The 1,153,433-nt window shown below is 41.2% G+C and overlaps 9 protein-coding genes, 3 long non-coding RNA genes and 3 pseudogenes across 36 annotated transcripts; 7 read left to right on the forward strand and 8 right to left on the reverse strand.

The window, feature by feature from the left end:
- Positions 1 to 3,948: 3,948 nt before the first annotated feature.
- B3gat2 (beta-1,3-glucuronyltransferase 2) lies at positions 3,949 to 87,211 on the forward strand. Its single transcript, NM_022609.2, is given in 4 exon segments — positions 3,949 to 5,174; positions 59,090 to 59,234; positions 86,516 to 86,664; positions 86,743 to 87,211. Coding segments are annotated over 4 exon segments (975 nt in total). The 5' UTR covers positions 3,949 to 4,580; the 3' UTR covers positions 86,830 to 87,211.
- LOC120094652 (60S ribosomal protein L29-like) lies at positions 12,651 to 13,264 on the reverse strand. Its single transcript, NM_001433427.1, has one exon. The coding sequence runs from the start codon at positions 13,240 to 13,242 to the stop codon at positions 12,772 to 12,774; it is 471 nt and encodes a 156-aa protein (NP_001420356.1). The 5' UTR covers positions 13,243 to 13,264; the 3' UTR covers positions 12,651 to 12,771.
- A 22-nt stretch (positions 87,212 to 87,233) lies between the features above and the next one.
- Positions 87,234 to 172,116, reverse strand: Smap1 (small ArfGAP 1). 4 transcript variants are annotated; one of them, XM_087567675.1, is made up of 11 exons: positions 171,786 to 172,116; positions 132,928 to 133,061; positions 119,135 to 119,220; positions 117,930 to 118,005; positions 113,159 to 113,239; positions 107,575 to 107,655; positions 101,972 to 102,062; positions 94,608 to 94,735; positions 90,849 to 91,014; positions 89,792 to 90,099; positions 87,236 to 88,170 (listed from the first exon to the last, which is right to left on the reverse strand). In XM_087567675.1, the coding sequence occupies exons 1-11, from the start codon at positions 171,901 to 171,903 to the stop codon at positions 88,036 to 88,038; spliced, it is 1,404 nt and encodes a 467-aa protein (XP_087423801.1). In that variant the 5' UTR covers positions 171,904 to 172,116; the 3' UTR covers positions 87,236 to 88,035.
- A 68,756-nt stretch (positions 172,117 to 240,872) lies between these two features.
- Sdhaf4 (succinate dehydrogenase complex assembly factor 4) lies at positions 240,873 to 249,020 on the reverse strand. 2 transcript variants are annotated; one of them, NM_001399405.1, is given in 3 exon segments: positions 240,873 to 241,319; positions 246,909 to 247,058; positions 248,935 to 249,020. In NM_001399405.1, coding segments are annotated over 3 exon segments (315 nt in total). In that variant the 5' UTR covers positions 248,990 to 249,020; the 3' UTR covers positions 240,873 to 241,209.
- A 3,629-nt stretch (positions 249,021 to 252,649) lies between these two features.
- On the reverse strand, positions 252,650 to 333,542 carry Fam135a (family with sequence similarity 135, member A). 8 transcript variants are annotated; one of them, NM_001393818.1, is given in 23 exon segments: positions 252,650 to 254,466; positions 256,607 to 256,720; positions 265,422 to 265,532; positions 266,598 to 266,749; positions 268,982 to 269,079; positions 269,535 to 269,626; positions 271,380 to 271,540; positions 272,957 to 274,721; positions 275,523 to 275,677; positions 277,523 to 277,596; positions 288,798 to 288,953; positions 290,974 to 291,023; positions 294,103 to 294,180; positions 298,015 to 298,168; positions 298,825 to 298,951; positions 300,294 to 300,467; positions 301,958 to 302,028; positions 302,120 to 302,259; positions 311,816 to 311,895; positions 318,872 to 318,987; positions 320,106 to 320,197; positions 331,744 to 331,832; positions 333,315 to 333,470. In NM_001393818.1, coding segments are annotated over 20 exon segments (4,035 nt in total). In that variant the 5' UTR covers positions 318,949 to 318,987; positions 320,106 to 320,197; positions 331,744 to 331,832; positions 333,315 to 333,470; the 3' UTR covers positions 252,650 to 254,260.
- A 584-nt stretch (positions 333,543 to 334,126) lies between these two features.
- On the reverse strand, positions 334,127 to 340,363 carry LOC148003665 (uncharacterized). 5 transcript variants are annotated; one of them, XR_015629064.1, is made up of 5 exons: positions 340,008 to 340,363; positions 339,415 to 339,495; positions 336,347 to 336,495; positions 335,861 to 336,046; positions 334,417 to 334,685 (listed from the first exon to the last, which is right to left on the reverse strand). It is a non-coding gene; the product is annotated as an uncharacterized LOC148003665 (long non-coding RNA). The 5 variants fall into 5 exon arrangements; XR_015629060.1 differs by lacking the exon at positions 335,861 to 336,046 and having other exon boundaries at positions 334,127 to 334,685; XR_015629063.1 differs by lacking the exon at positions 335,861 to 336,046 and having other exon boundaries at positions 334,127 to 334,685; positions 340,065 to 340,336.
- LOC102553447 (uncharacterized) lies at positions 340,304 to 393,674 on the forward strand. Of its 6 annotated transcripts, XR_015629069.1 has the most exons (5): positions 340,536 to 340,614; positions 364,591 to 364,863; positions 365,486 to 365,613; positions 391,579 to 391,675; positions 393,232 to 393,674. It is a non-coding gene; the product is annotated as an uncharacterized LOC102553447 (long non-coding RNA). The 6 variants fall into 6 exon arrangements; XR_015629066.1 differs by lacking the exon at positions 364,591 to 364,863 and having other exon boundaries at positions 340,462 to 340,614; XR_015629067.1 differs by lacking the exons at positions 364,591 to 364,863; positions 365,486 to 365,613 and adding an exon at positions 374,371 to 374,555 and having other exon boundaries at positions 340,529 to 340,614.
- A 23,421-nt stretch (positions 393,675 to 417,095) lies between these two features.
- On the forward strand, positions 417,096 to 499,931 carry Col9a1 (collagen type IX alpha 1 chain). 2 transcript variants are annotated; one of them, NM_001100842.1, is given in 38 exon segments: positions 417,096 to 417,354; positions 417,778 to 417,851; positions 418,770 to 418,847; positions 418,960 to 419,092; positions 425,749 to 426,145; positions 436,427 to 436,510; positions 437,274 to 437,294; positions 438,673 to 438,747; positions 439,081 to 439,116; positions 439,232 to 439,294; positions 443,565 to 443,618; positions 443,885 to 443,920; positions 446,400 to 446,423; positions 446,794 to 446,847; positions 448,396 to 448,449; positions 449,285 to 449,317; positions 450,090 to 450,146; positions 451,358 to 451,411; positions 457,208 to 457,261; positions 459,781 to 459,834; positions 462,982 to 463,035; positions 465,101 to 465,154; positions 465,291 to 465,344; positions 465,475 to 465,528; positions 465,947 to 466,000; positions 467,174 to 467,218; positions 468,088 to 468,141; positions 468,235 to 468,288; positions 477,006 to 477,059; positions 477,667 to 477,738; positions 478,252 to 478,287; positions 478,951 to 478,995; positions 480,367 to 480,399; positions 483,027 to 483,173; positions 483,345 to 483,399; positions 485,779 to 485,967; positions 491,858 to 491,935; positions 498,945 to 499,931. In NM_001100842.1, coding segments are annotated over 38 exon segments (2,805 nt in total). In that variant the 5' UTR covers positions 417,096 to 417,301; the 3' UTR covers positions 499,130 to 499,931.
- A 5,715-nt stretch (positions 499,932 to 505,646) lies between these two features.
- On the reverse strand, positions 505,647 to 854,121 carry Col19a1 (collagen type XIX alpha 1 chain). Of its 4 annotated transcripts, XM_087567042.1 has the most exons (52): positions 854,052 to 854,121; positions 840,627 to 840,753; positions 826,399 to 826,458; positions 824,840 to 824,939; positions 794,876 to 794,999; positions 792,239 to 792,514; positions 788,315 to 788,395; positions 783,916 to 784,041; positions 782,341 to 782,394; positions 767,245 to 767,289; positions 763,007 to 763,051; positions 725,988 to 726,041; positions 716,812 to 716,865; positions 714,925 to 714,960; positions 665,262 to 665,315; positions 626,553 to 626,606; positions 599,603 to 599,656; positions 592,966 to 593,007; positions 587,206 to 587,268; positions 576,508 to 576,543; positions 575,069 to 575,104; positions 574,918 to 574,971; positions 574,180 to 574,233; positions 572,614 to 572,667; positions 571,869 to 571,958; positions 571,195 to 571,239; positions 571,008 to 571,085; positions 567,512 to 567,547; positions 567,360 to 567,404; positions 567,219 to 567,272; positions 565,508 to 565,549; positions 563,029 to 563,133; positions 562,880 to 562,933; positions 562,623 to 562,676; positions 558,186 to 558,239; positions 556,317 to 556,370; positions 553,496 to 553,540; positions 551,361 to 551,411; positions 551,231 to 551,275; positions 550,591 to 550,617; positions 544,877 to 544,930; positions 542,388 to 542,432; positions 539,068 to 539,112; positions 538,897 to 538,959; positions 535,337 to 535,372; positions 535,149 to 535,193; positions 532,460 to 532,621; positions 529,808 to 529,874; positions 519,742 to 519,870; positions 513,005 to 513,082; positions 512,705 to 512,860; positions 505,647 to 512,602 (listed from the first exon to the last, which is right to left on the reverse strand). In XM_087567042.1, exons 2-51 carry the CDS (start codon positions 840,715 to 840,717, stop codon positions 512,736 to 512,738), a joined length of 3,375 nt encoding a protein of 1,124 aa, XP_087423168.1. In that variant the 5' UTR covers positions 840,718 to 840,753; positions 854,052 to 854,121; the 3' UTR covers positions 505,647 to 512,602; positions 512,705 to 512,735.
- LOC134480563 (uncharacterized) lies at positions 540,384 to 542,463 on the forward strand. The gene is made up of 2 exons (XR_015629071.1): positions 540,384 to 540,459; positions 541,726 to 542,463. It is a non-coding gene; the product is annotated as an uncharacterized LOC134480563 (long non-coding RNA).
- LOC103690510 (ADP-ribosylation factor-like protein 3 pseudogene) lies at positions 604,509 to 605,056 on the forward strand (annotated as a pseudogene).
- On the forward strand, positions 853,828 to 919,626 carry LOC148003666 (uncharacterized). The gene is made up of 5 exons (XM_087568152.1): positions 853,828 to 854,201; positions 869,186 to 869,273; positions 916,766 to 917,112; positions 918,801 to 918,901; positions 919,562 to 919,626. Exons 1-3 carry the CDS (start codon positions 853,907 to 853,909, stop codon positions 916,788 to 916,790), a joined length of 408 nt encoding a protein of 135 aa, XP_087424278.1. The 5' UTR covers positions 853,828 to 853,906; the 3' UTR covers positions 916,791 to 917,112; positions 918,801 to 918,901; positions 919,562 to 919,626.
- A 12,216-nt stretch (positions 919,627 to 931,842) lies between these two features.
- Positions 931,843 to 1,008,153, forward strand: Lmbrd1 (LMBR1 domain containing 1). The gene is given in 16 exon segments (NM_139189.2): positions 931,843 to 931,990; positions 938,191 to 938,367; positions 945,647 to 945,707; positions 959,792 to 959,889; positions 960,916 to 960,983; positions 966,039 to 966,127; positions 968,385 to 968,458; positions 975,935 to 976,060; positions 978,741 to 978,893; positions 992,390 to 992,454; positions 992,750 to 992,852; positions 993,346 to 993,450; positions 995,364 to 995,513; positions 999,056 to 999,134; positions 1,006,761 to 1,006,852; positions 1,007,192 to 1,008,153. Coding segments are annotated over 16 exon segments (1,614 nt in total). The 5' UTR covers positions 931,843 to 931,930; the 3' UTR covers positions 1,007,306 to 1,008,153.
- A 45,819-nt stretch (positions 1,008,154 to 1,053,972) lies between these two features.
- On the reverse strand, positions 1,053,973 to 1,054,506 carry Rpl11-ps11 (ribosomal protein L11, pseudogene 11; annotated as a pseudogene).
- A 69,929-nt stretch (positions 1,054,507 to 1,124,435) lies between these two features.
- On the reverse strand, positions 1,124,436 to 1,125,677 carry Psme1-ps2 (proteasome activator subunit 1, pseudogene 2; annotated as a pseudogene).
- Positions 1,125,678 to 1,153,433: the final 27,756 nt, after the last annotated feature.

The following is a 1,153,433-nucleotide window of genomic DNA, read 5'->3' on the forward strand; positions in this document are numbered from 1 at the left end:
AAATAATTAGAGAGATTAAATGAGAATAAACAGTGAGAGGATGTGCGGAGGCTCTGAAGTTGGGTAATTATTTTAATTACTCTAGTGACTTCCACCAAGCTTCATTATCAGCCACAGATCAAATTGCCATTGGTTTATGTATGAATCTCATGAGCGCGAGCTACGTGGAAAGGCATGGTAGCTACTCAGGAATGGTAGTACGTGAGTGTGACATCTTTGTTTAGATTTGATCATGGATGACTTGGGGCCACATTCTGAGTTACTGAATGTAAAACAGTAAGTTTGGCACATTTAGACACTTGAGATAAATGTCACTTAGAACCACGCCATCTTTACTGCATAAGCTTTATTTGGGGAGGGTAAACCAACTTATCCTTCCCGCATCTCCCTAGACCAACTTAGGAAGAGACCAGACCACACCACTTGGGGTTGCTTCCCTACGTGTGGAGCCAACTATAGCTAGCCTTACTCAGAAAATACCTTTCATTTTACATTCGTGACAATTAGGATTCACGGAGCTCTCCCGGGGTGATGCCAATTCTTCTGGAAGGTTACCCTGTGCCCAGTTTTATCTCCTCCTTTGGAAATTATCTAATTTACAGCTTTTAACATTGTCAAAGTCCCATGGAGTGTTACTATATATCACTACCCCCATTTTCCAGATAAGGAAACTGAGTAGAGAGGACAAGGAGAGGGGGAGGGGGAGGGCGAGCGAGGGAGGGGAGTCAATGAGAACAAAGTATAAAAATGTATAACAACGTGTATAAAGAAGACAAGAGGAAATTCATTACTTTGTGTGTGTATTACTGGTTTCTGTTACTATGAGAAAACACCCTGATCAAAGAAACTTATAGAAGAGGTTATTGGATCTTATGTTTCCAGAGGGTGTAGGTGGAGAGCAACAGGGAGTATTCCTAAGCAGGACACTCTCACGTCTCAACATGCTACCAAGCAGAGAAAGCAAACTAGATGTTTCCTCTCAAAGTCCACCACCCAGGACACAGACACCCCATCAAGGCTGCACCTCCTATGTTTAAACAGGTGAACCTAGAAGAGGCTTTCTCATTCAAAACACCATAGAATGCTAACCCAAGAAATCGAAATAATTTTTAAAAATTAAACAGACTTTCAGAGGCTCCCTGACTCAACTTATAAAAGTAGAAAGTAATCCAACTGGCAACAAAAACCAGGAACTAAGAATCCCCAAGGGAGGGGATAAACCTGGGTACAAGGTGAGGACTGCACTGAATAGTTCTTATGCCAACTTGACAAGATAACATTATTCAAGACAAGGGAATCTCAAGAAAATGCCTCTATGAGATCGGACTGCAGGCAAACCTATAAGGCATTTTTTTTATTTAGTCACTGGTGGGAGAAGGGCAACAGCCCACTGTAGGTGGTACCATCTGTGGGGTTGTAAGAAAGCAGGCTGAGCAAGCCAGTAAGCGCCCTTCCTTGGGTTTCTCATCAGCTCTCCCTCCAGGTTCCTGCCCAGACTGAGTTTCTGTCCTGGCTTCCTTAAATGATGGACTACAGTGTGAAAGTATAAGCCCTAGGAACCCTTTTCTCCCCAGCTTGCTTTTTAATCACAGTGTTTCATCACATCGATAGTAGTCCTAAGACAAGGACATTGGGGAAGGAGAGTGACGACAGTGCTTGAACATGTCTTAAGCGTCGTTTGAGATCAGGGATTCTGTATGCTGGCTAACATCCAGATTAGGGTCCATGTTTGGAGGTCAAAGTGCCCTCTCTCTGATTAGTCCCATTCCTGGGGAAAACACAATTCAGAATGGGTTTTACATGGTAGTGAGACTAACAAAGACACTCCACTGACTTTCACTCTGATTATCTCTCGGTATCTCTCTTCAACCAAATTTGAGATATCTGACAGAATTGAGAAGGATCTGTAACAACTTTGGGAAGGGGAAAGGGATTGGACACATCTGTGTGTTACTGTGTGGAATTGAAGAAAAGCTTGCACTGACTTCCCTCACTTCTCTTTCCCTTGGGATGGTAGCACAGACATCATGTCCTATGGCAGGGGAGTCTGATGGGATCATTATTCTGGGATCTTGGATTCACCACTCTGCACAACTTTGGGCTCTGGGTGACCCAGGAAAGGTAGGACTGAAGGCTAGGACTTACTTGGATTGTAGGGAAAGGGAGAACATTTGAGAACTCACTTAGATTTCAGCATCTAATGAATGTAACAAGGCCCCTAGTAGGCACCTAGACCTTAACACAACTGACTCCATGGTGGAACCATCATTCAGGGTATAAAACACAGCGTGCAGGCAGCACCACCTGCCAAAACTGAAACAAAGGCTTAATCCATCAAAGTCCATACAGTCCCAGGAAGTCTCAAAATGTACTAACCCTGCTTTTTAGCTTTTGTAGTTCCGATTCTGGCTGACTGTTCTTGTTAACTGAAGTATGTCAACCCAGAAAGTGAGGTGGTTTTGTCTGTGTGTGTGTGTGTGTGTGTGTGTGTGTGTGTGTGTGGTGTGGTGTGTGTGTGTGTGTGTGTGTGTGTGTGTGTGTGTGTGTGTGTGTATGTACGCGCGCGCGCGCGATTAAAAGCTCACCCTGAGAAAGGCTCAGGACTACATTGGGATCCTGAACACCTATTGTAGTCACCGGCCAGCTAATAAATGCTCTATATTGGCTTAAACCCACGTTGGAGCAGTATTCTCTGGGGACCTCCCCACAACATAAGAGAGCAGTTCTGAAAATTCACAGTCACGCGGTGCCAGACACCGGGCCCAAGATAAAGAAGGGCAGAGCTGTGTGAAGGTGGAGGATCTGCCCTAGCGAGTTGCTTGTTCCTCAGGAACACGGTTAAAAGGATTTCATAAGACAGAGAATGTCAGGTTGTGGAGGCAAACATACAGGGTCAGAAATGATTTATTGATGGGGGGGCTTTCCTGAGACCCCTGGAATGTGCCTAGCAGATGGCTCTTTGATAAGGACAGCCTGCAGTTCAGCTAATAGGTGCTGGCTATATGAAAGTGTCTTCCAGGTACTTCATGGCTCTGCTTGTCACCCTCTGACCCGCTTGATTTGATGGCGTCATCTAGGAAGACCAATCACTTGTGACCAGGCCGTGCTGATTGGTGGGCAGTGAAGAGGCAGTGGGTTCTATCCAGGACGTCCACATTCTATTTCCATTGGCCTGGGGGAAATTCCCTTAATTCTCCATCTTTCACTCCTTCATCCAGAAAATGAAGGTGACTCCACTTCCAGGGCCTCCTTGAAAGGATTCCGGGGATGGTCACAAGGGATAATTCCTGTGCCTGCAAACTGGGAAGGCTCCAACATGAACAAAAACAAGTTAAACATACTCGACTGGAGTTGTCAAAATGTCTCCCCCACAGATCCAACTGGGGCCGAGCAGTTCAAATTGATTCCTTGGAATGAGCTGGCGCCCATGCCAGACACCTATGTGCGGCACCCCTCCATCTCCGTGGGCTTCCATTGATTTCTGCCTTTCATGAGAAAGTAGGTCTCCTTGCTAAGGCTCTGTACACCAACCCCCAAGCTGGGAGCCAGGGAAGGACCCTTTGCCCCCCTGCCCCCTCTTTCTCCTGCCCTCTTTAGGTCTCGGGACTTGTCCGCACGTGAATGGATTTCCCTGACTGATCTCCAAAGACCCTGCAGCAGTTCAGAGAGCTGAACCCCGCGGCGATCTGAAAACAGCATCCCCCACAGGCAGAGGTCGCGCCAGCCCAGCAGGAACCATCCTCCCTCCCTCTGCCTCCGCTCGCACGCAGGCAGCGCCTAGTGCTAGGGGGCTCAGACCCAGCAGAGAACCCTGGCCCTTCCCGCCTCCGCCCCGCAGCCCCTCTCCGCCAGTAGCAGAGCTGCTATCTTTCCACCGGAGCGCTAGGAGGACGCCGGAGTCTGCAGCGCCCCCGCCCCCTCGCTTTTTCTTTCTTTCCCTGCTTTGGGATCTTGCTGTCTGGAGCCAGGAGAGGTTCCGAGGAGGAGAGAGCGGCGGGAGCGCAGGTTTCTGCCGCGGCGCTCGAATGAGAGCTTAGGGGCGCAGCATCCTCGGTGTCCACCCGGGATCGCAGCTGCACCGGCCGACATGTGACAGAGAAAAGCCCTCAGCATCATCAGCGGCCGCCTTCAAAAGGGTCCCAGAGCTCTCGCCGAGGCCGGCAGCCGGATCCTCTTAGCCCGCAGAAACGCGGGACTGGAGCGGCGAGGCACAACGGCTGGTGGGTTCCAGGCTCGCACTCAGGAAAAGAGCGCAGCGGCGACCGCCGCCTGGCTCGCACTCGGCACAACTCCGGGACCAGCGGAGCGCGGCTGGACCGCGTCCAGATTCCCGCCGACTTCATCCAGAGTGACCCACGCCCCCAGCCTGTCCGCCTGCACCCCCTGGAGTTCTAGCTTGCCCTGCATCTCGCCGACCCCGCAACGCCCAGGTCCCCGCAACGCCCCGGGCCGTATGGGGAGCGCGGTGCCGCTGCTCCCTGATTGCTGACAACGCCGCCGTCCGAACTGCACACCGAGGTCCCCCATCCGGAGCCTAGTCCTTGCCGAGGGTGGTGTCCGAGACGCTGGGAGCGCGCACCATGAAGTCCGCGCTGTGCAACCGCTTCTTCATCCTCCTGCCCTGGATCCTGATCGTCATCATCATGTTGGACGTGGACCCCCGCAGGCCCGCGCCCCAACTCACTTCCCGACCCTACTTCTCTCCGCATACAGTGGGCTGCGGGGGTTCCCGAGTCCCGCTCCGACGGAGCAGCCCCGGGCGTGACGCTGCGGAGAAGCGGAACGAGTCTCGGCCTCAGCTGCAGCCGGAGCCGCGCTTGCCCACCATCTATGCCATCACACCCACCTACAGTCGCCCGGTGCAGAAAGCCGAGCTCACCCGCCTGGCCAACACCTTCCGCCAGGTGGCGCAGTTGCACTGGATCCTGGTGGAGGACCGGGCGACGCGCAGCGAGCTGGTGAGCAGCTTCCTAGCTCGGGCTGGGCTGCCCAACACGCACCTGCATGTGCCCACGCCGCGGCGCTACAAGCGACCGTGGCTGCCGCGCGCCACCGAACAGCGCAACGCGGGCCTCGCCTGGCTGCGCCAGAGGCACCAGCATCAGAGCGCGCAACCCGGCGTGCTCTTCTTCGCCGACGACGACAACACGTACAGTCTGGAGCTCTTCCAGGAGGTAGTGTCCAGGCCCTGCTGGAAGTTGGGGGGAAGGGGAAGGACGACAAGAGGGTGGTGGGCTCCGAGGGGCCGCATGCCCTTTGTGCTTTCTGTGCACTTTTGAGCATCCCGGACTCTGTGAGGAGTAGCTACGGATGGGCAGTCCCCAGCCTTCTCTGCAGGCAGCCGTGGGTGAAGAAGGGGTGTTGGTGGCGGACTTGTGTGGTCCAGTGTGGTGAAGAGTCTGTCCTGAGATGTCTTGCCCTGTTCTGGATTGTGCTCAGTAAATAGTAGGTGATTTGCTCAACTGGATGACGCCCAAAACTGGAACTGGGCTTGATTTTCTTGGAGTCTGGATCGGTGCCTACAGGTGATTCTGAATGGAGATTGAGTAAGGAATAAAGGCGATACTAACAGTTCAGCTTAGGGATCAATCTCTTCCAGTATAGCCAGCCCCCTGGTGCGAAATTGGTCCTTGGTGCAAACACCGACCTGTATGAGGGAGGGTCTTCCTTCCGTCCTTAACTATCGCATTGGCAAAGGAATTAGAATTACTCTGCTTAGTCCTTAAGGTCCCACCCACAACTCCTGCCCCAGGCACCATCCAGATGGCCTGCTGGACCATTCTCTGGGTGGAATTTATTAAGCCACTCTTGCTGGACAGCTTGCTGTCCTGAGTTCCCTGAGTGCCGCCCCGCCCCCTGCTGCTGAAGCAACCTGTGTTCCCTGGAAGGCCACCTGCATGCAGCAAGGGGAAAGAGCTAGAGCGGTTTGCCTTTCTTGAGGCTGTTCTGTGAATAGTGTTGTATGTCTGTAAAGGGTTAGCGGTTCTCTCTCTCCCTCTCTCCCTCCCTCTCTCCCTCTCCCTCTCTCTCTCTCTCTTTCCCCCTCTTTTCCTCTTTCTTCTTCTCTCCTCTCTCCCTCCTCAACACACTTAGTTACAGCTGAATAAAATCTTAATTTCTTTGCCTCGTGGGACTGTAGTTCTGCACCTCAAATTCCTCGACATCCAGCCTCCTAACGACCATTAGCCCCAGAAAACTGGACGTTCGGAGATACTGTGTGAGCAGGATAATGAATTATAAAACAGCTGTGTGTCCCACAATCAAACACCCTAAGTGTCCCCCATCTCCACGCTTTCACCTAACGTCAGGTGGCTTTCTTAGCCCCGGGGCCATGGCTGCACCCTTCCTGTTTAAAATGTAGTTGCCACCCTCCGTTTCTACCCTCTCCACGTATAAAAGAAGCAGTAATTGTTCTCTCGTCTCTCGTTTCATGGCACTTGCTGTTCACATTTCCCCAGAGAAATAAGCTTGGTTTAATGTACATCATGGCGTTTATTATACCCAGAATTAGGGTTACCAAACGATTGCTTTGAAGTTGGACTTTTAAAATTCAGTGGTTTCTTGGCTCTTTCCTCTGAAAGGAGGACTTGTGTTTTGAAGCCAAGACCTTTAACTCTAAAGGCTTGTTGATTTTTAAGCCAAGTCTTCTTTCTTGCTTGACTCTGAAGTGGCTTTACCTATGATATGTCATCTTGTTTAAAAAAATAGTGCACATTGCTGTTAATTAACATTTGAGGGGGCTAGACAGGGAAGGGAGAGGGTTGCTTCTATGCCAGAGTTCAGCCTGTTGGCACGAAGTGTAAAAGGAGTAGAGAAACTGGCACACGCAGGCAGGGAGACAATTCAGATACAGTCTCCTTTGAGACTCCCCCGATGAAAGGAGGGCTTGTGCAGAGAGTATTAAAGAGCAGAAGGAAATTGGCGATGTTTTTCCCATTGGCCTGTGGAGGGGGCTTGGGAAGGAAAGAATGGGGAGGGGGAAATTGTATTGTCAACGAGAAAATATTTAAAAAAACAAGCAAGCGAAAGTTTTAAGGCACTAACATTTTGTACAGTTGGAAGTAGAGTACTGCTGCTAACAATCGGTATTTTCAGACCATGTGTAACTTTTTAAGAAGAGACCCAAAATACACAGCACATTGTCACTCGAGAGTGCAGGACACTCTGTGTTCAGACCTCTCTGTCGGAGAGCAGTTTAAAGCAAGTACCTTTTCTCAATGTTCTAGTTCCCTCCTCCCAGTTATATATACTCACTCGGGTTGGGCGTTTTGTTGTTATTAATGTGCGCTGCGTGTTTTATCCTCTTAACTCTAATGTCCACATGACTCCCAAGTTACTTATTAGTGCCTCCTCTTGTATATTTTCTAGAATCCGCTGTTTATTGGCCTTCAAGTGCTTGGTTTTGTTGATGGGGTGACTCCGTCTGCACCCCTTCAGGAATTAATGATTCGAGGTGGAGTCCAGTCTTGGCACTGTTGTTCCCCTGGAGAACTGAGAGAAACCCATCAACTGCTCAACTGCAGCTCCTGGGGGGCAGGGGTGGGGCGGGAAGGGGGAGAGGCTGCAGAGCGAGCGAGGCCTGTATCTTGGCCCTTTCTTTCTATAGGCCGCATGTACACATTGGTTTTTAAGTAATTCGGAGTAGGTAGGGAAAGGGTGCCTCAAATCGGGCTTCATCTTTTGTTCATAGAGCGTCTGATCTCCACAGCTGATGCTTAAAAAGGAAGAAAAAAAAGCAAGATAAAAGGAAGAAAATGAAGCAGGTACAAATTAGCTCACTGAGTATATTGGCTCCCAATGAAGGAAAGTAGGGGGAAAAAAAGAAAAAAGAAAGGCCTCCAAATTAAATTAAAGACGCAACAGGCACTCTGCGTTCAATTATTCCTCCCTCTGGTAACTGGGATAGCATCTTCCCCACCACCCCAGTTCCTGTACAGCTAACTAATTTTCAGCTTCCCTTTTCAACTGAGCCATGATGCCAGGGAAGGGATATTTGCATGGAACGTTCCTGTGTGAACAGTCGAATCCATCTGCACATGAAGCCTCGTGTGAGGCTCAGCCTCGGAATCTGTCTACCAGAGAAGGACTGGCAGAGTATTTCAATACCTCGGCTCCTCCAGTCCTCTCAGTGGGCACCCGTGGGGTTTGCCCCCAGTGGATCACTGGTAATCCTGCTTGCCTGTCTACATCGATCCGGCTTTCTAGGAAAGATTATTTGCAGAGGATTCGGGCTTCTTTAATAAAAGCCACAAGTACAGATAAATGGGACTTTATAGCCAGTCACATTTTCCATAGTACTATCGACCAGATGTCTGTTCTTCAAGGCTTTCCCAAGTTTAAAGAGTGATGTTTTTCAGCTGGAGGTAGTTTCACCTTTGGAAATCAATTGAATTGAAAGTTTTTTTTTAAATAGCACCTGCCAAGCAAAACCCCAAAACTTTAACCTTAATGAGATAAGACAGAAGACCAAACCAACCAAGAGAATCAAGCAGCACCCAAGTAAGTTAATGAGACTCTGTGGAAGGCATTTGCAGAAGGCAGTGGACGGAAGGGTCAGAGGTCCCCTGTTGGGATTTCATTCTGGATGCTGCTGTTACCTATCTGTGTCCTGGGCAGACAGCGCAATGGCATTGACTTCCATGGTCCTGCCGCTTTTCTAAAGCACTGACAAGTTTTCGCTTCTGCAAGCTGCTAACCAGAGCCATAACCCAAACAGATACTTGAGGTTACAATGGTTGGCAGTGTGCCCCAACAGGTGCCAAGTCTACCCTAAGAGCAGGCCTGATTTTCTCTTTCTTTTTTGCCGAGCTTAGGGGAACTCTCCATAAGGAAGCCTAGAAGCTTCTCATAGGGTATAAGACACCCTGAGCGTACCCCTTGTACATCACGTCTTCCCCTCTGAGCCCATGGTAATAGGCCACAGGACAGGCGAAACGTGATTTTATTGTTTTATTTCTTAGTGAGTATTAAACTGCAGCCAGCGTTCTAGATGTTAGATCTATAGGTTTTCCTTTATGCTCCCTGGATGAATATTATTACTTGAGTTACCGTTCTGCTTTGATAGTTTTCCTCAGAGACCGGTGGCTTCCATTTGGATTCTGATGTTTTAATGGGCCAGAAATAACAATCTGGGTTTAAAAGACATGGCCGACCCTGCCTCCTCCTCCTCCTCCTCCTCCTCCTCCTCCTCCTCCTCCTCCTCCTCCTCCTCCTCTCTCCCTACTCTTCACGGACGAGTGTCTGGTGAACAGACGTGAAGACATGCTCAGAGTATCGTTTGGTGTGACGGATGCGCGTCTTCGAAACGTTTACGTTGTCGCTTGCCGCCTCTTGGGAAGCAGGGTAGAAGGTGGCTGTGTTGTTCTTTGTCTGTTCCACAGCCGGTAAATTTTCTCTCGTGTGAACAGTAATAGAATAGTAATTGCTTTTAAGACACGCTGGAGAAAGCAAATAGAACAAAAGTCGACGGCCTCATTTAGTCACCGCGGGTGGTGTTCAAGGTGCGCGCGAGTGTCACGGGATTCGGCACCGCTGAGCTGTAGTGATCACAGCTAGCGATTCTCACACTAGGATGGACATTCTGCAGGCTGGTAAGGAAGCACATTACTGTATGTTTGATTCACAGGGCTAGTGGAGCATGAAATTTTGGTTTTGTATGGTTCTCAGATCTTCTTCTAAAACATAACTAAAAACATTACAGCCATCCATATAAAATGCTTTTCCAATTTGCAGAGGCAAAAGCATAATGGCTTTTTTTTTTTTTTTTTTTGCAGTTGCGCTTGATATATTTTTTTGGTACGGTTTTAAATAAATGTCAAAAATATTTTCTACACCAGTGGCTCTTATCCTTCCTAATGCTGTGACCCTTTAATACCGTTCTTCATGATCCTCAACCATAAAATTATTTTTCTCGCTATTTCATAGCTATAATTTTGCTGCTATTATGGCTTGTAATATAAATACCTCTCTTTTCTAATGGTCTTAGGTGACCCCTGTGAAAGGGTCATTCGACCACAAGGGGGCCCCAACCCACAGGTTGAGAACTACCGCTCTAAATAATTATGGAAAACTACAACCAACAAAATAAAACTCAGTTTCGACCACGGCACCTATAATACTTCAACCCTTGTACCCAAGGCTCGGGGATCATTGCTGAAGAGGGAGGCTGAAAGATTGGAAGAGCCACAGGAACCAGGAGTTGACTGTGAAATGGTGTCTCCTAGAAATGTCAGAAGCTGCAATAATGGTCAGAGGACACATTTTAAGAATTGGTCTCTCCAGGCAGACAGACCAGTGGAATAGAATTGAAGACCTAGAAATGAACCCACACACCTATGGGCACTTGATTTTTGACAAAGGAGCCAAAACCATCCTGTGGGGAAAAGATAGCATTTTCAGCAAATGGTGCTGGTTCAACTGGAGGTCAGCATGTCGAAGAATGCAGATCGATCCATGCTTATCACCCTGTACAAAGCTTAAGTCCAAGTGGATCAAGGACCTCCACATCAAACCAGATACGCTCAAACTAATAGAAGAAAAAGAGGGGAAGCATCTAGAACACATGGGCACTGGAGAAATTTTCCTAAACAAAACACCAATGGCTTATGCTCTAAGATCAAGAATCGACAAATGGGATCTCATAAAGCTACAAAGCTTCTGTAAGGCAAAGGACACTGTCGTTAGGCCAAAACGGCAACCAACAGATTGGGAAAAGATCTTTACCAATCCTACAACTGATAAAGAACTTATATCCAAAATATACAAAGAACTCAAGAAGTTAGACCACAGGGAGACAAATAATCCTATTAAAAATGGGGTTCAGAGCTAAACAAAGAATTCACAGGTGAGGAATGTCGAATGGCTGAGAAGCACCTAAAGAAATGTTCAGCATCTTTAGTCATAAGGGAAATGCAAATCAAAACAACCCTGAGAGTCCACCTCACATCAGTCAGAATGGCTAAGCTCAAAAACTCTGGCAACAGCAGATGCCAGTGAGGATGTGGAGAAAGAGGAACACTCCTCCATTGTTGGTGGGATTGCAGACTGGTACAACCATTCTGGAAATCAGTCTGGAGGTTACTCAGAAAATTGGACATTGCACTACCTGAGGACCCAGCTATACCTCTCCTGGGCATGTACCCAAAAGATGCTCCAACATACAACAAAGACACATGCTCCACTATGTTCATAGCAGCCTTATTTATAATAGCTAGAAGCTAGAAAGAACCCAGATGCCCTTCAACAGAGGAATGGATACAGAAAATATGGTACATCTACACAATGGAATACTACTCAGCTATCAAAAACAATGACTTTGTGAAATTCATAGGCAAATGGATAGAACTGGAAAATATCATCCTGTGTGAGGTAACCCAATCACAGAAAAACACACATGGTATGCACTCATTGATAAGTGGCTATTAGCCCAAATGCTCGAATTACCCAAGATGCACAGAACACATGAAATTCAAGAAGGTTGACCAAAATGTGGATGCTTCACTCCTTCTTTAAAAGGGGAACAAGAATACCCTTGGCAGGGAATAGGGAGGCAAAATTTAGAACAGAGGCAGAAGGAACACCCATTCAGAGCCTGCCCCACATGTGGCCCATACATATACAGCCACCAAACTAGATAAGATGTATGAAGCAAAGAAGTGCAGGCTGACAGGAACCAGATGTAGATCTCTCCTGAGAGACACTGCCAGAATAAGGCAAATACATAGGCGAATGCCAGCAGCAAACCACTGAACTTAAACGGGACCCCGCTGAAGGAATCAGAGAAAGGACTGAAAGCTGAAGAGGCTTGAGACCCCATAGGAACAACAATGCCAACCAACCAGAGCTTCCAGGGACTAAGCCACTACCCAAAGACTATACAGGACTGACCCTGGGCTCCAACTGCATAGGTAGCAATGAATATCCTAGTAAGAGCACCAGTGGAAGGGGAAGCCCTTGGTCCTGCCAAGACTGGACCCCCAGTGAACAGGATTGTTGTGGGGAGAGCAGTAATGAGGGGAGGATAGGGAGGGGAACATCTATATAGAAGGAGAGGAGTAGGGGCTAGGGGGATGTTGGCCTGGAAACCGGGAAAGGGAATAACATTTGAAATGTAAATAAGAAATATCCAATTTACTAAAGATGAAAAAAAAAAAAGAATTGGTCTCTCCTTTTGCCATGTGGGCTCCAGGGATCCAGGTTATCAGCTTGGACAGGAAGCACTGCTGCTTACTGAGCCCCCTTGCTGACCCTGTCCTTCAAGTTGTACTCTCAGTAATTCATGCTGACTGCTGAGAGAGCTACCAGCACCCCCGACCTCTGTATTTAGATGGGAAAGCAGTCTTTTCACGAGGGAATTTAAACCAATGAAATCTCATGATGGTTCCAATGTTTCCCACCAGTTGTTATGAACAGTTTCCTCATTTTAAATAGTCGTACCCAAAGTAGCTTGGAAAGGTCATACGGCTGATAGATATAAGGACAAGAACTTGAATCCAAGTGCCCTAGTCCAGCCCGAACAAGTAGCTACCCAGAAGCTCTCGTTTAACAAGCACGGTTATGTGAAGCCTGACACAGAAGTAAGTCTCCTGAGGTGCTGGCCGGCTGAGCTGTGTTTGGGCTCCCTTTTTGACTGCAGCACCTTTTTAATCTTTTTTTTTTTTCTTGTCTCAAGTTTATTTGTAAAAACAGCATAGGACACTGGTCATCTGCAGATAGTGTGTAGGTAGGTGTGTCACAGCAGTCCATCTGTCTTCACACTGGCAGGAGCCTGTTCTATGGGGCCTTCACAGGGGCCTGGGCACCCCTGGGAGCCTGGGCTGGAGCTTTGGCCTGGGCCTTAGCTGGAGCTTTGGCCTCTGCCTTGGTTTGAACCTTGGGCTTTGGTTGGCAGAGCCTACGACCCTTGGCCATGTAGCTTCGAATCTTCTTCCCAAGCTTGGGGTGAGCGATGAAAACCAGACGGCTGAGTTTGCGGCTGGAGCCCTTTGGCATCTTGGGCTTGACAGCCTGAGGCTTCACGAGGGCCTTGATGGCCTCTGCTCGTGCACTCACTGCCTTGGCATTGTTGGCCTGCATCTTCTTCAGGCCTTTCTTGTTGTGCTTCTTGGCAAAGCGCATGTTCCTCAGAAACTTGGGGTCGACCCCCTTAAGAGATTCGTATCTTTGTGACCGGGGTTTCTTGATGCCATTTCTGTGCCATTTGCGGGACTGGTTGTGTGTGGTGTGGTTCTTGGACTTGGCCATGTCTGCACGGTAAGCCGCGGCTCCCGCAGCGCCTGGGACCGGAAGAGAGCACCTTTTTAATCTTGAACTCTGTGGATATACAGTACTGGGGACTAAATTGTGGCTCTCGTTCACGTGAGATGGGCATTTCCCCCGAGCTATAAAACTCCAGCCCCGCTGTCTAACTATTTAAAATTGTTAAAAATCGTAAAGATGCGTACAACACGATGTCTTAATATAGTATATACTTTATTGAAAGGCTAGAGGGGGTTAATGAGCAGTCACCTCATAGATTCCTCACAGTGACTGTTTAATAAAATATATGATTTTTAAACTGTATATGAATATTATCTGCATCTACTATGTTGTACTTTGTGCGCTCTGAATTTTCTGAACTAACTGAAATTTTACATACTTTAGCCAACAAACCCCTAACCCTGACTACCCTTACCACTGGATCTTAAGGTGATTTCGCATTCCCCCTCGCTGTCTCTATCTTGTAGACCATTTGATTTTGGAGATTTTTTCTTTCATGTCAGTTGAAAATTTCTACATTTGCATGTAAACTGTGTTCATAATTTTTTAAATTACATGTTCCTGTGAGTAGAAGTTAAGAATCCCCAGAGCTGGGGAGATGGCTCAGTCAGTAAACTGCTTGTTTTAGAAGGACAGGGGCCTGAGTTTGATCCCCACAATCCATGTTTTTAAAAAACAATACTAGGTGTGGGTGTGGTGTGTTGTAATCCCAAATCTGGGGGCTCACTGGCCACTGGCCGGCCAGCCTAGCCTACTAATGAGCTTCAGGCCTGTGTGAGGTAATGTCTCCAAAAACAACAAACAGACGAAACCCAAGATGGATGACACCTGCCTACATATACATACATATATACATACATACATACATACACACACACGTACATAGTTTGTACATGCAGCTCAGCTACATGCACAGCTGAGCACTCATGAACATAAATGCCCACACACAAGCACTCTGTACACATACGTGCACACACACGCACGCACGCACACACACACACACACACACACACACACACACTTTCTGAAGATAAACATTAAGGTGTTTACATACCGTGACTTGATCTCCTAGCCTTCTGTCTTCCCAGAATAGACAGCATTAGATGCAAGGACTTTTCAGGGCACAGGGCTGGGTGATAATTGAATTGTTGATGGTTGATAATTGAGTTGAGCTGGATGTGTGGGTGGCAGATAGCTGCTGCTGTTCACTCTTGAGGAGGCACACAGATGTGCCTTTCCGTGACAGCAGCATGCCCCTGATGCAAGCCAGCTCTTTACCTACTTCCTGGTAGGATTCTTCATGGTCTTCTGGAATCTCTAGATTAAAAGGAAAATTATTAAATCACAAGTTGAGTGTCTTTTGTGCTTGAAAGAAAGAAAGAAAGAAACAAACAAACAAACAAACAAACAAACAAACAAAAGAAGAAATCGACGAAACAAAGAAAGAAACAGAGAGAAAGAAGCCAGAACCTAAGAGATGCCTTTTCTGAAAGGAGAAACCATGTTCTCCCTCAATGTCAGATTGTTTGGTCCTTTCCTACATATAACAAACTCAGTAGTTTTCTTTCTTTTTTAATATCAACATTGTCCATTGATAGAAGAAGAACTTTAGGTACTATATAGTCCATTTGAACTGAAGGCAATTATTGTTCCTTCAGCTCTGATTGGAGGGACACTCCAAAGAACTGAGGTAGTGTGAAGTTCTGTCATTGTATGAACGTCATGGAGGGAGTTAACAGGGGCCTATGTTGCAGACCTTTATGGTTTCTTGATGTAAATCAAAGATACAGTAAACATGAGTTCATCCAGCACAAGGCAATTTGTTTTTCTATCTTTTTTTAGTGTTCTTCAGTCTAACATAACAAAAATAAATCAGTAAATGGGCAAGCCAATAGTATACCTAGTACCATTGACAAGGACACAGAATTGCATGTGCTGTTACAGAACTACACTGTTCTCTTACAGGGTGCATGGTGGGTTCATTTCTACCTGTGTCACCACAGACACACGAGGGCATAAACTATGCTGCTGCACTTGGTGGATACAGTTGAGGAGTAATAGATTTTCAACCCTGTTATAATCTCATAGGACTTCATCACAAAAGGGGTCTGTGGTTGACCAAATTGTATCTTCAAGTCTCTCTGAAAGTGTTAAATGAAAACTGAAAGTGTTAAATGCCAGCCTCTCCCCAGGGACTGAGACATTTTATCTAAGCAAGTTATGTCTTGCGCTCTGCAGATCCTCCTATGTAACTGGCGTTAAACACCATCACAGTCACAATGTGACACATACGATTTTAGTATGGACTGGAACATTGGGCACCATACTCAAGGAAGGCTCTCCTTAAGTGTGTGTCCAGACTAAGTGTGCTATGCTCGGAGTGTGTTGGGAGAAATGTGCGGGTTCTTTGTGGAGTTGTTAGTGTGGTCTCATCGAGGAAGTGATACTTTATCTGGGAACTGAAGGATGAAGGATCTTGAGGGCGATGGCAGAGGAAGAAAGAGCTGTCTCGAGATAGAGGAGATAGAGCCACATTTGGGAAACTTGGGGAATGGGATGTGGAATATTCAGGGACCTGAAAGACGCCCCAGTAGTGTCCAGGGCTGACATTACAGGAGGTCAAGTAGAGAATGGGCAGCCAAGCATGCATCTCCTACCTGTCCATGAGTGGTCTTGTTCTTTGGGATAAAATTTAGCATCTCAATCCAAACCTGTCTGGCAAAGAAGTCTTCCATTGTCGATATTCGGGAGTGATATTTAAATCATGCCTGTTGTGCTCTTTCTCCTGGGAACTGCCATGTCTTTGTGCAAATCTGTGAGCTGGAAAGCACACACCAGAGTTCAAAGGGCACACTTCGCTCTTCAGTTAGCTTGTGTTTTGCATCTGGTGACAGAAATGCCCACTAGGAAAACAAAATTTTTCCAACAAAGCTTGTATGAGATAGGGAGTAAATTGATGCATAAATAAATAAATAAATAGCCTTATATTTATATACTTATACATATGACACATTGTTGTTACTTTAAATATAGGCTCTTGGTATATAACTCAAGATGACCTTCCCTACTGGTCTCCCTAGGTCTGGGGTTCCATGTGTAAGTTTCTATATGCCAGTGCTGATAGGCAAGTATTTGTGTATCTAATAGTATCAAGAAAGCGGTTGCCTACAACTAACATTACCATAAACAGTGTAATACATTCTGGCTGCTTCTCCAGCTGGAATACAAAGGTAGGGGTTTTCTTTTGTTTACTTCTGCAACTCCAGTGTTTGAAGCAGTGCTAGTATGTAGCAAATGCTCATTAAATATTTACAGGATGAATTTTAGGAGATTTAGAAGCTGAAAGAATTTATTACTTCAGAAGAAATTTGATACCAGAAAACAGTCCTGAAACCCAAACGGCATTCAGATAATCATTTCTATTTATTTATGTATCAATTTACATTTCGATGTCTCTGTTAAGATCGAATTGAACCCCTTCAATAGTAATTTAAAAATGTTCATGCTGGGGTTGGGGATTTAGCTCAGCAGTAGAGCGCTTGCCTAGCGAGAGCAAGGCCCTGGGTTCGGTCCCCAGCTCTGAAAAAAAGAAAAAAAAAAAAAGAATGTTCATGCTATACAGGGAGAAGGTCAATGAGTATTCATGTGCTAGGAAGGCATCCTTATTAATAGTTATGAAAATTGGAGGTATGTCACTGCAGCTAAGAGCCAGTTGAGTGTTGGGCTTCCACATCGGCAAGACTGGGTGCAGGTAGGGAACACAGCTTTTTGGAATACTTTGTGCCTGGTTCAAGTCCAGGTTCACTACTTGGAAGTCGAATTATCTCATCCTCAGGAGACTACTGTGAATGTCGAGCCCAGAAGCCACAAAGCTCAGTCCTTCCTCGCCCTTTCCTGCTGGGGGAGGAGGTGTTTGGGGAAGGGGTGGGGTAGGAGACACCAGAAAACTGGCTGTGCCCATGGGTTACATGTTTTCAAGCACCAACTCCTGATATCTGAACTGTGCTTCTCGATGACTCGTGAAAGGAGGAGACAGAGGTTCTTGGCTTTCCCAAATTGAACTATACCCAAGTGGAACTGCATTAGCCATTCTCTTAATTACACCCTTGGGTGGTGCCAGAATAAGTTCAGGGATGAGAGCAAAATAAGGCTTTTATACCACAAAGAATCCTGGTAGAAAATGTGATGTGTGACAGTTTCTTAGTGGCTCTGATAAAACGGTATGACTGAAGTCAACCTGGGGAGGAAAGGATCTATACATCCTACATCCTTGCTAGGAATGGTCCCCGTAGACTCGTGTGCTTGAATGCTTGACTCTAGGGAGTGGCACTATTAGGGAGTGTGCCCTTGTAAGAGAAGTGTGTCACTGTTGAGGCAGGCTCTGAGGTCTTACATATGCTCACGCTGTGTCCAGTGTGACGCACAGTCCCTTCTGCTGCCTGCCAATCACGTAGAACTCTCAGCTCCTTAAGCCCCATGCTGGTCTGGATGCTGCTATGCTTCCTGCCATGATGATAATGGACTAAGCCTTTGAAACTGTAAGCCAGCCCAATGAAATGTTGTCCTTTGTAAGTGTTGCCTTGGTCATGGTGTCTCTTCACAGCAATAAAACCCTATTGAAGACACTCCTATAGTCTGCCATCCAGGTAAATCAGTGCAAGGGCTCAAGGCAGGAACCTAGAGATACCAACTGATACAGAGACCATGGAGAAGCAATACCTTTTGGCTTGTTCCCCATTGCTTGCTCAGCCTGCTTTCTTTCTGGCTGGCTGCCGGCTGGCTGACTGGCTGGCTTGCTTGCTTGCTTGTTCTCTCTCTGCACATCAGAAGTACTTCTTTATTATGGCTTTCTCTCAAGAGAATATCTCATCTTTGAGACCTGACTCCTATAACAGTTATCAAAACCAGAAAAATCTTAGATTACCTTTCTCCCGTAGTGATAAGAGTTCTCGATAGTGGCTACAGGAGGGAAAATCATTTACAAATAGGTGTTTACAAAGAGCATGCCCAGTGTGCTCCATCAGGCCTCGGTCAGAAACTGCTTCCATCCCTAAACACCGGCTCCAGGATAACAACTCTCATTGAGACTCTGTGGACAGACATGAGCTTCTGTGCCTGGGAGCCGTGTTGGTATTCACATGTGCCTCGGGGCTAGAAATAAAATCATACAGAGGTCTGAATACCTAAGCAAAACTTTGGGAGCACACAACAGCTGTGTTGGAGCATTTAGACAAGCTTTCCGAGCCAGTTCAGCTTGCTTTCTTATATACTCCCAGACTCCTGGCTCAGAGTTGGTATGATCCGCAATGGCCTGGTCCTCCCATATCTGTCACCAATCAGGAAAATGTTTTTCCGTAGGCCAGTCTGATGGGGACATTTTTCAACTGAGGTCTCCTCCTCCAAAGTGACTCTAACTTGTGTCAAGTCAGTATAAAACTTGCTAGCACACAAGGTAAAGGGCCCCTGGGTTGAGATGTGAGGCATGGACTTGGTTGGGTTAGGAGGAGTGAGGTGGCCTCTGTGGCGTGAGAGCCTAAAATGAGCTTAGAATGTTCAGCTTCCATTTATTTCTGTGTAGCCCTGGCATCTGGCATGGACCCAGGGCATACTCTGAGAGACAGATGATCTGCTTAAGTGAGAAAGTGCATCTTATAAAGAAAAGAACAGATCCGTGGGGAGGAAGGAGGTTTATAACCCAACAGATTAGAAGCAGTTATTTCATGCTGAAGTCCATTTTCTGGGATGTTGAGTATTTACTTTCTAGCCCCTGTCAGAGGGGGTGTTAAGATTCCCAGTGGCTGCCTTTGCACGGAACCTATCCCCATGGAGGTCTTAGCTAGAACCCTGGACCTCTGGCCTCTCACAGAGCTTACAGGGAACCAGGGCTGGGTAGTAACTTGCTCCCCCTTCCCAAATATAGATATTACAGCTTCTCTCCTGCTGAAGTGAAAACTGTGGGGGTGACAGGAGAATTTAGGGAGGGGCTTGTCCGTAGGTCTCCTAGTAGCTCCCAGGCCTTTAAATGCAAGTGACTGCTTCTCTCTTTTAGCTATCCTTGTGTCCCTAAAGTCTCTGTGGCTAGAATGTGACCAATGATGTGTAGTCCTCAATGTTTTCTGCCAGCAGTAACTTCCAAAAGAATTTTGTAAAATTGTAAACCCCCTTGAATCTAAGTCTTTAAAAAAATCACTTAAAGTAGTTGAAAATAATGTGATTTCCAGCATAATATAGTGATATTGGTGCATGAAACTTGTATTTTTACAACAGAGTCTTAAAATCTATTACAGTGTGATACTCCAAATATTCATTTAGTGAGCACAACTTTGATACAATTTGGAATTATTTTTTGTGTGGCACCAAGGGTTGAATACAATATAAGTTACATTTCTTCTAGTCAGCTTCTTTAACCTGAAGAAGTCACATGGGAAAATTGTTTCTAGAGCGTTTTTAATTCTTTGACTTTACACCAAAGATCACACGGTGACCCCTGCACAGTGATGTATTGATGGCTGGATCTCTTTCAATTGGGTTGAATGAACAATTAGCAACCTCTTGTATCCCTGAAGGATTTATTACCCATTCATTAGAGACATCGACTTTCTTAATAAAGACAGCAACATTTCTAATTACTTTTGTCTGGTGCCTGAGAGGTTGTTATCACAGGAGACAGTACATTTGGTAGAATTGAGGGTGCGTAAGAATGTTGCCCTGCTGGGAAGTTAGGGCTGGGAGGAGGGGCACAGAACTTGCCCAGATTCAGTGGATCAGCCTGAAGAAAACACTCAGAGGCCCGCTGAGACCTGGGAGTTTGTTCCCTTCCTAGAGCATGTGACCTCTGTCGACTGTTCATACTCAAGGACTGTACCCTAGTCCTTTAACCCTGATGGGCTGGTAGGAAAACAGTAAATAAAGAGGTATATGTGGCCTGAAGTCATGGCTGACCTGGAAACTCTACTCCCACATCCTCAGAAGAACCAGCTTATGGAGGAGGTAGGCGTGTGTGTGCCTGTTTGCAGCTACAAGCTGGATCCCACCCTGGGCAGTCAATGTGTGGGACACTGCTTAGTTCATTTTCATAGTGGCCCTGTGGTTGAGGTTACAAAACGTGTGGCTTCCTCACAGGGCTGACAGGGATGTGCTGGGTGCTTGTGAGCAGCAGTGAAGTGAAGCATGCTGGGTAAAGGACTCCGTGAGGTGAAGCATGCTGGGTAAAGGACTCCGTGAGGTGAAGCATGCTGGGAAAACAGGGTAACTTTTCTACCTCTTTGAGCATCTCCTTCCCAGAAATCAGGATCCCTTGGAAAGCTCCAGCAGACAAGACGTTACAGAGCCACGTCCATGCTGTAGCTGAAACAATCTGGACTCTCTCTCAGTGGCCCCCCAGGGTGCTGCCCCAGGGGTGCTGGAAAAGAGCGGTTCGGTCCACCCCATCTGTGGACCTGTTGTTCTAAATAAACTTGGCATTGAGAGATGGAAAATGCCAGTGTCATTTTTAAAGGTCAGATGACAGTTTGGGGGATATTTCAGTTCCTCTGCCGAGTTCCTCAGCTGCATCTGCTCATAATGCGAGAGTGTTCGCGAAGTTTCTGCCTTCCCAGGGGCGACCGTCTTGCCTTACAGGGGCATTGTGTGGCACGAACCATCAGAGCCAGGCTCTGAGACCCTGTCCCAGCTGATCGTTATTCTCTGCTTTCTTTCATGAGAATCTCTTTTGATTTCATCAGCCTATTTAGCTGCCTTTCCCGTTACGATTTTCTGCTGTTGGACAGAGCTCGGCCCAGGTCTGTTCTTCAGCCTTCTTGTTTCAGGGCTTCAGAAGCCAAACCGTTAAGATGCTACATTAACATGCTTGTTTCCAGCATGTGTGATCTCTCTCATGTGTGGATCCTAGCTTATACATTTATATACAGCATTTCCGTGGGAGTGAAGAGTCTGTGTATGGAGCAGAAAAGTGGAAAGAAACCCATGAGAGAGAGAGAGAAGAAAGATTTCTTAAGGGAGAGAGGTTATAGGACACATGGGATGCGGAGGTAGAAGGAAGGACTCCTGGGGATGGAAATGTTTAAGTGTGAAGGGGAACAAAAAAAGGGGATATCGATCAAAACTCATGATGTACGGAAGAGCCATGAGGAAATCTGATGCTTGATAAGTTGGTCAAGATATTTTAAATGACGTTTCAACAGAGATACTCCCCGGGTATATAAAACTTCTTCATAAAACTTATGAAGTTACAGGTTATTAAACAAAAATCCCAGTGCCAGCATGCCAGCAAAGAGGTTGCTGGCCAGAGTGGCCACTGATATTCCCAAAACGGAACAGGCAATTACTACTGTTGTTGGTGAGCACTGGAATGGGGTGATAGCCTATTGCCGAAGACATTACATGGGTGCATCTTCAGACACAGAGAAGTGAAACTGGGAATGGAAATAGAAGCCTTCTACTCCTCCTGGCTGGCTAGCCACATAATGCCAGAAAGTGTACAGGTTATGCCAAGGGGACAGTCATCAGCAGTCTCCTGCAGTTGTGGACCCTGTGTGCAGCAATAACAACCAATCAGGCAAGACATGGCTCCCGCTCCAACAGCAGCATGGCTATTACAGGACAAACACCATTTTCTGATAGGATTTGACGTCCAACCCACAAGAGGATATTTACTTCTGATGCTGTAAACCTGGTCAAAGCTTATGGATGGGGAGGCCACAAGCCCTGGGAGGGAGCTGCCATTTTGGTAAATAGACTCGATGTACCTGTCAGCCTGCCTTCTAAATAACCATGTCCCTGCCCGTCGAGGAGTGATGTTGTCAGCTTTGGTCAGAGTCTTTTTGCTCTTTGCAGCCGTCAGCAGTGAATGCAGAGACTCATAGCTGGTCCCAGCACTGAGATAAATGACTTAAACACCCAGCCACACATGGGGCCTCACCATTCTTCCCACCAAGACTTGGGGACATCATGGAAGAAAGAGTAAGAGACAGAGGAAGGAAGGGGTGAGGTGTGGGGTGCTGACACAGCTATTGCACTCACATCCACAGCAGCCATGAGCACTGCACAAGACCCTCACAGGACGGCTGACACCCTGTCACATTGTGTCCTTCTTCCCTCTAGACAAGAAGTACAATAGGAAAAACAAAACTTGAATTGTTATAGTTTTTTAAAATATATATATATACATATATGTATACACACACATTGTAAATATTCTAATATGTTAAGTAAATACCCTTTTTTAAAAAAATATACTGGGTTTTTGTTGTTTCTATTTTTTTCTTTTTTGTTTGGTTGGTTTGGCTTTTTTGAGTTTTTGTTGGGTTTTTGTTGTTGTTTTGGGCAGGGTTTTTGTTTGTTTGTTTGTTTGTTTGGTTGGTTGGTTGGTTGGTTGGTTGGTTGGTTGGTTGGGTTTTGGTTTTTCAAGACAGGGTTTCTCTGTGTAGCCCTGGCTGTCCTGGAACTCACTCTGTAGATCAGGCTGACCTCAAACACAAAAATCCACCTGCCTCTGTCTCCTGAGTGCTGGGATTAAAGGCCACCACCACCCTAATATGTTAAAATGTGTATCTGTAATTACATATTTCGCCAGGTGACCTCTAATATACTGTCTTTAATTGGACTTTTCCCAGTACTTCCTACAGGGGGTATCGTACAATATTTAGACTTTTGTTTCAATTACTGTGTGTCTTCCTAGTCCTCTGGTTCTTAGATCCTTTCACCTTCTCTTCCCCAATGCTTCCTAAACCTTAGATTTTAGAGTGTTTTCTACATGAATCCATTGAGACTGGGCTCTACGAATCTGCATTTTGATTGGGTTCATTTTCCCATAGTGGTCTCAGTCTGTTGCAAAGAAAAGTTTTTTTTTTTTTTTTGGTTCTTTTTTTCAGAGCTGGGGACCGAACCCAGGGCCTTGCACTTCCTAGGCAAGCGCTCTACCACTGAACTAAATCCCCAACCCCAAGAAAAGTTTTTTGATGAGGGCTGAAGACTATACTTATATGTGGGCTTAAGGATCCATGTTTATAAATTTTCATTAGATTTTTTTTTGACACAAGGTCTCCCTATATAGTCCTGGGGGTCCTAGAATTCACTATGTAGAACAGGCTGACCTTGAACCCACAGAGATCCTCCTGCCTCTGCCTCCCAAGTGCAAGGATTAAAGTGCCGATGTATATAATTTCTTACACTGCCACACTGTATTCCATAAGGGCTCTAGCAACTTCCATTCCCACAAGCAGAGAGAAGGGTGGTGTCTCCTCACCCTAAAGAACACTGGCTTTTGGATAAGTGTCAGTCAAAACAGAAGCCATAAAATCTCTCCCACCTGAGAGGAAATGTACACAATGTGGTCTCCATGGTATTTAATGCATTCACCATCTCTTAGTGAGCAGTTTGGCCATTTGGACAAATGCCTATTCAAGTCTTTTCCAATTGAATTTTTTAATTGTTAAGGTTTAAGACCCCTTCCCATATTCTGGATATTAATCCTGTGCCAGACAGGTGTTTGCAAATATTTTCTCATATAAGTGGTAGTCTCTTTATCCAGTTAATGATGGCCTCTGATGGATAAAAGCTTTTAATTTTGAAATTCACGTTTCCCTTTTCTGTGCTTCTGTTGGAGTCAGGACTAGTCTGTCGTGTAGTATTCTTCCCAGAGCTGTGTATTTTTAGCTCCTGTGTAGAAGGTGGGCTCTACGGAGGTCTAACTCTGTCCCTTTGTGTATGAATGTCTGTGTCTTCACAGAGCAATCAATTGAAAAGATTGTTCTGTACTCTTTGACTTATCTTGAAAATAACTGACTTTATCGAAAGAAAAAGAAACACTAAATCATACGTGAAAGTGTATTTCTTGTGCTCTTTGTTTAGTTCTGATTAACACAGCTTTGTAATAAGTTTGAGTTGGAAAGTGCCAGCCCTACAATTTTGTTCTTTTTCTTTCTTTCTTTTTTTTATTGGATATTTTATTGATTTACATTTCAAATGTTATCCCAGTTTCTCCTGTAGAAACACCCTATCCCAACCCCCTCCCCCTGCTTCTATGAGGTTGCTCTCTCACCCATCCACTCCTGCCTTCCCACCCTGGCATTCCCCTACACTGGAGCATTGAGCCTTTATAGGACCAAAGGCTTCTCCTCCCATCGATGGCCGGCAAGGCCATCCTCTGCTACATATGGGGCTGGAGCCATGGTTTACTCCATGTATACTCTTTGGATGGCGATTTTGTCCCTGGGAGCTGTGGGGGAGTCTGGTTGGTTGATATTGTTGTTTATCCTAAGGGGTTGCAAACCCCTTCAGCTCCTTCAGTCCTTTCCCTAACTCATCCACTGAGGTGTCTGTGATCAGTCCAATGGTTGGCTGTGAGCATCCACATCTGTATTGGTCAGGCTCTGGCAGAGCCTCTCAGGGGACAGCCATACCAGGCTCCTGTCAGCAACTGCTTCTTGGCAACAGCAATAGTGTCTGGGTTTGGTGTCTGTATGGGATGGATCCCCAGGTGGAGCAGTCTCTGAATGGCCTTTCCTTCAGTCTCTGCTTCACCCCTTGTCTCCATATTTCCTTTAGACAGGAGCAATTCTGGGTTAAACACTTGGAGATGAGTGGGTGGCCCCATCCCCTAACCAGGAGCCTTGCCTAACGTTACTCTGGATGTGGTCTCTACAGGTTCTCCCTCCTGAAGACATTTCTTTGTTGGGAATTTCTGCTAATCTCATCCCAGTTGGGTCCTGGGAGCCTTTTGCTTTCCTGGCATCTGGGACTTGCTGGTGGCTACCTTCAATTCCCCATCCACCAATACTACACACCTCTGTTCAAATTCCTGACCCTCTGTATATCATCCCTGTCTCCTCCCACACCTGATCCTGCCCCTCTTTTTCCCCTCCCCCTCCTCTCTTCCTCTCAAGTCCCTGCCAACCTCTCTCTACCTCCAGTGAGTATTTTGTTCCCCCTTCTAAGAAAGACTGAAGCATCCACATTTTGGTCCTCCTTCTTCTTGAACTTCATGTGTTTTGTGAATTGTTTCTTGGATATTCCAAGCTTTTGGGCTAATATTCACTTCTCAGTGAATGCATATCATGTGATTGGGTTACATCACTCAGGATGACATTTTCTAGTTACATCCATTTGCCTATGAATTTCATGTAGTCATTGTTTTTAATAGCTGAGTAATATTCCATTGTGTAAATGCACCACATTTTCTGTATCCATTCCTCGGTTGAAGGACATCTGGGTTCTTTCCAGCTTCTGGCTATTATAAATAAGGCTACTGTGAACATAGTGGAGCATGTGTCTTTGTTTTATGTTGGAGCATCTTTTGGGTATATGCCCAGGAGTGGTATAGCTGGGTCTTCAGGTAGTGCAATGTCCAATTTCCAGAAAAACCTCCAGACTGATTTCCAGAATGGTTGTACCAGTTTACAATCCCACCAACAATGGAGGAGTATTCCTCTTTCTTCACATCCTTGCCAGCATCTGCTGTCAAGATTGTCCCAGCTACTCAAAGAGGCTTATAATTCTTTATGAATTATTAATTTTTTTGAGCACACATTACAATTTTTCTCAGGGATCGCACTAGATCCAAACAAACAACTTTTGGCAGAATTAAGTTTTCACATTATTAAGTCCCATGAGCTATGACTGTGAGATGCCTTTCCATTTATGATGTCCTTAAGTATCTCTCAGCCGTGTTTGGTCGGTTTATTTTTGTCTTCTGTTTTCTTGTTTTTGTTTTGTTTTGCTTTTTCTGTTCAATTCACTTCATTTGTAAATATTCTATGATTGTTTATAGTACCTAGTAAGTTATATTTTGGTTTGGTTCTTGGTCCAGTTATCTGAAAACCAACCATATTTTGCTAATAGAGCTGAAAACTCTAGAGACTAGAGCAATGACTGGAGCAGTTGTGAAGAGTGATTGTGCTCTCCCAGGAGACATAAATTCATAATTTATCAGGATAAATTATCAGCACCCGCAGTGGGAAGCTTGCATCACTTTGTAACGACTGCTCCAGAGGACTCAAGGATCATTTCGGGCCTCTGCAGATACCTGCACTCCACTGCATATACCTACACACAGAGACGCACATAGATAAAAATAAGTCTTGACTTTTCCTTGAGAACTAAACATCTGAATGAAGCATACACAGATTAAAAGGCTGCACAGCAAGACAAATGGGAAAGTGTCTTGCACGCTGCTACCTTGCACTTTTAAAGACAAGACATAAAGGGCGACATGTTTCACAGGGTCATCAAGAGCCGTTTGAGGCCTCTGTCCTCAGTTCTGGGGCCTCTGGTAGGCATGCTTGTCAATCACTGGATTCTCAGCGGTGTTCCTCTTTAGGGGGACCCCAGGCAGCCTTCAGAGATTTAACTTTTAAATTCAGGAACAGAGGGAAGGCTTTTGTTCTAGACCTTGGTCTATGAAATGTATTTGCTGCTTTCAGGCCAGTGAGGTGGCTCACCAGGTAAGAGCACTTACTGTCCTTGCCTGATGGCCTGAGGTAACACCTGGAGCTGGTAGTGGAGGGGAAAACCCAGCTCCTAAATGTCATCTGACCACCACGTGTACCCCATGGCACAGTCATGCCTACACACACACACACACACACACACACACACACACACACACACACACACACACACACAAAATTATATGATAAATGTGTTTGTTGTTGTTGTTGTTGTTAGATCTGGGTATTATATCTGTAACCCCAGAGCCGAGGAAGGACAGAGGCAGGTGGATTTCTCAGGTTCGTTGGCTAGCCACTTAAATGCATGTCAAGCACCATGTCAAGGAGCTCCAAATTCAGTGAGAGACTCAATCCTCATTGGGGGAGATAGAAGGCGGAGAATAATGGAAGAAGACAGCTGTTGCCCTCCACTGACCTCTAACTTCCACAAGTGAGTGTTCACTCAACCTCCTTGCTCACTCCCTCCCCCAGAAAAGGGCTCCCCTGTTGCCCTGGTAACTAAGGGGTTCCAATATCTAAGAAGAGTGCTGCTGGCAAACCAAACGGTGCTAATTACAGGGGCCACAGAAGACATCACACAACAGTTGTTTATGCACCGGAGCCACAGCACTTTGTAGTCTGCCTCCTTTAATCCTCTAAGCAATCCCTGATGTGCTGCCATGACATGACCCAAAGGTGCGTGAAGCAGGCCTCGGACCACATTACTACAAGAAGGGAGGAGCGGAGAACCCAGTGCTGGTAGTCACATTCTCATGCAGGTTTCCAGGTGGTTTCTGTCTTTATTATCTAATTTGCTGGTATTCTTTACTTTTCTTTGTTTTCAGTTTAATTTGATTTGATTTTTAGGGCCTTCTTTAGATCTTTGTTCTTTTTTTTAAATATCTTTTTCTTTTTGTTTTTAAAATATATTTTTATTATATATGAATAGAGGGTATATGCACATATGTTTAGGTGCCCCCAAAAGTCAGGATCAGATCCCCCAGAGTTATAGGCTATTGAGAACCTCTTGACATGAGTGCCAGGAACTGAACTCCTTCACAGGAGCAGCAACCACTCCTAACCACTGGGCAAACTCTCCAGCCCCCTTTCTAACTTTACCAATCCAGGCTTAAAGTTATACATCTTTGTAGGCACATTCCGGCAGCGTCACACGCTACTTAAATTTTAAATCTATTTTTAAAAGTTAGTATCTGATGTGTTACTAGGCTGTCTGTGCACAGACACAGTGTGTGCATGGCTAATGTTCCCTCCTACAATGACCCCGTCTTGCTCTCTCTCTGTCTTATTCTCACCCAGCCAAAATATTCCCTTCTAATTTCATGTCTTATAGGTATATATTTTAGTATCTCCATTCTACAAATGAGAGAAAATCCACATAGATATCATTTGGTTTTTGACCTCTGGCTTGTATCTCAAAATAGCTCCACTCCCATCCATTTTCCTTCAGATAACATAACTTTGTCCTACTTTATGACCAAATAAAATCTATTTTATATGTATATATACATATATTTATTTGTGTGTATATCATATACATATATATGATACATGTGGTATGTATGACATGTATGTGACACATATTAAAACGTGTTTCCTAAAGGAAGTTAGCAACAGAAAGATTAAGCCTCAACATAATGGAAACCCCATGGAGCAGACTCATCACCTGCGTTATAGTGAGCTTAGAGATAGATTAATATTTCTATTTATATCAAGCACACTTTCCTTAGCCATCCATCTTTTGATGGACGTCCTGCTTGACGAGCATCTTGTGAATCCTTGTGTAACAAACATGGATGGGAAGGTTCTGCAGGATGCTGGTTTAGACTCCTCTGGGTGTAGATTCAAGAGTGATGCAAGTGGATCACGTGGCATTTCTCCTATGCTTTCATAGTTGTACTTTCATCCAACTGTGTCTATGCATTACATGTGTGCAGTGCCCATGGAGAACGGAAAAGGGCATCAGAACCCCCAAAACTGCGTTATAAGCCATCCTATGGGCTAAGAACCAAACCCAGGTCCTCTGTGAAAGCAGACAGTGCTGGTGAACACCGAGCCATCTCTCCAGCTCTGTCTCTAGTGCTTGAGAAGCTGTAACTGTGATCGCTATAGTGCACACATTGGTTCACATTCCCACCAGCAGTGTGATGTCATAGAGCACACATTGGTTCACATTCCCACCGGCAGTGTGATGTCATAGAGCACACATTGGTTCACATTCCCACCAGCAGTGTGATGTCATAGAGCACACATTGGTTCCCATTCCCACTGGCAGTGTGTGTGATTCCTTTCCTGTATTACTTCTTTGCCATCATTTGCTGTCCTTTGCCTTGATGACAGTCACTCTGGTGGAAGCTTGATGTAGTTTTAATTTGCACTTCCCGTGCGTGCTGTCTTCTGAAATCTGCTTGTTCCCTCTTTTTGCCTATCTGATGATTGTATGCTTTGTAAGCACTGTATAGAGCAAGACTGCAGATGGTAGACACCGTTGTCTTGTTTCTAATGTTGGAGTAAATCCTTTCCGTTTTCCATAAAGTTCTATAGTGTGTAATATAATAATAATACATAGCTGTTTATAACATTGGCTATAAGTCCATTACACAAAGCCTCCATTGTGTTGAGGTGTAGTCTTTAGTAGTTTTATGATGCAGAGATGCTGAAATGTGTTAAAGACCTTTCCTGCTTCTATTAAGACAATATGGCTTCTGGCCCTGGCTGTTCTTTAATTGAATTCTGCATGTCTAGAATGAAAATAACTTGATTGTGGTAGATGACCTGCACAGTCCTGGTGTGTCTTTGTCTGGTTCCAATGTCAGGATAAAGCAGGGTTATTCAACAAGCTTCTTCGTGCTCATTCTTGTTCTCATTCTGTCTGATTGAACAGTTTGAAGAGCATCGATGGTATTTCCTCTTTAATGATCCGGTAGGGTTCAGTGGGTTGTTCTTGTCCTTAACTTTTTCTGCTGAAGACTCTATTCAGCCTCGTTGCTCAGTGTATATTTACATTGATAGGCCTTGATTTGATTTTGATAGGTCACATGTGACTGGGAAATATACACACACACATATGCACACATATAATGTACATATGTTGTTATACACACATGTGCATGCGCGCACACACACACACACACACAGACACACACACACACACACACACACACACACACACACACACACACCCTTTCTAGAATTTCCAGTGTCTTGTATAGGGTTATTAAGTATTCTCTAATGTTTCTCTGTATTTTACTTGTATCTATTGTACTATTTTCCATTTGTCTGCTCTCTTGTGTCCTCTCTGAAATCATCAATCATTTTGACTCCTAAGCTTTTGAATTCTATTTCTGTCATTAAGTATCTTTGGCTTCAATTACTAAGCAGTTATTGTCTTTTGGAGGAATCATGATACATTGTCTTTTCATGTTTCTTATATTTCAGTGTTGCAATTGGTTCATGTCTTAGATTAAATGTTTCTCCTGGTTTTCTATGGGAATCTTCCCCTAGTTAGCCTCCTTTTCTTGAGGCCTCAGTCTTCATTAATACTCCTAGAGGGAAAAGGCCATTAGAGAAAAACCATCCCACCCAACCAGACATAGAAATATATTAAATCTATTAAAATCAGAGATTATTTTCATCATCAACTACCTTAGAAATAAAAGAAAAATAATAATGTTATAAATGAAAGTATAATTCAGGGTAAAAATTAAAATAATGACTTCAATAAATGAATGGGGCAGGGAAAGAGAAAAAAGAAGACAGACACAAAGCTAAATTGAAAAAATTAAATTTAAAAAAATTGAAATTCAAAGAGCAAATGGCCAAAAGTGACAGAAATCCAATTGCACAATAAAAACAAAATATATGAAGAAAATGGTTAGAGATGAATAATAAAAACAAAAAACAAAAAGAAAAGCTTTTAAATGAAATGAAATAAAATAAAACCCACTTTAAATATACAGTCAAACAAGCATAAAGAGATTTAATGGCAGAATAGAGATCAGTTCTTTCTACGTCCTCTAAAACTGAAGTTTGCCAGACAGAGGGAATGATGAGCTTGGAGTGTCTTGGTTTTCCCCTGAGGCTGGTTCTGATCTTGTGCCCATCAGGGATCCGTAGTCTCCTGAGCTGCATTCACCGTAAGAACCTCCTCCTCCTTGAGCACCAGCACCCTCTGCTGGCCAGCCAGGGTCTCACTCGCTCTGGGGACTTTGCAGATGGTGAACACAACTTGTTCAACTTCATTGTCAACTGTGATTGTTTTTGAGCTGCTTGGGAGACACACGTGTGGGCGTGTCCTTGAGGGTACTTCCGGATGTGCTTAACTGAGGGGACAAGATCCTGAGTCCGAGTGACCCGACTATGGCTGTGTTATGACAAGCCTCCTACCGTACCTTCTAATGGACCCGCACTCAAAATAAACTTCTTCCCTTAAGTTGTTTTTTGTTAGCTATTAGATCGTGGTGTTGAGAACCATACTGATAGAATCAGTTCATCTGTAAGCCGAGAGTGCCTCTCAAGTGTGTTTACAGGCAGGGGAGAAAAAAAGTCCCCATCACCAGGTTTCACAATCCAGCCCAGCATTGAGCACGCTGTGTGCGGGGAAGACCTGGAGGCAGAGTTCTACCTTAGCTGACCTTCAGGATTTTCTGTCCTGCTGAAAACCATGTGGCAGAGAGGAAGCTCCAGATATTGTAGCCAACTAGAGCAGGCCTCCAGGCCCTCGATCTCCCCAGGTGACGGAGTTTGCTCCTTGCCGTGAAAGGCAGAACCACCAAACCACCTTGCTGTTTACAATCGGAGTCCCCTTTGGGCTGAATGTCTCATCATGTCCATGTCCCACCATATCTCCCTCTCCACAGACAACTTGTGGGGCCATCTCCCAGAGATGATAGCAGGGTATCCCCAGGTTCTCTGACTTGTGACTTGTCCTTGTTTTGGGGATTCCAGAAAAATTCAGTTTCAAGTAATATCCCGGCCCCCGTCAAGATGGCCGCAGGGTAGATCTCTCCGAGCTGTAGAACACAATGACATGGATTACGTCTCCTACACTGACTTGAACATAGAAGGCATCATGGTCCCACTGGGCGTAGGGTTTGTGGGATCTGAGGCTTTTTCCTGTGACTTCGCCTCCCAATTCTCTTTGTATTGGGGTCTCCTGGATTGTTGTGCGGGTGTGGCTGGTGTTAGGAATAGGCTGCTGTCTGTTTCTATAGCTGGCTTTTGTTTTACAAGGCTCTTCAGCTTGTTCAGACCCATCTTTCGTTGTGGGAGTCATATCCTTCTCTTTTGGGAATAGACTACCACAGTTATCCTGATTCTTCTCACTCATGACAGCACCCAAAGGCAGCTTCCGATGTGCCATTAGACACACGCACGCACACACACACACACACACACACACACACACACACACACACACAATGTATATATATGACATGTACATATATGTACATTTCCATATATTCATATATTATATATACTACATATATACATTACCAATGTATCCATACACTATAATGCGGTCTCCATATTTCTTCCAAATAGTCTTTCACTTCTCCTAAGTCACTCATGCAGGTTTTCATAAATTCACTAAGTAACTCAGTTTGTTAACTTCTAAGCACTGACATGTTTTCTTTCGCTTTCACTCTGCAGTTGATCTGTGGTGTGCCAGCCTTAGCTAGTTGCATTCAGTTGAATATAACATTTGAGTCATATCCCAGCATACTGTGTGTTCTGTGTGTACTTAGAACATACACTTTAGATGCAGTGTTCTGTATCTGTCAGCCAGGACGAGTGATGCTTAAATGTTCCGTTATCCCTGCTGGTTTGTTTCCCCTATCAGGACAAAATGAATACTCACGTTCTGACTGTTGGTATTAATTCTTCCTCCTTTTACAGCTCTTGTTTGTGCCTTCAAGTTCTTTGAATCTATGTTCTTGGTACACATGCTCGGTACTTTCTGCCTGACGGATTGACCTTCTTTCTCAATACCAAGTATCCCTGGTTTTCTTGTGGTCTCTGTTTTGAAAGCCTCTTTGTTGATACATTGTATTAATATAGCCACAATAGCTTTCACAGGCTTGCTTATCTGTTACTGCATTTCTCTTCCGTCTGCTTCTGCCTGCTCTCTGTTCTGATACTCAGAAGTGTCGGCTGTAAATAGTATATAGTTAGTTCTTGTTTCTTTATCCAGTTTGCTTTTCTAATTCTCTCCTCTCAATTAAGAAGGTAATAATCTGTAAACAAACATTTATTTCAATAAGCCCTGCTAGGAAGCTCAGACTGAGTAAACAGCCCCAGCGTTCTCTGGTTGATAATTGGACTTTCTGCCTTGGGTTTTCTTTCAAACGTGTGTGTGTGTGTGTGTGTGTGTGTGTGTGTGTGTGTGTGTGTGTACAGATATGTCATTCTATCATTACAAAATAACTTTTAAAATAAGATTTATTTTTAATTTCTGTATATGTGTGTGATGGGCATGTGTGCATGCATACAGGTGGCCACAGACACCGGAAGAAGGTGTGAGGTCTCCTGGAGTAGGAGTTAATAGTCAGCGGTGAGCCAAACTCAGGTCTTCCAGACCAGCAGTCCATGCTCTTAACCACTGAGCCACCCTTCCAGCCTTTGAAAGACTTTTTACTAAAGCCCTAATAAATCTATGTATCACTTTAGAAAACACTTTACCAACATAATCCCCGCCCATCACCTTAGAGACCCTTCCCGTGTTTAATCTTTTATTAATTTGTCATGTAGTCCGAGGACATTTTCTAACAGGATAAACCCGAGAAAGTCTTTTTTTTTCCTTTCCTTTTGATTTCGAGTCTAGAGACAGAGTCATTCTTTCTAGTTCTGTCTGCTATTATTCGGTCCTGGGTAAATACCATCCCTTGTTCTGTTTACTTATTCTTGGGTATCTGTCCTGATTCACACACATCCTTATGAAACATGTAGTGCTACACATGCAGTGCTTTAAAGGCAAACAATGCCAGAGTGAGGTGTTCTTATTTTTGCACACTATGTCCTGTTTTTTAAGTCTATGGCCCTCTAGTGTGCTGCTTCTAATAGTGAAAGTTTTCTTTTCTCCCCCCCCCCAAATTGGACCTCTCATGAATGCTCTATTTATTTGGGAAATTAGAATTTGCCACAAGGTGCCTCTCTGCATTCAATACCACAGCACTCTGGTGGCTTAATAATCTGTGAGAAAAAAAATTAAACTCCAGTCTTGCTCTTCAAAGAGCTGGCTTAGTAGATGGTCACTGCAACGGGAAGCTAGCTGCCTCTTCCTTCAGAATCAGGTATGAGTTAAAGACCTTCCACTCCCAGAGTAACCACCCTGGGGAGCGTGCATGCTACCCCTGCCTTTGACCTTGTAGCAACGCATCTTTTTTAGATGAGCTGATTTTTGTAAATTCATGACATGTAGTCCCAATAGTCTAAAGCTTTTATGGCCTAGTCCCTAACAAATACCCCAGAATAGCTCTGTTCAGGAAGTCATTGGGAACAAGCCTCCTTTGGGGCTTCGATATGAATACTATATATTGTTGAGACTTCCGGTCCATAAAAATAACAGACATGATAAATAGGAAGTCTCGGGCTACAAATTATAAAACTCCAACTTGAATCCCCTTGAATAATAAGCATGTGTTGCTACTGCACCTGCAGAATTACCAGGATTTAGCATCTGTTGCAGACAAACCCAGGAGCTCGGTATAGTAAATGTTTGTTGCTTGGGCCCACATTCGTTGGGTTGAACAAAGAGCGGGAGGTGCCCTGGTGCCTCCATCTTGTCACCACATCATTTTGTAATGTGTGACTTGTAAAGCTGCCTAGCTCAGAAGATGGTAGATGGAATGCAGTATCAACAGCAATAAAGCTATCGTTAAGGACCAGCCTTGATCTATGGGTTCTTGTGCCCATGTTCAATTCATCTGACACTTTCCTATTGGATACTAAGACCCGGAGCAGTCCTGTGAGGTAGGAAGGAGAGATGGGATGAAGAGGAAGCCCTGTGGCAGGAAGTCTATCGCAAAGTTGGCTGACTTTGAGCATGTCTTCTCATCTGGGTCCTGAACTCTTTCTTCCCCTTTTCTCATTTTCCCATTCCGCCATCTCACAATGTTAGCTGTGTCCTCGGGCTGGTACACCCATTGTTTGAGAGATGACTGCAGTTATCCCAACTATCACAGCCAGATGTAGCAATGTGCCAAATGAAAAAGACCATCCTAAGGGATGAGGGAACTGTTCCCAAAACTCTTTATGCATGCGCTGACCAGTATTGCCAAAGCCCAAACTAATCACTAACCGATCTTCAGTGATCTCAAGCTCCGACATTGGGGAAGAGGTATCCTTTCCTCAGTCATTTGGAGGATGCTCCAGTCTCCATAGGAATCAAGCTGACATCATGACAATTAATAAGGGGAAGCGGAGAGGTGCTAAGCAAGCCAGGCATCCTACCATCTCTGCCACAGCTAAAAACTGCCAGCACCATTTAGTTTCCATAATAAAATTCATGATTTTTTCTCCATGTGTTTCTTGCACTGTTCTCAGTAAGGGTTTTTCTGTTGTTTTGTTTTGTTTTGTTTTTTGTGTATTTACCCACGCTGTGAAAGTCACTCTCCAGTCATATTTGCATGCCTGTAGGCAAGCTATTGATTTTCCAGTCACCTCTGTTCAATTTTCTTTTATCCATGTGTCTGTGTAAACTGTCTTAAATCCCTCGTTGAGCAATATTAGATGTTAATTAAATACCGGAGAAGAAACCCAGAGGTAGAATGATCTTAAGTGGGAAGAGGTGGGGCTGGAAAATAAGAGAGCAAAGAATATTGTTTCATTTCTGTGAGAGGAACAGAGCATCGCGTGGCCTGAGGATAAAACAGGATCCTGTGTTTTCTCCCAATTTGTTTCGAGAGAGTACTTTAGGTGGTTGGAGACGAGATAGATGATTAGTACACAGCATTTAAGGATCTTTGAGTACCACAGAGAGTTCTTCCCTTTTCTCTGAGAAGAATAAGGGATGTATAGATTTATATGAAGAACTTGGATAAAAACAGAATGAGAATCTCTTCACACAAGCTTGCTCCTATGCAGACAAGCAGAAGTCTTTGAATCAGTGTTAACTTAAGAGACCAGGTGAAGGTGGCTGATCTTGTAGTGCACTGCGCCATTTCTTACGTACTGACTAAAGTGCCAACCGCATAGATGCCTCTGTCTCTCTCCATCCTTTGGGCACCACACCACATAGACCATTTCTAAAAGGAAAGACGTGATTGTGCTTTTGAAACAGTGCTAGTCATTTATAATTTTTTTTTATCTGCTGGCTATTCTGTATCTGAGTGACTAGAAAATAAAAATGCCTGTGGATTGTTGAGGGAAGCCATCTGATACTACTAGGAAGCCCTGTTGCATGACTTTCCTTCAGGTTAGAGTGTGAACACATGTCTGGTCCCTCTAAACAACCAGTAAGAGTTCAGCAGTAACAGACTAAAGAGATAATTCTAGCAAAGTCCAACTTGGAAATTCAGTCGTTTTACAGGAGCAGGGAAGACTCAAAGATAGCTGCATTACTGAAAAGACAAGTCACAGGCTCTCCAACTCTGGAGCTCTTTGCACTACTTGAGGCAACTCGACAGGTCGGAGAACCATTTTTCTTCCCAGGAGTCTTTGCCGCTTATATAATCTGGACGCAGAAGGGTTTTGTGAGTCTTATAAATTTCAGCGGCTTCCTGAGACTTGTGAGCTATCTACTTCCTGCGGTAATGGATCTGTTCTAGGTTAGAATGTTTCGAGTTGGACCTTCTCGAGCTATCCAGGGTGGAAATGCTTCAACTTGGAGAATATTTCTCAGAAAGAAATTCGCATGCCAGTGGAGAAGCATATGCATCTGGACAAACACTGCTGTTACATGCTGAACACACTGTAAGTGCTAACGGGCTCTCTGCCATGGGCAAAGCAAAGGTGTGTAGCAAAAAAAAATCCTTGTCAAATGGAACAGCTTAGCATGTGAGAATGTGGTCGACTTGCTAGTTTGTAGTTTTCCTGAAACACTAAATATAATTTAACTTTATTGTTTCCCCTCTTCTTGATATCCACTTAAAGATTAAAATACTGATTGGTAATAGTTATATGAATCTTCACTAAACACCAAACAGTTCTCCCAAGCAGTTCTTTCTCTTATTCTCCCCTCGATACTGGCACAATAACTGCCCCACAATACATAATCCCTGTATGCTTGAGTCTCTCCAACAGTTGCTACTTCCCTAGAAACTCTGAGAAAAAAGGAAATTTAAATACTTCACGATTTGGGGCTTGGCGAGTGTGCATGGGGCACCCACCCCTCCACCCTGCCCTGCGACACACACACCTGCGGTTTGCAGTTTGCTCTCCCCAGGAGTCATCTCTGTCGCTGTAGCTGCTTCATCCGGTGAAGTCACACGGGCTGTCGAGCAGCTTCTCATTCACGCAGCAATGCCAAGCCTGACAGGTCAAGGGAGTAGCTGCCAAATCTCCTGCCGCAGAAGTGCATCTTCCTCGTGTCATGATTCACTGACCCGTAGGGTGATACTCTGAGGCAATGGGAATTTTTACCCAAGAACAGTTACCACGGCCATCTCCTTTGTAGCCATTGGTGGTACTCTGCCCTCACTCACCCCCATGTGCTTCGACCCATCAATCCTTGTCATTCCTGTTGCTACTCAGTGGTGTGGGAGTCCTGTAAACCAGCTCTGTCTTCAATGACCTTATCTGTTTGTAATCTCCAATTACTTTTCCCCCCATGAAGCAGACCGTCCTGGGTTCCTCCTGAGCTCCTCCTGTGCCAGCCTGCATCACTCTTCACAGGGTCCTGCTTTCTTTGGGTAGTGATTTCTATGTATGAGCCAATATCTGGGTGCTAAATAGCTTACTGTGACTGAAGTAATCATTTTCCTAGGTCTTGCTATCACAAGCTCATGTTTAAGTCCACTACCTTGGTGAGCAAGATGGCTCAGTGGGTGAAGGTGTGTGCAGCCCCATCTGACCATCTCAGTTCAATCCCCAGAACTGATTTCTGCAAATGGCCTCTGCCCTCCACATATACCCAGCCCCGCCAAGCACACACACACACACACACACACACACACACACACACACACACACACACACACACACAGAGTCATATACACAGAATAAATAGAGCAACCCCCTACTTACTTTGCTTTTGTTCTCAATTATATTGATGACAATATACCTAAAATAAAATATATTCATTTTAAATGTATTGTTTGATGTATTGTAGCAGACCCAGGAACCCCTGATGATAGGTTTACCATCTGACCTTTTGTAGTCATCCTCGCTTAGAACTTTTTATGTGCTTTTTCTCAAGAGGTGTGCGTTTGTTCTAGAACATCGTGTGAGAATGTAATGGGCACCATTTTGTCTCATTTCTTTCCTATTATTTATATTATATAGACATATGTGCATGTATGCTGAGATTGATTCATGTGTTGTTGAAGTAGGTGTGTAGGTGTGTGTGAGAGAGAGAGAGACAGAGAAAGAGAGGAGAGAGAGACACAGAGAGAGGGGGGAGAGAGACACACACACAGAGAAACAGAGAGAGAGAGAGTGTGTGTGTGTGTGTGTTGGTGTTATCTGTGTGTGAACTGGTGGACCTTTAGGCTGTTCTGAGTTGGGGCTGTCGTGAGAGGAGCTGCTCTAGCCACTGCTTAGGTTTGTGAACGAATTCTTTTCAGCCTTTCCTTTCCTAGAGACCAGTCAGAGGGCCAGTGTTGTCTTCCTTGCGGGTATGTAATAGTTTGGTTGTGGTTTCAGTTTGCACTTCCACAGTTATTCGACAGCAAGTAGCAAGGGTTTCCTTGGTAGTTGGTCCTTTCTAGGCTTACTCTAATCTGTTTCCTGTTGTTGCAGTTTTTAACTTGAGTTTGTTTGTTTCCTTTAAGCTGTTAGAACTTGTCCTGTAGCCCAGGCTCACTCTCAACTTTGTTTCCTGCCTTGGACATCTGAGTACCACCTGAGTGCTGTGGTTATAGGGGTGTCCTGCTAGGATTAGCTACTAGCTTTTACAAAAGAGAATGTGAGTTGCCGAGCTGGTGTGATGGCTCCATGGCCAAGTGCTTGCCACATAAATCTCATGACCTGAGTTCGATCTTTGGATCCCACACAAAGGGATGATGCCATGAGTTTGACCTCTGAGCTCCGCAAGTCCATCATGGCACATGCGCACAATTGCGTGTGCACAGACACATTAAGGATGGGGACACATAAAGGCATTTAAATTTTTTTATTAGCTTTCAGAAGATAGCAAATTTTTATTTTGGTGAAATCTGGTTTGTAGAAATTTTAGAATCTATATTGTTTTGTACAATATAAAAGAGTGTTTCTCAACCTGTGGATCATGACCCCTACGCGTGTAAATAACCTTCCTATTTACATTATGATTCATAATAGCAGCAAAATTGCAGTCATGAAGTCAGGGACTGTCCTAAAGGGACAGCATTAGGAAGGTCGAGAACCACTGATCTAAAGAATTTTTGGAGCTCCTAAGATCTCATGAATATTCTCCTATCCTTATAAACAGCATAAACGTTAGCTTTTGTATTTTTGTCTATGTTCCCCTTTTAATGAAATATTTATGAAGATGAAAATAAAAGGGCTAAGGCTTTTTTTCTGTCACTTGTTTTAATTAACAAAGGAAACCTTGGTGGGACTGCAGAGGACTCAGCAGTTAAGGGCACTTAGCTGCCTTTGTGGAGGACCCAAGTTCAGTTCCTAGCATCCCACATCCACAGGGTAGCCCACAGTCATCTGTAACTCCAGTTCCAGGGGATCTACCTCTGTGGGCCAACCTGTACACACATGGGATGCATACACACATGCAACCTAAATACTCATAGATACAAAATAAATATAAAACAAGATTTTTAGAATTGGAATCGTTTTGGTAGGTAACATGTTCTGACATGTGTGTATATATCATGGAATGTGTAGATAAGTGAATTAGCTCATACATTAATGCATAGTCCTTACCGTGGTAAGAAGGCTTACAAGCTGTGCTCCTAGCAATTTTAAACGTATTTTTTATCAACAGCATTCACGGTAATGAACAATGGGTTGTGTGGTCTTACTTCTGTTCTCTAACTAAATCTTCTGTTTTTGGAACCAACATCTCTACAATCCCTTTCTGCCCCAGCCACTGGTAGCCCACTTCTTACTCTCTTCTTCTGTGTACCTATTTTTGATTGCACTTATAAGTGAGATTATGTGCTATTTTTCTTTCTGTACCCAAGTTCTCATACCTGACATGGCTGTCCGGAGTCGGCGATGCTGTCTTACTCATCCCTCTGTTTATTTATTGTATGGAGAGTCTTCTCTGCCAATTCTCCATTGTTGGACACTTAAGTTGGTTTCATGCCTTGGTTGTTGTGATTAATTCTGCATCAAGCACAGAGTTCTTCTTGTATTTCAGAAATGTAACGTTTCTGCCACGCTGAGGCTCCAATCGAGAGCTTTGCACATGCTAAGTATCCCCTGTGTTAATCTCCAGTCCTGTGAATTTTCTCAAACACACCAATTTTCCAGCCCGTGGATGTGCCCACAGCAGTGTGATTACTGGGTAATAGCGGTTCTGATTTTACTTTTCTGCCTCGTCTCCACACTGTTTTCCATAATGGCTGTACTGATTTGCATTCCTATTAACAGCCAGCAAGTTTCCTCTTTTTCTCTGTATCTGGTTCTTTTTTTCCCCCTAACACAGATGTCCATTTGTTCGTGTCTTAGATATTGAAAACGCTGGGTTTTTTTTTCCCCTTGCTTGTCCTGCTGGCATTTCAGAAGCCAATTGACCATAAGTGAGCAGAGCTATTTCTAAGTTCTCCAGTCTCCTCTGTTTTTCCCTTTACACTAATTCCACATTGTCGTGATTACTGTGGCTTTCTACTCAGCAGAGCCCAGCAAGCCCCTCCCATGTAGCCAGTACTAGGGTTCACAGATGCATGCACCTTAGTATAATTAAATGAAGCTGATCACGTCTGATCACAGTTCCCTTTGTTTTAAAACTCAAAGGACTGAAATTTCAACATATATTTTCATTTATCAGTGATGTTAATCGTGTCCCCTGCCCATATATTCCTCATGATTCATGTTCTAGTTTGAATGTTCTTTTCTACATATGCTGTATACATGTTAAATGCATAAGAACATCCCTCATTTCCATGTGTCCAATGATCTAACCTTCCTACTTTCTCGTTTAGTCTTTTTTCCTATTTGCCACTTTAAAGAGAGGTATGTCTCTTCCAGGAGCATAGAATGGTGGTGAGTGGGGATGGGCACAAAGACTCAGCCCTGGGCTGTGTTGGAGATTGGCTGTGGCAAGGGAGGTAAGAACAAAGGGACATCAACACTCCATGCCACGGTTGGCACATGAAAGGCCAGCCCAGTTTGCTGAACTTTCGGAAGTCTGAAGTTTTCATTTTTAACACATCTCAAGTTTCTGTTTTCCCATTCCCATACACTGGCTCCAGAGTTCTGCTGTGTAGGCAAGGCTGGCATTCAATTCGTGGTCAATTCACTCTCCAGGGTGCTGAGATGTAGGGGTATACCATGACATCGGGCAACAAATCTCACTTTAAAATAAAACCAATAGGTCAAATCAAACATCCCTGTGGGGTCTTATATGGCTACACACTCCGGCATGCAAAGCCAGTCTGCACAAGCTTTGAAAACTTGTGTATGAAACATGACTCTGGAAAACAAAGTAAGTCTCATTCAATGAATAGGCATAGCAATCCCTTGAGCATTTATAAAGCAGGTGTTCAAAACCTATTTAGCCATGTAAAACACACACAGACACCACACACACACACACACACACACACACATACACACACATATTCTTTGATAATTTCACACACATATATAGTGTATTTTTAATCACATTCACCCTCATTACCTTTCTTATTCCTCTTCCACTTCTACTGAACTCCTTCTCAAACTATCTTCCTACTTTCATGTCCTTTGAGTGTGTGCATGTGTGTGTGTGCATGAGTGAGTATGAGTGAATGTGAGTGTGTGTGTGTGTGTGTGTGTGTGTGTGTGTGTGTGTTCTACTGAGTTTAACTGGGGCTTCCTGTATGTGCATAGCTAGAAAATTAGTAACTAGAGCAGGGGCAACTTACCAGTAGCTACACCACTGAGAAAAATGGCTTCCTTTCCTCCAGCAATTATTTGCTCCAAATTCATAGCTCCAAAAGGAAATGGAACTTTGAGAGCTCCTCCCTAATTCATAGTGGCATTGGTGGGACCAAAACTATACAGACCTTGTGTAGGTAGTTAAACTCAACCTTATGAGTTATGAATGGAACAGCCATGTCATGCATTTATGAATGGAACAGCTATGCCTTGCATTTATGAATGGAACAGCCATGTCATGCATTTACGAATGGAAGACCCATGTCATGCATTTATGAATGGAACATCCATGTCATGCATTTATGAATGGAACACCCATGTCATGCACTTATGAATGGAACAGTCTTGTCATGTCAAAACACTGTTCCCCATCCTTTGACTCTTACTCCTTTTCCAAGATGGTTCCTGGCCCCCAGAGCGGAGATAGGATACCCCACCCCACTTAGGACTGAACTTTCAACGGTCACTTTTTCTCAGACTTTGACCAGTTATGAATTTCTGCCTTACCCACTGCCCACTACAAAAAGAAGCTTCGCTGGCCAAGACTGGAAGCAGCAGAAATCAGTGGATAGAAACATAATTATTTAGAAGCCATTGACAACACGTGCATTTAGCAATATAGCGGTAATTTGGTTCCCCATGGGTGCCTAGGACCTCAACAGCCATGGGCTTCTGACCAGGTATAGAGAATTGTAGGCATGGATTCCCTCCTGTGGAGTGGACCTGAACTTCAACCAGTAAGTGGCTGCTTAGCCCATAACAGTCATGCTACCCTCACATCGCTAGGGATCTTCCCCGCAGGTTGGTACAGTAGCTCCAAGAGCTCACAGTTGAGTGAGACTGCAGATGGCTTTTCTCTCCCCGTGTCTCCCATAGCACCGTCCAGCACTGTGAAAGCTTCCAGCAGGGGACAAGCATCTGGTTGGAGTCCATCTCCATATCTCTGTCCTGGAGTGACTGAGTGAAATCTTCAGCAACATGGTCTCAGTGTCTTGCTCTGGTTGGTGATGGTAGACACTTATATTGCTTGGGGACTTGTGAGGGTCCCTGAGAATCAGCCCACAGGGAGGCTTCCCATACTCGATGTTGGGAATTGTGTTTAATTAGCCTGTGACTTCTGAGAGCACATTCACCATCCAGAGTCTTTTTGTTCAAACCCTTAACTTTAATTATGTATTTTTAATTACCTTACAAAGCAGATTTCCATGTGGTTTTTCAAACATCCGTAGTTTTGGTTAATACTCCCCAACCCCGACTCTTCTCCATCTTTCCTGTTTCTGCCCTTCTCTACTTTTAAAATCGCTATTCCTGTTTCTGAAGGTTCTTTCCCCTAGATCCTTTATAGCATTCTGGCCTCTAGAGACACTCCAAGTCAAACACACAAGTCTTAAAATTCACAGCTAGGATCCACATATGAACCAAAAATGTGTGGTGTTGCTTTTAAAACAGATTTTAATTTAAAAAATTAGACATGACAAAGTTTCCATGGACTCCGCACTCAGTTTTCACATTACACACATAGTGACATGCCTACGGCCCATTTAATAAGCTAAGGTTAAGTATAGTCTATTCTTCATTAACATGTCCCAAGATACTTTTCTGTTCTGGGATCCTATCCACAATCTCTCCTTGCTTGCATTCAGGTACCCTGTCCCCTTAGCTTCCCTTGATTTTCTATATTTTTGGTAATTTGATAAGTAATGTATTATTTCTTTCTATGCCCAAGGTCCTGGCACCTCATGTGGAGATATAGATATAGATATAGATATAGATATAGATATAGATATAGATAGATATATAGATATAGATATAGATATAGATATAGATATAGATATAGATATAGATATAGATATAGATATAGATATAGATATAGATATAGATATAGATATAGATATAGATATAGATATAGATATAGATATAGATATAGATATAGATATAGATATAGATATAGATAGATATAGTCTTCTTTTCAATTATCCATTGTTGGACAGTTAAGTTGGTTTCATGTCTTGGTTATTGTTACTAATACTACAACAAACATGAGAGTTCCTTTTGCACCTTGAAAATGTTATGTTTCTGCCATGCTGAAGTCCAATCGAGGGTCTTACCTGTGCTAAGCAAGCATCTCTCCCCCAAACCCCCATGCTGATCTCCAATCCTGTGAATTTTCCCAGACACAGCAATTTTCCATCCCGTGGGTGTATTGGTCAGCATCTTGCCAGATATCCTTCAGTTGGAACCATTTGATTGAGGTTGTGGTACCTAGAGAAGCGAATCACAGGGCAGAGGACCGTTGCCATGACACTGTGTACTTTGTTGTTCCACTGTTCCACAATTAGCCATTAGGTTTCAATTAATATGGATGGGTTCACTTAAGGTTTTATTTGGTTGATCGTTGAATGTTCTCCCTTACCTTCTGGCATTGCAAGCGGCGCCAAGCTCATCTAGTGTAGTTTCCACTGCAGATGAAGAGTCAGCTGTATTCTTGGAATTTGTGTTTCCTTCTGTGCTAGAATGGCGTTAGAAACTACCCCATCTACAGCCTATAAAAGTCATCTCCTATAAAGGGCATATACGATGAATGTAATTTATCAGTGATGACGTTGACCTTGATAATCTAGCCAAGACAGGACTTAGCAGACCCTTCACGTAGAGGTAATGCCCTCTCCCCTCTTCCATTTGGACTCTTTTGGGCACAGCATATGTAAGAAGTAGAGAGTTATGATCTACAGTCTCGGGATTACCAGTATACGTTCTTTGGAGTTCTTTATGCAAAATTTGACTATTCCTCCATTTATCATGTTAGTGCAGAGTCACTGTTGTTTCTTTTACAACTTCAGTTGTGATCAGTTTCTCTATTTATGCTGTTCTAGCTAAGCAAGTGATGCCTTTTATGTGCTCCACACTCACACATAGGTGGGAGATTTAGCGTTTGGTTTGCTTTGGTTTCTGAGCACTTCCTGCTTTCTGGACCATGCTTTCACACTGCTACCAGCACGCCATGGCTTCCAAACCCTCAGCTTCTAGCACAAGACAGTATGTGTGTGCTAATTGGGTGTGGGTCCATCTGTCCATCGATATCCTCATAGAACCATGTCCATCCGTATCATACCACACAGTGTTCAGAATGAAGTTCGCCGCACTCCTCCATTACCAGGTAGAACATCAGAGACTCCATTTTTAAGTTCTCACTCAGGGACTGAAGTCCCTAAAGCCAACATCTGCCACCAATCATTCGTGAAAGCACACAGTGGAAACACAGTGGGATGTCTCTTTCGGGATTCCTACAATGTGCTTAGTGGCTCCTGTTGTCCATGCCTTAGGCTCAGCTCTTGCTAATGTTCTCTAGGGAGCCACTACAGACCATGGATCAGGTCAGACATTTGTCAATATTCTCTCATAACACCATTTCCTTTGTAGCCTTAACCAGAAAAAAATGCATACATGGCTAATTTTGCGATGGGTCGTATAACTGCTTTCTCTCTCTTAGGATGTTGGCTTTGTGAGGTGAAGGCCTCACATCCCTTGCTCAGAGCCAAGCATGCATCATGTCTCCTGCCCAGTGAGATAGGAGAAAAGCTGAGAATGCCATCCTAAGGCCATTTCTGCTTTCTGGCATTTTTAGATCCTCAAAATAATTTGCTTATGCATCTCCAAAGTTCACAAAGTAGAAATGGCACTATGTGGAAATTAAAAACACACGTGCACATGCACACGATTCATAAAGCCATGAAGCGGACAGCATACCATGTAGGATGAATAGCGATGAGATAAGCAGGGACTAGTTCAAGCGTTCGAGCCCCTGAGGGCACCCGTGTCAGCTATTGCCTTGGGAGGGACCAAACTGTCACAGTTTAAAGCTGCAGATAATATAGGAGTTGGATATTAGGAAGTGCCAGCCATCATGGAGTACATGGGTGGTGCCTTCCTCCTTCCTTAAGGAGATGCTGATGTAATAAAAAGTGTCACTGGATGTTTTGGTTTGCTTTTTGGTTCACATTCCGTTTGTCTAGAATTTGTTCTATATTATATTATATTATATTATATTATATTATATTATATTATATTTATTATATTCATTTAGATGCCTTTTGACGGAAGAGGGTTGATTCAGATGGAAAGGGAGTTCAGGAGGAAGTAGGAGACGTAGAGAGAATAGAAACTGTGATCAGGACATATTGTATGAAAAAATTATTTTCAATAAAAGACAAATAAAACATTAATAAGCTCGGATTACCCAAGATACAATTCATAAACCACACAAAGCTCAAGAAGAAAGAGGACCAAAGTGTGGATGCTTCAGTCCTTCTTAGAAGGGGGAACAAAATACTCACAGAAGGTAGAGAGAGGTTGGCTGGGACTTGAGAGGAAGCGAGGAGGGGGAGGGGGAAGGGAGCAGGATCAGGTGTAGGAGGAGACAGGGATGATATACAGAGGGTCGGGAATTTGAACAGAGGTGTGTAGCATTGGGGGATGGGGAACTGGGGTAGCCACCAGCAAGTCCAAGATGCCAGGAAAGCAAGAGGCTCCCAGGACCCATCTGGGATGAGAGTAGCTGAAATGCCCAACAGAGGGGAGGGATAACCTGTAGAGACCACATCCAGAGGTTAGGCCAGGTCCCCGGTTGGGGGATGGGGCCACCCACTCCTCTCCAAATTTTTAACCTAGAATTACTCCTGTCTAAAGGAAATATGGAGACAAAGTGTGGAGCAGAGACTGAAGGAAAGGCCATCCAGAGACTGCCCCACATGGGGATCCATCCCATATACAGACACCAAACCCAGACACTATTAGGGATGCCAAGAAGTGCATGCTGACAGGAGCCTGATATAGCTGTGTCCTGAGAGGCTCTGCCAGAGCCTGACAAATACAGAGGCAGATGCTTGCAGCCAACCTTTGGAGTGAGCACAAGGTCCCCAATGGAGGAGTTTGGGGGAAGGATGAAGAAGCTGAAAGGGTTTGCAACTCCATAGGAAGAACAACAATACCAACCAACCAGAACCCCCCAGGCTCCCCAGGGACTAAATCACCAACCGAAGAGTACATGGAGGGACCCATGGCTCCAGCAACTATGTATCAGAGGATGGCTTTGTCAGGCATCAATGGGAGGAGAGGCCCTCGGTCCTGTGAAGGCTAGATGCCCCGGTGTAGGGGAATGCCAGAGCAGGGAGGCAGGAGTGGGTAGGTGTGTGTGGGAGGCAACCTCATAGAAGTAGGGAGAGGGGTGACAAGATAGGGGGTTTCCAGACGGGAAACCAAAAAAAAAGAGGATAGCATTTGAAATGCAAATTAATAAAATATCCAATAAATAAAATATAAATTAAAAAATGCAGAAGAGCCACTGATCTCTCAAGAAAAGTAAGTACTTCAGTCGGAAGAGAAACACCACTCTAAAATTTAGCAGATAGGAGACCTCAAAACAATATTTTGAGGGTTACCATAGTCATGTAACTTTTTTTTTAATAGTAAAATGTTACAATTGCTTAGGGAAACAAACATCTGAGGAAATGCCGATTGTATCTTGTGTGTCTTTTGTAGCCATCGAAGGTGGGGGAACTACTCTGGACGTACATTTAGCTGTTTATCTTTGCTGTTTAAACCCTGTCCATTTAATTGAAAGCTGTGGCAGCAGGATTAGCTGACAGAATATTACAGTGGTATTGAGTAAATAGGAAGACAGTGCCTTTGGGGACCAGACCTGTCCATAATATTAAAACTCCTTCCCCTTCATGCTTTGCGTCCCTTTTAGACTGGGACTCAAATCAGGTCCCTTAAGGGGTGACTGTTATGTAAATGCCATTGTGCATTAGGAAAGTAACAAAGCCGAAACATGGAGAATATTTTAGTTACTAGAGGGTAGTTAGTTACTTGAGGTAGTTACAGTCTGTAACATCGTTCCCCTTCTGAGCCAACTACAGCCAAAGAATCCTTAAGGAAGGTAGACTGAGTGAAAGGACACAGAACAAAGGTTAGATCCCAGGAGGGAATGAAGAAGCCCCGCAAATAGCTGTGCTATTTTCCTTTGAAATGTCCTGTGCTCTTTAGAGGACAGTGCTCCTGCATGCAGCGACTGAGTATCTGACTCTGTGACAATGCCTTCGCCATTGACTCTCAAGGCGCTGCCAGGTTCCAAGGGCTTCTGGACACACTCAGCATTTTAACTGTTTCAGTGACAGTCTCATCTCTAAAAAAAAAAAAAAAAGCATACTTGCAAACATCACCCTGCAGTATCACCAGGCTTTCTCTGGTCCTGCCTGTCACCTCAGCATCATGTCCTCTGCAAGAGTGAAACCCCAGCTGATGTTACCTCTGAGCGACTCCTAGGTCAGTCTGTTCTGTGGGCTGAATCCTATGCACCTTTCATGGCCTAACTTAAATGAAAAGCCTACACAAAGACACCTTAAATCCATGGCCATGCATGCTTACTCATATACTGTTCCTAGCTCCCCCTTCCTTCCTCCCCACCCCGTGTGTGTGTGTGTGTGTGTGTGTGTGTGTGTGTGTGTGTGTGTGTGTGTGTGTGTGTGTGTGTGTGTGTGTGTGTGTGTGGTACCCATGTGGTTGTCAGCTCTTGGGAGTCTGCTCTCTTCTGCCACCTTGTGGCATCTGAGGGTCAAACTCACCGGTCAGGCCTGCACACATGCACCTCAAACCCACTGGAGCCTCCCCACTGGCACTCCCCCCCCCATAAAACTTTTGCCCTCTGTTTGATTGTGACTGTCTCTTTTACACACAACTTGTTGGTTTCACATTTATTTAAATGAGTAGATGGCACGTCCAAACCTGCCAAGTATTATTTGGGGTGTTAGTGGCAGAGCACAACTTTATTTCTATGAATAAGGAAAGCTAGAGTGATGGCTTCAGCTGTTAAAAGCTCTTGTAGGGCACCCAAGTTCAGTCCTCAGCACCCATATAGGGCTGCTCTAAGGGACCTGGAACTTCAGATCCAAAGAAACTGACACCCTCTTCTGACCTTCACAGAAGTCTGCACTCATGTGCATGTACTACACACACACACACACACACACACACACACACACACACACACACACACAGAGAGAGAGAGAGAGAGAGAGACAGAGACAGAGACAGAGACAGAGACAGAGACAGAGACACAGAGAGAGAGACAGAGACAGAGAGACAGAGACAGAGAGACAGAGACAGAGAGACAGAGAGACAGAGATTTTTTAAAGAAAACATTTAAAAGAAGTCTGTGAAATGGAATGGTAGCAAATTAAATACACTTCCACCAAAACACAAGAGTCTATGCTTGGTGTCTTAAAGATATAAACCATTCTAATAATGGAAATAATACATACGTACCAAACTGAACCAGGTTCTCTGTGTGTTTGGAAGACAAGGATATATTTTAGCTGAAGTACGTAAGGAGGAAGAACTTGAATATGTAGTGAATTGGGGTCAGGATAGATTGTGAAAACTTTGGTAATTGGTCTTTGTATTTGTCTGTTTGATTGTTTAAAGGTGCTATGCTCACCAAACCGATGTGTCAGTTCTACACTGGAGCAGTCAGTGCTAAGGTTAACAGAACATGAACTCCACATAGAAATGCAAAGAACACAGAACAGTGGTAAAAGCTTCAGAACTGAAGGGAACTGTCAGGGGGCTGACACCACCTGGCCAGGGATTCACATAGCTGTGACAGCATTCCAAAAGTTTGGCCCCAAAGTGAATACATGCACAGACAATGGATCTGAGCAGAGGTTCCAGAAACAAACCCACTCAGATGTGCACAACTTCTTTTTAGCAAAGGTTCAAAGGTGACTGACTCAGTTGTACTCACAGCATATAGATGTGAGCCTAATGAGCCGTACTAAACAAGCCATGCAGATACCGTATACAGGTTGGAAGTGGGCCCTAACCTATGTGAGCGATTACTCCTGCTGCAATGACTTAGAACTCAGTAGACCTTTTAAAAAATTATCATGAAAGTTGATGAACTAGCACAGGGTAATCAGAAATGATTTAGTATAAAAGTAGCAGAAACTATAAAAATAGTCATTTCCCATCCGACAGTGAACAATGCAATAAGACTTTCTTTGCCTGGGATGCTTCACGCCCTTAAATCTTTTTAGAACAAGGTGGGTTGTGAACAATGAATAGAGTTGGGATGCCGGGCTGATGGGAGACCTAATTACTTCATACTCAGGGCACGACTTGCATCCCCATCACATTTGAAAAACCCTCCCAGCAACTCACTTCTCTTCTCTTCATAAAATTATTTCTCAATTTATAATCATTTTTATTGTCACTTTTGATGATTTCTTCAAAATTAGCATGCATTAATAATGAGGGTCATAATGACATTGTCAATCATGTGTGTCTTTGTACTTTACCCCTAGTCACAGCTCATTATCCTCTCTTGTTTGTCACACCCTCCCACTGTTGCCCTCATGCCCTACAAATAGTCCCTTGTTCTTTTATGTCCTGTCATTCATATGTGTATGTATGTAGACAGGCAGGCAGATAGACAGACGGTGGGTGGATGGATGGATACATAGGTAGATAGGTAGATAGGTAGATAGATAGATAGATACATACATACATACATACATGCATACATAGATACATAGATACATAGATAGATACATAGATACATAGGTAGGTAGATACATAGGTAGGTAGATACATAGGTAGGTAGATACATAGATAAATACATAGATAGAGAGATAGATACATAGATAGAGAGATAGATACATAGATAGAGAGATAGATACATAGATAGAGAGATAGATACATAGATAGAGAGATAGATACATAGATAGAGAGATAGATACATAGATAGAGAGATAGATACATAGATAGATACATAGGTAGAGAGATAGATACATAAATAAATACATAGATACATATATAGATACATACAGATATATACATATGTATGTATGTATGTATTTCGTGGGGCATTTAGCTATATATCTATATTAAGTAACCTTGCCCATTGCTTACATAGAATATGTGACGAAGGCAGCTTAAGACAGTAAGAGTTTGTTGTGGCTCCAGGGGACAGTAGAACAAAGCAGGGACATCATGGCAGCAAGAGCTTGAGGCAGCCAAACACACTGCATTCTCTCTCAGGGAGGAGAAGGAAATGAACACTTGGCTTAGCTGATTTTCTCCTATTCTCTGTAGTCCTGCCTTACAGCAGCTGCCTACATTGATGTGAGTCTTCCAACTTCAATAATTCTTGCCAAATTAATCCCAGAGGTGTGTTTTAAGGACAAGACTGATCAAGAACTACTTCATAGGTTTATTTCCTTGGCAGCTCTAGATAAACGGTTCTCAGCCTTCCTAACGCGGAGTCCCTTTAATACAGTTCCTCATGGTGCAGCGACCCCCAACCATTAAAGTATTTCTTTGCTACTTTGAAGCTTTAATTTTGCTATTGTTATGAATTTTAATATAAATATCTCATAGGCAGGACCTATGACATGTGACCCCTGTAAAAGGGTCGTTCAACCTCCAAAGGGGTCATGACCTTTGGTTGAGAAGCACAGTCCTACATCCTGTCATATGAATGGTCAGGTCATTTTTGCAAATACTGTCATTGTAGAGCATGATTTTGTTATGTCCTCCAGTTCTCTCTAACATTCCCAGACATACAGCGGACCCCTCCCCTGACTGTACCTCCCAACTCCTGCTTTTTCACAGCCTATACAAGGGACATTGAGGGTCTTTACAATTGTTCTCTATACATGTATTTTTAATACATTTTTAAAATCTAGAGTTCACCTACGAGAAAAAAAAAACATTGCATTTGTAGTTCTGAGTCTGCATTAAACTTCACATGATGATCTCTGGCTTCACCTATTTTCCTGTGAATGACATATAAGTTGTGTCCTTGATGACTGAACAGGCTACACCATGTATCTATCTCACATTTGTTTATCCATTCATCTGTTGATACACATCTTGACAGACTGCAAACATGAATAGTACTACAGTAGATGTAGTTGGACAAGTACGTATGTGGTTTGTTGATCCCAGTTCCCTCAGGTATATGCCTGTATAGGTAGGTCTGTACAGCTAGGTCAAAGGGTAAATACATTTTTAATGTTTTTGTAGAATCTTTATCCTGATTTCTTCACTGTCTTGACTGATTGAAATTCTCACCAATAGTATATGAGGGTTTTGTTTGTCCCTGCCCCACATTCTTGCTAGCACTCCCCCCTTGTTTGTAGTCATTGTAAGTATCGTGAGATATAATCTAAGTGTAGGTTTTTAATTTTATTTATTTATTTTGAGATATGGTCATCTTTCTAGTTCCGCATTATGTTTTTTTTTTTAAAAAAACAGCAACAGTTGTGGCAACATAAGCTTTAGAAGTGTATTATATGACATTGTCTAACAATTAACTGCCTTTTAAACATTTATTTACTTTTATGTGTATTGGTGTTTTGTGTGAACGTGTTTCTGTGTGGGGGAGCCAGATCCCCTGGAACTGGAGCTGCCACATGGGTCCTGGGAATTGAACCTAGATCTTCTGAAAGAGCAGCCAGTGTTCTTAACTGTTGAGCCATCTCTTGCCATTCGTACCAGTATGATGCCATCCTTGCCTGTCCACGCTATAATTTAAGGTCTGGTGTTATGATAGTGACCACGTTTCTCCTTCTGAACGGGATGGCTTTCACTCTTCAGAGATTTCTGTGCTCCCATATGAGTTTAAGGATTGGGTAATTTGTTTGTTTGATTGGTTTAAGGTTTTCTGTTTGTTTTCTCTATTCCTACAGAGAATGTCTGGAGCTCATTCTGTAAACCACTCTGGCCTCCAACTCACGGAGATCCACCTGCATCTGCCTCCCATATGCTGGGATTAAAGCCTGCACCCCCATGCCTGGCTATCAGTTCAGTTCTGAGTTTTCATTCCCCCTCTCCCTCCCCCTCCCCAGCTAAGGATGTTAGACATTTTTCTCATGCATTAATTGTTTCTCTGCTTTTGTGAATTTCCAGTCCTATTCTTTTTTCTCCTTTATTGATTGGGTGAATCGTTTTTATGTTTAAATTTTTTAGGCTTTTACAGATAGTAATTCCTTGTCAGATGTACAGTTGACACAGATTTTTCTCCCATTCCGTAGGCGCTCTCTTTGTTCTGCCGGAAGTGTCTTTCCAGTACAGAAGTTTTTAATTTCATCGGATCCCATTTGTCACTTTTTGCTATTACTTCTTAGGTGGCTAGAGTTCTTTTCTGAAACTCTTTGCCTGTGCCTATATTGGGAAGTGTTTTCCCTAAATCTTAATCTAACAGTTCCGGTGTTTCATTTTCTTGTATTGACATCTTTGGCCTGTTTTGACTTTTGGTGCAGGGTGGAAGATGTGGACCGTGTCGTTCTTCTGCATGTGCATGTCCAGCACCAAGTCTTTCTTTAATTAATTTTTAGTTATGTGTATGTGTGGGGGAGGGGCGGCAGGATGTGCCTGTGCATGCAGTTGCCCGAGGAGGCCAGAGATGTGGAATTACACATCTCAAAGGTGGAGTCATATCTCACACCATTTCTTGAAGAAACTGCCTCTCTCTTTTAACATACTTTCCATTTTTGTCAAATGTTGGTGGCTGAGGCTTGGTGAAATTACTTCTGGGTACCTTTTCCATTGGTCCACATGCTTTGTTTTGGTGTTAATAAGATGCCATTCTTGTCTCTCTGGATTATAATTTGAGGTCAGGTATTATATCGACTACATTTTTTCTTCTAATTAGACTGCGTTCCCAGAGTCTTCCGTGCTTCCCTGTGAATTGAAGTTTTGTTTTCTTTTCTCTATTCCCATGAGCAACACCATCCTTTTGATGGAAATTGGGTTGGGTCTATAGATTGCTTTTCAGAAATTCAACTATTGTCATAACACTAATTCTACGAATCTGCAAGCAGTAAGAGTCTTTACCTCTCTCCAATTTCTTCCTTCAGAACCCTAAAGTTTTCACTATATAGGTGACTGGCAAAGGCTATTGTAAGTGTCTCACTTAGGGTTTTACTGCTGTGAACAGACACCATGACCAAGGCAACTCTTACAAAGAGCAACATTTAGTTGGGACTGGCTTACAGGTTCTGAGGTCGAGTCCATTATCAATCAAGGTAGGGGCATAGCAGCATCCAGGCAGACATGGCAATGGAGGAGCTGAGAGTTCTACATCTTGATCCAAAGACAGACAGAAGACTGGCAAAGCGACACGGTTCCTCCAACAAGGCCACACCACATTCTGACAAGGATGCACCTCCTAATACTGCCACTCCCTGTTGACCAAGCATTCAAACACGTGAGCCTATGAGGGCCCAACCTACTCAAACCACTATATTGAGTGTGACTGTGTCCTAATTTCTTTCTGAGCAAGTTTAGAAAAGCTACTAATTTTTCTGTTGATTTTTTTTTGTGCTGGATAATTTTATGTCAACTTGACACAAGCTAAAGTCATCTGAGAAAAGGGAATCTCAAGTCAGAAAATTCCTCCTTAAGATGGGGCTGTAGTTAAGAGTCTAGGGCATTTAATTAGTGATTAGTGGTGGAGAACCCAGCCAATTGTGGATGGTGCCATCTCTGGGCTAATGGTCCTGGGTTCTACAAGAAAGCAGTTGGAGCAAGCCAGGAGGAGCAAGCAGTATCACCCTTCTGTGTCATAGGACCTAGTGTTAGGTAGGTCCCTATACTGGCTGGCTTTATGTGTCAACTTGACACAGCCAACAGTCATCAGAGAGAAAATAGACTCAGTTGAGGAAATGCCTCCATGAGGTCCAGCTTTAAGGTGTGTTGTCAATTAGTGATCAATGGGGGAGGGCCCAACCTATTGTGGGTGGTACCATCCCTGGGCTGGTAGTCCTGGGTTCTATAAGAAAGCAAGCTGAGCAAGTCATGTTAAGCAAGCATCACTCCGTGGCCTCTGCATCATCTTCTGCCTCTAGGTTCCAGCCCCGCTTGAGTGCCTGTCCTGACTGACTTCAGTGATGAACAGCAATATGAAAGTGTAAGCCAAATAAACCCTTTTCTCCCCAACTTGTTTTTTGGTCATGGTGTTTCATCACAGCAATAAATAACTATCACAGCCCCTGTGTTAGGTAGGTCCATGTATTAGGTAGGCACTGAATGTTAGGTAGGCTCCTGTGTTCCGTAGGACACTATGTCAGGTAGGCCCCTATGTGTTAGGTAGGCTTGTGTGTGTTAGGCAGATTTCCGTGTGTTAGATAGGTCCCGGGGCCTGGCTGGTTTTGTGTGTCAACTTGACACAAGCTGGAGTCAAGAGAGAAAATAGCTTCCGTTGAGGAAATTCCTCCACTGAGATCCAGCTGTAAGGCATTTTCTCAATTAGTGATCAATGGGGGAGGGCCCATTGTGGGTGGTGCCGTCCCTGGACTGGTGCCCCTGGGTTTTATAAGAAAGCAGACTGAGAAAGTCATGTAAAGCACTCCTCCATGGCCTCTGCTTCAGGTCCTGCCTCAGCTTCCTGTATGAGTTCCTGTCCTGACTTCCTCTCATGATGACCAGTGATTTATCAGTGTTAGCTGGATGAACCCTTTTCTCCCCGAGTTGTTTTGGTTATGGGGCTTCATCACAGCAATAATAACCCTAAGACAAATTTGTTGTATCTGGATACCTGTCTAAAAGTATTGAAACTCTTAAAAGAGTTTTCTAACGAGGTCTTTCGTATTTTTTTTAAGTATAAGACTACTCTTTCTACAGATGCGAATATTGATTCTTTCCTTTCCTATTTGTATCCCTTTCATTTCTTTCCCTTGCCTTACTGTTCTAAAAGCTAAAAGCATCAATCAATATATTGATGAAAAGGGAAGAAAGGAGATGCCTTTGTCTCATGCCCAACTTTAGAGGACATAGTTGGAGTTTTTCCTCAGTCAGTATAATATTGCCATAGTTTTTTATATTTATCAAGATATTCTCCTTCTATTACTATTTCTTCTGGAATTTTATCATGAAGGTACATTGAAATGTGACAAAGGTCTAATTGACTGGTCTGACCAGGGCTTCACGTTCCTGGGAGACTATTTACTCTTTCAGTCTCGTTGCTCATTACACTGCTGTGTAATTTGTTTGCATCCTCTTGACTTGGTTTTGATAGATTATATAGGACTGGGAATTATCTGTTCCTTTTAGTTTTTCCATGTTTTTTTGAATATGTTTTTAAAGTATTTCCTAGTGATCATCTGGGTTTTGTTGGTGTCTAATCTAATGTTTCCTTTCAAAATCTGTGATCATTTGGGTCTTCCCTTGGCTGATGTTTGATAATTGTTTTTCACATTTTCAGAAATCCAACTCTGTTTCATTGGATCTTTATTTTGTTCTTTTAGTCTCCATTTCATTAATTTCTACCTTAGTGTTATTTCTTTCCATATACTCCTTTGTGTTTGGCTTATTCTTATTTCTCTACGATGTTAAGGTTCAGCGTTCTCTGTCTCTATTGTTGCCGTTATGTAAACACTTGTATCTGTAAGCTTTCTTCACAGATATCTCTCTGCTTTATCCCAAAGGTTGTAATTGGTTGTATTTGCAGTCTAAGAAGTTTTAATTGCTGGTTTATCAATGATTCGCTGATTATTCAAGAGTGTTATTCAATCTCCACATATTATCATAGTTTCTATTGCTATTTATTTCTAGTGTTAGTCCATTACTGTCTGATGATATGAAAGTAATTAGTTCAATTTTTGTGAGTTTGTTAAGACTGATTTTCATGGTTTGATTGTAAAATGTCACTCATAGGTCCTGTGTTGAACACTCGGTGTCTATACTGTGAATTTGTAATCCTAAAAAGCCTGTATAAAAGACACACAATCCAGATGTTTTGTTTACAAGCCAAAAACCTAGATTGGGTCGGTTTAGGGCTGTACTAACATTTCCCAGCTGTAGGTTCCTTGTTACTTGCTGTTTCTCCTGGCTATGCGTTTCTGGTTGCTTCTTCCTCCTCTGTCTTCCTCTCCTTTTTTATTTCTTCAAACTTCCAGTCCCACCTTTTTCCTCCACTGCCCAGTCACAGTCTCTAGCCTTTTATTGAGCAGGTAAATTGGGAATAAGGTTCACAAGGTATCCCTTTGAGTGATCTGCTCATCAGAGGCAACCACATCTTGAGGAAACAGTATTTTAGCATTACAATACAGGCAGCATCAGACCAACCCACTACAGATGTCCCTAGCTGCTGGCACTGTTTGGGAAATTTTTAGAAACTTTAGGAGGTGGATCCTTACTGTGAGTTCCTGGGAACTCCCTTGAGGTTTTATGACCCAGCCTTACTTCTGCTCATGTCTGCACACAATATGGATGACCAACCTCCTGCTCTGGCTACCATGCCCTCCCTGCCCGATGTCATTTATTTTTGTTATGATAACTCTCTGGAACTATAAGTCAAAATAAAAGTAAGCCTTTTGTCTCGTAGGTTACTTTTGGCAGTATATTTTATCACAGAAATAATAAAGGAACTAAGATTACGTTATGGATGAAACTGTGTGCTGTTTTAGAGAATGTTCTATGGAATGCTGAGAAGAGCCTCTAGTATGCACGCCCACGGAATACCTGATCTATTTGGTATATGGTATGATTACCTCCAAAGTTGGTAGTTTTCTGAATGACCCATTTGGTGATAGTTACTGAATCAGTGATTATTATTATGTCTGGCCCCTTGTGTGCAGTAAATGCTTGTGCTGCAGAATTGGATGTCAGTGGTTGGTCCGTGTATTTGTAATTGTTTTATCTTTTATGGGCTTTTCTTTCTTTATCTCCTCTGAACATTTTTTTCTTTCTAGTCTACTTTGTTAGATATATATAGTATACCTTGGTTTCTGTTGTCACCCTCCAACTTGTCTTGTTTCTCCTTGGAATATAATTTCCCAACCCTTTGCTTTCCAATCATCGTTATCTATGATACATTTCTTGGGGTTTTTTGTTTGTTTGTTTGGTTGGTTGATTGGTGTAATGATGTTTTGAAGTTGGTTCAAATATAGTTCCTTTACTTTCCGGTATCCATCCTAAAGTTTTTCTGACCTTCTCAAAGGATTTCTTCTGGGTTAGCATTTGTTTCTCTTCTTGTTCTCATGAAATTTATTTGAACACAAGCTCTTGTGAGTGTTTCCTTTCTCTCTGCAGATAATTCCCTTAAGTTTATTCTGTAGTATGTTGTCACCTTAGGTTTATTTGTGCTTATCTTAGAAGGTCTTTATTTCCGCGTCACTTTTACAAGATAACTTTGCTGGGTATAAAAATCTTAGTTGCCAGGCTGTTTACTTTCAAGACTTGAAGTACATTTTTGCATGCTTCTGTAGCAGTTAGGGTTTCTGCCTAGAGGAAAGAGGAACTTGCCTTTGTAAGTGAGTTGCCATTTTCCTCTTGTGAGTTTTTTTTTTTCTTTTCATTTTTTTGGAGCTGGGGACCGAACCCAGGGCCTTGTACTTGCTAGGCAAGCACTCTACCACTGAGCTAAATCCCCAACCCCTCCTCTTGTGAGTTTTAACATTGTTTCTTTCCTCTGAAATATTTTTTTTATTTTACTTAGACAAATCTTACCATGTTGCCCTGGTTGGCCTGGAACTCTTTACCTAGACCAGGCTTGCCTTGAACTCACAGAGATCTGTCTGCCTATGCCTCCCAGCCAAGATATGTGTCAATAGAAATGAAAACTTGGAGAAAGTCGTTCTGAAAGACCTCACTTATGAATCATGAAGTTTCCTAGGGAAATAAAATGACTCACTTTAGAAAACAGGGATTCAATTCTGAGACAAACGAGAAGCATTTGATAATTACAGGCTGGCTTCAAATAAGTGATAATTGGGCGATGACACATTTTTCTTTTTTTCTCTCTCTCTTTCTCCTTCTCTCTCTTTCTTTCTTCCTTTCTTTCTCTCTCTCTCTCTCCCTCTCTCTCTCTCTCTCTCTCTCTTTCTTTCTTTCTTTCTTTCTTTCTAAGACAGGGTCTATGGTGCTCTGGCTGCCTTGCCTCAAATTCACAGAGATCCACCTGCCTCTGCCTCCCAAGTGCGCGTGTACTACTATGCCTTTATTTCTCTTTAAGTCTTGGGCCATCTGTATGAACAGCAAGACCAAAGACACCAGGAAAATAAAAATGAAAGTGAACAGGGGTAGGAAGGGGATGTATAGCAGATTTCATTTGGAAACCTTAAAATTTCAAAACCATAGTAACTTCATACTTTCCACATGGATCACCACATATTAATAAAAGTTGTGTTCATCTCTTTCCCCTTTTGTAGATGAGAACCACCCGCAAGGTTTCTGTCTGGCCCGTGGGCCTAGTTGGTGGGCGACGCTATGAACGTCCATTGGTGAAAAATGGCAAAGTTGTTGGCTGGTACACCGGATGGAGAGAAGACAGGCCTTTTGCCATCGACATGGCTGGTGAGCAGTGTGCAGGGGACATTTGTCCCTGTTGGATGGGGCCTGGAAGAAGCTGGGAAAGGCCAGTTTGCATAGACCCCTTGAATATACCTCATTCATCAGAGTATTGAATATTTCAATATTCAAAATACATTCCTTGACCCTTCAAGTTGAAGTTGATTTGGGAAGTGGCTAGAAAATAGCCATCCCTCTCTACCCTTTTATCTTCCAAATGTTCATGCATCAGTATTGGGTTGGGCATGGGCGATTTAGAGATAATGGAGTCATGGCTCCTACCTACGTGTAGTCTATTAGCTAAAACCTTTTGGTGCCTCTGTCTAGAAAACTGATAGATTAAAATATGTCATGTTTAAGGACAAATTTGGCAATAAATTAAACTTGACAAATCATTTTAATGTTTATTGACAAATTTAGTGGTTTGTTAGTATGTTAAAAAGCTAAAAGATAAAATTGGGTTCTGGTTTTCCACATGTCCATTACCTTTTGAAGAGAACTATCTTTTAAAGTTTTCATTTCTTGACCAACCAACTGAATCGAATTAGACCCAGGTGGACCACAAAGTTTTCCAACACTGCTTTGTCAGGAAAGGGATTCATTTTCTGTGGTCTCTAGAAAGTGATGCTCTTGATGGCTGTGCAAGAATGGGGCGTGAAACCTGAGGGGTAGAGGGAAAGCAATCGCTGCTGTCTGTAACTGGTAAGATGAAAAGAGAAAGCTTTCAGAATCGATTGCATCCATCATCAGCGCTGTCTCATCAGCTTGGGCTCTCTCACTTCTTTTGTGTGTATTTCTCAACCACAGTCAGAGCCTCTGTCCTCTGATGGCATGAATACTATGCTCTAAACTGGACTTGCCACCTTTATTCTGATTCTATAAATCTTGAGGCAGTAAGATTGTAAAGAATATTAGAAGTTCAGAATGAAATGCTCACCAATGGCTACCATGGTGTATCTGTCAACAATGCATCATGGGAAAAGACAAATGAGGTTTGGGCCTCATTTTTTACATGTAACAAAAGGACATAAACTTGAGGATATTTGCCATGGTCTCTGGCACCTTGGCTAGTCTAGATCCCTTGTTCCTGCCCCATGGCCCAAATCCACGGTCTCTATTCTTGGGTTTTACTTCTTAAAGCCCCAGAGCTTTACTGGCACTTCAGCTGAGCCATTTATCCGGAGCAGTTGAGAGGTAGGTGAGTCATGCTTGGGAGAACCTGATGACTTTTCTTTTTTTAAATAAAAATGTTGAGAACTTCATCTGTTTCATTCTCAACCTTCCATTGCCCCCCTCTAGCTCCTCCAGTGGCCTCCAATTCATGGTCTCTTCTTTAATTATTACTGTTACCATGTATATACATAAACCCTTACAAATACACATACACATATATGTAGTACATGTAAAACACACTGAGTCCATTTAACATTGCTCACATGTACATGTGTCCTAGGCTGAGCACTTGGGATTGGACAACTATGCAGCAGCTTCTCCCTACAACAAACTAATTCTCCCTCCCAGCAGCCAGTGCTTTCCTACGGGTGGGGCCACGTGCAATTCTTCTGTCCCCATCGGCATGTCCATGATGTTGTTATTATGTTGGCCTTGTTCAGTCAACTATGCTGTTGAGAGTTCATGGGTACACTTCCCCTGTCTGTCTAGGGAACACTAACATCCTGGGCCTTTGGCTCTAATGACCCTTTTGCCCTGCTTCTGTGATTTCTCTTAGGTGTAGGCTACACTGCAGATATATCATATATGGGACTAGGCATCTTATAGTCCGTTATTGAACCTAGAGATTCATAAGAGTCCTTCCCATCCAGTCTCGTCCATTGCTCTGAAAATTTAAGGCTAAACACCACAAGTGTTAGAAAAAAAACTGAACATCTTTTTGACCATGATTAGCTAGAACAGAAAACTTGGAGAAACCAGGAAAAGTCCTTCTACTTCTCTGGGACTCTATGTCCTCATGTGGTGAACGGTAATTGCATGAGAGTCCCACTGCCTGTCTGCTCCTGGTGCCACACCTTGGTAAACATAGAGGCTTGCATGCTGGGCATCCAAGTGACAATTCGCCACTGTGAGAGAAGCCAGCTGACACACGTCTGTTCTTGAATGTCCATGGACCTTGTCTCAGGGCCATGCCCCAGACAGCTTTCAGGATGCACATTACCTTGCCTGAGCAGTGTCAAGGCCAGGGCAGCCTGGATAATTCCTACCATTCATTTCCAAATTGATACTTCTGAAATTCTGAAATCTTTTCCCTGCGACATGACCACTGTTTGGGCTTTTCCATCCATTTCATACATTTCCAAAGCACAATGAAACAAGCATATCATAAAAACATCTGATCTAGCTGTTGTCTTGGTATTCTGTCACCTTAAAATACGTTACTTAAAATACCATGTCACCTTCAAGAAAACTTAACTCCCCACATGAATTTGCTTTGAATCTTAGTTTTCAATAAATTATTGATATTTCCGGAAGCCCAGAAATGCGGGTGATCTGGTTGGTGAGATAATGAGTCTGGGTTTGAAGAAGTCTGCCCTCATTCTGAAACTTTAAAATGCTTGTCTTGGTTTAGAGTCTGCTTGTGTGATCTCCATGGGAATAGGGAACAGAGTTCTCAGGTCCTTAGGCCCGTGGGTTCGGTACATTCTCCCTCATTATCATGTTAGTGTGGAGAGAGAGGGGAGAAAGAAAGGGAAGGAGAAAGTGAATGAATGAATGAGTATGAGAATGAATGAATGAGTATGAGAATGAATGAATGAGTATGAGAATGAATGAATGTGAGAGAGAATGGATATGAGAATGGTGAAAATGAATGAATGAGTGAATGAATGAATGAATGAATGAATGGCTATGAGAATGGATGAATAAGAGTATGTGAATGAGACTCTCTAAAATGGGAACAGGAAGCCAGGGGGTGCACCCTGTAGGGCATTGTGTTCAATGGCTCTGTGGCAGTTGATGATGACACTGTACTGGACTTTGGGTTTCCATAGTATTTATCAAGCTAAGATTGATAAGATGATTATAAGACCTATAACTGCTGTGGACTGTATGGCTTTGTGCTCTTGGGCGTCGTTAGCGTCAGTCCTTAGAACCCAATATGTTGATGTTTCAGTGAAGCCACAGCATAGCCCAGCATCGAAGTGCGTGTAAGTATCAGATGTGTAAGAGATGCTCCCGCCTAGTGTCCTATATACAGCATTCGGACCATCTTTTGGTGTCACGTTGAATTTTCCTGATGCTGAAAATCTCTGTCAGGTATCCTAGGACACTGCTTTGAAGCTTTTCTGTGTGCATCATGATGTTAGACAGAAGCAGAGGTGACATGATATTTTCTTGAAGGCAGCGTGGTACTACTGTTTTAAAATAAAGGACTTGCTCTACAGGGCATCTTTAAAACTCTCTAATCATTACTCCTTACGTTAATACCCCATGAGACCGAGAGAAAGCGTTGCGGGCAGCCAGCCGTCCTGTGGCTTGCTGTTGGCTTTGAGCGTACACTGCTCGGCCAAGCCAATGGGAGACCCTGGAGGATTTCTACAGTGTTGTGCCTCAGGCTTCTCTATTCCCAGAATAACTCTGGCATCTGACAACTGACTCAAAGAGGCAGTCCACGCAGCATTTTTAGACCTGCTTTGTGGGCAGGGAATTACTTTCAAGTGACAGTCTCATTTCGGCCACTTCTACGGAAATGTCAGTAACAAACATTGCTTGGAGGAGCTGAGCTGAATGAAGGTAATTTGAAGCCAACCCAGGGATCTAGAACTTAATGCTTATATTGAAATATATATATATATTAAAATGTTTATATTTCATTTTTATATTAAAATGTCTTTATAAAATATATTTTGATCATGTTTATGCTACATTTCTAATGTCTACGAGTACCTTAGCATTAGCTCCAGGAGGCAACAAGCAAGACATTGTACTCTGTTAATAGTAATGTGAACAGTTTCTGGGTGAGTGTTGGGCATGCAGTGAACACTCTATTCTGATAAAAAAAAAAAAACCAAACTGAATGTGCTACATTTCTGGTACTAATCAGCTAAAGTTGGTGCACATTCCATAAGTCTGAGTGTCTCAAACAGACACAAGCCACACTTTAGGGATTCCTAGGCCAAGTATGGCTTCTGAGACTCCACTGTACTGATGCGTTCATATACAAAACCAGAGGCCCGTTAGGTCATAGTTCGGTCCCTTTTGATGTTTTAGATGTTTCATGACTGACACAAATAAGATGTGATCATGAAGGTGCTTCTCACGTATGGCTTACCAGAAACGTCTTCCTGACGCCTGGAAGTCCAACACCATGGGAACATGAAATCTCTGAGAAAGGACACATTCATTCAGGGAACGTGGAGCTGCCTGGGGTTGTATCCTGGGAGACAGAACCAGGGAAGAAGAAGGTTTTAGGGCACACCTGTGAACATGGTAGTGGAGAGAAAGGACAGAGAAATAGATGGTACATCTGGTTGTTAGGTGACGGGAAATGCAGAGCCAGGAAGAAGCACGGGCCATATGGAAGACAGGAGAACAAAGGGCTACACCCGATAAGAACAAAATGTCTCCAAGATGGAGGAAAGTTGGGTTTCCAGAAGGGCAGACAGGGTGTTTTATCTGCAAAGAGTATAGGGATTTGGGGAGGACAGGAACATCAGAGCGTGTTGTGGGTGTGTGACGCCAAGAGGTCCACAGGAAGAGGTTCCTGGGAGAGGCAAGAATAGCATGAATCCTGAGGCCCCGTCAGCACCAGACATGTTATTTGGGGCAACTTCTGGTTTTAGGACTTGGGGTTATTAGAAGTTAAACCTCTGTTCACGCTGTAGTTTCTGTTGACACGGCTTTTTCTGACCATTGGGCTTCGTCATCTGACCAGGTGGCAAGGGTTCTAGACTCTGGGGCCCATCCTAGACCTTTGGGGGAAGTGGGTTGGTAATGAATGGGGGACTGGAAGGGCCAAGGGTGACCAAGAGGTAGGAGAAAGGTGGTGACGGTTTCAGGAGCAGGAGACATTATCTCCTTCCTTCTTACTCACCCCACCTCAGTGCATTCATCTCTCTCTCTCTCTCTCTCTCTCTCTCTCTCTCTCTCTCTCTCTCTCAGTTGGACATGATAGAACACACATTTAATCCCATTATGTGGGACAGTCAGCCCAATCTTGACTGTGTAGCAAGTTTGAGGCTAATGTGAACTACATAAGATACTGTCTCAAATAGTGGGGGGTGAGGGCATAGGAGGGATAGAAAGAGGGAAGGGAAAGTTTTGAAATCTCCAATGGGAAGGAAACTGGAGCATGGGGTGTGGCACCAGGATATTGGATGGACCAGTTCTCCTGATAGAATCACCTTTTACTTCTGGATAAGGGACGGCATTAGTTAAAATATAATAACAATAATAATAATAAGAGTAATAATAATAATAATAATAATAATAATAATAATAATAATAATGGCACAAGGACCAGAAAGCAGAATATCTCATTATCGAGTAGAGAGTCACCTGCTGAGTGATAAAGGGAGAAGCGGCATCTGTCCCTTTTTCACACTGAGCAGCACACATGGCATTTTAGCAGTGTTTCTCACGTGTGACTTACCAGAAACGGCTTCCTAGGTGCTTGCAGTTCTCCCAGTTCCCTGCCTGGAGTGCAGCGGTCCAGGTGTGTGAGAGCCATGAGAAAGGGGCCTTCATTCAGGGTGAATAGAGCCACCTGGGACTGTCTGTATCCCAGGGACAGTCACCTCACTTGGCCATGAGGGGAGGGGCCAGGGAGGAGAACTGCGGGGAGGGTAGACAAGGGAGGGGAAAAATCAGAAGCCCCAACTCTAATGGTAGCATGCAATGGGAAATATGTTGGGGGCTAAATTTAGTGTACACAGAACATCTGTTTCGTCAGATTCAGGACAGATGTGGTAAAAGGGGTTGTGCTTGAGGGTCACCTTATTCTTCTGGCCCAGAGCAAACAGGGGTCCCTCTCAATGGGGCACATTTGGGAAACAACAGATGGGGAACGGCATCTGGGGTCAAACTGTGAGGATTCCGTCATGATGAGGATCAATGCCCTGTGGTTAGTGGAGATCAAGTGGCTGGGGGCCCTGCAGCTCTCTGGGGATAGGAGGGAGATGAGGACAGGGTAGGAGGTAGGAGGCGAGACGAGGCCTTAAATGCCACAGTCATCAGGGACATAACATTTTAAGAAGCCGTTTCCTCTTACAGTCATAAAGTAGCAGACATTTAGACTGTAACACCCATGTCGTGATGGTAACTGATGTGTTAAACCGAAGTTGGCTTTAGTTTTAAATTATGTAGTTTGTATTATCTTTTGGGTCATAAGATTTTTGTTGTTGTTTTGGGGGATTTTTTTTTGTTTGTTTGTTTTGTTTGTATTTTGCGATTCTTGTTTTGTAGCCTTGTCTGTTCTGGAACTTGCTCTGTAGACCGGGACTTGAACTCCTGAGGTAGAGAAATCCACCTGCCTCAGCTGGGATCTAGAGGTATGAATTGTAATTTATATTTAGGAAATATGGTAATCGTGGGAAGTCGGAACTGCCTCTTAGCAGGAATAACAAGCGTAAGGTTAAGAGTGTGCACAATAGGAGGGGAAATGCCATTACCTGGTGTGCTAAAATGTTTGATGTCAACTTGACACCTGTCTGAGAGGAGGGAGCCTCACCTAGGAATGCCTCCATAAGATCAGGCTGTTGGCATTTTCTTAATGAGTGATTGGTGGAGCCTCGAGGGCCCAGCCTATTTTGGGTGGTGCCATCCCTGCTCTGGCAATCCTTAGTTCTGAGCAAGCCAGGAGAAACAAGACCGCAAACCGCACCTTTCCACGGCCTCTGTATCAGCTCCTGCCTCCAGGTTCCTGCCCTGTGTGAGTTCCTGTCCTGACTTCCTTCAGTCATGCCCGGCAATGTGGAAGTGTAAGCCGAAGAAACCCTGTCCTCTCCGACTTGCCCTTTGCATTGTGGGTACGCTGTCCTGGTGGAGGGCTGCGGAACTTAGGATGACTGACAATGGAGCACCTTATTCTTGTACCACCCCACCGCCATTTTACCCTCTGTGGTCCATGCTCTACCCCAAAGCAGATGCCCTCCTTCAGGAATGCAGACTGGATTCTGGTGGCCCACTGCTCACAGGTCTTCACGGGGCTGGGCCACTGTTACCTCCAGGAGCAGAGTCCTACCAGCCTTGCCCCCTCCGCCAGATTTTGGGGTTCCGTTTCCCTCAGTCCCACCTCTGCCACAGCCTGGCTTTCCCTCATGCTGCTGCCCAGAAGGGTCAGTTCCACCATCCATACATCCAATCCTTGCATACAGGGAGTCTCCACAGAGAGCCGTCGCTAACACCCTAAGTGGAGGTCGCACAGTCCCCATCATAACCTGCCGCTGTGGTGCTATGCTGCTTACTTCACAGCCACAGGATCTTGCTCACTGTAACCGAAACTCCCTCCACTGCCTTCCCATGTTGGGAATACAGCCTCTGTGTGGGCAGAAGCTGTGACCACTCCATGCTCCTCCATGCCCAATCCGGTGTGTTCCGCAAGCCTGGCTCAAGAGGTGGGGCTGAGTGTTCTCCTGTCCCAGAGGGTATCCTGCCTGCCCATTGCTGGGCGAACCTCTTAAGATGCCATCGCAAGTCATAGGCGTGAATATGGTGGGAGCCCAGGCCAAGGGGTGCCCCTGGACAGGTCCCTGGAGCACTGAACCTGTGGGTAGGCAATCCTGTTTTGCCTTGATATTTGTCGGGATGGAAGTCCTCTTGGCTTAATTCATCTGGTAAGCCCTTCGTCCAGTCAGTAGCCCCTTCAAAAACTGAGAGGCATCTTGGATCCAATGAGTGGAAATGTTGCAAGAATATGAGGTGGCCTCCATGTTCCTTTGGAGCCATTTGTCATCCAAGCATGCTGTTGTCCATGCATAAACACCCTGTACGATATAGAAAGTCCTGGAATGTCCTCGTCGTGGTGTCATGTGTCTACCAGCCCAGGCTTCCATCTCCGGTTGGTGTAACGTAGCTGTCACTGGAGTTGTGTGTGGATCTCTAGGAGAAAATGTCAGCTGGGAGCAGGGTAGCGGCCAAGTGCTCCTCTGATCAGCAGCCTACTGCTCACTTCCTTTCTTGCCGGTTTGCAGTCCGAGGTGCTCTGTAGAGATGCTCGCAGGGTACGTCGGTCATGGCTGTGTAGAGTGGAAATGGGTAAGCAGCTCCCTGCAACTGGGCGCTCACAATCAGGGACCTCTTCCTGGTGCAGCTAGTGAGGGGGCAGGGCAAGGCAGTGGAGGAGGGGCAGGGAGCAGGTTCCAGAGTGCAAACACCATTTCGGTTCCAGCTGCTCTGTTTGTATAGCAGAGGATAAGAAGATCCTCCGAGGTATCAATACTACAAATCATTTCTTCAGGCCTACGAGTATGGGAAGTCTATATTTTCCTTATGTCTTTGAAATCCAGCCAACTCGATAATTACACGTTACTTGCTGGAGATTTAGCAGGCGTTCGTAGGCTCCCTGTGTGCGTTCTCACTTTTAATTCACTCAACAGTTCGCTATTCATCTTCCTCGTTTCAGCGCACACACACCTAATACTGGACGTGATCGGTAGCTTGTATGGGGATTAAGCAACTAAGAGCTGGGGATCAGTTCTGTCCTTGTGCCTACAGAGGCGGCCTTTCCCACTTTGCTTCAAATCCCACATCTCCACTTACAGCCATGGGACCCCAGTCTTTGATGTCTGGGCCTCCGTTTTCTTTCTCTGCAGAGCGGAGAGAATGAAATTCTTAAGGCGTGGCATACCAGCACCTAGCAGAACACTGTAAATACCCAACGGATATTATGTGTCTGAACCAAGAAAGAAGATCAGAGTGACTTAGGGGTCAACTGATTTTTAGATGAACTGGGTTAGCATTTTGATGAATACAGCAGTCAGATCCATGCAGGCAGCAGCGGAGAGGGGGGTCACTGACCTCTGGGTCCCACTTGGGCATCAGCAGGCATCACACGGTAAAGATCTAACCCAGAAACACGATCTGCTTCCTGATCTATTGATGAGGGTCATACCACCTGACCTCTGGGTGGCGGGGAGTTCAGATGAGAATGTGCTCGAAGACGTGCTTGCTGTTGCTTGAATGTCGGGCTCTATCCCAGCATTCGACTATTTCAATTCAGTCCAAACTTGGTAACTGGAGAGCACACAACTCCCCTTTGGACCCGTGGACCGCATTTCTCTGCCAGCTGTGGGTTGCTCAGCCCACAGGAGGCTGGCACGCTGAGATAAATGTTGGCCCTGGCTATTAGATGAAACGCCCCAAGAACAGAGTGATCGGTAAGAGGAGACAACCATAAAAGATCATTAAAGAGCTGTTCGGAAGCAGGTATGTGTTCATCTTTATAATTTCCCAACTGAGTAAACTAACCAAGCAAAAGCGCTCAAGCTCGCGAAAGCAAAGGCCATTTGTATCGTTTAGATCCATAAGATGTTTGTCTGATGCCAGCTGCCCCTGTGAATGAATGGTCCATGGAATCCAGGCATGCATTTGGTGGCTGGATGTACGCATAACCTGTAAGGAAAGAGTTAAAAGAATTCTCTTTTTTGTTTTTTCTACTTGAGTCACAGGAGGAAATGTTTAGTCCGTCACCCCCATTCTCCAGAGAACATCTGCAGACACAACTTAACGTCTCAGATCTGTCAAAGGGGTATAGCAATTATTCGTGTAAATAATTAAAATTAAGATTGTTTTTCTCTCTTGTTAAAGAGCTGGCATGGATGCCAGCTTTTCTTTGGCACATGGGTTGGTTGCTGTGGCTACCACACTTTTCTCTGCTCTGGCTTCAGAAGTTAACTTAGGCGGTGTTTTCCCTTGGCGCCCAGACCAGCCAGAACTGCCCAACCCCAGACAATTCCAAGCGCTGTGGCCACCACCAACTATCAGGGTCAGCCATCGCTGCCCTGGATGGCCAGACCAACGAGAGTAACATGTGCTACCCTCAACCCGAGGGTAGGATGTCTCCCTGCCTTCCTGTATTTGGCGGCCAATTTCTAGTTCCTGTACAAGGCTCATCAAGGATGCAGCAATGGCTTTCTCTAGGAGATCCTCCACTTAGCCTCTGGAATCCTACACTTATTTATGTGTCCACAAGGTGGCGCCCGTGTCACTGTTCTCCTGACCTCAGCAAGGAAGGGCTCCAGCCTCTACTTCTTGTGTCTCCAGGTAAAGCTTCTGCGCCTGGAAGGAGCAGTTGAAGAGTTTACTGAATTCATTAATTTTAACTCTTCTTCCTTCTCCACTCTAAGGATTTTATCAAAACGAAAAACCAATGTCCTGTTATTGGTTCTGAGACAACACTGCGATTATTTCCTAACAAGGAAATTTAAACAGGAAAGATGCTGAGCTGGACTGCGGGACACATCGAGCATGGTCTAGTCCACGGGTCCCCCATTGGGCTACCCATCAAACTCGCCAATGTGCTCTCCTCTCATTGGTTAGGGGAGGGGCCAGGCGCCAGTGTGAGGGCTGGTGTCCGTATTTTATTGTCTCGAGGTAGTTATAGGATGGCGCCAGGGATAAGAACAGACGTATAGGTGGCCAGGAGCTATAACTATGTCTCTCCTATAATCCATAACTTGTTCTGGGATCACAGTCCCACCTGACGCCGTCCAGGCCCTGCCCTGAGTCATTCAGGGGGTTTCAGGCAGGGTGGCCTCATTACCAAGCCTGGGTTCCACAATGGGGTTATTGATGCGAACCTCCCTGTGGACCAAAAGGGAAACTGAGGCAATCTCCACTTAAGCTCTTGGCCGTGCTTCTCAGTAATTAAGGTCAACATGACCCCTTTCCAGTGCCTGTCTCCATTGAAAATTTAAGAGTTTCTATTTGAAATAGCTATGTTTTTTTTTAAACTGGCACAGAATTATGTGTATTTGTGGGGGAAAGTGTGATGTGTGTCAAATGCATCACAGCCAAGTCAGAGCAATTAGCATATTCATCCCTTGGGAGACCATTTGTGGTGGGATGTGACGGTTTGAATGTGATGACCTCAAGACCCTCATGGTCTTGAGCATTCGAATGCTTGAATCTCCAGTTAGTTGCGCTGTTTAGGGGAGCATTGGAGGTATGGCTTTAGAGGAAGTGTGTCACCGACAGGCACGTTTTGAAGTTTCAAAGCCATGGGACATTTCCGGTGGTTCTCTGTGCTTCCTAAGTCTGGTTTGAGATGTGAGCTCTGAGCTGTTCTGGTACTACGCTTCCCTAATCCCCTGCCATGACGGATACTAATCCTCTGGGACCGTAAGCCCTAGTAAATAAACTCTTCCTTCTGTAGGTGCCTTGGTCATACATAGTGTTTTGTCGAAGTAATAAAGTGCCCAATAGTGTGAGTTAGCCAGAGTCCTCTTCCTGCACTCTACAACAGTGGGACTTACTCATCCTGACAGTAATTTCATGACCATTAACCAGCCTGCCTCCCTCTCCTCCCTTCCAGCTCTCTCTCTCTTTGTCTCTCTCTCTCTGTCTCTGTCTCTCTCTGTCTCTCTCTCTGTCTCTCTCTCTGTCTCTCTCTCTGTTTCTCTCTCTCTCTCTCTCTCTCTCACACACACACACACACACACACACACACACACACACACACACACACACTCTGCTCTCTCCTTATATACCCTCATTGCATTCCTTGAGGCTGTAAAATCATAAAAACTAGATCTGGTGGCTATGGTGAAACATCCCTCAGAGACTAGACAGGGCTGCTCTGACGGTGCTGAGCATTTCAACCAACCCAAGGCCTCTCCATGCCAGCCACGAAGCAAGGGATGTTGTAAGTCAAAGGCAAGAAGTCTGAACAGCCCCGAGGGAGGCAACCAGAGCACAGTGGCACCAGCCATATGGGGCTGCTAGGAGGGGTTTTCCCACACAAGAGTAGTATGCTACTGCCAGGAATTCTACAGAATGGCAGTCGAATGACAGAGAAAGCTGTGGGTGATGCAGGAAATGCTTAGCACAAATCCAGTAGGTTCAGTGGGCGTTCATGATCAGAAAATAAAACAGATGCGTGTGAGAGAGAAATCATGAGGAATCGATTACCTTTTCCTTTAATATTGGCTCGTCACCCAGTTTGAATCTGAGCTCTCACCCCTCTTGGAGGGAGACATTGGTAAGTCCAATACCCCTGCCAAGCTGTCTGCTGCACCACCACGCTGGGTCCTGTTTCTTTTTGCCACCGGGGCCAGGGGTAACCTTCTACCTGGTTTCTCAGCTCCTGTTTGTGTCCCCGTGACACCAGTTGAACCATTAGGTCCCCACTGCACACTTCTGTAGTCACTTCAGTAGCTTCCCTTGGCTCCCGTAAAGTAGGCCTATGGTCCCCACATCACCACAGGCTGTCACATATACCATCCAACCTGCAACGACGAATGTTTCCACCCTCTCCAGATATCAGCTTCATTGCTCTTGAGACCTGCCAGCCACCACCAGATCTCCTCTCTGTGTGAGAACAACCATGACCATAGTGTGTATTCCAGTCAAGAATGACACTGATTACAGCCTGACCCTGCCGCTGCCTTTCCTAGCACTTTGCCTGGTGTGTGTACTTTCCCTCAATGAATGAAAAAGCCCTGAGTTTGAAGCGATTGTGCCAAGATTTCAAAACAAGGACATCCAGAAATTTTACTGGGGGAGCCTGCCTCTGTGCAGGGGTGGGAATCAGACTGGTGTTAGATTTCTCAGACTCCTGCAGGTAGTACAGACTGACTGGAGTGCAGAGTTCTAAGGGAGAAATGGACCAGAGACATTTGTATCCAGTGAATTTCACTTTCTCAAAACTTACCAAAAGTCTGTCATCCTGACAACCCAGGAGAAACTGGGAGTCCACAGTGACTCCTGGTCTCCTCTCTGGGCACCACCCACATACAGCCTGAGGGAGTGGAGAACCCTTTCCCCTCTGGGTGTCTGTGCACCAGGTAGAGAGGCAGAGGTGGGGCTCCAGACACTTTAATGCTACCTGGTGTGGAGACACCACTCTATGTGCACTCTTCCAGAGAGAGAGTAGATTGGATGATGGCAGATTAAATTAAACTTGTGGTAAGAAAGTAGAATCAACTCTTTGTGCCATAAACATTTAATAATATAGTAAAGTTTTTACAGTGTAATACAGTAGATTAAAAGACATGTGTCTTGTATTATTAGAGGAAGGAAGAAAGAAAAAGTCAAAGCCATAATAAGAAGGGGAAGTTTTATAAGATTAGTTTAAGACAAAAGAGAAATCAATACACAAATGCTGATTTGCTCCAAGGTTAAGCACAGCAACAAAACTGTACTTTCCCAAGATTATTTTAAAATATGAATATGTCCGTGTGTCCATGTGTGGATGTGTGCACTTGAGGAAGACAGAGACATTGCGTCCTCTGGAAGCTGGAGTCCATGGTGCTTATGAGCTGGGTAATGCGGGTCCTGGAAAATCAAACTTGAGTCCCTTACACAAGCGTTACCTGTTCTTAAGCACCGAGCCCTCTCTCCAGCCCCAGAACGTGTTTTTCTAAAAAGGCGCACTTATTAAAGGGTCACTGATGATTGATGGCCACCAGTCTGTCACCAGGATAAACAAGAGACCCTGTCTCAAAGGAAGGTAGAGAGTACCTGTTTTAATCTTTGCCTCTCTATTCCCTGCCAAGGGTATTCTTGTTCCCCTTTTAAAGAAGGAGTGAAGCATTCACATTTTGATCTTCCGTCTTGAGTTTCATGTGTTCTAGGCATCTAGGGTAATTCAAGCGTTCGGGCTAATAGCCACTTATCAATGAGTGCATACAATGTGTGTTTTTCTGTGATTGGGTTACCTCACTCAGGATGATATTTTCCAGTTCCAACCATTTGCCTATGAATTTCATAAAGTCATTGTTTTTGATAGCTGAGTAATATTCCATTGTGTAGATGTCAGTCTACATCAGTAGAACGACAGTCTCCTCCAGCTTCCTTATGTGCTGGTGTGCACGAACCTCACCTCCGTGTATACATGCTATGTAAACATACTATTTAAAAAAAAATGATGGTACAAACTCAAAGTGAACATTAGGAATTAGTAAACACCAAACTAGACGTTAATAGTTTTGAAAAGGGGGATAAGGAGCCAAAGCTGAAGAAGCATCAAGCTGGTCCCAAGCTCTACCTCCTCTAGTCCAGAGCCAACCACCGGGCACAGAGGGCCCGGATGTTACAGAAGCGAAAGGTGGACGACCGCAGAATGTCAGCCCATGCTGCACCGCAGGTATTGCCTCTGTGCTCTGAGGAGGGAGTCTCGCTACATCTAGTCCACATAAGAAGAGAATGACAGTGTGGGAGGGCTGTTTTGAGACTCCGGGTAGAAATGGAGAACTGCGCATGTTCTTAAGGACAAAGGCCTTGAGGAGGCTCCTGGCGTCCATGTCAAACCTCCTCTGGCAGTAAGTCTTCAGGCTGGGCCCGGTTAAGATAGGTTAGAGCTGTGGGATTTTGCAGGACGTAACTCGGAGGCTGTAAGCAACCTCCTTAAAGAGGAAGAAAAGTGTTTTCACAGAGCCAACTGTAAGTTGACTTAGATACCCAAGACTGAGGACAAGTGACAAGAAAGCCCATTGAAATGTCCCGGAGGAGCCCTAGACCTACCTGATTAGGCCTGAGGTCTGTCTATATTGCTTCTTTGTCTAGCAAGCAAGAACAAATCTAAAATGCTTTCCAGGTCTGTGCAAGTCCCATAGCCAGATCTTTATTACTGTCTGTGCTAGACACCGCAGCCCGTGTGTGCCCATCTGTCTCTTCTTCCTGGACCACCTGGTGTAGCTGCCACTCCTGCCGTCTCTGTGTTGTGGCCACGGGAATGTTCCTAAAGCTGACTCAGTCAACGAGTCGCTAGTACCTGCTGAAGAGCTGGAAGGGTTTTAGGGATGGCAGTGTGCTCAAGGTGAAGAGAAAGCTTTGCCCCTCCCATCCCAGCTTGGCCTCAAGCCTCCCAGCTTCCTCTGGGAGGTGGGGGACAGACTTCACCTGCTTCAAGATCCACCTCGGAGTTCCCTCTCTGAGACCTCTCACACTGCAGTCATAGTCTTAGCCTCTCCTTGATCTGTGCTCATAGGCTTTGCACCGACTTCTGAGGCACTGAGGACGTAGCCCTATTTGTCTTGATTTTCCTAACTGGACTGCAGAATTTCCAGAGAGTCAGGACCATGTCTTACACAGTGACATCATCAGTGCTAAGATAAGCAAGCAATGGCTTTGGAAAGGGTCCTTGCTTGTAGCCAAGTATAACCTTAAACCCCAGTCCACCGCCCAGCGCCGAGATTGCAGGTGTGTGCCACCGTCCCTGCCAAGGTTTTCTGGAACAAATAATGGCCCAATGACATTGAAAACTGAAAGATGATGTTATTTCATATAATCTTGGAAATGAGTAATTTAGAGCTGGGGGGAGGCTTTTATTCTGGTGAATCCTCAGCTGCAGCTCTGTGTGTGTGCTACCTGCCTAACCGCTCACAAGAGTGAAAGAACCTTCTCGCTTTCACGTTTGTAGAGAATGAGGCACGGTGCACTGACACACTTCACCAAAGTACTTTTAAATAAGTGGGAAAGGAGAGATTTGAACCCAGGAGCGTCAGGTTAAAAGTCTTCCTGCGGTGACTATCCTATACTGCCACGGCTTTTCATTAAAGGAGGTCATTAGGAAACTTCCTGCAGTTTCGAATCAGAACCCAACAAGGCTCCCACTAAGCGCCAGAAAAGGACACACATGACAGCTTTGGTACTGAACCCCTCAAGCAATTAAAAATGGTTTCACTGCTGTTATCCAGGGTTGGAATGAGACACAAGTTCCTTTTTTTTTTTTTTTTTTTTTTTTTTTGGATCTAGTAGAGTGGTTAGCATGACCCATTTAACAATGCCATGGAGAATGTAAATCTCTAATTTCTCCCAACTAAAACGTACAGTTCGCTTTTTGCTGCCAGTTAAAAATAACAGAGCTGGAGAACATGAAATGGTGCCGGCCCGCACCTCTGTTTTTTTGCATCTGCCCTTCGCCGGATGGCACACGTGGCGTTCCCAGTGGTCTCGGAACCAGCGAAGTCCCTTCCCCTGCAAGCTTCAAAGGCATTTCTGCTCAGAAAACATAGGTGAACATTTGCAGAACTCAGCTACTTAAGGCTCTGCGATTCACACGGGGCTCGCAGGACCAAGCTTTCTGTCCACGTCTATCCTGACGGTAGAAGATTGTGTTTTTGTTGTCCTCAGACGAGAGATTTAAATGAATTGCCTCTAAAAGGCACTTCTCTTAGAAGTACTGTAGTTCCCCCTGCCCCACAGAGAACGATGACTGCTAAGTGGGTATTTTTTTCTTCTTTTGAAGAGTTTTAGGAAACTACACAGTAATTAAAGGCACTGGAGAGGAATGGGGTGGGGGGGCAGAGAGAGCCACAGTGCGCTCGCTCGAAAAAGAGGTCCATTAATCTGCTCTAGAATCTGACTGGGAACTTTATGCCCTTCAGTGGAAGAAAATGCTTCTAAATTGATGAGAAGTAATGTGCCAGCAGCTCAAATGGCAGATTTGAAAGGAGCCTTTGCCGTGGTGTGTTTTGTGGTACAATGGGATTCGAATGTTTAGGCTTAGAACCATGGAAATCGGAAACAGGCAGAAGTTCTTGCTCTCTCAAAACTGAGTTAGTTGCTACCAGAGTGTGTTGCCACAAGGCAAGACCATCCCTCGGGTGTCTCTCCCATGTGTGCTGTTTGCCAGTTGCCCTTCTGCCATGTTATGACGCCCTTGCCTTCACCGTGTCCTTGAATTCAGCAGCCTGGGTAAACTCCAGTTGTTTGTAACTGAAGCCCTGGGTATTTTGTTATAGCAACAGAAAAGCAGCTAAGTAGGAAGGGAAGTTAAATATTGATACACACACCACAGGGCGTTTTTGGAATCCGTGCCTATAAAAATTAGACAACGCATTTCTAAATAACCACGTTAATCGTATAAGAAATAATTTGGAAACTACTTTGAAATGAATGAAAACAGAATGGAACCATCCTAGACCCTACAGGGTATGGCTAATGGAATGGTTAAAGGTCTTTAAATGCCTGGGGGATGGGGTGGGGGGTTAATACTGTAACCTTATATCATGGGATAGCTGGAAAAGATAAAACCAAGGTAATTTGAAAATGATTAGAGACCTAATAAGTAAATGAATAAAATAAATCATATGCAGAATAGAAAAGCAGGACAGAGACTCAAACTAAATGTCCTTTTGACATATAAACTAAGGGGCTTGGCTTGATATGTAAGAGCCTTTGCTATGGAGCGTGAGGACCTGAGTTGGAATCCCCAGCACCCATGTAAAAGCTGAGCACATTGGTGTAACCAGTGCTGGGGGATGAGCACAGGCAGAGCTCAGGAGCCTGCTTGCTGGCCAACCCAGCTATCCTGCCCAGATTCCGGTTCAGTGAGAAACTACCTCGAGGGAATCTGGTGGAAGGCAGTAGGGGAGACACCCGAATCTTCTGACCTCTGCATGTGCACTCTTGTGTGTGCACACACATGTACACTGGCTTCCCACATGCATACAACACAATACGCAACACAAAATGCAACACACGCAAACTCACAGCAAACAACACACGTACTCACACTTTTTCAGTGGACTGCCCAGCAAAAAAAGTGAAGCCTCGTTACTAAAGCCAGGGATGCAAGGAGTATTAACCACCAGCCTTACAGAAACTTTCTACAAATTCAGAAAACTATGAGAAAATATATCTGAAATTAAGGAAGACCAGGTGAAAACAAATTCGTGGTTAAACTATTAAAACTGACTCAAGGAGAAACAAAATCTAAGCCAATCCATAAATACACAGTGAGTAAAATTGGTAGTCAACAGAAGTCCAGTGCAGATGGCTTCTCTTGTGATTTCTATTAAATATGTAACGAAAAATTGATGACTGGACTGTAAAAAAGATTAAGGAATAATAATAATAATAAAATTGGTAAGCCTTCACAAACATTTCCAAATTTTAGAAAGGAAATATTTTTGAGTCATCTGACAGACCAGATGTAAGCAATTAATTATAAGTCTGTCTCCCTTTTATAATAGATGCAAAAATTACACACACACACACACACACACACACACACACACACACACACACATATATATATATATATATATATATATATATATATGACAGACACTAACATCATTTAAAAAACTTTTTGTCATGGCCATCCAACCATGATCGTTTTGGATTATCCTTGGAATATAAGCTCAGATACGAAAGTCAACCTCGATAGGCCATATGAATATAAAAGAGTAGAGACAATATGATCCTAATAGATGCAGAATTTAAAAAGCAGTGGACAAAATTCAAATAGTCTGTACAATAAAGACACTAGGCAGGGGGCTGGAGAGACTGGCTCACCAGGAGAACAAAAAAGCAGCATCCAAGTTGGGTGAGGCCAGGGAAGGAGGAAGTAAAACCGTATCAGCCATAGACTTTGACCAGAGAGAATACCGGGGCAACAAATGTGCTCGCCCATACTATGGGATACAGGAGAACATAGACCAGCTGGGTATGGAAGTCACCTTTAATCCTCACCCTTGGGAGGCAGATCCCTGAGAATTTCAGGCCAGCCTAATCTATGTAGCAAGTTTGAGGCTACGGCTACATAGTGATACCCTATCTCAAAAAGTAAAAACAACAGAGAAATCAGTTAATAGTTAGAAACAGTGACGGTGAGGAGTCAGGAAAGGAGAGCATTTCACTTTTAGGTTTCATTCACGGTTATATCACGAATAATAAAATGCTGAAATGACGATAAGGCCCGAGTGTGAAGGAAACGGAAGTGAAATGAAGACTTCTCGTTAATGGACCAGAAAACCGGATGCAGAGAAAATTGCGATATCCTTCACCCTAAGTCACAGCAGAATAAGCTTGTCGAAATTGTGGCTGTGCTTTTTGTAGAAAATAAGAGAGCCATCCAGTTCATAAGGAAAAGCAAGAGGTTGAGGATGGCTAAAACAACCTCTGATAGTGGGCAGTGAGGGGGGAGACACGAAGCTAGAGGAATTCTACTTCCCAACTTGTATTTTATGTGTTCAGTAGTAAAAGCACTCTTAGGGCAGTGCTTCTCAGCCATCCACATACTGCAGCCCTTTGATACAGTCCTCATGCTACACTGATGCCCGGACCATAGTTATTTTGTTGCCACTTTATAACTGTAATTTGCTACTGTTTTGTATCCTGATGTAAATATCTGATATGCAGGATATCTGATCTGCAATTCCTATGAAGGGTTGTTGGGTACCCCCTGCCCCAACCAAGAGGTCAGGCCAACACATGGAGAACTGCTGCTTTAGAGGCTGGAGAGGTGGCTTAGTCCACAAAGTGCTTGCCTCACAAACATCAAACCCAAGTTTGGCCCTCAGCACCATGGAAACTGCAGGCATGGTCGCATTCACTTTGTAACCCCGGGGCTGGGGAGGTGGAGACAGATTTATCTCTGGTACCTCCTGGCAAGCCAGTCTGGTATACTCATCAAGCGCCAGGTCCTCCAAACCTTCAGTCCTTGCCTTAAAGAACAAGACCGGAGCTCTGAGAACCAACACTTGAGATTGACCTCTGACCTCCACTGGCACATGCACATATATGTACACACATACACACACACACACACACACACACACACACACACACACACACACACACCTGATACTGACATATGTTAAGTATAGACATTAATGCAATATAATTGGCAACCACGAAATGTTTACAGTTACAGGTCAAATGATTTTTGCTAAAGACACTAAGAGAAGCTAATGGTGAAGAGTAGTTCTTTTAAAGATTGGTGCCCAAATTTGCCTAAACGTAGCATTTGTGGTGGTTTGGAGGAGAATGGCCTCAATGAGCTCATAGATTTGAGTGCTTAGTCATTAGGGAGTGGTACTAGTTGAAAGGACTGGGATTAGGAGTTGTGGCCTTGCTGGAGTGTTTCACTGAGGTTGGGCTGTGAGGTTTCAAAAGCCCATACCAGGTCCAATCCAATCTCTGTCTCTGTCTCAGACTAGAACTCTCAGCGACTAGTCCAGTGCCTTATCTACCTGCGTGCCACCCTACTCCCTTCCATATGATAGTGGACTAGCCTCTGAAACGGTAAGCAAGGCCACAATTAAATGCTTTTTTTTAAAGGTAAGAGTTGCCTTGGTCATGGTGTCTCTTCATAGCAACAGAACAATGACTAAGAAACCATTTTAATAGCAACATATGTGGTTTGATATGTTAACACATATTTGAACCAGAAGCAGTATTGAAATTTACACATGCAATTTTCCAGGAGGCAGTGTATGCTCTGAGAGGAAGCTACTCCAGAGAGAAGTGCTACCACAAGTAACTTCCTTTTTCCAACAAGTTCTGACTACAGTGTGTATATATGTGACTGTATTTGTAATGCCTGTGTGCATGTGTATGTGTGTGTGTTTTATTTTGGATTTGAAATCATTTTTTCTAAAGATGGAAATTTTTTTTTAAATTGCTATTAGCAACATTGAAAGAACAGGCCTAGGGGCTGGAGAGATGGCTGAGAGGTTAAGGGCGCTGACTGTTCTTCCAGAAGACCCAGGTTTGAATTCCAGTACCCACAGGGATCACAACCGTCTGTAACTCCAGTTTCAGGGGATCCGATGTCATCTTCTAGTCTCTGCAAGCAGCAGGCATGCATGTTGTACATGCACACAGATAAACATGCAGGCAAAACATTTATGAACATTAAAAATAAAAGGAGCATGTTAAGACATTGGTACCCTTGGGCAATGATTCAGAAAGTTGCTGGTATCTCATGATCAGACTATAAAGGCCTTGTAGCCATGTCATGCTGCAGGAAGTGGAAGTAGGCTTGATTTGCAGGACATAGGAGACTATTTACAGATTAAGAGAAGAGTGTGTGCAAGTGGGTCAGGTACATGGTGGTGAGGCCAACTTGGTGGCTGTCCCTCAGGAGACACTGGCAACAGCTATTGATGCTACTGACTGGGAGAGAGAGGAACTCTCCTTTATGGACTTTGTGCCCAGCTATGTCGCCTGTTTTGTTAAAAACAAATGGGGGAGGGTGTTTCTTCCCATGGCAAGGGAGTCCACTGCATTGCTGAATACTACACAGACAGGAGTAGCTGTGTCTCATGAGAACCTGCAGGCGTTTGAGTCAGTCTGCATCTGGAAGTAAAATGTCAGTACTGTTTTCTCCGTTCTAGTTTATCTCCTCCATTTTCCTTCCTCAAACGCCCTTTATCAAGTTGAAAACTTCACATTTGTTGTTGGTTCAGTGATATCCATCTTCAACCCCAGTCATAAAAAGATATTGGATTTTGTGAAAAGGAGTATTGGCCATCTATCAAGATAGTTTTCCTTTTACGGTTTCTAATAGTGATTATGAGGTTGAGATCACGACAAGTCCCAACCTTGAGATTAACATACGTGGTCATGGCTTACTGCCCTTTTCATGCTGGCATGGACTTGTAGAATGTGGGGGAGGCTTTGTCTTTCTTCATGGACTTTGCTTGTAGTTTTTTGGTAATGCACTTGCATAGTTTGAGTGTCAGGGCAAGGCTGGCCTTCAGGATAATTTGAGGATGTGTTCCTTTTTATTAAAAGTAAAAATTACTGTACAACTTTTATTTGTTCTAGGATTCACAGCCAAGGGTTGTCTGGCCCCAGACAGTTATAGTATTGGAAGGTGGCTGAACCATAAACTGCATTTCTTTGTTAAATTGTTCTATGTTGTCTGTAGTGTTGGTAGCTTATATTTCAACCTGTCTGTTCTAATCTGAGATGTCTAAAACTCTGTCATAAAGCTAAAACTTTTTGTTCCTCGTGTCACTAAAACCCGTTCTCTCCATATTGGTGGTTTGTGCCTGCTACTTCTCAAGAACGTATGGATAGATGCTTATCCATGTATTAGTGATTTTTCTGTTGCTGTGATTAAAACATCAGGACCATGAGCAACTTATGGAAGAGTTTATGGGGTCTTACGATTCCAGAGGAACAGAAGTCTACTGTGGAGGGTAGGAGCAGCAGCAAGCAGCAGGCTTGGTGGCAGGAGTAGGAAGCCAAGAGCTCATACCTTCAAATCAGGAAACTACAAGTAGAGCTGTGTGCTCTCAGTCTTGCCCTAGTGACATACTCCATCCAGCAAGGCCAAACCCTCCCAAGCAGGGCCAGCAACTAAGCCTATGGGAGCCATTTCTCATTCATTATTCTTCTGCATTCTCTCTTCTTCCCTGTGTCTGCTCTTATATTTAATAGCACTCGGGCTTTATTTACATTTTTTAGCTTATAAAAGTGGGTGATCTCATCTTTCTAGTTTAGTGTTTAAAATATTTTTGAAAACATTTTTGCCATGTTTGCTACAGAGATATAACACACACACACACACACACACACACACACACACACAGAGAGAGAGAGAGAGAGAGAGAGAGAGAGAGAGAGAGAGAGAGAGAGAGAGAGAGAGAGTGTGTGTCCTGGCTTCTTACATGGCTAAGTAAGGCAGGAGGTCTCATGCTACCCCATTGGGGCATCTGGAGATGAGGACTGAAGTTAAAATTCTTAACCCCTTTGTAGATAACTGGGTGTGGTGGCACATGCCTCTAACTGCAGCATGGGTAAAGAAGGAGACAGGAGGATCTGAGGGCTTGCTGGCCTGCCAGTTTAGCCAGATGGTCAGTTCCAGTGACCCCCAAATAAAGTGGAGAGTGGGAGGAGATTTCAAGCATTGATTTCTGACCTCTATACTGTGCACACACATGCATAGCCCCGCAATACTTTCCGAAGAACTTCAGTAGACCCAAACTTTCATAGCTTGTTTTCAGTTGCATTTGGTTAACCACTTTCTCACTTCTCTTGATTTGATCTGTAACTTATTCTGATCATTCCCATATGTTTGAAACTTATTTAATCTTTGTTATTGAACTTTTAAAACTGTCTAATCTTTGTTATTGAGTCTTCTAAATTCTACATCAGAAGCACCATACTTTGTGTTATTTGAATTATTTTAAGGTTTTTGGAAATTGGTTTATGACTTCCACTGTGGAAGTTACTTCACTTCCATTGTTCCTGTTACATGTGAAGATTGTGTAAGGCGCTATTACAGCTGGACTGATCTTCATTTAGGTTACGTTTAGATTAGGAACAGGTTTGTTCAGGCTTTACATATCTTCACTGAATGATGGCTGGAACGTTTTAGTCACCATATCTTCATGTATTTTTATACCTTCCTCTCACCTTTCATTCTGATCCTCTAATACTAGTCTTGGTTTGACTTTGGTTTAGTGGTTTCTTACTTTCTCCCTTCCCTTGATTTGATCAGTAATTTACTTTGTTTCTATATATTTGAAACGTATTTAATCTTTGTTATTGAACTTCTAAAGACCATTTTGCTGATCTTTTATTCTGTTGTGTCTCCAATGTTAGTTCTACCCAGGACACTTAGGTCTCCTTGCAGTTTTATCATTGAGATGACCTTGACTCTCTTCTCTCAGCATGCCCACCTCTTCAGTCTTCTTGAATGTGAAACGTGTTTATAGTCTTATGTCACATTCTATAATTTGGCCATCATTTCTGGATTTGTTTCTCCGTACTGTGGTATTTAGTTTCCTGCTTTTTGTACAGCAGGAATTCTGGTTCTGAGACATTATATATGTACATATGTGTGTATATACACACATATATATGAACACACAAACATAACACATACTGTATTATAAATATAAGAAAATATCCTGAGTGTTGTACTGGGACATGACCAGGTTGTTTAGAGGCACCCTGTGTCCTTTCAAAGCTTGTCGTTAAGTTTAGGCAGGAGCACCTGAGCTTTCAGAGCTAATATGACCCCTCTCAAGGCAGTCGATGTCCATGTTCCATGCAGAAGCTGCAGCCGCAGCTACTCCTTGGTTGCTGAGTTCTTGCTGATGAGAGCATGACCACGCCCAGGCTAAGTGAGTCGGGATAACTGACTCAACTCTGACTTCTCTACTTGGTCTGGGTGCTTCTGTGGGCATCAGCTGATATCATTGAAGGCTTGAGAACCTCTGCCCACCGACGGAGCTTCTTGCTCTGCAAATTCTTGCTATATAACTTCCTCACACTAGGTTGTCAACCAAAGGAGACAGCAGAGTTTGGGGGGTTCCTTGCCTGTGGGGTGGCCCCTTCAGAGCAGCTTTGGCAATTTTAGGGCTGACATTTACCTATTCTTGGACAGTCTATCATATCTGTGTTTCACCCCTAATGACTACATTCTTCTTGTTATTTAATCCTACTCCTATGTCTTTTGTTTAAGAGTAGTCTGCCTGCATGTACATGCATGCACCCAAGCACATGTGTGGTGCCCACAGAAGTCAGAGGGTGTCGAAAGCCTTGGCACTGGAGTCACATACAGATGACGGTCAGATGTGACCCAAGTGCTAGCAACTGAGCTGGGGCCTCTGGAAGAGGGGCAAATGCTCTTAACCGATGAGCCATCTCTTCTCCAACTCTCCTGTGGCTTCATCTTGTCTGGAAATTAAATGGATTGTTAAGGCTCTAATGCATTCAGTAAGCATATAATCTACTGCAGCCAACCCTGTCCCTCTGCCTAGTGCGTGCCCTCCCTCCCCATCGTTAGATGTTAAGACCTGTCTTCAGTTTTCACTCGCATAGCACATTTTTTCTGTAACTGATTCAGACAGAAGACCCACTTGTATGGTTTTTGTCAGAATCCTAATACCTCAAAAGATACAGCAGAGCCTTTAAAGCCAAATCCAGTAAGGATATATATATAATGCTCGAGGCAAATACTTGCAACTGAAGAAAACCCAAGACACCCACAGCAGATTGGAAATCAATGGACAGGAGCTAAAATCACTGCCTCTTTCCAAGAGAGAGCACTTTAGCTCAGCATGCTGTCTCATCAGGGCAGAGGATTTCCCCCGAAGCAACCCAGCTTGGCCTACTTACCATATGATGCCTGCTTGCTGCGGCTGTGACCTGCTTCCTGAGCAGAGAACGGGCAGAACCCACTGAAGTGGGTGAATGAAGAACATCTGGATAATGTCCTCCCTCCTCCCCCACCAGCACCCTCTTTAGGAACTAGGTCACCCTGTGAGCCCCTCCCTAAGGATTCTGCTGCTCAGGTGCATACCACTGCACAATGAGGACAAGAAGGCACCCAAGGAAAACCATGGTAGCCTCAGGCCCGGTTATGGCCTGTGCTTCGCTTTGCCACACAGATCTACAACATGATGAAATATTCCTGAACCAGGGAAATGGAGAAATTATTCACCTAATCTGAATCTTTCAGTGACTGCAGACGGTGAGTTTAACATCTTAAGGGACGATGAGGGAAATCAGGTCTCAGTGGTTTTATATTTTCAGAATCATCTCTACATAACTTGGATCATTGTGTGTGCTATGAAAATGGGGATATAAAGAGCAGTGCCTTGAAGCCATATAAAGAATATTCCAGAAGCTCCAGTACGATTGAGAAAGGCAGACTTGCATTTAGGTTCAGGAGGAAGCACATGACAAAAAGAAGTCATTAACAGTAACGTGATCCGGTCTGATGCAAAAAGGCACTTTATGAGCTTCAAGCTTTGGTGGTGTTGCTGAAGTCTTGTGCTGCACCAGCTGTGCCTGATGAAGACTTTATGGATTCCTTATCAGTCACATGGTATGCCTATGACCTGGCTCTGCCCACCAGAACTCTCACAGACCATTTACCTGTCTACTAGGGTTCTTACAGCTGTGAACGGAGGCTGGTACTACCCACCCTCTTGCTACTGTTTACATAGTGGCATATTTATTTACATATTGCAGTCTTCTGCAGTGCTCTGAAGTCAGCAGAATCTTTCTGCAGGCTTCCCTACCGCCAAGGTTGAGCTTTCATACTTCTCTTGCAGACTTAATAAATGGGGGCACTTACAGAGTTAACAGAAATGAAGTGACAGCAAGTGTCCCAAATGCAAGGACCTAATCTAAAACAAAAGACTAGATACTCCAAATTAATGTTGCTTACTAGACTATACCGTGTCCGTCCATACAGCATGTGGAGGATACTGGAATCTGAAGGCCATTTTATGGGTTGTGTTGTCTGATTTTGCTCCCCTCAGCACTTCCTAGAGCATCGTCTGTGCATAGCTAAGCATTAACTTCCTCCAAGAGGCAGCAGGGTCCAGGGCATGTGACTGAGCAGCAAGACGTCTGGAGGTGATGGGAATGATGTGGTCTTCTCATACCTCTCCCGTTATTGTCTGATGATGTGACACTTCAAAAAGCAGCATTCATCTACTGCTAATGGAAGAGTACACACGTTCCTAGGAAGAAGTTCCTAGCTTGGCCCTCAAGCCAGCAGCTTCTGGAGGGCCTGAGTTTACTGTCAGGAGCAAAGGTTCAGGCTTCAGATGTCTAAAGCAGTCACATGTGCAGTCAGCTGTCGACTGCATTAGGAGCGTATTGAAGCAGGTTAAACAGTGATGATTCTGCCACATAGCCAATCATGGGAGGGAGCTCACATTTCTCTGTCTTTGCAGTGTTGACGGGTGAACTCAGGGCCTCCCACATGTGAGACAAGTGTTCTACCACTAAGCTAGAGCTTTTTGATTTTAAACACTCCAATTCAAAAACCAGACTTCTCAATGACTTGCTATTGCCTGTTCTGATCTCTAAGCTCCCCCACTTCATGTAAAGACTGAAGGTCGTGATTATACATTAAGTAAGACTTGTTCCTCCAAAACACATGATCATCAGTACCTCTACCACCGATCCTGTCACTGTCAAGTCCTTAGGAACAGCGCTGGCCCTTCATGATAAAGCACATATTAAATGATGTCAAAAGCAGTGGGGAAGGCTGGGCCAGCACTGGGACACCACAAGGAGAATTAATAATACTGTGATAGCATGGAGTATTAAATGTGGAGCTGTGGTGACCTCTCTGAGGCAGTTCCTGAAATTTTATTATCAACAGACTTCATATTTTGTAGCAGGTATCATCAGTGTACAAAATAATGGACTAATTTTCCTTAGAGACTGTATGCAGGTCTACGGCCATACCACCCTGAACGCGCCCAATCTCGTCTGATCTCGGAAGCTAAGCAGGGTCGGGCCTGGTTAGTACTTGGATGGGAGACTGTATGCAGGCAATGTTCCTATTAAAGTGTGAATACCAGGATCTAACCACATAGTAGGTATTTATACTTTTTGATGTGACCACAATTACAAAGGGAAAAAATATAGCAATAATTGAGTCTTTTTCTTTACTTCATACAAAGGATTTGCTGTGAGTCTGCAAGTCATCTTGTCCAATCCGAAAGCTGTATTTAAGCGCCGCGGATCCCAGCCAGGGATGCAGGAATCTGACTTTCTAAAGCAGATCACAACAGTTGACGAACTGGAACCAAAAGCTAACAACTGCACCAAGGTACGTCTCCCTCTCCCTCGTGCGGCTGAGCCTAGAGCACTGACAGTGTGGCTGTTAAATTATCCCCTTCCTCCGTAGGTTCTCGTGTGGCACACTCGGACAGAGAAGGTCAATCTAGCCAATGAGCCAAAGTACCACATGGACACAGTGAACATCGAGGTGTAGCCACCAGGAGCAGCCGCTGAGGAGAGGAGGAGTCTGGAGCGTAGGCTGCGCTCACTCAGGTACGGTCCCTTTGCCGTCAGCCTTTCCCGTCAACCGAAGGACGTCTGTATCGACAGCTACCTGGACACTACAAAATGTGCTATCTTCCTTTGTTCTGCATGTGTTCTCCTAACTGGGAAGATTCTGTACAGTGAAGCTACACGACACTGAAATAGAACACGGGAGTATCTCACGCACTACTCCCTCCCTCTCGCCAAGACATGTCATGACTGGTAGAATGAAATAGGTTTTAGAAGCTGCTGATGAGTACTTTGTCAATTAAAGTTTTGGCTTCACAACATGAAATATTTGGAAAGCTGGTGGCAGTGTACACTGTAGGAAATAAAACCCACAAATAAAAAAGGTGTGTGGATTCATCTGTTTAATATAGGGAAATAACATTTTGTCAATACTAGGCACCATAAAATGTAAACACAATTACTGTCATAAACCTGGATATACCTTCAAGGATTAAAAGTGGCTTTGTTTTAGTTACCCTGTGTGCATATAGTGCAGAAAAAGGTCTTCATATTAGCACTATGTACATGAGAAGAGGTCCACATTACAAGAGGCAACGGGAGTTTGAATTCTGAAACCTTCATTGAGCTTTACAGTGCATCCAGGTCTATCTCCGTCACTAGCCACGCTCCCTGTTACGCACATCATGACAACAGCACAGCAGAGTGAGCGATGATGCGTAAAAGAACTTGATACACTAGAAAACAGTGCTCAGTGATACATTTACATTCTACCATATGATTAAACATCTGATCATACAGTCCCTTCCTACAGGATTACTGGCTAATTTGGGGGTAGGGCTTATACTGTTAGAGGTATTACTAACATGATAACTACTTCCCTTATATGCAAACGTTAGCGCTATAATTTTGAGAATAAAACCGATTATACAAGTTAACTGAGCAGCTTCTCAATGTGGCTTATGACATCATGGGAAATATGAGCAAAGCTGCCCTCCACACAAGATGGTTTCTCAACCTGCTTTCACATCAAATTTAATCAGCACAGACCAACACGGTCAATCAGGTAATTCTTAATGTGAACAAATGGGGGAAAGAAAAAATACGTATGTACATGAATAAACGGGAACTAGATGCCTTTGTAGCGAGGAATGCTGGGTGTCGGTTGTGGAGGAAACTGTTGCAGCTCCTACTTCCACAGCTGTGTGCTCAGAGTCTGCCCCGACGAGCTTCCAGACCACCCTGCTGTCGTGCTGGGCGGCTGGCCAAAACCTGCGCTGCTGTTTGCACTACTGAGGTTCATGGCAGCCATCTGCTGATTCATCTGTGAAACACAAAGGTTTACAAGGGTGATTCACTTTGCACTCTTGACTCTAGCTACAGCCAGACACTTCATCAGACGTGAACATCAGTGCAGACGCTGGGCATCGAGCACACAGCAGTCTCTCCACTGAAATCAAAAGCTGCCTCTCCCCGAGTCGGGCATTCCTTATAAAGCAGTCCATGCTTAGTTCGCTTCCTAGAGCGGCCACAACTGAAACCAAAGCTTTGAGTTTGTATCGGAGTCCATCACTCCTCTGGGACTCCCAAGGACTGAAATTTTAGAAAGTAAAACATCCTAAATTATCCTAACACTTACAAAATACCTGTAATTCTGGGCTAACATTCTAAATGGCCTTAATATACTTCTTAAACATTAAGAAGGCCCTATAGCATGCGTTTTAGGTGTATGTTATAAAGCATAAATGGCTAAAATTAAATTTCCTTACATGCTATAAAACGAACAGCTACATGCCTGTTCTTCCAGGGTACAATCCAGTACACATCAGGCTCTTCACACAGCGGCTCTCACTACCCAGTTTAGTGATGGAACAAGAGACACAGGATTTACCTAAAATAATTCTAAACCTATGCTCAACATTAACTGTGTTCTTTGTGCAGGATTTTGTTTTGTTTTGTTTTTGAAAACCAAGACTAATAACCCCAAACATGTCTACAGGCAGGCAGATTTCATCTTCCCTTTTGCTCATGAAGACTCGTATGGCCTTGTTACAGAACTGCTATTCAACGCTGGTCTCCTGTAATTTAGCCTGAGTCAGGTGAGCCTCAGTAGCTCAGTCACAGAAAAGCTGATCCTAACATCTGACACACCTGCTGAGGCTTCCACTGCATAAGCAGTGTGCACATGTATTCCTATGACCACAGCTGTAGTAGCACATGAGCACTTGTGAGATACACGGTGATGTTGTGAATGTTCATTGGCAGTCAGTGTTCTTAAGGTACACCAGGGATCTTAGTGGCCCTGGCTGACTCCTGTAAGATGCTTGGTGGACCGTCATGCAGGACAAGGAATGGGGCAATGAACACTAAGTCAAAGCCTCGGTTTGTGGGGCAACAGCAGAAATGTCTGTTTAACCTAAGCCACACAGACATGGAATTTATCAGTGAATACCTGAGGTAAGCAGGGTATGCATTCTCATCATAGGGATTCCTGAGCCAATGGATGTTCCTCAGACACCAACAGGCGGTAACCACATGACAGAGGCAGCCTTGATCCCTCATAAAACTATGCTTTAAGAACATGAAGCTGGACTTCTTTCTCACTGATAGGCTTGCATCTTTTTTATTAATTCTCATCAGTGAAGATAAGCCTTACAGGCAGGAGTTGACGTGTCTCTTAAATGCTGCCCGAGATAACTTCTAGTTAGTATAGGCATGTTCACCATTGTAACTACAGTCTGAAATGGGAAAAGGAAAATCCTAACATTTATTTATAGAATATTCTTAGTAAGGAAAATAACTAGTCATTTATCTATAAACACTTGGATCTGATTAACTTATCCCTTTCTTTTGTTCCATCATTAGATTTTAAAACAAATAAAAGTACTCAAAATACAAATGTGGTTTCTTGGATGTTCGGATGGTAGAAACTCCATGAGCCTTACCTGTGAGAGGCTCCACTGCGGCTGCTGAGCTTGGGGCAGGCCGAACTTACTCTGAGGTGCACCCATCTGTCCTACCATTCCTCCCTGAGGGCCAACAACATTCTGAGGAAGTGGCATCACTCCAGTCTGTGCGTTTCCCATGAAGCCATTGTGCATGGGCATGCCCACCATCATGCCTGTGTTCTGTCCCATCATATTTCCCATAAGGCCAGGAGCTGCAGGCACTGGGACGCCCATGGAAGGAAAACCTTGAAACGCAGTCGGTGCTTGTGAGGTAAATGGTATATTTGTGGGTCCCATAAACACACCTGCATTGAAAGAACCGTGAATAAAAAAAAAAGAAGAGGTCAAGACGAGGCCCTTTCATATGCTGTACCCATCTCCAGATACAGAAAAGGGCAGACAGCTCAAAACACCCCCACCTCAACCTTCAGAGCCTGTTACTCCCAGAATGCAGACAGATGTACTGTTTACTGCACAGACGCACAGCATCACAGTACACGCTGCTCCTGCTGACTTGCACCACTGCTCTCCCCAAAACCAACCAGGCAGGTAAAAGGTAGTTATCTGTTTTATGAGGAAGTAGGTGGGTGGCCACACAGTTTCAGTCTATATTATGAAATAAGCTTATTTTGGAACGAAGGGTCTGATGGATTAAAACTGAATAAATCATATGCTTATATTTCACTATAACGAAAGACACTTGAAGTTTTACATAATGATATGTATGTATAGTTCTGACTGCCTAATTGCTTACCTGCAGAGGAAACAAGAATATACACAAAGTCAGATTTCATGTAAATCCAAGTCCAGTGATTCCTGAACGTAACTATCTTACAGACTTGTAGAACAGTATTCAGCGATGTGTGAACTTGTTAAGTCTCAAGTGAATAAAGCTCTGAATACTATACTGTTTAGTGCTAATGCTCCATTCATTTCAGTTATATAAGCTGCAACGCAAGTGCCCACTACCACCAGAGAAATGTGACTGAGGAAGTCCCAGAGGGTGTGCTCTGTAACACCCTGTCACCGACTGGAGCAGCTCAGCATCACTTACCAGGAGTGCTCTGCTGTGCTCCTGTACCATACAGGGATAAGATGGAGTCTTTGGAGAGCTGTTTCTTTGCTCCTTCTTCTGACTTTGTAGTTTGCTCAGTAAATAGATCCAGATCCCCAGATGTTACGGTGGACAGGGCAGCAGCCGCTGGTATGGAGGCGGTCCCCTGGGCAAAACACCGACGACAGGAACTGTTAATTTCCACACAGCACAGCTTCTCTAGTACTACATGAGATTATGAATTGGTGGTATATTATAAGAGGACAGCACAGTATATGGTGACATCTCTGATGCAGGCTCCTCCACAGCCGTGTTAAGCAGCTGGGAAAGGGCCGTTCTCACTCATCGTCTGAACAGTGGGTGTGTCAACAGGCGGGTGCAGTCCGAAGATGGCCACACTTCTCTCAAGGACTAGGGTTACCCGGAGTAAAGCTATACCATAAAACGTTTACACATCTATTCTAATACTAGAATGCATCTAATCCAGAAAGTTCGTACAGAAAAACAGCTGCCTCTAATTCGGCCATATCCTTTACTCTATTCAGAGGCAAATCGATACAAGAAATTTAGATATTTAATATAAAACAAGCTTCCCATTAATCTACTCTATCTACTATATCTTATATAAAGATAGCTTTACATAATCACAACTGGCACTCTTGCTTAATCATTTGTTTTAAATAATTAATAAAAAAAATAAAAGATTCTCTGAAGTCTAGCAAATGCTGGCTCACATTCTTCTGAAACTACACACAGAAGTGGGTAGCAGCCAGACGCTAAATTCATGTACTTACTGTCCTGGATAGAACACCATGCAGTAAATTACCGTCAAAGCATTTTATTCAAACTCATTTAGGTAGAACCATATTTTGACTCTATTATGACTAAGTGAGCAAGACTTGTAAGAGACATAGAAAAGGTTGTCTTATTTTTGCAAAAACTCTAAAATGTATAAGAAATTAGACACGACAGACTACCAAACCTAGCAGTGTCTTTTAATCCGACTGTATTTTGGTTACTAGTGAAGAAGCATAGTACCACAGTGGCCAACAGAATGGTTCCTAGCCAGCTTGGCTGGACTGAATCACTACTCCTGAGTCTTGGGGTAAGGTCCCCTTACATTTAACATGTCACCTGACTTCTGACCTATAAAATGAGGGCAGGCTTTGTAAGCACAGACGCTTTGTAATGAAATGGGTAAGTACACAGTTATTAGTAACAGTGGTCACAAAATGACGTCACCATGTGATCCCTCCCTCAGGGTTTCTTCTGTGCAGCACCGGAATCTACTCAGCCCCTTGGGTTCCATTCTTGATGAGGGAGACAGAATCTTTAAAAAGCCCAAATGTCTGGGGAAATACTAGTTCTGGTTTCACAGTAGAACAGTCTCAAGAACAGCCTCATGGTCTAAGGACTATTAAGTTTGAACATCGACCTCAACACAGACACTGGCTAAACTGGTCAGCCTAAGTGGGTACCTAGCAAGCCCCTGGGTCTGCTTATGTACTGGGGGTGCGTTTGCTATCATTTACAGCACAGTGCCTGCTGTTTTACAACTCAGGCTTTCTGGCCTTTCGGGATCCCAGGGCTGGGATCAGCACCTGTACATACTCATTCTCACTATTCATCTTCTGTCTGTCTGTCTGTCTGTCTGTCTGTCTGTCTGTCTGTCTGTCTCCCTCCTCCCTCCTTCCTGTTGCATATGTAGACAAGAAAGGACTGCTGAACCCAGTCCCTCCCAGCCCCTATGCATACATGGACACTCTGCTCAGCTACTTCCAAGCAGACGGTGAACCTGGGCTATTTCTACACATGGGTAAATCCCTGACTAAAACTTACATATGCTCAGGAAAAAGCGCAAAGGTCAGACCCAATCACGTTTAACTCACACACTGAAAGCCACCAGAATTAGCAACTGCCCCCCGCCCCGTTTCAGCACTCACACGAGTATGTGCGTCTGAGCTGTACTTTATTGGCAAAGGCAGTATTTTGAAAATGTACTTGGATTTTAATCTTAGCATGTAGTTTGGATAAAAGGTAATTCTTATCATAAGTTATCATACACGGCTCAATACAACTGGCATAATTTTGGTTCATGAACAGTGTTCAAGGGAAGAATTAAGATATGATTCTTTAAATGAGCATGCTGGGGCTGGAGAGACAAGTCAATGGTTAAGAGTGTTTACTCTCTGGCCTTGGGCCTTAAGGCAGGAAAGCCCTCTCCTGCAGAACAGCAGGGCTGGGTACTGTGCGTTTATTGTTTGTTTTAGTTTGTTCTGAAGTTTAACATACATAAAATAAAGAAGATGGAGGAAAAAAGAAAGCATTTACCGCTCTCCGGGAAGACCCGTGAGAATTTCTCCAGCACCTACACGGCAGCTCACAGCCTCCTCTAACTCCAGGTCTGGGGGAAGTTAATGCTCTCTGTCAGCCTCCTGGAGTGTGTGTGCGTGCAAACAAGACTTTTTTAAAAAGGAAGAAAAGAACAAATGGCCACCCTATACACTACTAAGCAGAGTGCACCAGGCGGCCACCGGGCTAGAACTTGATCAGCATAAAGGTTAGAACTCGTTTTCCAGCTGGCTGGCAGGACGGGCCTGCCAATGAAGTCTCAGGAGGCTCCCTGTCTCTCTGCATCCCAGCACCCAGGCTACAGGCATGCACACAGCTGTGGCCATTTTATGTGGGTGCTGGGGATCAGAACTCATGACCTCATGCGTGCAGGGCAAGCATACCGAATGACGGACCTATCTCCACAGTCCCCTGGGCCCCTGTGTCACATGAGGGCAGCAGGGACTAAAAGGCCAGAGACACCAACAAGCTACCTTTCCTGAAATACACACGATGGCTACACTTGAAGTTGATGATGACGTTAGCCTAACTAATTCCCAAGAAATGTATTTGTTAAATTCAAGGCAAGTACAACAACAACTTTCTTAACAAATGCATAATAAAACATTATTAGTCTTAACGGCACATGGACTGGTTATGAAAATCTTTACACCCACACAACCCGGATGTGGCCCCACTCTTCCTAGAGAAAGGAAGCTCTGCATCTAGAGTGCCTTTTAGGGAACAACTGTGTTCCAATGCGGTAGGGAAGGAGGGTTTATTGCAGGCTTCCAAGTGACTTTAAACTGAACCTTGAAAGTTAATGTTTTATCTGAAGGAAATTAAATGTAATGCTATAAAAAAACCTGAATTTCTTAACCATTAGTATTTTAAAAATATTATTGTTGTATTCAATAGTCTTTATTTAATCATTCAAAAATATCAAATTTCATTTTAAGACTAGCTTAGAACATATTTACCTTCATAAAAATACAAATATTTAATTTGCCAGAACTTACTGAATCAAATATATTAACATCAACAATATTAATAGCACAGGCTTGTGAACTGAGGTCAGGCTGAGGTTGTATCACACGCCCCTATCCCAAAACATGCATTCTAAGTTCTGTTGTTCCCTAAAGTTTTCAAAATGGTGACGTCTGCTTGTTACAGGTCATGAGCTACTCTACTGTAACCGTCTCAACAACTGACATACCACAGATGAAAACTGTAAATCCACACAAGTGGCTGTGTTTGAATGAAACTACCTATTTAAACAAAATAGAGCTGCAAGACCAGCTTGCTAAACTCTGGTCTAAAGAAGAGGTTTTCAGCCAGGGACGGCTCGGGGACAAGGATTTCAAAGTTAAGCTTCCGAAGCTTTTCAGAAAGACGTGGTGCCCCAGAGAAGCACCTTTCACTACAAACCTGAGCTTGGGGCATGACGGCTGCGGGTAAAGGGTTAGAAATCATTGGTCCAAAAATGTCCAGATCATCACTCAGGGGTGGCGCTGCGGTCGTGTTTCCGTTGGTCACTGGTGCCTCAGCAGGACCATCTGAAAGGAACATACATTTTGTCAATATAGAATTTCCTAAATTACAGCAAACAGGGTGCTCTTCTAAAATTTTATTTTTTAAAAGTAAGAACAACTCAAAAACAGTCCCTTACTAGCCTAGGACTTGCTCTCCATCCTGAAGAGAACACTTCAGTTCGTTTCCTCTCCCAGGAGTAGCTTCTGGTAGCACACTACTCACAAGAGTTTGAAGACATTCTTTTTCTGAAATCACTGATCATTTTCCCCACACTCTCGCCACACACACATCAGCTCCGGCTTCTCTCTATCCTAGACTCCTCATTATATGATATTCAATGGTAAGCTCTTGATATCATTCCCATAAATATTCCTTATTACTAAAAAAGCTACTATACACAAAATTATTGAAAAACAAATTCTTAATAACCTCTGATAACCTAATTGAAACATTTCAACCTTGCACCTCAGTAAACACGAGTGCCCAGTGGTTTAAAGCATGCTGTCTTTGCTCACTGCCTTCGGCAGGTCTTAGAAACTACTGTTGTGATTTATTCTGAAGGTCAGTTTCTGATTTTCAGTATTTAAAAAAGACAGAAAAAGATTCACTATCACCATCAGTATTATGACCACATCGTCCTAAATGTGTTTAAAGGATGCTTGCATGTTGTGATTTCTGTCCCATGAAACGTGGTGCTGTGGCTGTCTCCAGGTGCAGTGTAGAGAGCTGGAGGACTGACCCTGAAGGTCTCCTCAGTGTGGATCATCTAGTTAAGCAGTGGAGTGCATGCGACTTGACTACGTGACAGTCTTCTGATCCCAAGGCTAGTGAGCTGGTGACCTGTCTCGAAACCACATTTCTGCAAAAGCCATAGGGTCACTGGAGTGTTGGGAAAAAATGGATAGTAACAGCAGGCTGTATGGCCAAAAATATATGAAAAATGTCATCTTGAAATGCATTATTTTATATATTGGATATAATGCTTTAAAAAGCCACATAATTAGAACCATGCCTAACTACAAAGGATTACCTAAATTTTTCAAAATAAGACCCAATCTTCAAATGTTTAATAATTCCTTGCACTAAGTAAAGGAAGCAAACATTTGAAAATCATTCATACACTGATCCTCTCTCTTTCCACTCCACTGTTCTCATACAAAGTCCAGGGTCATGCACAGGAATACAGATGGATCCAGTCAGTGACAAATGGAAGGAAAAACAGTGGGGCTGTGATCAGTCCTCAGTTAGTGAACATTACTACAACACAGTAGAGGTTAATACATTCTCCTAATCAAAGAACAACCTAAGCATGTTCTTTACTGACAGATTAAAAGCTAAGATGTTGAAAACCATTTTTAAAATATATTTATTCAAATTAAACATGGTAAATCATCATAATAAATCAGATAAGCTGTGTCTTGTTTCTGCATTTATACACACTTGAAATTAAACTTTAGCATTAATTCAGATTCAAACCAAGTCCCCAGAAGCAACTGGCTCTGGCCCGTTTTGCTTCCTTTAAACTGCAACTCTATTTCCTATGTGCATGACTGTAAATACCCCAGATTCCTTTCCTCATGTTTACTAGTGTTTGACAAGCTGCTAGCGCTCAAAAATTAGTAACTGCATTCAACTTTGACTTGAATAGCAGTCATCAGGTGGTCACAATCTATTTACAAAGATAATGAAGTAATGTCAAAGAGCAACATGAAATTCTACACTGCCAACCTAGTTTAAGGGGATAGGCAAACAGATGTAATGTCACTACCAGTTTTGACAGAGCGTGAACATTCAGCCTTTAGTACAACCTATCACATGAGCTGTCAAGTCCAATTCCTCAGTTGCCTACTGAGCCCACAAAGCCCTCGCAGACTCAGCCATGCTTCTTAGCAGTAAAGTTCTTGAAGTTTCTAAATGTTTCAAGTTTCTAAATGAAAGGGAACTTTCTTTTGTTGTAATCAAGAAGTCATTTAAAGTTTTTTTTTCTTAAGAAAGTGTTGTTTGGAATCCTTTCATATATATTAAAATATATTCCTTGCTTTATGGGATGAAATAAACCCTAAGTGAACTAATTTGTAGGCTCAAGTCACACGAACCACTTTAAAACTCCAAGCTTTAAATTGTTTTCTAACTGTACTTGACTAACTTGACACAAAACTGAGATGCCCTTAAAAGGCAATCTTCGCCCTCATGCACTGTTTGTCCTACTCCGTTTATGAGCCCCTGTACCAAGCTCCCAGTCTACTGTGCCGGGGGAACAGCACTGCACTGTTCTACGGCCTGGCCAGGCTGACGTCCGGCATGCGTTCATGAGCAGGAACCATAATGCAGTGGACAAGGAGGCCTTGCCCACACAGCCCGTCGCTCAGGAGGCACACTCTCTCAGCTGTCACGTGACTGCTTAGATGTGCCTCAGCAGATGTTTTGGTTGCTAGTATCTATACATAACTGTACCATCTTTATATGGCCTGAGAAGACAAGGTTTCCCTTCACTATGAAATCAAACCATACGAAACATTTATTTCTTAAAGTTTAAGACGGTGATATTCTCCACAGGCCAAAGATATTAGTTCAATACTAAAGTATAAGTATAAGAAATGGTTTGGTAGACTTTTGCCAGATTAAGGCAAAAGGTAAGACTAAGGCAAAAACATTAATTTTATTAAAGTCAGAAACTGTCTACTCTCCTGAGCTAAGTCATACTTGATTCCATGAAATAACGTTCTGGGTATAAAGTGCATGTGATGTTCTCAGACACCCTCAAAGGCATGCACTTGCTCATACCGCATGGCGGGGGGGTGGAGGTGGGGGTGGGGGGAGGGGGAGGAGAGGAGAAAGGGGGTGGGGGAGAGAGGGGGAGGGGGGAGGAGAGAGAGAGAGATTGAGATTCCTTGATTCTTGATTCTCTAACACTTTTTTTTTTTAAGTAATGATAAATGAGTCTAGAAACACCAACAACCTGAAGGCGTGACTGTGCTTTGAGCTAAGGTGTCCCCCTCCCCCACTCTAAAACTCTATGAGCGAGAAGCTCTTTTTCTGCTCTTCTCTTCCCCTTTCCGTCCTTGGCACATGGTCTAACCTGCAGCCCACTGTCACCACCAGTAAAATCCACTGCATATTCCTTAAACTCTTCAAACATTTCCTCACCATATTACATGTCCCCAAACAAACACACACACAAACAAACAGCATCTCCTCTGAAAAGTTTCCTAAGCTCTCCCACTGTCTAAGGGGCGCTGAGTGTCTAAGGAAGGCTACCCGTAGAAGCTGCTGGAGACCGTGTGTCTGCATGGCAGTAGTCAGCCACTGGACAAACAGGCACAGTAAGGAAATGCTCCAGCGGGGAGTAAAGCTCTGGGGCAGCTGATCCCGACCTCGTCAGCTTCAATCATTCACCTTCCACTTCAGGTCTGCGGATCAGCTGTGCGGGCGACTCGGCTGTACCCTGATAAGATCTGTTCTCTGCCTTGTAGTTTTCTTTAGGAGTTATGTAGTCACTGTATAGTTAGGAATGTCTCAAAGGCCAGTGATTTCTGTTTCCTACTAGATCTAATCTCCTTGGGTTACTGGGAGAAATCGTCACAGCGGGTTGTTTGTTTGTTACTGGAATCAGATCTGGCTATTCTACATGTCCATTTCCAACAATAAACGCCTTGTAATGTTACCCATTAAAGAGAAATTTCTTTCCTGCTCATATCCTCTTGTAGTTACAGCTCCATCTCTCTCACCTCTTTATAGTATGTTGTTGTAAAATGGTAAAAAATAAAATGGTGTCTTTTACCCCCACTAGGTCTAGCACCACAGTGCCCCAAGATATCTAATAGACATCTTAATCTCAGTCAGCAAAGGCTCTCACCCACTTTGCTCCATCCCATATCACATTGCCAATGGCCTCTCTCTGAGCCTGGCAACAATCTCTCTACCCATCCAATACCCAGAGAAGGCTGCCACCATGCCAGAAATATACATCTCAATTCCATGGCGGCTTAGTGTCCCAGCCACCACGTACTCTCTTAAACTTAATTCTCCACAAGAAAGAACATACAATAACCTCTGATCTAGTTGATAAGATACAGTTGCCCACCTAAACATACAAAGCCCTATACACATCCATCCCTTAAGAACATCCATAACAACCTGTAAATATGCAGAGAGGAATCTTAACATCTGCCTCCATGTTCTCTCGGAGGCTTCCTCTCTAGTCTCCTTCCGTTCCAGTCTCCTCCTCTTCCCTCAAACTTTTCTCCCGCCCACCCTTCCTTCTCGTCCAATGACAGGCCTCACTCTACCTTGTACCTGCCTTCAGCTGTATGACATCATCCTACAATAGTACAATACCTCTAAAGTATATCCCTACTTGTTTTTCCCTTGTTTGCCTTCCCACTAACCATCTCTACATCCTACCAGCTCCAAGTTACTCTCGTTTGAGCTGAGTGCTCTGATTTCTCAGCCCTTCTTCTGCTTGATCAGCCAGAAGCACAAGACAACTGTGTATTCCTACTCTCGTCCTCATTTTACTTGCACATTTAGTGGTATTTGAATGACCACGTCACCACAGAAATGCAAGTGATAACCTGAAGTCACGGCTTCAGAAGGCTGCATGTGACCTGCTATGCACTCCTGCCCCTTTATCATAGCCGCCATCAACGAGTGGGGGCTCACGGCCTGCAGGCCACATTTGATCCTTTGCCTTTTCTACAAATTAAGTTTTAATAGAACACAGTTTATTCATCAGGTATTATCTATGGTTAGATAGTCTTTACGGGAGATCTTTATTGCCAACAAAACCTACAATCTGTACTTTTTGTCTCTAGACATTTGACCAGTTCTTTCTTGAGATAAAAGGAGGGAAGTGAAGCGGAGACAGCAGAATAGCTTCCGATGGCATAACACGTGTGAAGAGTAAACCCTTTTTTCATGTTGCCACCACCACTCTGAAGAACTCTGTCACCAGAGCACTAACGAGTACATGCTGCCCTCACTCACAAGGGGAAGTCACAGCGAGCCCACTTGACACCCACTCCTTTCGTCTTTCTAGGTCTTTCGAGATCCTTTATCTCCTGGCCTCCAAATAACTGAATATCACAAGGTACAGATTTTAAACCTCTTCTCTTTTTAAACTTGTATTTTCACTTTGTAAATGAGCTGACCTAATTGCATAATGTTCAACAATAGGTACCTATAAGCTGGTAGCATCCAATTTTATATTCCTCATCTAGACCTCTTTCTAAACTCTTAAGTCACCTAACTACCTAACTATGCTGTAATAAGTATTTCCAGTTAGCCATGGCCAAACAAAACCCCTGACCATCTATCTAGATTTCCTGCAGACTTTCCCACCTGAATGGTGTCCAGTCGAAACATACTTGGCAGCACTTTAATTCTTCTTTTCTCATATTTCTCATATTTAATCAATTTATCAACAAATTCTAGTAAACCTATCTCAAATATATACCCCAAATCCAAGTAAAGGCCAGAAAGCAAGGAAAGTCCATGAGAGAAAAGAGGCTGTCAGTTAGGACTGCGAAGCAGAGTGCATAGAACATTAAAGTGGAAAAGGGAAGGTGGGGATAAAATGGCTCACATAGTGTGAGGCAGGAGGCCAACCCAAACTAAGTGTTATGGGAAAGCCAGAAGGAAATCTGGTCCTTGATGATTACATATTAAGCAACAACAAAAAAGGAATGAGATAAACTTTGAATAGAGGAGCTTGCATACGTGGACAAAGCTGTTTTGAGATTTCATTCCTAATGAAAGAGTGCCAGGGATGTGCTAATCCCACGAGGTGTTGCCCAGGAAGGCCCCAGGGACCCCAGACAATGCGTGATATTTTTTAACCAGAATTACAAGACAAGATTCTATTGGTGATTATATGTATTTTGATTATACAGCATACAGAAATCAAGCTAGGACTGAAGCAGACATTCCTTCTCTGTTACAGAAAGTACCATGCAGGCTTCTGGGGGGAAGTATCTCACTCGGGAATCTGCACTGTGCTGCCCACCTAACAGACAAGTTACTACACAGCGGCGGCATGACTATGGGGTGGCCACCACTTGCTGACTGGATTTGAGGTTCAGTTCTCAGGAGAGAATTCATATTGGTTACTGTAAACATTTCAAAAGCTTATGGCTAGGCCCTAGTTTTGTTTTGTTTTGTTTTTTAAAAAGGTGCTGCTAGGATATTTGATTACAAAATCAGTGTGATTTGCCTAAGAAATTGTCTTCTAAATATTTCAGTTTATGCCCATACATTACTCCTGCTGCTCACGGAAGCTTCCTTTTGCAATGAGTAGTGATTAATGCACAAAGTCTGAGGCTAAGTGACGACTGAACGAATACTCAGCTATAAACACAGTATCTCCGTAACTATGTCACCCACTCCAGGCTGGGGAATATCACAGGAGATAGAAGTAAAGGTATAGACAGAAAGGTGTGTGATAGAATGTCAGAGCCAAATAAAGGGATGGGGTCTTCCAGGAACGACACACCCAAGGCGCTCTTGAGCACTTGGCAGCTGCCATCACCTACAGAAGACCAGGCCTTTTTACCATGGGGCAGGAGGGGTTCAAGAGGCCCTGCCCTCTCTGAAGAGCTATGGGTATCCAATGACGATGTGTAAGGGACAGACATTTCTTCAGTGCTGGGGGTACCGGTGAGAGTTGCACACATCCTAAAAACATAATGTATAGTCCTGTAAGGAACTCTGACTAAACTCACTGACACCAGAATGGACGGGATGAGGAAGGGCTGAGAGCATTGGGGGGGAGAGGAGAGGTAAAGAAGGGATGAACGTAGGCAGACACTGTGTGTAGGAACTGTCACCATGGATCCACTATCACCATTCTTATATGCAAAACAAACAAATGCATTGCTGATATTTACAAAATTAATTTGAATTTCTATATTTGCTATAAGGTTATCCAGAATTATTTTTCCAAGGGACAGCAGAAATTCCCCTAAAAATTTTAAGCATTGAGGGGGGCTAAGAGAAAGGGGAGCATGACTCAATCTTTACTTAAATGTTGAAATGTCACATCCACGAAGCCTCCCCAAGATTATTTTCTCTCTCCACCCAAACAATTCATTACTTCTACTTCAGGAGCGGGAGCTGACCGACATTGGCCTTCCTTACTCAATGCCTCTTCTGTGAGAGCTGGGCACACTCACGAGACCCTCTCAGACCACACCTGTGATACCATACTGGACAGCACGTTCATTTCATGTGGCCTTCAACTGTCTTGCATTCCCATCACTTACCAAGTCCTAGAAGATCCACAGTGGGCTCTGCAACATTTTTCGGGCTGGTGCTTTTCTTAGGCTCAGGTTGTTGATCTTCTTTCTTCTGCAGCTTTGAAGTAAATCATTAGATTCACTGATTATCTTATTAAACAAATATTTAAGTCCTACCCATGCATAATTTTCATGAAGTTAGTATAAGGAATCCTAAAGCATTTATTATTATTTGTAAACAGGTAAGCATGGTCTTTGAACTTAGTGGTAATTCCTATACAATGAGACCCCTGAGTAGTGAATACAGAAATTTAACCTCTAAATGAAATTATGCTTTCTCCCCCTTAGTACTTGGGATTGCACCCAGCACCTTACATAACAGGCAAATGTTATCACTGAGCTACACTGCGAACACCTTTACTTTTTACTTGAGTTAAAGTCTAAGTTGCCCGGGTAGACCTTCACCTTGCAGGCCTCCTGCCTCAACTGAAATACCCCTGTGGTGATTTCCTTTTTTTTTTTCTTTTAACTTTGTATTAATTTTTTTTGTGTGTGAATTTCACCTCTTGTACCCCAATCCTATTCATCTCATCCCTCCATATCTGCCCACTGCAAATATATATATATATATATATATATATATATAAAATATATATATATATATTTTTCCCCCTTGCCATGGAAGCTCCAATGTATCACGGTGTGTCACACAGTATGGTCTTTTGCCCAAACAACTTTACTTGCAATCATTCATCGCAATGAGTCATTGGTTGTTCCAGGCCTCCAGCTTCTGCTACACTATCTATATTGGATTCTCACTGGGATTCTCTTGTTGTTAGCCTGTGTCATACAGAGCTACAGCTTTGGTTCTGTAGGACTGGTCCCTTTAATGTGCTCCAGTAGTTTGCAGATGGGATAGATGTTGGAGCAGACCAGCTCGCAGCCCTGTGTCTGGGCCTGGGAGGTAGCTGAGTTGCGCAGCCCACCAGCTCTCCTGTACTTAAAAGCATTCCCACTTCACTCAGGTAAGGGGCAGGTCCAGTGCTCCTGGTACAGTGAGGACCAGCTGTCCTGTGTTCACCCAATCCTGACTCACTTTCCATGCCACCACGGCGAGCTGCTGGATAGCTTGTGGTACCTGATTGCCCTATCAGGTAGCAGAGACCAAAAAAATACATCACCAGGCCCAGATTTTTTTATATTTCTATTTGATTATTTTGTTGGTATGTATGGGTGTGTGCATACCATTAACAGGTGTGAAGTTCAAAGGACTCTTAAAGTTTCTTTAACTTTAAGTTAATAACTTTAAGTTCTTAGAAGAAACTTTAAGAGTCAGTTCTTTCCCTCTACCGTGTGGGTCTAGAAATAACTCAGGTCAGGCCTGGCAGCAAGTGTCTTCACCTGCTAGGCCATCCTAACAGTAAGTTATACTTCTTTGGTGTTTTGAACACAGGGTTTTTCTGTGTAATCCTGGCTGTCCTGTAAGTCACTCTGTAGACCAGGCTAGTCTCAAACTCACAGAGATCCACCTGCCTCTGCCTCTAGAGTGCTGGAATTAAAGGTGTATGCCACCACCACCAGGCTACAAGTTACACTTTTGAAGACCTGGATCACATATTATTTCTTAGCTACTATTCACACTTGTTAGTTGTTTGGAGAAGAAAAGGAAACTGACCACATTAAGTGTTGTTAAGGTTTTGTGACATCATCTCCCTTCAGGTCACCATTACCCGCTGACAATTCACATTCCGCTCAGGATGCAAACAGGATGGGGAAGCACTGTACCTTAACTAACTCAACTTCTATAAACATCGCCCCAAGAAAACTGCCTGCTAATAAGGGAGCGGCTCTCAACCTAGGGGTCAAAGAGCTCTTTCGGAGGGCTACCTACAACCATCAGAAAACACAGACATTTACATTTATGACTCATGACACGGTAGCAAAACTACAGTTATGAAGTAGCAATGAAACTAATTCTGTGATTTGGGATCGCTACAACACGAGGAAGTTAGGAAGACTCAGAACGTTAGGAAGGTCGCGAACCACTTATTAGAAAACCTGAGTCGACTGTGTGAGGATCAGGAGTGAGGATCAGAGTTAGGTGGATCTACAGTTTACTATGCAAATGTTCCCAACAAGCAAGAACATAAGTCTATTTAGATAAAGCAATTTTATAAATTCTAAGCAGATTCCCAACCAGTAGATATCCCGTTCAAATTAGTTTTATTTGCAGCTTGACTGCGCAGTCTTTCTGTGATTTACAGTGTTACTCCAAGACTAAAACTGAACAACAGCTTAGTTTCAGCTGTCATACTTTTGCTATTTCCTGTTCCTTTAAGTAGCAGGTATAATAGCTGGGCCTAGAATGCGGTAACAATGTTCCTTTGCTGACTAGTCAATATAGATAGCAGCACATATGTAATCTGTAAGCTGCTGAATTTAACAAGTACAAAGAGGGAAATGAAAACTGACTACCTCGTTTAGATTTACCCGTGAAATGAAGTCATAAGGCAAGCTATACAGCTCCCAAACCAGGAGGGACAGGGAGACACAGCAAAGTACAATGTACGAGAGCAGAAGCCACCCTCAAGGAGGAAACTCTGAACTGTTACTGACGCATTGCTGGACCAGTGAGGACATGTCTGTGAGGAATTCCGGACGTACATCAGGGCAGGGGACTGTTCACTCTTAGGTTTCAGGAACCTGTTAGTCTATCACACACCACATGTAAATGTTACGTATGAGCTATGTCCTCAGCTTTAGGCATAGGCATAAGTAAGAATACCTATAAATAAAGATCTTTTTGCTTTGTTATAAACTTTTTTGACATCATTTCAATATGTAGCCCAAGCTGGCCTCAAGCTCCTGCTTCTTCCCTCTTCTGGCTGCTGGCATTACGGTGCACATCATCCCACCCAGTTAAAACTGAGCTTTAATCAGAGTTCTTCCTGACTCTAAAGCCCATACTCTTTTTATTATACCAAGTCACCAAAATAAACCCTTAAGTTTCTTTCATGCCAGGTATTTGTTCGCAGCAGCAACAACAGTAACTAATACAGTAAGGTAGTAATAAACTCCCTCCCACAGCCACCCTTTAGAAAGATGGCTCCACCAATTATATGTGACCTTGAGCCAATTTTTCTTTCTGAATTTTCTATCTTTTTTGCATTAATACATATTAAATTAGCAATAATAACTATATTTAAGCGTTCCAGGATTTCACACGCAACACACTAAGCACAATGAACAGCACTTAGTAGAAACTTAAGAACTGATTCTTGCCCTCACCTGCGCCCCCTCCTTTTCATCCCCTTTTGGATGTTAGAGAACACACCGGTTGGGCTCCCAGTGGTACTGGTCACAGTTCATGCTGGCAAGGCGGGCTGCTCAATGGACTCTCAGCTTAGCTCTGACTCAATGGCTGTGCGTCCAGGAATGAACTGCCCAGCCTGTGTCCCGTAGGTTTGTGCAATGTGTAAAGAATAATCCTATCAGCCTCCAGCACTGGGAGCACTATGAAATAATATATCTAAAGGGCTCAAAAGGACGTTTGAGTGTAAATTACCTTAGGCACCCAGTAAAGTTCTAGACAATTCCATCCTTTCCAACAACACATCTAATTTAGTCATTGAGCCTTATACCTTGCTGCACTAGTCTTAACAGTGAGCGTTAACTCAGTAAAACTACTTTCTGTCAAAGTGCTCACTGAGAAGGTATTTCCTCACTTTCTACTTAAGAACATTCCTAATTTACAAAAAGGATCGTAAAGCTTGCGTGCTTGTTGAGCAAAAGGCTTTCGTTCATTAGGTAGGAAATGAAAGCTCTGCACATAAAGTAATTGGATTTCTTCCTTATTTTATTGCTTCACTTGCAATAAAACTTTAAAAGACTACAAAAACATTTCAGAAATTCCATGGGGAAAAATGTTTCCAATTTACTACAAAGCCTGTAACAGAACTTAAAATATGACCTGTATATATACCACAATGTATATAGACAATCTTTATCATTTTAGTTACTTCAATAGTAACTAAAGTATTAAAAAGCTATTATACTTCAGCAGTCCCTCAAGCTAGGCTTCAGGGTACTTAACTATAGTATTTAACTATTACTGTCATCTCATATTGCTTTCTATAAGGCAATAACTTATTTTAGCCATTCAATGCTCTCTGGATTAAAACAGAACACAGGAGACCATCTTTGCTGTTTAAAAAAAAAAAGTTATCTCAAGCTAATTATTTACTCATTAAAAGTTAACCTTTCAAATGTCCAGGTCAGGTGGTGGACATCTGAGAAGCCAGAGTTCTGGATACTTCGTAGCTATTCAATGCTCAAGACTAGGTTATTATAACTCTTTGAGGGCAGCACTAAGTCCAATCGCTGACAAGAGACAGAACCAATAAACACTATACACGTAACTTATGTTCAATAAAGTTGATTTTTAATTTTTCAAAAGCTAAAATCAAGTATACTGCCTTACTAATCATTCTCTTTCCATGTTTCCACACATGTATGATGAAAAAGATTCAAAACCAACACACAATTAATTATACAGCCAGTTTCTTTAGAAAAATGATGTTCTCCCTTAACTCTAGCTTGTGTATCACACCTTTCTTATATACTACTGCCAAAATAATCTTGAAAAAAAGCCTCTAAATTAGGTGTGCAATCTCCTTCAGAAAGCCATGTATCAGTCCGGGAGGGCCACACACCTATCAGCCCAGCACTGAGGAGAGAGGAAGGAGTTAAGTGTGTGGCCCGGAGCTAATGAGACGGCTGAGCACATGTCTGCTGAAGATATCTGTCTCTAGGCCTGGCCGACCTGAGTCCAATCCGCAGAACCCATATGGTGGAAGGAGAGAACCAACTACAGCAAGCTGTCCTCTGATCTCCACACACCCTGGTGGAAATGCATACACTTGCTAGTGCATGCACGGATGCACGGACGGACGGACGGACGGACGGACGGACGGACGGACGGGGACACACACACACACACACACACACACACGCATCGATTCAAATGTCACAATTTTAAGAAAAGAGCTTGAGTTGGCCTGAGCTGTAAGAAGGGAGGGCCAGGGAGAGAGAGAACAGGAACAAAGAGTTCTCCAGAGCCTCTCCTCAAGCAGAAAATAAAAGCCAACAATGTGAGCAACACTCTGCCACTCTTGCTGTCCTTTTCACTGCTCCTCAGATCTGGACAGATTGTCCAAACTCACACTTTATTTCCAGTCTCCAAAACCATCTTCAGGCTGCCTTCTCAGTCCTGCATCTTCTTTCCTTCCACAATGAAACTGCTCATGCTTCAAGATCTAGCTCATACATTAGAAAGCACGAAATCCTTCTGAGCTTTCAGGTCTGACCTCTATCTTGTCAACGCATACAGCAGTCTCACTATACATGGCATTCACGGGGTCTCTCGGAAGAGAACACTTGTTTTGTGAGGATCTCAGATGACGTACACTCACACTTATATCTGACTGGAGATCCTCTTCAGAAGGCTATGTTCAGTACGGAGGATTAAGTGTGTAAGTACTTGCTGAAAGGCTAATGTTTGGAATTGCACACATGTCAGAAAGGCTTCAGTGCAGGCACACAGTAACCTGGGTACTTTTGAGAAGCGTTACCTTTTCAGTTGTTAGTGCTTTGGCAGGCTTTTCTGGCTCCTTTTCTCTCTTTTTCTCTTCCTTCTTTTTTTCCTTTTCTTTCTAAAACACAGCCCAAAGTTTTCGTAAGTTAACATTTTAAAACTTTTAGAAGCTTTTAGTTCATTTTTGTTTTATTAGTTTGAATCACTGGTTGAGAAAGACAGACATATCAAGTGCGTCCACTGTCCACATGCTACTGAAATCTGAAAGTCAAAAGTAATTTCATTTTCTCATAAAGTTAAATGCTAAATGACAATACAGAGGATTACTCAAAACTTAAGGAGTGGGACAATTTAAACTTCAGGATTTGTTTTAAATGCTGAGAACTCCATTCAACAAATTCTCATGTTTATATCAGGCTATATAACTATAAATGTGTGTGTGTGTGTGTGTGTGTGTGTGTGTGTATGTATGTATGTATATGAAGTAAACCAAATGATAGGGCTGGTTTTTTTTTTTCTTTTTGAGACAGTATCTCAATATATAGCCCTGGCTATCCTGGAACTCAATGGACTGTCCTGGAACTCAAAGAGATCTGCCTGCCTCTGCCTCGAAGTGCTTGGATTACATGTCCACGAGAGAGATTTTCATTGTGAAATAGATAAAGTAATACTATATCAGGAAAACATGGGTGTTAAAATACAAAGTTATCTTAATTTCCAAAGTACCCATAAAATATTTTCAGGCCACCATCATAGTTATATGTATTTATAAACAAATATAGAAATTTTCTCATTAAAAATATTAAGGACAGTGCATGGGGCCAGAACCAAATAACTGGTGTAAATAGTTATAGTAAACCGTAATGATGTATTATGATGTTCACAGTTTGTACTCCAAGGAGAATTAACAACTATAACAACAAATCATATATGTGTGTGTGTGTGTGTGTGTGTGTGTGTATTTACAGTCAGACAGACAGACAGACAGAGAGATTGATTTTAAAAGACAAGTATATAAACCAGTCAAGCTATGTACAGAGTAAATCAGTAGCTGCCTCCAAGTCGGAGATGGCCTCCTTTGTCAGTGCTTAGTTATTCCTCACAGCCAAATCAGTAGAGAGCAGTGCAATTCCTAGGCTATGATGTAGACGAACCGAGCTCCAAGGGACATGTAACTTCATATAAAGTTCAAAATGCAAGAACATGTTCTTTGGAAGTATGAATACCAGCATAAAGCTACAAAACAGTAAGATTACTAAAGCACATGCTTGCACACAGAGAAACACAAACCTGACAGTGACAATGGTGGACAGGTCAGGGTGTCTAGCTATCTCTATGCACAAGAAGTAAAGTGATTAAAAGAAAGTCAGATGAGAGAACTTGATGTGATAACAATATTCAGTTTACACACTGACAGATAATAGCTATATAGTGACTGCTTTTAAGTATTCATTAAAGTCAACATAAATTTAATGTGCACTTATTTTTAAAAGATATGAGAAAACCTCAGACCAGCGTAAGCTATAAAGCAGGACACCAATGAGAAACTGTACGTTCAGTACCTGTGGCAAAATATAAAAAGAAACTTTGGTGCTCATCCACATTTTTTTATAAAAATGACAAGTCTATTTATGCATAGATAGCAATACCGTCAACTATGAGCTAAAGATCGCAATAACATTGTACAGCAAGTCTACTGCTACCCTCTCCTTTTAGTGTCAAGCAGTGTGAGTCATAGTAAACTGGGGAGTGCACTTGCATAGAGACAGTAATAATGAGAATACACACTCAACTTCCAGGACCTTGCCTCAGTACTTATTATCAACTGAAACATAGCAGGTTGGAGAGAGGGAGCCTCCCCTGAACAACTGCCTTGGGCAGACCAGTCTGTGGCCATACCTAGGAAAGCTTGTGTCCACTGATCCGGGAGGGCCTAGCCCTCTGTGAGGGTACCCTCCCTTTAGGCAGCACCTGGGTCACATAAGAAAGCTAACAGCACAAACAAGCAGCCTTTCTCTATGTTCCATGTCCCATGTTCGGCGTGGAGTTCCTGCTTAGATTCCTCCTCCTCCCACTTCCCTCAGTAATGAACTGTGACCTACAAGTGTAAGCCACAATCAACTCTTTCCTGCCCTAAACTGCTCTCAGTTATAATATTCATTATAGCAACAGAAAAGCAAACTAGAACAACCTAGATAAAAAGTTTCTACTTAAAGCTCCTTATAATACTACAATCCTCTCAAGCCATCTGTTTCAATCATGCTTTTCAAGAACAAGATAAATGACCATAAGTTGTACTTTCTAAATACCTAGAGTGTTAAAGCATAAAGAGCAATCTATCCCAAGGGCCAAACAAAACATCTACCAACTGGTCCAGAACAAACTGCCTAGGAAGGAGGCTATTCCTCAGAATACTTTTTATCTGCCCAACTACTTGGGAGTTCAGAGCAGAAGTAAAATATAAGCCTTGGGGTCAACTAGAAGCATCATCTACACCTGCGTCAACCCAAACCAAACCAAACCAAACCAAACCTACATTTCCAAAATCCATCTAATGAACACTTCCTCCTGTCCAGTTTAATGGTCAGAAGAACTATTTGACACAACTATTGTCAGTGCTGTTCTCTTACACATGAAAAACAAAGCTTAGGAAAACAATGCTCAGAACACAGCGCATCAGTACCCCTCATGCTGATGGAGCACAGACGCCATGCATGTCGATGTCACTGCTCACTGAAGTTCAGTGGGGCGTCAGTATTATGGTGATAGTCCTTATATTACAGCTAGTAGTTACTGAACCTTTATGTGCTGGTCACTGTTCTGAACTCATTTCATCTCCACAACAAATTTAGGAAATAGGTAATTATTCTTACATTATAAAAAAAATGAAACAAGCAAAAAGTCTTTTATAAATTATAAAACGTCTTCTGGATATAATTAGTAACATTTAGTGAGAAAAGCTGTCCATGTAAGTTGCTCCTTCACCTCTCAGAGCTGTTAGTTATTTCTATGGTTGGGATGTTTGTGGCCGTATGTTGAGACTAAATCCCCACCACTGTGAGACAGTGTTAAGAGTTGAGGGCCTCTGGGAGGTGATTAAGTCACAAGAGTGGAACCCTTATGACTGGGATTAGTGTCCTTGTAAAGAGGCCCCAGATGAGTCTTACCCATTTTCACCAAGTGAGATCACAGCAAGATGTCACTCTATGAATAAGCAAGGGAGCCCACACTAGACACATGGCCTTGGTCTCGAATTTTACAGCCTCCAGAACTGTGAGAAATAGATTACTGTTGTTCATAAGCTACATCACATATGGTACTTTAATACAGCAACTCCTACAGAAACAAAGTTATTTTTCAAGGAAAATATCACAAATGGAAAAGGCTGATATCTCAACCACCATGATTGGTGGGCATGTACGAAAGCACCCAAAATAAATGCACTTAGCTGCATTTAATGGGGACAAAGTGCATGCCTTGACCCACTTTACACTAGGATCTCAGCCAATGAGACACAGCTGATTCCAGTTACAGAATGACCTGGGCTTATAGGCAACATTAACAGCTTGGGCTTTAAAGCAGGATCATAGAGTTTGACCAGAGAATCAAAAGCTGAAAAAGAAGATAGGAAGAAGAGGAGGAGGAGGAAGAATATGAAAATAGAAAAAGAAAGACTGGATCGGAAAGAAAAGGAAAGGAAAGGGGAAAGAAGGAAAGAAGAAACAGTAAAAATAGAAAAGGAGGGAAGGAGAGGACAGGACAGGAGAGGACAAGACGGAAGCATGGTGACTGATACACACTGCCACCTCAGGACTCAGGAGGAGGACCAGAAGTTCAAGGTCACCCTGAACTACATTGAAACCTTTTCTCAAAATAAGGGAAAGGAAGGTGGATGAAAGGAAGGAAGACAGGGAAAAGAACAGAGCCCCCCAAAACTTAAACTGACCACTCAAATCACCAGACTCTGTTCACCTTGAATCCTGCACTACACGCGCTGACAACTTGCTGTTCTCATGGATGGCTCTGTCGGTTCAGCAAGCTATGTAGACTCTACTTCTCATACCTCTATATCTGGGCTGTAACTGTATGTCCAAGTATCTACTAGGCACCTGTAGGTTCAAACTCAACACGCCCAACTTTTAATTCCTCTCCTTTTCCTTTTCTCTCTTCAAGTCAGATCCTTCTCTCCAACTAGCATCCTTATCTCACTGTAGGCCACTATCACATGAAGGTGCTGAAAAGTTAGGCATGGAAGCCAAGACTTCCAAAGCACCCCCCCCCCCTTTATTAAATACCACGTAGTCCACCTCAAGACCTCTCAAAACTATACTCTTCTTTTCTCTGTCCCATTTTAGCAGACATCTGTCAATCTATTCCTGTTTAAGCCTGGTTTTTAAGGCTTTTCTTCACACATTAACACAAAATTCATTTCCCCAAGAACCAGTTGACAGTGTTAGAATATGAAAATCTGACCCATCACCTCCTTCCCCCTAACCGTCATTGTTAAAGTACCCACAGCCTTCAGATTAAGGCCAATAACCTTCAGTGGATGCCTAAGGCCTTTCCTAGCTTATTCAACCTGCACGTCCTTAAACACAGTTCTGCAACCATACTCTCTCCACAAGCTGCTTTCTCTACCTGGATACCTCCTGCTCCTTAGAGCTAGCAGGGGCCTGTTCAGAATGCAAACTGCATCAGAAGTAAGTTCCTATATTAGCAGTAGCTGGGCTCTCGCAATCACAGCACACATACACTCATTGTAAACTGCTGTATAGTTACATATTTGCCCCATTAAACTGTAAAGTCGGCAAGGGTATAGTTACATCTTGGCTTTGTGTCCCACAGGTCTAGCATGCCATTTATCAAGAAGAGGACAGGGCTGGAGAGACGGCTCAGCGGTGAAGAGCACTGACTGCTCTTCCAGAGGTCCTGAGTTCAATTCCCAGCAACCACATGGTGGCTCACAACCATCTGTAATGAGATCTGATGCCCTCTTCTGGTGTGTCTGAAGACAGTGACATACATAAAATAATAAATAAATAAATAAATAAATAAATAAATAAATAAATCTTTAAAAGTGGACACAGGAAAAGGCAGAATTAAAACTCTCAAATGCGTGCACAGAAGACTTGAAAAATACAGCATGGTTGTAACTTATCTTACCACCTTCACTCAAAATATACTCCACTAGTCATCACTGACCATTCTAAATTCCCGTTTCCTTAAAATATGTATTTTTTTCTATATAACAGTTGATATTTCTTCAAAAGGAAATCTGACATTAGCTTTCAAATGCTTATTGCAACTACACCATAGTCAAAAAAGGTTTTTGTTTTGTTTTGTTTTTTTAAACCAAAAACCTAGAGATCAAAGAATTCAACAACAATTTATCTTTAAAATTGCTGAGGTAGTAACGATTATAGCAACAAAGAAGTTACTTAACGGGTACATATACTAAGTCACTCTGGAGTTAAATATAAATTAATATGTTTAAAGTTTTTTTCATTCTGGAGATCATTTGAAACATGAATTCTCCTGGTGTTTCTACATCACAGCATTGTGAGGGGAAGCCCACCTAGCAATGAACAGTACAAATGTACACGCGGAAAGCATTACTATACCTCTATTTTGTTTTTATCAACAGCAGCTGGCAGAGAAGGAGAGGATACCAAAGGCTGAAGAGGGGCATCAGAAGAGGAAATCTAGATGTGCAGATGCAAAGTGAGGAGAGAAAAAGGAGAGAAGGCGGTCATTAAAACCGACAGACATCAGAGGGAAACACTCATGCATTTCTGATAAAAGTAGTTAAGAGAATGTTAACAGTAAAATAGTGCATCAAGAATAAATATGTTTTAAAAACAATGTCTATCTGAAATATTTAAAAAGACATAGTAGAGAACCATATATATTTAAAATGGATTTTCTTCTAAGCTAAAAAACTTATATTTACACAAGATAATAACAAAACTATCTGAAGTATAATTTTCTCTGATAACTCAATTGCAGTCAAGGTTACCATCGAAACCCTAGTAATTTGAAGCAAGAAAAAAAGTTTTATGCATACAGGAGGAGAGTAAAAATATTTTTTATTGTTGATAATAACTTTAAGAACAGGAAATAAAGCAGTGGGGAGAATAACGGTTTGAGAATAGTAAATGTTTAAGAAAGCAGAAGCAAAGAGTGGGAGAAAAGACTGGGTTAGTGTAACAGTTGAGTAGCCAAGAGACTTACTACAAAGTAATTTATTCGTGCCATCCTGAAGATGGTTATGCAAACAGAAGTGCCCAGCCCTGTTCGGTTACTCTGAAGCACAGAGACAGAATTCACCTGAAAGCTTTGCACACATCTTCCTACCCAACTTCTACATGCATAGATGATTAACAGAAGCACTATCTTACTGCAAAAATATAACTGAATATGTTTACAACACACATGGCAGATCTTTGGAGCCATAAAGTTGATGTCTCTATATTTCCCTGTCATACTGGTAGTGCCTATGGGGATCTGAAGTTGCCATTTTAGATGGGCCATTAAATAATGTCAAAATAATACTCCAAGGTGCCAAGTCCTCCTTCAGCCTGCTAGTTAATTACGGCAGTCGTTCTTGAATCACTTCAGAAGTTTGTTTCCCCCTTGTACAGTGTTGGATCTGGTGCAATTATGTAAACTAGCCACTTAATTAATATTAAACCAAGCTCTACATAAAAGGAAATGTCCATCGCAGGGAAATGTATATTCCATTATGAGAATGTACTTTAGAGCCTGACTTGAAGCTGGTGCTTCCTAGAGATATTTATTGAACTTCATATAAATGTGGGATTAAAAACATACGATCACTTATTAGATAATTTGTATCATAAAACTTCTTTCTATAATTTTTTTAAAAGCAGAACCTAAAAACATGAAAAATGAGAGAGGTATTCAGAATATCCAGAAACAAAAGGAAAATCTATTATAAAAGTGACCGTTGTCCTCTTCGGGAGGTGAGAAAGAGGACAAAGGAGAGGCAAGTGTGTTCTCTCAGAAGTGCACTCCTGTCACCTGGGAGTCCTCCTGATTTCCCCAGTCCATTCCCTGTACTAAGTTATTGTTACATGCAAGCTTCATCTTCAATAATTTACACACATTACACAAGGACCTAGATCACACCTAGTGTACTCCATGCCTCTCCCCTTCCCTGCTCTGGCTACACTCTGCTAGTCAGTTACCTATCACTCCTGCTCTCAGCTCCAGTCTGCCTCTACTGACTTGTGGAAGCCTTTCTAGTTCAAATGCCCACTTCAGTAGTTCTTTCTTTTTGATCTCACATAGCTTTTTCTAGGAATCCAAGTATTCATTGACTACCCTTCACTGGTACATAGCCCAGGCTGGACCTGAACTTACTCTGTAGCCCAGGTAGACCCTGACCTTGGGATCTTTCTGCCTCAGCCTCTTGACTAAGAGTCTAGGTCAGCATCACCAGGGCAGCCTACTGAAGGCATTCCTTATAACTAAATATAAATCCCTAGCAATCAAAAGACTCCACTATAGCCTCTCTCTCTCTCACAATGGATTCCAATGGCTTGGTTCACAGCTATGCTGAGGCAGGGGCAGAGGTAGGAACCTTTAGAAAAAAACGACAGTCACGGTAACTGCTTTGCTGCAGTTTATTGCTTTGTGTTTCGCCAAGTTTTGAAATATGTCATAGAAAATCAAGAAGCAAATTCTTCCTTTGCTTTGAAATTGCCTAACAGATCACTCAAGATAAGAAAACAAATTAAAAGCGGTAAGATATCCTGACATTAAGATTAACATCTGAAACAGAAAACATGTAATTTATAAAAATTAAGACACTAAAGTAAATTAGAGCTATCTCACACGGGCCTTTCAGCCACATAAAACCCAGGTCATACGATACAGCTCTTGCTCAAGAGTCCAGCAAACACAGCTGCACCCGCACCACCCCACTTCTTCCAGGACAGAGCTTAGACATACGGACTCGTTCTCTGTGTCCTATCTTTAAAGTCTGGGCTAGTCTCCACTTACTGTCCTAGAAGACTGTGAACAGAGCTTACATGGAAATAACCTGGATTTTCATTCCATTGGCAATACAAGCTCAGCAGTACATAATCTTTCACTTTAAAATGTTATACTTCCAAGCTTACAAAAAAGGGGAAAAAATACAGTGCCCATGACTGCATAAAAACCATTAATATTAATCACAGGTTAACAACCTGTGGTTGTTGATGCCATGTTTGTTCTCCCTTAACACAAGTGCACACACATGCAGACTGCCAGATTTCACTGAACTATTTGAAAATGGCTTACAAATACCATGACATTTAATCCTAAATATTTTATTACATGTCTCTTATGAATAAAAAAAATTATCCTGCCAAACTATATCTTATATCTAAAGGGAAAAAAACCTTTTGTTCAAAAATAAAACCCTTACAAATTACTATATAATTCTAGCCTCCAACTTGCTGAGAATAAAAAAAAAAAAAACACAATTTCAAGTAAAAAGGTTTAGAATGTCACATTTCAGGATCTAATATAAAGTAGTATGTTTTATGAAATATTCTAAATAATTTACTATTTCATATAAATATTCATTAAGTATATACTTCACTTAAGAATTAAATGGGGGGGGTTGGGGATTTGGCTCAGAGGTAGAGCGCTTGCCTAGCAACCGCAAGGCCCTGGGTTCGGTCCCCAGCTCCGAAAAAAAGAAAAAGGGAAAAAAAAAAAAGAATTAAATGGGCCTTAAATTTAAGTAATTATAAGTACCTTTCTCAATACTGTTGGTTTTTATTTATCCTTCAATAGCTTTTGTTTATTACGCCTGCTGAAGGTGTAATTCAAAGGCCTATAGGGTTCTCTTGAGTTCCAAAATCTCTAGATATTTTAATACTTGGTTCCCTGTTGGTGGCTGCTTAGGGAGGCTTAGGAGGTGTGGCCATGAGATCTTGAAGATTTGGGCATTTCCAGTTTGCTCTCTTTGCTTGCTTTTAAGTCTTGAGATGTAAGCCCTCAGCTCTCAGCTTCCAGCCCCAGTTGTCACGGCTGCCTGCTGCCACACTTCCTCCTGTGGTGATGGACTAATGTCACTGGAACTCAACAGCAAGCCCAAAATAAACCCTTCCTTCTATAAGTTTTCTTCGTCATGGTGCTTCACCGCAGCAAGAAAAGTAACAAAATAGGAATTAAAAGAAAAAGACAGTTTATATGCAAACTGAGATGAGAACTACTGTTTCAGACATGACTGGTGACTCCAAGAAAGGAACTACTTTAAGACTTGTTTATTAAACAAGGTGTCAAACGCCAAAAGTTGATTTCAACAATAAAGGCAATTAGCTTTTCCTAATTAACTGAGAGGAGAAATTTTAAGCAGAAATAAAATCTAAATAGAAGTAGTTGGTTAATATACTTTATTACTACAATAAGGTAAGAACTATTAACATGTTTGCTAATAATCAAGTGCTGGAATAATCAATAATGCTGGAAGTATCCAGCATTAATATACTCTTGTGATATTTTTCACATCTCAACAGACCTAACATACTTCCAGTGGGAAAACAGACTACAAATTTTCTTTTTCACTCATTTCTAGAATTTGCAAAGTAATTTTTGTTCTTTTTTTCCCCAAGCCAGTGGCTTTGTCTTCTCTTTAATTACATAATTAATTCCTTTAATGAAAGGTCAATGTCTTAGTTAGGGTTTCCATGCTGAAAAGAGACACCATGACCACAGTGACTCTTATAAAGGACAACATGTAATTGGGGCTGGCTTACTGGTTCAGAGGTTCAGTCCATTATCATCAAGGCAGGGAAGCATGGCAGCGTCCAGGCAGACACACTACTGAGGAGCCAAGAGTTCTACAGCTTGATCCAAAGGCAGTCAGTAGACTACCTTCCAGGCAGCTAAGAGGAAGGTCTCAAAGCCCACAGCAACAATGACACATGTCCTCCAACCACAAGGCCACGACTCCTAATACTGTCAATCCCTAAGCTAAGTTTATTCAAACCACCACAGTCAAACAAGCTGAATCCATACTACTTAACAAGCTCTCAACATTGTGACCAAAAATCCTGACATCTAAATAATTACAACTAACATGTGTTATAATAAACAAATTGGGCTGTATGTTTTGAAATCTACTTAATGGGCTGGAGAGATGGCTCAGCAGTTAAGAGCACTGACTGCTCTTCTGAGGTCCTGAGTTCAAATCCCAGCAACCACATGGTGGCTCACAAACATCTGTAATGAGATCTGATGCCCTCTTCTGGTGTGTCTGAAGACAGCTACAGTGTACTTATATATAATAAATAAATAAATCTTTAAAAAAAGAAAAAAGAAAAAAGAAATCTACTTAACAAACATCAATTGGTGAAAAATGAAGATTTTACTTACATTTGTGATAGCTATGGCATTTTTATCATAGTATTTCTTCTTTTCATATTTATCTCTGATGAAAAATTCTACTGCTCTGAAGACAGATAACTTAAGGAAAAAGTGCAATTAAAAGTCCCGTGTATGTTTCCCGTCATTCCTTCCCCTCTAAATCGCCCGCTCTAATCTCTCTCTCCCTCTATCTCCACTTGCTCACCCCGTTCTGCACATGTCCCACAGCCTACATTTCTTTATTCCACAGAAAGTGCATTTACTTCAGGAAAACTCATTCAAAACAAACAAACAAACAAACAAACGAATCAGCCCATCTTAAAAAAGAAAGAAAGAAAAACAGCCAGCATAACTGTTTGTTCCCAACCCACCACTCCCAACAACCACAGTTGAGCTCAGGGTCATTTGGCAATAAGCTAGCATCCAGGCAGAACTCGGAATACACCAAACCGTGTGCAACATGCTGCATACTGATTCTTCACATTCTTCTCAACACCCAGTTAATACTGAATGCAATGACTATTTTCATATCATAAATGAATTAACAACTCAGACAGATTAAGTGGCTGATTTCAACATGATTTTTTCCTACCTTAGCAGCTATATCATAAATGGGCAAACCTCAGAATTTCCTATATATTAAAAAGTGGCCTTTTTTTTCTTGCAAAGTCAAGGAATGCGCAAGTTCAGTAGCTACAACTAAGGTTTCCACTTACAACCAGAAAGTTCTTCAGAATGTTCTTAGGAAAGAATATGAGGAAAAAAATTATACAAAGTCAAAGGTTATCTGTTTGACACTGTTTTATAAAAATAAATGATTAAGGGGGGTGAAAGCATTAAGATTTTCCTAATTATTAACAGAAAACTATTTAGAAGGCATTAAAAAATGCATTACAAAATTAATTTCCATTTCTCATGAACTGCTTAAAGCAAAACCACTCTCAGAAAGCGGGCTACATTCCCACTCCTGGTTTTCATGAACAGGTGAACAGGTTCTCACTATGTAGCGAACCTGTAAGTTGGCACATAAGTTAGGACCTTCCATCTCTACCTCCTGAGCACTGGTGGAATTTTAAGTGCCCCTGTGCAGGCAATTTACATTAATTAATGATACTATAATACAGTTCACTTCTTCCTAAATATCAGCATACAGTATTAACGGTAAAAGTGTGCTATCTCGTTTCAAACATACAACATACAAATGCAAAGGATACTGATCTGTCTGTGGTCTTCGAAAGTTCTCTGGAAGATTGGCTTCATAAAGTAGTCTTGCTTTAGTATTTCCCATATCTTGCATGCACTGTAATCAAAAAGATGGCAAGTCTTTTCATTATTCACAAGAACAAAAGTAATTCTGACATACATATACACAAATCCTGAGTAACAATTACTATTTCCAATGTATATTCTTCTCCTTAAGATAATAATTTAAATCTTGACTATAAGGTTAATTATTCAAGTTTCAAACAGAGGTATTATATTTAATCCCTCATCTTACAAACACATGTGACTCCATGATGTCTTAAATGATGTTCACTGAGAAAGCACCCCTACCTTTGTACTTATAACTTCCTAAAACTGAAATTCTTGACATTTTGTGGGTAGTTCTAATATTTACAAAAATGAAATGTCTGAACAGTGTTGACATTTCCAGGACTAACAACTTAAGATCAAATTTACTACAGAGTTTATTGTAGAATTTTCATAACTTATAGTTAGATTACCTTGGGAGCACGATAAATGAGAGAGTGCTGCCTGGAATTCCACTTAAGTGGATGACTTGCTTTGGAATGATGACCCTATGAGAGGCTACTCAAAGCTTTCCCCCCAAAACCACCTGTGTACTTTAATGGCTCAATTCCACATTAGAGTACAGAAGTAGTGTCCCCAGAGGCCCACTTGTTAAGAGCCTGCTTCCCAGAGTGGCACCACTGGGAGGCAACAGGACCTGTAAGTGGAGTCAGTGGGCATCATTAGAGCCTCCCCTGACTCGGGATAGAGTTCACTTCACCATGCACTCCCCACCATTGCCATCCACTGACTCAACATAGCCAAAAGCAATAAAGCCTAATCTTGGACTGGCACCATCAGAACTTTCACCTAAATAACACATTTCAGCTACAGTTTAATCACTTCAGGTACAGTATACACAAAGCTAATAACAAACCTCTCTCCCAAAATCTAAGAATTCAGGAAACAAAGAATGCATTGTGTAATTGATGATATCTTACAAATACCAGATTATATAAATGGGCATTCTTTTATAGTCATAAACCTTTTTAAATATTTATTTTATTTTCTGTATATGAGGGTATTGCTGTCACATATGGGTACGTAGCACAGGTGTGCCTGATGCATGCTGGGGGCAAAGGAAGGCATCAGCTCATCTGGAACTGGAGTTACAGATCACTGTTAGCCATCATGTGGGTCCTGAGAACCAGACTCGGTTCTCTCCAAGAGAACCAAGCATGCTCAATCACTACCAATTATCTACTCAATGCATTTATTTAAGTGTGGCAGTGGAGTTTCATCTTGGCATACACATAATTCACACCAATTATTAACACTGTTCTAGTGACATTACTCAGTACAACTAGCCAGTGGGGCAAGAAACAGCATACAGATCGGGAAGGAGGAGGAAATAAGAAACAAGGGCCAGATCAGGACTGTGTAGAAGCATGGTTTTTAAGTAGAATAGAAAACAGTGGAAGAGAGAGCCAAAGCAGAAGGAATGGCAGAGATGAAAACGCAACGTCAAACAAATGGTAGGATGACAAGGGGCTCTAAAGGACAGCTGCCGGCCGAGTGGAAGTGAGAAGGAAGATGGCATGAACCATCTGTCCTCAGAGACTCACACATTAGAACTGCAGGAGGAGCTCTGCTCTATAACTGAAAAAGGAAATACGTCGTGAATATCATGTCAAGCACTAGCCTCAGCCCTCTAAGTGCACGTATTTTTACTATTGTCCTCAGTGGCTTACAAACACCAAGCCCTGCCTCAGAGGCTCGTTCTCACTTTACAGGTTAGGACACTGAGGCACAGAGATGGCACAGGATCGTTCTGCTGAGTAACAGATTCTCTCTCCACCCTTCTTACCTTTGTACAGATAGTCAGAATGCACACTCAGAAATTTTCACTGTAAGCAGACTGTAACTGTTCTCTTTCTCCCGAGCTAGAGGGGTTGGGTTGGGTTGGGTTTGAATTTGGATACAGGGACGTGTGTTGCCCAGAATAGCCAGGAATTCACTATGTAGCTGGAGATTGCTTTAAACCTCTGATTCTCCTGAGCTCTGGGGTTACAGAAGTACACCACAGCCTCTAGACTCATCTTCATTGTTAAAATATCACTACTGCTATTCAAATACTGTTTTTTAGTCTCTTATCCGCAATGCTTTAGAAAAAGAACTGACAAGGAAATTTTCAGTTGCTTGTTCTTTGGCAAATAAATATTTCAGTTTTCCTGAGCTGGTGGAAGACAGCCATTTGGGAAAGGGGGATAAGGGGACAATACATGGCATGTTTCTCAAGAGAAAACATAAGGTCTAATAAAATGAGCCAGTGGGTATAAGTGCCTGCTGCAAACCTTTTAACCTGAGACAGAGAGACAGATCCCCAAAACACACAAGGTAGAAGGAGAAAAACCAAACCCAAACCCAACCCCTCTTCCAAGGAAGTCGACAGTTACAGTCTGCTTACAGTGACATTTTTTGAGTATGATCTGACCATCTATACAACAGTAGAAAGGACTGAGAGAGGACCTGTTGTACCTGTCCCACAGCCTGGTACCTCATGCCCATTCTACCCCTAATAAATAAAGGGAAAAAGACAAAGAAAACGTAAGCATTGTATTTTTAATTATTTGTAACCAGGAGAAAATGTATGTTAGGAGCTATAAATGAGATTTTTTTTTTTACTTTTTACCAATCTAGTATCTAGGAATCCAGCCAGATGATAAGCACTAGACATAGTTCTGAAAAACACATTTCCCCACACCCCTGAAAAACACATTTTAAAACCAGTTTTCAATTTTCTAGGAGGAGAAATACTTGTGTTGGAGCCATCGAAAACTCAAGTGTATTAAGTATTTTGGATATAATCCTGCTGTACTGAGGTTGCATCATCCCATCGACAGCTTCTTCTATTCACCCAGACCTCAAGTGAACAATGAAAAAGTATGGATTACAAGTCAATAGTTCTAGTAAGACTTTTAAAGACACATGTTAAGACATTAACTTAAAATTAAGACTTTAAAAACACAAAAGTCAAGCATTTGGTAAACAGAATATACTGATTCTAACAAACATTGACAGAACAAGATCATACTACATACAAAGTCAATTCCATTCATGCTTATAAAAACATAACAAAATATTGAGGGTCTAAGTTAGGATGTATGTTCTAGGTAGAACATACTTCATAATTAACGGCATTTACCTTGCCATTAGATTCCATCTGCTCCTGAAGATGTGAACCAGTGGGAATTGCTAGTCAATCTTTGTTGCATACACCATCTTAAATTCATACTGTACTCATCTATACAACACCAAACAACATTTACAACCCCTTACCTGATACTAAAAGGATTGTGACCTTTTTTAGGTCTATAATTTCTGTTAATTTTTCAACATAGCCCATTACTTAGTACAAACGGCAACACCAGCAGAAAGCTAGACATTACTTCAAACTCGATTAAAAAAAAAACCTACTATAACTGAATATTAACTTCAAAATATACTGTGTAAACTGAATATCCAAAAAGCATCAATGCTCTAATACGCTGTTGTCAAAACGTAAAATAGAGGAAGCTCTTCTATTTCTGAAATGCTGTTAAGTACAAAACTGCCTTAGTTTAGCATGAAAAACAAAGCCTATATTCAACAATTTGATGTTTTAAAAGTTTTACAGGCTGTATTTGTGTCAGAGGCCTCATACCAGCTAGCGTATGCTGCCTGGGTGGTGGCCCAGTGTCTGAGAGATCTTGGGGTCCAGATTAGCTGAGACCGCTGGTTCTCCTACAGGGTCACCCTCCTCCTCAGCTTCTTCCAGCTTTTCCCTAATTCAACCATAGGGGTCCCCAGCTTCTGTCCATTGGTTGGATGCAAGTATCTGCATCTGACTCTTTCAGCTGCCTGCTGGGCCTCTCGGAGGGCAACCTTGCTAGGCTCCTGTCTGTAAGCACACACACATCAGTAACAGTGTCAGGCCTGGGATCCTCCCCTTGAGCTGGCTCCCAATTTGGACCTGTCACTGGAACTCCTTTCCCTCAGTCTCTTTTCCATTTTTGTCCCTGCAGTTCTTTCAAACAGGAACAATTCTGGGTCAGAGTTTTTGACTGTGGAATGGCAACCCCATCCCTCCACTTGATGCCTGTCTTTCTACTGGAGAAGGAAGTTACAAGGTCCCCGACACATATACAGCAGAGGACTGCCTGGTCTGGCCTCAGTGAGAGATGATGCACCTAACCCTTGAGGGACTTGAGGCCCCAGGGAGTGGGGAGGCCTGGAAGCAGGCAGGAGGTGGAGGGCATTCTCTTGGAAAGATGGGAGGAGGAATGGGATGGGGAACTGTGAGGGAAGACCAGGAGGGAAGGAGGAGGCAACAACTGGATTGTTAAAAAAAAAAAAAAAATTAAAGATAAAGGAATGTTCAACATCCTTAGTCATCAGCGAAATGCAAATCAAAACAACCCTGAGATTTCACCTCACACCAGTGAGAACGGCTAAGAAGATTAAAACCTCAGGTGACAACAGATGCTGTCGAGGATGTGGAGAAAGAGAAACACTCCTCCATTGTTGGTGGGACTGCAAACTGGTACAACCATTCTGGAAATCAGTCTGGAGGTTCCTCAGAAAATTGGACATAGTACTAACTAAGGACCCAGCTATACCTCTCTTGGGCATATACCCAAAAGATGATCGAACATACAACAAAGACACGTGCTCCACTATGTTCATAGTAGCCTTATTTATAATAGCCAGAAGCTGGAAAGAACCCAGATGCCCGTCAACAGAGGAATGGATACAGAAAATGTGGTACATCTACACAATGGAGTACTACTCAGCTATCAAAAACAATGACTTTATGAAATTCTTAGGCAAATGGATGGAATTAGAAAATATCCTGAGTGAGGTGACCCAGTCAAAAAGAACCCACAGGGAATGCACTCACTGATAAGTGGATATTAGCTCAAAAGCTTAGAATACCCAAGATACAACTTACAGATCATATGAAGTTCAAGAAAAAGGAAGTCCAAAGTGTGGATGCTTCAGACTTTGTTAGAAGGGGGAACAAAATACTCACAGGAGGAAACATGGAGACAAAGTGTAGAGCAGAGACTGAAGGGAAAGCCATTCAGAGGCTACCCCACCTGGGGATCCATCCCATATACAGACACCAAACTCAGTCACTATTGGGGATGCTAAGAAGCGCTTGCTGACAGGAGCCTGACAAATACAGAGGTAGAAGCTCACAGCCAACCACTGAACTAAGAACTGGTTCCCAGTGGAGGAGTTAGAGAAAGGACTGAAGGAACTAAATGGGTTGGCAACCCCATCAGAAAGAACAACAATATCAACCAACGAGATCTGCTTGTGTTATATATTTGTCTATGTAACAAACCAAAACAAAAGTAAGCAAAAACAAACTCAGAGAAAAAAGGTGGGCTCAACAAGTGCTGGCTGTACCAGTAACATACATGCTAAAGGGAAAGAGAGCTCAAGGCTTCAACCCTACCCAAAGAACCATAGACAACTAAGGAACGCTCTGAGTCGAGGAAGAATATCCCCAGGGAAGACACACCAAATGCTTGTCCAATAGCAAATGGTCAGCCCTGGAAACATACGTACAAGGAACATTAAACAGCCTGCACAACATGCAGGCAGTCTCTGTACATTTAAAACACACAAACACACAAGCACACACCCACCACCGCTACCACCACCACCAAAGAGAAGCAGGGTGTGGGGTTACATAGGGAATTTGAAGGGTGAAATGGTAAGGATGAAATACAGTCAGGATTTAAAAAGTAAATGAATAAATAAGAGTAGGAATAGATAAAAGAAAATAAGAGGAGTAAAAGGGTAAATGGAGCAACAGGAATTTCCTTAAACGTACACTCCAATGCTGTATTTAGTTTTAAGAATCAGGTTCGGGTTGATGGAACATTGTCTAATAATAACAAAACAGCACACAAAACATCTCACCTAAGAGCAAACTAAATATATAAAGACAGAAGCTAACAGGGCGGGGCGCCAGCTCAACTGACAAAGTGCTTGGCTGTGCAGGTGTGAGGACCTGAGTGTACAGAAGCCCCACCACACAAGGAGCTGGAGCGAGGGCTCCATGGAAAAAACGGCCACAGTCTTTGCGGAGAGAGCATGAAGTTCCCGGCTCCCAGGCATCCTCCTGACACTGAGCTCTGGGGACATGCTGCCCTCTCCTAGCATTTACACTCCCTGATAAACACGCACATAAATGATATAAATACACAAGCCAAGCATGGTGGCATGTACTTGGAATCCCAGCACTGGAAAGGCAGAGAAGGGAAGCCTCCTGGGGCTCACTGGTCACCAGACTCACTCCAGTGAAACAGTACCCGAGAAGCACTGCACATGTGCACACATGTGTACACACAGCTAAAGTCAGACAAAAGCACTGGTGCCCAAGCATAAGTCATCATCAGTCTCAAGAAACAAACATAATTAAGAGGCAAGACCAATGACAACCCCACTGCAACCCCAAGTGAATGATTGTTTTTCCTTTGCATTACCAGTCCTACATCTTGAACAGCAGAATAAGAGATAGATTTCTATCTGACCTGGCCTGGAAATACAGTTCTTCCAGGCTCAGCAGCTCTGTGTAAAGAATGTGGCCCCTGGGATTCGTGTCCTGGTCCATGCTCCTCCTCCTGTCTATCCTTGGAATGTTCCTGGCAGTTCGTCACTGAGCTGCTAAGATGAATCTGCCCGGCAGCCACTAAGAGTAAAACTAAGTTCTGTAGTAACGTATTATGTCTGAAAGTTACTTCCATAGTCTCAGTCATTTTTTTTGTACTTGACTTTTGAGGTTTACCAGTTACTTTTACTCAGTGGGGAGGGAGAGAGGGAAGGAAACAAGGCTTGGTGCCTCTTCTCTGCTCACCTTTGGAAACTCAGTTAAGAGTCGTGGTAAGGATGCAGCATGAAAATGTCAAAAGCATTCACATGAGGCCATGATTTGAAGACTTTTTTTCATCTTGATGGGGTTATAATGAGCAATGCTCCCACTGATGTTTTTAATCTAAAATTTTCTTAAATAAATGTGTATAAAGAACTGTGTGCTGACAGTTTGTTACATGCCTGGCTTTATAAGACACTAAAGAAGACTCTATAAGGAGCAAAATCTTAAGAAATCAATGTTCTAACACACGTGCATAGGTTGGTAGGTAAAATATTGTGGGATAAAGCTTCCAGGAGAGTACTATATAGGATGATGTCATTATGCAGCATGGTCCAGAATAAGGAAAAGCCTATCTATCACTGGATGAGAAGGAAGGGTAGGCGGGGAAAAGTCTAGGAAGGAGGGAGAAGGAGCAGGAGTAAAGGAAGAAAGATGGAGGGAGGCAGGGGAGAAGGGTGATTCTGATCCAGGTGGTCTAGGTCAATTTTATCTTGTCTAGAAGGTAGGCGGTTTCTATCTTTAGTAATTGGCAGTGAGTTTATTCTGTGGATGTATTATAGATTGAGAATTTAACATATAAATCTAATTGTTAAACTACAAGTTTCTAGAGCTTTGTTTTTACCAGGCTACTTACAGGGGATGTGAGCAAAGTTCCTGGCGGACAGAGAGACAAACTGTCTCAAGTTCTGGAAGCCATGCTAGGCTATAGAATGCCTGGGGCTAGCAAGAACAGCCCTCAGAAGGACGTGTGTGTGTGTGTGTGTGTGTGTGTGTGTGTGTGTGTGTGGTGTGGTGTGTGTGTGTGTGTGTGTGTGTGTGTGTGTGTGTGTGTGTGTGTGTGTGTGTCAGGCGTGGTAACAACCCGCCAAGGGGACAGTATAGGAAAGCAGCTGGCAATCTGCACGGAGTGAGAATGTGCGGGAACCAGTCCTGCCAATTCAAGGGTCCCGGTTCCGCCTGTTTTTTATTTTTATTTTACAGTACTAGCTTAAAAAGGGTGTGACCATCAAGCCGTAGAGCACAGACTCGGTCACTGCTGTTGGGGCACAAATCTGTAGGTAAACCAGTGTGTAGGTTCCTCAAAGTTCTAGAAACAGATCTACCATGTGACACACCTAGTAGCACTCCTGCACAGATTCCCATCAAACTCTAGATCCTACTACAGAAATACCTGCTCATCCATTTTCACTGCTGCTCTATTCATATTAGTCAGGAAAAGGGAGCAGCCTATATATCTATCAACTGACTGACAAGCTGATAACAAAAATGATACATGATGGAATATTGTCCTGCTGTTCAGGAAAATGATATTGTGAGGCTTACAGGAAAATGGATGAAGCACGGGGATTGGTTGAGCGAGTGAGGTGGTGACACTGACCAGAATGACAAACATCACATGCTTCTGTTCACTTTGCGATGTTAACTTTGATGTTTCAGATATGTGTACTTCATGGATACTCATAGAGGTCACAAAATTAGTAAGGTGCCACGTGTGGGCAGGGGATTTTAAAGGGAAGAGAACTAGAACACAGTGGAATAATGGAACAGGCAGAATAAGGAAACAGGAAGAGTTAAACTGGAGGTGGGTAGCAGGGTAAAACGGGAACACAGGAGGGAGAACTAGCAGTAAAGACCTTAAAAAGTCTGCCATTATACGAGCCTCCTAAAACACAGACAAACACGTGTAAAGGAAGTTTAAATGGATTTATTCCATACTGCTAACAAACAGAGCTGAGGGCCAGGAATGTATCACCTGTTCTGGAGCTGACAGACACCCAAGTTCTGCCTTTGGTCTCTATACACATAGGCATGAATGCAAACACATGAACACCCCAATACAAAACAAAACCCTAAAAATCCTATTGATAGTATTTACTATAAAATTACATGACTGATTATCCTCATAAAACTCAAACTCTACCCAGTAAGGACAAACCACTAGACCTGCCTGGTGCCCACAACTAATAGAGGCTAAGTCAGAACAAAATAGGAACACATGTGAACTGGGAACCAATTGTATTGAGATAATTAAGAGAAAAGCACTTCTTACTGAAAAGGATTTTCATGCCATCCCAGTAACCTTACGTTTAGACTGGGAGAAAGACTCCAGGCACTGAATAGACTCTCACAAACAACACCTCTGACCTTCTAGGTCAGGGCTCCACAGGAAAAGATATTCCTAAGAATTGGCCCAAAATTCTGCAGGGCAGAATAATAAATACACACAACGAAAAGATGAAAGTGAGCAGGAAGAAGAAGACAAGGAAGTCTCAGAAAGTATGCAACCTTTTTCACTTAGATCAAAGAACCCGTCCAGAATAGAACGAAGTACACCCTAGAACTAGCTAAAGGACAGGTGAAAACAGTGTATCCTCTGACGCTGGATTATACATATTCAGCTGGATTATATATATTCAGATGAAAGCTAAATCATATTGCTGATGGTGATGAGTAACTTTTTCATTCAAAGATAAGTACTGAAAATGTTTTCAAGCTACCGTGCTAGCCATAGAGGACTAAGCTTACAATGAGATAATCTACAGAATGGGATAGTCATAGTCATCTATGTATCTCTACTTGCCCACTCGACAGTAAATCTCAACCATACATTCCTACTTGCTAGTCTAGCCTTGACACAAACCACTCTAGTAATGATAGATTCATTTTATTCACAGAGTTTTCAACAAACTAAAAACCTTGGAAATATCATTTCCTAATAACAAGGGCATTCTTTATTGTTCAAATGCAATATAGATACTGCAAAGATTAAAATGAATAAGTAGCGATCATATATGATGGTAAACATAAAAGAATTAATACATCACTAGAAAAAACAAATGTGAAGGATATGTTTATAAATCATACAAAAATTAGTCCTCTACAGAAATTTGAGAAGTCGAGGACAACAGGCCGGGCATAGGCATCCATGCCTTAATCTCAGCATGTGGACACAGGGGTTAAGTGGATCTAGCTCTGTGAACTTTAATGAGAGGTGAGCCTGGGCTACACAGTGAGATCCAGGCCAGCCAAGGAATCATAGTGAGAATTGTGTTCAAAAGAACAAGTGCAGAACCTGACAAGCTCACATTCAGAGACACTCAGTCTAACCCTAAACCACATTAAAGAAAGAATGCCAAGGTTTAAACATAAGTAACTTTACTTATACAGTAACAACAATGTTTTGATAAAAAATATTTGTTTAAAAACAAGCATTCAACAGCTCAAAAACAGCATGTTCAGAGGATGTCTTTAAAACACTGAAGGAGCACACAATATCTGTGTGTGTGTGTGTGTGTGTGTGTGTGTGTGTGTGTGTGTGTGTGTGATGAGAACATGGCATATCTAATAGCAGTTAATAAGTAACCCTGAGATATTTCTTTCTAAGTGGCTACATTTTATAAAACCATACATACCTCAAACTTAATAGTTTAACTGGCCTGGGGCATGGTTAAATCTTTTGGTAAAGCATGTTTTAAAAAGATTTACATCTTTGAAAATCGTAAGCATGACTCTATGAGTATTATGGGAGTGGTGATAGTGATCACAAAGGAAGGCACAGAGTAGATTTAAATGTGGTGAAATTCCTCCCAGTGTTTGTACATCAAAAAGGCTTTAGGACACTCTTCTGAATACAGAACACTGGCTGCATTGCAACCATCACTCTTCCAAACCTGAATGAAGACTACATAGGAATAACTTCTAGGACATTTGTTTCAATTTATGCACAGCGCTGTCCTCTGAGCATAAGAGCAGTCATCTGCATCAGAGTAGTTGCACCTCTTGCAAGGGACACCTCAGATCTGGCATGTTGACTGTGAGCGTTCCCTTACAGAAAGGGAGGAGAGGGGAAGGTCACTGGCCCCTCACCAAATTTCAATCACTCCCTCCATTACAATACCCCCTATGTAGCTGTATATAATTGTATATGGTTCCTAATTGTATATGGTCTCATAGTCTCTGGAGGTGCTAGAATATACAGACTATAGAAGATGAATTAGGAGAGGAGCCCCCAGCTATGCAGCTATCGGAGAGAACTCACTATGCTGGGCTAAGACTTCCTACTGGTATTGTTCAGGAGGGGCACCTATGATCCTGCAAGTGAACCCCAACCTGTACTCTTGTTAGTAGATCCAATAAATTCATTGGTTCCCCAAGCTAGACTTTGGTGGACTCACACTTTTTCATGAGTGACCTTTAGGAGTGCTGTTAAACAAGTTTTTATACCCCCAAGTGGTACCCAAAAAATGTCCCTAAGAACTAATTTGTAGAGACAGAAATCAGCATGGTGCTTGTCCTTGGAGTAGTAGCAGGTGCCAACACTTGTAAAAGCTCACCAAGATCTGTGAAGATCTCTGTGACATGGCAATTTTTTTAAGTAGTACATAAAATAATATAAAATGCCATGGTATCAAGTTGGCATTTCTGAATATTCTTACCACCACAGAAATACGATAGACTTTTAGATCTAAATAAGAGCAACTTCAAAAGATAGACAGTGGCTCTTATGTAACTATTCACTCCAAACTGCACGCCCATTTGTATTTACCACTTAGTTCCTCCTGACAAAATGCCAGGCAAAGTCTGTGGACTATAGGCCAGGCAGAGCACTCACTGGTAACAAACAATTATAAAGTCTTATAGCCCAAAATAGTTCTTATTTCAAAAAGTTGACAGTAACACCCAAATTAATTGCCCCATGTTGGGTGCTAATTGTAGATTAAATGATTACTATGCTGTGCATATATTAATTAATGCTGGAAATTAATACAGTGGCAATTATTCCTTAGCCAGCCTCTCCCCAAATAACCACACAGAGACCTTCTAATATTTCACAGCCTTAGGCCTTAGCTGGACAGACTCTCAGCTACATCATCTAAGTTAACCTGGACACCGAGCCCCATTCAGCCATGTGGCTAGCTATACCTACTAGGCCTATGACCAATCTGTCTCCTCCCATGTCTCCAAGCGAAAGGCCTTCTTTCTTCCCAGAGTTCCTTTCTCCTTCCAGGAAGTTCTACTTTCCACTTCCTGCCCAGCTAACTGGACATCAGATTTTTATTAAAGCCAATCAGAGAATGCCTTAGATAGATAAGAAAGGACACAGACACAATTTCACACAGTGTACCCAATATCATGCTCAAATATAATTTCAAATATTGTACATTATTTTTAAAATCCCTAACCCTTAATAAGTCAGTACCCCACCATGTACCTATTATTTATCTCACAGACAAGGAATTGACTACCCGTTCTGATGGGAAAGTATGCTAAAGTGTACAGCTACCTGCCTCAAATAGTCTGTTATTCAAACCTCCTCAATGGCCTACTGAGAAGAAACATTTTTCCAAAGAACTGGAGTTGCTAATGAGTCTATGTCTTGTCCTTACTTTAAAATGAGCCATTAAAAAGTACACCTGTGGTGATCTCAGTGTTTTCTCCTCTAGACATCTTTACAAATACAACTTACATATTTTAATCTACTCACAATTCTTTCTTAAGATCATAACATCATGTAGTTACCATAGCTGGTCCAGAGATGTGAATAAGGACACTATCTCATAGGAAGTGTTCAAAAGTTTTACCTCTCACATCTAAACAGTATGGTTTCTCCTCTAGGATTTTGGAAATATCAAAGGATAACATTTCCTTGAATGGCTGGTGGCCTCTGCCGGCAATAACATCAAGAGCTAATTTTAAGACAAAATTAAACCAATTCTATTTGACTTTATAACCTAAAGATCTCTGGAAATTCTACTGTTACTTTAGTTTATGTTTATAAACACGTAGGTTTATTCTTTCTAGTTCTGAGGTATGTGCCTCACTTAAGCCCGACAACACACTGTTGGTCCTCTGTATTTGTGAGCTCTACATCTGTAGCACTCCCACCTACAGACCGGAAATCAAAGGCAAACCACACATCTGTACTGAGCATATATACACTGAGAGAGAGAGAGAGAGAGAGAGAGAGAGAGAGAGATTGATTGATTTTCTTTTCCTGTCATTACTCCTTAAACAAAATAGTCTAACAAGGACTTGTATGGCATCTACATGGTACCCAGTGCTGTAAGAACCTAATTAAAGCACATGCAAGAATGAGCATGGAAGGATACGTGCGAATGTTATTCCATCTACTGAAAGCACCTGAGCATCGGGGGATTTGGTTATCTACCAGGCATCCTGGAAATAATCTTTTCTGGAAACCAAAAGATGGCTATATGTTGATATATTCAGAATTTTTTAATGGAAATTTCAAAGAGCATAATAATATAAATAAAAATCTGTGATTTTACTGTAAGTTATACAGTAAGACCAATAAAAGTATTGTTTTTACATAAGGATTAGAAAGTAAGATTTTAAAGATTTAAAACTGTCACCTGGAAAAATAGCAAACTCTGCCAAACTTATCTATGACAAAGCTAACTACTTACACTAACCAACTGTCAGAGCAAACACCAGCAACACTTCTCCACAGAAGACAGATCCTTCAAGTCGATTCTCAGGCACACGATGATCCCCCCACCCCACCCCACCCCACCCTTTATCTTTACCCAGACTCCCTCTACTGGCAGATAAACTATGGGATTATACTGGTAAGTGTCTTCAACCAACCAAAGCATTTTTAAATACTGTGAGATCAATACTTTAGGGGGAAAAAGATTTAAAACTGACTGCCACAAACTCAAGGAGAATTTAAGATCAGTTAGTTAATAAGTGAAATAACATTCAAATTTTTGAGTTCGCATATGCCAGTCAGCATGCATTTTAGTATTAATCCTTAGACACAAGGATTGAGTATTTTAAATTATTTAAAATACATTTTTAATAATTCCTTGTTAAAGTAATATTTACCTGTATCTGTTCTGGTGTCCATTGGTCTAGGTTGACTGACTTGACCCTGGATATATGAACCCCAAGATTTCTATGAATTCCAGCACATCTGATGCAAATAAACACACCAATATTCCAGGAAGCCCATCGGGGACCTAATTAAGGAAAGAAGCAAGGAAAGGCAGGTATTAAAAACTTAAACATCTTGACTGTATACTAGTTGCATTCTAATTTTTATGCAATTGCTAACAGCTTATAGAAATCACATGCTCAAGTTCTGGTTTGTTTTGTTTCTTTTCAATGGTACTGACAACAGTTTAAGTGAATACCATGTCATACCTGCACTAAAGGGTTATAAATCAATCTTAAATAACCTAATCAGGACTAGAGAGGTGTCTCAGTGCATAAGAGCACTTGGTATCCAAGCATGAGGATCTGAGTTCAAATCCCCAGTATTCTTAGAAAAATCCAAGCATGGCTGTGCATCCCCACAACCCCAGTACTGACCGGTAAAGCCAGACTATTCCTGGGCAGCCACCCTAGCCAAAATGTAAGCTTCAGGCCTAGTGAGAAATCCTGTTAAGGTGACACAGGAGACAGGGATACATAGGAAAAATACCAGACATGCTGGCCTGGCCTCCTGGTAAGCACACAAAAGCATGCACACCCCTACTTATGTGCATACATCACACACAGAAAGAAAAGAGAATTAGTTATTCTATTGGTCTTGCTTTCCTGGAAATTTTCCTAACTCCAAGACTTTAAAACTAATTAATTCACAGAGGCTCACCAACCACCAAGTGGCAATGGATTGACCCAGAGGTCAATCCACACCTCCTGTCTGCAGAGGGAGCCACTATGATGTACAAGTCACAGAAGAGAAACAGGGGTGGAATAGTTTGAGCACTGAGAAGAGAGGCAGAACTGTAGAGTGGAGGATGGCGAGGAACGCCCTGATGGGAACAGCCTGCCCTGCCACCTCAAACCTCACCTGGGCAGCACAGGAGAGATGGCTCTGGTGGCAAAGGCAAGGCTGAGCCAGCCCAGAGGGCGTGAGAGCTGGCCCACCCCTTGCCAGCTGCCACACTGCCTTGTCCTTGAGAAGCTAGCCTGAGTAATACTGGAGAGCTACTCCCAAGTGGTGTGGGCGCTGGAGAAATGGCAGGCTGACCACCCAGATACAGGGCTCTTGGGTGGACAAAGGGGTCACCGTGAGACACACTGTGATGCACTACAGCTTCCAAGGTGAAATTATGTTTGTTTGCTTGTTTGTTTTTTTCTTTTTGGTGGGGAGATTGCAAGGGCAAAGGGTGCTAAGAAAGGACAGGGATCTGAGTAGCACTGGATGCATGATATGAAATGCACAAGAATCAATAAAAATTTTAAAGCACTAACTCCAACTGTTTTTCACTATGCATATTTGAACAGCAGAAACATGTACTAAACAAGTTATTAACTAAACAAGATAGTGATTAAAATGTTAACAGTAAATCAAATAAAGATATTTTTTGTGTGTGTGAGACAGGGTCTAACTGAACTGCCTAGGCCAGCCTCAAACTTGTGAGTGCCCTGCAGCATCCTGAGTGCTGAGATTCCAAGTGCAGAAGACTCGGTTTAAAAAGCATGTGTAGTGTGTCTGTGAAAGGTATACATGCCTAGAATTCCAACACTGGAGGGCCAGAAATGAGGGCTGTAAGTTCAGGACAGTGTATGGTACATCTAAATAAAATGTAAGACAAAAACTGAGCAGATAAATGAGTGGGTACTCAAAAGAAGAAATGTTTATCAAGAAACATGAAAACATCATACTCTCAAAATGTTCTTCCACCTACAAAAGACCTCTGCTGTACATCTAAAACAGGAACAAGTGTTTGCAATAAGGAAAGCAAGGCTGCCTCAAAGAGCCGTATGTGATGATAAATCTCAAGTGTCAGGTCTTCAAGCAGTCTAAAAGGAATATAGTGTAGTGAACCACTATGAAGCTGAAAACATGAGTGTAGTTCATATGAACTGGAAGCTTCTCCACCTCCAGGGATGGGAGGCAGGGCCTCGTGCTGAGTACTGAGGGTGTGGTCAGAGAAGAGCATCTGGGCCTGGGATGCAGGCAGCAGGCCTGCGGGGTCTGGTTACAAGACAAGTGTTTGCTTCACTACACTTCACACACACAAAACTGACATCCTATAAGTGGTATTTATTTCTGTCATGGTGAAGAAATTCTAGAGTGAATAGGAGAAACTAACATGAATACGAGAACATGAGCCCTGACTCTATTATTCTTTATATTGTAAATGTCTTCTCTCTGCTCAAATTTTTAAATTTTCTCGGGATTATTTTCACATATTGCTTGTAGAATTTTTAAGAGGAAAAATTAAGTTTCTGGAAACCTGAAAAATGTTTCTAGATTTCTAAAAGTTACCTGATCATGAAAAAATAGCTCCATAAAAGACATAGATAGGGATTAAGCTTTTGAAAATCTGCAAGCTGTTTTAAGTACACACTGTCATCATTCTAGAAAAACCACTCATCGGTCATTAAAAAATAGTAAAAAGTAAACACATGCCCACAGATCCCGCTGCCACACAGAAAGGACATGGACGGACAGACAGACAGACAGACAGACAGACACACACACACACACACACACACAGTCTCTGTCTCTCTCCTTCTCCCCCCCCCCCCAGTGCCTCTCCCTCTCTAAATATTCTGCTTTAGGGTAGGAACTGGCATCTATAAAGTGACACACACTTTGGACTTCACAGCTAACCCAAACACAGTTGCTGCCTTCAGTTACCCCCAGCTGTTTCTCACAACAATTGCCCCCAGATGTTTCTCATAACGATTTATTATATAACAATATGTCATAGTTTGAAACTTACACAGAAATCTAAAATAGGTAGAAACAGAAAAATAGGTAGTTTAGTTAATTTAGCAGTTAAGTGCCAAACCAAGGAAGGTGAATGAGGTCCCTGGTATCTCAGCTCACTGTACTGTTTGACTGGGATACTGTGACGATGCGGGCTCTAATTCTGCAGTTCTTGGATTTCTTAATAAGTCCCCAAGATGCCCATGCTGCCATCCACTGACCACATTTTGAAAAACAAAACTCTAGGTTATTCTTAAGTCTTCAATTTAAACATTAGCACACAGAATCACACAGAAAATCCACCAAGCCATAGGAAATGTGTTCTAAGATACAGACGCAGCTTAAACTACACACACACACACACACACACACACACACACACACACACACACACCCCTCTTACAGATATTTAGGCAGGTCAGGGGTATTTGGCAAAGGGTTAGGTACTGTTAGACAAAGTTCACTGAAGAATGCTAACTTCATGCTAAATCTGTATTGTAAGCACCCCTTAATGTTTTTCCTATTTAAATGGTTGAACTTATGGAGGCATGAATTGTTGGGCTAGTTGGTTCAATGGCCAAACCCTTTACCTGTCCCTTTGGCAGCTGTGGAGAACAAAACAAAGTAAGTATACCAGGTTGGGCAGAGATGGAGGCCAGAAATGAGCTCCCTCTGTAATTTCTAGTTACAACAGAACTCTGCATGATACAGCCTTCTCACTTGAGGGTGTACCCTGGTGGTAGCAGGGTACATCATTGTGCAAAACTGTGGGAGCTTTCAACCAAGCAGCCATTTCTGAAGCTGTACATGGGAAATGTTATGGCTGCTCAGAGAGCCTTTCCTCAATCCAGCTTCCAATGCATGGAGGAGACTTCACATGAGCAAGAGATTTCTAAGTAATGAAAAACAACTGTGACGGGTGCCACGAGAGACTTATTTTCTAGTCACTGCCACTTCACATACCTTGCAAGGCTCCTGGAGACTTCACTTTGGTCATAACAGTTTCATGAAAGCCTTTGTAAGACCACCTACATAGCCTCTCATGATGATCCCCCTCCTCCCACTCACAAACACTTGGACATCCTTATCGGTCTTCAATCTGATCAGAGACCCTGACACTAACAGCTGGGGCAGGCTGGCCTAATTAAACAAAAAGGATGTGGTTAATAGACAGGACACTGCACGAGTCTTCCTGACCTCCTCTCCTGGGCACTGCCCCCAACCCCAGCTAACCCCAGCTAAAGCCTCATCTGAGTGCTTCGTGCTTACTTCTGGTCTAATCACAGGTATAGCACACTGAGCCAGAAGAATAAAGAGCAAACAACTCACAGGACTGGTACACCCAGCAGCAGAGAGAAGACAGCTTACGAGAATGGCAACAATTAAGAATTGTGCAAAGCTATGACCAAGAAGAACTCCTGAGGCGACAAGAGATGGCAAAGAGCAGGCAAAAGAAGGCAGAGTGCTACAAATAAGGAAAAGCTACAAATCCTAGCCACTGAAGAGAGAGGCCCAGAAAACCAGAGGTATCAGTCCAGGCTGCCAGGAAGAAGCTGAGAGCAGAAAGGGTCCACACCCTCTACGTTCAGAGCGGGAACTGCTGTTGTTGGCTACTGGGTCACTGGCAAGTAAGGACTGGAGCTTTAACACCGTGAGCACAGACCTGGGGCAACGGAGGATGCTAACCCAGGAAACCTGCTATGCTTGCTCATCATTTCTCATCTAAGTAGTGTTGCTTGTCTGCTAGCAATGTGAAGGAGTTTCACTCACAATTAGGCACAGTAAGCAATAACAAAAGAGCAAGTATAGGAATGGACTGTAGTAAAAGTATGAAAATACGGTCACTGACTGCTAACGTCTTATTTTACTATGCTGTCCTGTACCTTTTTTCACATGAGGTGACATCATGCTAGAGCTTTGACGCACTAGACAACTTCTCTCTGACATATCCAATTGCAACCATCAATACATTTGTGCTTTGATGAAATTAAGTAAAATAACGGTTATTTAAAACAGAAGCACGGGTTGGGGATTTAGCTCAGCGGTAGAGCGCTTGCCTAGGAGGCGCAAGGCCTGGGTTCGATCCCCAGCTCCGGAAAAAAAAAAAAGCAGAAGCACAATGATACCAAGTAAGTGACAGATATTAAGTGACCAATAGGCAGGTAGAGTATATATAATGAATACATTGAACAGAATGATGAATCACAGGTAAATCACAAAGATGAGATTTCATCATATTGCTCAAAACAGTATGCAATATGTAATGTGTAAACCATAGTTGGCTATTGCAAATTGAAACTGTGAGAGGACTAACACATTTCCTGATTTGCTTTAATATACCAACTGTTTTAAGGACTAAGAATTATAATGCCAACAAGAATGGAAATAAATGTGACTATCAGCAGGAGAAAATAGTGACAAAAGACTTCTTAGATACTTGTAAAGTGTTTGTAAAGCCTTGAAACTTTCACATCTGCTGAATGCTTTAAGTGATAGTGACACAATGAAATAAAAATATCCAGGGAGCAATCAGGAATATAGGACTAGGGGATGGAGAGATGTCCCACCAGAGGCTAACAGCACTGTCACGACCATTGAAATTCCAGTTCCAGGGGATCCAACACCCTGTTCTGGTCTTCACAGGCACCAGGCACAAAACTGATGCACAAACAAACCTCAACTCCAAAAACCAAAAACTTCAACCCAGCAGACACCCTGAGTCTGACTGAAGGCCAGGTGGGAAATGGGCTTGAGTGTGTTAACAGCAGGAAGAGTCAGTCGTTCTGTACCAATATGGGAGGCACTAAGACCTACAACTAACAAGTGAGAGCTCATGAAGCTAAAAAGCTTCTGATGGCAAAGGACACTGCCATTTGGACAAAAGACAGCCTACATAATAGGAAAAGATCTTTACCAATTATGCATCTGACATATGGGATCTACAATATATAAGGAACTAAAGAAAACTGAACACTGTTAAAAACTAATTTTAAAATGGGATAGAGAACTAAAGAAAGAGTTCTCAAGGACGAAACACAAACAGCTTCACAGTTGAAGAAATGTTCAACATGTCAGCAGGGAAATGCAAATCAAAATTACCCGAGAGCTCACCATAAACCAGCCAGAATCCCCAAGACCACTAAAACAAATGACAGCACATGGTAGACAGCACATAGTAGCCAGCACACAGGGCAGGGGGAACAACAGACACGTATTCCTTGCCGGTGAGAGTGCAAACTTGTATGACACAATGAAGTCCAGTGTTGGTTCCTCCGGAAGCTGGGAATTGATCTACCTCAAAATCCAGCTTACTCGGAAGACTGCACACCCTACCACAGGGACACTTGCTCATCCACGGTCACTGTTGCTCTAGTCATAATAGCAGAAACAGAAAACAGCCCAGATGTCCATCAACTGATGAATGGATAATGAAAATGTGGTATATTTACACAATGAAAGATCATTCAGCTCTTAATAAAAATAAAATTCACAGGTAAAGGGATAAAGCTAGAAAAAAAAAATCATCAGGTGTGAGGTAACCCAGACCCCAAGAGACAAGTACTGTATGTTTCCTCTTAAATGTAAATCTTAGTTTTTAAGCTTCAGTGTGTGCTACAATCCACATAAACACAGAGGTTAGGTACTTAGGAAGGTACCAGGCAAGAGAAGATCCCTCAAGAGTCAACAGAATACAGTGTCAGAGAGAGATAAGGGAGAAACTACAATGCAAGACTAAGGAGGAAGGGGATGGAAGAGAAGAGCTAAGACAGGAACATGGGAAGGAACAGCACAGACTGAAGACCATTTCAAATACAAAGGGGAAACACGCTGCAGAAGCTCTGCAGAGCACATTAACAGAAACAGTCGAACTGAGCCACTGAGCAGTACCCCAACTGGGTATCTGCTGCTACCAAGTAAAACCTCCAGCGTCAGAAGGGGGTTAGATCCTGCTGAGTCATTCACCAAGTCCTACACACCACAGGCTATTGCCAAGGCTACTGGATGCCCTCCCTCCATAACCTGAGGTAAGGCCCTACTGTTGAAGACTACACTTATATATGTCATCAGACACAGAGAGGCTGAGCTGGTACCAACCTAGAAGCTTCACCTCTACTGATTATCGTTCGTGGTATTTTAAGGTATTATGCACGCTACCAGAGAAAGAAAAGCATCAATATCTCCCAACTACAAACCCTGCAACCCACAACCACAACCTGGTGCAAGGCACACTTGTGCAATCATGGCACAAATGTGTGGAGTAAGCACACAGGCCTGCCAAGGTTCAAGCCAGAAGGGTTCCCACAAGAGGGGGGGAGGCAGACACAGCTCCACACCTAACCACAATGCTATCTGCAACTTATACTGCTGACAAGGGGGGAACCCGCTTTTTTCAGTAGGCATCATGGGCACACGCACCACACTGGAGGACAGGCCAACACAAAAGGAACTCAGTATTATTTTGTAGACTTTCTGTCTCATTTTGCTCTGTTTGGACATTTCTGCCATAATGGTCTTTTGCTTATATATTTTGAAATTTTTGTGGGAGTTTTGCGTGCATTCCTTGTTTTATTGATTATTCTTAAAGAGGAAAAAAGAACATAAAGTTACATGGGAAATAAGGAGAGGGGAAGCAGGATCAAAGCATATTGTATTAAAAGAAGAAAACCTGTCAGCAGCTGGATCAGTTCAGTGGCTAAAGGCACCTGCTGTTCTTTCAGAGGACCTGGATTTGATTCCCAGAACCCACATGGCAGCTCACAACCATCTGTAACTTCAGTTCCCGGGGATCCAATACCATCTTCTGGCCTCTTGCCAGTACCAGGTGCAGACATACATGAAGACAAAACACCCGTTTACATAAAATGGAAAATAGAAAAAAGAAAAAGCCTTCAGTAAAATAGAAGTGGTACACAGACTTAACATTCATGCACACACACACACACACACACACACACACACTATATATATATATATATATATATGTATGTATGTATTTTGTGTGTGTGTGTGTGTGTGTGTGTGTGTGTGTGTGTGTGTGTGTGTGTGTACAGGACTAAAGTTCAGTCTGGAGAACTAGAGAAATATCTTCAGTACAACTGCAACCAAAGTACACAAAGAGCACAGACAGAACAGAGTACTGAATCATGGGGTGTGGGGAAACAATGCAAAGCCAAGAGCGAGGCTTTGAGGAAAATACAATCTACAATCAACTGTGTCCAATTCTGCGGAGCAGCCAAGTAGACTAGGACTAGAAAGGAACATCTGAGTGTAAGAACTCATCATCTGAGCAGCCACAGATGTCCTCATGTAGAGGTAGGCAGCATAAGAAGGAGAGTGTCCTGGTTCCTTTAACTTAACACTACATAGAGTCAAGTGGAAAGCATGAGCATTGACTGAAGAACTGCCTGGATCAGACGGGCCCACGGCTATGTCTGAGAGGGATTAGCTTGATTAATGCTGTAGAAGGGCCTACCCCACTGTAGTTGACAGCATCCCTAGACAAATGGGTCCGAGCTGTTTAAGTAAGAAATCAAGTGAGCATGAGGCAGAGGGCAGATTAGCAAGTGGCAACACCAGAATGGTTCCTGCCTCCAACCTCTTGCCTTGAGTTCCTACCCTAACTTCCCTCGATGACGGATTGTGACCTGGAAGTTTAAGTGAAATCCCTCTTCAGGTTGCTTTTAGTCACGGTGTTTAATTGTAACAACAGGAAGCAAACTAGAAGAGAGTAAAATCATTCTTATGAATTCTATTTCCAGATTAAAGTCTCCATCGCGTCAGGTTCCAACACCAACGTTTAAAAGAGATTCTATTTTCTTCTACAGTGCTTCCGTGACCAGGCGGATCATGAGACTTCTTAAATTTTCTTCTTCACAACTCCAAGTTAAATTATATCTACAAGATCTAAGTGAATCCTTGCTTTCCCTTGAACATGACTCCATTCATATTCCAACCCAATGACAGAACAAGACTATTCTGCTTGTTGCCACACAATATGTAATCCCTCTTTCAGGCCTAGGTAAACTTTTTCCTCGTGACTTTACTCCTCTGCTTTGTTTGGCTGGCTGTTTGGTTTTGGCTGGTAGGTTGGTTGGCTGGCTGGCTGACTGGTTGTTTGTTTGTTTGTTTGTTTGTTTGTTTAGTAGGTTGGCTGGTTGTTTGTTTGATTGATTGGCTGGCTGGCTGGCTAGCTGGCTGGCTGGCTGGCTGGCTGGCTGGTTGGTTGGTTGGTTGGTTGGTTGGTTTTGTTTTTTGTCCTAAAAATATCTGCAGCTCCATACAGTTCCCCCTCAGAGAGTATGAAACAACAGGCACTTTGTTCTTTCATTTTTTTATTAGTTTATCTCAAATTAAACGGTTTAATTTCTCACCAGAGAACCTCTTTATATAGCCGGCAACTGACATATACTTTTGTAAAAAATATAAAAGAGGGCAGGAAGAAGAGGAGAGGAGGAGGGAGGGAAGGAAGGAGGGAGGGAGAGAGGGAGGGAGGGAGAGAGGGAGGGAGGGAGAGGGGGAGAGGGAGGGGGAGGGGGAGGGGAGAGAGAGAGAGAGAGAGAGAGAGAGAGAGAGAGAGAGAGAGAGAATGTATATAAATAAGGCCCACTCCATAACGAACTGTTTGGCTAGCTTTTCTGAGAAACACTGATTTATTTGGCATTAAAGACTTCATTTAGTGATCTTTGAATGTTGTATACCACACACAGTATCTGATGCAAAATTAAGGCAGTCTTTAGTTTACAATTAGCAGATACAACTTAAACATCTAAATTATTGTTGTCAAATCACTAAAGAAGACTTTTCAAAGGAGGCCACAACTTACTCAATATTTAAGACAACTTTCAATACAAAAGGGCGGGAAAAAAAAGATCAAAAACATCACATCAGAGAAAAAAGCAGGGCTGGAAAGATAGCTCAGAGGTTAAGAGCACTGGCTGCTCTTTGAGAGAGGTCCTGAGTTCAATCCCCAGCAACCACATGGTGGCTCACAACCATCCGTAATAGGATCTGATGCCCTCTTCTGGTGTGTCTGAAGACAGCTACAGTGTACTCATATACATAAAATAAATATTTTTTAAAAAGAAAAAGCAACTGCCAACCTAGCAATATTGTCCTTTAAAAATGAAAGGGAAGGCCAGGCAAGATAAAGGGTTCATCAGATAAAATGCCTGCCACCATACCTAATAGCCGTAATTCAACTCCTCGGCCCCACATGAAAGGAGAGAACTAAGTCCCACAAGTTGTCTTCTGACCTCCACACAAACACTATAACATTCATGCACATAGTAATTTTAAAAATGAAAAAGAAATAACAGACTTTTACAAGAAAGGCAGCAAAGGAAGTGCAGACAAAATGGCTAAGAACAGGGTATCAGCAAATCCTTCCATACAATTACTTTAAGTATTAATGAACTAAGTCAGAAAAGATACAGAGCAGGGGAGATTTAGGGCCAGGTGTGGCGACAAGGCCTTTAATCCCAGCACTTAGGCGGCAGAGGCTGGTGGGTCTCTGTGAGTTCCAGGCCAGCCTGATCTACATATTTTGTTCCAATCCAGTCACAGCTACATGAGAGATCCTGTCTCAAAATTCAACAACAAGCTCCAGCTTCATGTTCTACATGAGAAGTTCATTTTAGAATTATCGACAAGCTTCAACTGAAAGAAATGGAGGCAGAGAAAACTAGACTCTCCATCATAAGCTATCCCCGGAGATAAAGGCCACATTATATGACAAATGGATCAATTTAACACGAATATGTGACAGTTGTGAAAGAGCACATACCACGTATCAGAGTACTAAGTATAAACACAAATACGGACAGATGAGACAGCGGAAACTAAAAGCAGCACCTTTCAATAACCTCTCAACAGCAAACAACCACACAGAAAACCAACAGCACACTTCACATGACCAAACTACAGACCAGACTTGACAAACCCACTTAGAACTTCTCCCCTAAGAACAGAAAAACATAAATTCTTCTCAGACATACATGGAACATCTAAGGATAGATCATATATTAAGCCACAAACCAATTTTTAACAAATTTAAGATGATCAAAATCATACCAAATATCTTTTCCTGCCATGTGGACTGTAACAACAGTCTAACTCAAAAGCCAGACGGGAAATGGGACTTCTTTCTGGATATAAGGTTGGTTTGGTTTAATACATACAAAGCAGTAAGTGTGCTATATCACATTAACAGAACAAATGGTAAAAGTACAGAATCATCTCAACAGACACAGAAAAGCCCTTGGAAAATGCTTGCCATTTTATGATAAGAAACTTTCAATATAATAGGTATGGACGGAACTTTCTCATCAAAGCCATCTATGAAAATTCGCAGCAAACATAGTCTACGAGGGAAAACTGAAATCCTTCTATCGTTTGGCACACAAGAGCGTCCACTCTCACAACTTCTGTTCGATACTGTACTAGAAATACTATATAAAGAAATCAGACAAGGCCTGAGTGTGAAGCGCACTCCTTTAATCCCACCACTCGGGAAGAAGAGGCAGGCAGATCTCTGAGTTTGAGGCCAGCCTGGTTTCTAAACTGAGGACAACAAGGGCTGTTACACAGATCATGGATCTGCACCAGACAGGGCCCTAGAGCTGAAAGGGAAAGCGTACAAGCTGCACTCCCTGTCCCAGAGGCTGTCTCAGTTTGATAAGCACTTAACATCTGGAACAGTCTTCTCCACGGAAGCCTCACTTGGGAGCAAACTACTCTGAAGGGCAGAGCACACGCCCAGCAGGAGAGGGCCACAGAAAACACAGCCAACTGTAGCTTTGGGGTTGCTCATCCCATAGCGTTCTGTCAGGGCTTTTCTTAAAAATAAATGAATGGGGTTGGGGATTTAGCTCAGTGGTAGAGCGCTTGCCTAGCAAGCGCAAGGCCCTGGGTTCGGTCCCCAGCTCCGGAAAAAAAAAGATAAATAAATAAATAAATACTTCTTATTTTATTTATGCCTCCCCCCAGTTTTGTTTTTATGGCATGCCTGAATGTACAAAAGAGCAAGTATATGCATCTATATCTGGTTTTTTTGTGCCTTTTTTCTTGGGCTCTTATCCTTCTATATGTTTTGTCCTGTTCTGGTTTGATTTTATCTTATTATATTTTGTTATTATCCCTTAGATGCCTGTTGAGGGCAGACAGGAGGTGAATCTGGATGGGATGGGAACAGAGCAGAGCAGAGGGAGGGGAAACCATAATCAGAATATATTGTATAGAAAAAAATATCTTTAATAATAGTTAACAGGGACTGAAAGTTTGCATTTTCCCAGGGGCACCTTCTTTAGTCTTCACAAATATAGTTAATCATAGGCCACTAAGTCATTATACAGAGAGACCTTAGAACACACAGCTCTGCATGGGATGTCTCCATCAAACCCTTCCTCAGAGCTCAGGGAAGCCCTTGGAAGAGGATGTAGGAAGAGTGTAAGAGGGAGACACTGGAGGACAGCAGGATAACAAGGCCCTCCAAACCATCTGAGCGAATCTCGTATGACTCACGGAGACTGGAGTAGCAAGGGGGCTACACTAGGCCCTCTGCACATATAATATAGGTTTCAGTTTAGTGCTCCTATGGGACTCCTGAGTGTGTGAACCAGTGGTTCTGTGATGTGATGGGTTTGCTTTATCGTATACTTTACTCTGTCATGTTTTGTTGTTATCGCTTAGAAACTCACTCTTTGCTAATGAAAGACAAAAGTGGATCTGGAAGATTGAGAAGATGTGGAAAAACTGGGAAGAATAGAGGGAGGGCAAACTGTAATCGGGATACAGTATATAAAAATAATCTAGTTTTAATAAAAGTGGGGAAAGACTCATGGGCTAATGGGGAGGAGAATGGATCTTATCCTGCTATGAGAAAACAAGCCGTGGCAGATATTAGCAATTAAAAGTAAAACATTTGTCCCACCACAGTTGCACCTAGGAATGAGGATCTTGAGCTCACTGAAGTTTGGATTTAGACAAAAAAGTGCCTTTCCTAACCAAGTGCTACCATTCTGCCCCATCCGTCCTTCGTTTCTTAGTAGAAATAATAAACTGCCCTATTTCTTATAATCGAAATTCCCACTGATGCCTCGTCTGCTGAGGCCGAGCAGGGATTAACTCACCAAATCAGAGTTTAGAGCTATGCAGCTACATACAATTGACATGGACTCTCCACAACTAAATTAACCTTAATTCAGCTGTACGTCAACACTCAAATATATAAGTCCTACAACAAAGATATATATAGATATAGATATAGATATAGATATAGATATGTATAATCTCAAGTATTTCAACTAAAGAATGTACCCTTGGAGTTTACTCTGACTGGGCATAGCTCTGTAAGATAGAAAGATGCTTTTTTTCCCCCTAGAGTTTCTTCAGGGCATGAGGAGGGGACTTAAGAGGGTAGTAGGGGCAGAGAAAGGCAGAGAGAGAGTAGAGAAGTAGAGAAATAGAGGCCAACCATGAGCATGTGAAGAGAAGGGGGAGAATGGGGGGAGAGAAGGGACAAAGGGGTAAGAGAGCAAGAGAAAGATGCTTCTTATACTGATACAAAAATATCAACTGTTCAAGGGAGTCAAAAATGACGATGAGCCAGTGTTCCAGTGAGCCAGAGGCAGAGTCATGGGACAGCAGCCATGAATGCTGTGTAGCTCTGCACTGGTAGGTGGGTGACTGTCAGGTGAGCAGAACAATCTCCGAAGGCTCGTTAGTCATTCATTTGTTCTGATTCCTGTCATAAGAATGGATGTTCCCCAACTGCCAGATGACAGAAGTCTAGCAAAGAAACGGATTATTCTGTTGTCATAAAATATACATTCCAGTGAAGACAGAGGGACGAACATTAAATATCTGTCTTTAGAGGTCTACAAAATTAATAACTTCCATCTTAGAGTAGAGAAATAATTTTGATAATTAGTGTTTCTGAGTATAAGAACTGATACTTTAAAAAAAAGGTTCATATAAGGAACAGTGGAAAGTATGAATTAATTGTAGAGTCTCTCTTTTACCAATAATAATTCACAAATAACAGATGGCTAACTAATGCCATTTAATGGCTCTGATATAACATAATAACACTGATAAATAAAAAATTTAACAAATACAACTATAGAATAAATTGACTTTGTTTTTATTTTTAGCACAAGGAATACAAAGGTGAAGAAAAATTTTGTATCACATCAAGAATAGCAAACTATAATTATGTAAGCTATTTCCAAAGCTATAAAAGTGAATGTGATGATACACAAAGCAGTTTTAATAACATGATACAGAATACAACCAAATGTTTCCACTTGACTTGAAAAATACATGCTATCAGTGCTTAGGAAAGTAAAATAAAACATATAAATGAATACATCTTTAGAAATGTCATCTACAAATTGATTTAGTCTTCAGAGCACAGGCAGATTAATGCAATGGGTAATTTGTATCCTTTGGCCTACAATGTCAAGCTTTCACTGGAACACAGAAGAGTAGCAACACTGGTAATTCTGTCATTTTCTCCAAGTTCCCTGAAAACTTCATGATGACAGATGTTATAAATAAACCTGAATATGACTATTATCTTCAAGGAACTTGAGAGACAAGCAAATTTCAGCAAAAAAGAAAACATTTAAAAGTAATTTCTTTCCGTGTCTGTTACTATTAAAAAAAATACACTGAATTTCATTTCAGTGTGTATAAATACAATGAATTCATCAAACTGCCTAAAACAACTTCAAAGGCAAACACAATATAGAAAGCAGCATTCCTGAAGAGATTAGTTATCAAGAAATGGCAAATAAATCTAATTAAGAGCCCTACAACAAACTTAGTTTACACCTAGCAAAAGTATCTAGGCTGCCGCACAAAGATAAACTTGGGCCAAACTGGGCAAAGAACAAGACCTTGTCTCAAAAAAATAAATTAAAAAAAAATTAGTAGTTAGTTGTGTCCAGAACTGATTCAAATGTTTAGAATCCAAAAAATTATCAGTCATTAAATTCTATGGAATGAAAAGAAGCCAGTCAATGGGATTTATACTGGGGACAAAAGCAGGCAGGGTCGGGAACATTAATATCACTGAGTTACTGGGTTGTAGGAAAGAGCCTTTCTCCGCTGGGTACATAAAGAACAAAGCAGACTCTAGGTTCTAATGCCTGAGACGGTACTACATACACTTGGCAGAAGGACACTGGCAAAAATGTTCTGGATAGGTGAGAAAGCTGTAACGAGCACATGAATTCATCCGACAGCAGACCATGAAAATCCAAATCCAAATGAGTATCATAAACTAGATGGGCGCGCGCGCGCGCGCACACACACACACACACACACACACACACACACACCTGTAATCTCAGTAATCAGAAGGCTACATAACAAGTTTACAGCAAGCAGAGGCTAGAAAGACCTCATAAAATATAAATAAATAAAAAGTAAAAGACTGTCAAATTAGCATACACATAGAACAGACAAAAACAGAAAAATGGCAATCGTTGTTTGTAAGTAAGAAAACATCTGCCATAGACAACAGAAGAGTAAGGTGCTACCTCAGCTCAGCCAGCCAGAGGGTGTGGTTCAGTCAGGTAATGAGGTGGGCAAGATCATAGGAGTACTAATGGAAGACAACTGCTCACATGGCAGAGGACAAGGGACAAATATCACTCCAAGGACCCACCCCCTAGGGCCTACTCCTTTCAGCTTGGCCCCACTTCCAACTTTCCAGAACCTCTCAAATTAATGCCAACTGCCAGTCATTCAGATCACTTCAGGTTCCAACTGTAACTAGTAGGAATATAAAATGATTACAAACAAAAAATTTTAAAGACAGTTTGGGTTTACAATTAACATACAACTCAGCAAATTGTACTGTTGACATTTACCACAGGAATGGAACTTCACTTTGCTTCTGATAAACACCATGGCTAAAAGCAACTTGGAGAAGGAAGGATTTCAGCTCACAAGTTATAGTCCATCTCAGAGAAAAGACAGAGCAAGAACCAAGACAGGAGCTTGAAGCAGAAATCATGGAGAACTGCAGTGGCCTTATCCTTCATGGCCTGCTTGGCTACATTGCTCAGTCCAGGCCCACTTGTGCGGGGGATGACATACCTCACAATGATCTATCTGAGTTCTAAATCACTTAACAACCAAGCAAATGCCTCAAAGACACACCCACAGGCCCATCTGATAGAAGCAGTTCCTTAACTAAGACTCCTTCTTCCCAAGGTTGTATAGGCGTGTACCGAGTTGACAAAAACTGAGCAGCACAGTGTATGTGGGTCTGCGCATGCATATGTACACATAAGCCAGACAACCTGGGTGCTGGGAACCACCTCAAATCCTACTCAAGGGCAGGGCACGCTCTTCGCAACTGAGCAATCTCTCCACTTTAAATGTTTAAAATAAAAGAAAAACGCTCAAGTGATAAAGGAAACCCAAGGCTGCCCAAGTTAGGCATATGGAACAAAAAGTGGGAGAAAGGTTGGTATATTTATGAAAGAGCAACTAACTGTTCCACATCTTGATGTAAGATGCACATCTATGAAGCTACACACGTGAAAAAGCTGTATACAGATATATATTATATAATATACATATGTATATGTTACATATCCACGTCTGAGTGTAATAAGTAAAGCCCCACTCAGTCACTGGTGAATTATATCAATGGCTACCCTGGTTGAATTAAGTACAGTTTTGCAGTATGTTACCATCACCAGAAACTGAACCAACTGTCGATGACTTGGTTAAGTATCAGGAGCAACCATAGAACATGCACACTACCACAAAGGCTTGCATTCTCTATGTACTAACTCACATTTCTTTCCATTCCAAACCAACCAAAAAGGAAAAGTAGCTTTTACCTCTACTGTAATCATTAACTGTTTTCTAGCTCAAATATTCAAAACAAAGAAGCAAAATGCTAGAAATACTTGATATCCTATACTGAGAAAACTGTAATAGTTTGCAGTGAATCCATGCAAGCTGAGGTAAATTGTGTATTACAACAAAATCTTAACCATCTTCTATCCTACCCTCCCCCCAAAAAAAACCCCTTCAGTTCATTATTTTTGAGAAAGTGTTATATGTGAAAAGAATATATTGCAAAGAAACCAATTCATTACAAGTTTAAGAACAGTGATTTCATGAAAATTATAACCCTTTTTTAAAATTTGAAAACTGGAAAATGCTGGAGGCACTTGTAGGCATTCGGGCACAGTAAAGGCAATGGTAGGGAAGTAAAAATGTGGATCAGAAGTTCAAGGCCAGACTCAGCTAGATGAGTTCATTATGGCCATCCAGGGCCCCAATGAGACCCTGCTTAATAAAATTAAAATATAAATTTTTAAAAGTTTAATATACTTATCAATTAAGATTTCTGTAATATTAAATACAGGCCATACAGTCTGCATTGACAAAAACCACAGCTCTTGGCTAAACGTGACTATTAAACCTTGAAATGTAGCTAATGAAACAAACTGAATGTTTAAATTCAGTCAAATAGATACATATAGGTAGTAGCTTCCAAAGAAAAATTCAATCAAAACTACCTCTTACACACACACACACACACACACACGGTCATAATACATTAACAATCATTAGGTGATTATTTCTCAACCAGGGCACTACTTTTAAACAGAACAATTTATTATGCAATTTATTATGCAAAAAGAACATATTCCTTTTGTAGAGGAAGGGTATTTTTTCCCATACTCTATTTTATAGACACTCTTAAGTTACAAAGTATTATTCCATTCAAAGGAGTGATTTTGTTTAATTAGCAATAATACAGTTTCACCAGCAGAGGGCGTAAATTACACCACAATATACTGCATTTAAATGTTTAACAAGTTCTACTGTGGGAAATCAATTAATCAATCAAATATTCACTTACAAATATTGAGCTTTGTGCTAAAAATGAATGTATATTTTCTTAAAAGTATATTGACAATTGAATGATCTCCCTAGAAACCTAGTTTTGTACATGGTAACTGTTTATTCTATTTAACTCTAATCCCCCAAACAAAACAACAAATAAAATGTCAAATCATCTTTCAAGGGCTACTTACATATATATTAACAATATTTCCTCAGCTCAAAAATAAATTACAAACCATTTTCTAGACAGAGCATACATTATCTGAAGTCCAGTGCAAAATAAACATTTCTTTTTTTTTTTGGTTCTTTTTTTCGGAGCTGGGGACTGAACCCAGGGCCTTGCGCTTCCTAGGCAAGCGCTCTACCACTGAGCCAAATCCCCAACCCCCAAAATAAACATTTTTAAAGTAAATTAAACACAAGAAAATAAAATTTTGAAAAGGTGCTAAAGAAAAATGACAAAGGCTTATTTAGTTAGTAGTTTGAGGAACAGTGTTAGCATACCACCTGCCTCTAGCCCAGACATGCACCACTATGCCCATCTCAGAAAATAATTTTATATCAACTAAAACCTAAAAATAAAATGAGCTCCTTTAATTTCCTTTGTATCCTATTATATTTCGTTTTCCTGAAAAGATGCTTTTTAAAGTTTCTTTTTCTTGAGACTTCTGATTCAGATTTCTTCCTTGAGTCTATTCCCTCCTTGCTAAAATCTTGGTCATCCCGCCTCTAAATCAAACAACCATCTGGTTAACCCATTAATTATGGCTTTGGCAAACTCATAAGCAGCCAGCCTCAGTCTATCCTGTCTCCTGAATTTCAACCAGGGTTGCAGAACTGCCTTCAGAAAAATGCACCTCTGTTCCAGGAGCTCTCCTTTCCTGAGACAATCTTGCTCCACTCTCACTTAAGTTTGATTCTATGTCTTGTCAAAACAACTTTTCAATTAAAAGCCCAAAATCTAATCATTGTCTTTGTACTTGCTCTGTCCTTCTGCAACATTTCATGCTTATACAGTACTTTCCACAATACAGCCAGAGTATACTCTGCTTATGCCCCGCCTGCTTCAACTGGGGAGCAAGCATTCAAGCATATGCACCTACTGGGGTACTGGGGTACTAGGGTACTGGGGTGGGGATTCCCATTCAAACCAGCACAGCAAGGTTTCTGCTGTATAATCTCTTATCAATAATATCTACTCTAGAGAACAGAAAAACAATTCCTATTTTGTAAAATGATTATTTTCTTGAACTTTCCATAAAGTATTCTTGCACACCCTAACCCTAGAATAGCCCATTGTATTGTTTACCAAATTAGATATAACTCAGAAATGCTTCCTACAAAGTAATAGAGTGAGTGTCTCTGTAAAATGAGCATAATACAAAGCCTGGCTCTTCTACCAAACTCTCTGCTAGACAGTATTACTCCATGAGCCCCTTTACCCTGTAATATAGGTCTCATCACAGATGTAATGACACTACAGTTCAGAGTCTAAACATGTGGGAAGAAAGAGAAAAAGCAGAAAAGAGAGGGGGGAAAGAGAAAGAAAAGGGGGTGAAAGGAGGATGAGGAAAGAAAATCCAATCAGAGCCAACTGCAGAAGAGTCAAGACCGTGTTCTCACCATCAAACTAGCCTGCCTCTCAATGCTAACAGAGTCCTATCTCTATCCCTATCCACTGCAGGAATCCATCTTGTCCAAAAGAGTAAACCAGCAAACCTCAAATGCTAATAGAAATAAAATAATTGCTCAACCCACCAGAAAAACCATCAAAATTACAGCAAAAAAAGAAAAAAAATTAAACATCTCTTAATAACTACCTTATTGTCAATAGAGATTTACACTTGCCAGGTGTGGCAGTATATACCTTTAGCCCCGAGACTGAGGAAGCAGGAGTTCAAGGTCAGCCAGAGTCATAGAGCAAGAACCTGTCTCGGGACAAACTACCTGAGTAAACAAACTATATCCATATTGGCTACCTACGTGCTTTCTGGTTGCAGTATTCTCAACAGCCATGGAACCTTCTCTATAACATGCCAGATTTTAGACCACAAAAAAAAGTCTCAACAATGTAGAAGTGAAATAAACAGTGGAATCAAACTAGAAATCAATAGCAAGAGAGACTTAGAAACCCCATCAACTGGACGTTGAGCAATACATTCTTAGATCATCAGTGAGTTACTTTAGAAATCAGAGAAGAAATGTAAAGTCCCTAGAAGCAAATGAAAATGAAGTCATAACTTACCAGAGTCTTTGGTACAGCTTACACAGTTGTAAGAGGAAAGCTGATAGCTACAAGAGCTTACATGAAAAAAAATCTCATATAACTAACTAAATGATCTCAAGGTCTTGGAAAACCAAGAAAACACTACACTGAAAAGCAGTAAATAGCAAGAATAATTATCAGGGCAGAAATTAATTAAGTGGGGAGATAAAAGAACAATACACATCAATCAGTAAGAGTATATGGCTATGGGTTTATGTGTTTGTGTGGGTCTACCTGTAGGGCATGAAAGCAAAAGGATGACCTTCAGAGGAAGAAGGCTTGGGGGCTGGAGATACTGAAAGCAGACTATTAGGAGGAGAAAAGGCCAGGTGTGGTGAAGGTGTGGGAAAGGAATTAACGAGAAAGAAATGTATGCCATAATGTTCATAACTTCGGACAATAATGTAAAAGCTTTAAAAATTTGTGTGTGAAATGAAACCTATTGCTTCCTACGTTAACTTTAAAAAACAATTTAAAAACTTCAAACAGGTAGGCAAGCACATTATAGCCTTTCTTTTTTCTTTACAGTGTTCTATCAACATTTTGTAAAACTTCTTCCTTGACCATACAAAGTTTACAAATACCTTTCCTTTCCTTTTTTATTATTGTTTTTGTGTGTTTGTTTGTTTTTGGTTCTGTGCGGTGCTGAGGACTGAGCCCAGGTCTGTGCATACTAGGCAAATAGTGCTCTACCACTGAGCTAAAAGTGCACCCCTACTTTTAAGTATGTTCCACACTGTTTACAGGCTTACTGCACGAGCTAACCATCTGCTTGATAGCACTGCAGCCACCATCAAACAGGAGTCAAATTTTTAAAGCTTTTACATTATTGACCGATTCATATTTTAACAAAATAATAAAATAGTTGTATAAATCAGAACTCATTATAATAACTTTTTCAAATGTTGCCATTATTTAAATGTAATTTGACGAGGATATCAACATTCAAAACTCACCTCCTTTCCTACTATGCACAATGAAAACTAAAGAAATGATGGATCTAAAGAAAATGAAAAAACCTCGAAGCTGAGTGAACACTTCTAGTTAGGCTACATGGAGCATGTCACCTCGCTCCTCCACAGTTCTGAGCAAGTCAGCAAGAGCAGGTACACCTCTGTCTCACATGCAGAGATCAGACCAGACACCTCTAATTCTAAGCTTCACATAATTTCATAACTACAATATAGATCAGACACCAAACAATTTTCCAAATACACCACCACTTTCTATTCACAGCCTAAAATGAGTAGAATACAGGGCTGGATGGCTAGAGTTTACCAGACTAATAAACGCTGTCTAGAATCTTATATTCTCTTAGTCTGACTGAGTAACTGAGACAAAACTGTGAAGAGATACAAATCTCCTCCTGGCAAACTGAAGAGTAGCTCACAAACAACAGAAATGACCAATAAGCAGTCAAACATCTTAAATCATAAAAGCATGATAAAAATATATAATAGCAAAATCATTTCTTCAATCAAATCAAGGAATCCTATTAAAACTATGGAAACCCAATAGCAGACACATTAGTGATGGGAACATTAGCTACTCCCATCACTGCAGACAGTATTGATCAAATAGTTTTAAATTTGACACACACGAACGTACACTTGAGATTTTATTCTGAGGAAATTTAAGTATATACATAAAGCTTTGCTATCATGAATATTTATAAGCATAAAAGTTTTTAACAGTCAGGGACAAATTATTTTTAAATATCCTTAGAGTATTTAAAAATACTTACCAGTCGCAAATATTCAGTTCAGAGAATAACCTTAAGTTTCCCACAGTGTGCCACTAGCCTTTGCTCAGCAAATGACATCATCTCCTAATTGTTCCCTCATTGTTCAGAACACTCGGACCCTACTCCCTCACAGGCTGATTCATCTTTTCATCTGGTGATGGGGGAGGGGTTCATTTTTCAGTGGCTGTCTAAGGAATCTTGCTCTCTCCAGGTCACTGTGCGGTTCCACTCGGTGTGATGCAGCTGCTAAGGCAAATGTCATGGACAATTCTGCTGATCTGCTCACAGTCTACTGCACTGGCCTTCTGGACTCAGAGGATGGAAAACTAAAAACTCCATCTGATTTCTTTATAGATAAGGACCTTGTGCTTCAGAGACTACAGGGACAATCATGGAGTCAGCACGGGTCTGCACTAGGTCTTCTGCATGTATGTTACGGTTGTATAGCTCGGTGATCTTGTAGGACTACAAACAGTGGGAGAAGGGGCTATCTCTGACCGTTTGCCTGCATTTGGGACCCTTTTCCTCCTACTGGGTTCCTTCATCCAGCCTTGATAGGAAGGCTTGTGCCTAATCTTACTTGTTATGCCATATTCATTTGATTTCCCTGGGAGGCCTGATCTTTTCTGAAGGGAAAAAGAGGAGTGGATCTGGGATGGGGGAGGGGAGTGTAGTCTGGACAGAGTAGAGAGAGGGGAAACTTTGGTCATGAGAAAAGAATAAAAAGTAAAAAAAAAATTCTATGGCTATCTATGGTTATTAGGTTTTTTTATGTCAACTTGACCCAGCTAGAGTCACCTAAGAAGAGGGAACCTCAAGTGAGAAAAGGCCTCCAAAAGGTCAGGCTGTAGACAGGCCTTAAGACACTTCCTTAATTAGTGATGGATGTGGGAGGGCCTGACCCACTGTGAGTGGTGCCACCTCTGGCTGTGATCCTGGATGCTATAAGAAAGCACAGAAAGCCATAGGGAGGAAGCCAGAAAGCATCAACTCCTCTGTGGCCTCTGAGTCAATAGATGTACAGCTTCTGGAAAGGGTCTTGTTGCCTACAGTTGCATACCTGATAGTCATGGTCCAAAGGCAAGTATGACAGCCAAAATCCAGACACTGGATGTAGCCACAATGGGAGTGAATACAGAAAGATGTTCAAGAACTTAGTTAAATGGGCCAAGGCTCCCTGCTCATTAATAAAGAAAAAAAAAAAAAAAGGCATGTGGCACACACATGCAATACCATCACTTGAAAGTTCAAGACCACCCTGGTCTACATAAAGAGAGAGGATGAGGAGAAGAAGGAAGATGAGGAAGAGGAAGAAGAGAAGGAAGAAAAGGAGAAAGAAGGCAAGGAAGGGGAGGAGGGAGAGAGATGGAGACAGGGAAGGAGAGAGGAGGAGAGGGAGGAAAGGAGAGAAGGGAGGGAGGGGAAGGGCAAGGAAGGCAAAACAAATGCCCAGTGGAAAGCCCTAAGTAATAGTCTTGAGATCAGAAATCACCTAACTTACACACTTTCACTTTGCACAGCCAACAGTACTCATACCCTACATAATACTACGTGTTCAGAAAGTGCCTGTGAACTGTATTCACCAGGGTTTGATTATAAACTTCCTTCTTCCCACGCAGTATGTATTATAATCCATGATTAGAAGTAGCATATTTACATACAATTTACAGCCTCCCACATCCTTCAAATTATTTCTAGATTACTTATGCTCCATACCATATAAAGTCATCTACATAGTTATCATGTTACATTGCTTATGAATAATGAAAATTAAAAGTCTACATGTTTAACACACACATAAATTTTGGGAGAAAAAAACCCTCTAATCTGCCGATGGATCCAAAATCCATGGATCCAAACTCCATGTAAGGAAGGCAAGCTGAACTTCTCTAAGGAGCTTGGAACACATCCACAGTGGTGGTAAGCCACTGAGGCTCTGGGGTATTTACAGGATACACTTTTGTTATCTTTTTTAAAGAGGATGACAGCAAAATAAAATCAGAAGAACATGGATTACTTACATTTTAACATGGTCTAAGTAACAAACACTAGAGCACTTCATAATACTTTTCTTGACAACACATCCTAAAATGATTAGAACTTACCATAAAGAGCCAAAAAGCAAACTTTATTACTCCTTGGGCATGCTGCCTTTTCAATCATTTAAGGGTGTCTTAATTGTTCGGGGTTTTTGTTTTTGTTTTTTCTTTAGTTTCATGTTTACAGACTCTCAATATGTTCAGAATGGTTGGTCTTTACTTTAAAAGTGATTCAACAAAGATTACATAAAAGTTCATATATTACATACACAATATAGTTGAATACCCATGTATCTACTGCCTTGACTCAATTATTATTTTCTTATATTTTCTTCATTTTGTAGATCTTATTTTCAGAAATCAATAATCCCTTGCATTTTATAACTCTCTAAAAAGAGACCAGATGTCATCAACACCCCTGTTTCTTTCTGTTGCTTTGCTTAAAATACTTAAAAAAAAAAAAAAAAAAAAAAAAAACCACACTGAGGGAAATCAAGTCAGGAACCCAAACAGAAACCATGGAGAAAATACGTCCTGGCTGGCTCACAGCCTCATACTTAGCTAGGTTTCTTATAGAGCTCAAATCATCTGCTTAGGAATGGCATCACCCACAGTGGGCTGGGACCGTTTATAGTAACTAAGGTAATCCCTGGCAGACCTGTCCACAGACCAATTTGATAAAGATAATTTCTCAATTGAAGATGTTTTCCATTAACTCTAGGCTGTGTCAATGCCTAGTGCTATGATAAAACACCACAGTCAAAAGCAACTTGGAGAAGATGGTGTTTAATTCATGTTACACTTCCACATTATAGCCCATCACTGAAGGAAGTCAGAGCAGGCACCCAAAGCAGGAAATGAAGCAGAAGCCTTGGAGAAATGCTGCTTACTGGCCTGATCCCATGGCTTACTCAGCTAGCTTTCATATACAACCGAGGACCATCTGCCCAGCAGTGGCACCACTCCCAGGGAGCTGGACCCTACCACAGCTACCATCAGGAAAATTCCCTACAGACCCTACATGCCAACTGATGGAGGCACTTCCCTAGTTAAGATAACCTCTTCCTTTATATGTCTAGATTTGTGCCACGTTGACAAAAACCAACCAGCACAGTAAAGTTAACAGTTAAGACAAGTCAAGAGATAACACCTACCAAAATGCCCAGTATAATCTAACACTCAGCACATATTCTAGTTCCCATAACTGCGCTTTGTTAAAAACTCTCCTCAAAAAATGTACCTCATGTATGAGAATCTCACAGATGTCCAAGAGAGCAGTCTCCTAACTTGTTTTGTGGGGAATGTGAGAGGGAACCTAGGAGGAAGAAGTAGGTTGGAGAGCAAAACAACAGGGTCCCCTGTGCCTGAAATCCTGACCAGGTTGTATACAGCTTGAGAGCTGAAGAGGCTCCCAGTAAACTGGTGAGACAGAACAAAGAACTGAAGCCCAAGGTGATAGCAACTTCCTCTGTCTTCACAGAAATCCACCCTGGGTGATCAACCCTAGAATCACAGGCAAGCAAATTAGATTCCATAGGAGAGCATGTGTAATCCCCCCTTTTGCTGTGATTATATAACTGCACCCTTATTGGCTGACAAGTTGTATATACATTTTGTACTGAACAATGAAAGTTAGATCTGCACACTAATGCTGGTCTCCAGGGTCTGAAATCAGTGGGCCCCATCTCCACTTTCCCCTATTTCTTGGTCCTGACATTTTTTTTCATATTATTTGACCTAATAAAGCAATTAATTAGGAATTTATTGCTAATAAAGCAATACTAACCTTAGGCTTAACAGAAGGTAATTAAAACCTTCCTTAAACATGTCAAAGGGTATGTACATTTATGTCACTAATCTGCTGACGTATGTACTCTAAAAGCAGCCTGGTGGGCTGGCACACACATTTGATCCCAGTGTCCAGGAGGTGGGCACAGGGGACTTAGCCTGAATATAAACATTTCAGGAGCCGAAAACTGACCTGTAACTAAATGGGAGTGACTAAACATTCATCCTGCTGGGAGGAGATGGCGCACACCTTTAATTCCAACACTCTCACTCAGGAGGCAGAGGCATGTGGATCTGAGTTCAAGGTCAGCCTGATCTACAGAGTGAGTTCCAGGACAATCAGAACTACACAGAGAAACCCTGTCTGGGGGGAAAAAATCGGTTCCTGAGTTAGGAGTATAGGTTGTGGTAAGTAAGAGCCCCTGCTCTACACGGGCAAAGCCTAGACTCACTCTCCAGCATGTCAGAAATAAAACCAGGGTGCACTAAGAACTTCTTCCTTGGTTATGGTTCTAACTGGGACTGATATCCTCGTCTATAAGACTTTTTGAATTAAAAGAATTTAGTAAATATTAGATAAGCTTATTCAACTTGACCACTATAATTTAGTCCTTTGTATATTGTTACACATGTGTTTTAAGCAAATTCACTTGAAATATATAAATATTGTATCCACAAATACGTTTTCCAGTAGCTCAACTATTTTTTTAATTTCATTTTTGATAATGATTGGTAAAAAGAATTGCTGAAAATAAGTCTTTAGTAACGTGGTGTGGGGGAAGAAGAGTGTTCCCGTCTCATGACTCTCAGTCCTCCAGTGAGCTCTGTCTGTCTCTTGACTGTGTACTTGTGGGGTTTCTACCTCCCATCAGTGGTGAGACAAAAGGATATTGTTCTTTCCCCGAGACAATTAACTTACGTCCAGCTAACAGTTTCTCCTAAAGACAAATATTAAGCACTGAGGATTCTAATGTGCAGAACTTTCCCTACTTCAACTGGAGACAAGAGAAGTTTTTCCAATATTCCCTGAGTTCCTGGGGGTAAACCTAAAAAAGTTTCAAAGCCTTCTTCTATGAAGGCACCCCTGAGAATTTTTAATTCTGATTACCTGGGTTTAATATAAAGAATAATTACATCCTCCCTTTAAAATATTTTCAGGGGACACATACATATAAAATGCCACTGACCATGGGGTTGGGGATTTAGCTCAGTGGTAGAGCGCTTGCCTAGCAACCGCAAGGCCCTGGGTTCGATCCCTAGCTCCGAAAAAAAGAAAAAAAATGCCACTGAGCTGCTGTGCACCTAATAATCTATACTTGGTGTGAAGTATAAATATAGTCTGAATGTGAATATTCATAATATACAGAAACCTAGAGCTCAGCTAGGTGGGACTGACTGTAAAAAATCATTGTATAATACATACATACATACACATATATATACATACACACACATACACATATACATATATATGCACTTACTTAATATTCAGTTCTTTCAGCAAACTGTAAGTCTTCATATCATATCCTCCTTCTCTATCCAAGTCAGGAGTAAGACAGTTTCCTCTAGAATCTCACTTCTCTGAAGAGCTTAAGAACAGTTGGTTTTCTTTTTTTTCGGAGCTGGGGACCGAACCCAGGGCCTTGCGGTTGCTAGGCAAGCGCTCTACCACTGAGCTAAATCCCCAACCCAGAACAGTTGGTTTTCAAAAACAGCCTTATTACTCAGCCACATTAAAGTTAAGACAACCATAAATCAAATGGAAAACCTTTGATCCAATGCCTAGTTGTCTAGTAACAAAGCAATAATTCATTTTGGCAAAACAGTCATAAAAATTAAGAATTTTTTTCAAATCTATGGCAGGATTCTTTGCCATACAACTCAGTACAAATTAATTGTTTTCCAAACTCCCTGAGTCACTGGTATGTTAAACAAGCTACAGCAAGTACAGGATTAAGAAATGTATGAGCTGCTTTCCAGAACAAACAAGGATAAAATCAACATTCTAGTCTTCAAGCAGCACACTGTCAGAAAGGAAGCTCAAAGATGCACAACTATGCTAAAGCACCAGGTTGACCTCTCATATTTCGAATTTCTGGAAACTAGTTATTTCTAAGTCCTGGGAAGTCAGCCATTCAACTCACACCAAAAATTCTAGTAACACAGAACCAAAAAGTTATACAGCTCCATAGCTATTTGGAGTTTACAGTATTTACATATTATGAGCAAAAATTCTTCAGATACTATGTTTTCTCCAGGTATGGCTTGCCTTTTCTTCTTTTCAAAAACGATAACTTTTTTTTTGTTGTTGTTCTTTTTTTCGGAGCTGGGGACCGAACCCAGGGCCTTGCGCTTCCTAGGCAAGCGCTCTACCACTGAGCTAAATCCCCAACCCCCAAAAAACGATAACTTTAATGCTAATGAAATTAAATTCTCACACTTTTATCATTATAGAACATGTGTTTGTCGTACTCAAAAAAGCCTTGCCTACCTCACAGTTCCAGTGATCTTTTCTCACATTGCTTTTAAATGTTCTAGGTCTCAAATTTAGCTTTACGATCAATTTTAATTTTTATTATGTTATAAAGCTCCAAGTACATTCTGTTGCTATGATGTGAAAAGAATATCTTTTCCCTATTGAGCTGCCTTGCTCCTGCCACTTTAGTTAGGAGACCACAGTGAGTATCTTCCAGATTATCATTTATCTCTGTCTACCTACCCTTACAGCATCACCATGCTGACAATAGCCAGAAAGCCAGGCTTCCAAGAGTTTCCTTCTTTTTACAATACTCTTGATGCTTATGAGGAAGCCTCTTTGTATTTCATTATTCATTTTTAGAATAAACTTGTTAAATCCTAAAACAAAACTATGATTCTGACAAGGATAATCAGAAATTAGGACTGTCATCCTTAAAACAAAGTGTTCTAATGTGAACATGGCCTATATGTCCACTCTTGCAACACTCTCTTGTAAGTCCTCAGAGCACAAGCCTTGCACAAGTTTTATTAAATTCATCCTGAGGTTTTTATACTTTATGCCACCATCACAGAAATTTTTCAACTTCAAAATATTTGTTGCGGGGTTGGGGATTTAGCTCAGTGGTAGAGTACTTGCCTAGCAAGCGCAAGGCCCTGGGTTCGGTCCCCAGCTCCGAAAAAAAAAAAAAAATTTGTTGCTAGTATATACGGTTGTGATTTTTCTGTATTTACTTTGATCCCTACAACCTGAATAAGCTCAATTCTTGGTTTTAATGGTTTGTTTTCATAAATTCTTAGAACTTTCTACATAAATATATACACTGCAAAGATAGTGTGCAATAATTTTTCAATGGGTATGCTTTTTTAGGTGGCTGTTCTAAGAATGACTGGTTTAACTATTTCAGCACTGTCCTGTGCTGTTTTAAATACACCTAAAGCACCACCCTTTATAAAAACCTAAGTTCAAAAGTAAGGTGCCACAGTACAGGGTTGTAACACAAGAAATGGGTACACAGGGAACACTTTATATCTTAAATGTGTTCAGCTACTTTTCCAATACCATCTCCATTCCACACACATAATTTTCAAGAGCACAAATACATTAACTAAACACATCAATGCTAACCTCTAATTCTTAGAAATTTTCTTATATCAGAAGATAAAATTTTCCTGAATATGATTGCCCACAGAATTCTCATTTCTTTTTAATCTGGGGCCTGAGCACATCATTGGTCTTTGAAATATTCACAAAAGAAATTTACAAAAGATCAAAATCAGACATCCGAAGTTCTATCATCATTTTGACCTCTTGTGAAACCTAGACCAAAAATTACTTGAATGGGTTGAGAACAGATGATAGAAGTTTGCTAGAAAGTCAGTAATTCTCTCTCCTTGCTGTGCTCAAAATCCTCACACCATTCAACATATGTGAACATAATGCTGGCACATGATAGCTTTATAAAAATGTGTACATAAAACTATAAATAAGTTCTCTATATGGCAGCTAAATACTATGACGGTTGAACAGAGCTCTAGCCGATACATCAAGCAGACAATATTGATAATGATAATTACACATGACCTGGATATTAACCTATAGAGGCTTTCTTTAAAATGAAGAGTAAGAGGAGGTCTTGTAGGACCAGGAAGATGACTCAGAATAAAGCCACCCAATGATCTGAGTTCAGTGCCAAGACAGACACAACAGAAAGAAGGAACAGACTTGTGCAAGCTGTCCTCTGACCACCACATGTGTATCATGGTACACACACACACACACACACACACACACACACACACACACACACACTTAATTTAGAGGAAGTGGCAAGATGGCTCAGCAGGTAAAAGTGCTTACCACAGATGCCTGCCACCCTGACTTTATTACCACAAATCCCAGAAACGTATGTAAAGGTGCAAAGAAATAACCATAAATCAAAACATGCTCATACACCCACCACAGCACATGTGTACACAGAACATACATACATACACACACACACACACACACACACACACACACACACACACACACACGAATGCACATACAAGCAAAATTAGAATAAATAATTTTAAAGAAAGTATTTTTTAGGAGCCTGGGAAGATGGCTCAGTAAGATTTGCAAAAATAAGCAAATAAGTAAATAAGCAAAATAATGGGGACCTGAGTTCAAAATCCCAGCACCTACAGAAAAAGCTGAAGATGGCTGTGTGCTTGTAACCTAGCATTGGAGGACAAACAGGCAGATCCCAGGAACTTGCTGGCCAGCCAGCCCAGACTCAACAGCAGGCTTCCAGTTCAGAAGCTAAAGAATGCACTGACTTCTGTCTTCTGTATCCATACAGATGTAATACCTACCTACTTACATACATATGACCGCCACCCATACCTACACAAAATAAGGCTACTTTATCAACTGAATGTGTACCTCTAGACTAAGTTGATACTATTAAAACTAACAGTAAGAGGGTTGGGGATTTAGCTCAGTGGTAGAGCACTTGCCTAGCAAGCACAAGGCCCTGGGTTCGGTCCCCAGCTCCAAAAAAAAAAAAAAAAAAAAAAAAAACTAACAGTAAGGAGCTGGAGAGAGGGCTCAGTAGTTAAGAACACTTGGTACTCCTGTAGAGGAATGGGGTTCAGTCTCTAGCTCACAGCTGTCTATAACTCCAATTCCAGCAGATCCAACCCTCTCTTCTGACCTCCATAAACACATAAAGGCAAAGCACACATATATAAAAAGTAAAAATAAATCTTAAAATATTTTTTATTTAAACTAAAACGTTTTAAAGGGAAGAAGGCTCGGAGGTAAAAGTCAACTAAAGAAAGTGGAGAGCTGTTGAACCCTAATCACCCCAGGAAGCATTGTAGAAAGAAGGCTTTAAAAGAACAACAGAACTCTGCAATTTATAATATTCCTGCAAAATTTATGATACAGCTTGAATTGATTTAAGAGAATACTAGGTAAGCTGACTCAGCAAAACCTAAATTTTCAGTAGAAACAAGTTCTATAAAATATAAACATTTAAAGCTAGAGAGCTGGCTCAGTCAGAAAAAGCACTGCCACACATTTGCAATGAGTTCATATCCCTGAGAGCCAAACAACCAGGCATGGCAGAGCTGTCTGTGACTACAGTGCTGGAGACACCAGAGACCTCTGTGGCATTCTAGCCAGCTAGACTACTAACAGAGTAGAGCCAGCCAAGATATGCCAAGACTTCAACATGCCCTGTATGATATACACAGGAACACATATATTACCAATTATGATGGGCAGTCTCTAAGATCACCCTCAGGTTCAGCAGGTTGCTAGAGGACTTGAAGAGTTCAACATTTGATGCTGCTATGATTTACCACAGAGAGAAGAGCAGGCACAATCAGCAGAGAGCATCAGGAGTAAGGAGTTGTCTTCCACTGGGAAGACACTGGATCATTGTAGCTGTGGGTTTTAACAATACATCAGAGACGATCACTAGAGACTCAATGCCTAAGACATTGTTGGGTCTGGCCAGTAGACATAGCTGTCCTGCACACATGCAAATGAAAGGTACTGAGGGGAGTATTCAGAAACATTCTGGGAACAGTAAGAGATTCATTATTACTACACATAGAGACACCATCCCAGAATCCTCGTTCTTGGTTGCCAAGCAAGAACAGACTGCAAATCAGGCAACTCTGGGCACACCGGCAGATTGGTAGATCCTTAGAACTCCATGCACCTCCTCCCTATTTTGACTCCCTTGTCCTAAAAAAGAATCTGAAATATAGTAGTCGCCTAAACCTTTTACAAAATAACATTAAAAAAAAAGAAGCAGCCCTGGTTCTACCACCTCTTGGCTATACAGCTATTTAGATTCTAGACTGTCACCCCATCAGTAAACAGTTGAAAGGAGCACCTACCTCGAAATGCTGGTTTAAGAACTAAGTACTACAAAGTATGTACAGCATCTCCTAGAAGAAAGATTACACAATTAGGATACTATGTAACCTTTACCCAAGGTACATGGGCGCTAGCTCACCTCTAAAGTTCCCTCATAACTCTGCAGGTCTAGCATAGATTTGACATTAACTGATAATGACTGCATGTCTACCGAAATATTTAACTAGCTTATGGACAAGAGTTGAAAAACTTTTTACAGGAACAATGATATTTGGCACAGTACTTAATCTTCATGATGGTGTGCTATAGTATGGATATGTCTGACCACCAAGCTCAGTCCTCAGTGTGATTATGTGAGAGCTGGCAGAATCTTTAAGTTCTAGCTTACCCACACAAACACGATGGCCTGAATTTAATCTCTAGCACACATGTAAAAAGCTAGCATAGAGCTGTATGCTTTCTTAACACTGAGGAGGTGCAGAGGTGAATCCCTACAGTTCATTTTGCCTATCCAAATCTGCAAGTCCCAGCTGTCAGTCTCAAATTACAAAGCAGATGGCTCCTAAAGAACAATACCCAAGGTTGACCTCTGGTTGCATACATATACATATTCATTCCCTCTCTCTCTCTCTCTCTCTCTCTCTCTCTCTCTCTCTCTCTCTCTCTCACACACACACACACACACACACACACACACACACACACACACACACGAACCTGTACAGTAGGTGAATAGGTCATTAGGAGTGCTCCCCTCCCCTTCAAAGGCAGTTCTCACCAGATAAGTTCCTGAGAGCATTGACTTGTTATAATAAAAACAAACCAATATCCTCCCACTCTGTCTTCCTGTTTATCTCACCCTATAAGCTATCACATACCATATTTGATACTGACAAGGGGCCCTCCCTCTCCACAGCCTCTCAAACTATGTGCTCTTTCCTGCAAACCTCAACTTTTTGGTGATAGCAGCAGAAAAACTAATACTGTCCAAAAAAAAACACTGACCTGTCCTACCAGCAAAACTGTTTGTTATAGAAACTCTTTACAGTGGTCAGGACACGGGGCAATCAACTTTTCTCATAATTAAACTTAAATTAAACGCCCTCTAAATTTCTTTGCTCTTCCTTGAGAAAACTGAAAACTAAGGAAGAAAACAATGGCTGGATTCTACCCATCCATTGGCAGTAAGGAAAACAAGCTTGAGTCTGTGACTTATATAATCAGAACACCAAATATTTTACAGTCTTAATGACAACTAGGGTTCAAGTTTTTTAAAGATCAATAACATTTATATTGGGGGTTGGGAAAGGTTCCAATCCTTTAGGGATTTTGTGTGTGTGTGTGTGTGTGTGTGTGTGTGTGTGTGTGTGTGTGTGTGTGAGAGAGAGAGAGAGAGAGAGAGAGAGAAACAATGTGTAAGAGTGTGTGTGAATGAGAAAATCAAGTGTATGTGTAGCTGAATGTCTCTGTGAGAAAGTGTGTGTCTATGTGAGAGAGAATGAGAGTATGTGTATAAAAGTGTGCATGTGCATTTTACAGAAAAACTACTGGTATGTAATTCTTCACTGATGAAATCGAGTCATAAAAGAATATTGCAAATAAATTTTAAGGACAAAAAGTTACAGGGAGAAAAAATACAGTTCAAGTTTTAAAATAGTATGTCAGAAAGGGACCACTGATTTCCTCTGGTCAGATTTCCAGCTCTGATACGAGGGTTCTATACATGATTATCAAACAAAGCCTCAAGATCAGCAGAATCCTGAGAATGACAAATCTACAAAGACTAATAAAGTTCAGCATTTGAGGGAACTTTCAGATTTATAACTTTTTAAAAATGAAGTATAAAAAAACCCAAAACACAGAAATAGTATAATAATGTGTGTTTGCTTTAATGCCAGGTGTGGGGATGTGGGGCTGCTGGGGAGCAGCTGACCTGCCTCTTGCTCTAGCAGAGGCGCTGTTTTGCCGGCTGCAATTGTGGGAACCTTTCAGAGGGTTTATAAAATGCTAGGACCCTAAGAAGCAGGGTTGGTGGTTGGTGGTCACGTTGTGCTAGTAATTTTGCTTGAAGAAAAAAACAAGAAAGAAATTAGATTCAGAGATCTCTCTCCACTCTATCCTTCTTTCTCTTCTATCTAGTAGGGGGTGAAGTGGGAAGGGGAATAAAAGGTGGGAAAAAGGAAGAACCCACAAAGTAGAAAGGCCAGCTCCAAGCAAAGAAACAAGAAATAAATTCAGAGATCTCTATATTCCCCCCCACCCCACCCCACCCCCATCCTTCTTTCTCTCTTATCTAGTGATAAGGATAAACCCAAGAGAGGGAGACAAAGAGTGGGACAAAAGAAAACCCCACAAAGTAGCAAAGACCAGCTACACACCGCTGTGCATATAAATTAATTCTGTAAGCATAAACATTAGCTCCTCAGAGTAAACTTTACTTTTCAGTAGAAGTTCTTGTCTAAGAGTTTTCTCTAACAAGGTTAAAATAACAAACACACTAAAACATGTTCTCTAACCCCCTGTCATGTTTAACTCTTGGGAATGGCTCTTAACAGCAAACATGTTTCTGTTTCCACTCTGAAGAGATGTTTGAACATATTAAGAGTCAGCTAGATTTTAGGCACGTGGAAAGCATGAGCCATCCTGCTACAGTAGAAACTACTGACAAAGCCGTCTCATAGCATCTCTGTCTTCCCACCTAGTTACCAACTGAGTGTGAAAGACAGCTATGGCCGTCAGGGGTCAGAGTCCAGAAATGACTCCTGAGTTTGAACTTCCCACAGGTCTTTCAATGATCCCTTAAACCCCTAACTAAAACTAGACAGACGCAGTGACTGCATCTCCACCCTGCTCTATATCTGGCTCGTACACTGGCATGACACACAGGAAGCATAGTCCTCTCACCCTTGGCTTCTGACTACTAGCAATAATCACCTCACTCAGTAACTCATCTCAACCAAATCTGATCATTTATGAAGACAGCTCACCAAAATAAATGGCCATAGAGAAACCATTTCTACCTTCCACATTCCATACCCTGGGTATATACAGCTGAGTCCTCTCATTCTTGCTCTAGCTAGTGAAAGTGCACTGTACCTTCACCTCACAAGTCTCCTATGATTCAGTGTTCCTCCAAATGCCACTCCCTTTTACAATGTACTCTCATTCACACACCCAACTCCCCGCCTCTGATTCTGTTCATTCTCTCATTCATACAACCAAAAGATATTTGCTGAGTTTTCCTACCAAACACCATTCCCTGTGCTTAGGGTTGAGAAAGCTACTCTGAGCAAGATAAGCAAGACTTCTCCTTCAAAGTTGCCATTCAATAGAAATATGGAGTGGCCAATCATTACCACAGTGATGTTCTAATTATAATTGTGGTAAGACTTAGGACAGTGTCGCAAGTGTACAAATGGAAGCAAAGCTTAGTCTAGGAAGATGAAAGGGAGCTGTTTCCCTGGAAAGGACATTTAAGCAAAATGTAAAGATGAAGGAAAACTGAAACAATGGAAAGCCAGAAGGCTCATACATAGGACTAGTGCAAAGGCTTTTGAGACAGTGCTCCAGGAATCCAGAGCCAGTGAGCAAAGGTCAAGGCCCAGTGAAAGAAACAGGTTACTTCTTAGAGCTGCGACCCTCACACCTAACACACTGTTTCAGAATTACTCATTTGCGGTTATTCAGTCTCCACGGAACATACTCCATCCTCCAGACCTATGGAATAAAGAAGTGTTGGAATTAAGAAAGCGGCTTACCTCTGAGTACTACAAAGTCTCAACAAAGTCAACTCTAGGGTGCAAAACCCTGAGTCTCTGACTGCCCTAAATCTTACTGAGCAAGAGAATAATTTTCATTCCAATTTTTACATATTTAAAACAACCAAAGCCAGTATTCCTTTTGAATGAAGCTTTAAACTCTGAAAATTAAATTTGAGATGGCAAATTTAAGATGATTGCACATCCTCACTGCCCATACTGCCACCAATTAACAACCATGAGAACCGCATTAGACTCCTACAGAGCCACAGTGATAGCCACAGATGGGCAGCTCCATCTGGCAGTTCTTACTCTCCAGTTGTACAACGTATTGGCGACCAGGGTCAAGAGCAGGAGCCAGAACCTGTGCCATCCTGTCCTCTCCCTTACTAATACCGTCAGTATTGGAAATACAAACTAATGACTAGGAAAATGTTAAACTCCAACTGGCACTCCTCTGCTAATTCCTGTCAGGTAACAGCAGGTGATAAACTAAGCTTTCCTTTATGTCCACGGTATCAAAGAATAATGGGCAAAGTTTGTTCTTTTTTTAAAGTAAGAAAACAGAACTTCAGCACCTAAATTTATTATGGCTCCTGGCATATATAACAATAAATTCCAAATCATACAAAAAGCCAAGGATTCTACTATAAGAATATGCCAGAATGGGCTCACCCATACCAAAGGCACAAAAAACTTTACAAAAAAAGTGTTATAGTTATAAAGTTATATGTGGTAATGCATACTCAGGAAGGAGCGACAGGAAAACCACAAGACTGAGGCTAACCAGGATGACAGACCCATCTCAAGAAAGAGGAAGGATGTAACCATGGTAAAGTGTCTGCCTACCTACCATATAGAAATCAATGGTGTTGGATCCCACAGTGTGTACACACACACACACACACACACACACACACACACACACACCTATAAAACCTAAGTAAGATATGAAATGGCCACACCAGTGAATATTCCTAAAGTATCAAACAGTAAAATAATTTACAGTAATAGTTTGTACAAATTAAAAAAAGATAATTTACAAAGACATTATTCTAGATTTGGTAGAAAATCATAATCTTTCTAAACCACTGACAACAGATTCCACAGCCTTCAAGTCTACCCCACTTTTCCCATGTCTCAAGAAAAATAATATTTAAGTGACTAAACATGAGCGGAATACAGAGCTGTTCACTCCACACATGTGGATTGGTTTCAGTGGTTACACAACCGTAATCAAAACAAATGTTGCCTACCCTTCACAAGTAAAACCTCTTTTCCCAATTAATGAGGGGGACAGACTGTTTTCCTTCCATCTCCTAAAAACAGTAAATAAAAAAAGAAAAAAGTTAACACACTTAGTGAAAATCTGATTGCAATACTTTTTTGGAGGAAGACATCTGAATTCTTTAAGTTACTTCTACTCATGTAAGGAAATCATTGGCTTACGTAACTCTTTTACAAACTTGTATGAGTCTTCGTGTGCCTCTCTACATCTGCACACCTGATGGCTCCGGCAGCCAGCAGAGGGCACGGGACCTGCTGTAACTGGAGCTGCAGAGTGAGCTGCTATGTGGGTGCTGAGACTCAGACCCAGGTCCTCTGGAAGAGCAGCCAGCGCTCTTTACCTGGACCATCTCTGCAGCCCTGAATCACTTGCTCTTTAAGCCCAGCTTCCCAGTTCCCTGCATCTTTACCTAACTACAGTAGGACTCTAAGTCATGAGGCTCTAGGTCATGAGACGTAGACTAACTCTGGCCCTTTTTGTTCTCCTTAGCTTCTGATAACTTTTTTCTTTTTGATAACCTATTTTATGAGTGTTTTACAAATAAACAGATAAGACAGTAACAGAGCTTCAATATAGGACAGTATTTCCAAATAACTACATGCGGAATCAAGTACCAAGGAAGCAAATAAATATTACTACAAAAATCAGGCATGCCTTTTCTTTTAAATGCCTTGCCTAAGGATTACATGGGATAACTAACTACAGTTGACTCAGTCAAGTTACTATAATATTGTGAAGTGCTTATAAAAATTCTAATTAAATGTGTGCATGTGATTTCATCCAGTAAGCCAGTAGCTGTTATGACAGAGAGATAATACTGATCTTATGAGGCTCAATTTATTCAAATACCACTCAGCATACTGTAATAGACTCTTTTGCTTGGTGTTGAGAGAAAACAGTAAAAACTCAAGAAAAGTACGTTAAATGATGTAGAAATCTTAAGCACCATTCACAATGGCTGTCTCTGCTCCGAGCAACTATTTCCCACAGAATCATCAAATAAATGTATTTACAATTAAATATTTTTCTAACTACATACAAGTAGGATTTTTAAATCTGCAACATGCCTCTCCATATTACTTACATTAAAAGTAAATCACATCTCCAAACAAAATGGATCAGCTAAAAAGTAGGGTGTCTGTTTCAAAGGCTCAAGCCGAAACCTCCACCTAAACTAAAATTAGTAGGTTTTTTTTTTCTTCTTCTTCTCTGTATCTTTAAAATGCACCTTCCACTTTTATAAAGCAGACAGAGCAGTGTCCACATATTCTCCAATGGGTTAGACTCTCTGGGAGAATCTAACGACTGAACTCTTCATCAACATAGCCCACTTTCCACAGGACACATGCAAATTCCTCTTCACTATAACACGTGTCTGTGTGTGTGTGTGTGTGTGTGTGTGTGTGTGTGTGTGTGTGTTACATAGTATATATAACGAAAATCCTTTCTCGATTATGTTATGCAGTGACATTTCAAACCACCCCCAAAACACCGTCCTTTTTCAGAAACAGACGTAAACGCCCTGTACAAAGAGCTGTCAGGTGGGCAGGCAGGTAGAGCTCCATCTGGGACACCAAACACAGGGTTTGAAAGGGAGAACACGGTCTTGCCTGAGGGAAAGAGGGAGGGTCAGCAAGGGGACAGGGGCCCTAAGGGCGGCTCCACCCACGGAGTAGCTGAGGCTGAGGCAGGAGGGCTCCCACAGCCCTATGAGCACCACCCAGCCGGCGCCCGAGGCGATGGCAGCGTCGCGACGCCGGCTCGGAGCCGGAGGCTGAGGCCCCGACCTCCGTGCGAGCGGAGCCTCCCGGGAGGGCCGGCGCGGACAAGACGCCGCGGAGGGTGGGAAGGTCACGGCCGCAGGAGGCCCCTGCCGAGCGGCCACCAAGCCCGCGCGCTACCTTTGGCCTCGCAGTCGGCGCAGTACTTGTTGTCCTCCTCCCTCAGCAGTTTGGACAGGATGAGCTGGTGCTGCTCGTTCAGCTTCTGAGCCTTCTCCCGACAGGAGCGTGTCGCCATGTCGGCGGCGGGGCGGCGGGCCGGGACGCGGGCGAGCGGGCGGACGGCGCTGATGAGGCCGGGCGGGCGAGGGAACCTGGCGCCGCTGGGGCCGCGGGCGGACTCGGCCCAGGAAGCGGCGGCGGCGGCAGCGGCAGTGGCGGTGGCAGCGGCGGCTGGAACCGGAGGAGGGGCGGCGGCGGCCGAGGCAGCGCCGACGTGTCCCGCCTCCTCGCCGGGCCCGCCGCACGCTCCGCCCGAGCCGGCGAGGGGCGGGGCGGGAAGAGCCGCGGCTTCCGGGAGGACGGAGCTCTGAGCGCTGCGCATGCGCCCAGCTGCCGGCGTGCAGGGTGGCTCCCAAGGTGAGTCCAGACTGGCGTCTGGCGCTCCCCAGGGCGAGTTTCCCAACGCTTGAGACCTGATCTTCACTTGAAAATCTCTGGAGACTTGGAAATGGAAGAATTTTTACCGGAAAGCGACTTTCACTTGTTTCCCAGCCTTTGTGTTTGCCTGCACAGCACTGGAAATGTTCACATTATAGTTATATTGGGTAAATGCATCTCCATGTTTGTGCGTGGGAAGTTTGGAAATGGTATTCAAAAAGCTAGAGGTACGGATGGAATGAATTGAGGCTAAAGGTGTCTAACATTTTAGAGGAAAGTGGACGTGCTTTGGAGGTAACGTTTATTGAGCGGTTACCCTATGTAATAAACTATTTGCTCCTTTAACCCTACTGCCCCCGACAGTATTGATAGCCTCATATATAGGAAAATGAGACAAAAGAGTCAAGTCACTTGGCCATGCTACAAGTGGAAGAGTTAAAAGCAGGCAATAAACTCCATCTAGGAAGAGAGAAAGTGATAAAAAACGTGAAATATTAAAGGAATGTCGCTTTAAGAAATAGTGTGCTGCTAGGATCCCTGGGAGAAACTCAAGTCTGTTCCTTCTAAAAGTCCCAAAGACAAACTTAGGTAATTCCAACGAAGTTCACTCAGGAGAACCAATGAAGTAGTTAGGCTTGAACTTAAAAGAGTAACTGGTAGGGAGTATGGATAGGAGCATAGGTGACCTTAAAATAGCCACTCTGGGAGGTCTGCACCCAACAAGGATGATGAACTCTCCTTGGCAACCTAACACGGAACTCCCTCCCTTCATCCGCCCCCACCACCTATATCCTCTTGCCCCTCCCTAAGGCCAGACACAAGCAGGACAGAATCTTACACAAAATGACTGAATAGTCTGGGAAGGGTTACTTCCCTAAGTACCCCTGTGCCCTCCTATGATGGAGTAAATAGTCAACAGGCCCAGTTGTGATGGTCCTTTGCAGGAGGCCACGCACAAGTCTCCGGAAGACTGCAAGTTCGGTGAGGAAAGTTTTCCTACACAACACAATATAAAGGACATTCTTCACTGCAAGAAAAAAAAAGCTTAAAAAAGAAGATGTCCTCGATTATAGCCCATCGGGTTCACTAAGATTGCACTCAGCGAAAAAGTTGGAATGATTTGGCTTGCTGTGAGGTAATGTTAACGATACTAGGTGGGCCTTATATGAGCAGAATAAACACAGCCCTGGATGAGTAAGAGAGATGTAAGATTGGCAGGATTCTCTGTGGTACACTCTACCTATCCCTCTTGGGCTTAAGATTCCAGAGAGATAAACGTCGATCGTGGCAGGGACTCATTGGCAGCAGAAGACGCCGTCGCTGGAGCAGAAGCTGGAGGCCATCTTGGGACAGCAACCAGGAAGCAGAGAGAGCATATTGGGAACAGAGAGGCTTCAAAACTCAAAACCTGACACAAATGACATACGGCCTGGGCAAGACCACGCCTCCTAAATTTACCCAAACAGTGTCACTAACTAGGGACCAATTATTCAAACATCTGAGCCTAGGGGGGCCATTCTCATTCGAACCAGCACAATATGGCAAGATGAGCCAGGCGCTGTAGGAACCATAGTTTAGCAACCTAGGATTCCATTTGGCTCAGGTTATAGACACATACCACTGTCCCTTTAAAAGTGAGGACGTTATTAATTCTTGAAGACTTTCATACATACAATGTATTTTTATTGTATCCCCCACATTCCTTCCTCCTCTACTTCCTCTCCAACCCATCTCGACTTAGTTTCCTCTGTTTTGGTTTCTCAGTGTTTGTTTGGGGGTTTTGTTTTAATTAAACTCACCAAATCTTTGGGTTGTTTTTGTACTCCCCATATATACCCATGACTGTTGGACTCTCCACTAGAACAGTGGTTCTCAACCTTCCAGGTACTGCAACCCTTGAATACAGTTCCTCATGTTGTGATGACTCCCACCCATAAAATTATTTTTGTTGCTACTTTATAACTGCAATTTTGCTACTGGTATGAGTCACAGTATAAATGTGGAGGTTTGAATATGCTTGGGCCAGGGAGTGGCACTATTAGGAGGGGTGGACTTTTTGGAGTAGGTGTGGCCCTATTGGAGGAAGTGTGTCATCATGGGTATGGGCTTTGAGACCCTTCTCTGAGATGCCTGGAAGTCAGTCTTTACTTTTGGGTAAAGACTGCTTTTGGGTCAAGATGTAGAACTCTTGGCTCCTTCTCCAGCACCAGGTCTGCCTGCACACTGCCATGCTTCCTGCCATGATGATAATGGACTGAACCTCTGAACCTGAAAGCCCAATTAAATGTTATCCTTCATGAGAGTTGTCTTGGTCATGGTGCCTCTTCTCAGCTGTGGAAACCCTAACTAAGTCTGGGTGAGAGCAGGGAGCTATCCAGCCTGAACGAGTTTTGGGCACATGAACAATAAGGCAAGCCATGTCTCCAAGCGGACTTTTAGGAAGACTCTCTTATTTATCCTCTTATGTCTATGCATAATTAGACATGCATATTATTAAAATTGGATGTATTATGGGGAGCGACATGTACAGTGAACAAAGGGCTACATAAACTTTATTCTTTTTTTTTTTTTCTTTTGGTTCTTTTTTTCGGAGCTGGGGACCGAACCCAGGGCCTTGCGCTTCCTAGGCAAGCGCTCTACCACTGAGCTAAATCCCCAACCCCTAAACTTTATTCTTAACGACCAAAAACCTTTTCCTCTTGAACCCCATAAAAGAAAATCCAAATACTTACAAATGGTTGAAGATGGAAAAGAGGAAAAAAAATGTGATGACTTTTTAAAAATGTACACAGAAGATTACATGAAAGCATGAAAGGCATGACCATAGGAGGCCATGGGGATCTAGAATGTATTCAGAAAAAGAAACAGGAACCATGGCATAGGAAGTAGATTAAAGGCAAGGTGTTTAAGCTTTGAGACAAGCTATGGTGTTTGATATTCCATGGGCAGGAGAGACAACAGGCGCTTTTACCAGGTAAAATGACTTTGCACTCAGAAATACACTGCATCACTCTATACAGTAAAAGCTTTGCACTCCGTGAATCAGTGGTAGTGTGGAGAACTTGGATGGGGAAATCTGTTATCAGAGGAACAGATGATAGGGCTGCTACAATAATAGTCCAGAGAAGTTAGGCCTATTTTAAGGAGATAGCATAGGATTTGAGAGAGACAGAATCAAGTGATGCTTTAAAATTAGAAGCAGCAAGATTTGGCAGCTGACTCTATTTGGGGGTGGGTGGGTGAGAGAAAGGAGGTGGGAATAACACCAAGACTTCTAAGTTGGGAGACAGGTAAAATAGTGATGCCATTAACCCAGATCAAGAAGAGAAGGGGCAAGCCTTTCAGTCTGGCAACAAACTGTGCTGGGGGTGGGGGGTGGGGGTCTGGCCCTTCTGGCATTCTGCACATTCATCATCCAACTGCCTGTCACCATCCTATAACAAGCTACATCCTTCACTAAGGAGTTCCTGGTCAGCAGCATGGCCACCATTATTTCAAGGCCTGGGCACCAGCCTAGCAGATACAATACGCCTAACTGGTATATTGTAGGTCATAACCTAGACAAATAGGGAGCCATTGGGGATGCCCAATGGTTGTGTGTGTGTGTGTGTGTGTGTGTGTGTGTGTTGTTGTTGTTGTTGTTGTTGTTGTTTTGCCTTTTGGTTTAAAAGATTCATCATCAGGCTGTTGACAGGTGAGAGGGCTTAGCAAGAAAAGGCATGTGCCATCAAATCTGTCTGAGAAGTTGAGCTTGATCCCCAGAACCCACAGGATAGAAGAAGAGTCAACTTATCCTCTAACCTCTACATCCATGTTATTGTATCATCCATGTGGTAGCATGTGCTCCTACACCACACACACACACACACACACACACACATACACACACACACACACACACACACACACCACGCATGCACGAGTGCATGTGCATATGCACATGCACCCACGCAAATAAATAAATAGTTTTTAAAGAGAAAACTAAAAAGAGGCCTCTCTCCTCCTTCCCTTCACCACCTTGCCTCTTACTCCCGACTCAATCTCTCAAAATGTCATCTCGCAAGACTTTCAAAATCAAATGATTCCTAGCCAAGAAATAAAACAAAAACCATCCCATTTTCCCCACAGTTTCAGATATAAACTCTTAATAAAATCAGATACAAGAGCACGCTCAGTCTGGAGGGACCTACACATAATGGAACAACTGACTTCCTAGGCTGAATCATGGCCGTGCAGATGCTGAGTCCAACAGTCTTACCAGATGGAGCTGAAAGTCTTTACCCCCGAGTCGATCATGTTTAAATTGGTAATCTGACTTTTTTTTTTTTAACTTGTTCTAAATTGAGTAAATTGGTTGTTTGGGTAATAAATATATAGGTGATTTTGAAAAAGAAAAATAGTTATGCCAGAGAGGACTACTATCTGTGGTTCTTAAAAAAAACTATACAGGGGTTGGGGATTTAGCTCAGCGGTAGAGCGCTTGCCTACCAGGCGCAAGGCCCTGGGTTCGATCCCCAGCTCCGGAAAAAAAAAAAAAAAAACTATACAGAACACTTTTATGATGTATGATCAAATACCATTACTTGCTTCTTCATGGAAAGAGTGAAATATATATTACATTTATTTATTTGCATTGTGCACATGCACATGCACATGTGCATGTGCATGTGTATGTGTGTGCTGGCCATGCCATACATGTAGAGGTCAAAGGACGGCCCTTCAGAGTTGGTTCTCTCCTTCCAATATGGGAATACCAAGAATCAAGGTCAAGTCATCAGGTGTCATGGTTTGTATATGCTCGGCCCAGGGAGTAGTGCTATTAGAGGTGTGACCCTATTGAAGTAAGTGTGGCTTTTTGGAGTAGTCTTGGCACTGTGGGTGTGGGCTTTAAGACCTTCATCCTAGCTACCTGGAAGTCAGTCTTCTACTAGCAGCCTTAATATGAAAGACGTAGAACTCTCAGCTCCTGCACCATGCCTGCCTGGATGCACCATGCTCCTGCCTTGATGTTAATGAACTGAACCTCTGAACCTGTAAGCCAGCCCCAGTTAAATGTTGTTCTGTATAAGAGTTGCCTTGGTCATGGTATCTGTTCACAGCAGTAAAACCCTAACGAAGACATCAGGCTTGACGGCAGTGGTTCTACCCACTGAGCCATCTCGCTGGTCCAAGAGTAAAGTTTCTGTTAAAGATGACCCACACACCCTTTCCTCATCTTCCTTCAGAAATACATCCTTTCCCAATACTCGTTATGAAGCAAGTGCCTATTTGTACAAGGATTCGAGGCATTCCTCTGCTCAGCACAGGAAAAGGAATTTTTCAAATTCCTAATTCCTCATCCTGATGTTTGCTTAGTAGCCATACTTGCGACAAGAAGCCAGCAGAGTGGAGTCAATCCATTAGTCACTGCTATGCTGCTTTGGAGAACAGAAAGTTATCTTCATGTCTCTAAAAGCAAAGGCCTGATACAAGGGTGGAAGGGGTGCCTTGTCCTCAAGGTTGACCTCAGAAACTCTTGATTTCTAGACTTTACTCTCCAAGAAGTTTGTTAAAGCGCCATTAAATAGCTGCGACAGCGTTTTTGACATTGTCTCTTCTCATCCTGTACATTCCCCAACCCACTGTCTTTGCAGGAGAGTTGCCTGTTCCTCACATCCACAGTCAGCCATGTATTTCTGAGTTCCTTCAGTTTTCCAAGTACCGTGGTGCTACGTACAGAGGGATAACAGGAGGGGACCAGTAGGAGGACATACCTATAATATCACTCAAGGTGTGGGGGCAGAATCGGGAGCTTGAAGCCAACCTTGGCTATGTATAGTATATATCTATATAGTATATACCCACATATAGTATATTAGAGAGATATTTTATCTCATATACATTATATGTCTAAAATATATTTTTATCATATATATATTTGAAAGAGGGTCTTACTGTGTAGCCCTAGCTGGCATGGAATTCTCTCTCTCTCTCTCTCTCTCTCTCTCTCTCTCTCTCTCACACACACACACACACACACACACACACACACACACACACATACACATACCAGACAACAAACAAACAAACAAGCAAATAACCCATGAGAGCTTCTAAACCAAACAGCTATAACCTCATCTCTTTCTACTATGATAGCTGACAGACTATTTTACACAAAGACCAGCTTACCTAGTGCTCTCAAGACAGTGCTAATAACACACAGAAGCCCTTAACAAACATCCGCTGAGAGATAAATGGATAAGTGAGAGTGAATGTTGGTGCTTGCTCATGAAAACATTTAGCATCCAGAAGTGAAACTAAGAAGCATAACTCAACACACACACACACACACACACACACACACACACACAGAGAGAGAGAGAGAGAGAGAGAGACAGAGAGAGAGAGAGAGAGAGAGAGAGAGAGAGACGCTGAATTTTCTAGAATAAGCACTCTGATAACAATGAGAGCAGAAGAGAGGATACATCACCGATGGAAGTAAGCCAGCACAGCTCTTGAAGGTTCAGTTTATATTCCCATTTTATACTCTGCAATCATAGGGCACCGCTGGCAAGCAAGCAGGATTTTACAGAAGCATACTTTACAGTCAGCAGACTGTTAAGGGCAATGACCCAATGTTTCAGCCATTCCTCCAGGTCATTCTGTTCCAGGCAAGCAAGTGACGTCACGCTTGGCAAACAGGTGACAGTGCAAACAATGCTTTAAGTAAATCATTAAATAAAACAATAAATTAGTATCTAATAATTGATGTTTTCTATTGTGTTCTAATATGTATGTTGCTGATATATTTATTTATATCTTATATATATTTTGTCTCAAATATGTTTATTTTTACCTCATGTATATTTTATCTCATGTATAATTATCTCATACATATTATAATGTATAGGTCTTAAATATATTTATTTTTATCATACGTATTCAAGACAGGGCCTTACTACATAACCCTGGCTGACCTGGAACTCCCTAGATAGACCATGAGACCAGGATCTCAAACTCATAGCGATCCTCCTGTATCTGCTTCTTAACCTCTGGAATTAAAGGCATGCATCACCATGCCCAGCTGAAACATAACTTTTAAAGCAACTTTAAAAAATATATAACATGCCCAATTCTGTTTTATAAATCCACTGTGTGGCACTTCTTTTTAAGTGCTTTGTTATATTTATTAATTAATGTGTGTGTCTACACCCACTTTTGCACTGTGCCGCTGGTGTGGAAACCAGAGGAGGCCTCATGGGAGTTGGTCCTCTCCATCCACCCTGTGGGTTCTGGGGATTGAACTCATATCATCAGGTAAGCAACTGAACCATCTTCCTCTCCTTCTTTATATCGCTTCGAATTCCCCTTCCAGTCTTGATCAAAACACCAAACTTTCTTTGGTATATCAGTCCTTTCCTTTCGCTTAATAATGTATTTCACAGAATCTGCATTTCAGTTTAGAAGGGTAAATTCTAAGTATTCATAAATGTACTCTTGACCTCGAAATTGAAAGTGGAACTAACAACAAATCCTAAAGAGGTCTGGCTGGGCACATTGTGCCCTCACAGACCTGATCCAAGCAACACTCTACCTTCCACAGCTCAGTTGCTGGAGGAGAGACTCAGTTATTTAATTTTATGTAAACAGGAGACATAAATCCAAGCTAAAAGATACATGTAAAATAAATGCATTGCGTGGATCTGCCCCCTGCTTAGTACAGTGGTGATGTTTCTGTTTTACTTTGAACCATGATCTCTCTTTCCTACTAAGTGTGTTTTTTGAGGGATGACCGACAGCTGCTACCCTTATAGTACACACATGACCACTCAGATACTTTTCTTTTGGGAACATCACCAAGAAACAACTGGAGGTCACTCATCCACATAGCAGCCTACCTCGCCCCGTCCTACTCCCTGATCCCCACAGACACTGCAGCCTCTGTCCTTTCTTAAAACTGACTGGTCTGCTTTCCCTAAGACTCTTTAACTGGTAGACAAATGTAAGGAGGGGACCCATTGCTGATAATGAGCACCCATCTGAATGTGTGTGGCCTTGCGATGCGAGTACATGGAGAGCTACATTCGAGTTTGATTATGTCAAGTGCTGTGGCTGTGCGTGGTTAGATCGCTAAGGCACAGTCACCATGAATGTGTCAGGGCTTTGTGCAAGGGGCCCCAAGCTCCTGCCAAATGAGATCCTGTGGAGAGAAGGGCAACTGTGAGTAAATGTTATCTATATATAGATCTAGATATGTCTATATTTACATCAGAGAGAAAGCATATATGTAGAACTGTCTTTGAACTTCCCATCCTCCAAATGGTGAGCAACAAAATCATTTCGTGTCTAGGTAATTAAACCTAAGGCTTTTTTGCAATAGTCGCCTGAAAAGACAGGACCATGAAAGAACGTGACCTCTTTTTTTTTCTAGTCTTTTAAAGAATCCATTCCTTTAAAGGAATGCTGTGACGAGACATTTTACACACATGTCATTTTCTCCTGGTGTCACATTTTACCTTCTGACCAAAATTATCGTCTTCATAACTATCAGCTAAAAGTAACCACATACTAGCAGGGAGGAAACAAAGGAAATTGGTATAGGTTTGTTTAAAATTGCTTGTTTAAAATTAAAATTGTTTGACATTTTTATCCCTTGTCACTTTAGGAGAGGCAAAGATTTCTTAGGAGAGGAAAAAGTACTGGCCATGGGGGGGGGGGGGAAATGTATCTTTAAATCTCAAATTTCCTGCTCTTGAAGATGAAGTAAAATATGATCTGAGTGTGTTGTCTCAGACCCTTAATCCCAGCACTTGGGAAGTAGGGACAGGCAGATCACTGTTTATGGTCTGCTACATAATGAGTTTGAGGTCAGCCTACCCTAAGTGAAACCCTTAAAAAAAATGGCAAATTAGATTTAGAGTACATGGAGGTTTGAATGACAATGGCCCCCATAGACTCTTACAGTTGAATACTAGACTCTCAGTTGTTGAACTGTTTGGGAAGGATTAAAAGGTGTGGCCCTATTGGAGGAGGTGTGTCATAGGGGCAGACTTTGACATTTCAATAGCCTCCTGTCATTCTCAGTGTCCCCTCAACTGTCAGATGCCATCATGGACTCCAGCCCTCCTAAAGTGTAACCCTAACTGAATGCTTTCTTTAGTAAGTTGCCGTGGTCATGGTGTTGTGCTACAGCAAAAGAAAAGTAACTAGGGCAGTGACCATATCTGGAATACGCGACAAAGACAAAAGCCTGGCTGAGAAATGTGTAAGGAATTCAAAAGACAGTAAGAAAAAGCCAAATGATCCATAAAATGATAAGATGTGGGGACAGCACAAAAGAGATATGGGAGCCACTAATAACCCTATTGTTAGTCTTTAGGGAAATGTAAGTAAAAATCACAGCGTGGTTCCACCTTCAACTTGCTCTGATGACCACTTTTTTTTTTAAAGATTGGCAATATTAATATTAAGTTGGTAAACAACTAAGTCATGTTGCCTGCAGGAATGTGGAGTTGTGTAAGCATGTTGAAAAACAAGTTACCAATATGCATCTATATTTTCAATTCTACTCCAAGAGAAATGAAAATAACATGCACAGAAAGATTTATATAAGACCATAACAGCTTTATTAGACCGGCTGTTAATGTTTACCCACACACTTTGGCTTCATCCACTTTCCAACTTCCATATCTTCTCACAGCTCTGGCCCACCCGAGCCTGAGTCTCCACCCCAGCCTCGATCCCTCAATCTCTTTCATGATGTGAGGACCAAGGGCTCCTTTCCATGCCAGCCACAAGAAGCATCAAGGATCCGCGTAGAAGAATCTCGGATACCTAGAAAGAGGAGATGCTCCAGGTTGAGCCCTGGTGAGCATGCCCGAAGGCTTGGATTCCCATAGGGGTCGTGGAAGGCTATTTAAGACCAAGCTTCAAAGAGTAGAGGATGTTCGAAGATTGCTTTTAGAGAATATGCAACTTTTGTTAGAGGTACAACACACATTAATGAGGGTTCTGCATCTTTCCCAACCTGCAGAGTGGCTGCTTTCTCCCTCTCTTTCCAGCAGCCAGATTACCCCCAACACACCCCCTACTCGGCCCTAGAGAAATGGCAAAGGGGAATCCTTTCCCCCTGCTTCTCAGCCTGCCCTCTCCTTACTTGCTTCTAAAGCTGACAGGACCCCAGGGAAACAGTGGGAAGCCAAAGGGAGGGTGGCGAACAGGTTCAGACAGAGGGAAAGGAGTGAGCTCTGCTGCTGCCCCTGCCTCTGCAGGATTGCTGGAGCGGGGACAGCGGCAGGAGCTCCACATTGAACGAATCCATCCTTACAAATGAGGAAGTTTGGTCAGGAGTAGTATTGCATGTATAAAATGTAATTCCAGAACTTGGGAGGGGGAGGCTGGAGGATCACCGTTGAGTTAGAGGTCATAGCGAATTGGGCTAGCCTGAGCTACATACGTGTCTCCAAAAAAAAAGCTAATTTCTAATTTCTGTTGTCTTTAGTTTTAGTTTGAGATAAACATTCATAGCATAGTCCAGGCTGGCCCTTTATTTGTAATCTCCCTGCCTTAGACCCGCCCCATCCAAAACTTCAGTGAGAGGTTTGGTTTTGTTGAGTGTGGTTCTTTGGGTTTTGTTTGATGGATCTGGTGGGAATGAAAGTGATAATGGTGATGACGGTGGTGTTGGGGATAGTGGTCCTGATGGGGATGGTGATGACTGTAAAGGACTGGTCGCCATGGTAGTGAGACAGAGATTAGCAGGTAATGGATGAATTTACCCTTTAGATCTACATAGAAAGAGAATAGTGCACTTACCCCACCACAAGGGGCAGTGTGTTAATCAAGAGCTCACCCAGCCTTCCAGCTGTGTTTTTGTTGTTGTTGTTGTTTTGTTCTTTTTTTTTTTTTTTTTTTTTTTTTTTTACCATTTTACACGTTGGTCCACATCCCAGTGTTACACTATCCCAGGTGAGCTTGAAACGTAAATAAAATGTCCAGAGCAGAAGAGCATATTCCGCTTCATGTGAAATAAACAATACTCTGAAAAATATTTGCGAAAAGAGTGAGCTTCATGTTTGCTAAGCAGCTGGATGTCTGACTTCACATTAACCTTCTTCATGTACAAAGTGAGGACAATGGCTATTAACACTGGGTACCCCACATGTGGCCCATACATATACAGCCACCAAACTAGACAAGTTGGATGAAGCAAAGAAGTGCAGGCCGACAGGAGCCGGATGTAGATCTCTCCTGAGAGACACACCCAGAATACAGCAAATACATAGGCGAATGCCAGCAGCAAACCACTGAACTGAGAACCGGACCCCCGTCGAAGGAATCAGAGAAAGGACTGGAAGAACTTGAAGGGGCTCGAGACCCCTTATGAACAACAATGCCAACCAACCAGAGCTTCCAGGGACCAAGCCACTACCTAAAGACTATACATGGACTGACCCTGGACTCTGACCTCATAGGTAGCAATGAATATCCTAGTAAGAGCACCAGTGGAAGGGGAAGCCCTGGGTCCTGCTAAGACTGAACCCCCAGGGACCGTGATTGTTGGGGGGAGGACGGTAATGGGGGGAGGTTGGGGAGGGGAACACCCATAGAGAAGGGGAGGGGGAGGGGTTAGGGTGCTGTTGGCCTGTAAACAGGGAAAGGGAATAATAATCGAAATGTAAATAAGAAATACTCAAGTTAATAAAGATAGAAAAAAAAACTGGGTACATTTAGGCCTCTAGATTGCCCATTAGAAATTATTACTGCATATGGGGTATTGGGATACTCAGAAATGCCAAGTTATAAGGGTTTTCTCTCTCTTCCTACCAGTGCCTTAGAACCCAGGGCCTCTCTCTGCCTCTGAGTAGCACCTCCAGTCCTATCAGTTTGGGTCGTTTTGTTTTGTTCTATTTTGCTTTTGTGACAGAGTCTCACTACGTACTCCAGGTTGGCCTAGAACTCACGCCCCTCCCTCCTTCGTGTCTCAACGTCCTCAGTGTTCAGATTAAAGGCATTCATCATTGTATCCTGCCTTGAACTGTAAGTTCTTAAGAGAAAGGACCCGGGCTTTATATCTCCTTCAATAAATGATGGATGAGTAGGGAATTAGAGAAATCTCCAGATAGTGCCACGGCCCTTGGAAACATAGGGAATAATAAGACAGCCATACAGCAAAAAGTCAGTCTTCTGTGAAGATGCACAAATGACCTTGTGGTGCTGTTTCCAGCCTAAGTTCACCAGGATGTGCTCCCCAATAGCTGCCATCAGGATGTCCAGGCTCTCACTTGTGTCCAAGTAGGCATCTCTGCCACTACTGGCCACTGCCAGGTCCCTTTTCGTCTGCCAGTAATCGCTTTCATTAACATTGTCATTTACCAGGAGCTGCTGCCCCTCTATCCCATCTCAACAAAAGCTTCTGCAAGAAAATGAGGACGGAGTACTGTCATGTCTGACTGTGTTATTCCAGGAGACTGTGGCCCAGGTCAGCTATGGAGAACTAAGCTGGAGACAGTGAGACCCATTGTTTCTTCTCACTCAAGGATCAGGTAGAGTTTAACAATGACACAGCATCCAGAGAGAGCCCACATGCTGCCTTCCAGAGAGCAACAAAGGAAGCCCACCAGGCAGTGGCCTGGAGGACATTCTATCCCATTCCTACCCAGACTTTCTTATGTCTCTCCTTCATTGCTATCCCTCTCCTGAAGTCTCTTTCCCCCAACAGCCTACAACAGAGCACCCACCTGCCCCTTCCAAAGAGAGCTGCTTCTTCATAGCCTAGGATGTGTGCAGTTGATACCATCCTCATAGATATTATCCACTTGGTAGTACCTGTGGACTCAGAAGAGCAATGGCCAGTGGGTAATGTCCCCTCAGGAGGCTAGCCACAGGCATGTGTCCATCCATGACGAGTATTCGTGGTTTTGCTCTGTGCGACAACAGCCTGGGTCTCACAAGAAGACAAGTCATTGCTCTTTTTTTTTTTTTTTCTTTTTTTCAGAGCTGGGGACCGAACCCAGGGCCTTGCGCTCGCTAGGCAAGCGCTCTTCCGCTGAGCTAAATCCCCAACCCCAAGTCATTGCTCTTTACTTCACTTTGAGGCTGCCTCTTAGACAACAGTGACCCAAGCTGAGCTCACCCAAGGAGCACCACCCCTCCCGGAGTCTTGTTTACTACGGAAGTTTCACCCAATAATCTAGTAGTTGTTCAGTTCACAAGGCTGAATGTCTTAGCTGGTCTTCAGTATGTCTTCCAGAATCTGGAAGAAGTAGGCAGTGAAGGAATGGACTTGCTAGTGAGAGTAAGAACAAGCAAAGAAAGCAACCTTCTTCTTTCAAGCTTCGTCCTTTATAGAAGCTTGCAGCAGGATGCTTGGCTAGATTAATGGTGAAGTAGGTCTTGGGGCTGGAGAGATGGCTCAGTGGTTAAAAGCATGGGCTTCTCTTCCAAGTTTCCAGTACCCATGTGGCAGCTCACAGCATCCGTAACTCCAGTTCCAGGGGATCCAGCACCCTCTCACAGGCATCCAGGTAAGCAAAATGTCAATGCATATAAAATAAAAACAAATACGAAATGTGTTTTCCTACTTCAGATGATTTCATTAAGGAAAAAAAAGGATCCCCCTGGGTATGCCCAGCCATTTTGTTTTAGTTAATTCCAGATATGGTCTAGTTGACAACCGGAATAACCATCACACTAGCCAAAGTCTGGAAATACTAACATAAGCATTGCATGAAGTAAACAAAAGAAAATATACTGTGTGATTCCAGCTATCACAACTAATATACGGCTGTAGAAGTCAGAATTACTAATTGCCTACAAGGACCAGGAGGGAGAATGACTAGACACTCTGTATTTGCGAAGGCTTTCTGAGGTTGTAGAAATGCATGTGTGTATATATTCATGTTTGTGTGTGTGTTCATATGTGTGTGTATATGTGTGTTCATGTGTGTGTATGTTCATGTGTGTGTATGTTCATGTGTGTGTATTCAGTGTGTGTGTGTGTGTGTGTGTGTGTGTGTGTGTACATGTGCATGAGTATATGTGTTGCTAGAGATCAAACCCAAGCCTCTGTGCAAGCTAGATAAACACTCTATCACTGGGCTACACACTTAACTCCTGGCTATTGAAAAGGTTTTTACCTATGTAGCTCAAGATGGCCTTGAACTTGCTATGTGGCCCAAGGTGGCCTCAAGTGCATGGTCCTCCTGGCTGGGAGTACAGGCATATGCCGCCAGGACTGGTCTCATTAAGAATCTCACTTGTATCTTATTTGGAGTGGTGATTGGCCTGGGTTTACCTTATTGTTTACCTCCTATACCTGCATACCCAGGCTATGTGCATTTTGTTGTGATAAATAATACTTCGATAGCAAGATTATTGGAAAAGGTATTGAGGGACATGATTCTAAACGGAAGCATGGGGAAACTGAATACATCTTGCCTCATTCTTATATATTATACTTTCATTCTGATTTAATTTGATTCTAGACAAGTATTCATTTTATAGCTAAGTCTGGCTTGCAACTCACTCTGTAGACCAGGCTATGCTCAAACACAAATGATCTCTTTGCTTCTACCTCCTGGGATTAAAGCTGCACTATGCCAACCAGACTTTAGTCATTATTTTTGATTCTGTACTGAGCATTGCTCTTGGTTCTTAGACGTTTGCTCTGCATTTCCAGGTAATCCCTAATACATCTTAATGTTCTCTCTCTGAGTCTGCTAGAAACGTCTAAATCACTTCTGGTGCCATATTTTCCCATCTGTCAGCTCCCATTCCAGTTCTACATTTCTACCTTGGTACTTTACCCTGGCAACTCTGACCATCTGCTTTGCACAGTAGGTTCCCAAATCAACATCTCTCCTCACTCTATGGTTTTCTCGCTTTGGTCCCTCCAGAGCAGAGAGGGTGAGCTGTCCTACCTCCTCCACCAACAACTCCTGAGACATGGCTGTCACCACAGATTCTTTACAGATATTCAGTGGACTTCAGACCTCTCGTGCAAACTGTGCTCTTACGATTACTAGAACATGGTGTTATGTGGGAGTCTGTCTTGGCTAGGCTCATGTTTATGATCCCAGTATTTGAGCAGCCGAGGCAGGAGGGAGACTGCAATTTGGATCTACACAGTGAGCTCCAGGCCAGCTAGGGCTACATAATAAGACCCTGCCTCAACAACCAAATGGGAAAAAGCAGGCAGATAAGAAAGTCCCTCTGCAAACGCAAGCTTAACTTCCGCCTAGTTCCCAGTAAGTGGTCCAGCCAGTGCGTGTCTTTCTTTAAATCTATATCATATAATAGATATCTGAGAAGCTAACCTTTATTAGTTTTAAAATAGTCATCAGCTCCTTCTAGATGGATGGACCATTGTTTTGAACAATCCTTGACCCTCACTAACCTAATGACATTTTCTCAAGCTCTGCAAACACCACTTCAAAGGGCATGATCATCAACTATCAGCAAGGAAGAAAAAGCAGCTCTCTAGGCCATAAGTACCCAAGATGCTACCAGATAAAGGGCTTGAGTCTCCTTTCCTATATTCATTCATTCATTCATTCATTCATTCATTCATTCAAGGAAAATATTTTGATCATAGACAATTGGCTATCCAGAAAGGATGTATTTATTATATTATTTCCTGGAGAGAAATGAATCCAGACAAAGCACCAAAGAAACAAGTTTATCCAATTCCAGCTTGGCAAACCAATGACTTTGAACTACTTGGAGGAGAATGAGTAAGGAGATGCTTACAGAATCAGGGACGTTCAAAGACTGCTGCATCACCAAAGTGAGCCTTTGTGACCTCAAATAGCTGCATTGAAGCAAAGTCCCACGCCAGCAGAGGTGATGGCATCCAAAAGTTCTACACTCTATGTTCTAGTTTAGCATCTCCTGAGCCCCTGAAGTTAACCTAGGACCAGACGGGAGAGAATAGAGGCTGTAATCTCAGATGAGAGTGTGAAGATCTCCCCCTTACTCCTGCTACGAGGGAATGATAATAGATGTCATAGTGTGCTGGTCTTGTGCAGGTGACCAATTGTTTACACATCATTCACAGAGAACCACACAAGTCGCACACAAGATAGTTACAAGTGGAAAAGACCCAGTTCTGTCCTGAAGTCCACTGCAGTCTAAAGAAGTCAGATAGCCATCAAGGAGTCACAGAAGCAATGCAAGTGTGTTGGACATGCGGGGAGAGATATGGCACTAGTCCTGGAACCTCCCCTGCAAGAAAAGACTCAACTGAGCTGACCAAACATGAACTTGTGTTTGTGTTCAGAAGTGGGCTGAAAACATTTAATGCTCACAGTCAAAGAATTAACTTATATATCGTGGTACAAGATGAAGCTGGGGAAGTGGGCAAGGGCCAAACCACACAGAGCTTTGCTGTTCTAAAAGCTCTCCTCTGGGCAAGCATGTGTGGCAAGCAATCTGAGTTGTTACCCTTCTGGACCCACTACAATACTTATAGTGGCTCAAACTTACCCTGAGTCAGTAATTCACAGCCAAAACCTAGATGTGCCCAGGCATTCCAGGTAGGTAACTACTTTCACACAAGAAGTTCCTTTAATAGCAACGTTGGCTCAGAGCCCAGTTAACCCAGCCAATGTGTTCTTAGAACTTTAGTGGCAACCTGAACCTCTTCTCGTCTAGCCTGCCTTCCTCTTCCTTCTCCCTCTTCCCTAGTTGCAGGGGGGGGTCTGATACTCTCCTACATTCTCCACCCCCCACTCATTCTCAACAGGCGTACCTCTTGAGAGACACCTTTGACAGCTAGCCCCGTTTTTAGCTTCTGTTTCTCGAGGAACTTGAACTAACAGTCTGTCACCTATGATTGAAAATTTTTTGCCTTTAACTTAAAAGTAACCAGAAGGTATATATATTTAAAACTCTGGACTGACATCAACAGATTTACAGTTTGAGGAAGAACAAAACAATTTATTGGCACCAGGATGGAGAACAGATTGGATGTAGGCAAGGGTGGATGCATGAGACTGGCTAACTCTCTCTGGCAGTCTAGATGAGATGATGACAGTTAGATCAGGGTAGCACTGATGGACATGGTAGGAAGGGGATGATCTTGAGAAGTAGCAGAGAAACAAAACCACCAAGACACAGCACTGAACCATGGCAGCAAAAAAGGGAAGCTGATCACCATGGAGACCAGCTCAGACTTGCTCACTCAACAAAGGCAGCAACCCCAAAGGACAAACCCTTAATGCTCTACAGTGGTGTGGCCAAGGTTGAAGTCAGTGCTGTGGATAATTATATAAAAGCAGAGCTTGGGAGACAAGATGTCTTGAGGTCAAGTAGAACAACAGCCCACGCAAAGGCAGGAAATATAGCTCAGTGGTGGAGAACTTGCCTAGTACGCATGAGTGAAGTCGTAGGTTCCCGGCATTAACAAACAAACAAACAAACAAACAAATAAATAAACAGAGCGCATGGTAGCATATGCCTATAATCTTAGTATGTCGAAAGCAGAACAGGAGGATTACTCCAAATGCAAGACTGTCTTAAGGTTTTACTGTTGTGATCAGAAACCATGACCAAGGCAAGTCTGATATAAAGGACAATATTTAATTGGGGCTAGTCCCAGAGGTTCAGCCCATTATCATCAAGGTGGGAGCATGGCAGCATCCAGGCAGGCATGGTGCAGGAGGAGCTGAGAGTTCTACATCTTCTTCTGCTAGTAGAATACTGGTTCCCAGGCAACTAGAGTGAGGGCCTTAAAGCCCATGCCCACAGTGACGCACCTACTCCAACAGGGCCACACCTTCTAATAGTGCCACTTTCTGGGGCGAGCGTACACAAACCATTGAAAAGGTCGACTTTGTTTACTTAGTGAATGCCAGTCCATGCAGGTCTGTAACAGTCTGTCTGGAACATAGTTGCACTCTCTCTCAGAAACAAAACCACCACCAACGCCAACACCCCATACAGTAATTGTCTGTTTAGAGCACTATGCTTTTTGTTCAGGACCAAGACCATATCTTACCACACACAGTATTCTTTTCCTAAAGCTACATTCTTTTAATGATCGCCATCTGTGATTCCTTCTCCATGCCTCATGCCTAAATCTGGCCAATTTTATACACTTTAAGACTCTACTTTGTATTAGAGATTATTCAGTTAGTAAGTCAGTGTGTGTGTGTGTGTGTGTGTGTGTGTGTGTGTGTGTGTGTGTGTGTGTGTGCCACATGTGTACAAGTGTCCGAGGAGGCCAGAGAGAGTGTTAGATCCCTCAGAGCTGGAATTATAGGCAGTTGTAAGCCATCTGCCATAGACACTGGAATCCAAACTTGGATTCATGGGAAGAGCAGCAATCATTCTTAACGGCTGAGCCATCTCTCCGGCCCCCTCATCCTGGTTTCCATATTATTATTTCACTCTCCCTCCCTAGAATATCGCCCTCTGCCCTCTTCCCATAGCTCATGGCAACAACAACGTCTGAACAAGCGAATCTCGGCTTCCCCCGTGGCGACTCCTCAGACTGCTTCAGCTGTCACTCTTCTTTTTTTTTTTTTTTTTTTTTCCGGAGCTGGGGACCGAACCCAGGGCCTTGAGCTAGCTAGGCAAGCGCTCTACCGCTGAGCTAAATCACCAACCCCGTCACTTCTTTATAAACTCTCACTGACTGTATAGTTTTTAGCTGTATTATGCACAGGCTTTGTTTTGTTTCATTGTTACTATTGGCTGGCGGGTACCATGCAGGGGCTACAGTGGGAAAATGAGCTCCCATCTTGCTCCGCGGCAATAGAAAGGCGTGGCCCCGGAGGCTTTGTCCCAGGATTGCTTCTTGCTACTGATGTGCCCTCTCATGCCCATCATCATCATACTCCTCACTGATTTGACCTTCTGTGAGTGGACACCGGGAGACCCTCACTGCCTATAGCCTGGTGTGATTACTTCCTGTGCGACAGCCCATTCTGTTGGGCCAGTTTCCTGCAGAAGGTGAAAGTTCTTGATAGTGATGTTTAGATGAATTAATGATTGTATGGAATTCCTGATTTAAGTAGTTTTAGGAAATTAGCTTGATTTAAATAGTTTGGGGGAAGTTAGGATAGTTGGTAGAAGGTTTAAAGTTAGAATCAAGAATAGAACGTGCCGGCTGGGGATTTAGCTCAGTGGTAGAGCGCTTACCTAGGAAGCGCAAGGCCCTGGGTTCGGTCCCCAGCTCCGAAAAAAAGAACCAAAAAAAAAAAAAAAAAATAGAACGTGCCCCTTCTTCATAGACTGGCAAGAGCTGCGTTAGAGAAAGGAGCAGAGCGAGCGGTCATGCATTGCTAGCATGTAATTGTGGGAGCAAGAAAAAATAGGCCTGAGACCATTAACGATCAAAGAAAGAATTCACTCTAGGTAGGGCCTGAGTTGCTTGATTTTGTGATCTAAGGCTGTGATAACAGATTTTTGGCGGGCACCATGGAATAAAAAAGGCTATGAATGAAGAATAAACAATTTTGAGAATAAGAACAGAGAACAGATGATTAGCGAGTGTAGCTGATCAGGACATCAAAAATAAGACATAAGACAGATAACCTGTTGCTTAGTAAGTACAGATTGTTGTCAACCAAGCATTGGTGAAACTCGCTGCTATAGATTTGGCCTGCTTAAGTGTTCATCTATGTCAAGAGAATTATGGCTTAGGGGTTACAATGAGCTTGTGGAAAGAAAGATAGGAAAAAATTGTTTGGTTAGATCTAAATTTCAAAGAGAGAAAATACATAATCAACAATCCTGTTATAATTTCCTCTTATGAGATGATTTTAATCTGCTTTTGAAGAATATGTTTTTGTGGTGATTGTTTCCAGAAAACATGTAACTTGTGTCTACAAGGTAATTTTTCTTTTAAATAAGAAAACTTTGTCTTCAGGGGTATAAAAAAGGGTTTAAGAGAAAAAAATTAATGCTGGAGCCTGCTTTTTTGCTTTAACCAGTTTGTGTGTGTGTGTGTGTGTGTGTGTGTGTGTGTGTGTGTGTGTGTGTGTGTGATTTTTCTCCAATTCTTTTCTCTAATTGCTGGCTGCCATAGACAGCAGCCCCTGTAGGTCGCTATCTGGACAAACTCCCCGACTCAGTTTACCCTGTGGTGTCAAAGCTGGACTTTGACAATCGGCTTTTCACATACTTCGATTTCCACAATTAGATGCAAATTCCTAGAAGGAATTGTGTGGCCTGTCCCATGTTTTCTGGAATAAAAAGACGAGCAGTGTTCCTAAGAATATTATTACTAGCTACAGAGGAGATCAATTAAAACAATTAAAACCCAATTAAACAGGTGACTGTAATTGAACATGGGCATTCTTTCCCGGCTCAAGGGCAGTGTCCTATCAAAGAACAGTGACTGGTCTCCCAATTAACAGTTGTTATCTTTAAAGGTTGTTTATCTGCATTTGTTTTTCAGTGGGACAAGGGTGTGACTAGGAATCTGCCCTGGAGACTAAAAGTCCAAAGGTGAGCAAGCTTAGCCAAAATAGAAGAGAGCATGAAGGAGGAGTTGATATTTCACAAAGATGTAGAAAAGAGGAAACAGACACGCTGATTCTGGAGCTCCAAGTATCGAGCTAAAAATCATTGGCTCGCCAGCTGCCGACAGTGAGGGAAGAGCAGTATCGAGGCTGGAAGCTAGGGTCTTCAATCCTGCAAACGCTTTCTATGGCCTGTGCAGTCCTTGAAAATTATGTGATTAATTCAGCAAATCATTCTCACACTCCTCGGTGGTTTTAAGAGGTCGAGCCTCGGGCTGGAAAGATAAAGTGCTGGCCTTGGAAGCACAGGACCTGGCTTTGATCTCCAGAACCCATGTGAAAATATAAAGCATGGTGGTACATTTCATAATCCCAGAGCTGCCCAGGCAAAGATATTCAAATCCCTGGGGCTTGCTGGCTAGCTTTAAGCAAAGGAAAGACTGTCTTAAAAAACAAGTTTAGGCAACTCCTGAGGAGTGAAACCCAAGATTGTCCTCTAACCTACAGGCATTGCGTGCGCCTTGACTTGAAAAAAAGAATCACAAAATCATGCACATTTAGACCATGATTGAGATAGACTCATTCTAAAAAATTAATAATAATAATAATAATAATAATAATAATAATAAATAGCTCGGCCTTTTTTTCTGTGCAATGGTCATCTTCTAAAACCATAGTGAAAAGTAATTTTACAAACAAGTCACAAAACAAATGCTTCTCTGTATGTGTTTTTTAAAAATAAAAGTAGCAATGTTCCCCAATCAGCCGACCATAGTAATTAGTCTTTTCTTAAATCTCATAAATGGCTAGTCAACTTCATTTTAGAAAAGGCCAGCTGTTTTGTGGAAGGCTCCTGGGAAGAAAAAGGCGGAGAATAAGTTTAGTCTACCAAGCTGTTTCCTCACAGGCTCCCGGAGAGACAGCATGAAGCCCAGTGATGCAGCTAACGTGGAATTTTCTTTAGACATAGCTGAAGCTCTAATCAGCCAGATCCTGCCGTGGGAGCAAAATTAGTTCCAAATATAAGGTTGGCATTTTGGAAAGTGCATTAACTCCTTCAGGTCAGCTGACCACAAAATAAAGGGCCCGTAGCAGCCACTAATGCTTGTACTGAATCAAACAGACAGCAAGGAAAGATGGTGGGTTGCAGTGGTCACTTGGGAATGTCTAAATGGACTCCCAAGTGGCCCGTTTATGTTTAAACAGTTTCTGGGTGGCTAAAAACAGCTCAATTATGTCAGTAAGAGAGCCTTAACCTATTTCCACGTAGAGTTCCTCGTTGGCGATCCATCCAGCTGATAGTTGGGTCGCCGAGCTTTTGTCTGGCTTTCCTCACTAAGAAATGATCAGAAGAATGCTGGTCAATGGGATGAGTTCATAAAGGCAATCAATCCCCCGTGAGATCAAGCCAGCTTCATTGGGTCCTGTTCACTTTTCACCGACCGTGAGGGATAGTGTTTACGTACATCGATCCTAGGAACTGCAACAGAAATGGATCACGCCTTCGCGTGTGTGAAAAAAAAAAAAAAAAGAGAGAGATCTAGGCAAATTGAAGTCTTTCCATTGAATTTGACTTCAGAAATAATTTCACTGGAAAGGCGTTCAAGTGAGACTCTTGATGCAATTTATATTAAGTCGCAGGACAGAAACAGCCTAAATGCCCAACAATGACTCAATGGATGAATCACATTAGGCAGGGCCACAAACCGAACTATGGTATTGGTATTGGGATAAAATTAATGAACAGTCTTTATAGCATGGATTATGTGGTCATATTTATATTCTGACCCTCAGATCCTGCTGCTTCTGCAATATTGCTTACAGCAATTACTCACTGTGGCATTCTGAATAGGAATGGCCCCATAGGCTCATAGATTTGAATGCTTGGACACTAAGGAGTGGCACTACTTGAGAGGGATTAGTAGGTGTGGCCTTGTTTAAGGAAGTGTGTCACCGGGAGTGGGCTTTGGGGTTTCAAACGCTCAAGGCAGGCAGGCCTAGCCTCTCTTTGTGATGCCTGGCAATCTGATGTATAACTTTCAGCTACCTCTCCAGCACCATGACTGCCTGTGTGCCCCGATGCATCCCACTATGGCAGTTGTAGACAACACCTCTGAACCTGTGAGCAAACCCCAATTAAATGCTTTCCTTTATAAGAGTTGCCGTGGTCATGGTGTCTCTTCCCAGCAATAGAACATACAGTAAGACCCTCATATAATGCACATTACAGTATATACTAATAAAAAAGGCTTGTGTAGGTTACCATATTGAAGGTATCTTAAAATCCTCAAAGTGCTGCCTTATTTCTCAGATTCCCCACATACCACTGAACTCTTTAAAATGTTTCCTCAAGCCAACACTCAGAATTTCTTCACTGTATTGGGCTTGTTTCCTTCAATTCTCACATACCATATCCAACTACATAATTTGCAGAGCTCGGGGCAAATGGACCATACATGACTATTAAAAGCAAGCAAAAAAAAAAAGGTGCAGTTACATGTGATACCAAAACTAATTTTTCCTTTTTAACTATTTTATTACTTACCTTAGGAACAATAGTGATACACAAAGCAAAACATTGTGTGATAGATTTTTCCTGGGGAGACACGATGTTCTCATATACTCACCACAGATAGGAGGGCTATTACAAACTTAAGTCTGGATACCACCAAAGTCTAGACACCAGTTTTATTGGGGTCATTTACAGGAATATGGGTGAGGGGTTACTTACAAGACAGCTGAATCACCAAAGCCTACTCCAGCGTGAGGACCAGCTCACCAAAGCTGGAAATCTGGAGTACATTGCACAGTCTGCAGGCACCTCAGCAGACTGGAAAGATCCTTTCTAGGGGATTCAGTTGGTCAGATCCTCTGCCAAGCAGCTCAGCTGGTCTCTGTTGCTTCTAGGAAGTTTAGTTGGTCTCTGCTTCTTCCAGGTGACTGGGCTTATCTGAAAGCTATACTTTGCAGTCTTTGCTATTGGGGAGCAAGGGGCTTAGTGAATCTAGTTTGTTTCAGGAACTTCCTGAAGCTATTTTGACTTTATTTAATAAAAATATTTTAACTTATTCATTAACTAGATTGTGATTTTATTTAATAAGATAACATTTTATTTCTATATTGCATTAATTAAAAGGCTTTTTTAAGCCAGAGGTGATGGCTCATAACTTTTACCCCAGTACTCAGCTTTCCTGAGCTCCAGGAGATTGTTTCTCAAACAAAAACTTCTGACTCACTTCCCTCCCAATTCACTTATGAAGTTACTGAAATTTTCACTTTCAGAAGCTTCATTTTTAATGAAGATGACTGGAAGTAATGTCATTTGTTCCTTTTAAATGCAAAATTGCAAGCTATTTTTAGACAACTCAGTTTTGAAATGGATCTTTCTGCTGATTTAACTTTTATTGAAGCTGTTGATTGATATTAAGAGTATTTTTTTTTTGGCTATAAAAACATTGAGATAAATTACTGATAGACTGAGGTGGTGAGACAGTTCAACAGGTGAAAGCACTTACTGCCAGGCTCCATCCTCCGAACCCACAAGGCGGAAGGAGTAAACTGACTCCTGTTAGGTATCCTCTGACCGCTACACACACATACACACACACACACACACACACACACACACACACACACACACACACCACATGCAGATAGGAATACACATTCAAGCAACTCCTGAACTAATCTTCATTTCAGACTCTCCAATGCTCCAGATTAGCATAGTCTCTCCTTGGATGTATTCTCTACTTGTTCCTGCATACTCAGACCTTGGTCTGCCCAAATTAAATGTATCATCTCTTCTCGGTATCTGTTATTCCTATCTTCTGTCCTTGGGTCTTGGAATTACCACCTAAACACACCCATGTCAGAAGATCCTATCACTCGGGTCATAGGGATTAGAGGAAAGCCCCTTTACCACTGAGCTGCCTCACCAGCTCCCAGATGCTTTTCCTGTGGCTGTTCCCTGGCTTCAGCTATGTTCCTCATGTGGTTTACCTCCCAGCTTGTCAAGATGATTTTCCCCAAGCTTCTCAATGACTTCTGATTATCTGCAAAGTAAGACGTATGCTACCCCCAAACCAAGTAGCCCCATGTGCATTTCTTCAGCTCCATCTCATACATCCTCACCTTCTTTAGGAGACACTACCGGCTGGCTTTCAATGTGTCATTTTAATCTCCCATGATTGTGTGCTCCATTGCTTAGAAAGTTTCCTGTATCCTCTTCCTCTTGCTCAAGGATTTTTAAATGGAATGGCACCAGCCGTTGGTGCACGGTGTAAGGCATTGATCTTTAGGGCCATTAGGGAAGACTTGAGGTGGCCCACAACAGTCAGAGATAGGCAGATTTTTCTACTGGATTGGATATGGGTTGTGAGATGGGGAGGAGCCAAGATGACTACGAATTTTGAAATCTGGAAGGTGAAATTGCCTTCAGTCTTGGATTAGGGAATGTTGGCTGGTGTGGGGTTGGAAGGCCAGAGAGGGTGTCAGTCTATGTCTTAGTTAGGGTTTTCCTGCTGTGAACAGACACATGACCAAGGCAACTCTTATAACATTTCATTGGGGCTGGCTTAGAGGTTTAGAGGTTCAGCCCATTATCTTCAAGGTGGGAGCATGGCAGCATCTAGGCAGATGTGAGGCTGGAAGAGCTGAGAGGTCTACATCTTCATCCAAAGGCAGGCAGGAGAAGACTGGCTTCCAGGCAGCTAGGCTGAGGGTCTTAAAGCCCACACCCACAGTGACACACTTCCTCCAATAAAGCTATACTTCCTAATGGTGCCAAGCATATTCAAACCATCACAGTCTGGAACAGAGAAGATTTGAGGTGAAAGTTGAATAAGGCTGTTGGGTAGAAAGTTATGTACAAGCCAGGACAAAGCTGGAGGTCATAAACAGGCATATGGAACTAATGCCAAGAAGCTGAGTCAGATCACAAAGGAGTGAGTACAGGAGGAAGAGACGAGTACCAGGCCTGAGCATCTGATGCTCAGACAAGGAAGGGAAATAAGAGGACTGCTATCATGGAGGCCAGGGGACAATTGGGCTTAAAAATGAAACCCTAAGAGACAGATTAAATAGAGTGGGAAGCAAGCAGATTTTGCAATAAGAAATTTCAGTGGGATATTATCAAGGAAAGTCTGTTAAGACAGGGTTGAAGGAAAGGGGGTGGAGGAGCAAGGTCATCCTTAATCCTAACACTCAGAAGGCAGAGGTGGATGGGACTCTGTGAGTTCAAGGCCAGCCTGGTCTACATAGCAAATGTTAGGACAGCCAGGGCTACATTGTGAGATCCTGTCTCATAAAAACAATGTATTTATTATTAGTAGTAGTATTAGTATTAGTAGTAGTAGTAGTAGTAGTAGTAGCGTGTAGTTGTGTGTGTGTGTGTGTGTGTGTGTGTGTGTGTGTGTGACATACAGGTGCCCAAGGAGATCAGATCTCCCAGAGCCACGGGCAGTTGTGAGACACCAGACGTTGATACTGGCAACTAAATTCAGGTCCTGTACAAGAGCAGTATACACTCTTAACTGCTAAGTCATTTTCCCAGTCCCTTAAATGGCATTTTTTAAAAGTATAAGGTTAAGCTAGATAGCTTGTCCATAAAGGTGCTTGCTACCAAGCCTGATAAATAAGTTGGATCCCCAGGACCCATATAGTAGAAGGAGAGAACCAAGTCCAGAAAGTTGTCCTCCGACTTCCACAGTCATACTGTGGCACATGCATGCACACACACACACACACACACACACACACACACACATTTAATAAAAAGTTAAAGCTTAAAATTTTTAGCATGTGTAACTATACAAAGATCAAGAATCAAGAGAAAAAATGAAAGCACTAGAAGGTAGATGGGAGAATCACTGCCAGACTGTCACCTACATGGTGACAATGGATGGAATCAGGACACAGTGAGAGCCGTAGCTAGTCAGAATACAGGTAGCTAGGTACTGAGGCTGACTGGGTCAGCAGGGGCCTGTGGGAGTTTCCATTCCACGCACATCCCATTTCAAACATTCACAAGGACAATTAGCTGAGAGCAAAAGTCTCGCAGTTGACGATTTTAGGGATGTGAGAATTCGGTCACTAGGTCAGATGACAGAATGACTAAATGAAGGAAATGCCCTGACTGCCCAGGGGGATCTAGGGCATCCCAGAACTCTAGGCACGTCAATTTAAAATAGACGTATTAGATTAGATTCTTTTTTTCCCACCTCCAGCCATGTTTGAAAAAAAAGAGCAAGTGTATGGGGAAATTATCTAAATCATACGGAGGTCTGCCCAGTGAGCATGAGCAAGAGAGGCGAGGTAGACGAGAGGTGCTAGGGATGGGAACAGGGTGCAGAGTAGAGTTAAGGACTGTTGGCTTCGGATGCTGTCATAGAAAATATTTAATTTCAAATCGGGGCTTTCTACCCACCCCTCCCCCCACCTCTTTGGTCATTCAGTTTCCACTACCTTTGTATTTATAATAAGCCTTAATCAGCACTAGAGCTGGGCAAATATCTATCTTCTATGTTCTCATGTCTACTTCCCTGCCAACGACCCCAGAATATGACTTGTTATGTTCTACCTGATCTGCTCTTAACTCCAGCTGGCTGGCCCTCGTGGCCATGTTTTCAAGATTCTTACCCCAGGGCATCTTCTCCTCTCTCTACCTTCTCCTCCCTTCTCTCCTCTCCTCATCATCTCTTCTTAGACCCCATGTCCAAGAACCAAAAATCCCTGCCTAACTCCTACCCAACTGTAGGCTGTTGGCATCTTTCTTTACCAATTAGGGATAATTGGGGGTGGGGGGAAAGGTTACATAGGCCACTTGGGTCTATGGGCAAACTCATCCTTGGAGGCAACCAGGCCTTGGGGGACCAGTATTTAGCATTATGATACATGGCAAAGGACCAAACCTCAACAGGATGCTAGAATGGGTAAGCTAGAGAGGTGAAGGAGACAGTCTGACAGTCCAGGGCTTGCAAATGAACTTATGTTCTGTGTTCATGTGATAAGGTTTAGGTCTCATTGGGAATGGGGAGTGGTGATGATTGTTGAGAGAGGACTCTCAAGGCCAACAAGCTGCCCCAACACACACACACACACACACACACACACACACACACACACACACACACACAGAGGCATTTTAGCCAAAGCACAATTTTTGGAAAGACACTGTTCCAGAGCTGAGAGTGTGGCAATACCATTCTCCCACTTTTCACGGTGACAGTTTTCACACATTCGCCTCTTTCTTCCTACCTTCAGCACAGTCTCTCCCTTTGCACTCCGCAGAAGTCTTGCTTCTTTGTGACAAATAGAATTCCCCTAAGGAAATTAAATCAATTTAATTAGGAACCCCAAATGCTCTCACAAGCTCCCCACTTGCTGGCATCCATCCCAAGTTCTCTACTATCCCTTCCGCTTAGAAGAAAAGGACCTTTGCCCTGCCCAGTGTTCCTGGACCCAAGTCTCTGGATCACCTCTTTCCTTCCTGATCCTTACTCTGATTGTGATTTTGTCCCGCTCCCTGACAAGGGCTAGAAGGTGTCCCGGTGACGGTGCTTCTCTCTCATCTAGGCTAATGAGGGTAACTGGTCGTGCGTGCTGGGATCATGGTGCATACTGAGCATGTGCTCTTACACTGAGCTCCGTCCTCATCCGCACAGTTACATTTTAACCATTCTCTCAGCTTTTATCATGCCTCTTCCTTGATGCTTTCCCACAGATAGGCCCTCTCTATCAGCCAGAGTGGCTGTTCAAAATACACACAACTCTTTGTAGCCTGGTTGGTTGTACCACAATAAAACTGTATGTCACATGCCCGGACTCGCCTGTATAAGATTATTTTCATTTCCTGCTCTAAACCTTCCAGGGACTCGAATCACCTTTCCAGTAGTAGCCATACACTTGATCGTCATTCACAAGACCTACGTGGCCCGACTTTGATCCCCCCACCCCTCCCTTGGACTTTACCTCCTCGTGAAGACCCCTTAAGACGGCATTACCTCACACCAGCCTGCTCAATGCTCCCCTCATCCCAGCAGCTTTTCCCTGTCCCACTATGCATGGATCTCTGACCTTCTGTGCTTCCTTCTCTCATTTTATCCACCTTCAGTCACTTTGGAAGTGACCTCTCTCAAAACAGAGCCCACACCACTGCAGATTATCTCTACCCCTTATTGTCCACCACAGCATTTAGGTTACCACATTTAATTTTGTTTCATGTATACACTTGCCTGTTTGTTGTGATCTTAACGCATGTTGTCATAGGTATTTCGTTACTCTTGTTTTCTTCGACAGTCCCTGATGACCTTGACTCCCTACCACCCAAGAAACTATAGACTTTCTATTGCCCAAGACGGTCACAGAGAAGTTCCAGTCCTTAAGAGCACTTGTTGTTCTTGCAGAGGACCCTGGTTCAGTCTCCAGAACCTACATGGTAGCTCACAGCCATCCTAAACCCATGTCCAGGAATCCAGTGCCTTCTTCTGACCTCTGCAGGCACATGGTTCACATATGCACTGAAGGCAAAACATTCATGCAAGTGAAATGAATTAAGATAAAAAAGATGAGTCATATACACTAATCTATTACCTTCTATCTTGATGATGACCATAAAATAATTCCCTGAGCCTTTGCCAAAGCAAATCAGTTGTTGGGCTGAAGATCAAAAAGTTTCTGGCTCAATTGTGGGGTTTCAGAAAGTTGAAAGAAGGAAGGAAAGAAGGAAGGAAAGAAGGAAGGAAGAAAAGAGAGGGGAAGGAGAGAGGGAAAAGGGAAAGTAGGGAAGGAGGGAGGGAGGAAGGGAAAAAGAAGGAAAGAAAGAAAACTCCTGATCTACCTTTGCCATTTCGGATGGTCCTGTAGCATATTCTGCAGGAAGAAATGTTGCTCAGAGGCCTGGAAGAATGCTGAAACAGGACTCACTGACTTCCCCAACAGTTAGCAATATGCTTGACTAGTGTTGACTCATGGCCTACTTTTTCTTTTTCTTTTTCTTTCCCCCTCCTTTTTAAAAATTGGATATCTTATTTATTTACATTTCAAATGTCATCACCTTTCCCAGCTTCCCCTTTGCAAACCTCCTCTCCCATCTCCCCTTACCCTGTGTCTTAGTCAGAGTTTCTATTCCTGTACAAACATCATGACCATGACCAAGAAGCAAGTTGGGGAGGAAAGGGTTTATTCACCTTACACTTCCACATTGCTGTTCATCACCAAAGGAAGTCGGGACTGGAACTCACTCAGGGCAGGAAGCAGGAGCTGATGCAGAGGCCATAGAGGGATGTTACTTACTGGCTTGCTTCCCCTGGCTTGCTCAGCTTGCTGTCTTATAGAACCCAAGACTACCAGCCCAGGGATGGCACCACCTACAGTGGGCTGCGTCCTCCTGCCTTGATCACAGTTTCATGGAGGCATTTCCTCAACTGAGGCTCCTTTCTCTGTGATAACTTCAGCTTGTGTCAAGTTGACACACAAAACCATCCAGTACACCCCGCTTCTATGAGGGTGCTACCCACCCCAACTCCTGCCTAACCGCTCTGGCATTCCTCTATACTGGGGCATCTAGCCTTCACAGGACCAAGGGCCTCCCCTCCTATTGAAGCCAGATAAGGCCTTCAGCTCCTTTAGTCCTTTCCCCAACTCCTCCATTGGGGTCCCTGTGATCAGTCCAATGGTTGGCTGTGAGCATTCACATCTGTATTGGTCAGGATCTGACAGAGCCTCTCAGGAGACAGCTGTATCAGTCTTCTGCCAGCAAGCACTTCTTGGCATCAGCAATAGTGTCTGGGTTTGGTGTCTGCATGTGGGATAGATCCCTAGGTGGGGCAATCTCTGGATGGCCTTTCCTTCAGTCTCTGCTCTACTCTCTGTGCCTCTATTTCCTTTAGATAGGAGCAATTTTGGGTTAAAATTTTGGATATGAGTGGGTGGCCCCATCCCTCAACAGGGGGCCATGCCTAACTTCTAATTTGTAACAAGTTGAAATTTAAACCAACCATCACATTCATCAAACCAAATGAGAGGATTGTGGGGAATCCTGATTTATAGTTGGTATGACATCAACACAGCAAAACAACGTAGGGCTTGTGGCTAGCATCTGAGGTGTGTGTGTGGGGGGCGGGGGGTCAGTCTTGGGACCTGACACTCTCTCTAACTAGACAGCATCAGAACTGAGGAGGATTAAAGGACTCCCAGGACTAAAGGTGTCCAAGGCAGAACTGCCTGCTTCCTGGTGAAGGAACGCTTTCCTTTTGAGGGCACAGTTGATTGTTGTAAGAACAGAGGAAAAGCGTGCGTTTTGTTCTTCCCAATAAGCTTATTTATCCTCACAGTAGAATAGAATCCTCAGCAAAACACAGAGTGTGCTTTCTCTCCTGCATTGTGACCTATTTCTCTGTTATAAATAGTTGCTAATAACAGTTATTAAAAGCTGGGCGCGGTGGCACCCTGTAATCCCAGCATTCAGCGGGTGGAGACAGGAAGATCAGAAGCTTAAGGTTGGATTTTGGATCCCTAGAACCCACATAGATGCTAGGTGGGTGTGTTAGCCAGCCTGTAATTCTAGCTTCAGAGTGCAGAGACTGGGGATCCCCAGAGCAAGCCGGCTACAGCAAGACAGGCCATATCATTGATATGATTTAACCGAAAGGCCTATCCTCTATGAATACGATGGGAAAGCGGTAGAGGACCGATTCTGTATCAACCTCAGACTTCACACACGTGTGCATACACAAGGGCAACCCTGCATACACACACATGTATGCCACACATGTAAACATGGAAAAAGGAAAGGCAGCTATTGAGTAAATAGCTGATTATTAAATATTTATTGATAGAATACTTGAACGGGGAAGAAACACACACACACACACACACACACACACACACACACAGCTGTAGTCCTTGGTCTTCAGAGTTGGCATGACGCGGAGTGACTGGGCCTTAGACTAAGTAACTCTGAGATAATGATTTGATGATGTGAATATGGACACTTCATAATCTTGCCTAAGAGCAGACAAGGGAAAACTGTGCAAGAGCTCTCTGGTGAAGCGCTTGAGTAGCTTACATGAGTCCCTGGGTCTTATCAGTACCAGCATAAAGGAAGAGGAAGAAGAAAGGAGGAGAGAGGAAGACTGGGAGGAAAGGAGAGTATGATACGGTGGGGTTGGGGATTTAGCTCAGTGGTAGAGTGCTTGCTTAGCAAGCACAAGGCCTTGGGTTCAGTCCCCAGCTCCGAAAAAAAAAAAAAGAAAAGAAAAGAGAGTATGATACGGAGACAAGGCAGAGTTAATGTACTACCTTAAAACACAAAATGTTTCTCTTGAACATAATGACAGAAGGTTTTTTCTTTCCAAATTACAACTGTATTATAGCCTATCTATCCTTCCTTTGAACAAAAATGCTATAGATACCCAATCAGAGAACTGTCCTGCTTTTTGACAGTAGCCAACAAGGACCAAAACCCCTCCCCTTCTTCCTTCAACTTTCTCTTAGAATATTCTCAACCAAGGTGAAAATTCTTGCACATATTCTAACTGCATATCCCTCTTTCTTAGAGACCCCACGATTCTCCAGGGTACATGGCTTCCTTCATAGCAGCGAGTAACACACCCACTTTGGTGAGGGATCTTGGCAGTGTTGAGTAGACATCGTCATTAGTTTAGCGAATGCATCAACGGATCTCTGAATTGGAAATATGGACGACCCTTTATATGTTTCCACACATCTACATTTTCTATAAAAAGCAAGAATTCAAGTCTTGTTTTCATCTCCTAATGCAAAATTAATTTAGTCCACCTTTAAAAGTCCTTGTAGTTTTAAACATCCACAACAGTGTTCAAATGTTCAAAGTCTCTTTGAACCTGGACCCTTGGGGTTCCCAGGGGCCAAAGAGCAAGTGACTCAGATAATCTTAACTAATGTGAGCCTCTATTTTTTTTTCAAAAAAATTCATACTTCCAATATACAATAGCACAGAGAGAATATTGCATTTGCAAAGGGAAGTGTGAGAAATATTAGAAATGGAAACCCAGGAGGGAAAAACCTCAAACTCCAAAGCTCTGCCCAAGAGCTGAGGTAACCCGTCCTCCAGCCTTTCCACCCATAACACACCCGGCCTTTCCTGGACCAGCTCTGCTTTATGAGATTTCCTCAGAAAGATGCCCAGTGGTCCTAGCAATTTCAGTATTTTGACCTTCACCTTTTAAAGTGTCACACAGTGGCCTGTTAGGGAATCTGTCTTCTAAGAGGCTCCATATGGCTGCTGACTGAAACAGATGCAGAGACCCACAGCCAAACATTTAACAGAGCTTGGGGAGCCTTGTGGAAGAGTTGAGGGAAGGATTGAGGAACCTGGACAGGATAGGAACTCCACAGGAAGAATCAACTAACCTGGGCCCTTGCGGAACCCAAAGACTGAAACACCAACCACAGAGCAAGCATGGGCTCCCCCTCACATGTGTAACAGATGTCAACTTGGTCTTCATGCTGGTCCTCCAACGACAGGAACAGGAGCTGTCCCTGACTCTGTTGCTTGCCTGTGGATCAAGTTTCCCTAACTGGGCTGCCTTGTTTGACCTCATTGGGAGAGGATGCTCCAAGTCTTACAGAGACTTGATTTGTTAGAAGAGTGATACGGTGGGTGGGTGGGTGGGGCTCCTCCTTCTTAGAGGTGAAGGGGTGGAGGGATAGGGGAGGAACCGAGTTGGGGGGGGGGCAGGGAGAAGCTAAGAACCGGACGTAAAGTGAATAAATAAATAAATTAATTAATTAATTAATTGATAAAAAACTAGAGCAATAATGAGAAAAAAAGAGAGAGAGAATTTGGGAAGATAAAATTCCAATGTAGGCAATGGTAAGAGGGCCTGTCCAGTGTGTACAAGGCTCGGGGTTCCACCCTCGGAACTGTGTGGAGTTTAATTAGAAACAGATTAAACGGGTGGCGTTAAGCTCGCAGGGAAGGCTTTTCGAATGAAGCTAGACAAATCATCCCTGGGCACCGCAGAAAACTTGGGTTTTAGAACTGCCTGTTACCTCCATCAGATGGTGAGGCATGCTTGGCTGAAGAGACAATGGCGTGGCACTCTGAGTAAGCGCCGTTGGGTCCCACAGTCTAAATGTGCTCCAGCCCAGCAGAAGAGAAGAGCTCCAGTTACTCCAGCCCAGGGCAGGACAGATCACGGGATGGAATATGAACCTGAAATAGGGAGAGGAAATGCAGTCACGTGCTCACTGCCAACCCAGACAGAGATGACGTAGACCTTCACTGCTTGGTGTGTTGGAAAGTTTTTCACATAGACTGTGAGGGAAGACTCCATAGCGCTGCCCCTCTCCATAGCGCTGCCCCTCTCAGGACAGATAGCATTTCCCCAACCTTGCTGGATTATACAATCACCTCTGTATCCCTCAGTATACTACTCCCGCCTGGGCAATTACAATAAAGATGCGACCTCTCCTGAAACCACTACCAGCAAGTGATGAGACTGGACTCCCCCTTAACAAACTTGAGGAGTTTTGGAAAATGGTACACTCTAGCTCCTAATCACAAGTCTATGTATTAACACCCGAGCAGGGCTCAGTGATGGCTAGACGGCTTTGGGTAGTTCCTGAGAGGCTGAGGCAAGGTCACTGAGAGGTATTCCATTTTCTCATCTGCCGTGTTATGAGATAACCATGTGGCTCCCCTTACCCATAAGCCCTGTGGAGATGCCTGGAAGGAAGTCCTCGACATCTCTACGCCTGTTTTTCACCCTGAAACTCAGACGTGGTGGTGACTCCAGATCCAGCCTGCAGCAGCCACATCATGGCATAAAGAAAGAAATATGAAGAAACAATCTTTATATCGAGGACCGCAGAGCTGAACACGGGTAGGTTCTGTGTCTCATTACCTACTGTCATTTGACTCTGTCACATGTATGAATATGTAAATAATGAAGTAGACTGATGGAAATTTCCAGCAAGTCACTGGATCATGCAAGATGTCACCCCAATTACTACAAACACTAAATTAATTAAAATATAACATCGCTATTAAAAATTAAAGAAATACTTTTTTAATTTTAAAGAATTCTTAGAGTAATATATTCTAAATTCTAGCCCTATACACAGATTTTTGTGGTCTCTGCTGTTGAGTTTTCCAATAAGGCAGTCACTGCCTCCATATGACCACTTACTTTTACATTGTAATTATTTAAAGTAACTTAATTCCAAGATCAGACTACTTTTATTTCAAGGCTTTTTGCCCCTTATGGTTAGTGGCTCCTGTATTATCAGGATCTAGTGCACACTCTTCTCTACACATGGTCCTAGGTGCTCCCTGGAGGATCCTAATGGATGCCTACTATAGTTCGGAAATTATTTTTTAAGAAAGCATATCTTTTTCCATGATCTGTCCATTGATGAGAGTGGTGTGTTGAAGTCTCCTAATACCATTGTGTGTGGTGCAATGTATGCTTTGAGCTTTAGTAAAGTTTATTTTATGAATGTGGGGGCCCTGGCATTTGGAACATAGATATTCAGAATTGAGAGTTCATTTTGGTAGATTTTTCCTTCGATGAGTATAAAGTGTCCTTTCTTATCTTTTTTGATAACTTTTGGTTGAAAGTTTTTTGTTATTAGAATGGTTATTCCAGCATTTTCAACAAATGGTGCTGGTTCACTTGGAGGTCAGCATGTAGAAGAACGCGAATTCATCCATTCTTATCACCATGTACAATGCTTAACTCCAAGTGGGTCAAGGACCTCCACATCAAACCAGATACTCTCAAACTAATAGAAGAAAAAGTGGGGAAGAATCTCAAACACATGGGCACTGGGGAAAATTTCCTGAACAGAACACCAATGGCTTATGCTCTAAGATCAAGAATCGACAAATGGTACCTCATAAAATTGCAAAGCTTCTGTAAGACAAAGGACACTGTCATTAGGATAAAATGGCAACCAACAGATTGGGAAAAGATCTTTACCAATCCTACATCTGATAGAGGGCTAATTTCTAATATAAACAAAGAACTTAAGAAGTTAGACTCCAGAAAACCAAATAACCCTATTAAAAATGGGGTACAGAGCTAAACAAAGAATTCTCAACTGAGAAATATAGAATGGCTGAGAAACACCTAAAGAAATGTTCAACATCTTTAGTCATCAGGGAAATGCAAATCAAAATAACCTAGAGATTACACCTCACACCAGTCAGGATGTCTAAGATCAAAAACTCAGGTGACGGTAGATGCTGGCGAGGATGTGGAGAAAGAGGAACACTCCTCCATTGTTGGTGGGATTTCGACTGGTACAACCACTCTGGAAATCAGTCTGGAGGTTCCTCAGAAAATTGGACATTGTACTACCTGAGGACTCAGCTATACCTCTCCTGGGCATATACCCAAAAGATGCCCCAACATATAACAAGGACACATGCTCCACTATGTTCATAGCAGCCTTATTTATAATAGCCAGAAGCTGGAAAGAACCCTGATGTCCTTCAACAGAGGAATGAATACAGAAAATGTGGTACATTTACACAATGGAGTACTACTCAGTTATTAAAAACGATGACTACATGATATTCATAGGCAAATGGATGGAACTAGAAAATATCATCCTGAGTGAGGTAACCCAGTCACAAACGAACAGATATGGTATGCACTCATTTATAAGTGGATATTAGCCCAAAAGCTCGGAATGCCTAAGAAAAAATTCACAGATCATATGAAGCCCAAGAAGAAGGAAGACCAAAATGTGAATGCTTTAGTCCTTCTTAGAAGGGAGAACAAAATACTCATGGGAGGAAATACAGAGACAAAGTGTGGAACAGAAACTGAAGGAAAGGTAATCCAGAGATTGCCACACCTGGGGATCCATCCCATATGCAGTCACCAAACCCAGTCACTATTGCTGATGCCAAGAAGTGCTTGCTGACAGGAGCCAGATATGGGTGTCTCCTAAGAGACTCTGCCAGAGCCCTACTGATACAGCTGAAGATGCTTGCAGCTAACCATCAGACTGAAAAAGGGGACCCCAATGGAGGAGTTAGAGAAAAAACTGAAGGAGCTGAAGGGGTTTTCAACACCATAGGAAGAACAACAACATTGATCAATCAAATCCCACCAGAGCTTCCAGGGACTAAACCACCAACCAATGAGTACACATGTAGGGACCCATGACTCCAGCTATGTTTGTGGCAGAGGATGGTATTGTCCAGTATCAGTGGGAGGAAAAACCCTTGGTCCTGTGAAGGTTCATTTCCCAATGTAGGGTAATGCCAGGGCGTTGAGGTTGTAGTGGGTGGGAATGGGAGAATCCTCATAGAAGCAGGGGGGAGGAAGATGGGGTATGGGAGGGAGGGGAAAAGGGATAACATTTTTTTTAAAAGATAGGTCTTACCATGTGATTTTGGTTGGCTTGAAACTCAGTATGAGTATGTAGATCAGGCTGGCCTCAAACTCTGTCTGGAATGTTCGGATTAAATGTGTGTTTCACCACACCCAGGCAAAGAACATAAAAAACAAAACAAAACAAAAAAAACTTCTGTGCAATGCCTTTATTGTTACTAAGATTCTGCTTTGTACTCCCGGAAAAATTAGTAGGGAACAGGTGCAAAGGAAAAGATATATTCCTTTGCAGCCAGGTAAAAGAAGTAATAAAGAAATAATATTTTGTAATTTATTATTAAACCTGTTTCATGCAACTATTAAATTGGATAGAAAATAGGAAAGAGGAAAACAGTAACCTTTAGCATAAAATGGGGCTGACTTTATTAACTGGAAATAGCCTGATGATGAAGTGCTCTTTCACTAAGTGACTGTTAAACCCTTCTTGGGTTAGTGTCTGTGTTGAATTACCAATCGTCATTTCTTTGCCGTATTTGTAGCTCTCTAATGGCCCATGCTTTAGTTCATCTGTGGGCGCTTTACATGGGATGTCCTACCTATCTGTAAACTGCACGGGAACACACATGCAGTGTTCTATTGCTGCACCTGAATGAGGCTCCAGCCATCACCCTGCTAGCTCTGCTCTGTCTGCAGGTTTTACCTCACTGGGGGTAAATATCTCCTTTCCGTTGTGATCCCACGTGGAAAGGGGTGTTCCTAATCGTGAACCGTTCACCAAACTTACGTTTGGATAGCTCTCTATCATTTGTGTTTTAGAAATAACAATGTTTTAAGTGTTCAAAAATAAAATTAAAGATGAAAGAAAGTGAGAATGGTGGGGAAACATAAAACTGGACAGAGGAGAAACAGATAAACCCATGTGATGGTTAATACTTTCTGAGTAGAAAACTAGTTATACTTCTCTTCTGTTGAATTGATAGCCTTGCATAGTTAGCATTCCTGGTTTCCCTAGGGCTTGTCTGTGAACTTAAGGGTCTTTGCATTTCTATTATCCCCTCCCTTCTAATTTTTAGAAGAAAAGTCAGTGGCTCTAACAGAGGGCAAGGTTGGCTGCATTACCTCCATGGCTGCTCTTATTAATAGAGACAAGCACAAGAGAATTACAAGAATAGGAAACAGAGGGCCAAGAAAAGGGGAAAGCCATTTCACCGTGGCAGCCACTCCAAGGTCACTTGGGAGATTCTGTCTCTCTTTATGCAAATTAATTTGACGATCAAAAGTATGAGAAAAATCTGACCCCTTAGAGCAACACGTGCTAGGAAATTGTTCACATCCAAGATACGTTTGAAGGAAAAACTAATCTACAGTGGCCTTATTTTGCAAAACTGTGGTCTTCAATCCATCCACCTCTTGACTGATTTTTGTTAGCATCTTTTTTTTTCTTTTTTTGCTGTAATGTTAGTAGTTTTGTTAATCATATAGGTCATCTTTGAGACTTCTCTTTGTGTTCCAATAACCATTCCTGGGAATGTCGCTAAAAAGACCTAAGAACAATCCCTAGAATGTCAGAATATCATACTGCCTCCTACTACAGGCAAGTCATTCATTCCCCTGACAGAAGGGCATTTGGATTCTGCGTTGACAAGCCGAGAACTAACTTGTAATGAAAGACCCCAGCTTAGCAGCAGTAACGCCATTTTACAAGGCTGTACTTAAGATGACTGGTTCAGAAAAAGGTTAAAACACTGAGTACAAAGCGGCTGCCAAGCAGGATGTGTTTGGTTGAAGGCCTGGCAACAGGACGACTGCAGTTGAACACCTGACAATGAGAAAAGCCCCGGGAGAGGTCCCACACCCTGGTGGGGGGCCGAGTCAGTCGTTATGTTCCAAGAAGGTAGCTAAGAAACTTGCCCCCGGGCTGAACCCTTGGGGGGGCTGAGTCAGTCGTTATGTTTCAGGAAGGTAGCTAGGAAACTTGCCCCCGGGCTAAACCCTTGCCATATTAGAATCCACCAATTATATCCCTGTAACCATGCATCTGCTTCTGTATGCTTGCTTCTGCTCCCCAAAATCCTATAAAAGCCCATCCTTGGTTCCGTGGGGCGCGCCAGTCCCCCGAGTGACTGAAGCGCCCGCAGGTGCCTGTGCCTGTGTATCCCAACAATAAACCAAATCCTCTTGCTGATTGCATCCTGTGGTGTCTCGGTCTGGTCTTTGGAGTTAGAGGATCTCCATCCCAAGGGAAAGTTCTCCCTGAGAGCTTTTCAGTAATACAGCCAGTCGACACAGTAGCACCACGTTTAGGGTCAGTAGTATAGAGTCCTTGTTTTTTCCCCAAAGTCTCAGCTTGATGAGTTAATGTCTTCGTGTCTTTCCCTCCAAGTCACCAGCTTACTCTTGCCGTCTCTCCTCTCGCTGGGGTTGCTGTCTGCCTTCAGACATTTCAGTTGGCTGGTGGTCTCTGGGACGGTGTCCTGAGTGGATGCGTCAGAGCAGAAGCCATTTGGGATTTTGTTCATTGTCTGGAAAGGCGTTGCCTCGCCTCGATGCTGAAGAACAGCCAGACCTTTGCAGTTTTGAGATCTTTTCATTTAACATATACTTTAAGTGGGGTGTCTCCTTTAGGGAAAAATGCTTTGGGCCAACAGAAAAAGCATTATCCTTGAAAGTAAAAAAAAAAAAAAAGTTTAAAAGTTCCAGTCAGGGGGGCTGGAGAGATGACTCAGTGGTTAAAAGCACTGACTGCTCTTCCAAAGGTCCTGAGTTCAAATCCCAGCAACCACATGGTGGCTCCCAACCATCTGAATAGGATATGATGCCCTCTTCTGGTGTACATGAAGATACTGACACAGTGTACTCACATACATAAAACAAATATTTAAAAAAATTCAAGTCAGCATAGGGAAATGCAGCACAGAACGTGGGGATCTAGGTGGGTATAGACCCCTTTTAATTTTTTAAATCTGTCATTTAAGTATTTGATGGCTTTGTTTCATAATAGCTTAATCATGTGGATAGTAAGGGATTTTAGCAAATGATTAATATTTCATAGATTCTAAAGTTCTTTAAAGCATCCGTAATGGGAGTCCTTAAAGAGACATGCAGAGAGAGTTATTTGACAAAGTGAAGTTTCCAACACGACACATGGTATTTTTCTGTAGCCTCCCGGGCGCCACGCCATCCCTGGGGCTATGCTCTGACTAGATAAGGAGATAGGGTGTGCCTGTAGTGAATTCCAGCACAGATCTCTACATTCCTGACAGCAGAGAAGGCCTAAGAAAGCCCTTGTTCCAGATGTCAAGCTGATAGGAGAAACACTTGCTATTAATTACACACTGGAAGCCTGGAATAAAAATGATGCTTTTACCAGAGGATGTGCACACAGCCAGCCTCTTTTAGCTTCCTGCCTCATCAAAGTCTGATTATTTATCACACCAAGGGTAAGATAAGAGTAAGAAACAAACAATATCCATGTAGCTAAAAATGGCCATTCACTTTTTTTATTACACATATATGTGTGGGGACACATGCATGTCAGTTCATGCATTTGCCAACACCACAAGTGTCTGATTTCCTGTGATCTGCCTGATGTGGGTGCTGGGAACTGAACCAGGGTCCTGGGAAGAAGATCCAGTGCTCTTAACCTGGTCATTAACTTTTAAAGATTTAAAGCTATGGCTAGGCAGCAGGATATTCAGGAGTACCTGAGAAATAATCCCAGAAAATCTTTTTTTAATCTACAAAACAATCTACAAAGAAAAATCTCAGAAAATGGTTGGATTTTTCCATGCAAATATGAAAAAAATGCATCATCCAGTTGATATTGTAGATGAAACAAAAATGTGAACAATATCAAAGTATAACCGTTTCATGGAGGAAGAACTTGCTGGAACTCTGGTGTGACATTTGTATTTAGGCTGTACCAATTTTAGGTGAACATTTCAAAATAATCTTTTTTTTTTTTTGTAACTTTTTATAGATTCTTTGTGAGTTTCCCATCATGCACCTCAGTCCCGCTCAACAAAACCAAAGCATAGAAAACATCTCATCCTGGAGGCTGTAGTGTGTCACAGTGTGTCCCAAGTATATCACTGCCCACACATCTTCGTTTGCAATGTTCATCGCAAAGAGCGGTTCGTCTGGTTCAAGGTCTATGACACGGTCAATATTGTATCCTAACCGAGACTCCTCCTGGTTATCCCGTTGTTGCCCTGTGTCACGGATATCCTCCAGCTTTGGATCTGCAGGACTAGCTGTTTCATGTGTCCCAACAGTAAGCAAGTGATAGAGATTTGGGGATGGACCAATTCAGAGTCCTGATCTTCGCCTGGATGGTAGCCGAGCTGGCTCTCCCTTATCCCACCACCAGGGGCGCTCTCCCGCCCTGCTTTGGTTACATTACCCGATACCGCCATCAACAGAGGTAGTGTCAGCTCGCTGGTTTTCCTACCTACAGGGCTAGCTCACCAATATCCTCGCCTCCAGTACCATTGTCCTATGGGCAGCTTTCTTGACTGCTGGAAGTGGAGAGGGATGGGGGTTGGGAGGTTGGAGAGGGATGGTGGCACATCTTTGCACCAGTGCCATGCCATGGAAGATGAGTGGCAGGGTCAGATTTTTCACAATTATGGTATGGGGCTGGTTCATCCACACACCAGCCACCAGTATCGGCTTCCCCAACCAGGCATCCTAGTGTTCTCTAATGATAATAGGAAGTAGGAACACTGGTCCCTGCCACTGCATAGCCTCCGACTCAGACATGGCCCCCAGTTGCAGCTTGGGCTGGACCTCACCACAGCTCCAGGAGATAGAGCTGGCCACGTATAACAGGCTAGTCCCCTCCACCCTTTGAGTCTCCAGTTCCATCTCTCTTCATAATGCTCAAGCCGCTCCACTCCTCTCTCTCTCCCATCTGACCATCACTTACTCACACACTGTAGTGACTCCCACTGCAGGCTGGCCATGAGGCTGGTGGGCCCCTGAGTGCTCCATTCACCGTTGTACCGTGGCAAGCAGGTGGCTATGGCCCGCCTGTACCTTGTGCTAGAGGGCAGATCTGTCCACAGGTCTCTGTCTGTCTTCCTCCTCTTGCACTGTGATGCTGGATTTGATTGGATTCTATTTTTATGACTCCTAGGCACGAGACAGCTTTGGCCACCAAGCCAGACATCAGGCTAGGATGAACAAAAGACTGCCATCTTCTCTGCCGATAAGGTGCCTCTTTGCCCGTTGCAAAGAGGGGTCAAAATAATCTAATTTCTATTGATTGCATTCCTGCTTTACTTCCTTCCAGGCTCCAAGGGAAATTGAGAAACATGTAATTAGGTTTGCATTCCTTTGCCACCATCTTGCCCGGAAGAAATATTTCTTGGTTCCAACTTACTCTTATTTTTCCTTCTCAAAACCATCCCAGGTTTGATTACAACATTATTTTAATTTTTTTTTGTTATGTTGTACAATAATACTAGTGTTTTAAAGATGAAGCTTTAGTAATCACGAATACAAGGGAATCTGGATGGGTTTTGGGTTCTCACTGCCTGAAAGTCCTGAAATTACAAAGCTGCCATTTTCGATGTAAAGGACAAGGTAAAATTCTTTAATTCGCTAATATTTCAAGCACACCATTGGATGGATTCGTAATTTGACCAGAAGTTAGCGAGAAACTTCTACAGACTCTGTAACAGCCAACTCAGTGCATCAACTCCTTGGAGCAGCTTCCTACCAATAACAGCCACAGTTGTTATTCTGTGGAGACAGAGGTACCTGCGTAGGAGGAACTTCGAGGCCACCTCTACATAAACACGGGGGCCACACAGCCACAAAGACATCTCCTACAGGAGGACCCAATTAAAGACTGTCTGAGAGGCCAAGGATTGTTGATGCAGACAATGCCAGCCATTTGAGAACTGCTGTTTAGAGGAGATGTTTTCTTGAGACCCAGGGGGCAGGGGTGGGGCGGGAAGGAGGGAGGGGGTAGTGGGAGGTATTAGAGGAGCTTGGAGCAGCGTTCAGATAAGCTTGTTGTGGAATCGCGCCTCACCTCCAACCCCCAAGGGCAGGTGGAGTCAGCATCGAGTAGTTAAGGGCACAGGCAACAGTACCAGCAGTTCAATAACACTGTCATGCTCCAGTAGGATTTACCCTTTGCTTTTTGAAGCAAGGAGACTCAGCTGAGGAAGAACAGTAAGCACTTCTTCCATTTCTGTCTCCAAGTTCCTCATATCCCACGCTTCCCAACTTCCTGTTTACTAGACTCCCTCCTCGAGGACCCCGTTCCAAATATTCCCTCCCATCACACCCTTTCCTCATTTACAACCCATCAGCAGCATCCCTCTTCTCTCAGGCACACCGGTTCCTACACCCAGCGCATCCCTATCCTCGCTAATATATACATGGGGTCAGCTATATTAAACAGTGGCTGAGAAATAGCTAAAAGAGCTGATCGATTACAGCAAGTTTAGATCGCTGCTGAGCCTTATGACCAGGAGTGGGCGCAACTTTTTTTTTTTTTTTTTTTGTGGAATCTGTGGTTTATGTAAAACATGTGCTCCTGGTCCTTTTGAAGGGCCATCTGAAGTAAAGTTTAAAAAAGCCATCTCTACAGGATTTTTAGATGTAATTTGAGACAACGCCCATAGGGTATCTTCAAAGATTCATAAAAGGGGATCTTTTGGACAGCGATCCTCTATAGATTCTGAGTATCATGGTAATGCAACCTGCCAATTATTCTGTGTGGAACAAATAATCTCCCTGCATCTTATTTTGTGGCACCATTAGTTCTCTAGGTTCTTTACCAGTAAGTTGTTTAATATATGTCCTTCCTATTATTAGTAGGTTTATAATTTCTAGTAAATAAGGAGTTGTGCATCACCGTGGCGAATACGGCATGCATAAAGTTCAGTAATACCATTGCCTCATCGTTGATGTATAATTCCAGTCAGTGAGGAGTAAGGAAGGATAAGTGATTGGGAAGGAAGTAATGGATGACTTTCGTAAGCTACAGATTTATCAGCAGCATCATTTAATAGCTAATAACCCACTCTGCTTCAGGTGTTCTATTTCTTATAGAATTCAATTTGAGAGTCTCCCGGAAGCAGTTTAAAGGGCGGAGTCAAATCCTTAGCAGCGATACGCAGAGAAAAGTGTACCAAATTGACAAATTTTGCTCTTTTAGTTTACTTACCACCAGGCAATCATTTAAGTATTGATGAGGTGAGCAGGAGAAGAGAATGCCGTCCACGTGCGTGATGAGTAATCAGGAAATTTAAGGAACACTGGCTTTTAAGTGCTTTCTGCCCTAGCTGCAATTGTTCCTGTATTAGAACTTGGGCCTAGTTTAGTTTTTCCCCATGATGGGACCATTGATCAGTCTATATTGAGTCATTCCTGCTGTAAGACACGCACGTACACACATATGTACACACGCACGCATGCACGCACACTCATGTGCGCACAACCTAAGCTCTGAAGCAGCCCTAGCAGTCTGTCCCTGCTCCCCTTCCCCTGGAACTCGGGTGTTTTGCTACTCTAAGCCTGGTTTGGAGGGGAGGAAAGGAAGCCAGACTGGCCATCGAGTGCCTGAGCCGCCCAGCTGAGTCCAGCATAAAATTCATTCTCTCCACTGCTCTCCGCCATCTTTTTTCGGAGAAAGTCAAGCAATACTTTAATGTACTCAGCTTGACAGGGATTTTATCCTCCTCGGTTTCACGGGCGCTATTTAATAAGTACCTATGCATTTGCAATGATTAACATATGTGATGGTCCTTGTTCAGAAGACTAAGGATTACATTTTACAGTCCTGTGTAAAGTTGCAGACAGACCTGTTGCTCTGAATAATTTGCTCCGTTGGATCTTAGCAGATATTTCAGTAATTGTGTAAAATGCTCTGCCTCAGAGGACTAATTAGAACCCATGATGACTTCTCAGTTACCTTCCCCAACCCTGGGTGAGAGGACTGCATCCAGGGTCAGTGGGATAATTAGATCCACAGAGGGAAGAAGGAAATTCAATTCAACATGACTCAGTAGCTGGTGATGGTTCAGACTTCTAGAGTCTAATACTGGACAGTTTATTTAGGCATATTTAATTACAGTGCTATTTGGGAAAAGGTTTCCTAGTGTAACCTGATCCCATACACATAAAGATGCATAATTCACATAATTACATGAAAACGCTTCTGAAGCACATGCCACTTCTTTGATGAAGATGGATTCGAAAGGTAGGCTACATGTGTTATCTCGAGGGCCTAGGTGAGGATCCGGTATGGACTCTGTCACACAGAAAGCACAGAGGTCGTGTAGACTATTATCTATCTCTGGTCCTGTTTGTGAGAGCCTGGGGAACCCCTGGCCATGACCATAATATAGAAGTCATCCAGACTATTGGCCATCTCTGGTCCTGCTGTGGAAGCTTGGAGGAAGTAGGTATCACCTAGTCCTACACTAAGTGCAGGGGTCACCGAGGCTATTAGCTACCTCATTTCCGTCTTCTGGGTGGAAAACAGGTTATACATCTCTTCCATTGAAAAGACAGCCTTGTGTGTTTAACGGTCTTGGTTTTCCTAGTTGTTGCAGGATATTTGATCACACTGTGAACCTCAAGATTGTGTTATTTACTGAAAACAAAAACTTGTTTCTAGTTGTGGTATAGCTTGCGCAGCCCTGGCACACACCTTTAATCCAAGAGCTTTCTGTTTATTGTAAGCAGGATTAAATAAAGTCAACCATTGTCAAGAGGTGGAGCAGGCAACCACTTGTCAGGGAGTGAACATAGGAAAAAAACAGAGAGAGTAAGAGGGAGTCAGAATGATGGACAGAGAGATTCACAGGAAGTAGAAAGGAGGGACATTCTGTTCGAGAGGGTTTTTGAGATCCTGCAGAGAAGGAAAGCTTCCTTTTGGGAGATTGTCTGAGGAAGAAGGTGAGCTGAATGCCCCCCCCCCCACCTCTCTGAGTTAGCAGGCTTTCACCCCAGCATCTGGCTCCCTTGTCTTTATTGATGAAATCAAACATTTGAGATTATTTTTTAAAACAACACCTAGTGCTTCTCTGAGAGCACAAAGACCTCTGTGCTTCCAATAAGAAGGATGGTTAGAAAAGAAACCAAGAGGCCCACACCAGGAATCCCACCTGAGAGAGATTTTTTTCAATATTATTAAGTCCCTGAAGAACATAGTGCAGCATTTATGGAAATTATTGATTTTCAAGCTAATAAAAGGAAATAACCCCCTAGTAAATGAAGGCTGAAATAATTGACCACACATAACAACCCCAGTTTCTACACTATTTTACAAAATGTCTACTTTTATACAATAGCTTCTCGGAACATTTCAGACAAATATCATTTCAATTTACTACAAGATGTGCATGAACCCATTATGCTATTAAAGTAGTTACTGTCTGTAAGTGTTCTTCTTAAATGAAGAAGACGGGTTGGAGCTGCAGAGAGAGACCCATCACTGAAACTTCATACAGAACGCTACTCCCCAAGCCTTACAGTCAGGTGCTTATCACCACTTTTAAGTGTGGTATTTATTTCTATTCTTTTTTTTAAAGATTTATTTGTTTATTATATATAAGTACACTGTAGCTGTCTTCAGAAACCAGAAGAGGGCATCGGATTGCATTACAGATGGTTGTGAGCCACCATGTGGTTGCTGGGATTTGAACTCAGGACCTCTGGAAGAGCAGTCAGTGCTCTTAACCACTGAGCCATCTCTCCAGCCCTTTTTTGATAATTTTTTTATTTTATTTATTTATTTATTTATTTATTTATTTATTTATTTATTTATTTATTTTCTTTTCTTTTTTTCGGAGCTGGGGACCGAACCCAGGGCCTTGCACTTCCTAGGCAAGCGCTCTACCACTGAGCTAAATCCCCAACCCCTATTTCTATTCTTTAAGGTTTATTTTGTTTTTAAGTGTGTGTGTGTGTGTGTGTGTGTGTGTGTGTGTGTGTGTGTGTGTGTGCTGAGTTGCCTGGAGACAGTGGCAGTTGTGAGCCACCCAACATGGGTGCTGGGAACTGAACTCAGGTCCTCTGCAAAAGACCTATGTGCTCTTAACCACTGAACCATTTCTCCAGTCCCTGCCACCTCACTAGTACTTGAAGGAAAATACTGTACTTAAACCCTTTAGCACTGAACTCTTATTCAAAACAAGTCCAGATTCACCTCAGTGTAGAAAAGAGCAGCCTAGGCTGACAGAAGTCATCTAGGAAAGGCTGTGGCAAGCAAGCGAGTTTCCTGGACCCACCATTCTACGTGGCTGGGATGGGTGCACTCTGGAGAGGCGCAGCCCCAGAGACGTCGTTTCAGGATTGCTTCTCACTGCTCATGTGCCTTTCCTGTCAATATTATGCAGCCTAATGATTTCTGGGCATCAGCCCACCCTGTTGGGCATATTTCCTGCAGATCAACAGAAGATGAACTTTCATGAATTAATGCTGTTTAGATGGATTAAGGACTTTGTAAAATTCCTCACTTGGTTCAAATAATTTTAGGAAGGAAGTTTAAGGAGATGGTTTTGGTTGTTTTGCCAGAAAGACATAATAAAGTTAGAATCAAGAATAGAATGTGCCCCCTCCTTATAGACTAGTAATTAAAGGCTGCATAATAAGGAATACTGTAAGCTTTCATAAATTACACTAAGAAGATACACAGGCTCGGGACGGATTTGTAATCTAGGAGAAACATTCATTCTAGGTCAGGTCCAAGGATGAAGCCACAGGTGTGTACTGTGAGATTGTTGCTTTAAACTTATAATGAGCTTATAGAATGAAACACTGTTTTGAGCTTACTATTGACATCTTTCTGTAACTCCCCTTTTGTGTAACATTTTATCTATGAGGTAATTTTATAAAGAACTTTTGTCTAAGAATATATAAAAGAGGTTGAGAGAAGTGTGACCGTTGGGGCTTTACCCCGTTCAACAAATGTATATCTGCAGTTTGGGGGATCTCTACAGTTCTCTTCAGACACTTCAGAAGAGAGCATCCTATTACAGATATTACAGATGGTTGTGAGCCACCATGTGGTTGCTGGGAATTGAACTCAGGACCTCTGGAAGAGCAGTTAGTGCTCCAGCCCACCTGACTCTCTTCTTTTTTTCCTTCTCTCTTCTCTCTGGCTTACAAAGAGTTAACAAACTCTAAGCCTCTCTCCAGACCAGTGAGAGGCCCTTAGAAAAGAGCCTAGAAAACTAAGCCTTTTTTCTTAATCCCCTGCTGCTCTCAGCAGGAGTCAAATTGCCAGAAGCTGGCAGCTTTTGGGCACAGAACAGCAAAGAGTTAAGAAAGAATTAAATTGCCCAAAGTAAGCAGCTTTTAGCCATGGAGTTGCCAGCTTCTCCATATCCCCTTTTTCCGATGCCTTCCCGAATTCCAGGAGAGCCTTTGGCACTAGCCCTTCTGGACAGTGCTGGATGCCACTGACCAGGGGCAGCTGCTATCAAGGAGGACATGCATCTCAATAAGCTGCACTCAGAGGGTCCAACTGGGCTCCACAGAGCAGAGAAAATGCTGCTAGGTGTGACGAAGCTCTCAAGATTCTCCAATGACATTCCAACACTTCCAGGGGAGCCCAAGCATCTCCCTACTGAATCACCCCTAAGGACTGCAGAGACAAAGAGCTCTCTGAGGGTCAGCACCCACCTCAGAGATCCTGAAGGACAAGTGAAAGATCCCACGCAGAGAGATCCTTATTCAAGTCTTGGGAAATTGCGGACCCCAGACACAGAGAGACCATTTTGGATGTAATAAGCAAAGGTGAGGTTTATTACGGAGACCTATTACAGAGATCTCCGGGCCGACACATATCCCACGCAGGAGACAGAGGTGTCGACCCCGAGAGGCTGGGAAAAAGAGTATTGAAAGGGAGAGGCTGTGAGCACCAGGGGATGGGGGATGTCCAAGGGGAATGCACTGCAAGTTACAGGATTGTTTTATGGCTCCAGGAGATAAGGGGACGCCAGAAGGTTTTATGGCCCCCTGGTTCCTGGAACAGAGCTACTAAATCAGGAGAAGGGTAGGGTCTTCAGGTCCTCATTATTTTTAAAAGTTTGTCAAAATTGATGGAGCATTTGTATTTGAAACACCTCTGGTTAGGCTTGGGCTGCCCGGTTTCTTGGAGTGCTCTCTGCAGGACACAATGGCTGAAAAGCACAAGTAGGGGCTTATCAGGGTCTGGAGGATGGCCCTGAGTGAGCTGGGGGGAGATGTCTTTGGATGGTTTATGGGTCAGTCCTCGATAGCCTGAGCTGGTTCCTGCATTCCTTTTCTTTATCTTTATGGCCTGCTATTCCTGGCGGCAGGGCTTAGCCCTGAGTTTGTGGCTTTTGGGGCTAACTCTTTTAATTTTATATTTTTAAACCTAGAATTCGTATAATTTTCTTTTCACAAGTACTGCCAGAGAGTTGCCCTTCTGGAATGAAGAAAATCTGTCCTCCAGATCAAAGAGAGATAAAGTGTCAGACTGCAACTGATGGATAAGCCTTTAGGGCATCACCATAGGGACTGAAGATGTACGCCACCACTACTTGGCATGAGAAGTCTTCCCTGCTGAAATGGTTTGGCAAACCTCAGTTCCTGGTCTGTAGGAATTGAGCGGAGAAGTCACAAATAGTACATAAGTCACAGCTCATTCTCGAGAGCCCATGAAGCAGTTAATTCCCAAACAGAGGTAAGCACTAATTTTCTTCCGTTCTGGATAGACTTGGAATTGACAAAGCATGAGTAGAGCCCAGTTCTGACTTCAGAACAAGTTACAGAGAGGGCAAGGCCTTTCTCTGCTGTTGCGTTTCCTTCTTTCCCAGAGAAACCTGGAGCCTGCTGAGTAAGAGTTTGGTGATGATGCTACCATCTGCCAGAAGGGAGGAGCTGGTGCTTCTGTGATCTGTGGCTCCAGAAGCTCTGGTTACCACTTCCCTCCCTCAAGGCACGAAGTTCCAAAGGCTCCCCAAATATAGCCACTCCTTCTGCTAGCATCCTCACTACCAACTTCCTCCAACCACAGGTCCTCAGAGTCGTCACCGAAACTGGAACAGATTCACTTCAGCTGCTGTACTCTTTGGTGGTTGTTTTTATATACTATTTTCTCATTGCTTTGCACATATACCGTGGCAATTTATGTTTTGCATAGCCTTTGCAGATATGGTCAGTTTTTAAACTATCTAGCATATTATTCATAGTTGCCCATAACCTATGTCTGACTGTTAGAGAGTTGAAGTCAGTGTTGAGTCAATTCTGGTTATTATGTGGTTATTATCTTTACTGGGCCTTGTTACCTTGGGTCATAGTCATCTTTGCTGGTCATTGTTTTAGGAATGTTGTTTGTAGGAGCTCTATGGGGATAAACAACGTCATTTCAGTGGAGTCTTTTCTTCGCTTCTGTGGGTATATGAAGGGACCAGCCATTGGGAAACCACAGCATACTAGCTCATGACTGAAAGTTGCATATTCCCTGCTGTATTCCTAACCTCTACTATTTGACACAAGGACCCATTAAATTGACATAAAAGGAACTTCTTAAAACCCTGAGAAAGGGCCTAGTTTCCATAACAAATTATTTCACTCTCCTTCAAGATTTCTCACCTAGCACAGGTCGTAGGGTTTCCACTGCTGTGAGGAGACACCATGACCACTGCAACTCTTATAAAGGACAGCATTTATTTAGGGGCTTGCTTACAGTTCAGATGTCTAGTCCATTGTTGTCATGGTGTAAAACATGGTAGCACACAGGCAGATATAGTGCTGGAGGAGCTGAGAGTTATACACCTGGATCTGTAGGCATCAGGAAGAGAGAGCGACACTGGTCCTGGCTTGAGTATCTCAAGTCCAAACCCACCCCCTTCCAGTGACACACTTTGTTCAACAAGGCCACACCTCCTAATAGAGCCATTCCCTATGAGTCTATAGGGGCCATTTTCATTCAAACCACCACAGGCCCTGGCAAAAGCTTCAGGGAAAATGGACTCTGTTTTCTCCCACTTCTTAGATAAGTCATTCTCCAGGACACTAACACCACTTTGATGCTTTGGGGCAACATTGCCTGTAGGGCTTGTTTCTGTTTCCTTTTTACCTAAAGGTGTTTTTGTTCCTTTGTTCTTTTCTTTTGTTTTTAGTGGGTAAGTTGGGGGGGATTCAAAAACCCGAAAACAAATTTCAGCTAAATAACACCACTGTAGACACCGCTACATAACTCCGAGCTGCAACTGGGATCCAACCTTCTCATGGGAAAAGCAATTGGTGCTCCAAAGAGATCCTCAGACTCCATCTGCAAATAAAATCCCCTTACAAGTTAAAGAGTTTATTTCTCACTGGTCACTTACTTTTCATGCTGTCTCAGGGGCAAAGGACAAGGAAAGCAATTGAAAGACATGAAACTGAAAAAAAAAATCAGTGTCTAAATTATAAACTTAAAAATGAAATTATCTGAAGCAAAGACGACCACCACATACATTTACACCTTTTAGGCTTGTCCTACCTCATTTTTCTTTTAGTTTGTTGAATGAATATCTGTCTGTCTGTCTGTCTGTCTGTCTGTCTGTCTATCTATCTATCTATCTTCTATCTATCTTCCATCTATCTATCTATCTACTATCTATCTATCTATCTATCTATCTATCTATCTATCTATCTATCTATCTATCTATCTATCCATCCATCCATTCATGCATCTTCTATTCTGGTTCTTTGACCAGAATGTTTGGTATTACCCTAGGATTTTGGACTATCTAGTCTCTGGCTCTTGGTTTCCCAAGCAGTATCACGTATGGGTTCCTTCTTATGGAGTGGGCCTTAAGGCAAAGCAGACGTTGCTTGGCTACCAGTTCTTTGGCACCAACTGTCACTGCTTTGGCATATTTTGCATATAGGACAGGTTGTAGGTCAAAGGTCTTGTGGCTGGGTTATGTCCACATTTCCAGTAACCTGCAGAGTACGTTTCCATACCAAAGACACTAGAACAGAGGGGTGAAGGCCCCATGTAGGTGCCAGCTCGACTTCTCTGTGTTCAATGAGTGTGTAGATGTTGTCCTAAGCAATGGAGTCCCCAGTCAGTTTGCAAAGAGCAATCCTTTGTCTTAGTATCAGCCTGAGTTGTTTGAGGATTTCCATGGGACTCCCTTGACCAATAACCAACTGAACGCAACCCAGACCCACCACTAGAAGCCCTACTTGGCTACAAGAGCTGGCCAATTGAAACTCTGTATCCTTTTTGACTAGGAGTCCCCCTTAGGGTCAGTTTCCTAGATTCTAGGATCTCCACTGCACTCCACTCCACACCACCCTCCAAATGCTTCCTAATTCTGTCTCTCCTGTGTTATCTCCCTCTATCCCATCTCTACCCTCCACTTGATCCTTTCTGCTTCCCTTCCCTTCCCACCCACCCCAGCCCACCCCTAAAATCTATTCTATTTCTCCTTCCCAGAAAGATCTATACATCCTCCCCATAGATCCCTGTTTACCTAATCTTCACGAGTCTAAATATTGTAGCTTAATTATTTACTTAATGACTAATTTCCACTTATAAGCTAACACAAACCATGTTTGTCTTTCTGAGTTTGAATTGCCTAACTTGGTATGGTTTTTCTTTCTAGTTCCATTCATTTGCCTGCAAATTTCATGGTGTCGGTTTTTAAACAGTTGAGTAACAGTGTGTGTACATGAACCACATTTCCTTTATCTATTCTTCTCTGATCTGGGTTGTTTCCTAGATAAAAAAAAGCCACGATGAACATGGTTGAGCAAGGGCCATTGTGGTAGGAAGCATCCTGTGGGTATATGCTCCAGAGTGGTATAACTGGGTCTTGAGGTTCCTAATTTTCTGAGGAAACCTCATATTGATTTCCATGCCAGCTATACAAGTTTTCACTCCTACCAGCAATGGAAGAGTGTTCCCCTGTGTAACATCTTCACCAGCACGAACTATCACTTGTTTTATTGATCTTAGTCATTCTGACAGAGCTAAGAAGGATCTCAGAGTTGTTTTGATTTGTACTTCCCTGATGGCTAAGGATGTTGAACATTTCTTTAAATGTTTCTCAGCCCTTTGAGATTCCTCTGTCGAGAATTCTGTTTAGATCTGTATCCCTTTTCTTTCTTTTTTTTTTTTTTCTTTCTTTTTTTTTTTTCTTTCTTTTTTTTTTTTTTTTTTTTTTTTTGGTTCTTTTTTTCGGAGCTGGGGACCAAACCCAGGGCCTTGCGCCTCCTAGGCAAGCGCTCCACCACTGAGCTAAATCCCCAACCCCTGTATCCCTTTTCTTAATTGGATTATTTGGGTTTTTTTATATCTAGTTTTCTGAGTTCTTTATACATTTTGGATATTAGGAACAAGACAAGGTTGTACACTCTATAGCTATTCAACATAGTACTTGATGTTTTAGCTAGAGCAATAAAGCATCTAAAAGAGATGAAGGTGATTGGATCTATTGGATGTGGAGTTGATTTAAAAAACTGTTTTATTTTTTTATTTGTGAGTTCTTTTATTATGTTTTTATTGTTCAGACTTTAGCTATCCTGAGTGGTCCATTTTTCCTATGAAGTTTCCTTTCCAGTTCTGTAAAGAACTGTGCTGGAGTTTTCATGGGGATTGCAATGAATGGTTGAATGGTAGATTGCTTTTGGTAAAATGCCCATTTTCACTATGTTAACTCTACCAATCCATGAGCATGGGAGATCATTTCATCTTCTGATATCTTCTTCAATTTCTTTTTTTTTTTTTTTTTCCGGAGCTGAGGACTGAACCCTTGTGCTTGCTAGGCAAGTGCTCTACCACTGAGCTAAATCCCAAACCTCCAATTTCTTTCTTCAAAAAAAAAAATTGAAGTCCTTATTATACAAGTCTTTTACTTGCTTGCTTAGAGTCATGCCAAGATATTTTAATTATTTGAGGCTATTGTAAAACATGTTGTTTTCCTGATCTCTTTCTCAGTCTGTTTGTCATTTGTACATAGGAGGACAACTATTGAGTTAATTTTGTATCCAACCACTTTACTGAAAGTGTTTGTCACCTGCAGGAGTTCCCTTGTGGAATTTTTAGGGTCACTTGGGTAATCTATCATATCTTCTTGTGATGGTTCGTATATGCTCCACCCAGGGAGTGGCACTGTTAGAAGGTGTGGCCTTGTTGGAGTAGGCTTGTCACTGTGGTCGTGGGCTTTAAGACCCTAGTCCTAGCTGCCTGGAAGTCAGTCTTCCACTAGCAGCCTTCAGATGAAGATGTAGACTTCTCAGCTCCTCCTGCACCATGCCTGCTTGGATGTTGCCATGCAGAAGCCTTGATGATAATGGACTGAACCTCTGAATCTGCAATCCAGCCCCAATTAAAATGGTGTCCTTATAAGAGTTGCCTTGGTCATGGTGTCTGTTCACAGCAGTAAAACGCTAACTAAGACACTTTTGTAAATATCTATACTTTTCTTTCTTTCTTTCCTATTTGTATTCCCTTGATCTCCTTTAGTTGTATTCCTGCTCTAGCTAGAACTTCAAGTACTGTATTGAATAGATAAGGAGAGAGTGGGCAGCCTTGTCTTTTTTCTGACTTTAATGGAATTGCTTTGAGTTTCTTTCCATTTAACTTGATGTTTGCTATAGGCTCACTGTAAATTGTCTTTATTATGTTTAGGTGTGCCCCTTGTATCCTTAATCTCTCCAGGACTTCTACCATAAAGGGTTTTGGTTTTTTGAAGGACTTTTCTGCATTTAATGAAATGATTATCTGCTTTTTTTTTTTTAAATCTTTCGGTTTGTTTGTATGGTGGATTACATTGACTGATTTTTGTATATTGATCATAGTGAATGATCTTTTTGGTGTGTCCTTGGATTTGGTTTGCAAGCATTTTATTAACTCATCTATACTCATAAGGGAAATTGGTGTGTAATTCTCTTTCTTCTTTCTATTCTCTTTCCTCATCAAGTCTTTATGTGGTTTGGGTGTCAGGGTAACTGTCGTCTCATAAAATGAATTGGGCAATGTTCCTTCTGTGTTTATTTTGTGTAGTAATATGAGGATTATTGGCATTGACTCTTCTTTGAAAGTCTGGTAGAATCTGTATTAAAACCATCTGGCAGGGATTGGGTATTTAGCTCAGTGGTAGAGCACTTGCCTAGCAATCTCAAGGCCCTGGGTTCGGTCCCCAGCTCCGGAAAAAAAAAACAAAAAAACAAAAAACCATCTGGCACTGTGATTGATTGATTGATTAATTAATTAATTATAATGACTGCCTCTAATCTTGATTTAACTTTGTTATGTGGCACCTATTGTAAAAATTATCCATTTCTTTTAGATTTTCCAGTTTGGTGAATGCAGGTTTTTAAAGCATGTCCTTATGATTCTTTGGGATTCCTCAGTGTTTGTTGTTACATGACCCTTTTTTGTTTCTGATTGTGTTCATTTGGATATTCTCTTGTCCTCCTGTATGTATTTTGGATAAGGATTGCCTATCTTGTTGATTTTCTCAATGAATCAACTCTTTATTTCATGGATTCTTTGTGTTGTCCTCTTTGTTTCTATTTTAGTGATTTCAGCCCTCAGTTTCATTATTTCCTGCCATCTACTCCTCTTCAGTGTGCTTGCTTCTTTTTTTCCCCCTAGAGCAGTGGTTCTCAGCCTTCCTAATGCTGTGACCCTTTAATACAGTTCCTCATGTTGTGGTGACCCCCAATTATGAAATTATTTTGTTGCTACTTTGTAACTGTGATGAGTTGTAATGTAAATATCTGCTAGGCAGGATATCTAATATGTAACCCCTAACCAGTAGTTGCTATATTCATTAACGATGTTAACTCAAAAGCTGGAACCAAACCCAGCACAGTCACTGAAGCAGGTGCACCGCTCTATGAGAAAGTAAATGGGTTTGCCCAGAATCTTTGGAGTAGTGGCTAACGATTCACTTCTAGGGCAAGAAAGATATGCGTTTCTTGGGGCTGAAGCAATGGCTTGGCAGTTAGGAGCACTGGCTGCTCTTCCAGAGGACAGAGGTTTGATTCACTCACATGGGAGCTTACCACTGTAACTTCATTCTGGTGCTCATTTTTGGAGCCTTGGGGCATATCATACACAGGCATACATGTAACATACATGCAAATAAAATATCTGTACATGTAAAACTAAAACTGAACTAACAAATGGATGGATGAATGAAAAAAGATACATACATTCTGCTGGGTATTGAATGGCTGTGTGCATAGGAAAATATCTTATTACTGATATAATGCAGTTCACCCATAAAGCAAATTCAAGTCGGGAACTCACTTTCTTTTCTAAGTCATTGACATCTTAACTTCAGTTTCAAGAGCTGCCATGGATAGGAAGTTTAAGAGCCCTGACTTGGTGAGCCAGACTCTTAACCTCTGGCCTCACAGCTAATGAGCAGAGCCAGGCTTCATCCATCTGACCTTCGTGTTTCTGTATCTGGTTTACTCGGTCCAATGCTGCTTTCAATATCTAAAGCCCATAATTAGGATCTAGTAGCTATGATCCTAAAATAAATACCATGAACCTGTGCCTTCCCATCATCTGCCTCATCACTCAGGAAACGAGCCTGCCCCACTCCAGCTCTACCCTAGGAGAGTGGACTCCAGGTGCTTCTCTCCATTCCTCAACAACAGAACCCAGATGACACCCCTGGGCCACCACATTCCTCCCTTTACTCTTCCGTGTGATAACATACTTAGCTGCAAGTCTATCGGGTTGAGGCAACTCCAGGGTGCAACTAAGAATACCAAACTCTACTCTGAGTGAATGGTGATAGCTTAAGCTCAACTAATCAGAAACCAGCTGGAGCTTTGTCACTCTTTGGCGAATTTGGAATTCGCCATAAGAGTTTTCTCTTTGTGTGCCCTCCATGGACCCCTGAACCACTGAGGTTTTGGGCTTTCTGATTCACGAATCATGTCTGTGCAAGTTCTGTCTTTAAGACTGTAATGCTCTGAGGTCCATCTATTAACAGGTTAATAGGTTAATAGGTTCTGGTTGATAAGGTTGAATAGGTTCTGGACTTCTTATGAGTATTTCCAGATACTAGATCACTCAATGCCTGAGAAATACATGCATCACACACACACACACACACACACACACACACACACACACACACACACACACACACATGCGCATATACATACATGCACACACATGTATATATTCCTTTTGGGCAATAATGATACTTGATTTTTATTGCTGTCTTAGGGTCAACCATTATTGTTGTGAAGAAACACAATGACCGAAGGCAACCTGTGGCGGATAGGCTTCGTTTTGGGATTGTATATCCTGAGTCACAATCCATTGAGGGAAGCCAAGACAGGAACTCAAACAGGGAAGGAACCTGGAGGCAGGAGCTGATGCAGAGGCCACGGAGGACTTCTGCTTATTGGCTTGCTCCCCATGGCTTGCTCAGCCTGCTTTTTTATAGAAATCAGGACCACAGCCTAAGGGTGGCACCACCCACAATGTGCTGGGTCCTCCCCATCAACCATTAATCAAGACAATGCCCTACAGGCTTACCTTCAGCCTGATATTAGGAAGGTACTTTCTCAATTGAGGTCCCCTCCTCTCTGATGACTCTAGCTTGATAAAACTAATCAGCACAATTGCTATGACTGGTTAATGGCTTTCTAGTTGAGGTGGCTACAAAGGTCAACATCCTACAGCCTTATCTCCTTGTTATAAGGGGGACTCTTTTGAAAAAGTAAAGAGTGTTTTTGATAATATTTTATTGATGGTTATATCGTCAAAATGTATAACGTGTATAGATACACTTTGCCTATTTTTCCTTATTTCTTGGACTTTTTCCTCTGTGCATCTGTGTCAAGATGGTTTGATGACAGAGCAGTATACACAGGTTTCCATTTGGGATCTAAGTAGGAGGTTGCTATTTATGGAACTTAAAAATTGTAGCCAGATTTTAGCTTTAAAACTGAAGAAAATCATAGTGGTGATATCAAATGAATTTGAGCAGAAATGGAGCATTTTAAAAAGATTTTTTTTTGCATAACTGACAAGAAAAAGTACCCAGTTTTCTGTAGCCTTAGCCCCTTAGGGACTTACAGAGAGTGTTTTTTCTAGCCCTCCCTTACTGCCTGTGGAGACCAGTAAAGGAAATAATTTCCAAAAATTGTAATGGGGGTCGGGGAGGGCAGGAAGATGGCTCGGTGGTTAAGAATGCACTTGTGGGGGTTGGGGATTTAGCTCAGTGGTAGAGTGCTTGCCTAGGAAGCGCAAGGCCCTGGGTTCGGTCCCAAGCTCCGAAAAAAAAGAACCAAAAAAAAAAAAAAAAAAAAAAAGAATGCACTTGTGGTACAATCATGAGAACCAGAGTTCGGATCCCAAGAAGCCCACATATACCTCAGGTGTTGGGAGGTGTAACCTACCTGTTAGTCTAGCTCCTAAAGGCAGAGACATGGGACTCCCAGGGCAGGCTGAGCTATTGATAATATCCATATCTATGAGTTCTGGGTTTGATTGACATACCCTGCCTCAGCGTGTAGGCTTTGATTCTCCAAAACCTACTTTAATAAGGGTTCTCAAATGCTTTGACCCCCCTGTTCTAGCCCACTGTCCAAAGGTAGGAGAGAAAAGATGGTCAATAGGACAAGGGAATATGAATATGTTTAGAAGTAGTTCTTTGGGGGCAATTCTGATCTCTGTTTGTCAGGATACCAGCAGTTCAGTTCAGTAGTGTCAGGATTCCAATAGCCCAGTTAAAAAGTTTCACCAAACGTAAATCAGCAACTGGGGGAGGTAGAGAGACGACAATCCAGCAGAAACTGCCAGGCTTCTGTCAAATCTGCAGGAGTCAGTGGGAGCGGGAACAACCAGGACCAGCTGGGATGCCAGGAAATGTTCTCTGCCGTGTCTCTCTCACTGAAGCAAAGATCAGGAAAGATTAAGACCAAGGAAGAGTTGCACAGCTGGCTATGCAAGCGCCTGTCATTGTCTATTGAGTTCTACTTATACTCTCTCCAAACATTACGTGTCCTTCTGCAGGCCTTGCCTTAGCTAAATGCCGTGTGAGTCTGTCTCAGTGAGACATCACGTGAGTCTGCATCACGTGACACAACCAGAAACGTCCACTTAATCAGTGAAAATGAGAGTCATTTAAAGGTATTATTGGCAGCAATTTTGAGCTTCTATATGTTACGCATGCACACCCAGGTACATGCAAACACACGTACATATACACACATATCAGACATATTAAAATAGGAAAAGGTATACAGGATGTTTTAAGGAAAATTTACAACTGCATTTTCTTAAGTAGCCTGCTGATTAGAGTAAGTGGCATTTTTGAGTATAAAGACTTTTTGGTGGGGGGCATGCATGTCTATTTCAGAAGTGTTAAACACAGAAAATAAAAGAAACCAATGGCAAAACAGTAGCAGCTTTTAACAAGAATTAAGAGCAAGGCACCACAGAGAGAAAGCAGTCTGTAAGCAATAGCTGGAGACAGAAGAATGGCCAGGAGCATGCAAATGAAAACGCCAACTGTTGTTGACCAAAAATGCCCTCAGCACGCAGGGCCAGAAAAGTCGCTCAGCAGTTAATAGTACTTGTTGTTCCCCCAGAGGTCCTGGGTTTAGTTCCTCAGTACCCAACTTACCCAGCTCGCAACTGTCTGTCACTCCAGATTCAAGAGAGCTGATGCCCTCTTCTGGTCTCTGAGGGTACCAGGTACAAGACTGGCACACACACAAACATGCAGACAAACACTCACATGCATAAAACAATGTCTTAGGGAAGTGGGTTCAGCTTCAGATTGTCTGAAATTCTTGGCTTACTTATGGAAAATGTAGGTAAAAGTTTTGTGACAATTTATGTACTTAGAGCAATGTATAGTCCGGTTAGTTCAGTTAGAGTTATCTCCTGTCTCCTCCAGAGTTTTTTACTCCCCTCATACTGAAGAGCATTCGCCAGACCTGCTTCACTCTCATCTTCTGGTTCTTTTTTTTTTTTTTTTTTTTTTTCCGGAGCTGGGGACCGAACCCAGGGCCTTGCGCTTCCTAGGCAAGCGCTCTACCACTGAGCTAAATCCCCAACCCCCACTCTCATCTTCTTAAACTATTTCCTTATCTGTTTGCTTCTTGGTTCACTCGAGACAGAGCCTTATGACGTCATCTAGGCTATTCTCATACCCAGAGGTTCAAGCAACCCTCTGTTCTCTGTCTCCCAAGCAGTTGGGACTACAGGTCACACCTTGTGACCTGACTCCAGGTGATTCCTACTTCTTCATATTGGTGTTAAAAATCTCAGGAGACCCCAGGCCAACGAGCTGGCTCTGTGGTTAAAGACACTGCAGGTAAGCCAGGCAGCCCGACTGTTGTGGGGCGGGGAGACTATCCCTGCAAGTTGTTCTCTGACCTTTACATACATCTCATGGTATACATGCTTTTCCACGTCCCCCCACCCAGAAATAGACTAATAATTCTAAAATGATTCTGAGTCTTACCATATTTTGAAAAAAAATTATTAGACAAAAAGTAATTTCGTTTTACTAAATTCTCCCAAAAGAATTGAGACAACACATGGGTAAGGCAAATTAAAAAGTTTTAAACTAATATTTCTAAATCAAAGCAAGCAGCAATATACACGAGGCCAAAATGTTCTTCCAGTGATAGGGTTATCTGATACGACTGACAGACCCAATGACTCCACTCTAAGATGCCAAGACTGGGGGTGGGTGACAGTTACTGGGGATCACTGTAGGGAAACGAAACAATCTTCCCTTCTGGGTGGCGATGGGGTCTCAGGCTGTGGAGAGATAAAGGAAGTTCAGCATAGTGGACTTAGCAGTTTGTATAAAACCATAATGATAAATAAACAGGCATTGGCTTGACGGCATGGGAGGCTACATAGGGAAGGGATCCACTCTGAAGCAATAAGTAGAAGGACTCCATTTACTTTAGCTCAAGATGGCATGAGCCTGGCCATATACATTCACAGATGCACGTGCGCGCACACGCACGCGCGCGCGCACGCACACACACACACACACACACACACACACACACACACACACAGAGGTTACAAGAAAAACATGGTGTATGCTGGGTAGAACACAAACACTCAAAAGCTAACCCAGATATTTACCTGGAGATTCAAGGTCAAGGCTATAGTGATAGCAAATGAATTAGTTTTCATTGTTGCATGAGAAACAGCACACAGCAACATAAATTATTATTTCCACAAGCAAGTTGGAACTAAGCTGCTTCTCCAGGCCTCACCTGGCGGCGCCAAAGTGTTGGATGGGTGGCTGTGACCTTAGCTGAGGCTTATAATCCTTCACAACCTTATAGAGGTCGGCAGTGATGGCAGGAAAGGAGGGAGGCTCATGCCCAACCTGTTGGTGGCAGCACCCTAGGAGTTCCTGTCACCCTTTAGGGGTCTGGACACGGATAAATCAAGATTAATTACTTCACCACACAAAACCATTTCAAGGCCAACCAGTATGAAGTAGAGTTGGAATTTATTAAAGACGTTCTTTAAGCACCAGGGTTAAAAGAAAGGTGCTCAGGAAGAGAAGCAGTCACAATTAAGGGTCGTTATGGTGGCCATGACTGAGGTTTGGGTAGCTTTTGAAGCTGCCTTTTGAAGGCATTTGAAGGAAGCAGAATACGATCACAGGAGAGTCTGATGAGGGCAGAAATGCAGTCCACAAGGTTAAAAACACCCCAGGTCATGGGTATGGTGCAGGGAGTTAAGATGTGTTTACTATACACAGTATTTTAGTGTTTGTGAGCATCCAAGAAAATATCTGTGAAAGAAAAAGGGTCATACCAGGGAAGGACAGAAAGACCGGAGCATGAATGAAGAGGTGGGGAAGAGAGTATAAGAAAGAAGATCCCCTACTGGTCCCGCTGATGGTGCCAATTCAAGGAACCAATGATTAAGCCAGAGTTGTCTGTGGAGAGAAAATGTTCCCCAAAGACATCTGGTCAAGGACAGTAAGAAAACTGCACTTCTTAGGGCCCAAATAGTGCAGAACTTTGACTTTCTAGCCCCCTACCCACCCACAATCCACCTGACAATGTGCTTACAGAAAAGGACTCTTTAATTCCCCCCCCCCCCCCCCCCCCAGAGACAGGGCTTCTCTGTGTGGCTCTGGCTGTCCTGGAACTCACTCTATAGACCAGGCTGGTCTCAAATCCTCCCAAGGGCAGGATTCTTTGACTTTTAACCTTAGTGTTACATGTACTCTGTAAATTATTGTCATGGTTTGAATATGCTTGACCCAGAGAGAGTGACACTATTTGAAAGTGTGGCCTTGTTGGAATAGGTGTGTCACTGTGGGCGTGGGCTTTAAGACCCTCATCCTAGCTGCCTGGAAGCCAGTCTTCTCCTAGCAGCCTTCAGATGAAGATGTAGAACTCCCAGCTCCTCCTGAACCTCGCTTGCTTGGACACTGCCTTGTTCCCACCTTGATGATAATGGACTGAACCTCTGAACCTGTAAGCCAGCCCTGATTAAATGTTGTCCTTTATAAGACTTGCCTTGGTCATGGTGTCTGCTCACAGCAGTAAAACCCTAACTAAGCCAGTTATGGAAAAGCAAGGGAGAAAAATTCATTAGAAACCTGTAGCCTATTTTTCTTCTACTTGACCAATCAGAATGGTTAAATGGCTCGTGTCGTTCTTGGCCTGGACTCCCAAAATCCCGGTCGTCCTATAAAACTATCCTTCAGGTGCTGGTAAATTATCAGCAATTGCTATCCCAAAGTTTTCTCTCCATGTAAACTGACATCTAAAAACTCTTTGGCAGTATAGCACAGTACAGTGTAGTGTAGTGTTCAGCTGTAGCATGTGTGTGCATGCACATGTATACCATGATGCACCAGAGGTCAGAGGACAACGTTGTGGAGTCGTGGAGTTTCTTTCTTCTTTCACGTGAATTCTGAGGTTTAAACTCAAGTCGTCACATTTACATGGCAGCTGCTTTTACCCCTTAAGCCACCTCACCAGCCGCAAACCAACCCTTTCCTCTGAAGAACATTTATTTTTTACTAAGAGAACATGTTTTGAGATTTGTTGTTACAAGTTCAATAATAGGCATGATTATATTCTGGCCCCTGGTCGGCCTGGCAACAGATTTCAAAATAAATAAACATGCTGGGCATAATTCAGTTCGATTGAAGTAGTAAATATGAAAAGATACCCAGATCTATGCCTTAAACCTAAAATATTGGTTTACAACTGTCCAGAGATCCTGCAAGGAATCTGAAATTACTTAAAGTATGGTTATGCTACCAATAGCTGCGTGCTTTGTGATACATTTTCTATTATAAATTGTTCTTTGTAATTTACTCATGTTAATTTGGGTTCTCTAAGAAACAGATGGCAAGCTAGGATCACAATAAACTGAGTTTTATTGTGGGAAACATCTGTGAATTATCAAGATGGGGGAGCACAGTGTAGGGGTCTCCAGTGTCAGCATATGGTGACTGATCCACGGGAGGGGAGAAGGCAGTTCCAATATACTCAGTAGCTGGTGTTGATCCAAACTTCTGAGTCTGACCCTGAGTGGTTTATTTTAGGCATATTTAAGCCCAGCAGATTTTGATGAAAATTTTCTGGTGATAATGGATTCAATCCCGGGTGCCCAATAAAGCATACATAAATCTCTTTGAGGAACAAAGTAAGCTAAATAAAAATCAGACGTGACTACGAGGAAATGCTTTGTAAAGTACATGTGACAGGTTAAAGATAGGTTCCACAGATGGACTGCATATGACAGCTTCTATAAAGATGGGTTCTATAGATAGAGAGAAATAACCTTGTGATAAGGTTCTGGGGAAGGCTCCAGTGTGGTCTCCCAAGCCACACAGCACAAACATCACTAGGGTAGAATGCTTGTCCACTCCCGGCCCTCTGGGTGAATGACAGGTATAGATATCCATCCCTTGAAGGGACAAGCTTGTGTGCTAACAGTCCAGGTTTCCCTAGTCCTATTGGTGAGCACAAGGACCTTCATACCTCCTATAGCAAGTGTGGTCTGACATCAATGAACAGGGGTAAAGGCATGGAAAATTGGACACACAGGGCCTCAGACAGGAGTACAGCACAAACAAAATTCTGGGCAATCAATAGTGTAGCCTAGCAAAGATTCTGTTACAGGGTAGAAGGTGGGTGTATATTGCTGTATACTGTGCGTATATGAACAGCCCTATGCATTCGTCACTTTTCCTATCGAGGTGGTAAGACACTGATAAAAGCAATGTAAGGGAGAAAGGGTTTATTTAGGCTTGCAGTTTTATAGTCCATCATGGTGGAAATCGCAGCAACAGAACCACAGGGCAGCTGGTCACACTGAGTACAATTAGGAGGCAAGGAGAGAAAAAAGGATGAATGCCCATTGTCCTGGATAGTTTTATGTCAACTTCACATACGCTAGAGCCGTCTGAGAGGAGAGAGCCTCAGCTCCTTGTGAGTGGTATCACCCCTGGTGATCCGGAGTTCTAACACAGGTGCTCCCATAAGTAAGCCATAGGGAGCAAGCCAGTAGGCAGCACCCCTCCATGGCTTCTGCATCAGCTCCTGCCTTCAGTTTCCTGCCCTGCCTGAGTTCCTGTCCTAACTTCCTTTGATGAAGAACTGTGATGTGGAAGCATTATCCAAACAAACCCTTTGCTCCCCAAATTCTTTTGTCACAGCAACAGAAGGCATAACTAAGACACCCCTGTTCAACCAGTTTCCCTTTCAGGCAGTCAGGACCCAAGCCAGGGTCTGGGGCTGCCGGCCCTCCTTCAGGTATCTAAGTGATCCCTCACAGGTGAGCCTGAGAGCACGTTTCCTAGGTGATCCAGATCCTGTCAGGTTGACAATGCACATAACACCATCCTGACACACTCATTCATGGCTCGAAAGCAGGAAGGCAATGGCGTTTGCAAGGAGCGGGGAAAGGGGGATCCAAGTCGACTCCACTTCTGATTGGATACCAAGAGCTGTCGTTTTCATGGCTGCCACGTTTGCGGTGAACTGAACTGATAGTTTTCTCATTAATGTTTGATGTGAATACAAGCAGTTGTGCCATTAATACTACCTGATAACTGACGTGAAACATATTACTTTAAAAAGAATTTTTGGGGTTGGGGATTTAGCTCAGTGGTAGAGTGCTTGCCTAGGAAGCGCAAGGCCCTGGGTTCGGTCCCCAGCTCCGAAAAAAAGAACCAAAAAAAAAATTTATAAAAAAAGAATTTTTATATTCATTTATCTTGTGTGTGCCTATCGAGGTCAGAGGGCAACCTGAGGGAGTTGGTTCTTTCCTTTCACCATGTGGGTCTCAGGTATTGAACTGGAGAAGGGGAGAGAGAGAGAGAGAGAGAGAGAGAGAGAGAGAGAGAGAGAGAGAGAGAGAGAGAGAGAGAGAGAGAGACTCTCCATATAGCACTGTCCTGGAACTCACAATATAGACAAGGCGAGCCTTGAACTCATAGAAACACAACTGCCTCTGCCCCCCCAAATCCTGGGATGAATGGAATGACCCTCACTTACTGTATATTGCTGTATACTGTGTGTGTGCTTTTGAAGCATATAAACTCTTTTCTTTATCACATATTGTGATATAGAGCAGCATAGTTTTGATTTCTTACGGTCTTTTACTAAGAATTCAAAAACAAATTTAACAAAGTATTTTTCAAAATGTTAATTTAGTAAATGTTCACTAATTTGGTGGACTAATTAAGGTTGACTGAATTGCAGAATATTTTCAAAATATTTTTACTTAGCAGAAACGACAAGAAAAAAAGAACAGATGTTTTCCTTGGCTCACAGGATTTATAACTCCAGTTCTTGAAGCTCTGTGACCCTGTTCTCAGTCTCCAAGGCCACTGCATGCACATGGTGCCCCTGGACACATGCAGGCCACAGTGATACACGTAAAATAAAAAATATCTCTTTAAAAGAAAGGAACTAATGTTGACTCTTAGGTGACAAAGCAAATCTAGCTTAATTTACATGCAAATTAGCCCTGGCTGAAGTTAAAATGTTCCTCCATTGGCCGGAGGGTTGGCTCAGAAGAGCATCCGTTGATCTTGCCGAGGACACCAGTTTGATTCTCAGCACCCACGTGGTAGCTCACAGCCATCTATAACTCCAGTTCCAGGGGCTCCAGGGCCCTTTTCTGACCTCCTCAGCACCAGGCATGCATATGGTGTACATACACACATGCAGGCAAAATACTCATACACACAAAGTAAAATAAACACATCAAAAACTTCAAAAAGTTTATCTTCCCCAATAGTTTCAGCTATGCCCCTATCATATTGCACTTACAACTCACATCATTTAATGATCAGCCCACTGCCCTGTCTGTCTGTCTGTCTGTCTGCATTGTCTAAGTGCAGGGTCTATCTGCTGCAAGCTCTTTCTTTCTAAGCAATTCACATAGCCAGGGGGTTGAAGGTCCAACCTTGGCACCAGAAGACACAGAGAAAAGATGCTTTGGGTGCCCCCAGTGGATCTGACCCAGTTATCCCTTGAATTATCAAGATGAACTGAACCCTTCTACTCCCTGCTTTTCTAATTTGATGTCTTTACTAATACACATCTCATTTCAACCACCCAAATTATCACTGCTTTTAACTGATGATACTTTCATGTGACTATATAAGAATTTTAATTCAATATTTCAAATTTTGCCTTTCTTGATTATTCCTGCAGGAGGCCTAGTGAAGGAAAAATACCTTCAGGGTTTAGAATAGTGAACACAAGGAAAGCCATGTCTTCTGTGCTGAAAATGGTGCACACGATGAAACTGCCCATGTCTGCCTGTGAGGGTGTTTCTGAAAGGAATTCTTGCTTTTTTTTTTTTTGCTGTTTCCATTCAGTTTGTTTGCTTGAAAGGGAGTAGGCTCTTACTATATTGTCCAGGCTTTTTTCAAACTTTGTCTCAGGGTTAGAGAGACGGCTCAATGGCTAAAGGTACTTGCTGCTGAAAGTCTGACAACCTGAGTTCTATCCCAGGAATCTACATAGTGGAGAAAGAACACACACATACATACACACACACACATGTGCACACTCACATGTGCATACACACACGTGCATGCATACACACATGCACTCACACAGGCGCACACACATGCACTCACATGTGCACACACACACATGCACGAATACACATACGTACACATACCCCCTCCCCCCAGTGGTTTTGTTTCTCTCAGGAACTGTACTACTTGTGGATTAAATTAATCTACTCAACTGTCTATCAACCACTATCATCTCCCGTTTACACAAAAGGATACAGAAGTACCAGGACACTGAATAAACTGGTCAGGATTACACAGACATCAAGGAGTGGGGCCAGCACTGAATTTAGCTCATTTGGCTCCAAACTAAGGATTCTGTATCATTACGGTGACCTTCATGAACTCTACTGTACTATTCAACCTATATTTTAAAAGTCACCATCAGGCCTGGGAGGTAGCTTACTGGGGAAAAAGGTTCACCCCACAAGCTCAATGACCTCAGCTCTTCATTCCTGGAACTACGCTGGAGGGAGAGAACACAGTTCTCCTCTGACCTCCATACATACGCCCACATACATGCTTTCTTACATACTTGTGAGCGTGCATGTGCACACGCACGCATACGATTCTTAAAAACCTGCTCTTCTAGTGTCCTAATTTGGTTCCTATTGTTTTAATAAAACACTGACTAGAAGCCACTTGCGGAAGAAAGGGTTTATTCCATCTCGCAGATCACACAGATGTGAAAATCCACCACAAAGGGGAATCGAGGCAGAAGTAAAGGCAGTTCCTGGAGCAGGAACTGAAGCAGAGGAAAGCTGTTCAGTGGCTCGCTCCGCACGGCTAATTCAGCTCGCTTTCGTACACAATCCAGGACTACCTGCCCAGTGAGGACATGCCCACAGTAGGCTGGGCCCTGCCACATCAGTCATTAATCAGGGAAGTGCCCCACAGACAGCCCTACAGGCCAGTCTGATAGAAGAAGCATTTTATTACGTGAGCTAGATGACTCTAGCTTACATCAAGTTGAGCTAAACTAACCAGCACACCTAGTCACAGCAACAATTGTGTAGAAGTCATTTTACTGGGTCTGGGAGGGCAGCTCTGTGAGAGAGAGAGAGAGAGAGAGAGAGAGAGAGAGAGAGAGAGAGAGAGAGAGAGAGAGAGAGAGAGAGAGAGAGAGAGAGAGAGAATGGCTTTACAGAGAACCTGTACTTGACTAAGCCACGACCCAAAGACTATACATGGACTGACCCTGGGCTCCAACCTCATAGGTAGCAATGAATATCCTAGTAAGATCACCAGTGGAAGGGGAAGCCCTTGGTCCTGCTAAGACTGAACACCCAGTGAATGTGATTGTTGGGGGGAGGGCGGCAATGGGGGGAGGATGGGGAGGGGAACACCCATATAGAAGGGGAGGGGTTGGGGGGATGTTTGCCTGGAAACCGGGAAAGGGAATAACAACTGAAATGTAAATAAGAAAAACAAACAAACAAACAAACAAACAAAAAACCCAGAAAGAACCTGTGCTTGGTTCCTGGCAACCCAGTGCAGGAGACTCATACCAGCCTCTAACTCCAGCCCCAGAAAAAAAATCTGACGCCCTCTTCTGGCCTGTAAGGGCAACTGCACTACATGTGCATATGCACAGGCATACATAAACATAGTTAAAAGTAAGAAGGCGGGAGAGATGGCACACAGGTTGGAGCACTTGCTGCTCTTGCAGAGTTCCCGGGTTCAGTTCCCAGCTCACAGCCACCCACAACTCCAGTTCCAGGGGGGTATGATGTCCTTTTCTGGCCTTCATGGCCTCCAAGCACACACTTACACACAGAAAAAAAAATCCACTCATACTTATAAAAATAAAATAATAAATCTAACAAGAGGTATTTATTAACATGTGTATTTTATAAGCAACTGATTAAATAATAATAATAATAATGATGATGATGATGATGATGATGATGATAAAAAATCACTGCAAAGGCTTGCAGCTCTCATCACAGGCTCTCTGCCCTGACATGTTTAAGTTGAAGTTAACACACTAATGGAAAAATGTTTCCATGTTCCTGATCTATAAGCAGCCTTTGCTCCTCGAAGCTACCACGTGCATTTTAAGACATACGATGGAAATATCACACTTAGAGGATACAGAAAACAACATGAAGTAAGTAATTCAGGAAATGACTCTGCAGTCCCGAGACGGCGTGACTTAAAAGTCAATACAGCGTCCTTTCCGTTCCCAGTCTCCGTATCGTGTAGGCTCTGGGCCCCTGGGTCCACCTTTTTCTTTGGTAACTGGATTGACATCATCTGGAAACTCTAAGGAAGACAGAAATATGAAGAAGGCAGTCAGCAGAGATGGAAGGAAACAACGTGGTCAGTTTTGAGGGGGGGACTGCATACCTGGGTTATCTTTCAAGGAACCGTGATGAGGCTCCCCTCCTTCTGACCTCAGAACTTGAGAAATGCATTTTTCACATTCAATCATCTCTACCACGAACACTAATGACCCCCAATTCTTGGCATGCTTTCAAGTCTACAAACCACGAGACAGTAGTTTCCTAAGTGGTGCTGGACCCACGGGGAGGGAAGGAGAGAGAACAGACGGCAGCTTCACTGAACTTGGAAGGTTTAGAAACAAGATCAATGCGTAAAAACAAGCATTTTTTTATTGAGCTGTATCCCCAGTCCAGTGATTGTACCTTATATTCCCAAAACCATCTGCTGAAGTACACACACACACACACACACACACACACACACACACACACGCACACACTGCATGTTACTGATAGAAGTCCTCACTGTAAGTCCATCCAAATTCTGAGAATTTTAATTTGTTTCTTTTTTGAGACAGGGTTTCTCTGTGTGGCCCTGGGTGTACTGGAACTCAGTAGATCGGCCTGGCTTTGAACTCACAGAGCTCTGCTGCCTCTGCCTCAGAAGTGCTGGAATTAAAGGCATTTGTCACCACACCTGGGCAAGGATTGTAAATTTTAATCAGTCAATTCGATATTACTACTCTTTGGCATTAGGTGTCACTGATTCTGCCCAGGTTGGTGTTAATTAAATGCTGGGGTCAAACGATCCTTTGTTACAACCTGATTCTGGGCTCTCGATTCAGCTCTTTATACACAGTACCTCACTCACTCCACGTAGTAACCATACGAGACAGGAAGCAAGACTGTCCCCAGGGAACGGGTGCACAGTCGTTCAGTGTCACACCGAATGCTGAGACCAAGCCTGAAGGCAACCCACACGCCAGCCTGCTCTGTGTGCAGAAAGAACAGAAGAAAAGCCAGCCTCCCATCCTAAGTGCTGGATTTTTGGAAAACTGAAAGATCACTGCCCCCAAATTATGCAGCCCCTTGGCAGACAAACAGAAGGCTCTCACCTTGAAACTTTCCAAGGGTCCTTCCATTTTTGTCCTTGCTGCACCATGACTAACTTTCCCTACTCTTGGCATTATTCTGTTTTCTGGAGATCATCTGTGATGTCCCCGTGAACCCCTGGAAGGGAAGCTTGTCTTTGTCCCCCAATCCTGGGGCTGAGCGTGATAGCTGGGAATGGGGAGGCAAAATACATAGCCCGTGTGGCTTACACGACAGAAAGCCTCCACCAGCAGCCGGCTTGGCTGCGTTGGAGTGAGAGCCCTCTTCCAGGCCTGTGGACTGAATCGTCCCAGGGAAGGAGGGAGACAGTGTGGTTTCCAGGGTCTCTCACAAGGGCATAGGCCCTCCACAAGGTCCTCACCCAGATGATCTGAACCTGATTATCTCCAAACACCCTCACATTTGGGACCAGGGCGTTAATGGCACTGGGAGAAAAAGGAATAAGCTGAGCTGGGTTTCGTGTGTGCTCCCTCCCCTCCCCCTCTCTCTCCTCCCTGAGGTAGGACGCCATGAATGCAGGCTTCATCTTCCTTGTGTTTGCATCCCAGGCCAGGGCCATGATGTCATGTATGTGCTTGGAAGGAGGCCTCGCCTCTCACGCCAGCGCCCTTCCAACGACTTACCCCCACTTGCAAAGCCTTAGCGTATCCCTCACCGACCACGCCTAGATTTAAAGGGTTTTAATGACATTTATTGCCTGTGCGTGTGTATGTGTGTGTTGCGTTTTGTGTGTGTGCGTACATATGTGTGCTACGGTGAGTGTGCAGGTCAGAGGATGATATTCGGGAACTGTTTCTCCACTTCTACAGTGGAGTCCTTGGCCTCCCAGGCTTGGTGGTAAGTATCTTTATCTACTGAGCTGTCCTGCCGGCTCCTACCCTCAGATTTGACAGGAAAAAGCCTGACATTAATTAATCTACGGCTTCTAGTTTACACTGAGGTCAAAGAGGCCAACTAGCCATGTCTGGTATGTTCTGTGGTCTCTCTCTCTTAAACATCTTCCCAGCATATTTATTTGTCAAGGTTTTAATTTTCCTTTAAATCTCACCGGCCCACTCTTTTCTGGTCGATTTAGTCTGCCGTGCTAATTACCACCAGATGTTCATGGCTACCTATCTCATCTTCCGTTTACCTTATTTAGTATTTATTTTTTTTATCTTGAGACAGATCTGGTAATGTATCCTATGCTGACCCGACAATCACTACAGCACAATGACAGCCTCCTGGGTGCCCGATTCCATGCGTACGCCGTCATGCCTGGCTTTTTTTTTATTACTTCAGTAGTGAGACATACGCTCACAACAGGACAGCCTAAAAAGTTTCCTTGGGATGAAACAAGTGACATGCAGCTTGCTTTGGGGGCTCTACTGGGAGGGAGAGAGGGAACGAGTCTGAGAGGAGTTAAGGGAGAATCAAAGGGACGTGGCTTATAACTGGCTGCAGGAAACAGGGGGGCACTAACGAATTACCCTGGACATTAGGCTTCTATGAATTGGAGGATGGAGTCTACCGGAGAGAGAGCAGAAGGAAACAGGCTGTTGAGGGAACAGAGGTGGGGCGAAAGTACGGGCACAGGGTATGTTCAGTTTTAGAAGCAGTCGTTTTGAGATGTTTGGAACACACACGCACAGATCAGACAGGACAACTGAGAAGCACATATGAGATATTTAAAGTCGTCTGAGGAAGAGGCGGGATCTTCTGAGGAATGCTTAGGAAAGGTGTGGACGGAGGCCTCGAAAAACCCACATCTGGGTGTTGGCTCGAGACAGCACGGAAGAAACGGCAGAAGCAGCGGAGGAGGAGATGAAGAAAGTGGAGCAGAAGAAACTGAAGTGGAAACTTCAGGAACGGGCGGTTGGCACTGCTTAAGGTTGTTGACTGCCCAAGGATGGCTGAGAGGTGGTCTGCTAGCACTAGGGGTTCGCCATTTTCTAAGGGGGATCGCCGGACACAAATCAATGAAGATGTGGGCTTACTGACGCACACGGCCTCGTGTCTGCACAGGCAGTTCTATCTCCTGACCCCTCTCCAACCGGTAAGACCTGAAGTCCGGATGCTAGCACTATGCTTTTAGCATCTCATTGTAAGCGGAAAACGACCTCCTTCCCTGCTTTTCATTTGCCCATATTTCTGGAAGCAGCCTCATGGGACAGTTAATCTCAGCTGGACTGTCAACTTGACAAGGTGTAAAGTGGCCCGGGGGACACATAGCCGGGTGTTTCTACTGGGGGATGAGCTTTCGGAGAGAAGGAGAGATCCACCCCAGATTTCCACCCCACCCTGTGGCTGGGATCCTGAGCAGGAGAGAAGCTGAGTAACCAGCGTTTGCCTCTCTCTGCTTCCGGTCATCTCACGCTCCTGCCACCAAGTCTTGCATCACAACGGCTGCACCCTTTCTTAAACTGTGAGCCCAGACACAGCCTTACTTCCTTTAGTGGCCTTTGCCAAGAATTCTGTCCTGGCGATGATAAGAGGAAGAGACCACTACACCCTCCTCCCATGCTCCTCCTGGCCATCCCAAACCATTCATCGACTCGTCACTTGGAAGATTTGTTGAGCTACTGGTGTCCTATCTGAGGTGAACTGAGTTTTTAAAATGTCTCCCCATGAAAAGTCACCCAACAAAATCAAAATAAGAGCAACAGGGCTGCAGTGATGGCCGGGAGAACCAGGATTCTAGCATCAGTGGAGGTGACTCACGACTGTTTTAACTCCAGCTCCAGAGAATCCCAGGTTCTGGCTGCATGCACATAGCCACACAGAAAGAGACATGCATGTACACATATGTATAATTACGGTCATAAAAAAAAATAAGAAAAACAACAATGATAAATTATGTTTAGTTTAGTACTTTATTTAAGCTCTTTTGTTGTTGTTGTTGTTGCTTTTGTCTTTTTTTTTTTGTTTTGTTTTGTTGTTTTGAGACAGGGTTTCTCTGTGTAGTCCTGTCTCTGGCTTGGAGCTTGCTCTGTAGACTATGCTCGCCTTGAATTTAAGAGATTCACCTGCCTCTGCCTCCCGAGTGCTGGGATTAAAGGTGTGCAAAGGTACTTATTCTTTTAAATAAATAATCTTTTTTAAAGGTTTATTTATTTATTATATACATTATAGCTATCTTCAGACACACCAGAAGAGGGCATCAGATCTCATTACAGATGGTTGTGAGCCACCATGTGGTTGCTGGGATTTGAACTCAGGACCTTTGGAAGAGCAGTCGATGCTCTTAACCACTGAGCCATCTCTCCAGCCCAAAGGTACTTATTCTTAAGGCTACCCTGCCTCTGCCTTAGCGTTACAATGAGAACATTGTGTTCAGGTATTTCCCACCTAAATGGCCACTCTGAGGGATTCAGCTGTGGATATCTGAGCTGAGCTTGCTCACAGGCATTCTCCTCAGGGAGCTTATGATCAGAAGGGAGAGTTGAGCCTCAACGTGGCTATTCTGGACTGACAGAAGCTAAGAGATGCTCCTTTCTGTCCAGCAGACAGATGACCTGGTATGAAGGAAGGTTATTAGAGTTAAGAGAACGAGAGATGCCTTCCCTTCAATATGCAGTTCCCAGTCGTTTTCTGGGGCCCAGCTTCTTCCTGGTACCTTAATGCCCCGCCTTTACCCTGCACGTTAATGACGATCCTACTGCAGCTGACTCTTTTCCTTAACAGCTGAAAGTTTTCTCAACAAAATGCAGGTTTGTATCAAAGATCTCGTCTTATTTTTTACCTTTTGATTAATAGAAGTATAGTAAAAACAAGCAAAACAAACACCCACTCCCCCACCTCCCTCGTCCAAAACCACCTAAGTACTGAGAACTTAGGAGCTCTTTCTTTGAGACAGTCTATGTTGCCCGGGCTGGCCTCACATTCCTGATTCTCTGGCATCAGCTTCCTGAGCTCTGGTATTGCAGACACATGCCACCATTTCTAGTTCTAGACAGACGTTTAGACGTTTAGGGGTTGCATGTGTATATGTGTATGCGTGCATGTCTGATGTATGTGTGCTCTTGTGTGTGTGTACCCATGTGCTTGTATGCATGTGCATGCTGAGGTCAGAGACTGACTTCAGGTGTCTCCCTTCATCGTTCTCGGCCTTAGACATTGAAGCAAGGTCTCTCATTTGAGTCCAGAGATGGTCAGTTTAGCTATTCTGGGTAGGCAACTTGCCCAGGCACACCCTGTGTCTTCTGAGCGTGAAATTACAGTGGGCTGCCACAGCCACCAGCACAAGGGTGATGAGATCTGAACTCTGGTTCTCCCTCAAGCATGTCCTGCAAGAACTTCGTGCACTGAGGCATCTCACCAACCCCAAACTTTTTAAAAAGAAGGAATAATCCATATGCAATATGCATACAATGACAAGTATACATACAGATATTTCATACAGTACTTTTACTCACTACTCCCTTTATAACTGTTAATGACAATTATGAACATATTTCCCTTCTTTCACTTTTGCCAGTAATGAACATCGGTCTTGCCATGTTTAAGCAGAGACAGTGGTTTACTAACCACTACTCACTCTGCAGTGGGTCTCTCCCCTCCGGTGAATCGTCCAGTGAGTCAAAACGACCAACTGGCAGCTTTGATTTCTTAAGGGCTTGCTTTGAAGGCTCAGGCTTTCCTTCTTGAGAACTCTTTTTCCTCAAAGAGTGATTCAGAAGAGATGATCCTAAAGGAGAAAGGACAAAGGCATCCAGTGGAAATTCTTCTCTTCTGCACACACACATTCTACACAGATAGGATATTTCCCTTCCTTGGAAATGACCAATGTTACAAGTTTACAAGAAGAGCTATAAAGTAACAAGACAGGGAAGCATAGGGAATAGTTTAGTAACCTCGGACTCCACCTGCTTTGGAATGTGCACATGGTCCTCTTCTAATAATGTACTTGGAAGCTTAGTTTCCTTACTTGTGTATACTATGTGTACACACCTCTCTAAGAGATGCACCTAACAGCCTCTTAGCCACATAAAATATCCCCAAATACCAGAGGGATGTACACCCCTCTTTGAACAATGGGATTTTTCTCCTCTCTCAATAACAAACCTAGACAGATTCTATTCAGTTGTACTCTCCTCATGTTCCAAAACAGGACCAGAAAGGCCCATCTGGCCTACACTGGGTTTGGGTGCTTACTCAATAAGGTAAACTGAGTCAAAAAGGTGTATTTTTCTTTTAAAGAAAATGTTTTATTTACCATCTTATGCCTATTTTGGCAGGCGTCTAATTGAAATAAGATTCATTATGAGAAGGGACGTACAAAGAAAATGTTAATGCTGCCTAAAGTATCAATCAAAATGAAAACCACCCAAGTTATGCATCTTACTGACCATCCCTCTCTTCCTGTACAGTCCATAGAAGAGCCGGGGCAATGAATTTGGGCCTTCTTCATTGTGGCCTACTGAGCTCCTGCAGTGCAAGGATATAAATAAAGTGTCCTTGCTACTTTACACTCTGTGTGGGTTTTTATTTCAAATCTTTGAGTAAGGAAGCACCTGGCTTGCCCCAACCCTGACAGCAGAATCAATAAAACAGCAACCATTAGGGACTTCCGTCTTGTGCTGGGTCATGGGGAAACACACACCAGCAGGTGAAGCAGCCTATGCTGGTGTTTCTAGAATTGTCCAAGAATCCACGAAGAGAATGAAAATGTATCAAACAAAGGTGACTTCAATGTGGGGTGATCTTGAAATATGAGTGGTTAGAAAAAGCAATGAGGACAAACAGCATCAAATCATTACCAGGAAGAAAACGGGATACAGGCACTTAATGGGGATGGTCTATTACATTGGAAAATGGCTTCATTAATGTTTAAAGACAGTGGAATGCTGGATAAACAGTAATAAGGACTTGGAGCGCGCCTTTCGGTTTCTCTAATTCTTATTGTATAGATTATTTAAGATTTTAACAACCAACATGTATTACCTATTTGAAGAGAAAAAGTACACTAAAAAGTAAAATAAAATCGGGCCACTTGTTATGAAAGCAGTGATTCTGTCTTCAGTTTATATAACTTCTCAGGATTGTCATCAATTAAACTTGCATTCTGCGTGCTCTTTGGGATGACAATTAAAGTATGTACTTAGAAAGCCTGCGATAGTTTTGAAAACGTTAGTTTTGAAAGCGTTAGTTTCTACAGAAAGCACAATGGCATCTCTTCTTATAGTTCATGGTTTTGTGCAATTTTCATTTTATGTTTTTTGCACTACTTTTGCACCTCTCCAACATTTTGGACCAGGCTGACCTTGAACTCAGAGATCCTCATGCCTCTGTCAGCCTAGTGCTGCGTCTAAAGGAATGCGCCCCCTGCCTGGGTACAAATTATTCTTGACGTAAACAAACAAGTAAATTAATTACGCCAATCTTTTGTAGCCGCACCTAAGAGCCGGGCGCTTCTCGAAAACCACCTGCCCCTACGCCAAGCACCGCGAATGCTTCTGCAGCCACCGCGGCCGGCCCGGTCTCTGAGCCTGCGCCCTCGCATTTCGGAACTCGGCTTCCTCAGCGGGCCCCCAACTCTCCGGATCCCGGGCGGACTGCCTTACTTGTTGCTCTCCAGACGAAAGCCATCCATGACACGGAAAGAATGGTGGAGACCATACCGCCGGCTCGCACAGCGTCAGCGCACGCGCATCCAGGTGGGCGGGGGCTAGCACCGTTCGGCACCGGGAACTCGCGCCTTCTGCGCAGGCGTCAACAAGAACAGAGTAGGGCGGAGCTTCTCTGTGTCCCTGGCCACCCTCCACTGTTTGACTTCCTTGTTATCCTACAATGCCCAATCCTCAACCTCGGTCCTGCATAGTTCCTGGGCAGCGCTCTTACTCATTCCAATGGACTTAAGAGACAAACCCGAAAGCCTGAAAGAAAGTAATAAATTCTAGAGTTCACACCACCTTAGTGTATGGTGCTTGGAAGACTAAAGGAGGAAAGTTCAAAGTCCAACACTGAGATGGAAACTTGAATCACCCTAATTTGACCGTTACGGACATGTATTAATATCGTGTGTGTGTGTGTGTGTGTGTGTGTGTGTGTGTGTGTGTGTGTGTGTGTGTGTGTGTGTGTTCACTAAATATTAGTGATATTTTAAAGGTTTGGCACATTCCATTGGTGTGACAAAGAATTGCTCCATAAATCTAGTTAAAATATCAAACATAAAACATTTAATTACATTGAAGATTCACACATTTTGAAAACAATGTTTTAGTAAGTTCAAAATATTCAATCATGAGAGTTGATTATTGAGACTGTTCTATGACAGGCATCTGTTAGAAATTATTTTAAAACGCTGAGGGGTTGGAGAAATGGCTTCTCTTTCAGGGAACCTGGGTTCTATTCCCGGCATCCACATGGCAACTGGAAAGTTTCTGACTCCAGTTCCAGAATGTCTGGCACACTCTTCTGGACTTCGTTGGCACTAGGCATGCATATGACATGCAAATGTGCAAGCAGGCATACAAACAGACAAACATTACAAACATACAAAGATCATGCCAGCAAAACACTCATACAAAATAAAAATAAATCTTTTAAAAACATTGAGCTTAAAACCCTTCACACATGACAAGTAAAACCCTTCCTCCATTCCTAGAAAACAAAACAAAAACTATAGCTGGTTAAATGAATAATCCATCAAGTCCTTGTCTTGCAGTCAAAAGTGCTGACCACCAATAACAGCTATCACTGTGCCTTCGTCTTAGCACAGCTGTGTTCCTCAGTGGATCCACTAATACCATAGCCATAGTGATAACAAAGACACCTAGGTGCATTAACTGTCTTTCTTCTCCCAGGGCTGACTGGCTAGCACCACTACCTACCAACTGGTCCTGTGCCTTTCTTCCTAAGAGTGGTTTTGTTTTGTTTTTTAATGTAGGAATGCTGCCTACATGTACACCTGCATACCAGAAGAGGGCATCAGATCCCTTTATAGATAGTTCTGAGCCACCATCTGGTTACTAGGATTTGAACTCAGGTCCTCTGGAAGAAAAACCAGTATCTTTAACTCCTGAGTCATCTCACCCGCTCCCAACTTAATACTAATTAAGCAGCCTGGGAGACAGGTCTGACTTCAAGAGAATCAATCCTACTATCCATTATGAAGGAGGTAGCAATTTATTCTCAAATAATTATGCTTGAACTGTGTTAGTTTACGGTTAATCCACTAGGCTCCTCCCAGGGACCTAGCCACCGCTTGTTTTCACCTGCTGCTACCACCCAGTGGAATATAAAAGGACTGTTCACCGCCCCAGCTATCCGTTCCCACATTACCTGCTGGTCTCTCCCCATTTCTGTCCTTCTCTGTGCCATTCTGTTCTCTGCCCTCATGGCTCTGCTCCCACAGTCTGTCTGCCTGTCTACACATCTACTCATCTGCCTCTACCCCTTCTGTCTCCAGGTCCTCACTCCCCTCTTTTCTCCCCAATAAACCCCTTTGATAGATTTGTTGCACTGTATAAATTCTCAGGGGCACACCTTGGCATGCACCCACCAAGTAACCCTTGCTGTATTTTATTTTATAATAAACTGTTTTCCTGGTTTATCTTTCCTTTCATACAGTTCATTTGAATGCTTTGTACTATATACAGTGTCCCACACAACACTGTTTATCCAAATAACTTTTTCCTGTGGATGTAAACCAGGAGACCGCTACTGGGAGGATCCACCAATCTTATCAATTACTCCATCTTGCAGACACTGGCCTTACAGGATGATGGACATCTTGTCCATTGTAGAATAGGAATGTATAAGTATGTGATTTGTTTTAACATGGGGGTTAGTTAAGAGATTTCCTTGAAACTCAAGAGACATAACTTTGAGACAGTATTGAGACTGAAAGACTATGGAGACTTTTAAATCTGGACAGAATATATTTTGCATTATGATATGGCTATAAGCCTATGGTGGACAGGGAATGAAATATGGTGGTTTGGATGAGAATGGCCCCACCCATAGGCTACTATATCTGAATGTTTAGTCCCTAGGTGGTGGAGCTGTTTTGGGAAGGATTGGGATGTGTGGCCTTGCTGAGGGAGGTGTTATAGGGGTGGCCTGTCTGCTTCCCGCCATGATGATAGCAAACTAACCCTCTAAAATTGTTAAGCAAGTTCCCAAGTTAATGCTTATTTTTTTAAGTGATGCTTTGGCCACAGTGTCTTGTCAAAGCAAAAGAAGAGTAACTAAGACACTATCCTTGTATATAGAAGTGATGGTTAGGATCCTAATATTTAAACTGATCACTAAAGAAGCAAATGATACCTACCCAGAGTGGGTGACAGAGTTCAAGGGAGGTCACACTTTACATGCTTAATTGATGACAGTGAATTCCTGTCTCTTCCTGAGATCAGCAGGCAAAACTCACTGGCAAGGTCATATTCACAAGTGAAAGATTAAAATCTGGGTTTGGTGCACAATGGGTAAGAGATGAGGCTTAAATGACTTTTAAATCAAAGAATTTGTCTGAGATCCTACAGCTACAGAGAGGTCAGTTTAGGATCAACCTTTTTTGAAAGCCTGAACACCTTCCTTGGGCCACACCACTCACGCAGTACCTATAAAACTTCTAGGCATTAAACCGTGAGGTGAGAAGCAGGCTTTTTAGATTTGCCCATTCCCTACTCTGGATCAGATAGATGGCTGTCCTTCATGACCCTAGTACATGACTGGCACAAAGCATAGCCAGCCCTGGTCAGCTGGGCATTGCCACCATACTCTGATCCAGAGGAGTATTTGAAAGCTGGTCTCCACGGGGTCTCTGCCAGCAAGCACACACATCTTCCTTCACTCTTCTCAAGGTCAGGTGATATCTGAACAGCATTTTCCTTTGGCTGCTGTCCTCCAATCCTGTTCTCTAGCCTCTTCATCCATTCTTTGACAGACCCACTATTCTTCCAATAAGTTCTTTTATTCCGTGTAAGTTAATAAGCACTATTACTGTCTGCAACCAAGAATTGTTACTGGTATACACTGAGAAGGTTCACTCTAAGAGCAGTTGTGCCATGTAAGATAATCATGTCCCCTCTCTTTCAGAATGTCACTTTATGGAGGTAATTAATACATGATGATTTTCCTGATAAATCAGAAATTAGGCATTAGATTTTAAACCACAATCACTTAAAACAAAACCCAAATAACTATGATCCTAAGAGCTTTCCTTTAAGTATGACTTAAAAGATTATGAATGAGGCCTTTGTCAAGTCAGAAGGTGTTTAAACTTAGAAGATCAGCTATCCAACCTAGTCAAACAAAAAATATGTTGTAAAAATATATGGTTGACAATGAATGCATTTAATGTTTTCTAGCTACAATACCTTTGGGAAATTTATTGCTTAGTTCAGTTCATAAAAATCTTGAATAATTTTTGAAAAATAAATAATTATCAAAAAATCAATGAAATTCTTTAAGAACTTGGTATAAATGAAAGATTACAATATCTAGTTATGGATAAAATCACAGGCAGCCATTAATCACTTAATGATGGGAACATATTCTTAGAAGAGAGCTGGGTGCTGTGCAGCATCAGGATGTGCTAATATAAACTTAGAATACACTAGCCCAAGACACCCTGAGGCTAGAGGGCTATGCCAGTGTGGAACCGGCCCATCATTGGCAGATGTTATTCAGGCCACTGCTGCATCTCTATGCATTCTAGGAGTAAGCAAGCATTACAAATATTATTGCTATCCCTCCAGAAAGGCATTTGCTCATTTATTAACATCAGAGGAATTAACATGATACGAAAAATAAACATGCACCAATTATACACAACATAGACTCTACAACCCTTTGTCCACAGCAACTGGTGAACGGAAACAGACTTAGCACCCACCCTCAGTGCATTACTGTTTTCACAAGTAAAACAGGAGGAAAAAATAGTGAATTTAATGCTAATCAGCACCTTTTTGTAAAGACTCACCATCTCTGTGTATCAAAAACACCTGCATCTGTACCACCAAACAAGTAAAGTGAATCCTCTCTCAATTTTAAACTCAATATTCAATTTACATGATTTTTTGCCTGATAAATTTTAATAGTATCTAAAAATTATCTAAATTCATAAAAGTATTTCATAAACTTCAACATTTAATTATTATATACAAGGAACTCTATGAAAAGGGTTACAGAGCTGCTGTGAGAAAGTTCAAGCAACATTACTAAATTTAACAAAATTCCAACCAAATCAAGGCAGAGGGCATTCAAAAATCTTTATAAGCTCCTAATGAACAAGAAGAGTCCCAGTAATAAAAGTCAATATGAGAAATAATGTTGAAATTACCAGTAAAAATATATTTTAATAAGCATGACACATGTTTAATAGCAACAATATGATTTTATAGAAAACCTTTAAAACATTGGCATGTATGAACCACTTGGTTTGATCAAATGTAAATTTAATATTTTAGGATTAAAGAAGTTGATTTCAAAAATACTTTTTAGCAGCCATTATTTTCCTTCCAGTTAAAACAGAATAAAGTGTTAAAAGTAAAATGTCCACTAAAAGCCCCAAATTAGAGAATTTAAGATACTATACTATTCTAGCAATAACAACCTTTGATGTGATATAGTCTGAATAAGACTGTGGAAGCCACTACTAAATGATCAGACACACACATGGGCACAAGGTTCACTGAAATACTTAGGTAGCAAAATATATGAAAAATAGAAAAGTAAAAAGATAAAATTAAAAAAATATTGCACAGCCACATTACCTAGAAAGTAAAGTTGATGTTTAAAAGGCTCTACACATGGATGATATAAATTATCTTCCATATAAAAAGGTATAAATATGTCATAAACTTAGCATCTACACAACTATAATACATTATTTAAATCATCGCTGAATGAGGTAATTGGTAAGTCTCTAATGATGCTTCGGTTCTACTGGAAATATTTGAGGGCAGCAACCAGGAAAAACTTCTCTAAAAATATCTCGGAATCAAGAACAGCTATATGTGCAGCTCTCCCGATGAGTGAATCAGCTGTGTTGGGCAACGCATTAATGACATTGTAGCGAACCAAATTACAGCCTTTGCTCTGTAGAACTGGGCGAAGCAAGTTGTGGATCATTTCGGAATAGATTTGTCCTATGAAATAGACAAAAAGAAAAATTCTTTGAGTAACTTAAAAAGTCTCTGTCAATTTTTCTCTAATTTATAAAATTTATATTATTCCTATATACAGCAGAAAAGTATCATGAAATTTGTTTTTCAGCTATTATTTTGAGAATGTTTAATAGAAAATATTTTCTGAAATAATAATACATAAAAAACATTTTTCTTGGGGTTGGAGATTTAGCTCAGTGGTAGAGCACTTGCCTAGGTCCTCAGCTCCGGGAAAAAAAAAACAAAACACAAAAACCAAAACAAAAACATTTTTCTTTAAATTTAGTCAAAATAATTTGCTAAACAAAGAAACTAAGCTATGATAATGTTTTCATTAGGTAAAATAAACGACCTTATAGTCTAGCAAGAACTTTTTGATAAAGAACAGCAACTTCCCCTTGTCAGAGTCTGAGCTGGCTTGCAGAGCCAGCTTCTGTATGAGAGCTACTTAGCACTTTTCACACCCTCCACCACAAATTTAAATTTGAAGTTTAATTTGAAGTTTGATTCTTCCACCCATCATTAAAGGAAAACATGGAGTTTTTCTTTTTCAGCCATGCTTATTTCACTTAACATGGTGATATCAGATTTACCCATTTATTTTAACATGGTGATATCTGATATACCCATTTCTCATGGATGCCATGATTTCATTCTTTTTTGAAAACTGAATATGCATCACACTTTCAGAGGTCCGAAGGGAAAGAACGATAGTAATAAAATATGTATTTCATAGAAACAGAGCAGAAGAGGAAGGGTGAGAGAAGGAATATGGGGAAAGACATCACAGTGAACCCCAAATTTTTGTATACAAAACAGACAAAAGCCCAAATCTGCTTTAATTCAAAGTTGTACTCCTACTCCCTGCTCCTTTTTAAGTTAATTCATACAATGGGTTTAGCAGGTTATGTTGAGCAAAAGAGCTAAGGATTAGATGTTTATAATGTTTGCTATAATGACCACACTACTCTAAGGTGCACACATGCTGTTCACAATGCATATGGACTACTTATCAGCGATGGGTAAGTAGCTAAGGCTCCCATGGAAGGAGCCAGTTTAAGCATGAGAGATTAGAAGCAGGATGCAGCCCTGAGCAACGACAAGAATGGAGCACAGAGAAAAATAAAGACAAAGAGACATGCATTGGGAGGAGACTAATACCACATAAGTTAACTGCCCTCAACTCAGAACAACAAAAACCCACAACCAACCAACCAACCAACCAACCAACCAACCAACATAATTATAACCAGCCCTTTTCATTCACTTCCTTCCTCAGTTTTTACTGGGAGTCAAACTGGCTGTGTGAGCCCATGCTAGCCCTGAAAGTCTGTTTACAAAGGAAGACTTTGTTGTTGTTAGGTAACTCAGGAAGCAGTTCTGCAGCATGGAATCTCAGTGTTAAAAGACATCCATTTTCTTGCGGCTGCCATGAACATCTTTTGTACTCCCCTATGTAGTCTCCATTATTTGAATCTCACATTACATGTGAGATGAACCAAGTAGCACACTAGGCTCTGCCAATGCACACGTATTAAAAGCCCCCACCATAAGTAAGGAGCTGTTTGCTGTAATGGTGCGCACTGAGAAAAGGCTCAAGTGTTCAAAAAGGGAACAGAGATAACACTGAGGGCAGAAGACCCAGATCCTTGTTTTAATCTTGACTTTGTCAACAGCAACTTTGTATAAATCACACAGTATCTTTGAGCTTTAGTAACTGAATGAGCAAATAGGACTCAGGGTGCTTCAACTAGCTATGATTTAGATGTTAACACGCAGCAGAGGAACCAAGAGCGCTGAGGGGCATTACAAAGGGAGCAGTCCTTGCTACCATCTCCACCTACATGGTGCACAGAAACGTCAGATGCACAAACACTACCGTAATGACCAAGCCCAACAATGGAGGGGAAGCGGAGTTCAGACTCCTTCCCAGATAGCGGAATGCAGAAGCATTCGTACACAAAAGACAGCTCACTTATCGGGAAGAAAAACTGAAAACCATGGAGGACAGCCCTTGGTCACAGGAGGGGAAGGAAGAAAGGCAAAGAAGTGACTTCAAGGCATACTTGGGGACAGTTCATTCACAAGACAAAACTGCCTGTGGTACTGGCCACTTCATTACCTGACTGCTTGTCCTTTAAAGCTGTTTTACACATTTCGATGCGAGCAGAATGGTAAGGAACATAGCGGTCCTGCAGAGATCCTACCAGCACAACATTCTTGAAATAATGGAGCCCTAAAGATGCAAAATAATGAATTACAACCAGGTTTAAAAACCTTACTAGTATCATAAAAATTACATTTCCTCAGCAGTATTATATTTTTGACTTTTAAAATAATTATGAATCTACTCGTCACATTTCTACATACTTTTTAGTAAAAGCCTGTTTCAATGTACGTAATCTGTGTCCTAGGAGAGATTTGAGTTTGCACTAACAGCACAAGGACTCTGACATGGTAGACTAAGAAACCAGTAGATGTGGGCCTCTAGGGTTCTATAGGAGTATATGACGGCATTTTCACCTTCCAGAATATACTTCGTAACGTTTATGGGTAATCCCAAAGTCACATTCTCCCATGAAAACACACCAACCCACTGAAAATTATTTAAAGCTTTTCTTCAGCTTCCCTTCATGACACTTGTCTATCATCACTCACATATTCTGCTTATTTGATTTTGTGAAGAGGACACCTGCTCATTTCATTTTCTTTTTTTTTTTCATTTTTTTTTATTTAGAGAATACTTTATTAGTTTTTGTAATCAAACCCACGTATATAAGACCTTACATATTTAATACAGTGTGTTACCCCTGTACAAATGGAAAAAACTTAAGTTCAACATTTCTAGACCAATATGGCTGTTAATTTCTGTACAGTGCCAACTCAACACAGTAAACGGGGATACTTTTTTCGAAAGTTGACAGCACAGGTAAAGTTTCAAAAAATTCAAATTATATATCTGTATATATATATTTATATTTATATAAAAAGACCAATAATAGCAGTGTGTTATGCATCAACAGCAGCAACAGCTTTTCCAGGTTCTGCAGTCATCTGAACAAAACTGTAGAGACATCCAGCACACTCCATTAAAAAAAAAAAAAGTAAAAAAACAAAACCCGAGAAAACAGCACAGTTCTGTTACTCTTGTGGTACCTGGCACCATTTTTTTTTAAATAAGCTTCTCAATCATCATCTGGAAAGAAAACATTCTGAGCAACATCATTAAAAACAGCTCTGATAAAGCACGGTCACTACTACGTATCATAAAGCAGGTACAAGCTATTTTACATCCACAGAGGTATGATACAGTACTGTCCTACATCTATAATACTAGAGGATACAATTTAAAAGGCATTATTTGAGACTTGATTCTACTTTTCCAGCAGAGGGCCCAAAGGATGGTGTGACACAGCTTTGTAAAGAAACATACTCTAGACAGGATTTCCTTTCACTAGTGGCACACTTCTAAGGATTCATTCTCTCCATGAATGTCAGCTAAAACCGTTATTAAAAAAAATGAAATATCCCTAGAACAAAACCGTATAACCACCGGATTCACATGAAGATGACCTAGTGGAGACAAGCTGGACCTCACCTTACCGACAAGCTATCAAATCTGTTATGTTTAAACAGTGAGGCCTCCAAGGAAGGAGATGCCAAGTAGTGCTTCAAAGCTTCGGACCACAATCAAACACAGCATCCTTTTCAACAGAAGCAGAAGCTCATCTGAATATGCTCATGGATGCTGACATCAACATTTAATCATCTCCTCACTCATCCAGGAAGAGGGGGAGATCAGTTACTACTGTACTTTAATGTGTTCAACCAAATCACCATATTACAAAAATAGCAAGCTGCCATAATAAAAAATAAGGCTCCTCTATCCAGCACCAGATAGCATCATTTTACTTTCAAGCCTAGAAATTGCACACTTGTATATAAACCAACCGAAGATGAGGATTGAGAGTTCATCTTGGTGGATTTTTCCTTTGATGAATAGGAAGTGTCCTTCCTTATCTTTTTTTTGATGACTTTTAATTGAAAATTGATTTTATTTGATATTAGAATGGCTACTCCAGCTTGCTTCTTCTGACCATTTGCTTGGAAAGTTGTTTTCCAGCCTTTCACTCTGAGGTAGTGTCTGTCTTTGTCTCTGAGGTGTGTTTCCTGTAGGCAGCAGAATGCAGGGTCCTCATTGCGTATCCAGTTTGTTAATCTATGTCTTTTTATTGGGGAGTTGAGGCCATTGATATTGAGAGATATTAAGGAATAATGATTATTGCTTCCTGTTATATTCATATTTGGATGTGAGGTTATGTTTGTGTGCTTTCATTCTCCTTGTTTTGTTGCCAAGACGATTAGTTTCTTGCTTCTTCTAGGGTATAGCTTGCCTCCTTATGTTGGGCTTTACCCTTTATTATCCTTTGTAGTGCTGGATTTGTAGAAAGATATTGTGTAAATTTGGTTTTGTCATGGAATATCTTGGTTTCTCCATCTATGTTAATTGAGAGTTTTGCAGGATACAGTAACCTGGGCTGGCATTTGTGTTCTCTTAGGGTCTGTATGACATCTGTCCAGGATCTTCTGGCCTTCATAGTTTCTGGCGAAAAGTCTGGTGTGATTCTGATAGGTCTGCCTTTATATGTTACTTGACCTTTTTCCCTTACTGCTTTTAATATTCTTTCTTTATTTTGTGCGTTTGGTGTTTTGACAATTATGTGACGGGAGGTGTTTCTTTTCTGGTCCAATCTATTTGGAGTTCTGTAGGCTTCTTGTATGCCTATGGGTATCTCTTTTTTTAGGTTAGGGAAGTTTTCTTCTATGATTTTGTTGAAGATATTTTCTGGTCCTTTGAGCTGGGAGTCTTCACTCTCTTCTATACCTATTATCCTTAGGTTTGATCTTCTCATTGAGTCCTGGATTTCCTGTATGTTTTGGACCAGTAGCTTTTTCCGCTTTACATTATCTTTGACAGTTGAGTCAATGATTTCTATGGAATCTTCTGCTCCCGAGATTCTCTCTTCCATCTCTTGTATTCTGTTGGTGAAGCTTGTATCTACAGCTCCTTGTCTTTTCTTTTGATTTTCTATGTCCAGGGTTATTTCCATGTGTTCTTTCTTGATTGCTTCTATTTCCATTTTTAATTCCTTCAACTGTTTGATTGTGTTTTCCTGGAATTCTTTCAGGGATTTTTGCGATTCCTCTCTGTAGGCTTCTACTTGTTCTCTAAGGGAGTTCTTTATGTCTTTCTTGAAGTCCTCCAGCATCATGATCAAATATGATTTTGAAACTAGATCTTGCTTTTCTGGTGTGTTTGGATATTCAGTGTTTGCTTTGGTGGGAGAATTGGGCTCCGATGATGCCATGTAGTCTTGGTTTCTGTTGCTTGGGTTCCTGCGCTTGCCTCTCGCCATCAGATTATCTCTAGTGTTACTTTGTTCTGCTATTTCTGACCGTGGCTAGACTGTCCTATAAGCCTGTGTGTCAGGAGTGCTGTAGACCTGTTTTCCTGTTTTCTTTCAGCCAGTTATGGGGACAGAGTGTTCTGCTTTCGGGCGTGTAGTTTTTCCTCTCTACAGGTCTTCAGCTGTTCCTGTGGGCCTGTGTCTTGAGTTCACCAGGCAGGTTTCTTGCAGGGGAAAAGTTGGTCCTACCTGTGGTTCCAAGGCTCAAGTTTGCTCGTGGGGTACTGCCTAAGTCCTCTCCGCGGCGGCAGCAACCGGGAAGATCTGCGCCGCTCTTTCCGGGAGCCTCCGTGCACCAGGGTTCCAGATGGCGTCCGGTGTTTTCCTCTGGCGTCTGGATGTGCACAGAGTGCAGTCTCTTTTGGTTTCCCAGGCGTGTCCGCCTCTCTGAAGGTTCAGCCCTCCCTCCCACGGGATTTGGGTGCAGAGAACTGTTTATCCGGTCTGTTTCCTTCAGGTTCTGGCGGTGTCTCAGGCGCAGGGATCCTGCCGCTCCTGGGCCCTCCCCTTCGGGAACCCAGAGGCCTTATACAGTTGCCTCTTGGGCCAGGGATGTGGGCAGGGGTGGGCAGTGTTTGTGGTCTCCTCCGCTCTGCAGCCTCAGGAGTGCCCACCTGATCAGGCGGTGAGGTCTCTCTCCCACGGGGTTTGGGAGCAGAGAGCTGCTGCGGGCCGGGATCCGCGGGTCTCATTTCATTTTCTTAGTGACAACAGTAATGGATGCTGTGAGCCAGTCACACTTTTGTCATCACACACACACACCTTTTTTCTGTATAGAGATGAGTTCAGATTAGGGACAAGGGTTAGTTGATGACTGAATGAACCCATGGAGTACTTGACCTCTTAGTATCAGCAATATTCAAATTTGCTGTTTGTCTGGATCAATGAATAAAAATTCTTCTGATTAAGTAAGATAATGGCACTATATTAGAACTGAAGTTCGCAGACACTTTGCTTTGTTCTAGAATGTTCCACAGTAAAATTTTGATATTTTATGCTTGAGTCAGAATCTTAGAACAAGTTAACTGTGGGGATGAGTGCTGATTCTGAATGCAGGACTTTGGAGACATCTTTTTTCTTTTGTAAATCAAGGACAGTGATTCTTAAAAAGCTGAACCTACAGAAAGACCAGTAACACTCATGGCCAATATCACGTATGAAAAAATAAAGCCATTCTGTCCTTTGCTGCATGCTAACAACTGTTCTGAGTGACAGGCTGAAAATCACAATTCTCAAGCAATAATAGAAATAATCAAATTATCTATAAAGGAAATGCACACATACACACAAAAATATTTCATAAAAATATCAGAATAAATGACTGCCTTCTTCATTGTCACAGCTGATGAATCTGATCTGTTCCCTTTGGCATCACGTGACGGGAAGGTGCCAATGCTCAGGTCTGCACACTGACTAGTGACTCCTGCATATCCCAGTCTCTCTGAGGGGAGGGGCATTCAGAGTACCATCAGCACTTACATCTCAATGCTTTCTAATGATAATCTGTTATTAACAAAAACAGGAGAATTTGTCCATTTTTATTTTCTCTAACTATTTTGCCCACATGTATAGATGTATATACTACACTTGTGCCTGATGAGGCCACCAAGGGCCAGATGAGGGTCTATGATTCTCTCAAACAAGTTACAAATGTCTGTGAGCTGCTGTGCTGGTGCGAATGAGGAATACCACCTGGGTCAGCAAGAACCCTTAACCTGTGGGCATCTCTCCAGCCCTGGCTCGGTCTTTTCTGACTTTGTGAGGACAAGGCATTTCATCCTTTTAGATGAATGTTCGACATCTTTAGTCAACAGGGAAATGCAAATCAGTAGCATTCCAATATATAAACCAAAAAGAAATCAGGCAAACAGCACTTTTCACACTAGCATAAAAAATAAATTATTGGGATCACTAACCAAACAAATCTAAGAATTTTATAATAAAAACTTTAAGACACTGAGAAAAATTTGAGGATGACACCAGAAGACAGAAAGATCTCCCATGTTTATGGATCAATAGGATTAATATAGTAAAGATGGTCATCCTACCAAAAGCAATCTACAGATCAAATGCAATCGCCATAAAAATTCCAACACAATTCTTTAGAGAAATTGAAGTGAAAAATTTAAACTTCACATGGTAACTTAGGATAGCTAAAACAGTCCATAGTAATAATAACAATAACACCACCACCAGCATCAACATGCTGGACGTACCACAATCCCTGATCTTAAGCTGTACTGCAGAGCTATGGTAATAAGTATGGTGTCAGCATCAAAACAGACGCACTGACCAACTGGGATAGAATTAAAGATCCAGACATACGTCCACACACCTATGGAAACCTGATTTGTGAGAAAGAAGTCGGAAATACACACAGGAGAGGCCAGTGGCCAGTATCTTCAAGTGATGTTGACCAAAATGGATGGCTGCATCTGAAAGAACTCAAATAGATCCCTATCTATCATCTTGGGTAAAACTCAACTCTGATGGATCTCAGACCTCAGTACAAGAGCAGATACCCTGAATCCAATAGGAGAGAAAGAGGCGAATAGGCTTGAACCACTGGCACAGGACAGGACACTTTGAACAGAGCACATAGCACAGGCACTCAGATAGACAACTGATAAACCATCTCAGGAAACAGAAAAGCTGCTGTATGGCGAAGAACATGCTACAGAGTAAGAAAAAGACCTTTATCCACTATGCTGCTGTCACATGCTAATATCTAAAGTGATAAGGAACTAAGATAAGAACATCAAGGAGAAAAGTAACAATTAAAAATGGGGTTCAGAACTAAATAGAGAGTTCTTAAAAGAGGAAACACATATAGCCTAGAAACAAAGAAATGTTCCCCATCTTTAGTCAACAGGGAGATGCAAATCAAAACTATTTTGAGATTTCATGTTACCCCAGGGAGAATGACCAAGATCAATAAGACAAATGACAGTACATGGTAGTGAGGATGTGGGGAAATCAGAGCACTCATACACTGCTGTTGAGAGTGAACATGTGTGCAGTCACTATGGAAATCAGTGCAGGCAATATTCAGGAAGCTGGGAATAGACCTGCATCAAGATCAGCTGTATCACTCTTGAATACCAAGATGCTTGATGTACCAAGGATGCTTCATCCTACCAAACGGTCATTTGCTTACCCATGTTTATTGCTGGTCTCTTCAAAAAAGCCAGAAAATATACAGATCAGATATCCATCAGTGGATGAATGGATAAATAAAATGTTTTCATAGTGAAGTATTATTCAGCTCTCAAAGAGAAATGAAATTCATGGGTAAATCAACGTAGCTATATATATTAAAAAAAGTTATCCTGAGTGAAGTAACCCAGACCCCAAGAGACAAGTACTGATGTTTCCTCTTAAATGTAAATCTTAGTTTTTAAGCTTCAGTGTGTGCTACAATCCACATAAACACAGAGGTTAGGTACTTAGGAAGGTACCAGGCAAGAGAAGATCCCCCAAGGGTCAACCGAATACAGTGTCAGAGAGAGATAAGGGAGAAACTACAATGCAAGACTAAGGAGGAAGGGGATGGAAGAGAAGAGCTAAGACAGGAACATGGGAAGGAACAGCACAGACTGAAGACCATTTCAAATACAAAGGGGAAACACGCTGCAGAAGCTCTGCAGAGCACATTAACAGAAACAGTCGAACTGAGCCACTGAGCAATGCCCCAACTGGGTATCTGCTGCTACCAAGTAAAACCTCCAGCGTCAGAAGGGGGTTAGATCTTGCTGAGTCATTCACCAAGTCCTACACACCACAGGCTATTGCCAAGGCTACTGGATGCCCTCCCTCCATAACCTGAGGTAAGGCCCTACTGTTGAAGACTACACTTACATATGTCATCAGACACAGAGAGGCTGAGCTGGTACCAACCTAGAAGCTTCACCTCTACTGATTATCGTTCGCGGTATTTTAAGGTATTCTGCACGCTACCAGAGAAAGAAAAGCATCAATATCTCCCAGTTACAAACCCTGCAACCCACAACCACAACCTGGTGCAAGGCACACTTGTGCAATCATGGCACAAATGTGTGGAGTAAGCACCACTTTCTGTTTGAATTTAAGGCTCACTCCTTGTTAGAACCAATACCTGCCACTGCTGAAGTGGTTGAGAACTGAGATTAGATAGGTCCTGAGACTAAGGGAAACCCTACTATTCTGCAGACATTTTGCTATATGCACAGATTGGCACCTCACTCAAACCTTCTTGAGGGAATTAACATAGATGCCCACAACTGGACAGTGTGCAGAGTGAGGCTTTGGAGCACTCGGTCAGTAATAAGATGTCTACATCAAACCCCAACCCTCAGTTTTCAGGGATCTCTGTGGAAGAGAATGATTCTACAAGCCAAAAGTGATGGATGCCACTTGGAGTTAAGCAAACAATATTTGCAAGACAGGACTGATGCACCTAAGAAATCAGAGACTGTGACAGAACACATGAGCCTACAGATTCAAGCTAGATGGGAGCCCCATTGCTGAGAGGACACAATGGACACAGGCACTCTTTCCCCTCTAGTCAAGAAGCTCTATGTAGGTGATACCTGCTGACAAGAGGAAACCTTTCTACAGCAGAGTCCAACTGATATTAAACACAGTTCAGGGCAAGCCCCAGGCCCAGGAGCAGTCAGCCAACACAACAAACTCGAGTTCTTTGGTTTGTACTTTTTATTTTGTTTTGTTTTTTTGGGTGTGGTGTCTTATGTTTTTGCTTGTTCTGATGTTCATTTCTGTGTTTTTGCAGTTTGGTTTTACGTTTTTAAAGAAAGAGGAAAAAGAACATATAGTTGGGTGAGCAGGGAGATGGGAAATATCTGGGAGGAGTTGGAGGGAAAAACTTGATTTAAAAAAGAAAGATGAAACATTATAGCACCCTGTCAGAAAGTACAATTTCTGACATTTTAAAAACATACTTAACAGCCAAGAAACAAGAAAGAAAATTATATGGCAGTTTATAAAAAGGGGCTGAAGGTTGGAAGGCTGTGGTGGGGGACAGCTAGAAGATCACAGAGATGGACAAGGAGAGATGGTGCTGAGATATACTGACTAATATGGTCCTGAGACAGCTGGTCAGGTACATGTGCTTGCTGATCCGGCCAGAGCACGTGAATTCAACCCCAAACCTACATGGAGGTGGAAGGACACAATCCCACAACGTTGTCCTCAGACTTTCAACTGTATGTTGTGGCATGCATGTGTCCAACCTGCGCGCACGCACGCACGCACGCACACACACACACACACACACACACACACACACACACACGAAATTTAAAGTTCTATACAGTTTGTAAAAAACACAATTTCTATGAAGAAATTAACAATTAAGAATAGCATTATTTCTTTCCAAAATTATGCCAGAATGATATATTTCCATCACCAGAACGACGCCTGACAATCTGTTCTTTCACAAGCCTACCTTCTAAACTGTTGCTACGTACTCACCCGCTTTATTACTAAGTTTATATAAAAATGTTTGGCGAGGGTCTGAATGATCTCGACATGTCAGCTGTAAAAGAGAGCCTGATTTTTTCCATTTCTGCATAAACCAGAGACCTAGAAAGTTGAATATTATATGTGAGCACATATAGGAAGGTAATAATACATAAGTTATTAATGTTAATATATATTCATTTAAAAATAACATTTAATAACTAACATTTTGTTGGTTAATAAAAATTTATTTGCCAAGTACTTCTACTCTCTGATAAACATATTTACACAAGTAATTTAATGGTGTTTTCTGGAGGCTTCTGTAATAACAAAATATATATTAATATACAAAGAGCAACCATGGGATGATTGTATCTTTAAAAATCCTACTTAAAGGTATAAAACAAACAGAAGAAAACTTTAACCACAGGTCCAAATGTCTATTCACTGAACTTTCAGTGTAAAGGTAGTTCCAAGGAAGGCACAGAAGACTAATTTAAACAGCACATGGAATAAACGATTTATCAACATCTTCTAGGGACAATTTGAAATCACTGGTTGGAAATGAGTACAAAAGAATGGAATGATTCATCAATTAAATTTTAAATATATTTTTACAGTGGGAATCTGACTAAGCTATCATATTAAAAAAATTCAAGGGAAAAATTAAACCAAACCTATAGGCAAACCCAGGACTTGTCATATCTCAATAAACTTTTTATATTGGTTTGGCACTATGACACATAACCTTTAACTCTAAAGTTATACTTCCTTATATTTTTGGATTTTTTTTTTAGTTTTCTGAGTATGAACGTTTGCCTGCATATAGGTGTGTCTGTTCGAAGTCCCTAGTCCTGAGCGGGAAACCATGTGGGTGCTGAGAATCACACCTGCATCTGCAAGAGCAACTAATACCCTGAAGTGCCGAGCCGTCTCTCCAGTCCCTCCGCCATGCTTTGTTGATTAAAGCTCAGAAAGCTGGGCAGCTAGCTAGTAGGGAAGATCCTTAAGTAACTGTGATAACAATATTTTTATTAAACTACTTCATGTATACAACAAAACAGAAAAAATGAGCTTTATTTTTTACAAAACTTTAGGTACGTGACAAATTTGCTCTCTATATAATAGCAAAAAACTCTAGAAGAATCCGCCTAGGTCACATTTTATACAGAAGAATGAACTTTTTACCTGTATTGACAAGAGCACTGCTGTTGTAGAGTGTACCAAGGTGAGGTCCAGAAAGAGAGAGAAAGGTATGAAGTTTGCTGAGGTAATATTTAAACCTTGGCCTTGTAAGCACTGAACGGATTATTAAATTGCCTAATGAATGTCCGATAAAGCTGTAAAAAAGAAACAGAAAGATGTATGTATCACACAATATTCATTTTAAAGAGACAAACCAACAAAAACTTCATGAAAAAACCTCGAACCTGATACATAAGAGATTTTGTAATATTAAGAATTTTGAGATTGTTCTTAAATTATAGTTTAATACTTGAAATAATTTAACTTATAAAGAATAAAAATATAAGAACCGAATCTCAATTATTATGATAAAACATTTGATAAACCTATCATAATTAGTAACTTTATAGAAATAAATATATTTAAGAATACTTGGAGGGCTGGATAGGTCATAGATGGCTTAGCTTAACTGCTGAGTTAAAGTGTTTGCTGCTCTTGGAGAGGAGCCTGGTTCAGATCCCAGTAACTTCACTACAGGTTACGAATATCTGCACCTCCAGTCCATGGGGATCTGATGCTCTCTTCCAGCCTTCATGGTTATTTATACGCATACATATGACACACATATTCATGAAGATAAAGCATGTATATACACTATATAATTCATTAAAAAGTCATATAACTAGGTCAAAATTTTTCCTTTTTAGGTATACATCCAAATTATTTGTTAAGCCTCAAATATAACAATGAAATTGTACATATAAAAGATGAGATAACTTTTAAGAAATTATCTATTTGCTGCTCCTAAGCTGTCGAGAGTCTAAAATTATCGGATGAGGAGGTAGTGTAGTTGCTGAAGCGCTTGCTTAGGAAGCTTGAGGACCGGAGCTCAATTATCAAAACTCACATCTAAGAGACAACGCTAGGAATAAAATCCTTGGAAACCAAATGATGGAACGGGAACTGAGTCTGGCTAATTGTCCTGGAGTCACCCCATGTATGCTGGGTGCTATGGTATTACCCCCCAGCTCCCTAAAAGAAACACAGAGCAAATACATTTTATGAAAGGAAGGAAGGGAGGGAGGGAGGGAAGAAGGGAGAGAGAGAGAGAGAGAGAGAGAGAGAGAGAGAGAGAGAGAGAGAGAGAGGTGCAGCTTCCTTGTAATCCCGGTGCTGGAGAGGTAGGCCAGGTGGACTTGTGGGATGTGCTTGCCAGGTAACCACTCTGGTCTACTTGGTGAGGTCAAAGCCTGCCTCCAAAACAAGGTAGACAGCACCTGAGGACTGACACCGCGGCTGTCCTCTAGTCTCTATGTGTGTCTGAATATACATGTTGCGCATGCACACATACACCCCAAAAACTTTAAGGAAAAAATAATTTAAAATGTTAACCAACATGTATGTATCTGACAGTTACAATGTGTTGGTTCAAAACATGTTCATAATGTATCATCACCAAATCAGGGTAGTCAGCATTTGCATCTCCTCAAGCAGCCACCATTTCAATCTGCTGGAAATTTCTGGCTTTCCTGATTACTGTACATGAAATTAAACTGTTTTCAAGGCACAGGGATAATATCTGCTCCTACTAACCTAGTTTCTGTCCCTAAAGTTTATTCTGAATACTTTATACAATAAAACAATTTTTCCTCAAAGGCAAGTGCATGTGTACATGTTTCTGTGCACACACATACAGGTACATATATGTTGCATATACGTGTAAAGGCCAGAGATTGACATCAACTATCTTCTTTTACTGTTTTCCATTTTATGTCGTGAAACAGGGTCTCTCAATGAACTCAGAGCTCACGAACTGACTAGACAGACTGGCCAGCAAGTTCCAGGATTCACTTACTTGTCTCTGGTCCCCAGCAGTAGACTGACAGATGTGGACCATCATGTCTGGCTTTTACATCGTGTGGGATCTGAACTTGGCTCTTTATTATTGCATATCAAGAAACAAAGCAATTTACCAACTGAGCCAATCTTCCTAGCTCTAAAATATAGTTAAAGGTTCTTACATTTCACTATATTAAAATAAATTATTTTGTGTATGTATGTATGTGTGTGTGTATGTGGGTATGTATGTGTGTGTATGCATGTATATGTATGTATGAGTGTGTATGTATGATGTGTGTGTGTGTGTATGTATGTATGTATGTATGTATGTATGTATGTATGTGCCACAGTGTGCATGTGGAAGTCAGAGGACAACACATGGATGTTGGTTCTCTCCATTGGACGACTTGGCTATAAGCTTTGTTATCAGCTGGGTTACCTTTCCAGCCCCGGATCCTAGGCTGCAGATTAGGTTAACTGCACTACAGACTGTTTTGTTCTTTAAGTCACAGAGATATAAAAATAGACTTTGTAATAATATAAGTTACCTTATTTTTGAGACTGTTAAACTATATATCTGAATATACTGTATGATCTCATCCAAAAGGCGATCAGTCATGCAGTCAAAATCAGCAAAAGTATCATTCTAAAAAAGAGGAAAACATATTATATACTAAAATATGTACCATAACACGAGAAACTGGATACAATCATATATTTTAAGTTTGGGTGTTATCACTGCAGTTGAGTTCAGGCGAGTCAGTGACTGTAGTACTCATTATATTAATATGGACATAGTTTCAAGGAAAGAGTCTCTGTGTCTGTAGTAGCCCTTGCTTCGTTTAGCTATGTCTTAGGCTAGCAGTATTAAACACAGGGCCTCATCTAATGGCTCAGTTAATACAACTTTTGTACAGAAATATGAACTCTAAAATGTTTTATGCACAAAGCGAACTCCTAAGTCAGAATGTCTGTCCTTTATGAACTCATGGTAAATCTCACTGAATTCATAAGACTTTATAAGACCACAAGCATTTTGTAGCAAGAAAAATGTAGGAACTGGCACAAGAATCTTGGCCAGATAACACTGCCTTATTGTACCTGGTTTCTCTCAGACATTAGGAAATCAACTCTTCCCCCAGGCAGTCCCAATTCAATGTATGTTTTCACTAGTCGGAGATCTGCACTGTTCCCTAGAAAATGAAAAGTGATGTTTAAACATGAGGAGGAAAAGGTGTCCCGTACACTACCATGCATTTTCACAGCTTTTGGAAACATGAAGTTCATGTCTTAATCCACTTGCTGACTGACAGACAATATGTTGTGTCAAAGACTTTCCAGCGGATATCCTCACAGTTGAGTTCTTAAGAGGTTGTGGTTCACTCTCTACCAAGCAGCACAGCCCTTTAGAGACTAACTGGACCTGACAGCAGTCAACTATAGCAGTGATAGCCCTCTATCACTGCCTTAGGTGACCACGTAACAAATCTCAAATGCAATTTAGATTTAGATTTAGTCTGTTGCCTTTCCTTTGGTGGCTACAGTTTAATAATCACTAACTATTGTCAGTAGGTATATCTAAAGAGATAAAATATACAGATATAAAATGTAGACCATCCTTAAAACTAGATCTTTCTGATTCTTTTAGTTTGCTAGGAATATAGACATGCTATTATCAGGTGTTCATTTTATTTTACCCTTCTAATATTTAATGTTTGATATTCCATAATCAATGTATTGAGATATACCTTTTTATTCCTAATTTTAAAATGAACACCTCCAATTTTCACTAATAAGTCTAAGTCTTATATGGCTTAGAAGTAAATCCAAGTAATCACAGCGATGGGCTAGAGCGTAGTTCTACTTCATACCTAATGTTTGCTTCATAGCTCATACTCACTGGGAATGGTTCTTGTATCGCACCAATAATTCATACTAATTTACTTACGTACTGTACTTTAAATAAATTTCTTTCTATTTATTGCTGTATTCTGGACATGGAAGAGGTTATAATAATTTAGTATTAATGCTACAACCTAGAGTTTTATTTATTATATCAAGTAGTCTGTTTAGGAGAGTGTTGGTATGATGTTGTTACCAGATTTGGTACCATAGTTGTAATAACCAAAGAATGGGCTGCACTCCATCATTTTTCCATTATTCTGAACCAACTTATGTGACACGAGGACATCTGTGTTGTGAAATTTTCAATGAAGAAAATCTGCCAGAAAATTCTATTGTCAAATAGTCTTGTTTTGCAGATAATTCTTTGACTTCACATTATTTGAAGATAGGATTAAAAGGTTGGTATTGAAGGTGTTTTATTTCTAGAAGAGTCTTTTAAAAAATCTTTATTTAATATTTTTATATCCCACAAATAGTTTGTTGTAGAATTAGAGTACTATCCCATAGTCATCTAGAAATAGCTGGGTATTTTTCTGTCAGCTTCTCAGACTAGAAGGGAGAATCTGCTGAGTAACCCGGCTGTTGTCATGAAGTCACAGCATGATTTTAGTGATGCCTAAAATTAGTAAGGACACCAGTTACCCCCAATCTGTAAGGAATAAGAAGCAAGGTAAACGAGAATAGGAAACTATTTAGGGACAGTCCTGAGGTTATAGTTGATAAAATCACCAAGAATTCAGAAAAAAAATTAAAATTGAAACATTTAAATGAGTGTCAGATCATCATATAGATATATATCTAAATATCATATAGAAATATCATTTAATATTTATATTAAGTAAATTTGTCAAATTTACCTAAAAAAGAACAAAAATCAAAATCTAATATTACATTTAGTAAAGCACATTTGTGTTTCAAAATGTGATATCAATTAACTTTAGTGATTCACCATTTTTTGATTTCAAAGATGATGGAAAATTTTATGTTCTATTTGGAAAAGCTACTGAGTTGCCATGGCGGGTGTCAACGGCTGCCACGTACCGTCCAGACCATGGACACAGACAATGAGGTGCACGCCGTCCTCAGAACCCTCCTCCTCTTCCATGCTGAAGTACGGTGCTGAGGACGCCAGCAGAGGAACGTCACTGTACATGAAACCAGGAAGTTTAAGTTGCTTCAATTCTTCTTTTGCCTGAAGGAAGCTGAAGTGAAGCAGTACAGAAAATAGTCTTTACTAAAGATCGGTCACTCTTTATTTTTAGAAACAAAAAGAGAACAGAGTGAATTCGGAGAAGTGCAGGAAAAGAAGATCAGCAATGTTTGTAAAAGTCATGACAGCACGTGGGGCCATCATGATTTTATCAAAGGGTAACTATTTTGGGAACACTGAAGCCTGAGGCAACTTTAAAGTAGCCCTATAAACTTGAACCTGACTAAGACAGTGTAAGAAGTGGTTTATGCTTTCTCTAAAATTTGCTATTACATGCCTAGAATAACTAAAAGTACTGGGAAATGGCAACCGGCATTTCTCATGTATCAAACTCTCCCTTCTTTGTCTCTTACAACGTAAAAACGACAAGAGAGAAAGGCTGTCATATCAGGCACAGCTGTGCGCACGGTACTGCAGCAGGGTGGGCATTTGCATTTCTCTCTAACACACCCACGAGGTGCAGCAGCACGAGAGGCATAGCTGGAATGGGTAGTATACGGTTATTTGGCATGATAATAAATCTAACCCGAAGACTGCACGCCACAACTGCTCCTTAACATGACCCCACTGGGCTGAAATCAAGTGGAATGGACGGAGCGGAGGAATAGTAGCCTCTGCGGTCCATACTGGACAGAGACGCAGAGACTGAGAGGAACCCAAAAGTGTCGTCAGTTTTGTTTGATCCTGAAACAGGGTCTGTCTATGTGGCCACGGTTGTTCCTGGGAGGCAGGCTGGCCTTGAAGTCATAAAAGACCTGCCTGACACTTCTGAGTGTGGAGTTAAAGATATATGCTATTATGTCAAGCTAGTATGTAAGTTTTCAAATCTAAGACTGTTAGCACATTATTGCTTTAGGCTTTATAGATAATCCAGAGTAATCTGTTACTGTGAAACTCTACTGCACACATGCCTGACTCATCACCCCACAGATAATGATTTGGTCTAGGGTGAAATAGAAGATCTTAGGAAACCATGCACACAGCTCAATCTATACATCAAACAACTGACTTAAGCAAGGCAACTGACTAGGGGCTGGTAGGTTTAAGGACTTCCCTTCAGTTGTGTCATTCACCTTCTTGACATTGCCCATATGTACCACCTGTACACTGGCTCTTCTCTGAAGTTACAAGGGAGAAATGATGGGCTGATAAAAGCAGAGTTTATGCTTAGCTACCATACACTTCTTACACAAAACTGCTGGAAAAAAAAACCACCAAAACAGATGTAGCCTACACAAGAGGATCATTTGGAAGCAGACTTCCAAAGGTATACTGTGCCCATTTCGCCAGTTTTAACAAACAATCAAAGAAGCATGTTTTATTAGAGGAAACAAGATTCCACCTTTTGGCACTGTATCTGATGTTCCAGATAAACGCTCAGCACACAATACTGAGTTCCATTACTTACGCGTGTATTTGAGGTTTTGGTGAATTTTCATACCAGGAGGTTGAAGAAGTGAAGTTGTAAGAAATGCTGCTTGGCTGCTTTGTAATGGCATCAACTTTACTTCGAGAAGAATATTTAACACAAGGAGACTCTCGTGGAGCAGATGGGAAGGACAAACAGGCAGACGTACAAACAGCAGGAACAGTTACAGCGGCCCTCAGATAGTCGCTGCTTAGGTTTTCAGACAGTTCATGTCTTTGTCCTCCTAGCTCATCCGCCCTTACACAGTGAACACTTACTGCCCCATCTGTAGCTGGAAAGTCCGTTTCCTCATGATACCCGTTTTGAACCATTTCTTGATCGTCCTGCATCCCCTCTTTGCCCTGTTCCTGCTGAAGATCATCAATCCCTTTGTCACAGGTTTCCTGAGAGCTAACTAGGCTGTGGTAGGTAACAGCACATGCATCAGAAACATCTGTATTGCTCTGAGATCCAAAATAATCTTCCACAAGCCCTTGTTTTACCACATCGGTACTACTGGAAAGAGAGTCGTCACCTGTACTCAGAGGGTGACTTTCCACAACAGGGCCTTCTGAACATATTTGTTTGTGATTTAATGGCTCACTGCTTTTTCCTTCCACAGTTCTATCTTCACTGAGCTCTGCATCGGTGCAAACAGAACCTGAAACCACACAAGGAGAACCTAAGCAAATCAGTTTTGAATTTAGTGTTGGCACTGTTTCCACGGAGTTGATACTAGATGTACTATGGCTCTGGGAGCCTGTAAAGACGGTGTCCAAGTGAGGTTTGGAGCCCCAGTGACTTCTTACACCACTGGAAGCATCTTCCCCGGAGAGAATGAGCTGTAATGGGTCCTCACTGCTTAAATCTAAGGAATGCATTGCTAACGTATCATTGTCCAAATGCCCTGAAAAGACAACACATTGTTGTTGCAAAATAACACTTGACTTTTTGGTATCATCCCACTTTGGCAGACTGGTTGTTCCTGGATGGAGTACAGTTTTACTGTCACTTAGCTGGCAGTCAGCTACAGCACATCTCTTACAGTCGTCATCAGGTGACAGCTCATCATCAGAAGGCAGGGAGTTTATTGACGTCAAAGACGACTGCTGTATTTCACTTAGAGCACTTGTGCTCTCGGTGCAATGACTTCCTAACGAAAGTTTTACATTGTGATCAGGCTTCATCAAAAGCTGAGGAAATAATCTTTCATTATTGCAAGGACCTGGTCCTTGGAGAGTTTCAAAGGCTATTTCCGGATTGGGATGTGTTGCAAAAGAACTTGGTTCACTTTCAACACCTGAATCTGAAAATCTAGAGGAGGCATACGCGGCATTACTATCTGGTAATTTAATTGTGTCACCACTTACTACAACATGATATTCTTTTGTAGAAGGAGCAGGTAGATTACTTCTGAATTTAGTTAATGATTCTTCAGTACAACGACATTTTGCTTCCTGTAAAGCATCCTTTTCAAGTGGTAGATCTATAGACTTAGATTTATCATTAGAGTCTAAGGCCTCAAAATCAGGCAGTAAATTATTGACAAATAGTTCATCTTCTTGAAGCTCTGTCCAAGGTCCTATCTTAACAGTTACTTTTTCTTCACTGAAAGACTCTTCACTACTGGGCTTGACTTCAAGTGTTCTAACTCCCGAAGATGGGGCTGTCTGGCAGTCAAGGCAATCATTTGATGGACTTCTAGATGCCAGCTTGTGCTCCGTATCTGGGATATCACTATCGTCTTGGGAAATACCAAGTTTACCTGAAATGGACAAATTTGCACAAAGATTTAGGCTGCCAGAGTTCAAGAGAGCGGACTGGTCTGGGTGCATAGTTTCAGTATCTGGAGACTTGTGTTCAGCTCTGTCTGTATCAGCTGACAAAGAGCTAGCTTCCTTTTGACTTGGCTGTCTGATGTAGGTCTTTGGGTCAAAATTATCTCTACACATTGTGGGATCCAGACCTTCCTTCTGACTATATGAAGGATTGCCTTCAAAGCATTTAGTGAGATCACTTGATGCTGTATTTTTCAAACATTTGTAGCTTACTAAAACCACAGAATCTTTAGAGTTCTGTTTTATTAACTTTTTTGTGGTTTCTGGTTTCATTGTTTTCATGAGCTTAGTGACCTTAACCTTGGATTTATTTGATTCTTCATTCTTTCCTTTTAGAGATTTTGTTAGCTGCTTTTCACCTTCTGTATAGCAATTACTGGAGGCAACAGCAGGTCTGACCTTCAACTCTGGGCTAGAAAGTCCTGCTACAGAGCTTTCTTCCGTCTCATGTTTATCCACTTTACTGGCCTCTGATATCTGAAGACTCTGAATTCCCATCCAGGGCGCATCTAAGTCTTTTATTCAAAGAAAAAAGATTCAAGTTTACAAGTGTGAGAACTCAAAGGATCAAAACTACTTTTTCTAACTATAACTTTCTACTTTCCTCAAAAGTAAATGAAACTAGAGGGGAAAATAATTTACTACTAGGGGATGGTTTCATGTATATTTGGAAGAATATACTGAAATTGACATACAGAGCTTATGTATTTTAGTTAGATTATACTTACCTTCAATAACTGAATCTAAATACCTATCTTCAAAGATTATAGGTAATGAATTGAGATCTCCATCTAATTCACTACATTCAATAGGTAGGGGTGGAAGAGAACTGCAGAAGGAAGTATTTTTGATAGCGGTGCACATCTGTAGATGACTCTGAGCACTGAAAAATATTCTTAAGTCAGATGGTAGTGAAAAAAGAATTACACCCACCTCCATTCTATCCTGTTCTCTGCCCCACCAGTTCTTTTTTTCTTTTTTTTTTTTTTTTTGGTTCTTTTTTTTCGGAGCTGGGGACCGAACCCAGGGCCTTGCGCTTCCTAGGCAAGCGCTCTACCACTGAGCTAAATCCCCAACCCCTGCCCCACCAGTTCTAATCCCTTTCAAGATCCTATATCCTTGGAAACATTTTCTTGGTCAGAGATAAAAATAGGTAAAATGAAAATTAGGGTTTACTGACACTATATTATTTGCAAAAAATTATAGTTTGTCAACAAACTAATTCCTAATCTATTGTATCACTCCCTGTATTATTATTTCAAGGTGAATGTCAATGAACACTGTTTGAAGTGCCAAATTTGCTGTAAATGGCACACAGAAGTAGTATCAAAAGTTCAATGCTTACTAATTATATAAAGAGAACACAGGGAAATATGTTTGTTCCACATGGCTGCTTTATTAATATATATATTGATAAGTATATTGGACAGCTATTTAAAAAAAGATATATACATTTCTAATACAAAACAGTGATCAGAAAAATGTTCTAGGGTACTGGAAAATGGATGTCTCAGTGTTTTATTAAAAGCACTTGGTATTCTAGTAAAGGCCCAGTTTGAATCCCAGCACCCACATGGTAGCTCACAACCATCTGTAATTATAGTTCCAGGAGATCTGAATTCCTTCTCTGATCTCCAAGAGCACTGGGAACAAATGGCAAACACATGCACATTCAGAAAAAAACATCAGACACATTAAAAAAACCAAAAATATATAGGAAAAAATTCTAATAAAAATTTCAAAAAAGTCAAGTATACTATAAAAACTCCATTTAATTATTACTCAGTCTAAACAATTAACACTTGCTCTAGTTTTATAATTCATTTCTGACTGCTTGTGATGTCCAGTTATTGTTTATAAGTGTTTTTAGAAGGTAAGATATATATACACACTACAATATATCCTAAGATTTGACAAATGGCTACACAACACAGAATATTTCCATCTACTCAGTGTCCTCCCATTTCCCTAATTTCCCAGCCATGTAAACCCCAAGAGGACCACCGTTTGGACTTTCTTCATCTTAAACTTTTGCTTGTTTAAAAACTTCATAAGTATAAAATCATACAGAATTCACTACTCTGTGTCTGCTTTACTTTTTTTTAAGTGAAATTACTTCAAACAACTCTTTAAAAACAAAGCAAATGAGACCTAATGATAGAAAAGATGGAAGGCATTTATTTGGATTTGTTTTGTTTTTCAAGACATGGTTTCTCTATGTAATCCTGGCTGTCCTGGAACACCTATGTAAATTAGGGTGGCCTTGAACACAGAGATCCACCTGCCTCTGCCTCCTCACTGCTGTGCCACCACAGTCCAGCTATTTTTGCTATTTTAACTGTATTGCGTATGTCACGGAAGGCAGTGCCATTCCCATTCAGACTGGGGAGACACTACAGGACAATGATGAATGTGAGCTACTCTGACCTGAGAGAGTAAAAGCAGAAGACAGCATGGTCAGGACAAGCAGAGCTACACAGTAATATAAGGTGTGACATAGCTTACAGCAAGGGACATAGTGCAAGTCCATTATGCTTTTACTTGATCAGAAAGGGACTTTCAAGAGCTAGTTCCTAAGATTAAACCTAATGTGACTGGAGTTTTGAATTTGAAATTCCTTAATTTTCTTCTGCTTTAAACACTATTAAGTCTGTCATTAATTCTGTCTAAGATATATATAAAAGGATATAAAATGGAATTATCTGCATTTTGAATTTGTGCTACTTACTGGAGTTCTTGGTATGCAATAGCAGCTTCTCTTGGATGTTCAAAACAAAAGAATGCCTCCGAAAATCTGCGAACCTGAAGAATTTAAAAAAGGAGCATTGATAACGTGGCAGCTCAAGCCAGAGCAGGCAGAGATGCCGCCTCCACCAGGCATCCAGGGCCCGCCCCGGGGGGATTCAACCTCTTTCCTTCCGTGCTGCTAAATCACCGAGTTTCTAGGTTGCGTGGACTAAAGAAACAAAAGAACCAAGTAAGAGAAGTCTACATTTTGCATCTCACTTCCCCTTGAAGGAAAAGATGGTTCTTATCCTGTTTGTGGTACTTGTTCTATTAGCTTTATCTACCGTTTCTGAATGAAATACTTCCTGAAACATCGGGGAATGTGCTTACTCTATGACAGCCTTAAAGGACACGGCCATGAACTGACCGACCTGCTAGCATGGGGACTTTGGGCATTGACCTCTGTGCTTCCGGTGGCACACATGGCATTGTGAAGAACAAAGAAGACGTGCCCCAGGAGTTTCACTGTGGACAGTCTGTATAGGCACACGCTCTTTAACTATTGTTCTAGCACTCACCCCGTCCTGCTGTAACATAACTGCCCAAACCACACGCTTTTCTAGTAATAAGGCATTCTTTAGAACAGGAACTACGTTTGACTTTACTTTTTAAGATTGGGTCTAGGGGTTGGGGATTTAGCTCAGCAGTAGAGCGCTTGCCTAGCAAGCGCAAGGCACTGGGTTCAGTCCCCAGCTCTGGAGAAAAAAAAAATTGGGTCTAGCTGTGTAGGTCTGTTTAGCCCAGATCTTGCAATGTAGCCCAGGGTGGCCTTGAACTCCTGAGATCTACTTGTCTCTGCTTCTCCAGGGCCAGGATGGAAGTGTGCGCCATGATGTGTTTCGATGGCTTCCGTGCCTGCTAATGTATTCTGGCACGCTACAGAAGAGTGTGCTTGGTAAAGACATACCGAATGTGCTGCTTCCTCCATTGTGTTTGTATTTTGACATTTATTTTTTTCTTTTCTTTTCTTTTTTTTTTTTTCCGGAGCTGGGGACCGAACCTAGGGCCTTGCGCTTGCTAGGCAAGCGCTCTACCGCTGAGCTAAATCCCCAACCCCTTGACATTTATTTTTAATTATAAAAAGGGAGGGGATTTTTGGTACTAGAGTACTGGTAAGCTAATCAAGAGAGGGAAAGATATCTGATTTGGGTATACAGAGGGAAAAGAAATATCCACATGCTCAAATTATATCATGCCAAGGATTTTTTTGTTTTTTGTTTTGGTGTGTTTGTGTGTGTGAATGTGAGTGTGTGTGTATGTGTGTGTGTGTGAGTGTGTGTATGTGTGTGTGTGTATGTGTGTGAGTGTGTGTGAGAGTATGTGTGTGTGAGTGTGTGTATGTGTGTGAGTGTGTATGTGTGTGTGAGAGAGTGTGTGTGAGTGTGTGTGAGTGTGTGTGTGTGCATTTACTTGGTGACTATAAAGTATAAACGTGTATTCTGTTATACTAAGTGCACAAAGACAGAAGTTTCATCATACTTCTTTAATAATGTGCACGGTCCCTTCCCTCCTCTCTCCGCCTTGGCTGTCTGCAGAGGACTGCTCTTTCATTTTGTGCGTTCTTCCTCTACTTAAGCTTCGACTGGATTTCTAGAATTAGCAACTGCTTCCTTTCTCTCTTCAGCCGCCTGATTCCTACACTACACCTGTACTGATGCTGATTTAAACCTTAAACGTGCTACGAGGGAGAAATGTTCATTAGTGAGTGAGGAAGCTACTGCAAGAAGCACCGAGGATGTGGCACGTACCCATTCGGGGAGCTCCAAATCCTGTGCTCTAAAGTCTCATCTTTTTGTCTTCCTACACCAAGGCTTTGTTACCAGAAACAACTCCTTGCCTTATGTACTCAGATGTGGTTCTTTCCCCAAATTTTCCAAGTTATTAGCACGCTGGGATGATATGCAATGAATGAGTCTATGGTGTCACGGTAACTGTGGTATGACTGCCACCTGATGGCAACATGTAATATAAAATTTGTCAGGTTTGCAAATTTAAATTTAAGGAATACAACCCCCTCCCCTTATTATTGCTTTGTTATAGCGGCTTATAAAAGTGAGTTTGGTTGTATACTCTAATTTAAAAATGATTTGTTTGGGAATATCACAACTATTCAAACTTGAACAAATAGAAAAAAGTTGATTTTTCTTTAAAGAGCTAAATATTCTTTTTCTGGGCTCACTCTACCACTGTGTCCCAATTGTTAAGAATATTTGTCACACTGATTTTATATGCCTAGTGCGCAGGGTCTCCACCTCATAGATTATGTTTATATTAACCTGAAGAATGTAGGCACTTATAAATGTTTATTTGATTGTATGTCCTTTGCTCTTTGTGTTATAGGACATCATAATGCTTTATTACACAAAACTATTTCACATTTAATATTAGATATAATTATAACTTATTCATAAGAATTGATTTCTCTACCCACATCTCTTCCTAAAGAGCAAATTAACAAAGCATGTGACAGGCCATTTTCTTTGATCTATCTTTATTAAAAATCTCTCAGCCTTTCTGCTCTTCCTAGTACTGGGATCTGAACCCAGTCCACATGTGAGAAGGCAGTGTCTGCCAAAGAGCCTAGCCCCAGCTCGGCACTTTCTGGTTCTAGGAGGGACGTCTGAGTCACGGCTCACACATTTAGAGTGCAGGTTGATGAGTCTATCACTGTACTAACATCATGAACACACTCATCACAGAGAACATGACCATTTGCAGAGACAACCTGCATCACTAGTCAGATGAACTGTGAGAATCAGAGCTTCCTTGCTTCCACTTTCCTTTACTGAGATAGGGTCTTACTCTGCAGCCCCGTACTCACTATGTAGTTCACGTTGGTCACAAGCTCCTGGCAATCCTGACTCTGGTGTCCAGGTGCAGGGATTACAAACATCAATTACCACGCCCAGCTACAATAACCTGATATAGAAAAATCCACCTTGGCCATGGTAGCATGGAATAAATGCCTTTATTCCCAGTTCTGACAGGCAGAAGAAGTAGATCTCTGTGAGTTCAAGGCCAGCATAGTCTACATGCTGAGTGAGTTCCAGGATAGCTAGAGCACCATAGTAAAAACTCTTAAAAAGAAATAATAAAAAAAATACGACTTGGGACCTTTTAATACAGGATCTAATATTCCAATAATTTAGGTAGAATAGGATGCCTCTATGTTCAGGTTAAGAATAAACTTTGTAATAATTTGCCATTAGGAAAGGGTCAAATTACAGGTATTATACTCTACTAAAGAAAGTTGAAAACCACGAATCATGTAAATTTTCCAACTAAAAGTTAATTTAAAAGAAAGAAAATGCCTTACAAAGTACATTATTGGCAAATAAAGTTTACTTTGGATAGATATATTTGGGAAAATGCTATGTATGTGTTTGAATGTTTACATATAAAAGTTATTTATGACAGTAAAAGTGAAAGTCTGTTTAGACCTTGTAAAAAATAAAGCAAAAAAAACTGTTTAGAAATATTCCTTAATATCTTAACATTAATATTCACAGTTGTTTTAAAAGAGTATTAGATTAAATAGTTTTAGAGGTGAGTATATCTTTAAAAATTGCAATGCAAACTTATTACATCACTGTAAAGAGGTAAAAATGGCAATGTAGTTATTTTAAACTCCTCCTAGAACATAGTACCTACACTGTCAAAATCATTCATTCATTCATTCATTCATTTTTGGTGTCTTGAGTCAAACTCAGAGCCTTTGTATAAGTTAGGCATGTGATTTACCACTGAGTTGTAATATCAAGCAGCCAACATTTTAAAACAATCTTAAACCTAGGTTAAAGCTTCCCATAGTTCCCTGGCCCTCTGGTCTTACTGGAAAGCAGTATTAGAATTAGGGTTAGTCAATTTGGTAGTTTGAAGTGCCAATGTAAACTGTACTTTTTACCCACTGTCCAAACTGTACTTAAAGGGGGACATGCCAAAGTTCAGCTTCCACTCTGCCTACAAGAGTGGTGTTAATTCAGGCAAGAGTATAACTGATAATTATTTGATGAACTTAAAAAGCCATCTGGATCTCAATTATTATTTCATGGTTTGTTTTTTTTTTTTTCATGTTTATTATCCAGGCTTGGATAAAATTCTGTTTTAATTTCTACTTTAATTTCATTACTAAGAAACTGATTCAGCACTCACCATATAATTAAAATAAATACAAAACTAGACATAATACATCAAACAATGGCAGCAAGAACTCGAGAAGAATATCCTTTAATGTCTGTCATTGAGTAAGTACACTGTCCCCGACGTTTCGGAAGTATTTCAGAAACCGTAAATGAAGCTAACAGAACAAGTGCCAGCCTGCACTGATGCTGGTTTAAACCTTAAACGAGTGATGGAGGAGATACGTTCATTCGTTTAGAAAGTGAGGAAGCGGGGTTGGGGATTTAGCTCAGCGGTAGAGCGCTTGCCTAGCAAGCGCAAGGCCCTGGGTTCGGTCCCCAGCTCCGGAAAAAAAAAAAGGAAAAAAAAAAAAAAAGATTAAGTGAGGAAGCTACTGCAAGGAAGCGAGGTCTAAGGCACACTCAGGAAGTAAATGCAGTTCATAAAGATGACTTCAAGATAACATAAATGTTATAAAAGGAGCGGTTCTATTTTTAAAATCTTTTAGAGAAATTTTAGCTTTATGAAAGGAAACCAACATGCAAACAAACCCCTCAACTGCCAGGTCTTGGCTCCATTCCTGGTCAAATAAGCAAGCAAACAAATGAACCAGCTTCCCTTGAAACACAATGACAACTGACATGGGATAATTTATTTAGATGGTTGAAAAACATCACTTCCAAAAACAATAAAAATACTTCCAAAACAAATGTAATATAACACAAATAAAAGGTATCTTCAGCCACCCACTATGTTCACGCATACTGTATATACAAACGCACACACACACACAACACAATACAGAGAATAACTCTTAGCAAGGATCTGCAGAAGTCACGGAATCCTGTTGCAATGCTAGTAGGAATGTAAAATTGTTCAAATGCTGTGTAAAAGTCTGGAGGTTCCTCAGAAAGCTAACAAGAGAACTGCGGTATGGCGCATTGATTCCATTCCTGGATATATAGTCAACAGAAATGACAACAGGTAGTCATCCAAATATTTTCAGATAAATATCATAGCATCACTACTCACTGTAGTCAGAGGCAAAAGAATTCCACTATTTGTTGTCAAGGTGACAGAAGTAATGTAAAGGGAGATGCTTACTTTAACTCACAATTTCAGGGAGCATTGTCCAAAATGGCAGGCACAGCTTTCTCACTGCTGTGCCTTGGTTCAGATCCAGAAGATACACTTTGAAGGCATGACCCCCTTTTGCCAAGTAGGCCAGTCTCAAAAGTTGCATAGCCATCTAAAAGGGTGTCAGCAGGGGTTCCACATACAGGAGTCTGGAGTGGGTATTTCCCATTTAAACCATACTAGTAGTTTCTCTGTCCAATGGACATTCAATGGCTATAAGACGAAGTACTAACATGCAGTAACAGGATGGATTCAGGGCACTGTACTGAAAGAAACCAAGCACAACGACCAAGGCTGTGTCCATTATATGAAACATGCAGAAACTGCAAGTGAGACCAGTGACCAGAGAAGAGGGAGGGAGGGAGGGAAGAATGACAGGTCCCCATCTGGGTAAATGTCCTATGAAGGTATAGGGGACAGTTGTAGAACACTGTAAATACAACAAATGCTGCAGAGTTATGTATAAGTTTTAACTTGTCATATATGTTTTTCTGACATTGCAAGAAAATGAAAGGACAAGAAGTCTGGGGAAACACCTACCTGTTACCACCTACTACACTGACTCTGAAGTCTTCTCAGTATGTATTTTGATTTCCCAGCCATTAGGCTATATCAGTGGGATGTTTAATGTTTTAAGTTCTCAATTCCAGTAAATAAGTGCAAATGAAACAAGTTCATATCAGTTCATATTCAAACAAAATGAAAATTCAAATCTACATCTTTTATTGCCACAGTAATCCCAGAAAATATAATTGAGATTATATCTCACCTTATGTGTAAATCACAGATGGCAAAGCATATTAGAATTAGAATTAAAGGTATGCCAAGGTGCACTGGACTACTGGCTTTTCAGTAGTGTGAGCATACTTCCTCTCATACCCTCCCTTCTCCTTCTTGTTAGTCCTCCAGACAGCTTTACATCATCTTTCCTGTCATGAACACACTAATGATTTTATGTATTCATATAAACTTAGGGGTGACAAATGATAAAGACTAACAACAAACAACCCTCCCAGCGTGGTGCCAGGGTTCCCTCTTACCCATGTGCAGTCTGGTGGTGGTGTTGCTATCTGTTTGTAGGTCTTACCACAGCCCAGGCTACTCTTAAGTTTGTATGTTTCTCATGCCTCTAGAGTGCCAAGGTTATAGACATGTTTCAACAAGTTTAGCTATTTAAATTCTAATTATGATCCTTGTCCCCATCTCTACCCCCAGGCTACCCTTTCTCTTTCCTTTTGGAAACTTTTGCTGCGATGATGATCAAACAGCCCAGAGCCTGGGCACCCTAGGCAATGACTCTCCCACTGCTAAGTTAAGGAGCAATGGAATTGCCATATGAAATTGGAGTTTCTTTGTTGTTGGTTAGAACGACAAAGTTATAAACCCAGTTTATAACATTTGTTGCCGGCTCCATGTAAAGAAAATGGACTCAAAATTACTTTTCTTTTTACCAAGGAATTGTGTTTTCTGTAGCAAGCATACTTGATTTAAAGATACGAGACAAAGTAAGTTCTTTGATGCTTCAGTATGTGATTACATAGGAATACATTGGTTATGTTTATTTCGATATAACCCAATTATATGCTATTTATTTGAAATCTAAATATAACTAGGCATTCTGACAAAACTGAATTGGCATAAATGTCATTATTGATAACATGAGACACAACAGAACTAATTGTTTACACAGGTTGGTGGATAATTCTCTCCATATGATTGCCAAAAACTTTGACCATCAGCCCTGAAAAAAGATTGTCCAGTTCATCGAGACTGACACAAGTCAGAAAGACTGAAGTAAGTCAGCACTAGAGAGTTCAGCACAAAGCCCAGCATTTCCAGTCTTCAAACTACAGACAGTGATCTGTTTAATACTGGACTTTTCCTAGGCACAAGCTGTAATTGACAGTAAATATTATAATTAACATTAAATAATTGGTAAGCAACATTAAATACAGTCATCTCTGATCTTACGATACGAACACTGTCATACAAGAGGCGTCACTGGGAACTGTAGATGCAACTCCGTGGGAGAGCACTAGCCAACACACTCAAGGCTCTGGGCCCAATACCGAGGAGCAGAGCAAGCACAAGATCAGGGGAGCAAGGGAGGGAGAGTGACAGTTGAGTGGCCAGAGAAAGAGCAAGAGACTTCTATCACAAGCTCACCTCTGTGACCTAGCACAGTATTGTTCCCAGTGAATACACTGTAAAACCATGCACTTCACTTCACTTTGCTGTCTTTCTGAATAAACAATGTTCAACTTTTGGGCTCGTTTGGTCATTATAGGCCTCTCGGAATGTCAAGGTAGTTTACTAAGCTCATGGGAGCCAGAAGTCACTCAAAGCTATAACTGCCACCATTTGTGAGACACTACAACACAAGGCACCACCACATTTTCTCATTATAGCTTAACTACCTTTTTTTCCCTTTAGGAGTTAAAATATGGGCTATTTTGGTATTATAAATAGGGCATGGAAAGGGAAGACTGAGTAAAATGTTAACATTTACCTTTGCCATTTAATGTGCAAGTGTAAGAATATTCTATGCCTTCCTCTATTGCTCCCTTGAAAATGGCCCCTCACTGAATGGGAAGTGCACCATTTTAGCTAGGCTGCCTGACCAGGGAGCTTTCAGGTGCCATCTGACTCCACCCTCTAGGGTGGTTTGCACACACTCAGCCCAGGGAGTGGCTCTACTGGGAGGTGTGGTCCTGTTGGTGCAGGTGTGTCACTGTGGGTGTGGGCCTTAAGACCCTCACCCTAGCTGCCCTGAAGCCAGCATTCCCCTAGCAGCCTTCAGGTGAGGACACAGAACTCTCAGCTCCTCCAGCCACATCTGCCTGGACGCTGCCATGCTCCCTTCTTGATGATAATGGACAGAACCTCTGAACCTGTAAACCAGTCCCAATTAAATGTTGTCCTTTTAAGAGCTGCCTTGGTCATGGTGTCTTTTCACAGCAGTAAAACCCTAACTAAGACACCCTCCATGCTGGATTGAGGCATGTATAGCCATGCCTGACATTTTACATGGTGTTGTGCTTTTGAACACACATCCTCACACTTGCACAAATGTTCTTACCCATCTCTCTAGCTCCTAGCATTTAATTTTCTACAAATCTGATCTCTGTCTCCCTTTTTTTATTCCTTTTCAAAGTATACTCACCAGCTGATCTGAGGATTTACATTTTTATTTTTGTTTCTATTCAAGATAACTCTACCTCCATAAAACGTTATAAAGTTGTCTCCCATCTTTGCTATCAATTTCTTTCCCCAAACTATACAAAGGTTCATAAGAGAGTACCAGTAATTTGACAAAACTATAGAACTTTTCTCCATTAAAAAAGTTTTAAATACATTTTCAAGAGTATCTTCTCTGTGCTAAACTATTTCCTGTGAGCTTTATAAAGAGCAACATTCAAATAGATTTATTTTCTATTAACATGTGTTAAGAATTGCTTATCTTCTTAGCCTTGCCTAGGATTACAGGACTTTGGTGTTGTTTTTCCCCTTAAGGAATAAAGTGTTAAGGGTGGCATTGGGAGCAATGTCTTCATAGAGCTTTCCCGCACACATGCTGTGGCATCTCCGTCCCCTACCAGATAGTCCCTGCTTGTGCTGCTTACTCACTTCTCCCACTGCTGCCTTTGAAATCTCTTCCATCTTGCCCTCACCTCTCTCCCTAGCTCCACTCCCATGACTGAAAATCTACGTTTTGCATACAAAAGAAAATGCAGCATCTTCTGAGTCTATATCAACCAAATAATGAAGGGCCTGGTGAACTATTTGAAAACAGAGTTCTCAGAAGTCAATAAACACGTGAAAAAGTGTGGAACACCCTCAGTCCCAGAGGCTTTGTGATTTTATCCCATTTTTACTCAGAATGGCTATCAAGAAAACCATGACAAGGATGCAGTGACCTCCCTGAGAGGCAGGCTGGCACTCAGGTAGGTCCTAATTTCCAAAGAGCACAAATTAAAAGTTCATCAGTGTTAGCACCACACCAAACCACACCACACCATGCCACACCACGGGAAGCTGGCTGCATTTCTACTAAAATTCATCATTGCTTAGAGTCTTGGTGGTGAAAAACGTTAATGAAAACTGCCCGAAAGAAGCACACTACGTGTACTGAGCTATTCACCTTAAATTACCTTCCTAAGCTGAAGATCATTAGCAAGGGGACTACTGCAATCATGCAATTTTATCCACTGTGAACTCTCATATGAGGCATTTCAGAACTGACTAGGCTTTATTAAAGAACTTCTAAGAAAGAACCCTGAAGTTTCCAATATGACAATCCTACTTACTAAAATGTGGTAACAAGAACGAAACAGAAAACAAAACACATCAAAGAGAGAAGTAACAACATGAAAAAATAATCCATTAAAAATACTCATAAGATAAGAGATGTTCTCTTTAAGGCCAATTCAAAAAAGGATAAGAGCATAAAAATATTAGTCATGAATGATGGAAAACACTACAGAACTTACAGATATTGGGGGGGGGGGCAGAATTCTGTTATTTGGTAATAGTAAATTTAAAAATATAGACAAAACAGAAAAACTCCTTAGAAAAATTTATCAAACGATGAAAAAGAAATAAAATACAATATCCCTACTTACATTGTGTCATTTTATTCTATTTACTAGGAAGAATAGACCAGACTGAGGGTATTCTATGCAACCACTGGCCAATACTCTGCAAAACACAATCAGTCACAAAAGGTAAAGACATAAGAATAATTACACACTAAATGAATTTAAAGGGCCGATACTGAATGTGATGTGTGAATCTGAGTTTGATCTTGAAAATAGGGTCAGAGGTGAGGTTGTCAAATAGGACACGACAACTGGTATAATTTACATAGGGGCCACGCTGTGGCTTGAATGTGAAATGTCCCCTGTAAGCTCATATGCTTTAACACATGGCCACTAGACCATGACACTGTTGGAAGGTTTCTGGTCTGGCCCCACTTACTGTTCCTCTCTTCCTCTCCCTCTCCACTTCCAGACTGTTAATGCAGTGGAACCATCGGGCCTTATGTTCCCAATAGCAGGCTTTCCCAGCCATGGCAGACTGCATCGTCTCTGGAACTTTAAGCCAAAATAAACAAACCTTTCTTTCTTATGTGGCTTCTCTCAGGATACTTCATAATACCAACAAAAATTTAATGAAGACATGCCATACACTAAACTTTATTATTCTCTCAGTATAATAATGTCTAAAGTTGGCTACTATGCTGGATCAGGTGTTCCGAACCTTGGGAAATACAAACTGCAGTACATGAAGAAGGCATAAAGGTCCTCTTCAGGGAGACTGCTCTTGGTTGGTATCAGTTGAATGTAGGAGAAATCTAAATGTCTATCAACAGAAAAAAAATTTTGTGTGTATGTGTATATACACATCTGCATATAAATGCATAAATGGTACATGCGCAAGATGAGAAAAACACCTGGCGGCTACAAAAAGGGCAGCATAAAAGAGATATCACACAGTACGTGATCTGATTTACATGGATTTAATAACAAGTCTATGCTATAGGATAAAATAGTTTGATAAACTTTCTAAATAAGGGCCACAGTAGATCTATAGCAAATACATCTATATTTTCTTTACCTTGCAAAATTCCTAATACATATTCCCATGAAAGGCTAGGGAAAGGAAATGGAAAACCAAAGTGAAGATAAGTGAAAATCCTTCAGAGATGTGTTGCTGACTTCCACCTCCTGCTTTGGGTTCTAGGAGCTATCTCAGATCACATATATTCAAGTTTTTGTTGGTGGTATTGGTTTTTTTTTTTTTTTTTTACTTTTAGGTGGTTTTCTTAGTAGTAAAGTTTCTTAGTTGGTTTTAAAATGAAACAATAACACAATAAAGTCTCTCTTCTGACTTACTACATATTACATAAGAAATTCCTAAACAAATATACTCACTAAGAGTATCACATTTCTTTAACTCACCCTCAACGTATGGTGCTCCTGTGCTAACAGCACTCTTAATTCTTCATGCAGTGTTATAGCTTCCAGAAACTGTCCCCATAAAGCCATGAGAAGGGAGCAAAGCTGTGCCAGGTTCATGTTGATCAGTTCTGCCAGTTCATCGGGGTTTTCTACTTTCTAAAACAACAAGGACAAACAGCTTCACTGCTTCCTGAGAACTACTGACTTGTTATCTCATCACAACACTACTGAGAACATCAGCGTGAAGGTAAGTATGCGTGTGTGTGTGTGTGTGTGTGTGTGTGTGTGTGTGTGTGTCTGTGTGTGTGTGAGAGAGTGGGAGGAGAGGAAGAGGGAGAGGGAGAGGGAGAGGGAGAGGGAGAGGGAGAGGGAGAGGGAGAGGGAGAGGGAGAGGGAGAGGGAGAGGGAGAGGGAGAGGGAGAGGGAGAGGGAGAGGGAGGGAAGAGAAGAGAAGAACAGCTCAGGGAGGACAGATGATTAATGATTTCTAAATTAACTCATGGATACTAAGGCAATTTCAGTGAGCTAGCCCGTATTGTAATATCATATACATAAAAATAAAACATTAAATTGTAAAGAGAAAACACAAGAGTTTCCACCATGGACACGGAGGCTGCTCAGCTGGAATGGATGGTGAGTGGAGAGGGAGGGAGGCTACCAGGAGCTGACTGATCTGGACCATATCAGTCTATACCGGAACATAAGATGCACACGGGGCATCCTGACTCTGCAAGAGGCTGAACTCGACTGCCTGAAGAAGGGACAGCTATGACAGCTCAGTAACAGTCGCACAGGTCAGATTTGTAGACGTGGGATTTAAAGAGAGGTTCAGCGCCATGTCCTGTTAGTGCCTGACCTTGAGAGGAGGGGTTGGGGAGGTAAGACAGATGGAGGTTCTCCTTGAATGAAATGTGAGGGAAATATAAGGGCAGATATAATATGAATAAAAGTCAGCTAAAAGAATGGGATGTGAATGAAAAGATTTAGATACTAAAAGACCAAAACCTAACAAAACCAAACCTAACTTAGGTTCTTCAATCTCTGAAAGACTACACTTTTTTTATATTGAGTACATATTCTTATAATTATTTTTAAATGAATATTGTCCTTTGGCTAACTATTTAAAAACTATTGTTATGTATTTTTTGCATCCTAATCCTTTATTTTATGTAGATGTGTTTTGCCTGCACATACATGTACACATGTGTTCAGTGCCCACGGAGGTCAGAAGAGGGTGTTGGATCCCTGAGGACTGGAGTCCCAGGTCAATGTAAAATGCAATGTGGGTACTGGGAATAGAACTTCCAGTCCTCTGGGAGAACAGCCAGATTCTAAACTGCTCAGTCATCTTTTCAGGCCTACGCTGATAACTTTTTAAAGAAAATGGTCATCTGAATTATAAGGAAGCCTTGTGATGGTACAGAAAATTACATCCTCTTACATCTTGCATACTTATAATTATTAAAGAGACCATTCTCAAAGAGTCTAGTTTTCACCAAAACATAGACATACACTCCCAATCAAATGTAAAGTTTCACTTGACTTGTGGCTTTGATTTTTCCTACTGACACAGTTGGTGAGGAGTGGATTTACAGTGAACCTGTCAGGGCACTTAGGTTCCTGACCAAAAATGAACAACGTATCCATTGTAATTTTAAGAATGAAGTAGGAAAGTGGCATGAGGTGTAATTAGTCTGCTGTAGTAAAAAGGGTCATTTTAAAGAACTGCCAGGCAGGAGAGCTGGCAAGAGTGTCCAGGTGCAGGACAGACAGGGCGGTGTGGAAGGAGGGGCAGAGGAGAACCAAGGATGATGACAAGAGTTTGAGCGTCACAGGAAACCTATTTCTTTGCACAGGAACAAAAAGTCATCAGATGAAAAAAAAAAAGTGTTACAAAACTATACAAGTATTTTAAAAACATGCCCAGAAATTCCTTAAATAAAATCACAGAAGAAAACATATACATGTAATCAGTTAATTGTTCTTTATGTACAAAATAATAAACTTTTCAAAGCAGAAGTTAACATTAGGATGCTTTTCACCATTTCATCTGTGGTTTTACCATGAATACCCAATTTATCTTTGCATTTTTAAAAAAGATAAGCAATTGGATTTTCTTAGACAAATATTTAGAATAGAAAATAGAAATCACTCAATGAATGAGTCTAACAAGTACCTTAACTTCTTCACACAGTTCCGTAAGACGAGCCTCCGTATCCATTGCCTCTGAAAGGGGTAAAAACTAATTAGAGGGAAGATTTCAATGTTATCTCTCAAAACTGTCTTTGATATTATATGAAGGGCAAAATCTTTTGCAATAAAAAGTTAATCCATAATTTAACTGGATAGTAGATACTGTTATAAGTAAGGTGATTTTTGGTCATATAATTATGATTTAAGTACACTTTAAGCATGTTAAGAAATTAATAATTAAAATGGTAACATTAACAGGGTAATACTGTAACTAACAACATGAAGATTAGTTATTTTTAAAGAGAATTACATTAATGTCTCAAATATAAACTTTAAATATTTTTAATTTTCAACTAAAAAAATTTAACTAAAATGAACTTTAAAGTCATTTTCACACAAAAGAAAGATACATCCTGACATGCTGCAATAAACTCATTAGCTTACTGATTTCACAAATAATTTCACTGTCAGAAACATCAGTGGCTTCTAATGTTAAGTTAAAAACAAAAACCCAGCAGCAAAGCCTGCATAAATTTCAGATGCCAACATCTGCTTTCACACTGCTCACCATCTTTTCCTATCACAGAAGTAAAATCATTAAAATTAGATTGAGGTTATTCATCCCACTACAGAAAATAAACCTTAAAATTGGATACCCTTCTCTAATGCTTATATCCGAGAGTCCAAATATCCATTATAGCTAGTAAGTGTCTTCATTCTTGTAAGCAAAGGGCAATGCTGATGTCCTCCTGATCTTGCTTGCCACATTATTCTTTGCAATATCTTACTGAATCAGAGCTCACTGTTGTCAGTACCTGGCTAGCCAGCAAACCCGGGGGTTCTTCAGTGTCCATATGCACACTGCTTGGGTTACAGGGACAAGCAGGTGCACCTGGACTTTACTTCAGTTAGGGAATCCTAACTCAGGTTCTACTTTTGCAGCAAGCAGTTTAACCACCAAGTCATCTCCTCCACCCAAAAACATCTTTAACAAGGACTGAAAGCAAATCTTAACTGCTAAACTTTATTACAATGGTTTCAAAATCACAGTTTTACTCATTTTAAAAAAAAGTTTTAATTATATTTTTCTTTCTAAATACTGTATTATGATATAGCAGTGAATAGAAATGTAAAATTATACCCATTATTTTACTCAATTATCTTGATGACATCTGTTCCTCCTATTGTCCAAGGTTAATCTAGAACATAGTCTTCTATGTTTTGAAATAGTGAACATGTGGCCGTCTATGAAGTTTAGAGGTAATGGTTTCTAACAGTGGAATTCGGTTTTCGAATTCTCTCAATTCTGGGTTGCTTTTCAGCAGTTACTCGGTGGAATCTGCCACCCAGCTTAAGCACGTTAGTAAAGCTGCTCTCTCTTCACGACAGAAACACAACAAACATTTCCCTGTTGCAGTCTTTGTCCGAATATTGGTGAGAACAATGTAATAAATTTACTGTACATGTCTCTTTAAAAAAAAAAAAACACACTACCCCACAAATACAAAAGAACCCATATTATTTTTGTAATCAGAACTTGGGTTACAAATAAGAGATATATTCAGGTAACAGGTATTTTCTAGATCTGACCACTTATACATTCAAATGTTACTTACAACTGACTTTGGGGGTTTTTATGTTTGTTTGTTTGTGTGAGACAGGGTTTCTTTGTGTAGCCCTGGCTGTCCTGGAACCTGCTTTCTAGACCAGGCGGGCCCGAAACTCAGAAATCTGCCTGCTTCTGCCTTCTGAGACTAGAATTAAAGATGTGTGCCAGCCCTGCCCCCACCTTCTCCAGTTTATACATTAGTTTTAGGTCAAGTCTTTCCCTGACTAATAAAAATCCACTCCTGTCTCCTTTTAAGAGAAGCCTTAATTATATTAAGCAGCCTTTTATAGAACTAGACTGCTCACAAGCTAAGCAGACAGGCTGGAAGTACACTAATTAAGCAAGAAGTATATTTTAAACACTATACAGAATGCTAACATATGCCGCAAATGGCCGTTATTTCACGCTACAAATTGTATAATTTTAAGTAACTTCATATGAGAATATAACACTATGAATAAAACTGTGACCGTGACTCTTCCCCCCCCCCCCGTGATAAACAACTGAAGTTCTGCAAGAGTCTTAGTGAGAACTCAGCGTGCTAGCCCAGCCAGCACTTAGTGAGAACTTAGCGTGCTAGCCCAGCCAGCACTGTCTCTTCATTTGTCCTAGTCACTCACCTCACAAGCTGGGAATACAACTGTATTTTGCATTTCATTTGAAAATTTCAACAGCTATCCATAATTTTAAAGGCTGTAACCATTACTGAATACCAACTAAAACCTTCCACTTCATTTATAGAAAGTTAGTAAACTCGGCACTATTGCTATGCTAGAACAAGACTGAAGTGCAGTATGGAGGCCTTGCGTGGTGGCTCACACCTTGAATCCCAGCACTTGAGAAGCAGAGGCAGTCGGATTTCTGTGATCCAAAAATTATACATAAATACTATGAAAAGTACAAACAAAAACAAATAACCAGACCTCTTCCTTTAATATAATACCATTTAACATTTTCAACAGAGACTTTATACTTAGTATTTACGCCTTTCATTGTTTTCTCCAAAACGTGTTTGTTAACACTGGTATTGTTAAATATTCAAAAAAAAGGAAAAAATAATACCATTTAGATAGCAGGTGTTTAATATCATTTTCTCAAGTTTAGGATGATGGAAACCATGCAAATTGACTACAGCCATGAAACCAATCCTGAGGGTTTATCCCTCAACTCGCAAAACCTGCTTCAGTCTTTAAATCACATTTCACTAAGGATTAGGTCCATCCAAGATGAAATTACTTTAAGGACTTTAATGGCAATTTTTATTCAGTAAGCACATTTTTGGCAATGGATATGGTCTTCAAAAAGCTAGACTATGTGAAAAGCCACAGAGATCTTCACCCTATCATTTTCTTCTAAATAGAAACGACAACATTAAAAGTCAATTACATTAGTCCAAATTTATCTGCAAATCAAATTGGTTATATACATTAGTTCTTAAATAAAAGTGCTGTTTACAAAGTTAAATTGAAAGGGACGATTTAATTACTCTATTTGTAAACATACCTAGACACGTGTCGTTCTGAGTTCTTGGCTGTGCTCTTCTGAGGAGGCGTTCATATAGGACCTGCATGCTGGCCTTGGCTAGTCATAAGGGTGCACACAGCACTAGTTACTATGCTGCTTCTACAATAAAACTTACTTGAATTTTCCAACTTGTTAACAATTGACAGTACTGATAGGGCAATTGGTTAATTAGCTTATTAGAGTTACAAATGATGTACATTCAAGTTTAAATTATTTTTTTAATATTTATATTATGCTAACAAATATTTCTTATTCCGCTATTATTTTGATGTTTTAGTTTTCATAGATTGAGAATTTTAGTCGGGGCAAGAGTCTCAAACCAGCCAGCTCAGCTCCCATTGTGCAAGGGTGGGAGTCAGGCTCAGACAGGCTAGTGACATGGTCAATCCAGACTCCACAAGTCCCAACTCATGTTTATGAACTTCTTTACAGTGGAGCTCTTTTAATCCAACCAATCTTTAATGCTACATCCTCACAACACAATGTACATCATTTATCTAGGAGAGAAGAGAAGGACAAAAGAGCAGAAAGGAATCTCAAGTATTATTTTAAAAGAGGGAAGAGTTTATATTAGTTTTTCAAAGCATAGTGCTTATGAAATTTAACTCTATGCTTATTTAAAACATTAAAAAATATTAAATAAAAAGAAATAAAATTTATTCTCTAATCAGGAACTACTTTATATTCCCTTATTAAAACTAGTGATCATAATGATGTTTAATAAATAAATAGTACATTCCACAATTTAATTTTATTAGAACAGTGTTGATGAGCTCGGAATGCAAAACATTTTCATTTTAAGTAGTTAACAGTACTTTTAGATATTCTCTAGAGGAGGTACTCAAGAGTAAACAAATCTACAATTGAGAGAAAGAAAACATAAATAGTAAGGTTTAAAGCCACACAGAGTCACTAATTTATTGAAGATGAGTCTTAATTTTAGCAAAGTCCCAGGAGACCATTACACGTTGTGCTGACTGGCTATACTTTTCAAGCACAATAAAAGCCATATTTTCCATTTTACCAATTAAATAATTCAATAAGTATAAGTAATATACTATAATTTTACTTTTAATATTTTTATTTCTAAAACTGAAGTGTGGGCTTACTTTCAAATTTTGTTTTGTAATATTTTAAAAGTAATTTGGAATAATGCTCATATTCCTTTAATAACTAACTCCCAAATTTAAATAAGGGCTTTTTTAATGTGAAATTTTATAAAATGTACTTATAAGCCCAAAGTTAGACAACATAAGTAAGAAATTTGAGATTCTAAGTAAATAAATTATTAAGCTAAAGTAGACTGATGAAGTGTAGCACTGTCTAAGCTATTTGACAAAAACTGTTTTTGTTTGGTTACCAGTTAAACACCTGGCCAACGAACATGTTTCTTGGTTGTTGAGAAATGCTTTTCCTCCCTGAAAACATGGCTTGTGTGTCTTTTCTTTTGTAAATGTGAATGTTAAATCTCCCTGAACACTGTATGCTGATGGGCAACTTCACACTGATCCTTCAGATCACTCCACACTGACAGACGGCTGCCATCTATCAGAACCCAAAGTCGCTGTGTGTTGCTGTGTGAGACTCTCTCCTGTGCACCCTAGCAAAATGCTGGTTTGTTACTACTGCTCCTGTGAGAGTTCTTTAAGACCTGTTCTTTCCCCTGCACCTGCAAGGGTGCCTGACAGCAACTGCTTTAAAATCCAGTGAAACTGTCCCTGTCCCTGTCCCTGCTGCTGCAGCTTCACATCTTTGGCTCTGGGCTGCTCTCACCCGCTCCTGATCTTCAGGTACAACAGCGATTCCCTTCAATCTCCTTAGCTGGAGGGTGCCATCTAGCTGGTGTTTACAGAAACAAAGTTTAAAACACGCCTTCAAATGTACACTCTCAACACAGAAAATGAAAAAAGGCCTCTCTTAATTCTAATACAGTATTTCACATGGACTCAATTATTTTTTTCTTTGTGAAAATGACATTATCACACAAAGTTTAATTTTTAATCTTATGCTGGTACTGAGGACACAACCAAGGGCTCACGTGTACCAGGCAAGCACTCTAGAAGTGAGTTATCGTCCAGCCTACCTTTACATTTGAGGTCACTGCTTTTCACAAACCCTCCCTTATGGCATACAGTGCCCTGCAACAGCACTGTGGGGTCAGAATTTTGTGGTCTAGTTGATAATTCTAACCAAATTTATAATTTCCTTGCAAAAACTATTTTGAGTATCAAGTTACACATTTAGGATCTAACTTTGTTTTTCACTAGAGAGAAAAGATGAGCTAAGTTAGCTCTACTTTATAGAGATGCATGCATTCCTAGCAGAGAACTGTGTTTCTGTCTGAGGCAGCAGCTTCCTGTACAGTCTTCCTGAGGACACAGGTACTCTGAACACTTGAAACAGCCAGAACAAAAGGGTACTTCAGAGAACAAAGACCAAAGCCTCCCTCTCTTTCCATACTACCACTTCATCTTCTTCCTAACTAAGGAAGCAGGTGAGCGTATTTCCCTCATGACTGTTATCCCTCAAGGTTCCAGAATCAGATCAACAGTTCACTTAGAGCTAGCTGTATTCTGTCTAGTGAAGACGGGTGAACAACTGACGTTCACCAAACCCAGCCTTCTAAGAAGCAGTACACTTGCCTAGCATTTTCTCATAACTGAACTGAAGTGAGGTTGCAAGGCTTTAAGATTTCTTGTAATGTTTTTCAAAAATTTCTTCCCTTATTTTTTATTTTCTGCACATGGATGTTTTGCCTGCATGAATGTATTCACCCCACAGGTGTGCATTGCCTGAATAGGCCAGAAGAGGTTAACAGACCTCTTGTGACTGGAGTTATAGTTGTGAAGCACAAGGTGGGTGTTGGAATTGAATTTGGATCCTTAGGAGGAACAGCCAATGCTGCTAATCAGCTAGCCATCTCTCCAGCCCCTCCACAGTGTCTTACAACTTCAGGCACACAAAACAAAACAAAACAAACAAAACTTCACTTTGTTTCAAATCCAAAAAATATTTAAGATAACAGTTACCACCTTAGAGAATGTATTGGTATTCTTAAATACTTTCCTTGAGGTACAAAGAAATACATGAAGAATGTATTTAAGTAAATGTAGTTAAGGAAATTTTCAAAAATTGTTAACATTTAAATAAATAATGATAAAACAACTCGTTCTGTCAAGAAAATTCAATGAAGTGTTTAAGAGCTAGTATCTGAAACCTGAAGTTTATAAACTGGCCGTGAAGCTGGGTGGTAGTGGCACAAACCTTTAATGCCAGCACTCAGGCGGGAGAGGCAGGTGGGTTTCAATGGGCTTGAGGACAGCCTGGTCTACAGAGTGAGTATGAAAACAACCAGAGCTATAGAGAAACCCTGTCTCGAAAAAACAAATGAACAATTAGATAAATAGAAAATAAACTGACCAGTAAACACCTGAGAAAAACTGAAGCTTAAGTAATTTTTGAAATGTTAAAATACTGAGCACTGCTCTCTTATTTCTTAAATTAATTTCAGAGGAGAGCCCGGGGTAATTACAGCCAACTATGTATAAAAGTGTCTAAGCGTCTGTACTGTGTAGGCTGCTGGCGTGTGCGTTTCACTTATCTTCCAAACACTGCAGAAAATCATATTTGCTCTTTAGTATACTTTTAAATTAACATATGACTTGCTATTTTAAAAATCTACTAAGACTCACTTCAATCTTAGCACCAAGAAATTATTGACCCACATTCTAAGAAAAAGTTTCAAATTTCGAGAAGTGATTATCAAAGGTAGAACAAGTCAGAACTGAGAGAAAAGTGAAGCATCAACTGCAGGAGAGCTGCGGCAAAGCTGGTCACGAGCAAGAGCAGTGGAGAGAATGACTAGGAGAGGTCTGGCCGCTTTAAACATACCCAGGTCTAGTTTCTGACAAGAGGGAATCTCTTCTGTTACCGTAATGAAGTAGCTGTGCAATCCCTTGAAGGCTAGCAGCAAAGTAGCACAAAGTGTATAATGAAAATGATAGGCGTGCTGTAGGAAGGGCTCTGCAATGAGGAAGGTACAGCCCTAGAAAGGAGCACATTTGGAATACAAAATGTTAGTAAGCAAACACCAAAACATGATACATTCGAAACCTTGAAAAACTAAGGAGAAACGCAAAACCACAACCAACCTATTGCCATTTAGTTACTCTAAAAGATGTAAGAAATTCATCAGTTCCTTGCTGCTCCTGTAAATGATTTAAATGTATAAAATGTAATCACAGCAATTCCAGCCATCACGGGTTGCTATAAACACACTGATGAAGTTCTGGCTTTGTTAAGATGAGGCTCCTTTACAGCTGTCTTAGAGACATTGCTTTTGGGCTTTAGCGGTATCTCTCCCTTCCTGTGCTACTTACTCTGAGCACCATTCTTGGTGCGTATTCCTAACAAGTTTGCTAAAGGAACATCAGGTGACTACAACAGGTTGATAAGGTCACTGGCTGTCAAAGAGCTCTGTTCACTAAATCTGGTAACATTTTGAAGTGAGAGGCTGATGTCTGTAATACATAATTGATTAGCCGATTGGTTATGATCTTACTTAACTAGATCTTTTAAGTTGCTGAACTCAAATAATTCATCAAAGTGATTACATTCACTCACAGATAAAATATTCAAAACATTTCTTTTAAAATATCGGAACTAAAATATGAGCAGTTTATACACATATTCAGTGCTTACATCTGGTGACAACTGTTTTGTGTAGTTAACACCAAAGACTACACTTTCCAGAGTAGGGATCGCTGAGTCTTTGCTCTGTGCTGGTGCACTTCTGTTTAACCACGTAGTCTTCACAGGGCGAGGGAAGCTGGGGAGAAGCAGCACACCGTTACTGTCTAACAGTCTACTGTCATGAGGATATTTACAAAAGAAAATACCACAAAATAAAAGCAAAGGTTTTACAACATTCTAAGTTCCATAGTATTCTTAAAGTTTCTTTTAATAATCTGAATTTATGACAAACAGTACAATGAACATTAAGGACTCTAGGGCTAGAGACTTGAGATCTCTAGTGTGGAGGACTCTAGTGTGGAGATCTTCAGTGTGGAGGACTGAACCAAGGACCTTACACATGCTTGGCAAGCACTGAGTCCACCAGGCAAGTGTGGCAGCAAATTCTGAGGGCAATTCTACAACTCACCTACTTAGCTGGTAAGTCACATTTTTATAAATAAATAAATAAATAAATAAATAAATAAATAAATAAATAAATAAATAAATATCACTTATGCACCACCCTAACAACTGTTACAATCAAATTTGTGTTAGAAATTATAGACAACACAGAAATTAATTTTTATAGGTAAAGTTATTGATTGGAGAGTTCCAAATACTGCCTACATTACCAAGGATTTCTAGTTTATGAGGTACAGAGAATGATTGTACCTTATACTGATGAAACATAATTTTTCTCCCTATAGAAGCATTCAGAAAAAAATAATTACCCAATGAATTTGTTATCTAAATTATTACATATTGTTTAACAATTTATTTTCACTTATTTTACTTATGTACATGTACAGGAAGAGGCATGTGCAAGAGTACAGATATTCCCAGAGGGGTCAATCAATCTCCCTGGAGCTGGAGTTACAGGTGACTATGAGTCATCTGATGAAGGGTCTGAGAATAAAATATGCGTCCTCTGAAAGGGTATTATGTACGCTTGTCCCTGAGCCATCTTTCTACCTCAATATTCCACAATTCCAAATTATTACTACGGCATAAAATTAAAAAGCAGTAACTTTGGTATGAAATAGAGGATCTAGGAAAGAAACAAAGAAACAAAGCTAAGAATACATTCATATCCTCTTTCACAAAATAATTACAGTACACACATGCATACTAAAACAAATTAAAAATTAAACCAAAGAGAGACTAAATAATGTTGCATGATTATTTCTGTATTACATTCTTTTACTTAATGAAGTAACTGAATTATAAAAATCACTCCTCGGTCCATATTTCTGTAATGAAAACATTATTGATAATAATGGTCCCATGTTCTTAAATTATGGTTTTTATTATATTAGCATAAAATGAAAAAATATATAATTATTTCACTACTTCAGTTTCTTTTGTCAGAGTATGTTTTCAGCATAAAACAAAAAGGTAATTTATCAATTAAGTAATAGAATCTTAGCTGAATTCACCTTATTAGTGGTTGGTGTAGTGCAACCAATGATGCGTGGACTGTAACTGACACCACAGAAAGGTGGAAGTAATCAAACATGATGTTGGCATGGTGATGAAGTCCTCTGTAGATACTGTAGTGCAGTTTCAATGTCCGACTGCTTATTAGTTGTAAGGCATTCAGATCATCTGCCCTACAGAAAGCAACGTATTTTCATGTAATTATGGGATATTTAGCAAAGGCTAATATTTGTAAATCAGCTAAAAAGATTCCTTAAAGTCTTCATTATCTCAGCTGACAATGAGAGGGATGTGCAAGCGTCAGTGTGATGCAGCAGTGTGGGAACAGCCAGATTCAACCCGTTTCCTAACAGTATATACTATGGGCTGCTTTAACCAACATGCCTATGAAAACACGTTCTTTTCCATAGCCCAATGATTAATATCCATTTTAAATTTTATTCAATGGAGAATACTGTTTCTTACAAGGTCAAATAAGTTCCCCAAAGTGTATCAAATTATTTTTACTGCACAAAATTTTAAGTGCGGCTTAAACACCTTGAACATTTATTAAATGTTTAGTGAGTCCCTATCTCATAATCAAACTACTTCTTATTCGGTAATGATATTGTTATTATTACATAGTCTATCATTACATTTACACACTCACAAACCCTGAAAAAAGGTCATAAAAATTTTATCCAGATAACCTTAAAACCCATGCATATATCATGCCAGCTACAGCTGCCGAGTTACCTACTTCCTTCAGCTTGCTCTCCCTAAGGATTACCTGACCTTGCTCTCCCTAAGGATTACCTGACCTTGCTCTCCCTAAGGATTACCATGACCTTGCTCTCCCTAAGGATTACCTGACCTTGCTCTCCCTAAGGATTACCATGACCTTGCTCTCCCTAAGGATTACCTGACCTTGCTCTCCCTAAGGATTACCATGACCTTGCTCTCCCAAGGATTACCTGACCTTGCTCTCCCTAAGGATTACCTGACCTTGCTCTCCCTAAGGATTACCTGACCTTGCTCTCCCTAAGGATTACCTGACCTTGCTCTCCCTAAGGAGTTACTGACTTGCTCTCCCTAAGGAGTTACTGACTTGCTTTCAGACTGTAAAGAGGAGCAACAGGCACTACAGCTGGGCTGTCCTGCGTGCTGTCAGGAGGACACTTAAGCAGAGCCTTCAGTACTGTGACTGCTTGGTACTACATAGGAGAAAGTATTATCAGTACCTGCTTAAAAGAAGAAAGGCTCTCAAAAATAACATCCTTGTTTCAAATGAATACAGGAGTGTGGACAAGTTCAGGGTAACAATATCTCAGAAATTAACAACGTCCCACCTAAAGAAGCTATAACTCATGCCATGAAAAATTCACCCATGACCAATGGAAGACAAGTTGGTTAAGTATTTTATGGTAGTGTTACTATAGCAACCATACAAATTTTCAGAGTCTACGGAAACTATTTTATCGCTTTTCACTTAATCTGATCTCACTATCCGGCATGGGCATGGAAGAGTAGTCCCTACCTTCTCCACAGTCTTTCCCTGAACAACAGACACACACTTTAGACTAGGAAGGAAGATAAGAGGTTCCAAAGAGAAAATGGGATACACCTAAATAAAGTCAGGAGTTAGCTACAGATGTTCACACGTCCGAACAGCCGGCCTACTTACGAATAGTCTCCGTCTGTGAAATGTAGATCCAAAGATAACAAAAAACTTATTTCTTCGAGTGTTTCTTCAATCTAAAGAGAAATTTATAAGATACTTAATATTTGTAAATGATAAAAATAGGCTCTGAAATTTCACAGTAAGTAGATATGAAGAGACATTTACCTTTCGTTCATCCAACAACATTTTAACTTTGAAGATCATGACATCATTTAAAACAACTTCTTCATTTTTATATAGGATCTGAAATGTTTTACTACAAACCAGAGCATCATGAACTGAAGCTGGGAAGGCTAATGTCATGCCTAAAACAGATGAGAAATACAACTGAGAGGCGAAAGAGGAATACTACAAGACATTAAACACGAATTAAAGTACTATAATTTGATATCACTGCTTTATAGAAGTGTTAAACGTATTCCTAAAAACTTACTAATTTCTGAGAAAAGTATGTAAGTATACCATAATCACTATGAGAATTCCTGTATAGACTTTTCTTTACTTGAAAGGCAAGTGAGGAAATATGAGTAGGTATTTTAGGGTGAATTGATCTAACAGAGAAAAGGGTCAATTAGACTTCCATTGCTGAAGTACAGAGAAATGCAGCTGGCTCTTGGCCTTTGTTACTGGGACAGAAGACTCCAAATGTGTATCCTCAGATTTTTTATGTTAGCTAAGGAGGACCCAGAATGGGGTTACCGTGCCATGAAAATAAGCCATGTGACTAGAGAACTGACTTTCCCCACTGGGAATAAGGTTACTATCTAGGCAGGGGGAAAGACTGGGGATTTGAATTTATGTTGGGGATAATCCAATCTTGTGCTCACTTAGTAACCATCAATAAAACTCTAGACACAGAACTTTGGGTGAGCATCTCTAGTTTATAATACTGTAAATTCCTATCTAGATTGGTTGGACATGTGAGTGATGGCAACACACCCTGGTTTTATGGGAAACATAAACAGTGGAAGCTTATACATAGGGCTTTACATGTTCTACACATTTCTTATATTTTTTTCTCATTAAAGTTATTTTAGTGAGTCTCAAAATTCTGGAATAGACACTTGGTCAAATTGTTTCCATTAAAAAGTACTGATTTTGATAAATGAAAACTCACACACACACACACACACACACACACACACACACACACACACACACACACACACGGTCCACAAAACATTCCTTCCTTCTGAAGGCTTTACGATGCACTGCTCTCATTAATCAGTCTTTTATTATTAAACTTAAATAATAAGCCAACTGAGACTAACAGTTCGGAGACCGTTCTTCCACCACTGATTGGGATGGAGGCGCTAGGGACAATGCTCATTTAGCCTTCTGGGCAGACTCGGTGATGATAGTCTGGGTCACGTGAAGGGATGACCAAAGATAAAGCTATGGAGCACAGGAACAAGATTTCTGCAAGAGAAATTATGTGGTATGCTGACAGGTTCCTCACCATCACAGGCTAGCACAGCAGTCATGCTTCATGAGAAACGGCCCTGGGCTGGCAAGATGGCTCAGTGGTCAAAGCCTTTGTTGCACAAGCCTGACAACTTGAGTTCCATCCTTGGGGCCCAAGGTGGAAGAGAGTTAACTCCTGCAAGTTGTCCTCTGACCCCCGCACATGTGCCGTGGCATGTGAGGGATTGCATGGACATACAAACTTGCAAATAACTTACTACTGAAAGTAGTTTTCACAATATATTTCCAACTTTTCTGTAAGTTTGAATATCTCAGAATATACAAAACTGAAAGTTCAAAAATTCCATTCTGAATATTTAAGACTGAGATGGGGGTAGAAATTTCCCTTAATACAATATAGATTCTGTGCAAAGCCCACAGACAATAATTAGAATGTGTTTCCTCAGGAAGCAAAGGCTTTTCCTATTGCTCTTCCCATGGATTCTGTTTCTTTCTCACACGGGCTCTTCCCTCCCACATGTTCCTTTGCATGTGAGTATTTGTTGGGACAGTGTGGTAAGGACCAGGATGTACAAGAGCTCAAGTTGCACAGAGGTGTCTTTCTCAGTCGTTTTTTACCTTATGTTTAGGGACAGGGCCTCTGACTGGCCCTAGGATTCAGCTAGACTGTTTGCCGAGAGCCCTGGGAATGCTCTGGACTTTCTCCCTTGTGCTAAGATGCAGCAAGGGCTGGGCTGGCCATCTTTTATGTGGGTTCTAAGATCCACACTCAGGACTTCATGCTCAAATGGTGTGTACTTCTCCAAGTGAGGCCCTTCCTACACTTTGCCACCAGGACTGGGACATCCTTGTTTCTTAGCTTCCAGATACCATCTCCCTTTAGAATCACCACTATCAAGAACGCTGAGTTTCCTGTCGTTAGACTATATATCATGCCCACCATCTCATTCATTCTTGCAGATTCATCAAGCCTCTAATTTTCTTTTTAAAATTTAATCAATTTACTTTACATCCCAACCGTAGTTTCCCCTCCCCGTCCTTCCCAGTCCTTCCCCCAAGTTCCTAATTTCTTAAAGATTTTATTTTTTAATTCAGAATTATTCCTCCCAGAACTAACTACCTTCTATATTACTGCTGATGAATAGCCAAGCAGGTAAGCCCCACGCCCCCAAATTTCTGGGTATTTTTCCTCTCCCTGTACTCCTGCCCTACAGCCCTCCTTAGCTCCTCCCTCTTGTGGCCATCTCCTAGACTTTTCACTCCTGACTGCAATCCCTCTGCTGCAGGGTAGGTTTAAACTGACTCCCTGTTACAGCCCCAGCCTTTGCCCAGCTTCCTTCCCTAGGTGGAACGGCCTAACAGCCTTGGGTACATTAGGACTGATACTGTGGCTCCAGTTCTTCTTCTGGCTTCTCCATTTTCTTTCAAATGCCCATTTTACATTCTGATTCATCACAATCACACCCTCTTATGTTCATACATACTAAGTGAATCCAGAAATAATAGCAGGAGCCAAGAATACCCATGTCTTTCAAGGCTAACATAAAAGGACTCAATGAGACTCTCAAAACACAAAAAGAAACCAACCATCAAACATTCTATCACACACACACACACACACACACACACACACACACACACACACGCACACACACACACACACGCACACACACACACACCGTGTGAATATTTACTAGTTTTGTTTGGTGTAATTGCTTGTATGTGCTCTCCGCCTAACCCACACAAGTGAGATGTGCCTGGGGAACAATATACAACTCTTCGGTCTGGCTATGCTGTACAGACATGACCACTTATCTCAAGTAGGCCCTGAGCACTGCCTGCCAATCACGTTGACTTCTGAACTGGCTTGTAACTCATGTTTCTAGGTGACACTGTCACAATGCATTGTCTCTCCCCAATCCTGGCCTTCTATGGTAACTCTGGTTCTTGTAATGATACAGTCACCATTGTCATTGTCACCTGCAAATTTCTGCAAGCTCTACTACTGCATCTACCTATAGACGATCCTAGACAAAATCATTGTTTCTGTTCCCTTTTCTGGTGCACAGCTCAGTTCTTGGCATTTAGTATGTTTATTTAATTCATGTCCCCTCCTTCTTCTCTCTCCAGCCTATTTTGTTACTGCCAGAATTTTAGATGGTCCACTGAGTCTCACTTCTTGGTGTCCATACCCTTGTATAATTTCTTCCCACAAAGTAATCAGGATTAATGTTTGTGAATAAAGCAAAAGTAATGGTGTAATTTATGTAAACACAGCAGAAGTAATTGATTTTAACTTGTGAGAGACGAGAGCCAGAGGCATGGGGCTAAATTCCTGACACACAGAAACTGATAATGTGGTGTTTAAAACTAAGTTGGGTGGCAAATTTTTACACAGCAAGAACTAATTAACATTCCATCTAGTCTCTGACCCATACAACTGCACATCAAGACCAATGAATTCTGCACTGTTAAATCCAATGGGAAACATTCAAATCTCAGCTACTTGTCAGCATCTGTCACAGTTACAATTTGTCTCAGTCCTGAACACTTCTTAATGTGCCTTTCTAGATAATACACTCTTGAGGTGTTCTTCTGAGAAAGTATTCCACTCACAGGTTAAGCAATTAAACTACTAGTTTGGTGGCTGCTCACAGAAGACACAAGACAAGAGAATTTATAATTCCCAGCAGAGACAGTGGCTGCACATCAGTTATCTCCCTTTCCTAAGGCCCTAGGAGTGATGGGAACACCAGCTAAGTGAAGGTCACACATACCGAGTGTTTGGCTGTCTCACCCTTTACCAGTAGTTATATGTAAACCTGTCTAATCTTGCATCAGCAGGAGACATACTCACGTTCAGCAAACTAGACAGTAAAAAATTTTACCTAATGCCTCAAATTAAGACTTTATAGCTCCCAAAGTTGTCCACAAGCATTTCTTTAAGTCTATAATAGGCTTTCCTAGTATCTGTGCTCAAAACATGTACAGAAACAAGAAGAATGAAAAGGAATGTTCAACAATGTACAAAGTCAAATATTAAGATTCTTCACAATCCCTGACATTAGGTCTCTGACTAATCCAATAAAATACATCTCCAGGAAACTGGAATGAGAGCTCATGGGCAAAGTGCTTACGATGCGAGCATCAAGACTCGATTCTGAATTCTTAGTTTCCACATAAAAAAACCAGGCATGGCAGTAGTTAGCTCTTTGTGGGACAGAGACAGAAGGATACCCAGAACACCTGCGGGTTAGCAAGGCAAGCTGAGTCAGGAAGTTTCTGGTTCAGGGAGTGATGCAGCTTTTTTTTTCTTTTTTTTTGGGGGGGGTCTTTATTTGTTTGATTGTTTTAAAAATTGGATCGGAAGGGAGAGAAAATGAGGAAAGCATCCCCTGGCAACCTCTGCCCTACAAAATGCACACTACAGCTATAAATACTACCAAGAATTCCTTAGCAAGTAGTTTGTCAATTTCAAAGGAATCTCAAACGACTCTGTGAGTGTTGTTGTTAGAAAGGAAATGGACGAAACACAACCTTTTCACCAGTAAAGAGAACATCAGTTAAAGTTTTTCATAAACTTTTATTAGGTTTTAAAGTTCTCTACAATTTGAGGTGGGAAGATTTTTATGACAAATGGACACTAACTTGTTATATATTTTTTTCTTTTCTAAAATTTGATTTTTAAATTAGCATTTTAATCCTACATATTTGTGGGGTATTGTGTAGTAGCGTATAAACAATGTAAGCAGTGGTCGAATCATCATTCATTCAGTCACCTCTACTCCTGTGTCATTCTTTTTACACTACTACACTGTCATTTGCAAAATGGCTTAGGAACAGGTCAAAGCATGCATATATTCAATCTACTGGTCTGAATCAGAAACAGCTTTTCAACTGCTACATGAAACTGGCTCCATAGGGGCTGGGGATTTAGCTCAGTGGTAGAGCACTTACCTAGGAAGCGCAAGGCCCCGAGGCCCCGGGTTCGGTCCCCAGCTCCGAAAAAAAGAACCAAAAAAAAAAAAAAAAAAAAAAAAAAGAAAGAAACTGGCTCCATGAGGTCAAGAGCCACATTTACTGTTTTTAGTCCATTAGTATTGGATTGAGTACTATATCTTATATATAATAGACGTTTCATATTTATTTTTGAATAAATTACCCCTAACTTCTTAATTTCCTGACCTATTTTTGTTCAAATGACCATTTACATTTTGATGAGCAGCTATTCTCTAGCACGCTCATGACTGTACTTTTAGACGTTTTCCCCATGTAGAAGTTTAGTACTTACGTTAATCTACACCTTAGTACTATCACTACCTACATTCTCACCTGTGGCTATACATGTAGCTTTGAGATCTCTTAATGTACTTTGTGAGCAAGTGATCATTCATTCAGCCTCCCCTTATTGTCTCTAGTACGGCAAAGTAAAGGACAGCAGCATAAGCGAGCGCCCTGGCTGTCTGAGTTCACAGCACAGATCGGTAACAAATATGCAGACAAGTAAGTAACTGCACTGTTGCCTTGACAGAATGAAGCTGTTCAAATCAGAGTAAGCAACTGGAAGCTTGAAATGCCAAGGCAACTTAAAGACTTCAGAATCCAACGTTTACTGAAGGATAAAAATCTGATATTGAATTTTCTCCTCAAGGCTGTTGAGAATATTCAGTTATCAGTCATAGTAAGTAATTAGAGACATGGTATGAACTGCATCCAGTTACTTATTTCCTTAAACTCGCCTTATTTTGAAAGCACGGTTCTTTAATGTGTTTGATACTGGGTTGTTATAATGGAATTTTATTTCTGAGAAAAAAGTGAGTTTTCTCAGGGGGGGGGGGGGTCTCTGAGTCCTAGTACCTGCACTGTCACTCTGAGAGTGGCGTCTGTGGCGTCTGAATCAGTGCTAAACCATAGCTATGTCTGCAAGTCTAACCTATCTACATACTTAATTAGATCAGCACTCAAATAACTAGACCTCCTTTAATTTTCTTCTAGAAACTTAAGTTTGTTTTTTTCTTTCGTGCTGGACACTCATTTCAATTTAATAAATCTGTGTCCTCTTATGCAGTAACAAAAAAAATTGAATGCTGTTAACAGGTTTTCAACCTATAATTACAAACATAAGAACATTTCTGTAAGTCCTATGGATCAGGAAGACGTTGGAAGGTAGAAGGGACAGAACATTTGAAAAAGGAAGTAAGAGTGTATTACAGAACTGCTCTTTTAGGTGTCTGTCTGTATTTAGACAAAATGCCTATCAGATGAGCTGGGGAGACTGCTCAGTAGTTAAGAGCTCACTTTCTTACTGCCATGAAATGTGGCTTCTGCTCCAATTTTCCGGACATAAATTGCTCTCAAAGGTCCAGAAGGGTTGAGTGGCAGGCACACTATTCCTAACTACTAGATCCTAAGACCCCTGACAAGATCCATAATTTTGATTTACTGTCATTCAAGAGACCATTACTATTTTTGATTAGGGGCAGAAAAAGTTACTCTTGGCAGGAAAATATATATATATATATCACAGAATATAACAAAGTAGCAGCCATTGAGTCACACAAAGCCTACTAGAGGAGGAAAGAGAATCAAGAAGCACTGTTAAATCAACTAGTAATTTATTTCTCATTCTCCTCCTAGTCCCCTGCTTACCATCAGAAAGTAAAAGTAGAAAAATGCTTTATAAAGTTTAGGTCAAGATTACTTATAGAAAAAGAAATTATAACTGTCATAATGCAATTTTCAACCAAACACATGGACCAGATGCAATACAATGATATTTGCTTCTTTCTTCTAGATCACTCTAAATACATATGAGTTTGCTTTCAAAGAACAGCCATCCACTTATCATTGGCTCTACTGTCTATTAACTCTGACATCCATAACTTTTCTTAGAATTATTCTGTAATACTAAACATGACTACAATTTCTAGCCCTTCCAGGTTAGAGCTTAAGAAAACAAAGGTAAAGTAATTATTTGAATTACTACATTTTTTAATTGTAACTGAAGTTTTTATGTCTTAGATATATAATTTGCTCTTCCCCCATATGCCTAACATGAACAAAGAGCTATTTCCACTGCATACAGTAAGAATATGCAATAAACAGAACAGATCTGTTCTTTCTAGAACATTCCATTCTGGCCTTTTACAGTCATTTGCTAGGAATCCATAACTTACCCAGTTCTGTATATATTCTATCATTTCCTCAACTCTCTTTCTAGAATTCTTATCTCTTCCCTTACCCACAATTAGAATTTTCTGGATTAACTAAATGGTCTTACACCTAAACATCTAAAAAACAATATTCTTAAATTAATTCCAAATTAAAATGACCAAAATATAAAAAATGTTAGCTTCAGCATAAATTCAGTCTTAAAACAAAACAAACCTCATGTCCTTGTAAGAAAAACATCAACTGTAGAAAATATTTACAATTTTCAGCTAGACAGTGGTGGTGCACATCTTTAATTCCCTGCACTCAGAAGGCAGAGACAGGTGGATCTCTGAGTTTGAGACCAGCCTAGTCTACAGAGCAAGTTCCAGAACAGCCTGGGTTACACAGAGAAACGCTGCCTCAAAAAAACAAAATCAAAACAATTTTTACATATAAATATTATATTGATATAATTATATGCCATAGAACAATATATTAATATAAACAATATAGAAATGTTATTTGCATATATTTATATATTAATACAGAGTATATCATTATTACTTCTATCTATTAACATATTACACTGACCTTTTTAGACTACATTAGTTTTTGAGATTAGGAATACTGTATTTATACCAGTTTCATCCTATATACTCCCTCAAGTCCCTCTGAATTTCCTAATTTCTTCTTCAATTATTATTGTGATTGATACATCACACACACACACACACACACACACACACACACACACACACTCACACACACCCCAAAATCTGGCCTTAGATTTCTCCAAATTTCATTACTATAAAGTAACTACTTCTATTTAGGAAATTCAATACTAAAAAGCAGTTAACTGTTTGAATTTATATAAACTATATTGACATCTGCAAAAGTATTTCATAAACTGGTTTTTGCCATGGCAACCTTGAGAGATAACAAACAGCAAAACCATCCACCTGCTAGATTTAGGGAAATTCAGAGAGGAGTACCAAGTTTGTTTTGAAACTGCTGGTGCTTTACTACCTCTGTTGACATTGTGTTGTGAGCCTAGTGTTTAACAGCTGAACTATCTCTCCAGCCCTGTTTCTTCAGGGTGGACTTACAGAGGCTTTATTGGGACAGCAAGTATACATGTATACTAGGCAAGAAGAAAATTATTTTGTTTTCCTTTTTAAGCCACAAAAGCTATTTAGTGTGTGTGTGTGTGTGTGTGTGTGTGTGTGTGTGTGTGTGTGTGTGTGTGTGTGAGAGAGAGATAATAGGTTCCTTGAATATTTTGATAGCATCAGAAAGATAAACTCCTATTAAGTACAATTCATCAAATGTAACATGAACAGCACATTAGCATCTATGGTGTGATTTAAAAAAGGATAACTCTGACAATTCTAATTTCCAGTACATTTTTTAAATATCAAAAAATGGTCTGTTTGTGCTCAGCCTAACTTTGGGTTTCGTGTGTTATTATTTTTATAATGCTTTGAAAACTGTCCTACCAGGTTTATATGATTTTTAGAGTTTCTTACTAACCATCTCACTTCCTTTTATTTTTGGTTGTGAGCCTAGCCTTAACGGCTGAGCCATCTCTCCAGCCCCTCTCACTTCCTAACTAACAGAATAAACACATATACAAGTTCAGTATTTCTTATCCAGAATGCTTGGAATTAGAAGTGCTTAAGTTTTTAATCTTTTTGAGATGGTGGAGTATCCAGACATATACATACTACCTTTTAGCTTATACGTGGCTATAAGGATGTGCTGGGGTGAGACTCAAGACTAAAGGCACACTTTAACGTTTCTTACACATGGTAGGCAGAGGTAACTGTACACAGACTTTTACTGAACTCCTGCAGCTGGGCATGGTGACGTGCAGCTGAAACCCAGCATCCAAGAAGTTGAGTCACAGGATGCAGAATTTAAAGGCATAGTGTAAAGTCTCAACAGAGAACAGCCCAGAAATTTAAAGTCAAGGGTGTATGGACTTTTACTGCATAGCCCTTTAAGCCTTAACTTCTAGGACACATTGTTCATGTGTTTTTTTTTTTTTTTTTTTTTTTTTCCCCGGAGCTGGGGACCGAACTCAGGGCCTTGCGCTTAAATCCCCAACCCCATGTGTTTTTAAGAAACCAAATTAAGCCTGTTTTACTGATTTCTTAAAAGGGAAATTATTGCAATCCTACTTGTTAACTCATGCTAATAATGAAAAGAAAGTATTTATAAAATGCAATCACTGAACAATATGCTATTTCAAATTCTTATTTTTAACTTGAAAATGTTTCTTACCTGTTGCGTGTAACAAACTGGCTTCTACTCTGTGGGGAATTCTAGGTGGTATTTTCATCGATGCACGTATTTGGTAAAAACTAAAAACACAATAAATATGTTACTTTAAAACACATGTTCCCACCTTTACATTTTGTATCTATTAAAATAAAATTCTGGCCCCAACTCTACCAGTTTCTATAGTTCTAACCAATGTTCCTGTAACATTTCCCATATCCACCTATAAAATACTTAATAAGCACAGCAGAAACCAAAAGAAGTTTGGCACTTGTAGAGATGAACAATAGAAACAGAACTTTAGAGCAGTGACTGTGATACTAACTATGGAATTAGAAAGTCATCTAAGAACCTCATAAGCTAATCGTTTTTTCTTTAAAAGATAACGAAATTGGGCTAGCAAACTTGCTGCAACTCCTAATTTCAAAGCTTAAGTTCAATTCTTACAACCTTCATGGAAGGACAGAACTCACTCACTCATTCATATGGGAGACACACACACACACACACACACACACACACACACACACACACACGTAAAAAAAAATCAAAGAAAATAAAATGTTCCTGATTGTGAGTTTGAGAAAGACATCAGATTAATTTAAAATAGTTTTTTAGTTTGTGGAAATCAGGAAGCTGGGGCAGAAAGGGCTTTGTAAGGCCCCGTCTCAGGAAAACAAACAATAAAAGCCTTCATATGGAGAGCTAGGAGGTACTATGTGTAGGTCCTGTGTACATGCCTGGGGAGAAACAGAAGGAATAGTCAGACCCAGCTGTGAGCTGAAAGCATTGATGACTTACAGAAGAAGGGGCTAGCCAGGATGAACAGGGAGGCTCTCATGGCGTTCCACCTATCGCTAACAGTTACTGGCACTTGCGGGAGAGGAAGATTATCAGTTTCCACTGGGGTGAAATCTCTGACAGGCTGCCAATTAATGATACAGAAGGAAATATACAGTTTGACCTTAGGAATACACTGTGAGCACTGAGTGGACACGGTAGATGAAAAAAAAAAAGCAGATGAAGTTGAGAGAAAGAGTGGTAGTGGGAGAGGTAGAGGAGGAGTTAGAGAGGGAGGGGGTGAACTGATCAAGGCACACTGGTCACATGCAAGATATAAATCAATTTTAAAACTAACCAATTAAAATATGTATTTGGTTCATTGTTCAAGAATTCAATTGTTTTCAAGGTAGGAACTACTTTATACATTTTTACTTTTTTGTTTTAAGACATTTTATCAGTCACTGTAATCATTTTTAAATTAGATAAAAGTTATAAAATAAAAAGTGTCTATTAACCCAAGATTTCCCCAAAGTGAGGCAAACATTACAACACACCTGTAGTCCCAGCACTCAGAATGCAGGGGCAGAGGAAGAGGCAGAGAGAGGCAGGTAGATTTCTGTGAGTTTGAGGCCAGCTTGGTCTACCTAGTGAGTGTCATGACAGTCAAGTATGTGTAATGAAACCTACCTCTTTCACCCCCCACGTATACAAAAAAAAAAAAAAAAAAAAAGGGATACCAAAGGGATCATGCTCTCCTCACCACAGAAAACAAAAGCTTGGTTCACTTAAGAATGTCCTTCTTAAGCAACAGAATCATTATTGGTTTTTAAGTAGTATTTTAGATTTATTTACTTATGTATGTAAATGACTGCAGATGGTCACATCACAGAGGCAGAATTAACCATAGAAAATGGAAGGGTAAAGCGACTTAAATCGACATAGGAACTCCATAGAGATAGAGCAGTAGGATTAGTAAGATTATAACGTCTGCTGGCAAGCAAAGAGAGTTGAGAACTAAAACCAAATCTGCCACTGAAGAAAACCTGACTATAACACAAAGGGACCAGGACACGAGACAGCATCTGAAAGTAACTGAACAGGAAGAACAACAAAACCTATGCCCTACACAGGCTGCACTGCAGAGCAACCAAATAGCTAATGAAGTAATGGTTTGCCAATTAGAGAAGTGTCACCACTCTGAACCTCATAGTAAAATAATCACCCTGGGCAAAGACCTTCAAAGGACACTACTGATTAGGTTATAGAAAGCTTTATAAAGGTCTACCAGATTGATAACACTTGAAATCAATCTTGTCACAAAAAGAAATAGCCAAACACTTTATGTTCTGTAATGTATTCAAAAGGGCACAGTGTTCATTCTTCTAAAACCTCTACTGGAATGTAAGCCTTTATAAGCATCACTGATCACAGCCTTAAAAAAAAAAATCAGATATATACTCAAATGTAACTTTCAAATGTTAATTTTTGAATAGAATAAAAAACTAAATCTAGTGGTCAAAAGAATGTTATATTTCTATGATAGTTTTCTCAAACTCTCTAAACAGAATTGTATAACATAAAAGTATTTAAAATAAGGAGCAGGAGGTAGTGATGATTCAGGGGCTTAAGCTGGCTTGCTACTAAGTCTGATAGCCTGAGCTGGACACCTGGAGACCACAGCTGGAAAGGGAGAACTGACCCCTGCAGGCTGTCCTCGGATCTCCGTGTGCAGGCTCTAGCACGTGTCCCACAGGTAGGCAGACACACACACCACACCATAAACATACCACTAAATAAAACACCACTAAATAAAGTATATGTGGCACTTAAAAATGTTAGTACATTTGTGTGTGTGTGTAGGTGTTTTTATGCTCCTGTATGCCTCTGGCCAATTCTAAGTGCTAAGAGGTCTCTCTGAATGGCTTCTTTCTCACTTTGGATCCTTGCCTACTCTGTGACAACACGTAGGATGAAAATCTGTAAAAGAAAGTTGTGTCTGCCAAGTTGAGGCCATTCCACATCAGCTAGTACTCAGCCAAACCGTCAGCTGACTGGATTGATGACTGAACCCAGCAAAGATTAACAGAACTATTTAGCTAATATAGCTTTAGGAGCAGAAATACATGTTTGACCCAATACTATTGTAAGCTCTGTGCTTTTTATTAGCTGATTATAGATATATCACCATAGCAATAAATAAGAAATACACAAATCAATACCTAGGATTGGTACTTGCTATAACAAAATTTTAAAACACAATGACTTTATGAACAATTTAAATGTTAATTACAAGAAGTAGAAAAATAATGAAGAAACTACAGATTAGAAAAATAGTAATGCTTGTTAATGGGATGATAAAGTATGCTGTCTATAAACCTTAGGAAGAAATTAGACAATGTCCTAAGAAACTCTTGGAGATGAAAGGCAATCCTAAATGGTTTCTCCTAGCCAAGCACTGTCATCTGGAACAGGAGAGCAAAAGCTGAGGAAGAATTAGTCACTTTACATCAGGATCCAGGGCCCAGAGGGACTAGGACGTGGGAGGTGGAAAATAAAAATGTTTTGTTTATGATCTCATAAAAGATATTCAATGTAAGATGAATCAAAGATGTTATCAAGAATGTAAGTGTACACTTTTGTTCAAAACTCACTGAAAGAATTAAGGTAGACTGTGAGCAGACATTCTTAGATTGACAAAATACTTTTTAGGAGGTTTAGAGGCATGATCCCACAGAACTCCCAAGTGAGTGATTACATTTACAAAGTAAGCATGTCTTAAGAATAATTACAGCTATGGGCTTTTAAAGTATGGATGAGGCCATGGCTGTATCAGACAGAAATGTCTGGCCCATATGTTGAGTCTAAAAAGCCAGCAGCAGCCTGAATTCCCGGCTATGTTCTGTAACTTCCTTAACCAGCAGACTACAGTGGAAGAAACAGCAGGCAATTCAAGGGGCCCTGTTTCATGGGTAAGTTTTTTTTGACTTCTATTCTAAGAACCAAGTTAGACTAGCCTACTGATGAATGAGAGGCTACACAAAGCATACTGAAGGAGAGAAAAGCATAGCAGGCTATTTTCATTTTTTTTTTTAAATAACATGGCAAAATTAAGCCAAATCCTCTGAAAAATGAACTACTCCTTAAAGCTAGAGAATCTCTTACCATACTTAGCTAGTCATTGAACACCCACCACTGCGAGGATAGGCTTGACCTAGACCTGGTACAGAGGATCTAAATTCTGTACGAAGATACTTGTAGCCCTCACTGCAGTCATGAACCACTCAACACAACTCTGCCACTCTAATTGCACCCTCCCTTTGCCTTTGCCTTTGCCAGCAGGCTGATATTAACGCAAATCATATCCAAAGAACGATATGAAAGACTTCCTGCCCTACATCCATCCAAAGGGACACAAGGACAAACAACTCTGTGACCCTGAAAAGGTGTGGATCTTAAACAGACATTCCATAAAACCCAAGAGTTTTTCTTCAAAAAACTGGGGACCTTTCAGAATGTGTGACTCCTTTTTCTTAGGCCTGAATATCAATAAAAAAAAAAAAATGGACTCCGAAGGAAGTGAGAAAACCAGAAACCTGTGGCCCAGTAGCTTCTTCCCCAGGAAAGGATGTGCTGGTCAAACTGTCTGACAACTTTTCTACCCATCTTCTGAACTCTGTCTGGTGGTTTTTTGTAAATGGTTACACTGCTATAGGAACAGTCGTTTTCTTACTGCTGGGCTAGACTAGTGATGTCTTTTTACCAGATTTCGTTCAGATTCAGTTTTTTGTTTTTTGTTTTTTTTTTAACCAGATTTGGTTCCTAACTTCTTTTGGAATACGGGAAGTGAGTCAGCAGGTTATAGACCCAGCAATGGACAGCACAGCACAATGCACATATAGTCCTTCAGTTTATAGATGAGCATTCTGTAGATGCCTCTGAACTGCTTGCTGTGCAAATTTCTGTTTGCCTTCTTTTTCCTTTGGAAAGTGTTTCCTGTGTAGTGCAGGCTAGCCTGAAACAGTCGCATAACCCAGACTAGCCTTTTGTGCTTGTTCCTCAAGTGCTAGGGATTACACAGGAACCGCCGCTCTGGGCTATACTTCTTTCTATTCCTTCCATGCAACCTTCGATTTTACCATTAGTGGTGGTGCGCATGAGGATGGCCTCCGCAGGCTTGCATGTTTGAAATCTCAGTCCTCAGTGGTGGAACAGTTTGGAAAGACTTAGGAGGTAGAGCCTCACTGGAGGAAGTATGTTACTGGAGTGGGCTTTGAGGTTTCAAAAGACTGGGACCAATTCCCAGGTTGTATATTTCTCCCTCTCTTTGCCTCTAAACTGAGGATAAGATGTGTGCTCGGCCATTTCTGCTGCCATGCCTTTGCTTTATCACCACAGACTCTGGTTCTCTGAAACTTTGGGCCCAAATTAAATGGTTTCTTTCCTAAGTATCCTTATTAATGGCATTTTATCAAAGCAATAGAATAACTAACACACCACATTAACAAGTGCTTGTAGTGACAGTGATAATTGTATTCTCCCTGGGAAATGACTCACTGAATCCTAAACCCACACTATCAGCTCATCTCAGACACTGAAGGACATCAGAAGCACAGCTCTGCCTTTCCATGACCTTTCCTCCAGAATTCTAAATCCCCTGAAAAAATAACACATTCACTCAGGAGACTGATGAACAAGGACTGTTAGGAGTTTAAGGTCAGTCAGGACTACCTAGTGCAAGATCCTATCTCGAAACTTACAAAGTAAATTAATGAATACGTAATATATTCATATTTCTAAGACTTGGCTCTTTCATTTCACCCTTTGCCTATTTAAGTCTTATCTGAATTTTAATCCTCTCCGGTGTAGAATAAACAGACAGGAAAAAAAGGAAGGGACACAAAAGGAGGAAGAAGTCCCGCACCCTAGGATCTAGTTGGCTTTTCCTGCTGAAAGTCAAGAAACTTCAGTATAAAGCCAAAATTGGCACAGAGATAACGCCAGTGTTCCTAAGACCTTTAAAAAAAGCTAAAGCAAGCAAGCTAGAGAGATGTCTCTGAGGTTAAGAGTAGGTAGTGCTCTTGCAGAGGACCCAAGTTCATGTCCCAGCTTTGTCAGGTGCCCACAACCACCCACAACTTCAGTCCCAGAGGATCTGAAGTCATCTTCTGGCCTCTGTGAGCCCTGCATGCACACATACAAACTCACACACAGACATACATACATACATACACAGACACACAGGAAAACAAAATCTTAAACAACATCAAAAAACCCATGGATTACTTAGGACAAAAGCAAGGGCAAGGGTCTTGGAAATACTGAAACCCACTGTCTTAGCATTCTCTCTCACACCACTGACCTTAAGCAAGGTTCCTTGAAAACCAGCTTAAATTTTCATTTATAAAAGGAAATTCTTTAAGACAACAAAAAGTAAATGAGCTCATATAAATTTTTTTTTTTTTTGGTTCTTTTTTTCAGAGCTGGGGACCGAACCCAGGGCCTTGTGCTTCCTAGGCAAGCGCTCTACCACTGAGCTAAATCCCCAACCCGAGCTCATATAATTTTTAAGTGAGATCTCGAGACTTGCTTAGTCTTTAAACTGTGCTGCCGTTACACACTTTCCACATGTAACTGAGGCAGACTAACAGCACTGAAATGAGACTCCCTTGAGAAGCTTGCATCCATCCAGGTCTTGGATATGGACTGTAATTTTCCTTAACCATTCTGTTTCTCTTACATGCCGACTCTTGAGAGTATATTCTCCCTGGTCTTAATAACGCTTTCCCTTGTCTCACCATGAAGTACTTTTCTGTGAAGCATCAAGGAGCTGGCTTTCCCTGAATGGACATCTCTAAGTGGGGAGGGAATTTCCCAGGCTGCACTGCAGTGTTGAGCTGCTTTCCTATTGTTGCTAACATCAGTGTAAGACTTTACTAACAGGAAAATATCCTGCTGGAGTTCTACTGAGTCTGCCTTATACATGCTTTGTACTTCTACTTAGCTGTTTCTTTATAAATAACTTTCTTCCATTTTATAATACGCCTTTAGACAGTAAAGATGAGCTAATACATTTTCATTAAAGCACCCCTCAATGATCAATACAAGGTCTCAAATACATATTAAATATATTCAGCATTACCACTAAATCCATGTGTATAATCTCCAAATATCTAGTTACATGACATTACTTAGACTATAATCACCTGTATATAGCTCATTTTTTACATATATGCTAGAATAAAGCCTGTAATTAAAATCTTACTATAAAATGCATACCCTCTTTGGAATAAATCCACATTGTAGAACTTGTTTAGCTCCACGGAGAATTCTACCATTGCTTGAACTTCAGTCATTTTTAATTTATACCCAGAGGACAAATCTGGTAACAGCACCTTAAAAGGGTTAAAAAGGGGTAAGAGGTCATGAGAAGCACAACAGAAATCCCAACTTAGAAGCCTAGCTCAGCTTAATCCAACTAAGTGTAAGTGGGACCAGAATCGAGAGACTACTGATCAGCAGTACTACTTTTACTACAGGACGTGTTGGTCATGAAGCTTTTCTAACATGTGTTTCCCCGATGACATCCACATGACAATCCACAAATGGATATTTTTGTTAAATGAGAAAATATTTCTTAAAGAACAAAGCACTTTTGAATTAAAAAAAAAACCCTCTCATTATAAAAACCTAAATCATTCACTTTCATAGAAGTTAAAATAAAAGGTGCAAAGGAAAGTGAAAATTAAAACATTCACATACACATTGAAAAATAATTTCATATGTGTATATTAGCATATATTTTTTGTAAAACTGGTATCAGTGACTTGTATATCTTCTAATCTGCTTATTTCAGATCAGCTTCTGAAGAACATTTAAGCTAGTAAGTGTAAATGACATTATTTTAAATATAACTATTATCCTGTGGACATGTTGCAGTTTAAAACAGCACCTCAGTTAGTGCTCCAGTGGCTTCTGTCCTCACTCTAGAGAGATAACAACATGCATACGGAGAGCCATATTTGACACCAAGTTGGAGAAGGTAAATGTTTGGAGATAATCCCCCACTGGTTTCTTTCTAAGGCAAGGATCCTTTGGTCCAGGCTATCTGTCATGGACATCTTAAAAGCCAGCAACAGTGAGTGTCTTACGTTAGAGCAAAGAGTAGATCTGCATACTGTTCTACACAACAGAGCCTTCCAAAGCACAAAACAGGGGGGTCACATATCAAGGTGTCAGGATTCTTTAGCTCAAAGTTTCCTCTTATGCTACACTGTTTCTATGCCATGCCACCTGGCACTCTAGGCCAACTGCTGTGAATAAAACCCATCTTTGACTCTGACTGTTGAGTCCAATGTCTTCTGCCAACATTATGGCACCATAGCAAACAACTCATTAGCAAGCATAGGAAAATCTCCAAGTCTTCACAGCTCTTAAAAAACTACTTCCCTGAAATTCAGCAAATATTCTAACTAATGGCGAAGTAAGTGCAAAAGAAATGCCATATGCTTACCTCTGCTGATCAAATCTTCATTTTACATTATTAAATGATGAACCTTTTATTTCCAGTTACTGATTCTTGTTGTTAAAAATATACTGTGTCCCCTATGAGAAAGAAACAATAAAATCTCAAATAAAACCACAGATACAAAATCCATCTTTAAAATACCTACGCTTCATTACTTAACATTCACAATTTACACACAGGACTTACATCCTCAAGGCTTGGGAATACTTTATAACTTCATCATTAACTATTCTGTATTTCTATTAAGGATCCATGTATGTAGATTATACAGTACAACAGAGAGTACTTTCTTAATTCAGTGGTTCAGAAAAACTTCTCAATGGACACCTAAAACACTGGAGGCTGTACTGGCTGGTTTTATGTGTCAACTTGACATAGGTGAAGTTATCACAGAAAAGGAGCCTCCCTTGTGGAAATGCCTCCATGAGATCCAGCTGTAAGGCATTTTCTCAATTAGTGATCAAGGGTGGGAGGGCCCACTGTGGGTGGTGCCATCCCTGGGCTGGTAGTCTTGGGTTCTATAAGACAGCAAGGTGAGCAAGACAGGGGAAGTATGACAGTAAGAAACATCCCTCCATGGCCTCTGCATCAGCTCCTGCTTCCTAACCTGCTTGAGTTCCAGTTCTGACCTCCTTTTTGTGATGAAACATCAATGTGGAAGTGTAAGCTGAATAAACCCTTTCCTCCCCAACTTGCTTCTTGGTCATGATGTTTTGTGCAAGTCTTACTAAGACAGAGACCTATCATTAATTTTTAAGATAAAGAATTCTTCATTTAAAATAACTAAGTAGGGGTTGGGGATTTAGCTCAGTGGTAGAGCACTTGCCTAGCAAGCACAAGGCCCTGGGTTCGGTCCCCAGCTCCGAAAAAAAGAAAAGAAAAAAAAATAACTAAGTAGTGAGTTTTGAAATTTCATGGATTTCATACAGACATATATGCATAAAATATACTACTTAAAAATAATGATAAACATTGCCCAACTATGCTGTAGTTTTTCTTACAGTTCAAATATTTAGGTGAAAACCTTCTGACTTGAATGTGTGCTAGGTCTCAATGAAGATCATGTTCATTCTTCACTGTTTTTCTTCTGTCATGATATAGAGTGTGCCAAGTCCTAATGCTGCACTTTAGTCCCCTCATCAATTATCATAAGGATTAACATAGATAAATCAATCTATCTTTAAATAAGAGACTCCCCATTCTATAGAAATGAGGTCAGTTCTGGGTACTATTGGGCTCAGTAATCACAAGAAAAGCAGGAAGCACATATAGAACAAAGTAAGTCTTTAGGACTTCAGTGCCAAGATGTCTTCCTTAAATCCTCCTCTTCTCTAAAGCATGGATAGCATCCTTCTCACAGCAAACAGTAGTAGACCTTCAAACTCTGATCTCTTTTTAGCGCCTTTTATTTTGGGATCCCTGTCACAATAGTGGACTTTTCTTATGTAAAGAATTGGGAAGTAGGTACAGTTTTAATAGAACTTAAAACATATGAATCAATAATTACCAGAAGTAACATCCTAAGATACATGACATTACCAGGCAACAAGGACTACCTCCAGAACTAGGTATCCCTCTAATGCAGAGCCCCAGAAAAGGAGCTGAAAAGAAGCACAACACTAGTTGTGTTGGCGATGCTCTTTGGCTACTTTGTAAGCAAAGATGGAAAAAACCAAAATGGTAGAAACTAGGGACTTGCACTCAAGTACTCCAATATACCAAAGCAGGATTAGTACCTTTCTCAAAGGATTTCTGAAGATTCTTGACATAACAAGTTAATATTAGTTAAAGGTGTTGCCATCCTACATATTGCCTGTTACTGCATATGGTTTAAGAACAATGGCCACTCAAATGGGAGATAAAGTTGAATCTCACTAAAATAAGGCTATTAAAATAAAGTAGGTATATATAAAGGGCAAGCATATGAGCCACATCCACAAAAGAAGTTTAGTGAGTCACGGTAACAGAAAATAGAATAGAAAAAAAAAAAACCCACAAAAATCCTGTTTTTTAAAACAAAACAGTATTTGTCAAAGAAATAGCCTGTAAAAGCCTGTGACTTTGTAACTTGCAAGCTATAGAATCTGCAATAGTAGGAAGTTAGAGGCGGCATAAAAACTGTTATCTTCCAAAGTGGACAAACTTTCAACTTGAGTGTTAATATGGCTATAAGGAGGTTAACACAAGGAAGGAGTACCCAGATAGCAATCAGAGGGCTCCTAATGCAATGAACACAGGTGTTCCCATCTGAAGTCAGGACTGCAGCATTCCTGCACTGCCAGGACACGGTAACTCCATCACTCCAGACCAGCACTGCTCTTAGCTACAAAGTGTTTCCTGCTATTCGTTTTCCCATTGGGAGTCGTTTTACTATTCTATTTCTGATTTCACTGGCCAGTGTAGGAGGGACGGGGTGGAGCAGACAGGTTTTATTTCTCGGTGTCTGGACTTGCAGAGCTCTCAGTGACCTAGGATTAAAGCAACACCTAGAGCGTTCTTATTTTCTTTTTGGTTTTTGGTTTTTCTTTTTAGGAAGGGAGGTCATGTTTTTGATAGGTTACACATGGGATATCATGATGGCTAGAGGAGCAGATACTGCATGTCACTTTTTTTTCCTTTCCAAGCCAAATGGTGACAAAGCCCGAGACTGTATTTCTCAATCTCTCTTGATGTCAAGTTATCCCTCCCATGGAATGTAGTCAACCGGCTGCACCCCTGGAATCCATACGGAAGTGAAGAAGCATGCAGCAACTGTCTTACTTGTTTAACTCTGCCCTTAACGTCACTTCCCATCCTTTTTCTAACAAGAATACCTTCTTGACAGTGGTCTAGTTTTGATCACACAGATTAGGACAAAACTCTTTAAAGACTGGCAAAAGAAGAGAAGGATTCTGGGTTCCTGAGGGTCTTAGCTGCTTAGACACTGCTCAGTCTTTTTGTCTTATGATTCTTTGATACAGTAATACACTTAATCTAGACACTTGTATGTGGATTTTTCATAACTTCTCTGACCTCATCTCTTAGCAGCCTGCCCACTCCAGTCTTACTTAATTCCTTTCTATTTCTCAAGCACAGCTGATGGCCCTGAAGTCCTTGTGTTTGTTGTTCTCTGGAGCTCTCTTCCATTCAGTCATGGACATGACTCACTCCTTTACCTTCGCTTGGGCTAGACTCAAATACCATCTTCTAACTAGTCCTGCCCTGGCCACATCATCTATCTGCTTCAACCACACCCTATTTGTTGCTAAGCACGTATGTCCCTTTAAAATATTGAAGACTTTACCCACTACCTTTTAAAAACGAGGTCACTGCATAGCCCAGACTGATCCTGAATTCTCAGTCTTTCTACTTCTTCCTCCAAATAATGCGACTGAAAACATGAGATGCTATCAAACCAGCCTTATCACCCTTCTTACATCCTAAGTGTAAACCTCTGCAGAATGGACATTCTGGATACTCTTTACTGCTTCATACTTGTATGGCCAGACCAGACACATGGAAGGAACTCGAGTTTTAATTTTAGAGAATATTTATGATAATAGCATTAAAATTTTCATGAATAGAAATCATTATTCTTCCCCTATCTAAACTAATTCAACTTGGAGGAGGCATTATGATATGGCTATGTTGAAAGCAGGCACTGATGAATACGTCCCATTATTAGTGTGTATGTTCACAACTCTCCTCTGCTCCAACTTCTATACCCTACTATGCTTTTTCCCTATACTGTTGCTGTCTCCTTGCCTTAAATTCTTTCCTTTTCATTGAGCAACCTCAAAGAGAAATATACATATATATGTACAAACGTAAATGATGCTTATAAAATCCCTGACATTCACTGTTATTCTCGAAACACAGGTGTTTTTATTTTTACAAATTGCTTAGAGAAAAAAAATTACAAAAGACCTAAGGAAAAGGTATAGGGGTAAAAGAAAAAAGAAAAACAAGGACTCTCAGGGTTAGTGAGCATGATTGTGATTCTCTTCACACAACCTAGTCTTTTCCCATCTATGAAATGCTGGCTGTCTGCAAAGGAATCAGACATTGTCTGTGATTTCCAGTGCAATCATTGATGGTCAAAATTCTCAAGGGGAAGCTGGAAGACTTTCCCCACTCCTAAAGGTGAAATCTTACTTTTAAATGCTGTTAACTCAAAAAATCAAGATCAAAACCTTGTGCATTGTAAACTAAATTCAAAACATGCAAATTCATTCTATAGACTAACATTGATTTCTAATTAATATAGATATTTACACCACTCACACAAAAAAAAAAAGTCCTAGTCTGTCCTTTTTCAATAACTAACAAAACTGTCAGAAAAGACTTCTTTCCTTGTACCACAATTATGCATAGGGCATTCTCCAGTGCAAGTACCTTTTTGCAGTCATAAGCCATGAGCTGCACAGCCTTTTCAACAGTCTAGGTAGGGCTGGGTCAGAGCCCATAGATTTAACCTTGGCCTCTGACATTATCAGAATCAACTGACTTATCTGAGACTAAATGGTTTACTCTTGTAGCCCTGGCAAAAAAATAAAAAACTCAATAATCTGGAGGACAATCAAACAGAAATCCATTCTGCATCATTTCCTAAATCACCAGCAGATAATTCAGTTAAGCAATCTACAAACCCCAATCTAAACATGGACATGACTTTGATGCTCAGTGAGAAATCCATGCTGAAAAGCCCATACCTACCAAGCAAAGGTAATAAGCAGAGAGAGGGAGGGGGAGGGGGAGGGGGAGGGGGAGGGGGAGGGGGAGGGGGAGGGGGAGAGGGAGAGAGATATTGAGATTACCTTGTAACACCTCAGGAAAAGTTAGTTTTCTTTCAAAGAAAAAAAAATCAGTGAGGAATCTGAAAGTCATTCTTATTCTTTCTGAAATTCTGTGTCCAAAATGGAAACCACAACAAAACTGTCTTAGTGTGATTGAGAAACTGATTTCTTAATTTAATTTCAATCTAACACAGAAGCCATGTAAAATACTTCCCTACTAAGCACAACTTTACTGTGCTGACAGAATTACTATTTTAAACATTCTATGTAGAGTATTAAAAACATTAGGCCTGGGCATGGTAGTGTACACCTTTAATCCTAACACTCAGGAGACAGAGGCAGGAGATCTCTCAGTTTAACTCAAACAGGACAGGAACCTGAGGCAGGAATTGATACAGAGACCATGGAAGGGTGCTGCTTACTGGCTTGCTTCCCATGAATTACTCAGCCTGCTTCTTGCAGAAACTGGGGCTACCAGCCAAGGGATGGCCGTATCCATAATGGGCTGCGTCCTCCCCCATTAATCCCTAATTGAGAAATACATGACAGCTGGATCTTATGGAGGCATTTTTTTAAAACTGAGGTTTCCTCCTTAAGATAAGGACACTCTAGTTTGTCAAGTTGACATAAAAGTATCAAGCACAATATGTCTCTTAAGAATACTGAAAACTTTTGATTTACACGTATGTGTGGGTTCTTGTGTACTCACAGGGTGCTCACAGGGGCCGGATTTCCTGGTGGCTGTGAGTTGCCTGACATGGGTGCTGGCAACCAAACACTAGTCCTCGGCAAGAGCAGCAAGTGTTCTTAACCACCGAGCCGTCTCCAGAACTTACATACTGAATTATCTTAGGTAATATTTGGGATTAAAATTCATTTTACCCGTTTCCCCACTTTTTTCAGAATTTGTATTTATTTAATCTGCAGGGGCACACAGTGACAGCATGAACTAGGAAGTCAGAGCACAACCTTCAGGGGCACATTCTTTCCTTTTACTGTGTGGTTTCAGGTCCATAGATTGGGAGCAAGTATCTCCATCTGCTGAGCCATCTCGCCATCCCTCGAAACTAATTTCACTTGTGTTTACGATGCATGCCCTCACAAACACCTACTGTACACTAGTTCACTCATACTAAGCTGTCTCTTTAAGGGGCTAGTGTGTGCACACTAACTGCCCCGGAAGTAGTGTTAAAGTAGCACAGTACTGCCATGCACAGCCTTTACGAATACCAAGATACCAACTCTCCGTCAAAGCAGTTGGGCTGCTATTAGCACTACACAACTGCCAAGAGATGGACCTTGGGAAAATGCAGGAACGCGCCTACACCATCCACACTGATCCTAAAACACTCCCTCAAGTCACAAGTCCTTAGTGTTTTAGAATATCGTAAATGTGGAAGCACCTGAAACCGCAAGGCAAAGCTCAGAGGTCCCCCAAGGTGAACTGGAGACCACAGAATGAACTGCTCTCCCAGAAGTCGAAAAGCAGCCTTAAGTCTTCCTCTATAGGATCACAGACACCTTTGATCTGATAACAAGGCAGATGGAAAAGGAGTTGAACAGAGATGCCATCCTCCTTGTCAGCCCCAGGAATACAGGGGGCGCCTTCCACTAAACGGGGAGTCAACAGTTAGTTTCTGAATTCTACTTGTAATTGGCAAGTATACGACAAATGGGATCAGAGCCGGTAACAGTGATAGCCCAGACAAATGACACCCAAATGACATCACAGAAAACAAACGAACAAACAACTTCTTGAAAAGTTCTTCCTTAGCGTGTACTATGTCATTTTCTCATGTAACAAGAAATACTTTTCCTCCAGTACTGTCTAAAAGTTCACTTCCCCCAGCTCAATTCCGTTTAAGGAGCCATGCTGTTATTAGATCTTAATATTTACTCTAGTGAAAGGCTCACATTGTGACAGTCATGGAAACTGATTTCAAAGGAAGGAACAGCAGATTCATTCAGATTGTAATAGATAACTGGGAACTGATATTAACATTTGAGAACCAACAACAGAAGAATATTTAACATGCAATTAAATTTAAGTATGTCAATTAGAAATATGACAGAGACTTTTTAATGAGGTTAGAATGAGGTTACCTCAATGCATCTAATAGCAGTGAATATAAAAATCCATGTAAACTTTCTTGGGCTTCTCTAAAGAAATAAATAGGAGGCCTTAAATAGGAGGAAGCCAAGGAGACTTCAGAATGCTGTTTTCTTGTGAGTAACACAAAGTTCTTTTTAGTAATCCTGTTTGTATCCCACCAAGCAGTAGAAAGATGGCCCCTCCTGGCAAAAGAAACAGCTTATTGACATAGCTGCTTTAAGCTAATCTTGACCAAGACACAAACCACAACTATAGACTAAAAACAGTCAGCTGGTGACACTGGATTTTCAGGGTTTGTATCAAGCCTGTATCGGTGTAAAGTCTAGTCATGTGATTACGGATGCACTAGCTGGCTGAGGCCACGACAACCTACCTATCTTTATTAGTTCTTGATGGGTGAACCATGCTCAGTACTGGTTCATAGCTGCTGTAAATGACCCAGCCACTTGGCAAGCATCAGCCTCTAAGGATCACCACTACGCAGAAAGCGTTTAACCATTTACTCAGAATCATTTGCAAGGACAATCCCCTCAGCAATCATGCCACTCACTGAAAAGGGCGACCCACAGCAGAGCTGAGCTTATTCCAGCTGTTCAATTAAAGAGAACAAGGTAAGCAGGGCCAAGTGTCTATCTAGAATTTTTTGCTGGCATTCCTCACTTCTCAAAGTAAACTCTGAATTCAGCACTTTACCAGCTACTTGCACACTGCATGAATTACACAAAATTAAAAATAGAGATTTAGACTCTCTTCTTCAGGGAAAGGAGGGAGGCCAGACCTTTGAGAGGAAAGAGTAATTTGACAGACATGTTTCTGGAAAGCTTTGTCCTCCGTCGGTGATACCAAATAGAGAGCAAACAGTAGCGTGAAATGAAAGCAAACACAGGCGTTTATGACTTGCGCAGCAACTCCTATGCTAGCAGCTTTAATTATGCTACTTGATTTATTTCTCCTATAAGTCTGCAAATTAAGGTTTCCAGGAACACAAAATGTTCCTATGGCAATATATTCCAAGGTCACACAGAAAGGAATTAATGAAAAATCACAAAGAATGTGTTCAGCCCCACTACCCGTATTACACTTACAATACTCTAAAATCTGCACCTGTAAATAACAATTAATGATCATGAAGCCATATAAATGTGCCCACCCAAGGGAAAACCAGATAGAAACTCTAACAGGAAAAACTACACTTAATAACTACTTCAGTCCCCCATGTAATCAACAGTATTTCCTATGAAATCCTTAAAGTTCTCACGCCACAGCAGCATACTTGAAGACACACACTGTCCCTCCTGCTTTCTTTATAGCTTGTGTCTACACAGAGGACTATTGCAAAGAAAATGCATCGTTACTAACACTAGAACTGACATTTATATAGGTAGGACTCTTTTTAAAAATGAACAAAAGGAACACTGTTGATATTAGAAAACTGTGTCGATGGCATAAAAGAGGACAATTTAAAAACAGAACAGTAGGAAGCGTCGGCTATGCTGAGAGTTTATCTACACTTCCTTCTGCACATGAGAATGCCGTGAACAGTGAACTTTCCATGTGACAATGGAAACCTACCTCCACTATTATCATTTGGACAATAAGAGAATGGGGTTTATTAAAAACAGTCCCCACAAACTTTTTAAGGATCCACTAACATAGAGGAATTCTATCTAATGCAGCAACGGGGCTGCTCTCTCTTGCAAGGGACCACATCTAAAGGTGTAATCTGGCCAGACTGCCATCTCAACCTGGATTACAGTCTGCTCTGGCTGGAAGACAGACCTTAGTGCATACCTTTAATCCCTGACAGTGAAGGTTAGGTTGGTCTGTAGAAGGAAACAGCCCTGTTTGAAAGTGATGTCAAATGGAGGGGCAAAGTGCAGCATCAGAGACAGATTCGACAGAATAGACATGCCCACTTCACACAGGAACAGTGAGGAACCACAGGTTACTGGAAAGCAGTGAGGGAGAGAGAATTACCCTGCTAATAGCACAGGACAGATGCCTTTGAATATGCCACTCTACTACAAACTTGTAATACTTCAGAAGGGCCCAGCTACCAAAGCCTATGGAAGCACAGTGATCATCTAACGTCTACTTCAAGGACCTGCTCAACTGCCCTTGGAGAAAAACTTTTTTTTTTTTTTTTGGTTATCTCAACAGAAGACAAGACTCAGAACCAGAGTAAAAGGAATGATGACTTTCTAGAAAACTATTGTTAAGAACTACTGTCGTCTTGGCATCCTATGCTTCCTTGTATTTATTATTCCAGGCCAACTTTGATATCAGACTGGATTCTAATTCAGACTTAAGTCTGCTTTCTCAAATGGAAATATTTTTGTAATGCCTGCCTATCTAAGAAAGTAATGCTCACAAAGTAATATACAAAAAGTACTAAATGTAGTATTTGGTGCATTATGCTCAATAAATGCAAACAGTGTAACTTTTATCACAATTTTTAAATATTCTGTTCGAGAAAAATCTACTCCAAATTATATAGATCAAGTAAAACTGTTATATACTTCAACTGTATAGCCTGACAATATCTTCACATATAGGACAGACAACTTTAAATGGAGAATGATTAATTCCAATTAAAATCCAATGAAGATCTTTGTAAAGGCTGGGGAAATAAACAACTGAAGATTTCAGTTAGAAACTTGAAGAATGTTTTTTACTGACTTTACTTATAACACTTTCCACCGCTCACCTGTATGAGGGCGATTTCAGAACTCTTCCACCAGTATTATATCACTATATGGCTATGTAGTCATGAGTCTGACAAAAAGGAGCTGGGGAAAGCCTGCTTCTAACCCTGCCCACCTGAACTGGGAACTCAGTTTAAGTCTTAAAGCTAAGGATGAGGACAGTGTGAAAACCTGGAGCTCTCAATTCCAAAGGACAAAAGGGACAGGGTCCACAGGCTTCTGTGGTCTCACACTGATGATGATCCCTGACTTTGTTACTTATACATGAAGAGGGGACAAGTTCTAAGTCTTAACTTCCTGGCACGTTGTACACATCAATGATCATGTCACCACTGTTCTACCCAGAGAGGATTCAATAGAGAATACTAATTCTAGGGCAGAGTAAACTAACTGTTGCTAAAGGACGTGAGTAAAACTTAACAGAAATGCCCTGAATGCCTATGGAGAGCCCACTGCACCTGGTCAAACCCAGACTTCTATATTCACAAGGTAACTTTAGAAGTACTTTATGTATTATGATTGGTGTGATAGAAATCTATAAAAGGAAACATATACTATAATTTTCTCACAGCTGTTTCTTGGTTGAGAGATAATTCACAAAGTTGGTTTCATTAAAACCAACAAGAACTGTGTAAGTTTTATTTAAATAGGAGATACCTTTAATGACAAAGTATACCTGGAACCTTTGTATTTCTATATTTCTATTAAAGTGGTTAATTTTTATATTTAGTGTGCCCTTAATAACTGAACAAGCAGGTACATGTTAAAAACTGAAAATCTTTAAAATATGCAACCACTGTACAGGTGCCTAACTAAACTCTTGAAAACATGCAGCCTAACAACACATGCACATTGTGACTTTTTGAACCTTCTGGATCCAGTAAGAATGCTCTCTCTATCACAATTCTGCATCTGGTTCCTACTCATTCCTTAGCCTTCCTCCTGACACTCAAAACAGACTGACCTCCTCACTTTAAAGCTCTATGCTGTCTCCACTCACTTAAACACACACACGGACACATCACGAAGTTCATTAAATAGTTTTTTCCTCCATACCTCAATTCAAAAACAAAGGAAATCCTTGCCTTTTTTTATCTTCTAACAATCTCTCCTGACCCTTAAGTCTCAAGGGGCTCTAGTTTACAGAACCTACAGTGAAAAGAAAAGACAACAGAAAACTAGAGAGTCACTAAAGATAGAACTACTACAGTTCCTCTCAGGATCCACTCCTGGCAAACAACGTGTTCGTCTCTTTTACATATTGAATGATCCAATGCCTGCCCATTGTGTCTGAGCATTAATCCAAGCTCTTTCACAGTTCACTTCTACTCCACTAGATATCATGCATAGAAATATGAGATAAAAAAAAGACATCAAACTGTTTAGCTTGGTCTTAAGGGATTTAAGCACTAGTAACTTTATTGTTGCTAGTCTATAATTAAACCAACAAAAATTATGTATTTACGTAGTAATTTGTGTCTATGGTGGCCCTAAGCATGTTTAAATAAGGGGTGATTACAGATAGATTACTGGGTTGCCAGTATTACTACCAGAGTTTACAGGTGGAGACACTGAGGGAGAGGCTAAATGGCTTCTTCGGACTATGACTGAGTTATGCTCTGGGTTCCAATCTTTTCACATTTACTCTTCTGCCTGCTGTGTAACACAGATCCTTTATTTCATTTCAAAGAAAATAAAAGGAGCTCACTACGGTCCTAAGAATTTGTAGATAGTGACTTTCTAACGGATAGATGTCTACAAGGAGAGAGACTGGCTTTCAAAGGAGAGCAAGCATCTTTGAGAAATCGCAATAATTTATTTGCATTTGAAAAAGCATTTAAAATGTAAACTACAGGAAACATTCATCATATACACTTAGCTCTTTTAAGAGAAATGTGGTTTAATAACACCAGGTTCTACTTTTTACTTGTAAGTCACTCTGAACAAGAAACTACTTTTTTTCTCCCTGCGTTGGTATTTTTTTCTTCTTAAAACAGAAATAGAAAAAAAAAAAAAAAAGTAAGTCCTACCTGGCATAGATAACATAAGGAAGAACTTATTGTTTGTAGGCTGCTTTGAGATTCCAGAATGAAATACATAATCCAGTTGTTCTTCAACCCTAAAATAAAGGCAAACTTTACTGAAAATAATTGCCTCAGCCGATGCCTCCAGAATATGATGCTACTACACAGTAATTAACATAGAAGTTTCATTTTAATTAGATTTGAATCAAGACGGAGGGAAGCAAAGCCCCCAAAAGTGTTAAGTTCTCTTGCCCAAATCAAAAGGTTAATACTTCTTCTTTTTTTTTTTTTTTTTTTTTTTGGTTCTTTTTTTTTGGAGCTGGGGACGGAACCCAGGGCCTTGCACTTCCTAGGTAAGCGCTCTACCACTGAGCTAAATCCCCAGCTCCGGTTAATACTTCTTTCTTGTTCTTCCTCGATGAGCAGGTATCCTATTCTTGTTAGCAGAAACTGTATGCACTTATGAAATAGAACAGGCTCAAAGTGATATAATCAACCGTAATCGTGAGAGTAAACCACCAAATCAATACATTTTATATAGCAATTTTTGTTAAAATTTCATTTCAGATTTGTTCCTGGACAACTTTACTGGAGCATCGACCTCTGAATGGCCAGATCGTCTCTCATAACATGACTGGTGCATGTAATTCTTCAAGATCCAATAAAGTGAACAGCCATTCTTTAGATACTTTCTGGTGAAGGAAGATGAAGAAACTGATTGCTCTTCTGAGTCCCCTTCACTGGGGATACTGGGTACATCCCTAGCTTATGTAGAAAGCAGAAGAGAGAAGAGGTTGTTGTAACTCTTCAGGGATGTAATAAAAAGTAAAACATACGGACCGAATGAGGAGGCTCCATCCATACAAATAGAAAAAGGAGTTTTATGGATTAAAAAACACCCACATTAAAGAACTGAAATCGGTTTGGTATGAAGGTTAGGAACTACTGGACAGAAAGTAACGAGGCAGGGTACCAAAGGAGAAGTAAGAGAGCAAGGGCCTCTGAAGGCAAGGCTGAACATAGAAAGAACACCAGGGCAAAAGGATGCTTAAACACAACAACAACAAAACGAGCAAAAAGCCAGAAAGCCCACCCTCCCACAAGTCAGTAACTAACAAAAGAGCTAGAATGAAGTGCCAACGGAGGAAAACAGTGCTAACAGCGAGCAAACTGGTCAGCGACGGCCAAGGGGTTATCGACTGGGGATGCACAGTCGAGGGAAGCAACCTTCGCAGAGCTGGGCCGACGTCGAGGGACCACCGAGGCCAAAGGGCACACGGGCGCGAGTGGGAGCCAATGGGGGTCGAAGGGCCAGGCGGCGACGGTGGAGCGGGGCGGAGAACCGGCTGGACACCCGGCGCGACGTGCGGCCAGGGCCGGCCCGGGAGCACCCGCCTGCGCGCCGCGCCCCTCACGTCCCCGCCGACCTTCAGCGGGCCCAGGACCCGGCTCCGACTGAGGCCAGAGCGCCAGAGCCGGACGAGGCGAGGAGGCCGCTTCCTGTCCGACCCCGCAGGGGAGATGGACTTGGCTCCGGTCGCGGGGGCCGGGAGTCGCGCGGGCAACGAGGAGCTCACCTCTCAACCCGCGCGGCCTCGGTTGGCGCCTGTGCGACGGAGGAGCTGTGCGTCCGGCTGGAAGGCGTCCTTACCCAGGTCCGCACCATCCCGCCCCGGGCCCACTCACATCGCCATCGCTGCACCCGCAACCACCGCAAAGCCAGGAGCCGGTTCGTCACGGACGCTGGGCTCCCGGCCCAGAGCCGCCGGCGAGCATGCGCAGTCGCCTCGGTCCCAAGGGTGCCCGGCCCGGGAGCGCTACCTGCGTTCAACAGGTCCCGGCCCGCGGCCCCGCCCCTGATGTACTCCCCTCCCCCTCCCACAACGTCCCGCCCTCTCTGAGGCGAGGACACGCCCCTTAGGTTCCAAGTCCCGCCCCCCACCAGGAGCTACGGCCGCTGCGGCCCCGCCGGCGCCAACTGAGATTTCAAGATTTGTTCTCCTTTCCCGGCTCGCCGCTCCCGAGTTCCCGCGAGAACGAGAGGCTTGCGTCAATAAAATGCGCGAGCCCAGCTAGGGTGGGAGCTTGGGGGATAGTGTGGCCCGTTAGCCGAGTGTTAAAGGGTTCCCAAGAGGCACGAAAGGACAGTTGAAGACTGAAGAGATTTCTCTTGAAGTCATCCTTTTCTTATCCACGTCTTCTCACCCTGCTGCCATGGCGAGAGCCGACCCCTGCGTCTCTGTTAGGGCAATGGGGTCGGTGCTGCCCCCAGCAGTCGCTAATGGGGACCCATTCATGGTGTGGCCATGCGTGCATGCTCATCCATTAGCTTCTTGATTGAGGACATCTTGAGTAGAAGCTTTCAGGTCTTAAGTTCCAAGAGCAGAAACCCATGTAAAATAGCCTTTCATTGATTAACTTCATTTCCTTTTTTCCTACTGTCCCAGCAGAACATTTTTTAAAAAGTATTTACCTCCTGCTTATTGTACCCTCCAGACCACCCCATCCCATAATCCTTCCCCCATACTCCCTCTCCTCTGTGGGGGGAGGGACTTCCTTTCCCACTGAGGCCCAACAAGGCAGCCCAGCTAGTAGAAAATATCCCACAGACAACAGCTTTTGGGATAGTCGCCCACCCCCAACCCCTCCAGTTGTTCGAGACACACATGAAGACCAAGCTGCACATCAGCTACACATGTTGGAGGAAGGGGGTTGAGGGGCTAAGTTCAGCCGGTGTGTGCTCTTTGGGTGGTGGTTCAGTCTCTTGAGAGCTCCAAGGGTCCAGGTTAGTTGGTCTTCCTGTGGAGATCCTATCTCCTTCAGGGTTGCAATGTTTCCTCCAATTAGAGTCTCCAAGCTCCAGCCACTGTTTGACTGTGGGTGTCTGCTTCTATCTGAGTCATCTGCTGGGTGAAGCCTCTCAGAGAACAGCCATGCTAGACTCCTGTCTGCAAGCATAACAAAGTATCCTTAATAATGTCAGGTGCTTGCCCATGGATGGGTCTCAAGTTGGGCCACCAACAGGACATTTTATAGCTCTGTGTGACTACAGCAAAGTTAGGAAATTCAGCAACAGCTGAAAATTTCCCTCAAGAGTTGTAACACTTCACAAGGCTCAAGATAAAAATGCACGGAGAAGAAAGAACACAGCTTGTGATACAAAATGAATTGGGAGAACAAAGAGTAGTGTCTCTTAGATATAATGTGAGGGAACTCGATGCGATTGATAATGTGCATATTTTGCTAGAATAAACATGAATTAAACCTTTCTGTCCACTTAGCAGTGGTGATGTTGCCTCGTACCTTAGGCCCTTGGAAACCAAGTGTTAAATGTGACTTAACCATTGGTGTTTCTTCAGTTTTTGGATAAAACTTAAACAATCGGAATTCCTGTGTTACCCTATAATAACGTTTGCATAAATGACCCTTCTGGTACAGTCAGTCTTGTCATTTATGACAGAATCATACCTACTAAGATGGGTACCCACAGTGCACACTGATAAGCTATTTGGGGAAGTTATATTTCTTTAACAGCAAATATGAGACTAAGCAAAGCAAAGTTTAAGAACAGCGCTTCCTTTATGGGTACAACAGCCTCGGGTCCAAAGGGCAAATCTATTAACAAATAATGTTGTGATGTTACTTCATGACTTAATGGCTGTGGTCTCTCTAGGAAAAGAACGGTCTAAGACAGTGACCATGCCAATCCCCCAGTTAAAAAGAAATCACCCAACTGTGTTTTAAGGCTATCACCTGTAATGCTACACTAGACAGGCTGTGGCCAGCCTGGGCTACAGTGTGATACCTTGTCTCAATAAGTATATGAAAGAATTTTTTTAAGCTAATAATGCTACTGACCTGTCATCACAGCTGAGACCCTTGAATGACAGAGGTCTGGAAGCTAATGGGCTGTAGAGTGGAAGATAGGATTGCAAAAAAAAAAAAAAAAAAAAAAAGGAAGAAAGAAAGAAGCAATGCATCTGGTTGTTGAATAGAGATAGGTGAGGAGCTCGAAGACTTTACTACTTGATCTCTGTGAACATATTAAAGGAAAAGATTGGAATCTATAGAAAATAAATGCAGTTTTATAATGCTTGTGCCACAGTCTTCAATAATACATTACCAAGAAAACCTTGATACTGCACAATTGATTAAACCACAAAGTGCTTCTTACGATACAGTATGAAAAGGTTCAAACAATTGCTTCTGGCTTGCAACTCAGATTATTTGGGTTTTCCAAGTGAAAGCATCTGCTTGGATCAGAAGCTGTCAGACAGGCCGATCCCACCACCATACTTGTGAATCACTCCTGTAGAATGTAATTACATAGTATCGAGAGACAGCAAGGACATGACTTCATGACTTATTCTCCTCTTTGTGTGCGTAGAGCTTTCTGTCATGTGGTACTTATGCTAATTACCACCAGCTTTGCAATAGCAAAACCATCTCTTACTTCTTATGATTCAAACCTTATCTCAAATCCTAGCCTCGGATCTGTGGCTCACATCAGACTGCTTTTCATAGGTATCGTGATGAGCCATCTTCTTCACCATAGCTCAAACAGACCTCTCACTTCCCCGTACTCTTGGTGCAGAGATCGGTCTCTCACCATGTAGGTTCGGCGGTGTCTCCTCCAGATGGATTTACCAAGCCTAGAAACTCCAGTCACACTGGATCTTTCCTGTGTCTTCCATCTATGTGCTGCTTGTGTTTCCAAATACTTCTCTATTTCAAAATGATCTTCAAGAGAAAGTCAGACTTGGAAAAAAAGGACCATTACTTCTAGTGAGACTAGAGAAAGGTATTTAAAAAATACTATTAATGGAAATAAAGGAGGGTTGTCAACTTTAGATTATTTGATGTATGACAGTATTTGTGAATATCCTCTAAAATAGTCATGCAACAATAATTTAAAATTATTATTCAAACATTAATTTACCATGAATTAAAATCTGCGCAAAAGAAAACATTCTTGCCTGCATCAAATAAAACTACTGTCTTTTTTATGTGTATCACTTTTCATACTTGTTTAACATCAAAATCCAGTGTTCTTGCCTTTTTCACTTGTAGGATTTTTTTAAAGTTGTATACTTCTTTTCAATTATTTCATGAATTCATTACTTAATTTAAAAAGTTGAACTGTTTTCTGAAATCCGTGACTATATAAACTGTTTACAGCTTTCTGGTTTATAAACTGAATAGGCTTCTTCATGGGTGTGCTGGAAAACTTATTCTTACAAAGACCTTTTTCAAAAAGGAACAAGGCCCATGCTTCTGAATATTTCTTTCCCTAAATAGATTGAATTTCTAGGACAATATTTATAATTATTGCTTGCAGCCCCTTAAAAGTACATACAACCCTAAACTCAAATGGCCATATAGAATGCAAAATTGAACATTTAAAATTCTTTTCTGTAGAAAAGTCCTTTACTGTTCTCGGTTTCACATTGGAATCACCATTATAAACACAGTTACCAGAAAAGCCATAACAATAAATCACATTTTTTTTTATCCTCCAACTATCAGTAGGCTTAATTTCCTTTATTGCCAACTGCAAGCATGCTTATCCTTGGAGTTTTTTATTTTTGAAATGTATTATGAGTTGCAGAATTTATTATCTAGGGTACAGAGAAAGAAAAACATACAGTATCATGAAAAACAGGGGTTTAATTCTTAAATTTTTTCCAGCCAAATCCTAAAAGGCCCCAGCCCTGCTTAGTTTCCAGGTTGGTCAAGTTCAGGGTGGCATGACTGTTGACTAAAATGCAGTTACATCTTGAAAGGCTATTTAAATTACTTTTCTGATTTGCACTCAGTCAATAAATGTGATTCAATCTGGGTCAGGAGCAAATTATCAGCTTCTGGATGATTCTATTTGTAGAAACATCTTGAAGAAGAAATTTGCCACATGCTTGCTCTCTTAGGTTAAGGGGAAATATTCTATGTGATGGGCTTTCTTTTTTGTATCATAACCAGAGACTGTAAGACTACTTAGCAACTAGAAACATGTGAGTGCATGTGTGCCTATGTGCATGTGGGTGTGAGTGTGAGTGCATGCTCTCACACATGTGAGTGGGTGTGCACTTGCTGTAGCATTCGCCTTTAATCACAGCACTTGGGAGTCAGAAGCAGGCAGATCTTTGTGAGTTCAGGGCCAGACTGGTCTACATAGTAGGTTCCAGAACAACCCTGTCTTTAAATGGGGTTGGGGGGAGAATTAACCATAATGAATTTGCTGTTCATTTAAATGTATTTTCCAGTCATTCCTATGTTGTCTTTACATGATTCTATAAACACTATTGTTGCAATTTACATGTATAGATAGGACATTTTACAGGTGTTGTGTAACCATATCTCTCCATTTCACTTTTACTGAGTAAGTCCTGGAGCTCCAATGTGCCATGGTGACTACAGGTAATAATAATTAATATGCTAGAACCTTTCTGAGATGACATCATCAGTCTTTTCATCACATACAAAATGCTCTATGTGAAATGATGGATATGTTGACTAACATAGCTATAGTCATTTTACTATACATTAAAATATCACATTGTATACCTGAATGTGTATATGACTTTTGCATGCCAATTATACCCAAATAAAACTTCTTGCTTTTTCTTGCTTTTATTCTCTGGATCCTCCCAACCCTTTCTGTGCCTTCTCCCTTCTTTTCCTTGTATTTACTATTAGTATCAGAGTTATATCAACTTTGTCAAATTTGGAAGATTTTTTTTTAGTTATATCACTTGGTAAGTATATAAGATAATTTACTGCTTCACCAATATAACTCTAATCATCTTTTATTCTCCCATGCTGTCATAATTGTTCTTCTTAGGTCTTCTTACATTGGGGATTTAGCTCAATGGTAGAGCACTTGCCTAGCAAGTGCAAGGCCCTGGGTTTGGTTCTCAGTTCTGGAAAAAAAATAATGACATGTTCTTATATTTGTTAGTTCAGACATAGGGCACATGCTTATAAAGAGAATAGTCAAAATAAAGATTATGGCAAAAGTTCTACATAGATGATAATCTGATTTAATGAATATGTATATGTGTGTGTGTGTGTATATATGTATCTGTACATTGAGAGCCCTCCAACTATCTGTGTCCTATATGAAAACATTATTTTTCTTCATCATGACTTTTAACATCACTTACCACTATGTCACTGAATCTTGATACTGCTTAGATTATAAATCTTACTGTGTTTTGGTGAAATTCTTTATTTCGCATTGTTTTGAAAGGTTGCTTTTGAAAATCTTGTACCATTTGGTTTCAAGAATGGTAAACAACTGTGTCAAACAAGTGTTGATGTCTGTACGTTTTTTTTCTATATGTACAAACCAAACCAGTCATAAGTTTGCTGTGCAGAGCACATGCTAATAGTACTAATTTTCTTTTTAAAAAATACTATAGGGGGCTGGAGGGATAGCTCAGGGGTTACGAGTATCTATTGCTCTTTCAGAGGACCTGGGTTCAATTCGGAGCACCCACATGGGTTCCCAGCACCCCAGCCATCCATAACTCCATGGTCAGGAGATCTGATCCCCTCTTCTGACATCTAAAGGCACCAGGCACATTCTTGATGCACATACACATATGCAGGCAAATACCCAGACTAATAAAAGAAATAAATCTTAAAAGAATTACTGCGTATCCAACGTAATATACTTACCAGTAGTTGTATCTCTTCATGATAAATACAACATAATAATTCTTCAGACCAAATGATCCCAGGCTAAGTTTTGGCTCAGCCCTAGGAAAAAAAATCACAGTCTAAAAGCTATAAAATGAAATATTGGCAACATTATAGAAATTTTGTGAGCAGCATCATACACAGAACATACAAGTTGTCATTGGCTTACCATTTATCATGCTAAAAGAAAATTAACTACCATTTGGTGCCAGGAGAACCTTTTATCCTAAAATAAATTTCCTTATGTCTTCACCTCTAAGAAGTTCTGGTGTGTTTGTGTTTTTATAATTTAGCAGCGTCCTTACCTCTCAAGCAGATGAGCATCTGTTATGGCTACTCCTGTATAATTGGGGAGGTATCAACCTTCTGTTCCTCCCCAGCCCCACCCCCACCCCATCCTCCACCCTCCTTCTAGGTTCTTCTCCATATGCATATTTGGTGGGAGAAGGGTGATGGAAAGTCTGCCACTCAGCGTGCTCCCACAACCAGCTGCCAGAAAGAAAACGAGCCCGTGAGTCAAGCCTTTTAGACAGAGAGGCGCTTGGTCACGGTGCTCACGTCACGGTACTCACGACTCGTCTACCAGGAGCGAAAGAGCAGCCCATTTTTCAATCCTGTTTCATTACAACCTGTCACTTCGGTTTTCTCACATCCAGATTCTCAAAGTCAGGAGGCGGCTTTGTGCTTGTCAAGCCTTCCCGGCTTCAGCAAGACTGAGGCAAGCCAATGTGACCTTTTGTAACAATCAGAGCAATGCGGCACAAAAGAGAAGCATACAAACAATGGTGCTGTAGCAAACAATGTATCTTTCTGTGTGGGAGGCACTCAGCCTTTGAAAGGTTGGAAACCTGAAGACAGATTTTTTTTTTTCCAGAATGTTCAGCCTGTAGCTACAGCACCCAGGGTAGATTGCTGGTTGCTAAAATATGAACATAAAAACACCTGACTCACCAAATTATTTCCTAGAATAGTTAGCTGGGTGGAGGCTCAGCGAGTTAATAACTAAACCCAACCCTCAAGTCTGTTGGCCAAGGGCATATTTAAGCTTAATGATGCTGTATCCACCCAGAAAGATAAACCAGCCTTTGATATCATGCTCTGGCGACTGAGAAGAGGAAAATGACTCATTAGACACCTGGGACACAGAATGAGTGGCCTGCGCTGGAGATCCTTTGAAAGGTGAGCTGAAAAGCTAAACCGGTCTTCCAGAGACGGCTCGAAGTAAAAGCCTGAGGCTGATGATGATTCAAAAGATGAGACTGTCAAAAATTGTGCAAGAGAATCATGAGAGCGAGTGAGTTAGCCTTTCCATTATGAATATGTGAACCAAGTGGTATGCTGGCTTGGAAAAAGAAAAACTAGTTAAACACCTCCACAGCCGTCAAAAGGTTTGCTCTCTGAATGTTCTTATGTTAAATTGTCTAAAGTAGGTGAAGCATCTGCTTCAATGTCTGGCAAAGACATACCAGACGCATTCCTCCCTCTGCCTATTGCCTATCTTACTCGCTTTGGAGTACTCTAAGATAGTATTTTGATAGACTCTCATACAAGTTTATAGTTTTGAGTGTGATACATCCAAGTTTCTGTGTTGGTTTTTGCTATTAATAATTAACAAGCATGACAGCAAGTTTAGCCATCTGTATCAATTTCTGCCATATGGTTCAGAATCCATTTGGGGGCATGGAGCACTTGAGAGTAAATTGTCTTAGCTCACTTTGACAAAGTCACTATAATATCGCTAAAGCAAAAGCTACCGGTATATAGTCAGAATATACGTTTTAAAGATATTACTAGTAATTGTATGTAGCTATGACATATACTTTTAAATATTAGACTGACAGTGTTGACACTTTAAATTTGGAACAGAAGTTGGGTGTGGTGGCATATGCCTGTAATCTCACCCAGCACTCATAGCAGGAGGACCAGGAAATCAAAGCCATCAATGGATAAAGGCGGAGTTTGAGGCCAGTCTGGAATATATGACACTCTATCTCAAAAGAAAAAAAAATGGAGAGAATCTTCCTGGTCCTATTACTGAGAAAATAAATGATACATTGATATTAAGAAACCAGAATAAATTCCCAGCCCTTCCAGAATAAATTGTTCCCTAGTACAGAAAAAATAAGCCCGCATGTATTATTAAAAGTAATTCTTCCAGAATCAGACTCTAATGCATAATATATATACAACGAATGAACTGTCTTGCATATCTGAGTGTTGCAACTCCACCTAGTCACTTAGTTCCTGTTTACTCAGGCTCTGAGTGAAATCACTCAGCGCTTCACTAAAGTACAGGCTAACCCCAACGACTCTTCAGAAGCATTTGATTATGTATCTCTGCCTTCACGATTTCCTGAAATAAAGATCCCATCTCTAGAACAAGCTAGAATCCTGTAGATCAAAATGTGGGTAAAACCTCCGAGGTCTTATTCAGCTGAGTGTGCGTGTCATTTGGATAGGTTACAATGTTACACTTTTGAGACTGTAGTTCCTGTCCTGCCCCTCTGCTCCAACAAATACCCTTTTGGGCAAGTTTATCACAACAGACAGAAGTCAGTCATTGGGCCAGTTTCAGTTACAGACAGGATATAGCTCGCAAGGAGAGACTGGCTGTGCCAACTGAGGGGCACACTTGCCTCTCTCCTTGGCTTCTTTATGCATGCCTGCAGAAGCAGGGCACTGTAATACAGGGCCTCCAGAGGTTGTGGCTGACACCAGCATCTCTGTAAGAAAGAGATGCAGGTACCCAGTAAGGGACAGGGTCTAGGATAATTGAAAGGATGCTCCCAGTAGACAGGAGAAGGGTAGTCAAGAGATCTCAGAGACTTGGAAACTGTATTTTCTTATGCAGAGACAGTGTGCTTGTATGCAGGTGCGTGTGTGAATGCCTACAGAGAAAGGAACTTCTTTGTTAAGTAACCCGAGTGCTGCCTGTCATCCTGTGAAAGACAACAACTAAAACCAAAACAAAACAAACCCCCACTATGTTAAATAACTCAGTAACAGGAAGCAACACAATAGAAACTAAAGAATTATAATGTGGAAAAAAAATCTAAGAACCTAGAACAAAAGAGGCCGAAATATTGATTAAAATCACGTGTAATTCAAATTGAGAATAAATACAAGGGGAGAGGGTTTAGCCACTTACAAAAATAGAAGAATCAAGCACTTGCTAGATTTTCAAAAATGTTGATAGAGTTTGAGTATTTTCATCTTCAACTGTATATAAAGATAATCATCTTTATATAGAAACTTCATTTTTTAGGGGTTTTTGGTTTTGCTTGGGATTTTTTGTTTGTTTGTTTGTTTGTTTTTGTTGTTGTTTTGTTTTGTTTGAGACATGGTCTCTCTATGTAAGTAACATTGGCTGTCCTGGAATTCACTACCTAGCCCAGGCTGACTTCAGGGAAACCCACCCACCCCTGCCTCCTGAGTGCCAGGATGGAGGCCTGCACCTCCACGCCTGGCAGCATTGAAACTTTCTTAAACACAAACAGTAGCATCAAGGTTTCAGGGAATCAAACCTGACAACAGGTTTCAGAGAATCAAAAGTGTTACTGTTTGAAAAAGAATCTAAAGAGTACATGTGATCTGCGCCACAGAACTTAGGGTACATGCAGTCATGTAGGTTTTACTTCAGTCATTACTATTGTGAAGTAGAGACGCCATGAACGTGATGAGGTATCAGCGAGCTATTGATTTATTTTGATATTATATTTAGTAAGAATATGTTGCGGTAAAAATAAAAAAAGGTTTTCTTTTGTTCCGCTCTAGCCGGCACCGTAGGGCCACATGGCATCTGTGGGATATTTTCATCTCAGTCAGCAAAGCGTTTCACCTGCTAAGCTCCATCCCATCTCGCACTGCCGACCGCTACTCTCTGAGCCCCGCAGCAATCTCTCTACCCATCTCGTTCCCAAGGCGGGTTGCCACCACGCCAGTTTCATACAGAGACTGCCTATCTCGCGGCTCTCTTAACATGAAAGAACACACCACACAGTAACCTCTGATCCAATTGAAAAGATATAATTTGCCCATCTAGACAGCACAGAATCCTGTACACACCCGTCCCTTAAAAATATTCATATCAACCTGTATCTATCTGTCTCTTTTTATTTTTACCACAACAAGAACACGTCTAAGGATCATTTGTAACTGCATCTAACCTAGGTAAAGACAGGGAAGAGGCGACTGAAGTGATAATTTATCACACAAGGTGAGCCCTTTGGAAACTGTGAAGAATAAGGTTCTTTGCCCCAGAATCTCATTTATCATTTTTATAATATAAAATGCATGGACTGCATCCCCCCCACCCCGTTTTTTTGTTTGTTTGTTTTTTTTGTTTGTTTGTTTTGCTTTAGATACCAAACAACTGTGTGGTCTTATCATGAGCACAAAATTTCTCTTTTCCTGTCTGTCTGGCTTTCCTTCATTCTTTTTAGCTGTTGAAGAAAGGCGTTTACTGAGGGCTGAAGAATCACACATGCAGCAGACACTCAGAGAAAGACTCTCGGCAAGCCACATGTTTCCTTTTGCTCTGACAAAGAGAACCCATCATCCTGATAAAGTGAGCCCACTTCCCATCAGGCACAAGTCCCCATGGGATCCGAACATCTCACAGATTAAATGTAGATCTTTACACCTTTTTTTTTTTTTTCAAACAGACACTTTAGTTGATTAGCATGCATAAAACGGGAAGCAGTTTTATGGCTTAGCAGGGAGGCCCTGCACTGGCTGTTTTTGTGTGTCAACTAGACACAAGCTAGAATCATCAGAGGGCACAGAAGAAGAGGCCTCAGTTGAGGAAATGCCTCCATGAGCTCCAGCTATAAGGCATTTTCTCAATTAGTGATCAGTGTGGGAGGGTTCAGATGATTGTGAATGGTGTCAGCTCTGGACTGGAGGTCCTGGGTTCTATATGAAAGCATGGTGAGCAAGCCATGGGGAGCAGGCCAGTAAGCAGCATCCCTCCATGGCCTCTGCATCAGCTCCTGCCTCCTGGTTCCAGCCCTGCTTGAGTTCCTGTCCTGACTTCTTCCAGTGATAGACTATGATCTGGAAGTGTAAGCTAGATAAACCCTTTCCTCCTCAACTTGCTTCTGTATCATTGTGTTTCATCAAAGTGACAGAAACCCTGACTAAGACAGGCCCCATTTAACAAAATAAAGAAACAGGGAAAAATCGTAATCTCATCTCAGAATAGCTATGATTTTTTTTTGAGGTCTTTTAGATAGTTTTTAGAGAGGGAAAGAGAAGAAATTTAATTTAATCACTGTTTAATTTTAATTTAAAACCTATGTTGGCTTGTCTCACCCTGAGTGTTGTAGAAGGGATAGGCTTAAGAGATACAGGTGCTTTGGGAAATCCAAAGATATAGGCACCATTTGCCTCAGGGTAGAGAGAAATTTTCTTTTTTTAGATTTATGTATGTGAGTGCACTGTTGCTGTCTTCGTACACACCAGAAGAGGGCATCAGATCCCATTACAGATGGTTGTGAGCCACCATGTGGTTGCTGCGAATTGAACTCAGGACCTCTGGAAGAGCAGTCAGTGCTCTAACCACTGAGCCATCTCTCCAGCCAGAGAAATTTTCTAAATTTCCCTTTAGGCACTCTAGTTAGGTTTCACCCTAACCAGAATGAGGTAACATAACCAGGCCTTAGGTCAACAGTACAGTTTAATACCTGTCTACAGATCTCTAGTCGTCTTCACTGGCTTCTTAGGGTACACAGACATCAGAGTTAGGACCTCTGAGCGGACCATCCTTGATTGAGGGAAGAAAATAAATGTATTAGCCCCATTCCACGATGAGGGAAAGATGTCTGTAGTTTTGGCATAGCCACTTTCTGATTTCTAACCTTGATGAGTAGGTAGTTCGCAAAAGAAATCGCAAGATGAGGTCCCCAAATGTTACCATCTTCAGAAGACGAACCCTTAAAGTGATACAATCCAGGAGTCTGGAACACTTACCGGTTCACTTCCCACTACCAGTTGTAGAATTAAAAGACAGCAAAAAATCTGAACTGCAACAGCTATCAACAGAGCAATCTCAAACACCGCACACAAAATCAGCAGTTGAAGGAGTTTATGGGGACAAGGAAACATCCATTTGGCAGACAGAGAAAATCTGCTAAGCAGAGGCGGGATGCGGGAAGCGGAAGTCCCAGTGCGTGCTTCCTTGAGTAGCCTTTGACTTTTAAAAATTCACTTGTTGTTTTGTTGTTGTTGCTTTTCTGAAGAGGATTTTCAAAGGAGGAAGCAGGTAGGAAGATTTTAAGATGTTCTGCTAAAACGAAACCTTTACCTATTTTTACTAGCTTTGTCTGGTACCAGCCTTCCTGCTGACCGCCATTGGTTTCTACCCGCCTTCCTTCCATGGTTAAGGAGATCAAGTCTCATAGCAGCCTTGTATAGACCTCCTATTAAGGATTTGTTTATTCTGAAGAATTTGTCTCCAAAAAGTTATCTATAAATTCCACCTTTGAATTTTAATGTTAATTCTCATCATTTCTTTTTTTTTCCATCCCTACTTCCTTTGATACTCCAAGTTCATTGTTTTGGCCCCCATTCATTATCCATTTATTGAAACTTCTTGTTGTTCTGGACACTGAATCTAGGGCCTTATACTAGACAAGCACTTTATAACTGAGTGACAAACCCCTCTCTGTCTTACAGGGAGTTTTACTCTTAACCATACAATGTTCGATGAATAACCATTCAAGTATCTAATAGTTGTGTTTTCTAAATGGTCCCTGAAGAGATTACTTGTTTACATGTAAAACAGTTTACAGCCAAGTGCTTATCGTCAAAGTTTATTGAAAAGAACTGTGTTTCTTTGTACAACACTGTCCTGGGATGCCTTACAAGGTCCTTTATGTTAGTAGTAGCGTGTAAGAGTTTTAGGTCACTGTCTAGTCTCACAGGCTTTTATACTATGTGTGGAGGCTCAGGTGGCAGACTGACTTTTCATGGATTCAGTCTGGTACTTTATATAGCTCGTTATGTAATTGGTTATCTAATCTTTTAGAGTAGCCAAAAGAAAGGTTGTTAAAACAATGATCTCTCAACCTTGCTTTCTTTTTCCAAAAACAAACATACAGGTTAATCAGCATATCCAAAGTTTCCTTCTCATTAATTGTTTTTAAATTCTAGGAAATGTGATTGAGTACATGCTGATTGAGATTTTAGTTTAGGATTAAATTCTTTCTTTGTCACCTTCTGATACTCATCTATTTAAACATACTTTTTTTGAGATTGTCCTGCATTTTGAGATTTGATATTTTGCTCTCCTCCTTCTAATCCCCCTCCCCCAACTCTCTTTCAAATGTATCTTTAACCCTTGGGACATATATACATATGCATTTATATATACAACATACTGCGTCCGTTTAGTGGTTCCCCTGTATGTTTAGGGTTATTTAGGCTTGGGTAATTTGTAGGGAGCTCATCCCTAGAGGAAACTGACTGTGCTTCTCTTAGCAGCCAGGAATGGCCAATAGCTCTTTATCTTGGGCAGCAGTTTGTCTTAACCTGTTAATCTCCCCTTTAGGGGTTACCTAAGACCATTAGAAAGGCCAGGTAATTACATTAGGGTTCATAGCAATAGCAAGATCACGGTTATGAAGTAGCAACAAAAATAATTTTGTGGTCGGGGAATCACCACAACATAAGGAATTCTATTAAAGGGTCACCTCATTAGGAAGGTTGAGAAGCAATGATCTAGGAGTAGGGTCTCGTGAGATTTTTGACACTCAATGGTATGTCCTCTGGTGTCGTGTGGGTTTTATTTAAGCAACCATATTTTTGCAGTTTTCCTGACATGAAAGACTATCTAGTTCACTGAAGATGTCCTAGTCTTTTGGCTCCTACTATATTTCTGCTCCCTCTTCCTCGGTAGTCTATGAGCCTTAGTGGTTAGAATTGTGTTGGTAGAGGTAACCATTAGGGTTGTGCAGACCATGGTCAATTGTTCCATGCAGCTGGACCAATTGTGGATTTGTGATGGTCTCTATTTGCTACAAAAAGAAGCTTCTTTGGTGAGGTTTGAAAGCTATGCTTACCTATGAATATAGGATGATTATTTGAACGCAGCAAGATATTATACAAGTTAGGAAAGGGGGGAGTCGTAGGTTCTCATGCAGGTCTATGACTTTGCCAGAAATGGATAATTGGCCAGGTTTATAGCACCAGGAATGAATTCCTTCCTATTGAGTAGACCTTACGTCCAATTGGATAGCTATCGGTTACCCCTATGATATAGCATCCTTGGGTATATCTTGCCATACTGCTTAAGCTTTATAAGTTGGTGAGGACTATTGATTGCTTTTCTTGTTTGGTATCTGGTAGAGCATCTTTTGGACACTATAGAAGTATTTTTCAGAGAAGAGGCTTGGAGGTCAGATCCAGTTTTATTTCACGAAGTCCTGTGTCTGCAGACTGGAGTCTTCAGCAATAGGGTTGTACCTTCAAATTCTGGGAGGCACCCAAGGAAAATGGCAATAGTCTGTATTATTTGAGGAAGTCTTTAATTCTCTTGGCAACTTGGAAGAAGGTTCATGACAGGTTTATTTTTTGTTTGTTTCTTTGTTTGTTTTAAGATATTATGGCTTTTGTGGGGATTATCATCCCAAGTGGCATAACTTCATCAAATATATGTTACATATTTTAAGTAAACAGAAGATAAGTTCCCCTATGCACTTTTGAACATTCTTCATGTTTATTATCCCTCCTCTTTCTCCTTCCTGTCTATGTTCCTCTGACCCATTATTCCCTTCCTAGCCTCTTATCCTATTATCCACCCTTTAGAGAGCCACCGCCCCTACCTGGTCACTCTTTATTTTCCTGGCTTTTGCAGTGACTCCAGCACATCTAAAGATCCACACCTATGATCTACAAACAAGAAAGAGCATGCAGCATTTGCTTTTCTGGGACCTGTAACAGTCAAAGCAGTAGTTTGACTAAACAGTTTATATTTGTTATATGATACAACTCCTGAACATTTCTCCAAAGGAAATAAAGTTAGCATATAAGAAGATGTCTGCATGTCCGTGTTTGTGTGATGCTATGCATAATAGCTGAAGTATCCAATTGGGTGTCCCCAACGGATGAATGGGTAAAGAAAATTTAATATATACACAATAAAGTTTCAGTCTTTGCAAAGGAGAATGGTGCTGCATCATGGCAAACCTGCAAGAGAAAGTGTGGTCTTCCTAAGCTATTAGTTTCTTAAGCTATGAGACAAATTAGTAGGCGTATGATTAAGCTGCTGATGCTGATGTTGATGGTGTATGCAAGTGGTGCGCTCGCATGTGTGTGTGTGTGTGTGTGTGTGTGTGTGTGTGTGTGTGTGTGTGCATGTATGTACACATGTGGTGAAGTCATAGTACAATCTCGGGTACCATTCTCAGGAATGTCATCCACTTGTTTTGAGACATGTGATCCCATAAGCTTGGAGTTCATCCCTTAGGGTAGACCAGTAGACCAATGAGTTCAAGGGAGTCTCCTAAGTTCAGCCTCCCCAGTGTGAGAATTCCAAGCACTTTATAGGGACTCTAGGGATTGAATCAGGGCTTTTGGCTTGCAAGTACTTTGCTGAGTTAGTCAACCCTCCCATCTGTTTGCTATTATTGTTGTTGTTATAAAAATTCTGATAAATTATGCTCTCAGTCAAGTTAATCCAATTATTCAATTAAAACACAGTGTGTTAAGTTCCTATTCTTAAGTTAGGAATCAGCCACAGGAAGTAGGAAACATTTAGAGAATTCAGCAGTTGTCTCCAACTCTTATACCAATTAGAAAACTTTTAAGAACTTGGTTGCACACGCCTTTAATCCCAACACTCAGGAGGCAGAGGCAGACTGATCTCTCAGTTTGATGCTAGCCTAGTCTACAAAGCAATTCTGGGATGGTCAGGGATACACAGAGAAACCCTGTCTTGAAACAAACAGACAACAAAACCAAACAACCTTCAGGAATGGAGAGGTGGCTCAGTGGTTAATAAGCACTTACAGTCTTCCAGAGGATTGGTGTTCAATTCCCAGCACCCACATGGCAGCTCACAGCTCTCTGTAACTCCAGTTCCAGGGGACATGACACCTTCACACAGATATGCATGCAGTCAAAGCGCCAGGGCAGAGAATTGTTTAAAAAGATTTATTTATTTATTTATTATAAATAAGTACACTGTAGCTGTCTTCAGACACACCAGAAGAAGGTATCAGATCTTATAACAGATGGTTGTGAGCCACCATGTGGTTGCTGGGATTTGAGCTCAGGACCTCTGGAAGAGCAGTCAGTGCTCTTAACCACTGAGCTATCTCTCCAGCTTGAGAATTTTTTAATAAGCATTTTTAAAAAAAAGAATATGCATATACATTAAAATAAATAAATAAAAAACCTTTAGGTTCATGACTGTTCTATAACTTTGGTGGTGTTGCACACATAGGCGTTGCACACACACATACATCATTCAGGAATTTCTCTTGGTGTCAAAGGAGCACTAGTCAGTTCCAATAAAGAATGATAGTCATGGTTGCTTTCATATTTTAATACTTCCGTTAACGTTTTAATTTGGTCTCCAGATCAAACACAAATAATCAGAGGCTGAGATAGTCTCCCAGTGACAAAATGACAGTCTTTACCCCTGTGGGGGGAAAAATCAGAAAATCACATCTCTTTCATTTCAGGAAGTATATTATTGCTCTATTTGTGGTTAGGAAACCATAGAAACAGTATCTGAAAACATTGCTGGAAACAGAAAACGTAACTATTTTGGGACTGATGAGTTCAGCTCCAAGCAGAGCTGAACCCGTCAGTCATCTGGAACTAGGGTGATGATATATTTAGCGTTGAATGGATCCCGGCAACTTGTGACCAAATGACTTCCAATTAGACTTCACAACGGCCTCGGGGGTGTGAGTCCTCTGGGCTAGGACAAGGGTAAATATTGACACAGAACCGATACACAGCTGGATTCTATTAGTTTACTAGTCCATGTGGAGAGACCGTGCTCACATCTAAATTAGGAATGCCTGATAATCATATCTCTGGATTTAAGGGACTAAATTTATCTTTTAAAGACATCTGAAAGATTTATTTTTCTAAATTATGCATTTGTGTATGTTTCCGTGTGTGGATGTGTGCTCACAATTCCTGTGCCCGCAGAGATCTGAAGCCCCAGATTCGCTGGAGACGGAGATGGACAGTTGTGAGCTCTCTAATGTATTCAAGTATCCCATCCACATTCAGCTCATCTGGGAGAACAGTATGCACCCTTAATCACTGAGCCAGCACCAGAGCCCTTAATACACACAAAGGTCTTTGCTGTGAAATATAGTGTGTACACTGAAATCTGTAAAGGTGGGCAAGCATAACCTTCACCCAGATCCAGGGGCACAACATGCCCAGCAACCTAGTGGGGACAGCTTGCTCCTCATGGCAGCCCCCAAGCAAAGCATTTCACTATTTCCTTCCCTCTGCCCACCTCAGACCTCTTCCTGCTCCTCTTTCTGTTTGCTTCTCTTCTTGCTCCTCTTCCTCTGACTTTTCTTTCTCTTTAATCCAGTACTGGGGGATTGACCCTAGAGCTTCGCACACGGTGGACAGATGTACAGCCACTGGACTTTTATCTTGAGCCCTGTTCCCGTTTTGCTTGCTTGCTTGTTTGTTTATTTTTAACCTTTCTTCAGTGGAATCCCTTAACCGCATAAAAGCACTTAAATATTAGTATTTGTGGAGTATCTACCATGTGGTTTAATACTGGGAAAGCACTGATCATATAAGTTGGCAGTAGTCAAATACAATGGTACAGTAGTTAGGGTTCTTCTACCCTTTTCACACATAATAATTGAAATTTTTGCAAGGACAAGCAAGTTCAGGATGTAGCCTTTCTGAGCCCTGAGCTGGGGATGTAATCTGTAATTTAGAAAGCTTGGTTTAAAAATTTATTTTAAAGCTGTGTTAGTTGTATTGAGCAAATGACAAAACCCGGGATTTTATAGCTGTCTGGTATGAGCTCCTTTTGGTGTTCTGCTGTAATGTTCCATTAGTGCTTGCACAGGTGAGAAGCTCCTTACAGAAAGACAAATGGAGCAGCAGCCTGTCCTCTGCTCCCCATGCACTGTCATCCTCTTTCTGGTGTGTGGTGCACATAGAATACTGTCTCCGATCTTCCTTCTCAGAGTCCCTGGTTATACTTGAGACGTGATTGCCTGGCTTGTGGGAATCCTGGAGGACGGTCTTAAACCATCAGGGACTGAAAGTATGAGCACAAAATAGAGAGACTGCCTCATTTCTGCCCCTGATTGTCATCATTTAGCTGTCTGGATTCGGGTAAGTCATTTACCTTCTCAGAGGCTATGTTCCCGTAACGTGACATAAGGCTTCTGATTGGTAATTTTCAACTGGAAGTTCAAGGAGCATCCTAAGTCCTTATTTTAAGTAAGGACCCACCCACCGAGCCTGGGAGTTTACATGCTTATCAAGTTCTCATGCGTGAAAACCATGAGGCAGCTGATAACTTAAGTCCCCTTCATGTGGAAAATCATGGGATAAAAGTGGAATTTTTAGAACTTGGACATCTTTTATCACAGCTAAGTGATATCTTTGTTTCAGGTTCCTATAATTTTATCAATAAAAGTAAGTGTGTAGACATTCTAATTCAGTATTCTAAATATACATTGGCTACTATTGCTATGAGTGGGCAGTGACACAGATCTAAGGGACCAGTTACAAACATAGCTTGCAATTATTCTGTGTTGCAGAAACCGAATTCAAAGTATTGTCCCAGTGAAACTGTATCCATGCCGCTAAAAATTGTTAGCACAGGATAACAGCAAAAAGGGGCCTAGACTGTCTACAGGACCCAATATCATTAGTGAGGTAACAGCAGACAGATAAGAAGTAGAGTGCTATGTAGTCTTATTAGGAAAACCAAGTAGTTGTTTATATAGTCAAAGCAACCTTAGCACTCAGCTCATTTAATTATAAAATATGCTAAATATAATACCCAACAGATTGGAGACAGTCTGCTGACTGGTTTATTTTTACTTTGATACTGCATTCCTCTTTCTGTTTTCCAAATTCTTTTGTGACTACTGAGGGGGCAGGTGACCATAGAGCTCCTCAGAATGTTCGATACCTCCTCAGAGAATAGTTTTTCTTTTTTTTTTCTTTTTTTTTTGGAAGACATTATTTTTTTTCCCTCTTTTAAGTTACTACACAAAGTAATGGCTTTATCTTTAAGGCATTTTCTTACACACGTGACATAATATTTTGCTGTTATTCACCCCCAACCCTCTGTTCTTACACTTCTCTTTCCACCAAAATAGCCCCTTCTGCTATTTTCAGGCAACACGCATTCCAATCTTCCTGGCTTCAGGATGTAATACAAACATCTCACTGTGGCAATCAGAGAATGAGCTAACTCCAGCTGACTTCTCTTAAGATATCTCCCAATATTGATCAAGTACTTGGCTTCTCCTCCATGTACATGAGAAGATCATGCTTCCCTGTCTGACTTTTGTCCTGTATTTCTGTGGTGGTTTGAATGAAAATGGCTCTCAAAGGCTCATAGGTGTCAACAGTGGGCTTTCAGTTGGGGACAGTGTTTGGGAAGGATTGGAAGGCGTGGCCTTGTTGGAGGAGATGTGTCCATCATTTGGGGGTGGGCTTTGAGGTTTCTTGCCATCCCCCGATGTGCCTTTCTCTGACTCTTACTTGTGGAACAAGATGTGACGTGAGTCAACTGTTCCTGTCTCTGTGCCTTTTTCTACCATCATGGACTCTGAAATGGAAGGCTTTCTTTCATAAGCTGCCCCGATGCCAGGAGTGGTGGAATATGCTTTTGATCCCAGCACTCTTAAGGCAGAGGTGAGCAGATCTCTGAGTTCGAAGATAGCCTGGTCTACAGAGTGAGTTCCAGGACAGCCAGAGCTACACAGAGAAACCCTGTCTCAACAAACAAACAAACAAACAAACAAACAAACAACAAACAAGCAAACAGTTGCTTTGACCATGATGTTTTGTCACAGAAGTAGAAAAGTAACAAAGACAACTGCTTGTTTCTTCTGCCTTTCTCCTGAATTCTTCAGCTGAAGAACTACCATTTTTTTTTCCTTCCTTAAGACACAGCCATTTTCTGAGAATTCAGGTTGAAGAGGATTGATCCACATCAACTGGGCTTGCAGCGTTGCAGCAAATGTGACTGACCCAGTGCATTAATGCACAGTGAAAACTTTCAATGTGGTAACTAATTTTTGATAGTAAAATCTCCAGGGGAAGTTAATTATATGCAAATAATTAATTGAGCAAGGAGTCTAAATTAGTTGGCCTAAATGGTTAAAAGAGAAACAGGAGGAATCTATGTATCTAGGAGAGAGGGGAGATGGGGGCTACTGGGAGGAGCAGAAGTAGGGAAAACTGTGTTCAGGATGTAATGTATGTCAAGAATAAAAATGAAAAGTAACAGCAGGATGTGAATCTACATATATTTATCTTTTCATTAGGAGGAAATCTTTATATCCATTTTTATATCTACGTTAAAGCATTCAAGATAAAAAGAACTAGCAGGGCACATGCACCAGCTCCTGTATGCTTGGGTTTGTGTTGCCACAGTCACACGAGCTGGTCAATGAGCTCTGAGGAGTTTAGCAGGCTGAGGAGCAGAGAAGAGCCCCCGCTTTGAGTTTTCAGACTGGAAACGAAATTTCCCCTTCCTCCGGTGTACTGTTCAGTCTGTTCTCAGAAGATCAGCGAATAAGCTGAGACTTACGACCATCCCCGTAGAAGATGGCCCGCTTGACTCTAGGCCTACTGTAAGGGCTAAGTCTTAAGTCATCAAAACTTAAAAATACCCTGTAAGAAACCTGTAGATTGGTCTTTGTGATTGAATCCTGGGGGTTCTCTTACAGTGATTTGTTAATAATTTAGCCATCAAAGTTCCTTCCTTGTGGTTAGTCTGGCTTTTCCACTCATCGGAGACCTACTTTCCATTGTTCATGCAGCTGAGCATTGCTGGGAGTTTACGTCGAGCACCGTTGCGTGCTTTTATTTCCTCATAATCAGCACATGCAGACTAGTGACTCACCTCCTTGTCACTTAGGGACTTACTCCCTTTCACCCTTAGTCCTTTATCGCCAACAGGTTATTATAGTCTTCATAGCAATTAATTTTTAACTTGCAAGATGTTACAAAAAATTTTTTTTTGCTATAGATTAACTCCCAACGGATTTAAAAAATATCCCTAGGGAAAAGTTTATATTTAAAAGAACTTTCAAAAGTATTTCACCAACAAGTATTGGGAGTTTAAAACAATAGTACAGTTACTTTAAATATGATTCAAGAACAGGCATTTATTGTCGATTCTATTACTTTCTAAGTTTCCAATAATGTACATTTTATTCTCAGCTCATTGCTATCCTTCAACATTATTTTTACTTGAAGAAATGTTGGTTGGATCTTAAACTCTGTTGTTGTGTCTTAGTGGAGGCCAAGGTCGTGTGTTCGGTTCACATGTAGTTCAATCGGTTGCATTTGCCTAGGGGCCTGCGGCACCACTTCCAACTGTCTCTAGCCATTGTGCAAATGGACGCTATTGGACCCATGAGGCACAGTCTAAGAGAATGGATGTGTGCACATCTGTAGTTATTAATGGAAAATCAATCAGCAGTCCATCCACTCTGTGAGCAGTCACTCAGGAATGTACACAAAAGCACACTGAGACAAAGAGTGCTTGCTCTTTAGACTGACATCTTTAATTATTTATCTGTGTTTCCCCCTTAAAGACAGAAGAAATAACTCCATGGGAACTTTTCCTTTATGATTTTCCCCATAAATAATAGGAAGCATTTTTCTAATAATTCATATGTTTTTCAGAATGAATGTCCTTTTTATTTTAGTGCCCTGGCAGTCTCAAATTTTACCTCTGGTTCTCTGTCCAGTTTGACAGATAGCCACATTCTCTCACTTGGTGCCGTCTATGACTGAGACATGATGACAAAGGCCAGATTTGACCATATTGGGCACCTGATCACCAAGGGTGCTTTCAGCTCTGGCAAAATTGACCTATCACTTTCAATGATACTTTCATTGATTTCAGCTCCATGGCTTACATGTAAACCAGTGTGACTCAACTCATGGACATTTCAGTGGCACAGTGAAGCTTGAGGATGGGAAGTCTGTCATCAAAGGAATGCCCAACTCTATCTTCCAGGAGCAATTTCCCATCAATATCTAGTAGGTTGATGCTGGTCCTGCATACACTGTGGTGTCCACTGGTGTCTTACTCACAATGGGGAAGGATAGGGATCACTTGAAGCTACAAGAGTCATTTTTGCTCTTTCTCCTAATGTCTCCAGTTTTTGATGAATGGAAGAAATTCAGTAACTTCTTCTAGAACATCTGTAATGTCTTCAGTAACACTAGCCACCTAGTTCCTCTGGCCAATTAGGCATTGTGGAGGGATTCATGACCACAACCCATTATATCACTGTCATCCAGAAGACTGTGGATGACCCCTGTTGGAAAACGTAGCACAGTGGCTAATATATTACCAAGAAAATTATCCATGTATCCGCTGATATTGCCAAGGCTGAGGGCCAGCCCATGGTCAAGCTGAATGGGAAACTCCATGGCTCGGCCTTTTATGTGTCCGTCCCTAGTGCATCAGTGCTTGTTCTGACTTGCTGCTTGGGAGAGAAGCACTAGACACCATGACATCAAGAGGTAGTGAGGCAGGCTTCGGAGGGGTCCTAAAGAACCTCTTGATCTTCCCTGAGAACCAGGCTGCCCCCCTCCCCCATGACATTGATAGTAACATCCAACTCCTTCGCCTTTCATGCTGGAATTTGAATTGCCCTCAATGACCACTTTGTCAACTTTTATTTCCTTACATGACAATGAGTTTGGCTACCTCATAGCCTGCATGGCCTTCCAAGAACAAGACCAACTTGGGCTGGTGGCCTCATCCAGAACACAAGAAGAGAGGTCCTTATGCCAGAGAGGCTCTTGTTCCAGCTCAGTCTTCCCACCACACTGAGACTGTCTGGAGAGGAGAAAGAACTTGAGTCTGATATTTCATGTACCATCAGTAAATTCTATTGTCCTTAGCACATACCCCATTTTTCACCCAACTGGAGTACCTCCATTAGGTTTTTGTAAGTCACAAGGAAACAAATATAATCTTATCTTTTGCCTTTGGAACATTTTAGATTAGGTCACAATTTGGAAAGCCTTGAGAGACTTGGCACATAAACAAGCGACTTTCTCATTATTCTTTTCCCTGCCTTATCTTACCTCTAAAAATATTTGAAAATGTGATTAGTATGGGAAAAATTTTTTTTTAGTGTGGCTTTAGAAAACCCACATAAGTGAGGAATATCTCTAGGGTTAGGGTTAGGGTTGGAATGAAGTAATTAAGAAATAACAAGATGGAAAGTATTTGATTTACTTTTTAAATTAAAATTATGTGTATATCTCTGAGAGTGTGTATGTGTGTTTGTGAATAATGGCACAGAGACCTTTTATTTATTATAAAACCTTGACCTTAGCTATCTTGTTCTCACTTAGCTGGTATGACTTAAATTAACCCATTTATACTAAGCTATGTTCTGCATGCTTTGTTAACTCCCCTTAATACTGGAACCTGTTTCTTTCTCTGAGTGCCTATGGTGAATCCTTACCTCTGAGTCTTTCCCAGAGTTCCTATCTCTGCAAGATCTCGCTCCTATCCTCTCCTGTCTAGCTATTGGCCGGTCAGCTCTTTGTTAAACCAATCAGAAGGTGCCGTAGACAGGTGGGGAAGGACAGCGCGTCATTTTCACACTATGCAAATAGATTCTCCCAACGTGCGTGTGTGTCCATGAGTGTAATGGCTGTGGTGGTCAGAAGAAGGGGATCCCTGGAGTTAGAATCACAGGGGATTGATTATGAGCCCCCTAAAGATCCAGGTGCCGAGAACTTGGCTCCTCCGGAAGAGCAGCACCTGCTTTTGTGTATGGAGCTGTCTCTAGCACTGAAAAAGTTTGGGTATTTTAATTTTCGGCTGTGGTTTAACAGGCCGTCTGTCATTTGTTGCTTCGTGTTTATTCACAGAGAATTTATTTCATTTGCATCATGCAAAAACCCAAAGTCCACAAACAAGAATGCCATATCATTATCTTTGTTTCTGCTTACTCTCTCAATGGCTTTCTGACAGAGACGTCTTTTCAGTTTTTATCAACACTGGAGGGAAAAGCATAGCTTAGGATATTTCATTTTTGATTTTTGTTTGTTTGCTTTTTGGCTGAGAACTGAACTCCAAAGAAATCCTGACTTCACTTCGATAGGTCTTACTGCTTCTTATCTTAATGCACCTGGTACTAGAGACTTGCAAAAGCACTGTGTCAGAACCTGGTAGTATAAATTTCCAAGCCTTAACACATTCCTTCCATTCTTCAGAAGCTGGCTAACAGGATACATTGTATCCTTGCTTTTCCCAGATGATCTTACCTTCAAGTTTATTATTAAGATATTTTCTACATAATTAAGAAGTATATTTAGGTACGTCTTAGTCTACTTTGGTTTCTATAATTGAGTATAACAGACTGTATAATTAAAAAAAATTAAGTCTACAAAGCTGTGGTTCTAGGGGCTGGGAAGTCCAAGAATATGGCATTGGCCAAGGGCCTTTTTCTTGTACCAGAACATGGAAGAGGTTATTGTCTGATGACACAGAGCAAAGAAGCCAAAAGAAACTGTGTTCTATAACAAAGCCACTCCCAGGAGAACTCATTAATCCACGAATGGCTTTGTCCATTCCTGAGGGCTTTGCCCTAATGATGTAATCACTTCCCAAAGGTCTGAGCTCTCAAATACCACTGACTTCAATAATGAACTTTCTGACGTATGAACTGGGGAATACTTTCAACACGTAGCAACTGTGTAACTTATTCATGAATATATTCCTACTGTTAAAGAAAAAAAAATCAGCCATTTAAAATAAAGCCTGAGTTTTCTCTGACCAATTACATCCTCTAGTGGCCTCTCTAGAAGCAAGCAGCTTTTAGTAATGTGGCTTTTAACAACCCTTTCTGTGCATTCATGGCTGTGAGGATGTGGCCTGCACACGTTGCTGCAGAATGTGTTAATATGCAGGTTAGCATGCACTGTGGCACCCTTATTTATACTATAGATATTTTCTCACTCAGAATATCTATTAGTTGAATTCTGCCTCATTCCGTTAAATTTCCCTGTGGATTTGGTTTTACTCCAGTTTCCCTTTCGTTTAGCAGGTTCTGATGCATTTCTGGTGATAGCCCTTTCTATCTCCTTTTCATTTTGGACCCACAGTATAGCACGATGTGTTAACACACAGAACCCTAACTCACTTCTTGTTGAAGAACATACTGTAGTCTCAGCTAGGAAATTAGTGATGAGTCAGATAAAATTGGCCAGGGAAATTGTATTTTCTCTTGATTTTCATTCTCAGTTTGGTGGACATCATTCGAATTTTGAGTGTCAAAGGACCCCATCTAGAGTTTTGTTGTTGCTGTTTTAAGAACATACGCTGTGATATTTTAACTTTCTTTCCCTTTACTTTAAAGAGATTTATTATTTTTGTTTATGTGTGTCCTTGGCCTTCTGCAAAAAACAGTAAGCCCTCTCAACTGCTAAGCCATCTGTCAAGGCCCTTTCTTTCCTTTCTTAAAGTTACAGAGGGCTGACAGGAAAACAGAGAAAAAAACCCCAGAAGACTTTGGGTTAAGTGCTATTTTCTTATAAAAGTAAAAGTGACAAATGAAGAATGGAAAGTAAAACTATATTTTAAAAGATTTATGGGGTTGGGGATTTAGCTCAGTGGTAGAGCGCTTGCCTAGCAAGCGCAAGGCCCTGGGTTTGGTCCCCACCTCCAAAAAAAAGAAAAAGAAAAAAAAAGATTTATTTTAATTAGCTAATATATGTACATACACATTCATGTGCATATATCTGCAGACACACACACACAGACACACACACACACACACATTTTGAGACAGGGTCTTACTATATAGTCTTAGCTGGTATGGAACTTGCTATGTAGACCTGGCTAGCCTGTATCTCAAAGAGATCTACTTGCTTCTGCCCCCTGAACCCTGAGATTGAGGGAATGTACCAGCACAACAGGCTACTTACTATCTCTGCATGGTTTTTTTTTTGTGTGTGTGTGTATGTATAGTTGCATTAATGTAGCACACACGTGTGCTCAGGTACATGCATCTGTATCCTTGTGGAGGCCGGAGAAGGGTGTCAGGTCTCTCAGGGCTGGAGTCACAAGCATTTGCAGGACACTCGGCTTGTGAAGCGGATGCTGAGATCTGATCTTGAAAAACAAACGAACAACTACAATAACAACATCCACGCACGCAGAGAGAAACGAAAAGATATGCCGTGGGATAGGAAAGCTATTTGTAAGACACGTACTGGTCAGACACATTTGAGCACATGTAGAGGGCTACATAATAATAAGACGGTGCAATAGTAAGGGAGCATAGGCATTTATGCACAGAAAATAGACAAACGGTGCACATAAAAAGGATCGGCGTAGTCTGCCACTAAGGACATGCAGATTAAAGGCTTAGCGTCATACGGTCACACACCAGTGCTCTTGAGGTGTTTACGTGTTAAGAGGCACTTGTTATTGAGCTAATTTTTGTTGCACAAACATCACAGTGTGTTTCTATAAACACAGATAGTAAGGGCCAGCCAGCCATCATGGCTTCTTGATGCGGTGGAGAGACTCATTAGACCAGACTGGTATGAGGTCGCTGCTATCATTATACTGTTGAGGTTTGGTCCTTGCTATGCTAAAGACTGGTTACTCCCAGTGACCATACCGCAGACCCAGGCGATGCTATGTGACCTTGGCCCCCGGGTTATCCCTGATTGGGGAATAAAGATGCTGACAGCCAATAGTTGGGCAGGAGAGATATTGGTGACGTTTAGGGTTCCCTGGAAATGAAGAAAAACCATGAGGGGGAAGAAAAAGGAAGGTGGAGAGAGGAGAAGCCACCATGGGGTAAGAATCTTAAAACATAATGATCATATGAGCTGGCTAATTGGTGTTACAAGCAGCCAGACACTATTGTGGAAGCTAAGAGGTGCATGCTGACAGGAGCCAGATATAGCTGTCACCTGAGAGGCTGTGCCAGAGCCTGATAAATACAGAGGTGGATGCTTGCAGCCAACCATTGGACTGAGAATGGGGTCCCCAATGGAGGGTCCCCAATGGAGTTACAGAAAGGATTGAAGGAGCTGAAGGGGTTTGCAACCCTATAGGAAGAACAACATCAACCAACCAGAACTCCTCCAGAGCTCCCAGGGACTAAAACACCAGCAAAAGAGTACACATGGAGGGACAGATGACTCCAGCAGCATATGTAACAGAGGATGGCCTTGTCTGGTATCAGTGGGAGGAGAGGCCCTTGGTCTTGTGAAGGCTTGATGCCCCAGTGTAGGGCAATGCCAGGCCAGGGAGGCAGAAGTGGGCAGAAGCAGGGGGAGGAGGAATGGGATAGGAGGTTGCCAGAGGGGAAACCGGGAAAGGGGATAACATTTGAAATGTAAATAAAGAAAATATCCAATAAAAGAGACAAAAAAAGAGCAGCCTAGATGAAACATGGCAAACTATATAGTGGGACTGATTACTGACTGGGAAATAGATACAATAGCATAGATAATGGCCCAGGTCTTGTGCTTATTAAGGCTTATTGTAAACATAAAGGTTGTGTGTGTGTGTGTATGTGTGTGTGAGTATATGTGTGTGAGTGTGTGTGAGTGTGTATATGAGTGTGTGTGAGTGTGTGTGTGTGAGTGTGTGTGTATGTGTATGAGTATATGTGTGTGAGTGTGTGTGAGTGTGTATGTGAGTGTGTGTGAGTGTGTGAGTGTGTGTATGTGTGTGTGAGTATATGTGTGTGAGCATGTGTGAGTGTGTGTATGTGTGTGAGTATATGTGTGTGAGTGTGTGTGAGTGTGTGAATGTGTATGTGAGTGTGTGTGAGTGTGTGTGTGTGTGTGAGTGTGTGAGTGTGTGTGTGAGTGTGTGAGTGAGTGTGTGTGGGTGTGTTGTGTGTATGCTTTATCTGGGAACTAAATGGCAAGGGCAGGGTGGAAACCCCAGATTGAGATTAAATATTTTTTACATTATACAGCATATTGCTTATTTTCCAGTAACTGAGAGAGAAGGAGTGCACTCCTCACTAACACGGAAAGTAGAGCGTACCAAACACATGCACCAGCAACATAATTGTTTGTCACTCTTATCAGATAGACTGTGTGTGATTGAACCCAGTGTCACGGACAGGCCTCACAACAGGTTCATGCACGTGCCCCGAGCCGTTAAAAATCACTAAGGCACAACTAAATGATTGTTCTTAGCTTTGTTCTAGTTTTCCTGGGGCGAATGCTTGTGGTGTCTATCCTTAGCCCCAATGCTACTACTACATTTCACATCATTTGTGCTGGTTATGAAGAAGCAAACACACATTGAGTGTGGTGGAGCACAATTTTAGTCTCCCCCTGAGGAGGTAGCTGCAGGTTGACCTGTGAGTTCGAGGCCATCTTGGTCTCCATAGTGAGTTCCAGACCAACTAACACTACAGATCCTTTCTCAAAACAAACAAATAAATACCCCCTCCCCAAACTGCAGAAACAAACAAACAAACAAACAAACAAACAAACAAACAAACAAATCATACTCTGCCCCAGAAAACTGTTGGCAAGCAGGAAGTAGGTTTGGTACCACTGGTGAGATCATGCCACTAGGGAGTGCCTATGAAGACCTACAACGTTCCTTACAACTTAAACACAGAATTCCCAAGAATCCATGGATTCTGCTTGAAGCCATATATTCCAAAATGGCTTTGGTGGGGACAGAATGACGCGCTCCCGCCAAGCTAAATAGTAGCATTTAGGCTAACAATAAACACCACGTGCATTGGTGGCCTTGTAAAATTATGACAAGGCTAAGAACTATCATCTAGTCATGCCTTAGCCATTTTAGTAGCTCCGGGCAATGCATTACACAATGCTTCCAGTATTATGTGAAAGAACCTACTGGGCTGCTAGTCTGTAAAACTACATACAATGACCTTTGCCTGGGGACAAGGCCGGCAGATATGGGCCTCCAGGAGTGTTAATGGCTGCCATGCACATAAGGCTTGTTTGTATAATAATGTAAATACACAATGCATTCCTTTAAGGAATGTCTTCCCTGTCAACTTTATTGACTCTGTGAAAATCATACGGCATGAATCCAGGAAGTGCACCTAATGTCTGAGCAAAATGGTCAACGCTGGGACATTCAGGATGGCCCTTAAAGGCTGTGGAAAAGAACTCTAAAAACATAAGTTTGAAAATAAATAATTTCTTAACTATGCAGAATATAAGGATAGAATATGGATTATAAGGGGCTTCATGGTTCTAAAGGAACAAAAGCAGCTGTTTTAATGAGCCAGCTCCTCAGAAAGATACAAAGGCAGGCAGACTCCCGAGTTCAAGGTCAGCCTGAGACACAGCTAGTCCAGGCCCAGAAGTAAAAGTGGTAATTTCAGGATGGAGTCCCACACAGCTAGTTTATCCTCTGTGCTTAACACAGGCAAGCAGATCTCTGAATTCTTTTACAATGTTGAAAGAAAATGTGTGCTTGCTGTCTCCTAAGAATTAAGGGACTGAGGTCATTGGATGTTGATTCTTAGGATCATCAAGAGGAAGCCTGAAGTAAATGACTGGATTGACATGACGGTTTGCATGAGATGAGCTGGCAGGACACGACTCTGTCGAGATCTGAGCTGTCTAGAAATCTCTAGAGAGCAAAAACAGATCTTCGAGGATGTTTTTCTTAACAGGATTTCTGACTTCGTTGGAAGATCCAAGAATTTTTTATAGCAGCTTTTCTGACTTTGGTCCGAAATTCCATGAGCTATCCAGATAGCTTTTAGAATTTTTTTTTTTACTAGCAGAGAGAGCTGTGTCAACCAGACAGCTTTTAGGATAGCAAGAAAAAGCTGTCTCGAGCATAGCAGAACACACAGAGAGCGCTCAATCTAAAAAGCCATCTCACCGGAAACAGGGCCGCCGGCTTGGACGCACGGTTTGACTTCGAGTTGTTTCTTTTAGCTGCTCCCAAACACCCCTTCTCCCCGGAACCCTCTCCAAACCAAGACTGGTCCTTGGTTAACAGGTAACTGAATGCCAACGTTCACGCCAGCATTATTCCCAGTACCAAAAAGGGAGAAGCAGCCCAAATGTCCATTAACTGTTGAATGCACTGATAAGGTATACTGGAATGTTTTCACCTATGAAACGGCGTGAGGTTGTCACGTGATACAACGTGAGGAAACCTTGACAGCATGCTAGGTGAAGGAAGTCAGTCACAAAATACCAGGCTTCGTATGACTTTACTTATGTGAGATCTCCAAAATAGAAGAAAAAGAACATTGATTCACAAAGTAAGCAAATGGCTGTTTCAAGGGTGTGTGTGTGTGTGTGTGTGTGTGTGTAGGTAGGTAGGTAGGTATTGAAGGTGAAAGGATACAGACTTCTAAGGGGATTAGAGATACTCTAAAATTAAAATGTGGTCACAGGCTTCCAACAGACTCTATGACAGAAAACTTTGCCTTGGGCAGTTTCAGTGGTGGAATAATACCTAAGGCTTTCCCCCCCCCCCTCAATAAAGCTGTTTCTACAGTTGCAGTGAAAATTATCGTGGAGATTTATACTTAATTTACTAAATTTAAAGGCGTTTTAATTGTTTAATCTTTTTTTCCAGCTTTTTAATGGAGAGAAGAATATTCCTTTTTTAGTAACTTTTTATTATTTATTCTTCTTTTTTTTACACTTCAGATTTTATTCCCCTAGAATACTCCTTTAATACCAACAATGACATTGCTTACGAACCGAGGGAATAGCTAATGAGTGCAGAGGGAAGATGGCTGAGTTTTCTTTCCTTAACCAATCTGGACCGGAACAACGGAACTCTGGGAGCACGGGAGTCTCTCAGCAAAGAGAAGGGTAGGGATACCAAGGCTTGAAAGATGAGGACCGCAGATTGTGAGAGGCCAGGCAGTGAGAGGGGCGTCGAGGGTTGAGAGGCCATTAGCGTAGTTCTTTAGCACTGAAGATGCCCTTGGTTCTGCGCAGGATGGAGTCGTCTGCTGAGTCCTAGGGGTGCTCATTGGACGGATCTGATGGACAGCTGGGATGGATAGAGTGGGGCTGCACATCCAGGGCATGCTGAACCCCCTCTGTGGTGTGCTGGTTGATGAGAATGATGCCGAAGTCATTCTGCTTTAGAAACTGTCTGAAAATGTCTTCGATCTTACCGATGGTCGGATCCTTCTCACCACCATTGGCCAGACAGAGCGCTCCCCAAGCACCTTGTTTACAAGTTTCCAGTTTACAACTAACTAACCTGTAGGTACATTCTCCAAAGTTGCATGCATTTGAAATTTATGAATACATATATAATTCTGAAGGGGTACCATGGGTTTTAGTATTTATGTTTCTTCCTCTTACTATTCTGTTGTAAAACTTATTATATACTATATACTATACATGACAGTAAAAATAGATAAATTTAAGAGAAAACATTTTATTTTTATCATGAATCTCCTTCCTTATTCCCATATATGCTAAATTATAAAATTCTACTATCCTCAATTTTCTTGTGGGAAAACTAAATCTGGGCTAAGGAAAAATTTCTTATTAATTCTCATTTTCTTTGACTCAAGGTACATTTTTTGATGTCTACCATGCCCACGGGATTTTGTGCTTGTTTAACATTACTTTTTAAAAACTTTGTTTTAACCATACTAAAATTAAATCACTTCCCCTTCCCTTCCCGACTTTCAAAGCTTCCCATCTACCTCTCCTCGCTCTCTTTCAAATTCATGGTCTCTTTGTTCATTACTTGTTATGTGCACACGTGTGTGTGTGTGTGTGTGTGTGTGTGTGTGTGTGTATGCATTCCTACATGAACAAACACCACTTACTCATTCTATATAATGTACATATACGTGTACATATTTTTTTTCAGGGCTACTTGGTATTGGATAACCAGTCAGCACGTTCTTCCATTTCTCCTCTCTCAGTGTTCCTAAGTTGCCTGTAGGTGTTTGTGCAGGGTTGAGGCCTTCTGAGCTGCAACATTTAACACTAATACAGGTTGGTAAGTCTCCAAGTCTATGCCATCTAGTGGTAACACTGGAGAATTCCTGGTTCCTTTTTTTTTTTTTTAAATTTTATTTTTCTTGGATATTTTATGCATTTACATTTCAAATGTTATTCCCTCCCCACCCCCCCGGCTCCCATACTCTCTCTCCCTGTTTCTGTGAGGATCCCACTCACCCACCCCCTCCAACTTCAACGCCCTGGCATCTTGGTTCCTTAAGAAGAGTTGACACACAGACGCTGGTAGATGACTAATCCCCGTTGGAGGAATTAGGGAAATGATTGAAAGAGTTGAAGGGGCTGCAACCCCATAAGAACAACAATACCAACCAACCAGAGCTCCCCGGGATTAAACCACCATTCAAAGAGTACACATGGACAGAACCATGACTCCAGCTGCATATGTAGCACAGGATGGCCTTGTTGGGCACCAATGGGAGGAGAAGCCCTTGGTCCTGCCAAGGCTGGACCCTTCAGTGTAGGGGAATGTCAGGGTTGGGGAGAAGGGGCAGTGGATGGGGAGGGGAACACCCTTATAGAAGAAGGGGAGGGGGATGGGATAGGGGGCTTATGTCTGGGAAACCAGGAAAGGGAATAACATTTGAAATGTAAATACAAAAATATCCAATAAAAAAAAGTAAAAAAATATTAACAACCATCAATGAATTAATGATTAAACTTTCTGAACTATGTGCTTAAATAGAACTTTTATGAATTTCTCAGCCATTTTTTTAAAATGTTGGCTTCCTGAAATACAAAATGGGGGAATGTGAGACATTGATTTATTACTAGTTTGAGACTGCTTATAACTGAGACAGATTTCTAAAAAAAATTCATGTTTCTACTGTAGATGGAAGATAACTCAAGAATCTTTTTTTTTCAGTAATATCAACCAAAACTCAATTTTAAGTTGCTGCACGTACATATAAAATGATGGTTACGTCACTATTTTAAATTAAGCTTTAACAAATTGAAGACACCTTTGAGTGGTGCTGCGTCGTCTCTGTTTTTGTTTACGGGATGGAAGAAATCCTGTCTGTCACATTCGAAGTCGAGAAGAGCCTGTCTCCTTTCTTAGGATATGTTATTAATGTCTTTACTGGCAACATTCTAATGGTGCTATTTTTAAAATTCTGTTAAAGTAGGAATGTTATATTTCGCAATAAGCTACACTTACTTCAGAACAATCTACTTTGATAAGATTGACAACATAAAATTTGTTGCAATCAGCTAGCTCAATTCAGTGACAGAAAGAAATCCGCTTTATGAAGAGTGGAAAATCAATGTAGTTTACATTTCTCCTGTTTCCTCCTTCCAGTAGCACTGATGTAAATGCCTATGGGAGGAGCAAATCGCCATGGCAGAGTTGGTGTTCCTCAGACTCCCCAGCTCTCAGGCATCTAACTTCTCGATTTTAGGGTTTCCTCTCTGTTCTGCATGGCAGCCATGATGGGAAACTGCCTGGTCATTTGGACCATGGCTTCAGACCTTCCTTCACCCCCTCCCATGTACTTCCTGTTCATCTATTAATAGATTAAAAGGATATTAAGCAAAGTTATAAACATCTGTTCTTATTCTAACATTAAAATCAAACTAAAGGCTAGCAGACATATGAAAAAATGATGGACATCATGTAATATTGAGGGGCGAACTCTAAAATAACAGCAAAATATCATTTCCATAAAAGGGTGGAAAATGGTCAACTTAAAGGGTAAAATCAGACACAAGTGTTTAAAAGAGAGAAATGAGGGGGGTTTGGTTTTCTCTGGTGGATTCATTTTATCTCACTTCTCAGTAGAAGTTAATTTACATTTAGAAAAAAATTAGCGCTGGCGACAGACACTTCACTAATAGCTCAGGTGAGGATTTTAACAAACTAACTTCTGGATACTCGGTTGCTGGGTTTGTATTCAAACGAACCAAAAATGTTATTATTACAGGTGAATTTAGACAGGATAAGCTTAAAATGAATCCTGAGTAAGTGATCTGGGTGGGAAAGGGTGGTGGCCAGCCACGAAGCTCTTCTTCATGGTAGAAAACAGACCAGTGGCCTTATGTGTGCTCATAAGCCGTTAGGGTGTGCATTCTTAGTAGGGCTTTATGTTGATGGAGGATGAAACAGGGCCAAATTCTACCATATTTCCCAAAGAAAGTGAACAAGTTTGTCCCCCTTATTTCTGGGACAGTTTATTCCTAGGTATTCTGAAGAAAAAGAGTCCCCCTTTGTTTTTCTTAGCATATTTCTACTCATGGCCATACGATTCAGGTGAAGGCTACTATCAAAAAGCCCTTGCCAACATCAGATGCAGACACAATGTTTTCCCTCACTATCACCCCAGTCTGTGTGCATATTTTCACATCTTCAGATGTCATTAAATAGAATTTTTCCAGTTGTGATGAATTTTCAACAAAACATTTCTGGATATCTATATGAGAAATAATAGTTTGCCTTAAACTCTAATCTATCTATATCATCTATATCTATATCTATATCTATATCTATATCTATATCTATATCTATATCTATATCTATATCTATATCTATATCTATATCTATATCTATATCTATATCTATATCTATATCTATATCTATATCTATATCTATATCTATAATACACACACACACAGATCTTGGAAAGTAAAGCAGAACACACTAAAACTGCAAAAAAAGTGAAATGCTACACCCTGTACTGTGAATCTAGAGCCTCCTTGGAGACTTGAAAAAATCTTATGTGCATGGTTTTCTGCTAAGAATTAGTCTAAACAGAAAGGAAGCAGATTTCTAAAGTTGTCTTTGAGTATGTTCGTTATTCATAGGATGAAAAAAAGATTTAGAACAATTCCCAAGTGCTGACTAAGGGGTTATGAGGAAATCCAGGACAGCACGCTATTTCTGGAGCAAAACCAAAGCACTCAGCTGGAAGAGGTGTCCACATTTCAAAGAAACTCTCAGGTTGGAAGAGAGAGAACCAACTCATGGGTTTTTGAGCAAGACTTTCACATTAAGCCAGGATTCCCTGCCCAGAAGACAGAGCTGCTATTGTAGTTACAGACTGATAACAGAAGGGGGAAGCAGAGAGCTGCTGGTGTCCATGGTTGAGAAAGGTCAAGTTAGAAGATAAAAACCCGAGGAGTAGAGGCTGATGGGAGAATCAAAAAGCCTCTCAGTGAGGGAAACAAAGGTGCAGAGAAGCTAAGTAAGTGACTTTGACCTTAGTCAGGAGGCATGACTAGAGTTCTTGTCCTAGAAAATCATCCAAAGCAGTATTAGTATGGTTGGGCAGTGAACAGCTCAGGTCCTAAGAGACACACCAGGATTTCCATTTTCCCCCACTAGATTTTTATACCTATTCAAAGACACGAAGGCTGCACTTTTCTCAGTTATGCCCGTGGCGATGAGCAAGCCGTTGCCTTTCCTCCGGTTGCACGTGCACTAGTCTTTCAACACTGTCAATCTGTAGGCGTCATGTATGGCATTGATTCCCCTGCGTCTGCTTGTGGATTTCCATTTGCTATAGGGCCAGCTCCAGGAAAACACTGGGCAATTTGAGTACTGTGAATGAAACTTTCCCATTGCTTCTGGCCAACGCTTTTTTCACCCTTGTTCCTGGATGTGTAATGGGCAAGAACATCACAGACCAAGAAAAGGTCCAAGCTAGTGGGGCCAAGGCAGGGCTAGCTAAGAAGTATACGTTGCTGTAGTGCTAGGAAGAAAGGACTTAGCTTTGTCGACTTTAGTACTTATTAGGTAGGTAGATTCGTGGCTTCACTTTGTCTGCCAGAAGTATGCTTGAAATCAAAGGACAGTCAAATCCATGCAGGCGGTAGCTGGTTGGTTGCTGGATGCTCGATAATAGTCAATTAACAGTGATGCTCTTGGACCAGTTTCTCCAAGTTGAGACTGACTCCATAGTTGATTGTAAACGTCTTTATTAGTTTATGTGGGTAGCCTCAAATAGGACGTGAAGGAAATATACCACAGAAACTGGTCCTAAAAATATGTTTTCTCTATCCTTGAGTGATGGCTGCTAAACATTTGCCAACACATCACTGACAACACACACACACACACACACACACACACACACACAACTAAACATACACACACACAAACACACATTCACACACACAAACACACATGCACACACAAACACACATGCATACATACACATACACACACAACTAAACATACACACACAAACACACATGCACACACACACATACACACAGCTAAACACATACACAAACACACAAACACACACATACACACACATACAACTGAACACACACACAAAAACACATACACACATACACATACACATACGTACACACATACACACAAGTAAACACACACACAAAACACATACACACACAACTAAACACACACAAACACACATGCACACACATACACATACACAACTAAACACACACACATGCACACACACATACACACATATACACATACACACACAAGTAAACATACACACACACAAACACACATGCACACACACACATACACACACACAAACACACATGCACACACACACATACACACAAACACACATGCACACACACATACACACACAACTAAACACAAACACAAACACACACATACATACATGCACACACATATACACATACAAGTAAACACACACAAAAACACATACACACACAACCAAACACACCCCCAAACACACATGCACACACACATACACATACACAACTAAACACACACATATACATATACACACACAAGTAAACACACACACAAAACACATACACACACAAGTAAACACACACACAAACACACATGCACACACACATACACATACACAACTAAACACACACACACACACACACCTAAATACAGCTCTATAGTTTGACTCCTATGCTGATGCAAATGTTAGGTAATAATAACTCTCCTTCAACCATTTCAATGTCTTCTCTCATGGTAGTTCTTAATAGAGTCTCCAAGGCTGTTAAATATTATAAATTATTAAAAGTGAAAACTAATTTCTTATCTGCTTTTTGACTTTCTGGGTGTTTCTTCCCCTATGAGTGGAGTTCCCAGAGAAGCCAAATGCTGTCAGTCAGATATCTCAGTTCGAGCTGCCTGTGCTCTGTAGAGGTCTGCAGGGCTGACTGTAACTAAGCAAAGTGAGTAAGCCAGGAGGAGCAACCCACTAAGCAGCATTCTCCATGGTCTCTCCTTCCGCTCTTGGCTCCACGTTCATGCCCCGATGTCTCTCAGGGACCGGTTGTGCCCTGGAGTTGAAAGATGTAGATCCTTTTCTCTACAAGTCCCGCTTGGTTGTGGTGCTTATCACAGCAACAGGTACCTAACGAGGGCAGTGTCCCAGGTACCGTTATTATGACTTGAGGTCCTGGCACCTGTTTTCCACTGGAGTAGCTGGAGGCTATACAGAGAAGACTCTTGTCCTGTCTCTAACCACCCCATAGACTGTCTAGGCTCCATCTCTTGACCATTTTCTTAAGTTTATTTGGCCCATCTATCTGGGTTGAACTTTGGAGTCTAAGGCTGCTTGCTTTTCACGTTGCACCTACCATCTGCCTTTGGAGCTGATGAATCAGAAGCCCTCTTTGGGGGTGTCACTTTTCTTCAGTTCCCTAATTAGGATCAAACCTGGTCACAGACCCAACCTTCCTACCAGCCAGAAGGATGTTATCTGTTTTGATGAGCACTTGCAGCCACAGTTCTCAGTGTAGGAGTAGTGACTCCATAAGGGGTTGGCCACACATTAGATATTCTCCATATCAGACATTTACATAATGATTCATAACATAGCAAAATTACAGTTATGAAGCAGCAAACAAAATAATTTTATGGTTGGGGGGGTCACTACCACATGAAGGACTGGGTTAAAGGGTCCCAGCTTTAGGAAGGTTGAGAACCACTGGTTAGAAATTCCTTAGTGAGGGCATTGTTCCTCTGTTTATGCATCCATGGTGCTTATAGCGATGTGTGGAACACAGAAGGCGCCCAGCAAGTGTTTGTGGAAAAAAAGGAAAGGAGGAAGGAAGGAAAGAAAAAAGGAAGAAAGGGAGGGAGGGAGGAAGGGAAGGAGGGAGATAGGGAGGGAGGAAAGGAAGAAAAAAGGAAGGAAGAAGTAAGGAAGGGAGAAGGAAGGAAGAAAGGGAAGGGAAGGAAAGAAGGAAGAAAGGAGTAGGACTGGAGGAGCTCATCTACTTGAAGATCTGGCTTAGAGGTCATGAATGAAATGTCACCCTTGGTTTCACCTAATGTGTGTGTGTGTGTGTGTGTGTGTGTGTGTGTGTGTGTGTGTTTTTTTTTTCTTATTGAACCTGGGCTCACTAATCCGACAGGCTGGCCAGTCAGTGAGCCCCCAGGATGGGTATGTCTCCACATCTGCTTAGCTTCTGGGTATCCAAACCCAGGTCCTCCTACTGATGTTGTAAAAGTATAAAAAATAAAATGCTGTCTTAACCCCACTAGATCCGGCACCACAGTGCCCTAAGATATCTGCTAGGTATCTTAAGTCTCAGTCAGCAAAGCGTCTCACCCACTTTGCTCCATATCACACTGCCGAAGGCCTCTCTCTGAGCCGTCAGCAATCTCTCTACCTCTCTAGTTCCCAAGGCAGGTTTCCATGCCAGAAATACACATCCCAACTCCGAGGTGTCCCACACACTCTCCCAAATTCAATTCTCCACATGAAAAGCCACACAACACAATAACCTTTGATCCAATTGATAAGATATAATTGCCCACCTAAACATCTGTCTCCTCCTCTTCCTTCAGACTTTTCTTCTGCCCATCCTTCCTTCTTGTCCAAAGGCAGGCCTCATTCTATCTTGTGCCTGCCTCACCTGTGACATCATCCCACACTCCTACTTGTACAGCAATTTTTTGAGAGGTTTCTCTAGTTCTAGCCACCTAGCCATCTAGTTTGATTCCACCTCACTCCACTCCCACCTCCATCACCTCTGGAACTCACCGTGGGCCTGGACCTCCCTAGGTAGACCAGGATAGCCTTGAATCCAGAGATCCATCTACCTCTGCCTTCCAGGTATTGGGATTAAAGGTGTACACCACCACTTTACCTCTTGAGTGCTGGTCACTGAGTTTTGATTTTACCTGATAGATTCATGTGTGCAGTTCTTTTTAGAGCTTCAAGGAGGATTCGGAAATCTAGATAATGTTACCAACAAAAAAAATGGGCAAATTTGGAAGATTGCCTAGAATTTTATTGTCTTTTGAAATGGTCTTGCAGGCTTTCATGTACAGATACGCTTGTAGCCTATATGTATACAACCTATGCTATACATGATGGTGAGGCACTGACAGTTTTTAAGGCTTCAGACTTGGAGTTAGCATGATGAAGATGATACCTGAAAGGGTTTACCATAGCCTGCGATGGGAAGTCCGGAGATAACCCATCCAACAGTAGGGTAACGAGAAACTTGAATAGAGTTTGATACATTGTGAGTAAAGAAGTGGGAGGATATAAACACATTTTAAAGGAAGAACAGAAGGGCTTAATTAGTTACCAAGTGCATGGAGAACCAACTGATTATTATTTGGGATTACTTATTCATTTTACATCCTGATCGCTGTACTCCGTCCTCCCGGTCCCCCCTCCCCCCGACACATGGTTCCTCCTCCTATGCCCCTCTCCTTCTCCTCTGATATTCAGTGTTTTTAAAGCAACACTTGAAGGTGCTAAAGTCTAGCCAGTTGATGCCAGAGAGCCTCCTCTTTTTAATGACACACATATATATGTATTTATTGATATATATGTGTATGTATATATTGATATATTGATATATAGTAAATTGATATTTACAAGTCTGTACATTGAACGTGTATGTGTGCATATCTTCTAATTTAGTAATTACAGTCTAAAAACTTGGTGAGAGGGAAAGATCTTACAACGTACCAAAATACTGGAACTGGTGCATTTTTGCATTTTCATTCGTTCACTCCATCTCCTTAATGCAAAGCAGGGAGCACGCTCTTCTGTCAGCTCTATCTTCCCAACTATGTTTTCGAATTCTTTATGTTTTTTTTCCCCTTCTATTTGATGCTCGGCTCAAACAAGTCACCTTTCTGGAAAACCCGTGAATAATGCTGTTGGATTTCTGTTCGGTTCAGGCTGGGGAGCTCTCCCAAACTTGCACAGTGCCTAGTTTGAGTTTGCAATATTGCTAGTGTGCATGTGCATGAAGAAGTGCCTAGGGTTGCATTGAAAGCATGTAAGATTTAGAGTATCTCAGGCTCACCAGAAATTAAGAATAGGTATTATGTGTGCTCTGTGGGGGAGAAAGCTGAATAAATTTAAGCGCGTGAGAGAAGACTAATAGAAACTCAGTCACTTGGAAATTCCTTTGATTACACCCTTGTTAGGAAGTAGGCAAAAAAATGGTCCATATTTCTTAATTTAATAGGTTTCCCGCAACTTTTCATAATTTCTCTAATTATCCTCTCAGGTTGTGTCATATGCTCTTGTCTCTGTGCAAGGGTTCCTTCAAAACCATGTTTTTCCCCCCATTCCCACAATTAATCTTAACCTTTCATCTCTACATGGAAACAGATCCATTTTCTCCCATTCTTTCCAAAGCCGAGTCTCTTTCCTGGTTCTTTCCCACCCAGTTACATGAAAGTCTATATGAAGGCATTATATATTCAAGCATCAGTCCATCCTCCTCCGGTTCTCTGACCAGAGGTTTCCAGTGTAGACTGATTTTTGTCTTCTCTGCCTCATCTCCTAGGCTGATTGCACAAACCATGATGGAGTAGATTAAACTGCAATAGTAAATGAATGCTGCTCTCCTAGGGGCTCAGCAGAGGCTGCTATGCATTCCTGTCATTACTGTATTAGGTGACCTGGTGGATTTCTTGCACTGTTCTTGGGAGCCAGACTCCAGGACCGCATGCTCAGTACTCCAGTGCAGAGGTGAGCATTCTGTTTCCAGTCCGATAGTCATGGTGAATGTATAAGATAGAAGCTACACTTGACTTCATCTGCCCAGCCCAGACTAGACACTTGGATTCTGCTGGCAGTCATTTGCTGAGGACTAATTTGTCTCTCTCCTCCAAGGCTCCTGGAGGTCTTGAAAATGCATGTACTTCATATCTTCAGTAGAATCTATTCATTTTCATTGCTTTAAAGGAGTGAAAATGCAGCCAGTCTGTCATGGGCACACTCCATGCCCTTCCGCCTGTGTGTGGCTAGTGCTTTGCAAGATGCGGATTTGAGCATTGAGTTGAATTCAGAATCTGAGGTAACATACTGGCCTAGGCTGGCCCGAATTTTTAAAATATTCAAAGGAAGCCAGAGAGCTATGAGTAGTGCCTGGGACGGTTAGAAAGGGAAATTTAACAGAGCATTCAAAATATATTGGGGGAAAAGTAAAGCCATTTCTCCTTTCTCTTCTATTGTGTTCAAAAGTATCCAAGAAAGCCTCGTTTTTTTTACATCATTGGATATAAATAAAAGTATGTAACATTTGGTAGTTTTTGAAATTTAAGCTACTCAGAGAGACAAGAATAAAGAAAGTCATTTTTGAATAAACTTAAAATGTCTTTAATTGTTTATCAATGGGAGAGACAAAATAAAAAAAAGAAAAAAGGACAAAAGAAAAAAATCAACAAGAGAAAAAAATTCCAAAAGAAAACAAATTGAGAGACCTTTGGGAGATAATAAGATCAAAATACACTGTATGCAAAAATTCAAATACAAATTTAAAATGAGAAAAGGAATTTTACTATATATTAAATTCAACTTGAAGACATAACTTCAGAAAATAGTTGAGGCTTGGTAAATGTCTGCTAGGAGTTGTGTGAGCATTGTAATTAGATTAATATGTTGATTCCTTTTGGAGTTGCAGTGAGCATGAATCAGCCCTCATAATAAAGTGTATCACATCTAAAGAAAGCAGCCTTTAATGTGTCCTCAATGATCTCCCAAGCAAAAATTTCAAATTCTTATGAGTTCTCCTATATACTTTCAACTTCTAGGGACTTGAACATGAATTATGGTTCAGAGATAGAGTTTGCTGAATAATATATGCCCATGGATAATTAAAAAGAGCTCTTCCTTATGGAAGAAATGCGTTAGACATGAACAAAATGTCTCAGATACAATGTAGCAATCTAGAATGTGTCTTAGATACAATGTAGCAATCTTAAATGGGTCTGAGATTTTTACCTCAAGGCTCATCTTCCTTGAGTCATCTCCTGCCCTTGGGAAACTACTTTGTTTTAATAGAATCTCTAGAGAAAACCATTTCAACATTTCACACTTTTAACTATCCTCCTGACCACAATTAGACCTGGGCTGTGTTAATCACATTAAACACTCTTCATTTTATTATTACTCTATTTTCTAACTCTCTCTCCTTATATATAAAAAGCATCAATGTTTCATAAACATTGATTTGGTCCCAGTGTAATGCTTTAATGCTTTAATACAGCATTGGGTTTAAACTAGGTTAAATGGTTTTATTGCTCATAATTTCTTGGTGATACAAATGTTCAAAACTCTTTCTGCTGTGTTTTTTAATGATAATACCATGCTATACCTATTATTGCCCGTTATGACTTGGATATAAAATGTTCCCCATGGCTTCATGTGCTTGAATGTCTTGTTCCCAGCTGGTGACGTGGTTTTCGGAGGTTGTGGAACCTTTTAGAATGGGATCTACCCGGTGAGCACAGAGTTATGGGTGTGCGGCTTGAGAGCGTCAGGCTGACTTGTCTCTGGTCTCACTCTTTGCTTTCTGGTCATTACTGTGGACAAGACACACATTGTTGTTAAGCTTACTGGGCAGCTCTTAGAACCATGAACCAAAATCAACTCTAATCGTTTGCTGTCAGGTACTTGATATAGAAAATTTGTGCCACAAAATTGGGTCACTGTTGTGAAAAATCTGACCTCGTGATTTGTAGCAACTGGATTGTGGAAGGAAGGTGAGAGGGCTTGGGCTGCAAGCTGAATGCTATCACAAGCCACTTTGATGGGAATAAAGGCATTCAGAAGTCCTAGGGAAATGTCATCAATTAAGGCAGCCTCACCGGGTTTCATAGGGAAAGAGGGCTACAGGGCTTTAGAGAGGGGCCTTTCATGTTGCTTTTCTTGTTCTGGGAAAGAATGCCCTACCCATGTCTTGAAAGTTCAAGGGAGGCTGCATGTTAAAATAATGGACTACTTTATTTGGTGTAAGAAATTTCAAGACAATAATATGTCAGCATTTAGACTGTGGCACGATTATTGTTCATCGACCGCAACAACGCTTAGTGTGAGAATTCTGGATAAAAGGTTGAGTACAAAGATGTAGAAAAGAACATGGATGAGTTTAATGTTTCAGACAAGGTAAGTGTAGACAAAGTTGCTGAACCTCCTAAACAAATTAGCGCCATTACAGAGAAACTGGGGGCTTTGTGCTGGATCATAAGGAAGGCACGGACCATATTCTATTCTTCTGAAGTGCGCGGTGTGTGAAAATGCAGATCTATTTGAATATTTTTTTCATCGAAAAGGAGAGTGCTTGAGACAGGAGCGTCCAACTAAAGTGTGGCTCTGTAGGATACCCTGCCCCAGAAGGCTGCCCAAAGAAGGGTTTTCTGTGGGTCAGCCATTTAGGCTTTTAGAAGCTGATGGCACCATTATCCATTGAGACAGGCAACATCTTGAGCTGACAGCAAAATTGATCATTGTCGCTTTGGTTATGGATCTGAATATGTAAATATGTGCAACTATTACAGGGGGGCACAGTGGCCTGCACCAAGTAAGTGTGTCCAGTAAGTGTGTAGCTGGCAAAATCCTACTGAGAGGCTGTGAGCATCTGATATGTGAAGCTATGTAGAGGAAATCTAGGTGACAAAGGTGAGAGCAGGATTCTGAAAATGACGGGGATGGGGAAAGCCTGTTATGCAGGGAGTATAAATAGGACTCTGTGGGCAGCCATGGGGGTTGGCATAGCTAGCTCTGCAATGCTTCTTGGTCTTGCGTCTTTGTTTTAACTGATTTTCCCTTTGTTGACAGAGGGATGGCAGAGAACTTCTCCTGGAATCCTGATTGGTCCTGGTCACTCCTGCTGACTTGTGCCAATTCAGTGGAGAGTCTTGGATGTTTCTGCTAGGCCGTGCCACTGCTGCTAATTTGTGTTTGCTATCCTGGCACTACTGAACTGGACTGCTGGTGTATGTGTGAAGTGTTTCTGAGTGGATCAAGCTGCTGCTGCTGACTCCTGTGCACTGAACTGCTCATTTCTGGATTGTGTAGATTGGATTATCTCCAAAGAACAATTTCTAAACAGGTCCCCTTCCCCCTTGTATCCTCACAACCTTTCTTTTCCACTATCTCTGCTGGGTGGTGAGCTAGAGGCATTGAAGAACCATTATTAAAAGTAGGGTTTGAAAAATGAAAGCCCACAGAAAAGTGTCAGGAATACGTGGAGCTACCCTAGCATGGAAACTACATGTGTTTTAGCTAGCAGAATTGGAGAGGAAGGGCTACCCAAGCTCGCTGGAATCCAGATAATGCCGTCATGAGTCCCAGATGATAGACATGGAGCGGCAAGGACTGGTGTTTGTTCTGCTGACTGGCTTTTGTTCTGTTTTCAGTTCAGTCTTCCCTTGCTGTCCTCCAACCCCTCACTTTTACAATGAGAATGCTGTGTTGGGGACATTGAGCTGCAGCTCTCAGCCATCCCACCATGTTGGTAGAGACTAAGCAACTTCTATGCTAGCATACTGTATTTCTGAGTTACCATATTTGATCAGAGATATTAAGTCAATGCCAATACAATACTTTATTGCATTTATTTATATTGTATTTATTTATTGTATTTATTCATTTATTTTTTTACTGTATTGTATTTATTTATACAACATTTTCAGCTCTTTTTTTTTTTTCCTGTACTGGAATCTAGGCCTTGTATATGCCGCCCAAGCACCCTGCTACTGAGCTTTGCTGGGATAGCAAACAAGAATCAGTCCTCCTTTAGCTTTTTATTTGGGACTGCATCTCGCTATGTTGTCCAGGCTGTCCCCAAACTCTGTTAATAGACCAGGCAGTTCCATGAAGTTGTGTGACAGTCCTGGAGCCTTAGTCTCCCAAGTAGCCAGGATTTCCAGCCTGCACTACCTACCTGGACCCAATATCAAATCCTGTGACTCTGTTTACTTCAAGAATTTCTTTTTCTCTCTTCATCTCAAGCTGCAGAGGACTCTGTCATAAGCAAACGTTGAGTCAAGACCCTCCATCAGCAGAGTGTACATGGTAAAGGCTCAGATTGTGGTTACCATCTCTGAGCAATAAAGACTTTTTGAATGACGTCACATACCTTGCCGGATGTGTCACCGGCCACCCCATTGATTGTTAGGGTTGATTCAGCTGTTCCGAATGACTGATACGGGTATCTCCTTCTTTGTGTGGTAGTTTAAATTAGAAATGTCCTCCAAATGCTCAGATAATTGAACATCTAGCCTCTAGTTGGTAGCACTATTTGGCAGTGTGTGTGTGTGTGTGTGTGTGTGTGTGTGTGTGTGTGTGTGTGTGTGTGTGAAGGGAAGCCTTGGTGGAAGGATATATTACTGAGGGCAGGCACTGAGAGTCTATGACCTCACCCCAATTTCCAGTTCATTCTCTTTGCTTTGTGTTTGCAATTGAAGATGTAAGCTCTCAGCTTCCTGGTCCTGTCACCACACCTGCCTCTTGTCACCATGCCTACCCACCGTAATAGTAATGGATTCATCCTTTTGGAACTGTAAGCCCAAATAAACTCTTTCTTTCATTAAAACAAAACAAAACTAAACAAAACTAAACAAAAAAAATAGAAAAAAATACGCTACCGTCACTTGTCATAGTAATACGTAGTAACTGACTAGAAGTTTCCTCACAGTTGAACCTCAGGTCTGGATTGCATGAGTCACAGGCACTAACCAGGCAACTTGATTGCAGTAGCAGATGTAGATATGTAAATCATATTAAAATCAGTATTTAAATAAGAATGTTCTGGATCCCGGAAGAGTATGCTGGAATCTATACGAAGATACTATCATTTCCATCTGTGTAATTTTAATCAAACTGCCAGCGGATGTTTAAACTGCCTGTCCTGGAAAATCAATCAAAGAGCCTCCTCCATTCCAGCTTGCTTTTCGGTGGTGTGGGCTCACAGGAAGAGAAATGGGCTGGGCCAGCTCATTCAGCTTTGCTCTTAATTTATGGTTCCAAGGCTCTTTTAAGGAGATATGCTACCTCTCCGTGTCAATGCTTTTCTCCTTCGCCCTTGTGGCTTGCTTCTAAATGGGATCGTTGCTAACTCTCCTCTATGAGGGAAACTGGAAGTATTTTGAGAATTCAAAACAAACGAGTGTTTAGAATTTAATGAGGAAGGTACATCTTACATTTAAAAATGATATTCCAGTTATCAAGAAACTGGTTTTAGGCCCCAGTAAGGTTCTCTTCTCTTCCCTTCCTTTTCCCTTCCCTTCCTCACCTCTCTCCTCCCCTCCTCATCTCTCTCCTTGTCTTCTCACCTCTCCCTTCTCCTCCTCACCTCTCCTCTCCTCTCCCCCTTATCTCTCTCCTCCCCTCCCCTCCTCACCTCTCTTCTCCACTTCCCTTCCCCCCTCCCCTCCTCCCCTCTCTCCTCCACTTCCCCTCCCCTCCTCCCCTCCCCTCCTCACCTCTCCTCCCCTCCTCCCCTCCCCTCCTCACCTCTCTTCTCCCCTTCCCCTCCCCTCCTCACCTCTCTCCTCCCCTCCCCTCCTCACCTCTCTCCTCCCCTCTTCTCCTCACCTCTCTCCTCCCCTCCTCTCCTCACCTCTCTCCTCCCCTCCTCTCCTCACCTCTCTCCTCCCCCCTCTCCTTCCCCCTCCTCCCCTCTCTACTCTCTCCTCCTCCCCTCTCTCCTTCCCTCCCTTCCTGACCTCTCTTCTCCTGACCTCTCTCCTCCCTTCCCCTTCTCACCTCTTCCCTCCCCTCCTTCCCTCTTCCCCCTCTCCACTCCTCCTCACCTCTTCCCTCCCCTCCCCTCCCCTCCTTATCTTTCCCCTTCCACCTTGCTTCCCTCTTCCTTTCCCCATCCTATTTTTTTTTGGAGGTGAAATGTAGATTGTATTCATGTGTTTTTCTTATTAATTTCTTCACATGCCTTCCTCTGTAAAGATGCGTATGTGTATGTGTGTTGGCCATCTTCTTCTTACTACATCTTCTCTACCTTCACAATACTTAATTGTATGTGTTGCTACTTCTCAGAACATTGCATTTGACCTCTAGAACATCGTTCTGTCTTACATGGAACTGACCTCTTCATGCTGAGGCATCAGGGAACGATGCAGGAGTAGATTAATCTTACCTAAGCTCATGGCCATTTGATTTCATTTGTTATCATTCCTAATGGGTAGTGTTCTCATAGTGAGATCTTTAATTTTTATATTAAAAATTTTAATTTATATACATGCACAGGCACGTGTGTGTGTGTGTGTGTGCGCACGCGCGCGCATGTGTGCCTGCTTGTCTGTATGTACACCACATGTATGTAGTGCTCAGGAAATCCCAGAGAGTGCATTCTCTGGAGCTGGACTTACAGGTGGTTGTGATGTCTGACGTGGGTACTAGAAACCAAGCTTGGGTCTTTGCAAGAGCTGCAGGTGCTCTTAACTTCCAGATCATCTTCCCAGGCCCCCATCCAAATCACTTATCATTATTTTATTTTATTTTACTTGTAACAGTCCTGTTTTATGGCACAAAAGTCTGACCCTCTATTCTTAGGTGGAGGGTTTAAGGCAGAACTCAGAAGCTTTTTTTTAAAATATTTTTTATTAATTTTTACTTATATGAGTAGAGTGTAGCTGTTTTGAGATGCACCAGAAGAGGGCACCTGATCCCATTACAGATGGTTGTGAGCCACCATGTGGTTGCTGGGATTTGAACTCAGGACCTCTGGAAGAGCAGTCAGTGCTCTTAACCGCTGAGCTATCTCTCCAGCTCCAGAACTCAGAAGCTTTAAGGCTCATGACTGCTGTTCAGAACTCAGTGGATGTCAAATAGCCTCACCCGGGTACCCTTGACGTCTGCCTCTTTGCAGGGGTCTTCTCTGCTGGTGTCTTCTAGTTCCCCCAGTCCCACAGGACCACCTCGCCTTGCAGCAGGAGCCAGAGATGTTTATTGAGTCCATCATGGGTTTTTGAAGTTGTGCAGTGACTCGAGTGGTGGCTCTTTGTCTAGTTATCTCCACCAATGAAACTCGTTGGTTTTGCTTATTCCCTGTAGGGAAGCTTTGTGATTACATAGTGGAGAAAAGATCCTTTCAGAGATGCAGGACCCAAAGCAGCAGGGATGTTGTCACGATGAACCGTTGATCAGCAAAGCCCTGGGAGAGGTTTTGGACTTTCGCGGATCAGGACGATTTTATCTGGCACTGGAAGAGTGGGGTCCTCCCTGTTACCCTCTGGGTTATGCATAATAAAGTACGGTAAAGGTGCTGAGAACACTCACGGTCAGACACTGGCCTTAGTCTAAAGGTCAGCAGCGGCGTCTTCTCTGGCAGTTCGTACTCGTTCTTTGTTTGGCACGTTTGACAGACAGCTCTCCATACAATCTGTCTGTGACGGTTCAGGAATATCCTCTTTCAGGTCCTCTTCCTGTTGTCATTAAACCAAATCCTAACCTTAGACCATTTCTTGCCTTCCTTCCTTTCCAAATGCTTAACTCTTACCAGTGTGTACTTGAAAACCACTCAAAGCCAAAACACGCTCTCTGCCGGCACTGGGTTATCAAGTACGAGTAGCTGGGCACGAAAGGAGGCTTTTGGAACACACTGGGAATTTAATGCACGATATTTCAAGGAATTTGCATGGGATTTGATGGGGAAAGAAAAGAAAAAGAAAGAAGAAATCTCAGAGTTGGATGGGAAGAGATTGTGAGGGTTGAGGGTGCAGAGGGAGGTCCTGGGAGGAGTTGTGGGGGGTGTGAATATATTTAAAATACGTTGCACACACTGGAGGTTTGTTGTTTCTTGGGATCTGTAAGCATCCAGCCCACAGCAGGGCGCTTGCTAGCTTGCTTTTAGGCGACTGTGCTGTGGAACTTCTTTCAAATATAAAGGAGGTTCTGACTTTTAAAAGGTTCGTTCAAAGAAGAGCTTCTCGCTCTGACCTATTTAGACTTCACCAAGCAGACACCGCAGGACAAATAAGGGCTGTTCTTGTCTGCTGTTAAGATGCCAGAGAAACGGTAGCGCGAGCACACCAGGTCCATTTATAAAATAAAAATATTTTAAGCCAGTACCGACAGCATTCCACCTCAGGCGTGGTTGGATTTTATGAATTTCTGTAAACTTACAGAAACATTTTTCACCCTGTTAAAATACTTTCTCCTGACTCTCAAAGTCTTAAGTTTCACAGTTTGATATTGAATTTAAGAATTTAGAAGTATACAGGGGCTACTAGTGTATTTGAATATTGCACGAATCTTTTGAGATGTATAAAATTGTGGCTATACACGCCTTGTTTCTAGAGTGAGGTATGCCTCTGATGCACTCTGTTAATTGGAAGTAGGATTTCCTGCAGAGAACATTTTGTTTTACTTGAGTGGTCTGCACTACTGGGTACCCAAGACAAGGTCAATGCATCTTCATAAAGAATGCCTTTTGCTCATAAGGTTGCTATTGAGAAAAAAAGTTGACAGATTGAGTTACGGCAAATACCATGTATCTTATAAGTATTGGTGAGATCACTGAGTTTAAAGTCTTAAACTTGCTCTGCTCCCAAACCCTGTGGGAGAGAGACCTCACCGCCTGGTCAGGTGGGCACTCCTGAGGCTGCAGAGCGGAGGAGACCACCAACACTGCCCACCCCTGCCCACATCCCTGGCCCAAGAGGCAACTGTATAAAGCCTCTGGGTTCCCGTAGGGGAGGGCCTAGGAGTGGCAGGACCCCTGCGCCTGAGACACCGCCGGAACCTGAAGGAAACAGACCGGATAAACAGTTCTCTGCACCCAAATCCCGTGGGAGGGAGAGCTAAACCTTCAGAGGGGCAGACATGCCTGGGAAACCAGAAGAGACTGCACTCTGCGCACATCCAGACGCCAGAGGAAAACACCAAACGCCATCTGGAACCCTGGTGCACGGAGGCTCCCGGAAAGAGCAGCGCAGATCTTCCCGGTTGCTGCAGCTGCGGAGAGGACTTAGGCAGTACCCCACGAGCAAACTTGAGCCTTGGAACCACAGGTAGGACCAACTTTTCCCCTGCAAGAAACCTGCCTGGTGAACTCAAGACACAGGCCCACAGGAACAGCTGAAGACCTGTAGAGAGGAAAAACTACATGCCCGAAAGCAGAACACTCTGTCCCCATAGCTGGCTGAAAGAAAACAGGAAAACAGGTCTACAGCACTCCTGACACACAGGCTTATAGGACAGTCTAGCCACTGTCAGAAATAGCAGAACAAAGTAACACTAGAGATAATCTGATGGCGAGAGGCAAGCGCAGGAACCCAAGCAACAGAAACCAAGACTACATGGCATCATCGGAGCCCAATTCTCCCACCAAAATAAACATGGAATATCCAAACACACCAGAAAAGCAAGAGCTAGTTTCAAAATCATATTTGATCATGATGCTGGAGGACTTCAAGAAAGACGTGGAGAACTCCCTTAGAGAACAAGTAGAAGCCTACAGAGAGGAATCGCAAAAATCCCTGAAAGAATTCCAGGAAAACATAAATAAACAAGTAGAAACCCATAGAGAGGAGACACAAAAATCCCTGAAAGAATTCCAGGAAAACACAATCAAACAGTTGAAGGAATTAAAAATGGAAATAGAAGCAATCAAGAAAGAACACATGGAAACAACCCTGGACATAGAAAATCAAAAGAAAAGACAAGGAGCTGTAGATACAAGCTTCACCAACAGAATACAAGAGATGGAAGAGAGAATCTCGGGAGCAGAAGATTCCATAGAAATCATTGACTCAACTGTCAAAGATAATGTAAAGCAGAAAAAGCTACTGGTCCAAAACATACAGGAAATCCAGGACTCAATGAGAAGATCAAACCTAAGGATAATAGGTATAGAAGAGAGTGAAGACTCCCAGCTCAAAGGACCAGTAAATATCTTCAACAAAATCATAGAAGAAAACTTCCCTAACCTAAAAAAAGAGATACCCATAGGCATACAAGAAGCCTACAGAACTCCAAATAGATTGGACCAGAAAAGAAACACCTCCCGTCACATAATTGTCAAAACACCAAACGCACAAAATAAAGAAAGAATATTAAAAGCAGTAAGGGAAAAAGGTCAAGTAACATATAAAGGCAGACCTATCAGAATCACACCAGACTTTTCGCCAGAAACTATGAAGGCCAGAAGATTCTGGACAGATGTCATACAGACCCTAAGAGAACACAAATGCCAGCCCAGGTTACTGTATCCTGCAAAACTCTGAATTAACATAGATGGAGAAACCAAGATATTCCATGACAAAACCAAATTTACACAATATCTTTCTACAAATCCAGCACTACAAAGGATAATAAAGGGTAAAGCCCAACATAAGGAGGCAAGCTATACCCTAGAAGAAGCAAGAAACTAATCGTCTTGGCAACAAAACAAAGAGAAGAAAAGCACACAAACATAACCTCACATCCAAATATGAATATAACGGGAAGCAATAATCACTATTCCTTAATATCTCTCAACATCAATGGCCTCAACTCCCCAATAAAAAGACATAGATTAACAAACTGGATACGCAATGAGGACCCTGCATTCTGCTGCCTACAGGAAACACACCTCAGAGACAAAGACAGACACTACCTCAGAGTGAAAGGCTGGAAAACAACTTTCCAAGCAAATGGTCAGAAGAAGCAAGCTGGAGTAGCCATTCTAATATCAAATAAAATCAATTTTCAATTAAAAGTCATCAAAAAAAAGATAAGGAAGGACACTTCCTATTCATCAAAGGAAAAATCCACCAAGATGAACTCTCAATCCTCATCTTCGGTTGGTTTATATACAAGTGTGCAATTTCTAGGCTTGAAAGTAAAATGATGCTATCTGGTGCTGGATAGAGGAGCCTTATTTATTATTATGGCACCTTGCTATTTTTGTAACATGGTGATTTGGTTGAACACAATAAAGTACAGTAGTAACTGATCTCCCCTTCTTCCTGGATGAGTGAGCAGATGATTAAATGTTGATGTCAGCATCCTTGAGCATATTCAGATGAGCTTCTGCTTCTGTTGAAAATGATGCTGTGTTTGATTGTGGTCCGAAGCTTTGAAGCACTACTTGGCATCTCCTTCCTTGGAGGTCTCACTGTTTAAACATAACAGATTTGATAGCTTGTCGGTAAGGTGAGGTCCAGCTTGTCTCCACTAGGTCATCTTCATGTGAATCCGGTGGTTATACGGTTTTGTTTTAGGGATATTTCATTTTTTAAATAACGGTTTTAGCTGACATTCATGGAGAGAATGAATCCTTAGAACTGTGCCACTAGTGAAAGGAAATCCTGTCTAGAGTATGTTTCTTTACAAAGCTGTGTCACACCATCCTTTGGGCCCTCTGCTGGAAAAGTAGAATCAAGTCTCAAATAATGCTTTTTAAATTGTATCCTCTAGTATTATAGATGTAGGACAGTACTGTATCATACCTCTGTGGATGTAAAATAGCTTGTACCTGCTTTATGATTCGTAGTAGTGACCGTGCTTTATCAGAGCTGTTTTTAATGATGTTGCTCAGAATGTTTTCTTTCCAGATGATGATTGAGAAGCTAATTTAAAAAAAATGGTGCCAGGTACCACAAGAGTAACAGAACTGTGCTGTTTTCTGGGGTTTTGTTTTTTTTACTTTTTTTTTTTTAATGGAGTGTGCTGGATGTCTCTACAGTTTTGTTCAGATGACTGCAGAACCTGGAAAAGCTGTTGCTGCTGTTGATGCATAACACACTGCTATTATTGGTCTTTTTATATAAATATAAATATATATATACAGAAAAAAAATAAAGTCTTAAACTTGTTTGTGTGTGCATGTGTGAGTGTGTGTGTATGTCTACGTGTGTGTCTATTTGTATGTATGTGTGTGTGTTTGTGTGTGTATGTGTGAGTGTGTGTATGTCTACGTGTGTGTCTATTTGTATGTATGTGTGTGTGTCTGTGTGTGAGAGTGTGTGTTTGTGTGTATGTGTGCATTGTGATAGTTGTTTGTGTATGTATCTGTTCCTGTATGTGTGTCTCTGTGTGTGCATGTGTGAGTGTGTATGTGTGTGTGTATGTGTGTGTGTGCATACATTGTTATGCATGTGGAAGTCGGACGAGGATATCTGTTGCTTTCTGCCTTATTACCACAGACAGGATCTGCCACTGAACTGGAAGGATGTTCACCATTTTGGTTAGCCTGGTCAGTGAGCTCTGGGACCCCCCTGTCTTTGCCCTGGAGTAAGGGGAGGGTTATAGGCATGCACGGCCATGGCTCTTTACACGGATGTTAGAGATTTAAAGTCAGTTTTATGTTTGAAATGGAGTACCCAATGTGTTTAATCTTTCGTTCCTAAACTCTTAAATTATGCTGGTGGACAATCTGGATTTGACTTGATACTGTTGGCTCACTCAGTATAAATTGCTACAAATCAGCTATATTTTCTACAAGCAACAAATTTTTTTATGGAACTATTTCCATGATGACAGTTAAGGATAACATCTAACGTGCATTGAATAGCTCCCTATGGCAGGCACACACTAAGCAATCGACGAATTGTCTACATCACTTGACACCACCATCGGAGAGAGTGTTGTCACTGAGAGATGTAATTTGGCCTTGAGGTTAGGTGACTTGACTGCATAGCTGTCAATCTATGGAGCTGGGGTATGCTACCAATGCTCTAGGATTTATATGGCAAATAACGTAACACGTTGAGTCTCTCCATCAAACTCCACAACAGTAAAGGCGAGAATCAGAGAATAAATAGTGCAGTTAGCTAGGACTTAAATTTGCTGTCAAATATGGAAACTACTAGCCACACCTAGAGTGCTAATTAATACTTTTTAAAAAAGTACAGCCACCGTTCACTAGCTCCATTCAAGGGCTCAATGGTCACTTGTGGCTGGCCAGTACCATATTGGACAGCACAGATTACAGGACATTTCCTTCACCATAGAACACTATATTGAGCAAGGCTTCTCTCCATTTAATTTTTACCTTGTTTCTGACAGAATTTCAGTGAAATATATGGACTCCCGGGAGGGACTTGAGAGACACCTATTACACCTTTAACAAAGCGTCATTTGAGATGGACCTATTTTCCTGATAACTCACTTCATTGTTTTTCAAAAATTTTTTTGTTATAAATTCTCAGAAGAAGAGGAGTCCCAATAGCGTCCTCAAATTGTCAGGGGGTCCTCCTTACTTGGGACATGTGAGTCACTCTGTATGCATTCTGTAACTGTTAATATCTCCACACTTAGGAATATTAGGTGCTTAAAATACTTTCAGAGACAAGAGGTGTGAGAATATTTAAATGTGCTCCAAAATTTAGAATTCTTCCACTAAATAGATTTCAGGTTTCTCTGCTAAGGAGATGTAATGCTGTTTAAATGATCTGTTTTCCTTCCTGTTGAATTCCCATTTGTGTCCAGTCATTTGAGAAATCCCCTTGTCTTTTGGAGACGATGCATACCACTCTATTTTAGTGCTGTTTCATGAATAAAATGAAGAAGAAGCAGTGGGCTTCCCTTGAATGTCATTTTACTCTCCCATGTTTATCAGTAGGGATAATCATGTCTCACTTTTTGACTTTAAAATTGTTGAATGAAAGGAGAAAATGCAGCTTATCGTCTGGGTGCTGACATTCTGGGTAGCCACTGGATTTATTCTAATTTGTAAAGGTGTGTGTGGAATGATAATTTCAGAGCTGATGGGATGTATTCCAGATGGAAACCTGTTTCTATGGTAACAGTAGGTACAGCATTAACTAAAATTGCATAGGAACAAGATGATTTCCCTTCTCTGGAAAACTCACATTAAAAAAAAAGTATAAAGGGGCCAAACTCAATTCCGGTTCTTTGTAAACAATTATCTATGAGCGTTGCGTTAAATATCCTTAGAAACAAGCAGTTTTGTAACCAACATGTGCTCTCTCAGGGCCACCTTATTAGGTCAATGTCAGAGAAGCTAAACACCATGACCACAAGCAACTTGGAGAGAAAAGGATTTACTTCGGCTTATAGCTTATAGCCTCCATTACTGAGGTGAAGCTGGGGCAGGAACTCACGGTAGGAACCTGGAGGCAGGAACTGAAGCAGAGGGCATGGGCGAATGCTACTTAGTGGCTTGATGCTCACGGTTCTTTTTAAACTTGTTTACTTGACATGCTGCTCACTGCCCCTATCCCCATAATCCACAATCCTTCCTCCCTCCCCTTTCCCTTTCTCCTCTGAGTGGGTGGGAGCCCCCTTGGGTAACAACCCTCGCCCCCTGATCAAGTCTCTGCAAGGCTAGATGTTTTCTCTCCCACTGAGGCCAGACAAGGCATATGCTACGTGTGTGTGGAGAGGCCTAAGCCCAGCCCACGTATGTGGTCTTTGGTTGGTGGCTCAGTCTCTGAGAGCCCCAAGGGTCCAGTTTAGTGAACACTGTTCGTCTTCCTGTGGAGTGCCTGTCCCCTTCATGGTCCATCATCCTTCCTCACTCTTCCACAAGAGTCCCCAAGCTCCATCCACTGTTTGGCTGTGGGTATCTGTATTTGTTTGAGTCAGCTGTTGGGTGGAGCCTCTCAGAGGACAATGTGCTCTTGTCTGTATGGGTCAGCTGCCCAGGGGTAGCACCTCGAACAGTGAAGTGTGCCTTCCCACATCCATAATCAATTAATCAAAAAACAAAACAAAGCAAAACAAAGCAATCCCTATAAGCTTGCCCGCTGGCCAATCAGGTGGGACATTTTCTTAGTTGAGGTTTCCTCTCCTCCAATGACTCTAGCTGGTGTCAAGTTGACCTACAACCGACCAGCTCAGCAGGTCAAGGAGGTTCTAAGTGACAGGTTGTCTGTGAGAGTATCTCACTAGAAGGTAGAAGACACGTGACACGGGGTTGCGGGTGGCAAACTTGGGGCTTGAGAGTGAGCACTTCTGAAGTTGAAGCAAAAGTAAGGGCGAAGGGAAGGATGAAACAGAAAATGGAAAAACCGGAGGAGAGCATGAGGAGAAAACAGGAAGTTTGAGATGACGAATGGAGAATATAGAGATTCAGAGAGAGCTGTGATGCCTTAGGCAACCTGGAAATATTTTAAAGGAACGGTCATGAGCTATAGATTACGTCTGAGAATGGAGGTTCGCTGCACGGCCAGTACCGGAAGCTAATCCCCCGTGGGTATTTTAAGCTCGCGCTTGTCTTATGAGCATAGGTACAAACGGCCTTCATTACAGGTTATCTTTTCAAAGCTGTCTCTGTGGCAAACAGCCTTGGAAGTACAGATAGATCTTTAAATAGAGTACATTAAAACCCGATGACTCTACAGCATGATAGACAGAACCGCTTCCAGAGGATGCTCTGACGGGTTTTCGGCCTGCTGATAAACATTTGGGCTTCTGAAGCTGTCCCTCGGCAAGCCCCAGCACCTGTGCAGCCGTCCATTGACTCTCTACACATCCCACTGTGGTGATGGAGGTCCAGAGTATTGGTGCTTGTACTCGGGCTGTAGTTAACGCTATGAATTATAAACTGCCCTTTATGTCTGACTCACGGACCTTGTGTCGTTTGCCAGCATCTGTGGGTATGCGGCATCCTTGTAGGAAACTGGCTCCTTTACAGTTCTCAACAGTTACTCTGGCTTGGAAACCATTTTCTGATGATCCGCTAATCTTCTGGAGATAAAGAAGATACTATGAGTCAATTAAGAAAAAAACAAAACTTTAATTATAAGGTCAAAACTGTCGAAGAATACAAGAGAAAAGAAACCTTACTCTAATATTAGTCCTGTTTCGTCCTCTTGCAGAGAAACAAAATACATCTGATTTCGACTAGCAGATAAAAAATTGCAACTTGTTTTCCATTGGTTAAAAACTTTACAGCATTTGATCTAAGGTTCCTCCAGCTTCTTCCCCTCTTCCCCAATTCCAGTCCATGACAAATTGGAAGAAGAAGAAGAAGAAGAAGAAGAAGAAGAAGAAGAAGAAGAAGAAGAGGAGGAGGAGGAGGAGGAGGAGGAGGAGGAGGAGGAGGAGGAGGAGGAGGAGGAGGAGGAGGAGGAGGAGGAGAGGCAGGAGGAGGAGGAGGGAGGCAGGAGGGAGGGCAGGGGAGGGGAGGAGGGGAGGAGGAAGACGATCATAGTTGTCGTCGTCGTCGTCATCATCATCATCATCATCATCACCATCAGTGGCAGCGGCAGCAGCATGACCACCATCACCGCTACTATCAAAAGCAACAACAAAAACCTAAATGCTCATAAAATTTTCAGCAAAGTGCAAACTTAGAGAGCAACCTCCCCATTAAACAGTTGTAGTTACTTCCACTCTCTTTTCTTGTAAGTTCCACTGGAACAATGTGACACACACACACACACACACACACACACACACACACACGCACTAGGGTTTTAATTTGCAATTTTATTCACACTCCAGAAATATGGGAGTTCTAATGCATGGGCAATTAACTTGTCAATTTGTGCCCAATCTTGTCTTGCTAATGTGCAATGATTGGTGTGAAAAAGAAAAGAGCCTAGGTAAATCGGAAATGTGACCTGTAATTTATAATTATACAAGTGCATTGGCTTGCATTGAAATTGTAGTTTGGAATCTTCTCTAGCTTTTAACCCTTTGAACTAGGTTTTTTGGGTAAAAGCTGTCATTTATTTTGCGATTTCATTCTGGAGGTTTTATGCAGCTTAATTTATATAATAATCTGAATGCCCATCTGTTCTTTATGAGTTCTGGAAATAAAGTTCAGATTGTACATGATTCTTTTTTTTTTCCATAGAGGATGAAGCAGAGGACAGTTAAAGGCGGGACACAGCTGCATATTTAGGAGTCAAATAAAAACAACACAATCACTAACAATTTTCAAGAGTTTACAGGTATGGCAATTACAAAAATCAGTTTGCTTTTTTTTTTTTTGAGATGAATTTTCTTTCAGTTTTTTTCCCTCTGAAAGTGCAGATGAAGCAGTTATATGAGTATCACGAGACTCTAAGATTGTGTTAATTCAAAAAGCACCCGATTTAAAATGATAGAAACTAAATATAAATTATCTTTGATTATTTCATGTTTGACATCAGCTGACTGAGTCAATGCTCCCAGCTTCAACTGTTCTTGGCCACAAATGCGTTATGAGAGTTCATTTAATTTACAAAGTTCATGGGACTCATCTTTGCCACTAGGACAGACCACACATTTTTGAGACTCTTTCCAAGGTGGTCAAATTCTCTTCATCATATATATCATGGCTGGGTGAAATCAGCTGAGGAAACCACACCTGGTCCGTTCTTGGTTTACTATTTCAATAGTCCCTTATCTTTAGACTAAGATACAATGTGTCTATAACTATAGACCTTAGAGAAACACAAATTTCTAAAATGTGCTGTGGGTTCTATCCAAGAGCAATATTTTACAGATAAAAACACAGGGGTTCTTTGCATAGGCTTGGCAATCCTGGACCAGACTGGCCTTGAACTCCCAGAGATCTACCTGCCTCTGCCTCCAGGGAGCTAGGAACATGCACCACTACCATTCTGCTAAAAATTATTTCTTAAGGACTTTTTTTTTTTTTGCAGAAAATTTCCAGAGTTTAATGGTAAAGCCAATATTAGGTTTTGGGTATAATTAAGATGTAGCTATGTTAGAACTGGTGGGTGAGTCTGTCACTGGGGAGTCTGATAGATAACCACTTCTGAGAATGCTTAACATTTACAAAAACCTGTTGATTGGACAGTCTCAAGATGGAGTGACAACTATGTGTTAAAAAAAAGTGTAATCTAAGGTCTGCCCACAGCATCTGCTACTCTGCTGTGTATCTGAGATGTGCCGGGAGAGCCTGCCCTTAGCTGCCATGTGTTGTCACGTTTCACTTCCCATTCATGCTCGCAGAGTGGGTTCCCCTTCACAGTGTACTCGAGGGCAATGCGCTTTGGAGTCATAAAACATAGTGCTTAACAGGCCTGGTGTGTAGCAATACATTGGTAGCATTTAGGAACCTCTTTGAAATTACGTGACTCCAGAAATACATGCTGATTTAAATGTATGCAGGAGCAAATCAGCGGTAGTTGGGGCTTAAAGTATACACCAATAGTTTAATCACACTTCTCAGTAAGTTCTTGCATGGTAACTGTATGATCCGATTTTTTTTGTTAATGCATATAAGACAAATAAAACCCCAAATATTTACATTAGGCACTATAACTCACTCTGACTAGAAATATGCATATAAATAGAAGACCGATTTTTAAGTTTAAAGTGCAATTTTACTCGAATACTTAAAAGTTATCATAAAGAATTTGATATTCAGCAGTTTCCATCAATCAGTTTCTAGGTATCTTATTTATGCTTTATAGTTAATTAAATTATTGAGATGTTTTATTTGAGTCTCTCCCTCTCTACCTCTCTCTCATTAGTTCGTATAATTTCCTTCATGTAGGTTGTAGTTAACGGACTTTAGAATGGAGACCATGAAGCAGATCGAGCACCCGCTTTGATGTCCGGTAGAACTGAAGTTGTACCTCAGCTTGAGTCCCTATCACCAGTGCAGATGGTCGTAAGGAAGTCGGTCTGTAGGAGACTGGAGTTCCCTACTAGAATACTGGATCAAGAGCAGTTACTTCACATCATTGGTCATGACGAATCAGAAGCATGGGGCGACCACTCGCAAAATGTCTGGTGGTGTCTATTGCTCCTCCTTGGCATAAATTATTTATCAAGTAAAAATCCAGTTGTTGGAAACAAATTCCAAACTCTAACTCTTCTTATCAAACCTTTCTTGATCGCTTTAGACCTTACCAATGTCGCAGCCCCTTAATACAACTAATTCATTATGTTGCGATGGACCCCTCAACCATAAAATTATTTTTTCTGGCTACTTCATAACCGTATTTTGTTACTGTTATGAATCACAACGTAAACATCTGTGTTTATGATGGATGGTCTTAGGCAACCCCTATGAAAGGGCTATTTAAGCCCCGTAGACTCGCGACCCACAAGTTGAGAACCACTGATTTAACCCAAGTCTTCCTGTGTATGTTTCTGTCAATTTGGCTAATTCCCAGTATGCACTTTCTCTCAGAGGTTATATTTATCTGTACATGCTGTCACTGCTGTGTGTCTGTCTGCCCTGAACAGTATCCTCCAGGAGCCAATTTCACAGAAATTTCTCAAACTGACTCTGAGCCCTGGGGATATTTTAAAGTTGGTTACTATTTGCTGTCTTGAATTTCAACTATCAGCGCATAGATCAACACATTGGGTGCTCGTCTAATATTGTAAGAGTCTTGACATTTGAAGAACTGCTTTTGTCAGATTTGGTTGCTATGGAGTGTTCAAATCTGTGTTCTGCATAGAAAAGTAATAGCTCTTTACTAAACACCGCTGAGGCAATATTTATCTTTGCAGAGTAGAGCGCGTTATGCCCTGGAAAGCTCACTTATGAGGAATAATTCATTGAGCCTCATAATGAACCTTTATGGAAAGTCCCCATATCGAAGGAAAAAAAAGTTGTAGTCAGGTTATAACATCACCGAAGGGAAGCACACAGATAGAATAAGAACTCACTCCAAGTCTGTGATGGGTTGACCTAATGCTGCTTGTATTCTAATGCTAATTTGGGGCCCCCCAAGGCTGTTTGCCCTGAAGATGAATCCACACAGAAAACATTGAGGGAGCCTACCCTCAGTTGATTGTGATTGGTGAATAAAGATGTCAACAGCCAATAGTTGGGAAATAGGTGGGTGGAGTTGAGTTTTGGTGGGCTTAGAGGAAGGTCAGAGGGGAGAAAATGGAAGAACAACAAGCAGGAAGGAGAGAGAGAGAGAGAGAGAGAGAGAGAGAGAGAGAGAGAGAGAGAGAGAGAGAGAGAGAGAGAGAGACAGGCCATGGGGTAGGAGTAAAGAAAATGTGGCCATGTGGGTTGGCCAATTGGAGCCAAGAGCAACCCAGATGAAACACAGTATGTAGTAAGTAAGAATTTGGTGTTATTGATAGGAAAATGGATTCTAACAGCATGGAGGGTACACAGCTACCCAGATACTGTGCTAGATAAGGCACACTATATTTAAAATATGAAAGCTGTGTGTGCCTTTCATCCAAGATTGAAAATATTCTAAGGCAGGAAAAAAATCCCACACCAAGATTTTTTAATAGACTTTTTTTTTGTTAAGAATATAACAGAACTGAGTTCTTTTGAACATCTTTGTTTTTCTTTGTGATTTAAATAAAATGCTACTTTAATCCCATCATGCAGGTAGAATGACTAACACAAACTCCTAACATTAAGGTCCCAAGTAATGGGTGATTCTTCTTTTTTTAAACATTTTTTCTTTTATTGGATTTTTTTATTTAAATTTCAAATGTTATTCCCTTTCCTGGTTTCTCTTCTAGAATCCTACTATCTCCCCCTGCTTCTATGAGGATGCTCCCCCACCCACCTACCCACTCCCTCTCACCTCCGGACCCTGACATTCCCCTACAATAGGGCATGGAGCCTTGGCAGGACCAAGGGTCTCTCTTCCCACTGATGCCCAACAAGGCCATCCTCTGCTACATATGCAGCTGGAGCCATTAGGTCTATCCCTGTTTACTCTTGGGATGGTGGTTTAGTCCCTGGGTTCTCTGGAAGGTCTCGTTGGTTGATATTGTTCTTCTTCTTATGGGGTTGCAAACTCCATCAGCTCCTGAGTCCTTTCTCTCACTCCTCCACTGGGGACCCTGTTCTCAGTTCAGTGGTTGGCAACTAGCATCCACCTCTGTATTTGTCATGCTCTGGCAGAGCCTCTCAGGAGACAGCTATATCAGGCTCCTGTCATCATGCACTTCTTGGCACCCACAATATTGTCTGGGTTTGGTCTCTGTATATGGGCTGGATCCCCAGGTGGGGCAGTCTCTGGATGGCCTTTCCTTCAGTGTCTGATCCATATTTCCTCCTGTGAGTATTTTCATACCCCCTTCTAAGAAGGACTGAAGCATCCACACTTTGGTCTTCCCTCTTCTTGAGATTCATGTGGTCTGTGAGCTTATCGGTTTGGGCTAATATCCACTTATCGGTTTGCATCAAGACTTTTCAAATATCCTTACAACACAAATTCTCTAAGTTCAGATGCTCCTGAATGTTCTTTTATACTCTCCTGTCTCTGAGAGAAAAGGTAGCGTCATTTCATCTCTGTGAGCACACAGAACAGAGAACATATGACTGGAGGTGCTGGGTCACCATTATGTGCCATAATTCTCTTGGAATTTATTTAAAGCCTTCTCATGAGATAAGGTGGGGCTTCAAATGGGAAGGAGTAGGCTTGTAGTCTGATAGGAAGAGGGGAGGTTTTGGAAGACAGCATATAAAGAGATCTTGTATTAAGTTTAATTTTACTGTTTTTCATTTGACAAAACTAGTAGTGCCTAGAGTCATCCGTAAAGTGCTTAATTTTAAGGCAAAACAGTGAACTGCTACTGCCCAGTTTCTAGTTGATTTTACATTTAGTGTAACTCTGGACACAGAGTAATTAAAATGAATATTGTAGGTACTGTATGCTACACTGTAAATTCCTGAGGCTCTTAAAACAGGTTTTCTTTGAAAACACCCTTTTAACGATGATCTACAATGTAACAAAGGCCAACCAATTTTTCTCTTAAAACAACTCCCAGCAACATACCTAGGACCTGTCATTTAACTCCTGGATATAATATGACAGTTATTCTTCTCATCTTCTGTGCTTTTTGGGCATATTTATGGACAAATTTATTATGGTGCAAATCTGTAGCCAAGAGCTGTTCCCTAATACTGTACCAAGAGACAGATATTTCCTCTTTCCTCTGTAATTCTTGCAGTGCTGTCTCACATGTTAAACAACGTCTGTCACATAACAAAGCAGAAGGGAACATCTTCAGTGAGAAAACCTCGTGTGGCTGCAATTTTTCTCCATGTGCTTTTAAACCAATCCTATGTAGCAGGTTATGCTTAGCAAGGCCAGTAATTCTGGTTACTTATCCTTTAGTTGCTTCTTTGACACATTGTTCTACTAGACCGCAGAAGTTTTGGGATGTATACAGTGGGTGTGCTGATTTCCTTTTGAGGGCATAGGTCTTCTCCCTGGGTTTCTCCTTGTTTCCCTTTTGAGCTCCACAAGAGAGCTCATCTCAGTGGACAGGGTGACTTCTATTTTAGATCGTTCCCTTGCACCCCTGCACATCTCCTATCCCATGCTTTCATTCTTGCAACCTGAAGTTATCAAGTCTGTATAGAGAATTCTCTTGGATCTTTTGTTTCTTCTGATGCTAACACACACACACACACACACACACACACACACACACACACACACACACACACACACACACACGCGCGCGCGCACGCTCATGCACACTAAATAAAGAGATACAAAAACCTGATCACATCTTACAAACAAATCCTCTGATGCTAACCCTTGAATATCATATAAGGTTATTGGGAATCTTTTAAAAAATTCCATTTTGTTTGAATATTCACAATTGTTTTGGGTTGAGTTGTCAACATGATGGTCATGTGGTGGGAGGCATTATGAAATACAGAAATATGTGAAAATCTTTAGAGTATTTTACTCCAAAGAGTTTCTGTACTTACTTTTTATAAACAGCATACCACCTAATACAAACTAAAAGTTCCTTCCTGCTTCTTATTACTTGGTACTAAACTACCCTTTAGATTTTTCTATTTTTTACTTCCAATTTATATGCCAGGTTTACATTATTTATCCTAAAGTCCAGAAATGTCACACATAACAAAGCATTTTCACTGATGTTCTTAATGAACAGCTTAAAAGAATTATAGAAAATTTCTCTAAAATGTGTCTTCTTAAAGTAATCTGTATTTCTATTTACCCTCGAGTTTATTCTTAAGGACACAAAAGATTTCCAATCTTCCTGCTCTGTTGACTCCTCTTAGTTCCCAACTTTAAGAGGGGTTAGAAGTGTATGAATGGGAGAGAAAGACTGATAATCTAGGCAATGGAAAATCATTTATCTTATTCTCAGGAAGACATCTTCTTCTCTCTCCTTGGCATTGACATGAGAACATTAGGTATTCTGTATGTTCTATCCTTACAGAACTTCCAAGCTAATACTACTTTGTAGACAATAATGATGCCCTTCCCAAACTATGTCAGTAGTTAATGTCTTTTTATTCAAAATTTTCATGGTAGCAAATGGTTTGAATGTCAATAACAAGATATTAACACCTAACATGATATAACTCTTTTTCTATGGTAAATGCATAAACAAAAACTTAGCTGAGTGAGATCTTTCCCCAAGGTTACCATTTCCTTAATCTCTTTATCTCCTCGAATTTAGGATTTAGATCCATTGTACTTTCTGGTGCCCTTTTATTACTTGAACCATATATTTCGCATTTTTCCTTTCTACACTTGCTGTGCTTGATCAAAATACTCTTCATGAGAGAAAGCCAGAGGACAAAGTCTATGCTGGGCTTTCCTGCGACTTTCTTTGTCAATGAAGTTAATAGAAATCTCTTTACCTTAGCCTCAGGCAGACTCTACAGACAAGAGCAAAAGAGCAGCCACATTCTTCACCAAAACATCATAAGAAAAATCTGCATGCAACATGTTAAAATTCATCTTCTCTGAAACCTCTAGAGCCAGGTTTTCACAATTCAAATCACCCTATGCAACAAAGTTGTCCATATTCCTACTAGGATAGCCCATTAAACCCTACTTAAAGCATTCCACTGCTTTCCAAATCCAAATTTTACCCAACAAAAGCATGATCAGACCTATTGCACTAATACCACAGTCCCTGGTTCCAACATCTGTCTTAGTTAGGGTTTCCATTGCTATAAAGAGATACCATAACCAAGGCAACTCTTATAAAAGACAACAGAGGTTCAGTCCATAATTATCAAGGTGGGAACACGACAGCATCCAGGCAGGCATGGTGCGGGAAGAGCTGAGAGTTCTACGTCTTGATATGAAGGCCTCTAGAGGAAGACTGACTCTTCCACACTGGGTGAAATTTCAAAGCTCACCCCCACAGTGATGTACTTCCTCCAACAAGGTCACACCTATTCCAACAAGGCCACACCTCCTAATAGTGCTGCTTCCCATGGGTCAAGCGTATTCAAACCACCACAGTAGCCTAATAATAGAAAAATCATAAATGTTGTCAGTTCTGTTATTTATTTACTAAAGACAGTCTAATAACACTCACTGAATCCATATATAAAGAATGACACACAAATAATGTTTCCAAAAGGTAAGTCACACCTTACCCCAAATTATGTGCTGCTCATATATCTTCATACCTCTAAGTTTTTCTCAGTTATTTCAACCCTCTGCCCCCCTTTGTCATGTAGGATATGACTCATTTCTCAGCTAAGGTGTCAAAACTTCTAATAGATGCTTTTGAATCCCTCTGGACAGTACCAGCCACATCTACCTTTCTGTAGCTAGGCTATTTTGCTAATGTGAGACTCTGCTCCTTTCTTTGGGGTCCTTTAAAGTGAGTCAAAATATGCCCCAGGTTTGGGATTTACATATCCATTCATCCTCGAGGACAGAGAAGGCATGGTATGCCCTGAATGTGATGCTGGTTGGAGTTTTGATAACTTAGGAAAATGATGACAGTTGGCTGCAGCCTTTAGTGAATGAGGTAAGCATGAGATCAGAGATGATCAAGACCTCTAGCTTGTGGTTCTTTAAAATCCAACACAAGGTGTGATGTGGACAGAGTCACAGAGCAATATAAGATAAAATGCCAAAATTATGCAAATATATGTCTTTGCAGAACTTCATATAATGTGCGCATGCTCACTTAACCACAACTTCTCCAAGATCCATCCTCATTTCCCTAGTCACCCAACTTTGTGTTCACAAACCAAACCAAATCAAACCAAACCATCCACCAAGTCTGATTTGTACCATTCAAATATTCTGGGATATCCATGTGGCCTCTTTCCATTGAAACATGCTCAATTTACCAGGGGCTGCACTTACATTAACATTTAACCAACACTCCCGATAAACGGGGTCAAAGATAGAGAATGTAGAGTAGGAGCCCTGAAACAGGACCAGTTCCAATCCGTCTGATCTCTTGCATGGGACGTGTTTATGACTCCTGTTGGTTGGTTTGTCAATGCACTGCTATGCTAAACCCTTGAGCAGACCTCCATCAGAGTACGGATTTGGTAACCAGTAAAACGCACACATTATTATTATTATTATTATTATTATTATTATTATTATTATTATTAGTAGTAGTAGTAGTAGTAGTAGTAGTATTTACAACATTTGAAATAGTTTAAGAGTCAATGCGGGGAGGAGAATAAGAGCCAACAATTGGGTGCAGAATGGAACGGAGAGCTTTTCACCATTGTGCGCATGTGCAGAATCCTAGGTAGGCAAACTTTCTCTGTCTGAGAAACCTGAGGTTAGTACAGCTTGCTGTGTGACATTTTCTTTAGCAATTTATTTAATGTTTTGAGCCTCACCTCACTCATAAAATGGCAATTCTGATGAACTGTGTATGTTAAAAGAGAAAGAAGTTTGGGCGTAGTTTCTGGTAGCAAGGGAGTGTGCATCCTTCCGTGATCCTAGAAGCAATTCCACAGGAAGCCCTCAGTCAGCATAGACTGAGAAAACACCAGTTTGATTCCTCCTCTCCTCTGTCTCCATCCTCCCAGGTCCTGTAGTTCTCAGGTCCCTGCAGGTACTCTGTGAGCTGTCCAATCCTGGAACCACTGTGTTGATGTTGGCGCCCAGTCAGCTCCTAACGGCTCTAAGCTCAGTCGTTAATAATGAGGACTCTTTATCACCTGTCCAGTTGCCAGTTGCCGCTGCTATTCCTGGCATCAGCTATGGTTTCAGAGAGATCTGAAGAGAAAGGAGGACTCCTGTGGGTGCCCTTAGGAACCGCTGGAATGTCTGTGCATGTCTTCGCGGCTTTCTGGCTAGCTGTTTGCCTATGAACTTATAATCCATGTGGCTCTGGGTAAGAAAAAAAATCTTTGAAGAAAACCTTAGGCTGCTGTCAGCAAGAGTCTCCCGCTGTTACTCAAATGCCTCTTTCTGCATAGATATTTTCTCTCTCAAGGTTGTAGAAGTCTACATTAAAAGCTGTGGCTTCCAACTCTAGTAAGAGGTTTGTACTCTTGGATTTTGCTATGACTGAGTTACACCCCCAGGGAGACGTATGATCGCATTTGGATCTTGGGAAAGCAAACGCACGAGTTCTTTACATGATGCACATTTAAAGAAGCAGTAAAGTTTTGCTGTGCCCACTATGCCCCCAGCTTATGTAAGGAAAAGGAACTCAAGCAAACATACTAGTGTGGTAAGAGTGAGTGAGTCTTCCCTAGGTGAGGAAAAGAGTGGTTATTTTATTTCCTTTTGCTATATTTTCTAAAATATTTGCGTAGTAGTTCCAAAGTAAAGAAGCCATTTGTATGCACAAGAATGGATACACACATTTGTACACACACTTATATGTATGAAAACAGTTCCATGTTTGTAGGTTGATGTCATTATGCAGGTAAAGGCAGACAAGATAACAAGAGCCCTGTCATTGGATGAGAAGGAAGGGAGGCAGGAACAGAGGTTTTAGAAGGGAGGGAGAAGCAGGAGAAAAGGAGCTGGGAGAACATGGCAGCAGATGTTAAGATTCTTCTCCGTGCATAGATACAGGTTGATGTGAATATTTTTAAGGATGGGTGTGTACAGGATTTCGAGCTGTCTAGATGGGCAAATTATATCTTATCAATTGGATCAGAGGTTATTGTGTGGTGTGTTCTTTCATGTGGCGACATTAATTGGGACACACCAAGACCACCACAGAAATTGGGATGTGTATGCCTGGTGTGGTAGCAACCCGACAAGGCAACTGTGAGTGAAAGGAAAGGCAAGGTGCCATGCTGGAATGGGTCATGGACTGCCCGTGTCAGAGTACTTGGCGGCATCATGGAGTTGCTGAGATACAGCCTGTGTACCTGTGGGAACTGGTTGCTCTCCTTTTTTTTTTTAACCTCAACACATGTATATGTAAAGTTACATATATATATGTACATATATGTATATATATATGCATATATGTATAAAACAAAGTCAGGGCATTGGGCATCATGAATGCAACTGATGCAACTGTAAGGGTCTTATAGCACCTATGGCTGGATCTGCAGCGATTGTCAGAATGACCTTTTTTGTACCTATTTACAACTCAGTATTTTCTTCATCCCTAACTGTGAACTCATGCAGGTGTCTTCAACGTAGTTCCTTTGCCAAGAATGCCGGGTGGTTATGTCTGTTTCGTTGGATTGTTATAAAGCACAAAAGAGATCATGATGAGAAAGATGCTCGAAAAATCACAGAGTATTGTGTCCAGGAAGGTGCTGATGGAATGCTGAGCTCGAAGGATGAAGTCGAGGCACTTCTGCGGGAAGAAGAATAGAATCGTAGTAGAAGCTGATAGTTTGAAATGGAAGGGAGGCAGGCTTTCGGTTGGCTTACCCTGATGGCTCTAGGTAGATTTCTTGAGGAGCTGTGTATTGGCCAAGTATATCTGTAGCATGTAGCCACATGCTATTTCTTAGGATCTAAATGAACCGCGACTTCCTGAAGCAGAGTCGGGGTCAGGTGAGGAATAAAAGACAGGGGAAAACGTGTTCCGACAACAAAATAAATCAAGCTAAAATGTTTGTGTGTCAGGCTACGCATTAAGTTATAATTTAATTCTTAGAGTGTGTCCACGAAGAGAGTGCTTTTGTTGTTTTTATTTTATTTTTATTATTATATTATGTTATACTGTTTTATTTTATTATTAGCTTACAAATAAGTAAACCGAGTCAGAGAGGTTGATTTCTCTTGCGGCTACAAAGTTTTTAGAAAGCTAATGTGAGTGCCTTCCAAACTCACTCCTAAGGGTTGGCTTTGTTAGCCGGAAGGCTTACTGAACAGAATATACACGGCTAAGTACTGGGGCAGAGCTGATTTTAGTTGTTCACATTGTTGCTCTTTAAGAGGCTTCTGCAAACAATCAGAGTGCATTGTATTTGCGCATCTATCTTGAGAGGAGCCCTAAAACGGAATCAATTATAACACTTTACTTTCTACACAGGAAAAATAACAAAGAATGGGACATTTGCATAAAATCATTTTTCTACTAAGTGAAGGGAAATCAAGTTCTCTGACTCTTTAGCTGAGGTTTCGAATTCCAAGATCGCACTGCCACCTAGTGTGGGGAGAGCATCTTCCCACCAAGCAGAAAGTACTGAACCGGGTATAAGATGGGATGCATCATAAGGGAGTGTTTAAGGAAGGAATTTCAGCTTCCAGGGACTAAGTCACTACCTAAAGACTATACATGGACTGACCCTGGACTCTGACCTCATAGGTAGCAATGAATATCCTAGTAAGAGCACCAGTGGAAGGGGAAGCCCTGGGTCCTGCTAAGACTGAACCCCCAGTGAACTAGACTGTTGGGGGGAGGGCGGCAATGGGGGGAGGGTTGGGAGGGGAACACCCATAAAGAAGGGGAGGGGGGAGGGGGATGTTTGCCTGGAAACCGGGAAAGGGAATAACACTCGAAATGTAAATAAGAAATACTCAAGTTAATAAAAATAAATAAATAAAGAAAGAAAGAAATTAAAAAAAAAGGAAGGAATTTCAGGATTCGAGATCGTTCTGTGTTTTGTTAGTGAAGTTTAGTGTGCAGGAGCTCAATTCTATTATTAATAGCATTGAGTTAATGAATGATGTTAGTGTAAAAAGAGTAGAGACAGGTATCTCTACTTTTTCTGTCATATATATATATATATATCTGTGTGTTTGTCATTAATTAACTTTTTAGTTTATTTATTTATTATGCCCTTAAGGTATTAATTAATTAATTAATTAATTAATTCACTTTACATCCTGATCTCAGCTTCCTCCTCTCCTTCCAGTGCCCCTCTCACATAGCCTCCCTCCCCCTCTATCCTTCTCTGAGAGGGGGGAGTCTCCCTGGGTACCAACCCATCCTGGCATATCAAGTCACTGCAGGACTGGGCATATCCTCTCCCACTGAGGCCAGACAAGGTGGGTCAGTTATGGAACTAGGATCCAAAGGTAAGCAATAGAGTCGGAAACAGTCGCTGCTCCAATTGTTAGGAGACCCACGAGAAGACCAAGCTGCACATCTGCTACATATGTGCAGGAGGCTTACATCCAGCCCATGCTTTCTCTTTAGTGTTTCAGTCTCTGAGAGCCCTCAAGTGGCCAGGTTAGTTGACTCTGTTGGAGTCCCTGTCCCCTCCCTGACAGGTGCATCTTTAAAATAGATGTCCTGTAAGGAATGTATTGCACTCGTCTTTTTGTTCTCTCTAGGGGTCTCAGGAAGTCTTATTGGTTAAACTGATAATTATTCAAAAATCTTATTTAGCAAATATTATACATCTGTTGTCTGCAAGGTAGTACCTGTGGCAGCAAAGGGGAGAGGTTTAAAGGAGAAGAAAACATGGCCTGGATAAGGCGAAGCTTTCAGTGGGCCGCCACCACCACCCCTGCCTGCAACAGCAGCAGGAGCATTTTGGAGCCTGTTAGAGTGCAAATTTCTGGACCTGCCTTAAATCTTCTGGGGCTGGAGTCCAGGAATCAGTTTTAAGCATCCTGGTGGTTGATTCTAATGTAGCTTTTGGCTCCACTGTTAGGACAGAAGCCATGTCAGTGCACAGAGAACCATGCTGATGGCCCGGTATGCATAGTTCGGAGGAAAGTAAATGAGTCTTAGGACACAAACCAGCTGCTGTAAACTTGAAGACCCCACAGCGAGCAAAATACAGCGACAGCTCCCTGAAGCATGTGCGCTCTGCTGGGTGGGGGATTGGTTTTTCTCTTCCTTGGAGAACTGGAAATGACCATGTTTTAGAGGAAGCAAAACCAATACCCGGAAAAGCTTCTGGGGTTGGCAAGGTCAACGTTGCCATGCCTTCAGCATTACTGTTTCACAGTGAGAGCAATGGCACAGAGAGACGACTAGAGCACGGGACTCTGTTTGCTCTGAGTTGAGATGATTAGGCCACAATTATGTGCATAGAACCAAAATAAGGGGATTTAAAATAGAGCTTTGAACATGGTGGAGTTTCTTTACAGTAAAACCGAGCCCAACGCCGGACAGTGGGAGTCAGTTTTTGCAACTCTCTGATTGTTAATCAGCGACTCAGCCAGAGATTTCTGTGATAAGTTTCAGGCTCTCGCTGTGGCTAATTTACAGCACCCTCACACAAGTCACACGTGTTACCAGACACTCTGGATCTTTTTACACTGAAAGCAAAGGCAGAGGAGTAAAGCTTCAAATTTGATTCCATTACGAAGCTGGTTCAAAACACCCCTCTTTATTTGAAACTATAAATTAGTAGAATGCGGTGGTCACACCCTCAATTATTGCCATCAGGTTGTCATTACTCCATTCAAAACCACATTTAAAAGAAAAACAGACACGCCTCTGGAAACTAAGGAACTTGCCCACTGTTTGGTGAGTTTTGTGTGACACCCCAAGTCCTGTGTCAGGAGCTAGGAGGCATTGTGTCTATGTGTTCCAATCCAGTGTTTTTTTTTTTTTCTAACTATGACTTGCAATTCATTACTGGTTCTGACATCGATGTATTGAGTTGGTCATCTTTATTAAAAGCGGAAATAGGAAATTAATCGGAAAATAGAGTATAGCACGTTTACATGCATGAGTGTTGTTTTCTGAAACCCTTGCTTTAGTTTTGTGTATGTGTATAAACTATTCACATGGGTCTCTCCCATCCTCCAAACAATGTCAGAATCCCTTCCAAAGGCATGCCTGAAAGTGTCACCGATGCCTAAACACTTATGCTACTTTCCATGACAACCAGAACAAAGTCTAAACTCCTTAGTATCACTCAGGTTCCCTCACCAAGTTCCTCCTACTCGATATTTCATTAAATTTCCCATATGTTTAGTTGTTCAAGCTCAAAACCGGGAAAATATTTCCTTTGTGCTACCCACCCTTCCACCCCTCCACCCCTCCACCCCTCCACCCCTCCACCCCTCCACCCTTCCACCCCTCCACCCCTCCACACCTCTACCCCTCCACCTCTCCACCCCTCCACCCCTCCATCCCTCCACCCCTCCACCCTTCCACCCCTCCACCCCTCCACACCTCTACCCCTCCACCTCTCCACCCCTCCACCCCTCCATCCCTCCACCCCTCCACCTCTCCACCCCTCCACCCCTCCATCCCTCCACCCCTCCACCCCTCCACCCCTCCACCCCTCCACCCCTCCACCCCTCCATCCCTCCACCCCTCCACCCCTCCACACCTCCACCCCTTCACCCCTCCACAGCTCCACCCCTCCACCCCTCCACCCCTCCATCCCTCCATCCCTCCACACCTCCACCCCTCCACCCCTCCACACCTCCACCCCTCCACCCCTCCATCCCTCCACCCCTCCACAGCTCCATCCCTCCACCCCTCCACCCCTCCATCCTTCTGCCTCTCCACCCCTCCACCCCTCCATCCCTTCATCCCTTTACCCCTCCATCCCTCCACTTCCCCACCCCTCCACCTTCCCACCCCTCCACCCCCATCCCTCCCCTTTCAGCCTACTTTATCAATCTTATCTCATTATTTTCATCCAGTCTTCACCAACATCGATCCTCTCAAAGTGGCCTTCCCTGTCCCCACCCCTCCATTTTGACCAGTGTCCATACCTCTCTCTAGCAAACATTTCTCTAATAGTTTTAATTGCAGTTTCAACTGAAATTGTTTTACAAAGGTATTTAGTGTCTGTCTCCCCATCTACATGAAAGGTGTAAGGGGCAGAGAGCCAGTCACTCTATGCTATAATTGTAGAGTTGGGTTTAGGGTTTGAAGTAGGAGGGCCATGACTGACTAATTTCCAAACTGGCCCTAAGCTCAGCTGGTTATTCCCCATGTGCGGTCTCTCCCCTCACTCCCATAATAGAGCCTTCCCTCTCTGCCTAAGATGTACCGGTCTTCCCCAGTCTCTTGGTAGGCTTCTAGTCATCTTTTCAAATTTCATCTCCTGGATGAAAAATTTCCCCATGCCCTTGGACTGAGTCCATCCTTGTTGGCAGTCTTTTTATTCTTAATAATGTAAGTCGTTTTTCTTTCCCAGCTACACTGATTTTCCTCAGGGCAGGCATGTGGTAATCTGAGCTTTTTATCTCCTCAGCTCCTACTATGTATATGGTGACTCAGTTACTCGACAAATGTGTGTTGGATGATTGAACAAACAAATGAAAGAAAATAGATGTTCAAGAAGGACGACTGCAGCAGAGATCCCGAATTTAAGTTATAAGGAATAAATCATTTTGATTTATAGACAAGGAAAGGTAGTGTGCATATATACACTATAGGATCTTTGTGTACATGGAGTTAAGGAGGGTACAAAAATAATTACTCTATATAAAATTGGTTACTTAAAATGTCATGTTTTCCTAATGAATTTATGATCGCTATTGAATGATTTTTTCCCCCATTGGCCTTTTCAGGGATGAATAGTCAGGTAAAGGGGGGAGGGACAGTGTTAGCGACAAAAATAAAAGCAAAGCAAAGCAAAACAAAACAAAAACCTAAGTCTGGTGAGGTGGCTCAGTGGTTAGGAGCACTTACCACTCTTGCAGAGGTCCTGAGCTCAGTTTCCCCGACCTGTGTTCGTTGGATCACAGCATCCTGAAATGCCAGCTCAGGCGAGCTCTCTTCTGGCCTCTGCAGGTAACTGCAGTCATGTGCAAAATTCCACACATGTACACATACTTTTTTAAAAAAGGAAAAGATGTTTTTCATCTTAAGGCCCTTTGACTTCAGGGTACAGCTTGATCCAAACGAGAATAATGAGGAGTTTGATTCTTCCTCCTGTGAGGATTTGATGTCAGGTTAGGAAACATAGTCAGCAACAACTAAGATGGGTGGAGCAAACAAAAGTATCTTTAAAGGTTGTATATAGCTTTGTTTTCTCAGGATTTGCATTGTTGTCTTAATAGAACCGTTAGATTGTTATTCGCTATTTAAAATAAACAGCCAGCCTGGTCAGAAACCTTATCACTTATGAGCTTAGTTTTCTCTCAATTCTTTTGTTAAATAACCCATTCATCTGCTTTCTCATTTGAGTTGTAAAGAATTCCACAGACCACATGAGGCTCAAGAAGTAGTGTGGATGCTCTAGTCCTTCTTAGAAGGGGGAACAAAAATATTCATAGGAGGAGACATGGAGACATAGTTGTAGCAGGGGCTGAAGGGAAGGTCATTCAGAGCCTGCCCAACCTGGGGATCCAGCACATATACATACAGCCACCAAACCCAGACACTATTGATGAAGCCAAGATGTGCATGCTGACAGGAGCCTGATATAGCTGTCTCCTGAGAGGCTCTGCCAGAGCACGGCAAATACAGAGGCAGATTCTCGAAGCCAACCATGAACTGAGAATGGGGTCCCCATTGGAGGAATTAGAGAAAGGATTGAAAGAGCTGAAGGGGCTTGCAACCCCATAAGAACAACAATATCAACAAACCAGATCTCCCAGGGACTAAACCACCATCCAAAGAGTACACATGGACAGACCCATGACTCCACAGCTGCACATGTAGCAAAGGATGGCCTTGTTGGACACCAATGGGAGGAGAAGCCCTTGGTCCTGCCAAGGTTGGCCCCCCCCCTCAGTGTAGGGGAATGTTGGGGGAGGGGAACATTCTCATAGAAGAATGGGGGGTACGGGATAGGGGGTTTATATACGGGAAGTTGGGAAAGGGAATAACATTTGAGATGTAAATAAAAAATATCCAATAGAAAAAGACATTAAAAAAAGGAAAAAATAAAAAAGAGAATTCTTCAAAGCGGCTTGGGAAGGGGCAAGCATAAAGGTGAGTTCTCTCAAACCCTTTGAAGGATTTTTGAAACACCTATGTGTATAGGAAAATTGCCTCTTTTCTTTCTTACAGATCACAAAACACAGAGCTTGTGTAAAAATTCCTTTCAGAAAATGTCTTTCTCTTGGCCAATCAAAGGCGGGCTGGTTTCCCATAATTTCAGGCCATTAGGAAGCTCCCCAGAGAAATGTTTTTCGTTTTACATAAACTTCAAGTAGCTTGGGGTTGGGGATTTAGCTCAGTGGTAGAGCGCTTGCCTAACAACCTCAAGACCCTGGGTTCGGTCTCCAGCTCCAAAAAAAAAAAAAAAAAAAAAAAAAAAACCCTTCAAGTAGCTTAAACAAACACGCAGGTCTTAAGCCATTCATTCTCAGCCAGGACAGCTGCCTCAGAGATTGGGAAATTTGATGGAAAGCAGGACTTGTGGACAGCACTGCACAATAAGAAGAAATGAATGTCCCTCTCTGGGAGGGAGAGGGGACAGCCCTGCGCCCCTGCAATGAGTAGGCTAGAGGAACTTTAAAGCCATAGAAAGAGAGCTGGGATAGTAGCATTTACCTGCTCAGGGTCCAACCAGATACTCTCCAGCAAGCCGAGAGAGGCCAAAGTAAGAAAGACTTTATTGCAACAGCAAACAGGTCAGGGATTGGGAGATGGCTCAGTGGGTAACGCTTTTTGCCTCACAAGTCTGAGGACCAGAGTTTGGACCCTGGAATTCGTGTAATAGAGAGGCAGACCTGGTAGTTACCTGTAATCTCAGCATGGGGGGCAGATCCCCACTGAGCTCCAGGTTCAGTAGGAGACCATGTCTCCTTAAATAAAGTGGCGAATTATGGAAGAAGACACCCAACGTTAATTCCGCGCCTCTTCAGGGACCTATATATATATGCACCCTATCCCCCAGCATGGGGGATGTAAAACCATGTATACATATACAAACACCAAAAAGAAAATAAAACTAAAATTTAATGAGTCAAAAACATGAAAATAACTCAAGGAAGCAAACCTCAAAACTATTAGGCACCACAATTTATAGAGATGATTGGTCCTCCTGACTCCGTGTGCCTCTCTGATGCTTGTATCTTCCGAGATGGAACCGGAAGTAGAGCATCCTGTGCTGGCGGGACAAGGCCAGAGGTCCTGTTGCTCCGGAGGAGTGCTCAGGTTCAGGAGGAGGTCTGTGTACACTCGTGCGACAGTGGTGTGGGTGCACCCCCTCTTTAGGTCTGTCATCCGAGTAATTCACTCTCTGGATCTTTATGGAAAAAAAAAGGGCTGCGCTCACTGTGGTCTATTCAATCCCAAACTACTAATCTCAGAGGTTGAGAGCAAACAAGTCGAAGACTTGAGGTCATATCATATTAGAATTTCCCATGGGGAGTGAGAGCTGACTTGCAGCAATGGCGCTCTCGGAGAGCCATCTGGGTCTGTACTTTAGTTCTCCCATCTAGCAGGTAACGATGTGTAGTCTAACTTTACGGGTAGTTGTGCGACTCGTACGCTACTTAACTGTAGGCATGGACAAGAGGGGTAAGCACTCAATGACTTGTCATCAGGATAAGAATGTCCAGGGATGGAGAGAGACCTCACCGCCTGATCAGGTGGGCACTCCTGAGGCTGCAGAGCGGAGGAGACCACCAACACTGCCCACCCCTGCCCACATCCCTGGCCCAAGAGGCAACTGTATAAGGCCTCTGGGTTCCCGTAGGGGAGGGCCCGGGAGCGGCAGGACCCCTGCGCCTGAGACACTGCCGGAACCTGAAGGAAACAGACCGGATAAACAGTTCTCTGCACCCAAATCCCGTGGGAGGGAGAGCTGAACCTTCAGAGAGGCGGACACGCCTGGGAAACCAGAAGAGACTGCACTCTGTGCACATCCAGGCGCCAGAGGAAAACACCAAACGTCATCTGAAACCCTGGTGCACGGAGGCTCCCGGAAGGAGCGGCACAGATTTTCCCTGTTGCTGCCACAGCAGAGAGGACTTAGGCAGTACCCCACTGAGCCTTGGAACCACAGGTAGGACCAATTTTTCCCCTGCAAGAAACCTGCCTGGTGAACTCAAGACACAGGCCCACAGGAACAGCTGAAGACCTGTAGAGAGGAAAAACTACACGCCCGAAAGCAGAACACTCTGTCCCCATAACTGGCTGAAAGAAAACAGGAAAACAGGTCTACAGCACTCCTGACACACAGGTTATAGGACAGTCTAGCCACAGTCAGAAATAGCAGAACAAAGTAACACTAGAGATAATCTGATGGCGAGAGGCAAGCACAGGAACCCAAGCAACAGAAACCAAGACTACATGGCATCATCGGAGCCCAATACTCCCACCAAAGCAAACACGGAATATCCAAACACACCAGAAAAGCAAGACCTAGTTTCAAAATCATATTTGATCATGATGCTGGAGGACTTCAAGAAAGACATAAAGAACTCCCTTAGAGAACAAGTAGAAGCCTACAGAGAGGAATCGCAAAAATCCCTGAAAGAATTCCAGGAAAACACAATCAAACAGTTGAAGGAATTAAAAATGGAAATAGAAGCAATCAAGAAAGAACACATGGAAACAACCCTGGACATAGAAAATCAAAAGAAAAGACAAGGAGCTGTAGATACAAGCTTCACCAACAGAATTCAAGAGATGGAAGAGAGAATCTCGGGAGCAGAAGATTCCATAGAAATCATTGACTCAACTGTCAAAGATAATGTAAAGCGGAAAAAGCTACTGGTCCAAAACATACAGGAAATCCAGGACTCAATGAGAAGATCAAACCTAAGGATAATAGGTATAGAAGAGAGTGAAGACTCCCAGCTCAAAGGACCAGTAAATATCTTCAACAAAATCATAGAAGAAAACTTCCCTAACCTAAAAAAAGAGATACCCATAGGCATACAAGAAGCCTACAGAACTCCAAATAGATTGGACCAGAAAAGAAACACCTCCCGTCACATAATTGTCAAAACACCAAACGCACAAAATAAAGAAAGAATATTAAAAGCAGTAAGGGAAAAAGGCCAAATAACATATAAAGGGAGACCTATCAGAATCACACCAGACTTTTCGCCAGAAACTATGAAGGCCAGAAGATTCTGGACAGATGTCATACAGACCCTAAGAGAACACAAATGCCAGCCCAGGTTACTGTATCCTGCAAAACTCTCAATTAACATAGATGGAGAAACCAAGATATTCCATGACAAAACCAAATTTACACAATATCTTTCTACAAATCCAGCACTACAAAGGATAATAAAGGGTAAAGCCCAACATAAGGAGGCAAGCTATACCCTAGAAGCAAGAAACTAATCATCTTGGCAACAAAACAAAGAGAATGAAAGCACACAATCATAACCTCACTTCCAAATATGAATATAACGGGAAGCAATAATCACTATTCCTTAATATCTCTCAATATCAATGGCCTCAACTCCCCAATAAAAAGACATAGATTAACAAACTGGATACGCAACGAGGACCCTGCATTCTGCTGCCTACAGGAAACACACCTCAGAGACAAAGACAGACATTACCTCAGAGTGAAAGGCTGGAAAACAATTTTCCAAGCAAATGGTCAGAAGAAGAAAGCTGGAGTAGCCATTCTAATATCAAATAAAATCAATTTTCAACTAAAAGTCATCAAAGAAGATAAGGAAGGACACTTCATATTCATCAAAGGAAAAATCCACCAAGATGAAGTCTCAATCCTAAATATCTATGCCCCAAATACAAGGGCACCTACATATGTAAAAGAAACCTTACTAAAGCTCAAAACACACATTGCACCTCACACAATAATAGTGGGAGATTTCAACACCCCACTCTCATCAATGGACAGATCATGGAAACAGAAATTAAACAGAGATGTAGACAGACTAAGAGAAGTCATGAGCCAAATGGACTTAACGGATATTTATAGAACATTCTATCCTAAAGCAAAAGGATATACCTTCTTCTCAGCTCCTCATGGTACTTTCTCCAAAATTGACCATATAATTGGTCAAAAAACGGGCCTCAACAGGTACAGAAAGATAGAAATAATCCCATGCGTGCTATCGGACCACCACGGCCTAAAACTGGTCTTCAATAACAATAAGGGAAGAATGCCCACATATACGTGGAAATTGAACAATGCTCTACTCAATGATAACCTGGTCAAGGAAGAAATAAAGAAAGAAATTAAAAACTTTTTAGAATTTAATGAAAATGAAGGTACAACATACCCAAACTTATGGGACACAATGAAAGCTGTGCTAAGAGGAAAACTCATAGCGCTGAGTGCCTGCAGAAAGAAACAGGAAAGAGCATATGTCAGCAGCTTGACAGCACACCTAAAAGCTCTAGAACAAAAAGAAGCAAATACACCCAGGAGGAGTAGAAGGCAGGAAATAATCAAACTCAGAGCTGAAATCAACCAAGTAGAAACAAAAAGGACCATAGAAAGAATCAACAGAACCAAAAGTTGGTTCTTTGAGAAAATCAACAAGATAAATAAACCCTTAGCCAGACTAACGAGAGGACACAGAGAGTGCGTCCAAATTAACAAAATCAGAAATGAAAAGGGAGACATAACTACAGATTCAGAGGAAATTCAAAAAATCATCAGATCTTACTATAAAAACCTATATTCAACAAAACTTGAAAATCTTCAGGAAATGGACAATTTCCTAGACAGATACCAGGTATCGAAATTAAATCAGGAACAGATAAACCAGTTAAACAACCCCATAACTCCTAAGGAAATAGAAGCAGTCATTAAAGGTCTCCCAACCAAAAAGAGCCCAGGTCCAGACGGGTTTAGTGCAGAATTCTATCAAACCTTCATAGAAGACCTTATACCAATATTATCCAAACTATTCCACAAAATTGAAACAGATGGAGCCCTACCGAATTCCTTCTACGAAGCCACAATTACTCTTATACCTAAACCACACAAAGACACAACAAAGAAAGAGAACTTCAGACCAATTTCCCTTATGAATATCGACGCAAAAATACTCAATAAAATTCTGGCAAACCGAATTCAAGAGCACATCAAAACAATCATCCACCATGATCAAGTAGGCTTCATCCCAGGCATGCAGGGATGGTTTAATATACGGAAAACCATCAACGTGATCCATCATATAAACAAACTGAAAGAACAGAACCACATGATCATTTCATTAGATGCTGAGAAAGCATTTGACAAAATTCAACACCCCTTCATGATAAAAGTCCTGGAAAGAATAGGTATTCAAGGCCCATACCTAAACATAGTAAAAGCCATATACAGCAAACCAGTTGCTAACATTAAACTAAATGGAGAGAAACTTGAAGCAATCCCACTAAAATCAGGGACTAGACAAGGCTGCCCACTCTCTCCCTACTTATTCAATATAGTTCTTGAAGTTCTAGCCAGAGCAATCAGACAACAAAAGGAGATCAAGGGGATACAGATCGGAAAAGAAGAGGTCAAAATATCACTATTTGCAGACGACATGATAGTATATTTAAGTGATCCCAAAAGTTCCACCAGAGAACTACTAAAGCTGATAAACAACTTCAGCAAAGTGGCTGGGTATAAAATTAACTCAAATAAATCAGTTGCCTTCCTCTATACAAAAGAGAAACAAGCCGAGAAAGAAACTAGGGAAACGACACCCTTCATAATAGACCCAAATAATATAAAGTACCTCGGTGTGACTTTAACCAAGCAAGTAAAAGATCTGTACAATAAGAACTTCAAGACACTGAGGAAAGAAATTGAAGAAGACCTCAGAAGATGGAAAGATCTCCCATGCTCATGGATTGGCAGGATTAATATAGTAAAAATGGCCATTTTACCAAAAGCAATCTACAGATTCAATGCAATCCCCATCAAAATACCAATCCAATTCTTCAAAGAATTAGACAGAACAATTTGCAAATTCATCTGGAATAACAAAAAACCCAGGATAGCTAAAGCTATCCTCAACAATAAGAGGACTTCAGGGGGAATCACTATCCCTGAACTCAAGCAGTATTACAGAGCAATAGTGATAAAAACTGCATGGTATTGGTACAGAGACAGACAGATAGACCAATGGAATAGAATTGAAGACCCAGAAATGAACCCACACACCTATGGTCACTTGATTTTTGACAAAGGAGCCAAAACCATCCAATGGAAAAAAGATAGCATTTTCAGCAAATGGTGCTGGTTCAACTGGAGGGCAACATGTAGAAGAATGCAGATCGATCCATGCTTATCACCCTGTACAAAGCTTAAGTCCAAGTGGATCAAGGACCTCCACATCAAACCAGACACACTCAAACTAATAGAAGAAAAACTAGGGAAGCATCTGGAACACATGGGCACTGGAAAAAATTTCCTGAACAAAACACCAATGGCTTATGCTCTAAGATCAAGAATCGACAAATGGGATCTCATAAAACTGCAAAGCTTCTGTAAGGCAAAGGACACTGTGGTTAGGACAAAACGGCAACCAACAGATTGGGAAAAGATCTTTACCAATCCTATAACAGATAGAGGCCTTATATCCAAAATATACAAAGAACTCAAGAAGTTAGACCGCAGGGAAACAAATAACCCTATTAAAAAATGGGGTTCAGAGCTAAACAAAGAATTCACAGCTGAGGAATGCCGAATGGCTGAGAAACACCTAAAGAAATGTTCAACATCTTTAGTCATAAGGGAAATGCAAATCAAAACAACCCTGAGATTTCACCTCACACCAGTGAGAATGGCTAAGGTCAAAAACTCAGGTGACAGCAGATGCTGGCGAGGATGTGGAGAAAGAGGAACACTCCTCCATTGTTGGTGGGATTGCAGACTGGTAAAACCATTCTGGAAATCAGTCTGGAGGTTCCTCAGAAAATTGGACATTGAACTGCCTGAGGATCCAGCCATACCTCTCTTGGGCATATACCCAAAAGATGCCTCAACATATAAAAGAGACACGTGCTCCACTATGTTCATCGCAGCCTTATTTATAATAGCCAGAAACTGGAAAGAACCCAGATGCCCTTCAACAGAGGAATGGATACAGAAAATGTGGTACATCTACACAATGGAATATTACTCAGCTATCAAAAACAACGAGTTTATGAAATTCGTAGGCAAATGGTTGGAACTGGAAAATATCATCCTGAGTGAGCTAACCCACTCACAGAAAGACATACATGGTATGCACTCATTGATAAGTGGCTATTAGCCCAAATGCTTGAATTACCCTAGATCCCTAGAACAAAGGAAACTCAAGACGGATGATCAAAATGTGAATGCTTCACTCCTTCTTTAAATGAGGAAAAAGAATACCCTTGGCAGGGAAGGGAGAGGCAAAGATTAAAACAGAGACTGAAGGAACACCCATTCAGAGCCTGCCCCACAGGTGGCCCATACATATACAGCCACCCAATTAGACAAGATGGATGAAGCAAAGAAGTGCAGGCTGACAGGAGCCGGATGTAGATCGCTCCTGAGAGACACAGCCAGAATACAGCAAATACAGAGGCGAATGCCAGCAGCAAACCACTGAACTGAGAATAGGTCCCCCGTTGAAGGAATCAGAGAAAGAACTGGAAGAGCTTGAAGGTGCTCGAGACCCCAAAAGTACAACAATGTCAAGCAACCAGAGCTTCCAGGGACTAAGCCACTACCTAAAGACTATACATGGACTGACCCTGGACTCTGTCCCCATAGGTAGCAATGAATATCCTAGTAAGAGCAGCAGTGGAAGGGGAAGCCCTGGGTCCTGCTAAGACTGAACCCCCAGTGAACTAGACTATGCGGGGAGGGTGGCAATGGGGGGAGGTTTGGGAGGGGAACACCCATAAGGAAGGGGAGGGGGGAGGGTGATGTTTGTCCGGAAACCGGGAAAGGGAATAACACTTGAAATGTATATAAGAAATACTCAAATTAATAAAAAAAAAAAAAAAAAAAAAAAAAAAAAAAAAAAATTCCCAAAAAAAAAAAAAAAAAAAAGAATGTCCAGGGATGAGTTTGGCAGGAGATCCTTTGTCTCTGCTGATCTTATTTGAGTCCCCCCCAGGAACTGCTGTTAAGGAACTCTTTCGTCCCGTTTTATAGATAAGGTAGTTAAATATGGGGAGACTAATTATGCTGCTCTAGATCATATAACCGCTAAGGCAGAAGTGGGTTTAAACCTAGGTTGACTAGGTGGGAGCCCCCACACCTCTGTCTCAGAATAGGCAGCTCTTTGCTGGATCCTGTGGCCTCTGAAAGCCTCCACTGTGGCCTTATAACAGCTCTCAAAGCCTCTACTGTGCCCTATAGCTGTTCTAAAAGCCTGCACTGTATTCCCATAGTAGCTTGCTGCATTTCTCTGGTGAAATTCCCCACATCCTGGTTTTTTTTTCTTCCCAGCAAGACTTTTCCCATTCAATCCCTCCTTCAGTAACCTTGTTAGCTTTAAGCCAGGCACACCCCTGGCTGGGCCTGGGCTTACTGGCTGTTTCTCTCCACCCCTTTCCTTTGCTTCAGCTTAAAGAGTTATTACATGCCATCAGTTCACTCTTTTTGCTTTTAGCCCTAAGAGGGGCAAGAAGGAGCAAGCTTGGGGCCAAATCTCAGAGCCAGAGAAGGATAGAGAAGGGGTGTTGGGGAGTAGGGACTCCCCTCCAACCCCCTCATGGTGACTCTTATAAACCCAAGAGAACCCACTGGGAAAATGAAGAACTTCTGGTAAGCTCATGCCTGTGGAGGGAGATGGGCAAGGATTTTTGCGGTATTGGTAACATAAGGGGGGAGGTGAGAGACAGTGAGGACCAGCGGAGAGTCAGATGAGACAATACAGCAAGTACGTAAGCACCTGAAATAGAAAAAGAAGAGGCAGCTATGGAAAGAGAGGCAAAAGTACAAAGAGAAAAGAAAGCAGAGGCAAGGGTCGTGTAGAAAATGAAATGGCGAGACACCAAGTCAGGAACGCGTTTATCTGAAGAATTCCCAAGTGAACTTTCAATATGCGAATAAAAACCAGTAGTGCGTATGCCTTGGGATTTGGTTGCCTCCATCAGCCAGAATTGGCAGGTTTAAAATATGAAAGGAGTTCCATCTGAAGAGATTCCTGTTTGCCTCATTTTTTTTCTCTCTCTTTCTCCTCTTCAGGAAAATTCCACTTTTCTTCTTTGCATGCAGTTTTCTGGGACCCTGTGTATCTGCAACTCCTAAGCGTCGTGCAAGTAAGACCCACGGTTTATGGAGTGTGGAGAAGCAGGCAGGGTTGTGATGGGGCAGGGCTGTGGTTGAGTGAAGGCTGTGCTTCCAATGGTCCTTCACGCTTTCCCTCTTCGACTTACCTTGGGGGGATGTTTGGACAGTTGGTTCTATGCTCAATGTTGAGCCTGGAAAGAGAGTCTCAACTGTAAGCTGGTAGGCAGGAAGGATAGCTGTGCTTTTCCTAGCGCTGGACATGGTGCTTCTTTCAGATGGTGAGGGCAAACATTGAGTGACTACATGGACGTATGGATGAATGGGGTAGATGAATGGGTTTTCCCCAAACACTGAAATCAGGAGGATAAAAAGAAAACATTTGATGTACTTGAATGGGTAGGGCAAAACCCAGCTTTGTACTGAAGCTGTGTGTGTGTGTGTGTGTGTGTGTGTGTGTGTGTGTGTGTGTGTGTGTGTGTGTGTGTGTGAAGTCTAAGAGTTTTATCAAGGTAGAAGAGGGTCTGGCAGTTATAAGAACTCATCTCTGGTGGTGACAATTTCCCGAGAACTGTACTTGTCTGGGAGTCCCATGGAACTGGCTCAAGGCTGACACTGTAATGTCATTGCAAATTTAGAGTTGGTGATATTTAAGGAATATTTCTAGCCCAAGCCACCAGAAGTTTTCCAAACAGGCTTCTGATCCTGTGCCATCCAGGACACTGTGCAGCTCTGGTTCCAAATGGAACAAATCCCCAACTCCTCCAGGTAGAAACATTCCTCCATCCTAAATTAGCATTCTACTTCCACACCTTGCATTCTTCCTGGAGAAGCTGAGGGTCAATGGATTCTGATCATCCAGGCATTGAGTTCAAGACAAACAAATGGCTTAGAAGCAAACTTGTGTAACACTGTGTCACTGTATGGATGACATGGTATTGCTTTTGCAGGATTTCCTGCCAATTCTGTTTCTCATGGTGGAAGTGAACTGTGTCCCAAGATCAGGATTGGCCAGGATGACTTGCCAGGTGAGTAGCACCGTATCATCCTGGAGATGCAGTCTCCAGACATAGTCTATTTCAGAAAGGGATAGAACCGGTCTCATTTTCAACCTTTCCCTCTTCTATTCCCTTTCTATAGGATTTGACCTGATTTCTCAGTTCCAAATTGAGAAGGCTGCATCTCGAAGGACTATCCAGAGGGTGGTGGGGTCCACAGCGTTACAAGTGGCTTACAAGCTGGGAAGTAATGTAGACTTCAGGATTCCAACAAGGTAACCTATCAGAAGGACTCTAATTATCTTCTTTGAGTGCGTTCAGAAATGTTTACGTCTATTCAATGTTAAGGGAATATATTTTACTCTTTGATATTTCTTGGATTATTTTATTTTAAGATAAAGGCCTTGGGGTCCAGCTCAGTGGTAGGTCACTTACCTTGAATGCTTTAGCCAATGGGTTAAGTCACCAGAACTGCTAAAACAAAATTAAAAAACCAAAATGAATGTGTTCACCTATCAATCCTTAGCATCTGAATGCCTCTCTTCATGTTAGGTTTGTAATTTCCTTTCCATTCCAAGAGTAAAAACACCTCTGAGACTATTATACATCAATTCAGGACATGTTCTTAGAATTTTGCTTTCTGTTTTTCTGGAATTTGTCTGGTTTTGACTGAAAGGACTCTCTGTGAGCAGTGGCAGAAGTGAGACATAAATTTAACAAGAAGCCACAGATGATGTGGTTTTGGAGGCTCACAGAGGAGCTGTTCAAGTGTCCTGGTGCTGAAAGAGAACCACACATGCAGTCTTAGGTCCTGGATGACGCCCAATGAACAAAATGGAAATGATTGCAAAAGGAACACTGGCAGGGTCACGCATGCCTCTTTTACTTGATTATTTCCACTTTCATAGAATCAATTCATAAATTCTTCATGGCTGAAGTTCTGTGGTATACGCCAGCTGAATGAATTATGTCAATGGGATGACAAGCTCTTCGCTGATCTAGGTCTTGGATCATCAACATGCCATGTGGTTGATATGATTATTATATGTTTTGGGGGTTTTATTATTAGTGTTAAGTTCATTGTGCAAACTAATGGATTCATCATGGAATCTTCATACATGTCTGTCATGTACTCTGTTGGTATCATCTTCAAATTCCATCTCATTTCTTCTCCTGAAATGTGCTTTCATTTCATGTATGCATATTTGTGAATGTTGCATATAAAGTGCTTTAATGCATTGTGAAAATAGAACTAACATTCCTTTGGTAGATAAAAAGATTTATACCTTTAATGGACATTAAGTTGTATAGGAAAAAACGATTAACTGCAATAGTGAAAGGATATGCCACAAAATTTGTGTATTTCTTGAATTTTTTTCAAGAATCTTATATAAATATTAAAACAGAAAGTAGAAATTCACATTTTTAAGCTGTATGTGTAGTTCAAGAGTGGATCATTGTAGTTTTCTTGTGTATTTAGTAACATTGCTCTCAACCTCATAACATTGTTCGAAGGGACATCGCCTCTCTTCTTTGGCGCAGGAGGAAATAGAATCCTCATAGGTTAGTTTGCTCACGTAAGCAAGTTTAAAGGCTTGATGTTAACTGGGTGTGCTAAAAGTCAGGCAGCAGCATACTGAGAGCCAGGCAGCATGGTTTTGGAGGTAGTTGTGCCTCTGACTACTGAGCCTGGACCTGCACTCATATCTAGAAAGATTAAAATCATCCTTCGAGTCTTGTTTCTGTTGCTATGATAAACGGTTCCAACCAAAAGCAGCTTTGGGAAGGAAAGGATTTATTTGCCTTACCCTTCTGGGTAATCGACCCAGGAAAATTAGGGCAGGAACTCAAGCAAAACGTCAAGCAGACAGCGTGGAGGAATGCTACTTCCTGGCTCACGGGCTCATGCTTAGTGAGCTTTCTTACATAGCTCAGGACCACCTGTCTAAGGAATGGTGCTGCCTGAGGTAGGCACACTCTTCTGGATCAGTTAACAAAGTCAAGACAATTTCCCACAGACATCGCCTGCAGACTGATCGGGTTTAGGTAGTCCCTCTGTTGAGACGCCCTCCTCAGGGGACTCTAGGCTGTATGAAGTTGTCAGATAATGCTAATTAGGATAGTTACGATTGCAGAAATTGGCTCTATTTATGTATTCATTTATTTCATTGCTTAGATGGTATTTTCACTTAAGGAAATACTAGCTGGCCTGTAAAATATATTTCAAAATAACTTCTTTTCTGTGAGTTGAAACACAGTTGGGCTGGCATTAACCTTAGTTCAGAGACAGACTGACGGGGGGTGGTATACTCCTCTACATCCTTTCTGCTGTTTTCCTCTAAGTGCTGAGAGCCCTCAATTAAGTAATACGCACAGGTCGTAGCTAATGTCACCAATCACTGAACTTACTAGGAAATGATGGAGGAAAGCCGGGGGCAAGAGGAAGGAAATGAAAAGGGAAGTAAAGCCAGAGTGCCGAGTCATGTGGCTTTCTAGTACATAGCGAAGCCTTCTTTTCTTTCTCTCTTTCCCCCGAGGAACATTTATTTCTATCTTACTTGTTTTTAGGCTAGCTCACACTCCGTTATGTGACTCCATGCTTGTTTTTATACACTGTTCTCAGTCATTCTCCGTTTCTGCCTTTCACCCCCAACCCTGGCTGGCTTGGAACAAGCTATTTAAGCCTCTGTTTGGTCAGTTAAGAATTAGAGATAGAAGGGAGAACTATGTCAAAAGGTTACTATATAGGGAAAATATTAATAACTGTAGAGTGCTTAGACGAAGCCTGAACACTGGAGACTGGATAAGTATTCACCCTTACCTGAAGAGAACAGAGCAGGCAGGAGAGCCTTCTTAATGGATTCTTTCTTTTTATTTATTTAAAAATTCTTATTTAAAGAGCATTTTTACATCATTTTTCTTTTCTTTTTCTACCAACTCATCCTGTTTCTTCCCTGCTCCCTCTCAAATCCATGTCCTCTTATTCTTTGTTATGTATACACACACACACACACACACACACACACACACACACACACACACACACACGGGCTTGCTACTTGGTAGCCAGTTAGTAAACCCTTCCTTGGGAGAAGTGGGTTCTCCCTCTCTCCAGAGTCACTAATCGTCTTTGTCTCTTCATCTAGCATGGAACCTTGTGAGATTTCCTCTATTCGTGATGGCATGTCAACTGGTGTTGTCATTGGTCTTGTTTAGGCAACCATATTGCTGAGATGTCACGGGTGCAGCTTTCTTGTCGTTTACAAGGCACATCTCTTAGCAGTTATCCTGGCCCTGGTCTGTGAAGACTGCTGAACCTTACGCGTAGGGTTGCCTTGTAGATGTATCGGTCTTGTGCATTCCACAGCCCGTAAGCAGACCTTAAATCCAATTAGATGTCAATAAGTTGCCTTTGAAATATATTGCCATGCTGGTCCATGATGTAGTCCACAGGCATAACAACTACGCAGGACTATTGACTTCTTTTCTCCAAGGCAGCTTGCAGAAGGTTTTGGATACTATAAGAGCTCGTCCTTGGGGTGTAGGCTTCCAGGTCAGACCCAGTTTGATTCCTCCAAGTTCCGTGTCTAAAGTGTGTGTTGTCTTCAGCCATAGAGACTGGTCTTCAAATTCTTGAATGAAACAGAGAGCACAGGCAATAGTGATATTGTTTAGAAAGTCTCCTGACTCCCCTCAACGACTCAAAGGAAGTTTCTCATAAACGACACTAACTCCCTCACTCCATCTGCCTTTTATGACCATTTTATTCCCACTTGTAACTGATATTCAAGCATCCTCACTCTGCCTTCCTTCTTGCTTAGCTTCTTTGGGCCTGTGGAGTGTAGCATGGGTATCCTGTATTTTAAGGTTACTATCCACCTATAAGTGAGTACATATCATGCATGTCCTTTTGAGACTTGGTTCTCTCACTCAGGATGATTTCCTCAAGATCCATCCATTTGCCTGCAAAATTCATGATGTCTTTGTTATTAATAGCTGAATAGCACTCCATTGTGTAGATGTACCACATTTTCTGTATCCATTCTTCAGTTGAGGAACATCTAGGTTGTTTCTAGCTTCTAGTTATTACAAACAGAGTTCCTACGAACATAGTGGAGCATGTGTCCTTGTGGGATGGTAGAGCATCTTTTGGGTGTATGCCCAGGAATGTATAGCTGGGTCTTGAGGTAGAACTATTCCCAGTTTTATGTAAGTATATTTTATGTAATTTTAAGTAAAAAATAATGTAATGTGATTCTCTGTGGTTTTCTCCAACATCTTTAGTGTTATTCCTCCCCACTGTATTTTTTCTATCCCTCTCCACAGATATACTCCATGTCCCCCCCGCCCCGTTCCTCTTGATATCACCTGTATTATGTCATCACCCTCTTTCAGGAGACCCTTCTCACCGTGCCTCCACCACCATGGTCCCTCCTTACTTCTCTGGTTCTTGCGGTGACTTGAGGTTATATGCTCACATTTAGCGATTCAGAGCTAAGAACCACAAGCAATAGAGCCTGAGTTTTATTGTCTACTTTCGTAATTTATCTGGAGATTTCATTCTTTCACAAACAAAGACTAGATCTGCTGTATGGTGCAGTGGTACCACTCCTCAGTATATGACCAAAGGGCAGATTCATGCCCCTCAGTGTTTGCTGCCATGGCGTTCACAATGGCCGGGAAAGGGAAACAATCATTTGTTTGGAAATGCCCTTTCACCAAGGAATGAGTAAAGAAAATGTGGTCCATATATACTATGGAATTTGATCCTTTCCTTTTAAACTACTTATGCAAAAGCTAGATGACAAAAAAACGGACAATTGGACTCCTTCTCAGGGAACAGAAACACTTGTTTTTAATGAGTCTTCATCCTAGAGAATCTAGACCCCTGAGATAGTGAAAAAAACACATAGGATCTTCATGGGAGAAAAAATATGCTACAAAAAATTAATGCTTGATAATCATAATTTTAGTTATTTATCTTCATAATTATGAAGAATTAAGAGACATGATTATGCTTCCTTTTAATCTTTTTAAAAGGCATTATAGCTTCCCATTCTTAACTACCATCTACAAACACGTTATGCTTGCTTTGTTTTGCAACACAGACCCTAGCTTTCTCAGTATTAAGGTCATAAACAAATACTTCAAGGTGCAAAGACTTTTGAATCTTTTATTCAAACCCGTATGGTTCCCCACTTAAGGTACTTCATGAAGATTGGAATACAATAAATCATTTATAGACACAACTCCTTTTAAATTATGTATGCACTCAGGTTTGCTTATTGATAGGCATAGAATATTTTCAAGAATGGACTCTTACGTGTTTAATAATACACTAGGCTGCCCGTTCTGTGGATTAGGATTCAGAGACATTTAACAGTCTTTGGTACACACAAATCTGTATATTCTATTCATATGGACAATGAAGCATTTTCCTTTCTTATCCTATTAACATACTTGTCTACTCTAAAAGATTAACATATTAGTCATAGTTACATTTGTATATGATCTTCATAGGTGTGGAGAGAGAGATACACACGCAGGTACCCTTGGTGTGACAGTGCCTTTAAGAATGGTATATTCTATGAGTGTTCCAAATGAGTACATCTATAAATGAAAACTTTAGCTTCTTTTTGTAGAGATTATTTTGGAATTAATATAGTTACAAAAAAAAAACCCCACAAAATCAAAAGAAGTGTTACAAACCAATGGAGAAACTAAAAGTATATTTAAGACCTGGAGTGATGTGGTTAGTTCTATTGTGGAAAAGGAGGACTTTGGGCAGTTTTCCCCCCTTGTTTTTAAAACCCTCTGTATACTTTTACAAAAGTGTGTGTGCATATGTGTGGGTGTATACAATGCTTCAATTCACTAAATGTCATAGATGAAATCAGTACCCATTGGAATCTTTCTTCTAATCTTCTTTTTCTTCATCATTTGTGAGAAGGGAACTAAATTCAAAAGTTTGACCTGAAGGAAGGTCTGGGTCTTTCTGAATGCCTAATTGGTTTCTTATTTAGCAAACACATTTCACAGGCAAAAGTTTCCCCAAGAACTTGCTTCAAGACAAGATCTACAGATAAGGAAAGATAAAGAAGGATTGTCTTAGGGACTCTGCTAGTTTTAGCTTTCATTCAATGCAGTGAAGGAGTAGCAACACTGTCAACCTTACTTGGTAGACTGAAGCAAGATGGAATCGGAGTAGAGAAAGAAGAGTCGGTTGTGCATGGCTCCCTATCCAGTAACAAACACAAAACAGCCGCTTCTTGACTATCATACTTTGAAACCGTCGGGGCAGACCTTCTTAGTGGGAAGGAGCCCTTGCATACATTTGGTGTAGTTGGTTACCAATTTCCAAAATGTTTCTGTGGGTCTAGAATACAATTCTTAAGAGTAGCCCTGCAATTATGAAAATAGCAAATAATTTTCACATATGTAAAAAAATTAAAAACTACTGTAATTAAATGGTTTTGTAAGCTAGTAGAGTCAATTTAGACTTTAAATAATACCCTTTTTCATTTTCGAAGAAACTGTTGCCCAGAACATTGCAAGAGTATGGCTTTTTGTTGTTGTTGTTGCTGTTGTTTTTTTTTTTTGTTGTTGTTGTTTTGTTTTTTTGCCTGAGATGGTGTTGCAGAATGGTGGTGCTTTGGGTAGAATAAATGGCAATATTGTTGGTAGCCTTCACTAGCTGTAAGGGAGGTGTTTTTAAAATATGTATTTTAAGGTGGAGCTTTAATATATATGAGTGATTGAACTGGGAAAGTTCATATAAGTTATCATCAAAGAACAGATGCTGCATAGTTTTCTTCGCACTGTAGCCCTTCTGCAGGACTAGGATTCAAAATAATACAGACACAGGAAAATGGTGAATGTGTATAAGCACAGAAAAGAAGGTTTATATTTATTATTTTCAAACTCTTCTCAGGCATTTGTATCCCAGTGGACTGCCTGAAGAATATTCCTTTTTAACTACTTTCCGGATGACTGGAAGCACACTTGAAAAGCAATGGAACATTTGGCAGATCCAGGATTCCTCAGGGAGGGAGCAAGTTGGCGTGAAGATAAATGGCCAAACAAAGTCTGTCGCGTTTTCATACAAGGGACTGGACGGGAGTCTCCAAACGGCAGCCTTCTTGAATTTGCAGTCCTTGTTTGACTCCCGTTGGCATAAGCTCATGATTGGCGTGGAGAGAACAAGAGCTACTCTTTTTATTGACTGCATCCAGATCGATTCCTTACCTATAAAGCCGAGAGCCCAGATCGATGCTGATGGCTTTGCTGTGCTGGGAAAACTTGTGGACAATCCTCAGGTTTCTGTTCCCGTAAGTATAAAAATCGCAAGCTACCACCACAATAGCAATGGAAAACAAACCTGCATGGCTAAATGTCAGCACCCAAGGCATCTTTGACCATCAGCTATAGTGCATACAATGGATATAGTTATACAATGGATATAGTGCATACAGTGGATATAGTGTATACAATGGATATAGTGTATACAATGGATATAGTGCATACAGTGGATATAGTGTATACAATGGATATAGTGCATACAGTGGATATAGTGTATACAATGGATATAGTGCATACAATGCATATAGTGCATACAGTGGATATAGTGTATACAATGGATATAGTGCATACAATGGATACAGTTATACAATGGATATAGTGCATACAATGGATATAGTTATACAATGGATATAGTGTATACAGTGGATATAGTGTATACAATAAATATAGTGTATACAGTGGATATAGTGTACACAATGGATATAGTGCATGCAATGGATATAGTGCACACAATGGATATAGTATATAATGGGTATAGTGCATACAATAGATAGTTACTCACTTTGTAAAGTTTATTAAATACATCACTCATTCAAAAAGTTTTCACTGTCAGTTGTGAGTGCTGTGTGGAGCACAGAACTTTAGCTAAGAAGATAGTATTAAAGTCAAGGTCGACTTAGAAGGTGCTCTACACCACCTGGAGCATCCAGAAGTCATCGAGATGACTTACAAGGAAACCCACACTAGTGCAGCATGTATCATATATTTACAATTAATCCCAAACTTTAACGTAAGATTAGAGATAAATCATGAATACAGGTGTCAAGGAGTCCATGAGGTTTTGGAAGCAACACATTTTGAAAGGGGAGAATTTGAATTGGCAAAAGAAGGGACGGCAGTATAAAGGATGACTAAGTAAATAATTAGGGTGTATTCAACAGTCTAGAGACTCGTTGATTTCAGTAATACGTGTGGATGTAAATGATGTGTTTGTGGGTGAAGGATTAGAGCTGAAGATGGTAAGAAGCAAAGTCTGGAAGTCAGATGGTCTTTGATGAGCAAGAATAAAAATTATATAGGTGGTATGATATCTATTTATTTAGAACCAGGCTTTATGCGATAGGGTAGAAGAAAATAATTTTTAAAACGATTTTTATTTTTAGTGTTGTGTATTTGTGTCAGGGCACATAAGTGTAGTGTCCTTGGAGACCAGAAGAGGACATTGGATTCCCTCGTGCTAGAGTTACAAATGATTGTGAGTCACTTGATGTGGATGTTGGGGACCGATTTTCTATCCTCAGCAGGCTTTTAACCCCTGAGCCATCTCTCCTGACTGAAGTAAAGAATTCTCAAGCTCTATTCATTATTTCACTGTAGAAATCTGTTGATATGAAAGTAAAGATTATCGTAATGATGCCATTATTGTATCAGATAGTACCTTCTGGCAATTCTTTAAGAGGATTTTATAGCATTTGGACGGTAATTTAAGAACATAACCTTAAAGGGCAAGTATTCTTTTAAGGAAACAGAAGGGGATAACATCCAATATAAATAAACTGTTGGTGCTAACCCATCTCTCCTACTGTATGGAGCTATAACCTTCTAGTCACAAAACCTAGGTCAGAGAGGTTGGCAAAGGTGATACAGTGGTTTTGAATTGTTTCTGTGGACTTCTTTGGGGGAAAAAAAGGTTATCAGGACCTCAGTAATGGAACTGTTCAAATAACTTGTCTTTACAGGAAGAGTTATGATTAGTGTGAAAGTTGGTGTGAAATTTCTATATTCTGTGATAGGCAGGAAGCAATTTGCAGCTGCCATATTACTGCTCTGGCTTGTAGACTCTCGAGAAAATATTTCTCCGTCTAATGAGTCATGACACTTCAAGTGGCTGGGTTAGAGAGCTGATGTGGCCACTGTTGTGAAATGCTCAAATTCTGTGCGGCAGGAACTTTGCCATGGCCCTGGAGTGGTTTTTCAGAGAATATAGCCTCTGCAATGCCGAGACATTTCTGGACACGGGCACGAGAGAGGAGTTCTTAGCGCCTCGAAAATGTGCTGAGTGTTAGTTGTTAGAAAAAGGGGTTCATTGACCTTAAAAACCATTCAAGACCATATAAGTCTGCATTCTGGGTGCTAGCGAAGTTGCCTTTAAATTGCTTTGTTTCCAGAGAGACAAATTCTCAATATTACTTTACTAATATGCCGTAGCTGGTTGTAGATGTTCTGATAAGTCCAGTCTCACAGCACAGTGCAGGCAAGTTTGTGCCGTTTCCTTGTGTAGGCGTGCAGCTGGGAAGCTACCATCTGGTTTTACACTGTGCTTGTCGTATATATAGTGAGGAGCTTTGCTAAGTCATGATGTTGTGACTAGTGTTAAAAGGATCTTGTATAGGCACGGACAATTCTTTTCCCTTCCAGAATTGATTGTAGACCCTTGACTCCTTCCCGAAAACAAATGAGATCTGAGCCAAAATCTCCATAAAGTTCAACAATGGATGGTGGTCGGGGTGATGTGGTACCATTGATAGCATTGATAATGGATAGAAGCTATAGGCCAGAAAAATCCTTCCTCCATTCAAGGCATCAGCATGACAATGCCAAGGTCAACTTTTTTGCTAATGCTCTTTCCCTGTCTCCCCCCACAGCTTCTCCTCTTCTTCCCTTTTGCCTTCCTCTTCCTCCTCTTCTTCTCTAAAAGAAAACTAAAAAGGAGAAGCCCATGTATTCTCTATAAAATAATCTTAGTGCCTTTGATAAAAACAATTTGAAGTTGTCAAAGTCCCTTGCATCTAATTTTCTGATCTTTATAACAATTTTGTTCAGGTAACCCATTTTCACTTACTCAGTAAAGTAAGCTTTCTTAACTGGGCTTACTGGGTTGTAAGAAACAGCATTAGGTATTACATTTGTAATTTACTTTATTTTCTTTAATTTTAGCCAGCTTTCTTTTGGGGGGGGAAGCATGCATTTTATGGGTGTGGTGGCTCATTTGAGAGGAAGAGGCAGGCGGGTCTCTGTGAATTTGAGGTCAGCCTGGTATATAGATCAAAATAATAAAAATAAATCAAAAGAAAGGAGGGAGAAAGGAAGGAAGGAAGAAAGGAAGGTACGTGTATAAGAACACACCTTTTCTTGTAATCCCTTTTATTATTCTTAATTGTGAAGGCATTTATGGTTTGCATGTTGTTTTTTTTTCAGAATTTTTTCTTTGGCACTAATAAATTAAATATTAAGAAATAAAGGAAGACTGAGGAGTATAAATCATGTCCCTAAGCACTAATCCTGCTTGTTTATTTATCTAGTACAGTTCTCTTGAGTGCTTATATGCTAGGAATACAAAGTCAAGGAACTCACTGTCTCTGCCTCTCAAGTGAAACACCACACCCATAAAATGTGTGCCTTCCCCCTAAAAAATGCGCTATATGGGGGTTGGGGATTTAGCTCAGTGGTAGAGCGCTTGCCTAGCAAACACAAGGCCCTGGGTTCGGTCCCCAGCTCCGAAAAAAAGAAAAAGAAAAAAAATGCGCCATATATATATATATATATATATATATATATATATATGTGCAAGCACATAGGCAAGCACATATACATAGAATCTATTCAATTTATTCCTTTCCAAACTTTTTTTTTTTTGGTTCTTTTTTTTGGAGCTGGGGACCGAACCCAGGGCCTTGCGCTTCCTAGGTAAGCGCTCTACCACTGAGCTAAATCCCCAGCCCCTCCTTTCCAAACTTTTAAAAACTTCTCATATTACCTTGTGTTCTTCAAAATTAAAGCAGTCAACACAAGTCGTTAAAGTTCATGTGCCCATGATTTGTCCTAGACCTCTAGACCTCTGTTTTTACCTCATAGCTTGTCCTTTCAGGCTTTTCATCAATTTGCCTGAAAAACTGAATTTGTTGGGAATTATTGAAGCCTACTACCACCTAGACTTTTCCCTTAAGGTATTTTTTTAATTGGATATTGCTTATTTGCATTTCAAATGCTATTCCCTTTCCTTGTTTCCTGTTCATAAACCCCATATCCCATCCCTTCCTCCTTCTTCTATGAGGGTGTTCCCCCCTCCCCAACCACCCCCTTCCTGCCTCCCCACCCTGACATTCCCCTACACTTGGCAGGACCAAGGGCTTCTCCTCCCATTGGTGCCCTCTGTTACATATGGGGCTGGAGGCATGGGTCTGTTCATGTGTGCTCTTTGGATGGTGGTTTAGTCTCTGGGAGCACCCTTAAGGTCTTAAAGGGTAATGACTGCTGATATGCATATATCACGAGCAGCAGAAAAGCCATACTAATAAGAAACCTATCCCTCAGTTTGGAGACAGCAGATTCTCTGTGTCACTTTCTAAGAATTTTTGAGTTAAAAAAAATAACATGAAATAGTCCAAAACCAGAAAGGCATGCACATTTTTAAAAGTACTTTCTGAGTGTGATTGGGTTAATATACTTTTTTTTTAGTATTTTCTGAGTATGATTGGGTTAATTTGAATCTTCTAGACTTTCTATTGATTGGACATTTGTTACAGGCTCAACACTTGCCTTTCTTTAGTAAGTAAGTCAAAAGCCAAGTGTCCTTTCTGCGGGCATTGTCAGTTATCAGAGGTAGGTATAAGAACTGCGTAATAAAAATGGAACCTAGGCATTTGATGGATCACTGACGCTAAGAGACCCACACTGTGGTCCTTTGTGCCTTTGCCCATCTATCCATCTATCCTATCACGTGTCCCTTCTCTTTCTAAATTGGAAAAAGAAACCAATTTCCAGAAGCTTTTGAGGGTGTTCATGTGGTCCACCATTCAAACACATTCTCATCATTTATAGTTATTTACTGGGCTCGGTGCATTTTATATATATATTTTTTTTCCCTATGCATGTCTGTAAGTTTGTTACTTGTGATTTTAAAGCCATAAATTTCTAGTTTCCCATTCTCCTCGTGCCTGTATTTTAGGATGGCCATTTATCCCGCCACGAATCGTGGTTTCCTGGCAGCTTACCATGCAGGCATGTTATTTTATGACAGCTTCTTTAGTGTTTGTTGTCCGCCTGATCGCCTAGGAGACTTATTTGGTACAGCTCTATTAGAAAACAGAGTTAACCTTTCTCCCCTTTCAGGGATGCATGTTGGGAGTTTGGTCTTGTTGGAGGGAGGATGAAAATTTGCGTGGCTTTCTCCATACATAACTCAAATCTTTCTTCTCTTTACCTGTGTGTACTCCCAATAAATCAACGTAGGACGTGACAGATTTCATGCCTTGAGGAGTGTATCTCTGATGCCTTACTCTGATTTCTTCTCGTCAGATTCAGAGGAAAATGCCAGAACTGTTGATGGAAAAGCTATCAGTCTTCTTTACTCTGTAGCATTGAGTCTCATTAGCCTACAAATGTGAATACAGTGCACACATCATGCACAATAACCCGGGAAAATAAGTTTGGATGTCATGGTCAGCATTTCTGTTGTTTGAAAAATGTAAGACATTACGGTTGTAGCGACTTAAGCAGTGTGTAGTTCTTGTGTCCTGTCATTAATAGTCAACAACTATTTTTTAAGTTACAGGCAATCTTTAGGTAATGAAGAAACACAAAAGCTAATGTTCGAATAGAGCTTGCATTCTGGGGAGAGACACAGGAGGGGCTGAATTGTTAGCAGTATACCAGGAAATCATAAATGTTGCCAGGGAAAACAAAGTGGAAAGTTGAAGTAGGACTCATTCAGAAGTAAACACTTTTGGGATAGCCTAAAGGACTTGAGGCTGTAGATATCTCAGAAAAGATTATTCCCGGAAGAGGGAACATGAATGACAAGGGACAGGTGTTGGTATTGCCTGATATTTAAGGTTCCCTTGCAAAGCAGGATGACTAGAACAGGAAATGAGAGGTAGCCTCAATGGTTGCAGAGACCACATCATGAGGCATCTAAGAGAAGATGCTGGGCAGGCAGTTAGGTGTGAGTTCCTGGAGTTTAAGGGGCAGAATGATTCAAGAACTGAACTCTGGAAGTTGCGAACACTTATGAATTATGAAAGCTGTGAAATCAAGTCATAAGTGTGGTACTGAAGGCTTACTTCTGAGGGAGCAGGGATTATGGACACAATGAGGAAGACTTATTTAAAAAGGAAGAGAATATGATTGATGAGTGAAACAGGTGGCTGTTGTTTCTCAAGAGTTGAGGAGAAACTTATTTAATGTGGATGTAACAAGAGTTGTTTCAAAGGCTGGATAGGTCACGTGAGGCAGAGACTGACAGTTGACTGTTGGTTGGAGAGACCAGTGAATGAATCCAAGAGCTGCTAGCCCACTGGAATGAAAACTCAGTTGGAAAGGATTCAAGAGAAAGTGAGGAGAGAAACTGGAGACTGGGTACAGACACTGTTCTGAGTTTTGTATAGAGAGGAGAAGAAAATAGAACAGCAGCTGGAGAGGTTGTGGATGGAGGAGAAGAATTTAGTTCTATTTGGCAGATACCTTAGGATGCATGGTCATAGCCCAGCATGCAATCCTTCTTGAAGCCCACTGTAATAGCTCCCGGCCTGAAGTATCAGGCACGCGTGCTCAACTGAATCTTCATGAAATGAGCTTCAAAAATGAGCTGCCCACTTCTTACCATCTCTATCCACTGAGGAAAAATCTTTGATGGTCACACTCAAAGTATTGAAATTCCTGAGTTCATACTGAGAAAAGTCCTGCTGAGTACTCTGCCCCAGCTAATGTGGGTTCTCCTCTGCATAGGTCTGACCCTTGTGTTTGTCCCATTACTTCTCTTTAAAAATCTCTATCCTCTCATCTCTGTGTGTAAAAATATCAATTAGTGTTTGGATCCTTTCACATGTTATGTGTTATTATATGTTGGATTAGGTCAGAAAAAAAAAAACTTGTTACCTTTTCGAGTGCTATAACACTTATTGCTAAAAGCATTTTAAAGCACATATGTGGTCCTAAATAATATTTTTGTGTCCTTCATAATGTTTATCTCCAAGCACACAATTTAATAAATGAATATGTTCTCAGTGTACCAAGTCATGTTGGCCAATTTCTCTTGGTTCTGAGGCAGTGCAGAGCTTCCTGCTCTGTTCCCAGTCACTGACTAGACAGCTTAATGAAGATTCAAACTTGTTAGCAAAAATTAGCCTAGATGCTTAATACTACCAAATTGTAAAAATAATTCAGTTTATAAAAATCAAAACTTGTACCATTCTAAGTGATCTGGAGATGTGTTCAAAGACTTAGTCTTTCTCAACGGCCCAGCAAAATAAAGACAAGAGTGTTGGAATCTGGACCCCAACCCTAATATCATCTGTGAGTCTTAACCTAGCTTTAGAAATGAACTTGGATTAAGGTTTGCAGAGATGGATGGACTATTTGGACAATGCCAACTGTCTGCAATGGCTGGACAGATATGCGAACTTCCCACACACCTCAAGAGAAGGAGGTAGAAGAGATGGCATCTCCTATTGTGTTCTTAGTAGCTTAGTAGATTTTTAGAAGGTTTTGTTTCTCTATTCACATTTTTCTCCCCTTACAGACTGGGAACTGTTTGTGGAGATGGGACTGACTGACTTTCATATTCATTTCCTCAATGCTTTCTTTATCCTGGGTTTTTTTTTTAAGATGTTGACTGAGGACCAAATTAAAATATTTGTCACGTCTATTTTGTCAGTGAATATTCAAAGAGCGAAGAGGAGCCCAGGTATGAAAACGAGAAATGTGGAAATCAGCATTTTAGCGGTTTAATGAAAGGGACTTTTTACAAAAGCACTCTGCCAATCTTCCTCCAAAATAATTAGCATGCAAATTGAAATTCACATTGCATGCCAAAAAATGGTTGTTGTATAGATGATTATTAGCGCGTAGGTGGTGTTTATGGGGATACGCAGATGTGTTCAAAAAACCTTGATCTATGGTGGCACTTTGAACAGCTCAGCTTGTATTCACAGATGAAATACGTTTCACGGCCCTGTTTTTTGGGTGCCACAATTGCATTTTCTGCATATTTAATCGGATATACCAATTTATTCAGAGAGCATTTCTTTTCTTTTCTTTTTTTTTTTTTGAGATGACAGCTTAATGAAGTATTTCACGTTTGTAATAAGTAACTTTGATGAACTATTTAAACAAAGGATTTAGGTTTCCTGGATGGCCATATAATTAATGCTTATAAGGGCGAATCACTTTTCAAAACGAAAGTCTTATCCACCCACGGTGACTACCTGGCTCGAACGACCAGCTCACACAAGAGTTAGTGAACAAGATTGGGTGGAGTCGTCTTTTAGTTCGAAGATTGGGAACGAGGAGTCTCTTTTCAGATTCTGGTTAAGTTCTTATGTGGCTATTGGGGAAAGGAAAGATAATTCTCCCTTCCATGTGCTATTTTGCCACACACATGAGACTGTGATGGCGTATAGACACAGATGTTGATATTTAGAGGACTTTCCTGGGCGTGTTTCTGCAGTGAACGCACAAGATGGGGACAGTTTTGAATCCCAATGAAAGTTGCTTAATCCAGCTCTGGAGGTTCTAGAAGACGATAGATGAGCGTACGAAGTTTTCATTTCTCCCTTTCTTTTCTTTTCTATCCCTCTTTCACATAGATGCCCGGTTGACAAAGGCATTGATTACCCGTGTCAGAAACACGACACGCTGTGGAGCTAGTGAGCGTTATTCAGAAATGTTGGGAGGTGAGGTAGAAAAGTTATCAATTAGGAAACCTTGGAAATCCTCTGCCCCTTCCTAGCTCTGTGACCCGCTGGAATGAATCGACCCCCTTGTCTCACTTTATCTGTCACCAGCCTTCGATGACACATACTCCACTGCCATTAAGTAAAAAATTATTCCTATTTCACTTTCCGTCTTCCTTTTAAAACTCCTACTGCCGTTCGAAATAAAACTAAACCGGTTCTTTTCTTCCCAGTAAATGAGACGACTCTGATAAAAGTAGTGTTTGGCTGAAGTGATTTAACTCTAAGAGGCTGGGGAGCTGGGCAAATCTGTTGAGGGATGTCTGGGTTCTACTGCAAAGTCAGCACGGCACCGTGCTGCAGAACCTAGACATAATCTTCCACCTTCAAGAAGGTCCTGATAGCAGCTCAGGGGTTTTATTTCACTTGGCTCCATGAGTTCCCCTCTTGTAAGACAGGTGTTCTCCTTTGGCTTGATTCTTTCTAGGTTTATTGGAAAGGAAGAACTTTGCTGTGCTGTGTCTCAACTTCCGTTTTCTACCCAGGGCCAACTCTGGGCGGGGGCATGGGGGTTGGGTGGTGGTGGTGATGGTGTCTGCAGCAATGACGAAAAATGCATCCCACATCTTTCTAGAGCTGGCAGAAATGCATCCCATATCTTTCTAGAGCTGGTCCAATTGGCAGGCGGGAAGGAATGGAAATCATTAAGAAAGAAGCAGCAGTGTTTAGATTTGAGACCCGGTCACCTAACTGTCTGCTAGGGCCAGTAGAATTTACTGACCAAGACATGCGGACCTGGTTTCCATCGCAGAACAAGGAATCTGCCTCCCTAGAAGATGGCCCTGCATGGCTTTTGACTTCTGGTGGGATTTGCAAGGTTATCTTTGCCTTGTCGTTTAAGGGTTTCTTCAGATTTAGACCTGGCAATGCTTGGCTTCCTCTGCTTCTTTCTTGCTTTAATTTTCCTCCCTTAATACCCTACTGAGAGAATCAGACATTATTTGCACTGGCTTTTAAGTCTTTAGAAGTTTATCTCTCTTTAAATACTGAACAATAGTATCCAGTATTTGAATAGTTTGAGCCCCCCTTCCACTGCCATCAAGTTCTAGATTTCTCTACCTCTCCATGGGGATGTTTCCTCCAGGACTACATTTTATTTCTTCCATTTGTAGTCTCTGCAGTGACCTCTTGCTATATCTGTCTTTGATCTCGCAGGTGAAGTTTTAGCAGAAGTATTTCCCGTGGACGGGATAGGCCTGCTTCTCAGGGCATTCTTTGACGCTTCTTCCTGGCTAGTGCTTTGGACACTTTTTTGTCCTCTGTGTACCTCATTTTAATAGCATCTACTTCTGGAAGTTGTGGTGAGGACAGAAATCGGAAGTCAGCACCAGTGGTCTGATTCCAGGAATCAAAATGAAGGTATCCTTGGTGGGAGCACCAAGACAGAGGAATTTGGGGAGGCCGCCAGCCATCTCCGTTAGAAATTGTGCTCAGGCAAAAGCTAGGGCCGTGCTTCACTGAGCTAAGTTCAAACGGCTTCCGTTCTAGTAAGGATTACAGACCACACTGAACAGCCACAACAACCAAGGACAACGCTACTCCTCTGGACGTAACCCGTACTGTGTTGCTTTTCACCAGTTTGAACTCCAGTGGATGCTGATTCACTGTGACCCCCTGAGACCCCGGAGAGAGACGTGCCATGAACTGCCAGTCAGAATCACAGTGAGTGCTCGAAGCCCCTGCTATAGCCGCTTCTCCCCAGGTCACTGTCTAGACGTTTGCTAGTCTCTCTGCGTGTGTCTCTTTCCCTGGAGTAGTGCTTTGCTGTACTGAGTAGCTTTGAATTGAAGAAACACAAGTTCTCCTTGCAACTTGGCTGTAGGAACCATCACCAACAGACCTGTGTCTGGTTCTCCGTTTGGTGGCTTACCTGCTTACCATCACCACTTGGAAGTGTCTCTGCAGGAGAACTGGGGAGGGGGTCTGCTCCCCTGTAGGGCACAGACCCTTGGCAGACTCTGGGGACAGCCAGAGGCTACACTGAGGAGGGTGGGGTTGAGGAAGAACTGTGCATTTAGGTCTTGGTGCAGTTGCCAGGAAAGGGTTAACGGGGACTGTTGTCATTCTATCCCTCCTCCCGGCCAGTTTGCTCTCCTCCAATCCCCAGGACCCTCTCCAGGGCCATTCATAAAGAGAAGGAACCCAGGTCCCCTTGGCCAGTCACCTTTGCAACCACTACCCTGGGTGGATTAGGAGGTCCAAGTGCCGTTTTATGCATTTAGCGGGGTCTAGAAGTCTAGAGGGCATCGGGCTGCAGAGCCAGGCCAGAGGATTGGCAGAGAGCAACAGGGATGGCCTGGACTGCCTGGGGAAGAGGAGCACTTGGGTTGTCACTGATGCTGTCGGGGCTTCGCTTATGTGCTGCTCAAGTAAGTTGTGCGACTTTGCCGGGCACCTTACTTTTCTCCATCTTTTTTGTCCGCAGACCAGCCAGACCACCGATGAGGTAAGCTGGGGTCAAAAAAATTAAAACACTCCGCTTCCCAAGCATGTGACAGGAAAAGTAGGTGGTGGTGAAGCTGTCCTGGTTGCGAGAAGCCATGGAATACCCTCAGAGCTCCCAGGCCAGCTCCCCTGCAGCCTGAAGTACCTCCAGCAAGTGCTTATGGGTAGCCCCCGATGATCCTTCGATGTGGGGGAAAGGGGCTGTTTCCCCACTTGGACTCTAAAGGCACTGAGGGTGACCCATGATTCAAGACTAGGGCTTACACATTTGCTGTTTGTTCTTGTTTCTTACCTCTTCCCTCAACCCTGGGTCACGCTCAAAAAATTCAGAAAAGCCTTCTCTAGCTCCTGCTGCTGTAGAAAAACCACTAAACCTCGAGATTCTGCTAGCGATTTAGGACTGAAGCCTGGTAGCCCTGTATCCACCAGAACTCCAGCAACTTCTCCCTAGACTGCCCCCCTCCCGCCCCCTTCCCCTGGCTCCTGGCAGGGAGGCCAGGGAAGGTTTGAGGTTTCACTTACAGAGACCCCATTGTAACCTGTCTGGTCCTTGGAGTTCAGGAAAACAAAGTCTTTCCTGATTAAAGCAGCCTTTCCCTCTCTCTCTCTCTCCCTTTCCCCCTCCTCCCTCTAGAAGCAGAGGGGGAGGAAAAAAAGTGTTCCCTAAAGCAACACGTTTATACTGTTTCAGGCGCCAGTATTCCCTGTAGACCTGTCAAAACAGCTGTCTGCAAGCGACACAAGGCCTCACAAGCTAAGGGTCTGTTAGAAATTTGTGTAGCTTTTGAAGCGAGGTGCAAAGACCTCTTGTCAGGGAGTGTCACTGCTGGTGGAAGTGAAATGAGGTCAGGCTCCTGAATGCAAGGCTCTCCTGCCGCATACCTCCCAAACCTACTGCCCCCCCCCACCGTCCCCCAACTCGGCTCCCAGTCTACTGGACAAAGAAAGGCTTGCGGTGGTAAAGTAACTGTTTGTCCTGGGGCTGATTCAGTCTTACCTGCTCTGTTTGAGACAAATGACTGATCGGCAGTGGAGGTATCGAATGACCCTGATACTTATTTCTTAACTCCCTTTGGCTGTAAGTGGACATTAGATATCCATCCCCCTTCTTTTTAATGTATTCTGGGTAGGCGAGGCCCAGTGAACTCCCCTTCCATTTAAAGACATCCACTCTTCTGTTTCTCCTTGGACAGTTTACCTAGTGGAATGTTGGAAACACTGTTTTGGTTCAAAAACCTATCTACCAGAGAGGCGTCTTTGCCGATGTGTGTGTGTGTGTGTGTGTGTGTGTGTGTGTGTGTGTGTAGGGAATAAGGACCCAGCGTGCTTGCTCTGTGTGCACGTTATTCTCCACTAACCCTTGCATTGTTTTTTGGCAGAGAGGTCCTCCGGGTGAGCAGGGGCCTCCGGGGCCTCCCGGGCCTCCTGGAGTTCCGGGCATAGATGGTATTGATGTAAGTTTCTATGTCCTTTGTTCTCTAACCCATCCCTTTTTCATTATTTCTTCAGCTTTGGATGGCTTGTTAGAAAGGGCCAGGTGGCCCCTTCCTCCCTGTCACTCCCATAGAACTAATACTGGCGGTAGTGAAAGTTCTAGATTTAATACTGTAGCTTGGGAATTGTTAGAAAAGAGACTAGTTCTGTGCCTGTGGACCCTTGGGACAGCAACTATCTTTAGAGCCTGGCTTCTGCCAACATCTTTGTGGTGCGCATGCCCGAGACTCTTTGGTGGGACCTCAGGTACTCTTACTCACGCATTACTTTTACTCCTTTCTCTGTGTCTGCAGGGTGACCGAGGTCCAAAGGGTCCCCCCGGACCTCCGGTAAGTTGATTGGCATCATGGTGCCACACTTCCTTCCTTAAGTTGTGTTTTGTAGACGTGGGTGTGTTTGAAGAATCTCAACTTTGCTTCATTTTTTTCTCTCTCCGCTGCTCAGGGTCCTCCTGGAGACCCGGGCAAGCCAGGAGCACCAGGCAAGCCAGGCACTCCAGGAGCTGATGTGAGTATAGAGTGCTAGTGTGTGTGCGTGGAGGGTGGGGGGGAGGAAGGGGGAGGGAGAGGAGAGACAGAGGGCGGGGGGAGAAACATTGTGGTGCCCTGCAAAATGTCCTGTGAAGGTTGAAGTCAGCGGTTCCAGTCTCTAACAGTCACTCTCTATTCAGCCTATAAACTGTCACCTCCACTGCCTGCATAGGGAAGAAGGTGATGGCATATGGGTGCTGGTCGGTGCTGGTGCTGCTCTTCCTGAGGACCAGGGTTCAATCCCCAGCACCCACAGGGCAGCTCACAACCGTTCCAGATCTGAGGCTCTCTTTTGGTCTCTGGGAAATTCAACCAACGAACATGGTGCACGAGTACACATATAGGCAAAACACCCAACACACACAAAATAAGAAAATAATTTTAAAATTCAGGGAAAAACCCAACACCAACAGAAAACAGGGTGGGCATAGGAAAGAACAGAAAGTATTTCAATTCCCAGTAATGCTTTTTTTTTAAATGAAAGTTTGCTCAGGGTGCCGAGTGTGTTGGGATACAGTAGGGGCAGGAAGTTCTTGGCACAGATAAACAAGACATTAAAAATCAGCTTGGAAAATGGGAAGTTAAAAATCAGTTTGGGAAGTCATTCAGATGCTCAACTACATGGTAAATGCTATTTCTCCAGAGTGACATAAGTTCGGCTTTCTCAGCACCCCCCCTCCCCCCACAGCTGCGCATAGTTGCCTTGGTCCTTCCTGAGAACCTGATTTTATCTCTGGCTTGCAAAGAGATGGCATTTATTTCCCAGGGTTCCTTAAAGTCACCTTCCCAACCAACTATCACTTGTTTTGCAAACCCTCCAGGCTTTTCTAAAGAAAGAAAGCACCCCCAAACATGCACCTGTCATTTCCAAGAGGTTTTGCAAGTTTTTAAAAGCTCCATTGTTCTGAGAGAACAAACCAGCTACATTTTAGCTGTTACTCAGACACGCCTCTTCTGCTGCGATTTGCTTGGTGAGGGCGTATATTTTTCCGTGTTATTTAGTGTTTCAGGAGACAGACTTTGTCTTACAGTTCAAAACTCCTAGCTTAATTTCTTTTTCTTTTGTGGGTTTCAAATGGCAACGCATAAGCATCTAGGTGTTTGGATACAAATGAGGTTATGTAACTTACTGGCTATCGAGGTCTTAGAGAGCGAATTATTTGAAATCATCAACTCATAGGAAAATTGTCTGACAACTCTAGGCCACTAGGTCAGTTCCTAATGTAATATAAGCTGACTTTCTATTTTGCTTTTGAACTTCTGCCAGCCTTTTGTTTTGGAGGAAGAGAAAGTTTCTGATTAGATTTTTAAAAATGTAGTTGAAACATAAACCATTCATCTGAAATTCTGTCTTCCTGTTGATTTCAGACAGAATGCTGGGCGTAACTGTCCCTCAGACTATCTGTTTGCTTATGTATATAAGATCTTGCTGAGCAGACTTGCTGGACCTGCGACTCAAAATCCTGCCTCCAGTGTTAGAAAATTATAGGCATGCACCACGGGGCCCAGCTAGTTCCTCAGATTAATGGTGCTTTTTAAACTTGCTTAACCACTCTTTTTTTTTTAATAACTCAAATCAGAAAAAAATCCCCCCTGCTTTCTTAACATTATGTATTCCTATTTGGATAAACACATGAACATGCTTTGAAATTTGTAATAGATTGGGAAAACAAATACACAGTTCTTCTTTGTCTATATTGATAGCTCCGTAGTGCGAAAAAGACATTATAATATCAGAAGTCGTACAGGCTTCTTAGAGCATTACCTTTGACCCTGAAATGGTCCATAAGAAGAAACCCAGGACAGAAGAAGAAAGCACAAGACAGAGGGAAAAAGAGGTGGGAAAAAGGGAGAAACCCCCCACACACACCAGCATTTTAGCATTCCTTAGATCTGAGAGAACTTAGCTGTGGTCTTTTCATGCTTGGAGTATTTCCCTCAAGCACCATCTCAGATACTACCCCCTTTGGCTTTACCCTCACCTAGAAAGTAGATCATTCTAATGCTATTTTCCCATAAAAAGGAAAGTGAAAAACTTATAAGGTTAAATAATTTCCTCGGAGATCCAGAGTTATGTACCTGCTAAGACCACAGAGACTTTTGTATTTATTGAATTCATTTTAGGCAATTCAGGTCTTTCTCTAGGAGATACCAATGAGGTTCTTAATCTGTCTATGGTCTTGGCATCCGAATGGGCTGGGTTTCATCTTCTTAATAGATGAGTGGTTGGGAAGAATAGAGAAAAAGAGTGATAGTAGATGTTTTAGTCCCCATGTTACCAGCTAGGATGAAGGACACATACTACAGTAAAAGTGTTGAAAATCACTTACAATTGGCATTCAATGATTGCGTGTAAATACTTTAATGTATCATCTCCTTCAACCTTTGATCAGAGTCACTTGTGACTGCTGCAGATGGGGAGTTTTCTTATTCCCCTCTCATTGAGTTGATGTTAAAGCCTTTCACTGTAACTGAGAAAGGACGTTTCTGAGAACAGTGAGAAGTAACCCCCTCAGAGCGTACCAACCACTCTGCCCAAAGCTCAGAGAATAAAACACTTAGGGAGGCCTGGAAGAGCTCTTTGGACAGTGAACTGAGGGACCTTGATCTCCAATCTCTTTGTCTTCTGCTCTTCATTTCACTGTGAAACTTATCTTTTTGGTGATGTTTAACAAAATGACAGTTGGAGGAGTCATTTGTCAGAATCCAAGAGTGGGACCCCGTTTCCCATGTGCAGTAGATTTTTGGTAGACTTGTATTACAGCTGTGCTTCTAGTGGTGCGCCCTGTTGCCCTCAGCTGAGCTGCTGGGATGCTGGCAGGAAATAAGAAATGGTGGCGACGACAGGTACTCCCTGACAAATGGTGGTGGGAAGGCTCACGGCACAGCTCCGATATTATTCTATATGGAGGTCTGTCTGCATAAACATTCATATGAAGGCAATTCCCCCTGCCATTGGAGAGATTACTCCTCTGTAATACCTTTGAAATTAGATTTAGAGGGTTTTATTGCAAATTGGATTTTGAAAATTGTGCATGCCGTGTGTGCTCGCTGTATCTCCAGTCCCGCCTCTCTGCACCCATCAAAGCTGAATTTTCCTTTCTTTTGTGGTCAAGCAGAATAGAGACACTGGAGTCTGCCTATAACCTTGTATCCAAAGGACCAACTATGTTACATTGTGGACAATGATCCATAGAGGGATTACTGCAGGTGCTGTTTGCTTGAGGATGCTCAGAAAGCCCTGTTAACTGTTTTCTTCTTACAGGACCCAAATAAGACAGGGAGAAGAAGTGCAATCACGTATAGGGGCTATGGTTAAACTTTGTGACGCCATCTAGGCATGACGTGAGATGCTTTTCATTCTGTGAATGGACAAAGCCTGCAGCTCTCGGAGATGTTTCACAGCAGGAGTAGTTAATTAAAACATTATTCTGAAAGGTCAATGTTTATGAAGATGGCCAGGCGTCGAAAGAATCCGAGGAGGCAAAGAAGTGTCACGTTGTGGTTAATAACCAGATTTGGCTTGTTATCATGGTTCCATTTCTTCTTTTTATGGAAGAAGATGATGACATAAGTATTAATAGAAATGATAAAATGGATAGAAAATGCATTTAATACATCTTAGCATGAGATATGACGGCTAGACAAAGACTCTAGGCTTAAGCTATGCAGCGCGGGTAGTACACATTGTTACATGTTTTTACTAGGGAAAATGCATGCTTTCAAGCTCTTTTAAACTAAAAGTTAATATTCTTCACTAAGTTATCGGTTTGCTAGAAAACGGCTGGAGGGTTTAAAATGATTTGTATTTATTCCACATTAAGAAAATGTTGCATTAGCTTTCAAGGCATTGTGGTTCCACATCTAGAAAGACACATGATATTTTTATTTTGTAGGTAAAGTATTTACATAAATCTGGCAAATGGGTGGAGTCAATGTCCATTTGGCTCAACTGAAGAGCACTGCAACTGTTACGTTGTATTTTCTCAAAGCAGAGGTTTAAAAATCCCATTAAACTGTTGAACCCGAGACAGTGCAGTTACTAAACTGACAAATTTTCAACAGAAGCCAAAAGCAGAGTCTATGGTAAATGTTTTAAAAGAGGGATCTATTGGAAAGTATCACTTCATCAGTACTCGTGTTACCCATGGGCTACCAAACTACACATAACTAGTTAAAAACTTTCCTCAGTGTTATTTTCTAGGGCTCTTATGAGAGTACTGACACTATTTTTCTTGCTTCATTAGGGATTAACAGGACCTGATGGGTCCCCGGGCTCCGTTGGACCAAGGGGACAAAAAGTAAGTTAGCTATCACAAATATTTATACAGTGTCCTCAAATGCCAACAAAAATGCCTCAGAAGAAAGGCATTCGATTTCGGAAGTCAACTGAAACACTGAGCGTCAGGTGGACTGTATTAATGATGTTGGTATCCATTCAATTTGCATAAATTCATATTTGTGCTACAAAGAGTAGGTAGTATGAAGAGTGCATATGTGGCAAATACTACAGTGAAGCGATTTATTTATTTATTTATTTATTTATTTATTTATTTATTAATTTTAGGGAGAACCTGGTGTGCCTGGGTCTCGTGGATTTCCAGTAAGTATTCTAAGCAGTAAAGCAGCAAAACTGAAAATGCATCTTTAGGTAAAACTCTGCCACAGTGAGGAAAAGTGCAACGCAGTGTTCTATATAACACGCAAGGCAAAGGGCATATGACTTATCCTATATAACTATACATAGTAGGCATATATGTACCTATTGTGAGTAGAAGAGCTTAAATGTATGGAATAAAATAAACATCCATATCAGGTGAGATTTCTTAACATAATTTAATTTTGAGACAGAGTCGGATCCTCTCGCCAGGCTGACCTGGAGTCCACCATGTAGTCCAGGATGGCTTCAGTGATCTTTCTGCCTCAGCCTCCTGGGGGCTGGGATTACAGATTTGAGCCACATTGCCTAGGTGTAACTGCTGGTTCTATCTCAATGCCAGAAAACATTCCTTGAGCAATAATAGCAATAATCCAGGCATGGTTTAATAATTTAACTCTCAGCCGTGCATCCGGCCACTCACAGCTGCATATCTGATAAAATCTCAACCAAGGAGCTAGCTCTTCACTCGCCTTGGCCCCACGTTGCTCAACAGGGAAGTGCAGTGTTCTCTCTGCATGTGCGCATGTGCGCACATGTGTGTGTGTGTGTGTGTGTGTGTGTGTGTGCTCATGTGCTCGCGTACACGTGCTTTCTAGACTCGCTTCTCCCTTCTTGCTTGCTCTTGGCTCCCTTGGCTGTTGTCTCTTGACCTCCTTTGTTTTGCTTCCTATTATCAACCCTTCCCTTTCTTCCTTTCTTCCTTTCTTCTCTCTTTCTCTCTTTCTTTCTTTCTTTCTTTCTTTCTTTCTTTCTTTCTTCCTTTCTTTCATTAATTGGCTATTTTATTTATTTGCATTTCAATTGTTGTCCCCCTTCCTGGTCTCCCCTCCACAAACCCCCATCCTAGCCCCCTCCCCTTTGCCTCTAAGAGGGTGCTCCCCCACTCACCCCTTTCTATGGGCTCCCAAGACAGTTGCACTTCTGCTTTTTAGATCATGATTGCATGGATCTATATAAAATCTAGGACTCCTAACAAGAACAAAATAAAAAAAAACGGTGATGCTTGTCTTTCTGTACTGGCTGGTTTTGTGTGTTAATGTGACACAAGCTAGAGTCATCAGAGAGGATGGAGCCTCAGTTGAGGAAACGCCTCCATGAGATCCAGCTGTAAGGCATTTTCTCAACTAGTGATCTATGGAAAAGTCCCAGCTTATGGTGGATGCTGCCATCCCTGGGCTGGTTGTCCTGCTTCTATAAGAAGTCAGGCTGAGCAAGCCAAGAGAAGCAAGCCAGTAAGCAGCACTCCTCCATGGCATCAGCTCCTACCTACAGCTTTTTCCTTGTTTGAGTTTCTGTCCTGACTTCCTTTCTTTGTTGATGAACAGCAATGTGGAATTGTAAACTGAACAAACCCTTTCCTCCCTGACTTGATGTTTTGGTTTTGGTGTTTTGTCTCAGTAAAACACTTTCTGAGACTGACTTGTTTGTTTTATTAGTTATGCCTGATTCCCTGCTTGTTGGAGTTTGTTGTGTACTGCTCTCTGTGTTGGGAATTGAGATGGGATGGATAAACATGTGGCTTCAACCCATAACTGTGTATAGTCTGGTGTGAACACAGGACATGAAAGACAGGGGAGAGGGAGGTAAAATGAGAAGCTTTAAAACCAAATAGCATATTCCATAGAGATCCCTTACTGCAGGAATGATACCAAGTTAATTTAAATATCTACTATACTTAGTGTGTGGAAATATAACAATACTGTTAAAGAGAAATATCTTTATTGTAACAATTTACTTTTTATTTATGTGTGCATGAGCCTGCATGAATTCATGTGTATTATGTGCATGCAAGTACCTTTGGAAGCCAGAGCCTTGCATTCCCTGGGATTTCCATTGTAGATTGTGTAAACCACTTGATGTCAGCCCTGGGAACAGAATTTGTGTCCTCTCGAAGGGCTCCCAGCACTTGCAACCAAGGAGCTATCTCTCTAGTCCAATACTCTGAAAAAAAAATGACCTCTTTGCCCCTCTGTGCCTATTACTTGCCTGAGCCTAATATCACTTATTACCCCCCATAAAGCTGTGTTGTCTTTAATGTAGGTTTGGTATACAGAGGAAGAAAATCTTTTAGTTATCTGGTTGTGAGGCACCTCGCTGAGTGAGGCTAAGCACGAACAGCTTCTTCCCTTCTGTGTGGGAGGGAGAGCACGCACAGATTCTTTGAATTTCTGTTTAAAAGCCTTAGCGAAATGGTACTGGTCAGCATAGAATCAAAGGAAGGCTTGCGGGCCAGAAACAAGCTTCTGGCTTCATCTGAGGCAGAGTGACATTGCTCCTCCAATCCAGAGTTTTCTTTTTCTTTTTATATAAGTTGTCTACTTACAGGGTGGGAGAGTGTCAGCTCCTGTGAATTGAGCCATGTTTCTATGTTCCTATGATATTTAAAGCACAAGCCATAACTATTCTTAACTTGGTCTTTTAGGGCCGTGGCATTCCAGGACCCCCTGTAAGTATTGTTTCATTGTTTATTTTTAAAATTCTAGGAAATGTTCTATTTCTAAACGTCTGACCTGACCCTGTATCTACTACACTAACCAGTGGGGCTTATAGACCTGCCTATATCATGTTACATAGTTCCTAAGGACAGGACCCCTGTTCTGCCAAATTGGGATACCAAACACCAAATAGGAAATTACCAACTTAGGAAATCTCTGTTTCCTATTAGAGTTTCGTTAAATGAATTATTGTCTCGCTGCAAGCCAGCACTAGCAAAGATAGATAATTCTAAGCCTGTGTCTTATCATCTTTGGTAGCATTTGTGGTGGGCTGCAAATGTATGCATAAATCGGTTTGTCCTTCTGTTTTGTTGGCTTCAGGGCCCTCCTGGGACCACAGGACTTCCTGGAGAACTTGGCCGAGTAGGCCCTGCTGTGAGTACCCTGGTGCATTTTGATTGACGTTTGCAAATTTGAAAGAAAGCGCTAGGAGCATCCTCGCCACTGTCCACGTCCTCCCGAAATTCCAAACAGTGTAGATGAATTTTATTTCAGTGAAGCATGGCTTTCTGACTTCCAGATTGAATTTCAAATTAGGGGGTATCATCCACTGTTACACTGTCTTCTAGGATTGGGACTCAGTGGCTTTCGTGCTAAAAATATGTATGTGAAATTAAACAATAGCGCTCAGTTATCACTACGCATATTCGTTGTTGTAAAATTATATTAAAAGGCTGTCTTTTACCCCATCTAGATCTGGCACTGTAGTGCCCCAAGATGTCTGGTAGATATCTTACCAGAAACATACATCCCAATTCCAATTCCAGCCACCACACACTCTCTTAAACTTAATTCTCCACAAGAAAGAACACACAACACAATAACCTCTGATCCAATTAATAAGATATAAGTGCCCACCTAAACATACAAAGCCCTATACACATCCATCCCTTAAGAATATTACAAAACAACCTGTAAATACACAGAATGGAATCTTAACGTCAGCCTCCATGTTCTCTCTGCAGCTTCTTCTCTCTTCTCCTCCAGTCTCTAGTCTCTTCCAGTTCCAGTCTCCTCTTCCCTCAAACTTTTCTCTGGCCCTTCCTTCCTTCTCATCCAATGACAGGCCTCGTTCTATCTAGTACCTGCCTTCACCTGTATGACAATCCTACACATATTTAAAGTAGATGCATTGAATTATAATCAGAATTGAATTATAATTCGAAAGAAAGTAAACTTGATTGAGAAAATTGTCAATAAGAGGTGTCTCATGTGCTATTCTGTAAACATTTAAATATGTTGAAGAACTGGTGCTATGATAAGGTATGAAACTAAAAGTTCATTGAGGAAAGGGGTCAGGTCACAGCTATCTTTCTTCTGTACGTATGTTTTCCTGTTCCTTGCATACATTGCTACGAATGAATGGATACAAACAATCACATATTTGGAACAACCATGATGCTCCTGACTTTTCATGCACACTATTGAGAAGGGAAACGTGACAACAGTAAGCCCAGAGTAACTAGACCCGCTTCCACTGAATGGCTTATTTGAACTTAGCGATCATTGCAAGCGTACAGTGACCAAGCAGGGTGGGTGGATAGTGGAAGGAAGACCCGGGTTTGCAGAGATAGACCCTCTGCTCTCGGCTTGAACACAAGTTCTCTTTTGCTTTAGTTGTCTGAATGGCTCTAGTAACATGGGGTACTCTGGTTCATCTGTAGGCCAGCTGGGACAACGCATGGGTTTTCTGGTTTGTGTTTCAAGAGGGTAGAGTTATTATCCTATGGATGGTTGATTTATGTTTTCCTCTGTGTATTTTCTACCTTGGTGTGGCCAGAATTCCTTCATTTGGGTTTGGTGGCAGGCCAATGACTGCCTGAGTTCTGCTAGACTTTTGAGTAATATCATTCTCTCATGGCTTCATGTTTCTGTGTTCTAAACCTTGTGTAACTTCTTTGTCTCTATTTTGAAATGACCTAGGGCGACCCTGGGAAAAGAGGACCACCTGGTCCTCCTGGACCCCCAGGACCTAGTGTAAGTAATTTTCAGTTTACCTTTCTTTTGCCTCTGAGAGTAGGGGCTGAAGAAACCACAGAAACAAACATGGAAGTGTCTATTAATTAAACCATTGCTTTCCAGTTTCAAAATGGCTACTGTTCTTTTGGTCTCTTCTCTTCTCTTCTCTTCTCTTCTCTTCTCTTCTCTTCTCTTCTCTTCTCTTCTCTTCTCTTCTCTTCTTTCTCTCCTCTCCTCTCCTCTCCTCTCTTCCCTTCCCTTCCCTTTCCTCCTCCCCTCCCCTCCCTTCCCCTTCTTCCCTCCCCGTTCCCTTCCTCCCTCCCCCCATTACTCTCTCTCTTTCTTAATCCATTCATAGCCTGGTTCATTTTAGGATAATAGAGGAACCCCATTAATCTAAAACATGGTTCCCTCAGAAGATACCATATTTGTTTGGAGCCCTTTAATAGTTGCAATTTCTTACGTGTTCAAAACTTTGATTTGCAGAAGAAGCATTTTTGGGCAAATTAGTTCTTGCTCAGTTTTTTATAGTAGAAATAAGAAAAATAGTTGGAGTGTGTGATACTCTATGTCTTTACTTACCTCTCAGAGTGCCCTACTTTGTATTGCCAGACATTCAGCCTCTTAAATAGATAAACAGCTATCTTATTTAGGGATAAGATTTAGGGATCTTCGAAGGTATTGCCCATCAATCAAGTCTTCAAACATTAACATATATAGTATGTTTCTGTTTTTCCCTTGTAACTTATAAAACTGATATTCTTATATTTTCAAACATCGAAAACTTCAATTGTTCATATCAAAATCAATCATCTACTTTATTCTTAACTTTTTTTTGTTTTACTTACCTTAGGGAACAATTGGATTTCATGATGGAGACCCATTGGTAAGGTTTTTCTTATTAATACAATATGCCTTGCAATGTTTTCTTATTAGCATATACTAATATGAAACAATGGATTCAATCATGATGTTTTATACATGTGTACAAGACAATGGTTTTAAATTCAAAGACCAGATAGTCTTCAGATGATCTTTGAAAGGATCTGACTGGAATATACTAGACTTTCATGTTTCACATTAACCTACACCACAGAGCCATGCGGGGCTTGAGGACGGATGGCTTGTATAGCCTCAGGTGGTGTTAGGTTTCTCACTAGAGAACGATTTCTGCTTCTTTTTCAGCCTTTGGCTCTATTCCATGGCGTGGTTTTTCACTGGAGTACTTTAGTTTTGGGAGGTGCTTTATGTTCAGAGGAGGAGTCAAATGCTGGTGGTAAAGTGCTCCAATGTTATTTTGTCTCCCATAGTGAAAGGCCGTGACCTTAGGATGGGGTTGTTTCAGTATAGAAGGGAGCAAGCAGACAAAGCTATGGTATAATCCACTGCTAAGAATTTCATTTCTTTTATTAAATCCGAGGTAAATACGACATTTTAACATGTAACATGAAGAAGATTAGCATGTGGCAGGGTATCTATTGAATGCTTTGTGCTTTTCTATATTTAAAAATAAAAACTAAAGAGAGAGCGATTCAGGATTATTTAATAATTATTATTGCTTTGGTGTTTTTAGTTGGACTCCTTGAAAAAGATTCCGTCTTGTCACAAAATGGGTGCTCTGGTTTACCTCTCTCTCTCTTCTTTTCTCTCCCTTTCAGTGCCCCAATTCCTGCCCACCAGGTCGCTCTGGCTATCCAGGCCTACCAGGCATGAGAGTAAGAATAATTTTGTTATTCTATCCTCAAGGGGATTATATTCAGAGAAAGAGAGGACCACCTAACCACTGGCCTTAGATGGATTAGTCGAGTCTGTCTTTGTTTTCTCTGTGTGCAGTACAAAATCACCCAGGAAGTTCTAACCAGTGCCCCCGATGGGATCCTACTGAGGTGCATTTGCTTAGTTACAGAATGTCTGTACTTCAGGAAGGAGATGCCCATAGCATGCTCTGAGCCAGGAAACTTAAACCTGAAGTCCAGGACCAGATGTTTGCCTTCTGTGGGGAAGATAGTGGTAGGGATGTGGAGGGAGACTGTGCATATACACTTTGTATATGTGCATTTGACAGTGTTCTGGTTAAAAAAATTGGGAAAACTGTATAGAACAGATTTTTCTGAAGGTGTTTTTCTCCCACTTTGCCATTATGATACTTCAAAAGTAGTCTCTTCAGGGGAGAAAAAACCCCAAACTAAAAACCGAAAAACAAATCCTGGGGTTAAATTGCTTTCCCTACCAGACTCTGAATCTAAAGCGATTCTGACAAATTCCAGACCCTTCCTGTTCTGTTATCATCTAGAAGGCCCTGAGGCAGGAGGTTTTCCAAAATGTTTTCTTTACTTGCATTTTGGTGGGTTTCTACGACTGTCAGAGGTTTAGGCCTGCATTAGAGTCTTATTTTTACAAAAGACCAATGAGAGGCAAAAGTTCTAGCTGAGCTGATTTGGGAACTCACGGTCTCACAGTCTGCCCGTGGTGCCCTTGGCACAGGTGGGGACCAGGAAGGAGCTGGACACAGAAGGGTGGGGAGTGGGGGGCAGGGCGGGGTGGGGGGGTTGTTTCAAAGTGGTCACCAGAGAGCAAGGGATAGCTGGGTCAACCTCTGAAAGGGTTAAGCTGGTGCTGAGGGAGACTTAAGGCTAACCCTGGGGAGGAAGCAGGGTCCTAGGAGAGAAGGCTAAGGCAGCACACTGTGCTGCTGAGCTGGGTAGCAGAGCTCTAGATGCTGATGTTTACCATAAAAGTCAGTCACGTAGTGTACATGGTGCTCTAAAGCCACCAAGGCAGAGTCGAGCTCTGTGACATAATCTCTTCTGTAGCATTTTAACACAGATTCAGGGAGGCAGAACAATTTTATGAGCCTTCTGGCCATTTTTCTGGTGTCAAGCCCAGAGCAGCTTCATTTATTCGTATCTGTTTTTATATTTGTTAGGGCCACAAAGGGGCGAAAGGAGAAATTGGCGAGCCAGGAAGACAAGGACACAAGGTAAGGAAAGTTAGCACTTACGAGGTCCATTGCGATTAAGGCTGAGTGATTATTTTTACTATAAGGAATTTCACTATAAGGGGCAGGAAAGGGTGATAGTTTATTCTTCCGCAAGTAAATGCTTGGTGTATCCTAAGTATAGTACTCTAAGCTGTTGAGTTATTGAAATGACAAAGGAAATACTGGAATTTTTTCTGTATGCTCCTGTACACTTTCCGTTTCAAGCATATCACATTCAGATTTTTTTTAACAGAGGCTGATGACAAACATTTCGTCATCAGTTGTCTTAACTGCCTAGGGTTTATAACAATTGTACAGTTTTACAAGTGTCTGGAGAGTAGGAAACACAAGGTTTGGTAGATAACCGGCTTGGATGTGAACTAATTCTTAAGATGTGAACTAACTTGTTTATCTCATGTCACTGTAACTTAGGTTGGAAGTAGCTGGAACTTAGTGATAACATGTCGGATAGAAATATGGAATCTGGGGCTGGGGATTTAGCTCAGTGGCAGAGCGCTTGCCTAGGAAGCACAAGGCCCTGGGTTCGGTCCCCAGCTCCGAAAAAAAGAACCAAAAAAAAAAAAAAAAAGAAATATGGAATCTATATATTACTGGGGATGATGACCTCACCACAAAAGACCAAAACTTACTTAAAACAAGGCGACTTGGTTGCCATTTCTTCATATTATAAATATATAATAATTTCACTTGCTGCCTAGTAGACTCTCTTAGTAACTTTCATAACATTTAAAAGTCACACCACTGTTATTAATGCAGGCCTGCTAACTTGTGGATTATGTCTGTTCATATATCTTTCCTGGGTTGTAGTAAAATATTAGCCTTCCCCTGCTCCCCTCAGTAATGAGTTGGAGAGGCAATTTATTTTTTGAGTAAAATATCTGCGAGTATTAATGTCCTTGAACTCCTCAGCCTAGATCGGTCTGTTGAAGAACCTCACTTGTATAATCATGATGAATAGGTGAGTTTCTGCGCCCTATTACAATTTGCCAATTACTTTCAGTCTCTTATTACAAAGGCTGTGAATAGAAGAGGTATTTTATTTATCTGGAATGAAATAGCTGGGTTTTTGATGTCAAACTTGAGTAGAATAGAAAAGGAGAACACCCTGCTTCCCTGCATACCCATTCTTCTACTGAACCTTTACATCCGTAATTTTGAAAATTCAACTAATATTTGTCAAGGACCTGCTATGTGCCGTGGCTTATTTCCAGTTGAGAAGTTAACAAAATTAATGATCAGTCACAGGGGGATGAATAAATTAAACATGACGTACTAATGTATGAGAACACTACCTCACCACAAAAACAGGCAAGATCACGAAATTAGACCCAGAGCTATTTTTGAGATGCGTGTGAAGCAAGGAGCAGAACTCCATTCATCTCAATGCTTTGATCCGTCTCTCGGTGTGCTGTTGACCCACTTCCTTTGGAGACTTGGCTCTACTTTAACCCACGGGACTTAGAGTTAGAGCTGTTAGAATGTTTCTTCCCTATGCCCACAAAAACGCTATTTTGGTGCCCAGGGATTAGTTATGTTAGATCTAAAATTAAGTTTTTTGATCTTCAAGTGAGAAACTCGCATTTTTTTTTTTTTTTGAGCTGGGGACCGAACCCAGGGCCTTGCGCTTCCTAGGTAAGCGCTCTACCACTGAGCTAAATCCCCAGCCCCTCGCATTTTTTTAAATATGTAATTAAACGAATGTCCACTTGATGCCAATCATTCCTTTAGTTCATTTGACAGTTTTGTACCTCCCTGAACTTTAAGTGGTGACTTTCAAAATTAACGTAAGGAGGCAGGAGGACAGTAGGCCATTGACGATTGAGCTATGAAAGGACCCAGCCTGAATGGCTGATGGAGTGTTGAAGAATGGCCTGGCTTCCCGGTCCATTCAGATCATGGTCTGGCTTTGAATGTATCCCATTCATTAACTAATGAAGATGTAAAAACTTTCCTAAGCGTACAAGAATGGCAAGTGAAATCCTAACAAGACCCTGGTCTTTTTTTTTTTTTTTCTGGAGCTGAGGACCGAACCCAGGGCCTTGTGCTTGCTAGGCAGGCGCTCTACCACTGAGCTAAATCCCCAACCCAAGACCCTGGTCTTGACACCATTGTGCCACCACACCTCAGTATCCAATTGAGATTCGGTAAAAAACAAACGGTTTCTCCAAAACCCATCCTTTAAAATTTGCAGTTATTGATTGGGTGGGGTGCTTTTCCTCTGCTGGAGGAATGTTTTGTTCAAACACAGTGCTCTAAGTTTTATAGAAAAATCTATGGGAACTACGCCATACCCTTTTGAAGAAGTTTGCAGGGAACTATTAGTCAGTGTCATTTGCAAAGCGACTTGATAGCTCTGCCCGGCAAACAAGCAGGATTTATTTAATTATACGCATGTGGGTCTGGAGAGATGTCTCAGCAGTAAAGAACACTTGCTGCTCTTTCTTTCCTTTTTATTGGATATTCTATGTATTTACATTTCAAATGTTATCCCTTTTTCCAGATCCCCTCTTACCTATTTTCCCTCCCCCTGCTTCTATGAGGATACTTTCCCTTCCACCCACCCACTCCCACCTCACCATCCTGCCATTCCCCTACACTGGGGTATGGAGCCTTCACAGAACCAAGGGCTTCTCCTCCTATTCATGCCAGACATTGCCATCCTCTGCTACATATGCGGCTGGAGCCATGGGTCCCTCCATGTGTATTCTTTGGTTGGTGATTTAGTCCCTGGGAGCTCTGGTGAGGGGGGTCTGGTTGGTTGATATTGTTGTTCTTCCTATGGAGTTGTAAACCCCTTTCAGCTCCTTCAGTTCTTTCTTTAACTCCTCAACTGAGGTCCCCATGCTTAGCCCAATGGTTAGCTGCAAGCATCCTCATCTGTATCAGTAAGGCTCTCAGGAAACACCCATATCTGGCTCTTGTCAGCAAGCACTTCTTGGCATCAGCAGTAGTGACTGTGTTTGGTGGCTGCATATGAGATGGATCCCTAGGTGGGGCTCTTAGAGAGGACCCTGGTTCAGGTCCCTGCACTCACACAGTTCAATCCAGTTTCTGGGAACCCGGTGCCCTCTTTCAGCCTACAGGCTCATGTCTTCATCATGTAAACATCTAATCATTTTATCTCCTGCACAGTAGAGTTTTTCTCTTAGGAAATTTTATAGTATCTTACAGACATACCACTCTCACTAGTGGTGGCCTGCTAACTTGTTTACTGTGTCTGTTCATATCTTTGCTAGGTTGATACACATAAAAGAATATAATAAAAATCTTTGGTAGCACCCGCCTAATGATTATGAACTCCATAGACTAGTAATTGCATTAACGTGAGCCCGCCTCTTTTCACTGTCCATCCTAAATTTTCGTAGAATCTGAATTTAATTATGCTATTAAAACCAGTGAGATTTTCATAATTCACTTAAATCTTAAGTGCCAGGGCCTGCAGGTTGGCTCAGTGGGTAAAGATGGCCGCCAGTCAGCCTACTCTAGTTTCATCCCCAGAATCCGTGTGCTCGCAGGAGAACCAAATCCTCTGAGTTGTTCTTTGACTTCCACAGATGCACGTGGTATTCACATGCCCCCTCTGAGTAAATAAATGCAGAAAAGATAAAGCGTAAATCACTGAAACACAATCTAATTTTCTGTGCCAAATGCTTAAATGTTCTCTATTAATACTGCTGTTAAATTTTCTGGGTTTACTTGTGTTTATCATGTGTGAAAAAAACTTGTAAATATAAAGTATAATCCATGGAAAATATCACGTAAGTACATTATATTTATCCGAATAATATATTAAATGTAATGCAAAATTATAAGCAAGAAAATGAACCAATAAACTATATATCAATAATTAAATGACAGAATTGATTTTAATGTGTAATATAAGTGAGGAATTTTTCTCACAAATAATATGACAATGAAAGAACTGTTAAAAAGGTATATTTAGTATCTTTTTCAATCTATATAGCTGCCTTGCTATAAGAGACGGAAGTTAGACCCCCTCCCCCTTTCTCTCATGATGCTGGACACTGGCGCTCAGAGCTTTGGTATTGTCCAACAAGTGATTTGTCACTGGGCTATAGCCACAGCCTCAGAATCAGGTTCCTTTCATAGAACATTCTACCATTTTAAAGTATATCAAAGTTTATAAAATAGCAAAGAGTCTTTTTTTTTTTTTTGGTTCTTTTTTTTTTTTTTTCTGGAGCTGGGGACCGAACCCAGGGCCTTGCGCTTCCTAGGCAAGCACTCTACCGCTGAGCTAAATCCCCAGCCCCGCAAAGAGTCTTAACAACCATTAGGTAATATGAGAGAAGATCCCAAAGACAAACAAAACAAAACACAAAAACAAAAACAAAATTGGCAAACTGCTTTGAACAAAGTTCAGTGGCATTCAAGCCGACGATAAAGAAAATATTAAAACTTTGTTCATAGAAAAGCAGAAAAAGATTTCACTAAATAGACCCTGACTTCTAGGCTAAAGCAGTCTAATGTAGTTCAATATAAAACAGTGATGTTTTGTGATTATTCGGAAAGAATCCGGTTTTTGAATTTTGCAGGTATGTGCATGTGCCTGTGCATGCATGCATGCGTGTGTGTGTGTGTGCTGTGCACGTATGTGTGTTATATGCATGTGCATAGGCACACACACATGTATATACACTCATGAAAGTCAGACCAGCACATTAGGTGTTCTGTTTCATCAGTCTCTGCTTAGTCCCCTGAGACAAGGTCTCTCAGTGAACCTGGAGCTGAGCTGGCAGCCAGAAAGCATCAGAGACTCTCCTGTCCCTACCCCAGCTCCGTAGTACTAGGATTATAGGAATGTGTGCAGCCATAAGCTGCTTTTTTATGTAGAATTCAGGTTCTCATGCTAGCGTAGGTAGTTATGCACTGTACCGCCTCTCCATTTCTGACCAATGATTCAAGCTCTTCTGGAAGAGTAAGCATTTAGACAAATATGAAAAAGAGAGTACCTATAAATAAAGTACATAGAAAAATTCTTCCTATCTGTGATGAAAATGTACTATAAAATACATTTTTTTACAATAATAAAACCGTGAGTTTTGGTGACATCACACAGCAGATGACTAGGCTAAAACCAGAGCTGTCCAGGTGAGGTATTTTCCAGCCTACATAGAAAGTATTTGTTATTCAATGTATGGTATTGAAAGTGTCTAATCACCACAGCAAGGCTATGTTTTAATAAAAAAATAAATGATGGATAAACTCTCTTTGCATGAAATTAAACTGTAGATGGTCTCAAAGGAAATATATGTGAATACTCATATTTTTGTGAAATGGTGAAAATGGCTGTTCTATGAGAGATATCCTAGGCATAGCCTATGAAAGAATCGATTCAAATGCATCACAATTGTAAATGGTATAAAATTATGATATGGAAAGTCAAGGTATGAATTGTTAATATTTTTCAGAAGTTTTCATAATGCAGTTACATTGTGTCTTTAACACCCTGACACACATGCTTGCAACTTGATGTACACGCCTTTGTCTCAGGCTTTCTTTCTCTTCTTCCCTCTCTTTAGAAAACTTTGAAAGAAAAGCTTCCAAATAGTGTGTTTTTCCTTGTCTCTTTGTGTCCTTATCTCTGGTCCCTGAGTACTAGGCAATTAACATGGGCTTCCTCTATAACTCAACGAAACACAGTAGCACACTCCCGAGGATTCAAATGCACTTAGAGTGTCCAGAGCAAGACCACGCCCATCCCTCTATCCCTTTCCTAGGGGAGCATTCACTGTGATTCTCTCTGTTCCATTTCAGGGTGAAGAGGGTGACCAGGGGGAACTGGGAGAAGTTGGAGCTCAAGGACCTCCAGTAAAGTATTTTTTTATTGTTTACTGAAGATAAGCAAATCTTTTAAATGATTAGGTATTGAGCTCTTTTAGCGTCTGAATTAATAGCCGTACATTATATGAACTCAACATTCTCTGTTTCCATCCAGACAGCAGTAGGCAGTCACTACATTTTAAAACAAGAGAGTCCCTATGGGACCTTCAAGACTTTTTTTTTAAACAGAAAAGTTCTGTGTAAAATTATATGTAGACTCCAGGACTTCATAACCCAGAAGCCAATGGTGAGCACAAGAAGACACTCCATTTCAATTTCAGTAGTGCTATGGTGGGACAGAAGAAAGCATCTTGTATACATTGAACACGCAGTGGGCTTATGATCCATGCAACATCCCTATCTAGAATGTTCTTAGCGGCTCATAACCATGTCTCTCAGGGCACAGTCCCACAACTGCTACACTATTGAGTAAGACAGTTGGACGTGAGCATACTTCAATTTAAGATGTTTGCTCGTCTGGAATTAATGTTCATTTTGCACTGAGTGAAAGCACAGTTGTTACTCATTTTGTCTAAGTTATAGAAATAACTGTTGAAGGTTCCTTAAACATTCGAAGCTTGTGGAAGTACAGCCTATATAAAGGCAACCACCAAAGAGGTGAAGATGACAAAACTCAAGGTCTCTTTACCTGCACTGCTCTTGCCCTGGGGACTAATCTTTCATAAAAAATTATTTATTTATTTTATGACTATGAGTGTTTTGTATGTATGTATGGTACTGTGTGCATACAATGCCTTGCAGATGCTAGACGATTCTTTAGATTGAGTTACAGATAGTTGTTAGCTGCCGTGTGTGGGTGCTGAGAACTGGACTCAAGCTCTCTGTGAGAGAAGCCAGTGCTCTCAACTGCTAGGCCATGCTCCAGGCTCCAGGCTTAGTCTTTAAGAGGAGTTAGTGGGGCTCTGCAATTCAATGTTTACCCAGAGTTCGAGGCTAAAAAGTCATAGTTATATGCATCTAGAAATGGTTTCTTGTTCTGGGCCGTATGAAACTAACCTTCCAGAGGACTTTGTGGAAGAGTCCAGCCATGTTCTCCAGCATCTCGCCTTCCCTGAGGCTTTACTGGGAGGCATTAAGGTTCTGGACTCTTATTTCATGGGGGTATAGTACCTGGTAGTGTAGTTTATATGCTTTCAATTTGTTGGATCTGATGAAGATTAGGTGTGGATTAATATATTTTCAAAACAAATCTATTCTCAAAGCCTGTGGATTTATGTTGTGTAGCTCAAAGGGTCCACTGAGAGTTACTGCCGGTATCTGCTGACATCCTGGCGTCTGGAAGGAGATACATCCAAAGGTTTCTGAAATTCACAAGTTTTTACAACGTAATATAAAAGCACACTTATAAAACAGCATGTAGATTTATAAAAATAAAGTTTATTATATATTTGTAGAAGGAGTAGTCATTCTAAGAGCCTATTCATGGAGTTCTGGCATCACATGTGCTTTTAATTTAATTTAATTATTTTTTTTATTGTGTGTACAGGAATTGCCTACAGAGTCAGCAGTAGAGCTGCATAAACGAGGGGGGTCTTAATCCGATATGGCCACATTTTGCTTGAAAAGCTAAATTGTTAATCCAGGCTGACTCAAACTGTACGTGGGAATTTCAGACCATTTCTGATTGACATACAGAGTATTTGCGACCGAATTAGATAAAGGAAGGGGGGTCCTGGAACTGTGCCATCATTTCCAAGTGTGAAGATGAGCATTTTCACCACTCTAAAGCACCTTTATGTTAAGCCAACTTCGAAAGTTGAAAGACGTCTAGTATAGGTAACTGCCCATGGAGCACTCACGGACATACCCCAGAATGCACCAGGCTCACCCTTTACCAGGTGGTTCATGCGAAGATCCTCTGCTATGGGACTAGCAACATTTCAGTTGCTGAAACCTACTGGGCGCCTCACACTTAGGCTCATTCCCTCCTGTGTGTGTGATGAGTTCTTACTACGTCACCTTGGAATCCAGAACACCTTTTATCATAGGACTAGCATAATAAATCTGGTGGCAAGTGGTTGATGGACAGCCAGGTTCTATCTCTGCCATATCAATGTTTATGGGTTTGGCTGGAACGGCCTTCCTTTGAATGGATTTGTAGGTAGCTATTATTTTAAGGGTTACAACAGTGTTACCCCTAACACACCTCAAAGTGGGTGGAAATGGTAGTTTGGGTTCTGGTGGTGACAAAAACATGGCCTCGGTTGTTCTACCCTTTTGGCCATCTAACATGCAACATTGTGTCAACTCAATTTGCATAGAGTCCTGCATGTCTTTAGAATTTTACTAAAGGGTTCTAAGTCCAACTTTCCTTGGACTTTTATTTTCAATCCAGAAATGGTTGCCCCTGTGTATGGACATTTCCCGGAGCCTCCTTTCACCATGAAGAGGGGCTTCTTCCAGATTAATATGTGCAGAAAGACTTTAAAGAAATGTGTGCTTTCACTGAAACCACTTACAGCATCCTTCTCTTTTTACTTTTCCAGGGAGCTCAAGGTCTGAGAGGCATCACTGGCATAGTTGGAGACAAAGGAGAAAAAGTGAGATATCTATGATAAATTCATAGTATAAAAGTGGTCTTACCTCCGTTACCATCACTTGTTAGTTTGTAGCCTATATGTTTATTTATTTTTGTCATCCTTCATACAGAATATTTTCTAAATATTGACCATGACAAGAAAACTGTGCAATTATTAACTACAGGGGCGTTTACCCCCAAGTATTTTTGGTGGAGTTCGTGTTGCAGAGCCGGTGGGCAGAGGGAAGTTGTCTTAGGTAAATTAGAGTCAGTGGGGGGGTACAATATGCGAGCTTTGTCAGTATTTGTAGCTAGTACTCAAAACACTGACAACAATGCTGGCAGAACTTCTGGTCCAAACAGGCAAAGGCAAGAGAAGATGGGAAGAGAGACGTGAGGGGAAGCATTGTATCTCCTGGGATCCTGGGACCATGCTAGTCACCCTGCCTCCCTCCACACAGCTGTGGTCATAGTCACTAGTCTATCCTTGACTACTTTTAGAAGTCAGGATTTCCTGGCTTTTCCGATGGAACTCAGGAACAGGTTTACAGTAAGCGTATTACTTCCTTGGAAGGCAGGTTAGTAAATATGCAACTATAACACAATCAAGAAAGACACACAGTGGCCGTCAGGCAGGACAAGGGAGCTCCGCGCAAAGCAGGGGCTTAATCTTGCTGTAACATCTGGGAGAGCCTGTGACAAAGCTGACTTTGAAAGGTTATGAGGATGAGGTGCAGCTGATGGTGAAGGATGAAGACATGCGATGCTTGGGGAAGTGCCTATGCTAAGGAAAAACAATGGAAACCATTCACAGTACTCAGCAAAACTGCTTTGTGAGTGTGTGTGGTGGTGGGGGGATCGTGTCTGGCATTGGGGCATAAACTGCCCTCAGTTTTTAGAAGTTTATTTAGAAAACCATTTTATGGAGTGTAGAATGTTTAAACATTTTTGCTTAAATTTTGGACCCTGGCTTTGCTCTCTTCAGAGCTAGCTTTGACACTTTGTATCAGTTCCACACAGCACAATGAAGTAACAGGAAGTTTTCATCGTTGATACTCAGTAGACCAACTGTCAGCCCCTCTCAGAAGAGCTTACCTCATCCTTTACTTGCAGCCCTGGTTTGTCTACTATACTTTCTTCTATCTCTCTTTCTCATCCTCAATCTCTTCCAGATCTTTCCCTACCTGTTTTCTTTTTCCATTTCCTCCAAGGTATTTCTAAAACCAACCAACCAACCAACCAACCAACCAACCAACCAACCAACCAACCAACCAACCAGACAACCACCAGAAAAACCATCACACTGAAGTCCCATATATTTTCATAGTCACACCACTTTAGATAACAGTCTGTGTTACTCTCGGTTATTAAGTAATAAAGTCCCTTTATTTTAGTGCAGCCGACACCCAAGCTATCATTTTCCTCTGGATTTAACTCACCCCATAAAATAGGCAACCTCTCCTTGAAACCCAATTACTGTTCTTGATGTGTTCTTTATTTGAAGTATTTCTCTACTTGATATTTTTCAAAAATTTTCATTTCTCTTCATTTCTGTCAAATTGCTTTTTTTTAAAAAAAAAAGGCAGCTCCTCTTGTGGACACAGATGTAGAGTGGTTACCTAGTAACAGCACTTCCGGTCTGAGCTCATGCTGGACTGCAATAAGGTAGAGAGAGCTCTCTCGTGAGTGGGAGTACATCAAAGCCATTTCTATCAGGCGAAGGCTGAGGTGCACTCTCACAATGCAGGGCGAATGAGGAATTCAAGGTCTATTTCAGGTCTTCGAAATCCTTTCTCTTTTGGTGAATGGAGAATGTCTCTGCTCTCTTCTGGTCTTTAGGGATCAAAGAATTTCAGGGCTCTGTGGTCTGTCTGCTTCCATGGTGTTTTCTTTCTTCTTTGAGTCCACCATTGTCTGAACTTTCTATCAAAGGGTTTCTAGGTTTTCATTGTTATTATATGTAACGTCTACTTGATTCTGCTGGACTGTTATCCACCTGATGCTCTTCACTGCTTTCGACTTGGTTTGATCGTCTCTTTACTTCACCTACATTGTTAGGAGACCATCCATCTGCTCAAGTTATCCTTGTGCTTTCTTATTTACTTCGTAGAGAAGAACGTTTCAAGATGGAGCTTGCGTTTTGTTGAGGACAATATGTAGCGAGCACAAAAAATCACCGTTAGTTTTTAAAACAAAGCCATCTTTTGATTCTAATGAAGAAAATACAATGGTATCTATTCTTTGGTCAAGACAGAGATTGTTTCTAGATGATTAGATTTGAGAACAATCATTTAGAACAGTGGTTCTCAACCTATGGGTCATAACCCCTTATGGGTCAGTTTGTAACAATGAAAATAAATTCTGTGTATCAGATATGATTCATAGCAGTAGCAAAATGACAGTTATGAAGTAGCAAGGAGAAAAATTTACTGCTGGGGGTCACCACAACACGAGGAGGTATATTAAAGGGTTGCAACACTAGGAAGGTTGGCAACCTAGCTAATCAACTAACTAGCTGGTCTAACTAGTTCCTAGGTTATTGCAGTGTAAGTTGGGTCTATCTGGAGAAAGTAGGCTGATTACTATATACAAAGTGAATATATTTTATGAATATATGTTACATTCCTCTCATAGTCTTAATAGTTCACTCTTGCGAATCATATAGTCACGTAACTTACTTTTATTTTGGATCAGGGACAGGGTGGTGGTTTCTAGATTCGTAGAAATCCTTCTTACATCTGTGACACTGTAGAATCCACTGAAGCTAAATTCCCACTAGAGTCTCTCAGCCCTCTAGCATTAATGAATCACCATGGGTATTCTGAGACTTGGAGACTGACCACTAAACCTTATACAATAGACCTGCTAAGGCCTCTGAATAAGTCCCAGTTTTCAGCTCGTGTCAGCAGTTGAGAACAGATCCATTGTTAACTCAAAATACTCAAAGTTGTATCGAGGACTGTCCTGAGTGCTGTTAGCACGATGAGCTAACACTAGTGGTTTCATGTGTGGGGTGTCTAATGGCTTACCCTTCTGTGTTCAATCAAAAATACAGTATGCGTTAAAATATAAAGCCTCCCTTAATTCTGGCTGGTAAGCTTTAGAAAGCAGAAGGTGCCCTGTAGCAGGCATGACTGATCTGAATTTTATTTCTCTGTCTTGTTTTCAGGGTGCTCGGGGATTCGATGGAGATCCTGGGCCTCAGGGCGTTCCAGGTGCAGCTGTAAGTCATTTTTCTTTTACAAACAAACAAACAAACAAACAAACAGTAAAACAACAACAAAAACCAAAACAGTGACGTTTTAAAAGCAATGATAGTTGCCCCTCCTCCTCTAATCCCTCTCTTCTCCTCTCCAGCCCTGCATTCCTGTCCTTTATATTGATATCATGCTATGCAACCCTGGCTGGCCTTAGGCTTGCAGTGACCATCCTCTCTCAGCCTTCCCAATGCTGAGATTGGGAAAAATCTCTCTGTCTCTCTCTGTCTCTGTCTCTGTCTCTCTCTGTCTCTCTCTCTATATATATATTTTTTCCCTAAGATTTCTCCCCAGATTTAAAAACTTGCTATCTATATAGTATATAAGTAGCTTATACATGTAAGTAATTAAAATGGAAAAATAGTAGCCAGGTCTGACCGTGAAGGCTGTAATTATAGCTGCTCAAGAGGTAAAAGATCCCCAAATTCAAGGCATGCTTGGGCTGCAGGGTGAGTTCAAAGCTAGTCTGACCAAGTCAGTGAGACCCTACCATTATAAAAGGTAGGGGAGCGAGTGGCCGGGGACATAGTTTAGCAGCAGAGCTCTTTCCTATTAGATGAAAGGCCCTAGACTCAATGCCTAGAGCCAGTGAATTAATAGAAAACAAGCAAAATTTTCATATCAGTCTAAAACTTACAGTCTTTTTCTTAGGTTCAGAGATGGGTTTCTCTGACTTTTCTCAGGGGCTGAGCCCCAGGGTTACCTGTTTATGCTGGTTGCGTATTCCTTTTGCTTTGTTTGTTGGAATACTTTGATGAACAGCGACAACCACGTTTCCAGTTCCTACGCAGTTCTAGCTTTTCCTCCTTGATGGTTTCTGATCTCACCACTCCACAGGCTGACTACTCTGTCAGCATGTGCTCTTACTTAGACTGCCTCTCATTGCTCTGAAGATGCACAGATTCAAACAAAATTATTACGACTCATGCACACCACAAAAATTATACAAGCAAAGCAGAACTTCTCACCATCAAGGTCTGATGGGGCGGGCAGGACATAACTCAATGATGAGCTACGAGATCAAATGCTCCAGTTGTGACAGAGGTGACCCGCAGGAGGAAGGTTGCCCTGTACAGCCCTTCTGGGAAAGGAAGCAAAGTGCAGGGAGCCCCGATGCTGGTTAGAGTTAGTTATGCTATCACCTGGCTCTCACTGGATGGAAGGCGTGTTATGAGAAGACGAAACTGGACGGATCGAGTAGAGATGCACGTAGGTGACGTGTAACGCTGCACTGAGCAGTCTGAACTGAGAAACAGCCAGAGAGCCAGCTTAAGCTTAGCCTAAACAATTAAAAAAATAACCCCACATTTCAAGAATGACATCTTCTCATCTATCGACACAGAGAGCATGTATCATGAGGTAGACAATTTCTACAGAAACTAGTATTACTGAAGTGGGAAATAATATTAAAGAGAAAATACATGTGTCCAGTCCACACCTCAGCCTACCATAACAGTCAAGGAGAGTAGCTTACATGTAGATAGAGTTGGCAATGCTCCTGCCTGTTTTGCATGTACAGCAAAATATCACGGAACCATTATGTATCTAAAATAAATACAGAAGTCACTGAACCTTGGCCATCCCCACGGCAACATCAGTGATCAAGACTATGATTTTTCCAGAGAAATTTTTTTAAGTGAGCATTTTTCATAGACCAGAGCTATCATAGACAAAGGGCAAGAGTTAATAGCAGCTGGAGAGATGGCTCAGTGGTTTAGAACATTGGTTCACTCCCAGCATCCACAGGGCAGCTCACAACCATCTCTAGTTCCAGTTCTAGGAGATCTGATACAAGCTTCTGGCCTCCTCAGACACCTGGCACACAAGTGGTGCACAGACATACACAGGCAAACTTCCATACACTTAAAAAAAAAGGTTAGTAATCCAAAAAACAAAACAAAACAAAACAAAAAAAACAAAAAAACCCCCACAAAAATCTGTAATCGTCAATGTGAAGGATGCTTTCTAACCTTAAAACACTCCCACATAAGTAACTTCTGTTCACATTTGGAACTTCTGCCTTTTATACAGGGTGATCAAGGGCAGCGAGGACCTCCAGGAGAAACAGGTCCTAAGGGAGACAGGGTGAGTACAAAATCAGTCTGCAGCCTTGCAAAGTATCCTGCCGTTCTGAATTACCTACTGGCTTTTCCCTATTTGGCGTGGCCTGTGCCTTGCAGTCATTGGAGATGTCTTATTTCTCCTATTTCTTCTGCTCTAGGGCATTCAAGGTTCCCGAGGAATTCCTGGATCCCCGGGTCCAAAAGGAGACACGGTAGGTCCCGAGCTGTAGGTGTCAAATCTAGTTCCCAGGATAATCACCGACTTGCGGTGGAATTTCGGGAGGCAATGCAGAGAGGACTGCGTTTTCTGAGACACAGTGTGATCTTTGTCTGTTCTTACAGGGCTTGCCAGGTGTCGATGGTCGAGACGGAATCCCGGGAATGCCTGGAACAAAGGTAGACGTGTGGGCCGAGTTTTCACATGAATGGGGATCTCTCTGCCCTGGATAACGAGGCTTGGCATTTTCATTATGACATTACCAGCTTTGCTTAGAGAGCTCTGCCATTTCTCTCTCTCTTTCAATTTTAAACCGAAGTGTCAACTGCACCATTCTCATTAAAATAGCATACGTATTCGCTTGGTTTGAGAACTCAGTGAACTGGCTCCATTGATGAGAGTAGGTCGAAGGAAACTCTATGTTTGAATGTATGTGCTTTGTCCTACCCACCGTCGATCCTGACCTAACTGAGTGAAAAGCGTGTCAAAGATTACCTGTTGAGAAAATAGTTTACCTGACATGCATGTACTCCTCCTTCTTAGAAGAACACACCAGTTCACGTAGATATAATTGTGTGATTATGAACTTGCTTTCAGGGTGAAGCAGGAAAGCCTGGACCTCCCGGTGATGCGGGATTGCAGGGTTTACCGGTACGTGCTAATCTTTTGTTTCTTACATGTTTGTGTTTTATGTGTAGGACAAAAACAAAGATGGATTTGCAGGGATAGATACATTGTGAAATTTGTAAAGTTCAGAGGAAAATATGATAATTTCTTCCTCCTCCTCCCCCTCCTCTTCCTCCTCCTCCCCGTCCTCTTCCTCCACCTCCTTCTCTTTCTCCTCCTCCTCCACCTCCCTTCTGGTTCTCTTATTTTAATGGTCATTATTTTTTAATCCCCCACCCCCTTGTGATTAGCTAGCTGGTCATTTACCTAAGAAGCATAAAATGAACAGTACATTCTGCTTATGCACTATTAACTTTATTGTTTGGGCCTGCCTTTCCTATTATCTTCCTTAAATAGTCCAGAGCAGGGTTTGGGAGATGGCTTAGCGTTTAAAAGCATTGACTGTTCTTCCAGAGGCCCTGAGTTCAATTCCCAGCAAGCCCATGGGGACTCACAACACAGCTTTGGCTCTTGTCTTACTTTTAGCCAGTCTTGGAGTTCTTGGTAGCAGAGCTGAGATAGGAGAGTGAAAGAATTCTCAGGGACAGCACGAGAAAGGTTACCAGTCTTGGGTTATAGAGTAGTTGAATAGTTGAAACTTTGAAATCAGTATTCCTTACTAATGTATGGCCAAAAATTCATATGCAGTCTGTGTCTTTGAGTTTGTGCATTTGAGTCTCTGAAGGTGAATCCTAGTTAACAGGGGATACTTGGTAGCACCAAGTCCTGGCTCCCAATCTGTTAAGGCATCTGGCATTTTGCGAGCTGCCAGGGATATATGGACTCCCAATACCAGCATGAGCAAAGTGAGGATTTATTATTCTGTGAAAGAAGCAATATTACATTCCTACAGCATCCATCCGGCCCTAAAGATGGCCTGCTGATGTGAGGATGGGGCTGAATCCTTACTCGAAGGCCATTCCAAAAAGTAACCTTAGCTTAGAGATTTTCTTTAAGGAGGCTCAGCCTTAATGAGCTCAAGGAGGCTTGGGAAAGCCTCGGGCTACACACCATGTTTTGGGGGGACAAATCAGTGTCTGTCTAGGCCGCCCTCAAGGCTGCCATGACCCCTTCTGCCCCTGCTCAGATGGTGGGTTTGGCATTTGTTGGCTCCTCCGATGAGGCGTTTGAACTCAGAATCTGTGTGTATCCCTTTAGGGTGTACCTGGGATTCCTGGTGCAAAAGGTGTGGCCGGCGAAAAGGTAAAAAAAATAAAATCAAATCGAACTTCGAACTAATATTTTGCTTTATTCCTTTCTGAGTTTATTTTTGTTATAATTTTAATATACCCAGCCTGGATTTTATTCTATATTCAACTCCAGGCAGAAATCAGAAGCAAAACCTTTAAAAGTTGTCCACGTGCTAATCTCTTTCCCAGCTGTGGAAAATGGCTGCTGAGAGACTTTCTTCCTGAAATTGTCACTCTTTGCTGGTGTGAGACAGAGACAGCTCCATGCTTTAAACAAGGAAAATAGGATTAAGTGATGGAATGTATGTCATGTTATACTCTACAGAGAATTAAAAAACAAACCTCTTAAAACGCAAGCCAGAAAAATAAACCGAACGTGACGAAACAGAACTTTTCTTTAGAATAAACTAGACAGAGCGTGGTAAAGTTGAGCCTGCGGCTGGGGACGCGGTGCAGTCTGGGAAATGCTTGCCGGAGTCAGATCGCTAGAACCCCTGTAAAAGGCCAGGTATCGTAGTGTGCGCCTGCCATCCTACCTTTCACGTTGGTGAGGAACCGGCTTAGCTTACAGGATGTTTGACAAGTTCCAGGCCAGTACTGCAACCTGTCTCGATAAAAACAAGTATGGAAGGATACACTCTGGCCTTCACACACACCCAGCGGCTTTCACATCTGCATGCTACCTATACACGCATACACGTGTGAACACCCGCACATAAGCACACGCATAAGTAAGAGGTGCTGTACTCTCCCAGGCTCTCACGGTGCAGCCAGGAGATGAATGATGAGCGCTATTTAACTAGAAGCAATGCCTGGTGTGGGTAAGGAAGGTTGATGAATATACTTGTCTGGATTACTCTAAACATTGTCTTCTGTCTTTAGGGTAACACGGGTCCTCCGGGGAAGCCTGGTCAGTTGGGAAGTTCAGGAAAACCAGTAAGACGGTGTTTATGCTTTTCTGTCAGTTAAGAGCGATAGCTACCAGGAATAGTTGGGTAATTCTTTCTCTATCCGCTTGCCTTTCCACAGGGCCAACAAGGACCGCCGGGAGAGGTTGGACCTCGGGGACCCAGGGGCCTTCCAGTGAGTACTCTTCTCCCGTGCCTTTCCTCTGAGGATGCCTCTGAGTGTCCCTTACCTGTGACTGCATGGATGATTGTTAATGTTTGAGCATGTGCCTGTCTATCTGGCCCAGATGAGGATGCTAGTGTGTGTGTGTGTGTGTGTGTATAATATATATATATATTTTTTTCTTTTTTTCCAAAACTGGAAACGTGATGTGTTTAAATGAAGCATCAAGGGGACTTTTACTTTCTTCTCATGCTGGAAGTATTTTAGTGTGGTTAAAAAAAACCTTCAGTAAGACGTAATTCACACGCCATATGAATTAACCACTTAATATGCACAACTTATTAATTTTTAGCATATTCACAAAATTATATGGCCGTCACCACGATTAATTTCAGATTTTTTTTATCACCCACTAATGAAATCCTGCTCTCACACTCAGGCATTCAGCTCCCAACCTTTTGCCTCTGTGTAATTCCGGGTCCCCTTTCTGTCCCTAGGGCTTTGCTGACTTGAAAGCTTTATATGGACGGATTTATACATTCTGCCTTAGCCTTGGTATACACTATACATGGTGCCTTGGCATAATGTTTACACCCATCCATCAGGTCTAGACATTTGGGTTGTCTCCACTCTTGGCTGCTATACACATGTATTCACACTTTTTTTTCTGTCAATGCCTTTTTAATTCCCTTGAGTACTTAGTAAGAACTCAGGAGTGATTCCGTACTCATGCCTGAGCTCCTTCCCTATTTCTTATATTTTTGGTTGTGAGCCTAGCCTTTAATGGCTGAGCCATCTCTCCAGCCCTCCTTCCCTATTTCTTAAGTGTAACTATGGGACCTTATCTATAAGGATGAGTGAACTGGCCCACGTGTTTTACAGACAATAAAGCAATGTGTATTTATCTACTAGAAGGTACATTTTTATTCTTAGAAACTCATCAAAAAATGCACACTGGCACTAAAGAGATTGCTCAAAGGTTAAGAACAATGGTTGTTCCTCTAGGGGACCTGGGTTTGATTTCTAGCACCCAGGCGACCGTTCATAACTCCCTGGAACTAACTCCTGTCCCAGGGGATCTATTGTCTAGCCTTTCTACAGTGTGAGGGATGGGGAGTTTTATGCTTGAGAAAGTCGGAGTTGCCAGCCGTCATCCTACAATAGAGTGACATTTTCTGCTTCTTGCAGATATCTATAACTGACTGGCATCAGGCAGTTCTCTAGGCTTTCTCAGCAGCCAAAGGACCCAGCGCCTGCTGTAGCCACACCCTCTGCTCGCTCATTGTCCATTCAGGCTTGGAGTCTGAATTCCTAACCGAAACACTTGCCTTGGATTATCATCAAGGCAACGAGGCTAAAGCCATACCACAGTTCTTCAGCAGGAAAAATGCTTTATGACCCAGGGAGATGTACAAGTGATGGGGAATTAGTATTTTGAGACTGCTAATTGTTAAATCCACTTTTTGGGTTGAGCAGAAAGCTGTGTATTGTTGAATGAACATTGACTGAGTACATGCTGGGTATCAGGAAATGCACCGAAACACACACACACACACACATACACACACACACACACACACACACACACACACACATATCCACACCCACCCAACCATACACTCACACACATATACCAACACCCACCCATCCACCCACACTCACACACACATACCCACAGCCAACCAACCATACACACTCACACACATATACACACACCCACACACACTCACACACACATACCCACTCCTACACAACCACACACTCACATATGCACACACCCATACATACTCACACACATAGACACACACACATACATACCCACACCCACCCATACATACGCATACACCCATACCCACATTCTCACATACACACACATATACACACTCACACCCACACATCCACACCCACCCACATCCACATTCACATTCATATACTCACATACACTTGCATACACACCCACTCAGACACACACATACATCCCACATAGGGAATGCTTACTGTCACCAGCTAAGCAACAATGACACAAATAATTGATATATCGAGGTGGGCCCTCAGAAGGATGCAGGAAGAATAGATTCTCTCAGGTGTGCTGAGTTGGATTACAGGAAGTCAACTGGTGGGCCTGAATGTCAGTTTGGTTTTGGAAATTTCTTGTGAGTCTAATTTTGCCCCTTTATCCCAGTCACTGAGCCTCAAAGCACCACCCTTCTGCCACCATATTTCCTGTCTCTAACAGGGCTCATTGGTTCGGTCTTCTCTCTGCTCCTTCATATTGACTTCCCCAGCTTCCTGTTTCTTTCCCCCCGTCTTGACCCAGCACCCACTTCTGATTTGCTTCACCAGCTCCATCTTTCCTTTCCCTCATCATGGGACAGCACGGGTACTTTGATATCTGCAGTTTTCTAGACTCTTGTCAGTTGTGTGGTGTATCATAGCCATGATGGTCACCATAGAGTCCTAGGGGAGTAGTTCCAAAACCAATTCCAAAGTCCCCAAGAAATGTTAGTACCTCCAGTCTGCAAATACCAAAATATCCATCTCCTCAAAGTACTGTTTCCATCTGAGCGGAGAAAAAAAGAAATAAAAAGGAAAGGAAAGGACATGATTGCTCCTAGGTATGGTGTAGGGGAAGGAAGGTTTATTGTAGGTAAAAGGAAAAGGCTAGTCAGAGGCAGACATCTGGGAGAGTCCAGAGAGGACATGACCCTGAGCCTTTCGAGAGAAGTGGGAGGGGAAGAGAGAGGATAGAGGGAAGACCCAAGTGTAACAGCCAGGAGGTCAAAGGACAGAAAGGGCAGCTAACCAAAATGTCTATACAGGGAAGAACCTCCGGGAGAAAGGGTAGTGTAGCATATGTCAGCCATACCCAGGAACAGGCAGGAACTGAGGGATGCTGGGAGAACTTAGAGGCCAGGTCCCCTTTGTCCTGGATTTGAAACTTAACACCATCCCACCTTTCCTTCCCCATTTAAAACCTGTTGAGGATGTGCATGCTGGCTTTTAATCCCAGTTCTCAGGAACCATCTCTGTGAGTTCAGGTCCAGTTAACTCTACACAGCAGGTTACAGACAAACCAAGGCTACATAGTGAGACTTTATCTTAAACATCAAAAACACACAGGAAAAAAAAACAAACAAAAATAGTTTATGAATTTATACTGACAAGAGAAAGTCTAAAATCTAAAACTATTTGACAACTTCCTGCCATGTGTCCTTTCCTTTCTTCCTTTCTCCTTCCCTTCCTTCCGTGTGTGTGTGTGTGTGTGTGTGTGTGTGTGTGTGTGTGTGTGTGCGCGCGCGCGCGCGTGCGTGCTCACACACGTGCATGTGTATATGGGAGTCACATGTGTGCAGGCCTACGTGGCATGTGTGGAAAGCCAAAATGGCTGACAGAAATCCTTTTCTATGGAGCAGGAGTGCCTCAGGTTGACAGCTGCTCTGTGCAGTTCTTAGCTCACTGGTTTTCCCTCAGGTTTAGCTGGAGTCCTTCTCTGCTTCTGAGTCATCAGTAAACATGGAGTTATTCTGAGGTTCAAGACCTTGATCCCTTTGTGTGTCCCCTGCTGCGCTGTGCAGGGAGGTCGAGGGAGGCTGGATTGACCTCTGTGCCTCTCCAGTCTCTTTACTTAGGGTCTGTCAGAAGGTAGCCCTCTCCCAGAGGGTGCGTTATGATTCCACCTACATCGTCGAGTTCCATTTTGTAGGCAGAGTCACACATTTCCATCCCATGGATGGCAAACGTGATCAGCTTTCCCTGTAAATTTACCTCAAATTGAACTGGATAGAGAAAAAAAAACGTGTGTCTTAATGTCTCCTAGATGCACATCTTTGCAATTAATTTTTGCTGATTTGACTGTAAGAAAGATTGGTTCTTTCTTTTGTCTCTAGTGATTTCATGGGGACCACCCGGTCACGCTTTCTCTGCTTCATTTATTATTGGTCTGAGTGGCTGCTGGCCTCTGCTATGGTACTGTCTTTTAGCGGCTCCCAGCCAACCACCCTCCAGGCTTTTGCATGAGTGGGGTTATGTTTGCTCTGCTCTCTTGCTTCTGAATGGGAATAGCACCCTGTGGATTTACCTCTTTCTGAACATCATATGCTCCCATTGTACTTTTCCTGGAGACCTTCACTGCACCCCAGCACAACAGCCTCAAGCAGAGAGGTCTCCATATGGGGACCATATGGCGTGCTGTTGAATATTCTAAGCTGCTCCCCGTCCTGCCCAGCCCTTGGCAATGGTGTTTGACGCTGATATGGGTGATGGTAGGCATTCAGATAGATTTTTCTCCGCCTATATATAAAGGAATATTTAAATCCACACAAGATAATACGACTCTCTCATATGACAAAATTGAATCCTTTAAAAAAAAATCCTTGTCACAAACTGAAAGTTACTCCCTGAGGTAGGTCTCCTGTGATTTTCCAATTTAATAGGAAAATAAATTGATATTTAAAAAGTCTAGATAAATCAGAATTGATCTTTTGGGTTAAACCGGCATCCTTCCCTTTTGTTATTGCCAGAGAGAAAAACACTTAGTATACAGAACAGGCTGAACATAATGATGTATAATTTCTCACTTCTGAAATGCAGCTAACATGCACCAAAGATCTTCTTTATGCTTCAGCTGGTTAGCTAGGTAATTTTGGAAACGTGTGAAATATGAGAGCCATGACAAATTAAATAGATGGAATAGAGTCAATTCTTTCGGAAAACAATGCTGGTAGCATTTAGTCTAACTGAATTTGATGATGATTTTTGTGATCTTTATAAATGTCTAGTGGCTCCTTTATAAGGGAAGAGGCATCGGCTTGAATTATTTGGTGTCTGTTTCTCCCTGGACTCTCACGCCAATATTGCCATGGCGAGCTTGAGGTTGGTGCTTGCTTGCCGGATTCTCCTGGTATGAGAGAATTTAGCCATTTTTAAATTTAGGATGTGTAGGCTGATGTCATTATGCAGGTTGAAGGCAGGTACAGGATAGAACGAGGCCTGTCCTCGGACGAGAAGGAAGGATGGGAGGGAGAAAGTTTTAGAGGAGGAGGAGACTGGAGTGAGAGAAGGGAGGAGCCAAGAGAACATGGCAGAGGATGTTAAGATTTCTCTCTGCACATCTACAGGTTGTTAGGAATATTCTTAAGGTATGGATGTGTACAGGGTTTTATGTGTCTAGATGAGCAAACAGAATCTTATCTAGGTGAGCAATTATATCCTATCAATAGAATCAGAGGTTATTATGTTGTGTGTTCTTTCATGTGGCGATTTAATTGAGTTCAAGAGAGGGTGTGGTGGCTGGAGCAGAATTGGGATGTGTATGTATGACTGGCATGGTGGCAACCTGCCTTGGGAACTAGGTGGGTAGAGAGATTGTTGCCGGGCTCAGAGAGTAGCCATCCGCAGTGTGATATGGGATGGAGCCTAGCGGGTGAGACGCTTTGTTGACTGAGATGAAAATAACCCACAGAGGTCTTGTGGTCCTACAGTGCTGGCTGTAGTGTGGGATAAAAGAAAGCCCTACTGTAATTTTACTGCAACAGGATGTATGAGACCTTAAGCTTTTTCAGGAGTTTAAGTAAAGTTGGCGAAGACAAATACACAAACATAAACTAATTCCTGGGTCTTTGTTATATACTAGACGCACAGAGTCAGAATCGGAGGTGAAGAGGGCCAAGGAGAAAGAAGGAATACGGGGATATGGACATGGTGGTGAGAGACAGCGATGCAGCACAGACCAAAAGGGCTCGGAGGAGTTATCTGTAGTCATAGCTGGGACAGAAGCTCTGCGTCTTCTCTAAAGCCTTGGGTGGCTCTTAGAGACGCATTGGCTGATGGCTCTGAAGTTGGATGGGGAAACACAGGGCCCTGAGAGAAGCAGAGAACCTTTGAGTACATGCTCACATGTTAGCTGGCACATATTAGCCTCCATCTTCCTCGAGGTTCCTACTGATTCTCTGGTTATAAATGGAAACTCTTATCCTTACAGAGTTTGTAAATATCAGCCCCTGGGAGGAATAGTTCTATCCCCACCTCCAATGGCCACACCTGAGAGTGGTGACCTGAAAGATGCTGGAGAACAAGGCTCTATCATTTATTTAGCATGCTCTCCATTGATAGTGGCTTGCTCAGTGATTGTTAGAACGTGGCTAAGCTCCATTTTTAGCGTGGCTATTTATATCTTGATTCCTCATTTTTTACTTCTGACATAAAAATCCAGAATTTACATCAATATATGTGTGCTTGTGTGTGTGTGTGTGTGTGTGTGTGTGTGTGTGTGTGTGTGTGTGTGGTACAGAAACCACAAAAATGGCTATCAGAAAAAAAACTTGTCCTTAGCTTTTCGGTTGTAACTCCATTGGATACTGTCATGAAAATGAACGTGGTGTACTTTCCCTGTGAGGATATTTCTGTAGAAGTAAATATATTTGGAATAGCCTGGAGCTTGCAACATGGGGATGCAGAACAGAGAACCTCCTGTTTGTGCGCTAGCAGTCGAGCAAGCATCTACATGTCACAGGTCCTTCTGGTCCTACATAGACACTGACTCCTCCAGGGACATCCATTCACTAGGGCAGGCGTGGATGGCGGTGCTGAGTCATCCGTGGGCACTCAGCCACAGCCTTGCCAGGGATTTGGACGGGCTTGTGGAACAAACACCGAGGAGCTACGAAAGATGGGAGCAAAGAAGATTTGGGCAGAGAAAAATCCTTGGTTTTGACTCTTGAGATCGTTAGTCTTCCCAAGCACAGACTAGAGGCTCCATAGCCCGAACATTTGAATTTCTCCATTTGGATTTTGGAAAAGAACTACACTAATCATCCTTGATTTTGATACAGTAGCATGATTCTTTAATTTATGGGGGAATGTTGAGACTAAGTGAACCCATGAGTTAGGACCTAAGCTTTATTCTGATATTTCTTTTCCCTCATCAGTAACTATCAGTTTTTAAGATTAAAGTCTTGTTAGGCCAACACCAGAATCAGTGTGTGTGTGTGTGTGTGTATATACATATATATATATATACACACAATTTTTAAAAATTAAACTTATTCGTTGATGATGTCATACATGTGTCTAGTGTACTACAACCACACACACGCCACACATGTTTTATCCTCCTCTCTCCTCCTCTCCCCTCCTCCGTACAAGACCCACCCCTTTCATTGTTTTCTCATTTTGTCTTTGTTTACTGACTTGATGAGTTTGACCAGACTCATCTGCTTGAACACACGTGTAATGCAGTCCCCTGAAGCATGGGCTACTTAACCACTGCCTATGCTACAGAAGACAGTGACTCTCCTTTTCCTACAATTTCTTCTTTAGTCGATGGTTCCCAAGGGAAGGGTGGGCCCATGCGCCTCTCCTGGGGTGAGTATCTGGAGAGAGGGCAGAAAACGATCTTAATTGACAGATAGAAATAAAAGAACTATTGCAGTAGTCACTTTCTGTCTAGATGTACATCCTCATGGGGCACTGCCTCTGGGGCTTCCAAGTCCCTCATGGGGTTAAGGACCAATGTATTACTCCCAATGCTTAACCTGACAGGTTGTTAATATAAAAATTATTGAAAAGTACTTAAGAGCATTGAGTTTCAATCACCCATAAGTCACTTGAAACGGCTATAATGAAATTATAGCCCACAGTCAGAGACTGTTGTAATGTGGTAACCTTTAGGGAAATCGAAAATCCTGAAGGTTTATGGCTCTTGACACCTTGTCCAACCTTCAAATATAGGCCAGAATAATATAAACTTACCCAGGGCATTTAGAACCATGAATTTATTAAAATGGAGCTGCTAGGACAGTTTAAAGGAAAATGAACTCAAACCAGTCCTTGCTGCTTTAGGATGCACCTCAAAGAAAAGGTGATTGTTTATCTCCTTGCGTTCTACTGAGCTGAACACATTAGGCACATGACAGGCACTAGTCGGATTGCATGAAACTATGCTGAGTTCTCAAGGAAAGAAGTAAAAGTCACACAGCTCCTTTTCTCAGAAGCTTCGGGTTTCAAGTAGAATAGAAATGTGAAGACTTAGATTTCAAATAATAAAATCTGAAATGGTCCCACGGAACATAACTGTTACCAGAGCTTCATAGGGAGTCACACCTTTCAAAGTCTGCAAGTCCTTGGAGACATATTTAGACCTAGAATGAGGGAAACAAGAAGTTTTATCTCAGAGAGTTTAAAAATGTCTACCATCTGTGTCTTCTTGAAGTTGTGGTAAACGTTTAAAGGCAAGCATCTCTGCCCTGTGTTTCCCTTTTATGATTGTCGGAGGTAAGCAGTCATTTGCCAGCTGCTTCTTGAAGGCGTCTGTAGACCCGGGAGCTTACCCAGACACTGTGGCATGCTCAATGAGTGGGTTTGGAATACCCTGAGAACACGTCTAAGCGGGAGCATAAAACGCGTATATATGAATGAGCATAATGTGAAACTGGATGTGACTTCCATGCTGAAAATCAGGAGCATCACTGTGTGCACAGGCAGGGAATATTTCCAGTGTTCCTGCCTGGCGTCCAGCAAATAGCACGAGCTTGTTCCATGAACAGTGCACAGAGGGATTGGTTAGACTTTGACGGGATGGTTTGAGCCTTCAGTTGGAGTGAAGGCAGATTTTGGCAACACCTATATTTTAACAAAATCCTGGATGAATATGTTTCTTTCTTCCATATAATCATGAAGCAGTTGACTCTGGCCTGAACATTCAGCTGACGACAACATGTGTGTTTTTACAGGGCAGCAGAGGCCCGGTAGGACCAGAAGGCTCTCCAGGCATACCAGGGAAACTGGTAAGTGAAGCTTCCAATCTCTACATGTTTGCTTCCTGAAAAGCAGTTGTGTGTTTTGTTTTGTTTTTTTAAACAGGAAAGGAGAGAAAAAATTGCAAAAGATCATCTAATTAACTGTATATGGTTTTCTACATTGTTGTTGGATGAGTATGTGAAACTGTAAATGCGGAATTTCAAATCGTATCTCTGATCATCGCCATGAGTGATTTTAATCTGTGTGGCTTGTAGAATGCATTTGAGAACCCAGAGAGGTATGAAGTGTCGTGGCTGGCATCTGCCTCTTAGTGGAATGGAAGGGAACTGTGCATGAATGCTGGCCTTTGCTCCTTGTGCAGCTCCTGTTTACACAGCAGGAGAAGCACCAGCACGCTGCCCGGCATTGGCTGAAAGAGCTCACTGTTGCTGAGTTGTGCTGAGGGAATTCAGAGGTGGGGTGGAAGGTGGGAGGCCATCAGCCCCTCTTCTCCTGGGATGCAGGAGTGGGGCAGCACTAAACCAAACACACATTAACTTTACACATGAGTTGATACCCCAGGGCCCCATCTGGCTTGTCAGCTTTGAGCATCGAGGACACAGGAACTCTGAAGATTTTCTGTTTGTTTTCCAGGGACCTCTTGGCAGCCCTGGCCTTCCTGGCTTGCCTGGGCCCCCTGGACTTCCTGGAATGAAAGGAGACAGGGTAAGATCTCCAGCGCTCTTCATGGTTTTGTGGGTTTTTCCCCCCTTTTAAATGTGGAATTCTGACTCCTTCTTTGTTGAGAAATCAAGGTTGCTTTACCCAGTGAAGACTTTCTCTACCGATTATCATGAAGAAATATGGTGAAAGATGTGCTAAATTACTAAGAGTTGAATTCAAAACAAAAATTTCCGGAAGGAAGAAAAATAAAGGCTAAGGAGGGGGAAAAGTATCAGTTGCAGTTACAGTTTTTATTTAGTTCTAATTTTCTATTCCTAGCAGTGACAGTTCATTCATACGGATATGACTAGAGAATGTTCTCATATTACCAGAGATTTGGGGAACAATTGTGACACTGTGACGGGACCAGGTCTCCTCTGGTCCTCAATTAAGTGGTGAGAATTAGGGAGCTCTCGCCTATCCCGTTATTGGTCAGCTCGTTCAAGGACATTGGCAACTCTGAAATGATGCACAGAACTCCAAACGCTGAAACACATTACATTTTATTCATTCCAGGGTGTATTTGGTGAACCAGGTCCCAAGGGCGAACAGGTAAGCGTTACATGTGGTTAGAGGTGTTGGGAAGATGCCACTTGAGGAGCACGGGGCTGGCTGGCTTGAGGGTGTGGTGTGATGAAAGCTCACAGCTGTTCTCAGAGTGCTTTACGGTGGCTAACAACCATGGTGGAGTTTGGTGTGCAGCCAGACTGTTTCCAGACACTGCGGCTAACGGCTGTGTCCTGGACTATACAGTGCTCTCCCTTTGAAGGGGGCAGCCCCTGTCTCTCTAGCTTGCTGAATTTTATTCAGATGACACAGACTTTCGAAGCCACAGAAGAGCTAATCTAATCAAGATGCCTTTTGATCAAGACCTCAGCAAATAAAAATGTATGAATGGAGTCTGCCTGTGTCTGGATTCCTCCTCCTACTGCAGAATGCCACTTTCAAGGGTTATTGGATTTTTAAATTGCTAGGTAGAATTGTTAATCTAATTAAATGATTCAACCTCAATTAGTTGAAACCTGCCTGGTCTTACTCTGGCTTCTCAAGTCTCCTCTTTTCGGTTAGGATTAGGCCGTGGTCATGGAAGTGAGGGCTCCTGCATGCTCCTTGGGGGATTTGGGTGCTTATAGACACTTATCAGTGCTGATTGGTTACCGTTGAACCCTGAATGGAGAACTAGAAATCACATGTCACTTTATCTTAAATTTTTAGGGTGCCTCTGGTGAAGAAGGTGAAGCAGGAGTAAGGGGTGACCTTGTAAGGCTTGTTTTTTTTTAAATCTGCTAATATAAAACTTTAAACATTTTGAAAAAATGTGACTCTTCTCTCTGACATTTTTCTTTATCTTAAAGGCTAAGGAGGCTTTCTTCTGTTCTTATCTAGTGATTCCCAATACTGAAGGCAAGGCCTAAGCAGGAAACTTCTGTAGCTTTAAACTTCTGTAGGATTCCCTCAGAGCTGATTCATTCTCCTGTGGTCTTCTATTGAGAAATTTAAGCTCTTGATATAACAGGACAATAGGAATATGGCCCAGCAGGGAAACAACATTGAAGTCTTTTTTAGAGTCAGGGAGCTGTGGTTCATAAATATGACTGAGGGCATTCTCTTTGCCCTGAAAATGTCTGAAGGAATGACCTCCATGTCCAGAGGAGGGGGACCCCTGAGTCTCCAGGAAAGGGAGCAAGAAGCCCAGAGCTTACTGTCGGTCTGCGGACCCGCTGGCTGGGTCTGTAAACTCATCACAGTGACTTTGTCAGGAATGACCAGACCTGACATAGAAATGTATGTTTGAGTCCTTTTGCAGCCAGAAAGGTCTTTCCTATGAAATAACCTTAGAGTGCTTTAAGAGCAGAAAAACAATATGCTAATATTTATTCAGACTTGCAGGGTTTAGAATAAATATAGATAAAATGTCTGAACTGGGCAAAATTTACAGATTTCCCACCCTCTCCCCACCCAAATTTCTGAGGTTATTGCTGTTTTAGTTTCTGGAGAGGCTGCTCATTTTATGAGCTAAGGGGGAGTTTTAAAATTTAAATCAGTCCTGTCTTGTAGTGGAGATATGCTAACTCAAATGCTAACACTTGAGCTGAACTCATCCAAAATTAATGACGGGAAGATCTCCTGGCGGGCCTGTCTGTTTGTTTGTTTAAAGCCCGAAAGCAGGCATATTTTGTTTGGTAGGTTTTAGGGAATGAGTTAAAAAAAATTAAAGATACAAAAGTGAAATTTCAATTGGTATTTCTAAATGTCTATTGCGTTGAGTAAGAAAAAGCTATTTTATTTTGTTTTAGTCTTTATTTTATTATGTACAGGATTTCATTCTCCGTGCTGTGCCCTGTAGATCTGGGTGAACCCCACAGAGCCCTGATTGTAGCCTATTAATTAATGGATCAGTTAACCAAGAACGGGAGTGGGGGGGCTCACTGAGACAGGAACACAGAGTTGGGAAGCTGAACTGGAATGAGGACCCACATTTTTGAGTCAAACACAGTTTCTGCAGCTCTGCACTCTATCTGTCCATGGTTCTCTGTATTTTTTAGCAGTGCAACACCATTGGAAAAATGTTTTAGGGAACCATGTAAAGTAAATATATTGTACTAATATAATTTTGTTCTCCTGATTTAGGGAGATATGGGACAACCTGGCCCAAAGGGATCAGTAAGTATGATGAACAATAACAGTACCAAAAAATAAAATAAAAAGCATCCATAAAACTGTAGGAAAATGATTATATAAAATTAGACCCTTGAAGGAATTCAAGGAAATGCATGTGTAAATAAAGATGTAAATAATAGGTTTGTCCAGTAGGAAGAGAATCCCCAACGGTGTAAATGGGTCTAGCTTTTGAAGTAACCGCTTTAAAGAAAGGTTTTTGTTTCAATATTATAAATGGCTCAGTGAATGTTGCGTAACGATGCTCTGACATCCTGCCCGAGTGGACCATCTCAAAGAGCGGTCACGTGCTCTGCAGCTAGGAGAGTAAGTGGATTTCCTTGGCAGGTATGCAACTGCAAAATATTTCAGTAACTCTCTTGATCTGTGTTTTCTAGTTGAGGGAAGAGAGAGAGAGAGAGAGAGAGAGAGAGAGAGAGAGAGAGAGAGAGAGAGAGAGAGAGCACGGAAGACAATATAACAGAATCCTCAGGACCATAAAACGACGAGCTTCTTCGGTTTTGTTATTTCACAGAGACTAAACCTATGTCCTTGATGTAGATGAGTTCAGAATTACAGACCTAATCCATAGGAAACCAGAAGCATCTTGCTTACGTGTGTACACCAACACAATTAGGAACCCGGAATTTAGCCAGAAAAGGTGAAGCTCAGATGGTCCTCCCAAAGGCTTCTAGTGAGTTCTTCAAATCTTCCTATTCCTAGAATGTTGCGAATGTCTGTCTTTATCCAACAAACGATCTCCACAGCAGCTAATATAACCTTACTAAATAAAAAGACCCACCATATTCCTCCTTCCCTTTGAATACTTAAAGGATAACTTTTAAAAAGAAGTGACAACTGTAGAATAAAATCAGGCTTTCAGCAGAGTAGACCAAATTTGGCTGGAAGAGTACTTGGTTCACCCATTTTGTCTCCTGGATAGCTGGAACTTTCCATTTAGGGGACTTTACATACTGTGTCATTTAACACTTTAGGGCAGGCTTTCTTTGTCCCTTGTGAGAATTACTTCCTCCTACTTATGCATCTAACTGGTCCTCTACCTTCTCTTTGGCACCCACTCAAACCTGGCTTCTGTGCCCAGATGTAGGCTGTCTGTAGGCTGGGTGACACTAGCACCCGTATGTGTTCGCAGTGTGTTAACTTCTCCGCCTTTACGCATCAAGTCTCAAGCAGTGTTTGTGTCAAAGAGTACTTGAAAGGAATGGTTTAAAGTTGCACCAAATATGAAGAATAAGCCCTAATGTGTTTGGTGAGGGAAATCATATGTCACTATCTGGATGAATTCGACAATGTTCAAGGGAAAGAATTCAAATTGTGAAAGAAAAATTGATTGTAGAGTAGTGACATTCTAATTTGGAAATATTAGGAGTTAGCTGCTAATTCATTAATTCTCTTCCACCTCCCACTGATGTGACCTGTTGCCCGAATGATGCTGAGAAAATTGAACTGTACTCTCCCAGCATCAAGGAAAGTATTAACTAACACAAGAGCTTTCATTGATTCGTCTCGTGTCAGCACAGATGAACTTGCTTGGTGGGAAGTGTCTGGAGCTCGATGTTTGTTCCAGGGAGTATCCTTCACTGAAGAACTCTTTCTCAGAGATCTGGGGTCCTATGGCATTCTGATCTTTTCATCCAAGAGGAACTGTGTTTTCATATAATGGCAGTGTTAACCATTGGCACGGAGAAGGCATAATTCAATGTGGCCACTACTTGGGCTAATTTCTCAGTTCATTTGGGTGCCTCTTTGGGTTGTTTGAGAAGTCGTTAGAGTTTCTCACTGTGGGAACCTGACATTTCCCAACGATGTGAGTGTTTCCTGAGCTCTCTTGTTGATGCTGCTTTCCAGGAAGTCTTTCAAGCTGTAATTTCTCTATAGAAGCAATCTTGTCAAGCCGACTTGGATGAATATCATTTTTTTTCATCTTAAAGCAAGATTGAGAAAGCTTTCAGAGCCTTGTGTGGCCACATGTGGAGGGAATCATCGCTTTACGTCTTCCATTGGGCTGAGAACATTTGAATATTAGAAAGAGGTAGCTTTATACAGACAGATGATGCACAGGAGGAGAAGAGGCAGGAAAAAGCCTCCCCATGAACATTCTACATTCAAGAGAGACTACCATCCCCCAACTTCCTTCTGTCCTTGTACATTCTTATTCTGAGCAACAATACATTGTAGCTGCTTTGCAATAAATTCTAACAAATTCTAGTCTCACAAAAGAGTGAATTAATGCAGTCTCCTTTAAAAGCAGTTATTATATATGACTTTAAAAGTGCTTTCAGTGGCCTGCTTTCAGGGAAAGAAAACATCTAGTTCATCCTGTGGGCATGCTTTCGTGCTGAGGAAGCAAGTGGTTTATTGGTTAACTTCTTTAATATTTAGGTTTTAATTCCCTTTATTACTTTAAACTGTGAATTGCATTGGAATTCTCACATTGGAATTCTAAGTGACTGGTGACTGGTTCAATGGTAATGTGGGTTAACACTCGAGGTAACTTCTGAACAAACACCACTGAGGGATATAAATTGTATGAGTCCTATAATTCCACCTAAACATTTATATTGACAGTGCTAATGTCTAGTCCTGTTTCAATAGCGTACTGTTTGTTCTAGGTGGGTAACCCTGGGGAGCCCGGCCTGAGGGGACCTGAAGGAATCAGAGGGCTTCCTGGAGTGGAAGGACCAAGAGGACCACCTGGACCCCGAGGTGTGCAAGGAGAACAGGGTGCCACTGGACTGCCTGGTATCCAGGGACCTCCGGTGAGTGGGTGAACACATCCTATAGTTTCCTATTGGTAGCTCTGTCCATCTCAGGCAAGCGGTAAACCATATCATCATCCGAGCCACCCGGTTTTCTGTGATGTCTGCCCTTAGAGTTCAGCAATGTCCTCTTTATCCTTGCAAGTATAACCTGCCTTTGTCTCATCCCAGGGCAGAGCGCCGACGGACCAGCACATCAAGCAGGTTTGCATGAGAGTTGTGCAAGGTAAATAAATCACAGGGGTTTAAACATTCCCCCGGGTCTGCTCTTGCCTTTTAAGCTTTTGTTTCTGTAAGTGTGCAAGGGTAAGTGACAGTCGCTTTAAAGGCGGGAGATGTTGAGTGCTGCTAATACCAGTTCTGTTCCGCACAAGTGTTGATGCCTTCAGCCTTACAATAAAAAACTACATTTCTGCCTTAGCCTTCTAACCGCTATCCATCCAAGCTCCATCTCTGTGTCTTACCCAACAGGGAGGGTAGCTTGCAGAAGAATAAAATGCATATGCACACACCATAGTTTTTTCTTTGCAACACAAATTCTCAGGTGTCCCCCGCCTCCTTAAGTTGTTACCGTTTAGTGTGTATCTGGCATGGTCCTCAGGTCCCTCCAAATCACGAGAGAATGAAGTGACAGCCACACTCCCACACACCCGAGAGTTGATAGCCATTCTCACACACCCGAGAGTGGTGTGAAGACAGTATTTATACCCATGTAGTAGGTGTGTTTAAAATGCGAATGCTTCACTCCTTCTTTAAAAGGAGAACCAGAATACCCTTGGCAGGGAATAGGGAGGCAAAGTTTAGAACAGAGGCAGAAGGAACACCCATTCAGAGCCTGCCCCACATGTGGCCCATACATATACAGCCACCAAACTAGATAAGATGGATGAAGCAAAGAAGTGCAGGCCGACAGGAACCAGATATAGATCTCTCCTGAGAGACACAGCCAGAATACAGCAAATACATAGGCAAATGCCAGCAGCAAACCACTGAACCGAGAACAGGACCCCCGTTGAAGGAATCAGAGAAAGGACTGGAAGAGCTTGAAGGGGCTCGAGACCCCATATGTACAACAATGCCAAGCAACCAGAGCTTTCAGGGACTAAGCCACTACCCAAAGACTATACATGGACTGACCCTGGGCTCCAACCTCATAGGTAGCAATGAATAGCCTAGTAAGAGCACCAGTGGAAGGAGAAGCCCTTGTTCCTGCCAAGACTGAACCCCCAGTGAATGTGATTGTTGGGGAAGGGCCGTAATGGGGGGAGGATGGGGAGGGGAAGCCTATACTGAAGGGGAATGTTGGCCTGGAAACCGGGAAGGGGAATATCAATCAAAATGTAAATAAGAAATACTCAAGTTAATAAAGATTAAAAAAAAAAGAAAAAAAAAAGTAACAAGTAGTTTTCTAGAACCGATGACATTTCCTCTTATTTGTTAATCTTTACCCAAGTTTATCTACAGCTATGGAAATCCTCATTCGTTTCACAGTTTGCTTAGGTATAAAACCACACAGAAAATGAATGTGCACAAATTATCCCCAAACTGAGGAGACAATATAACATGTCACCCTCCATAGGAAACCCTCTGATGACGGTACAACCGCACCTTGAAGAAATGCTTGTCTTTCATTTACCAATAGACAGTCCTGTCGGTCTAGTAGACTTGTAGAGTTTTCTAGAACCCGGTGAGCATAAAATGAATGTTTCTATATTCAGACAGTATAAATCTCTTCATTGCCCACACTTTATTTTGGCTCTCTATTTGAGTTCTAAGCATTACTAACATGTCTGCAAATTTGTAATTTTTTGTTTATTAAGTTAAGGAATTCAAAGTAGTCATATTTAAATAAATCTCTAACTGTTGGATAGGAGTTTGTTTTCCATTCAGGTTCCCTTTCATACCCCAAAATTTTAAAAACAATGTTGCACTAGGGGCCTCAGAGCATCTGAAAGGAATGGATTTTCTTGCTTTAGCAGCTGATTCTGAATGTATGTAAGAAGACCCCAGAGTTACTAAGTTTTTAAGACAAACTGTGAGCATTCCCAAGGAAGGTCATTTTTAATGATTGTTATCTGCTGCAAGCAGGAAAATAAACTGGAGGGAAGGATTTATTACAAGCCATGAATTCTCATGATATTTCAGGCTATGGAATTGCTTTGAACTAAAGAGGCTTTTAGTTCTGATACTTGGTCAAGGAGTGTCTGAATCTTAATTTCGAATGATGCTTTGGGCTTTGAAAAAGTCCAAGACAATGCTTCCACCTATCATAAGAAACTCATTTCCTTCGAATCCTATGGGTTTCACCTAGTACCAGATAGGATGGGGGGGGCACTCCCAAGTTTCTGGACCACCACTCGTCTCAAAGTCCTGGAGTTTAACCTTCACCCCACTGTGCCTCAAAACAGCAGGGCCAGATAGATCCAGGGCAAGCTCAGAAAAGACAATGCAAGGAAGCTTCCTGTTCGGCAGTCTGTGGAAAAACACTAAACTCGTTTCTTTCTTGGTGCCACCTTGACACAAAGGCCACTGGGAATGTCATTTTCTTCTTCATCCAAGCCACTGCTGTGTTTGTGAGTTATGGCTTTTGTTAATTGTCTTGCAGAGCATTTTGCAGAAATGGCAGCTAGCCTCAAGAGACCAGACACAGGAGCTTCTGGTCTTCCTGGGAGGCCTGGTCCCCCAGGGCCTCCCGGCCCTCCAGGAGAGAATGGTTTCCCTGGTCAGATGGGAATCCGTGGCCTTCCAGGCATTAAGGGTCCCCCTGGTGCTCTTGGCTTAAGGGGACCTAAAGGTAAGGTTTTTTTTATTTTTATTTTTATTTTTATTATGTGTATGTGTGTATGCATGCGAGGTTCCCAGGGAGGCCAGCAGAGAGCATCAATCCCCGGCTGGAACTGGAGTTGTGCATAACTTTATGAGTGATAGAAACTAAACTCAGGTCTTTCGCAACAGAGTATACTCTTTTTAACCACGTAACCGTCTCTCTGGCCCAAAGGTAAGCTATCAGGTACAAGACGCACACATTGCTGGTTTTCTTTAGTTGTGTGATCTGCACCCAAGCTCACAGAATCGTGGAAAATTCTGAGACTCTAAAATTATTGTAGGGATTTTTTTTTTTTTAAACAGCAGTTAAAGACGTTTGTGTCTATGAAACTAGTGCAGATCAAGGACGAGTGGCTGCTCCCAGTGTCAGGGATTAGCCCTGCCCTCCTCTTCTTTCAAGGTTAGCATCATAGCTTTAATTTTGATGGCTGTTTATTCTCAGCCCCAGGGGGCAATCTAACTTAACTCCTTCTTTCATTTGGGAGTCTGTCCTCTTTCACTTAAAGCAAGTCAAGTGCTGTATGCAGGGAAGTTTGCAAGACCAAAATGAGACACAGGTTTGTGAGTGTGCATGTAAGACATTCTGCAGAACTGACTGGGTCCCTCAGACGGCATTTGCCAGGTGAGTGTGCCAGCAGAGGTATGATATGCACCCAGGATAATTTATGGAGAATTAAGGAAAGTGAGGGGTTTCTATGTTGTTATAAGTTACTGACAGCTCTCTGGGGACCTTTAGAAGGATGTGACAAAAAAACAAGGACCCCTCCACATTATTTTAAACATTGTGGTGTTCCAATTAGGGATAAATATTACGGAATGAATGGTCAGAGGTCAAGCCAGCTGTCTCTTCGAATCTATAAATGAGTTGCCTGTGGATGGCTAACTACACCCTCAGTTGGAACAATTTACTTAATTACTTTTTTTTTTTTTGGCATGTGCAGAGTTGCGTGTTAAAAATGGGCTCTAATTGGGAGTCTTGCAAGGCTGGGGAGACGAACGGGAGAGGGAAGGGGGTTGTCAGGAAGTGTCACGTGTTCATTCATCTTTGTCCTTTTAAGCTACTAGTTAAAAACTCTGTGCCAGATGACCCAATGAGTCGTCCTGACACGCTGAAAACCATGCTTAAGAAAATGCACTGCTTCGGGTGGGTTAATGAGTTGGTTAGACATGTTGCGCCCCTACCAGGGTCATTAATGCAGCATTCCCTGCATGTCAAGAATAGCAGTGTGAAAGGCTCCTGGTGCCTCTTCAATGTCTCCCGGTCTCTGCCCAGACACACTGAATCAGAAACTCAAAGTGGGGCTTAGTGATTGGGTTCAAAAGGTTCCTCCATGTGGTCAAGGAAATCGCATCCCTGTTTTCCTCGGGAAATCAGTATTTGGTTCAGATCTCGACTTTGTGCTAGCAAGCAAAGCCCGCTCCAGGCAGCTTGAAGGTCTTGCTGACCTGAAAGTCTGTGGGGCCACCTCTTTCAGCCTTGGCTGCACAAGGAATCACCCTGAGAGTTTTACGAGCAATCCAGTTAATGGACCCCACGTCCAGAGTTTTAGAATCAATTGGTCTAGGCTTTGGGGGCTTACAATGCCCCCTAGGGGGTTTTAGCATGTACCCAGGATTGTAACAGGATTCTAGCAGAAGAACCTCATCTAAGAAAAGTGTATTTAGGACCCAGAAGAGACCTCGAGCATGAGATTCATTCATTAACCTCAGCGTTTCCTCCTGGTTCTTCTTCAGTATCCATAGCACAATCTATCCTCTATGCAGATGGGCCCCACCCCTTTTCCTCAGTGGAGTAATTTAAATCAACATTTTCAAATGGTCTCATGAAGGTTTCATACTTCTGAAACCTGGATGGAGGCAGGCAGGGTAACTAGATTTTATCAATTAACACTACAACCAATCTAGAAACACACAATGCTAGGTAACTGACCTTGGCTATATCCTACCACATACAGGGCAATAATTATTAACGAAAACATTGCTTTTCACCATTTGGAAGTTTGCAGCTCAAAATTTCCCCCAAGGGAACACATTCTACCCTGTGGAAATTTAAACTTTGAGTCGTTAAAGAACGGATGTAGTTCAGTATGGCTGGCCTCTTTCCCCCTACTATTACCTGATAAAAAGATGAGGCTCACTCTATCCTATAGCTACCATGAGCCTTGTCTCAGAAAAATAAGACTTGCTAAGAACTACAAAGTTCAGGCTCCGTCTTAATCATTGTTTTCCTCCTGACACTGCTTTGGACAACAGTAGAACTTTTGGATAAGCTCTGTGTTGTGCTGTGACCCGGCACCAAAACCATCTCGCACCCATCCCCACCCGCGCATGCGCACAAATGTAGAGAGGCAGCTCAGTCCCCTTAGGTGGCGGCTTAGCCCCCAAGAATAGTTCTCCCTGACACCATAATATGTGTAATTGCACACATGCAGAGACCAGGGTCCGTGTTGCATGAACTCTGTGGTGGGGCAGAACTCACGAGGGAGACGGCAGAGTGGCTCTGTGCTCACTGGACTTAGCGTTTTATTAGCAGTTCAGGCCGTGAGACTTATTTTTAAATGTTTGTGGTTGGGATTAATTTTAAACTCCTTTGAGTAAGGCCGTGCATTTTTAGACACTTTAGTGTGAGTCAAACAGATGTGAGACGGGATGGAAATGAAGGTGTGAGAAAATACGTGTTATAACTGACTCAATTTTTTCCCCATATTAATCGGCTCTTAGGGGAGCACAGCATCAGTTACAGCTTGTGAAAAATAAAAATCAAATAAATAATATCCAGAGAGCCATGAGAATGCTCCATGTGTGTGCACATGTATGCATATATACATTTTATATTATACATAGTAAATTGATATAATATATAATTTATATGTGAATGCTTTGCAACATTCCCTGTTCTGCAGTCGCTGATGCCCCAAGTTCAATCAACTGTCTCAAAGCTGCTTTTGAGCGTTTATTTGGTTGCAACCTCTGAGCCAGAGGTGAGGGACACTTGTGATAGCGCACTTTAAATTTTTTAAAATTAGTTTAGTTTTGATTATACCACATTTACCTTGCCCCAAAATTAAGTGTGGGAAAGGCACTTAGTAAAGAGTTTCTCTCAAAAGTTCCCTATATGCTTCCTTTTCTTTTCTTATGGAAAAGAAACCCACTGGCTTCCTACAGACCCAGCATGCAGTGCTATATAAATCTGGGGACATGTGCTCCCTTGTGACCTCTTATGAACTGAACCACATTGTTCTTCAGTAAGCAATTTGGACCTGGTTTGTTTTTCACTTGACAGTGTGTCCAGGAGATCATTCCAAAGAGCTGCGGGTGATTTTCCCAGCGGTGTAACAGTCTATTCTATGGTAGAGACTCACTGTTTCCCTTTGGAGATCCTTTTGACTGTTTCTAGTCTTGTTGCTGTAGCAAGGTGGGGGGGGGGGGGGGCACAGCAGCAGCCGACACATTTCATCTTGATACAAAATATCAACACAGACTTCATTTCTACTTCTAATTCCATCTCCTGTCCAAAATGTTCTATTGTTTTGAGAGTGAATTTCTGGAAGTAGAATTCCTGGAACTTCCGCTTGTAATTTGGTCACTATTGTCATATCCCCTCCAAGGAGGTGAAGCCAATGTGCACTTTCCTTCACAGTATAGAGTTCTGTATTTTTCTACAGACTTGATATGTTTAATAGAAGCATGGAACTCACGCTAATTTTATAGGCTAAGAGTCTTTGTTCTCTTTTAATTTTGTGTTTATTTGTGAAAGCAAACCCAGTTGCCCCCTCATCTACGTAACAGCCATTTTTGTTTCTTTTTCATGATGATCTCATCATGTAGCTTGTTCGTTTTTTTTAAAAACTTATTTTTGTTTTGTGTGTGTGTGTGTGTGTGTGTGTGTGTGTGTGTGTCTACTTATGTGTATGTGTATCATGTACCTGCAGGTGCCCATGGGGGCCAGGCAGGGTGCTGGATCTCCAGGAAATGGAGGCACAGGTGAGGTACCTGATGTCGTTCTGGGAACTGAAGCTGGATCCTCTGCAAGAACACAAAATGCTCTTCACCACAGAGCCATCTCCACAGTTCCTTGATTTCCTGTACTTCTAGACGTTTGATGCATTTTTAACTTAGCCTATTGCCTAATGGAGAATCCTCTATTAGGATCTAGTGTTAACTTCTTTTCCTAGTGGCCTCCCCACTTCTCCTAAACATTCAATGACTTGCCAAACATTTTTCACTTCCAGACTGCCACCTCTGGGGCTAGAGAGATGGCTCAGAGGTGAAGTTCGTCAGCTGTTCTTGCAGAGGACCAAAGCTCAGTTCCCAGTCCCCACATCAGGAAGATCGTGTGCACCTGTAACTCCAGCTCCAGGGGATTCCATACCATCTTCTGGTGTTTGCAGGCAGCCTGCATACACATGCACATGCATACACAAAGAAACACACATAAAACATGGTAAAATAAATATCAAAATAAACGATGCCCCCTTGGTGATAAGCCAATGTCTCGTGCATATTTGGCCCTATTTGGACTTTTCTGCTTCATGGGTGAGTACCACACCATTGTAATAGGTTTGGTAACTGGTAGGATTAATTCCTTCATGCTACTTTACTTGGATGAGGTTTGTGACTATTCCAATGTGCTTAAAACTGGGTTTGTAATCAATATTTAGCTTAGGGAGAAATGACAGCTTATTTATTCGAATGCCATCTTGCCGCAGAACAGTTTTTCAAGTCTTGGTATCCACCAGGGAGGTTCAATTTCTTTCATGTTTTACTGGTTCATTTCTATTAAGACCACATCTAGTTGTTTGGCATTTTAATTGCTACTGTAAGTAGTTATGGCCGTGTCTCATAACTGCTAGCTACTTGTGTGTATGAATCCAACTGATTTATGTATATTAATTTTGTACCCTGCTAGATGAATGAATTCACTTATTGTTTGTAGTAGCTTTTTAAAAATTGATTCTTGTCTTTAAAATATGTGCTTCTATTACCTGAAGATAGAAACAGTTTTAATTTCTCGAAGCAAATGATGTATGGTAGTGATAAGAGAACATTCTTCTTACTCTTCCTGGGGCAGAGCCATTGTCAAGGGTTATGCTTCCGGGCTGAGAAAGATTTTATCCTGTTGAGGAAGGATCCATTGACTCTTACCTTATTGTGTGTTTCACTGAAAATGCATATCCAGTTTTGAGAAATGTCATTTCAGTGGGCACAGATCAATGTTTTGATTTTTTTCCTCCTCCTCCTCTTCCTTCTCCTCCTCCTCTCCCTCCTCCTCTTCCTCCTCCTCTCCCTCCTCCACCTCTCCCTCCTCCACCTCTTCCTCCTCTTCCTCTTCCTCCTCTCCTCTTCCTCTTCCTCTTCCTTCTCCTCCTCCTCCTCTTCTTCCTCCTCCTCTTTGTCCTCCTCCTCTTTGTCCTCCTCCTCTTTGTCCTCCTCCTCTTTGTCCTCCTCTTCCTTGTCCTCCTCCTCCTCTTTGTCCTCTTCCTCCTCCTCCTCTTTGTCCTCCTCCTCTTTGTCCTCCTCCTCTTTGTCCTCCTCTTCCTCCTCCTCTTCCTCCTCCTCCTCTTCCTCCTCCTCTTCCTCCTCCTCCTCTTCCTCCTCCTCCTCCTCTTCCTTCTCCTCCTCCTCTTCTTCCTCCTCTTTGTCCTCCTCCTCCTCCTCTTCCTCCTCCTCATCCTCCCTGCTTCTCCCCCTCCTCTTCTTCCATTTTTTCTTGGGTCTGTCGAGAAGATTTTGGCCTTGCTGTGCATCTATTACAGTCTGGCTTCCAGCAGTTTCATGAGTTGGTGTTTTCTTTAAAGTTTAAAATACAGAACTTTGTCAATACATAGAAAGTGTAACATTTCTCTATTGTGATGCAGGTGACTTGGGAGAAAAAGGAGAACGTGGTCCTCCAGGAAGAGGTCCTAAGGGTTTGCCTGGAGCTATCGGTCTCCCAGGTAAGAGGGTTGTGCGGTAGAATGGGGGAGGGGAGGAAGAGATGGGGTCGAGGGTAGAGCGTAAGCTGAATAGCATTTTGAAGGAGGCATGGGCTCAGTCACTTAAGCTTATCATGGGCTTATGAGCTGGCTTTAATGAAGAGTTCAATGATTTTTGTAAATCAAATCTGTATTCACTGTGAGCAGCTAGATGTCAAAGCTTGAAATATTAAGCTCTTTTTCTTCTTTTTTTCTTTTTTTTTTTTTTTTTTTTCCGGAGCTGGGGACCGAACCCAGGGCCTTGCTAGGGCCTTGCTCCTGCTAGGCAAGCGCTCTACCGCTGAGCTAAATCCCCAACCCCGAAATATTAAGCTCTTAAAGCTACGATTTAAGGAAAATATCCAGGCAAATACCACTTGTTACAAAATTTTCAATGAGTAAAATTAGACTCCTGCCTAGCCCAGGTAATCATTTCTTGTTATTTTATTGCAATTATTAACCATTATTATTAGTTTGAGGTTCTGGGGATGAAGCCTAGGGCCGGCATATACTACCATATTGCAACCCTAGACCAGACTATTTTTACAAAAAGCCATAGTACTTGTAAAAGAAATCCAAGTTTTTAGTTACTCGTGTGCTACAAGGAGTAGCTGAAATTTCATTTTAAAAGCTCTCCTGTTAAATACCCAGACCCTCCCAAAATCCACTCTGCCCAAAACAAACATTGAAGAAATTTGTCTCACAGCCACATAGAGCTCCACACAGGCGGGGATCACAGCTGTGTGGGCTAAGGGACAGAGGGGCTTCTGTAAGGAGCAGGGTCCTCTCACTGAGCATTCTGTGTCTTCTTTATCCAAGGGCTGCCCTGTTGCTGGGGTCTGGCCAGAAATGTACTCACTGGCTGAAGAAATGACTTATAATTCCAACCGCTGAAGTAGCACTATGGGGCTGAAGGCTGGGTATCTCAGTGTTGGGTGGGATGTGCAAGTTGCCCCCTTATTGTGGCTAAAACTATGGCTATAGGAGTGTGAGGGGGTGCTGAGGACTCTAGTTGACTCTAACTGGGACAGTTAAGGACAAATAGGCAGTAGAGAGTGACAAGAAAGTAGAGTGTTTCTTGTTTCAATCATGGATTTGGAAGTTTTGGTCTAGGGAAATTTAGAAGAAGAAATTACCATTTTATAATTCTGCCAGAGGTTACATATTTAATCATGGCTATAATTATATAATTATAGCTCCAAATAACAAAATCCTTACTTTTCAATTATCTGTTTCATTGCCCTTGGGGATTGTTTTCTTATTAAAATTTGGGAAGACGACTACATTCCGAGAGAGCTCAAACACTGTCATTCCTAAAGTGGGATCCATGGGCCTGTCGAGATATTTTTATGATTTAATATTTTTTGTGTGATTGGAGAAAAGAAGAGCTAGCTGGATTTCAAATGATCAAAAGAAGATTTTTAGCACATAATGAAAATCTGGATTCATTTGACAGATGTTTTGGAGAGAGGAGAATAGTTCTCACCAAGATCCTTCTTCCCTTTAACAGTGGGCGTCATTGGGGGCTTGAGGCGGGACTCACTCTTAAGACCCGCCCTCTTTCCTTTGATTGATGCCCCGCCACCCCCGCCCTTCCCTTGGCTGCCTTTATGCTTTTTTACCTACTGCTCTCTCCTTACACCGGCCATTTCTCCTTTGCTTCCTTTTCTCACACTGATTCTTAGCCGTCTCCGTCTATCTGCATCTCAGCTTTCTTTGTTAAATTGATGGGATAATGACATCATTTGGTGCAAACGCTGAGCTTCGGATTATTTTTCAAAAATACAGGCTAAGCTCCTGCTGATGAATGGCTCTCTGTGTTTTGGTAGACTACAAGGGTCTGTGTTTACGAAACTCGCCAGGGTGCCTGTTCAGGGTTCTGTTCAGCCAGGTTCACATCCTTTCCTCTGCTTTGTGAATGTATTTGGCTAATTGAACAGACAGCTCCCCGACAGAGAATGCTGACCTTTAAGCACAGGCTCAACAATCCAGAAACCTCAGGGTTCAAATCAGGCTGCTGCCTCGTCCTAACCTTTGAGCTACTTAGTTTCTCTCTGAGCCTCAGTCTCCTTTACGAAATGCTGGGAATATCATCCTGATGGTGTAAGTCTGAGAATTAAAAAGAAGCAATCCCGTAAGTGTTTAGGGCAGTTCGTGAGCATAACAGTGGCCAAGGAAGGTTGTCTATTAGTTTGGTTTTGCTTTTGACTTGATGAGGAGAGCTAAGGGTAACGTACAATGTTATCCTTGCCGCCATTCCTCCTGCTGCTCTTAATCCGCAGTAACAGGCAACCTTGTTCTCAATTAGCCCTTCTCCGGAGGCGCTGCCCTCCCTTTCATGACTCTCTTCTGGGACTCTCTGCTGTTACTGTAGAGAACTGGTCACTATGGTCATTTCGCCAGTTAATTGTCCACCAAGAGGATGAACTTTTAAAAAGGAATGACCCAATAGAAATAGACTGTGGTTTTGCGGTACTTATAAAAATAATGCTAATAAAGCTTCATGACCTGGAGGAAACCTCAACTGAATTCTTCACAGGAACCTGTTTGGAGTCTTCTAGGCAAACACCCATTTTGCCTGGAAGAAATACCCGCTCCATTTTAAAGCTTTACTTTTTAATTTAAGATTTAAATTAAGACACATTTTAATTAAGATGCAGTTATATTGCTTCCCCCTTCCCTCTCATCACCTTTAAATGTGATTTTACAATGTTTTTAATTTAAATAGTATTACAAAATTTCCTCCCTCCAACCTCCCTAGATGCTGCCTCCCATCTAATCCCTCTCATGCCCCCTGTCTCTTATTGATAGCCTCTCTTTTGATTAACATTATTACACACACGTAAACATGTATGTATACGCACAGGTTCATAGAACCAGCTGAGTCATTGTTGGTATATCTAGGATTTAAGTCATTGTTGGTCTATCCGTTCTGCATTAGACAGGCTATGAAGTTGATGCTGGGGTGAGTGTAATTCCCAGGCATCATTAGATGCCTATAGTTCTTTGTCCTGGGGTAGGACCTGGAGAACTTTCCCCCTTTCCACTTAGTATGTTCATTGATATTGTCATCCTTCCTGTCTTGTTTAGGTAGCCATTTTCCAGGATACATTGTCTCAAAACACATTTCCAGGAGTTCTGGCTCTTATAGTCTTCCTGCCCTTTTTCCTTTGTCCTTTCTTCTGCGTTCCCTGAACCATAGAGCCGGGAGCTGTGATGTAGATGTATCCCCCGGAGCCAGGGTTTCCATGATCAAAGCTTAATCTCGGTGTTGTGTGTGGTCGTGGTTTTCTGTGATGGTCTCCATTCGAAGAACCCTTCATGATTGTCCCTACTGTTTTTGAGTTTTGGATTTAAATCCTACAGAGTAGAAAAAGAGCATGTCGTCATAGTTTGTGCAAACATGCCTAGAATTTTCAATCTGTGATACTGGACCTTCATTATCGATCAGTTCTTAGGGTCCCTGTTTTGTTTCTGTGTAGTTTCTTGCTCCCCGTCTCCTTTCACAGCAACCTGTCTTGGTTTGTTCAGAGTTAGCGATGGCATGTTCTGGGGTGCTACTGTGACATTGCTTATTATAGGCCACAGGTCATTCTTTTAACGTTGATTATCACTTTGGCTACAGTGCCTTGCTACTTTAAAGCCGACATGTGCCGAGTGGTTCATTGTAACTGAATTAGAACGGGCAGATATGTAAGGGCTGTAGCCCTGAGTACAGGCTCCTAGGATGTGTGCTCCCCCCTCCCCTCATCTCCAGTGACTGCTTCTCTCAGTTCTATCTTGTGAAACAGCAGTCAGAACCACACCCCTGATGGGTGATTCTAGAAGGATCTGTACTCACGCCGAAACATGTAAAAGCCATAGGGCAGGGATAGAGCAGGGGCTGGCTAAGTCCCACACTGAGAATTCAGCTGACTGTGTTGTGATCAATCCTTTCTTTATATTTGAGCATAGGCAGACTTGGCCCAGGCCGCACGTCCTGACGGAGATATCTTTGGTTGTAAGTGGTTGAGGGAAATATTATGCTTCCCGAGACCAGGTTCATGAAATCGACAAAAGGACAGGCTGTCCAGTGTGACTAGTTTGTCTCTGTCACCATAGTTACGTGATGCGGGCATATCTCTAGCCTCTTATTTTTCTGCCTCTCTCCCAGAGCTGTGCAGATCTTATAAACAAGCCCCGGGCCTTTAATTTCCCCTCTGCTCATTTTTGTACCAGAGCTAGCTAATGCTGCTGCTCAGCTAGGTCATCTCATTAAGGGACATCCCTGCATGCCTGCTGCCACTGAACTGCCCGCGTGTGACCAGTAACTCAGCACTCGCAGCATTTCAAGGAAAAATATGTAATAATAAATCCTGACTTCCCTGTGCATTCAAACTCACTAGGGAAAGGAATAAATTAAATGAAATACCACAGAAGTAAGCTCAGTATATATATAGAAAAAGCATCTTTGGGGTACATCCCCAAAGATTAAATAACCATCGCACAAATCATCAGATCACCTGTTTAACACAATTATTTGCACCTCTTTCTCCTTCACGCGTGTATATGCACTGTTGTTTTGTTCTGTTAAGTATTGGGGGGGGGGGGGAAGGGCTCTGCCTATATCAGTGTAACATGCCTGCCCTCTAGTGTTGACACAGAGAATGGCATACCCATTCTTTTAAATGGGGTCTTAAAGTCCTCAAGTTTCTGGCAGTGTGGTCAACGATGCTTCAGGAAGCTGTGTCGTCGGTAGGTGGTTGGTGTAGTCAAGAGACCCCCCAGGATGGGCAAGGCATAATGAGGGCTCTTCAAACTCTGGTCTTCTGTCTTCCTGAAATAGCCACGGACGGATAGTATGTAAACAAATTAGCATGGCTGTGTTCAAATACGGCTATGTTTTCATATGAATACAAATTGGCCTGTGGGCTGAGGTTGGCCTAGTCTGTGCTACCTGCCTAGCCCCCATGGTGGGTCTTTGGCTTCTTTTGTGAGCAGGGCCATTTTCTCCTTGGTCTTGGTTTGATTTTAAGACAGATTTGACCTATCTCAGTGGGACATTCCTATTGACAAAGTGCATGAAAACCACATTTTTATACATAATTAGATGTGACCTATGTTTTAAAACTAAAAAGGAAAAAAAAATCGGCGTAACCTTTAACTGTCTGTAGTGTCAGGGGATGCAGAGGTCTCATGGAGCAGCTGTGACAGCCATACCTGTAGATGAGGGACGGATGAGGGAAAACATGTCTTCCATTAAGGGATAACCACCTACTTCCCTCAGCTGATAGTTGGGTAAAAGTCTATTTGAAAATTTATTGGAAATAACATATTTCTGCTTGAGACGCATACATTTGAAGATAGTTATTCTCCCTTAAACCTTGCTAATGGTTTGCCCTTTAACACTGCTTTGTGGAGGGTGTAGATATGAGACACGCAGAAGAATGAGGTGTCTGTAAAATAGGTTCTGACGCCCACCTGCATTTCAAAATATGTGAGATTTGCAACAATAATAATATCACTTAATACGTCCAGGTCATTACAATAAGATGTACGTAATTAGACCACTAAAATAGGAAAAAGACTGAGAACCCCGGGAAAAAACCAGGAGTCCCTCCACCCACAGCAGTATGTAATTGGATGTGAAGATTTGGCTTTTGGCTTCTCGAGCGGCTAAGACCGAATAAGGATCCCTGTAATCAGACTGTCAAAGTGAATGCAGGTGCTTTCGCACTGTTTCCGTAGTAATGGAATGAAGAACTGTTGAGGCAAAGGGACAGAGGCAGCAGAACACCTCAGTGCCATGCTGTGCCTCAGAATGTGTGCCTACTGAGGGATCACTCACGACACATCTGCAAAGAGCTCGCTGTGGTGAAACTCGTGCCGGGGTGAGAGTATGACATTTTGTAGGGAGCGTGGTGTGATCTTTTAAAAGACACTGATAAGTAGTATCTAATCATCGAGACAGCCCCCGTTTAATGTGTGGAACTTAATGGTAACAAACGCAAACGTTTCACGTTGTTGATAATGAATGTTAGAGGCTTTATTTTTCTCTCCCCCCCCCGATTTTAATGGTTCATAAATGGCTGAGTTAGAACTTAAAACCACTTGTCTTGAAAGCCCATGTGTTCTTAACCTCTTAGCCATGATTATTTTTGTCTCTACACGGGTCACCGTTAGAAATTAGGGAGGCTGTTAGCGTCTCTGCTCATGAGGGAGATAATTCGAGCCACAAAACTAGCACAGCACCTGTGACTTTAAATCTTCACCACGCAAGGTGCAGAGCCAGCCGAAATTAACTTTAATAACACAGCTAGTCACTGGCTTAATACAGTTAACCTCAGACGTTTCCACTTTACAATGACACGAAACGAGACAAATTTGGTAGAAACTCAACTTAAAAATTCTGAATTTTGATCTTTTTATGGAGTTAGCAACACGTGATATGATGCTCCCCCAATGCCAGGAAGCACAGAGCTGGCGGGGCACTCCCGAGTAGAAAGACCTGAGTACTCTGTGGTGAGCCGGTCACTAAGTCCTGCTGTTTGGCACCAGGGTGCACTTTTGACTTAATCTATGTTCTCAACCTAACCACACTGTAAACTGAGGGATGCCTGTGCAGTTTATTTCACTCACTAGGTTCAAAATCCTATCGTATCAGGTAATAAGCCTAAAATACATTAATAAAACACCTTAAACATTTTCCTCGATAAACCTTCCAACAGCTTCATTTTATACCTGCAATTCCCCTCAACTGGGCCAGTCACGTTTCAGTATTCAGTAGACATAGACGTCTAGAGGGCGCCATGATGCAGATATGGGAGACACACTAAAATGACTTTCTGCCTTTGATTTCTGTGAAAGCCACACCCACTAATGGGGTTTCCTCATCTCAGCGTCATGGGTCCCCTCCAAAGGCATTTGTTTGCAGGCTGCTAGGCTCCGAGGGTCTAGTGTCTTCTGCTAATCAACAGTTTGTTCACATGTGTGGGCTTTTTGTCTGTTTCAGGTGATCCAGGCCCTGCCAGCTATGGGAAAAATGGCCGAGATGGAGAGCAAGGTCCCCCAGGAGTGGCAGGAATTCCTGGTGTGCCTGGGCCCCCAGGTCCTCCAGGCCCTCCTGGTTTCTGTGAGCCAGCCTCTTGCACCCTTCAGGCAGGTCAAAGAGCATTTAGCAAAGGGCCTGACAAGTGAAAGCTTTCGTGTTCTAGACTCCCCTATACACACCGTGCCTGGTAGAGGAGCATGTGGGAGAAACAATATATCCAACAGTGGGGCAACGACTAAAAGGTTTCACCTCAGACATCACTACACACGTGCTATATGACAATCGGATTTAGAAGAACTGGTGCTATTCCGTTAAGTCTTGTTCCTTCAGGAGCGTCATCAGACAAAAGTCAAATTCAATTTCTCTTTAGGCAAATTTATAAATCCTCCTCCTGGGCTTTTGGATTTTAGTGTGCTATGAGTGCATATATGATGTATTGTGGGCCACTGTGCCAACAACAGCAGCAGCAGCAGCAAACTGTTCAGTTTACCTCACTTGCTGTCATTGTTTTTATTTCAATTAAGATATTGACCTGAGATTTGAACAATCAGTTGTGTCAAGTACTGCTAAGGAACAAAACCCACTACATTCAACAAAATTGGTGCTTAAAATCTTCATCAGGGCCGTGTCACAGAAGTGGTCTCTATAGATGGTGGTTCTCATCTTTATTCTGAATTTGTGAATATACTGCGCCCCAAACGCACTCGCATTGTAAGATCCACGTGAAAGCAAAGAAGTGATACCCCAACGTGCATATGTTTTGTGGCTGACATTATTTATTTTAAAAGTTTGAGATAACATGTCTGGTTGTACCAAAGAAGAAATAAACATGATTTCATAATCTTTTGTACGTTCTAAGATAAGTCGTCATGTTAAATGTGGTTGCATGTTAATCGAACTTGTTTAGATTCATTAAATTTTTGACTTATTGCTACTTTTAAAAATGTATTTATTTTACTGGTTTATTCTATCTGAGAAATCTGAAGAGTCCCTACTGGTTCACGGGGTTATCCTGCGACAGTGTGTGTGTGTGTGTGTGTGTGTGTGTGTGTGTGTGTACGCTGAGATACTTAATGGTTTTCTTTGAAATTCTAATGAAGACTATGAACTCATTTTTCCTAGGCGAACACTCAGGCGCATACACATGTGTGTTTTGTACTCTGTTTCAGAGAGTCCTCTCAGTGCTGTAAATCTAGTCTTGTTTGGTCTCTAGGTTAGGAACCACACTTTCATTTCAGAGGTTCTTAGCTCCTTCTCAGAGCCTCACTGATTTAAAAAATAACCTACCTCTCACCACTTAAAAACTTTTTACAAAGCAATTCCTTTAAAAAATTTAGATAGTTTAGGGTTACATTATTGTAATTAAGTAGATGTGATAATATATCTTAATTAAATCATGATAGTACCCATTTCCACTTCTTCAACTATCATTCTATGTATTGGGAATTGTGTAGTTTAATCATTTTGAAATTCACCATAGATGGCTTCCAGTGTAGAGGGTAACCAGTAGTTACTATCCTATGTCAAAGAGGAGCTGTAGGTAATCTCTCCAGTCTGGGCTTTGTGCCCCTGTATTAAAACTTCCTATTCTGTCACACACACACACACACACACACACACACACACACACACACACACACACACACAGTTTCCTGTTCCCCACATCCTGACTCTCTAGTGACCACAGTTCCACTCTAGTTTCCACAGAACAGCAAGAACATGTGATATTTGTCTTTCCATGTCACACAATGACTTCAATTCCCATCTGTATCTTTATCAGTTGACATCATTATTTTTATGGCAGAACATTCAAAGACATGTTTTTTTTTTGTTGATCCAGTCACTGAAGTGTACGTGTGTTGATCCCATATTTTGGCTATTTCATAGTGCTGCAATAGACATGAAGTGTTTATTACTAATAACCAGTAATTGTTGTTAAAACAATTTAGGCGGGCGTACTTGTTTGGGGCTGGAGAGATGACTCAGTGGTTAAGAGGTCCTGAGTTCAATTCCCAGCAACCACATGGGGGCTCACAACCATCTGTAATGGGATCTGATGTCCTCTTCTGGTGTGCCCAAAGACAGCAACAATGTACTAATATAAATAAAATAAATCTTAAAAAAAAAAAAAGAGTTGCCTTGGTCATGGTGTCTATTCACAGCAATAAAACCCTAAGACAGAAGTTGGTACCAGGAATGGGGTACTGCTGTGATAGGCCTGACCATGCTTTAAAAACAATGTAATCTTCTTTGGATATATACACAGACATACGGATTTTATGGTATGTGTACTTATAGTTTTTTAAATTCTTTTTTAGCCTCCACAATGTTTTTATAATGACTTTATTACAATCCCACTACCAGTCTTCAGAGGACTTTCTTTTCTCCAATACTTGCCAGCATTTGTTATTTTTGTATTTTATGATAGTCAGCAAAGTGGAGATGGACTGTGGATTGTTTTCACATTCCCTAGCGAGTATTGATACAGTTTTTATGTTTGTTTGTTTTCTGCCCAGTTGGTTATTCAGATTTTGAGAAGTATCTGTATTCTTTGACAATTTTAAAATTGGATACTTTTGTTGTTCAGTTGACTTTCCTACACATCTTGGATCTCATTCACTTATCAGAGAAACAATGTGCACATACAAGTAGAAATGTAAACAATAAATCCAACCCTATTTGCAGGTGATATAATTTTTATGCATAGTACACTCAAGAAAGTCTGTAAGAAAATTCCCAGAACCAATGAACACCTTCAGCAAAGCAGTAGGATACAAAATAGGTTTCTAATGCACTGATAATGAACACACTGAGGAAAAAAAAGGAAATTAATGTCTTCTGATAGCTTCAAAATATTTTTTAAATATCTAGGAATAATCCTAATCAAGGGTGTGATAGCCATTTACAACAAAAATGCCAGGACACTAAGGCAAAAAAAAAAAAAATCGAAAGAACACTAGAAAACGAAAAACCTTTCCATGCTTAGGGTTTGGCCAAAGCAATGTAATGAGAAGAGCTTTGCTACCAGAACTGAGTCAGTCACAGACACAAGGTGATCCCATTAGAAAACAGAACAACAATTCCAGTAATGTTTTTCCTAGGACTAAAAAAATTCTTCGAATTTATATAGATCCATGAAGGAGTAAAAATAGTTAAAGTAATCCCAGGAAAGAAGAGTAATGCTGGGTGATGTGTTTATAAAAATATAAAGAGAGGGGGGATATGTTGTACAGAGGTATGGGGGAAGGGGGTGCCTCTGCATGCCCAGGGTAGTAGGGACAAAGAAAGACAGAGAGGGAGAGGGAGAGGGAGAGGGTGAGGGGAGGGAGAGGGAGAGGGGGAGGGAGAGGGAGAGGGGGAGGGAGCCGAAGGGGGGGGGGAAGAGGAGGAGGAGGAGGACAAAGAGGAGGAAGAGGAGGAGGAGGAAGAGGAGGAGGAGAGGCTGGCTATGAGTACGTGGAGGGAAGGGGGGAGAAAATGGGGAGAGAAGGGACAAAGGGAAAGAGGGTAAGAGAGTAAGTGAACAAGAGAGCAAGAGAGCAAGAGAGCAAAAGGGAGAGGAGGGGGCAAGCAGCCCCCTTTTATAGTGTCAGGCATACCTGGCTATTGTCAGGTAACTGTGGGGTGGAGCTTAGACAGAATGCTAACACTGGGGATCCCTCAGTCCCTGATCTTGACTTATATTAGAGAATGACAGTAACAAAGTTAGCATGGTACTATCACAGAAGGGCACACACATCAATGGGATACAGCAAAAGGTACAGAATTAATCCCACATAACTGTTGTTTTTTTTCTTTGACAAAGATGCCCAAACCATCCACTGGTGACAAGTTAGCCTTTTTAGTGAGTAGTACTGGAAAAGGTGTCTAGTCATGCGTAGGAGTGTGAAATGAGGTTCCTTTCTCCAAAAATGTGCCAAAATCAATTTAGTATACATCAAATATGTTTAGAGCTGAACATTTAAAACTGCTCAAATACAATATACTGGAGAGACTACAAGAGATAGGAGTATTGAAAGACTTGCTGAAAGGAACTGCTATAGCTCAAGGAATAATCTCGAGAATTGACAAATCAGATTACATGAAATTAAGAGCGCTTTTAAATAACAAAGGCAACAATCACCACAGTGAAAAGATAGCCTACAGGTTAGGGGGAAGCCTTTGCCAGCTATATAACTGATTGAGGATTAATACCTAGAATATATAAAGAACTCAAATAATTGACACAAACCCCAGTCAGTCAGTCAACTCACCAACCGATCAATCAATCAACGTACTGATGAAATGAATTGGCAGTTTTCAAAAGATACTTTGAGATATTGATAGAACGTGAAGACCACATGTTTATGTCAACGGTGATAAAGTGCTTGAGGGGTAGGAAATATCTGATCTCAAAAGACGACCAAAGAGACAACCATAAATACTTGGGCACCACTGTGGGAGAGAGGGCAGAAATATTTTAAGTGCCAGAAGCAGTGGGTGGCTAGAATGAAATAGTTGTCTAGACACAACAGCAGCATCACATACATATGAACTCAGCAGTTGTGATTGGCACACTCAGCCTCGGGCAAGTTCAACCCAGAGAAACCTGCATAGAGAAGGGATGTGGGCATAAAATCCCACCCTGAGCTGAAGAGCTATGAGAGAGGGAGAGTCTGTTTTTTTTGAGGGAGCGGTCCCTGGCAGGTGGACCATGTTCCAGGGGATGGCCACAAACTCAGGAGTATACAGGTAGCACAGATTGGATTTGATGGGTTTTAAAAAACAGTGGACAAAAAGTTGGGAGAGTAGGGAGGGCTTGGGAGAGAGGAGGTGAATATGTTGAAAATACATTGTACACAATTCCCAAAGAATTAAAAAAAATGAAGAATGTTCAACAACTTTAGTAGTTGGTGAAATGCAAATTAACTACAGGAAAATTCCATCCCCTCCCAGTTATTAAACAACAACAGTAGCAACCAAGAAGCAAATTCTAGCCAGGATGTGAGGGAAGGGTGAACTCTTACATAGCATTGATGTGAATGTAAATTAGTTTGGCCTCTGTGGAATTCAGTATAGTAGTGTCTCTAAACCTAAACATAGAACAGCCATGTGACCAAGCCATCATACTTCTAGGTATATGCCCAAAGGATTCCATGTCAACATACCACAGAGACAGCTACATATCCTTGTTTGTTAAACAGCCATAGTCATTCATAATTAAATAATGGAATCTGACTAGGTGTCCACCAACAGGTGAAGAAATAAAGAAAACGTGTAATTATATAATATATATTATAATATTATATTATATATTATATAATATATATAATGTACACACACATACAATGGAGTTTTATTGATCCATAAAGAACTCAATGATGTCATTTCCTGGAAGATGGATAGAACAGGATATAATCATATTAACTGACGTAAATGCGATACAGAAATATAAACACCATGTTTTCTCTCCTGTGGGTCCTAGAACTCTTTATAGGTTTGTAAATTAATTTATATATATTTATATGTATATATTCATATATGTTCATATGGGTATGTACATATGACAGGAAAGCAAGAGGGAGGCAGTATGCAAGCAGGTAGAGAATGAAGAGGACGAAGGGAAAGAAATGGTAAGAGCTGTCATCATAGGCCTGACAGAGATTGTCGATGTAAAATCAAACACAAAGCACAGTGAATACGCTCCAGGTAAAGCAAACACTGAGTAAGATCCTTTGATCTGTCTCTGAGTGGAACGGTCTGTAGATGTCTGTTGGGTCCAACATCATTCAGTTCAGATGGTTTTGTTTTACAAACTTTCTGTCTGAATGATCTGTCCGTTGAGGAAAATGAGGTCACCCCCCTACAATATTTGTGTATTAGAGCTGACCTCCTCCTTTTAAGAAGACTATATTCTTTTTTATTTCTTTTTAAAAACCTTTATATATGATATATACGCATATGTTATACATAAATTATTTATTTAATGTATGAATGCTGTGCTGCATATATATCCATATGCTAGAAGAGGACATAAGATCCCTTTATAGATGGTTGTGAGCCACCATGTGTTTGCTTGGAAATTGAACTCAGCACCTCTGGAAGAGCAGTCAGTGCTCTTAACCCCTGAGCCATCTCATTAGTCCTAAAACGCTATCTATTCTTAACAATGAAGTATTTCTTGAGTGCCTCATCATTGTTTGCCTAAACACACTGGCTTGCTATGCCATCAAAATGTACATGAACTATCAACGAGATCTAATAAACTTCTATCATAGTCAATGTGCTAGGCTTGTCCCACATAGAGACCAATAGGCACACACTTAGTTTGTGAAACTCAGATCAAAGAAGTGTTTAAGTTCTAATGGTATGTTTGTATCAAATGACTTTCATGTGAATTTTTTCATATAGAAATCATTTGGTTATATCAAATATGTAATGTGTATGGGATTTCTTAACATTGTTTTTATCATGTAGCTCTGTGCTTCTTAAAGGAAAAAGTTCCATCTCAGCTATGTAGATTAGTGCTGCTTTTCTAGATAAAAAGGATGTCCTTCTTCTTGTTTGGAAGAAATGGAAATGGAAGCATCTATTATGGCTTTCTGTGGCACATTGGATAAAAAAATCACATATACTCCCTAGAAAAGAGTCATGACACATACTAAAACAGGCAAAGCCACGATCTTTTCATCAAAGTGCTTTTATTTTCATTGGAGTGACATAATCCAATACAGAAAAAAGAAAAATTCAGTAATTAAACATGTTCTTCAGTTCCATAACATCATATTCATTAGAAATTTAAAAAAAATCAAATATCAGTTCACGCAACTGTTACACAAACCTGAGGCAATCTAGGCTGTATAACACAGATAAAGTAAGTAGCATTGGAGACAGCCACTTACAGAAGCTTATGCAAAACTTACATTCCAAATGAGAAGAACACCCCATGGTAAATTTCAGTTAAGTAAAACAGGTTACAGATGCACCAATTCTTGACAAGAAAAATAAACCCTCGCAAGCAAAAGCGCCTATCGAACCCTCTCCGTGAAAGACAGCCTCTGAGGACAGGCAGACCCGGTGTACACCCCTAGCCAAGCAGAGGTCTCCATGTCTTCTTTTGCGTAGTTTTGAAAGTTGGATGGTGTCCAACTGAGAACTTGCCAAGAGGGGAATGTGTAGGTAATCGAAGTTGCCTAGACACTAGCATATTAATCAAGAGCGAATGATTTCTGGCTTATTGCTACTCAGTGCTCCCATGGCGGTAGGATTTGATCCTCACTCCAAACAGCCACCAGGTTGGTTAAGGAGCATGGAAATCATTTTGCAGTCTGAGCACACAAATTTGCAGGTGACACTGGGTGACTGTCTTCTGTCTGTCAGAAGAGCAGGAAAGAATAGTCACCTCATTAGGCAACCGACTTGAAACACTTTCTACGTCATGCTGGTTAAACCAAAATTGTAATCCTTCAACGTTTATTACATCTGACCCGAAGTGTGCTTATTGTAAGTCCCTGCTTCCGTATTATTTATTTTTGGAAGTATCCTAGTGTTTCTGAGGTATAAAAAAAATCCAGGTTTAAAATTAACCAGTGGACATGGAAAATCACTCAGGACACGAATAATTCCAAATGTCAAGGGAATTGCTTTTAAACGTGTTGACGACCCTGGGAAAACGCTCAGAAACAGTACTAAGGAGGAAACGTTAGTAAGTTATTTATTTTGGTACAAATGAAAATGGTCCTAAACGATCTTAAAACTGCAAGATAATATTTGTGCTTAAGACTTGTAGGTTGTCATTTTATCCAGTAAAACACTTTCCAGGTGTGTAGTTAATTTTTTTTTAAATAAACCCGTGAGGCTGGACAGTAATATATGCTGGCTCGACATACATTAAACAAATTGGCCGATTGTAATACCATGCATGTAATACACACTCAGATTGTATTTAGAATGTTATCTGAAGAATTGTAGCATGCTTGATAGATTTGGTTACTGGGCAAAGGATTCTGTCTGATAAATGTTTGTAATCTTGATAAATGACAATTAACACTAACTTTCGGTTCACCGTCCTTTTGTTTACTGTCTTTCTTTCCACCTTAATAATGGAAGAGAACAAATGGGGAGGGGGGTTGACTCTAAGAAACGTTTGGGGATCTGTGTCTTCTTATTTAAGTCTATTCTGTTTTTATTTCTTCTCCCAGTTCACTGTTGCATAAGAGGAGATAGTAATATTCCTATAGAGAGCACCTACTTAAATTTATCATGAGGGAATATGAAGGTAAGACTAGTCAGGAACTGTTTAAGTCATTAGCTAGTCCATACAGACATACAGCGCCACTGGCATATTTTGACGTAATTAATTTCTGTTAGAAATACACAATGTATTTAAACACTTTGTTGACCTCCTGACAAAGGTATTGTGTGAGGAGAATTACCTGCAGTGCTTCTTAGCCTTCTCAGAGCTCTCCCTAGCGAAGAGTCTAAACTGATGCTAGTCTCTGTGAGAAGAGTGCATCGTTTTGGGCTGACTCTGGCTTTTGGTGCTGTTTACAATTCTCCATGCACTGGTCTTCTCATGAGCTGCCAGGGAGGTAGGTTATAAATTCAAACTGTGAGTACTTGGAAGAGACCAGTCTCAGGCTCCCGGGATGCCGTGACATTTGCTCTTGGTATGAGGCTAATTATAAATCTTCGTCAGGGTGGCTAAGACTCAGTAGAATAGAACGATTCTGGAACTTCAGCTGCTGAGAAGGGCTGACGTATAGACACAGTGTTAAGAACCGCACCTTAGGGTTCCCTGATTTAGAGTCGATTCTGTTATTGCTGAGAGAGGCAACGTGTTCACAGCACATGAGGACGCTCAAGGAGCCAACGCCTGCTAGTGTACGTTCACTGGGGTTTATAATAACTGAGTAGCATTCCACTTAATGTAAGTGTGATAAAATTAAACCTTACGTAGCGAGCGGATGAGGTAAGATATTGAACGAACAAAACGGATATAAATACACCCTCCAAATCTTATTTTAAAAATAGTTATTCCATAACACAATTGGAATTTAAAGTCACCAGAAGTATTTATCCTCCCACGGCAAAATAACAAGTTGTAAAATTGTATCTTTCTGCTAGTAAACTTGCTGTGGTGAAGCCAACACCGAGACTTGTGCTACATTTTAAGTGGTTAGTCCTTAGTGATGCCTAAGAGGTTGAAGCAAGTAGCTGACGTCTGGAGTCATACCACATATCACTCCCGGAAATGAGCTTGAAAAGTTTTCCATATAGATAGATGTTCCTAGCTTTGCCTTGTCTTCTGGATAATTATTTTCTTGCTGGGTCTACTTGTCTGCACCAGTGTTCTCTGTGTCTGCTTGGAGCTGCGGTCAATTCAACCAAAATGATGAGGTTTTCCACATGGTTTTGCTCAGTGCAATGTTGCTATGAGGGCTCCAGCCATGTTAGTAAGTAGAAACAGAAATAACCTCTTATCCTGTTTCCTGTAAGTCCCACCCTTTGAACAAGTTGAATACAAGAAATGCTGTCATACCTACGGCTGATGAATGAAGGTCAGGGGCTGACATTACACTGATGCACACGACTTAAAAGGTTAACAATTAAACTCTGCTGAGAATCTCCTCAGAGGGGTCTGGTCAAACTCTGAGAGAAGAGGAATAAAATGGCCAGGGTAGAAAGTGTATTCCCTGCTATGAAGCCAGGATAGAAAATACCATGAGGCTTTACAGTAGACGAGTGTGGAAAATAACTGAGGAGCAAGGGCAAAGGTCAACAGTGCTTAGTTTTTCCAAAGGTCACTCAAATGACCTCAGCATCACTGGACTCAATTCTGTCTTGAATACAGTTACCAACACTAGAGAAAAAGGATGGCATTGAAAGAAAAGGATGGAATTTTGAAAAATCATTGTTCCTACTTATTTTTTTAATAGCACTATGTTTCTAGAAAAATAGACATTGTACAAATTTAATTGTGAAACTTATCTCATGCAATCAAGAGTTTAGACATTGTGTACTATGTACCTTGTATACTTGTGGTAAGCTGTGTTTTTCACTTGTCAAAAGAGTATCTGTCCCATCTGTAAGGGAGGATGAATACCCAGGTGTGCCGGTGTGTGCATATTAGCTACTAAAATACAAGAGAAGCATAAGACTACCTTATAGCAGATTTGCATACAATGTATGGGTGTATACATAGTCAATAAATAAAAGGGAAACAGTCAACAGACCAACGTTATTGTGCCTGCCTTACAAAGACACTGAAAATTCGGAAAAATACTAATTAGTAAAATGAGATATAATTTACAAAGAATATTTACAAAACAAGAAAGTGCAAAGGCCAATGTCTGACTTTGTTGTCCACCAGACTTTTCAAGGTCTTAGACTTCTGTGAATCTGTTCAGTTCTGAACAAATTGCCTCAAACACCATCTTGTGGACAAAAGGAGGTATATCGTAAGTTTCTCAGAAGTGGGAGCAGCTGCGGAAACAGACGAGCTAAAGCATAATTAATGTCTAAGACATAGTTATAGAAATTACTTTATATGCTGAACATCGAATGATAATTTATGTAAGCAGTATATCACAAAATTATTCCTTAATCTCTATAAGTAGGCAAAATTTTAATTTCCAACTCTATCATGAAATAAAGAGAGAGAGAGAGATTTAAAAAAAAGCACACAAGGTTGGAGTCTTTAAACAGCTCTGGCTAAGTTAAGAGGTTGAAGAACTTAAGCCTGACCATGCTTCCGCTGTGCTTAGGAGTAATGGTCACTGTTTTCATTTGGAAAGAACAATGCACTCATGGCATTCTCTTTCTTTAGACGCTAGAAGCAAAACAGATCTTAAGTGAGGACAGATCTTCCCTATATAAGCAGAGTCTACCTAAAATTGGGAACTGAACTGGCATAATATTTAGGACTTGAATTCAGACATCCTTGTTTATGGAAAAAATAGTTTTACATTGTCACCATGGCCTGTAATTATTTTGTATTTAAAGCATATCTGAAGTACAGAATGAGAGAAAATTGATAATTCTTCTCTTTTGCTGAAAACAACAGCAGGGACAAATGATTATTTAAAGGGATATTCCTTATCCTGCTTTGGCGACCAAATTATCCCGTTTGTTTTTATGAAGGGGCTGAGAACCTGCCAATCTCTTTGTTGTATTAGCTGGACTAAGTGTTCCTTAGAGTCCGTTGTTAGGATCAGTGCCGAGGCAGAAGGGAAAAAAACAAATCTGAAGATTAATAACAGTAGATCGAGGGGCTGTGCCGTATAATCCAGTCCCATCTCTCTGGTTATGTTAGATTCAATCTTATGGCCCAATTTTCAGAAATGAGCTTGAACCATGGTGACAAGCCACTTTTCAGTATGTATCGTGTGACAGTCTAGCTTGATAGTCCTCAGGTCAAGTGAACAAATCCAGATCTTTGAAACAGGAGTAAGTTAGCCATACATTCCCAAAAGTTAGAAAAAAGGAAGAGCATTGACGATCTGATCTGTAAGAAAGGATTCTGCTCTGCAGAACTGAAGTGAATATGATTTGCAAAACAAGAAAATGAGTTTCATCTTTGTATAGGTATCAAACGATCAACCAAGAAAAAAAAATCCAAATAAACTAATCACCTACCACCAACCAAATGTTCATGAAAATACTGAAATTATATAATAAATAGTTTTGAATGAGCCAAAATGCAAAAAGATAAATAACCTGTCAATTAATATGAAAAATAATCTTTGAAAACATACAAAAGTCTCTGCCATACAGCAAATTCAAGTAAATTAACATGTATCAGGTAAAATGTAGGTTTTCAGAAAATTCAGCAAATTAGAAGCTCAAAATATACACATAGCACCAACTTTTCACCTTACGTACATTTTGTGGGGCAGGTTATCAGTTGGCTATGAAGCCACGTATGCAAACATTGCATACTACCATCGGGTAAGTTTAAAACACAGCACCGCTGTAGGTATTGCATATGAAAGGGAAAAAAAGAATGAGCAATTTTAAGCCTAAAACATCGGAAATAAATAGGCTTGGAAAATAAATAAACTTGGATCGAAATATACAGCAGAACTCAATATGAAATACCCAAAAAGCTATTTTATGCACAGCTATGTTGACAGCACTGGGCCAGCAGTTCATCTTTTTACAATGAAAACCAGTTCAAAGTATGGATGCATTTAAACAAGCTCTGCCTTACATCAGGCATGCTTCCCAATGGGGAAAAAAGTTCACAGCTTTCCCCACTTTCAGTGGGTTGCTTTTCTAAACCCATTGTCCTTTATCGATGAATGGACCAAAAGCATCCTCTTATCCTGTGGAATAGGAGCTGCTCTTTGAGGCGTGTGACTGAAGGGCTCTCTCTGGTGGTGTGCGCTCAGCTTCTGTGCTATCCACCAGCTAAATCCCGGCAGTGCCCCTGTGCTCAGTATTCTAGGATATCAATTGTTTCTGACCCAAGGTTTCTCCAAGCAATGAATAGGTAAGGTGTAAAAAAAAAAACACTGTGGGGTAATTCAGCCAAGATGACTGGGATTTTGCTTCCCTTCGGAGCATGGTTCTTTCTTTCCTCCAGGGCAGAGGATGACACCCAGGGCCTTGATGCTTGCCCGGCAAGCAGTCCACTGTGAAGCTGAATCCCTCACCCCTGAGCATATGGTTTTGAATGACTTTCGGGTGGAATCTCTTGGTTTTCCTAGGCTGAGCCGGACCTTTGGATGGTTTCTGAGAAAACATTAATCTCCTTAAGAGCACGAGGGCTTCACGTACTCAACATGCCTTTGCTGACCCTCTACCCTCATTTTCCAACCCGAAGACTCCTCTTTTCTGGTCATTACAAATCCTGTGCTTTTCTCTGATGCCAGGTCCGGGGAATCACAAAGTCAGAAAAAAGAATTCATAAGATACAAAGGTCTTGCCCAGCTACTAAGGCTTGCTAAGTACCAAACCACCAAGTGCCTCTTGGAGAAAATCACTTCAGGTTCACCAGAGGAGACTCACTGACACAGGGTCAAGTTGGTTCTCCATTTTTTCAAGTAGCATATGTTGGTGCCAGTGAGGTGCGCTTCAAATTGAGCTCATTGCTAGGAAACCAAAAAAGCGTCTCAGTAGTTGGCTATGATGATTTTGGGGGCTCCCTGATAAAGAGTCTCCTATAGTTTTTGTTGTTGTTAATAAGTTAAAAGCGAATCCCTTATTGCATATTTTTTCTATATAAATTGAATGAATGTAGGATGGTATAAGACTTCTTGTAAAAAGCAGTCATAAGACAGTCAACAGCCGTAATGTACTACTTCGATCTCAGAAGAGCAGAAAGAAAATCTTAAGCAATGATAGTAAATTTAAATACGAAGAAAATGATCAAGATAAATCAGAAAAGTTAAAATTCAGGAATCAAAAGCTAGTTGTGTTGACGAGCTCAGAGTGTATGTCGTCTGAGTACCGAATCGTCGCATGTGATTTCTTCTGGCGAGCCCCTGACAGGCTTGCTTGGATGTTTCTTATGAAACGGTCGAACTCGGAGCCACACTAAAGCAGAACTCATGGAACGGAGTTGGCAAACATCTGAAAATACTGATCTGCAATTACTGTCTGCATAGGACTCAGATGGTTGGTTTGGATGTCTGCCCCTGCATCAGAAAAATAAAACAAAGCGGTCCCAAACTCGTAAGCCTTGAGAGCACGTGGTTGTGAAGACAGCGCTGACGGCTCAAGTGGCGTGGAGATCTCACCAGACACGATGGATGTCTTCCTCCGTCTTTTTCACTTCCCCCCTGCCTGCTGATGGGCAGGAGGCATGGGATAGAGGCAATCTTCTGGACTGCATCTTCCACTGGGTCCTGGGGGTCCTTGAGGCCCCGGGGCACCTGGTGAGCCTGGCAAACCCACTACAAGGGAAAGAAAACACACCATGAGAATTTGGGTCCCATGCGATCCTGCCTGCCTCCCTCTCTCCTTCAGTTGAACATATAAGGTCCCCAGGGGAGAAAATGCCTAACCCGAGAGGACTGCATGACTAATAAGTCCATTACCTGACGATCCAGGAAGACCCGGACTCCCTGGCAGCCCAATTCCAGGTTCACCTCTTTCTCCCTTCTGTCCTCGGTAGCCTGGATGAGAGGCAATAAAATAGGAGGCGTGAGAGGAGGCATGTCCGGTACTGACCTGCACTTGAAGGTACTGCTTCCTGACCCGGGCTGTTAGCGCCATTTCTAAACTCCCCGTGAATGAGTATCCGTCTCATATTTATGCATTAAACACAAATGTAGGCTAAGCAGGCAAGAGCATGGAGAACCTGGTCATTATGCAGCTAATCTATTAAGTTAAAACGATTTTGATAGTCAGATTTATTTTTTAAGCAATGAATATCCTAGTAAGAGCACCAGTGGAATGGGAAGCCCTGGGTCCTGCTAAGACTGAACCCCCAGTGAACTAGACTGTGGGGGGGGGAGGGCGGCAATGGGGGGAGGGTTGGGAGGGGAACACCCATAAGGAAGGGGAGGGGGGAGGGGGATGTTTGCCTGGAAACCGGGAAAGGGAGTAACACTCGAAATGTATATAAGAAATACTCAAGTTAATAAAAAAAAAAAAGGTTAATTCATGGTTGTAACTTTGGAATATAATATATCATGGCTGTTGTCTTTGTTTAGTGGCATTTTCTGTTGGTTTGTTATTGATGACCCTTAAATTCTTGCAGATTAAATAGTGGACTGTTGTGAAAACACTGGAAAAAAAAAGATAATACAAATCAATCTTGAAAATGACAACTTCAGTACTTTGGGCATTTCTCCATCTCTTTTCTCCCAGCAGAGCTAAAATGTCTGGTCCTTAGTATTTAAATGTCATAGAAAAGCATCTTGTGTTTTATCTTACACTGATTTGACTCAAATTGGCATTCTGCTGGCACTAAGATTAAGAGAGCCGCTTGTTCCTTTATTTCATTTAATTAGCTATTTATTAACTATTTAGTTCATTTAATTATTACACCAAAGCCTGTATTCGTATGGTGTCTTGTTCTCACACAAAACAAAATTCTTTCTGTGTATGTCTTTCCCATTTCCTGTACCTAGACCCCCATCAGAATTTGTTGAAGAAAGCTCACACATCTATCGTAAACATATAAAAGAAGACATGAGTATTATTTAAGTATTATGTGTAGTGGCAATATGTCACTATCAGAAGCTTGGCTTGTTAGGACTTTACCACCGTGTGTCTATCTATAAGGTTCTCTCTTTTTGCTTTTCTGTGCCAAACCTAGATTCACATTTAATCTATGATACATGTGAACTGGATCATAATATACAGTGAGTGGAGAAGTATCAGCATCAGCATGAACTCAGAAAATAGTTCTAGCTTCTGTGGGTATTGTGCACGCGCACATGCGTGCGCGGGCACACACACACACACGCACACACATGCACACACACACGCGTGCACACACACACGCACACATGTGCACAAACATATGCACTCACACACATGCACACACACACACACACACACACACGCGCGCACACACACACACACACACAGGGTGTTCCACTTCTCTTGTTTTGTTTTGCTTCACTAACTGGTTGCTGAGCCCTTCAGCCATTTTGACTACAATCATGTCCTATTTCCAAAGGCTCCCAACTGCTGTGGGTAGGTCAGAACTATCTAAGAACCATCAACTATCCTATGGGCCACCGGATTAGAAAGAAAAGAAAAGGTTTTCCTTGATTTAGAAACTGATATCTAAACTTTAAAAACTCAAAAATAAATAAATAAATAAATAAATAAATAAATAAACAAATAAATAAAACAGTGACTCCCAGTACTGTCCTGTTAAAATCGATGGTGTGTATGTAGTCTCCTCCTCCTCGTTGTTTTTTTTCTATTAAGTCTACGTGTGGATTCTTTCTGAAATGACCGGGATGTATATGTGTAGTATCAGTTTCTCAAGGCTTCCATCAATTCTCTTTTGAAAACTTCAACTACATTTTGTAAATATTCTTCTGCAAAACCTCACCAGAGGAGGTTCAAATCATTAGGAAAGTTCATAGTCATCTACAGGAGAGCTAAACTGGTTACAATTTTCAGGTCCATTGCTCTCGAGCTGTGGCAATCGGACCCTGTGTTGCAGACCCCTTCCGGGAGAGACGGAACACTCTGAGGGGTGCTTTATCTCTGCACTGTAGGAAGGCCACAGTCATAGCCTAGAGCGAAAGTACAAATTCTACAGAAATGCTTTTGACTTTCACAGGACATCAGACATCACCCTCTTGGGAGTCTAGGAGGAAGCAAACAAAATGGCCTCCTTCAAATTCTCCCTAATGAGCACTCACTGTCCTTTAAGGTAGGGTTATTGGAAGAAGATCCACCATTTTTCATTAGTCAAGTCTTTGTGAGAGAATGGCCTCCCTTGGGCACATTTCTGATGGCTTCACATCAATTTTTTTCTTCTACTACAATCTCCAGATTTGAAGAAAAAGCTCAGGACACTTTATAAGGTCTTTGATTGTTTTTATATCCTTCCTTAAACATAGGAAGAGAATGAAGGTGATAGAAAGACCTTTCCTAGTACATATTTCAAACTGCCACTTAATTTAAATTAAAATGGATTTCTTTCCTGACAAGTAGTATTAAAAACACACGTATCTTTTAGATGAGCTCCCACTAGACACAATTCCCAAGTGACCAGTGTACCCTGGAACATAGCTCTGCAGACACATTTCCTGTCCCTTCCTGTACTGTGGTTTGCACCTCACCCCTTTGTCAAACTCAATTATTGTGAGCCACGATGAAGAGGGCTAACCCAACCAACAGCATTTGAAGCTGACATAGATGCTTTCTTCCTTTTTAAATAGAAGAGAGAGGAGCATTGGAGATATATATATATATATATATATATATATATATATATATATATATATATATATCCATCCTCTGAGAACTTTTATATTTACTTATTACCAGAGAAAACCCTTCAATTTCTAATGCTTACCCAGAGAAGCAGCAAAAAATCCAACAGCAGCTGGCCACCTTCTCACCTGCTGCTCCTCTCTCCCTCTCTCCTTCCTCCTCCCTCCTTTATCTCCTCTTCCTCCTCTCTGTCCTCTCCCTCCCCTTCTTCCTCTTCTCACATGAGATTTCTCTGTGGCTTTTATGGTTATCAGTACAGCATGACTATAGCCAAAATTCTTTTAAAATGAATCTCACTTTTTTTGGTAAACCTTATTTTCTGTTGTGTTTCTGGAAACTTTAAAATTACAAGGAGTCAATCAATAGCTTGTAGTCAAGATGTATTCACTGTCAGAAGTCCCACAGGGCTACCAAAGGCTGAGACAAACCCTTCTAAGTGTGATTGTTGTCATATACTCTGGTGACACAGAAGTTTTGTCCACTTGAGTAGAACCTGTCTTAAAGAAAACTGGAAACCAAATGAGGGAATTCCTTCAAACTCAAGAATCACACCTCAGTTCTCCATTATAAATAGTAGTCTGTGGTATACACATAGCAGGGGGCTAATCCCACAGAAATCCATTGCAAAGGGGAAAGCCATCTTTTGATTAGTTGATTCCTCAGTAACAAATATAAGCCTTGGTTTTCAAAGGCCACACTACTATTGCTGACTTGGAAATGTGTCTGACTGAGAACCTTCGAGATGGACCTTTCCAACACTTGGGATGATGCCTGGAGCTAGGAGCTTGCGTGGGGAGGGCGACTCTGGTCTGAACTCCATTTTACTAGATCACTGCAACGATCCATTTTGTGTATTCTCTTGAACTACCGAGATCTGAGGGACCCATCCAACATTTTCTACAGGTATCAACAGGACTTATTCTTCCTGTGGTTAGGGCATCACATCATCAGGTGGCTGTTGGAGGCCTTCCCAGTTCTCATACACACTGACTCCAGAAGAGACCCAGTGACAAAAGGCAATAAGCACCTTCTGCACAGGTATATATACACAAAGGCTGCCTCTGAATCTACATGCTCCCTTTTCCTTCACCTCTGAGTCAAGTCTCCTTACCTAAGACAAAACAACACTGTTGCTTTTGCTTACTTTGTGGGAACTTCCCCCCACCCCTTTCTCCACCCCTATTTTTCTACCATATCAACTCCCTATTAGTCAGGAGAGAAAAAAGGATAGAAGGGGATGACAATATTGTTAGGCTACTTCCTGCTGATTAGGGGCATCAAGTTCATGGGGGCAAGTTTGATTTTGGGGCAGTCAGGATATATAATTTCTTTTTCTCACCTCTTCATGCACGACTACTTAACGAACTGCAGCAAATCATAACCAGCAGCAAGCAACCCCCAGCAGTCTCCTCTGTTGAGGCTCTAGCATTTATATATATTCTGAAAAGTCCACAGAGTTCCGACCACCATACCCTGGCCAGAAAACTATCTGCAGCTGGCAAAAACATGCTCCTGCTAGAGCATGAGATGAACCACAATCACCTGCTGCGAAGCAGCCCCATATCTCCATACCTGGAATTAAAACCAAAACATATTCCCACAGCCTCTCTCTCTCTCTCTCTCTCTCTCTCTCTCTCTCTCTCTCTCTCTCTCCCTCCCTCACTCCCTCTCTCTGTGCATGCACGTGTGCGTGTGCATGTGCGTGTTTGTGTGTGTGTTTAAGAAACCAGAATTCTCACTGAATACTGAAGCTGAGCTTAGAGGCCAGGTCGTATGCTGATTCCCTACTTAACTTCGTGTGACTTGTGTCTTTCACAATAATCAGATGCAGTGCGTTTTCCTTTATCATGAGTTTGGAGGTCATCAAGAGGGCTCTGCAGTAGCTACTCCCTTCAGTCTGTCCACTACCGAATGGAGACTGCACCTGGACAACCCCGTCAGTGACCAGAACAACCCGAGGCAATAATGATCTTTGCAGAAGAGTGAAGCACCTTGCTCAGGTGGCTAGGACTGGGTGTTCAACCCCTGACCAAAGATCCACGCCTGTGCAAAAGTTCCCATCAGTCTTCAATCACCCGTCTATGTAAACACCCCTGCCCCCCCAACTCCTCCCTCCCCTCACCCTCGATAGCCTCCTGACAGCACGGCCCATTGAAACAAAATGGTTCTCATCTGGTCACTTAGCTCAGTGTACTAGGTTTTTCTCTACTGCCTTGCTTTGGATTAACTGGCGTTTACCTTGGGGATCCAACCATGGTGGGGTAAGTACTCCAACTATCAAAGCCTTCCTTGCAAAACCTTCCATATCTGACAGTGTCTGTTGCCCTGGAAGCAGTCTCTCCTGTTCCCCCATCTTCATAGGGACTCCAACTGCCCAGAGACTACTGCCTCTGGTAAGTTGAGGGACCCAAGCTAAAGTGCCTAAAATACCAAGACCTCCTGTCTCCTCCACAGGACAGCAAAGCAATGTGTCTGAGTGGGAACTATTATGGACTTCAGCCAGAATCTGGAAACCCACTTGCTGGTGTCAGGGTTCGTCTTCCTCATGACATGGGTCCCCGTGGCTAATTTTGAGACTGGATTTTCTAGTGTCTGCTTTTCTGTCCCTGTCAAGTCTAAGAATTGGGAACGCGGGAATGGGGGTGTGTCCTCAAGTGGGTCCCATGTGTAGTTGGTGATTAAAAATGGACTCTGGAATCAAATTTAATTCAACCCTAGCAAGGTAAACTTTCCAGAATGCTTAGGGGTAACTTTGGTATAGCAAGGGCGCCTATGGCTGCGGCTTCTCTAACCTTGCTTCTCATGATTTGTACTCCCTGAACTTGGCATTCCTCTGTCAGAATTCATGAATCCTCTAAGCACCGGTCTATCTAGTCAGTATGCAAGACTGCTAGCCATATTTTTCAACAGAATAGCTGTGTCAGAACAACTGAATCAGGCAAAACTCAAGGGCATTTGTCTTCCCCAGTTGTCCTCAGTGGGACCACTGCCAACATAAGTTTGGATTTAGAGACTTTAGAAGCCATACAAAGCATCCTTTAAAGTTCAAAGGTTATTGTAGTTATCTGCCCAAGGCCTACCCAAGATCAAGCTATCCAAAAGCTCTGGCAAAAATGGTGCAGATGATCCCCAAGGCCCTACCCCTTCTATGGGAACTATTGGCAGAGGCTACTTGCTAGGGAAGGAGGACTCACTCTTAATGTAGGATGGGACCACTTAATAGGCCTTCCGTGTTTCACTGCAACCACCGGATGCATCATACCTGTGCACATATGGTAGCACCAACTGCACCCAGTGACTTACTTGTTTTTTTAAGACAGGGATTTGGGAGGGCTCATGTTGGGGGGCCATGGGAATACTTGGACGGGGAAATGAGTGCCTATGATATTATTTCACTGTATGCATGTATGAAATTCTCAGAAATAGAAACAAATGAAAAGATTATGCTTACACTTTAAAAGTTACTATCTGTGGGGCTGGGGATTTAGCTCAGTGGTAGAGCGCTTGCCTAGGAAGCGCAAGGCCCTGGGTTCGGTCCCCAGCTCCGAAAAAAAAAAAACCAAAAAAAAAAAAAAAAGTTTCTATCTGTAAGATCCTGTGAAATTCTCTTTCTATGACAACGATGGAGAAGCAGACCGCGTGATTGTTAATGGTGATTTCATGAACACAATCTTAGGGTAAGTAGCAGGTATATCTGCTTTAAAGTAGAAGTAGTAATAATTAACATTTATCACCAGAAAATAAAACATTAACAAGATAGTCCACAATAAGCCATTTTAGACACGTTGCATATATATGCTTTAATTGCACTTCACATATTATGAATATTGAGGATTTCAGCAAGCACATGTTACGTTTTCAGCCTTACCTTGGGGCCCTGGATCTCCTGGGGGTCCAGGTAACCCGTCCTTCCCTGGTGGGCCAGGCCTCCCATGAGATTGAGCAGACAACATTGCTGCTGGCAATTTAAGCTGGGACAGAAACACAGCCATCCTCTCTTCATTCATGAAAGAAAAACATACATCATGTGACGGAAGTTTCTTTATGCCAGAGCATTTCCAAACATTTTAACATGAAGTTGAAAAAAATTCAAATTGTAACTGAAGCACATATTCTATACCAACTGGTCTGCCTGCTGTGTTTTTCGGGAAAAAAAATATAGAATAAATTGCATGCAGTTGTTTAAAGATAGAAGCACAACAGCTGGGTTGGTCAGAGGGTCTAGGAATTACCAGTGTTCCTGGAACCCAGCCGTAGGGTTGGCCAGACCACTTGTCTAATTAACTTCTGGTTATGACTTGTGGAGACAATTTTTAAAGAATCGTTTTTAAGAATAAATGCAAGGTACTTTCTGGCCATATATTGAATGTGTAGCAATTCTAAGTATATTCACAGATTCTTTAACTCCTACTTCCACAGTGAGAACCCAACCCCTATATTTTGAGTGATTAGTAGATTTACTTTTCTTATGAAAAGAAAAAACAGGATGGACAACGTGTCACAATGGTCATAAGGGAGCTCTCTAGTGGCTCCTCAGTTGCTAACCCTGGAGGAAGCCCATTGGCAAGGAGTGGGAGCATTCAACATGCTGTGCTGTACAGCTATGTGTGGGAACTTGGTGTCTACCCTTTCCACAAGTCAGTTAGTAAACTGGTTGCAGCTGACTGGGATCCTGTCTGTGACATTATCCCAGATTTAGAGGCTGAACAATATGAAAAAGCAACACTTCAAGTTGTTGGCTCTTCCGAATCATTAACATGTACAGGGATTGTATTTTCTTACATGGCAACAAACCATTATTGGGAGCGATGCCCTTAAAACCCTCCATTACTGATGTTAATATTATAGTTAGAGTTAAGTATGACTGGGTCATTAAGAGGTCAGGACGTGGAAAGTCCCCAGCCGGCTGCAGAAGGCTAATACAAATCTGTTGGTCAGGTTGCCTAATGATATGACAAACTTATGACCTTTCTGAGAAACCAACATCCTGTTGACATCAGCCAATTACCTGACCACAAAAGCACAGTGTCCTCGGCCTGTATAAATGTTTCCTGCTTCCCCCCTCCCTCTGTTACCCCTGTTATGGTATAAATTCAGCCTTGGGAAAAAATAAAATTTGTCGCCTTGATCAGACTCTGGTCTTGGCATCCTTCTTCGAGTCTCTTGCCCTCCACTCTCTCCTAGGTGGTCCCCAACCTCCACTGACTGCCCTGCGGGTTGGGGCAAACCACACTGCCTTTTCCACAGAGACATTTAGTCACTGAAAAGCTATTGTTAGCTCCATGTCACCACTTCAGCTCTGTAGTAGGTCACAAGTGATTTTTACTCTTTAAAGAAGGAATTCTATTTTCCATCATTATTATGCATTTCCTGGTTGTGTGTCCAGCTGGTCTGTCATTTATTCAATCACGTTGTTATGAAGGATGACTGATTTTATAAGAGGAAAATGGGTTCAGCGTGGCTGGAGATAAGATGCGGCCCTCTGAAAGCCATGGCAGCAGTGAAAAAACGAGGAAACGTGTCTGCCTGTTTCTGGGAGCCTAAGAAAACGTTGGAATGGAGAAGCCAAATCACAGGAAATGAACACATTATCCGTGTCGTTAGGAAGAGCAGACAAATAAATATACGCCAAGTTTTTGTTAAGCATCGAGTGATAACGTCTTTATGAATTAAGTACTTCCTAATGCAAGATGCTTTCCCAGGGAGCACACCGTCGGCATCATCATTTATGCGTTTAACAGACTGCCTGGAACATAACACTGTATATACACACTCCGGAGAAAGTACCCAGAGATGACAGAGAACATTAACTGAACGGACCCTCTCAGGGGCTCATCATCAGCTCATGAAAACACCTGTACAGTTGGCACAGCCGGATGTAACTACCGAGTCTCAGACAGTGATTAATGTCCTGGTACACTGAGATGAAAGGGAGCATGCAGTGCTGAAAGTTGGCATGTTGGGGCTTACTCAAGGGGTAAGGGTGATTGCTGCCAACTGTAGGGACTCAAGTTCAAATCCCTAGCACTCATGTAAAAGCTGTGAGGGTTTGTGTGCATCTGCAACCCCAGCACTGAGGAGGTCAGAGACAGGAAGATCAATGAGACTCCTAGTGGTCATCAGCCTAGCAGGAAAAGCAAAGTCAAGGTTCAGTGAGAGGCCATGTCACAAGGGAATAAGAAGGGGGCAACATTCGACATCCTCTGTAGCCTCTGTGCATGTCACATGAGCCAATCTCTACCCTGCATACAACACCCCTCCACACAAAAATGAAGGAATGAGAAAGTAGGTGTGTTAATGAAACTTAAAAGAACCATAAAACAAAGAGGTTCAAAGACTCTAAGTATGAAACTATGAATAAGAGTTTTCAACTTAAAATTAACTTCTGAACCAGGTATATTACTAATTAACAGAACATTCTTGATTTTATTTTTAATTACTTTTTAAAATTTAAATTCAGGGTCTCATGCAGTCCAGGCTGGCCTTGAACTCCTGGCTTTCTAGTTGTGACTCCACCACACCTGACTAAACATTCTTTGTAGTAGGACCTTGGATTGGGGATTGTGGACTTTCTCACGGACTACTCTGGTTCCGGAATCAAAGAATTTAATCATTTGAACTTGTCATTTAAGTAACTCTCCCCATGTTTTTATAGGCACATGCATCAGAAGGCATATCTGCGGAAGGCATATCATGCATCAGAAGGCATATCTGCGGAGCACCTACAGCTGCTTTGGGGCAATCTGAGACGCCAGATTAGAGATCTGTCAGGTGCTGCAGGACAGTTCTTGTCACTACTGAATTGTTGGTTATTAATGTCACATAGAGCATTGCTCCGTTAAACTTCATCTCAAGAGAATACTTAAATTTTAATCTGGGATCCATTTTGACAACATCATGCATTCACTTATAAATAAAATCTGCCACCTGGCCCCTTAAACTTGCTTTGGTTAGATTTTATATATCGACATGGTAAACGTCTGATCTATGGATGATTGATTTTTAAAATAGAATGCTAGAAGAGTTAGAGTCTTGCCATGACAAGAAGAAACAAAGTGGTCAATGCTTCTCCCTACCGCATAATTTCTTCACAAGACAAACTATCTTAGTATTTCAAAGGTAATTTGTAACACTAACTTGTAGCTGTGGTGGCTCAGCTGGTTAAGGTGTTTGGTGCTAACCCGAGTGCTTGAGTTCAATCCCTGGGATCCACATGGTAGAAAGAGAGGACTAACTCCCACAGATTCTATTCCAACCCCCACACATGCTATGGCACATATGCCAACACACATAGATGGGCACATGAGCACACACATGAATAAATAAGTGGTTTGAAACACGCCTAATACCTTAAATGCCTGAACAGAAATATTCACCATTCTAATTGTTTTCCCCTTAACATATGAAGTGAATTTACAGGTACTTTGTTTTGGGAGTTTTTAAAAAATAATTTTAGTAAGACACAATGATTTAAAAGAACTACTTCTAGCTGTAAATGAACTGGCTTTAAGCCACATCAAGACACAGTCATTTAGCATAAGCTAATTACCTCTTCTGAACCCTACCCTAATGCTCTTTAATTGAAAACAATAGTTTCAGAGCATCTAAATGAATTCTGAAGGCCTGCATTCTTAATTGCCTTCCCTCTGTTTTTAGAGCCCCTTAGTCATTTAAGCTCTTTTTTGACTCTGCTCTCTAATGAGGCAGAAAATTAAAGACTTTAGAAGAGGTGCGCATAAACCATTCATAGTCTGCCCGCCTGGGCAACAGGAGAGCCAGCAGCCTGATAGGCAAGATTGACAGATGACTTGGTTCCTGGGAGAACGATCTTATGACAGTGCAGACATGAATATTAACTGAAGAAGTAAGGGACATTCATGTGTCACCCGGCTCTCACCTGCCTGCTGTTTCACAAATAGAATTTGTAAGCTGGTTTCCAAAGAAAGATTAGTCTTTTCTCCTAACACCCTCTCACATTTAACTGCCTGCTTTCTTAGTGTAAAGTCATCGTGTTTTCTTCTGATCTTCCATTGTGGAATCCTTAGTTATACAATGGATTTCTCAAGGAACATATTCACTCCTTGGTAATATTGTTTTCTCTTAGCCTTAAGGTTAAAAAAATTCATTTACAGGGAAAGAAAACTGTACTGAAAATCATCCATAGCTTTCCCATGTCTTTTCAACGTGAAGATTAAAATTATATCTTAATTTGTTTGTAGTTTGTTCTCCTATGGGGCAATGTAACGGCAAGTTTTTGTGAGATCTGAATTATTCCCCAGGTTTGCTTTAATTTTTAATAACATTATGGACTCATTTATTTTGTACTTTATAGTGCTATATTTATTCAGTCTTTGTAAGCATGTTGCTTTGAAATGGTACAGGAAAAAAATAGTGGGTTGAACCCAAGCATCTGCTTTAATTCTCTTGAGGATTCTTGAAAAACAGCCTGGGACCCCGGGCACATGTAAAGTCATAAAACTCAAGAATGAGGGGACCCGGAGAGGGGAAAGTAGCAACAACATTTTGCAAGTTGAGGATCAGATAGCCGAGGGGTGTTTAGCTTTCTCTAAAGAGCGAGGCACTGACTTTCCCCCAGCCCAGCGACCAAGGGTTCCCTTTCTGAAAAGGGGAGGGAAAAGTAAGATAATTATATCTTAATTAAAATGTAAAATGAATAAAGAAAGGGGATATAGACTATCTCTGCACTGACAGCCCCAGACTTGAGCAAGACTCTGGCTTTCATACTATAAATAATAAATAAATAAATAAATAAATAAATAAATAAATAAATAAATAAATAAATAGTTGCCCCCACAGAGAGACTTGAGGGCACTGAAATGGAAAGGCCTTCATTTAGAATGCCCAGCTGGCTACCCTATGGGAAAACCACGGTTGGCAATACATACACCACAGGATGTGTATGTATTGGGTGCCATGTATGCATATACACACGCATAAATATCAGTTATAGAGGGGAAAGACCTTGAGACAGGACAGGATAATATATTCATTCATACACATGCATATGAAATATATGTAAAAATGGAGAAAACACAGGTTTCCTGAACATTGGAAAGCCAAAAGCAGGAATAACCCCTAACTTTCCTGTTCTCCCTCAGTTACAGGTCTGGCTTTGAGGGTTTAAAGAAGGGAAAGAGTCTGATAGTTTGTATACACTACTTCATAATTTTTATTCCGTATAGATACAAATGCTCAAGTACTATAAGGTGAGGTCATAGCAAAACCTATGCTTCTCTGATATGGTAAGCCCCCAATTTATGAGGATAGTATTATTGTCAACTGCTATGTCCTCATAAAGACAAAAGATGCTAGGTTGAGTCTTGTGGGTGAGCATCTGTCTCTGTACAACGTCTCTGCAAAACCTTGCTTGCAAAAATGTCGACATATTGGCCGATCAAAGTGGGAATTGGATCTAACTTTAGAGCGAATGGGTGCTTGTGTACTGTGATCCAACTGGAACCCAGCTTTGAGATCATGGAGAATTGCCTCCCTCCACTCGTTAGGTTTAGGAAGGAGCATCTAGCTTTCTGAAGGACAGGGCAGTGGTCTGGAGTATAGCCCAAGGTGAGAGGCATGAGTAGAAGTTCAAAGGGGACTGATAGATCCCTGGAGGGGACCTTAAAACATGGGTTCTGTTGTAGGGTTTCACAATAGGAGCCATCTGAACACTTGAGACAGTGACTAGGGAATTCAGTGGGATCTCCTGAGGACTGGCTTGCGCTCCTGGTGATGAGGAAGGACCCCTCCGAGGCTGTGTAGAGAGACAGCAGGGGTGCTTACTGATACCTTCTCTAGGGAAACCTCTAAGGAACAGGCTGTCGATGGGCGTGACTGAACCCCAGCACTTAACTGTACTGTGCTATTTTGCTGAAACTGCTTTAAAATGTGACAATTAATCTCTCCATTTAGAGAGAAGCCTTTATGGAAAAGGGTACTAACCTCGCAACAGTATGATTTATGAAAAATACGGCTTTTTCACTCTTGGAAAATGGTATTCGGAAGTCACGGAAAGGGTGATTTCTGAGTGGAAAAAAAAATCAAATGGACTGAAGGAAAATGATTTGAGGGCGAATTAGTGTAAGTGCTACTAAGTAACTGGGCTGTAGGTTTCAGGAATGTAGGAGGGAAGACAGATTTGCCAGGCTGGTGTTAGGAGAGCTATTAGGAAAGGGGACATCATATGTGGAACCAGAGTTTAGAAGTTTCAAGTGAAAGATTTCTACTGGGTCTCTTTAGAAAGATATCTTGAGGCTATGGCATCTGTGGCTTTGGAGGTAGACAAGTTCTCTAGAGTGTCTTGCCATTCTCCAGAGCCTAGGTGAGAGACAGCAGGAGAGATAGGGGTGAAGCCAGAGGAGACGTGGGGGATGACTCCATAGCTGTCAGCTTCCTCACTGGGGCAACTCAGTGGCTGGGCAGAAATCCAAAGGGGAAGGACACAGGCTTAGAGGTTGTACTACTTAGAAGTACGAATTAGGTGAATTTGCCAGAACCAATTCCCTGACTCTCCGGAGGAGACCCACAGCTCTTCATGGGAGTAGCTACAAAGTGGCTGGCTAAGGCGGTCTGGAGTCTTCTTCCAGGGGTAGTAACATGGGTGCCTCCCTGGCTGAGTGCACAGAAAAGGATGTCATGGGTCACACCTTTACAGTGTGCACTGCACCTTCAAAATCATTGCCCGATGTGTCTCAACATGTCTTTTTTCTTTTTCTGATAAAACAGTTACAGTTTCTGACATCCTTTTTTTTCTTTGTATAGAAAAAAATTTTTGAAGTTATGTGCATATGTGGGTGGTGGCCAGCGTGAGAGCAGGTAGGTACCCTTGGAGTAAGGAAAGGATTCTGATCCTCTGGAGTTAAAGATGCTATTGAGTGGCTGGAAGTGGGGGCTAGGGACCAAACTTACACTCTTAACTGGGTCATCTCTCCAGCCTGGTTTCTGTGATTACCAATTAACCCCCAGATGCTGACCTAACTGCCAAATTATTATAATTTTTTTCTTGACACAGGGTTGCTCTGTGTAGCTCTGTCCTGGAACCCGCTCTGTAGACCAGGTTGGCCTTGAATTCACAGAGATCTGCCTGCCTCTGCTTCCCATGTGCTGGGATCAAAGGCTCGTGCTACCACTGCCTGCCTAGTTCTGAACTCGTAAATACGGGGATAACAAGAATCTTTAAGAAACGGCATTCAGAACCTCATTCCCAAGATTAAGGTTTATCAGTGGCACCTGTAGATATTAAAAGTGAGAAGAAGACTTTAGATTGCAATGTGAAAAAAATATGCATCTCACCCGTGCTGCTTCTCTTTGTGTAGTTACAGGTAACTAAAGATATTCGTGCTGTGTGAGGCCCTGGAGGTCCGGTGTCCAGTGCTGGCTTGGTGGCGATTGACACCTAAATAGTTACAAAGACCTCCATCCTTAGCCTGGCCTCACGCTCAGCTTTACTGGCATTTTGTTAAAACTTTAAAATGTTTTTGAACGTTTTTGTTTTGCCCCAAGACCTGAAAACTTTGCAGCTGTCTGTATTCGGTGCTCCCCTGAGAGCATGAGAAGTGCTGGATGCTGACGACTGCTCCTCAAGGGAAGGCAATGTTTTGCTGGGAAAAAATTAGCATCTGTCCCATGGTGCTTGATTTGAGGGCCAAAAGACCAAAAGCAAAGGGAAATCTGCAAATTCAAGTGTAATGTTAAAATCACAAAGAATACTGGCGGCCCAAAAGTGAGTCAGGCATTATTTTAAGAAATTATCATTTAGGGCAAGGTCAAGATAGGTTGTGAAGATAAAGAATAAAGTAAAGTAATAACAGAAATCCATAATCTCATTAAAATATTGTTTCCTGTTATGGACATAGCTAAAAACCCTGGTATGACTCTGCTCTCTCTCCATTGATCAAGCGACAGTCTGCATGCAGGCAGTGAGACCTCAGTGTCTAATAGAAATTAGTGCTTAATATAATGAGGGCTCCATTGGCAGCTAAAAGACTCAGTGTTGAATTAGTGTATTTTGGGTTCTTGTTCCTTACAAAACTCAGCAACCTGCTTTTGGCTGATGGTGCGGTGCTTATCAGCAAAAGAGGTGGGAGCCATGAGACCCAGTGCAGGGTTCTTGGCTGGTAACTCCTACTTTGTTCTCTAACAGCTAAGGGGGGATGGTGGTGACTTCAGAGTCACTGGGTAAAACTATGTGACATCGTCGCAAACAGACATAGAGTGGCTATTAGAGCAAACATACGGATTTGAAGTTCAGTCAGCGATGGGTTCATAGATGAGCTACTAGCGTGCCAAGGAATCTGATGACATTTAGAAAGGCCTAAGCCTTCATCCAACTTAAAAATTTAAAGTCACACTTTACCACCCACTTCTAGTACTATTGTATTATTTATTATCATTCTTACTCTGTGTGTGTGTGTGTGTGTGTGTACTATTGTATATCATTGTGATCATGGTATGGGTATATATGCAGCAAGTGTGTCAAAGTGTATGTGTAGAGATCTGGGGACACCTCTCAGGAGTCATCCCTTTCCTTCCACCATGTGGGTCCCAGAGATAGAAATCAGGTTGTCAGTCTCAGCAGCAAGCATCCCTACCACTGAGCCATCCAGCTCTTGACTTTTAAATCCAACATTCCCATCAACAGCTACAGTGATAGCGTGCACACACATTTAGAGATGACTGACACAAAGTTTCAAGTAACAGCCATCTTGCCTTCCACAAATATTCTAAACGATACATTCAGGTTGGACCAATGTCAGAACATAAACTCTTAGATTTTAATTTGTTTTGTTTTATTTATTTAATTTAATAATTTAATTTAATTAAAAAAATCTTTTTCGGTGCCAGAAGTCAAGCCCAGGGCCTTAGACTAGAGACATCTCTATCACTGACGCCACTTGAATTTTTAACCATAGTAAACATGAATTCACCTGTTTAAGATTTGAAAACTGATAATGAGGAACTCTTAATCTTTACAAACTCTTCAGAGGGGAGAACAATCCTGTTAAATGAACTATCAGCAAGACTTAACTGCTTAGAAAAAGCAATGGTGGGTGTGGCTCAGTTGGTAGAGTGCATGCACGTGACCCTAGGTTCCAGCCCCAGCAAGACACTAATAACCCAGGCAAGGCCACTGCAGGCCTGCAATCTCAGTACTTGCCAGGTAGATGCAGAAGCCTCAGGAGTTCAAGGCCATTGTTGGGCTACATGGAGAATTCAAGGCCAGTGAGGGGTATAAGACACTGTTTTGTTGTTTTTAAAACAAAGTTATATTGTGTTTAAACATGTAGAACCAGGCTATCTGAAAAGAGTCAGGTAATCAATATTGAATTCTTTGCTTGCTACAGGAAGTCTGTCACATCTATTCACTTCCTCGCTCCCCAGCCTTGAAGCCTTGGGGAAATATGAAAAGCAGTGAGCATGATTGTACCCTGAACATGTTACTGGAGATCTGGATTTCAGGTGAGAAACCCTTTAACGTAGGTAAAAACCATTCCCAGCTCATGAGCCACATAAAAGTCTGCCTATAGTAGACAGAAGTTGCTGACCCGGGTCTAGATCAAAAGACACTGTATCCCACCTCAGTTCAAATGCTCATTGGTCAATTCACAACCTCCCCTGAGTGGCAGTGATGGGGGAGCTGGATGTACTTACTTTATAGAGAAGTTAAGGTAGAGTCCAATGGGTGTTGAACTACTTAAAAGGCAGTTACATAAATAGAAGGTACTTTGCCTGTGTTGTCTTATTGACAAGTGGTGAGGAAAGACAGTTTAGAGAAAAAATTTAACTTGAAGTACTGTCAACCGGAGCTGCTGCTCCAGGAATGGCATAGGTCAAAAAATGTCACCGGGGATTCCCCACAGGGACATGGGAAGTGGGAACTCGTGAAAAATCCAGCAGTATTATAAAGCAAATCTAACCTTCAAAAATCCTTAGGACCTCTTGATTAATGTACTTTTTTATTTCTTCAAATGAAACCGCGTCAGCCTAAAGGAGGAAAAAGAATGTCAATTAAAATAGGGCAGAGCACTCAGATAGATAAGGGACGAAAATGCTGGCTGTGGCATACTTTTGTGGGTATACGTTTGTCAAGCAGAATGCTTCTGGCAGTGCACTAGTTTTGGGCAATAAATACCTTTTTAGGTCAAATGCTAGGATAAGCTGAAGTTCATAGTTGCTTTATAAGCTGGGAGCTGGGCTTATAAACAGTGATACTAACATTTCTCCTAAGAATGGAGAAACGTGGCTATAGATAACTAAGAGATAACAGTTTCTGCTACTTTATTACATGTACTCAAAAGGCCCAAACAATGCCATGGTGTTACTAAGCAACCACAGTTGAACATGTTCCCCACTCCTTGATACTGGTAACGACTGTAGCAAGTGACATACTGTGTCTCCAAAGGAAGAAAACCCCAAATAGAATGGTGGACTGCGGGATTATCCTATAAAATGGTTTCCTCATGTTTGCCTGTCTCCTGCTACTTTAACTTAGATATTAGCACAAATATAATGACCATTTTTAGTAGAAAGCACCTTGGATACCTGGTAACCTTAAGTAGGTAAGTACTGTTGGTTGAACTCTGTGACAAAAACCCAACATTCATAATAACCATGCTTAACTGGTATTTTCAAACGGTAGCTGATGGTCTCAAGATGGTCAGGATTCCAAAGTATTTCGTTACCATTCTTTGTATTCCTATTTATTTTCAGAGGCTCCATGTATGGCAGTGAGGACAACATAGAGCCCACTAGAAGTTGTGATGCAGAGACCCCCTCCACTGTCAATCACATCCCTTGAGAAACACATAACAAAGCCTAGTGGTACGTGGCCAAACGAGGGACTGGAAAGAGCTGTGGGAAATCTCCACGCAATGTGACTTTCAGCCGTGCTCCCCTGTTATTCCCATAAATCAAGCAGTTGTCCTTAATCTTTAAAAGTCCCTGTCTTGCTGAGTTTCCCCTCACTCCTTGCTGCAGATTCCTTCATCTTGTTCGCATGTTAAGCCTGCATAGGGAATGAAGATATGGTGTGCTTGTCCATTCACAACAATCCATTTAGAGTGAAAAAAAGAAAAAAGCAATTCAATATGCTCATAGGGCACTGGTTTCTATTGGTCAGAATTATTACGTTGTTTCCGATGTCCATGGGAAAAAATGAACTTGGATGAAGGTACTGAGAGGGGAGGGGACACAGGCCCCACCCCTAAGCAAGAGGCTATAGGGCTATCTGCAGTTGATACCTGCTGGCAAAGGGCAGAATTGATTGTCTCTGACAGAGTGTCACAGCAAAACCACACTTGAGGGCAGGCCCTGTGTCCAGGAGTAGCTGTCCAATACAAAACAAACTCAACGGTACTTTTGTGGATTTCTTATTGTTTTACTTTGTTTCAGCATCTTTTTGTCTTTCACTTACAGTGTTTTGTTTTGTTTTTGTTTTTTGACTATTTTGATTTTAGTTTTTGTGAAATTTTATTTCTTGGTTTTCTTTTTGGTTTAGGTTCCTATTTGTATTTATTTTACTTTGTGTGTGTGTGAGAGAGAGAAAGAGAAAGCACATGATTTAGGTATGGGGGTGGGGAGGATCGGAGGAGTTAGGGAGTGAAGACATGTATGTATGTATGTATGTATGTATGTATGTATGTATGTATATATATATAAATATAATAAAAAATGAACTTAAATAACTAGTCTGGTAATCAAAACAGACACTCAAGTTTTGCAGGTTTTCTGCAGGTACAGTTTAGCAGTGAGGTAAAAATGAACACATAGTTAGACAGAGAGAATGCCCTGTTTTTCATTGGTCTGAGGAGAGAGAGAGAGAGAGAGAGAGAGAGAGAGAGAGAGAGAGAGAGAGAGAGAGAGAGAGACTTTAACTTTCCTACTTGATCCAGGATCCTCCTATGTTCCTGTCACAGAGATTTTCAAACTACTCAAACTATACTCCCATGGCCCCATATGGATCTCCCTGAAATTATGAGTAAGATAAGGGTTGCTGTGATCACACTCTTGCTCTAATTCCTACTTTTGCTCAGGTGACCAACTGAATAGAGTCCCAGTATGAAACAAATATATACAAATGTATATGCTCGTATGAGGGGCAACTGCAGACAGTATTGTAAAAACATGTTTGGGGCATGCATGGTGGCAGACACCTATAATCCTAATACTTGGGAGGCTGAGGCCAGAGGCTCCTGGGTTTACCACAGGATCCTGTCTCAAATACCACCCCTCCCCCAGTCACACTAAACAAACCCAAACCCATGCACCACACCAAACCAAGTAACGATTTTGGAGTCAGCCAGATCTGGGTTTGTCCCTCCTTATAATTCTTTGACCTTGATCCGGGTACTCTGCTTCTGCATTTATAAACACAAGAGGAACAGGGACCTAGTCTTCCAGTTTGGCTGTGAGGATCTAAGATGTCATGGAGGTGTCCACAGAGGACCTGGCACATAATTTTCAATAATGGCACAGACCAGCTTATTTTATATATTTCAAAATGATCATCATTCATTTATTTCATTATAAAAAAAAATCCATGGTCAGTATAAGCCAGAGGCTCCACTTACCGGAGTGCCAGGGACGCCTGGGGGGCCTTGGTGCCCAGGTGACCCTATGGAGCCCTTGCTTCCTGGTGGTCCTACAGGACCTATAGCCCCCTTCATGCCTGTAAGACCGGGCTTTCCACGTTCACCTTGTGGGCCTCTGTCTCCTGGAATTCCCTGATCACCCTGTTTGGAGAGAGAAATAAGCAGTCACCTTTTCCAGTAATGCCTCAGTGTGAGTAAGATCCGAACTCCAGGGTCCACACTTGCACTCACTCACTATGGATCCTTGGGTTATATACTTCCATTTCTGTACTCCAGTTTATACCATTAGCATGTGGGAATATTAATATTAATAATATCTCTTAGCTAGGGCAATGTTGATATACCCAAGTAAAATGCTTCAAATAATGTCTGATCCCTTGGAACCACTCAGCATAGAGATCCTAGTGACAACGATAGTTGTTTTTATTCAGTGTAGAATGATGTCACTTTTGAAAGTCAGCACCCACTGGCATTTCAGGTCTGGGTCTCTTCTGTCGTTATAAAAGGAGATGACCAACAGGGGTGTGTCATTGAGCTTTTTCACATAGAAAAACTCAAAAGTGTTCTAAATCACATGGTTGTTTCTTTTTTTCCATTTTCGTTGGGCATTCATAAGGTCCTTTGGAGTATCTTCTATAGCCATGCTTTACATGGGTTTGTGCAAGTAATCAGTGAAGAAGAACATATACCACTCAGGAAAGCAAGAGAGGAGAGCTCAAACAAAGTTTCTAAGTGGCTGGGGCGGGGGGAGGGAGGGCTGTTTCTGAGATGACTTGTTCCAGAGCATATGTGAGCTGTAAGAATTTATGAGAATTAGCAACATGATGGTAGATGTTTCTCAATGTGAGAGCAGGGTTTGTAGTATTGCCTTTCTTCTGGGCGTGTGTCTACACTGTGTGTGCCCAAGGGAAGAAGCATGACACCGCAGCAAGCGGTTCAGTTATGCATCTTTCAGTGTTCAGTTTTACAACTGGAAAGTGAGGTCTCAGCTGAGCATGATGGGCTGGTGCTAGAAGTTGTCTGGAATTTACATAATATTCTCTTTACTGTAACGTTCGGTGAAAAGCCCACCTGTACTTGTCTTGATTTTACCAAATAATGAAAGTAAGTGAACAACCATAGGTATTAATGTGGTCATAAGGTATAGAAGGTGACACAGAATCCATGTAGAAGGAAAACAGATGGCCAGAATGCCAATGCTACTGTCTTATCAGTATATAGACAGCCCATGGCTGGAGAAATACTCAAAATTAAAATATATTAGCACCCCTGGATCTGTGATCTATATTCCATGATCATGGTGAAACCTTAAAATTATGTGTGTAGGACCTAGTGAGATGGCTGAGCTGGTGGTACCCATCGCCCATTGTCTTTTCAGGTCTGAAATTGCACATGGCACCTGTCACTATAGTTGATGTCCTGGATTTAATCCACACAGGCCACATGATGGAGGGAGAGAACTGACCCGAATAGGTTGTGTCCTCTGACCTCCACAAATATGCTGTCTGTCTGTCTGTCTGTCTGTCTGTCTGTCTGTCTCTCTCTCTCTCTCTCTCTCACACACACACACACACACACACACACCTATAAAAGGATGTTTGTGGTGTTTATTATTTAAAAAAAACTGGAGAGGAAAATAACTGCTTAGAACAAGGGGACTTGGTAAGATGTATGCAGTCATTGAAGATGGCCAATAGAACAAATGTTTACAAAACAGTGCCAATCCGATTTCAAAATAATATATATTTGATACTGATTATAAGTAAGAGTGGAAGAGTGAAACATGCCTGAAGTATCACGTGTTTATCCCTCTGTAAACATGTCTAGAAGACATTTTCTTCTTAAATGTATGTTATCTTGTTTTTTTATACTTCATTCCAGTATCATGAATTTCTTGTGTAACAATAAAAAAAAACTAATGAATTAGACACCAATACACAAACATTTGTGGCCACATACGTAAGAGTGGCCCTAAATAAGCCCATGCAAAGTAACAAGTCTTGAGTAACTCGCTTCAGGGACATGAGTCCTACTGGGGAATTAACATTCATTACAGAAAATGCTATTAAGTTTTAGTGACAGCACCAGCATCATGTAGTGTTGTAGTGAAAGTGCAGAGTCCACTCGGGTCAGTGGAGTAAGTGGGTCAGTGGAGTAAGTGTGAGTTGGTGGTTCTCAGCCTGGGCAGTTTTGCCTCTAGAAGGCATTTTGTGCTGTCTAAAGATGCTGTGCATAGTGACAGTTGGAGAGATGATGGTGCTATCAAGTGGACAGAGGCCAACAATGCCTCTTGAATGTACAAGACAGCCAAACATCACAAAATGTCCCCTCCTCTATGTATCAGTAGCACTGTGGGTAAGAAATCCTTAAGTTCGCAAAATGGATTTTGGCAGTGGTTAGAGCTGGCATGTGTGTCTCAGGAGCGTGGTAAGACACTCTCTGAACTGGAACAGAAAAGTAGACTTGGGTGTGTACAGTGAACAGGCACCTGTGGTATGGCCTGCTCACAGGTCACATTCTATGCCTAGTGGGGAAAGTGTTTAATGTGCACCCTAATTACTTAGTGTTTGGAGAATTAAGGTTGTCCACGTGCTTTGGTATGTGGCAGAATGATTGAACAGTTGTATCAGAGAGATGTAAACAGCATCCACAGTAGTGGTATACATACGCGTTCTCCTTTGGGGCCTCTGTCTCCTGGTTTACCCATGATGCCCTGGAAAACAGATATCAATGCTAAAAACCACTGCTTGCCAAGATCATTATTAGTCTGACTCACCTTAATGGTAGAGCATTGAAGATACACTTACAAATTAGAAAATTTAAAAGTTTAAACTACTTAAAATGTTTTTTTCATACCTGAGCACCTGGCAATCCATCTTGTCCATTTATGCCCTAAAATAACAAAAAGAATATTTCTATTCCTTCTCTGAATACAGTCATAGTTAAACAGGCAAAATGAAATCACATTATGTATTTCTTCTGATCTCAGTTGTAAATCTGCATGGCAAAATAGACTACATATTTGGTGTAGTCATGTGCCCCTGAGTTCAAACTCTGCTATTTCCTGGTTCCATTGACCAGGTTTGGGGATTGATTTCATCTGAGTAGCATCCTCATCTTCAAGCACACAGGAAAGAATGTAAGAGTGAGTTTACAACTCAGGAGTAAGTGCCCAACAACACAGTAAGTGTAGAGTCCATTCAAGTAGTCATCCAAGATGGCTCTCTCCACCTCCTAGGAAAAATGAAGCCATTGGGTGGCTGAGATATAGGAGTTTTTTATACCTTTGTTCTGCAACAACCTCTCTGAGATAAAGACTTCCATCTCAGAGAGCAATTTCTTAAAACTTGAGATATTGAGTACACATAGAGGGACCCATGGCTCTAGCTGCATAGGTAGCAGGGGATGGAATTGTCTGGCATCAATAGGAGGAGAGACCCTTGGTTCTATGAAGGCTTGATTCCCCAGTGTAGGAGAATGCCAGGATGGTGAGGTGGGAAGTGGGTGGGTGGGAGGAGGAACACCCTCATAGAAGTAGGGAAATGGAGGATGGGGGAGGGAGGTTCCAGAGGGGAAACTGGGAAAGGGGATAACATTTGAAATGTAGATTCATAAAATACCCAAACAAACAAAAATGGAATATTTTAGAGGAAGGTGAAAGCCTTCATCCTGTAGGGAAGCTAGTTAAACTCAGGATGAAAAACTCAAAATCTTCAGGAAGTTCCTGAAACTGAGTATATTCACTACACTTCTCCTTCCCCAAGATTATATTGGGAGTAAGAGACATCCTCAGACAAGCTGAGCTGCCTGGAAGAGGACCAGAAGCAACAGAATTTCTAGAAGTGACACTCCATCCTGTTAAGCTGCCTGTAAATTGTACAGTGAGTTTCAGGGTTCCAGAATTTGTGGGCATCTTCTGTGCTGGAGTGGGCTTTTGGTGATGCAGCTTCATTTATACAAGCTCCTGCCAATAACTCCTCACCTAAACTCCTATAAGTAGTATCAGTTAAACTCACCGATGATTCACCAACTTGCTTTTGTTGGTATCCTTACTTTACCCTATCACTGATTGCCTATCTCTGTGTGGGGACACTCATTCAAGTCTTCCTGGGGATAGTATCAATGTAACAACCTTCTAAAAAGCTTTAAGTGTGGGGATCCTTCTCAATAAACACTGCCAGTTGTTTCTAGGGGGATTTCATAACATACTATGAAATAAACTGTCAGCTGGAGAAGAACCATTATTTTTGAAAAAAAAATAGAAAATGAAAGCTGAGAGTCTGTAACTGTAGTTTTCAAGACTACTAAGCAGTGGCATTCTTTTTTATTAGAAAATTGGAAATTCTGGGACCTTTAAAAGGTATTCTGGAAGTGGCCATAAAGTCAGCCCTGCAGGAGATTTATAAAACTGACAGAATTGCCCATCAGAGACCGGCAGATGAAAAGAGCTTGAGGTCAAACCAAAGACCCAGAGCCCAGCTGCAGATGTGGCTTTGAGATGTGATTTGGAGAGAGAGATCAAGGTGAGGGATGAGGTTTCCTAGCCAGCAGCAGGCGTTGCCTGGACATGCTCTCTGAAAGCCTGAGAGACTTTTATTGTGCAGGCACCGAGTCCACAAGGACACAGCTGCAGACAGCCACCTGTCTTCACTGCTGTAAATCACGATGACATCTGTGGCTGTTGGTAACCCGACCGTAGGCTCGGGACTTCTCTGAAGTACCCTGGGAATTACGAGAGTTCTTTGACTAAGAATATGTTACCTGAAGTGTATAGTTCAAGGAATTTATTAGCCCCGAGAACACTAGCCATGAAGATCAAACCGATTAAAGGAGAGAATGAGAAACAACGTGTCAGCTGAACACAAGATAAATCAAACGTAAAGCTGGAATTCATGCTTTGAGGCTTTCAAATGTATGCTTTTTAAAAAAAATTCGTACATATATTCAATGAACCATGATCATTTCCATGCTCCATTTTCCCCACCAACTCTCCCAGAACACAAGCTCCTCCCGCCTCTATGGTCTCTTGTTTGGATGACTGACTAAATCCAAGTAGCACTGTGGGAATGTTCACAGGGTTAGGGTGGCAACCTGCCCTCAAATGTGAATGGCTCTCCCTTCTTCAAGAGCTCTTGGCACCAACCACTGCCTAGCACGGAACAGTTGGTCAAAAATGGTTGTTTCATGGAAAAAGAGTTATGTATCATATGATACCCCGGAAACCCAAGCCTTTAACAAGACGGCTCACAAGGGTAGGGAGGAGTCTGTTAAGAAGAGGTGACAGGAAGCACGGAAGGATATGGTGTTGTTCACTTAGCTTCCTGTAGCCAGCACTGCAGGCCTTTCCATACCTCACACTTCCCAACTAACTCATAAAACAGTGAGATGGATTAGACCTAGAATGTCTGACTCTAAACAAGAATACGCGGTTTGTCTCTTGCGTTGTCTTCTCTGAGGAGATGAGGACCAGACCATGCATCTGCTCTGAGCTGTCAGAGAGCTATTAAACAAAACTCCTACGTTCCACTTATTTTTAAACCTAGCCTTTCTTACACACCACAGCAAGTGACCAAGGCATTCTATTCAAGGGGCGTGGCGGGCTGAACAGATGGCTCAGAAGGTAATAGCATGCTTTGCTCCTCTGAGGACCAAGTGTGGTTCTTACCACCCGCCGGGAGGCTCACAATCCCTTATAATTTCAGTTCCAGCGCATCCGAGGCCCTCTTCTGGCCTCCACACGCACCAGGCAACCATACGGTGCACATATATGCATGCAGTTACTCATACACATAAAATAAAATAAGTAAATCTTAAAAGATAAAAAGGAGATCCTTAAAACAAAACAAAATACCCCGGAACTTCGAATCCCTGGCTCCTGGTCCAGCACATCCTTTAGTCATTGGAGGACCTAGATGTATAAATGCTGGGTGGGGATGACTGTCACAATGTCAAGTCAATACTCTGTATCTTTGGCCACAAGCTCTTTTAGGGCATGGGCCTGACACACCCACTGCAGTGATTAGCAATGACAGTGTCAGGATAAGGATTGTACATGAAGGAGGAGCAGGAGAAGAGAGCTGTTGGTGTTTTCATGTTTTAGGATCAGATAGGGCATTTCATTTTAACTCTACGGAAGTTATTCGAACTAACAAATAATAAGTCTACCTTATGAATGCTTAGAAAATTTCACCTCTCCTTGCCATCGTTTAAGATCTAAAGACACCAGGTAAAGTTCTAGAAAATTCCAGAAGGGGTCCCCTACTAGTATCCCCTAATTCAATTTTTAGAACCGGTTCGTATTTCTTTCTGAAGCCCCTGGCTCAAATCTTTAGCTTCTAAGGAGAAACGTGAAGAGGCAACTCTTAGACTAACACTTCTTAGAAAACAGTTTCTAGATGGTAAGAAAAAGTACTTACTGGCTTCCCCGAAGGTCCCTCTGGCCCAGGAAACCCTCTATCTCCAACAGGTCCTCTCTCACCCTATAAATGTGTCCCAAAGGGAGAAAATATATTAGTAAAAATTTCTTTAAAATTTTAGCACCTGGATACGACAGCAGTGCATCTGCTGTTAAACTGGTGGTGGCTTACCGGCTCCCCTGGAGCTCCGGGAGGGCCTGGGGCACCAGGTTTTCCCTGTTAAAAAAAATCAAATAAAAATGTTGAGAGCCACGTTACTGATGCCACAGACTTCCTGGAGTTTAAAGGGTTGCTATATATAGTATTTGGACCAGGAGGATCCAGGGGCTGTAAGATACACACTAGAGAATGCGGAGGGGAGACAGGATGCTTACGAACACAGGAAGACAGTGTATCCTCACTATTAGAAATCCCCCCTTTTTGGGGGTCTGGTAGCAATTTCTTATTCTAGGGGGTGGGGATAGGGTGTGCTGGTGAGTTTTTATCAAGTTGACATGAACTAGAGTCGTTTAGGAAAAGAAAACCTTGATTGAGACAATTTCTCCGAGAGATTGGCCCGTGGGCCAGTTTGTGGAACATTTCCTAGATTAATGATTGACAGGAGAGGGCCCAGCCCATTGTGGGTGGTGCTACCCCTGGGCACTGGTAGGGGTAAACCTGATGGTCCTGGGTTTTTAAGAAAGGCGGATGAGCGAAACACGGTCTCTGCGATCTGCGTGAGTTCCTATTCCAGGTTCCCGCCCTGATTTCCCTGAGGGATGGACTGTGATCAGGACACGTAAGTCAAACAAACCCTTTCCTTCCCAAATTGCTTTTGGTAATTTTTTTAAAAAAATAACATCAATAGAGTGCGAACAAGGACAAAAGGCAGAGTGAGAGAAATTTATATCAAGTTTGGAGTTTCACAAGAAAGCTTCTATGTTGGTAGTAAGATAAGCTGGAAAAAACAAAGAAAAGCACTTATTTTTTTCTATTTTTGAACGCTGTGCATGGGTAAAAGGTTGAAGAAAATATTGTTTTGTTTTGTTTCATTTTCTAAACCTCTCAATGTGCCTTGTCTAAAGAACTAAGTCAGGAGACCCTCGAGCAGAGATAGGAACATGATGTTTATTATAGCCTATGTGTTTGAACACTTGGTCCTCAGCTGGTGACAGTTTGGAGTTTGGGGAGATTATAAACCTTTAGTCTGTGGTTTTGCCAGCAGAAACAATCAGGCTTCTCAGAGGTAGGCCCTGAAGGTCATATCCACTTCTGGTTCCCAAAGGCGCACTCTAAAGTTTGATCTACCAACAGGCGAACCAGCAACATTGTAAACTCTTTCCCACCCTGCCCAGCCCACTTCAGCTGTCCTGTCTTCCCTGCTCTGATAGACTGTTGCCTGTGGGCTTTGAGCCTTAAGTGGCTTCTGTCAAGTATTTTGTCACAGAAGGCTACGGTCACAGTGGTCCAACAGAGACTGGAAAATTGAACTCCAAGTGTCAGACTGAGTTAGCAGGGTTGTTCGAAGAGAGCCTTCTACTCCATGGGCCTAATTGTGACTGGGAAATACGCTGTCTAATACAGGTGAGTATCAAAGACTTTAAAGTGCGAGGCCCCCTTTTCAACCTGCTTTAGAATTCTGGTAGGCGACCCCCTCAGCGAAGGGAGAAAGAAAGACATTCTAGAGAAAGCCCTGGGCAGCCTTGACGACACTGGAGAGAGACAGACTGTTCTAGAAAGGGGCAGGACTGAGTCCAGTGGACCTCCATTGAATAGGCATGACATGCCCAACTGTGTTTTATCTTTGCTTAAGCTACAATTATTATCATGATAGTTTTAGACATAACTGGAATATATTTCTATATCCCTATGTATCTGTGATAAAATTTCACATGTCCTCTGTTTTATGGCCACTATCTCTACTTGTAGGCCCTCTTAACTGTTTTGTTTTCCATGGACCAGTTTTAAAAAAAAGACAAATTTTAAATCACACAATTGCACATATGCACTAGGTCCACTTTTACCCTTTCGTAATTCTGGAGTTGCCAAGTGCCCCTGAGAGTTGTGAAATCTGATTTTAAAGTACATTTGTCAGATGTTAGGTATCTGAATGTAATGTCTTGATATTTCAGCCAATCTATGGCCTCTAAAAGAACTTCTGGAATTGCTCCTTTAAACTAGCTTTTGAAACTATTATACACGTCTTGATGACTTAACTGGTATCTGGTGATCATTCTTTGAAGACAGAATTAATTTATGGTCATAGCAGAAAGTATCTTGAAGTCATGTGTAGATGAATGCAGTGGGAAGAGGAATTTCTTTGGGAGTGTAAAGGAACAGGTTGAAATGGCATTCTGAGTATGTAGTTCCAGAAAGAGGACCCCCAAATGCTGTGAGGAGTGATGGGTTGGGGGCCTGAGATTTGATGTGAAGCCCACTTTCAAAAAGAATCTTTATTTTATAAAAATTTAAGAATGCCTGTCAGAGAAGGTAATTTTCTTTCTTTCTTTTTTTTTTTTGTTTTCTTTTTTGCCTTTACAGTTACACAAATACTTATCAATCTGGACAAATTTAATAATAATTAAAAAAGAATGTCATTCTCCATAAAACATGTACAAACATGTACACGACGGGTAGCATTTTATTGTTCATTTGGGCTAGCTCAATGTATAATGGGGAGGGGTGTGGCCTCTTTAGGGATGGTGGCCAGAGAAGGTTTCAGGTAGTGTAGGGTGGTGGTGTAGCTGCAGTGAGGTGCGGCTGAGAGTAGGATCCTTTCCTGTCTTCACTACCCAAGCATGTGGTCTCTGCTGACTTTCTTGCAACGTGATAACTGGACTTTCCCTGCAGGGTCACCTGGCAAGACGATAAATGGGCCTCTTATTCATAAACCGTGACCACAAAATTTTAATGAGGACATCATGAATGAAGATCAGAATTATCCCAAGGGCTCAGGGAAATGATTTCAACCTTTCTGGGAGCACTTCCTATTCATTTGCGAAGGCCTTGATGAGATAAAAGCATTTGACACCCGAGAGCCACAAAAATGATGGAGAGGACAGAGGCCTGGTTTACGAGGGGACATTAGCGGCAATAAAGCTCTGCTAATAACCCTGGGTGAGGCAAGCACCCGGGCAGATTACAGCTGCGTGCGCCAGCCTGATGTGCAGGCCCTGGGATGAGAACTTGGCCTCTGGAAGATGGAGAAATGTTGAAATATGACATGAATGGAGATACAAAAAGTGAGTTTTCAGAGCTGTGCACACACACACTAATGCACAGCCATGGGTAACTGGATTTCCAACAAAACTTGGGAAGGAAAAACAAGAGACAAAAAGGAGAGAAAGAATGAAATAAAGAACAGAGACACCAGGGTCAAGGCAGGGACAAGCTTGGGGCAGAGGCTGCCCCCAGAGTCACAGTATATACTCCAAGCCTCCTGGGCCACTAGCTGCAGATTGGGCACGGACACAGAAATGCATACCCCAGAAGCTGAGATAAAACCAACTCACCGATATGCCGGCTACTCCTGGGGGACCCACTGGGCCTCGATCTCCCTGTTGGGATGAAGATACAAATGGCTACTCATAATGATGTCTGTTGACTCTTTACTTTTAGTATCATTGTGCAGGTAGTAATTTGACATGCTGTTGCATATGGAGGGAAGAAATCTCACAAGGCCTTATCCTTAGATCAAGGGTTATAGCTAGTTCTCATCAACACACACACACACACACACACACACACACACACACACACACACACGCACAAAACTCCACACATAACACACACACTAACATATACCACACCACATACACACATATACACACCACATAACACACACTTATCAAAGCACGGCATTGTTTAAACCCATTCCTCTACTATGCTGTATCTCCACTTGAACGTCTGCATTTGGCTGCAGAAACGTAGTTAAGTGTGAGGACGTCTGACTCTGCATAGCGACTGTGAGTTCTTCATACTTCAGCTCCTGACTACCCATCATGCTAGTTGCTTTGTCATGAAACTTGGAATCTACACAACTCTTTATTCCTTACCCTCATCCGATCAGTCAGAAAATCCTGTTTATTCTTTCCTCAGACTGTCTCTATAATCTAGTCATTTATTACTCTAACCACCATATCTCCTCTGAGCTGACCAACTTCAGTTTCTACCTGGATGCTGCCATGGTCTGTGCTCAAGTTCCTCAAAAGCCCGTGTGTTGAAGACTTGCTTGCCAGCCTATGATGCCATCGGGGGATGGCGGAATCTTTAGTCTACGAGGTCTCATAGGACAACATCAAGCCATTGGAGAGGTGGTCTGAGACCACAGCCCTCTCTTGTCTCTCCATCTTCGCTTTCTGACTACCACATGCTCTCGTATATTGTACTTCCCCACCAGACCCCTAAAGCAATGAGACCAATTGGGAGGAAAGCTCCCAAGCCGTGACCTAAAACATTTCCCCTTATAGGCATCTGTTACAAAGCTGACAAACACTATCTTCTAGCTGGCTTTGCTTCCTTCCAACCGGTTGGCTGTGTTGTTGCTCTTATCAATGGCTCTGGGTTTTGCTCAGAGTCAAAGACGGAAATCTTTACAGTGGCCAGTGAGTCTCTTTGTTCGTGCCTATTTAGCTCCCGCTTTAAAGTGTGAGTTTACTTGTTTTCTAATACACCACGAACCAAGATAAATCTACCAATCCCACATTTGCAAGACAACTTTCATCAAAATCACTAGATGTTCTTTCTAGTCTAGTTTCTATGACAACTTAAGACAAACTAAAGTCACCCGGGAAGGGGAAATCTCAGCTGGGGAGTTGCTTTCAACAGAATGGGCCAATAGGTGTGTCTGCTGGGCATTTTCTTAGTTAATGATGGCTGTGGGAGGGCCCAGCCCACTGTGGGTTGTCTAAAAACGTCAGCTGAGTGAGTTAAGGAGAGCAAGTCAGCAAGCAGCACTCTTCCACGGCTTCTTCAGTTTCTGCCTCTGGGCTCCTGCTGGAGCTCCTTGCCATGACTTGATGGTGGCGTGTGATATGGGAGGGTAAGCCAAACAAACCTTTCCGTTCTCCCAAGTTTCACCACAGCAACAGAAAGCAAGCTAGAAGACTAGATAATGCTGGAGCTCGATCTCTCACGTCCCTTGTAGCTCTGGATATAGCCAGTGCTGACCCTCTGGCCGTCACGCTGAGCAGCACTGCTCGACGTGCTGGGGGTACCTTTCTATGATATCCCCGCTTCTCAGAACTCATACCTGAGATTTCCGCATCCACACACTCACCTTTCTCTTGCTTGTTAGGATCTTGTCAGGATCCTAACATCTGCTGCCCCTGCTCTGTGAATTACTCTGTCTTCAACCTTATGAGGAGGTGCTAACTTACCTCCTTTAAACCACGGTACAGCTCTTGCTTTCTTGGATATATAATTACTGTGGGGGCTCCCATGACAAGCGTGTGGAATACCCTTTAATCCATTCTACTTTTTAAAAAAAGAATTACTTATTTATTTAACGTATATCAGGGTGTGTGTGTGTGTGTGTGTGTGTGTGTGTGTGTGTGTCTGTGTGTGTGTGTGTGAAGATGGTGTGTGTGTGTGTGTGTGTGTGTGTGTGTGTGTGTGAAGATGGTGGATCCCTGGAACTGGAGTCACAGACAGTTGGGAGCTGCCATGCAGGTGCTGGGAATTGAACCTGGGTCCTGTGAAAGGGTAGTCAGTGCTCTTAAGCACTGAGCAGTCTCTCTGAACCCAACCCATTCTACTTTAATTTCTTTCTGCAGAATTTCCTGCTATCACTGTTTTTTTTTTGTTGTTTGTTTGTTTTTCATGTGTATACAATTAAGTCCTGTATCCTTCCCTGGAAAGTGAGTCCCATAAGTATAAAAGACTTATTTGTTTCATTTCCTTGTTCATTCATTTTATGTGTGATAAGACAGTTATTGGCACAATACGAGGTAAATGCACATTTCTGAATGTGGGCACATACGTGTTTAGCTACTGCACTTACCTTTACACCAGGAAATCCTTCTAGCCCTGGCAAGCCCATTTCACCAGGCTCTCCCTAGAAAGAGGAACGAAGGTTTATAAGCAACGGGTTAAAGTTGGGTGTTTGATGTCCTACGCTCCTCAATATCGCTTCAAAACTTGGCAAGTGAATGGTATCCTCTTTTTCCAAATTAGGTGTATGGAAATAGTTTGGGAATGAAGGCCGTTCTCCAGGCACGGGTCCATTTTCTGATTAATTGTTTTTATTCTGATGAAGAATCTAATTGGGATGGCCACTCTAGTATATTAATAACTCCAATTTTAGTCAGAATTAAAATTGAAGAGCAGATTTTTAATAAAGTTTGCCAATTTGTGAGGCACCTGGGGCTGCTAGCTTATGATATAATAAGATCGAACTCTCTATGAGCGAATGAAGCTGGAGCTCCCAAGACAGAGCATGTGGTATCCTTAACGTGATTGTAAATGCTAAGGAAGACAGCCCTGGGAGGGGTAGCTTCAGTCATTCTAAGTCATTGCTCCTGCTGACGTGTACTGACAGGGGATAGGCAGCATTGGAAAAAATAAACAAAATTAAACAGATAAAATCCTGTTATAAATATTCTACTGCACTCCCAGACTATAGGACTTCAAGTAAGATATTTGGAAAAATCTACATTGAAAGATACTGATTATTTAAACAAATAAACACTGTGATCAAGATGGATGTAAGAGTTAGCCCAGCAGTTAAGAGCATTGGTTGCTCTTGCAGAAGACCTTGGTTCAGTTCCCAGCACCCACGAGGGAGCTCACGATCACCTCTAACTCCAGTTCCAGGGGACACAGTGCCCTCTTCTGGCCGCTTGTGAGTACTGGATGCATGTTGTGCACAGGTATATGCAAGCAAAGTACAGAAAAATAAATAAATCTTTAGAAAAATAGAGAAATAGGTGAAGTGGAGAGTTATCTGATGACTTCTAATGAATTAATTGCTGCTAACTGAAAATACTTTCTTAGGTCACTAGATATTTTAAACGTAACAACACTGGCTGGGTGTGGCCGGTGCATGCCTTTAATCCTGGCACCTGGGAAGCAGAAGAAGCAGAGGCAAGTGGATCTCAGATCATTGTGAGTTCCAGACTAGCCTGACCTATAAGGAGAGTTCCCCGCTAGCCAGGGCTTCACAGTGAGACCTTGTCTCAAAACAAACAAACGGGCAAGCAAATTGATACAACACAGAATAGCAAGCTTCTCAATTGTACTCTCTGTAGACCTATTCTCTGCACACCGAGCACAAATCTGATTAGAAAGACTTCTAAAGCTGTACACTGCTTATTGCTTGTGCCCTACGGCGTACTCCTCACCAAGCGGGCATACAACTTGGTATGTTTTACGTTTCAGAATTTAAAAAAAATCTCACCAGTGTATAGCTTGTCAATCATAAGAATAAAAACCAAAAGGGTGTTCAGATTGTATTCTGAGTGAGTCCGTATGAAGGAAGCCCCTACTTATTGGTGCATGGAATATTTCCTGGAATCACGTCTCTTTGTTTAAACTTTCAACAGTTGGGATAGAAGAAGCAATCAATTAATTAATCGACATTTGTTTGAGAGTACACAGTAATTAAATATTTAATTGAAATCACTTAGACATTGAATGGCTAGAGGAAAAAAGTGGTCTGCATCAGGAAACCGTCCAACTATTAGCAGATTCAGCTGAATGTAATGTTTTCGTCTATAAAGGAAACATCACGTGTTCTATCTTGAACCTTAAAGATCTCTCCCAAAGTGCATGAGTTTAAGGGCTGATCTGTAACATGACTGACTGAACACAGACCATGAGGACTTTGACCTCATCAATTAACCCATTACAGACGTATAGCTTACTGGGCTGTAGGGACAGGATTTGGTGATAAAGGAAAGATGTCTTTTGCTTTGAGACTATCAAAGCGTTCCCTCCCCAAGTGTTCTCTGGTACATATTCTGACTCACCACAGGTCGGACAATGGACCGAAACCTTTGAAATTGTCTGTCAGTCTAAACAATGATTTCCCCACCTCTGAGTTGTTTATCTCAAGTGTTTTTCCCAGTGACACAAAGCTGACTTAACAGGTCATGAAACTTGAAGGACAACCAGAAGGTACCTTTCCCCTACCTACCTCTTTCATGGTCTCTTTTTAAATACATTCTCAGGCCAGTACGGTTCTCTTACTCCTGGCTTACTCCTGTGTCATGGGACCCAGCAAATGGTGGGTGACAATGAGAATGGTGTGTGGCTGTGTACAGGCATATAGGGCCCAAGGGAGGAATTTCAGGGCATGTTTTTGTATGGTAAGTGTGAGTGTTCACACAATATTTAGTTCTCCGGCTTTCTATCTCTGTTTTGTGTTTCATTCATACAAGCTCACAGTCTAAACAGAGACTACTCTCCTGTTGGCTTTTTATTCTTTGTTGTCTCACAGCTAAGAAACATGGGACCCAATTTCTTCAAATTTTACCCAGTCTTTATATTTTGACTAGCTTCTTTCCAGTGCTAATAAATTATAATTTACTCTTCTGTATAATATTTAAATTTTTTTCTTACCCTAACCTGCAATTATTAACATGAGAACTTAAACAATGTCCCAGAAAAGTCAATGAGAAGTCTAAATTTATCTCTGTGACTCAGAGGGGGTGCTGTTTTGTAAGTCCATAAGAAAGTAAGACTGATAAAAACTGCATGGTATTGGTACAGAGACAGACAGATAGACCAATGGAATAGAATTGAAGACCCAGAAATGAACCCACACACCTATGGTCACTTGATTTTTGACAAAGGAGCCAAAACCATCCAATGGAAAAAAGATAGCATTTTCAGCAAATGGTGCTGGTTCAACTGGAGGGCAACATGTAGAAGAATGCAGATTGATCCATCCTTATCACCCTGTACAAAGCTTAAGTCCAAGTGGATCAAGGACCTCCACATCAAACCAGACACACTCAAACTAATAGAAGAAAAACTAGGGAAGCATCTGGAACACATGGGCACTGGAAAAAATTTCCTGAACAAAACACCAATGGCTTATGCTCTAAGATCAAGAATCGACAAATGGGATCTCATAAAACTGCGAAGATTCTGTAAGGCAAAGGACACTGTGGTTAGGACAAAACGGCAACCAACAGATTGGGAAAAGATCTTTACCAATCCTACAACAGATAGAGGCCTTATATCCAAAATATACAAAGAACTCAAGAAGTTAGACCGCAGGGAAACAAATAACCCTATTAAAAAATGGGGTTCAGAGCTAAACAAAGAATTCACAGCTGAGGAATACCGAATGGCTGAGAAACACCTAAAGAAATGTTCAACATCTTTAGTCATAAGGGAAATGCAAATCAAAACAACCCTGAGATTTCACCTCACACCAGTGAGAATGGCTAAGATCAAAGACTCAGGTGACAGCAGATGCTGGTGAGGATGTGGAGAAAGAGGAACACTCCTCCATTGTTGGTGGGATTGCAGACTGGTAAAACCATTCTGGAAATCAGTCTGGAGGTTCCTCAGAAAATTGGACATTGAACTGCCTGAGGATCCAGCTATACCTCTCTTGGGCATATACCCAAAAGATGCCTCAACATATAAAAGAGACACGTGCTCCACTATGTTCATCGCAGCCTTATTTATAATAGCCAGAAAATGGAAAGAACCCAGATGCCCTTCAACAGAGGAATGGATACAGAAAATGTGGTACATCTACACAATGGAATATTACTCAGCTATCAAAAACAACGAGTTTATGAAATTCGTAGGCAAATGGTTGGAACTGGAAAATATCATCCTGAGTGAGCTAACCCAATCACAGAAAGACATACATGGTATGCACTCATTGATAAGTGGCTTTTAGCCCAAATGCTTGAATTACCCTAGATCCCTAGAACAAACGAAACTCAAGACGGATGATCAAAATGTGAATGCTTCACTCCTTCTTTAAATGAGGAAAAAGAATACCCTTGGCAGGGAAGGGAGAGGCAAAGATTAAAACAGAGACTGAAGGAACACCCATTCAGAGCCTGCCCCACATGTGGCCCATACATATACAGCCACCCAATTAGACAAGATGGATGAAGCAAAGAAGTGCAGGCTGACAGGAGCCGGATGTAGATCGCTCCTGAGAGACACAGCCAGAATACAGCAAATACAGAGGCGAATGCCAGCAGCAAACCACTGAACTGAGAATAGGTCCCCCGTTGAAGGAATCAGAGAAAGAACTGGAAGAGCTTGAAGGGGCTCGAGACCCCAAAAGTACAACAATGTCAAGCAACCAGAGCTTCCAGGGACTAAGCCACTACCTAAAGACTATACATGGACTGACCCTGGACTCTGACCCCATAGGTAGCAATGAATATCCTAGTAAGAGCACCAGTGGAAGGGGAAGCCCTGGGTCCTGCTAAGTCTGAACCCCCAGTGAACTAGACTATGGGGAGAGGGCGGCAATGGGGGGAGGGTTGGGAGGGGAACACCCATAAGGAAGGGGGGGAGGGGGATGTTTGCCCGGAAACCGGGAAAGGGAATAACACTTGAAATGTATATAAGAAATACTCAAGTTAATAAAAAAAAAAGAAAAGAAAAGAAAGTAAGACTGGGGGGTGGGACTTTTATCAATATGATGAAAAAATAGAAATAAAAAATGAACAACATATTTCTAGATGAACAGATATAATAGTACTTTAAAAATTGCAGACAAAGAAATGGTAGCTCCTGTATAACATATTTGGGCTTCAGAATATAGGACTAAGGACTTGAAATAACTATTTTAGGGTAAATCAAATAGACATCTAATATATGTTGTCCAGTAACAACTATAACTCCTTTGATAACCCTCTTTTGAAAAAGTCACTTTCCATGGTTCGTCTCTGTTCCGGTTTAACATTTTTTTTTTCCTTTCGGACGGTTTTATCAACTTCCACTATTACAGTAAAATGACTTGTTATTTTTCTCACATAGCCACAGGAAGTGGTTGGGAAGCTTGTCTCGGTATTAGGTACACTTAAGTTTCGCTTCTTCCCTCTGAGGTTAAAAGGCTATACGAACGGAATGCAAGGTGGAATATTTGCTTGGAAAGGACATGGCAGGGAAAGACACTCAATGACGATGAAGGTGGGAGGGGACCTAATTGGACCTGGCAGGACTTCTGTAGGGATGCTCCAGAATGCCGAGAACAATTATCCTCCTCTGGGCTGCTGGAGGACATGATCTCCTTCCTTGCTGGGTGTCAACCTCCTGCTGTCTTCCTCTCCATAAGCGGGGCTATGACGGTCTACACTCCCTGCAGAATAACTGCCCAAGACGTGCAAAGTAAATAAGCAGCCCTCCCCCCTTTTCTGGTTGGTGAGGTGTCAGACAGAGCAAGGGATTTCTCTCCCTTAAGTATTCCTCTTCCACAAGCTACTTTAAACGACATCAATCATCCAAAGAAGGGCGTCAGAGGACAGTGCTCCATTTATCAAGGGCATTCTGTGTGCCTTCCTACATCAGAGGACGATTTCTAAAACCCGCTGATGAGGAGAGCAGAGCCTCAAGGGCAGGCTCAGAATGGGGACTAAAGCCTCCTGAAAATAAAGAATGAGTTTGCTGACATTTCTTCCTTTGCTTGCTTGCCTCTGACACCTTCACTGATAGACACCTAAGATGACAGCCCGTCTTCGCCTGGTGCTCTTTCTAGTGCTAACAAAGACTGCACAGAAGTAGGAACATACATACCACTGGGCCAGGATCACCTTTTGGGCCCTGAAAGAAAAGTGTAGAACGTCAGTTTTAATTACCTAAGCCGCCATTGTAGACTCTGAGGCACTTTTCTTCAGATGCTCGTTAACAAATACAAGGACGGTACATATTTCGCTTTTGCTGAAGTTTGGATTTAGCGTAAAGGTTAGAAACACAATTTGAAGTCTAGAGAGAGGTCTCAGTGGTTAGGAGCCCATAATGTTCTTCCAGAAGACCTGAGTTCAGGTTTTAACATCCAGGATGGGTGTCTTACGACCTCCTGCAACTCCAGCACCCCCTTCTGGCTCATACAGGAATTGCATGCATATCCCGTGCCTACAACTCCCCCGGCCCCATTCACCTTATGTCCTTAAAATAAAATAACTCTAAAGAAACACACAGTGCTATTTCTATGAACATGTTTGGACATCGATTTAGAACTTATATTAACTGTAAGAAAAGAGACACTGCTACGCCAAGTATTGTCCATATTTAAGGCTTTGCACATTGTTTCTTTTATTTAAATTGGTTTCATTGGAAACGTGTGGCATTCAGTTTTCAGAGAGCTCCAGGGAGACTCATGCCCTCCCCCACAATCATTATCGAGGCAACTTAAAGATACATCATCTGTACTTACTGGGGGGCCCGGAGGTCCTGGGTAACTGGGAACATTCACTCCTCCCTTCAAAAGAAGAGAAATCAGATGAGAAGAGTTTATAGAAACCTGTGGCTGGGAAATGATCATAGGAAATTAGATGTGGAGGTACCTGGATTTTATATAAACTGCCCATGCCATTCCCCTCGTTGAGCGGGACACCCTTAGGAAAGAAACAAGACACGAAAGTTAGCACTTAGAACTTAAGTCATTTTACCACATAGTATTCTTCCTATATTAGCTTTAACTTAATATTTTCCTCTTCTATATTTAAGGTGACTTTAATACCATAAATCAAATACCACAGTGTTGCAATATTTCAAATCATCAGGGAAAGCAACCTGAGCTATGCCTGGAACACTTGGATGCTTCCGGTTGGGGTTTGAATCGTGGGCAGGTCTGTCAGCTGAGGCACGAGTGCATTCGGGTGAAAAATGTTATCTGCTCATTAAAATTCAGTGTCTGAGTAGCCAATTTACTGTGTTTCCAGCCTGCTGACCTGCAGGCAGCCATGCCATAGGACTGATGCAGATGTGAACAGGGAGACATTTGGCAACGACAAAGTGATGTTTCCCCATAGTCTCTTCAAGCCAAACAGAAAATTAAGGTGAACTGGAGGATACTTCACTTACAATACAAAAACATCTTTAATAACTGGGGAACCGGGTTGAGGATTTAGCTCAGTGGTAGAGCGCTTGCCTAGCAAACGCAAGGCCCTGGGTTCGGTCCTCAGCTCTGAAAAAAAAAAAGAAAAAAAAAAGAAAAAAAAAGAAAAGAAAAAAAAAGAAAAAAAAAGAAAAAAAATAACTGGGGAACTTGTGTCGAAACAAGCAAGCAGAAGGACAAAATCCAGAACCCTGGTACGTAATACGGAGTATGAAACTGTACTCGTTGGGCAGTTTGAAAACTCCCATCCACGTTAGCATTTTGGAAAAAAAAGATGCACATGAAACGTTCAGTTTGGAAATACTTAGAAAGGATAACAGGTTCTTAGAAAAAAATCCAAGTGTGTTTTCAGTTTTTTGTTAATTTTTTAATAACTCAGCTTCAAGAAATGAGGAAGCCTTTATTTCATTACAGCTTGGGGGATAACGGAAGAAGTAGCGGTGCCTGGAGAGCACCGTTCACACACATCTTCAGAACAGTGGGGACGGAAGATGATGCTCTGTTTACTCTTTTATTGTTTCTTCATTTATTTGCCAATAACTGAACACGGGCTATATTTTAATATCCTTAGCCTCGAATAGATGTAAGAGACTTCTGAGAAAGTTTCCCAGAGAGTCTTAAAAACAAAACGAAACACAACCCAGAGACAAGAGGAAGATTTCTTAAGCCTTCTATAAAAGCACAGGTTTCTTTAACGGTCTCGTGATATTTTTTGCTTTTCTTCCCCCACTGAGGAGAGGACATATTTTAGAATCTGAACTCCATGAGTTTTACGTCTTGGTTCTTGAAGGAAGGAAGAATCAGATGCAGAACATGTGTAAGAAAGGAGACCCCGGCCGTGAATTTGTGGATAAAACATGCAACTACACACAGATTCATACTCTTAGTTTTCAGACAGCTATTGTGGGAATCCACCCTTTCTCCGCTAAATTCTGGCGGACCTCAGCTCTGCTGCTATTCGAACATGGCGCCACACGAGGGCAGACTTGCCACAGAGAGAGGCCCCTCCGCTCTCCACAGCCTCCCTGGAAGACTAGGGCAGAATACATCCAGGGCTCTGGTGCCTTTTCCTCACTGCGTGCCACGGATGCAGAATTTCCTCTCGTCTCAGACGCTACTTATGGGCGAACACAAACAACGTCTTTGAAAAAGTAAATTGCACGGTTGGAAAGAATGTCGTCTTGAAGGCCTTTTTATATCTGTGAAATTTTATGGTACTCAAATGTTTCTCCATCCTTTGATGGAAGTGGGCAGTCAGGGCCGTCTCAGGGTCAGGCATCCCGGTTCCATGAAAAAGAAGTTCATGGACTACAAGCAACTGTAAACATTGCAGATTGAAGCCCAGCTGAAATAGGGACAGGTTAGCCTACCTAATGCTGCACTGCATGTCGTTTACACACACGCAGGCATGTATGCACGAACGCACACACACTCACATACAAACAGGCACTCGTGTATGCGCGCACACACGCTCGCATTCACACACATGCACACATGCAACAAAAGAGTTAGCCTTCCAAGCATCTCCGTAATCAACTTATGAGTCTTAAGTACACAGAATTAAAACCTTAAACAACTCACAGGGGGTCCAGGTGGTCCAGGTTTCCCAGGGGGCCCCTCACTACCCTGCAAGAGAGACACGGGCCTGAATTAATGGCTTGGCCATTTCCACTTCAAGTTTGTGAACCAGGTTGTTCAAAGAGCAATCTTCCAAAATCACCATGGCTGCCATTTTCCTTCAGCCTTGTGGTCTTATTCTGCTTAGCTCATTCCTTGACCCAGTAAAATACATCTCCCCACCCCAGGAAAGTGAATACCTCCTTTCAAGTCCATCTGGATTCTCGCTGTATGAACTGTGGGGAATAACAATTTCACTGGGGATAGACCATTTAGGTGACCTGTCCTGGGCTTTGAGAACAGGTGGGGAACTTTTCCTCCTTTGTGAGCATGGGGTATAGGGTAGAGTTAACTTGAATAGATTGTGGGCTTCAAGACTGTGGCTCTCTGGATTAGCCTTCACTCTTGGCTTCCCCTCCACCTCCTCCAGCTTTTTAGAACTAGGGAGATCATTACGGCAGAGGTAACTGAGGAATGAAATCACAACCTGTGTCATTATCTGCGGGTTAATATCAAACTCTACAACCAGGTGAGGTGTGTTTTACTGAGTGGAAGCAACTTTGGTATGACACCATTTAGGGGAAATGGTCTGTACAATTTAAATAGCCACAGACTTCTGCTTGTAGGAGACATAAATCAAAAAAACAAAGAGGATCCCAATAATTGCTTACTGGACCAATAACAATTCTGTGATTTTTTTTTTTTGAACTGAAACTTGGTGAGTGACTTTTACAAAGCACGAAATACTGACCAGTCCCTAGCAAGCAATTGTTGTAGCCCCGTTGGCTTTTCGACGGTTGTTCCTATAACTGTGCGCTGCTTTTAGAATGGTATGGTCATAAAATGCTCTAAACCACGTTTATCAGGGACAGTGACGTTGGGAGAGCATGACGGTGCCCGGGAATTCCAAGGGACCTCAGTCCTCTTCCAGATGAAGGGGAAACATCACAAACCATATATTTATCAGTACAAACAAATGGCGAAGTTCCTCACACAATGCACTGCCTGAGAACATGTACGCAGAGTAAGCATGTTGCATCTTTCCCTAAACTGCTTTGATGGCCGCTGTCTCCCTAAGACTCCCTCTGTTCTGCTGACCGCTGCCCACGGCCTTCGGAGCATTACATCACACTCCTCATAAGTCAACAAACAATATGTGCCTATTGAGAACACGCCTCCTCCCCGCTTCCTGGCACAATTAGAAGGAGCATTCTCACTTGTGCCCTCAAGCTCACTTCAGGGTGGAATTCCCATTAACTTCAAAGGCCAGTCAAGGGCCGAATAATTTTCATAGAAAATAGAGAAAAGGGACCAGCGGGACCCTGAACGATCCTTACGATATTAACGGGATGAAAACGTGCTGAGGCTCTCTAGCACGTTGTTTCCTTTAAGTGCACCACCACTCTTCCCTTTGCTCAGGGAGCTGGTATCCTGGCAAGCCTGCTGGAAATACTTAAGTAGCTAATGTGGCTCTTTGCACTGACTTCCTTGATCTGAATAGCTTTAGCTGTGTCACGCACTTGGTAGCCATGCCTGGATGGTCACTGTGATGTGAAGTGAGATCTGACACCATGAGAAGCTTGACACTCCTGTGCTATTGGTCTTCCCTCCCAACCACAGCACATATGTCCAGCTGTGAGCCGGGATGGTTGGATGAGATTTAGAATCACCGTGGCAACACACCTCTGGGCGAGCGCATCTGTGGGGACGTTTCCAGAAAAGTTAGGGCGGGGGACATCATTATCACATAGGCTGGAGTCCCAACTGAATAAGGGAGTAGAAGACCACATTCGTCTCTCTCTGCTTCTTGCTTACAGATGCAGTAAGCATTCAAGACCTCAAGATCCTTCTTCTATCACAACCGCCCCACCACAATGAACTTCACTCAAGTTCAAATAAACCCTTCCCACCTTTGGCTGTTTTCTCAGATATTTTGACATAGCAACTAAAGTAACTAATACATTTTTCTTTCCAGGGAACATGGTTTTTGTCAATTTCCGCCAATTCCTTCTAGGGACAGCATTACCAGATTTTCTCACACAATCACAAGCCCTTGATTATTGACCATTGTCCTGATAGCTAGCAAGGCATCACCTGGAGCTAGGGAACTTGTTCAGAATGTTTGGGCTTTCCTCCCCTAAACTTGTAGCGTGAATCCACCTCATAGGATGATAAATTAATTAGATGGGCCCTTTAGGAGACAGTTAGGTCACGGGTTGAAACTTTCATGAATGAGATTGGTGCCCTTATAAAGAAGCCCAAGAGAGCTTAGTTACAGTTGAACCACACGAAGACTCATTTAGAACATGCCCTCTGTGAGCAAGAAAATGGGTCTGGCCACCTACCAAAACCACCAGTGCTTTGGTTGGGGATTTTCTAGCCGCTGAGATTTTGAACGAAGCTGTTTAGAGCCAATCTATACTATTTTATTTTAGTTTTTACAGAAGCCCAAAGAGAGCGAGACTCAGCCATAGCTGGCAGTCTCTGACACATTACAATCCCACTTACCTTTATCTCTTTAGGAGGTTTGCACCAGTCCCCCTTCCTCACAGATGGACGTCTCAGCTTTTGAGCCGTTTGAATTTTCTATCTGCAAACCTAGTGCTCTCATCTATGAGCACCTGTGTTTGGACCCACTTTCAGACCAACGTCTTTGCAAGTCCACTCCATGAATAGCCACTTCCCAACAAACATCGTTTGCTCTTGTAGGCTGTGTTTGATTGCATAGAGCTCTCAGTAAATGGTCCCATCTTACCCCTAACCCAAGTCCCATTTTCCTCTTTACCTTGTCACCTTTTGCTCCAGCAGGACCAGGATGTCCGGTTCTTCCTGTTAAGCCCTGAGAAATGAAAAGCTGGGTTTGTTACAGAACCAACAGGTCAATGGGCAAAAGGTAGTGGAAGGTGGTCGCTTAGACTTACCCATTGAGAAGGTCATTTGATCCTAATTAAGTTGGTCTTATAAGCTTATATTTCTTCAGGCTGATACAGCAGCCTGTATTCTCCTGATAAGCCCTTGGAAGGTTAAATTTTCTATCTGTGGGTTTCTTTTTTCACCTTGGCTAACCACATTTAATGACCTTAATTGAAACCTTTTGATACACTTAAGAATTTAGCCTTGCTGTTTAAATGGCAATTTACATAACACGTCTTTCTAAATGAGGTATAATTTTGGTAGCCATCAACATTTTAAATACTCCAATACGAGACAGAATGAAAAATGTGCATATTGAGTTATGTGATCTGCATTGTAAGAAGGAAAGCAAAAGTTTATCTTAATTCTTCTTTGAGAACAGAATTGGCAGTAATTCTTGTGGTTTCTTTTATGGTTCTTTGTCATAATTTTAAGTTTTATTATATGCAAGCATAAATGGTAAACTTTTAATTATGGCAAACCCGTGACTCAATATAGTAATGGATGCTCACTTCTTATTTGAGAGATAAAAACAATTTACTGGCACAGGGACTTTAAGGGAAGAGACAGAGAAGTTGAGACATTGACTTTAGTAGAGTTGGGTTAGCAAGGAAAATGCATTGTTTGGGACAAACTTATACAAAGATTATCTGTTGTTCTGAAACTCAAGCGTGATTGTGTGTCCCATCTTTTATCTGGCAATTGAACTTTAGGACTGCTTAGAATTAAACTCTAAATAAGAGATTGGGTTTGGCAGGTTGGAAATGAAAGAGATTCTGTTTCAGGAAAACAAGATAAACCCAAGGCCATATTGCTATGCTCAAGGGGGCAGCAGGAACAGAATTTCTAAAAATGCACATCTAGGACAACAATAAATTAAAGCCGATGATCTTTGGCCTGTTATTTTTCCTTTAGAAAATTCTCAGCTTGCGATGCATCTGAATACCTCTTCTACGGTTAGTGCTGAATTTTATAACAAAGGAGAGAGTGTACTTGTGTATGTCACTTCCAACAGAGTGAGAAGCAGCTCTTTGGCTCAGCCAAAGTTCTGATGAGCAGCCTCCAGGCCACTGAGCAGACTCAAATAATCTTAGATGAAAGTCGGAGTTCTTCAGGACCCCCTTGGGGGAATCAGAGGAAGTATTGAAAGAGTTGAAGGAGCTTGCAACCCCATATGAACAACAATGCCAACCAACCAGAGCCCCCAGGGACTAAACCACTACCGAAAGACTATACATGGACTGACCCAGGGTTCCAACTATATATGTAGTGGAGAATAGTCTTGTTCTCCAAGGAAGCCCTCGGTCCTGCCAAGTTTGGAACCCCAGTGCAGGGGAAGATGGGGTGGGGCAGTAAGGGGGATGCATGGGGGGAATACGTGTATGGGGGAGAGGGAAGGGATGGGATGCCTATGGACAGGAAACTGGGAAGGGGAATAACATTTGAAATGTAAGTAAAGAAATATATCTAATAAAATTATTAAAAAAAAAGAATACATAGTCTAAATGTAATTGGAGATCAAACAGATTTAGTAAAGTGGTGGTTGTAGTTTTTTCCTCCAAAATCCATAATTTCATTAGTCCTGTGTATTTGGCCAGATTAAAAAAAAAGTCGGAGTTCTAGAGGAGGCTGCTCTTCTAGGCAATGGGCGAGCTACACAGAGGTACCAGGAATATTAATGCACCATGTATCGTTCCTACAGTTATGGCCCATGAGGAAACTCGTCTTAGCGAATACTTACAGGGGGTCCAGTTGGGCCAGGAGCTCCTGAGAGGCCAGGAATTCCTTGAAGACCCTGGAAAAAAACCAGAATTGTCAGATTTTGGTGTTAAGTGAATTTGCTGCCAACCCCAGTGAGATTTCCAGCACTTTCAGAGGCTTTCTGGGGTTCAAATTGTGGACTATCTATAATACCACTATGACCATCCACCATACATATCACACATTATTACTTGTTGTATTGTGGAAACGGACACAAGTTTTTGGTTTTTACCACTTTTCATATAAGAGGCTTAGATCATGTTTTAATTTGAGAAAAAAATTCACTCGTTTGGTTGTTTCAGATTCATAGAAAATACATCAAGTTCTAGATGGAAGGGTTGGGGCAGGGGCTGGGGCCGGGGCTGGAGTTCAGTGGTACAATATTTGCCTAACGGTCATCAAGTTCAGGTTTTGGTCTCTATCAGTATAAATACCAACCAAACAAATACGCAAAAAAAAAAATGCACTAACAAAATAAGACCCAAGTTCTGGATTGAATGGGGTCATTCTTTCAAGAGTCAGTCTCTTAACTGAATGAAGTACTTTTATGCTGCTCTAATATTGTTATATTAGAGCTCCTATTTCTGTTCTTAAATGTTGAATTTCTCTGCCCATTATAAATAATCAGGAAAAGTGACTGTGGTAAGATGACTGCATCTGTACGTACGAGATGTCAACAGGATTGAGCCGGATAGAGGTTCTTTGTACCAATAGGCTTAAGAATAACTTCAGTGTATCCAATACCAAAGAGACCGCATGTTGTTTCAGGTTTATTTTGAATGTGAATAGTTTCAATCAGCTCATATATCTGAATGCTTGGTCCCTAGTTAGTAGGTAGTGGAACTGTTTTGGAAGGATTAGAAGGTTTGGCCTTGTTGGAGGACGTATGTCACTGGGGGTGGGCTTTGCGGTATCAAAAGCCTGTGTCAGGCCCAGACTACTTCTCTCTCTCTGTCTCGTGCTTGTGGATCAGATGTAAGCTCTCAGCTCCTTTTCTAGTACCATGACCTGCTGCTCTGTCTCCCCCATGATGGTGATAGATTAACCCTTTGAAACAGTAAGCAAGTGTTACTCCCAATTATATTCTTTCTTTCTTTCTTTCTTTCTTTCTTTCTTTCTTTCTTTCTTTCTTTCTTTCTCTCTCTCTCTCTCTCTTTCTTTCTTTCTTTCTTTCTTTCTTTCACCAGTTGCTTTGGTCATGGTGTCTCTTTGTAGCAATAGAAAAGTAACTAAGACAGGTATGACGTGAAATACTTAAAGGATCTACTTGAGTGTTCTGAATGCCTCATGCAATAAGTATCAGGCAAAAAACTTGGTGTATATTTGTATTAAAGAACGTAGTCATTCTTTCTTCAAGATTTCATCAACCCCATCGGCTTGCTTTGTTCACATATGTACACTTGTGGATGTGTGGATGACTCACTTCAGTATGGTGGACCACCTCTTTTCATTTCTCTGTTATCTCTTATGCAAGTTTATAAACAGATTTATAATGTTGTAAGTGGAAAGGAAAATTTCCCATTGGGAATGGAACATTTTAATGACTGACCCTTATGCACATAATGTATGATAGATTTCTTTATCTTAAAACATCCATATTTCCATAATTTTTCTACGTTTAACTGTTTCAGATATACTTATGCATGTATCTTCCTCTCTTTGCTACTTTAAGTCTCAACTTTGAGATGCTGAGTGAGTTTTCAGGTTGTCTAATTCGTACTCATGGGAGTCGTTAACCTCTGATGACCGCATTAAACTTGAAAATAAACCCCACTACATACATAAAAACCATCTCTCTCAGCAGTCTTTCCCTCAGCTGCCTGAAATACTGTCACAAGAGTGAAAGCTGCTATGGAGGCATAAGGGGCCATATGAAGATTTTATAAGACACAACGATGACTATTAAAGTAGGCTGACACTCAAGAGCAAGATGGCCAAGTTTAGCACAGAGTGCCAAATTCAAACACAAATTAAAATCTATTGCATAGGTAGTCAGCCATCATTGCTATACTCTATGAATAATGACATTTTCATGCCTTGTTTGTCATTATCATAAAATTGCATGTGAATACATACAGCCAACTTTTTTCTCTGCCTAGGAAACATAGGATCTGTGCTTTGCTAGCATTTTACAATTCGATGCTGAGCTGTACAGCAACATGAGGAACCTGGAGTAAGCCGCTCTTCAAAACATTGGCAAATGGGTGGTTCCTCTAACTTAGTGAATCAAATTGATGTTTCTAAAATTAGTTCTCCAAAAGGTATGACCTTCCTTCCCTCTATGCCTTCTCCACTCAATGAAGAGTCGATGCCTTTGGTTTTGTAACGTTAGAGGCAATGCATGTCTGTTATCACTGTATAGTCTGCTGGGCAGTTGGAAAGGTATAGATTCTTGGTTAATATTTGATTCATTCAGACAAATCAGCCAGTTGTGTGACTACGGTATTCATTGAGTGCAAGTAGATGAAGCAATCATTTGCTGTTATTGATCTGTGCAAGAGACAAAAGTTGGGTTGGGCCAGGTTCATCCCCGTTATGCTTGGGATGTAGAGGGCCTCCGGCACTTCAGTGAGCCCTCTGCAGAACTTCCTGTGTTCCATGTCAACGAGCGCACAGAGTGTGTCTACGGAAGAGACACACTAAAATATGGAGGGATATTAACAATGTGTTCAGCTCACCAAGATGGCAAAATACCTCACAGAATCAATACAAACTAACTTCTCATGAATTTAACAGAGCCACTCATAAAAAGCTCCAATTCCAATTATTTCTCAACTCCCTTTTTTTTTATTACCTTCTTGATTGCCTCTTAAGCCCGCCTCTTGAATCTAGTTAAAACCTGCCTGCCTGTTAAATCCCATTGTTGTGCTTATTCTTTACTGAACCCTTCCCTGGAAGCAAAAACTACTTGTTTTCAAAACAAATGCCTTTAATGTTTTATTTATAAACGAAAATAAATGCCGTATTTCTCCTTCTTTAATTTTTCTTAACTTGGGAAACAATCCAGAGCCAACCTTAAAGGTTTCTAGAACACAATGAATATCAATAAAAACAATAATAAATGATGATAGCCTGAAACGTGAAATACAGTTCCAACCAGGAAAATAGATCTATTTTACGGTGTCATAATTTCCCATACCACCATCAAGGTTAATCTATGCCAGATGGCTTTCTTACTTTCATTAAGAACTATTAGCACCAAAACTGTTTAAACTAACAGCAATTCATCATTCTAATTGGTTTTTCTAAGTTAATGTGAGTTATGCGGGACGAGAATAATATCCTGGGTGTCACTGTGGCTTACAGTCAGAAAATTACACCATTATCTCAAAACCACATCTGAGTTGGATGCTGGGTCCTGGGGCTGAGTCGATGACCTAAACCAGTCTGCCCAGATCCTTAGCTTATTTCTCCCAAGCATTTGGGAGCTGAGCAGTGACTCAGAGAAACCAAGGCTGTTGTACAGTGGTGTCCCCCGGCTCTTAGCTGGGCTCTGAGGCTGCCCTCATCCCTACACTTCTTCATATACTCTCTCCATCGCTTAGAAACCCTGAGGTTTCTTTTATGTGTGTGTGTGTGTGTGTGTGTGTGTGTGTGTGTGTGTGTGTGTGTGTGATTACACTCTTCTTCTTTCTATTCTGTGAGAGTTAGGATAATTACCTGACATCAGAAACCCCATAATTTACATAGTAATTATTATTAGCCTTGATGTTGTGTCTCCACATCTGGACCACCATAGATAAATGAGCATCTAAAATTATTAAGATGTGTTATTTTAAAACAACTACCTACTCGTGGTTTTAAATGGTCTTGGGATTAAACATACATTTTGGTGGACCCAGTGTCTTTTTGTTGGGGTTGGTCTGGGGCTGCTGCTGTGTATTCAAATGCTAAAAACTGGCCCCCAAGATCTGGTTGCCCCCAGTGAATGAATCCTCATGTATACCAGCTTTTGTTTTGTAAACACCCCACCCCCAGTTATCTCTGATTGGTTGATAAGGATGCCTACAGCCTGTAGCTGGGCAGAAGGTGGATGGAGCTTGTTCCTAGGCTTCCAGTCTCAGGCAGGGACCACAAGGAAGAGTGAGAGGAAAAGAAGGAAGAAAGTCGCCATGGGGTTGCATGGGTCGGGAGCACATGGCCATGAGGGTTGGCACGATGGGGCAGAAGCAGCTCAAATGAAACTTATAGCAAGAATATCTTAGGGATTTTTGACAAAGAAGCAAACAAACTAGTATAGGGGGCTGATATCTGTCCAGCTCTGGTGCTTTACAGCTTATTATAAACCTAAGGATCTCTCTGGCTTTGGTTGGTATATTTGAAGGCAATGGTTGGACCATACCCCCAGAATAATAATTACCTCAACATCTTTCCTCTGTCTGATTAAATAGGGAGAAGCAATAGCAGAGTCGCTTACCTCATCGCCTTTCTCCCCATGTAGTCCAGGGTAGCCCCGCTCTCCTTTGCTTCCCTAAGGAGACAGTAACTTCAGCCAATACTGGACTATTTCAGTGTCATTTAGATCAATGGGGAAAAGGACACCTCCCATCAGAACCCCCGGGGTATGTCATGTGGACAGGATCAGAGTACAAAGTAGCAAAGGCAGCCTGCCCCACCATGCCAAAGTAAGTTCTATTTTTCAGAGTTGACAAATCTCACGGAAGACTCTCTTACCTTTGGCCCTTCTCTGCCTGGGACTCCTGGAGGACCTCGTGGCCCTACATCACCCTGGAAGACAGAGGGGTAACAGAGCCGCGAGGGGGGTACTTGGTAGGAGCGCTGTAGGGCCCCGCAAACACGCAATAACATGCAAAACAGCTCACCTTCCTGGCTGCAGGGTCATATTTTCCAGGCTCCCCAGCTCCTCCACCATCCCCGTTATTGCTTTTCAGCCCAGGGACATTGGCTTGACAGTTACCACAGAAGTTCTAGCGAGTATAAAGACAACTTACTGAGAGGTTTTATACAACTGGTTTAGGAAACTGATCTATTTGAACCTGGCCAGTGAGTCCCATTGTCAGGCCATTCTTGCTTTCAGAGTCCTGCGCGTCCAGTTTGGAAGATGACTTTTTTTTTTTTTTTTTTTTTTTTTTGAATCGGAGCTGGGGACCGAACCCAGGGCTTTGAGCTTGCTAGGCAAGCGCTCTACCACTGAGCTAAATCCCAACCCGGAAGATGACTTTTTTTGAGGTTAAAAACTTTGATAAACCTAATCATTAATCTTGGTTTATGATACTGGTGAACTTGTACTTAAAAATGAAAACACCACACATACATCTCTGATGCCATGAGAACCTGCCCTGGGAACTAGATGGGTAGAGAGATTGCTACAGGACTCAGAGAGTAGCCGTTGTGAGATGGGATGGAGCTGTGAGTGAAGACAGGGTGCTATGCTGGAAAGGCTTGGCGGACTGCCTGGGTCAGAGGGAGTTTAGGAGAGAGGGTGTTGCCTGCATCCCACCAGGACCTGACTGAGATGATTCTGGGACGGAATGAGTAGTGGGCGGGATGAGTAATGCAGTGTAGAGGAGGCTGCCCTGGCGAGACCGCCTGTTCCTCAGATCCCTGAGACCCCTGCGGGCCTGGTTCTCTCTTAACAGAGTCCACTCAGTAGGTTGCCTGTTCTGTGAGCCATCCGTATTCCATTGGAACATTAAATTCTGGTTGAGTATACACATTTCTCCCCCTTCAAGCATTCAAGTGTCTAATTGCTACAGTCCTGTCATTTCTCACATCATTGTTGTTACAAAGAATCTAGGACTTAATGCCCGAGGACAGGGACTCCTGGGTCAACTTCACACCTATTAGCTATGTGTCCGGGGCAAATTGTTTAGCTCCTTGGAACTTCAGGTATCTTTGATGAATGAGAATGGTGCTTGAGCCTGAGCTTATAGCATTTTAGCAAAGACTAAATGGGGAGAAATAAGTAATAATGCATTGACTGGAGAATAATTACAACTCAAAAAAATAAGAGAGCTTTCTGAAGCCCTCACAAATATTCTGCCTTAGGAAAATATATTGCTTTATTGGAATTCCTACTAACCACTCTAAAGGTTTTTATATTAATATTCCACTTATATATCTTTTCTGAAAACTTTAATTCCGCAGCCGATATGTCCCCTGTCACGGATTCAATGCTATAACTATTTCTTCATGTTTGCATGTAAGTCATCAGGTAAACCATTAGGATAAACACAAGTTGTGTAAGTGAAATATCTGTAAGCATGGGTGGTGTATGTGCATAAAGTTTCTGTTCATCTATAGACAGGAAGTGTAAGAGTGAAATCAACTACATTTTCATTTGGGTTCACCAACTCTTTTATACATGCATAGGTTTACCACTGCCTGATTCCTCAGATCCCTCATTCTTACTAATAAAATACAGTCAAATATTTAAGAAAAAAGATGGTAGCCATAGATGTGTGTGAGTGTGTGTATGTGTGTGTGTGTGTTTCTGAATAGTTAAAGCTAAGTTAAAACTTGTTGTATTCCTGCTTAAGCCTCCTTTTTAAAAAAAATGGCTTAAGACTTATTTATTTATTATAAATAAGTACACTGTCACTATCTTCAGACACTCCAGAAGAGGGCATCAGATCTAATTACAGATGGCTGTAAGCCACTGTGTGGTTGCTAGGATTTGAACTCAGGACCTCTGGAAGAACAGACAGTGCCCTTAACCACTGAGTCATCTCTCCAGCCCCTGACTTAAGCCTCTTAAAGGCTGAAATTACAGGCATGTGCCACCATGTTTAGCCCAAGGCACTTTATAGAATAGATAATCAGTAGAGATGATTTTTGTTTAACAGGGTAACAGCTGTTAGGGCGATTGTTGGCTTTGGAACTTTATAGCTCATTCTGTGAAATTCCATGACACTAAAAACTCAATCTGTAAGCTAGATGCTCAGACTTTCATCTCGAGAGTGATCAGAGCTGACAGGGTGGCAGATACAATTCACAGCCAGGAGCCAGGGAGGATAAACATCTAGGAAGAGAAAGCTGTTGCTTCAGAGGAGGCGAGACCTACTTAAAGGTATCTCTCAATGATGTCACCCTTTCCTGCCTTTCATCTCAATACTGCCTTCCCGCATCGCATCTCCATATCCACACCGTGAGACCCTGAATTTCAGAGTCGGAGGATGCCAGAGTCTACTGTAGGACACGTGTGCTTTTCTGTCTTACGTATTCTCTAACATTTGAATTTGAATTTTTGGGGCTGAGCGGTTAATTCTATCTTTGGTAGAAAGTTCCCTTTTAACCTTTCCTGCCCACCAGCATGTAGTTTCTTTTATAGCAAAAGAATACCTTCATCAGGGCGCCAATGTCTCCCAAGAGAGGAAGCGCGATCTGTAGTTAAGAAGAGAGAAAAAAACCCAAACCCATGGGTATTTGCATATACACGAACACGGTGCAGTATGAACATAGATGTTGATGTGTTTTTGTTTTGTAATTTATTTTTTCACATTAAATCCTAATTGCAGCCTTCCCTTTCTCCTCTCCTCCCAGTTCCACCCTTGCAAGTCCCCCTCCCATTACCTCCTCCTGATCTCAGAGAACCCCACCCCCGCCTGAGTACCACTCTACTGTGGGACATCTAGTCCCAGGAGGACTAGGCTCAGTCTCACTCACTGAGGCCCAAACAGGCAGTCCAGGTAGGGGACAGGGATCCAGTGGCAGGCAACAGAGTCAGAGACAGCCCCTGATCCAATCATTAGGGGACCCATATGAAGACCAAGCTGCACATCTGCTACAAATGTGTGGGGGTCCAAGGTCCAGCCCCTGCCGGCTCTTCGGTTGGACTCACTGGCTCAGCTGTATGCTTCATGGTGCGCCACCCAACACTGAAGAAGCCTGGCTATTAGAGTAGTCACTGATCCTGCACCAAGGGCCTGCAAACTCACGTGTATCATTGTTTTGCTCAGACCTCTGTATTTTGTAGCTTCCCGACCTGGTAACCTCTGTGCTTTCCCTGTGCGTTGGTTTCAAGCGATGTATAAAAGTAAAACCGCTGGTTAAAAGGAAATCACTCCTTCACCAAGTCCATTGTCAGGCTATTGAGAAGTCTGTCCCTGGCAGGGTGAGTCTGTCTTAAAGTTAGCTCTTACGGAAGTTCAGAAGAGACGTCAGAGGGACAAGACAGACATCCGGGAACGTGGGCTGTGTTTGCGCTACAGGTCTTAACATGTCCTTTCAGAGAGACGCACTGTACAAGCCGAGTGATGTCTGTCTACAGGATCTGTGGTGAGGTGCATAGGATTCAGTGACGGAGCTAAAGGAAGGTGGCGTGCTGCTGTGGGGTGCAGCTAGCGAAGGCTCTGAGGCACCAACAGTACGGGAGCTAAGGGGATCCGTGACTCCAGCGAGAGGCCAGACTGGTATTTTATTATTCACGACTCTTAATATATGCCATATGTGCCTCTCAAAAATACAAGTGTTGGGGCTGAGGCTGTTTAAAGGGATTTACTGTCACTCTTAGCAAGGTTTAACCCGAAATAAAACTGTGTAACACATGGTTAGTATCTTAATGCGTTTTCTGTGATTTTTTTCAATCCAATTTTCATAATTTAATCATCTCATCTGTTCAGAGGCACTCCATCAACGGAGGTGCACCGCACTGGAGGTAACTTACCTGAAAACTTCTATTTAGAAAATGAAATTCATTTACTCACCAGCACGAGGAAGGACAGAAATTGTGGCTATCTATTTTATCTCAATTTCCCACGGAACAAAGACATTAAACACTAAGGCTCGGCCTGGGGCAAAACCGTACGGCTGAATTATACCCTTAGGAAATAAGTATTCATCACACACATGCACACGAGCGCGCGCGCTCAGACACACGATAATGCTGACCCAGCTTGGATTTTTTCCCCTGTACAGAATAATGGAGATAAACAATATCACCCAGCAGACACCGAGCATTGTAATTAGTTTGGACAGCAAAATTTGTTTGGTAGGCTGTTTGGCTTCTGGGTACATTAAAGATACATAAATCAGGCAACGCCTGTCTACATACCGGGTCACCTGGGGGGCCTGGAAGGCCTGGCTTTCCGTCTTTCCCTGGAGCTCCCTAGAAACAGAGGCAACTCATTCAAACCTCAGCAAGTTAAAGCCAGTTACAGCAGACATGGGATGGGAGTTGGGAAACGGTCCTTACGTCATTCCCTGGCATCCCTGGCAATCCAGGCAGACCTCGAGGACCCTAGGGGAAAAAATAAAAAAAAATTGCTTGGGAACATCTTTGCAGCAACTTCCAGCCATCAAGAAAACCAAACTTGCTTTGTTGGAAAACTCAGTGAAGTCACGTACCTGAATGCCTGGCTCTCCCGCTGGCCCTTGGGAGCCCTGTGTAAAAAAAAAAACGAGAGAGAATTATCCAGATTCTACCAGGATGGTCCACAAATGCCCCTCTGTTTAGGAGAACAATAGGGTTTGATGCCTGAATAACTTGAAAGCTCCTAAAACCCTGCACGGTTTCTAGAAAGTTCCTCGTGACACCTAGCAGTGGTTAAGCTGCTGAATGTCTGAGGCTAGAAGTATGAGACTTTGTGCACACACACGGGTGTTTCTCTCTGTTGCTGCACACACAGGAGTGTGCAAGCACAGAAGTGTGCAAGTGATGTGTCCAAATCCTATCATATCGGAAACTAACTGCCCACGGCTCAGAGGCCTGGGCGACCTTTCCTTTTTTCATTGACTTGTTTTCGTATTTGTTTGTCTGTTTATCTATTTGTGTATTTAGTTGGAAATAGACTCTTCTCTCATACAATACATTCTGAACACAGTTTCTCCTTCCTCCATACCTCCTCTACCTCCTCTTCAGAAAACAGCAGGCCTCCAGGAGACAACAACCCAAGGTGACAAAACAAGGTGCAATAGCAAGGCTGGACAAGGCCACCCGAGGTTGAGGGTCAGGCCAGCCAAGGCACTTCCAGTGGCACCGCCTTTAGTTTAGCACTGGGGAGCAGAGGCAGGCCATTCTCTGTGCGTTCTAGATCGGATCTAGAGGAAGATGAGGGCCCGAATGGATCTGTCTCAGGTCCTCTGTTCATGCTGTGGCTGTTAGCTTGGTGTTTTTGTGGGATTCCTTCCTAATAATGGAAATGGGTGTATTTTCACTCTTTTGTAGTGAGTTTTAGGCCAGCCAGGGCTACATAGTGAGCCGGGTCTTTTTTTTTTTTTTTAAATTTTTTTTTTCTTTTAAGCAGTTGGCACCAGCGTTTGCTGGGTTTCTTATCTTCTTTAAAAATATTCACAGCACTGTTGTTGTCCACGCCTTTGGTTGCCTTTCAATGGTGTTCCAACTGATCTTTCCCCTCTATAGACTTGTTACCTCTTTAATGAGTTCTTGATACAATGTTTTATCATCTTTTAAAGGCAGTGTCTAAGGGAATGGGTTCCTTTCCAGCATTTTCATAGACATGCTGCTCTTACAGGCTTCCCTCCCCCACTGCCCTCTTCCAACTTATTTTCTTCCTAGTGGTTCTTGTCGTAAGAAACCCCTCCTGCTTCCTGTGAGAGGTGTTTCATTACACTCTCTTTTACTTTCTCCTCTCCTCTTCTTTATGATATTTTCTTCCCCTCCATGATTTCATATCTATTTATACAACCACCCCCCCATACACAGACACACACAGATATACACACACACAGACACACACACAGACACACATACAGACACACACACAGACACACACACAGACACACACAGACACACATACAGACACACATACACACACAGAGACACACACAGATACATACAGACGCACACACAAACACACACACAGACACACACACACACAGCTCCCCATGGAGAGAAAATCTACACTATTTTCTTTCTGAGTCTGGATTATTTTACTTAGTAGAATGATTTCTAGTCAAATGTGCTTTCCATCAAATTTAATGATTTCCTTTTCCTTTACGGGATGAATAAAATTTCCTTGTGGGTACATACTACATTTTCTTTATGTATCGAGAAGCATCCCGGCTGGTTCCACTTCCTAGCTGCTGTGAACAGTGAAGCAATAAACACGGATGTACACGTCTCTTTGTGGAATGCTGAGCTAGAATCCTTTTGATACGTGCTCAAGAGTAATACCGCTGGGTCACGTGGTAGTTCTATTTCCAGCTTTCCATAGGCATTGTGGCAGTTTGCATCTGCACCAGTTGTAGGTAAGAGTTACCTTTTCCTCATCTCATTGTCAATTTTTGCCATTTGTCATGATGATAGCTTTTTGACGAGGGGGAAATGGAGTCAGAAAGCAGTTTGTAAAAGCCATTTATGTTATCTGTAGTTGTGTGTGTACATTCATGGGCATGTGTGTATTTGTGTGCCTGTGTGTACATACATGTGGTGCATGTGCACATGCATGGCGGTCTTGGTGTTGGATGCCCCTGGAGCTGGAGTTAGAGGATGTGTAAGTTGCCTGATGTGGGTGCTGGGAACTGAACTCACTTCCTCTGGAAGTTCACGCAGTACAAGCTCTTGACTAAGGATTCATCTCTCCAGCCCTCCTGAAAGCAGCGTTCATTTGTATTTCCTTGATGGACAAGGGTGTTATATATTTTATCTACTGGTCATTGTGTTTCTTCTTTTAAGAACTATTTAGTTCACTAGCCCACTATTGATTGAACAATTTAGAGAATTTTATTTATTTGCTTATTTATTTAGACCTTCAACTTTTGAAGTGTTTTGGTTTTTAGTAGATGAACACACTGGTGCAATCTTTGCCATTCTCTAGGCTACAGTTGTTTCCTTCTTAGTTTCAGATTTTCCCATCGCCAATTTTTTATCTTCTATGCTACTGAATTTCTTTCCAGAAAGTTTCTGCCTATAGTTGTATCTTGAGGAGATTTTCCTAATGCTTCCTGTAGTAGTCTCTCATTTTATATTAAAGCCCTTGATTCATTCTGAATGATTTTCTTCAGGGTTGGTGATAGAAGCCTATTTCTTTCTTTTAGATGTCAGGATCTGTTTTCCCCAGCGCCATTTATTGAAGAGGCTATCTTTTTGTCCAATGAATATTTTTGATACTTTTTTTAAAATCAAATATTAGGTGTCTGTGGCAGGATGATTTTCTCAGTCTTCTATTCCCTCGGTCTGCGTGTCTGTCCATGTGCCAGGATCATCCTGCTTTGACAGTGCTGCTCTGTAGGGTAAGTTGAGATCAAGTATAACATATTTCTAGAATTGCTCCTTCTGCTTGGGATTGCTTTTGTGTCTCTATATGCAGTTTAGCATGGCTTTTCCTGGCTCTGTAAAGAGCATCACTGGAATTTTGGTGGAGATTACAGTGACTCCATGGGATGGCTTTTGGGAACACTGATATTCTCATTGCATTAATTCTGCCAGTATATGCGCATCAGAGATGTCCAACCCCTCGATGTCTCCTGAACCTTCATGTTTTCATTGGACATGTGTCTGACCTCTTTCCTCAGGCTTAATTTTAGGAAGTCCCCAACCCAATGCTAATTGAGTGAGATTTCCCTGCCTTGATTTTTCTTGTCACATTCCTTAATACTACCTAGAGGAACCGTTACATTTAATGCTTATTTTGCATTCTGCTTTGTTGCTGAAAATGTTTTCAGCTCTAAAAGTTTTCTAGCAATGTCTTTAAGGGTCTTTTAAGCATAAGGATTGAGTTGTATCTAAACAGGCATGTTTGAATCCCTTCTTTCCTGCTTGTAACTCTTTTATTTCTTTTCCTCGGCAGTAGCTTTCTGTAAGGTTTTGAGCACTGCACTGAATAAGAGTGGACACATAACACAACCAATAGGTTTCGATAAATGTCTGAATGTTACTTACTGTTCTACCAGGGATTCCTACCCCTGGTGGGCCTGTGTCCCCGGGGGAACCATTGATCCCTGGCAGACCTCTTTCACCCTGTGAAACCAAATGCTCCAATTAATTCGAAGCACAAGACAGATGCATTTTCCGTTATGTTTTTCTTAACTATTAATCCTTTAAAAAACTAGCTATGGAATTCATATACCTTTGGCCCACGTGGACCAGGTACTCCTGGATTTCCATCCAACCCCTAAAAGGAAAAAAAAAGGTAAGATGACTACATTTCTTTTTCTAAATAATTAAAAATTAGAAGTCATAATTCAAAACCATGGCTTGTTCATTAGCCTTCATTTTACTTGAATACACCTCTTAGTAAATACAGAGGGACTATTTTACAAGGTTATAGATTTTTGAATAATTAGCTTAAAATATAAGAGGTTTTATCTGTGAAATTAAACATCTAATCCTCAGAATCATCTCCATTAGTTGCTGATATAGTGGGAGAAAAAGGGTTGGGAAAATGGGCAAACCAAATGAGTATATTGCCTTTCGGGTTTTCAGGTGATACAGTTTCCAATGTCCTGAGCAGAGCATGGATCACACACACTTTCTATGAGTGATGGTCTGTCACACGAAGTCCTGACAACTTTGAAACATCTCACACGATATGTAAAACGTGTGCTTGCTTATCTTCTGCCCGAGTGACCTCTTGGCTTGCAGCAAAACATTCAAAATGTTTTATCTGTATATGCTAGGGTAGAAGATCAATTTGGGGGTGGGGATAGCCTTAAAAATCACACGTGTGTCTTAAAACTGGGGGTCCAGAATTAGCAGCGAATAAGCACTCAAGAACGCTCCTAGCGAAAGGGCAGAACTTACTGGTTTCCCTGGCAGACTTTTCCCTGGAGGCCCAGCATCACCTTTCGGACCTGGAAGTCCAGGAGGGCCTAGCCTTCCTCCTGGATCTCCCTGTGGAAAACAAGATGTGATTCTTTCATTTTCTGCTGAAGTTCATTTTGGGAATTGGGAAGACAGTAGTTTCCGTTGCTTTATGTTGTCATAGCCAATCAGCTTATCCTATATTCTGTCCTAAATTCAGCCTCTCCGATGCATTTCCCAAGTGCCTAGCTCACTCTGAGTGCTCTACCTGATATCTTAGACACATTCAGGTTCTGACTCAAGGTCTGCAACACACAGTTTAGCAGTACTAGGGAGCACCGACTAACGCGCAAACACAGGAACAAAGAGCCTGCCGATTCATGAAGCTCTTTTAGATGATCGACATGCCTTATTATTTCCTGAGAGTGGTGCAGTATAAATATTAATATGCATATGACATGTCAAGAAACAGGCAGTAAAAGACTACGAGACTTCTGAGCTTGACCTCAGCCCTAATATCTCCACTTCTAGGTTAGCTCATTTTCTTATCTGGTGTTTCTGCGCTCCACCCCTGCCATGACATCAGGGACACCATGACACAGTTTGTCTGAATGTCTGTCCCCTGTACTGACACATCCTGGGAGGCTCAAGCCTTGTAATCTTTTGCTTCTTCTACGACATTAGGACCTTTGTGTTTTGTTTCTATCTACTTACTTAATACACAAAAATAAAATCTACACTCTACCTTTTCTCCCTTAACGCCTTGTTTCCCAGGGATACCATGTTCTCCTGGCAACCCCTAGAAAATACAAAATGAAAGAAAACGAGCAGTTAGAACATCCCTTACTGCAATAGTCTTCTACCTTTGTAAGAGAACTAAATCTTAACATCTATACACAAGGTGATGTTGATTTTATTTAGCCTTAGGGGAAGGGTTATTCAGAGATACGTGTGGCCTGCTGTCTCATGTGAAGTCAACAGCTATGACAGAAAACAGAAAAGGGAAATTGAAATGTTCCGCCCATCCGCTTACTGAGAAGGGGGGGAATGGTGGGGTTTGAGCGCACTATAGCCCAACTGAAGACATCAAAATATTTTTATTATGCCTTTGCACGGTGGCTTTTTCCTTTTTGATTTTATTCTCTTTTTATTCCCTGGTACTGAGTTCAGTCTAACCAGAGTGCTTCATGTGTCATCCTGTGTTATGAACATTTTTTCTTTTTTATGGTTTCCACAGGTATTCCTTTGAAATAGTCCAATAATGGCTTGTAGGAGTGTGGAGGTTTGAATATACCTGGCCCAAGGAGTGGTACTATTTGGAGGTGTGGCCTTGTTGGAGGAAGTGTGTCATTTTGGGCAAGGGCTTTGAGACCCTCTTCCTAGCTGCCTAGAAGGCAGATAATCCTCTCCTGTCTGCAGTTGGATCGAGATACAGAACTCTCAGCTTTTGCTCTAGCACCATGTTTTCCTGGATGCTGCCATGCTTCCTGCCATGATGATAATGGACTTTACCTCTGAACCTGTAAGCCAGCCCCAATAAAGTGTTGTCAAAATATAGGAGTTGCCTTGGTCATGGTGTCTATTCACAGCAGTAAAGTCCTAACTAAGACAAGGAGGGATAAAAAAATAATTCCCATGGTTCAGATGCTCAGATTAGCAAGCCTGCTTTGAGGGTCAACCAGTAGCCTTCAGGAGGCTCAGGCAGTAAGCTTGAGAGCGAGGAAGGAAGTCATAAGGCTGTTCCAGAGGAGGTGAAAAGAAGGCAGATCTTAAGTCCGAAGACCTAGAGTCCTAGTCATGGGCAGAGAGTCAATGAGAGTTGTAGCTAGGAATTTTCTCCATTTTGATAAAATACTTTCAAAGAGCATTAAAGTACACACACACACACACACACACACACACACACACACACAGAGAGAGAGAGAAAGAGAGAGAGAGAGAGAGAGAGAGAGAGAGAGAGAGAGAGAGAAAGCGCTACAGCGAACTTATCATATAGTATGGATATTTGAACTCAAGTCTAGGTATGTAATTTGGAAACACTTGCTGTTGCTTTTGGTTTTCTCTTATTTCTTTGGATATTTCTATTTTCCTCCATTCTGCAATAGTGTTGACTACTGACAATTGAGTTATATTGGATTTCAAATATTGGTTTATCCAGTTCCACTTCAATGGACTCCCCAGGAGCCCTTGGCATTAGAAGTGATCAATTTGGGTAGGGGGGTTGACCTATGCTACATTTGGGGAATGTAGTATAATCATCTCATTAACTGACATCAATTTTATTTCAAAATCGCGATGACACAATACATACAACATCTCCTGGTGGTCCTCTGGGCCCCATGGGACCTGCAGGTCCTTGCTGACCCTGAAATAGAGAATGGTATATACTTGAAGTTTTCATAAAACTAGATCGTATCTGAATATTGGTGAAAAATGACAAGACTTTTATTGGGAAGGGATGGAGTTTTAGCATCCTGCCTTCTGCGTACTACACTGACATGTGCTCAGAGCTTAGTAATACAGTTCTGAGATGGTTCATTAATGGGGCTGTTTTATCAGCAGGGGATAAAGGGGTAACCATCCCAAGGCACTGGCTGGGATTGTTCCATTCAAGTCTTTCCCACATTTCCCCCAACTGCTTTATCTTGAGACACTCCTGTAGACTTCCCCCTGGGAAATCCAAGCATCTCAAAGATGCATAATTTTAGCAAAGAAATAGATCTCAAATCCTCTTCCGTTAGGAGGGTGACACAGGGTCGTAGATTTAACTGACATTGTTTACTCTTAAAGCTTTTATGGATGCTAGTGTGAATTTGCTCTGAAAAAGAATTTTAAAATCCCATTGTGCACCAAAAGGCCTGGCTTCTACATTTGCAACAATTTGTAGCCAGTGGGGTGGAGGTCACCGTGGTAACAAGATAAATTCTCTGAGAACATCTTCATGGAAATGAGCAGCACACCAAAGCCTTTCTGAAGGCAGGACGGCTGTAAATCTCACATTATTTCCAAATAGTGACTTCTGACACACGTTTATTTATGAAGCACATACCTTTAGCCCTGGGCTTCCTATTAAACCAGGGGGACCGGGATCTCCAGGTTCCCCCTAAATGCATGAGTGGGAAGGAAAGTCAAGTGTTACTATTACTTTTACCATCTTGTTAAGGTTGCAAGTGTGACTGAGAAAAAAACTGTCAGATTACCTTTATTCCCTGTGGTCCTGGTAGACCTGGTTCTCCCTGTAAATAAAACAACCACCATATGGTTCATTCCTGAATCCAGATGAGATCGGCCATCTTGATACTTTAATTGACTCTCTACCCAGTTAACACATAACAAAGGGTAACATTATGGAGGTCATGCAATCAAACAATGCTATTCCTGAAATATTCAAAATCTTTATTGCTAGTAAGTAACAGAACACCGCATTTCTTTTCTTCATGTGATATCATGACACGTCAGTAATGACTCATTTACCACCAAGTGATATAAGGCAGGGTAGAATAGACTGATAGAAAATATATATGTGTATATGTACATTCTATAATATATTCATTGTGTAGTATATATGTTATATAATATAATACATAATATACATGTGTGTAATATACATATAATACAATATTTTCTATAACATGTATATGTTATATAGTATATTATAATATGCTTATTATAATATAGTAGAATAAAGAAGAATAAAAAGATGTGTGCAGGTGATTCTACTCCTAGGTGCTTAATAAAAACAAACAAAAAAGAGATTATATAACGTAGTGAGATATTTCTTATTTTCCATGGCTTACTTGAAAATCAAAGTTGTGTCTTACCAAATTTTCTGAAAATCTGCATTGCCTCTCTTGTAGTTTACATATTCTTACTTGATGATGTTAATGACATTGAAGCCTATCCACTGATAGCAGTAGGTATAAAATTAGTCTGTAAGCCCCACCTGCCCAAGGACCAGGAATGCTGGGAGTTGTAGTTCTTGGAAAATAACAACCCTCATGGGAAAGTATGGTAGACTAGGAGTTCTGTTCATGAAAACTCTGGGGCCACTCAGCTGGGAAATTTCATAGAGTGGTCTTTATCAAAGTCCATCTCTTGGTTAGTATTTACTATTTAATAAAGCTTGCTTCAAATTTGAACCAAAATAGTGGAATTCTCCACCCAATCCCCATGCAATCTTAGGAATAACAGGCTAAGGAAAACCTCCATAGGTCTGGTCAGATGACTCAAGAGAGTAAAAGCCGTTGCTGCTGAACCTGAAGACCTGAATTTACTCCTCAGGATAAAAGGAGATAGAAGGAGAGAACAGGCTCCCACAAGTTGTCCTCTGACCATCATAGACACACCAAGGCAGGTACTCAATGTGGTGTATGCACACTGCTACACCCTCCCATAAATGTAAAATACAAATTCAAATACAAAAGAAAGCCAGCAAAACCCAAATCAGTTGTTAAAATGCTGTCACACGGTAGCACTTATCGAGGATTAAAAACAAGAGTTAAAAAAAAAAACGCAGAAGAAAGTACAGTTCTCAGGAAACTTACTTTATCAAATGTATTAGGCACCAGACAACAAAATGGAGTGGATAAAAAAAATCAATGAAATAGAAAACCCAAGAGAGTGATAAACACCTACTTACTCTATCTCCCTTTTCACCTTTTGTTAAAGGCTCCCCCTAGGAGAACGGGCAGAAAACAGAATCAATTATAAACACTTAGACATCAACTCAGACAGGGGCAAGTGAGAATTAATTTGCAGATTCCTTCATGGTCCCCTGTGAGCATGAAGCTAATAATTTTAATGCTACGCTGAGGCTCCCAACAGCAGTGGAAGAGAAGCGCTGCCCAAGGCTACTGCTTCCGACTGGGAGATGGAGAGGGATACATTCATCTGAAAGTGGAGGGAGATGGGTGTGGGTAACGTCAAGTGGCAGGCGTGCACTGAGTGTCCCACCTGGGTTAACTGTGCATTTAAACACACAAAAACATTATTTTAAGGATGCTCATTGAAGTGTGCATTGTATTCCAATCAAAGTGACACGAAGAGGTTAATTACTGGATAGAGGACAGCACAAATGGTGGAATTGATGTTGGTTGCTCTTGGGGTTAGGGATGAATTTCCCTGGAACCTGAGGGATAACCTCTGCTAACTTGTACCCTCACTGGTGTCACTATGTTATCAATGTTCAGGTCTCACATGCGCACACATGCACACACACACACACACACACACACACACACACACACAGAGACAGACACATGCATGCACAGACAGACACACATACTATAATTAACCTCAGCTGTCAATGGGACATTGCTCTTAGTATAGCCATGTACAGTTGAGGAAACAAAAACACAGAAAAATAAAATAATTTATATATATATAAAATATATATGTGTATGTGTGTATATATACACATATATGTATATGTATATATGCAGTCTATTTTAAGGTCAGTTTTTGTTTCCATCTGCCTGTTTTGATTTTTAAAATCAGATTTACCATTTGAATTGAGTTAATGGCCAATAAGATGGGAACTATCATCTTCGAAGAGTTCTTTCACACATGAAAATCGAGAGAAATGTAAGGACCATCATTATGGGACTGTTGTTCTCTTGGATACCTCACTCTGGGGCGGGGGAGGGACAAATGGTTATTGAAAGCAGGTCTTTGAGATGCCCATGTTCTATGTGCTAGGCACAATGGATCCTGGGTCACCTTCCCCAACGTTCTCTAGCTCTTTTGTAGTTTTATTGGAATGAGTATCTAACTAGCAATGATCTGAAATCAGAGATGACAGGAGCTCCAGCAAGTGAGAGACAGGGAGAGGCCCCCTCATGATTCTCCAGTCTCACTTCCTCCTCAGTGATGTCTGAGGTTGTGTGTACCCAAGGATAAAGCTATAGGATTCCAATCGGCTTGATGACTGAGTGTGTAGGGGATTCGAACACCCCCATCTTCCTAGTGAACTGAGCTGCCCCTATACTGTAAGCAAGGGTTAACATTTCCTGGGCTAAGCAACATATCTGTTACTTGGTTTGACCATACAAACTCTAATGGGATGTCGTTTTTTATTATGAGCTAAGTTTTATACATTAAATCGGGTTCTTGTCTATATTCTTACTTTCCAGATTTTTGTTCTAAAATTGTGCCTGTGACTAACTATTAAGGTTTGAGGCACTCACGGTGCTCCTACCTCTGCTTGCTCTTATGCCATGATACTCTTCGGAGAATCATGGCATGTTCAAAATTTATGTTCAATCCCCTTTTCCAAGGGAATTAATACAGGCTGACATGTTAACATGGAGCTGTATCCTCAGGCCTCCCATTTTGCTCTTTACTTTTGAGATAAGATTTAATTAAGTTGCCAGGTTTTGACTTGGACTCACTCTGTATCCCAAGCATTTTGAACTTGGGACCCTCCAGCCTGATCCCCTAGATTAGCTGGGATAGCAGGTCTATTCCTCCAGGCTTGGCCCAAAATCTGCATTGAGTTGTAGGATGCTGGTTAAGGATACTATTAGTTTCATCTCCCCTGAATACTAACTGGGGTAGCCCTTTTAAGTTTCAGAGCTCCCCTCTCCTTGTCTATTAAATTTTGTGTATTGTTTTGCCTGTATGTGTGTCTATGCACCATATGTGTATGTAGTGCCCCACATACACATCATAATATGACATCAGATCCCTTGGAACTGGAGTTATAGATGACCATAAACCACTGTCTGGGTGCTGGGAATTGATCTTGGCTCCTTTGAAAGAGTGGCCAGTGCTTTGAACCCCTGACCCATCTCTCCGGCCCAAAAAGTTATTTCTGCTGACTAAAAAGGCCAAGGCTAAGATTGGCCCAAATGGGCAGCCAGGCTCCCCATGACCACCGAAAGCCAGAGGGAGTCCATTAAGAAAAGAAAGGCCGGGGTTGGGGATTTAGCTCAGTGGTGGAGCGCTTGCCTAGCAAACGCAAGGCCCTGGGTTCGGTCCCCAGCTCCGGAAAGAAAAAGAAAAAAAAAAAAAAAGAAAAGAAAGGCCTCTCAGGCCTAGGGAGGGTGGACTACTTCAAACATCAATGATGCTTGAGCAGCACTAATGTCACATGTGGGAAAGACAGGCTTCCAGGCACCACCGGGAACTCTCGAGTTAGAACTCTCAGGCTTTGAGGCCTGCACTCTTTTTTCTTTTTCTTTCTTTCTTTTTTTTTTTTTTGGTAATATGCACAGCATTTAATGTGATATTTTCTCACACAAACACATTCGAAAACGACAGAATCAAGAATACTTCTCCTATCACATATGTGTGCAACATCTAGTTAGTCTATTCCTGTAGAGTATTTTGAAATATAAAATGTATTACTGTTCATATTTACATTTTATTTTGTTTTTATTAATTTAGTAGACTTTATTTATTTATTTATTTATTTTATTAACTTGAGTATTTCTTATATACATTTCGAGTGTTATTCCCTTTCCCGGTTTCCGGGCAAACATCCCCCTCCCGCCTCCCCTTCCTTATGGGTATTCCCCTCCCGACCCTCCCCCCATTGCCACCCTCCCCCCAACAGTCTAGTTCACTGGGGGTTCGGTCTTAGCAGGACCCATGGCTTCCCCTTCCACTGGTGCTCTTACTAGGATATTCATTGCTACCTATGGGGTCAGAGTCCAGGGTCAGTCCATGTATAGTCTTTAGGTAGTGGCTTAGTCCCTGGAAGCTCAGGTTGCTTGGCATTGTTGTACATATGGGGTCTCGAGCCCCTTCAAGCTCTTCCAGTTCTTTCTCTGATTCCTTCAACGGGGGTCCTATTCTCAGTTCAGAGGTTTGCTGCTGGCATTCGCCTCTGTATTTGCTGTATTCTGGCTGTGTCTCTCAGGAGCGATCTACATCCGGGTCCTGTCAGCCTGCACATCTTTGCTTCATCCATCTTGTCTAATTGGGTGGCTGTATATGTATGGGCCACATGTGGGGCAGGCTCTGAAGGTGTTCCTTCAGTCTCTGTTTTAATCTTTGCCTCTCTATTCCCTGCCAAGGGTATTCTTGTCCCCCTTTTAAAGAAGGAGTGAAGCATTCACATTTTGATCATCCGTCTTGAGTTTCATTTGTTCTAGGCATCTAGGGTAATTCAAGCATTTGGGCTAGTAGCCACTTATCAATGAGTGCATACCATGTGTGTCTTTCTGTGATTGGGTTAGCTCACTCAGGATGATATTTTCCAGTTCCAACCATTTGCCTACGAATTTCATAAAGTCATTGTTTTTGATAGCTGAATAATATTCCATTGTGTAGATGTACCATATTTTCTGTATCCATTCCTCTGTTGAAGGGCATCTGGGTTCTTTCCAGCTTCTGGCTATTATAAATAAGGCTGCGATGAACATAGTGGAGCACGTGTCTTTTTTATATGTCGGGGCATCTTTTGGGTATATGCCCAAGAGAGGTATAGCTGGATCCTCAGGCAGTTCAATGTCCAATTTTCTGAGGATCCTCCAGACTGATTTCCAGAATGGTTGTATCAGTCTGCAACCCCACCAACAATGGAGGAGTGTTCCTCTTTCTCCACATCCTCTCCAGCATCTGCTGTCACCTGAGTTTTTGATCTTAGCCATTCTCACTGGTGTGAGGTGAAATCTCAGGGTTGTTTTGATTTGCAATTCCCTTATGACTAAAGATGTTGAACATTTCTTTAGGTGTTTCTCAGCCATTCGGCATTCCTCAGCTGTGAATTGTTTGTTTAGCTCTGAGCCCCATTTTTTAATAGGGTTATTTGTCTCCCTGCGGTCTAACTTCTTGAGTTCTTTGTATATTTTGGATATAAGGCCTCTATCTGTTGTAGGATTGGTAAAGATCTTTTCCCAATCTGTTGGTTGCCGTTTTGTCCTAACCACAGTGTCCTTTGCCTTACAGAAGCTTTGCAGTTTTATGAGATCCCATTTGTCGATTCTTGATCTTAGAGCATAAGCCATTGGTGTTTTGTTCAGGAAATTTTTTCCAGTGCCCATGTGTTCGAGATGCTGCCCTAGTTTTTCTTCTATTAGTTTGAGTGTGTCTGGTTTGATGTGGAGGTCCTTGATCCACTTGGACTTAAGCTTTGTACAGGGTGATAAGCATGGATCGATCTGCATTCTTCTACATGTTGCCCTCCAGTTGAACCAGCACCATTTGCTGAAAATGCTATCTTTTTTCCATTGGATGGTTTTGGCTCCTTTGTCAAAAATCAAGTGACCATAGGTGTGTGGGTTCATTTCTGGATCTTCAATTTTATTCCATTGGTCTATCTGTCTGTCTCTGTACCAATACCATGCAGTTTTTATCACTATTGCTCTGTAATACTGCTTGAGTTCAGGGATAGTGATTCCCCCTGAAGTCCTTTTATTGTTGAGGATAGTTTTAGCTACCCTGGGTTTTTTGTTATTCCAGATGAATTTGCAAATTGTTCTGTCTAACTCTTTGAAGAATTGGATTGGTATTTTGATGGGCATTGCATTGAATCTGTAGATCGCTTTTGGTAAAATCGCCATTTTTACTATATTAATCCTGCCAATCCATGAGCATGGGAGATCTTTCCATCTTCTGAGGTCTTCTTCAATTTCTTTCTTCAGTGTCTTGAAGTTCTTATTGTACAGATCTTTTGCTTGCTTGGTTAAAGTCACACCGAGGTACTTTATATTATTTGGGTCTATTATGAAGGGTGGCGTTTCCCTAATTTCTTTCTCGGCTTGTTTCTCTTTTGTGTAGAAGAAGGCTACTGATTTATTTGAGTTAATTTTATACCCAGCCACTTTGCTGAAGTTGTTTATCAGCTTTAGTAGTTCTCTGGTGGAACTTTTGGGATCACTTAAATATACTATCATATCATCTGCAAATAGTGATATTTTGAATTCTTCTTTTCCGATCTGTATCCCCTTGACCTCCTTTTGTTGTCTGATTGCTCTGGCTAGAACTTCAAGAACTATATTGAATAAGTAGGGAGAGAGTGGGCAGCCTTGTCTAGTCCCTGATTTTAGTGGGATTGCTTCAAGTTTCTCTCCATTTAGTTTAATGTTAGCAACTGTTTTGCTGTATATGGCTTTTACTATGTTTAGGTATGGGCCTTGAATTCCTTTTCTTTCCAGGACTTTTATCATGAAGGGGTGTTGAATTTTGTCAAATGCTTTCTCAGCATCTAATGAAATGATCATGTGGTTTTGTTCTTTCAGTTTGTTTATATAATGGATCACGTTGATGGTTTTCCGTATATTAAACCATCCCTGCATGCCTGGGATGAAGCCTACTTGATCATGGTGGATGATTGTTTTGATGTGCTCTTGGATTCGGTTTGCCAGAATTTTATTGAGTATTTTTGCGTCGATATTCATAAAGGAAATCGGTCTGAAGTTCTCTTTCTTTGTTGGGTCTTTGTGTGGTTTAGGTATAAGAGTAATTGTGGCTTCGTAGAAGGTATTCGGTAGTGCTCCATCTGTTTCAATTTTGTGGAATAGTTTGGATAATATTGGTATGAGGTCTTCTATGAAGGTTTGATAGAATTCTGCACTAAACTCGTCTGGACCTGAGCTCTTTTTGGTTGGGAGACCTTTAATGACTGCTTCTATTTCCTTAGGAGTTATGGGGTTGTTTAACTGGTTTATCTGTTCCTGATTTAACTTTGGTACCTGGTATCTGTCTAGGAAACTGTCCATTTCCTGCAGATTTTCAAGTTTTGTTGAATATAGGCTTCTATAGTAAGATCTGATGATTTTTTGAATTTCCTCTGAATCTGTAGTTATGTCTCCCTTTTCATTTCTGATTTTGTTAATTTGGACACACTCTCTGTGTCCTCTCGTTAGTCTGGCTAAGGGTTTATCTATCTTGTTGATTTTCTCAAAGAACCAACTTTGGTTCTGTTGATTCTTTCTATGGTCCTTTTTGTTTCTACTTGGTTGATTTCAGCTCTGAGTTTGATTATTTCCTGCCTTCTACTCCTCCTGGGTGTATTTGCTTCTTTTTGTTCTAGAGCTTTTAGGTGTGCTGTCAAGCTGCTGACATATGCTCTTTCCTGTTTCTTTCTGCAGGCACTCAGAGCTATGAGTTTTCCTCTTAGCACAGCTTTCATTGTGTCCCATAAGTTTGGGTATGTTGTACCTTCATTTTCATTAAATTCTAAAAAGTCTCTAATTTCTTTCTTTATTTCTTCCTTGACCAGGTTATCATTGAGTAGAGCATTGTTCAATTTCCACGTATATGTGGCCATTCTTCCCTTATTGTTATTGAAGACCAGTTTTAGGCCGTGGTGGTCTGTTAGCACGCATGGGATTATTTCTATCTTTCTGTACCTGTTGAGGCCCGTTTTTTGACCAATTATATGGTCAATTTTGGAGAAAGTAGCATGAGGAGATGAGAAGAAGGTATATCCTTTTGCTTTAGGATAGAATGTTCTATAAATATCTGTTAAGTCCATTTGGCTCATGACTTCTCTTAGTCTGTCTACGTCTCTGTTTAATTTCTGTTTCCATGATCTGTCCATTGATGAGAGTGGGGTGTTGAAATCTCCTACTATTATTGTGTGAGGTGCAATGTGTGTTTTGAGGTTTAGTAAGGTTTCTTTTACGTATGTAGGTGCCCTTGTATTTGGGGCATAGATATTTAGGATTGAGAGTTCATCTTGGTGGATTTTTCCTTTGATGAATATGAAGTGTCCTTCCTTATCTTCTTTGATGACTTTTAGTTGAAAATTGATTTTATTTGATATTAGAATGGCTACTCCAGCTTGCTTCTTCCAACCATTTGCTTGGAAAGTTGTTTTCCAGCCTTTCACTCTGAGGTAGTGTCTGTCTTTGTCTCTGAGGTGTGTTTCCTGTAGGCAGCAGAATGCAGGGTCCTCGTTGCGTATCCAGTTTGTTAATCTATGTCTTTTTATTGGGGAGTTGAGGCCATTGATGTTGAGAGATATTAAGGAATAGTGATTATTGCTTCCTGTTATATTCATATTTGGATGTGAGGTTATGTTTGTGTGCTTTTCTTCTCTTTGTTTTGTTGCCAAGATGATTAGTTTCTTGCTTCTTCTAGGGTATAGCTTGCCTCCTTATGTTGGGCTTTACCATTTATTATCCTTTGTAGTGCTGGATTTGTAGAAAGATATTGTGTAAATTTGGTTTTGTCATGGAATATCTTGGTTTCTCCATCTATGTTAATTGAGAGTTTTGCAGGATACAGTAACCTGGGCTGGCATTTGTGTTCTCTTAGGGTCTGTATGACATCAGTCCAGGATCTTCTGGCCTTCATAGTTTCTGGCGAAAAGTCTGGTGTGATTCTGATAGGTCTGCCTTTATATGTTACTTGACCTTTTTCCCTTACTGCTTTTAATATTTTTTCTTTATTTTGTGCGTTTGGTGTTTTGACTATTATGTGACGGGAGGTGTTTCTTTTCTGGTCCAATCTATTTGGAGTTCTGTAGGCTTCTTGTATGCCTATGGGTATCTCTTTTTTTAGGTTAGGGAAGTTTTCTTCTATGATTTTGTTGAAGATATTTACTGGTCCTTTGAGCTGGGAGTCTTCACTCTCTTCTATACCTATTATCCTTAGGTTTGATCTTCTCATTGAGTCCTGGATTTCCTGTATGTTTTGGACCAGTAGCTTTTTCTGCTTTACATTATCTTTGACAGTTGAGCAATGATTTCTATGGAATCTTCTGCTCCTGAGATTCTCACTTCCATCTCTTGTATTCTGTTGGTGAAGCTTGTATCTACAATTCCTTGTCTCTTCTTTTGGTTTTCTATATCCAGGGTTGTTTCCATGTGTTCTTTCTTGATTGCTTCTATTTCCATTTTTAATTCCTTCAACTGTTTGATTGTGTATTCCTGGAATTCTTTCAGGGATTTTTGCGATTCCTCTCTGTAGGCTTCTACTTGTTCTCTAAGGGAATTCTTCACGTCTTTCTTGAAGTCCTCCAGCATCATGATCAAATATGATTTTGAAACTAGATCTTGCTTTTCTGGTGTGTTTGGATATTCCATGTTTGTTTTGGTGGGAGAATTGGGCTCCGATGATGCCATGTAGTCTTGGTTTCTGTTGCTTGGGTTCCTGCGCTTGCCTCTCGCCATCAGATTATCTCTAGTGTTACTTTATTCTGCTATTTCTGACAGTGGCTAGTCTGTCCTATAAGCCTGTGTGTCAGGAGTGCTGTAGACCTGTTTTCCTGTTTTCTTTCAGCCAGTTATGGGGACAGAGTGTTCTGCTTTCGGGGGTGTAGTTTTTCCTCTCCACAGGTCTTCAGCTGTTCCTGTGGGCCTGTGTCTTGAGTTCACCAGGCAGGTCACTTGCAGCAGAAAAGTTGGTCTTACCTGTGGTCCCGAGGCTCAAGTTTGCTCGTGGGATGTTGCTTATGAGCTCTCCGCAGAGGCAGCAACCGGGAAGATCTGCGCCGCCCTTTCCGGGAGCTTCCGTGCACCAGGGTTCCAGATGGCGTTTTGTGTTTTCCTTTGGCATCAGAGATGTGTGCAGAGTGCAGTCTCTTCTGGTTTCCCAGGCGTATCTACCTCTCTGAAGGTTTAGCTCTCCCTCCCATGGGATTTGGGTGTAGAGAACTATTTATCTGGTCTGTTCCTTCAGATTATGGAGGTGTCTCAGGCGCAGCGGTCCTCCTCTTCCTGGGCCCTCCTCTGTGGGAAGCCAGAGGCCGTATACAGTTTCCTCTTGGGCCAGGGATGTGGGCAGGGGTGGGCAGTGTTGGTGGTCTCTTCCGCTCTGCAGCCTCAGGAGCGCCCACCTGATCAGGCAGTGAGGTCTCTCTTCCACGGGGTCTGGGAGCAGAGAGCTGCTGCAGGCCGGGATCCACGGGTTTGGGGCTCCCGGTAAACACAGCGAGGCCTGCACTCTTGTTTAAAGAGGACAGAGGTGTTGACAGGAAGTCCGTTTCTGCTCTGTGTCTTATTTGAGCACACTTCCCCTGGTGTGCTCAGTTAGAATCCAGATGTGTATCGTTGGGCAGGAAGACAGTGGAGAGCCCAAGGAAGGGTTAGGACATGGTGTGAGTGGCTCATGGGAGTACGTCATCAGTGGAAAGAATCCCATTATACTTCCCTTTAAAATCTTCAGCAGAAGACACTGTTAAAAGCTGGTAGGAAGATCTGGACAGGGCACCACGGATAGGAGACCAGAAGGCCAATAACCAGTGTGTATAGGCGTGCTGGTGACTTTAAAACTGTCAGAGATAGTGCTGTTGAAGGCGTCTTTGTGAAGCAGGGGCCAAGGTGGAGCTTAGCTTGGTAGCACTGAATGCTTTCCCTGCTGCTTCTGTTTGTCACACAAGCATTTTACTGACCTCTCGATTCCTCATCCCCAATAAGCCCATATCCCTAACTCATTCTGGAACATAGGTGAAAGGGGTTTGGAAAGGTGTTCCACATTTAACAATAAGAACTAGATATATGCTAATTCTGATTCGTGTGTGTGTGTGTGTGTGTGTGTGTGCATGTGCGTGCAAGAATAAGTTTCATTCACAGAACTTATACCAAAGTAGTGCAACACCAGTGTTTGCTTGCCATCCCAGGACTGGGGAGGTAGAGACAGCAGGATTCCTAGAGGTTGCTGACTTGCTAGGCTTGACAAATTGTTGTGCTCCAGGTTCAAGAACATGCACACACATGCACACACACATATGCTCGTGCACACACACACACACACACACACACACACACACACACACACCTCCCACACGTGCTTTCTCCTCTCTCTCTCTCTCTCTCTCTCTCTCTCGTAGTGGTTCTCTCTCTCTCTCTCTCTCTCTCTCTCTCTCTCTCTCTCTCTCTCTCTCTCTCTCTTTCTTTCTCTTTTCCACCCAAAGAAAAGTTTTCAAAGAAACCAGCCACAGCAATATTGGAAGGTAGCTTGTAAAGCCACTTCGATCTCACAGAAAACAGAAAGGAAAATAATTTCAGAGGTGCACTGAGAGCAATTGTTTGAGGAGAGAGAGAGAGAGAGAGAGAGAGAGAGAGAGAGAGAGAGAGAGAGAGAGAGAGAGAAGCATTTTCAATTTTAAAGAGAATTTCGTGCCAGTCTTGATATTGTTTGTGTTTTCCATTTTTAGATGTAGTATTTAGTCATATCCGGGCAACTTAATTACTTTAGAGCCCGGAATCTGGAATCAGCCTAACCTGTGTACAGAATGGGCTACCTCACAGCGGATTTTTTATATGAGTTAAGTGATGTAATATAAAGGTGGCCTGGTGACTGGCCTGGTGTGTGCTTGCTAATACAATGCTGTTCAGAGTATTAGACTTTAAAAACTATGAAATTGGGGGCTTCTGGGAAAATTTTTTTTATTTTTCATCTATTTTTTTCTTTCCTCCTCTGCCCTGAAATCTGAAATACTTACAGGTTCTCCTTTGTGTCCTTTAGGGCCAACGGACCCTGGAAATCCAGGCAGCCCAGTGTCACCCTGCCAAGAAAAAGCAGAAGTGCTTGAGCAGAGAAACGCCCCTTGTCCCACAGAATCCCACCGGGTTCAGGGCCTCGGTGAAGATCTGACCCTAGTCAGGCTGTCTTCCTAATGAGGTGTCTTTGCTCTCCTCCACGCCTTAGGCCCTCCAGAAATCCATAACATTTCATTAAGACATTTAAAATTAATGTGGAACAATGGTAATCACTTTTCAAGGGCAGGGCACGCAGAGGAGAAAAGAATTATAGTTTTGTTCCAGTGTGCCAAAACCATTATTTATTTATTTTTGCATTTAAATGACCCAACCGTCTGCTCCTGTTTTCTTCTGAGGACTTATTATTTCTTATTTTAGGTGTGGGGGGGGGGTCAGTGACCATAGAAAGAAAAAGGAGTCTGTCAGCTGTCCTCAGCCTTTCTCTTGAGGCGTAGATGAGGGATGTGGACAAAGAATACATTCTTGCTGACTTGGTGACAGCAGCTTAGAAATGTCTAAGATGTCTGGTCAAAAACATTGAAGATGGATTTGTATTTGACATTGTACAGGCTGGGTTTGTGTGTCAACTTGACACAAGCCGAAGATATCACAGAAAAGGAGCCTCAGTTGTGGAAACGCCTTCATGAGACCCAGCTGTAAGGCATTTTCTCAATTAGTGATCAAGGTGGGAGGACCCAGGCCATTGTGGGTGGTGCCGTCCCTGGGCTGGTAGTCTTGGGTTCTATAAGAGAGCAAGCTGAGCAAGCCAGGGGAAGCAAGCCAGTAAGAAACATCCCTCCATGGCCTCTGCATCAGCTCCTGCTTCCTAACCTGCTTGAGTTCCAGTCCTGACTTCCTTTGGGGATGAACAACAATGTGGAAATGTAAGCTGAATAAACCCTTTCCTCCCCAACTTGCTTCTTGGTTATGATGTTTGTGCAGGAATAGAAACCCTGACTAAAACAGACATAGAAAGAGTATTTTCAGACTATGCAGTTGGAGAGAGCTTCCTTGTAGGCAGGAGTGACATCATGACCACACATCAGAGCTTTAGAACTGGAGTTTTTAAAAGTATTTATCAGCATCCCCAAACAACCACTTGATTCTTAAGTTAAACATAGCCCTAAACCACAGGTAGTTCTGAACATTTTTCCCTGCAGCCGAGGTGAGTTTTGTAAAACAATGTTTACTGTTGTATCTACAGGTATATATCTTTCTTAATTTTTTTAAACTTTCAAAGATAGACAAAACCAAATAGTATATGTCAAACCTTTCAATATTAAATACTCAGAAGAAATTTAAGAAAATCATGGGGGAGAAATTCTCCACATTTCCCTTTGCACTTTTATCTCAGACAGAATGACTGTCTTGAGTTCTGCAATTACCTTTTAGTCCATGTTTTCTAATTTTAATCTCTATACAACACCACAAATAATATATTATTTTGATGATGTAGGGTGGATTCTATGGGGAGTTATCTTGCATTCAACTTTCTTCTCAGAATACAAAGGATAGGGGAGAGAACCCAGGCATAGAAGAGAGCATAGAATTAATCTATGGAGGCAAGGTTACCTCAGCCCCGCTGACCTGCGCTGCAGTGGTCTCTAGCTTTTGTCACTGAGTGTTTTTAATGTAACAATGAACCTGTAAGGAACTCTTCAAACAACTATCCATGGAGTTACTGTAGTCTTTGGCATCTTTATATAAACCTACCAAAATTCATATCTTGGCATTTTGTGTAATGGATAGACACGATTGTTCTCCTATTAACTATCCTTCTTGATTTGTAAGTCCTAATATTCATTTGATTAAAAAAGGTTACGCCTCGGTACTAATTTTTCAAGCTTCAGAGCTTTAGGCAGTCACGTGGAATTCCTGTGTGAGAAAACCACATGAATTTTAAAAGTCAGTTCACACCTACACAATTTGCACAAGGGATAGCCCAGTGGGATTCTAGACAGTCAATCCACGGACTAACGGATATATATGTATAGCTCTGGGTCCTGGATGTCCTGGAACTTACTTTGTAGACCAGGCTGTCCTCGAACTCAGAGATCGCCCTGCCTCTGCCTCCCAAGTGCTGGGATTAAAAGCATGCGCCACCAAGCCCAGCGAGTTTGTATATTTTATACCAGTATGTTCTACAGTTTGCTTCTCTGTAGACCGACTGCATCATTTTTGTATTGTCCCTAAATGACCCATACATTCCTAGCCTTTTCTCTGGGTTCCTTTGAATTTTAAGCTTAAGAATTAATGTAAGTTCTGTGAGGGAATAGTTGTGAAATTTAAACTGTGCTAGCTATATTTCTTTAAATATTTATTTACTTTGTGTGTGTACAGTTGCATGTGCATACACGCCTGCTTGCCTATATGTGTGCCACACATGTGTGTACCCCAGAAGCCCAGAAGAGGGTGGGGTGTGCTTTGGAGTTACAGGCAGTTATGAGCTGCCCTTTGTGAGTGCTGGAAACTAACCCTGAATCCTTGGTAAAGGCAATAAGTGTGTTTAGGTTCTGAGCCTTCTTTCCAACAGCTCTGACATATGTTTTGATCCTAGCAAAATACATCTTTGGATATCCCCAGCTGTACTTTACTACATCGGAGGTGGTGGGTCTGTGTGTGTGTGTGTGTGTGTGTGTGTGTGTGTGTGTGTGTGTGTGTGTTTTCTAAAGATGGTAAATTCTGTATAATGTAGGAAGGTAGAGAAGGCAGTGACCACTCACTTTAGGCACCAATGTATAGTAGGCTTATAAAACTCTAAAGTGACCTTCATGTCATCCAACAAGTTTGTGGTAACGTCCCCTCTATATAGGCACCAAGGATTAACACCCCTGACAAGAAGACTCATCTAATTTAGCAGAAATAGAAAACAAGTGAATGGGGCTAGAAATTACTTATAAATACACATCTGTTCAAAATAAAAGATTTAAAGAATACTACTAGTTAAATCTTTTATTCTGCCTTCCAACTTGAGTCTCCTCCCTTCAGAATTCTGGGGAGGGATGCAAAGAAGAATGAGACAAGGCAGTGAGGATGGAAAATGGCTCATTCAGATATGAGCTAAATCAGAGATCCCGAGCAGAAGGTGTAAAGCAAACAAGAAAACAAAACAAAGCAAGATAAAATGGGTGTTTATTGACAGCCTAATTTGCATCGAGAATTGTGCTTCCAGGAAAGTTCATCTCATTAGCCTGTAATCCTTCCATCAATTCTTCCTGTAGATGATTATGTCTGCTTTACATACTGGGAACCTGGTCTTAGGGTAAGGAGGTGGCTCCCCAAGGAGACTTAACAGTTTATACCACAGCCAACTCTTGATCCCAAAGGTAACACTCATTCAACCCCCTCAGTGGTTCCTGGCCCCAACTGAATGTCAGAATCACCTCATGTATTTAAAGAACGAGATACTGGTTTCCCTCTCCTCAGAGTCCCTGCACATGGGGCTCTGGAACAGGCATTCCATTACCCTCCCCTGGTGCTTCTATGTGCAGGCAGGGTTTGGAACCCCTGGTCGTATCACAAGCATAAGCAGAGATCCACAGGAGAGTTTACATCTTCACTGTGGAAGACACAGGTCTAAAAAGCCAAGAGATTGATCCAGAAGAGACTGGAAGTGGATGTGTGTGTGGAGCTGACTTCATTTTCCCAGCAGCTGCTACACTTAGGCTTTCTGCGTGGACTTGATGCCTGTTTATTGGCAAGGCTGTCCCTTCGTTAATGGTAAGTTTAAAAAAAATACGTTCATAGGTGCATTGATATCACGCCCAGCATCAAGTTCCCTGTAGACCCTGCTAGACAAATCATTTATTTGGGTAGGGAGATGGAACAGATATGCTCCCGGCTTTTTCTAACTCCACTTAACATTCCGAAGCAATTAAAAAGATCCCGAGCGGTAGGAACGGTCCCTGGAGTTTGAGGTACACCTGTTTTACAGAATCAAATTTCTCATCAGCACGGTCTTAAGAATTTCTAAGTGACATATGTTTGCTAATGAAGAGGGCAACATAGAAGCCAGCTGTTTTGTTCCAAGAAACGAATCATCATTTAAATGCTTTAAGAGTATCCCACCCCCTACTTTTCCACTCAGCTGTCCTGTGCCACAAGCTTAGTGTCTCTGTGCCCCCAGCCTGCATATGTCCAGTAGCAATTACTTAAAATGCAATCCATTTGTGAGGTTGGGATATGATTCCATAAGGTGTTGCCTCACAGGAAATAGCATTGTTCAAACTCCAAGACTCAGGAGTGACTTGGATTGCTTTAGAGTCATTTCTTTTAAATCATTTTTCAGAATGTCGGGGTTTTATTTATGCATCCCGAAGAGTTTTCCTCTTGAATGGCTAGTCTATAAGGAACTCTCTGTTCCTGCTGATATGATCTTTTAGCGATTTTTCCTGGTGAGAGATACACAATCTTTTGAATAGATTGGCTGTGCTGATTTATAAAGCACAGAAGTCATATTTCCTGGACTTGTGTCGAAAAGTATTGTGCCCTCAATCAAGAGAACTTTGACTGGGGAAATGAGGGAAGGTAGCTCTCAGAGGCCATCTGCCCCCCAGAGTATTTTCAAGCCTTCATATCCCCTGCCTATAGATTTAATGTGCATTTTTTTTATTTTTAAATTTTTTTCCTCTGACCATGCCATATCCTTACTCCAAGGTCATCACGGTTTTACAATCGAACTAGAATAAAGTGATATTTTCCATAAAGAAGTTAATCTGCCACCTTTATAACTAATAAAACCGGACTTTCAACTGAGGACGAGGAAAATGTAATGGAATCGTGTTGGTATTTTAGCTTGAAAACTGGTTTTGAAATAACTGCTTGGCTAGACTACTACAGGGCATGATAAAACCTCACTCCAACAAAACGAAATACTCCATGACAGCCTTTGTTTTAAGAACAGAAAACCAGTGAGTTGATCCACAAGCATTTTGCTGTGTGGATCTTCCTTCATATGGTTTTGGCTATCTGCAAGGATCTCTCTCTCTCTCTCTCTCTCTCTCTCTCTCTCTCTCTCTCTCTCTCTCTCTCCTCTCATTAAAATTTTTAACAGCCTGACTGTAGTCCTTCGTCCCCCACTCCTATCCACTCTCCCTCCATAACCATGATCTCCCGTGGATACCAACCAACCATGCCATATGAAATTGCAGTAAGTCTAGGCACTTTCGCTCCTATTAAATTGGACAAGACAACCCAGCACGCAGAAAGGGTCCCAAAGGCAGGCATCAGAGTCAGAGACAGCCTATGCTCCTGTTGTTAGGAGTTCCACAAGAAAACCAAGCTACACAACTGTAACATATGTGCAATGGGCCTAGGTTAGGCCCAGACGAGCTCTCTGATTGGTGGTTCAGTCTCTGTGAGCCTCTGTGAGCCCAGGTTAGTTCATTCTGTGGGTTTTCTTGTGGGATTCCTGACCCTTCTGACTCCTACAATCCTTTCTTTATGCTATGGATTTTCTTCAAACTGCATAGGTCTTTCGCCTTTTCTGACCATTATTAACTGTGTTTCTCTTGACACATTCCTTCCCTTGTAGCTCACTCCTGCTCAGTAGCGCTCCCAAGGGGCAGCATCCAGCTGCTGGTTAGCAAGCAGGTAAGGCTCCTGCTCACAATGACTGCTGCCTCTATAGGTAAAAGTACTTAATCATTTTCAACAACAACAATAACGACGACGACAACAACAGCAGCAGCAGCAACATCATCAACAACAACGTGGCACTTTACCTTTTCTCCTTTGGGGCCACTAGCTCCATGCTCACCAGTTCCCTGGGTTTAAAAAAAAATCCAATTGTTTTTAATACATTCCATTTTGAAAAGTTGCTAGTCAAATGTTAGTACTTTAACAACGTTTGACTCTTTGGTGGACACTTTTCTGTTTTCCATTTTATTTCTGTTCATGTAATTAATATTTAGCCCTGTTAAATCGCTCCAACATTGGAGACCCCGTCTGGTTTTTTTGTTTGTTTGTTTTTGGTGCTCTCTCCTGGAGAAACAGCACAGCTCCAAGACTTCCTTCTCCATAGGCAGACCTGCCACCCTCAGGTGCTTTCTCCTGCTCTTTCTACTTTCAAATATTTATTGCCTTAATTTGACTCCGCCCACCCTGGACAGATGACTGTAGCTGTTGTCACACAGAAAAAGCAAATACAAATTGCTAGGAAGCCGTTTGGCTCATGGATCCTCTGTGTGCCAAGAGACCATTATTAAACAGGGAAGAGAATGGGCAGGTTCTCATCAGTGAATTTCCACAAGTTTGGTCCAGAAAAATCCTCACTCCCCTAAGCCATGTGGAACCTGTAACCTGACACCCCAGAACTGCAGCCCGGTAACCACAGGCTCTGTCTAGTACCAGCACTGGTCTTCCCCCATGTACATGGTGGAGATTGTAGAATTGGAAATGACATGTGCTTGTAGCTCAGGCCTGAACACTGACCAGTTCCAACTGTCCCCAGTGGAAGTGATTACACGCCGGAAAACTACATGCAGGACTTCTCTAAAGTGGAGTCCCTGCATACATGTCACTGTGTTGGCTGCTGGTGGCTCTTCTGTTACATGGTACGGATGTAGGCTTTTGTGTTTTGAAGGATACCTATGGCTCTGGATTTAATGGGCTCTATGAATGGCACCTGGGTTGGCCTTGCCTCTCTCTAGGTTCACTCTTCTGTTTTTGCATCTGTCTCTGTCTCAGGCTTCTCTTCTCTCCCCATCTAACTGGAGAAGGTTGGTCTTTCTTAAGATTTGGTCCAGGCTCTCTCCTCAGTGCTCTCTCCCAGGTCTTCTTGTTAACCCCCGCTGTCTAGGCATTGTTTAAACAACAATGAGTTTCTATGCTTGCTGTGTCTCTTCCTACCTCAGCTTTAGACTTGTGTATCTAATTCTAGAAGCAGTTCATGCCAACAGATTAAAAGATGAGATGAAAACACAACACACATGCATACAATTGAGAGGAAGGGGGGCGGGGGAGGGGAGGAACAAGAAGTTTAACATTGGTTAACCCAGAAGAGAAAGGCAGGGGCTGTCTTTACAACATATTTCTGAAAGGTTTTTGTGAGTAATCGTTTTATTTTACAATTGAAAAGAAATTAGGATAGGAAATCTGCACTTATCCCTCTTGCCTAGAGAAGCGTTTTCTTTCTATCTAGTATTATTTTCCCATTTATTATCACTTTTCCTTTTCTTTTTCTTCTTGAGGCAGGGTCTCCTCTGTCTTAGTGTTGTCTTAAAGTTATTGTTTAGCCCTGCCTGGCCTCAAACTCCCAATTCTTCTGTCGGGATTACAGGTATAGTCCACGACGCCAGCCTTCTGCTTTTATAGTTTTTTTTTTCTTTTTAATATTCCCTTGGCCATCCAGTCTAGCCATCTTCACATACCCAGAAACAAACTTCAGAGATTTCCTGATGACACTAGTCATTTTGACATGGCACCTGTAACTGTGCTTAAAACATCAGCATCCCCTCCCCCCAGCTACATTTTTGCTTGGCTAGTTTTAGGGATGGGTGCTGGAATGTGCATTTATGTAAGCCGCCATGTATTTATCCTTGGTCTTTAGATTTTGATACTTCATGTGCTTGGACCATGAAGCAGAAGACCATGCCACGTCTCTGGCAAGGGTATATCCTAATGTATGCCAGCAACCTCCAGGGCACCATAGCTGAGGTAGGTTGGGTACAGCAATTGCTCTGAATCTTTAAGTCTAACGATCTTTCAAAAAAAGAAAAACTTGATTCTTCTGATGGCTTTAGTCCAGAAAACCAACAAAGCCATCAGAAGATGACATGTTTGTTTTTACTCAGTAATCAGGCCAGGAAATCCAGTTAGTCCCTGGTCATGGGGGTTCGTAGAGCTCCATTCTTGAGTTTATTGCAACGGTCTCAAACTTGAACTTGAGTGGCATTTACTCACTGACATGTGACGTTCTCTTCCCTTCTTTACCCAAGCTATTGCAATAAAACAATCAGCCAGCTTTACAGGAATAACAAGACAAGAGTCTTCTGGCTTCTAGACCTGCAATTCTGCTTTATGTGAGGTTGTAATTGGGGATGGTGGCGGTGGTGGTGGTGGTGGAGGAGAACCTTGGTGCCATTATGAGTGTTCTTGGGAGTCTTCTGAATAAACTTAACAGTCACATAATTTTTGTTTGTGTTTATTGAAAGTTTCTGAGAGACAGTGTTAACAGTCATGGTGTGTGCCTTGCTAATTTGCCTGCCCTGCTGAGGAGTTGTGGGTGTGAGCAGTATCCCTTTGTTCTCAGATGGGAAACGTCAAGAAGAACTTTGGAACCATTGTCAGGCAGTAGGAGAACTCAAGGCTACTCTCATAGTTTCAAAGAAAGAATTTCCAGTCAGAACACTTTGTGGTAGGCACATAAGAGCTAATCTTTTCTTTCTCTCTCTCTCTCTCTCTCTTTCTCTCTCTCTCTCTCTGTATCCATCCATCCATCCATCCATCCATCCATCCATCCATCTATGAAAGAAACCAAGGACATAAACTTCCTGCTAGAATATGGAGTCATCACCCCAATTCAAGCTCATGGTTTTAAAAATATGCTCTAATATCCTAGGCATGGGAAAAAATAGAAGTTACTCACTGAGGACTGCAACTGTGAACCTGCTTCACTTATTCGTATGTAGTCGCATGACTCCCAGGATTTTAGAATGTTAACTTAGTTTGACAACACGGTGGCAAATATTAACTAGTTACATGATGAAGCTATCACTACCTTCATATGACCATGTCTTGCTCAGCCTGCCTTTTTATAGGACTCAGGACCACCAGTCCTGGGGTGGCCCCGCCCACAATGGGTGGGGCCTTCCCCCATTGGTCATTAATTGAAAAATTTTCTTACAGCTGGCTCTCGTGGAAGCATTTCCTCAACTCTTCTCTGATGACTCTGGCTTGCCTCCAGTTGACATTGCTTTATATATCCTCGTTGGATTTAATTCTGCATTTGAAAACACCTTGAATGTCTGTTTCCGGACAAGAGTTCACCGTTCGTTCGTTCTATCCAGTCATTCAGCATGAAGCTATACTTTGACATATGGAAGGAAAATGCATCATTTTGCTATCTTTTGTTTTGGATCAGCTGTCTGGAGAAGGGAAACACTGGATTCGGTAGCTGAGAGGCATCACATCAATCTCCATCGGCTCAGACTGAGCCTAATGATGTGCAAGACGGAATAACTGAGCATTTTCAATGTAGATCTTCAAAAACATGTCAACCGTCTATCTGCCCGCCCCCTCCTAGTACTCAGTTTCCATAGAGAACCCTTTACATCCATGTAGGGAGCTCGAGATTTTAAAAGCTGATAGAGGGTACTGAATATTTACTGAAATTCCCAGAGCGGGAGACAACGAGGAACAGTTTGGCTGGGCAGGGAACAGAATTTCCTTCAGGGGAGAAGTGTGCTCGGCGTGATGCTGCTCTGTAAACAACCCAAGAGGATGAGAGCAGCTGCTCGAAGATTATTTCTGTGAAAGCGAAGGAAACGTTTTCTCTTTTAAAGCTTTGCATCCTCAAGTGAGCACGTGAGGACACACGTGATCGGACTGGCTTTGCTCTCCAGCGAGTTGCTCTTGGGCTCTTGTTTTTCTCTTTCCTTGTCTATTGTTGTTGTTTTTTTTTTTTTTAAATCTTCCGTTTCTGATTTTTGCTGTAAAGGGAGAACTTTCTTATGCCCGTGTTTCTTTTCTGGGTGATACAGTGGATGTGTGGAAGAATAGATCCATTTTGTGCGGGGACCAAAATGCAAGTGCAGACTGCTGGGATGAGGGATGAACCATCCAGGCTCTTAGCTCGGAGCAGGGAGGGGGGCAGGGAGTGTGCTACTCATCCTCCCACGGGTAGCTGCCTCAGCAGAATCTGAGCTGTGCAAGCGCCGGAGCTGCTGCCAGAGGATGAGCTGAGGTCCACGGCTCGGAGCAGGCATCACATAAATCAATGCCAATTTAAAAGGGAAGATAGTTTTAACCTTGGAGTGTCACTTTGTATGTCTCAATACATGGCCCATTATTTAATCTCAGCTCCTCCCCCACTGTGCTCATTTGTTACAGTCGGGCCATCAGGCATGCAACAAACTGCAAAATGCAACAACCGTACTATCCCAAACCAGATGCCGGTGGTAGGGAGAATGCCAAGTGAAAAATGCATCTCGGTCATCACGGCACATTGGGCATGTTGCTTTGTGAAGAGATGGCCACAATACTGAAGTATCTTTCAGTGTGGGTCCTGCATGTGGGCTTCCTTATAGATCCTCATGGGACCTCGGTGTAGGAGGCTCGTCCACTCTCAGGAGGAAACAATAAACTGTTGGCTCCGCTACCTTCCATCAGATACTGTAGATGCGAACACTTCTGAGCCAAGTGGTTCTATTGTATTATTGAGGGGAGAAATAAGCCGCGGCTCCCCCTCTTTACCCTAGTGTCTTTTGGCTCCAAAGCCATTTTTGGGGCACACACGAACTAATGTGAGGCTCTGTTTTGTACTAGAGATGACAGTAACTGGGGTTTTCTCAGGAGAGGCAATAGATAAGTCACAGGTACTGGCGTGCAACTCACAGAAGTCCCCACTTGGCTCCTGAGCTCAGTTCCCATTACAGCAAGTGTAACCTTAAAGTCTGAAGTGCGACCCTTCCAACTTCAGACTCTCAAATACGAAGGGTCCATATATTTTCATTTAAGGAAAAACTGACTCGTTGGTAAGGAAAAGTATATATAGAAGTAGTGTTGGGAGACCTGTAAAGATACAAGCTTTAAAAGTTCTGCAAGGGCTAGCAGAGATTTAAGTAGTTGAGTACTGACATGGTACATTTCGTACTGATGGCGAGAGTAATATCGTATAGTGTTTAAACATTTCTAGCTGACTCGTGACATCAGATTCAAGTTATTCTCATTATTTTGAAGCTTTTATTACAAGTCCTATTTCATAACAGTATATGTCATAACTAATGCCCTTATATTGATTCAATTTAGACACACTTCAAGCTTAGCTTTTAAAAACTTGCCAACTTCTAAGATTTTTTTTAAAGCTAGTAGGGATTTCTTTATTTAATAAAGAATCAGGAAACATATCGTAACCATGCTAACACAGCACTCCCATAAAAAATCTAAACAAACAAAAAGGTTCAAAACAGGATCATAATCTTAATTTGGCAAGAGCAATAAAATATTTACATGTTTTGTTTTAAATTTACTAATTATGGATCTTCTAGGCTTTATGCTGTTTAATTGAAGTTTAAGTGGACAAAGAATTAAGATTTTAAATTAATTATTTTGTCTTAAGATTAAATAAAAATGTGCTTTTGAGCACCAGCTATCGGGCTGGGATGTGGGAGGTGGCTCAGTGGTTAATGGCACTTGTGCTTGTAGAGGATCCCATTTCAGTTCCCAGAGCCTATACTGTGTGACTCACACTCACTGGATATTGTAACTGGTTTCAAAATGTCTGACACCTCTTTGGCCTCTTTGGATATCAGACACACAAGTCACACACACACACACACACACACACACACACACACACACATTCATAAAGGAAAATTAAATAAGTCCTTAAAATTAAAAAAAAACAAAACACCTTACTTCGGAATACAGGCTTTTGGACTATGTGAACAAAGATACAATATTGGCTACAGAAATCTATGGGAAACGAACTCAAGAAAAAAAAATACAAGTCTCTAGCTTTTTCTGTGGCACAAGGTATCAATGACGAACTGGCAGGTATTGAAAGGCCCCCAACTGCTGTCATTTTGGGCAATGAAGGACAAAATGGCACTGGTTTCCCCTATGTGATCAGACCCCATATGTTGTTCTTGAACAATGAACCCACCAATGAGGTCATCCCTATATTGGAGTCCTGTGCATCTAGTTACCAGAATTATTATAATGATTAGAATTATTCTTAGGAATAATTAGGGATTACTCTTGCCACTGAGACAGTTCCACATCATCATCATCATCATCATCATCATCATCATCATCATCATCATCATCATCATCATCATGATCTGTGGGGTATGAACATGTGCCTGAAACCTTGACATAGCATCTACTGGTTTTGAGGAATCTGCCAGCTGTGGAGTCACTTAGAGCTTCAGATAACAAATTATTTCTTTTGGTCCTCCATCATCAAACTGTGAGTTACCACTTACAAAAAACTATGGAGCTAAACACTTACTTTACAATATGCCTAGGATTTTTTTAAATTTGAATTTGAAAACACAGTGTTCAGTATGGGAAGATGTTTTGAGCACATGTGACCCTGTCCCAAGGCCTGAGATGTAAGGATCTAATAATGCTTTCTTGCTAAAAACTTAATGATGTTAAAATCTACGCACACAAGCCGTGGGAATAAAGAAGCCATACCTTGTTGAAGTATCCACCAAAAGGCTGTTGTAGTCCCTGTAACCCAGGAGGTCCCTGAATGGAAAAGCAAAACCAAACACAGTTCTCAAAACAATGCGTGCTATAAATGATACGCTCAGAGTCTATTTTGTTAGACATTCTAATCAATAGGGAGTTTCATGGCTATCAACACATAATCGGAGTTCCCAAAGCTTTTGTTTTTCTAGGTTATGTCTTACATGGAGCCAAAGTGCAGACCCAAGTGGCAACAGGAGACATTTGCAAGCTCAACTCTCATCAAGATCTTTATTAAAAGGGGTTCCATTCCACCCACAAGACTATTCTTGGGAGGACTTTGTAACTTCAGCTTATTTTCTGTGATTTTTGTACAACAGAACGTAACCAGTGTGTTGTAGAAATGCTTGCTACCCCACACACTGTTAACATAAGATATGGAGAAGTATAATTTTCCTATTGCTTTACACTAATAAATGTTGTTCAAAATGGGAATACACGTGAATTTTTAGACCAGGAAGAGACATGTAAAAAACTCACTTCTAAAATGCTATAAAACTGGCTGTTTTTATTGTCTGGCTTGATCTGGGTGGTAAACAAGAAGTAAGGTAGCTGTTCATTTCTAGAACTTCCAGGAAGGGTGGAGATAAGAGCTCTCTAAGGGTTACATTTTGGAATAAAGTCATAATAAACACCAAGTTTAGCATTATTTTATGAAGGAGCTTAAGCCAAGGTAGATTCATCTATCTCAGACATATTGTATATAGATCATCTAGATCTCAAAGTCTAGGAGGGGAGAAAATACTAAAGAGACAAAGTTCCCCCCCCTTTTTTTTAACTTAAGAAGTAATTGGATGACTTAACCAATTAAAGGGCTCCATTGCACAAAGATTATCTTTAAAAAGGGAATTTAAGTATTGAAATGTGAAGAAAAACATTTAAGGAACAATTTCTAGCTACACTCCGATGTAGGTAACATCTTAGGAGTGTGGGCCTACTTAATGCTGGTTAACATTTACACCAGGTATTTCCTATGCCTGGCTTGTGATTGGAGATTATTTTAATATGACATATTAGCACTGTGCCAAGAAACATAAAAGATTAGAGGACAGGGTGATAAATGCCTTGGAGCAAGTTGGTGCAATTCTTGAGAAAGTAATGGGACCTGCACGTAATGGAGCCAGCTGTGATCAGAAAGACAAACGGTGCTGTTACCTTGCTGAAATAAATAATTTAAAAAGGAGCTAATGTCAGGAGCGAATTTTCATGACATTATATACATCCAGCCTTGAGTAAAATATTCTAGGTCCATTAGATGAAACAATGAGGGAAGCAACCATCAAATGAGGGTGGTTGTAGATTTTCAAGCCAATATGTGTAAGTTAATAACTTATTCTCAAAACCTAGGAGGCAAGTTAGCCCATACACACTGATCTTTCTGAAGATATATATGAAGCAAGGAGGAATTCAACACTGTGGGTGGCAGGATTAACAGTTAGTTGAGGCACTAGGGGGTCTAGGTGTCAAGTATTCAGTGTGTGTGTGTGTGTGTGTGTGTGTGTGTGTGTGTGTGTCTATGTGTCTGTGTGTCTGTGTGTGTGTTAATGGTAAGACTCTTTATATCCATGCCTTCTCTCTTTAGAAAATACAAAACATTCAACCAAATTAAAAAAAATAGAATAAAGCAGAAGACACACACACACACACACACACACACACACGCACGCACACACAAATTCCATAAAAACTCTCAATCAGAAACCATAATACACAGCAAAAGACCAGTAAGATAAATAAAATGTCCCAAACAAAGCATTATTAGACAAAAAAAAATGCATCTGGTAAGAGGGACCCTCAGCTGAGGAAGTGACTTGATCAGATTGACCTGTGGACATGTCTTCGAGGGCACTTTCTTAGTTGTTGATTGATATAGAAAGAATCAACCCACTGTGAGCAGTATTGTCCTTAGGCAAAAACAATTCTTAACAATAAAAGAACTTCTGGGGAGAACCACCATCCCTGGTCTCAAGCTGTACTACAGAGCAATAGTAATAAAAGCTGCATGGTATTGGCACAGAGACAGGCAGGTAGATCAATGGAATAGACTTGAAGACCCAGAAATGAACCATACATCTATGGTCACTTGATCTTGGACAAAGAAGCCAAAACCATCCTGTGGAAAAAAGACATAATTTTCAACAAATGGTGTGGGTCTAACTGGCAGTCAGCATGTAGAAGAATGCAAATTGATCCATTTTTATCTTCTTGTACATAGCTCAAGTCCAAGTGGATCAAAGATCTCCACATAAAACCAGACACAGTGAATCTAGTAGACGAGAAAATGGGAAAGAGCCTCGAACACACTGGCACTGGGGAAAATTTCCTGAACAGAATACCAATGGCTCAGATTCTATGATCAACAACTGACAAATGGGACCACATGTAACTGAAATGCTCCTATAAGGCAAAGGACACTGTCAATAGGACAAAATGGCAACCAACAGATTGGGAAAAGATCTTCTTTACCAACCCTACATCCAGTACAGAGCTAATATCCAAAATAAAAAAAAAAAAACAACTCTAGGAGTTAGACTACAGAGAACCAAATAACCCATTTAAAAATCAGGTACAGAGCTAAACAAAGAATTCTCAACTGAGGAATCTCTAACGGCCAAGAAGCACCTAAAGAAATGTTCAACATCCTTAGTCATGAGGAAAATGCAAATCAAAATGACTGAGATTCCACCTCACCCCAATTAGAATGGCTAAGATCAAAAACTCAGGCGACAGCAGATGCTGGCAAGGATGTGGAGAAAGAGGAACACTCCACTGCTGGTGGGATTGCAGACTGGTACAACTGCTTTGGAAATCAATCTGGTGGTTTCTCAGAAATTTGGAAATATTTCTATCAGAATACCCAGCTATATCAGTACTGGGCTTATACCCAAAAGATGCCCCAACATATAACATGGACACATGCTCTACTATGTTCACAGCAGCCTTATTTATAATAGCCAGAAGCTAGAAATAGCCCAGATGTCCCTCAGGGAAAGAATGGATATAGAAAATGTTGTACATTTACAAAATGGAATATCGATCAGCTATTAAAAATGACAACTTCATAAATTTTGTAGGCAAAGGCATGGAACTAGAAAATATCATCCTGAATGAGGTAGCACAGACACAAAAGACACATATGGTATGTACTCACTGATAAGTGGATATTTGCCCCAAAGCTAGGAATACCCAAGATACAAGTCACAGTTCATATGAAGAATATGTTATTCCTTAACAAGAAGGAAGGCCAAAGTATGGATGTTTCAATTCCCCTTAGAGCAGAAAAAAATAATCACGGGAGACAGAAGGAGGGAGGAGGGACCTGGATGGGAAAAGGGAGGGAGGAGAAAAAAAGGGGAGCAGGATCAGATATGGGAGAAGACAGGAGATAAGTCCAGAGAGCCAGGAGAATGGATAAAAATATGTAACAGTGGGGGCTGGGAAATGGGGGGAACCACTAGAAAGTGTGAGAGGCTCCCGGGACTCAAAAGAGGATGACATTAGCTGAAATACCCAACAGTGGGGAGGCAGAACCTGAAGAGACCACCTCTAGTAGATAGACATGGCCCCCAGTGGAGGGATGGGGCCACCCACCCATCTCAAATTTTTACCCAGAATTATTCCTGTCTAAAGGAAACACAGGGACAAAAATAAAATAAAATAAAATAAAATACCCAAACAAACAAACAAACAAACAAAAAAAACCTGGAGCAGAGACTGAAGGAAAGGCCATCCAGAGATGTTCCACCTCGGGATTCATCCCATCCACAGACACCAAACCCTGACACCACTGCTGATGCCAAGAGGTGCTTGCAGACAAGAGCCTGGTATGGCTGTCCTCTGAGAGGCTCTGACAGCACCTGACTAATACAGATGCAGATACCCACTGCCAACCATCGGACTGATTCCAGGGACTCTAGGAGAAGAGTTGTGGGAAGGACTGAAGGAGCTGAAGGGGTTTGCAACTCCATAGGAAGAACCACAGTCTGAACTAACTGGACCCCTCAGGGACTAAGCCGCCAACCAAAGAGTTTACATGGGTGTCTCCGTGACTCCAGCTGAATATGTAGCAGAGGATGGCCTTATCTGGCATCAATGGGAGGGGAGACCCTTGGTCCTGTGGACGTTTGTTGCCCCTGGGAAGGAGGGTTCTGGAAAGGTGAGCTTGGAGTGAGTTGGTAGGTAGGGGAGCACCCTCTTAGAGGCAAAGGGGAGGGGGTAGGGATGGAGGAGTTGTGGAGGGGAGACCGACCGGGAAGGAGAATACCCTTGAAATGTAAATAAATAAAATAATTAATTAAAAAAAAAGAAAGAAAGCAAACTAGAACAAAAATTTCTACCAGGAATCTGAGATATTGGTGTGATAGACCTAGCCATGGTTTTCTGTTTTTGTTTTTGTTCTTTCTTTTCTTTTTGCCTTTTGGATTGTGGTTACATTGGAAACTCTGGGCTAGAAAAGTCGGTGAGTGAGGAGAGTTTAACAAGCTGTTGTCCAGGGAGCTTGGAAGATAATGCTGAAGCAAAGGAAGTGGAGGTCTGGCTTCGTAACTTTTAGAAGGAACTTTAAGAGGCTCTCAAAAAGTGGTATGTGAATTAAGAATCTGTGGACGTTACCCCTGGAAATAGGGGGGGTAGGAGGAGGAGGGGGAGGAAGAAGAGGAGAGAAGGAGGAAATGGAAGTAGAAGAGGAGGAAGTGACAGACCGGGACAGAGGCGGGGGCGGAGGCGGGGGCGGAGGCGGGGGCGGAGACGGGGGCGGAGACGGGGGCGGAGACGGGGGCGGAGACGGGGGCGGAGACGGGGGGCGGCGGAGGCGGGGGCAGAGGCAGGGGGCGGAGGCAGAGGGAGGAGGCCAATGAGGGACTCCTTGAGTATAGACTTGCTCTCTATTCTGCAGGAATTGAAAAGTGAACCAGCCCAGGAGGTGAGACTCCTTCACCTGGGCTTCACTTACTCTGCTACAGCACCTTGCATCTGAAGACAGCAGCCGCATCACACCTACACACGGCTTTAGCATCAAAAGTGTACAGTCACAAATTTTCAACTCAATGTCTGGGACATTGGCGGACAGAGAGGAAAATCAGACCATGCTGGAGGAGTTACCTTGCAAATATCAATATTCTTCTATTTGTAATCGGCAGTTCAGACAGAAAAAGATTTGACGGGTCAAGAACTAATGGAATTACTTGAGGGAGGAAAGTAAGTTGTGTACCAGTATTTGCGTTTGCTAAGAAGCAGGATCTGTTCACAGCATCACTGGCCTCTGAGACTGCAGAAGGGCTGGACCCATACACCCTCCCGGACCCAGTCTGGAAGATCCAGTTCTGCTCAGCTATCACAGACAAGGGCCTCCAGGTCGGCACAAACAGGGTCTGCATAAATGTCAGTGTCAACAAGAAATGAAATCTAGACAAACAGAGGAGCTTTGGGGGCTGAATTCAGCCCTACAAACGCAACCTTGCTGATTTTCTATCTCACAGCTGTGTGAAGAGAGGGGATAGTGGTTTAAAAAGAATTCCCACTCCAGTGGATTTTCACTGATCTCCAAGATTCAGTATCATTTTGCAAATAAAGAAATTTTATTATTTCCTCTGGAGGTGGGATTTGTGGAAATGAAAACTTTGCTTCACTGGGACAGCCGATGCTGATGTCTGGAACAAGAGACCAGCATCAGTAAGGCAATGTCTCCTGGGAGGTGTTTCCCCAGGGTCAGCAAGCAAGCTTTGGTCTGGGGGAGGCTAAAGCTGCATTTCTTATCGGGCAGCTTACTTGGCATTATGAAAGAGTTGGGTGGTACTGGATTTGACAGTATGAAAGCTACAGATCAGAGGGATAATGGAGGGAAACTGAGGCTTGGCACCACTTGGCAGGGTCAGGGTGCCTGGAGAGAGAGGCCAGGAGGCTATTGGTGAAGGCACAACTTATGTTGTAGTGGAGAACCCAGAATTGGAGATGCCTGGAAAATGGAACACATGACTTTGCAACTTCCACTGACTTCTTCAGTGTCTCTCTTCAGCATTTCAAAACGTTAGCTATAGAGGTCTTTCACTTCCTTGATTACATTTACTCCTGGGTATTTTCGTTTCCTTGAGGCTATTGTGGTTGAGCCTATTTTCCTGATTTCTTTCTCAACATGCTTGTTCTTGGAAAATAGACGAGTGACTGGTTTTGTATGTTGACTTCATATCCTGCTACTTTGATGAAATGTGATTACCAGTTTCAAGAGTTTCCTAATTCTCTAGGGCCTTTTGTTCTGTAGCTCCCATTGTGTGCAAACATGATTTTATGACCTCTTCCTTTATTAGTCATATCCTTTGTTTCTCTTGTCCAATTGCCCTGAACCTCCAATATCTGTAGCAAATACAGAGATCAGCTCTCTGCCTAAAACCATGCTTGTATTAACTGCCATCGACCTTTTATTAAATGTTGCCCTAGAGGGCGAAAGATGGTGATGAGTCTCTATGGTTTACTCATACCATACATGCAACTTACATACATACATAAAACATACATATATACAACATACACACATACATATGGCATACATACATACATACATACATACATAAAACAAAACTTGTAGTTAGCACTTCTCACAAACCAGCTCTGTGTTGGCATGATAGAAGGACATATTACTTTGCTTTTAAATATAACCCTATTGCTTACTTAGGAGAGCTCCTATTTATTTGATTATTATTATTATTATTATTATTATTATTACTATTACTATTATTACTATATCTTTGAGAATTAGCTGTTTTTTGCATCTCACATCTATCTTCATGCATTCATGAAAGGGTACACCTGAACATTTCAGAATATAATTGCATTCAAAATGCACCCTGGTGGATGCTGGGAGAAAGTGGTTGATCAATACAAGTTATGTACATGTGTGAGGGGAGGGACTTCAAAGCAACTCTGGAAGGCAAGGCAAAAACAAGCATTAGAACAAGAACGGTGGTGCCAACAGAGTAGCAAAATCTACAGGACGCCGACATGAAAGGTCAGAGAGAACTGGGTATGCCTCTTTGTAGATGGTTCTCTGCCCACTGAAGATGGCTATAACTTGTAGGCACAGAACATTCTGGATCCAGAACTCTGAACTCGTTGAGCTTACTCTTGGGAGTAGAGTGGTAAGGGACAGATGGCTGTGTGGCTGCTCCTTGTAAAGCAGTACAAGTACTCAGCCCACTGTCCAGGGCCACACGCCAATGGAAAAGTGCGGACAATTATTCAGATACCCAAAAGATCAACACATCTACAACAGCGACTCCTGCATTTTCACATATTCTTCTCGTAAAATGTCAAGTCTACAAAATAGTGTTCCAAGTGGGTTTGATCTGAAGTGTTAAGCTCTACCATTTAATCAGGTGATGGGCATTTATGGTGACATTTTCCTTCTAACTTCTTAGTCAGCGGAGTACTTTGGGCACCATAAATTCAAGGATTGAGGGATAGAGATTTACAGCTGGCAGACTACTGGTACAGCAATACTTTACATAAGCGCGCTCAGACAGCTGAGGAAGTCTGAAAGCAAACGCTGGCACAGGTTAGGAAGAACACGTGGACACTGACTTCAGCTGGTGTAGAAATGACTTGCCTAATTAATTTGAAACATTAAGAGCAACAGTGTCAACCAACCAGACCCACCCCCCAGGGGACTAAACCATCACAGAGAGTACACATGGAGGGACCCATGGCTCTAGCTGCATATGTAGCAAAGGATGGTTTTGTTGGGCATCAATGAGAGGAGAGGCCCTTGGTCCCGGGAAGGCTTGATGCCCTAGTGTAGGGGAATGGTAGGGCACTGAGATGGGAGGGGGTGGCATGATGAGGGTGCACCCTCATAGAAGCAGGGATCTGGGGGATGGGATAGGGGGCTTAACTGGGAAGGGGGCTAATATTTGAAATGTAAATAAATAAAATAACCTAGAAAATAAAATTAATAAAAAAGAAATAGCAAAGAAGCAAAAAAAAAGCAACTTCAAATGAAGCGGAGGATAATAACAATGGATAAACTCTAAGTATGTATGTACTAAGAGCATCCTGATGAATGATTAGAAACAAACCAATCCTTGAGCCTTTTCCAGATATGTTTCAAGTTTAGCAAGGGCCCTCGTCCTATAGAGCATCAGTCAATTCTAAAAATGGAGAAGTTAAAAACATGACAGCAACACAGGAGCCCCAGGGCCCTTGAGAGGTCGGTTTTCTTTCTTTCTTTTTTCTCTTATAGACTTGCATTTTTAGAACTGATTGAGAAGACCTTGAGTAAGCCACCCTCAGTGAAGAGGGGAGAGCAGTCATAGAGGGCATGCCACCATTGCTTAATCTATATAAAAGTTCTAGGTAAACTGAATGAAGTCTCCAATAGGAAGAATATTAGAGCATCTTGCCTACAACAGTGACCAACAACTTGACTGTAGTTGAACCATGGCTGTAAGTGACGTATTTCTTTTTTTTGTGGAGCTCTGGTTCTTTACTTGGATTGTTGGATTGGCTTGCACCAGAAGATACAAGTCATTAGAGTTAATGTGAGCAGTACAGAATTATAAGGCGGCTTTTAATGGCTAATAAACTCCAGGGAGATGCACCTGTGTGGAACTCCACTGTTTGGATGAAATGATGTGTACGGAGTTGGGCGGGCTATAAACTGAGAGCTGCTGAAGTTGCAAAGCCGCACCTGCTTGATAAAGGGAATCAGAGCCACCTTCGATTTGGGAAGTTCAGACCCTCAGCAGCAGGTTCAGTAGCTTTTAAGTTTAAGGAGTCTTTGGCTAAATTCTTGTTGGAAACGAAAGCAGAAAGACCACAATGCATATTACAGTCGCATCAGATGCACACTGTGAAGTTAAGGACCGTGTTAATAGTTAAATGATTAAGTAGAAGAAATCCTATTAACATCCTTGTGATATTCTGTTCACAGCAGCCTTCTTTATAATAGCCAGAAGCTGGAAAGAACCCAGATGCCCTTCAACAGAGGAATGGATACAGAAAATGTGGTACATCTACACAATGGAATATTACTCAGCTATCAAAAACAATGCCTTTATGAAATTCGTAGGCAAATGGTCGGAACTGGAAAATATCATCCTGAGTGAGGTAACCCAATCACAGAAAAACACACATGGTATGCACTCATTGATAAGTGGCTATTAGCCCAAATGCTTGAATTACCCTAGATGCCTAGAACAAATGAAACTCAAGACGGATGATCAAAATGTGAGTGCTTCACTCCTTCTTTAAAAGGGGAACAAGAATACCCTTGGCAGGGAAGAGAGAGACAAAGATTAAAACAGAGACAGAAAGAACACCCATTCAGAGCCTGCCCCACATGTGGCCCAGACATATACAGCCACCAAACTAGATAAGATGGATGAAGCAAAGAAGTACAGGCCGACAGGAACCGGATGTAGATCGCTCCTGAGAGACACAGCCAGAATACAGCAAATACAGAGGCGAATGCCAGCAGCAAACCACTGAACTGAGAATAGGACCCCCATTGAAGGAATCAGAAAGGACTGAAAGAGCTTGAAGGGGCTTGAGACCCCATATGAACAACAATGCCAACCAACCAGAGCTTCCAGGACTAAGCCACTACCCAAAGACTATACATGGACTGACCCTGGGCTCCAACCTCATAGGTAGCAATGAATAGCCTAGTAAGATCACCAGTGGAAGGGGAAGCCCTTGGTCCTACCAAGACTGAACCCCCAGTGAACGTGATTGTTGGGGGGAGGGTGGTAATGGGGGGAGGATGGGGAGGGGAACACCCTTAAAGAAGGGGAGGGGCTGGGGGATGTTGGCCGGGAAATGTAAATAAGAAATATGAAAAACAACAACAACAACAAAAAACGTTCTTGTGATAGATTTCAGTTTGGACTTATGCATTCTTGGTGTCTGAAAGGTAGGGTGAATCCACTGTTAAAATTTAAACTTTTTTTTTTGCTTAGCCATACTCTCACTTTTCAACCAGCTCATCTAGTATACACAGCTCAGAGGACTATTGTGTCCCACCCTATACCCACTACTTTTGTCATGAACTTTGTCTACATATGTCCTAGTGCTTGATTTAGATTTAGGCTATTCTAAGCACTGAATCAAGATCTCGGTGGTTCAGCAAGTTCTACTCATTCACTGCTCCTGGCTTCTGAAGCATTCTCATTTATGTTAAAAACATCCTTTCCTGCCTCATAACTTTGCTGACTGAACATCCTTACCCTATCTCAATGCCACGTATGTCAACCTCCCAGTAGTATAAGGAGGTTCCCCTAGGACACACGAATAGGTCTTTTGAATAACACGTGACTGTCTTTGGCCTTGGGGATTTCCAAGTACCTACAGTATTGACCTTTGGAATATCAAAAACTTCTGTGAAGAATTTTGTGCTAAAAAAAATACTCTCCGAAATATAGTAAAATTAGCTTTACTTTAAGAATAAATAGTGTTTTATTGGTCAGTTATTTGGGTTCATATTTCATTGATCATTTCCACCCTGTGCATGGCTAGTAAGAAAAGCAGAGTAGAAATTATTTTTCCCGTGATATTTAAAATTTTTCATTAGGAAGCCTTAGACTTCAGACATAGGAGTGGCAACAGGGATCAGAAAAGCTAATGTTAAATGGATATTTTTTCTCTCATATATGTGTTCGCTTAGGATTCATTCTGCAGGATTTAATGCCACACATTTATACATCAAATAAAGTGGCTTATGTATCGATCTAGAGTTGGCTAGGATGAAATCTCTTTAAGGACAGAATTTCAATTTTTACAACATCGTAATGCTAGTTATGGCATAGAGAAGCTTCCCAATGCATGCCCTCATCCCCCAATACCAGATACTGTCTGAATTTATTAAATCATTGCTGTTAAAAGAAAATATTTACGGGAAAAGCCAAGCTCCGGCTTGCTCATGTTGGCTTCGCTTATACATGGTCACAGAAAGAGCAAAGAGTTTGCTGCTTCTGTAGTTACAAAAGACAGGTCCCACATATTTAGATTAATCTAAGAACTTGGAAAGTCAATTGGAAGAAAGGCTATAGGGAAACCTGGTTAAGTAGGAGAGAGTTCACGGGTGGGGGTTTGACTAGGATTACAACCTATGAAATTGTACCATAACTCTGAGGGGAAAAAAAAATCAATAAGGCTCTTTAGGTAGAAATGATTTGAGAAAGCATTGTTTTGTTTTTAGAAAACACAGATCCTTCAGGGCTAAAGGGACGGTGGCTCAGTGGTTTAGAGTCTTTGCTGTCCTTCCAGAGGACCCAGCCTTGATTCCCAGTACCCACATGGTGGTTTTCACAACGCTCCAGTTCCAGGGCAATCCCATGCCCTCTTCTGACCTCTGCAGGCACCAAGTAGGCACATGGTACACAGACATACATGAAGGCACTCAAAAATAGACGACATTAAGTGAATACAAAACGGAACACCATTCCTTTCATTTGTTTAATACTTGTTCTCAATAGAATTTTCCACTGTCTCTTGAGATCTGATTCTGTAAATTAAATGGTTCCACATTTACAATGGACCATTTTATTGAGCCCACATCTTCTGCACATTATAGTGAGGGAGGAGATTCTGACAGCGGCTTTCCCACACTTATGCATGTGCGTGTATATGTGAGTGCAAGCAAGTACGCATGAGTGCATGCGCGCGCATGTGTGTGTGCGCGCACACACACACACACACACACACACACACACACACTCATGTGTATGCATACGTATATAACAAAACAAAGCCAAAGAATGAATCCTAGAAACTCAAATATGAAGACAGGATTTCTGGGACCAGAAGACTCACTGAGTGTTCACGTTTGAGATTCTAGTGTGACACCCTAGTAATGTGGCTAGTTACTTCATATTAAGCCTTATTTGAGGGGTGCTGGGAGTAGTGCCTTTTTATTCATACATTCTACCTACTCTCTGGTTCTTTTCTTTTTCTTTCTGTTAATGTATGAGAGCTCTGTCTGCCTGAGGAGGGCATTAAGTCCCTTTATAGATGATCATGAACCACTATGCTGGGAGTCGAACTCAGGACCTAGGGAAGAACAGCTAGTACCCTTAACTGCTGAGCCATCTCACTAGCCTAGGATTGTGTGAGTCTAAAGATTCATGTTTCGTAATTCATGGTAATTCTATAAGTATCTGTACCTTCTGTTTTTTAGGTAGTGTGATTGCAAAGGCAGTAATCTAATCTGAGCTCATGATTGACAGCTCTGTGAAGTGGGTATTTTTATATTCCCCACTTGGCAGATGGGAAAACCAACTGTATTTTCCCCCTCCAAACTTACACAATTAAACAATGACAGAATCCAGTATGAAAGGCATCCCATTCTAATACACTCAGGGTAATTTATACACAATAGATTTGTTTTCCCATAATTCTTGGGGCTGGGGAGTGGAGCACTAAGGCTTGGTCCTCTGGTCTGATGAGACCCTTCTTGTGTTCTCACTTGGGAGAAGGCAGAAAGCCAAGGTAGTAAGCTGGCCACATGCTGGCAAAGTTTGCCTTTATCTGCTAATAAGGTTAAAGGCCAAGAGATTTTGATTAAACTAAGAATTTGAAAGCAAAGTTTCACCATCTCTCCAAGCCACCACCTTTCAATACTGGAAAGGTAGGCTGTCAAAAAGCTACATTAAAACCACAATCTAGTTGTATTTATTATTGCATGAACTGTTTCAATAGCCCAATGAATGGTTCTCTCCTTGTTTTATTTGTAGTGTAGAATTAAATAAATTTCTCACATGTAGCCAGGGGAAAGAATTAGGTAGGTTTCAATACAGGCCCTGCCTGAGCCCATAGCTTTAATCTTTTAACTCTTTCTCTTAAACTGAGAGGAGAATAAAATCCCAACCATGTTTTAAAGTCAGTTAAAAATATCCAGGTGGGGTCATTCTGTTGTAAAAAGATGACAGGATCTCTCAAGGTGGTATAGGATCAATGAGGGCCATGCAGGGGGAGCTCCAAAATCTGCTGTAGCATTTCGAAGATGTCACTGAGAAGAGATTGAGGGAAAATCGCCAGAATAGCTTCAGAGAAGAAAGAACACAGAAGCAAAGAGATCACCCAGGACTTAGAAGAGAAAGACAAGACACAGGGACTAAGAAAAGGCAGCTGTGAAGGAAAACGTAGTAAGATATGACCTCAGTCAAAAGCTAACAGGGTTTGTGGGGGTAAATAATACAAGTGAGGGGTAGAAACTCTTAACACTTAAGCTATGGTAGGAAGAGGAGAAACAAGTTTGCAAAGGAGGCAGAAGAGACATTCTGTAACCAAACAAGCAAAATCACCTGGGGACAATTCTGATGATCGCAAACTCCGGTGAGCAGGAAACCACAGAGAAGATTAGTTGTGAAGCTGTCACACAGAGAAAAAGAAATATCTTTCTAATAAGGACACAGCAGAACCGCTGCGGTCTGTCCTGGAGGAGAGATTGGTACGAGGGAAACTGAAGGCTTCGAGAGATGTATCAGAGAACTCTGGTTTCAACAGTCTACGAAATTTGCAGCACCCACACGCTCATTGGAGCGGAGTCTTTGGAATCTGTGAGAAGTACCGGGACACATGCCATTCAGTACTGTTATTCATGACGCTCGGTACTGCGAGCCACCATTTAGTACTGTTCTCTATGATGCTCAGTGCTGTGACTCACCGTCTTTAGTAGTGTTCATCATGTGACCCATGATGTTCAGTTCTGCCACCCACCATTGAGGGGCAAGTACAGCCTGGGAACGGGCCTAAAACAAGAAGCATCCAAACCCTGAAAACATTTGATCTTGGGATCGCGCCTTCCCTATTCTCGGCCAGCATGACCCCGGGCCCATAGCCCCATGACCCCCACCTCTGTCATCCTTGAAGAAGTCATGTAGTCTCTTCACCAAATTACAAGTTTAAGCTCCTGGAATTCCTTTTCATGCATGCAGATGAAGCATTTCCAGTACCTCAGCCCCGGCCAATAACTATACTCTCCTTGGAAACCCCTACACATTTCCCAAGATTTCTACAGCCCTGTTAACCCCTGTCCCCAAAGAGAGAGCTACTGTTTCACGGAATATTGTCTAAGAGAGCTGTTTCACTGAGTACTGTCTAAAGGAGACACTTTCTTCCCCCATAAAGATCTGTAACGTTGAAAACCTCAGAGAAGACCTTCTTTCTCAGCACTCGCAGCCAGACGGAGATCCGGCTGACCCACCCATTTCGCGTCTTCCAACCTTTCCAGTCCAGCGTGCAGTGGTGCCTGGATAACCGGAAGGAAGAAGCCGAATTCGGAAGCGCACACCATCTTCAGTACTGTAACCCCCAATCTTCAATACTGTGGCCCACGGTGTTCAGTACTGTGACCCACCATCTTCAATACTGTGGCCCACGGTGTTCAGTACTGTGACCCACCATCTTCAATACTGTGGCCCATGATGTCCATAATGGGACTGACAATGGTCAGTACTGTGGCCCCTCATATTCTCTTGTCTCAGCCACTAGGTCCCATGGTGGCATGTACCCGCACCCTATTTTTAAAGGTCTATAGCTCTTGGAGGTCTTGGTCTGAGATATTGCCCGTGCCCCTGGTTCCGATATGCCAAAGCTGTGTGGTTAACAGGTGAGGGATTGCTGTAGACGCAGCTTCTAGATCTTGAATGAGAATTTTTCCCCCCGTCTGCCACTTTGGACATTTTTCAAACTCGTTCCTCTGTGTATTCTAGGAAAGTGCTCACTTGCGCTGGGCTTGTCTGCTTCTGGCCTGAATACTGAGCTGTGTAATTGAGGGAACTCAAGCATAGGCAGTTCATGGTTGTGTGAATAAGCAAACTGCTCGGTATGTGACCTGATTGTTTTCCAAAATTACCCAGTCCCGGTTTCACTTGTCATTTTGGAGCAGGAGTGGGAGGATGGGGCTGTGACAGTGAACGCGTTCAATGGGTATAATTAATCCATTTCGTGAAAACAGATTTTCTAAATTATGCTATGAATTGCAAACATTTTTAACCCTTTACAGCCCAAGACAAGAAAGCAGCATTTTGGAAGGAGCACGTTTTCCCCGGAGATCAATCTGATTCCTCTGAGCCTCATGGCACTAATGATACAGCAGTACTTGGTGACTGATAACTCCGGCATAGGAGTTAGAAAATATGAATGATTCCTCTCCTAATACTGCCATTCCGCTTGCCCATCCACAAAACGTTCCATGCTCATCTTTCTGCAGTAGGTCCCAGAAAAAAAGAAAAGAAAAAAAATTTGTCAGCTCCCTGAGATAAAAGGAGCAGCACGAATCTTTCAAGTCTTTGCCACCCCTAGAAGCAGCATCAATGATCCAGGGCAAGATGATAAAGACCAGGGGATGCGAAAGTTAGTAAGCATGGAAATGTATGAAAATAATTGTCTGTATCCAGTAGTGTCACCAACAGAAGCCTCACCTTGGGGACAGCTGTAGCTCCATCTTGTCTGGTCCTCTGAAACCTCTCCATAGGCCACCAAGGCAGGAATAAAGTCGGCTCTCCAAGGCCACAGAGGCAGCGTCTACCTATCAGCCCTCCGTGCTACCATTGACTGTAATTAAGTGATAACATTCACTCCCTTTAAAGGCATTGGGAAAATAACAAGTCTTCCTGTGCAGAGAAAATGCAATTTGAAGGCACACGGCTGAAACTCAAGATAACTGTTGGTTCTTACCCAGCCAAGTAATACAGAGGAGAAGGGCATGTGCTAGATTTGAATAGCTGGGAACATTGCGGACTGCTGTAGACAATGGAAAATTGCAGCTTTTTTATATAGGGAGATTAAGTCTCTACTTTCAACTCAACTATGATGCCATTTTCCCTCATTTACATATTGTGCTCATGATAAATCTGCAAATGACAACTGTGGCTCCACTGAACCTCGATGTGACATAAAAGTGTACTCGGGGTAGATCCGGGGGAAAGTACCCGATGATGTTAGCTTATTTATTTAGCGCCTGTGCACAAAGAATTTCTGGAAAAGAGATGATCTTGAGAATAAAGGCATGATTAGTGACAGTGACCTTTACCGAGTCCATAGAACGAGCTTCCCGTTTTTAAAAATGAATTTGAAATACTTTTAGAGTGTTAGATAATACAGAAATAAAAAGATAGCCTTATGAATTTAGAGGTGGGGGTGATGTGCCCCTATCTCTAACTTAGCAGCAATGGACAGTTGATGGGTGTGAGGAAATTAGGGGTGTAGTCTTTTGTAGGTTCAAATGTCAGTGGATGACTCAACACCCATGAGCATACGGATAGTTCAAATTGTACTTGGACAATTGTTTTTTTTTAAGGCCACACTAATTTGAGGGGTAGTTGGGGATAGGAAGGAGTTAGATCAGAAGTCAGAGTTGAATATAATCCAAATACATAAGTTCTCAAAGAAGTAATAAAATATATTAAAGTGTCTCAGGAAGCCACCACCCAATATTGTAATCAAATATTAAATGTCTACCATATTTGCTAGATCTCTGTCTCAGTCAACAAAATCATAGACATGGCAGAGACTGCTTCATATCTTATTTTCTACAGATCTTTTTCAGCTTCAAACCCCACAAGACAATACTAACTCCACTCACAAAATGCTTCTTGGTCTTTCTGCTGGACAAAAGCATAGTTGTGATACAGACAAAATGGATGACATAGGTGGAGCTGAGTCCTAGTTTGCTGAGGTCTTTCCTAAAGTCTTGATAAAGTAGAGATGGTATTTTCTGTCTGTCTGTCTGTCTGTCTATCTATCTATCTATTTATCTAAAGTGAAACGGGTGTTTGGCAACCCTTTTGAAGCTACCAAGCCAAATGCAAACTTTAAAATTATTTTGGAAACAAGTTCCACTTCTGAACATAAGAGGTTCAAACAAATCTGATTGAACTTTGCTTCCTTAAACCTTAACATTTACCCAACATCGTGGAATCCTGATAAATGCATGCACTGGCCCAACTAATTGTAAGTTTAGTCCCTGTGGATCAAGGATTTCAAACAGCTGCCTCACAGTTGATAGAAAGATCATAGGTCAGCCCAGGGAGTCACTATGAGCCAAGATGGAGACGCATTCAGTAGCAGATGACTCTGCCTCTTTTGTCAGTGTTTAGCTATAACCAGAGAAGGCTTGGTGGTGAGAAAAGTGTTAATAGTGCCCCGCTACTGCTGCCGCTCACAGAGAGGAGAGGGAGTGGGAAAGCAAATCTGAGTGCTGCTGCTGTTTGAAATCTCAGTGAGACACCCAGCTGCTTCACATGCGTCCTACTTATTCTGTGGCCACAAGGTGACACTGGAATCTTAGCAATGTTGACAACAGCTGTTTTGTCTGGAACCATGACCCCAACAATGCACAAGTGGCAGTAAAAATAATTAATGGGTCAGCTCTTCTCTCTGTCTCTGTCTCTGTCTCTGTCTCTCTCCATGCTATGTGCTTTTAAATTCCCAGATGTCATCATATTTTCAATAAGAGATGATGACATTGGCTCAAATAGACGGTTAGGTTTATTTTCTCTTTGTTTTTGTCATTAGACTGTGTGGCCTGTAGCCAGTTGGTGGACAGAAGAGGCCAAGGTTCACTGCTGAGATGAACATTTGGAAAAGCATCGTTGAGTTCCAGGCTTTAAGTGAACCAGGTTCCCATTGAAACTTCGAGAGCCTCAAAATGCACAGAGTCATACATAGGATATTTTAATAGAAAATAATGTTGCAGTGAAATGTCTTGTCGTCTGCCTCATTCAGCAGTCTGGGTGTGTTTTAGGGTGCAGACTAGCTTTGAGAGGTGGTCAGGCTTTATATTGTACACAGTGGCATCTAATGTGTGCTCTCTCAGTGCATAGATGCACAGAGCTAAAGATGGAGGACCATGATTGACAGGAGGGGCCAAATGCAGTAGCGCTAAGTTTCTGTGACATTGTGAGGGCGGTCATTTGTCATTGGGTCACACCTAACCTGCAGCCCATTAGAAGGAAAGCATCAGAGTTAGAGGTAGGGAAAAAAGACTGAATTATATCGGATAGAATTTCCATATTCAATGAAAAAATGTATTCAGTGTTCACAGCAAGGTTGAATTGAGTGGTCTATAATCGAAGCTCCCCTTTTTCTCCACCTCTCAGCAAACAAATCTATGGTCTGTCCATTTAAAGACTGAAAAGGACAAGCTAAAGACGAAGCCATCTTCACAATAATTATTTGAATTATTTCATCACATTAAAACAACCAATCACCACCAGCACCACCAGCACCACCAACGAAACCAACCGGAAAGCTAACTGCTGCAGATTAACACACACACACACACACACACACACACACACACACACACACACACACACACACACACGATTTAAGAAAAGGGAACAGTGACCATCCAACAACACCCACTTGTTGACTCTTGCTCTTCTAAGGCCTTACGTGATAAAGGTTTCCACCCCAATCCTTTTCACAAACTGAATTTTTCAGTCCCATTATATTCATTGAACACATCCAGTTTTCTGGTTGGGAGGTTCTTGTCTACTGACCTCGTATAGCTAGTTCCTTCTTGAATCATGTCATTGACCAGAGAGATACCTCCTCAGGCTGCCCTGACCAGAAGAACACCTATTTTATTTCTTAGCCCATTAATCAATCTATTCCCATAGAGATCTTCACATTACACTGAAATGGTTTTGTTTCTTATTTAATTTTTATTAACTAGTGTTATATGCACCCTTCCCTACAATAGAGTATAATTATTAAAGCAGAGACTTCTGCAGTTTGCTACTTTATGTTTGAATAATATATATATATATACATGTATGTATGTATGTATATGTATGTATGTATGTATATGTATGTATGTATGTATGTATGTATGTATTCACCCACCCACCCACTTCATCCTCAACGCCATGGCATTCCCCTACATTGGGAAAGCAAGCCTTCACAGGACCAAGGGTTTCTCCTCCTACTGATGCTGGACAACGCCATCCTCTGTTACATATGCATGGGTCCCTCCATGTGTACTCATTGGTTGGTGGTTTAGTCCCTGGGAGCAGTAATCTCTCTTTACCTGCAGAGAATAAACCTGAGAAACTTAGCCCATACCAAGCAACCATTAAGGTCAGGGAAATTATAACATAACATTTGTCCCATTTAAATCAAATGTTTAACTAAATGTCTTACATAAGTTAAACGTTCACCTGTGTTGGTTTGAACTACAAAGCAGAGTAAGTGCCATTTATTCTTTTTGTGATTTCACAAATGTAAGATTCGTTTTTCACCATAAATCTAGAAATCTTGACATACAGTCTCCCCTTAAATTGACAAGTTTTGCCTTTCTCATTTAAAGGAAGTGCTTTATTTCTTCTCTTTGGAAGTTTAGCAACAGCTTCACTACCATTGAGATTTTGAGGCCATAGTTAAGTGAGGGGAGTGTTGTTGGAATACCACTTTGTGGTGAGACCATGGTGGCCAATCTGATAACGCCATGACTCCTGGCTACGTGCTATGTGGGAACTGGATTCAGGAGGTAAGAAGGTGATTTTCAACCACAAGGAACACAGAATGAGAAAGTGTGAGATTTCACTAAAAATCGGGGCATAACTGAAAACTTGTAAATAACTTTTTTTCTGGAATTTGTTTAATATTTCTGGGCCATGGTTGAACACAGGTTACTGAAACCACAGAGAATAAAATCACAGCTAAGGAGCTACTGTTGAAAATGAGTTAAGATTTATGCCCTAAATTTACTCGTGTAATCTCATCACCTGATGTTACATTGGTCACACCCTTTACCACCATATGATGATTCTTGCTTTAAGGGTAAAATAAATCATTTTGCAGTGATGTTAACTTAAAGCATAAACAATATGGACTTACGTATTTAAAACCTGGCTGTTGGCCTGGAAAATAGGCATGTTTTTGGAGTGAGCTCCAAAAAGTTAATAGTTAACATCAGCATTTTACCATACATGGGCATTCTAGAGAACCAAGAGCTAGGGCTGAATTTTCAACTTAAGCAGGTATCAAGCTGACATTAAAAGCTATCATGGATAGGATGGCCTTTATATTTAAAGTAAAAGAGAAGCCTAAAGTGTCACGAGTCAGACAAATACGATTCAAAAATTGTAATCACTCGTAATTAAACCCCAAACATGTAGAAACAACGTCTCTATCTGCACACCGAGAAGCTCTTTGCCTAGAAATTTTCCAGTGGGAGCAGTAGAGGGCGCTGCTGGCCCACATTACATATTTCTTGAAAAACATTTTTTTTTCAACTTCAATTGCTCTGCACTCAAATGTGACATATTTGAGCCCACTGATGAATTCTCACAGCACAATAATAAAACAGAGCCCAGAAAAACAATGCCAGAAAAGAAAATAAAGATTGTTTAAACCCATTCCTGCGCTAGAAAGAATAATAATACATTTTAGAGTTAATGGGACTTTTAATCAAGGCTCCTTACGGAGATGATAAATGAGAAGCAGAACTAACGTCACAGGGGTGGGCTGTTACATGCTTCCCTTAATGGCTCATTAACTTCTCTGGCTCTCCCTCCTACTGCAGTTTATTTCCATAGCTTTCCAATCATTTTGAAGGAAACTAAGAACTAAAATGCTTACAGACAAACTTAGACTCCCCGAGCGTCCTGGCTTCCCAAGTTTCGTTAGAGTAACAGAAGGTCAGTATTTTCCATTGCATACGCAGATAAGATCACCAGAAAGCTGTTTTGGAAAGATGTCTTTATTGGAGTCTAAGGAGCAGTGGGTGAGCCTCAGAGGCGATCACAAGGAATAAAATACAATGTCTCAGTTGCAGGCCAACCAGCTCCATCAGCGGAATGGCGCTGTGAAGTTGGGGGGAGGGAAAAATACCCTCGAGTCCCTTATTTCAGCTGCAGCAGTGACTTGGAAATGATTTCTCTGTCTCTTCAAGAGTGGATTTACGTATAAAGAATAAGTAGTCAACGCGTAGAGCAAGTTAAGCAAGTCAAGAGTAGATGCTACATTTTGGTTGACTGCGCAGAAATGGGAAACTCGAAAAGAGAAAAACCTCGTGGATCCCGCTGTAGTGTAGGGCGAACTCTTCTACCGACATTGCAAGTGGGTGTTCAGAACAATACTAACAGATTTATTTACACACAGCAGAAAGTTTCTGTACGAACATGGCAGCTGGTCCTTCTAGCCACCACCAGAAGTGGGTGGGGCAAGTGCTAGGATTTCATATTTACAGCGAGGGCTGTGTCCCGTGCACCGTCCAGGAAGGGTTGCCTGGGAGGATGGCATCCCACACACCCTGAGCTACCTTACTTTCCTATGAGGTGGGTGCCATGGGTCACCATAGAAAAGTCAAACAATGCTTGCATGTGATCTTTAAGTAAGGCCAATCAGATCACAGCCCGGAAGTCCTCGAGCGCAGTGAAGGTAAGTTTGGGACTTGAATCCCGAGTCTGAATTCGGGCTCCTCATCATACTTCTGTGTTTCCGGGAAAGTTGCTGGGTATCTGTAAGGACCACTAATCCTGTTGCAAAAGGAGGGTAATTTCAGCTTCTTGAGGTACAAGACTTGAGTTCTGGGACTCCATAAGACACTGGAAATGTCATCTAACATAGAGCGGGTGCTGTAGTAAACCTTCCTTTTCTACTGTATCTCTTTCTTTTTCTGTTGGACTTATTTCTTTCACGAGGGAGTTTAGTGTTCTTACCCTTTGTCTCTCTGAGAAACTGTTCTTGATTATAATCTTAGCGCATCTCAGGGTATTACTCATTTCAGATATTTCTGCTTTCACTTTCCTTCTGCTATTGTTTAATGAGCCCCCCAAGTCTTATGTTCCAGAAACTTAATCTCTAAACTCTTGGTTAACAGTGTTTGGAGGTGGGTGGCGCTTTGAGGATGTAGTTACTAGAAGATGGGACTGTGAGTGTGAGGTCCTCACAATAAGATCAGTGGCTTTTCTAAAGTCAGGAGGGAATCCAGAAGCCTCCACTATGTTATGGTTCAAGAACACTCTTCCCAGATGGCTGGACTGAGCTCTTGGATTTTGCAGGCTCTAGGTCCACGACATGGTAAAATCTCAAACTCTTAACTACATCCTGTCCACCTAGCTGGGTACTGCACATCCTTTTCCACCATCTCGGCTGGTAAGTGTAGCCCTTGAACACCTCAACACGGAAACTTTTCTTTGCAACAGATGGAGACCATTACAGAAAACCACCACTGATCAAAGTGTAGAGGTGTGGAGCCCAGGCCCACTGACATCTCTACAGGACGACTCCCATCACTGAGTCTCAGGGATCATCGCGGGAGGGGGTTATGAAGACTGCAGGAGTCAGAGGAACACAGAGTCTGCTGGGAGACTGCTTCAGAATACCAGAAGCTACGCCCATGAAGTCTCACCACACAACACAACTGCTGAAGCATGAACACACACACACACACACACACAGCAACAATAGACATGCCATCTTGGACAGGGAAAGACCACAGGCCTCAACATAGAACTACACACTATGAAGGAATGTTGACAAAGAAAAAAACGTCTTCTCTGGTGAGGAGCACACCAATTGGTTATCCAATACTAAAGGATCAGCCCTGAAAATATACATAGAAATATCATTATACAGACTGAGCAGGTTATACTTAGGACTATATGTGTATATATATATATATATATGTATATATGTATATATGTGTGTATGTATACACATCATATACATGTACATCTGTGTATGTGTATGGAACAATAATTAATGATAAGAAATGTAGGTTGATCTGGTGCTGCTTATATTCAAATGCAAAATTCTGTACCCCAAGATTCGGTTGATCCAGCAGATTCTTACATATACCAGCTTTTGTTGTGTAAACTTTGTCCCCCAAATTATTCCCAATTGGATAATAAATATAACTTGTCTGGGCTGGGCAGAAGAGAGGGGGCAGAGTGCATGTTCCTGGGCTTGGGGTCTCAAGCAGGAACCACAATGAGGGAAAGGGGAAGAAGGAAGAAGTCGCCATAGGGTAGGTGGATTGGAGCACGTGGCCATGAGGGCTGGGCCGTGGAAGTGGGAGCAGCCCACGCAGATCACGGCAAGTGAAACCTCAGGGTTCACCACAGCGAAGGAGACAAAATAGCATAGAGGGTTGATATCTTCCCAGCTCTGACGCTTTAAGGCTTATTATAAATCTAAAGGTTTTTAGGTCTTTTATTTGGGAACTAAAAGGGGTAGAAACCCCTTAACATATTTAAAGACAACAAGGGGGTGTGGCAAATCCCCAAATAATAATTACCACAGCAAAGAAAAACCAGGAATTTGAAAGAGAGCAGGGAGGAGCCTAAGGGAGGGTCTGAAGGAAGGAAAGGGAAGGGGGAAAAATGATACAATCTAAATATTAAACGGACAAGTTGGCAAAAGTTGGTTAGGAAATTTGGGAGCATTTACTTCTGTATTGATGATAGGTCTGCTGTTCGACAGGAACCCACACAAAATCATTTTAAGAAATACAGTCAACATAAGTGAACATAGCTAGCCCTGGCGACCAACTGCAGATTAAGTCTTCCCTGAAAAGATAAATTTTCCCTGATGATAAAATTGAAATGTGGTGAACTAATCTGTAGTAACAGATACGACATTCACGATACGGTGACTCATAGCTTAGTAACATTACTTCAACAGATTTTGTAAACATCCCGGTTAGTTATTGTTGTCAAGTAGACACAACCTAGAATCACCTGGGAATGAAGAACAATTGCCTCACTTCCATAGGCTACGCTCATGTCTATAGGAGATTATCTTGATTGGTGATTGAATTGGGAGGGTCCAAGCCCACTGTGGGTGGCACCATCCCTAGGCAGGTGAGTCTGGGCTGTACAAGGCAGCTATCTGAGCAAGCTGGTGCTTGAGTCAGAAGTAGCATGCCTCTATTGTTTCTGCTTGAGTTCCTACCCTGACTTTTCTTTGACTGTGACCTGGATGTATAAGCCAAATAAACCCTTTCCTCCCCACGTTGCCTTTAGTCAGAGTGACTTATCACAATCACAGAAAAGCAAATATGGATAGTCAATATCTCCTTCTAGAATTTTGTTTCTCCCCCCCCCCCTAGGATATTTAGTTTTCTTAAATGTTAGTTATTAGGACTTTTGGATAGAGTCCTTTCTAGGTGCATTCTCTTACACATACGAACATGCACACCCACCCACCCACAAACATGAACACACAGCACACTAGATGAGTCTAAAGTTGTAGGACATTATTCTTCGGAAACTACTTGTCTTTTGGTATAAACATTTCTTAAGGAAGTGAGAAACCAACAAGTTTGGTCTCGGAACAATGATCCTCAGTTCAAGGATGGACTAAGGAGGTTCAGTCAGTTTGTCTAGTGCCTCCCGAAGACTTCCATTCCGGTGTTCTCTGATAATCAAGTTGACTAGTGTATTTTTAAAATAACAGTCTAAATATACTGTTATAAATGTTTTCTGTATTCATTCACTTGAGGGATATATTGTTCAACCACTATTTCATAAGAGGTAACATTAATTGTTCTTTGTTTTTATTTTTTTCAGTATTCGAAGTTGTCATAAGCCCTTCACATGCTTGCTTTAGGAACAGCACTAGTGGGCCACTGGGCTGAATCACATACCATCTCAGATCTCAAACAGAAGCATCTGAGTGCCCGACCACCCTTTCTCTTAGCTGCCTTATTCCCTGTCATGAAGTCGGGCTCATGTAAAGCACAGTTTCATGCTGGAAAAGACAGAAAAAAATGAATTTAAAATAGACTAGACTGCTCCTGTCTACCTTGCGCTCTACATGGAAATCAAACACAAATAACTCCGTAGGACAGCCGAGCAGCAATCAAATACCCCACAGAGACTTCAGAAGCAATAAATAGCTAGAGTTGGTCTCGCTCGCTCTCAGCCATCTGCTTTCACTATGTTGCTAGAGTGACCATCAGTGAAATCTGGCCTTGGCCCTCTCTGGTTTAGGCCCTCTGTTTACTTTCATAGCTTTCTACTGGGTTTGCCAGGACCCTGGAAAGGTTTGACCGCATCCCCGTTGGCCTCTGGCTAAGCTTCAGCTGCCTGCGGTGAGACGCCCACCTCTACCCACCAGAGGTTTTACATTCTGGGTGTTTGTTCACACGGTCTTTTTTTTCTGGGGGAGACGACTGGAGTGAGGGTGGAGTGACACAGGGTAGGGTGGAGATGGAGTGTGGAGGGGTGGTGTTCGTGGATGTGTTTGTGTGGGGCATGGGGTGGTGTGGCGTATGGGTGGATAGTGTGCTGTGTGTAGGAGGTTGGGGGTGGGGCTGGGATATGAGTGGAATGGGGGTGGGGAATTGTGGTGGGGGTGGGGATGGGTAGGGGGTGTGTAGGGGTGTAGGGTGGGGTGGAGATGGGGTATGATGTGTGTATGGTGGTGTGTGTACATGGTGGTATGTGGGGTGGTGTGTGTGTATGTGTGTGTGTGTGTGTGTGTGTGTGTGTGTGTGTGTGTGTGTATGTGTTCTGTGGGGGTGGGGAAGTATATGTGTGTTGGGGGAGCCGTACCCAGCTTGCTCCTTCCCCTGTTCTATTTGATTTATTTTTCTATCTTTAAAGCCTCAACCTCTATTCGTTGCTGTGAATTCCTCCAGGAATCCAACAATGTTCTCTTCTTTGAATTCTCTTCCTCACCCCACATTTCTCTGACACAAACTCAAATCTCCTAAAAAAAGCAGGGGCAGAGTCCTATTCAGTTTTTCAAGTCCAGTTCCAGTTAAGCATTTAGTAGGACCTTAACTAGATGTTTTTGTAAAACCCTTGAACAGTGTGAATTGGGTGCCAATTAGATTTTTTTTTTTGATGAGCTATTTGTTCAAAATGTTAGTTATGATGACCTTGAAAAGATTTGACATGAATAACTCATTATTCCTAGTCCTTTGGGAAATAGCGGTTCTCTTTCGGGAGGACCTTACATTGTGGAAAAAGAATGTGATCGTTGACTGAAAAGCACAGGGAACCAATTACTGGACTTAGTTTTCAATGTTGTTCTCGGCTAGACTGTGAGTGAGTTCGGTACAGGTCATCAATTTATCTTATGCTGGGGAAACCCTCAAACTATTGACAACTGACTGTACCTCAGGATGGGTGATGTTTATATGAAAGGAAAGATTTTAGTCATTTAGGGGAATCAGAGTTTCCACAAATCACAATTACCAAGCAGAAACACCCACTCTTGTCTTCTTGGACAAAGGCTGACCTGTGTATACACCCTTTTATGGTCTGCATAACTTTTCTCTTTTTTCCTTTGACTAACAAATTGGCTATTTTATTATATTAAAAAGTTCATAAACCATCTTTATTCCCAATACAAGATTTAATGAGCAATCAGAATCAGAACCACAGCTGAGCCTAATGCTAATGCTTAAAATATGCTCATACCTCCCTCAAACATGTTAGCGATGAACTAAAACCCATGGAGCCGTGTGGTCACCTATTTCTTAATCTCCTGGCTCTTCAGAAAAGATATCTCTCAGTAGTTGGAAAGTCACTCCTGATTCCAGCATATCTGTCCCAGGCCTTTGGCCAACTTCACATACATGCCTTCATCATTTAAATTCCTTCTCAGAGACCCTGCTCTTGAAGCCATGTAAACGTTTAGAAATGACAGAAAGGATTCCCTTTGCCTGTAAGTGTGCCCACACTTTTTTTCTTCAAAACACAAAAATTACTGAAAAATTTAAAGAGAGTTTGCAAACAAAACAAAACAAAGAAACCCAACCAGTCAAACAAACAAAACAACCCAATTCAATTTACGCCCTCTTGGGTTGTTTGTTTTTGTTTTGCTGTTTTGTAATCGATATTAATCAAAACAATGCACCGCTGATAGCCCAACCCACTTGCATGGATAAAGGGAAACAGAAGCAGGTTGATTTTTGCCACAGGACTATGGTCTATTTACTCACGGGTGGTCCAGGAGGTCCTGGATTTCCTGGGGGTCCTGTTTTCCCTCGTCTTCCCTTGAAAGCAAAAGAAAGTAGATTATAAGTATTGTTATTTAATTTTATTTTAACACAATATTTAGCAGGAATATGGAAGACAGTAAAAAAAAAGTTAAGAAATAATTCCAAGTGCACATGGCTCTTGGACATCAATGAATTCTGAGGCTGTGGGCCAGTTTTACACAATCACCGTGGGAAATTCACTCTCTGAGATGAACAGATTCTAATTGCTTTGGACCCGTGCAAACTATCTTGACACCCCAGCAATATCAGCACAGTATGTGAAAGATGACTTATGACCGCCATTTTGTATGGTGACTCTGCAGTTTCAGCTCCAATAAAAAGTGCAATTTAGGTGAAATAATAAATGTTCTTCAGGGGTTGGAGAGATGGCCCAGTGGTTACGAGCCCTGGCTGCTCTTTGAGAAAACCAAGGTCCAGTTTCCAGCACATACAAGACCTCTTAAAACTGGTAGCTCGGGGAGCTCGGGCTGTAGAGATGGCTCAGCCATTAAAGGCTAGGCCCATAACCAAAACTGGTAGTTCTGTCACCCTCTGCTGGTCTCCTTGAGCACTGCAGGTACGGGGCGCATAGACACCCATGCAAACAAAACTCAGACACATTATAAATAAAAAGAAAGGAACAGAAAAGGAAAGGGAAGGAAAGGGAAGGAAAGGGAAGGAAGGAAAGAAGGAAGGAAAGAAGGAAGGAAGGAAAGAAGGAAGAAAAGAAAGGGAAAGAGAAAAGGAAAAATATTTCAAAGTAGGTCTGAATTCTAATTTTATAGGAGATACCCAAGGACTGGAGGACTGGATTGGTCAGTTAAGAAACTGGTTAAGAAGCCCAGGGCCTCAGAGACATTATTTTGTACCTCAGAATTACTTTCAATAATTCTTATATTTACTACTAAAATTTGAAAAGCATTACATTGATACAATTCTACCTATAGAATATGAACTAGCTTTTTCCTTCTGTCTAGCAAAGTGAACTAAGTGTATAATTCTTACATATTAATCGTTATTGTAACTCAGTGTTCACACTCCCAAATTTATAACCACCTGGATCACAATCGCAGGGGCCAGAAATGCAGGCTTTTGCTAACATGGCTTAAGAAACTACATGCCTAATAATCCATAAAAGAATTTAGCTACTATTATTTTTCAATTTTATTTACTATTATTGTATATGTGTGCACGGTGGGGTACGTATGCCATGGGGCCTGAGTAGGGGTCAAAATAGAACTTCCAGAGTCAGGTCTCCCATTTCAACTTCACACAGGGCTTCCTGGAGGTACCCGCTGGGTCCTCTCTGTGTGGCCCTAATTATTTGTGTTTTGTTCTTCTTTTGCTTGTTTGTTTTTCCAGACAAGATTTCTCCATGTAATCTTTAATACAGACTATTCATACATACATCTTCTAGTCTTAAAGTACATATTTTCTAAAAATCAATATATTTGATTTTTAGTAAATTTGAGTCTGTTGCCTTTGAGGACGAAGCAAGACTACGCAATTTTCTTAGACATGGAAGCATTGTGGTTTCCTAAATCGCAATAGTCCTAGAAATGAAGCCAAAGGCATCGCCCAAGCAGATGATCCAGGATCCATCCCTTCTGTAATCATGCATTAGGCTGAGTTAAGCCTACAGCCTCAGCTTTGTTTGCATTCTTCTTTCTTCAAAAGAGAAATGAGCGTCTGCTTGGGCTGGAAGCAGGGAAGCGAGGCTATTGATCAATTTTTATCACAGAGTTTATGTTAAGACAAGGCAAGTGTCAGATGTCATAACATAACTCTGACGGGGAGCAAAAAGCATACACGCTCTGTATGGAGGGCGAGCCTCCAGACTCCCTCGCTTCTCCTCCGATTTACATGATCTGTTGCATTAGCCTTGTCAGAGCCCTGCCTTGCGTGCCGTTAGAGTCAGAGAGGGCTGAATTGCTCATACATCCTTCCTAAGCGTGTGGACAAGCAAGTAAGATATTTGCGAGGGTTATAAACGTGAAGGGACATATTTGTGAGGGTGACTTCAGCCAATGCATATTTTCAGCTTAAGGCCTGAGTGTCTGGTAACTCCCAGAAGCACATTTGAACAAATTTAAGTATGTGCTTTACCAAGCAACACATTTCCCCCCAACCCTGTAGCTGTAGTACTTACAGCACAGAAATACCTTGGGATTTTCGGTCGCAGAGCCCTGCAGAGGGCACTCTGGCACAAGGCAGACAGAACCACGAGGGAAGCTTTAGAGTATGAGAGAGAGATTGGAGCCATAATTTCAGTGGACATGAGTAGTTCCCATTCATTTCCGGACTTTGTCTTTCTTCTCCTCAGAGGCACCAGGGATTCTTAATTTTTCCTGTAAAGCTATGATTGCCCCCACACCAGCTACACCAATTCCTGCCATTCCCCAAGGTCTTTCTTTGCATTTAAAACCATTAAGGAAAGAAGAGTCTACCTCAGAGCTAAGAAAAAATAAATTTGTACTGTAAATTGTATTGTCTGGGGGACACTACAAGGAGTACTTTATTGCTAATAATTTAGCGAACAGGCACAAGCCTCTCTTCTTTGTATGGAGACTAAAATCAGATTTCTCTCTTTTCTTTAGTTCTTAATCTGTGGGTGACGCACGACCCTATGGGGGTGGGATGGCTCTGTCACAGAGGCTGCTTCTGTGACCATCAGAAAACAAAGATATACATAACGATTCATAACAGTGGCAAAATTGCAGTTAGGAAGTAGCAATGAAACTATCTTTGTGGTTGGGGGTCACCACAACATGAGGGATTGGATTAAAGGGGCATACATAGGGTAAGGAAGGTTGAGAACCACAGATTTAGAACAAAGTATCCTCCTTAAATTGTGTTTTAGTTCACCAAGCTCTGCAGCACTGACTGGGGACACGGGGTCTGGGGGAGGGGAGCTGTAGGTGCGAGGGTTGCGGAGAAGTCTGGGATGTTGGTGGAGGAACGCTTCTTACATGTGTGTCTCCATGCCTGACTCCATGCCTGTTTCTGACTGTTCACTCAAGACTTGTTACAGGCCCACTGTAAAGCAAGGCAGAAAGAGGGAGCTTGGATATTCACGAGGGATATCCTGCAGTTACCTCAGACAACTGCCAATCTAGGAAAGGCCGCCCCAGGTAGGGCAGCTGCTCTTGGGGGGCTAGTCGTTCAGAAGCAGCTTTGATAAATCTCATTTCCCAAACTTCACAGTACAGAGAGATCTGCCATTTCTGCCTTATTGTGATTAAGCTAATCTAATACATTCCTGAAAACCAAGGTAGAAAGCACAAAATCATAGATGGTTTCCCTGGAAACCTGAGAGAGGCTTTCTGTTTGGCAACTGTAAAGAGATTTTGAACTACAATTTAGATTTCTGCCTACTGATCAAAGCCCAGTGTATGCTCAAACCCAGAAAGCCATTAACATGCATGGTACCTGCCCTACACCAGCGTTTCCAGAGCAGAGGTTCTCAGAATTGTGAATCAGCATCTCTAACAAGTCCTATAGAGCCCATGGGTCTCACAAATGCAACCCAAACCAAGTACTTTGGTTGGTTCGCTGGTATTTTGAAACTGATGGTGATCATAGTCAAGTTCAGAAGAAGTAGACTGGGGTAGCTGTCTCTTTTCTTATAGAAAAAATCAATCTCTCTCTCTCTCTCTCTCTCTCTCTCTCTCTCTCTCTCTGTGTGTGTGTGTGTGTGTGTGTGTGTGTGTGTGTCCAAGCTTTGTTGTTATAAAATTGTGTTTATATGCAACCACTGGTTTATTGACAATTACAAGAGATCACATGTAAAATTCCCTTGCCCAATGAGTAGAAAGGCTTCTTATCAAAAACAAAACAAAACCAAACCACAGGAAATAACAAGTGTTGACAAGAATGTGGGAAAAGGAGCCTTTATAGACTGCTTGTAGTGCCAAGCAGTATATGGCCAGTATGTATCGCCAAGTAGTGCCCTCATTGTATATGGAGCTCTTCAGTAAATTAAAGGAGAACCGCCATGTGGTCTCCCGGGGATACACCCCAATACATGCTCCTAGTTCCAACCCTGCACTTGAGCCCAAGGTAAGTCCTAACAGGGGGAAAGCTTCTGATTTCTGCCTCATACTTGACCTGTCTCCTTTGCTAATTCGTCTTTGTCTTTTTGTTCAATGGTTTCCACAGACATGTTAATCACTTAAGGAGGCCTGTCTACAGCTCCTAATACAAGGCTTCCAAATGAACCTAATTAATTTTCTCCCATTCTGAGGCTAAAGACACTAAGATAAAAGTCAGACTTCTCTTGACTTAGAGGAACATCCCAGGTAATGGAGCATAACGGTGCTATTTAACCATATCCTGCTCTAGACCACTGAAACACCAAAACTCTACAGGAAGTGCCCGAAACCTGAAGGAAGACCCAGTAGTCATGGCCTCTGCAGACTTGATTTCACTCCAGCGTGGATTCTTTCTTAGCCATTTCTCCTCAAGTTCCAGGAACAATGAGCTGTGTAGGCAGGCAATCATCTCCCTGATGCAAGGAAACCCAGCAGAGCTGGAGTTGAGATGACAATCAGTCCACCCATAGTCTGTGCAAGGATGCTCAATTGTGCGTACCTCCTAGTCCCCAGCGATTTCTGCTTTCGTTGTCAGTACCATGAATGGCCTGAGAAAGTCACTAGACCTGTTATCTTCCTAATGTGAATACCCTGAAAAATGATTTCCCTGTTTCTATCTTCCAGTCATTTCTTTGATTAGAACTGGGTAACTGTTCTTAGTCTCTTGGGCCTCTACAGTCAGGCCTCTATCCTAGGACTCTGGTAACACAAAGTTCATTGTGACAGTGTTCTAATCAGCATGAGATAGAAGTGCTGTAGGTGTACTTCCGTGGAGAGATGGCTGAACAGAGTGTGATGCACCCATACAGCAGGCTGGTCCTCAGTCTCACAGGAAGGGCATTTTGTCATGTGGTACAGCATAGGGGCGGTGGGACTTGGTCACACGACTCAGTGAACTAAACTAGTCAAATCATGGCAAAAATGTTGTGACTTCTTTTCTATGGATAGTGCAGTACTCAAATTGACTGAGAGCAGCATGGTTGCTCCCCAGAGCTGGGAGGGTAAGAAGAAAGGGGGAATTTCAGTTTTAGGAGGAAAAGAAGTGGTGAAAGTCTGTCCCACAGAACGCAAATATATCATATACTTCAAAATGGGAAGGGCGGTAGATTTTATGCTGTGAGCTATAATCTTCAGAATGCAGTAGTAACAACAACAACAAAAAGAGCCTTTCATCCTCTACCTTTTTACTACTCTATCCCAATATCCAGTTTGCCATATGAAAATATTTGTATGTCGCAAAAAAAGTTTCTAAAGAATACAAGAGAAATCCTTTACAAAAGTGCGATCAGAGCTGGCAAGACAGCTCAGTGGTAAGGCACAAGCCTGACGACCTGAGTTTGATGATAATAATTCCCAAAGAGGTGGAAGGGAAGAACAGACCACACATTGTCCTCTGACCATCCCGTGTGCACTGCAGTGTGTACATGCCAGCAATGTCCACCCCTGTTGCATCATACATACATACAACAAAAATAAGCAATATAATTTTAAAAATGTGTGAGCCACTCTGAGCTATGCAAATAGATTGATTAAAAACTAATGTTAACAGTCAGATGCCCATAAGAGTCTAACTAAAATGAGTTATGCCATAGTATATAACATTTAGAAGTGAATGAATTAGAGCTATATAGAGCAATATATATCTTCCTTAGAAGCATAATGTTGGGGCTGGAAAAATGGCTACTGGTTAGCACAACCATCTATAACATCAGGGAATCTGCTGTCCCTACATGTCTCCATGGGCACCTGAACTCATGTGCACATATTGGTCATCCTTGCCTGCCCCCACAGTTAAAAGTAAAACAAATCTAAAACTTTTAAAGCTTAGCGTTGGTCAGTTTATACAGAAGATCAAGCAGGGAGAATTCGTATGCGCCAGTTAGGTGTTATAGAGTTGCCCAGTGTGAATGAGGGTATTTATGGTAGAAGGCACGAAGGGAATGTCCTTATGTCCCACTTCCTGAACAGGGTACTGCTTACATGAATGTGTTCATTTGGAGAAAGAAAAGTACCAAAGTCACACATGAGCGATACATATTTTAACGTACATTTTAAAAAACCTTAAAAGTGAAACCAAGATATTCTCATGAGGCCATAAACATTTAGGATATATTGTCAGTTCATCAGTATTTGCAGAAAATAAAAATGCTGGCAGAGGGTTATCACTGTCAGCAAGCGAGCAAGCAAGCAAGTAAGTAGGTGGGGCTATTTAAATGAACGGCATCTGCAAACTTGCAAGGGCAGAACAGAACTAGCTCCTTCCTGGGTGACTTGCAGTAAGAGCGCACGTGCGTCTTAAATTAGACACTTGATTTATAAACACTTCGCCCTCCATCAGCATTACGAAGAGAAGAACGCAAATAATGGACTACTGGTCCCTCTGTGACAGGTGGTTTTGGTTGTTGCCAAGAGTTATGAGGACAAAGAAGGAATTACGGCAGTAATTAGATTCAAATCAAGGGTGATAAAGAGACACCAATCCCACAAGCCGAAATATCTGTCTAACTGTGCCTGCTGTAGAACTGCCCACTGAAAAGGTGGCTCCTTTTAATGATTCCCTGTGCTCTCGACTGTTTTCCACACAGTCTGAGGCATTGGCTCAGCCTGGGCAGGTATCAGAGAAATCTTAAGGAAGATTAGACACGGTCTTGACTGGCACGCACAACTGTGAGTGAGGTGTTCATTACACAGGAAAACATTACTGTCTGTCTGGGATGCTTGAATTTCTTCTTTTACCTTTGCGAACGGAAATAAGATTTACAACCAGTGTTGTAAAGAGTTACCAAGCTTCAAAATTAATGATATATGCGAAAAATGAGAAATGAAGGAGTTCTCATGTAAGGGATGTGTAGTGTCCCAAGTGCGTTTCATATCTGAGCAGATATTTAAAAATACATCTGTGACGGCAACGACACCAGTCATAGAGGTCTTGTTACTTCAGACCAGACAAGTGGCTCTTGTAAGGACTTGGGGTGTGATTCAGTCTGAGTAAGACATCTGAAATAAGCTTAGAACCGTAGAAAGAGGAATCCACACCACTGCCTCCTCCTGAGGCAGGATCCAGCCATTCCTTTCTTTTTCTCACACACTCTCTCTCTTTTTTACCAGTCCTCATCTGTGTGTGTGTATGTGTGTATGTATGTGTGTGTACATGCATGCATGAGTGTGTGTGCATGTGTCTGTGTGCATGTGTGTATGTGTGTATGTATATGCATATGTGTGTATATACACATATATGTCCGTGTGCATGTGTGTGTATATACACATGCTAAGGTATGTGTATGGAAATCAGAGGATGACGTCCAGACCAGTCAGGGCTCCTCTTCCATTAAGTTGGTCCCAGGCTTTGAACTTGGGCCTTCAGAGCCTTTACCTGATGAATCAAGCTGTTGGCTTCCCTTTCTTTTTAAATGGGCTTCAGTAGAAACTAATGATGCTTTCCAAAGCAAACCACAAGCTGTCCTGACATTATTGTGTAACTGCCCCTCCTCCACCCTGAATAAATGAAGATCTGAATAAATAATAATACTTTATAAAAACAGGATTAATATTCCCTCAGTGTGGAGATTCTTTTTTTTTTTTTTTTTTTTTTGGTTCTTTTTTTCGGAGCTGGGGACCGAACCCAGGGCCTTGTGCTTCCTAGGTAAGCGCTCTACCACTGAGCTAAATCCCCAGCCCCCAGTGTGGAGATTCTAAGCATTCACAATTCAGCTATTCTGCTTCTGTAGTTCTTTTTACTGTTACTCATTTTATTTGACATATAATACTTGTATATATTGGTAGGCTATAGTGTGATCATTTGACACACACAAACAATCTATAATAATCATTTTTTCTCAAGCACCTGCCACTTCTATGTGTGGGGAACCTGCAGATTTTTCTCTTTATATTCAGAAATAGAAGATAAGTTGTAGACTATAGCATGCACGCATGTGTGTGTTTGTGTGCACATGTGTACTTTCTGTTCCCCAGAACATTGGAATGAATCTCTCTGGTTTAGTGCTTTATGATTGACACCATTTCCCTCTCCCTGGTCTGCCATCTGTCTCTTCTAGTCCTCCAGTGACCACAGCTCCTGAAATGAGCAAGAACAGACAGCCTTTTGATATTTCCGGGCACACCGACTTACTGCTTGCTTTCCCCATCGTTTCTTCCTTGTGTCTTCTTTGCCTTTACCTCACTCCCTCCACCCACTATGCAGATCCAACCAAACTTCTGCCTAGCTTCGTCAGGGCATCTAGATACCTTCCCCCAACTCCTGCTCTCTTACCCCCACTTTCTGGTTCTTTGTTGTGGGCTTGGGTCTTCCTGGTTGTCACTAGAGGGGAGCAGCAGTAGAGGGTGGCTGGGAGCTTGCATATGCTATGATGTTTGTTGACATCCTTGTGCCTCACGGGGGTGTGGGGGTGGGAACTGCCAGCTCATGACATGGTGAAAATGTGGCTGTCCACCATGTTTAGAATGTTCCCAGACTGGAGAAGGGAGATTCTGCTTTACATGCTGACTTGGTCTACGTGATAATGTCATGACCAGCTTTCCTTATCACCCAAAACAACCGCCTTCATAATTGCTCAGGGATGTGCAATTTTATGTTTCACTCTTTAGCAGGGTAAAGTGACAATTGAGCTCAGGTTTAGAGCAGATTAAATCTGCAGGAAGAGGATAAATGATTCGGGTAACTGATAGTGTCTTTCTTACTAGGATTGCTAAAGTTAAAACAATCGGGTGACGTTTAGCAAGTTCACAGAGCCTAAGGTCAAAGTCTAAGTCAGAGGAACAAGAATGAGCCCTAAACACACTGGCCAGCATCAGCACCAAGAAACTGCTAATAACTCTTACGTTGTGATTTCCATCAGGGTGCTTAGAGGACACAGTTGTAGAGTTTCGGAGTTAGATGCTTTAGAAAACATATCCTTAGGAATGGGGATTTTAGGGCCAGTGAAAGGGCACAGGGCAGAGGGTACCAAGCTGATTGTATCCCCTTAGGGAAAAGATGGGATTGGAAATGTCTCATGGGAATGGCTTTGACCAGCACTCCTGGGCTGTGAGTGCCCCCTGTAGTTCTCATTTCTGCCCCCTACCATGATGCTTTGGATCAAGTGTGTTCTGTAGGCATCCCTCAGTCCCACCCCCTTTTTTATTGCACAGTTGATTAAATATCAGGAAAATGTATTGATAGTATTCAGACCACAAGCACTTGGGTCACGCCATTGCATGGATACGGTGGGTACACTTGTTTTTATTTGAATGTTATTTTTCACTCCCTTAAACTTAACATAGAGTGTCAGTTGAGAGTACGAGTGGGTAAAAGTAATTTAGACTCTGTCCTTATCAATCTGCCTCCTCCATACTCTTATCAGTTCTAGTTTGCAGAATAAAAGTGAGACTTCCTAGTAAGGAGGGTGCTGCTGTAAATCCCCTGGACCACTTCCCAGGTTCCTCTTGTGCTTTGCTGACTCGTGTTCTCTTCCCCTCTAGGGAAGTCTCTTATTCCAAGCATCTAGTAATGCTACATGTAGTCATACATACCCTAAAATCAAATGTAACAAAAATCAGCTCTCTCAGTTACACAGAATGTCTATCCTGTCCTTTAAACATCTCCTTAGCTTGCCTGCCACCTCGTCACTATTGTGTAGACGTTTTCCTCGCTGTGAGCTCCTTTATCACCAGTCACTTATTACCCATCCAAGAAACACGTACGCTTTGGAAATACCTCGAATCCCATTCTCATGAAATTTATATTCCACTGTGGGCAACGGAGGTGAGAGATAGTGCAAGACACCATTAAAAGCAATGTATATGTATTCATTTAATAATTCCCTTCAACTCGATCCCATTTGATAAGTGAGATGAGTGTTCAACAAAGCAGTGTATCCAAGGTTGACCAACGAGCAGCAGATTTAGGACTTGACCCCAAGCAACCTATCCGGACCATCACTGATATTTGCCGTGATGCTGTATTTAATTGCATATCTAACAATCAAAGGTTAATATATAAATATTGGATGGGGACAGAGCTTATAGAAGAGATTGGAAAGAAGCAGGTCCAGAAGCCATTAAGGGTCTGATGAGCCGTCAGCGGAGGGGAGTGATGCAGAGTGGGGCTTGCTCAAGGAATAGCGAGAAACAGCTGGCTGGTGAAGAGTGAGTGGCAGAGTGGCCGGATTATGCTGGGCTTTGCAAATTACCTCAAGGGCTCCTAGTTAGGCTTCTGAGCTGCACTTGCTGATTGTCCTTGGGAGCCAAAGAGTTTTGCCTTGAAAGGGCCACATAGTGAAGGTGATACAGACTGCTGAGTAGGTAGACAATAGCTTACATAATATACCTGCTACACTCTCACCGCATAACAGAAGAGTTCACTGGAACTTAATTTAGGTTATGTATATTGGATTGTTTAGAATGACACCTCCTTACATTTGTGTAGCCGCTTAGGACTTAATTATATTAAAAACAATTTTACCATATATCCAGCGTTCTATGTTATTAATTATGGGCTCTATTATTTGCTACTCAGAAGATGTATGAGGAAGAGAGATCAATTTCTCTCTTCCCAATGAACTATGGTTTTTAAAATTGAAAATTTTATTAGGTTAGCAATCCTACAAGACTTATACATGGATATTAATAATTTAATGAACTTGAACTCCAGGGGGAAGAATGTTCTTAAAACATGTCAGGCCGAATTTCCAAGGGAAAGTCCTAATTAGCAGGGTCTGAAGCATGTGTCATCACATTGAGAAAACAAGATCCAGTCCCTGTGGACAGAGTGGGAAGTTGAATTTCCAACCGTTAACTACTCCAGTTAATATGTATGATTAATGAGCAATATGTCAGTTGGCTGGCCTAACTAAATTGGAAGACCTTATGGAGGGAAAAGGACACTTATACTGAGACATAGAGAATGTGAAAGCATAGTTTACCATCTCATTTGCATTATGACTCGCCCATAATTTAGGGACTTGAGGGAAGCAAGAGCAAGTTTAGGAGATAGATGCTCTGTGCTGGCTAGAGATCTCAATGACGTTGCAAATGAGGATTCTGAGAAGTTAGTCATAGAAATATCCCTCCATATTGGATCATGTCTGGGGAAACCAATCAATGGAAAAAAAGAGGGTTTAAAGAAAGCTATGCCACTCTCTTGTCCTTACACAATATTGTACCACTATTCTGTACAGTCACTTTAATGGAACCTGATTTATCATCTTCCCATTTCATACTCTTTATGATCCACTGAGTCCAGTGAGAGCTGCCCATAAGTGCATGGTATAGGGACATCCACTGAAACATGGGAAACCTACCAGAGGCCACATTCCCAAAGAAAGCTGACTTACCCCTCCCCAGCAGCCACCCACCCACGGCCAATAGCTCTCAGCTAGCGTGCAGCCCTGTGTAACCTCCCCTATCCATGCTGAATATTGGCTGATGTATCTTGTGTACTTCCTGTTTGGGCAGCCAACAGATAAGTTGGGGGTGGTGTCTACTTGATCAACACACATGAATTTCTCAACATAAATAATGTTCAACATTGAAAAAAAATAAAAAATATTCAAAGCAGATTTGTGCGTAGCAGCCCCAAACTGGAAATAACACAGATGTTCTGCAGTGGGTGTATGGTTAAACAATTTGTGGTTTCATCTAGAACATGAATTACCATTCATAAATAAAAACAATTGGTTATTAATATTGAAAAAAATAAATCTGACCTAAATGCAACCAAACCACAGATGGGCGAAATCTATTTGGGGTCAAAGTCTCAAACACCAAAAGGACAATTCAGTGTGTTGTCTGTGAACGTCTCCAGAATCACGTGGTTATTTTCTCATGTTCATGTAGAAAACTTTGGCTTTTGAAGTAGACATCCAATTCTTTGAGATCATTAGTAATGAAAACCGTCAAAGCTAATGTGAGAAACCGTCAGAATTACACACTTGCTCACCACTTCAGTGAGAGACAGTCTGGTAATGAGGAACACAAAGCAGTAGGGGAAGGAGAAAGAAAATATTGCATAAATTATCAATATTTGTGCATTTTCTAAATGAAGAATATATGTCAGTTTGATTAAATATATTATACTACAGACTAAATATAAATTTATGCATAGATCCAGTCCTTGACATACTTATAATCTCGAGTGTATTTTTCTTAGTGCTGTATGCTTTTTCCCTGTATAATTAAGTTAAGGAAATCCACAAAAATGACCAGTTGTCCATCATTATTTACAGTGACACAAATGGCCCTACACTGGCATACTTTTGATGTTGTGCACTTATTGGGTTATGGTTATATTTTATATTTTAATAAAGAGTATCATCACTTAAACAGAAACCTAATGGAAAACAATCCAGGTCATATTGGGAAGTCAGAGCTCTGGCCAACTACACTCCCTCCTACTCATTAACTAAGTAAATCGGACCAAGCCACATAGTCTGCCAGTCTACTATGTCTGCTATGGGAATTAAAATACCCACATAGAGACAGTGGGCTGGCATACATGAAGACACTCGAGATACTTTCTATAAGAGAAATATATAACTCTGTGAACATATTTCCACAGTCTTTTCCCCTGTTACTAGACTGTAAACATCTCTCTCTCCCTCCCTCCCTCCCTCTCCCTCTCCCTCTCTCTCTCTCTCTCTCTCTCTCTCTCTCTCTCTCTCTGTCTTTCTCTCTCTCTCTCTCTTTTTATGACAGGGATGGTGTCAGTCAGTCAGTACTCTCTTCAAAAATGTCTACCAATTTCCAGAGGATTTTATCTGCTTGAGGCCATAGAAGTTAGCCATTACCTTTACTGGTAGAGATGGTGAGTCAGGCACTTGCCTAGAACACACCTAAGACAAATGAACCCTAAGTACTCCATTTGTGACTTAGCATTTTGCTATTATTGTATGTTTTTGGCTCTGGGGATTGATCAGCATCTAAATATTTTAAATACCTGCTCTCCTATTGAGTTATATCTCTAACCCTTAAAGTGTGATGTTACTGAGGCCAAGCCATTAGCCCTAGAGCCTATGAAACTTGTAGAATACACTGTCTAACACTCACATAGACATGAACAGCTTGTGGGAAAGACAAATAACAGAAATGTTTTTAAATAGAGAAGGCTTGTGGTCAAAGGCTACTTGGTTCTGGGTTCCTCTCAGTAATAGTATGACTCAGAAGGATGACTGTCAGATGAGGAGTGAATAATGTCTAACAGGCATAGTTCTACCCTCAGTCTTTCAATGAAATGGACATGCTAGATATCTTAAGTGACAAATAGTGGCTTTTAGTTAGCAGCAGTTGGACTCTTCAATGACCTGCAGGGCTGAATTCATCATGGCACCATGGACTCTCTGATGCCTGTTTTCTTCTCATCACAAATTCTGGCTACACTGGCCTTCTGTGGCTCCTAGGAATTCATGCCTCAAAACCTCACCTCTGTTCCTTCAGATGAAGAGATTTCCCCGAATCTCCTTGGAGTTTGTTCCCTTGCTTCTGCAAGATATTTGCCCAACAGTCATCTTTGTAGGGGCAAAGATGCCTCCTTCCCAATACTCACTGTCTTCTCTGGCTGTTTTATTACACTTTGTTTCTCATCTTTATACACACAGAACTTATTTTGTGACTATCTGTGTTAGAATGGATACCAAGAAGGACAAAGGCAGAGGTTGGGACCATTCATTGTGGATGAAAGAGAATGAGGGTTTTAGCCTTAGAACAGTGGGTTCACAACCTGTGAGTCAAACCCCTTTCGGGGTCACATATCAGATATCCTGAGTACCGGGTATTGACATTCACAGCAGTAGCCAAATTACAGTTATAAAGTAGCAATGGAATAATTTTATGGTTGGGGGGTCACAGCAACATGAGGAACTGTATTAAAGGTCAACAGCATTAGAATGATTGAGAAACACTGTTTTTGAGAGTCATACACAGTCCCATAACTCTTCATCTCTACTGTTGAGCAACCCAAGAGGCTACATGAACAAAGAGGACATTGGTGTGTTCCAATAAAACTTTATTTACAAATGTCAGTGGCAAAGAGCTAAGGACCCTTGTGTTTGTTGCTCTAGCTGCAATGTCTGGGAACATAATTGGTGCCCATTAAATATTTGTTTTTGCTTTTGGACTGAGCTAATAAGGAAAATAGAAGTGAATAAAGCCTTCTGAGTGATCAGCTTCTACTAATGAGGAAAGCTGTGATTGTGTTCATTATTCTACTTAAGACAAGCGTCAACATCAAAGCTGTGAGCTTAATTATATCTTGAAACGTCTTTAGGAGATGGCAATGTTTATGTTGCTATTTTTTTTAATGCTGTAGTAAATGCAAACCTTTGTAATTTTTTTGAAATTACCTTGCCAAGATAAATTTAAAAACATAGCTTATTCGAAATGAGCAACATAACAAATGATCAAATTTTCACAGGCATAAAATTAATAAACAGTCATAATTTTGGAATAGTTTCTTAAATCTCTTCAAAAATAACCACCCCCTACCAGTTTGAAGGGAAGTTCTTTTGTTGTTGTTTTTGTTGTTTTGCAACCAAGTATCACTCTGAATGAAGCCTGTGATGACCTCAAACTCAGTATCAGATATCCTGAATATCAGATCTTTATTGTTTCAGCTGAGATTGTCATATGTCCACCAAGCCTGTTTGGAAATCCTTTCCAAACCAAGAGTTATTTCCCTCACCTCTGCCTATGGGTAACTAGTCTTACATGTTTTATGTTATTCTTCTGGTCCTTGGTACTCTTCTAGATTATATAAATATGTCATATTCATAGTATGTTTTATGTTTGATATTTATCCGTGTGTTTCAATATTTTAAAGTACTGCCAATGCTCAACTCCATTGACAGTAGGCAAAATTTCAAAAAAGAATTATCCTTAAGTAAAGGAATACAGAAGTAGTTATGTCCTTGTATTATAAGTAAAAGTTTAAAGTAGCTTTTGAAGTCATCCATGTTGGGATACACTAAGAAGGCCAAGCCTTTTATCCAATAAGAGAACTAAGAAGCTAAGAAATAGGAGAATTTAGTAAAAATTTATTTTCCTCTGCAAAAGAACCTTATCCTGTAATGTCAATTTTATGTTGTGTTCCAACAGAATTCCCCATTTCCAATATTTTAATTTATCCAGCTGCTTTCTAAAACACAAAACCAAGTATCATGTGGCACTTCTCTCTTAACAGCAAAAATAATGGCAAACATTTTAAAAGTCTATCTGAGTACAAACGGAGCAAGCTGAAATTAAACCTAGACGAACTGACACAAAGTCTGTGTCTTGGAGGTTTGAAACAGAGTATATAGTTCTAAGAGGCTTGAGATATGGTGACCTTAAGAATTCCTCCTGACATATTTTATAACATCAAGGCATGGGAAGAAGAATGAAGAGTCTGGATGAAGCATTTGTGGTCCATAAAACATTCCTGAAAATTCCATGTCATCCTGTGTTATAAATAGCCTAGTCCTGGCAAGTTACTCTTCTTACAAGTGTCTGTCTGACAACAATAAGAACAGTCAAAAGTATTCTGTAACAGCTCTAAAAGTAAACTAGTTTTCTGGGGGAACTGATGACGGTAAATGTTTATTTAGCATTAAAATAAGTGGAAAAATCCATCCAACAGCACCTGTAAGTTTTCATAGGGTAGTATGAACTGACTTTAATGAATCAGGAGACAGGGGCACGAGGGACCAGAGATAGAGTTACTGGGCTTAGGGGAGACAAGTTCCTTCTTCTTTTAGCCATAGACCCAACCTGAAGACCACTGTTGGCTGATTTAAACCTCTTGTCTATCTGGAGGTTAGTGACACTCCCTCATAGAATAACCTGGGCAAGTGTGTTAGGCAACAGATCCAGAAATGTCTCTGAGAGTCCAGATGAGCCACTAAGCTACTCTGGAATTCATGTTACAGGATTTCACTGTGCCCAAATTAGTGGTAAAATGCAGAAATTCCGACATTTACCAACATTAACTAACATATATGTTATATCTGTATATTACATATCTATATATCTATTATATTATATATCTATATTATATCCATATATGTTAGATAGCTTATGCATATTATAGATAGCTTATATATATTATGAAAGCCTATATAGTATATTAGATAGATATCTTATACATATATATTGTACATATTATATATATAATTCCCAGTCACAGCTCCAAGCTTAGTATTAGTAGTATGTTTTTGGTTTTGTAATAATTGTAAGACTGAGACCTTGACAGGGTAGGAGGCTAGGAGATGCTACCTGTGCCTGGACATTGCATTTACCCCAGGTATGTATGCCTTGAGAATCCATGCCCTTTGGGATTGACATTGGGGAAATTGTATGTAAGTTAATGTTTTATAAGTAAACAATTCAAGGAGCCAAATTTCCATAGACAACAGTAAGCAATGATGTGAATGGTTCCTATTGGCAAGGTTTGAGGCTAGGGAGGGGCTCCAACAGAGCCACTTTGCAAACAGTAGGGAAAATTTCTTCTCCCACCAACCACTGTACAGCACCTCAGTTGTAGGAAAGGGAAGAGAAAGTGTGCATGTGCACGTGCCTGTATCAGTGGTACAATGTACATATATTTAGTATGCATGAAACCCTATGTTTGTTCTACAATACCAAAATTAAGAAAGAAGGAAAGGGAGGATGGATGGCTGGAGGAAGGGGGAGGGGAAACAGGAAGGTGGTTCTAAAGGAGAATGAATCAGGGCACTCTCCAAAGTGGGCTAGGCCGAGACAAGTAAGTAGAGGATAGTCTACTAATACCACTTGGGACTTTTTATAATTCACTTTTCTTTGTGTCGTTACAGTTTTAAAATACCCTGCTGTGCTCTATATCTTTAATGGTGTCTTAATACACCACAGATTGATTTGTGATTTATTCATGTATTAAAACACCTTGGAAAACCTCGCTGTTGTTGATCTTCTAGCAACGTTGGGAGCCTCTATTTCCTTTGCTCCACCCATTCGCCTAAACTCAAGCTCACCAGCAGCCCCTCTGTCCTTCTTCTAGCCAGTCAACCTACTCACACTAACATGTTGTTTTCTTTATCAGCTGCTCAGGTAGATCCTGAGTCTGGGAGGTCCAGACCCCTCTGTTGCTAAATAGTCTTTCCAAATAGGGTCCGGAAGCTGCTCCGTGGCTGGATACCAGCAACAGATCCAATCACTGTCATCCCTATATCAGTTATCCCATCTAAATACTATGATCTCTTTATTTGCTTTCTCTTTGACCAGACAAAAGATGATGGTAAAAAATAGTCAGACAAATATGGGGGCTGCCCATATTGGTTTTGTCAGATACATATGCTAGGATCATGGGCCAATCACTTCTTCTATCATCAACACAAGACACTCTTTTTTTCTACATACAAGACCCATGGAATCCCAGAAACAAATTCTTTGACAGCTGTGGTGCTTCAGAACCTATGGGGGCTGGATGTCCTGACAGCTAAAGAAGGTGGTCTTTGCCTGTTCCTCCAAGAAGAATGCTGTTTCTACGTCAACTAATCTGGGATAGTGAGAAATAAAATTCAGAAGCTATAATAAGACATGAAGAATTGCAGAGAATGGGAGGCCTCTGATCCTGGATTTTCGAAAACCCTATATGGAAGTGGATACTTCCTTTCATGACGCGTTACTGGCATTACTATTCGCTCCCTGCCTCATTAATCTTGTCTCTGCATTCCTTCAAAGACAGATACAGAAAACTTCTAACTATTAATCAGTTCCACTTATAGGATTACCAGTCACTGTCCACGGAGGAGCCTGATATGAATGTTTACCAAGTGGACCCTGATGGTGAAAGTCAGCTATACTCCGAAACTGACGACATCCCAAGATGGCAGGAAGCAGCCTAAGAGACAAGATGAACCTATTTCCCTTTCACCATCAGCTTCCCCCTGCCCTTTTCCTTCTTCTTTTTATAATAAGAAAAAGGGAGGTATGTTGGTATCAGGAACTGCTTTCACCTCTAGCAGTGATGTCAACCTGAGCATCCGTTGCCATGGCAACAGTCATACCTTCCCAGCATACCTTTGGTTTAGCTCCCACCCTTCACCTGGGAGCAGTTATATCACATTTCAAATAAAAGGCAGACCTTTCCTGCCCCTTCCTCTCTCTTCTCTTTCTCTCCCCCCCCCCGACCCCATCTCTGTTGTCCCAATAAACTTCCTCCAAGTGAGGCCGTGTTGGCCTGCTGTGGTTTGTCCGGATGTGAACTGCATTTTCCATCCCAACAGTTGAGAGAACAGAGTTGTTTATGGAGTCCTGTCTTGCTCTGTGACAGTACTGTAACTTCTTTAAATTTTAGCATTCTTACACATGGTATGCACTCACTGATAAGTGGATATCAGCCCCAAAGTTTGGAATACCTAAGAAAAAATTCACAGATTATAAGAAGCCCAAGAAGAAGGAAGACCAAAATGTGAATGCTTTATTCATCCTTAGAAGGGAGAACAATACTCATGAGAGGAAATACAGAGACAAAGAGTGGAGGAAGGACTGAAGAAAAAGTCATCTAGAGACTGCCCTACCTTGGGATACATCCCATATGCAGCTACCAAATCCAGATACTATTGCTGATGTCAAGAAGTGCTTGCTGCCAGGAGCCTGGTATGGGTGTCTCTGGAGAGGCTCTGCCAGAGCCCTACTGATACAGATGAGGATGATTGCAGTTAACCATTGGACTAAACAAGAGGACTCCAATGGAGGAGTTAGAGACTGAAGAAGCTGACATAGCAACCACATAGGAAGAAAAACAATGTCAACCAACCAGACCACACCAGAGCTCCCAGGGACTAAACCACCAACCAAAGAGTACACATGGAGTGACCCATGGCTCCAGTTACAAATGTAGCAGAGGATGGCATTGTTCAGCATCAATAGGAGAAAAGGCCCTTGGTTCTGTGAAGGCTCATTTCCCCAATGTAGGGTAATGCTAGGGCGTTGAGGTTGGAGTGGATGGGTGGGAGTGGGAGCATCCTCACAGAAACAGGGGAATGGGGGAGGGGGTATAGGAGAGGGGGGAAAGGGGATAACATTTGAAATGTAAATACATAAAATATCCAAGAAAAATAAAATTAAAAAATTAGCATTCTTGTGTGAAAAATGGGAATAATAACTTTTATCATGGAGGAGTTTCTGCTAAGGTATAACATTCCACATGGGGGATAATACAGGGAAATGCAGAATTACATGTCGTGAATGCTATTTTTTATTGCTTTGATATTGCATGTGTTATCAGCATCGATCAAGTGGTCTGAAAATTTTCAGTTTTATGATTTAGTCAGATTTACCTATTCCAAACTCAGATAGGTCCATCCTATGTTAAAAATAACCCATCAGCATAAATCTAAACTCTGTCTTTGAGTTAATTACCCCCACAAATCCTTCCCAGGAGGCCTTGGGGACTGTCAGTTCCTGCCAGTTTGCATCACACCGGACACATCCGGACTTTCTACTGAGCTTAAGTTGTTTCAGTTCTGGAAAGTAATACAGTAAGTCATCACTTGAAATTTTGTGTAACACATTGTCTTCATATCTTATAAAAGACGTCAGACTATTCACACTTCACCTGTTCTGGATCATTCATGTTCTACCCTTCAGGGGAAAACAGCCCTAAAGACTGAAGGAGTTAATGGTTATTTCCTCTTAAAACATCTTTGGGGAGATTCCATTTAAACACCACTCTCAGGCCCACTGGTTGCTTTGCCTTGCATAGATACTCTTAAGGGATCAATTCTGAGTTACCCAGAATAAACAGAAATGGATAATGAAACAGGTTGGCCTCACTTTGAAGATATGGCTGTTGGCATCCTAAATCTTATTAACATACAACACAGCTAAGAGTCCACTGCACATTCTACTGGTTAATTCTGAGAGGTGACCTGGCCATGGACATGTTTCTATTCTTTATTATAAAACTGAATTGTATAGATTGTAGTGTGCATACAAAAAAGTCTAAATGTATGTACCCACCTAATTTTTGGTAAAGACATGAAAGACATATATTGGAGGAAAAACAGAATCTTCAACACATGGTGCTGGAAATTCAGCACAGACACATGCAGAAAAATCAATCTTGGACCCCATTTCTCACCTGTCTGAAACTCAGAATTCTTCCTGCATGAAAACAAACTCTGAAACTATTAGATGACAAAATATGGAAAACCCTTGAGGATGTAAGCAAAATCAAGACTTTTCTGGAATGAACTCTGATAGCTTAGGAAATAAAACTAAGAGTTGACAAATGGAATTGAATGGCATTAAAAAAGACAAAACAAAATTAAGTGCTGCCCAGTGGAGGAGATAATTAAATGAAAAAACTGTTCCCTGCATGGGAGGAAATCCTTGTTTACTTCATGTCTGACAGAGAACTAATATCTAGAGCATATTAAAAACTAGAAAACTAATTATGAAAACATCCAAGCAACTCAATTAATAGACAAGCTAATGAAATGACCAGTTGTCAAAGATGATGTATTCATAGGCAAGGAACAGGAAAAAAATGATCAACATTCTTCACTGTTAGGAAATGCAAATTACATCTATATTAAGATATCATCTCCTCTCATTCAGAGTGGTTATCATGAAGAAAACAAATCGCAGTGAATGCTGGGTCTACAGAAAGGGAACCCTATACATGGCTGGTAAGAACATTAATTGGTCCTGCTACTATAGGAATCAGTTTGGAAAGTCCCCAGAAAGCTAAAAAGTGTGACTATCATATGACTCATTTCTGGGAACATAACCTCCACAATTGACCCAAGTTTATTGCAGCACTATTTACAATAGCAATTGTAGAATCATCCTAGATGTCTTTAAACAGATGAGTGGATACAGGCAAGGTTGTACATCTACACAGTAAAGTTTAATGTAGCTATAAAGCAGAATAAAGTTAAATAATCTGTAGATATATGGACAAAGGCAGAGATTGTCATATTAACAGACTCATAAGAATCAGAAAGGCAATTGTGGATGCCAAGAAGTGTTTGTTGACAGAAGCCTGATATAGCTGTCTCCTGAGAGGCTTTGCCAGATCCTAACAAACACAGAGGCAGATGCTCCTAGTAAGAACAACACCACCAACCAACCAGATCCCCAGAATTTCCACGGACTAAACCACCAACCAAAGAGTACCTGTGGAGTGACCCATGGCTCCAACCACACATGTAGCAGAGGATGGCCTTGTAGGACATCCATGGGAGAAGCTCTTGGCCCTGTGAAGGTTCGATGCCTCAGTGTAGGGAAATGCCAGGGCAGGGAAAAGGGAGGGAGTGGGTGAACGCGTGAGGGTGCAGGAGGGAGGGAAGATGGGATAGGGGCTTTCTAGAGGGGAAACTGGGAAAAGGGATAACATTTGAAATGTAGATAAATAAAATATCCAATAAGAAACAAGAAGCCAAAGGCAGTGAAGAGATGAAGGGAAGAAGAGAAGAATTGGAGCAGGGCTGAGGCCCGAGTGTGGAAGTAGATGGGTGTGTGGGTGGTGGAGCGCTCCCATAGAAGCAGAGGGAGAGAGGATGGGAAGGGGGTTTTCGGAGGAGAAACTGGGGAAGGGGATAACATTTGAAAAGTAAATAAATAAAATATCCAATAAAAAGGAATCAGAAAGGTAAATAATTTTAAATTTGTGGATTTTTGATTTTATATAAATTCATAAAATTATACACATGGAAATGGGCATACACACACATCATAAAAGAAGGGGCCTCTGGGGGTAATGAATGGAATAGCAATAGAGAGATGGGGAAGGGGTGATATTAGAAGGGGAGTATTGTCAAAGAGCATGTATGAAAAATGTCTTGAATGAAAATATCTTGAATGAATGTCTTGAATGAAAATATCTTGAATGAATGTCTTGAATGAAAATATCTTGAATGAATGTCTTGAATGAAAACGTCTACATAAAGCTCAACCAATGTGTGCAACGAATAGATGGCAGTAAGTTGATTTTAAATTATGAGTGAAACACTAATTTCCAATATAAAGAGTCTATGTCTACACCCTGAGCAAACACAAACTGTTATAACTGTAAACAAAATGGTTTACATTAAAAAATGAATTTGCTCCGTGATTTCTATCCAGGCCAAGGTGAACTGACAGTGCTTCTTATGGGGGACCTGTTTTCCCAAGAGCTTTGTTACTCTTCTTTAGCATCATGAATACGTGATTGTATGCACGAGTACGTGATCCTAGTAGCATTGGTTGGAGGGGTTGGAAAAAGAAATTTCAAACTAATTTTCACAAGCTTAGGGTCGTCTTCATAAGTGGTTACACTTTTGTAAAAGTGATGTTCCATTTCAAGACTCATCTTCAGGTTTTCATTAGTACCAGTTCTAGGGCTCGTCCCTATTGCCATAGTGTACTCCATTAAATTCTATCCCCACACGTAAAGAGTTTGGCTATCTGGAACGTTTACATACAAAACTTCTCTTGTCGAGAAATGTAAAATTCAAGATAATTGATCACATTTTAAGTAATAATGTTTCACTGATAAGCCATGAGTAACACACTATTTGATAATTGGTTTTCTGCCACCGAGAGTCACATTACACTATTTCTTTACATGGAAATATTGATATTAAGATGCAAAATAGGAAACAAGAGCTTGTATTTCTAGATATTTACATTTAATTTTTGAAAATGTAAGAACAAACTTTAAAACTTTAAAGGTTTTAAAAATGTTTTAGTGTGTGTGTGTGTGTGTGTGTGTGTGTGTGTGTGTACATACGTATGTGTATAGGCTAGGGAGCATGTTACCTAAAGATGGTTACATGTTGTAACCACCCAATATGGTTACTGGGAACTGAACTTGGGGACAACTCCAGATGTTTGCACATCCCTACAGCTGGATCGTCAGAACAAAGTCCTGTGCAAGAATAAAGCTCAGCTGTGTTTTCTGACAGCATAGTTTATCGTAGTTGCCTGCATTGCACTGACCAAGAAAGCTCTTTACCTCCACCATCCCCTGTAATCATTCTCAAGTGCCACATGGATGCTACCTGTATGGTGGTCAAGATGCAGTGAACACGATTCAGGAGTTTTCTGTTTCCCAGGTTGGTACTCACTAGTTGTCTGTGTCAAACAATGGAGTTCTCCTACATGTTCACGCCACAGTTCCAAGCAAGCATCTTTGATGCCTTTGCTCACGATGGCCCCAGCAAACTATGTTTCTTTTGTGGTTGCAGCAATTCTGAAGAAAATACTAATGTTTGCATTTGAAAGAGTGTACATTTGCTTTAATTGGCTTTTTAAAGTCAGTATTTGTTTTCCCAGAAATCTTTTTTGGCTTTGCACTTGTATTTAAGCTTTATGCATACATGTCGCTAATAGTTTTATGGATCTACTGCCTCATTACCCAGTACACAACTGCAGACAGCATGCTGTGATTTAATGCTTCTCCATCAATTAACAGACTCGGTGTATGTTTAATCACACTGCCTAGCAAAGCCGGACTTGACTATTTTGGTCTATATTTCTCTAGTCTTTTTGTTGCAAGGTTCTTGTTTAGCTTATTTCTACTAATGAGATGTAAAGAAATTATTGAAAAATTGTCTTATGGCAAGTTACCATTAGAATATACTTTCCATCTTTAACATGAGTGCAAAATATAAATTGAAATGTAGACTGATAATTTAAATATGTAAATAAAGTACATAAGATATACACTATAGAAAACAAATGATCACATTTTCCTCAGGGCATGCAACCTTAATCCCTCACTTTAATAAAAGCCGCAAGTTTGTGGGCCTGCTGTTTATGATGCAGAGGAAGCAAACACAAGCTTTAACTCCCTATGTATTCAATCCTTGATGGGTTGTTACCAAGAGAGTCCAGTGATCACTGGCTGAAACTACACAGCTATAGTCAATTGTAATTAAAGGTTCCAAACAAGCATATTCAACTTCTGGACACATCACAGCTTGCTTGTGGGTTCCTAAGCACCACACTTAGACAGCTTTGCTTACTCTAGGAGGATGGTTTCCCAGCCCCTGTTGTGTGAGAAAGGCAGGAGCCTCCTCTTAATTCTCCTAGTTCCTTTGGATGAGGCAAACAACAACCCAGGCTTTGAAGGAAGCAAACATAGGGCTAACTTTAAGGAAATGCAGACAACAAAGGGCTGTCCTTGTCCTCCTTCCTCTTACGTTGTCTGTCACAGTTGCATCTAAGTGTCCCCCAAGGAGGAATACATTGCTGGTTATCTGATGGTGCTATTTTAGGAAGCTCAAGGACACAAGACCCAGAGTCCATACCCATGAAGGTCATACCTAGTACAACTTCTCTCCTCTTTTCTCTTCTTTCTGTCTGTGATGGGACAGGTGACCTTTGCACATGTTCCTACTGCTAGGATATTCTGCACCTTGTTGTGTAGCCGTTTCCCAAGATTAAAACCATCCATGTTGGAGAACAACCGACCCATCTGCCTGTGACCCTGATAAAAGTCATTGGTTCACCAGGTTGGACTTTGGTGTTATCTGTATTTTCATCTGTCCTCATTTTCCTATCTTGGGGTGAGCACACGTTTATGCATTCTCACAAACAGTGTCTTCCCATGAACCATGCCGTCCCAGGAATAGTGTCATGCATCCCTCCTCATGGACCCAGAAGCAATAGGCTCTTAATCAAACCCTTTGAATCCATAAGTCAAATTATCCCTTACCCCATTTAAATTGTTTGTGTCAGGTGTTCTGATACAGAAACGAGAAAGCTGACTGATGCATGATCCCATTGGCTCCATTTTGTAGGCACGACCTCCATGACCATCATTTTACCATTGGGAATTTCTTTCCTGTTTAATTCATTGTTCGTCTTAGTGCTGATGTAGCTCGTTCAGTATCTCTAGAAGGTGATGTTATAGGATGTCTCCTAATAGAATCACACTGAGGATACTGAACCAAATGGCTCCAAGTCATATATTTTCTTCATGTTATGGTTTGAGTTCTTACAGGAAGTCTACCACACTGTCGAAATCCAATTGTAAATTATAAGGTCTGAGGAAGTTTCATACATTTATTCATCTTTTTTTTTCAAATTGTGCCCATGCCAGAAAATCTACCTAACTTTTGGAAATGATGTGGCAGAAAAATAGTTTTAAAGAAAACTCATTAAAATTATATTTGGAATTGAGGAGCAAAATATAAAAGAGTCTGGCAGTGTAGGGGGAATCATTAGGAATGTCATCTTAAGAATAAAAGATTAAAAATAGATGTTCCTCTCTACAAATGATGTAGATTGCTTCTGTTTTCATTATATAAGAAATTGTTTAACAAAAGTAAATTAGGCACACCCAAGGCACACAATTTTGACAAAACAAGAATTAAAACAAACAATACACCTTTTAGATCTTACATTAAATTAGGAAATTTTATTTCATCCCTAATTTACTCTGAAAAAACTAGTTCTATGGCAACAACTGCAAAGAAATACACAATATTCATCCAATCAGCTCTCATGAAAAAGAACTTTAGCTTACAGTAAATGAGTACCATGGCACACACAAATTTGCAGCCATGACTTCAAAAATGCATTGTTCTAACACATCAGAAATACTCAATGCCTTATAAACTGGTCTCCTGAGTTTTCCTAACATGGTTGAGACCATCTGTATGCTTCAGAAATTTCATAGAATTCAGGGACATGAGAGTTTAAAGAATATGCTCAGGGATATAAGATGTGAAAATTTCCAGAAGCAATAAATATAAGAATAATCTAATTCTGACTGCTTTACCCTTACCTAATTTATATTTTACCAATAAAAATTTCTAAAAGATTGGAATTGTCTCCTAGCAAACCAGATTTGTCAAACAAAACTACTGTTTTATTTAAAGATAGCTGATAAAAGGGATTCGTACAGTAGATATCACTGGTAATTACGTAGGAAAGCATACATGGGAGGGTTAAGGTGGAGTGCCTGGACTTCACTGGAAGCTTGGAGAATCTAACAATACTCTGGATTGATGTCACAGATCTTTTTCTCCCTCAGTGATCAGCCTTCCTCTGGTCTCTTACCTTGGCCTTTTCAACATTTATATATTTCTCTGCCTTTTCTTCACTGGCTTGGGCTTATTTATGAATGAAATAGGCAGTAGCTATTGTAACCATTGTGATAAAAATGCTTCATAAATAGCAGAGACTTTCGTAGGTCCTATCTCCTCAGATTTCTTTTTCTATATGAGACAAACATACATATATAACAGGAAGACAGAATTTGCTTTGGTCTCCTCTTGCTTCCAAAATTAAAGCTCACATCCCTCAATACCAATGGTTCTCAACCTCTGGGCTGTGACCCTTTTAGGGGTCGAACAGCCCTTTCCCTGGGGTCACAGGTTAGAAAACCTGCATATCATAAATTTACATTATGATTTGTAACAGTGGCAAACTTATGGTAATGAGGTAGCAACAAAAATAATCTTATGGTCGGAAGTCAGTACATGAGGAACTGTGTTATAGGGTCACAGTTTTAGGAAGGTTGAGAACCCCTGTTCTACTCTTTCTTGTGGGTCCTCCAAATGGAGGTCCTGACAGGTGCTTATGCCATCCCAGCGTCCTCTGGACACCTACAGGATTTATAATGTTGTTTTAGGAGACTTGGATCTTTAATCTCTCCCTGTTCATTGGTTTCTTCCTTTGTTTATGAATGCCATTCACATGTAAGAGGAAACCTCCTCCTAGTCTTCCCAGTATGGCTTTGAGCCATTTCTCTTTAAATTCCAGCTTATGGGCAAGTGAGCTGATATCCTGGTTAGTACCTTGCAAGCACAGGGACTGGAATTTTAATCCTCAAATGCATTGTAAGTGCTGGGTGGGTCAGTAACCGTAGCCTCCGAAGGCAGAGATAGGATCTCTAGAGTCAGCTGGCAACCATGATCAGCCTTATGTGCAAGCTTTGGTCTGATGAGAGACCTTGCCTCAATAAAAATGGCTGGTGCCTAATATCAACCTTCATCCTCCAGTGTACGCATGTACACACCTTGGTACACATGTGCACACATACACAACACACACATGCAAGTGAAAAAGATAAATATCAGCTTCTGAGAATGATGGTCCATAATCCCCTGACTTTCTCAAGATTGGCAGCATCGACTCAGACCACTCAGACCTCCTTATCAACTCCTAGATGTAGGGGTTACCCCAAGTTCAAGGCCCAGTTCCCAGTACTTTTCTTTCTGAAGCCTGACCTATAGTTGCAGTCTATCCTGTACTATTCTGCCCTCTCTGGAGACTTCCTGATAGTAAATTTTGTCCTTCCTTCCTGAGAAATTAGATGAATTTAATTTTACTTTTTCAAACATATTTTTCTTTTGGATATTTATTTATTTATTGTGCATATAGAATGTTTTGCTGGAACATATGTTATGTGCACACACAATACTTGATGCCTGAAAGTGCAAAGGAGGACACTGCATCCCAGAGCTGGAATTACAGATGGCTGTTTTCTACAGGGTGGGTGCTGGGAATCAGACCTGGGTTTTGTGGAAGAGCAGCCAGTCCTCTCATCTATGGAACCATCCCTCCAGCCCCTGCTCAAACCAAGTTTTAAGGGCTGGTACTCTTCATGCCTGGGTCTTTTAACTTTAGACATTAAATGGATTCATCTCCAAAAGGAAGCTTTTCTTTAATGTTTCCTACATTAGTCAAAGGCACTAGGGTTACTTTCAATTAGTTAGTTCAGATATCATTTAAAATTTTGTTTGCCAAGTTTAACACATTTTCACCCCTGAATACCAACTGGCACTTAAGTCTCTCTCTCTCTCTCTCTCTCTCTCTCTCTCTCTCTCTCTCTCTCTCTCTCTCTCTCTGTTCATTGGCTCTTCTGAATGTTTGCAGCATCTGGCTATCTCACTTGCTTATGTAATCATTATGTTTTGTCATCTACCTTATCTAAAGAGATGCATAGGGTCCCGCATCCTCTGTCTTTCCTGTGAAATGGTGACTATCAAATTTAAAATAGTGTCTGCTCCGAGGCCATCCAATTCTGCACAAGTGACACTGACATCTGTTTTATTCTATCCTTAGTACAGAGCTAGGCCTGCTCGGTGGGATTTGACCACTACCTGCTTCTCTCCAAACCTTTCACCCCAGAGGTCTCTTTAGTTTCAAGGAAGCTGTCAGTTGGTAGATAACTGGGGAATTATTGTGCTTATTCAACCCAGAGAGAGGAGGCGCAATCCTCTACCTCAATGTGGGATAAAGTCTTTGTGCCCCAAGGAGCTGTATGGAACCAGACTGATCCTAGACTCTTCTTGAAATCACAGGTTTCTATATTTCTTGCTTTCTCTGTGTGTTTCAGTTGCCCACAGATTTCTTTAGACAATCACTTGAATCAGGATAGCTCATATCTTTGTTTTTAAGGCACTCCAGGCCAGTTAACTTCCATGGCATGTCATACAAAATAGTAATTCAAGTCCCTATTTGTTTATTTCTCTTTGTTAAGTAGTTCCTCCCCCCAACCCAACTTGGTGTACAGACTTTAGTTTCACTTATTTTAAAAGAATATTTTATGTATGTGTGTGTTTGTTGGATGTTTTATGAATTTACATTTCAAATGTTATTCCCCCTTTCCCCCTCTCCCATCCCTCCTCCTTTGCTTCTATGAGGATGCTCCCACTCCCACCCACCCACTCCCACCTCAATGCCCTGGCATTCCCCTACACTTGAGAAATGAGCCTTCACAGGACCAAGGGCCTCTCCTCCCGTTGATGCCAGACAATGTCACCCTCTGCTACATATGCAGCTGGAGCCATGGTTCCATCCACGTGCACTCTACGGTTGGTGGTTTAGGCCCTGGGAGCTTTGGCCAGTCTGGTTGGTTGATATTGTTGTTCTTCCTATGGGGTTGCAAACCCCTTTAGCTCCTCAGTCCTTTCTCTGACTTCTCTAATGGGGTCCTCGTGTTCAGTCTAATGATTGGCTGCAAGCATCCTCATCTGTATCAGTAGGGCTCTAGCAGAGCCTCTCAGGTGACAACCATACATGCTAAAGATAAAAACCTATTAACATGGCCAAATATATAGGGTATAAAATTTTAATATAGCATGATATATCACATTATAATATTTAAGATATAAAAATGTTTTATATTGAACACTTCACAAAGCATATCAAGGGAAAGTGTAAAGTCATGATCAGAAGAAAACAATCATTTTTCTAAATGGTCTCTTGTTTTTTGTCCTTTTTTTTTCCAGTTACTTGTCTTGATGTTTTGGCTGTGACTCCAGCCTTCAATGACTTAGACACCTCTTAACTCCAAGAATTGCGTTTCTTAAAGTGTCATTATAATTGAGCATACACAGCATTTACTTACTATTTATGGGAATATATATCTTAATTTCGTGTGCATTCAAATTTTTATGTGCTTCTATAGATATTCATTAGTCATGGCTTCACAATCCCATAGATATATTCTCAGCATCTCTGACGTAAGCAATACGAAAGCAACCTTTGCTAGTGCTCTGAGTGGAAGTTGCCTAGCATGTAGCTTCGATGCTGGAATTGCTAATGAAAGCTATGCAGCATCTCTCTCATACTGTGGTGACTCTGAAGACTACCACGGTGAACACGGCCATGTAAGTACAAACATTCATGGATGTGCTTGCATTGAACTTCTTAAAAGTCTCAAGTGGGCATCCACAATTTCTAATGAGAAAAATTCCAAAAGCTTACTGTTTTGTAAGGAAAACAAGAAAAGACAAACCATTAGCTTTCTTTTTCTGTTGATTTCAAAACTGACTGAGGAGCACCGTGAATCCCATGGGAGAGAAGCGCCCAATCGCCTTTCAGCTGCTGCACTATCACGTTTATTTTGAGAATTGTAGCATGATATGTTGCAAACGATAAAAGCATTCAACTCGCTTTCAGATTCCCCTTGTTTCTGAAGGCTATGCGAGATGCTAGAGTTTTGTAAAGCTGGGGTTTGAACTGTAACTTTCTGCCTTTTAAGTCATGAGGCCATAAAATCGCATCTTTAAAATTCTCTTTGCTGTTTCTGCATTTGTGCTTGGTGTGGGCAGCCATTCACACTCATATTTTCAGCCTCTTGAATGGCTGAAAACTTTTTGCTTGACGTTTCCCCTGGCAAAGCTAACAGAGGCGTTCAGTGTGACTTAGATGCAGAAAAGGCACTGACGGCCAAGGGTTAGCCAGCTCCCTTCAAAGAAAGGGCTTCTTCTCCTCTCATCCCACTTCTGTGCTTCTGTGGCTAAGCAGGTAACAGTGATAGGATGCTTCAGTGCATGCCTGTCACCAGAGAACGTTCTCTGGTGCCTCCGGCTTAATTCCGTAATATGCCTGAGAGCTGAGTTGTGATAAAACTAATTTACATTAGCGTTTGAAGCAGTTTTCCTGCAGTCATGACTTAAACTAATCCCACAGCTGGAACGGGTTGACTCTGACAGCCATCCATCCGTCTTCCCCATCGGCCAGGCAATTCTGGTTATGGACTGGTGTCAAGATAAACTGGTCATGGGAAGAGGGAATGCACTATTCTCTGCATGGAGACCAAAAAGGATCAACAGCACCATTGTCCTTTTGATGTGTGGCCTTAAGAATGAAATTTAAAGTGGATCATTGGTCGGTGCTTCAGTTGAATTCTCAATAGTCTCCATTTTAAAGATATGCGAATCTAGGTCTTCTTCTTCTTCTTCTCCTTCTCCTTCTCCTTCTCCTTCTCCTTCTCCTTCTCCTTCTCCTTCTCCTTCTCCTTCTCCTTCTCCTTCTCCTTCTTCTTCTTCTTCTTCTCCTTCTTCTTCTTCTTCTTCTTCTTCTTCTTCTTCTTCTTCTTCTTCTTCTTCTTCTTCTTCTTCTTCTTCTTCTTCTTCTTCTTCTTCTTCTTCGTCTTTTTCTCCTTCTCCTTCTCCTTCTCCTTCTCCTTCTTCTTCTTCTTCTTCTTCTTCTTCTTCTTCTTCTTCTTCTTCTTCTTCTTCTTCTTCTTCTTCTTCTTCTTCTTCTTCTTCTTCTTCTTCTTCTTCTTCTTTTCTTCCTCCTCCTCGTCCGCCTCCTATTTCTCCCCCTTCTTCTTTCAATACAGGACCACAAAATAAACAATTTTTATGTAAAAATATATGACGTGGTCTCACATAGAGAATTGTTTAATTTTCATGCCTTCAGTTTCATTAGATGGGCTGGAATGACCCTGCCATTTTTTTCCCCTCTAACTTTGATGTTTGCCCTACATTTGGTGATTTGATGGGACTGCTACCCTTCTCCCAGGATAATCCCCCTGAAGCTTTCAGAATCTCTGGACATCGGAGACAAGATGTCTTTAATTTGTAGGAGGCTCCATGATGTGGTTCTTTCATGACATAGAACAGCTCTTACATGGATCCACAGAAACACGCCATTCATAGGCAGAATCCCATTCAGAAACTATGAAATGGTTCTTCTTTGCTAATCACCAAATGGAGTATAGTCATTTTATTCCACTACAAATCATGTCACTTGTCCCTCTGTTTAAATGGATATAAGAAATTTGGCCAATTGTGTCTTGCCTGTCTACATAAGTATTGAATTGTCACCATAGGCTACAATCATTTTTCCTCCTCACCGCTTCTGGAACATTTTTATCTTTCTTGCCTTAAATTCATGGCAGGCACCACTAATTAGACTGAATTTTACCACAATAGCCCACAGACACATTGCCATTAACTAGCCTTGACATTAACTTGATCTACAGGCTGGCTTTTATTCATGAAGTCCAGTCCATGCCATGTGCTGTCTCCTTTCACCTCACTTCAATTAGCCTGAGTTAGACATTGTCTGCCTACATCTTGTTTATTGGATTTATAGTTCCCATTAGGCACAGGGCAAGAAGCAAAACCAGAGGATGTTTATTGCTGAGACCCAAATCCACCCTTACCGACATTTACTTGATATTAACAGTCAAGGGCATTTTCTCTGCCTTCTTCTCCTAACTCATCGCTTCAGCAGCTCTATTTGATGCAGATTTGGGAGATGCTAAATGCCAAAAGACTGCTATGGAATTCCGCAAAGTGGAATACGGAGATGCGTGCAGATTTGGTCATGTATATACACTGAATCTGAGGGCTGTGAAAGGTACCCTGATTCCTGGTTGAGATAGGTTGAATCCCTAAGGGACGGCAGGTACATTCCCAGTCTGCCAAGAGATCAGGGCCTCTCATAGCTGCAGCCCCCCACAGACCTCTGTAAAGAGGTTTGAGACAGACCAGTCACATAGGGCAACACATGCCCCTCTACCACAGGTGAGGATGTAACCACAGGTTACATAGGCTCAAGACAGATCAGTCACGTAGGACAATGCCCCAAACTCCTCCACAGGTGAGGAGGTGACCACAGGTAGGCTAAAAACAAATCAGCTGTAGAAGCAGGACCACGTCTCCATATATGTACATGATGTCTTCCCAAGCTCTTAGGCCAAACGAGTAGGAAGTACCTGCCTTAAGACACTGACCCAAAAACTGTATTTAAGAGTCATGTTTAGAATTAAAGGTGTGCAGGAATTATTCCATTGTCCGAGAGTTTCTGTCATAAGACCTGTAACACCACAGCTTGGGGAAGAGTTCTGCTTTCCTGAAATCGCTGCCAGAAGCTCCCCTGTACCCCTTACCGGCTAGTCAGTCTTCTGTTGCCTCAGTCTGGCCTGAGCAACTGAAGCAGCAGTGGCATACAGGAGAAGGACCAGCAGTGTGGGCGGTAGAAGGCTGTTCCCTCTCCCTGCCTGAGTTCTCTTCCTTTGCCTGAACCCACGCACCTAGCCAGGCCAGAGGCTCGCAGCCCCACACGTCTGTTATTTAGTCTTGTAAACTCAAGCAGACAGGCTTAAGGAAAAGCTCGCTCGAATGAGCATTGCACTATCCCTTAGTTTCCTGGAAGCAGTGGTGTTAGTGGCCTTTGTCCTAGCAGGATCAATAAACCCACTAATTATCAGAACATCATATGTGTGATTTATGCTATTTTGGTAAGGCATATAAACCAGATCAGACACAGGCAAGGAAGGGAGGCAAAGTGTTTGCCATGAGAATTCTAGTAAATCTATAGGCAAGCACCATTTACCCATCAAAGTCCGAAGCCTCAGCTTCCCTACAATGAGGACATTAGTCTTCGTCTTCCCCTTCAAGGGGAAGGAAGTCATCTGTTTCATGTTTGTAAGGATTTTATTATTATAAATGCTGCCTTTATCCTGGGGCATAGACACCCAGAGAAAGGCAGAATTCAAGTGAAAGTGACAAGAAACGGGTTTGGGGGGTAAAGCAGTGAGAAGTCATTTTCTTGAATGGCTTCTCTCCATCATTTACGCGGTGTCTCTCGTCAAGTTCTGCCAGGTGTGGTGCTCTGCCTCCCCTTTCACCAACATCGCTGTATCTGCAGGCTGGGGATAAAAATGATGTTGGTTTCCTGCACTCACCTTATCTATGGTCTGACCCCTTGGTGGGTCATATTATAATCTACATTTTCTCTGAGGTAACAGGCACAGAGAGGCAGAGGAACTCACTGGGGACCACACAGCTCATTAGTAGCAAGCTGGGTTTAAATTACATCAAGGTGGACTCAGAGTCCAGGTGACAGCCTCCGCACTGAACAGCGTCTTGCCTGTGGCATGAGCAGTAGGCAGACATGCTACTCTCCTTGGTTTTCCGTCGTCATTTTTTTTAGCCCCAGTATCACCATAATGGAGGAAATCTGATCCTGTTTGCTTTCATCAAATCTGGACAAGTGCAATGGACTACCACCTGACAGGATTGGGGTCTGAGAAGCTCGAGTTCTCTGTGCTTTGTAGAATGCAAGGGATCCTGAGGCCAGACAGAGCCAGGATTTAGCACTGTGAGGGAAAGTCAAATCTGTATGCACTGCAGTGTCCAGGGAAGCAATCAAGACAAAGGTTTCCAAGTGTGAGATGAGGCGTAGGTACATAGGACAACCTGAGGTTACGACTGAAGGGGATCTGGAGAAGAGTGTAGAAATTTTAAATGAGTATTTCTGTCCAATATTCAAATTAGATTCTAGTAGCAGAGAACAAGAGCAAGATCTTTGTCTAGCCACACAAAGCACACATTGGTGGGGTAACTAGTTGACTCACTAATAAACGTTCCTTACTGTTTTAAAGAGATCTGGGATGATTCCTTTGATTAAAAAAAAAAAACACATTTAAACTGCTATTGTTCAGACATGATATTCAGTGTTTATATAAGAAAAGTAGAAGGTTATATTAAGTAATTATTCTCTTTATACTTTAAAATATTCCATTATAAGGAGATCCACAGGGAATCTGTCTCTCAGAGCGATCTTTATGAAAGTCAGTTCTCCTGAGTGATTTTGTGGGAGCGTCTACGAACACGTGATCTGCCAGTTGAACTATGTTACTTCCTAGGATTCTTTCCTGGGCTTCTATTTGGTTCCTGTTGCCACTTCTGCTACCTCACCATCTGCCCTCTACCTCCTCACCCCTCCCTGTCTTTCATTTCTCTTCTAACGCCTTGCCCCTTGATCAAATATAACGTCTTTCTCAATTAACACTGATTCTGTTGGCTTCTTCTAACAAGCATCTCTCTGCTGATTTTGCTGCTCTTGTGTATATGCAGGCATGTGCATGCTCGTGTGTGTCTGTGTGTAACTGTGTGTTTATGTGTAGGTGCATGTGTGTGCGCGCATGTGTGTTTGCTTGTGCCCACACTCATGTAACTTGTATATGTACCATGTGTGGTTAGGAGCCTGTAGACGACAAACCCTGAGCTGGAATTACACCTTGGTGAACCACTATGGAGGTCCTGGGAACAGAGCAAGAGACCCTTGTAAGTGCAAAACAAGAGCTATGTAATTGAACATTCCCTATTAACAACTGCCACACCTTTCTAGCTCCTGATGTGAGTTTTACTCCTTCTGAGTTCTCCATAACTGTTAAAGCACTCTCTTTTTGTGTCCTGGCTGTGCTGTGTCCTGGGTACCTTCCTCCTTCCTCTTCTGTTCTCTTCATGGGCTGAACACTCTCCAGGCCTTCACATAGGTTTCCCTCCCTCACCACTCTCAAACATGCTGTATCCATAGTATAAGACAGACATTTACTATTAACTAAAATCTAAAACTTGCATTGATTGATAAAACATATAGGATTTAAAGTACCACTGGGTGGCAGTGGCATACATCGTTAATCCCAGCACTGTGGAGAGAGAGGCAGGCAGATCTCCGTGAGTTTGTGGTTAGCCTGGTCTACCAGAGCAAGTTCTAGGACAGTCAGGGCTACACACACACGAACACACACACACACACACACACACACACACACACACACACACACACACAAAGAAATCTTGTCTTGATACCTTCCTCCCTCCAAAGAAAGATTAAAAGTCCTGGTCAAATATTTTACTTACAAGATTACAAAACATTTAGGTTAAACATTTAATGGCATAAGACAAAGATGAAAATCAGGTTAAGAAAACATGCCCAGAAATTTCAAATCCACATTACCATAGAATATTCTTGAAGTTAAGATCAGTCTTTAAATATAAGAACATTAATTTTATAGTTTATTAAATGGGTAGTTTGTAAGCTGATATCTAACAGCTTTAAGAGACTAATTAAAATCAACTAATTAAAAATTCAGTCAAAGTTTTGTTTAAATACTCATAAAAGCAGTGTTCTTGCTGAGTAGATAGAAATCTTATGTGTGTGTGTGTGTGTGTGTGTGTGTGTGTGTTTTTCTCAACCAAACTTTTGTGTGCTAAGGATAACTGTAGCAACTCTGGCATGCTTCTGTAGTGGTCGGTACTTTAGAAGTGTGGCTTTATGTGAGCGCTGTGCTTTAAACTCATCTTAATCGTGAGATATTGTTATGTGTGCAATCATGGAGGAAGTATAAGGAGGTAAAACCTTATCATTAAATGTCTTTCACTAAAGACTTTGTGCCTGGAAGTTAAGTCCTATGGACGTGCCACATGTTTTATATTCTATTTTAACAATCTTAATAAGAGGCAAGCATCTGCAATCAAAATTTACATGTCTGTTGACAGTGGATGAATATGTTTTTTTTACAGTCATGGGGTTTTCTATAATATTCTATTTTAAAATTCAATGAAATGGAATAATTATTGGTCTATTTCCGAAGGCATGTATGTATTTATCTGTATGCATGTTAATGTATGTGTGTGTGTGCATACACACATGCATGTGTGCGCATGCATTCAGACATGTCTACATCTTACCCATCCATGTAGTTAATGTGTTCTGAGGCTGAACTCAAACTTGGCTCTCATGAAGAGGAGAAATGGGACACTTAGGGACATAAGCACGAATCTACAAGGGTGCATTCTTACATTAATTCACTTTCTGTTTGAGTAGTTTGCATGGTAGGAGAGACATCATTGAACATGATTCAGAAATTATTTTTAAATATGGACAATGCGACTAATATCTACTATATCATTTTCTTTGAAATGCATGGCATTTTTGATATCATAGCAACAGTGACTGGAAAGTCAGTTACATTACTGTCCCACATGGGTTCTCTCCACGGGAAATAAACAAAAAAGGTATTATAAAATATTCTGGACTACACACATTTATAAGCAGAGTATATTTGCAATAAAATAGCGATCGAGCTAAACAGTTCAAACAATTGCCTCTGTAATTATGAAGAATAAATCAGCTTCATTCATTCTTTGACCCATCTTCTGAAATACAAGCTTTGATAAGGTACAATTCCAATTCATAGTGTATTTTTAAAAAAAAACATCTTCATTTGAATACTGTCTCATTTCAGCAACTGTCTCATAGGTCTCTTATAATTATCTTACAAAACAAATTAAGGAATGTGGGCAAGGAAGAAGTAGAGTTCACATACATTTGCACATACTTTGATTAGCAAGGCTCGAGCCCATGACAAAATACAGGCTATTGGTCTCTGTTTGTTGGGTCTTTTTCTGTTTAGAATTTATTAATGATTTCAATAGTTTAAAGATGGGAGCCATTTGGATGGAGAACAGGATTCATATATGTTAAAACAACCACAAAACCCTAAGAAAATAATGCCCAAGTGATAAATTAGAGACAAAGATCCAGAAGATGAAAGATAACATGCATTGTTCCAACACTCGATATAAGAAGACAATCATACACCAGGAAAGACGTGACTGGGTAGATGTTTTCATTAAAACAAAGGGACGGTACTGAGCACACACCAGTTACAACACAAAGCATCCTCCTGACAAGAAGGATCTTGGGCTGCATTGGGAGTCTACTGTGCATGGTAGAGGGTGTGCTTGTCATACTGATACGTTCCTGAATAAGACTGCACATTTTTTGTCCCATTCTTAATACCTGCAGGAGGCCGATTAGTGTCTCCTGGGACAGACTATTAGCCTGCAGTGGGGCCAGGAACCCATAAAATGAAGAAAAGAAAAATCAAGAGCGTTCGTTCTTTATTAGCCCTCCAAAGGCAAGCCTTTGCAAATTGGTCTTCAAATATTTGAAGTACACTGATGTATTTGCAGTCCATGGATTTCCTTCACAGAGGGTAGAAATGAGATTGGTACGAGCAAATGAGAAGAATTTATAGTATGCCCGGATAAGAAAAGAGAGCATGACCTCTATTTCGGCAGCCAAATTAAGTCATTTAAAACCCTATTACAAGAACTTCGTCCACACTGTTGTAGAGTCAAGGAGGTAATGCCTGCACTATGGAGGACATGGACTTCATAAGCAATCATAGGAGAAAGTGTATTAAAACACACGAGACTCCAGAATCAACTGAAATAGTAACAGAATGACCTAAGGTTGGTGCATCAAGAGCTCCAGGGACAAGTTGCCAGAACCTTCAGGGCTTCCTTTTGTTGGAGACACAAAGACTCAGCTCTGGCTAGAGATGGTCACTGTGGTATTTCCAATTAAAGCTGATATTCATTTATTGCCCATTTCATTTTAGTTAAAATTAATAAATAGTACTGAAATGCGAATTTCAGAGAGTCCCTAATGTCAGTTAGTAAGAACAACGATATTAATCAACCAGACTCCCTCCCCACCCCAGAGCTCCCAGGGACTAAACCACCAACCAAAGAGTACACATGGAGGGACCCATGGCTCCATCCGCATATGTAGCCGAGGATGGCATTGTCTGGTATAAAAAGGAGGAAAGGCCCTTGGTCCTGTGAAGCCTTGTTTCCCCAGTGTAAGGGAATGCCAGGGCATTGAGGTGGGAGTGGGTAGGTGGGAGTGGGAGCATCCTCATAGACAGGGGGAGGGGGTATAGGAGAAGGTGGAAGGGGATAACATTTGAAATGTAAATACATAAAATATCCAAGAAAAATAAAATTCAATAAAAAAAGAGAATGGAGACTCTGACCAAAGTCTTCTAGACCAAATTAGGGCTAACTGACTTTATACAAATAACAGTCCATACATTTGTGCTGCTGATTTTGGAAAACATGTAGACATCTCTGATTTTAACACTCTGTCAAAATCCCTAACCTTCTGTTTCTGTCTTTGGTAGTTGACAACCTATGCCCACCTGTTTGCTATTATTTATTTATTTATTTATTTATTTATTTATTTATTTATTTATCAAAAATAATTATCCTCTGCATTGGCAAACTCTACCATCTGCTTCGACTTTACTCACCCTTTGACCTTCTTTCCCAGGTGGACCTTGGGGGCCTTGTATCCCTATGGAACCCTGTGGGGAGAAAGAGGAACGCAGGTTAACACCCTAGTGCAAGTGCATCTGCCAAGAAAGAATGTAGTGATGACTGACTCTCATTTCAGTGACTAAACAAAACAAGGTGAAGTCATTCAAGCCCTTCCAAGGTCAGGCTACCAATATATTAATGATGAGAAATGGCTGTTCATTGTCCTTGGGCCTGATTCCAAAGACTGAAGGGAAGATCTGAGGCAGGTGAGAGATTTTATAAAAAGTAAAAAAAAAAAAAAAAAAAAAAAAACCTCTTATGACTTAAACCCTGTAATTGCTAAAGTACACACGTGGATAATAACCATAATTGCAAGCAGAAAAGGTAGCTTTTACATATTTAAATTCCATAAACAAAACTACAGTTTTGTTGACAGGAGTCTTGTACCTTTTTAGAAAGCGCATGATTATATCACTGGCTTTAGCTAAATCTATTTATGATATGTAGCTTTTAGTATTGTATATTATTGAATGATTTTTTTATTCTCATCAAGTGATGAAAGAAAAGTCATTTTTTCATTTAAAATTAAGATTATAAAAAAGTCCAGGAATTCCTAGGTGTTATTAATTAGAAAGTCAAGTTTCTGGAGTGTTACAGGTATTTGCTATTCCAAATATTCCTTCTCAGATTGTCAGGTTGAGACTCAGACTATATCAACCTCAGACCATATTGCTATCCCTCATCTCCAGCAATCATTAATGGTTATTCCAGATCTTTTCTATTGCTTCTTACTTCCACTTAGAACCTTCAAATGGGCTGTAGGTGGAATTTTATACTCAGCTTCACTGTTTATATTCTCCGGCTGATCTCCTCCACTTGTGTGCTTCAGACCCTTTACAATGATGATATCTAGACTTATAGATATTAACTAGCCTTAGTTAATGTATATGCAAGTCAAACAGCCAACTGCCGGTTTGACATGCCGTCTTGGATATCTACAAGTATCTCAAGTTTGGTTCAAGTACTGAGTGCAGAACCCTCCCTAACTTCTTTTCTGCAATCCCCATCATAGCCAACCATACTGCACTGTCTTATTGCTCAGCCTAGGAATCAAACTCACACCTTACACTCCCCTCTCTCAAATTCATTCTTCACATATAATTACCAAGCCTGATTGGTTTTGTTTTATTTGAATCCATTTCACTACATTCTGACTCCTTTCAGATGATCATTTCCTGCCTGGCTCACAAGTGTCCTGATGATTTTGTAACCATCAGTCTAGTCTTGAGAAAACACAGTTTTGGTCTCTCTTCTGACTTGCCTCTGAGTGGGATCTATCTTATTCAACAAGAAATGTGAGTGCTACTGGCTAAGGAAAATCAACAGTTGCTGGAGGAACAGTCTACCACAGTAAAAAAAAATGATTTAGCTTTTCTAATACTTATGAGTAACCTATTAAGTTATTATATATTAAATGCATAAAAGTATTTGATGGAAACAAGCAATATAAGTAAATCTAAACTCATTCTATGTAGAAGAAAAACAGTATTCTTTGGTGCTGTTTCTAAATTGAACTCTGAGACTCTTGGATGTTAAGCATACAATCTTCCACTGACCTACACTATTAGCCTCCCTGCACTCCTTTTTATAATATGATTTACTTCAGTTAAACACTGGATATTTTTGAGATAATCCACAACTACCTTTTATGCATATAGTCATTTATTTTTAATAGATAATAATGATTTTAAAAGGATGTAAGACAGGCAAACACAAGTTAATAGCTCAGCAATCAGGAGCTACACTTGGTTTGGACAATGTACATTCTCCTTCTGTAAAAAATACATCTGGGGGTTTCTGCCTGTGACCTGAACGGAACTGAACTTGTCCCACAGCTCTCTGTACCCAAATCCCACGGGGAAGACAGCTGGACACTCAGCAGTGTGGACAATCCTGAGAGCTCAGAGGAGACAACTACTTCTGCCCACATTCCTCACCCAAGAAGAACCTGCCTAGTGCCCTCTGAGCACAGGTACCTAGGAACAGTCAGGAGGAGGATGCTTCAGGATTCTACCTGCACTGAGAGCCAAAAATCAGTCACCAGGAGTGCTGACACAGATGAGAGCAGAGGTAAGACCAACTCTTCTGCTCCAAGTGACCCTCCTGGTGTCCTCAGGACACACAAAGGCAGAAGTTGTCTGGAACAGAACACTTCCAGTTTCTGGCTGTGACCAGAGCTCAACTGCTCCCACAGCCTTCTATACCCAAATCCTGTGGGGGTGAGAGCTGGATTCTCAGAAGTGTGGACAATCCTGAGAGCTCAGGGGAGACTGCCACATCTGCTCATATCCCTGGCCAAAGAGGAACCTGCCCAGTGCCCTCTGGATACGGGAACCTAGGAGCAGACAGAGCCAGGACTCTGCTTTATGCCTGAGCCCAGAGCTGAAAGCCAGTCACCTGGAATGCTTACACACCTGAGAACAGAGGTAAGACAAACTCTTCTGCTCCAAGTGACCCACCTTGAGGCTTCAGGACACACAAACCCAGGAGCAGCTTTCTGTTCCCAGCTGCTGCTGAAAGAAAACAGGTCTACCAGGAGTGCTGACACACAGGCTTATAGGAGGGTCAAGCCACTGTCAGAGAGAGCAAGACAAGCTAACACCAGAGATAACATGATGGCAAGAGGCAAGCTCAGGAACCTAAGCAATAGAAACCAAGACTACTTGGTATCATCAGAGCCCAGTTCTCCCACCAAAGCAAATACTGGATACCCAAACACACTGAAAAAGCAAGATTTGGATGTAAATTCACATTCTATGATGACGAAAGAGGTCTTTAAGAAGGATATAAATAACTCCCTTAAAGAAATACAGGACAACGCAAGAAAACAAGTAGAAGCCCTTAAAGAGGAAACACAAAAATCCCTTAAAGAATTATAGGAAAACACAATGAAACAGGTGAAGGAACTGAACAAAAACATCCAGTATCTAAAAATGGTAAGAGAAACAATAAAGAAAGCACAAAGGGAAACAACCCTGGAGATAGAAAACCTAGGGAAGAGATTAGGAGTCATGGATGCAAGCATCACCAACAGAATACAAGAGATAGAAGAGAGAATCTCAGGGGCAGAAGATATCATAGAAAACATTGACACAACTATCAAAGGCGTCACAATGAGAAGATCATTGTGGATAAGAGAAGGATAATAGGTATAGAAGAGAGTGAAGACTCCCAATTTAAAGGATCAATAAATATATTCAACAAAATTATAGAAGAAAACTTCCCTAACCTAAAGAAAGAGATGTCCATAAACATAAAAGAAACCTACAGAACTCCAAATAGATTGGACCAGAAAAGAAATTCCTCTCATCACATAATAGTCAAAACACCACATGCACAAAACAAAGAAAGAATAATAAAAGCAGTAAAGGAAAAAGGTCAAGTAACATATAAGGGCAGACCTATCAGAAGACTTCTCACCAGAGACAATGAAAGCCAGAAGATCTTGGGCAGATGTCATAAGCACCCCAAGAGAACAAAAAAATCCCATCCCAGGCTACTATAGCCAGCAAAATTCTCAATTAGCATAGTTGGAGAAACCAAGATATTCCATGACAAAACCAAATTTACACAATATCTTTCTACAAATTCAGTCACAAGAAAACTCCAGCACAAGAAGGGAAACTACACCATAGAAAAAGCATGAAAATAATCTTGCAATGAAACCAAAAGAAGAGAGACACACAAACATAATTCCACCTCTAACAACAAAATAACAGGAAACAACAATCACTATTCCTTAATATCTCTTAACATCAATGGACTCAATTCCCCAACAAAAAGACAGACTAACAGACTGGATATGGAAAGAGGACCCAGCATTTTGCTGCATGGAGGAAACACACTTCAGTGACAAAGATGGACATTAAGTCAGAATAAAAGGCTGGAAAACAATTTTTCTGAGCAAATGGTCCCAAGAAACAGGCTGAAGTAGCCATTCTAATATCGAATAAAATCAACATTCAACCAAAAGTTATAAAAAAAAGATAAGGAAAGACACTTCATATTCATCAAAGGAAAAAAAATTCACCAAGATGAACTCTCAATCCGAAATATTTATGCTCCAAATGGAAGGGCACCTAAATTCATAAAAGAAACTTTACTAAAGCTCAAAGAACACATCTCCTCACACAATAATAGTGGGAGATTTCAACACCCCACTCTCATCAATGGACAGATCATGGAGACAGAAACTAAATAGAGACAGAGAAACTAACAGAAGTTATGAACCTAATGGATTTAACAGATGTTTATAGAACATTCCATCCTAAAACAAAAGAATATACCTTCTTCTTGGCACCTCATGGTACCTTCTCTAAAACTGACCATATAATCAGTCACAAAACAAACCTCAACAGATACAGGAAGATAGAAATAATTCCATGCATCCTATCAGATCACCACAGACTAAGACTGGTCTTCAATAACATAATAACGACAGAAAGCGCACGTATACATGGAAGTTGCACAATGCTCTACTCAATGACAACTTGGTCAAGGAAGAAATAAAGAAAGAAATTAAAGACTTTTTAGGAATTCATTGAAAAGGAAGGCACAACATACCCAAATTTATGGGAGACAATGAAAGCAGTGCTAAGAGGAAAACTCATAGCTCTGAGTGCCTCACAAGAGAAACTGAAGAGAGCATAAATTAGCAGCTTGACATTGCATCTGAAGTCTCTAGAACAGAAAGAAGCAAATACACCCAGGAGGAGTAGAAGGCAGGAAATAATCAAACTCAGAGCTGGAATCAACCAAGTAGAAGTTCAAAAACAATTATACAAAGAATCAACAAAACCAGGAGCTAGTACTTTGAGAAAATCAGTAAGATAGATAAGCCCTTAGCCAGACTAACCAGAGGGCACAGATAGTGTTTCCAAATTAAAAAATCAGAAATGAAAAGGGAAATATAACAAGAGAATCAGAGGAATTTTAAAAAAAATCATCAGCTCCTACTACAAAACTGGGAAATCTGGATGAAAAGGACAATTTTCTTGACTGATAGGTACCAAAGTTAAATCAGGATCAGATAAACCATCTAAACAGTCCCATAACTCTTAAAGAAATTGAAGTAGTTATTAAAAATCTCCCAACCAAAAAAAAAAGCCCATGGCCAGATGGGTTTAGTGCAGAATTCTATCAGACCTTCATAGAAAACCTCTTAGAAATACTCTCCAAACTATTCCACAAAATAGAAACAGAAGGAGCGCTACCCAATTCTTTCTATGAATCCACAATTACTCTTATATCGAAACCACACAAAGACCCAACAAAGAAAGAGGACTTCAGACCAATTTCCCTCATGAATATGATCACAAAAATACTCAATAAAATTCTCACAAACCAAAATCAAGTACACATCACAATGATCATCCATCATGAACAAGTAGGTTTCATCCCAGGGATGCAGGGATGCTTCAATATACGGAAATCCATCAACGTAATCCACTATATAAACAAACAAAGATAAAAACCACATGATCATTTCATTAGATGCTGAGAAAACATTTGACAAAATTCAACACCCCTTCATGATAAATGTCCTGGAAAGATCAGGAATTCAAGGTCCATAACTAAACATAGTAAAAGCAATATATAGCAAACCAGTAACCAACTTTAAAGTAAGTGGAGAGAAACTTGAAGCAATCCCACTAAAATCAGGGACTAGACAAGGCTGACCACCCTCTCCCTACATATTTAATATAGTACTTGAAGTCCTAGCCAGAGCAATCAGACAGCAAAATGAGGTCAAAGCAATACAAATTGGAAATGAAGAAGTCAAAATATCACTATTTGCAGATGACATGATAGTATACTTAAGTGACCTCAAAAATTCCACCAAAGAACTCCTGCAGCTGGTAAACAACTTCGGCAAAGTGGCTTGATATAAAATTAACTCAAACAATCAGTAGTCTTCCTCTACTCAAAGGATAAACAGGCTGAGAAAGAAATTTGGGAAATGATACCCTTCACGATAGCCCTAAATAATATAAAATACCTTGGTGTGACTTTAACCAAGCATGTGAAGATCTGTATAAGAATTTTAAGTCTCTGAAGAAAGTAATTGAAGAAGCTCTCAGAAGATGGAAAGATCGCCCATGCTCAAAGATTGGCAGGATTAATATAGTAAAAATGGCCATTTTGCCAAAAGCAATCTACAGATTCAATGAAATCCTCATCAAAATTCCAACTCAATTCTTCATAGAGATAGAAAGAGCAGTTTGCAAACTCATTTGGAATAACAAAAATCCCAGGGTAGTGAAAACTATCTTCATTAATAAAAGAACTTTTGTAGGAATAATCACCCCTGACCTCAAGCTGTATTACAGAGCAATAGTGATAAAAACTGTATGGTATTACAGAGACAGGCAGATAGAGCAATGGAATAGAATTGAATACCCAGAAATGAACCCACACACCTATGGTCACTTGATCTTTGACCAAGGAGCTAAGAACATCCAGTGGAAAAAAAGATAGCATTTTCAACAAATGGTGCTGGTTCAATTGGAGGTCAGCATGTAGGAGAATGCAAATTGACTCATTCTTATCACCCTGTACAAAGCTTAAGTCCAAGTGGATCAAGGACCTCCACATAAAACCAGGTACACTCAAACTAGTAGAAAAAGTGGGGAAGAGCCTCAAGCCCATTGGCACTGGGCAAAATTTCCTGAACAAAACACCAATGGCTTATGCTTTAAGATCAAGAATCGACAAATGGGATCTCATAAAACTGCAAAGATTCTGTAAGGCAAAGGACACTGTGGTTAGGACAAAATGGCAACCAACAGATTGGGAAAAGATCTTTGCCAATCCTACATCTGATAGAAGGCTAATCTCCAATATATATAAAGAATTCAAGAAGTTAGACTCCAGAGAGCCAAATAACTCTATTAAGAATGGGGTACAGCCCAGTGAACTAGACTTTTGGGGGGAGGGCGGCAATGGGGGGAGGGTGGGGAGGGGAACACCCCTAAGGAAGGGGAGGGGTATGTTTGCCCGGAAACCGGGAAAGGGAATAACACTCGAAATGTATATAAGAAATACTCAAGTTAATTAAAAAAAGTAAAAAAAAATGGGGTACAGAGCTAAACAAAGAATTCTCAGCTGAGGAATATCAAATGGCTGAGAAGTACCTAAAGAAATGTTCAACATCCTTAGTCATCAGGGAAAGGCAAGTCAAAACAACCCTGAGATTCCACCTCACATAAGTCAGAACGGCTAAGATTAAAAACTCAGGTGAGGACAGATGCTCTGTGGATGTGGAGAAAGAGGAATACTCCTCCATCTTTGTTGAGATTGCAAACTGTTACAACCACTCTGGAAATCAGTCTGGAGGTTCCTCAGAAAATTGGACATTGCACTATCTAAGGACCCAGCTATACCTTTCCTTGGCATATACCCAAACAATGCTCCAACATACAACAAAGACACATGCTCCACTGTGTTCATAGTAGCTTTATTTATAATAGCCATAAGCTTGAAAGAACCCAGATGCCCTTCAACAGAGGAATGGATACAGAAAATGTGGTACATCTACACAATGGAATATTACTCAGCTATCAAAAACAATGACTACATGAAATTCATAGGCAAGTAGATGGAACTAGAAAATTTCATCCTGTTTGAGGCAACCCAGTCACAAAGAAGCACATATGGTATGCACTCACTGATAAGTGTATATTATCACCAAAGCTCAAATTACCCAAGATAAAAAATCCATAGATCACATGAAGCATCAAGAAGAAGGACAACCAAAATGTGGATGCTTCAGGCTTTCTTAAAAGGGGGAACAAAAATATTCATAGGAGGAGATATGGAGACACATTTTGGAGCAGAGACTGAAGAAATGGCCCTTCAGAGTCTGCCCTCCTTGGGGATACAGCCCGTATATATACAACCACCAAAGCTAGATAATATTGTTTAAGCCAAGAAGTACAGGCTGACTGGAGCCTGATATAGCTGTTTCCTGAGAGACTCAGCCAGAGCCTGACAAATACAGAGGTGAATGTTAGCAGCCAACCATTGAACTGAGAACAGAGTCCACATTGGAGGAATTAGAGAATAATTTTGAAGGAGCTGAATGGGTTTGCAACCCCATAAGAACAACAATACCAACAAACCAGAGCTCCCAGGGACTAAACCACCATCCAAAGACTATACATGGATTGACCCATGGCTCCAGCTGCATATGTAGCAGACGATGGTCTTGTTGGGCACCAATGGGAGGAGAAACCCTTGGTCCTGCCAAGGCTAGACCCCCCCCAGTGTAGGGGAATGTCAAGGGAGGGAGGCCAGAAGGGGAGTCGTTGGGAAGGGAAAACACACTTATAGAAGAAGGGGAAGGAGATGGGATAGGAGGTTTATGGCCAAGGAACCGGGAAATGGAATAACATTTGGAATGTAAATATAAAATATTCAATAATAATAAAAAAATAAATGCAGGTGGAAGCCTGAGATTCTCACCACCAAGTACTCCTTACGCCCAGCCCTCTCCGAACAATACACATAACCACACACTGGCAATGATAATCTCGCCTGAACTCAGCTACAGGCATATTCTACTTTAAACCGCAGAAGACATTTTTCTTTCCCTTAATGACCTAAAGTACAGAGACATTCTATTCATTCACATTCTCGTTTTGTCCTTAGTACAAGGATAGAAGTGATGTAGCCTTAAGTATTAGAGTACATGTGGTGTTAGGCAAAGTATGTCCCCTGAACACACTTTTAGTAAGGATCCTCTATCTACCTTCTGTGTCTGTGAAGAATTGGGCATGCATATGTTTACAGAGTCTAAGCCTGTCAATCAAAACTGAGGGATGGGGCTGGGGATTTAGCTCAGTGGTAGAGCGCTTACCTAGGAAGCGCAAGGCCCTGGGTTCAGTCCCCAGCTCCGAAAAAAAGAACCAAAAAAAAAAAAAAAAAACTGAGAGTTGCCGGTGCTATTCTCACTCGTGACCAAATCCTTCTTGAATCCCAATCAGGACCTTTGAGGACCTTCCCTCACGTGGTCTGCTGCCATGCCTGATGGCACATTTCTTAATGACCTGTATGGTCACTTTGCTTTGAATAATATCCCCTTCCTACTCTACAATTGTGTGAGCCATTATTCAGTTCTGTGGACTAAGAGGCCTGTTGGTTCATGTTTGGAAACACCTAGCCCAAATCCCAACCAGCGGTAACATACGCATACCTACAAGACCTTGCCGTCTGAACGTTTAGTTTTTAACAAAAAGTGATCAATGTGTTTTAAATACATTCATGTAGCTTTAATTTGACAACCCCTTAAAATTCCATATAAATAAATTGCAACAGAGTTTTGAACTTAGTACAAAATTTTTGCAAATGTTGCTAATGAACAAATACACTGGGGTTCTTCACCATAAGTGATTGAGTGAAAGCATAATCTATCACTTTCATTATTTTATCTGATTTAGGAAAAATAATGTTATAGAATCATGGTGAATCTGTAGTTTACTAGCCTAGGCAGGAATAAATCTTGGGGACTGAGGAATTGATCAATTTTGCCTGTGATTTAAAAAGCACTTACAAAATGATACACAAGCAAGGAAAGTTGGGTAATTAGGCTAACCAGAAGATGACAAAACCCTGTCTGTAAGCAAACCAAATGTTGAAATTAAAATTTAGCTATATTAATTACAGTGTAATTACAGAGATATGCTATTTTATATAAGACTGACATAATCTTGAATCTAGATTAAGCACTTCTCTTTGCCCTCAGGGAAAAAACTACTGTACTTCATGCATAGTGAAGACAATACACAATATTTTTTTGTATTCATCCAAATGCAGAAAACTCCCTCAATGTTTTTAAACATGAGTTCTAAAACACACACACACACACACACACACACACACACACACACACAAACACAAACACACACACACAAACTGTCATCAAATGAGTGTGCTTAATCTTGGAAATATAATTAAAACTCTATTCCCTTACAAGTAAGGAAAATTATATTTTAAAGTCTGTATAATGTAAAACAGTACATTTTGTTCAGAATGAGCTCAACATATTATGAAATACAAGAGGTTTTTGTGTAAAGGTCTATCTGAGAGGATAATGGTACGTTAGCCCTGAAGTGTGTCTCGGAGTCATAAGCTTCGCTCCCACTTCACTTTTGCTAAGGGAAGTAGCCAGATAACAGATTAATTAGATACCAGTAAGTTCTATTCAATTTTTAGCAAATAACTTATTAAAATCACCCATGACACCTTATATTTAATCTCAGTCATGCTCCCCAAATGTTCACAAATTTTGCTTCTGACTTACTGTCTGGCTATGAAACTCAGGATTCACATTGCTATGTGTGTGTTGCCCTACCATGGAGAAACCTTTTCTGCAGAGCACTTTATACTGCGTTACAGAACGCTAGTTGAAATTTATAAGGAAAACTAATTTTAATATTGACAGGTGTAAAATTGATCCATCAATTACACACACACACACACACACACACACATGCATGTAGACACACACACAAATGAACACACACATATACTTTCAAACTGAGAAATTATAATTCGAGGATATTATTATTTACAGTTCTTCAAGCCTATACTCTTTCCACTTAGTAAGATCAGGCAATGAATTTATTCATCACTTACTATGACAATGAGAGCTCTGCCTAACCTGTGGGTTGCCTGAATTCAATGTGAGAATTCAGCACTTGGTTCAAAACCACTCTGCTATTCTGTCTTACTCAGCTTTGTAAATAACATTCTGTATTTACTGTGATTAACCTTTCTCTTGATTATGAGTTCTAAAGGATAGAATGTATTATATATTCTATTTCCACCTGCCTTACAGAAGATTCTCAAAAAAACACATTGCAGCGAAAATCAAAAGGAAGAAAACTTTGGCAGAGAGCAATGTTTGGTGATAATAGTGGGGACAAAACTCTCTGCACATAAAATTATTATAATTTTCATCCCTTGGTTTTAGTAGTACATTAGAGAACTAATTTTTCTCTTTCATCTCCCCTTTAATTTAGATTATCCTCCAGAAGTTGCTGGTAAGACTCTATTGCTGGAAGCTCTTTATGTTTGAGTCTTAGAATATGGGGAAATCTAGTTGGTGCAACAACAGATCTCTCCCTCTCTTTCTGTTTCTGTCTCTCTGTTTCTGTCTCTCTGTCTCTCTGTCTCTCTGTCTTTCTGTTTCTCTCTGAATTAAAGCCTGCCCCATTTGTATTCTACAAATGGGTCAACTCCTAAACTTTAAAGACTTCTCATCATGCATACAGATTGTCATATCTCTCAACTCTCATCAGAGAAGCTCGTTTTTGTAATTATGGTAATAAACACAGAGACTCAAAACAAGTCAGTGCAGGAAATAACCAATGTGGAATGCCCAGGCCTGAGTAGGACATCAGTATCACACCCTCTTCTCCCAATGCTCAAGGATCATCACAAAGGAAGGAAGGCTGAGAAGATTTTTAAGAGTCAAAGGAAGTAGATGACTACAGTGAAGTGTGGTTTGCTGGACAACAGGACAGATGCACATACGACCTAGTACCAGTCACTATATGCACAAGACCTGTACATGATCAAGCCATACAAAATCCAGCATGCAGGCGGTCGTGGGGAGGATGTCCACCCCTGGCTGAAGAGGTTTTGGCCCTCTGTGGCTGCTGGGAGCGGAAGAGTCATCTTTCTTTTTTCTTTTTTCCTTTCCTCGAAATGGCAACATTAAATTGACTCAGTGCCTTTTTGTTTTGTTTTGTTTTGTTTTGTCTTTTTGGTTTTTTGTTTTTTTTAAAAACACATGGATTTAGAGATACAATAAACAGGACAAAAAAGTGGGTGGAAGGGGATGAGGGGTTGACTTGATCAAATAAATGCATTGTACGAATGTGTAATACAAAATTCCAAAATAATGAAATTATTATTATTGTGTATCAAGGAGGTATGTGACCTGACCCATGTGTGGAGGTCAGAAGATAGTTGTACCCATGAAGGCTAGAAGGAGGAGATCATCCTGGAGCTGGAATTGAAGGTGGTTGTGAACCACTCAACATGGCTACCAACTCAGGTTCTCTACAGGGGCAGTAAGCACTTCGTAGCTCTGAACCATCTTTCTGCTTCCAGTGACTCCTTTTTGGACTCAATTTTAATTCAGGTCTCTCTTTCTCTTTGGCCAATTTAGGCAAAGATTTGTTAACTTTGCCTATGCTTTCAAAGAAATAACTATGGTTCATTATTTCTTTGCACTATTCTAAGGCTTTCCATTAAATGACATCTTGGTCTTTCTTCCTTGTCATGAACGATGGGTTGGCTTTTCCTTGCTTTTCTGAAACCACATAGTGTAACAGTCTTAATTTATTTATGTGAAAGCTCTGTAAATTTTTAAATGGAAACATTTATGCCTATAAGAATTGTAATTTTTGACTTCTAAATATCTGTACATTAACTCTTTCCCACTTTTCCTCTATTCTAGGAATTAAAAAATCCCCCCATAATCATTTAATGGTAACACTGCTTAATCTCCATGTGTTTACATAGTTTCTAAAATTGTCTTTTTCTAATGATTTCTCATTTCATTCTATTACCGTTTGATAAATAAAGATTATTTCGACACACTGTTACATTTGTAAAGGCTTGTTTTATGGTCTAAACTGTAGTCCGTTTTGGATCGAGTCCCAGGGTCTCAGATGAATGACTCTTGTGCAGCTGTTGGACAGAACATTCCGTTAATGCTTGTGACGTTCATTTGATCTGTTACGTGGCTTAACACAGAAGATCCTTTGCTGAAATTTGTTTGGATAGCTATTGGCGGAAGTTGGATATTGAAATCACTCAATATTATTGCGTCTGGAACTGTCTGCCCTTCTGTGTCCAGTAGCACTTGATTTAGGCAGGCTGGGTATATGAGTGTTTGGCATATATGGATTTGCAATCCTATTTTCTTAATAGAGTAAGAAACTTAACTCCCTTCCTCGTTCTGAAGTGATCATTGGACTGATGTCTAAGTCCGTCTGATGATTTATTTATTAATGAATCACATGACTAAATCTCATCTCTATTACTAAACTTAGTAAAATCTTTGATCACTTCTTCATGGTATTGTGTATATGCTTCAGAGTAATAACTGTTTGGACACAAGATACATTTATATACTTTCTGTATATTCTCTGTGATTTAATTTGGTAAGTAGTGCCTATCCCTTTAGTCTATTTTTTTCTATTTATTTACTCTGTTATAAAAATACAACAGCTAGTTTTTTTCTATAATGTTACAGACTTACTCTTGTGAAAGAGACTCTTGAGATTGGACTTAGCATTTGCATGATCTAAATATCTATATTGACATTCACTGTCAATAGAGTTCTGGATATTAAAAATGTTGACAAAAATGGAATTCCTAAGACTGCTATATCTTTTGGCTAGAAACAAAAATATGCAAAATGCGGTATTAGCCAGCTTACGCATTTCAAGTTCCAGTGAGTAGCTATTACAATGTGTTACAGCTCTCAGGACAATTGGCTGATTATTTAAGACACAGTAGGGCTTATCATTATAGAAGCTGGTGTAAATATTTAGCTGAGAAATTACTTAGCGTTAAGTGGCTTAGAACATCATTTTGAAATGTTTAGCAAGTGTAGCAGATGTTTAGTAAAGTTAATAGGATAGATTAATTGCATTGAACACATTTTCACTTATGAAAGAAGCAAGATATGTTCATAACTTCTCAATCAATGAGAGGAGCTGAATTAAATCAAAGGGGTTTTCTTTTTGAAGTATTATCTACACCCCTTGCCAGGAATGCCAAAGTGCATATGATGCCTATTAACCACTTTGATAAAATGTTACGTCAAAAGTATACTTTAAGTGTTATGATTATTGTGTTATAATGTGCTTCATATGCCTGAAACATAAAATTAAGCAGCATCTGCACACATTTCAAAATGCTACTCGGGTTTTATTTTTCAACTAGAATACATACTATTAAAATTGAGAGCAGTTTATCAGTCAATGTGAATAATTCTTGTCATTAGTATGAAAACAAGAACAAATTTTTCTAAATTACATGTGTTGAAGTGAATTTTTTTCTTCTAAGTTTAGTTGATACTTTAAAAAATTAGTGATCTTTTTGATAGGTGATCTGTTTATTCAAGACAAAGTGACTACAGAAAAGCATACATGATATATAGTCCAATCACAGGAAATGGTTACATATTAGTTATGTAAAGTGAAATAAAATTATATTAATGATTCAAAGGAATCATTAGTTTATATTGTATTCAAGAATTAAAAGGACACATAGAATATGTGTTAAAAATGAATTCTATGTTTATATTCAAAAGTCTATGGTTTTATTACAAGTAGTTTTCAGTGCATACTAAATGTCTCTAAAATGTCAGTGTCTCTAAAATGAAGAATAGCATAGCCCCTTACACAAATTAAAAAGCCCTGTAAATAGCATTCCCAGTAACAAGAACATGAAATCAGGTTTTTTTTGTATTCTATGGCTTCTGGAACATTTCTGCTGAAATTTTAGTATGTGTGGTAGAGATTGGATTATCAGCTTCTGTAAGTAAGTTTCCTACCTGAATGACCAACTGTTTCCTACCATCAACCATATAAAAGACAGCAGTCACGTGTACTGCTTTCAAAAATGTAGCAATTCAAATAAGCCCCAGAAGCTTCAGAAACAACCCATGTGAGTGACAACCCTCCCGTGGTTTCAGAGGTACAGATTTCCAAAGTGCCCTCAGCTTATATTTAGGTGGATTCAGAAAACACAATCTTTTATGCTGTAAATTCTGAAAAGGCTATTCTTAGTTGTTATTGATACATTTGATAAAACTAGGAATTCTATAGCTTAAAAAAAATAGAACTTGGCTTTGAATTTGGAAATAGAGACATCTATATGGCCCACGACCATCCATCGAACACTGATGTTTGTCTTACTGTATGGCTTGAGTGTGGTCTATCCATCCTCAATTCCCTCTCTGTGTGAGCATTATCCAGCACTGCACCCCGAATCTATTAGGTATGAATGGATGAATGGCTACTCAGATTCTAATTCTTTAGACAACTCAAGTATTTCTGTGGTAAGGATCAGTGAGAACACAGATTGCCATAGACACAGAAAATCCAACTTAGATAACTACATGATTTCATCAACAAATCCCACTTGATGTCAAAATAATGCAAACTGGTTTTTGCTTCCTGTGGGATAAGGATGCAAGTAGATACTGGTCTCCCACTTGCAGCTTCCCCTTCATTACAGGAAGAATATAATGTGCATTCTTTAATCTGTCTCCTACTGCTGAGAATTTCTTTTTAAAGTATTAAAGAAAAATAGGATAACACAAAGAAATTAAAGTATCTATGCAGATTAAGAAACAGGACCTATGAAATTAGTTTAAATAGCCGTCTGTGGAGCTGGAGTGATAGCTCGGTTGGTAAGATACTTGCTTTGCAAACAAGAGGACAGAAGTTCTACCCCAGCTCCCATATAAAGTCCAGGCATTATTGCCTATATTTAGGATTATCTTAATTCAATTCATTAAAATGTCCCTAGGCATGGTGTCACATACCCATAATTATGGCACGCAGAAGTTGAAGACAAGAGTATTGTGAATTCATGAACAAAGCAAGACCCTCTCTCAAGCAAACAATTATCCTGTTATCCTAATTTTCTTAATTACCCTATTCTGAGTACTAGAATCTCAGGACTGGGAAGACAGGGAGTAGGATCCGGGGAACTCCCAGCCCAGTCATTATAGCTCTGAGAGAGACTTTGAACCAAAACACAAGTTGGATGAATTCCGAGAAAGGACACCTAAGGTTGATATCTTTGAACGCATGCATACATTTATGTATCTGCCTGCATACACACACTTATTGCATAGGCCAACACATATAAATGAATAAATACATTTAAATACCAAGCATAGCTTTGCATTGGTAATAACTTTTTAATTCACTATTATTTATTTATTTCATACATGTTGCTATGGTGGTAATTTCACCTTTGAATTTTTCTTAACTATTCAAAGACTTCTTTTATTATTCATGCATATTTGTGTTTGGGCATGCATGTGAGCACATGGGCACAGGTGACTGGAAGGCCCAAAGGTGTCAGATCTACCTAGAGTTACAGTTCGTTATAAGTTATGATGTGAGTGGTATGGATGCTTGGGTCCTGTGAAAGAACCTCAAGTGCTCTTAACCACTGAACATCCTTTCTGGCCCTGGGCTAACATAAATGCTATTTATATTTATTTATGTTGACCCTACCTAATGAAAGAAATCACTTGACGGCAACTAACTCAATGATCTGTTGACAAAACTATTAGGCTATAGTCTGTTATATCCACTTGTACCATCTGTTTCAATGACATAGGTGAGGAGACTATGGCCACTTCAACAATTCTCCCTTTATTTCATTTTTATTTTCATGTGTTTGTGTGTGTGTGTGTGTGTGTGTGTGTGTGTGTGTGTGTGTGTGTGTGTGTGCGTTTCCATGAGACAGGGTCTTGCTATGTTTAAAGCTGGTCTTGAACTCACAACATCATGACTCATGACAAGTTCCCTTCTAATTAATCTAATTAGGATAATGGCCTGGGGTTTGGGGTTAGTTTTTTCATACATCACTGGCTGCATAAAGACTGTACTCAGAGATAATAATTTAGACATATGCTGCTTTTGAGAATCTTCAAAGAACTGGTTATGTGGTAGAAAATTAGTTTAACTAACTAACTCTTGTTAATTAGAGCTTTGCAGAACAAGTGACTGGACCACATCGAACACTCTGAAATTTCAGAATTAAAGTGAAATTAGTACTGAGACATTCACTCCATGTGAGAAGCCTCCCTACATATTACAGGTGATGGTGCAGGTGGTTTAAACTATGTCAAGATGAGTAGGTTGCAAGTGTTTATAGTGATAAAAACCAATCATTTAAGAGAAGAAAAGTGTTTTGTGCTATATTAGACAGATTTTAAAATGTATTGACACATTTGAAGATGTATTCCCTTTTATCTTCTGTCTATGGCCCACTTCCTTTCTGCCGAAGGAAACCATGTTCCCAGGGTTAGGATTATAATAAAGAGGAGAGATGATTAAATAAAGATAATGGGATAATCTATGTTTGCCTTTTATAACAAAGAAAGGGTTGTGAATCAACCTAGGACAGTAGTTTGGAAAGTGATCCTTGTAAAATAAGAGTTTTTCTAAAAGCAACATGCTTCCTTCCTGTATCTCAGAGTATGTGCTCCTGTATCCTCTGGTAAATTATGAGTCGCCTGGTGCAGAAGGAGGTACAAGGTAGTTATAACCTATCAGAGAGCATACATGTAGAAAATGTCTTTTCCTTGTGTTTCCTTATATAAAGATCCAAAAGGATGGGACAAGCCATTGTTCTTGCTTTACCCTCTTCTGAAGAAATGAAGAGGACCAGAAATCCAAAGAGAAGTTAAACTGTTTCATAGCAAAATCTTTAATTCTGACGGAACTATTTTTAAGTCTGCAGCAAAAACTCTCACTCAAGTATGTGAGTAGAAAATAAAGTCCAAGACTACTAAGTCCTAAGAAAATGTCGTACATTTCATATTTTTTGCATAATTTGTTCAAAGATACATCTACACAAAGGAAGACATAAAAACAAAGCAGGGCGATAACAATGAAAAGAAGCAGCAGGGAATCAATGCCAACCAGCAAAACAATACCCAAGTAATAAACAAAGAAACACCAGCAAACAACTGCCAATCAACCAGCCAACCAAAAGCAAACAGGCAAAACAACAAAACAAACAAGAACAAATAAACACCACCAAAATGAACAGCAATCAACCAACCAAAACCAAGCAAACAAAACAACCAAACAACAAACCAACTAACCAACCAACCCAGAAACATCAGCAAACAACAACCAATCAACAAACCAAAACCAAGCAAACAAAACAACAAAAACAATAGAACAACAAACAAACAAACAAACAAACAGAAACAAGGTGGTTGACAGATGAGTTACCACGGTAGCCTAGAAAGCTAACCATGAATAGAGACAAAGACCTGAGTTCCAGGAAACAAGAGATGGTGACCAGTGGGGATGAGATGGGAAACAGTCACAGGAAAACAGGACAAGAACACTAGGAGACAGTAAAAACAAGAAACTATTCAATCAAGACAATTTATACTACTTGACTCTGTAAATCACACACTCATGAACAAGTAAGTATCTCAAAAACAAAAATAGCACTGCCACTCTTCCCTCTTCCCTCAAGCTGCATGTCTATGTCCTTTCTAGTGTCTGCACAAGGCTGTGGATGAGGGAGGCCAATGTGAATTTTTTTGTGATAGTGTCAAATTGTCAACCCCACAGAGACTATATTCAACATACTTCTCTTAGAATGTGTGTATGTGTTTTAATGAATTTTTGGTGTTTTAAACCATCTATGAAGGGTTTTAGTTTCTTCCTCTTATGAATGAACATAGGTACCTTTAAGAGCCACCTTACATTTAAAGAACCAACTTATTCTTTATCTTCTAAGAACGGAGTTCACATCATTAACTAATTTATTTAAATTGCTTTTGACTTTCGATTGGCTTACAAGAGTATTTCTGTACCTTAGAAAATTTAATTCCTTATTATAAATAATGAACACTTTCCACTTGACAATTTCATAGTATGTCTTTTAGAAAACATATAGTTCCCACACCCGCGGATCCCGGCCCGCAGCAACTCTCTGCTCCCAAACCCCGTGGGAGAGAGACCTCACCGCCTGATCAGGTGGGCACTCCTGAGGTGTGCAGAGCAGAGGAGACCACCAACACTGCTCACCCCTGCCCACATCCCTGGCCCAAGAGGCAACTGTATAAGGCCTCTGGGTTCCCGTAGGGGAGGGCCCGGGAGCCGCAGGACCCCTGCGCCTGAGACACCGCCGGAACCTGAAGGAAACAGACCGGATAAACAGTTCTCTGCACCCAGATCCCGTGGGAGGGAGAGCTGGACCTTCGGAGAGGCGGACACGCCTGGGAGGCCAGAGGAGACTGCACTCTGTGCACATCCAGACGCCAGAGGAAAGCACCAAACGTCATCTGGAACCCTGGTGCACGGAGGCTCCCGGAGGGAGCGGCTCAGATCTTCCCGGTTGCTGCCGCCGCGGAGAGGACTTAGGCAGTACCCCACGAGCAAACTTGAGCCTTGGAACCGCAGGTAGGACCAACTTTTCCCCTGCAAGAAACCTGCCTGGTGAACTCAGGACACACAGAGGCAAAATTCCTCTAGGACCGGGCACTTCCTGTGTTTACCGGAAGTCCCACACCGGCGGATCCCGGCCCGCAGCAGCTCTCAGCTCCCAAACCCCGTGGGAGAGAGACCTCACCGCCTGATCAGGTGGGCACTCCTGAGGCTGCAGGGCGGAGGAGACCACCAACACTGCCCACCCCTGCCCACTTCCCTGGCCCAAGAGGCAACTGTATAAGGCCTCTGGGTTCCCGTAGGGGAGGGCCCAGGAGTGGCAGGACCCCTGCGCCTGAGACACCACCGGAACCTGAAGGAAACAGACCGGATAAACAGTTCTCTGCACCCAAATCCCGTGGGAGGGAGAGCTAAACCTTCAGAGAGGCGGACACGCCTGGGAAAACAGAAGAGACTGCACTCTGTGCACATCCAGACGCCAGAGGAAAGCACCAAACGTCATCTGGAACCCTGGTGCACGGAGGCTCCCGGAAGGAGCGGCGCAGATCTTCCCGGTTGCTGCCGCCGCGGAGAGGACTTAGGCAGTACCCCACGAGCAAACTTGAGCCTTGGAACCACAGGTAGGACCAACTTTTCCCCTGCAAGAAACCTGCCTGGTGAACTCAAGACACAGGCCCACAGGAACAGCTGAAGACCTCTAGAGAGGAAAAACTACACGCCCGAAAGCAGAACACTCTGTCCCCATAACTGGCTGAAAGAAAACAGGAAAACAGGTCTACAGCACTCCTAACACACAGGCTTATAGGACAGTCTAGCCACAGTCAGAAATAGCAGAACAAAGTAACACTAGAGATAATCTGATGGCGAGAGGCAAGCGCAGGAACCCAAGCAACAGAAACCAAGACTACATGGCATCATCAGAGCCCAATTCTCCCACCAAAGCAAACACGGAATATCCAAACACACCAGAAAAGCAAGATCTAGTTTCAAAATCATATTTGATCATGATGCTGGAGGACTTCAAGAAAGACATAAAGAACTCCCTTAGAGAACAAGTAGAAGCCTACAGAGAGGAATCGCAAAAATCCCTGAAAGAATTCCAGGAAAACACAATCAAACAGTTGAAGGAATTAAAAATGGAAATAGAAGCAATCAAGAAAGAACACATGGAAACAACCCAGGACATAGAAAATCAAAAGAAAAGACAAGGAGCTGTAGATACAAGCTTCACCAACAGAATACAAGAGATGGAAGAGAGAATCTCGGGAGCAGAAGATTCCATAGAAATCATTGACTCAACTGTCAAAGATAATGTAAAGCAGAAAAAGCTACTGGTCCAAAACATACAGGAAATCCAGGACTCAATGAGAAGATCAAACCTAAGGATAATAGGTATAGAAGAGAGTGAAGACTCCCAGCTCAAAGGACCAGTAAATATCTTCAACAAAATCATAGAAGAAAACTTCCCTAACCTAAAAAAAGAGATACCCATAGGCATACAAGAAGCCTACAGAACTCCAAATAGATTGGACCAGAAAAGAAACACCTCCCGTCACATAATTGTCAAAACACCAAACGCACAAAATAAAGAAAGAATATTAAAAGCAGTAAGGGAAAAAGGTCAAGTAACATATAAAGGCAGACCTATCAGAATCACACCAGACTTTTTGCCAGAAACTATGAAGGCCAGAAGATCCTGGACTGATGTCATACAGACCCTAAGAGAACACAAATGCCAGCCCAGGTTACTGTATCCTGCAAAACTCTCAATTAACATAGATGGAGAAACCAAGATATTCCATGACAAAACCAAATTTACACAATATCTTTCTACAAATCCAGCACTACAAAGGATAATAAAGGGTAAAGCCCAACATAAGGAGGCAAAATATACCCTAGAAGAAGCAAGAAACTAATTGTCTTGGCAACAAAACAAAGAGAATGAAAGCACACAAACATAACCTCACATCCAAATATGAATATAACGGGAAGCAATAATCACTATTCCTTAATATCTCTCAACATCAATGGCCTCAACTCCCCAATAAAAAGACATAGATTAACAAACTGGATACGCAACGAGGACCCTGTATTCTGCTGCCTACAGGAAATACACCTCAGAGACAAAGACAGACACTACCTCAGAGTGAAAGGCTGGAAAACAACTTTCCAAGCAAATGGTCAGAAGAAGCAAGCTGGAGTAGCCATTCTAATATCAAAGAAAATCAATTTTCAATTAAAAGTCATCAAAAAAGATAAGGAAGGACACTTCATATTCATCAAAGGAAAAATCCACCAAGATGAACTCTCAATCCTCATCTTCGATTGGTTTATATACAAGTGTGCAATTTCTAGGCTTGAAAGTAAAATGATGCTATCTGGTGCTGGATAGAGGAGCCTTATTTTTTATTATGGCAGCTTGCTATTTTTGTAACATGGTGATTTGGTTGAACACAATAAAGTACAGTAGTAACTGATCTCCCCCTCTTCCTGGATGAGTGAGGAGATGATTAAATGTTGATGTCAGCATCCTTGAGCATATTCAGATGAGCTTCTGATTCTGTTGAAAAGGATGCTATGTTTGATTGTGGTCCGAAGCTTTGAAGCACTACTTGGCATCTCCTTCCTTGGAGGTCTCACTGTTTAAACATAACAGATTTGATAGCTTGTTGGTAAGGTGAGGTCCAGCTTGTCTCCACTAGGTCATCTTCATGTGAATCCGGTGGTTATACGGTTTTGTTCTAGGGATATTTCATTTTTTTAATAACGGTTTTAGCTGATATTCATGGAGAGAATGAATCCTTAGAAGTGTGCCACTAGTGAAAGGAAATCCTGTCTAGAGTATGTTTCTTTACAAAGCTGTGTCACACCATCCTTTGGGCCCTCTGCTGGAAAAGTAGAATCAAGTCTCAAATAATGCCTTTTAAATTGTATCCTCTAGTATTATAGATGTAGGACAGTACTGTATCATACCTCTGTGGATGTAAAATAGCTTGTACCTGCTTTATGATACGTAGTAGTGACCGTGCTTTATCAGAGCTGTTTTTAATGATGTTGCTCAGAATGTTTTCTTTCCAGATGATGATTGAGAAGCTAATTTAAAAAAAAATGGTGCCAGGTACCACAAGAGTAACAGAACTGTGCTGTTTTCTCGGGTTTTGTTTTTTTACTTTTTTTTTTTAATGGAGTGTGCTGGATGTCTCTACAGTTTTGTTCAGATGACTGCAGAACCTGGAAAAGCTGTTTCTGCTGTTGATTTATAACACACTGCTATTATTGGTCTTTTTATATAAATATATATATACAGATATATAATTTGAATTTTTTGAAACTTTAGCTCTGCTGTCAACTTTCGAAAAAAGTATCCCCGTTTACTGTGTTGAGTTGGCACTGTACAGAAATTAACAGCCATATTGGTCTAGAAATGTTGAACTTAAGTTTTTTCCATTTGTACAGGGGTAACACACTGTATTAAATATGTAAGGTCTTATATACGTGGGTTTGATTACAAAAACTAATAAAGTATTCTCTAAATTAAAAAAAAATGTTGATATGAGGAGAAGTGGGCCTTGAAGCAATTTGAAACTTTAGGACACCACTGTATATCATAATTTCCTGAAGTAAACTATGTATAAGTGAATTGAAAAAAATCAAGAAAAAATAAATTGTAGGAAAATAAAAAAAAAGGCCCAAAAACCTGAAGTATCAGTATACAGTTGTAAAATGTTTATGTATAAAATAGTGAGACATTTGAAGGTAGATGGGAGTAAGTTCATGATATATGTATACAATAAACCCTGCAAACAATAAAATAATTACAATATTATAAAAATTTAAAAAAGAAAGAAAAAGAAGGCAGAAAACATATAGTTGTTTATTCTAATCATTAATTGTGCTCTCCTTCCCAATTATACTTCTGCGTTTTGATAATCAAAATGCATTTCTTGGGCCAGTAAGATGTCTCAGTGGGTATAGGCACATGCCAACCTTGACAACCTGAGTTGACAACTCTGGAATGAAAAAGGTAGAAGGAAAGAGCTGACTTCTGACAGTTATCCCTCTGACATCCTCGAGCATACCCCAACACACTTACACAGCCCCTGCGGACATATGACTAAATAAATGCAAAACAATCCATTTGTTACTATTAAACATATAAGACTTTCTAGTTCAGGTTTCTACCTTTATAGCCTTAAAGCCTTGATCTATTTTATACTTTTATTGCCATGTTAGTTAGAAGGGATCTTTTGGTCTTCTAAATGCTGCTGAGTTAGCCTCAACCCATTTATTAAAATACTATTTTCATGGTAAGTCCATCAAAGTGCTACTTGACCTTCAACTCTGTAAATGTGTCGATTTGGGGGGAAATTAATTTTTATTAAAAACTGAATGCAGTCAGATTAATAAAGACAATTCTCAAAGGTATCATGGTGGTTTGGCTAAAAGTGGCCCCATAGACATACAGCAGGACCTTATAAGAGGTGTGGCCTGGTTGGAGTAGGTGTGGCCTGGTTGGAGTAGGTGTGGCCTGTTTGGAAGAGGTGTGGTCTTGTTGGAGGAGGCGTGTCACTGGGCGTGGTCTTTGAGGGTTCAGAAGGCCAAGCCCAAGCTCAGTGGCTCACCATCTCTCCTGCTGCCAGTGGATCAAGATGGAGAACTCTCAGCTCCTTCAGCACCATGTCTGCCTGCACGCTGCCGTGCCTCCCACCATGATGATAATGGACTGAACCTCAGAAACTGTACGCCAGTCCCAGTGAAAGGTTTTCCTTCAGAACAACTCCTGTGGTCATGGTGTCTCTCCACAGCAATAAAACCCTAGCTAAGATGGGTATTATGTGCAAAATCAAACGTGGTGCTTGGAATACCTATTCCAATCAGTGCTTTGATTTTTCATAGCTGGCAAGTTACCCTAAAGCATACGGAAGACAAACTGCTCTCACTGGTAAAAGCAATACCTGCATTGCAACAATCCACTAATTTGGATAACACAAAATAGCTATTATTATAATGTAGAATATGTGCATAATTATCACTGTCTCGTTAGATTCAATTTGTACTAAACAGTGCCAGGACCATAAAGCTGTGTTTTACAGGTTGAATCAGCCCACATAATAAAGCATGCCACAGAGACAAATGCCAAGGTGGCTTCCTAAGAGTTACTTCATTCACAAGATCCCTGAGAACTCTGTGAATTTACACTGTAAGGTGACTTTTGATAATTTGCGTACTAGTGAGACAACTGGTCTCATTGCTTATGGTTTTGGCTTTTTGTGGTGCTAAGTAGGGAAAAGTGTAATAGCAGTTGGACCCAACCGAGAGCCACAATTGTTATTGGTGGAAATTATCTTTCAGATCGACAGGCAAATACTTGTGGACAAATATTTCTTCGAACTTTGTCTTTTAGAAACAAGTGTCAAGCAGTCCAGCTATGTAACTGCATCTATTTTCCAGGCTAGCACATGAAGGCTGTGTCTCTCTATCCCCAGAGTCAGCCACAGCGATGAGATTGATCATGTTGTGTCCCACAGATCCCCCAGGATATCTGGAGCCACTTTTCAGTTTATAGAATAACTAACAAACATGGGTTGGGTGTGCTGTCCAGAGAACCAGACTTGAAGGCTATCAATGTCACCTGATTTTCGATTTGCAAAACCCTAGGTAGTTGTCGTGAAAGTAAATTATCATTCATGGTTTCATAATATCTCAATGAAGCAAAGCAATCAGAAAGTTATTTTCATGCTTTTGAAAAGTAAGCAGTGTGTCTAGTGTACACATCAAGAGGACTTGAGAGTCAGTGCACTTGGAAGTCAAGAAAATACAGAGACTCACAGGCAAGTCCACAATATGGAGGAAGAGGAAAACAAGCATAGCTTATAGAGACTCTCTTTGCATCAGAGGACCTTTTCCTCTGAACTTCCTGTCCCCAGCTCACTCCATCATCCCAGCCTGCAACACCAGTAGGCAATCCCTGGGAACCTACCAGCCACACTAGCCAGGTATGCACAAAGGCTAGCTGCCGTTCCTCACCTCTAGCTGCTTTCCTCCAGGCCTCCCCCAGACTCATCCCCAGCTCTGTTGCAGATGACCTGACTCAATATCCTCTCCCCTCCCCCATCTCCAGGTGATCCCAGAGATCTTCCCCTCCAAACTTTCTGCTTCCAGTTCATTGCTTTTTTTCAGTTCCCAACTTCAGTAGGCATTTGCTGGGGACCAGCCACACAAGCCTATGAGAGAAACAGGTAGGGCAGCAAAATAGGTAGGCATGCTTCAGATAGTCACTTTTCTTGCTGTCCTCCAAGTCCAATCTTCCAGTCTCATCCACAGTTCTGTAGCAGACTACTTGTGGCCTCTAGTCATTCTGTGACCCCATTCCCAGGGAACTAAGCAGATAATGGCAAATTCCCTACTTTCCTCTCTCCTATTGGCCTCTTCAGGGGCCCCACCCAACCCATCCCCAATGCTAAGTGTCAGTTCCCAATACCTAGAAGCACATTTTACCAGTCACCTCTAGTAGCCACACCTACCAGGATTCCAGAAGAATATCCTACCAGGAATTCCATAGCCACCATATTCTAAGTACCAGAGAGGGCAACAGAAACCAAGAAACAAAACAGCCAGTCAATAATGGCAAGACATACATGAGTACCTAGAATTACAATCTTCCAAAACCTAGAAATGTAGATGTCAGTCTATGATGATAATTGATTGCAGCCAGGAAAACATATGTCTATGGCAGAGCCCTCCAAATGTACCACCATAGGCTCTGAGAATTAAAATAAAGTTGAAGCCCAAGACAAAGACCTGAAAAGAGCCTCTATAAAAGTGATAGAGATCCTTAAAGAGGAAATGGGTGAATCCTTTAAAGAAATTGATGAAAACACAAACAGTGGGAGGAAATGAGTAAAACGTTCAAGAGCTGGAAGTGGAAATAGAGTCAAAGGAACTGAGAGAAATCTGGAAATAAACTCACAGGTGCCTCAGAGTCAAGCCTCATCAACAAAATACAAGAGATGGAAAAGATAATTTCAGGCACTAATGACATGACAGAAGTGGATACATAAGTCAAAGAAAATGTTACATCTAAAATATTCCTAGTATGACATATCCAGGAAATCAGGGTCAATATGAAAAGACAAAAATCTAGGAATAATAGGAATAAAGGAAGGAGAAGAAACCCATACCAAAGACATGGAAAATATTTTTGATAAATTCATAGAAGACAAGTTTCCTGATCTCAAGAAGGATATGCCTATCAAGGTACAAGAAGCATATGAATACTAAATAAAGTAGACTAGGAAAGAAAGATTCCTCATCACATAATAATTTAACCGCTAAATGTATGGAACGAGAAAGAATAAAAGCTTCAAGGGAAAAAGACCAAATAGCACATAAAGGCAGACCTTTTAGAATAACACCTGACTTCTCAGGGGGGACTCTGGAAGCCAGAAGGGCCTGGACATATTTTCTACAGATTCTAAGAAGCATAGATACCAGCCCAGATTACTAAACCCAGCAAAACTTTCAATCATCATAGAAGGAGAAAATAAGACATCCTGTGATAAAACCAAATGTAAGCAATATTTATCTACCAATCCAGCCCTATAGAAGGTGCTAGAAAAAAGTCTCCAATCTTATATGATTAACCACAAAGATTAAGTAATTTCAGACCAGCAAATTAAAAGAGGGGAAATACACACTCATGCACACACGCACATGCACACACACACACACACACACACACACACACCACAACAACAGTAAAATTACAGGAATCAATAAACACTGCTCATTGGTATAACTCAACACTGGTGATCTCAATTCCCCCACTAAAGAGATGCAGACTAACAGTATGGATGCATAAACAGAATCCATCATTTTACCATACCCAAGTCAAAAACCCTAATGTGAAGGACAGACATTACTTCAGGTTAAAAAAAATGGGTGAAATATTCCAAGCCAAAGGACTTAAGAATCAAGATAGTATAGCCATTTTAATATCTTAACAAAATAGACTTCAACCAAAACCAATCAAAAGAGATGGAGAAAGCCAATACTTGGTTGCCAAAGGAGAAATCCTAAGAAGACACTGCAATTCTTAACATCTATGCACCAGACACAAGGGCACCCAAGTCCATAAAAGATACACACTGATATAGGGAGACTTCAGTACCCGATTCTCATCAACAGACATCATCCCGACAATAACTAAACCAGAGAGATGCTGGAGTTCACTGGTCTCATAAATCACATAGAACTAACATTTACTGAGCATTTCACCCAGGCACAAAAGAATATCTTCTTTTCAGCACCTTAAGGGACTTTCTCCAAAACCGACCATATACTCAGACGCAGTGTAAGTCTCAACAGGTGTAAGAAAGTTGAAATAACCCTTTGCATCCTATCTTGTTGGGGACAGCACGACAGGGACTGCCAGCAGTAGGCAGGGATGGAGATATCTCAGCAGCCCAGGGCACCTCCTTGTAAAAAAGGGTGGCATCTGCGACCCTGAAAAGCAGGAGACACATCCCTCCAAGGGACCCACCGTCTGAAATAAAAGGCTGTCTCTGTAGCCTGCAGCAGCTCTTTGTAAAAAACAGTCATTCCCATTTCTCCTAACCTTAGCCCTGGAAATGGCTGTATAGATTTCATTTGTGCGTGACTGTTTTTCATTTGGCCTTGGTGTGCATAATTTTTCTATTATATCTGACTTTCCTACTTCTTTCTCCTTCTGCTCTGGTGAATTATGTGAAACTAGATGTTCCTTGATGTAATGATTCTTAAACAATTGGAAATTGAGGCATAGGGGCACAGCACAGCACAGCCCTAATGGCCCAGGTGCATACAGTGTGATGTCATCTTGGAAACAATGTAATAACTGCACAATGGTAGTTCCAGATTAATGCTTGACTTGAAAAGAAACTTTGAAGAAATTATTAGAAAAATGAATTGAGCCAACATTAGGATCCCAAGAAAGGAAAAAGTTATTGAAGTTAGGAAATAAGTTTTGTATAATATTTGAGAGTGGTTCCTGGATAAGGAAGTGTAGAATACATAAAATTATATACTAGTAAAGCTAAGTCAAAATACTGAGACTCTTACGAGAGTCATTGTATGCAATGTAAAGGAACAGAACGCTAACGAACAGAACTACTGAGTTAAGGGTTAACTTGATTCTTTCTGGTCCCTGCCTGGCAGCTTTGCCCATGTCATTCATCATTAGAGCTTCACAGGAAAATGCAAGTAGTTGACCTCGGAGCTTTGAGCTCTGAAGTAGAATAGGTCAAAAGTTAAAGTTTAAATAATGATAAGTTTGCAATTGTTATTATTTTGGCTACAGGTCTGGGAATAGGGGAAGCTTAAAACTTTGGGGAACTATTTTAATTCTTAATTCTTTGTGGGATGTGGTTATTCTTTTGAATTTAATTTGGCAATGATTATACAATGTCTTCTTTTTTTTTCCTACCAGCTTTGGGGTATCAATAAAAGACTGGGGCAAGAGAAAGGCTAGAGAGTGAGTGAGAGAGCGAGTGAGGGAACGAGTGAGAGAGCATGTGTGAGCATGTAAAGAGCAAGTGGAGAGCGAGTGGAGAGAAAGTAAGGTGTATATGAAATTGTGTGTGTGTGTGTGTGTGTGTGTGTGAGAGAGAGAGAGAGAGAGAGAGAGAGACAGACAGACAGACAGAGAGAGAGAAAGAGACAGAGACAGAGAGAGAGAGTGCAAGCATGAGAAGAACATGTGAAGAGTGAGTGGAGAGAATCTGAGGTGTGTGTGAAGATTGCGTGAGTGAAAGCAGAATGCATGTGGTGTGTGTGAGATATGTGTGAGGTGTGTATGAAGGGTGTGTGTGTGAGAGTGAAAGTGTAATGAACAGAGGTGTATATGAGTGTGGAGTTCAAGAAAAGAAAACACAAAGGAGAAAAGCAGAGTGTTCAAGAGAATGCAGAGTGTGTGCAGCCTCAAGCTGCAGGCAAGTGAGAGAGAGAGAGAGAGAGAGAGAGAGAGAGAGAGAGAGAGAGAGAGAGAGTAACTTTAAGCCTTGAAAAATTGCCTGTCAGTTTGTACCTAAAAAACAGTCTGTGTATATTTATTATGCGCCTTCCAGATATCCCTACTTTCAGTTGAGACCTCTGATCCTGTGTCGAGGCTGGACCCTGACACTATCTGACCACTGTGGATCAAATCTGGATATCACCATCCACAACGGAAACAACAGAAGATTACAAACTTATGGAAACTGAAACAAACTCATTGTTGACTGAAAAAAAATGGGCCAAGATATTACTTAAAAAAAGTAGTGATTCTCTAGAATCCAATGAATATGAATACACACATACTCAAGCTTGCGGGACACAATGAAGACAGTTCTAAAAGGCAAATTCATAGCACTAGTGTATATGTAGAGAAATTGGAGCCATTTTGTACTTGTAACTTAACAGCACACCTAGAAGCTCTAGAATGAATGGGAGAAATTACACCTCAAAGGAATAGATTATAAGAAAAAATAAGCAAACTCAGGACTGAAATCAATAAAATAGAAACAACACCAACAAACTAATAAAAAAGTCAATGAAACAGAGATGAGTCTTTGAGATTATTAATAAGATTGACAAACACTTATCCAAATTAACTAAATTAACTGTAAAGAAGAGAAAGAATATCCAAATTAACAAAATTAGAGATAAATGGGGGAATATAAGAACAGCTAACGAGGAAACCCCTAGAACATAAGGACATACTTTAAAGACTTATACTTCATCAGATTGGAAAAACCTAAAAGAAAGAAATAATCTTCTCCATATATATTATTTACCAAAGTTAAATCAAGATCAGATAAGCAATTTAAACAAAATTATAAACCCACATGAAATAGAAGCCATCATTAAAATTTCCTCAACCAATAAAATCTCAGAGCCAGATGGTTTAAAGCATAGAATTCTACCAGACTTTCAAAGAAGAGTCAATGCTAACATTCTTCAAACCATTCCACAAAATAGAAACAGAAGGATCATTGCCCAATTCATTTTACAAACCCACAGTTACCCTGATAACTAAACCACATAATGATGTAACAAAGAAAGAGATTTATACACCAATTTTCCTTATGAATAGAGATGTAAACATTATCAGTACAATACTTACAAACAGAATCCAAGAACACATCAAAAAGATCATCCCTCATGATCACGTAAGCCTCATCCCAGAGATGCAGGGATGGTTCAACAGTGTAAATTGAAAAATATGGATAAATATCTACTGTACAAACAAACCAAGAAACAAAAACACACTTGATCATCTCATTAAAAGCAGAGAATGCATGTGATACAATCTAACTTCTCTTCATGATAAAAATCCAATCCTCTTAATGATTAAAGTCCTGGTGAGATTAGAGATCCAAGGGACACAACTCAACATCAGAAAGGCAGTTTCCAGCAAACACATAGCCCATTCGAATTAAATGAAGAGAAACTCAAAGCAATTTCACTAAAATTAGCACAAGATAAGGTTGACAACTCTCTCTATTCCTATCCAATATAGTACTTGAAGTCTTAGATCAATGAGACTACTGAAGGAGATTAAGAGGATACAAATTGGAAACGTAGGAGCCAATGTAACTTCTCTGCAGATGACACGACAATATAAATAAGTGACTAAAAATTCCACCAGGGAATTCCTACCCCTGATAAACACTCAGCAAAGTAGCTAGATTCAAAATTAACTCACGAAAATCAGTAAGTTCTCCTAGATACAACTGAAAAATGGACTAAGAAAGAAATCAGGGAACAATACCTTTGACAATAGCCTTAAATGACATAAAGTATCTTGGGGTAACTCTAACCAAATAGTGAATGCTTTTATGATAAAAATTTCAATCATTGAAGAATGAAATTGAAGAAGATATTCGATGCTGGAAAGATTTCTTATAGTTATGGATTAATACAGTAAAAATGGACATCTTACCAAAAGCAATCTGCAGATTCAATGCAATTCCCATCAATATTACACAGTTCTTTACATAAATTGACAATTTTCAGTTACATATGGAAACCCAAAAAAAGGAAAAAGAACCCCAAGATAGCTAAAACAGTCCTGAATAGTAGAATGTCTGATGTTACCATCCCTGACCTTGGATAGTACTACAGAACTATTGTAATAAAAACATAATGGTATTGGCATAAAAACAGATATGTTGATCAATGGAATTGAATGGAAGATCCAGACATAAATTCACACCTGATTTTTGATAAAGAGGACAGAAGTACACACTGAAAAATTGTGTATTTTCAGTGTGATGAAACACACTGAAACAACAAATGATGTTTATCACATTGGATGGCAGCTTATAGAAAAATCCAAATAGATCTATATTTATCTCCCTGCATAAAACTCAACATCACATGTATCAAAGAGCACATCAGAAAACCAAATATGCTGAGCTTGACCAATTTGAACTCATTGGCACTGGAAAAGACTTTCTGAAACTGAAAAGCTTGTGCTCAGCAAAGGAAACCATCATTTGATGAGGTGGTAATATACTGAATGGGAAAAATTTTACTAAAGACATATCTCAAAAAGGCCCAATATCCAAAACATATAAAGAATTAAAAAAAACCTGCATATCAAGAAAAAAATAACCCAATTAAAAATGGAGTACAAATCTTGACAGAATTCTCAAAAGAGATAAACTCAAATTGCTGAGAAACACTTAGAGAAATGTTCAGCCTCTAGTCATCAGAGAAATGCAAATCTTATTATCTTACACCAATCAGTATGACCAAGATCAACAAAACACATGACAGCTCATGATGGGAAGGATGTAGGGTAAGAGGAATACTCATCCATTGCAGGTATAAGTACAAATCTCTTCAGCCTATAGGAATACCAATGTTGCAGTTCCTCAGGAAGATAGGAAGGCTTCAACCTATCACAAGAACACTTGCTCAACCATGGTCAGTGCTTCTCTATTCATAATAGCCAGAAATCGGGACAACCTAGTTGTCTATCAACAGATGAGTGAATAAAGAAAGTGTGGTATCCTTACACAGTGGAATATTACTCAGCTGTTAAAAATGAAATTGTGAAATGTTCAGGTAAATGGATAGAACTAGAAAAAAAAATCATGCTCAGGGAGGAAACCCAGATAAATATGATACCTATTTGATTATATGTAGATACTTGCTGTTGAATAAATGATAACAAAGCTATAACCCATAGAACTACTGAAGGTATGTCTAGAGTAAAAGACTGGGGTGGCAGATAAATATAATTAGGAAAGGGAAATTAAAATAGAGAGTTATGGATGGATGGGGGTCTAGAACAGGAGGAGCAAGAAGGCAGGCAGAAGAGTGGAATGAGGAACAGAATACAGAAACAGACCTAAGACTCATTTCAAGGGTGGTATGGAAACCTAAAACAGTAGAATTTTCCTAAAATATATACACATATAAAGACAATCTTGATAAAATCACCAGAAACTGGGAAAGAGAGCCCCAACTTCCCATCTCAAAAATGTAACAGCAAGTATTGGAATTGGGTTACATATAATTTAGTTATTGGCAAGGGGTTGGGGATTCCATGGGAATCCCAAACGACCCAGGATGTTCCCTATATATTGCTCTCTACAAACTGATAGAAAGTCCCCATTGCTCAAGATACTGCCTACATTACTCACTGAACATGGAGAAGTCCAGCTGGTGCCTACATAGAGCCTTCCCCTCTAGATGCTAGCATCTTTTGTTATAGGAAGGTATTCTGCATGCCACCAATGGAGAATCATGAACAACAAGCCATTTGCAAATCTTTTGTTCTACGTGGTGTCAAGATATGGTAGTACAATGGTAGCACAAAGCTTGTGGGAGTAACCAACCAATGTCTCATTTAATTTAAGGACTTAGTTACTCCTTATAGACTTATGAGATGGAACCAATACCTGTCACCGAAAACCTGAGACTAAATAGCCAGTGACCTAGGTTAAAAACAAATATTACAGTTGCAAAAGAAACAAATGAACAAGGAAAATATAGCGATAAAATGATTCCTAATGAAATTCTGCTATACTCATATACTCGGCTCTGGTTCTGTATCTTTAGAGAAGCTTCCTCCTGCAGCAGATGGAGCAAATACAGAGACCTTCAACCAGACATTAGGCAGAGAATGAGCGATCTTGGAAAAATCAGCCTTAAACAGAATGTCTCCATTAAATATCTCCCCAAAGGGCTCAGGGAACAAGGAGAAGAAATTAGTGTTACTGTGTATATTTTATGGCTTCTAGTTTAGTGTTTTTATGGGATCCGGAGTATGTGAATGAATAGGTTTCTTCATCTTTATATATTTCTTGTACCTTTTCTTGGGTTCTTTTCCTTGTTTGCTTATTTCCTATTCTGATGTATTAGTTTATATTAAAATATTATATTTTATCAATTATATTACAGGCCTGTTTTCTAGTGAGAGAAAGAAAAGGGGTGGATTCAGATGGGAGTGGAGGTGCGGAGGGGCTGGGAGGGGCCAAGGGAGGGAGTCCATAATCCGGATTATAATTAAAAACAATTTATTTTCAGTATAAGAAAACAAACAAATACAAGACTCTTCTTTGCAAGGAACCAAAAAAATATGTCTTTGCATGATCTCTACACATTCAAACAATAAACTGGAAAGGAGACAGAGAATGGATATTTAATTGAATACTGGTTCACATGGTAGTGGTTCTAGTCAGTTTACATGCATGATTCTAATTTAACTTTAACAACTCTCAAAAATAGAATTTTTTTTACTTATATATAAAGATACTTCCTAAATATAACCCTATGAAATGGTGAAGATTAGCTTGTACTGGCTGGTTTTGTGTGTCAGCTTGACAAAAGCTGAAGTTACCACAGAGAAAGGAGCCTCAGTTGTGGAAATGCCTCCATAAGACCCAGCTGTGAGGCATTTTCTCAATTAGTGCTCAAGGCGGGAGGGCCCAGCCCATTGTGGGTGTTGCTGTCCCTGGGCTGGTGGTCTTGGGTTCTATAAGGGAGCAAGCTGAGCAAGCCAGGGGAAGCAAGCCAGTAAGAAACATGCCTCCATGGCCTCTGCATCAGCTCCTGCTTCCTGACCTGCATGAGTTCCAGTCCCGACTTCCTTTGGTGATGAACAGCAATGTGGAAGTGTAAGCTGAATAAACCCTTTCCTCCCCAACTTGCTTCTTGGTCATGATGTTTGTGCAGGAATAGAAACCCTGACTAAGGCATAGCTCATAACTCAAATATGTCTGAACATGTTTCTATTAAGTTCAACGTCTACTTTCAAAGAAACCTTTGGAATCTAAGGTATTTGAATATGCTCCATTTTAACACGCTGAGGAAGGTTCAGGTCAGTATTACTGGACTTAATGAGAGAAGTCTTGACGTTCTTGATGCATGAAAGTGCTAAGCCTTCTAGAATGTGTTATATTTGGAAGGGCACTGTAAAATTGGAGGATATTCTACAACAAAAGGAATGAAAAATGAACACCATGTCACAAAGAGGAAGAAGGATAGCAAAGTATCAGAGGAAAAGCACTCAAGGGTTAGAGTTGTTTAGAAATTGAATGTTTCCCCAGTACAATTAGCAGTGGTCCTGGAGAGGACAGAACAACCCTTCCCTGGGTCTTGTTTAAAAAAGAAACTCAATACAAAGGCCTGGTTATTGCTACAACTCTGTGTGCTCATACATTTCCTTTGTCCTGTGAGTGGCTACCCTAGCTCCGTTTACATTTCTATGGTAAAACAAAGTAATTTGTTACTGGTTAGAATCAATCATTAAAGGAAGCCAGTGCAGGAGATGAAGGCAAAAACTGAAGCAGAGACCATGGAGGAATACTCTTACTGGCTTGCTTCCTCAGGCTTGTTCAGTTCCTTTTTGTACACAGACAACTCTTCTAAATCCTACTGCTTAGGGATGGTACTGCCCACGGTGGCCTTGGCTTTTCCATATCAATTAGCAATTAAGAAGATTCCCCAAAAGACATGCCCCACAGATCAATCTGATGGAGGCGGTTGCTCAAGTGAGGGCTCTCCAAGGTCACTGTAGTTTGTATCAAGTTGACAAAATCTAATAAGCACAGCGGTGTAGTCCTCTATTGGAATTTTCAAATAGAGGTCTGGACAAAAGGAGGCCACGAAGACTGCAACAGTATTGGATTGGTTACCTGAATATTCTTGATCCTGATATGCTCTTAATGACTTGATATGCTAAGGTCGGTTGGTATGCATGGGGGGCCGGGACTTCCCTTTCTCTGAGGGGCAATGGGAGGAGTGGTTTTTGAAGGCAGGACTGGGAAGGGACAGGGAGGACTGTAATCAGGATGTAAAGTGAAATAATAAACTAATGGAAAATAAGAAAGCATAAAATGATTCCTAATAAAGCACCCCACTAGTTCTCTCCTGGCCAAAGCAGACAGAATGAATTTCTAAATCTTACACAGAGTCAGGCATGCCACTGATGTTCGTGGATTAATGTATTCAGTCAAGAAGAAAGTTCAATACAAAACATACAGAGAATATCACACAGGCTTTTAAGATGGGGTTCAATCACTTACGGGGTTTTGTTCTATTGGTTGGATGTTGGGGTCCCCAGAAGCACTGACTTGGCCTCAGCTTCCTGCTTGGAATCCTGTTATCAGTACATTTTATTAAATGCCATGTGAGATAAACCGCAGTTTTAGTCCCAGTTTCTTTTGGTGAGATTAGAGGCAAGCAGTTGATTGTGTAGCACACGCAGGAAAACTGGCCAGAAACCAAGATGGCATAGAAAAACGGAATGACTTTATAGAGAACAGTGGGTCTTTTTCCACGTGTCATTTGCATTTCTGCATGTCTTGTGAGATGGGTGTTAACTGTCCTTTTGCCTTGTTCTGCATTTCCCCCCATGGCGCTGAGGTTTGGTTGACCTCAAACTCTACTCCTCCTGCTGCAGCTTCACAAGTGTTGGGAATGCAAGCATTCGCCATCACACTGGGACGGACTCTCTTTTAAAGACTATTCCCAAAAGGTGCTTATTATTTGGGGTATCAGAGATTAACCCTCTCTCTGGACGAAGAGAAACCTTCTTTGCAGCTGGTTATAAAATACTTGGGTTCCATAATTTTGGGGTTGTTTAGCCTTGACAGGTCCATAACAGGTGGAACACCTTTGGGTGCACAGTGCCTTGAGATGAGGCGGCCAGGAAACCACCAAGTTCACGGTGCTTAATCTAAGTAAGAGTGCTCAAGCATGCACATGCCTGTCGCTCAGTCAGGAGTACCACAGCTGCTTCAAGGCTTCCCAACACGATCAGTAACAGGCTGTTAGCCTTCAATGGAAGAGTATGCCATCATACCTTCCACAGTTTTGGACACTGGTGATTCTTTATGCTGGGTCTATAGCCGTTCCTTCCTTATACATAGAGTGGTGAGGAGATATTTTAAAGAAAATATATTACTAAAGGAGAGATATTAGAGTATGTAGTTAAAGAGTGCTTGAACTGTTTTGTTGTTGTTTGATTGATTTTTTGGGGGGGTGTGGTATTGAGAATTGAACCTTGTGGTCCTGGGAATTGGACCTTATACATTTTAGGCACGTGCCTAGTACTAAGTTAGCCCTAGCCTTGGTGGCTAAGGATATGAAATTTTTTATAGACAATGGTAAAGGAGACTATAAGAAAAATTTATAGTTACAAATGATATTGATAATCTTTGGTTTAACACCTACATTTTAATAAGTGACATACCAGGGATAGAAATGAATTAAAGAAAGTGCATATTTCATGAGAGTGTCTGTTGTTGACCATATGCACAATGTTTCTTTAGCCTTTTCCTCAAAAGATGACGATATAAAAAATGATCACATTTTGTAGATAATGGAACTAATGCATGGATGATGAAGCCAGCCAGCTTCAAACACATGTCAGCATATTGACTAAATTACATTGTTGTGTTAGGAAAGGGGTGACATAGGTAATCAGCATCGATGATTCAAATCCTCGTGACAGTGTGAACACTGATAAGGTCCCATTTTATCAAACAATATGAGGCTCAACTACACATGTTTTTTAAAGCATGTTTCTGTTTTAAAAATTAATTTATTTATTTTACATATATGAGTACACTGTTGCTGTCTTCAGACACACCAGAAGAGGGTATTAGATCTCATTACAGGTGGTTGTGAACCACCATGTGGTTGCTGGGAACTGAACTCAAGACCTTTGGAAGAGCAGTCAGTGCTCTTAACCACTGGGCCATCTGTCCAGCCCTGAACTACAAATATTTTAAAAGCGCTTAAATAGAATGAGATGAAATTAGATCAATTTTGATGTAGCTTCATGGCTTGAATTATATTCCTTAGTGTACATACATTCTTAAAAGATCTGTTATATTTCTCTAATGCACATGAGGTGTATTCTCCTTCATTTTCCAAGAGAGTTGAGCATTTCTTGAACATAAAATGGAATAAGCTCATCGTAAAAGTTCCACATTACTAATTTATTTCCTTTTTAGTAAAGTTTAATTGTTGAGGTTTAAAATGTGCAATTTAGATGTTTGATGAGAACAGTTCAAAATGAGTGAGAAGGAAGCCAAGCTTAAGCTGATGGGCAGAGTGGGCTCTTCTCACATCAGCTCATTCGTCTACTACAGGAGGAAGTACGGAGACAAAGTGTGGAGCAGACACTGAAGGAAAGGCCATCCAGAGACTGCCCCACCTGGGGATCCATCCATATATGGACATCAAACTCAGACACTATTGTGGATGCCAAGACATGCATGCTGACAGGAGCTTGATATAGCTGTCTCCTGAGAGGCTCTGCCAGAGTTTGACAAATACAGAGGCAGAGGCTCACAGCCAACCTGAGCATGGGGTCCCCAATGGAGAAGCTAGAGAAAGGACTGAAGGAGCTGAAAGGGTTTACAACCCCTTAAGAACAACAATACCAACCAACTAGGCCCCCCAAAGCTCCCAAGGACTAAACCACCAACCAAAGAGTACACATGGAGGGACCCATGGCTCCAGCCGCATATGTATCAGAGGATGGCCTAGTTGGGCATCAATGTGAAGAGAAGTCCTTGGTCTGGGAAGGCTCGATGCCCCAGTGTTGGGGAATGCCAGGGCAGGGAGCTGGGATTGAGTGGGGGAGTTGGGGAGCACCCTCATAGAAGAGGGGAAGTGGGAGGGGGAGGGAATAGGGGGTTTCTGGAGGGGAAACCAGGAAAAGGAATAACATTTGAAATGTAAATAAATAAAATATCCAATAAAAATTGTTTTTGCTTAAAAAAAAAGGAAAGAAAAAGGAAAAAGCGTATGACTAACCCAGTTCAATATATCAAGAATTCAAAACAATCTTAGGTCAAATCACTCCATATATATATATATATATGGAGCCTATAGCTCCTTTAGAGTTTTAATAAGAAAACATTATTAAGTAGAAGAGTTGTGACTGTAATGTAAATGACTTCTTATATTACAAAGCAAAAAAATATATAAATGACAATTTCCTTGGAAATAACTAAATGTCTGTGTGCAGTGCCAACTAACTATAGTTAATCAAATGTTTGTAGACTATTTGCATGCCAGCTGTAAGTGAGACCAACCTTAACTAAGTGGTGGATTAAACCAGTCCAAGGCAAAGTGAGTAATGTTTAATTCAGTATTCCCCATGCTCCCCACAGTGTCTGCAGGTGCTACGCATTCAAGTGAGAGGAAGGTGGGAAGATGGTACATCATATCGTGTTTTGTGAAGGATTGTCTTTGTACACACTGAGAAAGAGTTATTTCAAGTCTGCCCCAGTGCAGTGTGGGTATATTGTGGGCTCCCACGCATCAGGGCCATCTGTTAACTGAGTGTCATTTGATTTGTAGATGACCAGCTGAAGCTTTCCCTCCATCACCTACAGCATTTAGGGTAGATTTCTTAGAGTGACAGCATGCTCTCCCTCACTCCGTGCCTCCCTTTCATGTAAGCAGGGTTTATCTGGGCCCCAAAGAGCTGGTCCTTAAGTATCATTTAGTGAGCATGGATAAAGCCCCTTTGCTGCTGACTGACTTAACCTTTGGCCGCTGTGTAAACATTTGGTGCCATGAGGATGAGTATTTAATAACGTCCCAATGAGACGGGGCCAGAGGAACACAGTCATATTGCTGGGAACTAAAATAAGAATATATCTATACACTAAATAGCAGTCTTGTGCCTTCTGCACCTGTCTTTCTTCTGACATGACATATGAAGGCCAGAAGGATGGGAGCAGAGTAGGAGAGGTCCAGTCAACTCTCTTATTTCAGCCGTAGCTCCTATCTTGTTTCTGGAGCCACTGTTGGGGTAGGTATTTCAGCAAATTCTTAGTTTCAAAACTATGATGACCATTTTTAAAAAAGGGAATCTGATTACTTTTCTTCCCTTGTACTGTAATCTCAGATAAATCACACCACAATCAAGGAAATCTTAATGCATATAACAATAAATGTTCTTCTTAAATGGACCTGATGCTACTTTCTTTGTATATTATAATATCAACAGAAGAGACATTTTAAATGCAATGGTTATTTGTTCTTTAAAACATCTTGACATTAAGGATGTAGTTTGCTACTTATTTGGATATGATATATTAGAAACAAGCTAATTCTGAAAAGGGTTGTCTCAATAGTCTATGTTGTAACCCATAAAATAAGCTATTATTTATTAGGGTATTCAAAACTCTGTCCCCTAAATGATGTCTATTTTGCCTCAGTATTTGGCAATGATATTAGACATATCCTCATTCCTGTTATAGGGGTGACCAGACAAGTTGAGAAAAACTGTGATTTATTCCCAGTACTTAAACTCATTGTTTAAAGATGTTTGTATCCACATGGAGCTATTCTTTGTGGTTAGTAACTGTCCAAGAGAATTTCAGCCAGAATCGTGGTGCTATTGAAATTTGGGTTAATAAAAGCAAAAGCACCAAATTGAGAGCAGTTTGATAGATGAAGTACTATGTCTCCCTTCTAAGATGTCAACAATGTGCTAAGAAATGGACGAAAGGATACAGTTAGGATTTACTATAAACTCCAGGAAAAGTTTCTATAAACTGTAAGTCAAAGACTTAGCCAGTGTATACTCTAGTAATTACTAGACATATCACATGGATTAGAATTCAACCATCTCCCAGCCTTCCCTTCACTGGAAACCTGAGAACATTAAGCAGAATCAATGTGCAGCGGCAGAGCAATACATTAGAGCTGCTCATTATTCTTCTTTGAAAAAGCTCAACAGTGAGCAACTCAGAAAGTGACTTAAGAAGAAGCAGAAGGCCTCAGTAAACAAATGACCGTTGAGAGATAAAAATGGAGTCAGTGATGGAAAAGCACACGACTTTATCAGTTCACCCAAAGTATTGGTATAGAAACTCTCTTAGAGTAGAGGAATCAAGTAAGCTAAGTCACTGAAGCTAATACAGCATTACAAAGTTAAGAAAGAAATTATTCACTAAACACCAGTTATTTCTTGAGGGCAAACAATGTGCCAAGCACTGTTAGATGTGCTGGGAATTCAAAGAAAATGACTTTGTGTTTTAAGTGGGTCAGTGTAATCGCTGCACTCAGTGTCTTACCATGCCTAACTCCTAGTATGCTCATAGTCAACGAGCAGGACAATCAAAGACTTTGCCTTCCTGTGGTTAATGTTAAGATGGAGAAGAGAAGTGAAAACGAAGTAGTAAACAGAAGTCCCAGGTACGTGAAAATGTTAGAAGAGATGTGCAGTTAGAAAGCAGGGACCATCTGATGGGCATTAGACACTCTAATGTGCCCTTATAACAGAAGGGTAGACCGTGTGCTCGTGGAGAGGGTGATGAGTGTGGAGAGGGTATCATCAGGGAAGGATGTTAGGTACGTACGCATTAGGAAGAGCAAAGAGGAAATGTGCAGCTCCTATGGTGGGAGTGCACCTGGAGGTGAGGGAATAGGGAGGGAGAGGGGGGAGGGAGGGAAAGAGGAAGGGGAGGAAGAGGGAGAGGGAGACATTCTGACGTCAGAAGTAATAACAGACAGCTTAAGAAGCTCAGTAAGAATTTAATTCTGTAAAACATTGTAGGCCATTGTATTGCATTTGGATGTCAGTTTAGAATCAAAGCAGAAGAAGACATTAGCCACTTTGAGCAGACTAGTAACTGGGATGTTCTGGTTCCTGTGTTCAGAAAGGGCTCAGGGATAAAGGCAGAGTGGTGATGGTTTTTCTAATCTGTGTAAAGCGGTGGGTTCAATCCCTAGTAGAAAAGAAATCTCAGGCTGGACACAAGGAGTGGAGAGATGACAGGTTGTTAGTCACTGAAATAACCAAAGACTCATGGTACTAACTGTAAGTGATTGGGGGTGGAAGAAACAGAAGTAGTCAGATCCAGGGAGGTGTCAAAGGTAAGGCTGATAGGAGAGGTAAGATTATATGCTCATGTTTACAAAGGCAACATAGCTAAAACACTTATATGCAATTCAGTGTTACATTAAAAATGCATCATAAGTTTCCAGAATGATCCATAAGTTCCTATTGGACCAACAACGTATACTTATCAACTATGGACTAAATATAAAGACATAACAAGGGAGGATGGAGTGCAGGCAAAAGGTCACATGGGTCAGGAAAGATGATAGGAAGGTATTTTTTCCCTAGTTTCAACTTCGTCACAGTTATCTTTGTCTTTTCTTGGGGACTGTGTGAATTCAACTTTGCATTTGGGGATTCTGAAAGAATCAATCATGCATTTTCCCTTGAGAAACTTGTGGAAGGTGGGCTTTCTGTTTTAATCCCACTGACCATTAGTACAATAGGAGTTAGAAATGGAAAGTCACTGAATGCAGCTGTTACACTGACCCACTTTGAAAAGGTGTTTTAAATATTACTCTATTGGACGGTTCTATAATCTGAAAATTTTATCATTTTCTCCTGTTTGAAATAATATCAAAGCATTCTATTATAGTTTTATATAATATGTAAATTGTATTGCTAAACATCAAGTATGATTTATGCATGTGTGTGTACAAATGTGTGTGCATGTATCCATTCGTGTGTGTGTGTATGCCAGCAACTACCTGAAGACACTGGACATGCAATAAAAATCATGGAAATGTAACAACATTTGGCAGATACTGGACTGGAGTCAAAATTTAGAAACAGGATCATTTTATTGTTTTTAAGAGGTTTAGGCTGTGCTTGAGGTCTTAACTGAATAAGGAAAAGCCTGCAGGAAAAGCTGAATTGAAAAATCCAAGTTTAGAGTTTAAACGAGTGCTTTTCAAACTTCCTAATTCAGCAGCCCTTTAATATACTTCCTCACGTTGTGGTGACTCCCAACCATAAAATTATTTTTTGTTACTTCGTAACCATAATTTTGCTACTGTTATGAGTTATAAGGCAAATATCTAATATTTGACCTTGGTGAAAGGGTGTGTGTGTGTGTGTGTGTGTGTGTGTGTGTGTGTGTGTGTGTGTGTGTGTCTTTCATTCAGGAACCCAGAACACTGGGGAGAAAAGTGAGGAATGCATAGCTGCTGCCTGATCCATTAGGAAAGAGATTCATTGGGAACTACAACAATCTACAACATCAAACCAAACAGAAAACAAGAAACAGAAAGATCACATTTAATATAAAACTTATGAGCTTCCATGCTTGAAGAAGAAAGAAGAGAAAAATTTTCATTATATGGTTAGCTATAAGTAAATATATGAGACCATACAAACAAATTTCATACCTTACAAAGGTTGTAAATACTTGCCAGCATAAAAAAGGAACATTATGAGAGAATAGTATATTTTTCTGTCTCTTGGAAAAGCTGCTGTCTCAATATAATATTTGAAGTGGCCTGCTCTTTCTCTTGTTGATTTGTAATGTTTTCCATATATATCCTAAAACCCCACAAGCATTTGAATGTGTTTCAGGGCTATGAAAGTTCTTAAACAAAAACATTTAACATTTTAAATATTGTTAAGATGTAGTTGCCTTTATAATTCTCATAAATTGTCAAAGAAGCCAATAATTCTTATGGCTACTTTGGAGGGAATTAGACAGTTTATTGCTACATTGGACAAAAGACATTCTTTATCTTGCAATGGTTTTACTTACACATATATAACTGAGAAAACCCTCCTGTTCATGAAAAATAAGCACAAATTGATACATTGTACATTGTTAGCAAAGGAAAATATCAGGAACAGGAAAATTCTCCTATCTTTATTGGTGGGGAAGCTTTTACCTATTGGAAGAAGATAAATCAGTTGAAAAGAATAAATAAGAGAGGAGAATACCCTGTGCCCGCAGTCCAGACCCAAGAGGGAATCACATAGTGTCAACTGTGCCTGCAGGGTACAAGGACCTACACGAGCAGTCAGGGGCAGGACCCTTTGATTCCTGCCCGTGCCTAGAGCTGGAAGACAGTCCCCAGGAGCACTGCTACAGCTGAGAGCAGAGCGCTTGTTCTCAGGAAAGGCTGAAAGAAAATAGGAAAGCAGTTCTACAGGAGTAGACACAGAGGCCTACAGCAGGGCCAAGTCACTCCCAGAAACAGCAGGACAAGCAAACACCAGAGACAACCCAATGGCTAGAGGCAAGCACAGGAACCTAATTAACAGAAACCAAGACTACTTGGCATCATGAGAGCCAAGTACTCCCACCAAAGAAAATACTGGATATTCAAACACATCAGAAAAGCAAGATTTAGATTTGAAATCGCATTTTTTGATAGTGATGGAGGACTTTAAGAAAGACATAAAGAACTCCCTTAGAGAAATGCAGGAATGCACAAGTAAACAAGTAGAAGCCCTTAGAGAGGAAACACAAAAATCACTGAAAGAATTACAGGAAAACACAACCAAACAGGTGAAGGAATTGAAAATGGAAATAGAAACAATAAAGAAAGCATAAAGGTAGACAATCCTGGATATAGAAAACCAAAGGAAGAGACAAAGAGCTGTAGACACAAGCATAACCAACAGAATACAAGAGATATAAGAGAGAATCTCAGGGGCAGAAGAAACCATAGAAAACATTGACACAACTGTCAAAGATAATGTAAAATGCAAAAAGCTCCTAGCCCAAAACATACAGAAAACCCAGGACACAATGAGAAGATTAAACCTAAGGATAATAGGTATAGAAGAAAGTGAAGACTCCCAACTTAAGGGGCCAGTAAATATATTCGACAAAATTATAGAAGAAAACTTCCCTAACCTAAAGAAAGAGATGACCATAAACATACGAGAAGCCTACAAAACTCCAAATAGATTGGACCAGAAGAGAAATTCCTCTCGTCACATAATAGTTAAAACACCAAATGCACAGAACAAAGAAAGAATATTAAAAGCAGTAAGGGGAAAAGGTCAAGTGACATATAAAGGCAGACCTATAAGAATTACACCAGACTTCTCACCAGAGACTATGAAAGCCAGAAGATCATGGACAGATATCACACAGACCCTAAGAGAACACAAATGCCAGCCCAGGTTACTGTATCCAGCAAAACTCTCAATTAACATAGATGGAGAAACCAAGATATTCCATGACAAAGATATTTATGCAATATCTTTCTACAAATCCAGCCATACAAAGGATAATAGATGGAAAACTCCAACACAAGGAGAGAAGCTACACTTACAGAAAGCAAGCATATAATTTCCTTGCAATGAAACCAAAGAAGAGACAAACATGATTCTACCTCTAACAACGAAAATAACAGGAAGCAACAATTACTATTCCTTAATATCTCTCAACATCAACAGACTCAATTCCCCAATAAAAAGACAGAGACTAACAGACTGGATATGTAAAGAGGACCCAGCATTTTGCTGCATGCAGGAAACACACCTCAGAGACAAAGACAGACACTACCTCAGAGTAAATGACTGGAAAACAATTTTCCAAGCAAATGGCCCAAAGGAACAAGCTGAGGTTGTCATTCTAATTAAGAAAGCAAGGATGTATGTATGGGAGAGTTTGGAGGGAGGAAAAGGAAGGGGCAAATGATGTCATCATATTATAATCACTTTTTTTCTAACATGGAAGAAGAGGGACTCTAGACCTAGCAGATTTTTGATGGCTGCAGAGGGAGGAAGAGCCACTTTTCTTTGAGCTTAGTGTATGTAGGAAAGATTCTTGGACAAGATTTTGTAGACTGTGTTTCATGCCCATATTCACAGGGTTTGTTCTTAAGGTTATTCCTTAATGTGTTATTATTAGAATAATCTGAAAAAGCTTTAAAGAAGGCAACTGGGAAGATTGGGAGTTTATTCACACGATGTCAAAAGTATCATTCAGATTTTTCAAGAATGGTTAAGGCTAAGGATAGAAGAGGCAGAGGTGTAACTGCCACCCATTTCTACATCATCAGTCCCCAAAGTATTCCCTTCTTTCTACCTCCCTCCCATGCATCCTTTATTTCTTCCTTCTTCTCTCTTTCCCTTTCATTCTTGCTATCTCTTCTTTTCCTTCCAACTCCTTTCCTGTTCATTTAGTTTTGTTTTTTATTTCCCACCCTCATGTGGTCCTTTTGGAGTTCAGTCTATGTGACCCATGAAGATGAATCTACAGAAGGATCTAAATGTTATTAAAGGGATTCTGCTCTGGAATCTGAACACGAACTATTTTCATCAGTCAAAAGGGCATTTAGTACAGACTGCATTTAAAGTGCAGGGCTGCTGTGGTCAATCTTCTTGCTAGCCCTCTTCTCTCTATTTTTTTCTAAGGCTTCCTGGTCAAGGGGGAAGAGCCCATGGTTGTGAGGTGACAGAGGAGGGCAAGAACTGCCATGACTGAGATTCTCTTGTGAGCCTACTTCAGGGTTCTGCACTTCATGACATTTCACCAACTTTCCTTCTCTCTACTCCTTGCAAATTGGCTTCAATTATTCCTTTATCCACTTCCTTCACTGGGCCCGATCATAAATGAGAACTTAGAAAGTTCAAATAATTAACAAAAACAATACTTAATGAAAATAGGTGGTTTTGAAAGAAAGCAAAGATGTGTATTTGGAAGGATTTGGAGGGAGGAAAGTAAGGGGGCAAATAATTTAATTATATTATAATCTTATTTGTTTTTTAGCATGAAGGAAGAGGGACTCTAGACCTAGCTGATGGTTGATTGCTGCTGAGAGAGGAAAAGCCACTTTTCTTAGGGCTCGGTGTATTTAGTGAAGATACCTATTGCATTGGTATCCAATATTGGGTTACTTACAGTGTGGTTTTACTTTAGTTTTAAAAATGTAAACCAGTGGCCAAAGCACAGTAATTCTCAGGGATATAGAGAAATAATCACAATAAACTCAGTCACCCACAAACATGCTTCATGCGAAGACATTATCATTAATTACTGTTTCTCTGCATTCACTGGTAAACAAAGCTTTATATTCAATTAAGATAAATAAACACTGTGACTTAGATGAGGAAAAGTGTCTAGCCTGCTCACTCTTTACTCAGTTTGGCTGTGTAAACTTAGCCTTTAGGACTCTATGTCTTGAAGTTGTCAATGCTGTGAGCTTGCTGTAGAAAAAGACACATGGAGGTTGGACTTGCTGGCAGATCGCAAGTATGTTTAGATGAAATTCATCCTTCTCAATAAAGTCATCAGGAATGACATATTAGGTATTACCAGAGAGTTTAGCCTCACCTACAAGTCCTGCAAGTTATTCTGTTGATTGTTTTGATACAAATATGGACTAGTGGGTGACTCCTCAATGTTTGTCCAAGAATTTCAAGAGGAAGCTGTAGAGAAAAATCATTAGCTGGGCCTTCAAGCTAGTGAGTCTCAAACTATGTAGAAGTTGCCTCAGAAAAATGTGATCTGACTGCTTCTTGGTTTATCCCAAGATTCTGTTGTCAATTTCAATCACTACAGCCTAAATGCTATATATTTTTTTAAAGTACCTGTGTTAACTTGAATATGAAGTAAAGATGGGAACCCACTGACCTATGAAATGAGGCAGTGAGCTAGAAATAGTATTAAGCTATATTTGATCCATGGGCCAGGAGTACTGTCAATTTCCAAGTGGCTACCTCTGAGAATGTTTAATTTCTATTCTCAACCCTACACCTACAGAATAAAATTATGCACGTCAATAAGATTCCCTGGGTGGCTCCTACACACTTTAGGTTTTGAGAAGCATTAAGGCATCTAGCCCAGCAGGCATACTTAAGTGTCCTGGGTTAAGGTTGTAATGGAAAGACATCCTTAACCCTAATCCCCTCTACTTAACTAAGCAGACTTCTATTTTGATTTTTACCAGTACGCCTCTCCAAAGATAGACATATTTCTTTATTGCTGGTCATTAAGTTGGACTTCAAATGAAAACCAGAGCATGGCAGCATTCTAAACAAATTTAGGGCAGGAAGAAAGCTTATTTCACTAGTTTCTGTAAACAATGGTTTTCCACATAGTACTTGTGGGACTGAAAAAATGTGCTGGTCCCACATTCGACCTATTAAATTAGAATGCTGGTATTTGCTAATGCCTGCCAATGGATTTTAGTGGAAGATAGTTTTGAGAACCCCTATGGGTGAGCACTCTGATTTATCATTGTCTTGTTGAATACATTATAGAACAGTTAGTCATTTTGGCTTCCTGGAAGACCGATATGAGTTACTTAAATTAATAAAATATTAACATGCATTATAAGGCCAATGAAAGATTTAGTGCACACCCCTATTTTTAGATGACAGTTGATTGTGTACACAAGGAGACAAACTGGTGGCAAGTATATCAAAAGCAATACTTCCGTGTTATAATAATCTCGTTTTCTAAAATAAAACGCAGTGCATTTTTATTAGAATCTGAATTTGTTGTATCTTTAGACACCACAGAGCAAAATATCTTAGCTTTGTCTATGTAATGCATCCTGGATGACTGGCATAGAGACAATTTGGGGGGGAGGCATTCCTTTGAAGAAAGGAACCAGTTGCTATGGACCATTCACTGTGTACATAGAGTCCAATACAATTTCTTGGCTGCGGGTCCTAACCTTCATTTCTAGTGAAATAATAAACAAAGGCCACATATTGGCCTTCACACAGGAGCTGAAACTGACTAAGTGAAGTAGCTAGACACGTGACCGAGCTAAAGGCTAGACACGTAACCGAGCTGAAGTAACAGTCACATGCCTTGCATAAGATGAGCAAGCCAAAATCTAAGTCACACCAAATGAAATTCCAATTCCAAAATACATAAAACAAAAGCCACAAAGAATTTCTTTCAAAATTATTTCATTCAATTTTGAAAATGAAAACCTTCAAGATTTTTGTTCTTCTAAAGGAAGGCCCCTTGTTTTGCTTCCTGGGTTTCCTATGTACCATGAAATATTTGTCTCCTTTAAATTACATTTGGAAAGTGATGTGAACAAGACAATACTTTCCTTCCTTTTGGGGTGTTCAAGTTCTAGGAAAAATACCCATATATAAAATCTCAGCCCTTCCAATTCCTATGTTCTATGACCAGGATTGCCCCATCCCAAGAACTGGGAGACATCTTTAACCTCACTTCTACCATCATTTGGGTCTTTGAATATTAATGACTTCATGCTTCATTTCCAGCATTGATAATAGCAACATGAAGGATGACAGACCACAGGCTACACTTGTTCTTAATTGTTTTTTCTTTTCCATTAAGCTTAGAATTCTCCTAAGTTAAATGAGAATCTTTAATGCTTTAATTATAATAGTAAATCATACGTAAATGGGAATACTCCATGAATTTATGATTAGAAACTTAAGAAATGATGAAACGTTTACTTGGCAACTCTCCTATCACGTGTACATTATTAACTTTTCTCACAAATCTCCTGCCATTTTATCATTTGCAAATCTTACGAGTAAATCATGGGAAAATAGTCTCTGGTAGGTTTGCAAGCAAAGTAACAATCAGTGTGAAAGTGTCTCTCTTGGCTGAGTGTGGTGGTATGAGCCTCTAATCCCAGTACTTGGGAGGCAGAGTTCAGTGGGTCTCTATGAGTTCAAAGCCAGCCTGGTCAACATACAGAATTCTGAGTTCTGGATGTGTGGGTGAGGGAGATGAGAAAGAGGTACAGAGAGAGGAGAGAGGAGAGGAGGAAAAGGAGCTTTTCCTTATTGGATGGTTGTATCTAGTGTCACTTTTACAATTTTTTAGGCCAAGTAGAAATGTCTACTGCCATTAACTCATAATATATATCTTATTTAAAAAACAATGCCTAATCAACCACAGGGGCATGATTATGAAGCATGATCAGGATGTAGAAATTTGCTTGAGGTAGACACTGATTACAGACTTCTATAAAAAAATAGATTTCATCTTAAAAAGGAGAAGTTTTGCTAGGAATAGTCAAAGCTCACTTTCAATTCCTATAATCCTTGTGTGGCTTAAATGGTTATCTCAGTCATGACGTAGTATGAATAGCAAACAGAACATTTCCATTCTGATTTTTTTTCTTTACAGTTACTTACAGTTAAGGCTGGTGGCCCTGGAGGTCCCATATCACCCTAAAACAGATGAAAGAAAAGTCGCAATCAACAGATGCAAGTTTCTATGCATTATTTAAGAGGTTATGGAGAGAAGCAATATATAAAGATACATCATTTTTTACATTTTCATCTGTTCTTTGAGAACTTCATGATATAGCTTGATCATATTCTTCCCCCATTCCCCAATTCCCCCCAAACCCTTCCCAATCTCCCTACCAGCAAATTCATAATTCAAAAGGACATAAAAATAGAATTTTTCTTGATAACATTTTCTGCACAATGAGAGCTGCATCATGTCCCCTTTAGGGCTTGTGATATAAAAATCGCCTTGCGTGCCCTCGTGCTTCCTGCAGTAGCAAAACGTGTTTCGAAAAAAAACTAAAATAATCTAATTTTTTTTATTCTTTTGACTATGAATCCAAAATTAGAAAAAAATTTTCTTTCCAAATATGGTCACTTGCCAACAGAGCAGCTGGGAAGCGTCACGGTGGCAGATAATTTTCCTGACAAAGTTTGTATGAGGATCAGCAGAAATAGTAAGTGGATCCCCCCCACCTCCTCTCCACTACATGCCTTCCAGCTGCAAGGAGCTGTTTCACAGCCTCTCCTAGGCTCTGCTGAATGGGCATCACTTGTGCCTCCAGCTTTCAGAAAGCTCCCTCTGTCTGTGTGTTTTCCAGCATTAGAACTGCTTTGCTGGCCTGTGTGAATACAGGTTGTCAGGTATGTGTATCTTGACTATTAAAAAAAGTCCTTCAGAATGCTGGGCGCGGCAGTGTGGTATACACTTTAAATGCCAGCACCCAGAAGGTAGAGGCAATAGGATCTCTGTGACTTTAAGGCCAGCCTCACTGACACTGCAAGTTCCAGAGCAGCCAGGGTTACACAGTAAGACCCTGTCTTTTAAAAAAAAAGTCTTTGAAAAAGTATCCAAAGTTCATGATGTGTCACCCTTTTGTCTCACGAGCTCCAGTCACTTAACAAGAACTCCATAGCCATCAGGACCGAGTGCCTTTGCTGTGCTTTTGTCACCTCGATCATTATGGAGTCCATGTGTCTGTGGTGTGTGCCATGGGGTTGTCATGCTAAGTATATCTAGGATTTTCTCTTTTTCTCATTAAACTTGGTTATCTGAAAAGTTTTAAAACATAGCTTTGTACAGTCATTCTTTCTGGGACAAGTGCATTAAAATAACAGTTGTACGGAACTTAAATCAGTTGCTAAGGAGTGCTTTGTGAGGTCCTCTCTAGAGCAGTGATAAATATTTAAGACAGACAAGGAATTCTGTATGTGCTCTGCATGAAGAATAAAATGTAGACATGTATGACTCCCATGCAATCAGGATTGCCTAATTAACCTCACTCAAATCAACACTTGAATTTAATATTCGTTAGCTCTCACTTAGAGGCCACTTCCCAAATGCCGTTATGAAGTGATGCAGGGAGGGGGGGAAACACAAGAAATGGGTCATTGGATCTAAAGCGGAGGCACAAATTGAGCTTCCTCTCCTCCAACACCACCTGCCTGATCATTAAGGTGACAGCTTGGTGTTGTTGGCTGAGTTTCCTGACACAGGACACCTTTGCTAATGTGCTTATGGAACACTCATGCTGTCAGGCAAAGGTGAGAAACGGGAGGTTTCACTCCTGTGTTAATGTCAACCAGTGACTGCACACACAGTCTCACACTGAAGCAACCGAAAGGCTTTCCTCACTCAGAAGCGTTTCACACCACAGCCTTCCGCCATAGTCAGGATGGTGTTTGTGGAACCAGATAGGATCTACAAGAAGTCACTCAATTGTGTGTGTGTGTGTGTGTGTGTGTGTGTGTGTGTGTGTGTGTGCGTGTGCTTTGGTGTAGATACGGTACCTTTTCTCCTTTTGGGCCAGGTGGACCTTGAGGACCCAAGTCACCTTTCAAACCCTGAAAAGAACATAACAAAAATAATTTTCTACGGAAGAGTCACCAAAAGCTTCAATTACTGACAGGTTATTAATAACAAAACGATTCATGCTTTCCTGAACTCCCAAATACCATTCTTTCCTTTCTAGTGCGGAAACAGGCAACTGGCACCACTGTGATAAGCACCATCTGCACTGTGGTGGCTTCAGATACATTAAACCAGCGCAGGGCCTCAATATTGCATATTTGTGCAACTTTGTTTCCTGCTAAAATTACATTAATTCGCCATCTGGGGGACCATCATTTAGATCTATATGAGCTTTGAAATATCCTCTTTGGATTAAATTTGTGGATGTTGTAAATACCTCTGATTTAGCATTGATTTAGCCTTTACAAAGCTTGCCAAAAAATTCATGAGTTACATCAAAAAACATGCTCATGTCACTATCAAGAAATTTAATTATTGGGAGGAAGGGATACAGAGGCTGCGTTCTTCTGTCACTCCCTGGGCTGGAGGGGAAATGTAGCATCTTGTCCATGTTAAACTGTGAGTTGTATGGACACATCCTGACTGCGTGCAAATAGGGCTGATACCTTCCTTCACTTTAAGTACATTTAGAATCATGCAAAGAGGGAGCATTTGGGAGCGATATTACACACAGTAAGTCTAAAATGTCTTGCTATTCCTAGCTGAGGGAATCAAGCAATCATCGTCTGGGAGTTTTGTAGGGAATAAATAATGCACACCACAGCACCTACAGATATTCAATATAGACTCCAAGAACAAACCAAAGTAATAAAAATAAGTAGATGAAACAATTTTGTTGCACAGAGGATGTCAAAATCATGTCAGACATCAACAAGAACGAAGGATGGATTAAACCATCATTCAACTTGAAAAGTAAAAAACAAAAACCAAAAACCCACAACTTTGAAATGAATGGATGGTGCCTTAATATATTTTAATCAAATTTAGTGTTTAATAAATAATATTTAAAATGTAGTAATATACTACACGCTATTTGGAATATTATTTGGAATATCTACCTGTTCCTTTCTGGGTTTTTTTGTTTGTTTGTTTGTTTGTTTTTTTCTTTTTCTGGGGCTGGGGACCGAACCCAGGACCTTGCGCTTCCTAGGTAAGCGCTCTACCACTGAGCCAAATCCCCAACCCTACCTGTTCCTTTCTAAAACAGTAGACACTTGAGAGTAAAACCTGGCAGAAGAATATCCTAACCTCTTATGGGGAGACAGGTGCCATTCGTTTATCCACGTGTCCACCAAACATTTTTCCCGGGACCTTGTGGCCACTCACTATCCTAGCCCTCCACCGTCTGATAGAGTAGCTGCACCTCGGCTGCTTTCCTTCTTTATCCTCATTCTTCTCAGTGATGAGGAATGAGCCCAGAGCCTTGGTCATCCCACCAAGTTCTTTACTACTGAGCTGTATTTCCAGTTATGTTTCTAATGTGTAGTATAAGAAAATAATGTTAGCTCATTCATATGCGTTTATATTATTCATTGAAATGATAATGTTGGCAATAATGTATCAAGTAATGTATATTAGCAAAGTAATTTTGCCTGTTTCTTTTGCCTTTCTCCAGCACGGTTAATGGAGATTGTAGCATGTTTACATTTGTCTGGAGTTTGTAGCTTTCTCTCTATTTCTGCACCACCTTGCAGACCAGATACAAGAGAAGTTGGTAACAAAAGTAACCTCTATTACCGAATGCTAATCAGGTTCCTCTGAACTCTCTTCCTAAGTCTGGACCATGCCTTTGCCTTGCCCTTGGCTTGCTCAACCTCATCATCTAAAAGTATTGCTAGGTCAGCTTACAAACCTCTTCCAACCTTGGACTAGGAATGCCCTAAATTAACCCATAAGCCCCACGTGCCCGAGGTAACTTCCTGAAATGTTGGGAGTTGTAGTTCTTGGAAAATAATAAAGCCTCATGGGAAAGTATGGTGGCCTATAGATTTGTCCACATAAACCCCTACAATACATGGCTTGAGGCCATTTTCAGTGGGGGAAATCCCAGGGATGGGCGTGACAAAAATCCATCAGTAGTTAATATTAAATAAAGCTTACTTTAAATTTGGCCCATATGGCGGAGTTGGTTTTTCTCGGGCAAATCTCAGGATTAATTGAATCTGCTCTTCATCTCCTCCCTTTGACCTCTAGTTCTTGGCTGTCTTTAAAAAGAATTCCTTTAGACCAGAACCTTGCTGTACTTAATATTTCCCTTTCGTAATTCTCCCCACATTGTCTCCTCTATGATGCTGTCTACAACTACAACCAGGTCCTTGGATCTGGACGTGGCGCCTGAGACCCCTCCCTTACTGCAATTCCCGTTACAGCTATTTTGAATAACAGCTTCCTTGCTACAAATAAGTAAGTAAATAAATGAATAAATATAAGTGAATGAATGGATGAATGAATGAATGAATGAATGCAGGTAGTTTTCTTCCACAAATTTAAGGTTCATATATGAGACTTGTGAGATAGACAGGACATCTCAGTAGACGTGGTGAGGCAAATGCTGAAGGGAGCTGTCTCGGGTGGATGGTTAGGAACCACCCCTGCCTACAGGGGACTGCTGTCTCAGAAAGTTTCAGTCCTAGAACAGTTCCAGGGAAAAGCGTACAGGTGATGTAAACAGCAAGTAGAAAAGTCACAAAGGTAGCGTCTTATGACGGATGGTATCAAGTCAAGGCCCGCTAGAGGTCGAAACAGATAGGTATGGGAAAGATTTTTTTAATTAAGTGGGAGGCCACTTCAATTAGCCTACAAATCTATTAGATGTGCTTAAGACTTTTGCAATATGGCATTTGGGAGTCAGGGAAAGAATAGTGCATAATCCTAGGTAGTCAGTGTACCTGCGTTATAAAAAAAAAGGTATACACAATGGTTACTTTGAAGAGATGCTCAGAATCATAATTGTAAGAGCAGTTAGTAGATGGCCGTCTCCTAACAAAGGTTATTTATTATTTTTTAGGGCAAGTAAGGGATAATTAATAGTGTTCTTTGCGGTCTTTCACACTCAGATTGACAGATAGGTAGCAACTGTGCTTTAAATCCTAGAGAATAAAATTCAGCGGAGAAGCACGTATTCATTATGTTCCTACAGCCATGGCCATGGAAGTAGGCCCATGTAACTCATGTCCCCTGTGACAAAGTACTGTGATGTTAAGGCTATGGGTTTGTAATGTGCTCTGAAAAGCAGCTCGCTAATGCTTTTCGCAAGTACGTTTTTTCTCCTCCTGTCATGCTGTTGCTGCTATCAATGTTATTGAATGCCAGAGGGGAGAAAAAAGGACACAGCACAAAAGCATAAAACTTGTTTAAAAATGTGTTAGTCCCTTTCACACCCGAGCTCTGCCTTCTTGATAGCAGAGGTGCGACCAGGAAACCTTGACAATATGGTTGCCTTAAACAAGACCTGCAAAATGCCAACACCTGTTGACAAGCCCGTGCAGATTAAGGAAATCTCACAAGGCCCCATCTCTGGATGAAGAGCTACCAGTCATCAATGGCTGTAAGAAAGGAATCTTCTCTCCAAAGGGATGTGCCTAGTCATGGGTTATCCACTCCTAAAAATGTTATCAGATCTAGACACATGTACATAAGAACATCATAACATGGGCTCGGTTGTGCGTGCGTGTGTGTGTGTGTGTGTGTGTGTTTTGTGTGTGTGTGTGTTTTGTGTGTGTGTGTGTTTTGTGTGTGTGTGTGTTTTGTGTGTGTGTGTGTGTGTGTGTGTGTGTGTGTGTGTGTGTGTGTGAAGAAAAGGGGAGTGTGGGGAGATGTGGGAGAAGTTAGAGGGAGAGATGGGGGAAAGAAAAATATTGCAAACAGTATTTGCCTAGGAATTTTTTTTAATCTATAAAACTTTAAGTTGAGAAGCATCAAATGAAATGGATCTTAAACTTGAGACATGGGTGGGTATCTATTATTAGGGATTTCAGTAATTCATTCCCCGAAGCATGGTAGTTGTAGCTCCATGTAATGTGAGATGGGAAATTTTCTCTAAAGGCAAAATAAAAGTCGTGGGATGGTGTTACATAAAGCAAATAGACTGCAGAGTTTTATTGGGAAAATCTACTGTGCATATAATACGGCATTTTTAAAAATCAATTCGTATAAAATATTATTTATTTAAAAATTTAAGCTACTTACCTCCTTGTCCTTTCTACTCATCGAATCTTGTTTCTGAGCAATGGCAACAGCCATTGCCAGATGATACGTTCTGGTTTTGTAATTTCAGGGTTTTTATAATTAGTAGTACAGATCGCACTGGTGTATGGAGATTTGTGTGATGATTTGAGAGATGTAGGTTACAGTAATTTTGTTGTACGATGTTTTAAAGATCAAAATTAACAAAGAGGAGACTCAACTGAATGACTGAAACCTACTCTTCTGAGGTTGAGTGGAAAGAAATTAATGAAAGGGTATCTATTTAAGATAATATGTCGCATCTAGAAGCTTTTGATAACTGAGAATGGTTGATTGCACAGTTCTTAGTCATCTTTCTACTGCTGCATGAATGGTGACCTTGGTTCTCGAAGGACATTTGGCAAGCACCAATAATCTGATTTTCCCACTGTGCAAATAAAGAAACTGGGAGGATAAGTGGAGTAATGGGACACGTAGCTACTGGAAGAGCGGGATTCGAAGCAGACAGCCTAGCTTCGATGGCTACAGTAGGATACTTACATACTATCTCAAGTCTGTTCTATGATACTATTGTTGAATTTGTTTCATGCTACATAACAATCAGAATCATCTGACTATCGAATAAACAAAGACCTTATGTTTTGAAAAGTAAGTTGTAGAAATTGAAAAACTTTTCAATTTCTATACTGCTAAGTATCCATCAGTTATACTGCAGTGGAAATACATTTATTAATACTTTAGAGTTTAAACTCAAAGTTCACACAAATTTACACACACACACACACACACACACAGAGAGAGAGAGAGAGAGAGAGAGAGAGAGAGAGAGAGAGAGAGAGAGAGATGGAGAATTTTTGTTGTCCTCATTAATAAAGGCTATTTAATATTACTTGAGAACCTTGAGGACACAACACAGTCTGCTTCTCTTTCTCTTTTTACAGCTTAGAATTACATCATTTCTCCTTGCCTTTTCCTCCCTCTCAACTCTCCAATACACCTTTGCTTGATCTCTTTCAAATCCATTGCCTCTTTTTAAATTAAATGTTATTGTATGCTTATACATGCATGCATGCATACATATATACATACATACACATAGATATAAAGACAATTTCACATGGTAGAGAATCCTCTTGCCCTAAATCCCACAGTGCCTAGCTGAGAAAGAATGGACTGCAGTCTGCTTCCTTTTTCTAAACTAAGCAGGCTAGCTATTTTGTGAAAAAGTTGGCACAGAAAGATGTATTATACAAGAATACATCACATCACACCAAATCCGATATGCAACAGTGAAAGACCATCAAGACAGGCCTGTTTGAATTCATTTAGTGGAAATATTAAATCATTACAAGCCACTATAATGTAGAAAGTAGCTTAGAAGGTGGCAAGCTTGGGATATTGAATTAGCTCACTTGCATTCTAACTCAATATTCCGGAGCTAAAATCCCTAAAGTTATTTGACTTTAGTGAGATTTAAAATCACCGTGAATATACCATCTATCCCCTACAAGGTGCACCTGTAATTATGAGGCCAGCATGAGTTGTCACGAGTGCTGAAAATCTTTCATTTGCAGTCAAGTGTTTTGTCCCAAAGAACAAGACGTGGTGCGTGGCATGAGGAACTAGGAAAATAAGATCTTCCGTCAAGCATTTGGGATTAAAGGAGGATTTTACTCTCTTCTTAGTTGACATGTAGATGGTGTTTTCCGTCCTTGATTTTTCCCCCAAGATATTTAGGAGCCATGACCAAGAAATAACAAGTAAAGAGGGCTTGCGTTCTTTTCAGTCTCCCTAGCTGTGAAGATGCTGTGGCCAGGAAAACATTCTTTTTCTAATTTTATTAGAAATTTGAAACTCGGTCTTCTGCTAGCTCTCTGACGGGCTAGATCAGAGCATTTGACAGGTGACTTGCTGAGCAAGGTAATGGGCTGTCTCTTGCTTAGTGGCTTGCTTCATAGTCTTCGGGAATTACAGGGTGAAAGGAATAGAATAGAACCTTTCTTATTGGAGTTGTGCTTGCTTGAGTCCTGCAGGACCATCCTATTCAGGAGGAATGCTTTTCTCCCCACAAGTGCACTCTCCATGTGATTGGCCCTCTTCAATGAATGGCACAGGTAGGGTAAAATGTGGGTCTTTGCTTATGCTCCAGAACTCTTTTTTTTTCAATAGTTTCCATATATCTTTTTTTAAATTTATTACCATTTCTTCCATCTTTATTAAATTGGGTATTTCTTATTTATATTTCAAATGTTATTCCCTTTCCTGGTTTCCATTTCTAGGCCAACATCCTCCTAATCCCTCCCCTTCTACAGGGGTGTTCCCCTCCCCATCCTCCCCCCAGTACTGCCCTCCCCCCAAGAATCCCATTCACTGGGAATCCAGCCTTGGCAGGACCAAGGGCTTCCCCTTCCACTGGTGCTCTTACTAGGATATTCATTGCTACCTATGAGGTCAGAGTCCAGGGTCAGTCCATGTATAGTCTTTAGGTAGTGGCTTAGTCCCTGGAAGCTCTGGTTGCTTGGCATTGTTGTACATATGGGGTATCGAGCCCCTTCAAGCTCTTCCAGTTCTTTCTCTGATTCCTTCAACGGGGGTCCTATTCTCAGTTCAGTGGTTTGCTGCTGGCATTCGCCTCTGTATTTGCTGTATTCTGGCTGTGTCTCTCAGGAGCGATCTACATCCGGGTCCTGTCGGCCTGCACTTCTTTGCTTCATCCATCTTGTCTAATTGGATGGCTGTATATGTATGGGCCACATGTGGGGCAGGCTCTGAATGGGTGTTCCTTCTGTGTCTGTTTTACTCTTTGCCTCTCTCTTCCCTGCCAAGGGTATTCTTGTTCCCCTTTTAAAGAAGGAGTGAAGCATTCACATTTTGATCATCCGTCTTGAGTTTCATTTGTTCTAGGCATCTAGGGTAATTCAAGCATTTGGGCTAATAGCCACTTATCAATGAGTGCATACCATGTGTGTTTTTCTGTAGTTAGGTTACCTCACTCAGGATGATACTTTCCAGTTCCATCCATTTGCCTATGAATTTCATAAAGTCATTGCTTTTGATAGCTGAGTAATATTCCATTGTGTAGATGTACCATATTTTCTGTATCAATTCCTCTGTTGAAGGGCATCTGGGTTCTTTCCAGCTTCTTGCTATTATAAGTAAGGCTGCTATGAACATGGTGGAATATGTGTCTTTGCTGTATGTTGGAGCATCTTTTGAGTATATGCCCAAGAGGGGTATAGCTGGGTCTTCAGGTAGTGCAATGTCCAATTTTCTGAGGAACCTCCAGACTGATTTCCAGAATGGTTGTACTAGTCTGCAATCTCACCAACAATGGAAGCATGTTCCTCTTTCTCCACATCCTCGCCAGCATCTGCTGTCACCGGAGTTTTTGATCTTAGTCATTCTGACTTGTGTGAGGTGAAATCTCAGGGTTGTTTTGATTTGCATTTCCCTTATGACTAAAGATGTTGAACATTTCTTTAGGTGTTTCTCAGCCATTCGGCATTCCTCAGCTGTGAATTCTTTGTTTAGCTCTGAACTCCATTTTTAATAGGGTTATTGGTCTCCCTGTAGTCTAACTTTTTGAGTTCCTTGTATATTTTGGATATAAGCCCTCTATCTGTTGTAGGATTGGTAAAGATCTTTTCCAATTGCTGTTGCTTTGGTTGCTGTTTTGTCCTAACAACAGTGTCCTTTACCTTACAGAAGCTTTGCAGTTTCATGAGATCCCATTGTCGGATCAAGGTAGGTTAGATGCTGCGTTTAAACAAATGGATCAGCATCATGATATAGAAGAGAAGGGGATGAGAGTATGTACAGACTCCGTGGCTGGAAGCCACAGGTTTTAGTACCTAACACAGTGTAGGAGATTCACTGCACAGCTGAGGAGCACGAAGGGCTAGGGTCACCGTAGCCATGTGCATGGATATTTTTGGAAAATATGCAAGGAGCTAAACCAAAGGTGGCACAAAGAAACTTGTGTTGGAGGTGACTCCTGGGGCGTTTCTCTTTTGGAAGCAAGTCTCTTCCAAACTCTCTAAATTCCTCCACTGTCCACAAAGATTGGTCTTCAGCCTTCCTTCCTGTTGTCAAGGTCAATACCACTAGGCATGGCAAGGATTTCAAAGGCCTCCAGTCATTATGCAACTGAACAGAGTGAGCTGTGGGTGGTGTTCTCTTATACTCCGGCCATAAAGTAGCAATGTGGCCCTTTAAGCCATGTAAGCAGTGTATGTATAAATGAGAGCATGAAAGGAGGATAAGGGTGGTCACTGAAAGCTCCCAGTTCAATCTGCATTTCAATAGAAAGTGGTGAAGGTTGATTTGAATAGGTACATTTCCAAAAGAAAGAAAACGAAAACTTAGCCTACTGTTCAAGTTTCATTCTAAGATCCAAGGTAGCAGTGTGTAAGGAGGAGAAATAGCTTTCTAGGGAAAGAGGACAGTGTGAATTGGATTCAAACATGTCAAAGACTGCAGCATACTTTAGCTTGAAGCACTCTACTCTTGTATGGGTGGTCGAGGGGTCATTGTTTTCTGGAAGAGTGTATGAGCCTAGTGTACACAGCCTCCCTTTTCTCCTTCCCCTACACAAATGCCATCCTGGTGACACAACCTTTCTCTAGGGGGAGTCAGGGGTGACGTGGAGTGTGGAAGCCAGCTGAGAACACAGGGCACTGCTGAACATATATATGCAGGAAGAAATTGACAGTGAAAGGAAGGCTTTTAAAAAAATCAGCAAGAAATACAGATGAAGAGAAGACATTCATGAGACAAGTGAAGCCTTGGAGAGCCCGGTAATGAAACTAAAACACTGCTGTAAAGTAGCTGTGTAAAAACCTGCCTCCACCCTTCCCTTTGTTTGACTGTGGCTGGCTCTGCCAAGGACAGCCAGATTTAACTGCGTTAGAAAGAATATTTCAGTGGTAAAATCTAAATAGAACATTACTAAAAAGAGAATTAGGCTTACATCTTGTCCATTAAGGCCAGCCAGACCAGTGTCTCCTTTGGCTCCTGGTTCACCCTGGAAAGAAATGATTTAAACAATAAAAAAAAGTCATACTTCAAAAGCTTTACTAAGAAAAATCAAGAGAGCTATGTCATTTGGCTATATAAGTAACAAAACGATTGATCTGCTAATCCTCTGAAAGAAGCACATATTTAAAAATATGCAATTCTGAGCCCTAAAACCAAGAAGCTCAAAGGTTCAAGGGAATACAACCTAAAAATGATTAGAGTATAATTAGAAGAAGAATTATTTGTTTTCTTTTATAAGCAAGAAAGAACTCTCCAGAGGGCAATTCCGCAATATCTGTCAAGGCTCTTAAATCAGCTCCTTCCACCTGGCCCAGTGACTGTACTTTAAGAATGTACCCTAAGGAAACAAACCAGATGAAAAGCTGAAGGCACCTTATAGTGAACACAGTGGTATTTACGAGAAATATTTCACATGCCTAGGAATAAGGACCCGATCCAATAAATTATCACACATAGATAAATGGACTATGGCTCAGCTACAAAAGTCATACTATGCTTATTTTATACTATAAAATTTCTGGTATCTAAACAGTAGAGCCCAAAGAACAAATTGAAAAATCCAGTGTATGTATCTCGACCATTGTGCACTCTTTTATTTTATTTTTAGAAGAGATCGAGTGTTCATTCCAATTGGGACATTTTTATTACAATCCCCCTCACCAAGGCTCAGGGAACTTTGTGGAAAGGGAGGCAGAAAGGGAAGGAGGCAGAGGAGGTTGTGAGGTGTCTGTGGGACAAGACATAGTTACCACACTCATGAGTACAAAGCACCTGTAGTTACTGGCACAAGACCAAGCCAGTCAAAACCCTGCCATAGATGGTGGAGATAATCGTAGGCTCCACCCCTTAATAAGGAGCTTCTGGCAGATGACACGTTTTCTTATTAAGTCACAATTGCTCAAGATGATCATTAATATCATGGTGGATGATACATAACAATAGTGACATATTATTTTTGCTCAATTTCTGTCTGACAAATGGATCTATTTATTAGCACAGCATGTGAACAATTCATTTTCTTTACAAAGAATGCTAGCCTGTTTATCCATCTACCTAATTACCTGCACATCAGCTTTCTACAGGTCTTGGGAATAATAGCAGGAAAAAACAAAGCCAAACAATTAAAGTGAATAGTTGATGCATTTTTGTGGTTATGAGTGTTTTTCTTCACGTCATACCTCAGTATTTTGTATAGAGTCTGTTGTGTACATAATGTGTATTGGGTACAGAGAGTATGTATGTATAGTGTGTACATGTGTTTAGTGTGTGAATGTGTGTGTATAGTGTGTTGTGTATGTAGTGTATGTTGTATGTGTGTGTGTGTGTGTGTGTGTGTGTGTGTGTAAGGGATGAACAGGTTCTGCTTTATATCACTGTGATGGCTTGTATATGTTTGGCCCAGGGAGTGGCACTATTAGGAGGTGTGGCCTTATTGGCGTAGGTGTGTCACTGTGGGTGTGGGCTTTAAGACCTTCATCCCAGCTGCCTGAAAGTCAGTATTCTGCTAGCAGCCTTCAGATGAAGATGTAGAACTCTCAGCTCCTCCTGCACCATGCCTGCCTGGATGCTGCCATGCTTGATGATAATGGACTGAACCTCTGAACCTGTAAGCCATAACCAATTAAATGCTGTGCTTATACGAGTTGTCTTGGTCATGGTGTCTGTTCATGGCAGTAAAACCCTAACTAAGAGAATCACTAAGGTAATTTTTTTCCTTCTATTCTTTGTAAATTTTTTCAATGAGCATTGTTACTTTTCTTGAAAAAAGGTAAATTAAGCACTAATATCAAGAAGTTAGTACATTTTAAACTAAACAGTGAAATAGTCTATAAACAGAAATACATATGTGCAGTCCCAATAATCTAAGATCATTAGCATCTAATGAAATGGAGTATAAATAACCCCTGGAGTATAACACGTACACACAGGTAAAATAAAATAAACAACCCCAATTTTCCTAGCAAGTAGAGATTAGAAATGCAGTGAGAATTTTAAGCCTAAAATATAAGATAAGGAGTTACTCCAGAGTCTCAGAGGCCACATGTGTTTCGTTGGATTAATACCTTTTTAAAAAGTTAAAAATTGATTCTCTATCCAGTGAGATGGCTCCGTGGGGAAGGGCAATTGTCACTAAGCTCCAGGACCTGAGATCAATCTCTTCATCTCACATAGCAGAGGGAGAGAATTGACCCCCTGAGTTACCTTCTCTTTTCCACTTGTGTGCAATGGCATGCAGGCCTTCTCTACCCCCCCACTCCCTGAGCAAAGTAAAAAACAAATCAAAACAACAACAACAACAACAACAACAACAACAAAAACCCATGAATGAACCTAATTTAAGAATCATCTCTCTATTATCCTAGACATATTTCAAGCAGTCTCATTTCATTGAGCTCCACACATTTTCTGTCCTGACAGAGCATTCACTGGACAGTGGTGATCTAGACAAAGAATGTTACCTATGACACACATCTTAGGAATTCTGTGTCTCGCACTATAGGATGTGGCTAATGGGGTGTGCAAAAGGACCTTTAAAAACCGCAGATTGTAAGGACTGGAGTCCTGTTAACAGAGATGTCAGTTAAGAACACTGGCTGCTCTTTCAAGGACCTAGTACCCACATGGTAACTCACATCTGTCTGTAACTCTAGTCCCAGGAGATCTGACATTTTCTTCTGGCTTCCAAAGTACCATGCACATACATGTTACACAGGCATACATGCAGCCAAAACACCCATATACATAAAAATAAATTCTAAACAAGAGTCCCATAGACAGAGAAGAAAATATTTATTTACTTGTAAAGAAATGTTGCTCATAAGGCTAATAACAGTTGTTTATGAAAGTGAAGTGAAATTTCTAGCAATTTGAAGACAATACAATTTCAGAGGTGCCATCATCAACATTTAAAATGTATTTGACTACAAACAAACACAATCTCAAGTTTGAAATCACTCTGGGGCTACTAATTCCACTCTATGGTACCTCACAGGCCTAGCATAAATTGTGTGAAATCTGGGGTTCAGCTTCCAGCACCTCAAAATAGAATTAAAAGCATATATTCTTTCAGGATATTGGCAAACTTGGCACTGACTTACAAGAAGGGCAAAGGGAGATGGGTGTTTGTGACAATGGTAATGTTGGTGAGGATGGTGATGGTGATGGAGAGGATGATGATGGTGAAGATGGTGGTAGTGATGCTACTGATGCTGATGTTGGGACTGTGATGCTGAAGTGAACAGAGCTGATAGTCTGATGAAGTTAATGATAAGGGTAAGAGGGTGTGTTGTAACAGAAAGCCAGAGAAGCAGCATACCACTTCAGAGTGATCTCGAGTTAATAAAAACAAAAACAAAAGCAAAAATAAACTACTACAAACACCAACGTTCTACAGAGGAGTAAACCAAAGACAAGGGATTTTAAGTCGTATGTCCAAGGTCCCTAATTCAACTCAGGCACCCTGATTTAAATAAAGCCGACACTCTAAACCTATAAGACTCATTTGTTTCAAAGCATAGAAACATCACGAAGCTGAAATGCAGCACATCTGGACCTCTTCAAAGAAAGAAACAGAGTTGCTTAAAATGCTCATAGTGTGGGTCCCAGGAGGCTTGCCGGGGCTGGAGAGACAGCTTGGTGGTCCAGAGAGCTTGCTGCTCTTCCAGAATGCTGAGTTGTGCCCAGCACACGCATCAAATGCCTCATAGCTGCCTCCAATTCCTCCTCTGAGGGGATCTTATTGCTTTGGTCTTCATGGACAAACACGTGGGCTCACAAGTGCATGTTCACATGTGTGTGTGTGTGTGTGTGTGTGTGTGTGTGCGTGTACATGTGTGTGTATGCATACACACTCACCTCCCTGTGCATTAAATGAATAAATATTAGGCTGGTCAGTGTTCTTATCGAAGACGTGCAACAGGCAGAGTCATGGCACATAGTACAGGTCCATTCATTTATACCTCATACCTATCTGTCTGTCATCTGGGTCATCTAACCTCGGAACTCTTGGCAACTCTAGGTTGTAGGGTGTCCCTTACACTGCTGGGTGTTCAGCATCATCCCAGGCCTCTTTTCCCTGTAGACCAGAAGCTAGCCTGTCCTCTACTCCATGTCTCCTTGGTAACTGCAAATAAGATTGTCTACAGACTTTTCTAAATATTCTCTAGAGGATAACACTACTTCCAGGGAAGAAAGTCATTGATACATTTATTGTGTATGTAGTGTTTATATGTAACATATTCATGACATGAAACATTTCAGTGATGAGAACCATGTTGTAATAAAAGGATGGAAAGAATGAATGGAAAAGTACTACCTGGCATTTAATTCTGGGTTGATCAAATAATAATCGTAAGTATTAAAGGACGAAAAGGATGAGTGGCTGAATGTAACCAGGGCTCGGAGCAGTGTATCCCCAAGCCTGGAACAAGATATCCACAATAGAGAAAAAGTAGCGTGTTTGATAAATTATTAACAAACTAATAAGATTGCTATAATCTAAATCAAGAATAAATTAGAAAAATAATATTTGGTGGTGGATTGATTAAAATAATTAACAGGGAGAATTTTCATTATTCATAAGAGAAAGAAGTATATTCTAACTGGTATTCAAGCTAAGTGTGCAGGGGGAAACGCCCATGAAGTGCATAGATGTTAGATGACAAGCTTGTCTTAAGTGGAATCAACTGGTCAGGTCCTCCAATGGAAGCAGATGATCTTGATGGCTTCGCTGTTTTAAATTCTATCATTGTTTGCAAAAACAAAGTGGTGGGCTTTAAATCCAGCCAAGAAAAAACGTACATTCATGTGTTGCATATTTAATACGTCTCAAACAAAAGAAAGTTGAAAATAGTAACCAGCTGCTTCTTCCTCTCCACTGGAGGGAAATGTGCATGAACGAAACCATAGCATTCAAAGTTTCATCTCAAACTTAAGAAGCACTTACTTTGACATCAGAGGAAGTCAGCAAGCAGGAAGAGCAGAGATTGTTTCTTGGTATTTGACATGGTTTTAAGACTAGATGTTTTTTAAAAGACATAGGATGTCTGAAGGTTCCTTTAAAAATATAACCCTGGAAACGTTAGACTGATGGGAACCTAAAATCAGTTCTAACCACAAGAACTCTAACCAATTCTAACCACAGTGTGGGGGACACGTGGGGGTTAAGTCTCACTGAGGACGTTCCCACCCTTGGTTCTTTCATGAGACTGATGTTAAGATTAGATCATGAGGTGGACTAGAAAAGTTCTTTGTACAGTATATCAATTAACCCTGAAAGGTCTGTAAAACAGTTGTTAGTTTTTAGTATTAGTGTTGTACATTTTTATAGATATCATCAATAATATAACAGCACATATTTCCCCTACCAGGATCTGTCTTTATGCAGGACAGGTTATTTTTTTTTAATATGTCTGTGCCTATGAGAGCAGTTGCCTGCAGAGAGGCCTGAGATGTTGGATCCTCACGGGGCAGGAGTTATAGGTAGCTGTGAATCACCCACATAGGTGCTGGGAACCAAACTTTGACCCACTGCAAAAACACCCTCTGTAGCGGTTGGAATAAAAATAGCTCCCATCTGCTCATGTATGAAACACTTGGACCCCAGTTGGTGGAATTGTTTGGGAAGATTAGGAGGCAGGACCTGCGTGGAGGAGGTTTATCACTGAGGGTGAGCAGGGAGATTCCAAAAGACTACTATTCCCAGAGTGCCTTTCACTGACTCCTACCTGAGTGAATAGAGATGTGAGCTCTCAGCTGTTAATGCCACCATGCCTTTGCTATGCCATCATGGACTCTAACTTTGAAAATAAAAGCCTAATAAGCGCTTTCTTTTGTGTGTTGTCTTGGCCATGGTGCTCATTGCAATAGAATAGAAAACGAACACTTGTCCTTAACCATTCGTCCATTTCACCAGCTCCATAAGTGTTGCATTCAGTCCTCTCAGAAACCACAACTGATAAGTAGTTTCATCCCTATGTGCTGGTATAGCTCAGAGACTATAAGTAACTGCCATGCTCAGAGAACTTCCACCGTTCCTAGTTACTTGTTCAGTAAAAGTAAAATCTCATTTGGTTTAAGTCCACTTTGTCCACAGGCCTGGGGCTTTCATCGATTTTCGGCTTTATGATGGACAGCTCCTATAAAGTTGTGCACACCACCAATGCCAACGTGCATTTCAAACTCTATCCTCGCTGCTTTCTTTGGTTTTCTGTTTCTGGAATTGTTCCCAAGCCAATAAATTAATTTGACCTTGGCAAGACAGCAGGGTGAGAGGAACCGATGCTCCTGAGTATCAAGGGTGACGAACGTTGTCCATTTTCATGTTGGCTTCGAGAGAGGGATAGTTCCAAGACACCATCTTCTGGTTTCCTAAGGTGACCTCAGAAGCATTTGCCCAGGTGCCCTCACTGAGAAGCATCTTGCCAACAACCAACACTCCTCCCTTAAGTCCTACCACACTCTCCTCCTTCCTTTAGTCCTGTTTCTTGAGATCTGTTTCCTGTTCTATGTTTGAAGAATAAACCTTTCGAGAGACACGTTCAGTGGGGTTCTTCAAAATATTTCCAAGGACTAAATGCAAGGTCTATTACTTGAAACACAAAAACATATGTCTAGCTACAATTTGTCTCTAGTCACTGGCATTCAAAACAGACAGGGAATGGTGGCACAGGCTTTTTGCGCCAGCGCTTAAGAGGCAGAGGCCAAGGCAGGTAAACCTCTGTGAACTCCAGCCTAGCCTGATTTACAAACTTGAGTTGAAAGCCAGCCAGCTAGGACTATACAAAAACAAGCAACACCAACAGCAGATCCAGAAAGATGCAGCCTTTGTGACAATTTGCTGACTTAAACAGTAGACAGTTCCGTTTAAGAAACAGTTTAACCTAAAGTCTATTAATGTGCCAGAGTCATGGCTAGCAGTTAACTCTGCTAATTGCTGCAGGAGGAAAACTGCCCACTTGACATTTATATGAGCACTGCAAAATTCAAGACTCTCTTAGAATCGGCCTTTGGGATGGTCATTCGTGTTCACGAGCGTAGCCTCAGAATCTCCAGGCACCGGAAACCCGAATTTTTGGAATAGAGACAAAAGAGGCATTTTTAGAATTGTTCCCATAACTTCTCATGGTGACAGGCTGCAGTTAACCAGTGCACCATGGGAAACATGACAGAGTGCAGGACATTAGCAGACTGCACATCACAACCTACCCTTCCAATCACTTAGAACTGCGTTTTCTAGGTGATAAGTGGCAAATAGTAAGAACCAAGTCCTTTAGAGATGAGAGAGCAAGACAATAGGAATGGAGAAGGAAAGAAAGGGAGTTGGGGAGGGGCGGGTGGTTTTTACAGGTAGAGTTAGCATAGCAATAAATCCTAACTAGTGCAATAGAACAAGAGAGTGGTGCTTTGCGGGGAAAGCCAGGTCCAAAGGGATGTCTATGGGAGGAGATAGATGATCGGCAAACACAAGGCATCAAATGAAACATTAAAGGTCTATTCCTCAAAGCTACTAATCTGGACTGACTCAGCTCTCAGATGTACACAAAGACAGGGGCACAGAGTAGGTCTCCCCCAAGCAACTCTTTGACGAAGATCACAGAGAAAATGATGAAATTTGAAATGACAGTGTCAGGCTGACTCAGGCCTGGTGCCCCATGCAGAGTAAATTCCCCAAACTGCCAGATCATCTGTGTAATGGTCTGACCATTTCCAAATTACAGCCATGTCAGCAATAATATTTCAGACCATTTCCAAACTTCCCCATTTCGTTTTATTTTGCTGATGCGGAAAGGAAATGAAACTCGATACACATTTGAGAGAAGCAATTCGGTCTTCTGCAGCTGCTGCCTGATATCCAGACAGAATGACAGATCCAGGGAATTCTCCATAATCATCGTGGGCCAATTTCAACTGGGTCGGGGAGCCATTGCTCTCTCCTCTGTCTCTGACTCATTTCTTGTCTAACTAGGATGAATGCATTATGGAATTCTTTTTTCCTTGCTGGTTTGAAAATAAAGTTTCTAAAATACATTTTAAAATGAATTGTCACTCTCTTAGAATTAAAAAGATGCCGAGAATAAAGAATTTTATGATAGAAAAAAAATCATGACTTTCTTCCCCTGAGTTTACCTCCTGTGAAAGGTACTTAGGAGCTGCCCATAAATTGTTTTTTGTCAAAATAGAAACATCCATCACTATAAATTCATGATATTGAAAGCATGATCTGTGTAATTCTTCCCTCTCAATTGAGATGTTCCTTCAGGAAGGAGGAGCAAAGTTCCTTCAGAATCAGAAGGCTAACAAAACTTACAGGGCTCAAGAAGCCCAGAAAGTTACAGGGTCTCAAAGCTGTTCTCCAAGTTTGAACAAAAGCTGTGGGTGGAAGACCCTTCACTGGGAAGCTTTCTTGAGTCTTCTCCCATGACGCATTAGGCTTTCTGTCTTTGAGTTGTTACCCATGTAAGAAACCCTCCAAAATTCATTAGTTCAACAAGCTAGATTTGGATGGAATCCTTTCCTTGTTCTATGATCTATTCCAGTCCCAGGATGAACAAACACTTGCTCGGGTCTCCTAGAAGAGTCACATAGCATATAGGAAAGTGAGAGGTGTCCTCAATCGCAGGATGTGCTCTTGGTATGTCAAGAGTAAGGTGTTACTTTAATAGCTTATTATCAAGCCAGGGAGAAAATGTGAATACTCTTCCTATGCTACTTCTGACTATTTCATCTGTGCTTTTACATTTATGCATTTTAATTGGTTTCTAAACATAATGTTTTAAAGGGTTTATTTTATTGCTGTTATTGCAATTGTGTGGCTTAATTCTAGTCACTGGACCTTGACTGAAGAAATGCACGCAACTATACATTCGAGATTGGAAAACGTTTCCAATGAGATCAGACTGAAATTGTTCTAATAGGCAAGCCGGGGTGCATCTACTGAACTTTGGAAACACTTCTATAATGCTAAGCCCACTTAAGTTGTGACGTGTTAAATAATGAAACAAATCGATAGCATCCCAATTTTGTATAAACCCTTGTACTAAGCACTTCAGATTGAAGAGCTAGCTCGTCATTGCTGTCTGAGGAAAAGTGGTCCATGGTGATTTGCAAGGGAAACCACAACTTGGAAAGCCAAGTGAATTCAAGAGTAAAGAAAGTAGTAGAAAAAGAAAGAAAGAAAAGCAGTCATGCTTGGGGAACTTTTGTGTTGTAGACACAAGCTAAATTAGCCCCTGCGGTACATTAAAACTTAAATAATCTGTCATCTGAACATTCATCCCAAAGATGAATGGCCCCTGATGAAGAGACTCAAGGGCTAAGTGAAATTTCCTTTACTAACCAAACAGGGGGCAATTTTAGTATCAATGAGGACAAGGTTGATGAATGCAAGCAGATCTATTCTACCAAATCCAAAACAGTAAAATATAATTGGTAACCATTTGCAGATGTGAACTCTCAGTTTTGAAAACTGTATGAGGTGGAAAATAATTAACAAAACCTTCTTACTGGTGTATGACATGGGGTAAATGGGGATTTGATTCAAGAAAGTTTCTTGTTACAGATATATTACAGCTAACAAGATAGAGGGAATAATAAAGTTCAAATATCACCATTTTTTGCTGCCCTCATAGAAGGAATAGTGAAAAAATGAGTTTTACACACACGGAAAAGGTATTTCAAGGTGGCTTGGGAGATGTTTCAGCTGTATAGGCATGAGGAGCCAAGTTTAGTTCCCTAATAACCATATTAAAAAACTAAGTGAGGTGCATGCCCTGGTCTAAGAGTTGGTGAGGAATAAATTGACAAATTCCAGGGCCTATGATCTGCTAGCCTAGCCCAACCCATGGATTCCACCTTTAGTGAGTGACCTGGTCTGAAAACAAAAGGTGGATAGGACTTGAAGAGGACACCTAAATGTCATCTAGGCTCCACATGTAATCACACCTGCACACACATGTACAGACACACACACACACACACACACACACACACACACACACACACTGAAGATGGAAAGGAAAAGACCAATAACTTATCTAGAAAACGCAAAGAACAGCCTGAGAAGCAGAGTGAGTTGAGCAAGACAGAACAGAAGAACTCTACCTAAAGTAGAGGATCAAGGCCAAAACACCAGAAATATGAATCTTTTTTTTTTAAAAAAATCCTCCATTGGAAAGGAAAACACAGAGAACATAGAACACCAAACCTTTGAATTATAGGTACAGATGAAAGAGAAGAACCTCAAGTCAATGGCATGAACCAGATCTTCACCAAGATCACAGAAGAAAACTCCCCCAAACTAAAGAGAGAAATGCCTACATGGATACATGAAACACGTAGATCATTAAACAGACAAAGCCAGAAAAGGAAATCCTACGGCATTGCTATAGTTAAAACACTAAGTGTGCATAACAAAGAAAGGGTAGTGAGAGTTACAAGAGAAAAAAAACCACAAGTCACATCTAAAGGAAAACCCATCAGAATAACAAGATTTTTCAGTGGAAACTTTGAAAGCCAGAAGAGCCTCAAGCAATGGATTCCACATCCTAAAAGACCATGACATCCAGCCTAGATTGATATACCACACAAAACTATATGCCATAATTGAAGGAGAAAGTTTCTGTGATATAAACATTCTTACAGAGTTTATATCCACCAAACCAACCCTAAAGAAAACAAAAGAAGCAATATATCACTATGAAGAAGGAATGAGCAAAGCTGGAAAATTGTGGGGAAAATATAAATTCATAATTATTAAAGCACAAAATACCACTGATAACACACGAGCACCAAAATTCAACAACATGGTGACCGGAGCTAACACACGCATTTCAGCAATTACTTGGAATATCAGTGGCCTCAGTTCTCCAAAAGACACAAGCTGATGGAATGGATTAAGAAATACAATCCATCTATATAGGCTTTTTTTTTCAAGAAATACATCTTAACTTTAAAGATAGGCATTGCCTCACAGTAAAAGGGTAGGTGGAAGTATTCCAATCAGATGGAATCAAGAAACAAGCACACATTGTTATCCTGGTTTCTGACAGAATAGATTTCAAACTAAAACTAATCAGAAGAGATTTAACACAGACACTACATTCTAACCATGGAAACAATGAACCAAGAAGACATAACTATACTAAGTTTATGTACACCAAACTCAGGGGTGCCCAATTTTATTAAGAAAAGGATCCACTGCTGAAACTAAATATACAGATCAGCATCAACCCATCTATTAATAGTAGGTGATTGCAATACCTCACTTTCTCAGATAGGTGATCCAGACAAGGAGGAGATGGATAAATAGGACTAAATGACATCATATTTCAATTAACAGATAGCTACAGAATCCTCTACCCAAACACCAAAGAACACAGACTCTACTCACCAGTACATGGAAGACTTTCTAAAATAGATCGTATCCTGGGACACAAAGCAAATCTTTACCAATTCATAAAGACTGAAACAGCTCCATGTATTCTATCTGACCACAAGGTAATAAAATTTAGATCGGCAAAAAGCAAACCTGTAGTAAATATACAACCTCGTGGACATAAAACAACTTGTTCCTGAGTGATGGATGTGTCAAAGAAGAAATCAAGGAAGAAAACAAACTTATGGACCCAATTCAAAATGAAGACCTGACATAATATAAACACTGAGGCACGCTGGATGGATTGTTATGAGGGTGATTTAAACTGCCCACAGGAAAAAAACAGAGTACAGATTTTAATGATGCAACTCAACAATGCTAGAGAGATTGCCATTCCAGAACTTAAGCTATACCGCAGGGCAGTGGTTCTCAATCTTCCTAATGCTGTGAACCTTTAGTACAGTTCCTCAGGTTGGGAACCATAAAATTATTTTCATTGCTACTCATAGCTGTAATTTTGCTATTGTTATGAATCCTAATATAAATATCTGTGTTTTCCAATGGTCTCCAGTGACCCCTGTGAAAGGATCATTTAACCCTCCCACAAAGGGGTTGCAACTTACAGATTGAGAACCACTGTTCTAGAGCCAGCATAATAAAAACAATATGTCACATACACACACAAAACTAGACAAGTGGAGATGACTCAAGATGTCATCTTAATTCACCTACCACATATTTCATGAAGACACTGAAAACATATACTGAAAAAAAACGAAGCATCTTCAACATATGGTGGGGGGAAAACTGGATAGCCACACTCAGAAGATAAAATTAGGCATTTAAAATATGAAAAAGTAATAACTGAAATGATAAAGTTGGACCCGTATCTATCTTCTTGCAAAAACAACAACAAAAAATAATTCCAAATGTATCAAAGATCTAAACATGAAACTTGGAACAGAAATTGCCAGAAGAAAACATAGGTAGCACCATACATAATCTAATTTTAGAAAGTGACTTTCTGAATCAGACTTCAGTTGTCTAAGAATTAATGTCCACAATTGACAAGAGGGACTTCATAAAAACCAAAAGTCTTCTGCACACCTAAAGAAACAATCAACAGGGTGAAGAAAAATTCCACAGAAAGGGATAGAATCGTTACTAGCAACACATCTGACAGAGGACTAGTATACAGAATATATAAAGAACTGGATTTTAAAAATAATCAAGAAAATGAATGATCCACTCAAAATATGGGCTGGAGAGTCGAACAGAGAGTTCTCAAAAGAAGGAAAACAGGGCAAAGAATGTGAGAGCTTTTGCCTCCTCTTATTGTGTCTTGTCATGTTTGGTGGCTGTCTCTTGGAGGTCTGTGCTCTTCTGAAGGGAAATGAATGGTGATATTTGGGGGAGAGGAGGTGTAGCAGGAGGAGTGGAGAGAGAAAGGAAACTGTGGTGAGGATGTATTGTATAAGAGTCTATGTATAAGAATCTATTTTCAATAATAATAAAAACAAAACCAAAATAAAATAGAAAACCCACCATGGCCAAAAAAACAAGTTGGGGAGGAAATGGTTGATTTGGCTTATATTTCCCCATCACTGTTCATCATTGGAGGAAGTCAAGATCCTGGAAGCTGGAGCTGATGCAGAGGCCATGGAGGGATGCTGCTTACTGGCTTGCTTCTTATGGCTTGCTCACCATGCTTTGTTATAGAACCCAGAACTACTACCCCAGGGATGACACCACTCACAATGCATGGGGCCCTCCCCTGTTGATTGCTAATTGAGAAAATGCCTTACAGCTGGACCTCATGGGGCATTTCTTCAATTGAGGCTCCTTCCTCTCTGATGACTCTAGCCTCTCTCTCTCTCTCTCTCTCTCTCTCTCTCTCTCTCTCTCTCTCACACACACACACACACACACACACACACACACACACACACACACACAGCCCAAAACAACCAGCCAGTACAACATTCGTGGGAGACAAAGATGGTGGCTGCTTTCCTTCTAAGCAGTGGTATGTGCTCGTTCACACATGCTGGTATCTATTTCTTCTTTATTTACTTTGATCCTATAGCACAGGACTCGGTAAACTTCTTGTGTTTGTAAAGACGTCTAAGAAATGTCAGGCATTTTCACAAAAGAAGCACATTCTCAAATGCTCCAGATTAGCTTTCATTTTGTTTTTGTAAGGATAGTTTACTCTACTCTTCGTTCTACTGGGATCTATCAGAGAAAGGTCAGTCTCCAAAAACAACTTTATAGTGGAGACAGATCTAATCTTGGTTAATTTATACATAAAATTCTACTTTATGTTCTTGCTATATTACCTGAATTGTGGAGGTACCATGACTCATGGCTGTACTATAGTTTAAGATTCAGAGTTTAAGCTTTTCAGGAGCAAATGGAGAACTCTAGTGAAGTCTTGTGTCTTGGATACAGAGAAGTACAAATTTTATTGAATTGGGGTGGAGGAAATGTGTGAGTTTCTATTATGAGAAAGAATAAAAGAATGCTTATGGGGTTATTACATTACCTAATTTGACATTTTATAATTCCATTTTGAGAAATATTGTAGAATGAAGGAACATGACAGGGATTGGACTTCCTGTGTTTTTGTTTGTATGTGTATGTTGGCATCGCTTGATGATCAGATATAGTCATTGTAAGTCCATAGGACATAGGTAGTAGGCTTTAATCTTATCCATCAAAATGGAGTTTGCAAAAGGCCCTGAATTCCAGAAGAGAATATGTAGAAGATAATTTTGTTCATATTTGTAATGAGTCACAAAGCTGCATGACTTCTCATGCATGCCAAAGTGGGCATGGCTCCTCCTTGGCTGCAGAAAACTGATTCTAGGTCTGATGTGGTATTTTTTCCCTAGGGGAATGTTTATAGATGTGTGCAGTGAGTAGAAGCATATAGCCTGAGGAGAGCGGGGAGTCAATGTTCATTATAGATGTAACTTCCAGGTATTCCCTGCATTGCGTGTGTAGGTGTATTTACAGATTAAAAATAACCACTCCTCTTGAATCTTTTGTTGCTTTGCAAGGATCTCTGAGGGTACTTCTTACAATGCAAACTTTTAGGGCATATGGCTGCTTCTGATCTAGTGGACCAGGAGGTTTCAATGTAGGCAGTCTGCAAGCCATATTATGAAAGACACTGAGTATAATTTATATCTGGTGCTTCTCATTAAAGTATATTCATTGCTAATTAACAATAACCACAGCCTAAACAAAAACACATACGTTCTCACACTGTTACATGCAACAAAAAGAGGATTTTCTCAGTGCATGGTAATATGTCATAGAATGTTTTGTATAGCAACTATTAATTTTACTAGACATTTTTTTCTGTGTATGTTGTTTAAAACTAAAGCCAATAAGATTAATCATAGAAATCTTTTTCCCTTTTAGTAGACTAATGTACTCGAAAAATTATTTTTATATTTTTATCTTTGCACAAGTAAGCAAAACAAACATATTCAAGTTTGGATATAGGTAGAGCAAAATCTCTAAAATATGACATGAAAAGAGTGCATGTTTTAACAAGGTCCTAAACTGAGTGTTCAAAAGACCCTACTGGGCCCACTTGAGCTCTTACAAACTATTAAATTCAATTTATATAGGTGGAAAGTCCTTATTATGCATTTTATGATAATATGCATTTTAAGATGTCCCATGATAAATATTATCCTCACTACCGGATCATAATGGTTATTAACTCAGTAAAATTAATAATATGCCTTTTTAAATGATCCAAACGTTCAAAGACTCTCAAGGGAGATTTATTTTTTTAGTGAGCTGTTGAAAGAAAGGAATTCCAACAATTTCGTGAACAAAGCAATGTATGCTTAACATTCGAAAATGTTCATAAATAATAAATGGAACTTAGTTCCAGGATCCACGTTATTAGAGCTTCCACCCAACTCTTCCTTAGGAACTCTATTTGAGTTTTACAACCGTGACTCCCGTTTCCACTCTTACCATTCACTTGTGAGTAGTCTTAGATTTCCTGACTAGGTCACAAATGGGTCTAAATGAGACATTAGAGTTGCCCCTCAGCATTCATTACTCTTCTAACAGTGCCAAAGTCACCCTTGGGCCACATAGCTCTGCACCACAGCACTGATCATATTCTCTCATGCTTGACATCATCATTTCTGCCCCATTCTTGTGAGGTAAGCTCCTTCCTGAGTCTTAACTTGCCACTTCAGAAAGTGGGGTGGTGCAGGTGAAGACCAGAACACACCACCCCCACTATAGAAATTAGGCTGACTGCAACTTTGAACCTTGTACTAGTAAGATTCCAAAGCTAAGGAATTAGTTTTGCTATGCTGGGGAAAAGAATTCTTCCCCAAAAGACCTGCGTTGGGGTGTGCTTTATGTTTTGAACCCTATGAATGAAGAATATTAAATATTAAATGATTCCTTCTTGACTCTAGAAAACTGGCAAATATATACACTACATTCCTTTCCTAAAGACTGCAGTACATGTATTATTTTGCATACTGGCAAGAAGGAGATCTAAGTAATAGAAACTGAAAAGGAATTCTAGAAGTGCTTGTTGCTATGGCATGATACTCTAGTTTACCCTCCAGTGGCTCTGAGAAAGCTTTCTGAACAAATGCACCCTGGGGGAGGGAGGGAGTAAAGCATTTATATGGGTTCCGGGTTACAGTCCACCATGGAAGAAAGCCAAGATAGAAACTCAAGGCAGGAGCCTGGTGGCAACACCGAAACTGGGGCCATAAAGAACTCTGCCTACTGAGTTGCTACTCTTAGCTCCTGTTCAACCAGTGTTCTGTACAACCCAAGCCTACTGACCCAATGATGCTACCTCTCACATTAGACTGGGCACTCTTAAATCAGTTAGCAATTAAAAAATGCTTCACAGACACACTCAAGGGTCCACCACGGGCCACGCTGCTCAAAGGAAATTTTCAGTTGGGGTTCCATCTTCCCAGATGCCAGGTAAATAATTGCAACTATCTATGACACATGGTGACCTACAAAGTCTTAGACCTTGTCTCAAAAATGAGGGGGAGAGAAATCTAGGAAGACAACCTTCATCACTTCATAAACCTCTGGCCACCATTTATGCACCTAGGGACATACATTCATTGCATGTGAAGGCATGCGCACACACACACATACACACACACACACACACAAACGCACGCATGCATGCATGCATGCATGCACCCAGGCATGCACAGGCCCAGGCACACACACATGCATGCATGATCACACACCTGATACCTAGTAATAACTATAACAAAGGTTACCTCTACCGTGAAAATGACAAGACATTACTAAGATTAAAGAAAGCCTGGGCTGGCAATGTGACTCACAGGCTAAGCACACAGCAAGTAATGCTCTTTTCTGCAGAGAACCAGAATTTGGTTCCCAGCACCTCCTGTGGACAGCTGACAACTGCCTGTTATTCAGCTCCAGGGATCCAGTGTCTCTGGCCTCTACTGACAGCAACACTCATGTACTCATGCCCACAAACACACATGCATACACATAACTGAAACATCAACCCTAAGACGAGAAAAATCTAAGTATATGTATTGTGAATTGGGTGATTCCATATTGTAAGATAAATTCCAATAGACTCATATACTCAAAGAACAAAACAAACAAACAAAACACCAAAACTACTCATTTAATATCTCAGCAGGTTGTGTGTTAGAGCTCACACTGACAAGTCAATTTTGAAACTCACACACAATTCTGAGATACTAGTCTGCCTGAGACAACCTTAAAGAGCCAGTGTGCGTGTTTCTTGCTGAATGCTCACTGGAGGTGTAGTGCCATATTGTTACAAGAATGGAGAATAGGTAAGTCCAGGATCAGATCAGGGACTTCTTCGTTTCTTCCTTTTGTGTCATCTCCATTCCCAATTGCTTTAGTGTATGCCACCTCCCTGTCCCACTGCCACTGGGGCATTGCCATTACTCTTGTCGTACTTGGGCTTCAATCTTATTATTATTATTACAGCATTATCTAAGTTGTCTTCCATTCATCAACACATTTCTTGTGTGCTCTACTTTTAATTAAAAACGTTCCAGGAAAGAGATTTAGCTCAGAAGTTGAGTACTTGGCAAGGCCTTATGTTTGATCGCCTGTACCATTAAAAAATACTTAAAACATATACATGGACATCACATACTAAAATACATGTTAACACAGATATTACAATGTTATGTAATATTTGTACATGATAACAATAGAGTCCATGTATATATATGTATATATATTGCAACTATATTTAGTAATTGCTATGAATTTAACCTTCACTAGTATAAAATGTATGAAGCTCATACATTTTCAGTATTTCAAAATATAAAGATATGTATAATATCTATGTTTCCAAGTTAAAGAGTCAACCATTCCTTGTGGCCTTACTATTGTCTTCTCCTTTCTTTTCTTTTTTTCTTTTTTCTTTTCCTTTCTTTCCTTTTGGCTGAGCTGCATATCAGACATGGGTCCCGCAGCACTCTACCGCTGAGCTCTATCTCCAGCACATTCAATATTAAAATGAGCATCTGCACCTCTGGACATCAAATTTTTATCAGTGTGGTGTATATCCTTCCTGTTTATGTATGCAAACTCACATACATATATAGAGTCTTAATTTTCAAAACAATTGGCCATTATAAATGGCCATCACATGCACACAGTTTTACAATTTTATGTTCTCTTTCAACATTACATATGACGTATTAATTTGTATTATTCATATAGGCATAACCAAATCTTCTTTAACATTCTATAATGCAATGTATATCATAATGACATGATATATAACATATCATTATTAAATATATTACATCATTATATGTAATATGTATTACATAACATATAATGTGAATATATAAATGTATTAAATATTTTATAATAATATATTATATATTCATATTATATAAATGTATTTATGTAAATATAATGTATAATGCATAATGCATACCATATAATATTATATAATATAATTTTCATGATGTTCTCTTCCATAGTAGAGTTATATGATAACGTAATCAATTATTTCCTGTTAAGAGCATTAACTCTCCAGCTTTGTGCCATCACAAGTAACACTGCAATAAACACCCGTGCATTCCCCGCAAGGAAGCTCTCTGCACAGTTTGTACTGTATACATAATAGGTGATACTTACATTATGACATCTGTGGGCCAACTGTGCAGATCTTAATAAATGGTTGAAGTCAGCTGGCTCCATTAGGACTTGTATTAAAGCTTCATCCTCCTTAAAGCCATAAACACCATCCTTTGCCTGTGACATACTTCACAGTAGTGGGATTCTCAAGATGGTGATTGCTAGGTAAAAGGATTATGCATTTTTCATTTCTGAACAGATGTTGCTAAATTGCTTTCCCAAAGAGAATACAGCTCTGTGCATACCACCAGCAATGCATGGGCTTGCCTTTGCCCTTGAATTCCATCCAGCAACAGGTGCCAAATGGGTGTTAAGTCACGTCTCATAATTGCTCTAGATTACACATCACAGACAACCATTAAGCTCCAGCATTGCTGTGCTAACATCGTGGAGGTGCTATTTAGTGACTGCTTATTCATGTATCTTACACATTTCAAAACTGAGTTATTTGAGGTTTTTGTTTTGCATCAAAAACTTTAAATCCTCTGGAAATAGCAAATGTTAGTTATTACTGTGTTAATAGTTTTACTTGATTTTACTTAGCATTGTCCTGTGCCATTGCAATGTTTAATTTTTGTATGCATTAATAAACAATATTTTCCTGTATTTCCCTTTTATATTTTGGTGTGCATAATCTTCTATGTTCTTAGTTTTTACAAATGCACTATACTTACTCTGCTTTGATTTTGGCTTAACTCTTTCGTCCATTTGGAATTTATTTTTGTTAGGGGTAAGGTATCTTTCCTATGAATAAATTCAATAGTTTCAGAGTCTTTAGAAAAGACTTGATTGCAACATGAGTTATTTCATTCATAGGATAGGGAGGTCGGGTCCCGGCCTCTCAGTCTTGCTCCTATATGTCATATAATATTTACAGCAATGCAGAAATCCTATGGAGTGTTAGTATGATGTGCTAGTCAGCCTTTGCCTAAGAGGAAACGAACAATGTTGTGGCAACTTTGGCTGGTAAATTATTCTAGTGGGCAGAGCCCCTTGTGTGCAAGCCTGACTAAATCTAAGCTCCGTCCGTGGGATGTATGGTGGAAAGAGAACAGAACCTGAAAGGTTTTCTGACCTCCACAGGGTTCCACCCATCCCACCAATATTAATAAACAATGCTCTTGAAATTTTATAAAGAAAAATAACATCATAATGACGGTCTTTATTTTTTAGAATTATTTATTTTAGGTATATGAGTAGTACACTGTAGCTGTCTTCAGACGCACCAGCAGAGGGCATCAGATCCCATTACAGATGGTTGTGAGCCACCATGTAGTTGCTGGGAATTGAACTCAGGACCTCTGGAAGAGCAGTCGGTGCTCTTAACCGTTGAGCCATCTCTCCAGCCCCAATGATGATGTCTTATAAAACAAACATTACTCTTCTCCCCTCTGCCTCTGGAAAAATTTTCTATATTCATTCATTAACTATGCATATAAACTCCAGGAAATGGTATCCAAGTTTAAAAAATAGCTGAAATATTTTGGAATTGCAATCTTCTTGTGAATTAATTTTGAATCATTGAACTATTTTATTGTCATTTTGGAGAGGAGTCCTGATGTATATTCCTTTAGAGTTCATTCTATACTTGTGGTATGTTGGTAAGTATTCTGTCTTTTCTCAAAATTTCTTCTGATTATTATTGATTTTAATACTTAATAACTTATCATTTTATGTAAGTTGATTTTGGATAAAATACATCAATTTTCAATCTATCTGCCATTAATGGATTAACTCCTCTTATAAATAACTATTTTTCTAAAAAGTTCTCTGAAATTTTTTTAAAACTCACCTTATAGTGAGGAGATTAATTTCTTTTTCCCAATTCATGTTATTTAATTTTCGTGCGATGAAAATTTGACCTCTAGGAATTAGCTTCAACTATTCAATCTCTAACATGGTTTTACCTTTTTTACAAACAACATTTATAGTTGGACTTCGGTTGATGTTCCTCTTACCTGGGGATTTAATTAACAGGGACGACTTGATGTCATTCGAAGCTTCAGTCTGTGTCAATAGGACAACCCAGTTTCAATACTTTAACTGGGCAATGCAACGCACTTGGTAATTCCTCAACAGGGCTCTCCGACGGCATCCTAATTTTGCCCTGTCTAGTTTTGCCGAACAGTTCCAGTCTATCTGCTGAAGCTCATTTAACACATCTCTATATGTGCTTGTGAATGGGATCTAGTTGCAGCTCATCTCTCATGAGCAGTGGGGTTGGAACATGCAACTTCTTAGAAGCTCTCTTTTCTTTATCCTAGAACATTTTAAATACGTTAAACAATTTAAATATGGGTCCATGAAGTCCAACTCAGAAAGCCGTTTGCTCCTTCATTTCATGGTTTGTTTTCAACTACTTCTCCATTTCTTCCTTGGTTTTTAACAGTGCCATATTTTGCAGGGGTTATTGATTATAGTTTTACACCCTTTGGGTTATCCAGCTTGCTCTTTCGGGGTGCATGTTAGGGTCCCCACACTCTTTCATCCGTCTACTGTCTGTGGTCACCTTTTCTGTTCCTAATTTGTCTCTTTTCTTTTTCCTACTCTCTGCCTGTTTACTTGAATTTTATTCACTCGTTTTATTGTTCACATATTAAACCAGCTTTTAATGTATTTTTCCATTTCTACAAGTCTGTGGCTGTTGTTTCATAGATTTTACAGACCATGTTTATTAATGTCCTGTTATTGATTTTTTTCTTTTTGTTTTTTTTTTCTTTTCGGAGCTGGGGACCGAATCCAGGGCCTTGTGCTTGCTAAGCAAGTGCTCTACCACTGAGCTAAATCCCCAACCCTTATTTTAAAGCTGCTCTTTCTATTTTCTTCCTTCTTTTATTCTTTTGTTTCTCTTTTATTTTTTCTATTTTAATTTTGTGCTTGATTCTTTAAAATCAATGCTTATTCTGTGTTATTGCACCCTCATTGTAGCTTTGGATCTGCCCCATGGGTCTGCATGTATTTTCCTGCGCATTAATTTTTATGAACTTTACTTCAGTTACTCTATTTTCTAAGCAGTGTTTTCTCTATGTGTGTCTGTCTCTTCGTCTCTCTGTCTCTCTATCTCTCTGTGTGTCTCTGTGTCTCTGTGTCTCTGTCTCTCTCTCTCTCCGACTCTCTCTCTCTCTCTCTCTCTCTCTCTGCTTGCTAAATCTAGTTATATGGGAAATCTTTTACTTCTCAAAATTCAAGATGAAATCTTAGCAAAGAAACTTGTGAATAACATGCCGATTGATTCCTAGAAGTATCTCAGAGTCCCTGAGGTTTCTCTGACAGGAGAACAAGATTGGGGTTAAAGACTAGACACCTAGCCAGGAAACTTGAAATTTAGGTCAGTTTTACTGTTGTTGTTAAGTGACTGTAACTGCTTATTAGAAGGTAAAATCAGTAAGTCACTACAACACTTGACAACCAAAGTCAAACTGTGTTTGATTCACGAAAGAAGCGGCCATGTTTCATCTTCCTCCTCCTCCTCTTCCTCTTCCTCCCCCTTTTCCTCCTCCACTTCCCTCCCTCGGATGATTAAATGAGTGGATTTATATCATTTATACCAGTGCCTCAAGATTTTGCCTAGCAGAATAAACTTATACTAGAGGTCAGATATGTCCTCCTCCCCAGACTAACTGCTCAGTTTTTATGTGTTTTGAGAAGAAATAGAGCTTCTCAAAAGTTCTGCTTATGCTGCCCTGAGGCTTTTGAAAAGCTTTTGGCTTCTAGTCATCTGTCTGGAAGCTTCAGGTGGGTATTCTCATGAGAGGTTTCTCCCAGAAACAGTCAACTTCCTTACCAAAGCGGTTAGTTGCTTGGTGGTCTGATGGTACCTTTACTGAGGAAAGCAAGCTAAAGATGTCAGAAACTGATGCTTCAGGTGACCCTCTGATGTTATTTCTTTGGTATTTCTGCCTCCACCATTTTGGACATTCAGCCTAAAGCTGTGCTTCAGTTATTTTCTGAAGAGCTTTTATTTCTCTCGAAATGGCCACTGCTCTCCGTTTTGACACACAGTAGACTCCACCAGGCTCCCTAGGCACCCAAAATAAATTGCACTGAACTTGTGAGCTTTCATCTGCTCTTCTTGCTCAGAGAAATCTTACTTTCCTTCAGGATTCACTAATGAACAAAATTTGACCTAACTTTCCTCCATCTGAGGTAGTGTGTGCTCCACTCTCTTTCTCCATACCGTGTCCGATACAAGCCACCATCAAACACATCACACATGTTCCTTGAGAGGAGGTTCCATCCCTTTCATGGTACTTTAATGCTGAACACAGAATCTTGTCTGGAGAGGGTCCTAAATGATCAAGTAAATGGGTGATTGAACAAGCACATATGTTTGAAAGCCCAGCATGTGTCTTGAAGGAATTCTGTATCTTACTGAGTTTCATTGACATCAAACAGGTTGGAAAAGAAATCGAAGGCCTTTTAATTAACTGATTGTAGCTAGGGAACCCTGGGACCAAGGCAGACATCAAGCTATGGAGCACAGATGAAGGACAGATAACTGAGAGCCCATGGCCATCACTGGCACGAGTCTGAGAATCTTGAAGGAAAGGCAGCTCTGTGATACGATGATAAATCTTCGTTTTAAAAATATACACACATTACATATTTTAATCATAATGATTTTTTTGGCAGATATCTGAACTGAATTATTTTTTAAAGTGGTTTTAAGGAATTTATAGGGAATAAGACGCTCTCTAAAACAAAACTTCCGTGCTGTGATTTCAGTTCCTTAATTGAGTCACACATTTGACAAAGGATCTGTTAAGAAGCATGCATGTGTTACGTGCCAGTGAGGTAAGAAAGTGGTTGAACAGCAATACTAGTTTTCCCTTCGGTGAGAGTGGCAAGCCTTTTGTTATTCGACACAGAACTCATATGTATGAAATTCACAGCCATTACAAAGCTATAAAGGAGCTAACCATAATAGAGCGGCGTCAGTGGCATACAAGGAGTCTAGCAGGCCACAGGTCCCAACAGAAGGGACCATGTATAAACATAAATGCTTATATTCTGATTCAAAATCATAACCCGACAGTAGTAGAATCCCTCCATATTTTGAGAGTCTGTGTCAGGTCATTTGTGACTCTGGAGGAGGCAACACATCTCATTGTCTATTTTCCCACGAGAAGACTTTGAGACAAACGTGAAATTAGCTGGAGCTGGAACTGCATTGGGGCTCTGTGTACACTAAACTACCTAGGCGATTTAGTGCACGTGCACACACACACACACACACACACACACACACACACACACACACACACACGCGCGCGCGCGCATGCGCACACATACACAGAGGCACGTGTGTGCACACACACACACATAATAATAATAATAATCAGAGCCACTTCAGAGATGCATCAGCATCTGATGAGGTACAGCAGCCTAAGATGGCAGCCATGAGAAGTAGCAGGAGCCTGTAAGTTTATCAGTGAAGCACAGTGCAATAGAGACTCTCATCTGAGACAGTAGCCGTGTACCAGAAAGTACAGCAGCCACCTCGAACTCTCTAAAGCATTTCCAGAACTCAGGCGGGATAATCAAACTAAGAGATTTTGACTTAGAACAACAACAAGAAGAAATTATCTTCTATCAGCTTTAATGAAAAAGTCCTCAGGGTCTATCTAACAAAATCTAAACAACCAGGGAGAGCTGATGTAGTCGACCATCTAATTTCCTGTTAACTAAGAAAGAAACATTGATTAGACCTGCACTTACTGGGTGCTGTTGTGTGCCCTTGCCACAACCGTTACTAAGATGCTATCCTCATGAATCATGAGGATAAGTAAACCGTAAGTGGGAGGCAATATCCCTATCACTGAGCTCCTGGAATGTAGCCAGCTAACACGATCTGCATTGCTACAGTCCCCGGGCTGGACTATCACAGGCATACAAAATAAACCTCTACAAAATTCTTGCCCCAAGCATCTCTGATGTATTATTGTTGTCCTTGTGTCTCACCATGCAGTAGGATCATCAGCAGACACACAGTGAGAGGCACTGAAGAAAAGGACAGAAAATGGAAGGGAATGTGAGTGGATTTCTGTGTCTTGTTTCATTAACCCTCCTCTCCTATTAAAGCTGTGTGGCTTAAAGGGGATTGTGAGGATGATCAGGGAAAAGGAGAAGCTGAAGAGGGTTTCTTGAGGATATTAGAATAAGAAGCGAAGGCTGGTAAACCTGGATTATCAGCCTCGCACAGCCAACCATTTCCCAAGCCTACGTCAGGTTGATTTTCTAGCATCTAGAATGCCCCCCAAAATTCTGCCAATAATGTATACTTCTGGATTGAGAAGACTACGACGAGGTTAAGTAATTCTTAACCCATTCCACTTAAAACATTTTAAATTATATATTTTTGTTTTATATACCAGAACGTTGTCACAAAACTAAAAAGACAACCTTGACCTTACTCTTCACATAGGGCATGATCTTATTCAGAAATGTTCAAGAATAGGGACTGGGGAAACAGTTTAGAGATAGAGTAGCTACCCAGCATGTGCAGAGCCCTAGATCTAGTCTTCTGAGATGCAAAAAAGCTCAGGGGTGGTAATAGGGGCAGGACTGTGAAACAGATCATTTTCCTTGATATGAAAACACTCTTAAGTCACCTGCTAAGGAACTCATACATTTCTATTGGAAACCATGTCTTCTTAGAGTTGCTAAAAATGAAACATGAAACTATCTGAGAAGGAACTCAGCTAGGGGTGCAAGGGAATGACAGGAAAGTAAAATAGGTGTAGAGAAAGGGGCAGAAGTCAAGAAAGAAATGAGGAAGCGGGAGGAAGCAAGAGGTAGCAGAGAACAGACGGGTGGCGTAGCACAGGGTGGCCAGAGCCAGGAGAACTGGAAGTCAGGAGGGGAAAACCTGAGTAGCTCAGAGCCTGAGGAAAGAGCTGGGCCCACAAGAGTGAAAGTCAAAATATGACAGAAACCACCAGACTAACCAAACCCTTTAAACCTATGAATGAGATCCAGGTTTTTCTGTGTGGTCCTTGTTAAGGTCCCTCCATATTTTCATATTTCTTTATCCTCAAATTGCATAAAATAATGAATAGATTTCTTTAATAAAAGCATGTTGAGGCCACTGCAGTTAACAGCTAACAATTCTGCCATAATTGTAACTCAATATGACAGCACAGGACTCGGCAGATAACTTCTAATATTATCATTAAATTTAAAAGACAGTGTCGTATCTGGTATTACATGCATCCTATAGTTTTGACAGGTAAAATATAGAGCTTGACTGTTGTTCTTGACAAATGTAATTTGTAAATAATGAACGTGAATTATTTTAAATCAATTTAGTCTGTGCATATTTTAGCACACTGCTGAATCTATTAATGTTTTATATCTTCATTGAGGTGCATTTACATTAATACATACACAATTCATGTAATAGAGTAAGTGCATATACATATACACATTACGTATATGTAACATTGTGTATATGTAACATTATATACATGTAACTCTGCCTCATAAGTTTGATAGCATAAGTTTGAAAAATGGAATATTGAGTGCATCAAAATATTTATCAAACTCTTTGATAAGATGAAAAGAAACTGTAAACCTTGTCCACACTACTTCCTGGTGGTAATGAATGAACTGATTGAGTTCTTTTATATGCTAGGCACTCTTCTATTATGTGTTAGAGATGAAAACAAAACTGTAGGCTGATGTCTTGTCATAGAATTTCTATTTGACTGAAGAGAAATGAGCATAAAGGAAAAAAAATCACATGCCAGGGACTTCTAATTGTAAAATGTGATAAGGAATTACAGGTGAGTTACAGTGTTAAAGGTTTACTTAGAAATTACAACAGCAGGAAAAGTAACTTTCAGTGTTATGGCTGAATAACCTGGAGAAGGAATTGGGATGGGAGAGTGTGTGAAAGAGGCTTGTGGGCATGTCTGTGGAGGGTTCATTCGGTTGCATTAATGGAGGTGGAGAGATCTGCCCCTCGTGAGCGACTCATTCCCTACGCAGGAGATTCTGAACGTAATGTGAAGGCAAGAGTGGTATGAGCACAAGCATGTTGCATTTGTTCACTGCTGTCAGCTCTTGAATGTGGCTGTGGTATGACTGGCTGCTTCAAGTTCTGTCTTGATGTCCCATACAATAATAGACTGTAACCTAAAATTTTGACCCGAATGAACCCCTTTCCCCAAAGTTGTTTTTGTCAGAGAATTTTGTCACAGCAGTGGGAAACGAAATAAAAACAACAGTGGATGGAAGAGTCTGGTGAAGTTGAAGAACTGAAAGAAGAAAAGGCAACGGCATTGGGTGTGAGGGGGGGAAAGATTCCAGGGGTAAATTGCAGGTTAGACGCTGCAAGGCTTTATACGACGCATTAGGGTTGGACCTCAACCTAGTGGGAAACCTTGAAAATGTTTTAAAAATTGAAGCCATGCAAGTGGTTATTAAAGATTCATCTGGCCACAGTTTTGGAGAGTGGATTTGAGAACAAGAGGTGACCCCTGAATCCTTAGAGTTAGCTGGTGTTCAGGCAGATGAAGACAAAGTTATATGTAGTTTAGAAGTAAAATCAATATTGCTCGAAAAATTCCAGGGTACCGTTAAATAGCAATCATGAAAGGTTTTGTCATGTTATAGATTTTAGTGGAAATCCCTTAAGAGATATTACTGGCTTTAGGTTGACAGTCCTTAGGGCATATAAGATATTTCTGATTTCCTATAAGTGCATCCACCATTTTCTCTTGGCCCATATCTTGTTCAGGATATTTTCTTTTGAGGATCGTGCCTTAGCTTTAATGTGTAAACATTTTCCTCTGCAGTAACCCAGCACCCTTCCACTTCCTGTACCATTGCTATAGATCTTCATATCCCAGTCTTCAGAGGAATATAAAAGGTTTCTTTACTTTGTCCCTGGTAGTTATTAGTCTTCAACAAAACCCCCTCACCAAAATTACTTAGTCTATGTCACAACGAACACATAGAAAAAGACGTATTTCCAATAAGGGAGTCATTAAATAAAATAATACATAGTCACGTAGCAAAATAATATATGGACATTGGAAATAATACTCGAAAAGACAAATGTTCATGTAAACCCTTCTCTTATTCGTGTATACGTATCTCTCTTTAATATTTCATTTTCCGTAATGACTAATGAGTAAAAGAAGGTTAACCGTATTTCACGTTAGTGTTTGTTCAACAGCACTGTTAGGATTGGAGGAAATAACATACAATCTGCACAGACTAATGCTAAGCCCCTGACTTGGCACTGCCACTCCTGAGCTCCAATTGCCTGTCACCGTGAATAATTGAAAGTTGGCATGGCTACTCCCATACCAATTTCCAGCGGCCACACATAAATTGCTCTGATTTTTGAAATTATAGTTATTCTCCTCCATCTGTTCTCTCCGTGTTTCAAGTCAGCTGTCAAGTGAAGCACATGAGTCCTGACTGAACGTTGGAGACGTTTTGCACATGTTATCAGGGTAAATGAGATAGTTCTGTATCAGGCTAATGTTCAGGAGAATTCCATGAGGTGAACTACAGGAGAATTCGCAGGAAGTAAGGTGACAGGTTGACAGTCGCTTTGTAGTGATGATGACAAAGTGCCTCACTGTAATAACAGAACTCAGCAACCTTGTCTTAGTTCTGAATGTTAAATATGAAGTATAATTGCCAAGACAGCATTAATAGTAAAAATTCTGAAAAATACGTTTCATTTCTGACTTGCATTTTTCCTGTGTTCTAATAGTTTTATTGTAACCAAAATTAAAAGGCACATGATATTATATAGAAGTAGAACATAATTCATTGTCATAGTTAACAAATACTTCTCTGTCACCACTACAATGAGTTTATTTTTTTTCTACAATGGTCTTACATATGAAGCAGTGCTGAAATATATTTTTATAGTCTTTACACCCTACTAAGAATGACTAATAAACTAGATTACGAGAGAATGAGAACAATAAAGGTGTTAAATCAATCAACTTCTCTAAACCATTGATTTAAAGGTAGGAGTTGTATCTCATTTGTGCACATTTTTAATGAAATCCAGCCACTTCCCATTCCCGCATATATCCACCCTTTCTACAACCCAAAGGTGGGTGGGTCTAACACCACACCTCTTAAACCTGGACTGGATGTAGGACTTGCTTTCTAACAGAACACTGTGCATATGTGGCCTGCTATGTCTGAGGGAGGAGCCTCAAAAGGCCTTACATGGTTTTGCTTGTGGTTGTTGTTGGTTTTTATTGGACCCTTGCCTACAGAAAAGTCTGTGATAAGTTTTGGAAAGAGAGTGTGCATCTAGAATAAAGAAACAGTGCCTTTCAAAATCCAACATAGATTAGCTGTCCTCAGCCAGCATTCCAGCAAAGAAGTGATATCTGAGCAAAGTAGACACGATCAATGTGACCAAAGAATCACCAAGCTAAGCCATACAAAAACATGCTAAATAAGTCAATGCTATTTTACATCAGTGCTGGTTTGGAGTAATTTTTTTGTACATGTAGCTAATATTCTTGAATATTTTATTTACTTGTTTAGAAGGAAAGTTAGGAGTTAACATTGTGAACATTTTCAAAGCTACTTAAAGATACTAATTGTGTCGAGCCTCCTCTCCCAAAATACCAATATTTTGTGTATGTTTCATAGATTGGCTGTTGCTGAATCACATTTTACAGAGTATATTTTGTTTGTTAGGCATATTTTAAATTCCTACAACTATCCTGTTCAATAGGATAGTATCTTATAAAGGGAAAGCCCATGGTAAAGAACACACACAGACTCACATAGATAGCATAGCACAGACGATCTACAGCTCAGCCTACAGGAACATGTGACTCACTTACGCCAATCACAGGCTGCCATGAGTACCGCAAGAGGCTGTCAATCTAGTTTCTCTGTGCAATACTACTGGGTAGGTTGGGAGCACATTTTCATGTCCTATTACATAAAACGTCATTGACGTGGGTTTATTAATTCATCACCGTTATCATGGGATGTCACCGTCACCATGGGAATGCACACCAGCAGACACTGACAAGGTTAGCAGATGTCTCTGCTAGTGTGGACTTCTCCATCTGGGTAAAGAGACTTGTTGACTGACCTAAAATGCTGCCCTAGAATGTCCCAAAGAGACGATTATAAACCACATGAATTTTCTCTTGGGTCATTTTCTCATTTAATTTGAAGTGGCCAAAGCTCATGGCTCCCTTCTAGCTCCTCGACATCTTTGTGCCTTTAACAAGTCAACAATTAAATAAACAGTAGGCTAAGGTGACCATGCTTTCTGGGTAATAGATCCTATATCATTTCAGTCATAATCATTGTTTTTTGAGGGCAAATAATTACCATTGATTGCCTGACTAGGTATAGTCAGGATATATACTGTTAGGAGTGTGTGAATTATTTATTCGTGAGTGATAGTTATCCCTGGTACTGGTATGAAAATACTGTCTCATCTTTCAAGTTTGGTTATAAATTTAAGTATATGTCATAATCTGTCGGACATAAATGAACAAAATTCTACCAACTTCATCCCCTACCCCGCTTACTAGCTTTACATTTACATGTCACTATTATATGTGGGACATAAAACTTGCCGAGGCTGCTAAGATTTAATTCTGCAAACACTAGTGAATAGAACAGCAAGAATGGATTCAATACTGCTCTTTTCACTCGACTAAAACCCAGCATGAGTGACTAATCCAAATACACAGGGAGAGACATTTTCTATTAAGCTCTGGCCATCTCTCCTTCTAAAACATCAAAAGCAACCACCAGGAAAAAAAAGACCGCTGCATACGTAACTACTGCAAGTGAACTCAACATTAATAAAATCAACAATAGGAGCACACATTCAAGCACACACACATGCACACACACATGCACACACACACGCAAACACATACACACATTTGCATTCTAAGCTCGCATCTGAAAATTTGAATTGTATCACCTGAAAATTGCCTGGTGTGGATTTCTGATTAAAAATTACAAATGTTTGGATACGTGGCTTAACTATAAATGAAGCCATACAGTTTTCTAATATTAAGGTGGATATATACATATGCATGTACATGCACATATAGGCATATAATTCTAGATTATAAAATACATTTTGTAATTTTACTCATTTCAATGTTACACATTTCATAGAACTAAATAGTGTGCATTTACCGGAACCGACCAGAAATAGGGCTCAGTTGGATATTTTTTCCAGGAGATATTCTCCAGTAAAAAAAAGAAAAAAAAACATACAACACTTATAAAACCGGAGGAATAGTTGGCCAAACATAATTTTCTGACTTACAAACATATATCTTGTGGAATTTCAGCATGTAAAGACGACTCTGGGAACAGCAGGACAATAAAAGTCACATCACTAGCCGTTTACAAGGTCTGTTTTTCCAGTGGTGGTTTTAAGAGTGTGGGCCATACGCACTTGTTAGTTTTGTAGCATCTTCATTGTTATTAGCCTAACGCTGAGTGGGAGAAAACATCAATAAACAGCATAGTGAAAATGGGTAATTCCCGTAAGCCTAGACGTGAGTCCCTATAACCTGCTCATCGCAGACACTCAAGGCCGGAGGATGCTTCGGGTGCTGCATGCTTCAACACCGCTCTGGCTCAACCTCCAAAAATAAACGCATTTTCATCCCTAAAATTAAGAGATTTGAAAACCTTGTTCACTTTTGTTCCCCAAATGAGAAGGCTGAAAGTAGCTGAAACACTTCGTGTCCTTCTTATATATATGGTCAATATATATAATATTGACTCATGGTCAATATCACTCATGAATAAATCAACCAACTGCACTTCAGAAAAAATATGCCTGAATTCAGTAAATGGATGTGTTTCTCTGTCTGAAATGGGATTTCACAATGGGTTGAGTGGGGCCAAACATTCCACTTCGTTTTATTTATTTATGTGTCTGGATGTCTTGCCTACATGTATGTATGTACTGTATGTACAACACATGTGTGCTTGGTGCCTGTGGGTGCCAGAGAGTGGGCACTAAAACTAAAGTTAGTTATGAGCCACCATGTGGCATGGTGGATTTAAAAAGAGAAGCTGTCTTCTTACAGAATCCTTTCTGATAAATAACTGTTTTTGAGAAAACTAACCAACCACTAACAAGGTAAATTTCACTTTAGAAATGACTTGGCTCAATAACATGGAAGGCTTTTATCTGTCGTTAGAGGTAGCTGTTCACAGCTATCCAAGGAACTTATAATCTACACAGGAATACTTACACACTCATGTTCATTGTTACATAGGGAGTAGAATCAACCTAGATGACCATTCACTAACGAAACAGAGAAGGGAAAATGTGAGACATATATACGACAGAATTTTATTTCAATGTTAAGAAAAAATTAAATTACGAAATGTCCAGTTAAATAGATTAAACTAGAAAACATACTGAGTGAAATAAGCTAATGAGAAATATAAGTAAGATGAAAAGGAGTTCAAACAAGGTATCCTGTGTGGGAAGACAATGTTGTGCTCAGAAGACACGGACTATGAAGAGAAATTATCATTAATAGGTATGGGATGCCTCTCTGAGTTATTGATCAGCGGGCCTACAGAGGCTCACAAGATAGTTTAGGCTTGTACCATGTACAACGTGGAGCCACACTGGGAGCAATGGGTAGCCATGTTCTTGGTTATCCATCACTGTATAATAAACTCTAGTGGTGAAGACACTGTATAATTTGACTGGGAGACTTAGAGAAATCAATTCTGAACTTGCTGAAAAATGTCTTCCCTGCTGGCTAGCATTCCTAGTATCTGGAAGTGCTATGTAGGTTCAAGAAAAGATATCAATGGTCTTACCACTGGACCCTGAGTGCTACAATATGGATCTATGAGGCTAAATATTCCTACTGATGCACTGTGGCACAGGAAGGTCACCTACCACTTTCTGAGTGTACTTCAGGCCAGTTCAATGGGGATAAATTAATAAAGGGTAAAGCTCATGGCTGGAGAAGGAAGCCTACTACTGTTGTTTTGCTAAATAATTATATTATCAAAATGCCTTCTAAATATCTTGGTTTATACCCATAGATCTGGGCCACTCTCCATCTTGGTCAAAGGAGCTTCTCTTTGCAGTGGGCAGTAGTTAAAGCATAGATTCATAACAGTGAGTGCTCATAAGAGTAAGTGATTTTGAATGCTCAGCAATAATTGAGAAGGCATCTGTAACACCAGACCCCAAAGATCAGGAAACACCACGGAAAAGGAGAGAGAAAGAATGTAAGAGCTGGAGGAAAGGGGGTTGGGGATTCAAGGCCCTGGGTTCGGTCCCCAGCTCCGAAAAAAAAAAGAAAAAGAAAAAGGGAAACGAGCTGGAGGAAAGGGAAGAGTTCTATGATGTGCTGTCTTCTAGACGGCAACTGTGGCTACCACTTGGCCACCAATGCTATGACTTCTAGACATGACATAATTGTTAACATTCATGAATAACAGCAGCTGTGGTTGCCTGCCCTAGACCAGCATCAGGTCAAAACTATTGAAGTTCCAGAATGGATTAGGAAGAGTTTTATGAGGCACCACCCTTAACTGAGGAACCATTGGCAACTGATTGCTGCCTGGGAGAAATAATTATTTAGGGGGTGCCGCAAGTAGGTTCTCCATGCTCCAGTGGATAGCCCCACTGCTACGTAAATAAAAGAAGCACTAATTAGACTTGATAGAGTTAGAGGAAGGAATGAAGGAAGACTGGGAGAGGAGGTACAGTTGAGAGGGGAGAATTTTCTGATGATAGCAGTGTAGATATGAACAGAATGTGTAGTATACATGAAATTATCAAAGAATAGACACAACTGTGTTTAAAATGTCTCTGTGCTGACCCCTTAGTGTTTGCTTGTCATTATTCTATGCAATAGAGCATAGCATTTGTATTATATTATGCACTATAAATAATTTAAAGTCAATTAAATTACTCAGGAGGAAATGCATAGGACACTCACTATTCTCTTTAAGGGACCTGAGTACCTGCAGATTGTTGACATGTTCAGGGGGTCTTTTAACCCATCTCCCATGGATATCAGGGGTTAAACAGACCTGTACTTGTTAAGTTTGGAAAGTTCTTTGGACTAAGAACAGTACATCTGTACATTTGACTTTGGAGGAAATCTCTTGGCCAATCTAGTGAGCTAAATTAGTCTGAAGCCTTATTTTCTGATATGATGAATAGCAGATTTCTAAATTTGGTTTCTACTACCTGTAGAAATAATGCCTGGAAATCAACACACCATATACTGTATTTCTGAGTCAATATTATTTTTGGACATAACCATGTGTCCTTGATAGACATGAAATTCTTCGTAACTCCCTGAATTGTTTAGTGTACAACTAGTGTATTGTGTCACTGAAAATCATCACATTCTAAACATAGTATAAAAAAGATATGATATTTTGAGAGGAAATGTTTTTAAAATAATTATATATTATTCTGACACAAGGAAATGTTATTTAAGGTAGCTGGTTGGTTTTGTTCAGAAAACAATGCATTGTGAGGCACCCAAGATTCCTATGCTCCTTTCATACCAAATTGAGGGCTGTTAGACTTTTCTTTCTCTACCTCAAAACCCAAGCCAATCACATGACCATAATTATTCAACCTATGGAAAATACATGTTTCATAGGACAGACAGAGGTATGATTCATGTGCTTTTTTCCAGCTTGCAATGCTGAAATAGGTCAAAACTTTAGTGTATGGTAAATAGTAATTAAAGCAGAACTTTCTAAATAAACATGATTACATGATTATTAAATATGATTCAACCATCAGGATTATGATGCTCAGTGGTCTTTTCTCTTTGAAGCTTAGTGTTTTCTGCCATTTTTAAATCAGTCTCCGTAATTGTTCCCTCCTTATGGTAGAATGGATTGCTTGAATGCAACAGTCAATAGCATGAGGAAACAGAAGAGAAAACTCAGAAGCAAAATACGCTGAATGTGTGTTTTTTTTTCAACGTCTGATTAACATTAATTCTACATAATGGATTCTATTACAGCATCGTGATACATGTATGTAGTGTATTTAATTCATGTTCAGTCTGTGAGAATCCATGTATTACCATGAAACACCAGCTATATTCAGAGAATAGCAAAATAACCAAAACTTAAGGGTATTAATGACTAATTTATAGAAAGGACATTATACATTGCTTAGTTTGATTTATTTCTGTAAGTATAATAATACTACGGAACCAAAAATAAATGTAAATAAAATCTAAAGTCATGGCCTGATAATACCTGTTATTCTAAAACACACAAGCACACACACACACACACACACACACACACACATACATATATATACATATATATATATATATTCAAGGTATTTCTAAAAGACTCTTTCAAATAGTTATAATTTTAATGGAATTTTTCTCAATTACATGGTTATTATATGGTGCTCTCTCTCACATCAGTGAGGAAAGGTAATTATCATGTAGCTCACAATGTGAGTAATTTGTCCTGTAATTATAGAAGATGCTCATTGTCTCTATAAATACTTATAGAAGAGGCAAATAAGTGATCACTGCCAAGGATGGTAAACATGAGCAAGCGTCCCTGGCTAGTTTGAGATCATTTATTCCGTTTACTCGCTACTGCTGAAGCTGTACATCTGTGAAAGAATGGTTGCTTAAATGGTTGAGGGGGGCTATCAGATGACTTTAGTATTTTTTTTATTTATAGAATCAAACGCTGGTTAAAAGTGATGGAACTAGAATATATCATCCTGAGTGAGGTACCCAATCACAAAAAGACACACATGGCATGCACTCATTGCTAAGTGAATATTAGCTCAAAAGCTCGGATTACCCAAGATATAATCCACAGACCACACAAAGCTCAAGAATAAGGAAAATCAAAGTTCAGATGCTTCAGTCCTTCTTAGAAGGGGGAACAAAAATATTCATAGGAGGAGATACAGAGACAAAGTTTGTAGCAGAGACTAAAGGAATGACCATTCAGAGCCTGCCCCACCTGGGGATTCAGTTCATATACATACAGCCACCAAACTCAAACAAAATTGTTGATGCCAAGAAGTGCATGCTGACAGGAGTCTGATATAGCTGTCTCCTGAGAAGCTCTGCTAGAGCCTGACAAATACAGAGGCAAATGCTTGCAGCAAACCATTGAACTGAGAGCAGGGTCCCCATTGGAGGAGTCAGAGAAAGGATTGAAGGAGCTGAAAGGGTTTGCAACCCCATAAGAACAACAATACCAACCAACCAGAACTCCCAGGGACTAAACCACCATCCAAAGACTACACATGGAGAGACCCATGGCTCCAGTTGCATATGTAGGAGAGGATGGCCTTGTTGGGCACCAATGGGAGGAGAAGTCCTTGCTCCAGCCAAGGCTGGACCCAATTCCCTCCCAATATAAGGGATTGTCAGGGTGGGGAGGTGGGAAGGGGTGGGTGGACGGGTACGGGAACACCCTCATATAAGAAGGAGGAGAGGAATGGGATAGGGGGTTTATGGACCAGAATCCAGGAAAGGGGATAACATTTGAAATGTAAATAAATAAAAAATATCCAATTTTTTAAAAAGTGAAAAAGTATAATACACAGGATTTGATTTTCTGAGAGGATGATGTGATGACCCTTGGGTTACAGGGATAGCACCTGAGCCTGTTTCTTTAAGGACTACAGGCTGCTAATTTCCATCCTCCTTTGAGCCCCAGGGTATCCAGGTTCATGAGGTACATCCACCTGATTGGCTCTGCTTGCTTAGCCAACAGGAGCTCAGGGCAGAACGGGATGCTTCTTGCTAAAGTTCACACTTGGGACTGACTACTTTGGAAAAAATGCTTCCTTCAGCCCCTGCCCAAAGCCTCCCCCACCCTTTTCTCTGACTCTGGATCTGTAACCTTGTGGCATTAGCAAGTCACTTGTAATGTGACCTCCGGCATTTTAAAGTCCTCTGAGTTTCTTATTTACCATCCACAACTTTTAACCACCCCTGCATTAAAACTTTGGAATAATTCTGATCCATTACAGTTGGCTCTTTTGTTTTCTTAACCCCCCCCCCCGAGGAAAAAAAATCCTGTGACCAGTGTCCATACTAGCAATCTTTCAGTCAGTCATCAGCCATAGTCGACCAATGACACCATAACATAAAAATACAGTGCTCAATAAATCTTTGCATCGTTTACGGATAAGTGGAATACGTTTAACTAAGGAAGCCTGACCACTAAGTAAGTTTAGAACTATTTCTGTCAATCACCAGATATTAAGACTACTCTAACCAATGCAAATATTTTAGCATCACTATAAAGTTATTACATATTCCCAGTAGAACATTAGGAGCTAACTGTCACATGAAGCTACAATGTCAGGAGCACAATTCATCCTTACAAACACATTTGGAAAGGATTACCTTTTCACCAATGTCTCCTTTGATGCCTTCGAGTCCTTGTTCTCCCTGTAAAAGAAGAGCATGGTGTATAGTAATAGGAATGGTTCTTACAGTTCTTGGACTTTTCATAATAGTATTTCTAACAGTTCATAAACACTGGGTTAAATAATCCCTTGTGTTATGAAGCTCTAAGCCAATATAAAGCAAAACAACGTCTGAATGATGCAAAATACTAAAGGAACAGCTTTCTGAATACTTGCCTACCTAGAAAATCTCACCTCAGAAAGCCAAGTATCCACATCCTAGGCCTATGAGGGTTCTACCACCATCATTTGCTTTGAGAATTAAATTAAGCAGCACAGACTGAGTTTACATTCTTGTTCTCACTAGCATCTCATTAAACACAGAAGACACAGACTGCTTTGAGACCTACCTTCCACAACATGAACATGTAAGGAGAGGTTTATAGTGAGTGGATTTAGCTGTGAACCTTGGAGTCCTGGGCCTGCTTTCCTGCAGACTCCATTTTCTCTCTGTCCTGCTCACGTGACTCACAGCCACAAAGAGAGGGGCCATTTTCCTTTTTTTTTCCTTTTTTTTTTTGTCAGTAGCTTAAGTCTTTTTTTTTTTATTAACTTGAGTATTTCTTATATACATTTCGAGTGTTATTCCCTTTCCTGGTTTCCAGGCAAATATCCCCCTCCCTCCTCCCCCCTCCCCTTCTTTATGGGTGTTCCCCTCCCCATCCTCCCCCACTTGTTGCCCTCCCCCCAACAATCTAGTTCACTGGGGGTTCAGTCTTAGCAGGACCCAGGGCTTCCCCTTCCACTGGTGCTCTTACTAGGATATTCATTGCTACCTATGAGGTCAGAGTCCAGGGTCAGTCCATGTATAGTCTTTAGGTAGTGGCTTAGTCCCTGGAAGCTCTGGTTGCTTGACATTGTTGTACATATGGGGTCTCGAGCCCCTTCAAGCTCTTCCAGTTCTTTCTCTGATTCCTTCAATGGGGGTCCTATTCTCAATTCAGTGGTTTGCTGCTGGCATACGCCTCTGTGTTTGCTGTATTCTGGCTGTGTCTCTCGGGAGAGATCAACATCCGGCTCCTGTCGGCCTGTACTTCTTTGCTTCATCCATCTTGTCTAATTGGCTGTATATGTATGGGCCACATGTGGGGCAGGCTCTGAATGGGTGTTCCTTCTGTGTCTGTTTTACTCTTTGCCTCTCTATTCCCTGCCAAGGGTATTCTTGTTCCCCTTTTAAAGAAGGAGTGAAGCATTCACATTTTGATCATCCGTCTTGAGTTTCATTTGTTCTAGGCATCTAGGGTAATTCAAGCATTTGGGCTAATAGCCACTTATCAATGAGTGCATACCATGTGTGTTTTTCTGTGATTGGGTTAGCTCACTCAGGATGATATTTTCCAGTTCCGACCATTTGCCTATGAATTTCATAAAGTCATTGTTTTTGATAGCTGAGTAATATTCCATTGTGTAGATGTACCACATTTTCTGTATCCATTCCTCTGTTGAAGGGCATCTGGGTTCTTTCCAGCTTCTGGCTATTATAAATAAGGCTGTGATGAACATAGTGGAGCACGTGTCTTTTTTATATGTTGGGGCATCTTTTGGGTATATGCCCAAGAGAGGTATAGCTGGATCCTCAGGCAGTTCAATGTCCAATTTTCTGAGGAACCTCCAGACTGATTTCCAGAATGGTTTTACCAGTCTGCAACCCCACCAACAATGGAGGAGTGTTCCTCTTTCTCCGCATCCTCGCCAGTATTTGCTGTCACCTGAGTTTTTGATCTTAGCCATTCTCACTGGTGTGAGGTGAAATCTCAGGGTTGTTTTGATTTGCATTTCCCTTATGACTAAAGATGTTGAACATTTCTTTAGGTGTTTCTCAGCCATTCGGCATTCCTCAGCTGTGAATTGTTTGTTTAGCTCTGAACCCCATTTTTAATAGGGTTATTTGTCTCCCTGCAGTCTAACTTCTTGAGTTCTTTGTATATTTTGGATATAAGGCCTCTATCTGTTGTAGGATTGGTAAAGATCTTTTCCCAATCTGTTGGTTGCCGTTTTGTCCTAACCACAGTGTCCTTTGCCTTACAGAAGCTTTGCAGTTTTATGAGATCCCATTTGTCGATTCTTGATCTTAGAGCATAAGCCATTGGTGTTTTGTTCAGGAAATTTTTTCCAGTGGAGAGGGGCCATTTTCTATGCTGTCCTTTAAATGTAAAAGGCACAACCATTTATCCCTCAGCTGAATCCTTTCCAATTTTGTGTTTGTTTTCAGATTGAATTTGACATACATAGACTAATGGCATTCTGACCACACATTTAGTAAATGCTGAGAGTCTCCTGTGCGTCAGGGACCTATGGCTGCATAACTGCGAGGTGAATGGTAGAGACCAATTGTATGTGCCATCTACCCGCTGAGGGCGGGGGCATGGCCTAAGGCATCCAGTCAGTATCTTCTGAGTGTACAGGCATAAGAGATCAATATTTTTATTTGTTTCTTTTCTTTGTCTATTTAAGTCCTCTTGAGAGAAGATATTACATAGACCAGGCTGTACTTGAACTCATGATATAGCTCACAGTGACATTTCACAAACTTCAGATCCTTCTACCTCCACTACTATTATTTACTGGAATAATAAATAAACACGTGCCAGCACATAGTTAAAGATGAAAAGTTTCAGATCTCAGCTTTTCTTGTAATGCCCCCATAAAGTGGATGATATGATATGATATATGAGTATGTGTGATTTATGAGAATATTAACACATGAATACAGTCAAATTGTGTTTCAACACAATTAAATAATTTTATTTTGCTTCATTTAGCCTTAAAACATTGTCAGCAAACAATAGATTAGTCCATAAGTACATAGGCCTACCTTACTTTTAATAGTGTTTCCCCTAAAATATAGGATTTAGCTCCATCTGGTAATTCAAGCTGACCCTGAAGCTGCTAAATGCCCCTAGCGCCTCAGCCGCGGTGTCAGCATGATGCGGCCACCACAAACAGCTGCTGGAAAGTCCAAAACAATTTCCCAGAAGATAAATCCGCACATCCCTTGGCTTGCAACTCAACTCGTAGATACAGCACATGCTGTACCCCTAGGCTTGGTCTAGAACTACCATGAGGAGACTCAGGAGCATGCTGTTTCATGCCTCCCAATCCAAACTTATTCTCTCCATGGGGCTACGTAATGAAACATTCCTAAAAGCTGCTGTAACTATCCATAAAAGTATGTCTTTCCAAATGACACTATCAGCTACGTGTAAGAAAACCTAGTTGTATAGTGCTTTCAAACATTTTGCTATGAAAACCTGTAACACTTCACTAGAATATAGAAATGACATGTTTGGCGCTGAAGGGGGGCATCTAAAATTGCATAAGTGAGGCTCTCCCTCAAGGTGGGATTGTGTGGGGTTTATCAGGAAAACTGGCCCCACCTAAAGTGCAATCTGGAGTGTATTCGTTTCTGTACGTCTGGTTCCCGGGAGAGGGCAGACCTTGAATAGATAGTAAAGGTTACAGAGGAAGTTCACTTCGGCGATGAGAAAGATCTCAGGCACTGAGAAATTCACCCAGGATAGCGTTAAAGTTCTCGTTCATCATGAATATGAATGTGACATTCTGAACATTTGACTTTTCCCATATAGGGGGTGGAATCTGTGGCCTCATCCTGGGTAAGCAAGGGCTGTGCGCTGAACTGTTTCCAGCCTTCTCCTTACTTTTCCTTTTGAGACATAAGCTCACCAAGTTTCCCAAGCTAGCCTTAGACTCACATTATAGGCTGGCAGCTGTGGACAGGCTGTGAACATGCAACATTCTTGCTCCCACCTCCTGTGCAGCTAGAAGGATTGGTCTGCACCACCAGGCCAAAGCAAAAAAAAAAAAAGTGTTTTGAAGAGCTTAGTTGTGTATATAACACTCTTATAATGCCAGATATTTTAGGTCATTATAAATATAAATATTTTGCTTAATCCAATCCGAGAAGGAAAGCCTGTGCTTTCCGTAGGAAATGACCACAGAAAATACTTTTCCATTGTTCACTGTTTCTGGTGCCCCTGTAAGTTTCTCCTGACCTTTAGAAAGCATCACTACTGATTCTCGGGAAAGCATATACTAATACTCTGTAATTAATGCTTTCTTGAGAGATCCCCAAGAAGGAAAAGCTTCTTTGAACAATCCTTGGAAAGACTGAGTTATTAGCTTAGTTTGTAAGAAACATTTACAAAAACTCATTACCTTTTGACCAGGTAATCCTGGAGTTCCATGTAAACCATTTTCACCCTAAAAGGAATAACCAAAATAAATGTAATTATCACAATGGTACCAAAGAAGATCCTCAAAAAGGGGGGAACTGTAACATTATGAGGAAATGTAACATTCTCCTTGATAACTCTAAGTGTCTGGTCTTCCAACTTTCTTTCACGTCACAACTACAGGGCGATTGCCTCAAATTTTAAGGTAAAAAAGGGGAAGTGTGTGGGAACTCTGAGATGTTAAGGACAAGTCTCAGAGTTATTCAACTTGTAGTATCACCTGAAAATTCAAGTAAATGCCCAATGATTTCATACCCCATGTATTCCACATGCTATTTAATAATCCAATCTTTTCTTCTTTCTTTCCTTCCTCTCTTCCTCCCTCCTTTCCTTGCTCCCCTTTTCTTCCTTCCTTCCTTCCTTCCTTCCTTCCTTCCTTCCTTCCTTCTTCCTTGTTTTAAAACCTCTCTATATATGAGTAAATGCTTTTTATGGGTAGTCATTGTTAACAAACTCAGCAGAGAGTTACCGTTCTCATAATCATCTTCTATAGACTGTTACACAGCGACTGGGCTTCAAACTCTAGCCCTTCAGCTGTAGCCAATGTCCTGCTTCCCTACATGGTTCCTAGCAATCAGTTTAATTGTGTTTTATAAGTATCTTCTTACCTGATATGTGTGTGTGTGTGTGTGTGTGTGTGTGTGTGTGAATGTCCTTGTCACATTGTGCATATGCTTTTGTCCTTATCCATAACTGCTGAGTACTGTGAGCTGAATTCTAAAGTCATACCAAAGGCAATTCTACATGAAACTGTCCCCTCTCCACTTGTCTAGCTCCTGTCATGGGCATAAATGTTTTCAGCAGATGCCTATCAGGTTCCATGACTGGAATTCTTGGTCATTGCTCTGACAAGTCTGCCTTGTGAACAGCACACCACCCAGAAAGAGAAACTCCAGGGAGGGTGTATGCATTCTCTTGGACCCTCAGGCATTTACTTGGTTCTAGGAATTTACTCTGGCTCCTGAGTGTCGAGATTCAGGCAGCTCAAAATACGATCTGCTCTATTTTTGTAAACTATTTAGAAAATTCACTTAGAAAATAACAGTTTTTAAGGATTGTCTAGAACACAAATGTCATTTCTAAGAATTATTTAAAGGTAGTTTAAGTATACGAAGAAAAACGCCACGTCTTGACATTTTAAAATAACAATGAGATACTCTGCCTAAATATTGAGATCTTAATTTTATTACTAATACATTTTTTTGGAAACTTTACTGCTTCTTTTTTCCTCTTCTACCAGAAGTGTGCTGCCATGCATGTGCACACACCTTATGTTAGAGTTACAGGTTTTCTTTGTTGATGAAACTATCCAAGTAACACACTGCGTAACTGCTGTCATTAGAGAACAGGCAAAATTTGGTTGGGATACGTAATTACATGGGGAAGCATCAAAATAGTCTAATCGTCAGTGTGCTGAGCATTTCCCTCACTTGAAAGTTAGTATGCTTCTTGACCTGAGGCATCGGCCAGACTAGTGGAAAGCTGCTACAACATTTGATAAAGATAGAAAGAAACCATATTAAGTATCTGATGCCAAAGAACATCCTATGGAAATAGAGCCTCTAATATTACTCACCACTGAAGTATGCCCACTTGTCCTTAAGAAGCAGATCATTTTCCTCAGTTGATCCAATATAATGTTTTATATCACATTGCAAGTTACTCGGGATCACCAGATACAGCATATAATCCCCCAAAGTACAATGATACGGTATTCACGTTGCCAACAACCCATTTTGGGGAAAAGGGAGTGGGGATAGCTTTGTTAGCAGCCAACTTTTACATACCACGGTGCTGGAGTGCTGGCCCAAGTGTGCCTTTAATCGACACTCTGTGACTCCTGTAGTTAAAATACTACGCTCCGTTATGGCGAATGTTAACTGACCTCACTTCTTTCCCTACTTAGAGGCTTATAATCACTTCTAATTGCCTTTAGTCCATCTGAGAACTGTGAGCCTACAGGGTCCCATCTCTGTCTCAAAGGGGGGAGGGTGTGAATTTCCATGAAAACTTCGATAGTCCAAACATGCTAATGCCATGTGTTGGCTCTAGAAAATCTTAATCGAAAACATTATGTTGGTAACATCAGTCACTTTAGGGCTTACTCTGAAATATAGGAGCAGAGCCCAAAGAAATGCTGGCAGTCGGGGTAAACCTAGTCCTACCTACAAAATCAGTACTTCCCCAACACCACTGAAAGGGCACTTATCTGTTTTATGTTTTGTGTGTGTGTGTGTGTGTGTGTGTGTGTGTGTGTGTGTGTGTGCATTTCTGTGTGTGTGTGTTTTTTTCTAAGTTCCTGCTTCCTTTCCCCCCAGTGTAGTCCAAACAAAGCATAAGATGCTTCTCTTTTATCTTTCAAGCAAGATTTTAGTTCATAATTGGAAAAATTTATGATCAGTAGTTTCAAACAAATCATACCTTTCAAAACTTGTTTTTGGGGATATTCTTTCTATTACAAAACTTTTAATTCCTGGAACATGTATGGTAGGAGAAAAGAATTGGGTCCCAAAGTTGTTCAGTGACCTCCCCATGAGCACCACTCACACACTCACTTCCCTAATTAAATAATACATAAGCTATATAGTCTTATATTCACCACTGCCACCAAATACTATTTTAAGCTTCTAATTAATTTTTCTGTCTGATTCACATTGTGAGCACAAGTAAAAAAGAAAAAAGAAATGTACATGTATGTTTACTGAATTAAAGCTTTCTGAACCCAAATCACTTCCCACTAGCCTTACTTCTGATGTCTTAAATTAAAGGAGAAAATTTTCTTCTAGATCTTAAACATGACATCCACTTGGGTCGCTCTCAAGGCTTCCATTCACTAAACTGTTATCTACAGTTTAGAGTCTCTGAGTATACGATCCTACTTTCTGGGTATACACTGGCTAGTCACTGTGTCTCTTAAAATGTGGCTTTCAAAACTCAGTGTATTTTGTCAGAAATCTTCTCAAACAAAACAAAAATGGAGCATCACGTGCTTGTGTGCGCACACACCCACACACACACACACACACACACACACACACATCATGTTGTTTGGGATGCTAAAGTTGTTTTTCTATTAATGTATGTTGCTTCTGAAAATATGTAAATTCTCATATACTGAGTATGTAACCAAGCACTACTAGTATTTTCTGTCAAAGAAAAAAAAATCAAGCTCCAACTCTTCTCCAAATTAGACAAATGAAAGTTATATTGAGCTTTGAGAAAAATAATTCAGGAATTATTTGGAGGGGTGGTGAAAGTTTCCTTGCATACCTAGTGAAGAAGTTAGGGGAACTTAGCCACTTTTGTAGGACCTGATAAAATTCTGGGATCTTATGAAATTGATATGATCTTCTGAAAGTGGCTCTGTCAGAAGGAAAGGTTTGCCCTTATTATATTGTCAGAGTAGGTTAAAGACAGTCTAAATAATTTTGAAATTTCAATACCATAGTAGGGAAATCAAGATGTTTACTATGAATCATCTGTTTGAGGGATCTGATACCTGTGGTTCCTGACACCCGCAGCAAGCACTCCACCGAGTGAAAGATGACTTAAGATATAGAGCACAGTGCCATCAGTCAGCTCCTAATTGAGGACAGTAAGATACCAGTCGCTGCAAACCATTTCCTGTTTAGAGTATTCCTCGTGATGAGTAATTGATAGCGTGACTCCGTATCAGTTACCTCCACTGGAGCCTAGCTGTGCTAAAGCCATCGGTTAACTTAGCTTCAGCCATGCAGTAAGGCTTGCTTAAGAGGGCAGGGAGAGCAGGTGATGGGGAAATGGGAAGCAAGTTCTGGAGCTGTACACACCGTCCCGATTACATTTCATCTTGGGAAGTAACACTTGTAAGCTTCATTTGGTAGAGATACTCCTCCCCACTACTTCCCTGAAGTCTGCTTTGCATAAAACCTAGGGAGTTCTTACTAATGTATCTTTCTCACTCTTCCCTCAACATAGATGTTTAACAGTTCTCTTTTATTGCCCTCCCCCATACTTTGGGGTTTCCTTGAGTTCTGCGCAGTTCAGTCTGAACTTCTGAAGAGTCTATCAACCTGGGTGTCCTCTGTTGGTCCAAGAACAGGCATCACTGAGATACCAGAGACAATGGTTCCTTCTGTTCCAGGAGCGCCCAAGCAAATAGACACACGAAATTGGCGCTGTAAACAAAACACTAACTTAGGAGACCGGAAGCACTTCCGGTTTTGCTTGATAGACCAGAAGGCTTCATAAAAACCCGCCTGAATTTTGAATGTAGTAGTCTGTAATGATGATGGTAAGGGATCAAGATATCAATCATCTGAACTCATCTTTAATCTCTCACTTTTACTTGATGGCTTTACCCATTACCTAGTACAACTGACTCTGACTTGGCTGGCTGAAAGATGCTTCTGATGGAGCCACTTCAGGGAGACTACTATCCACAGTCACAGATGTCTTAAACTATAGCAGTTATCTTTTTCAGATCCACTGTTCAGTAGGTTAGCAATCTACATACCAAGAATAAGATAATTAGCCACTGAGCTATGCAAAGAATCAGTGCGGGATCTTTCTTCATGTGATATTTTAATATTTATGTGCTAGATACTGATTGCACACTGAACCAAATAGGGGTGTTAGCAGACTGGGTTCCTGAGATCTGCCTAACTGTTTGGTAAATAAAAGTCAAGTGCCTGGGTGCCAGATACGCTGTATGTGCTCAGCTTGTCATCCATCTGCTGTGCTGGCTGCCAACTGCTCTACTTGGGATGTGAGTGGAAGGCATTAGGAGGGAATAAGAAACCATTGAGAAAGAGAGTCAGCTGCAGAATGACCAGGTTTTTTTCCTGTCCCTCTGTTACCTCTGTGCTTCCTATGTTTCTGCTTACTTGAAGGCTGTATTATATCAGCAGACACCGACTGATCTGGCAATGTCAAGACACTCCACATCGAGCCAGAGTTTTCCACAGAGAATTCATGTTCGCCTTGGGATGTTAGTCAGTGAAACTAGAAAGTAGAGTATTGAAACTATATTTTTTGTGGTTGTTTTTCTCTGAATATTGCTTATTAAAAGATTTCATGAGACCTTCATCATAAAATATTTTTTAAAAACATACAGGCATACAGATGATTCCTTTTTTTTTGGTGAAATACAAGTTGATTCTATAGGTAATTGATAACACTGCAAACTATTATTAGTTTAATGGAAATGTAAAATAAAACATTGAGATTTCATTGTCTTGCTCTTACAGAGCACATTTATAATTGGCAGTATCAACACAAGGGCAAACTTTGGTCGTTTTTGTTAACATAAATTTCACATATATTTTATCAGCCTTAAGAAAATGTTCCAACAGGAGCTGAACAAGGATGAGAACAACAGACATGACAAAGTGAACAGGGAAAAGTACATGAGCCCTCAACCCTACAGAAAGAACGGCAAGCAACTGGGGATGCTGAGAGCAGGAGAAATCGTCTTCCCTGAGGAAGGATACCCAAATTGGTTATCACAAATAGTGAACCCTGGAAACATGAGTGTAAGTAACATTACAAAGACTGAGAGGGTCATATTTATGAATATATTGGTATATGAATACACATATATACAGGCAATGACAATAAAAGGGAGACCGTGAATTTAAAGAGAGTAAGGAGGGTCATGTGAGAGGGCTTGGAGGGAGGGAAGGAAGGAAGAAATGTAATTATACTATTAAATGTAATAAATAAAATTCCTACTGTTGGATGAAGTTATATGTTCTCATTTAGTGGTTTCAGTTCCAATAATAAATTGTTATGTGCAAATACATATTAAGCTGTTTTTTTCTTAACTTGGGGAGAAACTATGGAAATGAGCTTAATTCTGACTGTCCATGGAAAAATTAGGTAAAACTAGAAGTGCACAGAGGAAGCCAAACGACTTAAACAAAAATTATTTCCACTAAACGCCTATAAGTTTCCTAGTCTCTGAGGCATTAACGCCACATCTGGACCAGGCTAGAACAGAATTCATTAGGATTCACGACAGCTACAGGACTCGTCTGCACGTACATAGGGTGAAACAACATCTGCCTTTATTTCCTGGAGCTGTAGCATTCTCACAAATGCCTTTTTAAAGGAAAAAAAATCAAGATTCAAACCCCATCACTTCATTCCCCAGAAGAAAAAGAAATGCAAAGACAGTGAGGGATAAATAAGTCTTGTTTCTGCACATCCAGTACAATGCACGGGAGCTCAGAGTTTATGGAGACAAGACCCATTATCTTCAGGTTGCCTTATTCTGAGGGCACTCTAACTCTTTTCTTATGACAGGCAAGTTAGCAACCGCCCCACTGTGTTGATACCATTAAGGGTTACTTTAACAATGTCAGGGTACTAAGTTTAATGCTATTATCTCTGGGAGTATTTATAGAGATGTGTGCGCATGAATCAAATCATGTTTGGTAGCAGACGTAAAGGTAGACTGTCCTATTTTGGGCACTCAGGTTAACCTGGAGGGCAGCCATGAGTGGGCTACAGTCCATCAAGGGCAGACTACAGATCTCTGGAATCGCCTCTGTGACACTCTGAGAATATTCGAAATCTAATTTCGAATTTGAAAAAATGGACAAAATGTAAACCATCATATTTTCAGTGTTCTTATTTCTGGAGGTAAAGCTATAGAATCCTCTCATTTGGTGAATGAAGTAGCTTGCAGTAATTCTTCAGAGACAGATTCAGTCCTCTATGTGTGTTGGAGTTAGAAGATCTTATGTTAAAGGGGTTCACAGACTTAAAGACGAGAAACAGCAGAATCCAGAGAGCAAACTTCACAATCCGCTCCCTAAGCTGCAAGGAAAATGGATTTGCGATTTAATTCTAACTGAGTGTGAAAGGGGAACAGGGTACTTGGCAGCATCCCCAGGATGAAACTGCAGGAAGTCTCATGAACAGGGAGTTCACGCGGGCAGGGCTTCACTCCTGACTCCACTCCTCTCTGGATATGAAGCTTAGGGACGTTTTAATTGTCTTTATATATTAGGTCCTTAATCCAAAAATAATAAAAACAGATCTGAACTAAAAGGTTGGTAAGTATTGAATTAGTGGTATAGAGGAGGAGGATCTTGGCAGTGCTTAGCACATGATATTAATTGCGTAAGTGGCTGTTTTTATCAACATGATACTAGTTTGTGGTACTGCGTGTAATTCTTCGGAATGGATTCATTGATCTAGGAACATTAATTTTGTTGTTGTTGTTGTTGTTGTTGTTGTTTTTAAAGAAGTCAAAGACTCAGAAAATATTTGAGTTTTACTTTAACATTTCCTGCTAAATAAATTTTGAATAAAATAAATCCCCTCCAGTGAGTGATGATTTAGTCTCACAGTAAGCCAGAGCTCCGATCAAGAACATCACCAATCTCTGTGTTTAGAATGCATCTTCTAGTTATTAAACATTTATGCTAGCCATTAAGCTGACTCTTTCATGAACCTCTCATTTCGTCACTAAGATCAAGCTAACGTGGGTCCAGTATAATTCCCATGTGATAACGGAGAAGGATTTTTGTCCTAGAACCCTGATCTAGGCAGGTAATTCTACTTGCTTATTGTCAGGTACATTCCTGAGGACTGGTATTCGCTTTCTACCTACTCCATAAGGAACAAAGGTAGTTTAATAAGCTTCCTCCTGACTGGGGTGGTGGCACACACCTTTAACACCAGCACCCAACTGACAGAGACAAGAGAATCCCTGAATTTGAGGCCAGTCTAATCTATTAGCGAGTTCCATGCCAGTCGGGGCTACAAGGTGACACCCTGTCTCATAAAGCGGGAGGTTCTCCTTAGGAAATAAATTAGTCATTCGGCAAGTAAATATTACTTTAGCACGATGTAGGCTCTACTTTGGTAATATTTTTATGATTGCATATTTAAAATAGACATTATCAGAAAATAATATTTCTAAACAGTATATACATCTCCCCCAAACAATGCACCTGACACTGGCACATCAGAGAAGTGGGGACATAAGGCAAATTTTTGAATGAAACATGCAGCAGATAGAACAAGTATGGCTCCAGAGCTGAATTTGCAGGACATTCACATGATGTGGGGGTGGGGGGTGGGGGGGAGAGGTTATGTGCAAGTGTATGAGGGAATGTGCATGTGTGTGGTCGTATGTGTATGTATGTGATTTTATGCATCAAAGCATTCATTTCTCCTGGAAACTAATCCATTCCACTTATTGAATTTATTAGCAGCAGCTTTTTACTACCCGTGTAAGTTTACCAGAAGCAAACAGGTATCTCTTGATCTGCACTGGCTGATGGGATAATTTGTAAGAGAATATAATTAGTTGCTGTAATTCCTTATCTTTAAAGTTCGAATGACTCCATTCTCTAAGAGTACATGTCACAAAAGAGCGCTACATGGTAAATTATTTTGCTCCTGTCTCCAAAGAAAAGTGCGACCGTGCAAAACTACTACTCTATTTAGAGTCTTCACTTAAAAACAATTACTGCTGTTTCACTGAACTTCAAAGTGCAAGTCTATTTTAGAAAGATAAAGTTTGCACGCAAATAATTTGATTCATTACGGTATCATATTGTGTGGAAATATAAATTGAAACCAGCATGCAAATCCTACTTATTAACTGCTCAAAATATATCTCACTCTGTGACCATAAATCAGTTTCTGGCTTAAATATAAAAATACTCCATTTGAGAATAATGTGCCAGAGGTGTATGTTCTGTGACATGTTGCCTGCAAACTTGCTCCAAGATATTTCAACAAATCATATGTGTGGAGGCGAGGCGTGTAGTGTAACTTAGTTAAGCACAGTGACGTTTTTTAGGTGACATGGAAAGCATCCTTATGTTCACAAGGTAAGATATCCATATACATTTATAGCAAATGTGAGGATCGTTCTTCATGTGGGATTGACAAGCAGAGCAGAACGGTCTCTCTCTGTGTTCCCTGACATTGAACCTGCTTTCCCCTACCTGAACCATATAGTTGGAGCTCAGTGGGAGAGGATGTGCCTAGTCCTGCTGGGACGTCCCAGGGTGGGGTGGTACCCGAGGGGGCTCATCCTTCTCTGAGGAGAAGGATGGGTGGCCATGGGGAGAAGGTTTTGTAAGGGTGGGGCTGGGAAGAGAGGAGGGGGAGGACTGTGATTGGGATGTAAACTGAATAAAAAGTATAAATTATTGGAATAAGAACAGGTACCAGATGAAAATGTGGGAAATTGAGCTGGAACATATGTGACTCTAATCGTAATCATATCATATCTAATCATAACCATAATCACATAAGATACGTGAACAAATGATTTTCTTTAGAAATGTATTTATAAAAATTAGGGCTGGAGAGATGACTCAGCCATTAAGGAAAGGCTAAGTTCACAACCAAAACACCAAAAACCAGATAAGGTATTTTTATTACAAACAAGACAAATATTCTATCTAAATACTAATTACAATGTAATTTCAATTTTTGAAATTTAAAAGATTGATCTTTCTTCCTTAGAGTGAAATACTTTGTAATATATATCACCAAATAAAGTAACAGGGACGTTCTTGTTAATTTTACTTTGCGCATGCTCACTAGCATGATTTTAAATAAGCGATAAACCTTGGATTATAAAAGTGAGAACACCACCCTGGGAGTGGTGGCTCTTATCCATGTGTGAGCCTTAAATCTTTTTCACAGCTAATTAATGAGAAGTTAGGAGTAAAGATGGCACCTGCAGTGATACAGACCCTTGGAAGAGGATGGGGTCAAAGACGAGTCTTTCTTTAAGTACTACAGTGATGGTAGCCACTATGTGGAGTCTCTGAAGCTACCTGAACCTGGCTACAGAGAAGGCAATATAAGCTGATGCCATATTTAGCTCTGCTAGAAGGTGAACCAACCTATAGCCTGTGAGACTCTTAGGGGGAACTGAAGTAACCTGGATGCGAAATTAAACTGCTTGAGGTATCTAGCGGAGTATTTGATGGACAGTTTTGCCCAGGTTTTGAACACATTTATATTAGCTTTTCAAATTCTCAGAACACTTGCCTCAAGCAGACCTGGATACTCATTAACTGATTGTCTGGGACTCCCCTAACCACTGCGTTTTGGCCAAGTTTTCAGACTCCCAGTTCTAAGAAAGACTTGGTTCAACTAGGTTATAAGCAGTTGCCCTATCCCTCTGCCCTTTATTGAAGTTGTACTCCTGCCTCCAAGAGCATGCTCTAGGGAAAGAAACAAGATAGAAAGACAGAGACTCAGTAATAGTCATCTCTGTGCCATGATAATTGCTCTAATGCATTATCAACTTGCCCCATATGTTCCTTCCTTTTTAGGAATCTGATTTTTTTTCTTGTAACACAACCAACCAACCAACCAAACAAACAAACAAACAAACAAACAACCAATAAGCACACATGAGCTGGTGCTAGCCACCACCACCCCATACACTGCACACATGTAACAGAAGTGCAGCTTGGTCTTTATGCAGGTCCCCCCTGCCCCCGACAACTGGAGAGGGGGCTGTCGCTGACTCTGTTGCCCGCCTGTGGATCCTGTTCCCCAACTGTGGTGGCTTGTCTGGCCTCAGTGGGAGAGAATGTTCCTAGTCCTGCAGTGACTTGAGTACCAGGATGGGGGTGGTAATGGGGGGGGACCTCCCTCTTCTCAGAGGGGAAGGGAATGGGAGATGAGGGAAGGGGCTATCTGAAGGGGAGCCTGGGAGAAGATGTGGGGGGCTGTGATCAGGATGTAAAGTGAATGAATGACTAAATAAATAAATAACTGGATGGGGATAAAAGAAACACTGGTCTCAAAGTCTGCAAGTAGAACTCAGTGGTCGAACATTGTCGAGAATGCACAAGACCTTGGGTTTGACAGCCAGTGTCACCAAAAAACCAAACAGCAATCACAAGGACAAAACACATTAACGAAAAACGCTGTCTGGCTGCTGATCTACCAATGCAGCCTCAGTTAATCCTGTGGCCGCATCATATAAGTAATACCACAGGATCATAGCCTTCAAGATAGCAAGGTGGGATGGACTCAACTGCTCGCCAAAAGCTTACTTTCCTAAAGAAAGACTTTCTTTAGCACCAACATGTGACAACTAACTAATTTTAGTCTTACATACATAATGAAAATAAATTATTTAAGATTCAAATGTTAAATTTTATAAGGATTGCATGAAAAATGAGCCAGTTTTTCCTAGTGTTTGGAGATGGGGTGTTGTAACATAGCCCGGGCCGGCTTAGAATTTCACCTTTCTCCTCCATCAGCCTCTTGAGGGCTGGTGTTGCTGGTGAACACCACTGTGCTAGGTCCAGGTAATACAGTGAATTTCAGAATTAACCTCCAGTGAGGGAAGTAATTGCTTATGATAGCCCTTACGGCATTAGAAGAGAAATCTGAAATAAAGCTAGCCACTTTATTATCTAGATACTAAATTGGATTGTCTTATTGATAGACCTAAATATAGTTCTTGTATCGTAAGTTGTATATCTTACACAGTGCTATAAAATGTAGTCTGAAATAGAACTATTATGATAAAGTATTTCCTTTATGTAGATTTAGGTAAGTTATATATACATTTATGTAATTCTATATAAATTATAATATTATTAAATAAAATCAAAATGTTATACTGTATCAGCCATAAAACTGATGATATAAGGGGCCCAGTTGCTAAAAAGACTATTTTTTCATGTTCCTAAGGAAAACATTCTTTCCAAGGAGCCGTACAGTTCATATTTGGGTGTTGCTGGCCCTGTAGCCTCTGCCACAGTTCCTTAGCCTGTTTGTGTAGCTCAAAGGTAGCCTTGAGCAACAAAAGAACAAGCGAGTTTGTATTTCTCTGGAAGTTCATTTACAAAACCTTATGGTGGGTATCTTTGGCAGCCCTATCATTGGGCCACAGTGCACTGATCCCCAAGAAATAAAAGTTCTGCGTTTTCCCCATCCTGCCTGACTCAGCTTTATATAAAACAGGCACTAAGGTTACTCAAATCACCAGTCAGCATATCTTTTCTCCAGGTACACCAGGGGTGCCAAATTCAACTTTACCACCATCTATTCACTAGAAGACCTTAATTATTCATTAGACATTCATAAAAGGTACATTAATTGTTAACATCAAAGAGAGAGCATTTCTCAAGTGAGTTAAGTGGGCACCAATGTTTATGCTTTGAATTTTTCTCATGCTGCCCACATTATTGAATAGATAGTCCAACAAATTTACCCTTGGAAGAGTGGAATATAATGATACTTTTTAAATGAGTGGTTTGATCACCAGAGCTTGGCTCTATCACTTGAGATTTTTTTATTAATGTACACTACAATTTCATGCCAACATTATTTGCTAGACAATTTTTTCATGGACAGCAAATTTGGGGGAAATTAGGTGGAAATGTGGAATGATACAAAAGCAAACTGGAAAATTAATCTCCCAAATTGCTCAATTCACATGTAGGTTCAAGAATATTAACGTTTAGGAGTTTTTTTAAAGGGGGTTCTTTGGGAAAGGAGAGAAGCAGTGGTGGGGGAGGGTGGGCCATGAGGGGCCAAAATGAGCAGTAATGCGGGACCTGAGTAAAAATGTCACAGACAACTCATTGTTCTGCATGCTTAATAAGAAAGCCATCAAGGTTTTAGCGGCAACCATACAAAGCTACGTGATGCCTCGTCATATATGTGAGAGGGTAGGAGATGTCTTCAGGGAGACACGGAGTCATTAGAAGACCTCGGGCCAGGTGAGACCAGATTTAATCAAATTCACAGATTATTCAGACTTGTTATTTCACTACTAATAGCTTTCCATAAATAAGAATGAGAATCTGCCTTTATTAGGTTGTGACATTACAGTAAGGACCCTTCAAATCACATCCATAGGAACATTGCCCTGCCAAGTAATAGGAAATGGGGTTCTGAAGTCATTTCCTCAAATTTGTTCTCATTGTTTCAAAACCTCAAATTTACCAAAGACTACTAAACTATATCTAATAGTTTGTAAGAAAATGTAAATTGTAAGTATGTCCAGATGGTTTCTGATCTCCTTGTCTAATGTTCACAAATTCGAATCCATTATGGTCTAATTAAAATGCAAAGAAGCACTCATAAACTAGTAACCACTATTGAGAAAATGCCAGATAATCTTGGAAACAAAACATAGAGTTCAATATTCATACATTTGAAGGTTGAAACTTCATGCAACTATTGTGATTTATCAAAGGACATACATTAACTCCAAACTTTTGTGCACTGAACCTCTCAATCCATTGAAAATTGCTAGACATTGCCTCATAACTGAAGATTTGTGTCTAATCAAGTCATGTAAGTAAGAACATAAAACCCTGAAAGGGCTGGGTTCCACCTCTTCTTCAACCCCAGTGAATAGAAAGAAGAGGAAAACATACATCCATTGAATGTCTATGATGTAAGTGACTTGTAATTGTTACAGTGTTGTCTTTCTTCATGGTCAACCAATGATTGGACATTATTGAGGAATCAAAGCCACTAAGAGATATTCTCTCCTAAGACTTCTGGCACCAAGGTGGTACTCATTCCAACACTCCATGATAACTCCATGAATGTTCTTTCTTGGATTTAAAGATCAAAAAGCAAACCTCTAGGATAGCAGAGTCCCTGGGTGACTCTGCAACACTGGTCAGTTCACAATAGTAGTAGTATTTAATCTGCCCAATCTTATAGTATTATTTGATGATTTCAAAATGCAGTTAGTCTGGGCACCTGTTATAACTATGAAATTTTTATACCAGAATCAAACACCAAAAGAAGCCTACATTTTTGCATATTAAAATGTCACCACTACTTAAGATGAAACCACATGTTCATGTTGATTACACGTTTCTGAAAAGTTGACTGTGTTCATGGTCATGGTCACCTGAGGCCATTTTTACACAGCAGTAGCTGTCCTGGCTTAATCAAATTCACAGATTTTGAGTCTATACATAGACAAACTCTTCTGAAGGAAGAGTACTAATTTATTTTGTGTGGTAGATTACTAATGAATTATACACTGATTGCTTTGACATGACACTAAAATTTCTTGTCACTATGAATTTTATATATGGTTATTTCCTAACAAAACTAAATGGTTTAAAGCAACATATCGATGGGAATCTTATAACATATTGCAACTCTAAGGTAAGTCTTTGGGTAAAATATTTTATGGACCTTATGTTTTATTAATTTCTAACATTCGACCTCTTTACTAATTCCTCTTAGTCCCTTTCTACTGTGGTCATTTCTGTGGTAACTCACATCATCATAAGATTATACACCCAATGAGGACAGGCCTTGTGCTTTTTTCTAATTACTGTGGCTCCAGCAATTGGTGCGGCTTTCATTATATTAGGTCCATAATTTGATTAGGTGAAAGACATATTCAAAAGACTAGAAAATATTACAGCCAAATTAGGACTTAGTCAAAGGGTAGTCAAATCTTGATGCATGGGTTATGGCCTGTGTCGCACACTTAGCGTTAAGAGCACACATCTTCACAGTCAGTTCTTCTTGGTCTGCCTGGATTGTTTTCTCAGGGCCCTTGCAATTCTCACAGCTATACTATAGCTATACTATATCTCTCTCTCTTTAAGAGTGATATCTCAGGAAACGAACAATTTATCCTATTCTTTATTCCGTCTCAAACATGCAGCAATATGACTCTGACAGAGCAAAATTTGGTCACTAAAATCCTGCTCAGTGGAGACATATCAGCAGATAAGGGAAATATGTGTCTTAGGTATCTGGAGAAGTGGGTGATGAAGAAAGCCAGGAAGCCACAGGGGCATATGCCTGCTTTATAGTGTTGTTTGGAACTTACAGGTACAAAGACTGGCTCTTCTAGATATCTCAGAATTTCCTAACACCATGGACTCAGTCAGATGGCTGGTGTGACACTAGTTTACAGAGCTCTTCATCTCAACAGTTTTTGAGAGCCATTTTAAAATGCATTTATCATAAACAGGAAGTGGACAAATCTTTTAAAGTCACTTTTGAGGAAACCTCTTCATCCCAACAGTACAAATGATGTGCACATTACCGGCTCGCCTTTGTCGCCTTTATATCCAAAAGATCCCAGATTTCCTGCTTCCTCCTGAGGGAAAAAAATGAATGCCTGTGTCAAAATCATTCTATTTCATTGCTCCAAAGTCATCTATCTATCTATCTATCTATCTATCTATCATCTATCTATCATCTATCAGTCATCTATTTATTCATCATCTATGCATGTATCATCTATCTATATATCTATCTATTGTCTGTTTCTATATCTATCATCTATTTCCATCATCTATGCATATATCATCTATTATCTATTGTCTATTATCTTCTATCATCTATCAATTTATTTAACACAACATGTATCTATCATCTATCCTCTCTCTGTCATGTATTATCTATTATCTATCTATCTATCTATCTATCTATCTATCTATCTTCTATCATCTATGTATTCCTATCTATCTATTATGTCTATTTCTGTCATCTATCTATCTATCTATCTATCTATCTATCTATCTATCTATCTTCTATCATCTATGTATTCCTATCTATCTGTCTATTTCTGTCATCTATCTATCTATCTATCTCTATCGATTTATTGTCTATCTTCTATCATCTATCAATTTATTTACCATGTATATATCATTTATCCTCTCTTGTTATCATCTATCCTCTATCTATCTATCTATCTATCTATCTGTCTATCTATCTATCTTCTATCATCTATGTATTCCTATCTATCTGTCTATTTCTGTCATCTATCTATCTATCTCTATCGATTTATTGTCTATCTTCTATCATCTATCAATTTATTTACCATGTATATATCATTTATCCTCTCTTGTTATCATCTATCCTCTATCTATCTATCTATCTATCTATCTACTATACATCATCTCTCATCCATCTATCTATCATCTATCTGCATACCTACCTGCTGCCTATTCTATTTGCCTCTCATATTTTATCTCCCTAACTGTTTTTAGAATAGACTTCATGACTGCTATGAACATAAAAAAATATATTCCTAGAGGTCCATGGGCACAGCATCACCGATCAAGGAACCACATAGTTTCAGATGAATCTCATTAATTGGACACACCACACAGAGACAATCAATAGGAAAGAGGCAGGTGATGAAAATTTGCAGACACTGTGCAAATTGAGTCATCAGGCCGCAAAGGAGGAATACTCGCACTGGTTTTTTTTTGTTTTTGTTTTTTTTTTTTTTTTTTGCAGTGTCTTTGTTGAAGGCTGGACACTTTTCATCAGCACTGACTTTCCAAACTGCAGCCTGTCCTTAGCACACACTGAGAACTCAATACTTCCTGAGCTGCAGCCCATTCCTAACACGTTATGTACGCATCACTTCCCGGTCATACATTAGTTCTTCTCTTCACCTTTCTATTAATTACTTTAATGCATTGAAAGAAAAATAAAAATCCAAAACTGCAATCTTTTATTTCCTTCCTCTGGCCCTTGTCTGTGACTGTATTGTATTTGACATTTGATTGGGCACAAGGCACCTTCTGTGTACCACAGGCTGCAGCCAAGGAGTCCAGTCCACTGTGCGGAGTGACCTTTCAGAGGGCACATAGGAAAGCTAACATACCTTGTTTGGAATGCACTGGCATGCATCTTTAATTTCCTGCTTTCCTGGCAGATATGAAGATGTTTTACCAGTGTGAGAGGTCACCCAGGATGAAGTGGTACTTCCAAAGTCATCTTGCTCTGGACACTAGAATCCCCAAAGAGAATTTAGAGAATCACGTCAGTTCTTGCTGCTCACTCCCATCAAGATGTCTGGATGCCTGCCATCCTTCCTTCTGAGAAACCATGATTGTCATCCATGTATAAAAGCTTACTACATTTTTACTCTATCACTAAGCCTCCAGGGACCACACTGACAGCACACAGAGAATATACGAAAACTCTTTTGGTGAGAAATGTAAAGCCACATTAGGTGGCCTTATGATAAGTATAGTCGTATTGTACATTGGTAGCAGTACATTCTTGCAATAAAATACTTCACACAAGCAAAATGTGAATAGTATCTGGGAAACCAAAGTATGAAAACATATAAATTGAGTGGGTAACGTATAGGCACTGCAGGAAGCTGGTTAGAACTATAAGTAAATCTGGAGATGATTTCATTTTACATGCTAAAAATGATTAGTTAATCACAGTATAGCCTACTCTAGGCCAGTGTTCTTTAAAGATATAAAAGTGGAAGATTCTGAATCTGGTGAGTTTAGGTCATGCTGAACATGGTTATAAAGAGGCAGAATTTTCCCTGTCTAATTTCATTCAAGAGGCTGGAGAGACACAGTTAAAAGCTGGGGCTGGTTCGCAGGAAACCCAAGTTCAGTTCTCAGCCCCTACATCTGGACGCCTACCACAACTGTTACTCTAGCCTTGGATGGTCTCTTCCGCTCCTGCACTCACGAACACATATCAACACACACAACACACACACACACACACACACACACACACACACACAATTAAAATAAATATTTTTTGATGTGGACCTCAGATAAAATAAATACTTTTAAATATAGAGGAAGTATCATATATTGATTCTAAAGAGAATTTCGATGTATCCTCTCTACTTGGCAACTCATCAACTCATATCACACTACTCCCCATGGCTAACTCGTATTTGCAGTGTCAGTGAAAATAAGCAACAGGGGGAAAAACTTCCTGGTTGCCTTGTATACTTCAAATTATACATGAGTAGAAAACACATTCATGTTCTGCAAATAAAAGAGTCAATGGCCAGCTAATGTGGTATGAGCCCAGGGTAAATTTTATTTTCGTCTTCTTATCTGATGTTTGTTCCCTTCCTTAATGTTCTAAAGTAGAATTTATAAGTGACTTTTGAATAATAGGTGTCACTCTAATACTTGTATCTAGAAAACACACAATAAACTGCGCACCCAGACACACTGTGACCAGATTCTCATATTTAGCCCTAGGAATTCCATGCTTATTACTTCTAGACTTGATGATCATTGGGGATCTTAATACATTTTCAATTTAAAGGCCTAAAAATTATATTCAGATGAAACAGGATTGCTACTCAGACAATTCATTCCTCCCAGATGATTTATTATTTTCTATGTACTTTTTACTTTCATATTCAGTCATGTACAATCTGATTGTTTCAGAGACTGAAAAATCTGACTTCTTAGAGGTGGAGTGTGTCCATAGATAGTCTGGAATAAATTTCACCTTTGAAGTACTCAATAAAATATCAACATATAGATCAGTATGGTTTGATATTAACATATAAAAATTTTAAATGCACAGATAGAATGACACTTTTCTGACTTTAGACATTTATGTGCTTATCAATACACTTACTGTGACTGTCAATATGTGTGTAGTTTATGTGTATGTAGGTGTGTGGACCTATGTGCTTCCACAGAAGTCAAGGGAGCTAGCTGCCCTCCCTTATCGTGTTCTACCTTATTCTTTGAGGCAGGGTCTCTCCCTGACACATGGAGCTTGCAGTACTGGGATAGGGTAGCAGTCAGCAAGCCTCAGTGATGCTCTGTTTGCCCACCCACTAGAGTATTAGGCTAAAAGAAGAGCAAGATCTCAGCTTGCCATGGTTACACAGCAAGCATTCTGAACCACTGGGGCACCCCTCTACCCTTCCCCGCCCCAGGACATTTTTCGAAAACAGAAAGCAGACAGTTGGTTTCAAACATTCATCAACTGTTTTTAATGGCTTTTAGATTATCTTATTTATGTATTCCTGCTTGTAAAATGTGTCAGACTTCTATTTACTTTTAATTACGGAGTGAACGGGGATGCTATCCCCACAAATGATCATCAACATGAAAAATACGATGTTTGTTTATTTTTACATACTTGGAATAAAGTCCTAAGTTATTTTCAACTGTAAAACTGATTGGCAAGTAATCCTTGTAAACATCATTATTTATTTTTTTTATTAAATTTTAAGGTTAGCACTGTGAAGTAGACTATTAATGTGTGAAGTCATGTTAGACTTAAGCGACTTCATCCAATTCTTCGTCTATTTCTATCTAACCCATTTTTCATAGAAATCTATTAACATAAGTCAATGAATAATGATGAACATAACATTTACAAATATAAAAACATCATTAAATTACTTTTAAGTGAAATAAAATAGTTATGTTAAGAACCCCAATACAGCATGATGACAATTACTTACAACAAAGTTTTAGAATAAGAAAACCTTCATGATTAAAGGTGTAGGTTCAGGAAGCCTCGGTATTTCAAGTCTGTAGACTGGCATTCAAGCTATCTTTTTAGGTATTTATAGAAAGATATTTGGCAGACTTTCACTTTGCTTGGAATGAGATTCATAAATTGGGTTTGAGATATGCTTTATACAGCCAAGTTATATAAGCAAGGCATAATATTTGAAAGACTCTGAGTTATTTGGCTAGATTTCACTCTACTGCGCAAACCACATGAGAGGAGTTACAAGAGTTTTTGAACTAAAAAAAAATCACCGATTAAAAATTTCATATGGATTTCCTAGTAAGTGTAGAAATTTGGAGAAATTAAGATCCAAAGAAGCAAAACATTGAATATTGGACTTATGATTTTCATATGTTCTTTTGGGGAGGTTTCTTTTAAATTATTCCGTTTTGAAAGCCTTTGATTTTGTAGTTGACAAATTGAGAAATGAAACTCTCCTGCTGTGTGGTGGTTTGAAGGAGAAAAGATCCCCAGGAGCTCAGATATTTCGATACTTGGTCCCCAGTATGTGGTGCCCTTTGAGGAGGTGGTGGTGCCTTGCTGGAGGACTTATGTCACTGTGGAGGACTTTGAAGACTTCATAGCCTTGTCTACTTTCTCTTCATTCTCTCTACTCTGTGTTTGAGACAGATGTGATCTCTCAGCTTCTGGCTCCAGCTGCCTGCTGCTAGGCCTCCCCTCCCCCACCGCCATTATGGACTCCTCTTCTGGAACCATAAGCCAAAAAAATAAATAAATAAAACCAAACCACTCTTTGTCCCATAAGTTAGCTTTGGTCATGGTATTTTATCACAGTAGTAGAAAACAAAATAATTATGCATTGACAAATCGCTAGATAATAAAAGAATTTGAAAGTAAATCCTCAGTTACTGTTTTATTTATATTTTAATCAATTTAAAGAAACTATAATTATATTCATAAATTGGGACACAGCATGAGAGACTATTAGAGTGAAACTGAGAGAACACCAGATTTTTTTTCTTGGAATGAAATTCATAGATACAGTAGTGATAGCTGTAGAATGAGGTCAAGAATATTTAGTATGGGAGACTAATTCACTGGATTGATGTTTTATTGCCAACAAGGAATCACTTAGGACTTTAAGAAAAAGATGACCAGACTGGGACCCTGTTCATATCTGCCAGTCTTTTTCCTTAGTGCAGTGTTTACTAGAGCAACGCTCAAAAAAAATATTTACTAGAAGACAACAAATATATATGCAATTCAGTGATTTTGAGACTCATTCTGGTGATATTATCAGGGGAAAGAATGTGTATTAGAAAGGCAGTTGACATGATGGCTGGGCATAACGTAAAAATGTACTTGGCAATGGCAGGGCGAGGACAAAGGGAATGGAAATGTGTCACAAAGCAAAACTAGACAAGGGTTGACTAATCTTAAGATGTGGGAGTCCATTAAAAGGGAAAGATCTGACAAATGTTGACAGCACCTCCCATCATCTGGGGCCTCAGCTGAGACAAGGCAACAGTACAGGGCAAGGGAAGGTATACATTAAGGCTGCTTCTCACTAGGTTGAGGCCAATGTGAGCACAAATCACCATCAAATTTTAGTGTGCAACCCTGTGGTTGAAGTGTGAGCAGGTTCTAAGCACCATACTGAGAATAGATTACACAGCCAGCTTCAACTGAGAAACTTCACGGTGCCCTATACATAGGCTCTACAGATGACGAACGGTAACTAAAAGATAACACACTTGCTTGTGCTTCACATGGTAAGAAAACGAACCTACCTTAGTAGGCGATAAGTTGCAACACGATTCTCCAGCTAGGAAGCTTGCATTGCAGTAGATTCTGAGCTGGTGAAGCTCAATCTATTAAAAGAAAGTAGCAATGTACATCATTGGTTTTGAGAGTCAAATTTAGGCATTATTAACTACAGCAATTTAACTAGAAATAAAAGGAAAGTTAATATAAATGACTGATACATATTTATAATGTTAGGTTTTAATTTAGGATTCATTGCCTTAAGGATCACTTGAGAAACAGTCAGCTACAGAGGAAGGTCATTAGATACAGGAAATGAGTGAATGAAAAACAATGGTAAAGCTTGGCTAATTGTCTCAAGCAATAAGAATGAAATATTGAATTAACAAAAAGAAAACCCACAAGCATTTAATTAGATATATACTGCCATTGTACAATGGAATTCTCTACAAAATTACATGTAAAAGTAAAACTTTGCAGAGAGGTGGTCAAAAGTGAAGGAAAATGGTTTCTCTTTAGGACTAAGAGTCCTATTTGATGTATGAAGTACACGTGCCATTTTCAATAGAGAGAAAAGATAATTAATATTTGCCTATATTTAATGAAGTCTGCAGAAAGCCTATGGACTTTATATTAGTATTTTCCTTAGTAAGCTGAACCCAGTAGCACCTGCCTGAAGCCTTAGCATCGATGACTTTGACACAAGAGAGTGCCAACTTGACTAACTTGGGTTATATGTGGTATTTCAGACCAGTCTGGATTACCCAGAGCAATCCTGTCTCAGTAGCACAAAAACCAAATGATTCACAATTTTATTGTTTTACAAAAGTCTCTTCTATTTGTAGAAAATTCTCCTTTTTGACATTTAGACAAGAGATGAATAGACTTCATGGAAAAGCCAACCATAACTTTAATGGAAAGATCAGGAAAATTGTCTAGGAAATCATTAACGGTACTTATCACTGATAAAATAAATATAGATATAATAAGTGTATCATCTTCAACTCCTACACTACTGAAATATTGAATGATACTGTATAATAGCAAGCATTGCCTGGAGCCCTGAATGTAGCCTACTGTTGTGAATTCAGGGTTGTAATTAACAAAGAATTATGTATTAGACTTAGTGTAGAGCATGAATCGGATTTACCCTCTCCCTGCTTCCTTCCCTCTTTTCTCCTGACCCTTTCTCTGTAGTTCTTTATTAACAGTTTAAAAGATCTTGGTTATGTATCACTTTGTTGTTATTAGATATGTATTTTATATAGGAAAAGCAAATTATTATAAGAGTTCATCTGTGGTTATAGAAAACAGACATCTGACTAGCTGTGAATCTCTAACTTGTCCTCCTCCTACCCACACAATGAAATCCAGGAGTTATGCCCTAATGTGTACTATACTGAGATTGACAAAATAAATTTGGCTCGTAGAAAGCATTAGACATTTCAGAAAACGTATGGATTTATTAGCAGCCTCCGTATATGGGTAACAGGAAAATGTGCAAGACTCAGTGATCCATATTTATAGGAGTTTTACAAGGTCATTGAGATGAATTTTCATTTGAGGAGTTTAAGTACAATACTTAGTCTAATAAAATGTTGGACATGGGATACAAATTATGCAATATAAAGAATGAAGATTATAATTAACTAACTTAGCTTATAACAAGTTTATTTTAATCACTGTTATCAAAATGATGGGTAAGTGAGGGTTGTGGAAATTGCTCAGCGTGGCAAGGGTGCTCTGCAATCGTCATCTTCTGAGTTTGAATTCCCAGATCCTATGTCAACAATTTGACATGGTTGCATGTGTGTCTTTATATAACCCAACTGTTGGAGGTAGAGACAAGTGGTCCTGAGTGCTCACTGGTAAGCAAGCCTATCTGAAAAACTGAGCTCCTGGCTCACCAAGAGATCTAGATTCAAGAGCAGGAAATGATACAGAAAGAATCCCAGACATCCAATACCCTGCTCTGGCCTCTCATGTACCTGCACAGTATACCTGTCTGCACTCTCACATGTATGTAGCACATATGAATACACGAATACGCCACACACATACATACCACACTTATGCACCAGGCATTGAAACCCTATCATATGTCAGTACAGCCTAGGAGTTGTTTTACTTAACTAAAGGTAGATTATCAATTTTAAAGGATTTCAATTTAATAGTAATTATTTATATTTGTATTCACGATGAGTGCAGTTTTCAACCTTCATCAAAGAAGCTACTTTTGTGATGGAAAACAGCTCACAAGAGAATGACAGGACAAAATATAGAAAATAAGTGACCACGGCCTATGATTAATGATTCGTCAGTAGTAACACCCACCATTTATGGATAGATTTTAGTCCTGCTGCTGGCTTGGAGGTTTTGAAAGCCAAGAACAAAACAAACAAACAGTTTTTGTTGTTATTGTTTTTTTGTGTTGTTTTGTCCCATGTTGTAACTTATAGAAAAAGATTATGAATAAAGAACCACCAGTTCCAACCCTATACTATTGCAACAAGCAACTCTGCCAGATCTATTTTGTAACTGCAGATACTAACAAATTAGCAGATCCAAGCAGGGGTTCTGACTCGGGCCAGCAATCTCTCCCTGTGGCCCTGATGGACTCCCTAGGATAGGCTGCTTTGCTCTGCCTCTGTCCTCTGTTCCTGGTCATCCAAGACCTCAACCCAGACAGTCTCTCTGATCTGTTCATACAATGCCCCTAAGAAAAATGCTTTAAAATCCTATTTCCTTGAATATGTATCTGTATCTATACATCATTTACTTCCAAACAATCTTTATAAAGGGCAACCCCCTCAAAGGCATATTTGCACAAGGCTCTTATTTCTGAAGTGCAATTTCCCTGTCAGCCCTTGATGCTTACAGTTTTGGCATTTATTATTGGTAATGTCCACAGCAGATTTTTGGAAGCTTTCTTATCATTTAACCCATAAGAAAAACATTTTGCTATTAAATTTAGCTAGATCAAACTCTTAAAAGATCACTGCAAGGAAATCAACAGTAAAATTTATATCAGTTTAGCTTCAAAATGTAATTTTTATAGGACATTTTATCTGTAAGAGGTTTTCTGGCCATGTCGTCTCATCCAAGTGACCCACTGATAGATTGAATGACTTTATTTCTGTCAAAGGAACTCTAAGAAGACATTATAAGTTGTGGGAAATGCAGTTGAATTGCTATATGGTTCTTGAATGAATTGGCTATTGTTCTTGAATGAAAACATCAGACAGTCTGGAACTATTTAAAGTTCATCTTTTCCTAATCCTTTTATTCAAAGCATAAAGGCTTGGGCAAGCTTACACTTTCTTTGTGTTGTGTTTTCAATTTTTTCACTAAAAGTTACTCTTAATAATCTTAGTTTTTAAAGGTACAATCCAGTTATTTTAAATTGCTTGACTGGAAAATATGGGTGAAAACAGAATAGAGTTACGTGTGAAAATACAGTTGAAAATAAATATTCTTCATACATGACAACATAAACATTGGTGAGAGATGGGTATTGTAATCATTAAAGGAAGAAATGGTTTCCCTCCCCCCCCTCTCTCTGTCTCTCTCTCTGTCTCTGTCTCTCTCTCTCTGTCTCTGTCTCTCTCTCTCTCCCTCTCCCTCTCCCTCTCCCTCTCCCTCTCCCTCTCCCTCTCCCTCTCCTTCTCCCTCTCTCTCTACTGGGTCTTATGCAGCCCACTGACCCTAAACTCACAATGTGACTGAGATTGACCCTGACCTGAACTTCTGATGCTCTTGTCTGGGTTGGAAGCACACACCACCAAGAACCACCACCATTCCTGGTTATTTGGAGATCACATCCCGTATGTCATGCAAGCATTCTACACATCGAACCACATCCCCAGTCCCAGAAAGCCGCTGTTGTAAGGTATTTTGCTTTAGTTTAGGAATGGTGGAAGCTCCCTGCTAGCATTAGCGATAGAACTTACATCCACGGGTTTGCCATCTGAAGCTCGTGCGGCAATAACTGTCCTTCCGTGAAAATCCACAGAGTCCCTTTCTTCTGTGTGACGACTTGCAATTAAGTTACAATCCATATAGAGAGAAAGGACTCGGGGTTGCACGCCAATGCCAAGTTTATGCCATTGACGATCAAAGAGAGGACGAAGTTCTCGGTTCTTAAAAACATAGTTCAGCAGATCTCCCTCAGCACCCCGGAACATAAATTCTACCACCTTCTTCGTACCATCGATCACTACAGATATCTGAAGAAAAAAATGAAGGCAGATAAGGAGAACATCTTTATATGGCTTGAAAATTGACATTCAAAATTAGTAAAGCACACAATTAAAAGTTCTGTGTGTATAACGGCATAACTGAAGAACTGGCTAGCCGTGAGACGGTACCTATGCCTGCAACAGTGGTGCAAACAAAAGACGGAGTACCTTGATTCAAGTGTGCCGGCATGCAGCATCTCTTGTGGTCAGCTCATTTACAAAAGAGCATATAAGGGACTGTATGTGTATATAAATATGTGACTATTTTACGTTATACATTATCATTATCATATATACATTATACATTATCAATGCCATAATTATAGCTATATAATTGTTATATATTCATAAAGTAAGCATACAAGTATAAAGGTCATGATTTTAAATTATACTACTGGATCATATTATCACATACATAGACATGCTTATATTGTTCTCTATGTGCATATAGATATCAAGGTTGCTCGTTTCAGATGAAAAACAATATATGCCTTTCTTTATGCATGAAAAATGACCTGGACCTTTTAAACCTTTAATAATTTTCATGGCAAGGAGAAGTTATTTCATAAATGACATGCATTTTGAGTTCAAATGGGCATCTCGTCCTAAGCTTATGACCTTTATTAACAGTGAGAAGACCAACCAAAGCTAAAGGTACTCAATGATTATGAAGAGAGCACAAGTGTGTGATGCTACGCCATTTTGAGGTCTGTGGAGTGAATGCTTGCATCACCCTTCATCTCCATGCCATCTCCACAAGTGCTCCTGGATTCTCCACCCTCTATATATTGGTAGCCTCTCCTGTCTATGCTCAGACACCTCCCATCATGCTTCCCTCAATACCATAACTGTGCTGTCTATGCTCTCATAAATGCTCTCACACTTTCTGCTCCAGAACAACAGGAATTCTACTTTTTAAAATCTTTATTTTCTTTTGGAATGTGTTTGTGTATGTGTGCTTGTGTGCTTGGGTATATGTGCTTCTATATGTTGAGGACATATGTCTATACATGTGTATGTGCATGTTGTATATGTGTGTATGTGCATGTATGTGTTGTATATGTGTATATATATATATGTGCATGCGTGTGGTGTGTGTGTGTGTGTGTGTGTGTGTGTGTGTGTGCGTTTTGCTTGGGTATATGTGTTCCTATATGTGAAATACATCTGTGAGTGTGTATAGGTACATATATGCATGTGTGTGTGTGTTTGTGCACGCATGTGCGTGTGTGCAGATGTAATGAACATATGTACACAAGAATGTGGGAGTCAATTAACATTGGGTGTCTCCCTCAAGTAAGATAGCCTTGATGATATATGATGTGAGAATCTGGTGAAGGAGAGGTTTGTTTTTATTTTGTCTTAAAGATCTATTTACTTTTATTTTATGTGCATATTTGCCTGTATACATGAATGTATGTATGTATGTATGTATGTATGTATGTATGTGCAATCCAGGTCTCTTGAACCCAGAGCTCATCAATTTGACTAGTCTTGCTAACTAACTTGCTCTGAGAATCCCTTCTCCCTTTTCGTAAATGCTGGACAAACTGGTGAGCCCCCACCTTCACTTGGTCCTCATGTATATCCTAAGGATCTAAACTCCAATCCACAGTTTTACATGAGAAATGCATTCCCCACTGAGCCATTGTCCCAGCCCTAAATTTCTTCTCATCTTTCTAGCATGAAGCATGTGGTCCATATTTGTTTCTTTTGATGAATCCAATATTGAAATATCAGCTTTCAATTGACAAAGGAATTTTAAATAAAGAAATAAATCTCTTTAATAATGATACACATGAGAGGATGTGAAGTTCATTATGAGGTGAAGCCAGTCAATGAAGCATCTGTGAAAGGAAAGCAGTTCCACTGGCTTCGGATAAAATAGTTGATAAAATTAAAAAACGGGGTGAAGTTCAAGGTGTGGGCTCAGTGGTAAACACAATGGCTGTTCCTGCAGAGGAGCAGGTTCCAAGTCTCAGCACCCATTGGTGGCAAAAAAATGTAACTGCAGTCCCTGGGAATCCAACGCTACTTTTTGACCTCTCTGATCATTAGACAAGCACATAGTGTATGTATATACATGCATTCATACATACATACATACAAACATGCAGGCAAACATTTACGCACATAAAATAAAAGTAAATAGATCTTTAAGACAAAGCAAAGCACTAACTTTTGATTCACCAGATTCTCATATCATGTTTACCATCAAGGCTATTTTACTTAACAAGGCTATTGACAATTCCCCTAAACAACATAATATTTGAATACTAAATCTATCTCCAAATTTGGGTACACAGAATAGAGAACCACCTGACCCAATGAAATGAATTACTGGCTTACCTGGGGCATATTCTGCTGGTTTAAAATCTTCCATAAAATCCACCTTTCCTTTTTAGTGCTTCTTCGTACCCGAAACATGACGGCTACAGAGTATTCCTCTGGAAGACCTTTGGGAAATATCTTACTATGGGAAGAAAGCAAATAAGGATTGTAGGAAGACTGAAGGTGACCAGGGAAGAAATGCAAGTATAAACTCTATGAAATGCAATTTCTCAGTCATAGCTACTTCCAATGGGATTATAATTTATTGTTCTTTTTTTTGGTTGTTAGATATATGGAAGCATCTGGGTCTGCATTTTCTATGTAATTTAAATTCTTATTCTCTTCCTTTTGCAATCATCTGATGTTCTTAAAGCTTATAGACAAGTGGGTAGGCTACAGTATACGGAAGAGTCTCAGAATTCACTGATTTTGGATGGACAGCAATGATTTAGGAAGAATAAAAGTGGGCTTCTTTCATGGTTTGGTAGAGAAAGTGGGAAGAACTTTTTTGAAAAGATTATAAATCAAGGAATATTTTCTGAAGAAAATTTGCCATAAAATCTAATTTAGCCTTTAAAATGAATTCTTAATATTGATTTCCAGTAAGTTATGATGACAATAAATTAAATGTGATTCGGCTGTATTGTCCTTACTCTAGAAAAATTAGTCTTTGTAGAGAGTAGAAGCCAAAGGATGGTCTTAATTTCCTTCTATATCGATCTCAATGCCAAGATTGTCTTGGTAAAAACACAAGGAAACACACAGAAATTCACAATATACATAGCCACATATCCTGAATTTGATTTTCATTAAATAATGGGTAAAGAGTTTATTTCTTTTCATTGGATGTAAGAATTCTGCAATATTGAATGAAACTCTGCAATCTTGAAATGAAGCTGCTTTTCACTTCTTTATTTTTTTTCAGGTAAGGAAGCATATCACTTAAGGACAAACAAAACTTAAGTTGTGTTATATAAATAAAGCACCATTCACTTAATTATTAATACTAACATTGACTATTATGATCAGCTCTACTAAAAGCAATAATAGTAAACATTTTTTTTCTGTCAATTCCATCCAAGTAGTTAATGTCAATAATGAGATATTGTATTTTCTAGGATTTCTACAGTACCAAATGAAATTTTACTAAATTGCTGGGGACAGTTGTATTATTCTAAGTAGTGTTTCATAATTAACTATATCAACATAGAAGCAGCCAGAGATGCCTAACTGTTCTCCTTGAGACTATTTAAGACTTTAAGGAGGGTACTTGTAGGGTTGAAGCAACAGCACCAAGCGAACTTTCAAATGAAAACTTGGAGGTAGCTATGGAAAACTTACTGTTGAAGGAAATCCCACGTCCCATGTTATTCCCTTACCACATGAATCATATGTGGATATTCCATTTTGTTTCCAATTTCCTTTGTCTCCAGCTCTCCACCTTAAAGCTCTTAAGATCTAAATGTCACCCCAAGGTTTTCAGAATTTGACAATACTATTTTATTGGACATCGTTCTTTCTTACCTTATACCTCTTCAGATAAGATCTCGCCTTATTTATAATAGCCAGAAGCTGGAAAGAACCTAGATGCCCTTCAACAGAGGAATGGGTACAGAAAATGTGGTACATCTACACAATGGAATATTACTCAGCTATCAAAAACAATGTCTTTGTGAAATTCGTAGGCAAATGGTTGGAACTGGAAAATATCATCCTTAGTGAGGTAACCCAATCACAGAAAAACACACATGTTATGCACTCATTGATAAGTGGCTATTAGCCCAAATGCTTGAATTACCTTAGATGCCTAGAACAAATGAAACTCAAGACGGATGATCAAAATGTGAATGCTTCACTCCTTCGTTAAAAGGGGAACAAGAATACCCTTGGCAGGGAATAGAGAGGCAAAGATTAAAACAGACACAGAAGGAACACCCATTCAGAGCCTGCCCCACATGTGGCCCATACATATACAGCCATCCAATTAGACAAGATGGATGAAGCAAAGAAGTGCAGACCGACAGGATCGCTCCCGAGAGACACAGCCAGAATACAGCAAATACAGAGGCGAATGCCAACAGCAAACCACTGAACTGAGAACAGGACCACCGTTGAAGGAATCAGAGAAAGAACTCGAAGAGCCTGAAGGAGCTCGAGACCCCTTATGAACAACAATGCCAAGCAACCAGAGCTTCCAGGGACTAAGCCACTACCTAAAGACTATACATGGACTGACCCTGGACTCTGACCTCATAGGTAGCAATGAATATTCTAGTAAGATCACCAGTGGAAGGGGAAGCCCTGGGTCCTGCTAAGACTGAAGACTGAACCCCCAGTGAACGTGATTGTTGGGGGGGAAGGCGGCAATGGGGGGAGGATGGGGAGGAGAACACCCATAAAGAAGGGGAGTGGGAGGGGTTAGGGGGATGTTTGCCCGGAAACCGGGAAAGGGAATAACACTCGAAATGTAAATAAGAAACACTCAAGTTAATAAAAAAAAAAGAAAGAAATGTAAATAAGAAATACCCAATTTAATAAAATGGAAAAAAAAAAGATCAACCATGCTCAGGGTCACATGACCATAGACTTACATCTTTCAAGAAGGACTGTATATTAGCAAGAATTAAAAGAAATATATTTCCCTTGCTATTTTATTTTATTCTCCTGTTTAAAAACTCATTTTCTAGGTACCTGCTTAACTCCTGCATCTCTGAATATCTCTACTTTGTCTGGGTTAGTTTTTTCCAATAATTTTGCCTCTGATCCATACAGGAAGCTATGAAGCTAACGAATTTCTGGAAAATTGTGCCAGCCATTCACACTGAAGAATGACTGTGATGAAAAACACTGCCTATGATGGCAAGGTGAGTCAATGGGAGGCGTCACTGCTCAGTATGATTAGCTCCAAGGACTCTTCAAATATTAATATATAGTGATTATTTCTGTAGATATAAGAATACTTTTATTTTACACATGGTAAATTATATTCACCTGACAATAGGTATTCGCAAGTGTGGATATGGTGCAAGGGGGCGTATTAATCTCAGAGTCTCATGTCCACTATAGAAGTTTGCTTTTGCCCCAATTTTTGTTGTTCTCGCTTATTCTTGTGTTTATTTTCTTGTTAAGCTCAATCTGTAATGTTTATGGTTCAAATTCAAATTCTTTAGCTTCTAAGACCCCCCACTTCCTGTGTAGTTGGATAAAGAAGATAGTAAGTTGGTCACTTGGGCTCTCAGGCTAATCTGACACATATGTACACACACACATACGCTCACACACAGGAGTGTTTGCATACCCACACACAAAAATGTGTGGACACCTACATGTTCTCCTCTCATTGGTTTCTGCATAGTCTGATTCCTCTTAATCCTTCATGGTTTAGGAATCTGTTGAAGTGGATCCATTTCTCCCTAATGTGCCCCACCTACAACACTGAAGGTCCAGTTCTTTTGCTGTTGCGCAGTCCGGCACACGTTCCAATTGCTTTTTCTCTTCTAGAATGTATTGTGATATTTTTTATTCGAGAGTAAATCTCCTTTTAAATCTTTAATGTGTCCTCTTCAAATGGTCTTGTAATCTTGCTTTACAAATATATGCTTTCTCTTTTTAAATCAGACTTCCTTTGACCTGGCTGTCTAACTGGTAGCCTCTCATTAACCCAGCAAACTATTTAAACGAACACTCCAAATAATTATATCTTTGCCATCCCTTCAGTCCTTACCACTCACTCTTGAATTCTAACACTATTCCAATCAGGTAGCCCACTTCCCTCTTCTCACCCACCCTCCTCATTCTTTGTGCATGTCTTAAGATTACTGGTATCATTTGTTGTTGTTTGTATAAACCAAAATGTACAGTACTGTGGGTATCAGATGGTTGGAATGCAAACTCCAGGTACTTATGTCGAAGCACCTCACCTATTTGTCTTTAGCAACTACAGTAGTGTCCACAAACAGTAGATAATAAATGTGAGCAAATCAATAAATGAACTAAGCTGGTCAGCTTTGCAGAAAAAACATGGCCCCTGATCTTGCCTCCCTCCATTTTGATATAACTGTGCATATAAACTACATTCACTTCTTCATATCCCTCTCATACTTCTATATGAAAAACAGAGTTGTGAGCTAATAATAGTAAGTGACCTGGGTCCTTGGGTAGAGGACATGTGTGAAGACTGTGGACCACAGAACCTAGACCATCCACAGGGACAGTTGTTATTTAGTGCCAGCCAGCTGGTGCCATATGTGATCATAGACTCCATGCTGCCAGATCATCCACATTTTCCAAAGAAGCCAAAAGCCTAAAGTTTTACCTAAATGATTTCAAGTTTCATATTTTGACAAGCAATCACACCTTTCATAAATACTGTCCAGACTAATAAGAGACGAGCTGAACAGAGCCAGTGCAGTGACCAGCAGTTAGCAAACTTGGAATTACACCAACATCATCTGAATTCTCATCTGCTATAGAATACTGCCAGACTTTAAAAGATGACAAAAAGAAGGCCCCATCCCTTCAGATTAGGGGACTGTTAAGGGTGCTGAACTCAGAACAACGTGATATGAATAAAAAACCAAATGTTGAAAGGAAAATCAGCTAAAAGTTCCAATGAATAGCAAAAGCAAGATGTTGGAGATTATCCCATGATCTGTCAAAGGGAACACAGCCGTGAGGGTGTAGAGAGATGTCTTAAAATACTTTGCCTCGATGACGTGGACCCTAGATAACTGCCAACTGCACCGCTAGGATTGTTTACATAGAAGTGTGCTTTGTTGATTTCTAATCTGAGTCCATTTTATGGTTGAAGACATACTCAATTCTCATATGAAAGACTTGAATTTTTGAAGCATATTTTATGGCCTGTTCAGGACAATGTTTCATGCATATTTGAGAAGAACACATATTCTGATATTTCAGGAAGAAAAGTTCTCCAGAAACCATTAGATCATGGTATCTTAGAGGTAACACATTTTCCTTGAGAATTTTCTACCTAATGATCTTTTAATCTTTATATTTGATATTGAGGTTTTCCATAATTTTTATTAAAGTATTTATTTCTGTCTTCAACTTTGTCAATGTTTGTGGATTTTAGGGTTGTATTGTTGGGTGCATATATATTGATCATTGCTATCTCCTCTTGATGGACTAAGATTATAAGATGATAAATAATAAAAAAATAGTCTTTCTGATATTTGTATAGCTATTAAAGCATTTGAATATAGATTGAGTGGCATACTTTCTTTTACTGTTATTCTTTTACTTTTAATGAATTTGTTTTTACCAAAATTTGAAGTATAAAGTATGTCTATTTTAGATACTATATAGATGTATCATGCCTATTTATCCATTTGAATAATTATTTGCCTTTGTAAGTATTTACAATTTATATAATTGTCCTAAGATTGAGTTTATACTTATCATTTGCTGTTTGTTTTTCACTTATTTTGTAGTTTTTCTTCTTTCATTACTATTGGTGTTAAATATTTATATTAGAATGCCATTTTCCTCCTTTTAAAAGTATATTGTTTGTGTTGCTTTGTCATTAAAGGCTCTAAGTATTATACCTAACATTATAGATTAACAACACTTCAGTTTAGATTAATGATAATTTAATTTCAATTATATATATTATATTACATATAAACTTTGCTCACATACAATTAGTGCATCTTCCTTGCATGATGTTAATTTTTCATATAGAATGAATCTTTATACTTTATGCATCTATCAGTGCTGATTTATAATTATTGATATATATTCATATATGTATTTATATTTATATCTATGTATTTTAAACATAAGAAAGTAAAAGATATAAAAATAAACAAGAGCAGGATAGATAGCTCAGTAAGTTATGTGGTTGGCACCCATGCAAGAGGACATGAATTCAATCTCAATACCCACATTAAAGGCAAGCTTAATATCTTGAATTTTTAATCCCAGTACTGGGAAAGCAAAGACTGAGGGTGTCTGGGGCTGTTATAACCATTCCAGCTCTGCTCAAGGAGTATGCTCGGAGGGTATTGGATAAATACATGGAATTTATGATAGTTACCACAATTTATTATTTGATGTGATGTTTATTATATTCACTACAAGGTCTATCAGCATTTTGATAGGCCATCTGATGACTTCATGTTAAAGAAACAAAACAGGTAAAGGCAAGCTTAATTTTAGAGTAAAACTTTAATAGTTTATACATAAAAGTTGAACATAATTCTTTTCAGTGACTTATCTAATTTTGAAGTTTAAAATGTTTTTATAGCTTAAAGTTGTTCTTGTGTCAAAGATAACTAATTAGTATGATTAATATGCAATAATTACACTCTCAAAACATTCAGTGAAGAAATGTCTCTGGTGTGCACCCCTCGTGATTGAAGAGGTTTCTAATTATCATATTTCCATTTCAGAAATGTATAATCAGGTGCCCAAAACCTGCTGAGAGACAGCTGGTCTCCCATGAGTGCTGACACACCTGAGAGCACAGGTAGGACTACCACTTCTGCTCCAAAGGACCCGTCTGGAGCCCTAAGGACTCAGGAGCCAAGGAGCAGTCTGGAACAGGATAATTTTGGTTTCTGTTTGAGCCCAGAGCTGGCCCTGTGCCACAGCACTCTGTGCTCAGAGCCCACTGAGAGAGAGAGTTGGTCTCCCAGGAGTGATGACACAGAAGCTTACAGGAGGGTCAAGCCACTGCCAGAGACAGCAAGACCAGCTAACATCAGGAATAAGCACACATCAAGAAGAAAGTACGAGAACATAACCAACAGAAACCAAGGCCACTTGGCATCTTCAGAACCCAGTTCTCTCACCACAGCAAGTCCAGGATAAACCAACACACTAGAAAAGCAAGATTCTAACTTAAAATCACATCTCATAATGATGTTAAATGAATTTAAGAAAGACATAAATAACTCCCTTAAACAAATACAGCACAACTCAGGTAAACAGGTAGAAGCCCTTAAAGAGGAAACACAAAAATCCCTTAAAGCATTACAGGAAAACACAATGAAACAAGTGAAGGAATTGAACAAAACCATCCAGGATCTTAAAGTGGAGTAAAAACAATAAAGAAATCACAAACGGAGACAACACTGGAGGTAGAAAATCTAGGACAAAGATTAGAAGTCATACATGCAAGCATCATCAACAGAATACAAGCAATAGAAAAGAGATTTTCAGGGGCCAAAGATACCATAGACAACATCAACACAATCATCAAAGATAAAACGCAAAAAGCTCCTAACCCAAAACATCCAGGAAATCCAGGACACAATGAGAAGATCAAACCTAAGGATAATAGGGATAGAAGAGAGCAAAGACTCCCAAATTAAAAAGCCAGTAAATATCTTCAACAAAATTATAGAAAACTTCCCTAACCTAAAGGAAGAGATACCCATAAACATACAAGAAGCCAACAGAACTCCAAATAGATTGGACCCCCCCAAAAAATTCCTCCCATCACATAATAGTCAAAACAGCAAATGCACTAAACAAAGAAAGAATATTAAATGCAGTAAGAGAAAAACATCAAGTAACATATAAGGCCAGACCTATCAGAATTACACCAGACTTCTCAACAGTGACTAGGAAAATGAGAAGATCCTGGGAAGATGTCATACAGACCCTAAGAGAACACGTATGCCAACCCAGGCTACTGTATCCAGCAAAACTCTCCATTACCATAGATGGAGAAACCAAGATATTCCATGACAAAACCAAATTTACACAATGTCTTCACACAAATCCAGCCCTACAAAGGATAATAGATGGAAAACTCCAGCACAAGGAAGGAAGCTACACACTAGAAAAAGCAAGAAAGTAATCTCTTTCAACTAACACAAAAGAAGATAGCCACACAAGCATAAACCCACCAATAACAACAAAAATAATAAGAAACAACAATCATTGGTCCCTAATATCTCTCAAAATCCATAAACCCAGTTGCCCAATAAAAAGACATAGACTAACAGATTGGATATGTAAACAGAACCCAGCATTTTGCTCCATACAGGAAACACACCTCTGTGACAAAGACAGACACTACTTCAGAATAAAAGTCTTGAAATTTTTTTTCCAAGCAAATGGTCACAAGAAACAAGCTGGGGAAGCCATTCTAACATCAAATAAAATCGACCTGCAACAAAAAGATATCAAAACAGATAAGGCAGGACACTTCATACTTGTCCAAGGAAAATCCACCAAGATAAATTCTCAATTCTGAAAATCTATGCTCCAATTGCAAGAGCAACCAAATTCATAAAAGAAACTTTACTAAAACTCAAAGAACACATTGCACTTCACACAATAATAGTGGGAGACTTCAACATCCCACTCTCATCATTTGAGAGATCATGGAAAGAGTAATTAAACAGAGACACAGTGAAACTAATAGAAGTTATGAACCAAATAGATTTAAGAAATAGCTATAGAATATGTCATCGTAAAACAAAGAATATACTGTCTTCTCACTGTCTCATGGTACCTTCTCCAAAACTGATAATATAATTGCTCACAAAACAGGACTCAACAGATACAAGATGATAGAAATAATCCCATGCATCCTATCAGATCACCACATACTAAGGCTGTTTTTTTTTTTTTTTTTTGGTTCTTTTTTTCGGAGCTGGGGACCAAACCCAGGGCCTTGCGCTTCCTAGGCAAGCACTCTACCACTGAGCTAAATCCCCAACCCCCTAAGGCTGGTTTTAAATAACAACAAACACAACAGAAAGCCCACACATACATGGAAGCTGAACAACACTCTACTCAATGATAACTTGGTCAAGGAATAAATAAAGAGAGAAATTGAAGACTTCCAGAATTTAATGATAATGAAGGCAGAACATTCTTAAACTCATGGGACAGTCAATAGGTCTGAGTGCCTCCAAAAAGAAACTGGAGATAGCATACACTATCACCTTGACAACACACCTGAAAGCTCTAGAACAAAAAGAAGCAAATATATCCAAGAGGAGTAGACATTAGGAAATATTCAAACTCAGGGCGGAAATCAACCAAGTAGAAACAAAAAGAATTATACAAAGAATCAACAAAACCAGGAGCTGATTCTTTGAGAAAATTAACCAGATAGATGAACCAGACTAACCAGAGGGCATAGAGAGTGTGCCCAAATTAACAAAATCAGAAATGAAAAGGGAAACATAAAATGGAAACTAAGGAAATAAAAAAAATCACATCCTATATAGAGGGCCGCAATAACATTCGCCACCACTAGATGGCGCTGGCTTCCACTGCGCCCCACGTGGAAGGCCAGGATAGCCTCCGCCATTACAAGATGGCGCCAGCCTTCGACGCACCAGCCGACTCCCTTTCAGGAAGTTAACTGTGCGCATGTGCAAGAGTGCCTTCGTGCCAGGCCTTTGCCCACTCCGGGGCTTGCCTGACGAGATCATGGGTAAACAACCAATCAGGTGTGGATGCACCATGCTAGGGTGTATATAAGCGCACCATGTTGGCGCGCCGAGGCTTCCTCTTTAAGATTTTAATAAAGTTTGGTCACAGCAAGGATTTCTATGTACCCACGTGTTTCCTGCCGGCGAGAAGTCGCGCGTGGGACAATCCTACTACAAAAGCCTATACTCAACAAAACTGGAAAATCTGGATGAAATGGGCAATTTTCTAGACAAATATAAGGTACCAAAGCTAAATCAGGGTCAGATAAACCATCTAAACAGTTCCATAACTCCTAAAGAAATAGAAGCAGTCATTAAAAGTCTCCCATCCCCAAAAAACCCAGGACTAGATGAGTTTAGTGCTGAATTCTATCAGACCTTGAAAGAAGAACTAATACCAATACTGTCCAAACAATTCCACAAAGTAGAAACAGAAGGAACACTACCCAGTTTGTTCTAGGAAGCTACAATTACAATTATACCTAAACCACAAAAACACCCAACAGAAAAAGAGGACCTCAGACCAATTTTCCTTATGAATATCAATGCCAAAATACTCAGTAAGATTCTTGCAAACCAAATCCAAGAGCACATCAAAATGATCATCCATTATGATCAAGTAAGTAGGCTTTATCCTAAGGATGCAGGGATGTTTCAATACACAGAAATCCTTCAATGTATTTCACTACATAAACAAACTCAAAAGAAAAAATGATTATCTCATTAGATGCTAAGAAAGAATTTGATAAAATTGAACATCCCTTCATTTTATGTATGTGAGTACACTGTGGCTGTCTTCAGACATACCAGAAGAGGGCATCAGATCCCATTACAGATGGTTGTGAGCCACCATGTGGTTGCTGGGAACTGAAATCAGGACCTTCGGAAGAGCAGTCAGCGCTCTTAACCACTGAGCCATCTCTCCAGCCCTTCAACACCCCTTCATAATAAAAGTCTTAGGAAAATCAGGAATTCTAGACTCATACCTAAACATAATAAAAGCTATATACAGCAAAACAGTAGCCAACATTAAACTAAATAGAGAGAAAATTGAAGCAATCCCACTAAAATCAGCAACTAGACAAGGCTACCCACTTTCTCCCTTCCTATTCAATATAGTACTTGAAATCCAAGCCAGAGTAATTAGACAACAAAAAGAGGTCAACAGAATACAAATTGAAAACAAGAAATAAAGGTATCAATATTTGCAGATATGATAATGTCTTGAAGTGACCCCAAAAATTCCACCAGAGAATGCCTACAGCTGATAAACAACTTCAGTAAAGTGGCTGGATATAAAATTAATTCAAACAAATCAGTAACCTTCCTCTAATCAAAGGATAAATGGGCTGAGAAAGAAATTAAGGAAATGAAACCCTTTACAATAGTCACAAATAATATAAAATAGCTTGGTATGACTCTAACCAAGCAAGTAAAAGATCTGTAGGACAAGAACTTCAAGTCTCTGTAGAAAGAAATTGAAGAAGATCTCAGAAGATGAAAAAATTTCCCATACTCATGGATTGACATGGTTAATATAGTAAAAATGACCATCTTGCAGAAAGCAATCGATAGATTCAATGCAATCCCCATCAAAACCCCAAGTCAATTCTTCACAGAGTTAGAAAGAGTAATTTGTTAATTCATTTGGAATAACAAAATAACAAAAAGGCAGGTAGACCAATGGGGTAGAACTGAAGAACCAGAAATGAACCCCACACTTATGGTCACATGATCTTTGACAAAGGAGCTAAAACCATCCAGTGGAAAAAAGATCACATTTTCAACAAATGGTGCTGTTTCAACTGGAGGCCAGCATGTAGAAGAATGCAAGTAGATTTATTCTTATTGCCTTATACAAAGATCAAGTCCAAGTGGATCAAGGACCTCCACATAAAATCAGATACACTGAAACTAATAGAAGAGAAAGTGGGAAAGAGCCTCTAACACATGGGCACTGGGGAAAATTTCCTGAACAGAACACCAGTGGCTTATGCTCTAAGATCAAGAATCAACAAATGGGACCTCATAAAATTGCAAAGCTTCTATAAGGCAAAGGACACTGTGGTTAGGACAAAACGGCAACCAACAGATTGGGAAAAGATCTTTACCAATCCTACATCTGATAGAGGGCTAATATCCAATGTATACAAAGAACTCAAAAAGTTAGGCTCCAGAGAATCAAATAACACTTTTAAAAATGGGCTATAGAGCCAAACAAAGAATTCTCATCTGAGGAATATTGAATGGCCAAAAAGCACCTAAAGAAATGTTCAGCATCCTTAGTCATCAGGGAAATGCAAATCAAAACAACCTTGAGATTCCACCTCACACCAGTCAGAATGTCTAAAATCAAAAACTCATGTGACAGCAGATGCTGGCGAGGATGTGTAGAAAGAGGAACACGCCTCCATTGTTGGTGGGATTGCAGACTGGTAAAACCACTCTGAAAATCAGTCTGGAGGTTCCTCAGAAAATTTGACATTGAACTACCTGAGGACCCAGCTATACCATTCCTTTTGGGTATATACCCAAAAGATGCTCCAACATATAACAAGAACATATGCTCCACTCTGTTCATAGCAGCCTTATTTATACTAGCCAGAAGCTAGAAAGAACCCAGATGCCCTTCAACAGAGGAATGGATACAGAAAATGTGGTACATCTACACAATGGAGTACTACTCAGGTATTAAAAACAATGACTTCATGAAATTCATAGGCAAATGGATGGAACTGGAAAATATCATCCTGAGTGAGGTAACCCATCACAAAAGAACACACATGGTGTGCACTCACTGATAAGTGGATATTAGTTTCAAAGCTCGGAAAAATCAAGATACAATTCACAAACTACAGGAAGCTCAATAAGAAGGAAGACCGATATGTGGATATTCCAGACCTTCTTAGAAAGGGGGAAAAAATGCTCACAGGAGGAAATATGGAGACAAAGTTTGGAATAGAGACTGAAAGGCCAACTAGAGACTTCCCCACATGGGGATGCATCCCATATACAATCACCACACCCAGACAATGTTGTCATGCCAAGAAGGGCATGCTGCAGGAGCCTGATACAGCTGTCTCCTAAGAGGCTCTGCCAGAGCATGACAGATACAGAGCTGGCACTCACAGCCAACCACTGAAGTGAGAGCAGGGTCCAGTGGAGGAGTTAGAGAAAGGACTGAAGCAGTGGAAGGGGTTTGCAGCCCCCTAAGAGCACAATGTCAGCCAAGCAGACCCACCAGAACCAGGGATGCAACCACCACTTCAAGGGACACAGGGAGGGACCCGTGGCTCCATCTGGACATGTAGCAGAGGATGGCCTTGTTGGGCAGCAATGGGATGAGAGGCACTTGATCCTGTCCAGGCTTGATGTCCCAGCGTAGGGGAGTGTCAGGGCAGGGAGGTAGGAGGGAGTGGTTTGGTAGGTGAGGGAGCACCCTTATAGAACGGGGAGGGGTTTCGGGGGGGGGGACCTGGGAAATTGGATAGCTTTAAAATGTAAGTAAAAAGTGCAATCAAAAAAGATATATATATATATGTATATATATATATATGATATTTTTTTAAAAGGGCAAAGAAAATTTCTTACCACCTGAAACATTCTAGGAAGAAAAACTGACAAAAATCAGAAACTTTTAGTTTTTTTTAAATGAAATATATAATCAGTTTTCAAGAGCAAAACAGATATTTACTTCTTGCTTTGTTTTGTTTTGTTTGCTTACACAGAATGTAAGCTTTACTGAAGATTGTCTGTATTTAAAAGTAAGATGTTAAAAGCTATATCTGCCCCTACCAACTTGGCTTCTTTCTTATAGGACTCACATACCAACACTTGATGCAATGCAGAATAATGTCTCTGGATCTTGCCAAAGTTTCTATTATAAAAGAGCCCCTATTAGATTACTTGTGTGCTACCAGAGAGATATAATGACAGCTTGCTATGTCGAAGATATCCAGCCTGAATGTTTTTGAATGGAGTGTAATTTCCTATAAGAAATCCCATCTGTTGCTTATTCAGTGATATTCCCATTAAGAAAAATATTGTTAAACTTTATGCAAATGAATATATATATAGACTACGCTATAAATTATCTATGGACTATTTTATGCCGTCACCCCTGTTTTATATTCATTGCTTCTGGTTCAATATTCTCAATATAAATTTTATTTTCATGCATTAATATTAACCTACACTTGAGGGTTCAGTGGAGTTTTGAATTTAATCTACCATGTATTTCCTGTGTCTGTGGTCTTCACATTCATTTGTGTTACCTAAATATTTATGGACAGGCGAGGTCAGGAGCATACCAAATTAACAACGGTAGGTCCAAAATCAGTAATTTAAATGAATAACGGCCACGGAGTGAACTTAAAGTTACTCTGAATTATCCAAAAGTGCAAAAGGAGCTACCACAGTATCCCTTTGCGCTGGGTGCTGAGGGCAGAGTTAATGTAGGCAGAATCCAGAGTGTCTCTAAAGTCTCGTGATTCACGTGTCATTCTTAAATGACTTTGACCTTGTCATTTATTCCAATGTTGCAAAGATCGCTTACTCTTCATCTCCTCTCTGATGTTCTCCACTCTGCAGCCCCAATTCCCTCATACAGAGAAAAGAAATGGATTAAACCTGTGGGGAAGGCGCTGGAGGATCTAGTACTGTATAACTGGGGTGTTAGCCACAACAAAACACACGTTTTCTGAAAATCTGAGGATCACAGTGTTTCCCTTTGGATGTCCACCTTGAGAAAGATTTATTTTTATCTTTGCGTGTCTTATTTTATTTTTGCATAAGTTACCTTTTCTACGTTTTGTCAGGTTTTCAAAGAGCATAAATCCTATTAATGATCACTTAAGAACAACAGCTGGGCTGAGTGCTGTAACACACACCTGATCTGTAAGTTAGAGGCCACCCTGGTCTACAGAGTGAGCCCCAGGATAGCCAGGACTATAGAGAGAGACTGTGTCTTGAAAAAAACAAAACAAAACAAACAAACAAAGAAAAAACACATCTGTTTTCATTTGGGAGAAAAATAACACTAAGTCTTACTTAAAATGACCTATAAGTTAACTTGTTTTCTTCAGAGACCTATCCAATAGAGAAAATATAGATTATTATTTCACCTCTTTCTAATTATCCAAAATGCCATGTGTAGTGATATGTACATTGAGAGGCAAGTTATTTCAACACTGATAAGTAGACTAACAAATACATTTTTTTATTATGGTGGGCAGAAAGTAAGTCACTAAGGTTTTTAATTCGCCTTTTACATACCAATTAAAAACAATGAAGTGTCAGAAAATGTGGGAAAAAATCTTCAATAAAAATGTACCTGAGTGAATGTTTTCACCATATATTTAAAATTCAATAACTAATGACAGAACATTCAGACATGAAGCTGCATTTTATGTATCCATGAAAGAATGAATGCATTGTTCAGAACATTAGACTAGGCTATATTTATCCAAAAGTTTATATTAAGTGGGTTCTCTAGTGAGTTTTTTCCTTCCTGATTAATGAGATTTCTTGCTAGGTAAAATTGACTTAAAGCCATCAGGAAATACAAATAAGATAACAGTGTTGATAGTTTATGTATTAATGAGAAGCTCTTGGCAAGACGTGGAGGACGGTTTTGATCACTGTGTACCTTTAATTACTGTGAAATCGAATTCTACATCCAAAGTCATTTAAAGGTGTGATACAAGGTCAAAAAGTGTTAGAAGATGCCAGCATCCTCTGATTATGCACTGCTCTCACAGAAAGCCCAAGCACCTAATCTCCACTGCTAGGCTGCTCTTCCTCCCTGGATAATGCTTGTGTTTATAAAATGCAAGCTCTGTTAACACTAGACCTTACTCAATATTAATCTTCGAAAACCAGCCACAGGTTTTTACCAGGTTATCTAATAATCAGTTCTCACTTTGGAAAGCACGGAGCCAGGGTCTGCAGGGATTTATCATGAAGGGAGGAAACTTTAGTAGAGAACACAGAAGGAAGAACAAATCTGGAGTTCAAAATACCCTTGAGTTAGCCAGACCAAAATAACACATCATTATTATGAGATTGAAGCACTCAAAATGTCATCATGACTTATGGAGGAGAGAGCAAGAGAGGGGCATGAGGGAGGGGAAATGGAGGAAGTGAAAGGAAGGGAGGGAGAGAAATGGAGGAAGTGAAAGGAAGGGAGGGAAGGAGAGGGAGGGAGGGAGGGAGAGAGAGAGAGAGAGAGAGAGAGAGAGAGAGAGAGAGAGAGAGAGAGAGAGAGAGAGAGGTGCTAAAGAGGAGATAAAACCTTTGTCAACCTTGTCTGGACTTACATGCTACTGGGCATCTCTATTTGAAAGCCAAAATCATCCTTTTGTTCAACGTCTTGCTTTTCAAGCCAAACACTTTCCTCTGTCAACATCCCACAACTCAATAGAGACACAGCCATTCTCCCTGGTGTTCCAGTCAGATCTTTAAAAGTCAGCTTAATTCTTGCCTTTCCTTCATTAGCAACCCAATCCACTGGCAAGCCCTACTCCTTCCACCATCAAAACAGACCACAGTTCTATGCCCTCTTCTCCATCTACATGATCCTTGCTTGAGTCCAAGTGGTCAATATCACTCCGATGGATTCTTGTTACACTGTCATGATTATGCACTTCCTTATCTTTTTCAGTCTGACTCGCACATGGTAGCTGGAATAAACTTTAAAAATCAGTAAATATACCTCTGTTACATAAAACTTTTAGAACATGTCTTCAAGTGCAGAGTAAAGGGCACATTTACGATGCTGGTTCAGAAGTTGACCCTGTCCTGCCTCTGATACATCAGATTCTATGAGGCAGCCACGGCCAGTCACAATAACCTGGATTCTGCTTCTTTGGATACACTAGGGTCATTGAAGCCTTTGCCCTTTGTGTCTTCTGTCCCCTCTCATGGGCCTATCTTTCTACACTTTGCATTTACACACATTTTCCTCCCCACTCATGTCTTGGTTCAAACATCATGTCCTCTAAGAAGCTTAAAGTTGCCTTGGCTCTAGTCACTACCTAACACATCACCTGGCCCTACTTTTTCAGTCTTCTGTGTTTTCAAAAGTCTTACACATTTATTGCCAGCTACCATAAAATGGTTTCCATGAAAACAAGGCTGTGGCCAACTTGGTTTTGTTAAACAAACAAAACACTAGAACAGTAATCATTTGCAGAAACCCACAATGCCTGTGATCCTGTCCCAGGGACTGAAAGACCATAAAATCTATGTTCACTTGCTTAAACCTTTGGAAACTGCACCACAGTCTATTTAGCAGGAACAATTAAGTGCCAGGTGATACTGAAGTTTCATCCAAAAAACAAGAAACAACAAACAAACAAATAAAAAACCAAGGCCAGCCCTCCCATAGTCACGACCAAAGAGAAATATAAGGTCTCCACAGTGATTTAAGGCCACTGTAGAGAAAACATTAACAGATGTTCCAAAAAGGGTTTCAACAAAAATACTATTCAGTAGTATTCTTCCATTCTTGCAAAAAATTCTTGCAGTCATAGTCACTATGAAGCATATGAACTACGAAAGCACATGAGACATATACTATACTCTTGAAGCTTAAGGAAATCTTGATAGTAATTTACATCAACTGCCTTGGTTCCTAAGTGAAAATTCAAAGCCATAGAACTTAAATGACTACCCTTCCATTTCTCTGCCAAGCAGAGATCATGATAGGACTTGAACTCGTGACTTTTTGTTCCAAGGTCAGTATTTTCCAGGATATCGAGTTGCTTGCTTCCTCTTGGCTACAAATAAGATTCTCCTCATCACTATAAACTTGACTTAAAAGTAACCTTTTCTGATCCTGATGAAGAAGTCTCTAGTTCTTTTCCTGAGCATTGGGGAGTGTGTGAATTAATAAAAATATTAGTTTTACAGATTTTAAGATTCATTTCAATGTTTACAATAACACAACGATATTAGCAACAACAGCAACAAATCATATTTGGTCTCCAAGGAAAATATGCACTGTGACATTTGTACATCCTAGGTGCCTGGTATCCCCGAGGAGTTGATAATTACAGTTCCTTCCCCTACCGTTATCTGAGCACAGACCAGGAAGTATCACAAAACACAGAGTAATATCTTTAAAATGGGTTAATTACAGACATTTGGGTTCTAGGAATGATACATACTAAAAAAGTAAAATCAGAAATATTTCCCTTATATACCTCAGAGATTACTTACTTATTTTGGAAGTACTTCTTTAGTAGTAACTCAGCTTTCAAGGAGGACTAAAAGCTCAAGATTATATATAATCTTGTGTGTATGTGTGTGTGTGCACGTGTGTGTATATATATTAACAGGTACACAGTGAAACAAAAGTATTGAAATTTTGATGAGAAGTGCCTGTATGTTTGATATTGGATATTTTTTATTTACATTCCGAATATTATCCCTTTTCCCAGTTTCCCATCCATAATTCCCCTATCCTATACCCCTTCTTCTATGAGGGTGCTCCCCCACCCACCCATCCCTTCCCACCTCCTCACACTGACATTCCTCTACACTGGGGCCTTGAGCCTTGGCAGGAGCAAGGGTCTCTCTTCCCTTATAAAAGAAAACCACTAGATTGGGATTTTAACACCTTAGGGAGAAAACTAATGGAATGGAGCCTAACTAAAAAGATGAATAATTATTTTTAAAATAAATTTTTAAAAATAATTAAATTATCTTTTTAAAAAAAATAATAATTCTCTTCTCTTCTTTTCCTTATGGGGCAGCAATGCCTGGAGCCTGGGTTATCAGAACAGAGACTTGGTTTGGGTTTTCACAAGATGGTGAAATGTTTCCTGACACAGAAACTTGTTGAACATAGTCCAAAGATCAGGGCTCAATGAGCACTAAGTCTTGGTGATAGCATCCAAGGTGGCCTTGGCTGAATAACAATTTAAAGGATTAGTGGCTTTTCTTTTTAACATAGAAATCCTTCCCACCGAGGAGCTGTGACAATCCTAGGAACAACAAAGAAGCCATCTTTGGGTAGGTCTACTGTGCATTGGGAAGGGCATTCTCTCTCTCTCTCTCTCTCTCTCTCTCTCTCTCTCTCTCTCTCTCTCTCTCTCATGAAAGTGCGCTGAGCATCCTGGATCTGTGTGGTTGCCAGAGCACAGGGAGATGAGAAGTGACTCTTTAAGATGTAAAAGTAATTGTAAGTCTGACTATTTTGAATAATGGAGAGAAGAACCCTTTGTATAGATCCTGAGTCATGGTCCCATATGCAGATCAATGACCATTCCGCCCTGTTCATCGGTTGAATTCCCAAACCAGGGACTGACGTTCCTACTGACCTCACAGTTAACTTGGTGAAGTAAAGAACCTTGTTTTGCAAGGGCGGAAGTTTTCAACTGAACAGGTTGGAAGGTGTGTCTGGCCAATGAGAAACTGGTACGGGGTAATCTCAAGGGGACAGACTTCACTTCCCACCTTCTGTTCAGGCAGTGGTCCCTGAATGCTTGACTCGTTCAGGAAGAATGACAATGAAAAGCAATCACTTTTATTCTCCATCACAAGCTTTGGTGGTGTTCTGATGAGGAAAATAAAGGGCATGGTGAAAAGTCGTAAATTTATACTTCTTGGTATATTAAGTAATTTTATTGTATAGAGAGGTCAAGCTGGTGTGGTTTTCTGTATCCCTAAAGGACTCATAGCCCGCAGTGGGGCAGACGGTATCTCTGTCTCACACACAGGCGAAGTAAAGGATAAAATCAAACTGCAGAGTAGGAGATTGGTAAGAAAACGAAACTCCTAATTGCTATTTCCTTTCCGCCTCTCTCTCCGACGTGTAATAAAGAGATGTGAGGCAAGGAAGAAGATAGGAAAAGAACAAAGATTTGCATGTTTTCAAATTCTTAGTGCTCATAAAAAAAGGGGGGGTCATAATTTTTTCTAGAAAAACTTCGTTTTGTACGTTACATTCCCCAAATCAAGTCCAAACAGCGACATATTCAAAAGGCTTAATTGTCGATTATAGACAGTGATCCCAACGCAAAGCCTTCAACCAGTTTCATAGGCCAGAGTCTAAAGTGAAGTCGCCTTTTAAAAAGTGCTATTTCGGTAGACCTCAGGCAAGCTTTCCAGATCATATTTAACAAGACTGACATTTGTTTATTTATTTTTCTTTTCAAATGGATGGCCACATGGAAAAAGATTCTATTTTTAAATTTCAGGAACAGGCTTCCGAATTAATTCTTCCATTCCGAATAAGTGTGAGGCAGGGTTTATAAAGAACTTCCGTATTTACCAGTATCACTGAGGCCTCCGCCTTGCTGAACAGTTTCCAGGAAGAGAAATATAATACAAGTTACATTTCCTGAGAGTGAAGTGAGAGATGCCTGGAGTTTATAGTAAGTCGTTTCGTTCCCAGCTGACATTCAACATCACCTGTCTACTTACAGGCAATTTGGCGAGCTGGACTGGAGCGTCTGTCTAAATGCCTTCCCTCGGGCCTGGGGATAATGTTTGGTTTCGGAGGCACTGAGAGTCTGCAATCTTAGCCTTTTCGTGTTTGCTAAGAGAATTCAGACGCATAGCTTGTTAGTGGGAAAACAAAGCTTGGGTGATGCTCTAATAATTCCTCGCCTGTTCTGGTAAGCATTCATTGTGGTGCTGTGAACAACTTCCTGTCGAGCACAGGCCCTCCGACCAATGCCACTCAGCCTCGGAACGCAACCAAATGAGTTTAAGCAAGTTGCTCTTCAGAAACCGAGACCCGTGGCAAGTGAGTGTTGCCAGCTGTCTCTCTCGATCAAGGAAGATCGAACTGTCCCGAATAAAAAGCTCAGTCCTCACAAGAAGTCCCTGAAAATCGCAAATGTCCTTCTGGGTGCTCAGCTCCTGCTTCGGGATCTATTTAGAAAGTCCCACACCGAACTGAAAGCTGTGATTTCTCAATGGCGCTCACATAGTTACTTCTTTTCCCCCCTTAGGGTGGTTACTACTGCTCCCACGCTTTTAGCTTTTTAGATGAATGAAGTTCAAACTCTTGAACATATGGCCTCCAAATGAATTCTGCCTTACCTTGTCTCGCCTATCTAGACATCGTCACATCCGTGTTCACTAACTAACTACACAGGAGTCTCTCAGAATCCTTCCAATTGGCTTGACCTTTAAAACCACAGCCGCCGCAGCACACACTGTGGTCTCCCAGCCCACCTGGCACACTCATACTTCAAGCATCAGCCTTTGGAATCTTCTGTGAGATTGTTTCTAGGGAGCTTCACCTGGTCTCTCTCAGAGTGCATGCCACATATATACACCATTCCATCCCATAATAGCTAATTGTTGGCCTCTCTGTCTTTGGAGACAGAAATAACTTGAGAACATGGACCGTGTCTTTCTTCGTCTTTCAACCCACAGAGAGTATTGCGTGATTACTTGAGAGTCGAATGTGATACTTCATTGCAATTTCTCTTTCCACACCCCAACACTCATCAAAGCTGAACTCAGTGACCCAATATTATAAAGCACTTTTCTCTGTGGCCTTCCTAAGTGAAGATGCTTTGTGTGTGTGTGTGTGTGTGTGTGTGTGTGTGTGTGTGTGTGTGTGTGTGTGTGTGCCTGTGTGTGTGAAAAGGAGCAAACCAACCATGAGAGCAATAGAGAGAGCTGCTTACATTTGTATGGCTAACTCTGGAGCTCCATGGAGAACTAGGAGTCAGTAGGACCATATTTACTAAGAACTCTGTGACGATGCCGTGTGGATACATAATACTGCCTCAGTGCCCAGGAGAATCAGAGGCCACACCCCTCTAAACTCAGAATAATTTGTGGAATTTGGCTCTCTCAGTCCAGCAGGTGCTTTCCAGAATGGAATTCGGGTTTTCGGGCTTGGCTACAAGCACTTTACCCACCGATCCACTTCTCGGGCCCTAAATCTATGGATTGGAGGTAGCCATATATGATCATTTGTCCTATACTTAAGAACACACCTGGAGAACTCCACAGACTTCTTCGTAAGGTGGTAGGAACCTAATGGTCATAAAATACCACTATAACCATAAAACATTTTTATAATCATACTTGGATGTATTAAATAGTAAGATGTAATCACAATTTCATGGTAAACTTTTAAATTTATGTCAACCAAAAGTTTGCTCAGACCTGCTCCTGTTCAGGTACCCGAGTTGCCCTGTAGCTTGTGACTGAGTGTCATGTCTGGGCACACACACACACACACACACACACACACACACACACAGAGAGAGAGAGAGAGAGAGAGAGAGAGAGAGAGAGAGAGAGAGAGAGAAAGAGAGAGAGAGAGAGAGTGTTTAGAGGGGCATGGCAGGGATTCACCTCTGATTCTCCGGGTCACTGATCTGCCAATACTTTAAGTCAATTAATGACTAATCAATTTTCACAGAATTGTTATGACTCTAATCTGATTAGAGATGAATAGAAAGTATACTCATGTAACCGTTTTGTGCGAGCGTGCACGTGTGTGCGTGTGTGTCATTTGAAATGCCCCACAGCCGTGACCAGTGGCTTTCTAACTGCAGCTTTTCCTCAGCTGAGAGTCCCTCTTCCCAGGATTCAATGTCAAGTCGACAGAACCGAGACACCAGCCCATCATCTCCTCTCACTCTGGAACTTTCCCTTCCTTTCTTTCTTTTCCCTTTCTTCCATCCCCAAGTCATATCCTTCCTACACGGGCCTTCTGTTTTTCTCTGAACACTTAAAGCATTAGCTGTCTGTTCAGAGATGCAACGCTGGTTCTCAATCCCTTTCCTCCCGATCAGAGAATACACTGACTGTTGTGCAGGAAGCGCTGGGCCTTACAGGCTAGAATCCTCATCTGCCACCTGCACCGAAGCAACTGGGGGAAAAACCACCACTTCTCTCAGAATCAGAAGCACAATCTCTTCCCTTTCAAAAGCTGCTTTGCCCTAGCATCTAGAAAGAGGCACGCTTGCCGATGAACTGCAGCCTCTCGCTTGCATCGGCTTTCCTTTTATTTCATTTTTTATTTTACTTTTAGCACTGTACTCTGAAGGAGATAATGAAGACTTCTTACCTTACCAATATGTTAAATATATATTCATATCATGTAAATGAATCTCTTCATTGTGTCATTTACAGCACGTGAAATAAAAACATTCAAAGTCTAAGTGTTTTGTCTACTAGCCTCCCCAAATAGATACAAAATTGTAGAGGTTTCTGAGTGAATAAGATTGTTCGTCTCTGGGTTCACAGTCAAGGGGACCACCGATGTCTATCTACATCTTTATGGCCAATTATTCACTCAGTTCAGCCTTCCAAAATAATATCGAGTATGTGAAATCTGACGGAAGAATATCTGGTTAGCTTAAGCTGGATAATGAAAATATAAAGTTTTCCTAAGCCCTGCTAGATGACTGACAAATTGAATGTGTTTCATGTTTTACACACCCATAAAGCAAGATTCGTGTAACCATGTGACCGCGTTCATGGTTGCCTTCTCCTAGGCCCTTCTCCTTTACTTTCTCTTGCAGTCAATGGAAGAATGCTCTTCGATGGCTACATTTCGGAAGTACCAGAAGCAGAGAGAGGGGGGGTCTAGCAAAGATGCAACATTTTATCAATGTAGTATGTGTTTATACCTCCTTATGTTGCCAAGGGGATTTCTTACTTTGACTCAGTGACATTGTACTTAAAAATGAAGAGAAAAAGAACTCTCCACCTGACAAATTAAAAATGTTCTTTTATATTGGGCTGAGTCTTTGACTAATACTTTTTTTTTACATAGAAAAGTTTCTTGAAGGTTCTTCAAAATTGCATTATAGAAGAAATTATGTCACGGGTAGTTGATGTGACTTTGATATGAAGGATTCATATGTTGCTTGATTTCTTTATGAGCCTCATGATGGAGAGACTTAAGGATGACCTTGAAAAATATCGAGATTGTATTAGCAGGTTCTGCTAAATTGTTACATGTATCCATTGCTTAGTTTCTGTCTGTTAATTTATATCTACCTAATTATAAAGTAAATCTGGAGGAAGAAATAAAACTCAGACACAAACAAACATATTTGGAAAGTATTTCATCATTTTTACATTTTAGTAGTCATTTTTATATTAAGTAACCTGTTGTTGATTTAAAAAAAAAGATAGCCCTGAATTTCCCTTAAAAAATCTGAGATAATTTCTTTTAACTATTAGCAATTAAATATTTCCATACATTATTTAAAACCTCTACAAGGGTTACCTTTAAACTCTCACAGATCTAGTGATAAGTAATTTTGCAAAAATAGCTTCCCTTAAACAATCCTGTAGCCAGGAACCCAGTGGACTTTCCTTCTCATTTTAGGATGTACAAGTGGTGACTCACCTCGCATTCCTGGCATGCCAGATGATAATTAAGGAAGTGCAGCGATGACATTTGGAATCATGTGTAACAGTCAGCCTCACGAAACAGCTGGACGGGGTTTTAGCTAAGTCACATGGCCCTTACATAGGAAGCTTTCTATCCCAAAACAAAAGAATGTCCAAAGGCAAACCCAGGGGATGCAAGGTCACTCTCCATAGCTTAACGAGGCTGCAAAGTGATCCTTCAAACCTGCCCAGGAATTAGAATCTTGTGTCAGGGCTCCGAGCACAGTTTCATGCCTCAGAACTTAGCTGTTTCTGAGTACTTGGAGAGTACCCAACTGAGAGCAAAAAAGAAGTGAAACGTGGATTAGCAAACAGGCCCATATGAGGGAAAGAATGAAAATCCTGAAAATTGGCCAATACACGAATGATACTAAAAATTCAGCCTCAATGACAGAGGGGCTGGGCTTTGTTGCTGCACTGTGCTTCGGTACAAAGGGAAAGCAAAACCTGTATCATTGTTACTGTTGGTTATAGTAGTAGTATATTATTATTATTATTATTATTAACTATTATTTACTATTATTAGTTGTTGTTTATTTATTATTAATTATTAATTTGTGTGAGTGGGTATGTGCATCTGAGGGCAAAGCCTGAAGAGGCTGGAAGTGTTGATCCCTCTTGGAACTGGAGTTCCCGGAGCTTGTGAGCCACCAGATGCAGGTTCTGGGAACCCAACCCAGTTGTTCTTAGGAGTGCTAAGTGTTTTTAACAGCTAAGCCATCCCCGCTGCTGTCTCTAGCTGCTGTTTCTTCCTTTCTTCCAGAGGACACTAGAGCTTCTTTTTGGCATTTTCACACACACTTGCCTCCTGCTGCTCCTCCTCCTCCTGGCCCGCCCCTGCCAGTCTTCCTCCCCAGTCAATTCTCTTCTTCCTCACATCGCAGGATCTCTGTTTTGTTTTCCTCTCCTTTACTTTCCCCCTTCTCCTGGTGCCCTTTTAAATTTCATAGTTACATATATGGATTAATTATCATATAATATATTGATATTATATATGCACATGAGAGGAAATATGTGGTATCTGCATTACCCGTCTGGGACCCCTCACTTGGTGTGACACTTCCATCTTTATTGCTATGCTGCTTACTTTTTTCTCTTTTCTTTTTTTACTTTTTTCCCATCTTTATTAACTTGGGTATTTCTTATTTACATTTCAAATGTTATTCCCTTTCCCAGTTTCCGGGCAAACATCCCCCTCCCCCCTCCCCTTCCTTATGGGTGTTCCCCTCCCAACCCTCCCCCCATTGCCGCCCTCCCCCCATAGACTAGTTCACTGGGGGTTCAGTCTTAGCAGGACCCAGGGCTTCCCCTTCCACTGGTGCTCTTACTAGGATATTCATTGCTACCTATGGAGTCAGAGTCCAGGGTCAGTCCATGTTAGTCTTTAGGTAGTGGCTTAGTCCCTGGAAGCTCTGGTTGCTTGACATTGTTGTACATATGGGGTCTCGAGCCCCTTCAAGCTCTTCCAGTTCTTTCTCTGATTCCTTCAACGGGGGGTCCTATTCTCAGTTCAGTGGTTTGCTGCTGGCATTCGCCTCTGTATTTGCTGTATTCTGGCTGTGCCTCTCAGGAGCGATCTACATCCGGCTCCTGTCGGTCTGCACTTCTTTGCTTCATCCATCTTGTCTAATTGGGTGGCTGTATATGTATGGGCCACATGTGGGGCAGGCTCTGAATGGGTGTTCCTTCTGTCTCTGTTTTAATCTTTGCCTCTCTCTTCCCTGCCAAGGGTATTCTTGTTCCCCTTTTAAAGAAGGAGTGAAGCATTCACATTTTGATCATCCGTCTTGAGTTTCATTTGTTCTAGGCATCAAGGGTAATTCAAGCATTTGGGCTAATATCCACTTATCAATGAATATATATCATGTGTGCTTTTTTTACAATAACTAAGATGTGGTCTCAGCCCAGGTGTCTATCAGTAGTTGAATAGATGCAGAAAGCATGATACACTGGATATTTTTTCGGTTGCAAAGGAAAATAAAATCATGACATTTGTAGAAAAAAATGGACAGAGCTGTGAAATTATTTGAAACGTGTAACTTTTCCTTGTTTTCTGTATCTCTCTAACAGGCTCCAGGAAGGAAAGACAGACTCGATCCCTTACCAGCGGAATCCTGAGTATCATTCAGAGCTGAGTCATAAGGAAGCTCAGGGTCTGTTGACTGAAACACACTTTGATTACATGAGTTTCGGGGACTCCCCGATGCTACTTGTTATTTATTCTTTATCCAACAAAACCATTTTGAACATCCATGGTAGTTAGAAAGCATTCTCACCCCTATTTGCAATTGCATGAGTTTTAAGCTTGAAAACAACACATATGAATTTAAAGCCACAGGCCCTAATGCTACAGAAGACTTTGGAGAATACGAAATATACAAGGATACGAGGTGATGCAACAGGGACTTTGTTCTATCTTTATGAATGTACAATGTACTGCTATTGTCTGTGACTAGCCTTCTATACAATCTGAGGCCAAGACTTACTCCTATCTCAGTGTAACTTATTGTCCACTCTCACCCCTCCCCATCATTCCTAATACCAAACTATGGTAGTTTTAAATAAGAAAAATTCCCCATAGGCTCAAGTACTTAGACACTTGGTCCCCAGAGAGCAATGCCGTCTATGGAGGGGGCTCAACTTTACTAAAGCAATCCCTGAAGGTCTACCTTGAAGCTTCATAGCCTTGCCCACTTCTGGTATATTCTGTTCCCTTTCTGCAGTTGAAGATGTAATATCTGGCCTCCCTGTTCCATGCACCTACTACCAGACTCACCTCCCCTGCCCTTATGGACTCTTCCTCTGGAAGCGTAAGTCAAAATAGTTTTTCACAAGCTTTTTTGGTCACAGCATTTTTTTTCAAAGAAAAGTAACGAATACACCTCCTTTCCTCGTCCCTCACATCCACCATTCCCCTCTCATTAACTACCCCTGATTTCCATGCAAATGTTGGAACTAAATAACCCTTCTTTCATAAAGTAACCAACAATTTAGTGAAGGAGACAGAGAAAGACAACTAACTCCTCCCACTAGTAATTTATTTTGGTAACAAAAATCAGAACGTATTTATTCCATTCTAGGTAGAATATTTTTAGCATCGCAAAAGGTTAAGAATGTTAACATACCCAGTGTCATATGTGTTAAATACTTAACGAGTAAACTATGTTATCCTAGCTCATAACGTCTTATTAGCTGGGTATTTTTCATGGATAGTATCCCTTTACCCTTATAGGTGTTACTTCAAATGCAAAACCCAGCTTCCAGACTTTTATCAGAAATCTAATAAAATCAGTTTCAGATTTGAAACTCGTTTGAACACCCCACAGTTTTCTTTCCCCTGATGGTCATAGTGTGGAGTTTTTTAAATCTACAGAACTCAGTATGACTGCAGAACCCACCTTAGCATGGTAGCAGACAGCCACTATTTAAATAAATTCTTAAATAAATAGCCTGAGAGATAGGGTGATTCGCTATATTGGAATCAGTAATAAGTCAGGAAATTGGTGTCCTGAAATTTATCCTCCATTTTTTTTAATCCAGTTCTGACCACCATGACATTAGAATCAACAATACATAGAAAGTCAAAGTTTGTGAACCATCACCTTTGAATTGTGAGGGTAGTAATTAAAGCCTCGTGAAAGAAAAAACCCCAACCAGTAAGGAGAAAAGAATCTCTGGCCTATGTGGTGACCTACCATTCCAGTTGGGCCAGGTCAGTTGCCTGTCCAAGGTTTAAGGAAGGTAGACCCCCTTAAGACAAGCTAAACAGATAGGTGGAAGAGTTTTTCTTTGATGAAATACTGTTCCTGTCCTCCCTGGCCTCATCCCCATAGCACAGTGTCTTACGGAGTGCATCTGAGCAGTGTCCATATAGAGTGCATCCACTTACTCTTTGGAATTATACAGAAAAGTAACTTTCCTTTTTCTCCCTAACACTCTGGCTGTCTTACACCTAGCTTACTCGTCGGCTGTGTGTCTAATCTCCAGGCTAGTCACAAAACATATTTTTCTTTTGTCTCTCATTCTCCTTCTCTGGGCAGCTGATGAGATTTCTTGCTTACCTACCGTCATCGTTTCTCTTTGAAACACTAATACATGTTTTTCTCGAGACTCCACTTGAATCCATTCTTAAATACTTTCTACTAGTAAATCCAAAAGCCTTGAGAAGGGGACAAAAAACTTACTCTGAAAAGATAATTCAGACAACTTAATAGTATGCCGCCTAGATTCTTTTAAAGTGCCCATCTCTAGTAATCACCCTTCGCTATCTCAAGAAGTAGTGAAGAAATAGGAGTTTCAAATCATGAAAAACACAGCGCGCTCTTCAGACACCCCTGAGTTAATACACCTCTAAATGTAATAAAGATGGAGATGGTTTAGATATAAGGATAGACATCTTGAAACCCCTTTCCTGAGCAAACTTTGGATGCCTCCCAAGAAGCCAGGCTGAAAATACTGAGTCTCAGATAGGTTTCTGGTTTCTGATCCCCACGTTCAGGAGGCTTCCTCCCTCCTGAACGTCCAGTGGAACGTGCCGGAACAATGAAAGCAAGTTGAGGCACGGGAAGCATTTTCATTTTCCCTTTAAAATAGCATCCGCCTTTTCCCATGCTGACTCTGCAAGGCAGCTTATTTACAAACGTATAAATAGCTGTAACTTTACTCCAGGCCCATTGAAAACCCAAAATGGCATCATGCAAGAGAAGCAGCCTAGCACACTTGGCTCCGTGAGTGAAATGAATGTGGACATGAGTCAAGAGACTTGACACTCGGGAGTCCGGCTTAGCCAGAAACCCTCCGGTTTCCTGTCGTGGAGGAACAGGGGTTATGCTCTGCAGAGCCAAAAAATGCACTTCCATTGATTGTCTAGAGACTGAGGACTGGTTTAGAGCCAAGGTTGGAAAACGAATTTCAATCCATGCCTAACATTTATAATCCTGTGGACTCCCAGGGAGAGCACCGTTGCCGAATAGTGAAAGTACTGTTCAAATCAGCCTAATCTACTCTGCTAAAGTCCAGTGGATTTAAAATGACTCGCTCCAATCAATTCTTTTCCCACAGGGCCAGGATTGATGGGATTTAAATCAACAGGAAAAAAAGAAGTAAGAAAAATAATGTTATTTTTTGAACAGAATGCATTGCCTTTTCTAAAAAAAAATGTTATCTACTACTTCTTAACCTCCCCCTCCACAAGTGCGCACGAACACAGGTGCACGCACACGCACACTCACACGCACGCACGCACGCATGCACGCACGCACGCACGCACGCAGATACACTAGCGCACTCCTTGTTTTTCCTGACAGCATATGCTTGATCAAGCATGGAACTGCTGGGCTGCCCTCAACGTATGCTCATGAGGTCACGTAAACAGCTATACCTTACGGCACCGGATGAAAGCCCCCACGCCCCCCACGTGACATTCGCTCCTTCTATTCCCCAAACATCAAATTAGTCTCTTCCTCGGTATCTTTGTTTCCCATCCGTGAATGAACAGAACGTCATTAAAATTAAACTATCCAAAGCGTCACAAAACAGGAAGTCTAAAAGAAAGGATCTCAGGATCGGTAAGAAGATGGGTGAGGAACTCGAGAACACGCACGCATGTCAATTACATGAAGACATCTATGTGCATGCTAAACCCAGGGGAAACACGGTGGTTTTCCACAATGGTGCATTTACACACAGGAATGTTCAAGTCTGACCCAAGATACAAATACTAAAACAAACAAAGAAAAAGCCCTGTAAAACGATTTCTCTTCCCTTCAAGCTCTATTCCAAATATAAAGAGAGCACCCAAGGCTAAACTGTTATTTGAATTCAGCACAGAGCATAGCATATACAGGAATAAATACAGTGCCAGCCTTTTGTCTCTGAATATACATTGAGCCTTATGTTTCAAAGTTCACATTTTAAAATATAATATCGGTTATGTCTATGTTAAATATTAATAAGATTTCTCTCAAAAATATATTTAGTTTTCTAAAGACTATTTCTTTGTGCAAATACAGGGTTCAGTTGCAGAGTTTTATCAATAACAAATACATAAGTTGTGTATTCGTTACAGCATTGGGGTACACTACTGAGCTTTTTAATTTTTGAGCAACGGTTCAGGATATTCTCAGAAAATAATTTATGTAGCATTGTTAACATGAAAAGAAAAATGAATTGCTTTACTTACACAGTGTCTCTGATAAGAAGCGTGCTACCCAACTTGAAACAGGTTTTATCACCTTCGCAAAACGCGTGTCTCAGAGCAAAGCTTTCTCCCAGATCAAAGCCTGTAAGATGTGACATGTTATTAAAACCAGCAACAAACTCAACAGATGTATTGATCTTTAAACAGGATTCTTTGTTATCCATATCCACAGATTGATTTAAAATAAAAACCCTCCTGCTTGAAACCAACACATACGCCCCATTTCTTTTTTATTTTCCTTTTATAGTTACAGGAGAATAAAATTCTCTTTGCATGCAGAAGGGATAGCCATCTTTCTAAAGAACAGAACATAAATATCGTTCTTCTTTTTTTTTTTTTTTTTGCTTCGCCTGGTCTGAATGCAAAGCGATCCTCCAACGCCAGCCTCCACAGTGCTAAGATCACACGTGTAAACCACCATGCTTGTTCCTCTCAGATGTTTACAAGGAATAAAATACCACTCCCATTTAATCTGGGAATTGACCTAAGCAAATTATTACAGTAGCTCATTGTGCCATCTCTAACCTGTATGCAGAAGATTAGGATAAAAATAGTAGTCCTTGGTTTAAAATCTAGACGGCCTCTTACAGAACCATACTTCGGGAGAATTACAGGAATGTGGGAAATGCTTAGACTCCAGATGGGATGTATGCGTTATCATCTTGCATATGCGAGAGCGTTGGGGAAAAACAGAGAAAGAGATGGGAAGGAAGGTGAAGGAGAATGGGAATGTTGGCTGGGCTTAGTAGCACACACCTAGAACACACTTTGGAGGCTGAAGCAGGAGGATCCTGAGTTTGAGGCCAGCCTGAGATGACCCTGTCCAAAAAAAAAAAAAAAAGCAAACAAACAAATAAACAAAAAGTGATAATAACAAGAAAACCAGCAATGACAACATTAATGACAAAAAAAATTAGAAAAAAATAAAATAAAAAGGTTACACCAAAATTGTGTGGAAATGGTGACTACATGTAGACGCTAAAACATCTCATAAATATTCTTCTCTCTTTTCAAAACTTCAATGGAAGGCACGAGGCCTGTGATTTTACACAGCTTTCGTTCTCCACCGCGGTGAGGGGAGGGAGGTGTTGCTACCCTGAGATGAGACAATGTGGAACTCTGCTGTCAGTATTTCTCCCTCAGCATTTACTTTCCTATGTGCATGTTGTGATCTTAACCTGTAATGCCAGCGGAGTAGCAGTAAGGTTCACCTTCTGCTCAGGGGCATAAAATCTCTGGCTTGATGGAGACCTAACATTGCATCTGGCAGGATCAATGACCTGGCTGAGGGGCCACCCTAGGGCAGTGCATTCACTCTGAGCCATACCAAAGAGATAGCTGGAATATTATTCCTTTAATGAAACAATATACTTTACCCCCCCTGAACCCTCATTCCCTAGGGCTTCAACCACACAGCATCTGGGCACTATGAAGAGACCCCCACAAAATTTCTGATAATGAAGTCCCCCCAAAGTGGGCTATGGTGTATCTGGTGATAACTTTGCACAAAGTGCCGCCTAGCAAAGAACTGCAATGCTTACCTGACAAGATGCTCCTGTCGTCTCGATATCCCTCTGTTCTCAGTACAGGGCAGGTTGTTCCTATTTAAAAAAAAATCATAGATTATTTGAACTAAATTTCCCATCATGCTTTTCCCAAATAAAGTTGAATGCTACCGTAAAATCATAAGCAAAATAAAATTGAAAATAAAACGAATTGAACCATTTTATTAGATTTCTGTAAAGTGAGGGTGATGTTCTCCACCCCACTGTATGTCTATGAAAGTTTAATGTTTGTTCCTATAAAATATTTAGATTATTGCCCAGCCCATGCTGAAAACACATTTGTGCCGCCTGGTGTTGTCACTACTACTCAAACATCCGTATGTTTCTAAATATTTGACAATAGGAGTTAACTCCAATCCAACCAGTTAAATAAGGGGGTTACTACTATACTCTCCCATAATTTTGCTCAGATTTTGTAATCAGGTGATCCTAAACGATAGAACATGAACAGAAAGAAAAACTAAATAAAATTAGAAAGCAGAGATCTTTTGATAGGATAAAATTTAGAAAGTGAGTACTTTATGTTTGTCAATAATACACAAAGGAATAAAGTGGATCTCTATCCAGTGAGTTTACACATCCAATAAAACTACATCCTACAAATGCAGTAATCTATACACATATATAGTTCTTTGAACTAATATATTTAAATCTAACTCAGACTATAACCTACAAATGCAAGAGTGAAGAAAACTGCCACCTGACTTTTAAATCACACCACAATGACTCTACAACAGCACAGCTACATTCCTAATCTAAGTATCTTAAGTTTTATAATACAAACGGGAAATAAACTGCTTATGACCACACTGACTATATGCTTGACTGACAGTAAAAACCTCCAACTTTCCAGTTTTTCACAGAATGCCTCCATCCTTCATTTGTCAAATACACCCAGACTAGTGTTGGGACAAGAACTCAGGATAGCATATTAAACTAGAAGGGTCTCAAGATTTAAGTAGGGCTATCACATATTTTACAAGTAAAAATATCAAATAGCATATTCTTTCTGATGATGATTAAAATAGCAATTCCTATAAGTCAGGATATGTGTGTGTGTGTGTGTGTGTGTGTGTGTGTGTGTGTGGTGTGTATGTTTATGGTGTATATGTGTGTGTGTTTATGGTGTGTGCCTGTGTTTGTGGAGTGTGTGTGTGTGTGTGTGTGTATGTTTGTGGTATGTGTGTATGTATGTGGGGGGTTGTGGAGTGTGTGTGTATGTTTGTGGTGTGTGTGTGTCTCTGTGTATGTGTCTGTGTGTGTGTGTGTGTACACTGGCAAGCTTTTTCTTTTGTTTAAATGGAAGAACAAAGAAACGAAACTAGCTAAAGGCAAAGTTGAACAGTAACTTGGAGAGAAACTCTGAGATATCGGTGATCCTTTTAACGTGGCATTAGTGTACATATAGAAGGACACATCAATCAAACAGTAGGAGTTCCAAATGCAGACCGTTCCACATACAGCTTCATTTACTGCAAAAAGACCACGGCAATTCACTGGGAAATGGAAGGTCTTTTCAACCAGTGGTATCTAGACATTGATAGAGGAAAACACTGAATCTTGATTTTCACATCACATATGGAAACTGGACTATGTTGTAAGCGTGAAGAGTAAAGCATAAATCAAGTTCAGTATTATATAAAGCTCTGTGAACCGGGAGGAGCAAGGGGTGTTTTGAAAGAGACAAAAAATTACTATCAAAAGAAAATATTGGCAAATGGAGCTCCATTACAATTAAAAAACTTGTTAACCAAAAGATCAGATGTGTGAGAAGACATGCCAGCGAATAGAAGGTGTCTATAATGTGGGTATCTTGAGGAGAGAAGGCAAACCACAGAAGCAGAGGAAATACAGTGAAGGACTGTGTCCAGAACAAACCCTGGGCTCCCACAAATGAGCAAAACACGAAAATTTGTTTCAAAACACTTTTCGCACTTCACGAGGCAGATTATCCAAATCACCAACCCACATAATCAGAAGCGTTCCACTTCATTAGTAATCAAGAGATGGAGAGGAAGCTACTAAGATTCTTTTAAATGGCTCAAATTAAAAAAAAAAAAAAACAACTGTCACTTGTAGTGTTGATGAGGGTGTGACAAAGGGTGACATTTCCTGCTCACTTACGTGGTGTGTGGCACGTGGAAAGTGGCAGGACCATGTGAGAAAACTTTTTGACAGTATTTATTATAGAAGCTTATGAAGTATGACTCTAAGGAAGAAAAACTCAGTGACCCAAGAGACAAGAAAGCCACGCAGGACTCAAAAGACCTTTTTAGATAAGAATGTCCACCCTATTGTTATTTGGAGAGTTACAACCTCAAAGCTCATTGGCAGGAGGTCATACTATGGTATAAACAATGAAAAATACGGATAGTTGGGGGAGAGAGAGAGAGAGAGAGAGAGAGAGAGAGAGAGAGAGAGAGAGAGAAGAAACAGAAAGAAAAGACAGAAAAAGAAAGGAAGGAAGGGAGGAAGGAGGGAGGGAGGGAGGGAGGGAGGGAGGGGAGGAAGGAAGGAAGAAAGGAAGGGAGGGAGGGAGGGAGGGAGGGAGGGAGGGAGGGAGGGAGGGAGGAAGGAAGGAAGGAAGGAAGGAAGATTTGACTTGATACTTAAAACTGTTTTGACCTTAGAGGTACAATAACTAGGGAAGTGTCATCTCCCTTGAACAAACACTGCCTATTCCACTTATATGACGATTACGCAACCAATCTGCTTCAGAGGAGTGATCACCACAGAGGGGTGTCTCCTCAGAGCAGGTGCACAGAAACCTTCTAGAATCCAGGGCATATTTCATTATTTTATTTACAGGGTAATTCCGCAAGTGTACACAGACACGTGTAAAAATCCCGTGTGTTTGTACTTTGAACATCTACTGACATCAGCCCTGTATAAGCAAACTCTCAACACAGGGAGAAACCCAGCAGCTCTCTTGAGAAAATATTTCCACCTAAAATCAATTTTAAAATTTAAATTTAGAACATTCCCAAGTTTAAAAAAAAAAGTCTCTTCGCTGCGGATATCTGTAAGAAAATGAAGGGTAAGAGGAACCGTGCATCCCTCACACCATGTACACATAGAGGAAAGGATTCCGTACGAGGTTGGTGGGCAAATCTCTGGGCAGCAGAAGGGCTTCCCTGCTGTGAGACTTTGGTGGGGAAGGGAAGACGTGTGGCCTGTCTCCTACTGGAGACCAATAAATCTCATTTAAATTCTTCCTAGCAGATATATGGCGATGTCAACGGAATAAACACACTGCTTTGAAAATAAATGGGAACCCGACATTTGTAGCAATAGTTATGCATTTCTCCACTGAAAGTATTCAGTTTGTAAAGCATTAATGCCATTTCACACCTCTAGATTGCATTCTCTGCTGTGAACAGATGAGCAGAGGAAATTAAACTTAAGATTTAAGGCACAATGAGATAAGTTCATGAAGACTCAAGGATTCACCGCACAAAACCGAGAAAGCAGTATCAATGCCTGTCGTAAGCTAGATACGCCAATCAACTTAAATATTGACATATGTATTTTAATATAGAACAGTGGAAGTAACTGTCACGGATTGGATATGTTAAATTATTGAAATATTAACACACAAACACACATCTGCATTTTATTGTTGTGACTTAAGACTAATGCATGAGACTCGAATGTCGTGATATTTGTCTAAACAGGACCAAGCACAGCAGCTCTGTCCCTCAGAGGCTCCCCGGAATATTTTCTGTCCCTCAGAGGCTCCCCGGAGTATTTCTAAGAGTAATGAATGCCATCCTTCTTGGAAAGATGCAGTGTTTGCTGAACTCAACAGTTTCTCAAAAGCAAATACGAGTCATTTCAGCAAATGCATGCTGAAGTGTTAATGTTGGTGATTGTCAGACTTAATTTCCTCTTTCCATGGCTTGAAAGGACCTGGGCTGTCTATGGGGCTGCTGAAAAGAGCCACGGGGAAACAAAAAGGAAATCAGCTAGCTCAACTTCCTGTGCATGCATCATGACTTTATCTCAATTGCCTTTAAAGAAGAAACATCTTTTAACCCTCTGTTCCCTGGCCGTCTAAAAAATGAGTCACCCTAGAGAAAGACGATCATGCCACTACCCAAGGCAGAGTACAGAGTAAAACACATTTCCTGCAAAACAACTTTTCCTTCCTCTTTATTGAACATCTCCTCTCAAGAGCATATTCTAAACAAAGTAGTAACGTTCCTAAGAAACGCTCTTCTTTAATAAAATACATTTGTCCTCATTTGAAATGTGTGCTTAAAAAATGAATCTGGGGGTTGGGGATTTAGCTCAGTGGTAGAGCGCTTGCCTAGCAAGCGCAAGGCCCTGGGTTCCGTCCCCAGCTCCGAAAAAAAAAAAAAGAAAAATAAATGAATCAGACTCTCTCTCTCTCTCTCTCTCTCTCTCTCTCTCTCTCTCTCTCTCTCTACACACACACACACACACACACACACACACACAAAATCTAACCTTTCGGTTCATTTCTGGTTTTACCAGCAGCCTTAGCCCACTGGAATCTTGACGCTAGTTGGTTTCTTTTCATAAGACATTTTGAAAGAATTACATGTATGGGTGTTTTGCCTGCGTGGATGTCTGTGTATCACATGCAATGCTCCCACAGACCACAGAGGGCAAATGGATGCCCTGGTACTGGAGCTGCAGGCTGTTGTGAGCCTGTCATGTAGGTGCTGGGAACTGAACCCAAGTCCTCTGCAAGATCCACGAGTGCTCTTAAACACGGAGCCAGATCTCTAGCTCCATAAAAAAAATATTTTCAATAATGTAGAGAAACATTAAATGTAAGTATAAGGATAGGGTTATAGGCAAGCAATTTTAGATAAAAACCCCTAAAACACACAAAATAAAAACAAAGGTAGACAGTTTTATTTGTCAAAAAGAAAAAAGAACTGCTCAGTTTTAAATACAGGCTCTTTTGTCTAAAATATTTTATTCTGAGTTACGTAAGTCATCATTTTAGTATAGTATTCACTAGAATACTTGACAGTGTGTCGGAATCTCTTCAGTTTTTTTTTTTTTTGGTTGTTTATTTGTTTGTTTGTTTGGTTCATTGGTTTCCCTTTCTTCGCATATCTAAGGCCAGGTAAGATCTATTGTTTCAGTTTTGTCTTTTCAACTGATTTAATACCTAAGCAGTCTGTGTTTGTTTGCGGATAGTCATACCAAATATGAGCTAGTTGTCCCTGTGACTCTAGCTTAGGAAAAGCAGGAGGCAAATTCATTCTTGCATTTACAAAAGCTGAGGGGGAAATTGAGTTTCCGGGTCATGAAGAATAAAGGCCAGCGTGTTCTATTGGACACTTTGTTGTTTACTGACAGGTCTTAGTATTTACGGAAACACTTCGGGGATTGCAAGAAAAGACAATGAGTCACTTGCAGGATGAGGATATAACTCATATTCCAGCTTTGCTATAATGTACACAGAGATGGCTCATCCGTTACAAGCACCTGCTGTTCTTGCAGAGAATCAAGTCTGGGTTCCTAACATCCACACAGTAGTTTACCATCACCCGATTCTCCAGTTCCAGGAGACCCAACACTCTCCTCTGAAATCTGCAGGCACCAGACACTTACACGGTGTGTATGTACGCAGGCAGTCGAGATACTCAAACACATAAAACAAGGCAAATATATCTAAAACTGACTTAAATCCAAAGATAAAAATGAAGTGTGTATGTCGCTACACGTTTGCGTTCTAGCAGTAGGGCACTGTGAATTATACACCACAGCAGACCTCCTGTTCTTGAGTTTTGCATCATGAGCCCTTAGTGACCTAAGAGCAACTGAAACATGCAAGTATTAGTTGAAAACTTTCCAGAAATAATTTTTAATTTAAATTTATATTACAGAATATTTGGGGTTTTTTTTCTATTTTTAGTGCCTGCTTTGCTGTCGATCTCTTGCTGAGCCTAATTATAGGTTTATCTTCATTACAGGTAAGTAATGTATGTATAGTAAAGACAGTATATGTCAGGCTGAGTACTAAACATAGCTTGCAACAGCCACTGGGACCCACAACATTGCTCTTGTGGATAAGAAGGGGTGACTCTATTACAGCTCTCAGGTACCTGTGAGCTGAGTCTTTCTGAGGGAGAGACTTATGCCACTAATGCAGAAGAGACCAATTTACTTGTGTGGGGATCAGACAAGTAAAAGAAACACTGTCTCTTAGGAGAACCCATAGGACAGTACACGTTGCTCTGGTCAGTGTGGGAGAGGCCATGGTCTAGCCTTTGATTTTGCAGACATTGAAGTCAGGGCTTTTACAATCACAGTAGCATGTGTCTTTACCTCACTTTACCCCTAATTCCCTTGACTCCTGGCCTTTGAACCGTTTCTCCCTTCTACTAAACAGTCCTCTGGCTCAGAATCTTTGTGCTGGCTGTTTTCCAGATGTCCACGTATCTTTATTTTTAGTTGGATTTTTTTTATTTACTTACATTTCAAATGTTGTCCTCTTTCCCAGTTTCCCATCCATAAACCCCCTATCCCAACCCCTCTCTCCTTTCTTCTATGAGGGGGTCCTTCCACCCATCCACCCACCCCTTTCTGCCTCCCCACCCTGACATTACCCTAGACAGGGGGCCCAGTTTTGGCAGGACCAAGGGCTTCTCCTCCCACTGGTGCCCAACAAGGCCATCCTCTGCTACATATGCAGCTAGAACCATGGGTCTGTCCATGTATACTCTTTGGATGGTGGTTTAGTCTCTGGGAGCTCTGGTTGGTTGTTATTTTTGTTCTTATGGGGTTTCAAACCCCTTCAGCTCCTTCAATCCTTTCTCTAATTCCTTCAATGGGGATCCCATACTCAGTTCAATAGTTGGCTGCAAGCATCTGCCTCTGTATTTGTCAGGCTCTGGCAGAGCCTCTCAGGAGACAGCTATATCAGGCTCCTGTCAGCAAGCACTTCTTGACATCAGCAATAGTGTCTGGGTTTGGTGTCTGTATATGGGCTGGATCCCCAGGTGGGGCAGTCTCTGGGTAGCCTTTCCTTTAGTCTCTGCTCCACACTTTGTCTCTGTATCTCCTTCTATGAGTATTTTATCCTCACTACCTTTGTACCTCCACTTAACTGTTCCTACATGAGCTCAGGCTTCCCTGTCCATCTCTGTCTTCCCATCACACTGTATTTGATTGCCCAACAGAGGAAATGAATAAGAGATTGATAATCAAATATCAGATAGATAATGAAAACATTGCAACATAAGTAAGCCTGATTAAAAACATCTAGACTATCTGGGCATACATGAAAACATCGTTCATTATTTATCTAAACTTCAAATTTAGCCTGGTCCTTGAGATTTTTATCTGGCTACATTATTTGCTTTCCCACACTCTGTGAACCCAGAGATGATGTTAACCTGGACCACAAAGAAAGCTGTGGGGATGGGGGAGAGCAGACGGAATGAGAAACAAGAATCAACAAGACGTGGCAGGCAGATGGCTAGAGGGAGGAAGGACACTTACTTTGCTTAACTAGATAAAAGTCTGACTCACTGGAATCTCTAATAGGAATAAGAGTTGTCTGACAGTACGTGTATTAATCAGTGGAAGGTCCTGGAAGTGTTAAGATTGAGACGATGTTAAGTAAGTCAAATGTCTGAGTAGAAGCTTATGAATTAGGGGATTGTATAAAACTGGGAAGCTATGTATAACAAAAGGAACAGTCAATAAGGAGACAATAGACAGACAACAAGAAAACATCTGGAAGCCACTCAGCTGCCTAGAAGTTCATGGTTAATAACCAGAACATGAAAGGAACTCTAAAGTCTAGACAGCAAAAGAGACAGGGGTTCAAAAAGAAGTGAACGATCTGAATTTATCAAAGGACAGTGGACGAAAGGGGCGAGGACATGAAAAATGTCAGCATCACCCATGAACAGGGAAATGCAGATCCAAATTCAGTGAGAACACCTTGCTCCAATTTAAACTACCAAAAAGACAAGAAAGTGTTGGAGATGGTGAAGAGGAAGGGGAGCCATCTTGTTCATGGATGATACCAGTGTGTTATAGCTTCTGTGGAAAATAGCATGGAACTCCTTAGAAAAACCGAAATGAAACTATCACACGATCTGACTACCTCCTACCAGATATACCCCCAAATGGGCTGAAATTCTTTTGTCAAAAATGTCCATTTATGTATTTAATAAAATACTACTCATAACAGTCAAGCTATGGAATCAAACGAAATGCCTCTTGACGAGGAAGTGAACAAAGGGACTGCAATATATCCACACATAGTGGGTCTCAGCCATAAAGAGAATGCGGTATATCTGCACACAGTGGGTCTCAGCCATAAAGGCGAATGGAGTCTTCTCATTGGTAGAGCATGAGGATAACTGGAGGACCTTATATTAAATGGAACAAGCCTGACATAGGAAGAAAACTACTGTCTGTTCTTGTTCAGATGCTGATGCTCAAAAAGAAAAGTCAGCCTCACTGAAGCAGAGGGCAGAATAATGGTTGCAAGAACCCTTGAAGGTGTGACGCTTAATGCCAACTTGAAAGGATCCGGGATTAGTAGAAAGCAAACGTCTCGGTCTGTCTAGGAGAGAACTTCTGTTAGGTTAATTAAGAAGCCCAGCATAAGTCTGGGCAGCATCAATCCATAGGCTGGGGGTCCTGGACTGAGTAATAGAGAGCCTGCAAGATAAATGCATGCACTCATCTCTCGGCTTTGCGGTGAGACCAGCCACCTTAATCTTTTGGTACAACAACTTTCTTGCCTTGTGGTAGCTGAGTCCTAAAGTATGGGCCAGATAAACCCTACTTTCCTTATGTCAGGTGTTTTGTCTCAAAATCTAGAAAATAGAGGAAAAGGGGGAAAGGGGGAGAGAGAGAGAGAGAGAGAGAGAGAGAGAGAGAGAGAGAGAGAATGTGTCAGGAGGTTGGGAGGAGAGGTAGATGGAAGGAGGGAAAAAGGGAGGGAGAGAGTGAGAGAAAGAAAGCTGTTTCTACAGAAGAAACAGCCACAGTTAACAGTAATTTATTATAAATTATGAGAATTGTTATATTACTATAACAAATTGTTAGAAATAATGAGAAAATAGGCATTTAAGGCTCCCCCACACAATGAAATGTTTAAGAACATATTGATCCTCTTAACCATCACACCTGTGTATGCATATCGAATTACCACATTTCATCACAGAGATGTATACGAATATTACATGCCAATTAAAATCGTTATCAACAGAGGGGAGGGGGAGGGAGGACAAACAGACAGAAGGAAGGAAGGAGGAGAGAGGGACAGAGGGACAGAGAGAGGGAGGGGGAAGGAAAGGAAGGGAGGAGAGAAGGAAGGAAGGGAGGGAGGAAGGAGAGAAGGAAGGAAGGAAGGGAGGGAGGGAGGAGAGAAGGAAGGAAGGAAGAAAGAAAGAAAGCTACCTATAAAACTGAAACAGATCAAGGCTGCAAAGCAAACAAAAAACAAAGGACATAATTCATTTCAAAACTCAAGGACAATCACACAAAGTGCCTGACAAGAAGAGCTGGGTGAGAGAGTGCCTTAGTAACTGGGCTGCTTCACTTGTTAATTTACTTCCCTGATTTTCCCTTTTCTTCAAATCCACAGACACATACATAATGTATGCATGAGTCTTGCTTATAAAACTATAATTTGAAATCTAGTTCATTTGATAGTCCTTTTTATCAACCTCAAACCTTCATTAAGGAAAATTACTTTTTTTTTTTTTTACTTATGACACTACTTTTCCTCAAGATAAGCGGTGGAGAAGGTAAAGACAGCAGTTGTTTGCAGATGTGGAACTGCTTAGATTGCATAAATGAATGGAAAATATCTCTTGGGTATTCTGTATTCTATTTGTGTGTGTGTGTGTGTGTGTGTGTGTGTGTGTGTGTGTGTGTGTGCAGGTGCACATGTATATGGGTTTGTGTACACATCTGTGCACATGCGTACGAGGACAGAGGACCATCCCGATGTCATTTTCAAGAACCATTCACAATTTTTTTTTGAGACAGCTTCTCTCACTGGCCTAGAACTCACCATGTAATCTAGGCTGGCTGACCTTCAAGCCTCAGGGCTCTGACTGCCTCTGCCTTCCCATAGCTGAAATCACAAGGAAATCATGCTTGGCTTTAAGAAAAAAAAAGTAACTCCTGTGAATTGAATTCGGGTCCTTTTCCTTGAAAGGCAAAGCTTTGATTGACTGAACCATCTCTCATATTTTTTAAAAAAGGCTAAAACAGAATTCTTTATTTTAAATTTATGTATTCACATTACATTCTGATCACAGCCCTCCAGTCTTCCCCTTACCCATGTCTCCCTTCCCCATCATCTCTGAGAAGGGGAGACTACCCCTGCATACCAACCCACCCTGGCCACCACAGTCCCTGCAGGACCAGGCACATCCTCTCCCACTGAGGCCAGATAAGGCAACCCAGCTAGGAGAACGGGATCCACAGACAGGCAACAGAGTCAGGGTAAGCCTCCACTCCAGTTGTTAGAGGACCCCCATAAAGACCAAGTTGCATATCTACTGCATATGTGTGGAGAGGCCTAGGTCCAGTCTATGTATGTTCTTATCCCCTATCCCCTCTGCATTCCTCAGTCCTGTCCCCAACTCTTCCCCAAGACTGATGGAGGTAGTCTGGAGGTTTCTTTACTCATCCTTGCTGGCTGTACTTCCGAACCTCTGTGCACACTCTTGATATGTTGCCAAAGAATTTGAAAACTGAATATACGCTGCTTAATGCTGGGAGGAAATCAGTGGCTAACAAGAGTAGACAAAAGTATGCTGGGTTATAATGTAACAAAAATACTATGAAGGGGTGGGGAGAGATGAGAAACAGTAAGCAGACCGACTATTTTAAGGGAGAGGTCACAAGCAGTCTTCCAAGCACCTTCACTAGTGAGCTTGGACCCAAACCTTCTGAAGAAGGTACTTGGCTAAGAGGCGTGTCCTGCAGACACAGTGCTTTTCTTCTACTCTCCAAATTTAGGAATTAAGTACCGTGTGTGTCTCTTTGAAGATTTTCAGGTGGTACCGTTTCGAGCACCAGGGTTTATTTAAAATTTCTACATGAGGTTAATAGGAGATTTTTATCAGTAAATATAAGCTATATTTCAGAATAATAAGATTTCCCTTGCACTTAGTAGAGAATTGAATTAATAGGGTTTCTGTGCCTAACCGTGAGCCTGCGAGAGTCTTCATTATGAGCGAGACAGTTTACACGCTGTATGGAAATTGTTTAAAAATATTCTCTTAGATGGCATCCTGCCTTCGATTCTGCCTATGCTTTTCACACTGTTTTATTTTTTAAGATTTCTTATAATAATTTAGTATGCGAGCTTAAGGATACACTAAAAGAAACTAACCATGTGATGTGGACGTTTCTATCACAGAGGATCCAGTTTTAAGCAACTGATTAAGGCAAGTTTGGAGGTTGTCCAGTGTTGCACTTATGTTTGTACACTTTTCTTCTCTACTCTGACAATGGAGACCAAGCTATCAAACAGTCAAGAGGACATTACTGTCAGTATGAAAATAACACAAAAGTATCTTACCCCATTGTGAGAATATAACGAAGCTTTATCAAAAAATCAGAAATGCCTGGATTCAAGACTGTTCAATGTACATGCTTAAAGTCTCATCCGTATTATTCTTAAATTCTGCCCCACCTGCAACACTATTCCGAGTAAACACTGAGGTCGTTGGAGCATGAAGGGCAGCCTTGGAGACGTGAGTTATCCTTTCTTACACTTGGTTTTAACTGTAAACTGTTGACAACCTCGCCAAGTCCAGACCTGAAACCCTAGCCTCTCCCTCAGATTCGCTAGACTTTATTTTTAGATGTAATCACTTCCCTCCGGTCAATGGTTAGTGGCCACACACACAGGTCTGCACATGAGGAGACTAAAATGGGAACCTTGCACTGTGAATCAGACACACAAGGCACGACACTAGAGGAGTCTCCTGGCAGGGCGGGCGGCGGTGTGTCATAGTCTCCAACTGTGTCTGTGATGGCAGTGCTGTGCTGATTTTCAACTCGTGCAAATGATACTCGAAGTGAAGCAGTCTTCGTTCATGGCTTCTTGCTCTACAGGCCCTCCTCGACCACATCACTTGAGAAAACCCGGTGTTTCCTCCAATAATTCCCTTAGTGCAATGTGTTTTGTAAATATTATTATAACTCAGGTTCTTTGGAAACTATTAATTCATTAAGGTGTTTGGAGGTGGAAAGAATTTATATATATATATATATATATACAATTTGGCTAAGAATGTTGATGTTCAATGTATTCAATGTAGAAAATGCAAATTCAGAGGAATTCCAAAATGTAGAACTTTGGCTATGTAAAAATCAATGAATTCTAAGTTTATTTGGTAGACAGTAGCCATGTGGCTAACGACTCTCTCTTTACTTACACAGTTTATAAGTAAATAATGCGTATTTTTCTTTAAAAACAGAGGCAAAGACAATAGTCACAAGCATTCTTCTTCCAGTAAACAAGTTAATAAAGCTGGAGACTAAAACAACAAAATAACAGACGATAACCAACCCAGGAGTAAATCAGATGGAAAATAAAACAGCATTTCATTATCCCCAAGGTGAGCGTTTCCCCGCGTGCGGTCCCCAGTCATCCTGTATTAGACGCGACTGGTTGGCTTGTCAAGGGTGTAAAGCACTGAGCTTACCCTGGCGGCATCCACAGCAGTCAGGAGTAAGTACCTGCTGGGATTCTGTCTCTCACTGAAACCAGAGAGCCATCTGCATCGATCCTTCAAACCACGGTTCCATTCAACGCCATTTTCTACAAAATAGCATGGCCAAAAGCTCTGGCCCACTCAACTAAAGTGTTACCTTCCAGTAAAGGAAGCCACTCAGCGGCGCTAAATTTCAAAGCGCAGCCCCTTCCTCCTAAAGCAACATAAACTTAAGAGAGCGGATTTTCGGGATACGGTCAGTCCCCCTAAGTTCTTTTTACTTTAAAGGAGGTGTAGTTGTTACCCCTGCGGCTGCTCACTTATTTCTCGCGGAGGAAAAGCTGCTTTTCAACAAGACTGTGACAGCCACCGAGTCTTATTAATATATTAGTAGAATATTTAATCATTCCTGTGGGTTGTTTTAGAAAATGGGCTTCTGGTGAAATTGCTGACAGATAGTCAAGACGCACAAAGTTCTGTTAAATGTTTGTAAGTGACAATTTTTATCCTGTGCATAAGGAAATAAGAAAGCCTCCTTGAGAGGGAGTTTATGCCTATTTATCTTTCTTTGCTTCTACAGTAATTATTTTAGCAGGGGCAGAGACGAGGACAAGCATCCTTACAAATCAACGAGTTATTATTACATTTAGAGATTAAAACATGATAAGAAAATAACCAGTTTATGAGAATTATTAAGAGAAAAGGCATAGCAAGATCCTGTCTCAGGATACAACACCATATGTGATTATCATCCGAAAACATCTCGCGTGATCCTCGGCAAAGTCAGAATCTCTCTCTCTCTCTCTCTCTCTCTCTCTCTCTCTCTCTCTCTCTCTCTCTCTCTCTCTCTCGCAAATGGCTTTTCTAATATATTCACTCTAATATTGCAGCATAAAGTGTGTGTATGTTAATAATCTATTCAGTCACAGTTAATTTAAAAAAAAAATCAGTGCTGAACATAAATGCTCCAAATTGCTGGAAAGCTCTTTGGGAAAATTTAAGGCAAGATTCATAAATTTGATAATTGAAAATAAATATCTATTTTACGGGATCCTGTAGAGATATGTTCACCTTTAGTTTCTCTCCTCTGAGATACCACGAAACTGGCACGTAATTAAACTCTATCCCTTTATACACTTCAGAGTCTGCTTTCCACTTCTTCTTAATTAAAGGTAGACAAGTCCTTGTTAATCCTAATTAGTGGTGAGCTGTTAGACTCGTAGCATGAACAAATAATTCTTAAAGGCTAAAATGTGAGATGATGTCAGATCTATGAACAGAGGCATACATGCATATAATCACATTTACAAGTTTCAATTTCAGACCAGAGGTTGACGATATGCGCGTGAAGCTCGGAAGTTTGTCGTGGGGCAGGAAATACTAATTTCTCTAGTCTGTATCAGTAAATCTAATCTGTGGCCTCTCCGGCCTTAACAAGATTTGCTTCGATGGCTTTTTTTAATGACTTAAGGACTATAGATAACATTTGTCAATCAGGTAGAGAGGTGACCCACATACCTGGTTTGTCCCTGACAGTCACACAGGTGCAGGCAGGAAGCAGGAACTTTGCCACCCATGTCCACAGTTTCCAAGAGCCAGTGTGCCTCATTGTGCCTTGAAACCATGGGAACAAATGTCCACAGATCTGGAACGGCAGAAGCATTCAAGGTGAGGTTTGGTGTTCTCCTCCATCACAGTCACAAAATCATCACCAGCAAAGAGAAGCCGATTGATTTCCATATAATTATATATCAGGGTGTATGATGCTCTTAACATGCGACTGAGTGTTTCAATGCCCTCTTCAATCTTCACGAGTGCTCAGGAAATCTTTCTAGATTCCTTCTTAGTCGATTACTCAGTTAATTACTCGTGAAGTCAGCTTTGTATCACTTCAGCTTTGTATCACTTAGTTTCCCCCCACCTTTTTAGTGATTTTGAAAGCCATACTGTGCAGCTGACTGTTTCTTTAAAAATTGTGGTAAAATATATGATAATATAAAATTTGTATTCAGACCATTTTGGGGTGTGCCTGTCAGTGGGATTAAGTTCATTGCTGTTGCTTTGCAATCCCTACCCTCTTCCACCTTTACAGTTCTTGTCAGTTTACAGAACTGATTATCTGTGCCTGTCAGCCAAAACTTTCTCTTTTTTTTTTTTTTTTACAAATCCTCAATTATCACTCTGCTTTCTTTGCCAGAAGTTTAACTATGGTAGGCATCCTCTATGTGCAGAATCAGTATACCTTTGTCTTTTTTATTTAGTATAATATCCTTGGGGTGTGTGTGTGTGTGTGTGTGTGTGTGTGTGTGTGTGTGCGCGTGCGCTGCACATATACATGTGTGTGGAAGGCATAGGTCAGTCCCAGTTGTCACCCCTTAAGAGCCCTCCACCTCGCTGTTTTGAGACAAGGTTTCTCATTCACCTCACTTTCTCTGTTTAGAGTAGACTAGCTGACTGGCAAGCTCTCCTCCCCAGAGCTGGCTTTACAAGCTCATACCACCACACCCCATATTTTTATGTGAATTCTGGGCATTAATTCTGGTCCTTGTATTTGCGCGTCAAGTACTTTACTGACTAAACTGTTTTCCAGCCAACAGTATAAGATCCTAAAAGTTCATTAGTGCTGTGACATTTGTCAAAAGTTTTCTCTCATTTTCAGTGCTATGTAATACTCCATGGTTTGCAAATCTGCCCATTGCCCCTTAAAGGACTTTGGTTGCTCCTATCTCTTGGCTGCTGTGAATACTTGTCATAAGCATTGGCGTATAAGCATCAGTCTACAACCCTAAATTCTCATGTTTGTATGCCCAAAGAAGAAAATGCAGAGTGACTATATCGTTCTCCTATTTTTAATTTCATGAGGAACCACCATACAGTTTCCCTATAACACCCACACCAGTCACATTTGCACTAGTAGGGCACAGGGGTGCTGACTTCTCCACACCTTCTGTCACATTGATATTTTCCTTCTTTTTCAGAGATGCCATACTAATGGTATGAGAGGGTGGCCCACTGTGGTTTTGATTCATATATCCCTGAGTATGAGTGGTATTAAATATGCCTTATGTACCTTGTGAGCATATTTATTTCTGCAGAGATACTGTATTTCTGTGGAGATGATACTCAGAAACTCTCTCTCTTTTTTAAATACAGTCAGCTGTTGTGAGGTTGTATTTTCATATATTCTTCATTTTGACCCTCTTGTCATGAGTTGACCTAAGGCTGCTTGTATTCTAATGCTAAGTGCTGGCCTCCAAGAGCTAGAGTGTGCACTTAGCCGAAAGGATCCCGCCCCCAGTTAATTCCGATTGGTAAATAAAGGTGGTATCACCCAATAGCTGGGAAGAAGAGACATAGGTAGGGTTTACGTTTCCTGGATTAGAGACCATGAGGAAGAGAGAGAAGGGAGACAACCACCGTGGGACAGAAAAGCAAGGAGAGCACCCCGGGCTAGGGGCTGAGAGAATATGGCCCAGAGGGCTGACTTTGGGGTTATAAGCAGCCAAGATCGACATTAAAGTAGTAGTGGGGTTATCTATAAGAGGTAAATAGTCTAGTGGAGATTAGGCAGTTGCCTAACTGTGGTGCTGATTAAGGCTGTGTGTGTGTATCATCTGGGAACTCAAATCGTCAAAGGAAGGAAGGAATGTCATGGTAGTTCTTTAAATTATTTTTTACAACACTGTTTATTAGCTTATAATGAACAAAATTTCTCTCTTAAGAGTAGAGAGAGCACGGGTTTCCATGTCAGTCTACTGACTGTAGGCTTTCATAAACAAACTTTTACACATTGTTTACTGTATTTTTTCACTTATTGCCATACACTTGGTATCTAATACCATGGTACAGAATTTTAAACATAATCTGGTCATCCAGGACTCTGCTTGAGAATATTATATTGACATAACATGGCTTAAGTGGCATCTCCATATTTTACACAAACTATTTCACTATTGAATTGAGTTCCACTCTAAAACTACCACTGCATATATGCAGCCTTCATTCTGTTTAAAAGGAAACTGATGCTTGTAATACTTATTGTATATTATATAATACTCTGCTAATGTCATCATTGCCTTTATGAATTTATATTCCCACTCTATAGGTCTTACAATGAAACATTCAGCAGACAAAACCTTAAGGGAGATGGAGATTTGACTCAGTCATTAAAAGGACTGGCTACTCTTTCAGAGGACTAAGATTTAATTCCCAACACCCACAAAGCAACTCACGATAATCTATCACTCCAATCCCAGATGATCTGATGGCCGGTTTCTGTCTCTGTGGGCATCATACACACATGTGTTGTATGGATATATGTGCAAGCAAAACATCCATATATATGCATATATATGTATATATACACATATATATACAAAATAATACAAATAAAATATTTTTAGATTTAACAAAAGGTCCAATATTGTTTAAATTAACTTTATTGTAGTGAATTAGTTAAAATGGAAGTTACATGCAAAAAAATGTAATAGATCCCTCTATTTGATAATTACAATTTTATTAAAAATGGCTATTCAAGAGTCATAAATTACTTATTTGCTTCTATCCACAGTTTAATTGAAGAGCCAAATATGTAAGAACTCATAACACAATTGCCTAACTTCTGTCAATGGACTCTCTTTAGAGAAAAAAATAACTTCATCATCTTTGATAGTCTGCATACGTATGCCAAATACTCACTCAGTTCAGCATTTTAAAAATATTTCAAGATTTCAGATATTTCTGGATGAATGGCCAGAGGCAGCAATTACAATGTTAAAATTGTATGTGTAGTTCTAAATATGAAGCATCTGGTCTTATGCCTTACTTATTTTGAATTCTAGCTGTAAACATAGTCATGATCCTCGTGCAACCTTGCAAATTGATCACAGCTATTATTTTGTGTATGTCAGTGACTGCTAAATGAATGAATTCTAGTTTAAATAAATTCTGTGCCAAATATAGATCCAATTTTCAGGGAAACCTATAATTGTGTTTCCTCTCAGTTGATCAATTATCACTGAAACATAATAGCTAAAATCTTGGCCTCCTGTATGGTTTCTGCCACTTGTATGCAAGCTACAGAACATCTTTAAGTCTTGATTTATTCATTTTTTACATCAGGAGCAGATGTCTTATTTAATGTATGGAAATTGCGAACATGTATACATTGAACTATGTACTCTAAAGATGTCTGCTGCTATGTCTGCTATAGACTAACTAGTCTGGTTTGTGGTTACACTTGTCTCTTCCACTCAAGTTGATTTAACATCTGATAAGTAAAAATATTAAATGGCTTTAGAAAGTCACTTTTAGCAAAACTTTGACTCCTATTATGGCAACAAAGTACTTCAGAAGCTACAGTCACAAGCATATGAATCCAGCTTCAACCTTATTGTTCCAAAGTGTTTTCAATGTAAGATTGTATGACTTGGTTGGTCAAATGGTCAAGTGTGAGACTTCCATCATTATCTCTCAGCAGTATCAGCAGAAATTTATACAAGAATCCATTCACTCTCCGTCCTAACTCAATCACGTCTGGAATTTCCAATAGCCAAGCCTTCCTCCCTTTGAAAGCACTCACTGGGTTCCTTAACTTCACAGTACCTGGAATCTGTTCTCATCTTCCTGCAGATGCACTCTTTCCTACTTGACTTCTTCTATTCGCTGCCTGCCTATCATCCATCAATCTATCACCTATCTATTTATCTATCATCTGTCATTTATCTATCATCTCTATTGTTTGTCTATCATCTACCTATGATCTATATATTTATCTTTCAGCTATTACCTATACATCAATCAATCTGTCTGTCTGTCTATACTCTATCACCTCTCAAGCTATCCATCTATCCATCCATCTACCTGTCTATCTTCCATTCAGTTGAATCTCTCATTTACATCTTCCACTTCTTTATTTCACTAGGAATATTTTCGAGACTTTTTTCTCAACTTATTAGCTGGGTTGGTCCCAAATAAAATTGCCATGGGAAGAACTTTCTGAATCCATCCTTTTCCTCTTTCCTGTCAACTGTCCTCAAGACACAGGCGGAGCTCAAGCTGCTGGTTCTCCCCTAAGTTTCCCACCTTGGATTTCTTCATTCTTGGCTTTAACCAAAAGCCCTTGTCAGAATAAGGCAGTTAGGCGATTATCAGGATAGCTTTATAAATTGATCCAAGCCGTTGTTATACAACTTAGTGTGCTGTTCTTCACAGCTAAAGTCAAGATTCAAGACAGGCACCCCCAATGCTTTCCCAGTTTAGTGATTAATGAGGTGCCACAAGATAATGTATGCAGAAGCTGATGTTCCTTAGCATCTTCATATTGCCTTCTGGTAAACCTGTATATCTGTATATAGTTGTCTGCAATACATTTTAAATATAGATACAGAAAGTATTGGACACACACACACACACACACACACACACACACACACACATATATATATACATATATATATATAATGTGAGTACACTGTCTCTCTCTTCAGAGACACAAGAAGAGAGTATTGGATCCCATTACAGATGGCTGTGAGCCCCACATGGTTGCTGGGAATTGAACTCAGGACCTCTGGAAGAGCAGTCAGTGCTCTTAACCGCTGACCCATCTACCGTTCTCAAGTATATATTTTAATATTCATAGCTCAGAAGTAAACTCTGCCTGCCTCTAACATTAACAGGGAACAGAGTAAGAAGGTCATGTAACGTAACTAAGTGTTTGAAAATTATTTTTTTAAATATTAAAATTATTGATTTTAAGGACACACATTTTCTCCTTTTATCCAAGCAAATATCTGAGGCTGGAAAGATGACTCAGTCAGTAAGGGTGATTCTCAACCCTCAGGAACTAAGTCACTCCCAGAACCCATATGGTAGAAGAAGGAAAATTAGAGCCTCTTCTAGGCCCCAAGCCTTGTGATAAAGATAGGAATCGGGGGCTCATTCCATAGACATGAATGCTCATAGAACAATCTATCCCATACCCTTGGGATCAAGCTCAGGTTTGCTTGATCAAAAAGTTTTCATTATCACCAAGTGTTGTTTAATAGCAGGGTGCAGGGCATAGCTCTCAGATCAGTTCCTCATAAATATTCATTTACTTCTATCATGATCCCCACCAGAACCCTGAGAGTTCCTATCCAGCGCAACAAAAGGCGACCTCACACTTGTGAGTGGACTCAGCACTGACCAGCCCACAGAGACCCTAGTAGATCGTCTATGACAAACCCTTTGAACTATAATCTACTTCTTATTGACATGGCAGGAGCAAGATTCTGACCTCTGCATGTGACCCACTCTTCTCCCCACCCTTTACTAACCAGATGAGTTTCGGATGCTTTTCTCTTAAACTTCTTTAGTCCACTTCCCAAAATCTTTAAAACAATTATAGAGCCTAAGGGATTTTAAGGACGATGGGTCTTGAAGAATTCCTTGATATTGTTTTTAACACAGGAAACACAAACAACAAAGGACGGAACGATTGAAAACTTTACTCCTTCCTTCGTTCCATTGATAAGATGAGGGTCCTATTATGGACCATTAATTGGGTGCGGATATAGCAGCCAATCAAATGGAAGTCACTGCTGTCGGGGCTAAGAGATGATTCATTAGTTAAGAGAGCACTTGCCAATGGAACAGAATTGAAGACCCAGAAATGAACCCACACACCTATGGGCACTTGATTTTTGACAAAGGAGCCAAAACCATCAAATGGAAAAAAGATAGTATTTTCAGCAAATGGTGCTGGTTCAACTGGAGGTCAACATGTAGAAGAATGCAGATCGATCCATGCTTATCACCTTGTACAAAGCTTAAGTCCAAGTGGATCAAGGACCTCCACATCAAACCAGACACACTCAAACTAATAGAAGAAAAACTAGGGAAGCATCTGGAACACATGGGCACTGGAAAAAATTTCCTGAACAAAACACCAATGGCTTATGCTCTAAAATCAAGAATCAACAAATGGGATCTCATAAAACTGCAAAGCTTCTTCTGTAAGGCAAAGGACACTGTGGTTAGGACAAAACGGCAACCAACAGATTGGGAAAAGATCTTTACCAATCCTACAACAGATAGAGGCCTTATATCCAAAATATACAAAGAACTCAAGAAGTTAGACCGCAGGGAGACAAATAACCCTATTAAAAATGGGGTTCAGAGCTAAACAAAGAATTCACAGCTGAGGAATGCCGAATGGCTGAGAAGCACCTAAAGAAATGTTCAACATCTTTAGTCATAAGGGAAATGCAAATCAAAACAACCCTGAGATTTCACCTCACACCAGTGAGAATGGCTAAGATCAAAAACTCAGGTGACAGCAAATGCTGGCGAGAATGTGGAGAAAGAGGAACACTCCTCCATTGTTGGTGGGATTGCAGACTGGTACAACCATTCTGGAAATCAGTCTGGAGGTTCCTCAGAAAATTGGACATTGAACTGCCTGAGGATCCAGCTATACCTCTCTTGGGCATATACCCAAAAGATGCCCCAACATATAAAAAAGACACGTGTTCCACTATGTTCATCACAGCCTTATTTATAATAGCCAGAAGCTGGAAAGAACCCAGATGCCCTTCAACAGAGGAATGGATATAGAAAATGTGGTACATCTACACAATGGAATATTACTCAGCTATCAAAAACAATGACTTTATGAAATTCGTAGGCAAATGGTTGGAACTGGAAAATATCATCCTGAGTGAGGTAACCCAATCACAGAAAAACACACATGGTATGCACTCATTGATAAGTGGCTATTAGCCCAAATGCTTGAATTACCTTAGATGCCTAGAACAAATGAAATTCAAGACAGATGATCAAAATGTGAATGCTTCACTCCTTCTTTAAAAGGGGAACAAGAATACCCTTGGCAGGGAATAGAGAGGCAAAGATTAAAACAGAGACTGAAGTAACACCCATTCCGAGCCTGCCCCACATGTGGCCCATACATATACAGCCATCCAATTAGACAAGATGGATGAAGCAAAGAAGTGCAGGCCGACAGGAGCCGGATGTAGATCGCTCCTGAGAGACACAGCCAGAATACAGCAAACACAGAGGCTAATGCCAGCAGCAAACCACTGAACTGAGAATAGGACCCCGTTGAAGGAATCAGAGAAAGAACTGGAAGAGCTTGAAGGGGCTCGAGACCCCATATGTACAACAATGCCAAGCAACCAGAGCTTCCAGGGACTAAGCCACTACCTAAAGACTATGCATGGACTGACCCTGGACTCTGACCCCATAGGTAGCAATGAATATCCTAGTAAGAGCACCAGTGGAAGGGGAAGCCCTGGGTCCTGCTAAGACTGAACCCCCAGTGAACTAGATTGTTGGGTGGAGGGCGGCAATGGGGGGAGGATGGGGAGGGGAACACCCATAAAGAAGGGGAGGGGGGAGGGGGATGTTTGCCCGGAAACTGGGAAAGGGAATAACACTCGAAATGTATATAAGAAATACTCAAGTTAATAAAAAAAAAAAAAAAAAAGGAGAGCACTTGCTGCTCTTGGATTGGACCCAGGTTTGGTCCCCAGTATCCACATCAGTCAGCTCACTCCTGGCTGCAAATCCAGTTCCAGGGAGCCTAAGGGTGTCTGGTCTCTATGGGCACGTGTTTGCATGTTGTATACGTAAACTCATGCAATACACATTTACAAAACTAACAATAAATAAGTAAATAAGTGCCTGGTGTCGCTGTGGTCTAGGAGGCAGGATAGGAAATCTGAATGAGAAGATAGAGCAACGGAGCAATGGATGGGAAGACGAATACGTGGATGGATCGGTGGATGGAATGATGGGGTCTTACCAGATGAAGTTGTTCAGAAGCCTGTCACTGAGAGCCTGAGTAAAACAGATCAAATCTCCCTCAAATATGAATATTTTACTGTTGCACCAATTAACATTTTACATGTTCACCTGACATCTTTGAAACTGTGTACTACATGAGAGCCATCAGCCAAAAAAGAAAAACAAGCAAACGAACATGAAGAACAGGAGAAGTAGTGGGAGAAGACACCGATCCCTTTTACGTGCACTGCTCCATTAAGTAACACCTCTCAACTTTCAAATCAGTAGGTTAAAGAGATTACGAAAAAACTTCGTAAAAGCTCCAAATCTCTTGAGTCCTTCAAATGGGTGCCTCTAATTTGCTCTTGAAAACAATCATTTTTGTTAGAAATTTCATTTGTTCCAACAAAGCGTTTGTTGTCAGAGAGTGAGGGGGGAAAAATGTTTGACCTGTAAAATGTGTGCAAGAGCGTTCCTCCCAGAGGGAATGCTAAATAATAGGGCGGATGATTGATTTCTCAATCAGACTTTCTTGACTGTGCTCCAGTATGTCCATACGCAACTCCAGCAGGAAAGCCTAGTTCTGCTGCGATGAAGTGTGGCATTGTGTAAATACATACGACAACAGGTGCCACACATCTGTTCTTTCGTCAGTCTTGAGAATCTATCGTTCATGAAGAAAAAAAAAAAAAGAAGCAAGCAAAACAGAACACAACAAAAACTCTATCACATGCAGTTAAAATCCTAAGCTAATAATCAAACACAAACGCTTTTGGAATAGGTGTGTCGTTACTTTATAATTTCATCATTTATTTTATTGTCGGAATTGAAGTAAGCCCACAGAAAACTGCCAAAACTTAAGCAAGGTTTCTATCCTCTTACACACTGCACTGGAATCTCTTCCCCTTTATATTTTTATTACAATGTTGTCAAAGTAGGAACATAGGAGGTTCCGGATCATCTTTAGTTTCTTCTCCACCCATAGCCCCCCCACCCCTGCACCCCTCAACGCCCCCATCCCCTGTCTCATGCACCTCAGACCTGGAAGGAAGTCTGTCAAATCTTTTTCCAAAGCACGCCTTTTGAAACCATGCACGCTTTCTCTATGAAAAGTGTTCATTTACTTCAAGGCAATTTCTAATCCTGAAAGTTACAACAGCCTTCTAACTAGACACCTTTCTTCCTCTCTCCATTCCCAATTTTTGTCTCCTAGCTGCTGAAAATTGATCTTCTGTGCCCCCCTCCCCCCAGCTCCTCACAAGGCTTTAGTAATCACCCAGTGTTAGCCTCCCTAGAGGAGTGCCAGATTACAGGTGAGTGTGAAAAGTCCTGGCTTATAATTTTATTTCTAAAACTGGCCCAATCATGTGAGGGCTCTCCTATCCATCCTCACTGGCATTTCTTTGTACACTGGGAAGCAAGGCGCACACATAAGGCTCTAGTACAGTGAAGTCTTATCTCTCTAGTTCTCTGCTTATCTACTGCTTTCCAAAGTGTTCCATTAAACTATTAGCAATACCCCAAGTGCCATTCTTCTGCCTAGTAATTTGGGGGGGGGGGGGCAGTTAGGGGGTGGAGACCGCAGGTGCTGGGAAACAAAATAAGGACTTCGTGCACAGTAAGCATATTTCTACTTCTGAATTACAACTACAACCCTGCTTGTCCCTTTTAAACATCCATACATTATCTATTTTATGTATGTATTTATTTATTGCTGGACCATCTCCCCAATTTTCGGACCACCTGGACACTCTGCCTTCAACTTTCAGATCAAAAGCCATTTTTTGTGTATTTTGTGAACACCATCCCAGGCAAGGCTCACCATCCACTGCCTTGTGGGCTGACTGAGCTCCACTACTTGCCTTTGAAGTCTGTCCTACCCAATAACAGCTTTCTTACATTGTCTCCACTCTTCTTCTCCTCTTAAGGAAACATAAACTGTTACATTTGTTCATTAGCCCCCTGTAAAGCTACCATCAAGGGTAACTGTGCAAGCAGTTGAAAGAAGGAATGCAGTCTAAGGCATTTTTTTCAGTTGAAAGTGAAACAAATACTGAGATCTATTAGCCAATATGGTGAGACTACTTAATATTTGCAGAAGGATACATATGAAATGAGTATTGGAGGGAAAGATAGATAAAATTGCTAGGTTTGGTGGATGTGATTCAGTGAGATTCAAAAATAGTAATAGTGTTGAAATTAGCCTTTGCCACAGCAGAAAGCATCCTGACTGCTAACATGTGTACTACTGACGAATTTGCCCAAATACTTCAAGGTCCCACAGATATTCTCCCTTTGTTTCAAAAGTAGTGCTCACTTCCCTGAAGACATCGACCCCTAAATTCTATTTGAACACACCTAAGCAGTTTTCTCCATTCTTGACAGTGTGTCCGCTTTGTTGACACACCTCTCTGAATGACAGCTGTCTGCACTAGCTGTTCCCACACCCTAAATCTTAACAACTGCAGCCGACCTCCACTGCTTTCTGAGGACAAGCTCTGGTTCTGTTTTCCGTAGTCGTACCCTGACCTGTGATACAATGTCACTTAGAATTTCATAGTGATAGCTTTGTGTATTTTCCCAACGCATCCACCTTTTTCAGCTTCTTTTTTATCTGAATGGCTCTGGTGGCTTTCTGTTATGGCATTCTGGAATTGCATGATTCCCTTTGGTTCCTTACAAACTGGAGGGGTGTTCTCCACTCGCAATTTACAGGTGGATGGAATAGGCCTCTTCATCTCTCACTACTTGCTGTTAGAGTCAGTATGTGGCTTCCTCACCTGGTTGTCTTGCTATTGGTCTGTACTACAACGTCGTGCAGCACCCGCTGCTTCTCAGCCTCCCGTCTCCAGTCTGTTCTCCGCAGGCACGATCATCCCTCTTCATTTTAGACTTCACCTAGCATGCGCTTTCAATCTTACCCGGCACATTACCGCTCACCCCTCAACACCTTTAAGCCTTCAGACGTGCCTTTCCTTCTGTCTTCCCTGCTTGCTTTCCTCGGTTAAGCCTGCCTATCTTCTGCCTCTTTGAGACACGAGTTCTCAGCAAGGCCTGCCTGGAGTAACTCAACTCATCCCCTTCACTCCGTCTCCCACCGCACAGTTTTACTTCCGGGTCGTATGGTAGCATGTCTGTAACCCCACTTCCTTTTATTCCTGCTTGCTTTTCATCCTTCATTTGGACCTCCACTTATTTCCCATTCCTATGGTTTCTACCCACACTTCCTTCTGTCTCTAGAGCCGTCCATTCAGGCTCCAACCCGTTTCTCCTGCCTCAGAAAATGAACAGAAATTTTAGCAAAAGAGATTAAACTGCGGGACCAGAAAAAAAAATGGTTGGAAAGTTGCCATTTCTGAAGAGGACCATGGACTTCCATCTATTCAGGAGTATCTCGGAGATAACAAGGATTCAGATGCAAACATGACGGCACGTGGCTCTCTTCCCCTCCCTTTCTACCTGTCCATATGGAGCGGCTTCCTGTTCTATTCTGTTGTTGGGACTTTTTCTCCTCTGGAACACCTTATTTAGGTTTCTTAACACTTAGGGAAATCATTCTGGTCAAACCCCATGAGAATGAGTTCCCTATACGTGATGGCTACCTCCTTCTGCCCTGAAGAATTATCCCCATGAGAAAACCCCCAACCGTTCATCTCAGGACTGAGAAATTACAGTTTGCACCATGGAAACACTGAGATATCCCAGTACCTCCTTTGCAGGCGCCTTGTGAAGAGCTCTCTACTTAGAACCGGCCCAGCGGCTTTTCTTGCCTATTCAGAAGAACCTAAATGCCACCCTTCTCAGTCAGGCTTCCTCCTCCCATAAAGAACAACTGTAGCCCTTGATTTGTACAGGAGTGTTGCTTTCCCTAACCGCTCATTAGTGGGGGTGGGGAGTGGGAAGATGTATACTCCTCTAAAGTGCCCCTAGCCCCTTCACATCCTTTTTCCTCCCAGACCTCTTCTCCAAAGAGAGGTTGGGAGTAAGTAGCCTCTGAATTGGTGATGGGGTGGGTGGAGGCTGCACAATTTATTTCTGCTACTCTTCCATTTCCCAGCCTCGCACTAGGTCTCACAACACCCACTGTCGCAATTCCTGGAGGGTTCTATTAAAAGTACACATTTTCAGCATCTGGGTACCATTCTTTCTACTGCTAAGTCCACTGTCCCCAGAGACCCAACATGCGTCTTCCTCTGTCCCCCATGGAATGGGGCCTATGTGGGTAAACTGCTCACCCACTCAACTAGTTCCAGATCCCTCCACGACCTAACTAGGATAAGGTTAAGCTTCATTTCCCGCCTGCTTCAAAAGAGCTGGCTTGAGTGGTGGTGGTGGCGCGCTTGGTTCCGGGCCAACAAACTTCTCCCGGACCATGCGCGCCGCCTCCCTCCTCCAGGCGGCGGTGGCAGAGCCGAGGGCCGCGGGCGGAGGCGGGACGACGTCCCTTTGCGCCGGGACCCTGACGTCCCCGCGGTGGCCGCGGCTGCGAGGACAGCGGGGATGGCGGCTGCGCACCGGCCGGACGCGCTGCGCACTCTGCGGGCTGAGGGAGGCACAGGGCCGAGCAGTCGGGAACCAGACCCGGATCCTCCTCCGCGCCAGCCCAATCCGGGCTTGGGGACCCCCGCACAGGTCGAAGAGGGTAACTCCACGGGGGACCCGGGCGTCCCAGCTTGTGCGTCCTGGCTTTCTCCTCTCCCCCGGCACAGCATCCCAGCCCCAGAGACCGCAGCCCGGCAGAATTCGTAGCTTGCTCTATGCGTTTACCCCTTCTTCGGTAGCTCGCGTCCGTTCCACCCGCATCAGCATCGCATACAGTTCTGCTTCCCAAACCCACCCAGAAAATCCACCGAGAACTAAAGTGGAACGCGCGAGCCCGCGTGACCTGGACGTACAAACACGAGCCACATTATAGGAAGCGTATCAAAGTGGCCTGATCTGGCCAAATGCACCGGGTCCCCCTCGGCTCCGCGTGGGAATGCGTAACTGCAGGTGGGCAGATTTCCCCTTAAATGTGTGCACTTGTGCAGCACCGTTTTGACATTTTCTTTAAAAGCAGATGCAGGCAAATGACCAGAAACACAGCATATGACAGAGACCGGGCTTGTGTGGGCGACATCAAGCCCAAACAGCCGGTGGCAGAGCTGCGCAGCTTACCTTGGGTTGGTGTCAAAGCCCCTGGGAGGCGCGGTGGAGTCCGGACAGGGCTGCCGCACCGCCGCGGAGTGGCCCGCGCCAGCTCGCAGCGAGTGGAAGCGGGACGCATCTCTGCCCTTATTCGTCCCTCCAGTGTGACCCTCCCACTCGGTGAGCACGGAGGACTCCGCAAGACAGTCCTCAGCCAACTCGTGCCCAGGTTTTCCTTGATCACGCAGAGCCGAGCCGGGTACTATGTCTTGCAGGATTTTGTTTTAATAGCAATTTCATAGAGGCAATGAGAGCTGGGGGCAGACGTTTTCTCGTTTCTGACTATGAAGAAGTGTCCTCTAAGTAAGATGTGGCATACATTCACAGGTAGATAATTGGCTTTTTAACAGTTGCGCTAAAAATAAAAATGGGTATCGTGTATGTTTTATTTTGCACTTCTCTATCTGGAGTTTATCTAAAGTTAATGAAGTCAGCTTGCGTTCTGATCATCATCCTGCACGCAGGTTTGTGTCTGCATACGTAAAGGTACGTTGTGACTGTTAAATATATTATGTTTCCATAGATTGCTGTTACAAATATCAGTCTTTTAATTCCTTGAAATCTCTTTCAAGATGTGGAGGGGGTGTGTATAACAGTACATATACACCTACAATAAGCATATGTATATTTTCAGATTTATATTCATTCATAGTGCATATACACATATATTTATATACATATAGTATGTGGGTTGTTTTTTTTTTTTTATTTTAGAATTTGGATGATTAACCCAAGAGTTAGACAATGCTTAATGGTTTTTAGTTGTGTATTGCCACAGTTGGAGAGAAAATATGTATTATCGATCCATAAGAATGGAAATCGTGGAAGTGTTACCTCAGAGCCATAAGTTTCACATAGTGAGGTTCACAATCGAAAGAAGATAAGACCACAGTGACAAAGAATTTAAAATGCTCAGAAAGTATTTTAAAATAGCTCATTTTCCACCTCTTTGGAGGGAGACCATTACAGCATCAACCAGTGGGGTTTGAAACCTACAGATCACTTCAGTGGAGCGCGTGCCATGAACCATGTTTCTGTCAGCATTTCAAGTCATAAGATGTGCCCCTTCCTCGTGGGATCTCAACCACAAATTTTTGGTTGACTGCAGAAAGAGGGCAAAGGAAAAGGCTATCCGGTCAGCCCAGAGGCTTGGTTGCCCATTTAAAGACAAGATTGCTAAGCCCTCACTAGACTTCCGGTGAATATTTCCCTTTGCTCAAGAACCCTCATTTAACTTGCTTCACCCTTTGTCAGTTACATTTTATATACTCTTTTTATGCCCAAGCTTTATGGTCCGGACCACTAAATAAATTCAGCTCTTTATAAAGTTTTAAACTGTATGTCAGGACCACGGATTTTACTTCACTGTTTCAATAATTCCACAACCTTTAAAGTGTCCATGCAATAGCTAAGCACATTTTCATTTCCAGATCACAATTCTCCTTTTGTTGCTTATAACACTGAACCAACAGATTTTTGGATGCCATGAGAAGGAAATGAATCAAGTTCAGAACTGGTATCAGCTATGTTCTCTGGTCTAGACACACCTGTGAAGACGGCCCTCTTCCTTTTTCCCTCCTTCCTTTCTTTTCCTCAGATATGATTTGAATCTAGACTGCTTTTATGATCCCAACCTATTATGTCCATAGGTATTGAGGTTTCTATCAAATTCCTTTTGTTGAATTTTAAGGTGACTTCAAGTAGAATGACCATTACACCAAGCACCTTTTATTTATCTACATCAAATGCAACTATAAATGATCCCCTTGATTCTGAAGCTACCTCTGAGGGGAAAGTTTCTGAGAGTAACTGGGGAATCTAAAAAGATCAAATTCTAACAACTTACGGAGCTTCTAACATCCGGGTCACGTGATTCCCCCTCCCACCCTCCCTTCCTCCATACCTACTGCCCTCTCTCCATCTCATGCTCTATATACTTTTTAAAAAAATATTTAAACGCACCCACTACTTTCAACATGTATGCTTCATAGAAGACACAACTCACTATTAAGTGACACATGAGAGATAAGTTCCATTTGAATTATTTCAAAGGCTTCACATATTGTATGCCTGGCTTACACAAACTGAACCCTTTAGGGTGGACGCTGCAATCTATCTTGATGATTTGGATAGGTTGCATTTACAATGGATTTCTTTTAAACTTCTTACTCTCTTCAGTTTCTTCTATTTTCTGCGTCTGGGCTCCCAGCCTTGCTGCTTCTTTCACTTTTCTCCTTCATAGCTGCCCCCCCCATCCCGTTTTTTTCCAAGAAAGAATTTCAACATTGCCCCCAGCTAATTTCTTAGTTATCAAGCCATAAAAGTGTTCATTCTTTATAGAATTTTCAGGGCACAGCCATACATGACTCTCATACATGTCCCAAGGAAATGGCTCAATGCACCCACAGTGGATGAACAGACCTTACTGTTGACTGTGATTACCAAATCTGTCTTTGCTGTCACTCGAGTACCCTTTTCATTATACTCCTTCTGGGCCAGCATTACAATATGCCATTCTTATTCGTAGTAGTTCTAAATTAGTTCAAAGTAGGCTAGGGAAATATCCTACTTTTAAGGTCTGTTTTTTGCCACCGTCTCTGAAAAATTCTCATCGCACAGAAATTAATATTCCAAGGCCTGCCTCTCTCTTTGCTTCCTTTTCTGGAAGACACTGATTTGTGATGTGTACTCAGTTTTCAAGTGACTGCAGGACGGGGTTACAGCTGCATCTTTCTCTTGGTTTCTTAGTCCCTCTTCCAAGGATCAGTGACACCAAACGGAAATATGATAAAAGACTAGCCTGGTCAGAGGGAGGGACAGCTTGGTAACTTGCATTTAGTTCTCCAGAACAATTTAATAGTAACAGAGTGGCATGCCCTGGCAGAAAAAAAAATAGCCACCAGGGGGAAATAAAAACAGAGAGATAAATTGCCCAGTAATATATTTATATTATATATATATACAGTATTTAACTTAATTAGCATTGGAAGAAATACACATTTTTTCACCTATTTTGACTAATTATTAGTTAAATATTAGTTATTTTGTGTGATGTTGGCAGAGGCAAAGATCTTCACAACAACTGGAGGAGAAGTATATAATAGCTCAGGCTTGCTAAAGGTCAACTTAGCCATGTACATTGAAAATGAAAAAAAAAAGTCAGGGTGGGGTGGGTGTCAGTTACATCGTGAATTCCTCTAAAACAGTAGCTGGGTTATTTCTGGGTTAGGATTATAGAGCTTTTCTTGCTTTTGCTTATCCGTAACATGTAAAGTTTCTACAGTGCACATGTAACCCTACTATAATAAAAATGTTGCAAACATCAACAATGTGTGTTGCTCTGTCTTGCCTCTGAAGGGAGTCAAGAAATTGGTCTCACTAGGACTTTTTTTGTTAATCCAATAAGAGTATTCCTGATGTAAGCCAATATGTGGCATAATCCCTTTAACTTGTGTCTAGTGGATTCCCTAGGAAGCAACTATTAATCAAACCATCTAACCATTTAACATCCATTTCAAACGGCTTCTGAATACAGAGATAAGTCTGATGTAGCTTTTCCCCTGGTATTGACATTTGGCAGAAACTCACACTCATGTGCATAATTTATAACATGAAAAGAATATGTAAAACGCCATGTGCAAAACAGAGATAAAAGACTAAGAGAAGAAACATCTTTACTTGTGAACTGTCAAGAACTTAAAATCTTAGTAAGTTAAATAAAACCAATTTTTTTTTGTCGGTCTAAATAACTACAGGTCCAAATCATCCCATGGTCTTAGTTCCTGGAAGGGCATCACACTTAACTTATTTGTAAAGTTTTAAATGTATCATCTTATTGATAAAAATGTTTGCGAAAAGCATCAACTGAGGGCAAAGGGCACATGTCTCTTGATAAAACATGAGGTTTCTTGTTTTCTGCCGATTAAAATAGTTTCCCCTGGACTCTGACCTCATAGGTAGCAATGAATATCCTAGTAAGAGCACCAGTGGAAGGGGAAGCCCTTGGTCCAGCTAAGACTGAACCCCCAGTGAACGTGATTGTTGGGGGGAGGGTGGTAATGGGGGGAGGATGGGGAGGGGAAGCCCCTATAGAAAGGGAGGGGGAGGAGTTAGGGGGATGTTGGCCCGGAAACCAGGAAGGGGAATAACAACCAAAATGTAAATAAGAAATACTCAAGCTAATAAAGATAAAAAAAAATAGTTTCCCCTGGAATTTTAGGTACTAAACTGTATCACCACAGTGTTCTTCTTGACATACAAACAGCACAATCCGATCCTGACTTGGAACCATACGAAGAGCATGTCTAATGTTCCCTCACACTGCTGCCTCTAGCTGAATCGTGAAATCCTGCCGATCAGTCAAGGATTATTTAGGTGTCACAGTTAACGTGATGCCCTTCCTGCCAGCTCCCTCGACATGCACCCCCCCCCCATGTACAGCACGGTGGACAATGTGTGCTGCTTCAGTGACAATCTGTGTCACTTCTCACACATTTCCACACCTGTCTGTCTAACTGATTGCAAACTTCCTGAGGGCTGGAGCTGTGTCTCCGCATTTCCAGTATTTCACAGTGAAATGAAGCAAGCTCTTTTTTTTTTTCTTCATAAAATAGTTTTCAAATATTTCCTGAAGGAAGTCCTGTAGAGGTCAAATAACGAAGGGCATACAATTTTTAATTGCAAATATGGACTGAGAGTCTCGATGTATGTGAAAAAACTAGAGGCCCACGTTTTTCCTTCCAGCTGAGGGAATTATATTACTCCACTGGTAAAAATCACAGGACAAATTATTCTCATTTTTAAAAGCCTTTCAGAGTAGGGATAGTGAGGATGTCAGTGCATCAAGACAAGACTGTCACTGGTCAGAAATGTCATCGTATGTTCTCTTCCCTGTCCCTAAGTCAAACTTAATTTCCATTATGAAAATTAGAACACAATGCTGTTTAATCTCTTACTACTCTTAAAGGATAAAATACTGTTGTATTGACCTTTGTTATGATTCCTGAATATTCTTAAGCAACTCATTCCACCTACAAAATAATTTCAATTCAATGTTGGAACATCATAAGTGATAAATATGCATATATACAGGCTCATGTCCACAAAATTGTGATTATTTTCACTGAAAGTCCCTTAGAAGGAGTTGGGTTTTCATTTAAAACTTGTTTAGCTTGATCAATGAACTTCATAAAATCAAGATTACGTTTCTAGAGAGACTGTCAAGTATTGTTCACGGTGCTAACTGCCTTGCACACTTTGTCCTTCTGTGACCTGTAACACTTTCAGAGGCCTCACTGCCCTGCTCTTATAGGGCAGGCCTGGGGCTGTGAACCAATCCCAGGCAACATGAGTGTTTGCATGCAGGCTCACCTCATTCGACAGTCAAGTGTCATCTTCGCTAGGATCTAGGACCTTGTCTTTAGCAGCTTCCATCAGGCCTTCTTGGAACACCTGTTTCCTCTTAGGGCTACAAGCATCAGAGGGCTGGACGGGATGCATGGATGCTCAAGAAAAGCAGAGGTCCACAAACCATTACAAATATAGATCTCGTTCCTGACTAAATATAATATAAGTGTAGGGATAGGTGTAGATGTAAGGGTAGGAGTGGAGGTAAACATAGAGGTACACATAGAGGTAGATATAGAGATAAAGATAGATTATATTAGCTATAAAGATATAGTATATGTTATATATATATATAAAACAATGCCTCCATGCCCAAGAGTGGATAGATTTTATTTCACATAGAGTCCAAGCTGGTTTTAATCTATGTGGTTAGTGATGACCTTAAATTTCTGGTGCTAATGTCCATAGATGAGAGCTAGAAATTATAATCAGGCACCACCAAAATCTCTTTTCTGTGGTGCTAAGACTTGAACTCAGGGCTCCCTACATTCTAGGTAAATACTTCACAAACTGAGAACTGAGCTATAATCCGAGCTTTAATCTCAAAGAAATGAAAATTATGAATGATGTTAGATGAAGCTAAAATGGTTTTATTTACTCATATGATATATGTCAACATTCTCTAACAACTGCCAGTAGAGAATGAGAATTATCAGACACCAAACTGGGTGAATGACCTCTCTCAGCTGAGTACCCAGTTAAGGCATTAATATAGAGTTAGAAAAGTTAACTAGATTCTGATCTCCATCGCCGAGGACAGAATTACCTACTTTTCCAATATCTGAGAACATTCTTGCTATCAAATTATGTTACAACAATCTCATTTTGACCTATCCAAAATATATAAACTGTTATGTTTCTAAGGCCCTTTTGGGTGAAAAATAATGAGATTGTATGAATCTACATATGCTTTAAGTCACTTCAAGTGTTAGCCAGAAACTATATATACATATATTTTTTTTCTTTTTCTATGTGGATCTGTTTTATCACACATCCCTGTCCTTGTTATTGTAGACATGGTTGTTCTCTAAGACAGGTCACCCCACGATGTAGCTATAGCTGGCTTGAAACTCACAGATTTGCCTGCTGGTATTGGAATTAAGGGTGTGCACCACCATGCCTGGCCAAGATCTGGCTTACTCTTAATTAAAACATCCCCATATGGTTTAATGTTTCAGAAAGCCATGGTAAAATCTCCTAAGGGTTTTATCTCGCTAACTGCCTACCAGATCCCTTCGAGGCAATCCTACCTCCCAGTGTTGAATTGTTTCTGCTATAGTGACCTCACTCCAGCTCTGGGGATGCCGAATACTTCAGGAACCAAAGCAGAAAATGACAGAATATGTGCGCCCCTCCCACACTCGTGTTGAAATTCTAACCCTTATAGGGAATGGTACAAGGAGCATCCTTGTAACTCCACCAGATGGACTTTTGAGCAGTTATCAATTCATGATAGTGGAGCTGTCCTGAATAACATTAGTCCTCTTATAAAAGAAGCCTGTAGAGAGACCTTTGGCCTTCCCATCGTGTGGAGATACAGCAAGAAAGCAGGTGTCTATAAAGATGCAGTACTTTTTATTAATTTAATTTCAAATGATATCCACCCTCTCTCTTACCCCTCCACAATCTCCCATTCCATTCCCCTTCTCCCCCCTCCCCGTTGCCTCTATGAGGATACTCTCCACCCACTCACCCACTCCAACCTCATCGCTCTAGCATCTGCCTATGCTGGGGCATCAAGCCTCTACAGGACCAAGGGCCTCCCCTTCCTTGGTGTCAGATAAGGCCATTCTCTGCTACATATGTATCTGGAGTCCTAGAGCCCTCCATGTGTACTCTTTGGTTGGTGGTTTAATCCCTGGGAGCTCTTGGAATCCAGTTAGTTGATATTGTTCTTTCTATGGGGTTACAATTCCCTTAATCTCCTTCAGTCCTTCCCTTAACTCTTCCATTGGGGTCCCTGGGCCCAGTCTAACGGTTGGCTGTGAGTATCTGCATCTGTATTGTTAGGAGCTAGTAGAACCTCTCAGAGAACAGCTATACCAGGCTCCCATCAGCAAGTGCTTCTTGGCATCAGCAATAGTGTGGGGGATTGGAGTCTGTAGATGGGATGGATCACTAGATGGGACAGTCCCAAGATGGCCTTTCCTTCAGTCTCTGTCCATATTCTTAATGTTTAATTATTTTATGTATGTGAGTACAATGTAGCTGTCCTCAGACACACCAGAAGAGGGCATCAGATCCCAATACAGTTGTTGTGAGCCACCATGTGGTTGCTGGGAATTGAACTCAGAACCTCTGGAAGAGCAGCCAGTGTTGTTAACCAATGAGCCATCTCTCAAGCCCTCTGTTCCATTTATTTAAGACACAGAACTTTTATGCTGAGTCTACTTTTGCCTTAATCTTGGATGTCTCATCATCCCGAATTGTGAGAAATAAACTTCTGCTGTTTGTTCAGTGTGGTACTCATCCTTCTGTTGCTGTAATGCATATTCGAGATAATAAACTTAAAGAGAAAGAGATGGTTATTTTGCTTCACAGTGATAGAAGTTTCAGTCCATGGACAGTTGGCTGTGTTGGTTTTAGGGGGTAAAAGGTTGGAGGATACATGACAGAGCAAACTGCTCACCTTCCTGTGGCTGAGAAACAAGAAGCTCATTGGGAGCATCCCTCTAGCCATGGCTTATGGTCTCCTTCTATGCTCTATCTCTAGAATTTTCTACCATTTCCCCAGTATCACTGTGGCTGGTGACTTACCAATAGCCTTTCAGAAATATCTCGAATTCTAATTATAGAACCTAGAAATCAAATTGTGCTACCTCAGTCCAAGTGTCCTAAAATTCAGAGAAAGGATTGACTTGCTCCATCAAGGTCCATCAAAGAGTAGTGGTTTCTGACGGAACACTAGTAGAATATTAGTAGGTGATGTCTCAGGAAACATTCAACCTGTCTACCAGTGTATTACCAGTCCTTACAGGGTAATAAACTAAGTCCAGGCTCAGTAGTTGAAAATGGTAATTGTTTATTACTGCCCATGAATCTTGTCACAGGGGTTCTTCCATCTAGGCTGAGCTTGGATGTTTTCATCTGGGTTCTTTAAAATTGCTACCATTAGCTCTGTCAGATCTGAAGAGAGCTGGCTGAGAGAAGAGTGATTCTGTTGGAATAAATGGCCTCTCTTTCAGTGAGCTAACCTGGTCCAAGAGATAACAGAGATTCAAGACACAGTAGAAGACAAGAAGCCACTTAAGCTTAGGATCTTAGCAAAAGAGTCAAAGAAAAGCACACACATACACACAAACATGTCGATGCAGAGACACACATGTTCCCACACAAAGAAATCCCCTAAGAACACAAAACTAGAAACAATAATATATTTACAAAAGACCTGTAAGGTACAAAAATAAAGCTCAATGCAAAATAATATGACAACCTCTAAAAAATTCCATTGAATTCTACTTGTGTTGACCATCTACTGCTGAGCATCAAACTTGGTCTTAAGAATGGTTTGGCTACCCTCTGAGACTCTGTGGGGAAAACTAACTTTCCTTTGTGAGCAGCTGTCAGTTGAGATAGCTTCTGAGTTAGAAATGGAGGTTTGTGTGCACTTTCTTTCTCAGCATTGGCTAGATCCAGGGAAGCTCTGTGCATGCTTCCACAGTCTCAGTGAGTTCGCATGTGTATCGATTGGTATGGTCATATCCAGAAGACCTTGTTTCCTTGGAGTCTTCCATCACCATTGACTCTTAAAATCTCCTCTTCTTCAAAATTTCCAGAGACCTGAGGGGGAGGAATTTGATGGAGACATCCATTTAAGACTGAGTGTATCACTCACTGCAAGGTCTTTCACTCCCTGCACACCATTCAGCTCTGGGTCTCTGTATCTGTTCCCATCTGCTGCAGGAGGAAGATTCTCTGATGATGGCTGAGCAAGGCACTGCTCTATGAGTGTAGTGGAATAGGAGTCATGTGATTGCTGCTCTCCTTTAGCATAATGGTAGTGTTTGGTTTCCCCCTAGATCCTTGGACTAACTAGTCTCATGTTCTTTTCCACCCAGTGATGGACGAGTTCAATCTTAAGGGTGGACCTTAAATGCCATCATATCATGGTTGGTTACTCCCACAAGTTTTGTGCCACTATCATTCCAGAACATATTACAAGCAGATCACCACTGTAGACTGCCAGGTCTATAGCTTCAATGGTGGTTACCTTTCTCCTATGGTAGCATGTGGAGTACTCCCAGCACCATAAACACTAGCCAGTAGAAATGAGGACTCCAGGGAGTCACCAGGTCAACTTCTTTGTGTTCAATTAGTTGAATAGGTGTTGTCTTTAGCAGTGGGAACTTGCCATTAATTTGTAGAGTGTAACCAATGGCTTGGGTGGTTTGGGAGTTCCCGTGGGACCCTTTGGGGCCAATAACTTAATTAGAGATAACCCTTCCCTGGAACTAGAGCTTTCTTTGGTAATAAGAGATATCTAGCTGTGGCTACATCTCCCTGTTATTCCATTTCGATCCCCTTCATACATGTATATAATTTAGGAAGCTTCCACTATACTGGGTTTCCATATGGCCTCTCAAATGGCCTGTACTTTTAGTTGTTGTTGTCTGTATTCCTTCTTTCACACCTCTTCCCTCCCCATCCACGTTTAATCCTCCAACTCCATGCCCCCCTCCTCCAATCCATCCACAAGCATCTGTTCAATTTTTCTTTCCTAGGACGATCCATGCCTCCTCCCTAGAACCTTACTCTATACCTAACCTCTGTGTTTATATAGATTTCTTATGGAAGACTCAAAAGCTAACATCCACAGCTGAGTACATATGACTAGTCATGTCTACATAACTTATTTTTCCTTTCTGTGTCTGGGTTACCTCATTTGCCATTATTTTTTTTTCTAGCTCCATCCATTTACCTGAAAATTAAGTAATTTTTTTTCAAAACAGCTGAGTAAATGTTCCCTTGGGTCAACATACCATATTTTCTTTAACCATTCATCTGTGAACATTCTAATCAACAAACATTAAATAAAAGTTTTGTTTCAGAATTCTTAGCATTTAGGAAAATGAGTAAAGGAGAAAATATCTAAGGACAAATAGTAGAAGGCCTAAATGTCACAGTTTGCTTTAAAATACCAGTGCGGGGTACGGAATCCTTTCAAGAGACTCCTTATCACGCCTGGAGAAGGTGGGTTTCCGGGGAGTTAGCGTGAGCAGGAATCACACAAATTTCTCCCTTATTAACCAGACGGAAGGAGTGAGGTCTGAAAAGGAACCAGATTTTTTTTTCCCACAGAAAGAAGGCTATTAATAGCTCATCTTGGTTCCTGAACTTCAACTGGAGTTGCAATAGCCCAAAACGATTCTTTTTCTAATCACACTGGACAAACGAAAGCAGGAGAAGGACGCGGTGGGAGAAGCCAAGGAGGATTCCAGAAAAAGATCTTAAGCAATGAACATTTTTGCTGTTCATGAATCATAATTATCAGCCCGGAGACTCTTGTGGATACACAGAAATAAATGAAAGACAAAATTAGGCTCTGTGTGTTTCAGAGTTGTTTTATGGGCTTAGCGAAATAAATCAACTTTAAAACAACACACTAATCCAGTATTTGGGGATTTTTTTTTTTAACAAAAAAAAAGTTGATCGCACAAGACTTGGAAAAATACTGTGGAGGTACTTTTTAGTACTTGGTTTTCATCCTCAAACCCTCAGTCTCTAGACAGCCTGAGATTGTTTACAAACAGTAGGGTATGGTCTTTGGATGATCTAAAGTCAGCCAAGTGTAGCTTTCTCTGTCCCTCGTCCACTCTGTCCTTCCAAGGGTGTGGCCCCAGTGAAAAAGTTCTGAGATGGTTCTGCTTCTATGACAAAGACGTTTTTCATTTGATCACACATAGAAGGGTTTAAAGACAGTGGCCAGATAATTTTTTTTTTTGAGCAGGGACACTTTCAAGAATGAAAGGAAGCTTTATGAACATTATAACCGGACAACATACATGGATACCAGTATAACAGCAAGGCTTAAAGCACAGGACTTAGGAACCAAACGTCAAAAGGTTAAAGCTCCTATTGTTCTTACCTTTAGGTTTAAGACTCATTTCCAAGAACCAGATTTGGGATATGAGTAACCGAGGGTCAACGAGAGGGGAGCCCTGATGGCTGTTTTGGGACTGTAAGTGTCTGTACAAATATTGTCAGTCTGCCTCCTTCTCTCCAGGCATTATTCTTCTGTCCATGCAACTAGGCTCTGTGTCTTACAGTTCTAAAATAACTCCCTGGGTGTTTGCAAACATGACTGTCTTCTAAGCCAAGTTGAGTCTCCTGTTCTTGCATCTGCTTGGTGCCTATTTAGAATAATATTATAGTCTTTAACACTGTTGTCAGATTTCTTCATCATTTCACATTGGCCTCTACGTAAGTGACTTAATTATCATTGCAGGTATCTATCAATGATGAAACCAATTTCCTCAACCCTAGATTGCATTATCACACTCGGTATAAAAAGAACGGCCTTTTACAATGAAAGTTTGTGCGTGCTTTCTCTCAGAGAATGTTGAATACATTGTTGAGTTTAAGGAATCCCCGTAAAGAAAGACTGTATACTATAAAAAAAAAAAAATGGGAAGGCATAGACAAGAGAGATCAAATGCTATTTAATACCAATCACAGCACATACCCAAGCTGGCTTCTTATAAAAAGGGGGCATTTACAATTTGCAGCTGGCTTTGGTTAATACCTTGGTAATTTACAAGGTTGAGGCATTTGGCTTTCTGGTTTAACTGGAAGCACAAAAGAAAATAGAATATCTCTTTATCAAATAGCCACTGAAGAGGTTCAAATGCTACAGAACTTTACATACAGTATGATTCACACACCCACACATACATGTAAACACATATATGTATTATATATGTTATATACATACATATATATGTTAAATACACCCCAATTCAAAAAGTTTTAATTTCACAGTTATTTATTTGGAGACAGCTATTAACAGAACAGACAAGATTACATGCTTTGAACATAAACAGTGATGGGAAAATTATTTTACAGAGAGATAATTCTAGGTCTTTCATCAATACTTTGAACTCATCAGTTACAAAGTAGCGCAATGATTTTCTAGATGGTCCAATATTCTCTTCTAATTGGAATATTGAATTAAACTTCTGTGAGCAACTACTTCCTAATGGCTCGGGAGATCTGAAATCCTCAAAAAAATGTTTTTTCTTTTTAATCTGCACTCAACATGAACTTCTTCAACACACATTGATGGCTTCTATGTGCCAAGGTCTTTTGTCATTTTCCAGATGCAGAACTGAACAAAAGAAGCTTTCTTCCCCCGTGGAGTTTATCTAGCAAGGGACAAGGTAGAAAGCACTACAGAAACAAGGGAATGACATTGATTGTGTCAGAAAGTGGCACAAGCGACGGAAAATAAGCGGGGGGGGGGGGGGGGGAGGGGCGGAGCTTCCAAGAGTGGGCCAGGGCAGAGGTAGATTCCTTTTAATGTAAGATTTCCAGGAGACCTCACGGAAGAGCACCATTTGAGAGGAAACGTCAGAGAGGAAAGGGACCAAAGGGTAAAGATAGCTGGGGTGCAGTGAACTAGACTATGGGGGGAGGGTGGCAATGGGGGGAGGTTTGGGAGGGGAACACCCACAAGGAAGGGGAGGGGGGAGGGTGATGTTTGTCCGGAAACCGGGAAAGGGAATAACACTTGAAATGTATATAAGAAATACTCAAGTTAATAAAAAAAAAAAAAAAAACAATAAGCAATGGCTGAAGGGGGAGAATTCTTAAATAAAGCTGCCTGCGAGGTGAAAAAAAAAAAAGATAGCTGGGGTGGGAGAGTAGAGTGTGGGCAAAGGCAAACTTAAGAGAAGGTTCCAAATTGAAGGAGCTTGCAGCCCCATAAAAACAACAATGCCAACCAACCAGAGCTTCCAGGGACTAAATCACTACCGAAAGACTATGCATGGACTGACCCAGGGCTCCAACTCCATAGGTAGCAGAGAATAGACTTGTTGGGGCACCAGTGGAAGGGGAAGCCCTTGGTCCTGCCAAGGTTGGACCCCCAATGCAGGGGAATATGGGGGGAACAGTAAGGGGAACGTATAGGGGGAATACCTGTATAGGGGAGGGAATGGGGGCTTATGGACAGGAAACCGGGAAGGGGAATAACGTTTGAAATGTAAGTGAAGAAATTATCTAATAAAAAATTTTTTAAAAAAGAGAGAAGTTTCCAGAATCGGAGAGGACTGTGTGAAGGCCAGTTGCCAAAGAGTAGTCTTCTGCAGAAGTCCAGTCGGTGATGAAGGAACTCTCACATTGCTCTTTATCCTGTTACATTCCTTGCAGCCCATTTCACCCTAATCCTTAGGATTTGGGGATTGTAATATGTACAGTAAGATTTCTTGGTATTTTTTCAGAATTTTCTTTTTGGCAAAGGGTATGATAATATCCACTCACTGAAGTGTCATTCAAAGGAGAAACAAGAACATTTATTCCAGTTCTGGAAATCGTGATATATTTAGGTGCTAGACACATGAAACAGTGCCTGGCTTATCTGTTGTTGGAAGGGAAAATGTTCTTTCTTGAGTATGTACGCATATAACTAGGTACATATAATATGGGCCTTTGGATTTTAAAATTTATTCCTAGCAAATGAAGAAACTGGCCTTAATCCAAATTGCACACAACTCTGTATATTGTGTACCCATTAGAAGTCAGGATTTGTGTAAGAATAGATGTTTCCTTCCAGGGGAAAGAAAACACCAAAGAAGGACGATTAAACCTCCAGTAACAAACCCTTCTGTCATGTGTATGAGACATAAAAATATAGGTAGGGTTATAAAATTATTATCTAGTTAGTCTATCTATTTATTATCTAGTCTTATCTTAGGCATCATAGATGCATGATCATAAGACATAGAGGCAGAGTTGAGTTTGAGGTCAACATTTGATACTTTCCAATAAATAACTTAATCTTGCCCTAAATGTTGACTTATAGAGAATCAGTAAAGATTTCATCAAATGATTAATATGGAATATGCCAGAAAACTATAAAAGTATATATTGATTGTCCTCTCCTTATTTCCTTCGAGCTTCTTAATCCGAAATTCAGCCAATTGCCACTTCCCATTAGGCTTCACCAGAAGGGCCATGAGTTTGGTTTCTTTGTCTGAATTTCCAAACCAATTAACCAAAGGACTCATTTATTCATTCAAGCAGTGCTTACTGAACACAAAGGGAGCCGAAAGGACACAGAGGTACCATTAAGCTTTTATTCTAAATCGCACTGCCTTGAATACTAAATTTAGATAAAATGTCCCCACAGCATCTAGCAGAAAGCCCAATATTAGGTATATTACAAAACAACCTCAAAAGTAGCATTATAAAAGGAGGACGTTTTGAGTAAACATTCTATTTTCGATTAAATTTTAAGTATAGATTTTATTTTCAATTAAAATTTAAGTATAGTTTGAATAGGAACAGCCCCCAGAAACTCATGTGATTGAATGCTTGGCCATAGGCAGTGGCACTTTTAGTGGGTGTGGCCTTGTTGGAGTAGGCGTGGCCTTGTTGGAGTGGGTGTGGCCCTGTTGGTGTAGGTATGGGCTTGTTGAAATAGGTTTGTCTCTAGGGAGTAGTTTTGAGGTCTCAAAAGCTCAACTTCCTGTCCCCTGCAGATGTAGAACTCTGGGTTCCTTCTCCAGCACCATGTCTGCCTGCAGGCTGCCATGCCTCCCACCATGATGATAATGGACCTCTAAAACTGTAAGTCACCCCAATTAAATAATTTCTTTTATTAATATAAGTTGTGCTTACAGATGGGAGCCTGGCATGGTTGTCCTCTGAGAGGCCCTACCAGGAGCTGACTGAGACAGAAGCAGACACTTATACCCAACCATTTGACTGAAGTCGGGACTTCTATAGTTGAATTAGGGGAAGGATTGAAGAAGCTGAAGGGGAGAATGACCCCATAGGAAGACCAGCAGTCTCAGACCCCGGGGAGCTCCCAGAGACGGAGCCACCAACCAGGAGCATACACGGTTCGATCCAAGGCCCCTGGCACATGTGTGGCAGACGTCTGCCTGGTCTGGCCTCAGTGGAAGATGATGTGCTTAATCCTCGAGAGAATTGAGGCCCCAGGGAAGGGAGAGGCCTGGTGAGGGTGGAGTACCCTTTAGGAGACAAGGGGGAGGACGAATGGGATAAGTAACTGGGAGGAGGGCATGACTGGAATATAAATAAATACTTTTTAAAAATCTTTTTAAAAAAAAAAAGTTGTCATGGTTCTGGTGTCTCTTCACAGTAATAAAACCCTAAGACAAATGAACATTTTAAAATGATGTTTCAAGTAGCAAATGCAAAAGCAGAGCGCTGTTGCTTATTAAATAAGAGAACTCTGCCTAGTGGGCAAGGACCCAAGGACATAGGAAGGTTGTATTTTACTGCTTTAGAAAGGTATGGTCAGGGGTTGTCCTGGAAGGTACCATGAAAATCATGGAGCTTAAAAAACTGTGACCATGGGGCTGGGGATTTAGTTCAGTGGTAGAGCGCTTACCTAGGAAGCGCAAGTCCCTGGGTTCGGTCCCCAGCTCCGAAAAAAAGAACCAAAAAAAAAAAAAAAAAAACTGTGACCATAAAACCAGGAAACAGATAAAGCCCCCCCCCCTTCTTAGTAGAAATAGAGTTCCATAACCAATGATCAAATGGAAACTCTACAAGTGCACCCAGACCCAAAGACACAAGGACTGATAGCAATGGAGTGAATAATTGAAAATTAATTTTATGTACAATAGAAAGAAACACTGGAAATGCTGGTGAAGACTGATTAAGATAAAATAGGGTTATCTGAGACATAATGAAATGTGTCACCTGTGTGATAAGAGTTTTCCCAAGAAGAGAAAATGGCGAATAGATCAGTAACATGTTCAAAGGCAACATGGCTCATGGTTTTCCAAGTCTGATGAAAGATCTAAAAGTAAAAATTCGAGAATATAAACCAGAGCAGACAATCACTAGTAAAAAAACTTTAAGGATTAAAAGCATATGGGAGATGGGCAAAGTCATACTTTCAAATGGGCAGCTAGTGTTGCTAGTGTATTTCTTAATATAAACAACATGATCCAGACGGCAGTTATTAAAAGCATTGAAAATTTGAAATCAATAAAAACCCGACATCACCCCCTTCCAAGACTGCTCTTAAAGCCAAAGACAAAACAATAACATCTCGGGGGCTAGAGAGACGACTAAGCTGTTAAGAATGCTCGCTGCTCTTCTAGAGGACTGAGGATGGGTCCCCTCATAATCACCTGCAGATAATTCCACCTCCAAGGGATCTAGTACCTCTTCGAGCCTTCACAACCACCTGTACACACACAGAGACATGCAAACAAATATGCACACGTACAAACATACAAATAAGCAAATGCATGATCATAAAAACAGAACCAACCAACCAAACAGTAGCAAACACAACTCTAAACGGAAGCAAGGAATCTCTAAAGCAGTGCATGCTAAAAGAATCGATTTCAGACACGATGAAAATGATCCCAGTTGACAAGATGAAAGTTCAGAAACAGAGAAGGGACATTGTTTTGAACAAAGGAAAATAAGTAAATAAAATTACATAGCCTTTACTGACCAAATCAAAATACAACAGATTTTCTTAGTTTAATATATGTATATTTGGGGGCTGGTGAAATGACTCGGCTAGTAAGGGCACATGCTGCCCAGCCTATTAATCCAGGTTCTAGCTCTAAGACCCACCTGGTGGATGGAGACAAATGACCTCCAGACAAGTCCTGTGCCACAGTGCACCCACACCCCAATACACAGACAAATAAACAAATAACTGTAATTAGATATCTTAAAGATTTAATTTTATTACTTTAACTGTGTGTGGATAACATATGGCAGATATGTGTTGGTGAGTACCTGTGCCCAGAGGACAGAGGGATCAGGGCTGGAGTTGCAAGTGCTTGTGAAGCCACCTGATGTGGGTTCGGAGAACCCTATTCAGATCCTTTGGAAAAGCAACGAGTAAGTGCCTTTAACCACTGAGCCATTTTTCTAGCCCTGAGTGTAGTTTAAAAATACATGTATTATTGTATTTTTAAAATACATGTTTCATCATTGTATGTGCATAAAGTATACATATGAAACATAGAGAACAGCACACAAGGTTAGCAAAATATCCAAAGTTCACTGAGTTGCTTTGCAGTGTGTACAATGTGCGAATTTCACAAGATATCTAATAATAAACTATGTTTTACACTCTATGACCTAACAACAGTGTCACATGTGTAGACTTAGATTTTTTTTAGAACTTACTTTTTTTTTCCTTTTTTTCTTTATTAACTTAGTATTTCTTATTTACATTTCGAATGTTATTCCCTTTCCCGGTTTCCGGGCCAACATCCCCCTAACCCCTCTTCCTCCCCTTGTATATGGGTGTTCCCCTCCCCATCCTCCCCCCATTGCCGCCCTCCCCCCAACAATCACGTTCACTGGGGGTTCAGTCTTAGCAGGACCAAGGGCTTCCCCTTCCACTGGTGCTCTTACTAGGCTATTCATTGCTACCTATGAGGTTGGAGCCCAGGGTCAGTCCATGTATAGTCTTTGGGTAGTGGCTTAGAGACCTACTTTTAATAAGCGTTCTTAAACACTTTGATCTCCCCCCTTCTAGCCCACTGTCCAAAGGTAAAGGAGAAAAGACAGTAAAGAGGACAAGGGGATGTGGACCTGTTTAGAAGTAGTTCTTTGGGGTGATTCAAATCTCCATTTGTCAGGATATGCAAAAGTCCAGTTCAGTAGTGTCAGGATAGCGAGCACGAATCTGCACTAGTGACATGATCCAGCAGAAACAGTCAGACCTCCGCTGAATTGTCACTAGTCAGTGGGAGCCATCAGAACCATCGGGGAGACCAGGAGAAGCTTTCTGCCTTGTCTCTCTCAATGAAGTGAAGATCAGTGAAGACCAGAAACCAAGAAAGCATCACAAGGCTAGCTATGGAAGCACCTGACACTATCCATCGGGTCCTTTCTATACTATCTCCAACATCACGTGTCCTTTCTCCAATGGGTCTTGCCTCAGCAACACACGACATGAGTCAGCCTCAACAAAACACCACGTAAATCTACATCACATGGCACAACCCAAAGCTTTCATTTTACACATGGCATTGCCATCGCTGCTAAGGAATGACACGAGCAGCCTATCAAGCTGCATTTAATTACGTCTCATAAAGTTTTAGGTAATACTTTCCTGTTGGGGTGCATTTGTCTCTCGCTATAGATGGCCTGAAAGCATCAGGTTTGACAGACTGGCTAGAATATCTGCGATTCCAGATTAGCAAGAGGAAACATAGTTGATGGAATGGGTGAAATTATACTTAGAAGTACTTGAATAATTTAAGGAAGGGTAGTAAGGAGTAAAGCATAAATGAATTAGAGGACAAATCAAGGAAGAGCTCTATAGGTAATATAACTGAATGATGGAGTATTCATAACAATTTCGATGCAGCAATTTTCCTTTGTCCACATAGAGAGGGCTCATCCCAAGACTCCAAAGCGAGCCTGAGATTGCACTGACGGCTGAACTCTGTACGTACAGTGTTTTACCTGTGCATAAATACCTGGGATACATTTCAATTCATAAATAGGTTTAAAAAAGCCAAAAATCCTCTGCAATATTAAGTACTTAACTTTTTGTTTTAAAAGGAAGTTGTTCATACAGTTTTTGAAACATATACACATTACAAACTTTAAAAAAACTTTTTATTGTTTCTTTGTGAATTTCACATCATGCATCTCCAATATTACCCATCTCCTAGTCTGCTCTCTACCTTTGTAACCACTCCCTCAAAGGAAAACAGTGGAATAAAACAAAAACAAACAAACAAACATCATCTCCTTGTGGGAGCTGCAGTGTGTCACAGAGTGTCACAGTGTAAACCCTTTTGTCCAAACAGCTCTACTTGAAAGTGATCATCGCAATGATGAGTCACTGGTCTGCATCAAGACCTCTGGCTTCTGCTTAAAAATGCACTAAAGATTGGTTACTTATCTTCCTGTTTTTATATGCTCTTACCTGGTGCTAGTTTTCTGTTTCCACGGGATCGTAGAAATACAAAACTGAAACTTTGTATCCTGTTTATAAACGCTCTCGCTCCCTGGTAGCTTTCTGTTTCCACAGAATTTTTTTTTCTTTTTTTTTTTTTCCAGAGCTCGGGACCGAACCCAGGCCTTGCGCTTGCTAGGCAAGCGCTCTACCACTGAGCTAATTCTCCAACCCCATTTCCACAGAATCTTAGAAAACTGAAACTCTGTGTCATATTAGAACATAAAGTTTTGAGTCAAAAGAGTTGCATGGTGAGACTGGATTGGAGGAAGGGTAGGGAGAAGGCAGTGGATTTCAGGGCCTTTCGATTTTTCTCCCCACTGTCAGGGAGATGGATGATGTCACAGCCAGCAGAGATCTAGTTCTTCACGGCCAGATGGTGCTTTCCCTTCCTTTACACACTTGAGTCACTTAAGAACATTTGCTGACTACACTGTATTTGGAAAACAGAAAAGCAGTGCCTGTCGCCCTTTCATTCTGCTATCAGTATCATTTTAAATATACATGCACGTGTATATAAGTCATTGTTATTTGGTATAGTCATCACATATGAAAAATACTAAGTTGGTTTTTCTTCCCTTTGAAGATTAAATAATTCTCTGTTGGCACTAAAACCTCTAAAATGTTTGCACAAAAGCTCAACAGCTACATGGAATCTGTCTCCTCTGGTTTGTTTCTATCTTTTAGTATAAACTATGTCAAATGTGCTTGTAAGGTACAATTCCCCGTATTTCAGGACATTTCTCCCGGTCCTTTAACTCAAAGCTTCTACCTTCTCATGACTACTGATATGCACTATTTGTTAATTTTTAATTATGATGAAATCAGCAACATAAAATACACTAGAGAGAGCCTAGAGAGAGAGCAGTGGTTAAGAACCCTCAACCTTTCACAACCACCTTAAGCTCCAGCTTCACAGTACCTAATGCCCTCCTCTCCTGGCCTCCACAGACATGTTCACTCAAGTGACCATAACCGTGTGTGTGTGTGTGTGTGTGTGTGTGTGTGTGTGTGTGTACTTGTGCATGCATACACACACACACACACACACACACACACACACACACACTTACTATTCCATACCTTTCTATTTGTGCTCTCCTTCCTGACTGAGAACACCCCCACCCCCACACACCTCTGTCATGATGCCTTCCCAGCATCATGGGCTATACTAAATGATAAACCAAAGCAAACCCATCTTAAGGTGCTTCTTTTCAGGTGTTTGGCCACAACAAGAAAAAAAAAGTAACTCATTTAGTGAGCACACATTTCATTATGAAAGCAATCACTCTCTGTGTAACGGTCAAAGTTATAGGCTTCACATTTGTCATAAATAGTATTAGCATTATACAGAGATCTCAGAAAGGTACATATGGGCAAATCATTAGCTAATAATACTAATTAACATTTAAGTTGATTCATGTGCATTGGAGCTGCAAATTTATGTATACCACAATTTAGATCAGCATATAATAATGCTTTTTCTTGTTCTATAACAGATCAAATCTTCATTACTTAATAACCTATACATAAGGAAGTGGAACAATATTAATGTAGCTTTTATTCTCCTGCACAATTGTTGTCTTGGAGGCTTACTGCCTTCATCTTTCAAGCTAGGCCTAGTCCTAAATGCTTCTAGCTTCTGAACAGTCTAATCTAGACCAAAATGCTTTCACCTCTGAGACTTGCTGCTGAATAAGTTCACGTTTCCTGTTCTTTCTGAGCTCTAGCTGGCTGGTCAACTCAGTGGTTCTGGCTCAAAACTCCTCTCCACACTAATTGATTCAGCCTAGCTTCTCTATCGGTCTCTCCTCAGTTACTCTGCTTGGCCTCATTCTCACGTTGATAATATGTTCCAATCTTTTCCCTCCTTCTCATTCTCTCTTCACCTGTGTATACCTTGTTCGTTCTCTGCAACCTGTCTCAGGACAACTGTCCCAGTAAAGCTGCCTGCCTCTCTCTGTCCTCTTCCTGCTTCTTCTCTTAAATAGCTCCCTTTCCTTCTGTCTTCTCGTCAGAGTTGGGCACATCCTATTCTGTCAGATCCTAATCTTTGATTTGTCACTTTATCTGACTCTCAATTAGACATCACATTCAAACATGGCTGCTTCCTTCTACAAACTAACTTTACCTGCAGTGTTTGGGATTAAAGGCATGTACTAAGGGCATGTCTGTTTTCCAGCCAGACTGATTAAAGGTGTATGCTAAGGCTGAACCACACCAAAACTAGAAACAGGCTTTTTCTTTTCTGTAAATGATACAGTGCCAGGGTTCCCAGTGTCATCAAATATCCTGCAACAGAACGGGATTGCTAAATTCACCCTTCAAATGGCAATCTAAGTAAGAGAGCAGACGATTTACAATTCAATCCTCTGAAAATGCTTCTTTATGCTCTCTCTATTTTTTTTATGTGTGTTTTTTGGAAGTTCCTGATAGGGGTGTAACTCATGTTAGCGTCCTGGGAAGAAGGGAGAGGCTGGCTTCGTACTAGTCCTTGGGCTTGCATTGACTAACCAGATCATGCGTTTCTGCCTTTCATTTGTAACATTGGAAATAGTTAAAACTCAACACAACATATTTATCTAAGAATACACACACTGACGGTTGATACCAGTGTGTACTGTCTAGTGTGTGTTTTTTGCTTGTGTCTAGTGATAATAAGTCCTTTTGCCTATTTCAGCCCCTTCAGGATCTCCTGCCCTCTTTCAGCATGCTTAGACTGATGCTACAGGCATCCCTCCTGACTATGTCCCCACAATTTCCTGTATAAGTCCCTGAATAGAATAGACAGACTTCTGTTACACCATAGCTCCTTCTTCTAGAAAAGACACCTGCCCTCACCTATCTTTTCTCCTGGTCCTTTAAATATTCTTTTAAAATGTTTAATTATGTGTGTCTATGTCTGCATAGGGAAAACGCATATGAATGTAAGTGTCCACAGAGTCCAGAGGAGGGTGTTGCGTCTCCTGGAGCTGGAATTATGGGTGAGTGGGAGCTGCAGACTTGGGCAGACATGTGTCCTATTTAACAACAAGAGAAACTCTTTTCAGCCCCTTTCCTGCAACATTTTGGGTATATTTAAACAAGATTTTTATTACTTTTTTGGGAACTTCATATAATGTACTTTGATCATATTCGCCACCCACTCCTCCCCAATCCTCTCACATGGCTTGTTCTTGCTCTTAAAAAAAGAAAAGAAAAATACCAAGTCTCCATTTAAAATGTATGACATTAGGTCAATAGGTGAGTTAAAAGCTTTTAGTAACATTTATTTGCAGATTGATTACATTTTTTTGTCCCAGAACATTTTTTTTTGATTGGTTGTGGCTTTTTTTTTAATCTTTTTAATTTTTTATTTTATTTTATTTTTTTATTAACTTGAGTATTTCTTATATACATTTCGAGTGTTATTCCCTTTCCCGGTTTCCGGGCAAACATCCCCCTCCCCCCTCCCCTTCCTTATGGGTGTCCCCCTCCCAACCCTCCCCCCATTGCCGCCCTCCCCCCATAGACTAGTTCACTGGGGGTTCAGTCTTAGCAGGACCCAGGGCTTCCCCTTCCACTGGTGCTCTTACTAGGATATTCATTGCTGCCTATGGGGTCAGAGTCCAGGGTCAGTCCATGTATAGTCTTTAGGTAGTGGCTTAGTCCCTGGAAGCTCTGGTTGCTTGACATTGTTGTACTTTTGGGGTCTCGAGCCCCTTCAAGCTCTTCCAGTTCTTTCTCTGATTCCTTCAATAGGGGACCTATTCTCAGTTCAGTGGTTTGCTGCTGGCATTCGCCTCTGTATTTGCTGTATTCTGGCTGTGTCTCTCAGGAGCGATCTACATCCGGCTCCTGTCGGTCTGCACTTCTTTGCTTCATCCATCTTGTCTAATTGGGTGGCTGTATATGTATGGGCCACATGTGGGGCAGGCTCTGAATGGGTGTTCCTTCAGTCTCTGTTTTAATCTTTGCCTCTCCCTTCCCTGCCAAGGGTATTCTTTTTCCTCATTTAAAGAAGGAGTGAAGCATTCACATTTTGATCATCCGTCTTGAGTTTCGTTTGTTCTAGGGATCTAGAGTAATTCAAGCATTTGGGCTAATAGCCACTTATCAATGAGTGCATACCATGTATGTCTTTCTGTGATTGGGTTAGCTCACTCAGGATGATATTTTCCAGTTCCAACCATTTGCCTACGAATTTCATAAACTCGTTGTTTTTGATAGCTGAGTAATATTCCATTGTGTAGATGTACCACATTTTCTGTATCCATTCCTCTGTTGAAGGGCATCTGGGTTCTTTCCATTTTCTGGCTATTATAAATAAGGCTGCGATAAACATAATGGAGCACGTGTCTCTTTTATATGTTGAGGCATCTTTTGGGTATATGCCCAAGAGAGTTATAGCTGGATCCTCAGGCAGTTAAATGTCCAATTTTCTGAGGAACCTCCAGACTGATTTCCAGAATGGTTTTACCAGTCTGCAATCCCACCAACAATGGAGGAGTGTTCCTCTTTCTCCACATCCTCGCCAGCATCTGCTGTCACCTGAGTTTTTGATCTTAGCCATTCTCACTGGTGTGAGGTGAAATCTCAGGGTTGTTTTGATTTGCATTTCCCTTATGACTAAAGATGTTGAACATTTCTTTAGGTGTTTCTCAGCCATTCGGCATTCCTCAGCTGTGAATTCTTTGTTTAGCTCTGAACCCCATTTTTTAATAGGGTTATTTGTTTCCCTGCGGTCTAACTTCTTGAGTTCTTTGTATATTTTGGATATAAGGCCTCTATCTGTTGTAGGATTGGTAAAGATCTTTTCCCAATCTGTTGGTTGCCGTTTTGTCCTAACCACAGTGTCCTTTGCCTTACAGAAGCTTTGCAGTTTTATGAGATCCCATTTGTCGATTCTTGATCTTAGAGCATAAGCCATTGGTGTTTTGTTCAGGAAATTTTTTCCAGTGCCCATGTGTTCCAGATGCTTCCCTAGTTTTTCTTCTATTAGTTTGAGTGTGTCTGGTTTGATGTGGAGGTCCTTGATCCACTTGGACTTAAGCTTTGTACAGGGTGATAAGCATGGATCGATCTGCATTCTTCTACATGTTGCCCTCCAGTTGAACCAGCACCATTTGCTGAAAACGCTATCTTTTTTCCATTGGATGGTTTTGGCTCCTTTGTCAAAAATCAAGTGACCATAGGTGTGTGGCTTCATCCAGAACATTTTTATAATATCCCTAGAAGAGCAATTTATTAACTTTTATTTTTGAGATTGTAATACAATTACATTTCTTCTTTACTCTTTCTTTCCTTCTGTTAGGGCCCAGGAGTTGCCTCATAAACCACATGAACACTGATCTCAGTCAGACAGAGATGATTTATTGAGCATACACCCAAGACTGTAGGTCAGGGCCATGACCCCAGACTCAGGAACTGAACCCTGTGTTAAGATCCTACAGGGTTTTGAAGCCCCAAGTGCACAGACATTTGTGTCAAGTTATTTCACCAATCAGAATTCAAGGATAGTGGGGTTTCCTTAGGAACGTGTCTTTGTTGTACACTTTTCCTGCTCCCATTGGTTGGGGTGTTCAACTGTGTCAGGGGACTTGCCTTGTCTAATATTCATGCCCTAACTTGCCTACCAGGATGGGACTTGTCTAACATTCATGTCTTAACTCGCCAACCAGGACGTCAGTTACCCAGCTACATGCCTTTCTGCCAAGTAGGATGTCAGTTCCCAGGGAAGTCTTGGGAACTTAAACTTTACTGGCCCATTACTCAAAATGGAAGTCTTATTCCAAATAGTTTCTCATATTGATACAGGGTCTCTTATGTTAGGGTTCATCTCAGAGACAGCTTATACCATAAAATCGTATACATAGGTATAGGAAGTGCTGTTGGATGATTGGTGGGTCCAAGCTTATTGTGGGTAACTATACAAACTAGTTCTACTGACTTCTATACTGAATGGCAAAGGCACAGAACATAACAGAATATGGAATCAATCTTGGCACTAGAAAGTTTCCTAGTAACAGCAGAAACATATGAGAAAGTTTCCTTATAATGTCAGGCCAGACAGGTAACAGTAACCTAGGCCTTAACATTTTACCTAGACCTTAGCATTCCATCTAGGCCTTAGTATATTACCTAGGTCCTAACACTCCAAACTCTCCCATAAAACCCCTCCCAGCTCTCCTTCAGAATCATTGCCTTTTATCACTAACTTGTATTGCATGCATATATGTGTCTGTACATGCATATATAGTCCTAAATACAACAGCCTGTATAACGTTACCTATATGTATATTTTCAAGGCTGATTGTCCAGCACTTGATAACCAATTTGTCCTTATACCCACAGATACATGTAGTCCTCACCCATCAACAATAAAAAGGAACAAATTGCAACCAACAGACCATTTCAGGAAACCTCAACCAACCAAGATGCAGAGATGCAGAACCCAATCAATCCCAGTGGGTACATCTATCTACCAAACACTCCCACAGCCAAGACTCAAGGAACACTGAGGAAGAGGGGCCTGAAGGATTGTAAATCCCAGCCGGTCAGGGAGTTTGCTGTGAGAGTGTGTCACTAGTAATGTCTGAAGTTACTCCCATAAAGTCCCACCAGAATGATTGCCCAATGTGGGTTGAGCAAGGATGACACCAATGAGCATGCCAAGCTAGATGGGACAAGCCCACAAAGCCTTAACACAAAGAATTATCTATAGTCAACTAAGAAAAGCTGGGTGTGGGAGAGGTGGGACTGGGAGAGGTGGTCTTCTCCAGGTAAGAGCACAGCAATTGGTTGACCAGTGCCAAACTATCAGCCAAGAAAATATACGTACCTGTAGCATTGTATGGAATGAACAGATTATATTTAGGTCATTTAGAGAGAGAGAGAGAGAGAGAGAGATGAAACCACAATTAGAAAAAAAAAGCCATGGATGAAGGAGAGAAGGGAATGCTATGGGGGAGGGTTTGTAGGGAGAAAAGGGAGGGAAGACATATAATTAAATTATAATTTCAAAAAAAAATCAAAATAAAAAATATGTTAACTATAGCTTCATAGAAGAGCATTTGCCCAAGACACGTGGGACATCCAGTTTATAGATATACCACCAACAAGATTGTAGCATATGAAAATATTTTCAAAATACACTTCATTGTAACAGGAAATGTTAGCATGAGAGAGGGACATTGGGATGCGTGAAGATGTGCATAGAGACGAAGGTTTATGGAGTAATTTCTCTTTCATCTCTATGTGAGTTCCAGGGATAGATGTCACTAGCCAGCTTGTGGTAAGGGCCATGACCCACTGAGCCCTCTTACCACCCCAATATTGTTTATCTTGAAAGATACACCATATGTTGTAATGTTGAGGTGCTGAGGGAAGGAGGTCTAGTCTAATTATGTCTTATTGCCCGATTTCTGTGACAGGCTAAACATATTCACCAAGTTGTTGTGGCATGTAGATTGAATATCAAACCACAGACACCGTTTTAAAAATTAGATATGCTAGACCTGCTTCTAAGTCTGTCTCGTGCAATGCATAACAATTCTCTTTAGTCTCCTTAGGAACAAAAATAGAAAGTTCTTACTGTCCCCAACTGCTATTTATATTTTTTAATGACAAAAGAAATCTGAGTTTTAATAAAACAGAGACTGAGTGTGCTGTCACCAAAGTTTTAATACGAGAAAGCTAACATTATAAAAATAAACACGCTTTGAAACTGGGCCTTCTGTTATTTCAAGGCATTTTTTTTTTCAGGCTAATTTTAAAGAGGCTCAGGCTCAATTGCAAGCATCTAAATTCATTATCTCAGCTGTACATTGGCCTTTTTGCTCCATGTAATTCTAGTGCCAATGTATGATAGTGATAAACACATGTCTCCCTTCAGGTGGGACTTTCTTTTTAAGAATCGTGGACATTCTAAGCCTTGACAGTACAGCTCACATGTGAAGCAGGAGCGTTCATGTTACCTCAGATTCCAGCTTCCGCAAAAAGAAAAAAATAAATAAATAACATAGAAAAATGCAGAATTTTGCTTATTTATTTATGAAATACTGTGCTGAAACTTTTGCCACAAATAAGTCTACTGGACTAGATTTTATCCAAGCCAAAAATACTGGAAATAATTTCAATAATAATTTTAATAGCATGAGATGAAAAAATTTTACCTGCTTGTCTAAAATGCTGTTGACAGTTTTCTTGGGGTTTTTTTTTTCTTGCTTTTCTGATGTGACTCCAGCCTCCCACACAGAAGACTTCATCCAGCGGTATCTTCCCCATGCAGACACAGTCACTCTTTCTCCTAGGTCCTCATCTGTATTGAGTTTAAGCTTTTATGTTAAACGATCAATTTAAACATTGAAAACTGCACATCAGCTTTAGAACACATGAAAATTTATTTCTATCCGCACTGTTTTGCATCCTCTTGCTTCATCAGATAATTATTAGAAAGGAGTGTTTAGATACATACAAAGGTGACAAAGATAGAAATACAGGTTTGCATCCATAGTCTGTCACCTACGCCACCCTCACTGGACACATCATCAGCTAACCTCTGGGGATCTCACTTTCCAAGCACACGAAATGATGGCACTGAACTGGATGGCATGAGAACATTTCCAGAATCCATGAGAGCTCACTCAATAGTGTACGCTTTGGCATCACCCCTAAAACATACACTTGGGTCTAATGCTATGTGACAGTCCTATGAACTTGGCTTCTATAAATCCCTTAATGGCCTTAATTAACATCATCCCCGCGCCCTGTGCTTCCAGGAGCAAATAGATTCAATATAACTATTGAGCTCTGGGAAGGTAAACTCTGCACTTCATGCATCTTTGATATCTACCTTAGTGAACGTAGCGATGTGGCTTCAGGATCTGCTTATCAAGGAAATGGAGTTCTTTAGACGTTTCTTTACATTTACATGTGTGCACATGTGTCTGTGTGAGGGTATGTGCATGAGATAGCCAGTTCCCTTTAGGGCTGGAATTAAAGATTGTTGTGAGCCACCCTAAGTGGATTGTGGGACTTAAAATTGGGTCCTCTGCAAAAGCAATATGTGCCCTTACCCAGTAAGCTATCCTTCCAGTCCTTTAAGTGTTTTACTATCTATAAGCTTTTGGCTCCTTTCGCATTTTTTCTTGTGAAGCTGACACTGCTAATCCCAACTTGAGAGGGTTGTGCTGCATAGTTCTTTGTCACCTAGACATAAGCTAGTGTCATCTGAGAGGAGGAAAGCTTGACTGAGAAAAAAAAATGCCTCCGTAAGAATCAGCTGTAGTCAGGCCCGTAGAATGTTTTCAACCCAGATGTCCCTCAACCGAAGAATGAATACAGGAAATGTGGTTCGTTTACACAGTGGGATACGGCTCAGGTGTTAAAAACGAGGACATCATGAATTTTGCAGGCACATGGGTGAAAATTAGAAAATATCATCCTGAGTGAAGTAACCCAGACCCCAAAGGACATACATGGTGTTTACTTACTTATAAGTGGATACCCATGATAAACTCCACAGACCCAAAGAAGCTAAACAAGAAGAAAGGCCCAAGCGAGGATGCTTGAGTCTTACTTAGAAGGGGGAATAAAATAGTCATAGGAGGCAGATGGAGGGAGGGATTTAGGTGGGAGAGGGGATGGGGAGGGGAATGGGGGTAGTTCAGGATCAGGTGTGGGGAGAGACAGAAGAGAGGGTAGGGGGGCCGGAGAATGAATGGAAATCAGTATCTGGTGAGGGTCAGGGGTGTTGTGCCTGTCCATGAGCCCAAAAGACCACCAAGGAGCCGACTCCAGTACAATCTCACTATTCAAGCTCAAGCTTGAGTCACACCCCCATCATAGCAGAATGGGGAAGGTAAAGCCACTAGCTCTCAGAGGGACTAGGTTTCATAGGAAATGGCAAGTGAGCGAGGGGTTTCTAGTCTGGCACACATCTGATTATCTATCATGGAACGTTGTTGCCCTCTAAAATAACAGGCTGGTACTGGGAGCCAAACCATAAACTTAACTTCTACTTTCCCCCTGACTGGGAGTTGGTAGGAAAGTGAACTGCCAGTGGCCGGCTTGTAATCTGGGGGCACAGGTTTATTGGAGAGTAACCTGGAAACCGGTGCTAGAGAGTTCAACCCTACGTCGGCTCTCTAAGATGGAGTCTAAATCAAAGACCTGGTGTCTCAGGAGGGTGTGGGACATTCTAGGATGTGTGAGAGCCCTGGGGTGGGGGAGGCTCCCAGGAGTCTATGGGAGTGCCTTTATCTGAGATTCCTAACAGTGGGGTTACAGCATCTGAAGTGGCCACCTCCTATAGCCAGGCAGGACCCCCAGTGGGGGGATTAGGACACCATCTCTCAGAACTTTTGACCCAAAAAATGACAAACAATGCAGGGATGGAGATGGAGCAGAGACTAGGGGAATGGCCAACCAATGACTGGCCCAACCTGAGACCCATCCCATGGGACAGCACCAATCCCTGACAATATTGATATCCTGTTATGTTTGCAGACAGGAACCTCTGAGAGGCTCCACCAAGCAACTGACTGAAACCCATGGCTTATTATTAGAGCTCAGGCAGTCTTATGACAGAGTTGGGGGAAGAGTTGAGTGCCCCAGAGGAACATTTTCTTTATTAGTGATTGATCAGGGAGGACATAACCCATTTTGGGTTTGGGCATCCTTGAACTGATGTTCCTGAGTTCTGTAGGAAAGCAGGCTGAGTAAGTCATGAGGAGTAAGCCAGTGAGTAGACTCTGTCATGGCCTCTGCTTCAGCTCCTGCCTCCAAGGTCTTTCTATAATTGAGTCCTTTCCCTACCTACTTTCAGTGATGAGATGTAATATAGCTATGGAAGTGAAATAAACCCTTTCCTCCCCAAGTTGCTTTGATCATGGCATTTCATCGTAACAATAGTAACCCTAACTAAGAGATGTGTCTGCATGATGAGTCTATGTATTAACATGGAAAGGCAGATAATTATTGATTGATGACCCCTGGAAATAGTTATTTATGTATTTTTCTAAAGCAACTTCACAGTATAGTATTTTTCCTGTAGCTGTGAACAATTCCCCAAGCAAAAGCAGCTTAAGGGAAGAAGGATTTCTTCTGGGTCACAGTTCCAAAAAGTTCTGTTCCACCATAGCTGGGAAGGCATGGTTTATGAAGAGCTTGGTCTTCAGTGCCAGCAGGAAAGCCTAGAAAGAGGAAAGCCAGTGCTATCCACGTTCCCTCTTCTTCTCTTCTCAGTTAATCTCATGGGGTGCACACACACACACACACACACACACACACATACACACACACATACACACACATACACACACACATACACACACACACATACACACACACATACACATACACACATACACACACACACACCACACACACACACACATACATACACACACACACACACACATACACACACACACACACATACTCCTCATTAATGTCCTCGGTGTTTCTTAATCTAATCAAATTAATAATGGAAATTAAACATTTAAAAACAGAAAAAAATTGAATAACCATAGTCACTTTGTAACGTTTACTTCAGGATAATTGAACCTATCCACACTTGCTACTTACAGAATGCAATAAGAAAAATGATGAAAAATAGGAATAAAAAAGATGACTAATCAATCTGGAAAGATAGTCAAGCATAATAAAAACAACAGAATTTTAAGATCGGAAAGAGTGCTGTGAAAAGCTTTGTGTGTGTTGAAAAGAAGACAATTACTACATGGAAAATTTACCCTGAGAAAAAGTACAAAAAAAATTCTCAGGCACAGTTTATAAATCTGAGCAGTTGTTTTCATTGGACATGGATGTCTCGGTATGAAGAACTCTTTTTTCTATATTTATTTTAATGTGTCAAAGGCAAGCAGTAAAATGATTTGAGGTTTGGGAGCTACTTATCTGACAATTTTTTTTATATAATGCCAACACTACCGCATAGCTGGAGTGGAAAAAGGTATCAGAATGGCCTTTTACATTACGTAATAAAAAGGAATTGAGAAGGCAGAGAAATTTGAACTTTCATGGTATGTAGAGAAGTTAAAACACAGAATCTCATCAAAGTCAAGGGTACGTATGGAAGAGTGAGAGTGCTTCAGGCAAGATTGAAAACTGAGAAGAGAGAGGAGGTAGTGCTATGAATAGCAGTTGAAATGCAAGCAATTCAGCCTGCTGAACTTGATGGAGAACTTGAGGCGAGAAGTGCAGGCTGAAACACAGAAATAGAGAAATAAGATAAATTATAGGTAATAGGTAGGTAGGTAGATAAGTAGGTAGGTGAATGGATGGATGGACGGACGGACGGATGGACGGACAGACGGGTGGGTGGGTGGATGGATGGATGGGTAGATGGATGGATGGATGAATGGATGGGTGGATGGATGGATGGATGGATGGACGGATGGATGGGTAGATGGATGGATAGATGGATGGATGGGTAGATGGATGGATGGGTAGATGGATGGATGGATAGATAGATGATAGATAGATAGATAGATAGATAGATAGATAGATAGATAGATAGATAAGACTCCACACATCGATTCCATGTGGCTGGATGCTTTTGTTATGTAAATAAATTAACACAAAAAATAGGAAGAACTATCTTAGTAAGTATGCATCAAAGCACAAGTAAGATGCAATGTCCAGGAATAACCAAAATGATAAGGAAAATCTAAGATCTAAGACGAATTTGGACCTCCCATTTGGGGAGTTTCAGCCCCAAACCAAATAGCTGTGGCAACAACCAAGTCATTTGTGGTCTAGAACCATTTGGTGATGTACATCTCAGGCGGTACGCAGAAGAAGTGAGCAGGAGAAAGTGTCCAAGACGAATGAAGCAGGACTCTGTCTTTAGGGACCGGTGATTCTGATGGAGTAGCCAGAAGTGACGGAGTCTTTATGGTTAGGATAGAAAAATAAGAGTTGTGGAAAGCATTCTGTGTCTAGAAGAGAGGAACTCATTCTCCCCACAAGGAAAAGATAAAAAAAGGGGGTTAAAAACACATCTTAAGCAAAGATGCAGAAGTAACAAACTGCACAGTCATCTCCAGAGGGTTACAATAGACTGGTATTAACCGAAGGGTAAGGAGGGTACAGGTAAGTCTGGACTTTTACTGGGGTCTTCCAAGAAGTCCCATGCAGTTATTACCTTTGGGTGATACATTGCACTACCAATGTTTCCCTAGCACGTTGCCTTATGATCTCAGCATTAATTTCATTAATTGACAATTCCAACAGGTAGAAGGCACATTTCTGGCTGTTTCAAAGGCTATTGAAGTAAGTCTCATGCTGAAGAGTAAAAAGCACACTGAGGACAAACTCTTGCTGGGTTCCCATTCCGTGTCTGCCGATCGTTGGCTAGAGGATTCCTATTGCATGCTATTTATTCTCAATGTGCCATGGTATCTCATATATGTGCAGAAGGATGATCTATTGGAGTAAGCTCTATGAAAGGGAAGAAAATGACCAAATGAAGTAAGAAATTCAAAAGCAAAAACGACCATTCATTGTTCTTTCCTGTCTCTGTCTCCATCTCGGTCTCCATAGTCTCTGTCTCTCCGTCTCCCCATCTCTCTGTCTCTCCATCTCTCCATCTCTCTGTCTCTCTCCATCTCTCTGTCTCTCTCCGTCTCTCTGTGTCTCTGTCTCCTCCTCCTCTCCCTCCCCCTTCCCCATGTCCCTCCCCTTCCCCTCCCCCTCCCCCTCCTCTTTTTTTGTTTGTACCTGAGGCTTTCTTCAAACTCCCCCATGCTGAACTGGATTAAAAACACACACTACTGTGCCTGACTGCTTTTCACTGCTTTAAACATCTTGATTTTTTTTTAAATCCACTTTCTCATCAAGGGAGAAAGAGGAACATGAGTATCTATTACACATAGGAATATGCATATAAATTTTAATCAAGGACAGGTAAGTTGGTAAATAATAAACCCTTTACTTGGATAGGAACCACGTTCCCCAAAGTGGAGTCCCCTGAGCTATTGCAATGACACCATGAGCCTTCACAGAAATGAACGCCATCTTGCTCCACCTCAGACTTGGAGGTCTGTTCTGCTACTAGCTTATCCAGTAAGCTCTGCTGGTGGTTCTGATGCTAATGTCTGAAAAATGATGCCTTAGTGTCAAGGCATCACCCTGGCTTACTTGGAGAGGATCTTGAGGATCCAGAAACACTCCCTTTTATTTCAGGTATAACTGTTGATTCCTGATGAACTAGATCCATCCAGCCTTTCAGAGGGATCCAGTCAAAATTTCAGTCAAGCCCTAAACCTTCTAAGCATACAGAGACTAGATAAGAGATGCTAAAACTAGCTTTCTTAAGTTGACCAATTTTTCTAATTTCTCTACCTCTCCCTACTTCTTTAAAAAGTTTGTTACCCCAATTCAACAGGAAAGAAGTTGTAGAGAATCATTATCCCAATCCCTTGGATTTGGCTGTCTGGTTATGGTTATTTTATAAATTATAAATGATTCCATTTTAAGGGATAATTTAAAAATAATCATAATTTTGAATAGAGAGGAAACTAAATAGAGATCTTACACTTGGGGGTTTCTTTCTTTCCTTTCTTCTTCTCTATCCTTTCTTTCTTAGGTAAAAAGGAAGGGGGTTGAAGAGAAAAGGGAAGGTAGGGTAATATTATAGAAATAGATAGGGCTGGAGAGATGGCTCAGTGGTTAAGAGCACCAACTGCTCTTCCAGAGGTCCTGAGTTCAAATCCCAGCAACCACATGGTGACTCACAACCATTCATAATGAGATCTGATGCCCTCTTCAGTTGTGTCTGAAGACAGCTACAGTATACTTATATATAATAAATAAATCTTAAAAAAAACAAGAAATAGATATATGAGATGGTAATAAATTTATTCTTAAACAAAACCTTGTATAGCCATAATCTTACATGATACAAAATTGAAATTCTTATTTCTTACACTGGTACAGAATTTACATATTGATACATATTTAAAGTTTTCATTGGTATAATTTTTTATATTGATACAAAATTTGAATTTAACAAATTTCAAATTGTTAGATAGGCATAGTGCCTATGTAACTCATTTAAGAGTACAAGACTTAGACCCAGTCCTTCTAATAGCTGCTTTACAAACTGTTTCGGATGATTAAGTAATGCAAGCTAAGGGCCAGATAGTAAACTCATAGTTGTATAAGATGCTGATTTAATTATAACAAGACAATACTATAATAATATTGCTTTCAATATGATTCAAAGAGAAATAGCTAAGAGTAGTCAGGTTTAACAGTTCAGATTTACTTTGTATAGATAGTCTCCAAGCATCAGAAACCTACAGAATATGAACTTTATAATTATGTCATTACTATTTGATTTTTGACTAAGAGACATGACTACTCCTGACAGTATCCCCTTCACGATTCAAAGATACTGAGCATCATAACCTCCATGTAGAGTTGCTCCAGTTGTGGTAAGGTGGCCACTGGGAAAGAATTGGCTTTAATTCATCTGCAGACAAAAAAATACTGTTCAGGAAAGGACACAAGATGTGAGACAGTCGGCAGGTGAGCTCTGCCAAGACAGAGTAAGCTGTGTCAACAAGTTGTTTAAGTTTTAGAGGCTATGGTTTTATGCTTCCTATATATCCTGGTAATAACTTACATCATTCTTGGACCTCTGAGGGGGTTGAAGACTTCCTATACTCTCCTTGAGGAAGATGGTGTAGATTTGAAAGGATAATTTTCAGATGGTGATGAAAGTTAAAATCAAAACATAATTCAGGTACAGAATTGCAAACTCTTTAAATTGAGATAAATGTTAGAGTAATGTAACTAAATTGATAAAATTGGGTGGACTGGATGTTATTAGTGTATAGTATATCTTACAGCTTACATTACTGTTACAACTATGTTCAATGTATATCTGAGAGAAAGGGCCTTTTTAAATGAATAAAAAGCAGAGAATATTATAGATTGGGTTTAATGCATATACATTACACAAGAATGCCACATGTAAGATATGGAGAGTCCCTGCACTCCGTTGGTTCTGATCGGTAAAGAAGGTTGCTGGCAGTCAATGGAAGATAGCCATGAGACTTTAGGCTTCATGGGCAAGGGGACCAAGGAAGAAGGAAAATGGCTATGCCATGCCTGAGAAGTGTAGGACAGACAGTCAACATGTAAGAGTCAGGGATCAGGGCCCAGGAGGGTTACAGGCCCGGGTCTGGGATGGCCAGGATGGAATATTTAGTTTTAGTAAGTAATAATTCAGGAATATTGGAGGGGAGAATGTGCTAGCTGTGAGTAGGTTTGACAGTGGTCCAACCATTAGGCTGATTGTGTTATATTAAATATAAGGTTGTGTGTGTGTGTGTGTGTGTGTGTGTGTGTGTGTGTGTCTTTCATTTGGGAACTCAAAACATCAGGGTGGGCAGTGAGGAACATGCACGGGTGCCTTAGAGAGATTAAAAGGGATTGATCAACTACTGTAACAACACTTGCATGGTCTTTGGTGGTAACATGGGTCACAGACCCCTGCTGCTTCAGAATCATAGACATAGACATGGTCCTTGTTGACAGCATGTGTGCGGACATCACTGTGACCTCAGGTGGCAGTTCAGGCTACTCACAACAGGCTGTTCTTCACAACCCTATCTCCATTGCCACCTCTTCATAATGCCCAAGCCATTCTGGTTCTTTTTCTCTCTCACACCTCTCCATCACACACTTGCTATTCATAGCAGCGCCTGCCTACACTGAGTCAGCAATGACATCCTCTTTGAAAGGTGAGATGATCGCTTCTTGGCCTTTTGGCTAAGATCAAGTGTGAAAGGTGGGATGATTAAACGTTTGTCCAACGCAAAGATTCCAAAGGAAATAGATATCTGGACAAAGTTAAGTATAGCAACAAACAAACAAACAAACAGCAAAAGTAGCCCTGTGGTTCAATGTGGAATCATCAGTCTCAGGGTTGAACCACTACCACAGCCAACCAGAGAGATTAGCAGATAAGTCAGTGAGGAGAAAATGGCATGTCAGTTGTGGATCTCTACTCTGTAGGTAACAATCTTCTTCCTGGGCAGGGATGCTGCTCTGGGAGTCCCAGCCAGTCACACTGTGGTCAATTTTCTGACCCCCACTTCTGCTTGTTACTGGCTGTATTGATGGAGAGTGTAATTCACCATTTCCCGAGGAACAAGAACAACCACTACCCTCCCACTCCAGTTCTGCCTCTCTTCATAGTGCATAAACCACTCTCTCTCCATCTCTCTACAGCCTACTTGTTCACATCCAGAATGACTCAGGAAGGGCTTTGGAGTGCAAAGCCCAAGTGTTTCCGAACAAGCAGCAGAAGGACATAGAAAAGGACGCCGTTCGTTGTGGATTGAGGTGTTTCCTAATAGGACAGGGATGTCGTGGTTGTATGTGATCAAGCATATCACATTCATAATAAGTGAAGATTAAATTTTGAGCATTGAAGCTAAGAATTTTTGGCACCAGACATCCAATGAACATATTTTGTGCTAGCTGACCTTGTCACCAGTAGCACTATGTTTCAGATTGTCCTGGCAATAATCGAAAGTAAATTGATCTTTAAGCCTCTGGGCTAACTTGCACCTACCATAGAAAATGTCAGTATTAAAAATTACACACACACACACACACACACACACACACACACACACTTGACAAAGTTATGCAGTGTCAGTAACTTTCCATTTCAGTGGGAGCACTATTCCTTGCTATGTGATAATACTCTAATCAAAGACTGAGAAGAGCTAATGAATTGCTACAAATTGTCAACTGTAAAGTTCATTATAATGGAAAAAACCCTCACAAAGTAGAAAAGAAATACTGGTCAGGAGTAAGAGTGTTCCTGATAATTAGCCATCAGAAAGGGTCTCACTGAGTGGAACCAGTTGTCACACAGAGGACTGCTACTATGGTTCTAAATTATTGAATCAGAATTCAGGAACTAGGGGGCTAGAGAGATGGCTCAGCGGTTAAGAGCACCCGACTGCTCTTCCAGAGGTCCTGAGTTCAATTCCCAGCAACCACATGGTGGCTCACAACCATCTGTAAAGAGATCTGATGCCCTCTGCTGGTGCGTCTGAAGGCAGTGACAGTGTACTTATATATAATAAAATAAAAAAATAAAAAAATAAAAAGAATTCAGGAACTAGGAAAAGAAGCTAAAGACTTTAGCCATAAAATACAATCAAGATGAAATTACACACTTAAAAACCAAACAAAGACCTAAAAAATAAACAAAACAAACAAAAACCAAAAACCCGCTCCCTTCAGATCTCCAAAATATAAGCTAAGCAGGTGAAAGACAGGGAGGAGGCAGTTGCATCTGGCAAGGGGACAGTTGTTAGAATCCATCTGCATGATTGGATTTTTCATATGCCAGACAGGATAGCAGTGCCATTTCCTCCAAGTGGCAGGCGATTTTTTTTCCATGTCCATTGTTTTAGTCACTGTTCCATTGTTGTGAAGAGACGCCATAACCAATCTTATAAAAGAAACCATTTAATCGGAGGGTGGCTTACTGCTCCAAGGGCTTCTCCATTACCATCATGGCAGGGACCACAGCATCAGGAAGCATAGAGGCAGGCAGGTATTGTGTGAAATAAAAGAAATATATAAATAAATAAAAATTTAAAAAAAATCATCCCGTGACAGTGCGGGTTAGGCACCAGAGGCATCCTCAGTCTGTCTACCAGGCCAGAGACACAATATTCCTTTTACCCTGGCCCTGTCTCACCCTCGCCCTCTCTGTCTTTCTGGAGCTCTGAAGTCGCCCTCTCCTCCTGTCTCATTAATTTCCCATGGCTGACCATTGCCAAGCAAGCCCAACACTACCAAATTCCTGGGGCTGGCTGAGGTGCACCCTTGCACACTATGCTCTACGAACCCTTCTCTGGAACCCAGTGGAATCGCCACCTGAAGGAAAACACCACACGACCTTAGTTTAGAATCAACAGGTAACACAGTCACTGGGCGCAGAACCTAGCATTCTAATTTTACAAACTATTCTATGTTAGAAATCCTCCGATGGATACTGATCTGCCATTTGAAACAACACGCTCTGGCTTCCTACATTCTGTCTCTCTCCCTTGCTCTCTGCAGTCCAAAAGGGTGTTCCTTTCTCCTGCCTTCTCTCTTCCTCTTCCCAACCTGGAAGTCCCGCCTACTAGTCCAGTGATTGGTCCCTTGTAATCTTTATTCATTAGGGGAAAGTTCTGCCACAGACAGGACTAGAGACGGAAAGTATCTTGATCTGAAGGCAGAGAGAGGGAGAGGAGGGGGCACGGGGAGACTGGACCTTACAAGGGGTTTTAAAACCCCAAAGCCTACTCTTATTGATATACCTCCTCCTACAAGGCCACACCCTACTCCAGCAAGGCCACTCCTCCTAATCCTTCTAATCCCTTCAAATAGTGCCACTTTCTGGTGACTGAACATTCAAATACATGAGCCTATGGGGATCATTCTTGCTCAATGCCTAGACAAAGTATCTGTTCTTCCGCTTAAGGCCTGATGTAGTCATGCTTCTAGCTCCTAAACTGCCTCAGATAGTCTCGTAAACAGTCTTAGGTAAAAGCTCAAGGAATAAACATTTATACACATCTTCCACAATAAGCTATCAAGAACTTGAAGGAAGAAACTAAGCCTTCTCTTTGCTTATATTCTTTGTATTGTTAACAGTTTAATGACTAGGGGCTGGGGATTTAGCTCAGTGGTAGAGCGCTTACCTAGGAAGCGCAAGGCCCTGGGTTCGGTCCCCAGCTCCAAAAAAAAAGAACCAAAAAAAAAAAAAAAAAAAAAAAAAAACCAAAAAAAAAGTTTAATGACTTTAAGTGCAGACAGTTGTTACAATGTAATTCAGCAACACCACTCTTGAGTATCTGCCCAAAGAAACTCAAGTTATCATGAGCAGAACTTCTTGCCGGCCCACTGCCACAGAACCTTTCACAAGAGCCAAACTAAGGAGCCAGCCTTAGTTCATATGCCTATCAACATATGAATGGATCAAGAAAATGTGGAAATACCCAATGGACCCCTGTTGCCCTCTAAGGAAGAATAAGGTTCTCTGTGTTAGAAACTACATGAAAGCAGAGATCATCTCCCTACACCATATAAACCAGCCTTACAATACCAAATAGGGCACATGTCTCTACATGCAGAACCTAGATCTCTCTCTCTCTGTCTCTCTCTCTGTCTCTCTCTCTCTCTCTCTCTCTCTCTGTGTGTGTGTGTGTGTGTGTGTGTGTGTGTGCATGCGCGCGCTCGCGTGTGTGTACATGCGAAGAAGGATGGAGAGCAAAGGGCAAAGTGCATAACATACATACATGAAACTGTTGTAATGGACATACACTAATTTAAAAAGCTAACTGGATGTCCTTTGTTTACATTTTAAAAACATTATGGTCACAACACATGCTTGTGATCACTTGGGGACAAGGAAAGTTGCAAGCTAAAATAGTTTATGTCCATGACAACCAATTTTTAAAAACACCGAATTTTGTGTCCTTAAAACAAAAATGCATTATTAAGGAGCATAGGCTTCTGCCTTGGCACTGGGACTAACTGCCAATTTGAAGCTGGAGATTTCACTTTTCACTCACGGTGTAACCGAGTTGCTATTAGCCTGAGTCGGGTAATAAACAGGACAGCACATTGTGCAGTGTAAGCCTGGCACTAAGTCATGCAGATCGCTCACAACACCAACTGCGGATAGTTTTTCTCAATTATCAAAAGCCCCACTGGTACCACAGTGAGCAGAAGTGTGCCAAACCTATCAGTTACACACTGGTGTTGAGGCAGTCCTCCTTCAAGCGTCCCGTTCTTCACAGCTAAAACAGAGGCCACTCATTCACGATACAAACAATTGCGTCAGAATGTAAAGAAACACGTGATACTCTTCATCCAGTGCCTGGCATGTGCAATGTGCTCACTGGAAGCCTTTTGCTCTCTCTACCAGTCCTGCCTTTTTGCTGTCCTAAGACCCTCAGAATCTTCGGGGAAAGAATGTCAAAAGGGATCATAAAACTCAGGTTACATTCCTGTCTCTTCTTTTTTCATAACTTTGTCTGAGTTGCCGCAAGGGTCTCGCCTCTCTGGGCAAAGTAGCTAGCTTTATAGGACAAAGACCAGGGGCATGATCTGGTCAATAATTTTACTGACTGTCTAATACTACTTCCTGTATGATTGATTGCTTTGCGATTTTAATTTCGTTATCTTAACACCCGACATCACAGGTAGGGTTGGGAAATAGGCAAGGAATAATGAAGACAATTAACAGAAAACATGCTTATGTCCACAAAAAAGGAAAAAAAGAAATAGAGGAAAGGGGGGATGAGGAGCGGGCTAGGCTGGTAAACGGACTGAGTCTAAGTGCAAGTCTAAGGATTGGATTTGATCTCTGGAACCCATGTAGAAGTGGAAGGAGAGAACCAGACTCCACAAAATTGTGCTCTGACTGTATGTCTGCAACCCCAACACAAAGTAAATATTGGAGATAGGAAGTTAAGCTAATCTGAAATTCACAAAATACATCCTTCACCTAGCCCTTGTATTCAGGAGTCTGCAGGGTTGGATAGTCCGGCACTGACAACTGCAGAGCGCCATCTAGTATTGATTACTAGAACTGCAACTAGATTACTAGAACCCTTTCTGTCTATGAAGAAGCACGGAGTCAATCTCCTGCGGGTGTGGAAATTCTCTTTTGAATTCTTTAATTATTAAGGTTCTAAGTTCCAGGTGTTGCTTTCCTATTGCCACAAGGGGGGGGTGAAAACACCCTTCTCTGAAACAAATGCTGTTCAGCTGACAAATTAGAGGTTCTCGTGAAAAATAAACGATCCGTAGATAAATGTGAGCTACAAAACCGATCACACCATCCGAGCTTTGTGTGTGAGAGACAATGTCGATAAGTTCAATTTTGGTGCATAAACTCGAGTGTATTTCAGAAAAAAATAGAATGTTTAATGAAGTTGGCATTGTATACAGGTAACAATATTTTAGCAACAATTTTAATTTTAAAAGTACCTTTTCAGTTTGACTTTTAAAATATTTTCTGAATTTTCTGAAAATTTTCTGAAAACCTAAAACGTACAATATTCCTGTCATCTTCGTTTCTCCTGGGATTAGCAACCACATTGTGTATTTCAGATAATTATGTATAGAAGCCATAGTGGCTGGTTCCAATTGTAAACTTGGCACACAATCTAAAGCCAGCAGGAAAGGGAGTCTCGGTGAGTGATTGTCTAGATTAGGTTACTTTAAGGCCATGTCTGTCAGGATTATCTTAATTTTATTGGTTAGTGTGGGATACAGCATCCCTGGATTTGGGTCCTAGACTGATTAATAGATAACTAGGCAAGCAAGCATACATTCATTCATGGCTCTCTACTACTGATAATACTATGTGACCAACTCCCCCAAGATCCTATGACTTGGACCTGTGAGCTAAAATGGAGTCTATCTCCTCTGTGTTGCCTTTGTCAGGGTATTTTTTATCAAAAACAACTATTGAAACTGTGATGGTTTTGATATGCATGGCCCAGGGAATGGCAATAAGTGGTCTTGTTAGAGTAGGTGTGGCCTTGTTGGAGTATGTTTGTCACTGTGGGTGTGGGCGTTAAGACCTTCGTCCCAGCTGCCTGGAAGCCAGTCTTCTCCTAGCAGCCTTCAGAAAAAAATGGAGAACTCTCAGCTCCTGCATCATGCCTTCCTGAACACTGCCATGCTCCCACATTGATGTTAATGAACTGAACCTCTGACCCTGTGAGCCAGCCCCAGTTAAATGTTGTCCTTTATGAGAGTTGTCTTGGTCATGGTATCTGTTCACAGCAATGAAACCCTAACTAGGGGAGACCTGTCCTAGGGTTTTATTGCTGTGAAGAGATATCATGACCAAGGCAACTCTTATGAAAGAAAACATTTAATTGGGGAAGACTTACAGTTTCATTACAGTTTTTTTGTCCATTATCAATATGTCAAGAAGCATGGTAGTCTGCAGGCAGACATGGTGCTAGAGAAGGAGCTGAGAGTTCTACGTCTTGATACAAAGGCAGCCAGAAGGAGTCTGTCTTCTGCAGGCAGCCAGGAGGAAACTCTAATTTCACACGGGCAGAGCTTAACTTTATAGTCAGACTTGCCTGAAACTTGGATCTTTCTGCCTCAACTTCCTATGTGCTGAGACTACAGGGCTGTGGTACTACATGTGACCAATAAAAACATTTTTCCGAGAAAGACTTTAAAAGAACAAATCTACAGACTGACTTGCCCAACTTAATCTTCCTTTTTAAAAAAAATACTCTCTTCATAATATTTATGTTAAAGTTTTAAATTTTGTTTTGTTTTGTTTCAGTTTAGATTTTTTTTATTTATTTCTTTTTCAAGACAGAGTGTCTTTGTGTAGCCCTGGATGTCTTAAAACTTGATCTGTAGACCAGGCTGGCCTCACCCTCATAGAGATCCATCTGTTTCTGCTTCCTCAGTTCTGGATTAAAGGAGTGTGCTACCACTACCTAGAGTTAATATTTTACATAAACTTTTAAATTTCTCATTAGTTACATTGAGCGTTATTGCCTTATATCTGACACGAAGAAAATCTTCTAAAGAGTTTACCTAAAATGAATGTTATCAGTGCTTTAAAGTCATAATGCTTTGACTTTATATGGCATTGTGATATTCCAAAATACTCAAATCACTCAGTAAAAGAGAAGAAATCATTTCTCTGACAGTTCACATCATGTAACAAATTACTTAACCACTTTAAGTTTTTTTTTTCCTTTTCTATTCTTAGTTTTTCTACCTAAAATGAATCAAATTTCTAGGACATATTTTTTCTTTACTGTTGTAGTTAACAATGCATTTGTTTTACCAGAAAGATATTTAACACTGGTGTTGGTTTTCTGTGGATATTGGAAGAAGGACCTCTTAGTATGACACTTCCCAGGGGCTTAGAGCTAGATGGAATGGTCCCCCAAGAAAGATAATAACAGAACCACCCTCTGCCCAGTCTCTTATGTTAGCTGAATTGGTCCCCTACCTGATGCCCTTCACCATGCAGCACTGTGAAGAGAGTAAACTAATTTGTCATTCTTTATCACCTTATTTCAGGTCTAGCCCTTTAAGATTGTTTCCTACTGTTTGTGTTTATAAAAAAGAAAGTATTTTCAATCTTCTCCAAATTTTTGCTTAGGGCTGTGGTTCTATTGAGTGAGTTTTAGGTCAAAACAAAAACAAAACAAGCAAACAAAAAACAGTGCACCTATCAGAGAGCAAAGTGAAAAGTCAGTGGCAGCTAAGGAGAAAAGGCCAGTCACTGGTTTTACAAATAAAACAAAACTTAGTACAGTAAAAATTAAACCAGACTATTTTGAACATTTTAGTGAAAGTGGCAGGTATAAATACAGTTCTATTTTCAAAATGACTTTTAGTGCTCCAGCTAATATTTTAAATGTCAACAACTAAAGTTATTTGTTATCCAAATTAGAATACGTATATAGGTCTTAGCAAAGAATTGTTAAATATATTATTTTGGAAAAAAGTTAATTAACTCAGAAATGTTTTTCTCCAAAATAGAGTCATTTTCATATCTTTTGATTGTGACAAGCCAGCAAATTTGTTTGACTATATAGTTTGCTGCTAAATACTTTTTAATGTTCTAATCTAGAAAGATGACTCAAAAAATATGTAAACTATATTATGTCACCCACTACAATGCATGCTCTGAAGAGCATGCTTCTTAGAATCAATAGAAGTACAAAAATTAAAGAGAACATCTGGGCTGCAAAATAACAAACACTGCCCCTTGGTATCTCTCAAAACCAATGGATACAGACTGATAAAATAAACACAAAAACATGATCCATTCTTCTGTTGTATCTGAAAAACAAAGCTTAACCTAGGCTAGACAACATCTCAGGAATCTGCAGCACAGGAAAAAATATTCCAAATAAATGGACCTAAGAAGGAAGCCGGTATAGGACATTCTAATATCTAGCAAAATAGACTTAAAACCAGAAGTAATCAGAAGAGACCCGGAAGGATACTCCATACTCATCAAGGAAAAATCCACTAAGAGCACATTATAATTCTTAACATCTATGCGGGTAACACAAGTGCACCCAAGTTTCTAAAAGAAATGCAACTACAGCTTAAACCACGTACTGACTGTCATACAGTGTTATAGTGGGAGACTTCCACATCCCACTCTCACCAATAGACAGGTTATCAAGACAAAACCTATGCGGAAAACTGTTGGAGCCATTTGATACAAAAACCAAATGGCCTTAACAGATATTTACAGAACATTTCACCCAAACACACCAAAAAAAAGATATACTTTCTTCTCCGCACCTTATGGAGATTTCACCAAAACTGACCACATACTCAGACACAAAGCAGACTTCAACAGATGCAAGAAAGTTTAAATAACATTTCACATCATGAGTGATGACCCTGAATTAAAACTATATACCAAGGACAATAGAAACAATAGAAAATTTATAAAATGTGGAAACTGAACAACTGCCGAACAAAAAACAAAAATTAAGAAAGACATTAAAGATTTTATAGAATTCAATGAAAATGAATACATAACGTATCCAAACTTATAGGATATAATGAAGATGGTTCTAAGATGCAAGGTCAAATCACTAAGTCCCTACGTAGAAAATTTGAAGGAATCTCATACTAATAAACTTACAGCACACCTGAGAGCTCTAGAACTGAAAGAAGAAGCCACACCCAGAGATGTAGATGGCAATAAATAATTAAATACAGGGCTGAAGTCAATACAATAGAAACAACAACAACAGCAACAAAAATACAGCCAATCAATGAACCAAAGAGTTGGGTTTGTTTTTTTGGTTTTTTATTTGTTTGTTTGTTTTTGTTTTTGAGAAAAACCAGTAAGAGAGACAAACCTTTTCCAAGTTAACTAAAAGGTAAAGAAAAAGATATCCAAATTAACAAAATTAGAGATGAAAACAGGGACATAACAAGTCACAAGGAAATCTATCAAGAATCATAAGGACGTATTTTAAAAACCTGTACCCCACCAAATTGGAAAATTTCAAAGAAATGGCTACTTTCTCAATGGGCACCACTTGTCAAAGTTAAATCAAGATCCCCCAAGCAATTAAACAGACCTGTAACTCTTAATGGAACAGAAGCAATCATTAAAAGTCTCACAACCAACAAAAGCCCAGGACTAGACAATTTTAGCATAGAATTCTAAAGAAGAGTTAGTACCAATACTCCTCAATTTACTCCATGAAAGAGAAACAAAAGAAACACTGCCCAATTCATTTTGGGAGGTCACAGTTACCCTGATATCCAAACCATATAAAGACCCAACAAAGAAAGAGAATTACACATCAATTTCCCTTGTAAACATAGATACAAAAATTCTCAATAAAATGCTTGCAGACCAAATCTAAGAACACAACAAAAAAAATCATTCACCATGATCAAGTAGGTTTCATCCCAGAGATTCATGGATGCTTCAAATATACAATTTGATATATGTAATTCGTCATGTAAACAAACTGTAAGACAAAATCCACATGATTATCTCATTAGACATAGAAAAGGCCTTTGACAAAACTCAATACCCCTTCATGATAAAAGTCCTAGAGAGATTAGAGATACAAGGGACATACCTCATCATAATAAAGGCAGTCTACAGCAAGCCCACCAACTTAAAGGGAGGGAAACACAAAGCAATTCCACTAAAATTAGGAGAAAAACAGAGTTGTCTACCCTCTCTGTATCTGTTCAAAATATTAAAGTGTTAACTAGAACAGTAAGATAACAGAAGGACATCAAGTGAATACGAATTCAAAGGAAGGGCTCAAACTCAAAGTATCTTTATTTGAAGATGATGTGAGGGTATATGTAAGTGACCCTGGCAGATAAAGGAATTCAGCAGAGCTGCTAAATACAAAATTAACTCACAAAAAGCTATACACTTAAACACACCTGATTTTTTTTCTAAAGAAGCTAGAAAAGCACCCTGGGAAAAGGCAACATCTTCATCAAATCATGCTGGTCTTAATGTAGAAGATGGCTGAATATAGAAGAATCGAAGTATGTCGACCCATACTTATTACCCTTTATAAAACCCAACTCCAAATGGATCCAAAGCCTTAACATAAAAAACATTGAACCTGACAGAAGAAAAAGCAGACAATGAACTCATTGCAACAGAAAAACAAAACAAAACAAAACAAAACAAAAAACCTTTTCAAATAGAACTCCATTAGTATAAGAACTGAGATTGGCAATTAATAAATGTGACCTTAAAAAAACTGAAGAACTTCTACATGCCAGAGGACACCATCATTTGGTTAAAGCATCAGCCCGCAGATTGGGAAAAAATTTGTACTACCACCCATCCAATATGTAGTCATTATCCAAGACATAAAAATGGTAGATATCAAGAAAACAAATAACCCAATTTTAGAAGGAGGGTACAGATCTAACAAGAGAATTCCTTTTTTTATTCACTTTACATACATGGATTGCTGCCACCCTCTTGTCCTCCTCACATTGTCCTTCTCCCCTCCCCCATCCCCTTCTCCTCTGAGAGGGTGGAAGCCCCCACAGGGTATCCCCTAACCCTGGCACATCCAATCAACAGAGAATTCTAAAAAGAGGAAACTCAATGTTGAGAAAAACTTTTGAAATGTACAACATCTTTAGCCAAATAAATATAATTATATTTAGACTTCAGCCATATAAATCAAAACTACTTTGAGAGTCTATCTTACACCTATCAGAATGGCTAAGATCAATAAAAACAAATGACAGTTCATACAGATGAGGATGTGGAATAAGGGAAACATTCCTCCACTGCTAGTGGGAGGGTGAATTTATTCAGCCACTGTGGAAATCAATATGGCAGTCCCTCATGTAGATGGGAATTAATCTTCCTCAAACTCAAACTATACCACTCTTGGGTATATACCCAAAGGAGTTGCATCCTACCACAAACTGCTTGACTATGTTCACTGATGCTCTATTCATAATATCCAGAAGTTGGAAAACTTTTATGTCCCTCAACAGAAAATTAGCTCATGAAAATGTGGTACATTTACACAGTGGAGTATTACTCAGTCATTGAAAGAAATGAAATCATGAAAGTCACAGGTAAAGTCATGAGGTAGCTCAGATCCAGAAAGATAAATATAGTATATATTTGCTTATATGTAGACATCAACTGTTAAGTCAATGATAACCAAGCTATAATCTGGAGGTTAGGAATAGGGTAAGGGATTAGTGGGAGCAGATACATATCCTTAGGAGAGGAAAATATGAAATTGCCAAGTAATAGGGGAGAGAGAGATCCAACTGGTCATCTCTTACCACCAAGTGACACTTCTTTTTTTTTATTTTATTTTAAGTAGAATATATTTTTTTTATTAACTTGAGTATTTCTTATATACATTTCGAGTGTTATTCCCTTTCCCAGTTTCCGGGCAAACATCCCCCTCCCCCCTCCCCTTTCTTATCGGTGTTCCCCTCCCCACCCTCTCCCCATTGTCCCCCTCCCCCCAACAGTCTAGTTCACTGGGGGTTCAGTCTTAGCAGGACCCAGGGCTTCCCCTTCCACTGGTGCTCTTACTAGGATATTCATTACTACCTATGAGGTCAGAGTCCAGGGTCAGTCCATGTATAGTCTTTAGGTAGTGGCTTAGTCCCTGGAAGCTCTGGTTGCTTGGCATTGTTGTACATATGGGGTCTCGAGCCCCTTCAAGATCTTCCAGTTCTTTCTCTGATTCCTTCAACGGGGGTCCTATTCTCAGTTCAGTGGTTTGCTGCTGGTATTCGCCTCTGTATTTGCTGTATTCTGGCTGTGTCTCTCAGGAGCGATCTACATCCGGCTCCTGTCGGTCTGCACTTCTTTGCTTCATCCATCTTGTCTAATTGGATGGCTGTATATGCATGGGCCACATGTGGGGCAGACTCTGAATGGGTGTTCCTTCAGTCTCTGTTTTAATCTTTGCCTCTCTCTTCCCTGCCAAGGGTATTCTTGTTCCCCTTTTAAAGAAGGAGTGAACCATTCACATTTTGATCATCTGTCTTGAGTTTCATTTGTTCTAGGCATTTAGGGTAATTCAAGCATTTGGGCTAATAGCCACTTATCAGTGAGTGCATACCATGTAAGTCTTTCTGTGTTTGGGTTAGCTCACTCAGGATGATATTTTCCAGTTCCAGCCATTTGCCTACGAATTTCATAAAGTCGTTGTTTTTGATAGCTGAGTAATATTCCATTGTGTAGATGTACCACATTTTCTGTATCCATTTCTCTGTTGAAGGGCATCTGGGTTCTTTCCAGCTTCTGGCTATTATAAATAAGGCTGCAATGAACATAGTGGAACACGTGTCTTTTTTATATGTTGGGGCATCTTTTGGGTATATGCCCAAGAGAGGTATAGCTGGATCCTCAGGCAGTTCAATGTCCAATTTTCTGAGGATCCTCCAGACTGATTTCCAGAATGGTTGTACCAGTTTGCAATCCCACCAACAATGGAGGAGTGTTCCTCTTTCTCCACATCCTCGACAGCATCTGTTGTCCCCTGAGTTTTTGATCTTAGCCATTCTCACTGGCGTGAGGTGAAATCTCAGGGTTGTTTTGATTTGCATTTCCCTTATGACTAAAGATGTTGAACATTTCTTTAGGTGTTTCTCAGCCATTCGGCATTCCTCAGCTGTGAATTGTTTGTTTAGCTCTGAATCCCATTTTTTAATAGTGTTATTTGTCTCCCTGCGGTCTAACTTATTGAGTTCTTTGTATATTTTGGATATAAGGCCTCTATCTGTTGTAGGATTGGTAAAGATCTTTTCCCAATCTGTTGGTTGCCGTTTTGTCCTAACCACAGTGTCCTTTGCCTTACAGAAGCTTTACAGTTTTATGAGATCCCATTTGTCGATTCTTGATCTTAGAGCGTAAGCCATTGGTGTTTTGTTCAGGAAATTTTTTTCCAGTGCCCATGTGTTCCAGATGCTTCCCTAGTTTTTCTTCTATTAGTTTGAGTGTGTCTGGTTTGATGTGGAGGTCCTTGATCCACTTGGACTTAAGCTTTGTACAGGGTGATAAGCATGGATCGATCTGCATTCTTCTACATGCTGACCTCCAGTTGAACCAGCACCATTTGGTGAAAATGCTATCTTTTTTCCATTGGATGGTTTTGGCTCCTTTGTCAAAAATCAAGTGACCATATGTGTGTGGGTTCATTTCTGGGTCTTCAATTCTATTCCATTGGTCTATCTGTCTGTCTCTGTACCAATACCATGCAGTTTTTATCACTATTGCTCTGTAATACTGCTTGAGTTCAGGGATAGTGATTCCGCCTGAAGTCCTTTCATTGTTGAGGATAGCTTTAGCTATCCTGGGTTTTTTGTTATTCCAGATGAATTTGCAAATTGTTCTGTCTAACTCTTTGAAGAATTGGGTTGGTATTTTGATGGGGATTGCATTGAATCTGTAGATTGCTTTTGGTAAAATGGCCATTTTTACTATATTAATCCTGCCAATCCATGAGCATGGGAGATCTTTCCATCTTCTGAGGTCTTCTTCAATTTCCTTCTTCAGTGTCTTGAAGTTCTTATTGTACAGATCTTTTACTTGCTTTGTTAAAGTCACTCCGAGGTACTTTATATTATTTGGGTCTATTATGAAGGGTGTCGTTTCCCTAATTTCTTTCTCGGCTTGTTTCTCTTTTGTATAGAGGAAGGCAACTGATTTATTTGAGTTAATTTTATACCCAGCCACTTTGCTGAAGTTGTTTATCAGCTTTAGTAGTTCTCTGGTGGAACTTTTGGGATCACTTAACTATACTATCAAATCATCTGCAAATAGTGATATTTTGACTTCTTCTCTTCCGATCTGTATCCCCTTGACATCCTTTTGTTGTCTGATTGCTCTGGCTAGAACTTCAAGAACTATATTGAATAAGTAGGGAGAGAGTGGGCAGCCTTGTCTAGTCCCTGATTTTAGTGGGATTGCTTCAAGTTTCTCTCCATTTAGTTTAATGTTAGCAACTGGTTTGCTGTATATGGCTTTTACCATGTTCAGGTATGGGCCTTGAATTCCTATTCTTTCCAGGACTTTTATCATGAAGGGGTGTTGAATTTTGTCAAATGCTTTCTCAGCATCTAATGAAATGATCATGTGGTTTTGTTCTTTCAGTTTGTTTATATAATGGATCACGTTGATGGTTTTCCGTATATTAAACCATCCCTGCATGCCTGGGATGAAGCCTACTTGATCATGGTGGATGATTGTTTTGATGTGCTCTTGGATTTGGTTTGCCAGAATTTTGTTGAGTATTTTTGCGTCGATATTCATAAGGGAAATTGGTCTGAAGTTCTCTTTCTTTGTTGTGTCTTTGTGTGGTTTAGGTATAAGAGTAATTGTGGCTTCGTAGAAGGTATTCGGTAGTGATCCATCTGTTTCAATTTTGTGGAATAGTTTGGATAATATTGGTATGAGGTCTTCTATGAAGGTTTGATAGAATTCTGCACTAAACCCGTCTGGACCTGGGCTCTTTTTGGTTGGGAGACCTTTAATGACTGCTTCTATTTCCTTAGGAGTTATGGGGTTGTTTAACTGGTTTATCTGTTCCTGATTTAACTTCGGTACCTGGTATCTGTCTAGGAAATTGTCCATTTCCTGAAGATTTTCAAGTTTTGTTGAATATAGGTTTTTGTAGTAAGATCTGATGATTTTTTGAATTTCCTCTGAATCTGTTGTTATGTCTCCCTTTTCATTTCTGATTTTGTTAATTTGGATGCACTCTCTGTGTCCTCTCGTTAGTCTGGCTAAGGGTTTATCTATCTTGTTGATTTTCTGGTACCAGGATTGGGTTACATTTAGTTGACTTGTTAGCCAAAGGGATCCCATAGGAATCCCCAAGCATCCCAGGCTGCTGCCAAGACTATAAAACTGTTGATAAGTTCCCACTGCTAAAGACAGCACCTATACAACTCCCTGAACATGGAGGGCTTAAGGGACCTTCATAGAGCCTCCACCTTCATGTTCTAGTGTCTGATACAAGCATCTGCATGCTACCAAAGCAGAAATGTCAACACCAAGCCAGCTACAAAGCCTTTGATCTACAGTGGTGTCCTGCCTGCCGGATATGCTGGTACAATTGTGGCAAAACGTTTGTGAGTGTAACCAAGATTATTTAATTGATTTAAGGCCTTCTCTACAAGATGGAACTAATACCCAGCTCTGCTTGTATGACCAAGTTCTCAAGACCACATAGACCAGGGACCCAAGGTAAAATCACCATGTACTCCTCTTTTTTTAAGTATCAATAATGTGACTCCTAATGACATTTCTGCTGTTCTTGTAGATCGCTAGCCTTGCTCAGAGAACCTTCCTCCTGCAGCAGATGGGAACAGATACAGATACCCACAGCCAGACATCATGTAGAGAGTGAGAGATCTTGGAACGTTCAGCCTAAATGGGATGTCTCCATTAAATCCCTCATCTAGGACTCAGAGAAACCCACAGAAGAGGAGGGGGAAAGTCAGAGGGGATGGACTACAGGGCACATGTACCATGCTACTAGAAGGGCCTAAGAACTGGTACAGAGGGGCATGCTCAAACCTCAGGAATCTCAGAGATCTGAGACGGTAGAAATGGAGATGCCCTCCTCCTGCCTCTGTGCATGTAACATGCTCTGGAACATGTATGGCCTCCAACTGAGGTGACCATGGGCACTCAGTCACATAGCACAGAACCTGGAATGCCTTTCCATGTTAATGAGGTGGGTATCTCAATAGCCTTAGCCTTTGGCCAATGACCTTCTCTTTCTGGATATTCTCGTACTCTTCCCCAAAATTATATAATCCCTGGTTCACCCCAAAGAAACTGTATGCATTCACATCCACCTCTAATAAAGAAATATAAACAAATGAAGATCCTCTCAGTGAGATGCTTCATTAGAGATTGCCACAGGGAAGGACTTCACCTAGAAGAGCAACACCTAGACCCCTGAAGAAAGCCTCCTCTCTTCTGCAACTCTAGCAATTTATACTGGCTCTCAATCAATGAGAGATCCTGGATCCTGCTCATCTTGTCCTGCTTTCTCCTTCAGGCCAGGCATACATCAGTGTTCTAGTTTCCCAAAGGGAGACACAGACTGTGGACCAAGGATCAAGGACCAAGGCCCAAGAACTCCCATTTCTGATCTCCTCTCCCATCAGCAGTACACTAGCAGCACCCAGGTACCTCACTAGGAGACTTGGAATCACAGTATTCATCCAAGACCTTGCCTTCCCCTTCTAGTCTAGCTCCAGTGGTGCCCTCATGCCCCAAAGGGAAACATAGACTGCAGACTCCTGATCATGGACTTTGCCCTGCCACTGTATTGGTGGCATCCAGACACCCCAGGCAAAGAAACAGAACCTAGGACCCACAGTGGAGGACATCATGAAAACAAAGACCTCTTTATCAACATGATTCACCACATATAAATCCTTAGAGATTGAAGAAGCATGTACAGGGTCTGCCCAGGGATTCATTAGTTGGGGCGTCTAGAGCTAAAAGGTGAAGTAAATACATGCCCCCATTCTTAACCCAAATCAATCTCCAAATGTGAACCACTTGCAAAACAAACTACTCTTAAGAATAGACGGCATGCCCAGCAGTAGAGGGCCAACAGAAAACACACTCAACGGCACCTTTGTCAGTTCCTTGTTATAACTCACAATGTTATTGCTAAATCACTTGAACTAAGGAATTCCTAGGAGATGAATAAAGCACAAATCTGGTGTGTTCGAGATGGGACTTCCTGAGATGATTCTACTACAAATGTTCTGACCTAATCCATGAGTTAACTCTTTGATGGATTCACAGCATCATGGCTTTACAGACGGATGGTGAAATGTAGGTCAGGAGGTTATGTTGATTGTCTTTTAAATGTTGTTAATTCTATTAGTTATCAGCATGACCTGGCCAGCCCTCTAATAATTGAGGCAAAGTCCTATGGATTCTTTAAAATCATCTTTAGTATAATTGCTGGGCAAATTACCCCTAATCTATTTTTCTATATGCTTAGACTGTCAATTCCCCTGCTGTGCTCCCCAAGTACTGCTGTTTGAGCTTCACCCAGGTATTTCTGACCCATCAGTCTGTCCTTAGGGGACATTTCACTTGGCCACATATTCCTAGTCCACCATGTCTAATAGAGACCTCCTGTTCCCTCCCTCTTCTTTCTCCTTCTCCCTCTTCCTCCTTCTCCTCCTCTTCTCTCTCTTCACAGTCCCCATCTTTGACCCCCAGATTAGTAACTAAAATGGTGCCTACCTCAGTCCTCTCCAGTAATTGGCTTTAGCCACTTTTATTTAACCAACAGTTTTAAATTGGGGAACAAGGTTTACACAACAAAAGCTAGAACATGAGAATTTGTTTATGGGGCCAGTCAGATCTTGTGGTTCAGAATCTAGCATTTGCATACACAGCAGCTCCCAGACCAATATCCAGCAAGGTTGGGAGAAGTCAGAGGAAGCAGATCACTGTGGGGGAGGGGTGGGTGCTTAGGCATTGTATCCCACTGCAGCAGGTCCTTTCTGTGTCCCAATCTTGTTCCATTTCTTGCTCTTACCACCATGGTGGACTGAAGTTCTCATACTGGGAACTAAAATAATTTATTATCTTAGTTTTTTTCTGCCAGTCACATCATCTCTAACCGCAAATGGCCTTTAGTAAAGACATTAATCACCTAAGCTTTTTAAGAAAAATAACTTAGACCAGGTGATCTAAAATGGAAGGAAGGGAATTGCTTTGAAAGTATTCCTAATCTTTAGGTGACTTTTTTTCGATTATAGTTTACCATCCTTGCCCCCATTATTTCTAATAAGCAGGATCTCCTGGAGGACAGTCAGCTGTGACATTGTTTCATCTTGCTTGAGCCTGCATTTCATAGTACCATGGGTTATTTATATAGAATGTTATAATAGATGGTGTTGTTCTTTTTTTCCTGACATCCTGAAATTTGTCTTCTGAGGACAGGGCCACAAGGAAGATATTCTGCTTTTACTTTCTAAAGCTTCTGATACAAATGCACTTCGTGAAAAGCCTCTTTTTCTGTGACCCGTCTTTGTAGCCCTGTGGCTCCTTTTGTTTATGGCAGTCATACTGGTGGTAGACTTTGGAATGCAGAATCTTTGGTGCCTGGAAGATTTTGATACGTTTACTGAGATAATGATAGTTCATGGAGACAAACAGAAGTCATAAATATTGAGTGCTACTCCAAAATGTTTCCCATTTGTCTTTCTGGTAAGTGCCCACCTGTCATGCACCGGGAATGTGAGATGGGAGCCAGAATTGGAACAGGGTTAGAGACAATATCGTGTTACAATAGGGACTTAGCTCATTTTCTGTTTGGGTCCAATGCTTGTGCTTGCTAAGAGAAATTCTGAAGCTACTACATTTCCCAAGTTCCTGGGAGACACATTGACCTAAGTACTCTGCAATCCTACTTCTGCATCATACTCACCGAAATATAACTCCTCTAGGAGTGGAGTCTCAGAATTTTTAGTTTTAAAACATTCTTATACACCAGACCTGGTGGGGTATACCAATCACTTGGGGGGCGAAGGAGGGGCAATCACAAGTTTGAGGTCAGTCTGAAATATATAGCAAGTCTGAGATAGCCTTGGCTACATAGTAAGATGATTTAAAACAAACTAAGAAACAACACCCTGCAAAGAAACAGGTAAGCAAATAAACAAAGGTTTTTACACAGCTTTAAAGTGGGGAGCCGTTACTTAAGTCAGCCAGTGTTTGAGGGAGCAGTCTCTGTCCAGAAGTTGTCTCTAAGACAGTCAACATGTGAAGCTCAAATGACTCCTGCAGCTGCTGGAGCAGACCTGAGTTTCTAGTATGTTAGATGATACATAATGGGGTCCCAGCACACCAAAGAGCCACAAAATGGCACCCAGCCCAGGGCGTGGTCTGCTTCCTGCCCTTTGTTCACAGACATGCTGCCAGGACATGCTGTTCCCCACGTATACCCTCGAATGATGTGGGTTGGGCGCCATTGGGCTCATTGGGTGATAGCGAGATGTGTCCCTAGCTGATTGGATAATGTATGTATATACGCCAACGAACTTCCATATTAAACTGGATTTGCACCCAGATGCTGGTCTCCTGTCGGCTTCCTAAGTAACTCATTGTGACTTTAACAGCCTCACCCCTCAAGCTGCCAGGACAATGCCCCATGAGTGTTGACTCTTTGACACTTGTCTGCCCTATATATTCTTTGCCTCTCTGCATTTGCCCATGTCCCTCTGTTTCCGAGATGCTCTTTTCCTTATGTCTCTTGAAATCTTTCTCATTCATCAAGATCTTGCCAGTCTCATTGCCATTGTTCCCAGGGAAAAAAAGGGACCGTTTGTTTGTTTGTTTGTTTTTTTGTTTGTGACAAGCTCAGCTTCTTAAATTTATAGTTTCCTCAAGATCAAATAGTTGCCAGAGATAAAATGATCATGTTCTAAATTGCAATTGTCATTTTTACATCTCCTTTGGTGCTTATGACTATTGAACACCCTAAGCAGCATACAGGTCCTCTGGTTTATCAATGCCTGGAAAACATTTGAAACATACTTGGAATCATGTGAATGACTGTATCATTGAACTTAGTTAAAGATATAAATAGATATTTAAATTTGTATCATTGTTTCACATCCAGGATTTTCCTGCCTTGACTGATTTGATAAAAAAAAAAAAAAAGAATGAATCTGAAATTTCTAAACTCTAAATGGCTTAATGCTTACTAATTAAATAAAGCAACATCAGCAAAATTTATCGTGGAGACTAACACAAAAGAATGTGAAGTGTGAGACACAGAAATCATAATTCCATTAGAAGTGATATTTTCAATCTTTTGTGAAGTATTTTGATAGTTCAATGTGTTTAGCATATCAGTGACTAACAGATCAACCACAATGCAATGGAATCCAAGAAGTCAAACATACAAATTAATTACACTGAAATCTGAAGTGCAGAAATGTTGGAAACCATGCTTTCTATTAAAGTAGTTCGTGAAATGTGTTTGGAATTCAGTCTTCAATACTAACACACTCTTGGGGAGTTTTGGTATTCCTGGATTTATGCAGACACATTTCTTGGTAATGAACGTTAATGTATCTGTTGTAGGAAAACAGATAAACATCGGAAGAAATGGAATCTTATGAAATCATAGAACTAATACTGTCATGGAGATAGTATTGGGTGGAAGAAATATACTTAAGTTATTCATAGATGAGGAACAAAATAATTCTCTTAACAGTCTTCATGATGCAAATAAGTCTTTCTCAGGCACATATAAGTTATGTCTGATGTGCAGATATAAATAGGACTTATTGGAAAGGAAAAAATTACAAAAAGAGTAGTGGCCATGATGAACTCACTGGCTTGGAAGGCACACATAGTTTACATGCACCTGCTGGCTTGTCCAGGTGAGACTTTCTTCAGCTCTCCATAGATTTGCAAGGGAGAAAGTCAGACGCAGGGGCATCTGCATAATGGTGTAATAGTAGAAACCAGTATTTGTGTGAGTGGCCTTGCTAAAAGGGGATAATATTTGGAAACCGATATCTGGTAACAGTCGGTTCTTCAGTTGCACTAAGTGACCTGCAGAGTCAGCTCTCTGTGAAGTCATGAAAGGAGAAGAAAATAAGCCTTTGGTACCGTTCCGTCTCGACTCTTGTCAGTCAGGCCTCTTGGTGCCTAGGGATGTACTAAATATTCGCCAGCTCGGAATGACTGTAGATGGATGTGTTTGTGTTTTCTATGTTGTTCTTGGGGACAAGGCCATTGTGCTGCACTTTCTGGGAGCAGAGTGTCATTTCATACTGTAGGTGAGACTTCGAGAGCCAGCCCAAATGCAGTGGTCCACCACACGTGTTTCTCCCACAGAGTATATTAGTTATCTCCCTGATCCCTGTAACCAAATTCCTAAGAAAAGAAACTGATCTGAAGAAGGAAAGATGTATTTGGATCGTGGCTAGGATAGTTCATCTTGGCGGATGATGGAGCGGTTCTGGATGTAGAAGCAGGAGTGTGTGTGTGTGTGTGTGTGTGTGTGTGTGTGTGTGTGTGTGTGTGTGGTTGTGACTTCCCACATCTTAGAGGGTCAGAAAACTAAGTTCTCACTCAGAGCCATGCCATAACCCCGGGATCCATTTCACCATCATGCCTCCTATCCAAAGAGTTTTAGAATTTCTCCAAACACCACACGCTATTGAAATACATAACAGTGTGTGTGGCACTTTATATTTAAATCATAGCACTAGTTAATATCAAATAATTTGGCAAAGTATTTGAAAAAAAACATTTACTATGAAGACAAGTTCTCTGCTTTTCTGATTTATTTCCTTCTTCCCTCTTTGGGTCTCCTTTTTCTCCATCTCTTTTACCCACCCACCCCAACTCCTCTTTCTCCTAGGACATTATTTCACCTTTGTGTGTGTGTGTGTGTGTGTGTGTGTGTGTGTGTGTGTGTGTGTGTGTTGGGGGGGTATTCTTTTGTTTGGTTTGGTTTGGTTTGGTTTGTTTGTTTTTAGGTCTTTAATATGACATTTGTCCCAGGGTGGCTTTGAACTCACGATCCACCCAAATTCTGGGATTACACTGTATACCTGTGGCTTGAGCAATGGCTCAATGGTTTAGAGCACCAATCATTCTTGAGTTTACTTCCCAGCACCCATATGACAGTCCACAGCTCCATTAAAGCATACAAATCCATACTGTACATGTTATTTTTACTTCCTCAGATGAAGGGATGAGATGAGAGGCATGTCTAAGCTGTGCTAATACATGGCTTGGGCTGAGCCCAGAGTGTTTCTCTGTTCTAACTCTCCCTAGAACTAGACCTGGAAGCTTCTAGCCTCTGCACAATATAATCCTCCAACCTTACTGATTCAATCCAACTTCTCTCAGCTTCTAACCGAATTGCTCTGTTTGGCCGCATACTAACCTTGGCAGTCTGTTCTAATCTTCTGGCTCCTTCTCATTCTCTGGCTTCACTTGTGTGGAGCTTGTTCTGTCTTCAACCTGTCTCTGAAACACACACCTACCACCACCACCACCACCACCACCACCACCACCTCCTGTGTCTAACCTCTTCTCTGTCCCCACCCTCTTCCACAGCCTCTCTTTCCTGTGCTGTTCTCCTGAAAATTGGGGATGAGTCCTATCTCCGACACATTCTATCAATGCTTTCTCTGATCTGTCATTTTGTCTGCCTCGAGATTAGATGTCACTTCCGTATATATACAGTTGTGAGTTCTGGGAGTTGAACCTGGGTCCTCTTAGAAGTCACTTTCAAACATGGCTGCTTCCTTCTACAAACTATCCTTCCTTTCATTGTTGGGGACTAAAGGTGGGCACTAAGGGTGTGTCTATATTCTAGCCAGACTGAACTGTAATGCAGAGCATGTCTGCATTCCAGTCAGATCAGGTAAACCTAGAAGATCTTTGGATGTGATCCCTTGCCGTAGCAGCCATGCTGCTGGACTAAAACTCCTTTACATCTTCCCACTTCCTGTTAAGCTAGAAATCATACACAGTTTAACTACTATGGAGGAAACAATTATCCATCCCACAATTTAATAGTCCAAATGTCCTTATAAAGATCCATTGACACGAATATCCTTCATAACTGAAGTCTTGACTATCTGTCCTTCAGCAAATGTCCATTTCGGCCTCAAGGCTTCTCAGTCTGCCAGTCTGATGAATGAGCTGTTCGTAGGCATGGCGGTCGGTCAGCTTCCGGGGTCATGCCTCTGCTCTCCGGCTCACAAGACCACACCCTGAGCCCCACCAGAGCAACCCCACCATTCTGCACCTGTTTCCTTTTCCCAATATACTTTCTAGGGTTAAACAGAGAGGTGTGAGCCTCAAACAAACAAACAAAAAAAACAAAAACAAAAACAAACAAACAAAAAAAAGGAGCGACCACTCCTCCCTCCTACCAGGCAGGACAAAACACAGCCAAAAGTCATGGGGGCAGGAGCGGAGCGGGAGGAGGAGGGACCTGCTGAGCAAATTCAAATGCACAGTCCTGAGCCTGCCAGGGACCCACACTTCCTCCTCTGCAAGACGTGACTCAACCCATGGCAGTAGCACTTAAGGTGACAGCTGAAGCTTGCAGCCGGTTCTGGCTAGGGAGACCCCTCCCTTAGGCCAGGAGTGGTTGTTTAAAAGTGAGTGGTTTAAAACCATTGTGTCTCCTTTTAGACTAAGAAAGCAACAAGTCTCATTATTTTACATTTTAATAAATTTATATAATCCAGTCCTCTGAATAGAGGGAAGAGGACCTCGCAAGGTTTGCAGTCAAACTAAAGAATGTTTGTGACTTTAACCCAAAACTGTTTTAAGACTGAATTATGCTCATGTTAATTTGATCACTGTGCTTCAGTTAATATAAAACTACCATTTTGGCATTTGGAACTAAAATAACTAAGGTCCATGTAAAATGAACCAGCCAGCTCATACGTTTACCTTCTTTCAAGTGTAATCTATAATTACTAAATTAATAATACAGAACTATGATTGATGAAGGCTGCTGAGACTCTAATCTACTTTATATTACTCTCAAGAAATTCCTATAGGTATTCTTCATAAATAGGATTACTTCTAGGATCAATCAGCCTAATTAAAGCTCTATGCTCTTAGGCAATGCCACTTAATAAAAACAAAATGTAAACTAAACATAATTTTATATTTTTCAGTAAACATATTAAAAGCTAACAAAAAAGTGAAATTTATTTTAATATGTTTCCTTTTTACTGATTGATACACATAATGTGTTATTGCGATATAAAATTAGTACAAAAATTAATAAAGAGATATGTTTTACCCTCTTTTATTTTGTTTTTATTATTTAGTCTTCAATTAATGTAACAGGGCCAAGAGATAAGACCATTTATTTAAGCTGTTTATTTTACGGACACACTGTTACTGACTATTGCAAAAGTATTGTACAGTGGCATTGAGTCATCTCTTGTAATATGGAATTTTTCTAATAACTAATACTTTCAACAACACATCCTAGTAGTTAGCACTTTGTATTTCCTTCATGGAGGCAAAGTTAATTCCAGGGACTTAGTTTCTAAAGTTTCTGATTTTTGTGCAGTCAATTTTGAAGGGTTACCAAAAAACACTTTTTATTTCTTTGTTGTCTTGCATACATACAAAAAAATCCCCTTTATAAAAATTCTGTTACAGGCATTTAATACCACTTCTCTCCAAAAACGTTGCCTCTCAACCAGGCTTCTCCACGCTTCTGCACACAGGCCACACGGGTTAGAAGGCATATTTGCTTTCTCAGCTCCTCTAAGCAGGTGGGATAAATGATGCTTTACTGACCCCAGAATTTCTTAAATGTCAACGTGACACACAACACAGCAGCTGGAAAGCACTGGGTTTTAGAAAGGACCGCTGAATTTAATCAGCTCATATACCGTAAGCATATGCCAACCTCAGAGCAAAAGTCAAGAAATGCATTGCATTGGGGAAGAGGTTTTTCTCTTATTTCAGCAGGACTTGAAGGAGATTCTTTGATAGGGAGACGTATAAAGGATTCATCAAAACCATAAGGACTCAGGAGAGCCCACTTGAAGGATGCTGGACAAGGAATGAGATTTCCCTACACCGGATTTCATCTTCTCTACCTCCAGTCCTTCTCCTCTGCTTTTCTTTTGGCAACACGGGCTATTGCCTCACAGAGGCCTCCATATATGGAAGTCACAGATATTGGGGGTGCTGAATTGAATCCACCAGTTTTGGTGGCACCATGTTCGTCAAATTTAATATCCATTTTCAACTTTCAATCAGCAACCCCTGGGATGAGTGATGGCGAACAGGAGTCATGGGTAATTGCTACCCTAAAAACTATGCCAAATACCTCTTAGCTGACCTACGCATTTCCCGCCAGTTTGTCCCTGCCTCCAAGTCAGTCTACCCACATTAACATTCTTCAACTCGAGGATCAAACCCCAAAGGAGGTCTGAGCTACCCTAGCTACAATACCTCCACATACAGTTGACTTCCTTCCCCTAACCATCCACCCCAGCTCCTCTCATGCTTTTCCCTACATCCCCCTCCTGGCCACTATTGACAGCTGTTCCCATTAAAATCTCACTTCAAGAACATCATGGTTCCTTACCCACGTGTAAGTTACAAAACTTTCCTCTCTTCACCCTATTCTTCCCCCTTTACCTCATTAGAGCCCTCTTCAAGATCTCATCCTACAGGTTTCTGTCACATCATGTCACCAAGCCAGTGTGTGTTAATCCTCCTCCCGCCAACTCCCGCCCTTCTCTGGTGCAGTAACATCACCAGTTCCTGAATTAAACCCCCTTTTCAAGGTTTCTGTACCCTCATAATGGTTGTTCCCCAGGTTTTTCTCTAGGAGCCCATAGAAGAACTCACTCTACATCTGGGAGGGGAACAGAAGAGAAATCTTCATCCCTCTGCTCATCGGACTTGGTATAACCATCTCTTTTGGGTGCTATGGGATCTGCTGGAGTAGCCCTCCTCTAAACACACCATCTGACCTGCCCAGATGTTGCCATGTTCCCACCTTGATGACAATGGGCTATAAGCCAGCCCCAACTAAATGTTGTCCTTAGAAGAGTTGCCTTGGTCACCGTATCTGTTCACAGCAATAAAACCCTAACTAAGACACAGTGCCAATGGAGAAAGTGGATAAATTTTTTATTTGGAGTATATGATAACTCCACATCAATTGTAAAATTAATCACCATTGTGAATTTATGAGTGGTTTGATTTTTTAAGTATTCTTTTCATTTGTGCGTAGAGAGATGTGGTGTGTCTGGACTAGGGTACATGAGTCTAAGTCAGAGGACATCTTGTGGGCATTAAATTACTCCTTCTACCATGTGGGTTCTGGGGAGTAAACTCATATCATACAGATCAGTGGCAGGCGCCTTTTCTCACTAAGCCACTGTGTTACCCTTCTGAGTATTTTTTTATTTAGCAAAAATGTGATAATCCATGTTATGTAACTAGATAAATGATAATAGATCATTGTGAGATGTATATATATATATATATATATCACCAAAAATCAATATGGCAGAATAGCCCTTGCTATTTGTATTCAAGGTCCATCTTTTGCACCAGCCTCTGAGGTAAAACCATGGAATGAATGGAAAGAACTCTATATAAGAACAACTCTTGGGATGGATGTCTTCAGAGATTGTAATTTTGAATTTAAGGATTTCCAACCTGTCTTCAATGGCCATGGGGTAAGGCCATGGGTCAGGAGCATGTGACTGAAAACAGACCATGGCTCTGAGACTTTGAAGTGGTGGATGGATGCCATCGGAAAAGGCGTGCAGAGCAGATGGATGAAGAGAGAGTAGGTGGATGCATTGGGAAGTGGCCACCAAAGCTGCTGGCTGGCTCATGCTCAGGACACGTGGGAGGAACAAGCTGGAGAGCATATCGCGGTGAGAGAGCTTGCATTCCCTTTTATAAGTCTGTCCCAAAATAAAATAGTAAAACAAGAGGCACTGCAGGGGAAAGATGGGACCAAGTACATTAGTTTTAAAAAGCAAAAATTGTGGAAAAATGTCTAGACAGTAGATTCCCAGCTCAGGATAAATTATAAGCATGGCTCTTCAATTAAAAAAGGAATTGTTAGAGGCCTCATGGGATGATTATCAGGAAGATGACTACCACATTACTGAGACATAACCTCATTCGATTCACCCACCCATCCTCTAACAACTCCAGGGACATACTGTGATGGTGAGCTGTCAACTTGACAGAATCTAGGGTCTTCTGGAAGTTGAGCTTCTTGGTGTGCCTGTAGCAGATTATCTTACTTGGACTGGGGAGTGGAGACGGCCTATTATGGGTGGTGCCATCACCTGGCTGTACCCTACTCTGGATAAACAGAGAAGGGAAGCTGAACAGCAGCATGACACACCTCCCCCTTGCTTTCTGCTTCTGCACTGTGGGTGCCCATGTGAGCATCTGCTTCAAGCTCTGCCTTGAAATCTGTGTCACGAGTGACCTGCATCTTGAACTGTTAGCTGAGGTAAATCTCCTCTCCCTTAAAGGCACCTTTGAGAGAACATTTCATTACAGCTAAGACATGGCACTCCTTCTGCCTCACAATCTTTCTTCTAACCATGAACAGCAGAGACAGAGAGCAGAGACAGTGTAGGACCCCATCTCTTGTCCCTGTCACTTCGTGGTTTTAGATGCTAGCATGGAGTGGAGCTTCTGGGATTTGTCTATTGCCACAACAATGTTTTTGTTTGTTCCAGATAGTGCAAAAGGACATACTTGTGCCCAGAATAGGAAATGTGGTGGTCTACCTACGAATTCCCTTGTTTGGTCCATATATCCTAAGACAAAAAGCTACGAAAGTGTAAGGGGTCACTTCCAGTGTGTGAGGTTTTCCTTACTGAAAGCTTAAACTTGAACTTCAGGGTGTTATTTTAGGGACCTAACTTTTCAAAACTCGCTTTGTTTCAAAAATGTCTTTCTTCTCCTAGAGCTGTACGGCATAGTTAATTCTGAAAGAGATGTTTTCTCCTCTCCAGAACCCATTGGTCCTGTGCCTTTTATGTTGGGAAATCACTAGCTTAAGGTGGGCATTGTCCTACACCCACCTCCAGCGAACTTTATTTTTCTCCATTGTGATATAAATAGGGGAGACCTTCTAAAAGCCTTCAGAAAAAAATGATAGTTGCTTGGGATCACCTCTCAGTTTTGTCTTTGTGAAACTACCTAAAGCAGCAGTAACCTCTCTTTTTGAAATACATATGCATAGCACTGATGCATCTGTTATGCCAAAAATTCCCATTTTTGTAGAAGCCGCTACTCATAGATTCGTGATTATTATGCATTTTTGTTTGTTTGTTTTTTTGTTTTTTTCGGAGCTGAGGACCGAACCCAGGGCCTTGTGCTTGCTAGGCAAGCGCTCTACCACTGAGCTAAATCCCCAACCCAATTATTATGCATTTTTAAAGTTTAAAATTCATTCTGGTACTTGTTTATGTATGTGTGTTTGTGTATACATGCACGTGTTAGTAGTTGCACATGCGCGTGTGTGCTGTGCGTGTGGACGCCTGAGTTCAATCTGAGTGTCTTCCTCCATTACTCTCCACCTTTATTTTTGAGACAGGGCCTCTCTCACAAAACCTGGAGCTTCCTGATTGGCTACTCTGGCTTGCCTGCAAGATCCGTGGATCCTTTATCTCTGCTTCCCCAGCGCCGGGATTATAGGCGAGTCCCTCATGGCTGGCTTTGTAGTGTTTCTTAAAGTGGCTGTTTGACTATTAATTTGATAAGAATTTATGGATAAATTCTCATATGACAATCTTGAGGATACCAGGAACAAACTTGCAAGGAAGAGCCTGAGGACTAGAGGTAGAGGACATGAAGTGAGTCGATAAGTAAATAGATCATTTTTAATATGTCACGTAAGTGAATATGCTGGTTAACGAGTACAGTTCTGGGCAATCACAGAAAGGCTGTTTTAATTAGATCCTTTTTCTTAGTTATAAAGACAGAGGTTCCTGAGAATGCCTTAAGTCATGTGGAGTTTATTAAAAGACTCGATGTGGGAGTAAGTAAAGCAGACGTTGTGCTCATTCATTGCAGCTTCCTGACAAGTTAAGAAATGCATCAAACGGGCTGGAGAGATGGCTCAGCCGTTAAAGGCTAGGCTCACAACCAAAAAGAAATGCATCAAACCAGGCCCCAGAAGAAGAGCTAGACTCCTTGGTAGAATTGAGTTTCATCAACTTTAGGAATGTTAAAAACAAAACAACACAAAACAACTTTTCTTTCTTTCATCAATGTTCCACTCATAATATTTTTATCCCTTATGTAACTGTTTTTGTTGACTAAATTTTCATTTGTCTCCTTGCTTCTCATTCATAGCTTGTATTTCCTGCTTCTTGGATTACTCGGGAACTCTGCTCTTCAACCTCTGCTTCCAGATGCTGGTAACTGACTTCTCTGTGTATCTCTTTCTTCTGCTCTGCTTACTGACTGACTCCCATTGCACCTTTCTTAAAGCTTCCAGAATAGATATTGTTTATCCCTATTTTCATCATGGGACAAAGCTCTGGGGCTTCCCTCCTGTTCCACTATTCCATATATAGACTGACTGCTCTCTTCTCACCCAGCTCCCCCCTGCCCCCATCATTCCAAAACGCCAGAATCATAGAGAACAAACCATGCCTACCAATGTGTTTGACTGTCGTCTCACAAAAAGGGTTATGGTTGGATTCTGGAGGTCTCTATCTGTAGGATGTTGGAGAATAGGTCTGACCAAGACAAATAGGAAGGTTTACAAAAGGAAGGTCAGTGTTTACAAAAGCTTATACTATAGGTAGACAACCCCCAAACTGTCCACTGCAAGACTGGGCAACACAGTAGTTGTATAGAGGGTGTCAATACTTTATAAGGCAAGACAGAAGCAATGAGGTGTGTAACTTGTAGATTCTAAGTTCTTGACTTAAAGCCAATAATATCACTATGGGTACCATAATATTTAAATGTTTGATATTTTCAAATATACTTTAGCTTTATGTGTAAATATACATATATATATATATGTATATATAGTTGTTTTGGGAGCCTAAGACATTTCAGCATAAGTGTTATGATATGCTAATTTGTCAGCAGCATTTTCATAATTGACTTAAAAAATAAAAATTGAAAGTAAGTCCAGGTGTGGGGGCACATGCCTTTAATTTCAGCACTTGGGATGGAGAAGCAGGTGAATCTCTAAGCGCAAGGCAAGTATGTTCTACATAAAATTCCCTATGCTAATTCTCAAAGGAAACTGTAGATCAAATTTCTGTATTTTACATTTAAAAATCTTACAAAGCTACAAGCACATATTTAATCAATAGAGACATCAGTTGAACAGCCTTCAAAAGTCTATACTTCTGTCCTGTTTGCACTAAGTAAGGGTCAGATAATAAAACTGGATGTATCAAAGTGATTCCTTGATTGCAAAGAAAATTATAACACAATGGATAGAGACTCATGGTTAGTCATGAAGGCTTATTGACTCCCAAGAATCTTGTTGGCTATTCAGTGTTATAGTCACATTGTAAATGAACTATTTTAATATTCTCATCTTACATCACACGTTCCAATGCTTTCTTACCAAAATATACAATAATAAATAGTTCAATATCCTATCGCAGTTGCAATTGGTTCAACTTGACGCAGGCCTCACTGGGACCAACACCCATGCGATCCCAAAATGAGAAAGAGAGTTCACACAATTTTCAAGACAACACTTTAAAACTGGCTCCGAAAGGATTACTCCCAAGATTTACTTAAGCATAGAGTCTGATTATACTTAATGAGCAAACAAAGGCTAGAAGTTACCATTGTACCATACACTTAGGGGAAGCGAACTTTCCTACAGTTGCGTTATTGAAATCAAAGTCCCCAAACAGATTAATTCTACAAGCAGACATGAGCTCTAGACATAGGGATGGATGGCTTTGTTTCAGCAAGGTATCACACTGAAAAAGTGTCATTGCCATGAATCTTCTCTGTAAGCTTTGTTAGAACATTTCAGTTTATTAGGATCATATAAGTTTGATAAGCTTCTGACATTTGTATGCACATTCATAGTTGTAGATATTCAAACGATGTAAAAATGACGTTGACATCGGATTCCGGGGAAGATATTTTTTTCTCTTTAAAGGGATGCATGTAGGTATTTTGAAAGCCCAGAAACACAATATAATCATATAAAAGATGGAGGGTTTTATTTGCCTTTAACTAGAGACTGGAGTGTTCGTGCTTAAAATAAATGCAGTCAAGGGGAGGAGAGGAAGATTCAGATACTTAGCAGTGTTTTCAGTGGGAGCAGCATATAAAGTTCAGTAGGGAGGTGGAGAAGGTGAGGAGAAAGCACAGGAGGCGGTGTGTAGAGTGGAAAGCCTGCCTGGCTACTCGTGTTCTAGGAAGTAAAGAATGAAGTGGGAATTTTTTTTTCTTTTTTTTTTTTTTTTTTGCAATCTGTATGGAGACCAAAACTTTTACTTTGTAAGTGAGCAATTTGGGTTTTGGTAAATATTGGTTTATTTATTTTATGTATATAAGTACACCATTGCTTTCTTCAGACATAGCAGAAAAGAGCATCAAATCCCACTATAGATGGTTGTGAGCCACTGGTTGTGAGCTGGGAATTGTACTGAGGACCTCTGGAAGAGCAACCAGTGCTTTTATCTGCTGAGCCATCTCTCCAGCCCCGATTAAATCTTTTTTAATACAACAATTTAGTATTATGAATACAAAATTGGGTTCGTGGGATTGTGTGGATAAGAGTGGTTAAGAGTGCTTATTGTGGGGTTGAGGATTTAGCTCAGTGGTAGAGCGTTTGCCCAGCAAGCACAAGGCCCTGGGTTCGGTCTCCAGCTCCAGAAAAAAAAAAAAAAAAGATTGCTTATTGTTCTGGGAGAGGACCCAAGTTCAGTTCTCAGTACCTATGTCAAGTGGCTAAAACAGCCTCTAACTCCAGATCCGGGGTATTCTCTCTCTCTCTCTCTCTCTCTCTCTCTCTCTCTCTCTCTCTCTCTCTCTCACACACACACACACACACACACACACACACACACACACACACGCTAGAATTGAAAATAAATTTTTATTTAAAATGAGGCAGGGAGAGTAGATCATTTTAACAGCTGACACATACTGCACAACTTCATAATGTCCATAAAATAGCATCGTCCGGATTCTGGTTCATACTTTCAAAACGTGGGTGTTTCCCACTCTCCAGAGACTTCTCGTATCAGGCACAGATTCCCATCGCAATACATCCCTGGTCTTGCTTTTTATTCATAGTGCCTATTAAATTGGAATAGAGAACTGAACATTCCCGGAAACCAATCAAATACCTGGATACCCGTCGATAACTCAACTATAGCGGAGCATGTGTGGGCCACGTGCGTATATCCCACCAGTGCTAACTGAAAAACATTCCTGACGCTAAGTAACATTGCCTGATGCTTAGTGTCTGTGGCCACGCAAATGACGCTCCTTTGAGAAGTGCCATGAAGGGAAAGTCCTGGGGGAAGCACCGGGGTCTTGACAGACTTAAGCAAATTGCAAGAACTTTATGAGAACTTGGGAGAATGTGGTAGGGACCCTTTGAAGACCAGGAAAAATGTCTCTGTCAGTGGGGCCCACAAATGGAAGCTTCATTAGTGGTGAGTTTACTCCGGCAGACATGAGAGTAAATGAAAGTGAAATCTAAAGAGGACTTTAAAAAGCTTAATTACCCCTTTTATCTTTCCACGGCTTCTCCAGAGACTGACATTTTCACTTTCTAATTGTATTTTTATGACCAGTTGGTGTTTCTATAAATGTCAGTCCACGAGACTAGATTAAGTGAGGCGTCCCAGAATCACACAGGTAACAAGGCAATTAGAGTCTAGTAAATGTAGGCTTGATCTGGGTGTATATGAAAGACTGAGTGGTATTCCAAAATCCACAAAATCCACAGAAAATATTCATTTGCATACAGTCGTCATAAAATAAATGTGGCCCAAAGGGAAAATGACTTGCAATCATAAGTTGAGTAATTTTCTAACTTGTATAAAATTCCATTTTTCCTTCAATGATTGGTCCATACCAGTACTGGGAAAATATTAACTGGTGTGGTGGCTTAATAAGTTGGAAGAAAAAAATGACCTAAAGGAATAAAAGGGAATTTCTTCAGGGTGTTTTATCATATCTGTCAAAGCTACTTTGCACTTTGATTGCGAACATGCTTCTCTAAAATGACATTCATCAGGTACACAAGTTTGTGTATTAATAAATTTATGTAATAATTTTAAAAATCAATATTTGATAGTCAATTTGTTATGGGTCTTTCCCCACTAAGGTCTCATTCCTATGAATAACGTTAAAAACCCTTAAGTTGTCTCTAAGCTAAAAGTTATTAAAATTGAGCTTAACACAAAAGGAAGGTGGAAAAACATTGCTGAAGACATTTGAGCTATTGAGACTTGATTAGATCTGGGAGTAAAGAGTGTAACAATTTAAGTACATAAAACTTTAAGATTAAAATTAAGTTGAGGAGGTTGATTCCTCAGTAGCTAACAATGTGTACTGCTCTTGTTTACTGCCAGTTTTCTGTAAGTCCAGTGGGCCCCTTAGACACTGTGCCCACATGTGCACAGACCCAGGCAAAGACACACACAGACACACACACACACACACACACAATTTGAAAATTTTAAAAATATTAATAAAGTTGACACACTGACAACCTAAGAACATGAAGTTTTAAATTGTTCCTTTTCATTTTTAGATCCAAACCTAAATCTTAGTGTTTTGATTTTTATTAAAACTCCCAACAACACTGACTTGTTTGTACGTTTTGAAAGAGTATTGTCAATAATAAATCTGGTTTTTAATATAAAGATGAGGCTTTATGTTAATTATTAGTTATGCTGCAGAAAGCTAGAGCCCTTTCTAAACCATAGGTTACATTGTCTGCTTTCACTATACACAATAAAAAAAATGAACAACTTTTTTTTTTAATTGGAGGACTTTCCTTATTTAGAAAGACCAGTTTCTTATTAACTCTGCCTAAAATACAGTAAGATTTTTTTTTCCAGTACTGCGCATCCTAGAATCTATGAGAAATGAAATGCACCCTTTTCCCTCACCAGGACTCTACATGTCCTCTATGACTCTAAGAAGTCTTAACCCTTCTTCTGAGTGTCTTGTGCTTGTTGCCCAGGTGAACCTTCTACCTTTACCTGTTGGGAACCCCAGGAGGTTGAACATAATAAGGCTTTGCACCAAATACATCCCCGTGCCCTTTGTCTTCCTGTTAAGTTCATGTAAAGGGGTGATACTGACCCAAGATAAAATGGCAGAGAGTGTGTATATACTGATACCTTCTATGGCTGTTAGGTGGCTCTATTCTAAATTTATGTATTCTGTCCATTAAACCTGTTTCCTATTAAGGAAGACAGAATGTCATCTTAGGAATGGTAGTGTATTCTTGCTAGCCCTACTAACCCCTAGGCCAGTTTACCTCTATCCTGCTCACTCCTTTCTGAATAGTCCTTTAACTCTTAAGCCACCCTTTCTAACATGAAGGTTGAGTTTACTAGTCGTAAACATCAATCCATTTGCAGTCTAATCTAGAAACGGCAAATTCTTATTGACTAAAGTCATGCTGACTTTGCCCAGAACCAAACATGGTATTTCATGGTGTTGTATCATTGTGCATAGTATTCCTTTGGTGAAATGTTTACTTACTCTCTGGTAAGTCTGCTAAACTGTTTTTTGCAACCTTTAAAACATTTCACAATGTTACCTACACCTAAAAGTCCTTCCTAACCCCAATATTAATGTTTCACATTTTGAATTTAGACATATTAAGATAAGAGTCAAAAGTTGAAACCCACAGTTTTTTCCATAATTAGAAAGTTTAACAATATTTGATATTAAAAAAATATAGGGATGAAAATGTCTATAATTTGTCTATTAATATTTGAACTGCTTCATAAGTCACGAGTATGATTAGACGTGAGATATGTTCACTGAGTGCTTCTCAACCTTCCCGTTGCTGGATGCTTTACTACAGTTCCTCATGTTATGGTGACCCCAATCACAAAATTATTTTTGTTGCTTCTTTACAACTGTAAATTTGCTACTGATATCAATCATAATGTAAAAATCTGCATTTTCTGGTAGTATTAGGCAGCCCCTGTGAAAAGGCCATTCAAACCCCAAGGGGGGGGGTCAATATCCACATGTTGAGAACCACTGCTTTAGCTCCACAAATTCTGACAAGGTTTTTATAAAACTATATAATCTATAAATTATTAACATGTGGAAATTGAATACAGAAGACTCCAATTTGAATTCAATTTTAAGGTAACAAATTCTGCAACAATGAAGCAAACAAAAGTGCATTGTGAAAAGAACAGATGTTCCCATCAGGAGAGGAACCCTATTGTTAGGAAAAAGAGCAACATATGCTACCAAATGTATAAATAAATCAAAAGCATCTCTTGTTAAAATCATTGAGTACACTGTGGATAATTTTAAATATCATGAGTTAAACTCTGTTTTTTAAAAATCATGAGGTCTACTTATAAGCTGACTTTGACATGTTTTGAACTGTACATACAAGGATACACACACACACACACACACACACACGTAGCAAGTTTGAGACTTGATAATGAAAAACACTTGGAGGCATTAAATAATTTTTAACATGTCTAAACTATGAATAAATCATTTCACTTTTAGCCAGAAGAAAACTCTTAAGGAGACTACCATGCAATGCCAGTTCCTGTGGAAACACTTGTTCCACTAGGAGTCTATGAACAGCGTCCACTAAGAGCTCATCACTGCAGAAATGTAAAAATATGAATGGCACAGTCCGCATAACCATACTGTGCACAATCTAATTTTAGGACAATAAGTTGGAAAGTTGCCTGCGTATTTTTAAATTAAAAAAAAACACCCAGGTATTAACATTTTAGTGGCATTTTCTCCTTGCCACTTTTTGCCTCCAGTGAAATAGATGTGCTATGTTTGAAATGTACCTTATCCATTGGTGTGAAAAGAAATCTTGATCTCAAAAGGAAAATGTAGACATAAGTGCAATTTTTCATACGTTGGCTCCAGTGCAAAATCCTTTGGCTCCTAACTGGGTTATATATAAATGAGCAAATGTGCTTCTAGAACCAAGCGGGTCTCACAGCCATATGTGCAGAGGACCTCATGAACACAACTGAGCCCTTTCTCAAAGAAAAGAAGAAACGTCCTAGGGCTGTGATAAGAAACTTAGGGGGCTGGCAATAGCTGTGAGGGGAAAGAGTTAATATAATATTGGAAAGAAATGGCTGGTGTGCTATAGTCCCTTGGTCCCACATCAATCTGCACCCTAGATCACTCCTAAATCCTTTGGACAGAAGATTAAGTATAAGGAAAACCTGGAGCACAGAGAACTAAATACTATATAAACACGGTGTGAATCAAGACCGACATGTGCAAAGTCACCAGACGGCAAAACTTCAGTGTAACCTGGCTGATGGAATTAGAATAGCTAAGGAAAGAATTTGTCATTCAAAAATAGGATTATCTCTGAGACGAAATGACGGCCAGAAAGACAAATTTTAAAGTTTATTTCGACTTGGTGCAGTGTTTTCAGTTCCCAGGAAAGTAAAGCATCTCACGAATTTGACCTAACAATGCTTAGTTATTTAAAAAAAAAGTATGAAAATGTCAGCATCCAGATACATGGTAAATAGTTAATTTGGATATATAATTATATACAGTTAATTTAGACACATAGCTGAACTTCACTGTGGCTTAACTGTAATTTCAGGTAGAAATCGTATCCAGGTTTCAGTTCCCTTTACCCAGTTAGCTTGACTGTTAGGGCTAAGCCCCTGCTCAGTTCTATGAGATCCTTTATATTGGAGACCCCTCTCCAGTGGGCTTGGGCCAGCCTACTTCAACTTTCCAGCTGTAGGCCCAGAGAAACCTCTCCGTTTCATGTCTTAGCTTTTGAAGACACCAAGTCTGTCCTTTCTTCTATTATCTACTTTGTATCCAAATGATGGAACTTTTTCTCCTCGCTTGTTCATCTTTCCTCTTATTAATACATTCAATGCCTTTTATTCTTTCTACTAATTCCTATATATTTATATATTTTGTATATTTATGAAATATATATAATATATATTTAATTTTCTCTTCCAGTTTATGTCATTTAATCAGAATCTAAGTCTGTTTCCAATCCTTTGTAAATTAGATTTTGCAAATTAGATTTGTAGATTATAGGCACACACTCATATCTCCTGGGTCCCATACACACTTTCTATTGCATAGTTTGAATATTTGGAGGCAAAAACAAATATCTTTTGCTCTTGTCTTCCTGTATAGACCAAGAGAATTCACAGTAAGTTTCAACAGAACTTACATTCCTTTGACACTTTGTGTCAATATAATTATAATCACCTGAGAGACAGTCTCACATAAACACACACAAACAAATCTATTTATCTATTTTTAATGGTTTTAAAAATATTTATTAGTTATTTTATGCATAAGAGTACACTGTTGCTGTCTTCAGACACACCAGAAGAGGGCGTCAGATCCCATTACAGATGTTTGTGAGCCACCACGTGGTTGCTGGGAATTGAACACAGGACCTCTGGAAGAGCAGTTGGTGCTCTCAACTGCTGAACCATCTTTCTGATCTCTAACTGTCTATATTTAATTTAAACAGAATTATATCATTTTTCCTCCTTCCAGGCCCCTCACCCACTTGTCTTGAGCTGCAAAGAACCTCTCACTTTGGCTAACCATAGCCATAGATTTCTTTGAAAATATCTCTTACATGGAAAGAAATTAAACTTAGGGAGAATAGACCTTCCAGCCAAGCTTATTATACACCATTTAAGACCTAACCTGCTATCCTACTCCTACTGCAGAATCATTCTGTAAGTTTAACCTGCCTTTAAGAGAACAAGAAACTGCATGCCAGCCTTACTTGCCTGGGATTTCTCATGCGGTCAGCTTTATAACCTAATGCAGAACTTTGCTTTTAAATTATGTACTCTTCTATGCTGCAGACTGAGAGCAATGCATGCCTGTTTGTGTGTTGTAGTAATCCTTCGCTGAAAGACAACCAACAGGTCGGAAGCAACCTCGTACAGTAGATATCCATATTTGGGCCTGGAACATGAGACAAACACATGAGTAATGAAGGGGATGAAATCCCCCAGAATGCAGTGCTTTTGGAAGGTGGAAAAACACGTAGAGAGTGGGTCCTTATGAAAATTAAGGCCACCAAGGCATGACCTTTGAGGGATGTCTTAGTTAAGAGTTTCATAGCTGTGAAGAGACACAATGATCATGGCAAACATTTAATTGGAGCTGGGCTTTCATTTTCAGAGGTTCAGTCCATTATCATCATTATGGGAAGCATGGCAGTGTGCAGGCAGACATAGTGCTGGAGGAGCTCAGAGTTCTACATCCTGATCTGTAGGCAGCAAAAGGAGACGGGGTGCCACAGTGGGTGAAGCTAGAGCATAGGAGACCTCAAAGCCCCTCCCACACACAGGATAACACTTCCTCCAACAAGGCCACACCTATCCAACAAGGTCACACCTCCAAATAATGTCATTCCCTATGGGCCAAGCATTCAAAACACTTGAGTTTATTGGGGCCATAATTCTTCAAACCTGTGGGGAAAGCCTGCTAATTAAGGTCACAGTCTACTGTGTCTGGATAGTTCCTCTGAGCTCTGCAGAAAATGGAAGCTCCCTTTACCAGCAAGGCTTCCCTCTCTTTGACCTTGGCTTAGGAGTCCAATCCCCCATACCTTCTGGGGAAGGTTGAGTAGTCCTTGGCTGACCTACAAGTCCAACTTCCTCTTTTCTGGGATTCCTGTAGAATACCTCTCTATGCAAAGGAGATATTCCCAGGGCTATAAACTCTAGTAAATGGTTTTACAATCACTGAAAACTCCTCTCCCCTCTCCCCTCCTTCTCCTCCCCCCTCCCTTTCCCTTCTCCCTTCTCCCTTCCTCTCCCTCTCCCTTCCTCTCCCCTCTCCTCTCCCCTACCCCCTCTCCCTCCTCCCTCCCTCCTCCCCCTCCCCCTCTCCCTCTCTCTCTCCCTTTCAGTTCATATATAACCCTTCTCTTCCCTGAATAAATGTATGCACACAAGCTAAGATGGTCTAAGAGAGCTGTTCTTTAAAATCCTTGGAGAAGGCCTTCTTTTTCCCTAACACTTGCTCTCAGCCTGACTGGAGTCCTGGTTCTGGTTCATCCTTCAAGCCTGGTGTACATTGTTGACTGGATACTTCAGGGAGGAAATGGAAGACTTGGAACTGTAAGACTCGAAATGAACCTTAACTACTGGGAGATCCCCAAGTGAGACACGAGAATGGAGTTCGATGCAAATAAAAGAGGTTTATTTCCCTGGTGCGTCAGGGTCGACCCTCAATCAGCTCCTCATGGCGAGTGACTAGAAGGTGACCCCAGTGGCTGTGACAAGCAGTTTTTATACGTTTTAGGAGTACAGGTTACATCAGCAAGGTTACATTGGCTAAGCATGTTGACCTTTAAATCTATTGGCTAGCAAACATCAGTCAATACATTCTGAGAATGTTCTACTCAAGAATGTTCCGGTGGGTGGAGAATAGAATTTGACCTAGCCTCAACCTGAGGTGGGAAGTTGGAACCTGGCCTAGTCTTGCCCCGAGACGGGTGGGTGTAAGGCTGGTGAAAGCTTCTAGAGTCCTTCAGAACTACAAAACCACAAGTGGACTCCATCTATTTTTTTTTCAGTCTCCATGAGGTAAAGTTTTTCTCTACCACACAGTCTTATATAATATACCATATAAGCCACCACGAGACAAAGCAATAGGATTGGATAACCAAGGGTTGTAACTCCTGAAACCATAAACCATAATAAGACTTATAAGTTGATTATCTCAAGTACTTTTACCTGGTGATGGAAAACTGGCTAATGCAAAAGAGGTCCCAAGGAATCTATTTAGAGAATCTGAAGGGCTCTTCCAGAGGTCCTGAGTTCAAATCCCAGCAACCACATGGTGGCTCACAGCCATCTGTAATGAGATCTGATGCCCTCTTCTGGTGTGCCTGAAGACAGCTACAGTGTCCTTATATATGATAAATAAATAAATCTTTAGAGAATTTGAAAATGGATATAATGCTAAAGTATACAGAAAGGTTTCTGACTCAGGCCTGATCAAACTACCCACTCTTCCATGGCAGAACTAAGAAAATGCAACTTCACAGAGGAACAGCTTGTGCTCACAACGTTATTGTTTACAAGGATATGGGCCACTGAGGACAAATGGGGATGACTGGTCTCGGGTGGTTTTAGATATCTCTTCTAACCAGGAAAGCTACTAGAGAAGGGTTGAAAGACATTGATCTGAAGCAGCAATGTGCAAGCATGACTGTGACTTGCAGGTTATGGAGGAATTCTAAGTGGTTTTTGCTCGGTTTAAGGGACTTATGAGAGAGCTCAGAGATGTGTGCATAGTTCCACCAGAGAGTTTGTGATGGGACCGGTTCATATAAAGTCATTCTTTTCCCACTTTCTTTGCATTTCTACTCTTCTACCCAACCCTTAACTACTGCAGACTTCCAGCCAGAAATAAGACCAAGGTAAGTAATAATATCATCATGGAATAAATTGTAGCGATGACAGGGTTCATGATAGGATGTTTTGACTGCATCCTAAGTGTCTTAGTTCCCTAAGGGTGGGTTTATTGGGTTCACAATTCACGGTTTCAGTCCATTGTTGTGGCGATGTTAAATGCAGCAGAAACTTGAAATGGCTACTCACATCCACAGTCAAGCACAGACAACAATGAGTTCTGCATGTCCTCAGGTCCAGGGATGTGAAATGATACCACCCACATTCAGGGTGGGGCTTCTCACCCCAGTTAACCCAATTTAAAAAAAAAAAAAATCCCTCACAAGCAGAAAGACCAATCTGGTCTAGACAATTCATCCTAGAGACTCTTCCCAGTTGGTTCTACACGTACTAAGCCCACAGTCAAATGCTCACAATCAAAACTAAACATCAGGCCAGGGTTAGTTTACTCACTTTAAATATGCACAAATAAACCACAGGACCCAGGCAAGCACGCCGGGTTTTCCCTCAGCTTCACATAAGATTTAGACTATTAGCACCTACAGTTCATAGACTCGGATATCTTAATTGAATGAAACCGTCATGGAAATTCACAGGATGGAAAAAAACAAAACAAAACATCACGTGGTAATGCAGTGCCCAGCCAAGCAATGACCTGGTCACCAGCAAATTATAAAGTCATCTGGGCAGATGACATTCTTTTATTCTGAGTCATTCCTGCACCCTGATGACTTCCGATTGCATTATGGGATCAAAACCTTGTTTGTGGAAGCAATGAAAACCCATACATTTCACTCGACATTCAGAGGCACAGACAGGGTCCTGCCTTGGTAAAGCTCTTAGCGTGCCAGCGAGGTCAGGTGGCACGCAGTCCATGCGTGGGCGGGCAGCGTGGTGACGTCACGGTGCGTCTGGTGCGTCTCGCCCCGGCTCGGCTGGTCGCCAGGGGACGCTCGCGGGCCGGGTCTCCTTGGCAACCCTCCGCTCCGCCCCTCCGCCCCTTTAACCTTTAGGCTGCGCAGTTCCGGGTCCCTCTTGGTCCTGTCCCGTCCCTTCCCTCCCCTCCCCTTTGGGTTTATCGGGACCGGAAGCGAAGATGGCGGCGGCGGCTGCCGATCTGGTGATCGGCTGGTGCATCTTCGGCCTCTTGCTCCTGGTAGGGGAGTCGCTCCGAGTTCTCCTAGGGTGAGGGGGTGGGAGGAGGAGGAGGAGGGCGGGTCAGCGCTGGCCTCTCGAGTCCGGGGACCCTCCTTGCCCGCCCTGCTCTCTGCTGGGTTCGCGAGGGTCCCCTGAGGAAGGTGGGGAGGTGCTGATCCTCCGAGGTCTCCTTCCTAACTTCAGCCAGCTTCGGTCTCTTGTCAGAGAATGTGGCTGGCGGGTGGGTTTGGGGACGAGCGACCCTCATGAGGGTGGAGAAAGGCGTGACGACGGCTATGATTGGAGTGCTCGCCGCCTCTGAGCCAGGCTCCTGAGCGCTGACATAGTCTTGTTTATTTTTCTAAATGCCTCCTTTCCACCTTGTGCTCCAGCCTTTGGGGTAGTAAGACCTCGGGTTTCCCCGCGCCCATTGTGCGATTCTGCTTTGATGACGTGAGTGTCACGTTCTAGGTATTACATTCCACTTAGAACGGTGTGGAGCACCTTCCCCAGGCAGGAGGTTATTACCTGTCTGAACTGAGGTGCTTGCATTTCCAGACTTCTCTGATCATTAACTGCACAAAATCTAACTGTCATCACCCAACGTGGCCTGGTTATTACTTTCTGACATAGTTTAGTTTGCTTCTCTTAAGACATTTCACATTGTCAAATCCTTCCCAATTCTACAAAGACTTTAACCCTATGGTTACTTAGTGTTTGCATTTTGAAAGTCATTTGACAGATGTGGTTTTTCAGATTCCCTGGACTGACACTTGCGTAGTATGTTCAACTAGTCAAGTTTTTCATTTTTTTTTAACAGGGACACACACACACACACACACACACACACACACACACACACACACACATGTACATCACTTGCTTAGCATGTTCAGGGATCCTAAACTCAGTCTTCCCTATTGGCATGCTCCCTTCACTTTCTCAAATCCCATTGCCCTGGGCCATGCTTAACTTGTGTCCTGGAGGGAGTGGGAAATCCCAGAGGTTATCGGTGGCCTCTCCAAAGCTGTCCAGACCTATACTAGGAGAACTCACTGGCTTTTCCAGCCCATTTGATTAGAGAAAAATAAGCATGTAACCAGCAGGAAAGTATAGTTGGACTATCTTGATTAATGGAAAAGCATTTAAAGCACAGCAATTTCACCTTGGATATAGTAGTTTTATTGTGGACACAGTAGTTTTACCTAGGAGGATGCAAACCAAACATACATGGCTTTTTAAGAGGGGACTGATTGTAAGTGGGGAACATAGAGTCTAAGCATTGGAAGAGAAAATATGATTTGTAAGTGAAATAAGACTTGGGAGAGGCTACTTTTGAAAGTGCCAGTGGAAAAGTAGCCTATGGATAGCTTGTGACGTTGCATCAGGAGCAACCCAAGAGTACAGAAGTACATTTGCGAGGTGCGAAAACATGATTTATTAAAAATTAAATTACTGTCTTTCTGCCTAGTGCTTGGCTTATTAGAAAGGAGCTGTATTCGTGTCTGCTTTTCGTTCAGTCTTGAAGAAAGTTATTTTGGTTGAAGTCTGTGTACAAAATCTAGTCAGAAGTAGAGGACTGTTTTGATAGCTGGTTTTGTTGTTTGTGATTGCACCAAAAGCCAACAAGTACCAGTTTCTTCAGGTCCTGTGGCTGTGTGCAATCTAAAAACAGTGGACATATTCGTCCCTTACATTAAGGCCATTAGTCCAACCTGAACTCTCTCTGCTCCTCGGGAGCTAGTAGTAACTAGTGAGGTTCATCTCCTAAACATGGATACATTGAATTGTGCAGTATCACATGTTACCCTTATTAAATCCACACAGATCTCATCAGAAATGCCCTGGGAATTTCTAAATATTGAAATTTCTAGTTGTCACTTGAAAGCTTGAGGTTTGAAGTTACACTCTACTTATTCATTTGTATGGTTTGTGTACTGGTCTAGGGGCAGGGGTGGGGTCAGTGCAGGTGCCTGTGCTTGTGTTCACGCATGGGAGAGTGCAGCATAATGTGTGGGTGGAGGCCCGAGGACCACTTCCTTCCACTTACTGCTCTGAGGAGCAAGCTCAGCTTTGGCTACAACACCTATGCTGGTGAAACCCTCTGTAGGTTTTAAGTGATATTTCATTGTAGCTCATTTGAGATGCTCCACTAAAAACCAAAGTTCTAAGTCACTTCAGTGTCAGTTGTTTTTCAAATAAAGACGGCCGTTTTGTCAGGAAGATTGGCTTTTAGCTCTAAGAGTTTTAAGGGGCTTTGTCTGGTAACCACCATCACACTTTGGTATAGAGCCGTTATGCATACTTTTTTTTATCTTACTGAACAGAGTTCAAAACTTACGGGTCAAAATTTAATAAAATGAATTATTGTTTCATCAAACAGAGTAGTAAGTAGTTCTGCTGCTGCTGTTGTTAGAATTGTGTGTGGTGGTGAAAAATGCAAACACCAGGGGAGTTAGGGTCTTGTTTCATGATAATATATGCCAGCAGTCCCCATGTGTCCCCCTAACCTGCCCCCCATGAAGTGCTCTATAAACATGTGCCCAAATGTCAGAACCGCTCTGTCAAATGGCTGTCTTCGTTAGGGTTTCTATTGCTGTGATGAAATACCATGACTGAAAGGCAACTTGAGGAGGAAAGGGTTTATTTACCTTACCTTTCCACAGCACTAGTCTTCACTGAAAGAAGTCAGGACAGGAACTCAAGCAGGGAAGGAATCTGGAGACGGGCTGATGCAGAGGCCATGGAGGGATGCTGCTTTCTGGCTTGTTCCTCATGGCTTGTTCCTCTTGCTCAGCCTGCTTCCTTATGGAACTAAGGACCACTAGCCCAAGGATGGCCCCACCCATGATGGGCTGGACCTTCTCACATCCATCACTAATTAAGAAAATGCCTTAGAGCTGGATCTGATGGAGGCATCATTTGTGTGTCAAGTTGACATAAGGTTAGCCAGCACAATGGCAAATGATACGTTATTATGAGAATAGTTTTCAACTTTTGACTACCCAAAAATTGTCCTAGAAACAGAGTGTCTGGGGACTTCATACTTTGAGAACTAATGCCAGTAGTGCATGAAAAGATTAAGAAATACTTGTTCCCTCTATTGGTTTATAATCTTGGACAAACAATACGGACTTTAGTTTCCTGTGCCACTTACAGAATAATTGCAGTTGGTGCCTTATGCTCTCTCTTAATCTGTTTGCTATGCTAAATGTAGGCACCTTACTGAGTTTCCCAGATCCTCAGTAATTTGCCTCACGCCACCTTTCAGTTGCCCATTTCATTACTACAGAGGCTACTCCATATCTGGAAAGCAGATTTACTCGTGTTCTTTGTGGGCATTGCTTATGGATCTGGTAGAACTCCACAATCTATGGCCTCACTCCATCCCACCCAAGTAGTCCGCCATTTAGCAAGCTCCCTGGAAACATCTCTGCAGCTTAGTTTGACAAAACTCTTTAGGATTCTTTCCTATGCCCCGTTGGTTCCTAACCTTGGCCACTTATTAAAACTACCTAGGGAGGTATTAACATTCCAAATGCCCAGAACAATTAAGTCCAAATTGGAAAGAGTCAGGGAACTACTTTAAAATCTTTCCTTGATTTTTAATAATAGCTTTTTAAAAGAAAATGAAATGCTCTGAGGTGTTACTCTGTAGCTATTAACTATTTCTTAATGGCTAATTTAACAATGCTGTTTGTGAAGCAGTTAGTGTCCCCTAAGCCATGTACTACACAACCCCCAGGCTAATCTTGAAAACCCATTAGGAAAGTCCTTTATTGTCCTCTATTCTTGTCTTGATGATATAGTTACTGTTGTCATCCGAAGTATAACCTAAAGGAAAAAAGATAAAACCTCTTGCTTGTTGATTCTGCCTGGGTTCTCTTGTAATTTGTCTCTCTGAGGTTAATGCATGCTTCCTCTGTGATACCTATCACCTCCAGCTTGGTAAAAATGCCAATATCTCTTCCTTTAAGTCGGTGTAGAATGTGCTGAACTTTGCTGTAAGTGCTGCTAAGTACAGATAGACAAGGCTCAGCTTCCGATGAGTTCAAAACAAACTTGAGGAATGCTTACAAGAATTTTGAATTCACTTTTAAACACTCATTGCATGTTAATGTAACATTTTATGAGAAAGAAGTTTCTTAAAACAACAAAAAAATAGTGAACATTTAAACCAGAGTTCGAGCTTACCCCTTGTTTTTGTTGTGGTTTTATTTATTGGCTTAACATCTAGCTTCTTTAAACTTAATTTTTTTCTTTCTGTAAATGACAGTGCTGAAATGGCAGTACTGTGTGGGACAGGTGTTTAACTTTGATGGATTTCAAATGCATTGAGCCAAGTGAAAGAAGCCAAACTCAAAAGCTGAGATGTAGCATGCATACACAGTGACACTAGAAATGACAGAAACTGTAGGGACGGATCCCAGGTGGTGCTGGTTACAGACCCCAGGTGGTGGTGGTGGTTACAGACCCCAGGTGATGGTGGTTACAGACCCCAGGTGGTGCTGGTTACAGACCCCAGGTGATGGTGGTTACAGACCCCAGGTGGTGCTGGTTACAGACCCCAGGTGATGGTGGTTACAGACCCCAGGTGGTGCTGGTTACAGACTCCAGGTGGTGTTGGTTACAGACCCCAGGTGGTGCTGGTTACAGACCCCAGGTGGTGCTGGTTACAGACCCCCAGGTGATAGTGGTTACAGACCCCAGGTGCTGGTGGTTACAGACCCCAGGTGGTGCTGGTTACAGACCCCCAGGTGATAGTGGTTACAGACCCCAGGTGCTGGTGGTTACAGACCCCAGGTGGTGCTGGTTACAGACCCCAGGTGCTGGTGGTTACAGACCCCAGGTGCTGGTGGTTACAGACCCCAGGTGCTGGTGATTACAGACCCCAGGTGGTGCTGGTTACAGACCCCAGGTGGTGCTGGTTACAGACCCCAGGTGGTGCTGGTTACAGACCCCAGGTGCTGGTGGTTACAGACTCCAGGTGCTGGTGGTTACAGACCCCAGGTCCTGGTGGTTACAGACCCCAGGTCCTGGTGGTTACAGACTCCAGGAGATGGTGGTTATAGTTGGTGGTAGTTACCGACCCCAGGTGGTGGTGGTTAATGGCTGTGAATGTAGAGTGGGGTCATCTACTGTAGGACAAATCAAAATGTTCAATTGTAATGGAACCATTCTTGGTATCTTAATTGTGGTAGGATTTGGAACTAGGCAGACGGTACAAACTGTTTTGTTTTTTGTTTTGTTTTGTTTTGTTTCCTCAGCACTGTAACAGATCTTGTTTAGAGCACTGGTCTTTACCGTTCACATTAGACTTCTCTAACATCTAGTTGTGGTGCTTGGAGGGTTCTTACAAACTGACGACTTGATACAGAGTTGAGATGCTTAAAGGTATTTAAAGATAAGTCTGCCTCACAGTCAGTGCTGAGACCACTAGTATGTGTCTGCAACTTCTACCATTGAATAGAACATAGGAATTCAAAATACAGTACCTGACCAGTACCGCCATGATCTTATCCATTACGGAGATGTTCAAAGCCCACCTGGGCCTCTCATTCTGAAGCTCTGGGAGACCGGCCTCAGCAGGCCCTCCCTGTATGATTCCAGTGCTCCCTGACAATGCAGAATCATGCATGACCTCTGATCTTTGTTAGTAACTAGAGAGGTCCCAATAGTGTCACTTAACTACAGATGTCAACTCCTTTTCTTCTGGGCATGGTTTTCACTAGAAAATTTAAATGCATGACTCTATTTTCATTGCTGACTTTTCTTCAATGCCCTTAACATTTGGATTACAGATTCTGTGTGGTAATTAGCAGTGACCCTTCAGGTGGATGGCATCTGGGGGTTGTCAGAGCAGAAATCACTTTCCATCCATGTTCTGTTCTGTGATGCTTTGCCATAAGATTGGGAAAGAACACCAGGTATATTTCCTTTAGAATGGAGAGATACATTGGGGAATGACATTGTGAGTAACTATTAATGACGTTTGGTGAGGGTATATGCAGTCGTGCACTGATTCATAAGGTGTGTGCACTGAGGTAAAGTTGTATTGTGCTCATAAGTAGGCTTTAACATCCTACCTTGTGCAAATTAATAAAGGTTTTCCTTAGCATGTGTAAAAAGATCCTTTGCCCAAATAAACTCCAATACACATTGATGTTAGTGTTCAAGAATGGATAAGGTAATGAGGTATTTCTTTTTGCTGTGTTTCAGGCTATTTTGGCCTTTTGCTGGGTATACGTTCGTAAATACCAGAGCCAACGGGAAAGTGAGGTCGTCTCCACTGTGACAGCCATTTTTTCACTGGCTGTCGCGCTTATCACATCAGCGCTCCTGCCAGTGGATATATTTTTGGTTTCTTACATGAAAAATCAAAATGGCACATTCAAGGTAAGTAGTGTCGTGCTATGCGATTATTCTTCCCTGTGGGTACTGGGCAGGCATCTCACGTAACAGACCAGTGAGTGTTAGTGTCTTCTAACTCTTTGTCTCTTCTGTAGTGCGAGTGTACCTGTGCATAGGCCTGAGGTTCTAGAGGAGGACACCGGGCATCTTCCTCTCTTTAGGTTAGGCTGGTGGGTGGCAGAGACCTCTGGCCAGGATCGGTTTCCACCCCCACCTGCTCAGTGCTGAGGCTGTAGGCATGGGTGGCCATGCTTGGCCTGCCTGCAGCTGCCAAGAACTTAAACTCAGCTTTCGCCACTTTCACAACTACCTAGCATGTGTACCCACCGAGCAGTCCCTCCAGGCCTGTGTTCTCCAGTCTGGGAATAAATAAATAGAGAAATGAATACACACAGTGGTAGACAAGATGCAGACAACTACCTTGTATAAGAGTCATCAGTCCAACAACCCAGCCAGTATCAGAAGCCATTTTGTTAATGTGAAAATATTTCATTAAAAGGTCTTATTTTTGTGCTTCTTATAAGTCCTTTGCAGCATATTTGATTTTATTCCCATTAATACCACAAATAAATGATTTAGGAAGGCTTTTGTTAATGGCCAACAGAATTTACTTCATAGTCTTCTGGTATGGAAGGTTGCTAGGCTGAGCTGAGTAATTTTGGCCAAGTTACTTATCTTTTCTGTACTCTGGCTTCCTCATTTTAAAAAGGAAAGGCATAGATTGGAAGATGTTCTCTTTCAATTTTACAAATTTCTTGTTCCTTATAAGCTTAATTAAGCCTCTGTGAAGTAGGTACTGAATGTCGTGTCTGGCACATGATACTTGAGTAAAGTAGTCATTTTTGAATTTCAGTAATGTGTACTTCTTTAATAATCCTCTGACTGTGGACTAAATGACACCAACAATTGATAACATTTTTGTGGCTATATTTGGATATATTCTGACAGGTGCAGAAACTAAAATTTCTTTTTTTCCTATAGAGCAAACTCTATGGATGGAGTCTTAGTGCGTGCCAGACGGTGTACTGTTGTAGAGGTGGTTGTGTCTGTACTGCACTGTATGTTAAGTGTTTACGCACATTGCCTTCCTTTGACTCACAAGCAGCCTATGAGGTAGTTAGACTATCCATGGCTTTATGGGTAAAAACAAATCAAAACAAAAACCAAAAATCAGGCTCAGTCTGAAAATATAAAAGAGATTGAAGCTCTGCTCTCTGCCTCCAGAGGTCTTTTTCTTTTTTGTTGTTGTGGGGGAAGATGAACCTTCCAGAAACACACATTTCAGCACTTTAGCCACTGGTCTGCAGCTCTCTTCATTGGTTTTGGTTTAATTTGTATTTTGTGTTTTTCACTGATTGAGTCTGGGTATACAGCTGTTTCTTAGATAAATGACTCTGACGTTATGAGGATGCTGGGGTGTTTTTATTTAGAAGTGGTATAATGAAATCTAGGAAGTACATAATTACAAACTCCAGGATGTTTTTCTCTCTGCAACCTGTGAAATTAATATATATATTATATACACACACATATATATATATATACAAATATGCACAAGTATTCTAATACAGTATAAGCAATGTAATTATCTCTTGTGTAATTATTGTTTGAACTGAGATTGGATTTTAGGTTTTCATGTAGAGTTTTTATATAAAACTATATAAAACTCATAGGGGAATGTTTTCATCTGCAAATTTCTAAAGTAAATGTTTTTATGAGCTTATGAACTTATATACTGCTGATTTTTTTTACCCATGCCTAAATTACTCATCTTTTTCTGGATCATAATTATTTTTCTTTTTAAAAATTTAGTCTGGAGGGGGTTGGGGATTTAGCTCAGTGGTAGAGCGCTCTGGGAAAAAAAAAATTTAGTCTGGAGCCATTGTCTCTGGGTTTTGTTTGTTTTCAGTGTTAGGAATTGGACTCAATTACCAGCCAGCTCTATCCCTTTTGTGTTAGTTTAATTTGGGAGATTTCATTATATTCCTGAGCAAGAGTTGAAGTCTTTTCCTACTGACTGGACTGTGGGTCAGGGGCAGAACTCTGGGTTAAAGTTCTAGTTTGCTTTCCTTAGTGTCTGCACTTAAGCTTTTCTTCAGAAATCTGCTTGACTTTGTCTCCTGGAATTAAAGGTGTTTACCACCGTGCCTGGAACTAAAGTTAGCTGGGTGAGGATCTTGCCCCAAAGATCCACTCCCTTAATCTGCTCTCTCCTAGAACACAGGATTCAGCTCCATTCTACTTCCTGGTGTGCCTTTAATACTTGAATGTATATTTTGTATTTTTCCTTTCTCAACTTGCTCCTTTTCATTAAAACACTCTTCATAAGTGAACTTTAGTAACCACACAACCGAAGTTACACTAGGCTGTTTTGAGACTTCCTTTTTCAAAGCAATTGATCTAAATCTCTTTAGCCTTATTCTCAGGCAGACTCTTCGGACAAGGGTAAAAAGCAGTCACTGTTCACCAAAATACCACAAAAAGAGTCAGTAGGCCACATACTGAAATTCTTCTCCATGGAAACCTCTTGGGCCAGGTCTACTCTCAGCAACAGTCTTCCATGTTCCTACTAGGATGGCTCATAAGTCCCACTTAAAACATTCCATGGCTTTCCACATCCAAAGTCCCAAAATCCACATCCAAACAAAAGCATAGTTAGTCCTGTCACATCAGGACCACAGTACTTGGTACCAACTTCTGTCTTAGAGTTTTACTGCTGTGACCAGACCCCATGACCAAGGAAGGCAATTCTTCTAAGGACAACATTTAATAGGGGCTGGCTTGCAGGTCAGAGGTTCAGTCCATTATCATCAAGGTGGACGCATGGCAGCATCCAGGCAAGCATGGGGCAGGAGGAGATGAGAGTTCTACATCTTCATCTAAAGGCTGCTAGTGAAGACTGACTTCCAGGCAGCTAGGGTGAGGGTCTTAAAGCCCACGACCACAGTGATACACCTACTCCAACAAGGCCACACCTTCTAATAGTACCATTCCCTGGGCAGAGTATATGCAAACCATCATAAGTATCTCAACAAAGAAGTAGTAATTCTGTCTGCTTAAGGTGTCCACTGTCTTAGGGACAGTCCCCTGTCTAACTAGGATGTTAGGTCTCCACCCAGACTCTCTTCTCTTGACCAGGAGTTTTTCCATAGTGGGCTTTTGTTGCTACTCTAACAAAAGAGTTGAGGGTAAAGTAGTGTGGATACTTTGAAAGAAGAGAGGCCTAAATTTAAATACAGATAAAGGTCAGTTTTAAATATATTAATTTTGTGTCTTTATATATATTTTAGATTCAGACTGTGAGACGTAACTGTAAATGACTCTTTGCCCTGGATAATCATTGTTCTGATTCTTCTATGCCAGGTACCTGTAGCACTGTTCCCCGCCACTCCCTTGCTCTACCCCAGCTTCTAATGTCCCAGGACATTGCCAGATACCCATAGAGAGAGGAATTTCTCCTGACTTAGAATCCCTTTCCTGAGGTGGGGTTGAGAGTAGGAGAGTTGGGTTTTTCTTCCGGTCAGATAGAGAGGTTCCAAGTCTTTGTGAAGAACAGCACAGGGAATGTGTGTGCTGTGGGGACCATCTTTGTCTTCTATCTGTGGAATTCTGAACTATTCCAATTTATTAGTCTCTAGTCCTACTTGGTGATTGTAACCCATTCCTCTGCAGTTTAAATAAGTGAAGTTCCCATTAATTTCTGCTTTGGGAGGCCAGGGTTTATAAAACATAATAAAGGCATAGAAGGAAGATTTTCTAAAGTAAGTCTTCCCCACAGTACATCAGATACTCGGGGGCATGGAAATACATAAAGGCAAATGCACGAATAGTCCTGAGCTCTATTATTTATTTTATACAAATTTGTAGTTAAAAAAATAACAGCTTGGCCTATTGTCTTAAAAATTGGTCAGACAGAACCCACTAAATTAAAAGATGTTACATTTCAATGAATATTTGACCTTAAATTACTTTTATATTTTCTATTCTTAGTTTATATTTTGAAATTGTGCTTTTGTGGAATTTCCAAGTTCTAACTTTTAAGTCATTTTCACTGAGGACAACACTACTCTCAGGGGCCGTCTGGAAAACGCTGAGGCTTTGTATGATGTGTAACAAATACAAATATATCCTCTACTTCACTGATTTGGTCATCTTTTTTTGGTTCTTTTTTTTTCGGAGCTGGGGACCGAACCCAGGGCCTTGCGCTTCCTAGGCAAGCGCTCTACCACTGAGCTAAATCCCCAACCCCTGATTTGGTCATCTTAATTACATTTTTTAAATCTTGTACCTTGTGTAAGAAATCTCTAGTGAGCCCAGTTCAGCGGAGCCAACATGTACAATTTTGTCCATTCTTCACTTGGGTGCTCCAACAGTGGGTGAAGTACTGAACAGTGGGTACTCCAGCATCGGGTGCTCATAGCAGTGGGTGTTCCCAGCATCGGGTGCTCTAGCACTGGGAACTTCTAGCATGGGGTACTCCAGTTGTTAGTGCTCCCAGCAGCGGGGCTCCCAGCAGTGGGGAGTGAGTACTTCAGCAGTGAGTACTTCAGCAGTGAGTACTCCAGCAGTGGGTACTTCAGCAGTGAGTACTCCAGCAGTGGATACTTCAGCAGTGGGTACTCCAGCAGTGAGTACTTCAGCAGTGAGTACTCCAGCAGTGGATACTTCAGCAGTGGGTACTTCAGCAGTGAGTACTCCAGCAGTGGGTACTTCAGCAGTGAGTACTTCAGCAGTGGGTACTTCAGCAGTGGGTACTTCAGCAGTGGGTACTCCAGCAGTGGGTACTTCAGCAGTGGGTACTTCAGCAGTGAGTACTTCAGCAGTGGGTACTTCAGCAGTGGGTACTCCAGCAGTGGGTACTTCAGCAGTGAGTACTTCAGCAGTGAGTACTTCAGCAGTGGGTACTCCAGCAGTGGGTACTCCAGCAGTGAGTATTCCAGCAATGGGTACTCCAGCAGTGAGTACTCCAGCAGTGGATACTTCAGCAGTGGGTACTCCAGCAGTGGGTACTCCAGCAGTGGGTACTTCAGCAGTGGGTACTCCAGCAGTGGATACTTCAGCAGTGGGTACTTCAGCAGTGGGTACTCCAGCAGTGGGTACTCCAGCAGTGAGTATTCCAGCAATGGGTACTCCAGCAGTGAGTACTCCAGCAGTGGATACTTCAGCAGTGGGTACTCCAGCAGTGGGTACTCCAGCAGTGAGTACTTCAGCAGTGGGTACTCCAGCAGTGGGTACTCCAGCAGTGGATACTTCAGCAGTGGGTACTCCAGCAGTGGGTACTCCAGCAGTGGATACTTCAGCAGTGGGTACTCCAGCAGTGGGTACTCCAGCAGTGGGTACTCCAGCAGTGGATACTTCAGCAGTGGGTACTCCAGCAGTGAGTACTTCAGCAGTGGGTACTCCAGCAGTGGGTACTCCAGCAGTGGATACTTCAGCAGTGGGTACTCCAGCAGTGGGTACTCCAGCAGTGGATACTTCAGCAGTGGATACTTCAGCAGTGGGTACTTCAGCAGTGGGTACTCCAGCAGTGGGTACGTCAGCAGTGGGTACTCCAGCAGTGGGTATGTCAGCAGTGAGTACTTCAGCAGTGGATACTCCAGCAGTGGGTACTCCAGCAGTGGGTACTCCAGCAGTGGGAACTTCAGCAGTGGGTACTTCAGCAGTGGGTACTCCAGCAGTGAGTACTCCAGCAGTGAGTACTTCAGCAGTGGGTATGTCAGCAGTGGGTACTTAGGACAACAAGACAGCGTGTTCTCCTGGTCCATAGACTCTTCCATGCTTCGCCATAGTAGGCGTCAGGCCCTATTCACAGTTTCAGTCTCTCTCTGTGTTTGGATGTTTTCCTGTCATTGTTTTTAAAGATAGAAGGTAAGTGTGCTTATGCTGTTGGTTGCTACATTTTCTGTCTCCTGTCCATTTCAGTACTCTGTCATGTTTAAAGGTCTTAATAAAGACCTTAGTTTTTTAGTATTTACATGGTATTTTTATTAAGAATTTATGATGATATGTTTTCTCATCTTTCCTCTGAGCAGTGATTGCCTCTAGATTTTTGTTGTTAGTGTTGTTGCTTTTTTATTTTAAACAAACATACTGAATATATTTTGGTATAAAGAGCCCTTCTTAATTAAAATCAAAGGTGCAGGCTGGAGTTGACTGGGATGTAAGCTTACCTATACCTCAGTTTCTGTCTTGCTCTGGGGCAGACAGAATAATCTTGCCAGATAAACTAGGTATCAAAGAGTTTGAGCTGAGCAATTATAAGCGCTTCATGGGGTGATAGAATATTCTGACTACTGAACACCCTAAGCTGGTTTCCTTCCTACCCAGCTGCTTCAGCTTGGGAAAAGGAAGCTATGCTTTTCAGTTGCCAGAGAACTTAGTAAGAGTCCTAAAGTCCTTCAGTCATTCATTCGGCAGTACTTTAAATATATTAATACTGTTATTGGTCTAGTCAGATTACCTTTATGTTAGATTTAACACAGAATGTGCTTATCTTGTGCTTAATATGGGAATTTTTTTCTGCTACAGTTCACGGCTACAGTGGCTATTACAGCATGTTAAGTTGTGGGACCTGGGTAGGTGGAAGGCTCCCATAATAACATTGTGGTACTTTATCTCCCTTTTTTTTCTTGACATTTGTCTGTTGTCAAATGACTTATTATAGAATGTCTACTTGCCATTATACCCTAGGTTCTGTCTCAGCAGTGTACAGATTTTATTCCATGCAAACGATGAATTTGAATTATATTTTGAGTTTAGCAATTTAAGTAACAGATGGGAATGCAGAGGCATTTCAGGTAGCTTTTAGGTGATTTTAACAAAGGTACAGTACACTTGTGGCAGTCACTGTGCTGATCAGTTCCTGTCAACTCGACACAGAGTCATCTGGGAAGAGAAACTCTCAGCTGGGAAGTTGACTGCATCAGGTTGTCCGTAGGCAAATCCATAGAGCATTTTTTAATGTTTGGTGTGGGAGGGCCCAGCCCTCCGTGGGTGGTGCCACCCCCCGACCAGGTGGTCCCAAGGTATATAAGAAAATAGGCTGAGCAAGCTGTGGAGAGCAAGCTAGAAAATACGATTCTTCCATGGTCTCCTCTGGGCTGAACTCATACCTGGAGTTCCTGTCACGACTTGAAGAGACCATACTTTATTCGATCTACTAACAGGCCCCACAGATAATATTCAGTCGTACCAAATCTTAACTCTGCATGTGATACAAATTATTGCTAAAGCTAAGATAGTTACTGTCTCCTTTTTCTCCTAGGACTGGGCTAATGCCAATGTCACTGTACAGATTGAGAACACAGTTCTGTATGGCTACTATAGTAAGTATCGGTCAGCTTCATTTTTCTATTCTGGTTGCCAATCAAGTGTAAAGTAAAACTACATGCACACTCTTTAATTGATATCAAGTATGAAATTATAGTTTGCACACAAAGAATAAATAATATGCATATGTTCTTAATATTCTAAGACATTTTAAACCGACTTTGCCTTCGTTTCCCTTGTAACACTTCTTGTGGGCGTTTAGAGTTCCTGGAAGTCTGTGTGTTGTATAAGTCAGCATGTTCTCACACTGGTGCCATGTATTAGACACTTGTGTTTCATGCATTCCTGTGCTAATTGCTGATGAACATTGACAGGACTGCACCCAAGGAGTCCCCACCACAAGCTTCCTTCTGCCTCACAGAGCTGCAGAGCTTTGCTAACCCATGGGTCATGGTGGCTCGCTTTCTTTCTGTCTCTTCCTCCTCCCATTCCACTAGTAGATTCGGAAAGACTGATAGGGACCCCTACATGCTTCCCTTCATTTGATTTGCCCCTGGAGTGAGGCTTCATAAAAGGTAGAAATATATATTTAGGAAAGAGATGTCATTTTTTAAAAAAAAATCAGTAAATCAAGATGTTGACCTAGAGTTTAGTAGTACATTATATTGGAAAGTGAAAAACACCTAGGAAATTTTAATGATGGAATCATTTAAAAATTTTTCTGCCTTTGTTTGTATGTGTGTGCTTGCTTGTGTCTTGGGGCATGTGAGGGTTGCAGTGTTCCTATCAGGTCAGAGGCAACGTGTGGCAGTTGGTTTGTTCTCCTTATGAACTGGCCGACAGTTGGGGCCAAGTCTTGCTGGCCTTTAGGGAATGATTTAGTATTTTTCATTTTATTTATTTCATGTATATGATAGCTCTGTCTATAATACACCTGCAGAGCAGAAGAGGGCATCAGATCCCATTACAGATACTTGTGAGCCACCATGTAGTTGCTGGGAATTGAACTCAGGACCCCTGGAAGACCTGACAGTGCTTTTAACCATCAAGCCTTCTCTCCAGCACCAAGAAAATGAATGATATTTTAAAAGAAACTTACTGAACTTTAATTTAACCATTTTAGTTCTAACCTATATTTTTTTCTCCTGATCCATAAGAACCATGAAATTTCTTTTGGTTTAATTAGGTTTTTAGAAGATTTTTTTTTTACTATTGTTGTAGAATTTATTTTTATTGTTATTTTTTTAAGCTTGAGACACATTTTATTAGTGTTTAAAAGGAATACATAGTACAGGTTAGGGGAAAGTCCTAGAAGCTACAGGAACAGAGAAAGAAAAAGGTGTGCCAAATGGTTTTGTGTTAAGTCAATTCTACCTTTTACAAATTATGTGAAATGATACAATGACCTCTTTGAACATTTCTTTTGAGGGACTGGCCTCTCACCTGTTACAGTGTAGTCACCAGCCTGTGGATCATGTGACAAGATAACCAAACTTGCTAGGGAAGTCTGAGACCAGGAACTTTATCTTATCTATGAACTAAGAGGCTCCTGCAATGACCTATTCCTGCCAAGATCACAAGACGCTTATAAACCAGTTTATTACTTCAGACAGACTTTTTAATTTTATTCCATCAATACAGAGAAGGATTTTAGTTTATTTTTATGAATCTTCCCAAAGATATTCTCTGTCTTAAATATAAAGTGTCTGGTCTCATTTGAAATACAAAGGAGGTAAGTTTGTCATTAGTAGTAGTGGGGTGCTGTCTTAGTCAGGGTCCTATACTTGCACGAACATGAGACCCAGGTGTAAGGCATTTTCTCAACTAGTGGTCAAGAGGGGAGGACCCAGACCACTGTGGGTGGTGCCGTCCCTGGGCTGGTAGTCTTGGGTTCTATAAGAGAGCAAGCTGAGCAAGCCAGGGGAAGCAAGCCAGTAAGAAACATCTCTGCATGGCCTCTACATTAGCTCCTGCTTCCTGACCTGCTTGAGTTCCACTCCTGACTTCCTTTGGTAATGAACAGCATTTCCAAAGCTTTTCCTCCCCAGCTTGCTTCTTGGTCATGGTGCAGCCTTGTGTAGTCCCTAATTTTAGTTGGATTGCTTCAAGTTTCTCTCCATTTAGTTTGATGTTGGCTACTGATTTGCTGTATATTGCTTTTACTATGTTTAGGTATGGGCCTTGAATTTCTGATCTTTCCAAGACTTTTAACATGAAGGGGTGTTGAATTTTGTCAAATGCTTTTTCAGCATCTAATGAAATGATCATGTGCCCCCCCCCCACCTTGGGTTTGTTTATGTGGAGGATTATGTTGATGGATTTCCATATATTGAACCATCCCTACATCTCTGGGATGAAGCCTACTTGATCATGATGGATGATAGTTTTGATGTGTTCATGGATTAGGTTTATGAGAATTTTATTGAATATTTTTGCATTAATATTCATATAGGAAATTGGTCTGAAGTTCTCTATCAAAGTTGGCACATCAGTGTAACTGGCTTCATAGAATGAATTGGGTAGTGTGCCTTCTGTTTCTATTTTGTGGAATAGTTTGAAGAGTATTGGTATTAGGTCTTCTTTGAAGGTCTGATAGAATTCTGCACTAAACACATCTGGGGTTTTTTTGGTTGGAAGACTTTTAATGACTGTTTCTATCTCTTTAAGGGTTATGGGACTGTTTAGATGGTTTATCTGATCCTGATTTAACTTTTGTACCTGGTATCAGTCAAGAAAATTGTCCTTTTCATCCAGATTTTCCAGTTTTATAGTCTCTTATAGTTGGATCTGTTGATTTTTTGAATTTCCTCAGTTTCAGTTGTTATGTCTCTCTTTTCATGTCTGATTTTGTTAATTTGGATACTGTCTCTGTGCTCTCTGGTTAATCTGGCTAGGGGTTTATCTATCTTGTTGATTTTTCTCAAAGAACCAGCTCCTGGTTTTATTGATTCTTTGTATAGTTTTTTTCTGTTTCTACTTGGTTGATTTCAGCCCTGAGTTTGATTATTTCCTGCCTTCTACTCTTCTTGGGTGTGTTTACTTCTTTTTGTTCTAGAGCTTTCAGGTGTGCTATCAAGCTGCTAGTTTATGCTCTCTCCAGTTTCTTTTGGGAGACACTCAGAACTCTTAGCACTGCTTTACTTGTGTCCTGTAAGTTTGGGTATGCTGTGCCTTCATTTTCATTAAATTATAAAAGTCTTTAATTTCTTTCTTTATTTCTTCCCTGACCAAGTTATCATTAAGTAGAGTGTTGTTCAGTTTCCATTTTGTATGTGAGCCTTCTGTTGTTTTTGTTGTTATTGAGGACCAGCCTTAGTCCATAGTGATCAGATAGGATGCAATGGACTATTTCATTCTTCTTGTACCTATTGAGTCCTGTTTTGTTACTGATTATATGGTCAATTTTGGAGAAGGTACCATGAGGTGCTGAGAAGAAGGTATATTCTTTTTAGGATGAAGTGCTCTATAACTATCTGTTAAATCCTTTTGGTTCATAACTTCTGCTAGTTTCATTGTGTCTCTGTTTAGTTTCTGTTTCTATGATCTGTCTGTTGCTGAGAGTCTTGTGTTGAAGTCTCCCACTATTATTGTGTGAGGTACAATGTGTGCTTTGAGCTTTAGTAAAGTTTCTTTTATGAATGTGGGTGCCCTTGCATTTGGAGCATAGGTGTTCAGAATTGAGAGTTCGTCTTGGTAGACATTTCCTTTGATGAGTATGAAGTGTCCTTCCTTATCTATTTTGATAACTTTTGGCTGAAAGTCAATTTTATTGGGTATTAGAATGGCTACTCTAGCTTGTTTCTTGAGATCATTTGCTTGGAAAATAGTTTGGTATAATTCTTATAGGTTTGCCTTCATATGTTACTTGATCTTTTCCCCTTACTGCTTTTAATATTCTTTCTTTGTTTAGTGTATTTGGTGTTTTGACTATTATGTGATCCAATCTATTTGGAGTTCTGTAGGCTTCCTGTATGTTTATGGGCATCTGTTTCTTTAGGTTAGGGACATTTTCTTCTATTATTTTGTTGAAGATATTTACTAGCCCTTTAAGGTAGGACTCTTCACTCTCTTCCATACCTATTATCCTTAAGTTTGGTCTTCTCATTGTGCCCTGGATTTCCTGGTTGTTTTGGGTTAGGAGCTTTTTACCTTTTACTTTTTCTTTGACTATTGTGCCAGTGTTTCTATGGTATCTTCTGCCCCTGAGATTCTTTCTTTTATCTCTTGGATTCTGTTGGTGATGCTTGTATCTGTGACTCTTGATCACTTTCCTAGGTTTTCCATCTCCAAGGTTTTCTACCTTTATGATTTCTTTATTGTTTCTATTCTACTTTTAGATCTTGAATGGTTTTGTTCAATTCCTTCACTTGTTTGGTTGTGTGTTCCTATAATTTTTTAAGGGATTTTTTTTAAGGGTTTCTACCTGTTTATCTGTGTTGTCCTCTTTTTCTTTAAGGCAATTATTTATATCCTTCTTAACGTCCTCTATCATCATCATGACATGTGATTTTAAATCCAAGTCTTGCTTTTACAGATGTGTTGGGATATCCAGGGCTTGCTGTGGTGGGAGAACTGGGTTCTCATGATGCCAAGTAGACTTTGTTTCTGTTGCTTATATTCTTGCATTTGCCTCTTGCTATCTGGTTATTTCTGTTGTTGGCTGGTCTTGCTGTTTCTAACAGTGGCTTGTCACTCCTGTAAACCTGTGTGTCAACACCCCTGGGAGCCTAGCTCTTCAGGCAGAATTTGGGCATGTAGAGCTGTGGCATAGGGTCAGCTCAGGGGCACAGATGGAAACCAGAAGGATCCTGTCCCAGGCTGCTCCTTGGTTTCTGTGTCCTGAGGGCTCTGGCCAGGTATTTGAGCAGAAGTGGGGGTCTCACTTGTGTTCGTAGGTGTGTCAGCACTCTTGGGAAACCTGCTGTCTCTGGAAGGGATTTGGGTGTGGAGATCTGTGGCCTATGGTCAGCTCTGTAGTGCAGATGGAAACCAGAAGGATCCTGTTCCAGGTTGCTCCTCCCTTCTTGTGACCTGAGGGCTCCCAGTGGGTTCCTCAGAGCAGAGGTTGTGGTCTTACCTGTGCTCCCAGGTGTGTCAGCACTCCTGGGAGACCATCTCTTTCCTGGCGGTATCCGGGTAGATTGCTGTGGTCCAGGGTCAGCTCCATGCACAGACGGCTTGACTCATTACGGCTCTTGCTACCTCCCTGACCAGACTGTGCAGCTTCTGAAATAGTTAACTGTCCTGGAGGCTGGCTGTCCTCCTGACGTCACAGTCCTCAAGTTGGCTAAGAGTTTCTTCTGGATCTTAACATTGAAAACATCCAAGGCACTGTTTTTACTTCATTTTTTTCATAATGTGCTTAGTCTTAGTGAATATTTTATTATTTTAAAATATTAATTAAATCAACAGTGTGCTTAGTCTTAATTAATACTGTTTTATTAATACTAAATAGTATTAATAGACATTGTAGATTGTTTTTAATCTTTTTTTGTTGTTAATAGCACATCAACTACCACCATAATCCAGGAAGTTTATAAACCTCCCCCTGTGGAATTGTTTAGTGCCATGGTGATGTCATAGGGGGAGAAATAGGAGAACAGGATTCCAACTATCAACAATACCCTTCTTCCACAAGGTCTTCCCAACACACAGTAGCATTTGGTGAAAGTCTGCCAAGAGCAGTGTTATCTTCTTGAAAGGAAGTTACTTTCCTGGTTGTGGGAGAGGGGCATGCTGTGTGGGAACGTGTAGCCAGCTGCAGTGTGATAACCTGTGAGCTCCTGTGCTTTTCTGCCTTTGCACATACACCTGAAAGATCTGTTTGTCTTTGCAGGGGCCAGGGCACTGTTTTTATTCAGAACTCCTGTTAGCCCTTCTGGTGTATAAACACTTTTATTGTTAATCTCTCTAGGCATTATGGGCTCTCCCACTTCTCACAGTACTGATGTGCTATGCTACAGATGAGGATGTTGGTATTAACAGTCATCCTGGTAGGGCATGGTAATGCCCAAAGGAAGCTCGTCCAACCATAGCTGGGCTGTAAAGGGAACTAACCGCTTTCTAGTCAGTGGTTCTGGGAGCAGGACCTATGGGAATAATTAGTAGTATTAAAACTCTAGGGCAATGTCAGGATCATCTGGGACCTTTAAATAACTCAAAACTGTTCCAGAGATATTCTGAGTTAGCGAGTCTGATAGACAGCTTGGTAATCTATTACCAAGTAATGATTCTGTCTGGTTTTAGCGCTCAGATCGAGGAGCACAGTATGTGTGGGTACCTTTTCATATGCTCAGGTGCATATGTGGGGAGAACTTTGAGACTACAGACCTTAATGAGCCACTGAGATGTCTTATCTGTCTTGGAGTGTGTGCTCTCAGCACAAAAACAATCTACTTGCAAATCATTCGGCAGCCATTTTTCCTAGACTATAATATAGTCTAGCAAACTAGCATATTAATATATGCTCAAATGCTTAACTAGTGAGAATTTAGTTTGTTAACATGTTTGATTTCAAAGAGCTGCTATTATGGGCTTTTTCCTGGGCTCATTAGGTTTCGTGTAGATTCCAGCTTAGGGGATAGGTTGGGTCTGAGTTTATTTCCTGTGGAAGAAATGGGCAAAATGACTTAAATTCTTAAAACCCTCTTTAAAGTAGTTTCATTTGTCTTCCTCAGTGAAAATGTTAAGGAGTGCTAATTACCTAAAAAATTTCTGATGCGAATTTATACCTTCATTACCTTTTAATTTAACATTTCATTAAAATTCACTGGTCTAGTTATTCTATGAATGGCCCTATTACCTATCATGATTTTGTCAGTATTTTATATTTATGTAACTAATATTTACCCACTGAAATAGAGTCTTGTATTCAATACTGTGCATTGAAACATATTGGTTAACATTGCCACTATTTTGAAGACCTTTATGTGTGCTAAACTTGTGTCAGTGACTGTATAGATTTAATTATTCCCAAATCCTGGTTTTATTCTTTAATCAGAGTCATGCTCTTGATGACGTGCTGTCAACCTAAATACACTTTTATTGAGGATTGTATTCAATGTAAATGATGTAGCTACTCTATCAACATACACTGTAGAACTGGCATAGAGGAGTTATAAAAAGAATCCCTTCTAATTAATTTACTTTGTGATGGGGTGCATCTTCTGTTCAGTGGCACAAATAATAGTTTGGAAAATGGATTCCCAAAGATTGGAAAAAGATGCTATATAAATAGTAATTATAAGTTTGGATAAATGTATTAGTAGTGGTTAAAGGCTAGTATACTAAAAGATATAATAGTATTTATTATTAATATATTATTAATGTTCAGACTGTAATTATATAATATTCCCTAACCTATAAAAGTGTCAAATGTTTAAAATAAATGAAAGATAGAATCCCAACAAGCTTTGCTTAGACAAAATGTACTTGGATTTGATTCATAGGGGAAAACCCTTTAGTACATTGAAACTCAATGAATATTAATTGTCTTCAGCAGACAGGAGACAAACAGTAATTGATTGGCTGGTTATAGGGGTGTGCACCTTTAATCCAGTTGGTTTGGGAGCCTTAGGTAGCTGGGTCACTTGACCCTGTGAGTTTAAGACAGTAGTTTGGACTGCATAAAGAAGCTCCAGTAACAGAGAAAAGATAATCGCCAGACAGGAAGAGCGGAGTTGTACATCATATGATAGGGAGTGTACATTGGTCTTACAGCTTTTATTAATCATTAATAACACAAACTGATGAACTAGAAATCAGAAAAGTATTTAAATAGGCATTCTTGCCAGTGCAGATATATGAGGGGCTAATAAATACATAAAAATGCCAGCATTATTAATCACTAGAGAAATATAGATTATATTTCAAGACTGATACACTGCCTCAGCTGGAGTGGCTGCTTTGCCGAGGCCGTCTACTGAAATACAGCTGACTTGGTGCCTTACATAAGCAAGTTTCTCACGAGAGCCTTCACCCTAACTCTCAGACAGCAAATTCTCACTGTTCCTTTTAACAGTTTGTGTACTGTTTCTTCTTGCTTTTTTTTGGCTATGAGAGGGGTCAGGACACCAATTTCATCATGTACCCCACTTTATGCCGTTATGCAAACCTGCTTACTTCCAAACGCCTCACCTTGAAACACTTGCAGGGCTTCAACTTTTATTTGCCCCATATTGTTCTCAGAAAATGCATATTAATTCTGCCCTATAATCCCTCAAGGTCACAGACTCTAATGATCAATGTCCATAGACTCATTTCAGTATCACATAAATTAGATAAGGATGAACTTTTAAGTATAACTCATCTTGAGGCAAAATTCTCTGAACCGTGAAAGCAGGTAGACGATCTAATTGTCCAAACACATTTAATATTGGCCACAAGGATAGGACAGATATTCTCTGAAAGGAAGAGGATTGGATAGATATTCTTATTCTGAAAGGAAGAAGACCAGAGGAAGAGGAGTTAGAATACAGGCAGGATATCAAACACCACTGGCTCTTGGGGCTTCAGAGTTGCTGCTGCTCTTGGCTTGATGGCGTGTAGACCGCTGGGGAGCTCTTGGCTTGATGGCGTGTGGACTGCTGGAGAGTGGTCCTCCCTGCAGATGCACTTGGATGGTGGTTACATTTCTCCAGCCCTGCTGAGAGGACTTTGGACAGATGCACGTGGATTCTAACACAGATACTTGGGTAGTGCTCCCTCCCCTGCACTTGAACTCTTGGATGCAGCCTTGCTGACCTCTGGCTGGCCTGTGGGTCAGTATTCTCTTGTCTTAGAGGCCCCCACACTTTCTCAGCAGACACCCTGTAGGCGCTGATGAGTTGTCCGACTACCCTACCATCATCCCACCTCCATCCCCTTCACTTCAACTCGAAGATGTTTCTACTGGGTGTCTGATTATGTTCTTGGTTTAGAACTACTCATCAAAACCCGTTTTGATGTGGTGAACACTAGCTGTCCAAGTTCATTACAAGTAATAATACATATATTGCAGGTTATAATACATATATTGCCAAGTAAAAAGTCTTCGGATGCTTTTACACTGAGAAAGTAAAATGCTATATTGCTTTGGAAAACAGTCTAATTTTTTTCAGAAAGGTTCATCTGTGAGGTGACCCAGTAGTTTCTACTGTGGGACTTCCTCAGACCCACCAGTGTATAAATAATGACACAGAGACATTTGGTAGAGTTTAAAGCTTAGGCCTTTTGATTGGGCAGTCTCCTGGCTACTCCAAACTTAACCCAACTAACTGGCCTACATCCCGACATGTATTCTCAGTGCATATGCAGGAGAATGCTTGAATGGCTTCACTTTGCTCTCAGAATCTGAGTTATTAACAAAGTATGGGGAAATTAGCAGTGTGAAACCACACTTTCTGTGTAGTTTCTCTGCATCAGGAATCTAGATGCTTCCCAGCTGGGCTTCCCCTGCAGGGGAAACTGCAGGGAAGTTGTCTGTTGGTTCTGGAGTCTTCTTAAGGCTCTCCTAGGGAAGCATTAGCTACCCCCCAGCCCCAACCCTGCTCTCCCCTGCTTGTTGACCATCCCCCTGAGTATTGTACAACAAAACTGCAGGCTGTAATACAGCACAGAAACTGGAGTCTCAGAGAAAGAGGGATGATGTGGTCAAGACAGAAGACAGTCTTTCTGTAATCTCAGAGTGACTTTCTATTCTTTGGGGATGTACTCCTTATAACATGACTAGTATGAGAGTGGAGATATTGTATCTTTTCTTTATTCCTGTCTAACCTCATGAGACTAGGGTTCTGCATTTTGATTTAGGTGTATGTCCTCCCCTCGTGTAGGCTGAAGTATATCCAAGGTGCTTATAACTGAACACATCGTCTCTGGAGCCTTCTCTGTGTTTAAAGAGGACCATGCCCTTTAGGGAGGTTGTAACTCTCTTAAAAATAATACACACGATGTAGGTTAATTATTATTAGACAAATTTCGCATGTCTTACAGAATAGGTAAAAGTGGTGTCGTTTTAAATAGAACTTTGCTGGATTTGCTTTGCTCTTCTCTCATTTAGAATTCTTCAATCAACTTGCATTAGTACAGGCCTGTGACCTTCCCTTTATTTGATTTTTGTCAGGCTTAAATACAAAGACTCAGGTAGCTTCATTAAATGAATTGAGAAGTCTCCTTTAGCTAATGGCACAGGCCACAGAGCTCGGCATGGCTTTTCCCTTCTACATCCTAATTACCAAGGATACTAATTACTGTGGGAACAGTAGTCGGCTCTGGGCAGTGAGCTTTCAAGTAGTTCATCTTGAAGGTTTGTCTTAACAACTGTGTAAGGGGTGTTGTCTTGGAAGCTGTTGGGAGTGGCTGCTGCCGAGGGGAAGAATGCTCCCACTCACTCAGAAAGTGTGATTCCTCCCTGGGCATTTTCCCCATAAGAAGCATCTGTCACAGTAGCTGGAATGGAAGGCTGGCCTGGGCCGCTATGCTGTGTTGTAAGGGTTTGAAGTTCATTTCTTTCTGCTCTTCATCCTGGACACTTAGTCCCTTGCGATCATAACAAGTCCAAAATGGTGCTGGGTTATTTTAAGGTATTGTGTATCAGTTTCACACAGGAAGCAGGTCAAAGGGGAAGGTGGAAATAAAGGAGAAGTTGAAAGAAAGATGGGTGTTGGGCTTGTGGCTCTCAGTGTTGACCCCAGGTTTCTTCAGCTAGATAAAAGAAATTGGAAAACCTTTTTTATTCCCAAAGTACAGTTTCTTTATACTTTGACCCTCTGAAACTAAAATTTTTGTAATGACTAATTATTCTCAGCATTAAGGACTGACCTTGGCAGGCCCAGGCAAACACCATACCACCGAGCTAAATTCCTGTCCCCTTTTTATTTTGAGTTTGAGACAGGGTACCTGTAAATTGTCTAAGGTGGCCGTGAACTTGTTGTTTTAATCCAAGGGGTGCTTTAATTTATGATCTTGGTATTTTAGCCTCCACAGTAGCTAGGACTACAGGTCTATGGCACAGAACTATCTCTTCTCTGATGTTGTAGTGCTTTGGGTTAAAGGTTATTAATAAGCAGGAAAACGCTCTCGGATCTGATTATCTCAGAAGCCTAGAGTGTTTAAGTTCACGTCATGTGCGCTATGCTCATGCGCTATGCGTCAGTAGCACAAAGCACTTAGAAGACAAATTGCTCACTTTTTTTACTACAAAAAACAATGTGGGGGGTTAGCATGTGTTCTTTAACAGTAGCTCTCTGTTCACTCGTTCATTCATATATATGTGTGTGTGTGTGTGTGTGTGTGTGTGTGCGTGTGTGTGTGTGTGTGTGTTACATGCATATGGAATACAAATGTATTTAAATTTCTAAAAAGAAATCAGGAGTTTATGAGTCTGATCTGTGTCAATTTCTGTGCATATGAGACCTTTCCTTGATGTGATCCTGGATCTCAGTAGGCCTGCCTACCTAAAGCCTGCTGACTGTAGTTTGCTAATGGCAGTCTAGAGTGGAAACACAAGGAAGTACAAGCCCCTTATGAAGATGACAGGATTCACAGTGTTCTGACTGGGGATTAAGGAGGGCTTCCTCTGATGACAGGTATGATTCTGGAACACATCTTTAAGAGAGACAGTTCTTCTGTTTCTCGACAGTAGAAGAAAGCAATATTTGAGCTTCTGTTTATAAATATAGAAGGATAACTGGGTGATAGAAATAACCCAATCATAAACGTTAATTTACTTCTACTTTATAGCTCAGCATTCATGGGCCAAAGGCAGACATCTTGATGGGCACCAAGGAATCAGAGGGAGAAGATAGCTCCGCTGGGTCAGGACGCTGACGTTTCGGGAGGGCATGTGGTGTGCTTTGTGGACCCACTGCCTAGAGACTGCTGAGTCCCCACAGTCTTTGTTTCTTGCTGCCTTGGGGAAGTGTTCACTGTTGGAAGTCTCTTTTGTTAAGTTTTTCTTAGTCACAACCCTAGACAGGTTCTGGCCTTCTATGAGACTAGTTTGGTTAGTTGGTTCTTTGCATTCACTCATAGAGCGTGTACTCTCTTGTCCAGGGCTTGTTTCCTTCAGTGTAACATCTGGGATCTTTGTTTATGTCTCGCCGGTCTTTTTGATGCACGTCTTTCGTGTGAGTGAACACTCAGTCTGTGTATTCAGCCTCCGGTAGACAGTTGGTCTTTTCGGTTGTTTTTAAGCATTGCAGGTAACTTAGCTTGCTCTGTCGGAGCTCATTGTTGGGTTCCTTTACATTTCCCTGATGATTACCATATCGGGCATCTCTCAATGTGCTTTTGGTCACTGTATATGTTCTATAGCAGAGTATCTGTTTAAGTTCTGCTCTGATTTTAACTTTTGAAAATGGCATGCCTAATTTGAATGAAGATGTATTTATTGATACACGAGATGCTTCATAGTATAGCATGAAGCCAGAGAAACAGATTTCAGGGCAGCAGCTCCAGTGGGACAACATGACTTGTCTTCTCTTAGAACTGCAGAGTTTGCCTTATGCCTTGTTCCAGTAATGAGTATGACAGCAGCCTACAGCAGTGTTAGCCGTTGTTTTACAAATGATATCATGTGTTGCCAGGATTAGGACCATGTTTAAATGATCTGTAACTCATGTGCACTCAACTACTTCCTGAATATTGGGGTTTTGACAACCATCTTCTACCCTTTGTCTTTATGTGTTTTCCTTAATTATCCCTATAAGTTTAACTATGTAGTTTTTATCCCTACATGACTGGCATGTGTCACTGAGTGCAGTGATTTCAGAATTCATCTATATTATAGTGTATGCCAGAATTTCATTCTTATGTTTGAATAATAGTCCACTTTGCATATATGCTATATTCGCTGTTTGCCATTGGACCCTGGTTTTATCTGTATTTTTGCTATTATACATAATGCAACTTTGAAAATGGGAAGTATAGAATTAACTCAGACATCATTTTTAATTCTTCTGGATGCATATGCAGAAGCATAATCATCAGGTATACAGTAGTCGGATCTTTCAGAGGTTGAGAAACAGTCCTACAACTTATCATGGTGGCTGTACCATTTCACATTCCTACAGGAGTGCACAGAGGTTTCTGTGTCCTTGCCAACCTGTTATTTTCTCCTGCACACTAGTCACTCTGGCCTGTGTGAGATGGTCGCACTGTTCTCTCTCTCTCTCTCTCTCTCTCTCTCAAAATACATTTATTATATATAAGTACACAGTAGCTGTCTTCAGACTCACTAGAAGAGAGCATCAGGTCTCATTACAGATGGTTGTGAACCACCATGTGGTTGCTGGGATTTGAACTCAGGACCTCTGGAAGAGCAGTCAGTGCTCTTAACCACTGAGCCATCTCTCCAGCCCGCACTGCTCTCTTATATGGAGGAATGTGATAGATGCTCCTGGATTATGACGATGATGATACGTGTGTGTGTGTGTGTGTGTGTGTGTGTGTGTGTGTGTGTGTGTGTGTGTGTGTATTTGTTGTCATGCTTCCAGATTACATATATGCAAGAAAATGCTTAATGGACGGATTTTTAAAAACAGGTTTCCTGGGTTTTTGAAGTCTCTCAAAGTTTCTTTCACTGTTTTCTTTAATTCATGAGTGTATTGGATCTTTGCTCCTAGGTTAAGCTTTGTATTGAATTAGATGTTTCACTATCTAAAAATATCTGAAATCTAACATTATCTTAAAGTGGAAAATTAATTCCTGTCAAATAACTTTGAATCTCATTTTATGGACTTCTGCTGCTTTTAGCTTTTCTTCCCCTTGTTTGATTTAAGACCAGTGTGCTGAGTCTTTGTGTTTTATATTTAGCAGAGGGAATTTATTTCTATAAAATTACTGTGTCTTTTTAGCTGGCTGTTTAACTTGCCAGAGTGGCTGTGAGTGTTGGGCTGCAGTGAGTGCAGAGTTAACTGACTGAGAGGGTAGAGGCCTGTATACCTGGTACGAGAGGAGAGCCAGGTGTCAGCTTCCTCAGGTGCCATCCTTACCTTTGTTACACACTGTGTGCAGCTTAACTGGGGTGAGTGTGTCATTCTGATCCTGTTCATTTCTTGGAATGGAAAAGGCAAAGGCTGTTGAGTACCACATCTACGAAGTTAGGAATACAGGGCATCCGAGTAGTAAGTTTGATCAGGCCTTCCGTTGTTCTTCTCCACAGCTCTGTACTCCGTCATCCTGTTCTGTGTGTTCTTCTGGATCCCCTTTGTCTACTTCTACTATGAGGAGAAGGACGACGACGACACCAGCAAGTGCACCGTGAGTTGCCTTAAGATGGGCTCCTCCCAGCCCACAGGACTCCGTCCTCCGTTCTCATCCTCGGTCTTCCACGAGTGCCATGACGCTTCTTCACTTTATTCCCGCCCTTCTGTAGACCCCGAGGACGTAGCCGGCTTAGGAAAAACGACTTAACCTCTCTGGGCCTCAGCTCCCTGTCTCTGAGATAGAAGTTAGAGCACCTGCCTTGCACTTGTTGTGAGAATTGGGTGATTAGCATATGTAAAATGTTTAGCAGGGTGCTGCCTGGCATGAGAAATGTACATATATTTAAAACATGCACACAAGCTTGGTGGGCTGGTGCATACCTGTAATCCCAGCACGTGGGAGACAGAGGGAGGGTAATTGCCAATTAAATGCCAGTCAGGCTACACAGCAACTTTTATGTGTATTTACTTATGCTTACATATGTAGCAAAATGTGAACATATAAGTATTACTATAGTTGTTATGTGTTTACATTTTATGGACATAAACATGTAAGTATATACATGAGAACATTTCTTATTCTTAGCCAGGCATAGTCACAATCACCTTTAATCCCAGTACTCGAAGACAGAAGCAGACAGATCTGAGTTCAAGGCCAACCTGATGTACAGAGTGATTTCAGGACAGCCAAGGCTATTCCAAGAAACCCTGTCTTGAAAAATATAAACAAAAAGAGTATTACTTACTCTTACGACGGCTTTTTGTGTTTGGGTTAGGGGTACCATAGGTGCTTGTTTTGGGGAATATTTTTCTATTTTGACCGTTCCACCCACTGGCTACTTATGTATTCAGTGCGGTGCTTTTCAAGGGTTCTGACCATTCCAGATACTTGGAAAGGCACTTAGGATGTGGAATACTGATTATACTTTTCGTTAAATTTTAAGGCTTTTCTCTCCAACAGTTGAAACTCTGTACTCTTGACTTGAAATGTATATTTGATATAAAAGAATATTATTATGCTGTCATAATACCTCTTTATGTAAAGGCTTGCTAAGAGATACATTTTCTCCCCGGTCTCTAGCAAGTTAAAACGGCGCTCAAGTACACACTGGGATTTGTTGTGATCTGCGCGCTGCTGCTCCTTGTTGGGTGAGTCTTGACATTTCATTGTGCCAATGGAAACAAGAGTTATTTGAGTAATGGTAACAGAGGGTTCATTCAGAAAACTCTAGACAAGGAAAACAAAACAAAAAGGGGGAAAAAAACCAAACAAGTGGCTTTTTATGCCACCACGGTGTGGAGCCACAGTGAGCGCTGGTCTCCTTCTAGCCACTTACAGTTCTCACTCCTGCGTGGACCCTCCGTGTTGTTACTGCTTTTACACGAGTACATTAGTATTTTGTATATGGTCTTTTGTCCAGTTCTTGGTGATGTCCCGATTCTAACGCTTGCTGTAATGTTCTGGGAGTCTTCCCCGGACTGGGAGTATGGAGTTCTCTGCTGAGGGGGGCAGGGCCTTCTTAGAGGACAGCAGTTCATGTGAGTGAGCTCAGGGCCTCCTCCATGGACGTGTGTGCATGATGTCCGTATGTTAAAAGCCCGATCTGTGTCTGTAGAACTCTGTGTATTTTAATGGAAGTGAAGCTTTGTTCATTGGTTCCTAAGTCTGACATCTGTCCTTGTTTATTGGAGACTCTTGTCTTTGTTAAAATAAATTTGATCCTTTTAAATTTTTTATAGCAGGAAAGGTGATAAAATGATCCTTATTTTCAATGTCAAGCTTCCTAAGTTTTTTAAATTAAGATTATTTTAATATTATAATACAATCATGTCATTTCCCCATTCCCTTTCATCCCTCCAAGCCCCTCTGTCTACCTTCCCTTGAAGACATACATTAGGTAGTCATTTGCTTTTTAATTATTATAATGAATTTGGTAGCTTTTAAACAAATTTTCAAAGTGAATTCTATGTGTAAGGTTCTTTTGCCTTCGTGTATATCTGTGTTACCTGTGTGCCTTATGCCTGCAGAGGCCATGAGCCTGGGTCCCCGGGAGTGTACTTTAACCACCAGCCGTTTTCCCAGCCCATAACTTGGCGTTTTACATCTTAGTAAATAATTTCCGATACTTTAAACATTCATTAGATGTAATTCGTGATGGGAATGGAGGCTGAGGATCACGGGCTGTATGGTTCTTGTTCTAGTTATGTTCCTGTTTCTTTTGCCTGTCTTCCCGGGCCATAAAATGCTCCAAGTTTACGGTTTTGTTATTTGTTTTAGCTGTAGAATATGCTTTTACAAGCCTCCTTTTCTAATAAAGAAGGCCAGAGAGGTATTTATGCTAATTTTCCCTTGATGACATTTAAGTCATATCTGTTAGCCTACTACTTACAACAGGGTCAGCAAGAGTAAGGAGCAGAGAGGAAGCAAATACTTAGGGTTGTAGTGCATTTTGCTTGTTGCTAGCAGGTGTTCCCTTGTAGCTAGCTCTGAAGTAATCATAGACATCCAAAGCTAAAGTAACAGTAAAACTATTGGATTTTCATAAATACGGGCACTCGGCATGCAGCGGATCCCAATGTAGAGTAGACGGAGAACTATTAATAAATGCAGCTATCTGTGCACAGGCCAGTGTAAGAGAATAAGGGGTTAAAGACTAGCGTGTTTCAGTTATCTGGGCAGGGCTCTTCTCATTACCATATGCAAATATTTTAATCAGGCAGATTTACTGAATTGCTTGAGTACCCTAGTTTCTTTTAAAAGATTTTCTTGCTGATAAATCTGTAGGTAATTTGTATAGACAGGGTGTGATCTAGGTTTGGTATTTGTGGGGCTCAGCGGTCTTTGGAGCACTTGTGTGTCAGGGCTAGATCTTGGGGTCAGCCAAGAAAATTGCTGGGGTTGCCTTAACAAAGGACACAGGCCAGAAAGCTCAAATGGTAGACATTCAGTTTTCACAGCTGTAGAAGCAAAAGGCCTGTGATCAGGATGTCGGCAAGTTTGGCCTGTGGTGAGAGTGCTGCCTGGTTGGCAGAGAGCCGCCTCTTGCTGTGTCCTTCTCTGTGCAGCGTGGAGGGAACTGTTTGCTGTTTCCTTTCAAACATACCAGTGTCATGGCAGAAGGGCCCTACGCAGCTGAAGAGTGGTGTAAAAAGTATGTGACTTTAAACCTGTCTTTTCCCTAAACCAACAAGCCGTCAATCTACAAAGCACAGTGTGATGTTTCAAGTGATCACATGAGACCCTTGGCACATGATATTAGACAGGTATGTAGACTCCAAGTTTTATCCTGATTAGCAATAGGGAGGCAGGGATGTGTGATCATGACTCAAGGGAAGTTAATATATACGATCCTGCTTTCAAAGTTACAGCACAATAAAGGTTGTGTGGATGGGGTTCTCGGATGTTGGGTTTGGGAGGTGATGTACTAAAGGCAGCAAGATCAGCTGGGTAAACCTCTCATAATTCAGGTGAGAGGCTAGGGTCAGAAAAGTTTCTCAGAGAGCAGGAGGGGACAGCTGAGCCAGGGGGAAGAGAGAGGATGTGGTGTGGTGAGGTAGGAGGGGAGAATCTTGCTTGGTTGAGAGGATGCTGAATTCATCCTTTCAATTTCCTGTCTCCTGAAAGTCATTAATTAGTCTCTTTGCCTCTTCCCAAAGATACACTGAATTAAGCTGACTCGGTGATTCAGGCGGACTTCAGAGTGTTTTCACTAAGCAACTTTTCAGCTTTCTTATTTTCAGTGAGGAGAGGGAGGATTCTAATCTTACTGTGTTCCCGTTCTGTTTGCTACTGTGGCTGAAGAAACGGGGGTTCTCTCTAGTCACTGTCTTTGAGTAAAACAAATTAAGGATATATTGATGTGATTTTAAACTACAATTCTTGTTTGCCATAAATCACCATTTACAAGTGCCTGATAATCTTATTAACTTATTTTAACCTCTCCAAGAGTGATTTATCAATCATTATTTGATTTCAGTTGCCTTTTTAAAACAAGTTTTATTATGTTTTGAGAATTTTACCCAATAGATTTTGATTAAATTTTTCCCACACTCTTCCCTTTCTCAGCTCTATCCTCACACCCCCCAACTCCCTATTTCCCTCATTAAAAGATGTAAAAAGCTATGGATTCCAATCTGTGCCTTTCATATGCTTCTGCATATGGTCTCATCTACTTGAGCATGGTCAGCCTACCAGGAGCCTCCACTTTAAAGAAGACTGACTGTCCCTCTGTCCAAGGCCACAGCTGTCCGTTAGGTCTCAGATGAGTGCGCTTGTGAGCTCCAGCCTAACCGTGCCTGGATTTTGGCTGACCTCTTCTCATGAGGGCCTCGGCAGCCATCCCACCTTCAGTGAGGTCATGAGTACAGTGGTGCCCTCGTTTCCAGGAGGCAGTGCTTGGCCGTGATCTGCTTCTCCAGTCTTCTCTCTACCTTAGCCCCATGTAAAGAGCTCAGCTCGCACTGGTGCACGTCGACCATTACCCCTTGCATTGCGTTCAGTATTTGTGTACTGTTGCTTAGGACAGCGTATAGTTACAGAATTATTTTTCATTCTGCCTATTGATGTTTCTCTTTACGTCAAATCATTCTAATTCTGTTTATTAATGATTAAATCCCTATGGTGATGTGGTTGGGGAGATGCTTTTGAGTCTCTGCTGTGGTTTCTGCCTGAGCTAATGAGTGTGAAGTCTCTGATGGATTTCATCAAAATAATTAATTCTCTGAAATCAGGTCAATTTATCTCTTTTTTTTTAAAGTTTAGTTAAACAATTTGGGTCATCTGACATTTCCTCTTGTGTTACTCTGTTACTTCTGAATTGTTGGACAGCCAGCCTGAGAAGTTGATCATCAGGCATTCCTCCAAGTCCACTCTGCCAAAGCACAGAACCTTCGATTACCTAAAAGTAAAATTTTTACTTTATGAATACTACTTTTAAGTATACATTTAAATATATTTAAATCATATTTTAGATGATTTTTTATAAAAGAATTTTTTCTAGATTCACGTTCTAAACTAAAAAATTTTAAATATACTTTTGTAGGCTGTCAAGAAAAACTATGCTTAAATGAAACTAGGTTATTATATAAATAATCCTTGCTTATTTTTCTGTTAATTAAATCTCAGTGGTTAAATTGATGGTTAATACTATTGATATATAATATACAGAAGTTATTTTAAAACTCTATTCTGCTGCTGCCTGATTCTCTGCTGGACAGTGAACGGATGTATTAGATTTATGCTCATGCTTTTGGGGACTCACTTTTTAAAGTGATGAGTTCATCTCCAAGACTAGGAGGACTCAAGGCGATGCGAGTGCTTAGAATTGCCTTCCCCAAGCCACCGGTTGAACTCGGGGTCTTGGCGTGCAAGACAAACCTGCAGAAACACTACCACAGGCCTTCGTCTACAGCTCACTGATTAGGAATTAAATAACCCGACATATGCATTCCATTCTTCTTTTTATAGGCACTGGAGTAAAAGATTTAAAGCTAAAGTTTCAAAATAATAGCTTTCTTTAGAAAATATTTTCAACATAGATACCATACTATATCGACATATATTCATTTATATGTATTTAATTCAATATATATTCATAATTTGTTCTGTAAAATATTGATACATTCTATTGCTTTCCTTAAATTCAATGAGTTTAGGAAGGAGGTGTGACTATTATGTTTTACCCTTTAGAATGCTTTTCCCATATGTTATCTTGAGGACACCCTGCTTTTTAATCTCAATGTCTTGATGCCTTTGTTTATTATTCTGGCCTGGAAAATAAACCATCTGCATCTGCATTCTTTTCCGTTATTTCTTAGTGTAAGCTCTTGTGGCTGTGTTTAGTGTGCTCCTCTGTCCTGTAGGTGCAGGATCTTGAAAGACAAAGGAGGAAGCAGAGGTCGTCTCTGGCCTCACTGCTGACTGTGATGCATGTTGTTTCTGTTTTACATGTAAATGTATGGAAATGATAGTATGCATTTTTCTGCTAAGTTAACATAGAATTTGTCTAATATCATGGTTCAAAACAAATGTAAGTCTGTTGGTGAGAAATTCCTCGTACCCCTGTGTCTGGTTCAGATTTAGGATTTGGAAGAAGAATTGATCTTTCTTTTAAAAACCTATTGTCAGTTGTGTTTCGAACCTTTTTTTAAATTTATTTAACTTATTTTCACGGCCTTCAGACAGAGTCATTTTCTCCTTTGTAGTGCCTTTGTGCCGCTGAATCTGCCCAACAACAACAATTCTACGGAGTGGGAAAAGGTGAAGCTCCTGTTTGAAGATCTCGGAACTGGTCGTAAGTATTCAAATCATTTTTTCTAGGACTTCCTAGTTTGTGTTCTTTGGAAATTGATGAAGATTAGCCAGTTTTTACTTTTCTAAGAAATCTACCATTCTGTACTTCAGTGAGGAGGTCTACGTTTACCTTCCAGCTATTACGTAGGCAGCTTTCCACCTCCACAAAAGGAACCTGCTATAAAGCAGCTTTAATGTACAAAGCATTTTAATGGGCTTGTTATTTTAATGCGCTCTTTAATTTCTTATGATAATGTAGAATAACAAATGTTAAAGAAGTGTTCTGGGCATAGATTTTTATTTTAAATTTTTAATAGGAGAGTGCTCTATCATGCTACTAAAGATGAAGTCATATTTTATTGAGAAAGTAAATTACATGTTTCATAGGAATTTACTAATGTTTTACTGAAGATTTATGGTAATATGTCAGCATTGCTTTTCTTGAAATTCTAACAAATTCTCAATCATGATTAAGTTAATAAAAATTTCTATAAAAATTTTTAGTTACACACATACACACACACACACACACACACACACACACACACACACACACACACACACGGCGGGGAGGGTGTAGGTAGGTGCCCATGAGAATACTACAAGTACTTGTGGCGAACAGAGGCCTTGGAGCTGCTGTTATAGTTGTTTGTGAGTTCTCCAACATGGTTGCTAGGAGCTAAACTCCGTCCTCTGCAAGAGTTGTAAGTGCTATTAGCTGCCGTTGTATGGGTTCTGGGACTTGCATCTGGGTCTTTTGTAAGAGCACTTTTTGCTCTTAATTGATAAGCCCTCCTCCAGTCCTAGCCCAAGTGTTCCTGAATTCTAGTCTCAGTTCCCTCATCTACTTCCTAGATGTGTAAGGTATCTAGTATATATATCTGCTCCAAAATGTTACTAAATGTGTCCTAAAACAGTCATAGTGTGTAATTCATCTTACATAAATGACTGTACATATTTGACTACAGTCAAGGTGTAGAACATGTCCATCACTATAAAAATCCATTTAGTGTACTATTATGATTTTCATATGTACCTGACTTCTTTCACTGAACAATGCTTTAAAATAATTTGTGTAAATAGGTTTTTTTCTTGTAGCAAAGTAATTGACTCTATAAATACGGTACAACTTCTCTGTCAATAGGATCTGTTTGTGTGCATGCGCAGATCATAGACGTTTATGGAGGAATAAAACCAGCATCTTCAACCAGCTTAGTCATCCTTTAGTCAATTAGGAGTGGTTGTCTTTTAAAATTAGTATTTGTGCGTGCGTGTGTGTGTGTGTGTGTGTGTGTGTGTGTGTGTGTGTGTGTGTGTTATGTAGTGATGCCACATGTGTGCCAGTGCCATGCATGTGTAGGTACCTGTGGTAGCCAGGGGAGAAGATCACATAGCTCCCTTGGAGCTGGAGTTTCAGGCACATGTGGGCCACTTGATGTGAGTGGCGGGAACCTAACTCAGTCCTTGGGCAGAGCAGCAAGGATGCTCTTAGCCACCGCACTCTCTTCTAACCCTGAAGTGTAGTTGTACAAAACAAATGCTGAAGGAGTGGCCCTGTCTGGCTCATGAATTTGTTAATATGTTCTTTCTATGTGTTAAATAAAACCTGAGATACATTCAAAGATGCATCACTTAGTAACCTCCATGAACATATGACTGTTTAAACATCACCAACATAAAAGATTTGTAACCTCCTCACAAATGGCTGGGGCAGGTGGAGGATCCCCAAGTTTGTTAGCTTCTGGGTCTAGATGAATTTGTGAACTTCCCAGATCATTGAAAGACCCTATCTCAAAGGGAAAAAAATAGGAAGGAAGGAAAGACAGAAGGAAAGGAAGGAAGGAAGGAAAGGAAAGGAAGGAAGGAAGGAAGGAAGGAAGGAAGGAAGGAAGGAAGGCAGAAAAAAGTAGAGAGCAACAGGAAGCCACACAGTGTTGACCTCTCACCCCCCCCTTCATACACACGCTCACATGTGTACATATATGCCACTAATTAAACTGATTTTTCTTTCTAATTTTAAAAGGGGAAGGGAAGGAAATCTTAGCTGATCCAAAGGATTATGTGAAGATCACTTTATAAAGAGCTCTTTAAAATCTGCCCTCTTGAGTAGAATCAGCACTTGACGGAGACAGTGATATATATTTGTTTCATCCCTTCCTGTGCCTAAAGGAGACTGACTTCTGTATTCTACGTGCTCTAATGAAAAGAAACAGCAGACTCGGAGAAGCTCACACTGACAATGTCTTTCATTCTCACAGAAGGTCTGGCCGCGCTGTCCTTCTCCATCAGCTCTCTGACCTTGATTGGGATGCTGGCGGCCATAACATACACAGTAAGTGCCATGGGAGTGTCAGAGCTGGAGTTAGAGCGTCACCCTGGGCAGCAACCTTGTACCTCAGGCATCTGCGCGCTGTCCTTCCCTCCTCAACCTCTTATTCTTGTTTCCATTACTTGATGACTTGGTCATCTTGCCTGTTTGCAGAATTAAGACTGGGAGATGAATCTGTGAATTGCAGATAATTATATCCTGTACAGATGTGGAGTTAGTACTGTGTACACGCCAGAGCCCTGCACTGTTTGTTACTAGTTCATCGATTTGTTCTGTCTGCTGTGTACTTGTGCAGTCAGACACGGGTGCTCCTCTGTAGTATGTAGACTACAGACTGTATAGTATATGGTGTATGGTGCATAGACTGCTATGCTGTATTTTCTAACTTTCTGACTTTGTTCATTTTCCTGGGACTGGCAAGGATTAATGACTGCTATATATACAGACTGCTTTGTGGTTTGGTGAAATTAAAACCACAATCAGTTCTCTTTCTTAACGCCCCCCACCCCCAGCTGTATAAATATCTGGAAGCCTTTGAGATTCTTGATTCCTGTAGAGATGAAAAATACTGTTCTTTTGGAAACATTTCTGCATGGCTTTCTTTAGGCACAGAAGAAATGGGCTGCTATGATAACAGAATCAAGTTATGTTCCATGCTCATTCATATGTTACTGCATACAGAATGAAAAGACCTGGGGTTGGTGAGAGAACCAACTACCACTAGTTGGTATACGTGTCCAACCCACCAAACATACACACACACACACACACACACACACACACACACACACACACACACACACACACATTTTAATATCTTGAAGTGTTTATTTAGGTATTAGTGTTGTTATTCATCTTTAGTTGTCTGCCTTTTAATGTATGATTACATAAGAAGTTTGCCATGTGCTATAAGTTGAGGGAGGGCTATCTGTCTGTCTCACAGAATATGTTTACAACATATTAATTATTGTCCTTGAAAAAGAAGTCAATCCGAGGCTCCAGTCGCTGTTGTCTGACTGGACAGCGTGCTGATTTTGAGTCTGTTTCTTAGCCTGTGTCCTCTAGGTGAACAAAAGGTTTCACAGGTGCCTCTGGGGTTCGTCGGGTCTTGTGTATAGAAGTGCTGTGGTAATTACAGGGAGCTGAAGTAAGCAGTAGACTAAAGGTGAGTCAGGAGAAACAAATAGACAGGACAGAAAACCAACTTGCAGTGCCACATGCGAGAACAATGCAAGGCTGAGGACTCACCCTGATTGGAGTCTTAAGATGCCAGACTTCTCTGAGTCAGACAGAAGCCTTGGCTAATCACAGCAGCAGCACTCCATAATCTTGATGTTGTCCTGTCCTGTTCAGGTTTCTTGTTTAGTTTCCATGTGCAATTGTGAGTAGAATCCCGGAAGCACTCACACAGTGAGGTGTGCTACAGAAAAGGAATTCTGACTCAAGGAAGCTGAATCATTTACATGGACAACAAACATAGCTGCCTTTTGTCCCCAGGAAGATGCCGTCTGTATCCGCCTAGGCTATTTGCTGTCCTTAAGAAGGTACTACTGGGAGTGAGGTAGGCGAGGGGTCAGGTACGAACCTGGCTTCCAGTTTGTAAGGAAGGAGAAAATCGAATGAAGTCACCAAGACCATTTGAAAGACACTTCCTCAATGAACAGTGTTACTGTGAAGAGAATATTGTAATTAATTAATTACTCTTATTTCATCTTGTGCTTTGCTTGCATGAATATGCACTTGTGTGCCGGTGCCTGCAGAGGCCAGAAGAGGGAGCCAGATACCCTGAAAGTGGAGTTGTAGATGACTGTGAGCTGTTGTGTGGGTGCTGGGAATCGGACATGGGTCCTCTGCAAGAGCAGCCAGTGTTCTCTCCTGCTGAGCCGTCTCTCCAGCCCATGGAGAAGTACTTTTAACTAGTGTTTTATGTTGTTCAACCTTGAACTTTTTCATTTAATCATTTAAACCAAATGATCATGTTGAGTTGAGATATTCTTAAAGCAGTTTTTCTCAGACGCAGACGCCTTAAAGATACCGATAAAATAATGAGAGGAGCTTACACCAAGATCGGGAGCCAAAGGTCACACAAAGGCGCTGCTGAATAGAAGAAAAGGACGCCTAAGTCCCAAGTCCAAGGGAGAAAGCTAAGTGGTATGGGTTTAAACTACTAGGAGTGACGGCTTTTCTTTAAGCTGAACATACAATAAAGGGGGAAGGCTTACTGTGGAGCTCAGATTCAAGACTCTCCTAACCTACTTTACCATCTCAGTGTCTCTATGAAATTTCTTCAGAAATCCGCTGTGATGGTTTAACTAAACAATGTAGTAAGTCTTAGAATCTGCTGACTACTTGTGAAATAGTCGTTGTTAAATATTTAGTTTTATATAAACCAAACTGCAGTTTCTGCTGCTTTCTTCTCTCTGTGAAAGTAAAAACGTGCACAAGGCAATTATATCATGAGGAGTGAGGAAATGAATTATTCAAAGATGTGCAAGGCAGACATGTATTCATAATTGATGGGTAGTTGGAATCGGGAGGAGGTGGAAAGAGAATAAATATCATTTAAATAGCACTGAAAATATGCTCAAAGCGCGGTGTGATAATATTTCATAGCTAACCCAGGGTTTGTCTCCTTTTATTACTGATATTGACATGGGGAAGGAGGGGAGCATATGCAGCTGAACTAGGTGCCTGAGTGATGTGTCTGTATACCCTCATTCTGTCTGTCTGTCTGTCTGTCTGTCTGTCTGTCTATCTATCTATCTATCTATCTATCTATCTATCTATCTATCTATCTATCTATCAGGTCTGGTTATTTCTGTCATGTGCTTCCCTGAGGGAAATGAGCCAGTTATTTCTTAACTTTATTAAAGTCTAATCAGAAAGCTACACAGGTCCTTTGAAAATTAATCAAAAAGCAACCGTGTGTAGATGGCTACCGTTAGTGCCGATAGGTAATTGATATCACTAATTATTATATTGTTTACAATTGAGCTATAAAGTTTTTCCAACCTCATTATAGAAAGGGTCGAGAATTGTGACGTATAGTATGAAGGAAGGCATGAAGTGTACTCATAAATGTAGAAGTAAAAGTTATAAAGTGGAAAATTAAGATGTAGAGGACTTTGACCCAACTATAAATGGAAATTATGTCTTGTCCTAGAATTTATAGCTAATTTTTATATTAAAATTACAGCCATTTCTGTACCAATCAAGTGTGTTTCTTATATATAATATATATTATTTAGTTTAGAAACTAGTTGATCATTTAAATTTCACTAGCCTTTTGACATTGTACTGTCTTAAGTATTAGCTATGGAATCTCACAGTTAGTTTTAGGAGAATGACAGACTATTTGAATCTGCCTATTATTTTAAGTCTAAGTTGAAGGGAATCTGTTGCCTTTCAGAGTTTACAAATGAAACCTCTGGGGATACATAGCTATGTAAATATTGTAAATTTTCTTGGTGCCACCAAGTGGGGGAAATGTTGAATGAAGATCTTTCCATATAAAATACAGCCAGTGGTATGCTTAGTGACACACTCATCGGGGAAACGACAAAATGTCCTATAAGGGTCTCATAAATTATAAGTATTTATTCCCCTGCTCTGTGTACATTTGCTATAGATTAGTTTTTAGTGCCCTTAGTTATTATATATTAGTTATTATATGTGTAGCAATAAATGTAATACAATGCTTTCTTTTATGCCATTGAGAATGAATAATGTACCATGTCTGGAACCTGCTTTGAAGCTGCTGACAACACCATTGTGTGAATTTTCATTGCTTTGTTGCTCTTTGTCTTCCCACTTGAAAGGCAATACTTAAGGAGAAAAGTGTACACCTCCATACACCTAGGTAGAAATTGTGGAACAGCTTCTAAGTGAGGCTCTCCCTTATAGGAACACAGAAGCCTCTACTGTTGCTCTGCAAACAGCTGCCCAGTTTTGTTTATCGTCCTGGTGAATGTTTGCTTTACTCTCTGTGCTTCTCTGTTCTCCTCTGTGGTGCACGCTGATTGTTTGTCTCTGTTCCGTGCCCTAAGTCTATCTTAGATATGCGCGTGGCAGGTACGATCAGTATTTTATACCTGCAATGCGTGTAACTCCATGAAGGTGACTGCTCCGAAGCTGGGCCTGCGTTTGTGATTTTGCAGTGGTGCTGCTGCGTCCTGACCTCTTCTCTGTCGTCAGCGTCAGGACGGTCAGACTTCCCTGATGTCAAATGTGAGAAAATGTCTGTGTCCTTATGAGGAAGGCTGGAGTGCTTGTGCAGGGAATCGATTCACTGGTTGTAACAGCTCTTGTGTCCGTGAATTAGAGGTTTACAAACGCACGGGGAATGTTTGTTCAATCTCCAGTGACTGTTGTTAAGCCTTAGCGAAAACCAAAGATTTTTGAGTTGGAAACATCATTCTAAGTAAGGGAGTAACACAGAAAAGTTTCCATTGTAAACTCGTCAGTGAAGTAAGATGGAAAAACGTTTGAACTTTATACATAATGTTTTGAAACATTTTGGTTGGAGATTTGTTCTTGGAAGCAAAACAAAACAGCAACAAAAATTGGAGGCAATTAGGGCTAACCTAGAAGCGTTTAAAACTTACTCGTTAGAGTTGCCGGTTTCCTAGAAATCCACTGGAGGGCAGTAGTAAGCAATAAAAGCCGTTTTATACATTTTTCCCCTCCCTGAAGTATCAAGTTAAATTCAAAAGATTATTTAGAAACCTTAATACTTTAAAATGTTTGTTTCAAGCTTATTAAAACCTAAACATTATAGTTAATTTTCTTGATAACCATTGAAACGTAAACGTGCAATTTAGAAGCCAACCGAAGTCGGCTAAGCAAGCCAGTGGTTATTGTCCTGTACTCACCATCCTCAGGGAGATTTCCAAGACGTGGAGTATCCTGTGTCCTCCTAAAACAGGTTCTTACCACAGGACTATTTTTGTTTTCTAACAGACTTTACATGAAGCTACTGAGTAGTTAGTTCATTTGAGCTCTTCTAACAAGTACCTCAGTGTATGTAAGAAAATAACTCCAGTGTAAATGAAGAGCTCTCTTATCCTAAAGGTTTTTAATCAAGTACTCTCTTCTCAGGCAAATCATCAGCTTAGGAAATGTCCATAGAATAAGGACAGAAAGAAAAGAATTGGGCCCTGATCTGAACACATCAAACGGTCTCCGCTCTTGTGACTCCACATAGCCTAGAAGCCTGATTAGCCAAGGCTGGCAGGCCAATAATGTTAACAACACAGTGTTATTTATTATAAGCAAGGCACATTTGCAAATCCAGAGAAGCTTCTCAGACACGGTGTGATTAAGCGGAGACGTGAAGTGCGTTGAAATTTTCTAATGAGGCAGGCAGTCGGTGGCGTTCTGGGGAGGGCACGGCATGTATTAAAGAGTGAACCACCACAGCTTGAAGTGGCTCACTAGAGAGTTTTAAAAAGTGGTGAGCAGTTGGCGGGGAGGTGAGGTTAACAAGATGATGGGCATGCAAGATGACTATAGGAACATTCAGTCAGCCTGGCCCACAGTAAACAGTTAGTCAAACTGTGTTTGAACTCAGTCTTAAGTGAGGTTCTCAGAAGACATGTGTGTACAAACATATATATTTTTATTTGCACACACACACACACACACACACACACACACACACACGGATGGATGAGTGGAACCACTCTGGCTACAGCAGGTGTGGGTACTATGCACCATTTCTCTCCCTATCTCTTGCATTAATCCTAGAAGTGCTTTCCCTGCCTCCTGTCCTGTGAGAGGATTCTGAATGATATCCTCATGACTCGTGGAGAATCCGAAAGCTTATTAATTAGAAGATAGTAGTCTGGTGTGGGCATTGGACAAGATTTTCAGTGCTTTGAATGCTTTGAAGCATCCTTGAAGATGGATTTGGACTAAGTCAGACAGCAGAACAGTCAGGAAAATGAGCATACCCTGGGCTTGGACAGCGGACTGAGTCCAAAATATGTCACAGATACTAAAGCAGTAGATTCCCAGGGGAGCAGTACTGGAGTTAACATGTTAAAGAATTCACAGCTTTCCTGTGCAGAATAGGGAAGCCAATCTCATGCCCCTTCCTAGCACTGCTAGGGGAGATTGAGTAAGGTGCTGTGGTTGTGTAATTAGAAGAAATACAAAAAAAGATTTTAGACGACAGGCTTGCATCTAGCCTGTTGCAATCACTAGTTGTCAGCATTTCTTAAGTACTTAGGTTAATGTAATGTGTCTTTGAATAGTAGCTATATAGCAAATGTCATTGAGTCTTATGTTGATGAGTATAGTAAAAAATATTTGGGAATGGAGTTTAGAACTGAATGGTCTATTTATTTTCGTGTGTGTGTGTGTGTGTGAGTGTGTGTGTGTGTGTGTGTGTGTGTGTGTACATAAAACTTTAAAAATTAACTATTATTATAGGCTGTATAATGTATGCAGTGTCAAGGTTCCAATCACCCCAGATGATGAAGATACCAAGACACCAGGTATCTGAAGCTTATGGAATGGAGGCTATAAATTATGGGGAGTGGACTCAGCTGCCTTTGCCCAGCTCTGTTTCACAGATCCAGTGGCAAAGCCTCTGGCAGACATCATCATTCCCATGACCATCATCCTAAGAGAAGTGGGCACAGTGCTCACCCCCTCCTATCCCACGTCTGTGCCAGTCATCCAGCTGCCGTGGCTTCCAATTCTTGAATCATGTGTGAAAGTTGGTCCTGTCCACCCATCTCCAGGGTCCATTTTGGTCCGTTAGGCCCATCTAGGTGGGCACAGGGCCCTTTCAATAAATTTGGTTCTCTTGAGGCTGGCCAGCTGGGATGTCAGGGCCTTCAAGTCTTCCCCAGCTGTTGCACACGATTAGTTATTTCAGACAGATCTGGGACACACAGACAGGAGTGATAACAGTGCTCTATCTGTGGCATCTGCCTGGGAACTCCTGTTCTTCAGATGTCCTGCACAAGGCCCAGACTGGGAACTTCTGCACACACTCATTCAGTCTGTTTATTTTCAATGTTGAAAATTAATTGTTGAAATGTATCTGAAGATTAATAGAAAGTTTGACTATTTGTGCAAAGAATATTAAATGAATTATATATATATAATTAGTCTCCAAATTAGTCATCAGATATCAGGGGTATATTCTAGAGATTTGTTGTATGTAATTTGAGAAAGTTACAAAAAACAATTTTGCTAGTTTTTGTACTGACTTATACTGTATTAACTTGCTTAGTGTGAAGTTGTAACTTATCACTTTGATGGAGTCTGAATGATTTGTTTTAAAACCATAACTGTGCACATGTAGCTGGAGGAAGAAGGAGGATTCCGAGGCGATTGAGAGCTCGCTGAGGGCTGCTCACCGACGCTCACGTTCCAGTCATTACTCTGAAGGGATAGCAGTCTGAACCTGAAAACTGTGAATGAGATGTTGAGTAGCTCAATTAAAACATTTAATGCCATCCCTTTCAGGCGTATGGCATGTCGGCATTACCTTTAAACCTGATAAAAGGCACTAGGAGCACTGCCTACGAACGCCTGGAGAACACTGAGGACATCGAGGAGGTGGAGCAGCACATCCAGACGATTCGATCAAAGGTAGGCTTCTGCCTCGCCCTGGCAGCGTGACATCACTTTGCTTCTGTGGTCCTCCGTGGTGCTCCTCTGCCATCAGCAAGCCTGGAGCCCTTTACATTGTTTAAATTCTGGGCAACAAATACTTTGAGAATTATGTTAATTTTTTATTTTCTAAGAATGCATAGGACACTGGCAGTTTGAGACTTTCTGTGGGTATTTTTACAGCTAAAAATAACCCTCTGCTTGCTTATGACCAAGACTTCTGCTGTTTTCAGTCACCCTCAATTTATGTGTAATGTGTTTCATTGCCTGTGTTAGAGTCAAATTTTGGGTATATTTTGAGCAGTTTAAGGTTACCTTTAATCACGTGTGAGGTAAATGTATTTCTAAAAACATGATAAAATTTTTTCTTCTCATGTCTTCAAATAAGACAGACACAAATTTTTTTGTTTGTTTGTTTGTTTGTTTAACAAGCAGAAGGACTTTTAACATCAGGTAGGCACACTCTGCTGGCTGAGTAACTCCTGTGTTTTCTTTTCATCTGTGTATCTGGGCTGGGGGGGTGGGGGGGTTGGCACATGCTGTAGCACACGTGTAGAAGGAAAAGACAGCTTATGGGAGTCAGGTATCCTGTTTGACCATGTGAGTTTTGGGGACTGACATCAAGTCATCAGGCTTGACAGCAAGTGCCCTTACTCACTGAACCAAGCACTTCACAGACCTGGAGCAGTTCTTGATTCAGAGTGGAAGACTCCTTGTTTCCTGGGTGGGTCAACACAGAGAAAAGGGCTTTCTCCCGTATCCTTCTTCATTAAGTCCAAGGACCCCAGCCATGGAGTGGTTCGAGGGTAGTCTGATTTTCCTCAGGTAATTCTGGAGTAGTCCTCGTAGACACTCCCCAAAGTGTGTCTCATCAAGGCTAAGCACACTTTCCTAGTGCAGTAAATTCACGATGAAATTATTCATCAAGAGTCTAGCCTTGATAAACAGATGCCCGAAGAGATCACTGTAACCCATGACATTCTACCCCCGTGTCTTACTGAAAACTGCAGCCAGTCCATCTTGAAAAGTCGCTGACATTTTGACAGTCCCGTGTGGAAATCTTGGAGAAGGGGGTAGAGTCTCTTCACCATGACATCCTGTAAAGTAATAAAGTTAGCAGTTACACCATACAGTGGTGTAGAGCAAGCGTTCCCATTATAAAAAGGAAGAACATGGAGACAAGCACCAAACCTGAAGTTCCATGTTTGGCATCTAGGGCTCCTGGTGGCATCATCTACGACAAGAGCTTGGGATGGCTCTGCTTTTCCGGCTCTGACACTGGTGGAACATGTGGGCTCCTTTGGTTCGGTTTTACTCAGTGTCTACAGTTTTCCCCAACAGATGTCTCGAGTTTCTGGCACCTTGTGTATCCTGAGGTTTCCATTCCAATTTAGGCTTTCCCCTCACAGCTTCATGAACAGCCTGCTCAGAAGCTCTTTGCAGAGACATCAGCCCTGCCACATGTCACCTGGGCTCTGGGACTTTCTGAACCAGGCTGTACGCCTCATAACCTATTCACTGATGCATCGTAAATATTCTCAGAACCACCATAATACAATATCTCCTTTTGATGCCAGCTCAAGAGATGGCACAGGCCCCTGAAACACGTATACAGTGGCTCTGTGTAGTTTTGTGACAACCTAAAAAAAATCACTTTCTTTGGTGGCCATTGCTAAGGCCCCAGGGAACTGTCCTTTTAAGTATTCTCTTTCCAGGTGGATTTGAAAGATTACTTCCTGAAAATCTCAGCAGGTTGAGGCTTGCCTTCCAGCCCCTTTTCTCCCACTCAGTGAGAGTCCAGGTCTTCTCTGCAGCGGTTCCAGTCTCAGAAAACCTCCATCTTGCTCACAGCTTGGAGCTCCGTGTGCTCCTCCGCTCCCCAAACTCTTCAACGTTCCCACCTTTCTGTTCCATATGCTCAGCATATAGCGCCTAGGCTTGAGCAGTAGCCTTGCCACAGCTTGAAGGATATGCTGCCTGCTGGGACATGAGTGGGCCCTGCCAGGTTCCTGTCAGAGTCACTGCTTTCTCTGAAGCCCCTGGAACCCTGCGCTGCTGTCTAACACTGTGGCCTTCTGAACTCCATCTTCAGTGGCCCATCAAGATAAGCTATGAAAAAGGTGGTTGGTTTCAGGAGGCCTGGTGCCACCATGAAGACACATTTATAACTGTGAGAGGCTCCTCTGAGAGGTTTTCCGGCTATTATCTTCATTTTGTTCTTTCAAATTGAGGCTACAGTGGCATGTGCTGGAGAGATTGTGTGGTTTGTACTGTAATAGGAACAGTGTGGACATATTCCTGTCCTTAGTGGTTTTGCATTTTTCAAATAGTAAATATTTGTTCTTTTGCTAAAAGCAGGTGCATTCTTCATCCTCTCCGGGTTTGTTTTATGGGATGCTTTTATGAGCCATTGTGCTCACATGTCTTTACCACGTATTAGGAATACCGCAGAAGCAGACCTCAGGCAGGTCCATTTCAACACAGACCTCGCCAGGCTGTCTGTTAAATGGTAGCATCTGTTGTTTGCAATGTGCATTCGCCTGTGAGCGTCCAGCCTTACAGAGGCTGCTGAATCTGCTAAATCTATGAGTAGTCTGTTAAGACTTTAATGATTTGAAAGGAGAAAAGGAAAATCTTGATTTTGTTCTGTTATTTGTAGAGCAAAGATGGCCGACCTTTGTCCGCGAGGGATAGACGTACCTTAAAGCAATGTGAAGAAAGATTAAGAACACTTAGGAAAAGAGAACGGCACTTAGAATTCATTGAAAACAGCTGGTGGACAAAATTCTGTGGTGCCCTGCGCCCCCTGAAGGTAAATGGAGTTTTATAAAATGGTTCTGTCAAATCTTTTGCAAGCCCTTCTGTAGCCCCTCTAGGAGAGGTGAGTTTCCCAGGGCGGCATTGAGCCACGGCACTCAAAGGCGTGGGCTTTGGAGCTGAAATGAGCGCGGCTGAGTCCCAGCTCGTGACTGGTAGTTTGAGCAAGGCATTTCACCATCAGAGACCCACTCACTCCTTCCTGTACAGTGTGGCCTTAGGACATGCAAAGGAAGGGAAAGTAACCAAAGACACTCAGAACATACCCGCAGGTCTGTGCTCCTGCTGTATGTACATGGGAGACCGTGGTCGTATATCAGGACTCAGAAACCCTGCCCCCAAGTGGCCGCTTGGCTTGTGAGATGAGAGTCTAGAAAAACATACCGCTTTGTTTATAAACCGGAAACCAATACTTTCTCCACTTTACAGCCTGTTGTTTGCCAGCCTTCTAGGCTTGCTGTGTTGGCACTTGAATTTGGTACCAGAATTTCAGTACCAAGGTCTGTGATGGCAACTCCGACTGAAAAGTAATGGACAGCATTCGCTACAGAACCAGCTTTACCTGTCCTGCATCTGGGGAGCTTTCGGATGTCAGCCGTCAGTAGACAGTGATATTCAGGCTGTAATTGAGGCTGCACATTGCATAGGTTGACTGGAAGGGGTTAGTCAGGTAGCAAACAGGTTGGACTAAGCCTCAAGATAAATGGTTCAGATTGTGTCAGGTGACATATGCCTCCAACCCTGTATTTGGCAGGCTGGAACTACAGGCTTGTGAGTTCAAGGCCAGCCTGAGCCACATGGTGACACTGTCTCAAACACAAAGTAGAATGACGCTTCAGAGAATGCCATAAAAGATGGATTGGACTGGTCCAGTCTTGTTGTTACTCTATCTACTACATTAGCATATTTTGACATTTAAAAGATAAGAGTATATTGTCCATTAGATCAGTTAATTTTTCTAAGTGGTGAGCTTTATAAGCATCTCTCAGAATGAACTGTCTGGTCCTTTTCCCCAAGGTGACTGATTGCATCATACCAAATATCTTAACTTTACTGCTAAATTCTTGTCATATCTAATGAATACTTATAAGAATGCAATCCTTCATCAGCTGCTTTTGTTTACGCATGTGTTATTTCCCTGAACATATGCTTAAAAGAATTTGTAAATCAATTTGGTTAAGTGTACAGATTGATTTTGCCAAATACAACTATGTGGATATGTAGAACATCCACAAACGTCTCTAAATGCACTTTGTCCCCTGCTCCCAGTAGCCCAGATCATACTTTGGTTTAAGCTTTCAAGAATTTCATGAAATAGAAACATACCTACTTTGCCACAGCACAGTGTTACGTGTTTTTTTTAAGATATTTTTATTTATATTTGCCTGTTTCATATGAACGTATGCCCACAGTTGTAGAGGTGCTCCTAGAGACCAGAGGAGGCTCTTGGATCTACTGGAGTGGGGATTACCGGTGCTGTGAGCCACCTTTCCAGCCCCCAGCAGGGTTTTTATATCCCTCCATGTTGCTTCATTTTGTGTGCCTTATTCTGCCTTACGGCTAAGTAGTATTCTAATGTTTGTAAATCACAATTTGCATACTGTGGTTATTTCCATTTTGAGACTAAGTCTTTGTGCAAGTAGGAGCTTTCCTTAATTTTTTTTCTTAATTTCGTGCATTAGAGATGTTTGGTCTAATGTTTAGTGCCCAGCTTTGTGAGAAGCTGCCCAAGGCTTTTCTTTTTTTTTCTTTTACAATGCTTACACTGGTTTTATTCATTTAATAGTGAGATATCAGTTGTTCCATGTCCCTGCCCCTCTTACATAGTATTTCTGAGAACTGCTCTACTAAGCGATGGTAACTGCTCACATTTTGTTTCGTCCCATTTATCTGCTGGGTTATGATAGTATTTTATATGGCTGCTGTTTGTAGGTCTTCTACAAACTGCACATATAAATCTTTTGATCATCATCCAAATCAGAGTTTTCTCCTTAAATAGGTGTTTGAATGATATATTGTATTATGGCAGGAAACGTCTTAGTACATATTACAGTGTCTAATCATCAACTGGGATTTTTCTAATACATTAGCTAAGCATTCTGTATCAAGAGCTTTGTCAAATATATTCATTGGTAATATCACATTGCAATTTGTACTTTTTTATTTCAACATTATTATTCAAACAAATGCTGCTTATATTTTTGTGAAGTCCAATTTATTTATTTCCTATTCGTGCTATGTTTCTAGAAATCTTTGTCTTTCCTAAGGTAGTTGTCTCCTATATTCTCAGGAATTTTGCTTTAACCTCACGTTCAGGATTGTGGTCTGTGTTGAGTTAATTTTGTGACTTAAGTTTATTTTTATCTTGGTATCCATCTGCTCCAGCATGGTTTGTCCTTCCTCCTGGAACTTGGACAGCTCCCTGGCTGTTGTGGAATACCTGCCCAGTGTTTCCCAGCTTAGCCCCTCGGCCCACGGACCTGTGTGCCCCTGTGCTGAAGCTTCATTGCATGAGCGCTGCAGTCAGTCATGAAGTCAGGCAGAAGTCCTTTCAACTTTCTCGCCCTTGTTCAGAGTTATCTTCATTGTGACAGATCATTGCCATCTAGGGTTCAGAATCAGTTCATAATTCTGTTAAACACCTGTTGAAATGTCTACTAGGGTTAGTCTGGATATACAAGGTCTATAAGTAATTTGGGGGGAACTCATGTTTTAATATTATTGAGTTTTCTAGTTTGGGAACTGTTTATCTAATCTTATATTTCTGTCAGTGTTTGTTATAGTCACTATACTAGCTTAGAAACATCTTGAAAATTGCTTCCACATCCTTTTATATTCTGATGAAAATTATATTACGGATTTCAATTTTCAATGTTTTTTACTCATCTGTAAAATGTAAGAATTTACCTTCTTCTTACAACCTGGCAATTCTTATAGCTTTATTGTTGATTACTTAGAAAATTTTTCTTCTTGGTTGTATTAGCTACTAAAAACCAGCTTTCCTTATCGCCTTCTACTGTGAGGACTGTGGTTTGGACAAGTGTCCCCCGTAGATTATTATTAAAGGCTTAGTGTCCGACCCTGGGACTTCTGGGAGATTAGGATACCTTTCAAAATGAGAAGCAGTCTTGCCATCAGGAGTGTGCCTCATGGGGGAGCTTAGGACCCAGCAGTGTGGACTCCCTACCTGCTATGAGGTGAGCCGCTTACTTCATTGCACGCCTGTGATACATTGTCTTGCCTACTCCAAAGCACAAGGCCAGCTGACCATGAACCAAGAGTCTGAGTAAAACTAAGTCAAAGTAAGCCATTCTGTCTTAAGGGCTGATCACTCCAAGTATTGTGTTATGATGATCGACAATAGACTGAAGTAGTGGTGACCAAAGGATTGCCAGTCATTAGCTTTTCCCTGTTTCAAGTTTCCTGCCCGAGACCTCTTTACAGTTGACTTGACATTTATTCCTATTTGTTATATAAATGCATCGTTCCGTAGTAATCGGAATTCTTACCAATATTCTGATCGTTACCTAGAAGAAATATAGGCTTGCCTGAAGGAAATCCCTGAGGGATAGACTGATTTTTAAATAATTTAATATAAATGCAAGGAAAGAGACACTTCCTTTTTTCTTTAAGTGAGATGTGAAATCATTAATTATCCCTTTGGTGTTTCATCTATAGTTGATGTAATTCAGAAGTAGAAAACTGCCTTTTGCTTAGTGTTTCTTAAACATTAAGCATCAACGTTAGCCTTGATGAAGGCTGTATAGGTTGAGTCACCCATCTGTAACACTCACTGTATGCTGAAATTCACCTAAAAGTTTCCGATGTTTTATTTATTTCTGTGTTTTGTTTTGTTTGTTTTGAGATCAGTGCTCACTATATAGTCCTGGCTAGCATTGACCTCACTATGTAGACCAGTCTGTCCTTGAACTTATAGGAATCCACATGCTACGTCCTCCTGAGTTTTGCGATCATGAGCCACCATGCTCAAGTTATATTCTGTCTTAAACTCTGGTGCCAGTATTGCCTATTGCTCTGTTCTGTAATCCCTGTTCGTTTTAATCATTACACACACACACACACACACACACACACACACACACACACTCACACACACACACACATTCAGAGACATTTTCTGTTCTCCCCTTCCCTCCCCTCCCCTCCTGCCAAACATCGCCTTTTGTCCCATGAAGAAGCCTGTTGATCTTGTGATTTTGCATACCCACCCTCTCCCCGGATGTGTGAACCCCATTTAAAGTGTGATGACCCGGAGCACAGGCCACAGTCAGTTAGCGCTGGGTTCCGTCCTTGCTCTGCTTCCTATGAGCTATGCGGCAGCTTGTTCCTTCCTCGTCCTCAACCTGTTTCCTTCTCTTTAGAATGGCGTCACACACTTAGTTTGCTATGAGAATTAAATGAAGTGATTTATGCTGTGCCCCATTGTTTCTGATGCTTCTGTTTGTAGATATAAGCTTTTCAACTGCTGAAATACAGCAGTGAACCAGACGACTGCTATGTTGAGACAAATTAAAAAAGTAAGCACTTATTTCCAATAAGTTAGAGGCTCCTTTAGCCAGAATCGATATATAGTAAACAACAGTTTTCTAACTTTCCATTGTTTATCAATACTTGGAAAAACACTTTTCTAGAGGAGCAGGGACCACTCTTAAAGCTCTAACAAATTCACTGGCCTGAGTAGCCTTGCTCCCTTTGTTTAAAAATTATTTGAGGTTTCTTGGTATTTCTGTACAGTATTGCTGGTGACCTCACACATTTTAATGCTCACTTGTGCCTGCTTTCTGTGCTATAAAGCTCACCATCTTAAGTGTGTGTCCAGCCATTAAGCAATCCATCGTTCTGCACAGTGTCACCTCTACTCGTTCCCCATCTTACCAAACAAAACCACCTGCCCATTAATATAGTTCCATTTCTTCATGACTGCTATTCTATTTCTTCTTTCTCTTAGACTTTACCTATTCAAATACATAAAGCTAAAAGTATAAGAAATGTGTTATATATACAACTGTCCATCAATAAGACATCATTAATGCTTACTATATCAGTAATATCAACAAATGTGAATAGACCCAACTCACTATTGGGATAATTTTTAAATTTTTACCACAACACACGATCCAACTGTATGTTATTTATAAGAGACACACTTAAATCAGCAGCTCAGGATGACTGAAAATAAGGAGGTCCTCAGAGACAAACAAGCAGAAACCTTGGGAAAATACAAAGTCATCCTGATGTTTGACAAAGTCAGATTCAATAAAAAATATTGAATGCCAGAAAACAAGAAATGTTTTTCAGTGGGTAAGATGATGCTTTTGGTGGCATCCTTCCTGGGACTGCAAATATCTTCTTACCTTAAGTAGCAAAAGTGACTTTAGAGGTGTAATTGAAATTATAAACCTCAAAATACAGAGATGGTGTGGGATTGGGGGCGTGGTCTCAGTATAACAACCTCAACCTTAGAAGCAGAACATTTGTGACAAGACACAGGAACAAATTATACAGTAGCAGAGAGGCCAGCACATGTAGGGGTGACTTGCTGTGGTGTCATAGTTAGAGGAGTGACTGAGGTGTCAAAGAGACGATGGCCGAGTCAGCCCTCTTACCTCAGAGGAGGAGGGTGGTGTGTTTCCCTGCCATAGTCTCCAGAGAGGGCTGTGGCTCTGCTGACAGCTGGCTTTGGGCCTTTGAGATCTTTAAGGCATGAGGCCGAGAAGAGCCATTCTGTCTAGATGCTCCACCTATAGCAGCTAACAGGGGAAAGGAAGGAAAGTGGGTATTGGTTTTTTTTTCAGAAGATTAGAAAAAAAATGTACTATGGCTGACATAGGAAATAAACACATTTTTAATCTGAAAAGTTCTAGTTTATAATGAAAATGGAGCAGTTATGAATATTTGTTGTAGAAAGCAATCTACTGTGTTTTACAAAGCAAAAGTCATGGAAGATTGCAAGAATCAGACTGAAACACGGTAAGAGGTAGTTAAGGAGTAGCTACCGTGTGCAAGGTAAGATATTTCATGTAAACACCATGGAATAGAATGTGGAGGAGGGGCTGGAGAGCTGGTTTATGATTCAAGCACTGGCTACTCTTCCAGCAACCACATGACAGTTCATAGTCAACTTAACTGTGACTGGAGAAGCCCAGGAAAGCTGATGTCTGCTTCTGGCCCTCTCCGGTACTTCATGCACATGATGCATAGGTATAATATAATGTATATCTTAGAACTTTACATCTGAAGGATAGGGAATATGCTTTTTGTCCAAGTACATGTGGAAAACAATGTATCATATGTTAATTGAGTCATTAAAAAGAGTAACAAAGCATTCTATAAAATAGAATTACTCTGAATAAAATTTATTGAAACTGGAAATTCAAACGAAATCAATAAACTAGGCCCTCTTACATGAAAAGGTTGTAACTGTCAACCACCAACTGTCCACCTAGTGGACAGCAGAAATAAAACCCACTACAGAATTTCTAGATGCCAATGATGTAGGCGGGGTACCTCCAGTCCAGATGCTGCAGATCTAGAATGCTTTAGCACTCTGTGGAACTCAGACAGTCTCAGACTTTGTAGGCTTTCCATTTTTCTATCTTTGGATTAAGGATGCACAGTGGTAGTTTTTACAACTGTGTCAAAGCCTAGAAGACTCTAAAATCAGAAACACTTCTGGCCCTACATATTTGATAAGGAATACTCAAGTCTGGAGGAGAAACGTATCTACAGGACCGAGTCCTTCTGGCCACTACAGGAGGGCAGGTAGCACTTCCGTTCATTCTGATTCTTGAGCTCATAATGTTTCCTGAGGTTGTAGGGCTGATGCTTCATGTCTTTGTCTACTAGAAGATACATGTAACTTGCTGATCTGAGAAATCTATAGCCCAGAACACACCCATCAGTAAAAATGGAAGTGAAAAGGGATTTAACTCCACAACCAAATCTCCAGCTACAAAAAGCTAACAAAATAACACACTTAAGGGAATGAAGATGAGTGCGAGGTGATGATGATCCAGGGAAGAGACAGATGGGCTCCTCTCCAGAGTACTCAATCTATAGTAGACCCCCTGGCTGCTTCTGTGGAGAGGAAGCAGGACCACGCAGGCAGCTGCCTGTTTCTAGGACTGTGCCTAGGAGAGCAAATGATAGTGGAAAATGGCTTCTCCTTCAGACAGCAAGGAGCAGTGCTCAGAACACTGCTGAGAGGAGCCACTGCCTAAGTGAGGACCATTTAGCTATAGAATGATGGTATTCACAGTGTACACAGTGGCAGTGATGACGATAGCTCATTGAACAAAATATCAGTCTCTGAGACGGCTCAGTGGTTAAGAGCACTGATTACTCTTCCAGAGGTCCTGAGTTCAATTCCCAGTAACGAAATGGTGACTCACAACCATCTGTAATGGGTTCCTGTGTGTCTTAAGAGAGACGACAGCTACAGTGTATTCATATAAATAAAATAAATCTTTAAAAAATATATATCATTTATGACTCTATTAATGTGAGTAAATAAGTTGAATAAGACAAAGCTCTTTAAACAAAGAATTTTAGAAAAACCCAGCAGTTAGAAAGCAGCATTTAGCAGGTAACACATACCTGTTCTGGGGAGAGACAATAATAGCTACTTGAAATTAAAGGCAAAAATTTGCTGAGAATTAAATTTTACCTATTCTCAAATATACCACAAAATGTATTAGTTATAGAAGGGGAAATGACACTTTTACAGTGGAGAAACTTCATTAATTGTAGGATAAATAGACCTTATTGTGCCTCCTGATATGATACATTCACCAGACTCTCTCTGTCATTTCGGCCAAAATAACAACAACAACAACAACAACAACAACAACAACAACAACAATAATAATAATAATAATAATAAATATGCTTATGAGAAATAGACCATTTAACTTAAAGGGCATTCTATAAAATAATTGCTCTGATCTCAAAATGTTGAGGTTATGTGTGTGTGTGTGTGTGTGTGTGTGTGTGTTGGGGGGGTGATAATTAGGATTTGATCCAAACTGAAGATTACTAAAATCACATGAGCACTGTGTGATCCTGGGTTACATTTAGACTAGAAAAGATTGCTTTTCTGTAATTGACATGAACAACTCAGTTCCGATTTGGCCAGTGTCCTATCTATTAATTTCCTGATTTTGTCATGGAATTGTGGTTTTGTTTAAACATTGTTGCTGTTTAGACACAGGTACCAAGAAGCTTTTTATGTATCACTAATTCGCAAGCCATTCAGTGTGTGTATATACATATATATATATATATAATATAATAAATACTAAAGCAAGGAAAGATGCAGCCCATGGAGAATCTGGCTGGCGTGTATATTAGGGTCGTCAGCAGCACCACTTGCTCCACCCACACTGCCTACACACCACAACCTTTTCCCTAAAACTGTGACCATGTGTGTGCAGTGGAGGCAGGGGTCACCACAACAGGAGGATCTGTACTAAAGGGTCAAAGCATAGGAAGGTTGAGAACCACTGTCCTAAAAGCTCCACACTGTCACTTGGAGTAAGGACTTCAACATACAAGTCCAGAAGAAGGGAGTGCATTTACATTACAGCAGAATAGCATCTGCATCTAGATAGCCTAAATCCTTAGTGAGATGCATTATAAAGCCTAGAGAGTTTCATTTGTACTAAGTAGGTGCACGTTCCAGTGCGCACGTGTACACACACACACACACACACACACACACACACACCTCAAGAGTCCTTTACCTGTTTCATTTCTCTTTTGATTTATTCTTCATAGTGAGTGGATTTCTATGATTGTTTACATTTTTATTACATAGATGTTTTGCCTGCATGTATGTCATTAGCATACATGATCCATGTGGGCCATAAGAACATCAGGTCCCCTAGACCTAGAGGTGCAGGTGGCTCTGAGCCAGTATGTCAGTGCTGGACTCAAACCCTGGTCTTCTGGAAGAGCATCCAGAGCTTTTAACTGTGGATCCATCTCTGCAGCCCCAGAATGTGTAAACTTTTGTAGTGTTTTGGTTATAAGTTTTGGATATTAAACAAGGGTCTTCTGCATGCCTGTCACATTCAGTACCACTCCTTAGTTCTCTTGACTTTATCTAATTTGTCTTCATGCTTTTTAATACATGGAACCTGAAGGAATGAGGACCAACTACATGAGTTTCTTCTCTTGCCTTGTCTTTTATCTCAGGAGCTCCCTTTGGGGGGCTGGCTTGCTCACTTACACTCCCTCTGCCGGCCACACACGTGCACATGCACGCACGCACACACACACACACACACACACACACACACACACACACACACACAGAGTCATTTCCAGTGTGTGTGTGTGTGTGTGTGTGTGTGTGTGTGTTGGGGGGGTATGGTATCTTTGACTCATTCAATTTGAAGTTTCTTGAGCACATAGATTAATATTTTCAGTTTTGGAAAACTTTGGGCTATTATTTCTTCAAATACTCTCCACTGTTTTTCTTAGTTTACTTTATGATTTCCCCATATGCTTTTAAAATGGTCCACCCCTCTTTTTTCTTCTTTGTATTCCTTGGTTTGGGTGAACACTGTTTACTTACTCTCTCTGTAACTCTCTGCCTGCTCAAGTCTGCTGATGAGCCCTTCTTTTTTTTTTTTCCTTCATCTTTATTAACTTGAGTATTTCTTATTGACATTTCGATTGTTATTCCCTTTCCCTGTTTCCAGGCCAACATCCCCCTAACCTCTCCCCCTTCCCCTCCCCTTCTTTATGGGTGTTCCCCTCCCCATCCTCCCCCCATTGCCGCCCTCCCCCCAACAATCACGTTCACTGGGGGGTTCAATCTTGGCAGGACCCAGGGCTTCCCCTTCCACTGGTGCTCTTACTAGGATATTCATTGCTACCTATGAGGTTGGAGCCCAGGGTCAGTCCATGTATAGTCTTTGGGTAGTGGCTTAGTCCCTGGAAGCTCTGGTTGGTTGTCATTGTTGTACATATGGGGTCTCGAGCCCCTTCAAGCTCTTCCAGTCCTTTCTCTGATTCCTTCAACGGGGGTCCCATTCTCAGTTCAGTAGTTTAATGATGGCATTCACCTATGTATTTGCTGTGTTCTGGCTGTGTCTCTCAAGGGAGATCTACATCTGGTTCCTGTCAGCCTGCACTTCTTTGCTTCTGATGAGCCCTTCTAATGAACTTTTTATTTCCGTTATTCTATTTTTTTTTCTGAAATAAAGAGGTTGTTTAATATAATCCAAAACCTAGACATCTCTGCAATCAATGTAGGCCACAATACCGTTATTCTATTTTTTAGCTTCAACATTTTAGTTCACTTTTTAATAAATAGCTTTTGTATCTTTGTTGTGGTAATTATTCTGGGGCTTGTTGTCTTAAAATATCTTTTAGGGGTTCCTGCCCAACTTCAGACTATGTTGTTCACAGATAAAGACTCAGGAACCTTTAGATTTATAGTACTCTTAAAAGCACTGGAGCTGCTTTTAAGTCATAGATATCAACCCTCTATGCAGTTGTGTCTGCTTTTTCTGTGGGGAGCTCCAAGCTATCACTTGCTGTGTCCCCACCTGGGCCCCTTCTGCTCCATCAGGCCAGCCCTCATGGCCATGTGCTCACGATCAACCTACCCCATGGCAACTTCCTTCTTCTCTCTCCTTTTTCTTCTCTCTACCTGGGACCACCAGCCAGGTAGCTAAGAACCCGCCTACCTCTATCTACTGCCCAATCACAGACTTTAGCTTTTTATTGAACAGTTAACTTAGGGAGCAAGGTTTGCACAACAGTAACTGTTATTCATGGAAATTCATCCTGGGTCAACCAGGTCTTGAGGTACAGAATTTAGCATTTGAAGGCACAGCACCAGATCAAGCCCCAATATATCTTCATTGATATTGTTTATTTGCTGAAACATCTTTATGTATTAATTTTACTTTTTTTAAACAAATATAAAGTTTTTCTCTATTATTTCCAAAGTCTGGGCACCCATAAGTGCTCACTAATTCTTTTATCTCCTTTGTGTTTAACATATTTTCTTGGTTTGATTTTATTCATGATTCTCCTCACTCCTTTCTTTCTTCCTGCCCTCCCTCCCTCTTCCTTTCTTTGTCATATCCTTGGGTTATTATGAATTAAAAAGGCCTTTATTCTTTGATCTGTGTTCACTCTAACTCCTATCAGTTAGTATGTTGATTAATAACTAAATTTTCTTAACCTCTTACAGCCCTTGAGCCTCAGCCTCTGCCTGAGCATCTTTGTGTATGGGTGCAGTGCAGCACCAAGCCAGATCTCAGCTCAGTCTCAGCTGAACTTCCTTCCTGTGCAGTCTCAAGCGGCAGTTTAGGCCTTCTCACATCTGTTCTGAGCACGCGCGTAGCCCTGAGCATGTGCAGCTCCTTTTAGGTTGCTGGGAATTGAGAACCTGAGACTCTCTCCACAGTCCTCTCAGTTCCTAGACCTTCCTCTAAAGAGGTTCAGTTAGTATATTTTTGTGCACAGTTCACTGACCCTTGAGGCCATGCAGTTCATAGATTGCTTGTCACTGTTTGCAGCCGTCACAAAAGCTTTTAGCACTGTGTGAACACCCATCCAGGTCAAGTACAGGCCACTTTATAAGTAGTTTTCTCGAGAACCACCAGTCAGGTCAAGTGATGGCATTTTTCTGGGAATGATGCTTTAAAGAGCTTCAGCCCACTTGTATACTGTTATCTCCAGACTGCTGGCCTCTGACTGTTTTCAGGATGCCCACAGCATTAGTGTGGGACTTGGAGCTGCGGCATGTCATTGTGTGGCTACCCCAGTTCATCCACATTTTCTTGAATTAGTGGCCCCACATTGCTGTCTGCTTTCGGTTTGTCTCCACAAAACAGAAAAAGTTAGTTCAGTCATTTGTGCTGGTTCCTTTATGCCTTTGTGGGAATAAATGCTATCAAAGTTCTTACTCCAGGACTTTTACTGGTGCCACAATCTGCAGCTTCATTTTCTTATAGAAATTGGCATCTTGGTGAAAGTATAATCAATGGCTTTATGGCTTCTAAATCAACTAACTCGGTGTTCTCACCACTGTTGTCATAGATGCTTTAATTCCTCATTTTATTCCTGTATACATGAAGGGTGGGGAACATCATCAAGTTCTATGATCTTAAGTAGCTAAATATGTGAGTGTGTGTGTGTGTGTGTGTGTGTGTGTGTGTGTGTGTGTGTGTACACACCAGTAAGATAAATAAGCATTTTATACTTAACTTTTTTTTTTTTGTCAAAATGTAACAGAAGGGAATCTTTGCCTCTTCAAGGTCTGCAATTTCTGTCATGTTTCAGTGCTACTTATTAGAAGAGTACCTTGCCAGGGAAACCCTTTTCCAATAACGAATTTTCAGAGAAGCCCTGACATGAGATAGGTCTATAGTGTTGCTCACAAAGATCCTCTTGACCCTCTCCTGCTGTCCTTCCTTCCTTCCTTCTCATCAAGCCCCAAGGACACAATGTTTGAACTGGAGACACAAAAGGCAAGCCTTTTCAAATTTGATTTCAGAAGCTCATCTGGTTAGGGTGGGTGCAATCATATGTTCGTATTCACTTCTTTTATCCCCCAGCCTTCTGAAAGATACTTCAGTATGATGTCAAATGAAATTTCACATTTCTCTCTTCCATGGGTTCCAAAGGACAAGCCAAGCAGAACTAGCCTGTTCTCAGAACAAAGCCCCTTTGCCTGTGGCCCTGCAGGCTTTTTACCTGGCTTAGCTGTTCCTTGAACTTGAACAAAAGCAGCAAAACAAAACAAAACAAAACAAAAACAAAAAAAACACAACAACAACAAAAGACCTGAAGATTTTGCTGCCATAGAATCCATTTCTGTTTCATTTTGAAACAGTTATTTTGGAAGTCAGTTCCAATATTTTGTTATTTTGTTTCCTCCCTTTATGTCTATTTCTAAAACAAAGTTGATATTGTAAGGGGTGAAAGTTTCAACACTTGATGTATTTGCCACAGAAACATTTTCTATGACAGCTCTAGCTGTGAGGGATTTTGTTTACATGGATTTTTCTGGCCTGTTTAATACTGTGTGTGTGTGTTTGTATGTGTGTGTGTGTGTGTGTGTGTGTGTGTGTGTGTGTGTGTGTGTGTTCGTGTGTGTGTGTTTGTGTGTGTGTGTGAAAGAGAGAGAGATAGAGATAGAGAGAGAGTTTCTTTTCTCTTTAATGTTGTCTTTGGTAATAGAACAGAATATTTTTGATCAAGTCAAAGTTTTCTTTGTTTACTTGTTAGTCAAGGCTTTTTAAATGTTTTGCCTCTTTGCATATGCATTATTGAGCAACTGGTCTCATTATTAAGTCCTAGTACAAATGCTAAGACTAGATACTAAGTTAAATTGTACCTTGCATTAGGTCATTACTATGTGGTAGCCAATTCTGTCAGCTTAAAGATTTTATGCTTTCAGTATCAACGTTGAGAGTTGTGTTCTAATGAATGTATTTTTCATTTTAGATTATTTGGGGAATATTTTTCATCCTGGTTGCATTGCTGTTTGTAATTTCTCTCTTCCTGTCAAAGTAAGTACATCTAAAGCACTTAGATGAAGTCTTTGATAACATACATTTTGGTGCTGAATTGCATTAGCACCTGAAGTATTGTACAACATGAACCCAAAGACTCTCTAAAAGGTCTTGTAATGGGCAGTGTTTCCTTTTTACTTATTAATAATCTCTGTGAAATACTTAAGGCAAGTTTAATTTGTTTCCCGGGGCTCAACAGAAGTAGCATACTTAGGTTAAAGTGATGTTCTTTCTAGCTGGGCTGGAAATGGGATGGTGTAACATAAATCCATTCTTCACAACTCTGTTTTAGTTTAGATAAAGCTCTTCACTCAGCGGGAATAGATTCGGGTTTCATCGTCTTTGGAACTAACCTGAGCAATCCATTGAACATGCTTTTGCCTTTGTTACAAACCGTAAGTAACATGTCGGTCATTTTACATTACATCAAAGCACCGTGTTATCCTGTCCCATTAAAATTGTTATTCTGCAAACTTAACAAAAGTCAGACATCTGTTGAAGCTCTGTGCTAATTTTATATTTGCAGATGCTTTCTGCATGGATGTTGGTTTATAGATGATTATATCTATGTATTGGCACACTGTTCATATGGGATGTATAATATTACCAAAGGAGAACTCTTCCAAATAGTATTTGGGATAATTAAGTACTTTATTTCAAAACAAAAGTATAATATAATTTATTTTGGATTTTTCCCCCTCTAGGATGAAAACATAGTAGTTAGGGTTTGATGAAAATGTTTTCTTTTTAAATATTCTTATATTAGCCTAATCTAAAATGGAATTAATATTTTAATTATCAAATATAAATAATTGTTTCTGGCTATTTTGTTTAATTTCTAGAGCTTTCATGACTTGATTATTAAATGTGATCTTCATCTTTTTTCAGGTGTTCCCTCTTGATTATATTCTTATAACAATTATTATTATGTACTTTATTTTTACTTCGATGGCAGGAATTCGAAATATTGGCATTTGGTTCTTTTGGATTAGAGTAAGTACATGTTATTTTCTGGATTTTGTTCTCATTACTTCGTACATTATTTCTCTTGTGGCAGTTTATTCTCTTTGTTGTTTTTTGGGAAAGAGCCTGTGTAGTCCAGACTGGCTCAAGTCTGCGATCTTCCTGCCTTCCCCATTCTTCTGCTAGGAGGAGAGTGTGCACACCTACATCCAGCTGTCATATTTAGAATATACTGCATGTAGATTGGCAATAAAAGTGATAGAAATATGAAACATTTGCTTCATGTGAAGACAGAAGAGCTTTCTTTCTCAAGCAGAAGGTATTAAATAGGAGTTAGTGTGGGTGTGAGAGAGAGCGAGCACGTGCACACATGCACACACAGATATTTAGCACTGTTTGGAAACATTTTTTAGTTATAATTGCTAGGGACTGCTGTGGAAATCTAGTGGCTAGGGATCAGTGACGCTGCTAATTAGACATGATGTAGCACACAGAGCAGAGACTAATCAAACCGGAAATGTCAGCACGGCAGAAGTGGAGGAGCCGTGGTAGAAAGTGTGTTGTTGGGCTTAGTGTTTGATTGCATTGGACATACAGCCACCACAGTGGGCTCAGTGACATTCAGAGACTTCCTACCCAGTTAGGAATTGGAGAAGGCGACTGTTAGCCCTCAGTATGTATGGCTCCCCATCTGTACAGGTAACCAACCAAATGACTATATAGGCCAGACCTGTCCCCTTTCCTTTTTCCTTGAACAATGTAACATAATTATGGAACTCACCCTTGTCAATTATAAGTAACCTAGGCATGAATTAGAGTATTCAAAAGAGCCTGCATTGGCTATATGGAAACCTTACAGCCTTTCGCACAATGGAGTTAGTATATGCAGATTTTGCTGTCATAGTGGACCCTGGAACCTCCCTCTCAATACCAAAGACATCTGTGAATAGTGCTTATTTTTTATATTTATCCTGAAATAATTATGAATTCTAAATCAATGCTGAATTAGGCAGACATTGCTTCTAGATATCAATCAAAGAAAAACCTAGTAAATATGTATTTGAACTAAAGAAAATTTTCTTGCTATGGGGGGAAATGCTCTAGTAGTTAAAAGTATGAGGTCTGATGGTGCAGGGATCCTTTCTGTTTCTCTTACTGGGAATAATTTATTATGTGACCACTCCTGGGCATAAGGGAGTATGGGAAGTGTACATTTCTAGGTGATGGTGTTATCCTCTCCTCCAGAACAGGAGTTCTGTTAGCCTGTCCTGTGCTGTTATCTGGCAGAGCGGCTGGAAGATGATGCTTCAGTTGCTAGAGTGAGAGTGGGCTTCGTCGTTAAGATGGAGCATAGAACGTCATTTCTAAATCACAGTTAACGTCATTTCTAAATCACAGTTAATGTGGTAATTCCTCTTCTGCACAGAGAAAAATGTCACATCTACAATCAGATGATCATAAATTTTCAAAACTGATTTTTAAAGTAGAATTTAGTACAAGTGTATCGTGACTGTTTTATAGAAATTAATACTTACAAGTTTGTCATATCTGTGCTTATAGGTTAATGTAATAAAACCAGAACTGTACCATTCTGAATACTTATAGTTTGCCTTCACAATTCTTGGTTCTATAACCATCTGAAAGAGATCACAGGAAGTAAGGCCAGGGTTGTACAGGCTGGTGATCACTAGTGAGTTGTGTTTATTTTACTTTATTCTGAAATTTTAATAGGATCCTTTAGACAGGGGTGCTCTGACAGTAATTTCAAGTCCAGTGCAGTGAACGCTAAAAAACAGTACAGGAAACAAAATGGCCCTTTCCTTCTTTTGTCCTCCAGTGTCTGGTGTTTATTTTGTAGCAGTGGAACTGTATCACTGTCTCCACATGAGGACTGGGAGTTTCACAGTAATGTTGGTAAACCTCTGTCATTATTTTCCCCCTAGCTATATAAAATCAGAAGAGGACGAACCAGGCCTCAGGCGCTCTTATTTCTCTGCATGATTCTTCTGCTGATTGTCCTCCACACCAGCTACATGATCTATAGTCTTGCTCCTCAGTACGTGATGTACGGAAGCCAGAATTACTTAATAGAGGTAATGTGAAATTCTACTTCTTTGTTTTAGAAATAGTGATAAAAAAAGAAAAATAAACTTAAAAAGAACTTTAGAGATACTTAAAAACAAATTTTATTTTCTAATTATTAAATTTACTGACAAACTAGTTTTTCAATATTTGTGAACATTTTATGTTTGTTTCATACTTTTCTTTTAAAGATTTATTCATTTATTATATACAAGTACACTGTAGCTGTCTTCAGACACACCAGAAGAGGGCATCAGATCTCTTTACAGATGGTTGTGAGCCACCATGTGGTTGCTGGGAATTGAACTCAGGACCTCTGGAAGAGTAGTCGGGTGCTCTTAACCGCTAAGCCATCTCTCCAGCCCTGTTTCATACTTTTTAAAATAATATAATTTCATTATGAATATTTATTAAGTGGATCCCGTGACACTAAGCTGCTGTGCTTTTCCTCGTATTGACTATGACTCTTTTTTCTTTTTCCCCATCTTTATTAACTTGGGTATTTCTTATTTACATTTCAAATGTTATTCCCTTTCCCGGTTTCCATGCCAACATCCCCCTAACCCTTCCCCCTCCCTTTCTATATGGGTGTCCCATCCCCATCCTCCCCGAATTTCCACCCTTCCCCGAAGAATCCCATTCACTGGGGGTCCAGCCTTGGCAGGACCAAGGGCTTCCTCTTCCCCTGGTGCTCTTACTAGGCTGTGGGCGTTCCTTCAGCCTCTGTTCTAAACTTTGCCTTCCTATCCCCTCCTAAGGGTATTCTTGTTCCCCTTTTAAAGAAGGAATGAAGCATCCGCATTTTCATCATCCTTCTTGAGTTTCATTTTTTCTAGGCATCTAGGGTAATTCAAGCATTTGGGCTAATAGCCACTTATCAATGAGTGCATACCATGTGTGTTTGTCTGTGATTGGGTTACCTCACTCAGGATGATATTTTCCAGTTCTATCCATTTGCCTATGAATTTCATAAAGTCATTATTTTTGATAGCTGAGTAGTATTCCATTGTGTAGATGTACCACATTTTCTGTATCCATTCCTCTGTTGAAGGGCATCTGTGTTCTTTCCAGCTTCTGGCTATTATAAATAAGGCTGCTATGAACATAGTGGAGCACGTGTCTTTTTTATATGTTGGAGCATCTTTTGGGTATATGCCCAAGAGAGGTATAGCTGGGTCCTCAGGTAAGGCAATGTCCAATTTTCTGAGGAACCTTCAGACTGATTTCCAGAATGGTTGTACCAGTCTGCAATCACACGAACAATGGAGGAGTGTTCCTCTTTCTCCACATCCTTGCCAGCATCTGCTGTCACCTGAGTTTTTGATCTTAGCCATTCTGACTGGTGTGAGGTGGAATCTCAAGGTTGTTTTGATTTGTTTATGATTAAAGATGTTGCACATTTCTTTAGGTGCTTCTCAGCCATTCGACATTCCTCAGCTGTGAATTCTTTGTTTAGCTCTGAACCCCATTTTTTAATAGGGTTATTTGTCTCCCTGTGGTCTAACTTCTTGAGTTCTTTGTATATTTTGGATATAAGCCCTCTATCAGTTGTAGGATTGGTAAAGATCTTTTCCCAATCTGTTGGTTGCTGTTTTGTCCTAACAACAGTGTCCTTTGCCTTACAGAAGCCTTGTAGTTTTATGAGATCCCATTTGTCGATTCTTGACCTTAGAGCATAAGCCATTGGTGTTTTATTCAAGAAATTTTCTCCAGTGCCCATGTGTTCAAGATTCTTCCCCACCTTTTCTTCTATTAGTTTGAGTGTATCTGGTTTGATGTGGAGGTCCTTGATCCACTTGGACTTAAACTTTGTACAGAGTGATAAGCATGGATCAATCTGCATTCTTCTACATGTTGACCTCCAGTTGAACCAGCACCATTTGCTGAAAATGCTATCTTTTTTCCATTGGATGGTTTTGGCTCATTTGTCAAAAGTCAAGTGACCATAGGTGTGTGGGTTCATTTCTGGGTCTTCAGTTCTATTGCAATTGACTACGACTCTTAATGCTTCTACAAAAATAGCAGTATAAATAATTTTAATAATGTGTTACCAAAGTTTCATTAATGTTTGTGCATCACTGCTGTAGCTTGTGAGAAAGACTTCCTGGATAGCTTTATTTGGGAATAATTGGGAGTCTTTTAAGCATGATGGATTCCTTGATATGTTTTCTGTTTTCTTGATATCACTGACTAATACAAAACAAGTATGCTTTTTAGGTTTAATTGAGTAGCAAGTGTGGATTGATTTTGGCCAAATGGGATTCAATGTTTTTCTAGTATATCCATTGCTTGTCTGCTGTTGTGATAAGACACTGTGGCAGGCAGTGTATAAAAGGGATGGGTTTATTTTGGCCTATGGTTCCAGGGGTGTGGAGTGGGACAGTGGCAAGGTTGCTTGTTATTTAGTGAGAGATGGAGATGACCTGTGGATCTGAAGGAAGAGGAAGGGAGGAGGAAGTGACAGTTACATCTGAACTCCAGCCACAAGCAGAGAGGGGGATGGGAAGCCTTCCTACTCTCAAAGCCCATTCCTGCCTTCCTCCTTCCTAGAGCAAGGCCACACCTTCTAACCTCCCAAACCACCACACCATCAACTGAGGGCTAAATATTTAAATACTCAAGATGGGGGTAGGGGGCTGGTCTCATTCAAAACATATTATGCTCACTAACCTTTCATAAAGTGCGTCCTAACAGTTTACCCTGTGATATTCACCCCTGTCCCACCTGCTGCTGCTTAAATGGAGCCTCCACTATTCAGTTATTTATCTGCCTTCCCAGATCTCTCTTCTCCTGTATTTTCTCTAATCTTTGTTTATTTTTACATAAAATTTTAAAAAAAGTAAAACAGAATTTTCTCAATAACATCACTTGTTTTGCAAAGTACTAGTCACTTAAGTCAGAGGAGTGGTACAGGAGTTTGGGGACACCTCACTAGATCATTAGATCACATGATCTGTTGCTCTCCTGCCTCAGCACAGACCTGCTTTCCTAGCTGATACCTGTAAATATCTTCTGGGAGTGAAGACTGTTCTTTTGTATTGAGAACAGATAGTTTTCCTATTTCTTCCTTTCCATGTTTCTCCCTACCATCCTCCTTCCTTTTTTGCCCCTGCCCTGCCCTATCCACATCTCTGTTTCTATTACATAGTGGCAAAGAGTGCTTTTTGAAAACAGTTTTTGTTTTTTTGTTTTTTTCTCATAGTCTTGCTTCAGACTTCAAACTGCTGAGATTTCAAATGGAACCCAAGCTCTAAGGCCTGGCCTTTTCTCTTTTTATGTCACCTCCTTCTGAAAAGAAGTTCTGCTGTTTAGAAAATGACCTAAATCATTATTGCAAAAGCACCTTAATATTAATGTATCATCACTTCTTGTCTTAAAATTTATATTAAATTAACCTTTTAGACTCTTATTCTAAATTAATATTAGTCTAATATTAATGGCTACTCTACATCATTAGCAGAAAGTAGAACATGAAGTTGGCAACGTGACTACTTTAATCGAATTACATTCATGACTACAGTGTTTATATTCTAATCACATTCTTGTCTTTCAGAGCAATATAACTTCTGATGCCCATAAAGGCAACTCAACGCTTGCTGTGCCAAAGAGATGTGATGCAGATGCCCCAAAAGGTAAAGTAGCTGTTGCCAAACTCTCCTGGGATTTATAATTTGTAAGAACTTAGTGAGGTCATCCATCCTCCACGGGAAGTTGTGGTTAACTCTGCATAGTGGAGCCTGGTCAAATGGTAGATAGGCAAAGGGAACTTTCGGATCATAGTTTCAAGAAGAAGGTATTTAGCTTGTGCATTGAGTCTAAGCTGTCCCCTGCTAAAGAGCATGCACAGTTGTATGCTCAAGAGAGTTTTAAACTTCATTACTGTAACACAGTGGTTCTCAGCCTGTGGGTTGTGACCTCTTTGGGGTCAAATGACCCTTTCACAGGGGTTGCCTAAGATGATCAGAAAACATTTATATTATGACTGCTCTGACATTTCATCTTTTAGATTATGGGCATGAGGGTTATAATGATATCAGAACGAAATAGCGAATTAGAAATAAGATCAGTGACTTTTAACCGTCCTAACTCTGTGACCCTATAATACGGTTTCTCATGTTGTGTTGACCCCAACCATAAAACCATCTTCGTTGCTACTTCATAACTGTAATATCGCTACTATTGGAAATCATGATGTAAATATCTGATAGGAGATACCGGGAAAGAGATGTTCCCCCTCAACGGGTCGTGACCTTCAGACAAGAACCAGTGGAACATCACCATCAACGTTCTGAAAGCGGCAACAGATCCATGAAAAGCTTGAAGCAAGGACATAGTTATCTTGTGGCTTATTATTATAAAAGTTGAATTCAGTTTATACACAAAAGGGGTTTCAGATTAGCACGGTACCGAGATCTGAGGGTTGGCAAGAAGTACTATTAATACCCGATTATCTCAGTTCTCCATAAAGTAAAAGTCCAAAGCATCTGCCAGGATTTGTTGGGCCATGAAGTTAGCAATAGAAGGAAGTGGCAGTGGTTTCTGATAGCGCATAGAAGGGACCAGAAGAGTTCATCTGAAAAGCAGCTCATGATAGAGATGAGTAGATACAGGGAATGAGGTGCATTATCAATCTGTGCTTGTCTTAAGTCAACAGAACTGATATGAATGATTCCAACAGTCATGACATTGTTTGGGGAGCATGTGACCTTGAGGGCTAAATTTAAGATGAAAAGCAGGGTGCACGTCCAGAGAGCAGTATGTACCTAAATGTTAACATTAGAAAGTCCTCAGCAGCAAAGTCTCGTTCTGTTGTCACATTTGGTCATTTTCAACGTTCTCCAGTATATATTTTGTCTTATTTGGACATTAGCGTAGCTGAAAATGCGCCCTCTCATTTTCTCAGGTAGAGGAAACCTGAGTCTTGCGTACTCATTCTGTTGAAGTGTATTTACTCACGATAGAGTAGAGCCTGAGGAGGAATCAAATGTCTGTAGGTTATACACCCAAATACCAACCTGTAAGTTGACATGCCCTCCCAACTACACTAATTATCAAATAGTCAAGTAACAAAATTATAAGCTGAAGAAGACAAGAGCCCATGTGTCGGAGACAGGAAAGCAGAGGTCAGAAATGCTCCTGTGACTAATGCTAGTGTTGAAGGCCGTGAGGACAGCAGCGGTGCGTCAGCATCTTATGCAGAAAGGGCTGACCTCTGCTCTCTGCACTAAATGAGCACATCATCCAGGATGACTCAGAACCCAGGCTGCACAGATAAAATGTTGATCTGAAAATCAGCTCATGACGGAGATGAGTAGATACAGGGAATGACACCAGTTACCAATCTGTGCCTGTCTTAAGTCAACAGAACTGATATGATTGACTCCAACAGTCATGACGTTGTTTGCTCTCTTCCAGCAGGTACAAGCAAACCTGTGGGCCCAAGGCCATTTACCTACTACCCTACAGGTTAGGGTTAAAGAGCTTAATCTACTCCTGCATTATAAACCATACTATTACAAAGAAATCATCTAGGGACGTCACCTGAAGAGTCACCTCCTTCTTGGGGCAGATGCAGACTGGACTCTGAGAGAAGGGACTCAAGAATTGGGGCCAGATTCCAAATCTTCTAGGTTTTCCCTCTGTGTTTAGTGTTTTTGTGTTTTCCTTTAGGAGAGAAGCAGTCTAACAGTATTACATCATCTGTCCTTTAAAATTGGAAAACAAAGCTGGTGCTGCTTTCTAAATACAGTGAATGCTCATTCCGAGCAGAGAGGTAATGGAAGTCGGGGATAACATACAGGGACTGTCACAGGGTAAACCTAGGTCATTAGAGAAGACCCAAACGAGAGAGAGAGGGCCAGAAGACTAGCATTTTAGTACCCAAGAAAATGCCGCGTGCACTGGTCAGTGCTGTAGCTGCTTGAAACAGCAGTACCTGATAATTAGAAAGCCTTAAGCCTTCGTGAGTGCTGTTGTAATAGAACAGAATAAACTGCAGTACTAGAGAATTAAGGAAAGGAATTGTAAAATGAAGGAAATTCCCTATCTTAATGGAGCTTTGAAGTAGCCTTAATAATCGTATGTAAATCTAATTCTTAATGCAGACTCATACTAAGAGACACTTAGGGGCTTGCCATTTAACCAGTTCTTATTGAGTCTTTTTGCAAAAATGGATGTCTTCTTAATTCTGTGTGTGTGCTACTTAGTTTTAACTGTCGACTTGACACAGGGTAGGAGCACTGGAAAGGAGATGTTGCCAGAAAGTGACTATGGCTAAAGACTTGCCCAGAGTAACGTTGGGTTTATCAACACAGAGTATGACTCTAATTTGAAATAATTATAACTGGGGTGACTGAAAGTGACTCAGATGAAGGCGACATTGAGTAAGTTGTAAGGAAGAAGAAAATTGTAGCTGAAACTCAGAGGAATCGGACAAAGTCTGCGTCAGGAGAGCAAAATCAGCAGGGCTGAGCCGCAAATGGGCTGTGTGCGCCTCATGAAACAACAGCCGACAGCAGTGGGTAGTATGACCCAAAGAGTCACACAGTACAGTACAGACAGTAATTAGCCTCGGCACTTCAGAATGCTCCTGTCTTAAAAGGCAAAGGGAGAGAACGTTGCAGAAGTAAGAACATAAAGGAGACATGCTCAGATGTGATGCACGATCCTGAAGTGGACCCTAGAGTGCAGATGAGAGTCCTGAAAGGTAGAACTGAGATAGGGTGCAGGTAGAAAGTACACAGGATCAAGTGTGTCCTATCAATATAAATCATTACAAATGCAGAGTCTAAATATTTATAACTTAGTTTTTAGTCACAATTTAACGTGATGGCTCAATTGTGATTATACCTGCTTTTACCCAGAAACCCTGGAAATGCTTTTAGCTGTGCAGAACATTGATGCTGCTTATTAAAATAAGAAGTGTTGTTATTATAGTTATTAATCAGTGCTATTTTAGTGGAAGTCAACATACATTAAAAAGTGCCTTAGCTAGTGGTATGAAAAGGAGCAAATGTATAATAAATATTCAAATTATCAGCTAAAATAATGCTTGCTCTGACACAATGTTTTGTTACATCTGTTTTTCTCTGATGCATGTGAGAAACAGTAGAGTAAGGGAGCAAACTTGAGACTTAAGTCTTTCCCTTTCACTCGTGTGCCCATGGTGCCCCTGCTCAGCTCTTAACTTGTAAACTCTGAAAGAAAAGCAAGCTTTAAATTTTCATGCTAAACATTCAGTCTTTAGTATAGTGAGAACATTGCCATTTTCCATGACAACAGCCACAGATTCCTGAGTGCTTCTAATTTTAAAACACAACCCTACACTGGGTCATCTGCCAATTCAGTGTCTGTCTGTCTCTGTCTGTCTGTCTCTGTGTATGTGTGTGTGTGTGTGTGTGTGTGTGTGTGTGTGGTATGTGTGTGTGTGAGTGTGTGTGTGTGTCTGTGAGTGTGTGTGTGGTGTGTGTGTGTGAGTGTGTGTGTGTGTGTGTGTGTGTGTGTGTGTGTGTGTGTGTCAGAACAACTTTTGGTGCTGCCCTTCACTTTCCACCTTGTGTGAGAGTCGAGGCAGCGTCTCTCATTCACAGCTGCATGACTCATGCTAGTCAGGCTATGGGAGCTCAGGATTCTCATCAGCACAGTCTCCCCCAAAGAGAGCTGAAGCTATGGATGCTCGTTCCTGTGGCCTGCTAACACCGATTACAGGGCTCCAAACTCAGGTCTTCACACTGCACAGCATGCACTTTGCCCACTGAGCCATCTTTCCATCCTTAAGTTGACGTTGAAGGTTAAAGAAAAGTTAAATTGTTTTGCTGTCATTTTCCCAGATACCTTAAAGAGCCAGCGGTATGCTAGATGCTGGCGATTCAGGTGGGCAGCTGGACATTGGCAGATGGTGAACAAGGACCTCTCCCTTTGTTCAGTGGGGAATCATCTCGTGGGCATGAAGTACCAGCACAGAGCTCGTTTGCAAGCATTATTCTCTGAGTGTATGTAAATAACCCCTATATAGCAGGCATATAATGATAACAAATGCTGCTGTACGCTTGTGCATAGATTTTTAGGGTAGCTTCGATTTTAACAACAAACACTGTTTGTTTCCAAACACTAACATTTTCACCTTAATTTTAAAAACCTTGCATCAAAGGCAAACCATTAAAACATGGAAAACATGTAAACAATGTGGTTGGGAAAAAAATATTTTGGAAAAAAGTTTTGGTGGTGGTCCAAGTAATCCGGGTTAAGCCAGTTTCAAATGTCACTGAGTGGATTATTAGGCCTCTGGGGAAGAATGATTGGATTTCACTTGTGCTTGCTTCTGCCGGCTCAGCTGCTGTCCTCTAATCCCTCTTCTGGCCCTGAGATTCTAATTCAGTCAAGTCTTAACTCCCAAAGTGTCTTCCAGTGTTAAAATGAATAGAACTTCTGCTTCTCTGTCTACTCTGCCCGTTCACGGTGAGACTTCTGAGTGACATTTCCCAGATAGTTTTATACTTGCACATATGGCTCATGTGATACTTAGTCAGAGAAGATACTGTTCTGGTTTTTAAATAATTTTATATTAGTTGTGTTTTTTGTTACTGTGACAAAGGGGAGAAGGGTTTATTTGGGCTTAGGTTTAAGAAGAGATGCATTCCATCAAAGTGGAACGGTATGGTTGCTGGCCATTGTGTCTGGAGTCAGGAAACAGATAAAGGCCTTGCCCAGCTTGCTGGCTCCTGTTTCCTTCTTATTCAGTCTGGGACCAGCCTAGGGGATGATGACGCCCACATCCAATTAGCCCTCCTTCTGTCTCTGTGGAAACAAATCTCACACACACACATCCGGAGATGCTCTCCTGGGAGACTTCAAATCACAATTTTAAACAAGTTTTTCTAAGTTGCAGCCTATAGCTTTCTCCCTGTACAAGCATTCAACTTGCCTATTTTAAAAGGGAGTTCCCAGCAGTTGTCTTGTTGCTGAAATGGTCACATCTGAGTTTTGCGTAGCCTGTTGTGTTTCAACCCTATGTAGAGAAAAATAGTGCAGATGCACCACCTAGGCCTCCCTCCTACTGTGGGGCATCCACAAAGAGTGTTGAGTAGTTGTTGCCTCACAACCATATTGCAGCTCCTTTAATCATGAATTTCATTTTACTTAGCCAAAAAATAAGGAAACAGTAACTGTCACTTAGCCCAGGGTTTTCGATATACTTTAGCCTTTAGTCTGTGTGGTGATCCTGGGAAGAAAGGATGACAACCATCTTTTACACTATGCGGGTTCCATAGTTTACATAGCGAAGGGGCCAAGTGATAGACGCTTATAAGTCTCAGGCCATGGTGCCCAGCCTCTCATGCGCAGCACCAGTCTGCTGTTTGTCCTTCACTTTGAAGATGTACTCATGGGTATTGTCTTAGCATCCTTTGACTGTTGTCAGATCTTAATTTAAGAAAATGAGAAAATGTTCTGTTCAGTACTCTGAAGTGTAGTAAGGCCAGCCCTATCCTAAGTGTCATTTTATTTCATCATATTGAATATGGCGGCAGGTGAGTGTCCTATGGGTACTTTAGAACAGTAGCAAACTGGTTGATCACATTACTGTGCCTTTCTATGGAGTAATTCTGTAACTGAAGTGAGAGTAAACTGTGGTAGGAGCAGAGGATGAAATAACTTCCAGTCTAGGAGTCTCTGGTACACTAACTCACAGCACCTAAAAAACCATGGTCTTAGCCACAGGTAGGAGGGCAGAGACGCGTTTAGAGCCAGGGGTGGTGCAGGGCTGTAGTCTCAGCATCCGGGAGTCTGAGGTGGGGGGATCATGGGATCAGCCTGGACTACATGGGAAGGCCCTGCCTGAAAACCAAACAGACACAATTCCCACAGAAGTGGGATGTGGGAGGGAGCCCCGGCAGTTGGTGAAGGGTGCAGCGGAGCCTGGGGAGCCACTGTTAGCCCTGGGCTGGGGGTGCAGGAGGGTGCACCTCTACTGGGTATTTCCCTGCCAGAGATTGGTGCTGGCAGCTCAGAAGTACGCGCTGAAATGCAGTGGAAATGGTCAGAGTAAAGACTTAGGTTTTTTAAATATTTGTTTAAATATCTAGACCGGTCTTGCATTCTCGTAAAATATAACCTAATTTCTACTTTTTCAGAAAACTGCATGTCAGCCATAAAATTGAGAAAAGTAGTTTAGATTCCTTATATAATAATAAACTGGACAACAGAATTTCACTGCTTAATTTTGTTTCAAGAAAATAGTGGCACTTACCATTACTAAAGAAAGACAGTTTATAGAATAAACTAAAGGTATATTTTCTTAATCAGCAGCAAGATGTGTCTCCTAACTGCATATAGCTTGCTTGGCCCCTGCCCATTTCAGATGTAAGAATGCAGAAGTCATACTGTCTTTCTTAATAGATGGAAAAGAAGTTGCATTGTAAGTTGGTTTTGTTGTGGAGAATAAAGGCCCCCCGATGTGCGGAAGGTTGTTAAACCCTGTGAAGAGCAGCAAGCACAGTGCTTCCCAAAGTTGTGTCCTGCTGTGCTGCAGAGGCCTTTCTGAATAGCTTGAAATATTTCCTCAGACTTAAGACAAGCGCATCTGTGTCTTATAACTTCACGGGAATAATGGGTGTAAATGTGAGTGTAAGATCCACCTCAGCTATCCAGTAACCGTCCTCTTTCTCTTCAAGTAACATCTTATTTGAAGGAAAAATATAAATTGGTTTTGATTAAAGCTATAATGCTGTGTAAATTTTGCCAATTCTGTAAACAATGATAATGGTATTTCCTTAGAAGTAATAGCTACTTTTTCAGTAGAATGCTCTGAGGTGCTGGCGAGCTCATAAAATTGTCTCCAGGGTGAGCTGTCCTGAGAATCAGTTTCCTTACAAAGCGCCATTATCTATTAAACATATCTGATCACTCTTCCTGTTTTTCTTCATGGGAAAGCCTTGTTTTCTGTCTTGTTTATCTGTCTGGAACTCTATATTGTACTTATTTTTCCATTTCAAATAAGTTAGCCAATAAATAAAACTTTTATTTTTGGTATCAAAATTATAATATTGACGCTCATTTTACTACCTAGTGTGATAATTGTTGGTAGTTTAATGCTGGCTATGAGTAACAGCAGTCATGGGAAAAGACCCAGACCTATCTCTAACATTCACTGTCTATGTTTTTAGCTGATAGTTTTGGTTAACAGCCCTTTAGATTCAAAAAGAGTCATTGGTTCATGAAAGAAACAACTTTAACATAATCGTTCATGTGCTTTTTTCTAGATCAGTGTACTGTCACCCGAACATACGTATTCCTCCACAAGTTCTGGTTCTTCAGCGCCGCATACTACTTTGGTAACTGGGCCTTTCTGGTGGTAAGTGTATTGGCCAAGCATGACTTGGCTCTCCTTTATACAATTAAGTGTATAAGCTTGTGTGTGTCTCAGGATTCTTCCTCAGTCTTACCCCTGCACTGGCATTGAAAGGTTGTGAAAGGTGCCTTTGACATGTGTGTGAGTGAACCCCATGTGTGCAGGCGCACGTGGAGCCCAGAAGGGGATCAGGGCCCAGGAGCTGATGTTATGGGAGGTCGCTAGCTGCCCCAAGTGAGGCAAGTTCTAGTGACTGCGCCACGCCCTTCACTCCAGCTGCTGCGTGGGCACTGCATTGCTTAATGTCTAGATTTTGGTAACACTGCTTATTTGAATTTATAGGTGTTCTTGATCGGATTGATTGTATCCTGCTGTAAAGGGAAGAAGTCAGTCATAGAAGGAGTGGATGAAGATTCAGACTTAAGCGATGACGAACCGTCCGCCTACTCTGCATGAACAGCCTTCTGTCTGTCCTAGGGCTTAATGAAGTTGGTCGAATATCTGTTATGCATTTTCAAAGGCTTAAAGTAACATTAAAATGAACTGTCTAGCTTTCATCAAAAATGAGAGCATGGCCATTAAAAAGAACTATATTTTTTATGTTTCCTGAAGTAACATTATTGTATCATAGATTAACATTTAAAATTGCTATAATGCTGTGTAAATACAAAGTTTCCAGGTTTGTGAGGGAATGTCTGTGGAAATTTTCTTTATTGTATAATAGTGTTAAATTTATTAAAATCTTACAGAATGTACATTCCCTTTGTTGCTTTTTAAAAATGTAAGAAGTCACTTGTCTTGTGCCTTAGGGTTTCTGGAGTAATGTGAAACTTTTAAGTATCTTCCTGATTGACTAAACAATGCCGCGTATTGCTTGTGGATAAGCGGAACTCTCATGGCAGCTTGCTTTCAATTTTTTCCATAAAATTATGAGTCTGACTCAAGTAGAGTTAATGAAAATTATTAAGCTGCTTAAGACCATGGTCTTCTAAGATGTGGTCCAGGTTTTATTGTTCAAATCTTAATCCACAGAGTGTTGCTGTCTCTACAGGAATATACCAGGAATATACCCGTCCATGTAGATATGATTTGTTTTATACAAGACTTTGAAACTTGGATTATCGTGAGTGGAAATATCAAGAATAATGAATACTGAAGGATGAGTTTATGGAGCGTTGTAAGTTATATGACGTCATACTCAGCTGCTTTTCATTGAAAGTATTTGGAAACCTGTAAAAGAAAATGAAAGTTGTGTGACTTCTGACTGTGTTCTGGGCGATGAAAATAAAGTCTTAATATGCTAATGTCTAGGAGTCATTCAAAAGTATTTACCGGCATGCTTGCAGTAAAATATCTGTATGCTTCTGGAGAACACCTAAGAGTTAACCCCTGTCTGCAGCTGAATCTGCTGCCCCAGCTGCTGTACTAATTGGTCCTCTGCCTCACCTATAAGCTTCTAGAGCCTTCTTGTTGACTTGGCTTCTGTTCCCACATGTACATGACTCACCCGGATCCCAGTCCCTTCTGCTCCTAGTTTCTGTCTTTGGCCTCCATCTGTTACTCTTCCCCTCACCCTGTACTCTTGCTTGTCTGTAAGCTCCGTTACTGCTTCAATTGCAACAGGTTGAATTGAACCCCATCATTGGCTCACTAAGCCTCTCTCTGTTGTCCGTTTGTTTATAGCAAAGGGCCTTGTCTGTCAGTATTAGGCTCCCTGATTGTGCCAACTAAAAATCAAGGCAGTCTTATATATAAAGGCCCATCATGAAGTTGTGTTGTTTTTTTCTGCCCAGCCTTCCTTTACTCTGTCACCCTTCTCTCTTAGTGCCACTTACCATGTTAGAATGTATCCTTCCAAAAATCATATGTTGAAGTCCCCGCTCCACTTCCTTAGAATATGATTAGAGGCCATTAAGAAAGGTAATCTAGGTAAAATTAGGCAGTTGAGTGGATCCCTCTTAGAGACATCTGGGCTGTGCAGGCAGTGTGGGAAAGAAGCCATGGAAGGACACACAAAAAGGCCATCTATAAGCCAAAGAAAGACCTCAAGAAGCTGGCCCTGCCAGCACCTTGCCCATCAACATCTGGCTTCCATAGCTGTCAGATAATACTTTCTCGCTTTACAATCCATTGAGTCTGTGGTGTTTGTCATTCAGCCAAGGCGCACTAACACACCCTGGCTCCTAAACTTCCTCACTGGCTGTTCTGCCAAGCCCTGACTCCTCTCAGCCTTTTCTTGACATTTAAAACAGAAATGGAATTAATTCATTGCTTCACTGTGAAAGGCTTTCACTTATTTTAAAATGAAACCTGTAAGCTCCTGCACGGTATTTAAGGCCGGTCCGCTGTTTTTATTTGCTTGCAGAGCTCTTGGCCATTTCCTTTGCATTTACATGAGTGATTCCTCATAGCCACACTCAGAATGGTTTCTTCTTCTTGCAGTGCCCAGGCTGCCTTTCCTTTGTCTCCTAAAGAAATTCCCTTGGGGGGTTGGGGATTTGGCTCAGTGGTAGAGCGCTTGCCTAGCAAGTGCAAGGCCCTGGGTTCAGTCCCCAGCTCTGGAAAAAAAAAAAAAAAGAAAGAAAAAGGAAATTCCCTTGGGCTTGGTATTTGTTGCTCCTCTAAGGCCTGCCCAAGGAGGGAAGATGCTGGCTCTTGGCTGTTCGTGAGGACCTTGCAGGGCAGCGTGTGGTGACTAACTGCCTCCATGTGCACCTCCACATTGCAAAGCCTTTCTGACATTGTTCTTGGGACCCAGAATAACTCCATAGATGTAGAGAGTACTGATAGGTGAATTTGCTAATTTGAAGCTGTAAACATTTGTACGCTGATTAAGCCTATGTAAACTATACTTTTATTAAAATATCAGAAGGCATGTACATCTTTTGAGGGTTTTCTTTTTTTTTTTTTCTGCCTAATAAGTCTAGAAACATCCTAATTATTCTACATACTTACCATAGGATTTTTTTTTTTTTGTTAGTCCAACTTCTTAGCTTACCACGGTACTCGTTTTATTGTTTAAACAGGAAAATTTAAGTATCTATTTTGCTCCTCTCGTTTCCTACGAGTTTAGAGGCCTACTTTATTCAAATGCTATTTTGTCCCTCTCTGGGTGTGATGGAATGCATTGGACTTTCTATTTTCATAAAGCTGACTTCTGAGTGTCACGACTTTCACTAACGAACAGCTTTTCTCCTTTGAAGTCTTCACGGAAGTGCCTAAATTAGAGACCATCCAGAGCATTGACTTTCCAAAAGACTGAGGGCCCTCATGTCCCGTGCAGACTTCAAAGTGACTCATTTATGTAGCGATGTAGCAGGGGAAGGAGAAACCTGGAACCAACTTCTAGTTAGCACAGAGCTGCTGTAGCAAAAGAAGTTAAAACAGAAATCTTACTGCATAAAGAGACCCAGTTAGGAGCTCCAGGGAGAAAAAATAGTGTAGCAATGTTTTCATGAGCCTACAAGGTGGATCAGCAGGTAGACTGCACACAGACCTTCCCACCTGAGTACCATCCCAGGCTTCCAAGGTGACCTAGACAGAACAGGCTCCCGAGACTTGTCCCCTGACCTGCACTCCCACACATGTAGCTTAAACAAATGGTGTTTTCTAGTATACTACCAAGGCCTTATGACAGTTACATATCTAGAGTAATGCACACTCGGTGTTGCCATAGCACTGAAAGTATGTATAGGTCTTGGTCACTTTGTCATTGTTCTGTTGCCGTGACAAAGCAACGACCCTAATAGTAAAACCCTATTAAAAGGAGGACTTACTTTGGTTCCCAATTGCAAATGTTTTAGTCCGTGTTCTGCTGGCCCCACAACCCTTTGGCAAGACCAAACTGCATGGTGGGGATCAGACTTGTGCTCCGGTAGCAGTGAGGGCGTAGGGCTGGGGTTCCAGTGTTCTGTTCATCGCACACTACAAGAACAGAACTCCCTCTGCTAGGTCTCATCTGCGGATTTCACCATCACTTAACAGGGCCACGGGCTAGCAGCAACCAGAACTTCAGAGGATACTTAAGATCCGAGCCATACATAACAAGCAAGTAAAATGATAGTTGGTAAAAATGAAAGAAAGAGAAGGAAAGGGAAGACCTTAGAGGAAACGATGTTAACATCTTCCTATTACAGGGTATGCTGGTTAAATTTGGTTTTTTGTTTTTTTTGGTTTTTTCTTTTGTTTGTTTGTTTGTTTTTGTCAACTTGACAGCTGGGAAGAGGGAACCTCAACTGAGAAAACTGCCTCCATCAGATTGGCCAGTAAACAAGTCTGTAGGACACTGTCTTGATTAATGATCAATGTGGAAGGGCCTGGCCCCACACTGTGAGTGATGCTACCCCTGGGCAAGGGGTCCTGAGTTGTGTAAGAAAACAAGCTGAGTCCATGCAGGCGAGTAAATAGCACTCCTTCATAGTTCTGCTTCAGCTCCTACCCCTAGGTCCCTGTTTCATTTCATGCCCAACAGTGATGGACTGTTGCAAGGAATTGTAAGTGAAATACACCATTTTCCCTAAGACACTTTTGATCATGGTGTTTATTTCAACTATGGAAACCAAACTAGAAGAGAGTACACAATATCGCTGTGACAGACCTGATCTTGTTTTTTTTCTGAAAGTTGTAGAAGTGTTTAGAACCTTAGGCTGGGAGTGGGGGTGTCTCTAATTCTTTCACTTGTTTTTGGGACTCCTTTTCTTCTACTGGGTTGCCTTGCTCAGCCTTGATATAAAGGTTTGTGCTTAATCTTATTGTACATTGTCATGCCATGTCTGGATATTCTTCAGAGACCTACTCTTGTTTTGAAAGAAAATGAAGGAGCAGTGGATCTGAGAGAGAGGGGAGGTCGGGTTGGGAGGAGTGGAGGGAGTGGAAACTTGGTCGGGATGTACTCTGTGAGAGACCAATAGAAAAAGAGAAATGCTAATAACATGCAGAAATGGTTAAGGAAATTGAATGGTAAATTAACCCACATTAAAAATAAAAATCGATTAAGTATGACCTTATAGATTAAGTGTAAAACTTAATAATTGCTTTGTGCCAAATCCTCTTTTCTGTTCTAAAATGTTTAGTGCACAAAATAATAATTATAAATGAATAATTTGCTACACAACATGTAATGATGGGTGTAACCAACCTAATGGAAGTGGGTTTTGTGAAGCCGTGAAGGACAGAATACAAAGTTTATCAGACAATAGCTTATACTCCATGACATGATTGGAGTTGATTTCCATCGTTCTGCCCTTTGCATTGCCTTTCTCCTCAGTTTGATTGTCCTTTTCTTCTAATGTGAAGGTAAATGTCAATGAGCTCTGATTAACAAATTCCTCTTACGTTTTCCTGTATCTATATTGCATACTCACACATATAATAAATATTCAGGGTGTTTTTCAAATGATACTGTCCTGAGTATTTAAGCATCTCTGGCAAATGCGTCAGTATTTACTGAATGAGAGAATACTTGAAAAATCAAGTAAATGAACTCAAATCAACACAGGTAATAATAAGGCCCGAGGACTTGTAAGGATTCCCACAAGTTCCATGCCGCCACTGCCCCAGCATATGTGGCAGGACAGATTATAGGTTGAAGATTTTGTTGCTGGACTAGTGTTTCAGTCCCAACACTGAAAGTTGCTTGGTTACAAAAGATGGCTGGTTCAGGCTCCATATCCTTCGTTACTAGGAGCCTTCAGTAGGGTCCCTGATAGAATCCTGGGAGTTTCTACTGTACTATGTTTCCACATCATCCCCCAGATGCCTTTTAATTCCAGTTGCTGCTCTCCTTACCTCCCGCCATCCTCCCCACACCGGACCCCTCCTGTTCCCATTCCCATCTGTCTCCAGTCCACTATGTATTTATTTATTTATTTATTTAAGTACACTGTCACTCTCTTCAGACACACCAGAAGAAAGCATCAGATCTCATTATAGATGGTTGTGGCCCACCATGTGGTTGCTGGGATTTGAACTCAGGACCTCTGGAAGAGCAATCAGTGGTCTTAAACCACTGAGCCATCTCTCCAGCCCTGATTGTAGCCTTATTGTCTATGGCCAAACCACCCTGAACATGCCCAATATGGTCTAATCATCTTTTCATTCTAAAAGCAGGAGATGAGCCCCTGTATAGAAGCTGTCTGCCCCATACTTGAAGAAAAGTAACATCCGTCTCACCCCATACCCCTTAAAAGTACACTCTGTACAAAGTTTTCCACTGACCCTTATCTTCCTAGCTACTTCTCCACCATCACTTACCGAGGCCATCTTCTAGAGACTAGTTTTCTTCTAGAGACTAGTTTTCTTCTAGAGACTAGTTTTCTAATATCTAGTTCCATTTTCATGGCTCAATAGTCTTTGTCCAGCATGGGAACATTCAAGTATATTTACTCTTTGAGTCTTCGTTTTTATATGGGTTCTGTGTTGTGCAAAACTTAAGTGGGCATGTATGATTTTCTCTTATTAATCTTCTCTTCTGTGGCTGAGCCCCAGCTGGAAATCTAAAGTAGATAGAGAAAAGATCCCGTTCTCTCCCTGAGGCGTATTAGAATTGTGAAAGTAAATGTAAGCAGTCGAGCATCTGACGATGATACAGCAATGGCAGCAGATGGGGGGGGAGGAGGAGGGAGAAAGGACGATCTTAAGGTGGAGGTGAGGCAGACTGTCTCAAACAAGCAAACGGCTTTCATCTTAGCAGCTCAGTAGGTGACACTTAAAATATATAAACTTAGGAACAATGCTTTAAAGTTTGTAACATATATTAAAGATAAAAGTCATGCTATTTATGGGGAAATTTCATTAGAAGATAAATTGTCCATTGCAATTATATGTAAATCAGTCTTGGAATTTCCAGACAGCCAGGACTAAAGGATGATAGATGAGGTTTTTACACTTAAGAGATAGCAGTGCTCAGTTCCCTGCAAATACTTTCCTATCTCTGTTCTTCCTAGTGGCATTGAAAATACAATAGGAATCCTTACATAAACATTGACTAATGAGCAAATGATGACTAAAGCTTGAACAGAAAAGTATATGTGAGGATGCAGAATATTGGCTCTTTGAGGAAAGTCTGGGTGCTGTCAAGAGTTCTCAACACATATTGGGTTTATGACACTTCCTCTATTTTACTCCGTAAACATTTGTGGCCCTGCATACTCCATATGATGGTGACCACAGAAATTTCTAGGAACCAAGATGACGGTCCCAATCCTTTCAGAACCTGGTCTGGGAATGCATAGTGTTTTGCAGTCAATGGGCTCACTGATAATATACTAAAATTCTCTGTGCCCCGTATCTTGAATTCATATAGAAAAGTCCCTTCATCAAAGTTGAATTACAATAAAAATTATTACAGTATCAGAAATGCTTATGTCTTTGAAACTCAACCTATCATTTTCTGATGCCATAATCAAGTTTTTGATGAGTGTGGGATTAAAGATATGTGAGATATGCAGTTGGGAGGATCGTTTTAGCCTTGACTAAATTACCTCTACATTATTCAAAGTTTTCTAGAGGAAAAGAATGTATTGCGATTTGTGTAGACGAGGATAGATCACCCAACACTGACCATGCATGGTGAAGGGGTAGAACATGGTAGCTGCTTAGCGTGAGAGACTTCAAGCTTCAACATAAGGAAAACCAGTGGTTGTGGTCTGAGGCTGAAAACCTGGAAGGTCCCTGAGTGGCACTGATATGATGATGTCATGTATGTGTATGTAATCAGGAGAGTGAAGCACGCCCATGCTGCATGACTTTCATTTTCCTTCCACTTTTGTTCTGTCCTTAGACTCAGCCTATTTTATGGTGCTCCAACATTCCAATGTTAGGTGTGGGGCTTTTCTCTTGCTGTCCCTATATGGTAGTACTCTCTGGCAGTGCCTTCATAGACACCTAAAAGTATGCTTTAGTTATTTAGTCCCCCATATATCTTGTGAGCTAGTTAACAGTCAAGGATCAGCTATCACATTCTCTCTTCTTCAGGAATATCTACTTTCAAGATGAACAAATTTCTCATTTACTAAACTTAGCTGTGCTGCCATGAGCCAATGAGCAGTGACTAGTTAAGTAAATCCCAGACTATGTATTTTCAATATTTTATACATAGAGATTAAGCTACACTGTTTTTAGGGAATTTCCTCTCCTCACACACATTTTTATTGAGAAACATCTTATTCCACTCGTTGGGAAGTTATCGTGAGGCACCTCTACAACCACTTATAATTTTCAATGATGATTGGACAAGGAATATGAAACGTAATAAAGCCAATAAATAAGTATTAAGCTGTAGTGTATGGATAGCATTTTAGTAGAGGCCCAAGCTAAGATGACTTGATTTATGTTTTCCACATGGTTCACTATGCATTTATTTCTGCCCCAGGTCAATACTAAAGCTACTGAACAGGAATGGGGTCAAGGTTGAGTGCTACAACACATATGAATGAAGCAGTAGCACCTGTTGTCCACAAATGACATATATTTCTGCTAGTAGATAATCAGGTGACCAGGTTACCACTTGGAGAGATTAGGAGACATGGAGAACACATTCCTTCCCACATTCAGCACAAGGGCCTTACCCAACCATGTAGCTCAGAAGTACAGTGCACGCTTAGCATGCACAAAGCCAAGGGTGATCCATGGAACTGGACTAATTTTATGTCTAAATATTTTTTTATTGAAACCAAAGTTCATTTGATGACTATGCGACTTACATCTATAATATACTATTTTGGGCTGTGTCATATGGTTTATGCTAATGTTTGATGGCAAGAACAATGTGATCTGAATGTGTCTGTGAGAGTGCTTTCAGAAAGATTTAGAGCAGGCAAGATCCATCCTGCACGTGAGTGGTACTGTGGGGTCTACTACAGGTGGACTTGGGATAGTTAATCTTCATTGCGAATGAAATGGAACATTGAATCACTGTGGAAACATGCCTCTGGGTGTCTCTGTGGTTGCAATTAGAATGGTTTGACAGAGTGGAAAAGACCTGCTTTGAATGTGAATGGCACCATGCCATGCACCGGGATCCCAAGCTCAAATGAAAGGAGAAAGAGAACTGACCACCAGCCTTCATTTTTCTCTGTAACCCAACTAGAGCTGCAGTGTGATTAGCTGACTCAAAGCCCCACCAACATGCTTTCCCTGCTATGATGGACTGTGTCCTCAAACCGTAAACCAAAATGTAGCCTCATTTCTTTATATTGCATTGTGTTTGTGGGGATATTGTTGCAGATATGAGAAAAGTAGCAAGTGTAATTAATCTTGATAGCATTTTCACAATAGTCACCTAAAACTATTTAAAACCTCATGTGTGTGTGTGTGTGTGTGTATTTATACAACCTTCCCTAATAAGAGTAATTTATGAGAAATATAAGTATGTCTCTCATGTATACAAGAGCTCATCAGTATAATCAAGCCTGAAAGCCTTTGTTAATGGATTTCCCAGTGCATTTGCTCAAACTTATGTTTGGATGTCTAGTGTGTCTCCAAAACAGTTATACACTAGAGACACAGAAACAAAATAGTGTCTTCTTTCAAGGTGTCAGGATTCGAGAGACCACACTTAAAGCTAGACAGTTTGGCATCACAGATGTCATCAACGGGATATTATGTCATCTGATGACTTCTGGAACTTAGAGAAGAGCTAAGACTTGAGATAACAAATGCCAACCCACTTCTAAACAATCACCTGTCCTAGTGGAAGGAAAGAGGTATCTTTTGCAGAGTCTGTAAGAGAGGCAAAGACAATGATGGAGCTGTGTGCATGGGAAGTGGGAGAATCTGCTTAAGAGAGATGGGTAACACAGACCAGAAGGGCTTGTCCAAGTGGTACTAACATATGGTCCCCTTCAACCTCAAATTAGACCTGAGGAGAAAATGGAGACCAGAAATTGGTAAACACGAATCTTCAGCTCAAGTGTGTTAAGAACCAAAGTAACAATACAAAGTCTTTCTCATGCCAAAATTCAGAAAGTAATGTCTGTCTATGCCCAGGCTGCACCAATCCTCTTGAGTACACGTGGGTTTAGTAGTTTGCTAAGTTAGTTACTCTGCTAGGGAAGCAGAGAAAAGGATTTTACATTTACAGTGGGAAAGCAGAACTGCTCTGTACTTGTTATTTGAGAATGTCCTTTTATTCTAGGCGTTAATATTCTTCCTGGAAAGGGCAAAGAGAAGTTAGGATTTTTATGTTTGGTAGGCTACACAGGATCTTTTTTTTGTCACTTATTCTGTTTTCATTTCTGTTCTTTTACAACCCTTTTCAAAAATAAAAAAAATCTAATTTGATTTGTTATGCTTATTATATAATATACCAAACTATACTTTTCCATTAATTGCATTGCTTGAAGGGGGTTTATTTCTATGCATACGGTCTAGAGGGCCTAGCAAGATTTCTCCCCTGCTGTAAACCTGTTCACATTTGAGGCAGGATGTTTGTAGGACAAGTTGGTTCACCAATCTGATCTAGGATGACTTCAGTTGCCCAGGCAAACTCTAACGTCATTACAATTCCATCCAAGACAGTTACCTATTGCCATGTCAAGGGCTGGAAAGAACCATAAATGCAGTCCAATGAGGCAGTAGCAGGAATTCCTGGAAACTATTGTCTAGTCCCAGAAATATATGTGAGTTCCTCCTGCTCAGTTGCTTTATCTCGGCTTCATTCATGGCCAAAATAAATGTCTCCTGCATGGTACTGGTTCCACAGTGCTAAGAGGCAAAAAGGACCCGCACTGGGGAGAAAAACTAGTTTACACATACACCAGTTTGAGCAAAGAAACACTTCAGTATACACCTAAGTATAAAATTAAAAGGAGGATTATGGATCTAAATATAGGACATGTGTTATAAAGGTAGCTGATATGCTTCTTTCGTAGTTTTGTAATGGCTAAGCTTAACTGACTCCTTATCCCTCCTTCCTTCTCGGTTCCCAATAGCTCCTTAGCTGGGGCTGATACCTGACGCTTCCTTCCCCTCTCCATGCTAAGATGTTGTCTGGGTGGAGCTTGTGCAGGTCTTGTGTTTGCTGTCATGAGCCCTATGAATTCATATGTGTAACTGCCCTACTGTGTCCAGAAGACATTGTTTTCTTGTGGTTCCCACTGTCTCTGGCTCTCACAGTCTTTCTGCTTCCTCTTCCACGATGATGTTCGAGCTTTAGGAGGAACAGGTGTAGGATGGATTAAGCATTTCGAAGTCTCTTACTGTCTGCATGTTGACCAGTTGTGGGTCTCTGTTTTAATTGCCATTTATTACAAAAAGTTTCTGTGATGAGATGCATTAATCTATGAGGAGGGACAAGGAGACAACTAAGTAATATCAAAGACAGGCTGGAGAGATGGCTCAGAGGTTAAGAGCACTGACTGCTCTTCCAGAGGTCCTGAGTTCAAGTCCCAGCAACCACATGTTGGCTCACAACCATCTGTAATGAGATCTAGCGCCCTCTTCTGGCCTGCAGGCAGAAAGCTGTATGATGTATACGTAATAAATAAATAAATATTAAGAAAAAAGTAATATTGAAGACCTTTTGAAGAAGCTACAAAGAAGCTACCACCATACATGCTTCATTAAATTATATATACATATATACATATATATACATGCATGTGCATATGCATATATGTGCGTATATAAAATATTCACAGGAGGCTAGTGGTTTCAGCTGGTGTTCTATAGAAGTAGGTTCCAACAGATGTGCTGGCAAGTAAATGAAAGCAGGTGAAAAAGGATGAATCTTCCTTCTTCCAATGTCCTCCAGCAGAAGGTATGGTCCAGATTAAAGGCTTGTACCACCACACCTGGATCTGGACTTGCCTTTGTCTCAGGCTGACCTTACCTCAGTCTCCAGGAATTAAAGGCATGCACTACCTTACCTGGGTCTAAGCTTTTCAAGAATGAATTTTCTATGCTTTTTTCTATGAAAAAGAATTTCATGCCAAGATCCTGGTCAGAAGTCTGTGTTTTCCAGCCTCAAGGTCCGGATCACAGTTGAGCCCTCCAATCTGGATTGTAATTCATTCTAGATATAGTCAAGTTGACAACCAGGTGTAGATATTACAACACAAATATGAGAGACAGAGAGTTTAAATCACGTTATATTATCACAGGGTAGCAATGCCTCACTAGACACCACAGGATAACAGAAAGCCCAATGCTAGGAATGGGTTACCTCTTTGGGATTTGCTAACCAGTGGGTTGCCATAGATGTCCAAACAGCACAGCCTGTTGCCAGTGCTCTTAGTTATACTCCAGAACTTCATGGCGAGAACCTACTGCTGAAGAAACCTTACACTTGAGTCACAACACTTGGAGAAGCCAAGTTGATACTGACCTGATAGCTTCATCACTCCTGGCTAGCTTTCATAATGCTTGAAACCCCATAGAAAGAGCAATATCAACTAACTGGACCCCGCCCCACCCCACCCTCATTTCCCAGGGAGTTTACATGGGTGGATCCATGGTTCCTGCTACCTATATAGCAGAGAATTGCCTTATCTGGCATCATTGGTAGGGGAGGCCCTTGGTCCTGTGGAGGCTCAACGCTCCAGAGTAGGGGAATGCTAGGGTGTTAAGGCAGGAGTGGGTGGGTAAAGAAGCACCCTCTTAGAGGCAAAGGGGAGAAGGGATGGGATGGGAGGCTTGCAGAGGGGAAACTGGGAAAGGGGACAACATTTGAATTTTTTCTTTTTTTTTTCTTTTTTTCTTTTTTTTTTTTTTTTTTTTTTTCGGAGCTGGGGACCGAACCCAGGGCTTTGCGCTCCCTAGGAGGGGACAACATTTGAAATGTAAATAAATAAAATAACCAAAAAGGAAAGAAATTTCTATGAGCACTACCAGAGGAAAAAAGTAATTGTCAGTATTATTTAGCTGTGTAATCCTGAAAACTACAATAATGTTCAGCTTGCCAGGACATGCCCACTGGTGCAATAATGGTAAACATGTCATGAGAGTAACCAACTACTCTTAAAAAAAAAAAGCATTTTACCAGCTGGTTTTGTGTGTCAACAACACAAACTGGAGTTATCACAGAGAAAGGAGCCTCAGTTGAGGAAATACCTCCATGAGACCCAGATGTAAGGCATTTTCTCATTAGTGATCAGCCCATTGTGGGTGGTGCCATCCCTGGACTGGTGGTCTTGGGTTCTATAAGAGAGCAAGCTGAGCAAGACAGGGGAAGCAAGCCAGTAAGAAACATCCCTCCATGGCCTCTGCATCAGCTCTTGCTTGATTTCCGGTCCTGACTTCCTTTGGTGATGAACAGTAATGTGGAAAATGTAAGCTTAATAAACGCTTTCCTCCCCAACTTGCTTCTTGGTTGTGATGTTTGTGAAGGAATAGAAACCCTGACTAAGACAAGCATCTAACTCCACAATGGCACCCATAGTTGGCATTATTATTGGGATTAAGAAGATGTGTTTAAAGTGGTCCTACTTTCTAGAGGAGAACGTACTCTTATCGTTCTGCTAAACTGGCATGGTATTAAGCCAACTCCTAAATACCTTAGCCATTATTAAAAATTAAAGCAAAACAAAACCTACAAAATTTAGTAACATAAGAATTCAGTATTAATATAACCATTTTTTTTACTGTTTAGTGATTTGATTTTCTTCAAGCTGACTTCCAAAACTTCAAATAATGAAATGCAAGACTAAAACGTGACAGTTACTCAATGCACAGAAGCAGTCAGAGCATTTTGTGCTTAATTTGGAAGCAGGGCCCATTGTAGTCCTTCCTCCCATTCCTCTCAGGTTGATTAACAATGTCAACACTGTAGTCTTTGTCCCCCAAGCTCTGTCTGCTTCCTTTAACATACAGAGTGAAGGATTTCTCTTCAGCAATTCACGGAGCATATTGAGTCAGAAAACTAGCATTTGTAAAGCTTTTTCCCCTGTCAGGATAAAGAAAAAAAAAAGTTCCACATATTCCATCACTACTACAGAGTTACAAAAACAAAGTAAATTTGAATAAAACATTCGGTGTCGTTTTGCAGGCTACAATTTATGTTCAGTAACTTGACTTCGGTTTTCTCACGCCCTGTTAAGTTTGCCGCTGCTAACAGTGTGGCAGAAGTAGAAAGAAAAGACAGACCTTGGGTCAAAATCCAACCCGAGACGCTTAGTAACTGGGTGGTTTTAAGGGAGCAATGTTTTATTTCTATAATCTTCTTTGGTAAAACACTCAGCAAATTAAAAAAAAAATAATCACAGGATTCAGAACACGTTAGTCTGTCAGCTGCATTCCCGCTGCGGATGTATAGCCTTAGGAAAACACGTTTTCAACCACAGGGGAATAAGATATATTCAATTCCACACTTCCCAATTACAGCGGCACACACTGATACATGCTCGAAGAAGCCTATTGGACGGAGCACTGGACCTCAGGTTCTATCGCTAGAGTTCAAATAGATGTCTAAGTAAAGAGAGTAAACTCTCAAACTCTCAAACCCAACGCTCATGCTGAAATAACAGAAAGCCAAACGCATATATCCCCTCATCCCATCCATTGAATATTTCCTGTGGACTAACTGACCAGAAGAAAATGGCTACAAAGTTAATTAGGGCATAGAAAGACAGTGATCAAAAGATATTTACTATTCAGTGCATTTTTTTTTCTAAAATTTGGAATTAAAAGTCTAAAATTTATAAAAATTAAAGTAGAAAGATGGTGACCGGCGAGCAGTAGTCCTGGTGTAGCTAGTGATAAAGTATATTAGTATTCAACTATAGTATGAATAATTTCTATAGACCTAGCGATTTTAATTAATAATGTATACTCAAACTTGCAAAGGGTAGAACAGCACCATTTTCACAACACTAGCTGAAGTGAGAAATATGTTAATTATTTTGACTTTGGTAATCATTTCTCAATGTTTCGGTATATCAAAACATTGCATTGTACACTTTTAAAATATGCAATTTTTTTTGCTAATTATGCCTCCATAAAACTGTGAACAAGTTAATTTTTAAAATTACATTTTGTGGCCAGAACAGACGTACAAGAAAATTTAAAGGCATAAGAATACCAATATATGATGAATTGAGTTTTTGTCTTTGGGGATTCCAGATTTCAACTTCTCCGTTTGTTTTGCTAGGGGTACAGGTCTTGCCAGGTTTCCCAAATAGGCCCCGGATTACTGAACTGCAACAGTCCACTGCCTCAACCTCCTGCGGAGTTGAGACCACAAAAGGCCACCCTGCCTAACTTTATTTCTGTCTTTAGCTCTTCTCAGTCACAATCCTTTTACTCTTCCTCCTGGCGCTTTAAAAGCCAAACCTCTGATGTTCCATTTCTGCTACTCTGAGTGTATGTTTTCTGTGAAAAAGATACGGTTTCATGCATATCAAAGATGGATGGCCTTCATATGGTGGCTGCCTGTTACTCAATCTTTCTCTACTTAGTTGAAGTAATTTCTCCAGGGGAATTTCGCCTCTTTCAAAACTATCAATTCCCTTTGGTTTCACAGAAAAAAAAGAAAACTTCTGTATAGGGAAGCCCCACAGTTCCCAGCATGATTCTCAATTTCTCACGTTGACTAAAGCTCAGTTGTCTCACTCTCATGGGTTCCTTTGGGAGTGGTGCAGAGTTTTTCCTTGACCCAGCTTGTTCTGTGTACTTTCTGGTATTCATCAAAATAATGTTGACAAATGGATCTTATTCACCATATTTAAACAGATATGTGAATTTGCCCTCTTCCATAATTGTCAAATAAAGCAATTGAACTAAAAAAAAAAAAAAACACGCTTTCGCTTTCACTATATAAAAGTTATAGCAACTTCAAAGTTGCACCTTCTATGCAGACTGTCTTTCTGGAACTGATGAAAATATTATGTACAGTATTTGTTTATCTGGGGACTTTCACAACCATCAGAGGGGAAAAACAAACCAACCAACAAACAAACCAACCAGCCCAAGACTGCCTGGAATGTATTAGATTATTAAAACCTGGACTAAGTAAACTTACTTAGCTCTTCACCTCAGTATCTAGTTCTCTGTTTTCTTCCCACAAAAGAGCCAACCTTTTTGTGTCAACTGCAGCTCAGGGACCTTGGTCCACAGTTCCACCCTGAAGAAGTCAACTCACCCTGGGTAACTGCAGTCTGGCAGAGCTTGGTGCTGTTGTCTCTCTCCTTTGCGAGCCTGCATCTGCCATGTTCACTCTGAGAGTGATCCGGTAAAGCACCTAGGGCGATGCGATGCTCCGAGTTTAGTAGGCATTTAGTACCTGTTTTCTCACCCACTGGTCACAAAGTAACTTTTACCCAACCCATTGGCATTCCTGCTCACAAAGTAACTCTTACCCAACCACCCCACGGTTAATAATTGAAACAATGGCTTGTTCTTTGATTTCCTTCACCCATTCCCCCCAAACATACACAACTGTACTTATACCTTGATTAAAGTTCCCATAAAGATGGGAAATATTTAGGCATTAAAGGTACAGCAGATACTTTCTGTGAAAGGAAACTTAACTCTTATGAGAGTCATAATGTTTTTGATTGCTTGCTTGCTTTTTCGTTTAGATAAGGGTATTTCTGTAATCTTAGGCTGGCCTAGAAACCTAGGATCCTACTGTCTCCATGCAATTGCTGATATATGCCTGCAAGTTGTGCAATTTTCGAAAGATACTGACTAGAAGATGTTTTATCCAATCTTCAATGAGCAGATACTGACGGTGAGTCCAGATAAATCTTCAATTGCGGCAGGATTCTTATGACACTTGCTTGAGAACAGCAACCCCAAAAGAGATGGGAGTTACTTCCCCGAAGTCCTTCAGTACGGACTGTCTTTCTGGAACTGATAAAAATATTATGTACAGTATTTAAATATCTGGGGACTTTCACAACCATTAGAGGGGGAAAACAAACCCACAAACCAACAAGCCCAAGATTCCCAGGAATCTATTAGATTATTAAAACCTAGCATAAAGTTTTCTCTAGGATAGAATCTGGATGATGCTGACATCCCAAGACAAAAAAACTGAAAGACAAAGTCTCAGCTTGGAGGAAGTCATGTTTCATACACAGGCTCACTCATGGGGTCCAGATTTGATGAATGAATGGCACAGTCATTCATAATACCGCAGTCCTCATGGTCAAGCCACCTCCCCAGCTGTCGTTGGTAGTCGTAGTTGGACATTATCTGCCAAAGCCTTTATCATGATGGTTGCATATAATTTACAACCTTTGCTCCAAAGAAATTCTGGATCTGATTGACAGTCACCCACTTGAACCATGATGGTGTCTTCAACTGTCTTCAGGTATTCTAGAAGAGGTTTCTTAATTTTTTTATTTTCTACCTACCCCCTATCCTGGGACTCAAGGTGTTTGTATACAAAAGAGGTCTACAAGTCAAACATTTACTGATAGTAAGTCATAAACAAGCAATTATTTGCTATATTTATGATATTATTGTTTATTGAAGACAAAAGCTAGCTGACTTGGATGTCCTTCCTACACTCAGACACCCTTACACAGACATCTAAGCAGACAGAACATTAATGCACATAGAATAAAAATAAAAATTATTTAAAAAGGCCAGTCATGGTGTGGTGCCATGTGCCTTTGGTCCCAGCATTGAGGAGGCAAAGTCAGGTAGATTTCTGAGTTCAAGGACAACCTGGTCTACAAAGTGAGTTCTAGGACATCCAGAACAGCCAGGGCTACACAGAGAAACTCTTGTCTCAAAACAACAACCGAAGAAACAAAGTTTCATAGATGTGGAAAAACAAAGCTGTGAAAACAAGGTTTTAAGAAACACACCTGGTTCTGAGTGAGGTAACCCAATCACAGAATAACACACATGGTATGCACTCATTGATAAGTGGCTATTAGCCCAAATGCTTGAATTACCCTAGATGCCTAGAACACATGAAACTCAAGACGGATGATCAAAATGTGAATGCTTCACTCCTTCTTTAAAAGGGGAACAAGAATACCCTTGGCAGGGAATAGAGAGGCAAAGATTAAAACAGACACAGAAGGAACACCCATTCAGAGCCTGCCCCACATGTGGCCCATATATATACAGCCATCCAATTAGACAAGATGGATGAAGCAAAGTAGTGCAGGCCGACAGGAGCTGGATGTAGATCGCTCCTGAGAGACACAGCCAGAATACAGCAAATACAGAGGCGAATGCCAGCAGCAAGCCACTGAACTGAGAATGGGACCCCCGTTGAAGGAATCAGAGAAAGAACTGGAAGAGCTTGAAGGAGCTAGAGACCCCTTATGAACAACAATGCCAAGCAACCAGAGCTTCCAGGGACTAAGCCACTACCTAAAGACTATACATGGACTGACCCTGGACTCTGACCTCATAGGTAGCAATGAATATTCTAGTAAGATCACCAGTGGAAGGGGAAGCCCTTGGTCCTGCTAAGACTGAACCCCCAGTGATTGTTGGGGGGAGGGCGGCAATGGGGGGGAGGATGGGGAAGGGAACACCCATAAAGAAGGGGAGGGGCAGGGATTAGGGGGATGTTTGCCCGGAAACCGGGAAAGGGAATAACACTCGAAATGTAAATAAGAAATACTCAAGTTAATAAAAAAAAAAAAAAAGAGTAACCAAAGACAAAAAAAAAAAGAAACACACCTGCTGGTGGTCAGGATGCCTATGACAAACGTGTGACCTTTCTGAGAGATACATCTGACATCAGGATGTCCAAGTGATACAAAATAAGTTTTGGTGATCAAGATTCTGATTAAGCTAATTAAGACAAAACAATAACGACTGTTCTCGGAAAGACCCCCCACCCCTCCCTGTGGTAAATCCGGAGAACAACCGCAAGATGTCATCCTGACCCTGCCTGACCACCCAGTTCCTCCCCCTCTAAGGAATATGCCAACTTAGCCCTTTCCCAGTGATTCTCCAAGGCCAGGTGTAGGGCTGGATGAGGAAAGTGATCAACTGAGCTAAGAACAGCCCCCCTGGCAGGCCAGCCAATGCCTGACCAGATCCTTTGTCCTGTGTACCACCAATGAGATGGGCCAGCTAACCCTGTTGCTGAAGTCTGCCCTCTGTAATGCTTTTTAGGTTCGGGGTTGCCTCACCCTGCATGGATGAGCAACACCACGTAGGTAGATTAAAAACCTATACCCTCATGCTATTGCAGCGGTCACTTTGTCAATCTGTGCTCTGTGGGTTGCACTCCTGAGGTAAGGTCACTATGGGGTCTTACAACACAACCACAACAAAAACAAAGCAAACAAAAACTATTAAAAAAAATGGTATCTCTGATGTCTAGCTCAATTATCATCGGAGAAGCAGCCCCTATCAGCTGATGGAAACAGATGCAGAGACCCACACCTAAACATTAGGTGGAGCTTGGGGAACCCCTTAAAAGAAGAGGAAGGATTGTAGGAACCATACAGTTGTGGACATCAAGAGAACACAAACCACAGAATCAACTAAGCAGGGTTCTTAAGGGTTCACAGAGACTGAAGCAGCAAGAAGGAAGGAAGCTGCATGCGTGCGAGTGCTGGTCCTCTGTGTAGATGTTATGGGTGATTAGCTTGGTGTTCACTGTTAGAACTCCTAACAAGAGTGTGGCAGCGGCTTCTGCCTGAACATGGGGCCCTTTTCCTCCTACTGTGTTGCTTCCTCTAGCTTTAATATGAGGGTTTGTGCCTGATTTCTTCACATCTTGTTATACCATGTCTGGTTGATATCTCTGGGAGATCTTCTCTTTTCTGAAGGGAAATGGAGGAGCAGTGTATTCTGGGGAGGGAGGAAGTTGGGGGCACTAGGAGGAGTGGAGGGAGGAGAGGCTGAAGTCGGGATGTATTATATGAGAGAAGAATAAATTAAAAGATAGGAAAAAAGGGCTGGAGAGACAGCTCAGCGGTTAAGAGCGCTGACTGCTCCTCCAAAGGTCCTGAGTTCAAACCCCAGCAACCACATGGTGGCTCACAACCATCTGTCATGAGATCTGATGCCCTCTTCTGGTGTGTCTGAAGACAGCTACAGTGTGCTCATATATAATAAATATTTTATTTTATTTTTTAAGAAGACAGAAAAAAAAAAAGAACCTGGAATCTTTGTATCATTCTCTCCAAATACCAGCTCTCTTATTCCTACATCCTACTCCCCCCCCCATACATCACATGACTGAAATACAGTTCTGAAAACATTTTTAAAAACTGAAATCATGAGAATATTCTTTGTTTTCTGGCTCTACTCCAATAAAACTAGAAATCAGTTACAAGGAAAAAAATGCTGGGGTGGCACGAATAAGAATGTCCCCCATAGGCTCATGTATTTGAATGCTTAGTCATCACGAAGGGGCACTGCTCAGAAGGATGGGGCAGAAGTGACCTTGCTAGAGGAACTGTACCCCTGAGGGTGGTCTTTAAGGTTTCAGAAGCCCAAGCCAGTCTCTCTTCTCCTGACGCCTGCATCTCCCGCCTCCATCGGGATGATGGAGAACTCTCAGCTACTTCTCGGCACCGCACTCTGCCCTGCTCCCTGCCAGGATGACAGCAGACTGAATCTCTGAACTGTAAGTCAGCCCGTTAAACGCTTTTCTTTGTAAGCATTTACCTTGGTCATGGTGTCTCTTCACAGCGATGGAACACTGACTGAAACACATACAAATGCATGCAAGTTATATAATCTACTTTGCGTGTATGCATGTACAGTGTTTGTTCGTGATAAGTGTGTGTGCATGCAAGCATTTTGGCGAGTCGGTGGCCCTCACCTTCCGCGCTGTTTGAGACCGTGCATCTTTGTTGTTTACAACTCCACAGGTCAGTCAGGCCAGCCGGAAGTTGGTAGGATTCTCTTCTCTCCACCTTTCATTTTACTATAGGAGCCCTAGGATTACAGAAACACGCTGTCATGCCCAGCTTTGTGTAGGCTCTGAGGATTCAAGCATCTGTTTTCACATTCAGCAAGCATGTTATTCACCGAGCCACCTTTCCATCTCTGTATAACCCACTTTACAAGAATGGTTGGGGGGAGGGGGATCACGAAGTAAATTTCTGTGTTTTAACTTTTTATTTTTATTTTATTTTATTTTTTGTCCTCTGAGACAGTCTCACTATATAGAACAAACTGGCCTTGAACTTACCTTGCATCCCATGTGCCTCAAGCAATATGTCTGCCTCCAGTGCCCTAGAGCAAGGATTACAGGCCTATACCCCTATGCTTGGCTTTGAAGTAGTAAATTAATTTTTTTTTTCTTGAAAGAAATCAAAGTGGAGACATGACTTACCAAATCCTGCAAGGTACAATATGTGCAGTACTTAGAGGCAAGTTTATAGGATTCAGTGTCTACATCCAAAAAGACATGGGGATCCTCAGTAAAGGACTTGCCTCTGTGGCTTAGAGAATCCGAATGGGAAAAGAAAACATGAGCGGAGAAACAAATGGCCACATAGCACAAAACACAAGCATCAGGGAGACAAAGAGTGGCCTCTATAAACACATAACATAGACAAACCAGTAGACTAAGAAAAGGAGGCAAGACTCAAGGAAATATGTATTCAAAGGGAGAGGTACCATTGACATATCACAGAAATACACAGGCTCTTTGGAAATTCACCATAGTTTTAGAGGAAAAGACAGATTTCTGGGAATACACACACACACACACACACACACACACACACACACACACATGATGTATATACATACACGTACACACATATATATGAACTTTATATTAGAACTTCACATCTGAATAATAGGGAATATGTCTTGTCCACATACATGTGGAAGACAATTTATCATATGTTAATTGGACCGTAAAGAAGAGTACTAGAGAATTCTATAAAGTAGACATATACATTACTCTAAATAAAATTTATTGAAACTGGAAATTCAAACGAAATCAATAAACTAAGGCCCTCTTCCATGAGAAGTAACCTTATAGTCATCAACTCTTGACTGAGTGGACAGCATAAATAAAACCCACTACAGAATTTCTAGATGCTGATGATGTAGGCTGGGTACCCCAAGTCCAGATGCTGCAGATCTAGAATGCTTTAGCACTCTGTGGAACTCACCATACAATGGCAAAGAATTGTGCTTCTCTATTACTCATGTTGCGTTGGATCCAGTCTAAAGTGGGAGTATTTAATGGTTTAAAGTCCTGAACCAGAGAAATCCATTCTGAAAATGTAGGAGAAAGGCTGAAGGTATTTGGAGGGGATTACTTGATTTCTAAGTATCCATCCAAATTTACATCCTTAATTAGTAATTTAGGATGTTACTAAAGGTAATGTTTAAATTTTTTTTAAATAAAAATTCTTATTTACAGTCGAATAAACTATTTTCTCAGGAAAAAAGTTTAGCCAATAGCAAATCTGTGTGATATTTTTTAATTAATGATTGATATAAGAAGGCTCAGCCCACTGGGGGTCAGGGCCACACCCATGCAGTGGGAGGAATGCAGTTCACTTGGGAGGGGCTCTGGAAAGGAAAACTGGAATCTCAGCTCCATACCCTCGATGCTACCTGAACACCACAAGATACTTCGCCCACCGTGTGCACCCTCCCATGCTGTTTGGTCTTGACAAAAGGTTGGGAAGCGAGTGGAACAGGAGCTGAAAACTTTGGAATTGGGAACCAAAGGAAACTTCACCTCCTTTAAATGTGATTTTACTCCATGTCATAATGACGCAAACAACGCCATCATTAGGGTAACACCTGTTGTACTAGCTGTTCAGGAAGAAACAAGGTAAGAGGCAGCACATGCTGGTGAAGATGTGAAACAAGAAGCTTTGTCCACTGTTGGAGAATAAAAAATCAGCCCAGTTGCTGTGGGAAACAGTGTGTAGCTTCCTCAAAAATTAAAAGTACAATTGTCCTATGACCTAGTGATCTTGTTCCCGAGTGTTTACCTGAAAGATATGAAGTGCTACATCAACAAAACGTTCACCATGGTCCCATAAAAGGAAAAATGAACCATATTGATGCAAGAGAGAAACTGTTCTACTGTTTCTACAGTAACAGTGGGTGGCAAAAGACAGTGATAATGTGCTGTATGGTTCTGAAAAGTTAGAAGAAAGGCTTTTGAATGCTTTCAGTAGAAGTTACATTAGAAAGTTATTAATGCTAAACTCAACATTGTAATAATATAGACATAAAGAAAAATGTAACATGAGTTCTAAAATTATGCATTTGTCATTTTCAATTAATTCTCTCATTCTTTCTCTCTCTCTCTCTCTCTCTCTCTCTCTCTCTCTCTCTCTCTCTCTCTCTCGTTTGTGGATCATATGTAAGTTCTCAGCTGCCTCTCTACTACCATGGCCTACCTACTTGCTGCCATGCTCCCTACCATAATGTTCATGGACTAACTCTCTGAAACTGTAAGCAAGCCCCCAAATTAAATCCTTATATTTATAAAAAACCAAACAAGCCATAACCTATCATTGGTATATACCAAGATTATTCAACCTGTTAAACACTATGTCTATTGGTCTTCCCATGGTGGGGAGACCAGAAGAAACCAAAAAATTGTTCCGGCTTCAGAAGTTAATCCCACACATCCTAGTTTATGGTAATTGACAGTACAACTTTACTTTCCGACTCAGTGACAATCGGCTGAATCGGGTAAGAAAGGCTCGCAATATTAATTAATAGTCATTCTGAATAAAATGTTCCCTTATACCATGATTCCAACTCAATTTCAGATATATAAAAAGATTCCAATGTGTAGAAAATTAAATACTATAGAAAAACCTAAGAATTTATTAACATAAACTATTACTAACTTTAAAACTTAACTGTATGTCTTAGTCAGTTTTCTATTGCTGTGAAGAGACACCGTGACCACAGCAATTCTTTTTTTTTTTTTTAAGCATTTAATTGGGGCTTGCTTACAATTTCAGAGGGTTAGTCCATTATCATCATGGCAGGACTTAACGGTGACATGAGGGGCAGACATGGTTTTAGAGAAGTAGCTGAGAGTTCCACATTCGGATCCACAGACAGCGAGAACCACTGGGCCTAGATAGGACTTCTGAAACCTCAAAGCCCACCCCCACTGACGTACTTCCTCCAAAAAACCCTCACTTCTTAATCCTTTTAAGTAGTGTCACTCACTAAAGACTAAGCATTCAAATATATGAACCTATGGGACCTAATTCTTTTTCTTTTTCTTTTTTTCTTTTTTTTGGTTCTTTTTTTCGGAGCTGGGGACCGAACCCAGGGCCTTGCGCTTCCTAGGTAAGCGCTCTGCCACTAAGCTAAATCCCCAGCCCCTCTTTTTCAACCACCAGACTCTAAAATATTAAATAATTGTATAGGAGGGTCCACTTAAGAAAGCAAGACATATACTAATTATCTTGCCGCAGAACGTTTGATGTAGAAGGTTGGTTGCACGGTGTTGGGGGGTCAAAGGGCAAAAGCAATACTGAAGATACCCAAAGATTCCGAATTGGGTAAGGCAGACTTCTATCACCACATCCTTTACCATTACCCGTTACCAGGTCTGGGAGAGCAGAGAGAAGTCTCTGAAATGCTCTGAAGCTCAGTGCTTGGCGAACCTGCAGGTCTTCACCTCATGTCCAAGAAGCTGAAGGGCAAGGATGACTCGTATCAGCCGTGGCACTTAGAGTCCCTTTGGTTGTTATGGCAAAAAAATACTGACTTTTGAACATGCACAAATGAATTTGACTTCACAAACATTAAAATATCCTTGTGGTGAAGAGATAATAAACACAGAATTACAGCATAAAAAGAGAAGTCAAGTTCCCGGCAATCTAAGCAGCTGAAAAGTACACATGCCAAAACAGAGCAGGATTTTGACGAGCGATGTATGTACTGCGACGTTATTCGAAGTGGCAGAGAGAGCTAGCAGGAAAATCTAAGACAAACAGAATGTCCATTAATATGGAAATGTTGTGTGAAATGTGTTAACATAGCATCGCACCATGGGATATTATATTTAGTACAAAAAAGAAAAAAATGAAACTGGTTCAGACTTTCAGTCAGAACAGTGAAAGAACAGGAGACAGGAGTAGCTCATTGTCAAGATCATGGAAGGTCTGAGCTTTACCGGACTTTCGAGATAACAAGTTAGCTTGCCATGCTACCAAAATAGAGACTCTGGGGTCGAAATAAAAGATCTTATTGTTCACGATGCATTGGAGCAGGAAACTGTATATTTCAGGACTCTTTTCAAACTCTCTCGTGACAATTTTTTTGAGAGAAAATATGTCATTAAATGTTTAGGAAGATCATAGAGAATTGCCCGTCCCCCCTCCTGAGTATGACAATGATAAATTCTAAATAAAGCTTTTTTTTTTTCCTTTTTAAAGAAAAGAACAAGAACGGCATTGGAGGATGATCAAAAGCAAGCAGAAATCTGAAGGAATTTCAGAATTGCAGCTTTGAAAGGAAAGATGTACATTGAGTAAGACCATTTTCCGACAACTATTTCTCAAAGGGCCCCCTTTAGCCTGCAGGGAACATGACCAGTAAAAATCAAGCAAGGAATGTCTTACTGGGGTATCAAAGGACAGAGTTTAGGGCTACCAGAGTGTCTAGAAATAGAGGAAAACGTTCCACAGGAGGGGGCTCTATTAAGAAAAATGCCCAAACTCGTAGGGGGAAAATTTCCCTCCCTTTCAAACATTTGTGACCTGGACAACACACTTCAAAGAGAAGGTTTCAAAAGCAATCAGAAGGAATTAAAGACATGCATATTGAAATAGAGAAGAAAAACTGGCTTCATAGGAAGATCTATGAAAAAATTCTCAAAAAAAAAAGTGGATTAAATAAGGTTGAACAGTTGAAGGGCAATGAGAAACACCAGTTGTACTTTTATATACAAGTAGCATACTTGTATTCTGAATTTAAATGATTAGCATTAAAACATAAAAGTACTTAAGATTTAGAGTGACGGATATAGACAAGACTTAGAAAACTGTAAAACATTGCTGAGAAAAACTAATGAATAAATGGAAATACAGTCATGGGTTTAAAGGCTCTGCATTTTAAGATGCAAATTATCCCCCAAATTAATGTGCAGATTTAAGAAAACATTATCAAAATCTCAGTACTTTTTCTTTTTTGGACAGAGTCTTATCATTTGACTCTAGCTAGTCTGAAAGTTGCCATCTAGACCAGGCTAGTCTCAAACTCAGAGATCTGTCTGCCTTAGCCTTCCAAGTGCTGGGACTAAAGGCATGATACTTCTAGTCTATTTTCACAATGGTCATAGAAATGAGCACAGTGATGCTCAACTGTAGTCCCAGCTCTCAAAGGCTGATCTGCAAAGATCACTTGAGCTTGGGCCAGATTCAAGACCCATTGGGTCAACACTGTTAAAACCTTGGCTCTACTCCACCCTCCACCAAGACAAATAAGAAGAGATAGAACCTTTCCAACTCACTGAACCTTTCTTCAAGACCAGATAATTCAATGCACGTCACATTGGCATAGAGCTAAAACGGTAGTGTCGAAGAAAGGAAATGAAGAGAAACATATCCAAGCATCGGTAGACATAGTAGTCACGTGATTACAAATGCAGTGCTGGTTAAAGGATGTTCTTTTCGTCCAACGGTACTGGAGTAGCACACACAACATTTAATATGAGATAGATCACACATGGACTTAATCTTTGAGCAGGATGTGGTGTATGCCTGTAACACCAGCACTTTGGAAGACAAAGGATCAAGAGTTCAAAACCATCTTTAGCTACATAAAGGTGTTGAGGACAACCTGGGCTATGAGAGAAACTGTCTCAACCAAGCAAGAAAAAAAGAAAAAAGAAAAGAGTTCACACAACAAGCAAAGTAAAACAGCAACAAATCTCAAACTTCTAATAAATTTAAAAGAATATTTAGGGAAACTATTTGGACAACTCTTTAATAGATACAAACACACAAAACATAAAGGAACAGATTTGTCAATTATGTTTCATCAAATTTGAGACGTTCTACCATTGTAGATAAAATGGCAAGCCCAGAGATCTGAATGGAGATTTTTTTTTGAAAACTCCTAACAAGACTTGTATTCAGAACACATGAAAATCCATCAAAAAGCAAACATGAGAAGTTCTCTCCACGGTTTGATGACTATGACGCTCCCTCCCACAGACGTGCTGGTTCACCCACCCTTGGCACGCAAGAATAGATCGTCTGTAGACGGTGACAGAGACTCCAAAACACTCGGAACACAGTTGCTTAAGGAGGTGCAGCAAAGCTAGAAAATGGTTTAAGAAACATTTGAAAAATAGAAGTCTTTTGAGTGTTCTATGTTCTAGCTTCTACAGTGGCTGCACTAGTCTATAATCTCACCAGAAGCGAATGACGGATCCCTTTCCCCACGGCCCCAGCAGTAATTGTGCTTCACATTTTCTTGATCTGAGGCATTCTGACTAGGGCAGGATGGATCTCAAAGTACTTTCAGTTTGCATTTCCCTAACCACTAAGGCTGTTGAACATATTTTAGTTTAGCGCCTGAGAGCCTGTTTTTAAATTGGATCTCTTGTTTTCTTGACTCCTTTGCTTTGCTTTTTTTGTTTGTTTGTTTGTGTTTTTGGGTTGTTTTTTGTTTGTTTGTTTGTTTGTTTGTTTGTTTTTTGAGTTCTTTAAGTATTCTGGCTAGTAATCTCCTATCCAGTGTGGAGTTGGTAAAGATTCTCTCCCACTCTTCGGGCTTCAAAACTCTCAATTCAAAAAAGCAAGGAGGAAAAAAAAAAAAAAAGCAAGGAGGGTGAAATTGCTCATGAAGAATAATGAATTCCCTTTGATAAAGAAGTGGAAACACGAATACATTAAAATAAACCTCAGAAATGTTTTAGGGCACAAAATAGGCCTTCTTTTAAAAATGTAAATAAATTCAAGTGATTTTAATGTATTTATCATATAATTGTTTAACTAAACTGACTTCTACTATAAAAAGCGTTAAATGGGATGAACGATTATATATGTATAGTAAGTACTTTGAAATTTAGATAGAAACTGGGTTTGTAAACTCCGAGCTAGAATGCTTGCCTACCATGCACAGGGCCCTAGAACCAATCCCCAACACCACAAAAAAGAGATGTGATGGCATATGCCTCGAATCCCCGCCCTCAGCAGGGAGGTAATCAAAAATTCGAACTTGTCCTTAGAATTCCTCCTTTGAGAGAAGCCTGGCCTACATGAGACACTGTCTCAAAAATTCAATAGGCATCTGGGTGGTGGTGTTCCATGAACATAGTATCAGAAATTGGAAGGTTGAGATAGGCGGATCTTTTGAGTTCAAGGACCGCCTAGTTTACATGGTGAGTTCCAGGCACAGCCATAGCTACACAAAAAAAATCTGTCTCAAAAACCAACCAACCAAAAAATTCAATAGACAGATTAAAAGAGAAGACAGTTACAAAAGAGAATATTTTTGCTAGTCTGGAAAACAAAAACAGGCCAAAAAAGAGCAAAACTAAAGATTAAAAAAAAAAAAAGAAAAAAGAAAAAAGAAAAAAACTAAAAGAGGGAGGGAGGGAGTCTGAAAACCGGAAACTTGGGCCTTTCAGAGAGCCCATTGGATAACAAGTCTTTCTCTTCCCCTCCCCCTTCCCCTTAGGTAGCGGGTTTCAGACCTAGATGCCGAGAGCCACAAGGCTACCGAAGGCAGACTATCTAAAATCTTCTCTTTTGCTTTAGCTTTTAATAACAAAACCTTCCCCCCGCCCAGATCTCCATGTATGAAAGTTTAAAAAGGTTGAAGACATTTAAAGCGAGAAATGTCACGGAAATATCAAACTTCACCGTATCAACCGAACTGAGTACAGTCGTAAGAAGTTTGACTTGAAAGTTCCGTGCAGGCTGGCAGGTCCACGGCTTTGGCAGCGCTTGAACTTGATGTTAACGTGTATCTCCGATCTATCTCTCTGAACAGCTTAAAATAAACTTTTAAGAAGATTTTTTTTCCATAGCAGCTTTCTGGAAAAGAAGGCATATTTCTCCACTGCTTCTTTTAACTTTATAACCAGAGATACTTTCCTTTTAAACACGTTGACTTCAGATCCTACTAAAAATGGAAATATAGGATTGGACGTTTAGATAAAGGGGCTCCTTTGAAAAGCAGCTTCGATTCGTTTTTTAAACATTATTTATAAACTAGAAACCTCGAGTGTTCGGATTGCCTTAGGGACTTAAGGAACACAAGGAAGCAGGACACAGTCCCTGAAGAGCAGTGGATAATTTCTTCAAGTGTGCTTCTAACTATGAATCAATCTACTTACCGCCTGTAAATATTTGTTTTCTAAGTCTTAACATCGTAAGTCAAAGCCCAGTGTTAATATTTTCTAAGCCTTTGATGGTGTTTACATAAATCATTTTGTACTTTAAAGAATTCTTGCTTTTAACTTGTTTGTAAAAACCCTGACTTCTTTCATACTTGAATGGAGTAGAATAAATAGCCCCTCGGTTGCCATTCTAACTAGGAAGACCAGGCATCCTTACAATCAGGTTGTTGGGAATAGCTAAAAGATTTAAATAGAGACACTTGACTTGTGACTTACAAAATGTGTTTTAGGACCCTGAAATGCATAACCAAATTGGCGTCATTAAAATGCAGTACAACACAAAAAGTTCCTCTAAACACTCAGTGACCAATGACTACTTCACTATCAAGGGCATGAGAACCCGAGACAGTTTCTACCGTGGTCACTGGTACTGTATTACCACGGTTCTGAACACTCGGTGCATGTGCTTTGCCCTACATTGCACACAGTCTCATCACAGTCACACACTGACAGCACTGCAGTACCTCAGCGCACATTCAGGACTAGTGTAAGAGACGAGGTCCAGGGTTTTTACTGGACACAGTAAGGGTAGCCCTAACTCTAATCCATAAAGAAGATACTTTCATGGTCTCACTCTTTGTGAATCCCACCCAGAGTCCAGGATCTAAAATATTTTTTCAAATAGTTAAACTTTTTTATTTTTAACATATATATATAATATATAACATATATATCATATATGGACTATATCATATATGATATATGTTACATGCTATAAATTATATATATGGCTATATATGTGGTATATTATATATGTATATTCCTGAGTGTTTTTGCAGATGTCATTTTCATCTCAAAAGTTATTATGTAAATTTTCTGTGATACTGTGGGGATAAATTTTTATGAAAGCATTTCTTGAGACTGAGTTTCTGTTGGACTTTGCAGTCAAGTTAGTAAGGTGCCTTAAGATCACTTAAGATTATATACTTAGCCTGATGTCTTTCTATCTACTCAGTTTATTTAAGTTTAACCTCCCTCTAACGAAACAGTGCAGTGAACCTTACTAGGCTTTGGATATCCCATGCAATCAGCCTTTGGAACATAACTAAATGAATAACTTTAAACTTAAGTTATGCATTCTTTCATGCCCCTGACCCACAATACTGTATGTGAATGTAAGCATTTGCTGTTTAAACCAACCTTAAAATACATATCCTATAAATGTTGCTCTCAGCATGTGGACACAGGCTGATAACATCCCTTTGTGGTTTTAAGTGATACTCTGGGGTCAGTTGGTGTCTTCGTTAGGGTTTTACTGCTGTGAACAGACGCCATGACCAAGGCAACTCTTCCAAGGACAACATTTCACTGGGGCTGGCAGACAGGTTCAGAGGTTCAGTCCATTGTCACCAAGGCAGGAGCATGGCAGCATCCAGGCAGATGTGAGACTGAAGGAGCTGAGAGGTCTACATCTTGTTCTGAAGGCAAACAGGCGAAGACTGGCTTCCAGGGAGCTAGGATGAGGATCTTAAAGCCCACGCGCACAGAGATACACTTCCTCCAACAAAAATCACACCTACTCTAGCAGGGCTGCTGTGACCAATTAGCTCTTTATACCTATGCCCCTAAAACCACCCGTACACACCGTATCCCTGAAATAATCAAGTAGACTTGCCTCACTGCAGCGACCCAGATCCCCACATCCACTTCCTTTGTTCTCCCAGGCCAACAGCCTCCAAGGAGGAAGGGGGCGGGGCACACATCTATTCCCTACCATTTTTCCTACGCCGTTCAAAAACTGCAGCGGAAAACACTGTGTTAGGGTCAGGTGGAAGACACTAGAGAAGTGGAGAACTTAGTTGGGCCTCACTCTTGGTCAAATTAATTCCTAATTGTTCTGTTACTATGTTTGGAGCATTTTCTTAGTTTAAATTGTTAATAGTGAGGGAGAGTCGCTTGTTTCATTCCAATGGCAAAGAGCGGAGACCTCCCCTGGACTCTGAGTTCCAGGATACAGTGCCCGAAGGAGGGAAGGCACAGGAGCCAGAGCAACACGAGGCAGTTGGTCACACCGAAACCAAGGCTCACCTCGCTTTCTCCATCATTCAGTCATGGATCTCAGCTCACAGATTCTCCGCTCACATTTGGGGTTCATCTTCGCCCCTCAATTAATTAGATCTAAAGGCACACACAGGGGTTCGTTTCCCTGGTGATTGCATATCTTGGAAGCTGACAGTCAAGACCAGCGGTTGCGGTGCTGCTAACATGCGCTTTGTCCGCGTGCTTTGGGGAAAGTCTCCATTTAAAAATGCCTGGACTTCCTTGTCTTGATCATCATGTTTCCAAGAGACTTTCAATATGTATGTTTATACTTCAGTAGCCAGAGTATGGTGGTTACTTTCCTCATCTCTGCAGATCCAGCGTTTTGCCGGGATGCCTGAGTTTTTATGGTTTCAGCTATAATTAGCATGTGTGAAAGTGTTTGCTGTGTGCTTAGAAATAGGCAAGACGGCAGATTCCTTTCTCAAAGTAGGACTTCACCTGCTGATGTTACCATACTTTAAGACGCATTGTGCCTCAGACCCCTCGAAGTGGTACAGGTCCATACTTCTCATCAGTTCCTTTAACACATGAAGAAATCAAGCAGTTGTGGGATGCTTCTCACTACTATATAAGTAACGAAACCAATTTTTATCAAAACCACTTAGCTTTGGCTGCCTGACTCTGTCCACCGCACTCTTGGGCATCTTTTCAGTATAACCAGTTCTCAGGTGCCACCAGTGACTTCCCTTAGTCTGCTATGGATTTCATTTGTTTTTATTTTACCCTGGATTTGTCTTATTTATCTTATTTAACAGTGACCTTGTCTACTTTTCTGCCTCCTTAAGGACAGCTTTTATTTTCTTCCTAAAATCGTTTTTCAGCAAATGTATTTTTGGGGTAGTGTTTATCTCTGGGCTCCCGCAGTCTTGTTCTACTTTAGTATAGGGGGAAAAATGCTAGTGGGAGAAAGGTGTTTACATGACCCAGATTACTGTTTTCTGTTTCTTCAGCTTCCCTTGAATTTAACCTATAGAGTTTTGGGTTTCTGTTGAAGACAGTGTTTGTGTCAGCTATCCAAGGTCATGTAAATTCATTTAAGATGGTAATAAAATTTAACTCTACAATTTCTGTTTCTTGCTTATCAATATGCTTCTGAGAAATCTGCTGTGACTGATATCTAATAATATCTGAATAATATATATGTTTTTGAGGAGACTGATCCTGACAGCAACAATCTTTTTGTTCCACCATTTTCAGACCGGCAAGCTCCAGTGACTTACAGACACGCTCCATGGGACAACAAACACCCTGTGATTTCCGAAGAGTTTGTTGTTGTTGTTGTTTTTGTTGTTGTTATAAACCAAACACTGACAGATCCCCTTCAAATGATGGAGGTTGACTTGTTTAGAAAATCAGCTTCTTCTCAGCAAATGTTCTCAAGTTTCCATAAGTGAAATACTGCTCTCCTTGAAAAAATAGTCAATGATTGACATCTCTTCAAAATGGATATGGGCTTATTTTATTAGACGTGTCTGGTAACATCAGAGAAATATTCCATTTGCCTGTTTAAACCACTTTGCTTTTTGAAGTGTTGCGCTTAGAGAAGGAGACAAAACAACTAAGTTACCCAGTGTCTTAGTTAGGGTTTCCAACACTGAAAAGACAGTTCAACCACAGTATTCTCACAAAGAAAACATTTAACCAGAGGAACCTCTAGTCAGCCCACAACAGCCTCAGGCAGCCAATCCGAGGACACCTTGTCATCTGACCTGAAACAAGAATAGGTAGCTAGAACGAGTAAGCAAGCATCCTGGAAAGTCTCCAAAGCCCTAACCAATTATAGAATCAGTTGGACTCCTAGAGATAGAGTCAGCCATTCAAGGTAATAAAAGGGCACATACCCCGTCCCTACAGCTGGCTTACAGTTTCAGAGGTTCAGTCCATTATCGTTATGGCAGAAAGCATGGGAGGGTGCCTACAGACTGGAGAAGGAGCTAAGAATTCTACATCTTGATACATAGGCAGCGGAAGGAGACTCTGTGTCACACTGGGTTGAGCATAGGAGACTTCAAAACACATTTCCACCAGGACACACTTCCCCCCAACAAGGCCACACCTCTTAATAGTGCCACTCCCTGTGGGTCAAGCACTCAAACACACACATGTCTATGGGGGCCATACCTATTTAAGCCACAACACCCAGACTTGTATGTGCTTACCCCGAGACCTCATTCATTTCATTAAATGATATTGTTGTCCTCTCTGAGGTTGCACGGGCAGTTCTTCCAGTACAAACATTCAGTTTAGCCAAAGAAACGAGAAAAGGAATACATTTCTCTTCTTCTTCTTCTTCTGAAACCCAGTTGGTTTTTATGTTTTGTTTGGTCCCTGTTTATTCTGCTGACAAACTGTCATGACTAAAAATAATTTAGAGTAATTATAACAACTGTGTGTGAATGCATGCCATGGTGTGAGTTTATTAATCAGGGGAGTCAGTTCTTGCCTTCTACTTGATTGAAGGAAAGCCACTCTTGTTTCTGCCACTGTGCTTGGCACTCTAAGCTAGCCAGCTAGTTTCCAGAGGAGTTGCCTGTCTTTGTCCACCATCTTGGCTCTGGGAGTGCTGGGATTACAGATGTATACTACCACGTCTGGCTTTTTATACAGGTTTCAGGGATCTGAACTCATTGTCGCTTGGCTAGCTTTTCTTTTCTTTTCTCTTCTCTTCTTTTCTTTTCTTTCTCTCTTTCTTTTTCTTTTTCCTTTTCTCTTCTTCCCACTGTGCTATCTCAGCCCCTCTGCCACATTTTATTGTTTTCACTTTTTAAGACAAGGTCTCTCATTGACCCTGTAACTTCCTATTTTGACCAGACTGGATGAACAGCAAACTTTAAGGATTCCACATTTCCAGAGCAAGGGTTGCAGGCATATGCCTCCAAGCCTAACGTTTACATGGATGCTAGGGATACAAACTCAGGTCCTCCTGCTCACACAGCAACCCTTTTACACATGGAGCCATCCCCTTAACCTCCGTAAACTTCATCGTTCATAGTTATGGCAGCTGTAATTCACTGATGATGATAGCAAGTAAATTTAGACACGATCTTTTAAACCAAATAATTCTAACTTTCTCAAGACCTTTGCGCCTTCAAACACTTCATTCATGTAATGCTAAGCGGAAGATCCAGTTTACACTCCTTCTTCCTTTATCTGGAGATGTGCTCCTACAGTGGAATATAGATTCACTGAGTCTGTCAAGCAGCATGGACTGCTAGACGTAGGAAGCAGATCACCTAGAAATGTCAACAATGTGAGGAGTGTAAAAGGATTCTCCGTAGATCAGTTAAGGATGGGATGAGGAAAAAGCAAAAGCCAAGAAGAAAAGAAGCTAGGAAGAGCTGAGAGATAAAGAGAGACACGTCTCAGAATGGGGACGAAGGGAGTGATGGATTGCTCATTAAGAATGGTGTCTGCCAGAGGCTGTTTCTATCTCAGCCTCAGCTGAGCTCAGCGTGTGGATCATGGCAGAGGCCCAACTGCATGGGGCCTCACAGAAACTGATGAGCATCACAGCAAAGACAGGCATTGGAGAGGTTCAGAAAAGCTCCAGGGTCTGAATGGCAGAATCATGATAGGGCTACTATATGGAAGTGAGGAGGTCTTAGATTTGCAGTTAACGGGAAACAAGATTTGTCTCAGGAGATTTAAGTGTAACCTTGGTATGAAGCTAAAGCCTACCTTGCCCATAGAAGTGAAGTTTCCTTATGTAGAATTCTAGGACTGGCAACTTTGCAGTTTGTGCTTCAGGAAATTTTATAGAGAGGAGAGGGGGGAGGGGGAAGGAGAGGGAAAGGAATTATGTATTATATACATACATACATACGTGTGTGTGTGTGTGAGTGTGTGTGTGTGTGTGTGTGTGTGTGTGTGTGTGTGTGTGTGTGTGTGTGTGTTAGTTAGCACTCCTGGACGCTGTTCATCCCTGCATCCCTGTTTGGGGATAAATAAAAATGGAAAATTAAAAATGTGCAAATAAGAAATTGAAGTAAAGCAAATGGCAGAGAGCCTAAAGAAACCCCATATCCCATCAGAGGGTTTCAGCCAGTTGAGGAATGCTGAATTATCATAGAACTGGAAGAACATTTATCAGTACTTCTAGGATGTTTGCAGAGACAGGTGAACTACCTGTCTATGTGATTTGGAGAGGACCCTTGAGAAATAAAACATCTCCAAATGTCTGAACGTACTCTACTCATCTGAAGATTTGCTCACTGCTCAGAGACATGGGCATTGACCATTGGGACAAGTCCTCTCAACCTCCAAAAAATGTCAGCAAATGAACAAGAATCATTTCAGGTGAGCAATCCTCACAGACCTTTCAACCCATGATGGCTCACCTTCACTTTTATAAGGTAAACACCTTCCCTGGACTCTGTTCACCCAGATTTCTTCATATTCACCCCGACTAAAAGTAGTACTGTACAGAATGTTAAATTTTGCTAGGAGCCAAAGAGTTGACAGTTTCTAAAGAATTAGAATTTTTTTTTTTTCGGAGCTGGGGACCGAACCCAAGGCCTTGCGCTTCCTAGGCAAGCGCTCTACCACTGAGCTAAATCCCCAACCCCCCTTTTTTTTACCCTATCTACCTCTCTTGCCTCATTCCTTGTCATGCTTGGACCACATTCACTTTCTTTCCTTTTATCAAAAGTGCTGCTGTTCCTCGTGGCCTTGGTAGCCATTGCTTTAGCATGGAATATTCTGCATTTTCAGTTCGCCACATCACCAGCTGCTCTCCTTTATCTGAGACTCAGAAGACAGCTTTCAAAGGAACGATCACGCGGGAAACAGCAGACCCTCAGCCTCCAACTACTTTCTGCGTTGCTAGTATAATTATTTCCTTCATAGCAGTTACCAAATTATACAGTTCGTTGAATTTATCTTATTGCTCCACCCACTGAAATATAAGCTGCATGCTAGTAAGGCTCTATTCTGTCATAATTATGGCTGTCTCTCCAGCACATGGTATGGTGCCTAATTAGTCATAAATGCTCAGAATAAGCAAGTGAAAATAATGGGGGCCTTCCTGCTATGTCTCACATTATACCTTATATATTGACACATATCAGTGTAGAGGAATTTTAATCCAGCAACATGGCTGCTCTAACAAGAGATCACATCCAAAGACTGTGTGTGATCTGGCTGTAATACAGACACACCCTTAGCACACACCTTTAATCTCTGCCCCCAACCCCCCCCAAAATGAAGGTAAACTTAGTTTGTAGAAGGAAGGTGCCATGTTTGAAAGTGACATCTAGGGGGCTGGAGAGATGGCTCAGTGGTTAAGAGCACTGACTGCTCTTCCAGAGGTCCTGAGTTCAATTCCCAGCAACCACATGGTAGCTCACAACCATCTGTAATGAGGATCCAATACCCTCTTCTGGTGTGTCTGAAGACAGCTCAGTGTATTCATATACGTAAGTAAATAAATCTTAAGAAAAAATGAAAAAATAAAAAAGAGAAAAGAAAGTGACATCTAACTGAGGAGCAGACAAAGTGCTGAATCAGAGAAAGATTTGACAGAATGAACCAGAGATAGGATACACCCAACTCTCAGAAGAACAGATAAGAAAGAGAGGCTACTGGCAGGCAAACACAGAGTGAGTCAGGGAGAGGGGAGTTCAGGTGAGTGCAATTTAGTTGAGTTCATACAATGTGGTGTGAGCGAGTTAAATTCTGTTCTGTTTAGTTCTTATAGTTCCATTCAGTTCCATTCAGTCTATGCAGTCAGTGCTGTCAGTGTAGTTCAGTTCATGGAATTCAGAGGCAGTTTTTTTTTTTTTCAAGCAGAGCAATTCAATGAGAAGCCAAGAGAAGCAAGTTCGAATCAATCAGCTTGGAGAGGAGTTTTAAACCACAACAGCTGAATTGAACTAGCCAGCCAGAGTTCAGAAAGAACTAGAAAGAGTGAGCTTATTCAGCATCAAGCTGCCAAGATGACAATGCAGCTGGCAAACAAAAGTCACTTTCACATATCTTAATGACCCTGATATCTTGGGGATACTCAAGAGGTTTGGGGAGCAGGCAAGGACATCTAGCAGTCCCTTTACCAAAACTTGCCCATCCATGTTTTATCTGAATAACTAGTGGTGGTGGTTAACCAAGGGACTTGTATTAGCTACTTTTCTCATTGCTTAAGTTAAATACTCAACCAGAAGCAATTTAAGAATGAGTTGGAGTATATACAGACTTACAATTTAGAGGGTACAACCCATTATAGCAAGGAAGACATAACATCAGGCATGTGAGGTGGCTAAGCACATAGCATCCGCAGTCAGGAAGCAGAGAGAGATGAATGCTTGTGCTCAGGTCACAGTCTTCTCTTATTCAATCCTGAACTCCAGCTCACTGAAGAGAGATACCCAGTTGACTCCATCTAAAAACCAGCTCACAGATATAACTAGGGGTTTGTCTCCTAGGCGATTCTAGACCCTGTCAAGTAGGAGATCCATGTTAACCATCACAAGGCAGGAGAAGTCTGGAGGAGAAGCAACCATGACAGTGCCTTTGAGATGAACAAGCACATGAGGAATTACAGTGAGGCAGGAAGTTACAAAGGAAACATAGACACTGCACCTGAGGCCTTTGGTAAAGCAGGTAGGAGACTCACTTACTGGTTCTTCTTCCTACCTCCTTTCCCAGGGGAGCAGAGGAGGCTCTTGAGACATAAAGCAGGATAAAAGAGATCTGGAGGAGCTAATGGAAGATTGAGCTCAGTATCCCCCATTCATATTGTCAGATGAGAGCGATGACTTCGGATGTCGTAAGTGGGAACCTGGCTTCAGGGGTGTGTGTGTGTGTGTGTGTGTGTGTGTGTGTGTGTGTGTAGCATGTGTGTTTATGTGTGTGTGTGCATGTGAATGTGTGTGGCATGTGTGTGTGTGTGATTTGTGTATGTGTGTGTATGTGAGTGAGTGTATATGTGAATGTCTGTAACATGTGTGTATATGTGAGTGTGGTATGTGCATGTGATTGTGTGTGTCATGGGTGTGATATGTATGTGAGTGTGGGTGTATATTTATTTGTGGTATATGTGTGTGTGTGTATGTGAGTGTGTATGTATGTGTGCATATGTATGTGCATGCAAGTGTGTGTGCGTGTATGTGAGTTTTTCTGGACAAATCCAGAGAAGCACAGTGTTCTGGTTAACAGCCTAGGCACTGAAGCTGTTAAATGTTGATTCTTTTATATACTAAGCTGCATAGCTCACTGTATCAATTTCTTCACAGGTGAAATGAGATCAGAAAGATTTGTTCTGGGGATTTAAAATTCTAAAGTAGATTCACATGTGTAAAACATTAAGCAGTGTACCTACCTGGCAGATACTGAATCCTCAGCAAGTATTAGTTCTCATGCTAGACCTCATCTTGACTAGGATGACTTTCTAATCCAATTTCAAAAGCAGTGAGAATTGGCATGTGTTTGGGGTGTGGGTTTATAGTACCAGAAGGCTATCCACAATAACCTATATGGAACAATGGTATCACTTCTATTAATAAATAGTCCTACAAAATTCATCTTCAAAAATTTTTATATCGATAATTAAGAAGTAGCAGGGACCTCAACGATCCTTCCAAATGTTCCTCTCCTTCCCCCAGAAGCAGATGGAAGTTATTTTGCCTTTTCGTGTTACTTCTGGTTTGCTAATGCCTTCTAGAGTCAGGTCTAGCACTAAAGTCATTAGCTTCCTCTTGATCTAGGAACATTGTATAATGCTGTTCCAGAGATCAATAATGTAATTATAAAATAAAATCCCCCGTGAATATCAATTAAAGGTGACTACAGAGAATTGCTTCTGATGAAATATAGATATGGGTACACTTTGAAGCAGCAACCAGTGAACTCAAAGAACAGAAGATTTAAGTCTAATGATGGATGATAAATTAGATATCAGTTATATAGAACTATTATTAGCATGTGTAAAGGATCTTTTTTGCTTATTTGGGTAACAAAAATATTTACATATGAATTATAATGACTACTCTGTCTTATAATCCAAGAGTTTTTATATATGCCTTTAGGGATTAGGGTTACCATATTTCCACTGGCCAAACTTAAGCTCCCTTTCATAACTGATGGATGTTCATGTGAAACAGATGGCGTGATGAGAACACAGGGAATGAGGCAGAGCTTCTCACCCAGGACCCAATGGAAGCCTCTCACCAGCATAGAGCCAAGAATTCCAGAACAACTAACACCCAGTATGTCTCTTCCAGCTCTAAACCTGAGAAATTTCAGTAATCTCACCAGAAATCCCATTTGCAGAGAAAGGACATGTAAACCTTGTGTCTCCTGGTTTTTATCAAATTATAATTCTATCCAAAGCATCTGCAGAACCACTGTGTGTGTGTGTGTGTGTGTGTGTGTGTGTGTGTGTGTGTGTGTGTGTGTGTGTGGCTGTGGTAAATGGAAATTCCAAGAATTCAGTAGTTGCTCAGTCCATGAGGCTGGATGTCTCGGCTGGCCTTTAGTAGACACTGGATCCTAAAGAAGCAGGCTCTAGTGCTAGAGAAGGAAAGGATTTTTTAGAAAGGGGGGAGCAAGAAGGCAGAGAGAGCAAAAGCTCACACTTCCAGTGTTCCTACATAGACTTGCATCAGAAGGTGTGGTCCAGATTTGAGGTGGGTCTTCCCACCTCAGAAGATCTGGATTAAAGGCATGTCTTCCTACCTCTGAAATCCAAATTAGAAGGGTATTCCCCTACTTTATATTAAGCAAAAGTCCCTCACAGGTGTTCCCCTTCATTTTTGTATTTTAGTTAATTCCAGATGTAGATAAGTGGACAACCAAGAAGAGCCATCAGAGCAATCTTTAGAAATGTAATGTGTGAGCTACCCAAAATGGTGTATGTGGAAAGTAGTAATATGATCAATAGTGACTTTCTTTGGAGGGGCCCATACTCACACCTAGATATTCCCTACTTTCCCGCTATTTTCCCTTGGAATGCTCAGCTCACTTGGGTATGTCTGGTTTCTGTTTGCATGCCTCTTCATCTCCATTCCCTCACTTAAAGTCTACATGAAAGTATCTTTAAACACCATCTTTAATCAAACCCCTAACTTTGCATCCAACTGGATGCATGCTATGTCTGTTGTTCTTTTTCTGTATCAATGCCATGAGTCCTGGTTGAATTTGAGTCAAAGTCCCAAAAGACTTGGTGACCTCCTCAGGCTGCCAAAGATGACAGTATAGAGCTGGCTCTCTGTCTCTCACTACTGACAGAACAGCATGACTTATTTATTGTTCTATTGCTCTTAAGTAGAGAAGCTGAAAAGGGCAACTGTTATAAAAGAAAACATTTAATTGGGGATTGCGTATAATTTCAGAGGGTTGGTCCATGATGGTCATGGTTGGAAGCCGACAGGCTTGTCTCTAGAGTAATAACTGAGAACTCTGTATCCTGATCCTCAGGCAGCAGGCAGGGAGAGGCAGAAAGAGAAAGAGAGAGGGAGAGAGATAAAGACAGAAACATAGAGAGAAAGAGGAAGGGAGATGAGGGGGTAGAGAGACAAAGAGAGACATAGACACTAAGCCTGACATGACCTTTTGAGATCTCAGAGCCCACCCCAGTGATACACCTTCTTCTGCAGGGACACACCTACTTCTACAAGGACACACCTCCTAATCTTTTCCAACTGTGAATTGATGCTATATGCAGGTGAGGGCAGGCATAGGATAAGGCAAGGTCTGTGAATGAGCAGTGAAAAAGTAAGGCGGGCATGGAGTTCTAGAGAGAATAGAGAGAGAGAGGAGGAGGGGAGGAGAAGAACCAAGATGATGGCAGAGAAGGATGACCCAGATCTGTGTGGCCTTAAGGGACCACAGGTAGTTATGAATATTTCATAAGGGATGGATTTTTATAGGACAATTTGTCTTATCTAGGTGGGCAGTTTATATCAATATTAATTGGTTCAGAGTTTATTGTGTGGACATTTTGTGGGGTGAGAATTTACTGATATAAATCTGATTGATAAATTAGAAGCATATTGAGTTTTGATTCTACCAGGGAATGTGAGCAGAGTCTGAAGCAAGAGAGCCGTATGGGACTGGCGTGGCAGTGGCTCACCTTGGGAACCGGATGGATAGCGGCTGATCTGGCAAATCATGGAGGCAGAGAGACCACCGGAGACAGAGAGTAAAAGGAGGTAGCGTGGCATGGTGATTTTTGCCCGCTTCATTTTTTTATTATTAACCACAACACCCAACAGTTTATCAACTGGGGACTAAGCATGCAAACACAGGAGCCTGCCCACCCTGGGCCATTTTCATTCAAACCACCATACAACAAAAACCAACAACCATGTGCTCATTATCCTGAGGTGGACACATGAACTGGCAACAGAAGTTCAGACGAAGGAAAAGAACTGAAACAGTCATGGAGTCAGAGAGAGCAAAACCAAAGATAGTTTGTGACCCATGAGTGAGGGCAACTATCAAAAACTGAAGTGTGGGGGCTGGGGATCTAGCTCAGTGGTAGAGCGCTTGCCTAGGAAGCGCAAGGCCCTGGGTTCGGTCCCCAGCTCCGAAAAAAAGAACCAAAAAAAAACCAAACAAACAAAAAAAAACTGAAGTGCGTTGTTTCTGAAAGAGTAGAGATGGTTGTTAATCTACTCAAGGAATTAAGCTTATCTTAAGAGGAATAGAATAGGAAATCTTAACTAGAAATAGAAAATGTTAATATAAATATATATATCATATTTATGATAATAAAGAGCTGCCGATGAACTTGGGATTCTCTATAATGATACAGATATACATTTCCAGTCTGAATACAAAAGTTCTCAGCTCAGTAAATGCAAAAGTCTATGTTACTTCACTTGCAATTTGTATCTAATGCATATTTTAAAATGTCAGCCTGCAATTTGACTCTTATTTCATTGCAAACTTTACAATTATGCAAACAGTAAGTACATATAATTCTATATAATTACAGTGCGTAAAACACTGTAAAATTTTTTTTTCAGTACAGAACACATAAAACAAAACACACTTATTACTTTTGATTTAAAAATATGGGACTGGGTAATAAAACTACCAGGTTCCAATTTTAAGTTATTCTGTTGTCTGGAAACAAGTAAAACTGTCCCGATTTAATGAGATGTTTGACACCCGAGTTTTAATATTCTTCAAGCCTCAAAGAACTACATTTCTACAACACCAAAGTATTATGATCTACTCTGAGCAAGAAAGAGCGTGAGGATTAAAAGCTGAATACTCTCCATCCCCAGGTCTCCCTGCCTGATGAGCAGCTGCACTTAGAAGCTGACAAATGTAAGAAAACTACATTTTTCTATCTCTTTTCATCACAGGGATGCTGTGCACTTCTCTCAGCCGTTAGACATTCTTTTGATAAGGGATTTATTTTCTATCGTGTCATTAGCATATATACCAACTTCCACTGTCTTTAAGTAATTGCAGGCTCATTCCCTTTCTGGTTTTCTGTTGGGTTTGTACAAGAGACTAAGGATGCATTTCATTGCCATCTAATTACTTGGCTGCAAATTAAAGAATGGATTTGGTTGTCTCGCTTGGACTTTCTATCCTTTGTCTATCAAGAAAGAATTCATTAATTTTCCTCTTCGTACATAGAATCTGGCTGTTTGCAGTAGGGGTGATTATTTTTATGTTCTGTTTTCTAGGAAAATGCAAGTGTGGGTCCAGTTTAATGCACCTGCCGTATTATTCTGATTGTTAACCTAAGGTCATCCGAGTGATGCTCCTTGATAAAATTAGTAGGAAGACGTCAAACCTATACCAGGATACGAGAGGAGGATCTCTTGGTTGACGCCTCTATGACCTTTGTAAATAGAGGTTTCAAGATCTAAGGTGGTTGTTTTCCTTGCAAGATGAGATCTGACTAATGTTGCTGCTGCCTCCTTGGAATGAAGAGTCAGCACAGAAACAGGCTTGAGGAGATTTGGGTTTGAAAGGGGACAACCTTTAGGCAGCATTTCCATAATCTGTTTGGTTCTTGCTTTAACTTTGTATTACATTTGCATACATATGCTTACATTGCATATTCATACGTGCGTGCGTGTGTGTGGTGTGTGTGTGTGTGTGTGTGTGTGTCTGTGTCTGTGTCTGAGTCTGTGTCTGTGTCTGTGTGTGTTTACAGGATGTGCTGTGGTCTGGATAGTTCAACAGTTGTTCAGTCCACAAGGTTGGATGTCTGAGTAGTCCCAATCCCGCACCTGAGTCCTGGAGAGCTGCTGGTATTCAGTCTAGGATGGAATCCTAAAGAAGTTTGTTCTAATATCAGCGAAGGAATGACTAAGCATCAGACTGATGACCTTGCCAGCGAGCCTGAGGGAAAGCAGGCAAAAAAGCAAGACTTCCTCCTTTCAGGTCCTCTTACCTGGAAAGTATGCTTCAGATTTAGGATGGTTGCTTTAAATAATCTGATTACATAAAGAAATCCCTCTTTAGGAGCACCCAGTAGCTTGGGTGTAAGTTGATTCCCGATGTAGTCAAGGTGACAAGCAACATCAGCCATCACAATTCGTATTCATAAGGAAAAAAAGCAATTTCATACCAATTTAGTGACCACAGCACCTTAATCATTTGCTTGACTTTGCTGAACTGTAATTTCCCGATCTAAAAAAAAAAAAAAAAAAAAGACACGATTCTATCATTTAATTATTTGGAAGAATCAGGTAAATAATTAGAGGAGTTTAGCAGGGGCCCAGCATAATGTAAGCTCCAGAAATAATGGACTCCTTGGGACCCTTTTTATTCTAATCACAACTGTGAACTTTCAATAGGACACTGTGTCATCTGTGCTATTTCTCAGTGGGATTGCACTGTCCTGGCAGAAGGTCCTATAGTTTAAACTTCTGACACAGGCTGTTGAAACCATGGACTCCACAGAATCAAAAAAGTTCCTGGGAATCACATAGGAAAAGGCTCAAGTCTGTGCCCCAGCCACAGGAGTAACTTACGCCCTAGGAGAGATTTCATACAGCTCAGATAATTTGCATAACAGATGCTGTCAGTGCCGGATGGGACCACACCTTCACCAGGAAGACTTGCTCCTTCCTCTGCACAAGCCTAGACTTAAGTTAGTGCAACGAAGATGAACTTGGGGGTGGAGTCACATCGAATACTGTCCTTTCTCTTCTTTTCACAGTCTTTTGTCTCTTTAATTGGAATATTGGGGGTGGGTAGCGAACCTTAGCTTGTTAAGGCTGCCAAAGCCTGGCAGCTGCCCCTAAATGTCTGGTAACATTTTTTTATCTTTCAACTTGCCACTCTGGATTATTTTATGGAAAGAACTTAATAATTTTTTGAAAAAAAAACCCATTTTATATACAATGTTGTAAGTATAGGTCACAATCAAAGTCATTTCACAGAAACAAACTTAAAAATAAGTTTAAAAAATATCAAGGATGACAATTTCTCAAGAGTGGTAAGTTGGCTCGGCCTTTCTGGCTTGCCTAGAAGAGACTACTTCACCTGTGTCCACATCAGGTGGTCTAAAGTGGCCTGTAACTCTGGCTCCAGGGGATTCCATATCTTCTTCTGGATCTCATGACCACTTCACACACATGACATACATTCACATAGGCACAGTATGTACACACAGTAAAAATAAACCTTGGAAAAATATAAAAAATCTCCATTTGAAACTGGCTTATCTCAAAAACAAACAACGAACAAAAAAAAAAAAAAAAAAAAAAAAAAGAACAGAATGGCCTTTCTGATGCTGGCAATACAAAGAAAATCAAAATGCTGGTCTCCATGATTTTTGTTTTGGTTTTGGTGGGGAGGGGTGGAATAGGTTGCGAGGGATTGTTTCATTTTGCCCATTTTCTATCCCAAGTCCCCTATAGCCCTCTGCTTTGGATGGACTTAGACTCGCCCTTATGATGCTGGTGTGGACTGAAAGAACTTTATGGTGTAAGTCTTGCAACCTCTGACTCATTACCTGTGGGTAAAGGTGTATTTCTCTTTCTTCTCAGATTAAAGTTGTTTTATACTCTAAGAAGTGACAGATTAAAAAAAAACAAAACAAAACAGGAAAAACCATGCAACCCAACAGACCAACAAAGCCTGTAACAAGGGGCTAAAGGATGGCTCAGTGGTTTGTGGATGTTCAGATTTCGCTCTTGGTTCCCAGGTCAGAAGACACACTACCGTCCTTAATTCTAGCTCTGGGGAATCCGACATCCTCTTCCAGTGTTCTGGGGCGGTCATACACATGTATGCATACATGGATGCACACATATCGACATAAATAAGGATAATAAGATATATTTTTAAAAAGCATAACAAGACTAAGGAATAAAATTAACAGTAGGACTCATGATAGCCCCAAAGAGAATGTGGAGAAACAGGGTCAAGGACTTTTATTTTAGCTACGCAGTGAAAGAAAGATTACTCAGTCTACAAAGTAACGGGCCAGATGGCTTTAATTATGAATTTTGAATCACCTTCTAGACCAGTCCAACCTTTGATTTACGAGCTAAGTTGTACAAAAATAAGTTTGACCATATCGAATATGACTTAATGAGATTTCTCCACATAAGGAGATATTATTGGCTATTATTAGTCTCATTCTTCTCAGCATTTAAGCACTCTTTTCAAATGTGATCAGTATGTCCATTTTTTGTGTTGTTTATGAAAAAAATTGCCCTAATTTCTTTTTAGAGCCTTATCATTTATAATTCATGGAGCACCTACCATGTATTCCCAGTCCTCTTTAAATCATACGTACATATGTCTCTCGTCTAAAAATCGTAATGGAAAAAATTGCAGTCAAACCGACATCTGTTATTCACGGACAAACACGCCAAGCCAGTCACGTCCCTCCCAAGATGGCTGTTTTCCTGCACCCACAGGTGATACAGCTGCCTTTCTCCTTGCACCTCGCCTTCTTTTCATGGTCTGCTGTGTTTTGCTTGTATCCCTTGCTGCTTTTTGTTCCAGACTTCTCTTTCTTAAGATAAAGTTCCTGAATTGCTCCTATCAGCAGGGCGACAGGCTGTGTGCAGAACACTCAGAGGCAGACTGTTGGAAACTGCAGGCTTTTTAATTTAAAGGTTGACTAGGTTCCCCCTGCAGCACTGAGGTGAGTGGTTTCTTTGTCTGTTTCGTGGGTTTTGTTTCTTTTCATTGGTTTATTAAAAAAAATCAAGAAACAAACAAAAATAGGTAGGACTTGGAGTTTCTGAAAAGAAAGAATGGGGAAATTACAGCACTCCCAGACTTTGGCCATAGAGCGGAAAGAAAAAGCTACCTTGAGTGGACTGGACCCTAGGAGTCGAGAGTTGGGTATCCCCTTTCTGTGCTTGATCTGGTGAGATTCTCTTTGCCTGTGCTCTTCTGGGTGTGCAGATGTTTGCAGGTTGCCTGCAGCCCACGGTGAGGGTATGAGTACCTGAGTGACTGATTCCCTCTTCTCTATCTCTGCTTCTCCGGAGCTCAGCCTAGGCTGGAAGTCTCCCTCTGCCAAGATTCATTTCAGTGGCAAGGGGACAGAGACACAACTCTGAGTGGTCGGACGGCATTTCTCCAAACATTTAGGGACTCAACTCAGGTCAAACCAGGGTTCCTGACTTTGATGAGGGAATAGACATAGCTTATGTGACTAGGACTGAATTGGAGATGACACAGGCTTAAACTTAAAGGTCAAGAGAAAGAGTCATTGTACAAAGGAACTAAGACACACCAAGAGCTTGGGCTGTGAGCTTCTCCAACAGACCATTGTAGAAAGCTGGTGTGTTGGTATGGGCTCCTCAAAGAAGAGTCACGGTTAACTGTAGGTATACACACCATATATTTTTTTTTTGCATTTCTGAGAAAATTTTATTGGCCTTTGGATAAAATGTATTTGCCAGGAAGGATGATCCCATCAAACTTCTGCTGGAACCAGCGTATGGCCTCCTCTTTGCGGATTCTGTGTTTGGACCCAATGCAGCTTGTTCTGTGCTTCTTGTCTGTGATGCTGAAACCTGGCCTACCCAGCACCACATAGAAATCCAGGCCATAGATGCCAATGCTTGGGTCCTATTTGATGCCCAGGTCAATGCATTCCTGAATCCCAAAGCCGAAGTTGCCAGTGTCTGAGAAGTTATTCTTCCGTAATTCATACTCTCACACCTTCAGGCCTCTTTCCAGAATTTCTTCTGCCTTGGCTCCACGGACTGTGCAGCGAACAGCAATTTTCTCATTTCTCCGGATGTCAAAGGACCTGACGGTGTATCTAGCTTTGGAAAACATAGGGGTCTGGCCTGTGAGCTGCTCCAACACCTTGGCTGCTCGGGCCAGTCTTGTCTCTACTCTCCCCCACGCAGATATTGAGGCAGAGCTTGCGGATCCGAAGTTCCCGCATGGGGTTCTCCTTTTCACCCTGATCTTGCGCCATGGTGGACAACAGGAAGAGAGCAGTATATATACTGTTATGGTCGCTCTCAGGTTACTGTTCCAAAGATGGATACGGTGTGGGTTTTTTTGTTTGTTTTGTTTGTTGTTGTTGCTGCTGTTGTTGAAGTGAATTGACATCTTTCCACTCCTTGTTCTTTAGTCTTCCACTCTTGACTCGAATATTTCTCTCTCTGGTAACCATAGCTGAGCTTTCTACAAAGTTAGAAGAATTATAGAAAGGGAATCAAAACACTCCTTTTAATCAAATCATAAAGGCAAACCTCAAACCAGCAAATGGTAACAATAGATTAAAAAAAAAAAAAAACCAAAAAACCTCACACCAGTCAGAATGGCTAAGATCAAAAACTCTGCCAACAGCAGATGCTAGCGAGAATGTGGAGAAAGAGGAACACTCCTCCATTGTTGGTGGGATTGCAGACTGGTACAACCACTCTGGAAATCAGTCTGGAGGTTCCTCAGAAAATTGGACATTGCACTACCTGAGGACCCAGCTATACCTCTCTTGGGCATCAGATGCTCCAAACTACAACAAAGACACGTGCTCCACTATGTTCATCGCAGCCTTATTTATAATAGCCAGAAGCTGGAAAGAACCCAGATGCCCTTCAACAGAGGAATGGATACAGAAAATGTGGTACATCTACACAATGGAATATTACTCAGCTATCAAAAACAACGGCTTTATGAAATTCGTAGGCAAATGGTTGGAACTGGAAAATATCATCCTGAGTGAGGTAACCCAACCACAGAAAAACACACATGGTATGCACTCATTGATAAGTGGATATTAGCCCAAATGCTTGAATTACCCGAGATGCACAGAACACATGAAACTCAAGAAGGATGACCAAAATGCGAATGCTTTACTCCTTCTTTAAAAGGGGAACAAGAATACCCTTGGAGAGGGATAGGGAGGCAAAGTTTAGAACAGAGGTTGAAGGAACCCCCATTCAGAGCCTGCCCCACATGTGGCCCATACATATACAGCCACCAAAGTAGATAAGATGGATGAAGCGAAGAAGTGCAGGCCGACAGGAACCGGATGTAGATCTCTCCTGAGATTCACAGCCAGAATACAGCAAATACATAGGCGAATGCCAGCAGCAAACCAGAACTGAGAACTGTGAACGGGACCCCCGTTGAAGTAATCAGAGAAAGGACTGGAAGAGCTTGAAGGGGCTCGAGACCCCATATGAACAACAATGCCAAGCAACCAGAGCTTCCAGGACTAAGTCACTACCCAAAGACTATATATGGACTGACCCTGGGCTCCAACTTCATAGGTAGCAATGAATAGCCCAGTAAGAGCACCAGTGGAAGGGGAAGCCCTTGGTCCTGCCAAGGCTGGACCCCAAGTGAATGGGATTGTTGGGGGGGAGGGCGGTAGTGGGGGGAGGATGGGGAGGGGAACACCCATAAAGAAGGGGAGGGAGAGGGGTTAGGGGGATGTTAGCCTGGAAACCAGGAAAGGGAATAACATTTGAAATGTAAAGAAGAAATATTCGAGTTAATAAAGATGGGGGGAAAAAAAACCAGCTTTCAAACTAGACATTCCCTGAATGGACTTAGTCAATTGATCTAGAACTGTGTTGGATAGGCCACACAATGAAATATACTGTGTGGGCTTTAAGATACTCTTAACCACTGATTTCATGAGCATCTTTCTTGTTAATCCTCAGTGAAACCTGACAATTTAACTCAATTTAACTCAGTGAAAGCAACTTTGACAAACACACGGTGATAACCACAGAATAGTAATTTTCGTCAATTAACAGTGTGTGCTCAGTTTCCAAAGTGTGTTTCTTTCCATGGCTTGCGACAGTCTGCTCACAACTATGGTTTAGGCCTTTGTCTGGACCACTGAATCCTTCAAGAGTTGAATGAAGTTTAAAACAGCTTTGGAAAGAGCAGGTCCTCACACTCATCCGGGACACCCTATGATGGCATAGAGGCTAGAAGCTCTCTGGACTGGCCAGACACATTCCAGTTGGAATTTCACCTGAGCCATAGGCTTCTTAAGTATTTTAATTATCGGCCCTGCATCATTAGCATCCAACTTTGTATGATGTCAGAAGTTCTTGTGCTATCCCTAAAATCTATTCCAAGGCCAGTTAGGCACATGGATCTCAAGGCAAACAGCCACAATCCAGACCCGGGGAGAGTTACAGATTGGTTTGCTTTTAACCCGTTGTCTGCAAACACTGATTTTTCTGACCCAAGAGTTGATCACTTATTTGTGTTACTTATCTGCCTCAGGCACCGGATATATACAGTGAGAGGGGCACCCATGTGTTTTCGATCATTAGTTAATAAAATTCTGGCTATATTTCTGATAACTTACCTTGATTCTGAGCATCCTCAATACTCAAGCCATGAAGCGGCTTCTCTTGGTGTCAGAGTTTGCCCAAGATCTCTTCTGTATGACTCTCGTCCCTTGTCCCTTGCTTCTTACAGCGGTGTTACAGACCAGCGGTATCGGAATTAAGGGAAACCTTGTTTGAAATACGGACTTCATTCCCCTCTAAGCAGAACCCGCATTTTAACAAGTTCCCAAGGTAATTTGCATGCATTTCAAGTTCGTGAAGCAATTCTTCAGTGCAGATTACTTTGATTCCCTCAGCAAGGTTGTGGCTGCCCCCAAGTCACAGAGGAAGAAAGTTAGTGACACACTTCGTGCAGAATGTCAAGTTCTCTGACTGTGAGTGCAACTCTTTCCAAGTGAATCTGTTTGTCAAATTGACTGAGGCGCTGCCTCTGATGACTTTGCTTCTCCGGTGAAGATTTGTTCTTGAAATTCATCTTGAAACAATGTCTATAGCTGGCTGGCTGTTAACTTGGTACCCTTGAGACACTATCCCTGTAAGGCCAGGGATAACTAAAATGATGTACAATGTCTCATCTACTTATAAGTGCCAGAGATGTATACCTCCCCCAGTAAGTCCCCAAGAGTTCTTTCCTGTTCTCCATTTCACCACCATCCTTCCACTGGAAAAAGTGTACTCCTCTTTTAAAAGTCCCATTGGGTTAATACATATCAAGAAATTACAAATCAGAGAATCGTGTAAGAAATTCACTTGTACCCATAGTCCCTGTCTGTTCTCTGTCTTAACTTCCTATTCCTATGTGGGATTAATTACTTTTTTTGTACTAGTGTTGATGTAGGGACGGGTTAAGATTTTCAAACAAAATACAGGATACAAGATTAAATTTTTATTAATTGATTTCTCATTAATTAATACAAACAGTTAAATTTGTATTAAATATCAAGTAAAGAACAAATGCTTTAGCATTGATATATGAATGTCGCGTAAGTTTTTTATATGCATAAAATATATTAAATCTCCACAGGACATACTTATTCTGAAAACATTATTAGTGCTTATCTGGTTTAACTTCACCAGGGGGGTCCTATGTTCATTTGCTAATGATGCAAATGAATGAGAGGTCAGAAGTCTGAGTTTCAATGGTTTTTGACATTGCTAAGATTCCAATCCAGATCTCTCACCCAGGCCAGGCGAATGCCCTACCACTGAATTATATTCCCAGTTTTTAAATTTGTATTTTGACATAACACATAAATATAATTCCTGGGACCCCACTAATATTACTTTCTCAGGGTGAGGTCAGCCAAATTTATTCCTATCAAATTAATGAAGAAAGCTAAAGGAAGAGTCATTGATTTTTTTTTTTTTAAAGAGCCTCCCTCTTAAAATGAAGATGCCCTTGATATAGCACATCAAACAGCATCTTGGGTCTCAAATCAGTTGCTGTGATGTAAGAAGACCAGGCGTGCTAGCAGGCAATTAGCTGTTGACAGCTGTTATACTCAAAAGCGGTTCCAACAGGGATGTCCTTTGAGATGTTAAATTCTGGGGGCTTTGACTGTACAGCAGCCTAGAGAAGGATTACTCTAGCACATTCCATGACTCTAGTCAAATGTAGCAGATATATTTGTGGCTCTTCAGGCACAAGGAACAGGAAAATGCTTGTTAATTCCGCCTCAGAACTCAACCAAATTAAATTTGACAAGTATTCCAAAAATACATGATTTTTTTTCCAGGTAACTAGTTGCTTCAGCAGCTAAGATGATATGAAAAGCAATAAATTGGATGCTAATTAACTCCTTGGGTGAATTATTCCTGTGAATTTAGACTAGCTTGGGCTACGAACTGCTCCTGGGTAACTGTAAAGTGAGTTATAGCACAGTAGTATTTTACATTGGAAGGCTTTTTAAAATAAATATGTGTAAAATTAAATGCTGCAAGCAAATTGTTAGAGAGAGTGATTTATTTCACTGTTCTAAAGTTTGCAGTGTCTACCAATGGGGAAGTGTTATCTGTAGAAGTTGTGAGAGCTGAATATTGGACAGAGGAATATACACTTCTGCCCGCAATTCTCCAAGAGTTCTTTCCTGTTCTCTATTTCTGCACTTCTTCTGTTGAAAAAAGTTTGCTCCTATTTTAAAAAATCCCTTTGGCTTAATAAATATCAAGAAATTATAAGTTGGAGAATTGTGTAAGAAATTTACTTGTAGCTATAACTCCTGTCTGTTTTCTGTCTTAACTTCCTATTCCTACTTGGGATCACTTTGTAAGGATCCTGGATATGATGTTTTTTTTTTTTTTTTGCCTTTATTTCAGAATGTATCTTAAAAACCAAAGGCTGCCATTGGCTGGTATTGTAAAACTGGCTGTCCTGGTGAAAGCCAATTACGGATTCAGTGCGATTCCACCAAAATTCCAATTATATTCTTCACCAGGTAAGCAATCTTAAAATACATTTAGAAATGCAAAATCCTCGCAGGTAGCCAAAATAATCCTAAGCAGAAAGAGCAATATCTACTCTAGAACTACAGAGCCATAACAACAAAACTGTAAGGCACTGGCACAAAATACACATAGAGACCAATGGGATAGATTCATAGATTTAGAAATAAACCCACCAAGTTATAGCCATCTAATTCTAGAAAAAAGTATGAAAAGTATATTTTGAAGGTCATTATCAAAATGGGTTTGGGAAACTAGATATTCACATGTAAAAGAAACTAGATCAATATATCTTACCTTGCTTAAAATTCAATTCCAAATGGAATGAAGACCTTAATATAAGATACCAAACTATGAAATTCCTAGACTTAAACATAGGGAAAACATTTATATATATATGTTTACTGAATGAAATGTATATATACATATATGTATATATATATCATGTATAGATCAAAGTGTATATATGTGTGTATGTGTATATATATATTATATATATGAACTTATTGTAAAAGATTGTAAAAGAAGAGGAAATTATCCCCAAGACTGACAAATGTATTAGTATTTGCAATATAAAAGACACAATCACTAGAATGAAGTAGAAGCTTACAGGGTAAGGGAAAATATTTGCCAGAGATACAACAAACAGGGTACTAATATCTACAATGTATGAAAACCAGAAAAGTTAAATACGCAGGGCTGCAGAGATGGCTCTAAGAGCGTTGAGCGTTGTACCTACTCTTACAGAGGGGGTAGATTTGATTCTCAGGACCCATGAGTGTCTATAAGCATTTGTGACTCCAGGTTCAGGAGGACCCAGTTCTGCCCTTTGGCTTTTCTGGGATCCAGGTTTATACACAGTGCATGGACATAGTGCGTGTGCAGGGAGAGAGAAAGAGAGAGAGAGAGAGAGAGAGAGAGAGAGAGAGAGAGAGAGAACCATGAGACCATTAGGAGGGGGAAACATTCTTAGGAGAAGGGAAAAATGGAGAAGAGAAAGTATAATGAAACATGTATAGAAATGGGGAGGGGGTTCCTTGAGTAGGATGGGGTCTTTCTGACCTTGAGAATATATAACTCTGGAGCTAGAGTCTTAGACTAAAAAATAGCCATCGGTGCCAACCTGCCCAGTTTCTTCTAGTACTTTGTCTCAGGAACTCTAAATGACAATGTCAGAACTCTCTCTGACGATGGAGGAGTAAGTTTCAGAAAGGAATTTTATTCTAGCCGAGAGCTTAGGAGGAAGCCAATAGGAAGAACTCCTGTGTAGCAGGAGGGACCCCCAAGAAAGGAACATTGCTGAGGGTCCCTATCTAGGAATCAATAAGAATCACTGGGTTGAGGCACAGGGAAGCGGTGAGCTGGTCAGTCCAGGTGCCACACCCTCAGAGTGTTCGTGTGCTTCCCCACCCAGCTGCTGGGACTGGAGTTTGAGGTACGCTCTCTAGGGCCAATGAAGTATCTAACCTCCCAGAGTTTCCTCAAAGCTGTATGAAAGAAGAATGTCCTGCTTTGCTCTTTTTGTTTCAGGAAGCAAACATAAATTGTGGAAGAAGGATTTACATGTTCACATATCCTGATCCCAGTCCATCACAAAGGGCAAGAACTCAAGCGGAAACAGATTATTGGTTGATCAAGCCTTCTTTTACTACACAGGGTCGCCTACAAGGGCTGAGATCTCCCACATAGATCACAGGCTTACAGTCCAATCGGTCGAGGTTCCCTCTTCTCAGGTATACTGGCTAGTTTCATGTCAATTTGACATGACCTAGAGTCATCAGAGAGGACAGAGCCTCAGCTGAGAAAATGCCTTTATAAGATCTGGCTGTAAGGCAGTTTTGTGACTGGTTATCGGTGGGGAAGGTTCATCCCGTTGTGGGTGGCACTATCCCTGGGCTGGTACTCCTGCGTTCTATGAGAAAGCAGGCAGAGCAAGTCAAGTGTGTAGCACCTCTCCCTAGTCTCTACATAGTTCCTGGCTCCAGGTTCCTGTCCTGAGTGAGTTCTTGTCCTCGCTACTTTTGATGATAAACGGTTATATGGTCTATAAGCAGAAATAAACTCTTTCCTTCCCACAGTGCTTTTGGTCATGGCAGATTTTTTTGTTTGTTTGTTTTGTTTGTTTGTTTGTTTTTAACACAAGCATACAAAGGTAATGAGGACACTAGAGAGGAAAAATACAAACAAGAACACTAATGAAGATGCCTTACCATTTAGGGTCTTCCTGATCGTCACCTGGGCCAGACTGCTCGTTGGAAGAACGGCTATTTCTTGGTCTGGGCCAAGACAGAACTAGTTGAGGGAAAGAAGCAGAGCTACTCTTTAGCGGTCCCTGCTCTAACTGTGTCACGGGTTCTTTCTCCTGTCTTCATCAGTGAAATCAAGGGGCGGGGCTACTTGGAAAGTAAGGGAGCAGCAAGAGGGGTTATAAAGAATGATGGGAGTGGGGAAAAGAATGATTAATGGTGCAGGGAAGGAAAAGGCAATAATAACACTCATGACTTGGTGTACTAACCCGAAAAATGAAGGACAGAAAACAGATCTGAGTATCATTTTGACTATTGACCTTTATATGTAACTTTAAAGTTGAGTAATAGAACTTCATATTAAAGAGAATACAAGGGCTGACCATTTAAAATATAGCCACTAAGATCAGCATTGCAAAGAAACAATAACTCTCTAATATCAAATATCTAAGGCTCCGTGGTTTTATAAAGATTGTGTTTTGACAATTTCGTGATTTGAGTTGGTATGCTTTTATAAATATTTATGAAGTGTAGGGCATGTTCATGAGGAAAAGTGACCCCCCTTCCCCTCCTAAGTTATGGCTGTCAGGGCATATTAAACTATTTCTTTAAAACAATTTCTTCCCATGATCCTCTAGAAAAGCCCAGACAGTGGGAAGGGGGGCTGAAACCACAATGCAAATGATATTATAACGAAGCTGAGGTCTTTTGAGGATATAGACCATTCATTAGTACACACATGGGAGAATATTCCCTGGTGTCTTAGTTTAAAAATATAATGAGGACAGCCTATCTCCAGCCTGAAGGAGCATTTGTCCCATCTGGAGACACAGATACCAAGACACAGCTCTACGTTTCTTAGTTGCCTCACATCTAGCAAATATCTCATCCCTTTTAAAGATTGCCCAAGGTCCCTGGTTATCAGTTAAAGAAATACTGTCCTGAAGTTAAGCCATGTCATTACTTGTAAAAATGGGAATTTCTGCAATGAAGGCTGGGGCCAGGATTTTACAATCGATTGGCAGTCTGTAAAAACAAGAAATAGTCTATGAGCCGTCTGCAGGATTCCTTTCTCTAAATTCCATTGCTCAGGTCTGTCTTTTGCTTGTCTGGTAGGACTCTTGTATGCCTGGCTCATTTGTTCATATCTTTGAGCTTCACCTGTATTGTTTATGTGTGGCAACAGACTCTCTCTTCATTATTGTTTAATGTCTCATTGTGTACACTTACAAAATACCTATTGTCTTTGTTGGTGGGATTTAGATTGTCGTTTAAATTGTTACTTAGATTTGGGGTTCTTATGATTACCTCTGTGGCTCTCGGGATAGAGGTGATATATTGTAATAGTTTTTTACAGGATAGTTTCCTGATATACCTTCCCGACCCCAACGCTCCAATGTCCCTTCTTCACACCAAGATTTAGCACTGTTAAGTCTTGAAAGCTGTAATCATCTGGGTGAAATTGGGGTAGTTTCTTATGGTTTTAGTTTGTTCTCTTGGTAAGTGAACGATGCTAGTCACTGTCGTCTTGATCTGCCCATTGGCATAGCCTCTTTTGTAAATGTCTTTTTAGTTAAAGTGATTATAGTCCCTCAACATGTTGTCTTAAAAGATATATTCTGACACAAATCTGTTCTTTTTTTTAAAGGCGTTATTTTTAAATCCGTGTGTAATTTGTATGTATATGTACATACTGTGCATTTGAGTGCAGTGCCTGAAGAGGCCAGAGAGGCTGTTGGATCCCCTGGTGCTGGAGTTATAGATGGTCGTGGGTCATTTAACCTGGGCACTAAGATCGTGACTTTCAGTCCTCTGTAAGAGCAGCAAGAACTCTTCAGTGCTGAGCCTCCTCTGCAGCCCAAGGCTGCCTTTACGGATTCTATGGATGAGTTCTTTCCTGCGTGTAAGTATTTGGACATGCCCTTTGGTGCAAGTTATCTTAAAGTGAGCATTTATTTAGAACTGTTAGAAATTTGAAAAGAAAAAGAAATATGATAATGCAAACAGTTCCTATGTATCCCACACCCACTTTCCTTTATTGTTATCAACATCTTCACTTGTATGGTGCGTTCTTATAATTAATGAACCAAAGCTAATGCATTAGTATTAATGAAGCCTTTGTTTTACCGATCTTGCTTACTTTTTTTTTAATGTAATGTTCATTTTCTGTTCTAGCTTTGTTTTTTTAATGATTTATTTACTTTGTGTATATGAGTACACTGTCCTTATTTTCAGACACACCAGAGGAGGACATCGGATCCCATTACAGATGGCTGTGAGCCACCATGTGGTTGCTGGGAATTGAATTCAGGACCTCTGGAAGAGCAGTCAGTGCTCTTAACCACTAAGCCATCTCTCCATCGATTACCTGTAATTGTCATGCCTCAGTAGCCAACTTGTGGTGGTGGCCGTTCTTGTTTTGATGACCTGGAGAGCTGCGAAGAATAGTGGTCAAATATACTATGTGATGTCTCCCTGCTGGCACTTGATTGCTAGATCGAGGTTATATGCTTTCAGGAGGTGACCACAGAGTTGACATGCTGTCTTCATGCTGTCATTTCAAGAATACACACCGAACAATGCCACCCCAAACACATCAGTCTCACCAAGAATATACAGTGTTGGTCGGAGGATAGGGCACAGTGGTGGTGTATTTGCCATAGCAATTTTGAAGGGAGAACACTTAATTTTCTCCTTTGAACAACTTAATACAGAAAGTAGTTCTCCACTATTTGGGATTTCCTTTTCTTTTTCTGTTACTCCAGTTGCCTGTGGTCTGCAAAATAAAAAATTTCAGGAATAACTGAAAGGTTTAAAAGCTGTCAACTGCTTTTGGTAGCACAGTGAGCTCCTGTGGGTCTTATCTGGGGCACAAATAATCCTCTCCTTCAATGGATTCACAGTGCACGGCATATGTGCTGGTCCACAACAATTCCTGGTACTTTCAGACAGCCACCGAGAGTCTTGAAAGCCACTCTCCAAGTAAAAGAGACCAGTACTGGATGCCTCTTTGAACCCTAGATTACATCTTCTGATATAATTTAACATGACTCAAATGAGAAAACGTGCTCAACTGCTATGTAATTTAAACACCGAGTGCCTCAGTGTGTGTGAAATCAAGAGATATGTTAATAATGATGCCTTAGTAGCCAACCTGTCTATAATGTCTTAGGAATACTATTAGACATGTTCAACGATAGCACAAGATATGCTTTTATAGATGATTAATATTAGCGTGGTGCTTAACACTTTGTGGGTGTTAAAACAAATGTGTAATATGTGGAAGTAAATTAAATTAGACAAGATTTTATGGTATCTCAGAGTAGTAAATCTGACAGGGGGACATAGATTTCTACGCATGGTTCTGTGCAATTCTGAGAAATTATGTGGTACCTCATTTTGTGTGTGTGAAATGAATATTGTGACACAGAGCCAGATTCATGTTGTCTGTGTCACCACTAACTTCCGAACATGCTCATTCGGCAAGGCTATATGTTTCCATGACTCTAACACATGCCTTCCTGAACACAGCCGTGTGTGTGTGTGTGTGTGTGTGTGTGTGTGTGTGTGTGTGTGTGTGTGTGTGTGTATCTATACATATATATAATTTATATTTTGCTTTGGACCTTTTTTTTCTAAAAAAATGATTGGCTATAGAGGACTTGAAGTATTTTATAAAATTTACCATTTAACAGTCAGGATAAAAATGTTACTGGTGGTAACAAAGAGAACGGAAAAAAAATGTCTTTGCTTTCAGAATGTGTGTCCTCTCCGCCACACTCCCTCTCTGTGACTGACAATCTGCTGCACTTGGTTCCTTCTAGTTTCCCTGGTTGCCTGTACACTGGACAAGATCCAGCCTCACACCTTCATGAGAGCGGTAGTCCGAGAGACGGAGAGTCACTCACAACACCAGCCCAGGGCCATTGGAGGGTTAATTAGAGAATATTCGTGAAGCACTTCAGAGATGAAATAAAGTTCCACAAGTGCCAAGTTATTAAGAGAGTTGGCAGCATACACAGAAAGTGGAAATTCTTATGCTGGCTTAGGTTTTGCTTAATCTTTAAAAATTGAGGCGTTGAAAACTCAACTTCCAATTCAGTTCAATAAATGTTTACTAAGCACATAGAATCTTTGTTTTAGAGTTCTCAGCTCTCTAGAGGAACAGAACTGATGGAATGAAACATATATGCGTGTGCATATGTATATATATATAGGTCTGCGTGGGTAGGTCTGTGTTCTAGCTAGTCCAACATGGATGGTACAAGAATCTAGAAGTTGCTCAGTCCATGAGATTGGATGTATCTGGTATTCTTCAGTAGATGCCAGAATTCCAGAGGAGTAAGCTCTAATGCCAGTGAAGGGATGGGCTTGCTAGACAGAGTTGAAAGCAAACAGGCAAAGAGCAAGCAAGCTTCCTTCTTCCTTTATATAGGCTGCCAGACAAAGGTGTGGCCCAGATCAAAGGTGGAACTTCCCACCTCACAAGATTTGGATCAGATTTGGTCTTTCCACTTCAAATGATTTAATTAAGAAAAAAAAATTTTTTTTTCACAGATGGAGCCAGCCACTTGGGTTTTAGTTAATTCCAGGAGTAGCGAAGTTGACAACCAAGAACAGCCATCACAGATTCGATGGTAAGGAAAAGGTGAGGCCAGATCTCATCTTCTTAAGGGCCTAGGCTGAGCTATGGACAGTCCATTAAAGCTCAGAGAAAACACAAAAGGTGCCTCTAAGACTTAACCTTTGGGTCGTGACCCCTTTGGGGTGTGAAACGACCCTTTCACAGGGGTCACCTAAGACCATCAGAAAACACAAATATTTAGATTATGATTCATAATAGCAGCAAAATTACAGTTATGAAGTAGCAACAAAAAGAATGTTTTGGTCGGGGGTCACTACAACACAAAGCAATAGAAGATTGAGAACCGTGCTCTAAGAGGTCCAGATGGGTACTGTCGGGAGTTACCGTGAGTGACTATTAACAGCTGGTGTTACAGACTGAGGTTGGGAGTAGGAACTATTACATCCGAGCCTTGAGAGATAGGACATCCTTTGACAGAGAAGACACGGGGAAGAGGATGTCTTATTTCAATTGCTGTGATGAAACATTGTGACCAAAAACAAGTTGGAGAAGAAAGGGTTAATTTGGCTTACAGTTCCATATTGTAGTCCATCACTGAAGGAGGTCAGAACTGAAACTCAAACAGGGCAGGAGCCTGAAGGTAGGTGCTGGTGCAGAGGATATGAAGGGGCTTCACTGAGTTGCTCGGCTTGCTCTCTTATAGAACTGAGGACCGCCAGCCCAGGGATGACCCCACCTGCACTGTGCTAGGCTCTCCCCCATCAATCACTACTTAAGAGAATACCCTACAGTTTCGCCTATAGCCCAGTCTTACGGAGGCATTTCCTCAACTGTGGCTCCCTCCTCTCCGATAACTTTAGATTGTGTCCGATTGACGTAAAACTAGCCAGCACAAACACGCTAAGGGAGAATGAAAGTTGAAAGGCAGGAAAGACATTTCAGGGAAATACCATTAGTGAAATGTAGTGCCTCCAAGGCAAAGACTGGGCAGAGAAGGGAGGGTGGGGTCAAGTTGAAAAGACCTTATTCATCAAGGCAAAGGAGTGAGCAGACACTGGAGGCTTTTGGGAAAGGTCAAGGGGCTGGAGCAGAGATGTGTACTTAGGACACTGCTGGACATAAAAGTGGCCACTAAGCAATTATTTGTGGAGTAACGAATGCATTACATTCTTTCATTTCAATGATGACCACAGTTTCCTTAGACGCTTTCCTAATTTCATTCAAGGCCATGGGCCAAGTTTGCACCATAATCTGAGCTGTGTTTTAGGTGTATCTGTTGTCTGCCTTGCAGAAATACATCCTTTTTTCCCTTTCCCTGTGGCATCATCCCACTTTGAGCCTCTCTAGTCCCAATCCCCTGCCTTCCTCATTGGGCCCTGTTTACTCCAAGCCTTACTGAGAGAGGGCTACCTGTCTCCACCCCGTAGAGCTAGCTTCTCTGTACATATCATCTTTCTTTCCTTTCAGATTTTAGGTTCTCTTGGTTCTCCTGATAGAGAGCTACACATGCTTAAGAGAGTCTGTGATCCCTCTTAAGCAGTTGGTGCCCAGTGGGAGTCACTTCAGAGGGAAGTAAGGAATGCCCGTGGAAGAAATGCAAAAAAATCCTGAGTTGTGTGTGTGTGTGTGTGTGTGTGTGTGTACACGTGCGCACAGAAGAACTCTGAAATCTATACATTGTGCAATTCTGCCCCAGCATCTTCATGTGTTAAGGAAAGATGAGAGGCTCAACTACATGTTGATCAAATACAAAGTAAGTGGATTTTAATATTGGCGGAATTCTCAAAACCTCTCAAGAACAAAGCAAAAAACAAACAACAGTAACAACCCCAAAACAAAAACAAAAACAACAAAAACAAAAACAAAAACAAAAACAAAAACAAACACCACATGGCTTGCTGTGTCTTGTGCCTTATTTAGGGCGTAAGAAGCTTCAGGAAAAGGAATTACAGCACAGGCCCAACTTCGCCCCCTTGAGGACACATTTCTGGCCTCCATTAGGATTTCAGATGACTGCATGGTAATATGTGAGTCAGGAGGCATAACCAACCTGCTAGGCTGCCTGCAGATCCCCAACACTCTGAGACTGAGTAAGCTAATTACTATTATTTTTTTTGAGCTAGCAGGTTTTTGAGAAAATTTGTAAAACAACAACACATAGGTAATATAACTATATAATGTAAGATTTTTATTAAAGGCTAGGACGAGATGGCTTATGTGAGGCTTGGAGCTATATTTTCCATAATGGAAATCTCAGGCAAGTGTGAAAGATAAGATTTCAATTCAGACTTAATGTGATTGTCAAATGTTGGACTGATACCCAGGCACCTAACTCTGGCTCTGACTAACTAACTCTTTGCCCAACTTGCTCGACTTCCCAAGCTTCTCTCTCCTCAGTTAAAAAACTTAGACAAAGAACTTGCTTTTGCCTATTGTACAAGCCCAGTCTTCCTGGTACTAAGACCCAAGGTAACTTTGATTATGACTTGACTATTATCTGGTGGATTCCTTTGTGACATCTGGCATATATGCTAGGTCATGTGATGACCAGTACCCTTGGCAAAGTTCTAAAGAGCTAAAACCTCTCCTTGTCTAACGGAAGTAAAGGTTCTCTTTCCTTATAGGGCTCCATCATGGCTGTCTGTGGCCTAACTCGATTTATTAATTCTCCCAATAGACTTCTCATCTGGATGACAAAAAACAAACAAACAAACAAAACAAAACCAAAAAAACAAACAAATAAAAAACAATTGTGAGCATTTGAAATATAGGTAAACATGAAATAAACATTAGCTGTTATTTCTATTCCTGTGATCAGATCACCTCCCACCCAAATGGTGACTTAAGTTTGCAAATACCTTGCAACATGCTAGAAGAGAGCATGAAGCCTGCTTTGCAATTGCCCTAGTGAGTAAGTTTCCAAATCAGGCATTAAACCTTCAGCACAGAGGACTGTGGAGCTGGTCTTGTGGCTGCACCAGTTAGGAACAATTGCTTTAGGACCATGATGGAGAATTCTGTTAACTATTATCAAAGAACAACCTTAAACACATTACTGTAATAGGCAAACTAATAACACTATTTATGCTTTTGAACGTCTAACTTTCAGTGAACATTATTTCCCCTGGATTCTCAAATACAAATATCTACCAATGTGGTGGTTAGCACCAAAGGCTCATATTTTTTTTTTAACTTGAGTACTTCTTATTTACATTTCAAATGTTATTCCCTTTCCCAGTTTCCAGGCCAACATCCCCCTAACCCCTCCCCTCCCCTTCTTTATGGGGGTTCCCCTTCCCCATCCTCTCCCCATTACCACCCTCCCCAACAATCACGTTCACTGGGGGTTCAGTCTTAGCAGGACCAAGGGCTTCCCCTTCCACTGGTGCTCTTACTAGGCTATTCATTGCTACCTATGAGGTTAGAGTCCAGGGTCAGTCCATGTATAGTCTTTGGGTAGTGGCTTAGTCCCTGGAAGCTCTGGTTGGTTGGCATTGTTGTTCATATGGGGTCTCGAGCCCCTTCAAGCTCTTCCAGTCCTTTCTCTGATTCCTTCAATGGGGGTCCTGTTCTCCGTTCAGTGGTTTGCTGCTGGCATTCGCCTCAGTATTTGCTGTATTCTGGCTGTGTCTCTCAGGGGAGATCTACATCCAGTTCCTGTCGGCCTGCACTTCTTTGCATCATCCATCTTGTCTAATTGGGTGGCTGTATATGTATGGGCCACATGTGGGGCAGGCTCTGAATGGGTGTTCCTTCTACCTCTGTTTTAATCTTTGCCTCCCTATTCCCTGCCAAGGGTATTCTTGTTCCCCTTTTAAAGAACTCTGACTTGAGTTTCATGTGTTCTGTGATAGGGTAATTCAAGCATTTGGGCTAATAGCCACTTATCAATGAGTGCATACCATGTGTGTTTTTCTGTGATTGGGTTACCTCACTCAGTATGATATTTTCCAGTTCCATCCATTTGCCTATAATTTCATAAAGTCATTGTTTTTGATAGCTGAGTAATATTCCATTGTGTAGATGTACCACATTTTCTGTATCCATTCCTCTGTTGAAGGGCATCTGGGTTCTTTCCAGCTTCTGGCTATTATAAAGAAGGCTACTATGAACATAGTGGAGCATGTGTCTTTGTTATATGTTGGAGCATCTTTTGGGTATATGCCCAGGAAAGGTATAGCTGGGTCCTCAGGTAGTGCAATGTCCAATTTTCTGAGGAGCCTCCAGACTGATTTCCAGAAAGGTTGTACCAGTCTGCAATCCCACCAACAATGGAGGAGTGTTCCTCTTTCTCCACATCCTCAACAGCATTTGTTGTCACCTGAGTTTTTGATCTTAGCCATTCTCACTGGTGTGAGGTGAAATCTCAGGATTGTTTTGATTTGCATTTCCCTTATGACTAAAGAAGTTGAACATTTCTTTAGGTGTTTCTCAGCCATTCGACATTCCTCAGCTGTGAATTCTTTGTTTAGCTCTGAACCCCATTTTTTAATAGGGTTATTTGTCTCCCTGGGGTCTAACTTCTTGAGTTCTTTGTATATTTTGGATATAAGGCCTCTATCTGTTGTAGGATTGGTAAAGATCTTTTCCCAATCTGTTGGTTCGAAGGCTCATATTTTTGAGTGCTTGGACTCAGTTGGCGGAATTCTTCGGCAAGACTAGGAGGCATGGCAATGCTGGAGAAGGCGTGTCACTGGGGGGTTGGCTTTGGGCTTTCATAGAACTAGTGTCATTCCCAGTTAGCTCCTTCGGTCTCTGTTCGTGGGATCCCTCCGCTGCTGCTGCTCCGGGGGTCGGGGGGACATGTTTGTGTGCCTGCTGTCATGCGCCCTGCCTCAAAGGTCACGGTCTCGAACCCTTTGAACTGTAAACCTAATTAGACTCTTTGTTTCCTAAGTTGCCTTCATCATACAGCTTCATCGAAGAAATAGAAACCTTAACTAAGGCAGCCAGTTAGATTAGCTTCTCAAAATATTTGGGTCTAGGGATAGATAGACAGTTTAGCAGCTAAGTATCCATTCTCCTCATGTAGAGGATTAGCCTTCAGTTCTGACTCCAGTGGAAGGCAGCTAACTGTGACTGCCACTCCAGCTCCTGGGATCCCATGCCTTCTTCCAGTCTCTGCAGGTGGCGTTGCTCATCTGTATATACACAACCCCAATTAAAAATTAAAATAATCTTTTTTTTAAAAGGTATTCTGGTCCCAGCACTTGAGAAGCAGAGACTAACTATCTCTGTAAGCTTGAGGCCACCCTGGTCTACACAAGTGAGTTTCAGGAGAGTCAGAGCTCCATTGTGGGACTCTGACTCAAAAATAGATTGAAACAAAATCCGATCCCAAATATTATCTATTTCCAGCCTACAGTGGTATTTTCCAGCTACTGGTTTGTGTTCATGATATTTTTATATGCATTTTTAGATATCAGGTCCATTTCTGAAACTTGAAAGATTAAAAACACGGAATGAAATCTAGATTTGTAGAAACATTTCTGGGGAATGCCTTTCTGCTTAAGTGGGTACATTCAGTTCAGCTCCTGGCCTTTGGTGTCCATTACAAGCTTTCAGAATCAACCAGGGGTAGTTTATTAGTGTGGATCATGGCTAGGGCTAACTGAAGACCTTATAGTGTGAGAATAGGGCAGAGCAATTTACCATGTTGGACTATTTTTCTAATATTTTTAACCTGACCTTGAGATAGCAAAATGGAGATAAATATGAGAATATATATATTTATATATTTGCTAGAGTAATAAAATGTGAGAAAATTAAGTACATGCTTTTCCTGCTAAGAGTACAAGAAAGACAGATTCTAGTCATATCTATTAAATGGAAGTAAAAGAAAATCAAAAGATCTTGAACTGAATGATCTTTTAAAATAGATAAAAGATGAATGCTGTTCAAGAGACATGTGGATAAAAAGGAGAGTGGTGCCTTTTGTTTTGTGGAGAAAGAACTTTCCTTCATTAAGACTGACACTGTTTAGAAAATCACAATGTCACCTCTAATCAGGTTTCATTTTAAGCGAGGGTAATCTGTGCACTTCAAAGATGTCTGCAAAGTGAGTCTGAGTATGTTTTGTCATTTGCATGAGGATAAAGCCTAGAGCAACTGTGTTTCAAATCCTTTCCTCATGTAAATTGTAGAAGCAGCAGAGGAAACCACTTGGAAAAAAATGTTCTTTAATTTTTTTTTAAAGAAAAAAAATGACTTTTGATAATGTTACCATTATATACAGAAGCTTCGGTTCCAAATAAAGTTACAGTTTAAGGAGAAAAAAGCCCAGAAACAAATTACTATAGTTATGTTTTCCTATAAATAGAGATAATAGCAGTTCCAACTTTATAGGCATGCTATGAAGATAGATTATCATTTTAAGTTAGTATTAAAGAATGTAGAACAGTGCTCTGCACATAATTCATGTTACACAAGGGCTTGTTAAGTATATAAATGTAACAGTTTTTAGGATGCAGAGCATTAGAACTGGAATGAAGGGAACAGGGCTATGCAGAGAAAAAGATGGGTGACCAGCAATGCGGTACGGATATGGAAGGTGTCTTACCACATCGGCAAGGTCACCAGGCCGAGTGTGACAACTGAAGATTTTCCTGAGGGTTGATGATGCCTTTGTCTTTTCCTTTGTTATGATTACACCTCTACCTGCTTGGTTCCTGGTGATTATCTCAGACTTTTCTCTAATGCTCTGTTATTAAATCTTTTTCACCAGAATTTGTTGTAACTTAAAAAAAATCTTTATTTTACTTTAGGCTCTGATTTTATTATGGTGTCCATCCAACTATCACAGTGTAGTTGTAACCTAGTCAATACAATCTATACTCATGAGCACACACACGCACACACACACACACACACACACACACACACATACATACACACTCAAGCATACACATGAATGCCCCTTACATGAGTGTTAGACAAGTGTTTATAAATTTCTTGGTTCACAGATTTCACTTATCCTCCATGCTTATTATTTTACAGAATGAAATAACGATTAAAAAAAAAAAAACTGGTCATTTCCGCATCAGCCTTAGTTGTTCCATGATAACCTTAACAAGTCACGTTTGGATTTGGGTGTATAAGTTACAAAATAGTGTCTAAGGGTTATCAAATTTGACTTCTACAACATTGATACATTAGCATGACGTTTTCCTTGCTGTTGCTGTGATAAATATCGTGACAGAAAACAGCATGCAGAGGGAAGGTTTTATTTGGCTTACATTTCCATATCACAGTCCATCTTGGAGGATGTGCCTCAGAATCATGGTGTGAGGGTTGGAATCTACAACGGACGGGGACTTCCTATATCAATTAGAATTTTAAAGCATGCCCCTCAAGCTCACTTAAAGGTCTACCATTTGGAGACATTTTCTCTTTTGAGTTTCTCTCTTCTCAGGTGTCTCCAGCTTGTCACAAGTTGACCAAAGCTAAATCACCACAGGAGGGAAGTTATCCTTACAAAGGCTGGTTCACCTTCCTTCAAGTCCACAGCAAGGGCAGAGTTGTGAGATGGCAGATTTAAATGACTTTCCAGCTTATTTTTCTCTATCACTCGAGATTTCATTAGTAAACTAAGATCAAGTCAAAGAAAATAAAAGATAATTATCTGTATTTTGGTTTTATGCTACGGTTTTATTCCTCTGTACTTGCTCAAATAATGGATTTAAATATTATTTAATGAATAATAATAATACTTGTATACCTTGGTTTTGATGCAATAGACCCTGAGCAGAAAATCCTGTAAAGATTTTGGAGAGTTTTAGCCAGTAGGTCTGTTGGAAATAGAGAATTCTAGATGTCTTAAAGTTATAACAACAGGTTATATAGCAACAGAAAATGAACAGAGAGGTGTGTATTTAAAGTCTAAAGTTCAAAGAGGAAATGTGGGATTCTCCCAATGCTTTTAGCCTCACTCATTCACCCATTTTTTTTTTCCTGAGCACACTCCTTTCACCATTTTTCAAAGAACAAGTAGCTCCAGGGAATTTTAAATGACTTCCTTTATGTTACCGGGAGAATTCTACTCCATGGTATCAGAGTACAGAATACTTTTTCCCTTTATGTGACTCTACCAGCCTTGGCTTGGAAGAAGAGGTTTTTGGGAGCAATGAAAGAAAGACTTGAAGTCAATCGTGGGTAGAAGCTGACAGCTCTGTGGTCTGCTAGAGCTAGCTCTCCAGAAAGAAGTTTAGACAGCTCTGCTCTAGCAGACCAACGCCTAGTTTTTAATTTGCATACCAATTCAATCATTACCCCAGGTTTCCTTTTGTTTGTCCCATGAATCCGCATTTTGTGACCTTAGCCAATTGAGTCTTAGAAAAACACAGCAAGTACATTTTTTTAGCAAAGCAAATGAACCCAGAAATCTGCCTGCCTTTACAAACACAAATGATAAATTTATCTGGAGGTGGGAGTTGGGGGTGTCCTGTACTAAGATTACCATTCCCACTATGCCTGGACCTAATCTCACTCTTGTCGCAGGCTGATCTTGAACTCAGGAATTTGCCTGCCTTTGTATCTTTCCGACAAGCTGGCTCATATTGTAGCTGCTTTTGTTCTTTTAGGTCTGTCATGCCCTTCACACAATTCATATTGCATTCATATAGTTTGCATAATTGAAAAATTATACATTTTTGAACTCATGTTTTCAGGGTTCTTTCCCACAGCTTTAAGGGCTATACTGAAGGTCACAGAGTTTACCATTTTGCTCAAGAACACACTCTCACTCTCCCAGATATATGCTGTTTCTAATTATCATAAAGTCATTGACCTTTACAGGAAGAGCATCCCCCAAAGGATATGTAGATTATTATACAAACAAGCCTTATGCCTAACAACTGTTAACACTTGTGGAAATTCACATCCTGCTGGCCATGCAGGACTTGGCACCAAAAATTCCTGCCTCTTTCATGAAATTAGGAAAAAAATCATAGTCACTTCTTAAGGGATGTCTATTGAGCATTTTTCCAGAGTGGCAGTTCTAAACCTAAATACTATCGGTTGAAACTGGCTGCCCAGAAACTCCTAAGTAATGATCCTTTTTCTGGTGTGGTCATATTCTTCACAATTAGGATTAATGTTATAACTATGTCAGGAAACCTTTCCTTACATATGATAGTTAATTAGTTAAAATCAGCTAATGCTGGAAAGGAGTAGACCTCTACTTTAATTTGACTGTTGTTTGTAAAGAACTTTGGGGCACCTTCACACAAGAAGAACATTATTTAGTAAGGAAGGCAGAGATCAGGTCATTGCAAAAAACAAAAGAATACTTAATGACTGCCATCAAACCACAGTACCTGGGAGAGAGACTTGGAGAAAGAACTTTTCCTCATTGTTCTCAGAGGAACCGACCATATTCAAACTTTATCTTTAACTAGTAGGCTCCAGAAATGTGAGACAATGCATTTGCACTGTTTTAGCCACCCTGTTTGAGATACTCTCAAATAGCAGTTATACAGTATGTGAGGTTGAAAACTTCTCTATCTCTCCCTCATTATAGCCAAGAATAGTAGATAAACTGCAGTGCAGTCTCTAATAAGGACTTAGATATTGACCTTCGCAGCAAAACTTTTTGACATTACCAAGCTGTTCTGTAATCTGTCATCTTTGGACTTTTTCCAGACCCAGTCCACCTATAGAATTATATAGTCATCATATACCCAGAAGTGCCATAATGGAGGAACATCAAATGGCCTGTCCTAGCATAAGAATATGACTCACTTATGTGAGATGGGCCAAATGTCTGAGAAATGCTTTATTGCTGTCATAAAAACAATTAAGTAAGACCTCATGAAATATTTTCAAAGAATCACCAGAATTTTATGAGCAAGCAGAGAAATGGGTTTTTTCTGAAGTTAACAAAAACTCATCATTCTATTACATCAGCACAAAAGTTTAGAATAGGAAAAATACTCAAAATTACACTTTTTCCTATTCCTAATAGCACTCATGCATCCAATGTTCAGAAGATAAAAGTATGGTCAACGCATATGTCTGCCAAATAGAACATTATTTCAGTGAACAAAACATGATTCCTATCAGCCAGACTTGAACCAACCTTAAGTGCCAGTGCTTAACCACAGAGAAGAAATAAAAATCTAAGGTTTAGGGTCATGAGTTCCAGGCCCAGTTTCTTGATCTACTGTACGATTTCTCCATTTGGCTTCATTATCCATGAAGGGAGAGGATGAATCCCATTACATTCTTCTCTCCATGATTATGATATACTATCAAAGCATACTCTTTTAAAAATTTGTTCAATAATATTTCCCAAGAAAATATGATGCTATTGCTGTGAGTGTATGAAGAAACTTAAACTCACCTGTCACCATGGCATCTGAGACATGGACTTTTTGACATCATTTGCCATCAGGATGCCAATGAGTAGAGGAGACAGGAAGGGTTTGAAGGCCAGAGAGGATGAGAAGGGCAATCCTCTGGGCTAGGGGGAGGTACTGATGCCAGAGGAGATATGAAAGGTGACCTGACAATTATATGAGCCATTATTAAGTTCTAGTTACAGCACCAGTGGAAGGGGAAGCCCTTGGTCCTGCTAAGACTGAACCCCCAGTGAACGTGATTGTTGGGGGGAGGGCGGTAATGGGGAGAGGATGGGGAGGGGAACACCTATATAAGAGGGGAGGGGGAGGGGTTGGGGGATGTTGGCCCAGAAACCAGGAAAGGGAATAACATTCGAAATGTAAATAAGAAATACTCAAGTTAATAAAGAAAAAAAGGAAAAAAAGTTAAGTTCTAGTTACTTATACTATTATGTGATTTTTGCAAAGTGTTGAAGCTGGAGTGGTCATGTATGTACATATGTATATGACTGTGTTAATTTCTATTGTGTGCACATATACATAGATTTAGATATCTAAAGACAGAAACTGAAAGCTTTAAGAATGAGGCCAAGCAAAACAACTACTTTTATAAAGATTAGAGCAATATGGGAAATATGCACATAAGATTTTCCAACTTTGAAAGATTTATCTAACAGTATTCACCTTCACATTGACTAAATTGTATTCATAGAATCATAGCCTTAAGAAACCCCTAAAATTTAGAGTTGTGACAAGAAATCCAAATAGGATATGAGGGGGGAGATTGGTCTAAAACTCATTATAAAGTCTTACTCATTCTTTAAGGCTCCATTATTTCTCCTTTGAAGTGTTTCTTGCGTTCCAACTTCCCCTATCCGATGTCCTCTTATTCATCACATCAGAATAAAACTTACCCTATTGCTTCCCTGAACCTGCATGAATCTTTTGAGGTTTGGTGCTGACACCATAGCAGTGAGTGAATAGGGCAAAAACCTGGCAGCTGATGATCTCTCTTCAGTTTCCAGCAGACAGTCTGTAGCTCAGATGTACTCAGTGAGCACCATTGATTCCACTGAATTCTGCGTGTGCTTGGGGAATGTCAGTTTGTCTTTAATTTCTGTCAAGTCCCACATCTGCCTCTAGTCATTTGCCATGACTTCATATCCACAACTTCATGTTTTTATGAATTGAACTAGTCTCAGGATCCCTAGCATCAGGCCTGACCAGAGCTAGCGTCAATTACTGTTGACAGACCAAGTGAGTGAATACCTACGGATTGTGCTACTGTGTCAGGGTCTGTAGTCAGGGGTTCAATTTTAATGTCACCCTGAACAATGCTCAGCTTTCTGGTTAAGTCTCTAAGTCTCTTTAAACATCAGATTAACATAGAAATATGGACACGTGCTCTTTAGGTTGATTAAAGTCAAAATGAGATAATGCAGGTAATGTACAGTTATTCTTGGCATTTTACTATTATCTGATTTTTTTATTGCTCCAATTAGAGCAAGCATTATTTGTTTTTATGCCTTCAGAGCTGAGCGGGAGGCACTCCAATTTGACAATGGGTGATTTCCTTTTAAGCAAGAGGCTTAACATGGCTGATATTTTATAATGGTCTTTCTTGCCCACCCATATTCATTCTGCCCATGAAACTTTCCAAACCTCATCTAAATAGGATTTAAGAAAGGTACACAAAGCCTCACAATAGACACGAGAGAATCTCAGTTGCAGATCGGAGAACATCTCCTCTAATTATTTTCAGCTGGAAAAGATTGGAGGGACTGTATCAACTGAAGGACTAGAAAAGTAAACCACAGGCTGAAGTGTCAGGAACACATTCAGGTCAGTACTGCAGAACCAGACTAGACAAGATTGGCTTACTGTTGTGTTGAGCCTCCATTGTTACTGACAGTGGTGAACTGCCGCTGTGGACATTACTCTCATACCACGTCACAGCTTCTGTCTACACTCACATAGTTATGTCAATTCTCTCTCTCTCTCTCTCTCTCTCTCTCTCTCTCTCTCTCTCTCTCTCTCTCTCTCTGTCTCTCTCTCTCTCTCTCTCTCTCTCTCGCTCTGTCTCTGTCTTTTAAATTTATTTTGCAATGTTTTTTTTCTTTTTTTCTTGGATATTTTTTTATTTATATTTCGAATGTTATTCCCTTTCCCAGTTTCCCATCCATAAGCCCTCTATCCCATCCCATCTCCCCCTTCCTCTACGAGGGTGTTCCCCCTCCCAAACCACTACCCCTTCCCACCTCCCTGCCCTGACATTCCCCTACACTGGGGGTTCCAGCTTTGGCAGGACCAAGGGCTTTTCTTACCACCGCTGCCTAACAAGGCCATCCTCTGCTACATATGCAGTTGGAGCCACGGGTCTTTCCATGTGGACATTACTCTCTGGGTAGTGGTTTAGTCCCTGAGATCTCTAGTTGGTTGGGGCATTGTTGTTCTTATGGGGTTACAAGCCCCTTCAGCTCCTTCAATCCTTTCTCTGACTCCTCCAATGGGGACCCTGTTCTCAATTCAATGGTTTGCTGCTAGCATTCACCTCTGTATTTGTCATGCTTTGGCTGAGCCTCTCAGGAGACAGTGATATCAGGCTCCTGTCAGCATGCGCTTCTTGGCTTCATCAATATTGTCTAGGTTTGGTGGCTGTATGTATATGGGCTGGATTCCCAGGTGGGGCAGGCTCTGAATGGCCATTCCTTCAGTCTCTGCTCTAAACTTTGTCTCCATATCTCCTCCTATGAATATTTTTACTCCCCCTTTTAAGAAAGACTAAAACATCTACACTTTGTTCATCCTTCTTGAGCTTCATGTGGTGTGTGGATTGTATCTTGGGTAATTCAAGCTTTTGGGCTAATATCCACTTATCAGTGAGTGCATACCATGTGCAGTTTTTTGTGACTGGGTTATCTCACTCAGGATGACACTTTCTAGTTCCATCTATTGGCCCATGAATTTCATGAAGTCATTGTTTTTGATAGCTGAGTAGTCAATTGTCTCTTATCTAGTATTTAAAGAAAGTCTCACACAGGGATATTGTTGCAGAATCCATCAACCTCCCCACCATTGCAGTATACTTTAGGTTCTGGATTACATACTGAAAAGGAAACATGCTTGTCTATAAAGTTGAAGGTAAGTCAGTGTGCTGGAGTAGACGAAGTGAGAGACGGGGGTCCTCGCGGAGTGTGACAATTCTACTTCACCAATGGGAATGGCTGTATGGAATATATTGAGATGGACATTAAATCTCCAAAGTAACTTCCCAAACTTATATTCTCAAATTTAACGCTGGTGATGTTGACACCGGGAGAGGTGCATTTAGGAAATTATCAGGGCACAGAAATGTATCCCTCCTGATTGACCCCAGATTATAAGGAGACCCCAGAAAGGGTCTATGTACCTTGTGTCATATGAGGACAAAATCCATAGGTGTCCCCTTTGACCCAGAAAAGCAGGCCCTCTTTAGCTACTGCATCTGCTGGGACCTTGATCTTGCTCTTTTCTGCTGTCTGAACTGTCAGAAATAAAATTAGATTGCTTGTAAGCTGACCACCCAATCTTGTTATTGAAGCCTCAGCAGAGCAAGAAAAGAAGAAAAGAGAGGAAGGAAGGAAGGAAAGAAAGAAGGAGGGAGGGTGGAAGGAGTAAGGGAGGAAGGAAGGAAGGAAGGAAGGAAGGAGGGAAGGAGGGAGGGTGGAAGGAGTAAGGGAGGGAGAAAGGAAGGAAGGAAAGAACTGTGAAGAAGGGTTAGGAACTAATATACTGGAATGGCTTATTTCCAAGGATCTTCATTACACATTGGTGGGTAGATTCCCTGGTTTTAAATGAGATTATAGTTGAAAGACTTCTGAACTCAAATCTTAGAGAAAAAGCATGTTTGGTCTAATTGGTTTATTAACAAAAATTCAGGGCTCATGGACATTGTTTCTCAGTTGTAGTTCTCAGCTTTTGAGGCTGGGAGAACACTGTACATCCGGACTCCTGACAGGTCACGCTGCTGCTAATTACCAACAAGACTCTCTTCTCAGATACTCTGAGAACCACCTCTAAATCTACCTCAACTGAAATAAAACATCTCCATATTTCTTTCTTCTATTGAGGGAAGAAAGCATTAGCCTTCTGTGATTGTTTTTTGACCCAGCTTAGTATTCACCAGAATTTATAGAACTCTGGAAAATGCTCTCAGTAAGAGACATCTTACTCTCCTTTGAAATGGAATGAAATGTATAGTTTGACATTTTCAAATAATTAAATGATAATATGCACTTGTTGCATGAAACGTAAAAAGGCAAGAAACTACAAAGAAGCTAGTAAAAATAAGAATTCTGGATCATTTAATTATGGATTTATATGGCATTTATTGAATCACTGTAAGCATTTGCTATAAATCTAATACTTGTGTGTCACCAAAATTCACACAATGAAGCCTCTTAGTTACTGTGATAAAATACCACGACCAAAAGCAACTTAAGGAAGAGAGTTTATTTTATGGTTCCAGGGAGATGTGTTCGCCAAGTAGAGAAGGCGTGGCATGAGGCAGGAAACTGAAGAAATTATAATTATATACAGGAAGCAAAGGAAAGAGCAGGACACAAATCTATAACCCCTCAAAGCATTTCCCCAGTGACTTATCCCTCCAGTGGGGTACCACCTCCTAAAGGTTCCATAAACTCCCCAAACAGTGCAATTTATTGGGGGACTAAGTGTTCAAATAAGAGGTTATGGGGGGCATTTCTCATTTAAACCACCATTGTAGGTTTCTTGGAGTTTCAGATCTCCATTAGAGTGAAAAATGATTTTCTATGTTTGTAAGCTGTTCAACTTACTGTCACTTTTATAGTCACTCCAGTATCCTGTTGTGCCATTCAAAAGTGTCATCTTCTTTAAATCTTATGACACTACGGTGTGGCAATTACAGAGACTTCCCTCATTTTCCCATCAAAGAGAATGATTTTTAGAGAAGCTAAGTGATGACCAAATTCAATGTCTACATTGTGGAATTTGAATTTCAAATCAGGCACTCTTATCTGTCACTTTGTACTGTTAACCTTACAATGTGAGTGCATGCATATGCACACACATATGCAGACTCTTAAGGTCGTACAGTATACTCCTGGAAACTTGCCTTTTTCAGTTGGTAATTAAATTTGTTTATGTCACAAAGACTTTCTTATGACATAATTTTGAGAAATGGCATGGCTAGGGACAGCTTGCCTAAAATTTTAAGTTTAAATATTAATAAAATTGAATACCATTATCATAAACACAATGGTTTTCTAGAAGGAGATTGCTTAGTCAAATGGTGAGCATATTTTGAAGGCTTTTGGTATATAGTAGAAAAGTTGGTCTGAAGGAGGGTTGGTTCTTATCATCTACCATAAGAATCTATTAATTTTATGGGCCAAATATATCCTGTATTTGTCAATAAAGTTTTATTGAAACCCAGCCATGTTTATTTGTCTATGCATTCTTCGGCTCTACTGCAGCAGGATTTACTGGCTACATTAGAGACTGTATGACCATGATGCTAGAAATATTTACTACCTGGTCTTTTCTCATACTTAACTCTGTATTATAAAATCATAAATTTCCCTTCTTCCTGACATCTTGGAAATTAATCGATAAATGGTTAGATTAATTTATAGATGGAAAAATAGATATATAGATTCTCATAAATATGGTAGACCAGTATTTTGATGTTGAAAAATATGGCCATTTCTTGCCATCACTTATCCCATTTTTAAGTATATTACACTTTATTTAATATTTTGCTTGCTGGCTTCTTAGTAATTTGAATATATTTATGCATAGCTGATATTTATTTTCTTTTTTAATGTCTTTTGTATTTATAAAATGCATTCTGATATATATGTGTGAGTGTGTGTATATATGTATATATATATATACATATACTTTAATTTTATTTATTTTTAAAATTGAGACTTTTTTGTTGGAGAATTAGGTACACATATAATGTGTTTTGAAAAAAAAATTACTCCTGAAATCCCTTTCCCTCTAGTTCCTCCTCTATCCTTCTCCACCACTCTTTTCTCTCACATGTGCTCCTTTTAAAAATTCACTAAATCCGGTTGGTGCCTCCTGTATGATTGTGGGTGTAAGATCATCTATTGTTGCCTGGGAAGATTACCAACTGCCACATCTCTGAAGAAAACTGATTTTTCCATTCTCCATCACCATCAATTTCCAGTGGCTCCGCAGGGACCAGTGGGACTTCAAGAGCCTCTCCATCATTCACATCAAGACATGAACTTACGTAGAACAGACTGACCTCAGGCTTGGAAGCATCTTCTTGCCTTCGTCTTCAGAGTGGTAAGATTACAAGTGTGCGCCCCTACATCTGATTAGACTTTATTTCCTTGATTTATTTATTTCTTATTCATCTTAATTTTTAATTTTTTTATTATTGCTAATTCCTTATCTCATCTAGCCTATATTTTAGATGAGAGTGTAAAGTAAAAAATGCAGACAGCCACATAATTACTTCTTCAGCCATACTGGTGAGCTAATCTTCTTTTGCTACAGATTCGCAACTCTTCTGTAATGTGCTAAATTCTGACTTATATTAGTATTTTCCTACGATAGTTAATTATTGTTCTCATCCTACTCACTAAATTTCTCACTTTTAATTGATGAAAATTATATTATTTTTATCTAAAAACGTTTACCTTTTCCTGGCCTATTTAATTGTTAAACCGAATAAACCTTCAAATCACTCTATAAAATTAATGAAGATTTAAATTGATACTCATTACAGAACATTAGGTTGAGAGTGTAGGAACAAATATTCTTGCCGCCACACAAATACATGAACCGTGAGAAAGTAATTCTACAAGACAGGTTCTTTTTCCTAAAAGGGAGCACCCTGCTCAAAACAAGCACTGGGGGGCAGGAAGTTCTTCTAATTCTTATTCTAACATAGGTGGTGACCGTACTTCCTGAGGTCCTGAGTTCAATTTCCAGCAACCACATGGTCGCTTGTGGAGGGCCGTCCTCACATTCTCCATTGTAAGATGGCGCCGATATCCGGCAGGATGCACCTAATAAAAGGGCAATACGCAAGCGCCTGGTAAATTCCTCACTCAGGGGGACACGTATGCTGTGGTACGTCATCTGGCACATCTGGTAGCGACCAGCCAGAGAGTGACACGTCCGAGGCGAGGATAGTTTCCTATATAAGGGATGGTCTTTCCCTCACTCGGGGTCTCCATATTGTAAGCTTGTGCTCTCGCTCTCAAGATGCATTAAAGCTATTTCTGCAGAAGGATCCTTTGTGTCCTGCGTCATTCTTGCTGGCGAGACGTAGCGTGGGACAGTCGCTCACAGTCATCTGTAAAGGGATCTGATGCTCTCTTTTGGTGTGTCTGAAGACAGCTACAGTGTACTCATGTATACATAAGGTAATAATAATAATAATAATAATAATAATAATAATAATAATAATAAATTAGCTCCATTTTCATCTGTGTTTTTATGCAATGATAGGATTTTATTTTTTTGTAGATGAATACTATTCTACTTTGTATGCATACCACATCTTTTTATTTTACTCTTCAAAGATGACAGAAATTGAATGTTTCCATTTCTCGACTGTTATGCATCATGTTACAGTTATCATAGGATGGTAGGTGTCTTTGATTCACTGATTTCTCTTGTGTGAATATATTTCCAGAGGTCATACTGTTGGATGCTGAGATAGCTCAGTTTATGAGGAAACTACTTCTACGACTACTACTATTACTACTACTACTACTACAACTACTACTACTATTACAACTACTACTTCTACAACAACTACTACTACTACAACTACTACTACTACTACAACTACTACTACTACTACAACTACTACTACTACTACTTATTATTATTATTGTTATTATTATGCAAAACAAGTGCAGTAATTTGTAGTCCTACTAAATGTGTTCAAAAGTTCCCCTTCCTAACATTCTCTCTGGCATTCATTACCTTTTACTTTTTGACAGCTGCTCATCTTGCTGAATTAACGTGGTTTCTTTTTTTTTTTAATCTTTATTAACTTGTATTCTTTACTTACATTTTCATGGTGATGGGTATTGTGTCTTATAAAAAGATAAAGGAGAAGAAATACGTTTGGTGGAGGTGCGGTAAGGTGTAGGGGAAGAGGGAGCCTCTAAGGGGGGCCCATGCTGAGGCATTCCTTCCCAGCCACAGGATAGTATAGAATAGAGATTATTATAGTATAGCCATAGTATAGAATAGAGATTATTCAGGTTTGGGGGAGGGGAGTTGAGGCAGGAGAGAGAGAGAGAGAGAGAGAGAGAGAGAGAGAGAGAGAGAGAGAGAGAGAGAGAGAGAGGCCAGCCATGAGCATGTGGGGGGAGAGGGGGAGGGAAATGGGGAGAGAGGGAGAAGAGGACAGAGCAAGAGCAAGAGAAGGAGAGAGAGAGAGAGAGAGAGAGAGAGAGAGAGAGAGAGAGAGAGAGAGAGAGGAGGGGGAAGCAACCCCTTTTATAGTGAGTCAGGCTGTTGCCAGGTAACTGTGGGGCAGAGCCTAGTCTAAATGCCAACATTGAGTGATGTTGAATTTTTTAAAAAAATCTGTTGGCCACTTGCATTTCTTCTTTAAACAACAACAACATCACTATCATCATCAATAACAATAACAACAACAGCAAACCGAAATCTATGGGACCGGAGAGATGGCTCAGCAAAGGCCTGAGTTGCTTTCTAGCTCACGACTGCCCGTAACTGCAGCTCCAAATGTATCTAGTGACTGATTTCTGAGGCCACCAAAAAACTCACACACATATACCTACATGTAGACACAAATACACAGAGCACTAAAAATCATAAAAATAAGATTAAAACACCTAATCAGGCCGTTTCTGCTTCTATTTATTTGTCCCATTTATCCCGAGCTGCCCCAGAATGTGCTGTAGAGAACGGGCTAGCTTTAAACTCCCAGAACTCGACCTGCCTCTGCTTCTTAAGTATTGGTACTGCGGATCTACTCCACCTTGTCCAACCTATTGCTTATTTTAAATTGGGGTTTATTTATTTATTTAGTTACTCATTCATTCTTTCCCTCATTCATTCATTCAGTATTTATTTTTGCTATTAAACTTGTGGATGTTCTTACAAGTTCTTCGTATTCATTAACTCCCTCTTCAGGGTAGGGTCTGCACGACCTCTCCCATTCATAGATTCTTCTCTTCTTCACATTGATGCTTTTTTGTTAGATGGAATTCCATTTGCCTTTCTTTGCTTTTGTTTCCTGAGCTTTGTTTCAAGGTCCTGGGTGTTTCTTAGTTTTCATTTGGTAGTTTCAGAATTTCATTATATCTTCTTGATAATCAGTAATGTTTGTGAATCGCTTTTCTCTAGTTACTGGATTCGAAGAGTTTTTTCCCCCTTTTCTAGCATTTCTTCAGCCTCCTCTCTTCAATAGGCCCTGGCTTCTGACAATTCTGGAAACCTCTTAGAGACAGGGGGAATGGCCAAGCAGTCACAGGCACCAATCCCTGACACTATTCATAATAATTCCATTTTGGGGAAAACATTTAGCTTTCTGCTGAACGATAAAAATCAGGCTGTAATTGGGGAAGAGAACTGAAGATTTTTACCTTAAATAGGCTTATAAGCAAGTCTTTGGTTCGATGTTGTCTTCAGTCCACACCTAGTGTGACTCGATGGAATTACATAACAAATACCATCTCTAAACTCTTCTAGAATACTAAGAATTTAGTCCGCCAATACAAGTAGCGTGAAAAGTCTTTACAAAGTGTGTATCCCCAGACACACTTTAAGAACATGTCTACCGAATTATTCAATTGAAAATAATTTACTGAAGTAAAAATCTGAAAACTGGCATTTATTTAAGATGCCAGGATAAAAGAACAATAGACCAGACCATCTTTCAGTGGAGGGAGGGAACATCAACCTAGGCACAAAACCTTTCACCCGAAATTTGTCCTGCCTACAAGAAGTACCGGGGGCAAAGATTGAGCAGGGACTGACAGAATAGCCAACCAATGACTGGCCCAACTGGAGATCCATCCCATGGGTGGCACCAATCCCTGACACTGTTAATGATATTTTGTTATGCTTGCAGACAGGAGCCTAGCATAACTGTCCTCTGAGAGGCCCTACCTGGCAACTGACTGAGACAGATGCAGCAACCCACAAGCATTAGACAGAGCTCATAAAGTCTTGTGGAAGAGTTGGGAGAGGAATTGAGGAACTCATAGGGGATAGGGACTCCATATGAGGACCCACAGAATTAACAAACGTAGACCCTTGTGGTCTCACAGACTGAACCTCCAACCTGAGTATACATGGGCTGGACCTAGGTGCCTAGGTACCTCCCTCGCCCCTGGACATGTGTAGCAGATGTGCAGCTGGGTCATCATGCAGGTCCCCCCAAAACTGGAGTGGGAATTTAGCCTGCCTCTGTTGCCTGCCTGTGGATCCTATTTTCCTAACTGGGCTGGCTTGTCTGGCTTCAGTGGGAGAGGATGTGACTAGTCCTGCAGTGACTTGAGGTACCAGGGTGTGTTGATAACCAGGGGGGAACCTTTACTCAGAAGTGAAGGGGAAGGGGAATGTGGAAGGGGCTATGTGAAAAGGGGAGTGGGAGGAGGGGGACTGTGCTGAGATATAAAGTGAATAAAGAAATTAATGGGAAAAATGACACAAGAAAACTAGACACAAGCTTTCATATCAAGGCTGGGCAAGACAACCCAAGAACAGTCCCAAGAGTCAGAGACACTCCCACTCGCGCTGTTGGGAGTTCCACACAAACACCAAGCTGAAAAACCACAGCGTATTTGCAGAGGATCTAGGACAGACTGGAGGCAGACACAGGTAGGCTTGTGCTTACTGCTTCAGCCTCTGTGAGCCCCTATGAGCCCTGCTTTGTTAATTCTGCTGGCCTGTTCTCCTGATGTTCTTAACCTGGGTTCCTCTCTCTCTTCTGCAGGGTTCCCCAGGCTTCAAGGGGAGCGTCTATATAAAGATCTCCAATTTGGGCTCTCTTCCCACCTAATGTTTTGGCTGTCCGTCTCTATCTGCCATCAGCTGCTGGAGGAAATCTCTGATGGTGACTGGAGTAGGCACTGATCTATAAGTATTGCGAAATATCATTAGCAGTCATTTTCTTGATTTCCTCCCCATTCTAGGTCTCAGGGCTTTCCAGCCTCCGGTTTCCGGTCATCAAGGTAGTGTTGGGTGTATGCTCCCTCTCTTGGTGTGGGCGTCAAATTAGACCAGTCATTGGTTGTCCATTCCTACACGTTCTGTGCCTCCACTGCCCAGCACATCATACAGGCAGAATAGATTGTAGGTTGAAGGTTGTGTTGCTGGACCTAGGAACCCCTACACATTTGTAGCAGATGTGCAGCTTGGTCTTCATGTGGGTCCCCGAACAATTAGAGAGGGGACTGTCACTGACTATTTGCCTGCCTTTGCATCCCCTTCTTTTAGCTGAGCTGCCTTGTTTGGCCTTGTTGGGAGAAGATGTGCTTAGTCCTGCTGAAAATTGATGGGTCATCTGGGACTTCCCCTTCTCTGAGGAATAGGGGTGGGGGTGTGTGAGAATGGGACTGACAGAAGAGGAGGGAGGGATGGCTGTGATGAGAATGTGACGTGAATTAATAAATCATTGAAAAATACAAAACTAACAAAGCCAAGCACGAAACACTGGGCTTAGCACTTTGGGGGTTTAAAAAGAGTCAGGTTCTAGAGAGAAGCCACAACCATCAAGAGCATTTGCTGTTCTTCTACAGGACCTGATTTTGGTTCTCAGCACCCACAACCGCTTGCAGTTCTAGATCGAGGGGATGCATCACTATCTTCTAAGTCAACAAATACCCATCTCTCTCTCTCTCTCTCTCTCTCACACACACACACACACACACACACACACACACACACAATTCCAGAATTCAGGAGGCAGAAGCTGTGGATCTTTGTGAGTTCAAAGCTAGCCTGATCTACATAGTGAATTATAGACCATCCAGGGTTATACCGAGAAACCCTGTCATAAACCAACAAATAACAACAGTGAAACAATAAAAATAGCCTCATGCAAGAACATAATAAGTCTGACGAGATATTTAGAAGCCACATTCCCATTCCTCTTATATTTTTCTTTTGACCCTAGATGTGGTTAAGTTTTGTATTTGTAAATGCATGGCTGACCCTTTGTCTATCAAATTTAGGTTTCTACTCTTTGCTGTTAATCCATTCTGCTATGATTAGACTCCCAAGAATCTGATCGTCACCTGTGAATGCCAACTCTGGCTGTACACCATATTTCACATTTTTCTCTGGGAATACAGTGCCTCCAAGAAGCGACCACTTTCAGAATGTGCAAATTCTCACCACCAAACTGCTGAGAAATTCTTTAGCTCTAAGTTAGTAGCTGTCAGAGTTATATTTGCTCTCTCTAACTGACATGTAAGAGGAGTTCAAGGAGACATTTATTTTCATGCAATTGTGGTTAATGTTGTTGTGAGGTATCCACCAGAGAAGGCTACTCAGACATGGGTTCAAGTTAATAGAATGTCTTTACTAGCTGAAAGTTCTGGACCAGAGTACAGTCCTGGGCCTTTCCCAGGGTGAGATTTTTAAACACAAAAAGCACACCGTAGTCTGACACTCCTCAGTTTGCAAGAAAACGTAGAAGCCAACATTCAAGCTTAGTATATTTAGGGGCTTTTCCAGATAGTGGACTTTGAGGGATCAGGTGTTTGCTTTTCGTTTTGGCAGGTGATGCTGCCTACATCAGGGTTCCAAGCCTGAGTGATGCTTCCTTCATGGCTTCAGTTGTGTTAAGGTCTGGGGGTCTGTTACTGTGTGACTATAAATAGAAGTTCAGTGCAGGGTTTTTACTCTCTAATGAAGAAAGTGAGGCACACCTGCCACCCTGGACATGGTTAATTAGCATGGACGTTCCAGCTGTCTTTTCCTGGACTGTTTTAGACACACAGACAACAAAGACAGTTAGATTCCTCCTTGAGGAAGAAATCAGGTAAGGAAACGAGTTCTTTGAGTTTGGAAGACTAAGTGGATGGTGTGTCTGTCCTAGGTAATTTCATTAAGATGGGCCACTTTTTCTGAACAATTTTAATTCCGTCTCATTCTCCAAGATATTTCTTCTGGCTTTGACATTTCCTGAGAGTAATTTGAAGGAGTGGAAGCATAATCAAGGAAATGAAATATTTCGACTTCTCTACTAACTATAGAACCGCGGAGGGATGAATGCCAAGGCTGAAACCTTGCAGGAAGAGTTACTGTTCCTAGTAGAGAAAGGGCCACCTCGTGATGACTGGAAGAGCAAGGATGAAGGCAATGTCAGCCAATCACAGTCAGATCACAAAACTGAACACAAGGTTAGGAACATGGTGAGCCCCGATGCTTAACTTCAGGGTTGAGTTTAGATTTATTCCTTGTCATGTAATGCGACAAGGATTTCATCTAGGATCTGGGTGGAATGTGTCTGGAGGCAGCTGGATCCTGTAAAATGACTCCTTTTAATTCAACGATTCTTTGTATGTTGACAGCTTATGTCAAATAACCAGTCTGGAGCATAAGAAATGGCGGGGAAAGAAGAAAGTTCAGCAAAGCTGAAAAGGACAGGAAAAAGCCAAGCTTGTCTCTGAGATCAGGGTGAGGATATTTTTTTTTAAAGCCATCGTGTTGAATTCAAGCTGCTAGATTATATTTTAAACAATGCCCTCCCTCTCTCTGCTTTCGACTCTGCTCCCTAGATCCTTCCCTTACTCCTTCTGTTCATTCCTCTCGTCCTCCCTTTTTGTTTTCCTCCCTCCCTCCCTCCCTCTCTCCCTCCCTCCTTCCCTCCCTTCCTTCCCTTTCCATCACAAGAGCTATGGTTTATATCTCTTCGGTTCTTACTCATCGGTGACCTGTTTGGACTGATATGAGCTGCAGTTTTGCATGGGGTCACACTGTCTTCCTGTGATGAACGATGCACACATGCATATCTAATCCCCTTCTCTCTATTCTCCCCACTTCTAAATGCGGGCATCTTCCTCGAAGAGTGTGCTTCATGTTACTGTAGCAATGGCCCTGTGGCCCAAATCATTTGCTCATGAGCAGTGTTTTCAAACTGTCGCTCCTGGCCAGTTTCAGGCTTGGAAATCAGTTTGATGGATTGCAACTGGTATTTAAGAATGGGGTAGACGACAGTGCATGATATTAGAGTGCACTGCACAGTGGAATTATTACTCGCTTAACTGCATTGCTTCAGTTAAGCGTGTTGTATGCACTCTTGGATAGGGAGGATTGAAGCCTTCTGTTGAGGGCTCATGGGGATTCACTAGTGAGTGCTGTGAGAGTCTACGGGGTTGTGGCCACAGGCTACACTATTGAATGAGCCCAAGTGTGATTTCAGATGTTCTGGTTTTTATTCACCTTTCAATTGGATTCTTTTCTGTTTAGAAAGCCTTGTCCTTTGGGCAGTTTTATAAGCTCCTTTTTACTTCCAGTAAATTCTTTTGTTGCCTACGCATTTCATGGTTGAACCATTGCGATCTCTAAACTACACTGAGGCACAATTGTTCAGCCGCAAATACTGGTACTGGGAGAGATCTGAAACAGGGAAAGGTAATCAAAAGCTGCTGTCTTAGGGTTTGACTGCTGCGAAGAGACACTATGACCAAGGCAACTGTAATAAAGGACATTTGATTGGGGCTGGCTTACAGTTTCAGAGGTTCAGTCCATGATCATCATAGTTGGAAGCATAGCAGCATCCAGGCAATCATGGTGTTGGAGGATCCATGAGTTCTACAACTTGATTGAAGGCAATCAGGAGAAGGACTAACTTCCAGGCAGCTAGGAGAGGGTTTCATAGCCCACCCCCCACAGTGATACACTTCCTCTAACAAGGCCACACCTCCTAATAGTTCCACCCTTCGGGGCAAGCATATTGAAGCCACCACAGAAGGACACAAAACAAAATTTAATATGATTTACACCATTGGCCCCACCTCTAAAAAGATAAAAAAGAAAAGCAAGAGGAATTCACTAATTAAGAATTAAAGTCAAAGATCTTCTCAAAGGAAAGAAACATTCTTATTACTGGTAACATCATGTCTTATTTAATGAAACTCAATATGGATGGCATCTATAACTTAACTAATTAATATTCAGTAAGAGCCTAGTGTTACACCTGGTGGTCAGGACTGGATTTTATGAAGTAAAATAATCAGATACGATGGTTTCAAGCACGAGAATGTGCCTCTTTGCTGTTTCAATTTATTAAATAATTAACAATTATATGGTTTAGAATTATCTGGTCTAATCAGGGCCTTGTACAGCAGTGTCTTCCTTTATGAAAATACAGATGTGAAACAATAACGTTCTTCAGAGGGAGTATTGACAGCTAAATATACATCTGTACAAGTGACAATGACTGCGGCATCTACATCTTCTACTTGACAGGGAGACGTGACAACCAAATACACATTCATGGAAGAGACTACCACGCAGTGAGAAGCTCTTCCTGAGGTGCCGACGTGAAACAATCTCTAAGGTAAGTACATGTTGAAAAAACAAGCCATGCGATGTGTCCCCTGTGGTTAATGAAGAGATCTTGTATGTGTTTACCTTCACTTAAAATATCTGGGGTGAAGCACGGGAAACTGAGCCGCCTTTGGCAAAGGAAAGTGCCTGGGGCCACCAATATCTGTTGTTCCGGCTACTTTCAGACAGTTTGAAAAATTTCCAGAGATCTATACTTAAATATAAAAATTGCTTTTTGTTTAGTGTAAGAGAAAAATACATTTGCTTTACTCAGTCTATATGATAAGAAAATTGCTTTTTGCAATGGCAAACTTTAGCACCTACCTCTTTCCTTTTCTCTTCTCTTCCTCCCTCCCCCTCCTTGCTTTTTTCTCTCTTACTATATGTACACACACACACACACACAAACACACACACACACAGACACACACACACAGACAGACACACACACAGACACACACACACACAGACACACACACACAGACACACACACACAGACACACACACACACACACACACACACACATCCTTTGTTCTTTTTTCTCTCGTTTATTCCAAACATTAACACATTCAGAATGAAAGTCTCTCAACACTCTCTCTTGGGATAGTGTGGCAACAGGGCAAGCCAGTTACCCTTGATGATTGCTAAAACACCAGACCCTGGAGCTGCCAGTTTCTCAAGGTGAGCTTTGGTGCTTGCCATTTAGACCAGATGTGTTTTGGCACATTGCCAGTGGTTGGCAACATCTGCTTTATTATTTTACACACCACAGTGCGGTCACTTGTGTTTCTACAGTGCTCGGGGTTTCAAACAACAAATCATGCACCAGAAAAATAGAAATGGAAAACGCCAGTGACTCCATGCCTGTTGCACTCATTGTTGCACCAGAGACCGATGTGCCACGCCGCCCGGAAGATCAGTGCAACCTCGTCTTGCTCCTGTCACCCTCTTACCAAGGCTACTGCTGTGAATGCCTATGGCATCCTATATTTATGAAGGAAATGAAAAAGTCTGCTGTAGTGTAGCGATTTTTCGAGGCACTGTTATTCACTGTGGTAAAAACACTGGGGCTGTCATCTGCTAAAAACCTCAAGAGAAAAGAAAACAGATTCAGAACCTTTAGCCAATTAATGAGTATGTACACACATATTAAATATCACCACTATTTGATTACACTAATACTAATTATACTTAATTATATTAATATTAATAATATTAAATAATTAAAATAAACACGTGTCTTCCATCATTTTTATTTTTTCATTTTCTTTGTGGTTTTCAGCACCCAGAATAAATGTAAGTCTATTACTTACATAGCTTTCTTTTTTTTTTTAAAGATTTATTCATTTATTATGTATGCACACTGTAGTTGTCTTCAGATACACCAGAAGAGGGCATCAGATCTCTTTACAGATGGTTGTGAGCCACCATATGGTTGCTGGGAATTGAACTCAGGACCTCTGGAAGAGCAGTCGGCGCTCTTAATCGCTGAGCCATCTCTCCAGCCCCTTACATAGCTTTCTATTTTGATTTTGAAAGTATTATTTGGAGTGAGTTGTGTTCGTGTATTTGTTCAAGAGTGATAAACACTGTCACATTTTTTCATAGTGTTATTTCCAGAGTGTGTGTTTAATGGATTCACTGGGTGCATTAGTGATAGTTTATATGTGCAGAGTTTTACTACTAGATGTGTGGTCGTGGGTTAAAATCAGTATAAACTTTCAGATTCAACACTACGATATCTAATTCACTGTGTGAATGTTGAAGAAGTGTCAGTTTTCACCCGATCGATTTGCAAGCCATCTGCTTGATGAGGGGACATTTGAGGGCATGGCACTGAGCAGCAGTGGTAATTGTCACAGTGCAATGTTGGCACCCGATACCCCTTGCTCTTCTCCCCATACACTGATGGGTGTACCCACAATGAAGGTCCCTGAATGACCATGGATATGCAGTGTAACCACCCAGAATCCCTTCCTCCCCATCTTCTCACTGGCAGTCCTCGTCTTTTATAGATAACAACCCTGGTATCTGTTCCAATACGACCTATGGATTTGGGAATATAGAATATATCGTTACAGTGTGAGGGTCCAGGAAAGAACAGCAAAAGGTCGCTGTTACTGGAAATGAGGGAAACTTTAGGCTGAAGGAACTGGAGACTTGGAATAACGAGGGTGGACGGAGGAGGAAGGAGGCCATTTCAGAGTAACAGATGTCTAAACACTAAAATAGATCCTGGATTTGGCAAGAATTCATAAAATTCTTCAGACATAACCTCTCCTAGCCAAGTTTACATTATCTTCTCTTGTCATTTAAATTTGGTCAGTTTCAGTCAGTTTGAGCCAATGATCTGTCAAGGAAGTGGATTTAACTCAGAGCATAGATATTAACTTTTAATTAGAAATATCCTTAGGCTTCAATTTAGCTATAAGATTATTTTAAATAATTCAAGCAAATGAAAATTTCAAGTTAGAAATCGCTGATAGGGTTTTTTATATATATAATTTCCATTTCTTGGTAATAATACGCACTCAATTGTGTTTGTGCAGGTTGATAATTCTTTAGTTGCGTCTTATTAGTTGTCCTCTGGCAAGTTGCTATATAGAATATAGAAATAGTTCAACCAGAAGTGCGTTTATAGAGATTGGTTTGTACATCTCCCTGAGCAAACTCTTACCTGGATAAGATTAGGTTATCTCACTGGCCAACCTTCTAAGGCTGTTTCCTGAATCAGTTAGGTACAGTGACTTCAGAGATCCCACCCTTGAATTCATCACCGTCAGGAAATAGAACTTTCTTCAATTTTGTCTCGGACGGTGACATACTTTCTTGCTATGGTACATATGCGCATGCGCAGGGACCACGTTACCGCGGCCTAAGTTATAACATTTGGTCTTTAAGATGGTATGCAAGCGAAATGAATGCAGCACAAACTCACTTCCGGTTCAAGAAGCTAAATCTCCAGGGATCCCCCTATCCATCCCCAGGGTGGACGGTGATGTCCTGGTGCTTTCTTTTGCTACAGGGTCGTCAGTAGATCGAGTTTGATAAGTGTGTTTTTGGCTTTTTTTCTTTCCTTTTATTTATTTATTTTATTTTATTTTATTTTATTTTTTGTTTAGTGGGTCCGTCTGGACACATCTCCATCACAAATGGAGGGGGAACAGCGTAGAGATGAACAGCAATGTCTAAAGAGTGGAATTAAATATTTCAAGGAAAAGCACAGCCATTGGGGGGAGAGGAGGGGCTTCGTTCATATCTCATTGGACAGACTGCTTCATCTTTCCAGTTGTCAGTTTATTCTTATAAATTAGGAAAATAATGAGATCTACACCAAGGACAGAGTTAGATGAATTGTGTGCGATTTGTGCTTTCTTCTTTGATCAACTCATCGCCCTGGACAGTGTTTCGTCTTAACGCCTTGGTACTTTATTTCCTGATTTTTTTAAATCGTGCTATCTATAGAATTTTAATAACTCCTTGTTGTATTTGTTAGAAAAAAAATGAATCCCAGCGCATGGCCTTGTTTTTATATTTATTATGTATGTTACTTTTCTCTGGTGTGGGTTTATGTGTGCATGTGTGCTAGTGTGCGTGACACTGCATATATAGCTATGTGTGCAGGCTTGTGGAGACCCAAAGTTGGCCTCTGGCATCTTTCTTGATTGCTCTCCACCTCATGTATTCTGGCAAGGATTTCCCCTAAACCGTGAACCAACCCCCCAACCCCACCCCTGTGGTTAATGGAGAGATTATCAGGCGTTTTTATTGCAAATCTATGGGTAAAATATGGAGTCGGCATTTATTTGACTACGAGTAGATTTCCTTTCCTCTGATATGCCTTAACATTGTAGTTAGGTTTATTTGAAAAGTCTGGAGCTATGTTTTGGCCATTTTAAACTGCTATTTTCTCTTTTTTATTTTGGTATGTAAGAGCTTGGGGTACTAAGAATATTTTGTCTCATATGTCTCGGTGGCAAGAATCTATTTTCCCGAGCTCATCACTTGTCACGGCTGATACATTCTTCCTGATCCAGACATTTCAGGCATTTCTTTTGCCTTCTGTTAATGACCTCTACATTTTCTGTTGGCAATCTGTCGCGCGATATTGACAAAAAGAGCATAAGAGAGCCAAGAGTTAGAAATAAATTGTTTGGGAAAGAAGGAGGAGGATGGAGGGAAGGGGGGGAGAGAGAGGGAGAGGGAGAGGAGGGGAGGGGGGGAGGGGAGGGAAACGGGTAGCTAAGTGCTCACCCCTTGGCCCACAGTGAGTACCACTACCAAGAGCAAATATGTGATGGGGATTTGGAAACGATGGAGTGCGAGACGAAGAGACAGGAGCAAAAGCGAAGCTGAGGGGTTTGTGCTCTGAAGAGATCTGGGTCTATGGCCTCATCACCTCCAGGGTCTGTACTGTTATCTGTGGCCCATGTTACCGCTGAAGGCCATCTGGATGTCAGTGGTCTGATCTGCTAACTGAGACCATGTGGCTGTACTCATGCCAGGGGACCAAACTAATGTGAGTGGCCTGTGCCATCACTGGAGGTCATGGTGACACCCTGGCCCGCCCAGGCTGCCGCTGAGAGCCTTGTCTGGGTCTATGGTCCTGCTGTAGCTGGGGTTTGTATAGATGTTCATAGCCTGAGTCGCATGGTTGTCTGTGGTCTGGGCTGCCACCTGAAACCATGTGGACGTCTGAAGACTGTGCTGCCACCTGGGGACATACTGTTCTGAATGGCCTGCTCTGTCACCTGAGGCCACGGCGACATCCAGGCCTATACTGCTGCAGGGACCATGTCTGGGTCTGGGTCTGTGATCCTATTGCAACCCGGGTCTGTTTTGATAGCTGAGGCTCTGGTTACCAAAGGCTATATAGACGTCCGTGGCCTGGATTGCTACCTGAAGCTATGTTGATGTCTGAAAACTATGCTAAACTGGCCCTGCCCCTCGCCCGAGAAGCATGGCATTGGTGCAGGAGAACTGGGTAAAGTGAATCTGGGAGAGCTGGCCCTGCCCCTCACCAACTGCCTCACTCAAGAAAACTGGCTCAGCACATTGCCTGGGCGAAGCAGGAGAGAGAGCTGGCCTTGGCGGTGTAGGTGCTGCAGAGATGTCTATCTGACCAACATAGCCTCCATCCAGGACAAGATCCAGTGCTCTGAGTTGACACAACTCAACATCTACCTCATCTATGAACTGCTAGGGTACCAGAAGAGGCCAGAGCTGCAGTTCCATAGCTGTGTCACGGAGATCCTGCAAAGAATCCTTCATCGTGGGCCCTTTCACCTGCTTGCTTTAGCAGAACATCCTTTCACCTGTGTCTGCCTCCTCCATGAGTCCGCCTTAGTCTTTCACACCTGAGCCCACTTTAACATAACGTTCCTTCACGTGCTTGCCCCAGCAAAATACCATCCAAACAGCTTTCCGAAGAACCCTTAGGTTTCCACATCAGGGAAATGAGTCAGATTGGGGTGTAAAATATGAAATTCACAAAGAATCAATTAAAAAAAATGCTTTGCGTTCTGGTGGTGCCAGAGGCTGATTTGATAGGTCTCAAGGCAGCTCACCTGGAGACTGAAGTAATGGAGTCCGAGGAAGGCCATCACTGTACTGTCTGTCATTGTGGTAACTTTGATGATGTCTGTTCTAATTGAAGCTGGCTGGCTGGTGACTTTCTAGGCCATGAGATGCGACTTCTTTCTTTGTCTTGATCATTAGAAATATTTTCCACATTGGCATTTGCTGTCAAAGACTTTAGGAAAAGGTAAAAATTCCCCTATCAGGTGTTTATCTGTGTATCAAAAATAGTTACACACGTAATTTACGTTATCATTAGAGACGCCGAAGGAACATCACAGTACCTCTCTCTGTTTATCCAAGATACAATCTTTTCAGTGCCTACTCTTGGACAATGCCTGTGGTGTGTATTGTTTGCCACACTAAGGGGAATATTGGGAGGAAAAATGTGGAGCATTTGAATGTTTTTTCTGCATCATTGAGCAAGTATATCAAAGATAGATGCGTACTGTTTATTCAAAAATCACACCTGGTTTCTTGTTTCTACTCTACTACTCCTGCTGTGAGCTCGAAGCATTTTTTTTTCTTAAACCATGAAATCTCTCCTCTTAGAAATGAATGCTTCATGAAACTTTATTTGTGCTTATGTTTCTGCATTTTTTGGCTATGATATTTTATGAAAATGACACTTAATGAACGTCAGACCCATTAAAAAATAATCTTAGGAGATTTGAAAATCATGAGCTCCAAGAAGAAAATGAATACATTATTAGCTCATTTTTCCTGGTAGTATCTTAGACTGTGGAATGGTCTTTCATATGTTCTTTTAATAAGATAATCAATGAGTTTCTAATTTGAATATTTGCACTACTTCCAGGACTTTGCTTTTACAATAAGTATTTGGAACAACATAATTATACAGGAAGATTCTCCACACTCAATGGCTAATTCTGAGGACAAAAGACGAAGAGTGGAATTTGGGATTGAAGACTAGACATATTTTATGGTCTTTGATAGCAGCTCATGTGGTGTTTAATGCCAACAACGGATGAGCATCTCCTTTCCCATGCCCCTCATTAACATAGGCTATTCAATTTTAATGTCTCTACAAACTTCTGGATGCAATACATAACTCCATTGGGGGTTCGATTTACATTTACTTCTTAGTAGCATGACTAAAATGTTTTAGTTGATATATTTATTATCTTCTAAAACAATGACAGTTTAATTTCATAACGTTAGACTGTATCCAACATTTATGAATGCTCATTATTAATGAGGTCTTTAATCTTTTAGTTATCACGTAATATACTAAATATTAATGAAACCAGAAGTGCCCTGCATCTTGGGTATAGGACTGTATATATTCATGTCATATGTGTAAATTTATATACATACATGTGCACATAAGTATAAGTCTATGATGATATATATGATGAATATAATGGTATATATATATATCATACTTATTCTTGTTATTTAAATATGTATGTTTACAGGCATGGTTCATCTCACAGTAAGGTGGTTACCTCTGTATTATTTTATTACTATACCCAGAAAAACTCTCAATCACCATAGATGGAGAAAACACATTTCAAGGAAAATCAAAATTTAAACAATTCCTATCCACAAATCAAGCACCTACAGAAAATACTACAAGGAAAACTCCAACCCAAGGGGTGTGTGTGTGTGTGTGTGTGTGTGTGTGTGTGTGTGTGTGAGAGAGAGAGAGAGAGAGAGAGAGAGAGATATCATGTAACAATCATTGTTCATTAATATTTCTCAACATCAGTGAACTTAGTTTTCCAATTAAAAAAGACAGAGGCTAACAAAATGGATTCAAAATCATTGTGCTGCACACAAAAAACACACCTCAACAGTAAAGATAGACATTACCTCGATCAAAGGGCTGGAAAAAAGTTTCTCAAGCAAATAGACTCAAGAGCCAAGCTGGAGTAGCCATTCTAATATCTAGCAAAACAGATTTTCAACTAAAATTAATCAAAAGAAACATGGAAGGACACTTTATAATTGTCAAAGGAAAATCTCCAAGATGATATCTCATTTCTGAACAACTAAGCCCCAAACACCAGGGCATCCACCTTTGTTAATGGAAACACTGCTAAAGCACAATATTGGTACAGGAACAGGCAGGTTGATCAATGGAATTGAATTGAACCCCCTGAAATAAGCCCACACACCTATGGACACTTGATAAAGAAACCAAAACCATACACTGGAATAAAGAAAACTTCTTCAACAAATTGTTCTGGTCTAACTGGACATCTGCACATCTGCACGTAGAAAAATGTAAATAGATCCAAATTTCACCCTGCACAAAACTTAAGTCCAAGTGTATCAAACACCTCAACATAAAACAGGATAGACTAAATCTAATAAAACAGAAAATGGGGAATAACTTGAACTCATTGGTACAGAAGACATCTTTCTGAACAGAACACCAATGGCTCAGGCTTTAAGATCAACAAATGATAAGTAGGGCCTCATGAAATTGAAAAGAAAAAGGACAACATCATTAAGACAAAAAGGCAGTCTACAGTTTGACAAAGGATCTTCACCATCCCTACATCTGACAGAGGGCTAATATCCAAAATTTATAAAGAACTCAAGATCTTTGTCACCAATGACCCAAATAACTCAATTAAAATAAGGGTTACAGAATTAAACAGAGAATTCTCAACAGAAGAATATTGAATAGCCAAGAAGCACTTAAAGAAATGTTCGAAGTCCTTATTCATCAGTGAAATACACATTGAAACAACTCTGAGGTTCCATTTTATACTGGTCAGGATGGCTAAGATCAAAAACTCAAGTGACAGCATGTGCTGGCTAGGATGTGGAGCAAGAAGAACGTTCTTCCATTGCTGGTGGGATTGCAAACTTGTGTAACCACTTTGGAAATCAATTTGGTGGTTTCTCAGAAAACCAGGAATAGTTGTACCTCAAGACCCAGTGAAAGCCCTCCTGGGCATATACCCAAAGGATGCTCCACCATCTCACAAAGATACTCACTCACTATGTTCATAGCGGCTTTATTCATAATAGCCGAAAACAGGAAACAACCTAGACATCCTTTTACTGAAGAATGGATAAAGAAGATGTGGTACATCTATACAATGGAATAGTATTCAGGTGTTAAAAGCAAAGACATCATGAATTTTGCAGGCAAATCGATAGAATTTGAGAAGGTCCTGAGTGAAGTAACCCAGAGCCGAAAGCACATGCATGGTACATACTCTCTTATAAGTGTATATTAGTCAGAAAATACAGGATACCCACATTCCACTCCACAGAGCCAAGGAATTTAAACAAGAAGGAAGGCTCAAGTGAAAATGCTTGAATCTCACTTAGAAGGGAAAATAATCTAGTCATAGGAGGCAAATGGAGGGACCTGGGTGGGAGAAGGGACAGGGAGGGGAATGGGGTGGTGGTTCAGAGTCAGGTGTGCGGAGGGGTATGGAAGATGAGTAGAAGGCCACAAGACTGAATGGAAATCTGCAATTGGTGGGATGGTAAGGCACCAAAGAATCAATGGGGGTGACCTTAGCTCTGACTCACGGCATTGAGGATAGTGAACCTGAAGAGGCGAATTCCTGTAGCCAGGCATGAACCCCAGTGCAGTGGTAGGGACACCAACACACCCACAAACCTTTTGACCCAAAATGTAGCCTGTCTACAAGAAATTCAGGAACAGGGGACAGAACAGAGACTGAGGGAATAGTCAATGAATAACTGCCTCAACTTGAGACCCATTCCATGGGCAAGCACCAATCCCTGACACTGTTATGCTGGAAGACAGGAGTCTAGCATGGCTGTCCTCTGAGAGGCTCCACCCAAGCCACTGACTCAGAGGGATGCAGAGAGCCAAATAGTGCATGGAGCTTGGGGTCTCTTATGGAAGAGTTGGGGTTGGGGGAAGGATTGAGGGCCCTGAAGGAGATAGAAACACACAAGGAAGAACAACAGACTCTTGGGGGCTCTCAGAGATGGAACCACCAACCACAGAGTATACACGGGCCTGAAATACCACCCCCCCTTTTGCTCCTACACATGTGTAGCAGATAATCAGCTTGGTCTTCTTGTGGTCCCTGAACAATGGAAGCAGGAGATCATCTCTAAAGCTGTTGTCTGTATGTGAGATATGTTCTACTAGCTGGGCTGCCTTGTCTGGCCTCAGTGGGAAAGGATTCACCTAATCCTGCAGAGACTTGATGTGCCAGGGTGGGAGGGATACCCAGGGGCCACCACCTACTCAGAGGAGAAGGTGAAAGGGGGTTGGGGAGAAGGTTTGTGGGAGGGGACGGCTGGGAGGAGAGGCTGTGTGTGGGATATAAAGTGAATAAATAAAAAGACAATTATAAAAGAAGAAAAGGTAGACACTTGTGAAGGAGAAAAGAAAGAGTGGCATTATGGATACAGTTGAAGTAAAGCAACTTGGACAGGCTATTGAAAATGAGTTTTAGGAAATAAATATTGTGCAGATAAGAACTGGGCAGCTTTCTAAAGAAGTCATTTCTCACTACCTCTCTAAATACTTTAGTGCATTTCTTTAGTGGAGTGCTTCATGTGGAGTCAGAGGGTATGTGATTTTTTTTTTATCTTGCTATCTACCACCTCCTTACTGTCTAAAAGCCTTCTTTGTACTGCTTTGCCCATGGCCTTTCTTCTGTGACATTGAGCACATGGATGAGCTTTTTCCTTTCCACATGCATCCATTGTCAGTGTGACTGGTCTTCTCATTTCCACTGCACTTTAATTGGGATATTTCTCTTGAATCTTGAAGCTTGTCAGTTTTGCACTGCCTTGCTCATGACACCCAGCAGAGACATCGGTCCCCTCAGCTCCCTCCTCGCAGAGTTGACATGGTTGAAGTGCTCTACAGGCAAGAGGAGCTTTTATCCCAGAAATAGAGAGAAATTTCATGAACTGGAGGGCTGGTGTGTGACCTGGCAAACAGAAAATGGGATTGACTAAACTGGGACATTGCCGCCTCCCCCTGATGCACTAAAATAGAACACATTCAGCCGACCCCATTTGTAGTCTGGTGTCTGAGTGCGCCCGTGATACCAGCCATGTGATGGCATGGAATAAAATCTGAACGATGGCTAAGATTTCATGTGCGTGCGAAATTCCTTTAAAGAGATAGTTACTGTAATGTTATTATCTCCTAAAGGGAGTCATTATTGATAATCCGTTTTATATTTTAAAAGCTTTCTTCCCTCAGTTTTTCATGACAGATGTCCTTTGACTAAATTTGTGCTAAGCAACCAAACAAATAATAAACATCACGTTCTTTTGTGTTTTTTAACTTGCCATTGACCTTCCACCCTTCCTTCTTTCCTTCCACCCTTCCTCCCTCTCTTTACTTCACCCTCCCATCCTGTACATGTGTGTGCAGGTGCACTTGTCTATGAGGTCACATGTGGAGGCCAGAGACTGATGTCTTCCTTAGTTGCTTCTCCATCTTACTTTTTTTGAGAAATGGTCGCCCAGCAACTCACTGCTTTGGCTAGACTGCCTGGCCAGTACGCCCTAGAGATTTGTCTGTGCATCAGATCCGAACTCAACGTTCACATTGGTACAGCAAGCACTTCCCCCCACCGATCCCCCCCCCCTCGGCTGCTGATGCTTGTTTTATTCTTACAAAGGACATTAGTGCCAAGAAAAAGAGCCAAAAATGCACCAGACAGTTGCCAATATATCAGACATTTGTACTATCCAGACAACCTAACAATGAATTGGGCAGAAAAGAGGAAATTTTAACCTACCCTTTTGTGTGGTATGCGTGTTCACACCAGTGCGCATGCGTGTGTGTGTGTGTGTGTGTGTGTGTGCATGTGTGTGCACATGTGTGCCAGAAGAACATAAAAGTTTTGATATACTACTCTCCACTGTAGTTTTCGAGGCAGGCTTTCTCCCTAAACCAGAAGCTTGACATGTTGACGAGGCTGATTGGCATGTGAGCTCTTGGAATCTTCCATTATTATCCTTGCCAAACCATGGTTGACTTTTACACGGTTTCTGGAGATTTGCTTGATCTTAATCTATACTCTATAGTACAAGAAAGCCAGTGTGTCACAGACTGGAATGGGTATCATTGCCATTGGCATCCTGTACTTGGAAGTGATGCTTATATGTTCATTTATAGCATTGACTCATATAAGACTAAACAGCGGAGAGCATATTAGCCATTTTAGTTTGAAATTTCCTTTGATATTTCACATAAAAAACGGCAAATTTTAATCATATTTTAAACTCAGTTTTTATTGCACTCCCTTAACCTGCTAGATAGAACTCATTAATTGTATTTTGTCCTCCGTAGCATTTTGTTCAGGCATAACACATATTGCATTGTAATTTCTACCACTGTGTCTTTGAAGAGAATATGGCTGTATTAAAGAATATATGCTATATATCGGTAGAGAAAAGGATCCTGGCCAGATGTAGTACACACCTGTAATCTTAGCTACTTAAAGGTGAAGGCCCACTTGGACTACTGATTAAGTTCAAGGCCACCCCGGGTTACTTAGAAAAAAAACCTTACCGTTAGAACATTCCCTCAAAACAAAACAAACAAAATACTTCAAACCACAGTAACAGCATTAACACCACTACCACCATAATGTGATCTATCCATCAGAGGCCACAAGGGAGTTATAATCTTATGGGAAGACAGAATGAAAATTAAAGTAAGGCAAGATGAGAGGAGGAGGTATAAAAAGGAGGTGGGGGAGAGGAATAAAACTAGACAATATGCTCTGTAGACATTTCCATCTCCCACTAATTTATCCTAGTGATTTTTTTGAAGTGGTATTTCTTGTAATCAGCCATCTTTGTGGTTCCCCTTTAAATATTAACTTTGATCTTGAGCTACTTCTTGTGTTGTTTCTATTTGCATTATGAGAACCATAGCATATGGTTATGCTATATGCATATATGAGAATAGCATTATGAGAATTATAGGATTGAATCACTTTGATGAATATTAGACACCATATTAAAGAAAATTTCACACGTAATATTGAAGATAATGAGAGCTATTTAAGGCACTGAAAAGAGACCAGAGTTGGATTCAACAAAGTATCTAATGTTTCAGATAGATTATTGCTGTTACCACTGATTCTCCTGGGATGAGGGTGATGATAAATTATCACCTGTCCTTCCAATGAAGGTAATTGTTAAAACTAATGGTTACATTGGAGGATAGGATAGCAATTCTTTGGTAAATATTGATGCTTCTATTCTGACACTGGTCTGGGACTAGGAATTTAGTGGGTATGTGACAGCTTCTTTGCTGAGAGCTCTATTTATTAGCCCTAGAATTAGGAGGTAGCTGAAGGAACTAGGGATTATCTATGTCTCTATTTATGTCTTTATCTATGTATCTGTGTATCTATTCATGCATCTATGTATCTATGTATTGATCATCTATCATCTGTCTGTCTGTCTATCTATCTATCTATCTATCTATCTATCTATCTATCTATCTATTAGTTTTGTGAATAGAACAGTGCTGGGAAGAGAGCAGAGACAATTCTATTTGGTCAGAAGATAATATGATTTGGTCAACCATGGAAGAAATAAATGATAAAATTGTCAAGCCTGTGGTAAGAGGTAATTTATATAAAACAGGTGAAGTCTTGTTTAAGATGCCATCACACTCAGAGTTAAATACTAGCATTTTTTACCTCGAGGTTATTCTCTTTCTTACTGCTGATGAAGTTCCCTCCATCTGTCCTAGACTCTTATTCCTAAATTTTAAATACTTAAATCTTGATAGACATCACTTTAGAATATGACATTATTTGCAAGTAAGGTCTTTCCAAGTAATTAAATTAAGATCAAGTTGACTGAGTTGGCCCTAATCCATATGATTGTATTCTTATAAATGGAGAAATTTTGAAATAAGGACAGAGACACAGGAAAGTTCTGCATGGGAGTAAGGCTGAGGTCAGCATGATTCATCTTCATGCCAAAGAATGGCAAAGATGACCAGTAACAAACTGAGGCCAGGCAAGAGGCATGAAGTAGGTTCTCTCCCCAGTCTCTAGATGAATAAATCCACCTAAATGTTAACCTCAGATGTCCAGATTTCAGAAGTCTATGAGGATATATGTCTGTTGTTTAAGCCACTCGGTGTGTGTGTGTGTGACTGTTTTTATGACAGCCATTGCAAATCTACATAGTCAGGAAGAAGCAGTGATTTCTCATTATTGTCTCATTAATCAATAGTCTGTGTCAATGGGTGGAACCAAAAACATTTGATGGTTGGAGCAAAAGGTTGGTAGGAGACAAGAAGCACATTTGAAACTCTGTATACAGAACTGTTAGACTTCCCTGCTTGCCTGCTCCCTCAAACCTGCTGTTTTAGTTAGGGTTTTATTGCTGTGTACAGACACCATGACCAATGCAAGCCTTATAAAGGACAACATTTTACTGGGGCTGGCTTACAGGTTCAGAGGTTCAGTCCATCATCAACAAGGCAGGAGCATGGCAACATCTAGGAAGGCATGGTGCAGGCAGAGCTGAGAGTTCTACATCTTCATCTGAAGGCTGCAAGTGGAAGACTCACTTCCAGGCAGCTAGGGTGAGGGTCTGAAGCCCATACCCACAGTGAACACCTACTCCAACAAGTTCATACATCCTAATAGTGCCATCCCCTGGCCCAAGCATATACAAACCATCATATTCCACTCCCTGGCTCCCATAGGCTTGTTCAAACATATGAGGTTATGGGGCCACACCTAAACATAGCATACTACAAAATACATGTAGTCCAATTTGCAGAGTCCCCATAGTCTATAGCAGTCTCAACAATGTTAGAAGTGCAAACTCCAAAGTCTCTTCTGAGATTCAGCCAATAACTTAACTGTAACCCCCCAAAACAAGACAGAAAAACAGCAAACAGCTGGGCAAACTCCAAACTTTGCATCTCCAAGTCTGTTGTCAAAGTGGTCTTCAGGTCTCCAACTCCTTCTTTATCTTTGTTGACTGCAACAAACTTCTCTCTCCTGTGCTTGTTCCATTCCCTAGCAGAGAGCCCACAGCTCTGGCATCTCATACATCTTGGCATCTCCAAGGCAACTTCAATATTACAGCTTCTTGTTTCAAAGTCTGGGATCCACGTTTGATCTTCTCGGCTCTTCCAAAGGGCTGGCATCATTTCTCCAGCTCTGCCCTCTGTAGCACTCGATCCACTCCACTGTCACTGCTATTCTTGGTGATCAGCCCATGGTATTGGCATCTCCAATACGCTGGGGTCTTCTGATGCAACTGGGCTTCACCAATAGCCTCTCATAAGTTCCCTTCATGATGCCAAGCCTCAATTCCTTTGCATGACCCCTTCAGTGCTGGGGGTGGGGGTCATGTCCACTATAACTGAGGCTGCACTTTCACCAATGAACTTACATGGCCTCTCACAGCCAAGCCTCAGCTGTTCTACATGATGCCTTCAAAACCGTACCTCCTGGGCGATTCTTACACATTACCAAGTACAGCTGCAGCATGAGTTACCACCTTGGCTATCTCTGGAACACAGCTTCTTTGTGCTCTCAGAAAACACTTCCTAGAAGATTTCACTTCAATGATGCTGTTCTCTTCTTAATCACCACTAATTCCTTAGTTCCAGCTAACCAGCATCAATTGGCCCAGTCATCTCCTTCTCTTCTTGACTATAAAGCCAGAGACACACTGCCGAAGTGCCAAGTTCTGCTGCTTGATGGAGCTGGAACATGGCCCCCTTGTTCTATTACAGTATCACCAGCTCTCTGTTTTCCAGCTCCTTCACTGTCTAAGCTTGGCTGTCCTGGGTCTTGCTTCATAGACTGATTTTGAACTCAGAGATCTGCATGCCTGTCTCCTAAGCACTGGGATTAAAGGTGTGGTCCATCAAGCCTGGATTTAAGTTTTTCTTTTCTTTTCTGTTTTCTGTTTAAGTTTTTCTTTTCTTGAGAGAATACATATTCTATCTTATTTTATTTTTTCTTACAAAAGAAAACATTTTATTTGTGTTTCAGAGGTTTAGTCCATGGTGGAGAGAACATGGCAGCATACAGGGAGAATTGGTAACTAAGAATTTTACATCCGAAGGCAGCAAGAAGAGAAAGACATTGGGCCTGGTTTGAGCTATTGAAAACTCCAAAGCTCATCCCCCAATGCAAACTTCCTCTGACAAGGCCACACTTATTCCAACAAAGCTACACTTCCTAATCCCTTTCAGTTAGCACCACTCCCTAATGACCAAACATTCAAAAATGTGAGACTATGGGGGCTGCCACTCTTACTTAAATCTTTACACAAAGTTAGAAGTACCATGCTGAGCACCTCCACCTCTTCACCCACAGAACAAAGAGGGATGATCCTTATTGTTTGAAGTTCTGAAGCACTAGGGGAGCTTTTTTCATAGCAGTAGGTAACTATTATAATGACTTTTGGTATCTTTGACGGATGAAGAAACTCAGGCTTAGCACGTTTTGGTGAGTTACCCATGACCATAAAGCTGATTAGGTATGGGGACGCTACCTACCACAGACCATGCAGGGCAGCAGCCTCGTCTTTACTGTCCCCATGCACAAGTGGTGCTGCTGATTACACAGTTTCAAATGAATGAACTGACTCATAGAGAATTAACTACATCAGCATATATATGACTGCTACTAAAGACATAGAAAAAGTAGCTACAGTCCCCACTAAGTTGGATTTTCTAACTATTGAGTATTAATTAAGAATATGATTCTTCAAATGAAGGCAGCTCCATCAGCTGTTCTGCTTGCATAAATGATGAACAAGGAAGAAATTAAGATTTCATTTGCTGGCATTGGGTCACAGCCATCCTCTAGATATCTGTGTATAAATATATATGCTCAGAAGCTGTACTCAATATAATTTACTTAGTCCTAAATAAACAGTGAGACTTGCCCTTTTTTGGGGGGGTAATATTGTAAATATTTTCTTTTATCTATGAGCATCTTTGTCAATAGTTGTTATATAATTTTCATTTACTTATTTTACTAGTGGGAAGTTTTTTCTTGCTTTTTTTATTGCATATTTTTATTTATGTTTCAAATGTTATCTCCTTTCCCAGTTTCCCATCCATAAACACCCTATCCTCTCCCCCTCCCCCTTCTTCTATGAGGGTGTTTCCCCACCCACCACCCACCCCTTCCCACCTCCCCGTCCTGACATTCCCCTAAACTGGGAGGTCCAGCCTTGGCAAGACCAAGGGCTTCTCTCATTGATGCCCAATAGGGCCATCCTTTGCTACATATGCAGCTGGAGCCATGGGTCTGTCCATGTGTACTCTTTGGATGGTGGTTTAGTCTCTGAGAGCTCTGGTTGGTTGGAATTGTTTTTCTGGTATTCCAAACCCTGACAGCTCCTTCAAGCCTTTTTCTAACCATCCAGTGGGGAACCCATTCTCAGTTCAATGGTTGGCTGTGAGTATCTACCTCTGTATTAGAAATGCTTTGGCAGAGCCTCTCAGGAGACAGCTATATCAGGCTCTTGTCAGCATGCACTTTTTGGCATCGGCAATATTGTCTGGGTTTGGTGGCTGTATGTATATGAGCTGGATCCTCAGGTAGGGCAGGCTCTGAATGCCCATTCCTTCAGTCTCTGCTCCAAACTTTGTCTCCATATCTCCTCCTATGAATATTTTTGTTCGCCCTTTTAAGAAGGACTGAAGCATCCACACTTTAGTCATCCCTCTTGAGCTTCATGTGGTCTGTAGATTGTATCTTGAGTATTCTGAGCTTTGGGGCTAACATCCACTTATCAGTGAGTGCATACTATGTGTTTTTTTTTTTGTTTGTTTGTTTTTTGGATTACCTCACTCAGGATAATATTTTCCACTTCCATCCATTTGCATATGAATTTCATGAAGTCATTGTTTTTAATAGCTAAGTAGTACTCCATTGTGTAGATGTACCATATTTCTGTATTCATTCCTCTGTTGAAGGGTATCTGGGTTCTTTCCAGCTTCTGGCTATTATAAATAAGACTGCTATGAACATAGTGGAGCATGTATCTTTGTTCTTTGTTGGAGCATCTTTTGGGTATATGCCCAAGAGAGGTATAGCTGGGTCCTCAGTTAGTACTATGTCCAATTTTCTGAGTAATGTCCAGAGTGATTTCCAAAGTGGTTGTACCAGTTTGCAATCCCACCAACAATGGAGGAGTGTTCCTCTTTCTCCACATCCTCACCAGCATCTGTTGTCACCAGAGGTTTTGATCTTAGCAATTCTGACTGTTAATTGGTGTGAAATGGAATCTCAGGATTGTTTTGATTTGCATTTCTATGATGACTAAAGATGTTGAATATTTCGTTAGGTACTTCTCAGTCATTCAATATTCCTCAGCTGAGAATACTTTTTTTTTAATGCTTCCATAATTTTTATTAAGAATGTGTTTGTACAGATATTTGTTTTCTTTCCCTCATTTTTGTCATATATGATCAATTAAGAGATTATCACTGGTTGTCATATTAAAGTTTTGAGATACTACAAGAATGTCACTTAAAGGACATTTGCCACCTGTTTTAAATTTATAATGTGTTTGCAGTTGTGTGATGGACCTGGTTAAATATATAATGCGTTACTGATTGTATTGTTTAGCTCTGTACCTCATTTTTTAATAGAGTTATTTGATTCTCTGGAGTCTAACTTCTTGAGTTCATTGTATATTTTGGATATTAGCCCTCTATCAGATGTAGGATTGGTAACGATTGTTGCCCAATCTGTTGGTTGCCATTTTGTCCTAAAGACAGTATCCTTGGCCTTACAGAAGCTTTGCAATTTTATGAAGTCCCACTTGTCCATTCTTGATCTTAAAACATAAGCCATGGGTGTTTTGTTTAGGAAATTTTCTCCAGTGCCCATGTGTTCGAGGCTCTTCCGCACTTTTTCTTCTATTAGTTTGAGTTTGTATTAAGTAGGATTGTGTTTTTGTAGAGGTCATTGATCACTTGGACTTGAGCTTTGTACAAGGCAATAAGAATGGATCGATTTGCATTCTTCCACATGCTGATCTCCAGATGAACCAGCACCATTTGTTGAAAATGCTATCTTTTTTCCATTGGATGGTTTTAGCTCCTTTGTCAAAGGTCAAGTGACTATGGGTATGTGGGTTCATTTCTGTGTCTTCAATTCTAGTCCCTTCATCTACTTGCCTGTCTCTGTACCAATACCATACAGTTTTTAATCACTATTGCTCTGTAATACTGCTTGAGGTCAGGGAAGGTGACTCCCCCCAAATTTTTTTTATTGTTGAGTTTAGTTTTCACTATCCTGGGTTTTTTTTGTTATTCCAAATGAATTTGCAAATTGCTCTTTCTAACTATGTTAAGAATTGAATTGGAATTTTGATGGGGATTGCATTGAATCTGTAGATTGCTTTTGGCAAAATGGCCATTTTTACTATATTAATCCTGCCAATCTATGAGCATGGGAGATCATTCCATCTTCTGAGATCTTTAATTTCTTTCTTCAGAGACTTGAAGTTCTTGTCATACAGATCTTCTTCACTTGCTTGGTTAGAGTCACTCCAAAGTTTTTTATGTTATTTGTGACTTTTGTGAATGGTGTCATTTCCCTAATTTCTTTCTCAGCCTGTTTATCCTTTGAGTAGAAAAGGGCTACTGATGTTGTTGAGCTAATTTTATATCCAGACACTTTGCTGAAGATTTTTATCAGGTTTATGAGTTCTTGGTAGAATTTTTGTAGTCACTTTATATTATCATATCATTTGCAAACCATGATATTTTGACTTTTTCCTTCCCAAATTGTATCCCTTGACCTCCTTTTGCTGTCTGATTGCTCTGGCTCAGATTTCAGGCACTATATTGAATAGGTAGGGAGAGAGTGAGCAGCCTTGTCTAGTCCCTGATTTTAGAGGATTTGCTTCAAGTTTCTCTCCATTTAGTTTGATATTGACTACTGGTTTGCTATATATTGCTTTTAATATGGTTAGGTATGGACCTTGAATTCCTGGTCTATACTTTTTATCATGAAAGGGTGTTGAATTTTGTCAAATGCTTTCTCAGCCTCTAATGAGATGATCATGTGGTTTTTTTTTCTTTGAGTTTGTTTATATAGTGGATTACGTTGACGGGTTTCTGTATATTGAACCATCCCTGAATCCCTGGGATGAAGCCTACTTGATCATGATGGATGATCATTTTGATGTGTTCTTAGATTTGGTTTGCGACAATTTTATTGAGTATTTTTGATATTCATAAGGGAAATTGGTCTCTTTCTTTGTTGGGTCTTTATATGGTTTATGTATAAGCATAATTGTAGCTTCATAGAAGGAATTTGGTAGTGCTCTGCCTGTTTTTATTTTGTGGAATAGTTTGGATAGTATTGGTATGAGGTCTTCTATGAAGGTCTGATAGAATTCTGCACTAAACCCATCTGTCCTGAGCTCTTTTTGGTTGGGAGACCTCTAATGACTGCTTCTATTTCTTTAGGAGTTATGGGGTTGTTTAGATGGTTTATCTGTTCCTGATTTAACTTTGGTACCTGGTATCTGTCTACAAAATTGTCCATTTCCTCCAGATTTTCCAGTTTTCTTGAATACAGGCTTTTGTAGTAGAATCTATTGATTTTTTTAAAATTTCCTCAGATTCTGTTGTTATGTCTATCTTTACATTTCTGATTTTGTTAATTTGGATACACTCTCTGTGCCCTCTGGTTAGTCTGGCTAAGGGTTTATCTATCTTGTTGATTTTCTCAAAGAACCAGCTCCTGGTTTTGTTGATTTTTTGCATCGTCCTTTTTGTTTTTTCTTGGATGATTTCAGCCCCAAGTTTGATTATTTCCTGCCTTCTACTCCTCTTGAGTGTATTTGCTTCTTTTTGTTCTAGAGCTTTTAGGTGTGCTGTCAAGGTGCTGATGTATGCTCTCTCCTGTTTCCTTCTACAGACACTCAGAGTTATGAGTTTTCCTCTTAGCACTGATTTCATTGTGTCCCATAAGTTTGGGTATGTTGTGCCTTCATTTTCATTAAGTTCTAAAAAGTCTTTAATTTCTTTCTTTATTTCTTCCTTGACCAAGTTATCATTGAGTAGAGCATTGTTCAAGTTGCATATATATATGGTCTTTCTGTCATATTTGTTGTTATTGAAGACCAGAGTTAGTTCCTGGTGATCTGATCGGATGCATGGGATTATTTCTATCTTCCTGTATCTGTTGAGGCCTATTTTGTGACTGATTATATGATCAATTTTTGAGAAGTTACCATGAGGTGCTGAGAAGGTATATCCTTTTGTTTTAGGATCAAATGTTCTATAAATATCTGTTAAGTCTATTTGGTTCATAACTTGTTTGTTTCTCTATGTCTTTGTTTCATTTCTGTTTCTATGATCTGTCCGTTGATGAGAGTGGGGTTTTGAAATCTCCCACTATTATTGTGTGAGGTGCAATGTGTGCTTTGAGCTTTAGTAAGGTTTCTTTTATGAATGTAGGTGCCCTTGCATTTGGAGCATAGATATTCAAGATTGAGAGTTCATCTTGGTGAATTTTTCCTTTGATGAATGTGAAGTATCCTTCCTTATTGTTTTTGAAAACTTTTGGTTGAAAGTTGATTTTATTCGATATTAAAATGGCTACTCCATCTTGGGACCATTTGCTTGGAAAATTGCTTTCTAGCCTTTAACTCTGAGGTAGGGCCAGTCTTTGTAACTGAGTTGTGTTTCATGTATGCAGCAAAATGCTGGGTCCTCTTTCTCCATCCAGTCTGTCAGTCTTTGTTTTTTTATTGGGGTAATGAGTCCATTTTTATTAAGGAGTAGTGATTGTTGTTTCCTGTTCTTTCTGTTGTTAGAGGTGGAATTATGTTTGAGTGTCCTTCTTCTTTTGGGTTTGTTGCAAGGAGATTACTTTCTTCCTTTTCCTAGGGTGTAGTTTCCCTCCTTGTGTTAGAGTTTTCCATCTATTATCCTTTTTAGGGCTGGATTTGTAGAAAGATATTGTGTAAATATGGTTTTGTCATGGAATATCTTGGTTTCTCCATCTATGTTAATTGAGAGTTTTGCTGGATATAGTAGCCTGGGCTGACATTTGTGTTCTTAGGGTCTGTATGACACCTGTCCAGGATCTTCTATCGTTCATAGTCTTTGGTAAGAAGTCTGTTGTAATTCTGATAGGTCTGCCTTTATATGTTACCAGACCTTTTTCCTTACTGTTTTTAATATTCTTTCTTTGTTTTGTGTGTTTGAATATGTATGTGATGGGAGGGATTTTTTTTTTCTGGTCCAATCTATTTGGAGTTCTGCAGGCTTCTTGTATGTTTATGAGCATCTCTTTCTTTAGGTTAGGGAAGTTTTCTTCTATAATTTTGTTGAAGATATTTACTGGTCCTTTAAGTTGGGAGTCTTCACTCTCTTCTATACCTATTATTCTTAGGTTTGATCTTCTCATTGTGTCCTGGATTTCATGAATATTTTGGGATAGGATCTTTTTGTGTTTTGCATTTTCTTTGACGGTTGTGTCAGTGTTTTCTATGGTATCTTTTGCCCCTGAGATTCTCTCTTCTATCTCTTGTATTCTGTTGGAGATGCTTGCATCTAGGACTCCTGATCTCCTTCCTAGGTTTTCTATCTCCAGGGTTGTCTCTCTTTGTGATTTCTTTATTGTTTCTATTTCCATTTTTAGATCCTGGATGGTTTTCTTCAATTCCTTCACCTGTTTGGTTATATTTTCCTATAATTCTTTAAGGGATTTTTGTGTTTCCTCTTTAAGGGTTTGTTTACCTGTATTGACCTTTATTTCTTTTAGGGAGTTATTTATGTCCTTTTTAAAGTCCTTTAACATTATCATGAGATGTGATTTTACATCAGAATCTTGCTTTTCAAGTGTGTTGAGGAATCCAGGACTTCTTTGGTGGGAGAACTGGGTTCTGATGATGCCAAGTGGGCTTGTTTTCTGTTGCTTATGTTCCTGCACTTGCCTCTTGCAGGTTGTCTCTGGTGTTAGCTCTTCTTGCTGTCTCTGACAGTGATTTGACCCTCCTGTAAGCCTGTGTGTCAGCTCTCTCCTGGTAAGATTTAGGTACAGAGAGCTGTGGGACAAGTTCTACTCAGGTAGCAGATGGAAACTAGAAGAATCCTGTCACAGGCTGCTCCTCAGTTCCTGTGTCCTGAGGGCTCTAGGTGGGTCCCTCTGAGCAGGCGGTGGTCTCATCGTTTTCATGTGTGTCAGCACTCCTGGGAGGCCAGTTCTCTCCTGTAGGGATTTGGGTACAGAGAGTTGTGGCACAGGGTGCAGACAGAAATTGGAAGGGAATTTTGTATTTTAATAGTGTGTGAGATGCTATTTTCAGAAATAAGTAATTATTATCAGAAAGATGATGTAGAGAAAAGAATGTATAGTCAAGACCAACATAAAGGTAGGTAACCATTTTTGCAATTATAGATTATTTGAAGGCCATCACATCTCTCTTTCAATATCATGTTCTCCACAGTGCTGAAGGTCAGTCTCTGACACAACATAACACTGAATTGCAAAATCAGGAGATAGGAGCAGCCATCACTAAATTTAAGCTCTGGGAAAAATCTAAAGATGAAGAACTTCATAAATTAAATATGTCACAAATATTATATGTTGAGAAATTGCATTCATTAGACATGGAGGTGTCCCCATTTCAGTCTTAGTTCCCCTCAGGAGTAATAGGGTCACCCCTATTTCATAGATATAAATGTCACTATCATCTGAATGATTCTGACACTTTTTCTTTCAGATTAAGTGCATAATGGCTCAGCCTCATCCTGGCATTTATATTTCCCTGCAACAGGAAACTCAAAATAGCATCTATCAATGCAAAATGAAGTCCTGGAGATCGACCTTTACCTATCTCAGGAAGATTATGTAATAACAATGTTCTGAAAGAAAATATAGTATACTTATGAGTTGATATGTCTCTCAGTCACAAGGAGCATGTTTCAGTGAAGGCCCTGTGGTCATCAGTTTTCCATGACTGTGACAAAATGCCTGAGAAAGCTCAAAGAGGAATGCGGTTCTAAGACATGTTCAAGGGCACACTTCCAATTAATTACCTGACTTTCTCTAATGAGGGCCCTCCTCTGAATGGTTTAATCCCCTCCCGATATCGCCACCTGCTGGCAACTGGGCCTCAAACACACAAGCCTTGGAGAACATTATAGCATTTAAATCATCAGAGAATTATAAGAATTTCTAATAAAAGCTGTCTGAAGTAAAGGTGTAAAACTATACCATTTACCACAGAATTTGCCTATTTATGCACTGTAAAATTATAACACGATAAATAAAGTAATTTGAAACACATTTAGCTTATGGGTGAATGTACACAGGCACGTGTGTATATGTGTGTACACTCATATATGTAGGGCTGAGGTTGATGTTTGGCTTCTTTGTCAATTGCTTTTCACCCTAGTTCCTTGCAACAGAGCCTTTTACTGAGCCTGAAGCCTGCCAGGCAGCCCCAGGGAACCTCTTATGTCCACTTCCCCAGCACTGGATTTCAGTTACTTGCCATTGGGACTTGCTTTTTACATGGGCTGTAGCGATGTGAACTTAGGTCCTAATGCTCTTCTCTCGGTAGATGGAAACTAATGCAGAGACCCACAACTGGACAATGCGCTGAGAGTGAAAGACTTTGGAACACTCGGTCCGAAATGGGATGACTTCATCAAACCCCTTCCCCCAGGACTCAAGCACTGAGTCATCACCCTTCCAAGCAAGATGGGGATCCCAGCACTAAAGGCCTAAGTGGGCATGTGCCCCTGTCTCTAATCCAGAAGCTATTGCCAATTGACAACTGCTCACAAGGAAAAATTTGTTTTCTCCAATGGAGTCTTATTGCGTAAACAAACCACGCTTAACAGAGGCCTCAGGCCATCAGTAGATAAACAACACCAGGGAAACTCAACAGAATTTTTGGAGACATTTTGTCTCATAATGCTTTGTTTGGAATATTTAACTTTACTTGTCTTTTGTTTATCTAATATGATTTCCAATTTTGTGTTTTTATGAGTTTGTGTGTAAATGTATACATGTACATGTATGTATGTGTACACGTGTGTGGGTCTATGTATGTATGTAGAATGTTTGCCTTCTAAAGGGATGCTGAAAGAAAGCATGGACTTGAGTGGGCGTGGAAGACCTGGGAAGAGGAGAAGGAGGGGACACCATGCTCAGAATATTCTGAAAAGAAAAATACATATTTTCTAGTAGAAATGAAAATGTCAGTGTTAAATCACGTAATGCAAACCAAGGACTATCAGACATGGTCATCTTTAGACCAGAAGAGTAAACCATGTCAGGGCTGTTTATAGTAGATCACCAGGATGCACTGTGACCTTCACTGGCCCATAATTGGATGGAAAGCTTGTCTTTCCTTAGAAAAACCCATGCTATCTGGACCACAGATGTATTTCTATCCAGATGGACAACAGCCCTATAATCTCATCTCTGCAAGGTAGCACATGCAAATAGCAGCAGAGGACAGGGAGAATTTCAGCGGGGCTGGGGATGACTAGAAACTGAATACATAAGCTATCACTAACTCTTCTTCAGACTTAAGGTGGTGGCTCATTCCTATCCTCGGCTGGACTTTCCGCCCCTCAGTCCAGAGCTTTATTGGGTTAATTGCTTAGCAAAAATCCTTCTTGTTTAGTTGAGAAAGTTTCCTAGGTGTGATGGTTTAATATATGTTTGGGCCAGGGAGTGGCACTATTAGGAGGTGTGGCCTTGTTGGAGTAGGTGTGACACTGTGAGTGTGGGTAGACAATATTGGGGATGCTAAGAAGTGCATGCTGACAGGAGCCTGGTGTAGCTGTCTCCTGAGAGGCTCTGCCAGAGCTGGACAAATACAGAGCAGATGCTTGCAGTCAACCACTGAACTGAGAAAGGGGTTCCCAATGGAGGAGTTAGAGAAAGGACTGAAGGAGTTGAAGAGGTTTGCAACCCCCTAAGAAGTACAACAGTATCAACCAGCCAGATCTCCCAGGGACATCCAAAGTGTACACAGGGATGGATACCCATAATTCCATCTGCATATGTAGCAGAGGATGGCCTTGTCCAGCATCAATGGGAGCAGAGGCCCTTGGTCCTGTCAAGGCTCAATTCTCCAGTGTAGAGGAATGCCAGGGCAGGGAGATGGGAAGGGAGTGTGTGGGTGGGGGAGCATTCTCATAGAAGCAGGAGGAGCGGGGATTATACCCAGTTTCTGGAAGGGAAACTGGGAAAGGGGCTAACATGTAAAGAAAAAAAATCCAATAAAAGAAAAAAAAGGAAGAAAATACATAATATTACATAAAGTTTTAAAAGAATCACTGAAAATCTAATTAGGAGTGAAGACAGGAGATGAACAACAGAGAAAGGAATTGAAGGGAAGAGGGACTAGGAAATTGTTGTAAGGATGTATGAAGAAGCCTTATGAAACCCATTAGCTTGTTATATACATTTTGTTAAAGTACATCTTGTTTTCAAAAAAGAATTTAAACAGAGGCACCCCATTATTATTCTTGGTTGCTCACCAAATCCATAAGGTCATGACCTATTGTTGAAGATCCCACACATTTTGTTTACAGAGATCAGTCTTGAACTGACCAGGAAACTCTCTCTGTTGGCTCCTTTTCATGGGGCTGGAAGGCATTGTTCGGGATGCTGGGTGACATCATCACTGATCTTGCCCATTCTGGTACCTGTGTGTTACAATACTAACCAGCTTGATAAAATTTGTCCATTATTGCATTGTTGTAAGTCTGTCGGGGTAACCAATTGTTTGTTCTCTTGATTGAATTTGAGGCCTGCTCCATAGGTTCTATATATATATATATATATATATATATATATATATATATATATAAATGATATTGTAAACAGAATCAAACCTGTGTCTAGAAGACCTGCGATGGGGAGAACTGATGCTAAAAGAATTATATTGTGAAACTGCCTTCTAAGTATTTGTTTATATCCATAGATTTGTGCTTTTCTCAATGTTGGTCAGGGAATCTTATTGTTGTGGGTAGTAGTTAATACAGACATTAGGGTCTCAGCCATAGTTAGGAAACCTACATCACCTCTCCTTCAAGACTCAGGGAACATGGTAAAAGAGGGGACAGAAAGAATGTTAAAGGAGGAGGGGTGGTGGTTGCAGGAGAGCTGTTCAATGCTATCTTCTGAAGATTCCTTGGTGATTGCATCCATACATTTACAGTAGCTGTAGTTATCTGCACAAGATCAAGTCAGTGAAACTTCTAACATGGATGGAGGCTACTGCCCTGACCTCTAGCTAGGGAACTTCTTGCAGTCAATAGCTGTAGAGAAACAGGGAGTGAGTTCACTTTTCTATGGGACAGATGGCCATGGGTAGGCTGTCCATGACTCAGTGGATGACGCCCACATCTAATGGAAGGGGCAGTAGTAGTTAGACTCAGTGGGTTAAAATAATAACAACTGAAAGAGAGGATATGAAGTTGAAAGACAGCTATGTTTCTGCATCTTGGGGGTAACTGGTTGGGGTAATGGGGGTATGCTCAAGAAACATTGTATACGTAAGTGAAATTTTAACGAATTCGCTAAAGGCATTTTTAAAAGATTCATGTAAAGTATAATCCAGGAATACAAAATCACAAGACATCCCTTAAGTGCAATCTGCTTAAAGACTTTTCTTTGGTAGGAAACAAGTTCGGATAGATTTTCAGGCATCTTGTTCTATGGCTCTGAGACTGGAGATTGAGTTTATTTCTGTGGATGCTTCATTTGAATGCTATAGTCTGTCCCAACAAACCTCCCTTACTCTTAAAGGAAATCTCTTTTAAATTATAATTTAAACCCGTCTTTCTTTTTATACAGTAATCACATCACAGAAAAATTTGGACATAACCCTTTCATAGGAGTTTTGTATTTTGATAAAAGTAGTTGTCACCCATTACCTTCAATTCTGAAGACTAAATAATTTCAATTGCTTTATTCTTTCTTGTAGGCTTTGTTATAAACCTGCCTACTATTGTACTATGCCTTCTCCAGCAATCTTAAAAGTTACACACATTTCTTCTGATATATGGGATTATCATATATCAAATATCTTCTAATATTTCTTCTGGGATTATGCCTATAGAAGAAGGGAACTGTTATCTAATCTCATTTGATTAATTCCTTTCAATAAGAGTTTTAAGAGACACTAGTACTGATATATATTATACTAGTGGTCTTTTACTGTCTCTTACTTCAAAAAAACCTATCCTCATGTTCAGCCAGAAGTTTCCATAGTTTGTATTGTGTTTGGTTTAGGATTCAAAGATTCAGAAATACCCAGTAAAATTATCCATTTTCTGTGTGTGTGTGTGTGCATGTGTGTGCGTGTGTGTGTGTGTGTGTATTTACACTGAATGTTATATTTTGACTTTTGTTGGAGAATTCCAAGTTGTTATTGTATATAAGTGAAGATGGGCTCAATAAATGCATGAAGTCTTTATAAAGAAGACAGATACTCTTAGGCTCGCATGCTCTTATGTTACAGAGATAGCTTTTGTGTAAGTTGGAGTTAACTAGTTGTTATATATATGAAAGGTTTCCAGCCTAACATCCTTTTCAAATTACATGTAGTTTGTTCATTGTATGTACAGAGGTTTTTGGGTACATTTAGAATATTAACATATATGTAACATATACATTAATTATATAGTATTATATACCACATAATATGGTTGTGGAGAATGTGGGTACTTCATGGAATGGAATAGAACTTTCTGGATTCCCATCAGTTTGTCACACTGTACCATGTCACAAATAGAATGGGCACATGTATCTATTAAATTTGGTTACATGCATTTAAGATACAAAAAAAACAAGATATTATTTTTGCTTTTTCTGTTTAGGCTTTTTCTTATTAAGTAAACCCAGTAAGCCATGTGGAACATTGTCAGACACATGAATCTAAATGTGTGGTTTCTCATTTCTTTCCAAACTCACTTTTTCTAAAACAAGCTTACATTTAAGAAAGTTTTTTAATGAAGGAGGAATGATGGCTTAACAGATGGCAGACGGTCGCTTGTTCTGGGCTTTTGAAATAGCATACACTGTCCTGTAAAGCATCCATAGAAGGAGAGAGGCAGAAGGGAAGATGAATGATATTTCATATTAGTGTGTTGGAACAGGCAGTCAGGGAAGTGATGGAGATGTTACAGCTTGACCAGCTTGAGAGGGTGACACCAGCACCCAAACTGATTGACAAAGTAGCAGAATAACACTAAGTATTCAGAGGAAAATAAGTTATGATAATAATAATAACTAATTATTTGTGCAGCCAGAAAATATAGAAAAGATAGAAAAAGGAGGGGGCTTAGCATATGGCGAGTATTCAACATAGCAGAAAGCCTGCCAGTGGACCTCTCTAACTTCTCATTAATATTTCCATCTAGGAGCAGGCTTCTGATTCAAGTGCAGTGAGAAGATGAGAACTTAGCAGAATGTCCTCTGGGATTACAGTGGCAGACAGAGTAATGACACTCCTGGTCCAGGTCCTGTGAGTTTCTAGTGAATTGAAGAAGGATTAACCAAACACAAGCAAACAAAGATGTATGCTGTGGGTTATGCAAGATGCTGTGAGGGGAAAATAGAGGATGGTATGGCTACTATGGAACATAGGAAGTGGTGAGAAGACAGAATGAGGACATCATCTTCCGGGAGATGATATTTGTAATAAGTCACGGAGTTGGGGAAGCTGTTGCTCAGAGAGTATTCCAGTCAGAAGGAAGAACGCCAGGATTTGAAGGAAGGAATGGTCTCAGTGCTTTGTGAAGTTAAGAAAGGCCCTGGAGACCACAAAACAGGCTCAAATAGATGAGCTGTTGTTACACGAGGTCCTTGTAGACTGAATTTGGGTGTCTTTATTTCATCTCATGCGAAATGGGACATAAGTGGAGTATCTTTAGTAGGAGAAGCATGTCAGAGAGTCATAGTTTTACAAGACCATTTTAGCTATTATATTGGAAATGGACAGGTCAAAAGAGACAGGATTATAAGTAGATATACTTGTTTAGAAAAAGGTGAGAATAGATTTTATTATGGCAACGGAAGTTGTGATGCAGATCCAATAGTAGAATCAAGATAAGTTTGTAATTAAGTTGATAAGATGGGGGGATGGATTTGATGAATGTTGAAGAAGGCAGAATAAAAAGCAGTTCTGGTTTGAGACTGGGTAAATGGAGATGACATGTGTGGCAATGGGGAAGATAAATGAGAATGAAGGCTGTTCATATTGTCTTGAGGAAAACAGATAATGACCTCGGCAAGAGACCTAGAGGACTCACCAAAGTGCAACTATGGTCATAAGTATGTCGAATCTGGGCTGGAGAGATGGCTCAGCCGTTAAAGGCTAGGCTCACAACCAAAAATATAAGTATGTCGAATCTACACCAATACCAGATCCCAGGCTGGTTCTCGAATAGACATAAGGTTGCACAGGATGGAAAACACAACCAGATTCTGGACAATAAGAAACGTAAGACCTAGAATGATTGAAAATGTTAGAGCCTGTAGAGGTCTTGCTGGAACCTTCATGTCTGTCCTTATTTACTTTCTATTGTTGAGTTAAACATGTCCAAAATCAACTTGGGGAGGAAAGGACTGATGTGTCTTACATGTTCCAGCTCACAGTTCATCACTGATGGATGTCAGGGTAGGGAGTCAAGCCGAGCAAGAACATGGAGGAACATTGCTTACTGGCTTTCTTTCCTGACTTGCTCAGTTTGCTTTCCACAACGACTTGCCAAGAGGTGGCAGTGTTCACTGTGGGCAGGGCTCTTCCGCATCAATTATCAATCAAAACATTGGTCCACAAACTTGCTCGAAGGCCAATCTAATGGAGTATTTCCTTAGCTGGGCACCCCCCCCCCCCCCCGCTTCCCAGATAATGTCAAATTGTGTCCCTCCACTAGATGTCTTGCTAGGCTGTAGGAGATGGCCAGTTCAGAATCCATATTCCCCACTGCTAGAAGTCTTAGCTAGAGTCGCCCCATAGATTCCTGGGAGTTTTCATTGCACTGGGTTTTTAGCTTGTCCCCAAGATGCACCCCTTCCCCAATTCCAGTTATCTCTCCCAGTATTCTCTTCCCTCATCTTCCCCAAACTTGATCCCTCCTGTTTGCATCTGCATACCCCCATCAAGACCCCCTGTTGTTCACCCATGATGTTTTTTCTATTTTGTCTTCACAAGGAGATTCTACATCCCACCTTGAGCCCTACTTGTTACTGCACTTCTCTGGGTCTGTGGATTATAGCATGAATATCTTTTACTTCACAGCTAATATTTAACTATAAGTGAGTATATGCCACGTGTCGTGTCTCTTTCTGGGTCTGGGTCTCCTCACTCAGGAAGAAGAGCCTTAATCCTAAATAACTTTGCTATTAAACAGTACAACTGTTGAGGTGCATAACCACGTGGTTACTATAATCTATGTTACACACACACACACACACACACACACACACACAGAGATCGAGAGAGAAAGAGAGAGAGAGAGAGAGAGAGAGAGAGAGAGAGAGAACGCTTGTAATGAGATTCATTTTGTATAAAGCATCTTAAGAAAATCTTTATCGATTGGAAAGAAAATACAATGGCTTTCTACATGACTTAGATCATAATTACATTTGTTAGAAATCCATGCAACTCCAGTGTCTGGGAAGGTTTTCCCTGCCCTGATCTCCCTTTGTAAATGTTGTATACTTTGTAAACTTTGGACACTTTACAAACTTTGTGAATCTTCAAGGCAAGAATGTGGCCAGGGCCCAGTCCGAGGGGCTCCAGCAGCCAGGCCCCTATCATAATTGTCACAAAGGCCATTTCCAGCCCCTTAACAGGACCCTCTACAGATTATGGTAATTTTAGGTGAAAAGTCTGAACAAAAGCCACCAATCCCCTAATAGGAAAATGCACCAGTCCCTGAATGTCCCACAGAAATACACCAATCCGAACACAAAAAAACCACCAATCCCCCAAGCTCAGGACTTGAAATCCCACCAATCCTCACCCCAGAAAGCCCCCCCAAGAACCCCTATTGGGTTCTCATGCTTTGTCTAATTCACTGCAACTGTCTGCTCCCTCTTGGGAGCATAAGCAACCATTGCTGGTTTTGTCCCGCCACACCTTGGATCCTCCAATAAATCTCTTTCATAAGATTTGCTGCCTGATGTGATTCTCTCATCAGCAGATGTCAAGAAACAATGAAGAGAAGGGAAGAGAAGAGCAGGGCCGAGCCCTCAGCTCAGCTGTGGACCCTTCCCCGGGAGCAGCATTGCCTCTGCCAAGGAGGCTTCCTCTCAGAGTTGTACGGTTCCTGGGCTCCCATGTCTCAGGATGCCCTTCCATTGGTACACTATCCCACTGTAAAGCAGTGTGTTTCCTGGGCTTCTGTGTCCCAGGACACCCCGGACACCTTCCCATCTGAGCAGCAGGGCCTTCACAGCATTCACTCTTGTACTTAACTGCAATGGAAAACCTTCCTCTAAGGCGCAGTGGGCAGTTCGTCTTTTTAACTTTTCACAAGAGGGTCACCAGCAGGCCTGTATTCCTTCCTTTGTTTGCTATTACTGCTTCTTGCTTCCCTGGTTCCTGCCTACAGCTAAAAATACAAAATGTCTCATGTGCTTATTCCTTATTGGACTCATCAGACTGAATCAGTGTCTTTGGAGATTTAATGAGTATGAACGCATACATTTTAAGATATGTGATTCTGTTTTTGCTCTTTTACATTGATTTACTATCTTTTCTTTCTTTCTTTTTCTGGTGGGGAACTATAAACTCATTATGTTTGGGAGTCAAAGTGAGGCAGAAACCCCTACAGTAAGAAAATTGGGTAAAGCCTAGAGTTCCCGTGAAGAGCACATGCTCTCTACGATTTCTGTCACAGAGTAAGAGAAGGGGCTCAATAGATCATTCCCTTTGTTTCTCCACAGGGTTTCTTGAGCTTCTCAAAGCTCATCAAAATGATGTCATGAAAGAATAGCATAAGCATTATGGGTCTCCATGACTATCATCTGGATATCCCAGTACTCTGCCTCATCCAGATTTTGCACCAGCTGCCAATAATCACCCACATGGGGGTGCTTGGCTGCTTTGGTCATTGAATCACCCCTCTTTGAGTATTCAAGGAATTGAGTGTGGAAGCTGTTGAGGTTGGCTCTGTTGCTATGGATCATAAGGTGAAATACTGGACCCCCAATGTCTGGTTGGACCCCAGGGACAAGGAGATCCTCACATATACCAAATGACGTTATGTGACCCCGCTCCTTGATTTAAAAGTATTGGTTGAATAAAGATGCCAACAGTTTATAGCTGGCTATAGCGGTAGAAGAGAGGTAAGTGAAGCTTCAGTTGCCAGGCTTAGGGTCTGAGCAGAAATCGTGAGAGGAGAGGGAGAATGAGGAGAGAGGAGAAGATACCACAGGGTAGGTGGATCGTGAGAGCAGGCCCTGAGGGCTAGAGGGAGAGCGGATCAGGTGGAACGTGGCACGTGGTACCTCAGGTTATGGACAGAGCAATGAATAAAATAGCTTAGAGGCTTGACATCTGCCCTAGGTTGTTAAGGCTTATGATGAATATAAAAGGTGTTTTATCTGGGAACTAAATTATCTAAGGTGGGATAGAACCCAACCCCCACCTCCATGCCCCACCCCCCACTAATTTTTACTACACTAAGAAGCCTTCCAGACTTCAGCTCAAATATCTTCTCCTGGATAGTCACTCTGACGTGATTCTCCTCCTCTATTGGAGGTGTCTATAGCTGCGGCCAGATTAAGTTGCTCAATGACATCCTTGGTGTCAGGCTTTAGGAACTGCAGGAGGACCCCTTGTTGCAGTTCACTGGACCATGAAAGGGATGTTTGTCTTTATCTTCTCCTTTCTTCTTTTCATCCTTCTCTTTCTTTTCTTTTGTTTCCTTCACACACACACACACACACACACACACACACACACACACACACACACCCTGCCTCTTTCTCTTTCTCCTTGACTGGATGTCCCATTTGGGTTCATTGAGAGCTGTCTCCTTTTAGAATACATTCTAGGGAATAGCACCCAATCTACTCCTTTGTCTTGCTACACGTGTCTTCAAGAAACACATCCCCTTAGCTGAGGCTTCAGGCCAGACCCTGAGTGTGGCCATGGCCAGAGCAGAAGATTGATTAGCCTGGAGTGGGTGGCAGGAAGGAAGACAGAGATAAGTTGTTCTTGACTAGCAAGTCAAAAAGGGAGAAACACACACACACACACACACACACACACACACACACACACACCATAACTGTTAGCAAAATAACAGGAATCAAGAAACACTGTTCATCGATATCTCTCAACTTATTTACCCTAATAAAAAGACTGACTGGAATGAGACAAAAATAGGATCTGACCTTGTGCGGCATCCACAAACACACAGTAACATCGAGGATACACATCAGACCAAGGTAAAAGGACAGCAAAAGATATTCCAAACAATGGACCCAAGAAACAAGCTAGTATAGTCATTTTAATATCTGACTAAATAGACTTTAAACCAAAAAGAATCAGAAGAGGTAGGGAAGGACATTTCATACTCACCGAGAGAAAAATCCAACCAGATGAAATTTCAATTCTTAACACTTATACACCACATATAAGCACACCCAAGTTCACCAAAACAAACACCCTCAAAACAAAGACCACTTCTATAGCTTAAGCCACATCTTGACCCTCATGCACTCACACACATACAGTGTGAGACTTCAATTCCCAACTTTCACCAATAGCTCATCCAGACAAAAAAATAAACAGAGAAATAATGGAGCTAATTGGTATAGACTACATGGGCCTAATCAATATTTACAGAACAGTTCACCCAACAATTTACCCTGATAACCAAACCATATACAGGCCAAACAAAGAAAGAAAATTATAGACCAATTTTCATTATGAACATAGATGTAACAATACTCAGTAAAATACTTGAAAACCAAATCCAAGAGCACATCAAAATGACCATCCACCCCAATCAAGTAGGTTTCATCCTAGAAATGGAGAGGTGGTTCAATATACAAAAATCAGTAAATCACCATATAAACAAACTGAAAGAAAGAAGAAAAGAACACATGATCATCTCATTAGATGGAGAAAATGCCTTTGACAAAGTCCAACATTCCTTCATGAAAAGTGCTGGAGAGATTAGGGATCCCAGGGACATTCCTAAACATAATAAAGGCAGTGTACAGCAAGTCAATAACCAGAATTAAATTCAAGGTAATGCCACTGAAATCAAGAACAAGATAAGGTTATCTGCTCTCTGCATATCTATTCAATATAGATTCTTGACATGTTAGCTAGAGCAATAAGACAACTGAAGGAGACCAAAGGGATACAGATTAGAAAGGAAGAAGTCAAAAGTATCTTTATTTGCACATGAGATGATAAGTGGTGCTCAACTTCCACTGGAAAACTCTTACAGCCAACAAGCACTTTCAGCAAAATAGCTGAATACAAGGTTTACTCACAAAGTCAGTAAGCCTCCTACAATAAAACTGAAAATCAGAAAACAATACCTTTCTAAATAGCCCCAAATAATATAAAGTATCTTGGGGGTAACTCTAACAAAGCAAGTAAAAGATTGTATGATTAAACTTTAAAACAATGAAGAGAGAAAGTGAAGAAGATATCAGAAGGCAGAAAGATCTCCCATGTTCATGGATTGATAGAATTGACAGAGAATGACCAACTTAGTAAAAGCAATCTACAGATTCAGTGTAATCCCTATAAAAATTTCAACACAATTCTTCACAGATCTTAAAAGGACAATTTTTAGCTTCATATGGTAACAAAAGAGGGCAATAATAACACACACACACACACACACACACACACACACACACGAAGGATAGCTAAATCAATGTTTCTGAACAGTAAAAGAACTGCTCGAAGTCTCACCATTTCCCACTTCAACATGAACTACAAAGTTAAAGTAATAAAACCAGCATGGTATTGGCACAAAACTCAGACACATTGATCAAAATAAAATTGAAGATCTAGACATAAATCCATACATGTATAGACACCTTATTTTTGATAAAAAAGCCAGAAATACACACTGAAAAAAAGACAGCATCTTCAAGAAATGGTGCTGCTCAAACTGGATGGTTGCATGCACAAGAGCCCAAAATAATCAATATGTATCATCCTGCACAAAACTTAAGTCCAAGTGGATCTCAGAACTGAACATAAAACCAGGTACACCGGACCTGGTGGAAGAGAAAGTGGGGAACAGCCTTAAACTAATTGGCACAGGAAAAGATTTTCTGAACAGAAGACCCCCAAGGACCCAGGTCCTACAGTAAACAATAATAATTAATAAATGGAACTTCGTGAAATGAAAAAAACTTCTGCAGAGCAAAGGTCACTGTCCTTCAGACTTAGCAACAGCTTACAGGTTGGGAAATAGTTTACCAAAACTCTTACAGCTGATAAACACTTTCACCAGTGTTTGTCACTTCATATATGATAAAGGATTAATACCCAAAACATAACAAAAAAACCTCAAAGAGCTAGATATCAAGAAAACAAATAACTCAATTAATAAATGAGGTATAGTTCTAAACAGAGATCCTCAAAAGACAAATTTCAAATGGCTATGACACTTAAAGAAATGGCCAACATCCTTAGCCATGAGTGAAATGCAAAGCTGAACTACTTTGAGGTTCTGTCTTACCCGTCAGCATGGGTAGGATCAACAACACAAGTGACAAGTGACAGCTCATGCTGGTAAGTGCAGCAAGGGGGACACTCCTGTATTGCTGATGGGATTGTAAGGTTCCCAGCCAATATGGGAATCACTATGGTGGCTCTTTGGGAAGTTGATAATCAATTGAACTCAAAACCTACCAACACCATTCTTGGTCATATACTCAAAAGATCCTTTATCCTTCCTTCCCCAGAGACACATGTTCATTGCTAGTCAATTCAAAAGAGCCAGAAATTTGAAGCAACCTAGTTAGTTGTCCTGAAACAGGAAAATGTATAAAGAAAATGTGGTACATTTACACAATGGAGTCGTACTTAGCTGCTAAAAAATGACATCACCAAATTTTCAGGCAAATGGACAAAACTGAAAAAAAAATCACCCTGAGTGAGATACCCAGGCCCCAAAAGACAAATATGGTAAGTATTGACTTATATGTGAATATTAGCTATAAATTCTGTGATAAGCTACAGTCTGTAGAGCCGTAGATATTGGGTATAGAGTAAAGAATAGCAGCAGACAGATCTCATTACGAAAGGGAAATAGAATAGATAGTTATAGATGGATGGGGGAGTTAAAGCCAGGGATCAAGAGGGTTGGGGAGAGGGGCTTGATTGAGGAAATCCAGTGACAGGTAAAAGTAAGGGCCATTCGAGGGGTAGTATGGAAACCTAATACAGTAGAAGTTTCATATATATATATATATATATATATATATACATATATATGTATATGAAGTAATCTAAATTAAATCATCAAATAATAGAGGAGACAGAGCCCTCTCTTGTTACCAAGTGAAACTTTAAGCCCTAAGATTAGGTTACATCTAATTGAATTGTTGATCACACGGGGTTTCCATGGGAATCCCTAAACACCCCAGGCTGTTGTGAAGACTATAAGTCACTATCACAGACAGACAGCAGGGCCCCATTGCTGAGGACAGCACTTACACAATTCATTGAACGTGGAGAGGTTGAGACGGTGTTACATAGTGCCTTCATGCCTACATTCTAGCATCTTGGTACAGGGAAGTGCTTTGCAGGCTATCCAGAGGGAAACACCAAACCCAGCTGTAAACCCTAATGGCATCCTGCTATTCTCATAGATCAGTTTCTTGCTCAGCAGTCATTAGAGAGGCTTTGTCTGCAGCAGATGGGAACAGATACACAGAACCACAGCCAGACATATAGAGAATGAGAGACCTTGGAACATGGAGCCCTAAACGAGTTGCAATGTGAAAGAAAATGTTGGATAGAGTCCTTTTCGTTACTTCCCAGCCCTAAAGATTATTGGTCAAGGTATCTTTGACTCTAATATATGATGTTTTAACTCCAGGAGAGCTGATATCTCTGTCCTTGTGGGCCTTTAATGTTAATGTTCACAACTTTACAAAAATGACTGATCCATTAGAGGAGAGACAGCCAACGTTAACCCATGGGGAATAGGAGGTGAGAGCTGGCTAGACTTACGATGTATGTGTAAGTGACTTTACCCCTAAATTTCATAAGATGAGTAGGGGGACTGAGGACTGAAAGCATGAGTCTCCCACATGGACGACTGACATTGTCATGCCCACGTGTCTCCTACTGAAGAATGAGGCACAACTTTATCTATTACACATTTGGGTAGAAGTAACACCAGGACTGGGTAACTTTTCCAGGCCTGCTCTTATGTTTTCAGAAAGAGAAGCTGTGGTTTGATTCCAGGCTTGTGTTTCAAATTAGGAGCATTTTAATCATGAGAGCAATTCACTGCCGACTTGCCCTAGACTTCAATCATCCCTTAAACCACATATACTGCCTCGCGATAGTAATAACAATAAGCAACAATAATAACAACAATATTGAGTATTGACTTACAAAATCTTGCTTCAATCTAGCTGATCAAATACAATTATCCAACTCTGTATTTACTTCAATTTGATGGCCTTTCCTTTCTTAGTTTTCTGCATTAAAAGTATAAAATTTTAAAACTTTACACTGCTTGCAATTAATTTCTAACTATATATAAAACAATAAATATAATGTCTAACACACATATCGTGTTATGCATAATTTCAAAAATACATTCATCTGTTAATAACTCACATTTTAAAGAAATCACACCAGGGCTGTGCTACATCAGCAGCAGTGATGTGAATAATTCAGCTCCCTTTTGCTCTCATATGGGCTTTTCTGCATTATTTGTCACGAGTTTTGTAATCTCTGGCCCATCCTTTTACTTCTGGGTTTCAGTTTCTTCATTTGCAAGATGAGGATAATAATGGTGCCCACTTCATCAGGTTATCATGACACAGTCGGTACGATTCGTGACGAGGAGTGACACAGTAATAGATGGCTGTGAAAATTCTCTTTCTTCTTAAAATTTTAGTAAGGTCTTCTTTTCACAAAGGAAGCCTCCGGAGGTCAAGGACTACATTTATATGGGCGTTTCAGGAAAAAGTGTTCTACATTATACAATGTACCGAAGGCGCTGATCAATGCTATTCAAGCGTGTCATCCTGAAAGATCAAGTAGAATAGGTTTTGAAAACAGGCGCTCTCTGCTTTCACAGGCAATTTGAGTTGGGAGAACACAAGGTAGCGATAAATTCAAAGATTTCATGGAAGAATTTAGTAGGCTTTCAATGGTCTGATATCTGTTTTCTGGAAATGATTGACCAGCCTTAATCAAACTTACCTTTTGTTATTTACTGGGAAAACCGGACTTCTGTGATTACCAGCATGCTCTCGCTTAGCATCCCAAGAGCCACTCTGGGGGAGGGGCTTTCTGATGACATAACAGGAAGGGGCCCTCATCTTTAGGTGGGCAAGCTATCGCGCCTGGAAGTTTATACGCAGCTGCAGCTCCGTAGACGCTTGAATTCCTGTCTTCCCCTTGCACAAGAGCCCTTCCGCACATATAGACACACCTTTCGATTCTCACATATACAAGAAGCCAAAGTCATTGGGATAGGCACAAGGAAACCGGCACAATCCTTTGCAGTTTCTTCGTCCTAGGACGTTCTACTATCTCCTATGATTCAGTTTTTCTAAAGCAGTATGCCTGTTACATGATTTAAATTCCCCACAAAAATATACCTTTAAAAATTATCTCATAGACTTTTGAAATTATTGTGACGGGTTCCTTGTATCTCAAGTACATATCTGCATCTATAATCTTAAAAATTAGATATATATGTACATCTTATTTTTGTACCAAATCCACACAAAAGCAAGTTACAACGGCGCCGAAGTAGTCTAGGTGCACATTACCTATCAACTGTATCCGTCTCTGTTTCACACACGGAGGATCAGAGATTGGATTCTAATTGTCATCATCTACGTTGTTTCTAAGATTCTCATTAACTCCCAGGGATCCTGGAAAGAGATAACGAGAGCATGCCATGCGGAGTTCCTTAATCCTCTGTGTGTGTGTGTGTGTGTGTGTGTGTGTGTGTGTGTGTGTGTGTGTGTGTGTGTGTGTTTGAACAGGATATTTTTTATTTGATATTTCCTTTATTTACATTTCAAATCTTATCCCTTTTCCCGATTTCCCCTCCGGAAGCACCCCATCCCATCCCCCCATCCCTTGCCTCCATGAGGGTGCTCCCCCACCCACCCATCCACTCACTCCCTTCTGCCTCCCCGCCCTGGCACTCCCCACACTGGGGCATTGAGCCTTGACAGGACCAAATGTCACTCCTCCCATTGATGCCTGCGGGAAAAGGCCCATCCTCTGCTACACGGGAAGCAGCTGTAGCTCCATCCTGTGAAATGTGGTTGGTGATTTAGTCCCTGGGAGCTCTAGGGGGTCTGGTTGGTTGATATTGTTGTTCTTATGGGGTTGCAAACTCCTTCAGCCCTTTCAGTCCTTTCTCTAACTCCTCCATTGGAGTCCCCATTCTCAGTTCAATGGTTGGCTGCGGGCATCTGCCTCTGTATTCGTCAGGCTCTGGCAGAGCCTCTCAGGAGAGAGCTATATCAGGCTCCTGTCAGCATGCACCTCTTGGCGTGCCCAATAGTGACTGGGTTTGGTGACTGCATGTGGGATGGATCCCCAAGTGTGGCAGTCTCTGGATGGCCTTTCCTTCAGTCTTTGCTCCACACTTGGTCTCCGTATTTCCTCTCCATTGTCTGGTCTCTGCAACCGACTTATGGAATGTAGAATGTGCCTGTGGTGTCCTTGCAATGTTTGTAGTTGACCTTGCTACTGAGGCTTTTCTTCTTCCTCTTAGGGGTCAGAATAATCTTTAATTTCCATGATTTTTTTCTTATTTGCATAGGTTATTTTATCCTCATTTTTCCTCTTCTGCTGTTTTGCTGTTGCTAGTATGACAATTATGACAGTCTTATAAAACTTCAAACAGAAGCTAGTCATATATTATATTATACTGTATTTTATGAGTATTGGACAACCTTCTGGTTATCTATTTGTCCTAGTGTTTCTATAATCAAAAGCCACTTGTAGGGGGAGGGTTTATTTTAGTTTACAGGCTATCATCCATCACTGAGGGAAATTTGGACAGAAACTCAGGACAGAAATCTGGAGGCAGGAATTGAAGCAGAGGTCATAGGGGAGTGAAGCTTATTCGTTTGCTCCTAGAGGCTTCATCAGTCTGATTTCTTATACAATCTAAGACCCTCAGGGATGTCACTGCCCACAGTGAGCTGGGTCCTCCCACATCCATCATTAATCAGGAAAATACCCCCCCCCATCATACACACATACACACTTGTCTATAGGCCATTCTTACAGGAGCATTTTCTCAGTTAAGGTTTCCTCTTCCCCAGAAACATCCAGGTTTGTGTCAAGTTGGAAAAAAAATAACTTATCTCTGGGTAAAAACTTGAATTCCCAGCTTGTTGCTGAGAAGTTTAGGGCGAGCCCGGGAGGCATTCCTCAAGGAGGCCTTTTTACTGTTGGCAGCTGTGCACTGCCTACTGTTTTCAATCTTCCTGCAGGGAATATTCTTTTGGATGAGCTTTGAGATGACCCCAAGGAAGAAGCCTATACCCCTAGTGCAGCTTGGTCATTGATAGGCATGGAATTCCCATACCTTGCTGAGACCTTTTTTAAGTATACAAAAATAAAGCTTGTCTTGCTGAGGTCACATGTTTTAATTGCCTGTGGGGTGCAGCCAAATAAAAACAGAAATAGTACTTATATTTAAAATATTTATAGTGACTAGAGTGCTCTCCTGTGCATTAATACATATTTAAAAATAGAAATGCATTAACAACTAGATAGGAACCAATTATGAACTGTTACCTAGGTTTGTGCATTGTTAAAGACACATGCTCAATTATTAATTTCCAGAATTTAATCTAGTTTCTATAACAATATGGTCACTTTTTGTATGCCCCTTTTATATTGTGTTCATTTTGAAACTTAAAATTATAGAATGGGCATGCCTTTTGTCAAATATTCTTTCAGAGCCTCATTTTTGTTTGTTGTTTTGCTATTTTTTTTTACTGTTGTTGTTGTTTTAAAACAAAAGGTCTCATATACTACAGGCTGGGCACATTAACTTACAATTTGGCCCAGGATAACTTTGGGAACTCCTGATCTTCTGGCTTCTCCTTCCGTCCACTATACTGTTATTTAGAGGTGTGGGCCTCCATGCATGGCGCCAGATAGTGACTTTACTATACATATGCTTGCTTACCTTTTGAGTGAACAGAAACTTATTTATTTAAATATCTATCATTGAGTATTCAAATTATTCCTGAGTACTTCTAACTAACTTTTAAGCTACTCTTAATGTACATCTGTGATTATTTCTCTTCCTAGACGTGCCATTATAAACCATCATTTTAGACGAGATTGGGCGCGTTCAGGGTGGTATGGCCGTAGACATAAACCATCATTTTAAAACGTCGTAAGCAATCCTAAATTCTTGGTCTGTTTTCTGAAATTGCCAAACACCACAGAAAACAGTCTCTCTCTCTCTCTCTCTCTCTCTCTCTCTCTCTCTCTCTCTCTCTCTCTCACCCTCCTCTCCCCTCCCCTTCCCTTCCTTTCCCCCTTTCCCCCTCCCTCCCCATCCAGGGTATGTTGGCATTTAAAAATATTCTTTTAATATTTGATACTAGTGAAATCATATCTTTCACTAACAAAACCACCCACTTTGGTTAATTTACAAAGCCCGTCAAGAGTTAAGGCAAGAATATTTTTATTTTTTCCCTCACCTTGTTTTAAATCCAAAACAGTTATGCCCCCTATTGAGTGCTTCATTGTTTTTTCTTGATTGTTGGCATTTTTTTCTGCTCAATATTTAAAGATAGGAATAGCTGAATTTGGGTATTAGTGGGAGAGAGGCAGAGGCATTCTGTGTTAGGTGAGACTTTTGTAGCCGCTCTTGGGAAAGGTCAGTGAGGTTGGAAGTTAGAGTGGTCTCTGGAGAAGAATGTGGGCGCTCACTCATCTCAGGGTGCAAAGAAAGCATCGTAACTAAAGCAATTAAACTTTGCTAAGTTGCCCCCATTTATGGGCCCTGGATCCTTCTTGTGGCCCCTGTTTTGTAACCACTTGTGTTACAGAAAGTAGTGAATTTTCCTCTACCCATCGCAGACCTTGTCCACACAGCAACTTCACTGGATAGGAGGGCTTCACGATTTTACTGGGTAGTTTTAATTACATATACCTAAGAAAATGAACAGCGGGTGTGGCATGCGGCTAGTTTTAATTACATATACCTAAGAAAATGAACAGCGGGTGTAGCATGTATTAACATGCAGACTATAGTTCAAAATATTAACAATGGAAGCATGCATGCTCTTCCAGAATGTATCCAATCAGCTATTTGTATCAGGCACTCTTTGTGAGCCGTACCAGATGGTAAAAGCCAGGGTGGTCTTCTCAGTAAAGGACTACCAAGTAGGTTCGCAGTTATCTGTGTGCAGATTTTACATTGGTAGCGAAGGGACAGAACCCAACTGCCTTTTCTGTCACAGATTGACATCTGGATGTTGTTCCTCTCGTATCAATAAGTCTTCTATTGGCTGTCATGTGTAAAATACCTAAGAGAATGAGAAACAGAGTCTTAAGCTGTTCAAAGTAGTTTATATTACACGGGATATTTAAGCACGTTTGTTAAAAATATAACTGTACTAACATTTAATAAGCTCATACCAAAGGGGAAATCAATTTACCAACTTTAATAACTGTCACAGAAAAATAGAAGATTTATCGTCTAAGCCAGTTATTGGGGTTTCTGTCTTTAATCCTAGCACCCAGGGAGGCTGAGGTAGGAATGTCAACCCTGAGAGTAAGGATGCGCTGGGTTAGAAAGTCAGACCCTGAGGAAATCAAAATTAGAGCTGGAGAGATAGCCAAGCAAGGAAGAGCACCCATTGTTAAATTCCCAGCACCCATGTAGGACAGCTCACAACTGTCTGCAACTCCAGTGCCAGGAGAGTGGGGGCCCCATTCTAGCTTTCACAAGCACCTACACTCACATGTGCACACACCACACACAGATTCCTGCAAAGACACATCATTCTAAAGGGAAACCTTATGAAAACCCACCAATTAAAAGAATACTGACAGACACTGAATCTAGAAAACATTTATTGCAAAGTAAAATATAAATTAAAACTTTAAAAAGACACATATTTGGCGGCTGGAGAGATGGCTCAGCAGTTAAAAGCACCGACTGTTCTTCCAGAGGTTCTGAGTTCAAATCCCAGCATCCGCACGGTGGCTCACAACCATCTGTAATGGGATCCGATGCCCTCTTCTGTTGTGTGAAGAAATAAATAAATAAATACATCTTTTTAAAAACATTTAAAAGAAAAGAGAGGGTGGATGGAGACCTTCTCCTCACCTGCTATTAATTAATTAATTTATTAATTAAAATAAAGGAGAAACATATTTTATCATACCGAATTTGAGGAATAGTAATAAATATCTAAAGCATTATAATAATTATGCTAAAGGTAGTTTTAATTTAAAATTTATAATACATTTCATAATATACCTATAAAAACATAAATATTTTATACCTATACATATAAATACCTACAAAATATAGGTATATTTATAATAACCTATAAAATATATGATATACTTTGCATGTCCACATATCCATATATAATCATAAAGTAATAGTATGAAATCACAGAGACCATTACATATATTGTATGTATATATGATATGATATATGAGGGAACATTACAAGAAAGGCTTGGAAATTTGATCCATTGGAGAACTAGAAATCAGAATGAGAGAATGACCTTTGTATATAGATAACTGAGGGCCAAAGACATATGGGATGGTGCACTTAGATGAGAAAGATTGCATAGTGCTTCTCCATCTCGTGACTGTTGTAATCCATCACAATGGAGACTGTGGGAGCACGGTGCAGAGATTCTATAAGGAAACCAGGGGGCGGGGGAGATACCAAAGACTCCAAGTCTCAGAGCCCTCAATTTCCTCAATTTCTAACTCTGTCATTCCTTAGTTGTCTAACCTATGCAGCTTATCTCTCAGAAGCTCACGCTATACAGAAATACTACCCATTTTGTGTCATTATTTTGGAGGCTTTCTGATCTTATATGCATGAGGTACCTACCTCCCGACCTGCACGCAGTGAGCATTAACCAATGCTGGGTTTCTCACTGCATTTACTTCATGTTATCAGGTCTAAAAGAGGCAAAGGGGGGCAATCTAGCTAACTGGTGCCTGTTAGCATAGCAATGCACATGCTGGTCTTCAGGCTCACTCAGTACCTGGGACTCCTCCCAGAAATTCTATCCTAGCTCCTACTCTATACTTCCCCCAGTCCACAGTCGTCCCTTCCCACAGTTTCTCATTTCTATATAACTCTGACATTTCTCTCATTCTCTCTCTCTCATGCTCTCTCTCCCTCTCTCATTCTTTCTCTCCTCTCTCTCTCTCTCTCTCTCTCTCTCTCTCTCTCTCTCTCACATGCTCTCTCTCCCTCTCATGCTCTCTCTCCTCTCTCTCTATCCTCTCTCATTCTCTCTCTCTCTCTCTCTCTCGCTCCCTTCTTCCCTCTGTCCCCCTCTCTCCTGACCCACTATCTCCTCTCTCTGCTCTGGACTCTTTCAAATGCCTTGGGCTGTACTCTCCCTCATTTCTCCAATAAGAATCCTCCCTTTAACCATACTTCGGAGGGGTCATGTCCTCACTTTATACAATTGTGATGCTATAATTCCTGGTGACCATTAGAGGAAATTTAATTTCATTGTACATAGGAATCACTCCCTGCTCCTTTGTTTTATTTTCATTCCAAGGTGATGCAAGCCGGTATTTATTATGATTCTTGTGGAATAAATGGTGGATATATTTCTATTTGGTAGTCAGAGTTATAAAGGCTTTATGTCCACGAGGGGCTCCAAATCCTTTATGGTTTATTTTATCCATGATTTTAATTCATCTTGCATCTTAAATCCCTTTTACTGGATACCCTATCCCATTTATTCCCTCTTTTCTATTTATTAAATTACATTGCTTTATCAAAATGTCGCTTCTCTTTCATCTTGGCTCTGCATCTCCACACCCAATCCTATTGTGTGCAAGACTCTACTTTTAGAGCCTCTGTTCTTCAGACAGAGCCCTGCTGGCACACAGCGCTGCCCACCTGCCAAGAGACCTTGAAAACATCTTTTAAAGGCTTTCCAGTTTACCCGCAGGTGCTAAGAAATTCATATTTCTCTCAGCCCCAAGGATCCAAATGTGATTCAAGAAGTTAAGTCTTTAACCAAGCTTTCTGCTTAATTACCACTGTCAGTCATTTGTCCGCAGACGCGGTACAATGCCTTTGGCTTTTCTTGTACTAACCTGAGTCTAAATGGAGACAGTGCAGAGGATGAAGGTAGGCGTGGTAGCAGGCTGATCCGTGAAGCCTATTTGGAAATTCTTGGATGTCCTGTTCCCACTCAAGCCTCGGCCATTTCCTGGAAGTATTCTCTCCTGGAGACATTGATAACGTCCTCTGAAACCTCTCTGTCTGCTTCTTGTGCAGCTCAAGGGCCTATTCTAAACTGAAAATCTCTAATTCTTTTCCTGGAATTAAACAATGTCCTCTTTTTTAAAAAAAAAACTTTTCTGAAGTAGCAGGGATTGAACCCATTTAAAAACTAATCCAAAGACTAGAGATGCCGTAGTAGGAATCTCAACCCCATGATCCAGTGACTAACAGAGTCTATCTGCAGTAACCCATCTGCTTCCTCTGCTGGGAGAATTCAAATTCCATTTCCAAGACATATTTCAATGGAATGACTTTGCTTATTTACTTGTTTATAAGAGACTAGTATTATATATTTTAAAAATCTCATTTCTAGTACCATATTAGGGTGAATTCTCTAGGAGTAGTTTGGGGGAAAAGGAAGGGATGTAGAGAACAGCAGGCAGCGTTAGATCTAAAGTCAGAGCTCCCACACCTGGCGGCACTGTGAAAACATTTGGAGGAGGTTTCTTAGAAGTCTTTTAAGAGTCAGAAGAACAGGGAGCTTGCTGCGGGATCATGTCTTCTAGAAATGTCAGATGCTAAGCCTATACAGCCTCAGCAACATGGCTGCCTAATCGTGAGATGAATAGGACAACAGTAACAGACCAGCCAGCATGAAGCAGGGAAAGCTCGCGAAGCCCCAGCCTTACACAAAGAACTATGGACATCTAAGGAATGCCCAGAGTGGGCAAACGACTTGCCCAGGGAAGTGCTCACCAACTGGTTATCCAGCCAGTGCTCATCCTTGAAGGCATGTATACAAGGACATTATACAGGCAGAGCAGGCTGTGGTTTTTATATATTTAGGGAAACAACCCCCCTCCCCAACACATAATAATTAAACATGAAGGAAGCCACGAATTGAAAGGGAGCAAAGTGGTACATAGGAGAGTTTGGAGGGAGGAAAGGGAAGGGAGGAGTAATATAATCTCAAAAACCAAAACAACAACAAAGACAATGAACAAAAAACCAAACCAAACCAAAACAACCCAACTATTTAAACCAGGATTTTCCCTCCCAGAAAGCTACATACACATAACTTCACAAAAATGTGTTAGGTGGCGGTGTTGAGAATTATGTCCAAATGTTGCAGCAGGCGGCACCTCCAGCAAGTGTTTCTGAACTCAGAGGTTCCCTCCAGCTCCAGAGTGAGTCCACGCCTAGTTGTCCCTCCTGCACCCTTGTATAGCTTTCTAATAAAGTGACCTTCATCCCTCTTCTACACCAGTTCCTCGTACACAGACACAGTAGATAGAAAGCAATGCCGAGGTTGAATTACAAGAAGAAACAGGAGTAGGAGTCGGTCTCCTTGTTGACACCGAGGCAGGCATCTTCTCTGTAACCACCCCTCTTAAGCCATTTGGTGCAGGTGACTGGAGACCCTTGCTTCTCCTCTGACACGCATCTAGATGCTTTGCTCAGCCCTGTGACTCTGCCTCACCTTTCTCAAGGATCTCAGAGTCATTACTAAGAGGAAGAAATACTTCCTCCCACTGAGGATGATTCCTGAGTAGTTCTGAGATATGTGTGCATTGGGCACTGAACCTAGAGCCTCCAATGCAGGCCCTAAACCCATGCTGCTTTCTTAGAGCTTCTATTCCCAGTTTCTGTGCAACAAGTTGCATGTTTTCATAAAGCTATGTGTTTGTTTCTTCCTCTGGATGAAGCCAGTTCCTAACATAGATAGTTATGTGGTTACTTGATGATGAAGATGACCCACTCGGACCAACCATGTTGTCAAAATGGTATTGTTCCCCTTTAAAAGGCTGAGTCCTATGTGTTCAGGCTGGACTTGAACTCACAATGTAGTTGAGGATGTTCTTGAACTCCTGATATTCTTGTCCTCTTAAGTTGCTGGATTAATAGTTGTGAATGACCATAGAATTTTTAGGGGTTTTTGTTTTTTGCTTGTTTGTTTTATTTTATTTTATTTATTTATTTATATTCTAAATGTTGCCCCCTTCCATTCCCCTCTCTCAGAACTCCTCTCCCTTTTGCCTCTGAGAGGGCAGCCCTCCCCCACCCCCTTTATACCTACACCTTGGTGCATCAAGTTCCTGCAGGATTAGGCGCATCCTCTCTCACTGAGGCTAGACAAGGCAGCCCTCTGCAAATGTGGGGGTGGGGGGGGGTAGGGGGTGACCCATCTGTGTAAGCTCTTTGATTGATGGCTCAGTCTCTAGGAGCTCTCAGGGGTACCAACAGTGTCAACTAAGCACAGAGTGTTCTGAAGACCGTTTTTGTTAGTCAGTCAGTTTGTTTGTTTATCATGAAATGGTGCACATTCGAAGTTGCATCTACCTGACTCTGTGAAAGAGACACACGGATTGCTTGCTTTTTGCAGTCTTTTACCACGTGACTGATGAGCATCACATTCTGGCTTTACGCTTATTCAGCTGTTAACTTTGAGGGCTGTAAGAAGATTTCATTTTTTGTTTTGTTTCCCCCAACATAATTGATTAAGAGAGGGTTCATGATCAAGGGGGATGGCATTTGCTTTGGATAAGAATTCAGCAGAGCAGAGAAGGCCCAGAGGAAGAAAAGGAGGGAAACTGTGTCAGAACAGACATTCTAAAATACCCAAGTGTAGATGGGTAAATATTTAGAGAACCCATGACTTCTAAGAACTGTTTTTAAAATAAGAGGCACACACTTATTTTTGCTAGTATCCTCAGAGATATACAGTGTTTAAAGGCAATAAATAAATAAATAAATAAATAAATAAATAAATAAGTAAATAAAATAAAAATGTCTTCTATGGGCGGGCCATGGCTTTCTTCCTGGTTGGCAGAACTAGTCGAACGCCCAAGGCACGAGGTGAAGGAAGGAGTTAAATGGTTCTAGAACCTACAGACAGACATCACTTATGCCATATCCTTTTCTGAGAAAGAACAAGTCTTCCAATAAGGACTTCAGAAAACTCTTAGCAACTGATAAAAAAGAAAAAAAATAGGAAGACTTGAACAAAATATTCAGAAATAGTGGGAGAATAAGGTTTGGGGGAACATGGACAGGAACTATCTGACTGAAATAAACAAAAGCGTCTTGAGATCCACTCTGTTCCTGAGCCATCTGACAAGTTTCTGCTGCAGCATGATGTCACTTCTCTCTACAGATAGGCAACTGTCTGCCTTCCCCGGGGGAGAGTGTCCTCACAGCCACCTCAGATTATAAGCACGAAGAATTGGGAGCAACCTTCACACGCTCCAAGGAACAAACATCAGTTCCCATATGCCTCTAACTCAATTTTCTCTTCAGCCATGCCTGGCACTTGTCTCTAGGTAGACTTTTGGCTGACACTGAAATCAATTCATTTGTAACAGTGCTCCGGAAGCCCCGCCGTAAGCTAATGGAAGTAGACAGACTACACATCACTATTTAAAAGCTGCAGGTTGGGCTTATACAAATAGACATATACCTTGTAGATAAATAAGTTCTGCGGCTCCACAGGGGACATGCTGCTGCCTGGATGTTGGTGCATGAAGTGTTTGGACTCTGACATTCAAGTTCTTGACAAGCCAGCACATTTATGCTTGCTCTGTAAGACAAATAGGAACAGCATCTCATTAGCTTTTTCTTTGTTGCTTTAAATATACCTGCCTAATATCTTGTTTAGAGAAGACATGGCTGTGTAGTTTCTAGGCCCATGAAGCATATCATAAATAATAAGGGAAGAAATTGAATGTGGAATTACACATGGAGTTTGTGGTTCTCTAACTTCATGCGGGGAATCCTAATGCCCGGTCGGGTGGATAGTATTAAGAGGTAATGAACATCAGGGGCTATAGCTTGGTTAGTAGTGGGCTTACGTAACCTGCAGGAAGCCCTGGGTGAGATTCAGAGTACGTCATAAAGTAGGAGGGTCAGAGGCCAAAGGTTATCGTTGCCTACCATGGTAAGTTCAAGGCCACCTTGAGATACATGAGCTCCGAGGAGGTGGGGTGACTGAGATATGAGAGTCACCCATAAGAATGAGTTACTGTTTTATTAAAAAAAATAACAATGAAAAGAAGGGTATTGTCTTGTGTCTTTCCCCTTTCCACGGTTTGAGGATAGAGACTGCTTCCTCTCTGTAAGGAGTCACAGAGTGGTGGCATCTTCAAAGCGGAGAAGAGCTCTCACCAGAAATCAAACACCATGTCAACTTGGTGGTAGGCATAAGAGTCCTCCAGTGGGAAACAAATTTGCACTGCTGGTCCGGACTGTGGAGCTTCATCATAAATGCCTGTCACATAGAGTTTTAAAATGACTTCTCCTGGGACAGAGCTTTCTCTTGAAGATGTGTACACTATGATTCAAGCCCCGGAAGATGCCTTTGAGTGTAAGACCTTTCAACCTGTGTGCTGATGATGTGTGTTTAGCTTGCTTTTGCCCAAATTCATTCAAATAAGTTTATTGGCTGTTTTGTGGCTACTTATAGTATGAATATATTAGAAGTAAAGTTAAAATGTAAGAAATTACTGATTCTTCAAAAGTACTTTTTTGTTTGTGGTTGTGAAGGCCTGAGTCACATGACCCAAAGAAAATAGTGCAATAAATAGACCGACATCAGTTAGCCATGTCCGTGCCGATCAGTTCTAATTAGGTAGAGACCAGCAAAATGTGCCAGGCTGGAGGAAAACTTGAACTGCTTTGAAGGTTTAGTAAAGTGTGGCCAATCAGAAGAGGGGAGAGTGGGGAGTCCCAATGCATACTAGGGATGTGGGCAAAATAATGTGAGGGGCAAGTCTGTGCAGCAAGCTATAAAGATAGTGGTTCATCCAGAAGAAAAAGTATTTGAAAGTCTGTCACTTAAGATTAAATGCAAGTGACAGAACAATCTCAATTAAGAGAGACTGATTTAATGTGGAATTGCATTTCTCATGGAGAAACGCAGAGCTCCAGTGTTGCAAGGATGGTAAAGAATGAGCCCTTTCCGTCTTTCTTCGGGGGTGGGGTGGGGTGGGGTGGGGTGGGATAGTGTGATTAATGTGCACATTAGTCCATCTTTCTTTGAGGTGTATTAATTCAGCTTGGTCGATAAACAGACATTGAAAGAAGTGTGCACAGGATTAAACACTGACAATATAAATAAACACAGAGCTCTAAGCTCAAGAGTAGGTCAGAGATCATTTATTTTCCTGGCAAATATGAATGACCATGCCTGGGAATGCACATTTACATCACCTCGGACTCTATATTCCAACGTGGTAATGGTTTCACAAAGGTTTAGCAAAACAAAGGAGGTCACAACTCAACATGCTTTCCAATACATTAGGGTGGATAGGTTACACCAAAGTGGACGAATCTTCAGATGCTGTCTTAGGACACTCTTAGATTTTTGAGTTGGAGGAAACTGGGAGTCAATGTGGTCTGTCAGTATGATATGTCAGGTACAGAGGTGGGAAAGGACTATCTACAAAGGGGGCTAAAATAGGCTGAAAGAATTTGGCTCTGGATCTGCAACACTCCAAGCTCTTCACAATCACTGATGTTTTAATCTTGTACTCTGTCTTTGTAGAAAATTCAGTGCAAGATGTGGTGTCATGGGGGGCAGATTTTACCTCACAGTATCAGATATGCATAGTGGAGAGAGAGAAGAAGGGATATGAGAAGAAACAGGAGGGAAGAGGGGAAGAGGAAGAAGAGGAAGGGGGGGTCAAAGACAGACACAACCAAACCATCTTGGAGAGCGGGAGGAAAGGAGGGAGGGAGGGAGGGAGGGAGGGAGAAAGGATCGAAGATAGACACATACAAACCATCTTGTCAGGAGAAAACCAATAAAAAGATCGGTAATTAAAACACCACTGTAGCTACTCAATCTTGGTTCACCAACACCAATCTACATGCCATTGGGTCAAAATATGACCGGACAGGAGACCTGATTTGCTAGCTAATGTCTGACTCATGGGTGCCACAAAAAAGACTTCCTTCCAAGCACATCTGACAGGGAGTACAGGTCGACCATGTTTATAAAGGCACTTAGAACTATGCTGAAGCCTTGTATATAACCTTGAGAAGGATAGCGGCAGACATTGGTTGTAACTTCAGGACATGGCTTGCTCATCTACATGTAAGATGCCTTTGCCAGTTTCTAACTGTCATTCTGTCCAGGAATAGGGTAGTGGGAGGAGGGAACATGCTTCCTTCCTTTAAGGAGGCCTTCTGGAAGTTAGATGCACAAATCTACTCATATCTCATTGATCATATTGGCCATATAATGACTCAAAGGCAAATGAGAAATATAGTCTTCAATCCAGACTCTGTGTACTTCAGTTAAAATCATGGTGTCTTTATTACTAGAGAAGGTAACATTGGACCCAGGAAGCAACTAACCATGAGTGCCACAGAAATGGACAACAAGTACAGAAGAGCTCTTTGAGCAGGTCTAGATCAAAAATCAGTAAACATCTTCTACAAAAGACTTGATAACAGATATTAAGCTTTGAGAGCCATATTGTCTCTGGTGTTAATTATACAGGTGTGTCACTGTATCAAAAAAAAAAAAAAAGCCATAGCAAGCAAATAACAACAGCTGTCTTCCAATGCGACTTTGTTTATAAAACGCAGATACAGAATAAAATTTGATCTTTTGCCTGTACTATAAATTTAATGTGATCAGTGGGAGTCATTAGGATTTCATAGTCAAGCTACAGGAACAGAGAGAGCAGGCCAGGGTGGAAGGATTGCTGAGCCATTGTTGAGGAGGGAGTCAGACCTGGCCTGTCGCAAATTAGACTTGCAAATCTGTGGAAGTTGTTTTGCCTCACAGGCTAACAGTCTCCTAATTTTACTAATGAGGGGATGGAGCAGAAACTCTCTCAAGTTATTTTCAATTTAAAAGACTTTGGGAGTACCAGAAATAAAAAGTTCTAATTGGAAATCTTTCAAGGATCCTGGGGTGAAGTACTGGGAAAAATATCCAAAGAAGATGCCAGGCACATTTTAATGGAGAAATAAGCAGAGGACAAAGATATGAGATTCTAGAGATGAGAAGATTCCTGTCAGGTCTTGATTGGGACGTAGGAAGGGGGGTGTAGACCGTGGTGGGCCTGGAGAGTGTGGTAGGCACTAAAAGAGTGGTGGTTTTGTATCAGTGACAGAAATACGGGGAGGCTCTGCCCCATGAAGGTATCAGGTTGGCAAACTTGTTCCACGAAAGCTTAGACATTAAATAGTCTACACTTCCAGCCATAGCTCTCCTCGTCTGCTATGGGCGGTGTGAAAAACAAGTAGAGACAAGAGGTAAAGAAATGAGTGTGGCTTTGTTTCAATCAAATGTTATTTGTAGACCCTGGAATTTCAGTGTATGCAACATTGATATATCACAAAATACTAATTCTTTTCTATCCAAACTTCTATCTATCTATCTATCTATCTATCTATCTATCTATCTATCTATCCATCCATCCATCTATCTATCTATGTATCATGTATGTATCTATGTATGTATGTATGTATCTACGTATCTATCTATCTATGTATCTATCTATCTATGTATCTATGTATCTATCTATGTATCTATGTATCTACGTATCTATGTATCTATCTATCTATGTATCTATCTATCTATCTATCTATCTATCTATCTATCTATCTATCTATCCATCCATCCATGTATGTATGTATGTATGTATGTATGCATGTATGTGTGTATGTATGTATGTATCTACGTATCTATCTATCTATGTATCTATCTATGTATCTATGTATCTATGTATCTATGTATCTATGTATCTATCTATCTATCTATCTATCTATCTATGTATCTATCTATGTATCTATCCTACTCTTCATATATGGGCTGAACAAAAACATGTCAGGCCATATTTAGTCCTAGGGATAGTGACTTGCTGGCACTGATGCTGGAGTCTGCAGCATGGCCTTTGGGAATCTGGAATGTGTGGTGCTTGCCTCCTCCCTCCTCCTGCCTCCTTTCTCTGAGGAGCTAGGGGCAGACTGAATTCTATTCTTCATAGAAGGGTTCTGCCCGTTGGAGAATCAGGGCAAAAAAGCTGCCCTGGAAGCCAAGCAGTATCTGCTTGTGGACCTGCAGTATTCAAAATTAGCAATGCACTCGAATACATAAACTACGTAATCCGATACAAATCTATCTGAATCATGTTTTAGCCTATGAGGTAATGGATTTCTTAGGCTCAGAATTTGGACAGAGGAAGAGAGCTATTTATCATATAATAGTGGCTGTTTGTTTGTCTTTCGGTTTTATATAGTAGAGTACAAATTGCTCTAGGTTAGGGGCTTATGTGTCGCCAACATCTAGAATAGTCTCAGGTGATTGAAAAAAAAATTAGAAGACAGTATATTTATAGTGTCAAATAAGTTTAAAGGTACCATAACACACACCCTTAAGATGACCCACGAATATATATCCTAGAAATAATCCTGGGAGAAGCTGGCAGGAAATGTTACACATTGTGCTTTGACTAGAACCATCGGTGGCAAATATTTTAATATCGCTTACAATCATGATCGCATATTGCCTACACTGGGTACTTCTAATGCACAGGGCATGGAGGTAAGACTTATTATATTAGCTTCTAACAACAAATGAATAAGCCGTGTAAGACATTTTTCACAGGAGGGAATTGAAGTCCAAGGTAATAGATTACCCACTGACACTCACCTCACGCTGCTTATCTGAGTCCCGTGGTTACAACAGCCACACAACTAATACCGAAAATCAGACGCTCCCAACACAGCTGTGAATCAGAATCCTTTGGGGTAGTTTACCAAGAGATTTCACGCTTCAAATCCAGACCCGAGAGCCAGGTTATTATAATTCCCTGAGGGTGTTGTCCCCTCGTGTCTCTGAGGCATTGGTATTTAGTGAACTTTACCTGAAATGGGGACTGAACAGCCCAGAGCAAAGAAATACTGTGAAACCGGGACATACTTATCCAACTCATGGTAGACATTGTCATCTGAAAACAAACAAACAAACAGACAGACAAACAGACAGACAAACAAACTAGCACCTTTATTTTTGTTATTGAATTTGGAAACCAAAGCAGCTAAAAAGAGCACTCCGAATTCTTTATGGGGAATATTTGTTTTCCTTACTTTGATGCAACAAGCCTGTGAGTGAAGCCACTGTGGCAAGAAATCGAGTGTAAACTCATGGCTAGAAGAAAGCGGGCCTCGGTCTGAGAGTCAGTGATGTCGTGCGTGCATGAACGTGGAGGTGGACTCTTTCCCAGGTGACCTGAGGTGATTCCAGTTTGCCAACACTTGGAGCATCTCCTATGAGAACGAATGTCGAGACACAGACCAAACTGCACCTGGTTTCCTGACCCATTCAAATCACAAAATACTAAATTCTGTTGTTTAAGATACTGAATTTTGCAGCTGATTGGTTACATAATAATGGGTAACAAATACTCCATGTTGACTACTGACATAAATCTCCATCCCAACATCTTTGAGAAAGCAAAGTTTGTTTCTACTTTGAAAATCAAACTCTTCCAAACCAAACTGACAAGAACTTAGCATGGGTTTCCATTATATGCACTCCCTTTTCCTATCTTTTCCTTTTCTTTTCTCTTCTTTTCTTTCGCAAGTCATTTGTCAGCATTAAAACTATATAATGCAGCATTTACAAGAGCTGGTTAATAGTTTGAATTATTTCAATTTTCTTTTCTTTTCTTTTCTTTTTTTTTTTCGGAGCTGGGGACCGATTAATTTTCATGTACTAATAAACATGGCCAGGGTTCATCAGATGCCAGATTTTGGTAAATTAGGTAAATTATTCATCTTTTATTAGGTAAGTTATTCATCTGTTGTTGTTGTTCTTCATTAGCTGATACTAGTTTGTTTTTTGACTTTAATATCATTGTGCATTTTATCAATAAACCAATGTGAACAACTGCTTGTTTAACAAAACAATCAATATAAGAACAAAACTGGTGGCTTTATGAATCCAGGTTGCACAAGCTGGTGATCCTCTTTGCATACCTCTGTGTGTGTGTGTGTGTGTGTGTGTGTGTGTGTGTGACATGCATGTGTGTTTGTATGTGTATGTATGTATGTATGTATGTATGTATGTAAATGTTGGGCATGTGTGTGTGTTTGTATGTGCATGTGTGTGTATGTTGGTATGCATGTGTGTTTGTATGTGTATGTGTGATGTGTGTGTATGTTGGGCATGTGTGGTGGTTATATCTGTGTGTGTATGTTTGTGTATGTTGGCCATGTGTGTGTATTTGCATGTGTATGTCTGTGTATGTTGGGAATGTGTGTGTTTCTATGTGTATGTGTGTGTGTTGGGCATGTGTGTGAGTGTGTGTGTTTCTCTCTCTCTCTCTCTCTCTCTGTGTGTGTGTGTGTGTGTGTGTGTGTGTGTAAGTTGGGCAAGTGTATGTGTTTCTATGTGTATGTACTTGCCTATGTGGAGGGTCCACAGCCATAAAAAGCTAATTTTAATGAAGATTTCAGTGCAATTGCCCATAGAAATTCTTTGCCTCATTCCATGCTGGAAGCAATTAAATGAATCCCCACCTTCATTAGAGGATTATAGTCTGCTGATGTTACAATGGTGTTTGTCTAAAATTCTAATTATTCATTATTTTTCATGGATCTTCCCTCTCACAAATCAAAGTCTGGGTTTGCCAATTAGCTTTTCCGTAGTTTCCTTCGTTATGATGACAGATAGCTTCCAGTATGACAAGCTTCATATGAAAGAGGAATAGCAATAATAATTTAATTTACTCAGAATTTTGTGTGTGTGTGTGTGTGTGTGTGTATTGAAAAACATGTAACTACTTAGAAGGACAAAGCCTTCGAAGGACATCCACTAAAAGGGTATTTGCTAAATTATGATGTACTTATGTAACAAAATACCCTACAAGCATTTAAACCGTGCTGTAGAATACTCTTTATGAGTTAGTAATGAGCTCTCTCCTTATATGGACTTTTAATAAACGTAGATATTCATGGTTGGGAACATCCACCCTGTGCTGTTTGCATCAGACTGATATTGTTTAACAGCCTTCCTCTGTGAACGAGATGTTTCCTACCAGATAACAGCTCTGAGTGAGTTATTAAGACAGCCTCACAGGAAAAATCAAGAAGAGTGATTGCTTTCCCATGATGACACAGTGCTTAATAAGGTGATGTTTTTTCCTTACAGAACTCATTGTTTTGGAGCTCAGTGTAATGAGAGTACACAGGTAGAGACAGATCCTTGGTATCAGTCATTTCAGGCTGGAGAGGGCAGGGAAATCGCTCCCCAGTATCGAGGGAACCGACAATGTAAGTTAACCTGCTGTGTCAGGACCACTCATGACCTTTGTCTTTATTTTTTTGCCGATGTACTCTACACAGAAAGGCATAAATCCACATGGATCATGGGCTATGTTCTGAATGTGCAGAAGAGACATACGTGTGGAAGGCACTAACAGCTTTATGTGATCTATGGTTATAATGTAGGCCCTTTTCATTTCACTCTCAAAAAAATCTTAATATTCATCCATACAACTATATAATTTATGTGTTAGTAAGGCCTTAATTTGGGAAATTTAGAGGATTGAAAATATACACAGACATGAATATGAAATTACTAATAATTTCACAATGCAGTGATTGAAAGTGATTGTCATTGGCTTAGGATCCCCAGGACCAGGTTCTCAGCACAAAGGACATTGATTTGCCTCAAAGAGACAGAGGGTATGGAATAAGGGACAAAGACAGGAGACAGAGGACAAGGGAGAGAGAAGGAAACAAAGGAGAGAGGAATGAAGGAGGACAAAGGACTGCCTCTGGATAGAAATGAGACAGCCAAGGCACATAGGAAAATGGCAGTTTATAAAGATAAAAGGGGACACCCTGTGTTAGGATGAGGTGTTTAATTTTAATTGGGCATTTTAATTACGTGAACCAAAGGGGGCTTTTGATTGCTGGACTTCAATACTTGGTAGCTGGGCCAGGACGAGGAGGAGGAGAAAGTGACCAAATAAGGGAATAGAATAGACTTAGGTGGCCAGCTTTAGGAATAGAATCTGATAATTATTAGCAAGGCAGAGGGAACTGGGAGAAGGGCAAGGCCTGCCCGAGCCATGTTTGTTATGCTCCGGTCAGCTAGAATACCTTTAATGATAACTGCTACCTTATTTTTTGGACTAAATCTGTGAGTGTATATGAATATGTTTACATGTATGTGTGCATTTCTCTGTGTGTATGTGTTGAATGGCATATCCATCCAACTGGCGATGTTCTCTTCAAATGGAAGCATTTGCCCAGAAAGGAGAGAAACCTCATGAGTCTCACGGAGTCAATGAAGAACTAGTTCTTCATGAAGCTGTGGTCCAGCATCATTTAAGGAACTAAACGCTACTTCGTTAGGTGACTGCACTATCGTTTACAGGATGCGCATAGAGGTTTGCAATTATAACTAAGGTTGATACAAGGACCATGGTAAGACTTAAATGGGATCTAAGTTCTTTGGAGGTAAAAGCAAGAGGCTCCAGAGTTGGAAACCAGCCTGGGCTGTATAGTAAGATTATCTCTTAATTAATTATTCAATTATTCTATTAAGGTTATTCAATTGAATATTTAATTAATTAACCTTAATAGACTTCATTGACTTTTGTCTTTAACCTCAAACTTTACTACAGAACTGACTTCTTTCAAATAAAAAACTATGTATGGGGAATTCTTGGATCACACTGCACTTACAATTTAAAGGCTTTTTTGGGTAAGGGTCGTCATATTTCTCACTTATAACTTCACAGTGAATCTATGAGATACCCTTTTCTGAACCCAGAGAATACGGTGAGTCATCTAATCAATCAGTCAGTCAAACAACCAATCAGTCTATCTTCTTGGTGCATCACTCAGCTGAAAACTAGAAAGAGCAGCAAAGCCAGCATCCTGTGATGATGTCACAAGGGGGACAACATTTATTTTTTTTTTAACTTTTAAAGTGCCTAGTAACATTTGAATTATTTTTTTGGCCCAGTTGGTCATCTTTTGAAATCTTTATTTAGTTGCCTTGGTCGATTCATTTCCAGAGCATGACATGTAAGAAAATAGGAATTTTTTCATCGTATATCTTTGATTAAGGTATATGGTATATATCTATATCTATATCTATATCTATATCTATCTATCTCTCTATATACATCTGTTTGTATGTATATGTAATATATGTATATGCAGTGGTTTGTATATGCTTGGCTCCAGGAGTAGCACTATTAGGAGGTGCAGCCTTGTTGGAGTAGGTGTGACTTTTAGGAGGAAGTGTGTCACTGTGCGTGTGGGCTTTAATACCCTTGTCCTAGCTGCCTGGAAGAGTTTTCTCCTGTTTCACTTCAGAACAAGATGTAGAACTCTCACCTCTTCCTGTACCATGCCTACCTGGATGCTGTCATGCTCCCACTTTGATGATAATGGACTGAACCTCTGAACTTGGTCATGGTGTCTGTTCACAGATGTATATGTATACGTATAAGGTATAGATACATCACCAAGACATAGCAATCTACTGCTTTGTAAAACAGAGGAACTGAATTAAAGGGTTTTTAGCACTAAGTAAAGGCTAACAGAACCAATCCCATCACTCAACGCCTCGGATGTTCTACTGCATAAAACAAAATATAGGTGCAAGTTTCCTTCAGCATGAGGGGTCTCAACACCGCTAAACTTCTTTTTAAAACTAGTTATAAACATAGGTGTTACTGAATGCAACACTACTGACAACAATGTTCAAGAGGGAATATCTTAATCTTTAGGAATTTTCTAGGACCATATGGGAAACATAGCACAAAGCAGTGTCACGTGATGCTATGCAACATAAAAAACTTCAAGAGAACCTGCAAATTTGACAACTACATGAGATAGACAAGTTGGCTGACAACAAAAACTACTCAGAACAATCAACAGCACTCAACAGTGGAGAGATGACTCAGCAGCTCCCAAAGGACCAGGGTCCAGTTTCCAGCACCCACATCCGGTGGCTTATGATTTCCATTAACTTCAGAGCCAGAGGATCTGAGGTACCCCTTTGGTCTGTGCAAGCACTCTCATATGTATGACATGGAAACAAAGACATGCATATGTAAGTAAATAAAACTAAATCGTAAAATTTAATAACTTTTCTAGGCACCATCAAAACTGACTACAATATGTGATGCTAAAAATTGGTTTGACAGGCCCCAAGCCCAGGAATAGTTGGCCATCACAAAATTTGTGTGTTTGGGGTGGGGGAGCCTTTTGGTTTTGACATTTTTTTGTCCTACTGATTTTTTGTTTTGAGTTTTCATTTTTTTGTTTTTGTTGAGTGAGAAACAGACAGACAGACAGATAGATAGACAGACAGACAGACAGAGCCTGACCAATACAGATGCAGAGGCTTGGAGCCAACCATCAGACTGAGCACGGGACCCTAATGGAGGAGTTAGGGCAAAGACTGAAGGAGCTAGCTGAAGGGCTTTGCAACCTCATAGGAAGAACAACAATATCAACTAACCAGAGCCCCAAGAGCTCCCAGGAACTAAACTATCAACCAAAGAGTACACATGTAGGGACACATGGCTTCAGCTGGATATGTCTTATTGGGCATCACTGGGAGGGGAGCCCCCTTGGTCCTGTGGAGGCTTGATGACCCAGGGTAGGGGAATTCTAGGGCACTAAGGTGGGAATAGGTGGGAGGGTGGGGGAGCACCCTCATAGAGGCAGGGAGAGGGGAAGGAGATAGGGGGTTTGTGGAGGGGAAACTGGGAAAGGGGATAACATTTAAAATGTAGATAAATAAGATAACAAGTAAAAAGTGAAAAAAAAGTAAAAACTCATTTGATGTAGTACAGCCCCCCGCCCCCGGTTCTATAGCATCTAAAAGTTAACAATTAAGGTTATTTTAGGAAAAGTTACATCTCTGTTGTTTTGTCCATTATCAGTGAGCTCAATCTTATTCTAACACATCTGTGTTGGTTAGAATAGATATGGTCCCCATAGATAGATTCATGCATTTGAATGCATGGTCTTAGGGAATGGCACTATTAGGGGGGTGTGACCTTGTTGGAGGAAGTGTGTCACTGGAGGAGGGCTTTGAGGTCTCATATGTATTTTCAAGCTCTATCCAGTGGGGAGGACACAGTCTCCCCCTTGATGCCTGTGGATCAAGATGTAGAACTCTTGCCTCCTACAACACCAGATTTGCCTGCACACCACCATGCTTCACAACCTGATAGTAATCGATGACACTTCTAAAACTGT

The sequence above is a fragment of the Rattus norvegicus genome, chromosome 9 (genome assembly GCF_021556685.1).
Source record: "Rattus norvegicus strain SHRSP/BbbUtx chromosome 9, alternate assembly SHRSP_T2T, whole genome shotgun sequence".
NCBI classification, from domain to species: domain Eukaryota; kingdom Metazoa; phylum Chordata; class Mammalia; order Rodentia; family Muridae; genus Rattus; species Rattus norvegicus.

Bases quoted from the DNA above. Each gene is read 5' to 3' on its own strand.
- LOC120094652 (NM_001433427.1), bottom strand. From the start codon at position 13,242: ATGGCCAAGTCCAAGAACCACACCACACACAACCAGTCCCGCAAATGG.
- LOC148003666 (XM_087568152.1), top strand. From the start codon at position 853,907: ATGTGTGCACTTGTGCAGCACCGTTTTGACATTTTCTTTAAAAGCAGA. The intron at 854,202-869,185 runs GTGAGCACGGAG...TGTCCCCTGCAG, and splicing joins CAGTGTGACCCTCCCACTCG to ATGTAGAACTCTGGGTTCCT. The intron at 869,274-916,765 runs GTAAGTCACCCC...TTTGTATTCAAG, and splicing joins GATAATGGACCTCTAAAACT to GTCCATCTTTTGCACCAGCC.
- Col19a1 (XM_087567042.1), bottom strand. From the start codon at position 840,717: ATGAGGCACACTGGCTCTTGGAAACTGTGGACATGGGTGGCAAAGTTC. The intron at 576,544-587,205 runs GTAAGTATTTCA...CCGTTCTCCTAG, and splicing joins AAGGACACAAAGGAGAACCT to GGGGAGCCTTTAACAAAAGG. The intron at 535,194-535,336 runs GTATGAAAAAAA...TCTGTTTTCCAG, and splicing joins ATGGATTGCCAGGTGCTCAG to GGCATCATGGGTAAACCAGG.
- Fam135a (XM_087567039.1), bottom strand. From the start codon at position 333,403: ATGGTGCGGACCTGGGTAAGGACGCCTTCCAGCCGGACGCACAGCTCC. The intron at 311,896-333,314 runs GTGAGCTCCTCG...TTGTGTTTTTAG, and splicing joins GAGGCCGCGCGGGTTGAGAG to TTTTTACCAAATACGTGCAT. The intron at 271,541-272,956 runs GTAAGTAATGGA...GCTTCACTTCAG, and splicing joins CCAAAACCTCAAATACACGC to CTTCCTTCAGGCAAAAGAAG.
- Col9a1 (XM_087565641.1), top strand. From the start codon at position 437,140: ATGGCCTGGACTGCCTGGGGAAGAGGAGCACTTGGGTTGTCACTGATG. The intron at 446,424-446,793 runs GTAAGTATTGTT...TGTTGGCTTCAG, and splicing joins GTGGCATTCCAGGACCCCCT to GGCCCTCCTGGGACCACAGG. The intron at 459,835-462,981 runs GTGAGATATCTA...TCTTGTTTTCAG, and splicing joins TTGGAGACAAAGGAGAAAAA to GGTGCTCGGGGATTCGATGG.
- Smap1 (XM_087567675.1), bottom strand. From the start codon at position 171,903: ATGGCGACACGCTCCTGTCGGGAGAAGGCTCAGAAGCTGAACGAGCAG. The intron at 94,736-101,971 runs GTAAGTGATGGG...TGTTCCTTTCAG, and splicing joins TGTGGATCTTCTAGGACTTG to ATGGTCCTGCTGAGGCACCA. The intron at 91,015-94,607 runs GTTTGTAGTGAA...TGTTTTGCCCAG, and splicing joins CCGTCATGCCCCAAGCTCAG to GGGACCGCCTCCATACCAGC.